This window comes from Gopherus flavomarginatus, chromosome 25 (genome assembly GCF_025201925.1).
Source record: "Gopherus flavomarginatus isolate rGopFla2 chromosome 25, rGopFla2.mat.asm, whole genome shotgun sequence".
NCBI classification, from domain to species: domain Eukaryota; kingdom Metazoa; phylum Chordata; order Testudines; family Testudinidae; genus Gopherus; species Gopherus flavomarginatus.
Window position 1 is genome coordinate 2,091,306 of NC_066641.1, and position 1,034,030 is coordinate 3,125,335.

General features: G+C 52.9%; 19 protein-coding genes and 2 long non-coding RNA genes across 56 annotated transcripts; 10 read left to right on the forward strand and 11 right to left on the reverse strand.

Moving 5' to 3' along the window:
• Nucleotides 1-15,102: 15,102 nt before the first annotated feature.
• Nucleotides 15,103-39,734, reverse strand: LOC127040600 (myosin light chain kinase, smooth muscle-like). The gene is made up of 10 exons (XM_050934961.1): nt 39,655-39,734; nt 37,268-37,364; nt 34,985-35,188; nt 34,052-34,269; nt 32,619-32,742; nt 32,388-32,540; nt 29,159-29,279; nt 28,771-28,867; nt 16,225-16,362; nt 15,103-15,685 (listed from the first exon to the last, which is right to left on the reverse strand). Exons 1-10 carry the CDS (start codon nt 39,668-39,670, stop codon nt 15,435-15,437), a joined length of 1,419 nt encoding a protein of 472 aa, XP_050790918.1. The 5' UTR covers nt 39,671-39,734; the 3' UTR covers nt 15,103-15,434.
• A 65,746-nt stretch (nt 39,735-105,480) lies between these two features.
• LOC127040629 (uncharacterized) lies at nt 105,481-108,399 on the forward strand. Its single transcript, XR_007771475.1, has 2 exons — nt 105,481-107,007; nt 108,191-108,399. It is a non-coding gene; the product is annotated as an uncharacterized LOC127040629 (long non-coding RNA).
• A 5,071-nt stretch (nt 108,400-113,470) lies between these two features.
• HEXIM1 (HEXIM P-TEFb complex subunit 1) lies at nt 113,471-115,141 on the reverse strand. The gene has a single exon (XM_050934979.1). It carries the CDS (start codon nt 114,845-114,847, stop codon nt 113,882-113,884), a length of 966 nt encoding a protein of 321 aa, XP_050790936.1. The 5' UTR covers nt 114,848-115,141; the 3' UTR covers nt 113,471-113,881.
• A 32,363-nt stretch (nt 115,142-147,504) lies between these two features.
• ACBD4 (acyl-CoA binding domain containing 4) lies at nt 147,505-167,147 on the reverse strand. 6 transcript variants are annotated; one of them, XM_050934974.1, is made up of 10 exons: nt 167,095-167,147; nt 165,907-166,001; nt 164,171-164,291; nt 163,991-164,075; nt 163,440-163,560; nt 156,194-156,300; nt 154,609-154,795; nt 149,639-149,817; nt 149,128-149,181; nt 147,505-148,106 (listed from the first exon to the last, which is right to left on the reverse strand). In XM_050934974.1, exons 2-10 carry the CDS (start codon nt 165,986-165,988, stop codon nt 147,981-147,983), a joined length of 1,062 nt encoding a protein of 353 aa, XP_050790931.1. In that variant the 5' UTR covers nt 165,989-166,001; nt 167,095-167,147; the 3' UTR covers nt 147,505-147,980. The 6 variants fall into 6 exon arrangements, with proteins under 6 accessions (XP_050790931.1, XP_050790932.1, XP_050790930.1 ...); XM_050934975.1 differs by having other exon boundaries at nt 167,116-167,134; XM_050934973.1 differs by having other exon boundaries at nt 167,082-167,134.
• Nucleotides 167,148-172,367: 5,220 nt separating this feature from the next.
• On the forward strand, nt 172,368-326,257 carry DCAKD (dephospho-CoA kinase domain containing). 8 transcript variants are annotated; one of them, XM_050934991.1, is made up of 6 exons: nt 307,787-308,347; nt 309,384-309,455; nt 314,846-314,963; nt 318,163-318,366; nt 324,373-324,460; nt 325,335-326,257. In XM_050934991.1, exons 3-6 carry the CDS (start codon nt 314,852-314,854, stop codon nt 325,618-325,620), a joined length of 690 nt encoding a protein of 229 aa, XP_050790948.1. In that variant the 5' UTR covers nt 307,787-308,347; nt 309,384-309,455; nt 314,846-314,851; the 3' UTR covers nt 325,621-326,257. The 8 variants fall into 8 exon arrangements, with proteins under 8 accessions (XP_050790955.1, XP_050790953.1, XP_050790950.1 ...); XM_050934992.1 differs by lacking the exon at nt 307,787-308,347 and adding an exon at nt 308,360-309,288; XM_050934998.1 differs by lacking the exons at nt 307,787-308,347; nt 309,384-309,455 and adding an exon at nt 172,368-172,371 and having other exon boundaries at nt 314,844-314,963.
• Nucleotides 201,939-259,367, forward strand: PLCD3 (phospholipase C delta 3). The gene is made up of 16 exons (XM_050934931.1): nt 201,939-202,056; nt 227,746-227,907; nt 232,363-232,591; nt 233,650-233,779; nt 241,188-241,413; nt 244,802-245,003; nt 247,737-247,881; nt 248,183-248,335; nt 248,596-248,748; nt 250,008-250,043; nt 250,617-250,776; nt 252,457-252,573; nt 254,626-254,798; nt 256,247-256,379; nt 257,675-257,824; nt 258,536-259,367. Exons 1-16 carry the CDS (start codon nt 201,963-201,965, stop codon nt 258,622-258,624), a joined length of 2,352 nt encoding a protein of 783 aa, XP_050790888.1. The 5' UTR covers nt 201,939-201,962; the 3' UTR covers nt 258,625-259,367.
• On the reverse strand, nt 208,410-880,653 carry ADAM11 (ADAM metallopeptidase domain 11). Of its 6 annotated transcripts, none has more exons than XR_007771471.1 (28): nt 880,272-880,653; nt 879,593-879,783; nt 864,101-864,177; nt 862,616-862,682; nt 853,405-853,490; nt 852,971-853,037; nt 849,149-849,215; nt 847,966-848,033; nt 847,294-847,368; nt 846,933-847,004; nt 846,532-846,698; nt 843,649-843,733; nt 841,818-841,908; nt 840,533-840,584; nt 839,526-839,625; nt 838,681-838,752; nt 838,049-838,141; nt 837,468-837,548; nt 837,082-837,132; nt 835,949-836,012; nt 834,314-834,413; nt 833,733-833,852; nt 831,704-831,872; nt 830,972-831,086; nt 830,011-830,101; nt 828,216-828,233; nt 824,386-826,660; nt 208,410-208,453 (listed from the first exon to the last, which is right to left on the reverse strand). XR_007771471.1 is itself a non-coding variant. In XM_050934937.1 (27 exons), the coding sequence occupies exons 2-27, from the start codon at nt 879,723-879,725 to the stop codon at nt 826,645-826,647; spliced, it is 2,109 nt and encodes a 702-aa protein (XP_050790894.1). In that variant the 5' UTR covers nt 879,726-879,783; nt 880,272-880,653; the 3' UTR covers nt 824,240-826,644. The 6 variants fall into 6 exon arrangements, 4 of the variants coding, with proteins under 4 accessions (XP_050790894.1, XP_050790891.1, XP_050790893.1 ...); XR_007771472.1 differs by lacking the exon at nt 208,410-208,453 and adding an exon at nt 417,133-417,212 and having other exon boundaries at nt 824,467-826,660; XM_050934937.1 differs by lacking the exon at nt 208,410-208,453 and having other exon boundaries at nt 824,240-826,660; nt 879,681-879,783.
• On the reverse strand, nt 269,111-304,599 carry NMT1 (N-myristoyltransferase 1). 2 transcript variants are annotated; one of them, XM_050934958.1, is made up of 12 exons: nt 304,447-304,599; nt 289,924-290,035; nt 287,874-288,015; nt 283,661-283,779; nt 282,075-282,166; nt 276,413-276,529; nt 275,375-275,545; nt 274,353-274,461; nt 272,628-272,798; nt 272,020-272,187; nt 271,381-271,518; nt 269,111-269,437 (listed from the first exon to the last, which is right to left on the reverse strand). In XM_050934958.1, exons 1-12 carry the CDS (start codon nt 304,572-304,574, stop codon nt 269,417-269,419), a joined length of 1,488 nt encoding a protein of 495 aa, XP_050790915.1. In that variant the 5' UTR covers nt 304,575-304,599; the 3' UTR covers nt 269,111-269,416. The 2 variants fall into 2 exon arrangements, with proteins under 2 accessions (XP_050790915.1, XP_050790917.1); XM_050934960.1 differs by lacking the exon at nt 304,447-304,599 and adding an exon at nt 303,948-304,222.
• C1QL1 (complement C1q like 1) lies at nt 478,467-555,656 on the forward strand. Its single transcript, XM_050935014.1, has 2 exons — nt 478,467-479,012; nt 555,258-555,656. Exons 1-2 carry the CDS (start codon nt 478,473-478,475, stop codon nt 555,435-555,437), a joined length of 720 nt encoding a protein of 239 aa, XP_050790971.1. The 5' UTR covers nt 478,467-478,472; the 3' UTR covers nt 555,438-555,656.
• On the forward strand, nt 577,923-610,552 carry KIF18B (kinesin family member 18B). Its single transcript, XM_050934916.1, has 16 exons — nt 577,923-577,993; nt 580,717-581,161; nt 582,618-582,775; nt 583,676-583,780; nt 589,734-589,844; nt 597,320-597,517; nt 597,861-598,037; nt 598,571-598,645; nt 601,761-601,873; nt 602,381-602,513; nt 603,125-603,225; nt 604,339-604,556; nt 606,068-606,659; nt 608,293-608,406; nt 608,767-608,864; nt 609,577-610,552. The coding sequence occupies exons 2-16, from the start codon at nt 580,840-580,842 to the stop codon at nt 609,681-609,683; spliced, it is 2,622 nt and encodes an 873-aa protein (XP_050790873.1). The 5' UTR covers nt 577,923-577,993; nt 580,717-580,839; the 3' UTR covers nt 609,684-610,552.
• On the forward strand, nt 643,935-668,684 carry GFAP (glial fibrillary acidic protein). The gene is made up of 9 exons (XM_050934962.1): nt 643,935-644,637; nt 652,785-652,845; nt 653,383-653,478; nt 654,259-654,420; nt 654,822-654,947; nt 657,712-657,932; nt 658,766-658,809; nt 660,267-660,352; nt 665,129-668,684. Exons 1-9 carry the CDS (start codon nt 644,123-644,125, stop codon nt 665,162-665,164), a joined length of 1,347 nt encoding a protein of 448 aa, XP_050790919.1. The 5' UTR covers nt 643,935-644,122; the 3' UTR covers nt 665,165-668,684.
• Nucleotides 676,324-677,583, forward strand: FAM187A (family with sequence similarity 187 member A). The gene has a single exon (XM_050934964.1). It carries the CDS (start codon nt 676,324-676,326, stop codon nt 677,581-677,583), a length of 1,260 nt encoding a protein of 419 aa, XP_050790921.1.
• CCDC103 (coiled-coil domain containing 103) lies at nt 680,449-694,110 on the reverse strand. 2 transcript variants are annotated; one of them, XM_050934985.1, is made up of 4 exons: nt 693,856-694,110; nt 690,975-691,126; nt 683,124-683,256; nt 680,449-681,848 (listed from the first exon to the last, which is right to left on the reverse strand). In XM_050934985.1, the coding sequence occupies exons 2-4, from the start codon at nt 691,115-691,117 to the stop codon at nt 681,348-681,350; spliced, it is 777 nt and encodes a 258-aa protein (XP_050790942.1). In that variant the 5' UTR covers nt 691,118-691,126; nt 693,856-694,110; the 3' UTR covers nt 680,449-681,347. The 2 variants fall into 2 exon arrangements, with proteins under 2 accessions (XP_050790942.1, XP_050790941.1); XM_050934984.1 differs by having other exon boundaries at nt 693,839-694,110.
• EFTUD2 (elongation factor Tu GTP binding domain containing 2) lies at nt 694,413-731,182 on the forward strand. The gene is made up of 28 exons (XM_050934908.1): nt 694,413-694,463; nt 696,879-696,987; nt 698,459-698,624; nt 699,040-699,118; nt 704,266-704,341; nt 709,471-709,536; nt 709,819-709,854; nt 711,132-711,222; nt 712,624-712,706; nt 713,194-713,360; nt 713,729-713,853; nt 715,021-715,084; nt 715,723-715,813; nt 716,344-716,479; nt 717,184-717,311; nt 718,440-718,633; nt 719,679-719,790; nt 720,170-720,310; nt 721,055-721,156; nt 722,792-722,874; nt 723,615-723,701; nt 724,747-724,873; nt 725,357-725,444; nt 726,908-727,026; nt 727,650-727,744; nt 728,145-728,298; nt 730,016-730,123; nt 730,432-731,182. The coding sequence occupies exons 2-28, from the start codon at nt 696,883-696,885 to the stop codon at nt 730,525-730,527; spliced, it is 2,919 nt and encodes a 972-aa protein (XP_050790865.1). The 5' UTR covers nt 694,413-694,463; nt 696,879-696,882; the 3' UTR covers nt 730,528-731,182.
• Nucleotides 733,045-735,338, reverse strand: HIGD1B (HIG1 hypoxia inducible domain family member 1B). The gene is made up of 4 exons (XM_050935013.1): nt 735,324-735,338; nt 734,949-735,052; nt 734,288-734,422; nt 733,045-733,269 (listed from the first exon to the last, which is right to left on the reverse strand). Exons 2-4 carry the CDS (start codon nt 735,043-735,045, stop codon nt 733,205-733,207), a joined length of 297 nt encoding a protein of 98 aa, XP_050790970.1. The 5' UTR covers nt 735,046-735,052; nt 735,324-735,338; the 3' UTR covers nt 733,045-733,204.
• Nucleotides 752,892-778,457, forward strand: GJC1 (gap junction protein gamma 1). Of its 3 annotated transcripts, none has more exons than XM_050934970.1 (3): nt 752,892-752,952; nt 776,663-776,738; nt 776,868-778,457. In XM_050934970.1, exon 3 carries the CDS (start codon nt 776,887-776,889, stop codon nt 778,066-778,068), a length of 1,182 nt encoding a protein of 393 aa, XP_050790927.1. In that variant the 5' UTR covers nt 752,892-752,952; nt 776,663-776,738; nt 776,868-776,886; the 3' UTR covers nt 778,069-778,457. The 3 variants fall into 3 exon arrangements, with proteins under 3 accessions (XP_050790927.1, XP_050790926.1, XP_050790925.1); XM_050934969.1 differs by lacking the exon at nt 752,892-752,952 and adding an exon at nt 755,449-755,529; XM_050934968.1 differs by lacking the exon at nt 752,892-752,952 and adding an exon at nt 775,783-775,935.
• Nucleotides 880,654-891,730: 11,077 nt separating the features above from the next.
• Nucleotides 891,731-919,081, reverse strand: DBF4B (DBF4 zinc finger B). 7 transcript variants are annotated; one of them, XM_050934919.1, is made up of 13 exons: nt 918,931-919,081; nt 918,159-918,422; nt 917,474-917,668; nt 915,611-915,697; nt 914,320-914,389; nt 913,145-913,215; nt 909,515-909,551; nt 907,461-907,506; nt 904,090-904,206; nt 901,482-901,565; nt 894,948-895,074; nt 894,168-894,292; nt 891,731-893,514 (listed from the first exon to the last, which is right to left on the reverse strand). In XM_050934919.1, exons 2-13 carry the CDS (start codon nt 918,327-918,329, stop codon nt 892,083-892,085), a joined length of 2,562 nt encoding a protein of 853 aa, XP_050790876.1. In that variant the 5' UTR covers nt 918,330-918,422; nt 918,931-919,081; the 3' UTR covers nt 891,731-892,082. The 7 variants fall into 7 exon arrangements, with proteins under 7 accessions (XP_050790876.1, XP_050790877.1, XP_050790875.1 ...); XM_050934920.1 differs by lacking the exon at nt 918,931-919,081 and having other exon boundaries at nt 915,647-915,697; nt 918,159-918,599; XM_050934918.1 differs by lacking the exon at nt 918,931-919,081 and having other exon boundaries at nt 918,159-918,599.
• Nucleotides 919,082-919,537: 456 nt separating this feature from the next.
• Nucleotides 919,538-921,358, reverse strand: LOC127040628 (uncharacterized). 2 transcript variants are annotated; one of them, XR_007771474.1, is made up of 3 exons: nt 920,884-921,358; nt 920,401-920,782; nt 919,538-920,231 (listed from the first exon to the last, which is right to left on the reverse strand). It is a non-coding gene; the product is annotated as an uncharacterized LOC127040628 (long non-coding RNA). The 2 variants fall into 2 exon arrangements; XR_007771473.1 differs by having other exon boundaries at nt 919,538-920,314.
• Nucleotides 921,359-921,497: 139 nt separating this feature from the next.
• Nucleotides 921,498-934,251, forward strand: CCDC43 (coiled-coil domain containing 43). Its single transcript, XM_050934990.1, is given in 6 exon segments — nt 921,498-921,537; nt 921,540-921,751; nt 926,793-926,880; nt 929,581-929,716; nt 930,671-930,729; nt 932,529-934,251. Coding segments are annotated over 6 exon segments (723 nt in total). The 3' UTR covers nt 932,717-934,251.
• Nucleotides 934,252-956,457: 22,206 nt separating this feature from the next.
• MEIOC (meiosis specific with coiled-coil domain) lies at nt 956,458-977,081 on the reverse strand. Of its 4 annotated transcripts, XM_050934912.1 has the most exons (7): nt 975,986-976,029; nt 972,415-972,575; nt 969,527-969,631; nt 965,940-967,812; nt 961,585-961,719; nt 958,775-958,955; nt 956,458-958,168 (listed from the first exon to the last, which is right to left on the reverse strand). In XM_050934912.1, exons 1-7 carry the CDS (start codon nt 975,998-976,000, stop codon nt 957,924-957,926), a joined length of 2,715 nt encoding a protein of 904 aa, XP_050790869.1. In that variant the 5' UTR covers nt 976,001-976,029; the 3' UTR covers nt 956,458-957,923. The 4 variants fall into 4 exon arrangements, with proteins under 4 accessions (XP_050790869.1, XP_050790870.1, XP_050790871.1 ...); XM_050934913.1 differs by lacking the exons at nt 961,585-961,719; nt 975,986-976,029 and adding an exon at nt 976,957-977,081; XM_050934914.1 differs by lacking the exons at nt 969,527-969,631; nt 972,415-972,575; nt 975,986-976,029 and adding an exon at nt 968,140-968,182.
• A 6,651-nt stretch (nt 977,082-983,732) lies between these two features.
• On the reverse strand, nt 983,733-1,014,540 carry LOC127040621 (ADP-ribosylation factor 2). Of its 5 annotated transcripts, XM_050935007.1 has the most exons (6): nt 1,009,487-1,009,626; nt 1,008,148-1,008,533; nt 996,279-996,442; nt 989,552-989,662; nt 987,693-987,817; nt 983,733-985,549 (listed from the first exon to the last, which is right to left on the reverse strand). In XM_050935007.1, exons 3-6 carry the CDS (start codon nt 996,424-996,426, stop codon nt 985,388-985,390), a joined length of 546 nt encoding a protein of 181 aa, XP_050790964.1. In that variant the 5' UTR covers nt 996,427-996,442; nt 1,008,148-1,008,533; nt 1,009,487-1,009,626; the 3' UTR covers nt 983,733-985,387. The 5 variants fall into 5 exon arrangements, with proteins under 5 accessions (XP_050790964.1, XP_050790965.1, XP_050790962.1 ...); XM_050935008.1 differs by lacking the exons at nt 1,008,148-1,008,533; nt 1,009,487-1,009,626 and adding an exon at nt 1,014,366-1,014,540; XM_050935005.1 differs by lacking the exons at nt 1,008,148-1,008,533; nt 1,009,487-1,009,626 and adding an exon at nt 1,010,925-1,011,129.
• Nucleotides 1,014,541-1,034,030: the final 19,490 nt, after the last annotated feature.

A 1,034,030-nucleotide genomic window follows, 5' to 3' on the forward strand; every position in this document is an offset into this window, starting at 1 on the left:
CAAGCACACGCTTGGCGCTCTGGGGCCTGGAGCCGGCCCTGCTTACCTGGCCCCAAGCTGCTGTGGCCAGAGAGGGATGGGGGGGAGTCCTTTCTCCCCACTGCAGCCCTGGGGCAGCCTGCACCTCGAACCCCTCTTCCCCAGCACCACTCCAGAGCCCACGCCCCCAACACCCCAAAGCCCTCATCCCCAGCCGCACTCCAGAGCCCAAGCCCCCCAAACCCCAACCCTCTGTCCCAGGCCTGAGCTGCCTCCTGCACCCCAAACCCCTCGTATCCAGCCCCACTCCAGAACCCACACCCCCTGCAACCCAACCCTTTGCCACAGCCCTGAGCCCCTTCCTGCACACCGAACCCCTCATCCTTGGCCCCACCCCAGAGCCCACCCCCCTCACCCCAACCCTCTGTCCCCGGCCTGAGCCCCCTCCTGCACATGGAACCCCTCATCCCTGGCCCCACTCCAGAGCCCATGCCCCACGCACCCCAACCTTCTGTCCTAGGCCTGAGCCCCCTCCTGCACACTGAACCCCTCATCCTTGGCCCCACCTCAGAGCCCAACCCCCCAGCACCCCAACCCTCTGTCCCAGGCCTGAGCCCTCTCCCACAGTCCGGACCCCTCAGTCCCTCCCCCACCACATGAATTTAGTTATGTGCACCGGTATGAAGGTGTCAAGTATCAGAGGGATAGCCATGTTAGTCTGGATCTGTAAAAGCAGCAAAGAGTCCTGTGGCACCTTGTAGACTAACAGATGCATTGGAGCATGAGCTTTTGTGGGTGAATACCCACTTCGTCAGATGCATGTAGTGGAAATTTCCAGAGGTAGGTAGAGGTTGATGGATTTCCACTCCATCTGGCTAAATGCAGTGCCTTGAATGGTGTCAAGTATCAGAGATGTAGCCGTATGAAGGTGATGTGTCACAGAGGGTCGTGTCACACATCACCTCCACACTGGTGCACATAACAAAATTCATTCTGCATGGGGTGGGAAAAATTAGAGGGACACTGGTTGCAACTACACTTCCCTTCCTCCATTGTGGAATGGTTCCACATCCCAGGGTGGGGATGGAAAAGCTCCTCCAGGCTGGCAGGCACAGTGCCCCTAACTCCTCATCCCCACCCTGATGGTCTCTAGCTCTTCAAGAGGAAGCTGTTTCCTCAGTAGCTCCCAAAGTTGGTTGGTGCCATGAGCCCCATGTCTTGGATGGGGAAGCTGAGGCCCAGCAAGGGGTGATGACTTACCCAAAGTCCCCCAGCAGACTAGGGCCAGGACTAGAACCTAGGTCTCTGGGGTCCCACTCCCAGCCTTGTGCACTGGCCACTAGCGCACAGTTCAGGACCTATGGGGCCTTGGAGCCTGGCACTCAAGTAATTTTACTCCTGTCTAATTAATGAAGACACAAGCAATTACTGTCAGTGAGGGGGCTGCAGCACTGGTGCCCCCTGGAGGAGCTGAGGCAGCACGAAAGCAGGGTATGAGTGTAACGAACACAGAAGGACTTTGGGTGTGCGTTTGTGCAGAGTTTGGCCCCAGGGCATCTGGGGCCACAACTGGAGCCAGGCACCAAGAGATAGATACTCATTAATCATCATCATAACTCAAAACCCCCTTTAACAACCAACCAGCCCTCTCTCAACCTCTTTTTATCCATCATCAAAAAGCCCAAAGAGGCACAAGGCCAGTGTGTTTCAACTCCTTTGCAGATCACTAGCTCGGCGTGGTGCATGGCCACCCCCAGCGTTCGCAGGAGCTGTCCTCCTGCCGTTCAGGATTCAGGCCAAGGGTCATTTTGAAAGTCCTTGCTGCATTCCCCTCCCCTCTCTGCCCTACACTGCGTCATTCCGCCCCCAATCACACGTTTTCCTAGGGCACCATTCCCGTGGGCACCCCTGGGGCAGGAGATCTAGAGAGTCAGCTGGTGGCTGATGCAGGAAACTCTTGTGCAAGGGACCTGCGGGAGGCACCTGCTGGGGCTTAGGGCTTCAGCAGGACAAGGGCTGAAGCTAGGGTGACCAGACAGCAAATGTGAAAAATTGGAATGAGGTGGGGGGTAATAGGATCCTATATAAGAAAAAGCGCCAAATATTGGGACTGACCCTATAAAATCGGGACCTCGGTCAACCTAGCTGAAGCCCTGAGCCCCAGCAGCCGTGCCCCAGAGGGCTGAAGCTCCAAGCCCCAGCAAACACCCCCAGCTGTCGAACTTCTGAAGACTGTTGTATGCAGCTCAGAGGGTCAGTAAATTTGGCCACCCTGCAATACAAAGCTTTGGAAGGGACAGAAACCCTCCCGCTCCAGGGCTCAAACTGAGCACTAGGGAGCATGGTGAGGAAGCGACTTTCCTGGGGGCAGGCTCTCCCATAAGTGCTGGATGTGGGGTTCTTGCCCCTTCCTCTGAAGCAGCTGCTGCTGGCAGCTCGCAGAGACAGGACGCTGGACCCTTGCTCAGCCCGGCAATGCCCACGCTGCAACGCTCTGCCCCCCAACTCCTTCCACGCCCCCTTCCTTCCCACCCCGGGCAGAGCCAGGCTGACTCTGGGGCTGGCACAGGGCAGGCCAGAGCCCTGGCGAGAGGACACTGCGGTGAAGTCTTGCTGCCCCCTGCTGGGCCCGTGGATAGTGAACAGCTAAGCAAGCCCCGAAGACTGGCTCCAGGCAGCTCTGGTTGTAATGTAAGGGGCTGGTCTCTGCTCAGTGGGTCTGGGCTGGCTGTACGAGCTGAACAGCGGTGGCAGAGCCTTTCCAGAGGGCTTCACCCCCCTTAGCAGCATGTGGGCAGGGAAACCCTGGGAACAAGGGCACAGCAGCGTGGCTCTGAAGGGCGGCGTCCAGGGAGTCACAACACACCAGCTCCAAGGACACATTCCCTGACCAAATGCATCATTCATGCAGCGTTAAGGGTGTCCGATGCCGGCCCTCCCCAGACCAGCAAGTTCAGCAAAACTCAAACATTCAAACCAGGAACTCGAGTGAAGCTAAACCTTAGTTGTGCCCCCCGGGGCTGGCACTAGCTGATGGGAAGCCTCCGTTCATGGCACTCACTGGGTTGGGTGTAGCTGTGCTGACCAGTGATTGTGAACAGAGGCGATGTGGAAGGGCCATGCCCGGGTGGGGGGTGCCCCTCTCCCTGACCCTATGCGTGTGATCAAAAGAAAGAGGGGTGCATGTGCCTCAGGAAAGCCAGAGTGCCCCTGTTCAGAGCTGTGCTGTGTGGGGCGTGCCAGCAGGGGGGCACAAGGATTTTCCTGCCATGGGGCTTGTCAGCAGTGCGGTGGGAGAGGCATGAGGTCTGGGGGTTTAATGGAGGGCAAGTGGCAGTACAGTGTTAGGGGCCGCTGTGTGAAGGATGCCGAAGGAAGGGGTAGCAGCTGTGGTGGTCCTTCCACGTGTGCATGGGGGGGCTGTAGGTAGCTCCTGTCCAGTACAAAGGCAGTGGGAGTATGAGTGGGTCACAGTGGAGCAGCTCTCAAAGCAGGCGGGGGCCTTGGGATACCAGGGGGGCAGAGACAGGAGCAAACTGGAGATTGGAACCACAAGTCAGATGCCGGGAGGCAGCCAGGTCAGGTGACCCAGAGATCAGAGCAGGAGCAGGGGGGATCCCAGTTGCAAGGACAACTTCCTGATGCTGTGCTGGGTTTACAGAGAGCCAGTCAGGCCCCCCAGCATCCTGCCCATCAGGATCCAGGAGTAGGGTGCTCTGGTGGGGTTCAGCTGCCGCCCTCGTGGCTGTTAGCAGGTTGGAGCTGACTGGTACTTACTTGCCCTGTGGCCGAGGATTCAAGACCTGTGGTTCCTGGCAGGAGCAGCAAAAGCTTCTTAAAGGGGAGGTGCTACCAAACTCAAACTGTGGCCCTGCACCACCCCATCTCCCCTGCCTTTGTACTTCCCTGAGCCCTGCCTGCATCCCTGATGGCCGGTAAAACGTGGTGGGGCCATGGCATCCTGGCATGTGGCTGCCTGGCTTGGCCAGAGACTTCGCTGAATTTTGGCTCATCCTTAACTTAGCATTGCAAAAATTGTCCACTAAACCTCCAAGCCCCCCAAGGAAGCAAGGGAGTTGAAGAGCGGATAAGTATTTTCTTCCCCAGCTTACAGGGAGGGTAGGACGAGAGGGGTCAGTAACCTGGGGCAAGTCTACTAACTTCTTCCTCGTCACTGTCTTGTTCTTCTCCCTTCTAATAAAGACACCAGGATGGAGGTGGTGGAGACTGGCTTTGTTGAGAGAATGGCCCTGACTCATTCCTTTGTTCCTTCCCATCTTTGCCATGGCAGGGATGGGCCCCAGAGCAGAACCTCAGATCCGAACAGCTTGTGCTTTGGCACAGCTGAACCAGTGTTCAAAGTGCCTGGGCCTGCTCTGTTTGAGAGAAGGACAGTTTCTGTCCTGCTGGCAAAGGGAGGGGTTTGCCCTGGACACGTCCATCTGCCTGGTAATTCTTCTGCCTGTGTTTGTATGTGGAAAGTTTGGAAGTAAGAAACAGGCAGGGCCCTTCGGCTTCAGGTTTTGCTGATTTATTTGTTAATTGAAAATTTCCCAGGTTTTACAAAAGCTATTGGGGGGGGATTTTCACACAAATTGCGGCCCCCTCAAGTACATGAAAATAGTGACTGCTGAGGAAATCCAATGCATCCCTTTAGCTGGAGGTGTCTATGTTCATAAGTTAGTCTGTGTAACTGTGAGGTGGAAAGGGGGAGTGGAAGTTGTGCATGTATCTGTACATCAATATTCGAGGCCTCAAATAAGGAGCGTGGAGCTCCCAGGACCCGGCTCCCTGCTCCAGAAGGAGACCTGGTGGCCCAGGAACCCAGGCAGATCTGGTTACCAAGCTGCCATCTCTCCTTCCAGAGGTGGGAGCTGGGTCTGGACACCAGGGGCTGGGGGGGGGTCTCCCTGGAAGGGGAGATGGTGGCTCAGGAACCTGAGCAGACCACAGATGGACCCTCCCCCCAGACCCAGCTCCTTGCTCTGGAAGGAGAGGTGGCAGCCCAGGTAACTGAGCCACCAGGTCTCCTTCCAGAGCGGGGCCAGAAGCAGAAGAGGTGGAGGAGGCATGTGAGGAGATGGCGCCCTCGCTTTCTCCATCTCTTCCGCTTCTGAGCCCGCTCCAGGAGGAGAGATGGCGGCTCAATGAACTGGGCCATCCAGGTTCCTGAGCTGCTTGCTCCTCCCGTGGGAGGAAAGCTGGCCTGGGTGTTAACACCCTAACACCACCAGCCTGTCAGCCACAAAGGCACCCTCCTCTGGGCTAGGCCAGCCTTGTCCTCATCTTGCAGGTTAAGAAGAAACGCACCCTAGTCCCTTTGAATCGTTGCCCTGTGATATTGAGCCCCTGACACTGGCTACGCTCCGAAATCCCAACTCCCACAGGAGCAGTGGGCCCCTGTTTACCAGCTTTACTTTATCCCCTGCCCCCAGCTCCTGGGTCACACACAGCACTTCTAGGAAAACAAAAGGTGGTGTATTTATTTAAGAAAGAATGGAGAGTTAACTAGAAACAAGAGGGTGTGGTGGAAACAAATGGTTACGATATAAAACAAAATGCAAACCTCAGCTACACTCATGAATACTTCCCTTTCCTAGCGAATAAAGTAGTTCCTCCCCCTAAAGTTTAGTTTGGTGCAGACAGGGCCGGCTCTAGGTATTTTGCTGCCGCAAGCACGGTAAGCAGGCTGCCTTCAGTGGCTTGCCTGCGGGAGGTCCCCGGTCCTGCAGATTCAGCGGCAGCCTGCAGGAGGTCCGCCGAAGCCACGGGACCAGCGGACCCTCTGCAGGCATGCTGCCGAAGGCAGCCTGCCTGCCACCCTCAAAGCAACCAGCAGAGTGCCCCCCGTGGCTTGCCGCCCCAGGCACGCGCTTGGCGTGCTGGGGCCTGGAGCCGCCCCTGGGTGCAGAGCAGGCTGGCTTCACAGGCACCAGGATCCAAGTTTTCATAAGAACATCCCTGTCCCTCCAGATGGCTCCTCGGTGAATGTATCCAGAGTGCCTCTCCCCACCCTGTTATACAGAAACAGGTTTTTGTCTCTGTTTGTAGGCAGGGTGATCCCCTGTCTGTTGTACTGCTCCTTTTTTATCTCCAAGTGGTGTCAATTGTTCGCTGTTGTCTCTGATGGATTTCCATTGAAAGCGTTGGGATGAAAGAAGACTAGACAATTGAGCCTTGCATTACATCACCGGCTAACTAAGGAGGGGTGACCAATCCCTCCTGCATGAAAGGGCCATCGCCAGGACTGATCATCCCCTGGGGACTAAATTTTACTCCAAATCCATAAAGCACTTTCCTTATAGGGACATTCCTCAGATATTGCCCGTACACACAGCGCTCATGACTAAGGTTAAGATTTTATCACCGTTATTTTTAGTAAAAGTCACAGACGGGTCACGGGTAATGGACAATAAACAAAAATTAATGGAAGCCCATGACCCTTCTGTGACTTTTACCAAAAATAATGTGGGAGGGGGGAGAGATGACGGGAGATGACTGAAGTCTGAGCCCTGCAGGGGAGCGGAGGGCCGGAATGGGGGCGTATGAGAGTCTGAACCTCACTGCAGGAGGAGAGGGGCTCCAGCACCCACCGCCATGTCAGCTGATGGCTCCAGCTGATGGCACTCACTGCTGCCCCAGCAGCTCAGTGATCTGGGGCCCCTGACACCCACAGAAGCACAGAGCTCCAGGGTGCCTGCAACCCATGGCAGCTCAGAGTTCCGAGGCCCTCGCTGGCTGACAGCTCCGTCCCGCTGCCCCATGTATGGGGCTGAAGCTGAAGGAACAACGTCACAGAGATCTCTGAAAGTCACGGAATTCGTGCCTTCCATGGCCTCTGTGACAAAAACTTATCCTTAATCGTGAATCTTGACATGTTACTAACTTTCTATCTCATAGACTTTAAGGCCAGAAGGGACCATCGTGATCATCTAGTCCAACCTCCTGCACAGCGCAGGCCACAGAACCTCACCCACCCACTTCTGTAATAGACCCCTGGCCTCTGGTTGATTTACCGACGTCCTCAAATCATGGTTTAAATACTTCATGTTTCATGTTACATGTTACACTTTGGGCCAATGGTGCACCAGCACTGGGGCTCCCTGCTACAAGCTGAAATCACTAACAGCTGAAATCACTAGGAGCTGTGTTAACTAGTGGGGGGGCCTGAAGATATATCGCTAAGCAGCTGGCAGAGCGGAGCAGTTCGCAGGACGGCTGGAGCGGCTCACAGGACAGCGAGTGGAGCAGAGCTGAGCAGTTCGCAGGACGGCTGGAGCGGCTCACAGGACAGCGAGTGGAGCAGAGCTGAGCAGTTCGCAGAATGGCTGGTGGAGAGGCTGGCAGGGCAGAGCAAGTGGGATGGAGCTGAGCAGTTTGTGGGATGGCTGGAGTGGCTCACGGGACGACTATTGGAGCAGTTTGCAGGGCAGAGCAGTTTGCAGGACGGCTGGAGCGGCTCAAGGGACGGCTAGTGGAGCAGCTGGCAGGGCAGAGCAGTTCACGGGACGGCTGGAGGAGCGGAGCGGTTTGCGGTGAAGGCTGCAGCAGAATCCCATGGAGAGTCGGGGCAGTCGGCCTTGGACCACGTAATGTGCCCCTTAACACCTCAAGCCCCTGCCCCCATTTCCACCCAGGCTAGGGGGTAAAACTCTGCAGATAAACTTTTGAACTCGGGGGCTGCACTGACCAGGGACAGAGACTTTGGGTTGTTGGACTTTGGGGACTTTGGGTGATTCTTGGGTTGCTGGACTCAAGAGCCAAAGGGAAAGGACATGGCCCAGTTTGCTGGGGTGGGTCTTTGCTCATAGTTTGGTCTATGAACCCTAGTTGTGGTGTTTTCCCAATTTAACGCTGATGTCGTTTACTTCATGTTATTAAAATTTTCTGCTACCACCGAGACTCTGTGCTTGCGAGAGTGGAAGTATTGCCTCTTGGAGGCGCCCAGGGGTGTGTATAAGATTTTCCCAGGTCAATGGGTGGGGGCTCGAGCTGGTTTTGTGTTACGTTGTTGGGAGGGGACACCTATGTACTGAACGCGGCCCAGTCTGCAATTAACTCGGCCTGGCAAAATGGTTAGACATCGAATCCACCATTTACTCTCCTTTAAAGCTACAAGTGCCCCACACTGCAGAGGAAGGTGAACCCCCCCCCAGGGTCTCTGCCAATCTGACCTGCAGGGAAATTCCTTCCCAACCCCAAATATGGTGATCAGTTAGACCTCGAGCATGTGGGCAAGACCCAGCAGCCAGACACCTGGGAAAGAATTCGCTGCAGTAACTCAGAGCCCTCCCCAGCTAGTGTCCCATCACTGGCTGGTGGAGATATTTGCTACTGGCAGCCGCCGATGGGCCACAGGCCATTGTCAGCAGCCTCATCAACCCATCCCCTCCATAAACTTATCCAGCTCAGTCTTGAAGCCAGTTAGTTTTTTTGCCCCCACTGCTCCCCTTGGGAGACTGCTCCCGAACTTCACTCCTCCGATGGTTAGAAACCTTCGCCTAATTTCAAACCTAAGCTTCCTGATGACCAGTTTATAGTCATTTCTTCTTGTGGCCACATTGGCCCTTAACTTAACTCCTCTCCCTTCTTGGTATTTGTCCCTCTGATGTATTTTTAGAGAGTGATCAGATCTCTCCTCAGCCTTTGGTTGGTTAGGCTAACCAAGCCAAGCGCTCTGAGTCTCCTCTCCTAAGGCAGGTTTGCCATTCCTCGGATCATCCTAGTAGCCCATTTCTGAACCTGTTCCAGTTTGAATTCATCCTTCTTAAACATGGGAAACCAGAGCTGCACACAGTATTCTACGTGAGGTCTCATCAGTGCCTTGTATAATGGTACTAACACTTCCTTATCGCTACTGGAAATACCTCACCTGATGCATCCTAGGACTGCATTAGTCTTTTTCACACTGGCATCACACTGACAGCTCATAGTCATCCTGCGATCAGTCAGTGCACCTTTCTCCTCCTCTGTTGCTTCCAACTGAGAAGTCCCCAGTTTATAGCAAAAATTCTTGTTGTTAGTCCCTAAATGCATGACCTTGCACAATTAAATATCATTCTATTTCTATTACTCCAGTTTTCATCCAAATCTTGTATGATATTCTGGTCTGCCTCCATATTAGCCCATACCTCTGAACTGTGTGTCATCTGTAAATTTTATTAGCACACTCCCACTTTTTGTTTCAAGATCATTAATAAAAATATTAAATAAGATTGGTCCCAAAACCGATCCGAGGAACTCCTGTAGTAACCTCCCTCCAGCCTGACAGTTCACCTTTCAGTATGACCCATTGTAGTCTCCCCTTTAATCAGTTCCTTGTCCACCTTTCAGTTCTCATATTAATCCCCATCATGTCCAATCTAATTAATAATTTCCCTTGTGGAATCGTATCAAATGCCTTACTGAAATCAAGGTAAATTAGATCCACTGTGTTTCCTTTGTCTAAAAAATCAGTTATCGTCTCAAAGAAGTAGAGCTGATCGGCCAGGCACGATCTACCTTTTGTAGAACCGTTTCATTTTATCCCACTTACCGTTTACCTCTATGGCCTTAACTTTCTCTTTCAAAATGTGTTCCACGACCTTGCATACTATTCAGGTCAAACTAACAAGCCTGTCATCTCCTGGATCACTTTTTTGTCTTTCCCTTTCTTAAAAATAGGAGCTACGTTAGCAATTCTCCAGTCATAGGGTACGACCCCCAAGTTTACAGATTCATTAAAAATCACTTACTGTTGCGCTTGCAATTTCATGTGCCAGATCTGTTAATATTTCTGGTTGGCGATTATCTGGGGCCCCCAATGTGAGTCTCATGAAGCTGTTTGAGTTTGACTTCCACTTCCCATGTGGTCATTTCTACTGCCATGCCCTCATGTCCATTAGCCACCAGCCTACTAATCCTCAGCTACTTAGACTCATAGACTCATAGGTCAGAAGGGACCAATCTGATCATCTAGTCTGACCTCCTGCACAAGGCAGGCCACAGAACCCCACCCATCCAATTTTATAACAACCCCTATCCCAGGACCGAGTTATTGAAATCCTCAAAAATGGTTTGAAGACCTCAAGCTGCAGAGAAACCACCAGCAAGCGACCCGTGCCCCACGCTGCAGGGGAAGGCGAAAAACCTCCAGGGCACCTGCCAATCCGCCCTGGAGGAAAATTCCTTCCCGACCCCAAATATGGCGATCAGCTAAACCCTGAGCATGTGGGCAAGAGTCACCAGCCAGCACCCAAGAAGGAATTCTCTGCAGCAACTCAGTACCCATCCCATCCAACATCTCCCCGCAGACCATTGAGCAGACCTGCTTGGTGGTAATTCAAGATCAATTGCCCAAATTAACGATCCTATCATAACATCCCCTCCATATACTTATCAAGCTTTGTCTCAAAGCCAGGAAAGTCTTTTGCCCCTACTACTTCCCTCGGAAGGCTATTCCAGAACTTCACTCCCCTAATGGTCAGAAACCTTCGTCTAATTTCAAGTCTAAACTTCCTAATATCCAGTTTATACCCATTCGTCCTCGTGCCTACATTAGTACTAAACTTAAATAATTCCTCTCCCTCCCTAACGTTAGCCCCCTTGATATATTTATATAGAGCGAGCATATCCCCCCGCAGCCTTCTTTTGGCCAGGCTAAACAAGCCAAGCTCTTTGAGTCTCCTTTCATAAGGCAGTTTTTCCATTCCTCGGATCATCCTTGTAGCCCGTCTCTGAACCTGTTCCAGTTTGAATTCATCCTTCTTGAACATGGGACCTTATTAAAAACTGAGGCAAAGTATTTGTGGAGATGTTGGGCCAGGCCTAGATTATCTTTAATCTCCACCCCGTCCTCAGTGCTTAGCCCCGCCCCCTCCATTTTCTTTCCTTCATTTCTTTTTATTTATATGGCTAAAGAGCATTTTACTGTTGGTTTTAATTCCTTTGCAAGGCCCAGCTCTGCTTGGCTTGTGGCAGTTCTCACTTTTCCCTGCACTTTCTGACACCTAAGAGGGAGATTTCCTTGCTGATCCTGCCCATCTTCTGTTGAGACCTTACATGAGGCCCCTCAGGGATAAATACCCTGCAAGCTGTATGTGGTGTAGTGAGTTTGGCAAGTCTGAGATGAGTTAGTTGTTTGCAAAGAACAGGGGAGCATGTGCCAAGGAGCCTGTGTCACAGCCGCCACCTTTCTAGCTGGAGCAGGGAGCCAGGAAAGAAGCACTTGGACTTTTTTTCTATTTGTTACTCTTTTTTTTCCTGTTCTCCCATCCCCCAGTATTAACCCCGAGATTTACCCAGCAAACTGTGACGTTAATTTTTACATCAAATTTCTCTCTTTAAAAAAAATTGTAATAAATACTGAGACATTCCTGAGAAATGTTAAAGAAAAGAAAAACCAAAACCAACGGCCATGTGAACAGCCCATGGTGTAAAGTTAATAGACCCCAAGGCCAGAAGGAACCACTGGGACCACCAAGTCTGACCGGGCTGGAGACCTGCCCCGAAACAGCCCCTAGAGCAGATCTGGTAGGAAAAACATCCAGTCTGGGTTTAAAAACGGTCCGTGATGGCAAATCCACCATGACCCTTGGGAAACTGCTCCAGTGGTCAATGACTGTTAAAAATGTGCATCTTATTTTCAGTCTGAATGTCTCAAGCTGCAGCTTCTAGCCCCTGGATCGGGTTAGACGTTTTCTCCTAGACTGAAGAGCCCATTATTAAATATCTGTTCCCCATGCAGGTACTTACAGACTGGGACCAAATTACCACCAAACCGTCTCTTCCTTAACCTGACCTGGCAATCCCTGAGGGGCTGCGTGCAGGTCAGCGGCAGGGCGTGTGTGGTTAATGACTCCCTGCTTCAGACACCGACAGGCTGCTTGGGTGCAAGGCTGTTTGAAAGGAGCCCTGGCCCAGAACAATTGTTCTCGCTGTTTCCAAGCGTTATCGCTGGTGCAGGCCTCGCTCGCCGGTTATGAGCTCGCGGGCCACGGGCGGGCACTCCCCTTCCCCTGGTATTAATGGTGTGACAGGCGGGGTGCTGGGAACAAGCCAGACTTGATGTGTTGGTCCTCATCACATGATGTGGGCCAGGGTGACGAGGGTTTGTCCTCTGTTGGGGCCCATAACTGCTGATTCCAGTGGCACTGCCGTGTCCTATAAGCATGTGAAGCACTGAGTGGGTCCCGCCTTAGGCGAGCGGTAGCGTTTTCTGCACTGAGCACCGAGCCAGGCTGCTGAATGCGGAGACAAGCATCAGAGAGGGGCAGAGGGCAGGGGACTGATTCAGAGCTGAAGGGGAAATCAGGCAAAAGGCCGTAGAGCCGGCGGGTCTGGATTTCCATGGAGCTGGCTGAGGAGCTGGCCCGCCACTGCGATGAGGGGTGTGGGGGGCACTGTCCTTTAAACAGCAGCTCAGCCTGAGAGATCCAGCCAGGGAGAGAGCTGCCCCTCCCCACCCCGAGACAGAGCTGGGGGAGAAGCGCCCCGAGGCGCACCCCAAAGAGTGTGAGGAGGCTGAAAAAGGGCCAGGAGGGGGAGCTCTACTCTTCAAAGGGAAGGAAACCCTTGTGGGACAGTGAGAGGGGGAAACGGCCCGTCACCCCCAGAGCTGGCAATAAGGGATGGGGGGGGGCGTTCCCTACGGGGTGCCTCCCACTGAGAGCCCCAGCCAGTGCCGTGCGCTGTGAGAGGGGACAGTGATCCCACAGCACCCCGTCTGCTGGGCCCAAGAGCGACGTGCTGCAGGGAGGGCAGGGGACGGAGCAATTCTTCTCTCCTGTCACCCCTTGCTCCTGGCTGAGACACTCGCAGCAGGGAGTCACCCTGGTAGAGGCACGTGACCTGCTGCACCAGCAGCATCCCCGACCCCTGCCTGCAGGAGCTGTGGTGATCCTGGTGCCTGGAGCCCACCCTGGGACCCTGAGACTGCAAAGGGAGACACAACCCTCCATAGGCAGGCAGCATGAGCCCCCCCCAACCACTGCCTCCCCCATTCCTGCTCCCCAGGGCACCGTGTGGGGCTGAGGGCAGCTGTGAGCGAGCCCCCCACCCAAGGAGACAGACTCATACCAGAGCCCTCCAACCAGCCACATGGACATGGCCCCTCTCCCGCCTCCGAACCGGCTCTTACCGGCCCCCCCTCCCTCCCGCCCAGACTCGGCCCTTTCCACTGCCGTCCTGGCCAACTCTCTGATCTCCCTGGCGGGTGAATTTAGCCTAATGGTGCTGGGGGCCCCAGAGCCTGGGAGCCCAGCTAGCGCAGTCAGAGCATCAGTTGTTTCAGCTGGGGGGTTGGGGTCAGGCCTAGCAGCTCCCTAAGGCAGGGACTCGGTATAGCACTGAAGGCACTGCAGTCCTGGGCACTACTGCCACACAAACCACCATCAGTCCTCTCGAACTGGGCTGGAGCCAGCGGTCTGCCCAGCTCCAGTCCCTAGGATGTTGGCTAGGCAAACCCTTCGCTCCTGCACAGGCTTGAGCCAGCTCCGGTCCCCAGGGCGTCGGACAGGGGAACCCCTCGCTCCCGCGCCAGCCAGAGCCAGCTCTGGCCCCTAGGGCGTCAGCTAGGTGAACCCCTCGTTCCTGCGCCAGCTGGAGCCTGGTCCGGCCCCTAGGGCATCGGCCAGGCGAATCCCTTGCTCCTGCGCCAGCTGGAGCCCAGGTCCAGTCCCCAGGGTGTTGGCCAGGCGAACCCCTTGCTCCCGCGCCAGCCAGAGCCAGCTCTGGCCCCTAGGGCGTCGGCTAGGGGAACCCCTCACTCTCGCGCCAGCCAGAGCCAGCTCTGGCCCCTAGGGCGTCGGCTAGGGGAACCCCTCACTCTCGCACCAGCCAGAGCCAGCTCTGGCCCCTAGGGCGTTGGTTAGGTGAACCCTTCGCTCCCACAGCAGCTGGAGCCCGGTCCGGCCCCTAGGGCATTGGCCAGGTGAACCCCTCACTCCTGCGCCAGCTGGAGCCCAGTCCGGTCCCCAGGGCGTTGGCTAGGTGAACCCCTCACTCCTGCACCAGCTGGAGCCTGGTCCGGCCCCTAGGGCATCGGCCAGGCGAATCCCTTGTTCTCGCGCCAGCCGGAGCCCAGTCCAGTCCCCAGGGCATCGGCTAGGCGAATCCATCTCTCCTGCACCAGCTGGAGCCCAGTCCGGCCCCTAGGGTGTCGGCCAGGCGAACCCCTCGCTCCAGCGCCAGCCAGAGCCAGCTCTGGTCCCCATGGCGTCGGCCAGGCTAACCCTTCTCTCTTGCACTGGCTGGAGGACCTGCGGTGTAAATCTGGAGTGCCACGGGCACTCCAGCTCCCATTTCTGAAAAGGGCCATTAACCCTGCAAGAACCCAACTACCTCTGGGCTCTGCTAGACAGTGGGCGCCGTGGCTGGAGTCTCTACTGAGGGGCAGGTGACGGCTGAAAAGCAGGTAAGAGAGAAAACAAAGCAGCAACTTCTGGAGACTTCAGAACCAAGCTGAACTAGGAACATGAAGGCAGGAGAGTGGCTGGAGCCCGCGGGCAGGGAGAGCAGGTCTAAGTGATCGCTGGTACCCTACGGGCCAAAAGGTGTGTTCGTTCCGTCAGCCCCTCAGCCAGCTGCAGGGGTGGGCATGGAGCTTGGATCCGTTCTAACAAAAACACTTGATACTTGAGTGACCCCACATGCTAAATACGCTGGCTGAAGCCAGGATATTGGGATTTAATGAGATTTGCAGCTGAGTTTGTTACCATCATTGGGGGGAGGGAGCAACCTACCCCTTGGCTTGTATTTTGCCCAGTGTTTGGTGGGGCAGCGGGACCAGCCTTGCCCCTGCTCAGAGGGGTTTCAGAGTTAAGGGAGATCCACCTTCCCCTGCCCCAGGGCCGGCTCTAGCCATTTCACCACCCCAAGCACGGTGGCACGCCGCGGGGAGCGCTCTGCCGCTCGCTGGTCCTGCAGCTCCGGTGGACCTTCTGCAGGCTTGCCTGTGGATGCTCCACCAGAGCTGCGGGACTAGCGGACCCTCCGCAGGCACGCCTGCGGGCGGTCCACCGGAGCCGCCTGCCGCCCTCCCGGCGACTGGCAGAGCGCCCCCCGTGGCATGCCGCCCCAAGCACACGCCTGGTGCGCTGGGGCCTGGAGCCGGCCCTGCCCCACCCTGTGCTGTCCTGTGGCTGGGCCGCGAGTGCCCAGACTGGCAGAGGGGAGGTGGAAGCAGAGAGGCTGGTCCAGGCACTTTGGGCTCGATCCTCCCAGGCCAGACTCCCTGCACAGTGAAATGGATTGACTGGGGATTTGCATGTTTGGGGACTGCGGGATTGGGCCCATCTTGTCCACGCTGTGGCTGCCTGCCATGTCCTGGCCCAGTGGAAAGCAGCAAGGTTCTCTCCCGGAGCCCAGCGATGGAGTTAAATGTAACTACGGATGAGGGAAACAGCCGGACTGGACGCAGAGCACCCCCTGTAGGCCATGCCGCCAATGCCGGGCAGAGAGCCTATGACCTGCTGCTCTCACTGCTGGTCAGTTCCAGGGCCCTCTTCTGCGTTTAGCGTCTGCATGTTGCTACATCTCTGTACCATCAGCCCGGCACCGTATTCCACCTCCCCTCCCGCACTGCACACGCAGTGCCCCGTGTCCTCCACCGAGAGCCTCGCGATGGCAAGGGAGCAGCTTCCATTCTCCTCGTAGTCGATGGGAAGCTGAGGACATTCCTGGACAGGGGCATCATTCCAGAGCCACGTCACCTCCGGGTGGGGAAAACCTGCCAGGGAAGAAGGCCACAGTGATGGGTCAAAGGTCCATTGGGCCACCCAGAATTTTGGGATGTTTATCTGACCCTACTGGGTCTTCCAAGTTGGGTGTCACATCACAGCCTCTCAGGTCCCTAACCACCCTGCAACTAGTGCCACACTGCTGTGTCCTCTACCAGAGACAGACACATTCAGCAACATGGTGCCAGGTGTTAATCCAGCACAAGATAACCACCTAGTGCATCAACGCCCCCTTTCCTAGAATACCAAGGTATCCCACGAAAGTCTCATCCAAGCACCGACACTGCTTAGCTTGCGAGAGTTCAAAGCACACAGCTGTTAGGCTACAGACAGCAGGGGGATACTGTATTGACAGATGTGCAGTCCCCATTCGTGCACAAGGCTTCTCCTGTTGCACAAAAGCGATTTAGGCCCTGCAGAGCCTGCCTCTGAGAGCAAGCACCCTGCCAGGAGACATGCTCCAAGGTCATTCCAAGGACTTCAGGCATTGAGTGGGTGGGCAGCCTTGCAGGCTTTCATAGGAAGTTACCTTCAATGTGCCACTGGAGGCAGGTACTGCTGCCTTCCACTGCCACTTGGTCCTTCAGTGGCTCCAAGCTGGGACCCTGGTCGATCTGCTGAGGCAGGAAGGTGAAGCTCTGATCCTCTTCCTGGCTGTGGCCCAGCTCTGGGGACCGGGGACGGTGGTGGTGGGAAGCGACATGTTAGTATATGAAGGATCATAAGCAGAGCAGGTGGCTGCAGCAAAATCTGAGTCTATTGATTATAAAACTAGAACGATACAAAATGAACTTGGTCCACAAGGATCAAAGACTGACAAACCGATGGGTCTCAAGGGCAGAAGGGACTACAGGTGCCAACTTTTTTCTGCGCCGGTAGGTGCTTGCATCCCTGGCCCCGCCCTGACTCCACCCCTGCCCCAATGTCCCTGCCCTAACTCCGCAACTCCCTGCCCCTATTGGACCCCTACCCAAATCCCCGCCCCGGCCCTGCCTCCTCCCCCAAGCAAGCCAGGTTCCCCCTCCTCCCCCCTCTCTCCCAGGCTTGCCGCGTGAAACAGCTGTTTTGCGTCACAAGCCCTGGGAGGGAGTGGGGAGAATCAGGATTCAGTGGTGTGCTCAGGGGAGGAGGCGGAGGCAGAGCGGAGGTGAGCTGGAGTGAGGGGGGCATTTTTCCCCGTGGGTGCTCCAGCCTCAAAGCACTCACGGAGTCGGCACCTATGGAAGGGACCATGGTGATCAGCGCAATCCAATGGTGGCCTGTGTTATATAAGAGATCAGACTAGCTGAATTAATTCCTGTTTGAACTACTAGAGCAAATCAACAAAACATCCAGCCTTGTTTAAAAATCTCCATCGATGGAGAATCCACCACGACCCTGGGCAAGGTGTTCCCGTGGTTAATTACCTTCACTGTTAATAATGTACATCTTCTTCCAGTCTGAATTTGGCCAGTTTCAACTTCCAGCCATTGGCTCTTGTCATAGCTTTGTCTGCCAGACTGAAGAACCCGTTACCAAATATTTGTTCCCTATGTAGGTACTTATAGGCTGTGATCAAGCCACCTCTGAACCTTCTCTTTGTTAAAATAGGTTGAGCTCCTTGAGTCTATCACTACCAGGCATGTTTTCAAATCCCTTAATCATTCTCATGGCTCTTCTCTGAACCCTCTCCAGTTTTATCAACATCCTTCTGGAACTGTTGACACCCAAACTGGACACGGTATCGGCTCGACAAGCCAGTCAATTGATTAGTCAGTTGACTGCCTATTATTAACCATGGCCAAATATTGTCAAATATTACAGCAAGGATGTCCCGATGAAGGTGATGACCTATCTTTTTTCATTGCATCATGGTGCTAGCTGTTGGCAAGCCTACTTAAATGTCTTGACCACCCACTTCAACACATACTAATGCCACCTTTTTGGGAAAAAAGTTGAACTAATTGAAAGTTGAGCATCTTGATTGGTTGGAATCTTCTAGAGCAGACACTCTATGTGTATCTTTATTTGTACACCGGGCCATCAATGTACATGGTGGTTTACAAAGCACATTAAATATGGAAAAATACACAGTCCCTGCCTCAAAGAGTCTACAGTCAACCTGACTAAACAAACCTGTCGAACTTAACTCCCAAGGGAGTGGGGGAGGGCTCACAGTCACTAACCCTCCTCCTCCAACAGAAAGAGAACAGATGCACAGCCATTAAGTAGCTTGAAGAGTCTTTTACAGTTGTTCTGGGTGTTCTATTTCTGTTTAATTTCACTCCTCTTTTGTAACTACAGCTGATAATTATTTTCATTTTTAAAGCTTCATTTCACTGTTTCACATTCTTCTGAGTGAAAATTCTCGGTTTTTGTAATTAGGTGCAAGTATCAAAGGGCAAGTCTATGCGGCCACACTACACTGGCGCACTTGCTCTGATGCAGCTGCACCGCTCTGGTGAAAACATGCTCTCCCATCGGCAAAGTCCATATCCGTGAGAAGCAGAAGCTACGTGGGCAGGAGAGTGGCTCCTGGCAACATGCGGATGCTGCTTTAAGTCGATATAAGTTACATCGCTCAGGGGGGTGTCGTTGTCACACCCCTGAGTGACATAAGTTACATCGACTTAAGCAGTAGTGTAGACCAGCCCTAAGTCTCACTTATTGGAGACCATAAATTCTTACTCTGCTTTGTTACTGTTCTAATAATTAGCTCTTTAAAATATTTGACCATTTTTGACACTATCTGACCAATTAGTCAAACATCCAGTCCTAACAGTCTTCTAGCAATGGTTGCACTAAATGCAGTTGAACAGGGCATAGTCACAGGGATTCGTTCTTGGCCCTACACTATTTAATATTTGCATCAATGTCCTAGAAGATAAAATCCTCACTGATAAAGTTTGCAGGTCACACAAAGATTGGAGGAATGGTAAATAAGGAAGAGGACAGGTCAACAACATGCATTTCAATATAGCTAGATGTAAATCTCTTCGAAAAAAAGAACACAGGCCATACTTACAGGACAGGGGACCGTATCCTGGGAAGCAGGGACTCTGAAAAAGACTCACAGGTCATAATGAATAATCAGTTGAATGTGGGCTCCCAGTGTGATACTGTGGCCAAAAGGTCTAATGAGATTCTGAGAAACATGAACAAGGCTGTATTACCTCTGTACTTGGCACTGGCGTGATGCCACTGGTGTGTCCAGCTCTGGTGTCCCCAGTTCCAGAAGGATGTTGGTAAATTGGAGGGGGTTCAGAGAAGAACCATGAGAATGAATAAAGGATTAGAAAACCTGCTTTACTGTGAAAGCCTGGAGGAGCCCCATCTAGGACATGAGGGATATTCGCACACTTGAGACATTCTTTTTAGGAACTGGCCCAGACTGAGGTGTCATTTTGGAAAAAACAGATAAATTAGACAGTAATATGTCACCAGGCCCAGATGGGGTCACCCAAGGGTTCTGAAGGAACTTAAAGGTGAAACTGCAGAACTAGTAACTGTGGTATGTGTCCTATTGCTTAACTTAGCCTCTGCACCAGATGACTAGAGGGTAGCTAATGTGATGCTGATTTTTAACAAAGGCTCCAGAGGTGATCCTGGCAGTTACAGGCTAGTAAGCCTGACTTTCAGTACCAGGAAAATTGGTTGAAACTATACTAAAGAACAGAATTATCAGACAGGTAATGGACACGATATGTTGGGGAAGAGTCAATGTGGCTTTTGTAAAGGGAAATCATGCCTCATCAGTCTCTTTGAGGGGGTCAACAAGCACGTGGACAAGGGTGATCCAGTGAATATAGTGTACTTGGACTTTCAGAAAGCCTTTGACAAAGTCTCTCACCAAAGACTTAAGCAGTCATGGGATAAGAAGGAAGATCTTCTCATGGCTCAGTAATGGTTAAAAGCTAGAAAATAAATTTCACAGTGGAGACAGATAAATAAGGGAGTCCCCCACAATGTTCCCTCTAATTTTTTATATCCATATGCAGAATTAATTTTGTAAGTGCACCAATATGGAAGTGATGTGTGGCGGGGGTGGGGCTAAGGGGTTCGGAGTGTGAGATGGGGCTCAGGGCTGGGGCAGAGGGTTGGGGTGCAGAGGGTGAGGGCTCTGGCTTGGGGTAAGGGCTCCGTGGTGGCACCAGGGATGAGGGGTTCGGGGCGCAGGCTGCCCCAGGGCTGTAGCAGGGAGAGAGGACTCCCCCCAGCTCTCTCTTGCTGCAGCAGCCCAGGGCCGGGGCTTGGGCCAGGGGAGAGGCACCTCTCCAATCCACGCCCTGTGGCTGCGGGCCTGTGTGGCACTTGATAGCCTGCTGCGTGACCGTGTGGTCACGCAGCTTAGAGGGATCTTAGGTCCCTCAAGGATCCGTACTGGAATCAGTGCTGTTCACCTAGTCATAAATGATCTGGAAAAGGGGGTGAGGTGGCGAAGTTTGCAGATGATATAAAACTACTCAAGAACGTTAAGTCCAAAGCAGATTGTGAAGAGTTACAAAGGGATCTCACAAAACTGGGTGACTGGGCAAGAAAATGAGAGATTAAATTCCACGTTGATAAATGCAAAGTGATGCACATTGGAAAACATAATCCCAACTCTACATATAAAATGATGGGGTCTTAACTGTTGTTACCACTAAAAGAGAGCTTGGAGTCTTTATGGAGAGTTCTCTGAAAACACCCACTCAATGTGCAGCAGCTGTCAAAAAAAGCCAACAGACTGTTAAGAACCATTAGGAAAGGGATCAATAAGAAGATAGAAAATATAATGCCACTATGCACATTCATGGCCCTCCTGTCTCAAAAGGGGTGTTAGAATTGAAATGAAAAAATACAGTGAAGGGCATCAAAATGATCGGGGGGCAGAAATAGCTTCCATATGAGGAGAGATTAAAAAGACAGATTTTTCAGTTTGGAAAAGAGATGACTAAGGGGGGCTATAACAGAGGTCTATAAAATCATGACTGGTGTGGAGAAATGAATAGGGAAGTGTTATTTACCCCTTCACAGAACACAAGAACCAGTGGTCACCAACAAAGTTAACAGGCAGCAGGTTTAAACACAAACATAAGAACAGTCACACTGGGTTAGACCAAAGGTCCATCCAGCCCAGTATTCTGTCATAGAATATCATGGTTACAAGGAACTTCAGGAGGTATCTAGTCCAACCCCCTGCTCAAAGCAGGACAAATCCCCAGATGCTTTTTACCCTAGTTCCCTAAATGGCCCCCTCAAGGATTGAACTCACAACCCTGGGTTTAGCAGGCCAATGCCAGGTGCCCCAGAGAAAGTGAATCTAACAGGTAATGATCAAGTGATCTCTCTCCTGCCATCCATCTCCATCCTCTGACAAACAGAGGCTAAGGACACCATTCCTTACCCATCCCAGTTAATAGCCATTAATGGACTTAACCTCCATGCATTTATCTAGTTCTCTTTTAAACGGTGTTATAGTCCCAGCCTTCACAACCTGCTCAGGCAAGAAGTTCCACAGATTGAATGTGCCCTGTTTGAACAACTTCCTTTTATTTGTTTTAAACCTGCTTCCCATTCATTTCATTTGGTGGCCCCTAGTTCTTATATTATGGGAACAAATAAATAACTTATCCTTATTCACTTTCTCCACACCACTTATGGTTTTATATCCCTCTATCATATTCCCCCTGAGTATCCTTTTTTCCAAGCTGAAAAGTCCTAGCCTCTTTAATCTCTCCTCATATGGGACATGTTCCAAACCCCTAATCATTTTAGCTGCCCTTCTCTGAACCTTTTCTAATGCCAGTATATCTTTTTTGAGATGAGGAGACCACATCTGTATGCAATATTCAAGATGTAGGCATACCATGGATTTATATAAGGGCAATAAGATATTCTCTGTCTTATTCTCTATCCCTTTTTTAATTCATAGATTCTAGGACTGGAAGGGACCTCGAGAGGTGTCACGGAGTGTGGGGGAGACAAGGCCCTGCACCCCCAGCTTCCTGCGACTCATCATGCCTCTCAGCCAGCCAGTAAAACAGAAGGTTTATTTAGACGGCTGGAACACAGTCCAGGACAGGTCTTTAAGGTACAGACAACAGGGCCCCCCAGTTAGGTCTATCATATGGGGGGGCAGGGAGGCCAGAGCCCTGTTGGGCTCCCCTCCCTTTTCCAAGCCAGCTCCCTTCTCATCTGAGCTCCCCTCCCTTTTCCCAGCCAGCTCCCTTCTCATCTGAGCTCCCCTCCCTTTTCCCAGCCAGCTCCAAACTGAAAATCCCTCCAGCCTCCCCTGACTCCTCCCTCAGCCTTTGTTCAGTTTCCTGGGCAAAGATGTCACCTGGCCTTCAACCCCCCTTCTGGGTTCTCATGTTACATGCTGGGGTATCGTCCCTCAAGGAAAGTCTCCCATCCCCAGTGCAGACAGTCCCAGCAAAACTCCCCTGCAACCTTCCCAGGTCAATACTCTCCACTCAGCATTCAAAGAAAACATTAAGAACATTCCCACTTTGTCACAAGAGATCATTGAGTCCAGTCCCCTGCTCTCATGGCAGGACCAAATACTGTCTAGACCATCCCGGATAGACATTTATCTAACCTACTCTTAAATATCTCCAGAGATGGAGATTCCACAACCTCCCTAGGCAATTTATTTCAGTGTTTAACCACCCTGACAGTTAGGAACTTTTCTCTAATGTCCAACCTAAACCTCCCTTGCTGCAGTTTAAGCCCATTGCTTCTTGTTCTATCCTCAGAGGCTAAAGTGAACAAGTTTTCTCCCTCCTCCTGATGACACCTTTTTAGATACCAGAAAACTGCTATCATGTCCCCTCTCAGTCTTCTCTTTTCCAAACTAAACAAACCCAATTCTTTCAGCCTTCCTTCATAGGACATGTTCTCTAGACCTTTAATCATTCTTGTTGCTCTTCTCTGGACCCTCTCCAATTTCTCCATATCTTTCTTGAAATGTGGTGCCCAGAACTGGACACAATCCTCCAGCTGAGACTTAACCAGCGCAGAGTAGAGCTGAAGACTGACTTCTCGTGTCTTGCTCACAACACACCTGTTAATGCATCCCAGAATGATGTTTGCTTTTTTTGCAACGGTGTTGCACTGTTGACTCATATTTAGCTTGTGGTCTACTATAACCCCTAGATCCCTTTCTGCCATACTCCTTCCTAGACAGTATCTTTCCATTCTGTATGTGTGAAACTGATTGTTCCTCCTAAGTGGAGCATTTTGCATTTGTCTTTATTAAACTTCATCCTGTTTACCTCAGACCATTTCTCCAGTTTGTCCAGATCATTTTGAATTATGACGCTATCATCCAAAGCAGTTGCAATCCCTCCCAGTTTGGTATCATCTGCAAACTTAATAAGCGTACTTTCTATGCCAATATCTAAGTCGTTGATGAAGATATTGAACAGAGTCTGTCCCAAAACAGACCCCTGCGGAACCCCACTTGTTATACCTTTCCAGCAGGATTGGGAGCCATTAATAACTACTCTCTGAGTATGGTTATCCAGCCAGTTATGCACCCACCTTATAGTAGCCCCATCTAAGTTGTGTTTGCCTAGTTTATTGATAAGAATATCATGCAAGACCCTCTCAAATGCCTTACTAAAGTCTAGGTATACCACAGCCATCCCTTCTCCCTTATCCACAAGACTCGTTATCCTATCAAAGAAAGCTATCAGATTGGTTTGACGTGATTGGTTCTTTACAAATCCATGCTGGTTATTTCCTATCACCTTACCACCTTCCAAGGGTTTGTAGATGATTCCCTTAATTATTTGCTCCATTATCTTCCCTGGCACAGAAGTTAAACTAACTCAGGGGTCCCCAACCTTTTTGTCTGGCGCCCGCCAGACGAAGGACCGTGGTGGCGGTGGAGCACCCGCCGAAATACCATCAAATTTCTGCAGCATTTCAGCAGCAACGCCTCTCGATGATGTCACTTGTCAGCAGCAAGCGGTGTCACTGAGATGCATCGCTGCCGAAATGCCGCAAAAATTCGGCGGCATTTTGGTAGATGCTCCACTGCCGGCCAGGACGCGGGTGCATTTAGATGCACCCTCGGGCACCGCGTTGGGGACCCCTGAACTAACTCGTCTGTAGTTTCCTGGGTTGTTTTTATTTCCCTTTCTATAGATGGGCACTATATTTGCCCTTTTCCAGTCTTCTGGAATCTCTCCTGTCTCCCATGATTTTCCAAAGTCAATAGCTAGAGGCTCAAATACTTCCTCTATTAGCTCCTTGAGTACTCTAGGATGCATTTCATCACACCTTGGTCACTTGCCGGCATCTAACTTTTCTAAGTGACTTTTAACTTGTTCTTTTTTTTATTTTATTTTCTAAACCTGCCCCCTTTCCATTAGCATTCACTATGTTAGGTATTCCTTCAGACTTCTCGGTGAAGACCGAAACAAAGAAGTCATTAAGCATCTCTGCCATTTCCAAGTTTCCTGTTACTGTTTCTCCCTCCTCACTGAGCAGTGGGCCTACTCCGTCCTTGATCTTCCTCTTGCTTCTAATGTATTGATAAAAAGCCTTCTTGTTTCCCTTTATTTCAGTGGCTAGTTTGAGCTCATTTTGTGCCTTTGGCTTTCTAATCTTGCCCCTGCATTCCTGTGTTGTTTGCCTACATTCATCCTTTGTAATTTGTAATAGTTTTATATGACCCCTTTTTATTTTTTAGAACATGCAAGATCTCGTGGTCAAGCCAAGCTGGTCTTTTGTCACATTTTCTATCTTTCCTACCCAGTGGAATAGCTTGCTTTTGGGCCTTTAATAGTGTCCCTTCGAAAAACTGCCAACTCTCCTCAGTTGCCAGTTTGCCTTCATTATTGTTGCTACACACTGCGTGAACGTCTTCAGAGAACTATCCACGATGACTCCAAGATCTTTTTCCTGATTAGTTGTAGCTAAATTATCCCCTGTCATATTGTATGTATAGTTGGGGTTATTTTTCCCAATGTGCATTACTTTACATTTGTCCACATTAAATTTCATTTGCCAATTTGTTGCCCAATCACTTAGTTTTGTGAGATCTTTTTGAAGTTCTTCACAGTCTGCTATGGTCTAAAGTATCTTGAGCAGTTTAGTATCATCTGCAAACTTTGCAACTTCACTGTTTACCCCTTTCTCCAGATCATTTAAGAATAAGTTGAATAAGATTGGTCCTAGGACTGACCCTTGGGAACACCACTAGTTACCCCTCTCCATTATGAAAATTTGCCATTTACTCCTACCCTTTGTTCCTTGTCTTTTAATCAGTTCTTAATCCATGAAAGGACCTTCCCTTTTATCCCATGACAACTTAGTTTACGTAAGAGCCTTCGGTGAGGGACCTTGTCAAAGGCTTTCTGGAAATCTAAGTACACTATGTCCACTGGATCCCCCTTGTCCACATGTTTGTTGACCCCTTCAAAGAACTCTAATAGATTAGTAAAACATGATTTTCCTTCACAGAAACCACGCTGACTTTTGCCCAACAATTTATGTTCTTCTATGTGTCTGACAATTTTATTCTTTACTATTGTTTCAACTAATTTGCCCAGTGCTGGCGTTAGACTTACTGGTCTGTAATTGCCAGGATCACCTCTAGAGCCCTTTTTAAATATTGGCATTACATTAGCTATCTTCCAGTCACTGGGTACCAAAGGTGATTTAAAGGACAGCTTACAAACCATAGTTAATAGTTTCGCAATTTCACGTTTGAGTTCTTTCAGAACTCTTGGGTGAATGCCATCTGGTCGTGGTGACTTGTTACTGTTAAGTTGATCAATTAATTCCCAAACCTCCTCTAATGACACTTCAGTCTGTGACAATTCCTCAGATTTGTCACCTACATGACGGCTCAGGTTTGGGAATCCCCCTAACATCCTCAGCCATGAAGACTGAAGCAAAGAATTCATTTAGTTTCTCCACAGTGACTTTATCGTCTTTAAGTGTTCCTTTTGTATCTCGATCGTCCAGGGGCCCCACTGGTTGTTTAGCAGGCTTCCTGTTTCTGATGTACTTAAACATTTTGTTATTACCTCTTGAGTTTTTGGCTAGGAAGTATTTCTCCACACAATGGACAGTCACCCTGGGGAACTAATTGGCAGGGGACTTTGTGAAGGCCAAAAGCATAACTGGGTTCAAAAAAGAATGAGATAAGTTCATGGAGGATAGGGCCTTTAATGACTATTAGCCATTATTGACTATTGATAGGATAACGAGCCTTGTGGATAAGAGAGAAGCGGTGGATGTGATATACCTAGACTTTATTAAGGCATTTGATACAGTCTCTCATGATATTCTTATAGATAAGCTAGGAAAGTACAATTTAGATGGGGCTACTATAAGGTGGGTGCATAACTGGCTGGATAACCGTACTCAGAGAGTAGTTGTTAATGGCTCCCAATCCTGCTGGAAAGGTATAACAAGTGGGGTTCCACAGGGTTCTGTTTTGGGACCGGTTCTGTTCAATATCTTCATCAACGATTTAGATGTTGGCATAGAAAGTATGCTTATTAAGTTTGCGGACGATACCAAACTGGGAGGGATTGCAACTGCTTTGGAGGACAGGGTCAAAATTCAAAATGATCTGGACAAGTTGGAGAAATGGTCTGAGGTAAATAGGATGAAGTTCAATAAAGATAAATGCAAAGTGCTCCACTTAGGAAGGAACAATCAGTTTCACACATACAGAATGGGAAGAGACTGTCTAGGAAGGAGTATGGCAGAAAGAGATCTAGGGGTCATAGTGGACCACAAGCTTAATATGAGTCAACAGTGTGATACTGTTGCAAAAAAAAGCAAACATGATTCTGGGATGCATTAACAGGTGTGTTGTAAACAAGACACGAGAAGTCATTCTTCCACTTTACTCTGCGCTGGTTAGGCCTCAACTGGAGTATTGTGTCCAGTTCTGGGCACCGCATTTCGAGAAAGATGTGGAGAAATTGGAGAGGGTCCAGAGAAGAGCAACAAGAATGATTAAAGGTCTTGACAACATGACCTATGAAGGAAGGCTGAAGGAATTGGGTTTGTTTAGTTTGGAAAAGAGGAGACTGAGAGGTGACATGATAGCAGTTTTCAGGTATCTAAAAGGGTGTCATCAGGAGGAGGGAGAAAACTTGTTCACCTTAGCCTCCAATGATAGAACAAGAGGCAATGGGCTTAAACTGCAGCAAGGGAGATTTAGGTTGGACATTAGGAAAAAGTTCCTAACTGTCAGGGTAGTTAAACATTGGAATAGATTGCCTAGGGAAGTTGTGGAATCTCCATCTCTGGAGATATTTAAGAGTAGGTTAGATAAATGTCTATCCGGGATGGTCTAGACAGTATTTGGTCCTGCCATGAGGGCAGGGGACTGGACTCGATGACCTCTCGAGGTCCCTTCCAGTCCTAGAGTCTATGAGTCTATAAGACGGCCAGGGACGCAAAACAGTGCTCTGGGTGTCCCTAGCCTCTGACTGCCAGATGCTGGGACTGGAGGACAGGGGATGGATCACTCAGTGAATTGTCCTGTTCTGTTAATTCCCTTTGAGGCATTTAGCACTGATCACTGTCAGAGACAGGATACTGGGTTAGATGGACCATCAGTCTGACCCAGTCTGGCCATTCTTCTGTTCTTATTTACCTTATCAAAGAGAAGGTTAAGGGGTGACTTGATGACAGCGTGCAGGTAGCTATCTAGGGAGGAGATTTCTAACCGGAGAGGGTTCTTCAATCTAGCAGACAAAGTGCTAACAAGATCCAATGCTGGAAGATGAAGCTAGACAGAGGCACAGTAGAAATAAGGCACGCACTGCTAACAGTGAGAGGAATTAGCCCCTGGAACAACCTTACCGAGGGCTGTTCTGGATTCTTCATCACTGCAGGTTTTTAATTAAGACTGGATACCTTTTCTAAAAGATCTGCAATGGCAGTTAGTGGATTCTAAGTGGGAATCAGTCCAAGAAAGTTCTATGCTGTGTCACGCAGGGGGGCTGACTAGATGATCACAGGGATCCTTCTGGTCTTAAAATAAAACAAAAAATCCTATGAATCCATGAAAACTGAGGCAAGATGGCAGTGAAGTCAATGGGTCAAGGAAAAATCAGTTTGAACAGCTAGCCAGCCCTGCAGCATCCCCTTCCCTTGACGGCATCTGCCTGAGCTTGCCAAGATGGATCTCAGCCCTGGAGTTTTTCCAGACTGCTCATCAAACTAGATACCTGTCGAGCGACAGATAACCCAACAGCTGCTAAAATGCCTTCTCCCGGCTCTAGCTAGTAACAGACTGAAGGATGTGGGGTTGGCCCAACTGGTCCAGGCACTGAGGCTGGATTGCTGTGGTGCTCTGTGCCAGGAGGAAATGCAGCCATGCAAGACCTCCAGCTGGGTCTGCAGACACCAGCTCACCAGTTAAGTGGCACACGTTTAACATAAAGCCCATCACTCCAGGACTCATTGTCAACAGCCTGATCCTCCAAGCCTGCAGTAGATGGGCTTGGACTGCTCCAGGGACGACTTCTCTCAGTGATGAGGCTCCACCAGGACGGTGACAGTCCCCAGGCACAATGGGATTGTTAACACAGTGGGTGTTGGGCAGGACACAAAGCTTTTCAGCTGCCACCATCCTTCTGCGAGAAATCAGTAACCACAAACCTGCCCAGCGCAGGTCTGTATTTCATCCAGAGCTTTCGTACAGTTAAACAAAACCCAGGCCGGCCGGCCTGCCTGTGGCCAGAGAACCATGGGGGAACTAAACTTTTGCCATCTCTCAGCGCCGAGCTGCCATCTCACAAGGGCGAATGTGGGAAGAACGAAGCCAGGAGTGGAGCGGGAGAGTGAGCTGGGTAGGGAAATCGGGGGATCGCAGCAGGTGGGCTCTGAGGCAGAAGCTGGCATGGTGGGCGTGGCGGGACAGCCTGGGGGCTGGAGGAGAGGGAGGGGGGCTGGGTGGACAGGGGAGGCTGCTGGTCACGTGGAGGCAGGAGCCATAGCTGGGTGAGCTAGTAGATGTGACAGGGAAGGCAGGGCTAAGAGTCAAAGGGCCCCAGGGTGCGGACAAGGAGCCTGTGCCGGTTGCGTGTGTGTGTGTGGAGGGGTGTTAATACATTCTGACAGGCTGGGCCATTACCTCCCTTCTCCCGGGCACTGGGGGTGGTCACGGAGTCATCCAGCTTGTGGGCCAGCCGGGACATTCTCCGCAGGGCCACCACGGCGTTGCCTGTTTTCTAGAGAGGAAAGAAGCAGAGAAGGTTCCAATCCCAGCCAGCTGGGAACAAGCCATCGCTCCCCTATCCCCACAGGTCCCGAGCACAGGCTGGCCTGCTCCAGCGCTGAAGGGCAGGAGACCTCTCTGTCCCCAGGCGACAGCGGCCTGGGCAGCCCTGGCTCCGTGGCATGGGGGGAGCTGTCTCCTGAAGTCCCTTTCCCAACCGGCTCATCGCATGGCCCCCGCAAAGCACAGGCCACACCCTGTCCAGTAGGTGCCAGCCGGCACCAAAACCCAGCACCAAGCGCACCTGCCATTTCTGGCGGGCCAGGAATCGCCTCATCCTCTCCTTGGACAAAACCTTCGTGTCGCTCTGCTCAGTCTTCCGCAGCCAGGGGTGCGCCAGGGCTTGGTCGCTGGGCAGCCGGCAGCTGGGGGCGACAGCATGGGGAGGTTAGTGCAGCTCCGTCGCTCAGGAGAGCCACCTTTTGGAGATGGGCAGCGATCTCTGCAGTGGGCACCAGGCTCTGCGGCCGGGGAGGAGGTCAAGGCAGTGACAGCTCCACCCTCACAGGCCCCATTGGCCTGGGCTCCAGGCATGGGAAGCAGAACGCTCTGGTCTTGGTGTGAGCTGGGAGGGGCGAAGGGCAAGGGAGTGGCAACGCCTGTGGCTTTGTCTCTTTGGCTCCTGCTCCCACAGGCGCGCTGCCCTCCCCAGAGGCCCCAAGGGCAAGGGGCCCTATGTGCCTTCTGGGATTTCCATTTATCCCAGTGTTGCCAGCTCTTGATGTTCTGCAGTGACAGATTCCAGGAGGGACCAGAGCCCATCTGGAGAAGCCAGGAGATGCTCCAGCTACTCACAAAGTTCAGCCCTACCAGAAGCCAGCACAGTCTGTCCCCTCCGCTCGCTGCCCCAGAAGGAGGGTGGGGAGGGGAGCAAAGAGCCTAGCAGCTCAGTGCGACCCAACACCCCTTGGAGCAATGGGGACAGGACAGTGCCTCTGCTGCTCACTCTTGCCCCCAGCACCTGCCTGGATAGTGACAGAGCAGGTGATGAGCTCCTGGAGCTGTCCCTCAGGTCCTGGAAAGTGGGCGAAGAACAGCAGGAGGAGTAGAGGGGAGGGGAGGAAAGAATAATTAAAAATTGAAGTGAATTATTTTTAGCTATTGGGACAATTATGAGATTTTATTAAAAACTAAATAATTGACTGCAATCACTGGGTAATGCATAAAGGTACGCACGTGTTATCAAAATTATATAAAGAGAAGAAAGGTTTTAAATGATTTTTGAAATACTTTGATTGTGACTGAATTGATTATTTTAAAAACTAATAACATTTGGGGGTTATAAATATAGTCACTGCACTGATCTACAGAAAACTCAGAGGTGGTTGGGGTTGTAAAGATATTCTTGCATGGAGAGATCTGGGCCACTCACATAAACATTGATTGAAAAATACTAGGAGAATGTGATACAGACAGAGAACGCTTTGTGTTTCTCAGGTGTCTGCAACATCCTTTCTGGGGAGTCCTCCTCTCTCAGTTATGACACCAATGTTCACTCTAAGTCCAGCCTGCTCAAAATTGTGTTGCCACTGTTCAAAGTTGGTTTGCAGGGCCTCCAAATCTTCTGCACATATCACTAAGTCATCAGCAAATAGCAAATTCCAAGGTGCCCTTCATGTAGTCTCACTTATCACTTCCAAGACAATGGCAAACAAAGCAGGGCTCAGTGCTAATCCCGGTGCAGGCCAGCATTTTCTGGAAATCTCAGCTGTAGTCTCATTTGGTTTAGATTACGATAGTCACTCCATTGCATGTAGCCTGGACAAGGCAAACACCTCCTTCCAGCACACTTCTCTGACACTAACTAAATCAAACTCTCTCGTGACATGATCGTACACCTTCTCCAAGCCCACAAAGACCATCTCTTTTCTCTGAACTTCTCCATGAGGCTTCATAGACATATAGAGCATCAATTGTACTCCTTCCCAGCGTAAATCCGCGCTGACCTTTCCAAATTTCAACTGTCCCACAGAGATTCTTTTCAATATTCTTCTCTCATATTTTCATAGCGTATGACATCAGCTTCACTGGGCGATAATTAGCACACAGTATAATACCTCCTGTAGGTTTAAAACTGGGCACAAGGATTTTATGTCATTCATCTGGCATTTTCTCTTTCTTAAGAATATAATTGAATAGACTTGTAAAATACGCTATGGCTGCCCTGTGCCTTCAGCTCATCCACCCGTACTTCATCTGGCCCAGGTGTGCTCTCATTTTCCCAAGTGCCTCTGCAATTTCTTCCTCCTGCTTGCAGGCTATCATGCCCTGGTTTGGCTCACAAGTGCTTAGTTCCTGCAGTTCCTCACCCATCACTCTTCCAAAAGTCACTCCGGACTTCAGCGATTGATTCACCATTCGTTTGCAATGCACCCTGCTCATTTCTAACAGGAGCAAACTCGTTCACGCTCCCCTTTGATTTCTATCTTGCCTTAGCGAGTTAGTAGATGGTCTTTTCTCCCTCATGTCCTCCTAGTCAGTTACCCAACTTGTCATAAGCCACATTTTTAGCCATTAATAGAAGCATTACAAGGCTATTGAAATAAGTCTTTATTTCACTGTCACTTAGGGCTAATCCAAATAAAACAAAGACTTAGCCATCTTGCATCAGCTTTGTTCTAATTCTCCTTGAATATATCTGAGCGCTCCAGAATACAGCACGTCTCCATCTGAGCATGCACAGGCACACACACAAAGGAGTAGAGGGGCGTTAAAGTCAAGATGGACTAAAACCCATGGCTCAACTATGTTTTTTAAATCATGATTGGTGGTGCCAATCTCAGGATTTTTCAGGTTCTGACTCATGGTCTTCAATGTTTGGAGGTTGCCAGTACTGTTATCATTCACACAACCCGTGGAACTCTTTGCCAGGGATGTTGTGAAGGCCAAAACTATAACAGGATTTAAAAAAGTACTAGATAACTTCATGGAGGATAGGTCCATCAATGGCTATTAGCCAGGATGGGCAGGGATAGTGTCCCTAGCCTCTGTTTGCCAGGAGCTGGGCATGGGCGACAGGGGATGGATCTCTTGATGATTCCCTGTTCTGTTCATTCCTCCTGCGGCACCTGATACTGGCCACTGTCGGCAGACAGGATATTGAGCTGGATGGACCATGGGTCTGACCCAGTCTGGCCATTCTGATGTTCTTATGCAGCGTCACCCATTCTCCCAGGCATTGGCAAACGCCCCTACTCGCCATCTGGGCTCCCATCCACACCAAGGCCTTCCCAGCCCCTCCCCGAGGCAGGCCTGTCTCCTCATGGAGGGTGTCCCTCCCAACCACCTACTCAGGGCTGGAGGGGGAGGTAAGTGTGTTGGGAAGGGCTGACCTCTCAGTCCCCAGCTGCAGCTCCACACCTGGTGCCACTCTCCGTCCCCTCTTTGAATGCTCTTCCCCCTCCCCATCCCCCGCAGCCCGAAGACTCTGGGTAGTACCGCTTCTCCCTCCCCCCCAGCATCAGCTGCTCTACCGGCTGTCTTTCTGCAGTAGCTGGCTGATGAAGTCCTTGGCCTCCTGAGAGATCTCTGAAAAGGTCTCCTCGTCAAACTCCCACTGGGCAGCCGTGATGTTGTGCAGCGTCTCCATGTCACTGTTCCCCTGGAAGGGAGAGTCCCCACTCAGCCTGAGGAGCAAGAGAAGAGGCTGTTATTCGCTCAGCTGGGACCTCCACCCCCCAGGCTGCTAAAGGGGAGCAACGTACAGGATGTAGCAGATCACTCCGATGCTCCACATGTCCGTGGTGAATCCCACCGGCTCAAAGGCGATCACTTCCGGGGCCATGAACTCCGCGGTGCCGTGCATCACCTTCACGGGGCTGTTTGGATCTGAAGAAGCAAGAGAGGAGCAGTCCAGCATCCCCATCCCTGCAGACTGTGCTCCCCCCAGCAACGGCAAGGGGGAAGCCCAGCCTCCCTGTGTCTGTGTCTCTGGCATCCCCATTGCAATGTGCTGCAGCAGCAATTACCCACAGGTGCAGGGGAACAGCACCGAGAGGCCATACCTGATATTGGAGTCCTGTGCAGGGTGCTGCACAGCGGGAGACAGGCCCTGTCCCAGGAGCTGACAGCCGGAATCCACAAAGGGCAGAAGGGGAAACAGGCCCAGGGTCACCTGGGATAAAGCGCTGGTCTACTCCAGCCTCTATAGCTCTGAAGGGCCAGCCTGACACCAGAGTCAGGCGCGTTGACTCTGACCGTGCCCAGGGAGCTGAGGACTGCAGTCTACGCCCAAGGGACTGTCTCTCACCTAAGCCCAGCAGGAGCTGGGAGCCAGTTTGGCGCTCTCCAGTGCCAAGGTGCATGGGCAGAGCCCAGTTCTTTGCATCCCCGGTGGCATGTGACTGAAATGGAGCTGGAGCTGAATTTGCAATCGAGGTGGGGAATCTACTTGGCACCTTGCTCCTGTGGGTCTCCAGTGCTCTGCAGACATTCAGGAACAAAGCCCCCAGCTCCCCTGCAAGGGCAACGTCACCACTCTCACGTTACGGAGAGGAAGATGAAGCACAGAGCGGGGCTGTGCCATACCAGCAGCAGAGCTGGGACTAGACCCCGGTTCCCCGAGCATCGGCCCACTGCCCTGCCCTGTGTCTTCGCTCTACAAAAGTGGGCAGGAAACATTGCAGGAAAGTCCTCGGGGCTCCAAACACCGCAACCCCAGCCTCCTTGGGGGTTTCAGCTTCCACCCAGAGCCAAGGAGGTGCCCTGCAAAGCCACAGCCACAGAAGCAAGCCGAGGCTCAACGCGAATTGGGCAAGCCCTCGCCATGGGGGGGGGGCAATTTGCCAGGATGCCAGGCACTGGCAGCTCCCACTGACTTCAGAGGCAAATGCAGAAGCTCAGTGCCCCCAGAGCCAGGCCCAAGGGGTTTCAAGGGGGACGCCCAGCCGAGACTCCTCTATGTGTCAGGTTTGGTTGCAGTTTTGGGCAAAGGGTCAGGCTGGTTATTTCCTGGGACACCTTTGCCCACCCTGTTCCCGACACACAGGGAAGTCTCCACCTGCCAGCCTGAAACACATACTTTGCTGAATAGGGACGGACTCAGGAACATACTTAAGATTAAGCACATGCAGCAGCACCTTGCTGAATCAGGGGAGATCCCAGGACAGGGCTTTGCAGCTGGGCCCCTCTCGCTCACCCAGTCTCCGTGCCAGACCGAAGTCGATGATTTTGATCCAGTGGCTGCTCATGCTGACGCAGACGATGTTCTCGGGTTTGAGGTCCAGGTGGACGATGCTCTGGCGATGGACGTACTGGATCCCCTCCAGGATCTGCCTCATGTACTGAATGCTGGTGGGCTCCGTGTGCTCGAAGTCGTCATCCACAATCCTCTCAAAGAGCTCCCCGCCCGCGACGCTGCCGGGAGCAGAGGGGCAGCCTGTCCTAGGAATTCACTCCGAGGGCCAGCTCTATCCTGCACCCAGACCCCGCTACCCAGGGACTCGGCTCAGGCACTAAACTCAACTAACAGGTACACGGAGAAGCCCCTTGGACACAGTGTCCTGGGGGCAGGGAGCAAAGACACCCAACCAAGTCAAATCCGGAAACCTCTGTGAACAGCCCACCCTGACCCCTCTTTTTCTGGTAGGGGCTGGAGGCTGCAGCCCTGGGCACTGGCCCATCTGGAAATCCCACACCTTGCTATCCCTTCTGGATGGTGAAGGTCTCAGGCAGGAAGAGGCCAGGGGTTCTGCTAGAGCCTGGATTCGCACCACCCACACTGCAGCCGCCTGAACTCCTAATGCCAGAAAGTGGGTTGGGGGCTCAGCAGACATCGCCCACTTCTAGGCTCAGCCTCCCGTTCAACTCCGATCGATCATCTGTGAATCCCCCCCAGGCACACGCGCCCCAGAACACACAGAGCCCAGAGCAGCAGGGCTGGAGTCTGCGGAGGTGGAATATCCGCTATCCCCGTCGAGGTGCAGCCAGGAAAACCTGTGTACAGAGCAGTGCCCTTCGCCTCCTCCACCCCCATGCCGTGCACCTGGCAGCGAGCGAGTCGGCTGAGGCTGCTCTAATCAGACCCCCGCTCCCACCCACCCCCCGTACCTGCCCAGCGCACCCCACTCACTATTCCATCACCATCACCAGCTCCGCCTGGCTCTGGAAGGCTGCAAGGCACTGCACCAGCCTGGGGTGATGCAGCAGGTTCATCAGCTCCACCTCCCTGCAGGCTGCCTCCCGCTCCTGGGGTGTCCGCGTCCGGAAGTATTTCCCCGCCTGGATCTTCCCAGTGGCCTTCTCCTGCAGCTTGTAAACCATCCCGAACTTCCCACTGGGAGAGACCAGAAGGGGGGTTGTCTCCTGCTTCCCGCCCAGCAAGGCAGCTTGCATTTCCGGACCCTGGCCTGCTGGGGCAGCAGGTCGCAGTGGGACTGGGGAGCTCCAGGCCAGCTCCTAGGTGTGTCCCAGCAGCACCAGGATTGAACTGGACTGCTGGGATCCCCAGGGAGAATTGGACAGAACAGCTGGCAGACAGTGACAACGAACTGTGACTGTTAGCTCTGTGGGGCAGGGACTGTCTTTTCATTCAGCACGCCAGGGGCCTGGGCCAGGACTGGGTCTCCTAGGCTCTATGGCAGTGGTCCCCCAACTGTGGGGTGCGCCCCCCTAGGGGGAGTGGGGTAATGTTCAGGGGGTGCAGCGGGGCTGGGCCAGCCCCCAAGGGGAGCAGAGAGGAAGTGACACCCAGCTCTGCCCCCAGCCCAGCTCCAGCCCCAGCCCCAGCCCCAGCCCCAGCCCCAGCTGTGGCCCCGATTCCTGGCCGCAGTTCTGCTTCCAGCCCCACCTCTGTCCCCACCCTGACCTCAGTCCCTGGCTCCTGGCCTCGCTCCGCTCCAGGCCACAGCCCCAGCCCCACCTTGGCCCCCAGCCCCACCCCTGGCTGTGCTTCGGGGCGGGCCTTGGCCCCTGGGTCCCAGCCCGGCTGCAGCTCCAGCCCCAGCAGGGAGGGGGAAGAGAGACAGCTTGGGGGGCAGGGGAGGTAAAAAGTCTGGGGACTCCTGCGCTATGGTAATACAATACTAATGCTGCTCTTGGGAGGACGTGCTGCAGTGGCTCAGACATCGGGTCCACACAGGTCTGGATCCCACCTCTGGCTTGAGGCTTCAGAGGAAGGTGCCACACAAACTGGTTTTGCGCAAAAAGCATCTGTTTTCAGTGGGAAATGCTGATTTGCATCAAAAGCCCAAACTCTTGAAACCCAAACTATTTTGATTTGGAAATGCTGCCACAGTACCTCTCTGGCAGTGGTTCTAAACCAGGGGTCTGGGCAGGGCCCCGCTAAGGATTTATGGGGCCCTACGCAGTATCGTTAAACTGGTGCCCCTACGCCGGCACATTCGGCTCTGTGAATACGGCCCCTGCCTTCTGCCTAGTAAGGGGGCTGCCGCGCATGCTGAGTGTGCAGGGGCCAACCTGCTCTTACCTGTTGGAGCACCCACAGCACCAAGCTCCCCACCTCTGCCCCGCTCCCCCTGTGCCTCTCGTGCCGGCGGCCCCACGCTTACCAACTCCTCCCCCTCCCTCCCAGCACTTCCAGAGCGCCGCAAACAGCTGATTCATGGCATTCAAGCTCCGGGAGGGAGGGGGAGGAATGGGAATGGGGGCACACTCGGGGAAGAGGCGGTGTGGAGGTTTGGGGGAAGGGGGAAGGGATGGCGTAGGGCGGGGCCTGGAGCAGAGGCGGAGGCATCGAGCACCCCCTGGCAAGATGAGAAGTTGTCGCCTCTGGTCCCAGTGGTGCCCCAAATTTTTGGGTGCCCTAAGCAGCAATGTGTGCTGCGTATGCCTAAGGACGGCCTTGGGGCCAATCACGACAAGCCAAGGAAATACAGGAGAACGAGGCCCTAGGCCAGGAGCTTCAGCTCTCCCATGCAGCTAGAAAAAGCCTGGTCATTTACATCGACACCTTCCTGTCCCCCAGCCAGCTCAGCCCATCACCGTGGCCTCTGAGCACCTGCACAGCTTTACAGACTAGCCGATTAGTGCTCAGAGGCCTGGTTGTGCCGGGTGCTGCACAGACAGTGAAGACTGCCTCTGCCCAGAGAGATTGTAACATGAAAGGCCAAGGGGTGGAAGGGAAAACAGTGAGGTAGAGAAGGGAAGTGACTTGCCTGAGGTTACCCTGCGGGTCAAGGACAGGACTGGGAAGAGAACCCAGGTCTCCTGATGCCCAGCACTGCAGCCTCTCCATTACACTCTGCCATAAACACACACACAGCTAGAACAGGGAGAGCACCCTCCTCGAGACATTTCTGCTGCGCAAGCCAGAACCACAGGGCATCTCTGGGGACGAGACTGTCCCGGCACTGCAGAGTCCAGTTGTTGCAAATGAACCCCACCATCGACTTACGCCCCAAGTTTCTCGAGCTGGGTGTACAGGTCCGAAGCCTTCTCCACGGTGTTTATTGTAACGTCATGGTATTCAAAAGCCTCCTTGTTTCTCCCATCTGCAGGGAGAGAGACAGGGCAGTGTGGGGGACGAACAGCTGAGAGACACCTTAGCGAGGATCCCAGACTGATACACAGGAGTCCTGCTCTGCCTGCCCTCCTCTTGTGCATCCCTTTCTGTCCTCCACTGTCCTCTCTCCCCCAGCTTTTCACCGGGTCCTGAGACCAGCTGCACCCGACAGCAGCAGCTGGATGGGAGGAGACGGCCCATTCAGCTTTGTCCTACCTGAGCAGGACTAATGCAGGAAAAGGGACCTGCCCAGCAGATATTGTCTCAGACTGGGTCCAGAGCTACAGCTGTCATGCTAGCCCAGAGCATCCGTCTCACACTGACCTGCTGCTTCAGACCCCGAAAACTTCTGTTTTCCCAACTTCTCTCTTCTCCCCCTTTACTTTGTCTTGTCAAAAGCAGGAAAGCAACCACCAATCACAGCGATCCACTTGCAATTCAACAGCAGAACTAGCCCTTTCCTTCCCTGAAAGCATAACAGGCTCTATCCAATATCTTCTTTCTGGAGCAAGGTGTGACGAAGTGGAAATGTTCTGTAATATTTTTATGATTCCTAGGTGTGCCTCAGTTTCCCTCTGTACTTTCCTACCCAGTGGTGGTGAAAGGGTTAAAAAGTTGCACAGGAAACATGTGGGGGTGCCAGGTGACTGTCTGGGGTGGGAAGAATGGGTCGTTAAAGGACTGGCTTAAACTGATCCATATCAGTGAAGGGTCCACAAAGACCATGGAAGCCCAAACAACTGAGAAACCGACACTTATCCCGGGGATTCTCCGGCAGGTGGAGCATGGGAACTCAGCAAGGGTGTGCAGGGGCTGGACAATGGACCAAAAGGTGTCGGGTGACTGGGTGGGTTCTTGGGAGAGACGTGGCAGAGAGAGACGGAGAGTCAGAGCCAAGGGGTCCCAAGGCAGCTTGGTTGGCTGCAGCACCCGGACTCGTCTGATCCTTTGCTGCTCTGTGCTGACCCTAGGACATCCCAGTGCTACATCCAGCTAACTGACAAACCCGGCTCTGTTCTGAAAGGGCTGCGGGGCCTCACTGCACACACTTGCCGAGGGGCTCTGGTCCCTGAAGACCCTAAATGTCTGTGACCAGGAGGCTGTCTAACTCGCTGGGCAGAGGCTCAGCCTTGGAGGTGTGGCCTTAGGGAAGAGCAGGATCCCTTAGGTGACTAGCACACTGAAGGGGCTCCTCCAAGGACGGTTTAAAGCTGGAGAGCAGCACAGATCCTGGGGATTCGGGACTGAGGGACTTAGAGGAGTTTGGGTTAAGTTGGTTTTGCAGAACCATTCAATTGCAACTTCAAATGCTTTAGGATTTGTTCTTTTCTCTGTCTCTCTCTCTCGTTTAGCTTAACTAACCACGTCCAGACATGGGCAGGAAGTGTCTGGTGTGTTTGCCATGGGATGCTGTACTCTGTACCACCAAGGTCTCTGTACTCAAACCAAAGCCCAACCCATGTTTGACTGTTTGGTGTTATGCAGTGTGGACGTGGTCACGTTAACACCTGTGACTCCCTTGGACCAATTATTCCATCCAACAGAGACTAGGTTGGGTTTGTGTTGGGCATGGGCTAAATCCTGGGTCATGAGCACGTGGAGGCCGGGACCATGTCTGTGGGGTCCGTAACAGCACCTAGCACAACCCGGGTCCCTAGGCACTGCGGCAACACGAGAAACAGGGCGGGATGGAGCTGGAGGGGCGTGAGAGGATGAGGGTGACCATGGAGACAGGGGAGATCCAGGGACAGGAGGAGATGGAGGCAGAGAGGCAAGAAACCTTATCAGTGCCATGGGAGAGGGAGGGCAGGGAGCCAGCACTGCTCACTGGGAGTCTCAGGCCCTACACCCCACGTAGTTGGGGCAATCCTCTGTTAGCTCAGTCGGGCCCGGGATGTTGGTTCCCACTGGCTCAGCATGGCCACGGAGTGCTCCATCGCGACAGCTCCGGCATCCCCATGCACCCACAGATTTGTTACATTCAAACCAGAGTTGATTTAGTTCCTATCCTGTTACACCTTGCAAAATAAACTCTAAATGCTGGGCTCAAGCACCCCTGGCAGGGCAGAGCCCCCAGAGCTGGGTCTGGCTTTGCCTGCCCAATGGGCAAATGGCTAACGACCTCCCCTTGTCAAAGGTGTCATAGCTGCTTGAAGGGTTTGTAAGTTTGTTTCCCTAGTGGCAGCGATGGTGGCTGCCCCAGGCAGTGGCAGAGGACAGGGTGGGAGGGAAGCACCCCACTGGATGAAAGGTGTCAGCCCGGACATTCAGCACCTTACCTTCTCCTTGGGACATCCTAACCACTCCGGGCTGGGGGCGCTGAGCCTGTAGGTGCTGGCGGGTCAGACTTGGCACCAGTTCTCCCCTCGCGACTCCAGACAGCTCTGTCCCTGCTAGGGGGCAAGTCCTGGTCAGTGTTCGCCACTCCCACGTCCTGACCCGCTGGGCTTCCCCCAGGTAGTCTGGACCGTGCTCCCTGTCGTACCACAGGCCAGCCCAGGGCAGGCTGAGAGGCTGGATGGACAGTGGGGATACAGAGAGCTTCCTGGGGACTGCCTGAAACCCACAGGGGAAGGAAGGAGGATGTTACTGGAACAGGACAGGAAGGCTGGGCCCAACAGACAGAACATGGAGGGATATGGGTTTTGCCACCTCCTGCCCATCCCCACCCAGGAGGCCGGGGTCCCCGGTATTTGAGGCTCTCTCGTCCTCCCTCTGCAGCTTGGCAGGTGGCAAGGAGCCATGATGTGAAATACTTACATTGGGGGGCTGGCTGTCATACCACCGTCCCTTCTGAGAGGGGACCCCTGCGAAAGGGACATGCAAATCCTGGCTCCCTGCCACCCAGAGCCATCCCCTGCAAAGTGACTCACTTCGATCCAGCAGTGCCTCACACCCACACTGCACAGGGGAGTGATGGCACCAAGTGCCGGGAAGCAGAGAATCAGCTTTTGTGGGGAGCAGAACTCCCCGAGAACAGCCTGACCCCTTCCCTTGTCCCCTAGGCAGGCACTTCAGGCTCCAGGGCCCCTGCCAGCTGGGACCGGTTGCCCAGAGTGGCCTGTGGGGCTACCTGCTATGACTGGGGTGTCATCTGGAACCCAGCCTTGGCCCTTTCCAGGGTAAGGTGTGTGAGCGGGACCCTTATGGGAAATCTGCAAGGAGTCGTGCAGAACAGGCCAGCCAGACACAGGGAGCACAGTGCCCCTGAGTGGGAGAACAGCATGCCACTGCTTAGCATGTGCTCCGCTCACTGCACGGCACCGGCAGAGCCCCGCGCCCGTCTCTGCTCCTTTACAATGTACAAAGAAGGTCGGAAAGTTCGTTTAAACTCTCTTCCTCTCACCCGCTAGAAATTCAGGTCTTGTCTGCCCTGGAAGACCCTATGGGCAACTGGAGAAGTGGCAGGATCATGACATTTCAGATACCAAAGATGTGACACGTTTTGAGATGAGAAGCAATTTTAACAACACCTATTTCTCCCCAGTCTCTTCGAGCTCATCATCAGAAGCAAACTCCCCACAAACCTCAAAGCGGCACCAGATCGGGCCAGAACAACAGAGGCCAAACCTGCAGCCATATCTCCACAGCTACAGTGGACTCCCTTGTCACAGAGTCCCCGGGCGATGCTCTGGAACTGCTCCCCACCAAGCCAGGCAGGACTCTGGGGAGCCTCCTCTCCCTTGGAGCAGACTATCTCCAGGGCAAGAAGCTCACACGGCTTCACCTCCTAGCTCTCTCCTTGGAACAACACATTATGATCCGGGACACGTGTGCGGCCGGCTCCGGCTGCCACATGCTGTTTGTGCGGGACAGGATGGGGAACGAACACCATCAGCTCGGCCTCGCTGTCGTGGGCAGGTGCCAGGCTTGTGGCTGCTCTTCCTGAGCTCCACCTGTCCTGGGCTGCCTTGAGAAGAGACCTCCTTCTTGATTGTGAGGCTCCTGCATTGGTCTGGGGAGTGGATTAATGGCCTCCAGAAAGAGGATGTGCCCTTGCTGGCTTCTCTCTGGTGCAGGGAGGCCTGGAAGGAGTCTGGCTTTTGCTAGAGATTTTGCTATTCTTCTCCTTCTTCTTCTTTTTGGACTCTTGGGAAGTTCCAAGGTGGGGCCTGGAATTTCCCTTAGTCCTTAATTGGAAGGGCAGGTGATTGTGAACAAGGAGTGTTTTTCACGCAGTGTCTCTGTTCAGTGCAGGGTTTTCAGTGTCTAGCAGTGAAAGTGTTGTGCAGGTTCCCTTTGAAGATGAGTGATCACTTTGTGAGGAGTGTCCACCCACAGGTGACAGGGTGGTTTTGTTTTTTATTGTTTTCCCGTGTGAGTTCATTCCAGAGCGTCCTGCTTGTCTGGTTTCACCCATGTAGTTGTCATCGGGGCATTTAGTGCACTGGATAAGGTAAGTCACATGTGTGATAGGCATGAGTAGGATCATGAAAGGGGTGTGTGTGAGGGGGGGACAGGGGTGTGGCGAACTAGGAATGTTCTTAATGTTTTCTCTGAATACTGTGTTGGTGCCTCAGTGTCCCCTATGCAGTTCTTAAGTATCTAGGTGGTGGAATAAGGATGTGTGATTGCTACAGAGCAAAGAGCCAGTGCACACAAATGCCTGACACTGTCTCCTAGCAACTGATGGCCTGGGCCCCTCCTCTGCAAAGGTGCCAGCTGAAGGTGTTGGAGACAAAGAGGTTAGGTGACCTCCTGGCCTGGGAAAGGAACTGAGCAGAGGAGGAGGGGCTGGAGGGATTGTTAGTCTGGAGCTGGCTGGGGACGAGGTGTGAAGTGCAAATGTGGGGGTCTCGCTCACTGCCCCCCTAAAATGGCCCAGGCTGAAGGGTCCCGTTCGCTGTATCTACAAGCTCTGTTTTAGACCCTGTTCCTGTCATTGAATAAACCTCTGTTTTACTGGCTGGCTGAGAGTCACGTTTGATGGTGAAGTGGGGGTGCAGGACCCGGTGGCTTCCCCAGGACCCTGCTGGGGTGGACTCGCTGTGGGAAGCGCACGGAGGGGCATGTGCTGAATGCTCCAAGGTCAGACCCAGGAGGTGAAGCCGTGTGAGCTTCTGGCCCTGAACAAGTCTGCTCCAAGGGAGAGGAGACTTCACCAGAGTCCTGACTGACTTCGTAGGAAGCAGTTCCAGAGCATCGCCCAGGAACTCCGTGCCAGGCAGCCCTCCCACTGGCTTGCAGGATTGAACCCCAGGATAGAGCACAAACCTCTCAAGTGGTCAAGGGAGCCAGCAGGCCCTTTGTTACCTGGGACATCTGATCCAGAAGCAGACTGGGGGCCCAGCAGTTTGTCTGAGCGCTGAGAAAGAAGGTCTCTCCTTAGGCTTCTGTGTCAGGGGGCAGCCGGCTCTCCTCAGCGGCTGTCAGAACCAGGTGAGGAGTGAGTCTTGGGCTAGCGGATTCAAACCGCCGCTCACCCCTGCCCTGTGCACCAACCGGAGCAGCATGGGGACACTTTGCACTGGTAGGGGAGGGTAGAGGGGACAGTCGTGCGACTGGAGCCTGGGTGGGCACACTGACGCTAGCTTTAAGCTACCTAGTGCGGTAAGGATCATGGTGACGATGGGGGGCACAGACTAGCCTCCCCAGTACAAGCCTGCCAGGTAGCCCGAGTATGTACTTGGGTGGCTCACCTAGGCGGGGGTCTGTGCCACCCCCCTTCACTGCTCGCTCAATACAGCTAGCCCAGGCGTGCCACCTGGACTTGCAGCCTCGCTGTACCCCAAGCAGCAGGCCCCAGGGTGCCTGGTCCTCACAGGTTCTGCAGGCAGCGTTAGCTCCGCCTGACACCCCTCAGGCCCTCACTAACCCTGGCAGTGGGGTGCAAGAAGAGCGGGGCTCTTTGTGCCCACAGCAAAGGGCAGCGCCCAGGAATGGGAGCAGCTCCTGATAAGGCTCCTCGCCAGCCAGCGAGCTCACCGGCTGAAGTGCCCGCTTAGAACTCAGGCCGGGATTCCTTAGCCGCTAGAGCAGGGGCCTCGCCCAGAGCCTGAGCCCCGGCCCGGAGCGGAGAGAAGGCGCCTTGCCTCGCCCAGCCTCTGCGCACTGCGGGAACGTGGCTCACTCCCTAATGGAAAGGCAACAAGGAGACAACAGAGCCTGAAGCAACGGACGGGCACAGGGATGGAGGTGCGTCCCAGCTGCGCTGCTGACTTGCTCGGTGAGCTTGGTGGTGCCAGGAGCTCTCTGTGCCTCACCCCCCTTTAAGGGGGCCAGCAACGCTCCCTCACCCACCACACACACACACAACGAGACCCAGAATGGGGGGCCCAACAGGTTCTCACCCCTCCCTGCTGTAACATATCACTGACCTGCTGCTGAGCCTGCCTGGCTCCAGGCAAGGAAAACAGCTCCTGCCTCTGCTGTGCCACTACCAAGCTACTCACTAACAATGGCTTAATTAGCCCCCAGCGACCCGGCCAAGCAGCCTCCCTCCCCTTTGTGCAGCAGCCACACCCAGGGGAGGGAGCGGGGGCTAGCGGTTAAAGCCCAGGCCTGGAAATCAGGGCAGCTGAGTGCTGCTATTGCCGGCTGTGTCACTGATTAACTGTGTGACCTTGGGAGAGTCACACTCTTTCCCTGGGCCTCAGCTTCCCCCCTACACAACAAAGCCCAGAGCGATTCACCCGCCAGAGCTGGGGCCTGGGTGTCTCTAATTCACATAGACATTCTCTGCTGGGCAGAGCTGGAGAGGTGCCTAGTCCCCTGGCCAGCAGGGTGGCCTGGGACATGAGTAATGGGAGATGAATCTTTCCTCTCTCCAGCCAGGTCCAAGAAGCCACCTCCTAAATCACGGATTGAAATCACAGCAGCATTCCACAGGCCAAGCAAGTGTGACTTCTCTGGTTGCACATTGTGCCTGAGATGATGATGATTGTGTATTATGGCTGGTCCGGGAGGCCGACTGGCTGTGGCACGGGGGCTGGGCGGGGGCTGTGCAGGGGCTGCAGAAGCTCATGTTGTTCTGTGCACTCAGCTGGGACTGGTCACTGACTAGAGCTCCTGAAGCACTGAGGGTGGGATTCATAAGTGGTACTGGGGCACCTGCTGCCTAGTGGGATCCACAATCCCTGTGCAATGCCTAGGGAGAGGCAGGCACCTAGGAATGGGAGTGGCAGAAGTCTGGCCCATGGGATCCCCCCCTAGTCTGGGTCCGAGGGAGGCGCCAGTCTCCACTTGCAATTCCTAGCCAGGAACCTTCAGGGGGGCACTGTCTCCTCTGGCTATTTGGGTGGGGTTTAGACATCCTCTGAACACACCTATGGGCTCCGGTCACAAAGGCAAGACAGCAGGGCAGGGAAGGCCCCGGGGGCCTCAGCGTGAGCTAGGGCTGTGTGGCAGCGTCAGGACGTAGGGGGCTGAGCACATGACCACCCATCAGAACCGAAGTACTTGGGGACTTTAAGAGCAGAAACTTCGGTGCCTCCAGGGTTTGGGGGCAGCTGACTGGGGCTTTGTGAATGCCAGTGGCACCAAAAAGTGGGACTAAGTCCCCCTTGTGAATCCCCCTGAGCAATCACTGAACACCAGAGAGAGCTCACCTGAGACCCTGGGTGTGCCCGGCCACAGCAAGAGACAGGCCCTGCCCCAAGGAGCCCCCAGTCTGATCAGACAGGGCAGGCACAGGGTGGGAGAGGCGATGTTGTTCTCCCCTTGTTATGGATGGGGACCAGAGACAATGGGGCAGGTTCTGCACTGCCCTGCATCTTGCATCGTCATTCCCACTGGTGCAAAACACTCCTGATCCAGAACGGGGATGGTTTTCCCTGGCCCAGGAGACCACACCTGTGCAGGGCAGTGATGACCTGAGTGTCTGGCACTGCAGGGCCTCAGCCACAGGACCAGCCACGCCCCAGTGGCCAGGAAACACTGTGCCGGGAGCAGGGCTGGCCGAAGAGAAGTGGAGCCCACAGCTCCACAGATTCCTTTAGCAAAAGGAACATTTACAAGTTGAGAAAACAAAGATAAAACTAACATATCTTGCCTGGCTATTACTTACAAGTTTGAAATATGAGAGAAAGATTTGGAGAGCCTGGATTGATGTCTGGTCCCTCTTAGTCCCAAGAGCGAACAACCCCCAAAACAAAGGGCACACAAACAAAAGCCTTCTCCCCACCAAGATCTGAAAGTATCTTGTCCCCTTATTGGTCCTTTGGGTCAGGTGTCAGCCAGGTTACCTGAGCTTCTTAACCCTTTACAGGTAGAAGGATTTTGGTATCTCTGGCCAGTAGGGATTTTATAGTATTGTACACAGGAGGGCTGTTACCCTTCCCTTTATAGTTATGACAGCCATGGCTCCCCGGGAGCTGCCATCTGGGGGCTCCAGGAGTCCCATTCGGAGGACGCAGCTGCTCTTGCTAACAAGGGATGGTGCAAGGCAAGGGGGATGGAGAGAAAGGAGGCAGGGGAGAAGAGGCAAAGAGCTGTCTGGGTTAAAGTGGTGTGGGGTAACCTGGGGGTCACTCCGTCCCCTTAGTGCACAGACAGTCTCAGGATCTGTCATGTCCAGCCCGCTGCCCTCATCAGTGGAAGGGACCAAATCTTCAGGGACTCATCTGCAAGGCCCAGCCCAGCCCCCTGAGATGAGGGGTCTGGTGCAGCTCCATCCTGCTGCTGCCCAGCCCGCAGGGAGGGTCTCTCCAGGGACCCTGGGGGGGGAGCTCATTTCAGCCTGGCACCTCAGGGTGTGCCCCAGCCTCCTGCGCCCACTCAGCTTTATCCCAGGGAGCTCTCTGGGGCAGGAAATGTGGGTGTCGAGCTGACATGTGGCCAGAGCAGGCCCTGGCAGGTTAAGCCAGCAGTGGGGGGAACAGGGAGTTGGATCTATCACAGGGGTTAACTACTGGGTGTATCTGTGTTTATGGCCCAGGCTTCCCTCACAGCTCTGCAGTTGGGGAGCAGTTCTGGACCCCCGTTTCCTGCAGCCACTGTTGCCCGGCCTCCTACGTGGGCCCAGCCTCCCGGGGAGGGCAGGGGTGGTGAGAGGAAACCAGCCTGCGGCTTGTTCCAAGTGCCGAGGGACTGGTTCAGGGGTTGGGAGCCCTTCGGGTTTAAAGTGCACTAATGCCAAAGAGCAGTGGTGAGGGGTGTCTGGGATGCCAGGGGGTTGTAGTTATTCCAGCTCAGCACCTTCCAGAGAGGAGGGAGCCTCATTCAGAGGTTAGACGAAGGGCCAGGGCGCCTGGGTTCTATTCTTATCTCCGCCCTATCTCACTCTGGGACCTTGGGCAAGTCCCTGTCCATGGGTGGGGCAGCTGTGATGAACTGTGAATGCTGAGGGAGGACGATCTGCACTGGGGGATGGGAGACTGGCTGTAGAGAGAATACCTGAGCATGGAACGCGAGAACCCAGGAAGGGGGAGAGTCCAGGTGCCACCTCTGCCCCTGGGAAGCTGGACAAAGGCTGGAGAGTGAGAGGAGTTTCCAGGAGGTGGCTGAGGAATGGAGGGGAGCCCAGCTAGGGCTCTGACCCCCTAAGGGGGCTGTGGTGCTCCTGGGACCCCAAGATGGACCTAACTGGGGGGGATCCTATTGTCTGTACCGGCAGGGCCTGTCTTGGACTCTGTTCCTGTCATCTAAATAAACCTTCTGTTTTACTGGCTGGCTGAGAGTCCTGGTGAATCGCAGGAGGCCGGGGGTGCACGGTCTTTACTCCCCCACACTCCGTGACAGCGGTAGAGACAGCGTCATTAGAATCATAGAATATCAGGGTTGGAAGGGACCTCAGGAGGTTCTAGTCCAACCCCCTGCTCAAAGCAGGACCAACCCCAACTAAATCATCCCAGCCAGGGCTTTGTCAAGCCGGGCCTTAAAATCCAGTGAGGACCAGCAGCTCCCACCACACAGGTGATGAAAAGCCTGTTTTTACCTGGGACAGCCTGGGCGTTCTCAGCCCAAGTGCCACTGTTTTTAGAGCTGGTCCCCCTAAGGGCTTCAAACCAAGGGGGAAAACAGCAACCTCAGGCAGTGCCTGGCCAACTCACGGGCAGGCCCGCTGGGGCCTGGGCAGCAGCTCGGCAGAACCGCCCCTCAGCTGCCACGGCTCTGCCTGGTAAAGAGCGAGTGAGCCCTGGGCAGGTTGGCCAGACTCTGTAACATGCCTACCAAGCAAATAAAGAAACTGCCGCACCCCCGCCCCTTGCGTGGGACAGAGAAGCCACATGAATGGAGCAGGGTGGGGTGTCACTGTTGGTAAAATGCACACACAGCCTGATCAAAGGGAGCCAGAGACGCCCACGCCCACAGCCCTAGGGCAGGGGTTTTCAATGGCCCCTTGGACACCCCAGCATGGGCGCTGAGCGGGAGTTCCCAGAACCCACCCTGCTGTCACCAAGAACAGGGCCTTACCGGGGAGCAGCTGTGAGCTGGGCAGGGCCAGATTAACCTTTTGTGGGCCTGCCCGGCCCTGTGCTGCCAGCCTGCCCCTTCCCATTGGGGGGGTGGGCCCATGCGGTGCCACACAGCCTCCCGCCCAACACCCCACCGACTCCTTATGGCCAGAGCCCCCCTAACCCCCTCCACACAAAAGCACAGCACCCTGCACACACACCCCTGCTCAGCACCCCCCTGCCCACAGCCACACCACAACTGCTCAGCACCCCCTACAGAACCCCCACTCCCTAGTGCCCCAACACACACATCTTCCCCTCCCCCTCACAGGCCAGCACCCCCGTAGATCCCCCCGAGACCCACTCCCCCACACCCTGCCTCCTGGCCGCACTCTCCGACCCTCTGGGAGGCAACTGTCTGCTGGGTTGAGCTGGCAGTGCAGCCAGGGCTGGTCCCGGGGCTGGGAATTGCTCCAGTCCCTCAGGAATGGTGCAATTAGCCAGGCCAGGACCTGCTCCGGCCGGGATCCCTCATGACGCACTTCCCTTGGTGGGGCCCAGCCAAGCTCCCCACACTGTCTCCTTCTCCCTCGCCCTGGCTGAGACTGGCCAGGCTTCTGCAACAGTCCCAGGGGGCTCAGCTTCAGGGAGACAGGTGGGGCCCACAGGTGGTGGGAAGCAGACACTGCCCCAAGCTGGAGGTGACTGGGGTCTGGCCAGGGGGCAATGAGGAGCAGGAGGGTGAGCAGGGTGACCCAGCGAGGTCTTGGGGCGCAGTGCAAGCAGAGAAGGCTGGGGGCCCTTCTGAGCATGGGCCCGGCTCCATGGAGCCATTGTAAACCCAAACATACAGGTCACGTGAGTGAGGTGACAGTCATAACCAGAGCGGCGCATGGGGCTGGCGCTGCGGAGACAGGAGCGCAGTCTGAACAGACAACGGGCAGGAGGGGCAACAGTCACGGGAAAAGCTTGGGCCAAGGTCACACAGCAGGATGAGACTCCAACTCTCCTGACTCCCAGCCCCATGCCCTACTCCTGGGGCCGCACTGGCAATGAGTGCGTTGGCTCTCCCAGGACCCCAATACTCCTCTGGCTTCCCCACGCCCAGCAGACCCTACCGCCCGCCATGGCCTCCAGAGCCAATGCCTCCCTGTTCCAGCTCCCCTCCAGTGGCGGGGCTGGAGGAGGGGTGCCGAGGAAGGTGGCTCAGAACTGTTGTTCCACAGAAGATGGAGTGGGAGAATTAAATCAATTCTGTCACGCAACAGCTCTGCTCCCCGTGAGGGATTTTGATTTTTCTGTTGAAAAAACAAGCATCAAAACTCCACAAGGTTTCTGTGTGGGGCTGATTTTGGTTGTGAGCCAGCACTGCAGGGCCCCGTTGGGAGCTGTGACTTGGGAGCCTCCTTCTCCTTTATGGGCCAGGATCCCCAATGGCCTTCGGCTCAGCACTGTCGCCCCCCACCCAGGAGGGACACCATGCGGCATCATGGGTAAAGGCTACGGTTTTCTCCTGGCAGTCACAGAAGCCATGAATTTGCCTGAAGTCCATGAAATCGTTTTTTCTTCCTGCCCCTCTGCTGTGAATTTTACTGAACATTTCATGCCGAAAGCACAGCCTTCCCCCCACAAGATGGAGTTTGACCAGGGAGCTCCATGAGGCACCCGAACTATAATTCCCAGCAGCATCTCACAATGAAATAGTTGGTTTGGAGATTTTTTTTAACCAAAAAGCCAACATTTTCTGTGGAACATTTCAATGAAAATTATTTTCTTTAAAAAAATATTGGAATTTTTCCATGAAAAAACCCCTCATGTTGCGACCAGCTCCAACAGCCATGTGGGTCCTGCAGAGCAGTGAGAATCCCTCCCAGCCTCTTGCCCTCGGGCTGCAGGCCTCAGTGCCTCAGTTTTCTAGCAGGGAGAACTGTGAGAAGGCATCTCTGGGGGGTGGGCAAAGCTGTCCTGCTGCCCTGCACCCCAGGACGCTTCCAGCTGAGGGGCAGGGTCCCCCTGAGGTAGTTTCTTGTAAAACAGGCTTTGCATGATAAAGCCTCCAGAGGCTGGTCTGACGGCAGGGGGTTTACAGAGTAAATAAGGTCACACTTTCTGTTAGGTTTCCATCTCTAAAGATCAATACATGATTCATGGATGTTTCAATCAATGGTTAGAGAATTCAGCTGGTCACTGGGATGGTTAGAACCATGGCTTAGCACCAGCTCTAATGCCCCTTCTAACAACATGCCCATGGGAGAGCAGCTGCCCCAACCCCCCCGGCAGGGCAGCCAGGAAGTGGGACAATGTGAGCTAAAGCACAGTAGCTAAGTCTGTACCAGCCTCCAGTCCCCTGCAGCTCAGCACTGACTGAATGGGACCCTGTGCGACGAAGTGGGGCTGGTGCCTCAGGCCTTGGCTACACTGGCGCTTTACAGCGCTGCAACTTTCTCGCTCAGTGGTGTGAAAAAAACACCCCCCTGAGCGCTGCAAGATACAGCGCTGTAAAGCGCCAGTGTAAACAGTGCCCCAGCGCTGGGAGTGTGGCTCCCGGAGCTGTAAGCTAATCCCCATGGAGAGGTGGAGTACGTGCAGCGCTGGGAGAGCTCTCTCCCAGCGCTGGTGCTGCAACTACACTCACACTTCAAAGTTTCGAGTGTAGCCATACCCTCAGTTTCCCCTATGCATTTCTTAAGTCTCCAGTGTGCACAAATTGCCGACACTTTGTATCCTAGCAACAAATGGCCGGGCCCTTCACCCTGCCAGGGACTAGTTAAGGTGAACAAAGAGACCTCCTGGCCCGTGAAAGAGACAAAGGCCAGAAAGGAGGGGCTGGAAGGGGTTTCAGTTTGGAGCTCACTTGGGACTGGAAATGAGGGCAGACATGGGGGTCTGGCTCGCTGGGCTCCAGAATGGACCTGGCCGAGGGGTCCGGTTCTCTGTGCCTACAAGCTCTGTTTTAGAGCATGTTCCTGTCATCTAATAAACCTGTTTTACTGGCTGGCTGAGAGTCACGTCTGACTGCGAAGTGGGGGTGCAGGACCCTCTGGCTTCCCCAGGACCCCGCCTGGGTGGACTCACTGTGGGAAGCGCATGGAGGGGCATATGCTGAATGCTCCAAGGAGAGACCCAGGAGGTGAAGCCGTGTGAGCTTCTTGCCCTGAATGAAGACAGTCTGCCACAAGGGAGAGGAGGCTCCCTAAAGTCCTGACTGGCTTTGTGGGGAGCTGTTCCAGAGCATCGCCCGGGGACTCCATGACACCCTGTAACACATTAACAAGCAGGTTACACATCTACCCCATGCGACTGGTGTTCTGCAATGGGCTTATGGCAGCTCTGGATCACGTATTACCCCTTCACACAGTTTATAAATGGAACCATACGACAAAGTGTGACCATTGATAAATACGTATTCACCTGGAAACCAGGGGCCAGACTCCGGCGTGCTCAGAACCCCACATGCTCCTGCACCAAGCTCCTTGGTGAATCTGGCACGCCTAGGTTAGCTCTGGATTAAAGGCAGAACAAGGGTTTTATTAAATCTCATTGGGTCACCACTGCTCTTTTCTGTGTGTTCTCTCTAGCTCTCATCTCTTGTAGGCTAAACCTGCAAGCTCGCTGGGGCAGGGACTAGCTCATTTATTACACGTGTGTCCAGCGCCTAGCACAATGGGGCCAGTGCAGTGACTGCAAACCAAATAATTAGACTTATAGACTTTAACGTCAGAAGGGACCATTATGATCATTTAGTCTGACCTCCTGCACAATGCAGGCCACAGAATCTCACCCACTTGCTCCTGTAACAAACCCCTAACCTATGTCTCAGTTATTGAAGTCCTCAAATCGTGGTTTAAAGACCTCAAGCTGCAGAAAATCCTCCAGCAAGTGACCCATGCCCCATGCTGCAGAGGAGGGCGAAAAACCTCCAGGGCCTCTGCCAATCTGCCCTGGAGGAAAATTCCTTCCCGACCCCAAATATGGCGATCAGTGAAACCCTGAGCATGTGGGCAAGACTCACCAGCCAGCACCCAGGAAAGAATTCTCTGTAGTAACTTAGATCCTTCCCCATCTAGCATCCCATCACAGACCACTGGGCATATTTACCAGTAATAGTCAAAGATCAATTAATTGCCAAAATTAGGCTATCCCATTATACCATCCCCTCCATAAACTTATCAAGCTTAGTCTTGAAGCCAGATATGTCTTTTGCCCCCACTGCTCCTCTTTGAAGGCTGTTCCAAAATTTCACTCCTCTAATGGTTAGAAACCTTCGTCTAATTTCAAGTCTAAACTTCCTGATGGCCAGTTTATATCCATTTGTTCTTGTGCCCACATTGGTACTGAGCTTAAATAGTTCCTCTCCCTCCCTAATATTTATCACTCTGATATATTTATAAAGAGCAATCATACCCCCCTCAACGTTCTTTTGGTTAGGCTAAACAAGTCAAGCTCTTTGAGTCTCCTTTCATATGACAGGTTTTCCATTCCTCGGATCATCCTAGTAGCCCTTCTCTGAACCTGTTCCAGTTTGAATTCATCCTTCTTAAACATGGGAGACCAGAACTGCACACAGTATTCCAGATGAGGTCTTACCAGTGCCTTGTATAACGGTACTAACACCTCCTTATCTTTGCTGGAAATACCTTGCCTGATGCATCCCAAGACCACATTAGCTTTTTTCACAGCCATAACACATTGGCGGCTCATAGTCATCCTGTGATCAACCAATACTCCAAGGTCCTTCTCCTCCTCTGTTACTTCCAGCTCATGTGTCCCTAATTTATAACCAAAATTCTTGTTATTAATCCCTAAATGCATGACCTTGCACTTTTCACTATTAAATTTCATCCTATTACTATTACTCCAGTTTACAAGGTCATCCAGATCTTCCTGTAGCATATCCTGGTCCTTCTCTGTGTTAACAATACCTCCCAGCTTTGTGTCATCCGCAAACTTTATTAGCACATTCCCGCTTTTTGTGCCAAGGTCAGTAATAAAAAGTAATAAAAAGGTCCCAAAACCGATCCCTGAGGAACTCCACTAGTAACCTCCTTCCAGCCTGACAGTTCACCTGTCAGTAAGTACCAAGTCTCAAGGTCCCATACACACAGAGCCTGATCCACCTCTCCCTGTGCACCAGTATAAGTCAGGATTAGTGCCCCAGAGTCAGCAGGGGTATAACACTGGTGAGAGAAGCCTCCCCGTGCCTGTGATTGCTGTCTGGCAGCGCTCTGCTCTCTGCTCTCTCCCAAAGAGGTGGCAGGAGAATGGCAGTAGCTTTACTCCTTGGAGCAGCGAAACACGTGGCATGTGCTTAAGTCCCTTGACAGGCTGAACTGGGGCCTGGGATCCCAAGGTGATGGCGATGATAATGCCACAGACAGACAGATCAAGGGACTCACACCGCATGTAAGGGTCCCCCTGCCTGGGAACCCCCATGTGTTTTGACAGGAAATAGAAACCAGCTGCAGCAGCCAAGGGGCAGCCGTTCATCCCGCTGCTGAGCTCAGCTGTAATTCCAGCTCCTGCAGGGGCTCTGACCCACCGGGGCCAATACCTGGGGCTGGCTCCTAAGTGCTGGGTGCCTGCAGTTCCCACTGCAGCCAAGGGGGGTCGCACTCCCCAGGCTGGGAAGAAGAGCTCCCTAACCCCAGGAGCTAGCTAGCCGCAGTGCTTGGATCCCCGTGGCTGCTCTTGGGCAGGGCTCTGCCCGGCTCTCGCGGGAGGACACACACGAAAGGCCAGCAGTCATTCCAGCCAGTGCAGCCGGCACACCCGCCATCCCTGTCTGACTCAGCAGGCGAGCGCCTGGAGGGGACGAGGATCACTCGGACGTAAGGGGTGATGTGCCTCATGGCCTCTTGGAGCTGAGCACTAGCACTCTATCAGCAGACCCAGCTCCCATGGCAAGCACTGTGGAGCCTTTAACAACCCCCAAACACTGGGACCTGGGTCTTGGCTCAATCCACTCCTCACAGGGCACCTGACACAGACAGCGGCAGCACCACCTACTGCCCAGAGTGCCCTGGGGTTTCCTGGCCTCCCAACCAAGCCAAAGGCTCATTAGCTTGGTCACAGCCTGGGGCGGTTTGGCATGAGCCCGAGTAGCTAGTTCAGGGGTGGGCAAACTATGGCCCGCGGGCCAAATCTGGCCCATAAGATGTTTTAAGCCAGCCTGCAATCTCCCATTGGGGAATGGGGTCTGGGGCCTGCCACGCTCCGGTGGTACAGCTGGGGCACAGGGCCAGGGGACCACACCACAGGGCTCCTGGAAGCCACAGCATGGCCCCGGTCCAGCTCCTACATGCTCCAATGGCCCCCTCCAGTGCTCCAATGGGAGCTGCAGGGGCGGTGCCTGCAGATAGGGCAGCGTGCAGAGCCGTTTGGCTGTACCTCCGCATAGGAGCCGGAGAAGGGACATGCCGCTGCTTCCAGGAGCCGCTTGGAGCCTGCGCCCCTGAGCCTCTCCCCAAGCTCCAACCCCTGCCCCAGCCCTGATCCCCCTCCTGCTTTCCAAACCCCTCAATCCCAGCCCAGAGCACCCTCCTGCACCCCAAACCTCTCACCCACCCCAGAGCCTGCACCCCCAGCTAGAGCCTGCAGCCCTTCCCGCACCCCTGCCCCAGCCCTGATCCCCCTCCCGCTCTCAGGCCGGAGCACCCTCCTACACCCCAAACTCCTCATCCCCAGCCCCACTCCAGAGCCTGCACCCCCCACCCCTCACCCCCTCCTGCACCCCAACCCCAATTTGTGAGCATTCAAGGCCTGCCAGACAATTTCTATTCCCAGAGGTGGCCCTTGGGCCAAAAAGTTTGTCCACTCCTGAGCTAGTTCCTGGTTCCCTCTCCAAGCTCCTGAGGGGAGGAGTGAGAGTCCACCCCAGGGGTGGATGGTGCAGACGGGCAGGGAACGGGCATATACTTGTGGAGAGGCTACAGCAAAGCATGTGGTGACAGCTGCAACCCCAAGGCGACCAGCTTCAAGTGAACTTCCCCATGTGACTGCCTCACACTCCTAAAACTCCTCCAGATCTACTGGGTGGGAGCCTGTATCCAGCTGGGGCCCCACCAGACAGGCTGTATCCTCCAAGGAGCTGGTGCCCGTCCCAGCCATGCCAGGTGGCAGGGAAGAGCACTCAATTTCCGGGTTACCCCTTCGGGCAAGGGCTCCATGCAGGCCACACAGTGCACAGGGCTCTCAGCCCAGGTGCTCAGCTCCCCTGGCAACCATACACCCCACAAGGGAGATGCCTCTGCCCCCATCTCCAGGGTGAAAGCTGGGATTGAGGAGGATCCATTCGCCCTGCCACACGCCCTGCACACAAACAGCCCGTGCAGCACCGTCCCAGCAGCACGGAGGTAAATTGATGCAGTACCCGGACTGGCCAAGGGGTAAGTGCTCTACACTGCACCTTGAAATAGGGGCCGGTGCAGCCCCCGCTGGGTGGAAATGCCATGGGGCAAAAATGGACAAAGGGGCAAAGCGCGCTACCAAACTGCACCCTCCTGGGGGCTCTCATTGCACCCTGCCCAGGGCTGGCTCCAGGCATCAGCCCCGCAAGCAGGTGCTTGGGGCAGCCCAGGGAGAGAGGCAGCACATCCGTCTCTTCAGCAACGGGTCCCTCACTCCCTCTCGGAGCAAAGGACCAGCCGCTGAATTGCCACCGAACACTGAAGCGACGATGGTAGAGCTGCAGATCGTGATCGCAGTTTTTGTTTGCTTGTTTCTTTTTCTTTTTGCCGCTTGGGGGGCAAAAATCCTGGAGCTGGCCCTGACCCTGCCACAGGATGAGATGAGGCCCAGGCATATTTGGCAGGAATCTCAGGGGAGCGTCTCGTGGCACTGAGCTCGACCAGGCCCCACGGGGCTGAGAGCCCCATGACTCAGAGTGATTGGAGAACAGGCTGGAGAGGGATGGAAGGAGTCTGACCCTTGTGCCCCTTCCCCAGACCTGGCCCCCTGCACATCACTCAGTGGAGCTAGCCCAGTGCGGAGAGCAGGGTTGAATGACCTCGGGGAGTGTGCAGGGAGCTGCCAGGGCCCTCCCAGGCTCCTAGCCAAGTTTCTGGCAGAGTCAGCCGCAGACATGGCCTCGCCCCACACCCCTCTGCCCACTCACTGCACCCCCCAGCCCCGATCTGTTACTGGAGGCTCTTTCAAAGCGACAATAGACAGGTTCAGATCTTGGTGTCGAGGCGGCTTTGCTTGTGCCCAACCACATTCTTCTGCCATCCCTGACCCTGGGCAGCAGGGAGCCCAGGCTGCAGAGGCAGCACTGAGCACCATCTCTAGCGAGTCTCTCATGGGGCAGAGGTGGAAACGTGCATCTCCCCACCAGTGTGGGGCAATTCCCACGGTGCTGCAGCCTTGTGTTTGCCCAGCCTGGTGATAGGTTCAATGTGCCATGGGCGAGTTAGGGCTGGAGGACACACAGTAGCAAAGTCTTGCGTGGAGAAGTGGTGAGGTGGGATGCACAGCTTAGAAGACCTATTCCAGCATCCGGCCCAAGGACAACTCAGCCCTCCTTTGTGAACCGGGCTGGCCAAGGGGGCTGCTTGTTGCACTAATGGGGTAATCAGCCACCGTCAGCATTAAATCCCCAGCAAGAGCAGAGCTCACCACAGAACTAAGGTTGCTTTTTGGCTGTTTGCCCTACAACTGGCTCTGCCCGGCTGCCGGCTGCCCCGTGAACCCAGAGGTCACTTTGACCTGCCAGGCGCTGGGGAAGCTGGACTATTCCCTGCACTGCGAGATTGGCAGGGGACTAAATACCAAGAAAACTAGGGGCAAAGTCCAGGTATTCGGATATGGAAAAAAAATCCTACTCCAGGGCCCTGCCCAGGGAACCCAGGCGTGTCTGCCACCCCCAGTCACTCAGCACAACTCGGGGCTTCTCTCTTTGGTGTCTTGCTCTGTAACCTGAATTCAAGGAATAAAATGCACTTTTGTGTCACTGCAAAGCATGGAATGGACACGTCAGTGTCACGTTGTGCTCCACTTGCTGCAGTCTAGTTAGCACAGTGTGGAATTTGGGCCAGGCTAGTGTGTGACGCACAGAGCAGGGACTCCAGTGCAAATGTTTCAGCTGCTATCCTGGCAGACGTACTGGGGATTGGACCAGGGACCCCGGAGTTATTCTAGCATAAGCTCATGTCCCCTAGCTAGGACTGCAACACATTCACATCTTCTGTGGGTTGGGCACAGAGGGGACTTGGAGCCCACCAGTGGGTTACACAATGACAGATGAATAAGTAAACCCAAGAGAAGTGTCCATAATGCAGTAGAAACAAGAATAATGAACAATCACAGAAGAAGCTGGTGTCGGGACAGTGTGATGTTGCAGAGGCAGGCTCCAAGAATCACCTGCCAGCTGGAAGCTGGAATCTGCCCCATCTGCTGGAATAACTGTCACTACAGCTGGATTCATTTAACAGCAGATACATTTAACTGTCCATCAGCTCGGAAAGGGCTCTGCTCCACAGGCCTCCAGGCACAGCAGAGCTGCCATCTCAAGCAAACTTGTCAAGGATTCAGCTGTAAGGCAGTTCACCTCTGCCACTTCATTGCCTTGCCGTTCTAACTGTGGATCCCACATGGTCCAGCAGCAAGGACCGACTGCCCCAGGTTGCGTGCGTTAGACACAGGACACTCTGCTCTACTGCTCGAGCTGCAGAGAGAACTGACTGATTTCTGTCCTCTTAGACCAGGTCCTAGTGGAGCCAGCCAGTGTGGGGACAGCTGGGGGTAGGCCTGCAGTTGGATGGGCGACTTCCAAGGAACACTTAGGGGCTCAGCAAGTGTTGTGTAGCAGGCGGGGGGGCTTTCATTTGAACTCTTATTGAACCAGTGCCCCAGCACTGGGACACCAAGCTCCCGCATCAGTCCCAGTCATTGCAGATCCCAGGGCACTTTTCACAGGGCACCCTCATTCCATTCTGCCCCCTAAATTCCCTTTGCAGTTCCAGGTGTGCACAGAACTCTTTTCTGCTTCCTACCTGCCACTCTTTTATGGCAAGGCTGTGTGCTCTTAAACAGCTGCTGTGCTCCACCCCAGAGGGGGTGCATTTCAGTGCTTGGTAAGCCACTCCTGTGCAGCATTGTTGTGTGGCTGCTAAGCATCTAGTGCACCCCCTCACCCTAGCGGTGGCTGCATTTCAGTGGAGGGTGAAGCAGAATGTAAAGGAGACAAGGTGATGTATAAATGCTGGGTATTAAATGTAAGTTCCCTGAAAACAGCCCAACTCCATTCTCCACTTTCCGTTTTCGGGGAAAGACAAATGTCTTGAAGCTGTTACTGTCTAATGCAATCCCCAGGGGGAGAGACAGGGAGTCTGCAGCTACTGAGGTGAGGGCCAAGTTCAAATCCAGTGGCTGAACACTGCCTGGTTCTCGAGCCAGAGGAGGAAGAGGGCTGCACACTTGTGATGGATTGAATTGGCCACCAGATGTCACTGTTGTCCTGATGCTAAAACAGATCTTGTGATCATAGAATATCAGGGTTGGAAGGGACCTCAGGAGATCTCAAAGGGTATTTGGATACGCTGGTTACAGAGGGTCCTGGTGAGGGGGACAGCTCCAGCTCTCTTATGATAACAAAACTCTGCATTTCTGTAGGACTTTCATCAGGGGATCTCAACGTGCTCTACACACTTATTTACACTTCCCAGCCCCACTGTAAAACAGGTGCCATTATCCCCTCGTTTTACAGATGGGGAAACTGAGGCACAAACAGGGGACATGGCCTGCCACAGTTAGCTGGCTGGGAACAGAAGCCAGGCACCCTGGCTGCACAGCAGGAACCAATGTACCGCACACTGCTCACTCAGGAGTCCAGGCTTCCAGTTCCCTGCTCAAATCACTAGACTATACTCACATCGGAGTTTTGGGATGACAACCCAGCAGTCCTGACTCCTAGCCACTGCTCTGACCACTGGACGACTTTGCCTGTAAGTTACAACTGGGGTAGAAATTTTCCCAGCCATAGGACTCTTGCATGGAGAAGTTTGTGAAGTTCCTTTTACAAAGCCATGACGTCCCCATGCCATGAGGGCTCCATCACTCAGTTATGACAATGTGACTCAGCACCCACAGACATTGCAGGTCATTCTCAAGCCCAGAAGTCTAGCTAAGATGTCGGATGATCATAGCAAAAGAAAGATACAGTGGCCAAGAACAGATCCCTGTGGGACCTACTAGAAACTGTATCTATGGGATGACAATTCCTCATTGACAATTACTTTTTGAGATCCATCAATTACTTTTTGAGCTCCATCAGTTAGCCAGTTTTTCATCCAGCTAATATAGGCTGCATTAATGCTGCATAGTGTTCATTTTTAAATCAGAATGTCTTGCAGGACTAATAACTTACAGGCAGGGGTGCCGTGTCAGATTTTCAGAGGGTTGGGGGCAACTTTAACTGGGATTCTAGGGGCTACTTAGGCACTTGAAAATTCTAGGTTCTTTTGGCAGATAACTTAGCAATTAGCAGACAGGAGCACTTTATCTAATTCCTATATAAAAGAAAGAAAAGTCAACAAATATTAGACCCACTCAGTTCTAATACTAAAATGTTCTGACATCTTGTGGCAAGTCACTTAAGGAATACTGGTTAGGTTTAAAATTGTAATGTATATTCTTACTTTGTTACTAACTCTGCGACCCCTTCAGGACGCCTGGGTTCTAGCTCAGCTCTGGGAGAGGAGTGGGATCTTGTGGGTTACGGCAAGGGGCAGATACATCTGAGTTCTATATAAGAATATCAGAACGGCCATACTGGATAAGACCAATGATCCATCTAGCCCAGTATGCTGTCTTCCAACAGTAGCCAATGCCAGGTGCCCCAGAGGGAATGAACCGCACAGGCAAGTGATTCAATCCCTGTCACTCACTCCCAGATTCTAGCAAACAAAGGCTTGGGACATGCAGAACATGGTTTCGAATCCCTGCCCATACAGCTAATAGCCATTGATGGACCTATCCTCCATGAACTTATCTAGTTCCTATTGGAACCCTGTTATAGTTTTGGCCTTCACAACATCCCCTGGCAATGAGTTCCACAGGTTGACTGTGAAGAAAAACTTTTATTTTGTTTGTTTTAAATCTGCTGCCTATTCATTTCATTGGGTGACACTTAGTTTTTGTGTTATGTGAAGGCATAAATAACATTTTCTTAATCAATTTTTCCACACTATTCATGATTTTATAGACTTTTATCATATCCCCCCCTTAGTTGTCTCTTTTCCAAGCTGAAAAGTCCAAGTCTTTTTAATCTCTCCTCATATGGAACCTGTTCCATATCCCTAATCATTTCTGTTGCTCTTTTCTGTATCTTTTCCAAACCCAACATATGTTTTTTGAGACGGGGTGACCAAATCTGCACACAGTATTCAATATGTGGGCGTACCATGGATTTATATAGAGGCAACATGATATTTCTGTGTTCTTATCTATCTCCTTCCTAATGATTCCCAATATTCTGTTTGCTTTTTTGATTTCCACTGCACATTGAGCCGATGTTTTCAGCGAATGATCCAGAATGACTCCAAGGTCTCTTTCTTGATGGGTAACAGCTAGTTTAGACCCCATCATTTTATATTTATAGTTGGTTTTATATTTTCCAATGTGCATTATTTTGCCTTTATCAACATTGAATTTCATGTGTTGCCCAGTCACCCAGTTTTCTGAGATCCTTTTGTAGCTCTTTGCAGTCTGCCTGGGACTTAACTATCTTGAGTAATTCTGTATCAGCTGAAAATTTTGCCACCTCACTGTTTCCCGCTTTTTCCAGATCATTTATAAATATGTTGAATAGGACTGGGCTCAGTTCAGATCCCAGGGGGACACCACTATTTCCCTGTCTCCATTCTCACCATTTATTTCTCTCCTTTATTTCCTATCTTTTAACTGCCTGGCAATGCTTTCAGGATCATCTACAGATCCTAATTTACGTTAATGACAAGACTTTTGTTATCTTAATCATCCTGCCTGTGTTTATAAACAAACTCCCTGCCCCAAATGGGGGAGCTGGGAGCAGCACAGGACACATCACATATCACACACAAGCTGTATTGCAGTGAAGAGCTCCATCTGGGGCTGGGGTGTGGGCTGTGAGCAGACCTCAGGTAAGAAACTCGGGCTGGTCTAGAGCCCCTCATGCCCCTCCATCTAAATGGCATCCCTGCTTACAGGAAGTCTAAGTAAATGATGTCATCGCAGTTAACGTTAACCACCCACCTTGTAATCTCATCAAAAAGACTGTCAAAGTTTGTTTGACACACCTATTTTCCATTATACCATGTTGACTGGAATTAATTATGCCTGATTACATTCAGGATCAGCCTTTCCATGATTTTACCTGGGATCAAGGTCCAGCTAACAGGTCTACAGTTACCACTTGCTCCAAATAGTGGCACACTATTAGCTTTATGCCCCTGCCCTCTTGAACTTTCCCAGTACTTCAATATTTGTTAAACAACATTAACAGCTCAGTGAGCTCCTTGGCCAATTCTTCTGAAACTCTTGGGTGCAAGTTTTATCTGATCTTACAGATTTTAAATGTTTAACTTTAGCAGTTGCTGTTTTAACATCCTGCCTACTTACTGTGGGAATAAGAAGTATTTCATAAACAGTGAAGCATGTGAATACATCATCCATCTTCTTTCCAAACACCCAACAACAATATTCATTCAATACTTTTGCCTTTATTCATCATTATTGACAACTGTAAGATCCCAACCCATGCATAAGAGCGAGAGATCCCCCCCGCCAGGGTGCTACATTGCAGCCCTCACCGAATAGCTCCTGATCTGTTACCCTGGGGACAATCCACAGCATGGCATTGATTCACTGCAGCCGCTCCATTTATTTTGTTCCTAGTATATTAAAATGTTCCTTCTTATTTTCTTAACCCTACTGATTATATAGTTTTCACTGATACCTTTAGCTTCTATTTTCAACTGTCTGTATTTAGTGATTGCTAATTTATAGTCATTGTTGTCAGCTTCCTGCTTTTTCATTTCTTTTAGTGTGTGTGTGTGTATGTGTGTTATTTTACTTTATTTTATGTTCCTGCTTTCAGTTTTATTGTTAACCAGGATGGTGTTTTAATCAATGACACTTTCTTTCATAATTGTGGTTTTTTGACACACAGTAAAGTTTTCTTACACAACTCCCAACTGTCATTCCTATTGTTTTGTTTAATTTTTTCCTTTCAATCAACGTTGCTCATAATGGTTTTCAGCTTTGGGAAACTTGCCCTTTTAAAGAGTCAAGTGGTATATTATTTGCCAGGGCTGTATTTTGTTTGCACATTAAAAATATAATTTGATTATGATCACTTATACCAGACAACCACTAATCTTTAGCTCAGTGGTCAATTCATCTTCATCTGTCAGGAGATGAAATGTAGAATTGTTCCAAGTAGGGTGTACTACTGTTTGGGTTAGAAAAGTATGACCAACTCCACCTGGCAGCAACAAGGCCGGGTTCAATCTTTGGGGGTTCCTCATAACAATCCAAAACCGAACCGGCTTCAGCCCCTACCCAGTAATCTGGGAAAACTCAACAGCACCCTGAGGCAATGCTTCCCTTCTCACAAGCACCAAGTCTGTGTATAACAAAAGAGAACTTTTAATAAAAGGGAGAGGGGACCAAACACCAGAGCCACATTCAAAAGCAGGCAATCGTAAGCAAAAACCCAACCTCCCAGTGCACTGGGCAGTATCCTATGCCTCGTGGGAAAGTCCAAGAAATGAATGTCCCTTTAGCACCTTATTTCCCCTTCCCTCTGATGGACTATGCACAGTTGGCTGGTCTTAGCCAGCGAAGACCCAGGGTTTGCCTACACTTGCAGTTGTACAGAGCTGAGAGTTAAACCTGTCTCCGTACAGCTGAGTAGGGAGGGCGCTGCAGTGTGGCCACACTGACAGCTGCCAGCGCACAGTCATGGCCACATTTGCAGCATCTGCAGTGGCATTGGGAGCGGTGCATTATGGGCAGCTATCCCAGCGTTCAAATGGCTGCAACGTGCTTTTCAAAAGAGGAGAGTGGGGTGGAGTGTGACAGGGAGCGTGGAGGAGAGAGAGTGTGGATTTTTGGAGCCGGCACTCTGTCAGCAGCTGCCTTGCAAGTTCCGACCCCCTCCCTCACCTCTCTCTCGCTCACTGAAAGCAAATAGCCTTCTTTGATTTTTCCTCACAGACCAGATAAGCAGCCTCCCTGAAACAGACCCCTCCCTACACCGTGCCGCTTCTCTCCTCAAGCCCCCTTTCTTCAAGCAAACACTAGCTGTGGGGGTTTCAAAGGGAGCCCATTCACAGCAAACAGGAGCTGTATTTGTTTTTAAGATAAGCAGCTCTGGGAGCCCGGAGTTCACAACAAAACAAAGACATTAATCTTTACATAAAAGCATTATGGGAAGCTTCCCGAGGTCAGTTACAGCGTAGTAAGATTATTCCCTGTTTAGACTGGCACCCCAGCGCTGCAGCACCAGCGCTGTTCTCTTTATTCCTCTCGTCGAGGTGGAGTACAAGCAGCACTGTAGCCAGGGAGATACAGCGCTGTATGTGCCTTGCCAGTGTGGACAGGGAGTGAGTTACAGCACTGTAAAGCCACCACCACCAGTGCTGCAACTCTCCAGTGTAGCCAAGGTGCCAAAGTCAGAGGTGTGTTCGCAGAAAGGGGGGGAGGCAGGACTTGAATAATATCTATGGTCGCTGTGCACCTCTGCAACTGGCTGTTTGCTGCTGCTGACGAACGCTCACTGCCACTTCTGTGATGCCATGTGCTCAGTGCCCACCCCTTAACTCAGGTCTTCAGTGATTTCACTGGGCAGCAGGGACCCTCCCTGCCAGGACAGCCTCTGCATGGTCTTTCCTTCCACTACCATCCTGACACCAAGTCGAAAGCATGGCCCTCAGCCCTGCACTGATTCTGCTCTAGTAATCACCAAATAGAAACAGTGACTCCCAATTAAGTCTTTAGACACCGGGGAGAAGGTCAAATGTACTCTTTGCGCAAAGGCCACATCCCCAGATAAAAACACTTCCTCCTCCCCCTCCCCTCTTCTCTTTCATTGGGCTTTCGCATCCTTACTGCCTGCTTAGTGAGTGAGGTTCGCTGAGGGTGACCCCCTCGCTCAGGGCAGGTGAGGCACAGTTCTGCTGCCCTTTACTCACAGAATCAATATAACACCACTCCATTACCCCTGCACACAATGCTAGAGAGATTTGTGAGCCAACGTGAGCCAATACTGCACCAACGCTGCGTCTACACTACGGGATTACTCTGCCATAGCACTTGGTTCAGACCTGTCCCCTGGGCACCGAGCACTGGGGGCCAGGCTGAGATTTCCAAAAGATCATTTTGGCAAAGCAGCTGCGACCTCAGAAGAGTGGACGTGGCTATGCAAACGCAGTCTGCTCCTGAAGTGTTGCCCCCCAGCTCATCACCGGTTGTCCGGGGAGAGCTCATTCGGACCCTGCTTACATAGAATTTTAGAAACTCCAAGATGGTTTAATCAGAGGCAGCATAAGACCTCTACCATGTGTTCCCCAGATCAAAATCCCGCATGACCAGGGCCGGCTCTAGGCAGCAGCGCTCCAAGCATGTGCTTGGGGCAGCATTTCCACTCCGGCTTCTTTTTTATTTTTTTTGGCGTGGGGTGCAAAAATCTGGGAGCCGGCCCTGAGCGGAGGTGAGCTGCGGTGGTGAGGGGTGTGGGTAGGGCCGCAGGAAGTAACCTTGTGGGGGGCAGAGGAACTTTTCCCCCTCCAGCTCACCTCCGCTCCACTGCTGCCTGCTGCCCCGAGCGCACCGCCGCTCTGCTTCTCCCCCCTCCCTCCCAGGCTTGCCACGCAGATCAGCTGTTTTGCAGCAAGCCTGGGAGGGAGGGTGAGAAGCGGAGAGGCAGCGGCGCGCTCAGGGGAGCAGGCGGAGTGGAGGTGAGCTGTGGCGGTGGGGGGGGGGCAGAGTCACACGGTGATTTGTCCATCAGAAACGTGATGCACGTTTTGCAAGGCGCCACAATCCCTGCGCTGGGCCCCTAAGCTCCCTGCACTATCAATGCGAGGAGAGAGGCACCTCACAGTGGGCTCTACCGAGCCCGTGTGCTAGGCAGGGAGCCGCCTAAGCTACCCAGTGGGAGCTGCTGATAAAATGGGGGAGGCCTAAATCCCACCCAGGGCTAGATTAATCATTTATGTGCCCCGCCCACTACGCCGAGGCCCCGCCCACTACGCCGAGGCCCCGCCCCCACTCAGCCTCTTCCCCCGGAGGCCCTGCTCACCGCTCACATGGGGGAGGAGGTGCGGAGAGGAGCGAACGGGGGGGGGGAGGAGCGAGTGGGGCCTTGCAGGAAGAGGCCGAGTGGCTCAAGACCTCAGGGCAGAGCACGGTCTGGGCACCAGGGCCCCTTCTGAGTGTGGGCCCAGTGCCGCGGCCCCATTGTAAGCCGGTACTGGTCCCACCCCTCTGATAGTTCGGTGCATGAGTCCAGCAGAACACAGGGAGGCACCTGGCGATCTGCAGCCAGGGACCCTCTCCCAGCATCACGGGCTTAGGTACCCAAGTCGTTTCCCAGGAGAACAATTTAGGCACCGACCCAACTCCACACAACACAGCCACGGGGTGGCAGGGAGGAGGAGGTGCCATCTTGAGTGGAGATCCACGTGCTCGGAGCTCTCCTGCCAGATCCCTGCAGGCATGACAGGCACCACCACACCTCCCGTTCCCTGGGTCCCCCTGCGCTGGGATGTAGGCGTGAGAGAGGCCCAAGGCAAACAGGCACCTACGGAAATCTGACAGCAAAAATGTAGGTGCTGAGTGAATTAGGCACCACAGGATTAGGTGGGGTTTGGGGAATCACAGTCGTGCCTAAATCTTGAGCACAGGCACCTGAGTGTCTTTGGGCTCTGGCTCAGAAGCTCTTTTCCTGAGGTCACGTCTACACAGTGGGATGCTAGCAGCACAGCAGTGGCGCCACAGATCTGCCAGCGTAACCTCGGCAGATTACTGCCATGGAAGGGTTCTGCTGCTGCAGGAACGCCACCTTCCCAGGCACCGCTGGCTAGGTCGGGGGAACCGTTCTTCCATCACCCGAGCAGCAGCTACACGGGGGACATCACTACGGACTCAGGATAGTCCTTGGAGCGGGGGAGCTGGAATAGTTTGCTCCTTGCCTCAGTCGCTCCTTGCTTCGGACCTGCCCGCTGGGCACCGAGCACGGGGCTCTGGGCTGAGATTTCGGCAGGAGGAGATTGCCTGTGCACAGCCTGTGACACCTCTGGTATAAACACACAAGTTCTGGTGAGCTGCTTGCTGAAACCTTCACTCAGCACGATGGCATTTCTCTGCCTGCCCGTCGTGCAGTGACTTTGGAATGCCACATCTGAGCAATTCCAAGGCTTTGGGGAATGGTCTGGGTCTCAGTGGGCAAAACCCTGTTGGATCTCAGTAAAAACTGGAAGGCAAAACGGCAGAGAGCTGGAGCCCTTGACATCTGATTAGCAGAACCACACACCACCTCGCTAAGTGCCTGTAGATTAAAGAGCTGGTTGATTGTAGCCATTGACACATGCCAGCACAGCACCTTAAATTGTGACACCCTAAGTTTTTCTCCCACGGGAAACTGCCTGGCACCTGCTCCTGCCCAGCACAGGAGCGACAGTAACTGCTAGGCCCAGCTCAGATCGGGGGGCTGGAACAATGTGTACAGTGGGGTTGGGGGTGGGGGGACTGGTTCTCTGAGGCTGCTCCTCCCGCCCTTGGACTGACTGAGGCCTGGGGAGTTGTCCCAGGCGGGTGGCTAATCACAGCATTGGATCCCTGTTTTTCTCTGGCTTCCAGCCTCATGGTAACTAGCCCACACAGGCTCTTGAGACTCCCTCCAAGCTCCCCCAGTCCTCTTACGGTGCTGCAGCTCTGGGCAGGGCCCCAGGGCATTGACCCATAGAGATGGGGACCTCGAGAGGCCCCTAGTCCAGCCCCCTGCACCAAGGCAGGACCAAGTAACCCTAGACCAGCCCTGGCAAGGGTTTGTCCGACTTAAAAACCTCCAGTCATGGGGACTCCACCACCGCCCTGCAAGGCCAGTTCCAGAGTGAACTGCTCTGAGAGTCACTAAATGTTTCCTATTAGCTGATTTCTCGACCTACTCAGAGCGGCATGGAGGGCTGTCGATGCCTCTTTACGCGAAGGCTATGATCATGTCCCCCTCAGTCCCCTCCTCCCTAGATTAAACACGCCCCAGTCTTTCAACCTTTCCTTGTAGCTCAGAGGCACATGCCCCATTCAGCCCTGCTCACTCCAACCTGCCATGGAGCTGGGACAAACCCAGGTGGAATTAGAGCAGATTCAGAGTTGGCAGCAAGTTATTGACAGAGCCAGGAGTCCTAGTTTCCAGGGCCGGCTCCAGGCACCAGCTTAGCAAGCAGGTGCTTGGGGCAGCCACTCTGGAGAGGGGCGGCATGTCCAGGCATTCGGCGGCAATTCGGCGGAGGGTCCCTCGCTCCGGCTCAGAGCGAAGGATCTCCCGCTGAGTTGCCGCAGATCACGATGGTGGCTTTTCTTTTTTTCTGTCTGCTTGGGGCGGCAAAACCCCTGGAGCCGGCCCTGCTGGCTTCTAAACTTTTGCTTTAACCACTTGACCAGCTTCCTCTCCCAGAATCCAGGAATCCTGATGCCCAAGCACCTACTCTGACCGCTAGGCCACATTCATCAGTGTGGCTATAGCTGAGCTCTTGAGCTGACTAGCATCTTACAAGCCCTATGAAAACATGCTGGCTTCTCTGCCTTCCTCAGCCATCCAGCTGTGAGCTCTTCCCTCCAGGCCCTGCTCTCTCCACCTACACAGAGCAGGGAAGGCCTGGGCCTTGCTAGCCCCCAAGCAGCAGTGCTGATTCCCAGGGTTCATGTCCAAAGCTCAGGCTGAACGGAGATCCCAGGTCCCCCTAGCTGCATGCCGGATCTCCCATGCTCCCCAGCCACAAGGTGCTTTATTTGCATTTTGCAGCAGAGAGCTGACTCAGCAGCAATCTTGTCAACAAATGGGGGCGGGGGGGGTTATAGGGCTGGCATCTCACCAGTATTTCCCTCGGGGGCCTGCAGGTGGCGTACAAAGAACCCCTCGGCTGCAGAATGGGAGGTTCTGTGCATGGCCGGGTGCTGCCAAGGGCACACCTCTGCCAATCCCTGGGCGCGCAGAAGTTTCCCTAACGTTGCTAGCAGCGGTGGGGGGTGGGAACAGCTCCTGGGGCTGCCAGTGCACCTGACAGCTCTAGCCAGGCTCAGAGCTGCCGATGGAGGAACCTGCGCCCTGCGGGCCCTTACACAGCAATGCCCAGAGGCCTTGCGCTGGATCAGGCCCGTGCTGTGCAAACGCACGGAGCTTGCAGCAGGGCAGAGTCCTGCATCTGAGGATGCTGGGTCCAATCCTGCACCAGGTCAGGGGAGGGGATATGGAGCCTTTTGCCTCCAGGGAACCAGTTCCCCTCTAGGCCAGGTCAGGAAGGACTCAGCTCCCCACCCCCTGCTAAGTGCACACAGGCTGGGGTGGGGGGGTGCTCTCCTCTCCGAGGGACGGGGGCGGGGGCATTCTGCTCCTTTCTCTGGCAGCCCTGAGGCTGAGGGGAAAAGATCTGGCCTTGGTGTGCCTTGAGGGGGTGAAGGCAGAGGAGGAAGCTGGGGAGTGGGGGAGTGAGGGAGTGCTGTGTGTTTTGGGGAGCCCTGAACAAAGGCATCAGCTGGATCTGATTCCTGTCCTGCTCCATGGCCCAGGACTGTGTGCTGGGGTGCAAATCTGCAGTGGAGCAGTGCTAGGTTTGTGTCCCTCTTCTACCTGCTCTCCTGGTACCACAAGGACCAGTGCACATTGGTTCGGGGGGAGGTGCCAGCGGCAGTGGCCGGGGTATACCTCAGTGCCCGCACCCCACTGCATTCCTGTAATACATTTACCAGGCCCGCAAAACAAACAGCAAAGAGGCCCCGGTTGATGCCTAACGTCCAAACAATTACAACATGCTGACCTGGTTGGAAAAGATTTTCACTGAAGTTTAGTGGTTCCTTTGGTGGGGAAAGTGTCATTATTGCTAATGAACTGAGACCAGGGTCTTGTCGTGCCAGGAGCTGCACAGACCCAGCGAGAGCCAGCCCCTGCCCAGAAGACGTGCTCACCATCTGGAGAGACAGGACAGACACGGGAGGAGAAAGGAACTGTCATTCCCATTTTACAGTTTGTGCCCTCTGGACCCAACGCTGCAGCACTTAGCATGCTGGCCCCAGTCCAGCAAACGCACGTGGGCTCACGCTTACCTTTCAGCATGGGAGTCGTCCCCTGAAGTCACTGGGATAATGCATGTACTTACCGTTAAGCGTGTGCTTCAGCTCTTTGGCTGGATCGGGGCCAGCACGCTCAGAACCGGGCCCTTTACAATGCCCCAAGTTTGCCTTGGTCACAGTCTGAAACGAATTCAAAGAAAATCCCTCTTCGGGCTGACTCTGTAGTAACTATCCCTGTTGCATGGAGCTCCTGAGGTAGCTCACTGTAAGTGACGTTAAAGGGGAAAACCCAGAAGTCTCCATTTTGGGTTTGTCTGCTCTGTGCGTTTGTCCAGTTCATGGTTTCTGTACCCTCACCCCCCAGTCCCTTTCCCCGGTGTGGGTGGATGCCAGAGAACTGACTGGCAAAGTGCAGAGGGGGCTGCAGGGCAGGGGCAGCACCTGACATTCCCTTTAACTCATGTTGGAAACCACCTCTGTGTCCCACTGCTGGTTCTGCCCAGGGCTTGTTTACCGGAGGATCTGCAGGCACCTAATGGGAGGAAGCGAGTTCACCAGCCTTCCAGGCAGGGGCAGGGAGCCAAGGGGTGAAGCTCTGGGAGGTGAGATTCAGTGGGGTTGCCAAGCGCAGGATTTTAATCCACTGTGTAGGAAATGGAGCAAGTGTGTGCAGCAGCCAACATGGATGTCGGGGCTTGTTCTGCTGTGAGAGGGGAACAAGCTAGGATGCAGGGCTCCACCCTGAGCATTTTCAACATACAGAGGCTAGAGGCCTGGGACAGGCCTGGGATTCCTCAGTGCCAGCTCTGGAATCTGCCGGATCAGGGGTTTCCATGCAACCCCGGGGCAGAGGGTGGCCCAGGGTGGGCTGAGTGTAGCTGGCCCAGGGTGGACTTGCCCCTCAACAATCCTGTGCCCCTGCAAAGCCCCACAAGAGTGAAGCAGGGGTACAGCTCTGGGCAGTGCCAACTAGCCAGCCCAGCCTCCACAGTCACTGAATAAGTGGGAACATGAGCTGCCTCCCCTCTGTCCCTGCACCAACGCAGGGGTGGATCTGCCCTTTCACACGCAGAGACCTGGAGAACTGTGGTGGTTAACAGGCCATCACTCCTCCCAGGCCCGATCTATCCCCAAGCCCCTACAGGATGCAGCAGCTAAGAAACCCCTGGGACTCCCTGATTCCTGGGTGCAGGGTTGGCTTGACAGGCTGGCAAGATGCTCACTCCTTCCCCAGCCTGGTCTGCCCCAGCCCATCCCCCAGCAGGGAGGCTGGCAGGCCGGTGTTTAAAGTCCGTCTGCCTTGGCCATTCCCCTGCCTGGGTGGTGGAGAGTTCTGCCTCCCACTCAGCTTGAGAAGGGGTTTGCTGCCAGGCACAGTCCAGGCAGCCATGGCCTGTGACTGCAGACGGGCACCCAGACGCCGTGGGGATGGGCACTTTCGGCCTGGCGAGCCAGGAGCTACCCACGGGTCTGTGCGTAGTTCAGTGCTTACTGCCTGGGTTCTGGGGAGCCCTTTACAGAGGGGGACAGTGCGACCGGGGAGACCATGGGTAAGAGGCCGAAACATTCCACCTTAAGCCAGCTCTGGGTGCACCTTAACTGTGGCCGTGAGCGCTGGAGGTCGAGGGGAGGGTGCGCGGGGCTCCCACCCACGCTGTCAGGCTGTCAGCTGCTGGCGCCTGCTCAGTGCGAGCTGAACGTGTGGCTGGGAGGCTGCCAAACCCGATGCAACCAGCAGCCTCCTGGCCCTGCACCACCACTTCAAGAGCCAGCTCTGCTCCTCTGGCCCCTTCCTTCCACACCCAGCCTGCCCAGGCACTCACCAGTATGCACCATACTGGCCTGGATGCACCCACCTTCCTGCAGGCCCCGCCCCGCACACATGCGAGCCCGTTTGTGCCACTTTTGTGCACTGAGCTGCACACACAGAGCCAATGATCACTGCCCGCACGCACCCAGAACAGAGGGCTAGTGCCCAGCGCTGCCCACAGAGGCAAGTCCTGTGCTGGGCTTGGATGAGGCGCCCTGCTCTGGCTCATTCACCCACTCTCCCTATGGCCCCATCAGCCATCCTGCCAGCACAGCACACCTGGGGGCACCGTGCCAACCTAGATCAGGGCTGCATTCTGCTGGGCGCTGCACAGACTTCCTGAGGTCTCTTCCAACCCTGATCTTCTAGGAGTCATGACAGCCCCTGCCCCTAAAAGCTCACAGTCGGCGGGGGGAGAGGGGGTGAGTTGTGTGGGCCCGTGGGACGCATGCTGCACCAATATGAGAGAACAGGGGCCCAGGTCCACCAAAGTTCAGGACCGGGTCTCTCCCAGGGCCCAGCCTACCACCCCCACGTGCCTCCCCCAGAGCCTCCTCCCCAGCCCTGCCGCCTGCCCCCGGGCGATTTAAAAGGGCCCACCACCAGCAGGGCTAAGACATTTTCCTGCACACCCACTCTGCTTCCCGAAGTGGCTGGCACGTCCCTGCAGCCCCTGGTGGGGACGGTGTCTCCGTGTGCTGCCCCCCGCCCGAGCGCCGACTTTGCCAACTGCGCCCCATGGGAGCTGCAGTGGTGGTGTCTGTGGGTGATGGCAGTCCCTGTGGGCAGTGGCACGTGGAGACTCCTACGGACCCCCTGCCTAGGAGCTGCTGCCAGAGGGAGGTGGGGGCTGCTTTTGGGAGCCGCCCGAGAAAAGCGCTGCACCCCAACCTCCTGCCCTGGCCCAGAGCCCGTACCTCCTCCCACACCCCAACCCTCTGCCCTGGCCCAGAGCCTGCACCCCGCAGCCAAACTCCTTTCCAGAGCCTGCCCCCCACACCTCCTCCCACACCTCAACCCGCTGCTCTGGCCCAGAGCCTGCACCCCACACCCAAACTCCCTTGCAGAGCCTGCCCCCCACACCTCCTCCCACACCCCAACCCCCTGCTCCAGCCCCAGCCCAGAGGCTCAACCTCCTCCTGCATCCAAACTCCCTCCTAGAGCTTCAGGCAGGTGTGGGGGGGAGGGGGGGGACTTGGACCAGTTCTGGGCACCACCAAAAATTATACAAACCTGCTGCTCCTGGTCACTGTCTAAGTGGGCAAACAAAGGGTTCTAGGCCCCATTTTGCCATGGGGGTCGGGGGGGGGACTGTGGCACAGAGAGGGGCAGTGACTTGCCCACAGTCACCCAGAGAGTCTGTGGCCAAACCAGGAAATGAATCCAGATCTCCCAGGTCCCAGCCCAGCACCTTAACCACAAGAGCATCCCTGAGCTCCTGTCATCTCTTTCCACTGTTCAGCTCCCTGGGCTTTCCATGTGCATCCCACTGCACAGATCCTGATGTACACTGCTTCCCCCCCCCCCCCCACGAAGTGCCCTTGCTGGAGTTAGAGGGAGGAGGAGGAAGAGCAAGTCCCGGCCCTCCCCAGCCTACAGAGCCTTCAACCCCCTCCTAAGAATGAGAGACCCCCTCAGGGTGCTACATCCCCCTCTCCCCCCGGGACAGCTCCTAATCTGTCACCCTGGGGACAATCCACGGCCCGGCACCGATTCACTGCAGCCAGTGCGCTGGGCCCCATCTGGATGGCTGGGAAACAGCCGGTCGCCCGCAGCTACACCCGATGGGCCACACTCGGCTGTGATTTCTACGGGGCTGGGGCAGGGCTGCCTCACCCATCCCATCCAAAGAGGACGGGGGGAGCTCTGCTGCCCCAGCCCAGCTCTGCCATGGGCACAGGCAGGGCCCCCCGGGGGGAGGAGGAGGAGCTGGTCAGTAGCTTTCCAGTTTTGTAATATTGATATTTTCACCCAGCTCCAGCCATGGGGACATTTGGAAAACACAAATATGTATCTTTAATTCAGGATTTTTTTCTACCCAGCTCTGCTGCTCAGCGATACAGCGACCCCTAGTGGTCACAATAGCAAATTGTTCCACCCTGCCACCCCTGCGGCCAGCAGCTCCCACAGGTCAGGCTGCCCTGACTGTGACCCCCAAGACCTTGCTCTTGTGTAAAGGATGCCAGCTGCTTCCTTGGGGCAGTAGCATGGCCCCTGGCCCCTGGCCCTTTCACGGGGAGCTGAGATTTACCAAAGAGCTCAGCATCAAGATGGTCTGGGAGAGCTGCCCCGGGCGGCGGGTGCTGACCTCTTGCAGATTCTGGCCTCACAGCCCGTCAGGTGCCAGCAAGAGCCCAAGCTGGCACTGGGGCCATTGACTAGAATGCCACTGCCAGCCTCTGCTGGGATGGAAACAGCAGCCGTCAGGGGCCAGGCTCCCACCTCTGCTGTTAGTGCTCTGAGCCATCCCGTCCCCCTCGTGCCTTAGCTTGTGGGAGCTTCCTCGTGCTGTTTGTTGATCTTGTGGCAGGGAGCCTGGCAGCGGGCGCATGATCAATAGCACCTGGCCCCGTGGTGCGACACCGCCTGCAGGAGGCCGCTTGCGAGGGATCCCGACGTGTGTGCAGACTAGAAAAGGAAAGAGGCAGCGTGAGGTAGAATGGAACCGAGGCAGCGTAATGAGCCCTCTAGGGATCTCCACAGAGTGTGGCTCTGAAGCCAGCCAGCAAAGGGGAATGGATGGAGGCGAGAGGAGGCTGCTTACAAGGAGTGGCTTTCATCTAGGCACTGGCAGCTGAGTGGAGGAAGAAACAGCAGCTTCTCCTGTGCTGTGCGGTGGGAGAGCGAGTGTGTGTGCCAGGACGAAAGGGGAGGGAGAAAAGAAAGTGAGAGTGGAAGAGAAAGAGGGAGGGTGGGCGGGGGGGAAAGGAGGCGACTGTCAGTCATTGCTCTATAGGGATATTTATAGCTGAGTCCCCATCAGCAAGATTCTGCTTGTGACCCTGCCAGTGACACCTGCTGGCAAGGCTGGAGGTGACCAGGGGTAGGGCTCCTGAGGGTGTTTCCCAGCATGGCCGGAAGTTTTCAAAACTCATCATTTCAACCCTTTTTGTTGTTGAAATCTCAAATTCCGACCGAAAAAAAAAGGGGATGAAATTCTCAGGACCACATTTGCTAAAACGACGTCCCATTTTTCCACCAGCCCAGCACCTGAGTTCTCTTGGCTCTGAAGTGAGTCTGTACAAGGGACACTGTTGCACTCTGCGTTGATCTTCTCCCTTCCAAACCCAGTGGGCTCAGCTGGCAAATCCAAACGTTTCCATCCGTGGAGCAAGGAAGAATGTCTAACTTAACCCCGCTGGGGATCCGCTCCTGCTCTGCAACAAGATCAACAGCCTTTGTCCCTTTAATCCTAGCTAACGTAACTGCCCTTGGTATTCTATAAACAGCTTTGGCGATGACTAAGCTCTGTGCCTCCTTATCCTGCAGAAATGAGTTCCACAGGTTAGTTGTAGTTTGTGTGAAAAGATAATCAGTTGTAAATGTGTTGCCTTTGAATTTCAGCTGTTGTGCACTTGGTTCAGGAAGGAGAGGAGCCGCTTAACAACAAATATCATGGACTCCAGCTGGAGTCTGATTTTCTGCCTCTGACATCATCACTTGTTAATCAGGATTCTCACATCAGAAATCAGCTGATGCTCCTGATGGAGCAGACTCCAGCTCACGCTCCCAGGGCTGGATCAGCTCTGGGCTGACAGGAGGAACAACTTCCTTGGGTCAATAAAGGCAGCTGATGTGACTCAAAGACATGCTGGGAGCAAAGATGGTGACTAAGATGAGGCCATTCATTCTTCCTCATTCTTGCCAGTCCCATCCCAGTAGCCAGTCCTCCAGACAGGGTCAGTCCAATCCAATCTCTCCTCACCGCCAGTCAGGTTGGGGGAGTGGCTGTGATACATGTCTTGACACTCCCCCTCCTCCATGTTCCTCACCTGGCCACGGCTTTGAAACAACCAATGGCTGGTCCTGGGGCTGAGCAGGAGTTGGGGTGTATCTGGTGACTGGGGAGTGACGGATGGAGGTCAATGCCAGGGGGAAGCCCGCATGCAGCACTGGGACTCAGGCAGCAGCTGACGTGGGCACAGGGACTCTGCAGAGCGGGCATGGAGTTACGTAGCCATCAAGGGCTTCCACAGGCTAGGGGCTGATTTAAAGTCACTCCTCCCCAAGGCAGCCCAGAGTGATCACAGATGCTCAGACCCGTGAGCCCCCCATGCTGCTCCAGCATGTGGGCTGCAAGTGAGGGCAAGGCCCTTCTGGGAGGGAACTGAGTCCCCTATCCACAAGGTCTGTGCTCCTATTGTCTGGTCATCCTGGGCCAATGAGGGGGACGCCCGTGAACTGCACCAGGCACCTAGGAACTTGCTGAGGGCTTGGTCAAACGGGACGTGAGACCCCCGACCTCACTGTGCCTCCGGACCCATGCTCAATCCCAGAGGAGAAAGATCCGAGAGCATCCTCATACCAGCGACCCCTAACCTGCCAGCAAGATCCCTGGGCACTGAGGCAGGAAACAAGGGAGTCCCATCTGGTAAGAGCTCAGCAGCACTTGGTGAACAGGGCCCTTCCTTCTCCTGAGCAGCTCCCCTGGGCCTCAGCACTGGCCCTCTCCTCTCTGGCATTGGCATCAGGCAGGCATGGTGCTGCCAGCTGCAGGGCTGCCTCAGCCCCCGAGCTCCTCTGGGACACCAGGGCCCATCGCCCCACTGGTGTGAGACAGCTCAGCCTGGCAGGAGGAGCGGCTCCCTCCTCCCTGGAAAGGAGCTCCGTGGCCAAGCACTGGCTCTGAGTCAGGCGGGCTCTTCGGCTCCACCTTCCTCAGCTCAGCCAGGCCTGAGGGTTGGCCGAGATCTATGTTCCAAGGGCCTGGTTCTCAGCCACACTAAGGCCACTGGTTGCTGCTCTGGCCATGTGAAGGGGCCTGGAAATGCCTGGAGCAGCACCCTGAGAAAACTCGCGCGGGGGCCAGACCTGGTGTAAGTGGGGCAGGATGGGGCAAAGTGTGGAGTACCCTGCCCTGTGGGTCCCTGCTTCCTAGAGCCCAGAGGGGGCCATGGGAGGCACTGTGTAAGTTAGAGTAGCCATGAGGGTGCTCTAGCTTACCTGGGGGTGTGGGCACAGCCGTTCCCAGACCAAGGATACAAAGGTGTGACGAAGTGGGACTGTTCTTAACGTTTCCTCTGAATACTGTAGGGGTGCCTCAGTTTCCCCCATGCATTTCTTAAGTCTCTAGGTGGTGGGATAAAGGCCAGTGTGCATAAATCATCAACACTCTGTCTCCTGGCAACTAATGGCCTGGGCCCTTCCCCCCTGCAAAGGGATGCTGAAGGTGTTCGAGAACAAAGAGATCAGGTGACCTCCTGGCCCAGGAAAGAGACAAAGGCCAGAGAGGAGGGGCTGGAGAGTTTCAGCTGGGAGCTGGCTGGGGACATGGAGTGAGTGCAGATGGGGGTGTCTGGCTCACTGCCCCCCAAAATGGACCTGGCTGAGGGGTTCTGTTCTCTGTACCTACAAGCTCTGTGTTGCTGTCATCGAATAAACCTCTGTTTTACTGGCTGGCTGAGAGTCACATCTGACTGCAAAGTGGGGGTGCAGGACCCTGTGGCTTTCCCAGGACCCCACCTGGGCGGGCTCGCTGTGGGAAGCGCACGGAGGGGCAGAGGATGCTGAATGCTCCAAGGTCAGACCCAGGAAGATGGAAGCTGTGTGAGCTTCTTGCCCTGGATACAGTCAAGAGAGATTGACAATAACCAGGTGTGCTGAAGGCTCAGAGAGGGGCGGTTTCAGGGGGGCGAAAGAGCTACGCATAACCCCTGGGAGTGTGTGACCAGCGAGAAGGACTGTTGGAGTAACAGGGTCCCTCTGAGGACTGCAGCGAGCAGTCTCAGGGGCAGAGGAGCCTGCAGCTTGACCCTGAGAGAGAGAAGGACTTTTGCAGTGACAGGGTTCCCCTGAGGATTGCAGCGAGTGGTCCCAGGGGCGGAGGAGTCTGCAACTCAACCCAGGGAAAGAGGTGGTGACCTGGAGAAGGGCTGGCACACTAAGGGTCTTCCTGGAAACTGTGGGGGAGCTAAGAGCACACAGGCCGGTGAATCCAAAGCAACTTGGGAATGGTGACGTGATGGCCTATCACCATCTCCTTGAGAAGGACATTGTGATCCTGTGCACAAAGAGAGGGTTACGCATGGGAAGTTCACCAAGGCACAGTTAATCGCACAGCTGGAGGACGAGGACCGTTCTAAGGAGCAGATTCCTGACCCAGATGGGGCTATAAGAGGATCTGGGAGCAGCTGGAGCTGTAGCCAGGCATCCCCAAGGGTCTGGTCCCCAACCAGATGGGGGTCTTCACGATCGGGTTCCCCATCAGGGGATCAGAGAGGGATGGGATTGGAGGAGAGTCCAAGAGAGTGAGAGGACCATGAGAGACAGCAAGAGCCTGAGAAAGAGCTGCAGGAGAAGCAGCAGCAACGTGGACTGGCGATGGTGGAGTGGAAATAAATAGGGGAAACTGAGGCACCCCTACAGTATTCAGAGGAAACATTAAGAACAGTCCCACTTCGTCACAAAGGGGCAAAGGTGACTGAAAGCTAGCATTGCCTCACCCCTCTGGCTGCCCCGTGGGCAGGGATGCAGTGACTGAGAATCAATCTTAGCACGAATTCAGACCCACGCTACTAATGCGTCAGGTCCATGCACCCGTGCTTCAAGCCCTGCTGAGATCTTCCTCACCAGGGAGAGAGGATGCCCGGTAGCTCCTTTGACAGCACGTAGTGACTTGCAGCCCCCCCCCCCCCCCCCCCCCCGGATCATCTGAGGGTTCCGCCAGCAAGTCTGGGGGCTTAGCAAAACTCTGAAGACTGGAGAACCCAGCTGGAAATCACTGGAGATGCGACTGGTTCTTCCTGCTCCAGGTTAGATCAGCGCTGGAAGGGCAGCAGCAGCAAAGAGCAAGAACAGGAAAGGAAAATGACCCAAACGCTCCTGAAGCCCAGGTAGCACATGGCCTGAATTTTGGTTGGGTTCATATTTGATTCTAGGTGGTTTGTTCAGCCCTAGTGTCCAGCTCCTACTGGCAGGGACTGGAGGCAGAAATGGTGAGGAATGGATGGAGAATTACCAGCTAGAGAGAGGGCCCCCGATCCTCCATTGCCCTGCACCTCACACATTCGTTCACCCCCGTGCAAAGTGGGCACAGATCAGCGCCATTCTGACTTAGCAGCATTTCACACCCACTTTGCACTGGTGGAAATGACGACACAAGGAGAACATAAGAACATAAGAACGGCCATACCGGGTCAGACCAAAGGTCCATCTAGCCCAGTATCCTGTCTACCGACAGCGGCCAATGCCAGGTGCCCCAGAGGGAGCGAACCTAACAGGCAATGATCAAGTGATCTCTCTCCTGTCATCCATCTCCACCTTCTGACAAACAGAGGCTAGGGACACCGTTCCTTACCCATCCTGGCTAATAGCCATTAATGGACTTAACCACCATGAATTTATCTAATTCTCTTCTAAACCCTGTTATAGTCCTAGCCTTCACAACTTCCTCAGGCAAACCCATAGCAATGGCCAGAGGTGTCCCTTTGGTCTGGGAGCCTCAGGCTCAAGGATGAGCCAGTTACTGAGTGACTGGACTGCTTTGCCAAAGCAAACCTCGCGAGACAGCAAGGCAGCTGCCAGGAGAGCAGCACCTTGATCATCAAGGAACAGGAGCTACAGCAGTGTAGAGAAAACGCTGACCAAGCGCTGCGGCTGAACTGGGCAGAAAGCACCAGCAAAGTAGCTGGCCTGAATGGCTCAGGGACATTTCACTGCCGGGCACCAGGTAGGGTGTGGAGGTTGGGTACCAAACGGGGGCTATGGAGTAGCCGCTCTCCCATTCCAAACAGACAGGTGACCTGCACCAAACCTTTTGCAGGGACTGGCCCCTGGAGGGAGTTTTAGCTGAGAGAAGAGGGTTAAATGAACCCAGGTTACACCACCCTTTGCCTTCCTGGGGGTGGTCCCGCCCACTCAGGGGATGGTGGGGAAGCAAGATAAGGAACTCTGGCTCTCAGGCTGGTATTAAAAGATAATAGAAGAGAAAAGCAGCAACCTCTGGGGCCTCCTGTGCAGCCCAGCGGCCGCGTGGGGAGCCGGCCACCACAGGGCAGGGCCCTTTAGGCAGCCCAGGGCGCCAGTCTCCTCCCCCAGATTGGCACTATCCGGGTACGGTTGTGGGGAAGGGTGATGCAATTGCCATGTGTGTGAGAAATGTTCCGACTAACAATTACTGGCTTCTCTCTATTGCGAGTGAGTGAGTCTTTGCCCCTTGGGCAATAACCAGCCCTGAGGTGACCCCAGTTGTGTGCTTCATCCTCGTCTGCTCTGCATGGCGTCACCTCCCGGTGTGAGCTACGCAGGGTTAATCATGGCCAGTAGTTGGATGGGGGAGCCCCACGGAACAGCCTTATGCAGCGAGAGTTCATCCTTCCGAGTTAGTACTGAACTAATCAACGGGTCAGCTGTGCTACCCGAGGTGCTGCCTTGCAGATGAGATATGAACACCGAGGTCTGGGTACCACTAACATGTAGCTCTGGCCTTTGTGCATGTGCAGTAAAAATCTTTCCTACAACTCTGCCGGCTCCATTCCTTATTGCTAGGGAAAGAGCCTGTCCTGTTTGTAATGCCATGGCTTGTTTCTCCAGCACTGGAGTGTGAACCCTATTGTCCTGGCCAAATTCCACTACATTCTTCCTTCCAATATTCCCCTCGGAGTTTGATCTGGGTACAGTGAGGGTCTGCACCCCCTGCACACCCTGTTAAACATCTGCTTTTCCACCTGAGAGGTGGCTGCATTTCACTGACAGGGAATGAGATTCCCGGGTGTGAAGTCAGCACAAGTGCAAGAACTTGTCCTTGGTTTGCAGAATGCTCTGGCATGAAAGCAGCTATAGCGGAAAGTTATAAATATGGGGCCAGGTCCTCAGCTGGTTTCAGGCAGCGCAGCTCCTTTGCCCACAGTGGATCTGCACAAGTCAAGGACCTGCCTTGTGGTTATTACTCCAGTTTCTCCTGTAGCACCCACTGTTGCCCCCTCTTCCTGAGACCAGGACACGCGAGAGAGTCAAGGCCCGTCATTGCTGCTCATGAAGGAGACTTGATCAGAATCCCATCATGGGGAGAAATGGTTCAAGGCCGGATGTGACTGGTAACCATGACCACCCCATGGAGCTCCAAAGAGCCTAATGCTGCGAGTGTCTCCAGTCAGACACACAGAGAAACCAGGGCAGAGTGAGAACTGGAGAATCAGAGAAGCATAGAGCTGGGAGGGCAGTTAGTCCAGCCTCCCATGCTGAGGCAGGACCAAGTAACTCTAGACCATCCCTGGCCCCTGTTCTTCAAAACCGTCAATGACGGGCATTCTACAGCACCACCACCCCTGACACACACACACCCGTTAACCTATTCAGGTGTCCTGGGAGACAGTCCAGTCAGAACTGGGTATAACTGGCCCTAGCTGTGACCTGTGACTGACACTCACAGACAGGTGACTTTCTTCCCTACGGTGGAGAACAGAAATGGCTCATCCTTGCAGTCAGGTGCCCCCGATGAGCCAACACAATCCATCAGCATCCATGGGAAACAGCTCACGGGGAGCGAGATTGATTCCAAGCCAAAAGATCCCAACAAGCCGTAGCCATTAGAGCTGAATCCCACCGTGTTGCTCTCCAAAAATCACTCTGAACTAGGAGCAGTGAACGTTTGGGAACTGTTGGGCTTTTACGTTACTCTGATTTGCATGTAAGCTCTTTGGTACAGGAAATGGGTCTGGACAGCACCCTGGGCACCATGCATGCTGTCATCATCTCATAAAAATGATCATTGAAAATGAATGTTTCTCCACGCTGCGGTCTCCACTCCAACCCTTCATCCGTCTATTTAAATGGCAAGCTCTTTGTGACATGCACTGTCTCTCGGTGGACACTTGAACAGTGCCCGGCACAAGGGGTCATGATCTCGGTAGGGCCTGTATGTACTACCAAGATAAAATAGAACTATAGCAGTGCTGTGGCAGGAGTTACCATTTGGTGCTGCTACACAGAATTGTACAAGGGTTTTTCTATAGTGTGCGAGCAACTGTTTAGCCATTGAAGAAATGCTGTTTTGTTAGTGTTGCTACGCAGAAGCAGTGTTGCCAACCATGGCAATTTTTCACTGATTGGGTTACCTTTGAAACACCTCAGTGATAAAAAAAATCTTCAAGTGGCAACAGGCAACTTTGGGGCTATGAATGACGACTTGTGGTGAACTATGAGCAACCCCCTGTCTCTTTGCTGTCACCAGTGGCCTTTCAAATGAGTAGCCACTGAGGTGCATGTGCAGCTGGGCAAGGAGGTGGCCAATGGGGCAGTGGAGGCAGGGTATAAACCTGGCAGCAGCCCATATGCGAGAGAGCAGCAGTGACATCTCCCAGCACCTGTTGTATCCAGCCAGCAGTGGTGCTTTATCCACTCTCCCCCTGGACCTACTGCCACCGCTGCTGTGTGCCCACCTTACCCTGTGTAGTGCAACCATGACGAGAGCCTACAGCACCTCCTCCTCTGCGATCGGGACACGGGGGCTGCACACGGTGCTGGGTCTGGTTTTTTTGCGAAGGGATCGGGGCAGCAGCCAGGCCCCAGCTGCGAGCGAGGCCAATGGCTTGCTGTGTGCAGTGACTGTGGGCAGCCTCAGTGAGTGGCCTGCCCACAGCCATCCCCATGCTGCTGGCACGCTGTCAATGGGTGTGAGGAGGAGGTGGAGGCGGTGGAAGCAGGAACCAATGAATCAGGCAGGCAGCAGAGAAAGTGAGGGATGGGGATGCTGCAGCCACAGGTACAGGAGGAGCAGGTGCCCAGAAGCGGCCTCTGTGTGTAACCGCCCCACCTAAGGGGGGCTCTGGCTGTGGCGGTCAGGGAGAGTATTACTGCTGTGGGCAAGGTGTGGAAGTGTTGCCAACTGTGGTGAGTTTGGGCTGTGATTGGTGAAAGCTTGTGCGTCGTGGCTGGGAGCACTGCGAGAGCCGCAGTGGCAAACAGCAGTGTTTGTTCTCTACTTTATTCTCTATATTTGGAGGCAGTTTTTCGACAGACAGCATCCCAGGGAGCTGGCCTAGGTGCGTGGCCTGCGATTTCTGGGGGAGGGGAGTGCCCGCATGCTGTTTGTGACCGCCACTATCCCAGGACTGGTACATATGCGTAACTAAAGCAAGGTACACTTCAAACTCCGTATCATTGATTTGTCCTCCGTTGGGAAACCAACCTGCAAGGCCCCAGGCTCTGCAGAGGGGTGATGCTGCTGTCAGAAGAGATTGTAATAATAAAATGTTTGGTAGCCTCCGTGGGATCTGTCTGTCGTGATGAGGGAAGTGGCAGAGGGAAGGAGCCCTGCCCACATCTCAGTGCGGAGTGAGCATCTGCACTGGCAATTTGCCCCAATGGCAACTGACCCAGTGCAGACGCCCAAAGCGGGCATTGGTGCCCACCTGAACGGCAGTGAGGTGCACGGCCTAGAGCAGCCTTGTCTGCCTGCATGAGGGCTCGCACAGGGCCAGCTGGCAATGGTTGAGTTCAGGCTGATCCCCAGGGCAGATGAGAAGCAGGAGTTAGCTGGAAACCTTTGGGCTTTTCTACACGAGGGAAATGTGATGTGTTAAGCAGGGAGCTGTCCCTCCTCACATTCAGTGCACCTCGGTGTAGGGCTGGCCCTTGGGAGGTGTGAAAAACCAGGACATCCTGTCTCTGGTCCCCTCAGTGCTACTTGAACCCGGGCTGACACCTCATGGCTTTTCACAGCCCCTGCGCGGAGTGCTCACCCCAGCCCGGCTGGCCCCAGGAGAATGGTCTCTGCTCCCCAGGGGATTTATGGCCTCTTCTCCCCCAGCACCCCGAGGTATCTCCCAGAATCCTCTGGTTCTGGGTGCCAGGTCAGGGGGTGTGGGATGAATAGGTAGGGAGCCAGTGTGGACACCGGCCCTGACCCCGCAGCAGCCTGGCTGGGGTGGGTGCCCTGTGCTGCTGGGCTGGGAAGACCTGACCAGCTCATCCCCTAGCGACTCAGTTCTCTAGCACAGACTTGGGCTGCATGGCTCAGGGCACAGGCAATAGCCTAGGGAACCTTCCCTTCTAGGTGACCGCTTTGCATCTCACCCCAGAGCCCCCAGTCAATGGGAGCTGCTTGTATCCCACGACGGTTGTTCCCACGGGCAATGGCTCTGGGAGGAGAGGGTGAGTCTGGTAGGCAGGTGTGGACACCGCTGGTCAGCAGGCCCAGCTGAGGCCAGGAAGTGAACAGGCCACGGCCACTGACCTCCTAGAGGTGCCTCCCTCTCCCAGGCCAGGGCTACAGTGGACCCGCTAGGCCGTGCTGGGGGAAGCTTCAGCCCCCGCTGTGTGTGCTGGGCCAGTGGGGAGAGGGTAAACTGAGGATTTCAGTCCCCAGGTGGGATTCTCAGCTCAGTGTGTTCCCCCACTGCCCTGTCCCTCTGACCCACCCGTCCCTGCACCCTTTTATGTTGTCTCCCCGGCTCAGTGGAGCTCCATGTCTTTGCAGAGCTCCTGTCTCCTGAGGCAGGAGGCCCCTGTGAGTTTTTGTGGTGGGGTCTAGGCTCCTTCACGGGAGTCAAACAGATGGAGCCTTTGCCCCGGCAGAACTTTCACTTCACTGCAATGGGACCTGGGTTTCCGAACCCCTTAGGCAGCCTTGGCTATCTCCATCCTACGCTGTGGGGAGAGCGAGAAGCCTCTGCTGAGCGGGGCTGGCTGAGTGAGAGCCAGCTCCTGGCACATGGCTGCAGCGCTTTGATAGCCACGATAACGAGCAGATCGGACTTCAAATGTGGCTCGATTCTTTCTCCCTCGCTCTCCTCGCAACCCTGCCTCCTCTCTTTGGAGAAGGTCGGGTGAGCGCTGCCCAGAGACACACCCCACCCCGCACCCTTTTTTACAAACCAGATCTGCAGCCCACTGTCTGTGTAAACAGACAGGCCAGGCTTGTTCAACCTTCCCAGCCCCCAACAGGCCTTGCAAACAGCTCGCAGGGTTCCCTCCGTGTAATCTCATCCGCCCCCCCATCGGGCAGTCTCTAAGCTGAGGAATGTGTTCAGGAAAATTAGCTTCCTCCACCCGCCTCCGAATGGCCGAGAGGCCGGTAACGTCTCTGAGCGGTCGCTGTGTCCAGCTTCGTGTTCATTTGGCCTGTGCCTTCATGAGCGATCCTTGCAGCCTCCTCTGATAGATGGCAAATATTTTCCATGCAGACAGCTTGCTTTTTGCTGCAAGCTACAGGGGAATTCCTAACTGAGCCTTGATTTCCAATCTCATTCAAAGGGACTCGCTCTCTTTCCCTAGGGCAGGCCAGCCTGGGGTTGTGGCTATGCCAGTTCGGATTATGAAAAGGAGTAGTTAAAACAAGCAAATACATAAAGCAACACACGAATGTAACAGAGAAATTCAAGGGTCCAGAACCTGTGGGTCTGGGATCCAGCACTAACTCCAAAGAAGTTACTTCAGATTGTAACTGAGAGCAGAGTCGGGCTCTCTTTAGATTTACAATAAAGGCAGACACACCCCGGGCAGCGCTACCCTCACTCCAGTTCCAATCCCATCAATGTTTCCGTTGTAAACTCCCTTTTTCAGGGGTGGATGTCTCTGCCATTAGAGTTAGTTGGCTGCAGGCTGGAACTTGGCATATCAAGTCCTCAGGCTGGGAATGAATCATTTTCATTTGTTTGTTTCAAACCATGGTGAAGTTCTGAAGGAACTCAAATGTGAAACTGTAGAACTACTAACTGTAGTCTGTTACCTATCATTTAAATCAGCTTCTGTACCAGATGACTGGAGGATAGCTAATGTGATGCCAATTTTTAAAAAGGGCTCCAGAGGTAATCCCGGCAATTACAGGCCTGTAAACCTGACTTCAGTACCGGGCAAACTGGTTGAAACTATAATAAAGAACAATATTGTCAGACATATAGGTGAATATAATTTGTTGGGAAAGAGTGAACATGGTTTTAGTAAAGGGAAATCATGCCTCCCCAATCTAGAATTCTTTGAGTGGGTCAACAAGCATGTGGACCAAGGGGATCCAGTGGATATAGTGTACTTAGATTTTCAGGAAGCCTTTGAGAAGGTCCCTCACCAAAGGCTCTTATGCAAAGTAAGCTGCCACAGGATAAGAGGGAAGGTTCTCTCATGGATCGGTAACTGGTTAAAAGATAGGAAACAAAGGGTAGGAATAAATGGTCAGTTTTCAGAATGGGGAGAGGTAAATAGTGGTGTCCCCCAGGGGTCTGTTCTGGGACCAGTCCTATTCAATATATTTATAAATGATCTGGAAAAAGAGGCAAACAGTGAGGTGGCAAAATTTGCGGATGATACAAAATTACTAAGGATAGTTAAGACCCAGGCAGACTGCAAAGAGCTATGAAAGGATCTCTCAAAACTGGGTGACTGGGCCACAAAATGAAATTTAATGTTGATAAATGGAAAGTAATGCACACTGGAAAGCATAATCCCAATTATACATATAAAATGATGGGGTCTAATTTCACTGTTACCACCCAAGAAAGAGATCTTTGAGTCATTGTGGATAGATCTCTGAAAACATCCACCCAATGCACAGCAGCAGTCAAAAAAGTGAACAGAACGCTGGGAATAATTAAGAAAGGGATAAATAATAGGACAGAAAATATCCTGTTGCCTCTATATAAATCCATGGTACGCCCACATCTTGAACACCGTGTGCAGTTGTGGTCGCCCCCTCTCAAAAAAGAGATATTGGAATTGGACAAGGTTCAGAAAAGGGCAACAAAAATGATTAAGGGTAAGGAACGGCTTCTGTATTAGGAGAGATTAATAAGACTGGGAGTTTTCAGCTTGGAAAAGAGACAGATAAGGGGAGATATGATGGGGTCTATAAAATCATGACTGGCGTAGAGAAAGTAGATAAGGAAGTGGTGTTTCCTACTTCTCATAACACAAGAACTAGGGGTCACCAAATGAAATTAATAGGCAGCAGGTTTAAAATTTCTTCACGCAATACACAGTCCACCTGTGGAACTCCTTGCCAGAGGATTTTGTGAAGGCCAAGACTATAACAGGGTACAAAAAAGAACTAGATATGTTCATGGAGGATAGGTCCATCAATGGCTATTAGCCAGGATGGGCAGGGATGGTGTCTCTAGCCTCTGTTTGCCAGAAGCTGGGGATGAGCGACAGGGGATGGATCACTTGATGATTACCTGTTCTGTTCATTCCCTCTGGGGCACCTGGCATTGGCCGCTGTCAGAAGACAAGATACTGGGCTAGATGGACCTTTGATCTGACCCAGTAGGGCCATTCTGATGTTCCTGTGTATGTTATGTTTTGTTTATTATTAAACCCAGATTTTATAATTTCTAACTGGGCTGGCAAGAAGTCGTGCCTATCTCTCTTCACACTGAGAAACAGGGTGAATTTTTATGAGCTTGCACTGGGCAGATTTTTCTAGACAGTGCAAGACAACATACTTCTGGGTCTGCACTCGAAGGGAGGTGGGCACCTGAGTGCTGGGGTAAGTCCCTTAAGCTGAGTCTTCCCAGAACTGGTCTCAGTGTCTGTGTCTTTCTGCAGCTGAGTGTGGCTCTGCCTGTGTGTGTGCTGGCTCAGCAGGACAGGTTAAAGGGGACCCACGCTGGCAGAACTGCCATGCTCAGTGGTATCTCAGTACATCAGGTGGCATCTTAAAGGGGGGCAACCAGTCACACATGGGACTGGCATGATGCTGTACAGTGGGCCATGAAGAGTGTCCCCCAGTTCTAAGGCTGGGATTTCCCCAAGGGCTCAACGCCCCCGAATCAGGGCCAGATTTTCATGTGAACTTGGCTTCCAGCTGGGCACCAGAAGAAGTGGCAGATTGTCCAGAATGCTCAGCATGTCGGGCATTAGCCTTTGTGCCCAGTGCTTGCTGCACAGCTCCCCAAGGCAATGAGCTCCCCAAATTAGGCACATACAGTGATGCAGAACGTCCACTTTCCCAGTGCCAGGGGAGCCCCAGGATTACATGAACTAAAGGGGGGATGTTGCATTGCTTTAGTTAAATGGGACCCCCTCCCTTGTGTGTGCACTCTGGGGGGGTTATGCCTGGCTTAGGGCTGGGTGGCTTGCCCGTTATTTAACATCAGGCCTTTAGTTCAACTGGTGTAACTGTGTGTATATCGGGTCTTACCAGGGCCAGCTTTAGAACTATTACAACAATTCCCCCGAATCGGGCCCTGCGCCTAAGAGGGCCCCACGCCAGTGAGAATCCCTTCCCTGGCTAGAGGCGCCTTTTTAATTTTTACTCACCTGGCAGCGCTCTGGGTCTTCAGCGGCACTTCGGCGGCGGGTCCTTCGCTTGCTCTGGGTCTTTGGCGGCACTTCAGCGGCTGGTCCTTCAGTGCCACCGAAGACCTGGAGTGAGTGAAGGGCCCGCCGCCAAAGACCCAGAGCACCGCCCGGTGAGTACAAGCCCCACGTGCTTTTTTACATTTTTTTTTTAGTCATCCCTGCCAGGGCCCTGTTGAAACTGTTCGAATTGGGCCCCACACTTCCTAAAGCCGGCCCTGGGTCTTACTGCACATTTTAGTATCTGGGCAGGTCAGACACAGCTGTAACATGCTCTCCCACCAGCTCTTGCCTACCTTACCTGGAGCCAAGGTGAGAAATTCTGCCTGTGACAACATCAATGAGCATCAGTCCAGCCGCACGTCCCAGTGAGCAGGGAGCAGTCGCGGTCACTCTGATGCATCTTTCTCCGGATATTTATTTGTGTTTATTTATCGCTCAGTCGGGGTTCTGTTCCCTTGAGACTCCTCCTCCACTGTAATGTGCACTGCAGCCCAGGCAAAGGAGATCACTCCATTTATTTATGCTACTTTTTGTGTGGGTCCCAGTGCGACGACAAACCGGCAGCTGGGCTCCCTCGCAGGAGATGCAACGTCTGGCTACGCAGAATAAATATAACAATTACACACCTGGGGTCAAGAGAAATAGGGGCATGAGTCAGGGACAAGCCAGCACTTGGGAAGCCTGAGCAGACCAGAAATCACCTGCCACTATTGCTGCAGCTCCTGGCTGGAGCGACCAGAGGCCTTAGATCAGTAGGAGGCAGGGAGAAGAGGCTTTTTGCCAAGGCAGGCGGTTTCCAGGCAGAGGGTTGATCTCCCTTTATGCCAAAGAAGGGAAGAGGGAGGAAGAGAAGCAGGTTCTGACCAGGAGACACCCACCAATGTTTTTATTTTGTAAAAAGCTACGTTGGGTTTAGGAACTGATGGTAAACCCATCTCTGCTCCACTGAGAGGAGGGTGACCAGATAGCCAATGTGAAAAATTGGGACAGGGATGGGGGCCAATAGGGCCCATACACGGCAAAGCCCTGAATCTCTGTAAACACTCTGCTCCATTGAGACGAGGGTGACCAGATAGCCAATGTGAAAAATTGGGACAGGGATGGGGGCCAGTTGGGACAGGGATGGGGGCCTATACACGACAAAGCCCTGAATCTCTGTAAACAGTCTGCTCCATTGAGACGAGGGTGATCAGATAGCCAATGTGAAAAATTGGGACAGGGATGGGGGCCAATAGGGCCTGTACACGGCAAAGCCCTGAATCTCGGGACTGCCTCTATAAAATTGGGACATCTGGTGACTCTAGTTGAGATGGAGCGGATAGTCTGGCGTTTAGGTCATGGACTAGAGTCTTGGCAGATCTTGGGTCAACCTCGTTTTGCAACAGATGTCCTGTGTGACCTTGGGCAAGCCACTTAGGCCCAGCTCAGTGGGAGTTAGGTGCCTAAACCTTTGAGGATCTGGGCCTTAATCTCTCAGTGGCTTGGCCCCCACTCTGTAAACTGGGGACGGTGCTGTGACGGAGGGGCAGGCGTGGAAGAGCTGGGTTTTGTTCCTAGCTCTCACTGACTCCCTGAACTGCCTTAGCCAAGTCACTACCTCTTGTGCTGCAGTTTCACTGTTTGAAAACGGGGAATGACGAGTTACCCACCTGCCTGACATGAGGCGCGTGATATGAGGCTAAGCTCATGAATGGTTGCAAGACACGTTGTGCTCCAAGGCAAAGTAGCATTATTAGCCATCAGATGGCCACAACTTTCAATCTCTAGCGACCCCAGCTCACTTTAGCCGGAAGCTCTCCAGCACACAGCCAGCCACTCCAGCATTTCCAAGCAAATACGAGGAGAGTTAAGGAGTGAAAGGGTTGAATCTAATCCCATGGGGTCATATACCTCCCAGCAAAAATAAGGCATTTAAATCCACCTTTTGCTCATTTCTTTCTACTTCCGTAGTCATTTCAAAGTAGGAGAGCGGGAAATGGAAGGTTACATGTCTCAGCAGTAGCCGTCTATCCAAAGAACTTTACTGCAAAGATCAGGCTCTCTTTTTGGGGGGAAGGAGAGCGGCACATTCTGCCTTCCTGAGTTTTCTGTACAAGGCTAAGTCCTGGTGTGTGAAATATCTTGGGCAGTTAACATGAGGCTTTGCTCTTAGGTAAACCTTCTTCATTCGTACGATGCAAAACACATGCCCATCGCTGTGGGTCAGTGGTAGCATGGCTAACAGACACCAACCCACCCAACATGGATCCCTGGCTACTAATCTGTGGCCAGATTCTGCTCCCTAACTCCAGAGTGACCCCAGTGACGGTGACAGGCTGACTAAGTGCAGCTGTTCACCCCAGCGTGAGTACTAGGTGAGGACTGCCATGTGGGAGTTAAGTGCTCCGAGGGAGAATGGCTGCGCTCTGCACTCCCTGAGACTAGCCCCCCGCTGCAGAAGGGCTGGCAGGGAATCAAGCAGATGAGGAAGGGGAGCAGGATGTGGCCTCTATTTTTCTGGCAGAAACATTTCTGCAGCTGAGTCTGTTTTTGGACAGGTACATTTCTCTTAATTCCCAGAAAGGTTAATGATGTGACTAGAACAGACCGTAATGAGGGCTGGATGTGACATTCACGAGGGATCATTTATTGCAAGAATTTAAAGAGCAAACAGCAATGTTCTGAAACACAGTCCTTATTCAAAATTATCCAGCCATCCCACCAGCACTTAAACACTGAGGGCCAGATTCTCTCCCCATTCCCACCCTTTTGAGCTACTCAGGTGGCAGAATCCGGCTCTAGCTGGTCTGCGGAGAACTCTCCTGGTACAGGGGGGCTCTCAGCTGGTGTACAGCAGTGCAGTTGACCTCACACCCACATACTCTCGCAGTGGAGACAGAATGGGGTGTGTTGGGAGGCAGCAGGACAGTGCGCACCTGCGCTCCCCCAATTCTCAGGTGGCATATGATCCCGCAGGGATTGTAGCCAGTTGGTGCAAGTTAGAGTAGCCCTTAGCTGCTCTACGTTATGCCTATGGACTGGGGCCAGTGCAGATGCACCAAAAGAATCAGGGAGGAATAACTTGCTCCCTAATGCTCTCTCCCCGCTCCCCTGTGGTGAGCAGATCTCAGTGCAGGACTGAATCTGGCCCTCAGTCTATAGGTGGCTTGAACAGTTTGTTGTGCAAAGCTCCACTTCAATGCTGAACATGAGTCAGTGAGGTCTGTCATGTGACCTTGTTTCTGTTCCCCAATAGGCGGAGGAGCTGGGTAGCTAACCAGAGTGCAAACTGAGGGGGGAGGTTTGCAATTTGCCCTGCTGGTTAGTTTTGCTGTTTGAAGTTCACCATTTGCAAACATTAGAGCGCAGCATTTCCTTGTTGCCGATATCACATTGGCAAAGCTCACTCCCTTGAACAGCTCCGGGAAGCGCATGCAAAACTCAGCCAGTGCTCTGCAATTTTTCAAGACAAGTACAAAATCAAATACAACAAAATACAATGCGCTGGGCAGGACTGTTAGAACAAGTGTGACGCTCCTGATTTTCTACGTCAGAAGAGAGGAACACAAAGAGAGCTGCATGCTTTTAAACTGTCAGTCGACTCGCTCTAACTGGAACTAGGACTGATAGAACTTGCTATCAGTCAATCTATTCCTCTGGGGTCACTCAAACTTTACCCATCAAGGGTTGCTGTCTTGGCAGCCTGTCAGGAACCCAGGGTCTAGACAGAATGGAGCAAGAGCAGATATTACCCGCCTTTGCCTTTATTACAGAGGTGCTGCCTGCAGAGACTGCAGGTCCCAATGAGAGAGGGACTCAAGCTGTACAATTCGGATCCAGACTTAGAGCAATGCCAAGGCTCTCTAGCTACCGACATGTTTATATTGTGCCAACTGCACTGGGTGCCAATATCCAGGGACCAGAGTGCTTGGCTGGGAGTTTTTTGTCATTGTAAAGAGAGGGGCTAGTTGCAAAATCTGAGTTCAGAAACCCAAGGCCACCCTCCTCCCGCTCGCCACAACCCAGTTTTACAGGGGGTTGTTCGGGCTCAGTTCTAGTCCTAACATGCAGTTCCTCACTGGATGGAGATGGAGCACTGCATGCTGGGGTGGACAGTCTCCACAGGGGGCAACCTCCATGTTACCCCACCCCCAGCTTTGCCGTGTGAACTGCAAGGAGATCAAAGCCCAGGAGATGCTGCTCCTCACTCCTGGGCTGGGGAAGTTGGCTGCTACTCATCCACCACGGATGGAGGAGTAGAGACAGGAAATGGTTTTCCAGGGGGAATGCTCTTGTTCCTCCTGGGATCACTGGAGCCAAGGTAAGTCCCTGGTGTGTGCTGGCACCACCACAGTGCCAGACGTCAGAGCAGGTAGCTGCCGCTGTGATGCTCTCACTAGCCGGGTGAGGGTGGAGCAGTACGAAGAAGCAGTGTGAGGTCTGGGGGGTCTTTCTGCAGCCCCACAGGGCCCTGGGGGAAGTACTGATCAACGTGAAGGCCAATGGGCCTAGCAGCAGCAATGCACCTGTCAGCCTGTAAAACCCCTCTGCCTCCCCACAGTCCTTGTCAGGGCTGGGAGCCAGACAGCAACCCAAGTAGGTGCAGAATAGCAGCCCAGGGGCCCTTCCCACGACTGTTTGCAGGGCGGTGAAATGAAGCTCAGGGTCTCCTTTGCCCACTATAAAATACTCCCCCAGGAAATCCGAACTGCTCGATTCAAAGGGTGACCGACTGACCCATAGGGCACCCGCAGGCACCGTCACCTGTACAGCTGGAAGCTAGTCCCCAGGTTGGATTCCCTTTTTGTCTCTCCAAAGCAGCCTCGCCCTGTGAGCGCCCAGACCAGCTGTAACCTTTGAGGTGCTGTCTGTCCTAGGAGGCAGAGAACTCAGTGAGACAGTGTAGTGCAGTGGTGAGTGCACCGCACTGGGCATCCCCAGTCCGCATTGGGCAATCACTAATGTATTGAACCTCACCCCAGCCCTGGGAAGCAGGGCAGGGCTATCCCCTTCGCTGCACACATGGGGAAGAGAAACAGGGAGAAGCCAGCTGATTTAACCAAGATCACCCAGGAAGTTTATGGCAGAGCAAGGCCTTGAACATGGATATCCTCATGCCTAGACTCCTGGCCACGGGACCAGCCTTCTTTGCCTGTTGCTTTGTCTTCTTGGGGAGGGTATGTGCATGTTTGGGGTCACACAGCACATGGGTCCTGCTGTCTACTGGGACCTCCAGCTGCTACACAACACGCACACAATGCCAGTGAAGTCACTTCTAACCACCTTGTGAGAGCTGAGGGTTTTCTATTAACTGCTACTTTGTTGTTCACAGTCGGTGCCAATCCCATTGCTGTATAATCTCAATGTGTTTAAAAGTCACCCACTCTGTCAAAGAGACCAGACTCCCAAACTGTCCCTTTGTGACTCCTGGGGAGCCGCGCGTGTCATTGCGCAGAGTGAGGCTGATTGCATGGTGACGAGACCCTGCAGTGCGGGCTGGGCAGAATGCCACTAACTTCAGGGGTGGAAGTCTGGCTTGACCCTGGGGTAAGAGAGCAGAACTTAGCCCAACAAGGGTGCCCTGATGGTGGAGTGGTAGTGCCCAGGCCTCATGTTATGGGCCTCATTCTCCAGTGCCCTGAACCGCACGCTGTCGTTTGTACCACGGCAAAGCGAGTATAAAGCAGGGCCATTCTGAGGGATGCTTTACACTCATTTTGCACGAGGGCAGATGAACTGAAGACTCCACGGGCAGAGGATCAGGTCCTATGCCTGGTGCCGATCAGATGCGAAATTTACTTTGCCTCTGTCCAAGTGCCCGAGGCTCTGTGTGCGATGGCTGCACAGCAGACCTTTCTGCTGATTTAAAAGGGGAAAATGCACTTGTTATCTCGGCTTTCTCTGCTGACAGACTTGGGTCTAAACAGCAGGAGCTGGTAGCTGCTCACAGAGAGTGGTCTTTAATGGGCTGGATTCTCACATCACACAGGCAACGTGAAGGGAGCTTTCAGCACGGCCCGGCCCTTTGAAGGCCTGTATACTGCCAGAGCAGTGCAGAGAAGAATCAGGCCCAACGGGTCTTTCTTCAAAGCAACGTTCTTTCCCTTTGGCAGCTGGTTCCCCACACACATTGAACCTGGTCATTTCCTTTACACAATGGAATAGACACCAAGTCTCCATTCAGGATTTGGCATGGATTCGAGATGCTTTCAGACACCTTCTAGGGGCTGGCCTCTCAGGGTCATTGATACTTTGTGGGAAGGCACTTCATGACTATCAACACCTGGGCATTAGCCCAGAACCCAGCTGGGCCAGCTAACCTGGGGGTAAAGCACCACCACACTCATGTCAGAGGTTTTGTGTTTGGCTGGGATCTGGGTTGGGGCAGCACCCAAATAAGAATCCAGGTTAACTACAGAAGACAGATCCAAAGCAACTAGATGTCCTGGGATGCTAAGCCACCACATCACTGGGTTAGCAAGAGAAGCTACTTTGGGAAAAATACATAGGACAATGGATGTGTCAGGAAGGCTAGGAATGGGGGACACATTTTTCATCTCTTGGTCGCCAGTTTAATTCCAGCCTAGTTACTGGAAATTATGTACATTGGCAGGCAGTGTAGGAATTGGGTTTAGTGGGCTCTGCCCATGCCCTGCAAGGACCTTTTATCTGCCCATCACTACTAAAGAGCCTGATTGGTAGCAGCCTCAATCAAAGCATCAAGGACTGAATAAGCACACTTACGCCTACTGCCAAACCGGTTCCAGGTACAGGCTGTTGACAGTGCTTGTCTCCGCCAGCCTTGCCTTGCCTTGCCTTCCCTACCACGGTTTTCCTTGCACCAGACATGCAGCTCCATGGCCCTCTCAGGCCTCTGTTGGGACTCTTTTCAGCATGTGCCCCAAGATCAAATCCAATGGGGATGGAATTCACTGGAAAACGAAGCGACCGTTTGAATCTGCAGCATGATCCTGGGCAGCAGCAGGAAAGGCCTGTGTTGCTTCTGGTACTTTTGAGGAAAGCTCAGTAGGGGCGGGAGAGAAATGGATCCCACCCAGGAGTGAGGGGCGGGAAATGCAGAAACACAGGCAGTTGGATTCAGTTGCAGCAGGGGTCCCATTAAAGGCAGATGTGCTCTTTGGCCCTGGTCCAGTGCAGTAATTGAGCTGCTCTGATGCTTGAAGTCATGGACTTGCTCAAGTGTCTTCCTGAGTCAGTCTTTGCTGGGTCTGCTGACTATACTTGCTCTTCTTGCCGTCCCTGGCGACACTTTACCACTTAATTCCTCTGCTTTTTGCCAGCTCTGAAAACCAGCACTCTCTAGGTATGGCAGGGCAAGCTTCCCACACATCCCATAACACCACCACCCCCCCGTGCTCCAGCCAGGTCTAGGGGCAAAAGAGGGGAGCGCAGCCTCCGCAGATCATTGAATCCTTGGTCTCTGAGGCCACTCCAATAACGTAACCAATTCCTGCCAGATATGGGGATCGCAGATTCTGTGCTAGCCCCATAAACAGCTGGATTAAGCCAATCCTTCAATCATTTCACAGAGGCGACAGAGCGGTGACTTCAGTCACTGCTGATCTGGACTATATTTGAAGTGGTGACTTGGAGACGAAAGGCTCTGTCTCCCATCACCCACCCAGGAGCCAGCCAGCCCTCTATTTACTTCTCACTCCTATGATATGAAGCAGCCCGTTCCATGATGGCTCTACGGACACGTTCTCATTTTTTTTTTATCTCAGACTTCTAAAAAAACAGACACATAGGCTCTTTGAACCATGAAAGTTTAAAAACTAACAAACTTGAGACAACAAACAACTTTAACTTAATCTTGGGGTTAAAAATAGTGCACAGAGACAAATCAAACCATTACTCAGCACTTCAGCCCATGGGCTGGTGCAGCACACACACAAACATACGTAGCCTTTATAGTAACGAACAGCAGGTCCAAAACAGCCTCCGCACTCCAGAGACTTCTCTTATTACTGGCCAGCAACATCACCGAGACTTGGCTGGATAATTAAAGCCAAGTGTGACAGCTGGGAGAGTTTCTCTGTGTTTATTTGGGTGGCTTGTCCTCTCCAAAACAATCGCTATAAACACAAGAGCTAAAAATAATTTTCGAGCCACAATGGCAATCATTTAGGTTTTAAACATGTGCTTTTTTAAATGGAGTTGGTCTAAAGAGATCATAGGGTTTTAATTCTGCCTGTGCTTCTAGACATCCGTGCCCTGAGTCAGCAAGGCATGTGAGCAGCAAAACAGAGTCTCAAATTAGGCACATGCTTAAATACCCTGCTGAACAGGGGTCTTGGCTATCCAGATTTAAGACTGTCATTCCCAATGTTTCAGCCAAGTGTTGCGCACCCTGCACTCCCATTGTGTTTGATAGGAGCAGCAAGGGCACAGCTCCGCTCAGGATCAGGCCCTAAATCAGAACAAAGTCAAGAAGATCCCAGAAGCAACAGAAAACAAGCCCTTGAAAGAAAGGAAGACAGGCTCACACTGCACTCAGGCCTGTGCTGGAGACACACGACGAGGTAATAGCAGGCAGGAGGCTCTGCCCGCTTCCCTAAGTGACATGGAAAGTCCCATTTAAACTATCCACCTACCAGGAGGCAAGATCTGGTTACAGTGCAGCGGACCCCACACATGCTTTGGTCTTGCAGCTATGAAACAAGCCCAGGAAAAGCCTGAACGCTGCTTGGGGATTTGTCTAAGCCATGATTTGGCTCCATTGCATGCTGCAAAGCTGAACCATGCTTGAACTGTGCCTGGGGACTCCAGGCCACACGCCTGAACTCCCCCCAGGGTAGCTGGCACCTACAGAAAGGGTTAGTCCGTGGGGTGTTGGGCTGGCGAGAGTCTCAGCGTGATGAAATTCTGTCCACACTAGTTAAGGAATCCCTGCTGTCTGTGATCCCAGCATGGCCAGGGCCTTTAACGAGTCTCCTCTAGACCTTAACATACTCCGAGGTCTCCTGAGATTTACAGGCAGGGGGGACACGTGAGTAACGTTTGCATCCTCTAATGGGGGGGTGAGTATTTGGTCATTTAAAAAGCTGCAGACTGGGATTTCCAAAGGAGATCTGGCAAGTTAGAGGCCAAGCTTCATGGGCTCTGGGCACCTAACTCCCTTGGCAAGCCCCAGCCTGGATCCCAGATTTCAGGGTGCCACTGAAGGCAGGGGCAGGAGAGGAAAGTGTCAAGGGCCTGCAGCCTCTGAGAAAAGCCGGGGCAGTCTGCACACCAACAACGAGACGTCTAAATGCGCCAGCCCTTTCTCTCTTACCAGCTGCTGGGTCTCAGCTCAGACAGCTCGACGGCAAACCCCAGCTGCTTCACCCTGCTCTGCTCCCTCTGCAGCTTCTTGATTGTTTCCTCCTTCCTGGAGAGGCATTCCTCCATCCCTGGGCATGCCCCGACCAACCTTCTTGCTCAGGCTCTCCACCTAGGGTTGCCAGCTTTCTAATGACCGTTAATGGGCCCCCCGAAGGTCCTGCCTCCTGCCCCGCCTATTTCCCCAAGGCCCCACCCCTGCTCCGCCTCTTCCCTTGAGGCCCCGCCCCACTCCACCTCTCCCCGCAAAGCCCCGCCCCTACACGCCACATGCCGCCATGGGCAGCCTGGCCCTGGAAGTGGCGGCTGCTGCTGCTAGGCTGCCTCCTTCCTTCCACTTAGGGTTGCCTCAGATAAAAAAACATGGATGTCAGGGCTAGTCAAATGGCACCCGGACACACAAGCTGAAACCTGGACTGTCTGGGTGAAAACCAGACGGGTAGCAACTCTATCTCCACGTGGTCTCTCTCGTGTATCTCTGGAGGAACTCGCCTTGGTCTCATCACTTCTGCCCACCCATCTTTCTCCTCCAAGAAATCTTCCTGGCTGGTATCATCTGACTTCACTGCAGTTCTCTTGGGGTAAAGGCCAGTCGGCAGATCCGGCTCCTCCTAGTCATGATTCTCCATCAGGAACTGAGAGATGTTGTAAGGAGCCACTGGCTGCCCCTTGGTGAACATCTCTGCCCTCACCCTAGAAGCCTGTTGGCTTTGCTTCTCAACCACCTGCTGCTTCTCCTTCCAGCTGAGCTCAATATGTGGCTTCCAATGCCTCTCCTTCTTGGAGAGCCTTCTCCTGGTCTTCTTCCTACCCTGGGAATCGCCAGCGCTTTGGTTCTCATTCTGCAGCAAGTCCAGCTCCTTCACGGGCCACAGGCCTCCATGGTGAGCCCCAGCCCTAATGGCACCACGTCAGCCATCGATGCACCTTACAAAAAAGGGGCCTTGGCAGTCTGTGAACTGAGGTTGATAAAAGTGTTACATCACACAGCCGGAGTCACCTCAAGGGGCCAGCGCTGCCTAGAAACAGAGACAGGCCTTCGAACACCGGTACGTTCTCATCTGGTCTTGGAAAAGCATGTGCTTGTGTTGCTTTCTGTTTGAAAACAGCATCTCCTAAAGGCAGGTTCGCCTTGTGGACTAGGCACTGGGCTGGGACTCAGGGGACCTGGCTGCAATTCCTGGCTCTGCCACGGGCTCCATGCGTAACTTGGGCAAGTGACTGAACCTCTCAGTGCCTTTGATCCTCACCTGCATAATAGGGATAGCTGTCCCGTCGATTAGGCTGTGAGCTCTGTAGGCAGGGCCTGTCTCTCACTGCCTGTGCAGCACCCGGCACGGCTCTGATCCTGGTTACTCTAGGGTGCTGCTCCCCTGCAAATACAAAGGTACTGGCGGCTGCAGTGTGTCACACTGGGGATCCCAGACACATGGACACAGGGAGGCTGGGCTGCCCCCTTGCTGTTGCAGGGATGGGGAGGCTGGACTGCTCCTCTCTTGCCCCTTCAGATCCGAACAGCCCCGTGAAGGTGATGCACGGCACCGCGGAGTTCATGGCCCCGGAACTGATCGCCTTTGAGCTGGTGGGATTCACCACGGACACGTGGAGCATCGGCGTGATCTGCCACATCCTGTACATTGCTTCCCATTAAAAGCCTGTAATACAATTTAGAATACTTTCACCTACATACACAGTAAAACTCTACCAGCCAGATACACAGTTGCAAATACAGAAAAACAATTAAAAAGACTAAACTGTCTTTCTACTTTTGTACTTACAAAATTGGAACAGAAGATTAGAGAGCCTGTAGGTATGTGTGGTCACTCTCAGAGCCTAGAGAGAACAAAGCAAAACCCAAAACCCACAAACAAAGGCTTCCCTCCACCTAGATTTGAAAGTATCTTGTTTCCTGATTGGTCCTCTGGTCAGGTGTTTGGGTCCCTGTTTGTTAACCCTTTACAGGTAAAAGAGACATTAACCCTTAACTATCTGTTTATGACAGGCGCGATCTGCCACATCCTGTACGTTGCTTCCCATTAAAAGCCTGTGAGGACGCATCAGACACATGTATCCGACGAAGTGGGTATTCACCCACGAAAGCTCATGCTCCAATACGTCTGTTAGTCTATAAGGTGCCACAGGACTCTTTGCTGCTTTTACAGATCCAGACTAACACGGCTTCACCTCTGAAGCCTGTGAGGGAAATCCCGGCTGAGCGAGTAATAGCCTCTTCTCTTGCTCCCCTCCTGCTGGTGCTAAGATTTGAGTGCTTGACTTTGCAACCATCTTCAATGCTCCTTTAACATATGAGTTTGGGGTAATTTCCATCCTTTCTAAAAAGTAAGCTGAAAACCCAAGTTTCCATCCTGCAGAGCCATGTGACTCTCCCCCCGCCACCCCCCGGCAGGGCTGGATGGGACTTGTATCATTCTCACTTTTAAAATACGCCTATAGACACCATCGAGTGCTATGCGCCGCTGGCCCAGACATTAACAGTTACAACATAAACCTAGGCCCAGGACTGCTCATGAATCTACTATCGCGGCCCCATTCTCGACGGCCTGAACACACGGGGGAAAAGACGGACGTTGCAGCATAATCTGAAAGGGGGGCTCCGATGGACCTAATGGGGGAGCAAGTTCCAAAAGCAAAGAACCCCTGGGAAATGCCCTGCCAGCAGCTCCCCTTCATTCCTCCCAAGGGAGCAGCAGCTTGGGCACCTCGGCTGCTCCCACTGGTGGAGAGAACATCTCCCAGGCCCCAAAACATTTAGGGCTCTATAAGGTAAAACTAACACCTTGATGGTATGAAGAGGGGAGCAGAGAGTAGGACAAGAAAGGTGACTTTACCCCTGTACACAGCACTGGGGAGACTGGTGCTGGAATGTGGTTATAGTTCCCTCCACAATTTTAAAAGGATGCTGAAAAATTGGAGAGGGAGCAGAAAAGAGCCACAAAAATGATTCAAGGGCCCAAGAAAATGCCTTACAGAAGAGATTCCCCAAACTGTGGGGCGCACCTCAGCTTGTGGAGGAACATCTGGGGGCGCAGCAAGGCACCACCCAGACCCTGCCCCGTCCCCAGCGTTGGCACAGCTCACTGCCGGCCCCATCCCCAGCCTCATGCCACAGCTCGGTGCCAGACCCACACCCAGCTGTAGCTCCAGCCTCGGCCCCCTTACCCCGTCTGCATTCCCTCTCCCCTCCCCCAGGCTGCATCTCCACTCCCAGCCCCGGGGAAGCATAGACAGAGGTAAGGGGTGGTGTGACCCTCAAGGCTTTGGGGACTGCTGTCTTACAGTCGGAGACTTAAAGAGCTCAATCTGCTCAGCTTCCCAAAAACACTGAGAGGTGACTTCATCCTTCTATTCCTATCCCCCTTCCCACAGCTCCTGAGCCCTCTGCATTCAAATCAGGCTGTTTCTTCCTACTCCTGCATACTACCTGGGCACTGACAGGGCAGGAGAGAGAATCTCCCTGTCAGGGGGCCTGGCTCCCCAGCAGTCTACAGGTGCAATGGCACGGAAAGTTCTGCTCAGACCCTTCAGCCATAAGACAGACTCCTTGCTCAGGTGCTCTGTGGGAATGGTGCATGCTCAGGCCTGGTCCACACTACGCTGTTAAACCGATTTTAACAGCGTTAAATCGATTTAACGCTGCACTCGTCCACACTACACTGCTCTTTATATCGATTTAAAGGGCTCTTTAAATCGATGTCTGTACTCCTACAAAACAAGAGGAGTAACACTAAAATCAATATTACTATATCGATTTAGGGTTAGTGTGGACGCAAATCGACGTTATTGGCCTCATTCTTTTACAGTAGCTACCCACAATGCACTGCTCCAGAAATCAACGCTAGCCTCGGACCATGGACGCACACCACGGAATTAATGTGCCTAGTGTGGAAGCACACAATTGACTTTATAATATCTGTTTTATAAAATCGGTTTTAGCTAATTCAAATTTATCCTGTAGTGTAGACGTACCCTCAGACTGAGCTGTGAGGGGATGGAGCATGCTCACTGCAGATGGACTATTTGGAAAACAAGTCCCCACTGAGCATGTGCAAACTGCCATTTTTTTTTCCAGAGGCTTATAATTTGACCATATTGGGGTGGATAATCATAGGGACAGTAAAAGGCACCTCCCTGACACAAGGGCAACTTCTCTGAGAAATTTCAAATTCCTGCTCCAGAGCACTGAGGCACTATGGCGTGTTAATGAAATAGCATTAAAGAATTTGCTTCTAACTTAAGTCTCAGAGACTGCTGAACCATTTTAACTAATGCCCCTCCCAAAAAACCCTAAACAAATAAAAAAAATGGCCGAGACTCAACATGGAAAATTTCTGCGGCATTAGTTGAAGTTTGGCAACGTTATCAGCAACTGAAAACAGGGTCTTATAATGGAAAGCATCAGGCAACCTTTACTATAGGTGTTGCTACCAACGCTGCTGCTAATGAAGATCATAGGCACACAATACTCACCCAAATGCAACTATTTCTCCCTGATCTTAAGAGGACACAGTTTGGACAAGTACAGCCCTAAACTGAAATTTTGTAATTACTTACAAAACCTAAAGCGAAAAGCAATATTTCCATGGTGTTTGGGGCTGTTTTTGTAATTCAAAAGGAGATAGTTAAAAACAAAATGACTTCTACCATTCTCCTGCAGTTCTGGTAGCTGAAACATTGCAGAAAATGCTTGTGCATGAGAACCAGAAAGTGAAACTGTTTAGAAACCATAGAATATCAGGGTTGGTTGGAAGGGACCTCAGGTCATCTAGTCTAACTCCCTGCTCAAAGCAGGACCAATCCTCAGACAGATTTTTATCCCAGATGGCCCCCTCAAGGACTGACCTCACAACTTGGAGTTTAGTAGGCCAATGCTCAAACCACTGAGTGATCCCTCCCCCTAAACATTTTTTCTTAGAATAACAGGGTTAGAAGGGACCTCAGAAAGTCATCTAGTCCAATCCCCTGCTCAAAGCAGGCCCAATCCCCAGGCACATTTTTGCCCCAGGTCCCTATAATGGCCCCCTCAACGATTGAACACACAACTCTGAGTTTAGCAGGCTAATAGCTCAAACCACTGAGCTATCCTTCTCCCCCAGCTATTAAAGCTATGCAATATATAGATATAGGTATACGAGGGAAGGGTAGAAGACAATGATTTGCATAAGTAAATAAATAATGCCCATTTCATTCTGGGCCATTTCCACTCCCCAAATTTTACACATTTTTACAAAATGGTTGGGGTGTATTATTTGTTACTGGGTTGTTGTTTTTTTCAGAATACTTGAAATTTCAAAATGTTGCATGTTTCAATGTGAAAACTGACCTTCAGTGGAATGAAGTTTTGAATTTCAAAACTGAGGTTGTTTGCTTTAAAACTGGAATCAGAAAGATTCTTAGCATGATGCACTTTGCGTCTTTAGGCACCCAAGTACCTTTCAAAATCTGGCTCCTGGTCCATTGTGCCAACTAGCGCAGGACTGGTTTTCTCAATGTATTTTCTCTGGCCAAACTACTAATGCTGTGTTGTTTTTTTTTAAAATGCTTTAGCAAACTATAGGACAAAAAAGCTAAGAAATAAAATCAATTTGCACTGTTTACCACAACAGAGCATGTTTAACACAAAATCTGTGACCAACACACAAAGCTGCAGCAGGGTAAAAGCATCCCCGCCCCCAAAGTATATTGACATTACTCTGTCACATTGTTCACCAGAATTAAAACTTCCAGAAAGTCTGACAATAATGGCATCACATCTGAGGCAGTTTATGATACCCTGGATCAGCCACTAAGGCTGCTTAGCAGATGGATTATCAAGGCAGGCAACACTGCATCTGGTAACAACAGGAGAAACACTAGGAACATTTGTGAAATTAAATCACTGCCCCCAAGCCTCCTAGTTTCTCTGTCACAGAGCATTCCTGTGCTGTCTATAAAGGGATCGATCCTGCAGACTGCTCCATAAAGGCAGACCCCTGTGTCCACAAAGGCAGCAGTTTGCAGGATTGGGGCTTAGACTATAAACTCTTTGGAGCAAAAATCATGCTTTCCTTTTTAACGTCTGTACAGCACCAAGCACACTGTCAATATTTAACAAAGGGGCAGAAAAATAGCACCATTAGTACCTGTCCATTTCTGCTAGAAGAGGGAGACATTTTTCTTTCTCTAAGGCGCTCCGTCATTTGGGAACTTTTATGTTTGCTAGTAACATCTTTAAATAAGGGAAAGAGATCAAAGAGTTAAGTGCCTGCATTTTGCAACAAAAGGGAGGGCCTAAGATCCAGCTAAGCTTCCCACTGCAGGTCCTACTATGCGGGCAAGGAAGACAGGGATCATTGAGCCGTGACGTTCCACACAAGTTTGGGAAAAACACAACGTGAAATTTTAAATGTCTCATTAGACACATCCCTTCCTCCCAAGAACAACTGCATCCAAAATGAAATGATTCCCTCCAAAGTGAGCTAGAGAGTCTGCCGTGGGTCTACAAAGTAGCAGCCCCAGTTCTGTGCTGTTTTCCAAAATGTGTAAGATCATGTTTTTGGTTTTTTTTTAAAAGTCACTTCTCAGTCTCTACGACTATTGGCTGGACGGAGAGGCAACATTCTCACCACCTCTTTGCTTTTGGGGAAGAAAAATGGCTACAGGCAATTGCAAGCCATACAGCATTAGAAAAAGTCATGCATTTTGCAGATGTAGCTAATTAAAACCATTATGCTTGGTGCATTTCTGCATATGTATTTCCTTCAAACAATTACATTCCCAGTGGGGGCAGGCTGCAAACTGAATATGAGAACTTGTGCTTTGTGGATCTGTAACTGTTTGATGGAAATACATTTTTTGAAAAAGATTTGGGGATTATTTTCAAGAAACTGCTTTGAAATGGCAACAAGAAAACTCAAGCATTTTTCTGGTATATTTTAATCAATTATATCTGGGCAAAAAGGTTTGAGAAATTTATTTTGCAGGAAGTAGATTGCAAATCGCCAGGGAACACTGCAGCATTTTTTCAGAGATGTTTACATCAAATTGCATTTGGTGAGTGAGAGGCTGCAGATTGCAAATGGAAAACCCATGCATTGTGCAGGATTAAAGGATGACATTGGAGGAATCGTCTGAGGGGGATACTTAGGGGCAATGCCTGCAAATTGCAGGAGGTTATGTCTTGCACTGTGCAGGTATATTTAGATGAACTGATGACACTGGAGGGGATAGCAGGGTGTGTGCAGTTGTTTATGGGGCATGCCTGCAAACTGCGATGGGCAGGTTAGCACAGGGGTGTGGGTGGACTGGGTTAAGGAGCCTGCAAGGGAACGCATATGCCCCGTGCTGAGATTTCCCACAGCTGTCAGCTCAAAACCACTATCCTATCTGCTCCTCACACCAGGTGCAGCCCCAGGGCCACCCTCCCCTTGTCCTCGCCCCCCTGGGTGGGAGAAACCGCAGCCGGCCCGCTAGGAGAAAGAAGCGACAGCTGTTTGGAGCGGTGCCTCACGGGATTTATAGTCCCTTCCTGTCCCTACGTCCTATTCAACTTCGCGGGCTCCTTCGCTCATGATGGACCACAATTCCCACAAGCCCCTGCAGCAGCGCTCTTTGCCTTACGCACGTTCCTCAGTGAAGGCTTTTTCCATTGGTCTGAAGGTCTGCTGCCAATCATCCGACGGCGATGGCTGATTGGGCGAGCGGACCGCTCCGACTTGGACGGCCGTAGCCGCCGGGGGAGCGAGGTGGCGGCCATTTTGTGTGGCGGGCTGGGCCGGCCCTCGGCCGCAGCGGGCGCGCCGCGGGGAGGGGCTGCTCCCCTCACGGGCCCTCGCCCCCTGCTAGCGCGGCCCGCGGACCCCCCGTGGCCCTGCCCCTCCCTCCCCACAGCGGGAGCCTCGGGGCTCGTCCCGCACCTCGCAGCCGAACGGGGAGGCGAGCCCGGGCGGGCCCGTCTGGCCTCGGGAGGGGGCCGGGCTCGGGCACGCGCCTTGCCTCGCGCTTGCAGCCCCGCGTGCCCGGGGTCCCGACCCCCGAGGGGGCAGCTCGTGCGGCGGGCCCGGTTGAGCCCGAGCGAGACCCCTAAGGGTCGCCAGCAAAAGCCCGTCTGGGCTCGCAGCAGCCGTGGGCTGACCCCAGCCCCCTGTGGGCCTTGTCACGTGCACCGCCCCCCGTGTGGGTGGGGAGAGCTCCGGGGGGGGTGCACGAACCGGGAGCAGGGCCGCGGGGCTTCCTATCCCCCCCCCGGCCCTAGCCTAGCCCAGCCCAGCACTGGCGGGAGGGGCACGCAATGCCCTTGCAATCCAGTGAGTAAACGCGGCCACTGGGCATTGCTCAGCTCCAGGGTCAAGGACCCCTGCCCAGTTCAGTAACACGCAAAAGAGACGACGTGTTTGCGGAGGAAATAACTAACCCGGTTCTTTTGCTGCATAATCACTTAGCTGAAAAGTACTTGGCCTCCAAAGTGCAATGCAGCGCTCTTTGTTACACTTGTGTTCAAAAGTAATGGCTGGTTTGCTAATACTCCGCAGTGGCTTTTAAACTCAAGTGAAACTTGTTTCTTTTGGGTGGATACGGGCTTGGGAGTCGGGAGATGTGAAATCTGGGCCTCGCCATTTACTTGTATTTTAATCTCTTGCAATCCTGGGTCTTCTGGGCTTCAGTCTCTTAATGTGTATAGAGGTGATAAAACAATCCAGTGTGATTATTTTAATGTGCGGATTGTATTGTTTTTGTAATTGAAAGCCAAATTCAGATCTTTTACTCCAGTGTAAGTCTGAAGTAACTTCATTGACTGCAAGAGAGTTAGGCCTTGGCTACACTGGCGCTTTGCAGCGCTGCAACTTTCTCGTTCAGGGGTGTGAAAAAACACCCCCCTGAGCGCAGCAAGTTACAGCGCTGCAAAGCACCAGTGTAAACAGTGCCCCAGTGCTGTAAACTAATCCCCTGTGGGAGGTGGAGTACCTGCAGCGCTGGGAGAGCACTCTCTCAGCGCTGGCGCCACGACCACACTCGCAACTTCAAAGCGCTGCCGCGGGAGCGCTCCCACGGCAGCGCTCTGAAGTTGCAAGTGTAGCCATACCCTTACTCCAGATGGACACCAGTGTAAGTGAGCAGAATTTGAACTAGTGTTGGTACACAAATACAAACATCCATAGTTACCCAAATACCTGATGATAGAGTTCTCAAAACAATCCCTGGTGCACGCTTATTTTTAATACTGTATAGAAATTAGAATAAATAGTTTCTAGGAAAAACTAATAATTTTTGAAAATTTACTTAATTTTTCTGTTAATTTCTAAATACTTATCTGACTCTGAGATCAGATAATTAATACAAAGTTAGTCTTGTTTCAGAAACCAAACATGGATATAACTGAGAGGAAGATCTAATTTTATTTTGAGTGAACTTTGATACAATAACTTGCATTTTCCTAGAAAATGTCTCTTTTCCATGCTTCTACTGTACTTTATTATACAGTATAATTTTCTAGGCAGTGTACTGGAAAATGATCCCTGACTATAATCCTTTATTTTATGCATTTAAACCATACCACACCCCAAATTCCCCCAGGGAATTTTCACTTGTTGAACCCAATGGATCACATTTAATGTGGCCTCCTCTCTGCTGCTATTATGAAGTGAGGCAACAACTGTCAGTGTGCCATTTGTAGAGATTTTTTAAAAAGTACCTGCCTGTCTCAAGGCTAGGACTTGACTGGTAACTTTTCAACTAGTTGTTGAAATACCCTGATAAATGAGTGATTAGTTTCATTACTTTAGCTGTTAGAAAGGAGCTGGAGAGAAACAAAATAAGTGAGTAGCACGTTCCTCATGTGCAAACCTCAAGATGATAGAGGTGGCATGAAAGGCAGTTCTTGAGATGGCACAAACAGGTCCAGCATCCTGATGAGCAGTGGGAATTGTGACAGTGTGTATGGTAATTATCTTGATGCATGGGTAATGTCTCAATGCTGTGGTACATGAAGGGTATGGTTCACTTTTTAATGTATTTAACATATATGTATACTGCTTAAAGCATGGCTGGGGACTAGGAAATCTGGGTTGTATTTTTGACTTTTTCATAGACTCACTGTGCAACTTTGGACAAGTTACTTAGGCCCAGCTCCACAAAGATATTTAGGTTCCTAACTTCCACCTTTGTGGATCTGGGCCTTAGCCACAGTTTCTTCTACCTGTGGAATGAGTATAATGCTGACCTGCCCAACAGTATCATGAGGTGTAGGTTGTAGTTTGTAAAACCCTGAGATTGAGTGCTGCCATTTTACTGAAAACTGTTTTACAAAATGTGCAACAGGAGTGATGAAGGATCTTTTACACTGGGAAGATCAAACTGAGCGGAGACAATTTCCTGCAGAAAATTCCTTGCTTGCATTACTCTGGAGTCAAAGAATATTTTGCTTCCATGCTGTTCCACTAGTTTATATAAAGGTTTGGCTTTTATTAATCATGGCTTACCCCCTTTTCTAACTGCCCAGGTGTATAACCATCTTCCCATATGACTTTTTTTTAATACCCAGTTATATTTAATTTAGCTCTGTTTTCATTTAGCTGCAGGTTTATGCTAATAATGGTTTTAAAACCATTTAAAAACCAAACTGAGGCCTGATTTAAATATCAAAAGTTGCTTAACTAAAGGTGTGATTTTTAAATTTATTTAGTTAAACTAGTACAACTTTGAGTGTCAGCACTCACATTGATTAGTTTAAACTAATCCACACCAGGTTTTGCACTGATAACTAAATTGATTAAGATAGGGGACTGTGCTCTCAATCAGGGCCCTAGAACTTGCTCCCCTCAGTCCAAAATAGCCCAAATTTGGTGACCTCGCCACACTGCGGAAGCCATCTGTTTGATGGGGCTTTTTGGAGAGGACTCAGGGTGTGTTCCCAGAGTTACGGGAGCTGGAAGGGAGCTTTTTTGTAGATGACTGACTGACTTAGTTACTTGTCCCTGTCTGTCTGGTTTTTTAAATGCTGCTGGGGTATTACTATGTTGCAACATTTAATTGTCAGGGCACTCAGTCTTTGTTACTATTTGGAGGAGGGATAGCTTAGTGGTTTGAGCATTTGCCTGTTAAATCCAGGGTTGAGTTCAGTCCTTGAGGGGGCCATTTAGGGAGCTGGGGCAAAAATCTGTCTCAGGATTGGTCTTGCTTTGAGCTGGGGGTTGGACTAGATGACCTCCTCCCTTCCAATCCTGATATTTTATTATTCTATTTAAATCTAAAGAAATGAAGTTCAACTGGTGCAAATTCTGTGTGTAGACAAGACCAAACATTCTGCTTTCCATTCTGAGCCTCTCCATTGCACTATATATGAAAAATTGATCCACATTGAGATGAGTGGCTTACAGGGCATACTGCCATGCCATCCTAGTAAAATATATATATTGCCTAAAACTCAAGTGTTCTCAGTGATCTAGTAATGCTTCAGGAACACCTTTTAGTTTTCATTCTTAGCACTATTAGGGGTATATATGGGTTGAGCATTTCAACACATTTGATACACTGTCCATTGATAAGGAAGCAGTTTTCAGATGATAGCATTACAATTTCCTCTCTATTCAGATGTTATTTTTAACTAGTGCTTGCTGGTCTCACTTTTTTCTGAAGGGAATGATTACACTATTCCAAGGGATGTGATCCAGAAAGACCTGCAAAGATTGCCCTCTGCCACCACTCTTATTAAATCCAGGAGGAGAACTCCTGTAGTTCCAGACCACAGGAATGGTTGTTACTCTGACACTTGCTAAATATAAAGGAAAATGTTATGCGAGTAATTATGGATCTGTTCACTATCAGAATTAAACCCTTTTCTTTTCATCAGGTAGTAACATGGAGTGTATAGTTACTCTTTTACAGCATTCATTACAACTAGCAAAATGAATCAGCATCCTGCTGATGCATTGCTCTCCACCCACATTAAAAGGGAGACCAGTTGTAACAGGATTTGATAGTATCTCTTTTTTTATATAATTTTGCATTTCTGGGATCAGCTGTTTCTTCATCTTGTGCCTAAAATAAGGGAAAGTATTCCAACAGTTCTATTTTTAGCAAGTGGAAAAACCTCACAATGAAATAAGTTTAAACATTCTCAGTCCAGAGATCCATTTTTTACAAATCATGTACAAACCTGATTCTCAGGCTCCTGTAATTGGCTGCTATAAAGTTGAAGTATATTTTGATCATCCTGCCTGTTTGTTCTGGCAGGAGCAAACAGAACTGCTGCAAGTGTGTTCCTTTCTGGCAGACCCCAGAGTCATGATGGGTGAGAACTCTGACATGCAGTCTCATAAGGCTGAATCCTGTCAGCACTATTGTTTAACATCTACGTACAACCAGTAGGCAATACTTAGATGACAGTGGCTGCAATGCCAGCAGCATGCCCCTACTATACAGATTTATTTTCTAGTGCAGTCTCCTTGATCTTAGTGAAGTGAAAAAATTGGAGCCTGCATAAAGGATACCTGGTGCAAACAACTAGTTAGAGGGAAATGCTTCAAAGAACTGGCAAGCATACTGCCTTACCCTTTGGGGACATATCTGCCCTCTTCAAGTTAAGCCCATGGTGCCTTCAGGTCAAACCAGACTCATTAGTGCCTTTGATACAGATTCACAGACTATCAGGGTTGGACTGGACCTCAGGAGGTCATCTAGTCCCACCTGCTGCTCAAAGCAGGACCAATCCCTAAACAGATTTTTGCTCCAGATCCCTAAGTGGCCCCCCTCAAGGACTGAGCTCACAGCCCTGAGTTTAGAAGGCCAATGCTCAAACCCTTGAGCTATCCTGCACCCCCCTGTGACAGCTGCAACCCTCAAAGCACTTACTTTCATCTTTGGCTACCAGGATTGCACCTGTTCCCCTCAGATGATCTGGCCTCAGCGGGGCATATGCTTAGGACTGCCAGTCTGGACTACTCTTCACTCTAGCTGGATCTAGACAAAAAGTTCACAGATGCATAATATAGAGGCCTGGCTCCAACAGATGAGCCCAAGAGCGTGTATTGCACTGGTGTTCTGCAACTTAAGACGATCTGCCTGTCAGTTACCAGATCGTCTACTGGTTGCCAAAACCCTTTAATGTGAGAGGCCAAGGGGTGGTGGGGGGGGGAGGAGGTGGAGGGAAACCTACCCCTTTCTAACCTGCCAACCCTCTTGTGGGGACAGCCTGTCTCTCTGCAGCATGTTCCATCACCTAGGATTGCCTGATGTGCTGCAGGTTAACAGGCATAAACACAAGAGAGCTGAAGACGACCCTTCTCACTGGAAATCCCTCTTAAAAAGTGATTAGAAATAACCCTACTCTCACCTTTTCACTAAATCACTCCTGAGGTCCAAAAACTCAATCCCATGTGGAAACCACTGATTAAATCAAAACATTGATTTGGAGACTTGCTAACACCTTTGTAAGTGTCCTGGAACAGACATCTGTTGAGTGTCTGAACTAGCTTGTAGAAATGTGTGCCAGTGAATGTGGGTTGTACTATAGTGTAGACTAGACACGAAGTTGTTTTATATTTGGGATAGCCAGTGCTGTGACATTTGACTAAACATTTCTTCATGTGTAATTAAATTTCTCATGTTAATGTTAGAAACTAAACTTCATGGTGGTATATTACTGTAAGTCAGGGGTAGGCAACCTATGGCACGTGTGCCAAAGGGGGCACGCAAGCTGATTTTCAGCAGCACTCATGCTGCCTGGGTCCTGGCCATCGGTCCAGGGGGCTCCCCATTTTAACTTAATTTTAAATGAAGCTTCTTAAACATTTTAAAAGGCTTATTTACTTTATATACAACAATAGTGTAGTTATATATTAAAGACTTAGAGATCTTCTAAAAACATTAAAAATGTATTACTGGCATGCAAAACCTTAAATCAGAGTGACTAAGTGAAGACTCTGCACACCACTTCTGAAAGGTTGCTGACCCCTGCTATAAGTTGAAGTGCCAATATTAAATGTTGAGGTTACGGTGCAATAATGCACATCTGCTATTTTCCTTCTTATAACCACCACCATACTGGGTCAGATCTAAGGTTGATCTAGCCCAGTACCCTGTCATCTGACAGTGACCAATACCAGGTGCCCCAGAGGGAATGCACAGAACAGCTAATCACAGAGTGATCCATCCCTTGTTGCCCATTCCCACCTTCTAGCTACCAGAGGCTAAGGCAGGGGTGGGCAAACTTTTTGGCCCAACGGCCACATCTGGGTGGGAAAATTCCATGCAGGGCTATGAATGTAGGGCTGGGGCACAGTGTGCAGGAAGGGGCTCAGGGCAAGGGGTTGGGGCAGAGGGATGTGGAGTGTATGAGGTGGCTCAGGGAAGGGGGTGTGGAGTGAACTCAGGGCAGGGGTGCAGGAGGGGGCTCAGGGCAGGGGTTGGGGTGCAGGTATGGGTCTCAGGGCAAGGAGTTGGGGTGCAGGAGAGGTGTGGCAGGGGGTTAGGGTGCAGAAGGGGTGCAGGCTCTGGCCTGGTGCTGCTTACCTGGAGCCACTCTGGGGTGGCAGCAACACGCAGTGGGGCTAAGACAGGCTCCCTGCCTGCCCCACTCCTGGAAGAGGCCGGCACCATGTGTCTGTGGCCACTGGGGGGAGGACAGACACTGGGTACAGCACGCTGCCCTCACCTGCAGGTACCTCCCCCAAAGCTCCCATTGGCTAGTTCCCCATTTCCAGTCAATGCGAGCTGTGGGGGTGGTGCCTGCAGCTGAGAGCAGCACATGGAGCCCTCTGCACCCCCTCCCCTAGGGGTCACAGGGACATGGTGCTGGCTACTTCTGGGAGCAGCACAGGGCCCGCAGCGCCAAGGGGTGGTAATCCCACAGCCTGTAGTTTGCCCACCCTGCGCTAGTGTCACCATCCCTGTTCATCCTGGCTAATAGCCATTGATAGACTTATCCATTTCTTTTTTGAACCCTGTTATAGTCTGGGCCTTCACAACATCCTTTGGCAAGGAGTTCCACAGGTTGACTGTGCATCATGTTAAAAAATACCTTTTGTTTGTTTTAAACCTGGTGCCTATTCATTTCATTTAGTGACTCCTAATTTTTACCACCAGTAAACAATACTTCCTTATTTACTTTCTCCACACCAGTCATGATTTTATAGAAACCATATTCCCTCTGTCATCTCTTTTCCAAGCTGTAAAGACCCCCCTCTTACTAATCTAGCCTCATGGCAGCTTTTCCACACCCCTAATCATTATTGTTGCCCTTTTCTGTACCTTACCCTCCATCCTACAAAATGTTATACAAACACAATCTTGCATGTTTTATAATTCAAAAGAATTAAATGATATGGAAATATTACATATAAAGTACTTGAAATAGTGGAAGTTTACAACCATAGTATTTATATTCCTTGGAGAGAATTTCATTTGTACTTGGAATTAACTCATTCCTTGCTGTTGAATTCTGCCATTCAGTCTTACACTACAGAAAGCTGATATTATGGTCCGTGGTGCCTCCTTCACACCAGACTTCCTTCTGTACAACTGAAGCTATAGTGCACCAGCCCGACTCTGCTGACTAATGTCATAGCAGAAGGAAAGACAATTAAGACAAGCCTATTTACCACAACTAGATCTTTAATATTTTGTTTTTTCTTTCCAAAGTTAAGAATGGATAGCAATACATGCCTTAAAGCAGAATTTCTGCAAGGAACATGTAGTTAAAATCCATTTTGATCCTTAATATTGAAGGCCCTAGGTCACTGCATGGCCAGCTGTTGTAGATTCTCTGGACTAATATGTACATTTCTATTTGAAATGTGGATTACTTGTGCTGCCCATCCCAACTGTAATTGCCTTTAGCTGGTGAATATAACTTGCTCCATTTGCATGTTGTAGTTTAAGCCCAGCTGCTGCTCAGACACTGACTAGATAGGGTTGGGTAAACTCTACATACAGGCTACTATCAAAATTGGTAAAAACAGTCACTCAGTATTAGGTTGAGGAATTGAAAATTGCATATGTTTAAATGGCTACTAGTTATGGCTTTATTATGGGTTAGGATGGCTGTATGTACTATCCACACCAGGTTGTCTTTTAGGGTGGAGGAGATCTCACTAGTCTGTGCACTGACAGAATGTCCTGTGATTACATACAAGTGCAAACATTTCAGCACAAGGGAAAACTGACACCACACTTCACTATACAGAGCGGTTTGGAGAGAAGAGATACCTCCTTTTTTCTCCCCTGTATCTTGCTTTTATTCTCATTCAGAGATTGGAAAGATAGGTTTTGAGATAATACAATTTTAACTGACCTACCTTATCCCCATCACTTGTGGGTCACATTTCTGTATATTAAAATTCCTAACGGTTATTGCACAATTTTACTAAGCATTTATTAAAGAATCAGACTTCTGTTCTGCAGTTTAAAGTATATTAAAAAAATCAAGGTGCCTATAAACACAAATGTAGGCAGTGCTTATTTAGGTTCTTAGCAGCTCTAGACAGATGAGAGAGAATAGACATTCAGAACTATCCTTGAAACTTAAAGCAGGCCAACATTAGTGTCATTTTTTGTTCAAATATGTTTTTGTAGTAGTCATCACTTGATAAAGTAGAAACAAAAGTAAAGAACCCACCACTTGCCCACCAACCCAGTTGCATTTACTTTTGTTACAGCAAACATATTTGCTAAGCCACCACAACACAAAATGTGTTTATATGAACCCACTTACATTAGAGCTTTAGAACTGGAAATAGAAGTTCTGTAGGCTGCAAGGAGCAGAGATGCAAAAGAATTAAGTCTAAGCCTTAGTTCTGTTGATTTTATATTAGGCAATAAGCCATTTAAAAATACAAATCACTAATAAATTATTCAAAACATATTCCCACCTAGGAGAATGCTATTTTGAATATTCTTCTAGAAATCACACTGAAACGGTTCCATTTACAAGTAATTAAATTTATTAGAACTCTATAATAATTTTATTGTTTTCAGAATTTGGCCGATTTACAATTCCCTAGGTTTTTCCCTCCCCCTGGATTTTTTTCCCCTTTTGGTTTAAACATAAAATGCATCATAAGTCGAGTCAAATTTACTTGCACATCAAAAAGACACACCCCTCCCCTTGAGTCACATCTATCTTAAAGGGGGGGAATTCTCAGTTGCACATAGTTAACAGAACACACACTACACTATAGCTATAGCTTCAAAAACAATACAAGGCTGTGGTTTATTCTGATTATGTATCATAAAAAGGATCCACTGTCTTTTATATACACATGTATATAATGTTACATTCCATCAATGTAAAAAGTCCCACCCCCACCCACCCATCCATCCCCAAAAGTTTCACTCTCCAAACTTGGAAAGAGATTTCTCCTGTTGTATGTGAAGTTCATTCTCTTTCAACAGCTTCAGGTTCTCAGCTCTCAACCTGTCCAGTTCCAGCTCTAGTTCTCTTACCCTAGGATCCTCTGCGGAGCCCCCCCCATATTTTTTGCTTTCCAGCCTCAGCCTGTTGTTCTCATCTTCCATCCTGGAAAGGCATTTTTCCAGCTCCAGGTACTCCTTGATCAGCTCCTGCTTGCTCATGTTCTGCAGGCTCTCCACATGGTACCTCTCGTAAGTCTCTGAGAAATCCCTCTGGAGAAACTCACTGCCGTCGCCTCCCATCCCGTCGCTGCCCCCGTCCTCGTCCGCTGCCTCCTCCAGGAAATCTTCCTCGCTGGTATCATCCGACTTGGCTGCCGCCTTCTTGGGGTAAAGGCCAGTCTTAAGATCCGGCTCCTCCTGGTCATGATCCTCCATCAGGAACTGGGTGGTGTTGTAAGGCGCCACCGGCTGCCCCTTGGCGAACATCTCCGCCCTGAGCCTGGAAGCCCGCTGGCTTTGCCTCTCGTCGAACAACTTCTTCTCCTCCCAGGTGAGCTTGTAATAGGGCTTCCAGTGCCGCTTCTTCTTGGAGGGGCGCCGCCTGTGCTTCTTCTTGCCCAGCTGCCGCTGCCGCCATTCCTCCTCGCCGCCCCCGGGGGGCCGCTCCCTGTGGCCCCCCGGCCCGGCGTAGCCCTGGCTCTGCGCGGCCGGCTGGGGCCCGGCTCTTTGTCCGTCGGCGGGAGGCTGCCCCTCCCCGGCGGCCCGTTCTCCGCCCCCCTCCGGGCGGCCCTGGCCCTGGCATGCCCCGGCGGGCGGGGACGCCTGACACGCGCTCTGCTCCGCCTGCTGCTCGGCCGGCTCCCGGCGCGCCGGGGCGGGCTCCGCGGCCGAGGCTTGGCCGGGCGGCGGCTGCGGGCGCTCGGCGAGGAGGGGGTCAGCCATGGCCGGGCCGCTCCTGCTGCTCGCTGGCCGGGGCTCGGCGCCTCGGGCGGGGCTCAGGGCCGAGCGCTCTCCCCGCGGCGCGCCCGAGCCTGGCGCATCTGGAGCGGGCGGCGCGGGGAGCGAGTCCGCGCCAGGCCCCAAGGGGTTAAATCGTCCGCGCGCGGCCACCAAGGGGTTAACGCGCCTGGTCCCGCCCCGGAGCTGGCCGCTGCCTGGCTGCTGCGCCGAGACCTGGCACACTCATCTCAGGTCCAGCCTCCTCCGCCGCCCGACCCGCCTTCCCCCAACGCTCCGCCTACCAGCCCCAGCGCTCCTAACTCCCAACTGCGGCTCGCAGCCCGCTGCCTCGCCTTATATAGAGGCACCAGACCCCGCCCCACTCCGCGCAAGCGCGCTGCCCATCCCGCGCCCCGGCGTATGCTGGGATTTGTGGTTTCCGGTCCCGATCGATTCCCTGGCCCGCGCCTGCTGGAGCGACTACGGTTCCCAGAGGCGCGGCGGGGCCTCCGCTGCGCCCAATCAGCTAGAGCAGTGGGCGTGGCTAGGCCCACAGTACCACCCATTGGCCTCCGAGGCTTCTTCGGGAAAACCATTGGTCCTTCATCTGCGGCTAGACCAATGAGAGAGTAGGGGTAGCACTTGGTCCCTACCATTGTTTTTCCAGGGGTCTTAAACGTGAACGGTTCCAAGCGACCTTCAAGGGGCTCGCTAAGGACAAAAGTCAGTAGCCGTACGGTCCCCTTTCTCTCAATGTGTGTGTCGCGGAATGTCCTATCTTCCCTCCCCATGACGAGGAATGGTACGATCCAAAATAGTCCTGGATGGCTTCGTGGGTTGAGCGGATGAGACTGTGGATTGCACCACTTCTCCGCCTCAGTCGCAGCGTGGGGGTAAGGGTTGGGAGGTGAACTCCGACTGGAAATGAGAGGGGCCTAAAAGCGACACACGCGTGGGAGGCGGAAGGACCCCAGGGATTGGAAACTACGTAAAATGTTAGGTGACTGTGATGAGACCTTGATCGAGCGGAGGAAGATGTAAACAAACCAGAGAGAGAGAAACAAGTCCCATCTTAAAGGGACAGTGTCTCCTCCTCGCAGCCTACCCCTCCCCCACGACTGGCCAAGCAGCTGCAGCAGACACAGAGCTGTGCTAGGAGAGGAGCCCGGACTCCTGGGGTCTCTCTTGGAGGGGCAAGTCCAGTGTTCAGAGCTGGGTTCTGAACCCAGGCTGCTGAGTTCCAGTCCTGGTTCACGTCCCTGCCCTAGCCAATCCCTGCCCTCGCTGGGCCTCAGTTTCCCCATCTGTAAAATGGGGCTAGGGGTTGATGTGTGTAAATCCCACCTCTCACGCACACTGCATGGGGTTAGCCTGTGCCAACTCGTCCCCTAGCACTGTCACGAGCTTCAGCACTGCAGGAGGATAGCTTTTGTTCCCCACTCCCTACCCACACACCGTCCCTGGATGAACAGCAAACCTGCTTTCCCCCATCTCCACTGGAAGCTCTGGCTCTGGGCTCTGAAATGAGTCACGGAGGAAAGATACGAGTGTGTGTCATCTCAGCACACCGCAGGGATAGAAACGGACCTCTGGAGCTAAACACAGAAGCAGCTTTAACAAACACATCTTTTGTGGATCAGGTGGGGAGCACCTAATATACGCTGACTGGTGGACTGCCCATGCACCTGACATGGCTGATCAGACAAATGTGGCCTACACAGACCTGGTCACAAGCATGTGAAATCAAGGTCTCCTAAATCCCATGCAAGCTCAGAACCTCACAACTCTGTGCTGTCTTATTCTGTACTGGGAACTGAGAAAGAGGGAACATCTCAAGATGCAGCAGTACTACGGGGGAGGGAGGGGGGCAGGTCTGCTACTGCTTGGTGTCCTGCAAATCATATGGGGCACAGACCACTGTCTCTTGGAAAGTTTCCAGGGCAGTTGTCAATGCTGCAGAGGCTAAGGTCCAGATCCTCAAAGGTATTTAGGCTCCTAACTTCCATTGCAATCAGAGATCTCGGCCTACATGCCCATTGGATGCTAGCATGTGTAGCGTTAGAATTAAAATGCCAGGCTTAATCTGACCTTCCATTAGAAGTACCAGGACTCTTTCCTTCACTCAATCCCCCCTCCATACCCCCCAGAATTAGAGGAACCAGGGATCTTTCACTGATAATGAAAGGGGATTGGGCCTGGGCTTGTCACTTCATTCTGCAAACTGCATGAAAGCATTGGAAGTGTTTCCCCCTCTCTTTCATATATTACATTTGGGTCTGTTTTGCATCCTGCAAATTTTGGAGGTCAGAGCAGCTGGCTAAATCTCTACATCTTTCTTGGATAGCCAGTGGGTTACTCCTGGTATAGTTCCAGACTGTGAGTACACAAAAATCGCCCTGCCTTTAACAAGCCAGCAATTCTGTTAAAGAAATCCTGAGGAAGAAGTCATGTGCATGGAAGTGCATCTGTGGTGTGTTAAGGAGGCAGCGTTCTCTAGTGGTCAGAGCATGGAATTTGGAGTTCTGGGGTCTAATCTTGACTGCCATTCTCTTACTGTGTAAGCTTACCCTATCTGTACCTCAGTTTCCCCACTGTAAAATGGGGATTGTAATATTTACTTGCCACACAGGGTGAGTTGGGAGGCTCCATAAAGCTCTTTGAGATTCTTGGCTGGAAAGTGCTCGAGAAAGGCAAATATTTTTACTATAACACCTTTCAAAGCACTTTAACAAAGCTTAATTAACAAGAGGACCACTCTCAGATTAACAATAGGTATTTTAAAAAATTCTTACCCATGCTATCAATTACATGTTCAATTAATGAATTTGAAAAAAAATGTAATTTTTTTTTATTTTTAATCTTTATACGGTTTTTGATGTTTGTTTTGTTTTTCATTTCATTCAAGTCCTGCAGACCTTTATGTATGTGGGACAGCTTTAAAGAAATTATTTCCTTTTCATTTCTCTTACTTTGCAGTTTTATAAAGGCTTGTTTCTACAAAAATCAAACTTTGAGACCTAATTTCAGCTGCCTGTGTTATTTTTGAGCCTCAAAACACCCCTATGAAGGAGGTAAATCTTATTATCCCCCATCTTATCTATTGGGGAAACCGAGGAACAGAGAAGCTACACGATTTTCCCAAGGTTATATAGTGAATCAGTGTCAGAGGTCAGAGCAGAATCATGTCTCCCCATTTGTCTGCTATGTGTGTACTTACTGGGCTGGTTTAGCAAGCCTTTTGCAAAACACCTTAAAGAAATTGCTTAAAGAAGGTGTAACAAGGTCACTGCTTGTAAAATATCTCTCTGCCTCAAGCCTAAAGCTGCACCTTGAAGTGATGAGCTGAAGAGGGAATATATTCCTTCTCACTTTACAATTGATCTGAAGGGAAAACTCCAGTGCAGCACAAAAGAGACTCTAGTGATTTCATCTCATGACAATGAAGACTCAGCTACTCAGACATTTTCTTCCAGTGTCTTAAAGACAGTGAGAAAAGACTAGACTAGTTCACAATCAGACAAGAAGCTGCCAACTTGTCGGTCTGAAGATGAAGGTTACAGCACCGGAAATGCAGCTCAGTATCTGGCTGCAGGAGGAAACAGGAGCCGCTCTCCTTCGTTGCAAGGTCCGTCCTAGAGGTTTTAAGAGTGGTTATAACCACAGCAACAGCTCACCAAAGAGGAACCTCCGCTGGGAAGGAAAATGGCAGCTCCCGCGGCGATGGCCCAAGGTCTCGAGTCTGAAAACAGCCAGGCGGCCTCTGACAGTTTCTGCTCACATGACCTCATTTGGTGACTAGTTCGGGTAGGGGGACCGGCTTTGCTGGATGGAAATAAGGGAAAGAGTATGAAAAATAAGTGACAACCCTTATTTTAAAGGTCAGTTAGGGAACCGCCATTCCCCTGAGCCTGTCATGTATTTTTCTGTCAAGTGGACGTTTCTGCTGCCCTCATGGACAATGCAACTATCATAAGCATCAATTTAATGTTTAAAATGGTCAAGGGATGTGCCTTAAAATAAGGGACGGTTGCTTGCCCAAAGTTTGGGCCCAGGCCTCTTGGCTGGATCAGATGCAGCTGAGGATCAGATACTTTAGCCCCAAAGAGCCAGGAGGCCTGTGTAGCCAGGCCGCGCCTGCTCTGTTTAGCTAGCTTAGCCATGTTTCTAGTCTCAATTCCCATAGGCTCTGAGTCCCCCACAGGCTTCATGCATTTATCCTCACAACTCCGTGGGAGGCAGGGCAGGGCTGTTACCCCATTGTACAGGTGAGGTAGACGAGGCACAGAGAAATGAAGATCAGATCTGCCTCTTTAGGCCCCACCGACATTCTCAAAACCGCCTCTCAGCTGCCACGTAACCCCATGGTGCCTATTTTTCCACTGGTTGGTATTAAGCCACTGAACTGACACCACCCCACAGCGAATGGGCAGCTTGGTGCCCTCGCTCGAGCCCTCACTCCAGAAGCCCCAAAGCAGGATTCTTCAGTTAAAACGGGGGAGGCAGGTATTGCCAGCAGGGCCCGATCCTGTTAGCAGCGCTTGAATTGTGGGAAGAAATAGGGGGACCCTGAATGTCAAGTAGCTTTAATTTAAACCCCAGTGAGAAGGAAGGGGGCCATCAGGCAGAAGGGAGCTAGCCCCAAACAGTAGTAACCCGCCCCCCATGTTCCCATCGTTCAAGCACTGCTTGTGGGTGTGCTCTGAGCACCCTAACCGCTGAGACCTGTCAGACCCTATAGCAGGGGGGCTGGATCTAGCCCACCCCTAAGTGTGGGGACGGCCCAGCTCCCCACAAGAGACAGCCAGGGCACAGGGAAACACTGAGTGGGAGCAGGAGCGAGAGAAGGTTTGGGCTGCTAGGGCACTGCTAGGACAGGGTTTGTGGCTCAGGATCCAGGGCAGGGGGAGTCCCATTGGCAAGTGCACCAGGTCAGCCGCCTGAGCTCCTCTCCTTGGCATTGGACGCCAGGCTAACAGGCAGCTCCCTGCTCAGCTTGCCAGCATCTGAAAAACCCTTCCCAAGGTGCCTGGCTCCCTCCCGGCCTCGTTTGGGGAGCCAGGGCCCTAGCATGGGGCTGGGAGGTACATTTGGCATCACAGCACACACATACTTTGCCATGAGTGCGGGGGCCTGGACTAAATGGCCTCTCAAGGTCTCTTTCCATTCTATGATTCTATGATACGAGCCTAAGGCAGAGGTTCTCAGATTGTAGTCCGCGGACCACCCGTGGTCTGTGAGCTCCATTCAGGTGATCTGCAGATAGTTCCCTCTAAGGTACGTGCCTGGGGGGCTTCACATAAGAGAATGAAGGGCCACCGACCTAATTAGTGGAGCTGTGCAGGCGTGGCTCCATGAAGTAGGTGCCTGGACCCTGGAGAAGATGCACATGTAAGGTGAGTTGGTGGCTGTGGGGAGAAGAGGGGGTAGAGGGAATTTGGGACGTGCAGCTCTGCGTTGGCCAGAGAAGGAGGTGACTTTCTCCAGCTCCAGGGCAGCCAGTCTTGTGTTGAAGACATCAAGAGACAGAGAATCCCCCACTTCCCTTAGTGGTTTGGTCCCTCACTAATCAAAGTGTGTGCCGTATTTCTAACTTCCACTTGTCTGGCATCAGCGTCCAGCCTTTCTCTGCCAGATTAAAGCCCTGTAGTACCTGGCACTCTCTCCCCAGGAAGGTTCTTACGCTCTCTAGTCAGATCACGTCTCAATCTTCTTCTTGGGGCGCCCCCAGACAGAGCGCTGTGCATCTCTTCTCCAGCTCTCAGATAATGTTTGTGGCTCTTTTCTGCTCTATCCAATTTTAATATCCTTTAAAAAAACATAGACACCCAAACTGCATGCAGGATTCCAGGGCCCATCTCAGCGATGTCGTATACGGAGGCAAAATCACCTCCCTTATCTCATCCACGACTCCCCTTTCTACAGCCACGGATCCCATTAACCCGGGTGGCCACAGCATTGCACATGGTCAGTTGTTTGTCCACTACGACCCCTCCATCTTTTTCAGAGTCCCTGCACTCCCGGGTAGAGTCCTCCATTCTGCATTCCTTGTACCTAGATGTATAGTTTTACATTTGGCCGCATTAAAATGTGTTTTCTGTGAACGAGCCCGGCTTAGCAGGTAGTCCAGATCGCCATGGATAACTGCCCTGTCCTCAGCATTATTTACCACTTCTAATACCCTGCTGGGCAGGGAGCATAGGCTATGCCACACAGCAACGGGATCCCTAGGCTTGCGTTGTACCATGGTGCAGAGTGACAGCGCATGATCATTCAGGAAAGCAGCCTCGCCACAGGGACAGTGATGGCTCTGGGTATTTTTCCCCTCTCTACATGCCCAGAGGAGACACCAGGAGCTTGGGAAGATCCAGTGGAGCCGAAGCCCCTCTCTGCCACGTGATCCTTCTGGCTACGCTGCGGCACGGCTAAGCTCAGCGCTTTCAAGCACTGGAGCTGGCATTCATGCCCGTCAGAGCCACGGAGCTCCTGAGAAACACACTTTCCAGTGCAACTTGCCGAGCCTAAGCTGCCTCCCCATTCCCAACCCCCTACTGCTAAGCAAGTGGGGCACCAGGGCTGCAGACATCCATGCAGATTGACTTTTCCAGGGCCCCTTTCCCTACAGACCTTTGGGAAAGAATGGATTGGGAATCTGTGTACAGAAGTGGCACTGAAATCCTGGCCTGTCTCCAGCAGGGCCAGATTCTGCAAAGGCGTCCCCAGGCCACTGCAATTCCCTACCCCTCCTGCATTCCCACACGGGTCCATCCTGCCTCACAGGGCACGGGCTGGGACATTCAGCGCCCGGCTCCCTCCTGGGCCTGACCAAGATGGCCTGGCACCACGGCCCTGGGGCACAAGGGAGAGGAGGAGCTACCTAAAATGCACACACAGAGACAGAGCAGGAAGCTCACGTGCAAATACACGCACACCGAGCGGGAGGTTCGCATGCAAACGCACACAGATATATCTCAGACACACGCAGCAGGAGGTTCATGAGCACACACACGCACACTGAGTGACGGGCTCATGTACTGAATGTATTTATGTCAACCCACATGAATCATTACATCCACAAGCCCTAGGTTAAAGGAATGTTGGGGTTGCAAAGTTAAGCACTCACACAGGAGGAAATGCCAGAATTCAGGCTGCCTGTGGAACCTCAATTTGGCCTCCTCCTGCAGGTGCATTATGGGACAGGCTTTATTTACATGATAACATGGGCCAGTGGCAGGGCCACCACAGAGACCTCGGCCACTAGAGTAACGGAGCTGGAGACAGTTTCCATCAAGCGCCATGTGGGGCGGGGAGGGATGGGGGCAGGGGTGGCTGTATGGAAATAGTGTCTTTGTCAGGAACGTGCAATTGTCTGTATTTCAGCAGCGCCTCTGGCCACGACCTGGGCTCATTGCATTGGGCGCTGCACAGTCCCACAGCCAGCGAGGCAGAACCGCCCGAATCGCCACAGTGCGCCACCGTCCAGCTGACTTGCCGGGCGGGATTTGCAGCAGTGCTGTGTGGTGGGAGCCGAGCTCTTTTGAAAGCCAGGCCCACGAGTGCCAAGCCCAGGCCTGCCCTTACACGTGCGCCAGAGAGCCAGCCAGGCCGTGCTGTCAACTCTCCTGGTTTTAGTGCAGGTGTCATGACAGTTGGTCTTTTACTTAAAGCCTCAGAGCCTGGAGCCCTGTGGTGCTGCGAGAGGAAAAGGACGTTTCTAGCTCTCACTGTTGTGGAGACCCCGCTGTGATCACAAAGGCTCCAAGCTGGAAGGCGAAGGAACAGGGCCCACCTGACTATTGGAACCCCATGACGCAGTGTGGTGGGGGCGGGCTGGCACCTGATTGTTGAATGTTTGGGGTTGGCCTGGGGTACAACACACTGAATCAGGGAGTTTTGCCCCTGGGCAGGAGTTCACCCCAAGACCGAGGGAACAAACCCCTGTGGTGAGCAACCAGCAGCAGTCCCTATGGCAGAGCTGCCTCTGTGCCCAACCTCCACACGTGTCACTGGGAAGGGCCCTGTTCTGTCACCCGGGATACAAGCAATGCCCGTGGTGAGGGCAAGCAAGGCACCTTTGGGGAATGCCCAAGGCAAGTCCCCATTTCCTCCTCAGCTCTCCCCACCCCAAGCAGCCAGCGGATTCCCAGCCACAGACATGGGCAGAGCTCTCATCTCGTCCCTGGTGCCAATGCTGGCAGGCCAGGATATGGTCACCGGTGAGGTTCATGGGAGGTCACCTAGGGTGGGGCTGGGAGGAATTGGACACAGACCCAGTGCCCATGGTTACATGGTGCCACGGGGTTCACCTGCCAACTGTCCTCAGGTACCTTCCTCTGCATGACAGGGCAGGGCCCCGCAGGACACATGTCAGACTCTGTCAAGCAACACCCAAGACAAAAACAGCAGGAAAGACCTGAGGTGCCTCAGCAGAGCCGGGGGCCCAGGCCTGGGCAAGTAAGGCCTGCTGTGGGTCAGGCCGAGCTGGGTAGTGACTGGGGGGCTGTGGGTCAGGATTCAGGGGCACCAGCAGAGCTATGTGTGAAGGGAGCCCTGGGCTGGAAGAGCAGGGGGTTGTGGGTCAGGATTGAGGGGCTTGGCACAGCTATTGGGGGAATCCCAGTGGCAGAATAGCAGAGCTGATGGTCGGGGGGGAGCCCAGGGCTTGGATAGCTCAGAGGCTGCGGGTCGGAGGGGGAGATTGTCCACACTGTACCTGTTGCTGGCCAGCACTGTTGCGCCCTCCCTGAATTAAGAGCTGTTCCCTGTTCGTAGCTCCTGTTACCCAGAGCAGCCCCCCAGCTCGGGGGCCCTGGCCGGGGAGCGGAAGAGGTCAGTCCTTGCATCCAGGCTTTGCCTGGGGCTGTACAAAGTGCCTGTGTGTTCAATAGGTCACCTTGTTTGCACTCCAGGAGAGCAGCCCATGGCTGCGGCGGAGCCAAGGCGCTGCTGGCAGGGCCATGTGCATGTGATGTCATGCTGGTGCCTCGAACGAGAGCAGTAATCGTGACTGGGCCGAGGCAGAGCTGTGGGCACAGAGGCCCCGTGTTCTCTCCGGGAACAAAGGAGCAGGCAGCTCGCTACAGTCTGGCAGCCTTGACGGGAGATACAGGGATAAGTCACAGCAGAGTTTTAATGGGAAGGAGAAATCAGGGCAGGCTTCACAGGCGGCCTCCCTGCAGCACAGAGGGAGGCAAATCTGGTGCACAGGCCAAGGTGCTGCTGCGGCAGGGGGCTCTGTACCCACCCCAGTCCCAGCTTTGGAGTACGGGCACTAGAGACATGAGTCCATGGGTGCTGCAAGTGCTCAGTGCTTCTGAAAAGCAGCCACAGAGTCTCAGGCTGGTCTCAAAACACAGTGGCCACTTTTGAAAGTTTGCCTGTAAGTGATTTTACCCAGGGGTGCTCCAGCAGTGCTGGGCAGAGAACCCAGGAGTCCTGACACCCAGGTCCCTGCTCGAATTGCTAGAGCCCCATTCCCCACCTAGATGCTTTCACTAGCTCTTGGGGCTCCCAGTGTTTTGTGTAGCTCCATGTGCAATTTGTGATGCAAATTACTTAATGAGCTAATCTGCATATTTGTAAAGACTATATATAACCATAAGCCTCAGCAGCAGTGATTGTGTTGCTGATAAAAGGTCTTGGTCTACATGGTCCCTGGGGAAGGGCTCCCCTGCCAGGAATGGCTGTGGCTTCCCCCCTCAGAGCCAAGGAACCCCAGGTCACAGTAGTGGGGAGACATGACCATGTGCAGGGCTGGAGAGTGGTGCCAGGGAGCCAGCTGTGGGCACCAAGCAGTAGACCTCAGACCATCCCCCCAAGGTGGTTATTGTCCCAGCCTGTGCTGAGCCCCTCTGAGCTGGCCTCTGTGCCATGACCCCATCTGTGATTACCTGACCATACAGCAGGCATCAAAGAGCACCTGAGGCAGGCAGGGACACCCTGCGCGGGGTCTTGGAGTCAGGAGGATAAAGGTATCTGTGAATCCAGGGCAGGTAGGAAGCAAAGTACAAGTGCAGGGGTGGGAAAAGATCAGAGGAAAGTTCTGTGAAATCAGCAGGGGAAGGAGGCACAAACAAGCCCAGGCCCCTTGGCAGAAAGAAGAACTATAAATGTCTAGATATAACTACAAGATGCATTTCCCAGGGAAACTCCCCTTCTCAAAGTCCCCTCGCCTCGGTTGAGCCTGTGCCCAGGGACCATTTCGCTCCAGGGCTGTTTGCTACAATGCCAAAGTGGGAAGTCCATTTGTCTCTAACTGGTTTCCCTGTCACCCAGCCAAGCAGATCACAGGCAACCCCAGGGGTGCAAGGTGGGTGAGAAATTTTAGCATGAACATTTTTCAGTCTAAAAATGCTGTTTTGCTATAGAAACATTTCTTGGGAACATGTTAAAACCAATGTTTTTCAATGGGAAAAATGGTGTTTTGATTAATTTCAGTTTTCCTTTTCTATTGCATTGGAAGACTAATTAATATTCTATTTAATAGTATGTACATGTTTGATTATAGCAATAGTTCAAGTTCAAAGTCAAAATACAATGAAGCTATTGAAATGAACTGAAGCCATGGGCCCTGTAGAGGAGAAGACTCCCCCCCTGCAGCGCCTCCTGCTGGTGACTCCTGGGAATTAGCTTGTTCCAGCTTTGGAGCACCCTCTGCAGGCTGGTGATCCAGCTGTCCTCTGCCCCCCACCCCCCCATGTCCCTCCCTGGACCTGGTGCCCCTTTTACATGGGGTGCTGCCCCCTGGCCATAACCCCTTTCTCTCAGGGTCTCCCCCTCCCAGGGGAACCCCCACCCACTATGCCCACCTCACCTCAGTAAATGGCTACTGCCAGTCATTGCCTAGCCTCACACCCTGGGGCAGGCTGCAGTATCAGCCACTCAGCACTGGCAAAGTTGGGTTTGGACCTGCTGCCGTGGCCTACCCCTGGGCTGCCCTCTGCACCCCCCAGTACCTGTTGGCCGTGTGCTAGGCCACAGCCTGGGGCTTTCCAGGCTGGAGCTCCCCAGCCTGTCCCCAGCCCTGCTCCACTCAGGTACTTTGTCACTAGCTCCCTACTGCCAGGCCCTCTACATCAGAGAGAGACTGTTTGGGCTTCTGGCTCACAGCCTCTTATAGTGGCCACCTGGGCCTGACTGGGACCTGGCCACCGCTGGGCCTGCTTTCTCCCAATCAGACCAGACTTCTTGCCCCAGCCACAGAGCCCTCCTGGGCTGTTTTAACCCTTCAGGGCAGGAGCAGGGGACCACCCTGCTACAGGCCCCAATAGACACTGGTTGGAATGTTCGTTTCACGGGAAGTTCCATTTTCTGTTCCAGATTGAAACAAAAAAACCAAAATTCCAGCTGTCGCCTTCCCCACACAATGGACATGCTGGTTCTTTGGCAGCTGGACCCATCCAGCAATCCCAGACCGTGGGGTCACCTGCTGAGCTTGTCTCGCGCCCTGACGCGCCAATGGTCACCTCAGAACTGCTCTGCAACCCTCATTCGCCACCAGCCCCCCACATCTGTCACGGTAAGGGAGCAATGAGGCAGCAACCCCCAACAACGTGAAATCGGGCGACTTCAGCAACCCCCGGATAAACCACTCAAAATAGCACAATGGGACAAGGGTCAGAGACGCCGGTTCCTGACACACCATTCAGTTGCTTCTTAGTGCAGCTAGTTTCAGCGAACACAAGAGGGAAACTGCTCCCAACTTCCTCCTACCTAACACTGAGGAGTGAATTCAAGAAGGAAGAGGAGCTGAGCCACTCAGGGTATGTTTACACTGCAATTCAGGCTCAGGCTGGAGCAGGGAGAGTCCCAGAGCTTGGGCTCCAGCCTGAATCCAGATGGCTACACCACAATTCAGTGGACCTGTAGCCTCGAGTCAGCTGGCACAGGCCAGCCGCACCTCTGTAACGGTGACCACGGTATAATTACATTCCACATTCTAGCACAGGGGTGGGCAAACTTTTTGGGCCGAGGGCCACATCAGGGTGGGGAAATTGTAAGCAGGGCCAGGGCAGGGGGTTGGGGTACAGGAGGGCGTGTGGGGTGTGGAAGGGGGTGCGGTGTGCAGGAAGGGGCTGAGGGCAAGGGATTGGGGCAGAGGAGGGATACAGGCTGTTTGAGGGGGCTGAGGGCAGGGGGTTGGGGTGCAGGAGGGGTGCAGAGTCTATGAGGGGGATCAGGGCAGGGAGTTGGGGTGCACGGGGTGAAGAGTGCAGCAGGGGGCTATGGGAAGGGAGTTGGGGTGCAGGAGGGGACTCAGGGCAGGGGGTTGGGGTGCAGAGTGCAGGAGGGGACTCAGGGCAGGGGGTTGGGGTGCAGGAAGGGTGTGGAGTGTATGAGAGGGCTCAGGGCAGGGAGTTGGGGTGCAGGAGGGGTACGGAGTGCAGGAGGGGGCTCAGGGCAGGGGGTTGGGGTGCAGAAGGGGTGTAGGATATATGAGGGGCCTCAGGGAAGGGGATTGGGATGCAGGAGAGTTGTGAGGTGCAGGCAGGGGGCTTAGGGCAGGGAGTTGGGGTGCAGGGTGCAGGAGGGGTTTGGGCTCACTGGGGCCAGGGCAGGCTCCCGGCATGCCTGCCCTGTCCCTGGCCCCACGCCACTCCAGGAAGCGATGTGGCCGTGGTGGGGCAGCGTGGGGCGGAGGCAGGGCTGGTGCAGGGATATTTTGTGCCCTAGGTGAATCTTCCACCTTGTGCCCCTTCCTTCCCCCGTGCCCAGGGGCTTCTCCTCAGACCAGATTCCCCCTCTCCCCATCCCCTGAACTCCCCTGGAGGGTGCACAGCCCCCTCGTGAGCACCTCCCCACCCCACTCTGGCTGCCCTCGACCCGAATCCACTCACTGGCTTTGCCGGGCTTGGGCTGCTGCAGCAGCTTGGCAGGGAGGAGCTGCCTTCTGGGGGCTCCCGCAGCAGATGCATGTGGGCAGAGGCCCCCGTGGGCCCCCCCCCAGCTCTGCAGCTCCCGGGAGTGTGAGCCGGAGCAGGCTCAGGGCCCTGCGCCCCGGCAGTGGCTCATATGCCCAGGAGTTGCAGAGCCTGAGTGTGGCGAGGGGGGAGCTGGGGGGCGCATGGGACCTTCTGGCCGCATGCATCTGCTGCAGCCTCCAGGAGCTCCCTAAGAGGGTGCAAGGCTGCAGCCTGGGCAGGAGGGGTGGGGGGCACAGCTGCTTCCCACTAGTGGCGCTGCCACCTTTGCAGGGCTCCTGCCCCCCTGCGCCGCGCTGGCTCCTCCATGGCTGGGGCTCACTGCCCCCACAAACTGATGCTCTGGGTCTCCAGTGCCTCCGGAAGGCTGCTCCGCCCTGCTGAGCCAGGGCACTGCTTTTTGGTGCCCCCAGGGCCATCCTTAGGATTTATGGGGCCCTAGGCAGTATTATTAAACTGGTGCCTCTATGCCTGACGGCAGCCTAAGCTTGCAGCCTGGCGTGGGCGGGGGTGGAGGGACAAGGCAGAAAGAATAACAAGGCGCCCGGCCCGCCTCACGGTGGCAGAGAGTCTCAGTTCCTCGCAGAGACCCCTGTACCCTCTCCCTCACGCAGAATGGACGTGCAGAAGGTACCTAAGTGAAAGCACTAAACTTGGGAATAAAAAAGGTCAGTCACAGGTTTTTTGATATGCCCTGAATTTTGTCAGACATTGATTTGCAAAAACTTTATAGGAAGCGTGAGTCAGCCGTCCCGCCGAATATAACATTCAATATTATGGAATACATGATGCAGCTCTTCTCTGGTTTACATTTTCTTAATCAGTATTTCTAAGCTGATTTTATATTTTAAATGTACTCTTACGCCTTCATAAAGTAATCGGTCCAGCTTACTACATATTTAACTCATCGAAACAGACATTATTTTAAATTAATCAGTCACAGAAGTTTAGTGTGTTCATAACAATGGTCGTTGCTTTTAGAAAAGGGGATGCTAATTTACTGTGTGCGATCTCCATAACAATGCACGTTTATGAAATGTCACCAACTTTAAAAATATGTTTCCAAAGATTTTAGGCATAACAAAGGATTGTATATCTTACTAAGGTACGGATTTTGCTTAAGACTAGTTCACCAAATAGTCAGAAGTAAAGAAAGGGAAACTCTTTGTCCAGGTATCTGGAAGCAAAGGGCTGTTGCTTCCTTCAATGGGGAGGTAGGGGGTGATGGTGGGGGGGGCGTGTATGTGAAGGGAGAAATGGATGGACAGAAAGGAGAGGAAGACTTTGGAAATAAGTTTTTTACTATAGTAATTAAAATGTGTATTTTAGATAAGGTCTTTTGAAGAATTTATTTAAAAAAAACATCTGTCTGACGATCCAAGCAGTTAAGGCTAAAGATGGTTGTTCATCTAAAAATCTGTGCAAGGATTTTTTAGAGATGTGATTTTATAATCACCAGCTCACTAATGAAACATTTTTAATGCAAATTTTAAACTAAGGTCCTGTAGACGGACATGTCCAGAGTAAATCTTACAGTCAGTCAGGACTGCTTTTGTCAGAACATTCAGAAACTGACAGGAGATACCTGGGGGTTGGCAAATGCCTGTAAAATGGCTTCATTACCCCTTGACCGGCCCTTTAACAGTTTCACTGTTGTGCTAATAGGGCTGGCAGGCTGGGGGCTTTTTCTCTTTTACCTACTAGATCCCCTTCCTTCCTGCAGGCCCTGAGTCTTCCTGGCGTCAGAAGAGGAATAGGAAAACCAGGGGGGTGGACACTAAGACCCAGTGGTGCCCCAAATTTTCAGGTGCCCCACGCAGCTGCCTACACCTGAGGACAGCCCTGGGCGCCCCCACCCATTGCCACCCTAGGCCACTGGCTAGTTTGCCTAGTGGTTGCACCGGCGTGTGCTGCCCTTGCCGCGCCTCCAGGTACCTCCCCCGAAGCTCCCATTGGCCGCGGTTCCCTATTTCCGGCCAATGGGAGCTGCAGGGGCAGTGCCTGGAGGCAAGGGCCTGGGGCCGCAGGGACATTGGGCCGGACGCTGCTGAGAGCTGCGCCACGGGGGGCAATCCCATGGGCTGGATACAAAGTCCCGAGGGGCCGGATCCGGGCCGCAGGGACATTGGGCTGGATGCTGGCACCATGGGGGGGCAATCCCATGGGCTGGATACAAAGCCCTGAGGGGCCGAATCCAGGCTGCAGGGGGCGGGGGGCAATCCCAAGGGCTGGATACAAAGTCCCGAGGGGCCGGATCCGGGCCGCAGGGACATTGGGCTGGATGCTGGCACCATGGGGGGGGCAATCCCATGGGCTGGATACAAAGCCCTGAGGGGCCGGATCCAGCCCAGGGGCCGCAGGGACGTTGAGCTGGACGCTGCTGAGAGCTGCGCCATGGGGGGCAATCCCACGGGCTGGACCCAAAGCCCTGTGGGGCCAAATCTGGGCTGCAGGGGGAGAGGGGCAATCCCATGGGCTGGATCCAAAGCCCTGAGGGGCCGGATCTGAGCTGCAGGGGGAGGGGGGCAATCCCAAGGGCTGGATCCAAAGCCCTGAGGGGCCGGATCCAGCCCAGGGGCCGCAGGGACGTTGGGCCGGACGCTGCTGAGAGCTGCGCCATGGGGGGCAATCCCATGGGCTGGACCCAAAGCCCTGTGGGGCCGAATCCAGGCTGCAGGGGGCGGGGGGCAATCCCAAGGGCTGGATACAAACCCCGAGGGGCCGGATCCGGGCCGCAGGGGGAGGGGGGCAATCCCAAGGGCTGGATACAAAGCCCTGAGGGACTGGATCCAGGCTGCAGGGGGAGGGGGGAAATCCCAAGGGCTGGATACAAAGCCCTGAGGGGCCGGATCCAGCCCAGGGGCCGCAGGGACGTTGGGCCGGATGCTGCTGAGAGCGGTGCCACGGGGAGCAATCCCACGGGCTGGACCCAAAGCCCTGAGGGGCCGGATCTGGGCCGCAGGGGGAGAGGGGCAATCCCACGGGCTGGACCCAAAGCCCTGAGGGGCTGGATCTGGGCCGCAGGGGCAGGGGGGCAATCCCACGGGCTGGGTCCTAAGCCCTGACGGCCGGATCCGGGCCGCAGGGACACTGGGCTGGATGCTGGCACCATGGGGGGGGGCAGTCCCATGGGCTGGATACAAAGCCCTGAGGGGCCAGATCCGGCCCAGGGGCCGCAGGGACGTTGGGCCGGACACTGCTGAGAGTGGCGCAACCAGGGGGGGGGGTGCGCAATCCCACGGGCTGAACTCAAAGCCCTGAGGGGCCGGATGCAGCCCGCAGGCTGTAGTTTGCCCACCCCTGTTCTAGCGGGAGGTAAAGTACCAAAAAGGGCGATTCCAGTACAGGAGGGAGCTAGTCAGAAAGGCCCCAAAGCAAAAGGAAAGGAAATAAATACCTTAGACGTGGCATGGATGGTGCCTAAGAAACCAAAGCAGAGTCACGGGAGGCTGCAAACCTCGGGGCACAAAGGGAACCGGGAAGGCCAAGAGGGAGCCGTCTGGCTCGCTAGCAGGGTGGGGAGGTTCGTCAAGCCTTCACCATGTGGAAATGTAACCGGGGCGGAGACACACGAGCAGAAGTGGTGGCAGGTGACATGCAAGGGGGATATTGGGAGAGCCAAGGTGGATTTCAGCGAGCAGATAGCTCAAGTGTATCCGAAACAGGAAGCCTGCAAAAGAAGCCCTGGGCCTGCTAGATTATCGGGGTAATGGGAGCAACCAAGGAAGATAAGGACATTGCTGAAAAGCTAAAGGATCCTTTACATTTAGTGTTCACCACAGGGGACGTTCCAGCCCTGCTCCTGCTCTTTGCTGGTGTAACACTAATGCCCCAGCTGGGTTTAAACCTGGGACACTGGAGCTTAATACATGAGGATCTGCTGTCTGAGCTACAAGGTCTTAGCATGTGCAGCCACCTCCCTAGGATCCAGCCACTACCAGCTACTGTGTCCCCTGGCCAGGGAAGTGCAGCATGAGCTGCACTAGGTCCCTAGTTCAAGTCCCAGGATTGCCTTTCACTTGTAAGACAGATACCCTGAGCTGGGCTGCCAGCAGCAGGGCTCAAACCCACCTTGCTGGAGCTTAATGCAAATCCGTCACTGCTCGAGCCAAGGCTGCAGTGGCCTCCTGACTCTCTGCATGGCCCAGCCATCTGCTGAGGGGGACGGAGAGCCACATGGTGTGGGTGGGGCTCACACTGGTAATCAAGGGTCGCCGAACGCGCTCCCCGTCAACTCCAGAACTCCACCAGGCGAGAGGTGGAAACGGAGTTGACGGGGGAGCTGCAGCCATCGATTCCGCACCGTGAGGACAGGAGGTAAGTTGATCTAAGATACGTCGACTTCAGCTACACTATTCCTGTAGCTGAAGTTGCATATCCTAGATCGATCTCCTCCCTAGTGTAGACCAGGCCCAAGACAGGGAGCTATCAGGACCAGAAGCATCAGAAGAGGTGCTGGAGGAACTGACAATTTAAAAAGCAGCCAGCGTGCCTAGGCTCAGATGGTCCAGCCAGGCGTTCTGCAAGAGCCTGGGTTTGTCCAGTAAGGTCTACCCAGCACCGCTTCTGCCCAGGGAAAGCGTGCTTTGCTAAACTGCTTTGAACAGGCCAATAAAGCTGTGCAGATAGGAGAACTGGATGACCTTGCAAAAGACCAGTTCTCCTTTACACACTGCTTTATTGACATGTTTGGAGGATTCCCACAAAAGGCTACTGAAAAAAATGTTACTCCTAAGAGCATTCTGTGCCCCAAAATTAAAAATTATGCACCCCAAAATTAAAAGTTCTGCGTACAATATTTTAATATTCTGCAAGATTTATTTGTCAATAAATAAATGCAGAGGGTCTAGCATGGCAGGGGGGAGCACGAGCCACTGGCAGTATGAAGATGGGAGATCACCCTACAGCCTCCCCGCTCCCCACCCCAGGAACATGGACTCAGCGGTGAGGCTGCACCTGACCCTGATACAGCACAAGGTCTGGGCCTGCCTGAGAAACACCCTGAGATCCTGCCCCTCTGCAACAGACACACCAGTTTGGGGCAGGCAGGCTCAACCAGGCAGGATCCAAGTGTGCAGGAGCTCAGTGTGGAGGGATCCAGGTTTGGAGTGAGAGGATTCTGTGTGGGACAATCGGTGCAGGCAGCTCAGTGGGGGTCTAGGTGTGGGGGGATCTGGATGCACAGAGACTCATTGGGGGATGCGTGCACAGCTAGGGAGTGATGCATGACTGATCTTGCAGCTTCCCTGTCAGAAAGTCATTTTTCTGCAGGGAAGCAAATAAATCTGCAGGGGACCTGAATTTTGCGTATGTGTGGTGGTGCAGAATTCCCCCAAGAGTAAACTGTTATGTGGGGTTAGAAGTTTAGGGACACCTGGAGAATAGGGTTGTGTCCCTGACCATGAATTTATCTAATTATTTTTTAAACCCAGTTATACCTTTGGCCTTCACAACATCCCCTGGCAATGAATTCCACACTGACTGTGTGTTGTGTGAAGAAATATTTCCTTATGTTTGTTTTAAACTCGCTGCCTACTAATTTCATTGGGTGACCCCTGGTTCTTGTTTTATGAGAAGGAGTAAATAACACTTACTTTCTCCACACTGGTCATGATTTTATAGACCTCTATCATACCCCCCCTTAGTCGTCTCTTTTCTAAGCTGAACAGTCCCAGTCTTTTAAAATCTCTCCTCATACGGAATTTGTTCCATACCCTTAATCATTTTTGTTGCTCTTCTTTGTACTTTTCCCAATTCTAATGGATCTTTTTTTGTGAGGCGGTGACCAGAACTGCACCCAGTATTCCAGGTGTGGGTGGACCGTGGATTTATTTGCTGTTTTATTATCCAATCCTTTCCTAATGATTCCTAACATTCTGTTCTCTTTTTTTGACCGCCGCTGCCCTGTGAGCAGATGTTTTCAGAGAACTCTCCACAATCTCTTTCTTGAGAGACAGCTGCTAATTTAGATGCCATCATTTTGCATGTACAGTTGGGATTATGTTTTCCAGGGTCCATTACTTTGCAGTTATCAGCACTGAATTTCATCTGCCATTTTGCCCTCCCCCGTCTAGTGAGATCCCTTTGTAACTCTTCAAACTCAGTTTTGGACGTGAACTATCTTGAGTAACTTTGAATCATTTAAAACTTTGCCACCTCACTGTTTACCCCTTTCCCAGATCATTTATAAATATGTTGAAAGGCACTGGTCCCAGTACAGACACCTGGGGAACCCTACTATAAACCTCCACTGTGAAACCTGAACATTTATTCCTACCCTTTGTTTCCTATCCACGAGAGGAGCTGTCCTCTTAGCCCAGGAATTCTTGCTTTGCTTCGGAGCCTTTGGTGTGTCCCCTTGTCAATGACTTTCTGAAACTCCAAGTACACCCTCTGTACCACCCTTGTCCACTTGCTTGTTGACAGCCTCAAAGAATTCTCATAGATTGGTGAGGCATGATTTCCTTTGACAAAAGCCATGTTGGCTTCCCCAACATATCACGTTCATCTACATGTCTGATAATTCTATTTTTCATTATAGTTTCAGCCAGTTAACCTGGTCCTGAAGTCAGGCTCACCGGCCTGTGATTGCCAGGATCACTTCTGGAGCGTTTTTCAAGAACTAGGGTTAACTAGCTCTCTCCAGTCATCTGGTACAGAGGCTGATTTAAGTGAAAAGTTACGTACCACAGTTAGTAGTTGTGCAATTTCATATTTAAGTTCCTTTAGGACTCTTGGGTGAATGGCAGCTGGTCATGGTGACTTATTGCTGTTTAGTTTATCAGTTTGTTCCAAAACCTGCTCTAATGACACCTCGGTCTGGGGCAGTTCCTCAGATTGGTCACCTACAAAGAATGACTCAGGTCTGGGAATCTCCCGCACATCCTCTGCAGTGAAAACCAAAGCAAAGAATTCATTTAACTTCTCCGCAATGGCCTTGTCTTCCTTGTGTGCTCCTTTAGCATCTGGATTGTCCAGTGGCCCCACTGATTGTTTGACCAGCTTCCTGCTTCTGGTGGACTTACAGTTTGTTTGGCTGTTAATTTTTGTGGCTTTTGTTAGTCACGCGCCACGTTCTTTTTTGGCCTGTTTATCCTCTTACACTTGACTTCCCAAACTTTTAGCTCCTTTCTGTTTTCCTCAGGTGGGTTTGACTTCCAGGTTTTAAGGGACCCCATTTCACCGCTAACTGCCTCATTTACTCTGTTGTTTAGCTACGGTGGCATTTTTTGGTCCTCCTCCTTTTTTTTGGGGGGGTGCAGGGGGGAGGGATATACATTTAGTTTGAGCCTCTATTATGGTGCTTTTAAATAGTTTCCATGCAGCTTTCAGGCATTTCATTCTTGTGACTGTTCCTTTACATTTCCATGTAACTGGCTTCCTTTGGCATTTCCCCTCATATAAGGATGTTACATTTAATTTCATTATGATCACTATTACCAAACAGCCCTGCCTCTAGGTGCTCACCCCCAGGGTGTGTCTGAACCCGGCCAGCTCTGTCTGCAGACCATCTCTGAGATCCGGCCTTTCCCATCCACCCCCAGAGCCAGAGCACTCGCCCAGGCTCCCAGCATCCCACGTCCTTCTCTCTGGCCTCTCTTTCTGGCCCATCCCCCCCCAGCGATTGTGTCTCAGTCGCTAACAAGCTGTTGACGCCCACCTGTGACTAGCCCCCCAACGCCTGTCGTCACCACCCACCGGTTACATTTTCTAACAAGCCCCTTTGTGCTTTCTCCCACCCAGCCCCCGTGCTTGGGAGGAGCCCCCTGCAGTCACCTGCAAACAGGGGTGCTGGGACAATGTGTATAGTGGGGAACTGAGAGCCACTGAACCAAACCACAAACCTGCATGTGATGGCACCATGTCATGGCAGGGGGTGCAGCCACACAGTTCCAGCATCTCTGGCTGCAAAGCCACCGCACCGTCCAGCTTCCATTTCCACCTTCCGAGCTCTCCTCTGCCGTCGGATCTGCACGCGGCCGGACTCCGGCTAGGCTGCTGGTGTACTGAGTCCACGGCAGGATGCCTCAGAGTTTCCTAGTGCACCTGTCTGTTATCTTCATCTCGTCTCACAGTGAGATTGAAGCCTCCTTGGGGCAGACACCAGCTTTTTGTTCTGTGTCTGTGCAGGCGGGCCTTGGTCCAGGACTGAGGCTTCTAGGCACGGCTGCAATACCAATGAGCATTCATAGAAAAGATTTTGTACTGAAACACGATGCCCATCTGTCAGTTATGGCAACATTTGACAGGACACCTTCAACTTGTGTAACCCACTGGCCAGCGTGTGCGGTCCCCTTCCGTGCCCAGAGCCCCTGCGAGTCTGGCTCTTTGGCACAAGCCGTAATGACTCGTGCTTTTAGCTCTGGGTCAGCAGTTGGCCGAGCAGGAGTGTCCCAGGCTGGCCCGCATGAAGGTTGAGGGGTTTGCTCCCTGGCAGGGTCGGGGAGCCCAGGGGACGGGGCAGCGCCCACCCTGCTGGTGCACCCAGCGTCCACGTGTGGCTGATGGAGTCTTGGAGGACGTGAGCAATGACACAGCCTCCTGACCAAGGACTCCATCACCGCTGAAGGTAGCAGGGGGCCTTCGGCTGTACGTGGACCAGCTCCCCATCTCGTTTAGTTTGGGCTTTGGGGTGTGAGCAGGCTGAGCCGCGTGGCACTGGGTGAGGTGGCCAGGCTGCACTGGAACCGCTACAGCTGTGGATCTCCCCCTTCTCGGTGTGGGGGCTGGTCTGGAGAAGAGGGAAGCTGGGCATGTGTTCATGAGTCACTGCACCAGCTGTGAGCCCACGTGGCAGTAACGATGCACTTGGGTGGCAAAGTGCCAGGGGAAGGGCAGGTCATGTTCCCCAGGCCACTGATCATTTTCATTGCCCTCCGCTGGACTTGCTCCAATTTGTCCACATCCTTTCTGTAGTGGGGGGCCCAAAACTGGATGCAATACTCCAGATGTGTAGTGCCAACTAGAGGGGAATAATCATATCCCTCAGTCTGCTGGCAATGCTCCTACTAATGCAGCCCAATATGCTGTTAGCCCTCTTGGCAACAAGGCACACTGCTGACTCATACCCAGCTTCTCGCCCACTCTAATCCCCAGGTCCTTTTCTGCAGAACTGCTGCTTAGCCTGTCTGTCCCCAGCCTGTAGCAGTGCATGGGATTCTTCCGTCCTAAGTGCAGGGCTCTGCACTTGTCCTTGTTGAACCTCATCAGGTTTCTTTTGGCCCAATCCTCTAATTTGTCTAGGTCACTCTGGACCCTATCCCAACTCTCCAAAGTATCTACCTCTCCCCCCAGCTTAGTGTCATCCACAAACTTGCTGAGGGTGCAGTCCATCCCATCATCCAGATCATTAATGAAGATATTGATCAAAACTGGCCCCAGGACCAACCCCTGGGACACTCCGCTTGATACTGGCTGCCAACTAGACATCAGGCTGTTGATCACTACCCATTGAGCCCAATGACCTAGCCAGCCTTCTATCCACCTTATAGTCCATTCATCCAGCCCATACTTCTTTAACTTGCTGGCAAGAATACTGTGGGAGACCATATCAAAAGCTTTGCTAAAGTCAAGATATATCACGTCCACTGCTTTCCCCTCATCCACAGAGCCAGTTATCTCATCATAGAAGGCAATCAGGTTGGTCAGGCATGACTTGCCCTTGGTGAATCCATGCTGACTGTTCTGATCACCTTCCTCTCCTCTAAGTGCTTCAGAATGGATTCTTTGAGGACCTGCTCCAGGATTTTTTCGGGGACAGAGGTGAGGCTGACTGGCCTGTAGTTCCCCGGATCCTCCTTCTTCCCTTTTTTAAAGATGGGCACTGTATTTGCCTTTTTCCAGTTGTCCGAGACCTCCCCCAATCACCACGAGTTTTCAAAGATAATGGCCAATGGCTCTGCAATCACATCAGCCAACTCCCTCAGCACCCTCGGACGCAGCGCATCCAGCCTCATGGACTTGTGCATGTCCAGATTTTCTGAATAGTCCTTAACCTGTTCTTTCACCGCTGAGGGCTGTTCACCTCCTCCCCATACTGTGCTCCCCAGTGCAGCAGTCTGGGAGCTGACCTTGTTTGTGAAGACAGGGGCAAAAAAAGCATTGAGTACATTAGCTTTTTCCACATCCTCTGTCACTATGTTGCCTCCTGCATTTAGTAAGGGGCCCACACTTTCCCTGACCACCTTCTTGTTGCTAACATACCTGTAGAAACCCTTCTTGTTACCCATCACATCCTTTACTAGCTGCAACTCCAGTTGTGCCTTGGCCTTCCCGATCACACCCCTGCATGCTCTAGCAATATTTTATACTCCTCCCTAGTCATGTGTCCAAGTTTCCACTTCTTGTAAGCTTCCTTTTTGTGTTTAAGCTCACTGAAGATTTCACTGTTAAGCCAAGCTGGTTGCCTGCCATATTTACTATTCTTTCTACACATCGGGATGGTTTGTTCCCGCAACCTCAATAAGGATTCTTTAAAATACAGCCAGCTCTCCTGGACTCCTTTCCCCCTCATGTTATTCTCCCAGGGGATCCTGCCCATCAGTTCCCTAATGGAGTCAAAGTCTGCTTTTCTGAAGTCCAGGGTCCGTATTCTGCTGCTCTCCTTTCTTCCTTGTGACAGGATCCTGAACTCGACCATCTGATGGTCACTGCTGCCCAGGTTGCCACCCACTTCTGCTTCCCCACATCCCACGCCCACATCCTCCCCACTGCACACACTGACACCACTGCACACCTTCATAGCTCTATCTGCATAAACACCCCACGGCACCCACCTCACACACACACACCCCCCATTGCATCTATCTCACTGCACACACCCATGCTGCATGCCCCCCCCACTGAATCCACCCCACTGCACATCCCCACCCACACACCTGCATACACTTATCCACACTGCCCCGACACATTCCACTGCACATACCTACATACACCTCATGGCACCTACTCCATTTCACCTACCCCACTGCACACAAATGCATACACCTAGCCACCCCCCCGCCCACTGCACACACAACTGCTGTGCGCGTGCACACACACACACACACATTACACACCCAAAAGTTCACCACACACACTGTACATGTAGGTGCACCCTCCACCCTCCACACAAGCCACTCACACCACACTATACGTGTGCATACAGGCCAAGAAGAGACTGCACACAGACACGCACAGACTGCACAGATACACACACGTCACTCCTTGCCATACACACTGAGGTTCCTGTACACACCCAGAGACAAACACTCACACACACTGTTCACCCCACCCCCCCATGCATAATCACACCTGCTGGACAAGATTTTCAGAGGGAACCGTTTGCCATTGAAAAATGCTGATTTGGCAGAACTGAAACTTTCTGTGGGAACCTGTCGATTCCGTCGGAATTTTTGAGGGGAGGCGGACAAGCAGGTGGGCTGAACCTGCCCCCGCAGCCTCATCAGCCCGCCAGGCAGGGCTGTTAGGAGCCAGGACTCACAATGTCTCGGCTCCTTGGCTGTGGTCTGGCGAGCTGCCAAGGAGCCGGGGGAGGGGGGACGGGAAATGTTCCAAAAATTCCGTTTTGGTTCTTCTGAAACAGAATTTATTTTGGCAATTGCCCCCCTGCCTCCAATAGAAGAGGTTTTTTTTCAGAAATGCAACATTTTCTCTGGGCCGGAAATGCTGGTTCCTGTGCATCTCCACCTCTCTCTCTCTCACACCCACATCCACACACACATGCCCCAAATGGACACACACAGCCAGCTCCTGGTCCCATTCCTGCTGGCAAATTCTTTTAATAGCAACATCTAGGTGGCAAATCTCAGCCCTCACTGCAGGCCTACAAAGACTCACCACTAGCAGGTCCAGCGTGGTTTGCAGCCAAACGGGCAAAGAAGTCTGAGGCCCCAGTAAGCCCTGCCCCATAGCCCCTTTGCATGGCTCCATTGTCACCAAGGGGCCGTGATGCTGGTTCAGCTTGGCAGATCCGATTCCCCACATGCCCACTTGCCACCCCCCAGCTTAGGAGACATGGCTGGAGCACCTCTGTACTCAGGTTCTTCCTGTGGAGCTCCCTTTGAGGCCATAAGCAGCCAGGTGTAGGTTAGAGCTTCCCTGAGGTTGCTCTAATTCATGCCAGTGATGGAATTGGCTCCCAGAAACCCCCAGAATCAGAGACCCACAAAGACAGCAGAAAGCCACTTTTATTCCTCCCCCTCCCCTTTGGGTCCTGCACCAATCGTAACCCAGACCTGAGGCGGATGCAATCACGTCTTCGGCTGCCTGCAACCATCTGTCTCCCCAGCAGGACTGCATCCCACAGCCAGGAGTCATCCCACTGCAGCTGCATTGCAGCCAGGGCTGGCCTGCTGGTCCCGCTGCTCTCTCCTGCCACACGCTGCTTCCCCCAAAGTGCCCCTAAGATACGAGGCCTCCACTGGGCCAGCCCTGCCCGGAGCTGCTGCAGTGACCAGCTTTCCTAGTTCCCACTGCCGTTTGCTGGCCAGGGCTTGCACTGAGGGTCCCCCCTCGCTGCGTGGAGGGTTACCACCTGACCGGGATTCGACCAGCTGGGCTGGTGGTTTTATGGCTTTGCCAGCTGTCAGAAAAATAACTTTATCTGCTTTTTTTTTGTACACGGCTTTAAAGACTTGCATTATTATCACACTGCACTGGGCTAGCTAATGGTAAACGTGTCTGTGGCCAGCTAAAGAGGCTTCACTGTTCCTGCTGCCGCTGTTTAAGAAAATGATGGTGTCTGCGTGTAGGCTCTCTAGAGATACTAGAAGTGGCTGTTGAAGGGGGAGGTGCAGCGTTGCCTCGTGCTTGGGGAGTTGGCTTTGCGGCAGGGTTGCTTTCTCGGGGGTGGGAGGTTTGCGTTTCAAAGGTGGTAACCCTAAGTGCTGGGGTTTACAATGCCAGCAATGATCAGGCTGCGGGGGGAGCCTGTGCGCTGGCCGGGGCAGCAGCTCCTCACAGCTGGATTCCTAAGGAGAGCTCCCTGCAGCGCCGCCGCGCCTCTCTTGGCCCAGGGCTTCTCTCAGAGCCTCCCGTGTCTCTCCTGCACAAAGCAAGGGCTTGTGGGGACAGCCATTGCCAAAGGCTAGCGGCCTCCTCGCTGGGCGAATCAGCCAGTGCCAGCTGCCTCGGCAGCCTTTATGATGATACCCTGGTGGGCGGAGCCTCCGTGGAACCAATCAGAACTGCGGCTCTCCCACTTGCCGCCTTTGGTGGGCGGAGCCTCCATGGAACCAATCAAAACTGCGGCTCTCCGACCCCCTCCAGCTTTGCTCCCGCAGTGTTAATTACTCTCAGTGCATCAGATCTGGTGGTGTTGTCTTCTCCCTCCCCACCCCCGTTTCCATGTGGACTCTCAAGGCCCATCCCTGTGCTCGCTCAGGCCACGGCTACACTGACATGTTTGCTGGTCCAGTCAAGTCACTTAGGGCTGTGATAATTTTATATTGGCAAAAGCCTTAGTGTAGACACAATTTTCACTGCAGCAAACGAGTGCTTTTGCTGGCACAATAACTACTCCTATTACCACTCCCAGGATCCAATTTAAGCTCACCTGAGAAATAAGCTACACCAGCAAAAGCACTGTACCCCAGGGGTCGACAACCTTTCAGAAGTGGTGTGCAGAGTCTTCATTTAGTCACTCTGATTTAAGGTTTCGTGGGCCGATAATACATTTTAACATTTTTAGGTCTCTTTCTATAAGTCTATAATATATAACTAAACTATTGTTGTATGTAAAGTAAATAAAGATTTTAAAAAGTTTAAGAAGCTTCATTTAAAATTAAATTAAAATGCAGAGCCCCCCGGCCTGGTGGCCAGGACCCGGGCAGTGTGAGTGCCACTGAAAAAAAGCTCCCGTGCTGCCTTCGGCACGCCTGCCATAGGTTGCTTACCCCTGCTCTGCACTACGAGGGTTTGCGTGTGGCGCTCTGCTGGCAAACTCTGTCCAGTGTAGCCTAGGCTGCAGCACACAGAGCTCCAATGACGCCCATGACAGGCCCAGTGCACCCGGCAGGCTGAGCTCTCCTGAAAATCTGGCCCTCAAGGACTCCTAGACACAAGAGGAGCCCAAGCCCTGGGAACAACCCTCTTTCTGCCACCTGGCTACATTGTGTCTGGGCCCTGTTATGCTCTGGATTCGGGGGATTCAGGAAGTGTTGCTGGGTTTTCCACAACCAACTTTAATAGGTGTCACTCAGCCAAGGGCCTGGCATGCTGCCTGGAAGGATTGGGGGGCGTGGGGTGGGAGTTACTGTTTTTCACTGTACCAGGCAGCCTGTGTCGCCAGCATGTTTGCCGTGTGAACGTGGAAGTCTGCTGCTCCAACCGCACCGACATCTGCTGCCATGGCCTGGACACTGGCACTATGTGGGAGTTGTGTCAGCCAGCCTCCTCGCTCTCTACCACCAGCTGGTGGATAAACCCAGGCCCTGAAATCAGGGCATTTTGTACAGTCTACCTCCACCCCTCTTGTCCTCCAGAATCTCAGCTTTCATCACAAAACCAATATTGTGTTTCCAGCTCTTCCTGGTGTAAATCCAATGCAGCGCTGGCTGGCTGAGCCTGTGGCAAGACAGGCTGAAATAACAGCTCTGAGAAACGTCTTTGCAACAGGATGTTCACTCTGAAACATAAGGATTATGCCAAGTAATGGGCAGCACTATTGTTTCATGGTTAACAAGTTAGCAAAAAGATTCCAAAAATGGCCTTTCTGTACTTGGAGTCTATTTAGTACCTCACTCATCACCCTCGTATCTGCCATCCAGCGGTGCACTAAGAAACGTGAGGAACAATCGGTCACCTGTTTGGTCTCTGCTCTTGCCAAGGAGAGACATCCTGGACAGCATCGTGTTTGGGATTTTTTTTATACTACAGACATCACACCCACATGCTGCTCTGTTAGAGAAGGCAAGTCCGAGACACATGGCTTGCACGAGGAGCAGAAGGTGGAGTGATTTGGTATGGGCCTTGGTTTGAGGGGGCAGGATGCCAATCCACCATCCTAGGTCACTTTACAAACATGAGTGAACCTAGCCGGCACCCTGGAAGATGGGCATTGTCCCACTTTACAGCTGGGGCTGGACAGACCAAGGACTCTGGAGAAAACCTTTTCTTAAGAGGCTGTGGGGCTGAATCCAACTTTCCGTCAGTTTGACTCCTGATGCACCAGCGTCTCTCCACAGCCACCAGCTAGGGCTGCCAACTTTCTGATTGCAGAAAACTGAACACCCTTCCCCTGCCCCTTCCCTGAGGCCCCGACCGGCCAGCGCTCCCCCTCCTTCCCTTGCTCGCTCTCCCCCACTCTCACTCACTTACTCCTTTTTACTGGGCTGGGGCAGGGGGTTGGGGTGTATGAGCTGGTGGGGGGTTAGGGGAGTGGCTCTGGGGTAGGGCCAGGGATGAGAGGTTTGGGGTGCAGAAGGGGGCTCTGGGTGGGGCTGAGGGGTTCAGAGTGTGGGAAGGGTTGCAGGGTCTGGGAGGGAGTTTGCATGTAGGAGGGGGACCGGCTTCAGGAGGCGCTCACCTCATACAGCTCCCAGAAGTGGCTGGTATGTATGTCCCTGTGGCCCCTAGGTGCTGGAATGGCCAGGGAGGCTCCACACGCTTCCCTTGTGCGCAGGTGCTGCCTCCACAGCTCCCCATTGGCCACGGTTTCTGGCCAATGGGATCTGTGGAGCCAGCACTCAGGGCAGGGGCAGCATATGGAGCCTCCCTGGCCACCCCTGTACCTGGGAGCCACAGGGACATACCAGCTGCTTCTGGAAGCCGTGCAGAGCCAGGGCAGGCAGGGAGCCTGCCTTAGCCCCGCTGGGCCGCTGACCGGACTTTCAACGGCTCAGTGAGCGGTGCTGACTGGAGCTGGCAGGGTCCGTTTGATCGGGTGTTCTGGTCCAAAACTGGACACCTGGCAACCCTAGCCACCAGCACCCTGTGCAGTGACTGGCCCTGGAAGAGAGAGGAGAGCAGGGCACAATATGTCTCGTGCTGTGATCCCACCCAAGAGGGCAGAGCAGGCTGTGAGCTGCCGCCCATACTAGCCCCAGCAGCCCTGGCCCAGATTTCACGTGACCAGAAGCCACCGCGGGCTGCAGGGCAGTGTCTGGCCTGGGGAATGGTACCAGTGGGGCCGCAGGCTCACTTCACTGCCCCACTGCCTGCCCCCCAGCCTCGGCTCACGCAGGGAGTTGGCAATGCAAATGCAAGCGGCTCTCCCAGGGAGATCCTGCCCACTGGGCTGGCAGGGGGCAAGTGATTCTGCTGAGGTTTCGGAACAAGATGAGGACTAGCTCCCAATCCTGGGTCTCACCACCTCCTGCAAACTTAGCAGCGGGGGCAGGGAGCAGCCCTGAACCCGTGGCCGGCCGGGGTCACAGAGCCCCTGTCACTCCTGGGCCCATCTCCATCACCCGGAGTGGAGGGCAGGCGCCAGCAGGGACCGGCCCAGAGGAAGCACTTTGCTGCTGGCTGCGCAGAGCTTGCTGCTCCCTGGCCTCGCAGAGTCGTGCAGCGGCTTGTAGGCCGGGAGCAGGGACTCAGCAACAGGGAGGCTTTGCCAGAGAGGGAGGGAGACGGCCCCCTGACTGACAGGGCCCAGGCACCCGCCCCAGCCAGCAGCTGTGGGAGGCTGGCCAAGGCAGAGCCAGGGCCTGTGGCCTGCACAGAGAGCAGCACTAGGCAACCCCCACAGCCGTTTGTCGCCTCCACCCACCCCAGCCCCCCGCCTTGCTCAAGGCGCAGGGGGGGAAGCAGCTGCTGCCAGGTTCCGTTGCTAATGGACACAGGCCAGACCCGAGTGGGGCTGGGAAATCCTCCTCCCCTGCCAGGAGTGGGGTGGAAAGAGGAAGCTGGTTTGCTTTTTGGAGCTGGCCAGCAGACGTGGGGCTGCGTGCCCCACAGATCCAAACCGTGTAGGGTCCAGCACATTTTCCAGCTGGGGAAACTGAGGCGGGGGACAGACTTGCTTGTGGCCTTATAAGGATTCGACGTCAGAGCTGGGATTTGACACCAGGGGCTGCTTGGAGCACTGGAGTCCCCACAGCAGGTGCTTCCCCACCGTCCCACCCAGTGACTGCCTCCCTCCCCCCTAGTCCTCTGCAGCACTTCCACAGTGAGGGGCGGGATGGATGACACCCTGCCAGGGCAAGCAGAGCCAAGGGGGCGGGGGGCTCCCCATTGTCCAGGCAGTGGGGCTGTCATGCTAGAGCAGTCCAGCCTGGTATCGGATGAGGCGAGAAGGCGGGTGGGTGTGGGCAGAGACAGCTCTAACCTGGGGGAGCTGAGGACATAGCTCTTCCCCACAGGCCCCCATGCAGATGCGGGGCTCCCCCGTCTCCATGGGGCACTGGAAGCAGGGGGCTCAAAGGCCCAAGCACCAGGCACAGGTGGCGGCTTGCAGGGAACCTGCCTGCCAGGCTGGCACTGCCCCTGCACTATGGGGCCAAGGAGGGCACAGCAAGGTCATTGCCATTTCAGCCACCCACTCCCCAGACGGTGCCGCTCAGGTGCCAGGTGCCAGGCTGCAGCCCTGCCGGCCATGACAGCCATTTCCCTCCTCTGCCCGCCACCCCGCCTCTGCTGCGGCTGCCAGCCCTGGGCAGCTGTCGAACAGTTCGCCCAGCGACCTGGGACCGAGCCCCCCCGCACACCCAACAGTGCTAGACCTTCCCAAGCTGGGCCAGCAGCCCAGCCCCGACCCTGGCCAGCCCCGGCAGGGCAAGGCACCCAGGCGTGGGCATCAGGCTCCAGGCCGAGCTGCCCTGCTGGCTGGCTCCCAGGAGGATACTGACGGAGGGCAGGGTGCTGGGCAGGGCGCAGGGTAAATGGCTGCCCTGGGGGAACACAGACCGACCTGCACTGTATCTGCTGGGTGGGGGGGCGGGTGTTACCTGTTCTATGGCACAGCTCTTACAATTCCACACTTGCCCCCCACCCCCGCCCATCCATGGCCAGTGTGACAGTGGGCGGGGGCTGTAGGCCAGCATCCAGCACCCCTCGCAGACCCCAGCATCAAGGGCGCATCCTGACAGGACACCCCCGAGTCTACGTCCAGCCACTCCTGTGGGACAGCACCCCCAGCCATCAGCTAGGGCAGCACAGCCATGAGCAAGGAGGGGGGGCCCCCTACCGAGGTACCCCCCCACCCCTGCATGCCACAGCTGATGGGTTCTCCTCAGAGGTCCCTGGGGCATTTCCGAAGGGCTGAGGATCTGGCTCTGCAGCCTCCACGGCCTTTTCACGGGGCCTGTGCACAAAACAAACATTTCATTCTCTGGAACCACAGCGACACCTCCCCCCCCCACAAACCTAGCCATCAGCTGGGCCAGGATCTCACATGCCACAGCACAGCCCTCTGCTACTCACGTGAACACAGTAACTGGCAGCTGTAGAAGGCTGTTATCTTCACATGGGCCAGCCCCCAAAGGGGCTGGAGAGACGCTGCCAGTGAGTTCCACAGCCAGCGGCTGGTTTGCCGGCGTGAGTCCTGTTCCCGGCTCCAGAGGGGAGTGTGTTCTAGGACCTGCAGCCCCCCTGCCCCTGTCCCCTCCCCTGCTGTTATCCCCACCAGCTTCTGCCTATCCCTTCCCCAGCCTACTCCTGGCTTGTCCAACTGCTGTCCTTCCTGCCAGCTCCTGCCCAGGTCTCCCCAGTCCCCTGGCTCCTGCCCCCCACCCTCTTATCCCCATCCCCTCTCCTCACCCCTCTCCCTTTGAGTCAAGCTGCTTAGGCCTTCTCCCCCATGTTGCCTGGACCCAGCAGGGGAGCTCTGAGCACACAGGAGGGACAAGCTCCCTGCTCTCAGTCCGGGCTCAGTGCCACAGTGATCCCCAGCAGCTGGGACCAGCAATTCCCAGGAAAGTCCAGCTCAGCCCCTGCAGCCTCGGACTGGAGCATGCTCAGCGCAGACAGAACCTGCAGAGACTTTAGCTGCCAAACTGACACGTCTCTACTGCGCATGTGCGAAGTGCAACTTTTCAGAGGCTTCTAACTTGGCCAAACTGGGATAAATTTTCGTGGGAGAAGCCAAGGTGCACATCTGGCACCAGACGACTCCTGCCAAGTTCCAAGTCCCTGCCTAAAGCACCAGGGCGCGAGAGCTTCTCAACCACAGCTATAAGAATTTGTTTTTTTAACATGGGCAAAACATATTGTCCCCTAATCTCGTCCTCCCAAATGGCTGAACCACTTCAACAGAAACAGAGGCAGCCACAGCCAGGAAGGGAAACATCAATCACAGCCTGGCAAAGTGAAAAGCAACTGAGAATGGGGGCTCCTGCAAGAACACATGAGGCAGCCAACACTGCAAGGGGTGCTTCCCACACCACGGCCCTTAGCTGGCTTCTACCACCCTTGACATGTCTTTATCCTCACAACACGGCCGGGGGAGGGGGCGGGGGGAGGGCAGTGCCATTACCCCACTGTGCAGGGGAGGGAGGGACAGAGAGACCAAGGCCCAGCTGCTCACAGGTGCTGAGTGACTGTGCTCCCCCTGAACTCAACCGGAGTTAGGCACCTAAACAGCTGTGAGGATCTGGGCCTAGGTGATGTCCCAGGTCACATGGGGGGTCCGTGGAAGTGCAGTGACTGGAACCCAGGTCTCGTAGGCTAGCCCCCGAAGCACTGCCCCACCCGCTCTCTCCATGGTGCACGGCCTCTCAGCTGGGGACCAGTTTCCCTTGCAGGCTGGCTGTTGTGCTTCGCGCTCGCTGCACCAGCCGCCCTATGGCGAACACAGACAGCGGAAAAGCTGTTTTTCTTTAATGGGGCGTTTCATCTGCTGCCACTGGCGTGGTGCAGGTCACCTGAGGTGCGAGTGGGGAGAGAGAGAGGAGCCTGCTGGCAGGTCTCACGAGTGTCCCCATCCTCCCGCAAGTGAAAAGGCATCTCAGAGGAGAACACGTTTGGGCCAGACCCCAGAACAGGCCAGGGTCCCTCTGACCGAGCTGACGGCACCGAGCTTGCTGAGTTAGTGCTGAATCCGATCGCTCCTTGCCACACTTCTGGAGTGGTTTGTCCTTCAGAGGAGCTGTCCCTGGCACGGGGGAGACAGCCCGTGGCTCCCCCAGCGAGCGCCGCGTGGATTGCTCTCCTTTCCCAGCTCCTGGGAGGAGAACCATTCGTTACCCATTGCGGGTCTGCTGGGTGCCGAGTCCCGATGGCTGAGCTGCAAGTACCAGCCAGGCAGTGCGTTCCTGGGGTTTCCGCTCAGTGCGGCACGGTCAGACAGGGAACAATCCCCTTTTCCTGCGTTGGAAACGCCGCAGCAGCCACTGGACGACGAAGGGCCAGGCGAGGAGGAACAGCAGGGTGCGAGCAGAGACCTCCAGCGGCCAGCGGGACGGCTTCTGCAGAGACGAACAAGCACAGGGAGGTGGGGAGGGGTTAGCGACCCTGAGGGCTCCTGGGTGCTGGGCCTAGGGGCTTGGAGAGGGGCCCCTGCTGCTGCTGCACTTTGGTTCTCGGCTCTATTAGTGTCTCTAGCTCAGTAACTCCGGACCCCCTCCCCAAGAGACAGCGTCACCATCTCCCTTTGGGAGAGCCTGAGACACAGCGTTAGGGCCCAATTTTTTGTGCATAGTCACCATAGTTACTAGCGAGCGTCTCACACGACTCCCTCTGGAGGGGGGGCGTATGGGGAGGCATCACCCCATCTCACAGAGGCAAAACACAGCAGACACCAAGGGCAGGTCTGAAGGCCACTTGCTCACCCAGGGCCATCACTCACTAGGAGGAAGGGGCCCAGCCAGGGCTCGGACCCCAACAGAGACTCACCCCAGACCCCACGTGGAGCCTGTGGCCAAGCTGCGAAGAGACGCCTGGTTTCCCGAGTCCCAGGCCACTGCTTCTGCTGCCCAGCTGAGGACCTGCCTTTAGACACCCGGGGCAGGTTTGCTGAAGTGGCCAGTGCCCCGGGCAGCAGCTGCATGCAGAACTCCACTGGCCCGTGTCTGGGATCAGCGCAGAGCATGGCTGAGCTGAACCCACGGTGGCTTTGGGTGGACAAGGGTCTGGCTCCTAGACTCTGCTCTGCCAGCTGCTGGGGCTGGTCGACTCGTCACTCCAGGCTGCACAAGCCCAGTAGGCAGCTGCAGCTGGAGGCTAAGCCTAGGTGTCTCTCCCCACTTCTTCCTTCTGGAGTCCTTGTCCTTCTCCGTGCCCAGGGACAGCACCTCCCAGGCCCTCTGCCCCCGCCAGGCCCTTCCTCCCCTGCTGCACCGCTCCCCAGGATCCGGCTGAATCCAGCCGTGGCGAGGGTGGCCCAGCCGCACTGCACATGTGACTGGGAGATGAAGGAACTGCTGGGAAACCGGGGCAGCAGCTTGCAGCTGGGCCTGCAGAGCAATGCGTCTTGGAGCACAGCCATACCTGCGTACCGAGCGCGGCCAGTGGGGGGCGAGGGCCGGACCCAGACTCGTGCCTCTGAAAGACAGAAAGAGGCTCAGCTCAGCATAATGGGATCCGCCCCCCAGCCTAGGGCAATGTCTCCTTGCTCTGCACCCCGGGGCTCACACACCAGCACAATACCCTTCCGCTGTCCCTTTCCCGATGCCCCGCCCCATGGGAAGGGACTTGCTGGGGTCATCCCGTGAGTCAGCGTCAGAGCGGAGTCTCAGCTAAACCCCCACCAGCAGCGCCACGCACATCCCAGGCTCCAGCTGGTGCAGCAGCCTAGCCCCGAGCCTCCCAGCCACTGGCCAGAGCAGAGCCCGTCTACACCAGGGGCCTGACACCAGGAGCTCACCTTGCTGCTATGAGGCCCTGCGGCCTGATAGCGACCATCACCCCCTCCCCCTCCTCCTGATTTTAACCAAGGGTGTGTGCGTGCATGGGGGTGTCCAGCCTGGAAAGTGCCCTCGGCATGGTGAGGGGCATGTACCTGCGCAGTGCTCAGCATTTCCAGGTGGCTCAGCCTCTTCAAGACGCTCCGCATGTTGTCCTGCAGGGCGCGGACGGTGCCAAGCAGCTGCACATCCAGCTCCGGCCGGAGCCCTGCGCTCGCTGTGTCCCCCTGGTCAGCATCAGGACAGCCCCTGGCTCCCCGGGCAGCCTGCAGCTCTGTGGGGCAGGAAGGACAAGGATGCCAGAGGGACAGATCAGGAGGATGAGATGTCGTCTTAGACGGCTGCCCCAGGCCAGTTACAGCCCAGGAGGGTGCAGCTCGGTGCTGCGAGGCTGGGGCTAACCCTGTCAGGTACAAGCCACTTCCCCCAGGGGATTCTGGGGCGGCAGGGCAGTGACCTTCAGCTGGGAGGACATGCCCTGCTGGAGCCCACTCAGATGGGGGACGGTGGCACAGCTCTGTCCAATCATTTCGCCAAAGCACTCATGGTTCTGCTACTGGGGCCAGAGTGCCCCTGCCCCCGGCAGACTGGTGAGACTCCTGGGCCGGGGAGGCAGACCTTTCCCCGGGCAGGAGAGGCGTCAGGAAGGGCCGGGTAAGCACTACCTCAGCGCTAACTCCAGCAGGGGGCAGCACATAGCAGGGCCCATCCGACGCGTTAGTGAGCGCAGCTGGACGCCAGCTATGAGCAAAGTACGCCAGGGACCCAGGTGCCTTGACTCAGCACCTTGCTAGCTCCCGGCATCCAGGCCATTGGTGCTGCATGGCCTGCTGCCCGCTCGATCGTAGAACTGCCCTGCAGAGCTCACCCTGGCAGCACACGCCGGGCGTCAGCCCATCTACAGAGAGGCATCCTGGTGGCCCGTGTGACTCAAACGGGTGGGTCTCCGGGCTGTGAAGTCAGCTGGGTAGTGGGGGGGGGTCTCAGTCCATGGGGCCAGGTGTCTGTACCACAAGCACTAAACGGCCCCTTGTGGCAGTCTGGCTGGGGAACAAGCTCACCCCAGGGCTGTTCCCTGGGGGTGGCAGGCAGCTGATGGCCCTGCCTCTGTGGAGAACCACAGGAGATCAGGCCCCTGGGCTGTCAGGCCACTGGACAGCTGGAAGGCTGGGCCCGTGGTCAGCCCATGAACTCAGGGCCCGTCTACACGGCAAAGGCTGAGAACAGGCCACCCTTCCCAAGCGGAGACAGCTCAGCAATGCAGCTCAGCACGGGCTGGCAAGCCAAGTGTGGACCCAGAGCCCCATGGCTAATGAGACAATAGAGCATCCCCCACCCGCCACCCCGGAGAGCAACGGGAGTGGGTCGGTGCTTTGCTGTGTGTGAACAGCTTGGCAATGCTCATCCGGAGTCAGCGTCACTTCTCTTGCAGCGCGGACCCCAAGCTAAACTGCCGGCGATGCAGGCCCCTCACCCTGCTGCCAGCCCGGCCCAGGCCCAGCTTGTCAGCGCTAGGGGAGAAGAGCAGATATCTGGCTTGGCAGCCTGGCCAATGCCTGAACCCACGGCCCTGCAATCCGCAAGAGGCAGCTGCACTGAGCCAACCGCCCCGTCTGACCGAGCGTCAGCACGGAGCCCCCAGCGCCATGACCTAGTGTCGCTCTCTGGGCCCCAGCGTGTGCTGTGGGTGCAGGTGGGGAGAAGAGAGTGATGGCAAGTGCGTCCGATGGACACTGCTAGCTCGAGTCAAGCGTGGCTGCAACGAGGCACAGAGAGATCACATGGCTCGCCCGAGGTGCCGGTGAGTCTGAGAACCCAGGAGTCCTGACTCCCAGTCCTGTGGTCTGTCCTGCTTCTCAGGCTGCACTGTATTCCTCCGCGCTGCAGGCCCCCCAGGCCCGGAGCACTGTCCAGGAAACATTTTTGCAGGAGCCTTGCTGCGGGGTACGTGATGCCCTCTTCACACTGGGGCAGGATGAAGAGAAGTCTTTGCAAAGAGCGCAGACCAGCACCCCTGGTTCCGGCTGGCAGCCCCGGACCCTACCAGCTAACAGAGATTGGAGCCGCACCTCACAGCAGTGCCCAGGAGCAGAGAGCAGCTCCTTCCAAGAAGGCACTGGGCTGGGAAAGGAGCAGGCCACGCCCAGGGGTCACTCTGGACCCATTCAGCCCCAGGGTGGCCTTATCCCAAGAGCTGTTACAAATTAACCTGTCAAGGCCAAGCAGCCTGTAAGCTCCATCCCAGAATGTGAACGGAGGAGGAGATAAGCTGGATTCTGCTTCGAGAGGGCAGGATGCCAGTGCCCGCCCTTCCACGCCTGCGGCACGCCGCTGGCGGGGAGAATCACCCCCTCTAGAGGTGAGTGGGGCAGACGCGCAAGAAAGCACAGACGGGATCGTATGTGGCCTTGCCGTGGGGCGTCGCTTTCCTCCTCAGCCCGTTGCTGGGCTGCTTTACCCAGCCTTGCTGGAGGGGGCAGCTCCGAGGTGGCAATGGGGGCACATGAGCCACGAGGGTATGTAGCCATGGGAACAGCGCCCCAAGGGAGGCGGAGGATTCTCCCCGTCAGGACAGGACGGCTCTTCCTACCAGACGTTCTCGCTCCACACGAGTGAGTGGAGAACCCCTGGGGAACCTCAGGCCTGTGCCATGGGGCACCGTGGAGCCTGGGGAGCTTGCTGAGAGAGGACGGATCTGTCCACATGTCCATGGCCAACATCAGCCCATTCCCACTGCTGAGCGCAGGCTGTCCCCTGCCGCCCCGAGGCGGGCCTTGGGGATGCGTGAGGTGCTTCAGGCTGAGCAGCAAGGGGAGGGGAAGATGGGTCCTGTGGGGAGGGCACATGGCTGTGTGCCAGCAGCCTGGGCACAAGTTCGCTTCTCTGTGCCTCAGTTTCCCCAGTGTAAGAGGGATAATGACACTGACCCAGCTCACAGAGGTGCTGCCAGTCTTAACGCATTAATGTCCAAGAATGCGGGGCAGGCGCAGTAATTACAACATGGCATTGCCTGTGTGCAGATGGCTTGTGTCGACTTGTGCTGACCCGAACCAGAAACCTCCTGCGGGGCTGGGCGGCCAGAAGACAAAGGCAGCAGCTTCCCGCCCTCCATGTGCTCAGAAGAGATGTGCCAAGACGCTCCTCAGGAACCGTTCCTCAGCTAGGAGAGGCACAGCCCACGGGCTCAGTCTGAGTCCTGGGCGCAGCTCACACAGCCGGCCACCTGCCCTACAGGCCTCCTGAGAGCCAGGGCTCCCGTTGCATGTGGTGCCACGCGGCCTGGGGGTGCAAACCCCGAACAGCGTGTGCAGAGGCATGAGACCTGCCCAGCTGGCGTTTCCACAGGACCGGGCTGGTCATGTGACAGCGGCCTCCTGAAACGTGACCCAGAGCGCGGTGGGAATCACGCTCGTGGGCTGAGTCTAGTCAGGGCCAGGCTGAGGGGCAGCCACAAGCCAAATGCTTTGGGAAGAGACGGCTGGGCACAGCCCAGGCACAGGCACCAGCCCCAGCTCTCAGAGAAGCGGGGGGGATACTCAGGGCCTCGTGGGCTCAGGCCATTCAAGAGACTGACCTGGGCCAGCACGTGCCTGAGCCCTGCCCTGATAGGACCACTCAAGGAGGTGGGGGGGGGGTCAGTCTCCGCAGCCCATTCAGTCCCTGGCAGCTCTGCCCACACGGCGTTAGTGTGAGCGACTCACCCAGTCCCTCAGACCCACCAACCCCTTCAGCAGAGGACACAGCGCAGCCAGGGCTGGGCTGGATTCGACCTGGCGACCAGGCTCTCTAGCTCCTCACCAACTGCCTGGCGCAGCTGCTCCCAGGGGGCTGGGACAATGTGCATGGGGGTGGGGAGGGGCTGAGAGTCACTGAACCAAACTGCAAACCCTGCATATGGTGGAAACCACATCAGGCCAGGGGCTGCAGCAGCCCCCCAGTTCCAGCACCTCTGGCTGGTTCCCTCCTTGGCCCCAGCATCTGCTTCCCTGACTCAGCGTCTTTCCCTTCCCTGCTGCGTATCAGCACAGCAACAGTTCAGCCTGCAGCTGAACTACCAGCAAAACCAGAGACAGGCCCGCACGCCTGCCCCACCTCCACCCAGCACCCCACTACCAGCAAACCCAGAGAGGGCCTGCACACCTGGCCCCACCTCCACCCAGCTCCTGCCCAGCACCCCACTACCAGCAAACCCAGAGAGGGGCCTGCACACCCAGCCCCACCTCCACCCAGCACCCTACTACCAGCAAACCCAGAGACAGGCCTGCATGCCTGGCCCCATCTCCACCCAGCACCCCACTACCAGCAAACCCAGAGACAGGCCTGCACGCCCACCCCACCTCCACCCAGCTCCACCCAGCACCCCACTACCAGCAAACCCAGAGACAGGCCTGCACGCCCACTCCACCTCCACCCAACTCCCACCCAGCACTCCACTACCAACAAACCCAGAGACAAGCCTGCACGCCCACCCCACCTCCACCCAGCTCCCAGACTCCACCCAGCACCCCACTACCAGCAAACCCAGAGACAGGCCTGCACGCCTGCCCCACCTCCACCCAGCACCCCACTACCAGCAAACCCAGAGAGGGGCCTGCACACCCAGCCCCACCTCCACCCAGCACCCTACTACCAGCAAACCCAGAGACAGGCCTGCACGCCCGGCCCCATCTCCACCCAGCACCCCACTACCAGCAAACCCAGAGACAAGCCTGCACGCCCACCCCACCTCCACCCAGCTCCCAGACTCCACCCAGCACCCCACTACCAGCAAACCCAGAGACAGGCCTGCACGCCTGCCCCACCTCCACCCAGCACTCCACTACCAGCAAACCCAGAGACAGGCCTGCACGCCCACCCCACCTCCACCCAGCTCCACCCAGCACCCCACTACCAGCAAACCCAGAGACAGGCCTGTACGCCCACCCCACCTCCACCCAGCTCCCACCCAGCACCCCACTACCAACAAACCCAGAGACAGGCCTGCACGCCCACCCCACCTCCAACCAGGTCTGAGGCCCCTCGCTCTGGCCCCCCACACACACCAAAAGGCCGGTGCCACACCCACCTCTCTCTGTGCCGAGGGACCTGGGGCCACCGCTGCTCCACCCAACTGGTTCTCCGCCTTCGCCCAGCTCTCCCTCCCCGCAGGTTTCCGGTGCTCGGGCCAGCGACTCACACGCGACATCGGCACGCAGGCTGGCTGTGTGAGGACTGCTTAGGGAACAGCTCTGCCCCGCCACACGCTGACCAGCCTGCGTGAGGGGAAAGAGCAGCAAGAGTTGCAGTGAGACCCCCTATGCTGCTGGGGGAATGCAGCATCCAGCCCGTAGGGTGCAGAGGGGACGAGGATACTGGGTGAAGTGAGAGGCCAGCTGGTCTAGTGCTTAGAGCAGGGGACTGGGAGTCAGGGCTCCCGGGTTCCCCGCTGCATGACCTGGGGTGAGCCGCCGCTCCCCGGCTCTGTGCCCCTTCCCCACCTCACACACAACAGCCACCTACAAATAACAAATTGCCTTTCTGCCCCCTGGCCAACAAGGGTCTCCAAGGGCTTTGATTAAACCTTGTAGCATCACCCCCATTTCACAAACAAGAGATGTGACTTAGCCCCAGCTGCAGCAAAGTCAGGAACAGAACCAGGGGTCCCAGCCCAGGCTTCCACCCACCAAACACAAGACTTTCCCTATCATCTTATAGCCCCAACAAAGAACTGATCCTACACAAAGCATCTCACAGCAGCAGCTGCAAAGCGGGACATGCTGGGCTGTACCTGACAGTTTGTGAGCTCAGTGTGAGCCCCCCATCCCAGCCCTGGGGTAACCCCTGAATTATCCTGCTGCCCGAAGACTGGGCTGGAAGCAACTAGCAAAAGTCTGAGCAAACACGGCATGGAGTGCAGTGGGTCCCTTGGCCAATCCGCAGCACAGAGAACCACCCATGAACACCTGGGGTGAGAGACACTGAGTTTTGATTTGCATGATTCCCACAGCCACACCTCCTCCTAATACAAGTAAATGAAATCAGACCAAGCTCCACCCACAGAGCCATTCCCCTCCCCTCTCCCTGGAGCATCAGTGGCAGCTCTGGGGGGGTCCGAGAGCCATACCAGGAAGGAGTTTCCACTGGTTGCTGGGGGTGGGAGCACATGGGCTGGGGCTCTTCTCCCACTGCCCCCAAGCACAGTGCAGGGCCCCGAGGGGCCCTTCTCTCCCCGATTCCACACACGTGATGGGAGCGGGTGGCTCGTGCTCTGCAGCGAGCGAGGCCCCCGCCTGGAGCACAGGGAGGGGAGTACAGCTGTGATCAGGGCTCTGACTGATTCGGGTTTGGGAGGTTCACATGGCGCAGGGTTCCCGGGGACGGCCAGAGAACAGGGTTCCAGTGTAGGCGCCCAGACGGCAGCAAGGGATACTGGGTTCACCAGGCAGGGGTAGGGTCCCGAAGGAAAGTCAGACCCCTGCTGAGCAGAGGCAGGCTGGGACAGGGCGCTGCAGATCCAGGCCTGGCACAGCAGCCGGTGGGTGTGAAATCGGGGCACCGTGCTGAGTGGAGCAGGGGAATGGCTGTGCGGAAGGGGGACGAGTTCTTGGCACAGGACCATGAAGGTGTCTGGACCTGGGCCCCCCAGCGGCTCGCTCCATGAGCAGCATTACCTGACCAGGCTCTGTCTGCTCCAGGGTGTCACTGTAGACTTCGCTTTCCGAGTCACTGGTCACTTGGCTGCTCTCAGGGGCTTCGTCGGCCTGGCCCGGCCCAGTGCCTGGAACGGGAGATGCACAGCTCAGCAGGGTGGGGGAATGCCTGTGGCTCAGCTGGGGGGACATGGGCGGCTTGGCGGGGGTACACACACGGCTCGGGGGGGACACGGGCGGCTCAGCAGGGGTAGGGGGAACACATGCGGCTTGGGGGGACATGGGCGGCTTGGCGGGGGTACACACACAGCTCGGGGGGGACGCGGGCGGCTCAGCAGGGGTAGGGGGACACATGCGGCTTGAGGAGATGTGGGCGGCTCAGCAGGGGTAGGAGGACACATACAGCTCGTGGGGGACACATGGGCAGCTTGGCAGGGGTACACACATGGCTCTGGGGGCAGGCGGGTGGCTCGGCAGCGGTGGGGGGACACACATTGCTCAGCAGGGGTGGGGGGATGTGGGTGGCTCGGCAAGGGTATACATGGCCCTGGGGCGAGGCGGTGGCTTGGCGGGGGGACACACGCAGCTCAGGGGGACGAGGGCAGCTCAGCAGGGGTGAGGGGACACAAACGGTTCGGGGGGGACGTGGGTGGCTCAGCAGGGGTGGGGGGGGACACACTCTCTGGCCAGGCACCAGGAGAGCAGGGGGCTCATAGCAGCAGTACAGTCCTTTGTGACCCAGCGCCACAGGCTGGGGCAGTCACTGGAAGGCCAAAGATCCGTGCGCAGGAAGCAACGCCCACCAGGTGCACCTGGGAGGTCTGATCCTTCCCCAAGTACGGCTCATCTGGGATCTCACTGCCCCTGGCTCTCACAAAGCCCTAGAGCTCACCTCATTGCACAGCACTCTCACTGTACAGATGGGGAACCGGGAGAAGGGATGTGCCCAAGGCCATGGAGTCAGTAGCAGAGCCAGGAGTCCAGGCTCTCAGTCATGGCCCTGCTGTGCCAACTACATAACACTCTCCCCAGGACACAGTGCAGGGCCCTGGCCACCTCAGACACTGATGAGGACAAATGACAAGTCCCCAACATGGCACTCCAGTGGGGGAGATCCCTCATGTGAAGCTTCCTGGATGGGAGAAAGCGCCACTGAATGTGCCTTGCAGCCAAGAGAAGCCCCATGTCCCAGGAGTTACAAGTGCCGTACACGGTGTTTATCCAGCGCCACACACAGCCCACATGCCCCACCATGGAATAACCACACACCGGAATCCCTGAAGCCAAAAGAATCATCCCAGCCGAGAATGCAGTCAGCCACCACCTGACCCCTGCTTACCCTCACCACACCCTGGGGAACAGGTCCTGCCTCTGTGCCAGCCACCAACCGACCCTCCTGCCAACCCCCACCCCACCCTGGGGTGCAGGCCCTGCCTCTGTGCCAGCCACCATCCGACCCCTGCCCATTTCCACCACACCCTGGGGTGCAGGCCCTGCCCCTGTGCCAACCACCACTCCACCCTGGGGAACAGGTCCTGCCTCTGTGCCAACCCCCACCCCGCCCTGGGGTGCAGGCCCTGCCCCTGTGCCAACCCCCACCCCGCCCTGGGGTGCAGGCCCTGCGCCCTTGCCAGATAGGACACTGGGTTTGTTCTCCTCCCAGTAAGAAAACCCGAGGAGTGATATAACCCATTCCCACCCTCTTCGCCTCGGGGAGGGGACTGCTAAAGGGGCCCCTCCCGCCTGTGGCTGAACATGCGCTAGGCCACCCAGGTCCACACTGACACGGGAAGCCCTCTGAGCAGCCTCCCTCCATTTCCCTATGGGGGCGCTACTGAGAGCGCTTTCCCCATCCTGACAGCTTCACACACTATGCAGGAAGGACCAGACCCCACCCCCCACCATGGCCCTGGGGGGTTGCTCCGCTGCTTCGTTACCCTCGCTGCTAAAAACGCGGTTTCTGTTCAGACTTTACTTAGCTTCAGCATCTGCCCCCTGGATCTCATTAGGCCTTATCTGACCTCAATTACCAAATATTTGTGCCCCTGTAGGTATTTACAAGCCATCGTCAAACTCCCTCTCTGTTACGCTAACTACGGAGCTCCATGAGTCCATCACTGGGAGGGCTGGAGTGTGACAGGACCACGCATGGGTGTGTGGGGAGGAGGTGAGTGTCTTTCCTCTGGGATCTCAGTCACGGGGCAAATCCCAGCCTGGCACAGGTGATTCCAGCTCTATGTGGGTGGCAGACAGGAGGCCTTGGCATGAGGGAGCCTGCGGCACTGGGCAAGGTGACCCCACAGGATGGCTGGCTGCCCTGCTGTGGCCTAGACCCCTCACTTCCAGCAATGCCTTGGGAGCCACGAGGGGCAGCGCCAGCGAGAGCAGCTTGAGCCAGGATGGCAGCTCTCCCACCAGGAGCAGTGTGCAGCAGGCCCGGCACAGCAGACACCCTGTCTAGGCTGCCCGCAGCCCTGGAGGAGCCTGGCTGCTTGGCCAGGAAGGCCTTGGTCCCGGCTTCGACCAGCGTTTCGATCCTTCCTTGGTTAACGGCCTTGGTGGGATGCAGCATGCACGGGGTTAACACTAGGGCCCCGGGGTCTGCAGAAGTAGCTCACAGAGGTTGCTAGTAGCACCAAGCATCCAATGAGCTCACACAAGGAGTGCGGGCCCCATTCCTCCAAGGGGTGCAGAGCCCCCGGGGCCCAGAAAGAAAGTGGCTTACAGGGGCTCCCCTGGGTCTGTCCTGCATCCCCACCAGTTACGGCAAACAGAGCAACAGACCAGGCTGCTGTGTGCAGAGCAGCGAACTCTCCCTGCACGGCTATTCTCCCCCCCATAGGAGCCACGCTCTGCTCAGGAGGTCACATCGTTGTACCAGGTGCTAGGAACCGAACACAGCAAATGCCTCCGAGACATGAGAACACAAGCAGGGTCTTGCTGCCTGGTGACGGGTGATAACCGTCCTGCCCTCACAGTGCCAGAGCAGACTGCGATGCACTCTCCCCTAGCTGTGCCCGCTCCTGCAGGGCTCACCAGAGGGAAGCCTGTCTGTGCCTCCCATCTGCTGGCACAGGGGTGGGGGCACTCATGCAGGGGGAGGGGCTGGTATCACATAGCTGCTTCCCTGACCAGACGCTGTACTCTGCTGTCCATAGGGACGTCCATTCACAAAGTGCCTCTCCCACTCCTTAACGGGCGGATGCTGTCGGCTGAAAAGTCCCATGGTCAGACACCCGTTGCTCCGCAGCTCCAGTGATTGACAGGGAGTGAGTCTACAAAGCCAGCTCACCTCACACTGCATGGCCGAGGGTTTCAAACATGGTTAGTGATGGGGGTGGGGGAGGAAGGCCAGTTTGAGACACCAAGGAGAGGTCTGAGTTCAGCCGGCAGGTTCTCAGCACTGTCTGGAATCAGGCCTGTTTAAGATGCCTTGAGCAGAGCACCCCACACTGAAACATCCTTGAGTCAGCAGCTGCTTGACGACCCTGGAACCAGGCTCTTTGTTCGACTCCTTGCGTGGCTCTGTTTGGCCAAGGGAAATCACAGGAGGCAGTTTCGCCTTGTTTGTCGCCAGAATATGATCCTTCACTCTGACCTCCCACAGAGCACAGGCCAGAGCTCTGCCCCAGAACAAGTCCTGGAGCAGAGCTGTTGGAAAAACAGCCAACCTTGATTTAAAGAGTGCCACTGAGGGCCCGGGATAAGTTGTATCAGTGCCTCATTGCCCTCGCTGGTAACAATTCACACCCTATTACCAGATCTGAATTTGTCTGGCTTCCGCTTCCAGCCAAGGGATCTTGCTACACCTGCCTCTGCTAAACTGCAGAGCCTATTAGTAAATCATTTGCTCCTCATGTAGGTACTAGACTGGGATCAAGTCACCCCGTAACCTTCTCTTTGTTAAGATCAAGGAGCTTAATCTAGCTGATCACTGTTACGCAGGTTTTCTAAACCTTTAATCACTCTTGTGGCTCTTCTCTGAACCCTCCTCAATTTGACTATAACAGGGTTCAAAAACGAACTAGATAAATGCATGGAACATCAGAATGGTGATACTGGGTCAGACCAAAGGTCCATCTAGCCCAGTGTCCTGTCTGCTGACAGTGGCCAATGCCAGATGCCCCAGAGGGAATGAACATAACAGATAATTATCCATTCCCTGTCGCCCCTGCCCAGCTTCTGGCAAACAGAGGTTAGGGACACCATCCCTGCCCATTCTGGCTAATAACCATTGATGGACCTATCCTCCAGGAATGTATCTAGTTCTTTTTTGAACCCCGTTATGGTCTTGGCCTTCACAAAATCCTCTGGCAAGGAGTTCCAAAGGTTGACTATGCATTGTGTGAAGAAACCTGAACCTTTTCCAATTCCAATGTATCTTTTTTGAGATGGGGCAACCAGATCTGCACACTGCATTCAAGATGTGGGCGTACCATGAATTTATATAGAAGCAACATGATATTTTCTGTGTTATTATCTACCAATTTCTTAATGATTCCCAACACTCAACCTGTGGAACTCTTTTCCAGAGGATGTTGTGAAGGCCAAGACTATAACAGGGGTCAAAAAAGAACTAGATACGTTCCTGGAGGATAGGTCCATCGATGGTTATTAGCCAGGATGGGCAGGGATGGTGTCTCTAGCCTCGGTTTGCCAGAAGCTGGGAATGGGCAACAGGGGATGGATCACTTGATGATTCCCCGTTCTGTTCATTCCCTCTGGGGCACCTGGCATTGCCACTGTTGGAAGACAGGATACTGGGCTAGATGGACCTTTGGTCTGACCCAATATGGCCATTCTGATGTTCTTATAGCAGTTCTGTAGAATTCAAACAGGAAACCCTATCTGTGGTGGCAACCCTACCAAACAGCAGCATTTTGTACTGAGCTCATCCATTTTAAACCTAGTGCTGCAACAGGACAAACTTTCAGACTAGTTTTTACAAATCTTCATCCTGATTTAAATCAATGACTAAAAACAAACCAAGTGATTTAAAACAGGAGCTAAGCGGCTGCCTCCTCTCACTCTGTACGAAGCCTGAGTCAACAGCCTCCCCATAGGTCTCTAATTAACAAAGTTGTCCCATTCCTAGTCAGAGGCCACATGTGCAGGTTTCCAGGGGCGCGCCAAGCTGTCACGAATGGAGACCCCCTGAGGTGGGCAATGGCTGGTAGCTTAGGCTCTGCGTTCACGTTCTGGAGACAGCAGAGCACGTTTCTATCACCCACAGGCTCCAAAGAGGATCCAGCACTTCCATGAGGACAAGACCACTGAGTTCTCCTAGATACAGGCCCTCATGCTGCAGGGCCTAAGCCAGTCACTCAGTGCCGACTCCGTGGGTGCTCCAGGGCTGTTCTTCAGAGGGAACCCCCCTGTGACAAAGTGGGACTGTTCTTAATGTTTCCTCCGAATACTGTGTGGGTGCCTCAGTTTCTGGCCGACATTTTGTCTCCTGGCAACTAATGGCCCAGGCCCTTCCCCTCTGCAAGGGGATGTTAAAGGTATGGGAGAACAAAGAGGTCAGATGACCTCCTGGCTCGGGAAAAGAACTCAGCAGAGAAGGAGGGGCTGGAGGGGGTTTCAGTTGGGAGCTGGCTGGGGATGGGAAGTGAGGGCAGACGGGGGTGTCTGGCATGCTGAGCCCCAGAATGGACCCGGCTGAGGGATCCCGTTCTCTATACCTACAAGTTCTGTTTTAGACCGTGTTCCTGTCATCTAATAAACCTCTGTTTTACTGGCTGGCTGAGAGTCACCTCTGACTGCAAAGTGGGGGTGCAGGACCCTGTGGCTTCCCCAGGACCCCGCTGGGGTGGACTCGCTGTGGGAAGCGCACGGAGGGGCAGAGGATGCTGAATGCTCCAAGGTCAGACCCAGGAGGTGAAGCCGTGTGAGCTTCTTGCCCTGAAGACAGTCTGCCACAAGAGAGAGGAGGCTCCCCAAAGTCCTGACTGGCTTTGTGGGGAGCAGTTCCAGAGCATTGCCCAGGGACTCCGTGACACCCCCACTGCCACGCCAAGCCTGGCTCGCAGTTCCAAGGCCAGCCCCATAGCAGGACTCTTGTTTTCAACGCTGCTCTCCTGCTGTTCCATGGGGAACCTACCCCTCACAATTTCACGGCTCAACCAGCAACGTGCTCCAAGTGCAAAAGGGACCCTGCTCCAAGTGCAAAAAGAAGATCTCTGCTCAGATACCTGCTCCGCCAGCAGCCCCGGCCAGAGCCACTGTCTGCGTGGCAGAGCAGGAGTTTGCCCTCAGACCAAAGCAGCTGGTGGCAGCTTGAGTGACCCTGATATGAACACTCCCAGCGAGGAAGCGCAAGCTGATGATTTAAAGGTCAGAGGGGATGTCTCCACTAACACTGGGATCCCAGATTTAACCACCCAACCCCAGCTAGGCTGAAGCTCCCCAGCCTGCAGGCTGTCAGACACGCTGCACAGTCAGTGTCCTGCCCTGCGGGGTGGGGCATAGGAAGGAGGGCGAAGCCTCGTCAGGACACCATTGCATCCCTGCAGCACAGCCTGGCCCTCCTTCCACTCTGTAGAGGAGGGTCTGAGGCGCTCACATACAATCACTCGTCTCAGGAACATGGAGATAAACTGGGCACAAGTTCTAGTCAGGAGCAAGCCCAGGGCCAGCCCCTCCAGGACCCTGTAATCTCATTCTCTACTCTCCCCCCTTCACAGCACTCGGTGGGGTGGCGAGGGGCTCGGCCTCTGCTGCACAAACCCACATTGGGCAATGCCAGCTTGCTGGATGCAGCCGGGCCGTGGCTGCACTGCCCTCGAGGGCATGCCATCCGAGAGTCCAGGTTGACAGGAAGAGGAAGGATGGCTCAGTGGTCAGAGTAGCAGGCTGGGACTCAGGAATCCAAGTTTAATTCCCTTTGTCACAGACTCCCTCTGTGACCCTCAGCAAGTCACTTATCCTTTCTGTGCCTCGGATTCCCACCTGTGCAATGGGGGTTGTGAGGCGCTCAGATACTACAGTGATGAGGGCCGGATCAGTCCCTGCGATGGATGGCCAGGGAGCTGGAAGGGATGGGCCCTTCCTTATGGGCTAGGGCATGTGGGAACCAGCAGAAGGAAGTATCATTTCATGGATGGGGGAAACTGAGGCACAGAGAGGTGAAGCAGCTTGTCCAAGACCTTGCAGCAAGGCAGTGGCAGAGCCGAGACTAGAACCCAGGAGTCCTGACTCCCAGGCTGCTGCTCTGCCCATTTCAGCCCAGCCCAGCCCAGCCGCCCTCCCAACGCCCCAGGCTTACCAGCCTTCTTCTTGAAGAAGGACTCGGGGGGCCGGGGCATGTCATGTATCACCTCATAGAGAGGCTCGAAGAACCCAAACACGTCCTCAGACATCTCGCCCGCCGGAATCGTGTCAATGACCTGCAAAGAACCCCAACAGATTGTATGTAGTCAAGTCGGAAGATGAAGGATCCTGCGCTGAGGCAATGATCATTAAAACCCTGGGTCAGAGCGCAGTGCCTGGGACAGGGAGGGACTGACACTGCTGCCTATGGCAAGTTGGCTGTGGCAAGCAGGCTCTGAAAGCTTCCCCCCACAGCTCTGCCAGGGCACTTCTGCTCTTCCCGGCCTGGGGCCCTTCCCCAGAGCTGCCAGCGCCCTTCCCTCCCCACCTTCTGACGACTCTGAATCCCGGCCCTCCTTAGCCAGAGTCCCTCAGGTGCGCTACGTGGCCTGCACTCCACCAGGGACGATGCCGAGGGCACTGCTTCCAGGGTGTCCCAAGGCACACGGGGAGCGAGTGGGGCAGCCGCAGGAGCTGCACGCAGCAGGGAAACAAGGAATTCTGTACCTTCTGGGCTACCTTCTTCATCTCCGAGATATACGCTGCCATGGCCTCCTCTTTGGACATCTTCCCCAACCTGTTCCATGCGTCCCTGCCAACCAGAAGGTCTCATGACTGATGCCCCACAAACAAGGCTGCACTGCAGGCCACAGCACTCACGCCAAACAGTTACAGTTTCAGCCTTACCACTTATACCGGCCGATAGGATCCCAGAATCCAGGCCGGGGGATCTCACAGCTGCCCACTGTCGCCTGCTTGTAGTAGCTGTAGAACCGTAGCATCACCTCGTAGGGGGGGCGGTAGGACCCTAGAACGTACGCAAAGCCATCAGAGCAAGAGCAGAGGGACTGCGGCCCCTTCCCCACCACGGCCACTCAGGGCCTGTTACACGCATTCTGATGCTGGGGCTCTGCCCACTAGCCCAGCACTCACCCCATCTTGCTGGAGCTCTGCCCTTCAGAGAGGCATGGTGCTGAGGTGATCATTTGGTCATTGAAGGACCCATGAGTCAGGGCGTTAACCACGATCCTGGCCCAATTCCCGCTCAGTTACATTCTGCTTCCCGAAAATACCCCTTGCAGTTTTAGCTGGAAAGTTGAGAGGATGTGTAGTGCTGCTGTGCACTGTTAAAAAGCAGCTGCGTTCCACCCCAGAGGTAGCTGTGTTTCAGTGGCGGGTGAAACTGTGTTTGTGTTTTGGGGTGGGAAGCCCCATATACCGTAAGGTGCTATTAATATAGGGAGAGAAACAAGGAGGGCAGACGTCAGCTACACAAGGCTGCACAAAGTGGTTCGGTCACGATGTCCTTTCTTCTCTTAAGTGCAAGCTGAAATTTCACATGGCCTAAAGCATTAGAGCCAAGATTTTCCAGCATAGGGGTGGGGTGGCCCGAAGACAAATACATAAATAAATGCCTGGTCTTCACAGCTGCTAAGCACATGCAGCTCCTTACTGAAGTCTATGGGAAGTGCAAGGGCTCAGCACCTCTGGAGATCAGGCCCATAGGAACTGCCAGAACAGAACAGATTAAAGGCCCATCCACTCCAGTATCCTGCCTCCAGGAGCAGCCAATGCAGGATGCTCCAGGAAAAGGAGTCCCTCTGCTCCATGCACGCACCTAACTGTACAATACCCTACAACGGAGAGATTCCTTCCTGACAGCCCACCGGTGATGAGTGTGTGGCCTGAAGCATGAGAATTAACAACCTTTTGTTCTTATCCTCCCTGATGTAATTGCCAGTGGAATTCTGATTTGCCAGGACAGGACACCAAAGCACGGCTACAGTCAGAAACCCGACTATGAAGTGGCACCTTGTCAACGTCACAGTTTAACTGATAAAAACCTACTTTTTCCACCCTTTTACTAGAACCAGCGCTGCAGAACCAGGCTATCTGGGAATTAAGCTGTGTTCTGCCAAGCGCCAGCTAGCATCCGCCCTAGCACCGCGGGGCTGAGCACAGAAATGCTACAAGCTGAGCTTGCGTGTGTGCTTACAGCAAGTGGGAAGTGCTGGCTGAGAGTCCTGGGGACTGATATGCCCCGGGCAGCAGCAGCAGCACAGTGCCCTTCACTCAGCCTGCCTCTGCCCTGCTCTGGGGAGCCAGTTCTGGTGGCAGAAGACGGAGAGTTCAGTGGCTTTCCAGTCCTCGGCCTTTCTACTGAGACTGCCGATGAGAGGACCAGTCCATGCCCGTGGTGAGGGTGTTTTGTGACCTGACACATGGTGGAGAATGAGACAGTCCATTAGTTCCCATCTAGTCTGTCTCCTGGGGGCCGGTACAGGCCTGTCCATACTGGACACTTAGTCAGGCTTTTGGCAGTTCCAAGGGACCAAGTTTCAGCCTCGCCTACATGGAGACCCATCCCAACATCCAGCCGGAAAAGCCCGCGCTAGGCCATCTGCAGTGCATGCTGGACTCACCGTTTTTAGGCAGGCCCTGAATGACTCTAATAGCAGCCTGGAATTGCTTCTGGTAGTCTGGCTCCATGGGCTCCATCCCCATCCACTCGCAGGCCCTGAGAGAGAAGCACGACCCCACCATGTTAGCCGGGGGGGCCTGTCAGAGGCACTCTCAGCTGTGGCTGAGCCACTGGGCTGGATTGTGGCCTTCCCCAGGGCTCTGGGGCATGTGGGGCTCGGACACGTGGGCCAGGACTTCGTACTGGTCTGCGAGTTTGCCCTGGGCTCACAGCCCTGCCAGGCAGGAACCTCTCAATTCACCAATCCCCGCCTGTCCTCAGCACCATCCAGCAGGGACCCTCTGGGGTGACAGGGCAGCTGGGTCTCCTCCGCCCGCAGGAGCTGCTCTGTACCAGCACACCGGGCTTGGGAGGCTCTGGCCCGGGGCAGGAGCTGCTGGGTGGATCCACAGCCCTGTCCCTAGCACCCAGCTCCTACCCTAAGCACTCCCGCACCAGACCCGACCTGTAGCCCAACCACCTTGCCCCACAGTGCCCTGCTCTAGGGTGCCCTCCCTAGTGCCCCCGGCATGGACCCTGCTGCCCCCTGCCCAAATTCCCCCATAGCCCATTGCCCCCAGCCGAGATTCCCCTCAGCCTAGCCCAGCCCGGATCCCCTTCACTCACATCCTGGATCCCCCCCCAGACCAGCCCGGACCCCCTTCCCTCGCATCCTGGATCTCCCCCAGCCCAGTTCCCTCCCAGCCCAGCCCTGGACCCCCTTCCCTCGCATCCTGGATCTCCCCCAGCCCAGTTCCCTCCCAGCCCAGCCCAGATCCCCTCTCAGACCCCGGATCCCCCCCCAGCCCAGATCCTCACCAGCCCAGCTCTGGACCCCCTTCACTTGCATCCTGGATCCCCCCCAGCCCAGCCCAGATCCCCTTAGCTCGGACCCCGGATCCCCCCCAGCCCAGATCCTCACCAGCCCAGCTCTGGACCCCCTTCACTTGCATCCTGGATCCCCCCCAGCCCAGCCCAGATCCCCTTAGCTCGGACCCCGGATCCCCCCCAGCCCAGATCCTCACCAGCCCAGCTCTGGACCCCCTTAGCTCACACCCTGGATCTCCCCCAGCCCAGCCCCCCTTAGCTCACACCCTGGATCTCCCCCAGCCCAGCCCGGATCCCCTTAGCTCGGACCCGGCTGCCCCGCCGCTCCGAACAGCTGATCCACCCCGACCCCCCTTTCCGGGCCGGGGATGTGCATGGGGAGCGGAGACTAGGGAACCGTCCCAACCAATAGCGACATGCCTTGCATTCGCTCGTCACACTTCGACCAATTAGCATCAAGCTTTAAAAATTATGCAAATAAGCGCCTCCGCGGCGCAGCGTGCTGTTACGTCCGCTACAGTATTTAAGACAGGCTAAGTCAAGCTGCCAGGCTCGTGTAACAGCGCCCCCTGCAGGGGGCGGGATGACTGGCGGACGCCGAACCTTGGGCAGTAGCGCCCCCTGCAGGCTCGTCTTAGACATCGGGTTTATTGGGTGAAGCTGGGAAGGAGGCTGATTTATTACATGGGGTGGAGAGGAGAGATGCCAATGTGGGCGGCAGGGGCCTGTGCAGAACAGTGCCCCTATGGCTGGGGGTGTGGCGTTTGTTTTCATGGCCCCATGTTAGTACACCAGTGTTTGGTGCCTAGGCAGCAGCGCAGGGCAGAGTTAAGGACGCGCTCGCTATACAGGCAGCGTGGACAAGGCCAAAGGAGAGATTGCAGAGTGTGGGAAATGCTCCTGGCACTTCAAAGACAAAGGGCAGGTCCCTGGTACCGGAAGTTTACAATCTGGATCAGATTGAAGGGCTGCGGCAGTGGGACGGAGCGAGCGGTGGGAGAACGGTTACGGAGTCACCCCAGTGAGTGATCAGGGGATGTGCTGTGCTCTGAGGTGGTTATGTTCTAAGGCTGTAATTTGAGGTCCTGGCTCTTTGACAAAGTCTCAAAGGTGAAGCCCTGACTAGGGAAGGAATCTTGGGCTCATTGGTCCAGAGAAAGTGTGTGTGGGAGGGAGACATCTCCCCACCCGGCTGCTATTTACTAGCACGGACTGAACCAAAAGAGTAGCGTCTCCCTGTGTGGCGTGAGTCCTGCGTTCGCTTCTGTGAGTCATAGGCAGGCTGAGCAGCTGGTCTGAAATGTCCTTAGGGAGATAATCCCTAACCCAAGGAGGCCTCCTGTGGCCAAGGCCTTAGCTGCATCATCAGAGTGACAATCCAAGAATTTACACCTGGGCAGAACTGTCACTTCCTCTGCCTGCCACGCCACAGTTTGCATTTCCACAGCACCTGCTAAAACAGCATCTAGATGCACTGTCACGTCAAATGCCAGCCCATCACAATGCACCATCACCAAACAAGGCCACCTTGTCTCCCCTCCAAAAGTCCTAGAAATATCAGGATGGGTGGTGCACACTGCTCAGATCTCTTGAGGTGCTGCCCAGGGCCTTCTGCTGCAGCAGGGTGCCTGGGGGTGCTGGATGCTAGCAGTGCTGGCTTTGAGATGAGATGTAACATGCAGATCCCAGGGCCTGTTGTGAAGCGGGGGCAGTGACCCAGGCTTTCGAGCCAATTGTCAGAGCATATTAAATGGTCTTGCAGTTAAAGCACAGGGCTGGGCACCAGGCCGGACGCCCCATCACCCTGCGCCTCGCCCAGTCATTCACACCAGTGCACAGTGCAGGCAAACTGTTCCCATTCCTGATGCGGGTGGCGTTTGATACCCACTTGACACTGGCATAAATGACTGCAAAAGTGCAGGGCAGCAACGGATTGGGCCCCCGGACTCCTGGATTCCATTCCCGGCTCTGTCACAGAGTGGCTGGGTGGCTGAGAGCGAGTCCCTTCCACTCGTTGTGCCTCACTTGCCCCTTCCGTGGAATGGGGAGTGATACTGCCGTGCCCCAAGGGCTAATGTGTTGGGGAAGAGTGTGGCAAGTTACCCCCACTCCGGGGTGCCACCTGATGTACTAAGCCCACCTGTTCCAACTGCCTGGGCTCCCTTACACTGTCCTGCTGAGCCCAGCCCTCAAGCCTCCTCCAGCACACACAGGTAGGGACACACCCTGCTGCAGAAAGACACAGACACTGAAGTCAGCTCTACATGGGAAGACTCAGCTACGGAAATCCCAGCACTCAAGTGCACGCCCCCTCTGGGTGCAACCAGGGGCCGCTAACAGGGAGTTTCGAGAGGGAGTTTGGATAGGGGATGGAAGGGGGTGAGGTACACTTGCCATTCTTTAAAACCTTTAACCTAAACTATAATCAGATCTTCCTGATTTAAAAACAAAACCCCCTGTCATTAACCTGGGTAGCTGTAGGAGAGAATGCAGGCAGAAGCCCAGCAGCAGAGAGGGGGCTATCCTGTTTATTGCATGCAGTGCAGCATGTACGATTACCTGCCCTGTGGGCGGGTGGTGTATGTGTGCATTTGGTGCAATGAGCTCCTGGCCCTCAGAGACTGTATGGGCTGTGGAGGCCAGGATGGTGGAACTGGAGGAGCATAAGGGAGGCATGTTGATGAGACTTTCTGGGACACTGTAAATTTGTCCCACCTCCAGTCAGGCAGCCGCTGTGCTGTTGAGGAGGATGAAAGGCCCAGGGAAGGAGAGCAGTCAACAGGAGCAGAGGAAAACCTTCATAGAATATCAGGGTTGGAAGGGACCTCAGGAGATATCTAGTCCAACCCCCTGCTCAAAGCAGGACCAATCCCCAGACAGATTTTTACCCTAGTTCCCTAAATGGCCCCCTCAAGGATTGAGCTTACAACCCTGGGTGTAGTGGGCCAATGCTCAAACCGCTGAGCTATCCATCTGCCCCATAGTTGGGACCCTCCTTCCAGATGGTGCTGGGGTTGCCTCTCTCACTGAGGTTACCTCTCTGGAGGAGGGAACTCCAGTTGCTAGGAAAAGGCAGATGTTAGTAATGAGAGATTCGATCATTAGAAACATAGATAGCTGGGGTTGTGATGACTGGGAGAACCGTATGGTGACTTGCCTGCCTGGTGCGAAGGTTGCGGATCTCTCGAGGCATCTAGACAGACTTATGTGTAGTGCTGGGGAGGAGCCGGTGGTCGTGGTACATGTAGGTACCAATGACATAGGGAAGGGTAGGAGAGATGTCCTGGAAGCCAAATTTAGGCTGCTAGGGAAGAGACTGAAATCCAGGACCTCTATGGTGGCATTCTCAGAAATGCTCCCAGTTCCACGAGCAGGGCCAGGTAGGCAGGCAGAGCTTCAGAGTCTCAATGCATGGATGAGACGATGGTATAGAGAGGAGGGGTTTACATTCATTAGGAACCGGGGAAACTTTTGGGATAGGGGGAGCCTATACAGGAAGGATGGGCTCCACTTAAACCAAAGTGGAACCAGACTGCTGGCACTTCACATTAAAAAGGCTGCAGAGCAGTTTTTAAACTAGGAGATGGGGGAAAGCCAATTGTTCCAGAGGAGCATGTGGATCAGACAGAGACTTCTCTTAGAGGCGAGTCTATTGATAGAGATTCTCTAGGTTTTAGTCAGGAGCAGAGGATGGAAGAGAATAATGTAAGGGCCAGATCAGATGAGAAACATTCACATAAAGAATCTGACGCATCAGAAAAGAGCAGACAAATAAACAGTAACAAGTTTTTAAAGTGCTTGTACACAAATGCTAGAAGTCTAAATAATAAGCTGGGTGAATTAGAGTGCCTCGTGATAAAGGAGGATATTGATATAATAGGCATCACAGAAACCTGGTGGACTGAGGGCAATCAACGGGACACAATCATTCAGGGGTACAAAATATGTTGGAAGGACAGCACAGGTCGTGCAGGGGCGGGAGGAGTGCGCTATATGTGAAAGAAAATGTAGAATCAAGTGAAGTAAAAATCTTAAATGAATCCACATGTTCCACAGAATCTCCATGGATAGAAATTTCATGCTCTAATAAGAATATAACATTAGGGATCTATTATGGACCACCTGACCCGGACAGTGATAGTGACGATGAAATGCTCAGGGAGATTAGAGAGGCTATAAAAATAAAGAACTCAATAATAGTGGGGGATATCAATTATCACCATATTGACTGGGTACATGTCACCTAGGGACTAAATGCAGAGACAACATTTCTCGATTCTCTAAATGACTGCTTCTTGGAGCAGTTGGTACAGGAACCCACAAGGGGAGAGGCAATTCTCAATTTAGTCCTGAGTGGAACACAGGAGCTGGTCCAAGAGGTAACTATAACAGGACCGCTTGGAAATAGTGACCATAATATAATAACATTTAACATTCCTGTGGGGGGAAGAACACCTCAACAGCCCAACGCTGTGGCATTTAATTTCAGAAAGGGGAACTATGCAAAAAATGTTAAACAGAAATTAAAAGGTTCAGTGACTAGAGTGAAATCCCTGCAAGCTGCATGGACACTTTTCAAAGACACCATAATGGAGGCTCAACTTAAATGCATATCCCTGTCATAAACATACAGCTAAGGGTAGCATAAAATCCCTCCTTTACCTATAAAGGGTTAAGAAGCTCAGATAATCTGGCTGGCACTTGACCAAAAGGACTAATAAGTGGAGAAGATATTTTCAAATCTGTAGGGGAAGGTTTTTGTTTTGTGTTCCTTTGTTCTCTCCGGATCAGCGATACCCTCCCAGGTACCTTCAGAGTGAAGGGAAACCATGAGTGTGGGCTAGAAGAAGGTTATCACGTGGAGGGACACTGGAGCATAAGTGTCAACTATCCACCAATCCTTAGCTGACCCAAATTCATCAACCTAGAGGCCCAGGTGACAATTGAACCCTTCATGTTGGGGGGGGTAGGGGGAGATAGATCAATGGTTTGAGCATTGGCCTGCTAAACCTAGGGTTGTGAGTCCAATCCTTGGGGGAGGGGCATTTTAAACCTAGAGTTGTGAGCCCAATACTTGGAGGGGGGGCATTTAGGGATCTGGAGCAAAAATCTGTCTGGAAATTGGTCCTGCTTTGAGCAGGGGGTTGCACTAGATGACCTGAGGTCCCTTCCAACCCTGATATTCTATGTCAAACTCTTTAAAATTGCCTATAGCCAAGTTGCTGGTCAGGAATGTGGACTTTTGCAGTCTCTGATGATTATCCATTTCCCATGCTGCTGGGGGAAGACTTGGCCAACCATGTGAAGCTAGCCCAGATGATGGGAATGGTCACCCGCAGGCAGGCTAAGCAAACTTTCACACCTAGCTCCATTCCTGAGCCTTCTACGAGGGTCCAGACTGAGGTGGTGGAACCAGACCCCATGCCAGTGTCTGTGACAGCAGTAGTGGATCCAATTGCACAGAGCCAGTCCCAGAACCAGAACTGGCAGAGCAACCAGCAGCAGAACCATTCCCGGCACTGAATCCAGCACTTGCAACCTCGTCTACAACTCCAACGCCAGAGGGCACCACGAGCCTGCACTGGCTCAGCCGGAGCTGAAACACAACATAGTGCACCAGCGGAGAGCGGTTCACACTCAACGGAAACAGCCTCATCACCTACATCGCTTCCAGAGGGACCAAGCCCAAGTCCACAATCCAATGAGGAGCTGTTGTCTCCAGCATCAAGGGAACAGTTCCAGGCCGAGCAGGAAGCAGATGACAACCTCCGTGGAGCTTGGACAGCAGCACGGAGCAAACCACCACCTCTCAGCTCTTCTAACTGATCCCAGTTTGTTGTAGAAAGAGGACTTTTATACAAGGAAACTCTTTCTGGTGGACACCAGGAGGACTGGCGTCCTCAAAGACAGTTGGTAGTTCCAACCAAGTATAGGGAAAAGCTCTTGAGTTTAGCCCATGATCATCCTAGTGGCCATGCTGGGGTGAACAGGACCAAAGACCGTTTGGGGAAGTCATTCCACTTGGATGGAATGGGCAAGGATGTTTCTACCTATGTCCAGTCTGGTGAGGTGTGCCAAAGAGTGGGAAAACCCCAAGACCAGGTCAAAGCCCGTCTCTAGCCACTCCCCATAATTGAGGTTCCATTTGAGCAAGTAGCTGTGGATATTCTGGGTCCTTTTCCAAAGAAGACACCCAGGGGAAAGCAGTACATACTGACTTTCATGGATTTTGCCACCTGATGGCCAGAAGCAGTAGCTCTTAGCAACACCAGGGCTAAAAGTGTGTGCCAGGCATTAACACATTTTTGCCAGAGTAGGTTGGTCCTCCGACATCCTTTCCAATTCGGGAACTAATTTCCTGGCAGGGACCATGAAAAGCCTGTGGGAAGCTCATGGGGTGAACCACTTGGTTGCCACCCCTTACCACCATCAAACAAATGGCCTGGTGGAGAAGTTTAATGGAACTTTGGGGGTCATGATACGTAAATTTGTAAATGAGCACTCCAGTGATTGGGACCTGGTGTTGCAGCAGTTGCTCTTTGCCTACAGGGTTGTACCACATCCCAGTTTAGGGTTTTCACCATTTGAACTTGTGTATGGCTGCGAGGTTAAGGGGCCATTACATTTGGTGAAGCAGCAATGGAGGGCTTTACACCTTCTCCAGGAGCTGACATTCTTCACTTTGTAAACAACTGTGGTGGGGCAGCTGCCTCACCCCCATGTGAGAGGGGACTAGAGTAGGCCAGAGTAGCTATGCAGGCCAGCAGCCAATTAGAAAAGGGCTTACTGAGAGCCAATCAGGGCCGACATTAGAGCCAGCCAATCAGGGCTAGACTAGGTCCTATATAAAGGCTGCCTAAGCGAGGAGCAGACAGTCTGTCCCAGATCTTCATGAGAGAAGGTCTGTCTCCAGAGCAGGAGACCAGGACCTGGGACAGCACTGGGCAGGCTTGGGGCAGTAGAAGGGAGCTCCAGCTGCTACCTGCAAGGCTGCAGGCCCTGAGGGACAGGCCTAGCCGGTGCAAAGGGGGACAGAGGGGAAGTGGCCCAGGGAAGGTTGGACAAGGGGAGAGGAGGAGGGCAGGGAGGCTGCCACTAGAGGGTCCCTGGGTTGGGACCTAGAGTAGTGGGTGGGCCTGGGTCCCACCCCTTCCACCTTGTACTGCACTTGGCCATGCAGTGGCTGAGACAAATTGCACCCATCCCTTGAGACAAGGGGCTAGACTTTGGGGGTTATGGTTGGCCACTGAGGCAGGTGCAAGGACTGTTGCTAAACCCCCCTCCCCCTCCTCCTGGAAGGGGATGAGGAGGGACTAGGGGGCACTGCTGGAAGGCAGTGACCTGAAGAGGATGCTGCCAAGCAGGGAGCAACCTGGGTCCACACGTCAACCGAGGGTGAGGTGATGGATGGGACATCACCAACAGAGGGTGCTCCGCCAAGGACTGAGCTAATTCCCGGAGCCCTTCCAACCCTGATATTCTATGAAAGGCAGTTGGCTGTGATGCTGGCCCTGATGCACCACTGGCTATGAACCTGAGGTGTCTCACTGTCAGTGCAATGAGCCAGCGGCTCGGGGAGCTTTGACACTCCACTGGGGGCTGTTCTACATGGTCCTTAATGGCTCAAAAGTGACATTCACCATTGCAGTCCCAGGCAGAGCTCACACTCATCTCTGGCTCCTCGTGCTGCCCTTACGGAGCTCTGCTCTTGCCAGCATCTCTTCTCCCCAGGGGCACCACTCCGAGCCTCCTCGCTGGAGCTCTGCCTTCTGGCTCCAGCTTCCTGGAACCGGGTCATCTGGCCCCCCTACTCCTAAAGGGATACATACCCCCTTACAGTGTCCCTTTAGGGGAAGGATGGTGTAGTGTGTTGGAAGAGGTACTATCACTTTAAATAATCTCCTCTTGCAGAAGCCACCAGATCCTAAGGAGCAGCAGAGGGTCTCTGTAGCCAGGCCTTGCGTGTCTGTATGTACTTAGCAAACCCGGCTGTGTCCCTGGGGTCTCCTCATACTCCTATGCTGGTGGAGAGCAGAGACACCGTGCTCCTACTCGGGCCTTTCAAGCTTTCCCAGCCTGGGACTTCCATCATCTATGTTTCAGGCTAGGGATGCCGTGGCCTGGGCACACATTGCTCTACTGTAGCTAATGATGTAACCCTCCTTCCTACTCTGCAGGCTTGGATTTACAGAGCCGGAATGGAAAGCCCGGTTCAGGCCAGCTTTTCCAAAGTTCAGAAGCAGGATCTCTAGAGATCTGGCCCTTTGCCACATCCGTGTCTCCCTAAAGCCAAAAGATGGCCACTGTGGGAGAATCAGCTCTTTCGAGGTCTGAGGCCCCCTTCTGCTGATTTCCGCACGCCCTCCTGCTGCTCTCTCTCTCTCTCTCTCTCTCTCTCTCTCTCTTCGGGACTCAGCTCTCCGGCCAGGTCACTGTGCATTTCCTCCTTTGGGGTACCAAAGTCTTTCCTTACCAGCAGCCATAGGCAGTCTTCTCATTCACTGTCTCATGGTGCCACTTCGCCAGTGGCCCAAGGGCACCACTTGGGAGGGCAGGGGAGGGCAGGAGCTCCCCCCCAGTTTCATACTGGGGGTGCAAGCTCCCAGATGGAGCTCTTAACTACAGCCCAGCATTAGTGTGACATGTCAGTTCTCCAGAGGAGCGGTGCCCCTGGGGCAGGGGGCAGAGTTTTGTAAACCTAACCTGTGTTCCTTAAGTGACTTGACACAAGCTGTGATAACATGTTAGGATTAGAGCTGATTTATTAAATCCTCTTTTTTTATATAGGAATTAGATACAGCAGCCCGTGGGATCATGGTTAAAGTTGTCCCCCCATCTGAAATGGGGCCCCTGCAGTGGCTAGCAGGGGGACCCAGGCACACCCTCTACTCTGAGTTCCAGCTCAGGGACCATCTAGTCAGCAGCCAAGGTCTGTTCCCTCCTGGACATTTTCCTGAGCGTCTTCTGGACCTTCCGGCTCGCCCCACTTCTCTGGGTTTGCACAGAGCCGACTGCGTGGGTGCTCTGGGGCTTCCTGGTCCCCAGCCTGACGGAGACACTAGCAGGCTCCCAGACCGGGCTCTAAGGGAGGTACCCATCCGCGAGGGGCTGGGAGTGTGTGTGTAACCTGGCTGCACCTCCTGCCCAATTTCCACAGCCCCTCGCTCCAGGGACTGACCCCCCCACCTCTGCTCTGCTGTACCACTATTTCCAAGTGCCTGGGGCAGCCAATAGAAAGGGGGACACGTCCATCTGTTGGGTGGCACGTCCAGGTCTTTGGCAGCAATTTGGCGGAGGATCCTTCAGTCCCTCTAGTGCTCTTTGGCGGAAGCTCAATTTTTTTTTCTTCGCTGCTTGGGGTGGCAAAAATGCTGGAGCTGGCCCTCCCCTCCCCTGCTCCATTGTGCCCCGATTTCCACTGCCCAGCCCCTCGCTCCAGGGAGCTCCCTGCCCCGCTGTGCCCTGATTTCTTCACCCCAGCCTCTCGCTCTGGGGACTGATCCCTGCTGTGCTGCTCTGTGCCCCAACTGGGCAGGCTCCGCATCATCTTCTCCCGGCCCGGCTCTGTGAATCCTGGAAAAGGGGGAGCCAGCAATGGGGGTGGGGGGAGATGGGACAGGGGGCGGGGCCTCAGAGCAAGAGGCGGAGCAGGAGCAGGGCCTCAGAGGAAGGGGTGGGGCAAGGGTGTTCGGTTTTCAGGATTACAAAGTTGGCAACCCACGTCCAATGGCAGGCGTCACTTAGCAATCGGCATTCGTAGGTCGGCCTGTACTTTCAATCTTGTGAACGGTCAGCGCCCAGGGCATCACCCAGCTCTGAGCCATGCTGCAGCCATTGCCAGGCTCAAAGGAGAAAATGCTGGTGATATAATCACAATGTCAGTCATTAACATTAAGACCCATTCCCCCTCCCCCCCGCACAACAACCCTTGGGCATCTCCCGCGCTCTCTGTGATCAAAGTCCATGGACATGGTGCGTCATGCTGTTCCAGATGAGGAGCAGGTTTCCAGACAGTCTGGCTGGCCTAGTGAGGGCAGGGCATGCTTGGGGGAGGGGGCAGGAAGAGGCAGTTGGGGTCTGGGGTGGAGCAGAGGTCAAGCACCCCTGGGCAAATCAGAAAGCCTGTGCTCCCAATTCCCTCCTCCCAGGGAGTGACCGCAGCCTATGGCTCTGCAGCCATCTTCATAGGTGGCCCCTGGTCCTGGCCCTTCGGCTGGGCGGTGCAGCCCCCAGCACTCCCAGCCCTAGAGCACCGGGCCATGGGGGAAGAGCAGAAAAGAAGGGGCCCTGGGGGTGGAGCATGGGCAGGTCCACACTTGGCTGTTTGCGGGGGCTCAGCCTCCCCTACCCGTGATCTCTGCTGTCCGCTCCCTGCCTGAAGCCCAGCCTGTTCCCACACAGGTGAGCTTCCCCTAATTAGGGCTTTCCTCTCAGCCTTCATTCTCCCAGCTCGCAGCCAAATAGGTTAATTGGCCCACCTGGCCTCCTACGGGGAGAGTGTGGGGTGAACACCCTGTCACAGCAGCCTTGATGTCCCCTGAATCCTTCTTTCAGAGCAAGGAAAGCTGGACAGAGCTGTTTGTGTGCAGAAATCCACCCAGGCATTGTCCTCATCCTGTCGCCAGGTGACATTTTTAGTTCCGTGTTGTGCCACAGCGTTGCCAAGGGTTCAATTTGTGCCCTATAGAATGTATCGATTGTCTCTGATTCCCCTTCAGTCTCCACCAGCCGCATCCAATCGCAGGCGTTACTAGCAATCGGCATTCGTAGGTTGGCTGCTACTTTCAATCTTGTAAACGGTCAGCGCCCAGGGCATCACCCAGCTCTGAGCCGTGCTGCAGCCAGTGCCAGGACACCTTTCTTTGGGTTAAAAGGTGAAACTAGTGGTTGAACTCTGAGCAGATTAAATTCTTTCCTAGACAAAGACTAGTGAAAATTGAAATCTGCAGACTAAATTTCTAGCTTCTCGATCCATTTGTGCATAGTTCCATCTGCAGAGCAAGGGATGGTGAAGCAAAGGCAATAGGCCTGTCAGTGTGATCTTCCATCACCTGTGAAATTACTGCCCCTGTTCCACGGGAGGAGGTGCCCTAAGCGAACGCTGCTGGGGAAGATGCACTGTACTGCATAAACACTCTTTCAGTTGTGAAGAGCTTCTTGGTCTCAGCATGAGCTCGGTGCACGATGGGGACTAATCCCATGTTCACTCAGGGGATGACACATTGTTGCCATGGGAGCTGGGTGAATAACAGAGTTTTCAGCTTGTTGGCAATTCTGAAACATCAAAAACAATTAGTTTCAAGTTGAACGAAACGTTTTGTTTTGATTTTGAGCCTTTTTAATTTTTTGCAGTTAAAATAATTCTGATAGTGGGTCACAAGCTAAATATGAGTCAACAGTGCAACGCTGTTGCATAAAAAGCAGACAACATTCTGGGATGTATTAACAAGTGTGTTGTGAGCAAGACACGAGAAGTCGTTCTTCCGCTCTACTCTGCTCTGATTAGGCCTCAGCTGGAGGATTGTGTCAGTTCTGGGCACCACATTTCAGGAAAGATGTGGACAAATTGGAGAAAGTCCATAGAAGAGCAACAAAAATGATTAAAGGTCTAGAAAACATGACCTATGAGGGAAGATTGAAAAAATTGTGTTTGTTTAGTCTGGAAAAGAGAAGACTGAGGGGGGACATAACAGTTTTCAAGTACATAAAAAGTTGTTACAAGGAGGAGGAAGAAAAATTGTTCTTCTTAACCTCTGAGGATAGGACAAGAAGCAATGGACAAAAAGCAACAGGGAGATTTAGGTTGGACATTAGGAAAAACTTCCTAACTGTCAGGGTGGTTAAGCACTGTAATAAATTGCCCAGTGAGGTGGTGGAATTTCCGTCACTGGAGATTTTTAAGAGCAGGTTGGACAAACAGCTGTCAGGGGAGGTCTAGATCAGTGGTTCTCAAACTTTTTTTTTGTGGACCACTTGAAAATTGCTGAGGGTCTCGGAGAACCACTTAATAATCTTGCCAAATGTTGTTTGTACCATTAGCTAACTATTGTAAAGTGCTTTGGATAAAAGCACTCTCTAGCTCTCTCTCTCTCTCTCTCTAAAAATATTAACTTTTTTTGTTCTACAAATAAAAGCACACAACTCAGATTTTAATATCAGTAGTATTACCTTTCTAATGCGAGGACTGGTGCCCTCTCTCCCCGGCTGTGGCATCCCTCGAGCTGCAGCTGGGAAGAAGGGGGCCTTCTCCACCATGCCTGCCACCAAGCTGGGCAGAGAAGGAGGGGGGGGTCTCTCCCTTGCCACAGCAGCCACAGAGCTGAGGCTGGGAAGGAGGGAGGTCTCTCCCTCTCTCCCCCCACTGCGGCAGCCCCCGAGCTGGGCTGGGAAGGAGGGGGGTCTCTCCCCGGCAGCTGCAGCCCTGGAGCTGGAGAAAGTCATTTCTTTCTCTGGCCGCCACAGCCCTGCACATCCCAAATTCCCCCCACTCCCTTTTCTCACCCAATACCCCTCCCACCTACCCCTTATTCCCCCCATGGCCACCACTTCACCTTACATGTTTGTCTTCTCCAGGGTCCAGGCACCTAATTAGTGGAGCCACGTCTGCACAGTTCCGCTAATTAGGTGGGCGGCCCTTCATTCTCTCATGTGTGGCCACCCAGGCATGCACCTTAGAGGGAACTATCCATGGACCACCTGAATGGAGCTCATGGACCACTGGTGGTCCACGGACCACAGTCTGAGAACCTCTGGTCTAGATAATACTCCATCCTGCCACGAGTGAAGGGGACTGGACTAGATCAGTGGTTCTCAAAGCCGGGCCGCCGCCTGTTCAGGGAAAGCCCTGGTGGTTGGGGCCAGTTTGTTTACCTGTCATATCCACAGGTTTGGCTGATTGTGGCTCCCACTGGCCGCGGTTCACTGCTCCAGACCAATGGGGGCTGTGGGAAGCAGCGCGAGCCGAGGGATGTGCTGGCCGCCCTTTCCGCAGCCCCCATTGGCCTGGAGCCGTTAATCGTGGCCAGTGGGAGCCACAATCGGCCGAACCTGCGGACACGGCAGGTAAATAAACCGGCCCGGTCAGCCAGGGTCTTTCCCTGAACAAGTGGCGGACTGGCTTTGAGAAGCCCTAGACTAGATGACCTCTTGAGTCCCTTCCAGTCCTATGATTCTCTGATTCTCTTTGTTAAGCTAAATAGAGTATGTGACGAATTGGGGGGTTTTCTTGGGGTTTTCTGTGTTTTCCAGTGGGTTGCATGCAGAGGGAGTGGGACTCAGTGTCTTCGGGTGTTACTGGTTGAACGAGGTGAGGGGAGAAGGAGTTTGTTGGTACAGAGGACCAGAGAGGGAACTCAGGACCCCGGCGGATGGCCTGGAGAATGGAGACCCCAGGGACTGGTGACCAGGTGACCCGGAGACCCAGCTCAGGAGTCATAGCCGGTTCTGGCCAGTGGGAAGACAATGGGCTGAGAAGAGAGAACCCCGGTAACCTGAGCAGCCGGTTCCAGCTAGAGGGGCCAGAGAAGGGCTGAGAGGAGAGGAGACTCAGGCCTTCCTGTTTACAACCCTGTATACCTGGAGAGAAGACAATGGACAGAGGGGGCTTGAGGCCGGGGATATCAGAGGCCCAGCTGGCAAGCAGGGGGGGCTCTGGGCTGGAGAGGGGGAGCAGGCAGAGCCCACCTGGCTGCAGGGAGATGGAAATATGCTGTGCTGAGGGAGGCCAGGCCTGAGGTCCTGAGAGTTTCCTATGCTGTGTTCAGCCCTCAATAAACTCTCCTGTTTTATGCTGGCTCTGGTCTAGAGAACAGGGTGGGGGAGAGAGCATCAACTCCTTCAGGGGTGGGGGCCTGGGGGATCCAGACTGGGTGGACTCCCTGAGGGGGCCCACGGCAGAGACAGATGTGCTGAGGCTCAGAGAGATGCGGCTCCAGGAGGTGGAGGGGCCTGACCCCGAGAGAGAGTGGACCCCCGAGAAGGGCTGTTGCACTGAAAGGCCCCCCTTCCCCCCACGGACCGCATGGGGCCATGAGTGGGCACGATCTGTGAGTCCGTGACAGAGTGAGCTTGTTAAGTCTACTGCTATAAGGCATGTTTTCTAATTCTTTAATTATTCTCGTAACTCTTCTCTGAACCCTCTCCAATTTATCAACATCCTTCCTGAATTGTGCACGCCAGAACAAGGCACAATATTCCAGCAGTGGCAACACCAGTGTCTGAGCCAATACATATATGTTAGGTGTAGTATACACCATATTAGTAGGTATTATGCACAGGGTATTAATATAATATATATATATATATATATATATATATATATATATGGGTGTTAGGAAGTTATGTTAACTGAGTGTATTGTTGTCCCACAATTGGGGCATCCCACAGTACTTTGCAGAGCTGATGTCAGCTTTGGCACTAGAAAATAGGAAACTTGTCGAAGCAAAGATGTATGAAGAATCTGTTCCAAGCCGCTTACAGGGGTACTGCATGGCTCTTCGGCACTTGGAATGTAATATTCAAAACAAGATGTGGAAAGTACAGGGAGGTACCAAGGACAAAGCTGACACAAACTGTGGGGTAAAACTTTAAGTGACATGTAAAGAGTTTTGCAACTTGTAAAACCATCCTATAAATTCCGCTGGCTGAAATACAGATTTCTGAAGCACAGTGGGACAGGGTTGGGGGAGCTCCTGTCCAGCATGGGGCAAGTGCACCCCATCTCTTAGGATATAGGAGTTGGGGCATACATAACGTACATCTGTGCCTCCTTAGCTCAAGTCAATATACTCACCCTTCTTAGCAGGGCAATGATGCCTAATGGCCAAAGTCAATGTACTCACCTTTAATAGCTGGGCAGTGTGGCCCAATGGCCAGAGTCAATAGATTTTCCCCAGTCAGCAGGGCATTAACATCTAGTGGCCACCATCACTAAATTCGCCCTGGTGAGACAGGGCAGTGCAGCCCAATGGCCAGAGTCAATAGCTATGCCCTGTTGACAGGGCTGTAAGGCCTAGCAACCATGGTCCCTAGATTCACTCTTCTTAGCAGGGCAGTAAGGCCTAGTGGCCAAAGTCAGTAAATTCACTCCTGTTAACAGGGCAGTCAGGCCCAGTGGTGTCACTCGTGAAGGGAGCTGTCACACATAAAAAAGGAGGGTGGTGGCCCGGGTAGAGGGGTCCAGGCCCTCCCTCTCCACCAGACCCCAGCCCAGGGCCCTGGTAGTGGCAGGGGCGTCTGCCACTGAGTCAGCAGGGGGCAGGATCCAACCAAAAGACGCCGACTCAAAATTCTGGTTCACTAACCAGGCCACTCTCTGATTCCCCTAGGCTGCTCCCTAGCATAGTTCCCACTGCTGCAATCTGGACATCTCTGCTCTCTCCAGGTTCCCCAGTCTGCACTGTCCCTAGCAGATCCGGACTCAGCAGGGTCTCTGTGGGTACCTCAGCATCTGCCTGGTTGCAGAGTCTCCGGCTCCCACAGCCTCAGGCTTTGGGCTTAGGCTGATCCTTGGCTGGAGCCAGCAACATACATCCTCCCTCCCCGGCGGTCAGCCACAACTGCGCTGAGTTGCTCCCTTTTATACTGGTGCACTTGCAGCATGCCCAGAGGGGGCGTGGTTTGCTCAGCCCACAATGTAGGGTTAACCCTTCCCCATCCAGTGCGGGGCAAGTGCGTCCCGTCACACACACCTTCTGCGTAAGGGGAACATGCTGCCAGAATTTGTTCCCCAGAAGGATGGTCTGTGTGTCTCTTTTTCCTCGTGCCCTGTTTGTCTTTAGACAATAAATTTAACTAAGTGCCATTATTTGGTCTCTTGAACATTTTTAAGAGCAAACCATGAATGTAGTCAAACAATTAGCAACACGTCTTCCTCAACAAGTGCCAAATACAGAGGTAACATCGTCTCTCTTCTACTCCTCCTCAAGATTCTCTTGTTTATGGAGCCAAAGATTGTACTCACCCTTTTGGCCACAGTGTCACACTGTTCACAATCCTCAAATCTTTTTCAGAGTCACTGCTTCCCAGGACAGAGGCCCCGATCCTGTAAGTATGGTCTGCCTTCTTTGCTGATAGAGATATACATTTACATAGCCATATTACAGCACACACTGTTTGCTTGTGCCCAGCTTACCAAGCAACCCAGGTCACTGTGTACAAGTGACCTGTCATTTTCCTTATTCACCTCTTCCCCAATTCTTGTGTCAGCTGCAAATTTATCAGAGATTATTTTATGTCATTTTCTAGGTCATTAAGTAAAATGCTAAACAGCGTAGGGCCAAGAACGGATCCCCGCCAAACCCCAGTAGAAACACACCCATTTGATGATGATTTCCCATTTACAGTTACGTTTTGAGACCTGTCAGTTAGCTAATTTTTAATCCATTAAATGGGTGCCATGGTAATTTTATATCATTCTAGTTTTTTAATCAAAATGTCATGCAGCACCAAGTCAAATCACTTACAGAAGTCTAAGTATATTGCATCAACGCTATTACTTTTATCAGCCAAACTGATAATCTCGTCAAAAAAAGAGATCAAGTCCGTGTGGAAGGATCTTTTTTCCATAAACCCATGTTGATTGGCACTAATTACTTCACTCTCCTTTAATTCTTTATTAATTGAGTCTCATAGACTCACAGACTCATAGACTTTAAGGTCAGAAGGGACCATTATGATCATCTAGTCTGACCTCCTGCACAGTGCAGGCCACAGAATCTCACCCACCCACTCCTGTAACAACCCCCTCACCTATGTCTGAGTTATTGAAGTCCTCAAATCGTGGTTTGAAGACCTCAAGCTGCAGATAATCCTCCAGCAAGTGACCTGTGCCCCATGCTGCAGAGGAAGGCGAAAAACCTCCAGGGCCTCTGCCAATCTGCCCTGGAGGAAAATTTCTTCCCGAGCCCAAATATGGGGATCAGCTAAACTCTGAGCATGTGGGCAAGACTCACCAGCCAGCACCCAGGAAAGAATTCTGTGTAGTAACTCAGATCCCATCCCATCTAACATCTCATCACAGACCACTGGGCATATTTACCTGCTGATAATCAAAGTCTTGTATCAACTACTCCATTGTCTTTCCAGGGATTGATGTCAGACTAACAGGCCTAGGGCTGTTAATTACCCAGGCATTCTCACTCACCCTTTTGAAATACTGACACAATGTTAGCTTTCTTACCATTTTCTGGAACTTCCCCAGTGTTAAGGATTTACTGAATTGCAACATTAACAATACAGCCAGCTTCTCAGCCAGCTCTTTTAAAACTCTTGGATACAAGTTATCTGCGCCTGCTGATTTAAAAATGTCTAACTTTAGTAGCCACTATTTAACATCCTCCTTAGATACTGGTGGAACAGAAAGAGTGTTATCATGTGATATAACTACATCATCTGTTTTTCCAAAATACAGAATACTATATATATATTCTGCCTTTTCTGCATTATGATTGCTAATTCTACCCTTTCCCTCTAGTAATGGACCAATATCTTTGTCAGGATTAATTTAGTTCCCAATGTACTTAAAAAACTCCTCATATTTTCCTGAACTCTGCTGGCCATAGATTTCTCCTTGTGGCCCTGTCACGGATCAGACCAGCTAGGGCCAGTTGCTGGCCTGTTCCCTGACTAACTATGCTGCAAGGCAACTAAGGAGCCCAGCTGCCCTGCCTTCGCATTCTCAGAGTGGCCACAGCCCCTGACAGGCTGCTGGTTCAGCAGTCCTGCTCATAAGCCTGTCCCCCACAGCAGATCCTTGGCTGCTCAAAGCATGCCATGCATGCAGCTGCATTTGCCCTTGTTCCAGTCTCTGCTCCAGCCCCCTGCTTCCCTCCGGCCTCAGACTCATAGACTCTAGGACTGGAAGGGACCTCGAGAGGTCATCGAGTCCAGTCCCCTGCCCTCATGACAGGACCAAATACTGTCTAGACCATCCCTAATAGACATTTATCTAACCTGCTCTTAAATAAATACCAGAGATGGAGATTCCACAACTTCCCTAGGCAATCCATTCCAGTGTTTAACTACCCTGACAGGGTAGGGGACAGCAAGTCACAAAGTTCCACGAAAGTGGCCCTACACATACAAAAGTTTCGCAGCCACTGGGAATCATCCCAGACCTGCAACACTATGCGGTCCCACCAGTCTGTGCTTGTTTTCCGGGCCCAGAATTGGCGTTCCACGGCATGAACCAGGCCCAATGCCACCATGATCTCCCAGTCGCCACATGCCGTGCTTCTAGGAATGTCTGCGTCTATGTCCTCCTCAGTATAGTAATCGCACTGTCGTCGCTTCCTCGCCTGGTTTTGCAGGTACTGCACATAGTGCTGGATAATGTGTGAGGTATTTACAATGGTCAAAACTGCAGCGGAGATCTGAGTGGGCTCCATGCTTGCCATGCTATGGTGCCTGCATGAGTAATCCTGGAAGAAGGGCGTGAAATGAGCTGTTTGGTTCAAGATGGCCGATAAAAGGTGGTAAATTGTTGTCTTCTGTAGCTTTCACAGAGTCGGGAAGCTCATTAGAGCTGCAAGAGCAGGAGAGCAGAGTTTGCAGCAGAAACATGAGCAGAGTTTGTGGCAGAAGCTGTGCGGCTCTGTTCACAATGGCTGAAAAATGGTGGGGAAGAGTTGCCTTCTGTAGCTTCCACGGGAGCCCAGGACAGACAACATGGAAAAAGCAGCGGAAGCTGTGTGGGTCTGTTCATGGTAGCAGAAAAAAGGCGGGAAACAGTTAGATGAGACTAGATAGAAAGAGGAGAGGACATGCGAGTTGAATTCATAGTACCAGGAGACAGGTGGTGCACCGTGCTGCACCATCTGCTGGCAGTATGGCGTCTGCCATAGCTTTCACGGAGGGAGGAGCAAGTGACGGCACACACCCAGAAACACCTGCGAGAATGTTTTTTGCCTCATCATGCACTGGAAGCTTAATCCACAATTCCAGTGGGCGGCTGAGACTGCGGAAACTGTGGGATAGCTACTACCGTGCACCACTCCAACATTCGATGCGAGCCTCGGTACTGTGGATGCACTCTGCCGAATTCACGTGCTTTACTGGGGACACACAACACTGAAAGTATAAAATCGCTTCAGAAAATTCGAATAAAATAAGTTCGAATTAATTTCATACTGTAGATGTACCCATAGTACCTTCACTTCACCTTCGCTTCCCCTCTAAACCAGGTTGCTTTTTTAACCCCTACAGCCTTCTGTCTCGGTTGTGGGGTTGGGCCTTTTGGGGTATCTAGTAAAGTGTTCTTAGACAGTTCCCAATTGTCATTCACATTTTTCTGACTAAACTCTTCATCCCCAAAATATCAAAATGAAATGTTTCCATTTATTTGGAATTTTTTGTCTGTTTTTTACGAAATGAACAATGTGGTGAAACTGACACGAATTCATGAAATGTCACTGTTACCAAATCTGCATTTTTTGCTGGAAAAGTTGTGTTTGCCATGTTTAAAAAAAGCCTGTGACCAGGAAGGAATGGAATTGGGACACAGCTTGGCCTTGGGGCCTTAAGGACAGCTTCAGCTTTCTCTTGTGATTTACAGAAACTGCTTTGTCACTGGTCTGGTCACAACATGTCTCTGAAAAATTCCCCTTTCTCCTTGTTGCTCTGAGCCCACACTCAGGCAGGCTTCCACAGACCTTTAGCAGGTGTTCACATGCTCTCTCTCTAGTTCCCATAACTAGTCACTGTTCGGTTAACACTGAGAGCCAGGAATAGCCTGTGATACCCAGTCCATGGCTCATTGCCAAATAGCAGGTGCGGCCCCTGCTCCAAACACTGGCCTGTGTGAATTGCGACTGTCTTCGGTCTCCATTTGCAGATAGTCCTGGGCGAGGTCAGCCTGACAGAACAGCTTCCCACCAGCTACAGGCAGCGCTGGACCGTTAATGCTAACCTTGGAATCACCTCAGACACAGCCCCAGCCCTAACCCCAGCGCCATTCCCTTTCCTGGCTGGCAGGCTGCGTGCTGCATTCACTCCAGTTAATCTTGGGTTTAATTCCAGTGTTGTCAAAGCGCTGCCCTTCTGCCTCTGCCTTTGGCTGAATCTCAAACAGCACTGAGCGAGGTTTACAGAATGTAGGACTCACCACCTCTTCGGGCACAATTTTGGCTTTCCTTTTTCCTTTCCTTTTGCTTTCAAGTTCCAGTCTCCCCGTGACAGACGCCAGCTTCATTGTCCAAGAGTGCAGGGAATTTCTTTCCTGGGCTGGAGTTCAGATTGTATTGTATTGAATTTTTGAAATCTGCAGGCATTTTAGGCTCTCCGAGACCAGCTGAATTTCTCTCAGCAATCATCTGTACCAAAGAATGCAAGACCCCCGCCCTTCACATGTGCTATAGTTATTTTAACTTTTCTGTAGCAAAGGGAGCCAGGATTTTCCCCTGGTGTTTTTTAGAAGCACTGAGGTTTTCTGCAACTTCACCCCTCTATGCCGTTGCAGTCTCTGATAATCCTGCTGTGAAATTACAGGCACAGCAGATCCCGTATCAGGCTCATTTTAAGTCTTGCCCCTTCTACGTGTAAAGAAATCAAAATAAAACGTCATTTACTGTCTTCTCGCTTCAACAGATGTGGAGAGATTACTGGCAGGAGAAAGGAAACCAAGCTAATTCTGGCAGGCTTCGTTTACAGGAATGACTGCTCTGTCTGAGCGCAGCTCTGCCTGATGTTCGGCTGGAGTCTGTGACATGATCTGGTGCAGTGCCTGGAAGAGACCGGAGGGACGCTGAAGAAGGTACAGCCTGGCTGTCCTAAGCCATGGATCTCGGATCCAGGCCATGCTCCTCCACCTGGCAGACTGCTGGCAGTAGCCTACCCGGGACTCTCAAAGCCCAGCCGCAGGGTGAGGCTCTGCTGGTGGGTCGGCCCGCTGGCCCTACTGAACCCAGCAGCAGGAACAGGAAGACTCTCCAAGCAGCTGGGCTCCATCGCACTCCCGCTCCTGCTCCCCCGGCTTGATTTCCTGGCATCCTAACTCAGCATCTGACTTGTGGTTCCCGACCTCCAGTTTGTCTCCTGACGCTGAGCTCCAGATATCCTCACCCAGCTGCCTCTTGACGCCTGTCTTGTGACTGTGGACTCTGGCTGTGGCTGCCCATGGTCCAGCCACGTCACGGGGAAAGTGGGTCACCCTGGGCTCTGCTTGGCTAGGGAATTCAGCTGTAACAAGCAGGACTAGTGAGGTCCATGGAGCACGTGAGGTCTCTGTTTGGGACTCCTGCTTTGTTCTGAGTGGCTTTGCCCAGTGGCAGTTGCAGGGCTACCTGTGTGACTTGAATGGCTGCGGGTCAGAGCAGTCACAGAGCTGCCCGGCTGAGGGAGCCTCCGTCCTGGAGCCCATTTCAGTCCCACTGAGCCTGAGTGGGTTTATGGGAGGGGAGTGTGGCCAGTGGATGCAATGACCAGGATCAAGAGGTTGCTACCTTGCTGTCACTTTCTGGTTTGATCATTTTATTTCCCATACAACCCCCGCTCTGTCCCCTGTAGGGGGAGGCAAGGGGGCCCATCTGCCTGGGAGGAGGGAAGGAATTCCCTGGACAGGTGGGCAGGGGCTTTAGATGTGAGGTTCCTAAAGCCTGCGGGTGGACAAGAGTGCAGGCTAGGAAGGGCCCCTGAGAGACTGAATCTGGCCTGTGTTGCTGTTGCCTGGCCGATAGCTACAGCCAGAAACCAGCACAAAGCAGATTGCCTCCATATTCACCTCTGAGACGGTGGGTGTGAAAAACAACTGCCAGCCAAGCCCCCTATACAAAAGGTAAGGAAGGGACTTCAGCAGCTGGAGACGCAGTAGGTCAGACAGTCCCCACGGGATTCATGTTGATTTGATACCAGTTTAATCCGTTCATGCCGTGGGGCCCATCTTTCTTCCAATAGGTCAGTTGTTCATCAGCCACTGGCCCACTCCCCTTCCCTAAAGTCTGTTATTCTGGCTCTTCAGAGGGCAAGTCTTTCTGCAACCCAAGTGATAAGATGCACTTGTTGGGTGCAGCTGTAACTCTGGGGTCTGTCGGCGGGCTGGGTTCAAATCTGGGACCTCTGAAGCTTAGTGTATGAGCCTCTACTGCACGAGCTAAAAGCTGCATGAATCTGAGGGTATGTCTGCACTACGAAATTAGGTCGATTTTGTAGAAGTCGATTTTTAGAAATCGATTTTACACAGTCGATTGCATACGTCCCCACTAAGCGCATTAAGTCGGCGGAGTGCGTCTTCACTACTGTGGCTAGCATCAACTTACAGAGCGGTGCATTGTGGGTAGCTATCCCACAGTTCCCGCAGTATCCACCGCCCATTGGAATTCTGGGTTAAGCTCCTAATGTCCGATGGGGCAAAAACATTGTCACGAGTGGTTTTGGGTACATTTCATCAGTCACCCCTCCCTCCATGAAAGCAACAGCAGACAATCGTTTTGCGCCAGACACCAGGGCGATTAGAAGAGCACAGCAAGGCGCGCTGCACATCAGAGAGGCTTTGAAAACCAGTGTCATGACTGGCCAGGCTTCGGTGTGACAGTTGTGTGTGTTTCTCCTTGATGCAAACCCACTTCCTTTGTTGATTTTAATTCCCTGTAAGCCAACCACCCTACCCCCTTCGAAATAAAGTAAAGTTTTGAAACCACACATTCTTTCTTTATTAATTAAAAAAAATGAGATAACGGACAAGGTAGCCCAGGTGGGGTGGGGGAGGAGGGAAGGACAAGGCCACATTGCTTATTGTAACCACACTAAAAATCAAACTGTTTGAATGGCAGCCTTCTGTTGCCTTGACCATCCTTTGCAGTGGAGTGGCTGGGTGCCCAGAGCCTCCCCTCCCGCATTCTTGGGCATCTGGGTGAGGAGGCTGTGGAACATGGGGATGAGGGTAGGCGGTTATACAGTGCATGCAGCGGGGGTCTGTGCTCTTATTGGCTTTCCTGCAGCTCCAACAGATGCTTCATCATCATGTCCGTTTGCTCCCCCAACAGACGCTTCATCATGTCCTTTCCTGGTCTCTGCCACTGAATGCCTCCATGCATTAAGCAGTGCCCTATCAGTGCGGGAGGACTGCATGAACTCGGAAAACGTGTCATTGTGAGTACGTTTTTTTCACCTTCTAATCTGCGATAACTGCAGGGACAGAGATGATAGGGGGAGTGTAGAAACATTCTATGCTCTATGATTCTGGGGGGGCTGCATGGTCACGTGTGCTGCTGAGTTTGCCACGCTGACCAAACAGGAAATGAAATTCAAAAGTTCCTGGAGCTTTTCCTGGGTATCTGGCTAGTGCATCAGAATTCAAAGTGCTGTCCAGAGTGGTCACAATGGAGCACTCTGGGTTAGCTCCTGGAGGCCAATACCATTGATTTGCGTCCTCACTACCCCAAATTTGACCCAGCAAGGTCGATTTTAGTACTACTCCCCTCACCAGAGTGGAGTACAGAAGTGGATTGTAAGAGCCCTTTAGGTCGACAGAATGGGGTTGGTTGTGTGGACACATTCATTTTTAAATCGACCTAACGTGGCTAAATTCGACCTAACCCCGTAGGGTAGACCAGGCCTTAGCCAGACCCATTAATCTGTGGCTGGGCGAGGTGCCACTAGAGGGGGACGGAGCGCGGCACCAAGCAGGTCAGGGTTACACAACCATAAACATTCTAACCACCTCTGTGTATATTGAACTTCAGACACAGCCGAATGTTCCTAGCCCCGGGCTACGGGGACCTGCGGGAGGTGGGACCGGAGACAACTGCAGCATCAATTGGCTAGCTTCAGAGCAGCATTTATACCTGAGTTTTTTAAAGGGAAAAACAAATAAGCTTGTGTTGTCAGAACACGTATGCTTTTAGTTGGTACTTTTTAGTGCCCCTTATAATAATGAAAAGAGAAAACACTGGTGGTATAATTACATCAGTTATTAACATTAAAACCCATCCCCCTCCCCCCATGACAAGCCTTGGGCATCTCCCATGCTCTCCAGGATCAAAGTCCATGGACGTGGTGTGTCTTGCTGTTCCGGATGGGGAGCAGGTTTTCAGACAGCCTGGCTGGCTTTTGTATTGTCTTGCTGGTTCCCAGTGGAAAGATTTAAAATGCTGGGACCAACATTCCCTGTTAGCTGCGGGGCTGTGCAGCCTTCCGGTAACCCCCGAACGTCTCACGCGGGAGTGTGGCCAGCACCCAGGTCCCACTCTGTGCACCTGAACCCGTGGTAGCTCCTCTGGGTGCCAGGGGCCGAGGTGGATGTGAGGTTTGATGTCAGGGAGGGGTAAGAAGCAGGGTGAGGGTAGCAGGGGCTCCTGGGAGGTGTTAGGGGGCTGAGGTTAGAGGTGGCCGAAGTTTCTGGGTCTCCGAGGTGGTGACTCTGGAGGAGGCCTTCCTGTTTTTATGGCCAGGATATAGCCCAGTGCAGTGGGTTTAACTGGCACCTTTGGTTATCCTGGTGCCAGTCTGCGTGGGGAGCAGCCCTGATGGGAGAACAAAGGAACGCTGTGCTGGCAGGGGAGCCCTGCCCTGCTGAACTGCCCCTGGGAGCTGGGTCTATTTACAGCATTGAGGTGAGGGTATAAAGGGTCTCTCCCACCTGCCTGTCCTAGGACACAGTCCTTCGGTAGGAGCCATGCCTTGGACAACAGTGCATAGGGCCAAGCGGCTGATGCGCCTTTAGCTTCTGTGTCCAGGCCACGGTGCACCCAGCGTGCTACCAGGTAGTATGGGAGGGCTGGGGTCCCACAGCTTTCCAGCCACTCCACGGGGGTAGCTGCACCCTCCTCCTCCTGAGTCTTGTCCTCTGCGTCTCCCATCTGTTCTTGGGGGGCACGCAGTGACACGGGGCTGCGCTCGCATGTGGGCATGCAGGGACACGGGCTGCAGTCGCATGTGGGCACGCAGTGACACGGGCTGCGGTCGCATGTGGGCACGCAGTGACATGGGGCTGCGGTCGCATATGGGCATGCAGTGACACGGGGCTGCGGTCACATGTGGGCATGCAGCGACATGTGACAAAGGCACTGACCACTAGGGAGCCCATCGCCTGCAAGCCGTTCACTCACGCGCGTGCACTCTCCTGCCCTCCCCGACTGATGGCAGAGCAAGCGGTGGTGGCTCCCAGCAGGACCTGCGCCCCTGCCTGCCCCATGGAGAGGCACTCGGGCTCAGTTGCAGTGCCCAGGCCAGGCCCTCACCTCTCGTACTCACAGCAATGCTGCTGTTTCGCAGGTGTCCCCTCTTGTCTCCTCCCAGCAAAGCTGTCACCAGCCCCAAGCGTTCAATAGTCATGAGTCAGACCCTAGAAAATCAGGAGATTTTTTTAGAAGATGCTGTTGTGGTTTTGGTCTGCCTTGATTGTTGGACATGTCCCTCCCGCACACCCACCCGCCCTGCTGGGCGCTGCCAGGGCTGTACAGCGTGGGGTCTGGCCCCACGGCAGGAGCACTCTGGCTGCTTGATGGTACCTTTCTGCCCCCAGGTGCTGCTTCCTGCGACAGCTCTGATTGGCTGCTCTTCCTCGGGAGGGTGGTGCGGAGGAGAAGGCAGCCAATCAGAGGGGGCCCCCCCAATGCAGATGGGGTGAAATTCCAGAGGGCTGGAGGTTCCCCAGTCCAGCTCCAGCCCTGAGCTCACTGGCTGGGGAGGGGATGGTCACGGTTGGCAGCACTGCTTCACGAGTGACCTTCGACCTCTCGGCTGCCTAAGGGGGGATCAAGTCTGGTTCAGTCAGGACCCTCTCCAAATGCCCCTCCAGGTCCTGGCTCTGAGCCCCTGCCTTGATGCAGGGCCAGGAACTCCAGCATTCCTCGTTTTGGCCCCGGGGTCTGCTAGGACTGGAAGCAGAAGATAATAAAGATTCTGGCGAGCTCAGAGCAGCCAGAGTCCTGCGATCACAGGGAAGTCTCACTGTTCGTTACAAAGGAGTTAAGAGCACCCTGGAAAGGAGATCCCCACAGGCGCAGACCCCAGCAGGCAGATCAGCAGAACCCCCCCGTGACTGTGTTTGAATTCTCTGGATTTTTAATCCAATCTTGTGATGGTGCGGCCTGGCTCCTGCTGTTTGAGCGAGGGGGGTTGGTACCGCCGCTGTTGGCTCTGCAGCTGAGCTCCCCTCTGTTTGGGCCGCTAAGCTCCTAGTCACCCCATCTCGAAACAATGAAATTAAAGGGCAGGTGCATTTAACACAGGGAGTACAGTGCCAGCAAAGCGAGTGATTGGGGCTGGACCGCGCCTTGGGAAGGTGGCTCCCTTGTGCTGGTTCCCCACCGGGAGCTGTGTGTCGTGGGATTCCCGTGTACGCCTCAGCCACTGGCTGTATTCCCGGACACAAGCCTCCCACCAGCCACTCGGGATTGCTCAGTCCCATTCCCCATGGGGCAGAGTCAGCCCCCGCTGGCATGGATGGGGAAGCTGTTAGGTCCAGCCACTGTCCTTGCCAAGGCAGATCTATTCCACAGTGACCGTCCAGTGATTTGCTCAAATGTCCCAGGAGCTGGGGGGCCTGCCCACCTCGGCCCTGTGCCCCACGGCAGTGTCTGGCAAAGGCGAGGAATTGCAACAGCCAGCCAGGAGCTGGGGAGCAGGGTGGGAAGGAGCCCATTGGGGCAGAAGGTGCATGTGTGTCCAGGGGGGCATAGCACATGCCACTGTGGCCATTCTGGCTCATGCTGCAGGCCATAGGCAACCCAGGGGAGGCTGCAGTAACTCAGAGCCCCAGGGCTGCTCTCTATTACACATGGGGCAGTTCTGGCCCCGGGAGCAGCCCAGATTATGAGGGTCCCTTCCTCTGAGCTCCAGGAGGCACCACACAGGGGTCCAGCAGCTTCCCCTGGAAGGCTGCACAATCTAACCCACCTCTGTAGCCTGCGTTTCCCATGCCAGGGCACCTTGTTACAGCTCCTCCCCCTAACCAGTTCTTCTCACTGTAGGGTGTCCAGGGCCTGGTGTACAGGCTGCTGCTAACATCACTCAGGCAAACCCCATCTAGCTGTACGCTAGCATCAGGCCCATTGGGGTACAGACACGGAGCTGGCAGCAACCCGCTTTTCAGGTTGCAACACTTTCCATTGCAAAGGATTGCTGCAGCCTTTTATGAAGACGCTCTAACGCCTCTGTGGGTTGCAATGGGCGCTTGGCGTTGGGCTGGGCGGATGCCTGGGGGGCGAAGTGCCTCCTGCTGGTCCCATGGAAATCCACTCAGGCGGGGCTCAATGCTGAGCATCACCCTTTCTCCTGCATTGCTTAGCATCACTCTAGTGCCCCATCCGGGGTCCTATTGCTCTGACCAGATGCAGGGCGGGACAGGCCTGCTTGCCCCAAGGGCTCCCAGTGTACATGGCGGAGGCAGTCACAGTGGGGGGAGGGACACAGAGGTGCACTGACTTGCCCACGGTCACACAGCGGGACAGGAATAGAACCCACGTCTCTGGAGTCTCGTGCCAGTGCCCTGCTGTGACACTTCTCAGCGTTAACGGAGGTGTCTGTGGGGAATCACCCCCACCTGCTCACAGCCAGAGAGAGCCTTGTCTGTGCCCACCTGGGGGTGGGGGCTGGGACGTTCTCCCAAAGGTACTGACTGCAGACCCCGCTTGGCCGCTCCGCTGGCAGGCCAGCAAGGCACACACAGCACACTTTGTTACACTCGCGTGCCCAGGCCTGTCTTTTGGCCCCTCGCCATACACACTGAGCTGCTGGCTCCGTGGAAGCAGGACACTCCAGGTCCTTGGCTTCCCCTCTCCGTAGCACAAGGTACCTGGATGTCTCTGCGGTAAAACTAAAGTGAAGTTTATTTCACAAAGCTTGAATTGACGGTTCAGATAAAAGCAAGTCAAAGGATTTGGAAACAGGTTGTAGGGAAAAGAGGAACATGCAATCTAGAGCCTGTCCTTGTTAGCAAGGGGGGTTGTCTCACCCCCTGGGCTGTCCCTGTGGCCCCTGGACAGGCCAGGCAGCCGGGATTCACCTGGTAGAGTATCTGTCCCTTAATGGATCCCATCTTGTGTCTCTTCTAATTCTCTGATACAGTCCCAGGCTTGTGCCTCTTTTCCTAGTTAGGGCATTTCATTAACTTCAGCTCTGATGGCTCCTGTGCAGCGTCTTTCCTTGGGGGTCTTGGTCAGTGCTCGTACCTGTAGCTGGTCCGGGCTGTACACCCAGGGCTGGGTTGGGGCGGCGGATGCGGATGTCACTTGTTCTCAGTGTGGACTGAGTCAGCTCTGAGACTCACCCCCCTGCAGGTGACATGTTTCACCTCCAAAAGTTTTGGACCCGATCTTGCATAACTCTAAAATGGTTCTCACGTAAACATTACCCAGTACTCCTGCTAACCGCTAGTGCTCAGAGACCCCATGCCATCACACGCAGGTGTGACATACCTGCCTGGGCATGTCTAGGTCACACCTAGCTGCAAGGCCAGGATGCCTTCCTTCTGTCCATGGGCACTCAGCCCTTCCCAGTTACCAGGGCCTCTCCTCGCCTGGCTTTTCACTCCCTGTGCCAACAATTAACAAAGAGATTCAAGACTCTCAGCCCAAGCACTGACTGTACGCTCGCTGGGAACACGGGGATTTCTGGCCCAGACCAGACCAGCATCACACCCAGCTGATCTGGGGCAGAAATCCCTGTGTTCCTAGCCCCACGTGGAAACGAGCAAAGCCAGGGATGTTGTGTCTGAGCCTGGAACAGAGGCTGCTGCCAAGGAGGCTGGGATAAAGACTTCTTGTATTGCAGTGTAGACGTACCCTTTGTGCTCTAAAATCTGCTTGCTTACCTTGATTGGCTTGAATTTTTCTATGCCGGATGGGAGTATATGCCAAAGTTAGTGTCATGATCCAAATGTGGGGTCAGTCGGGCAGGAGGTTCTCAAGTTCAGGAGCGGCGCCAGGGTTTTTGGCGCCCTAGGTGGGGGTCCGTCCGCGCTCCCGGTCAGCGGCAATTCGGTGGCAGGGGGGGGCTTCCGTGCTCCCGGTCTTCGGGGCACTTCAGTGGCGGGTCCCGGAGCGAGTGAAGGACCCGCTGCAGAATTGCCGCCGAAGACCCAGAGCGCGGAAGGACCCCCCGCCGCCGAATTGCCGCCGAGGGCGACAAAATGCCACCCCCCCGAAATCCTGGCTCCCTGCTCAAGTTACAGCCCCTGCACAGTTGTGTGTGGGAGGGAACCACATTTCATTGCAGGCAAAGATCTGAGGGATAAATGAGACTAGGTCAGTGACAGCTTCTGGAGGCCAGAGACTTAGAGAGTCAGAGACTTTGAGGTCAGAAGGGACTATTATGATAATCGTCTGACCTCCTGCACAACGCAGGCCACAGAATCTCACCCACCCACTCCTGTAACACCCCCCTAACCTCTGGCTGAGTTATTGAAGTCCTCAAATCATGGTTTAAAGACTTCAAGGTGCAGAGAATAGTCCAGCAAATGACCCGTGCCCCATGCTGCAGAGGAAGGCGAAAAACCTCCAGGGCCTCTGCCAATCTGCCCTGGGGGAAAATTCCTTCCCGACCCCAAATATGGTGATCAGTTAAACCCTGAGCACGTGGGCAAGACTCACCAGCCAGCATCCAGGAAAGAATTCTCTGTAGTAACTCAGATCCCACTTCATCTAACATCCCATCACAGGCCACTGGACATATTTACCGCTAATAGTCAAAAATCAATTAATTGCCAAAATTAGGCTATCCCATTATACCATCCCCCCCATAAACTTATCAAGCTTAGTCTTGAAGCCAGATATGTCTTTTGACCCCACTACTCCCCTTGGAAGGCTGTTCCAGAACTTCACTCCTCTGATGGTTAGAAACCTTCGTCTCATTTCAAGTCTAAACTTCCTGATGGCCAGTTTATATCCATTTGTTCTTGTGTCCACATTGGTACTGAGCTTAAATAATTCCTCTCTGTCAATAACCTAGTCCCAGATTTGGACCTTAGCGTCCAAAATATGGGGGTTAGCATGAAAACCTCCAAGCTTAGTTACCAGCTTGGACCTGGTACTGCTGCCACCACCCAAAAAATTAGAGTGTTTTGGGGCACTCTGGTCCCCCCCCAAAACCTTCCCTGGGGACCCCAAGACCCAAATCCCTTGAGTCTCACAACAAAGGGAAATAAACCTTTTCCCTTCCCCCCCCTCCAGGTGTTCCTGGAGAGAGACACCGAAGTAAGCTTCGTGAATCTAAACAGAGGGATTCCACCCTCCCCGTTCCCAGCCTTGGAAAACAGAAGTACCGAGAGTTAATCTCTCTTTCCCCCTCACCCAGAGGGTATGCAAAGTCAGGCTAGTAAATCTAACACACACAGATTTTCCTCTGACTTCTTCCTCCCACCAATTCCCTGGTGAGTACAGACTCAATTTCCCTGAAGTCCCTCACTAAAGAAAAACTCCAACAGGTCTTAAAAAAAGCTTTATATAAAAAGAAAGAAAAATACATAAAAATGGTCTCTCTGTATTAAGGTGACAAATACAGGGTCAATTGCTTAAAAGAAATATGAATAAACAGCCTTATTCAAAAAGAATGCAATTCAAAGCCCTCCAGCAACTATAGACATGTAAATACAAAACAACAAACCATTTTGTACTCACAACTTGGAAACAGAAGATTAGAAAGCAGGAAATAGAAAAAATCCTTCTCTAGCTGAGAGAGATTCCGGCAGAAGACAAAGGACTCACACACAAACTTCCCTCCACCCAGAGTTGAAAAAATCCTGTTTCCTGATTGGTCCTCTGGTCAGGTGCTTCAGGAACTTCTTTCCAGGTGTAAGAACATTAACCCTTAGCTATCTGTTTATGACACTCTCCCTCCCTGGTATTTTTTCCTCTGATATATTTATAAAGAGCAATCATATCTCCCCTCAGCCTTCTTTGGTTAGGCTAAACAAGCCAAGTTCTTTGAGTTTCCTTTCATAAGACAGGTTTTCCATTCCTTGGATCATCCTAGTAGCCCTTCTCTGCACCTGCTCCAGGTTGACTTGTGACTGTGTTTGCACTGAGTTAATGTAATTATACCACGACGTTAAATCTTTTTTTGTTCAGTTTTGCAGCACAGTGCTTAGCACAGGGGCCTAGGAATCAGGGCTCCAGGGCTCAGTTCTCACCGCTCTCGGGGTGAGGTTCTAAACAGGGCCCTGTGAACTCTGTGGGCACAGCAGTTGGTTGTGCCCTGGCTTGGCCTTTAAGAACATTCACTTTCTAGCTATCACCGTTCTGACGATCTGAAAATCTGAGCCCAGTGTAAGTGGTGCTTGTGAGTGTGCAGCGAGCCGCAGTCACTGGTTTGGAGAACGGCCCAGTCATCTCCCCCTCGGGGCCTGTGTGATGTGGCATTTTTCCAAGTTACCATAGAATTCTGTGGTTTTGTTGCATCCTAATGGAGAGTGTTTTATTTCCTGCCTCCCAACCGCACCCCCCCAGCCAGGAGCTGCCTCCTGCTCTCCGGCTTTCCCCACAAGGGGGAGTTAACTGATTATGGTGCATGCGCCCTGCGCTGTTCATTCCCGGCAGCCGGGAGGCAGAGTTGGAGGCTGGGCTCAATCCAGCTAAGCTGCCTAGAGACTAGAGCAGCAGCCGATGCCCAGGGAGCTAAGATGAGCCCTTCATAGTTTCAGAGCTTCCAGGGCCAGAAGGTACCATTGCGACCATCTGCTCTGACCCCTGCACAGCACAGGCCAGCGACCTGCCCCAAATAACCCCTAGAGCAGAGCACCCAGAAAAACAGTTGTCTAGATTCAGAAATCCACCGCAACCCTTGGGAAATGCTCCGGTGGTGAATTACCCTCCCTTGGGAAATGCTAGGTTGGTGAATTTCCCTCCCTGTCAAACATTTACTCCTTATTTCTTGTCTGAATTTAGCTAGTTCCCACTTCCGGCCATTGGATCCTGTTATACTTTCTCTGCTAGACTGAAGACCCCATCATTGAATATTCGTTCTCCTGTAGATACTTCTAGACTGCGACCAAGTCTCCCCTTAGCCTCTTCGTTAAGCTCGTAGAGTCTATCACCGTCAGGCATTTTTACTAATCCTTTAATCATTCTCATGGTTCTTCTCTGAGCCCTGTCCAATTTCATCAGCTTCCTTTAGGAGTTGTGGGCACCAGAGCTGGACACAGGATTCCAGCGGCAGTCTCCCCAGTGCCAAATCCAGAGGTAAAATCATTTTTCTCCCCCCACTAGCTCTTTTGGCCACAGCGTTGCACTGGGGGCTCACGTTCAGCTGATTACCCACCCCAAACCCCAAATCTTTTTCAGAGTTCCTGCTTCCCAAGATAGAGAGGCCCATCCTGTCAGTCTAGCCTACAGCAGTGGTTCTCAGCCAGGGATACACGTACCCCTGGGGGTAGCAGAGCTCTTCCAGGGGGTGCATCAACTCATGTGGATATTTGCCTGATATTACAACAGGCTACATAAAAAGCACTAGCAAAGTCAGTGCAGTAAAAGATTTTTTTCTGGCACGTTGGGAGAATGGAGGGTGCCGGTAAGTGAAAAATTCCAAACTCCCTCCCAGAGCCCGTGCCCCGCATGAGGTGTGGGGCTGGGGGTTGGGGCATGGAAGGGGGTGCAGGGTGTGGGCTCTGGGAGGGAGTTTGGGTGCAGGAGAAGGCTCGGGGCAGGAGATTGGGGCATGGGAGGGGGCTTGGGGTGCTGGATCCAGGGGGCGCTCACCTCGGGTGGCTCCCTACAAGCGGCGAACTATCCCTGCCACTCCTAGGCGAAGGTGTGGCAGGTGGCTCTGCATGCTGGCCCTGCCTTGTCCCGCCCCGAGCACTGGCTCTGCAGCTCCCATTGGCTGGGAACGCAAATAAAAAATTTCCCCATGTTGGCTGCAGCACTTTCTGAGTTAGGAAATTGTTATCTATAATGTTTAGAAATGCCCAGGATGTTTTAGTGCTGGCAGCATGAGACCTCCGACATGTGTCACTCAGATTGATGTCCCCCAGGATCATGCAGCTTTTTCCCTGCACGTTATAGATAGCTGCGTAAGGAGCCAGTCATTCAGTTCCCCAGTCTGATTTGGTGATCTGGAGCAGACACCAGCTAATGCACCATCTTGTACTTTACCTGTTAGGACAGTGATCTATAAGCGTTCATGATCACGTTCTTCCAAGTTATCAGTGACTGGGAGACAGGTAATGCCATTTGGTGGGGAGGGATAGCTCAGGGGTTTGAGCACTGACCTGCCAGCCCCAGAGAACTGGGGTAAAAATCTGTCTGGGGATTGGTCCTGCTTTGAGCAGAGGGTTGGACTAGATACCTCCTGAGGTCTCTTCCCTAATATTCTATGATTTAATACATAGAGTGCCACACCCCTCTCCTGTTGCCTTCCTCAGTCCTTGAAACTGGCTAGAACAAGAGGCGGGGAAGGCAAGCGTGAGCCAGGCTGCACAGAGGACACTGGCCAGTTGAGGCCTGGAGAATACAGAGAAAAAAAAAAACCTAGTCATTGCTGGGAACAATTCCTGGTGCATAGTGCGTCACTGAGCACTTTCAGATCCCAGGCCCTGTCGTGGGTGTGTCCAGGGCACATCTCCACTGCAACCCCCCCAGTGCAGGGAATCTCAGAGCGAGGTCAACTGACTCGGGCTCACAGGGCTAAAAATAGCAGCGTAGATATTCCTGCTTGGGCCTGACACCTGATGAGGGGGGTGGGTCTCTGAGCCTGGCTCCAGCCCCAGTGGGAACACTTGGCTAGTTTAGCCTGCCAGCCTGGGCTTGTCCTGGGGCTGGTTTTCATAGATGTCTGGGTGGACCTGGAGCAGACTGGCAGGGAAGGGTGCTGGCGCTGGCTCTGGTAGGACAAGGCCAGCCGGAGGGGCAGGCGATCAGGGTGGTTGCCCTGAATGAATGACATCTTCTGGGTTGTGATTTTGTTTCGTGGTGATGTTTTTGCTCAGCTGTTTGGTGGGCACCTAAAATGGGCAAGAAAACTCCTGGGGCCCAGCCTGGGAGGGGCGGGAGACGCCCCAGGCCCAGCCTGTTGCTTGGGCATTCCCTGGGAGGGGAGAAGCGTGGGCACCACTGCCAGAGGTCCCAGAGGCAGGAGGTGACTGGCCAGTGATCTCTGGGCCCTTCACACTAATGGGACAGGCCTAGAATGTGGTGCTAGGGCCAGGTGCTGACTAGACTGGGCAGGGCCACCTCAGTGCCTCTCATGCTGGACCGTGCCCATCTCCTGCTCTGGGGCAGTGCCCGTCTCCTGCTGCTCTGGGCTCACAGAGCCCGTCTCTTGCCCTCAGGCAGTGCCCATCTCCTGCTGCTCCGGGCTCACAGAGCCCTTCTCCTGCCCTCGGGCAGCGTCCATCTCCTGCCGCTCCGGGCTCACAAAGCCCGTCTCCTGCCCTCAGGCAGTGCCCGTCTCCTGCTGCTACAGACTCACAGAGCCCGTCTCTTGCCCTCAGGCAGTGCCCATCTCCTGCTGCTCCGGGCTCACAGAGCCCGTCTCCTGCCCTCAGGCAGTGCCCATCTCCTGCTGCTCCGGGCTCACAGAGCCCTTCTCCTGCCCTCGGGCAGCGTCCATCTCCTGCCGCTCCGGGCTCACAGAGCCCGTCTCCTGCCCTCGGGCAGTGCCCGTAACCTGCTGCTCCGGGCTCACAGAGCCTGTCTCCTGCCCTCGGGCAGTGCCCGTCTCCTGCAGCTCCGGGAGAGCCCTTCTCCTGCCCTCAGCGAGTGCCCATCTCCTGGCTCACAGAGCCCTTCTGCCCTCAGGCAGTGCCCGTCTCCTGCCCTCGGGCAGTGCCCGTCTCCTGCCGCTCCGGGAGAGCCCTTCTCCTGCCCTCAGCGAGTGCCCATCTCCTGGCTCACAGAGCCCTTCTGCCCTCAGGCAGTGCCCGTCTCCTGCTGCTCTGGGCGAGCTTCTCTCCTGCCCTTGGGCAGTGCCCGTCTCCTGCTCTGGGGCAGTGCCCGGCTCCTGCCCCCGCGGGCTCACAGTCCCTGTCTGGGAGGTGTTGCCCCGGGGTGCTGGGCTGTGCCCCCTGCTCCCCCCCCCCACGCTCAGCACCGCTGGCGGGTGGCCCGGGGCGGCGCGCAGCCCGTGGGAGGAGCTCTCCAGCCCCACGCGGTTCATAATCGCTCTCCGTGCCCTGAAATGTGACTCCTTCCCCGCGCCTCCCGAGCCGGCTGGGACGGGCGCTGGCTCCGGCGGCTCTGACACCCGCGCCCAGGCGGCTCGCTCCTCGCAGGGACCCCGCGGCGGGCGGAGGGGCTCGGGGCTCGGCCTGGCCCGGACACCATGATCTGCGGCTGGAGGAAGAAATCGCGGCCGGAGCAGCCTCCGCAGGAAGGCGACGGCACCGGGCGCCCGGACCGAGCCTTAAACAAACTGGGTAAGTGGCCGGGGCCCGATCCTGCGCAGCCCGGCCGAGGCGCACACTGGGGGAGGTAGCAGAGGGGTAGCCCTGTTAGTCTGGATCTGGATCTTGGGGGAGGGGGTGTCTCGGACCCGGCTCGGGCCAGGCTCGCGCCAAGGGGTCCGGATCGGAACTTCCCCGAAGTGCGGGAGTGTTCGGCCCCGGGGGGCCCGAAGCCGCGAGGATGGGCGCCGGGGCTCGGCTAGGGGATGCTCCCCACGCTGCGCCCCCCAGCCGGGCGGGTCACAGCGCCGGGGCCCCGGGGCAGGAGTTCGCTGCCGGGCCCGGCTGGCTCGACGAGGGCTGCGCGGGGTCTGCCGGCGGGGCTGGGGCGGGGGCGCTCGGACGCTGCTGTGGAGGGTCCGGTTACAGAACCGGCCTCTGGCCCTGTGCTGCTGCCAGGAGCCTTCCCCGGGCCAAGACACTGACTTGGGGGTGGGGTAGAGGCAGCCCCCCAGAGCTCTGGGCCAAGGGGCAGACGGGGGGGCAGCCCCCCAGGGTAAAGGAGTGGGCACCAGGAGGGGTTAGTAACTGCCTGTGGGCCGGGCACTTGGCTTTATTGTAATCCCCCCTCCCATGTCTGTGGAACACCCCCCCCATGCCCCTCAGCAGCACTGGGAGCTGAGCCCCCCCCCAGAACTGGCCAGGGGGGTGGGTTAAGAATGAAACAGACCCTGCTCCCGGCTGGGGGGCCGCAAGCTGCAGAGGGGCAGTGGGTGCTGAGAGCACTTCAGGTGGGCAGCGGCTGCCCCAGGATGGGGGCTCTGGGCTCTGTGCTGTGAATCTTTGCTGGTCCCAGCCTGTGATAGTCGTGCCTGGGACCCCAGCCCCCTCTGGCGGGGGCCTGCACTGCCTGGCAGATGCCGGGTCCACACTCCCAGCTGGGCAGTGTTCCCATCCATAGAGCTGCCCCTCTTCGCTTCCAACCCCACTTTAACTCTCCACTGAGGACCTAACTGTGGGGACCTGCCTGGGCTGTGGCCAGGGGCTCCCTTCCTCCGGGGCAAAAGACCTGCTGGAGTCTCCCATTGCCATCCATGGGTGCTGCTGAGTCCCACTCAATCCACTTGACGAGAGGCCCCATGTCCAGCCCTGCCCCCGGCCTTGGTACGTGGCCACTGTTTGTTGGGGTTGCCCAAGAAACATGGGGGAGCAAAGAGGCTGCAGCAACTAAAGGGTTAATTAATGCCCATTTTGTTGCAGTAAATTTTTTGTGCAATAAAATCCACAGTTGTTTGCGATCCAAAAGCCAGGTGTCTGGGGGTGCAGTTTGAGGCCTCTAGGCTGCTTTCACAACTAACCCAGCGCAGTAGTGACCACTGCTCTGTGCACAATGAGTTTGGTGGGTCTCAGTCCCATTCCACAGCTGGTAGTGAAGGGGCCCTGTGGCTGAGACATCAAGGCCTGCGTGGGTCCTGCAGTCTCTGTGCTGCATTTCCAAGTGCCCAGCAGCCCCATGCGGTGCCTGGTTCTCACAGCTCAGTACCCACAGTACGTAGGGCTCTTTGGAAATCTGGTATCTGCCTGTTACCCCTGAGGTGTTGAGGATTGAACCCAGGACCTCATACACGCAAAGCATGTGCTCTACCACTGAGCTACATCCCCTGATGGGAGGTGGGTTGTTACCCCTGAGGTGCATGTGGCATTCGCCAGGGTGGGGAGGCTGATCCACCTGGCCCTTCTCACCAGTGCTAAATAAATAACTAAACCCCAAAGCCTGAATGTGGAATTTCTGCTGAGGTGACTTCTTTTAAACTCAAGGTTTGACTCTGGGAACAGGAGCTTCGAATGCCAGTGAGATGGCCAGAGACCCCAAGCCGGCATGGATGTGGCCAGGAGCTTATACTGAACCGTACAGTGCAAGCCTTGGAGCAAGGGGGCATGTCATAGATTCAGACAGCTTAAGGCCAGAAGGGATGATTCGATCACCCAGTCTGACCTCCTGTAGAGCATGGGCCAGAGAGTTTCCCCCAGTCACTCTTCCTGCAGTGAGCCCAATGTTTGATTGAAACCTCTCTTCCAGGCAGGCCCCCAGTCTGCGGCTGATTGGTGACGGTGTTATTATTATCTATTATCTGTAGCACTGCAAGGCTCCAGTCAGGGGGCCTTGAGAGGCCATAGGGCCACGTGCCGTGCACACGGAGCTGACTGTCCAATATCATTCCACCCGTCTAAAGTCCCCAGGGATAGCAAGCGCTTTAGTGATGGGAACTGGTCCTAGTAGCCGCAGCTCTTTGTTCTGGGGGGTCACTCTATCGCTTTACCTCTGGCCTTGAGGTTGGGTTTTGACTTTGTGATTGATGTGGCTGAGCTAGAAAGACTGTGTGGGCTAGTGGTTAGAGCAGAAGACCCTCAGTCCTAGGCTCTGTTCCTGCGCTGACACCTTGGGAAAGTTGCTTCCTCTCCCTGGGACTCCATTTCCTCATCTGAAAAGTAGGGATAGTGATTCTTTCCCTGGATTGTTTGCAGTGTGGGGAGATGTCTAAGAGCTAAGTAGTAGCACTTATTACACCCAGCTCAGCCCAGCTCCTGGGTTCTGGTTACAACCAAGTGTGATCCTGGGCAAGTCACTAACCTCTCTGTGCCTCAGTTTACCCAACTGTAAAATAATACTCCACAGTGCTATGGCTGCCTTAATCTGAGGATTTCAAAGCATTTCACAAGTGTGAGTGAGTTAAGCATCACACCCCCCTTGAGAGGCAGGAGAATACTATTATTCCCATTTTTCAGGTGAGGAAAGTGAGGCACAGAGAGGGGAAATGACTTGCCTAAGGAGCCAGTGGCAGAGCCAGAACTAAAACCCACGTCTCCTGACTCCCAGTCCTGTGCATCAGCCACAAGACTCCTGTAGGTGAGAATAATACCGAACTTACGTGCCTTGAGGGCAAGGGCTTGTCTACATGGGGGCATTACGTTTCACTAACTGTAGCTAGTGCGCCCTCAGATAACCTGCGTAAACACAACACAGTTCTTCAGAGCATGCGCGCCGGCTCAATAATATGTACTCCATAATCCGGTTTGCAAGTGTATTAAAGCTCCCTGAGATAGTGAAATGAGCATGTGGCGAGATAGGTTCCCACACGCTAGCATTGCATTCTCCATGGCTGTTGTGGTGGAACGGCAGCTGACTCAAGAGCAGCAGTGAAGGGGTTAAGGTGCTAGTTGCCATGGGGGAAATGTTAGGCCACATTAAGCTTTCCTCCAGGGAAAAGCACAACTGCTGACCACGGCCTGGCACAGCCGGGTGTGTGGAAGCCAGGCAGGCAGGACCAGAGCACACAGGGAGTTAGGCACCTATTTGCCTCTTTAGGCACCTCAATCCACCTTTTAGGCCCCACCGACATTCTCAAAACTTCCCCTCAGCTGCCAGTGAACCCCACAGGCACCCAAGTATCTGCTGGCCCCACAGCTAATGAGCAGCCTGAGTTCTCAAGCCAGGCGTTCGCCACCGGGCCTGAGCCCGTCCATGCTCTCAGGGCGCCTGACAAAGGACAACGGCGGGCGAGCAGGCGGGAATTTGTGTGTGACCTGCTGGCCTTGGGAGACCCAGACTCAAGTCGTGGCTCTGCCTGATCTGCAGCAGGGATGTGAACCCGGGTCTCCCTACCAGCCCAGCGGAGAGCCCCAGCCACCAGGCTGGTCTGGGTGGGGCTGGCTCTCTCTTGTTGGAGCCTTTTCACTTTGTTCCTGGGCCAGGGAGACTGACTCGGTCAGCTGGGGATCAGGGCGCTGCTCCAGGGACTAGCTAGTCAGTTACAGCCGGACCGACCTAACAGGGACCCGCCACCTCTGGGTGAGCGCGTTGGCCCCTGGGTGACAGGCTCCCTTCACAAGCCAGGCCTGGGCTACTTCGGCCACTGACCTGGCCCAGGAGAGGGCTCACACTTCAGGCTCCCAAGTGGAGGGATTCCAGCCTGTCAGCCAAGGCCCCCAGACCTTCAGGGAGCTGGGCGCTGAGCCCTGCCCCCTTGCTCTGCATTTCACTCCTGCTTTGGAAACCCCCTGCTCAGCGGGCTGGCTCCTGCAGGTCCCTGACTCTCCCCATGCATCGAATGGGGAGCCTGGGCACTCAGCTCGGGGCTGGGGACTCCATGAGGTGGCTGTTACAGTGCCCAGCACTGCAGGGCCAGGTACCTCGGTGGGTCTGGCCCTCAGATCGAGAGAGCTCAGGGGCCCTTTTCAATTTGATGAGACTCCTGGAAGCCTTCGGGCCCAGACACCTGTAAGTTACACATCCCTGGGCTAGCTTCTTTTCCCACCTCCTTTCTGATTTGTCCTGCTACAGCGCGCTCAGCACACGTGTGCCGGCCGGGGGGCCTGACCTGGGTTATTGTGGACCCTGAGCTATCAGTGCAGGGCTGGAGCTGTTCCTGGGGGACACGGGGATCCCAGGACGTGTTAGTGAGCAGTTTGTGGAACCATGAGTGAGTGACCCCAGGGGCTCGGTGCTGTAGCCCAGACGTTGTTACGCCTGGGGCAGGGAAAGGGAGATAGGGTGCGGGGGGGAGGCAGCATCTGATGGAGTCAGGTCAGGTGAAAACCTTCCTGTCTCCTGGGGAACCGAAGCTTCCGCCAGCCCCAGCAAGGAGCATTCAGTTCAGTTTCCCGCACACCTCACCTGACAGCATGGATGGAGTGAGGGGGAGGGGGGGGGAGGGGAGGGCCAGAAAGAATCCCCCAGTGGCTCATCTGAATGAGTTGCTGTGTGTCCTCTGGATCTGTATTAGGGTGACCAGACAGCAAATGTGAAAAATCGGGACAGGGGGTGGGGGGTAGTAGGAGCCTATATAAGAAAAAAAACCCAACATCAGGACTGTCCCTATAAAATCGGGACATCTGGTCACCCTAATCTGTATAGCAAAAGAGACTTAACCCCCTGCCCCACACTGGAGCCTGGGCTGGATAAATCTGCCTTTGGATGTGCACGGTTTGCCTGGTTTTTCTCCCATCATCCTCTGCTTTCCCCCAGCTCGGCAGTGGGGCAGGGACTCCGCAAGGGCTGCCCTGCGGGGGGCTTTGAGGGGTGAGAAACAGAAATGCTCTTGCACGTGAGAGAGAGAATTTCGCTCCGGTGACTGATGCTGGATCGACATTTTTAGGGGCAAATCCTGTAGCCACAGAGCAGGCACAGCCAGGGCGAGTGCCCCTGCCCGCTCCTGAGCTGAGGGCCCCCCTCAGGCGTCCGACAGCAAGCGATGGGGTGTGTGTGTGGAGACAGAGATAGATGGACCGTGGCCCATTCCTGCTTAGGCTGCCCCCAGAACTTTCTCCTTGTCGGGGATTTGCAATGCAGCCACCTAACCACTTGGCACAAAGCTAAGACTCGGCAAATTGCTTCTATTTTCTTTCTTCCCTGCCCCTCCCCCTTCCCCCCCTACCCCCCAGCTTCTTGTGTCACAGCCCCAGAGATCTCAGGCAGGAACCAGTTTGCCATTTTCACTGTTGCCCTCCAAGCTGAGGTTTCAGGGAGAAAATTTCCTGTTTCGTGTTCCTTGGATGAGCCCCCCGGTGATGCCCAGGGGGCCTTCCCAGGTTGCTGTTGGGAGGAGGATGCTGGATCGGGCTGGGCTGCACAGGCAGGGGTGTGGAATGCAAAAGGCTGAGGCCCCTGCACGTGGGGAAGGGGAGAGGACAGTGCAGATCTAGTGAGGCTGAAACAAGGACACTTAACTGTGAGTGCAGGGAGTCCAGGTCTTTAGCTTGCAGGGCCTACCTGGCCATCCTCCTGCACCTCCTGCAGTCAGTCACAGCAGTGCAAAGGGTGCAAATCGCTCCTTCCCCGCTTGGCAGCATTTCACGCTTACTTTGCACTGGTGTAAATGGTGACACACGGTGCTGGGCAGTGGAGAACCTGACCCCAAATCTGTGTAATCTCGTGGACCCTCTGGCCTGCACCAGACGGGGCGGAGTGCTCTGCTGTGAAGCAGGAGACTTCCCTGTAGTTCCCCGGCGTTTGTGTGACGAACTGGGAATGTTCTTGATGTTTGCTCTGAATACGGTGTTGGTGCCTCAGTGTCCCCTGTGCAGTTCTTAAGTATCTAGGTGGTGGAATAAGGGTGTGTGATTGCTGCACAGCAAGGGGCCAGTGCCCCTAAATGCCTGGCACTCCGTCTCCTAGCAACTGATGGCCTGGGCTCCTCCTCTGCAAACGTGCCAACTGAAGGTGTTGGAGACAAAGAGATCAGATGACCTCCTGGCCCGGGAAAGGAACTGAGCAGAGAGGAGGGGCTGGAGGAGGTTGTTAGTCTGGAGCTGGCTGATGGCAGACGTGGGGGGTCTGGCTCACTGCCCCCCAGAATGGACCCGGCCGAGGGGTCTGGGTCGCTGTACCTACAAGCTCTGTTTTAGACCCTGTTCCTGTCATCGAATAAACCTCTGTTTTACTGGCTGGCTGAGAGTCACATCTGACTGCAAAGTGGGGGTGCAGGACCCTGTGGCTTCCCCAGGACCCCGCCTGGGTGGGCTCACTGTGGGAAGTGCACGGAGGGGCAGAGGATGCTGAATGCTCCAAGGAGAGACCCAGGAGGTGAAGACTTGTGAGCTTCTTGCCCTGAACAAGTCTGCTCCAAGGGAGAGGAGGCTCCCCAAAGTCCTGACTGGCTTGGTGGGGAGCAGTTCCAGAGCATCGCCTGGTGACTCCGTGACAGTGTGTATGGCTGTGCCAGGGGCAGATGTGACTCAGGCACCCACAGGGAACAGAGATGGAGTAGGAAGGGGCCATTGCAACAGTGTTGGCTTTCTGGCCACTGGCTGGATTCTGATGCGCTTTAACTGGTGTCAATCCAGAGTCACTGCACTGACTCCAGACTTACTCCGGTGTCACTGCGATCTGACTCTGGAGCTGCGGTTAAATGCCGTGAGCTGCTACCCTATGATAGGCCAGGGCTAGTGTAAGCAAGTCAGACTGGTCCCCAAGTGCCCGTGGCGGCCAGGGCTTAGAGGGGCCGTGTGGCAGGCAGTAGGCACAGCTGTGGGTGCTGTGGGGTCTGAGCTCCCCTCTTACCCAGGAGCTGCTGGCTGGGCTGCTCCTGGACTCAGAGTCTCATTGCCTCTGCCTGCGTGCGGACAAGCTCATCAAAACAAGGCTCAGCAGATCGAGCTGCTGCGTGTCAGCACGTGGGGCCTGACCTGCCAACAGGCTGCAGCAGCAGCACCCTGCCCTGCTCAGGGAGCCAGACAGAGCCAAACCTCCTCCCCCTGCCCTGCCCAGGGAGGGCTCCCCGGCCTGCTGCATGGGCCAGGCTCGCTGGGACACATCAGGGCATCATTAGGGAGATCCCAGGGACTCAGCGGAACAGGATTTTGTTTGAGACGTGGATACAGGGTCCTCCTTCTGCCCATCTCCCATTCCCCTTGGAACCTGGGCTATTGGTGCTAGCACAGGAGCAGTGATACAGAATGGCTGGTGTGTCTGCACCCCTGCAAGGTGAGTGCCTGCCTGAAAGGGCTGGGTACCAGCTCTCCTTGGGGAGAGGGGCTGCTTGGGGCTTTGTGTCCCTGCCGAGTCAGCCACAATCTGGACTGAGATCGCTGCTGGATGTGCCAGTCCTCTACCAGCATCACCCGAAGCAGTGCCAGGAGTAGGGCTTGGGGTGGGGTGGGGGTCATCCTCTCAGGGGCTAAGCAGGGTCAGGCCAGTACTTCGATGGGACGGCTGTGGTGCTGTAGGGTGTGGAGGAGTGAGTGCGTGGATGGCATTGCCCTAGCTGGCACCATGCCCCCAATCTGTGCTGCACAGCTGGGAGAGCGCTTGTCAAATGGGACATACCACTGAGCTCGCCCCGGCTTACCCTCTGGCTCTGTGTCTCAGCAGCCCCCGCAGGCCCGGCTGCTGCAGTGCATGTGCCTGTTGTACATGAATCACATCTCCTTCCAGCCAACTGCAAAGCCTGTGCATTTTCACGCCCAATTCCCCCAGACGGGTGTCTCTGGGAACCTAATGTCCTAGCCAAATCCCGACCTGGGTAACTGCCTTCACCCTCTTTAAGTTCCCTCTGCAGCCTCAGATGGGTATTACTTTCTATTTCTCCCACGCTGCTGCAAACTGTTATGCTGTGCCATTCAACATCTGCTGCGTTCCACCCCAGAGGTGGCTGCATTTTAGTGAAGTGAGAGTGCTTTGGGGTAAATTCTCTGGCATGTATTCAGGTGAGATGCTGATTTCAAAGGGGCCATGCTTCCTCCCAATGGTCTCATTCAAAGTCTCCATGGCAGAAGTGCTGCCCTGGAACCAGTGTGTCTGGCTGGCATTCCCGTAGGTACCCAGTTGTATCTAAGGGGTCAAGGGATTTCCTTTCTTTTCAAAATTAAATAATCAGTGATCCTTATGATCAACAACCTCAGATGGAGGCAGGTACGTCAGGCCAGACTGTAGGTTACTGGTTCTCCAATGCCAAGTTGTGCTTCTCGTTCCTACCCCTGCCGGGGCTGAGAACTGGAGCAGGTTGGAAGATTTTCTAGGATACGTTTATTTGTCAGAAAATGAAACCAAACCTTTTTGCAGAAAGGAGAGAGTGAGCGAGAGCCAGAGCATGCCCCGTAGCAGCTGCTCGCCTGGTGGTCGGGCCCTCCCCTGTGCAGCAGGAGACCAAGTGCGAGTCCTTGCCCTGGACCAGGCAGAGGAGAGTGCCGAGGCGTGGCTACGCCGGGGTGGGCTCGCTCTGCTTTCTGCAAGGGCTCGATTTCAGTCCCATGCAGAATGAAAACAAAGTTGGAAGCACAATGGTTTTTGTGAGCTGGAATTCTAGTGCCTCGCCTAGCCCTCGGAGACCCTCTCACTGAAGTCTGGAGGGGAGGGTGCTGGGAGGCTCTGCAGCGTCCCTCTCACAGGATTAGACCCCCCTCCCCCCGCTGCATGTTTGTTCCTCAGAGAAGCCAAAGTCAGCCCTGACCTGCACCCGGAGTGACCTCTGTGAGGTGTGTCTGGGTGTGCGGCAGGCCAGCCTTCAGCTCAGGCCCCGGGAAGTCATTTGACAAGGGAAATATTATTGTTCTGGGCAGGATGCAGTCAGCACCCAGCCACAATTGTTTGGAAGGCTGAATGTTTTCGGCACATTAGCACACAGGCAGCTCGCAGCGGGAAAGCTTCGCCCTGGAGCCTGAACTTGTGCTAATGCGCTCACGTGCGCGTGTGTGTGAGTGTGTGTGTGAGTATGCCTGTGCATATAGACGTGCGTCCGTGAGTCGTGTGTGTCCGTGAGTCTGTGGATGTTAATATGCATGTGCATATATACGTGTGTGTCCGTACATGTGCGTCCATGAGTCTGTGTGTGTCCATGAGTCTGTGTTTATGTGCATATATACGTGTGTGTCCATCTGTTCATGTGTCCATGTGGTCCGTGCAAGTGTGTGTCCATGCATCTGTGTTTGTGTGTGTGCCAGTGCATATATACGTGTGTCCATCAGAGGTGCTGGACCTAGGGGTGCTGGAGTCTGCCACACCCCCCGGCCTGATTTGGTTTCCATCATAGGCAGGGTTTACAGTTTGGTTCAGTGGCTCTCAGCCCCCCACTGTACACATTGTCCCAGCCCCCCTGGTGTCCGGGTGTGCTGCTGTGTGTTGCTGTGCTTGCTGGAGCGCTAACCGTCTGTTGACAGCTGTGAGCATGTGTCAGTGGGAGGGCTGAAGCAGGCCCCGGCCAGGGATGCAGCCTGCTGTGTGCTGGAGGAGCGAGGGGCAGACGTGGAGGGCGCTTTGGGCTGAAGTCTGTGGTGAGTGCCCAGGGGTTGTGCCAGGAAGGGCCCACCCCAGCGTATTACCCCAGGCATGGGTGGACACACCTGCCCCTGCTGAGCGGAGCAGTGCAGTGGTGAGGGAGGAATTCCTCCCCTTGGGAGGGTTACGGATGGCTGGGGAGGAATGTCACAGCTCCGGGTTAATCGCAGTCTTTCCTAACCTGCCTAACCTGCCTGGCATGGAGCACCTGGCAGGATGGGCTCTGCCCTGGCATAGGAGGGAGTTTGCTTCTGTGCCTGCGTCTGCTAACGCAGTGGTTCTCAAAGCCGGTCCGCCACTTGTTCAGGGAAAGCCCCTGGCGGGCCGGGTCAGTTTGTTTACCTGCCGCGTCCGCAGGTTCGGCCAATTGCGGCTCCCACTGGCCGTGGTTCGCTGCTCCAGACCAATGGGGGCTGCGGGAAGTGGCGTGGACCGAGGGATGTGCTGGCCGCCCTTCCCGCAGTCCCCATTGGCCTGGAGTGGTGACCCTCGGCCAGTGGGAGCCGCAATCGGCCGAACCTGTGGACACAGCAGGTAAATAAACCGGCCTGGCCAGCCCCAGGGGCTTTCCCTGAACAAGCGTCGGCCTGGCTTTGAGAACCGCTGTTCTAACGGATCTGGGCACTGGGCTCATTCGGAACAGGGGCAGCTCAAACCAGTCCCCATGGCAGCATGGCACAGTCATTGCCCTGACAGGAAGCCTCTACCAGCTCCAAGCACCCTTCCTCAGCCACTCCACCACACCAGCCCTGTGGGGTGCTTGGCTCAGCCTGGGGGCACCAGCTGGGCTAGGGTGCTGTGCACAGGAGAGGGATGCACTAGCTGGGACACTGCCTCTCTGTAGCGCTTCTCGTTCGAGAGCCTTGTAGCGTTTTACACACGTCCGTGCATTCAGCTCGCAGTGCCCGGGGGGATGCAAGGAACGCGACCCCTGCTTGGGGATGTGGGTGACAGCCAGGATCAGAACCAGCCATATTGGCTCCCACTCCTGTGCTAAGCACCTACCAGGGTGCCAGGTCCGAGGGGGCTAAACACGCCTGCTGCTGAGCTCGGCGTAGCTGGTCTGCAGTGATGGGACACTGGCACATGCTGCCATGAGGTACCCGAGGAGGAATGCACAACACCAGTAGGGAAGGGGTTAATAGACATTCCCTCCAACAGGATACACTGAGAAAGCACAGACCAGCCGGGTGTGAGATCAGCGCCCAAATCCTTCCCAGCCGGCCTGTGGGGAGGAGAACTCGTCACCCGGCTCCATGTCCACCACGGCGTGACGCAGGCCCTGAGTGCCAGGCCAGCTTGGGCACATACCAACAATGCCGATCGTGCCTGAGCCGAGCCGAGCTCCCGCTGCCTTTACCACCCGGGGGCCCAGCCTCTGCACAATGCCCAGGGCCAAAGATGTGCTGTAACACGGGGCTAAATATAGCCTCTTGCGTAACTCGCATGCGCCCAGGCAGGGGCCATGGGCACATGCACATCACATCACACCCAAAGAGCTAATTGAAATAGACACTCTACAGGATGCAGCAGGGTTCATTAAAGCCTAACGAGATGATCCTAATGACTGAGTTATTATAACAGAGGGGAGGAGAATGTGCAGCGTCGGGTTAACCCTGAGTCCAGGGCTGCAAGCTTGGCTGGGGGCAGTTCTCGGGAGGGCATTCGAGGGGTGTTTGTCCAGGGGGGGCGGGACAGACCCGTGTTGGGTTGGAACAAGGGCCAGTGGAGTCTGAGGAGGGCTGTGAAGATTTTTAGGCACTGCAGGAAGTGTTGCCCATAGGGTCTAGATTGACAGGTCCCCTGCAGCCTTCTGATTGGCCCATGCTCGTTATTTAACCCTGGAGGGTGGCCCAGGATGTTGGCTGATTGCTAGTCTTCCACCCAAGCCTGACTTTGAGCCTGATTCCAACTTGGAGTCCAACTCTGATCTCTGCCTGCGACCCCTGCCTGACCCTGGCTCTTGCTGCTTGCTCTGATCCCTGCTTGCTGACTGTCCTGCCTCCTGGCCGTCCCTGCCTTGTGGGTGCCAGCCCGGCTGGGACCACTAGGCCTGACTGCCAAGACACCATCCCGTATGAGGGGTACTGTCACAACCAGGGCGAGGGTGGGCAGGCCAGTGCCTAGGTCAGGGCTTAGAACTGGGGCTGGAGTCTCAGAGCGGTAGGTCAGGATCCCAGGACCAATGCCAGGGGGCAGGAATAGAGCCGGGGTTCAGGGGGCAAAGCCAGCGTCCGTGTCTAGAGTTCATGTGCCGAAGTCAAAGCCAGCTGAGATGCAGGTCCCTCACTGGGGCTTGCTGGGGGTGAGTCCTCACTGCACAGACGCTGCCTGGAACTCCTCCTGGGCTTAACTCGGGCACCGGGAGCAAGCAGGGTGTGGGGAAGCTGGCAGGCCAGCCTTTGGAAGTGCTCCTGCCTGCGTAGTTCCTCTCTGCGAGTCGAGGTAGCAATGCAGACAGCCCGACCGTGGCAGCCGGGTGGTGGCACAGCTGCATCGGCTGGCACAGAGCTGAGGTCGAGTCCAACCCCGCAGAACCTCCTAGGCACTGCCTGCTGAGATGGCTCTGGGGCAGGCTTGTGAGGGGCCCTTGGCCAAGCCACTGAATCCTGCCCTGTCGTAAGCAGCTACTGGGTTTTGGTGCCTCTGGTTTGAGCTGCTCAGCATGAGACCCAGAGGGACTGATTCCCCAAAGCTTTCAGCGTGGACCTCTGGGAGAACCGACTGACTGTGGGGGCTGAGGACTTAGTGGTGGGGCCCTGAGCCCTTTCTGCCTGGTGGTGCTGGTGCTGCACAGACACCGAGTGGGAGCCAGGCCGTGCCCTGAGGTCCGTGCAGTCTGAATAGAGACAAGACAGACAGAAGGCAACAGGCCATAAGACTCGCCCAGGGAATTCCTGTGATTTATAATTGTTTTTACTTTCCATGGTAGGACATTTTAAAGAAAGAAATCCACGTTTGCCTGCAAGTGTGGCACACCATGGCCCTCTGAGCCAGTTCGGTAGCGGAGGCACCTCTCTGGCCCCATCACTGCACTATCCTAGCACTTCACGGTTTTTAATGTCTTCCCCACAGCACTCTTATCCCTGTTGTGCAGGAGGGAAACTGAGGCACTGGGAGGTGAGGAGACTTGCCCAAGGTCACCCAGGAAGCCTGTGGCAGAGTGGGGAATTGAAGTCTGGTTTCCAACATCCCTAGGGCCATAACCTCTTTGCCATGCTTCCGCTCTGCAGCTGAGGCTTGCTATCTGTATACTGATCTGGCACTCACCAGCAGAGTGCCTGAGCCTCACAGCTATTTGTGGGGTTAGCCTCACAACCCCTCTACGAGCTAGGGAAATCTATCCCCATTGTACAGAAGAGGAACTAAGGCACAGGGTAGATTAAGTGACTCAGCCAGGGTGACACAGCATGTCAGTGGCGGAGCCAGAAACTGGGCCAGGTTTCCTGAGTCCCAGGACCATCCCTTTTACATTAAAAGCAGTAATGGACCATAAACAAAATGGAAATTGACTTTGTGGATTTACATTGTCTCAGTTCAGGGGAGTGCAGGGTGGGAAGGGAGGGGCAAACACACTTCTAAACAGCAGAAAGTTAACTAGATCTTTTAATAAAAGCTTCAATCTCTTCTGTTAGGAACAGAGGCAAAGAAAGTGACTGTGGTGTCCTTACACCAAGTGTCCCTTTAAAATGTCGCGGGAACCTGGTTTCACAGAGAACAGAAAATGCAGGAATGAAGGGTCAATAACCAACTGTGTTTTTGGAGAACAGCTGGAAGAGTCTGCTGAGCCCAGGTGTGCTTGCGCTGCGCCTGCCAGCAGGCAGGAGAGTCGTGTGTCTAGAGGGGTCCACCGGGACCAAAGCCCCAGGCTCACGAGCAAAGACCTGAACTGGCTTTGTGCATTTCACAGTTTTAGCCCTGGTGTTACCTTCCAGTGCCCTGTGACCTCACGTAACCTCTGCAGTGGTTTCTCTGCGCCCATCTGCCTGGCTTCGTTCCCCTTCCCCACCTGGAATGTAGAACAATTTATGGCCAGGGACAGACAGGCCAATGCAATTTTTCTGCCTAATCTAAACTGCCATTCTCAGCAAGAGAAACAGTTTGGACAGCAGGCCCGGTGACTCACCTCCATTTCCTGCGTTACTCAGAGGCTCCCAATGGTGCCTCCAACCCACGCGAGGCCCCGCCCAGGGAAGAGAAGGAAACACTGACCCTATGGGCTGGCTGTGGACAATTCCATTTGGGATCTTTTTCCTGGGCAGCTCCTTGTGGCAGTGTGAAAATGAGGAGTGAGTTTATGGCTTGGGTTGTGATGTGAGATCAGTACCACCACCTGCCTCCCTGCCTGAGCCACCCTGGCCTGATCCCGTATTGTTACTGCAAAGATCAGGGCCCCCGTGTGCCAGGCAGCACCCACGCACATCCAGAAAGACGGGCCCTGCTCCACTGACAACACAGACAGAGTGGGGGAGAGGGCGAAGTGACATGGTAGAGGTCACACGGCAGGTCAGTGGCAAGGCTGGGAATGGCGCCCAGGTGTGCTGGCTGCTGGACCGCTTTGTGGCTGTGTGAGGCCTTTGAATAAGGAATCGCTAGCTGAGAATTGTCTGCTTGGCCCTGCCAGGGCAGCACCTCGCCTACAAGGTGCCAGGCCCAGGGGAATGGGCTGCCATCTCTGAGGTGCAAAACCCAGGAGCTCTGGGATGATCTGGAGCCCATAAAACTGGACAGCGGGCAGCACGCACACAGCACCCTTCTGGGTTTCCTGGGACAGTGCCCACAAAAAAGGGGCAAGTTTGGGAGAACCTGGAGTGGAACCTGGCCTGTGGCTGACTTTGAGTCTGCGTGTGGTGTAAAACGGGAGGGAGGGACGATTTTACAAGGAGTCACAGACTTGAGCAATTCCCCTCTGGTGTGATGCTTGTGCAGCTTTCTTACAGCAACTGAAATCCCTTGTTTACAACTCCCCTGCGTATTAATGGTCATTTCACACCCTCCTTGGTTGTCACTGGGGAACTGACAGTGGAGGACTCAGACTAACACTCTCAAACCCATATTGCTGTAACAACCATACGGCACAATCTCATAACTTCATACGCACTAAGGATATACATGTTTGGACAGAACAATGGGTTTCAGCCTTTCCTCGGATATCTTACAGGGCATGCTTTGTGTGAAATATATCACAATTATATGACAGGGGTGACAATGGGGGTTCCAGGGTGCTACTTTGAGGTACAGAGTACTATGGGGAAACTGAGGCACAGAGCAGAGAAATGATTTTCCCAAGGCAAGCTGATGGTAGTCAGAATTAACCCTCAGGAGTGCCAGCTGCCAGGCCCATGGGCTACCCACAGCATCTTCACTGGGCTGGTGTTAGAGATTTGCTTTGCACAGCCCAGGAGTGAAAGGGTTAACAGTCACACACTGGGCTGCTAAGGGGAGGCCTTGTCAGCTGCTTTCTGATTGGCTAGAAGGGCTTGGGCACAGCCTGTGCTCTACATTCAGGGCCAGGGTTACACAGGGGCCGAGGAACTGCCTGGTGGGGTTTGCAAAAGTTAGTTACCGAACTCGCCTTTAACCCCCAAGTAGGCGCCTCCGTGCGACTGGGGCGCTGCAGTGTTTTGCAGCCCTGGCCCTTGCTGTCTGCACCGGCTAGTCTGTGTCTGTCCTACGGTTTGATGTGCCCATGCAGCCCCACCAGCACCATGCCAGGCCTGCTATGCTGGGTGTGTCTGTACCTGGCACGCTGCATCGTTACAGCGCTGCCAAGCTCTCCGGCTGCACAACACCTGTTTCACGGGTACCAGGCAACCCCCTGCTCTGGCCTCTGTGGGGCTCTGTCTCCAGTGCCCCCCTCTGGGGCTCAGGTCCCTGGCCATGGCCTCCTCCGGGACGGAATCCCATGCGCCTCCTACTCTCAGGCCAGGCGCTGGCTGCAGCCCTGGGTGTGATCACCTCAGCAGGTCTGACTTAGGCTTCGTTTCCTCCAGGGAAGCGAGGGTGAAAATCAGCAACCAAATGGCCTGCGCACAGCAAAGTATCCTTTATTTCAGAGAAAACGTCTTAAAAACAGTAAACCAGGCTGTGCGCCTGCCTGCTTCCCCTCACACTTACCCTTGGCTGGTTCTGGGAAGGCCAGCTCCTTTAGACTCCTCCACAGACTCTGTCTCTCCCTCTGTCCTCCTGTCTCAAGTATCCCCAGGTTTGCAGGATGTTTGCAGACCCGGCACTGCAAAACAAGATTGCAGAGACAAGATACAGGGTCTCTGAAGCTAACAGCTGCTCCCTTGTCTTTCAGGCTATACCCAGATGTCCGTATCTGGGGAGCTGTTTATAGCGGGCTGGGACACAGCCGTACTTAGCTTCTCACATAGCAGCTCTGGCAGTGTTCAGAACAGCAGCTCCACTTCTGTCACCACCTGAATCCTGCAGAGCCTGGAGCCAGAGCGGCTGGAGAAATGGGCCAGCTTCCATGTGTGGCCTGCTGGACCCATCACTAAACTCCAAAATTCTCTGTATCTAAACCCTGCCCCGCCCAGGGAGATGCTGTGGTTTTACTGCATAGGAAGGAGAGCAGGGCTTGGGGACAGGGCAGTGACCCCCGCCTGTAGCAAGAGTCCGGGAGCAGCAGCGGCAGCCACAGAGGGGCGTGGAGCCTTTTTCATTGCACGGGCTGTAGGTAGGAATCTGGCCCCCAGAGCTCCTGGGCTGGAATAGGTGCAGGGACTTGCGGTAGATGTTTGCAATCCTTCACCTGGCGTGGGCGCTGGAGGGCCCTTGCCTCCGCAGTGCTGATTTGCGTTGCTATTTCTCCCTCATTGAATTTTTTTGCATCTGTTCCCAAGGGGATAAAACGGCCCCTGAGATCACTGAGCAGGGCTGAGCCAGAGCTGCCAGGAACAATCTGGATTAGGGGGAGCCCTTATGTAAGGCTGCCTCCCCCCAGGCTGGCCTAGTAAAATCCTCTTGAAGGCAAAGAGCGAACGGAATGCATAGGGATGCTGGCGGGGCCGGGGAGGAAGCAGCTGGAAGCTGGGAAGGAAGGAGGGAGCTGTGTCCTCTCCCAGTGGAGCTGGCTGCCGGAGGAATGTGCAGGATCAACACAGGGGCCAGTGTTTAGACAGGAGGTGCTGAGTGCTTGTAGCCAGTGAGAGTGATGGTGTCAGGGGAGGAGAGGACAGTGAAAGCAGGGAGGTCAGAGCCCAGGGTCTAGAGGCACAAGCCTGGCCAGTCCCCTGCAGCAGGTCTAGCCACCTGGACCGGCCTCAGGATGGCCCAGCCTCCCTGCACCCTTCATCTCTCCCCTCTTGGGCTGGGGCCAGCTTGGGCAGTGCTCTGGGAGAGCCAGCGGCTGCTCTCGGTTTGCCAGAACTCCGGCTGCAGTCAGGACAAGCAGGACAGAGCCGGCTCTGTGCATGAGCGGGAGGAGCACGGAGGGGGATGGCCTGGATGTGCCATGGGTGGAGAGTCTGTGCCAGAGGCAGGGACAGGAACAGCCATGGGGGCTCTCACAGCACGGCAGTGTCTGAGTGCTGGCTGGGAGCTGGCCTCCTAAATTAACCCTTCCAAGACTGTAGGCCTCAGAATAATCCTTTGCCTTTGGCTAGCCCCTTTCCAGGGAGGATTTCAGGCACTGCCATCTGCCCCATGTCACTGGGTGCGAGGGGCTGTGGCGCTGCCTGGGCTCTGTGGGGCATGGCTAGGATGGTGTTTGCAGCCTCTGGCAGTTCTAGACTCGGGGTTGCAGGTTCCAGCCGTTGACATTAGTGCTGAATGCAGCAGCCCCTGTGTGTGCTGGCACCACAAGCCACGGCCGCTCGCGGGGGAAGGAGCTGCAGTGAAAGTTCTCTCACAAGTGTCCATGAGGACTGGAGCTTTCCGCCTTTGCAGCGAAGGGGAGGGAGCGACGTAGTGAAGCACAGGCCTGAATATCACTCAGGACGCTGGGTTCTATTCCTGGCTCTGCTCCTGCCTCTCTGTGTGACCTTGTGCAAGTCACTGCACCCCTCTTTGCCTCAGTCTCCCCATCTAGGAACTGGGAATGACCTGCCTCCCAGTTAACTTACGTTTGTCAGGTGCTTTGGAGTCCCTGTGACAGAGCTTATCTGAGTGCTGAGTATGGGGGTCGGTCTAGGCCTGGCTGGGAAGCAAAGCTGGGAATTACGCCTGGCCAGTGAGTTTCCAACCTGATTCTTGCAATGGTTTAAAACCTCGTCAAGCTCCTTAGCGTGCTCTGAAAGCTTAGGGCGGAGCCCCTGGCAGGCTGCTTCATTGCACGGATCTGCAACGTGCAACCGAGAAGAAGGGCCTGAACACAGGAGAGCGACGCTCTGGGGACACACGCAGGAGCTGGCTCAGGAGGCACCGCCTGGGGCCGCGCTGTTGGCCAGATGCGAATCAATGTGGAACACACAATACTGGCCGGGGACAGAAGGCAGGCTCAGCGGTCTAGTCAGCCAGAGGCAAAGAGCTCAAATCTCCAGGGCTGAATCTAGGAAATGTGAGCACGGAGTAAATGCCAAAAGGTGCTTTCCCTGCTCTGGAAATAGCAGAGGGGTTTTCGTGGGCAGGGAGGGGAGCTGGGACTGCTCCCCAAAGCCACTGTAAGAGACCAAGGATAGAAAACGGGTGTGGGGCGTGCTGTGGCACTCATACAGTCTGACCCAGTTTCCACTGAAATCAACAGGAGTCTTTCCCCTGGGTTCCAGGGGAGCTGGATCAGGCCCTTACGCTCCTGACCTCTGTTCTGCCACCACTCGACGGCACCTGGGGTATTCAAGCTGCCTCCAGCGGATGTGTCTGGCTGGCTGCTTGAAGCAGGACTCTGCGGGGTCAGGAACGGAAGGCGTTTGCTCTGCTTCCTCTCTGTTCCTGCCTTCAGTCAGCCCAAGCATTTGCAGAGGCCGGTAATCTGGACTCTGACACCTTTCTCCGCCCGGAGCCTGTGAATGGAAGTGATTCCACTGGAGTGGGAGCAGGTCAGAGTGAGTCAGTCTCACTCTTGCTTTCATTCTAGTGTCCAGCCGTGTGGCCCTTCCCGAATGCACCGGGCGATGCAGGGAGTCCTGGGGGCAGGGGCAGGGGTAGCCGTGTGGGCCTTGCCGAGTGCGCCGGGCGATGCAGGGAGTCCCAGGGGCAGGGGTGGGGGTAGCCGTGTGGGCCTTGCCGAGTGCGCCGGGCGATGCAGGGAGTCCCGGGGGCGGGGGTGGGGATAGCCCTGTGGGCCTTGCCGAGTGCGCCGGGCGATGCAGGGAGTCCCGGGGGCAGGGGTGGGGGTAGCCGTGTGGGCCTTGCCGAGTGCGCTGGGCGATGCAGGGAGTCCCGGGGGTGGGGGCGGGGGTAGCCGTGTGGGCCTTGCCGAGTGCGCCGGGCGATGCAGGGAGTCCTGGGGGCAGGGGTGGGGGTAGCCCTGTGGGCCTTGCCGAGTGCGCCGGGCGATGCAGGGAGTCCTGGGGGCGGGAGTAGGGATAGCCGTGTGGGCCTTGCCGAGTGCGCTGGGCGATGCAGGGAGTCCCAGAGGCAGGGGTGGGGGTAGCCGTGTGGGCCTTGCGGAGTGCACAAAGAACTCATACCCAAAACTTCCCTCCACCCAGATTTGAAAAAGTCTTGTTTCCTGATTGGTCCTCTGGTCAGGTGTTTCAGGTTACTCCTTTCCAGGTGAAAGAGACATTAACCCTTAGCTATCTGTTTATGACAGCCGGGCGATGCAGAGAGTCCCAGGGGCAGGGGTGGGGGTAGCCATGTGGGCCTTGCCGAGTGCGCCAGGCGATGCAGGGAGTCCCGGGGGCAGGGGCATGAGTAGCCGTGTGGGCCTTGCCGAGTGTGCCGGGCGATGCAGGGAGTCCTGGGGGCGGGGGTAGCCGTGTGGGACTTGCCGAGTGCGCTGGGCGATGCAGGGAGACCCGGGGGCGGGGGTGGGGGTAGCCGTGTGAGACTTGCCGAGTGCGCCGGGAAATGCAGGGAGTCGCGGGGGCGGGGGTAGCCGTGTGGGCCTTGCCGAGTGCACCAGGCGATGCAGGGAGTCTCGGGGGCAGAGGTGGGGGTAGCTGTGTGCCTGGGCCTTTCTGATCAGTGCACTCATTCATCAAAAGGCTTTGGAACCTTGGCACAGGAAAAGTGACTCTGTAATCTAGGCAACTTCGGGCCCGAGGGGCGATTTCTTCATGTTTCCATTCCATGAGGGAGAAATCATGTACAAGAGGTGATGGAAAGCGAGTTTACACTCCATTTCTGGCTATTTCCCTGACAAGCCAGTGGATGGATTTTCCATGGCCCTTGAATTTCCACGTCGTTTGATGAGTTTAAGAGACACAGCCTGGTACTCCTCTCCCTTCCCCTAGTTTTACCCGCAGGTAACTCCATTGGCTCAGTGCAGTGGCTCCCCCCATGCCTGCGTCAAAGGAGAATCAAACCCACCGGCCAGAGAAGAATCATCTTTTCCAAACCACTTCCTGGCCCTGTGCTGCTTGCAGCACCAGGTGACTGCAGCTGGGAGGAACTGCAGAACCTGGCTTCTCATCGTGAATGTGGCTTGTTCATGTCGTGCCTTTCACTCAGCATAGACAGGGAAACTAGGCTGGCCAGGCTGGCAGTGTTTCTAGCCAGTTTCACTTCCTTCTTCCCCTGCTGGCAGACAGCTGGGTCATGTTCCATGGGGGAAGGTTTAAGACTGGGAATCTCTTAGGAGTCTGAGGGAGTTTGGTGCGCAAGTCCTAGTGAAATTCTCTGCCCAACTTGGATACTTTGCTGATCCCAGACAAAACTCTCCCTCCCCCCAAATAAATCTCGTAACCCTTTAAAAATGTATACGAGAATTAAATGTGGCGCTTAAAACTAGCATCTCTTTAGCTCCATGCCTGTGTGCCTGGAACATTTACTAGGTCAGAACAAATCCCTCGGTGAGTTTAGGTCCTAAAACAGGCCATTACCTGGTGGTGAGTTTCAGATCAGATTATAGCTGGATGCTTTTGCATCCCCTGCTGCTCTGGGCAGCTTCGACACAGCCTGTAATTTGATTTACTTGTTGTGATTACCTGTCATTTACTGTACAACACCCTCCTTTGGGAAATCCACTCAGAGCCAGCGGTTGTCTCGCCTTCTGTGTGCGTGGTAGACGAGAGCAGCCTGGAGCATCAGATACACTCACCTTGGAGTCTTTGGCCTCAATATCAGTATCACACAGAGGCAAAGACCCTGCCCTTTTCCATTGGGAGGGACCTAGGCCCTGTATTTGGGATGGAGGATGTTCTGCAAGTCCATAGCAATGACTTGGATGGCCATGTGCTCCACAGGGACCTTGGGACTCAGCTGCACCTGGTGTTTCCTAGTTAAAGGTAACAGCTGCGCCAGGTGTTCTCTAGTTAACCGCGCTTTGAACGTCGCTACCATCCTGCAGCGGTGGGTGTCCAAGTGCTTCTCAAACAGCCTTACCGCCCCCTTGGGAAGCCACGGTCACCTGCCCGCAGCACGGATGTCCTGAGGGTAGCCGCAGATGCTCAGCACACCTGAAAAGCGCTGGGTGCCGGTGTCCTCTGAAAATCTGACCCTCAACTGTGAGTGGAGAGTCCTGGGAGATGCGGCCCTGCACCACTTGCCCAAGCGCACTCGGTGACAGACGCAGGAATGGAACCCAGGTGTCCTGGCTCCCACTCCCCCAGCCTGCTAACGTACCATGCTGCTTCCTTAGTTATATTTGGTTAGCTCCCATTCTAACCTTCCCTGAGATAGTGCTGGGAACATGTGACCCTGTAGCAGAGTGGATCTCTGCTCCTGCCCGGAAGGGGTTAAAAACAGCCCGGGAAAGGGGCTGGGGCTGGGGCTGGAGAAAGCAGCCCTTTTAGGCTGGGCTGATTGGGGAAGTGGCTGCAGCTGGGGGCCATGCCCCAAACAGAGCGACAGGGCCTAATAAGAAGGCCAGGGAAGCCAAGGGCAGACAGTCTTCCTCTGCCTGTAGAGGGAGAAAGGCCTGGCTGCATAGAACTGACAAGGTACCTAGAGTAAAGCAGGGCTGGGGAAAGGCAGTGGAGCTGGGGAGCTCCTGCCTGGAAAGCCCCATGCTGTGGCCTAGAATTAGGCTAGGAGGTACTGGGGTTGTAGGGTGCAACCAGGGGTAGGCCAAGGCAGCAGGTCCAATCCCCCTTTGCGGATGATGAGAGGCTAATACTGCAGTCTGCCCCAGGGTGTGGGGCTAATGACTGGGCAGTGGCCAAGACACTGAGGCAAAGTGGGGATAGAGGGTGGGGGGTTCCCAGGTAGGGGAAACCCCTAAGAAAGAGGAAGGGGTTACTGCCAGGGGGCAGAACCCCACATAAATGGGGCACTGGGGTCCAGGGAGGGACATGGGGCCAGTAGCTGAAAGGCAGATCACCAGCCTGCAGAGGGCACTCTGAGCTGGAATTTGAGCTAATTCCCGAAGCAACCAGCAGGAGGTGCCGCAGGGGTGAGTTGTGCCCAGTTACAGACCTGTTTATGGAGACCCCTTCCAGGAAGATTGCAAGGTGGCATTGGACTCTCAGGGAGAGCAGCCCCCGGGGGAAGGTTCAAGGCAAACCCTGCTCAGAAGTGCACATCCCTCACTGTGGTTTGCGGGAGGCTGATGGTTCGTTGCTCTCAGATAATCAGTGGCTGCTCGCCAGGGAGCGGATCGGTCATCAGGCAGGATATTTAGAGCTGGAGCCCAGCCTGTGCTGTATCTACAGCTGTCAGCTCCCTCTGTGCTTTGCTTGCAAAATTGATATTTGCTCAAGACAGGCCTGAGTTGAATGGCACCGTGATTGTAAACTGCATGATGCCAAGGAGACCGAGGGGTGCGGCCTGAGCTCTTACCCCAGGCTCTTTGTGTCCAGCATCTAGGAAGGGGGGTGGGGAACACAAGTGCTTAAGGCTGCAGTGTTCAAAGGTCTCTGCTTTCAAGAGTCTCAGTTTTTGGGAGTCTATCTGGAGGGGCTTTAGGGTGTCCCACTGGACACTCGGCCTCAGTGATCAGACAAGCCATTGCCAGAGCCGAGAGGAACCCGCGTCTCCTGACGCCCAGCTTGGAGCACTGGCCCCTGGGTTATGCTGCCAGCGCCCCACGTGTGTTGCCCAGTGACTGTCATGGGAACTGTCTGAGTCCGGCACGGTTCCAGTGAGCACAGTGCAGCAGGGTGCTTGACTCGGGATGTGGTGGGATCTCAGCCACTTGCAGTCACGACGGGGCGTCTCTTTCTAAACGATGTGCTTGGCTCCCCCAAAAGCTCTGGGCTGGGTGCAGGAATGCCCGGGCGGGCAGGAGCTCAGACGGGAAGATTGTAATGCTCTCTTGTGGCCTTACAGTCAAGGAATCTCTGAACAGTCTGGACCCAGCAGTGCCGGTCATAGCTCCCGCCCTGCACAGGTGTATTTGAATCTGGGAGAATCTGGGCTGAAGACAGAGGAGTCTGGGTGTTTTTCCTCACACAGTGCCATGCACATTGGGATCTTCCCCCTGGAGACCCGGGAAGGTCTAAGAGGGGCATGTGGGCTGTAGGCTGTGCAGGAGACGAACTCCCTCAGGGCGTGGCTGTGGCCTTACATCTGCCCACACACAGGGCCAAAACAAACACCCAGCGTTCCCCTCCACCTCCCCAGCTCTTCCCGCGAGCGCCCGCCTAGACGGGCATTGTTACGATGGCCTCTCAGTCTGCGCTTGGTACACCAGGATCTCAGAGCTGCGTCTGCTCGGATAACCTCCCCTGCAATGCAGTGGGGCATGTGCCAGGCTGAGCGCCAGCTGGGGTCCGAAACCAATCCACCTTCCTCCCATTGGATAGTTGTTTGGATTAGTTGAATTGGCCCCTTTGGTCATTCTTCAGCTGCCTTTACATAACGTCACAACACAGAGCATCCTGGCCAATGTCCCTGCTTGGCTTAACCGCCGCCTCCCTGCAGCTCTGAGAGGAGATGTGCTCCTGGGCTGGCTGGCAGGGCACAAAGCTCTGTCGGGAACGGATTGAGACACAATCCAGTGCTGAACACTGACTGAGGGAAACCCTTCCACCCAACAGTTAATTAGCCAGTGGAACTCACTGCCACAGAAACCACTGATGCCAGGAACGTTGCAAGATTCAAAAAAGGGTTGGACATTTCCGTGGATATCGGAAAATCCTGAGTTATCCGAATTATTGCTAGCAAAAATTCTGGCGGGGATATTAACCCTCCTGCTTCAGAGCTTAAGCCAGTCTCATTAGACCTATTGGGGGGTGCAGATTATCCGACATCTGCTACTATGTGGCTCTTGCACCTTCCTCTGAAGCGTCTGGTGCTGGCCACTGGGCTGAGCCCCTCTGGTAATGCTGCTCTTGACTGGTTCAATACAGGAAGGTTCCCCTCCCTCTGGCTGAAGCAGAGCTGGGCCAGTGTCAAAGCCCTGCACTCAGGCTGTGGGGCTGGAATCCAGCCAGTGCCATGGGTGGCCCGTGAACTGGTTGTGGGGAGGCTAACCCTTGGCCCCTCCCTTTCTTCCCAAGACCCTGCCCCTCCCCCTCCTGTTCTACCCCCCACCCGCCCCACAGAAGCCCAGAGCACCCCCACCACGGCCCCGGTGTGCCAGGTGGCGTGGCCACAGGGCCGGGTAGGCAGTGTGGCCTGAGCATCTCCCACCCTGAATCCCCACAGAAGGCCAGATAGCCCCAGCCCCAGCCTGCCTGGCCCAGGGCAGAATGCCAGGAATGGGGCAGAGCATGGGCTGGGCCATGCCAAGCTACTTGGGGAAGTACAGCCTCCCACAGCCTATGATACCCACCACTGGGGTTGGCGAAACCAGGAGGGTTGGCAAGAGTCTTACGGAATCGGGCTCTATCTCCCAGAGGCTACTGAAGCCAGTCTGGGAGATTTTAGCCTGCTAAAAGTCCAGTGGCGCAGCAGGGCCTCATGTTCACAAGGCCTCAGTCGTCAGTGAATTTGGCCCAAGGTATTTAAGGGAGGGAGTGGGGTCTAAGGTTAGAGCAGGGGTCCTAGGAATCAGGACACCTAGGTTCCATTTCCAGCTCTGGGAGGGGAGTGAGGGTTAGAGCCAAAGGACTGGGATCTGGACTCCCAGGCTCCATTCTTGGTTCTGGGAGGGGAGCAGGGTCTAGGAGCTGCAGCAATGAGGCTGCCTGGGTTCTATTTCTGGCTCTGCCATTGACCTGCTGGCTGTCTTGGGTAAGTCACTGCCCCTCTAGGCCTCAGTTTCCCCATGGATAACATGGGGACCTATCTCACAGGGGTGGTGTGAGACTAAAATCCTTACTGTTTATGAAGTGCAGGGAGGCCCTGGTCTGAAAGGCACTATCGAAGGGTAAAGAGCTGTTAAAGCCGTTTCTCCTTGACTTGCCTGCCACGGCCCAGCCTCTGATTCATGTTTCTCCTGCAAGAATGTTACCAGGACCCTTACACTGAACAACACATGGAGCTTCCTGGGCTGGTGCCCACACACTCAGCGGGTCAGGGTTGCCATCTCAGTAGCAAACCCTAGCAACAGTCCATCTGTGTGATGCCAGAAACCATTGTGAGACCTTCTAGGGGTGTGTGTGAGAGAGAGAGAGCACAGGTGAGTGCAGCTGTGGCCAGTGTGGGTGTACGACCTCTTCTGCAGCGAGACGAGAATTTCCGGGAACTCAAGCTGTAGGCATCTGGGCTGGATGGAACGGGAAGCCCCACGTTCTAGAGTGGATGCTGCCCGTGCCTTTTAGCTGGTGTTTGTGTTCGTTGGTTAGGGGCATGGGTTCCCAGCAAGGCAGGACAGAACGCTGACTGTGCAGCGGACAGATGCCCCTCACACTCCTTTCTCCCAGGGCCCGGGTCAGCTGGCAAAGCTCAGGCACCGGGTGGGTAGGCCAGTTGGCTACTTGCGGAGTGACGCAGCACTGGCAGCCGAGTTACTAGCCCTGCTGCAGAAGTGGTGGCTTTGGGGGGCTTGATGGGTTCTTCCTCTTTGCTCCCTGCAGGCCTGACAGATGATGAGGACATCAAGGTGATGCTGAATGGCTCCTTTCTCTGGAAGATCAAGTCACGCAGACGGAAGAAGGAGCGGTTCTACCGCTTGCAGGAGGACGGCTTGACCATCTTGTCTGAGTGCTGCTTTAAACGGGCTCGCTCCAAGCAGATCTGTAAGTCCCAGTGCCTGAGACTCAGGGCCACAAATGCTCCTCCTAGACTCATAGGTCAGAAGGGACCAATATGATCATCTAGTCTGACCTCCTGCACAAGGCAGGCCACAGAACCCTACCCATCCACTTTTATAACAACCCCTAACCCAGGACCGAGTTATTGAAATCCTCAAAATTGGAAACAAGAAACCCAGATCCCAGTTCAGAACCTAGAACCCAACCCACCTCCAACACAGAACCAAGAATCCCTCCCACCCACTGACCTAGAACCCAACCCCCAACCAATGCAAATTCTACAACCCAACATTCTGCCCAATACATAATGTAGAGCACATAACCTAGAACACGAGGCCAGAAACTAGAACATAAAACCCACTCAACACAGAGCCTAGAACCCCCAGCACAGAACCTGGACTCCAGATTCACCCACCCAAGCACAGAACTCAGCTGGCCCAAGCCTGGAACCAGGGCCGGCGCTACCATTTAGACAGCCTAGGCAATCGCCTAGGGCGCCAGAATAATTGATGGGCAGCATTTTGCTGGAGGGGGCGGCAGGCAGCTCCGGTGAAGCTGCCGTAATGGTGCCTGCGGAGAGTCCAGCGGCTCCGGTGGAGCTGCCGCAGTCGTGCCTGCGGACGGTCGGCTCCTCGCGGGGCTCCGGTGGACCTCCCGCAGGCACGACTGCGGGCAGCTGCACTGGAGCCGTGGAGCACCGGCCCGTCCACAGGCACCACTGCAGCAGCCCCACCGGAGCCGCGGGACCAGTGCGCGGGGCGGCGAAATTGCTGTCCGCCTAGGGCGCTCAAACCCCTAGCGCCGGTCCTGCCTGGAACCTTGTAAAATCCAGCTGCATGAGCCAAGCAGGTTCTCAGCTCCATGCTCCTGTTTCTCTGCCCTGGCAGGACAGCAGGCAGAGTTAACAGGTTTGCCAAGGTGCATTTTCATCCTTATCTCCCAGCCATGAAGTCCCATCACTCTGCTCAGAAACCCCTCTCGCTCCCCCATCGAAAGCACTGGGTTTGATTTCTGGGTGAACAGACACACCCCCTCCTTGATCCTGGACATGGCGACCCTAGGCACTGCTCTGATGCTTCACTACAGCAACTGCTGTCAGTATCTCTGTTGGAGACAGCAAATCCTACGCTCACATGGGCTCTGTCTGGTCTGGGATTAGAACAACAGAAATTAGAGATTAAAACATACCCCTTATGTCATAGATGCATAGAATATCAGGGTTGGAAGAGACCTCAGAAGGTCATCTAGTTCAACCTCCTGCTCAAAGCAGGACCAACCCCAACTAAATCATCCCAGCTAGGGCTTTGTCAAGCCTGACCTTAAAAACTTCTAAGGAAGGAGATTCCACCCCCTCCCTGGGTAATCCATTCCAGTGTTTCACCACCCTCCTAGTGAAAGTGTTTCCTAATATCCAGCCTAGACCTCCCCCACTGCAACTTGAGACCATTACTCCTTGTTCTGTCATCTGCCACCACTGAGAACAGCCCAGCTCCATCCTCTCTGGAACCCCCTTTCAGGTAGTTGAAAGCAGCTATCAAATCCCCCCTCACTCTTCTCTTCTGCAGACTAAACAATCCCAGTTCCCTCAGTCTGTCCTTGTAAGTCATGTGCTCCAGCCCCCTAATCACTTTCGTTGCCCTCTGCTGGACTCTCTCCAATTTGTCCACATCCTTCTTGTAGTGAGGGGACCAAAACTGGACTCAATACTCCAGGTGTAGCTTCACCAGTGCCGAATAGAGGAGAATAATCACTTCTCTCGATCTGCTGACAATGCTCCTACTAATGCAGCCCAATATGCCGTTAGCCTTCTTTGCAACAAGGGCACACTGCTGACTCATATCCAGCTTCTTGTCCACTGTAATCCCCAGGTCCTTTTCTGCAGAACTGCTGCTCACCTAGTTCCCTTCTCCCAGGGCCAGGCCCTTCTCTGTACAACTTCCTACACTGCTTTATTCACCTGGGGCTCCATTTTCCAAAGAACTCAGCATGCGGGGGGCACATTGGGTACTGAGTCCTTGCAAACCTGGCTTTCTAGCTCAGCGTCACAAACAACTGGGCTCCCTCCCTTCCCCAGCCTGGGATCTCACTGCTAGGAGATGCTTTCGCTGGAGGTGGAGTCAATGTCCTCTGCTCACCCGCAGTAGGTGATGGCCACAGGTCTGTTATTCCCAGGGCCACTCTAAATAACCCTTCTCTCCCCCATACCCTTCACATACATGCAGGTGGCTCTGACGCCTCTTTCCATCCCTGCTTGGTCACGCAGGGGTGGGGTTCTGCAGCAGGGCTGTGTGCGCTTCACTCAGCAGTGGCCCCATGGGTCCCAGTGGGACTGCCCCAGGTGCACAAAGTGAAACAGCCAGACACACGTTTGCAGGCTGACTTGGGTCTGTTAAGTGTCTCTAGCTCCTCAGATCTTCGTTTTACTGAATTCCCCCGATGTTACCTACACCCTTCTGGTATTGAGACACCCAGACCAAACACAGCCAATAGGCCAGAGCCATTACTGATTAAATAAAATGCCAACGAGAGCCAGGAAGAGGATACAGACCCTGGCTCAGCTGCTCCTCCCATCTCTGCACATGAGCACTGGGTGAAGTCGGACACTCCTGACCAGCATCCACCTGCTCACCAAGCTCCTGAGGGTCAGACTGTCGTGTGTCAGCCCCCACTAGCTGGGCCAAAACTTCACAAGAGCTCAGCATCCAGTGGGCCAAGGTCTTGTGAAAATCTGTCTGCCTGATCCTGCAAAGCCCTGGGGAGTGGAGGGCACTCAGCACCTCACCGCATCATCTATAGAGAGTCCGCAGAGAGTAGGTGGGAGGAAGACAGTTTGCAAGATCCCCATAAGATGGCATCCCAGCAGATAGGATTACATCCTTCCTCTCAGCTGTCTCTGGAGAAGGGCAGCTTGGCGGATGGGTCTTAAGGCCCCTGCTCCTGGAATGTACTGAGCACGGGCCCTGGCAGGCCCTTACTGAACAGAGCAACGAGGGTTGGGGCCATGTTCTCCAAAGAGCTCAGCTCCCAGCGTGCGCCCAGCTCTCCTGAGAGCCCTGGTCATGGCACCGAGCCCTTGGGAACGTGCTGCCCGTGGCTCTGAAGTTTGCTGCGCAGGTAAAGGTACCTCTGCCCTGGAGCGTGTGGGGAGTCCCCATGCCAAGAGGCAGCAGTGCTAGGTCCAAGGGAGCCAGCACGCTGGGCAGCTGTGGTGATGTAAGCGGCAGAAGGGGCTAGTGCCTGGTCCGATCCCGTACAAGGCCCAAGGTATGTACTCAGGGTGGCTAACCCCTCCTGCCGCTCGTGCCACCTCAGCTCCGCCACTCTGAATAGTGCCAGCTAGCAGGGCTCCAGTTCCCATGGGCCCTGAGAGGGCAGGGAACACGCCACCGAAAGCAGATGCTGCAGATCAGGGGCAAGACTGGCCAAACTCGCTGGTGCTGCTGCAGGTGAGTTTTCCCAGAGCTCTGAGCTGACCTGCTGGGGCGTGCCAGGTTTGGGCTCCAAACAAGGTGGAGCCAGCGTGTGCTGCGGAAGGCACACGTTGGCCCAGGGTTGCCCTTTCCAAGGGCTCGGCACGTTGGGAGTCGCGCTGCTTTGACCGTCGGGACCCTTGGAAACCTGAGCTCTGCTGCAATCCTGGCTCTGGTTTTACCAGCCTTCATGGTCCCCTTTGGGCAGTGCCAGGCTGAGGGTCAGATTTCCCCTGGCTCCAGAGGCAGGCACCTGCGCAGAGGTGCCCTGCAGGACGAGCTGGAGACACACAAGCCAGGGCCATGAGTGTGTTGGCTCTCTGAACTCCGCCATGTTTGGTGCTGGCAGCCCTAAAGGAAGAAGTCCCCCAGGCCAGGTGGGACCCAGTGGCCAGACCCAGTTGGGGGTTGACCTGTAATGAAAACAGGCCAGCAGCAAAGGTGCTTTCCCCAGGGGCCGCAGGGCTGGATCGGGGTTTTTGGTTTGGGCCCAGGAGGCCTAAGCTGGCAATGAGATGGAAAATCTCCATCCACTTAGCTGAGCATTTCAGACCCTCAAGCAAGAGTTGGCTTGAGTTTCCGGTAGGGACTGGGGAATGGGGCAGAGTTCCTGGGGAGGAGAGGAATGGCGGAAGGGAGACCTTGGCTGTGGCTTAGGGAGGGAGCAGAACATATGGGATGCCAGGGCAGGCTAGTCATTGGTGCATATGTTGTGGGATCCCTTCCCCTCCCTTCCAGCCCTCCGAGCATAGTCACGCAGTGGGGCTGGTGGGTTCCCTAGCAGCAGATTTCATTGATCATCTGAAATGTGCTGCTGTCTTGCGCCCCATCAGTGGCTGGACCCGCTGGCCGGTCGCCGGCTCTCAAGGGCTCTCAGCAGGCGAGAGGGAGGCGGGGAAGAGAGGCCAAAGCCCAGGGCACAGCACAGGACTCTGACCGCATCCCTGTTGCTGTGCCTTGTCTCATGCAGTCTCCATCATGCACATCGAAGCCATGCGGGAGGGCTACCAGTCTGAGGGCCTCCGCAAGCACGGCCGCTACTTCCCGGAGACACAGTGCCTCACCATCGTCTTCAAGGGCCGGCGGAAGAACCTGGACCTGGCTGCCCAGAGCGAGGAGGAGGCGAAGAGGTGGGCCCGGGGGCTGAAAAAGCTGATGGCCAAGGTGGAAGCCATGAGCCAGCGAGAGAAGCTTGATCAATATCCTTTCCCTTGACCAGCAGGGTCTCCGCTCCCTTGTTCCCGGGGGCCGTTGCCACGCATGGGGCTGGGCACAGTCGCGATGGATGATGGGGAGGGATTCCAGCCTGCTGTTAGGAGACACAGATCTGCTGCCCAGGGTCTGTCTCCCTGCACGTACCCCAAGCAAACCAGACCTGACCCAGGCCAGCAGGGTTACACCGGGGTCAATAGCCCTGAGTGTCTGGCCAGAAATGTCCCGTCCTGCAGCACTGGGGTCCAGACCATAACAGACCCTAAAATCAGGCCCAGCCCTGTCCTGGCGACCCCTCCTGGAGTGGAAACATGCCTGGGCTAAGCGCACAGGGCAGAGTGCAGGGTGCCCCTCTGGCCCTGCCCCACGCACCTTGCTGGGCCAAGCACACAGCGTGACTCTCATTCATCGGCCAGGTGTGCTGGAGGGGCGGCATGGCAGAGCTGCGACTAGACAGGGCCCCATGTAGCCCTGCCTACCTGGGGCTCTCAAAGCCCTAGTGATGTACCAGGAAGCAGCCAGGTGAGGCAGGGCTGGAATCTGTTCCTGGCTGTGCCATGCCCTGGTGTCGGGCACATCCCCTCTCTGCCCCCATGCCCCAGCGTCAGTGGAGTGAGGAAAGGGGCCCTTGTGCAAACCACGAGCCCTGGCACAGAGGGCTCATGCAGACAGCCAGGAAAACCCTCCACCGCTGAGCGGCTGTCGGTTTTGTTGTACGACCTGCACTAGCTGTGTGTGAAATGACTGGACGATCTAGTGCCACCATCAGGCAGCTGCGCGGGGACTGCCCAGGGCGCTGGGAGCAGAACAGCTGCTGGGGGCACAGCAGGGAAGCCAGGTCTCCTCTGCTCAACGCCCTTGTCATTTTCACCGGCTGCGGGATCTTTGGGTCAGGCCCCTAGAGCCGACCTCAGCCCCATCGCAGGCAAAGGCCGGCGTGAACTCATCACACCTCCCAGTTCATTGCAGCCCCAGGCAGGCCTGGCCTGGGGGGCACGGGCACCGGGAGTCTGTCCCCCGTGTTCTTTCCTTACATCTCCGGCATCTGGATCCATGACATCCTGCACCGAGCCGACAAGAACAAGGACAACAAGATGTCCTTCAAGGAGATCAAGGACATGCTGAAGATGATCAATATTGACATGAACGACATCTACGCCTACCAGCTTTTCCAGGTACCACCCCACCCTCTGCCACTGTGCCCGTGGCGCTGTGCCTGCTGCCGCGCCCCCAGGGAGCCGTGTCTCCGGTGGGAGGGGCAGGGCCGGCCTCAGGGGAAATGGGGCCCTGGGCGAACCTGGCATCCTGGCCCCCCACCCTCCCTCCATCGGCCTGGCCCCCCTGCCTCCCCCGGCCCCACTCATCCCTCCATTGCCCCTGGCCCCCACTGCCTCCCCTGGCCCCACCCATCATAGAATCATAGACTATCAGGGTTGGAAGGGACCTGAGGAGGTTCTAGTCCAACCCCCTGACAAAGCAGGACCAATTCCCAGCTAAATCATCCCAGCCAGGGCTTTGTCAAGCCAGGCCTTAAAAACCTCTAAGGAAGGAGATTCCACCACCTCCCTAGGTAACCCATTCCAGTGCTTCACTACCCTCCTAGTGAAATAGTGTTTCCTAATATCCAATCTAAGCTTCCCTCACTGCAACTTGAGACCATTGCTCCTTGTTCTGTCATCTCCTACCACTGAGAACAGTCTAAATCCATCCTCTTTGGAACCCCCTTTCAGGTAGTTGAAGGCTGCTATCAAATCCCCCCTCATTCTTCTCTTCTGCAGACTAAACAATCCCAGTTCCCTCAGCCTCTCCTCATAAGTCATGTGCTCCAGCCCCCTAATCATTTTTGTTGCCCTCCGCTGGACTCTTTCCAATTTGTCCGCTTCCCTTCTGTAGTGGGGGGCCCAAAACTGGACACAGTACTTCAGGAGTGGCCTCACCAGTGCTGAATAGAGGGGAATGATCACATCCCTCGATCTGCTGGCAATGTTCCTACCAATACAGCCCAAAATGCGATTAGCCTTCTTGGCAACAAGGGCACACTGCTGACTCATATCCAGCTTCTCGTCCACTGTAACCCCTACGTCCTTTTCTGCAGAACTGCTGTCTAGCCACTCGTTGCCTAGTCTGTAGCAGTGCATGGGATTCTTCCATCCTAAGTGCAGGACTCTGCACTTGTCCTTGTTGAACCTCATCAGATTTCTTTGACCCAATCCTCTAATTTGTCTAGGTCCCTCTGTATCCTATCCCTACTCTCCTTGTTGAACCTCATCAGATTTCTTTTGACCCAATCCTCTAATTTGTCTAGGTCCCTCTGTATCCTATCCCTACTCTCCAACGTATCTACCACTCCCCACAGCTTAGTGTCATCTGTGAACTTGCTGAGGGTGCCGTCCATCCAGTGGCGTAGCCAGGTTTTAAGTGTAGCAGGAGCAAACCTAAAAAAGGCGCCCTCCCCTGGCTCCTCCTCTGGCCACGCCCCCGGCTCCTCCTCTGGCCACGCCCTAACCCCTCCCATTCCCCCCCAGATTAACCCCGGGGCCGGCTCAGGACTCCTGCGGACTTCCTGGGGTGCAGATTAACCCCCCCCATCCCCAGGAGAATCTCTCCTGCCCAGTGCACTCTGCAGGTGTCCCCCACCGGGCTGTGCCGCCCAGCCCCACCCGCGGGGTCCCGTGCCCCCTGCTCCAGGCTCCTGTGCCACGCCAGGGCCCCCCGTCCAGACAGCACGGCCTGTGCCCCTGCCCTGCGGGCCCGGCCCTGGGGAGCCCCTTGCCTGGATCCCCCAGTGCAAGGCACCAGATCCCCGCCATTCACCTTCTGTCCTGCGTCGCCGCCTATCCCCGGCAGTTCCTGGCGCTCGGTGTGCTCCACGCAGGGCTCGGCAGCCAGGCGGCTTTAAAGACACAGGGGCCCTTTCGCCTCCCCCCGCCTGCCACATTAGCAAGAGGCGGGGAGCGCTTGGCCGCCGAGCCCCGAGCCGCCGCAGGAGGTGGCTGTGGCGACATTGGGGCCGTGCTGAGCGTGGGGTACGATGGCCAAGGAGCCGGCCCCCTCACTCCTCTGGCCGTGCCCGCCCGCGGCCTCTCCCCATGGCTCCTCCGGCCATGCTGCCATCAGCGCCGGCCTGGCAGGTGCCGCTTTTTGAAAACTTGCTGAGGGGAAGAGGCTGCTTCCCCTGAACCCCGCTAGCTACGCTGCTGAATCCATCCCATCATCCAGATCTTTAATAAAGATGTTGAACAAAACTGGCCCCAGGACCGATCCCTGGGCACTCTCCTTGATACCAGCTGCTAACTAGACATCAAGCTACTGATCACTACCCATTGAGCCCAACAATCTAGCCCGCAATCTAGCCCATTCATCCAGTCCCTCCACTGCCCTGGCCTGGCCCCCCACCCATCCCTCCACTGCCCCTGGTCCCACCTGTTTCCCCCCACCCCCATCCCTCCATCACCCCTGGCCCCCACTGCCTCCCGGGGCTCCGCATCTGTCCTCCCTGGTCCCCACTGCCTCTCCCCCAATCACCCCGGAGTCCTGCTGCCTCCCTGCCATTGCCCTGAGTTCCCTTCCAAGTGTAAGGTTGGCCCTGGGGAGGGGCTCACAAGGGGGTGGTACCAGCCTGTGCCTCTCACCCATAGGACACTATATGACAAGGACTGCATGGGCCCAGGCTGCAGAGTTCTGACCCATGTGCAAACTTCCCCTGGCTGGAGGAGGGGCCGCTGCTGATCTCGTGTCAGTGTCTGGGATCGAGGTCTCTGGGTCGGACACGGGGACGCTTGCCCAGCACCCACAGCAAGGTCCTGAGTCCAGCCAAGCCAAGTGAGGCAGAGCCTCCGCTCCCACCGGCAGAGAACTGTCAGACTCAGTGCACCCACAAGTGCCTTCGTCACAGGCTGCAGGGCCAGGGCCAGGGCCAGGGCCAGGGCCCTGCCCTGCTTCCCCGCACCCCAGCCAGCCTGTGGGCCCTACAGGCCTGGATGGAATAGAGCAGTTTGTTCCAAGCCCCACCTATTGCTGCAGCGCCAGGAACAGCTCACAGCTGGGTCCCATTAGGTGCTCAGGAGCAACCATAAGTCAAGAGCGAGGGATCGGGGCACGGGCAGGGCAGCTTCTAGGAACGGAGCCTGTTCCTTGGAATCACAGACAAAGCCAAGGAGGAGGGAGGGGCCTCAAGGCACAGACCTGCCACCTGGGGCCACCACCCACTCCTGGAATTCATGCCGGGAAGCTCCAACCTGCAGCTGTGTTTGTGTGGCCAGGGCTGGATCTACAGGGGAGGTGGCTTCTCCCGAGTGTCTCACATGCTAGCTGTTTTGTCTGTGTGTGTCTGGAACAGATGGGGAAACTGAGGCACGGAGGGGTGAGCTGTTATCCAAGGCCACACGCTGAGTCACTGTCAGGACTCGTGGTGCCAGTTTGACGCTTGGGCCGCTGGGCTGCGTTGCCTCCCCCGGAGCAGCCCAGCTGTCTTGGAAGCAGGTTGCTGGGAACTGGGGCTGAGCGGCGCAGTCCTTGTACTGACAGATGGGGCCAGCAGCACTCCTTCTACCTGTCACAAGCTGCACCAGGGCCAGGTTTGATCCTGCAATACATGTGGGAAAGAACTGAATCTGACCACCACAGTGAACTGGTGCAGCCACCTCTGGGGTGGAACATGGCAACAGTCTATCAGCATACAGCAACACAGCACGAGTTTAGGACAGTGAGTGAAGGCAAATCCTGTCTCCAACCGAAAGCACTGGGGGAATTTGGAATTCCCCAGTCTAGCATCTGGCCAGGGCATCAGAACTGTGAGGTCAGCAGTGGCCACAGATGACCTACAGTCGCCCCTCGTCGGGTCCCAGAGCTTGGGCTCCCATCCAAGCCCAAATATTTACACTGTAGTTAAACAGCCCCATAGCCTGAGCCTGAGTCAGCTGTCCCGGGCGAACTGCGGTGTTTCATTGCAGTGAAGTCTCGCACGCCGAGGTCACTTAATTTTGTGCCCTGCTGGCTGGGTGCTGGTCACACAGCCACTGAGCTGCTGTTTGTGAAATGAATCACAGCTTGCTCTGTGGAGCTTGTTGGAGCTCAGGAGAAGGTGGGGGTCTGAATCCAGAGTCACTCCCAGCAGTTCTTCTCTGGCCCCCACCCACAGCAGCCACTTGCTGAATCAGCTGCTTTCATCAGCACTAAACTCCGTTAGAAATAACATTCCTAGCAGGGCTGGAGATCAGCATCTCTGGGGGCATAGGCCTAGCGGCACCTCCGCCCTGACCAGGCGGTGCACTGCAGGGGGCAGGTCCCTCTCTGTGGCACAGTCAGTCCCTGGCCTCTTTGCTGAGAGTTTGCCAGGCTGTGATATTCTGGATACTTGTCTACGAGGAACTGGGCTGAGACCCACCAACATCATCTCTCACAGAGGCCATAAGACAGCCTGCACATGGGAACGACTGAGCTGATGCAGATTCGAACCCATGACCTAGATGTGCTGTGCCCTTGTTGTGTCAGGTGCTGCACGGACCCAGAGAGAGACAGACCCTGCCCCAAAGGGGAGTTCACAGTCTGGGGCCTGGTTGGAAAAATCCATCCCCCTCAGTGATGCAGTTGAACTGACCTAGGCCCTGGTGTAGACAGCGCTAGGTTGCTGGGAGGATTCTCCCGTCAGCCTCCTGGGAGGTGGGTACCTCTGCTGACAGGAGAACCCCTCCGGTCGGCACAGGGAGCGTTGTCCCTGAAGCACTGTTCAGCATAGACCAGACGAGGGGGAAGAGTCTCCCTCTCCACTGTATGGCTGGGGAAAGGCCCAGGCTGATGGGCCGGGGGAGGGCAGAGTTACAAGGACTCAGAACCTGCCAACCTCCTGGGAAATTTCAGGCCTGTGTGACTTGGCCAAGGTCGTGCCACTGAGTCAGTGGCAGAGCCAGTCTCCTGAGTCCTCATCCAGCACCGTGGCCACACGTCCACCCTTCCCCTCCAGGCCAGAGCCCCCAGCCCAGCCCCACCAGTGTTCCTGCTGGCAAAGGCAGACCCTGAGCACAGCGGGGCCTGGACACTAGGGGGGTCAGTGGCAAGAAGCTTCTTAAGACCTGGGTCAGAGGACTAGAACGTGGCCCCCCCGCCCATCTCTATGTTCTCGCTCAGCACCACCCTGCTTCTCATGGAGCCACCTGTTCATCAGCTGAGAGGAGCCTGCTGGAAACAAGCAGCAGGAGCTTTAACGAGGGGGGAATTTCCACCACTGGCCACAGCACCCTGGGGTGGTCTGTCCTTGGGCTAATGGCCAGGTCCCCTTGCTTTGCACTTGCAGAGCCCCTTCCATCTGGAGATCTCCGGGTGATTTACCAAGGGAGTGTCAGTATCACGTCTCCACTTTGCAGAGGGTCCCTCCTGGGTCCCCTTGCTGCACCCCCGCACTGTGTTTGGGCCCTGCTGTCCCGCCGGGTGGGCGGGCAAGCTGCTGCCTGCAGGGGTCTGTGCATGACGCCAAAGCCTGTCTGACAGGCCGGCTAAAATTAGAGCTTCACATGCCGCTGGCCCCAAGCGCAGCAGCCCGGGCTGGGGGTACAGCTGGCTCTGGGCCGCTTTGCACGGACTAGCAGGGCAGGTTCCCCAGGGTGACTTGTGCAGCCTCCAGGCTTCGGTGCTGCTCTTAGGAGAGGGGTGGCAGCTCCCCTTCCCCTCAGGGCTTGCCTGGGCACAGCATGGTGGGTTAGGCACTAGAACAGAGAGGAACTTCCATCCATGCACTTTGGTGCCCGGCTCCAAACGCAGCAGCTGGATCCCAGCCCCAGTGGGCGAGGGCCAGGAAAGCTGTGAGGGGCTGAGCACTCTGCCCAAAGGTCACCGAGTGGCCAAGTGCCAGGCTGTAAACCCGCCTGCTCGGTACAAGCACCAGCACAGACGGAGCTGACTTTGCAGGGCTGGTGGACGGGGTATGCGCGAGGCTCTGTGTAGATACAGCCCTGGGCTCTGTTCCCTGCTCTGCCACTGACACACTGCATGACCTTGGGTCAGTCACTTCCTCCAAGTTCCCACAGCTGTAGGGCATCGTAATACCCTGGCTTTGAGCATGGAGCTTCTCTCCTCCTGGGGCAGGAGGAGAACCCAGGCATCCTGGCTCCCCAGCTCTGACCATCGCATCAGACTCCTTCCTACGAAACTCCTGAGGCTGTCCTGGGATGTGGCACCTGGTGTCAGGCCCATTGTGACAGCCAGCAGGCAGGTTAGACTGGGTCGCTGACTCGCCCGCATTTCTGGAGTGGCTGGAGTTTCTGGCGAGTTGCCTCAAACACCACAACCTGTGAGGTTATTGATACACCTCCCAGCCCGGCACTCATGCCAGAACTGAACAGCCAGGCAGCAAAGACCCCGCCTGCCCCCACCCAGCTCTGGCATTCCTGGCTGCTGTGGAAATGCCAGTCCCAGGAGTTACACAGGGTGCAGCTGGCAGGCTGCTCTGTGTTGTGCCCCTCTCCAGATTAGGTGGAACTTGTGTGGTGTTTGTACAGGCAGACGGGTAGCTCTGGTTACACAGGCGTGGGCAGGGCGTGGGCAGCATCCTCACAGCTCTGCTGCTGCACTTCACTGCAGCCCCCCAGCTCTTCCAGTCCCAGGACCTGCTCCCCACCCTGCCCAGCGCTGGCAGTGCCCCTCAGCCCTGCCTGACCACAGCACCCTCTGCTGCTCCAGTCTGGGGCTCTGCCAGTGTTGCTCGGTCCTGACCTGCAGCCCCCTGGTCCCAGCGGGGCCTGTTGTGCTGCTGCTCTGGGCACGTCATTGTCAATAAGATCTTGGGCCCCTTCCCTCTCTAGTACCCAGCAGCCTGACATACCCCCTCCCTGCTGCGGGCGCTGGGCTGCTGCTCTGGGGAGGGTGAACTGGGGCCTGGGCCAGTGTCTGCTGAATCAGTAGAAGAGCATGGGGGGCGTTGGATCAGCCCACAGGGTGGGGGAAGGGGAAGACACCTGAGTGGCCGTCCTGGGGCCCCAAGGTCTGTGGATCTGCACAGCAGAGATGCCCTGGCAGCAGGAGGGCAGATGCACCCCCCCAGCCCTGCTCTGGCCTATGAGGTGCCCCAGGGAGGAGGGCAGTTCAGACTCTGGCCCTGGCTGCTGACAAGGCCCCAGCTGCCTCTCTAGTGATGCAGGCACCTGGCAGCCAGGCGGTGGAAGGATGGGCCGATGATTAGGGCACTAGCCAAGGGCACCTGGGTTCAAGGCCCTGCTCTGCCCCAGACTCCCTGTCTGCCTTGCACAGTCATGTAGCCTCTCGGTGCCTCAGTTCCCCTTAGAGCCATGGGGGGAGGGGGAAGCGCTGTCCTGCCCCCCAGGGCTGCGTGACTGTAAGGATCTCAGACTGCGAGTGCAGATACTGAAGTGCCACAGACAGGGAGTGGAGACCCGCCAGGCTCCTCTCCCAGCACCCAGCAGTGTGGCTGTGCCTGGTCCAGCCCCCAGCCCCCTTCCCTCAGGCACGGCACGTGGGGCTCCAGTGGCCCCGCTTTGATCCCAGGCCATAGCATGGGGCTGCAGGGGCTGTTTGGTGCCCTCCAGACAGGAGGGGCTGGCTGCCTCTGAGCCTGGCCTTCCTCTCCCCCAGGAGTGCGATAAGTCCAGCAACGACCGGCTGGAGGAGCACGAGATCGAGCAGTTCTGCACCCTGCTGATGAAGCGGCCGGAGCTGGAGGAGCTCTTCCACCGCTACTCGGGGCAGGACTGCGTGCTGTCGGCCAAGGAGCTGGGGGCGTTCCTGCAGGACCAGGGCGAGGCGGCCGACCTGGCGCACGCCCACAGGATCATCCAGACCTATGAGCTCAGCGAGAAAGGTAGGTCCCCCCACGAACCCCTGCCCAGCATGGGGGTGTGCACCACTGTCCCCTGCTGTCAGAGAACGGCCAGCTCAGCACTCAGAGCTTGGTGCAAGGCTCCCGTGGGTGCTTGTCTAGTCCGACCCCGCAAAGGAGAGGCGGATACAGTCTCTGTGGCCCTTCAGTCCTTGGGCCTGGTACCACTGCGCCACGGCGGTTGGTTCTGGTGACCTGGCTGCACGTCCCAGTAGGAACTGGGCTGAGAGTTGACAGACTCAGCTCACAGAGGGAAGAGGCTTGGCAGGGCAGGTTTCCATGAGGATTCCCAGCTGTGCGACATGGGGAGTCCTGACAGCGCATGGTGGAGACGCTCCCAGGTCTCAGGGCAGGTCTGAACCCCATTGCTGCTCCTGGTTAATGAACGTCGGTTTTAAACCAGTGCTGCTTCTGTGCACACCCAAGTGTCAGTGTCTGCAGGTTCTTCTGCCTCCTGGGGCAGCTGCTTAGCTCCTTTCTCCAGCCCCGACAGAGGAGACATGGTCTAGTGGTTATAGCAGCGGGCTGGGCATCAGGACACCTGGGTTCTTTCCCATGTTCTGGGGGGAAGCTCTGGTGGTTACAGCAGGGGAACAGGCAGTCGGACTTCTGGGTTCCGTCCCTGGCTCTGCCACTGACTTGCTGCAAGACCTCGGACAAGTCAGAACCTCGCTCTGTGCCTCAGTTTCCCTGTCTGTCACGGGGGTGGTGAGGGTTAATCTCATCAAAGGTGCTATACAACCTGACTGGCCTGCACCGTGGGTGTGATCGGCTGACCCGAGCTGGGGCAAGTGGACGCAGAAATCAGGCCTGGACTGGAGGGCAACGGTGAGGGACGGAGCAGCAGGGTCAGGAGCAGAGGCCGGTGTGATGGGCAGAAAGCCAGTGCGATAGCAGGGAGCTGGGCCTGCCCCAGAAGGCAACTGGCATCCCCAGAGCCTGGCCTGGCAGCTCCACCCTGAGCTGGCTGGAACTGGCCGGAGATGGCTGTGGGGTCTCACTGGTCTAGCAGGCGTGGGGCTGCAGGGGAGCCCCCTCCCAGGTGGAGCGGGTCACAGGCTGCAGCACCGGCACCAGGATCACCCAGCAGCATCAGAACACCCCTGGTCCCTGCTTTGCAGCCTCAGGCATGTGTTCTTCTCTCTCTGGTGCTGAGTGGCCCTAAGCAGCTCTGCTCTGGCACAGGACACCCCGAACCTCAGGGCTGGGTCAGCTCCGCCTGGCCCCTTTGTCTGGAATGGCTAGTTCAGCTAGACAGGGCCAAGCTTTGTGTCCAGGCCCCAGCCCCGTGCGAACACCCCTGAACTCCGCGAGGCCTCATCCTGGAAGCCCATCTGGGTCCAGTCCGGCTCGGGGAGCCTTAAGGGTTGTGCTGTGTGATCACAGTGAGAGAGTTTAAGTGGGGTCCTGGGGGGTTTTGCCTTCCCCTGCAGCGTGGGGAGTGGGTCACTGGCCAGGATTATCCTGGTGTGTCTCACTTCATCATTCCCCTGCCATTGCACCATTGCCTGGTGCCCCTCGGCTCCCGGTCTCTGCCTGTGGCACACACTAGTTCATTGACTTTGGTCTCATTTCGGGGGGCTGGAAAGGCTTGCTGGCCTGTGCCCTCCTGGCTGGACTGTCCAGGCTGGGAGCCGTTCTTGCAGAGGGTACAGGGTATGATGCCAGGCAGGGCTGGCAACCCTTGGGGTGACACTGCCTTCTCGGCCTTGGCTGCGCGGTCTCAGCCATGCGCGTTGCAGCCAGCTTTACTCGATTCCTAGCTAACTTGCCTGAACTCTGCGGCCGTGTAAACAGCAATAAACATCCCTGGACTCCGAGGAGGTTTGGATCCGGATCCATAGTTTGCATCCCAGCCCCTGCAACAGCTCTTGTAGAACCAGAGAGCTGGAGAAAAGATCTTTGTTGTGGGACAAGCTCCAGCATATGGGAGGCCTTAGGATTCCACTCCCTCTGCACCAGCGCACACTGTGCCTATTCTGGCTTTGCCCTCTGCGCTGTTGGTTTGCCGTGGTGCGGCTGTCCCGCGAGGCGCTCAGGGACTGGAGGGGTTTTCTCTGGATTTCCCACGTTATGAGCATGGTTACACTAGACCCAGATCGGAACCTCCTCTGAGCCCAGGGGAGTTTAGCCCCAGGGTTTTGCTGCAGCCCATGGCACAGCTGGGGCCAGCCAGGCATTAGGGCTAGAACTGAGGAGGACTCCAGTGGCCCATCTGTGCTGTAGTTTACCAGGGAGAGGGGGAGGGAAATCAGGAGTAATTCCACTGTGGTCAGTGGAGCCACATCTGCGGGTAGGGGAGATCTGCTGAGGTTTTGCATGTGGTTTGGCAGCGCTTCGTTATGCTAATCGCAGCTGAAGCAATTCCAGAAGCCCCACTCCAGCATTCCCTGAGTGTGTGTCTCGCACCTTTCATGTTCCTCTCGGAGCCGAGTGTGCTCCCAGTTGGCACAGGGTGCTTCACTTCCTGTCCTGACCCCTGAATGCCCCAGGACTCCGCCCTCACCAGCTGGGCTAACTCGGGCTGTGTCTGACCCTGCTCAGGGCGATTGGTGAACAATTGTGGCTAGGACTGTTTATGAGCAATAAGGAAAAGGAAACCAAGTGGCCTGAGGCCGTGGTGGTGAAGGGCCTGGGGGGCTGCCTCGGGGAGCTGGCTGGCTGGTCTCCTTTCGCTGGCACGGCAGCAGCGTTAGACAATCTCAGCCGAGATTTGTAAAACTCTCCAGAGGCTCCATTGCTGCTAACCCGAGATCCAGACGCCTGCCATGGCTGGGGCAGAGGATGCTGGGGCTGAGCCTCTTTGGGGTAGATGCTGATCGGGGCACTAGAAACTCATAGACAGCTGGACAAAGCTCTCGGCCCGGGCTGCCCTGTGCAAATGCTGACAGATCAGCCTGGGCCTGATCTCAACCCCAGCACTTTTCACTGCTTCCTAGTCTCCTCCTTGTAGGAGGGCCATGGCACCAGAGTGTGTGTGAGTGGGGAATGCAATACAGCTGGGGAAACTGAGGCACAGAGTGGGTGAGGGGACATGTACAAGGCCGCACAGTGAGACTGCAGCAGAGTCAGAGAGAACCCAGGTCCTAGTGCCAAGCTCTAGCCGGTACAGACCACACCCTCTCATGGAACTGGGCACAGGGCCCGGGATTCCTGCCACCCCAGCCCCTACTTTAGCTCCCACAATCCCTGTCCCAGCCAGGGTCGAATCAGATCTCCCAGGCTCTAACCCCTAGGCTTGCTAACCCCTGAGGTTCCAAATGGGGTGACAGCCTGAAATTCCCGACATGGACACGTTGCCCTGTGCACAGACACTAGGCCCAAAATCTGGGGAGGAGCCTTTAAAGAGCCCCTGGAAATGTCCCTGCAGCCAAACAGCATGACCGCATGATGCTGGACGGGTTCATGATGTACCTGCTGTCTGCGGCTGGTGACATCCTGAACCAGGAGCACACCAACGTCTACCAGGACATGAGCCAGCCCCTCTGCCATTACTTCATCTCCACCTCCCACAACACCTACCTGACCGACAATCAGATCGGGGGGGCCAGCAGCACGGAAGCCTACATCAGGTAAGGGGGCCAGGCAGAACATGGGGAACTGGCAGAGTCAAGGGGTATCGAGATCCATCTGGAGGAGGGGGGTGCCAGCATGGGGGGCATCTTTGCCATGGCAGAGAGGTGGCCTAGAGCATAGACCTGGTCCTGCTGAAGCAGAGCAGTGCTGGTGACCAGTAGCCATACTGGGCGCTTCCCCAGAAGGGTTAAGTCTCTGACTGTCTGACAATATCCATCTGCATGAATTCCTGCCTGACCCCAGCCAGGGAGCAGCCTGTGCCCTGAAGCATGAGAGCTAAGCGGTCTTGTCACTTTTATCCCAGCAAGTTATCCTGTCCTATAAGAATTTATCCTATCAGAAGCCTGCATCCCAAGGAAGGGGAAAAAATTCATAGGCAGAAGTTGTAGACCAAGCTGGATGAGCAAGCATCTCAGAGAAGTGATTAAGAAAAAGCAGAAAGCCTACAAGGAGTGAAAGATGGGAGGGATTAGCAAGGAAAACTACCTTATTGAGGTCAGAACATGTAGGGATGAAGTGAGAAAGGGCAAAAGCTGTGTAGAGTTGGACCTTGCAAAGGGAATTAAAACCAATAGTAAAAGGTTCTGTAGCCATATAAATAAGAAAACAAAGAAAGAAGAAGTGGGATCACTAAACACTGAGGATGGAAAGGAGGTTAAGGATAATCTAGGCATGGCTCAATATCTAAACAAATATTTTGCCTCAGTCTTTAATGAGGCTAATGAGGCCCTTAGGGACAATGGCAGGATGACAAATGGGAATGAGGATATGGAGGTAGATATCACCACAGCCGAGGTAGAAGCCAAACTCAAACAGCTTAATGGGACTAAATCGGGGGCCATAGGCGCCGACTCCAGGGAGCACCCACAGGGAAAAATTGATGGGTGCTGTGCACCCACAGGCAGCTCCCTGCCCTGCCCCAGCTCATCGCTGCCTCCACTGAGCGTGCCTTCCCCGCCTCCCCCCCTAGCTCCCCGTGCTTCCCGCTGCGAAACAGCGGCAAGCGCTGGGAGGGAGGGTTGAGGAGGGGGAACATGGGAATGTGGCATGCTGGGGGAAGAGGCGGGGCTGGGGCGGGGATTTGGGGAAGGGGTTGGAATGGGGGCAGGGCAGGGGCAGAGTCAGGGCGGAGCCAGGGTGGGGGGGAGTCAAGGACCCACCAGCGCCGGGAAAAGTTGACGCCTATGTGGGGGGGGGGGGCAGATAATCTTCATCCAAGAACATTAAAGGAACTGGCACATGAAATTGCAAGCCCATTAGCAAGAATTTTTAATGAATCAGTAAACTCAGGGTTGTACTGCGTGACTGGAGAATTGCTAACGTAGTTCCTATTTTTAAGAAAGGGAAAAAAAATGATCCAAGTAACTATAGGCCTGTTAGTTTGACATCTGTAGTATGCAAGGTCTTGGAAAACATTTTGAAGGAGAAAGTAGTTAAGGACATTGAGGTCAATGGTAATTGGGACAAAATACAACATGGTTTTACTAAAGGTAGATCGTGCCAAACCAACCTGATCTCCTTCTTTGAGAAGGTGACAGATTTTGTAGACAAAGGAAACGCAGTGGATCTAATTTACCTCGATTTCAGTAAGGCATTTGATACGGTTCCACATGGGGAATTATTAGCTAAATTGGAAAAGATGGGGATCAATATGTAAACTGAAAGGTGGATAAGGAACTGGTTAAAGGGGAGACTACAACGGGTCGTACTGAAAGGTGAACTGTCAGGCTGGAGGGAGGTTACTAGTGGAGTTCCTCAGGGATCAGTTTTAAAAATTGAATCTTTTTATTACTGATCTTGGCACAAAAAGCGGGAATGTGCTAATAAATTTTGCGGATGACACAAAGCTGGGAGGTATTGCTAACACAGAGAAGGACTGGGATATCCCACAGGAAGATCTGGATGACTTGTTGTGACGGGTTGAATCATAGTAACCCCCTTGGGGCTGCCAAGTGATGTGCCAAGACTACTTCTGCCCCTGCTTTCCTGCCCCGGCAGCTTAGGACTTCAGTGCCCTGCCTGGTTTGAGCCAGACCCACTACCCGGCTGCATACTCAGACCCAGGTCTGAACCACGTCCCCTAACAGCTGTAGGTTTAACTGAAAGCAACTTACAGAAGTGTTCCTGCCTTTAACACTCCCAATGGGGTCTAAACCCAAATAAATCCGTTTTACCCTGTATAAAGCTTATACAGGGTAAACTCATCAATTGTTCGCCCTCTACAACACTGATAGAGAGAGATGCACAGCTGTTTGCTCCCCAAGGTATTAACACATACTCTGAGTTAATTAATAAGTAAAAAGTGATGTTATTAGATACAGAAAGTAGGATTTAAGTGGTTCCAAGTCGTAAGAAACAGAACAAAATGAATTGCCAAGTAAAATAAAATAAAACACGCCAGTCTGTATCTAAGAAAACTGAATACAGGGAAAACCTCGCCATACTGAGACTGCTCTGAGCTGTGTCCTGCACCAGGCTCCCCGCAGGGTAAAGCAGGATGTCGATGGAGGGTCAGGGCCCCTCCGTAGCTCCGTGCTAACAGCTGAACTGCACTGCCTCTGCGGAAGCCATTCTCTGGGAGAGCATGATGACCCCAGGGCAGGGCCAGGCCAGGGCTGCCTGGGGAGGCTCAGGGGCCCAGCTGTGCTGGAGTCTCTGGACTCGTACTAAGGACACAAGGTCGCAGTTCGCTGTGCCAGTCCCTGGCTGAACCGTGCCATCCCCGTCAGGGCGTTCATGGAGGGCTGCCGCTGCGTGGAGCTGGACTGCTGGGAGGGCTCCAATGGGGAGCCCATCATCTACCATGGCCACACCCTGACCTCCAAGATCCTCTTCAGGGATGTCATCGAGATCATCCGGGACTACGCCTTCAAGGTGAGCACCACAGTCGGTGGGCTGAGGGCAGCAGGAGGGGACTGGAGTTTGCACCAATGTGCTTCTTGCCCCTCTGTCCCCAGCTGCCTGGTGACCACCAGCCATGGAGTTGAACCTGCTCCCACCCACATGAGCAGGAGTTTTGTCCCTGACATCAGTAGGGCCAGAGCTTGGCCCGTGGGCTCCCCCGCTCAGCCCATAGCAGGGGGCTGATGTCAGTCTGTGGACCCATTGCGGCGTCCTGCCTAGGCTGGCCTGCCTGGGAAGGGGGCTGTCCCTGACCCCCCCTCTATCTCCCCAGCACTCCTCGTACCCCGTGATCCTGTCCCTGGAGAATCACTGCGGGCTGGAACAGCAGGTGACCATGGTTCGGCACATGAAGGCCATCTTGGGGGACATGCTGCTGACCCAGACACTGGATGGGCAGGTCCCCAAGGAGCTCCCGTCACCAGAGGTAACACCCCCTGGTAATTCCCATGGGAGGGGGAGGGGTCCCCGGCAGCATTCCCATGGACTTCTGCAGGGAGGATTCTCAGAGAGGGGACCCAGAGCCCCAAGCTCCATGGTTTCATCACATGGACATCCCTGGGCACTGCCTCCCTCCATCCCCTGCCCCCTGGGCACCTTGGAGCACACGGTGGGGCAGCCAGTCCCTGGGAAGAGAGGGCATTGGGCAGGGTGCAGAGCTTTGACATGGGCTGGCCTCTCCTGCAGCAACTGAAAGGGAAGATCCTGGTGAAAGGGAAGAAGCTGTTGGACCCAGTGTGTGACCCTGAAAACATGAGCTTCCTCTCCGACACCAACGAGGAAGAGGAGGAGGAGGAGGAAGAGGAAGAGGAGAGAGTGCTGCAGAGGGAGCGCAGGAGGGTAAGGGGGTAATGTGGACCAGCCCCTCGTGGGACTGCGGGATCCCAGAATTTGTGGCTGCCCCCAAGTGTTGCGGATTGTGCTGCTGCAGCAGGCAGGCACCCGCCGTCCGTCTCCGGGGCACAGAGAGATCGTGTGCGGCACTGAAGCCAAAGCGTCTGCTGCAGCTTTGGTGCATGACCCCAGCTCAGCTGGAGGGTGGGGGGCGACAGCCCCATGGGACAGGCTGACAGCACCCCTGAGATCTCAAAGCCACCGTGAAAAGGGCACAGAGGGGCTTGCAGCCAGTGCGCTGCCGTCTCCCTGGCCTGTCAGTGTTGAGATAGACAGAGCGTTCGCTGCCTCTTGACGGGGAGCTCCCTCACTCCCCATCACCCACATACTCCCAAGAAAGCTGCCCTGTGTGTAGCTGCCCCCTGCCCCATGGCCAGATTTCCAGAAAAATTCCTTTTCAGGAGACCCGCAGGAACCTGTCAGGTTGCTGCCTGCCTGGCTGGTTCTTGTCAATTGCACCATTTCCCTGGGCAGAAGGTGAAATTGACAGGAGCTGTCACGGGGCTGCCCCGTTCTCAGACCATAGCTACACTCCAGAGCCCGGGCTGGCCTAGCCCCCTTGTGCAGGCAGAGGGAAGGAGGAGTTCTGCCCTGGCAGTAACACCACCTCCACCACCTCCATGGTGCTCGGAGCAGGGGTGAGCTGGGGCGGGGAGGTGGGGTGCCTCAGGGCAGAGGGTGGGAGGTGAGGAGTTGCCGCAAGGGAGGTGCCGCAGGGCAGGGGGAGGAAGCTGCCGCGGGAGTGGGGCCTCAGGGCGCAAGGTGGAAGTTTCGCCTAGGGCACGAAACATCCTTGCACCGACCCTGCACGTGGGGCCATAGAAGGTGCCAGGGGGGTTTCCAGTTCGCGAGGTTAATGGCCTGGCCAGGCCACACCCTCCTGCTGGTTCGTCTGGAGTCTGTTGCTCCCTGTCCCAGTGCTGTGCGGGGTTGCTGAGAGCTGTGCACCGCAGGGGTGGGTGACCTGGCTGCTGTCAGGGGAGGGTTGTAAAGGGTGGGGCTGCGGTGCAGGCTGGCTGGGGAGAAGGGAGCTCATGTTGGCCGGGGGCTGTGGCTGGTGGAGGGAATCCCAGGGCCGGTGACCAGTGGCTGTGAGGGCAGTGGCAAAGCGTGCAGTGTTCCCATCCCACCGCCTCGGGCAGGGCCTGAGACCGCAGGTTTCTGCTCCCCCCACTCCTGAAACGACACTTTCTGTTCTCTTCCAGTCGTCCCATTCGCTGCAGGAGATCAGGCCGTTCCAGGTGAGCGCTCCCGGCAGGTCTGTGGGTGGGACGGTAGGACTGACCCCATCCCCTCTTGCACCGCACTGTATGGCTGTACGGGGCTGCCCCTTGGGGTGGGGTTGGCACATCTTAGGGCCGGTGCTCTGTTGCTGTCCTGGCCGGGTGGCTGGCCCCCTCCTGGCATCTCTCAGGACTGAGGGCTGCTGACTCCTAGCTGAGCCCCTCCTGCCTCGCCCTCCCCCGGGAGACTCACCCCTAGCAGGCCCCAGTCCTCTGCACGCTGGTGCCAGGGGTCCCAAGGCCCCGTGGCCTGGCACGAGGGCCACTCGTGGTGCTCACTGAGGTTTCTCGCAGAGGGGCCTGGCCTGAGAGGTGCTCAGCACCCTGTGCTCACATGGACGCCGATGGGAGCTGGGTGCCCAGCACCTGCAATGGGATGTTGGATGGGGGGTGTAACACCAGCCCTTGCCACCCGGGCGGGTTCAGGACACAGGAGGGTGCTCAGCTAAGCCCCCGAGGTGCTGAAAGGGGGGACGTCCCGGGGAGAGCGGCTGCAGCAGCGACCCCATTGCGGTGCGTGCTCCCCGGCAGGCGAAGGACGCGGCGCAGCTCTGCCAGCAGCTCTCCGACCTGGTGGTGTACTGCCAGGCCGTGCCCTTCCAGAGCCTGGCGCAGGCGCTCGGGAGCCAGCAGGCCGGCCAGATGTGCTCCTTCAGCGAGAGGAAGGCCAGGAAGCTCCTCAAGGAGTCGGGTAAGGTTGGGGGAGAGGCAGGCAGACTGGGTTCTTCAGGTCCTAGTGTGACTCCAACCAGCCGGTGGGTGCGGGGCCTCAGTACAGATGGCAAGCTCGGGCCCCAGGGCAGGGGCATTGCAGGAGGGCTGGGCTGGGCTGGCCTGGATCCTTGGTGTTCTGCCCTGGGCCAGGCTGCGCTCCATGGGGCAGGGCTGACCTGGATCAGGCTGGGCTCCAGGGGGCAGGGCTGGATCAGGCTGCGCTCCATGGGGCAGGGCTGACCTGGATCAGGCTGGGCTCCCTGGGGCAGGGCTGACCTGGATCAGGCTGGGCTCAATGGGGCAGGGCTGGATCAGGCTGGGCTCCAGGGGGCAGGGCTCGTCTGGATCAGGCTGGGCTCCCTGGGGAAGGGCTGACCTGGATCAGGCTGGGCTCCAGGGGGCAGGGCTGGCCTGGATCAGGCTGGGCTCCATGGGGCAGGGCTGGCCTGGATCAGGCTGGGCTCCATGGGGCAGGGCTCGTCTGGATCAGGCTGGGCTCCCTGGGGAAGGGCTGACCTGGATCAGGCTGGGCTCCAGGGGGCAGGGCTGGCCTGGATCAGGCTGGGCTCCATGGGGCAGGGCTGGCCTGGATCAGACTGGGCTCCATGGGGCAGGGCTCGTCTGGATCAGGCTGGGCTCCCTGGGGAAGGGCTGACCTGGATCAGGCTGGGCTCCAGGGGGCAGGGCTGGCCTGGATCAGGCTGGGCTCCATGTGGCAGGGCTGGATCAGGCTGGGCTCCATGGGGCAGGGCTGACCTGGATCAGGTTGGGCTCCAGGGGGACGGCCTGGATCACGCTGGGCTCCATGGGGGCAGGGCTGGATCAGGCTGGGCTCCAGGGGGCAGGGCTAGCCTGGATCATGCTGGGCTCCATGGGGGCAGGGCTGGATCAGGCTGGGCTTCAGGGGGCAGGGCTGGCCTGGATCACACTGGGCTCCCTGGGGCAGGGCTGGCCTGGATCATGCTGGGCTCCCTGGGGCGGGGCTGGATCAGGCTGGGCTCCCTCGGGGCAGGGCTGGATCAGGCTGGGCTCCAGTGCATTAGATGGGGGTGGGTTGCACTGAGCTCACGCTGGAGGGAGCTGGGTTATACCGGCTCTGGTTACGGTGAGCTGGGGTCAGGCAGGCCTGGGACCCACTGAACCCAGCAGGCTTCCTACTGTCTGGGCATGGAGCCGCCCTGCTGCAGTGGCGCTCGGCTCCCTGCTGGGCATGACATGGGGAGCTCTCCTCTTCCTGGGATGCTTTTCATCCCTCTGCTCTGAGCTGTGCTTGGGAAGGCGAGGAGGGGACCTGCAGAGACCTGTCCGGGGCACTGGGCTGGCCCAGCACTGCAGCTGGCAGCTGAGACGTTCCAAAAGGGCTGGAGGGCTCGGGCTCAGCATTTCCCTAAGACTGGCCCCCTGATTGTTAAGTGACATCTGAGTCAGGTGCTGTACAGACACAGGGCCCAGATGATCCCTGCCCCAAGGAGCTCACGCTCGCAGCTGCACAATCTCAGATATCTCCTGTTGGGCTCCCAAGATCACTGGTCACTTGACCTTGCCAGCAGCCCCAGCTGGGCGATACGGGCTCACTATGCCTGGCTCTGGTGGCCTGGGGAGGAGCTGACCCACACTCTCAGCCCCACTAATGGGCAGCTGCTTTCCCCTGCTGCAGGGAACGGCCTGGTCCGGTACAACGCCCAGCACCTGAGCCGCATCTACCCCTTGGGGCTGAAGATGAACTCCTCAAACTACAACCCCCAGGAGATGTGGAACGCCGGCTGCCAGCTAGGTGAGAAGTGGGCTCACCCCCTCTGTGCCTCAGTTTCCCCATCTGTAGCACGGGAATACCGATACTGGGCTCCTTTGCGCTGTGCAGGGCGGGGAGGGGCCCAGGAAGGTCACACTGATGGTTACTGGAGAGGGGGCTGAATGGGGCACCGGGCACAGCCCCTCACGGGCAGGAGTTGGGATGGGTGTTAAGGGAAGGGCGCCACCTGCTGGTTCTCATGGATCCTTCCTGGTCAGTGTCTTGGCCCTGTCACTGGCCTCCCGAGCGGGGCTGGCTCTACTGTTTTCACTGCGCCAAGCAGCGCGCCGAGTTGCTGCCACGGATGGCGGGGGCAGTCCGTGAACCGTTAGGATGGCACGTGCATTTCCGCCGCGGCGGCAATTCAGAGGCAGCCTCTGTCTTTTGCCGGAAGACAGAAGCTGCGCCGTCACGGACAGCTGAACATAGAAGCTGCTGCCAAATTGCCCCCGCCACGGAAACACACGTGCCGCCCTAACGGCGCACAGACTGCCCCCGCCATATGCTGCGGCAATTCAGCGCGCTGCTTGGGTGCAAACACACAGGGACTGCCGCCCCTTGCAGATTGGTGCCCCGAGCACCTGCTTGGAATGCTGGTGCCTGGAGCCGGCCCTGCTCCCGAGGTGCCGAATGTGTCTGCAATCCAGGACAAGGGCCCTGCTCCACGTCACCCTCCTGTTGCCTGTGGGTGCAGAACCAGCCCTCCAGCCCAGGGGGACTCACGGGAGAGCTGCTGGGCATAGGGCCTGGGGCACCGACATGGGGCCCTGCCATGAGCCGCAGCAGCTGCCCCTCACAAAGGCCACATGGCGACAGGCTGTGCTTGTCCCACACAGGGAGACTGGCGCTCTCACTGGGCGGGTCACACAACCCTCCTGAGCAGTGATGGGCGGGGCCCAGAATGGCCTCATGGCTCCAGGCCTGTACGTGGCTGCCCCTCCCACTTCCCTGGCACCGCCAGCCCCCGGCCATGTACGTGGCTTCCCCAGACCCTGCCCTGGCACCACCAGCCCCCACCTGTGTACATGGCTCCCCAGACCCTGCCCCCCTCAGCACCGCCAGCCCCCAGCCGTGTACGTGGCTGCCCCTCCCACTTCCCTGGCACCGCCAGCCCCCAGCCGTGTACGTGGCTCCCCGGACCCTGCCCCCCACCAGTACCGCCAGCCCACAGCCGTGTATGTGGCTCCCCCAGACCCTGCCCTGGCACCACCAGCCCCCACCTGTGTACATGGCTCCCCAGACCCTGCCCCCCTCAGCACCGCCAGCCCCCAGCCGTGTACGTGGCTGCCCCTCCCACTTCCCTGGCACCGCCAGCCCCCAGCCGTGTACGTGGCTCCCCGGACCCTGCCCCCCACCAGTACCGCCAGCCCCCAGCCGTGTATGTGGCTCCCCCAGACCCTGCCCTGGCACCACCAGCCCCCACCTGTGTACATGGCTCCCCCAGACCCTGCCCTGGGACCACCAGCCCCCAGCTGTGTACATGGCTCCCCAGACCCTGCCTCCCTAGGCACCACCAGCCCCCAGCCGTGTACGTGGCTGCCCCTTCCACTTCCCTGGCACTGCCAGCCCCCAGCCGTGTACGTGGCTCCCGGACCCTGCCTTCCTCTGGCACCGCCAGCCCCCAGCCATGTATGTGGCTCCCCTAGACCCTACCCTGGCACCACCAGCCCCCGTGTACATGGCTCCCTAGACCCTGTCCCCCCCAGCACTGCCAGCCACCAGCCGTGTACATGGCTCCCCCTGCCCTGGCACCACCAGCCCCCAGCCGTGTATGTGGCTCTCCCAGACTCTGCCCTGGCACCACCAGCCCCCACCTGTGTACATGACTCCCTGGACCCTGCCCTGCCCTGGCACCGCCAGCCCCCAGCCGTGTACGTGGCTCCCCCAGCCCCTGCCCTGGCACCACCAGCCCCGATCCATGTACGTGGCTCCCCAGACCCTGCCCTGCCCTGGCACCACCAACTCCCACCCGTATACGTGGCTCCCCAGACCCTGCCTGTGTAACCCGCCTGTTCTCTGTGTTTCATTTCCAAGTGGCTCTCAACTTCCAGACGCCCGGCTGGGAGATGGATCTGAACCACGGGCGGTTCCTGGTGAACGGGCGCTGTGGCTATGTGCTCAAGCCCAGCTTCCTGCGGAGCCGCCAGGCCTCCTTCGACCCCGAGAGCGGACGAGGGCCCGGCCACAGAGCCGCCCTGCAGGTCAAGGTGCAGCGGGGTGGGGCCCACATGGGCGCGAGGGGCGGAGTGTGTGGGTGGCTGCGGGGGCAGTGCCGGGTGGGTGTGCCGCAGGGGTGTGCAGGTGCTGCAGCGGCGTGGGGCCCACGTAGGCACGAGGGACGGGGTGTGCGGGTGGCTGCGGGGGCAGTGCCGGGTGGCTGTGCCGCAGGGGTGTGTAGGTACTGCAGCGGGGTGGGGCCCGTGTGGGTGCAAGGGGCGGGGTGTGCAGGTGGCTGTGGGGGCAGTGCCGGGTGGGTGCGTAGGTGCTGCAGCAGGGTGGGGCCCGCGTGGGCGCGAGGGGCGGGGTGTGCGGGTGGCTGCGGGGGCAGTGCCGGGTGGGTGTGCCGCAGGGGTGTGTAGGTGCTGCAGCGGGGTGGGGCCCGCATGGGCTCGAGGGACGGGGTGTGCAAGTGGCTGCGGGGGCAGTGCCGGGTGGGTGTGCCGCAGGGGTGTGCAGGTACTGCAGCGGGGTGGGGCCCGCGTGGGGTGGGGTGTGCGGGTGGCTGCGGGGGCAGTGCCGGGTGGCTGTGCCGCAGGGGTGTGTAGGTACTGCAGCGGGGTGGGGCCCGTGTGGGTGCGAGGGGCGGGGTGTGCAGGTGGCTGTGGGGGCAGTGCCGGGTGGGTGCGTAGGTGCTGCAGCAGGGTGGGGCCCGTGTGGGCGCGAGGGGCGGGGTGTGCGGGTGGCTGCGGGGGCAGTGCCGGGTGGGTGTGCCGCAGGGCTGTGTAGGTACTGCAGCGGGATGGGGCCCGCGTGGGCACGAGGGACGGGGTGTGCGGGTGGCTGTGGGGGCAGTGCCAGGTGGGTGTGCCGCAGGGCTGTGCAGGTACTGCAGCGGGATGGGGCCCGTGAGGGACGGGGTGTGCGGGTGGCTGTGGGGGCAGTGCCAGGTGGGTGTGCCGCAGGGGTGTGTAGGTACTGCAGCGGGATGGGGCCCGCGTGGGCGCGAGGGACGGGGTATGCAGGTGGCTGCGGGGGCAGTGCCGGGTGGGTGTGCCCCAGGGGTGTGTAGGTACTGCAGTGGGATGGGGCCGGCGTGGGCGCGAGGGGCAGGGTGTGCGGGTGGCTGTGGGGGCAGTGCCAGGTGGGTGTGCCACAGGGGTGTGTAGGTGCTGCAGCGGGGTGAGGCCCGCGAGAGGCGGGGTGTGAGGGTGGCTGTGGGGGCAGTGCCAGGTGGGCGTGCCGCAGTGGTGTGTAGGTGCCCATGCCACATGGCTGGCGTGTGCCAGGGGAGGGGCCGTGGTCCCAGCAGGCTCAGAGCTGCCCATGCCGGAGGCCCAGGCACTGCCCAGCCTGTTGCCATCCCCACGCCTAGGCCAGCTTTGCTGCCGCCCCATTCCAGGTTCCCCAGGGAGGGGGATGGTGCATCAAGTGAGGGGACCATCCCCCCCCCACATGGTCAGTCCCCTCCCCCGCTGTAACCCACCTCCCCCCGCAGGTGATCACGGCCCAGCAGCTCCCCAAGCTGAACGACAAGAAGAGCTCCATCGTGGACCCCTTCGTGCGCGTGGAGATCCACGGCGTGCGAGCCGACTGCGCCAGTAAACAGACTGAGTACAAGCTCAACAACGGTGAGTGGCCGCAGCCCCCAGCCCTTGGGCCCATGGGACCCTGGGGCTGGGGTCTGGACAAGCTAAGCAGAGGAGCCCTGCCGGGACAGCCGGAGAGCTGCAGGCTGCGGTGCTGGTGGTTCAGCAGGGGGCGCTGTTCTCTGCTGGCCAGCACCCCAAGGAGCTCTGTGGAACTCCCTGGGCAGGAGGGGATTCGGGGCCCTTGGGCTCTCCGGGGTCAGCCTGGCTGAGGGAACCGCTCCCTGAAGCAGAATGCGTGAGCGCTAGAGCGTGCTAACGCCCCCGTGCACCCCTCCTGTTAGTGCTGGAGTCCACAGTGCCCCCTGCAGGGCGAGAGAGATAGTACCCCTCACCTCCCGTCCTGCCCTGCTAGTCAGCTCCTGTGTTTCTCCCCAGAGGTGGCTGTTTCTTAGTGCTGGGGCCTTCCCCCACTGCCTGGGTCAAGGCAGGGGCAGTGTGTGGGTGAAGTGCTACCTGCCCTGTGGACAGCAAGGACTTCAGTCACCAGGCTGCAGCGCCTCTGCTGTTAAATCAATGATTGAGCAGGGGGGCAGGAGCAGAAATTATTTGGGGCCACAGCTACAGGGCAGGACTCAACGCCAGCCGCACCAGCCTGAGCCCAGCACACACGGGGTTAATGCAGAAGTGTCTCATTGCACAATTTGGTCTGTCATTTAAAGCCTGGGCCAGGGGGCCAGCACCCTCCCATCCCCTGAGGTAGGAACTAGCCCCACTGTCCCATTGAAGGGACCCCACTGGAACAGGCAGGTTAATGAGCTGGAGATCATGCCCCTGAGAAATGAACATCATTCCAGGTTAGCCTGTGGGACTCCCTGCCACAAGACAGGCAGGATTCCAGAGAGGCCTGGACATTTATCTGAGAAGAGCAGCTGGCGAGGAGAGAAGGGCTGGAAATCCTCCCGCTTTGGGTATAAATCACCCATGGGGCTGAGGGTGCCCCCCACTTCACAGGGTTATTCTGTAATTATCAGTGGGGGGGGGGGGTCCTTGCAGCTCTCTCAGAAGCAGCTAGGGGACAGGGAGACTGCAGGAGCCGGAGCCTGGCCTGGCAGCTACCCTGGAAGGCACCTGCAGAGACTGAACGTGAGGCCCCCAGAGCGCGAAGGGGGCCCCGCTGGTGCTGGAGCCCAGGGTGAGCCTGTTAGCACAGGGGCATGTGACCTGGCCACTCGTGGGGGCCAGCGCAGCTGTGTGCCGGCGTGTGCTCCTCCTGAATTGGGGGCACACAGGGCTATTGGCCCATCTGTGACCCCGTCCGGTCTCCACCCCTGCAGGGTTCAATCCACGCTGGGATGAGACTCTCAGCTTCCAGCTGCGGGTGCCAGAGCTGGCCTTGGTGCGCTTCGTGGTGGAAGATTACGACACCACCTCCTGCAACGACTTTGTGGGGCAGTTCACCCTGCCCTTCGTCAGCCTGAGGGAAGGTGGGTGCCTGGCAGGGGCCGGCCAGCCCCCTGGGGCAGAGTGCACAGTGATGCCCGTTCTGCCAATCAAGGGGCAGCACTGGCAAGAGGCCCCTGCATGGGGGGTGTGGGAGCTGCAGCGAGGGGCCATGAAAGCAGGTTTGGGGGATGCGTAGAGAAATGGAGGGGACCCCACAGCTCACCAGGCCTCTCCCTGTGCCATCAGTCCCGCCAGCCCAGAGCCTGAGCGACTCCTGCTGCAGGCCTGGCACCATCAGGCTCTGTGTCCTGCAGCTCCATGGACACACAATCCCCGCTCCAGAAGCTGCCAGGGAGACCGGAGCAGAGGCTGCTGGCAGGCTTCCTTTGGGGCTAGCCACCCTCCTTCAGGCCAGGGAGGGGGACCCGACCTGCCTTTCCCCTGCCCGTGCTGGCTGGCTGGCACTCAACTCTTCTTTGCATCGCTGGGAGGGGAGCCTGCCCACACCCCTACCCTCCAGTGCCAGCCAGGGCGCCAGCGTTCCTTCCTACTCTCAACGGGCAGTGTGGCTGTGCCCTGCTCCACTCCAGAGGTGGCTGCATTTCAGCAGCAGCTAACCCGATTCCTTAGTGGACTGCAAAGAGCGTTTGGGGAAAGATACTGCACAAAGCTTTGCGCCGACTGATGCTGTGGGACCAAAGGGCCAGGGGCTGTTTGCTTCCCTGCCTCACCTGCTCCCTCCCTGTTCCCAGGGTATCGTCACATCCACCTGCTCTCCAGGGACGGGGCATCCCTGGCGCCGGCCACTCTCTTTGTGCACATTAAAACCAAGAAGATGTGAGAGCCCGAGGACGAGGATCAGCACCCGGATGGTGGTGAGCGGGGGAGATCAGCACCTGGGCAGCTGTGGCAGGACTCGAGGAGCCGGCTGAACGTTAACCTCCTTGGCTGGGTGCGGGGAGGCCCAGCCAGACCTACGCCTGGGGGCTGGGCTGCAGGGGGAGATGGGCCGTCTGCTCAATTTCAGCTATTGTGCCCAGGGCCTAGCTGCTGCAACAGCAGAGGAGACTGGTTTGGTTCCCATCCCCCTAGAGTAACCTGGTGAGGTCTAAATCCCTCCAGGACTCCAGCCTCTGCAGCCAGCTCCTCCCCGGGGCCACGGGCTGCACCCGTTACCCAGGGCGCTGCCGGAACCAGGCCCGAGGAAGGGACTTGTACTGGTCAGGATCCTACGGCAGGGGCAGTTGTAAAGCAGGTGGGTAGATGGGGGACATTTTTTCTAGCTAGTTGGCATTGATTTAGCTCCATGCCCGCTCCCCCGTGCATCACCCAGGCACACGCGCCTACCCACACTGATGGGGAGTCGGGACGGACGGACGGATAAACAGACGTTCCAGTTAACCCTTGAGCGGCCTCACTACGTGCTGTGAGCTGAGCCTGATGCTTGGTGACAGCTGCGCGGGCCTGCAGGGCCTGAGGCATGAGCACAGCCACCTGCGTGGTTTGTAAAGTGGGTCCTAGAGCCAAGGGCCTGTTCCAAGCTGTAGAATATATTGTAAAGCGATTAATAAAAAGTTTATTTTACCAGACTCCTCCTATGGCACCTGCTGTCTCTGCCTCCCTGGCCCTGGCCCCCGCCAGCAAAGGGTCAGGCAGGCTACTGAGCCTGTGTTCGGCAAAGCCCCTCTTCCACCTATGGCCATATCTGAGCAATAGCTACCAGGGGCTGGGAGCTGGAGCCCTCAGCCACTGCCCAACCCCGGGGCTGGGGGGAGTTCACAGAGGTTTAGAAAATGGTGGAGCCTGCTCAGTTTAATGGTTAAAACTCTCATTCTACAAACCCAAATCACAGCAGCAATGGTGTAGAAGCAACAGGCTATCGTCCACTTGCCAGGAGCTGAAAGCACAGTAGGAACAGAGCAACCGTTTTGCAGTAGCCAGGGCCGGAGCAGAGCCACTGACCCATCTCCTCATGGGGCTCGTTATCCCTCTGTCCAATGGGTAACAGCTGTCTGTGCAGACGGGGGGTTCGGGGGAGAGGATGTGTGGAAATCTGCAAGCTGCATGCCCAGGATGGGCAGTCTAGGGCTGGGACAGATACTGAAACTGAGGGAAAGGGGGGTTTTGCCTGAACTAAATTTTTCATGAAAAGTACCTGCCTCTGGGAAACCTTCCAGCTTCTGTTTAAAAAAAAAAATAAATAAAAAAAAATAGAAAAAGGTCATTCAACCCCCTGGTTCTGTTGTTAGGTCACTGCAGCGCCTCGGGGATGGGGTAGTTCAGCTGCCTCTTGCCTCCAGTCTCCTCTATGGGCTTCCTTCACCAGCTGCACTACATCTCCCAGAATGCACCACAGCTCCAGGAAAGTGGAGCACTATGGGGGATGTAGTCTGACCAGGGAGCCTGGCTAATGGAGACTGGGAACTATTGAGGCACCAAACTACCAGTCCCAGGGGGTGCTGCAGCTGCAGTTCTGAATCGAAATAGTTCAGATTTTTATTTTTTGCTGAAAAGTCAAATTTTTCTGTGGAAAAAATCCTCCATCCTCCTACCAGCTCTAGGGCCGTGTAACATCTAGGGCTGCCCAGGCCAGGGGTTGCGGGTTTACACTCACCCTTGCCCGCAGGACCCCTCCCCCGTTTGCTATCAGTATTTCTCCTGGGCTGTAGCTAGGATCTAGACCTCCCTGTTATGCTTGGGAAGTGCTGACATTTGGGTGACAATAGCACAGACAGACAGACAGATGGACAATTTGTGCCCAGGAGCTACAGCTGCTGTAGGTGAATGATGAGGTGCAGCAGGTGGATTACCAGGGCAGGGGAGGTATCCAGACCAGAGCATGCTCAGTGCAGACGAGGGTGTACATCAGCTAGTGTGTCAGTGCCTGCAGAAAGCAACAGTTACCTACCTTCTCGTAACTGTTGTCCGAGATGTGTTGCTCACGTCCATTCCAATTAGGTGTGTGCACCATGTGCAGCTGCTGGAAGGTTTTTCCCCTAGCAGCACCCATCGGGTTGGCTATGGGGCCCCTTGGAGTCACGTCTTCATGGTGCTGCATATAGGGCCCTGCCAACCTGCCGCCTCTCCAGTTCCTTCTTGCCGGATTACTCTGAGGGAGGGGAAGGTGGGTGGGTTTGGAAGAACAGTTACGAGAAGGTGAGTAGCCATTTCTTCTTCGAGTGCTTGCCCATGTTGATTCCAATGAGGTGACTCCCAAGTCTTACCTAGCAAGCGGAGTCAGAGTTCATGGAATGGCTGATTGAAGCACAGCTCTGCTGAATGCTGCATGGCCCCTGGGGTGCTGGCGTAATGGGAAGTGAACGTGTGCACTGAGGACCACGTTGCCACTCTACAGCTCTCCTGAATCAGGACCTGGACGAGAAGGGCCACCGAAGAGACCTGAGCTCTGGTAGAGTGCGCTGTCAGAGCAGGGGCAGGAACCTTGGCAAGGTCATAGCATACCCAGATACAGGATGTGATCCAAGAGGATTTCTTCTGGGAGGACACCCATCATCCTGTCCACCACAAACAACGGGTTTGACTTGCGGAACCGTTTTGTCCATTCAATATGAAAAGCCAAGGCCCGGCGAACGTCCAGGGAGTGGAGCCTCTGCTCACAGCTGTTGGCATGAAGCTTCGGGAAAAAGACCGGAAGGATTGTGTCTTGGTTGGCATGGAAGTTGGAGACTACCTTTGGGAGGAACTCTGGGTGTGGTCGGAGCTGCACCTTGTCCTTGTAAAAGGTGGTATAAGGAGGGTTAGATGTGAGGGCCTTTAGCTCAGACACTTTTCTGGTTGAGGTTATTGTGACCAGGAAAGCCACTTTATATGATAGATAGAGTAGGTAGCACGTTGCTAAGGGCTCGAATGGAGGTCCCATCAGCCTTGAGAGCACCAGGTTACGGTTTCAGGCCAGGTGAACCTTTGTCGACGAATGTGAGACCCTGCTGTTTCAGCTTAAGCAGGTATTCCAAGATAAAGAGAATTGAAGACTGAGGCAGAGGGATATGGCTCTGCGAATACCAAACTGAGAATCGCTTCCACTTGGCGAAACAGGTAGCCCTGATTGAAGGCTTTCTACTACCAAGAAGGACTTCTCTAACGGGGTCTGAACATGTGCGTTCTAGAGGATTTAGTCACACAGCTTCCAAGCCACGAGATGGAGAGATTTGAGATTGGGGTGCTGGAGCCAGATCTCATCACTCAACATCACGGACGGAACTAACAGAAGGGTGATTGGCATCTCCATTGAGAGTTCCAGCAACATGATGTACCAATGTTGGCGGGGCCAAGCTGGTGCCACCAGGATAACTGAGGCCCTGTTGCTCCAGATCTTGAGGAGGACTTTGTGGATGAGTGGGGTGAGAGGGTGTGATGAAGTGGGACTGTTCTTAATGTTTCCTCTGAATACTGTGTGAGTGCCTCAGTTTCCCCTATGCATTTCTTAAGTTTCCAGCGTGCATAAATGGCCGACACACTGTCTCCTGGCAACAATGGCTGGGGCCCTTCCCCCCAGCAAGGGGATGGCTAAAGGTGAACAAAGATCAGGTGACCTCCTGGCCTGGGAAAGAGACAAAGGCCTGGGGGTGGGGTTTAGTTGGGAGCTGGCTGGGGATGAGGGCAGACGGGATTGTCTGGCTCGCTGGGCCCCAGAATGGACCCAGCTGAGGGATCCTGTTCTCTGTACCTACAAGCTCTGTTTTAGACTGTGTTGCTGTCATCTAATAAACCTCTGTTTTACTGGCTGGCTGAGAGTCATGTCTGACTGAGAAGTAGGGGTGCAGGACCCTGTGGCTTCCCCAGGACCCTGCCTGGGCGGACTCACTGTGGGAAGTGCACGGAGGGGCATATGCTGAATGCTCCAAGGAGAGACGCAGGAGGTGAAGCCATGTGAGCTGCTTGCCCTGGAGACAGTCTGCTCCCAGGGAGAGGAGGCTCCTCAAAGTCCTGCCTGGCTTTGTGGGGAGCAGTTCCAGAGCATCTCCGGGGATGAGTAGAATAGCTGGTCCCTCCATGGAAGAAGAAACACGTCTTGCCAGAGAGCCCAGGCTGTGGCTCAGGAAGGAGCAGAATTGAAGGCACTTCTGGTTGCTCCTTGTGGCAAACAAGTCGACTTGGGGAAATCCCCACCGTTGGAAGATGTTATTATGTCCGGGCAAATGAACTATTGGTGGTTGTGAAAAGATATGCTGAGATGGTCTGCTAGCTCGTTCCGATATCCGGGCAGGTAGGGAACTTCCACAAGGATCGAGTGTGTTATACAGAACTCCCAGAGCTGCAGGGCTTCCTGACATAGGGGAGAGGAGCGCGCTCCACCTTGTTTGTTGATGTAAAACGTCATTGTGTTGTCGGTTATGCATTTGCCCTCCAGATGAGGCTGAAAAGTCTGACACCAGACAAACCGCCCTTAGCTCCCCAACACTGATGTGCAGCAACAGCTCCCCCAGAGACCAAAGGCCTTGAGTTCCGTGGTGAGCCCCCCACCCCACTTCAATGTGCCGGTAACCAAGGGGCGCGGTTTGGAGAATGTGACCCCTATACACACCATGCGAGGGTCAAGCCACCACGGAAGAGACTCAAGAACCCTCAGTGGAAGAGTGACTACCTTGTCTAAGCTGTTTGCTCGGCTGGTACACAGTTCCCAGCCAAGCCTGGAGAGCTCTGACTCTGAGCCTCGCGTGTTGGGACCACGTACATGCACAATGCCGTGTGTCCAAGGAGTTTCAAGCAATTCCTTGCCATCTGTCTGAGGTCATGTATGATGTCATGTATGGACTGAAAGCGGGACTGAGGTAGAAATGCTCTGGACTGTCTCATGTCTAGCACCGCCCCTGTGAACTCTATTCTCTGATTACGGAGGGGGGAGTGTTGACTTTTGAGTGTTTAGGAAAAGGCCCAAAGATTCAAAGGTTGATCTTATCTGGGTGACCTGCTGATCCATGTGTGTCCTGGACTAGCTCTTCACTAACCCGTTGTCGAGGTACGGGAAGACCTGGACATCTCTTTTCCGTAGGAAATCGGCCACGACTGACATACATTTGGTTAACACCCGAGGTGCTGATGATAGGCCGAACACGAGGACTGCAAACTGTAGTGAGTACCCCCGACTACAAACCTTAAGAAGCAGGACTGGCAAATGCGGGTCCGTCAGGCCTATAAGGGGCGGCTTGAAAGTCTCTGGGGTAGAAGAAAGGTCCAGGTCCTCCTCCTGTCCCTCTTCCACTGGCACCGGACTTGATGGGCCTGCTTGTGGGCCAGTAGTAGACGGTGCTGCTTGTTGCACCGCTGGAGAGGAGTGACCCGGCACAGGTCACACTCCCTTACTGTCACACTCTGGCGCTCGAGGGGGGGAGCACCCGTCAGTCTTTCTGTGCCTCCCTAATTGAAGCTGCCGAGCTGCAGCCTGACAGAGAGGAGCGGTGCCAGATCCCCAGGGCTGGACTCGGATTGCAGTTGCAGAGCTGCCTCCATCAACAGGAGCTTTAATCTATGGCCCCTTTCTTAGTGTGCGGACAGAAACTTCTGCAGTTTTTGCCCGTCTGTTTGGTGGGACTCACCCGGGCACTTAAGACAGGCTGCGTGTGGGTGGCCTTTGGGCATCGGTTTTTGGGCAGACCCCACACGGTTTGAACTCCTGGGACAGAGGCATGGCCTGGCCCCAGGGAAGGGAAAGGAAAAAAAATGGGGAGAACCCCCAGTAACCATTATAACTTATCTGTCTAAACGACAACTATAAACAAACGTCTAAACTATTTACAAGACATTTTAAGCGAAAGCCACTGGGGGGATCACTCGCCAAGTGAGAGAGGGAACGTTCCAAGGACCGTCACTGGCGGTAGGAAGGAACTGGAGAGGCGGCAGGTCGGCAGGGCCCTGTATGCGGTGCCATGAAAGCGCGACTCCAGGGGGCTCCGCAGCTGACCCGACGGGTAGTGCTAGGGAAAAACCTTCCGGTGACTGTGCACACGGCGCGCACTGGATTGGAATCGATATGAGCAAGCGCTCGAAGAACAGGTGCATGCTGACAGCCTGCGGCTTTGAGCACCCTGTGCTGGAGAGTTGGGTTGTTCCGTGGATGCAGCTTCGGTTCCTGCAGCCGTGCTTTTCAGCGGTTACGTGGCAGCTCACCCCCTACATGCAGCTGGCATTGCATTCCAAGATGGCTGTCCTACAGCTTCCCCAGCAGGCTCTGGTAGCGGAGAATCTGGGCCCACGCCCGAGACCCCCTGTTCTCATTGCAGGAGCAGCTGGGAAACTGCAGCACCCACAGCCCCTCCCTGGGAAACAGCAGGGCTGGGGAGTGGGATGGCTCCATACAGCTGTGTGTGTGTGGGGGGGGTCACTTCTGTCCATCAAGATGTACCAGGCAGCTATTCTGTCAGAAGCACAGCTGGGGCAGAGCCCGACGACACCCTGCCAGAGTCAGCCATACATGGTGCTTTGGAAACGTCTTTGGGGGAGAAGTTTAAATCTCCTTATGGCTGAAGCAGCAGCAAACTATCTCAGCAGGCAGCAGAGGAGTGACCAGAATCCACAGGCCCCAGGTGATCGACAGGAGTTGGCCACCACTGGATTTCGAACAAACACTGAGGACGTCCTGCACAGATCCTATCTAAAGAGCATAAATAAAGCCCTGTGCTTTTCAACTGTCAACCATGCTGGGGCCCCACCCTCAATGGAAGTGACAACAGTCAAGCCCTGGAGGGTCTATAAAAAAGAAGAGTCTAAGGAATCATTAAACCCAGGGCCCAGTGAGAGACATGGTGAGTGGTTCCCTCCCTGCTCCCAGGCCACAAGGCCAGGCCCCTCCCAGACACCCCAGTTTCTCTCTTTGGCTAGTGATGGTAAGATCCAACCACTGTGTCTCCTGGCGGTGCCCTAGGACACTCTCACCATGGTGCATGCTGTGGGGCTGGCCATGAGACATCGTTCTAGGAAGTGAGGTTTCCAATGGGACGTAGAAGGCACAAAGCGAGCAGTGGCTGAGCCTGGAGGAGTCCTTGGCACGTGCTGATAATGCTCTAATGCAATCCCCCACTGAAATCCAGCCAGCAAGCCCCACCCGATCGTCCTACCCTCAAGTGGAGGATCATTTCCTGTTCCATCCCATCAGTCATGCACTGGCTCAGTTCTCCTGCCAGCCGACGTTTGATGCGAAGCACCCTTCAGCGTCCCATCGGGCAGCGCTGCGTTGCATTTTCCCCAGTGGCAGAATGGGGCTGGATACTCATATTCCACCCCAATGGGGTTCTAGCGAGCACGAACCGCACTGCCCTCGGCTCTGCACACCAGGAATCCAGCTGTCTCCACACACAAACCTTCCGGATGGTCTGCACTGGGCTACGCAAGATCTTCAGCCCCATCCAGTCTGTCCAGTAGCCGATTCAGTGGGATAGCTCAAACTCAGTGTCCTCCTGCATCGGGTGCTCCGGCTGCTAGCTGTGCCGACGCGGGGTTAAGATACGTGCATGTGACACAGGACGAGCGGCCGTTCTGCTCTGATCAGGTTGGCACAATTCCCACACTCACCTCCCCGGGATCACATGCAGAAGGATCGCAGGCCACAAGGTTCTGGGCGTAGCCATTGGTTGGGTGGAGCTGCTGTTGCACCCCACCACCTGCTGCTGCCGTCCCAAGGCCCAGTGACGTCCAGGCCAACCAAAGCAAACACTCCCCGCCCTGCCTGGAGCAGGATGCAGGGGAAAAGGCTCACTGCAGCAGGGTTTTCCTGCCCTCCCGTATCCTGTCGCACCGAGTCAGCAGTGCAGGCCTTAGGAATATGCCCACCACACAGACCGGGGCAGGACCTTCCCATCAGAGCACATTTCTGGTCTTTCCTCTGGCTTGGTGAGCAGTCCGGGGCTCTCTCCCTGCCTTGCAGACTGGCCAGTGGGCGCCTTGGGCTTGAGGGTTTTCATACACACATTGGCCTGTACATCAGGAACCTGCTGAGGCCTTTGCTCCTGGTCAGTTTGTTTCTGTGGTAGTCCCATTGCACTGGCAGGGCATTGTACTGCCAGAGGGATGTGAAAAACCAATGGGTCACTAAGCCTCAAGACTTGCCCACTATGGGGTCGCTTCCACTAACTGCCGGACTGTGCACCAAGCTGGGCCAGAGATTTCCAAGCAACATTCTAGGAAGCGCCCTCCAAGGTCTGTGTAGATTTCCTTGTGGGAGCTTACACACTTCTCTCAATGTACAGGCAGAAACGCTTCCCCCAGCGAGGCTCGTCACACAGTTAGCAACAGCTTTTGCCAGCAGCAGCGGAGAAGGGGTGGCCTGGTCTTGGATTATGATTTCACGGCCTTACAGGACCACTGTGATCATCTAATCTGACCCCCTGTATGCACGAGCCCCAGGACTTCCCTGAACTCCTGGCTGAACTAAAGCAGAACCTCCACTCTCAAGATTAAATGAGTCCAGTAATGACAAATCCTCTCCCCCGCCCTTCACAGATTGTTCTCATGGTCCAGTCCCCTGCTGGGGCAGCGAGAGGACCATTACAAGAAGACAATGTGAACCTGGTGAAGGAGGGGCTCTGGGGTGGTTTCCCAGGATAAAAATCTAGGAGAAGGGATGCTCTTACACAGACAACGGGGGGAACAGTCATTTGGGATGTTCCGATCATTGCACAGGCCACTTTAGAAACTAGAACATAAGAACGGCCACACTGGGTCAGACCAAAGGTCCATCTAGCCCAGTATCCTGTCTGCCGACAGCGGCCAATGCCAGGTGCCCCAGAGGGAATGAACAAAACAGGGAATCAGCAAGTGATCCATCCCGTCACCCATTCCAGCTTCTGGCAAACAGAGGTTAGGGACACCATCCCTGCCCATCCTGGCTAATAGCCATTGATGGACCCATCCTCCATGAACTTCTCTAGTTCTTTTTTGAACCCTGTTATAGTCTTGGCCTTCACAGCATCCTCTAGCAAGGAGTTCCACAGGTTGACTGCGCGTTGTGTGAAAAAATACTTCCTTTTGTTTGTTTTAAATTTGCTGCCTATTACTTTCATTTGGTGACCCTGGTTCTTGTGTTATGAGAAGGAGTAAATAACATGTCCTTATTTGCTTTCTTCACACCAGTCATGATTTTATAGACCTCTATCATATCCCCCTTAGTTGTCTCTTTTCCAAGCTGAAAAGTCCCAGTCTTATTAATCTCTCCTCATACAGCAGCCGTTCCATACCCCAATCGTTTTTGTTGCCTTTTCTGAACCTTTCCCAATTCCAATATATCTTTTTTTTGAGATGGGGTGACCACGTCTGCACACAGTATTCAAGATGTGGGTGTACCACGGATTTAAAGAGACATGAAACAAAAGGCATGAAGAAAAAAGCTTGGAAGGGACTGTCATGCTTCAGAGCCCCCGAAAGGTGCAACAATAGGTAACCCCAGAACCGCCAAGATAGCCAAGGTGCACTAGACCCCTGCCTTTCCCAGAGCGATGGGGGTTGGAGAACGGATTCTGGCCTGGCCGGCATGGTTCCTGCAGCTACGTGGCATGGGCTGCCGGGGGCAGAGAGGAGTTTGGGTGACTCAGTGCTGTGGTTACGGATTTGCACCATCGAGAGTCCGAACACCAGGTTCCTTGGGGCGCTTCATGAACAGCTGCTTCTCCAGAGCATAGCAAGGGTCGGTTCAGCTCATCGAACCCAGCAGGGAGAGGCCATATCTCAAAGGTGCGGGGGAGGCTGAAGCCCCAGGTCTGCCTTGATCAGACCCAGATAGCCCTTAGTTGTGAATAGTGATTTCCTTCTTGGCAGGCTGGCAGGGCAATCCAGGGACCAAGCAGGGGCTAGGCTGGGAAGAAGCACCATTGGGGCTAGCCGGAAGAGCGGTCTCATGGCAGCTCCTCTCAATGGTTGGGCCTTCCAGCAGGAAGTGACTTCTCCAGCCCTTGGCTTTTGTCACCCGCAGGGTCCAGGACACAGATGGACGCCCATCCTGCCGCATCACATTGTTAATGAATCTAGAGGTCAGGAAAATGAGGGGAGAACCCCAGAGAAAGCCAGGCAACTCCTCCAACAAGCCTCGGTCCTGGGCCCTCCAGTCAAGCCAGAGCATCACCCTCCACCCTGCCCCACTGTTCTTGGCCCAATCTCTAGCATGCACGTGCCGATCAGCCGGTTCCTTGGTGGTGATGAAGCCACCAAACTCATCCACGCTTGTGACCCATGCTGGGATTTGAACCCGGACCTGCAGAGGCCACGGCAGCAAGCAGCTGTCCCATTTTAGATCCAGCTTTTTGCTGAGAAAAGGCTACATGCAGAGCTGGGGAAGTGGTCATCTGGGTCAGTCTGCAAGAGGAAAGATTTAAAATATATATAATATATACTTTTATTATTCACCCGTTAACTCCAGTATTTGCCAATCATGAGCTAGTCTGCAGCAGTTACATTCCCTTGATCACGTCTGTACGAGGATGCAATTAATTGAAACAAAGGAGACCAATGCCGCCGCCCAGGTGTTGCAGCTGGCATCCTGTGACAATCATTAAAATCAGGTGATGGTTCAGTAACAGCTCCTCTGCGGGAGGGTCTTGCTTCCACGGAAATCCCAACAGCCAGTGGCAACTTTCGCTTCCTGGCCCAACTTCTTAGAGACGTCACCGCTCCCCTCTGGGGATTGGTTACTGCAACACCAGTCCAACCTGAGAGAGCCAATGGGAAACAGGTTAGGAAGTGTTAACGTGACAGATCTTCTCTGCTTCAGACCCCAACTCTGGACACCTGGCACCTGTTCTCCAGCGCTCCTCATGGCTGCCGGAACGCAGCAGCAATCTGAGCCGCACGTGGGAGTCCAGCTGTGGCCTCAAACAGGCCAACAATGTGTCACAGCCCCAAGGGAACCCATGGCAAAGGCCTGAAGGTGTTGGAGAAAGAGTGCCCCCTGCTCACAGTGGTGGTCCCGTGCTAAGAGTATAGGGCTAGCAGTCAAGACCCATGGGGCCTAGCTCCTGCTCTGTGTGCCTTGGGGCAGACGGGGGTGATACGGACTGCCCCACTGTGCACTGGAGAGGTCCCTGCCAGTGCAAGATTCGGGCATTTGGGGGTGATTTGTATTTATGGTCAGGTTTTTCCATGGCTAAGTTAGTGCCTTTTAGTTTAGAAGCCAGTTTTCTGCACAGGGATCCTCCCTTTCGAAGGAGCCAGCCATTCTCAGGGGTTCCCTGGTGCCAGCTGTTGTGTGATGGGTCATTTCTGGTTTGAGAAGTGCTCAGATTTGCTGATGGGAGGTGCTGGGGAAGGGCCAGCGCTGCCCAGGAGCAGCCCCAGTGCACAGCTGGCCTCAGGCCCCATAGGTTTGTACTCAGCACCTTCCTGGGTAACAGCAGCAGCACAGTTCCCCCAGTGCCACCTGTTCCAAGCGGTGCACTCAGTGATCGATTAGCGACCGACTGGCTGCTCTGGAACGGCTAATTCTCAGCATGTGAGAAAAGCCTGGTCTGGTTCTAACTACGTGCCGGGGCACTGCCCCCAGGTAACTGCCGTGGAATTCACGGCTGCAAGGGGCACCATGGCCAGATTAGGTTAGAATCCCAACCGCCAGAGCCATTTTCTCTCACTGCCACAAGCAGCAATGCAAAACGTGGCCAGGTGCGTTCTGTGAACCTGCAACAGAGACTGGCCACTGCCAAAGACGGCAGCAGACACTCCAGTGCTTTGGATCAGCGTGGCAGGTCCTGTTACTCCAGCCAGCCCTGTGTCCCTTACACAGGCATTGTCCAGCGGGCACCACGAGATCAGGCAAGTGGCAAAACAGCCGAGTGACTGGTTTTAAAGACCTGAGAAAAGGCTGATGGGCAGCACTCACAGGTCCAGTGTGTCTGTGGATCCTGCCCATTCCCGCACGCAGCCCTGCACAGGACAAACCTTCTGCCAGATGCTGCCTCGTTCCTAAGCACCTGCAGAGGAAGGCTCCTGAAGGCTAGGCAGGGGCTTAGCCCTCGCACTCACGGAGCGCTCTGCATCTGTAAAGCACTTTCCAACACCAACTCTCACCAGCCCTGTGTCCTAGCTCCATTTTACAGATGGGCAGAGCACCGCTGCCCTGCCTCGGTTTCCCTATGGTGACAGAGGAGTCAGTAGCCAAACCATTAAGGCTCAGGGGCTCCTACCTCAGTCTGTGCTCCAAGGGACAGAAAGGTGGCTTTGCTAAGACACAGGTGGTGTAGCCAGCCACTGCCAGGGTCTGGTGGAGGCTGCCAGACGGATGGCTATTAAAGAGCCTTTGGGCGAGGGCTTCTAGTTGCCTGGCCCCTGGTAGCAGGGCAGTGACTCAGCCCAAGGAAACCCTCCCACACAGGCAAAGAGCAAAGCCTGTGGTATGTCCAGGCGCTAATTCCCAGCGGCACACAGGCTACAGGAACCGGCTGGACTGGCCTCAGGAAGACGTCCCTGGTATTCCCTTTGACAAGCACATGACAAGCTGCTCTGCTGAAGCGTCGCACGTCGGCTGTTGCCAGCTCAGTGGCTGGTGCTCTGACTCAGCAGCGCACTGGCGAGAGATCCTTGAAGAAGCCATTCCAGCGACCAAACGAGAAAAGCCACTGCACAGCCCCCCAGCCAGCCCTGTGCTGAGCGAGGCACTTACCTTCTCTGCCCCCATGCTGGGGCATTTCCAATTGTAAAGATAATACTGCAGATTCCCGTCCCCGATCCCAAACTTCAGCTTCTCCAGGAAGGTTTTGTTTTCCATGAGATCCAGTGCATTGAACACATCAAACCCCTTCTGCACGGGACAGGGGAGAGAGAGAGAGGACATCAGCAAATCTTCCCCTGGGCCAGCTTCCCCAGCAGTGCAGTGCTTCTCCGCCCCCAGGCACTGCCCTCCCCGAAAGCCTCCCACAACCTGCCCCGTGACCTTTAGCTGATCGCCCCAATGGAGAGGCCCTGGATTGACCACCCCTCTCTAGTGGATGGGGGCCACTGAGAGGAACTGCTCAGCTGCTGCCCCTGCTATAAACCCAGGGGTTCTGGCTCCGTGGCTGTCAGGCCAGGGTCGCTCTGGGAGACCAGGATGGGCAAAGCACACGCTCCTCACAGCCACAAAACGAGGTTTCATCATTCACGCTTTCTTTTACAGGTGGGTGGGGCCCACGTCTGAGGTCGCCCCAGATCTCAAGGGCCCACCTGCACCATGCAGCTGGTGAGGAGGCGGTTACAGTCACAGGTCTCAGGCCTCTGCCGAGCCCTGGTGCTCTCGGGGCAAAGGGGCTCCACGCCTGCTCACCGACTTGGCGAGGATGAGGGCGTCGCTCATGAGGTCGAGGAGGGGAGTCTTGGTGTGAACGTTGTAGAAGGAGTACGCGGCTTTCAGGCTCTTGTGAGTAGGGTGGTTCATGATGGTGGAGGGCAGCGTGTAGAAGCTCAGGAAGTCTGTCACCTCGCCGGTGGGGCTCTGAAAGCAAATGGCAGCAGCGTAGGTATGGCCTGAGCCAGGCCGAGACAGGACAGAGCAACAAGCAAGAACCATCTGAGGCCGTTCGGGAGCTAACGGGGCCAGGCCACAAGCTGGCTACCTTGCCCGCAGGCTGGGCACAGGGCAAGGCCAGTGCCTCAGGGCAGCGCTGAGGCTGGTGCCAAGGCAGCACGGCGACACTTGCAATAATCCAGCCTCTACTGCACCTTGAGGCCTGTCCTGTGGAGCCCAGCGCAGGCACTGCCGTCCCCACCCCTCTTCCAAAGCACGTGGGAGCCATCCCCTCCCACGGCTCTGGGTCAGCGACCCCCATCTGAGCCGGGGAGGAGGCTACCGACACTCAGCAGGCTGAGAACCAGCTGAGCCTTCCAAAGTGAGTGGGGCCCAGGTGACGTTTTCTCTCAGCCCTGCCGGCTCACCTCCACCACGAAGGTGTCAATGATATTCTCCTGAGGGAAGAACCAGTGCTCCACCTCCTCACGACTCATGACTGGGGTCAGGTGGAACTGCTTCAGGTACTCGGTCAGAAGCTTGTGCACGGCAGCAATGTCTCTGTGCTCCATTGCCCGCAGGCTGGACGTCTTCGGAGTCTGAAGAGAGGGAGAGAAACTGTCCGTGCCGACTCGAGAGCATCTTGGCTCGAGCAGATTTTTTCAGTACCAAAGGGCCAGGATTGCTAATGATGATTAACGAAGAGGGGCCCTCCCACAGCAGCTGGCTACAGGGCATTCCCACACTGCTCTTTTCTGTTTAGGTCCCCCACACCTCGGCCCATCCTCAGATGCCTGCCCACCTGACTTCCTTTAACCGACGCCCTGCAGAAAGCTGCCAAGACCACCTGCACAGGGGTCCCAGAATCCCATGCTTGGGGGTCTGCCACATGCAAAGAGGCTTCCAGCCACCCATGACCTACAATAACGCGTGGTGTAGTCAGAGCTGCAGAGTCATGCCAGGCTTGCAGCCATGGTGCCCCTGCTCTGGTCTCATGTCCCACACACGCTGAGTGGACCAGGCTGGGCAACAGACGGCTAAGAAATACATAGGTGCTGCAGGAAATGGGGCTGGTGACCCAGTAAGTGGCAGCTTCCCTAGCTTGGCACTGAGCCTACACCCTACCATGGTGCCCAAGTGCACCAGAGGTGCCAGCTTTGGGATAAGAGGCAAAATCAAGGCCCTGCCCTCACTTGTCACAGTGGCACAATTGAGCCCAGGGGCCAAGGAGGGAGATGCCAGGGTGCAGCTCATTTATGAGTTTACCAAGTGCTCTGGGATCCCCTCCAAGGAAGCAGCAGCTCCTTGCGCTGCTCTAAGTGACTTCCAGAGCATTGTGCTCCGTTTATACGTCCAAAGGTGGGTTCTCTGAACGGTGGGGGCCGCATGCTCAGCCTGTGAGCTGACAAATCGAGTTGCATCCAGCGCACAATGGAATTCGCTGCGCCTGGCCTGGCCAGCCCAGAGCAGGAGGTCTGGGTTGTGCTGGTGTTTCTTTCCAGTCTGAGCCGATTCCTGCCCCATGGAGCAGCAATGTCTAGCCAGACCCAGGGCTGCTTTTCAGTTTCTGTTGCATATAAGTGATTGGTTGCTATGGCAACAGGCATCCTAAATACTCCTTAAAGAAGGATGAACACTCTTTAGTCAGCAGCTGCTTAGGCATGAGGCAGGCCGGCTGCAAGCTCCCCACGAGCTGGGCTGGCTCTGGAGTAGGAAGCAGCAAAGCCAGGCAGGCACTGCCGTTTTCCTGGCTGTCACTGCACTCGGGCAGTGGCCACCCCAGCACACTGCAGGGGATTACTACACAGGTTGGCTCAGCCTCTTATTGTTAAAGCAAATCCCTCTGCAATCGCTGCCAAGCCCGGGTGCCCGGCTTCCCCAACGGGCAGGGGTCTGCGTTCGCGAGAACTCCTGGCCCACACGTTCCAAGAGAAGCGCAGGGACTAAGGCAGCATGAGTTTCGTGCTAGGCAGCTAGCGGTGGCTGTCCGGGAGCTGTCTGCTACACTGACCGCACCAGGGAGGAACTCGGAACCCGCTTGGATGTGTGAGCCTCAGCAATTCACCTCCCTCCACGGCCAGCTCAGGAGCGAGCCGTTTGCGCTCTGCAGGTAACCGAGAGAGGCAGCAGCTACTACATTCCCACGCACACACCTCCGACAGCCGGTAGAGCTTCATGGTGCGTTGCATAGTCATGTTCCTGCTCAGGTGGGAAAACTTGACTTCAATCAGTTTCCGAGGATTCAGGGACCGATGCCAGTATCTGCAGAAACACAAGTCTCGGTCACACGGGCAGGACGCTTGCCACGGAGGAGAAGGCTGGAAAGAGCAGGTGAATCTTTGAAGTGCCAGAAGGGGGCAAAGCAAGAGCACAAGACACCAGGCTAATTAGCAGGGCAGAAATCTCTCCATCACATCGGTCTCTGTCTTCAAACCCTCCACAGCCCGGCCCCACCCCATCCCATCTATCATCCCATTCGCTGCTGTCAGCACTTGCCTCTCTCTGATTGGCCCAGCACGCCAGCCTCCATTGCCCACTTGCCAAATTTTCAGACAAGTCCCTTTGCAATTCTCCCATGCTTGGGAGAGCTCCCTGTAAACATCCCCAAACTAGCTCAGCACCCACCTTCAACACCCTCCTTCGCTGTGATGGCTACAGAGACCTGATGACAGCTGGTGCGCGGAGACCACTGCCCGTCACGTGGGCCAATCCTGTCGCACTGTTTCCTTGGGCTCCCCTTTGGCTCTATCCACCTGCTGTCTCTTGTTTTAAACTTGGATTATAAAGTCTTTGGGGCAGGGACTGTCTGTTGTTCTGCATCTGTGCAGTGCCTAGACTCTGGAGCTGTGGTCCATGCCTCGGGCCTCTAGGGCTATGGTAACTTACACTCAGCGGCTCCCAGGGAGACAAGCTAGGGTAACGCATGCACGTGGTGGGGAAGTCCTCGATCCGCTGTTGCTTCATGGCCTTCAAAGAGCCAGTAGCTCCCCCTGAGGAGACCCAGAGCTGTCCGGCCGACTCCCTGAAGGACACTGCTAGGAGGAGGAACCGCCAGGATGTACCTGATCCGCTCGGCCCAGCGGGATCGTGGGTAAATCAGTGCTCTGCTAACAAGCCTTGGGAAGAGAGGTCTGTTAAGGGCCAAGTCTGCACTGCGTCTTGCAGCATCACTTACCTACAAGTTCCGACGGGTTTTGGCAACACCACCCCTGCAGTGTAAACAGCCTGAAAAATCCCTTCCAGGTGAACCCGCCGGGTGATCTCCCGGATCAGAACTGGGGCCACCCGTTTAGAGCGCAGCTTCTTGTGGACGCACAGAAAGTTTATCTCCACCATCTTCTTCTCTCTTGAGAGGACAGAGAACAAGCCCAGGGGAGAGTCACAGAGTTGTCTTGGCAGAGTTATGCCAATTCCCCAGGCTCAGAGCATGGCCTCACCTAGGGAGGGAGGGGGCAGCTGGGAGTCACCCCTCCCTGCTCTGCAGAAAGGAGACGGGACATCCCTAGCATAAGAAGCCAGGCCAGGGGAGTGGGAGGTTTCCCGACTTGCCCATTCCGGGTCATCACTTGTCACCAGTTAATTCCCAAAACCACTCCGTGCCCCACTCCTGGGCTGCATTCATCTATCTACACAATGAAGCAATTCGAGAGCAGAGCTGCCTGGCCTCTCGGATGGAAGCCCTCCGCTACCAGTGTTCGGTAAGTCACACTGGTTGGGTTTGTGCGGCTCACGCACTAAGGATCATCGCTGGTGCATCCTCGATGCTGCGTAAATAGCAACACACTGATGTAGGGAAGTCAGAGGGTCTCATTATCCATGGCCCCCACCCACGGATGCGGGATCCCAAGTTGCTTAGGCACTTTTGAGAACTTTCCTCTGAGCACAACAGGGACAACACAACAGTGTCCAAGGACCAACGTGCTCCAGAGAATTTCCACACGATGTCCCTTTCCTACAGCCAGAGCTGTGTGCTGGCCTCATTAAGAAGCACTAATGAAGCCAGGGCCTGAGGTTCTTGTATACGAGACTTCCTCTTACAAGAGCTGCCCACCTTAACTAACCCCCCTTTCCCTGCGAATCACAGGGACTCCTAGAGCCAGAGTGGTGCACGCCAGGCCCGCCCCCACAAGGATCAATGCAGCCGAGATGCCTCGGACCCAGCCCAGGAGCATTCGACCCCACAGTGGGGAAGAACGGAGATCGAGGCACTTACGAATCATAGATGTGGATCGTGGCTGGAATTGCACTGATGAATCCAACCAGCTTCTTGCTAGAGATGACTCGGACCCCACAGTGCCACTGGGGCAGCCAGCCAGGGGGACGCAAAGCCCTGGAGAATGGACGAGCCTTTTTTAGTCCTGGCACATTCCTGCACCAGAGGCCCCAGGGCACCTGTTTTTCTCTGCAACTGGCCCTGCCTCCCCACAGTGTACTGGCAGACTCTAGTGTGGGCACCAGGGACCAGTGTGGAGTGTGCAGCCCTGTCCCAGGACAGCACAGGCCCAAGGGTGGTGCTTCAGCCTTGGCCCAGAGAGCGGAGCCCAGCTAGATGAGGACAGGGAGTTCAGCCTCCATGGGCCAGGCAATCCTGGGACCTCCCACAGAACCTTCAGCCCCGGGGACAAAGCCCAGGTGCGTTTCTGGGACAGGGAGATGTTTCGCCCAGGGCCCTCAGCGAGATGTAGGTTTGCTTCACATGGGCCACCAAAGAGAAGTCTGGAGGTGGAGAGCAGAGAGCACGACTACCTGAGCTCTGTTTGAACCAGAGATTCCCTCCGTGCCATGGGCAACCCACACTCACCCTAGGAGAACAGAGTGAGCGTCTTGCCAGTGCTCAGTGATGGCCTAGCACCGTGTTCCCTGAGGGCCAGTGCTCCAAGCCCCACTGTTCTCAAGGAGAGCAGTGAGGCCAAACAGGAGCCCAGCGGAGAGTTCTCAGCCTGACTCACTTGCGAAGAGAATTAATATTTTACGGCTGTTTGTGTGAAGGGCGAGCCCCTGCTCTGAGCACAGCGACAGTGCCCCCAGACACCCCCACCACAGCACCCAGCGGCACATCAGAGCCCCTGCCATGGCACTGAGCCCCCCGGGCTGGGAGGGACAAACACCCTGGGGGGGACCAACCGCCGTCTCACAGCTGACTAGAAGTGAACTTGAGGAGAGCAGTGTCCCGATCCAGGGCAGGGAGACGACACAGGCATAGCAGCCAGGAGGCAGAGCTATTACTGTATGCAGCTGTCTGGGTTATCGCTGTGGACAGCTGTATGGGTATTGCACCGTACTGTGAACAGCTGTATGGGTTATCACGGTGCACAGCTGTACGGGTATCGCACCATATTGTGAACAGCTGTATGGGTATCACACCATACTGTGAACAGCTGTATGGGTTATCACTGTGCACAGTTGTATGGGTATCGCACCATACTGTGAACAGCTGTATGGGTATTGCACCGTACTGTGACCAGTTGTATGGGTTATCACGGTGCACAGCTGCATGGGTATCGCACCGTACTGTGACCAGCTGTATGGGTTATCACTGTGCACAGCTGTATGGGTATCGCACTGTACTGTGAACAGCTGTATGGGTTATCATGGTGCACAGCTGTATGGGTTATCACACTGTCCTGTGACCAGCTGTCTGGGTTATTGCTGTGCACAGCTGTTCGGGTTATCACACTGTACTGTGCACAGCTGTATGGGATATCACGGTGCACAGCTGTATGGGATATCACACTAGACTGTACACAGCTGTATGGTGCACAGCTGTATGGTTATCATGGTGCACAGCTGTACAGGATATCACACTGGACTATGCACAGCTGTATGGGTTATCACGGTGCACAGTTGTATGGGATATCACACTGGACTGTACACACCTGTACAGGTTATCACACTGTACTGTACTCAGCTGTACAGGTTATTGCTGTGCACAGCTGTATGAGTTATCACACTGTACCATACACAGCTGTAGGATTATCGCTATGCACAGCTGTACGAGTTATCACACTGTACTGTACACAGCTGTAGGATTATCACACTGTACAGTACACAACTGCAGGATTACAGCTGTATGGGTTATCAATCACACTACACTGTACACAGCTGTACAGGTTATCACACTGTACTGTACTCAGCTACAGGGTTACAGCTGTACAGGTTTTCACACTGTACAGTACACAGTTGCAGGGTTACAGCTGTATGGGTTATCAATCACACTGTACTGTACATAGCTATATGGGTTATCGCTGTGCACAGCTACTGTGATACATCACTTGTAAAACACTAGGGGTTCTTCACAACCATGGGAATGGTATATAGGTTAATTAGCATTAATTAACTAATTAATCAATTGCACATATAAAGCACCTTTTACCCCAGGATTTCGAACTACTTCACAACCTGGCAGCCCTCCGCTGTGGAGTTCATTGGTGTTCTTGCTGTTTTCTGGAGTGGAACAAGAGCTTAGCCCAAAGACTCAGGTTTAAAGCCCTACTGGCTATGGCCCAAGAGACCCCACCATGCCACCAGCCTACAGTAACCAGCAGACTGGGGGCTGGCTGCAGGAATCCCCGGGTGAGGTTCTCTGGCCTGTGCTACGCAGGGGTTGGACTGAATGCTCATGATAGTCCCTTATGGCCTTGAACTCTAAGAATCACTGAATGAGTGGCTTCCTCCCCAGGCTACTCAGTGAGCAAGAGCTTATGAATGCTGGGTGGCTTCCATGGGTTATTTCTATCACACTGGCCCAGTCGCAGGTCCTTTAACTGCCCTCTTAGCAAGAGCTAGTCCCTGGCCTGAGGAGCACAGACACCAGGCAATTGTTCAGGTGAAGGAGCTTGTGCTGCCTACAAGGAGCAGGAGGCCAAGGCAGGTACATCTGGGAGAGGAGGGGGGACCATTCCAAGTGTTCCCATGCAGCATGAAAAAGGGATACAGATTCTAGAAAGAGCAGCAGAGATACAGGGCTCCGTGCAAGCCGTCTGCAGGACCGGCAAGGGGACATCAACAGTCTGAAGTAGATGCAATAAGTGACTGGAAGAGGGTGAAGGAACCGGGGTCCTGGAGGAGGCGGGTAACGTGACTGCAGTGCTGAACAAGGAGATAAGCACGCGGCAAACACAACCACAGCAAACGACAGACATGGCCAGCCCCAGCCCACGAGGAAGGGCCCGTGACTTCAGCTGCTGTGGGCAGGGTGGACAATACAGTTCTGTCTAATCACTCTTCGTTAATTCACAGCAAGGCCTTTCCTTTGCCTGGCTGTGCTACACAGCATGCAAGCGTTATCACGGGGGTCGGCAACCTTTCAGAAGTGATGTGCCCCCGTGTTCATTTATTCACTCTAATTTAAGGTTTCACATGCCAGTAATACATTTTAATGTTTTTAGAAGGTCTCTTTCTATAAGTCTATAATATATAACTAAACTATTGTTCTATGTAAAGTAAATAAGGATTTTAAAATGTTTAAGAAGCTTCCTTTAGAATTAAATTAAAATGCAGAGCCCCCAGGACCGTGGCCAGGACCCGAGCAGTGTGAGTGCCACTGACAATCCGCTCGTGTGCCGCCTTCGACACGTGTGCCATAGGTTGCCTACCCCTGCGTTATTGGGTAGGGAATGGGTTAGAGTAACCGTCATTCACAGGTGACCAAGACGTACAATGCTGAAGGCACCACTGGTATCTTGCCAGGCCAGAACGTGACCGTGCATACCATTCCCTATCAGAAGAGACTGCACAGAGCCTGGGGATTTGTTGGAACTTCTGAGAAGAGGAACCTGGTGTGCCATGACACTCCATATTCTTTATAGAAATACTGTTATGGTAGGAATATGGCCTAAGATTATTTTATGCAGATGGGTCTTGTAAGAGATCATTGGAAAGGTTATCATTTACTGAATGTGATTATCCAAGTTGTATCCAGGTATCATTTCTGTATCTGAAGTTAGCAATATTGACTAGGTAACAATTACAACTGTGTGCGTACTTGGGGAACGCCTACCGGACAGTAAGCAATCGTCTTGGACAAGCCATTAAGGAGAACAATAGAACTTTGATGCTAATCTCACTCCTTCCTGAGAAGTTTACTGGAATGCTGCATTGACACTACAAGGTCAGGTGATGATATCACCTGATGCAAGATACCACCTTGGTACTTTTCCACTGGAAACAAAGGCTTCCTGCCTTATGTAAATTCTATTTATGGCTGGGAGGCAAGGCCATCAGCACTCTTGGGTAGGAAGGGAGAGTGCTGATGGTCTTGGCAAGAAGTGAGACTGCTAAAAGTACTGACCAGACAGAAGAACTAAGCAAGGCAAGGCCTGGGCTGAGTCCAGACTGAGATACAGGGATCTACACTGGAAAGAGAAATAACTGGAAATCTAATCTACAGAAACTCTGCATCCTGCCCAAGTCAACATTTAGGGTGAGAAATTACATTTTGTAATTTCGGTCATTACACTAATTGAATCTATTTCATGTTAAAGCATCCTCACACCTTCATGTCAACTGTCTGAAATGGGCCACCTTGATTATCACTTCAAAAGTTTTTCTCCTCTGCTGCTAATAGCTTCTCTTAATTAATTAGCCTCTTACAGTTGGTATGGCTACTTCCACCTTTTCATGTTCTCTGTATGTATAAATATCTTCTTACGGTATGTTCCAATCTATGCATCCAATGAAGTGGGCTGTAGCCCACGAAAGCTTATGCTCAAATAAATGTGTGAGTCTCTAAAGTGCCACAAGTCCTCCTGTGTATTTTGTAACCTGTTTCTTTAGTGAATCACACTTAGTTGGTGTGTTTTGTTTTATTTGCTTAGTAACCTGCTGTGTTCTGTTTGCTGTCTCTTATAATCACTTCAAATTTACCTCTTATAGTTAATAAACTTTTTTCTTGTTTATAACATAACCCAGTTTCTGCAATTTATAACGGGGAGGGGGTTATCTGTCTCTCTCTTTCCACATTGAGGGAGAGGGTGAATTTTTATGAGCTCGCGCTGTGCAGATCTTTCTATACAGGGCAAGACAATATTATCTTGGGTTTACTTTCCAGAGGGAAGCTGCACTTGAGTGCTGGGCCATTTCCGAGCTGAACCTTCCCACAGAGAGCGGTTTGCAGCCTCTGTGTGATTCTGCAGCTGGTGCTCCCTACCTGTGGGTGTGCTGCCAGAGGCCGGAGAGCCTGAACTCAGCAAAACAGGAGAGGGGGCCCAGACTAGTGGAGCAGGTGGCCTCAGTCAATCCCAATACATCAGGTGGCATCCCAGAACGGGGGTCCAACCCGGTGCAGCAGGGGACCAGGCATGCGACAACCTGCCCTCCTCTGTGACCATGGCTAACTTTTACCCATGGCACGGGGCTGAGGCTACGTGCACTGGCATTGTAAAAGCCCTCTGAAGCCCAAGACAGGAGATGCCATCCACAGAAATGCCATCTTGGCCGTATCAGCCAATTAACAGCAAGTTTATATAGTTGGTCACCAGTCTTCATACTGCAGTCCCAGGGCAGCGGGGCTCAGGCCCAGTCGGGGAGCTCCTGAGCTAACGGTGCTCTAGGGAACAGCACAGTCAGGGTCGGACCAAGCTCAGAGCTGGCGTGCTCTGCCCTCCCAAGGCTCAGAGGAGTTCAGGGCAGGAAGAGCACGTGTCCAAATCTCTCCTGCAGGATACCTGGGGTCTCACGCCAGACACCGACCTTTCCCCACCACTGTGCATGTGGAGGGATGGGGATGGCAGTGGGTGAAGAGAGATTTGGTGGGGAAGGAGGCAAGAGAATCGACAGGCAGCTGCAGCACTAGCCCAGAGAGCCAGGTTTGCCGGGCCCCCATCCCCATGCGCCCTGGCCCCTGCTCACGAGGTTGGGAAGCGCCTGCTACTCACCACAGAAGGAACTCGGGTGAGTAATCAAACCGGAACATGTTGTCGTCGTCTTCCACGTAGTTCTCGTTCAGGAGCGTGTAGAGCTCTTTTAGCTAAGAGAGAGATCAGTCGGCTGAGGAGGCAAAGCCGGCTAGTCAGTAACAGCCCCCCTCAGCCGGGCCCCCTGACTGGACAGCAGCAGCGACAAGGAGAAATCCCATTTGCTGTGGGGAAAGGACACCTTTAAAAAGGCCAAGCTAACGCTGGTGCTCCGCTGGACCAGCTGCTGCCTGACTACCACGAAGCATGTCCCTCAAGCTCCCCCTCTCCTCTGCCCAAGCACCCATCACCCATTCCTGCGGACGCGCCAAGAGCAGGTGTTCATAACCTGCCCGTGGAGCCAGGTTAGGCCAGAGTGGGACACACTGGGCTGCTGGGGGTGACAGGCTGGGGTTCAGAATGGCTAGTGGGGGGGACAGACTGGAGCACGGACTCAGGAGCTAGTAGGATGACAGCACTGAGCCTGGGGGCTGCAGGGACACATGGGGATGAGGGTGCAGGGACTGGGGCGGATGTGCCTGACTGAATGGGAGAGGCTCCCCAACTCCCTTACAAGCCCCCCTCCCCACCCCTGGAAAAAACACCTATTCCATACTTCTCCCACCCAGACCCAACAACCCTCCTGGTTCATTCTAGGCTTCTTCCCTCTCCCTCAGCTCCTCCGTTACCCCTGACTCCCCCAAGCCTTCACACTGCTTCGGAGAGGTGCCGGAAATACAGTTCTGTATTGTAATTTAAATGACTTACTCAATGTTCTGTATTAATATGCCTAGTAAGAAATCTATTTACTAAAAAAATTACCAGTATCTTTTTTGGGTCTGTATTATCACAGACATACCTGCTGACAGCTATTTTGAAATAAATTACCAAAATAATTGAAACTGGCCTGATTATATTGTGTTATTTTGACCAATAAAATATGCAGAATTTTGCGGAGTTTTAAAATAGTTTGTGCAGAATTTTAATTTTTTTGACGCAATTTTTTATTTTTTGGCACAGAATTCCCCCAGGAGTAACCCAGCGCAACAGTAACTGGACAAGTCATTGCTGCGCCACCCATGCCCACTACTGCCACGTGTCCCCTTCTCGATATAAGAGAAACCTCTTAGCTCTCAGCTCAGCTGTGGGTGCAACCCTGGCCCTGGAGTGGGGGGGAACAGACACTCCTGCTATGTTCCTCTTTGTCAGGCTCACTTCACCTCCAGGAGGCAGGGTTAGATTCCTAGGAAGAGGCCTGCTGGGTCGCCCAACCCCGAGCTCCAGAGACGTGTGGGAATTTCTATCTCCTGCCGGGAGCTCGGAACACAGCAGGCTTGGTCTGGTAGAGGCACTGATGACACTGAAGCTAAAAACGGGCAGAGGCCCGTCTTGCCTTAAAGAGAGAGCAGCCCAATTGCTAGCCCGAGCCGGGGAGCTGGGGAAGCGGGACAGAGGATGATTGCTACAGCTCCATGAACAACTCCGGCAGCTCAGTGCTCGGGGCCCACAGTAGGGGCTCTACACAGAGACCCCTCCCAACCGGCTTGTCCTGCCTTGGCCCTTCTTACCACGCCTCGGTCCCCCAAGTCCAGGGCATCCCAGGTGAAGCCTGGGGGCAAGGTGTAAGGCTCCTGGCGGATATTGTCTTTGTCTGGTTCCACCGGCCCGTGAGTGTTCACCACTTCCCCTGGGAAAGAGAGAGGAACAATCAAACGGTCCCTCGGCCTCTGGGAGCCACCTGCGTTTTAGTAACATGCTCTGATGTTCTAAGAGCACCTTTCACCCCAAAAGGGTCCCAACACATTTCACAGCTGTATATACAAGGCTCATTCCCCCACTATTGAAAAGCAGCCAGCTCCCAGGTGGAGCACAACAGCTGTCTAACAGTGCACAGCAACACTACGCCATGGATCTGAGGACCTGAACAGCTCATTCCACTGAAACGGCAGGGCAGGTTTAGGGGAGCAGAGATGGACTCTGACTGGGCCCAGGGCTAAGAAGTGGACAGGCACTGGCTTCATGCCTCACTTAGAAGGCGACGCTTCCACACCAGCCGCCTGCTGCTTTCTGGTACTGGTTTATTTCGTACTCCGAGGGAAGGGTGCCTCTATGGAGTCATTAACTGCTCCCTGCAGATGCTGCTTCTTACTCAATTTCCCACTTCATTACTGACAAAACCCAACCTCCTTGGCGGCTCAGATCTCAAAGTCCCAGCCCGAGATGGAATACCACAAACAGCAGATCTCGCTCTTCATGGATTTGCACCATCGTAGTCCTTGGCCTACCAGCCAGCCCTTTCCCGAAACTCCCCCGTTGTCTGCAATACCCTCCTGGAAGCTTCCAAAGGAGCGTTTCTCCCTGCCAGCTCCAGCCTTTGCCATTTGGCAAACACCAGGATTTCCCATCCACTCTGCTTTAAATGCAGCTGAAATTAACAAGGCTACTTTTGTTTAACTGCTATGACTTCTAAAGCACTTTATCAAGCCAAGAGATCTCAATTGGGCACCAGCCGTACGGGGGGTTAGCAAAGCCCAGGAAGTGCTAATGAAGTGCCACTGAAAAGAAAGTAAGCACAATTTTTTTATTTATTTTTTTAATGAGAGGCATGAAGACAAAGATTAAAAAAAAAATTCTAAGCAATGGAGAGGTGAATTTAAGATCCGAACAAGAACACAGAGAATTAATTACCCCAGCACCTCAGGGCCAGAGTGCTCACCTGGAGCAACTCCCATCGCTCTCACTGGATGGGGAGCGCTAGAAAATCTGGCCCCTTAAACCCAGACGACTTTTGTTTACCAGATTCTAAGTGGCACTGGACAGGTCATGCTGCGTGCTTCATACTGCCCTTTAACCAAACACCAGGGGAGACAGCATGGTGTAGTATTGAGAGCCAGGGATGGGGGCGTTTCAGTCAGTCCTGAGCTCTGGTCCCAACACTACCACTGATCTGGTCTCTGGACAAGGCCCCTGATCATTCTGTGCCTCGTTTCCCATCTGTGAAATGGAGACAAACCTGCTTTACAGGGGTTTGTGAGGTTTACAAAGCCCTTTGGGATCCTGACCCGTTATAGGATCCGATTCCTACCCCCTACGACACCTACAGCGCACTGGTATGTTAGCAACCATCCAGACAACAGAACAAGGCCTGAGTCTGGGGCCAGACTACCTGGGAGCTCATTCCCTTCCACAGAACAGCCCTTCCAGGAAGCCAGATAAAGAATCAGATACACTGGTAAGGTGCCAGTGCTGACAAATGGATACAGAGCTAGCCAAACATGACATGGGCACAAAAAGGGATCAGACAGAGGCTTCTTCAAAGGAGTTGTGGAAAAGAGCCAATTTCCCAGTCACCACAAGGAGGAACAAACCCCGGGTCACTGAAGAAAACTAACAGTTTGGCCATTGTGATTTAAAGCTCTTCTCAGCTCAGTTTGGACTAGGGTGGGAGTTGCCAGGGGCAGAAAGCAGCAGCAATGCAATCACACAGACACCAGGGGAGTTTCTGTGGAGATCTGCTCCGATTCCTCTAGGACGCAAAGTCCTTCCAGAGACACGGCTCTCTACATCAAAGAGCTTCTCTTCCTTTCAAAACCATTCATCAGCTGAGCTTTCTGGCCAGGATAGAGGAATGGCTTATTACTGGACAGCATCACTTCAGTGCACACTCACCAAGTCTCAGACAGTTATTAGTGTGCAATCCCCCTCCGAACAGGGTCAGCACAAGTTTTACCAGGGGAAGCTGATGCTTTTCCAAACAACAACTCCAGAGATAACGGCCAGGCCAGCTGAACTATGAGCAGATCAGACTTCTTGGCACGATCCCGCCCCGCTGAAGAGATTTACTACTTTTCCCTTATGTTGAGAGATTGAGAGCAGACTAGTGGGCGTCAGGATTCCTGGATTTGATTACCAGCTCTGCCAGCGTTGCTGTGACACTGGTGCAAAGTCTGTGTCTCAGTGTCCCTGCTGTGGAACAGGGAAGCAGCTTAACGAGTACGTACAAAGTGCTTGGAGATCCCGGCATTTTCAGAGGCCCAAAGTGCTGCTACATTCGTACATTTCTAGCAAGACTCCTTCACCTGGCCAGCAAAATGTGCAGCGCCTGCAAACACTGCAGCTGGACACCTGCCGGCTGACCATTGGGCCAGCTAGGCCAGGAAGCACAACTCTGGGAGGGTGTAGACACTCGCTCATCCATGGCACCAGCAGAGGGATGCAGCGTGTGGTGACCAGTCCCACTACAGCTCATCTTCTAAACGACAGGGGGCCACAGTCCTGTACCCTACCCAGGGGGCAAGGGCAGCACTGCAGGCTTGTGGCTCAGCAGCATGAGCTGGTTTAGGCTCAGCAGGTCCCTTTCCGTGCAAGGGATTGAAAACACACACACACACACAATGTGCCCTGAGTCCCGCTCTCATCACTGACTCCCCCCAGTTGTAATGGCACCATTAGAATGGCCAGACTAGGTTAGACCAATGGTCCTACTAGCCCAGTGTCCTGTCCTCCAACAGGGGCTGGCGCCAGAAACTTCACAGGAGTGAACAGAACAGAGGAGTTTACTAGTGATCCATTCCATCGGCCGCTCCCAGCCTCTGGCAGCCAGACTAGGGACACCCAGAGCGTCGGGTTGTGTCCCTGACCATCTTGGCTAACAGCCATCGATGGAGCTGTCCTCCATGAACTTGTCTAAGTCTTTTTTAAACCCTGTTATACTTTTGGCCTTTACAACTTCCCCCTGGTAATGAGTTCCACAGGTTGACTGTATGTTATATGAAAAGGTTCTTCCTTTTGTTTATTTTAAACCTTCTGACTATTAATTTTGTTGGGTGACCCCTGGTTCATTGTAATATGAAGGGGTAAATAACACTTCCTTATTCAAGTATTTGAATAGGAGAAGAGGGGATTTGAAATAACAAGTTAAATTAAGAGAGACTTGAATATGGCCTGTGGAGATCTCAGCAATCTTCCTTGGAACTTGGCAAAACTGATCAAATTCAGGGTTGGTTTAATTGCTAAAGAAACTTGGAACCAGCAGTTTCCACCGACAAAACAAATATGAGCAAATGTTATGGCTCTGACCTTAAAAAAATTATTTTCAACTGCAAACTTATACCAACTTAAGTGGGGCCTTTGGGATCTTGGTAATTTATGTTTCAAATGTTGGGTCTCCCTGACAGCCTGACTGTGCTTAGGTTGGTCCGAGTGGTGGTGTTATTATAGAAGAACAACAAAATGAAGGAAACCCACCTAGGCCAGCCCAAATACTAAGGCGATGGGTCCAAATGGAGAATCTTGACAGAGGGCCTTGTGAGTTAGTTATGATAATGTACTAGCCCTGGTACAAGTCTGAGTCACCTATCTGTCCCATGACAATAGTGAAACACAATGGAAGGAAACAGGCTAGTGGATCAGGCACTAGAATGGGACTCAGAACACCTGAGTCCACTTCCTGACTCTGACAGAGACTCCCAATGTGACCTTGGGCCAGTCCTTTAGTCTCCTCGTGTCTCAGTTTATCCCATCTGTAAAACACAGATAAGGTTTCCCTATCTCACATGGGTGCTGGGAGGATAGAGTCCAGTTATAGTGATGAGGGACAGATGAGTATGAAGATAAAAAGAGCATGATAAATATTGACCAACCAAGGCAAGGCTGGGCTAGGTAACTCCGGATGCAGAAGTCTGGAGTTTACCGCCACCCAGGACACAGTGACATAGCCATGGTCGGGGTGAAGGGATCCAGGACATGCAAACAGAGGAAGGATGCCCATAAGGTACATACCTAGTTTGGGTACCGGCTGTGTGTCCCAGAACTGGTAGCTGCGCTTGCTGGCCTCCTCCATGGTCTTGGCAGGTCCCTGACCCACAGAGAACAATTCAATGGCTTTCTGAATCTCCTGGATCCTCTCGGCTGGCAGCTTCACCTGAGTAGCAGAGAAAGGGGCACATGAAGACAGAGCAGTGAGCCACGCTACCAGACTCTGTCGGCTCCTGGAGTCTGAGGCTAAAACAGACAAGAAGGCAGGTCCTGCCACCTGTGCCTGGACTGGTTCCGGGCATTTGATGAGGGGATGGGGAATTAGGAGGTGCAGGGAGCACAAAGGATATCACTGCCTGTCCTGCTCGTGTCTCTCCCACAGTGCTGTGTGGAATGACATCAGCATGCACCCCCGTCTCCAGGACGTTAGCTGTGTCCAAGGCACGTCTGTATTAAGCAACCATCAAGTGCAGGCAGGGGAGCCCAGGGGCCAGCAGGACAAGGGAAGCGAGCCATCCTCAAGGCCTCCCTTTGGGCTAGAAGAGCAGCCAGCAGAGACACACCAACACTGGCTGTCATGGTGAGATCTGCTTTGGCCCCATCTTTCACCTCCTATTCAGCCAGGGCTTTGCAAACTGGGAATCGCGGCTGCCAGCTGAGCTGTTCGGTGATGCAAACAGCAGCAAAACACCACGGCCATGGAAATGAGCGCAGCAGCATGGCCCTCTCTCTCCTCCTCTTGCCCTGCCCAGCCCCCGCACCTCCTCTCTAGTGACTCAGCATTTGTACTAGGATAGGGCCCAGAGGCTCCAGCCGAGGTCAGGAGCCCATTGCGCTCAGAGCTGTCCGCACACAGAACAGGAATTTACCATGCAAAGACCAAAGGCCCCCCAGAGGGGCTGTTACTTGCCCAGTCAGTGACAGAGCCAGGAACAGAACCTGGGATTCCCAGAGCCCCAGTCCAGTGCCTTACACACCAGGCCACAGTGTGTCTTATGGCAGTTTCTCCCCCTTCTCCTCCTCAGCCACCTAGCCCCGGCATCCAGTGCTGCTGCTGAGAAGTGCTGCTTAAAGGTGGTGAGGAGTCAGCTGCCTTAAACACAGTCCCTGCTGCTTCTCCAGCTCCTCCCCAGAAGCGCTGCACAGCACAGGCCCAGGGGAGGGAGAGCGCAACCCAGCCAGCAGCAGCCACTCCTACTGCCCCCCAGCCAGCAGCACCCTCCTCACCCTCATCACACTCCACGCACCCACAGTCCCTGGGGGGACCCAAAGGGTTAGAATAATAGAATCACAGAATTGGAAGGGACCCCGAGAGGTCTCCAGTCCAGTCCCCTGCACCCAAGGCCAGACTAAGGAATATTTAGACCATCCCTGACAGGTGTTTGTCTAACCTGCTCGTAAAAATATCCAATGATGGAGATTCTACCACCTCCCTAGGCAATTTATTCCAGTGCTTAACCACCCTGACAGGTAGGAAGATATCCCTAATGTCCAACCTAAACCATCCCTACTGCAATTTAATTTGATTGTGGGACTGGAGTTCACTGCTTTGGGGTTTGGAGTGCAGACAGTTTGAAGCCCCCTGAATTGAGCAAATCAGGTTCAGATGTTGTCCAAAAAGCAGAAAATACTGGCCCTGTCTCCAGTGCGGGCAAGGGAGGGACACTGGCAGGCGGTGGAAGGGTCTGGCTGGCGCTGAGACCAGCGAGCCTCTCCTGGCCACCTCAGAGCAAGGCGGCAGCTGACTGGCCACCAGTGCCAGACTGGGCGTGTTTACTACAGCACTGGCACTAGCTTGGATTTCCTAGCAAAGGGTCGTGTCCAGGCCCAGATCTGCCCACAAACATCTGCCAGCGTTAGTGGGAGTTCTGGGACCTGGATCCAGGCTTGGAGAGGGCCCTAAGTCTTTGAGCTCTGAGTAACAGAATGCCACGGGCAGGTCTCAGCATCAGTAGCCTCTTTCCCCACCCACGAGTCACACTGGAGAGACGCACGCGAAATATATTCTCTCTCCAAAGGGCAGACTCTCATCCAGGGGAGCGAGCACCAGCCCAATGCTCAGGGGTCAGTTTACCTTTACTGGCTGATCCTGAGCCGCATCAAGTTGTTCTCCTCCTTTCTCTTTCTTCCTTTTCTGTTTCTTTTTCTTCTTTTTGGCTCCACTGTCATCCACTGGACTTAAGCCACTAGGGAACAAAGTAAACATCACTGGAGCTTTTCCTGAGGACATTTATACAGTCTGTGCAGCTCCACAGAGAATAAAGGGCTCCCTGTTCTAAGTCAGACCCGAAGATGCATCACACCTGCTCCGGGAGCCTGAATAATCCAAACAAGGAATGCAGCCAAGAGTGCAGTTCATGGGCTAGCTTCAAGCCCCTTTCTTAGCGACGGCACTTCCCAGATAAAACCTCCAATAAAGGAAAGTTAAAAATATTCATCCTTCTTCAGGCTGGTCCCGCTGCCCAGCGCTGCAGGAACTGAGCACCTCCTGCCTGACCCAGACTGGCGAGAGGAAGTTCCTAGGGGGCAGAGGCTGGGGCTCCCTCCCCCCTCCCTGGACAGTGCTCCGTGGGGTACGGGGGTGGGAATGGCTGACGCTGTGAACACTGTTCCAGTTAGGAGGGAAAAGCCTCATTAAAGAGGACGGTATCACAGCGTTTCCTGAGGCTGCTCAGACTCTGGATTCATCTAGACTCCTCTCGTGGGGATGTTCTGCCCCCGGCTCTGCCATGCTCTCTCCTGGGCTGGACAATCTACATGGCCCCCGAGGAGCACCATTGTATTGGCAGGGGTTGGGGTGCAGAGACTGAAACGTACACTAACTTAGCGGAGACAATCTACGAACTGCCCCCCACCACGTAGGGAATGTTCTGTTCTTCTTGCTTTATCTCACCAACTTGGGTAAGTTAATAGATCTGGCTCATACTCTGCACTGGTACATCCAGACCAGCGGCACTTCTTCTGTGGAGGGTTCAGAGACTCCCCACCCAGGCACAGAGCAATCAGTAGGTGCCCAGGAGACATGCGGCACAGGGAATGCTGGTAACTAAGAACCCTGAGACACAAGCCAATCTCCACACTCCTCCTTAAACCTCCGAGCTCCCCACGACAATGGCTCATCGGGCTGATGTAGCTAAAGCACCTCAGTTTCATAGCCAACAGTACCAAAGGGAGTGGCCAGCATCACGTCCGAAGGCCTTTGAGTGCCCCAAGTGCCCATTTTACAGCTGGGTAAACTGGAGCTGGCCTTTCAGTGAGATAGCATGAAACTCGAACCCACGACCTTCAGCCACTGCACCTGAAAATCACATTAACCCTCAGCTGCTCCTCAAAACCACAGGGACTAACCTGCAGGATCTGAACAAAACACAAAGGGCAAAACGTAGAAGAACAGGAAAGATGTCCCGCCCTGTGCAGAGTGTGTAACAGTGACTAGGCACGGTTGAAGGTAGCCAATTCGAGAGTCACACCTTTCTGCAGTAACCCTTGGAGACAGATCACTAGCCCTTCCCCAAAACATCCCGACACCTCGGGAGCTGAGCAATGGGCAGGGCAGTGAGGGAGGCCAGACAGGAGGTTAGCAGTCCTGGGACGAGAGGACGTTCTACCAAAGAGACCTTGAACACGAGGGCTACAAGAGGCACATGACTAGGGCCCTACCAAATTCATGGCCATGAAAAATGTGTCACGGACCATGAAATCTGGTCTTTTGTGTGCTTTTACCCTGTACTATACAGATTTCACAGGGCAGACCGGCGTTTCTCAAAGTGGGGGTCCTGACCCAAAAGGAGGTCACAGGGGGGTTGCAAGGATATTGTAGGGGGGTTGCGCTATTGCCACCCTTACTTCTGCGCTGCCTTGAGAACTGGGTGGCCAGAGAGCGGCGGCTGCTAACTAGGTGCCCAGTTCTGAAGGCCGCCCCCTGCCAGCAGCAGTGCAGAAGTGAGGGTGGCAATACCATACCATGCCACCTATACCTCTGCGCTGCTGCCTTCAGAACTGGGAGGCTGGAGAGCGGCAGCTGCTGGCCGAGGGCCCAGCTGTGAAGGCGGCGGCACAGAAGGGTGGCAATGCCATCCCATGCCATCCTTACTTCCGCACTGCTGGTGGCGGTTCTGCCTTCAGAGCTGGGCTCCTGGCCAGCGGCCGCTGCTCCCAGCACAGAAATAAGGGTGGCAATACCATGACCCTCTTACAATAACCTTGTGATCCTCCCGACCCCCTTTTGGGTCAGGACTCCTACAGTTACAACACCCTGAACATTCAGACTTAAATATCTGAAACCATGAAATTAATGATTTTCAAAATCTTAGGACCGTGACCTTGATCAGAATGACCCGTGAATTTGGTAGGGCCCTTCACATGAGGCGAGGGGAGAGCAAGACGTCTTTTGATTCTTGTAAGTCAGGTGACACATGCCCACCAGCTCCTCTTGAAATGCTTTACTGTCCCCGGGGAACCAGCCGGCCCCTTCGGAAGGTCAGACACCTCATAACCCAATCACACAGCACTGCTAGGCAGGCCAGGTGCCAGAAGTCGTGCAGCACAGGCCCAGCCAGCCACCGCTCAGAGCGAGCGGCAGGGGACCCCAGAGGAAGCCAGCAGGGGGATGTTTTGCAGGAAGTGGGGAGAAGAGGCAACTTGGCTGCACATTCAGCCAGCAGCCCTCTGCCCTCCCGCCTCAGAACCGCACCAAGAGCGGAGAATCCCAGGGAGGCTCCTGCCGAGCTCACGAGCCAGTTGGTTTGCAGACACCAGAACACAGAGCATTTCTCTGGGTGTCAGACTCCCAAATTGGCTATTATATGCACTGGGCAAGACGTGCCCAAGGAGAGATTTTGTTACAGTTCCCAACCCTGTCTAAACATACCAGCACTTTCTAGCTGAGGTACTAAGCTCACCAGCCAGGGTAAAAACTTTTGGTTTGCATCTAAATCGATAGGGTTTTGCCCCCTGGTGCCTAGAACATTCCCGACACTTTGGAATTGATCAGATACGGTGTTCAAGAGACAGACACCACCGAGCTGAGTGTCACACCTGGCTTTGCTCAGCCAGGAAGTGAAACAGCGGCAGGCGGCGCTGGAGCTATTCACTGGGCCAGCAGAACGAAAATCGGGGACAGAGGGAAACAATGATCAGCAGAGGCCCCCACCACGCTCCCAGCAATCAGGGGGCTCTGGTGCCAAGGAGTGGGCTCCTTTTTCCTCTCCTCTTCCCTATCTAAGGCTATGGCTAGACTGGCGAGTTAGAGCACATTAAAGCAGCCCCGGGTGCCTGTCCACACTGGCAAGGCACGCAGAGTGCTCTGACTCCACAGCTAGAGCGCTCCTAGTACTCCACCTCGGTGAGGTTCACACTTGGTGCGCGTTGGCTGAAACGCCGGGCGTCAGTGTGACTGAGGTGTTGCACTACTGCGCTCTGATCAGCCTTGGGAAAGGTCCCATAATCCCCTGAAGTCAAGTGGCCCCTCTTGTCATTGTTTTGGAGTCACTGCAGGCATGCGGATATGCCCTGTGAAAGCTCCGTTTCTGACAGCCAGCATGCTTATCTGCTCCGAGACAATGCAACCATTACTGTGCAATGCTGCTTGCTGTGAGTGGGGGGTGGGGGTGGTCTGAACTTACAAGACAGCACGCTGATACTCAGCACCCCAAAAACCCCCTCTCCCCCCCCCAAATACATACAACACACTCCCGGTCACACTCCACCCCACTCCCCCAGTTGAAAAGCACGTTGCAGCCACTTGCATGCTGGGATAGCTACCACAATGCACTGCTCTCTGTGGCCTTGCAAGAGCTGCTAACGTGGCCACGCCAGTGCGCTGGCAGCTGACAGTGTAAACACTCAGCAGCACTTTCCGTGCTGCGCTCTCCGAAGGCGGGTTTAAATCCCAGCACTCTACATCTGCAAGTGTAGCCAAGCCCTTAGATCGGGGCGGGCAAACTTTCTGGCCTGAGGGCCACATTGGATTTTGGAAAGTGTATGGAGGGCCAGGGGGGTGCGGGGAGCGGAGTCATGGGTGCGCTCCCACCTCCTATCTGCCCTCCGCCCGGGACTCCTCTCCACCCACCCTCCTGTTTCCCTGATGCCCGCCCCGCCCCCCGTGCCCCATCCACACAAAGCCCCACCCCCTGTCCCGACTGCCCCCATAACCCCTGCCTCTAACTCCTCCTCCTCCTTCCTCACTACACCCCCGAACTCTGCCCCCATTCAACCCTATTCCCCCGCCACTGCCCCGACCCCTATTCACACCCCCACCCACTGACCACCACTCCGAACTCCCTTGCCCTCTATCCAGCCCCCCCTGCTCCCTGCCCCTTTACTGCACTGCCTGGAGCACTGGCGGCTGGTGGCGCTACAGCTGCACCGCCCAGCCGAAGCCAGCCACACCGCCACCACCGCGCAGCACAGAGATCAGTTCAGGCCGGGCTCTGCAGCTGTGCTGCCCCAACTCACAGCCCCGCCGCCCAGAGCACTGCGCCGGAGCGAGCGAGCTGAGGCTGCGCGGGAGGGGGGACAGCAGGGGAGGGGCCAGGAGCTCAGGGGCCGGGCAGGATGGTCCCGCAGACCGGGTGTGGCCGTAGACTTGGGAGTCTCTCACACGCCGGGGGGTAGTGCAGTGCTACTGGCCCTACTATAAGGCAGAGAGACTGTCTGCCCAAGGTCACAGAATCACAAAATATCAGGGTTGGAGGAGACCTCAGGAGGTTCTAGTCCAACTCCCTGCTCAAAGCAGGACCAATCCCCACTAAATCATCCCAGCCAGGGCTTCGTCAAGCCTGACCTTAAAAACCTCTAAGGAAGGAGATTCCACCCCCTCCCTAGGGAACCCATTCCAGTGCTTCACCATCCTAGGTCACGCAGGAACCCTGTGGTGACAGCTGATTAATCTTTTGCGTCCCAGGCTAGCGCCGAACTACGCAGCCATCCCTTTCCAGAGCCTGGCTTCTGCCCTGTGCATTGCTCCTGAGAGCACAGCTCCCTTCAGTCCTCCGGCTACTAGGGCTGGTACATTTTACAAGTTCTGTACGTGGGGCAAAGAGCTGAGTGGTGGCTGGGCTGGGAAAGATGGAGAAACTGACTCCATCATTTGAGAGCACCCTTGTGGATGCTCACAGTTCCTGAACTTAGGGTATGGCTACACTTACAGCTGTACAGCGCTGGGAGGTACAGCTGTCTTCGTACAGCTGTGTAGGGAAAGCGCTGCAGTGTGGCCACACTGACAGCTACCAGCGCTGCAGTGTGGCCACATTTGCAGCGCTGTTGGGAGTGGTGCATTGTGGGCAGCTATCCCAGCGTTCAAGTGGCTGCAACGTGCTTTTCAAAAGAGGGGGGTGGGGTGGAGTGTGACAGGGAGCGTGGAGGAGTCAGAGTGGATTTTTGGAGCTGACACTGTTCTCAGCTCCCTGCCTTGCAAGTTCTAAGGACTGGAAGATACACAGCACCAACCTTCAATCATTTTAAAAGTTTCAACCCCTTCCCCCACCCCTCTCTTATTCACTAAATGCAAATAGCCTTCAGACCAGATAAGCAGCTGCTCCAAAACGTTGCTTCTCTCAAGCAAACTGTGAACATTCCAAAGGAATCCCCCTGCCTGCCTCTGCTCGCGCAAACGAGCTGTGTTTGTTTTTTAGATAAGCAGCTCCGGGAGCCCGGAGTTCACAACAAAACAGCAGAGTGGCTGAACAGGCATTCTGGGATACCTCCGAATACCTCGGAGGCCAATTACAGCACTTTTGGTGGCCACACTTGCGGAGCAGCGCTGCATCACCAGCGCTGCAATCCTTATACCCCAGGCAGAGCTGGAGTACAGCCAGCGCTGCAGCCAGGGAGATGCAGCGCTGTATGTGCCTTGCAAGTGTGGACGGTGAGTAAGTTGCAGCGCTGTAAACCCACCACCAGCGCTGCAACTCTCCAGTGTAGCCATGGCCTTACAGCGATGAGCAGTCACTGCTGTCAGGCTAAGACTGTGATTCCGCACCAAGCCGCCTGCCCGCCCACGGGCCCCACTGACAACAACAGGGCTGTGCAGGAGCAGCTCCACCTGTACACAGCTCAGCGCGGGACTGGGGTTAAGCGAGGAGCTGACGCGCTGCAAGAGACAAGTGAACGGAGCAGGGCAGAGCACTGAGACACACTGGAAGCCGTGCAGGAGAAGGTTTAGCAAACACTGGAGAGATGCAGGAAGTTACAGTTTTAAAAGAGTAGAGCGAGTTGAAAGTATATTCAAGTAAATACAGCACCCAGCTGCATTCAGACTCTCTCCTGAGTGAAACTGACCCAACTCTTGTTGGTTTCAGGGCTGCCCACAAGGCAGTGAAACTTGACAAGACTAATCAGCTGTCACTGCTGCAGCTGGGCAAGTCTCCAGCAGCCACACTGGAATCCTGCAGCCTTGGGAAGACACTGCTGCATCAGTGCACATCTGGGCCACGTCTTCACAGCCAAAAAGCAGCTCCCTAAGAAAAGCCTGCAGTCGGCAGACCTTGATGGCATTTGCCTGGGAAAGATTCCTACTCGGTTACACTAACTTGGCCTGGAGGATCTCTGCTGCTGATGGGCTCTCAAAGCCCAAACTGGAGGCTCTTGGTCGTTTCTTTTCTGAGCAGCTCGGCAGGTTTGAAAGCAGGTTGCTAGGTCAAGTGTGGGGGTGGGGGAGGATCTTTTCCTTTGCAAACAGCACATTTTATGCAGAAATCATTCAGACAAAACGTGGGCCTCACTCACCAGACCATTTGTATGGTCACTTCGCAAAGTGGAACCGTACTTAATAGCTTAAAACCGTCCAGGCAACACAGCAGCATTTAGAGGAGACAGAATGGGAGCACTGTGAGTTTGCCAAGACACAGGAGGTACCTGCCCAACTCCTGCAAAACTTATTCATTGGTACCTTTAATGACGACCAGTGAGAGGAGCCCAGGTTCAGGGGTGTTTTGATCTGGAGGTTTAAGAGGGGACTGAAAAGCCAAAGTCCTGAACTCTGCCAGTGCTTGCTGGGTGACCTTGGGCAAGTCACTTCACCGTCATGTGCCTCAGTTTCACCATCGGTACAATGGGAATGTAGTTCACCTGCCTCACTGGTGAGACCTATAAATGCTGTGTAGTACAGGTCTCAGCGGCAAGATGCCACCTCCAGAAACACAGGACCCGCACAGTGTTCTAGGGCAGTGCCATGATGCGGACTAAGAGGAAAATAACCAACGCCACTTCCTAAAGCAGTTCAAATATTCCTTGGAGTTCTCCTACATCTCTGCTTATTGTGCCAGCCCTGAGATCCCAGCCAGAGAGGGGCACAGCTGCAGGTTATGCCCAATTTAAAAAAAAAGTGATTTTAAAATGTGCACAGTGAATTTCCCCCAACCTGCTCACACAGAATTCAAATGACAGATCTGGTCACAGGCCTCGGTGTATTTGCCGCAAAGGATGTTTGAAAGCACCTTCAGACAGAGCAGTAAGGAGTCACCTGTCTACTACACAATGCAGGACCAGTAACATGCACTTGATTCACCCACAGTTACTATAAACCATGGATGTCTTGGGCTGTGCCTGTCCTACAGGGACTCCACGCGCACGGCTGAGCTGCTGTATTATGCAGATGTAACCCTGTCGTGTAGCACAGGGACAAAGGGCCTTTTCTGTCTGTGTAGGAACATCACCTCCTCAAGTGACAGGGACATTCTTCCATTCACTTCGCTGGCTGAGGCCAGCATAGCTACCGTGCTCAGGGGTTTGGATTCTTCACACCACTGAGGGCCGATATTATGTCGATCAAGCCTCAGAGTGATCTTCTAGCCCAGAGCCTCTAAAGCAGCTCCCTGCTCCTGCCCAGACCTACTCTGTGCATCTCTGCTTGTTTCCTATCAGCACCTGCACGGAAGAGCAGGCTGGGCTCCGATTTGTCTCATGGATCAAACTACTGGGTGAGTGCAGACTCTGCAATGCCTGTTGCTGGTGGTGGCTGGCAGACGTATGAAGCAGAAACAAAACAGCTTGATTTTCCGGCTGCCAGGCTGGGTTTTGGAGGGGAAGCAGTTAAAAGAACCCTGTCCTGATCTGCAAATGGAGCAGCTGCGATATGGAAGACACCCAGGGAGAATAACTAGAGACCTGCCATTTCTAGGTGAATACTTACTGTGGCCCAGCGAGGCTACCTGCACTATGGGGCAACGCATGGTCCTGGACGACAGAAATGTCTGCATTGGTGTTCAAAGGGATAATCGCCCTATAAGGCAGATGGGACCTTCACGACCTTCACACTGCAGCCTCGGTAATTAAGGGCAAAACTGATCAAGAGACACAGGGCTTGTAGGCCAAGGGGAAGTAGGACAATCAAACAAGAATCCTGATCGGTCTCAGAATCTACTCTTTCCTTCCCTTGCTATGTAAAACCCCAAGGCTCTTCTTTCTCCACTTGGGTGCTGGAGAACAAACATCGGCCTTGTCTACACGAGCGACATTTAACATCTTCAGACCCATGTGCTCACCATGCACACAGACAAGGCCCTTCATGCCCACACTCGGATGCGCTCCAGGCAGTAGACTGGTGCCAGAGGCCATTTCAGTGCCAATGCAGCTGGAGTTTGCTGATGTAACAGCGCAGAGAGTGCCTGCTTTCCTATGGCACCACAGTACACCTGCAGCTTCTCACGAGCTCCCGGAACCCACTCCAACGGGCTAGAATAGTGCCGGCGTGGCCACGGGGCAAATCTGCCCTCAACAAGTTTCTGTCTGAAGCAATGGGATCTTCCCAACAGTGCTCACAGGGTTCCATTTCCTCAAATCACCTGGAAACCCTGAGACTCTGCCAGATGGGGTGGGTGGGAAGCATGTTGTCATCATGTTTGTGTAGGACATTTCTCATAACTTTCCAGATTGCCCAGAGGATCTAAGCAGAAGCCACCCCTCCTGCCAATGAATTGAATTCACTCCCATCCAGCTTGCTGCCTGGAAATTAATCTGGTTATCGGATGTTCTAGGCAATGAGGAGTGCAGCAAAGGTTGCATGGTGAAAGAGCTGGTGAATCACCCCTCCCTCCTGCCGTTTGCCATGGATAGCATCTCGGGTGCATGGCAGGGACAGGAAAGGGAGCTGAAATCTCCACCTTGGAACTGACATTCGAACAAAGCAGGGTATATTATTTAAGTGAACTATCCAGGCAGGTTCCAGGCTAGATTTTACCTGGATGTGGAGGCATCCACTGCAAAGAGCATAATCAACCTTATCTGAAAACTGACTGAAATGTCAAACGAAGCCAAAATCTAGAAACACACAGTCACTGAAATCCCTAGTTATAAAGTCAGGACAGTACCATCATGAGACTCCTTGTTTATTCCCCATGTGACTTCTGATCCAACACCCTTCGTTTTCAAGCGCATGTGGTGGGGACAGACTCTTTCAAACTGCCAGCACTGACAACTCAACCTGTGTTCGCAGAGTCCTGCTACCTCAGAATGTCAGAGCTTGGCTGACACTTCTGATGAAGCAGAGCAGACTCCAGCATGTTCTCCCTTGATTTTATCAGCTGCTACCAGGAGAAACACTTTGCATCAGTTAAGGGATCAGGTGTGACTCTGACAGATGGAAGAGATACACTGGGTAACAAGGAGCTATTTTTTTAATAGTCACTTTTCTGACCATAACCTGAAATGCAAACCCAAGTCACAGGAGTTTTGATACTCAAAAAGAGAGAGAGAAAAAATTCAGAGAATAAAGGAAAGAAAATGGCACCAAATCCTTTCAGTTCTCCTCCAACTCCCCCAGCCCACAAAAGCTTGAAATGTAGTGGTAGATGCTCACATACCAGACTGAAGGACCTACATAAACTCCCCCTGCAGAGCTGAGCTCCCTGCTCAAAAGGATCTCAAACATCAGTCAGTCAGTGAGATCATTTTCTGTCCCATATTTAGATGCCTGAAAATCTTCCTGGCAAACCCACTGCTAATCAAGTCTGATACTTACACAGGTAATCTCATTAGAATCCAGAGGGCTGGGAGAAGGAAGGCTGAATGAGATTTTTAAGAGGCTGCCCAGATGGCGGATTACATGTTGTGGGACAGAAAGCAAGAGAACTTAAATACAGCATTAAGTGCTATTGTGCTCTATACCAGTGTTTCTCAAGGGCCGGGCCCAGAGATCTCCCTGACACCTTTTCGGAAGGCAGCAAGCCAGTCTCTGGTATCGAAGAGGTTGAGATACGCTGCTCTATACCATTTAGAAACTAAACTCCATGGAGTTCCTCTGATGGGGGATTTACGTAACACGTCCCTTCATGGTGCAGTTGCGGTCCTGCCTGTACAGACAGCACAAGGGAGTAGTGTAATGCTTCCCCTTCCCCACAGCTAGCGCAGCAAAACCCCTGCTTTTCACACCCACAACAGTTGCTCATTGTGCTGCTTTGTGTGATTCTAAACTGTGCACTGATGCCCACTTGAGAGGGCATCATGTGAGCCATGTCAAGTGTGAATCCAAAGTCTCTAGACGGGAACATCACCATTGTGTTTCCTGCTACAATCCCTACTTCTGGACCACTCTACACCCAAACAATGTCAAAATACTTCTTGACCTATACTGATAAGAGACACCACCGAAATGCAGCCATCTCAGGTGTGGAGAGTGGCAGTCAACTGGCACACAGCACAACAGTGGTAGGGGAGGATGCTGTGCCACGGACCAAGGCTACAATGGTTTACAGGTTTCCTACAGATGACACCATAATCAAGCACAGGTCTTGTTTTCTTTCTATGAACACTTTTTTTAAAAAAAACTAACCAGTGATCAGAGGAAAGATTAAATTAGACTCATTCTCCATTCAAGCTTATCACAGACTCTTTGAAACAGGCTCAGACGGTATTTTACAGCACTGATACACCAGCAAATCAGAGATGCCTCAGTTCACCGCCTTCCTACCCTTAAAAACCAAACAGTCAGCACTATTGCTAATAATAAAGTTAGACCTGGATTTTTTCAGTCTTGAAACAAAAACACAAAGGCCCTTTGATGGGGAATAGGGCACTGAGGGGAGAAAGAACTCCCCGAATCATTTTGCAAGTCCATTTAGCAAACAGTTGCTTGACAGGTGGTATATTAAGGCTGAATTTCAAAATGCTTCTCTCCACCCCAATTTGTTGTTTGATCGCATGAACTGTGGGCAGCTCGAGTAACGAGATAAATGAGTTGTGGGCATGTTAGTGTAATACGAGCATGAGAAATCTCCAACAATGAAACCGCTCAGATGGGATTCCAGAATTTTTGTTTTTTTCCTCTTTGGTCTTTTCTCTTTCAGAGTCCTTTGATTGTGGGGGAAGAGTGTTTGGGTGAGTCTTCAAGGCACGTATTCAATATCCGTATATCTATTGTGGAAGCAGAATTAAAGCAGGGTAAATGTCTTGGTCAATTTAAAGCTAGAGTGAAAGGTAGCCCTAACCCTAACAATGCGAGAGTTGGAAGAGATGCTGTTTTTTCGCTTCGATTCTCGCCTCGCTTTTAGTCGATAAGGATGGAATGCTGGTTTAAGCAGATACCTTGAGTTAAGGTACTGTCTGGCGGGAATTTGTATATCGGAAAGGTATAAATTCTTGTCTTATACTGCTTGTAGGGGGAAGATCTGCCTAGGTCAGGGGGAACCCCCTGTCCGACCGCAGTCTTCCCTTGCAGTTGCTCATAATAAACTCTCTCTGACTTGTTGCTAACAAACGCAGAGTGAGGACTTGTTTTCTTCCACACTATGAACTCTGCTTTCTAACGTAATTGCCGCTCAAAATGAGTTTTAAACTTTCCAAACACCTTTGCGAAGTCTAGTCTGGACACCCCTGATATCTGTTCCACACGGCAAACATTTGACATTTGTTAGGCTACGCCCATACTACTGCTGTAATGTAGACACGTTTTACATCAATGGAAGGGTTTTGCCGTCAATGTTGTTAATCCACCTGCTCCAAGAGCCAATAGCTACATCAACCGAAGAATCCTTCTGTCCACCTAGCTACGTCTATCTCAGGGGTCAGGCCGAGCTAATTATGGCAATCAGGATGCAAAATTTTTCACAGACCTGAGCAATGTAGCTAGGTTGACTTGAGTTTCAGGTGTAGACCAGGATTTCATCTGTTAATTGTCAAATTCTAGCGAAGACAAGGTAATTATAGCTTCCCCATGTTAGGGTTTAAACTCTAACTTGCTTTGTCCACACGAGGATGCTAAAATAGTCTATTTTTAACCTTTCTTCCCTACTGAATACAAGGCCTGAGAGTTTAAAACTCAGTCTGACTGGGAAATATCGTTAGAAAGCACAAAGCAGAGTCAGCAGTAGTGATGAAGCCCTGCTTCTCCTTTCTGCTTGGATCTGGTCTTACAAACCAAATCATGTCAGAGAAGGAAATTACAGCTTCCAAGCCCACAGCAGAGCTAACCCTATTAAATTAAGATGCAGGGCCCCACCCTGAGGCAAATGAAATATTACTTTAAGGCTGTGTTGACACAAGAAAGCTTCTTCAATATTTCCAGTCTGGTCTTTTATTAACTTTGGTTTCTTCACAAAAGTGATATTGCCTAATAAAAGCTGCTGACAAAGAGAGATTGCTCTAAATCCCATAGTGCACCAACCACCGAATGGGGTCAAGGATATAAAAGACACTCAACTGAAGCGCAGATTTGCACAGCACAAGCCAGGAACCTCTGGAAAAATGCGGTCATACATGTGACTATCAGCTCCAGTGTGTAAACTAAAATTCACACACAGTGGGTTTAATTGGGGTGTCTCTCCTTTAAGCTGCCCACATCACAGATGTTTTCTGTATCCTACTGTAGGCAGCAATAAGATGATGGCGGAGACCACAGCCCTAACATGGGTGCCACAAGCAGCCTTATACCTGGGACACTACAATTGCATTTCACACCAAAACTGTCAAAACCAGATCCCCGATATGAAACAGCAAAACAGAATGATTCTATCCATGACCCAGCTTCCTCAAACTGTTATTTAGGTACCAAAAGAGCAAAGACAGGTTGGGTAGGATAAAATCTCCAGCATAAATATTCCATAAAAAACCAGGTCATTACAAAACCCCAATAGATTAGACAAGAAACTGGACTCAGAAGCATGCTATCTACAAAAGTGTTTAGACACAGCTGGTGTAGCACAAGTCTGGCCTTGTTTCCCTGATCTATGTGACTAAACAAGGCCCAAGGAGTTAGTCACCATCATACTTCACAGGGGAAAAAAAATCCTGGCTCACACTAATCAGGAAAACCATGCTAAAATCCTGTTTAATCCTTGACCATAGGTACTACAATTCCTCTCACAGTGTGCACAGGGCCTAAAAAAATCAAGTTTCAAATACAGGTCCCAAAGACACTGCCTTTCTTGCACCGAGGTTAGTCATCTGCCCAAGGATGAGAATAAAACCTCAGAATGAAACTTTGAAGAAGTATTCCTAGTCTATCTCCAGAGCCAAGGGGTGTGCTACGTGCTCACTAACATGGAGAGCGGAGGAGCCGGTATGTCAGGAAATGGACACTGAGGAGTCAGGCTCTGTGCAGATAATAAGTACCCTCACCAGTTTGGGGCAGTAGGAAGGAATGCCTCTGACAATTGCTGCCAGGTAAGCAATATGGAGTTACTCAGTTTGGGAACATCCTGCTCTACTGCAAAAACAGGATCCACCTACAACCAGAGTCTTGTCTGGAGCATGGATCCATCACCTCTTTTCTTGCTGTAGGTGCTCTATGTTCTTAGAGCAATGACAGTTTTGCTGCCCCATGACACATACATTTTTGCAAAACCCCTGATCCTTTTGATTTCTCACTGTTTACAAAACTTCTGTTTTACACTGTAACCACTTTACAGTAACACACAATATTGGAATTTGTTCTTTAACACCTTCCAGCATGCAGAATGCAAATCACCTGGCTAGTAAGATTAGATGCAAGTCATATTTATGTGGACCCTTTCACTTGTATTTACATAATATGCATGACATGATATGCTGGCTGGGCACAGGAGTCATTTCACCCACCAGTGAGATGCAGCAGTTGGGGAGTTAAAACCTCAGATGGAAACTGCAGGTGAATTCAGGAGGGGGGGGGGGGGCAAATTAACTTACCTCAGCTGAAACCTGGCCAGAGCCCTAGGTTTAACTCTGGTGCACAGCACCACGGGATCATCAGTGACCAAGACTGCTCAGCCTCCCTTTCCAGCAGGTGCCTCTCCCAGGCACCATAGCTAATGGTGGCAGTACCCAAGCACCAGCAGGGGCAACACCACAGCCCTCATAGTAGGGCACTGGCATCACCAGCAGCTCCCTGCCCACAGACGACCCCCCCTTTGGGTGCACACGGCATTACTCCTTGGAGGCTGGCCCCGGGAAGTCTCCCATCCACGCCCTGCTAAGGCCTGACCCTGCTCAGCTTGCGAGACATGCTGCTGCAGCCCATGGGCCCCTCCCCTTTTGACTGGCAAGGCAGCTGGCCATTCACAGTGTGGAATACCCTCCTGCAGCCAATCAGGAGGCGCGAGTGGCGGAGCGAGGCGCACTTCCCGGCCGCAGCTTCGCTCAATGGGACGGGCCGGCTCCGCTCCGCGGGGCCCGGGGCTCCTCTTACCCCCGGTTGTAGCTGTGCTCGTCCTCGTTCTCGCAATCGCTGCAGTGCTCGTGATCGTTCTGCTCCCCGGACGATCGCTGGGGCCTCGACGGCAGCCGCTTCACTGCTGGCTCACCGTCGTCCGCCATCTTGGAACAGGGCCTCGCCGGCTGCCGCGCCCCCATAGCCAGGCGAGCCACGATTGGGCGGCGCCGCGTAGTGCATGCTGGAATTTGTAGTCTGCAATGAGATGAACGCGGAAGAGACTGCTAGAGGGAAAGGGACTACAATTCCCATAATCCTTTGGGAGGAGGCTGCCGTGGTAGACAAGCCTGTTCATGACCAGGGCATGCTGGGAAGTGTAGTATTCTTTTTAGTAGTCACTTATTGAACAGAGGGGCTAGGAATTGTGACCTTAGATTGGCCTTAGCTGCTATATGCAGAAGCTATCAATTTTTGACCAGTAATGAGCCTTAGAACTATGAAGGCTTAGACACAGGTGACTGGATCTCAAAGTCTCAGAGGGGAACAGAAGTTAATGTTTAAAATCAACTTTACACAAGTTAAGAGGGAAGGTACTGTACATCTGGGGTTGGGCTTGGGTTATGGGGGATTGCAAGTATTGGTTACAAGGTTCAGGAGGTTCGTGCAGCCAACGAAGTGAGTATTCACCCACAAAAACTTATGCTCCAATACATCTGTTAGTCTATAAGGTGCCACAAGACTCTTTGCTGCTTTTACATATCCAGACAAACACGGCTACCCCTCTGATACTCAAGGTTCATGAGGTACATAACTATCACATAACCAGCACAGATCCAGATTGAGGTGTGGGAGTTTTTAAAGCACCGGTGGTCAAGTGGGCTCAGGAACGCCACCCATGGAATGTATTAAGAGTCCAAGTCAGCAGTGGTGTAGAGAATAAGCACATGGGTGGAGTGCATCCCTCGGTTTATCAGGGAAGGAAGTGGGTTATTTCCCAGGTCGGCGTCCTTGGTTACTCAACCTGGCACTGGCGGTGTCCCGTGATGTGTTCCATCCATGTAGATGTCTCTGGATCACCTGATGGTGTCGGACACCGTGAGCTGTCTCATGAGCTGGGCATAGCTCGTGCAGTAGGCCTGGTGGATTATGGGAGGTCTCAATGGTCAAGAAGGAAACCTAGTCCCACCACCATGTACTGCATTGCACAGGGCAAAAACAGGATCCTGTTTTTCATGAGTTCTATAAAGAACCTCAGGATGCTGTGCAATGAATGAGGACAATGAACTGGACTCTAGACTAGTTGGACAAATTATTTAAAGTGGTGTAGTAAAAGATGGACTATCAGACTAAGACTGCTTGCTGCAGTTAGCAGGAGGTGAGGTACTGGACTAGTATCAGAACTATCTCACCCTCAACCCATCTGAGGTTTTCAATCTCCTACTTCAGGTTTTTTATTGTTGAGGGGACCTATTCAGAGGCAGGAGAAATCTGCTTAGGAATTATTTGTGGCATCACTTCTGACATGCCCTTAATATGAAAAACCTTGTATCATGTATGTTATAAAGATATCTACTTTGGTTATATCATTTATGTAAACTACATGCTTTATTTGTCCCCAAACAGATGTACAAAGGCAACACAGACTTGTGCCTGTATGGATCCAATATTGCATTTTTCTTCTTTCAGGACAGCTCTGTCAAATTGCCGCTTGCGTAGATGGCCACAGCACATTTGTGCACTGAGTGGAGAACCAGCAATCATCATGCCTGCCCTATGTTCTTTATGCTGGCTAGGTATAAAGTAATATTGGTTTTAAAAACCTCCCTCTTGCAATCAGATCCATGCAGACAGACCCCTGCAGGTCCGTGCAGCCTCCTGCGCCACGAGGCTCTGCAGAGGTGCAGGTCCCTGTGGATCCAAATACAGAACCAGCGGCCCTGCTTGTTTTTAAAAGCTATAAACTGTAGGTCCTGGCTATACCCACAGCCCCCCGCTTTGAGCCTCGTTCTGACCAACCCCCCCCCCCTCCGTACTGCACAGACCCCGCGGCCCTATTGACACGCACCCCAACCCCACGGCCCCGCCCCGCCCCGCCCCGCCCCTGGCTGAGCGCCGGGGGGCGGGGCGAGCCGAGTAAGAGCAGCAGTGATTGGCTGAGCGGGAGAGCCAATGAAAGGGCGGGGCAGTGGCGTGGCTGGAGCTGGGCCCAGGGAGAGCGAGCGGCCGGTGAGGGGCGCGGGGAGCTGAGGTGGGGACCGAGCCGGGCGGGATCCCGCTCCCCGGCGGGCACGTCCCCCCCTCCTGCCGTGCGGCGGGAGCACCCCGGGCGCTGGCACCCTCGGCGCTGGCGGGCCGCTCCGTACGGGAGCCGGGCTGGGACAGACCCGCTTCGCCCTCCGCCCGCCCGGGTGGGTCGGGGCCTGGCGGGTTTCCACGGGCCGGCGGCAGCGGGGCGCCAGGGCCTGGCCCGGGAGCAGGAAGGGCCGCTAACGGCCTGTGGCCGGCGGGGCCTTGGCGGACCGATCCGGGCCACAGACCCGGGCTGCTGAGGGCCTGTCCGGTCCCTGCCGCTCCCCTCGCCCGGGCTGCGGGGCCGGAGTGACCGCTCGGCCTGCCGGTCACCGCCCACCCCGGGCCGGCCGCCCAGAGCCGCCGGGGGGTCTGCCTGGCCCGGGTTGTCTCTGTATCCGCAGGATTTGTGGAGCCCCGCTTGGTTGTCCTGGCCCCGGGAGAGGCCCCGGGCAGGCTGGTTCCTGCTCGGGGGTTTCGGGGTGGGGCAGTGGCAGTGGGAGGCTCGCAGCCCCACGCCGGCAGTGGCTCGGTTATTGTCCCCGCACTACCTTGTGGAGGTGCGGGCAGGCCCTGGCTGTGCTCCGCTGCTGTGCCAATGGGGGGTGGGGGGGCAGAGGAGAGCAGGACCCCGCGGAGGGGCTGGCATGGCCACCGTGGTGCACACCATTGCGCTGGCTACCAGGGAGAGGCCTTGCCTAGTTCCTCCTTCCAGCCCCCAATGGAAATACCAGCCCTGGGGAGGGGCTGGAGCACGTGCACCCCAGCTGCCAGGGTAGGGGATGGGGAATGCATTGGGTGCAAGCCACCAGGGTGGGGGATAGGACAGGGTGCTGGGCACCAGCTGCCAAGGAACTACCGTCAGTATCAAAGAGTCCTGTGGCACCTTATAGACTAACAGACGTTTTGGAGCATGAGCTTTCATGAGTGAATACCCACTTCATCAGATGCATGTGACAAAGTGGGTATTCACCCAGGAAAGCTCATGCTCCAAAACATCTGTTAGTCTATAAGGTGCCACAGGACTCTTTGCTGCTTTTACAGATCCAAACTAACACAGCTACCCCTCTGATACTTGATGCCATCAGTATAGAAGTAGAAACTACTGGAATGTTCCTTCCCACCCTGGTGCCAGCTGCCCCTGCTCACCTTGAAACTCCCCCTCCTGTTCATCTATCTCTCTATTCACTGGTGCTTCTGCCCCCCTCCCAGTTCAGAGTCCAGGTGGACAATCCCATCAGAGTCAGGATGTTCCCTTTAAAAAATAAAATGGGATGAGCGATGTAGAGATGGGCTGGCCTTTAAAAGTTTGAATGTTGAACTGCTCACTGGTTAAGATCAAACATTTTGATTTGGGCCCATCCCTAGAGTGGACCATGCATTGTGTGATAAGGGACCATGGAATCAATAGTCACCAATTCCTAGATTTGGGAGTTTTTTTCTAATCAGAAGGGATTATGATTATCCCTTTCTATGGTTATGATTCTCTAAACTCTCATGGCCTGTGCTAATTCAGGTCATCTCACCTTGTAAATTCAGCATGAAGCCCATAACTTCTGTTTGAGCTATAGCATATATATATTTTTTAGAAATATATCAAATCAACAGGTAAAGACTTCAAGTGATGGAGAATCCAGTGTATCCCTAGGTAAGTGGCACCAATGACTAACTACCTTCACTGTTAAAACTGCCTTATTTATAGTCTAAATTGCCTAGCTTCAGCTTCCATCCATGGCATCTTGTGATGCTTTTTTTTTCTGGTAGATTAAAGAGTCGTTTATGTTCAGAAATCTCTTTCCCAGTGGTGTACTCCTAGAGACCATGGTCAAGTCATCTCTCGGATATGTTAAATAGATTGAGCTGCTTTAGTCTTTTGCTATCAGCCAGGCTTTCCAGACCTCACATCATTCTAGTAGCTCTCTTCTGAACCTTTTCCTGTTTTCAAGATCTTCTTTAAAGTGTGGGCACAAGAAATGGATACAGCCTTCCAATAAAGATCTTAGCAATGCTGTACAGGGCTGCTAAACTCTGTTCTCCTGCTTAAATATCCAAGTATCATGTGTGCCCTCTAGGCTACAGCATTGGACTGGGAGCTTCTTTTCAGTTGGTTCTATACCGGGGTAGGCAACCTATGGCACTCGTGCCGAAGACAGCACGTGAGCTGATTTTCAGTGGCACTCTCACTGCCTGGCTCCTGGCCACAGGTCCGGGGGGCTCTGCATTTTAATTTAAGTTTAAATAAAGCTTCTTGAACATTTAAAAAACTTATTTACTTACTTACATCAATAGTTTAGTTGTATATTATGGACTTAGAGACCTTCTAAAAAGTTAAAATGTGTTACTGCTACACACAACCTTAAATCAGAGTGAATAAATGAAGACTCGGCATAGCACATCTGAAAGGTTGCCGACCTCTGTTCTATACGATAACCTCTAAGTCCTTTCCAGTGTCACTACATTCCAGGATACAGTCCCCCATCTCATAAGTGTGACCTGTACTTTTTGTTCCTCAGCATACGTCCTTACATTTGACTGTATTAAAACATGCTGTTCATCTGAGCCCACCATCTTATCAAACAATCCAAATTAGTATGTATAACTGACCTGTCCCTATCATTATTTACCTGACTCCCAATTTTGTCATTTGTGCATTTGACTAGCTGTGATTTTATATTTTCTTCCAGATAATTAATATATTCATAGATTCCCAGGGCAGAAGGGACAGTTGTGATCCTCCCACCTCCTGCATAACAAAGGTCAGAGAACTTCCCCAGAATAATTCTTTTTAGAAATATATTGAATAATATTGTGCAGAGAACAGATCCCTGCAGGACCCTACTAGAAGCACCCTGTAAGACTTTGATTCCCCATAATCAATTTCTTCAGTTAACCAGTTTTTAATCCATTTAATATGGCCTACATCAGGGGTTCTCAAATTGGGGGTAGTGACCCCTCAGAGGATCACAAGGTTATTACATGGAGGTTGGGGGGATTGCAAGCTGTCAGCCTCCACCTATAAACCATGCTTTACCTCCAGCATTTATAATAATGTTAAATATGTAACAAGTGTCTTCAATTCATAAGGGGGGTTGCACTCAGAGGCTTGCTGTGTGAAAGGGGTCACCAATACAGAAGTTTGGGAACCATTGGCCTCTGTTGTTGTTTTTTGTATGGTGTTAAATTTTTAATCAGAACACCAAGCAGGATTAAATCAGGCACCTTATGGAAGTCTAAAAGGTTGACACAGTCCAATATCAGCCAAACTTGAAATGAATTTGAAAAAGTGATGCAGCAATTAAGGTGAAAGTCCTGGCACTATAGGAGCAAAGGATATTTTGTTTTAGATAAATGAAAACTTGTAGTAATACCCATGCCTATTAAAACCCATCTGCAATTATCACCCTGTGCTTATTCAACTGAACACCAAAGGTAAGGCCAATAGTTCTGGGCTCTTCATGTCAAGATTTTCCTCTCATCCCCAGCCCTATGATTCTTCTTAGGCCAAGTGGCCAGTCGAACACACGCTGCCTGAACTTTGTCTTAAATGTTTCCTTGGTGTTCCGGGTTACGTATCGAGGTCAGATCTGGCATTCCACTAAAACGGTTATAGCTGTGATAGAAACTGATTGATTGTTACATTTTTCTGTGTGTCAATTGGCTGCATAAGGTAAAAGGTGAGTGAGGTAAATATCTTTTCGTGGACCAGCTTCTGTTGATGAGAGACGCAAGCTGTCACCAGCAGAAGTTGTTCTGCTAAAAGATATTACCTCTCTCCTTGTCTAATATTTTTGGAACTGACATGGCTACAACTGCATTCTATGAATAAGATAGAGAGTGGTGTTTTCTCTAAGATATTTCTTAGATGCTAGTTTGTTTAAATTTATTCTTGGTCGGGGGGGAGGGGGGAAGACTTGTTTGTGTGTCTAGTATGTGGTGGTGGGGATGACCTGGATACCAGTGAGTAATGTGCTCATCCCTAACTCATTTGCATAAAATATTTTATCTCATACCATTGTGAGAGCAACCAAAATGCCACCTGGTTACACTTTCAACACCAATCCTTCAGTCTGATCTCTTTCCACTGCAGTAACCTAAATAGCACAGGCTAGGTCAGGGATGGGCAAACTATGGCCTGGTGGCTGCATCTGGCCCTCCAGACGTTTTAATATGGCCCACGAGCTCCCGCCAGGGAGTGGGGTCTTGGCATTCCAGTTGGGAAGCTGGGTCCAGGGCTTGCTCCACTCTGTGCAGCTCCTGGAAGCAGTGGCATGTACCCCTCCAGCTTCTATGCAAAGGGGCAGCTAGGGGGCTCCGCACCCTGCCTCCGCAGCTCCCATTGGCTGTGCAGGCAGTGCACAGAGCATCCTGGCTGCGCCTCCATGTAGGAGCTGGAGAGGGAATATGCTGCTGCTTCTGGGAGCTGCTTGAGGCAAGTACCACCCTGAGCCAGCACCCCTGACCCTCTCCTGCACCTCAACCCCCTGCCCCAACTCTGATCTTCCTCCTGCCCTCTGAACCCCTTGGTTCCAGCCTGGAGCACCCTCCTGCACTCCCAGCCCCACCCCAGAGCCCATGCCCCCAACTGGAGCCTTCACCCCCTCTACATCCCAACTCTGTGCTCCAGCACCCTGAACTCATTTCTGCCTGCACCCCAGCCCCCAATTTCATGAGCATTCATGGCCTGCCATACAATTTTCATACCCAGATGTGGCCCTTGGGCCAAGAAGTTTGCCCACCCATGGTGTAAGTGATGACCTAGGTTCAAGGGAAGGGAGAATTAGGCCCTAATGGCTGCCTGACCCAGTCTGCTTTCCTAGGCTTTTGGGAAGAACGAGTAGCAACGTGCACTTGCCTCTCGTTCCGAGGAGTACCAGGATACATGGGTACCTTCTTGGGTACGGACAGAGCAGAACTAGTGAGTTTCAATGCAGTAGTTATGCAGGGCATCTGGTACTGGCTTTCTTCATGTCACAGCCTGGCACAGTTCCCCCTTTGAGTTGCCTCCAACTGCTACAGAATCTTCTGACATCACTAGCTCACAGCCTGCCTCTATATGTCCCATTTACAGGACTGAAATTCTCTCTGTATGATAGATGCACATACAGATCAACAGCCAAAAGGAAAAGAGGCTCATCCAGTGTCACCCTTTAATAGATAAGTAGCCAAGATTTGCAGATGAGATGAACCACTTCTGTTTTTTAAGGACTCTGTAGTTCTTTTTGCACAACTACATTAATGCCGATGTGTTGATCAAACTCTCTTGGGATAGTTCTACTCTGCTTCCTTAAATTCCTTCCATAGGTTTCATTTGGATCTGTTAATTTTCACTGTCTGTACTGCCGATCCGTGGTAATTTGTGCTGGTACATGATTGACACATCCCTCTTGAGAAGTTTGTATGCACATACACAATGTTTGGAGCTGGCTAGTACAGTTTGAAAACAGTCTTAGCGAGCCCCCTGGATGAAAGGTGCTATATAATTGTAAGCTTCTGAGGTTTATAGCAGTGGTTCTCAAACTCTTGTACTAGTGACCCCTTTCACATAGCAAACCTCTGAGTGTGACTGCTCCCTCACCCCCAACACCGCCTTATAAATTAAAAACACGATTTTATATATTGTCCATTAGAAATGCTGGAGGCAAAGCAGGGTTTGCAGTGGAGGCTGACAGCTTGCGACCCTGCCCCCTCCCAGAGTTACCTCATGACCCCCTGAGGGGTCCCGACCCCAGTTTGAGAACCCTGCCTGGTTTATAGGCATAGCTTCACTTGCTTTTTAATGGAGGGAAGAGTGACCTCTAGTGGACAACTAACCCCACTTCAAGCAGCATCCTTACACAGTGAGGGTCTCAAACTTCATTGTATCATGACCCTCTTCTGACAACAAAAATTACTGCACAACCCCAGGAGAGGGGCCCGAAGCCTGAGCCTGCCCAAGCCCCACTGCCCTGGTTTGGGAGCCCAAAGCCCAAGCCCCACTGTTCTGGGCAGGGGGGCCAAAGCTGAAGCTCAGGAGCTTCAGCCCCAGGCAGGGGGCCTGCAACCTGAGTCTTATTTTCCAGGGCTGAAGCCCCCGGGCTTTGGCTTTGGCCCCAGCAAGTCTAAGCTAGCCTTGGCAACCATGCTCAAAGAGAGGCGGGACCCACAGTTTGAGAACTGCTGTTATGCAGTAATTGGAAGTTACTGGGCATTAACTATGTGTTTGTTTAAGGGAGAGTTATTTGGGGTAGAGTTGAGAATCCTTCTAGTCTAAGTAGCTGCTTCTCTGTAGTTATTTCAAAGAACAACCACAGTACACAGCACAAAGAATGCTCATCATTTACTAGAAATAATATATTTGTATTCCTTCTGCTGCCTCTATGGGGGGAAGGAAGAGGGGTCCTGTGGTATCCAGTGATTTAGTGATCCAGTGTGGTGGTGAGTTATGACACGCATCCACATTTATAAATAGGGAGGAAACGGCATCAAACTTGGTGTATTTTACTATTTCTGCGCTGGGAGGAATTTAAAGTCCTTTGAACTAACAAGTGCAGAGGAGCTAAAAATGAGCAGATGGCAAAACTCTGTTGGACTGAGATTCGCTTACTCTTTCCCCCCAGTACTCTGCATTCAGCACAAGAGTTTTCTTCACTGGAAAAAGGGAGTTCTAGTGTTGAAGGGTTGGATTGTTTATAAGTCAGAACAAACTCTCCAGAATAGGGGAAACTTGCTGTATTTGATACCTTTAGATCTCTGCTCATCAGAAAAAACCCTGGCCTCTATAGGGCAGTGGGGAGATCATTCCTGGAATATTGGGTCCAGTTCTGGTGTCTGCTCCAGAAAGGATGTTGAAAGATAAACGCATTCAGAAAAGAGCTGTACGAATGACTCTGGAAAGTATGCTTTAGGTTGAGAGACTGGAGAAGAGCAATAAGCCAAATATGTTGAGCAAGCAAAAGTTACAAGGTGGCTTGAATCATAATCCATAGAGACCTAGAGGGAAAAATATTTCTGATAGTAGGTTGTCCTTTAATCTGGAAGACAAGAAGATCCAGTGGAAGATGAAGCTAGACGAATTCAGACTTAAAAATAAGGCACATGTTATTAACAGTGAATGTAATTAGTCATTAGAATTTACTGGTATGGTGGATTCTCCATCCCTAAAAAAAAATCCAGTCTTGATTTTAAAAGAAAAATGCTCTAGTTCAGCTAAAAGAAATGGACTTGATGCATGAATCAGTGGGTGACATTCTCTGGTCTGTGCTAGACAGGCAGTTGAACGAGGTGATCAGAACGGAGTTGTGTATTAAATTAATCTTAACTTGCAACAAACAAACTAAATCTTTGAATGTTTAATGCGTTAGCAAAGTAACATGGGTGTCGGTGAGATTCGTTGTCCTGAGCAAATAGATTGATCACTACAATAAACTCTCCATAGTTACCCTTTGAGACATGTGGAACCTTCAGTTAGTGTAGAATGTGGCAGCCTGCTACCTTCCTATTGCCTTTTGCATAGAGCACGCTGCACATCTGCCACAGATAGCACTGACTTGACGTTAGTTTGCTGGTGCAATTCCATATGTTGATGAGGCTCAGTGTGGGGTGTGTGCCGGTTATGTTAGAGGCAGCCTCTCTGCTGGTGCATCCCACCTGAGATGCTCTCCCTGACCATCCACAAAATTCATCATCTGGGGGTTGGATGTTGAGTGGGGACAGGCTAAATTATCTTCTGTCACTGCTTTTTGTTATAATCCTGAACAAGTCACTTCAGCTGAAATTTTCAGACATGTCTACTAATTTGGTAGTCATCATTTGAGACTTAGGGGCAACTTCTGAAATGGTGGATGCTCAGCACTTCCAGTTAGCCAACTGGCTCTGCAGCTTTTCTGAAAATTAGACGCTGCATGACTCAGATTGTGCATTCAGAACTAGCGGACGTTAAAAGGTCTTGGCCTTAATTTTTGTCTCTGTTCCCCAGTGTGTAAAATAGGGCTATGTAGTTCAAAGAGGGTAAGGCTTAATTAATGTTCCTAAAGTGCTTTGAGATCTCTAATGAAAACATGCCGTAGAAATACAAGTCTGATCCTCTTTAAATTGACAGATATGTGCATGTACAGAATTAATGAAACCCAGTCTTATTTTGTTGTGCTTTGTTCTCTTTCCTTTCCAGAGCAGGATGTTCCTGGTTGGACTGTCAGGTGGAATTGCTTCGGGAAAAAGCACGGTAGTTGCAGTATTCCGGGAACTGGGCTGTGCAGTGATTGATGCCGATGTTATTGCCAGACAGGGTTAGTTTTGCGTAGTTGATCTCTCTTCTTGTATTTCCCTGACAATCTGGAATCAATCGCTGATGCTGCTTCTGCATTTAGACAGCAGAGGGTGCTCTATGTTCACCCAATAACGGTTACTTTTTGCTTCCCCAATTTAAGACTAGATATGTGGGACTGGCTGTCTTGGGGATTGGAAACAGGATACATGTTTCATCAAAAGTCACCTCTTAATGACGCACTCTGCAAAGAGATTTCTAGGAGTATAACACCCAGAGTGAACATGGTGCAGTGAACACTGCTTTATAGAAGTGTAACAACTCCTTTGTAAAGGAGTGTTACAAAGTTCTCTTCTCTCTGCAAATCTGTGACTCTCCCTCCCTCCAGCCACCACCAAATTTACCATGACCCAACTCTATATCTGTCAGGGGCTGCTGGAGCTTTGGTGGCTGGTGAATGTTACCAATACCCTCAGAAGAGAATTTCAGCCTTCATTGATATGTTTGGTGGGTGCTTTTTTGTTAAGATCCCGAATAGTTCAACCCGAAAAATGTAATTCTCACCTTAAAAATGCACCCTAATAACAGACCAGAGTCGGCCTCCAGTGAAGGCTGTAGTTATACTCAAAGCACAGTTTTATTTTGTGCTGCACCAAAATGCACATGCCTGGGAATCTGTAACACATGCAGGGTGTTTCTGCTCTTGATATGGAAACACTCCACAAAACAAAGTCCAGTGCATGAGAGCTGGGGACTAGGATTCAGGGGATCTGATGGCCTGGCTGATACCCTTCTTTTTCCATTCCCTCTGTAAAGTGGGGATAGGACTTACCTCATCAGGGTCATGTGGGGTTTAATTTTTGTACATTCCTTTCTAGGCCTGCCGATGACTAGCGCTGCAGTTGTACAAAGGATTATTAATTAGAAACTAATGTCACTTGGGTGGTTTAATTTAAGTACCTCAGTTTTTTGGTCATTGAAGAAGCCATGTTAAAGCTGCGATATTTTTACGTTTTGTTGCAATGTACTCGGGGCCGGCTCCAGGCACCAGCATTCCAAGCAGGTGCTTGGGGCAGCAATCTGCAAGGGGCAGCAGTCCATGTGTTTTTGCCCCCAAGCAGCACGCCGAATTGCTGCCGCAGACGGCGAGGGCAGTCCGTGTGCTGTTAGGGCGGCTCGCGCATTTCCATGGCGGCGGCAATTGAGTGGCAGCTTCTATGTTCAGCTGTCCGTGGCAGCGCAGCTTCTGTCTGAAGACAGAAGCTGCCTCTGAATTGCCATCGCAGCGGAAACGTGCGTGCCACCCTAATGGCACACGGACTGCCCCCACCATCCGTGGCGGCAAATTGGTGCACTGCTTAGAGCCGATCCTGAATATACTGCCTCTCAAGGGGCAGAAAGCCTGCTAGAGCTGCCAACAGTCCTCTGAAACAGGATGCCACTTAGAGCCACTGTACATGTTCAATGCCAATTTTCCACCAAGCAAATTATTTTTCTTCAATTGCTTTTTTGTTGTTATATTTACTACTTGGATTTCCTTTTAACTGAAACTCCCTGAATTAGAAATTACAATTCCCCAAGTAAGAGATTCATCTTAGTAAAAATGTCTTTCTTTCTGACTTGCTCTGAGCCTCAATCAAATGGAAAGGTCTGCATCATTAGAGGAAAAATAGAATACGCACTGGCTCTTTTTTTCACTTCAGTTTATCCCCAGCCTTCTCCCAATTACTTTTTATTATTCTATCCTCTGGGTGGCAATTTCGATGACTTTTTTTAAAAATGACATACTTTCCTTACATCACACTAGTCTATAATAAGCTGCAAACAGCTCTTGAGAATTGGCCTCCTACAGGCTTTCATGTGCAATTTATCATAAAGAATCTCACGTTGTATTCTATCGAAGCCCATATGGCTCGATTCTGATGACACTGGAAACCTTAAACCTATTAATATTCAGCCCTCTTTTTGATATTTAGTAACCCACTACTCCCTTGTGGGAGCCCGGCTATGCTGTTCATCCAGCACAGGAGTTTTCAGTTAGAACAAGCTGAATCTCCCCACTCAATGCCTAATTGGAATTGAACAAATCTATGGCCATCATATGTCCTCTCTTAAGGCAGCAGTGCGCAAACTTTTCCAATTGGCTGCCCCCCACCCCCCTGCGTTATTGCACCACCAAGTCTTCCTCAGCAGCAGGCAGCTTCTATCTTGCAGCCAGGCTGCACTACTAGGACAGGGCCAATACATGCCCCTCTGCCCCTCCCTCAGGTTTTTGGGCGGGGGGGGGGAGTGGGAACGGCATGTGTAACCGTCTCTGGAGTGGAATCAGCTCTGGGCACAGAGACAGAAATCGGTGTGGTAGCATGCTGACCTACAGGCTGGGTGGCCTGCTGAGCTGAGTCAGGGAGGAGGTGGCGCTCCCTTCCTGCCCCCCATGGGAGCTGGCCTGAGCCACCTGGCATTGCTGCCCTCCTTCCTCCCTCTGAATGTTCTTCTATGCCCTTTTAGGGACGTGTGTAGAAAGCACCACCGTCTTAAGGCATGTATGTAGAAAGGTCCTTCAAAATGTAAACTGGCCCTTGATAACTATACATTATAAAGTTTTTATTACAACTATGCTCACTGCAGTGTTTTCCCTTTTCAAAAAGAAACAAACAGAAATAACATTTATTATTACTGAGCACTCCTAGTGTTTCAGGTAGAAACACGGCCTCTGCCCTTAGAACCTTTCAGTAAAGAATCCTTGGAGACCTAGTTGTTGGAGAAAGGAGTGAGGAATCATGATGATTCTGCAGGTGTTTTTTCCCAGCTCTGCTACTGACTTGCTGTGTAACCTGGGGCAAGTCCTTTCTCCCAGTTTACTGATCTATAAAATTGGGATAATACTTCCTCTTAGGAGAATGATGAAGCTAATTAATGTTTGCAAAGTAATTTGATCTCTTGGGTACCTGGAACTGTAGAAATTTAAGTGTTGTTGGAACAAAAGTTTAGCAAATGTTTCTGCAGCATGAAATTCAAAGTTGGTTCTTATGTAGCTTTTAGACCCCTAGGATGAGATGTTCCACAGCCTTGCTTCAATGCATGCCAATCAGATGTGTTCTCCCTTGAAAGGAATAGACCTCAGTCCTTCAATGAATAAGATTCATTTTAGACCCTTCACTGACATAAGCACTTCCTGTTATGCAGAATTGGCACTAACCTCTGGCTGTTTATTTTATCAGTGGTTCAGCCCCGCTTCTTGGCCTACCAGCAGATAGTGCATAACTTTGGAAGTGAAATCCTCTTGGAGAGTGGGGAGATAAACCGAGAGGCTCTGGGAAACATTATCTTCTCCCACCCAGAAAAACGGCAGCTGCTGAACGCCATCACTCACCCTAAGATCCAGAAAGAGATGCTGAAACAGATCTTTAAATACTTTGTGCTAGGTAAGAAACTAAGCGATTGTTTTGGACTCCTAGGACATCGGGGTTTCTAGTCACACTGGCAACCAGCTGTATGTGTTCGGTTGTTTTTCCCTTTAGCAGGGAAAGGGACTAGAGGAGAAAGGGAGCTAAAATGTTGACTGACTGCTTTGTGCTGTGTCACTAGCGGCCTTTAGCAATGTGGCATCCTTCCATTGTTCCTGCTCAGAGACTCCTGCCTTTCAGTTTTGCCCTTCACATTTTCTCCGGTCTATAGTTTAAAGTATATCCGTAGGGTCTGAAGGAAGCATTATATGGCTTCTTCTGAGATTCCTCCTGAGATAATGTCACCCCTTCTGAAATGTTCTATTATTATTCCCCTCCACCCCCTGCTTCACTAAAAGCCATAAAGCTCTCTTAAACTCGATAAGGTGAAAAATGGGTTGACAGCTGTGGTTTCCGGAGTTCTGCTTTTCCCTCTGATAAATATAACAAATACAGCTGTCAAACTTTGTCTAATCAAATGCCAGATAAGATCACCAGCTGTTTTGGAGGTCTCCGTGTAGACAGAGGGATGTCTTAATAGAGTCAGCCTAGTTTGCAGAGCTTATCAAGGGTGAGCTATGTGACAGTTGAATAGCCTTTTGCTAGGGAGCTGAAGAAGCCAAGCTCTCCTGAGAGAGATGCAGGGGGAGAAAGTAAGCCAGTGAAGGAAGGTGACAAGAAAGAAACCTGGAGAAATAGACAAAGGAAATAAGAGGGGATCTATGAGCTCATGAAGCCATCGGGGGGAGCCTTACCCACAGCTCCAGCTATCATTTTGCTAATGATTTTGTCTTAACTAGTTTGCAGTAACTGACTCGAGGTATTTATTTTTGGTGACTTAGGCCAAATGGCTTTAGCTAAGGTTTTGGGTTTGTGCACATATGGAATCACTTCCCTGCCCCCAGGTTCCACTGGTCTGAAACCCAGTCCTGTAGCAACTGATGAATTTAAAGCTTTATGAGTTGCAGTGTTGCAGAGCTGGAAAAAGGAGCATTTATACTGTTGGAGAGGGTTTTCCAATGAATACACAGTCCTCACTTCTGCCCTCTGAGATCAGAGTTTAAAGCCATGACTTTTTTTTTGCATAGAAAAGCTATTTTAGATCATTTTTTAGATTATTCATTTTCCCCTCTCTCTCTTCTCCTCTTTCCCCTCCTCCTCTCCCCCCCCCCCCCCCCCCCCCCCCCCCCCGCGGGTAACAAAACCACCTTGCTCTGTAGATAGAGTGGATATAAAACAGCATCTAGGTGGAGAAATACATAAAATAGATTCCTCCATTTAGATGCTGTTTTATAACAAAAATGACCAAACATCTGCTTGAGTTTTTCTGTACCATGCAGTAGCATCTACAGATGATGAGAGAGCTTATTATGGCATGAAGGGTTTATAGACCCTCACATGTAATAAGATACACACAATCCATACAAGGCTGATAACCCTTTGGTCCACCCCACACTGGCACGGGGCTTCTCTCTCTTTTTAAGACCACTGGTGTGTGGTGGGTTTTTTAATTTTTTTTTTTAATTTTTATTAAATGTTTCCTCCTGTAAATCCATGTGGCTTAGTACCATGGGTCCCACTATACAGGCCCTAGAAGGAGGAAAAAATTATAACTCACTGTGGTGGGGTTAAGGAAGTGCCTGTGGACCCAGGTGACCCTGCAACCTGCGTCAGTGATTGGAGAGAGGAGTAGAAAGGCCCAGGGGAGGGTGACCAGGAAGGAGAGCAGAGCTCTGCTGCTACTTTGCTCACAGAAGCCTGGTTTCAGCCCAGAGCCTGAGGCAGCTGGCTTCCTGAACGAGCCATTTGATGGATGGGATGACTGGACCCAGGAAGATTGGCAAAAGGGACTAGCCACGTAAGGGCAAAGCCAGAGCAGAAGGGTCCTGCCGATGAATCTGCTCCATCTGTTTTCCGTTTTGTTTTGGACTCTAATACTCCGTGTGGGGAGACTCCTGTGTGCCATAGACAGAGGGCTAAGGCACCATGGTACTGGATCTGTGAGGGGTGAGACCCGATCACAGAGGACCTGCGGCAGGGTGAGTCGTGTTTTAATAAGCCACAAGGGGGTGGACAATGCTGGCTGGACAACCAGGTGGCAACACTCGTTATTTGAGAAGCAACTTTAACTTACAGATAAGCTATTTTAGAACAGCTTTAGATGCAAGACAGCAGACATTAATGCAGCAACCAGGCATGGCTAGAAATCCTGCATCTTGGCAGGGGGTTAGACTAGATCAGTGGTCTTCAACCTGTTTACGCACAAGATCACTTTTTGAATTTATGATGAACCCAGGATCTATCCTGCCCATTCCCTGCAGTCCCACCCTGCTCACTCCATTCCCCCCACCCTCGGTCACTTTCACCAGGCAGGGGATTGGGCTGTGGGAGGGGATGCAGGCTGTGGGCTGGGGGGTTCAGATTGTGGGAGGGGGTTCTGGGCTGAGCCTGGGGCAGGGGGTTTGGGTGCAAGCTCTGGGAGGGAGTTTGAGTGCAGGAGGGGGCTCCAGGCTGGTGCAGAGAATTGGGGTGCAGGAAGGGGAGAGGGGTGCAGGCTCTGGAAGGGAGTTTGGGTGCAGGCTCTGGCCAGGAGGCGCTTACCACTAGTGGCTCTTGGTCGGCAGAGCAGCTGGGCTCAGGCAGACTGCATCCCTGTCCTGGCCCCACATCACTCCCAGAAGCGCCTGGCTGCTGGCACGTCTCTGCAGCCGGGTCTCTGGGTGGTGCGCATGCGCGTGAGCACTGCCCCCGCAGCTCCTATTGAGCTGCCTCGCACACCCCTTCCCCCCGAGGTGTTGCAGAAACGTGCTAGCAGCCAGCCACTTCCGGGAGTGGCATGGGACCAGAACAGGCATGCAGCCTGCCTGAGCCCTGCTGTGCCGTTGGCTGGAGATCACAATCAACTGGTCGATCCTGGAGCTTCTGCCAGTCGATCACGATTGACTGGTTGATGACCACTGGACTAGATGATCCTTGCAGTCCCTTCTAACCTTGTGGTTCTATAAGTCCTGTCTCCCACTGGGCAAAGGGGATTCCCTGCTCTTCAAGAGGTCAAGTCTCAGCTCTAGCCCTGATGATTCAAGAGGACCTTAAACCTGTCACTAGTCTGGGATGAAGCATTGCCCCTGCTGCTCCTCAGGCCAGTGTATATTTCAGGGTTTGGGGGGCAATGGTGGAATGGTCAGGGCCATCTGGAGGGAAGTAAGGAAACACTTTTGTGGCAGGTTGTTTCTTCTAAGAAATAGAAAAGGTGCCTCTTGGTAGCTGCTCTGAGGTTCGGAGTGTTAATAATCGTGGAGGAGACAGGTGAGTGAGCAGACTACAGGAGAAACGTTCAAAGGTATAAAATAAATACAGTTGGACATGTGGAAATTGCCACCATGTGTTTGTCTCTATTTAAGGTGGAACTGGCAGGGATATGTATTATACTGGGATATGTTAACAGAGCATAACAAGTCCCTATGGTTGGTTGCTTATAACTTTGCCAGCTTTAATCATTTAGGATGCAGTTTTTCATGCTGATTTCTGACTTGGGCTGGAATTTAAAGTTTCAGCAGAAATGGTTCAGAACTTCCAACAGCAAGGTTAAGGAAAAATACGCTGTGGTATTCGTGTTAAATTCTTACAGATGCTTTAAGGAGCTCCAGCACCCTCCATGTTTTGAAGCAGAGACTTTAAATTTGGCAGAGATCAGAGAGGTGCCTTTCGTTGTCTCTCTGAAAATCCATCCAAGTTTAGCTGAATTATAAATCTGTGAACATTGCCAGTTGCCGATTCTTAGCAGAGCTTTGTTAGAGAATTTTGCTGCCAACCTCTAAACATTCCCTCCTTACTGAGTGTCTGCCATCTCCACGGAGCTCACTGAGCATGCTCCAGCCTGTGGCTGAACTCGATTTGTCTTGAAGGTGCTCTTTCCAGATGCTGGGGTTCACTGTGGTGCTGGGCACCAGAACTGAGAGCAAGAAGACGCGCTCTCTCCTGTGCTTTCATTCCCTCCCTCCTGGCATCCAGGTCACCCAGAGGAGAAAGACAAAGCCACTGATTTTGAATGAGGGACAGAATGGGTCGAGGGCAAGGCGGGGGCATGGGCAGGCTAGGGAGGGAATAACAGGAGGAGGGGCAGGCTTGGGGAGGGGGCAGAGAGAGAATGGGCTGGCTGTGGTGGGGACCAGCAGAGGCAGGGAGGACGGAGGCACAAGAGGAATAATGCACAGCTAATCTTAAATTCGGCCATTTCTTAACTTTTAAGGACTTGACTCTCTAAGTTTAAAAAAACCAACCTCCTCTGAAATATCCTGTGTATTATCAGCAGGGTTGGAACCTTTAGATCCTTAGTATAGGCCTCTGCCCCTTGAGTTAATGTCACTGGTAGCAGTAGTAAGTTGGTATCCTCCACGTGAACTAGCCATTGTAGAGGGGGATGAGCAAGACAGTCTGCTGGTGGGTTTCACAGCTATTGGCTGACAGCAAAGGAATGTTGGGACTGAGGCATCCTGGGTTCAGTTTCAAGTTGTAAAAGGCCATGTCCCTGTCATTGCACCTATCGGCCCCGCTTTGTAGCAGGCCCCGTTCCATTCCAGCTGGTGCATGTGCTCTTCCTCCCCACTCTTCACCCTGCTGCTTTAAAGCAAGTTAGGCTATTTCTTCCTTCTCCTCCATGCTGCCTTGGTGCCAGTGTAACCCATACCCCACCTGGGGGTGGGGCTGTCCCATCTAGTGGTACTGAGACCATGTAGAGCGAGAGAGAGAAAGTGAGTCTGCTCTACCGCCTTAGCGAAGAGCCAGTTGACTTTTAGCTCATGCTGTAGAGACCTGTGCACTAAGCTCCAGAGGTCCCCGGTTCGATCCTGCCGGCCGATGACCGGGGTCTGTCGGCGTTACACCAGCAGGGGGGTACCGAGAGACTGGGTGTGTCTAAATGGCAGCTGGCAGGGTGCTTCCCAGCAGGGGTGGACTGGTAGTGCACTAATACCAGCAGTGCAACCGTGGCGGCCCAAGTATGTACCGAGGTGGTCGGTGGGATTGCACTCTGGGGGCCAGCCTGGGCTGCCATGGCGGTGCTGCGAACTGGAGTAGAGCTAGCACATCTGTGTGCCCATGCTAGGAAGCTGCTGTGTACCCATGTCCCGTCTTCCTGTTCTGAGTTCTCATCCATAACCCTGCACCTCCCGTAGCCAAGAGGAGTAATTTCACTAGATGTCTCACTCCTGCAGCCCTGGATGGAACATGCTCTGTCTGGTTAGCACCTAGGAACAGAGGGGATAAAGCTACTTCAGTGCAGACCGAATGGTGGGAGAATAGGGGTGTTTACTAAAGCTCTACTGAGCATGTGCAAACTGCCCAAATTGGTCAGGCTATCACTCTGAAAACTGCAGACTTTCATGAGGACAGGAAAGGGCACATCCCTGACCCCAGGGTGATCTCACCCAATCTTCAGTCCCTGTGCCAAAGCATGGAGGCACTGCAGCTTCTCAGCAAAACAGCTATGAATGTCTTTTTAAAAAATATTTCCCCATGGCCTTATTCTCAGAAATGGCTGAACCATTTTTGCTAAAATTTTCCAAAAAACTTGCTGGAGGCAGACACCCAGCATGGGAAATTGCAGCCCATTTGGGAAGTGTTGGGCAACACAGCACAGCCAGCTCCACCTAACAATGTAGCAAAGTGGCGGTGTCTGCTCTAGTCAGAAGGTGTATCAGGTTTTCCATTCTAACCTCCTGTTTCCAGCCACTCAACTTTCTGTAGCTTTCACCTGGTCTGTTTGGAAAGTTTGAATAAAAACACTTCATCTCTTTTTGAGGAAGAGGAAAGTGAAAGTGCTACACTTTCTCCAGGGTGGCAGCTGCAACTGTGCAGCTAGACAATTCTCTGTCCATATTTTTAATGGGCTGTGTGTGTGGTAAGAAAACCTTATAAGTAGTAGTAGTATTTCCATTTTATATACACCTATTTGTTTTTGGTGGGGGGTTTGGTTCGTTCATCCAGGCTACCGCTATGTGATTCTGGACATTCCTCTGCTGTTTGAGACCAACACACTAACCAAGTACATGAAACACACAGTCCTGGTTTACAGGTAAGTGCCACAGAGCACCAAGGAAACTGGAGAACGAGTGTCATTTTGGCAGCCCTTGTTAATGCAGCCTTTTAATTGCATGCAAATAACAGGAATATGTTAAAACTCCACAAATCAATCCCCGTGGATGTTGACTGCCTAGATACAGAGCCAGCATTAAGAATTAAAAGGATACTAACAGGGAGGGTGACCATAGTTTATTGGGAGAAAATTCTTCAGAATCTGTCTCCATTTCCTCTCTTACTCTTTGTTTGTCTTGTCTAATCAGACTGTGAGCTGTTCAGGGCATGGACTGTCTTGCTAGGTGTCTTTGCAGCCCCCAACACAATAGGGCCCTGATCTCCAGTAGGGCCTTGGTGCTAGTAGGCTGTGAGGTGCAGTACATAAATACTAAATAGTGCTAATTAATAATGGACAAAAATCACTTTCTGTGGGACTCTAGAAACCTCTGTCATCTGGGCTAGGGGATCTGATGCACTCCCCCAAGCTAGCTGGGGTCGTGCTGATGCCATGTTTCCTGGTTGCCCCTTGGGTTGGGGGTGGTGCTGTATAATCTCCCCCTCTAGCAGTGGTGACCCCACCATGCAACGAGAGCTGGCTTAACTGGCTTTTAAGGAAAAAAACTGGTCATTTCCTTGGATCCTGCTGGTTTTGCAGTTTTTTCCATTTGAAAGGAGATGTTTACTGAGGGAGGTTCTGGCTCACATGTGCTGAACTGAAGTAGTCTCTGGTTGGCGAGTGGGAAGGGAAGGGGTGAGGGGATCCTGTTCTCTGGAGCACTGGCCATGCTTGGTGTCCTGTAATTGCAATGTGGAGGCATTAGGGGCCTCACTCCTTTCCAGACATGACTCTGATGCTGAGTCTCTCCTGGTAGCGATCCGCAGACACAGCTGTCACGACTGATGAAGAGGAATGGCCTGGCCCAGGCAGAGGCAGAAGCGCGCATCGCCTCCCAGCTGCCGCTTGATGAAAAGTGCAAATTAGCTGACCACGTGATTGACAACTCCGGAGACTGGGAGAGCACGCGGAGGCAGGTCCTGAGACTGCACTCCCAGCTGGAGGACTCTCTGGATTTCCTCTTGGTGCGCTTGGTGGCAGTCACAGCAGTTGCTGGAATTGGTGGGCTAGTGTGCTTTCTCCTCAGGCATTTTCTCTCATAATTCACTTTTTTTAAGGGACCAAAACTCTGCCTGGAATTTCAAGTTTGCAAAGGGCAATGAAAGGTCATGAGCCTTAATGGCTTTTCCGTCTGAATACAGATGATAAGATGAGCAGAGTCTCCTTGTAAACTTCTCAAGGTGAAGCATGGATTCCTTGCCAATGCACTGACTCGGCTTCTTTCTTTTAACTTTTTTTAGTCCTGTTATTAATGATCAGCAACTGCTGCAGGAGAGGGTGAGGGGTAGCTATAATGGATGGAGGCCACCAGACATTCAGGTATGAAATAATTACACTGTTAGGATGGCTGTATTAGGCCAACTCATTGAAGTGCTAGTCTCCAGGGCAAAAGGAATCTTTCCTTTGATTTAACCCTGGGTGGAATACGATTACTTAACATGTCTCGCGGCAATCTGGTCCAGGAGTGGGGATCTGGACTATGGGGTTCTCTTCCCCCACTTCTGAGCATCCTCAGCTCCCAAGAGCTGGCCCTAAATGGTTCTCTTTGACTCTAGACAAGTAATTTCACTTCTGTTTCCTGATTGTGAGATTTAATGAATGTTTGCAAAGTGCCTTAAACCCCACCAATGTGGGACATTGTAAAATTGCAAGAGTTACTATAAAACGTCGATCCCCTGCTGTCATTGTACAAGGTGCTTTGTTTTACCTGTGCTTGCAATTTCTAGGCTTCAGAGTCTAAGAAATATTGTAATGTTACCTGTGAGTCAAGTGAGCAAAGCCACATGTAAGGCTCAGGGTGCTGCAAGGCATGAGTCTGCCTTTGCCTGTCTGAGACCTGTGTGTGCTCGGTATAACTGCACTCTTCACTGGTGTATTCAGCTTGGCCAGTGCACGTGGTGGTGGTGGGAGAGACCACAGCAGCAGGAGCTCCTGCAGCTTCAGGGTTATAGCATCTGCAGAGGGGCTCCTCTGTAGTTCTATGGCCTGAGCAGGAACATTCTCCCTGCCCCAAATCTGTCTGTACAGGTTTAGTGCAGGGTGCACGAGGGGAGGATTTGGTCCCTAATTCCACAAGAATTCATAATCCTCCAGCTTGAGACAGGCCTGGCAAATCAGCAGGGCATGATTTACATGCCCAGAGGATGTGCTGAACCAGGTTGAACCTTTGGACTGTGTCCAGTCTTGTGGAGTGGCCAGTAGCTGACACCTCAGAAAATCTCTGTGCACCCACGTGCTTGTGCAGTTCTCTGATTTATGCCGGGGTCTCCCTACCTCACTCCCACAGTGATTTCCAAGGCAAAAGGTTCCTTACTCCTGTTTTAACATGGCCTCATCAGTATTGCAGTCCCACGCTAGCTTCAGAGCATTTCCGGGAGCTAGATACCCTCTTTAGCAGGATTTTCAGAGGAGAGACAGTGTGCCAGGGCTGACCTAAAGACTGTAGTGACACTGCACAGCTCCAGGGTCAGTTCCTTGTCCTATGACCTCTTCTTCCCAGCCTGCGTCTTTCTCAGGCACAGAGAAGTTGGTGCTGGTGACGCAAGTTGTGGGCAACACTGAGAAATCTTCATGGCGCCAACATGTACGTGGGGATCTAGGAGGTGAGACACATGATGCTATGTTATGAAATGGATTCCTTAATATTTAGCTCCACCTTTACCAAAGTTAACCAAGTGGCCCCAGAGCAGAGAGGTGGAGGCAAGGAGAAGTCAAGTGGCTGGTATTTCTTTCAATAAGTGATAAAAAGCTGAACACCTCCTGTAGTTCTTCGTGCAGGGAGAGCTGTTGCTGCACATGCTGCCATCTGGTCCTTTTTCCCCCAGTGCATGGCTGTGCTATAAACCTGGCTGCTCAGAGGCAGAGTTTATGAACACGGTGTTATGTTCCTGAGCATGGCAATGTCTGTATGTGGAAAGGGGTTCGCTCACAGCAGGAGAGATCCTTGTGGCAAGGCATAGCAGTGATCTCTCACTCTGGGCCCTATGCTGACTGTTGCTACGTTGCTCTCTTTGGAACTTGGCTCTCCAGCCAGGTCACAATATTCATGTCCATCCCTTTTGGGGTAACAGTGTTCAAACAAAAGTCCAATTATTAATTCGAAGACCTTGTGTCAGGTCTCTGGCCCCTGACTCTGGGCCCAGTAGTCATCGTGTCCTTGCAGGCTTTGAATTATCCTTATCCCCTTATGTCAGGGGGCTTTTCAGTGGCTGGTAGGGGAACTCAGGCCCTTTGTCTACACTGGGCTTCAGCCTACAGACTCGCTACCCTGCGGTCATGGTCTGCACCCTCCCACTCCTTGCTGCTGTTTATCTGGGCTTCTTCCTACCCAGCCTTCTCACAGGCTTTTTTCCCCACAACTCCTCTGGGTTGAGCCTTCTTTCAGGACAGACTAGATAATGATGGTTCCTTCTGGCCTTATAGACTAGGAGACCAGGATTCCAGGTTTTATTCTCCCTCCTAGGTTCTCCTCCATCCCCCCCTTTCCTGAAGAGTGACTGCAAATTCCCTCCCTGCAGCCAGCTTTGTCTTTGTTTGTTGGCACAGCAGCCTCATGCCGTGAAGTTATCCCTGCCACTTCCCTCACTCCTTTTTAACCAGTTTTTTAAATATCCTTTCACTCAGTCTAGTCTCCTTAAGGAAACTCGGCAAGGCTTTTATTTGTACTGCTCCATTTTCCTGACTTTCTTTACTAGTCCCTTTAGGAAAAATCTTTTGAGTCCAAGTGTGAACGGGGTCCTGGTGAGGACCCAGCTATGGTCACTCAATTATGGTGAACTGCAAAGAATGGGGCAGGCAATCTCCATAAAGCTGGTGGATATTCCAATACTTAAGAGTCACCCAGCCAGCATAAAACAGCTTCTTTATGACCTTACTGGTTACTCAAAAGTCCAAACACAGTACCCTTGAAGTGATCCAGCCTCGGGCCTCCATCCAGGTACCCATGTCAGGTATGATGGAGAATATCTTGTTGCCCTTATATAAATCCATGGTACACTCACATCTCGAATACTGTGTACAGATGTGGTCTCCTCATCTCAAAAAAGATATACTGGCACTAGAAAAGGTTCAGAGAAGGGCAACTAAAATGATTAGGGGTTTGGAACGGGTCCCCTATGAGGAGAGATTAAAGAGGCTAGGACTTTTCAGCCTGGAAAAAGGGAGACTAAGGCAGGATGTGATAGAGGTCTATAAAATCATGAGTTGTGTGGAGAAAGTGAATAAGGGAAAGTTATTTACTTGTTGCCGTAATATAAGAACTAGGGGTCACCAAATGAAATTAATGGGCAGCAGGTTTAAAACAAATAAATAAAAGGAAGTTCTTCACACAGCGCACAGTCAACCTGTGGAACTCCTTGCCTGATGAAATTTTGAAGGTTAGAACTATAACAGGGTTTAAAAGAGAACTAGATAAATTCATGGAGGTTAAGTCCATTAATGGCTATTAGCCAGGATGGGTAAGGAATGGTGTCCCTAGCCTCTGTTTGGTACAGGGTGGAGATAGCTGGCTGAAGAGAGATCACTTGATCATTACCTGTTAGGTGCCCCAGAGGGAGTGAACCTGGCATTGGCCACTGTTGGTAGACTGGATACTGGGCTGGATGGACCTTTGGTCTGACCCGGTATGGCCGTTCCTATGATGAAAATTGTAAATCTTATTTCATCATATAAAAAGTTGTTCTGCCAATCCCAAAGGATCAGACACATCACCTCCCAGGTTAATGAATGTTTCAGGTCTTACCCAAATACACGCTACAGCCAATTCTTACTGAAGAAACTAAAATTTATTAAAAAACGAAAGAGCATATGGTTAAGACATGAGTTCAATCCATTGAGGTTCAGATTCATAGCCCAGATGGTGAGCTTTGTAGTTCATAGATTCATAGACTCTAGAACTGGAAGGGACCTCGAGAGGTCAAGTCCAGTCCCCTGCCCTCATGGCAGGACCAAATACTGTCTAGACCATCCCTGATAGACATTTATCTAACCTACTCTTAAATATCTCCAGAGATGGAGATTCCACAGCCTCCCTAGGCAATCTATTCCAGTGTTTAACTACCCTGACAGTTAGGACCTTTTCCTAATGTCCAACCTACATCTCCCTTGCTGCAGTTTAAGCCCATTGCTTCTTGTTCTATCATTGGAGGCTAAGGTGAACAAGTTTTCTCCCTCCTCCTGATGACACCCTTTTAGATACCTGAAAACTGCTATCATGTCCCCTCTCAGTCTTCTCTTCTCCAAACTAAACAAACCCAATTCTTTCAGCCTTCCTTCATAGGTCATGTTCTCAAGACCTTTAATCATTCTTGTTGCTCTTCTCTGGACCCTCTCCAATTTTTCCACATCTTTCTTGAAATGCGGTGCCCAGAACTGGACACAATACTCCAGTTGAGTTCTAACCAGCGCAGAGTAGAGTGGAAGAATGACTTCTCGTGTCTTGTTTACAACACACCTGTTAATGCATCCCAGAATCACGTTCACTTTTTTTGCAACAGTATCACACTGTTGACTCATATTTAGCTTGTGGTCCACTATGACCCCTAGATCTTTCTGCCAGACTCCTTCCTAGACAGTATCTTTCCATTCTGTATGTGTGAAACTGATTGTTCCTTCCTAAGTGGAGCACTTTGGATTTGTCTTTATTGAACTTCATCCGGTTTACCTCAGACCATTTCTCCAATTTGTCCAGATCATTTTGAATTTTGACCCTGTCCTCCAAAGCAGTTGCAATCCCTCCGTTTGGTTTCATCCGCAAACTTAATAAGCGTACTTTCTATGCCAACATCTAAGTCGTTGATGAAGATATTGAACAGAGTCGGTCCCAAAACAGACTCCTGCGGAACCCCGCTTGTTATACCTTTCCAGCAGGATTGGGAGCTATTAATAACTACTCTGAGTACAGTTATCCAGCCAGTTATGCACCCACCTTATAGTAGCCCCATCTAAGTTGTATTTTCCTAGTTTATCGATAAGGATTTATCATGCGAGACCGTATCAAATGCCTTACTAAAGTCTAGGTATACCACATCTACCACTTCTCCCTTATCCACAAGGCTCGTTATCCTATCAAAGAAAGCTATCAGATTGGTTTGACACGATTTGTTCTTTACAAATCCATGCTGGCTATTCCCTATCACCATACCACCTTCCAAGTGTTTTGCAGATTTCTTTAATTATTTGCTCCATTATCTTCCCTGGCACAGAAGTTAAACTAACTGGTCTGTAGTTTTCTGGGTTGTTTTTATTTCCCTTTTTATAGATGGGCACTATATTTGCCCTTTTCCAGTCTTCTGGAATCTCTCCCATCTCCCATGACTTTCCAAAGATAATAGCTAGAGGCTCAGATACCTCCTCTATTAACTCCTTGAGTATGCTAGGATGCATTTCATCAGGCCCTGGTGACTTGCAGGCATCTAACTTTTCTAAGTGATTTTTAACTTGCTCTTTTTTTATTTTATCTTCTAAACCTACCCCCTTCCCATAAGCATTCACTATGTTAGACATTCCTTCAGACTTCTCAGTGAAGACCGAAACAAAGAAGTCATTAAGCATCTCTGCCATTTCCAAGTTTCCTGTTACTGTTTCTCCCTCCTCACTGAGCAGTGGGCCTACCCTGTCCTTGGTCTTCCTCTTGCTTCTAATGTATTGATAAAGTCGTCTTGTTTCCCTTTATTCCCATATTTAGTTTGAGCTCATTTTGTGCCTTTTGCCTTTCTAATCTTGCCCCTGCATTCCTGTGTGTGCCTATATTCATCCTCTGTAATCTGATCTAGTTTCCATTTTTTTATGACTCCTTTTTATTTTGTAGGTCATGCAAGATCTCGTGGTTAAGCCAAGGTGGTCTTTTGCCACATTTTCTGTCTTTCCTACCCATCAAAGTAGGTTGCTTTTGGGTCCTTAATAGTGTCCCTTTGCAAAACTGCCAAACTCTCCTCAGTTGTTTTTCCCCTCAGTCTTGATGCCCATGGGACCTTACCTATCAGCTCTCTGAGCTTACCAAAATCCACCTTCCTGAAATCCATTGTCTCTATTTTGCTGTACTCCCTTCTACCCTTCCTTAGAATTGCAGATTCTATGATTTCATGATCACTTTCACCCAAGCTTCCTTCTACTTTCAAATTCTCAACGAGTTCCTCCCTATTTGTTAAAATCAAGTCTAGAACAGCTTCCCCCTAGTAGCTTTTTCAACCTTCTGAAATAAAAAGTTGTCTGCAATGCAGTCCAGAAACTTATTGGATAGTCTGTGCCCCGCAGTGTTATTTTCCCAACATATATCTGGATAGTTGATGTCCCCCATCACCACCAAATCTTGGGCTTTGGATGATTTTGTTAGTTGTTTAAAAAAAGCCTCATCCACCTCTTAGTTGTGAAGAGTTTCTTTAGAATTCAGTTCATAGGTTATAGTTCTATGGCCAAATCTCATATTCAGGGCAGACCTGCATAACTGGGACCTCAGTCTTGTGACTCAAATTCCCTTGAAGCCTAAGCAGATCTGAGATGATAGAATCAGGACCCAAGGATCTTTTATCCAATTTCATGTCCTTTTTGACAAGTTGGAGTTCAAAATGTAGCTAGGATGACTTTGAAGGAGGTCCATCACTGGTACTTAGCTGAAGAATTAACATAAGGCAATTTGCTTGTTCCTCCACAATTCATCTCTTTGAAATGTATAGCAAACAATCTGTGAATATAGAGATCCTGTGTTTACAATTCATTTAAATGATAGGATGTTCTTTTGACCTCTGAATTATCAGAATACAGCATAGGCAGGGACTGCTGGTTACATTGTCCATCTTACTCATAGGTATGTAAATACACAAACATTATCTCCCCACATGTCTTCTGAGGGTTATTTATTTTGCAGGATGTTTAACCCTTTCTAGTATCACCAAGCTGGTTCAATTCTTCAAAAAGAAACTTTCTTTCCATAGAATATTACCCACAATGCCAGAGAACACGAGCACCTGTTTCTTTGGTTTTGCACACATTACACTGCCCATCTGTCTTTTTAATAAGCTTTACATCTCACGTAAGCAGGGCCAGCTCCAGGCCCCAGCGCGCCAAGCGCATACTTGGGGCGGCATGCCGCGGGGGGTGCTCTGCTGGTTGCCGGGAGGGCCGCAGGCGGCTCCAGTGGACCTCCTGCAGGCGTGCCTGCGGAGGGTCCACTGATCCCGTGGCTCCGGTGGAGCATCTGCAGGCACGCCTGCGGGAGGTCCACTGGAACCGCGGGACTGGCGAGCAGCAGAGCGCCCCCCGTGGCATGCCGCTGTGCTTGGGGCGGCAAAATTGCTAGAGCTGGCCCTGCACGTAAGGCACAGTGACTTCTTAACACTCTAAGAATGACTACATCACTTTTTCTGTCATTACTGGAGAGTATATAATCTACTTTGGAGCATATATCATAACTGTCTCATCCTTTTGTTCCCTTGGTGTGTAGTTCTTGCCATTCCTTCACAAGCTCCACTTGGCAAGTAGCCACACTTTTTTTTTAAATTCTTGTCCACATAAGGTTATCATAATATCCACCTCATTTATTAGCACTTGTTTTCCTGCTTTGTCAGCCATCTCATGTCCAGGTGTTCTGATGTGCACCAGAATCCATCTTACTGTTACACAGATACCTGCTTCCATTATTTCTCTAAGTAGACACATTATTTCTACTTTCCAGAGTCCCTATTCTGATTGCAGTAATGCTTCACAAGTATATCCATCAAATTACTGCTTGGCCGGTCACGCATCTCTTACCGAGGTTAGAGCTGACATTAGCCCTGTTAGTTCGGCCATCAGTATGGTCACACAATTCGATAGCCTTTTAGCTTTCTGCATTCCAAGGCTAGGAACACAGGAGGCTGTTCCCGCTCTCCCTGTGCTGCCATCTTTTGATCCATCATTGTAGCCTTGACAAAGCTGGCCCCATCTGTCATAAATAAATTCAGATATTTCTCTAGTCATAATGTGTGGTTTTATCCTTCCCGCGGCTTTTTTATACAATTCCAAATCCACAAAGGGGGGGAATAACTGTCCATCTGTAACTTTTAGTGTTCTCAAGTTTTCTTCTCTACATACCTCCTTTGCCCATTTTTTGACCCTGATAGTATGAGGAAGTCTGTGGCAATTCATATAGTTCGTCTACTAAGCTCCCAGCAATCCTCCTAAGTCTCTTGTTTACTTCTGTTTTCATGATTTCCTTTTACATTTGCTCAGAAGATTAGTTCTCATAGCTTCATCCTTAGATTTATCGGTGCTCCTCCAGTGGCTACTTACAGCACACACACTGGTGGTGGTGTTTATTGCACTATATGCCAATTGCAGAGCTTGGGTCTGGAGCAGTTCCGGGTTTCTAAGAGTTGTTTTTGAGGCTGGATTAAAAAACTTGGCATCCATAGTCTAAAGCTGATCTTCTCAGTGCTCTGTACGTTATCAGTACCTTTGTATCTGCACCTCCATTTGTTTTCAGCTACATTTTAAGTAAGTTTACTCTGCTTTTACACTCTTATATGATACTATGTGTAACCTTTCCAAGCTAATTTATTATCAAACACTACTCCTAGTAACAAACTTTGGAACTATCTGAATTTTTTCATCATGAAGAAATAAGTTCGAGTCTTCCTTAATTTTCCTCCTGGTTAAAAGCATTCCTTTAGTTTTAGCAAGTGAGAATTTAAATACCCAATCATTTTCCCCACTTGGAAATTCTCTGGAGCGCCTCGTGTCTTTTTCTGTAGCTACTTTGTCATTTCTCCTTAGTCCGTATAGCATAGTTGCCTGTAAAAAGGGAAATACCTGTTTCTGTCTGAACACTTTCTGGGAGGTCATTTATCATAATGGAGAACAAAGTAGGGCTGATAATACTGCTTTGCGGAATTCCATGTGTAAGCTTGTAGATTTCTGATCAAGCCATTTACACTTTGAGTGATAGAATCCTGTCACTTAAAGTGCCGCATCTACCCAGTGTAGCTGTAGCCACGTTGGTTCCAGGATATTAGAGTGACAAGGTGGGTGAAGTAACATCTTTTATTGGACCCGCTTCTATTGGTGAGAGAGACGAGCTTGGCTCAAAAGTTGGTCTAATAAAAGAGGTTACCTCACCTTCCTCATCTCCAGTTTCTACCCACAGGTGCCACTGTGGATAAACAACAAAATAAAAGAAGCAGTTAGAGGCAAAAAGGCATTCGGCAAAAAGTGGAACTTAAATCCTAGTGAGGAAAATAGAAGCATAAACTGCCAAGTGAAGTGTAAAAATATAATTAGGGAGACTAAAAAAGAATTTGAAGAGTAGCTGGCCAAGACTCAAAATAACAGCAATTTTTTTTAAGTACATCAGAAGCAGGAAGCCTGTTAAAAAACCACTGGGGCCAGTGGATGATCGAGATGCTAAAGGAGCACTCAAGGGAGATATGGCCATTGCGGAGAAACTAAATTAATTCTTTGTATCATTCTTCACAGCTGACGATGGGAGGGAGATTCCCCAACCTGAGCTTTATTTTTTATTTTATTTTATTTTTTTTTGAAGGTGACAAATCTGAGAAACTGTCCCAGACAGAGATGGTGTTAGAGGAGATTTTGGAACAAATTGATAAATTAAATAGTAATAAGTCCCCAGGACCAGATGGTATTCACCTCAGAGTTCTGAAGGAACTCAAATGTGAAATTGCACAGCTACTAACTGTGGTATGTAACCTATCACTAAATTAGCGTCTGTACCAGATGACTGGAGGCCAGTTTTTAAAAAGGGCTCCAGACACGGCTCCGGCAATGACATTCTGGTAAGCCTGACCCCAGTACTGGGCAGATTGTTAATTCTGCTCTTTACTATAGTTTCAGCCAGACACAGAGGAGCACGATTTGTTGGGGAAGAGTCAGCATGGTTTTTGTAAAGGGAAATCATGCCTCACCAATCTAGAATTCTTTGAGGGGGTCAACAAGCATGTGGACCAAGGGGATCCAGTTGATAATAGTGTACTTAGATTTTCAGAGAGCCTTTGACAAGGTCCCTCAACAAAGGTGCTTAAGCAAAATAAGTTGTTATGGGATAAGAGGGAAGGTTCTCTCATGGATTGGTAAGTAGTTTAAAGATAGGAAACACAGAATAGGAATAAATGGCCACTTCTCAGAACTGAGAGAGGTAAATAGTGGTGTCCCCCAGGGGTCTGTACTGGGCCCAGTCCTATTCAGTATATTCATAAATGATCTGGAAAAAGGGGTAAACAGTGAGGTAGCAAAATTTGTTGATACAAAACTACTCAAGATAGTTAAGTCCAAAGCAGACTGCGAAGAGCTACAAAAGGATCTCACAAAACTGGGTGACTGGGCAACAAAATGGCAGATGGAATTCAATGTTATAAATGCAAAGTAATGCACACTGGAAAACATAATCCTAACTCTACATATAAAATGATGGGGTCTAAATTAGCTGTTATATTCAAGAAAGATCTTGGAGTCACTGTGGATAGTTCTCTGAATACATCGACTCAGTATGCAGCAGCAGTCAAAAAAGCTAACAATGTTGGGAATCATTTGGAAAGGGATAGATAATAAGATAGAAAATCCATGGTACACCCCCATCTTGAATATTGTATGCAGATATCGTCACCTCATCTCAAAAAAGATATTGAAATTGGAAAAGGTACAGAAAAGGGCAACAAAAATGATTAGGGGTATGGAACAGCTTCTGTATGAGAAGAGATTAACAAATTGATACTTTTCAGTTTGGAAAAGAGTTGACTAAGGAGAGAGAGATGATAGAGGTCTATAAAATCATGATTAGTGTGGAGAAAGTGGTGTTTACTCCATCGTATGACACAGGAACTAGTGGTCACCAAATGAAATTAATAGGCAGCAGGTTTAAAACGGGGTTCGAAAAAACTGGATAGTTCCTGGAGGCTGTGTTCATCCATGGCTATTGGCTAGCGTGGGCAGAGATGCAACACCATGCTCTGAAGTGTCCCTAGCCTCTGTTTGCCAGAAGCTGGCAATTGGCGACAGGATGGATCAGTTGATGGTTCCCTATTTGTTCATTCCCTCTGGGGCATCTGGCATTGGTCACTGTCAGAAGACAGGATAACGGGCTGGATGGACCTTTGATCTGACCCAGTGTGGCCGTTCTGATGTTCTCCCTTTTATTCCAATTTTGGCTAATTTATATAGAAGGCCTTCCTGCCATAGTATGTCATGCTTTTTCTGTGTTCAGGATGACTGTTATCCTAAAGTTCTTGGTCTTTTGTGTACCTCTATTTCTAGTCTCCCTATATGGTCAACTGTGCATCGTCCTTTTCTGAATCCACTCTGTACCTGAGTTGTTATACCATTTCCCCCCAAGTATTCTTCTAGTCTCACATTTATCATGTTTTCCATGATCTTCCCCACACATGATGTGCAGGCAATACTTATAAGCAGCAGTTCTTGTATATGCCTTCTCTGGTTTCCTACGTGCCATCACCAATGCTTGTTGCCATTCTGTTGACAGCAGTCCTTTTCCCATATGTCATTGTACAACAGACTCTTTAGACTCCCTTCTGACAAGTGTTAAAGCATTTCATTATCTTTAGTATTTGTACCTGGAGCTATCGTTTTCCTTTTCCTAATGGCTGCGATAAGCTCCTATGTATCTAACATTTTTGTTAGCACATCAGCAGTATATTCTCTCCAGCCATTTAAAAGCTCAGTTTTCAATAAACCCTTTCCGCCCCCTCATGAAACTCATTGCTTTAATTAATGTCACCTCTGACCTTGTGGAATTCTTCTGCTATAACATCTGCCTTTCCTAAGTTGGAGACCTCAATTTAATTGTTTACAATAAGAGCAGGTATACATCTATTTCTACCTTGAATTCCAGTCATTCTTTTAATTTGCTTCTAGATTTCTGAAAGCTTTGGATCTTTTTGTTCAATTTCCCCCAGAAATCTCTCCGTCTTTCATCTTTTTGATAATCCTTTGCGCCACCACTGTACACTGTTGATAATTCATTAAGCCTTTACTGTCCATTGTGTGTTTCACTTGCTTGCCTTACTGCTAATTTGCAATCCTCTCTCCACCAGGGAACTGGATTTCTAAGTAGGGGGCGCTTGGATGTTCTGTAATGGCCAGATCGGCCGCTGCTGTAATTCCTCTTATTACATTGTTGTTCTCTTTATGTTGTCACTTGTGGTAAATATTTATTTAGTAACCACATTTAATTTTGAAAAGGCCCCAATCAACTTTTCGAAAATTCCACCTCGGAAGTCGTTTTGTGGTTTTTCACAGTTCTTGGGTCTTCGTACTCAGTAAGTGTAGGGGAGTGATCACTTTCCATTCCATTGTCTTTATGAACTTCCTAGCTGCATTTACTAGCTACGTAATTTGGTGCAGTTCCCAGATCCAGATCCAAAGGATAAATCTCATAGATGCTTCTCTATTCAATATTACCAGGTTTTGCATATCCATAAATTGTTCTCAATATTTACCATTTAGGTTGACTTGCTTTCTTCCCCATAGCTCATTAGGACTAGTAAAGTCTCTGCAAATTATGAATTAGTTAATAATGCCAAAAACCAGTTTTTTTCTAATTCTAAAATTTTTGCATGGTTTATAAATCCATGTGTATTCTTTTCTGTATTGGTAGCATTATATTCAAAACTTAGTTTCTGCACATCCATTTCAAAGTAACTAAGTTCCTCTTTTATAAATATATAGACAACTCCCCCCTCGAGCCTCTCAATCCCTCTGAAGTATATCATATGCCAGTAGATTGAATGTCAGTTTATTAGCCAGGTTTCTTGTGCACGTTACATCAGGCTTTTTTCCCCACTTCAGTTTTTTCCATTTCAAAGATGTCTGTCTTAAATTCCTGTCCATGCTTTACTAAACTGTGCACATTCCAGCTAGGGATTGTCAGGACTGTGTTTAAGCTGTATTACTGCCTTCATTTAAAATTGTGTGACTGCAGTCTATCAAAGTTGTCTAGCTTCAGATATTTTTCTGCTACTTTTGCTATGATTTTAATACTTCTAGTTTTTTTTTCCCCATCTGCACGGTGCAATTTTAATTCTATAATGAGCACTGTCCATTTCTCTTTACCTATAAGCAATACATCCTCTCTATTTTCCTCTCCATTCTGCTTCCCCTGTACATCTTTTCCTCTTCTAATTCCTGCAGCAGGTACCTTTCGGTAGCCTCTGCATATGCTACAATCTAAATCCTTCAAAAAGTATTTCTCTAGCTTGTTCGGCTACTGCACATCCTTTATATGCTCCACTGTGCGTCCCCTCGCAATTGCTGCATGTAGGTTCTGTTCCTTCTACACAGCTCTCAGATGAGTGATTTCCTCCATAGTTACTGCACCTGTGTTCCCTTACAAATGGCTACTGCATGGCCAAACCTCTGACAATTATAGCAGCTCCCAGGAGAGAGAATAGATACGGTTTAATCCAGTACTAGGATCTAAATGGGGTATTGATATCTGCAAGTGTCCCACCCTTAAGGGTTATGCATACAGCTGTCGAGGGCAGACTTTCTCCCTCTCCCGTAGCTAGCCGTTTAACAGACAATACTTTATCGTCACCTCTGCTCTTTTGATATTATCCTCAGCCAGTCCTAGTGCCACTTCAGCCATTAGCCTCTTGCTCCTGTCAGGAATGTAGGCAGTTGACAAGTAATTTTCATTTTCCTTACGGTTACAGTTTTACAAAGCTTTTCAGCTTGCTCCTTATGTGTACATGCTATCAATAGATCTGCACCCTGCGTTTGCTTAGCTCTTTGTACGTCACTAACACTTCGCTTTCTCTGTTATGCCATTTTCAGGGGTTAACATCTCCTATTTTCACATCTTCTGTCAGGGACTTGACAATTATGAAGTGTTGACTTTTATCCTGTGTTTGTTTTCTCATTGCTGTACATTCCTCCCCTCCCACCCTTCATGTGTTTAGTTCGTGTTCAGCCTTGTTTCAGCTGGGAGCTGGGTCCGGATGCAGTCCTGCACCCAGCCTATTCCTGCAGCCCAGCCAGACAGCCCCCCTTCCTCTCCTTATCCTAACCTCCCTGCTCCTGCCAGGTGCAGCCAGGTAACACTTGGCCTTCCATTAGCTCACTGAGGGTCTGTGGGGTACACACCCCATCATGCCGTGTAACCTGGTTTCCACAATTGCAGGAGACCTGTCCTGGCTGTTCAGCTGGTGCAGCAGAGAGAGACTTGCCTGGATCACTGACAGGGCTTGCAGCCTGAGCCCTTTCCCCCCAGGACCATGAGCCCCCATCTCTGGAGCCGAAGGAATAGGAGCAGGCTCTCCATGGACCAAGCGCTTGTAGATATTTCTACACTGCAATGAAAAACGCAGGGCTGGCTCATGCCAGCTGAGTCAGACTTACAGGGCTCTCGCTAGGGGCTGTTCAGGCTTGGGTTGGAGCCTGGGCCCTAGGACCCTGTGGGGTGGGAGGGTCCTAGAGTTTTGGCTGTCCAACTATCTACACCACAATTAAACACCGGCCTGCTGCAAGTGTCTAATTGCAGAGGAGGGAGCCCTGATTAGGCACTTAACCAGTGGTACCTGGCACCTGTAAGTATGTAAGTTATGCACTAGTAGACCTGTAAATACAGCAAGGGAGGGGTCACGGTTTATGATTTGTGCCTATAGATCCCAACCAAAATCAGAGCCCTCTACCCCGACCAACTCTTGCACCAGCCTTGACAGGTGAAGAGAGGAAGGGGAACCAGGGACTAACCCAAGGGTCTTCAGCAGAGCTGTGGCAGAGCTAGGACCAGAACAAGATCTTCTGTTTCCCTGGCCAAAGCCCTGCCACTGGACCACACTGTCTCCACCTTGCCACTACTTTGCTTTGTGGAGACACCATTAAAGCTGTGTGTTTTCTTTTAGGGGGAGGTCAGGTGGCTAGAGCAGATTAGTGGGAATCGGGACTCCTGGGTTCTTTGCCTGATTTTGCCATTGACTTGCTGCATGACCTCAAGAGAATCACTTAGGCCCTGTGCACCAGTGTAACCCATCCATAAGTGTGGCTTTGAACCTGGCTGCTGCTAATGCAGGCGCTGCCTGTGGAAGGCCAGCACCTGACATTCTTACTGGGACAAAACCTGTGAGAGATGGAGATTGTTCTTAGAACTGTGTGGATGGATGTGCCAGATACCTCATGCAATGCCACCCCTACGGCACAGGGCCAGCCCTGGCCGGGGAGAAAGTGTGCCCAGAACCAGGAACAGCCTCGTGCCACTTGCTGTGTAATGTCCCTTCCTGGCCACGAGAGGGCAATGCTGGCCCAGCTTTCCCTGGGCCAAGTGCTACAGCGAGCAGGAGCTGCTGGCTCGCACAGAGCTGGGGGGCCTTGGGGCTAGGTTAGAAATCTGCCTGGCTGAGTGGTCTCTCCTCCTCAGCTGCGCTAAGCCCAGAGCCCCCTGTACCAACTGCCCCAGGGCAGGGTGTCTGCTCCCGTGCAGCACGGAGCAGGGGCTGTGCACTCAGCTCCAGCGGCTCTGGCTGCTCCCAGCCCGAAGGCAGCACCTGTACCCGGTGTGTGCCACCCAAACACCAAGCCAGGCAGAGCCTCCAGCAGCGGTTCTCAGACTTCTGGACAGTGCCCCCTTTCACACAGCCAGCCTCTGAGTGCCACCTCCCTCCCCCAGTTAAAAACACCTTACTATATTGAACACCATGATAAACGCTGGAGGCAACCTGGGGTTTGGGGTGGAGCTCGTGCCCCCCAATGTAATAACCTTGTGCCCCCCTGACGGGTCCCAACCCTCAGTTTGAGACCCCCTGCCTACAGGTTAAACGGGGCAGTGAGGAGGAGACAGATCCCACAGCTGTAGGATGGCTGCTCCAGCCAGCAGGAGCGACGGAGGAGAAGGCTCTTACACCAGACGGGGAGCGCAGCTCAGCAAGGTATTTAAGCTCCAGACTTCCACTGAAATCAGCAGAGGTTTGGAGAGTTCAATACCTTTTGAGGATCTGGGCCTGCATGCTTGGAGGGGGGAGAGGATGGATGGGCGGGAAGAAGAATCCGGGCTAGGCTCACAGCCTTAGGATGGAAGGTTTTATAGCCAAGGGCTCAGGTGCTGATCTCCGGTCCCTGCTCCAGTTGCACAGGGAGTTACTCTGGAGTCACAGCGGTGCCATAGGTTGGGATCTGCCCCCGACGCGCATTCTCCACCTGAATCCTTTTGGGAATGGGTGAAGTCTCTGTAAATCTAAGCCAGGGGGTGGGTGGAGTGTGGAAGGGGAACACGAGCACTGGGAGCCAGGCTTGCCACCGTGATAGATAACCCAGCCCTAGTAGCGGCAGGGCTTCTGCTCTGCCCATGGCCTCTGGTAATTTCCCCTGCTCCTGGTGCCCAGCGCCTTGCTGCTGAGCTGCGAGAAGAGAGCTCAGCTCTGCCTTGACTGCCCCAGCTGCTGGAATATTTCCAAGCTTAGGAGGTGGAGAGCGGGGCTTGCACATCTGTCTGTCTGACTCCTGCACTCTTGGGATCCTGTGCACCAGTTGATTTCTTCTCATCTCCTCCTCCCCGCTATGATTCAGCGTTTCCTGCTCTGGGCTCCCTCTGCTCCTCCCTCCGCCCTTTCATTGTATCACCCCGAGGTGCGGAACAGGCCCCTGTGCTGCTTCCCACCCTTGTGCCCCTGCTCTGTGCAGCGTTCCAGCTATGCCAGGCTGCGCCCACTGCCCTGGCCATGGTGCACCCACCTGGACTAGTTCTGTGCCGTTCACCCAGCTCCCGGTGCTAAGTAAATGGCTTAGCTTCCGGGGGGGAAGGGAGCTGGAGGAATCCCCTCCTGTGCAGCACCTGGTGCTAAGTAAATGGCTTACAGTCTGCCTCCCTAAGCGTGGGACCCTTGTGCAAATAGCAACGGCTGCTGGCTGCCTGGCTCTGAAAGGACAGAGAGGAGACGGGAGCTCAGTAAGGGAGGGTGCCTAGAGGGAGAGGGGCTAGTACCAGCCAGCATGGGGTACCTGGCTTTGCTTTGGTGGCTCTTTACGCCTGCCTTCCTGGTCGGATCGCCCAGCTTATCCTGCAGCAGCTTCCCCCTGTGCTGCTAGCCCCGGCTGGCTCGCAGGGCCTGGCTGAGACCCTGCTCGGGCCTCTCTCGGTTAGTGCTAGCGCCCTGCAGGCTGCCCCACGGGAGCCAGCCTCACTAACGGCCATGCCAGCTCCACCCAACCCAGACCTCCCTCCTGTGCACATCTCTGGGAGCTGGCCTTGGCCCCGGGGGCTTGTGGCTAGGGTTTCTGATCCCTATCTCCCCTCTTCTTGCCCCCAGGTCCTGCGGTGCTGGCTGGAGCAGCCGGGGCAGTCGCTCCAGCTGAGCTCCAGGAGGCCGGCTCTGTCTGCAGCAGAGCACGGGGGAGTGGGGTCCATGCAGGTTCCCTCTGCTGAAGGTCATGGGCCCAGGGGGTTAGAACCAAGGGCAGGTGCAGCAGTGCCCTGACCCAGCTCAAAATTCATGAGTCAGGCCCCAGATCTGGAGAGTAGTTTGAAAATCACAAGATTTTAAAAATCCAGATCCAGGTGGGTGTCTCTGAGCCTGGAGGGGGAGCCAGCTCCTGCTTCTAGCCCAGCTGGCTGCAGAGAAAAGCTAGAAAGTTACTTTTTGAAAGCTGAGCTTTTCAGTAATCCCAGGACTCCAGGAGCTGAGGCTTTAAGAACACCAATAGCATGAGCCTCATTCTGAAACCAGGTGTGTCAGCAATGCTGCAAGTAGGGAGAACTGGCTGAAAATGAGAGAGTGGTGTGTGTGTATTGGGAGCAGGGGCAGCGGACGCACATACATGGGGGGGCGGGGAACAACCAGGGCAGGGCTCATTTAGTCTGAGGCTGTCCCGAGGGCTATTTTCTGGGGAGGAGGGGTGGGACTGGACACGTCCCCTCTGGGAGCTGAGTGGAGACCCCCCCCCCCCCCCATATTGCACCAAATGAGTGTGATCCCTGCTGTGAAGTCACCTCTCCATCGGGGGCTTGGGGTAGCTGCACTCATGGACTGTGGAAGCCCAGGGTAATGGGGGCAGCATGGTCCCAGCCTGAGGGCCTCTGCCAGGATGAGCAGAGTGAGTGTGAATGATTGGAGAGCAGGATGCCAGCCCCCTCACCCCCCCCCACATAGTCCCTCCCCCCAAGGCCCAAGTGCAGGAGCCAGCGATGAAAGGAGAAGGAGGGGGACATGGATGCCCTGTGGTTTCCTATCTGGCTCTGATGATGGAGCAAAGATATGAGGAGGCTGAAGGGATAAGCTCAGACTTGCGGATGGAAGCAAGACCAAAGAACTCTGAGGGGAGACTGTTGGGTGAGGAAAGTGGACAGTGGAAACATGTGACTAAGAGAACCAGGCAGAGGAAAAGATGGGCTAGTGAAGGAGAAATAGAGCTCAGGAACAGGTTTGCAGAGTTGGAAAATGAAGAAGGGGCACAGCAAGTGGTCGCTGAAGGTGAGAGGCCAAGGAAGAAGAGAAGAGCGGCTAGTCCTATAGGAAGAGGGGAAGAGTCAATGAAGATAACACCAAGTATGAACCCCAGGTGGATACGGGATGGGTTGTGGAGGATTGCAAGGGACAATAGAAATCTAGAGGACTTGCAGCCAGAGGGAACAGGATAGACGAGAATCACTCTGTCACCAGGAAAAGGCAGATCTACATGAGGGGACTCCTTACTGAGAATAGACAGGCCTGTAACTAGAGCTGATCCAGAGAACAGAAGAGTGCACTGTCTGCCAGGTGCTAAGATACGGGATGTGGACCTGAGGCTGAAAAGGATCCTAACAGGAGCAGGGAAGAATCCACTGATCGTCCTTCATGTGGGAACGAACAAGACGGCTAGATTCTCGCTGTAACATATCAGGGGAGACTATGCCAGGCTGGGGAAGGCTCTTAAGGAAATTGAGGCTCAGGTGATCTTTAGTGGGATTCTGCTGGTTCCTAGAGAAGGTCAACAAAGATGTGACAAGATTATGGCGATCAACAGATGGCTCAGGCAGGGATGCTATAAGGGCTTTGGGATGTACGGCCACTGGGAAGCATTCATGGACAGAAGACTCTTCTCTTGGGATGGACTTCACCTGAGTAAGGAGGGAAATAGACTTCTAGGATGGAGGCTGGCACAACTGATTGAGAGCTTTAAACTAGGAATTTGGGAGAGATGGTTGGGAGATGTCCAGGTAATGTCCATGCCGGAATTTAACATTGAGAGGGAAGAAAACAAAGTAAGAGGATACAGCTGTGGGCAGGAGAATGGACATAAGGAGGAAGGGTAGTGTAGATACCAGTCTAATAGGTGATACTGGTGGTAGAATCTGCGCCAAACCACGTAAGGAATGTCAGTGAAGCCAAACGGCAAAAATTAAGATGTCTCTACACTAATGCGAGGAGCCTAGGTAACAAAATGGAGGAACTAGAGCTACTGGTGCAGGAAGTGAAACCGGATGTTATAGGGATAAGAGAAACATGGTGGAATAGTAGTCATGACTGTAGTACAGGTATTGAAGGCTATGTGCTGTTTAGGAAAGACAGAAATAAAGGCAAAGGTGGTAGAGTAGAATTGTATATCAATGATGAGGTTAACTGTAAAGAAATAAGAAGTGATGGAATGGATAAGACAGAGTCTGTCTGGGCAGAAATCACATTGGGAAAGAAAGCTACTAGAGCCTCCCCTGAGAGAGTGCTTGAGGTGTGCTACAGACCGCCAGGATCTGATCTGGAGATGGATAGAGACCTCTTTAATGTTTTTTAAGGAAGTAAACACTAATGGGAATTGTGTGATCATGGGAGACTTTAACTTCCCAGATATAGACTGGAGGACAAGTGCTAGTAGTAATAATAGGGCTCAGATTTTTCTGGATGTGATAGCTGATGGATTTCTTCACCAAGTAGCTGAAGAACCAACAAGAGGGGATGCCATTTTAGATTTGGTTTTGGTGAGTAGTGAGGACCTCATAGAAGAAATGGTTGTAGGGGACAACCTTAGTTCAAGCGATCATGAGCTAATTCAGTTCAAACTAGATGGAAGGATAAACAAAAATAGATCTGGGATTAGGGTTTTTGACTTCTCGAGGGCTAACTTTAAAGAATTAAGGAAACTAGTTAGGGAAGTGGATTGGACTGAAGAACTTGTGGATCTAAATGCGGAGGAGGCCTGGAATTACTTCATGTCAAAGTTGCAGAAACTATCAGAAGCCTGCATTCCAAGAAAGGGGGAAAAAAATCATAGGCAGGAGTTGTAGATCAAGCTGGATGAGCAAGCATCTCACAGAGGTGATTAAGAAAAGGCAGAAAGCCTACAAGGAGTGGAAGATGGGAGGGATTAGCAAGGAAGGCTACCTTTATAGAGGTCAGAACATGTAGGGATAAAGTGAGAAAGGCCAAAAGCCAAGTAGAGTTGGACCTTGCAAAGGGAATTAAAACCAATAGTAAAAGGTTCCGTAGCCCTATAAATAAGAAGGTTATGAAAAAGTGGGACCGCTAAACACTGAGGATGGAATGGAGGTTAAGGATAATCTAGGAATGGCCCAACATCTAAACAAATACTTTGCCTCAGTCTTTAATGAGGCTTATGAGGCACTTAGGAATAATGGAAGGATGACAAATGGGAATGAGGCTATGGATGTAGATATTACCACATCTGAGGTAGAAGCCAAACTCTTAACAGCTTAATGGGACAAAATCAGAGGGCCCAGGTAATCTTCATCCAAGAACATTAAAGGAACTGGTACATGAAATTGCGAGCCCATTAGCAAGAATTTTTAATGAATCAGTAAACTCAGGGGCTGTACCGCATGACTGGAGAATTGCTAACATAGTTCCTATTTTTAAGAAAGGGGGAAAAAAGGTGATCCGAGTAACTATAGGCCTGTTAGTTTGACATCTGTAGCATGTAAGGTCTTGGAAAAAATTTTGAAGGAGGAAGTAGTTAAGGACCCTGAGGTCAATTGTAATTGGGACAAAATACAACATGGTTTTACAAAAGGTAGATTGTGCCAAACCAATCTGATCTCCTTCTTTGAGAAGGTAACAGATTTTTTTAGACAAAGGAAATGCAGTGGATCTAATTTAACTTGATTTCAGTAAGGCATTTGACATGGTTCCACCTGGGGAATTATTAGTTAAATTGGAAAAGATGGGGATCAATATGAAAATTGAAAGGTGGATAAGGAACTGGTTAAAGGGGAAACTACAACGGGTCATACTGAAAGGTGAACTGTCAGGCTGGAAGGAGATTACTAGTGGAGTTCCTCAGGGATCAGTTTTGGGACCAATCTTATTTAATCTCTTTATTACTGATCTTGGCACAAAAAGTGGGAGTGTGCTAATAAAGTTGGCGGATGACACGAAGCTGGGAGGTATTGCTAACACAGAGAAGTACCGGGATATCCCACAGAAAAATCTGGATGATCTTGTAAACTGGAGTAATAGTATGAAATTTAATAGTGAAAAGTGCAAGGTCATGCATTTAGGGATTAACAACAAGAATTTTAGTTATAAATTGAGGACACATCAGTTAGAAGTAACAGAGGAGGAGAAGGACCTTGGAGTATTGGTTGATCATAGGATGACTATGAACCGCCAATGTGATATGGCTTTTAAAAAAGCTAATGCAGTTTTAGGATGCATCAGGCGAGGTATTTCCAGCAAAGATAAGGAGGTGTTAGTACCGTTATACAAGGCTCTGGTGAGACCTCATCTGGAATACTGTGTGCAGTTCTAGTCTCCCATGTTTAAGAAGGATGAATTCAAACTGGAACAGTTACAGAGAGAGGCTACTAGGAAGATCCGAGGAATGGAAAATCTGCCTTATGAAAGGAGACTCAAAGAGCTTGGCTTGTTTAGCCTAACCAAAAGAAGGTTGAGGGGGATTAGGATTGCTCTTTATAAATATATCAGAGGAATAAATATTAGGGAGGGAGAGGAACTATTTAAGCTTAGTACCAATGTGAACACAAGAACAAATGGATATAAACTGGACACTAGGAAATTTAAACTTGAAATTAGACGAAGGTTTCTAACCATTAGAGGAGTGAAGTTCTGGAACAGCCTTCCAAGGGGAGTAGTGGAGGCAAAAGACATATCTGGCTTTAAGACTAAGCTTGATAAGTTTATGGAGGGGATGGTATGATGAGAGGCTAATTTTGGCAATTCATTTGGCAATTGATATTTGATTATCAGCAGGTAAGTATGCCCAGTGGTCTGTGATGGGATGTTAGATGGATTGGGTTGTGAGTTACTACAGAGAATTCTTTCCTGGGTGCTGGCTGGTGAATCTTGCTCACATGTTCACGGTTTAGCTGAACGCCATATTTAGGGTTGGGAAGGAATTTTCCTCCAGGGCAGATTGGCAGAGGCCCTGGAGGTTTTTCGCCTTCCTCTGCAGCGTGGGGCATGGGTCACTTGCTGGAGGATTCTCTGCAGCTTGAGGTCTTCAAACCACAATTTGAGGACTTCAATCACTCAGACATAGGTTAAGAGTTTGCTACAGGAGTGGATGGGTGAGATTGTATGGCCTGCACTGTGCAGGAGGTCAGACTAGATGATCATAATGGTCCCTTCTGACCTTAAAGTCTATGAGACACATGGCCCCACTTTTCCCTTTAGCTCCCAGGTTGGGGGGCTGGGCTTTTTTCCCTTCCCTCCGGACAGCCATCCATAGACAAGTGCTCGGGTCCTGCGACACGCTCCCCCTGGACGAGCTCGCCCAGCTCCTGTTCTTTGAAATCTGCTTTTCATTGAAATTCGAGCGCATGGCACGGAAAATCCCTCCAGCAAATCCTACATCAGCCCTGGGAGCAGGCAAGCCTGATACCAGCTCCCTGTGCCTGGCTCTGCCCATGTAGAAGAGAAACAATTCAGCCCTTCCTGCCAGCAAAGCTGCCTCGGGGGTCCTGGGGAGCAGGGCCATGGCAGTCCCCAGCCTCTGGGCCTTGCTCAAGGATCTCCAGCGTTGCACGAACACCAGTGCGTTTGGCGGTGCACGGAAAGCACAGTGCCTGCCGTCGGAGAGGTGAAACTGAGTCAGAGAGCTTCTAGGGAGGGGAGCCAGGAGTCCCGGCTCCAACCAGCCCACCCCGGGAGCTCGTCAGACCCTGTGATTGGAAAAGGGAGCTGATCTCCCAGGGCGCAACCTCTGCAGTGTGGCCTGATCTCCAATGGGCTCAGCTTCCCAGGGAGGTGCCTACGGAAGGTTTCCCAGGGGCTCAGTGCCCAGCAGCTTCCCTAGGAAGACTGAGGGCTGGACGGCCAAAGGTGCTCTGCACCCCCGGCTGAGTGCGCACCCTCGGTTGTGGGTGCTCAGCCCTTGGCACAGTCTCAGCAGCCATCATGGGCAGTGCAATTCCTCCTGTAACCGTGAGCTTTCCCATCCTATGTATCTAGCCTCACTAACCCGCCTGGCACCCTGGGGCAGGCCCAGCACGATCCTTGGCAGGAGCCATGGGTGTTGCTGCAGCTCAGCGAGTGAACACTCACAAACCAGTGAGCAGCAAACCCTGATCTCTGCTGGACGGGGCCAGCTCTGCCCGCAGAGTGCAGGGGGGTTCCAACTTCCACAGGCCCGCCCACATCTGGGCTATGCAGCCCCCTGGCTGCAGGGGCATCCCCACCACTGCCCAGAATGTGGCCTGAGGTGTTATCCCACCCTTGGCGCAATGGTAGCTGAGCCCCTGGCCGGAGCAAAGCAAAGCAGCGTTCTTTGGCTAAGCCCCTCTGCCTTCTTCCAGCCACGAAGCGTTCCCAGACAGCTGCTGCGTCCCGCCTCCGAGGTGGCTGCATTTCAGTGGTGGATGAAGTGCTTGCTGAACTCAGGCCACCTACCCAAGCAGTGCTGTTGGCTCCCATGTGCAGCTGTTTGCCTGAGGGAGGCAAGTCCAATCTGCCCCCCCAGTTAAAGCATATTGCAGCTGTTGTGATAAAAGGTGGTGCAGAGGGCGAGCTCTCATTGAAGGAGATGAGCAGCTGAGGAGCCGCAGCATTCTGATTTCTTAGGACCCTGTAGCCTCTGGAGGCTCCAACTAAGCCAAGCAGGAGCCCTATTGTGCTCGGAGCTGTATGTACAGAGCCAGGGACAGTCCCTGCACTCTCAGGCCATACCAAGGGCGTGCCATTGCCCCACTTCATGGAAAGACTCAGTGACTGAGTCACCCAGGGAGCCGGGGGGACGGCAGGAGTTGGACACAGGTCTCCAGGGCCTAACCCCCCAGGCCTGCCAGCCCTTTTGCGGAGTTTTTCACTGCCCCAATGAGCATGGTGAGGATCTCTCCTGGCTGTCACGTGGCAGGGGACAAACCCTTCTATGAGCCATTTCCAAATTCCTCATCCATCAAGCCCTGGCCTGGGCCGGCTCCAGTGCCCCGCGGCACCCAGCTCACGCCCGCTGGGTCCGAGGGTCTGCGCTCGTTGCTGGCATTACACACCGGCGCTGCCCCTGAGCACTAGCCTCCCCCAGCACCTCTGCAAGCTGGCAATAGCGTCCAATATCATCGATAGCAGCATCGATGGGCCTGAAGGGGAGCTGAAGGGTGATGCAAATCGCTGCCTGCGGCCTGCTCCGCTGGCTGGGTGGTGTCTATGCAGCACGCCAGAGACAAGGTGTTCGCTGCAGCTGCCCGCTGCCTGGGCGAGGGTATCCCATTGCTGGGCACCTGCCCTCAGAGGCAGCTGGGTGGTGTCCACGCAGCACACCAGAGACAAGGCGTTTGCTGTAGCTGCCTGCTGCCTGGGCGAGGGTATCCCATTGCTGGGCACCTGCCCTCAGAGGCAGCTGGGTGGTGTCCATGCAGCACACTAGAGACAAGGCGTTCACTGCAGCTGCCCGCTGCCTGGGCCAGGGTATCCCATTGCTGGGCACCTGTCCTCGGAGGCAGCGGGCCTGGCCATGCGCAGACACAGGAGACTTGGCTAGACGGACCTTGAGGTGATGCCTGTGATTCTGTGCGCTTCCTGCTCCTTCCTAAGGTGCTGGGGGCTAGCGCGAGACCCTGGGAGCCAGGACTCCTGGGTTCCAGTTTTGTAACCGCCCCCTGATCGCTCCGCTCTCCCTTATCCAGGAGTTGCTAGCAGGGTTCGTGCCTCGGGGAGGGGCGCTCCCTGGGAGGAAGCGCTCTGGGCTGTCAAAGGACCCGGCAGTCTTTTCCCAAGAGCTGGGCTCTTAGACCCCTATGTTCCAAATGCCTTTATTGCCTGTCCTGCACTGCTGCATGACACTGCTGCACCCTCCCCAGAGGTGGCTGCATTGCACTGGGGAAGCCTGATCCCGGTGTGTGCCAAGGCCAACGCCCAGCCTGCCGCCCCAGGGCTGACACCCCGCGCCCCCAGGCCAGACGGCTGGGTTCACATCTGCAGAGGCGGAGCGGGGCCTGCTGAGGCAGCTGGCTCAGGCAAGGAAGGGCAGAGGGTCTCTGCACTCACATCTGCCAACCCGCCCCCGCGGGCACTTGGCACGGTAGGGGGGGAGTGGCTGCTCTGGGCTCAGCAGTGACCCTCGTGGCTGGGGGCTTAGGGAGGCAGAGCACTGGGCAGGCCTGGGTCCAGCTCTGAGAGCATGTTGCTGGGTCAGCCGCGCCCCCCAGCCCCAGCACGTTCTGTCCCAGGGCTAGTCATGCCCCAAGGGGGCTCAGTGGGACCAGGACCCTGAGTGCAGGGCTGGGCATGTGGGTGGCACAAGTCACCCTCTGGGATCGGGATCGCTGGGCTCACCCCACACTTCTCCCAGGCGTTGCAGGAGTTTCCCCACTGGGAGCACCAGGCTGCAGTGAGGTGATGGGATCCCAGACATTGGGGCGCAGGCCGATGGCTGAGGGGAGAGATGCCCCCAACCCACCAGGCAGCCAGGCTCAACCAGCTGGAGGCTCTTCTGTCTCTGAAGCTGCAGGCACCGGCCGAGGCGGGAGACCAGCGGCGAGGGGCTGAAGCGGGCTCAGGCTCGATGGACGACATTGGCAGAGGCAGGACAGCCCACCTGGGGGACCCGCTCCCACCCGGTGGAGTAAAGGGGTCAGAGCAGGGCACCTCATTGGAGGAACCAATAGTCTGATCCCCCGCGGCAGCAGCCAGGAGGAACAAACCGCAGCCGATGCCCTTGGCAACCCAACCGTGGTGAGCCCTGGGCTGCTGCCCCTGCACTGGTCAGGTCTGTGTCATCCCGCCAATAGCCCACCCCAAACTCAGCAAGCCTGGCCCAGCTGCTCCCCCTACTCCCCCAGGGTGGGGGCTGGGGCCATCTCCCGCGGGAGGAAGCAAATTCTCTCTTGTCCGGGCAAGAGCAGTGACACCGCACCGGGTTGCTAAAGCTCCTGCGATCAATCGGCCGTGTCTGCACTCACATTGCTGAGCCGGCCGCGTGGCCTCGCTCCATCCGCCTGGTTTAATTGAAGTCTGTTTGAGCAGGGAGCCGCGCACGCTCAGCACACAAGCCAAATATTTAGTTGCTGCAAATTGGCCTCCAGATCAATTACTCTGCGGGTTGTCGAGTGGCATTTCCACCCCCAGCTTTGCTTGGCTCCCAATTCCAAGGCTCTGCATGGCTCCCTCCATCCCCGGGCCTGGAGCGCTGTTCAGAGGCACGTTTCTCATCAGGCCCTGCAATACATCACCTGGCACTGGCCAGGCCGGGCCAGGATTTTCAATGAAAAAGTTTGTCTTTGCTCATTCTCCCCGTGCAGGCCGGCATCTGACGGGAACTTTTTCTCTCTCCTGAGCTGACAGGCTGCTAGAAAAATAGGCTTCTTGCTTGTGCATTTATCACTAGCGCACTAGGGGAGTGGCGGTGAGTCTACCCGCCAGAGTGGGCTAGTTAGTTATTTCTTATAGGGCACTTTCAGGGCAAACTTCTCCCTTAGCTGCGGGGAGGCAGATGCTGTGTCTGTGTGACTGAAGGTCTCCAAGACTCTTCACTGTCACAGCTTAATGACACCCTGGGCACAATGCTGCTGGGGAAACTGAGGCACAGAGTGGCTAGCCCAAGATCACACAGAAAGAGGTGGGGAAAGAACTCAGGAGTCCTGGCTCCCAGCCCCAAGACCCTCCCATAAGGTGAGTACAGTACTAAGAGAACCCAGGAGTCCTGGCTCCAAGTCCCCAGGTGTGAGGAGCTGATGCGTAGCCAAGAGCAGCCCCAAGAGCTCAGAGCTGGGGATTGTCCCACGAGGGAGATGGATAGTCCAGGGGAGGTGGACTTGAAGTGAGGCAACCCAAGGACCCAGGGAGCTCACCCTGACCAGACTCATTCCTGGCATGGGAGGGGGCAAAACTACGGGGAGCTGATGCTGAGCAGGGAGTTTGACGGTAGGAAGGAGAGCGAAGCCAAAACACTTAGCTTGTTTGTCGTCTTCATCAAACCATTGTTATGACACTGCCCAGCCGGGGGGGGGGAGGCGCTCACACAGTGTGTCAGTGTCATTGCCCTGCCCGGCCAGCGGGGGGCGCTCACGCAGTGTGTCGGTGTCACTGCCCTGCCCGGCCAGCGGGGGGAGCTCACGCAGTGTGTCAGTGTCACTGCCATGCCCAGCCAGCGGGGGGAGCTCACACAGTATGTCGGTGTCACTGCCCTGCTCTGTGAGCAGGGGCAGACAGCTGGGCTGGCACTCAGCGGCCCTCACTGAGCTGGTTGTGTGAGTATGTGTGAGCGAGCGAGTGAGCGTGTACGCCCAGGAATGAGATAGCCGTGGGCTGTGGGTCACGTTTGGAGGACACTGGCAGAGCTGCTGGAGAGTGGAGGGAAAGACCATTGACAGGCTAGCAGGGGGCTGCAGGTCAGGAGTGAGGGGCACTGGCAGAGCTGGGGCAGGGGAGAGCCCAGGGCTGGGTTAGCAGGGGGCTGCGGGTCGGGAGCGAGGGGCACTGGCAGAGCTGGGTGTGACCCCAGGGCTGGGTTAGCAGGGGGCTGCGGGTCAGAACTGAGGGGCTCTGGCAGAGCTGGGGGGGAACCCAGGGCTGGGATAGCAGGGAGCTGTGGGTCGGGAGTGAGGGGCACTGGATGAGCTGGAGGGACCCCAGGACTGGGATAGCAGCTGGCTGCGGGTCGGGAGTGAGGGGCACTGGACGAGCTGGGGGGCCGTTCCTTGGTGGCTGCATCATAGTTGTTTCTTACACTTCCTGGAAGTTGCCAAGGGTGACTGGAGGTTGCATTTCCTGGAGAAGCCGAGTGGCCGTGCCGTGCAGCGGAGCAGGGGCGCTCGCTCTGTGAACTTAGAGACTGTGGTGACCCCCCAGGTGAGTCGATGCTGGGAGCAGCCCCACTGGGTCATCGCTGGGCCTGACCTCACCATGTGATGCCCCAGATCCCGTTAGTTCCCCACTGACTGAGTCACTGTGACGATGTGGTTCGGGCGGGACCCAACTGAGGTGCCAATTCAGGACCAATTGCTTAAACAGGGCAGTCACAGCCCAAGGCTGGGGTTTCTCCACCTCTAAGGCAAACCAAACCAGCCAGACAAAAATGACTTTGGTTTCACCCCACTGGTTAACCACAAGTCACACAAGCAATTTCCTTAGACACTCCAGTCTCCCAGTATCACCATCAGTCCCACTCGTTCTGGGGATGAATGGTTATGAAAACCAACACCCCAATGAAAGAAAAAGGTTCTCTCCATCCCAAAGGACCAAGCCCCAGACCCAGGTCTATATACACATCAGTTCTTACCCACAAATCACGCTGGTGCCAATCCTTTAGAATCTAAAATCTAAAGGTTTATTCATAAAGGGAAAAAGGTAGAGATGAGAGCTAGAATTGGTTAAATGGAATCAATTACATGCAGTAATGGCAAAGTTCTTAGTTCAGGCTTGTAGCAGTGATGGAGTAAACTGCAGGTTCAAATCAAGTCTCTGGAGAACATCTCCCGCTGGGATGGGTCATTCAGTCCTTTGTTCAGAGCTTCAGTTTGTAGCAAAGTCCCTCCAGAGGTAAGAAGCAGGATTGAAGACCAGATGGAGATGAGGCATCAGCCTTATATAGGCTTTTTCAGGTGTAAGAACACTTCTTTGTTCTTACTGTGGAAAATTACAGCAAAATGGAGTCTGCAGTCACATGGGCAAGTCCCTGCACACCCTGCTGAGTTACAAGGCGTATCTGCCTCCTCTCAATGGGTCAGTTGTGTAGCTGATGGTCCTTAATGGGCCATCAAGTAGGCTAGGCAGAGCTAACACCCACTTGTCTGAGGTGTCACCCAGAACTACAGCACCAATTTGAAATACAGACAGTATACAGCCAATACTTATACCTTCAACTACAAAATGATACAGACATACAGACAGCATAATCATAACCGTAACCCATAACCTGGTCTTAGACACCTTGTATGACCCCCTTTATATAAGATTTGGTGCCACTACAGGACATTGTTTGCAAACTATGTTCTATATGGTCCCAGTTTATATCAATAATGTCACACTCACCCCCTGTCCTGGGCTCAGTGCCAACCAATCAGTGCTGGGGCCCCATGGCCCCGGGCTGCACTGGCCTCAGCTGCTGGAGCTCAGTGCCCTGGCGGGGCCGCGGCGAGAGCGGAGCCCAGCGTTGCCCTGGGACCCAGCAGCAGCTGCTAAAGGCCGGGCCCTAATGCAGGCAGCTCTGGCCTCCCAGGGCCGGAAGGCAGGGAGAGCCCCGACCCGAGTCCTGCCTGCCTGGGGGACGTATGTTCTCTGGGAACTAGGCCCCAGTTGGGACAGCTTCGCCGCTGGCTCCTATCGGATGTGCCTCCCGGGGTCAGCTCCCGCAGCAGTCAGCCCCAGCCTGGGGGCGGTGCTCACCCACAGCCATCTCCCTCTGTGCAAAGGGCCTGCCATTGCAAAGCCCCGGGGACACCCCAGTACAGGAGACCTGTGCCTCAGGGATGTCTGTGGCAGTGCCCGGGGCAGGCAGAGCTGGGACTGGACTGTCGGGCTCTAACAGAAAAGCTCCCAGTTTGGAGTCTCTGTAACACGCGAGCACTGGCTGGTGTGTCACCCTCTCGCGGCCAGGCCAGAGCGTTTAGTGATCGGTCACCACTGCCACACTCCCTCAGGGGCCCAGCTTGGGCTTTGCCCTGCAGAGTTTGTGGGGCCAGGCCCTGCGTTCGGCTTGGCTGTCTGCTCCCTAAACCAGCAGCAGAACCCACGCAGCCTGTGCCCAGCGCCCCGCTGCTGTCTCACAAGCACTGGGGTAGCCCATGGGCTAGAGGGGGGCCGGGTCCCTGCGTGGGCTGGTCCATGCACATTTGGTTACAGATGGGACATGAACCCTGGTGTCCTGGGCAAACTCAGGGAATGATGCTGTCACCTTCATGCTGCCCCTGCTGTTTCCATTGGATCTGATATCTTCTTCCCTTCCTGTGCTTAGCTGTGGGGCAGTGTTGCTGTGCGCTATTAAACAGCTGCCTTGCCTTGCCCCAGAAGTGACTGCATTTTAGTAGTGAGGATATCTATCTATCTCGTGCCTACCTCAGAGGAACCTCATGAAACTTATGTTTTCAATTGTAATATCTACTTTCACTTCCTGTCCTATCCAAGATGGTTTTTAACCAAGAAAACAATGAGGAGTCCAGTGGCACCTTAAAGACTAACAGATGTATTTGAGCATAAGCTTTTATGGGTAAAATACCCACTTCTTCAGATGCAGAAGTGGGGTATTTTACCCACAAAAGCTTATGCCCAGATAAATCTGTTAATCTTTAAGGTGCCACCGGACTCCTCGTTGTTTTTGTGGTTACAGACTAACACAGCTACCCCTCTGATACTTTTAACCAAGAAACCTTATTCCATGAGGCAAAATTGTGAGCTTGGAGTATTTTTAAAGTTATTTGCAGTTTTATGTTTTACTCCCATGCAGTTTGCTCTTGATTAATTTTAAAACTAAAACCATATATAATCAATGGAAATAGGAGGAGGCTGAGCGCACTGAATATAACTTGGCAGTTAGGAAATGCAGACAATTGATTAGGGAAGCTAAAGGTATCGATGACAAAGTTACGGTCAGGTTAAGGACTAGAAGAAGGAATTCTTTCAGCACATCAGGAACAAACAAAATCTTACCAATGGTCTATGTCCCATATTGGATAAAGATGGTAAAATTGTCAATCATGAGGAAGAAAAGGTAGAAGAGCTCATTAAATATTGCTGTCCTGTATTTGGAAAAAAGCAGGATGGTGCCTTAACATCTCACGGTGATACTCAAATACTGTCTGTGAGAACAGAAACTGGGAGACTGTTAAACAGCAACTATTAAAGCTTTCTTTTAGACCAGCAGAACTGCATAATTGCAGCTGAGAGTATTAAAAGAATTGGCCGAGCTCTCTGAACCATTATTACTGATTTTTATCAAATCTTGGAATGCTGGGGAAGTTTCAGGGGACTGGGAACAGACAAATGTTGGGCTAATATTTAAAGAGGGTGAATAGGATGACATGGGATGATGTAGGCCTGTCAGCCTGACGTTGGCTCTTGCAAAATAATGGAACTGCTGTCATGGGATGCAATCAGTAAAGAATGAAAGGATGGCAGCATGATTAAGGCCAGGCAGCATGATTTTATGGTTTTATGGAAACTAGGTTTTGGCAAATAAACTGGATATAGGACACTAGTCCCAAATGACATTTTGATTAAAAAATGAGCACTATGCAGCATCAATGCAGCCCACATGAAATAGATTAATAACTGGCTAACTGATAGATCTAAAAAAGTAATTGTAAATGGGGAATCGTCATCCTAGCGGATGTTTCTAATAGAGTCCTTCAGGAGTCAGTTCTTGGCCCAACGCTATTCAGTACCATAATCAATGATCTGGAAAAACCCGAAATCGTTGCTGGTAAAATGCGTAGATGACACGATTGTTGGTGAAGTTGTAAGGGAACGGGTCAGCCCACAGAGCGATCTGGATCACATGGTAAGATGGGATCCCATGAATAACGTGTTTGAAAACAGCCAAATGCAAGGTCAGACAGCCAGAAACACAGAGTGCATGTCACGCTTACCTGAGGGGGGATCCTGGACTGCAGGGCCACTGAAATGCATGTAGGAGTCGGGGGGAACCAGCTGAATGTGGGCTTCCAGTGCAACGCTCTAGCTAAGGGAGCAGATGCGATCCAGGGACGTGAGTACGGGAACATCAGGAAGGAGGTGGGGATGCCGCAGGACACAGCATTGGCGGGGCCTTCACCAATCCTGCGTCCAGTTCGGGTGTCCACACTTCAGAAAGGTGCTGACAATAGAAAGGGGTGAGGAAAGAGACACAGAAGTGATTCGAGGTCTGGAAATCTGCCTTTGCAGGATGAGATCGAAGACCCTTCGTCTATTTAGTATAGCCAAGAGCTAAGAGTGACCTGCTCCCAGTCTTCAAGTGCTGACATAGGGAAGCAATTTCTGATAGCAGAGGGCTCTTCAGTCTAGCAAAGGCAGAATGAGACCCAGTGGCTTGTGTCTGAACTAGACAAAAATCAGAGGGGAGCGAAGATGCCAATTGTTAACCAGGAGAGTAACTGACTGTGACGGGATCCCCGGGGTGCAACCTGGAACTGCTCTGCACCCCAGTGCAACCTGGGACTGCTCTGTCCTCTTAACTCTCCAGCCTGGGCTATCTCTCACAGTGCTTTGCAAGTGACAAGCAGCAAACCCCTCCAGGTACTGTGATCACTCAGCACAACAGCATGTGCCCCCGCCCCCCCCAGCTAGATTGCATGAATGCTCCCAGAGCTGCATACAAATCACACGGAGAAAGGCACCAGCCACATCCCCTCGCTCCCAGCCTTGTACCTCAGGAATACTCCACCTTGCACTGCTCAAGACCTTCGCTCCCAGCCTTGTACCTCAGGAATACTCCACCTTGCACTGCTCAAGACCCTTTCTTGAGCAGTGCAAGTGTATTAATCAGTTCACCACGTCATCAGTGGAAAGTGGATGTACACCGGCCTTTGTAAACCTGAGCAGATTTACCAAACACTTTGGGCAAACTCCCTAGTAAAGATAAACAGTAAAACAAGCTTATTGATTTCAAAAGATAGATTGCAAGTGATTATAAGTAACAGGCAAAAAGTCAGTTAGTTACCAAAATAAAATAAAATATAAGCGCCTTAACCCTTATCACACTAGACAGTATTTAGATCAATGTTCTCACCTCACTGGATCTTGCAGTCCTTAATATACAGATCTGTCTCTTAAATCTGGGCCAGTCCCCTCTGCTGGAATCCTTAGTGTTCTGAGCTTCTTGTTGCTTGCAGCATAGGTGGGGAGGGTGGAGGAGAAAAGGCCCAGCATGGGACCCTGTGTTCTGTTTTATACCCTCAGTCCCTGCGCTTGGAGAACACAAGTCCCGGCATGTCTGGGGGCATTGCTGAGTCCCCAGACAAAGCTGAGCGATTCCCCTGGTGTGGCCTTATGCAGGTGAGTGATCGCATTGTAGCTCCCTTGCTGGACAATGGCTGGTGATGGTTGTTTGACACCTGCCCAGGTGTTGGTTTCCCCCCTGGCTATTGTCTCTGGGGAGCTAGTATCAAACCCACAGCATATTTCAGTGCCAGCCACACAACACAATTCTCATGACTTCATATGCATTGAGGGTACACATCTCTAGATGGAACGATGGGTTTCGGCAGATCCCTGGATACCTCACCTGGTCTGCTTGACATGCAATATCACAGTTCTATCCAAATGATGAATTTGGGGGCTACAGGGGTGTTCCCCTGGGATGTAGAGTGTCACATTGGGACAATTTGCCCATGGATGACGGGGGTTCTCCAGCACTGGGTAACTGTAAATCAGGTCTGGCTCTTTTCACCAGGCATGCTCCTGCTCAGTGAGATGGGCTGGGCTGGCCGCCCTGGGGTGTTCTCTGGCCTGGGTTGGACTGGGTGACCCCAGGGTCCCTTGGGGCTGGGAGTCAGGGTGTCTGTGAGCTGTAGTAAAGTGCTTTGAGATGAATGAAAGGGGTTTGGGGGCCATTTGTAAAACTCCTTTAGGTCCTGTCAGTTGTTCAGCCCTGCGTGGGGGGCTCTAGACTTGCTCCTGACACAGAATCACGGATACCTAGAGCCAGCCCGTGCCGCAGGAGGGACTGATTTCCTCCTTTGCTTTATTTTCCATCAAGAGGAGCCAACTTTTCCCAGCCGTTCTGCAGACCATGTGCAGCCTACATGCAACCCAGGCACGTAGTGATCTCCCCATGCCTGAGCCCCCTTTCCCTGCTCCAGTGTACAAAGGATATTAGAGCTGACATTTAAATGCCATGTGTGTTTAAAAGTAGCGCCCCAGAGGGGCCCAGGAGTAGGAAGCTGTTGGTGAGATGCTCTCGGATAGATACAGACGTATATTGCAGGCGAAGAGAGGCTAGGAGGAGGTGGCTGAGGCACCAGCAAATATAAATCAATGTGTGACTTTAATATATGTGCTGGTGGTGGCGCGGAGAGCCACAGGACTGTGCGTGACCTTGATTCTGGACTCTGTGTCCATGCGCTGCTGTAAGCTCCAGCTCCCCTAGGGAAGGGGAGCGAAATTAGGAAGCCAAATTCTCCGGCTGATTGACACCTGGGTAAACATTATAACAGCAGAAGGCAGGAAAAAATAAAGTGCGATCGATATTATGTATGTTGATCACGTTTCAGGGATGAAACTGCTTCAAAGGAAAAAGGGCAGAGCTGCCGTCCTGGGGCCTGGTTTAACCCCTAGATCTAAAGCAAATGAAATTAGCAACATCTGAAAAGCCTAACGATGATGATGGTGATGTTACAGTGGTGACTGGAGAGTCCAAGCAGGAGCAGGTGATGCTGAGCACTGAACAGATATAGTGAGAGATGGATCCTGCCAAGTGCTCACACTGTAAACAGATACGGGAGGAGGGTGGGAGGGGAAACTGAGGCACAGTGCTGGGCAATGATTTGCCCAAGATCACCCAGAAAGTCAGCAGCAGAGCCAGGAAGGGACCCAAGTGTCCTGAGGTCCAATCAAGGTCTGAGCCACTTCCACTCTGCCTCCAGCCAGCTCAGTCTTTTTAGGGGCTGCACAGGTACAACAAATGAACCTTCAGCACCACATCACAGACCTGGACCTCTGGAGCTAAGAGAGCAACTCTATTAGCTGGCAGCACTAGTAGGTTGTTATCCTGTAGTGACCCAACCACTAGCAGAGTTACGCAGGAAGGGATATTCCTTTCCTCCATCTCTATTCCAAATCAGCCTGCGTCTCCCAAACACAGATGCCACAGCCTGGCCGTCTCCTTGCTGGGCATGGCTCTCTCTGGATTCTGTTGCAGCAGGGGAGGAAGTTTGGCCCATGGTGAAAAGAAGAGGCCAGGCCACGAGGATCCAGGCTACTGGCCCCGTTCTCTGCCTCAGCATTGGGATCCCTGGGGTCAGCTGGAGAAGCCCCACAGTAGAACCTTTACTTTCCTTTGCCTCCCTATCAGCTGCTTTTGCCCAGTGTTTTAATCCCGTAACTGAAGGGTTAATGGCTGGCTTCTGACTGGCAAAGGGGGGTAGACAAAAGGATGGAGACACATTGTTGCAACTAATGTTCCGTTTTGCCCCCACTTCACTAGCCAGCTGGTCGGACTGTGCCAGGTGCCACGCGCGGGGCTGTGCCGAGTGCTGCTGGTGGGGCTGTGCTGGGTGCTGCTAGCAGGGCTGTGTGGGGTACCACTGGCAGGGCTGTGTGGGGTGCTGCCGGTGGGGCTGTGTGAGGTGTCGTCGGCGGGGCTTGTGGGGTGTCATTGGCTGGGCTGTGCCGGGTGCCGCTGGTGGGTTTGTGCTAGGTGCTGCTGGCAGGGATGTGTGAGGTGTCATTGGTGGGGCTGTGTGGGGTGTCGCCAGTGGGGCTGTGCAGGGTGCCACCGTTGGGGTTGTGTGGGGTGTCACTGGCGGGGCTGTGTGGGGTATCGCCGGCAGGGCTGTGTGGGGTGTTGCTGATGGGGTTGTGCAGCGTGCCGTCAGCAAGGCTGTGTGGGGTGTTGCTGGTGGGGCTGTGCGGGTGCCACTGGCAGAGCTGTGTGGGGTGCCGCTGGTGGGGTTGTGCCGGGGGCTGCTGGCAGGACTGTGTGGGGTGCCGCTGGCGGGGCTGTGCGGGTGCCGCTGGCAGGGCTGTGCGGGTGCCGCTGGCAGGGCTGTACTGGCAGGGCTGCGTGGGGTGTCGCTGATGGGGTTGTGCAGGGTGCCGTCAGTGGGTCTGTGTGAGGTGGTGCTGGCGGGGCTGTGCAGGTGTCGCTGGCAGGGCTGTGCTGGCAGGGCTGTGTGGGGCAGGGCTGTGTGGGGTGTCGCTGGTGGGGCTGTGCGGGTGCCACTGGCGGGGCTGTGTGGGTGCTGCTGGTGGGGCTGTGCGGGTGCCGCTGGCAGGGCTGTGTGGGGTGTTGCTAGCAGGGCTGGCCAGTTCCAGTGCAGGATTTCTCTCTAGACGGAGCCTCGTTCTTGCCTCTCAGTGGTCAATGAACGCTCCGGAGCTGGGACAGGAATCCAGGCTGGAGCGTTGTGGTTCTCAGCAGTGAGTACTGGTGTGGGGGGCCTGATGCTGTGCTGCTGGGGGCTCTCCCTCCCGAGCCCTCCTCCTTGGCCCCCTGTGGTGCACCCAGGGAGGTGTACAGAGGGCTGGGCAGAAGGAGTGGGGGAGCCGTGGGCTGTGCTGGGGTGGGGAGCTGCGTTTTTAACGCAGAGCTCAGCCGTAGAGGGGTTTTCAGGCAGCAGCAGAACCAAACCCTTTGCTACGTTCTGAACAAGCAGGATCAGGCTGCTCCTGCCAGACGTCTCTGCCGCCAGCACCCGCATGGCTCTCCTGTGGCCCACAAAAGCCAACCCACCCCTGTCGGGGCCTGCTCCCTCCTCTCCACCCCCCCTCGGCCAGGCCACGACCCTTCACCACGGGGTTCGTGCTGTGCCATGGAGCTGGCGTGTGTTGGATGACACACCAGACCATCCCTGGATTGCCAGGGCTCCCTGTCTGTGGAGAGGCCACAGGCCGGATCCCTTTAGGGAGGGGGATTCCCAGCGCTGGAGATGGCTCCCACGTCCCAGTCACAGCTGGCACAGACACCATCCCTCCCTCCTAGGGGGTTTTCTAAGGGGGTTTTTAATTATCTAAGCCAGGCGCAGTCTGGCATCGGCGCAGGGGTTACCTACATTGCCTGGGCCCTGGTCTGGCACATGGCCCATCCACTCACCCCAGCAATGCAAACCTCCCTGGCTCTATCTGTGTCCTGCTGTGACACTGGAGTGGGCTGGCGGGTCCAGCAGCCTGGCCTGCGCTGTGCTGCCATCTCCAAGCTGTGTGTCTGCAGCGGCCATCACAGCACAGCAGCCAACGCCACCCTGGCACACTGCTGCATCTCTGCCCCCGCTCAGCACTGCTGGTCCTGCTCCCGCTGGTTTTGTTCCCCCTCCAGATATCACCAGCTGGTAGGAAGGCAGCAGTGATTCCCAGCGTCTGGACAGTGGCAAGCGGTGGATCCAGCCCTGCAGCTGTTCCAGTCACCTGGGCAGCACCAGGCAGAGAACAGTGCCAGCTGGGTCCCCTCCCCACTCAGCACCAGGCAGGAGAGCAGCAGCCTGTGAGTAGCTGTGTGCACTAGGGAGGGAACAGAGGAGGTTGCAGTGTCCATCTACGTCAGCGTAGAGAGGAGTGCAGCCTTCCGGCTCCCGGAGGTGATAGGTTCTAGGAAGTGTCAAATTGCAAAGTTTGTTCAACTTCTGTTGTTTACACTCCTGCTGAGTGTGGGTGCAGAACTACCTGGCACAGGCACTCCCAGTGGATACAGGTTCCTGGATCACCAGGTGGCAGCTTGAGTCAAAATTAAGCAGATTGTAGAGAATCCTCTGGCCCTCTTTGCTGCCAAGGCCCTGGGCAGAAGGGGGCATGCTGGGCCTTGTCCGGGATCTCTGGGTTAGTGCTCCTCGCAGCCAGTGATGGAACGGGGAAAATTTACAGATTGGGGGAGGTCTGTGTGAGGACTGGTGCGAGGGGGTGCACATAGACCTCAGGAAATCCCTTTGGATAGTAGGTATCAGCGGCTCACAATGAGCCCAGCCCGCGTGCAGCCATGGCACATCTGGGCTGGTGCAAGGTGCCTGAGTTTATGTTCAGGAGCGAGGATGCAGCCTATGTGGCAGCGCATGACTGGCCAGTAGCTGTGAAGCCCACGCACGTTCCAGAAGATGGCACAGGAAAGCTCATCGCCTGGAAGCCGGATGCCCCAGGCCCTGCTTCAGAGACCGAGTGTCTTAAGAAAATGGCAGCTTTGCTGGAAAAAGAGGGAAGAACCCTGGCTGACCTGCCGGTGTGTTGGGTTCTAATCGGCTGCCCCATTCTCAGGCATGACAGCTTCGCTTGACGTGAGGGCAAAGGCACTGGCAAAAGTGGGGCAGCCCCATCCTGACTCGACCCCTCTAGAAAATGAAACCCTCTGACTTTAGTAGCTGCTGTTTAACATCCTGCTGAGCTACTGGGACTGGAAAGAGTGTTACCGTCTGATATGTTAGCACATCACCTGATCCCGAACAGAAATATGGTTCCTCATTTCTACCTTTTCCGCATTGTTACTGATCATTCTCCCATTTGCAGCTAGGAACGGGCCTCTTGTAATAACAGGGCCGACCAATTTACCCCAATTGTCAGCTGACTTGTAAAAAGCATGTACACATTGGTAAAATGTTACGGTAACTGATCAGAACAAATGTTCATGGAAAGTAAATCAGGTTATAAACAGGTGAGAAAGAACCAGACAGACTAAATTAGTCCCAACGAAAAGGCCAAGTTGAAATCATCCGAGGACTATGCTGGTAAAAACAAAAGCTTTGGAACTGGAAATTAATGAACCGATCGTGGTATGTCAGATATTAGGTGTGGTGCCCCTCTCGACCTGATTACCTCCTTTAATGCCAATCTGCTTACAGGTTTTGATGGACGATTCTGGGTTCTTTTGGATCCTGTCACTCACTCAGCAGGGTATATGCACCCCCCTCGCTCCTTCCTGGCAGGGTCGCCAGGTCAGCTTGGGCGGAAAATTCTAGCTATGGAGTAATCCCCATTACTTGCCAGATAGTTGGAGACTTCCAAGAAATAACACAAACACATACAAATATATTCAACACAATAAGTATATTAAACAGGAGACAAATACAGCATAACAGGGTGAAACACTATTTTTAGGGTCACCGGTGCCCACACTGGAAATCTCCGTGACTTGATGTAGCAAATGTAAGATCAGTGTCCCGTTGGTATGTGTACTTTGCTGGGGCCCTTGATGACCTATAAAATCCTTCTCCGCAGTGGTTTAGCCGTGTGGCTGACTGGGTTCAGTACAGCCCGAAGGACTCACAAGTTGGAGAAGGTGGTAAATCCCTCCACAGGTGTAATAATCAGCAGGTTATAAAATCCCCAAACCCTCACTCTCTGGCTTGAGGGCACAGTTCAGGGAGTAGGGGGTCCCCAACACAAATTTCCTAACTAACTAAAAGCTGGTGCGCTCAGGAACTCCATGAATGAGGCTCTGGTTCGAAGATGATGCTGGACTCCTCGGTCACTGCAGAGGGGCTGCTGTCTGCTGGCAGGGAGCCTCCGGAGGCAGGAATCAGGCTGTGCAGGTCCCAGGATTTTCCCTCCCCACAAAGGGGTGCAGGGCTCAAGGTGCAGGTAATACAACTACCCTCACATCCAAACTGCCGCCTCCTAGCCCAGTCTCCAGTCATGCACTCCGCAGGCAGCAGCCCTGGACTAGCAGCCAGAGCAGAGCTGACCAGGTGGTGACTGGGCTCCCCTAGGGAGCTGGAGGTGAACCCAGCCTGGCTGGGGAAATTTCCCAGCAAACGCTGCAAAGTGGGAATCACCGGTGGGGAAGGAAAAACCCAGCTGAGGGATCTGCTGTCAGGTCCCTTGAGGCCAGTTCTCAGGGGGAACCTGCCTGCAGGCCTGGGACCCCCCAGCTCCCCACACAGCCAGTCCTGCCCGGGCCCTGGCTGGCTCCAGACTGACTCCAAAACGGTTTCTCCCCTTTCCTGAACTCCCTGGGAAGGCATCTCACTCCCTACTGGTTGCCGGGCAGACTCAGAGTTTGCCTTGGCTCCCCCTCCCTGAGCTGCCAGCAGACAGAGCCCCAGGAATCTAAGGGGTTACATAGGCCTAATGGTGGAGAAAATAATGAGGGGAGGGGCAATTCCCCCCTCCCTTTGGGAGTCCTAAAAGAGAGTTTGGGGGGCAAATATGGGAAGAACAGACAGAGGCTACCTGAGTGAGCTTCACCATCATGGCTGCCACCCCACCATCTCCTGGGACCCCTGGACCTACGCTGTCCTGACCCCAAGGGCTGTCCTGACTCGACCAGGCCAGAGAGGGGGACCCAGATGACATCGTCATGTCTACCAGCTCCATCTGAACCCCAGACGCCACCTGGGAGGAAACGGGATCAGACTGTAACAACAGCAGCTCCAGCCCCTCTCAAAGGACGTCTTCTCTGTCCTCAAGGACAGTTCTCTCCACCTCGGAGAGTGCCCGAGAGCCCTTCAGATGGGGGCTTTTCTGTCTCTGATGCTCTCCAGCCAAAGGGAGAGGGAACGAAAGCCTCACTTCCGCCTTTACACCCCAGCCACTTTAACTGCGTTTCCTGTTCTGTGTCGCGAATGGTGGTGGATGGGAGCTGGCCATGGTGCCGAGCAGGCCGAGGTATCTGGACACCAACCCCTGGCCCTTGTTTAACACTGTTCAATGCTGGACAGGACTGGGTTACAGGAACCCCGTTGACCCGAATATTTGATCTGGTGCAACAGCCCAGTATCACGTGTAGGTTTCTTTTTGTCCCTAATGCACTTAAAACCTGCTTCTTATCTCCTTGTCAGGTGGGGGCTCCCAGGGCGGGGGAAGGAATCCCAGGTCCCAGCCACTCGCCTCAGTGCAGACCCCAGCCCTCCCTCCTAGGGGTCAGAGCCAAGCCCTGGAACAAGCCCCACATGTAACGATAGCACCACCGGGTTGTCTAACCCAGCCCAGCCAGGAGCAGACCCAGTTCCACAGACTCCCTCGCTCCAGCACCACACTCAGCAGTGCAGCTCTCCCCACACGCACAGACCTTGCCCCACGTCAATGCGATCCTCTCCCCTTTGGGTCAGTCCAAGCTGTCCGGGCGCTCTGGCCTGGTGCTGGCAGGTGGGGTGAACTCAGGATGGGGGTCAGTTACATGCTCTCAGCTCCAGGCTGTGAGTTCACAAGAATCCCCCTTTGCAAGCAACCAGCTCCTCCCCCACTCAAGGCTCTGCTCTCGTTCTTCGTTTTCCTTCGGAATTTCCTGGGCTGGTCCCTCTCCCCCCCGACTCATTCGCTCAAACCCTCCCACCGGTCAGAATTAATTCTCTGGGTTTGACTGGCACCCCCCAGCCACTCAGGTGTGTGCAGCGTACTGGGGGGAGGGAAGAAAGGTGGAAGATGGGAGCTCTCTCACCCAGGCCCTCTCAGAGGTCCAGAGAGGCCCAGGCCACTTCCAGCTTTTGAGGCCCCTGGCCATAGTAAAAATAGGCTCCTTCTTGACTACTGTCCTCAGGTTCAGGTACTGGCATTGAAATATCAGCTAGCGCCGTTGCAGAGTTTTCATTATCTGTAGCGCGGTTTGTTGGGTAAGGCGTGTTTTCCAGTGGTTTGGGAAATGAAGTTATTGGCTTTGAGCTCTTAGCTGCTGCTTCACTCAGTTGTTTTTGCTGTCTCTTGCTTGCACCACTTTCAAATCTCCTCTTCATAGTGATCTATCTGGTCAATACGAAGGCTGTCCGCACTTGAAATCTTCTACTGTGAACACGTACACAAGTGCTGAAAAGACTTAAAATGAAGGAATACTAATTAAAAACACAAAATGAAACAGTCAGACAGGTTATTATCCCTATCACTGAATCAAAACTCAAGCACGCAAGGTATAACATAACAAGCTGAGCTGAAGACAAAGGAATGACATATATATATAGTAAACACAAACATGGATACGGACCAAGGGATAATGTCCAAAAATTTCAAACTTGTCTTCACAAAACTCACTGTACAAGATTTTCCTCACAAATTTTCACCTTGAATCTGGGCCTATAGCCAACGAAAACTTATGATGACAGCCAAGCTACCGAGGTAGGACTCAACCAACCAACCAACCAGTCACCACTTTTAGCTACCATAGGAAGATAATAATGAAGAATTCTCACACATAAATAATTCCTTAGTCAATTAGATGTAAAACTATAAAGACACTAACGTAACAATTCTCGACCTTTCAACATGCATGTGATCCAGCACCAGCCACTACTAGTGGTTTGTTTATATAAACAGTTGATCTGAGAGGACACATTCATCATGGTCTAATTTTGTGCCATCAGAACCAATATATTTTTATTAATATTTATGTACATTTTTAACTCTTTAATATGACAAAACCTATATCAGTTAACAAAAAAAATTATGTTTTTTACCAAATCACACCTCTTATTAGCTGAAATTTGCAGTTCTAAGCTGAGACAGTGTGTCACATTTTGGTACCATAGGAATGAGCATCAAAACGAGTTGCGAAACTTATCAGATGCCAAAAAATTAACAAGTGTCTAAATTTGAGGCCCTGTTTGAGCTTTAGGCCCAGGCCAAATGGCCCTCCTGGCCCCCACTCTGATTGGCCCTGCTCTCACCAACTCCAGAGTCCTTACCTCTGCTGGCTGTAGATTTCTCCTCATGTCCCTTTGTGTCACTTACCAATTTTCTATAATTCTTGGCTTCCGATTTATGTTTGTTATTATCAACTTCTCCCTTCTTTCATTATTTTTTAAAATATTTATATAGCTGCCTTCACTTCCGTTCCAGACCCAGTCAGTTTTTTAACCACTACTGCCTTCTTCCTCAGTTGTGAGTGTGATGCTGTAGGGAATCCAGGAGACACTTGATGATATTGTCAATACCAATATTATATAATTGCAAGGAATCTTACCAGATATACTGTGTAAGGTATCAGTGGAAAGGTCATAATTTGCTAAATATTGTAATCATGTCTGTATGTAAGTATCATCTTGGTATTGTGAGTTACAGGTATGTATGGTATATCTGTATTTCAAACTCATGCCGTGGTTCTGGGTGACACCCCCAGCACTATATAGCCTATTCGATGGCCCATCAAGGGTCATCAGCTGTATAACAAACCCACTGAAAGAAGCCAGGGGCTACACCTTATGAGTCAGCAAGGCCTGTGGACAGCACTGTCTTTTCCATGCCATATGCTGTGAAGTTTGTGTTCGGGACAAAGAAGCACAAGCTACATGGCAAAAAGAAATATAAAAGGCAGCTGCACCATCTCCATTTTGTCTCCATTCCTGCTTCTTTCCTCTGGAGCAACTTTTCTACAAACGAAGCTCTGAACAAAGGACTGAACGACCCATCCAAGCTGAGGCTCTGTTCCAGAGGGACTTTCAAGCCAGCGAACTCACCAATACTGCTAAGAACCTGATCTATGGACTTTGAAGTCTTATGTATGTATCTGATTGCTTTACTGTTTAACAACTTTCTTCTTGTTCTTTCTTTCCTCTTTATAATAAACCTTTAGTTTTAGACACTAAAGCATTGGCTAGCACCATGGTATTTTGGGTAAGATCTAAACTAAAATTGACCTGGCAATGTGGTTGGCTCTTTGGGGTCAGAAGAACATTGTGTACAGTGAGCAGAGGTTTTAAATGACTTCTCACTGTACTGGACCTAGGTGCTGCCTGGGAGCCAGAGAACTGGAATGCAACGTGTGATTTGTTTGTTTAGCTTCTCGATAACCAGTGTGGGGGGATCAGGAGCATAATTTGCGACTGGTTGGCAAGTCTAACTTCAATGTTAACCACCAGTTTTGCAGCCTGCCCTGCCCTTGGCATTTTCAGTGAAGGTTACCCTAGACGCACGGGGTCACAGCGAGATTATGACTATTTGGGCATCTAGTAAAGTGTTCTTAAACAGTTCCCAATGATCAGTCACATTTTTCTGATTAAATTCTTCCTCCCAGATGATCTGGCTCAGTTTTGTGAAATTGGGCCATTTAAAGCACCAAGTATCTATATCACTGGCCTGGACTTTATTCTGCTTGCCCATTATAAATGTGATCAAGTCATGATCACTTGTACCTAACCTACTGTTCATTTTTAGTTCTGTGATCAGTTCCTCTTTAGCTGTCAAGACAGGGTCTAACAAAGAATTCTCCCATGTTGGCTGCAATGCTTTGTGAATTAGGAAATTCATCTCTAACATTGAGAAATTCTAAGGATGTTTTAGTCCTGGAAGCATGAGACTCCAGCATATGTCACTCAGATTGAAGACACCTGTGATCTCACAGCTAGAGCCAGATCCAGTACAGGTTTTGATTGGATGCTTTTATCATGGAAGAAGTGATCAGACAAAGAGGGAGCCAGAATTTCCTAGGTATCCTGTGGAGACTAGGATATCAGACTGGCCAAGCTGGCATGACAACTGTATGACTTCATGGATGTCATGGCCATATTGGCCAACTCCTCCTTTCTCTTTACATGCAAGAAGACTGGCCTCTCCAGGGCAGGAACAGATTCCAATGCCGTCGATGGAGTGGAGATGTCCAGATCCTTCAGCTATGGATCCAAGATCATCAGATCGTTCCCCCCTGCAGAAGAGGAGATAACCTCAGAATGGAATATCAAGAGGGACCTCCACACGATGAGTTTCCTTTTGATTCAGGGGAGTTCAGAACTGTTCATTCCCTGATGGGAGTAGCAACAGCTTCATCTGCCTCTGAGAATGCAATTCAGTTCTCCAATTAGTGTATAGGAAGAGATCAACCCTGAATTTACCATCCTTAGCACTAGGGGAGATGGCACATCCCATATCTGACATTTTAGGATCAGTGATGAAACCTAAGTCTCTTTACCCATATTCAAAGGGTTGTTATGACAACCAGCAAAGACCTTTGGTCCAAGCTGTCTTCATGCCAGCCAGTTTCTAAAAAGTCAAACCCCACAGAAAGGATTCTCTTGCTTTCACATACAGATGCAACCAAATTCCCTGGTTACAGCAGCTGCACTTCAAGACCGAGATCAGGTTTTCAACCTTCTATGCCAATGGATAAAGAAGGAAGGAAGTTAGATTCTCTGGGTAAGAAATCATTTTCTTCTGCATCCTCAAACATGCGTATAGCCAGCTACCAATTGTGGGAAAAGATGGCCCTTTTCACCAAACACCCTGTTACGGAGTCCCCGGGCGATGCTCTGGAACTGCTCCCCACCAAGCCAGGCAGGACTTTGGGGAGCCTCCTCTCCCTTGGAGCAGACTTGTTTAGGGCAAGAAGCTCACACGTTTTCACCTTCTGGGTCTCTCCTTGGAGCATTCAGCATCCTCTGCCCCTCCGGGCGCTTCCCACAGCGAGCCCGCCTCAGTGGGGTCCTGGGGAAGCCACCAGATCCTGCACCCCCACTTTGCAGTCAGACATGACTCTTAGCCAGCCAGTAAAACAGAGGTTTATTCGATGACAGGAACAGGGTCTAAAACAGAGCTTGTAGGTACAGAGAACCGGACCCCTCGGCCGGGTCCATTCTGGGGGTCAGTGAGCCTGACCCCCACGTCTGCCCTCAGCCAGCTCCAGACTAACCACCCCTCCCAGCCCCTCCTCTCTGCTCAGCCCCTTTCCCGGGCCAGGAGGTCACCTGATCTCTTTGTCTCCAACACCTTCAGCTGGCACCTTTGCAGAGGAGGGGCCCAGGCCATCAGTTGCTAGGAGACAGAGTGCCAGGCATTTAGGTGCACTGGCCCTTTGCTCTGCCAGATACGTAAGAACTGCCATGGGGACACTGAGGCACCAACACAGTATTCAGAGCAAACATTAAGAACATTCCCAGTTCGTCACACACCCACCAGAGGGCCAAAGGACAACAGATGTTATTCACAAAGGCCAAAATGTAGCTAAATATGCCCTCAGGGCACGTTAGATGCATCTGATAATCCGCTAGATCATTGGCAATAGCATTGGCTCAGTGTAGACATGCTTGGCCACATTCATCTTCCCCCCACTGGATACCAGGGCCAAAACTGAAGATTTACCCTTCAGATGAGATGACTTATTTAGTGTTAAGTCTGATGACTTTGGGCAAATGGAAGGCGATTCGGTCTACAGCTAGACCTCCAAAGTTATGCCACCTTAGAGGAGAAGAACTTCTACCCCGGCATTTAGATACCACAGGCAGTACAAACCACCTTCTTCATCCACCTCTTGTCAGAGGAGGTGACATTAGCACCATCAGCAAGAAACAGACTCTCAGACTGAGGACAGGAAGAAAGCTGTGAAACCTCGTATGAGGCAAAGAATCCCTCAGCCACATCCTCTCATGTTAGTCGAGAGCTTTGAGCCAATTTTAGTACATCAGTTGGGGAACCATCTGTCCAAATTTGACAGATGGGTTTGGATATGGTAACGGAGGTTATACCATCCAGTTCAGATCACTCTCCCATACCACCCCCACTCCTCCCTCTTCTGGGCCTCTCCCACAAAGCCCTGCTAGGGATGTCTGAAGGTGGCTGCTGTAGAACACCTTCCCTTGGCTTCTGGAAACAAAAGGTTCTGCTCCCGGTACTTTCTAATCCCCCAAAGAACAGAAACCTCAGACCAATGTTAGAGCTTCGAGATCTCAGAAAACAGATCAGGAGATTTCAGTTCAGGATGCTTTCCTTGGGTCTAACCGGTCCCTCCTCCCTCAGCTATGCCAGATTGGTTCGCTGCTCTTGATCTCAGGGAGGTGTATTTCCACATTCCCATAGAGCATCCCACCAAAAGTACTTACGCTTTGTCCTTGCTTTGCACCGTGGTCAGTACAGAGTCGGTCTCTCCACTGCACCGAGTATTTACCAAATGTTGAGCTCCGGCAGCGGCACGGCTAAGAAAACAAAAGACAGTTTTATGTTCCCCACGTAGCCGATTGGCTGCTGAGGGACAGTCGGAAGAAGAATTAGCGACAGGGATTCAGAGCATTTGCTCTGTGCAGAGCCCTGGGGCTCATCATAAACAAGCCAAAAATCACTTCTCATCCCTCTCCAAAGATTCCCTGCATGGCAATTGCCTGTCTCAGGAAGGGCCTTTCTATTGGACAGAAGCTCTTGAAAATACCAGATTTTCGACATTCACTGACAATACAGCCAGTTCAAACGGCAGGGTTTGGCCTGATGCTGCTGAGACTCTTGGCATCAGAGACGTATCCCCTACGCCAGGCCCCGAACGAGGCCTCTTCAGCGTTGGGTTCTGCAGCAGTTCAGTCCCAGTGTGGACAGCACGCCAAGGAGCATTGCAAAACCCCTAGGAACCATTCACTCTCCAACCTGGCAGCTACAGCCGCAGACTGCACTCAAGGGAGGAACATTTGCCCTCTCAGCCAAAGGGAACAGTAACCCCGGATGCATCCAGGGTAGGCTGGGTGCACACCTTCACACCCAGGTAGCAAAGGGCCTTTGGGTTCTACAGGCAACCCACAGGTAAGAGGCACGGACAGCCCCGCGCTCTGCTGTTAGGATCCAGCTCCGAGCTGCCCCAAAGTTCAGGGAGATCTGATTTCCGGAGTTGGTGCGAGTGCATCTCAGTTAGGAATGTTGGGTTCCTGGGCCTTTGTGGACAGGCAGGGACTGGTGGAGTTCCCAGGGTCTGGCAAAGGCTGGCAGGGGCGAATGGGGTTCCTGGGGCGGATAGGGTTCCCAGGGGCTGGCAGGGGTGAATGGGGCTCCCCGTGACGGGTGGGGGCTCCCCGTGGCTCCCAGCACAGCCCCAGAATGTGAGTGCGCTGGGTTGGTGCTGTCTCTCTTTGTCTCCCAGCAGGAAGAGCTGCCCCAGCAGAGACCTTACTGGAGTGTCTCCAAGGGGCAGATCACCCTACGTTCAGGTGCTTTCCCATGTCCCTTGCTGCTGGGGCCTGGAGTGGAGCCGACCCGGGGGTCCCATGCAGCCTGGGCTCATGCAGTGATCTAGGTGCCATCATGAATTGGTGGTAGAGCTGAGCAACGGCAGGGGTGTGCCTAGGGAGTGGCTCAGTGAGCACTGATGAATGGGGCTCCCGTCCAGGGCTCATTGTGGTTGACAGCCTCAGCCGCAGCCGCAGCCCCACGCCCAGCCCCAGCCCGCGGCCCAGCCCCAGCCCCAGCCCCAGTGTGTGGTCCAACTCCAGCCCCTGCCCCAGCCCCAGCCCCAACGCGGCCCTGCCCCAGCCCCAGCCCCAGCCCCAGTGCAGCCCTGCCCCTGCCCCTGCCCCAGCGCAGCCCTGCCCCAGCCCCAGCCCCAGTGCAGCCCTGCCCCTGCCCCTGCCCCAGCCCCGGCACACAGTCCTGCCCCAGCCCTGGCGTGGCCCTGCCCCAGCCCCAGCCCCAGCCCGGCCCTGCCCCTGCCCCAGCCCCAGCCCCAGCCCCAGTGCAGCCCTGCCCCAGCCCCGGCACACAGCCCTGCCCCTGCCCCAGCCCCAGCGCGGCCCTGCCCTTGCCCCAGCCCCAGCCCCAGCCCCAGCGCAGCCCTGCCCCAGCCCCAGCCCCAGCCCCAGCCCCAGCCCCAGCGCGGCCCTGCCCTTGCCCCAGCCCCAGTGCGGCCCTGCCCTTGCCCCAGCCCCAGCCCCAGCCCCAGCCCCAGCGCAGCCCTGCCCCAGCCCCAGCCCCAGTGCGGCCCTGCCCTTGCCCCAGCCCCAGCCCTGGTGTGGCCCTGACCCAGCCCCAGCCCCAGCGCCGCCCTGCCCCAGCCCCAGCCCCGGCACACAGCCCCAGCCCCAGCCCCAGCCCCAGCCCCAACGCGGCCCTGCCCTTGCCCCAGCCCCAGCCCCAGCCCCAGCACAGCCCTGCCCCAGCCCCAGCCCCAGCCCCAGCCCCAGCCCCAGCGTGGCCCTGCCCTTGCCCCAGCCCCAGTCCCAGCCCCAGCGCAGCCCTGCCCCAGCCGCAGCCCCAGCCCCAGCGTGGCCCTGCCCTTGCCCCAGCCCCAGCCCCAGTCCCGGTGTGGCCCTGACCCAGCCCCAGCCCCGGCACACAGCCCTGCCCCAGGCCCGGCGTGGCCCTGACCCAGCCCCAGCCCCAGCCCCAGCCCCAGCCCCAGCAATGCGCAGCTGCAGGCAGAACGGAGTCAGGCAGTGGTTTGTAAATGTGCCAATAACAGCTGAGCCGAGTGCTCTCCTCCAAGCCCCTTTCATCCCCCCATCGATCTCTCACGGTGGTTCCCAGGCCCGGTATTCAAAGGCAGGCAGGCACCTCCAGGCCCCCTCCCCGCCCGGGACACCCGCCTCCCCGGAGTGCTCCTGGAAATGCACCGAGAGAAGAACAAACGAAACCTCCTGGCCCCCATCTGAGAGTGGCCTTCCCATCCCATACCCGGTCCCAGCTCCCACCCCAGCCCCGCCATGATGGACCCTCCTCCTGCGTGGAGGAGTGTATCCAGGTGTGCACTAGTGCAGTGCCCTTGCACGGCTCACTTTGTGGGCTCTTCCTTCACAGGCAGGCAGCAGTCTGAAGGCCTGAGCCATGCCGCTGTCCGGCTCAAGGACTGGAAACCCAAGGGGAGCGCAGGCCGACTGCAGGGGTACCAGCTCTGCTTTACCAACTGTACATCAGGAGTGACTCCAGAGTCCAGGGAGCTGCTCTGGGCTGAGAGGAGAATCAGGGCTACAAAGGCCAAATCCTTGGGGTTACGCCAGGGAGGAGCTGGGCCTGGAAAGTCATTTCAATCTGCACCTCGAGGCAGTGCCTGGGGTGGTTGTTAAGCCCTGTGCAGAGGGAGTGGAGAGCGGAAGGGTGACTGGGCCCCCCCTGCACACTGAGCTAACGGCTGACCAGGCACTGGGGACAGGGAATCGGGCTCTTCCTTTAGGCTGGAAAGGAAAGGCAGTTGGAGCACAGGGGGCCGGGGGTTTGCAGGTGGGTAACTGGCAGGGGTCAGTGGGTTTGCAGGAGGTGTGTGGGGGGTCAGTGGGTTTGCAGGTGGGTAACAGGCAGGGGTCAGTGGGTTTGCAAGAGGTGTGTGTGGGGGTCAGTGGGTTTGCAGGTGGATAACGGGCAGGGGTCAGTGGGTTTGCAGGAGGTGTGCGTGGGGGCCAGTGAGTTTGCAGTAGGTGTGGAGGGGGGTCAGTGGGTTTGCAGGTGGGTAATGGGCAGGGGTCAGTGGGTTTGCAAGAGGTGTGTGTGGGGGTCAGTGGGTTTGCAGGTGGATAACGGGCAGGGGTCAGTGGGTTTGCAGTAGGTGTGTGGGGGGGTCAGTGGGTTTGCAGGTGGGTAATGGGCAGGGGTCAGTGGGTTTGCAGGAGGTGTGGAGGGGTCAGTGGGTTTGCAGGTGGGTAATGGGCAGGGGTCAGTGGGTTTGCAGGAGGTGTGTGTGGGGGTCAGTGGGTTTGCAGGTGGGTAATGGGCAGAGGTCAGTGGGTTTGCAGGAGGTGTGGTGGGGGTCAGTGGGTTTGCAGGTGGGTAATGGGCAGGGGACAGTGGGTTTGCAGGAGGTGTGTAGGGGGTCAGTGGATTTGCAGGGAGTGTGTGGGGGGTCAGTGGGTTTGCAGAGGTGTGGAGGGGTCAGTGGGTTTGCAGGTAGGTAACAGGCAGGGGTCAGTGGGTTTGCAGGAGGTGGGGGGGGTCAATGGGTTTGCAGGAGGTGTGTGGGGGTCAGTGGGTTTGCAGGTGGGTAATGGGCAGGGGTCAGTGGGTTTGCAGGAGGTGTGGGGGAGTCAGTGGGTTTGCAGGTGGGTAACGGGCAGGGGTCAGTGGGTTTGCAGGAGGTGTGTGTGGGGGTCAGTGGGTTTGCAGGAGGTGTGGAGGGGGTCAGTGGATTTGCAGGTGGGTAACGGGCAGGGGTCAGTGGGTTTGCAGGTGTGTGTGGGGGTCAGTGGGTTTGCAGAGGTGTGTGGGGGGGTCAGTGGGTTTGCAGGTGGGTAATGGGCAGGGGTCAGTGGGTTTGCAGGAGGTGTGTAGGGGGTCAGTGGATTTGCAGGGAGTGTGTGGGGGGTCAGTGGGTTTGCAGAGGTGTGGGGGGGGTCAGTGGGTTTGCAGGTAGGTAACGGGCAGGGGTCAGTGGGTTTGCAGGAGGTGGGGGGGGTCAATGGGTTTGCAGGAGGTGTGGGGGGTCAGTGGGTTTGCAAGTGGGTAACGGGCAGGGGTCAGTGGGTTTGCAGGTGTGTGTGGGGGTCAGTGGGTTTGCAGGTGGGTAATGGGCAGGGGTCAGTGGGTTTGCAGGAGGTGTGTAGGGGGTCAGTGGATTTGCAGGGAGTGTGTGGGGAGTCAGTGGGTTTGCAGAGGTGTGGGGGGGGGGTCAGTGGGTTTGCAGGTGGGTAACAGGCAGGGGTCAGTGGGTTTGCAAGAGGTGTGTGTGGGGGTCAGTGGGTTTGCAGGTGGATAACGGGCAGGGGTCAGTGGGTTTGCAGGAGGTGTGCGTGGGGGCCAGTGGGTTTGCAGTAGGTGTGGAGGGGGGTCAGTGGGTTTGCAGGTGGGTAATGGGCAGGGGTCAGTGGGTTTGCAAGAGGTGTGTGTGGGGGTCAGTGGGTTTGCAGGTGGATAACGGGCAGGGGTCAGTGGGTTTGCAGTAGGTGTGTGGGGGGGTCAGTGGGTTTGCAGGTGGGTAATGGGCAGGGGTCAGTGGGTTTGCAGGAGGTGTGGAGGGGTCAGTGGGTTTGCAGGTGGGTAATGGGCAGAGGTCAGTGGGTTTGCAGGAGGTGTGGTGGGGGTCAGTGTGTTTGCAGGAGATGTGTGTGGGGTCAGTGGGTTTGCAGGTGGGTAATGGGCAGAGGTCAGTGGGTTTGCAGGAGGTGTGGTGGGGGTCAGTGGGTTTGCAGGAGGTGTGTGTGGGGGTCAGTGGGTTTGCAGGTGGGTAATGGGCAGAGGTCAGTGGGTTTGCAGGAGGTGTGGTGGGGGTCAGTGGGTTTGCAGGAGGTGTGGGGGGTCAGTGGGTTTGCAGGTGGGTAACGGGCAGGGGTCAGTAGGTTTGCAGGAGGTGTGTGTGGGGGTCAGTGGGTTTGCAGGAGGTGTGGGGGGGGTCAGTGGATTTGCAGGTGGGAAACGGGCAGGGGTCAGTGGGTTTGCAGGAGGTGTGGGGGGTCAGTGGGTTTGCAGGAGGTGTGTAGCAGGTCAGTGGGTTTGCAGGTGTGTGTGGGGGTCAGTGGGTTTGCAGAGGTGTGTGGGGGGGTCAGTGGGTTTGCAGGTGGGTAATGGGCAGGGGTCAGTGGGTTTGCAGGAGGTGTGTAGGGGGTCAGTGGATTTGCAGGGAGTGTGTGGGGGGTCAGTGGGTTTGCAGAGGTGTGGAGGGGTCAGTGGGTTTGCAGGTAGGTAACGGGCAGGGGTCAGTGGGTTTGCAGGAGGTGGGGGGGGTCAATGGGTTTGCAGGAGGTGTGGGGGGTCAGTGGGTTTGCAAGTGGGTAACGGGCAGGGGTCAGTGGGTTTGCAGGTGTGTGTGGGGGTCAGTGGGTTTGCAGGTGGGTAATGGGCAGGGGTCAGTGGGTTTGCAGGAGGTGTGTAGGGGGTCAGTGGATTTGCAGGGAGTGTGTGGGGAGTCAGTGGGTTTGCAGAGGTGTGGGGGGGGGGTCAGTGGGTTTGCAGGTGGGTAACAGGCAGGGGTCAGTGGGTTTGCAAGAGGTGTGTGTGGGGGTCAGTGGGTTTGCAGGTGGATAACGGGCAGGGGTCAGTGGGTTTGCAGGAGGTGTGCGTGGGGGCCAGTGGGTTTGCAGTAGGTGTGGAGGGGGGTCAGTGGGTTTGCAGGTGGGTAATGGGCAGGGGTCAGTGGGTTTGCAAGAGGTGTGTGTGGGGGTCAGTGGGTTTGCAGGTGGATAACGGGCAGGGGTCAGTGGGTTTGCAGTAGGTGTGTGGGGGGGTCAGTGGGTTTGCAGGTGGGTAATGGGCAGGGGTCAGTGGGTTTGCAGGAGGTGTGGAGGGGTCAGTGGGTTTGCAGGTGGGTAATGGGCAGAGGTCAGTGGGTTTGCAGGAGGTGTGGTGGGGGTCAGTGTGTTTGCAGGAGATGTGTGTGGGGTCAGTGGGTTTGCAGGTGGGTAATGGGCAGAGGTCAGTGGGTTTGCAGGAGGTGTGGTGGGGGTCAGTGGGTTTGCAGGAGGTGTGTGTGGGGGTCAGTGGGTTTGCAGGTGGATAATGGGCAGAGGTCAGTGGGTTTGCAGGAGGTGTGGTGGGGGTCAGTGGGTTTGCAGGAGGTGTGGGGGGTCAGTGGGTTTGCAGGTGGGTAACGGGCAGGGGTCAGTAGGTTTGCAGGAGGTGTGTGTGGGGGTCAGTGGGTTTGCAGGAGGTGTGGGGGGGGGGTCAGTGGATTTGCAGGTGGGTAACGGGCAGGGGTCAGTGGGTTTGCAGGAGGTGTGGGGGGTCAGTGGGTTTGCAGGAGGTGTGTAGCAGGTCAGTGGGTTTGCAGGTGTGTGTGGGGGTCAGTGGGTTTGCAGAGGTGTGTGGGGGGGTCAGTGGGTTTGCAGGTGGGTAATGGGCAGGGGTCAGTGGGTTTGCAGGAGGTGTGTAGGGGGTCAGTGGATTTGCAGGGAGTGTGTGGGGGGTCAGTGGGTTTGCAGAGGTGTGGAGGGGTCAGTGGGTTTGCAGGTAGGTAATGGGCAGGGGTCAGTGGGTTTGCAGGAGGTGTGGGGGGGTCAGTGGGTTTGCAGGTGGGTAATGGGCAGGGGTCAGTGGGTTTGCAGGAGGTGTGGGGGGGTCAGTGGGTTTGCAGGTGGGTAATGGGCAGGGGTCAGTGGGTTTGCAGGAGGTGTGTGTGGGGGTCAGTGGGTTTGCAGGAGGTGTGGGGGGGGTCAGTGGATTTGCAGGTGGGTAACGGGCAGGGGTCAGTGGGTTTGCAGGAGGTGTGGGGGGTCAGTGGGTTTGCAGGAGGTGTGTAGCAGGTCAGTGGGTTTGCAGGTGTGTGTGGGGGTCAGTGGGTTTGCAGAGGTGTGTGGGGGGGTCAGTGGGTTTGCAGGTGGGTAATGGGCAGGGGTCAGTGGGTTTGCAGGAGGTGTGTAGGGGGTCAGTGGATTTGCAGGGAGTGTGTGGGGGGTCAGTGGGTTTGCAGAGGTGTGGAGGGGTCAGTGGGTTTGCAGGTAGGTAACAGGCAGGGGTCAGTGGGTTTGCAGGAGGTGGGGGGGGTCAATGGGTTTGCAGGAGGTGTGTGGGGGTCAGTGGGTTTGCAGGTGGGTAATGGGCAGGGGTCAGTGGGTTTGCAGGAGGTGTGGGGGGGTCAGTGGGTTTGCAGGTGGGTAATGGGCAGGGGTCAGTGGGTTTGCAGGAGGTGTGTGTGGGGGTCAGTGGGTTTGCAGGAGGTGTGGAGGGGGTCAGTGGATTTGCAGGTGGGTAACGGGCAGGGGTCAGTGGGTTTGCAGGTGTGTGTGGGGGTCAGTGGGTTTGCAGAGGTGTGGGGGGGGTCAGTGGGTTTGCAGGTGGGTAATGGGCAGGGGTCAGTGGGTTTGCAGGAGGTGTGGGGGGTCAATGGGTTTGCAGGAGGTGTGGGGGGTCAGTGGGTTTTCAGGTGGGTAACGGGCAGGGGTCAGTGGGTTTGCAGGAGGTGTGGGGGGGTCAATGGGTTTGCAGGAGGTGTGGGGGGTCAGTGGGTTTGCAGGTGGGTAACGGGCAGGGGTCAGTGGGTTTGCAGGTGTGTGTGGGGGTCAGTGGGTTTGCAGGTGGGTAATGGGCAGGGGTTAGTGGGTTTGCAGGAGGTGTGTAGGGGGTCAGTGGGTTTGCAGGGAGTGTGTGGGGGGTCAGTGGGTTTGCAGAGGTGTGGGGGGGGGTCAGTGGGTTTGCAGGTGGGTAATGGGCAGGGGTCAGTGGGTTTGCAGGAGGTGTGTAGGGGGTCAGTGGATTTGCAGGGAGTGTGGGGGGTCAGTGGGTTTGCAGAGGTCTGTGGAGGGGTCAGTGAGTTTGCAGGGGAAGGGGCGCTGGGTTTACCCTACACTGTGTTTAGGAATCATTGTAATGCGTGTGTGCATGTGAACTTTGTGCCCATGTGGGGGGGGGTGAGAGAGTGGAGCCTGTACCCATGGGGGGCTCTGTCCCATCCCGTGGCAGACGCTGGTGCAGGAGCAGCTCCTTTGCTCAGGCAGGAGCAGCCTCTGCTTTCAGGTGCTGTGGTCCCAGACTCAGTCCCTGCTGGTGGCATTACGAGGCGACAGATCCGCCGGGAATGGGCCTGGCGTATCCCAGTTCACCCGAGAGCAGCGCTGGGAACCCACCACCTGCTGCTGAACGTGAAACAGAAGGTGACCAGACAGCCCGTTTTGCAAGGGACAGTCCTGTATTTAAGCCCTCCTGCAGGAGTCCTCACTTTTTCTTAAAAGCAGGCAAATTGCCTCCTCCCCCCCCATTGGTACAGGTGGGTCCTGCTGCTTGCTGGATCCCTGCTTGCCACCCACCAGCGGTGAGCAGGGGAGGGAGTGGGGGTCCAGTGGCTGACGATGGGGGCGAGTGTGCAAGGCTGGTGGCGGGGCGAAGATGCAGCGTGCAAGGCCAGCCCCTCCCCCCGCTGCGTGCCGGCTTTCGGCCAGCAGGACCCCAACCCCTGTCCCGTTTCCGGCCGGCGCTGGCTGTGGTGGCTGGTGAGTGCGGGAAGGCACCTGGTGGCAGCTGGTTACACATCACCTCTGCTGCCCACCCATCAGCCCTTTACATGCTCCCCCTCTCGTTGTTCTCTCCCCGCTTTGCCCCTTCGCCTCCCCCAGCCCCACTACTCCTCCATATCCCCCCAGGGGGGCGCGTCCTGCTGCGCGTGCTGTGCGGAGAACCAGCCCCTGGTCAGAGCCTAGCAGCCTGGCCAGCAGGCTCCTTCCTTCCCCAACTGCCTCTGGCTGGGCTGACGCCCCGGGAAAGCCCAAGACCCTCTGGCCCAGGACGCGCCGAGCCCTACGTGTGCGAACCCCTCCTCCCCTCAGCGCTGGCACAGGGAGACCTCTCTGCCCCTCGGCTAAGCTCTGGAGTGGTGGCGGGAAGTGATTTCCAGCCTGTTCATGCCCAAAACCTGCAGGCTTCAAAGCAGTTCCTGGGGCAGGGGCTTAGCATCCTCTGTACCCGCCCCCCCGGGTCCTGTCCCCAGGGAGCACAGGGCTGCTTCGTCCTCTAGACACCCTCCCCTGCTGAGCACCTCTCTGGCCGGGTTTGCTGAAGCCCCTGCAGTCAGGTTCCCCGGGGCCTGGTGCACAATACATCCCTAGGGCTTAACCCCTTCCTGCCTCTCCTGTAGCCGGAGGTGGCCGGGTTGTGTCGGTGGCCAGCAGCAGCCTGGAGGAGTTAGGTGCCTTTCCACACGGTGCAGGCAGGAAGGGTCAAGCTGCTTTTTGGCAACGGGGGGGGGGGCAGTGGGAGAAAGAAGAGATGAGCTCTGCAAAGACTTGGGCTAGGTCATCCCTGTGGCTGGAAGCAGCTCTCACCCCTTCCCTCCCAGACAATGCCAAAAGGCTGGTGTGAACCCTGGCAGAAATCTGGGGAGGGGCATGAGCCTCCCCCCCCCATTGCCTCAGGGAGAAGCGGTGCCAGGTACCAGCAGAGGCGGGTCCATCCCAGGGGCCCAGCTAGGCATGGAGGGTGGAGAGCAGTAGCAGGGAAGGGCAGGTCAGGCAGTCACCCCCGCCCCGTGTGACAGAGGTGTATGGGAGCCCCCCCTCACTGTGTGTGTGTGTGGGGATAGGGGTGCATGTGTCCCCCCTCCTAACATGAACCCTAAAGCCTTAAAGATAAGAAGGTAAATAAGAAATACTGCGGAGTTGGATTCTTTTTACCAGGGGCTCCATCTCTGAACGTTTGTACTGCCTAATTCCGATTGATTGCCATTGAACTCGCTGGCATAGGAGTCATTTTACCAGGTGTCCCATATTCAGCATAGGGAAAGATGGTCACCCTACTCAGTGCGATGTGTTCACTAGTGCCAGGGTTCACGAGCTCACTATGCAGGGCTTTGCCTTGCCAGGCTCCCAGCAGGGGAGTCCCTGCTGCTGGGGGTGCACAAGGACAGGGGGCTCACACACAGACTGCCCTGCTGGTGCCTGGAGGGGCTGAAGAGCCCTGCAGCCCAGCTCTGCAATCCACCGGCTGCTAGTTTCAGCTCCCCTCTCCCCCAAAACCCCCTGTCCCCATTAAGTCTTGAATCTGCTTTGTAAATGCTCCCAATTGCATGCTCCTGCCAAGCCATTGCTTGTGGGGTCTTATCCCCTCAGGAGACGGATGAGGAAACAACCTGCTGCTTACACCGTGACTGGCTGCAGACTCTGCCCACCACATGGCCCCTTGCCCTCATGGCAGGGGCCTGAGGCTGGCAGGAGATCCCGAGCGCTCTCTGCTGAGCACGTGCCTGGGAAGAACATGCCAGTGGGCCAGGTTAAAATATCACACTGAGCTACTGTGTGTGTTCCTGTGCATCAGTGTCCTCCGCTGTAGGCTGGACTAACCAGTTATGTGTCTGTCACGGTATAATTCCCCACTCTGAACCTTAGCGTCCAAAAGATGGGGTACCAGCATGAATTCCTCTAAGCTTAATTACCAGCTTAGTACTTGTAGCACTGCCACCAACCAGGAATTCCAGTGCCTAGTACACTCTGGTTCCCCCAAAACCTTGCCCGGGGACCCCCAAGACCCAGACCCTCTGGATCTTAATACAAGGAAAGTAAACTCTTTCCCTCATCATTGCCTCTCCCAGGCTTCCCCTACCTGGGTTACCCTGGAAGATCACTGTGATTCAAACTCCTTGAATCTTAAAATAGAGAGGAAAATTCACCTTCCCCCCTCCTTCTCTGTCCCCCTCCCAGACTCTCCCTGAGACAGAAAGTAATCCTAACACAGAGAGAAATTAACCCCTCTCCACCCCTTCTCTCCTTTCTCCCCACCAATTCCCTGGAGTACCCAGACCCAGTCCCCTGGGGTCTCACCAGAATAAAAAAACAATCAGGTTCTTAAACAAGAAAAGCTTTTAGTTAAAGAAAGAAAAAACAGTAAAAATTATCTTTGTAGATTTAAGATGGAATATGTTACAGGGTCTTTCAGCTATAGACACTGGGAATACCCTCCCAGCCTAAGTATACAAGTACAAATTAAAATCCTTTCAGCAAAATATAAATTTGAACTCCTCCCAGCCAAATACACATTTGCAAATAAAGAAAACAAACATAAGCCTAACTCGCTTTATCTATCTAGTACTCACTAGTCTGAACTTATAAGAGCCTGTATTGGAGAGATTGAAGCGAAACCTGGTTGCACATCTGGTCCCTCTGAGCCCCCAGAGTGAACAACAACCAAAACTCACAGCACACACAGCACAAAAACTTCCCTCCCTCAAGATTTGAAAGTATCCTGTCCCCTGATTGGTCCTCTGGTCAGGTGACAGCCAGGCTCACTGAACTTGTTAACCTTTTACAGGCAAAAGAGATATGAACTACTTCTGTTCTATTAACTCTTATTTATCTGTTTATGACGCCCCCGGTCACACCCCTTCCAGCCAGCGCTGCCCGCTGAGGTCCCTGCCCTCAGTCAATCTGCTTGGGGGCAGCTGGGCTCTGCGCTGGCACAGTCAGACCCAGGGCTGACGAGGCATCTAAAGCTGGTGAGGACACGGCGTTGGGCAGCACAGAGCCGGGGAGCAGCGTGTGCCACTGAGAGAAAAGGGGGAGCAGCCAGTCCACACCACCCCATTGGGACAGGAGCAGTGGGCCTCGGCGATCCTCACGACCTCAGAAAAGGCTGCGGGTGCCAGGGTCTCGGGGGGAGCCCTCCTGTGCCAAGTGCCAGTATTGGGGCGAGCGGGTCCCTCCAGCCCATCCGGCAGCGGATGCTCTCTCATGTCCCACCAGCCAGCCGGCAAAGCGACGGGTCGTTAGCTGCTGGGGAAGGAGTGATTTTCCATCAATCACAGAGCATCCTGCCCAGCGGCAATGTAATTAAGTATTGGTTCTGCCAGCCCTCTGATTACAGAGCATCATGCGCGTGCTTCGCCCTGCCGGCCCATGGGAGGAGAAGAGGGGAGGGGGCCGAGAAACAGGCTGGCCTGTGGGAGAAGAGGGGAGGGGGCTGAGGAACGGGCCGGCCCGTGGGCGGAGAAGAAGCGAGGGGGCCGAGGAGCGGGCTGGCCCGCGGGAGGAGAAGAGGGGAGGGGGCCAAGGAGTGGGCCGGCCCATGGGCCGAGAAGAAGGGAGGGCAGATGCTGCAGCAGAGCAAGCTCAGGCCCTGTGGGGAAATTCAGCTGGGCTATATGGGGCTGAAGCGCTTCACCCCCACACCCTGGTTCTGGGCCACCCAGGTGAAGATGCAGCCCAGCATGCTGGTGTCCTGCGGCCCCGTGTGGACAGGCGGCAGCCGCCTGCAGTGCTCTCACCGGCTGGTTTCAGCAGCTCTGACTTCCAGGCGCAGCACAGGCTGGGCAGCCCTGCTTTGCATCTGAGCTGAGCTGGGTCTGATACGCTGAGTGAGTCCAGCAGGTGCCTTTGGGGCCCGAATAACGAGAGTGCAGCAATCTGGCTCTGCTCCATTGCCCCAGCCACGCCCCCGGCCACGCCCTGGCATGCTCCTACGCAAGGCAAGGCCATGAAGCTGGGTGGGGAATGCCCAGGTCGGGGATCTGCCAGGGCACAGCCTCTGTATGTCACCGGAGCACAAAGGGGCCGGCGTCAGTCCCTCATTCAGACCCACGCCTCTGCCCTCGTGGAACCCACACGCCCGTGGCCTGCACAGGTGAGCCTGGAGCTCACCTGCATTGGGCCCAGGGTCTAGCTGTGTAGAAAGGGGTCGGGGGGAAGCCAAGGGACCCTACACTGGTGTGACGCACACACAGGGCCTGCACCTGGTACTGAGCTGCCCCCACCCCCAGCTCCAAATCCTGACTGCCACCAAGCCAGGCCTGACCCCTCCCCGAGCTGGGCTGGGCCCAGCCCCGATGTGCCTTGAAGAGGCTCCTGCCCTGCACTGGCACCCAGTGTTGATCTAGTGCAGTTTGCAGAGAAGGCGAGCACCGAGCAGGGACAGGGATGTGGACGTAGCACTTCCGCTGCCCACAGTAGACTGAGAGGAGGCAAAGAGCCCCAGCTGCAGAGCCTGATACTTGCCAGCCCAGTGCTGAGCTCTCCTGCACTCGCAGCCTGGCAGAGGGAGTCTCTCCACACCCAGAGCAGCCTCTGCTCAGACCCACAGGGAATCTCTGCAGGCAGCATCCACTGGGACAGCCATGGCCTAGCCCAGGGGCTGCAGGGGCACCCAACCACCCGTCTCACACACTGTCCCTAGAGCACCCACCTATTCTGCTCCAGCCCTGGTGAAAGGAGCTGGGGGGCTGAGGGGTGAGCTACAGGATCAGGGCTGAGGGGTGAGCTACAGGATCAGCTATGGGCTCGGCAACGCGACCCCCGCTGAGCTCCAGACTTGGCAACACGACCCCCAGTGAGCTCCGGACTCGGCAACGCGACCCCCGGTGAGCTATGGGCTCTGCAATGCGACCCCCGGTGAGCTCCAGACTCGGCAATGCAACCCTTGGTGAACTCCGGGCTCTGCAACGTGACCCCCGGTGAACTCCGAGCTCTGCAACGTGACCCCCGGTGAGCTATGGGCTTGGCAATGTGACCCCCAGTGAGCTACGGGCTGAGCAACGCAACCCCTAGTGAGCTATGGGCTGAGCAACGCAATCCCCGGTGAGCTACGGTCTGAGCAACGCAACCCCCAGTGAGCTATGGGCTCTGCAACGCAACCCCCGGTGAGCTATAGGCTTGGCAATGTGACCCCCGGTGAGCTCCGGGCTGAGCAACGCGACCCCTAGTGAGCTACGGACTTGGCAACACGACCCCCGGTGAGCTACGGGCTGAGCAATGCGACCCCTAGTGAGCTACGGGCTGAGCAACGCAACCCCTGGTGAGCTACGGGCTGAGCAACGCAACCCCTGGTGAGCTCCGGGCTGAGCAACGCAACCCCTAGTGAGCTCCGGGCTTGGCAACACGACCCCCGGTGAGCTCCGGGCTGAGCAATGCGATCCCTAGTGAGCTACAGGCTCGGCAACGTGACCCCCGGTGAGCTGCGGGCTGAGCAACGCAACCCCTAGTGAGCTCCGGGCTGAGCAATGTGACCCCCGATGAGCTACGGGCTGAGCAACACAACCCCCAGTGAGCTACAGGCTGGGCAACGGGACCCCCGGTGAGCTCCGGGCTGAACAATGTGAGCCCCGGTGAGCTACGGGCTCGGCAGTGTTTGATTTACAGAGGAAAGCTGAAGGCATGTGCAGTGGAAGACGCAGAACTGGCTGAAGCTGCCTGCCCTGCTCTCTCCCAGACGCTTCCAGCCCAACGCCACACTCAGTCACCTCCCTGTTTTCCTGGTGTGACTAGTAGCCCACTGAAATCAAGTTCTGCTTTTCAGTGACGGTCAATGAGCCGCTCCCAGCTTTTCCTGGGGTCGGGTGGGCAGCTCCTATGGTACCAGGTTCTCTTCCTGCTGGTTTCACACCCTTCTCTCCCAGGGCAGAGTTGGGTTTTCCCTTCCGGCCAGTAAACACACCTGCAGCCCAGCTCACAGGGTTGTCAAGCCCAAGTGTGAGGCAGGGGTTGGTTCTGTTGGCTCTGTGCCGATCGGTGCTCGGCTGCTGGCTTCTGGCCGCCCTGCTGGGGCCGCTCTCTTGACGCCTGTAGCTGGACGCCCTTTGCTATAGCCCCTTTGATTTCGATCGGTTTTGCTGTTGAGATAGATGGAAATGGAGCCGGTGTTTGATCCCCTTCCCCTGCTTGCTGATGCTGGGTGTATAGGCCCTGCTCAGGGGCTCAGCTACCACCAGTCACTGTCCTGGGCAGTAGCTGGCCTCTTCCTGTGGCGCTGGAGATACAGCGCCATGCACTGCCATCTCTCTGGAGCACTAAGAAGAGACTTTGCCATGGCTGCTGTCTCTCGGGGTTTGTGGTCAGACTGCGCAATGACGGGGTGGCCAGAGCTGTACTGATGGAATCGCTGCGCCCCAAATATCACCACCAGAAGCGCTTTCTGCTTGGGGCACCTGGTTGGTCTGTGAAGGGCTCTGATGGCTGAGTGACAGGCTGCACCTCCACATGGCCCAGGCCTTCGTGTGCTCCATGACACGGGAGCACCAGTGTCTCCTCTGGCTGCAGTACTTCAGGACGGGGCATCCATGATCACTTGTTTCAGCGTGTCAATGCTCACGGCTGGGGACCTGCCCAGTGCCACTCAACATCCCCCTTGTGAGCTGACCTGTGGGTCCTGCTACTGCAGCGAGGTGTGAACAGAGCTTGGACAGGAAAATTATCATCCCTACGAAGCTCTGAACCTTTCACGTGCACTGAAGCTGGCACATCTCTGCCTTGATCTCGCTGTGAGCAGAAGTCCAATGCATATCAACTCCTGCTGTTCGAGTCACATTTGTACAGGGTTGAGTTGTATGATCCTCTCCCTGCATCGCTGTGGAAAGGCTTGTGGTTTTCTGTTAGGGTCTTGTTCAGCGTCAGTATCATTGCACCTTTCACTTGCAAGGAGGAAAGCAGGTGCATTTATTTTCACCCCAGACGTTCCTTCCCGTGCTTGGCTGCGTCTCCTCTGGAACAGATCCGGTGCTGGGCTCATGCCCATAGACACGCGCAGCCATCTGCAGGAACCAAGTGGTGCTGCAAAAGTCGTCAGCATGCGGACCCTCTACCCAGCCTTATGTACCAAACCCCATTCCTCACCTCACGGGCTGCAAAGATTCTGGCTTTGGAGAGTTCTGACAAGGTCTCGGGCAGTGGAGTGGAGAGTTTAGTGGCTCTGGGTTTATGCAGCTGTGTAATCTGCAGGATGGCTTCTTTACCACCAGCAAGCTGCTTCCCCAGGCTGTACTGGCCTCTGCAGGTGCTAGGATACCCCTGTTCTGCAGACTTTTGAGCTCCTTGCATAGGGGCTACTTATTGCCACTGGAATTCTCCCCTGAGGGGTCTATGTCCAGTCACAGGTTTCCTTCAAGGCACCTGCTGCCTTCAAAAACACCCCCCCCCGTGCTTCTCAAATGGTCTCCAATGGCCAAGGGACTCCCCCCTTTTGCTTCTACTGCACACCCCATATCTGAGCATCCGTCTAGTGTGAGATCACCTCCCCGAGCAGCCGCTTCGGCAGGCAGGGAGCCCCTGTGCTACAGGCGATCCTGTCCCGAATCAGGGACTCTGCGAGCCCCCAGAGTGCACGTAGCAGCCAGTTAGTGAAAGGCAGGAATACGGGGTCTTTCCCGCCCCTTTGGCCTTGAGTGAAAAACCGGGGTCACTCCACAGCTTCATTCTGCTCTGGGGTCCCAGGGCTCCTATCACTGCTGTGCGGCTGAGGTGATGGGGAGGGTTGGGGGTGGGGGGGATTTCCATGGCTTATGCTTCCAGCTGCTGCCCTGCAGAGAATCCCGCGTGTCCTGGGCTCAGCACCGTGACCCCCGGGTGCCCTGGGCTCAACACCGTGTCCCCCAGGTGTCCTGGGCTCAGCACCGTGACCCCCTGGTTGCCCTGGGCTCAGCACCATAACCCACAAGTGCCCTGGACTCAGCACCGTGACCCCCAGGTGTCCTGGGCTCAGCACTGTGACCCCCGGGTGTCCTGGGATCTGCTGGGAGTAAGCTGACCTCTCCGCAAGGGGTCTCCATGGAAGATGCCTTGAGCCCAGCCCCACCCCGAGGACACACAGCCAGAGCCCCCAGCTGAAAGGGTACAGAGGGTGGCTCTCAGGGAGGCTGAGTTTGGGGTGTTCATTGCAGGCACCAATCAACACCCCAGGGTAATACCAACCAGCCCCTTTCTTTGCTCTTTCACCCTGTAACCTCAGCGGGAGCCGCGCCCACCCCGCGAGAGAGGCATCAGTTGGGGGTTTTGTGCATGTTTATTCTGCTGCTGGGTGCCGGGAGCTGAATAATGGATCGTCCTGGCCCCATTATCTACATCCCTGGATCAATCCCCCCCCCTCCGCCCCCATCCCGCCCCGCCTCTCCTCCCAGCTCCAGGGCTGATCTATCACTCCTGTCACACCGCGTCCGGGCACCGGGCTGCATTCTCCGCTGGCATCAATACCCTGGAGCACGAGTCATGAATTCATTAATGGCGTTCATTTATTGCTACTTGCGATGCTCTGTCACTGTCCTCGTCTGAGGGCCGGGGAGGCCTCCCATCCTGGCCAGTTACTGAGCACGGCCCTTGGGCCCGTGGGGCTCACGGGCTGGGCAGAAGCAAAGTCCTGAACAGAGTTAGAGAGCCCAGAACTGCCCCAAAGTCCAGGGGAGTTTGGGATCTGCTCTGCAGCCCAGGGTCACAGCACCAGCTATGCCATTCGGCTGCATGCTGGGACAGGGCCTGCCTCAGAGTTCCAGGGGCTCCGCAGCCAGGTTCGGTCCTGGATCTGTCCAGGACAGCTGCTCCAAGGTCGCTGAGGCTGGGGGAATCGGCCTCAGCTGCAGCTGCCGGGGTAACCTTGGGACTGTCCTGCCTTTTCCAGGCCTCTTTCTCCACTGAGAGGGGGAGTCCTTTACGAGGCTGAAACGCAGTAAGCTCCAGCACATTCTCCAGGAGACGATACACAGCGCAACGAGGCTGGCGGAGGCTGGATTCTTGTGGGCTGTAAATCAGGGGTAACGCCACTGAAATGGGCGCTACACAGCCGTCACCCAGGCAGAAGGGTGGATTGGATGGGGACTCAGGGGACCTGGTGTCTAGTCTCAGTTCTGCCCCTAGGGCAAATTGCTGCCCCTCGCTGTGTCTCTGAGCTCTCTGGGGCCAAGCCTGTGTCTCCCGGCTGGGCAGCCCCCTGCACGATTGCAGCTGAGGCTTAAGCACGAGGGTAATATCAATCAGAAACTAACAGTAACAGCTGGAGTGAGGCTGGTCTGGGCCAGGAAAGCCTGAGCGCCTCGTGCTTGGGTAAGTGCCTCCTGGCCCTCAGGTGTCCCAGCCTGCTGAGTGCTAACAGGCTGCGTGAGGCCAGGGGTTCTGTCGCACCAGGCCGGGAAGAGGAGGAGCTGGAAGGAGGTATTGGCTGGATTGTGGAGAAGCCCATGATCCGTGAGTGTTGGGGAGTTTCAGGGCTGGTGGGCAGGGCTGTGATTGTCTGGAGCGCTGGGATGCTGCAGTTATTGCTACACCCTTTTGACAACAGCAGCCTGGAAAACACAAACTTCACGTACAGCAAAACCCCACCAGGGCGCCGGCCCGGAGCCTGCTGCAGCCAATTGTGTTACAAACATGGGGAGCTCCACTATAGATGATCTGGGCAGGCAGGGACTAGAGAAACAGACACCTAAGCATGAATGTGTGGTGACACGTGGATACACAGCTAGGCACAGGTGTGCCATGACCTAGGGATGGACATGTAGTGCCTCATGGATACACAGCCACTTGCCGATGTGCAGGTACTTGGAGGGCTGTCCCCATGCTGCATAAGGATGAGGTGATGCACAGACAGTTGGTTGCCCAGTGATTGGGGGTTCCCAGTGCTTGTTGCTGCAGAGTGGTGCGTGGGTGCCCCGTGACTGCCTGACGGGCATGCCCAGAGCTCTGTGATTCCCAGCTGTGCATTGCTGGGTGGCCGTGATCCCCAGATACTCAGCGATGCAGTGGCTTAGAGCAACACAGGCCCCGCAGGACTACTGTGATTCAGAGACTCAGGGACTCATGCCATGTGGTGAATCAGGCACCAGGATCTCCAAGTGGCTGATCACTTTGTTAAGGGGCCACTGGTCTGTATATTTTAGGCATCTGCAGCCTGAATATTAAACCGGTCCCTGAAGGTTTTGGATCCAGAGTCCTGAGCCCAGCACTTATATTTTGGTCACATGCAGAGGCTCAAAGACATGTTTAAGCTCCAACCTGCGAAGGAAATCAGTGGGCCCAGCCCAGTGGGGACTGGTTGTATCAGTGTGATTGCGGTACGCGGTGCTTGTGTCAGGGATGCTTTGTGGGGTACAGGAGAGTTACTGGAGGGGTTGTCTTGCTGGGCAGACAAGCTGTGATCAGGGAGACGGTCCTGCTGCAGCAAGGCAGCTGCCTTCATGGCTGGTTGTCACATTTAAACATTCAAATGTATCATCATTAGATCCTCGTTTCATGGCAGCCTCTTTTCCTTGGGCGTCTGTCACCGCGCTGGTTGGAGAGCGCGTTGCTTGTCACTAACACTTTCCATCTGGAGATCTCAAAGCACTTGGTAAACATGAATTAATCGTGGCTCAGAGCATCCCTGTCACGTCGGGATCGGATCTACATGGGTCACAGCACCTGCTGTGCCAGGGAGCTGCAGCCACCTTTGGCATGAAGCGAAGCAGCTGTTAGCACAGGCGCCTGAAGAATACCGGAGCCAGCGGAAAGTTCAGGGGAGCCTAGGGAGGCAGCCTGGTATCTGGGCAGGCAGTTAAGGGTTAATGCTCCACCTCTTATGAAAATTTCCAAGAGCTCACGATGAGCTACAGCTCCCAAGGCCTGTGGCTTTGTGTCCCCCTGCGGGCAGCACTCAGTGCCCACCCCAAGGGAGGAGCTCTGCCCACAGCTGGGTGTTCAGGGGTCACCCATCTGCCAGGCACAGAGCAGAGGTGCAGAAGCCCCTGCCCCTCTCTGACTCTAGACAGACGCCTTCCAACCACTTCTCCCTGCCCGGCTGGCAGCTGGAGTCACTGCAAAGTGATTCAAAGCTCTAAGCCTGTGCTGTGCAGTTCTGTCTGAGCTGGGGAGGCGCTGAGGCCTGGCATAGCAGAGGCTGTGGGTCAGGACTGAGGCGCACCAGCGTTTCTGGGGCGGGAGGGACATGGGAATGGAGATCCCAGGACTGGGATAGCAGGGGCTGAGGGTCGGGAGTGAGGGGCATTGGCAGAATTGCGGGGGGGGGGGGGGCGGCAGCTGCCCAGCACCTGTCCACACTACACAACTCTGGCCAGCCCTCTCCATCTCTCCTTTGCTGTGTTCCCCATGGCGCTCGCTGGGCTCTTGTGCTGTGTTCCCCTGCCTGGCTGCTGGGAAGGGGAGCGGGACAGAGCCACAGGATGTGCAGGGAGAGCCCAGCGCGTGACCAGACCCTCTTGGTTAGTATTTCCTCCTGCTCCCTTGGTAGCTGCTGGAGCAAGGCCCCTTCCCGCTGCGTGGAGCTGAGCTGGGGCTGGGTGAGGAATGTCCCAGCCGATCCAGGGCCCGTCAGTGCCAGACAGTCCTGCTGCCACACACGCTGCCACAGGAATGCTGGAAGTCAGGGCGTGTGACAGCGAGGGGGAGCTGAGCCTCTTGGAGCAGGGGCTCTTCTGCCATTGACAGCGACTCCCTCGGCTGCCCGCCCCCTGCCAGGCGCCTTCCCTGTGCACAAACCCAGAGACCAAGGTGCAGTGATTCTGGGGCTGCAGGGATATCCTGGGGCTCGGCTCCTCCATACCCTGCACTCACACGGACACCTGGGCTCTAAGGGCCAGGCCGTCGGCTACACTGAAACTAGGGCTTGTACGTCTTCCGCAGCTGGTCATCCCAGGAGGGCGAGATTCGCTCTTTCGCAGACGCACAGTGAAGCAGGATTGACACATTCCAACCAGTAGCTACTGCAGGGTCCGTGCCACACACGGCCTGGTCAAGGGCGCAGGGCCCGTGACGTACCCAGTGGCCCAGTCGAGGGCGCGGGGCTCAGCCCGTACCCAGCAGCCCGGTGGAGGGCGCGGGGCTCAGCCCGTACCCAGTGGCCCGGTCGAGGGCGCGGGGCTCACTCCGTACCCAGCGGCCCGGTCGAGGGCGCGGGGCTCACTCCGTACCCAGCGGCTCGGTCGAGGGCGCGGGGCTCACTCCGTACCCAGCGGTCCGGTCGAGGGCACGGGGCCCAGGCCGTACCCAGCGGCCCGGTCGAGGGCGCAGGGCCTGTGACGTACCCAGCAGCCCAGTCGAGGGCGCGGGGCTCAGGCCGTACCCAGCGGCCCGATCGGGGGCGCGGGGCTCAGGCTGTACCCAGCGGCCCGATCGGGGGCGCGGGGCTCAGGTCGTACCCAGCGGCCCGATCGGGGGCGCGGGGCTCAGGTCGTACCCAGCGGCCAGGTCGGGAGCGCGGGGCTCAGGCCGTACCCAGCGGCCAGGTCGAGGGCGCGGGGCTCACTCCGTACCCAGCGACCCGGTCGGGGGCGCGGGGCCCAGGCCATACCCAGCGGCCCGGTTGGGGGCTCGGGGCCCAGGCCATACCCAGCGGCCCGGTCGGGGGCGTGGGGGCCTGTCATTCACCTCTGCCAGGTCTGGGCTGGTCACAGAGGTTGCTGACACCCCCCATTTGCGCTCAGCACAAGATCCTTTAATGCTCGGCCAGGTCTGGCTAAGGTTTGTGTTCATAAGGCATCTTACACACAGCACCACCTAGTGCAGGAACAGTGTCATACAGGTTAGCGTTCCATTCTGTCTCCCGTTACGTTGTACATTGCACTGTTTACGCCATTGACCCTGTCACTCTGTCTGTGAATTGCAGTGTGGATCAGTCTGTTGCATGTCTCTAAGTCGTCCTGGCTTTCCAATTACACGACCCGACCACGTAACAACGCTGGCTGCCCCCTAATCGCAATGGCTGGCTGTAGTCAGTTTGGGATCCTTGCGTCTTCTTGTTCTGCATCTACCATCTATAGAGTTTGTGGTGTTGGTTGTTCTTTCTGAGTCACAAACTGTAGATGTTGATGGTTTCTGTTGACCTCTCTCCTGTTTGTCTCAATCACATGTAATCCGGACGATAAATCTTTTCTCTTTATGAGAGCTGGAGTTGTCCATCTGTTCTCTCCATCCAATTTGACATGAACATGGTCACTAGATTCTGGACCCGGCTGTTCTCTAACTGAATGAACATCTATTATAAGTGTCCATATGCTCTCGTAGCCTATTTATCTGATTTGGCTACTACTGTATCTTCTTGTCTGGCCTTTTTGAAATAGTTTCTTTTCCAAAGTTGGAACAGTAGTTCTGAGTTGCCTTCCCATCAGGAGCTGTGCTGGACTATGTCCAGTAGCTGCTGTTGGTGCTGATCTGTAACTCAGAAGGAATCGATCTTCCTGCTGTAGGATTTTCTTGGTTGTCTGTATAGTTCTCTCAGCCTCTCCATTCACTAGGAGGTAATGTGGGTTACTAGTAATAGATTAAAAGCACCTTTCATTTGGAATGACTTAAATTCTGCTGCAGGGAATTGTGGTCCATTGTCCATCACTAGTGGTTCTGGAATACCAAAGTGAGCAAAAGTGCACTTCAGTTTTTTGATAACACTGTGACATATTATCTCAGTGTACATTGTTTCTATATACCTAGAAAAATTGTCCACAATAACCAGGTAATTTTGTCCTCTGAATTTGCGTAAATCTGCAGTTAGTCTCTTCCCAAGTCTCTCTTGTAAAGCTTTTTGTACACTGTATGATTCAGCATTGTCTCTTCAGTTGATTTGTATTGGATCCCCTTTCAAAAGTCCAGTACTATCAAATCCTCCGTCAAGTTCTTCCATCTTCCTTGCTAGGCCCGGCATGGCTGCCATGCAGTTGGTCTTTGATCCCATGTTGTTTCTGTGGTGAACTGGCCCATGCAGTTGAGAATCCCTCCAGGGCTAATTACAGCTATGTCAGGTGACTTTAGCTCTGGGCAGGGCTGAATGTGATTGTAAATCCCTTCAGAGGTGACTGTGACATCAGCTCCTCAGTCAGTTTTAAAGTCAATTGTCTTGCCAAGAATATTCAATTTCACTCCCCAGGCAAGCTCTATGTCATCACCAGTGGTAGATCCCAGAAACAATGTCTCTTGATTGTGTGTAACATGAGTCAACTCCCTGACTGCACTGGTGCAGCAAACAGTTGCAAAATGTCCATATTTCATGCATTTAATACACTGTGCACCTCTGGCTGGACGTGCATCATCCCTTGGGATATGAATGTTTCCACACATTGTGCAAGTTGGTTGGAATTTGTCCCTCTCAGCAGTGGAGTTCTCTCTCCTTGCTTCAGGGGTTTTACGATAATGACTTTTGATACCCAAGTGTCTGTTTACAGATTCTAAGCTATTTTCAGGTTTTTCAAGTTACTCCTGCCTTTTATTGTTTGACTAATTCTGACTGCTCTGCTATTTGTATAGCTGTGGCTGGGGTTAAATCTCTCTTCAGTTGTGGCTGCCGTGAAAGGTTTTTATCTGTTAATTTAGTAACCAGCCTGTCACTGATATTTTCATGTGTTTCATGTTCCCAGAATCACAGTTTTCAGCCAATGTCTGCAGAGCTCTTATAAAACATTCAACATTTTCCTCTGGTTCTTGAATTCTCTGGTGAAGACATTCTCTTTCACAAACCACATTTCTCTGCAGTATGAAATATGCATCAAACATAGCCAGGACCCTTTCACAGTCATCTTTGTGACTGTCTTCAGTAACATTAAAGAATTTAAAGAAATTCTCCCCTTGCTTTCCCATAGCATAAATTAAAGAAGATACCTGTGTATCTCCAGTTTCTTTGTGGATTCATTTGCAATTCTAAATCTTTCAAAATACTTTTTCCAGTCTGTCCCTTGGGAAATTCTGACAAAGCTGAAGTTCTCTGTGGCACAGACAAGTTGTATATTGATGAGTGCCTGCAACCTTTGTTCCTTCTGTTTGCAATCTTTGTTGCTCTTTGCCGTCTGTTTCTTTTCTTAGCTTGTTCCTGACACCGTGTCCCATTCCTCGCTACCAGATCTGGACTGGCCACAGAGCTCACTTACACCCTCCAGACATGCTCAGCATAGGATTCTTTAATGCTCTGCCAGGTATGGCTGAGGTTGGTTAAATAAGGTACAGGCGAGTCTCATCTTACGCGGGGGTTCCATTCCACAGTTAGCGTGTAAAGCGAAAACCACGTACAGTCGAAATTACATTGAGTTGAATGGAGGGCGGAATTGCCAGCACTACAGGTACAGTATAAAAATTGTTATTTTCTCTCTCTCTTTTTTTTTTGCCAGCCACGTAAAGTTGAAATCGCTCATGTTAAATGCACGTAAGATGTGACAGACCTGTGTTTTACAGACCGCATCACCTAATGGTTGAACAGAATAACACCGATTCGCGTTCCATTACAGGGCCAGTGCCCTGCGTGGCAGCCTGGTAGAGGCAGCTGCGTCTCCTCGGAGGCGTCCTGAGCTTTTGTTAAGAACAGGCCTGGAGCAGGCAGAGGCTGGGCAGCGGATTCAGACATTTGAGCCAGATCCTCGGCCCCTTCCAGTGGCTCCCGCAGTGAAGAGCTGCTCATGGGAAGCTGCGGATTCCTGTTGGACAGGGGTGTCCCTGGGTGACAGTAAGCTGGTGCAGCCAGCCCCCGGCTTGGGTTCCTCGCTGAGCTTAAGCCATTTGTGTTTTGGTCAGTGGGAGCTGTCCCTTTAAGAACAGAGCGGGCACTTGATTGTAGAGTAACACATGGGGGAGGGGCTTGGGAGGCAAGCTGTGTAACTCCCCCGTGTAACCCCCCCTGCCCTGCTGATCTGGGGGCACTTTACACCCCACTGCGCTGCTATGAGTAATGACACAGAATGGCAGGCGGGGGCTGCCCAAGGTGGACAGAACCCCCTTGGCTGTTACCGTTTTTCCTAACACAAATTCCTGGCCCTCACTAGCCCGAGGGGAACGGCTCCCCCGACTGAACCTGGATGGGCAGGGATGGTGTCTGACTGCCAGGAGCTGGGAATGGGTGACAGGGCATGGATCACTGGATGATTCCCTGTTCTGTTCATTCCCTCTGGGACATTGGCCGCTGTCAGAAGACAGGACACTGGGCTAGATGGACCTTTGATCTGACCCAGTAGGGCCATTCTGATGTTCTTAACCCTGGCGAAGGGTAGCACGTGTCTCCGTTAGCAGCTACTCTTGGCATTTCCCCAGCCACTGACAGAAAGCCGTGTCCTGCTTATGTGGAGGCCAACGCAAGGCCAAGTTACACAGCCTGGGGATGGGAATAGTTTCCGCCAGTGGATTTTATAGCCAAATGCTCGTGCTTCCTTCTTTAAAGTTTGACATGTGAATTGCCTCCTTGGCTAGTCTTGGAAGGAGTGGAAGTAGTCAACGGGGAAGTTCCATGCTTGACCCCTCTCGATCATCCTCTCCCCCAGTGTGAGACCTCTCTCGAAAAGACTCTGATCACTGGAGATACCCCGGATCTCCAATGACCTGTGTGCGTCAGAGGGGCTAAGACATGGTCACAGGCCAGTAACAGGAGAGCATCAGTCCCTGTACATGCTGGGCCTCCCTCAAGTAGAGAGCAAATTCCCCGTCTCTTGGCTGTCTAGCAAAATCCATCACTCCCAAGATGGCTGGTCTAAGCATTATCCTGCTCGCCGTCTTGTCTTGTCTGCACATATCCTCATGGCGCAGGGCTTGTTTGGAGTGACGGGAAAGGCAGGTTCACAGCGTTTGTCTCCAAACTTCACTGGTAGAAATACTGCTGGATCTGGTCCTGTTAAGGAGCAGGTTAGCAGCATTGATTACCTGCAGGAAGGTGATGCGTAGAGGCCCAACTGAGACTCACTTGGTGTGGTAGACTAAAGAGCAGACGGGCCCTGCCCCAACGAGCCAACAGTCAAAACAGAGACAGGCTGAGAGCAGCAGGTATTGGCCTCCAGTCAGTCCCAGAACTGGGATTAGAACCAGGTCTCTAGCATCCCAGTTCAGAGTTGATCCACCGCATCACATGAACTGCCACTTGGGCAGGCTAGAAAGTGTGTCCCCACTGCTGCTGTTGGGCCGTTCAGTGCTGCAGGCAGCCCATAGCTGGCTGTGCATCATTACCACTTGGCATAGGGGGCCTGCTGGGGCGTGGCTGGGGACTCTGGGGATCCTGAGTCGGTGGAATGGCCCATATGGTTTAGCTTACAGCAGCCCTGAGGCTACTCTAAGTCACGCTGGGCCTGAACAGGCCCCCAGGATCAGCACTGAGCATGGACTGGCTGGACCCGAAGAACTGGCCCACCAGCTGTAAAAACAGAAGGGGGTAAAACAGGGGAAAGAGAAGGGGGACCAGGAGAGGGCTGGGACTGGGGTGAAGGGGAGGGCCTGGCTGACTGCAGATTGGAGCTGCAGCAAAGTCCTCGTACCATCCACACTCCTCCTACCTGAGCACTCTGAGTGATTCCCTCACTTTATTACCCTGTGTCCCAGTAGCCTGGACGGTGCCACCGTGACCACGCCTCATTCCTGCCTGCTCCTGGCAGCTGGCAATGTCATGAATAGACCCCAGCACAGCCTGTCCCGGCCGGCAGCAGGGGAGGGAATGCCGAGGAGACCCGGGGCCCGGCTGCATGGCAGAGCACGGAGTGGAGCATTGTTAGCTGGCAGCTTGGCCTTGCTTAGCCTAAATACATCTGGTGGTGGGTGTGTGATCAAAGGATTATGCAGGCTCTCCGGCTTCCACTGGCCACCCCATCCAGTGCTTGGTCGCAGCAGCTGCTCCTGTTGCCAGAACTCCAAATTCTTCTCTCCTTGGGCTTGACCATCATGCCTCCGGGGACAGGCCACATTCTCCCAGGTGCATTTACCCCCAGGGCGACTCCAACCCTGTTGCTTTGCACCACCTTCTCCTTGCACATCCCTGGCACATGCCCCCAGTCTGGGGGGGTTAGTAATGCTGCATTCTCAGCATGCTGTCTATGCAAACCTCAGGCAGCCAGCGCAGGGGAAGAGCCCGATCCAATGCCCATTGAAATCATTGGGAGTCTTTTCAGTGGTGTCCATGGGCGTTGGGTTGGGCCTGAATGCCTAGACAGCTAGAACTCCCCATTTTCTCTGGCAGGCAGCTCACTGGAGAGCCACTTACACTGGAGTAGGCAGTTGGGGGGTAACTTTCCCCCAGTAGTCAGGGGCAAGCACAGGCCCTGAGCAGGATGGCATGTGTCCCTCCCAAAACGCTAGTTATTTTTAACAGTGTTGTTTGCTGTGCTGACTCTGGCTGTTCTCAATGTCCATACGAATTCTTCTAAACTGTTAGCCTCAAAAACACCTGGTGGCAAGGAGTTCCACAGGCCAACAGCATGAGAGATAGGCCCTGACCCTAAAGCACATGCAATGTGTGCTTAATTCTACAGCTCCCCACCTTGCAGTACTGGACTTTGCAACCTCAGGGGAAGGCTGAGGGTTCTGTGGGGCTTATTTGAAGTGGTGTCATCGCTTCCCTATTAAGCTAAGGAAACACCTCCAGATCCAGGAGCAAGATGCCAGCTGCCCCTCAGTGAATGCTGTGTTGTTGTGGGAGCAGCGAGTGCCAGAGCTGTGGCCCTGGGAGGCGTTCGCTGTTCCCATTGGTCCTCTCGGGGAGACACCTGCACCACCAAGACCTTGATTGTGCCAGGGAACAAAGTCATTGCCAAGGAATGAAAGCTGGAGTCCTCAGCCCTCTCAGGCTCATTAATTACCCGGGAGCTATTAGCTGTCAGCGGCCAGCGGACCTCAAATTCAAATGACAAACTCTGAATTCTTAATTCCTCATGATCCATCAGCCGCTGACTTCCCTGGTTAACACTGGCAGGGCCAGGGCCCTGGGTGGCGGGGGGCCAGGAAGTCAATTTAGGGGGGCTCAGGCTCGAGTCTGCAGAGGTGGGTTAGCTGAGAAATTCTGCCCTGCTCCTAGCATGAGAGAGGTGGCATTTCGAGCAGCCGGCCTCGGGGTGAGGCAGAACGAATCCCAGCGCTGCGCAGAAAGGTCTGTGATAAATGAGAGCGAAATATCAACCAGATAGAGCGGGAGGGAGTGGAACGGGAGCTCTCCTTGGCCTCAGCAGACACGGGAGCATCGCCACGCCAGCCGCCTGGGTAGAATCCCGGTAGAGCCGGGAACCTGCCCATCTCAAACCCACATGCTCCTGGCCCGAGCTCGGTGCTGCTCTGGGGAGCCTGTGTCGTGGCTACCCTGGGCCATCTCCAGGAGGTGGGAGGAAGAGGGCAAATCAACACAGCTGGGTGCAGAGCAGGAGCCTGGCTGGGAGACCAGCAGGGCTGGGAGAGCGCCGGAGCCAAACGCAGTCAAAGAGCACCCTGGGGGAGAGAGAGGGCCCTGAGGCATGGGCGGGTGGGCTCTGGTTGGCCTGTCTCCATCCCAGAGGCACCAGAGTCTTTCAGAGGCTGGGACTGGAGTAGCTGGGAGCTCCCCCCACAGCCGGTGCTCCTGCCCCGCTCCCTGCAGCAGCGCCTCTGTCTCTGGGTTCGTGCTGCTCCGCTGTCTCCTCCGGAGGTGCTCAGAGCACTGGGAGCTCCCTGTGCCTGGCGGTGGGGTGTCCACTAGACACAGGGGCATTGGCACATGTAGGTTCAACCCAGACCGGTGAGAGGTTGTGTCACCGCTTGTCCTGTAGCCCTGAGATCAGTGGGGTAGCCAGGTTTTCGGTGTAGGGGGAGCAAACATAAAATGCGCCCTCCCTTGGCTCCTCCTCTGGCCATGCCTCCCGACCAGATTTCCCCCCACCCCCGCTCACCTTCCCTCCTGCGCCCCACCTGTCCCCGACCTGCTCCCAGCGCTTGGCGTGCTCCACGAGGGGCTCGCCAGCCAGGCGGCCTTAAAGGCACAGGGGTCCAAGGGGCGGGGGGGGCCGGGGAGTGCTTGGCTGCCGAGCCCTGAGCCAAGGAGCCGGCTCCCTTGCTCCTCCGGCCGCATCTGCCGCCCCTGCATTGCTCCTCCAGCCGTGCTGCTGCCAGAGCTGGCCGGCAGGTGCCACTTCTGCACCTGCCCCCCCACGGCTCCTCCGGCCGTGCTGCTGGCAGCCCCGGCCGGCAGGCACCCCTTCCACGCCTGCCTCCCTGAGGGGAAACGGCTGCTCCCACTGAACCCCGCTAGCTACGCTACTGCCTGAGATGCTCTGCTGCTCTAGCTCCCTGTCTGGGCACTCCCAGGCAGCTGCCAAGCCTGCCCTGCTGTCAGCGTGCAGAGCAGCGCTGGGCCAGCAACTCGGACTCCAGCGGCTGGCTTGTTCCACCCCAGCCTGCGGTACTACCAGCCATCTCCCCCCACTCAGCCCTAACATGTCCGGCCCTCTCCTGGGACACTCAGGAGCAGTGAGGGCCGTTGCTCCTGTCAAGAGAGGAACGCACGGCAGGGCAGCAGGTTGCTTCAGCTGGAGCGAAGCATCACTTCACGTCAGACTCAAGACGTGGCTGGGTTAGACTAGAAGTAAACCAGGGGTATTAATCAAGAGGAAGTCAGTGAGTCCAGGCGAAGGGATCAAGTCAGAAATGGTTACAGACAAATACAAGTGACCCTGCTCTCTAGTGATGCAGGCAGCGTTGCGTAGCTGTGTCAGTCCCAGGTCAGAGAGAGAAGATGGGGGCGGGGAAAGCTTTTGTTGGATCAACTTTGGCTGGTGAGAGAGACGCACTTTCGAGCTCGTCGGGCTGTGAAGGGCACTCCTGAAGCAAAGCTCGGTTCTGTGTAAACTCCAGGGCTGGGCTCTCACCAGCAGAAGTTGGGCCAGTAAAAGAGATCCCCTGCCCCACCTTGGCTTCCCCATAACTAAGATTTAACAGAACTACAGTCTTGGTTCCAGCTACGATTCTGACCACACCTCCCGAGTCCTCCCAGCCAGATGGCGCCTTGGTCGGGATCTCCAACAAAGTCCAAAGTCCTCTTAGGTGACAGAGAACTCGGGGTTCTAGACTTTGCCCCCCTCTGGTGAACTCCTGAAATATTCCCCTTTCAAAGCACAGAGCCGCACGCTTTGAGAGGTGCCAGGGAGTCTGATGGAGAAGGTTCCAGTCTGGTTTCTTTCCCACCGGTGCTTCCTGAGACGCAGTGCGATCTGTCCCTGCAGCCGCTCAAGTGCCAATGAATGGCCACTTGACTGCGATTGCCCCTTGTTGGTGATTGCAGCAGGGCAGAGGAATCTGCCTTCCCTTTGTCTGGAACCCCCTCTTTACGCGTTCCACTTGTCTGGTTCCTACAAACGTAGTCCCACATTTCCTTCCCATTTGCACAGTCCTGTGGCCGTTTACCGCACACATACCATGCACGTGATCAGTGTGTTGTTGGTTTTCCCATGACACCTGACACAACACCTGTCTGATACAGCCTGTGGTAGAAGGGAGCAGGGTACAAAGAACCGCTCAGCTGGCTGAGACTTGCTGCATGATCCCTGTGGGCCCCTCGCCTTCTGCCGCAGCGGGGCTGCTCTTAGGGTCACAGGGACTCTGATGGACAGAAGTTCAGACTGACTCTCCCATTCTGGGAGCTGACTCCAGGCCCTTGGCCTGGTTCTCAGGAGCATGGAGCACCCACGGCTCCCTGTCACCCCACCTGGAGTTGTGGACACTCAGCACCTCCGCCCCAGGAGTCACTTGGGTCACTTTTTAATGTTTTGTCTGAGGGAGCAGCCCAAGATAGCAGACTGCCTTGGGGGTAGGACCCATATCTGGGAATAGGGAGGGCAGTGCCCCAGCCACAGGATGTGCTCCTCCTCCAGGCCTATGGTAAGCCAGGGAGACTCAGCCCAGGGCCTCTGTAAACAAGGGGCAGCTCCCAGCAGAGAGAGGACATGGAAACATGGGAGGCAGAGGGGAATCTCCATAGCTGGTTTCAAGTCACCTTTTCATGATGCTCATTTGTGGTGACACTATTATGGTAACCACTTTTACAAAATGATGATAAATTTTGTGCAAAGTATGCCTGGTGAGGTATCATTTGAAAACTCATAATCTACTGAACATTATTATCCTGTTGAACTAAGTGTAACAACACTACATGTGAAGTGATGAGATTCTACTCTACGATTGTTACTGAAATATGTTGTAAATCTGGCTAACACCCATCAAACACTTTTTTCAGAGACAGAGACCCCCAGACAGGTATCAATAAAGTCAAGTGGGCTATCACTTACTAAAGCAGCCATTCTTCAGCAATGGGAAGGTGCAAACAAGACATTTACGTTGCATCACGGGAATGTTTCAACTCTCATGTCCCCAACGGACTGCGTGTCACCATGACCCAGCAAGGATGTTTCTAGCACAAGAAACTGAGTGATAAAGAGGGAGGAAAACATTTGACTTCACCTTTCCTCCTCCCATCTCTCTGCTCATGACGTCAGTGAACACCTGGAAAACTCAGAAATGGGGGAGGGTACCTGGCTGAAAGGAACTCCAGCCTGTGAACTATTACAACTTGTTGCGAGAGAAAGATACTTGCTTTAAATCCTATTAGCTAGTTAAAGTTTAGGAATTAGCTTGCATTTTTAATCCTTTAATTTTCTTTTGTAACCAGTTCTGATTTTTATGCCTTGTAATTACTCAATATCTAGCTCTCTGTAGTTAATACATTTAGCTTATTGGTTTCTCTAATCCAGTGTGTGTCTGGATTGAAGGGTTTGGGAGACTACATTTGAGATAACAAGGCTGATGCATCCTTATTTTCCTTTGTTCAAATGACGGATTTACTATGAGCCTGCGCTGTCCAGGAGTTCCTGTGCAGCACAAGATGCACATTTCTGGGGTCAAGGCTGGGACTGAGAACATGCAGGTGTTGCTCTGTATGTGATTCACAAGTGACTGGGCAGAGTGCTCATGTGTTTAGCTGGGAGTGAATGTAGATGCTGAAGGCTGTGTGTGAGCAGAACCTGGAGAGGTGGTTGTTCACCAGCAAAACAGTGCAGGAGGTGTCCCAGGATGAAATCCTAAGAGGACCCTGCTGTTCGACAGTCTAGATTGTAACCGTTCAGTACTGACACCGCAAGAGATCAAACATCACAAGCCAGATCCTGAAAATCATGAGATTGGCTCCAAAATCATGTGACATTTTAAAAAGTCCATATTGTGGTTTTGGTCTCCCTCTGACCCCTGTGTCATGAGAACATAAGAACAGTCATACTGGGTCAGAACAAAGGTCCATCTAGCCCAGTATCCTGTCTTCTGACAGTGGCCAATGTCAGGTGCCCCAAAGGGAATGAACAGACCAGGGAATCATCAAGTGATCCATCCCCTGTTGCCCATTCCCAGACTCTGACAAACAAAGGCTAGGGACACTGTCCCTGCCCTTCCTGGCTAATCCTCCATGAACTTATCTAGTTATTTTTTGAACCTTGTTCTAGTCTTGGCCTTCACAACATCCTCTGGCAAGGCGTTCCACAGGTTGACTGTGCGTTGTGTGAAGAAATACTTCCTTGTGTTTGCTTTAAACCTACTGTCTATTCATTTCTTTGGGTGACCCCTAGTTCATTTGTTATGTGAAGGGGTAAATAACACTTCCTTATTCATCTTCTCCACACCAGTCATAATTTACAGACCTCTGTCATACCCGCCTTTAGTCGCCTCTTTTCCAAGCTGAAAAGTCCCCGTTTTATTAATCTCTCCTCATATGGAACCTGAGAGCAGAGGGGACAGACTCCTCCAGCTTCCAGCAGAGCTGAGCCTTGTGAGGGGTTGGAGCCTCTCACAGCCTCACCAGACAGGGTCCAGATCTCTGCTGGACACTGGGTCCAACCCCCCATCCCCCCCAGCTCCCTGGCCCCTGCTGGGACACTGGGTCCAGCCCCCCATCCCCCCAGCTCCCTGACCCCTGCTGGGACACTGGGTCCAGCCCCCCATCCCCCCAGCTCCCTGACCTCTGCTAGACACTGGGTCCAGCCCCCCATCCCCCCAGCTCCCTGACCCCTGCTGGGACACTGGGTCCAACCCCCCATCCCCCCAGCTCCCTGACCCCTGCTGGGACACTGGGTCCAGCCCTCCATCCCCCCCAGCTCCCTGACCTCTGCTAGACACTGGGTCCAGCCCCCCATCCCCCCAGCTCCCTGACCCCTGCTGGGACACTGGGTCCAACCCCCCATCCCCCCCAGCTCCCTGACCCCTGCTGGGACACTGGGTCCAGCCCCCCATCCCCCCCAGCTCCCTGAACCCTGCTGGGACACTGGGTCCAACCCCCCATCCGCCCCCCAGCTCCCTCACCCCTGCTGGACACTGGGTCCAACCCCCCATCCCCCCCCAGCTCCCTCACCCCTGCTGGGACACTGGGTCCAACCCCCCATCCCCCCCAGCTCCCTGACCCCTGCTGGGACACTGGGCCCAACCCCCCTCCCCCCCAGCTCCCTGACCCCTGCTGGACACTGGGTCCAACCCCCCATCCCCCCAGCTCCCTGACCCCTGCTGGGACACTGGGTCCAACCCCCCATCCCCTCCAGCTCCCTGACCCCTGCTGGGACACTGGGTCCAACCCCCCATCCCCCCCAGCTCCCTGACCCCTGCTGGGACACTGGGTCCAACCCCCCATCCCCCCCATCTCCCTGACCCCTGCTGGGACACTGGGTCCAGCCCCCTATCCCCCCCAGCTCCCTGACCCCTGCTGGACACTGGGTCCAACCCCCCTCCCCACATCTCCCTGACCCCTGCTGGGACACTGGGTCCAGCCCCTCATCCCCCCCAGCTCCCTGGCCCCTGCTGGACACTGGATCCAACCCCCCATCCCCCCCAGCTCCCTGGCCCCTGCTGGACACTGGACCCAACCCCCCATCCCCCCCAGCTCCCTGGCCCCTGCTGGGATACTGGGTCCAACCCCCCTCCCCCCCAGCTCCCTGACCCCTGCTGGGACACTGGGTCCAACCCCCCATCCCTCCAGCTCCCTGACCCCTGCTGGGACACTGGGTCTAATCCCCCATCCCCCCAGCTCCCTGGCCCCTGCTGGGACACTTGGTCCAGTGGGCTGACGTATGTGGGGATTGTCTGTGACACTGCCAGGCACTCTGTATGACCCTGTGCCTGTCCTCTCGGCATTACTGCCCCTTGGGGGGAAGAGCTGAGTGTCTCCCTGGGACATGGGCAATCAGGTCAGGCCTCTGAGACAGAGACCTCCAAGCTGTCTGGACTGCAGTCCATGCTTCTGAGCAGCATCTCCCCAGAGATAGGAAACCCAGTGAGTGCAGAGCAACGCCCGGCAGCACAGCAGGGCTGTGTGTGGGGAGCAGAGATGGGGGTCAGGGGTCTGGGCTGAGGAGCAGGGGGCACAGACACTAAGACCGCTTAGAACAGAGAGGCAGAGGAGACAGGTCAGGCGAGGATGGGCTCAGGGGGCAAGACATGCCCGGCCTTCCATCAGCAGGGCCCCGGTGCTGAGCCTGCCTCTCTCAGCTAAGCTGGGGACCTGCAGCTCCTGGACGGTTGGGGACCAGTGACCAGACTGTGCTACCACCTGAGGGCCCTGTGTCTGAGGAGGGCAGAACCAGGATCCTGCAGGACTCTGGTTTGGCTGGACTCGCTGCAGGGACCTGCAGAGGGAGATGGGTGACAGGCCAGGGCATAGACCTGACCCTGGGAATCTGTGCCATGGGGCCCTGGCAGCTCCCTGACCCTGAGGTGCTGGCTCAGATAGAGGGTGTGGGGCAACCATTCCCTTCCCATGCTGAGGCATCTCCATGGTCGTCACAGCCCTGCCTTGGCCCAGATGAGGGGAGGCTCGGTCCCTCCTGAAGATGAGCCCCAGCCTTGCCCAAAGGCCAGCAGAGCTCCCATCTCCATGGCTGCCTTGCCCTCTCCCTGGCTCTGATGAAGCCAGATGAATTCTTCTTGTCCTGTCTAGAGTTGCCAGGTGTCCAGTCTTCGGCCAGAAGGCCCAATCGAAAAGGGACCCTGGTGGGTCCGGTCAGCATCACTGATTGGGCTGTTAAAAGTTCGGTCCACGGTGCAGTGGGGCTAAGGCAGGCGCTCTGCTTGCCCTGGCTCCGTGCAGCTCCTCGGAGGCGGCCAGCGTGTCCGGCCCCTAGGCCAATGAGCAGCCAGGGAGGCTCTGCGTGCTGCCCCCACCACCAGTGCTGGCTCTGCAGCTTCCATTGGCCGGGAACCACAGCTAATGGGAGCTGCGGGGGTGGCATCTGCGGGCACAGGCAGCACACACCATGCAGAGCCATCTGGCTGCACCTCCGCCTAGGGGTCCGACATGCTGGCTGCTTCCAGGAGCAGCACAGAGCCAGGGCAGACAGCTGCCTAATGTAAGTGCCACCCAGACAGAGCCCATGCCCTGAACCCCCTGCCCCACATCGGAACTCCCTCCCACACTCAAAACTCCATCCCAGAGCCTGCACCCCAACCCTCTTCCCCAACCCGGAGCCTCCTCCTGCACCCCAACCTCCTAACCCAGCCCAGAGCCCCCTCCTACACCCTGAACTCCTCATTTCTGGCCCCACCCTGGAGCCTGCACCCCCAGCTGTAGCCCTCACCCCCTCCCGTACCCCAACCCTCTGCCCCAGCCCAGAGAAAGTGAGTGACGGTCGGGGAGAGTGAGCAATGGAGGAAAGGGGGATGGAGTGAGCTGGGGGTGGGGCCTCAGAGAAGGGGTAGAACAGAGGGCAGAGCCTCAGGGCAGGGGCGGGACAAGGGTGTTTGGTTTTGTGCAGTTAGAAAGTTGGCAACCCTAGTCCCATCCCCAGCTGTTCGGGAACGATGGCCGCCCTATGCTGCTGATCAGGTGTCTGAGGACACTGAACATTTAGGGTGCTGTTCCTCGCTGGCCTCTGACCCTCGGGATCCCAGAAGGGGACCCTGACCCTGTGTGGCGTCTTGCTCCCGAGAAGGACTCAGAGCTCATCCATGGCTCGCTGGGCCTGAGAACTGGCATCAGCACAAGTGTCTCCGCCTCTGTGCCGGCTCTGGAGCTGCGAATGCTGCTGAGTTATTGAAGCTTTCCCAGGCCTGGGTTTCGTTTCATTCGCCTGCCGCTCCCTTTGTTGTGGGAGGGGAGAACACGCTCCTCACACTTCTCCCGGATATCAAACCCGCACTGCAAACAAACAGATAAATAAATCACAAAGCTGGCTGCTGCCGTCACTGCCTGCCCCAGAACGAGAAAGACAATCACACTGCGCTGGGGCGGCCCTGGCAGCGGTGTGGTGCCACTGACCCATGCAGGCCTGCCGGGGGCGCCCCACGCACAGTGGTCTGGGCTGAGATTTCCTGGGGCGAGGACAGGTGTTTTCTACAGGAGCCTGCCTCAGTTTCACCCAGAGGTTTGTCCTGTCACCGCTCCAGGGTGCCCTTTGCTCCCTGCCTGATCCCAGGGGCCAGGTGCAGAGCTGGTGAATGGGACTCAGGCAGTGGTGCTGGAACAGGGAGCCAGGGGGCCTGGCCCCTCCACTTTTCACCCCAGCGGACCCTGCCCCGATCCCCTCCTTTTCCCCCGCCCACCCCTGGCCAGGCCAGCAGCTGATGGAGCCGGGGTGGGGAGCCCTGGCGGTTGTGGGAGCCACGTGGACCCTCCACCTGTCCGAGGTGCAGAGGGCCCCAAGCGGCCTCCAGCCGATGTCCCTGCTCCCCCAGGTCTCCCGACCAGGGCAGGTGGCAGCCAGGGCCAGCTCCAGCATTTTTGCTACCCCAAGCGATGGGGAAAAAAAACAAACCCGTGATCGGCAGCAGCTCTTCCGCCACCACTTCATTCTTCTGGGGCAATTCGACGGCAGGTCCTTCCATCCGAGAGGGACTGATGGACCTGCCTCCGAATTGCAGCCAAAGAGCCGGACGTGCCGCCCCTTCCCCTTGGCTGCCTCCAGCACCTGCTTGCTGAGCTGGTGCCTGGAGCCAGCCCTGGTGGCAGGTCCGTGCTGGCTCCCCACAGCGGCCCGTGTGGCTCTTACCACGGCCAGCCTGCGGCTCCAAGGTGCTGCCCCCTGGCTAAAGCTGGGTCGGGGTAAAAGCCACGTGGGCAGCTGTGGGGAGCCTGGATCCCTCCACCTGCCCTGGCGGCAGGCCTGGGGGTCAGGGACACTGGCAGGGGGCTGCTTTCAACTCCACTCAGGGACGGGGCAGACAGGCTCGCTGGCCCCACTCCAGCTTGGCTGGGGGTGGGGCTCCTGGGGGAGGAGGGGGGGCCTTGAGCGGGGAGAGGCGGAGTGGGGACAGAGGAGGGGCAGGCGCGGAGCCTTTGGGGCTACCGGCTCCCCCACATTTGGGAAGACTCTGTTGTTCCTGGCCAGGGTGCATTCTAGGGTTGCCAGTTTTGGTTGGATGTCTCATCACACGATAGGGTTGCCAGGCGTCCGGTTTTCAACCCGAACGCCCAGTCAAAAAGGGAACCTGGTGGCTCCAGTCAGCGCAGCCAACCGGGCTGTAAAAAGTCTGGTCGGCGGCGCAGCAGGGGCCCACAGCTAAGGCAGGCTCCCCACCTACCCTAGCTCCGCACAGCTCCTGGAAGCAGCTGCCAAGTCCCTGCAGCCCCTAGGCACATAGGCAGCCAGAGAGGCTCCGCACGCTGCCCCCGCCCCGAGTGCCAGCTCTGCAGTTCCCATTGGCTGGGAACTGCGACCAATGGGAGCTGTGGGGGTGGCACCTGCAGATGCGAGGGCAGCGTGTGGGGCTCCCTGGCTACCCATGCGCCATGGGGCTGCAGGGACTTGGTGGCTGCTTCCTGGGATCCTGCACCCGCTCTCGTACCCCAACCCTGAGGCCCCTCCCTCACCCAAATTCCCTCATGGAGCCTGCACCCCTCCCCATACCCCAACCCCCTGCCCCAGCCTGCGGCCCCCTCCTGCACCCCAAACCCCTCATCCCCAGCTCCACCCCAGAGCCTGCACCTCCAGATGGAGCCTGCACCCCCCCTGCCCCAGCACCTCAACCTGAAGAAAGTGCCTTAATGATTGCTGCTGGGCTAGTCCGAGGTCCTACAGGCGTTTCAATGGGAACTGAGTAACTCTGAACAGAGCCCATCTGTCAGCGAGTGTCTGTGTGGGACCCAGCCCATGAGCATTGCAAAGGGCACCCAAGAAATGGACAGGGAGGGTGCTGGCCTCTGACACGCAGAGGGCTAATATTAGGCCCCTGCTTTTCCGGGGGGCTGAGTCCTTGTAGTCCTCTGTGGTTGTGGGTGTTCAGGGCCTTTGGGCTCAGGCACTGACTGCACTGGCGTTCGGGGCCTGGTTGGAGGCCCCCAGGTTTGACAAGGTTGGCCTAAGACTTTGCGAGCTCTGGGCCAACAGGGGGTGGGATGTGTGACCTGGGACTGCACGTGCAGCTAGCCCCAAGTGTTGTCAGGTCTCTGCACATGCGCTCAGGGTCATGTCATGTAGTGCCCTGTCATGTCACAAAAATACTCTCCATGTCCTTCACTCGCCTCCTGCTCCGCAGCCCATGTCAGTTTGTTTATTTAATCTGTGCAGGGAGTTTGCTAACTGGGATAATGAGGCCGTGGAGATTAAACTGCTCCTCTTCAAAGTCAGTCCAAGGACGTCACCCGGTCGTGCTCATCGACGTTGCTCGTTGCTGTCACGTGTCCAGGCCTCCAAGAGCTGGCGCTTTGGAGTCAGATTCTCTGATAGCCTGTGAGCATCACGTGTCTCCCACAGGCGTAGCGTGCTCCCATGCCCCGGGGGCCCCATGCTGCGCTCCCATGCCCCGGGAGCCCCATGCTGTGCTCCCACGACCCGGGGGCCCCGTGCCAAGCTCCCATGCCCCAGGGGCCCCATGTCATGTTCCCATGCCGCAGGGGCCCTATGCTGCTTTCCCACTCCCCGGGGGCCCCATGCTCCCATGCCCCAGGGGCCCCATGTCGTTTTCCCATGCTGCAGGGGCACTATGCTGCTTTCCCATGCCCCTGGGGCCCCGTGCCAAGCTCCCATGCCCCAGGCGCCCCATGTCATGTTCCCATGCTGCAGGGGCACTATGCTGCTTTCCCATGTCCCGGGGGCCCCGTGCCACGCTCCCATGCCCCAGGGGCCCCACATCGTGTTCCCATGCTGCAGGGGCACCATGCTGCGCTCCCATGCCCCGGGGGCCTGCACCATGCTCCCATGCCTCGGGGGTCCTGCCCCATGCTCCTACGCCCTATGGGCCCTGCACCATGCTCCCATGCCTCAGGAGTCCTACCCCACTCTCCCATGCCCCATGGGTCCCATGCCATGCTCCCATGCTTTGGGGGCCCCATGCCGTGCTCCCATGCCCCAGGGGCCCACCCCACCCCGCACTCCCACGCCCCGGAGGCCCCAAGCCGCACCACCACGTCCACTGCTTGAAATGACTGCCTGATAACCAGCTAGTCTTTCTGCAGGCGGGATCTCAGCCCACCCCACTGACTCCAGCATCTGAGCAGAGAAGTGTGTGTGTGCGACTGTGTGTGAGGCTCTGTGTGGGTGTGGCTATGGATTTGATTGGGGTTTTTTTTGGTGGGGGGAGGTTCCTGATACGGAGATTCAGAATCAGCTACTCCTGCCTATCGGGAACATGTGCAACCATGTAGGAAATCTCCAGTTCTGAGCCCCTCATCTCTCTTGCTAGCCAATAGCCTGGGCAGGAGATGAGGTGACAACCCAGGCGTCTACCGCTTCTTCCTCCTGGTGCTCTGCGAATAGGGGACTCTCCAGCGCTGTGGGTGAGGGACAGATAGGCAGCGCTCCCTCCGGCACTGAAATGCAGCCATCTCTGGGGAGGGGTAGGAGTTATTTAGCGCAGCACTGCCCTGCCCTTTGGGACAGGGATCATGTTCCCCCTGAGCGTTGCACACTGATTGGAAATCCCAGCGGGAATTCAAGCTGGAGAACAGTGCGACATTTGGCTAGACGCCAGGGCTAACCTGTCATGGGACTTCTAATGGCCTGAAATGGGCCAACCCAAGGGTTAAGATTTTTAAAGGCGATTAGTGATTTGAGGCGACTCCAGCGGGTGGGATTTGCAGAAAGTGCCGAGTACGCGCCTTTGAACACAGGCTCCTGCGAGGCCTCTCCAGACGTGTCCCCGGACTCGCTAGTCACCACTGAAAATCTTGGCCAATGACCAGAAATAGGCAGAAGCTGTTTTTTTGTGCGTCTGCTGAGAGACATTTCCTCTGAGCACCACGCAGGGCCATTGTCAGAGGGAGCAGTGCCCCTTCTGCAGTCACCAGCATCGCTCTGGTATTCCTTGGTGGACTCCCATCCATGTGCTGCCGGGATCTCAGCACAGCCTGGCATGGCCTGGCATGGCGATTTCCCCAATGTTTCCCAAATCCCCCCAAATTCCTGCCCCCTGTTTTTATTTCCTAGGCACAGTTGCACACACACATTGGATCTTGGCCCTGGCTGAACTTACCTGGCCCTGCTGATTATTCCTCAGGCCGTTAGGAAGGGCAGAGAAGCAACCAGAAAGCCTGGTGCCTCTTAGTGATTAGAAACAGGGCAGGGCATTGAAGTTTGGATGCTCTGTTTTCATGCACAGAGCAAGTCATGCATGTTGAGTCTCCAATTGATTTTACTTGGGATCGAAGAAAACAAGACAGAACTGAAGCCCAGTGGGCCAAGCTTACCTCTATTATACTGTGATGTTATTGATATAAACTGGGACCATATAGAATGTGGATTGCAACCAAGGTCTTGTAGTGGCACCAAATCTTATGAAAAAGGGGTCATATAAGGGGTCTAAGACCAGGTTATGGGTTGCTGGTTATGATGATGCTGCCTGTATGTCTGTATCATTTTGTAGTTGAAGTTATGAGTATTGGCCGTATACTGTCTGTATTTCAAATTTGTGCTGTATTTCTGGGAAAAATCCCAGACAAGTGGGTGTTCGCTCTGCCTAGCAGGCTTGATGGCCCATTAAGGACCATCAGCTACACAATTGACCCATGGAGAGAAGGCAGATACACCTTGTAACTCAGCAAAGTATGCAGGAACTTGCCCTGTGACTGCAGACTCCATTTTGCTGTAATTTTCCACAGTAAGAACAAAGAAGTGTTCTTACACCTGGAAAAGCCTATAAAAGGCTGATGCCTCATCTCCATGTTGTCTTCAATCCTGCTTCTTACCTCTGGAGGGACTTTGCTACAAACTGAAGCTCTGAACAAAGGACTGATGACCCATCCCAGCGGGAGATGTTCTCCAGAGACTTAATTTGAACCTGCAGTTTACTCCATCACTGCTACAAGCCTGAACTAAGAACTTTGCCATTACTGCATGTAATTGATTCCATTTAACCACTTCTAGCTCTCATCTCTATCTTTTTCCTTTAATGAATAAACTTTAGATTTTAGATTCTAAAGGATTGGCAACAGCGTGATTTGTGGGTAAGATCTGATGTGTATATTGACCTGGGCCTGGGGCTTGATTCTTTGGGATCGAGAGAACCTTTTTCTTTTACTGGGGTTTTGGTTTTCATAACCATTCATCCCCAGGATGAGTGGGACTGGTGGTGATACTGGGAGACTGGAGTGTCTAAGGAAATTGCTTGTGTGACTTGTAATTAGCCAGTGGGGTGAGACGGAAGTCCTTTTTGTATGGCTGGTTTGGTTTGCCTTAGAGGTGGAAAAACCCCAGCCTTAGGCTGTGACTGCCCTGTTTGAGCAATTGATCCTGAATTGGCACTCTCAGTTGGGTCCCGACAGAACCTCATTGTCACATATACCCACTGCTTTGCATTATATTCTGCTTTATTCTATTCAGCAGTAATGCAGGGCTTGTAGCCTGTAAGACAGTAGTCCCCAACCTTTTTGTCTGGAGGGCAGCAAGCGGCGTCATCGAGAGGCGTCACTGCCAAAATGCCACAGAAATTCGGCGGCATTTCGGTGGATGCTCCACTGCAGGCCAGGACGCCGGGGACCTCTGCTGTAAGACATTGGTTTCAGCAGTCAGCATGAGGCTTGAGGCCTGTAAACTTTGGCATAAATAAACGTAGGTAGCTCATAAGTTTTGGGGAACTGGAAGCAAAGTGTAGGGGGAATTTTGTCTATAATGACACCAGTCAACCACAGCACATGAACAGATCCCAGCGCCTGGAAGGGTTTGGATGGAACACCCGACTGCAAGAGCGCCATGGCAACAAATTGACGTATATGACAATGGGGTGAAATCATAAATACACTGACCTATAGGAGAAGGACACCTTAACATTGGGAAGGGGAGGAAATGCAAATAAGGAAAAAGGAAGAAACCCTCCTGAATATGCATTAGACATGGTAACGGCAGCGCAACATTTAAAAGTGGCCTCTTCGGGCAGTAGGAGAGAGGGGTGGCCCTTGGGAGGGGCCAGGATGCTGGCCACTGGTGAAGATGAGGAAGGTGTCGGTGATGAGGAAGAGACTGGCTAACATTTCAGGTTGTTGTGCAAGGGGTGATGGGAGTATGGATGTGCCTATGTACTTTCTGTATTACCTCTAGCTACCTTACTGATGTAGAGCGTGTGAGACGTCGCTAAATGTATTAATCAATTATTTATTTGTAAATCTTAACGGGTTCCTATACTGTGAGTGTTGCACATGGGCACAGTGGGGTTCCCCACTATCTAATAATTTTAATAATACTGGGCCTGATCTTGGGACAAGAACCTGACAGCCCTGTCACGGAGTGTGGGGGGAAACAAGGCCTTGCACCCCCAGCTTCCTGCGATGCACCGTGACTCTCAGCCAGCCAGTAAACCAGAAGGTTTATTAGCCGACAGGAACCCAGTCTCACAGTCACTGCTTCCCAGGCTAGAGCCACCACCCCGTGCCGGGAGCATGGCCTGCATTCAGGCTTCGGTCCTAGACAGATACATTCACGGGTAGCCAGGCTCGTACTAACACAAGTTACCAAGCACGCCACATAAGCCCCCCACAAGCTTCCACTTCTCGACGTCTTCAGGTCCAGGCTGGACGCCTCTCTGAGTGATGTGCTTCAATCACTCTCACGTTAGTGGGGTACGGGGTGAAATCTCCAGCCTGTGCTGTACCGGAGATCAGACTGGAGCTAACGGCCCATCTGCTATCTTATGAGGCAGAGCTGATGAAGAATGTCAGGGAGGTCGCGAGCGCATGAGCACACACACACATTCACATGCGCACACACGTGCACACACACACATGCATGCACACATGAGCATGCACACACGTGCACCCACCCACATACACGCAAGCGCACATGCACACAAGCACACACACACATACAAATGTGCACGCACGCGCCCACACACCCTCATACACACATGCACGCACACGCACACATGCACACGTGCACACACATACACATGTGCACACCCACTCACACACCCACGTACATGCACTCACACCCATACATACATGCAGGCGTGCACACGTGCACCCACACCCACACAAACACACACACGTGCATCCCCCCACATACACATGTGCGCGCACACTCTCACACACGTGCACACTCACACACATACATGCATGCACACATGTGTGCACACACGTGCACACTCACACACACACGTGTGTGTGCACACTCATACACACACTCACTCACACACAAGAGTGATGGAGAGACTCACTTAAAGACACACAATGGAGGCACTGAGAATAGGCCCCAGGTCCTCTAGCTCCCAGTCATGTACTGTCATAAACAGATAAGAAAAGTTAATAGCACAGAAGTACTTTAGATCTCTTTGACTATAAAGGGTTAACAAGTTCAGTGAGCCTGGCTGTCACCTGACCAGAGGACCAATCAGGGGACAGGATACTTTCAAATCTCGAGGCAGGGAAGTTTGTGCTGTGCTGTGAGTTTTGGTTGTTGTTCACTCTGGGGGCTCAGAGGGACCAGATGTGCAACCAGGTTTCTCTCTAGTCTCTCCAATACAGGCTCTTATAAGTTCAGACTAGTGAGTACTAGGTAGATAAGGCGAGTTAGGCTTATGGTTATTTTCTTTATTTGCAAATGTGTATTTGGCTGGAAGGAGTTTAAATTTGTATTTTGCTGAAAGGATTTTAATTTGTACTTGTATACTTAGGCTGGGAGGGTGTTCCCAGTGTCTATAGCTGAAAGACCCTGTACATATTCCATCTTAAATTTACAAAGATAATTTTTACTGTTTATCTCTCTTTAATTAAAAGCTTTTCTTGTTTAAGAACCTGATTGTTTTTTTTATACTGGTGAGACCCCAGGGGACTGGGTCTGGGTCCACCAGGGAATTGGTGGGGAGAAAGGAGGGAAGGGGGGGAGAGAGGTTAATTTTCTCTCTGTGTTAGGATTACTTTCTCTCTCAGGGAGAGTCTGGGAGGGGGACAGAGAAGGAGGGGGGAAGGTGAATTTTCCTCTCTATTTTAAGATTCAAGGAGTTTGAATCACAGTGATCTTCCAGGGTAACCCAGGGAGGGGAAGCCTGGGAGAGGCAATGATGAGGGAAAGAGTTTACTTTCCTTGTATTAAGATCCAGAGGGTCTGGGTCTTGGGGGTCCCCGGGCCAGGTTTGGGGGGGATCAGAGTGTACCAGGCACTGGAATTCCTGGTTGGTGGCAGTGCTACAGGTTCTAAGCTGGTAACTGAGCTTAGAGGCATTCATGCTGGTACCCCATCTTTTGGATGCTAAGGTTCAGAGTGGGGAATTGTACCATGACATGTACAGACGACACAATCCCTTGGAGAACTTGTATCCTTTCAGGTCATGGGCTGTTCCCAAGAGTCTCTTATTCCCAGCCAGAATTCCACCTCAGACACAGTAATTTCAGTCAGACCCCTCTCCCGCCCACAAAATCAGGTTCCCCCTGTGTGACAAAGTGGGACTGTTCTTAATGTTTCCTCTGAACACTGTAGGGGTGCCTCAGTTTCCCCTATGAATTTCTTAAGTCTCTAGGTGGTGGGATAAAGGCCAGTGTGCATAAATCATCAAAACTCTGTCTCTTGGCAACAAAAGCCTGGGGCCCTTCCCCCCCTGCAAGGGGATGGCTAAAGGTGTTCGAGAACAAAGAGATCAGGGGACCTCCTGGCCTGGGAAAGAGACAAAGGCCAGAAAGGAGGGGCTGGAGGGGGTTTCAGTTTGGAGCTGGCTGGGGCTGAGGAGTGAAGTGCAGACGTGGTTGTCTGGCTCACTGGGCCCCAGAATGCACCCTGCTGAGGGGTCTGGTCCTCTGTACCTACAAGCTCTGTTTTAGATCATGTTCCTGTCATCTAATAAACCTCTGTGTTACTGGCTGGCTGAGAGTCACGTCTGACTGCGAAGTGGGGGGTGCAGGACCCTGTGGCTTCCCCAGGACCCTGCCTGGCTGGACTCGCTGTGGGAAGCGCATGGAGGGGCATATGCTGAATGCTCCAAGGTCAGACCCAGGAGATGAAGCCGTGTGAGCTTCTTGCCCTGAAGACAGTCTGCTCCAAGGGAGAGGAGGCTCCCCAAAGTCCTGACTGGCTTTGTGGGGAGCAGTTCCAGAGCATCGCCCGGGGACTCCGTGACACCCTGCATGTGGGATTCTTCTCCCTCTCCTGACTGAGCTGTTGTGTAGTGTTCCTATGTGCTGTTACACAACTGCCCCACTCCACTCCAGAAGCAGCTGCATTTCAATGGCGGGGGGGGCACCTCTTTGAACAAGACCTGGTTTCTACTGGCATAAACCTAGGCACAGGTGCATGGAGGGTCAGCATGGCCAGGGAAGGGGCCCAGAGCACTGATGCCAGGTTCCCCTCTCCCCTGCTTCCACCGACAGGCTCCAGCGTTCACCCAGCCCTCCACTAGCTGCCCCCAGCTTTCTCTAGACCCCCTCAACCGCAGACACTGCACCCCCCTGACATCCTCATCTTCCCCTTGGACCCCGCCGCAAACCCAGCTTCCCCAGCCACCTCTGCCCCAGCCCCAGGCCTTCTGGCAGCCCCCCAACACCCCCAAAACCCAGCTGCCCCTGGCTCCCCACACCAGGCAGCTTCTACTTCCTGCCAGGCTCCCGTCAGCACCCCCAGCTCCCGCGGCTCCGGGTGGGTGCGCTGACCGGAAGCTGATGTTCGGGAACATGCACCTTTGAGAAACCAATTTGCATCACGGAGCTAATTTGCTGGAAGCATCTCACCTGGCCGGAGCTGCACGAAACGTGGCAGTTGCGAGCTGGGCGCGCCCGGCAGCTCCTCCCTGGGGTGAACATGGGCCTGCCCCGGGGGATCCGTAATTGTGTTACTATGGAACTGGAGGGCCGAGGCAGGGCCACCCGGGGCGGGGGGGACAAGTGGGGCAATTTGCCCCAGGACCCACAGGGGCCCCCACTAGAATATAGTATTCTATAGTATTGCAACTTTTTTAATGGAAGGGGCCCCCAAAATTGCTTTGCCCCAGGGCCCCTGAATCCTCTGGGCGGCCCTGGGCCGAGGGCCTGGCCACCCAGAGGCCTGAACGCGCCACTCCAGAGCCTTTAGTTCATTCACTACAGTGCAAGCACCAGACACTTGGCTAGCAACAGAGCCGGGCCCAAGAGCGCAGCCTCCAATTGCCGAGCTCCGAGACGGACTAGACCTTGCGTCTCTCTCCCACACCAGTGAATTTCCCCGTGTCCTTCCCCCTCCCTGAAATGAAAAACATCGATCAGACAATGAAATAACCCCAGAGGCCCCCCAGCTTCCCACCTGCCCACCCGCCTCCTCGTGTAATTATGCAAAGCAAATAGCCGTGGGCTCTGTTGCTCATTGATTTTGCAGGAGATGCTGTTAGCTTAACCTTTCAAGAGAAACTGCTGTAGCACTGCAAGCAGGAGCTCACAACGGAGCCTCAGCTGGGTTTTTGCCTCCTCTTGGCATGAGTGGCGTGTTGGAGATTCGCTGCTCAGGCAGCCGGGTGCCAGGTGCCCCTCACTGGCAGGGTGGAGGTGGGGTGCTGGTACGCTCTCTAGAGACGAGTGTGAGTGCCAAGATGCTGGATTCACCTCTGCCCCAACCCAGCCCAGCAGGTGACTGCTTCAGGTGCTCCCCAATAGCTGACCAATGGACGCCTCGAGGGGAGAACAGGAGCAGGGAGCAGAGCTGGAGAGAGGGCAGCTGCTGAGCGCTGCCAAGTTCCCAGAGATGAAGAGAGGGGACTGACAGAGGCAGTGTGCCAGCCCCTCCCGGGAGGCACAGCAGAGAGGTCAGGCTCCAACTTCAGGGGCCCCAGGGAGCCAGGAGTGGTTGGCATCATGGTGTCTCGTGTTCCTTTCCCCTCTGACATTTGGGGCGTGCCTCAATTTCCCTCTGTTGTGCTACATTCTGGAGGGCTGATTTGTTTATTCTTGGTCCAGAAGCACCCAGGGGCCCTGGGGTAAAGAGTCTAGATCCTTTGGGAGGCCTCACCCTGCAGGCAGTGCCAAGCGCCCGCCCTGGGGAAAGTGCCTGTGCAAGGTGCCCCATGCTGAGCCTTCTAAAACCAAGGATCCCGACTCCCTTGGCTCTGCTGACAGCCTTGGTCCTGGCAACGAGTGACCCTGAAGCCCAGCGGGAGATCTCCAGGCGCAGATCTGCCAGGCCCGACATCTTCCTAGGGAAGCGTTTTGAGGCCAGTTGAACAAACCCATTCTGACCCATCCCGTGTCCCCAGTGCCCATCGTGCACACTGCAGCCGAAACCCAAACGGCTGGGGAGGCTGGATTTGTTTCTCCACCTGTCTCTGTGCTCCCAGGCCTGGGTCAGGAGTGCTAGGAGAAAAGCCGTCCCAGGGGCCATTCCCGCCCCATCCACGCCTGGTCAGGTGCCATTCCCAGCCCTGGCTCCCTGAGAATTCCAAGCAGCATCTGAATCGTGGGTCCCCCACTGACCAGCCTGGAGTCCCACCTCGCCTGGGGATTCTTGGGGGTGGAGGGTGGGTGTATTTCTAGCCAGCATGAACTGCTAAGCAAAGGGGCTCCCTCCTCCCATGAGCCTTCTCTGAGCTCCATCAGACTGGCTCACAGAGGGTGATCATAGCGCCCTCTTGTGGCAGCCCACAGGGAGGATAACAGCTCTCCTGCTGCTACAGGCTGTGGGGACTCTGCTGGCTGAGGGTGGGTGTGGGAGACACATGCAGACCGTGCTGGACTGACAGGATGGAGCTCTGACCTCCTGCCTTTCAGGGGCAGCCCTCACGGCTGGTTAGACTTTGCTCTTCCTTCAAGGAGACCAGGATGCTTCAGAAGTATTAATTGTGCATAGAGTGACCAGATACCCCGATATTATTGTAACTGTCACAATATTAGGGGCCTTGTCTTATATAGGCAACTATACATCCCGCCCATCCCCCATGAAAAGTGTCCCAATTGCTCTCTGGTACCCCTAATTGTGCCTCCCAGTTGCCCTGTGAGTTAGGACAGCATCGGCATCCCCAGGTGACGGGGGACACTGAGGCACGGGGCGAGGAAGTGACTCGTCCAGCTTCACGCAATGTCAGTGGAATAGTTGTGTGACCAGCTGGGACTGTTCTTGGTGTGGTCTTTGAATCCTGAGTGGGGAGTGTTGGCCTGGGAAGGTTGCAGGGGGGTTTGGCTGGGACTGGCTGCATTGGGGATGGGAGACTTTCCTTGAGGGCGGATACCTGAGCATGTAACATGAGAACCAGGAGGGGGTGGAGGCCAGGGAACTCCTCTGCCCACGAAACTGGACAAAGGCTGGAGGAAGAGCCGGGGGGAGGCTGAGTGAGAGGCTGGAGGGAGTTTCAGTTTGGAGCTGGCTGGGAAAAGGGAGGTGTCATAAACAGATAGCTAAGGGTTAATGTTCTTTTACCTGTAAAGGGTTAACACAGGGAACCAAACACCTGACCAGAGGACCAATCAGGAAACAAGACTTTTTCAAATCTGGGTGGAGGGAAGTTTTGGGTGAGTTTTTGTTCTTTGTCTTGGGTCTGACCCTCTCGTCTCTGAGAGTGATTTTTCTATCTCCAGGCTTTCTAATCTTCTGTTTCCAAGTTGTAAGTACAAGGATAGTAAGACAATAGGTTTATATTGTTTTTTTGTATTTACATGTGTGTAGTTGCTGGAATGTTTTAAATTGTGTTCTTTTTGGATAAGGCTGTTTATTCATTTTTCTTTTAAGCAATTGCCCCTGTATATTGTCACCTTTATACAGAGAATACTTTTATGTCCTTTTTCATTCTTTTTATATAAAGCTTTATTTTTAAGACCTGTTGGAGTTTTTCTTTAGTGGGGACTCCAGGGAACTGAGTCTGCAGCTCACCAGGGAATTGGTGGGAGGAAGAAGTCAGGGGGAAAATCTCTTTGTGTTAGATTTACTAAGCCTGACTTGGCATACCTTCTGGGTGAGGGGGAAGAGAGATTAGCTCTCTCGGTGCTTGTGTTTCAAGGACTTGAAACAGGGAGGGTAGAATCCCTTTGTTTAGATTCACGGAGCTTGCTTCTGTATATCTCTCCAGGAACCCAGGGAGGGAACACCTGGAGGGGAGGAGGGGGAAGGGAAATGGTTTATTCCCCTTTGTTGTGAGACTCAAGGAATCTGAGTCTTGGGGTCCCCCAGGGAAGGTTTTGGGGAGACCACAGTGAGCCAGGCACTGTATAATTCCTGGCTGGTGGCAGCAATTACCAGGTCCAAGCTGGTAACTAAGCTTGGAGGTTTTCATGCTAACCCCCATATTTTGGACGCTAAGGTCCAGATCTGGGAAGAAATGTTATGACAGGAGGGGAGCCCAGATGGGGCTCTGACCTCCCAATGGGGCTCTGGCCTTCCTGCCCCCCCAAGAGGGACCTAACTGAGGGGGTCCTGTTGTCTGTACCTGCAAGACCTGTCTTGGACTGTGTTCCTGTCGTCTAAATAAACCTTCTGCTTTACTGGCTGGCTGAAAGTCCTGGTGAATCACAGGAAACGGGGGGTGCAGGGCCTGGTCTCCCTCACAGTCCGTGACAAGCTGCGACTAGGCCCCAGTCCAGTTGTGCTAACTACTAGAGCACACTTCCTCCGCCATGTGTGGGGCGCGCACTCCTTGCTAAAAGCCTCAGTTCCGATTCCCTGGCCTGGCTCGTCCCCACGGGAGCGTGGCTCAACGCACAGCTCTGGGTGGCAAGTAAGAGCCAGGCAAACAGCACTGCAGGATGTCCCAGACCTCCATCTCCTCTGCCCAGCAGCCACTCGGCGGGTCCCAGTTTGAGCCACAGCCCCTGCCGGCCCTGGCACAGCTGCAGTGCCCACACGCACCAGCCCTTGGGTGAGACACCCAGGCAGCAGCTGCCCAAGAATAGAGTAGCCAGGAGGACTGATGGGGGATGTGGCCTGTAATAAAGGCTGCGGGAGGTTCCTGGGCATTTTAAACACTTTTTTCTGATGTTTTGACATAAAATTTGGTGCTAATTCAAAATTCACAAACCTGCCTCCAGCTCTAGTGCTGGTGGGGGAGAGGAGGGGGCATGAAAACTTTGCCAACTCCCCCCCTCTGCCTGGGTTTTGTCATTGAAATATTGCAATTCAGCCAGCTCTAGAAGTGCAGCAGGGGGTGGAGGGGTCTGAGCCGGAGGGAAGAGCCCTGGGGGAGGGTCTCCGGCCTGTGCCAGGCACAAGATCGGATCATAGGGGCCCTTCTGGCCTTGAAAACTCTGGGAGAAATTGTGACCCCACTGACGTCAGTGGTAAAACTCCCAGCTCCATCTGTGAATCTAGCAATGAACTGACGACTGGGTGCTTGTCACCGATCAGCCCTGCTCCCTAGACCCTGCTCCGGGCACAAAGAACTCATGTGCCTGGTGGCCACGGATTTGTTTCAAGGTGTGTCTGAGCCCTGGCGCTCTCTGCTGAATTAGCCACCTCTGGGGCAGAGTGTGGCGGCTGTGTCACCACCCCCAGCAACACTGTGGAGAGGAATGGCGACTTATAGGTGAGAACACAGAGACGGCTGAATGGGGCTGGCCAGGAGATCCCAGTTAACTGCCCTGCACGTCCATGGAGCACACCGGGGTCGCTCATGGCACCAAGGGGCCACAACGCAGCTTTACAGCTCCTGGCACCTCTGAAGTACCGTGCAGGGGCAGGTCGGCACTGACACAGAAGGAAGCAGCACATCTAGGGCGCCCTCAGCCCCGCAGAGGAGCTGTGTGACTGTCCCCCGGGCAATGACTTGCTCAGCACAGGAAGCTAGTGGCAGAGATCAGGCATTCTGGGGGATGAGTGAACCCCAAAGAACTTGGGGGACTGGCTCAGCCATGACCTCAAACCAGTCTGGAGTCTGGGGCAGTTCCAAACGTTTCTTAATAATTAAAAAAAACAATTAGTTCTTGTCTTTCTGCTGCCTCTGCCCTTCCTGCGCATCACTGCAGCCAAGCGCAGGAAGCTGGTGACTGGGGGAATTCCCACGAGAGAACCAATCCCGGGGACGTTTCTAGCTCTTGGAGCCTCAAGAGTTTCAAATCAGCCTCTGAACTTTTGGATGCTTTGCTGAATCCCCAAGCTCTGAATCACAGAGTCACAGAATCTCAGGGCTGGAAGGGACCTCAGGAAGTATCTAGTCCAACCCTCTGCTCAAAGCAGGACCAACCCCAACTAACTCCATTTGGTGAATCCCTTGTGCTCTCTGGGATCCCTGCCAGGCGGAGGTTCTGCAGGTGCCAGGTGCGCTGGAGCAGGATTAGGCTGTTAACCCTGTTCTGAGCTGATTGCTTGCGTGGTGGTGGGTGTAGCTAGGAAATGGTGATACTTTTTGGTCTCTGAACCCTGGGCATGCTGATGGCAAAACTCCTCTGATATCTGGCGAGGTCGGAGCTGCTGGGAGCAGAGCCCGGGACAATCTGAGCATTGGCTACATGCCTAAAGGGGAGCTGAGTGCTTTTGAAAATTACACCCCAATTGTGGGTACTGGGCCCTGGGGAATTTGGCCCTGAGCTCTTTGGAAAACTTGGTCGCTCTCTGCTCCTGCCTCGAGACTTCACCTTTGTTCTTTCTTGACTCTGCAAAAGAAAAGTCCTGAGAGGCTGGCAGTGGAGAAACAGGACAGCTGTTGTGGACCAAACCCAGCCGCGCACAGCGCAGGGAAAACACGTCGGCCTCGCCGCTGATCAGCAGCATTGCTGTTGCTCCCTAGCACCCCCTGCAGGGGATGCTTGCACACGGCGCTGGGGGCTGGAGCACTAATTGCCACCAGGGAGTGTTGAAGACGGGGAGGAATTGTTCTGTTTTGAACTCCTGCCTTTGTCCAGGCCAAGTTCCATTGCCAATGTACTGCAGAAGGTCTTGGAGGTGATGACGTGGTTCGAGTGAGCCTCTGGCGGCCAGGACTCCTGAGTCCTATTGGCAGCTCTGGGAGCATCGTCTGACAGTTGGAGCAAGGGGACTCGGAGCTAAGCCTTCTGATCTCTGCTGCTGGCTCTTGGATGCTGCCTTGTTTACTGAACTGGGAGCTAGGACTCCTGGGTTCTAATTCCAGCTCTGGGACAGAGCGTTATTTAAGGGTCAGGACTCCTGGGGTCTGGCCCTGGAATGGAGTGTTCTCTGGGGCTTGAGCAGAGGCCCAGGAGTCAGGACTCGTGGGTTCTGTTGGAAGTTCCCTGGCCCTAACCTGCTGTGTTAGTGTGAGAAAGCTGCTGCCTTGCTGCGTGCCTCAGTTTCCCCAGCGGAAAAGCAGAGCGGATAATATTTTCCTTCCTCATGAAGCTTCTGCTACTGAAGGTTTGTAAAGTGCTCTGAGCCCCTGGGGTGGAACGTGGTGGGGAAGGGTCTGCACCAGGCCTGTCACTTTCGATGGGACTTTGAGACCATCAGCCCCAGGCGTGCAGCTGGCTCAGTGAAGCTGGTGTGCCCCAGAGCTGCTGCCAAAGCTCCTCACGTATGGCGTGAGTGAGTGGAGGAGGGCTCTGGACTTGTGGGGGGGGCATTTGCAGGGATGTGTCGGCTCATGTGTGCCTGTGTGCGTTTGTTTGGGTGGGGGCTCCATCACGTGTGAAGATATGTGAGCAAACATGTCCGTTTGCATGCATGGATGTACGCATGGGTTTGCATAGCACCATGGGACGACATAATTGTGTCCAGGCATCAGTGTGCACACACAGCATGGATGAGGGTGCGCACACAGTGGTGTGCGTGTCATTACGGGTGAGTGTGCATATCTTAGTGTGTGTGCATGTGCGTATGCACATAATAAGGCTGTGTGGGTGTGTGTGCACACGCATGTTTCCACATGTGCATTCTAAGCGTGTGTGAGGGTGCAAGGGCAATCCATAGGGCGAGAAGGTGCATGTGCTGCCTGGCTTCCTGGTGAAGCCTGCGCCATATGGCCCCGCGCCAGCCTGCCTCGGGCACTGATGTGATACTGCCGCAGTGGAGTCCGTGCTAATGAAGTCTCCCTTGCCGCTGCTTTTGACGATTTTCAGGTGCTCCCTGACTGCCAGGCAGATAACTGTCACCTCCCAGCGTGACACCCCCTGGCATCACATTAGCAGCTGCGCACTCCCTGATTAACCAGAATCGACAAGGCAGGCCAGTGAGACCCAGGCTGCAGAGCAGCTGTTTCCTCCCCCGCCAGCCAGCTCTCTGTTGGCACTCCTGCCGCACACCTGTAGGGGGCGCCACTTCCCGGGCAATCCATCCCGCGTCAGAGCTGTGCGGCTGGAGGGAGCTGCCTCCGGGGGTGACTGGCGTGACACGCCTGCATCAAATGCTGGCAGGGGAGTGGGGGTGGCAGGAAACCTCTCCTGGTGGCTACCGGGCGTTACCTGCAGCTCTGAAGCCATTTTCCCAGCCTGCCTGAGACACAGCGCTCTGGCCTTCAGCAGCCTCGCTAGGCTCCCCAGAGCTAGGCCAGGCAGTGGGAGCCCACTCCCACGCCAGCCTGGGGCAATGTAATGGGTGCACAGTCCATGTACATCCCCGTGGGCCCGAAGTCCCTGTGTGAAGTAAGATCTGGTCCCCCCACCCCCAGAGCTGCCCCCTTGGCTCTGCATGTCCAGGACCCCCTGCTGTGCCAGAGGGGTCCAGCCTGCTCTCAGACGCCCTGTGTGCTCCTCGGCCACTGGGTTGTCCTTTCAGCCAAACGGGCAATGGGGATTGGCTGGCGTGATTTGTTCCCTAGCCTCTGCGGCTCATTGCTCGCAGCGCCATGACCTCTGGAGCATGGGGGCTCCCCTCTAGCTCCTCGCACATGGCCCAGGTTGGACTAGGATGGTCATTGCTGGGATCCTTTGACTGCCCCGTCTGAAGATTCGCATCACACGTGCCTTCCCCCTGGGGCAGCAGCTCTCCCATCGATCTGTGCTGCGTGTATGGCTCCCGGAAGGCCTGTCTGCCCAGTACATCCTGCTATGGCTATGGGACGGGCGTCTGTGCGGGGGACACGTCTTGTCTGCCCTGCTTCCTGCTATGGTGCTGCTGAACATCTGCGGGACCCGGCGTGGACTGTGGGATGACCTGAGCTCTCTGCCCCACTCCTGCTGCTTCTCAGGGCACTGACTGCGCTCTGCCCTGGCTGGCTCTGGGCTTTGCTCCACGGCAGGAGGCAGGAACCCAGGGAAATGAGCAAAAGCCAGTTCCTCTCTCCTATCTGGAGACGAGAGAGCCCCACTCAGCCCAGCTCCCAGTTCCCTCCGCCCAGCGGGGCCCTGGCAGTGCAGGCTGGCCTGGCTCAGGATATGTGGGAATTGCAGCAGTTGGTCAAACTGAGAGGCAGGGAGGGTGACTCATTGAGCCCTGAGCCTCACTAAGATGGCAAGGAATATTTTCAGGAGCTCATTAAAAGAGAAGGAAGTGGGGAAGGAAAAGGCATGGGAAGGAAGACGAGGATTTTGCAGTACGTTTCATCCCCGTGACAGCTCCGAGCATCTCCAGTGGAGCTGTCATGCAAAAGAAATGGCACGTCTAATCGTCATGTCTGGAGGAGGCTGTGTGTGTGTGTGTGTGTGTGTGTGTGTGTGTGTGTGTGTGTGTGTGTGTGTGTGTGTGTGTGTGGTGGGCACCTGTGAGCAAGCAAATGTGTAAGTGCGGCTGGGCGGGAGGGTTGTGTATGGCTGGGTGTGCAAATAGTTGTGGTTTATTGTGATTAGCAATTATGTGAGTGAGTGTAGCTGGACCTGCTCAGTGTGTGCTTGTGCCTGGTGTGTAAGGGTGTGTGTGTGCACACATGCGTTGGGGAAAGAGAGCCTGAGGCTCCCCTCCCTCCCACCGGGGTGACGCCGGCATGCGTAGGTGTGTGATGGGGTTGCTTAGTGTGTTGGTGTGGTTGCTGTGTATGTGTGAGGGATTGTAATTGCTAGTCTGGGTGTATGTATGGGAGAAAGAGATCGGACGTCTGTGTGTGCATCTGAGTGTGTTGGTGTGTGAATAGATGTGTGGCTAGTGTGCGTGTGTGTGTGTGCGACATCACCACCCAGTCCAATTAATTCCAATTTCTTGTACCACAACCCAGCACTCCGGGGAGCACGGGCTCCAAGGCACGATCTGGCCTGGGGCCCTGTGAAGCGCTGCGATTTCCTTGGCCGAGTTGATAAGTCCTGTAGCTGTGGGGCATGGAGATCGCATGGGCTTTTGAAACATTTCTCTTAAAACACCCCCAACCCTCGTTAAGATAATTGCAATATTTGTCTGCCAGTGCGGGAGTCTCTTATGAAACGTGGGTTTTGGGGTGGCGACTTTTATCTTGCGCTACAGTAAGTAAAACTGCGGGTTGTCAATGGCTAATTGATTTCTGTATGCTGATTACATTTCAAGCACTTTACACAAGCGAAGGAAAAAAAATCAAGAGGTCGCCGAGGCTTTTCTCATTGCCGCGCGCACAAAGAGACAGAGACATTGATTTGAAAATCGATGCTTTGAGAAATGATTAAATGTTCCCCTGGCCAGAACAGATCTAAATGAGTCACAAAGGCTCTTGCGAAGATGGTTTAATTAGTACATGCTGCAGATGCCGGCGGGATGCTGCTCTCCTTCCTCACTTGTTCTTCTAACCTGCTGCATTGACGAGGGAGAGGCTGGGGGCTCGGGAGCCAAAAGGCAGAGGCTTCCCGAGGGAAGCCGGCTAGAGACGCAGCTTGTGGGGTTTGACCAGTAGGAGAGTTGCTGGGCTCCCCTTGGACTGTGCAGGGAGCTGGGATATGGGAGCACGAGCGCCTCTTATGGGGCTGGCAAGGACACGGCGGGAGAAGGGCTGTGCTTGTCCAGGGCGTGGGCGTGTGGGATTGTGGGTTTGCCACCCTGGATCAGCCCATTGCATGAATCTGTCAAGCTCAACACATCAGGCCACACCGATGCACCAAGCCCCTCTTCTTCCTGTCACATGGCTCACTGGACCCTCCAGGCACCATTACACCCTCCAAACTCCCCGTATCACCAGGGGCCCAGGCCCAGGGCTCGGTTCTATTCCTGGCTCTGACAGTGAGCTGGGCACATCTCTGCACCTCAGTTTTCCTTCTCGCTTCATGTCTATTTAGCCTGTGAGCTCCGCGGGGGAGGGCCTGTCTCTCGCAGTGTGTGTGTGTGGGTAGTGCCGGCACAGTGGTCTGGGCTGTCCCAGTGTGTGGGCAGTGCTGGCACAGTGGCCGGTCTCTCACAGTGTGTATGCAATGCCAGCAGAGTGGCCTGTCTCTTGCGGTGTGTGTGCGCATGTGCAGTGCTGGCAGAGTGGCCTGTCTCTTGCAGTGTGTGTGCAGTGCTGGCAGTGGTCTGGGCTCTCGCAGTGTTTGTGCAATGCCGGCATAGTGGCCTGTCTCTTGCAGTGTGTGTGTGTGCAGCGCTGGCACAGTGGCCTGTCTCTCACGGGTTGTGTGCGCAGTGCTGGCATGGTGGCCTGCTCACAGGCTGCTCTTTGCCGTCCACACGTATCTCTCCTCTGCACCCATCCTGCCAATTCCCAGATTGTGCTGATGATGTGGGTCACCCTGGGGAATGGAATACGGCACATACCACCCTGGGCTCTGCCTCCTGACAGTTCACCCAGCTCCGGCCCCTGGAGGGCCCCACTAGCCAGGCCTGCCCCAGGGAGCTCACAGTCTGACCAGGCAAAGGGCAGGAGGGGGAACTGAGGCACCGAGTGGTGCAGTGACTTGCCCGGGAGGACCCAGCAGGCATGCAGCAGAGCCCCCAGCTCTCCTGACCATTGAGACATGCTGTCTGTCTTGCTGTAACCTGCTGGCACAGGCTGGCCGTGTGTGCTGATTACATCCCAGGGAGTTAGGCTGCGATTGTCAATTCATCTCACTCGCTCTCCCTCTCTCTGCCTCACTCGGTGTTACCCGGAGAGCTCCGCTGCTGCCCAGCCTGGTGCCCTGGGGCCAACACCACATTCTCCTCTCAGTGTAAATCCAGAATTGTGCCAGTTTGTCTCATGGCCTCATTCTGGATTAGCAGCAGCCGCACGCCGGCAGGGAGCCAGGCCCCAGCACCTGGAGAGGAACAGAGATTGGCAGATAGTCATCCCGACACCGTCTGCCCCCATGAGCCAGCTGAAAACCAGGGCTGGACTCTCTGGAGGCTTCCTTTGCCCACTGCTCCAGAGGGTGAATAGCGAAGGGTTTTTCTGGGCTATGGCTCTGTGATGCAGTAGGGACTGTCTGTGTGGAGAGTGGGAGAGCAGGGGAGGACTTTAAGGGATGGACGATGCCAGGGCCTGTAACCTAAGCTAGGTAAGGGAGGGAAAAGGTCAAACACCTTGGCCCGGGAAGGGGAACAAAGGAAAGAAGTGGCAGGAGGGAAGCAGTTGGAGTTTGGGCTTGGGGCTGGATGGGCGGAATTCAGGGTATCCTAGCTAGGATCCAAGCACCCTGAAAGCCCAAAAGGACTCGGTGGAGGGGTCCTGACTGTGCCTACAAGCTCTGCTGTAACCGGTGTTCCTGTTGTCCAATAAACCTTCTGTTTTACTGGCTGGCTGAGAGTCACTGTGGGTCCCAGGAAGAGGGGTGCAGGACCGGACTCCCCACACTCCGTGACAACTGGTGGCAGCGGCGGGAGATACTGCACCCCGTGGACGGCGCTTCCTGCAGTAAGTGACCGGGGAGCAGTAAAACGAAGGGGTGGTTAACCCCTGGGAGTGTGTGCCCAGTGAGAAGGACTTTGCAGTAACAGGGTCCCCCGGGGGATTGCAGCGAGCGGTCCCAGGGGCGGAGGAGTCTGCAGCTCGACCCTGGCAGAAAGGTGGTGACCTCAAGAAGGGCTGGTGCACTAGGGGTCCCCCTGGAAACCCGGGGAGCGGCGAGCACCCCGGCCTGTGAGTGGTCAGCAGGAAGATGTATGCCAAGCGGCGCAAGTGTGACCTGCTGGAGCTGTGTAAGCAGAGGGGGCTGCACCCGGGGAGACGCACCAAGGACCAGCTGATTGCCCAGCTGGAGCAGGAAGACCGCATGAATGAACGGAGCCCTGTCTCTGAGGGAAGCAGCCGAGCAGATGCAGCGCAGGCACCAGTGACTGTCCCTGCTGGGAGTGGTCAGCCGGCAGACGAGGGCTTCCCGAGACCCCCCCTTCCTAGGCGTAGAGGAAGGGCGGGGAGGAGCCCAGTGTATACCGAGGGCACCGTGACCCCCCCGGCCAGCAGGGGATCCTCCCGGCAACGCTCGGCATCCGTGGAGCGGATGCGGCTGGAATATGAAAGGGAGCTGAGACGGGAAGAGCTCGAGTTAAAGAGGCGAGAGCTGGAGGAGAAGGCGAACCAGCGTGAACATGAGGAGAACCAGCGTAAACATGAGGAGAACCAGCGTACACATGAGGAGAACCAGCGTAAACATGAGAAGAACCAGCGCCAGCGAGAGTGGGAGGAGAAGGAGAAACAGCGTAAACATGAGCTGGACCTGGCCCGGCTGAGGAGAAGTGAGGCCCCGGCTGCGGTGAGTGAGGGGGGACCCAAGCCTACAAAGAGCTTTGATAAGCACTTGCTGCCCCGGCGTAAGGAGGGGGAGGACATAGATACCTTCCTGACGGCCTTTGAGAATGCCTGCGAGCTGCACAGGGTTGACCCTGCAGACAGGATCGCAGTTCTCACCCCCTTACTGGACTCCACAGCCGTGGAGGTGTACAGCCGACTGAAAGGGGCGGAGGCAGGGGACTACGAACTGTTCAAACAGGCCCTGCTCCGCGAGTTTGGGCTGACTCCTGAGATGTACCGGAAAAAGTTCCGGAGCCAGCGTAAAACCCGTGAGGTCACATACCTACAACTGGTCAACCGGGCGCAGGGGTATGCTCGCAAGTGGACAGCTGGGGCCCAAACTAAAGAGGACCTGCTTGACCTATTCATACTGGAGCACCTGTACGAGCAGTGCCCGTCCGACCTGAGGCTGTGGTTGATGGACCAGAAGCCGGAGAACCCGCAGCACGCAGGCCAGCTGGCCGACCAATTTGTGGACAGTCGGGCAGGGGATGGCAGGAAGGAGTCTCGAAGGAGCAGGCCTGCCTCAACGCAGAGAGAGAGTCATCATGGGACCTCCCAAAGGGGGCCTATGGAGAACCCCCCCAAAAGGGGAACATCCAGCGGCAGGTCCCTCCGACCCACTCAAGGGGACCCACGAGATATGGGCTGCTATCGCTGTGGCCAACGAGGTCACATACGGGCCCAGTGCCCCAAGCTCAGGGACAGACCAAGCAGACCCAACCCGCAGAGGGTGGACTGGGTAAAAACCCAATCGGAGGAGGGGCTACATTCCCAGGAAAGGGGGGCTGGCAACATACCACCTGTGGATGCTCCCGGTTCAGGGTTTTTGGTTTACCGGGTGGGCGCGGGGCTACCCCTCCGGAAGGAGTGCATTGTTTCCCTGGAAGTGGATGGGAGGAAGGTCACTGGGTACTGGGACACGGGCGCAGAGGTGACGCTGGCCCGGCCCGAGGTGGTGGCCTCAAATCGGATGGTGCCCGACACCTACCTGACCCTGATGGGCGTGGGCGGGACCCCATTCAAGGTACCCGTGGCAAGGGTACACCTGAAATGGGGGGCCAAGGAGGGCCCCAAGGATGTGGGGGTACACCAATATTTGCCCACTGACGTGTTAATGGGAGGGGACCTTGAGGACTGGCCTAGTAACACCCAGAGTGCCCTGGTCGTGACTCGTAGTCAGAGTCGGCAAATGGCACTGCTCCCCGACAACGGGGAAGGTACTCGACCTGAGGTGCAGGACCCTAACTCAGGGAGCGGGGAACGCCCAGGGGCACGGTGCAGAGAGGCTGCGGCCTCAGACCCAGCCAGCAAGAGAGAGCCGGTCCCCATTCCTGTCCCAGCTGCTGAGTTCCAGGCCAAGTTGCAGAAAGATCCCTCCTTGCGGAAGCACAGGGACCGGGCTGACCTTAGTGCGGTACAGACCATGAGGAGAGGTTGCAAGGAGAGGTTCCTGTGGGAAAAGGGGTTCCTGTACCGAGAATGGGCTCCCCCAGGGGAAGTAGAGTCATGGGGGATCAGGAGGCAGCTGGTGGTTCCCCAGAAGTTCCGTCACAAGCTGTTGTACCTGGCCCATGACATCCCTCTCGCAGGGCACCAGGGAATCCGGCGCACCAGGCAGAGGCTGCTACAGAACTTTTACTGGCCTGGGGTCTTTACCCATGTCCGACAGTACTGCCAATCCTGTGACCCCTGCCAGAGGGTGGGGAAGGCCCGGGACAAGGGGAAAGCGGCTTTGAGGCCTTTACCCATCATAGAAGAACCTTTCCAGAAGGTGGCCATGGACATAGTGGGACCCCTCAGTAAGACGACCCGGTCAGGGAAGAAATACATCCTGGTGGTGGTGGATTTTGCCACTCGCTACCCCGAGGCGGTGGCCTTGTCCTCTATCGAAGCAGACACAGTGGCAGATGCGCTGCTGACAATTTTCAGCCGGGTGGGGTTCCCCAAGGAGGTCTTAACGGACCAGGGGTCCAACTTCATGTCGGCCCTGCTCCGGTCCTTATGGCAGAAATGTGGGGTCCAGCACAACTGGGCCTCAGCGTATCACCCCCAGTCCAACGGGCTGGTAGAAAGGTTCAACGGGACGCTGAAGATGATGCTAAAAACATTTATGAACCAGCATCCGCAAAATTGGGACAAGTACTTACCTCACCTGCTGTTTGCGTACAGGGAGGTACCCCAGGAATCTACCGGGTTTTCACCTTTCGAACTGTTGTATGGAAGGCGGGTGAGGGGGCCCCTAGACCTGATGAGGGACGAATGGGAGGGGAAGGCCGCTCCCGAGGGAGAGTCAGTGGTGGAGTATGTCCTGACCTTCCGGGAAAGACTGGCCGAGCTCATGGGCCTGGCCAGGGAGAATCTGGCCCGAGCCCAGAGGAGGCAGAAGGTCTGGTATGACCGCACAGCACAAGCCCGTGCCTTCGCCACAGGGGATCAGGTGATGGTTCTCATCCCCGTGAGGAGAAACAAACTCCAGGCCGCCTGGGAAGGGCCCTTCAAGGTTATCAAGCAACTGAATGAGGTAAACTATGTGGTGGAGCTGTCAAACCGGGCACATCACCGTCGGGTGTACCATGTGAACATGATGAAACCATACTATAACAGGGGGAATGTGGTGTTGGCCGTGTGTGGACATTGGGAGGGGCAGGGAGATGACCCCTTAGTGGATCTATTCCCTGGGACAAAAACTGGTTCCCCCCTGGAGGCGATTCCCCTCTCTGAGCAACTGACCCCGGGCCAGCACGCTGAGATCAGAGGGGTGCTGCATCTATACCGACAGATGTTTTCCAACCAGCCTGAACGCACTAATTTGACTGTCCACCGGGTGGAGACCGGGTCACACCCCCCTATAAGATGCTCCCCTTTTCGGGTCACTGGTAAAACTGCCCAGGATCTTGAAAGAGAGGTCAGGGACATGCTGGCTTTGGGGGTGATCCAGCCGTCTTCCAGCCCTTGGGCCTCGCCAGTAGTGCTGGTTCCCAAGAAGGATGGGTCAATCCGGTTCTGTGTGGACTATCAAAAGCTCAATGCCATCACCGTATCTGATGCCTACCCTATGCCCAGGCCTGATGAGCTCCTAAACAAGCTGGGAGGTGCTCGGTACCTCACCACTATGGATCTTACCAAAGGCTACTGGCAAGTGCCGCTGGACGCAGATGCCAGGCTGAAATCGGCCTTTATCACCCCTCTGGGGCTCTATGAGTTTTTGACCCTGCCCTTCGGCCTCAAGGGAGCGCCGGCCACCTTCCAGCGCCTGGTGGATCAGTTACTGAGGGGGATGGAGAGTTTTGCCGTGGCGTATATTGACGACATCTGCGTCTTCAGCCAGACCTGGAAGGACCACGTGTCCCAGGTTAAACAAGTCCTGGACCGACTCCGAAAGGCTGGGTTAACAGTAAAGGCTGAGAAGTGCAAGGTGGGGATGGCTAAAGTATCTTACCTGGGCCATCGGGTGGGGAGCGGCTGCCTAAAGCCGGAACCAGCCAAGGTGGAGGTGATCAGAGACTGGCCTGCTCCCCAAACCAAAAAGCAGGTCCAGGCCTTTATTGGGATGGCGGGGTACTATCAAAGGTTCGTGCCCCACTTTAGTGCCATAGCCGGCCCCATCACTGAGCTGTGCAAAAAGGGGAAGCCAGACAAGGTAATCTGGACTAAGCAGTGCCAGGAGGCTTTCCAGGCGCTGAAGGAGGCTCTGGTTAGTGGCCCAGTTCTAGCAAACCCAAATTTTGACAAACCCTTTATGGTGTTCACTGATGCCTCAAATACGGAACTGGGGGCAGTGTTAATGCAGGAGGATGAAAAGGGGGAGAGACACCCCATCGTGTACCTAAGTAAGAAGCTGCTACCCCGGGAACAAAGCTACGCGGCCATCAAGAAGGAATGCCTGGCCATGGTGTGGGCCCTTAAGAAGCTAGAGCCATATCTCTTTGGGCGACACTTCACCGTGTACACCGACCACTCTCCCCTGACCTGGCTGCACCAGATGAAAGGAGCCAACGCCAAGCTCCTGAGGTGGAGCCTGCTCCTCCAGGACTATAACATGGACGTGGTCCATGTGAAGGGAAGTGCCAACCTGACAGCGGATGCGTTGTCCCGGAGAGGGGACCCTAAACTTCCCCAGGTCACTGGGCGGAGTGACCCCGCTCAGTTCAGTCTCGAAGGGGGGAGAGATGTGATGCAGTAGGGACTGTCTGTGTGGAGAGTGGGAGAGCAGGGGAGGACTTTAAGGGATGAACGATGCCAGGGCCTGTAACCTAAGCTAGGTAAGGGAGGGAAAAGGTCAAACACCTTGGCCCGGAAAGGGGAACAAAGGAAAGAAGTGGCAGGAGGGAAGCAGTTGGAGTTTGGGCTTGGGGCTGGATGGGCGGAATTCAGGGTATCCTAGCTAGGATCCAAGCACCCTGAAAGCCCAAAAGGACTCGGTGGAGGGGTCCTGACTGTGCCTACAAGCTCTGCTGTAACCGGTGTTCCTGTTGTCCAATAAACCTTCTGTTTTACTGGCTGGCTGAGAGTCACTGTGGGTCCCAGGAAGAGGGGTGCAGGACCGGACTCCCCACACTCCGTGACAGGCTCACAGCCAGAATACTACCCCCAGCCCTGGGATATTTCTCTAACCCCTAGCCCAAGAGGAGCACTAGGTATTCACTTCCCTCCAGCCTTGTTTTCCGCAGCCCCCCATGTCACCTCCATGTCCAACGGGCCAGTGACCCCCACCCTGTGCGAGATGCAGTGCGCAGGCCATGTGTCCTGATCCCCTCACTGGCTGCCGGCCCCACTCTGTGCAAGGTGCAGTGTGCAGACCGTGTGTCCTGATCCCCTCACTGCCAGCCGCCTTTGCACTGTGCGAGGTGCAGTGTGCAGGCCGTGTGTCCTGATCCCCTCACTGCCGCCCAGCCCCACCCTGTGCGAGGTGCAGTGTGCAGGCCGTGTGTCCCTGATCCCCTCACTGCCAGCCGCCTTTGCATTGTGTGAGGTGCAGTGTGCAGGCCGTGTGTCCTGATCCCCTCACTGCCAGCCACCTTTGCACTGTGCGAGGTGCAGTGTGCAGGCTGTGTGTCCTGATCCCCTCACTGCCGGCCGGCCCCACCCTGTGCAAGGTGCAGTGCACAGGCCGTGTGTCCTGATCCCCTCACTGCCGACCGCCCCCACCCTGTTGCTATGTGCAATGTGCAGCTCATATCCCTGCTCTCCTTGCAGCCAGCCACGTGTCTCCAGGCTGGCCCTGGAAAGGGCTGTGTCTATAGAGGAGGAAGCAAGTGGTCCCAGTGTTGAGCCTGGGTGGGGGAGTGGGAGCAGTGCTCTGGCCCCCTCAGTGCGAATTCCCACCGCCCCTGCACGGGAGTCAGAGACGGCAGCGCGCTGTCCCCGCTCACATGCTCGTTCGCCTCTTCTCCCCCCGGTGCTGTGGGGGGAGCGATGAATCCCCCGGCGGAGTCTCCCTGGCCCATCTCGCTGGGATGAGGCAGGGGACGATGCCGAGCTAGGCTGGGAATCCGGCTCCCATCCCGCCCAGCTGTCAGCTTGGTTCAGGCAATGGAGGCAGATCTGGGAGGTAAATGAACCTTCTTTAAATGCCACATCTTGGATCCCTTGTCTCTGTGCCCAGGGAACGCTCCTGTGGCGTAACTGAGCCTAAAGACTCCAGGGACTCGCTCCGCTCCTCCTGGGAGAACTCTGCTTAAAAGCCCCCAGCTGCTGGGCTTTTTCTCTTTCTCTTTTTTATTGAAGGAATCAAATATATTTGCCAAGCGCGATGCAGCGGCTGTCGCATCTAATGAGATATTTGGAGTATGAGGTGGAGGCAGCCGGGGTAGCAGCCAGCCAAGCTTTCCGCTAGGCAGCCGGGATCAGCTAGATTTAAGAGATGCTGGGTGGGAAAGAAAGAGCCAGGGCAGGGAAATTGGACTTTGCGCCAGTCCCCATCACCCTGGGGGCTCGCTCGCTGCAGGCCCATGGAGACGGGTTTGGGGCTGGAGCTGGTTTTGCTCCTGACCAGTTTTGGTGGCAGGGCAGGATGTTGGCAGGTTTCCGGTGGGAGGGCTCAGCCTACGGGTGGGGCTGTATTAATTTAGATGGACTGGATGGGCCCAAAGAGTCAAAGGGGATGATATAACCTGGCCCTGTCCAGCACTAGGCAGGTCTCCAAAAACCTCGGCACCGCGGTCCACCAGCAGTGGGACCTTCTATTAGCGACACAGAACAGGAAACGCAGTTAAAGCGTCTGGGGTGTAAAGGCGGAAGTGAGGCTTTCGCTCCCTCTCCCTTTGGCAGGAGAGAGTCAGAGACGGGAAAGCCCCCGTCTGACGGGCTCTCGGGCACTCTCCGAGGTGGAGAGAACTGTCCTTGGGGACAGAGAAGACGTCTGTTGAGAGGGGCCAGAGGTGCTGCTGGTGATCCCGTTTCCTAGCAGACAAACCACAGCAAAGGGGAGAGGAAAGATGGGCCCAGGGAGAAAATGCAGCATCTGGCTCTGGTGTAACTCCTGGAGACGCATCGGCCCAGCCCAGGATCAGCGCAGCCGCACCACGTCGGGGAGTCGGGCTGGTTAGGGCATTGCTGCGTTTTCTGGTCACAAGCTCACTGCAGTGTTACAAAACAGACAGTCTGGGAAAGAAATCAGAGACATGAGGCGGGGGGGACAAAGCCTCACATTCCAGGTGGTCTGGATTTAGCAGGAGGAGGTGGTGGGCCTTTCTCTCTGGCCCCGTCTGCTCAGACCAGCTCTAGGATTAGGACGAAGAAGGTTCAGGATCCCAGGAGATGGTGAGGGTGGCAGCCATCAGGTGAATCTCACGTCAGTCGCTGATTTTTCTCTCCAAATCTCTTCCTGTAAGGACCCCAAAAGTGGGTGATGGGCAGAATAGAGCTCCCTCCCCTCCCCCCGTTATTTTGTCCACCAATCAGGCTGAATTTCTGACCCACTGATTTTGGTTCGTTGATTCCTGGCCCTGCACTTTTCATGCTGATGTAACATAAGCTGAACACAGGCCTCGTGTGGCAGCAGGAGGCCTCTTGGACTCATTCAGGCTTCTTGTCTTGCCTTTGCACCTTTTCCCATGAACCTTTGTTGCTGCCGGTTATTGTGGTTTCTTATGAACCAGGCATTTTTTACAGGAGAGTTCACAACTGGGGTGAATCTATCAGTGTGTGCATATATGTGTGTGTACATTGGTGTGTCTCAGTTTGTGAGTCCTTGTATGTATAATGGCATGTGTATCTGTGCCTGTGTTTAACGTGCATATTTGTGTGTGTGTAACAGCCTGTGTATGTATCAGTGTGTCTGTGTATCAATGTGTGTGCACATCAGTGTGTGTACACACAGGTATGTGTCTGTGTGTTTATATTTGCGTGTGTATGTTGGTGTGTATCACTGTTTTGGAGTGTTTTTCTGTGTTTAATGTGTATGTGTATTTGTGTGTGTAACAGTCTGTGTGTATCAGTGTGTGTGTCTGCGTCAGGGGCGGCTATAGATATTTTGCGGCCCCAAGCACGGCAGACAGGCTGCCTTCGGCGGCTTGCCTGCAGGAGGTCCCCAGTCCCGCGGATTTGGCAGCAGCCTGTGGGAGGTCCACCAAAGCCGCGGGACCAGCGGACCCTCCGTAGGCATGCAGCCGAAGGCAACCTGCCTGCCACCCTCACGGCGACCGGCAGAGCGCCCCCCGTGGCTTGCCGCCCCAGGCACGCGCTTGGTGTGCTGGTGCCTGGAGCCATCCCTGGTCTGTGTATCAATGTTTGTGTGTGTATATTAGTGTGTGCACGTCTGTGCGTATCAGTGTGCGTTTATATCAGTGTGTGTGTGCATATCTGTGTGTTTGTATCAATGTGTGTGTGTACATGTGTATCGGGGTGTATGTGTGTGTCTGTGTAACAATTTGTGCGTGTGGATCTCCTGTGTCACACGCTGCCCTGGCTCTGCCTCACAAGCAGGCAGCTAGCATCTGGAAATGGGCTGGTTTCTTAGCACTCTGAAGCCAGAGCACAGAAACAGGCACCCTACCTTCCCTCAGCTCCACGCCACAGCGAGCAGGGGCTGGGAGGGAGTTACCTCCCTAGCCGAGCTTTGATCTTGCATCAGCACGAATCCTGGAGGGCACAGCAGAGCTCAGGGCCGGCCCTCGGACTGCTGGGATGTACACGCTCCTCAGCTCCGTTTCCTTGGTGCTAGGCCGGTGGGACAAAGCAGTTGGGGATTTCTCTGCTCCCTGAGCAGTGTCGCAGCCTCTACCCCATGCTCTCCTCTCACCCTAGGCATAGGGGGCATCGCTGGGGATGCAGAGTGGTCCCTGGGGACTAATCAAATGGGTGTAACTCAGAGAAGCCCTTAGGCTGCTCTAATTCATGCTGTGGGGGCTGGTCCAGGCCTGGCGCAGAGCAGCAGAACAGTGGCTTAGAGCCCCTCCTCCCTCAAGTCAGAGGTAACACTGAGGCCTCTGGGGGTCAGAGGAACCTGTGTGTGAATGTACAGGCAGGGTCCATGTAGTGCATCCCATGAGCTGCCTCCCTGCAGGTGCTCTTCTCCTGCACTCCCAGCCTGGCCTAGCAGACCTCTTCTCCGCCCCTGCTGCTGCTGCAGCTGGCCCCAGAGCCAGGGAACGCACTGATAGGGTGATACCGTATCTCTGTCTCCTCTCTGCAGAGCTCAGATGCTGCTAATGTCTTTATTTAATTCTAGCACTCCAGCCCCCTCAGGCTGCTGTCACTCCCCTTCCCGTCTCTCAGCCTGATTGCTACGCCTGGCCACGGAGCAGGCTTTGTGCAGACGGACGCTGCAGGGGTGTGGGCCGCTTTCGTAGTTAATTTCTCTGCTGTGCTCTGGACCCATGCACCCATAGCCATGTGGCTAGATCTTCCCATGTCACAAGCTGGAGCAGAGCTAGCAGAGCCCGATCGACACTGGGAGTCAGGTTCTGTCCCTTCGGGGATCTGCCCCTCTACCTGCATGAGCCTGGGCACAGCCCCATCTGGGGGTTGAGCCATGGGGAGCTGGGCTCACCTTGCCAGGAGGAGTTTTCTGAAGTCTTATGCGGGTGGGGGAGGTACCAGGCTTGGGACCTGGTTGTTGAAAGAGTCCCCGTTTCCTCAGCCCTTGTGCAGCATGGCATAAAGGGCGCTTTATCCCCCAGGGCCCAATCAGTGCCACCACCACAGCTGGGATGTTGCCACGAGAGGCTGTGTGCTCTAGTGGGAAGGGTGCTGGGCCAGGTCTCAGAAGACTTGGGGGCTTCTCCCTGCTCTGCCACTGACCTGGTGGTGACCCTGAGCAAGTCACAGTCCCTCTCTGCCTCGGTTTCCCCTCCCATCCTCTGTCTATCTTGTATGTGTGGCTGGTGAGCTCTTTGGGGCAGGACCTCTGTGATAGAGCCTCCATCCACACACGAGCTGAGGAGGCTCAAAAGGGCCAATCAACCGCCCAGGCTGCACCTGGAGGAGAGCCAGGTGATAAGGGAAGCCTAGTTGGGTGGTTGCAGGCCAGGCTTGTACAATGGCAGGATGTTGAGAGGTCACTGGCTAGAGAGAAGAGGAGTTGGCCCGGGGCCAGGGCTAGTTCAAGGGGGAGGCTGAGCCCTGACATGCAGAGTCTGGGAATAGCCACAGGTAGCAGAGGAAGCTCAGGCTGGTAAACCCAGAGCTAGAGAAGTGAGGTAGGAAGGAGGCCAGGGAAGCAGCAACAGGGTCTGAGATTGAATAGAGCAGGGTTGCTAGGCACAGGGTCCCTGGGCAGAAACTCGGAGTGGTGGCCAGACCCAGGCTCCCCCTCCAGCCACTGGGAAAGTGGCTCCAGACCTGGACTTGGGCTGGAAGGACACCCGAGACGGACAGTCTGTCCAGTGGGGCCGTGACACCCCAGAAGGGGAGACCTAATGGTGACTTGGCCGGAGGGCCAAGTCACAGAGTGAGCACCCCGAGCCCCAGGAGAGAGAGGCTGCAGTGCGAGCAACCAGTGAAAAGGGACATCAGATTGAGTGTGAGGTAATCCCCAGATCCAGCCACAAGGAGGCGCCCCAGTGGTGAGTGCACCCCACTACAGTGCGTAGTGCCATGGGCCCTGATCTCAGACGGGGCCTCCGGCGCTGTTGCACTATCCCTAACAATAACGCCTGGCTTGGCATGGCAGGCGAGGGACAAGAAGAGGGGAGTCCTCAGGAGGGCAGAGCCCTCTGTGTCGCTCATGAAAGCTGAGCTGCACCGTTCCCCCAGCTCTGTGTTTCAGCCCCACCACACTCTGAGGCTGCCTGGGGCTGGGTGGGCCCCCGGTAGCCATGGGAGTCAGAGGCCTGAACTAAAGTAGTGGTCAAGCGTGGCTGATATAAAGCAAAGCTCACAGAAGCTGGCAAGAACAGGGCTGGTATTGCAAAAACACCCATTTCTAAGAAGTAGTAGGCACAGGACCCTCACCCAAACACGTTGCAGAAGGGTGGTACCAGACCACCCTGATACCAAGCATGGTACAGCCCTCCTCCCCGCCATAGGTAATGAGAACACACTGACCCCTCCTAAAGATAAGGTCAGGATGACAGAGTGATGCATAGAGATGTTTTGATCAAAGCAACATGTACGAGGGAATGGGTGGTAGCTCACCATGCCAGAGAGGCCATACGTAACTTGTTTGTATTGATGTATAAAATGAAGCCTCAAAGGGAGTGTCTCTGTCTGGCCTAGGGGGAGTAGAAAGTTTCACCATTCACTGAGCTGGTCCATTGTTACAGGCATAATACATGTGTTAGTAGTCCAGCAGAGCCAGCAGGATAGTAGTACTGTGCTTTGTCAACAATAAGCCTGGCTGGATGTCTTCGTCTCTTAACGGATCTTGTGGTCATTGTGTGGTTCGCTCGAGGTCTGCCGTGCCAGCTGTCTGTGCAGGGCTGGGGCAGCACACAGAGAAAATATGCACACACAGCCAAACATCTAACAACAAGCTGAATGCAGACCCGAGATCCCAGCTGGCCCCAAGACTGAGGGGATGTGTGTCTCCAGCCCCTCCCTGCCGGGGGCAGCTAGCACAGTCACAGACCAGGCCTGAGGAGCAGGATGTGACTGATGCACAAGAGATCAGCAGCCCCAGCCTCACCTCATCCCCACTTCTAACTCAGGCTGGGTGACCCTCCAAGACCTGTGGGGTGCAGAGCAGCAGCTGTTGCTGCAGTGAGACCCTTCCCCATATTATTACGCTGGAGATGGAAATTTGTCATGTCAGCTGGCTTAGCCCACATGGTGTGTGGCACCAGACCCAAGTGATGCGGAGCGGAGGTGCCCGCCCGCCAAAGGAAGCGGGTGGAATTGAAGGTGACAAGGTTGGTGAGGTGGCTGTCAGTGTGGGGAGCTGCCATGCCTGGGGCAGCTGTGCCCTGGCTCTCCATGTGCCTGGGTGGCTCGTGGGGATGAGCTGTGCCATGCTATCCACGTTTGTCTAGACAGCCCTTGTAAACTCCCCTCAGTGCACCCCACTGAACCTGGCGTACCCAGGCGCTGTGACATTGGGCGTCCCTGCAGACACAGGAGCTGGAGCTGTGGCTGGGCACACGCCACACACTGCACTCAGGCTGAGCCAGACTTTGGCCTCCTGTAGGCTGGACCATGGCAAGGCAGCTCCCAGGGTGCCCACTGCTGGAGTTCAACATGTGGTCTGGGCAGGACAGGCGGAGCCCAGACAGCACATGGGGTGCCAATGGCTCCCCATCTGGCAGTGGACGCCCGCCAGAGTCGGCCCATGAACACTGTCAGTGGGTCGGGGCGAGGCCGTCCTGGGGACCAGCTCTGCTCTCCTCACCCCTGCGAGGGGTGGGGCTGCCAGGGAGGATCCCCAGAACAGGAATTCCCAACTGCCAGGGTGGAGGGGGGTTCTCGTCAGGGGCTCTGGGAAGGCAACCGCCAGGAGCGATCCCACCTAAGAAACACCAGGCAGGGTGCGAGTCCGGTGCCCACTGGCAGACAGCGACGTTAGTGAGCGGTGCCCAGACAGGCCCGACAGAAATGCATTAGACAGATAGATGGTCCCAGCAGGGCCTCTCCAGAGATCCAGCCCTGCAGCCTGGGCTCTCAAGGAGGAGACCACCTTCCGGCCCAGCCCAGGGGGGAGTGGGGCCCTCAGGTGGGGATTGCAGCCTGCCAAGAGAATGCAGGATAAACAGGAAGAACTGGAAGTATTGGTACATGAGCTAAGTTATGATTTAATCGGTATCACAGACTTGGTGGGATAAGTCTCATGGCTGGAATATTGGTATAAAGAGCCCAGTTTGTTCAGAAAGGACAGGCAAGGGAAAGGGGCATAGGGTTGCATTATACAGAAAGGATATGTACACCTGTTCTGGGGTCCGGAAGAAGAGGGGAGGCAGACCAGTTGAGAGTCTCTGGTTAAAGATAAAAGGATTAAAAATAGGGGTGATGTCTTGGTAGGGGTCTACTACAGACCACCAAATCAGGAAGGGGTGTGGATGAGGCATTTCTAAAACAAATAACAGAAATATCCAAAACACAGGACCTGCTGGGAGTGGGGGACCCCAACATCTGGTGGGAGAGTCATAGGGCAAAACACAAAATCTCCAGTAAGTTCTGGGAATGTACCAGGGACAACTTTTTGTTCCAGAAAGTGAGGAAGTACCCAGGGGAACAGCCATGTTAGATTTGATTCTGACCAACCGGGAGGAACTGGTAGCGAATCTGAAGGTGAAAGGCGATTTGGGGGACAGTGATCATTCAATGAGAGATTCCAGATTCAGTGAGAGAAACAGAATAAGTACGCTGGACTTCAAACAAGCCATCTTTAATAAACCCAGAGAAAGTGATAGGTACGGTCCCATGGGAAGAAAATCTAAGGGGAAAAAGGAGTTCAGGAGAGACAAGGTGGGAAAGATACTGGAACAAATTATTAACCAGTTTGTAAGCACCTGGAGGATAATAGGGGTATAAGGAATAGTCAGAATGGATTTGTCATGAACAAGTCAGGCCAAACCAACTTAATTTCCCTCTTTGACAAGATTGCTGACCTAGTGGATGGGGGAAGCAGTACTCATGTGTAATGGGGTGGGACTCACCCCCTGGCGCCTCCTGCTGGTGACTCCGGGAATTAGCTCTGTCCGGCAGAGCATCCCCTCCTGGTGGTGTCCCATCTGTCTTTCTGTTCTTCGTTGCTGTCTCTAGACCCATGTTGCTCCCTGCTCAGCAGCATCCTCTTTGAGGCCACTGCCCTCCGGCAATGCCCCCTTAGTCCATCTTTACCCCCTTCCGGAGGTCAGTGATCAGCAGTCCTACACCCCAGCCACTATGTCGAACTGCCCTCTGAGTCCAATCCCTCATCAGGGATCTGGCATAGTACAGTGGCTGCTCCCTAATGCCCATGGCTGGGTGTATTGCAAGAGGGGAAGTGGGGGACCCAGGCCCGCCCTCTACTCTCTGTCTCAGCCCGGGGACCCTCTGGCATCAGCCTCGCTGTCCTCCTTCTCTCCCCTCCTCTGTCTGTTTCCCTGGGCCGCTTCCCCTACGGCCCCTTGCACCCGCTAGGCCCTTCCCTTCAGGGCCTGCAGCCTGGCAGCTATGGGCTCAAACTCCCCAGCCTCCTCGAGCCTGCCCAGCACTGCACTGGCCATGGTGCTAGTCTCCACCCTTTGCAACTGACCTTCCCCTCTCAAAAGCCTGGGACAGACTGACTGTGCCTCTGCTGAGCAGCCTTTATATAGGTCTGAGCCTGGCCCTGATTGGCTGTCCCCAAACTGGGCCCTGATTGGCTCCTAATAAGCCCCTTTGATTGCCTGCCGCAGCCCACTCTCACAGGCAGTGGGGCAGTTCGCCCCACTACACCATGCTATACCTTGATTTTCGTAAGGCTTTGGACACAGTTCCACATGACATTCTCATAAGCAAACTAGGGACCTGTGGTCTAGATGAAATTACTATACAGTGGGTGCGCAACTGGTTGAAAGACCACACTCAAAAGAGTAGTTATCAATGGTTTGATGAAAATTAGGACGGTGGATCTACTGGGGTCCCGCAGGGGTCAGTTCTGGGTCTGGTACCATTCAATAGTTTCATTCATGACTTGGGTGATGGAGTGGAGAGTTTACTTATAAAATCTGCAGATGACCCCAAGACCGGAGGAGTTGCTGGCACTTTGTAGGACAGGATTAGAATTCAAAAGTTAAGTACTCGTGGAGTCCTCGTCACTGGAAGAATTTAAAAACAAGTTGTACAAAGCCATCCAGGGTGGTCTAGGTTTACTTGGTCCTGCCACAGCACAGGGGGCTGGACTTGATGACTTTCTGAGGTCCCTTCCAGCCTGATGTTTCTATGATTCCCTTTGCCTGGTGTTCGGGAACGGAGGCTGCACCAGTGTCTTGTGCGGTGAAATTGGGGCACCCTGCTGGGGTGACAGCAATGTGAGTAAGAGGAGTGGAGATGCTGTCCCCAAATGAAAGAACCCTGGGTGGCTGGCACCAGGCTCTGGGTGTTAGCTCACGGCCCTTGCCAGCCAGCAGTGTCTCGCCCCCTTCCCTGCCGCAGCATCTGGCAGAGGTCGCTGCTGGCAGGCAGGCCCTAGCCCGCGGTGGCCGACCGGTGCTGCACCTATCTTGGGGGTCCCTGTGGGTGGCTGAGGGCATGGACAGCAGCACAGGAGGCAGCAGCAAGAGATGCCCTGTGCCGCAGCCCAGCGACCATGAGTGGCTGTGCGGGAGCATGGAGCAGCCAGCCAGCGGAGGGAGCCAGCCAAGCCGCTGGCCCATGTTTGAAGCACCAGCACTCAAACCCAACCCCTGAGGTTGGGACCCATGGCCCTGGGCACTGCCCACCCTCTCCTTGCTACAAGCGACTCCCCAAGTCTCCTGCTGTGCCAACCCCTGGTGCCCCACCAGCAGCTGCTCCTGGCTGGGTGTCCTAGGCCAGCTCAGCTCTGGTGCTGTGAGCAGTTCTCCCCACTCCCCAGCTCCGTGAAGCCTGTGTCAAAGGCAGGGCCAGGCTGAGACGCTGCTTGATGACATCTAAAGAATTACAGGGGGACAAAGGCTCCGTGGCAGGGAAGGGAGGGATGATTTTAGGGTGGTCTTCTCCTAGCCAGTCTGTGTCCCACTGAGGGCAGTCACATTCCCTGGTCCCCCCACTGCAAGCCAAAGCAGTTTGGGGAGGGAGTGCGGGTTCTGCCCAGCTGGCTGGGGCAGGGACAGCAGGGGTCAGCACAAGGCATCGTTGGTGCCATGCCGATCCCTGCTTGTGGGGGTCTGGGTTGATGTGATCGGGAGTGATGGACGGGCTGCGGAGCCGGGCGGCATGGCATTGTTTCTCCCGCCTTCAGCTGCTTTGCTCCTGTGCTGTCACCACTCCTGGGCTCCCCCAGTTGGAGACTATAAACCCAGAGTGACAAGATCCAGAGTGGAAGGGGGGCGAGGAGCATGTCTGAGGCTGATAGGGAGTGAGCATGTGATTTGCGGTGGGGGGGGTGGCTCCAAGTCCTGATCTGACAGCTCAGCATCTGCAGGGCACTGTCTGTTGGCAGAGGAGATAGTACGATAATAAGGACGCAGAGGAATGCTTAACCCGTGGCTGTCCTGCCCAGGCTGGGGTGGCCTTGGAGCATGGCACCCTGGCCTGGAACCCGAGGCTGCAGCAGAGGGGAGGGAGAGTTGGCAGCCTCCCTGGGCCAAGGCAGTGTCGGGGGAGGGGAGCACTTTCCCAAAGGCCCCCCTCAGTGGGGGATGGGGTGGGGAGTCTCCTTTGGACCCATCTCACAGCAGGCAGCAAGGGCTCATGGGTTGGGCCCTGGCATGGGAGCTAGGATCCCGGGTTCTGGTCCTGCCACTGGGTAACTTGGGCAAGGCCCTGTCCTTTTGCTCCCTCTCTGTCTTTTCAGACTGTGGCACTATGGGGCCCTGCCCTGCTCTCATTTGAGGCTGCTGGGTGCAGCAGTCAGCCATGTCAATAACGACACACACAGACTGTCACAGGGACATCATTAAAAACAGCCAGTGATTGTGTCGCTAAAGCCTGTATCATGGTGCACAGGCACCCTTCATGCTGCCATTTCCGAGGGCTATGCTCTGCAACCTTAATACCCAAGAGACAACGGGTGCAGGGGAGGTAACATCTCTTACTGGCGAGAAAGACAAGCTTTCAAGGCCCCAGACCTCTTCTTAGGGCTGGACAAGAAACCACAGCAAAAGGCAGGTGGGATAGATTGCTTAGCACAACACCTGGGACTAACACTGCTACAACTACAAGGCATGCAGCCTTAATAATGTTCTTTTAAGAGAGAGAGAGAGAGAGAGTGTGTGTAATTTGTGTGTTTTTTACAAAAGCAAACTGAAAAAAGAGCAATTCCATCATGTCCTCAGCAGGGCTGAAACCTTTAGCTCCATTGTGGAGGCCACTGCTGCTTGAGCTAATGGAGTAACTGGTAACAGTAGTAGGTTGTCATCCTCTATGTGCACCAGTCCTAGAGGGCTAGGGGACACTTTGCCAGTAGGTTTCCTGGGTATTTGCTGGCAGCAGGATGGTGAGACTCAGGAGTCCTGGGTTCTATTCCAGGCTCTGGAGGGGCGTGTGCTGTAGAGTGAACTGAGGCTTCTGCCCCATTTCCCCAAACTTGACCCTTTTTACTCCAACCTCTCCCTGACTCTTCCCACCCCTGCTCCTTGGCTCGGTCCTGTTCTCCTTGACCCTCCATGTCAGTCTGCACTCCACAAGCTTCTCGTCCCAGTCTCGCTTTCTCTCCAAACTCGTCCCAATTTACTCTTTCCCCTCCCCGAGCCCCCAGTCTGGCTCTTGTCCCTCCACATTCGGATCCTCCCCCGAAGCAGCTGGGTGCCAGCAGGGGACTCACTCAGAGCCCGTCTCTCATGCCCTAAGCTCTTGAATCCAGTGCCCAGCCCCACCCGCCTGAGACAGCTGGCAGCAGCCGTGAGAGGGAGAGTCCTGTGTGGCTCTGTAGCCTGGGCTGGAGGGAGCCCGCTCAGGGCTCTCTGGGATTGGCACATGCAGAGTGCACTCAGTGCTAGCTCCCCACACTGTGGCTGCTCCCCGATTGCTATGGGCCTGCGCGCTGGGGCTCTGGAAACATCTGGGGGCAGGGGCTTCTTCTCAGCTCCAGATCCTGCTGAGACCTCTCACTGGAGCTCGGCACAACCAAACGGGGCCGAAGGAGCCATGCGCAGACAGGCCCTTTCCCAGGGCAGTGCCCATCGCCCCCTCAGCTGGTGCCACCACAGCAGTGAGGGTGCCAAACTTCCTCCCCAGCTGGTATAAATGAGTGTTGCTCCAATGGAGTCAGTGGGAGTCAGTGGGCCAGACTGGTTGTTCCACTGGAGTCAGGATTTGCGCTAGCTGAGGATCTGGCCCATGCTGTTTGCTGACGCTGCATTGGGGTTAAAACGTGCACTTGACGCTAGCATGTGAGCGAGCCTCTCTCAGCAGCCATATCCTGCAGGGGATGTCATGTCACTTTGTTGCCCAGTCAAGCATAGAGAACATGACTCACCCTGTGACCCTGGGGAACTGGGTGGAGAAAGGAGGTTTCCCTCGCGGTGGTGAGAGCACTTTCCCCGGGGACATTTTGTTTGTTTGATCGAAACAAAAAGGGTTTGGAGATGGAGAGGACGTGATCTTGAGGAGACGGCAGAGGCTGTGGGGGCAGGGATTAGATTAGAAACTAAAAATTAAAGTAGCCAAGCATGGGGGGAGCTGGGAACCTCTGCAGCCCGCCGAGCCTGCATCTGTGAGAGCAGGCTGCAGTGCATGGGCTAATTCGCACGCTTCCCATTCCCAGCACAGCTCCCTGCCCCCCTAACCCCGGCGGACTTGGGAATTAGACTGAGTTATGCTCACCTGGGAAAACCCACTGGAGCCAAAGGATGCCATTAAGGCTCCTCTGCCAGTACAAATACTTTGCTCCTGCCAAGGAAAGATCTCAAAGCACTTGGCAAAGACTCACGTATTAAGCATCACAATCCCCCCTTGAAATGCACAGATGGGGAAACTGAGGCACAGAGCAGTGGCGTGACATGCCCAGTGTCACACATCAGGTCAGTGGCAGAGCTGGCAATAGAACCCAGACTCCTTGCAAAATGTGGCCCACCCAGGCAGGGGGAGAGAGTAAAATATGTCAAGTATTTATCATCAGTGTCATGGGAAGTTCTGAGGGAACAGCCTGTGTGTCTGGAGGCGGGGGGTGGATTTCCGAACAGTCTGGCAAGGCTAATAATATAGACAACATACAGATCACTGATCAGCTTTTTCACTGAACCCCGCCCCGAAGGGATCCATATAGGAAATGGACGGAGGGGCACGTCCCCAAGGAATAGTGCACGTGTGTAGGGACAAAATCAGGAAAGCCAAGGCAAAGAATGAGTTACAGCTGGCAAGGAACGTTAGAGATTCTACAAATCCCTCAGACAAACAAGAAAGCTCCAGGACGTGGGGGTCCGCTGCTCAGTGATGCTGAGCTGGTAACGGACGATGATAGGGAGGCAGAACTGCTCAATGGCTAGTTTGCTGTAGTCTTCTCTCAAAAAATAGCAGGTGACTAGATGACTAGTGAAGTTACCGTAGCCAATAAGGGGAGGGGACACCAGTCGGGACAAGTGAAGAACGCGTCAGAGAACTTCTCCCCAATTGGAATGAATTCAGATCAGCAGGGCCTGACGCTATTCACCCGAGGGTGCTGGAGGAATTAGCTGAAGAAATCTGGGAGCCACTGGCAATAATTGCAAACTCATGGATAAGCGCCGACTCTGTGGGTGCTGGAGAACCCACAGGGAAAGAAAGGAGGTGTTCAGCACCCCACCGGTGGGCCCTGCCAATCAGCTCCTACCCCTCCCTGCAGCGCCTTGCACCTGCCTCTGATCAGCTATTCAGCAGAGGGCAGGAGGCACTGGCGGGGAGAGGGAAGAGCGGGGGCAGGAAGAGGTGGCGTGAGGGTGGGGTGCGCTCGTGGGAGGGGTGGAATGGGGCAGGAAGAGGTGGGGTAGGGGAGGGAAGGGACAGGGTGAGGTGTGGCTTTGGGGGAAGGGGTGGAGTGGAGGCAGGGCCTAGAGTGGAACAGGGGTCGACCACCCCAGGGAAATCAGAAAGTCAGGGCCTGTGAACTCACAGATGACAGGAGAAGTGCCGGAAGCCCGGAAAAGGGCTAACCTAGTGCTCATCTTTAACAAGCGAGGAAAGGAGGAGCCGGGGAATTATAGACCAGTCAGCCTGACCTCGATACCAGGGAAGCTACTAAAGCAATGTATAAAACATTCCAATTGCGAATACCGGGAGGATGGAGAGGTAATCACTAGCAGCCAGCATGGATTTACCAAGAACAAATCCTGCCAGACCACTTGATCTCCTTCTCTGACGGGGTAAAGTATTTGGTGGATAGGGGGAATGCAGTGCACATAATATACCTGGACTTCAGCAAGGCTTCTGACAAAGTCCCACATGACCTTCTGACAAGACAGCTGGAGAAATGCAGGCATGGCAGAACTAGCAGGAAGTGGATACCTAATTGGTTAAACAACCGCAGACAGAGTAACTCTTAGTGGAAAGATGTCAGATTGAGCAAGGTCTCAAGTGGGGCTCTGCATGGATCTGTTCTGGGTCTGGTACAGTTTAACATCTTCATTAATGACGTGGGTGTCGGAATAGCGACCTCATTGATCAAGTCTGCAGATGGCCCAACGCTGGGAGGGAGGTGCTAATACTTTGGAGGAGAGAGTTAAATTCAGAGGGATCTTGATAAATTGGCGAACTGGGCTACAGACAACAAAAATGAAATTCAGCAAAGACAAATGTAAAGTGCTACACTCAGGGATGAACAACCAAACACACAAGTACAGGCTGGGGGACAACTGGCTCAGAGGCAGCACTGCGGGGAAGGATCGGGGAGTTGTGGTGGCTCACAGCCGCGGCATAACTCAGCAATGCCAAGCTGTTGCAAAAAAAGCAAATACAATTTTGGGTTACTGTGACAGGGCGCAATCAGCAGCACCCTGATCACTGGCGTTGCTCCAGCCTGGGGAAAGAGGCAGGCCCAGCTGGGGGCAATTGTACACTCTCTGGTAGGGGCTTGTGAGCCCCTGAGTGACAGTCATTGGGTTTAACAAGGTTATTGGGGAGAAGGGGAGGAACCAGGAAACAAGGGGCAGCTCCAGCGGGGCTCAGAAGGCAGCTCCGAGAGGGCGAGGTCTGCATTGCACAAGTGTTATTATGTAAGAGGGAAATAAACGTGCCCCTTGGTGAAAGATAAACAGTCCGGTGGGTTTGTGCCTGGGAGACCATCTGAACCGGCCAGGCAATGAGGGGCATGGGGCAGGAACAGAGGCACGGTGTGCAGCTCACAGGAGGTGATAGTACCACCCTACTGGGCACCGGCTAGGCCTCGGCTGGAGCACTCTGTCCAGTTTTGGTCACCAATGTATAGAAAGGGCATAGAGCAGATGTGGGCAAACTACGGCCCATGGGACCGTCCTGCCCGGCCCCTGAGCTCCCAGCTGGGGAGCCTTGTCCCCGGCCCCTCCCCTGCTGTCCCCCTGCAGTCCCTGCTGTGGCCTGCTGCTCCCACTGGGCAGCGTGGGGAGCACAGCTGGCTCTGGCCAGGTGTCGCGGCTGCCAGCTCCTGCTGCTGGTAAGGGGGCGGGGAGCAGGGGGGTTGGGTAAGGGAGCAGGGGATTCTGGGGGGCAGTCAGGGACGATGGGGCAGTTGGATGGGGTGGAGGCTCTGAGGGGGGGAGGTCAGGGGATGGGGAACAGGGAGGGTTGGGAATTGGAGTCTCGGGAGGCCAGTCAGGGGGCAGGGGTGTGGATAGGGGTTGGGGCAGTCAGGGGACAGGGAACGGGGGGTTGGATAAGGGGGTGGGATCCTGGGGGAGGCAGTTAGGGGCGGGGGATCCCAGGAGGGGGTGGTCAGGGGATGAGGAGCAGAGGGTGGTTGGATAGGGGATAGGAGCCCCAGGGGGGCTGTTGGGGGGAGGGTGTGGATAGGGGTCGGGGCAGTCAGGGGACAGGGAGCAAGGGGGCTGATGGGGGTGGGGGTCCCAGGAGGGGGCAGTCAGGGGACAACGAGCAGGGGGTTGGATGGATTGGGGTTTCTGAGGGGGGAAGTCGAGGATGGGAAGTGGGAAGGGTCGGATAGGGGGTGGGGGTCAGGCTGTTTGGGGAGGCACAGCCTTCCCTACCCGGCCCTCCATACAGTTTCGGAACTCCGATGTGGCGCTCAGGCCAGAAAGTTTGCCCACCCCTGGTCTAGAGAAATGGGAAAGATGATCAAAGGGGTGGAATGCAGCCGTACAAGCAAAGGCCAAAGGAACTGGGTAGGTCTAGTTTGGCAAAGAGGAGATTAACGGGGGGACATGATAGGGGTCTTCAGATACTTGAACGGCTGCCACAAAAAAGATGGAGAAAAGTTGTTCTCTCTTGCCACCGAGGGCAGAATAAGGGGCAGTGGGTTCACACTGCACCAGAGCAGATTTACTCACTGTATGAACAGGTCGTCAATGGGGCAGATACCTTGGGAGGTCGTGGAAGCTCCTTCACTGCAGATTTTCCAATGGAGGCTGGAGCCATCTGTCTTGGATGGATTAGACCCAACAAATCCTGCATCTTGGCAGAGGGTTAGACCAGATGACCCTTGCGGTCCCGTCTAACCCCATGGGTCTATGTCTATGATTCTATGCTTGCCAGAGCAGCTGGGCACCTGGCCACAGGATCCTCCAATAGCCCAGGTGGGAAAAGCGTCATGCAGAGCCTGCGTCACACAGGAAGCACTGTATGTTGCATGTGTGCATGCACATGTGCACCTGTAGCCACATGTGCATAGAGGTGCACAAGAGCCCCCCTACACACACCCCTACACCAGGCTGCCCCCTTGCAGACATATCCTCATTCCACAGCCCAGCTCTACCCAGTCCCAGCAAAGCCGCCCCCCCTCCCCCAGTGCCATTCTCAGCACAGGGCCATGAGGAGCTCTCTTCACTTGGTCCCAAGCATAAGTGCCAACTTCCCCTCTTCCCTGTGGGTGCTCGACGACCCCCCACTCCACCCCTTCCATGAGGCCACACCCCGTCCCCACCCCCATTCCAACCCCTTCCCCAAAGTCTCCGCCCCAACTCTGCCCCCTCCCTGCCAATATTACAACTCCTTCCCAAAATCCCAGCCCCGCCTCCTCCCCTGAGCATGCCACATTCCCACTCCACAGTGTTAACACTGCCAAACAGCTGTTTGGCGGCGGCCAGGCAGGAAACACGGGTTGGTAGGTGGAGAAGTGGGACGTGGCACGCTCAGAGGAGGAGGAGGAGGAGGTGGGGGTGAGGGGAGCTTGGCTGCCAGTGGGGGCAGTGCACCCACTAATTTTCCCCTGCGGGTGCTCCAGTCCCAGAGCACCCACGCAGTCAGCGCCTATGGTCCCAAGCATATGTTGCCCTTTCTGAGGAGCTAACCACGGTTGGGGGCTCTGGACTTTCCAGCTGGGAGCGCAAACCAGTGATAGTCACGTATTGCTCTGATGCAGCTGTATTTACTTGCAAAGACAGGACGAAGTCCTGCTTCTCCAAACGCAGGAGAACCCAACAATAAAGGGAGCAGTTTCTTAGCTGACAGCCTCAAGCCTCTTTAGCCAACAGACCCCAATGCTGTTTCTAGGGTTGCCACTCGTCTGGGTTTTACTGGGGCAGGCTGGTTTTTGGCCTGTGTGCAGGTGCCATAGGATTGCCAGGTGCCCAGTTTTTCACCAGAAAGTCCAGGTGAAAAGGGGACCTGTTAGTGTTTGACAGACCCCAGAAGTCTGGCTACCATGGGGCGGGAGGAGGCGCTGGGCCATTCACCTGTACCACATCCTGCTAAGTCGGGGCCGCCTCCTACATGCAGACAGACTTCTTGTCAGGTTGCAGCTGCTCCCATCCCAGCCCCACAGCACAGGGAGCACAGCTGGGGTAGGGGGGGAGGTGGAGACAATCCAGACAGTGATTGGGGAGGCGGGAGAGGAGCCAGCGACAAGGTTGAGGTCTTGGGGGAAGAGGCGGAGAAGGGGCAGGGCCAGGGGAAGAGGCAGGGCAGGGGGCAGGGCCTTGGGGGGCCAGGTACCAGCAATTAGAAAGGTGGCACTGGCACCCCGACTGGTTCTCCAGCTGCTCCCCAAGTCACACACAAGCTCCTGCCTGGCTTTCTTGCTTTTCGCCTTGGCCTCTCTGTTCTTGCCTGTCCTCCCTTCCTCTGTGTTTCGTCTCCCCCACCCCCCTGCTAGTATTGAGCAGCAGCCCTCTGCCCACTCAGCCCCTGCCCTCCAGCCCAAACGCCTGACCAGGTTCACAGCCCCCTTTAGCTGACTGATCTGCTGACAGTTATGTGCCTTGCAGGCTGCCTTCCCTGAGAGTCGCCTTCCCCAGGTCTGCGTCACACGTGGTTCTTCCAGGTCCGGGCTAGGGTCTGTGGGTGGCGGGCCGGGGGGAAAAGAAGCTGGCTGTGTGTCCACTTATTCCTGCCCTGCTTCAGGGACTAGCCTGCCCTGCCCAGCCTGTCCTCACTGCGTGTGTGCAGCACAGCCCTGGCACCCCGGGGAGGGTGGGGGGCATTGTCCTGCTGCAGACACGCGCCCAGCTCTTCACCCTCCTCCCTCACCGGATAGACTCCTGCCCCTGGCCTCCTCCTGCATGTCCTCTCCCCAGCTCCTCGGCTCCCCTCCTGTCAATGTGCAGGAGTGCTGGGCAGAGCCTTGGCACGTGTTTGAAATGACCCCTGCTGTACACAAGGCAAAGGAGTTAATTAAATTACATCCCCCCATGCCACTTGCGGTGCTGCTGGCACCGATCCCACAGAGCCCCGGGACGCACTAGGCTGGAGCCAGAGGCGAAAGTAACTTACAGGACTTACCGGTACTGCCAGAGTCCTGAGGGGTGTGTGGCCTCAACCGAAAGAGGTGGGGCCTCTCAAGATTTAAAGGCCCTGGGACACGGCTGTGGCTGGGAGCCCCAGGGCCTTTAAATGAACCTGGGGCTCCCAGCTGCTGAGGTGGCTGGGAGCCCCCAGGGCTCAGGGGCAAATTAAAGGGCCCGGAGCTCTGGCCGCCGCGGGAGCTCTGAGCCCTTTAAATCCTAGCCCCAGCCCAGCTGCTGGAGCTGCAGGCGGGATTCAAAGGGCTCTTGGCTGCCCACTGTGGCAGGGAGCCCAGAGTCCTTTAAATCCCCGCCCCGGAAGCCAGTGCTGTCTGGCATGGTGTACTGGCTCTTGCTGGTACACCATACCGGACCATACTGGCTTACTTTCACCTCTGGCCTGAGCCCAGCTAGGGTAAGCCAGGGCAGGTTCACTGAAGTCACAGGCGTGGCATCCATTTACAGAAGCTGAGGACTGGGCCAGCTGTTGTTAACCCTGCTTGTGCCTAGGTCCTGATGGGCTCCCCACAGGGCTGAACTCATCATTTGATCTTAAGACAGACGAGAGGAACTGGAGAGACAGCGAGGATCTCCCCTCTCCTTGTGCAGCGCGTGTCAGGACAGTGATCAGCACGTCACTTCTCCTCCTGCCACAGGAGCTAGTGGGGCGCTGACCCAGAGAGAACAGCGCCTCCTACTGAGCCTTCCTGGCGCACCTGGCTCTCCTTCCAGCCCTGTGTAGCGCACAAGCGCAGACAAGCTCCCTCCCTGTGGCGTGCTAGTTAGTGCAGCACACGTGACGCACCCCTGGTCCCGAGTCAGGGTGGCCAGGCCCCAAGGCAGCATGTAGCTGGACTTCGACTGACTTCTCGCCAGGTGATTGCACGGGGAGGTGGCTGCTGTGTACCCGAGCGTCCGGCTGGGAACAACCTCAGCCTCGGCAGCCACAGCCCGTTGCTGGCAGCTCGCAGTGCAGGCTAGGCTTGGATCGGGCTGGGAGGTGCAGGGCATTGTTTGGCCTCCTTCGCCCCAGCAGGGACCAGGAGTTATTCCCCAGTGCGGGAAGGTGCATCGATGAGGGGAATTGGCCCCCGGTTCTAGCGATCGCTGTTGCTCTCCCAGGCCGGGGGAAGGAGGACGCCTGGTTACCGTGGTGTCTGGCTGGGGAGACGGAGGGCCCAGGGAGTGGGAGACAGATCTGCTCCCCTCAGAGCTGCTGCTGCAGTTGCAATGGCAGGCAGTAGCCGTGGGCAGCTGGTGCTGGGGAGGAGCTGGCGTGCCACACACTTGGGGGGGCCTCAGCCCAGCTCCTAGCATGGAACCAACAAAAAAGGGGCACTCGCCGGCAGTTGAGGCATGGGGGCAGGATTGAATGGGCCCAGGCAGCCCCTCTGAGAGTCCCTGCCAGGGCGCTGTGCTGGCTGGGGCATGTGTTTGCTCAGTGCAGGGGGAGAGGCTCGAGCTCCCCTGACGATGTCTGGCTGACTGGCCATGGTCTTAGCTGCTGCCCGTGTCGGCTTCGCTCTCAGTGGCTCCCTGGCCCCAGACAGACGCTGCAGCTTGGCACAGTTCTAGCAGCCTTCCTGAGGCTAGCACGTGTACCCTTGCCGGGAGGAAAGCAACAGTGCCAGGCCAGGCTCGCGAATGAGAAACCCTCATGCGGCAGGGCGGGGCCGGGGAGCCAGCGCCCGGCTGGGAAGCCAGCACCCAGCTGGGGTCATGGGAAGAGGCAGTAATAGCCCCCCCACCGCACCCTCTATCTGAATCCAGCTGAGCAGCTTCAACCTTCCCACTTCCCTCCTGCCCCCACCCCATGTCAGTCCCCCTGGTCCTGCAAATGGAGGAGAGGGGTGAGCCTGGGTTGGGCAAGGGCTGGGAGGGCTCAGCCCTGCAGAGGGGGAAGGGCTGGGCGGGCTCGGCCCTGCAGAGGGGGAAGGGCTGGCTGCGCTCGGCCCTGCAGAGGGGGAAGAGCTGGCTGGGTTCGGCCCTGCAGAGGGGGAAGGGCTGGGCGGGCTCGGCCCTGCAGAGGGGGAAGGGCTGGCTGCGCTCGGCCCTGCAGAGGGGGAAGAGCTGGCTGGGTTCGGCCCTGCAGAGGGGGAAGGGTTCGGCAGGCTTGGCCCTGCAGAGGGGGAAGGGCTGGCAGGGTTCGGCCCTGCAGAGGGGGAAGGGTTCAACAGGCTTGGCCCTGCAGCGGGGGAAGGGCTGGCTGGGTTCGGCCCTGCAGAGGGGGAAGGGCTGGGTGGGCTCGGCTCTGCAGAGGAGGAAGGGCTGGCTGGGTTCGGCCCTGCAGAGGGGGAAGGGCTGGCTGGGTTCGGCCCTGCTGTGCAGCCCGGGTGGGAGCTGCATGTGCTCTGGAGGCAGGTTAACGCCGAGCCGCGGTACAGATCAGCCCTCACCCTAAGAGCCCTGCCAGGCGGGCTCTGGCACCTCGTGCCCTGTCCCCCCGTGGGGGGAGCGGAGGCCGCCGTCCGATCTCAGCAGAGCAGCAGCCAACTGGGCCAGTGAAGTGCCGGGATCAGAGAAGAGACTGGCACAAGGTCAGGACGCTCGGCTCTGCCCTGCAGTGTGACCCACACCCCCTCTGCCAGGGCCTTGGGGCCTTCCCAGGGGCTGGCGGGGCTCAAGGGATCCCACTTGGCTTGAGTGGATCTGCCCAGGGGCTGATCACAGACATGCCAGGCAGCAGTGCCGAGCACCGCAGCCCCTCGCAGGATGGGGCCCAAACAATCCAGTGATGGGCTGGGTCCTCCGGGCGTGTCACTGTGAATGGGCCAAGCACTCAGCCAGCATGACTCGAAGCTCGTGGGCTGATGCCCCAGGGGGGATCTGGCCCGTGGGTTTTTCAGGGGGGCATATGCTGTGCAGCCCCATGGAAGGACACAAGCCCCCCTGAGCTTTGTTACACCTCCCCCGCCTCAAAGCAGCCCCAGGAGGGGAACAGCAAACACTCAGGAGTCTAGTGCAAACACTCCTTTCCGCTGGATTTCCCATGCACCTAGCAGCAGCACTCACCCCATGCTAGGACACAGCCCTCGCCCACGCACAGCCTGTGCCCTCCTGCCTTGGATGCAAATGGCAACAGCAGGTGAAGAGGGGCAGGGGCAGGCACCTGGGCGCTGGAGGGCAGCAATAAAATGGTGGAGAAAGCCACCAAGGAGCCTCCTTCCACGGCTCGTCAGAGATAACAAGGCAGCTTTGTCAGCCCACAGGCCTCCCTTCCCTGGCCTGCCTTGGGCCTAGCCACTAACTGCCTCCGTGGGCTTTCTCTGGGGCCTTAAATCTATGCTGTGAAACTGGGCTGTGTCTGAGCTGGCTGCATTTCAGAGGCAGTGGAATCTGTGGCCTCGCAGTGTAGCTGTGTGCCACATCCCATGTAACAGCCTCCTGCTGCTTTCCCACTCTGCGCCCCTTCTGGCAGGGGTGTCTGTGCCATCTGCCTCTCTCCACTGGAGCTGGAATTCACCCCTCCTCTGCTCACACTGCACCAGGCCCAGAGTCCTTGCCCTCCTGCCAAGGAACCGTGACTGTGTGGAAGGGAAGCTAGACCCTACATCCCCATAAGATGCTCATGAAAGATCCTATGGCACTTTCTGCAAGAATGAAGACATTAGCAGCAGGTCCTTGCCTAATCCCCATTGGGGCAATTCCATTCTGCCTTCCGAAAACGCTTCTGAAATTTCAACTGGACACTGGCTTCATTTCCTACCCCACAATTGCCGTTGTGCAGCTCCTCTGTATGCTGTTAAACAGCTGCCTTGTTCCACTACAGAGGTGGCTGCATTTCAGTAACGAGGCCAGGCTTGGAAAGTGAATTCCGATCCTTTTGGCTAGAAGGCAGTAGGGAGATGAATTGGTGGTGCTGATTAATAATATGGCAAGAAAGAATTACTGATGAACTGGCAGGCTTGTGAGAAGATACAAACTGGGTGGCAGCCAGAAGCAGCCTGGTTTCTGGGCGCTGGACTCAAGACATCCATGGAAGTGTAAGATGCAATTAGCTGAGCGAGGAAGAAGCTGCTGGAAGAAATTAAGGCAAAATGAAAACCAGAGCTTTGAAGAGTTGTAAACCTCCTTCCAGACCCTAAAAGGCTTCTGTACACAGGGAGATTTACTAGCATAGCTCTGTGGGTTTAATTATAACACTAGGGTTCCAGGCTAGAATTCCCCACGTGCGCATGCTTATTCCGGAAGAAGAGGACCTTGTGGTTTAGCATTTACTACTTTCAGCCCAGTAAAGAGCCACTTCACCTTGGCACTGTGTTGTTCCTCCAGCCACAGAGCAGGGCGACACTCCCAGCCACAATGGGTTTTATTCTAATTTCAGAATGAAACGAGGAGGACTTTCTAAGTGGTTCTACATTTTAAAGACTCCTCCTGGGATGTTCCATGATTTTTATGTTCATGGGTAATGCAGAGAACGTGGGTAAGAACATGAAATCCTCCTGCTGGAAGATTGTAACATAACATGACTTTATTGCTTAGAATTCAGAATGATAACACACGGGAACCCAATGCCAGAGAGAGACAAAGCAGGCTGCTCCATAAAACATATAGGCACATCTCACCTTGCTTTATTCTAGGCTGGGTTTTTTCAGATTGACTCAGATTACATGCTTCCCTACAGAGCCCCTTGGCCTGCAAGCAGGACCAGTAAGGTAGCCCCTTACTCTTAAACTGACAGCTTACTATTTGAACACCGTTTTCAGTAAACCACAATGATGAGCAAAAGGGTTTGGCTGATATATTCAACTGAGCGTTATGGAGCTAGGGGCTCAACTCCCAGAGGATTCCCGTGGGATCTGAGCTCCCCTAGCCTTGTGGAAAAGTCCAGCCTCTGTGCCATAGATTTGATTTGATTTTAATTCACGCCAAGCAAACACTGTCACTGAGTAACTCCGGACAAAGCTGATTTCCTTAGCTCCTGCGCTGAGGCTCTCTGAGGTCCGAGGGAGCATGCTGCTGTGGATGAGGGTTGCATTGCACCACATCCGTTCACAAAGGCCCAGACTTTGCAATACAGACCCGTTGCCCAGAGGGTGGGTCCCACTGGAGATGCCAAACCAGGTGATGGCAGGGCCCAGGCAGCAAACTTGATCCTTACTGTTCACTCCATGATGCACATGTTTCAGACTCCATTACTCAGCCGGAGAGAGTGCTTCAGGCTGCTGGCAGACGCTGAACAGTGATGAGCTCTGAGGAGCACGCTGGAAAGGCATCCAGGAGGATGCACATTGAGCTTGTCGTGAGCACACACCAACCACTGGCCTCCAGCACTCAGAACATCTCAGGCATTTCTGGGACTCTGCTTCAGAAGGCCAGGCAAGGGCATGAGCAGCCCCACGAGGCACTGCCTCGGGTAGGGATGTCCCCCTGTTTACCTGAGATCCCTTGTGGGATGTTCTGTGAGGCGGGCTTGAGGACACTGAGCTTGTGGATAATGCCCTGCTACTGGACTCGCCTCTCTTGGGCTCTGTTCCCAGCTCTGATACAGACTCTGAGCCTCAGACCTGCCTCATCCACTCAGACATCTCACTCTGCATCAGGTGCAGTGCTTGGCATGATGGGGCCCTGCTCTCAGCTGGACCCCGGGACAGAAACCCCAATAAAGCCTGTCTGAGGCGAGTTTCTGGCTCTCCAGGCTGGATGTAGCAGAGCAGTTTTGTTGTTCATTCATGTCTAGGACTCTCCCAGACAGAAGTTTTCCAGGACTCAGCACATGCAGGATGCTGTATCCCACCTCCTGACATGTACAAATCCGGCTGTATCACTCCCTTCTCACCAATTGCCCCCCACCCCCTGTGACACTCCAATGTCATGTAATGAGGATGTGTTCTGTAAAAAGTATGTCCTGTGTGGTGTCATTCTAAAAGTCTTGATCTGCTAGACAGTAATATCTCATAGACTCATAGACTTAAGGTCAGAAGGGACCATAGGTGCTATTGTCGTATGTGAAGTTATGAAATTTGGCTATGCATGTGTTACTGAAACAGGTTGTGAGGTTGAAAACACCCACAAGCAGCCTTTTAGGTACAACAGTAAAAAGGCCAAACAATGTTAATGGGTCATGGAGGAAATGCACGCAAGCACCAGGATTACCCCAGAAACTGTGTGCGACAGAAACCTCTCCGAGCTAGCGCTGCACAATGGGAACGGTCTGACCCAGGGCACAGCAAAAGAGCTTTCCAGCGAGTGGGAAAAAGATATGAAAGGGGGACAATGACATCATGAGGGGACCTCACTCTCCCTACAACAACACACTGGGGAACACCTGAGGGGCAAGGACTGAACTCGGGGAAATGATAGTCCCAGACTAGAAGAATCTTTAGACTGTGTATGAAAACCTGGGCAAGCCAAGGCAGCTTGTGCCTTAAGATTCTGCCAGCCTGTATATCACTCAGGGTGAGAATTTGTTAATTTACGTCTTACCTAGCTGGTGTGTTACGCCTAGTTTGTGTGTTTGTTTTATATGCCCAGTAATCTGCTTTGATCTGTTTGCTATCACTTATAGTCACTTAAAATCTCTCTTTTGTAGTTAATAACTTTGTTTTTGTTTTCTCTAAAACCAGTGTGTGGAATTCATAACTGGGGACCTGGGTGGGGGCAGCTGTGCAGATCTTCCTCCACGGTGCTGGAGGGGGCAGATTTCCTGAGCTTACCTTACAGTTCTCTGTGCAGCACAAGTCGATACGATTTGGGAGTGTACACTTGGGTGCTGGGATTTCCCTAGCTGAGTCTGCCCATGCAGAGCTGACTTCAGTGTCTGTGTCTTTCTGCAGCAGGGCGTGTCCCTACCTGTGTGTGCTGGAGGAGGCTTGAGGGCCGGACTTTGCAATCACTTGATTAGCATTTTGCTCAGACTGTAAATAGGTGCCCATTGTGACCCATACAACACTCCATTGACATGTAGACAGACAGACAAACATCTCTGGCCTGAAAGACACCTGTTTCTCCCCTTTTCCAGTGACCGGCCCCAAGTCACAGACCTTAAGAACACTGTGTTCAGTGCCTGCACATAATGCCCCATGTTAGCCGTACACACGTCTCACCATGACACAGGCTTTCACTGGAGACCTTACAAGGCACTCCCTGGTGAACTAGACCCAAGGGGTGCCTGTAGCCTTTATGCATTCCTGTATCCTCTGCCAGTTGGCACCAAGAAGCCTCTGGGTCATAGACAGGCCTTGCCACAAGGATCTCACAATCTGAACAGACAAAAGGAGTGAGGGGAAACTGAGGCACAGGAACTTGCCCAAGGTCACCCAGCAAGTCAGTGTCAGAGCTGGAAACAGAACCTAGGTCTCCTGAGCCCCACAGAGTACCCATTGCACCGAAGCTTGGGGCCGGCTCCACCACAAACTAGGTGGTCCTGTAAATATCCTGCTTCTGTGTTTGGCTACGGGAGGGACCCTGAAGATGCCTGGCACGCAGGCAGGAAGAGCTCATGCCACCCACCAGGCTCGTCCCTTTCCAGCGCTTCCAGCCCCACCTCCCAACCTGGGTGCAGCACTGCCCTCCCAGCTCGCCAAGTTTGTCAGAGTGCCCCGCATTGGCGCCCGTCCCTGGGCTCAGCACAAGGCCATTTGCTGGGACAAGCTTCCCAAGGGCCCCAGAGCCTCTGCAGAGACACAGTAAAGCTGAGTGATATGGGGCACTACGGGCAAGGAGCCTCTGCCACGGCACCTCCAGGCAGGGCCCCAGGAGGGTGTAAGAGCTGCCAGGTTCCACCTGGGCATTTGATGCTTCTGTTTCCAGTGAGTGAGACAAAACAGCTGCCCCGCACCTTGGGTGACGCCGGAGGAGAGGCAGCAAACGGGCTCCAGCCCAGGGCCCAGGAGAGCGATCTGGCTTCTACTGCTGGCTCTGCCACTGAGCCCCTGGGTCAGTCGCTGCCCCTCTCCTACTGCTCATCCAGCGGGCCCTGTGTCAGTGCAGCGCCTGGCACGATGGGGTCCGGCACCAGACGCAGCAGAGGGGCTGCTTCCATGTATGCTCTGCAAAGCACAGCAGGCTGCACAGCACCGTTTCCATATTGCCTGGTGCGCAAGGTACCTGGAGCAAAGGGGCTTCCCGGACTGCCCTGAGAGTGGGTCACATCCCCATGGAAGTGGTCCCAACACACATGAACTGCCAGCTGCTCACCTGCTGCAGGATCCAGTGGGTGAGGGCTCCTGACTCCAGCAGGCTCCGGGGCTCCTTTTCCCAGCTCTGCCTCTGACTCGCTGGGGATATTCACTTCACTCCACCCCAGCGGGCTGTGGGGCTGGGGTAATGGGGGAAGAGCTCCGAGAGCTCCAAGGAGATGGAGAAACACAGCAGGAAGGCAGGGGAAAGGCTGGGCTACACGGGGAAGGCAGGGCACGGGGATAAGAACATCTGGGCTCTATTCCAGTCCTGGCTCTCCCCTTACACCTCCTCACCCCCCGGGACACTGGCTATCGGCCCTCCCCCACCCCTCCCAGGGACACTGGGTATCAGCCCTCCCCCGCCCCTCCCAGGGACACTGGGTATCGGCCCTCCCCTGCTCCTCCCAGGGACACTGGGTATCGGCCCTCCCCCACCCCTCCCAGGACACTGGGTATCGGCCCTCCCCTGCTCCTCCCAGGGACACTGGGTATCGGCCCTCCCCCGCCCCTCCCAGGGATGCTGGGTATCTGCCCTTCCCTGCCCTTCCCCCCCGGGACACTGGGTATCTGCTCTTCCCTGCCCTTCCCCCCCCGGGACACTGGGTATCGGCCCTACCCTGCCCCTCCCAGGGACACTGGGTATTGGCCCTACACTCTTGTGACAATGCGGTTCTGGCGGGACCCAACTGAGAGTGCCAATTCAGGACCAATTGCTTAAACAGGGCAGTTACAGCCCTAGGCTGGGGTTTTTCCACCTCTAAGGCAAACCAAACCAGCCAGACAAAAATGACTTTGGTCTCACCCCACTGGCTAACCACAAGTCACACAAGCAATTTCCTTAGACACTCCAGTCTCCCAGTATCACCACCAGTCCCACTCGTCCTGGGGATGAATGGTTATGAAAACCAACACCCCAATGAAAGAAAAAGGTTCTCTCGATCCCAAAGAATCGAGCCCCAGACACAGGTCAATATACACATCAGATCTTACCCACAAATCACGCTGTTGCCAATCCTTTAGAATCTAAAGTCTAAAGGTTTATCCATAAAAGGAAAAAGATAGAGATGAGAGCTAGAAGTGGTTAAATGGAATCAATTACATGCAGTAATGGCAAAGTTCTTAGTTCAGGCTTGTAGCAGTGATGGAGTAAACTGCAGGTTCAAATCAAGTCTCTGGAGAACATCCCCCGCTGGGATGGGTCATCAGTTCTTTGTGTAGAGCTTCAGTTTGTAGCAAAGTCCCTCCAGAGGTAAGAAGCAGGATTGAAGACAAGATTGAGATTAGGCATCAGCCTTTTATAGGCTCTTTCAGGTGTAAGAACACTTCTTTGTTCTTACTGTGGAAAATTACAGCAAAATGGAGTTTGCAGTCACATGGGCCAGTCCCTGCACACCCTGCTGAGTTACAAGGCATATCTGCCTCCAGGGCCAGCACTTCCATTTAGGCGACCAGGGTGCCAGGATTTGGGAGGGCGGCAGACTGCTCTGGTGGACCTCTTGCAGGCACGCCTGTGGCAGGTCCACCAGAGCCGCAGGACCGGCAAGCCGGCCCTGTGCCTAGGGCGCCAAAAACACTCGCGCCGCTCCTGTCTGCCTCCTCTCAATGGGTCAATTGTGTAGCTGATGGTCCATAATGGGCCATCAAGCAGGCTAGGCAGAGCTAACACCAACTTATCTGGGGTGTCACCCAGAACTACAGCACCAATTTGAAATATAGACAGTATACAGCCAATACTTATAACTTCAACTACAAAATGATACAGACATACATACAGACAGCATCATCATAACCAGCAACCCATAACCTGATCTTAGACACCTTATATGACCTCCTTTACATAAGATTTGGTGCCACTACAGGACCTTGGTTGCAAACCATGTTCTATATGGTCCCAGTTTATATCAATAACGTCACATCTCTTCCCCCCCGCCCCGCCTCCAGGACACTGGGTATCGGCCCTAAACCCTCTCCCCCGAGGAGCTGGGCCGGGGGCCTGAGCAGCTGAGGGGGCTGGGCCGGGGGCCGGAGGAGCTGGGCTGGAGAGACATTTCTCTGCCTGAGCCTCCCTCTGTCTCTCCCTGCCTTGTCTTCTCCTTCACCCCCACACATCCTGGTCTTGCTCCTGCCATCTCCTCCTCCTCCTTCATTGTCCCCCATTGCCCACCCCTGACTGTCCCTCCCCATGGTTCTCCCTTCACAGGCCTTGCTGTCCCCATCCGTTCCCCTCTGCTGCTCCTGCACCCCAGGCCCTGGCACTCCCCACACAAACAGGTGCACACTCCCCCAACCCAGGCACTGTCTGTCGCCCTGACCTGAGCAGGGGGCAGGCGTTGGCTCAGGCAGCCAGGGCTGGTTTCCGTCTCCTTCCCAGTGTCTCTGCCTCTCCCCCTGCCCTGCACAGGAGCACAGCGCAGCCGTGACACGCTGTGCAGAGCAGGGCTCCAAGCCAGCCCCTGTTGCTCGCTAGAGGGCATCGAGGTATGCAAAGGGTTAAGGCTAACTGACCGGACAGAGGCTGAGGCTGGGCTGCAAAGGCAGCAGCAGGTGTTTTCCAGCTGGCCTGGTCTGACTCAGCAAATGGTCCATGAGGTTAACGCTGGGGGGTCGCAAACGGCCCCCAGCAGAACAGACTGAGCAACTGGGAAAGTCCAGGAGCAAGTTCGCAAGGGGCTAGCCAGCATGCTGGGCTAGTTACTGAGCCAGACGGTCCCTGGGCTTCGCCCAAACGACGGGGCCGTGAGGTTTTGTGTTGCTTGCAGAAAGCTTGACGCTGTCACAGTTCCTGAGGTGCACCCGATGCCCGGAACTGATGACACGCTGCTGGACACTTCAGGCAGAGCAAAATTCCTGAGTCCGGCTCACAGTGAAAGCGTTCAAGACGGAGCAGCTAAAATCTCTTACCTAGGTCCCTGGAGAGGAGAGAGCAACTTTGCCTGGATCCCTTGAAAGTGGAATTTATTGTTAACTGGCCTTTACCCGGAACCAAAAAGCAAGTCCAGGCTTTTCTAGGGGCGGCTAATGATTGCCCCAGATTTGTGGGGGTCCTGTGACATTGTGCCTGCCAGCACAGAGCTGTGCAGAAAGTCACAGCCGGCCCAGGAGGCGTGGAGGGCAGCTTGCCACGCAGGCCACGCCACATTTCGACAAGATGTTTGAACTGTGCACTGATGCAGCTGACACGGGTCTAGGAGCAATGCGAGGGGATGGGAATAAAAAGCTTTTCTGCATAAAACACTAAACCCCGCTGAACAAAAGCACTCAGTCATAGAAAGCGACTGTGATTGTGCAGGGGGGTCATGCAGTGAAGACCTTCCCTGTTTAATAGGACATTCAGGGTCCTAACCCATCACTCTCCATTGGTCTGCTACACAGAGCCAAAGGTACCAACTCCACACTGCTACATTGGAGAATCACCCTTCGAGAACATGCTGTGGAAATTTGTTCACCTGAAGGGTAAAGAAATGGGGCGGAGGATGCTGTGCCCAGGCAAGAGGGCCCTGAAATGACACATGCACATCAGCTAGTAGCTGACCAGACTGTATCAACATACGAGGGGAGGTGTGACTCAGGGATGTCTTGATGCCAACAGATTGCATAAGGGGTAGAGGAACCCCAAGGTCTGGTATCTACATACTAGTTCACCAAAGAGTGCCTTGTATGGTCTCCAATGAAAGCCTGTGTCATACTTGTCCTCTTAAGCATGGTGAGACATGTGTATGGCTAACACAGGGAGTTATGTACAGGCACTGAACACAGTGTTCTTAAGGTCTGTGACTTGGGGCCGGTCACTGGAAAAGGGGAGAAACAGGTGTCTTTCAGGCCAGAGACGTTTGTCTGTCTGTCTACATGTCAATGGAGTGTTGTATGGGTCACAATGGGCCCGGCAGGCAGGGTTGGTGTTGCCAGCGGCTGGTGGTGTTAGGGTGCTAATCTCGGCAGGTACAGCCAAGGCTCCTCCCGCTAAGGGCAGGTGGTAGTGAGATGTCCCACAGCCCTGGGTACTCCCGGGAAGCATCACAAGGGTGTAGTGGGTACTAGCTACACCCAATTCACTGGTCAGCTCAGGGTCATGCTCCAGGCACTTGTGTCCCAGCTAATAGAAATACTGAGAGACTCACAAGTACGAAGGTTGGAAACATGATAAAAAGGCGACGGTTGTTACTTTCTGTTCGTTTATTTCCAGTATGGGAAATAAAACCAAAGGCGGCCAGGATGAGTAAACCAGAGACATATGCTAAACTTAACAGATAGTATTGGAAAGACTGTGCACAGATCGTGGCTTGAATGCTGCAGGGGGAAATGTGGCTGGGAGGAAATCTCTGCTCCTGGAACATGATATGCAGCAAGGAGATGTAAGTGACCCGTCCACAGGGCTGGAGACTCAGGCTGAGAGAACCAGCCTGACACAATTCTCAGCGAGGCAGCCATAAACTAGGACAGGCTAAGCGTGCAGAGCCCACGGCTGGAACTAGAGAGCGGGAAGCCATGTGGCCACAGCTGGAAGAGGAGGAAGAGAATAGAGCTAGAAGTGGCCACCCAGAGAGCTGGAGCTAGAGGGCAAAGTGCGAAGCCCAAGAGAAGGAGCTTGAAGCAGAAAAGCGACAGCAGGAGGCAGAAGACCAGGAAAAGCGAGGGATGGACAGTACACGCTGAGTATTCTGGACATATAAAACCAGATCCCCCCACCCACGGGTCAGCCCCACCAGGGATCACCCAGCTGGGACAAACTGGGCTGTAGTTACAGGGCGGATAGCCAGGTATCTGGTTTTTAACCGAACACCCGGTCAAAAAGGGACCTTCCCCAGCCCTCCCCAACCTGGTGAAAATGAGCAAGCGAGTAAAAGTGAGGCAGAGTGAGAGATGGAGGAAGTGGGGATGGAGGGAGCAGGACGGGGCCTCGAAGAAGGGGCGGGGCAAAGGTGTTCAGTTTTGTTTGGTCAGAAAGTTGGCAACCCCAGCATGCACTGAAGACGATTTAAGCACCTTCGGAAGGTGAGACTGTACAAAAAATCCCTGCCTGCCAGAGAACAACTCGTTACCTCTGCAAACTGGCAGGGAAAGCCTGCAGGTGCTTAACGAGATGGATATAAATGAGGTGAGGCAGTATGAGATTTCAAATCGCACCAGCAGCGTATCACTGGGCATCTAGAAACCCCCCAAACTTGCCAAAACTAAGGACAAGGGTTCAGTTTGCAAAATGGAGGCTTTTTGGAGGAGATGGATAGAAGTAACAAGGGACTAGAATGGCTCAGGAGCTGCTCTGCTGAGCTGAGCGTGGTTGGGGGAAGAAATCGCAGGCTGCTGACTCACAGTTACCGGCAAGACCCTTCACAGAGTTACAGGCCCCAAAGGGAAGGGCAAAAACCTGAGGTAAAAGAGAGGTTTGTTCTTGGGAGGAGTGGAGCCTCGAACCCACCACTCCAGTCCTGGCCACTTCCTGGGAACCTGACGAGTGGACCCCAGCCCGAAGGTTTCTTGCATTGGTCCCTGGCACTCATGAAGAAGCAGTGCCCTGAGCACAGGGCACCCAAAGACACTCCCCAGTCTGCCCAGCTGAGTCAGAGACTTCAGTGAGGGCAGCGGGAGCCCCAGCAAGACAGAGTTCATTGAACAGGCTCGGTTGGTGAGACGTGTGCCACGCTGGAGCACCGCTGTCCCAAGGCAGGAGAGACGGGACTAGGGCGGGTGGGATAACCCCAGGGGAGGAGGGAAAACTCCTGGCCTTGGGGCAGTTACGTTGCGCTGAATTGCTGGGGGTTAAGAGGTGATTTCAGTGTGGGATGCTGGTTGAAAATGATGTAACATCACTGCCCAAAGCCACGAGTGCTGTGATCCGCCCGTGGTGCAGGATACTACGGCTCTGAGTTCCCAGAGGTGAACCGGGGGGCTGGAGGGGGAGGCAGGAGGGAAAGAAGCATCTGTGCCCTTACTGGAGGAAAGCAGCACTGTGTCCCGGGGGCTGAGGAAAAGGTGAGCCCCTTGGTAGCCTCAGGGCAAGCAAAAGCCAATGGAGCTTGCTACAGAGAAAAGTGCCCTCCCCCCGACCCAAAAGCATGACGGGTCCCCATGGCTATACCCGAACAGGAGCAGCTCTTCCTGGAAGAGGGACGGAGGTGCAGCACAGAACCGACAAACAACCCAAAGCATCAGGCGAAGTTCATGTTACCAGCCCAGGCCTGCCCTTTGCTGCCCACTCGGGAACAGAACGGGCATGAGAGAGGTGGAGGGAAAATGTCTTTTGGCCTCAGATTCCAGCAGGACGGGAGCCCTGCCGGACCTGAGACTTGTGCAGAAGCAGGAGAAGACATGGCAAGGCTCCCTTGCACCCACTACAGGGACCAAAGCAGCTTTTTCCAGGGAGGCCAAGGATGTCATAGAGTCCAAACCTCACCAACCCAGAGGGCAAAGATCTGTGTAATAGTCATGGTGGATTTTGCCAGCAGGAACCCAGAAGCAGTAGCTCTGTCTAATGGGGAAGCTGAGAGAGTTGATAACTCACTCATTTCTATATTCAATGGGCTGGGTTTTCCAAAGGAAACCTTATCAGATCGCAGGTCAGATTTCCCGTCCCAGCTCTGGAGTGAGTGATGGAAGATGTGTGGCCAAGAAAATCAGCCCATATCACCCAGACCCAGCACCTCCCCCCCCACCACAATCAGCTGCTCAGCGGCGTGCAGGAGGTGCTGGGGGGAGGGCGGAGTGAAAGTGAGGTGTGCTGGGGGGGGAACAGGGGAGGAAGAGGCCTGGCAGGGGCTATGGGGAAGGGGTGGAGTGGGGGCAGAGCATTTGAAGTGGGTGATCTGGTTCTGGCATCACCCCTGTAACAAAATCCGAAGTGCAGCCTCATGGGCAGGGCTCTTGAGGGAGTGAAAAGGGTTAACGGGGTTATTTACAAGGTACTAAGGACCTGCAGCGGGTGGCACCTCAGACAGGTTATGCACGTCTCACAGCTGCGCATGGCGGATAAACGGACAGGCCATGGGGCCCAAGCCCAGGGGCCCTGGAACCTGTATAGAAGTGGGGTGAGCCGCCAGCGCCAGAACTGGCCCCGTCCCTGCTTCGCCTCCTCTCCCTGTGGCCCCGCCCCCGGCCATGCCAGGAGCTGGAGACGAGCTGTGGCAGGGTGACCATATTTCCTCTCCCCATCTCCTGTGGAGCTGCCCCAAGGCCCCCTCCCATCCTCGCATGAAGTTGGCCCAAGCCACCCTCCCCCCGCCCCTGTGAGAAGCTTCCCCAAGCCACTTGCCCGAGCCCCCCTCCTCCTGTGTGCGGGGCTGGCCTGAGCCCTGCTGCCCATCCCCAGAGCCCCCCTCCTCCCCTGCATGGGGCTGGCCTGAGCCCTGCTGCCCCCAGAGCCCCTGTCCTCCCCTGCACGGGGCTGGCCTGAGCCCCAAGCCACTTGCCTGAGCCCCCCTCCTCCCCTGCATGGGGCTGGCCTGAGCCCTGCTGCCCATCCCCAGAGCCCCCCTCCTCCCCTGCATGGGGCTGGCCTGAGCCCCAAGCCACTTGCCTGAGTCCCCCTCCTCCCCTGCACGGGGCTGGCCTGAGCCCCAAGCCACTTGCCTGAGCCCCCCTCCTCCCCTGCATGGGGCTGGCCTGAGCCCTGCTGCCCATCCCGAGCCCCCCTCCTCCCCTGCACAGGGCTGGCCTGAGCCCTGCTGCCCATCCCGAGCCCCCCTCCTCCCCTGCATGGGGCTGGCCTGAGCCCTGCTGCCCATCCCGAGCCCCCCTCCTCCCCTGCACAGGGCTGGCCTGAGCCCCAAGCCACTTGCCTGAGCCCCTCTCCTCCCCTGCACGAGGCTGGCCCGAGCCCCAAGCCACTAGCCTGAGCCCCCCTCCTCCCCTGCACTGGGCTAGCCTGAGCCCCCCTCCTCCCCTGGCAGTCAGTGCTGACCCCCGGCCGGGCCCCAGGGCAGCGCAAGCATAGAGCACTGTCTGTCAGCTGAGATATGGAACCAAATTCGAACTACTCGTGAGCAGGAAAGTGTCACAAAAGTCTGTGTTAACCCGACTGGCTGTGCCCAGCTCACCCCTGGTAACTGCATTCTGCCTTCCTGCAGACCTCTGAAGTTTCACCTGAGTGCACTATTCTTCCCCGAGTCCCCTCCCCCGGCCCCTCGTGGAAAGCTGTTGTGCACTGTTAAACAGCTGCTGGGTCCCACTCCAGAGGTAGCTGCATTGCAATGGTGGCTGGTACCATTCTGCACCACTGGGTTTCTTTGGGACCAGCGGCAGCGCAGAAATACACGGCAGCAGTGTTACCTTCTGCAGCAGGGGGACTGTCTGATCCCATTACAGAAGTCAGGCTAATCCACTGACCCCCTCCCCAGTGGAACAGTCCCCCATGTGACGTTACCACCCCCGCTGCTCGGAAATGGACTCTTGCATTTAAAAACCTCCTGGTATTTTGTCACCTGTTTCCCCATTTCTTTGTAATGCTCTGGCATTGCTGCCCCATGGGGCCATGTCACATTAAGGCCAAATCTCAAAAGTGAGTTCCTAAGGTCAGCCACCAAACCAGGGCTAGATTATGCAGTGTAGGGCCCTTGCCCCTCAGATCATGAGATCACAGCAGAGTCAACGTTTTCATTTAAAAAAAGAAAATGTCCAGTCCAGCCCTCCTGATCGTGAAGGGAAGTTTAAAAACATGCCCTGAGTGTAACTGCTGCAGCCCAGTCTGCCTGTGTCTGCGAAGAGCCTGAGGCCGTTGCTTTGAGGAGGGACGGCCTGTGCATGTCTGTGGGGTGTTACCTGGGGGGATCTTGCCAACCCCAGCAGAAGACTGTGCCAGGAAAAGAAGAGTAAAGCAGGCCCACTCAACCTATCCAGGCAGACACAGCCTGGCTGCTGGGAGAAGTACCAAGGAGCACCCCCAATGCCACTCCTGTTCCTGAATATAAAAGGCCTCATGCCATGGCCCCCCAGCGGTGGAAGGGAGGGGGCATGGTGCATGGTCACGAGCTCTGTGTTGGGGGGAGCTAAGGATCCTCATCTGCCTTTGCACCCAAGCCTGCAGGCACCTGCAGTGGGGGGTTGATTTCCCATATGGTGCCCCCCACCCCCAGTGCCCATTGATTCAAGCACCCGCTCAGGAAATGTTTGCTCTCTGCTGGTTTCATTCTGACAGTTGGGTGATGCTGCAGCTCTGAGAAACCCGCCAGCCTGGGAGCCCCCAACATGCTGCCTGCCAGGGAGGCGCGTGCAGTCATATGTTTATATCTATATTCAGCTGGCTGCGTTAAGGGCTGGATATTCCTTTCACACGTTTGTCCCTTATATTTCAATGTATAATTGGGTTGCCTGTCACTCGCTCAGAGCTGCTGTCTATCTCTGTGCCTGACCCAGTGGCTTTAAGCATGATATTGGCTGATGCTTTGAATGGCGGCGAAGTCTTATTATTTATACATGCAGCGCTAGGTGCTTGGAGGGGCGGCTGAGGGGTTTTTTTGATTATCGCATTTTCTAATTTAGTGTCTTTCACTTACAGGGTATTAAAAAGCCCTAACATTGTTCTCCAAATTGGCCTTAATAGAACATTATTGGATTAGAAGATGAGGATTGGGGGGTTTTCTTTTCCTCGGCTAGTGCTGATTATTAGAGGGTGTCGAACGAAATTATCCAGCAGAAAGGGCCGTATTCAGGACTGTTCCCATTGCCAGCCGTTCCCATCAGTCCCTGGCTCCAAAGGCTTTAACCAGAGCGGCGCTGCCCAGGCAATTAGGTGGGAGGAAGCAGAGAAAAGGCAAATAGAAAGGAACATTCTGGGGACTAACATAAACGTGGACTCGGCTCTTATTGGCCAAGAAAGACCCATCCTCTCTGCACCCTGGGCCCCTGCAGTGCTGGAAAGAGTCTCTTTGTGCAAATCGTCCAGCTCCCCCTGCGGCCCTCACCCTGGCAGCGCTTTGGGGTCTCTTTGTTCTGCATTAATATAGCAGCGAACCCAATGGGGCCCCATCAGCACAGCCTGCCGGCACCTCGCAGACATTACCGGACGCCCTCCCTCGGGCCAGCGCCATCCCCGTTGCACAGAAAGCAAGCTGAGGCATACACTGGCCAAAGGCCACACAGGGAGTCTGTGGTGGAGCTGGGAAATGAATCCAGATCTCCTGCGTCGCAGCCCGGTGCTGTAACCACCCCTCATCCCCGCCAAGTGCCCAGTGCTGCCGAGACAAAGAAGACGGCTCCTCTTCCCATTCAAAGCCCTGGTCAATGTCAGGCTTCAAACCACAGGGTCAGAAGCAGGGCTAGATCACAGCTGGGAACAAGGGAATCCTTCCCCTCTTGAGGCTAATGGGAGGAGCAGGTATCGGAGCCCTTCGCTGCGACGCCACATGCCTGGCACTGAGCCCGCTTTGCAACCCGGCAGGTCTCACATTGCCAGGGAATCAGCCAGAACTTTGTTCCTCCACTGGCACAGAGAGGCTGGGTAGGACTCACTTTCCCTTTGGCCCAGTGGCTCTGGAGCAAGTGTGGGGACTGGCAATCAAGTTGCAAGTCTGCATGGGTCTGAGCAGCCTCCCTTAAAGCTGGCCCCGGCCGCACGTGGGTCTCGGCTGGTGAATGGGGACGCTGCAGGGCCAGGCAGCCAGTCCCACTGGCACAAAAGGAAGCAAGTCAGCCTCCCTCCTGCTCTGGGAATACCTTGCGGTCCCACAGGAGCCAGCCCACGTGCCTCGGTTACTGCTGCTAGCTGCAATGCTGGGGATTCCCCCTTTCCTGGTGCCCACGGGGCTCTGGGCACGTCCCTCAGGACCCAGGGAAAGTCTGGGCTGGGAACCAACCTGAGCTCATTACAGTTACTGACGAAGAGCCTGGCGTGGCCACACTGCAATCAGTGAGGTTACACCAGGGATGAATTTGGCCCTTGCATTGGGCTCCTGAGAGGTGCTGAGCACCGGAAACCCCTTTGGCTTCAGAGGGAATTGCTGGCACTCGGGACTGTGGCTCAGGCCAGCAGCTGGGGAATCGGGCAGGTCCTTGGTCATTGCTCTGTTTACTAGAGTGGGGAAGGGCAGACACCCAAGGGTGCTTTGCTCCTTTAGTCTCATCTCTGTGGGTCCCATCTCCAGGGCACATGCAGTAGGGTTAGTGAGTCATGCTGCTGGGACTGGGGCAGGACCCCAGGGTCTGTTTCCCCTCTCACACTGGGGTGGGCCAGGATGGACTCTGCTCAGTTAATGGGGTGATACTGGTGTGAAAGCAGCATAAGCAAAAGAAGAATCAGATCCCGAGCCTGCCCCTGTCCAAACCTTCCCCACTGCGATGGCTGAACTCCCTGAGCCAAGGTGGGTGGGTCAAGGTATCACAGGAAAGGCCACCCCAGCTGGGCCAGGAAACTGAAAAGCTGGCACTCTCCGGGAAACCCTGTTCTTTCCAGATCCTCAGGTGAACCTGGTGGCCCAAGCAGCTTGGGGGACCACCCACACGTCTGGATGGCTGCGCGAGCCACATGCTAAGCGCTCAGCCATTCCTCCTGGCTCGTGGCCTCGGTCGAGGCGCTGAAGCAGAGCTCACGAACTCAGGGCTCTAGTGGTGCGCTGGATGCAGGATTTACTTGGTGAAATTCTCTGGCCTGTGCTAAGCAGGTCAGACTAGGCAGTCCCTTCTGGCCTTCAAATCTGTGAATCGAAGGTGTGCCTGGGGATGGGTTGGTCCGGGAGTTCTTGCAGAATCTGGGGCATTTCAGGCACCAACTGGGGGCAGACACCACCACCAGCTACTGTCAGGTCTTCAGAGGTGGTTGTTGATTAGGGGGGACCCTGGTTTTGAAGCCCAGCCTGAGCTGCCTCACAGCCACTACTGCTAGCTCCAGCAGCAGCCAGTGTGCTTAGCCCTGCCGAGAGCCAGCTGCAAGCCGGGATCAGAAATGGAGACAGTCAGACTCAGAGACCATTTCTGAATATGCGGATTCTACAATGGCCCAGGAGACAGAGCATCCCCGAGGAAGCCCAGAGACCCCTGCTGCAGCCAGTGGCAGCCTCTCAGCTCCCTTGGGGTGATTCATGCTGAGAGGCAGAGCGAATGTGCTTTTTTCTTGAAATTACTGGAGAGGGAGAGGACCCCCCCCCGCCTTTCCCTTCCTGTTAAACTCACTGGAAGCAGCAACAGCAACTCATGGGCCAAAATGTCTGTTAATTAAAGTGCTGGCGCCTTCTTCTCGGCAAAGTTTGAAGCTGTTATTACCCACTCCAGTGAAGCGCGGAGAATCCAGCTGGGGCTGACAGCGATGGCACTTGGGTGGTGACGGGAGCAGCCATGGTGGGGGGGCCATTTGAGTAGATCTCCCTGCTAATAGAGGCACCCTGGCACAGGTGGCTCTGGGCTGCAGGGAGAGGTGAGTGAAGGGTTGTGACGAAGTGGGGGGTTTTCTTGAGTTTTCTGTGTTTTCCAGTGGGCTGCATGCAGAGGGAGGGGGACTCAGTGTCCTGGGTGTTACTGGTTTAATGAGGTGAGGGGAGAGGGAGTTTGTTGGTACAGAGGACCAGAGAGGGAACTTGGGACCCCGGCCGATGGCCTGGAGAATGGAGACCCCAGCGACTGGTGACCTGACGACCCGGAGGCCCAGCTCAGGAGTCACAGCTGGTTCTGGCCAGTGGGAGGACAATGGGCTGCGGGGAGAGGACCCCAGTGACCTGACCAGCCGGTTCCAGCCAGAGAGGCTAGAGGAGGGCTGAGAGGAGAGGAGACCCAGGCCTTCCTGTTTACCTGGAGAGAAGACAATGGACAGAGGGGGCTCGAGGCCTGGGATATCAGAGGCCCAGCTGGCAAGCAGGGGGGGCTCTGGGCTGGAGAGGGGGAGCAGGCAGAGCCCACCTGGCTGCAGGGGGACTGGGATATGCTGTGCTGAGGGAGGCCAGGCCTGAGGCCCTGAGAGTTTCATGTGCTGTGTTCAACCCTCAATAAACCCTCCTGTTTCATGCTGGCTGAGAGTCACTCCGGTCTAGAGAGCAGGGTTGCACCAACCCCTTCGGGGGTGAGGAGGCCCGGGGGGTCCAGAGCGGGTGGACTCCCGGAGGGGGCCCACAGGGATAGACAGACGTGCTAAGACTCAGAGCTGTGGCTCCAGGAGGTGGAGGGGCCTGACCCCGAGACAGTGGACCCCCGAGAAGGGCTGTCGCACTGAAAGGGGCACCCCCCATGGACCGCATGGACCCACGAGTGGGCACAACCGGAGAGTCCGTGACAAGGCTTATGGTGGGGAAGTTTGGGACTCCCACCAGGACCCTCCCTGGGTGCCCTGCTGCCTGAAGGGTGGGTGCAGCCCCAGACCCAGTGCCAGGGGATCTCACCTGAAGAGGTGGGTGGAAGAAAGGCCCAGGAAAGCAGCAGCCCCCTCACCGGAACCCCACTTCAGCTCCAGGCCCCATAGGGCCTAGCCGGGGCCCAAGTAGCCACAGACCCATGGAGCTGGGCTGGTGAAAGAGGCCAAGGCCCAGAGAAACCAGGCAGCTTCTTCTCCTTTCCATGCCCCAGAGCCACACTTCACCGCGATTGTTTACTGGGGAGTCGGATCTTCCCTGCCCCTGGCGACCCTGAGCCGCGGCGCTGGAGAGAAACTAGCTCCTGGGGCAGGGCTCAGGCTGTGCCAGGGGGAGACAAAAACTGGCAAATGTCCCCATGGCAGGAGACGCAACTCGCTTTGTGCAGCCTGTGACGAAGTGGGAATGTTCTTGCTGTGTTATGTGGAGGCTGAGGGAGAGGCTGGAGGGAGTGTCAGTTTGGAGCTGGCAGGGAAATGGAGAGGGACGCCCTGACGGGGCTTGGGCTTCCCAACGGGGCTGTAGCCTCCCGGGGGCCTCAGATGGACCTAACTAAAGGGGGTCCCACTGTCTGTACCAGCAAGACCTGTTTTGGACTGTGTTCCTGTTATCCAAATAAACCTCTGTTTTACTGGCTGGCTGAGAGTCATGTCTGACTGCAAAGTGGGGGTGCAGGACCCTGTGGCTTCCCCAGGACCCCGCTGGGGCGGGCTCTCTGTGGGAAGTGCACGGAGGGGCAGAGGATGCTGAATGCTCCAAGGTCAGACCCAGGAGGCAGAGCTGGCTCCAGGGGTTTTGCCACTCCATGCAGCCAAAAAAAAAAAAAAAAAGCTGCGCTCATGATCTGCGGCAATTCAGCAGGAGATCCTTCGCTCGGAGCAGGAGCAAGGGACCCTCCGCCGAATTGCCACCGAATACCTGGACGTGCCAGAGTCTGCCCCGAGAGAGGAGGCTCCCCAGAGTCCTGACTGGCTTGGTGGGGAGCAGTTCCAGAGCATCGCCCGGGGACTCCCCGACACAGCAGAAACACTTCAATGCAGCAGCAGCGGCCAGGAGCCAGGGGCAAAGGGAAACAACGGTGGGCCCAGCGGGCCAAGCAGCGACCCCGGCGGGCTGCCCCCTGCCCCCCAGTGCCCGGCAGGCTCCAGCTGGAGCTACAAACACAATGAAACCGACCCCGGGGAGGGGCTGGAGCTGACAGCCAGGTCTGGGGAGAGAGAAACTGAGGCACTGGTGAGCCGGGCCTGCAGGATCCTGTCTTGCACTAGTAATAATGAGCGGTGGGTGCCCCCGAAAAGTGAGACACCCCAGCCCGTCTCCATCCCTAGGAGCTGTGGGCTGGACGGGCAGCGAGGGGCCATGGGCAGGAACCCCGCTTTGCTCGTCCAGGACGCGCAGCCCCGGGCTAGCGGGGCTGACTCTGGTCCGGAGCGCCGCTGCTCTGTCCGCGTCCTGCCAGCGGGGCTGCCTGGTGACTTCCCCGGGGGTTGGCGGCCTTGTCAGGTCGAGCTCAGCTGAGACCTGGGACCGGGGCGCCGGGAGCTGAACCTGCGGCTCGTTCCTTCGCTACTGGGCTCCCATGAGAGACAAAAAACAGAAACACCCACGGGAGCGGCCCCGTGCCTGCCGGGTCCTTCATGGCTATTTGTAAACAGCAGCAGCGCCCCCCTCGCCCCCCGCCAGAGAGCGTCCCCCAGGAGATCCGGACCCCCTCGCGAGACAGCGGCCTGCAGGAGATCCGCCCCCCCCGCCAGAGAGCGTCCCCCAGGAGATCCGGACCCCCCGCGCCAGAGAGCGGCCCCCAGGAGATCCATACCCGCCCCCGCCAGACAGCGGCCCCCAGGAGATCCGGACCCCCCCCCTCCCCGCCAGCCAGCGGCCCCCAGGAGATCCGGACCCCCCCCCCTCCCCGCCAGCCAGCGGCCCCTAGGAGATCCGGACCCCCCCGCTCCCCGCCAGCCAGCGGCCCCCAGGAGATCCGGACCGCCCCCCCCGCCAGACAGCGGTCCCAGGAGATCCGGACCCCCCCAGTCCCAGGGACACACGGAGATCCCCGGACAGACCCCGAGCAGCTCACAAAGCAGCGAAGATGACTTCTCCCCGGCCAACTTTCCAGCCGCGGGGGGAGGAGGGGGGCAGGGCCAGTCAATCCTGCTCTGCCCCCCCGCCCAGGTATCGGCAGGAGCCGCTAGTGGCGGGAATCCACGCGCGCTGATCACGGCGCGATCGATCCGCAGCCCATCGATTAGCCGCTCGCTGCCCCGCGCCCCCAGCCCGCCCCGCCGCGCTCCGGGGGGGGGGTCCATGGGCAGGGACCAGCCTCCCGCCGCTCCAGCGCGCAGTCAGGCGGCGAGCCGAGACCCGCAGCCGGCGCCTCCGCCTTTGCTCCTTCCCAGTCCCGGGCTGGGGGCACCGCGCCGCGGCCCCCCGCCCCCGGGCGCCCCCGGGCCGCCACCCGGCACCATTCCGGCCCCGGGGCGGCCGCGGCCCCGGCCCCTCCCGCGGCTCAGCGCGGGGCGGAAAACTTTGCTGGCGGCGGCGCTCGGCGTGGTGATGCTGCTGGCGCTGGTGATCCTGATCCCGGCGCTGGTGAGCTCGGCGGGCGCGGACGGGCGCTACGAGATGCTGGGCACCTGCCGCATGGTCTGCGAGCCCTACCCGGGCCGGGCGGCCGCCAGCGCCCCGCCGCCGCCCTCCACGCTGGTGCAGGGCCCGCAGGGCAAGCCGGGCCGGCCGGGCAAGCCGGGGCCGCCGGGGGAGCCGGGCCCGCCGGGGGCCATGGGCCCGCCAGGGCAGAGGGGCGAGCCCGGCAAGCCGGGCCCCCCCGGCCCGCCCGGGGGCAGCGGCGCCTTCAGCACCGCCACGTACAGCACCGCGCCCCGCGTGGCCTTCTACGCCGGGCTCAAGAACCCGCACGAGGGCTACGAGATCCTCAAGTTCGACGACGTGGTGACCAACCTGGGCAACAGCTACGAGGCGGCCACGGGCAAGTTCACCTGCAGCGTCCCGGGCACCTACTTCTTCACCTACCACGTGCTGATGCGCGGCGGGGACGGCACCAGCATGTGGGCGGATCTGTGCAAGAACGGGCAGGTGGGTGCGCGGCGCGGCCCCCGGGACAGCCCGGCCCCCGAGCCGCGGGTCCGGCTCCTGCCCGGGAGCTCGCGGGGGTCCGGGCTCCCAGCGCTGAGCAGGGGCAGGGGCTGGGTCGAGCTCCGGGAGCTGGAAGCTGCGAAGGAGAATTTATTTCTAGACCGATTCTCATCTCTCCCCTCCCCCCGGGGGTATAAAAAAGTTTCTGTTCGGAGAGCTGGAGCCTCAGCTTCCGAGCGGGGTGAAGGGGCGGAGGGGGGGGCCCTGGGGCGGGGGAGGAGGATCCCGCGGCTGGAATGGGGTCTCGGGGCGGGGGAGAAGGGGGATCCCGGGGCTGGAGTGGGGTCTCGAGGTGGGGTATCGGGGCGGCGGAGGGGGTGTCCCTCGCGTCCCCCGGCTACGGGGGAGACAGGCTGGGAGTGGCAGCGCCCTCGCCCCCCGTGGGGATACACTCAGGCTGGGACACGTTTGGGGGGTTCAGAGAGCGGCGAGTCCCTTCGGCCGGCTGGGCTCTGCCCCGGGGCGCGGGTGCATGCGGGACGCTGGGTGGTTGTTCAGGATGGAAGGGAGCCCTGGGCCCGCTCCCTCCCAGCCACCAGCCGGGGGTTCCGCGCCTGCTAACTGCGCCAGAGCCGGAGGAAGCGCCCCGCTGCTGGGTGGGTGCGGGCGGGCGGGACCCGCCTGGCGCCCGGGCCGCGGTGTCTGACTGTCCTGCCCCGCGGTCTGCCCCCCTCGGGGCGGATCCCGCTCCCTCTGCCTGATAGCGCCGGGGGGACAGGCCGGGCAGCGGGAGAGCCGCGGGGGGCTGAGGCCTCGGGTACCAGGAGAGAAAATTGTGCTCCGCGAGCCTCTCCCGGGCTGACCCGGCTCTGGCTCCGTTCCCTGGGCTCCACCCCGTGCCGGGGCCCTCCCGCCTCCCACCCCAGGGACATTGCCCGGGACACATGGGCTCAGGATCTGGGCCTTTTTGTACCCCACTGCGCATGTGCAGCTAACCTGTGCGGTGCGATGAGTTTGGTGGGTCTCCGGGAGCTCCCGGCAGAGGGAAGTTACTTCACCCGAACCACAGCTGCTCTAAGCCAGCGCTGCTCAGGCCAGAGGGGAACGCTGGGATCCTTTGCTCCGGCCTCCCTTGCACCCGTAGGTCCCAGCTGAGATCACACCATGGCACAGGCGCTGCAGACAGACCCTGCCCCACACTAAAGAGACAAAGGACAAGGTGAGAAACTGGCACCAGGATTTGCCCAAGGTCACAGTGCCAGAGCTGGGACCAGAACCAGCCTCACCTGAGTCCAGTGCACTAGCCACTAGGACCCACTGCCTTCTGTAAACCAGCAGGGACAATGGGCAATCACTGTACAGTGGGGGTAACAGAACCCTCCTGTGCCAAGAGCTTGGCGAGCCAAGGAGGAGAAGTGTGACACGAAAGGTTATTTCTTCTTCTTGCTTCTACATTAGAGTGTTGTATTGACTCCAGGATTTGCTGTCAAAGGACTGTCAGGGCCATGGAAAGTGGAACTTAAATCCAGACAGGGGTTGTGGGCTGGGTGCAGGAAGCCCTGAGTGAGGGGTCCGGCTTGTGTTATGCAGGTATCAGCCTGGATGATCAGAATGGTCCCTCCTTATCTCCTGGACAGCATCCCATCAGCAGGGGCAGTGTGCGCCAGCCCATGCAGCACCAGCTCTGCACATACACAGATGGCATCCGTCTCCAGGGCGGCCAATCCAGCACCTTTTACCGGAGCTAAATTCCCCTCACAATGTTAAGGCTTTTTCATGCTCTCCTCCACCCTAACACTGAACTATTCTTCACGGGGGTTTACTCCAGCACCTGGCAAAATGTCCTCTGCCCTCACCCACGCTGCACCCCAGCAGTGGCTCACTGGTGGTGTCCCCAGTTTATAAGGGTTCTTGAGATCCCACTTAGAATGCCCCGCAGACCTCGTAGAAATGTCAAGGGCTGTTTTATGCACTGAAATCTACCTTCCTCTGCAGAGTCCCTAGAATCCCTCCCTCCCTCCCAAAGAAAAACCGCCTGTGATTTAATGCACAGATCATCAGCTTTAATAGTGACTTTCCTGTCACACCTTAAATGTCACCTGAGCTTAATTTTCTTCGCAGTCACCCGCTATTGTAGTGAAGCAGCCGTGCCACCATCATTAAGGATGAGTCTCAGTGATTCATTTGTAGGAGAGGGAGATCTGAGAGTCGCACCCTCCCCTTCGCAGCGTGCTCTGGGGCTTTACATGTCTACCAGCGTCCATCCAGGGAGCAGGCTTTCTCCTCTAGTCTTTTCCCGGTCGTTCCCATTAGCATTTGCTAACTGTGGGCCTGGTCCCGTGTGCTCTGCACCCCCCACTGCAAGGAACTTGCAGTCGGAATGGACCAGACACACACAGGGCAAGAAGGGAAACAGAGGCAGAGAAAGGGCAGTCACTTGACAAGGTCACGCAGCACTTGGAGCCAGGATGAGACCCCAGCACTGCGGCTCCTTGCTGCCCTGTTCACTGGCCCATGGTCCCTCTCTGAACTTGGGTTCCCGTGTCTGGGCTCAGATGTGCAAGGTGCTGAGCATTCTGGCCCCAGCCCACCAAGGGACTTAGCAGGTGCCTAACTGGAAGCATCTGACTTGTCCCATTGAAGGCAATGCCTTGAGTCATGTAATTAATCATCTGCTTGGGTGGTTTGGAGCCAGTGCACTCAGTGTGCTTAGCAGCTCACGGCCCTCTGACAGGTAGGATGTATTCCAGCCCCCATCAGCTCGGGTGAGGTTGGCTGCTGACTGCACTGGGGGCAGGATCCGGCCAGTGTTACCTGAATTTTCACCCAGGTTCTTACCTGAAAATTCCCCCTGTTAAAAGCACCATTAGCCAGCACCGACTTCAGAACTGCGATTGGGCACCCATGGGTCAGACTTAGAGTGGAAACAAGGAAACAGTTACACGAGAACATCTACTTGTGGAGTTGCTGCATTCTGTGAATAGTAATAATGATAACAATAAATTGGGAGTAATAGAAATGGCTTTTTTCCTATTCAGAGTATTATTGTGCGTACACATCCCTGGTGTGCCCATCGTGGCTGTGTCGCCTGTTAGCGGCTGTGTCAGGATGCAGGATCATCCCAAAAGCTACAGGGTGGGGGTTTCAGAGAGGCCATCTAGAGACAGGAGTCAACAGTCCAGGGGCTTCAGGCACAGAGCTCCCTTCAGCTCTGCTGGAAGATCCCAGCCCTTATCGGTAGTTAGATGTTTTCTCCCTAAGGACGAACTTCTGCTCCCTATGGGCCCTGACTCTGGGGGCACGGGATGAAGGCCAGAGTCAGCCCTGAACCTGGCCCCAGGCCTCTCTCTCCCGCTCAGTTAGAGCCTGACGCACAGCCCGCTGGCCACACAGGAGGCTATTGACCGACTACAGGGAGCTTCGGTTCAGGGTCCTGAACGATTGTTAGTTCCTGCACTCACGTAACCAGCTGCAGAGGCCTGGAAATGTCGGGGAGCTGGATCCTGCCGACACTGGTTTACTTGAGGGAAGCCCCTTCTAGCAGCTAGAACTTCCCAGCCCTGCAGACGCTAACTGCCACGCGTGGGGCTGGCTGCTGGGTGTGGGGCGACCTGAGCGCTGTGGCCGGAGGCAGGAAAGCAGCGCAGTCAATGGGTTCAGCACGTGCTTAGAGTGAAAGGTGCGAGTCCATGTGTGTTCCTGACATGGGGCCTCGCTTGGTGGTTGTGCTTGCGAGACCAGGCGCTTTCAGCTGAACCAAGAGCCAAGCAAGAGTAAATGAAACCCGTCGTGTGCCCTCTGCAATACAGCGCGATCCTCTTCGAACTGTTAATAATGGGGGTTGGGCCATGCCAGTCTCCAGCCCTGCTTACTAATTACTAAGCAAATCTCGCTGTTACCGCATGTCTCAAATACAACTCGCACGGATGGCAACTGCTCGGGGGCGACAGGGCTGGTTAAACTGTCATTGGGACAAGCGCTTGGATGGAAAATGTGACTAAGACTCTTTAAAAGGAAAATTCACAGTAATTAGTTTTCCTGTGTAAAAAAAGGCAAAATCTCCCAAATGGGAACAGAAGTTGGGGGTCAGTGTTGGAAACCTCCCCCCCAACCCAGCCCTGTGTATCCAGCATGGGATGCCCCCTCCCACTCCAGCCTCGTTTCTAAGGGTGTGCGAGAGAATGAGTGAGACGAGGAGATAGAATCAGGACATACCTAGGTGGGCCCATGATCTGTCTATTTGGCTGCATTCCTTTGGAGCTATAATCCCCAGGTGTCCGAGCAGAGGGCAGGGCAGGGGAGTGGCCAGGGTGCCAGGACTCCTGGGTTTCAGTGATCACCACCCATGGTTGCAGTGGGGAATAAGGACTCTTGGATCCTATTCCCACTCGTTTTCTGGTCTTAGGCAAGTTCTTTAACCTCTCAGCACCTGCCCATGAAATCGGGTTTATAACTGATCTGCCTCCTCCTGTGTTGTGTGGCCAGACTTGGGACTGTCTGTGACGTGCTCGGCTGCAGGGGCCGTGGGAGGGCAGAAATTCTTACCCATGGTGGATGGGCGAGGACTTCTCTCTGCACAGGAGAGCTTCTGCTGCAATGGGAACCTCACTGTGACACTCCTAATTGCCCAGATCAGTCCCCTGGGTTCCCTGCGATAGCATCTGTTGGACACCAGTCCCCGTTAGAAAGACAGAAAGTGCCTTTGAAGCAAAGTGCTGCTAATTACTGATGACATGATTGGAATCCGTTGTAAATCGCCTGATCCTGGGGAAGGAGGGGGCCAGGGGCCGCGGAGCCATTGATTTCCTGTGGCTCTAGCAGGTCGGATTCTGCCCACCTTGCACTTTGCAGAGTGGGGAAAGGCAACTGGAGATAGTCCTGGCACATGTCTGAGCCAGGCTCTGCCTGTGGCCCTGAGCCACCTGCTGAGCAGCCTGCTTCTCCCTACAGGGATTGGCCCAGCCCCGTGGCTGAGGGCTTGCCTCAGCACCTTGAGACCCAGAGCCCTAGGGCTCCCCCATCTGAGCCCCAGAGCTCAGCCCCCCAAATCCACCTGCCCCTCCGTGACGTTATTGATATAAACTGGAACCATATAGAACATGGTTTGCAACCAAGGTCCTGTAGTGGCATCAAATCTGATGTAAAAGGGGTCATATAAGGTGTCTAAGACCCAGTTATGGGTTGCTGGTCATGATTATGGTTTCTGTATGTCTGTATCATTTTGTAGTTGAAGTTATGAGTATTGGCCGTATACTGTCTGTATTTCAAATTTGTGCTGTATTTCTGGGAAAAATCTCAGACAAGTGGGTGTTAGCTCTGCCTAGCCTGCTTGATGGCCCATTAAGGACCATCAGCTACACAATTGACCCATTGAGAGGAGGCAGATACGCCTTGTAACTCAGCAGGGTATGCAGGAACTTGCCCATGTGACTCCAGACTCCATTTTGCTGTAATTTTCCACAGTAAGAACAAAGAAGTGTTCTTACACCTGGAAGAGCTTATATAAGGCTGATGCCTCATCTCCATGTTGTCTTCAATCCTGCTCCTTACCTCTGGAGGGACTTGGCTACAAGCCTGAACTAAGAACTTTGCCATTACTGAATGTAATTGATTCCATTTAACCAATTCTAGCTCTCACCTCTACCTTTTTCCCTTTATGAATAAACCTTTAGATTTTAGATTCTAAAGGATTGGCAACAGGGTGATTTGTGGGTAAGATCTGATGTGTATATTGACCTGTGTCTGGGGCTCAATTCTTTGGGATCGAGAGAACCTTTTTCTTTTATTGGGGTGTTGGTTTTCGTAACCATTCATCCCCAGGACGAGTTGCACTGGTGGTGATGCTGGGAGACTGGAGTGTCTAAGGAAATTGCTTGTGTGACTTGTGATTAGCCAGTGGGGTGTAACCCAAGTCCTCTTTGTCTGGCTGGTTTGGTTTGCCTTAGAGGTGGAGAAACCCCAGCCTAGGGCTGTGGCTGCCCTGTTTTAAGCAATTGGTCCTGAACTGGCACTCTCAGTTGGGTCCCGCCAGAACCATATCTCACACCCTCGGCCCTCCATTCCCCTGATGTCACATTGTCCCTTTCTGCTATGCCACATCCCCTGCACCCTCAGTCTGCCTCCTGCTCCCACGTTCCCCTGCCCCCCTCAGGCTGCCTCCTGCCCCCTCACGTTCCCCTGCCCCCTCAGCCTGCCTCCTGCTCCCATGTTCCCCTGCTCCTTCAGCCGCTTCCTGCCCCCTCTGCATTCCTCTGCACCCCCTCAGACTGCCTCCTGCCCCCCATGTTCCCCTGCCCCCTCAGCCTGCCTCCTGCCTCCCCGCCATTCCCCTGCACCCCCTCAGCCTACCTCCTGGTCCCATGTTCCCCTGCTCCCTCAGTTGTCTCCTGCCCCCCTGCATTCCCCTGCACCCCCTCAGACTGCCTCCTGCCCCCCCCCCACGTCCCCTGCCCCTTTAGCCTGCCTCCTGCCTCCCCGCCATTCCCCTGCACCCCCTCAGCCTACCTCCTGGTCCCATGTTCCCCTGCTCCCTCAGTTGTCTCCTGCCCCCCTGCATTCCCCTGCACCCCCTCAGACTGCCTCCTGTCCTCCCATGTTCCCCTGCCCCCTCAGCCTGCCTCCTGCCCCCCATGTTCCCCTGCACCCTCAGCCAGCCTCCTGCCCCCTGCGTTCCTCTGCCCCCTCAGCCTGCCTCCTGCCCCCCATGTTCCCCTACCCCCTCAGCCTGCCTCCTGCCCCCCCACATTCCCCTACCCCTTCAGCCTGTCTTCTCCCCCCCCGGTGTTCCCCTGCACCCCCTCAGCCTGCCTCCTGCTCCCATGTTCCCCTGCCCCCTCAGCTGCCTCCTGCCCCGCTGCATTCCCCTGCACCCCCTCAGCCTGCCTCCTGCCCCCCATGTTCCCCTGCCCGCTCAGCCTGCCTTCTGGTCCCATGTTCCCCTGCCCCCTCAGCTGCCTCCTGCTCCCCCCCCCCCCGCATTCCCCTGCACCCCCTCAGCCTGCCTCCTGCCCCCCATGTTCCGCTGTCCCTTCAACCTGCCTCCTGCCCCCCACGTTCCTCTGCCCCCTCAGCCAGCCTCCTGCCCCCCTGCATTCCCCTGCCCCTTCAGCCTGCCTCCTGACCCCGTCACGTTCCCCTGCCCCCTCAGCCTGCCTCCTGCCTCCCGTGTTCCCCTGCCCCCTCAGCCTGCCTCCTGCCCCCCACATTCCCCTGCCCCCTCAGCCTGCCTCCTGACCCCGTCACGTTCCCCTGCCCCCTCAGCCTGCCTCCTGCCCCCGTTACCCTGTCCCCCTCAGCCTGCCTCCTGCCCCCCGTGTTCCCCTGCCCCCTCAGCCTGCCTCCTGCCCCCCACATTCCCCTGCCCCCTCAGCCTGCTTCCTGCCCCCCATGTTACCCTGCCCCCCTCAGCCTGCCTCCTGCCCCCGTTACCCTGTCCCCATCAGCCTGCCTCCTGTCCCCCGTGTTCCTCTGCCCCCTCAGCCTGCCTCCTGTCCCCCGTGTTCCCCTGCCCCCTCAGCCTGCCTCCTGCCCCCCACATTCCCCTGCCCCCTCAGCCTGCCTCCTGCCCCCGTTACCCTGCCCCCCTCAGCCTGCCTCCTGTCCCCCGTGTTCCCCTGTCCCCTCAGCCTGCCTCCTGCCCCCCACATTCCCCTGCCCCCTCAGCCTGCTTCCTGCCCCCCGCATTCCCCTGCCCCCTCAGCCTGCCTCATGCTCCCCACATTCCTCTGCCCCCTCAGCCTGCCTCCTGTCCCCACGTTCTCCTGCCCCCTCAGCCTGCCTCCTGCCCCCACATTCCCCTGCCCTCCTCAGCCCCTCATGTTCTCCTGCCCCCTCAGCCTGCCTCCTGCCCCCCACGTTCCTCTGACCCCTTAGTGTTTCCTGCTTCCTAACACTCTGCCCTCCATGCTGCCCCCACAGCCCCATTCCAGGCACCTCCACATTCCCTGCCCCCTTTCTGGCTCTTCCCTTTGGGCAGCTCATGGCTTCAGCCCTTGTGGCTGTCATGGGAGATGGCGGCCATGTCAGATAAGGGCGACAATGGGTGAAACCCCTTTAAAAAGCCCCCCGGGCAGGCGACAAAGGAGCAGACCCTCAGGACCGTGTCATTCTGTGGGCAGAGGTGCTGGAACTAGGGGTGCTGGGGGCTTGAAGCGGTTTGGTTCAGTGGCTCTCAGCCCCCCACTGTGCACATTGTCCCAGTCCCCAGTTGTGAGGGCAGCTAGGGAGACCAGCGTAAGGATCCCCAGTGGCATTTGATCCGACTCCTGTGCAAAGGGCGCTGGGATCTTTGGTGGCCACGGAGATGAGGGGATGAGGGGGCAGATCCGAATGTAGCTAGACCCCAGCCAAGCAGCTCCTCCCCGTCCGACTGAAAACACTGCGTGGGGATCTCGGGGCCACTGGGACTGGACTGGAACGTTTCTAATTGATCCAGGCATGTGGGGTTGAGGAGGTCAGACAGAGCCTGGGGACACCTCACCGCCCACCTCTCCTGCCTTGTTACAGACCTTTAGCAAGGAGAAGGCCGAGGGGCTGAGACCTTGAGCCAGAAGGAGCCTCCTCCCTCCGCTAATTGGGAGGAAATGGAGCGTGGGCAGCCCAGGTCTAGCGCTCAGCCCCTTGGGGAGAGCCACAGCTGCCCCCAAAGAGTCACCAGAGACCTGATCAGGCCGAGTGCTCAGCACACTCCACTGGGGGTCCAGGAGATACCAGCACCTTGCAGGATCGGACCTCACAGGCCTCTTCCCGCAGCCTCGCTCAGAGCCCTCCCCCATGCTGCCCCATGGAAGTCTGTGACCCCACGTACAGGCAAGGGATGTGGCTGGGAGTAAGAGCTGGAAAGGCAAGGCCTTGGAACCCCGGAATGGTGTCTGGGAGTGATGGGGTGGCCGGTTGCAGGGCAAGCCCCTCCAATCCTCTGGCTCTCTGGGCATGTCTCCACCACACCTCGGTCCCCAAAGTTCCTGCCCCAGGAGGCCGCAGGTGAATTGTTCCAGCTTGTAACATGCAAAAAACCAAACCAAACCTGCTCTTTGATATTTAAGTTTAATTTCCTCTGACGAACCCCAGCTCAGGGGTTGCTGATCTGTCTCTTACTTCAACTGCATTCCCACCGCAGGGGCTTCCTCCCCACCCCTCAAGTGGGAATTTGCCTCTTATCAGGAAAACACCATCCTCTTGTGACAGCTGGTTGATGCGTATTCCCAGGCACTTTCATGCTGCGGGGTGGAAGGCGATGGAAATACCTGAGCAGAGAGATTCAGCTCCCGCTTATTAGTTATCAGGATGATTTTTATGGTGGTGTAGTGGATTTTAATGCACTGCCCTGGGACCGCACTATCCCGAGGGTCTGCACAGTAAAGCTACCAGCACAGCAGGAAATGCAATCCACCCACTGTCCAGGGATTTGGGACCCCAGCGCTCTCGAGATGCTAGAGATCCCAGACTGCTGTGCTGAGATGGCTCTGGATTCCAGACACCCTGTCTCCAGGGTCTCCAGAGTTTTACTTTCAGACTCATCTTTATTGCCAAGTGCTGGGAGAGGCTGGCCGTGTGAATGGCACTACATGGATACAACACATGTTACTGTGTATTTACTGAGCTCCAGTCTGGAGACTGTTGTTTAACCACTAGGAGCACAGTGGGGATTCTGGGCATTAGGGGCTCAGAGGGTTGGGAGCAAGTTGGATCTCTAAACCCAATAGTTTGCAGCACTCATTATGTAATGAATCACAGCCAAGCCCTGTATAGTACGTCTACATTGCAGTGAAACGCCCCCACAGCTGACTCCAGCTCGCAGGGCTATACAATTGCAGTGTAGATGTTTAGGCTGAAGCTGGAGCCCGGGCTCTGGGACCCTCCTCCCTCGTGGGGTCTCAGAGCCTGGGCCCAGCCCGAGTCAGAACGTCTAAGCTGCGGTTTTATAGCCCTGAGCCTGAGACAGCTGACCTGGGCCAGCCATGGGTGTTTTCTTGCAGAGCAGACATGCCTTTAGGCAGGGATCAGACCTGGGACTGTTAGCTCCAGAACCACTGGTGCTAAAGCAGCAGCACTTTTAGCTGTGAGTGACAGGTGCTTGTCCCACTGAGGCTGGCCCCTAAAAGCAGCAATGTCTTATACTGGGGCCAGTCTCTTAACTCAAGATCTCACAGGTGCCTCCTATATTGCACGTGGCCATCTGCACATGCACCACTTTCTCCATGCAAAACAAACCCACGTGCAAATGGCACTGACGCATGCAATCACCATTTTACACAGGCAGCCATGACACACACACAGTGGTGGGAGGATCCTGGGGAAAGCAGGTGGCAGTTTCACGGCAGGAATCTGAAGGCACAATAAGTGTGCAGCTGGCTGGGTGTGTATGGTCCTGTGCACAGATCAGGGTACATGTTGAGATTTGTGGGTGAATCTCGCAGTGCAGACACTGAACACTATAGCGTGTGGTCAGCACAACCCCGTATGGTCTGTGCTGCACTTTTTATTAGCTAGGAAGTAGCACCCTGCTCACTGGACAGCAGGGCTGAAGGAGTCTCGTCTCGCCGAGCGAAGCCGAGCCTTAGAGCCCAGTGATGGATTCTGGATGTTAGAGCATCTGTAATCATCCCAGACTGAATCGGCTACTCGGGTGCTCAGCTCTGAATCCCCTACTGTTCAGCGTCTGATGGGTGGTTCTTGTCTGTCATAGATAATTATGGGTCTTAGGTGTGGTGGAGACCTTTCTTAACAGGGCTTGGTCAATTTCATTTCACTGCAAAGTACCTGGCCCACCACTGCCTTACTCCAGTGTTAGGAAATCAGTGGAGTTACACTGGCGTAAAACTGGAGAAATGCAGCAGGGAACGAGACTTGAAATGTCGGTTTTCTTGAGTGGGGAGGGTTGGGGGTACAGAGTTTAGAGTGTTTGGGGGAATTCCTTTTAATTTAAAAACATGCAAAATATTTTTGGATGTGATTCTTCTGCAGCATCCTGGAGACAAACGTAACCTCAGTCTGACAGGACTAGTGCATCAGAACCAACAAGTGAAACTTACTAGAAAAAATAATTGAAGCTACCTGTGACGAACTGGGAGTGTTCTTAATGTTTACTCTGAATACTGTGTTGGTGCCTCAGTGTCCCCTAGGCAGTTCTTAAGTATCTAGGTGGTCAAATAAGGGTGTGTGATTCCTGCAGAGCAAAGGGCCAGTGCACATAAATGCCTGACACTGTCTCCTAGCAACTGATGGCCTGGGCCCCTCCCTGCAAAGGTGCCAACTTAAGGTGTTGGAAACAAAGAGGTCAGGTAACCTCCTGGCCCGGGAAAGGAAATGAGCAGAGGAGTTGGGGCTGGAGGGGGTTGTTAGTCTGGAGCTGGCTAGGGATGAGGAGTGAAGTGCAGACATGGGGGTCTGGCTCCATGCCTCCCAGAAGGGACCCGGCCGAGGGGTCCAGTTCGTGGTACCTACAAACTCTATTTTAGACCATGATCCTGCCATAGAATAAACCTCTGTTTTACTGGCTGGCTGAGAGTCATGTCTGACTGCAAAGTAGGGGTTCAGGACCCTGTGGCTTCCCCAGGACCCTGCTGGGGCGGGCTCGCTGTGGGAAGCGCACGGAGGGGCAGAGGATGCTGAATGCTCCAAGGAGAGACCCAGGAGGTGAAGCTGTGTGAGCTTCTTGCCCTGAACAAGTCTGCTCCAAGGGAGAGGAGGCTCCCCAAAGTCCTGACTGGCTTGGTGGGGAGCAGTTCCAGAGCATCGCCCGGTGACTCCGTGACACTACCTAAGCTGGTGTCCTGTATTGCCCACCCCAAGTGTTCAGCCATCATGAGCCAGAACCTCCAAAACCATGAAACTGACTTCAAATCAGGAGATTAAAAAAATCAACCCCAAGCTGTAGGGTTTATTGCCAGCTGGTGTCTGAGCCATTAGGGGGCACTTGGGTCACATTTCTGAGTTTTGCCCTGCAACCAGGATATGCTAGAAACTTTGAAACAAACACCAAATATCACAAGACTTGTGATGAAAATGATGGGAATTGGCAAGGCCAGGTTTTCTCATTTCAGGCATCATACGATTGAAATGAACGATGATCATGAGCGCAGAGAAGTCAATCAGCTTCTAACTTGCTTTCAGAGTTTGCCCTCTAAGGCCCAGTCCCGTGAATACGGACGTGTGTGAGTAATGTTACTTGTGTGAGTAATGTTACTTGTGACAGCAATCTAACTGAAGTCACTGAGACTGCCCCAGGGTGTCAAACTCTCCCCATGCCTGAGGGTTTGTAGGGTCAGGCCCGAAGGGGTTACCAGTCAGACTAGGCAGGGGATTTTGTTTTAAAAGGAGGAGTTTTGATTTTGATGGTGTCTTTTTCAGGCTCTTCTTTGTCCTAAAGATCAATATACCCAGAGCAAGGGTTTGTGCAGGATAGAGCTTGCAGGCATTGTGATTTTCCTCCATTGACTTCAGTGGGGCTGAGCCAAGCGTGGGCCAGGGCAGACTGGGCCTTTGAGGCATATTTTCCAGCAAGCTTAGGGCCAGGTTCTCACGTGCGTGGCACCCGCAGCTGGTTCCCAGCCTTCCCACAAGCTCAGCACCCCCTGGTCATGCAGGGTGCTGAGGTCCTCTGAGAATCTGCCTCCAGATGTGGGTGCTGAGCTCAGCCATGCGAGCCACTGACCTCCCTGGGGTGGCTCTGTTGGAGCAGATGCCGTCCCTCGTGTTGTGTGTCCAAGCCATACCATTGCCCCCAGAGGCCAAGGCCCCCTGGCATCCCTCCCAAGGAAACCTAAGGGTTATTGCAAAGAGCTGAGCAGGAGCCAGTCCAGTGGCATTTGGGTGGCAATGTTTGCAGACAATGCAGAATTCTTGGGGAGGATGAAGACAGAGCAGATGGAGGAAGTTCAGGGGGGCCAGACCCAGTTAGCCGGACGGTAGATGAAATTCGATGTGGACAGATGGAAGCGAATGCACTTTGAGCAGGATCATTTGAACTGTTCACACAGTCTGCTCGGACCACTCGGCTCAGGGCCCTGGGCACCAGTGTGAGCAGCTCCTTGAGGGCCTCAGCTCGCCGCCCAGCGCAGCAAACACGATGTACAAAGAATGAGCCAGAGGAAGGATCCTGGGAACAACGCTAATGTCAGTGTGGAGCTCAGGGGGGTGCCCGCACCTGGCATCCTGAGCCTAGTTCTGGGACAACCCCCCCCCACCCCCAGAAAGGGCCGAGCAGAGATGGAGGGGTTCAGAGACAGGCAATGGGGCGGACGAGCTCCATCTGACAAGAAAGTGACAGGCCTGGCACAGCTTAGGGGCTGGGTTGGAAGGATGCAGCTCCCAAGAGGTGGGCAGGTGACTGTTCTCTAGGGCTCTGAACCCTCCAGCACTGGCCAGGACCAGACAAGATCCCCCAGACTAAATGCCCCTGGTCTGACCCACTCTGGCAGTTCCTGCACCCTAGTTACTGCAGCCAAGGGGGTGGCATAGGGCTGTGCTCTGCAGGGAAGTCTGGGTCTCAAATGTGGGGTGTCCCTTGTAAAGGGAAGCGGCTCAGAGACTCAGGTAAGACTGTGAGGACCTGCTGCTGTTGGGTGCAGGGGCGGCTCCAGGCCCCAGCACGCCAAGCGCTTGCTTGGGGAGGCATGCCGCAGGGGGCACTCTGCCGGTGCCGGGAGGGCAGCAGGTGACTCCGGTGGACCTCCCGCAAGCACGCCTGCGGGAGGTCCACCAAAGCCGCGGGACCAGCGGCTCCTCCGCAGGCACACCTGCGGGAAGTCCCCCAAAGTCGCCTGCCGCCCTCCCGGCGACCGGCAGAGCGCCCCCCGCGGCATGCCGCTGTGCTTGGGGCGGCGAAATGTCTAGAGCCGCCCCTGGTTGGGTGAGAAGGACGGGAGAAGATCAGAGTTTCTATTTACAGAAATGGAGGAGGGGATCAGATTCTGGAAGTGCAGCAGAGGCCACCTGGAAGTTTCTTTTTGCCTCAGTTTCCCCATATGTAGTGAGGGGATAATGCCACTGTCCTGCTATGAGCTCAAGGGATGAAGAGGGCTAGATAAGGGCCAGCTGTTTGTGACAATTGGCTCCCCTTAGCTTCAGGAACAAACCCATGGCAGGCGGCACCATCCCCACCCAGAGCAGGCTCCTCCCAGGAGTCCCAGGGCACCTACGCACCCTCAGTCACAGCCACATCTGCTGCAGGCAGGGGTTGCACCTTGGACTTCCGTGGAGCTGGGTCTTCTGGCACCAGGGCTGCACGTGGTGGTTCTTTCCTGCAGGAGATAGGTGCACTTGCTAAGCAGGTTTGGGAGGCGGGGAGGTGCTGTGTTTTGCAGGACTGGGAATGAGGAGGTAAGGGAAATATTAGAGTTGGCTTGGCCTATAAATAAAAGCACATCAGGATCTATCCTGGAATGAAATATTCATGAACAACTTCAGTGGCAGAAAGCTGCCTCCTTGTTCAGTTGTGTGGCAGGGAGGGGACCCTGCGAAGCGGGGCAGGGATGCGTAATACTCGCGGAAGCTGGGCGGGGGAGAGGGAGCGTAGCCAGCCTGGGCAGGGAGGGAAGGGGCACTAGAAATACAGGACAGCACTCTGCGAGGTGCTGAGAGCCCCTGGATCCCACTGGAGTCGTGGGAACTGGGGGCAGTCACGTGCTTGGCAGCATCAGACCCACCTGGACGGGTCGCAGGAGATTTGATGCCTGGCTTTGCCCTTCTCTGGGATTTGGGTGGGGCACTGCCCCTTGCCCCAGTGCTTTGGAGCGGGGCCTGGCTCTCCCCTTTCTGTGCTGCTTCTAGGGAGACCAGAGGTCCTAATTTTATAGGGACGGTCCCGATTTTGGGTCTTTTTCTTATATAGGCTCCTATTACCCCCCACCCCCTTCCCGATTTTTCACATTTGCTGTAGGGTGACCAGATCACCACACTAAAATATCGGGACACACTGGGGTGCCTTCAGCCCCGCCCACAGTCCACTCCTGCTCCTCCCACGCTCCGCCCACACTCTGCCCCAGGTCCTGCTCCCCCCATGCCCTTCCTCGTCCCCCAGCCTGGCACTGGCTTGCTGTGTCCCTCCTCAGTCCCTCACCCACTGCTTGCCTCCCTGCCCACCCACCGCTCCCCTCTACACCCCCCCTGCCCACCACTCACTCCTACAGCGCCGATTTCCCCTCTGCTGGGTGGGTGTTTTCCCACCCCCTGCCTTTTCCTGCCCCTGCACCATCTCCCTTCCCCCAAGTTCCCACCCCTGCCCTGCCTCTTCTCCGCCTCCTCCCCTGAGCGTGCCCTGTCCCTGCTCCTCCCTGCTCCCTCCTGGAAAGCACTAAGCACTGCCAAACAGCTGTCAGGTGGCGGGAAGTGCTGGGGGCGGGGACGCAATGCACTGCGAGGACAGGGGGAGAAGGTGGTGAGGAGGTGGGAGCGTGGCTGCAGTTTTTCCCCGTAGGTGCTCCGGGGTTGGCGCATCCAGGGGCTCAGCACCTCCCTCCCACTTGCCTCCTTACCTGAATATCAGGACAAGTGGCTTCCCGATCGCACGTTGATCAGGACGTGGGACAAAGGGTTAAATATCGGGACAGTCCCAATTTTATTGAGACATCTGGTCACCCTAATGTGCTGTCTGGTCACCCTAGCTACTTCCAGCACCCAGGGCCTGATCTCAGCTGGGGCCTCCAGGAGGTGCCAGTCGATAGGAAGAGTGGCCTGAACTCCAGCAGCTCATTAGCACAGGCTGGCCCTGAACTGAGCACCTGGCCTGGCAGTGCAGGACGGAGGAGTCTTTCTTGCAGGGTCTCAGTGCTAGTCATGGATGGGGGCCAAGGGGCCAGGGCTGTGTCTGGGAGAGCCAGGCAGGTTCCTGGGGCTGGCAGGTCATTCAGAGAAACCCTTTCATACAGGCCAAGGCGCTGCCCAGGCTGCACAGACACTATAGATCCCATGGGACTCTGATGGCCAAAGATTTCCCTCTCCACACGGCCACTCAGATTGTGACTGATGAGGGGCCAGGGCTCCAGGCACTGCACAGATACAGAGTGGAGAGATGGGCCCTGCCCCAGGGAGTTGGCAGCCTGAGTACATGACAAGAGATACCAAGTGGGTGCAGTTAGGGGAGCACAGGGACCCAATGAGCTAGAGCTGGCCAGCGGGGCAGGCTGTGGGCTCAGCACCCAGCTGCCTGACCTCTGCCCTGCACGCCCCGATGGGCAGCAATCCAGTTAGTGGTGCTGTGCGCACACAGCTGGGTGCAAGGGGTGAGATAAACGTCTGATGAAATGGCCTTTAGATCCAACAGCAAATGCCACTTGTCCAGGAGAGCAGGTGATTAGGGGGTTGGAGCACATGACTTATGAGGAGAGGCTGAGGGAACTGGGATTGTTTAGTCTGCAGAAGAGAAGACTGAGGGAGGATTTGACAGCTGCTTTCAACTACCTGAAAGGGGGTTCCAAAGAGGATGGATCTAGACTGTTCTCAGTGGTAGCAGATGACAGAACAAGGAGTAATGGTCTCAAGTTGCAGTGGGGGAGGTTTAGGTTGGATTTTAGGAAAAACTTTTTCACTGAGAGGGTGGTGAAGCACTGGAATGGGTTCCCTAGGGAGGTGGTGGAATCTCCTTCCTTAGAGGTTTTTAAGGTCAGGCTTGACAAAGCCCTGGCTGGGATGATTTAGTTGGGGATTGGTCGTGCTTTGAGCAGGGGGTTGGACTAGATACCTCCTGAGGTCCCTTCCAACCCAGATAGTCTATAATTCTACGATTAAATGCATGTGTGTGTAGGGAGGGAGGAGAAGAGGGGGTGTCGCTAGGGGGTTGTAAAGAAACTTTGACCTGAAGTTTGGAGCCAAATGACTTCTATGACCAGGAGGCAAAGGGCCAGTGAAAACTCAAGGAGTTCTGAATCCAAAGGGTTCGGTGGGGAGCAGATTGCAGCCCGGCCTTATCTCCAGGCTGGGCAGAATTCGATGGGTCTGGTTTATCATTTTGAGGGGTAACATCAACGTTTATTTTTAAGCTTTTTTTATTTTGATCAGTTCACATTTTCACAGCTGTAGGACACAGGGAGGGTCGGACGCTAATTATCTAATGACAGCAGCCTTGGAGAAGCCCAAAGTTAAAGGTTTTTAACCCTTGAAACACAGAGTGCCAAAATAGACAAAAGTAAATATCTGTAAGTCAAACTGCTGGACTTTCTCAGGCAGCATTTCTCTCCCCTTGCCTCTCTAGGGTCAATTTCTGTTGTTATCGATGGAAATAGCTTTTCCTGGGTTTGTGTGCATGCCGTGAAATCCAGTTACCCACATTTTGTGATACAAATCAAGTCCTTTCAAGCCTATTTATTCTTATCCTTAATAGAGGGGTGCGGCTCACTGAGACTAAAAGTCCCAGCATGCAATGGTCTTGCCGTTTTGATTCAGTTAATGGACCCTAGCCTGCAACACAGCCTGGCCCTGTGGATCAAGCTGAAACACTGCATGCTGGAAACTGTCGTCTCCGTGGAGCACACCCTGACTCAAACAGGGACGTTGCATGCTGGGACATGTAGCCTGTATGTCACGGGGAATGGGAACCTTCAGATGAAGATGTGAGCCGTCACAGGCCAACCTGTAGGACTCCCATGGGCACGTCTGAAACCACAGGCACGTCCCTTATGTGACTAGAAAAGATTTCTGTCCCATCATTGCCAGTGGCATCAAGGAGTGATGATTGTATAGCCCCTGTGTGTGCCCAAGCTCCTCTAACTGAGAAAAGAGTGCCCGTGCGAGAGTGAATCCGAGAGAGAGAGAGAGATTCGCCAGCTGTTTACACTTTAGAGGTCTGTTGCATTTGCCCTGTACCTAAGAGAGGTGACTTGTCGAGGTCTGTTACAGGAGTGGGCAGGCGGGGCTCTGTGGCCTGCGACGTGCAGGAGGGCAGAGTGGGTGATCATGGTGGTCCCTTCTGGCCTTTGAGTCTATGACGTATATAAGGCCCTTTGTGGGGAGAAGATACCAGATGCTAGAGGTTCGTTAGTCTAGCAGACCAAGGCTGGAAGCTGAAGTCAGACCAGTTCAATGAGGCATATTGTTTAACAGGTGGGGTGATCGGAACTAACTCCCCAGGGGAGTGGGGGATTCTCCATCACTGGGTGTCTTCAGAGCCAGACAGGAGCCTTGCTAGAAGATGCTTTAGCCAACTCAAGGTCCTGGGCTCAGTGCAGGATAACTGGGGGAAGTGTAATGGCCTCTGCTCCAGAAATGATCAAGGCCAGAAGGGGCCATTAAAATTTCATCAAATCTATGAATCTCCATAGATTTTAGGGCCCCATAGACCTGCTTCTGTCCAAGGTGTTTTGCAGTCTCAATTGTGCATAGGATTTCTCTTCCCTGTCTGTCTCAAACTGATGAGCGCAACAAGCAGCTGCCAGGTCTCACCCCAGAGGTGGCTGCACTGCAGTGGTGGCGGAAACATCAGTCTTCCCCTATGTAGCTTGTACAATCAGTGAAATGCCTCCTGGAGTCAAACTGGCAGAAAGATGTTTCACAGATGCAAGATCATTATAGTGATTCATCACTGTAGCAGCTCAGGAGCTCTGACATCTCGTGTAATTGCCAGATAGGGGAGATCAAAGCTATTCCAGTTGCTGGGGAGAAACACATGCACCTTTCCCTGGCTGATCTTTGGGGCCACTCTGGAGTGACCTATCAACAATCCCCCGGCAGAAGGACTGTATCTTTGGGCATTGGAAGCAACCAGGTTTGCAGGCTACCAGGCATTACAAGCATATAACTGGGAGCTGGTTCCAATTGGTTCTTGAACGTGTTCCACCCACTGTTGAGAGTCCAAATTCAGCCCATGCCTGGGGTTTGACCTTAGCATAGACATTAGTAATAGCACAATGTAAAGATCAGCTCAAATCATCTTTCCAGGCTGCGATATTCCTCTGGGCTGCTCAGCCCACACCCTAGATCCTCTGTCCCAAGAGAACTACTCCCATCTCCCTTGCAGCTGCATGGGAAAATGAGCCACCTGCCTCAGCAATCAGTGGAACCCACTTAACCTTTCCCCAGCAGGATTAATACATGCTGCCAGGGTGGGACTCAGGCATAGCCCAATATGTTTTGTGGCCGATTTGCTGTTCCCCCTCCCAAGGTGCTTACTCTCCCTGGGACTCAGTTTCCTGTGTGTGTAAAATGGGAATCATGGTATTTATTACAGTTCTGCCAGAGCCCCCAGCATGCCGAGCGCTTCCCAGACACAGAGTGAGAGATGGTCACGGCCCCAGAGGACTCTCAGTCTGACTAGGTAAGGCCCTAGGAGCGGAAGTGATGCGGCCAAGGTCCCCAGCAGGTCTGTGGCAGAGCTGGGAGCAGCCCAGATGTTGCAAGTCCCCGCCCAGTGCTCCAGCCAGTGTCCTTTTCTGAGTCCCTCTGCTTGACAAAGGTTAGTGACACTGCAATAGGTCCACGTTACCCCTGTTTCGCGGACAGGGTAGCTGAGATACAGGGAGAGGAAGGGATGTGTCGATGGTCACACAGAAAGTTAGGAGCAGATCCATGGTCAGAACTTAGGAGACCCAGTCCTGTGCTCCAACCATTACTTATGCTGCCTTTGCAGTCAGTTATTGCCAGAAATAAATGTCCATTAGCTGCTAGCAATATGGGGTCTATGACACAGAGCAGATTAGTTCTGACTGAAGGCAGCAGGGCACTAGGCAAACAGCCCCTAGGTCTGGGGCTTTGTCTCTGTGTTTTAAACTAATCATCTTTATTAAACACCCTTCGGGGCGCGAGGGGGGGTTATGTAACTGACAAGATCATGTACAGTTCCCATTGCGCAGCTGCTGCTAAATTCTGGCTTCATTTGCTGAACTGCTCTAGATGAATTTATATCCTTGCTCCTGGAAAGACCATTTGTTCCCCCAGACAAACTACTCACTTGATCAGCACAAGGCTGTTTTTATCTTGTCATCACACTGGATGCTGCCCAGTGGATGCCAGGGGGGCTCAGCACATGGCTTGCTTGCTGGCTGGGCTATTTGGCTGGACAGCAAATTGATTAATGTAGGGTGAAACATCTGGATGGGACTCAGCGAGAGAACCAGTGACTAGGGCATGAGCTTCGGTGCTAGGACCCCTGGGCTGTATTCCCAGCCCTGCTGCTGGGTGAGCTGGGGTTGAGCGGCTGCTTCCCCTCCCACCCCTGTGAGGTCTTAGGGGCAGGTCTGCTCTTGCCTCATGTTTGTGTGGCACCAGCTCAGTCCCGGGCGATAATACGCAGAATAATAAGAGGCAAAAGGAGGAGAGAAACGTCCATTGTTGGGCCGTGAGTCGTGGCGCAGTTTTTCCTGGGATGGCCTGTGGATGAAAGGTGCTAACTACGTGCATACTCACGCGATTCAACTTTGCATATTCCAGGCACTGCCCAAGGAGCTAATTAAGCCTCCCAACACCCCTGTGAAATGGGGAGGGGGAAACTGAGGCAAAGAGGGGGAAGGGGCTCAGCTGAGGCAGCAGAACAGGGCAAGAGCTGGGAGTTCCTGGCTCAGTCCATTCCAGTTTCTGGCTATGTTCTGTGAGCAGGGTGGAGGGCACTGCCCCACCTTGCCCTGTTCTGCTGTGGGAGAGTCCCTCCCCCCACTTGTTTCAATGTACTTTAACCCTGGACCCCGGTCTATTATCGGCAGTAGATTTGCTGCCTGGCTGTAAGACCTGAATGAACTCACTGCCATTCTACCAGGAATTTCAGCTGGCAAGCTCCCCCACTGTAGGGACAGCCCTGCAACGGTAAATCACTCGGCTTTTGCCTGTCAGCGAGCGAGGCCCTTGGATTATTAGTATCCAGAGCGTGTACATCAGGAGGGACAGAGGCTGGCAAAACAAGCATTCAGGCCCTCTGGTTCCTGTCTGTCAATATCATTTTGTGTTTGTTTCGTCCACCTGGAAGTAATTTGGCATCTCTAGTAACAAATCTGTGGCCACCTAGGAACTTTACAGTTGTCACTGCAGCATGGCATGACTGCTTGGAAGATATCAGGGACAGAACCTCCTGACCTTAGAGACCAGGTGCCCCAACAGCCTGAGAATCTCCATTAGCTGCTAGCAATATGGGGTTTATGACACACAGCAGATTAGTTCTGACTCCATCAGCTGAGGGCTGGTGCCAGTTTGTTACACTCCTCTAAGGAGGCGAGAGGCAAACTGAAGCTTTGCTCTAAACACAAATGAGCGCAGAGGTGACATGGGCAAGGCTGGTTAGTGCCTCCGTGTTCCCGTTTTCACAGCAGAGTTTGCTCTACCTCATTCTTCCTGGGCCCGAAGCACCAAGCTCAAGGGAGGAGGTTATTCCAGGGCGCTGGGGCCAGGCCCGGACGGAGGAGGTTGTGTACAAATAATCAATCAAGGGGCTCAGCCTAGAGCCTTAACTTAATCAAACTAGCCGCTCCACCCTCTTGCTGTCTGTGTCTTAGCCTCAGTGCCCTCTTGTGTTCACTAGTATGTATCGCGTGTAACTCCCACTGTTCCTGTGGATAGGGTGGCACCGAGTGGCCCCAGCAGAGACCAAGGGCCTATTGTGCAAGGCACTGTACGTATGCCCAGTGAGGGACAGCCCCTTTACAGGCTAAATAAAGCAGACAAAGGACAGGAGGGGAAACAGAGGTGCAGTGGATCACCCAGCCTGTCGACCGCAGAGCCAGTTGTTCCAGCCACTGGAGCACACTGCCTCTCTCGCCTTGCCACAGAGCCGCGCTCTGGAGCTTTCCAGCCCTCTTGTGCCGGCCCAAGGGACTTGGATTAGCATCAGCCTGTCTGAGGAGATGCAGTATGACAGAGCAGGTGGGGAAACTGGACTGGGATGCCAGGACTCCTGGGTTCTGCATCTGGCTCTGCTGCTACTCCCTTGCTGCGTGACCTTAAGCAAGGCTTGCTGTGTCACTTCCTCGTTCTCTGCTTTGGTTGCCGAATGGGACTAATGGGACCGACTCCCTGGGAGATCTCGGGGGGGTGGAGGGGGTTGAGTGTCACTACTTATTACCCAGACTCTGTCCGAGCCCCCAGGCCCAAGCAGCCTCCCCCTGGCCCGAGCTCATCTCTGCTCCAAGCCTTTTACGGCTGCCCCCTCAGCGACATGCAGCGCAGGAGAGAGCGGCGTTCTCGAGCCTGGCATTGGATCTGCCATTTATCTTCACTAGTTAGGGGATAATGTCAGAGCTAGCGAGTTTGCTGTGACAAGGCATCTCCTTAACGAGTGAAGATGAATGGCCACAGCGCAGACCCGCAGCTGATCACGCCCTGTTAGTGTTTATCGAGCAGGCGACGGGGAAGGAGGGGGAAGAAAGGGCTGCCAGTCACTGCACGGAGGATGCTCAAAGCAGCGGAATAACTGGCTTGTTCAGCACTTGTACCTCATCAGTCCCTTGTCTCAGCCCCCCTGAGGGAGCCATGTGAGAGCCACAGCAGGAAAGGAGGCAGTTCACACCCAGCCACCCAGAGAGAAGAGGCTTTGCCCTTGTCTCACCCCCTCATAGTCCAGGATCTCAAAGGACTGTACAAAGGGGGGGGGGCACTGCTTGGGGATCTGGGCTCGGCTCCCAGCTCTGTCACTTGTGTGACTGGGCCAGTCGAGGGGACCAGTGTTTTCATCTGGCCCTTAGTTCAGCTGAGCTCTCTGGAGACCTGGCCCGACTGTGGCTGCTGGCCACTCTGGTACCTGGCCTTAACTTACCTGGGCCATAATGGTCCCTGAGTCTGTCCTGTCTGCCCAGCCTGTGAGCTCCCTGGGCAGGACCTGTCTTGCGCCATGTGTCTGGGCAGTGCCTGGCATGGCCGGGTTCTGAGCTTGGGGCCACCAAGTGAGAAGGTCAGTGACGTCCACAAAGATCACACGGCAAATTGGCAGTAGAGTTGGGAACAGAACTTGGGAGCGCAGCTTTTCAGCCCCATCCATGCAGTGCCCACAAGACTACGGTGCCTGGTGAACGTGGTAGGGTTGGTGCAGTGGCTGCTGCTGCAGGGTGATATCTTCATGCTTCATGTTCCCCCGCTCCCTCCCCCCTTTCTCTGATCTCTAGAACATGGAGGAGCTTTAAGCACCAGCCTGTGACAAGCATCCTACCCTCTGGAAATATAAATATCTGCCTACTGATTACCTGTGCACTGCCACCGATTGCAGCCGAGAAGAAAGCCTCATTAAGAGAGTCCTGAGATATAAACCCACTCTCTCCAAGTAGCAGGCGCTGCCCTTCCGCCTCGCTGTCAGCCACTCCGGTGCTTGGGAGTGGAAATGGGGAAAGGAGGGTGTCCCAGGGCAGGGTTCCCTCCTCGAGATTGTCTCTGCCATCAGGCCTCAGGCCCACCAGTGGCAAGTCCAGCCCTTTCTCTGCGGCGCGCTACACCAGGCCTGGCTGCCCCACAACAAAGGGCTTTTACCTACGCGCAGAGCAAGCGTGGGAAAGCGCCTACCCCCCTGTGGCCAGGCCTGGACTCTGCACTGCAAAATTACGTCATCCTCACTTACGCCAGCACACAGCCCCTGCCATAGTTACATGGCTTCAGCATGTTGGCGGTGCCTCTCCTCCCCAGGGGGCATGTGTCTCGCTTGTGCTGTCAGTGGGGGATTGTGGGATGGCTCCTGAAATCCAGGAACAGTTGACATGAGCAAGGCAGTGTCTCCATTGACACTGCATCCGCCTAACTCTGCTGACCTTGACCCTTCACCGCTCGGGGAGGGGGGTTATGGAGTCGGTGTAGCCGGGCAGTGAGCTCGGGGTGAGTGAAATGTTCCTGCAGACAGTGAGGGCAGGTCTATGCTGCAACCGTGCATTGGCGCAGATGGTGAAGACGCTCCACGCCAACGGGAGAAGGAGAGGGAGAGGGCTCTCCTGGCGGCTTCGTAATGCCACCTGCGTGAGAGGCAGTGGCCGTGGCGGTGGGAGATGCTCTAACTCCAGTTCTCCTGGTAACATAACGCTGTCTCCACGGGGAGTGAGGTCAGTGTAACCACCTTACTGGGGGGAGGGGGATTTTTCACCCCCCGAGCAACACAGTTATACCGACGTTAAGTGTGTCGCGGAGCCCTGGCATTACCTAGTTAGGGTGACAAGTTGCCTTGCGTCGACCTAACTCTGTAGTGTAGACCAGGCCTGAGGGCCTTCTCCGGCCCTTCCCTTTCCTGCCTCTCTTTCAACTGGCCTCAACTCGTGAGCTGAATCACCCTGTTACCTGGTTAACCAGCCTGTCTTTAGCCCCTCATCCGCTCAGTGTGGCCTACGTAGGGACAGTCGCCAAGGCTCAGAGTGGGGAGTGAGTTGGTGACTTGCCCCATCGCAGAGGGGTTATTAGGGTTTGACTGTGCTGCAGCAGTGCCCAGGGCGTGTCAAGGGGCAGGGCCTTGTCGCGCAAGGTGCTGTACAAATACAGAGCTCCCAGTCGAAGTGTGTGTATAGGGGGGAGGGGTTTGTGTAGCTAGGGCCGTTCTGGCCTGGAGTTAGAAGAGGGGTGGGTAAGGACACAGTGGGCCATGCCAGAACAAGATGGGGGGCTTTGTTCACACGGCCACTGCTCGGGTTAGCTCATTTCCACAAGTAAAGAGAAGGTGACTGCTGTGCAGGCAAACATGGGAGCAGTTCGTCTGCTGAGTCCCCCCCACACAAAGCAAACAGCTGCCGTCCGTCCGTCCGTCCATCCGGGCGCCCTTTGCCCTAGCCAGCCAGTAGGCGCAGAAGTGAGCGTTCAGTGTCCGGCTGCTCTGGGACACGCTGCACAGAGCTCCCCACAAAAATGGCTGCCCCTCACCACTGGCAGCTGCAGCTGTCGCGATTTAACGGGACAGTGCAAGGAGAACAAAAGCATCCCAGTTACGCAGCTGCGTGCGCCGCAGTGCAGGGTCAACAGCGGCCCACTCGCACCCTGGGACGTCGGTGCCTGAGCGAGAGGATTTGCTGTGCCCAGTGCTATGGCTAATGGAACAGAGCCCGAGGGAGGGCGTGCAATGCACACTCGTGAGCACAAGGGAAAGGAGGCGCAGGCAGCAGTGGTGTGCTGGGCTGGGCCAGGCCGGGCGAGCTCCCCACCAGGCTCAGACAGCAGAGGAGGGGGAAAGGCAGGAACTGGGGAATTGAGGCGCTGGGAGATTAAAGGGCAGCCTCTCCAGAGCCCAGCTCCCATCCAGGTCCCTAACTAAGGTTGCGAAGAGCAATCGGTGCCTTTCTGGGGGAGTCAGGACAGCTCCATGTGCTCTGAGACACTGGCCATCTGGGCTTGGGGGGATTCCCAGGGCACTGCCGGAGACACCCTGGACAGCTGGCCTGGGGCCGGGACAGTGAGGCTCCCCAGGGCCCAGCCCGTGAGGGGAGAACCGCTTGGGAGCTGCCAGGTGATGCCGGGAAGGGAGCGTTAGCAAGCCCTACTCAGGGGCTGCCAGAACGCCAGCAGATACCACAGACCCATCCTCAGGCAGGCCCCAGGACCAGGGCGCTGCAGCAGGTACGTTATGGGGCAGTGACACCTTTCATGGGAGGCAGCTGCTGCTGCAGAGCCCGTTCTGAAGTCCCTGTGAAGCAGAAAGGGGCCATGGCGGGGCTGTGACTCTCCATTGATGCTGCTGGCCACAGACTGGCCCTGCAGTTCGCTCTGGCTCCGGCTCCCAGCCTATGCTGCCTTCTGGCCCTCAGATACTCGGGACTGGCTGGAGAATGGATGGCCAATGATGCTACAGAAACCAGACTCTGTTATTCGCCTGTACTGCCCTGGAGACCTCGCCGGAGCTGGGGGAGGCAGCGAAGGAAGGGCAGGGCCTGATGCCTGGTCTACACTACGAAGTTAGGTCAAGGGACGTCGCCTTGCAGTGATCAATTGGTGTGTCTCCAGCTGCCCTGCTGCAGCAATGCAGTGAAACCACCTCCCTGAATGGCACGGGGCCACGACCGACCTACTGAGGTCTGCACAGGGCAAGTGTAGCACTGCGCGACCTGTGTCAACCCCAACAGTCCTCTGGCAGGTGTCACAATGCGCCGTTCTCTGCAGCAGTGACCGCTATGCTCACACCTGTAAACTCCACTGCCCGGGGGCACAGACCCTGGAAGCCACCCCCCTAACAGCCCCCTGCGGGTTTTTGAAATGCCTTCTCCTGATTGCCCAGTTTGGCGAGTACACCGAGCGGCTCTCCCTTACTGTGCGCAACTGCCCAGCCGACCATGCCGGCTCCATGCACGAGCTGCACTCTGGCCTGGAGTATGCAGGAGGTATTGGATCTCCGGGACCTGTGCAGGCCCAGCTACCGACCAGCCGCAGAAACATGGCCATCTCCGAGCAGAGCGCAGGGGGGAATGCAGATGAAGGGCTACAACAGGGAGCAGCCGCAAAGCTGCGGGAAGGCCAAGGAGCTGCGGCAGGTGTACCAGAAGACCAGGGAGGCCAACAGGCAATCCAGTGCCAAGCCGCAGACCTGCCACTTTTACAACATGCAGCCTGCCATCCTCGGCAGACCTCCCCACCTCCCAGCAGCCCGAGACCGAGACCCCTGCTGTGAACAGCGAGGCAGAGGAGGAAGAAAAGGAGTCGGGGAGATGCGGTAGAGAACTCCGTGCTAGGGCCCGTTTGAGACTCCGCCACAGGCCAGCCAGTCCTGCCGGCTGAGCATGGAGCTGGCTGATGAAGGAGATGGAACTCGGGGAAAGCTGTGCTGCATTTTCCTTACAGTGTTTAAATATAAAAATGGCACCTGGCCCATCCCCACGTGAGCAAGACACTGGCATTGACTTTTCCATGTTTTACTTGGAGAAGAAGAGCTGCTAGAAGTACAATAAAAGAGTTGGCATCTGGGTAGAGCTGGCATCTGCTTTACATTCCCCTGGAGGGTTAGTCTGGCAGGGCGTGAGGAGCGCTTTGTGGATGTGCCTCGGGATGTCCCTTTTATCCGGGGGGCTTTGGGAGGCCAGCCGCAGCTGTGCTCTATGCCTTCAGCGCCCTCGGGAGTGAGGTATCAGTTCAAATCACCACTGCCTGGAAAACGGAGCCCGACCTCGGTGCAGGTGCCCTGTGCTTGTACCTATGGATAGAGAACAACCTTTCACGGCTTCTTGCAACAGAAAATCCTTCACCCCTGCAGGCCATGCTCACATGGCCGGGGCTGGAGAGCGGGGCTGAGCCGAGGCGCTCCACTGCGGCAGTGCCGATAAGCATTTCTTCCTCAAAGCGTTTATGGGAATAAGGGAAGGGAGTTTGGAATCTTCTCTTCTCCTTTCCGCTGGGACTGTAAATCCCACAGAAGAGGAGGAGATCCTGCAGCCAGTGCTGCATCAGACTGTTAACAAAGGGCCTGGAGGGTCCACATGACCGACAGCGTGGAGAAAGAGAGGACAGGAGAAGGCCCAGGAGTCCCAGCAGGACAAGGAGAGGGAGATGCACAAGGACATAATGGGGCTTCTCAGGCAGCAAACCCAAATGCTATAGATCCTGGTTGGCCTACAGGTCCAAAAAAACCAGGACTCTCCACCCTTTGCAGTCCTTGTAGAACTCACTGGTCACTGTTCCCTACACCCCCAAACATACCATGGGGCATCATGAGAGACATTAGTACCCCTACCACCCCATGCCAAGGGACAGCAAGGAAAACCACAGCTTCACAGAGACTGACCTTTGGAAACCATGGCTGGTGTATATGTAACCACAACGGACTGCATTTGGGCACTGAAATGGGCATAGCTGTTTGCTTTCTTTCTAATTTTAAATGATCACCCCATGAATTATGTTAACGTTTCTCATGACATTGCCGGTGGGGGGTTTTCCGCATTGATTTTCTGTGCTAGTTTTTCCCATGCAATAAAGTTCTATTTTGGGGGGAATCAAATTATCTGTATTAGTTCACAACAAATATTGCAGAATGGATAGCAGCAGTCAAAGCAAATGGTACTTGCAAATGAACGCCGAGCACCACAGAATTCATAGCTTCAGGTGAACACCCAGCCATATTTATAAATGTACAACAAGCACCACAGAATTCAGAGTTTAAGGAAAACACACGTCGTAGTTATAAATGCACAGCGCACACTACATTGTTCCTAGCAGCTGCAGGCCAGTGAATGCTCCAGTGCAGAACATTGCTGGGGCTGACCCTTAAAAGTGCTCTTTTCAAAGCCTCCCTCAACCACACAGCTCCATGATGGACTCTTGTACTGGCCCTGGTATCTGGCTGGTCAAAGGCAGCAGACAGCCGCTCCCCCTCCGCTCTGGCAGCAGCTTTTCCCCCTTTGCCTCACAGATATTATGCAGGACTCAAGAGGCAGCTATAACATTGGAATCTCTTCCTTACTGAAATCCAATCTAGTGCGTAAACACCGCCAGCGTCCCTTCAGTCTATGAAAGGCACATTCAGCTGTCATTCTGCACCTGCTGAGCTGGCAGTTGAGTCTTTCCTTGCTGCTATCAAGGTGGCCGTTGTAGGGCTTGATGAGCCAGGGGAGCAAAGGGTGGGCTGGGTTCCCTAGGATCACTCTTGGCATTTCAGTATCGCCAGTGGTAATCCACCAGTCAGCAAAGAAGGTCTCTGCTTGCAGCTTCCTAAACACTCCTCTGTCCTTAAAGATGCAAGCGTCATGCACCTTCCCTGACCAGCCAACACTGATGTCAGGGGAGCATCCTGGATGACCCCCCAGTGCTTGCATAACCATAGAAAAGTCGCCCTTTCTGTTGCTGTACTTTTTGGCAAGGTGGGCTAGTGTCAAAATAGGCTGTGCGTGTCATCTATCGCTCCCCCCCCCCAGACACAGTTCAGGAGCCCCATTGCTGCAAATCCATCCACTATGTCCTACACAGTGTGCAGTGTCACAGTGCTGTGTAGCAAGAGGCAGTTAACGGCCCTGCACCCTTGCATGACAACGGCCCCACAGTGGATTTTCTAGCTCCAAAATGATTTCCTACTGACTGGTAGCAATCCAGCATTGCAAGCTTCCAGAATGTGATCACCTCTCACTTCCCCACTGTCAATGCCATGCTCCTCTTGACCTGCTGCTCACAAACAGGGAAGAATTGGTAGGGGAAATAGAAGAGGGTGGCAACCTGGGCAGCAGTGACCATGAGATGGTCGAGTTCAGGATTCTGACACAAGGAAGAAAGGAGAGCAGCAGAATATGGACTCTGGACTTCAGAAAAGCAGACTTTGACTCCCTCAGGGAACTGATGGGCAGGATCCCCTGGGAGGCTAATCTGGGGGGCAAAGGAGTCCAGGAGAGCTGGCTGTATTTTAAAGAAGCCTTATCGAGGGCACAGGAACACACCGTTGCGATGTGCAGAAAGAATAACAAGTATGGCAGGCAACCAGCTTGGCTTAACAGTGAAATCTCCAGTGAGCTTAAACTCAAAAAGGAAGCTTACAAGAAATGGACACTCGGACAGATGACTAGGAAGGAGTATAAAAATATTGCTCAAGCTTGCAGGGGTGTGATCGGGAAGGCCAAGGCACAACTGGAGTTGCAGCTAGCAAGGGATGTGATGGGTAACAAGAAGGGTTTCTACAGGTATGTTAGCAACAAGAAAGTGGTCAGGGAAAGTGTGGGCCCCTTACTGAATGGGAGAGGCAGCCTAGTGACAGAGAATGTGGAAAAAGCTGAAGTACTCAATGATTTTTTTTGTCTTGGTCTTCACAGACAAGGTCAGCTCCCAGACTGCTGCAATGGGCAGCACAGTATGGGGAGGAGGTGAGCAGCCCTCAGTGGTGAAAGAACAGGTTAAGGATTATTTAAAAAATCTGGACATGCACAAGTCCATGAGGCCAGATGCGCTGCGTCCGAGGGTGCTGAGGGGGTTGGTAGATGTGATTGAAAACTCGTGGCGATCGGGGGGAGTAATGTAGTGCCCATCTTTAAAAAAGGGAAGGAGGAGAATCTGGGGAACTACAGACTAGTCAGCCTCACCTCAGTCCCTGGAAAAATCCTGGAGCAGGTCCTCAAGGAATCCATTTTGAAGCACTTGGAGCAGAGGAAGGTGATCAGGAATCCAGGAATGTGGCCTTTCACATCAGAAAGCTCTGCAGCCACTGCTCAGCGTCCCACACCTGCATTACACTGCAATCCTGCCAGTCAGTGCTCGTTTCTCAGGCCCAGAACCAGCGCTCCACCATCTGCAGCTGCTCTGTGAACACCAGCAACAACCTTGAATTGTCCCTCTGCAAACAGTCCTCCATGAAATCCTCCTGTTCCCTGTTGCTGCAGCACTTCCTGCCGGCCTGCAAATCCAGGAGTACTGTGTGTCTTGTACCTGCAACATTCATGAGGACCGTGCAGAGCTTTGCAGCTCCATGCTTCCCTCAGAGACCGCAGAGTCCGAAAAGGGCTGTGCAGGTTTGTGGGATTTTTTAAAAAGGCACCAAAATTATGGGCTATGGGTATCATTAAGGGATGGAGACCGCTGCATGCTGGGAGCTTGACCCCTAGCACCCAGAGATCCTGGGTGAATCATTTCTATCCCACAACACATTGTGAACACTTCCCAAAAGGTATTGTGTTGGATGGTGGCACGGAGCACGTTGAGAAACCTACCCACGATGCACTGCACGTTGCATCAACACCAGCGCTCCTGGTGGGTATGCACAGAGCCAACCCAGGCAGCCACGTATGCAGGTGCACAAGCGAGATACACACTTTGGTGGTTATACGCTGCCGTAACTTGCATCGCACACGATTTGTAGCGTAGACAAGGCCTAAGATGCCCCAGCTCAGAGGAACTGCATCTCCCCGTCTTTCCCCAGGGGACCTCTCATCTTGCATTAGGTTACTCCAGGGTCTCCAGCTTATTCGTAGCACGAGACACACCTTAGTGGAGAGATTGTCTCTGGACACCTCCTTTCCCTGCGCCAGGGGCCAGAATTTTAAAAGAACTCTGCATCCCTGGTACCTGCTCATGAACTGCAGCTGGACCCTTGGGAAGATCTGGTACAGCTGTGGGTGCTGAGCCCAGGACAATGGGGCCCTGAGTGACCAGCAGGCTCTGTAGCCTGGACACCAGCGTGGGAACTACTGCTTCCACCACTGCTTAAGGCTGAGCAAACAGGAACCCCCTGGGAAGGAAGCGAACAACTTGGATGTGCAATCGGCCCCTCGTTGCTGTGAGTTGGGCCAAGAAAACCCTCAGCAATTATTCCAGCTGCTTGGGAGAGTCACGCAGTTCAACGTGGAGACACAGTCCCCCTCCACCACAAAAGCCCTGTAATCCGGGAGCTGCGAGGTGCCCAATCTGGAGCCAAAGCTGAGCCGAGGCTATTTCAAGGGCACCGGAAGGCTCCGAGCTGGGAGGTGCAGGTGTCAGCCTGGTGGGGCTTTAGAGGCAAAGAACAAAGGGCTAGCGGTGGGCAGGGAGGCTGAGCCCTCTAAGTGCCCTGATCTTTGCTGCCGTCGCCTTAGCGTTCCCATGGCTGCAGCTGATCCCGGATGGGCCGGGAGGATCCCTCTCTGGGATCGGGATCACACTTCAGAACCACTGGACAAGGCCCCAAAGAATCCAGCCCAAGCGTCCCCACACTCAGCTCAGGTGCTCCTGGCATGTGACTCAGTTTTGGGCTTTTTCCAGCCATCAGCAGTAGAGGAGGGTCAGACGGGTCAAGACTGGGGGGGGGGGAGGGGGGCAGAGCTCCCAGGCTGAGAACCCCTGGTGTAGGGAGACATTTGTTCTCCCTCCCATCCAAGGGTCCCAGGTGACCCATGTGACTGCAGGTAGCAGTTGGAAAGTGACCGCACGTTCCAGTGCTATCAGGACAGGCACCAGGATTCAGCCACTGTCCCTGGTGCTTTTGTGGCCACTCCTGAAATGTGCTGGGCTTCCAGCATCTCCTGTTCCGGGGGCAGCAGCACCACACCGGCGGGAGCGGGAGCTGGGGAACTGCCCGGCGTTCCCAGGGACCCTGTGCTCGGCGTCCGAGCTGTGCGTGGGGCACTGGCAGCAGCCGATTGAAGCTGTCGGTGCTGGGCCACTGTTACCGACACGCGCCCTGGGTCCTGAGAAGGTAATTCACACCCGCGAGGCTGGGTTTTCTAGAGCCTCAGCATGGGTCTAATTCTGCTCCCAATGGCAGTGCTGGGCAAAGCCTCGTTCCCTTCGGTAGGACGAGGGAGAGGCTGAGCCCTGCTGACAGTCCCTCTGTGTGACAGGAGATGATCCGTCCCGCTCGCAAGCGCACGACTGTCACCGCTGGGCTGGGCACCACGGTGCTGGATCATTGCTCTTCCGGCTCAGGTGCCAGGCTCAGGGAATCCAGGCAGCACTGGGGACAGAAGCCAGGGGCCCTGCACTTTGATCCCAAGCCCTAGGCCTGACCCTCCCTCCCTGGCTGGCTGCACACGCAGTTGCTGCCCACTCCTCCGCAAAACGTGCTGAGTACATGTGAACTGTTTCCAAGCCTATTTCTGCTGATTCCCTTTGGGGTTGTGGGGGGATGTTATTCAGGGCCCTTGTCTCTCAGCTGCACATCTCTACTCCTGAGGGAATCCTGCCTCACTGCGCATGTGCACAATTTATGTCCCCCGCAGATTTCTTTGCTTCCCCGCAGAAAAATGACTTTCTGATGGGGAAGCAAAGGTAAGCCACAGGAGTGGTCATGCAATCCTCTGCAGCAGTATGTTTCAGGTGCCCAGTGCAGGTGGCAGAGAGGTAAATCACTGTGGGGCAGGAGGTGGGACTAGAGCAGACCTGACTGGTGGCCCCTACCCTGTGCCGGGCTCAGCTGTTAATCCTGGTTGGGCTGGGGAGGACGAGACTTCCTCTTCCCCTGCACAGCATCTGGGGCCCTGTCAGACTCACTCCAGATTTCTCTCCTGGCTGAAGGAAGCTCTACAACCTCCCCCCCACCACCGCTTCTCAGCTGCAGGAGGAGAGATCATTGTACAGGGAGCTGCTCCTCCATCCGCCTGACCCCCGTGCATCCAGATCCCCTCATACCCTGACCCTCTCACCAACCACCCTGCACTCAGAATCCCCCTGATGAGCCCCCCTCTATCTGCACCTGGACCACCCCGATGAGCCAGGCGTACTCCCACCCCACCGAGCTCCAGTCAGCTGCACTTGGATCCCCACCCCATGGAGCCCAACTCCCCCAGCATCTGGAACCCGCCAATGAACCCCCCACACTCAGGCCCCCTGCTGAGCTCTACCCACACACACATCCAGACCACCCCCCTGCTGAGCCCCAACCACCTTCACCTGGACCCCCCCTGCTGAGTCCCATTACCATTGCACCCAGAACCGCCCCCCACACAAGCCCCTGTGCATCCAGATCCCCCTCCCCCGCACCCAGATCCCCCACTGAGCCACCCTCACCCAGATTGTCCCACACAGAACCCTCTCACCCTACACATGGATTCCCCCACACTGAGCCCCTCCACAATTGGATCCTGCCTTGCTGAGCCTGCCTGCCCACACCTAGCATGGAGAGGCAGGGCCCCGGGGTGTTTCTGAAGAAGGCCGGTCCCTGTGCTGTGTCAGGGTTAGATGCAGCCTCATTGCTGAGTCTGTGTCCCAGGGGTGGGGCAGCAGGAGCTGCAGAGTAATCTCCCACCTCTGTGCAGCCAGTGGCCCATGCTCCCCACTGCCATGCTGGAGCCTCTGCATTTATTTGACAGATAAAGTTTGCAGAATTTTAAAATATGGTGTGTAGAAGTTTAAGGTTTTGGAGCAGGATGGATGTTGAGGGGTTTGGAGCAGGATGTTGAGGGGTTTGGAGCAGGATGAATGTTGAGGGGTTTGGAGCAGGATGGATGTTGAGGGGTTTGGAGCAGGATGCCCTCAGGAGTCCCGCCCTGGTGACACTGCACTTCAAACGGCGGATGTTCTGAGGCACAGGGTGCTGACCTGGCCTGCTGGCTCCCTCCCTGGCTGCCCTTCCAGGTTCGCTGCAGAGGTTGGAGGGTCAGAACAACAGCAAGGACGGTGCAGCTTGTCTCCTAGGCTCGGGTGCTGCACCTGACCTGCTGGCTCCCAATGTGATCCCCTAAAACAAGAACTGGACTGGAAACAGTAAAGGCCCAATCCTGTCATGAGCACCACACACAGCGCCGCGGGCTTTTGGGAGGGCTTGGCACCATATGGCTGCCTGGGGGACACTCAGTGCCAGGTGGGGGCCTAGGACAGGGCAGGGAGCAGCAGCTGAAGGGTGGATTTCAAACTGGTGACTACTCCTGGAGCTGTGACACATGCAACCCCCTTTCCCTCTCACTGCCCCCCAAAGGGCCAGTCCAGTCCAGTCCGTGTTTGTTCCCATGCAGCCAGGCAGGCTGAAATCTGGCAGCCCGGCCCCTGGATTCTGCTGTGTGGCAGACAAGAAATACCATGGCAGCTTCATTCCCATGGCAAACAGCTGGGTCCCCTGTGATCACTCAAGATGAGTAACCAGGCAAGGCAGCAGCCTCCGTGCTGTTCACTCAGGCGTTCGGTTCAGTGGATTTTACAACAGCCCCCAGTTTCATTCCCTGCTTGAATTGACAGCATGTAACTGCCTTGTGAGACAGCCTGGGCGCGGGAGGGATTGTCTTTTGTTGGCCCAACTCCGTTGGAGAGACAGACACGCTTTGGAGCCCCACAGAAGAAGAACAGATAGCTCTGTAGCAGGAAAGCTTCTCTCTCTCACTGTAACCGGGCGCAGACTTCCCCAGCGGCACCTCCGGCTTGTCATCTCAGGAATTAGCTCTTCCAGCCTCCGGAGCGGCCGGGTGTCCTGCTGCCGCTGGCCCCTGTGTTCCTCCTGGACCCCGGTGCCCTTTTATCTGGGGAACTGTTCCCTGCCAACACCCCCCGACTCTGCCTCTGGGTCACCCCCAACACTCTAATCCCCACCTTGCCTCAGTCTGGGCTACTGCCAGTCATCACCAAGCCCCCACTCCCTGGGGCAGACTGCGGGGTAAAAGCCACTCGTCATAGGCAAGGGGGCTCGGATCTGCTGCCTTCCTCTGCCTCCCAGTACCTCTGTGGGCCTGGGACCAGGCCCTGCAGCCTGGGGAGTCGCCAGCCTGGAGCTCCCCTGGCTTGCCCCAGCCCTGCTGCACTCCAGTATCCTTTAGGGCTCAGGTCCATCTCCTTCCTCAGCTACAGGGAAACTCTGCGAGCACCTGGCTCACTGGCCTTTTATAGGGTCAGCTGTGGCCTGACTGGGGCATGGCCCAGCAGCGGCTGCTTCCCCAATCAGCCTAGTAGCTGCTTTCCCTGCCACAGCCCTCCCCAGGGCTGTTTTAAGCCCTTCAGGGCAGGAGCGGGTGATCACCCCGACCCCACTACACTCACCAACAGCAGCTGGTCCAGTAACAGACATTACCTCTCCCACCTGGTCTCTCTGCCATCCTGGGGCCCACACAGCTACAATTACCATGCAAACATCTGCCTGCTGGCCATTATCGGGGGAAGCTGGGGGCTTTGGCAGAGGGGTGGGCGGCAGGTGGATGTAACAGGAGAAATGCAGTGAGGACTTGGGTCCCATACCTGAACCAGATCCACAGCTGGCGTAAATCAGTGTAATTTCACCGGAGTTTGTGCTGTGCCTTGGGAGGCATTTCAGCACCTCACCCTGCACTTTATAAAGAACAATGAAAACGGAGAACGGTAGCAGAGAGGTGGTCAGTGGACGCAGTGGGTCCAGGAAATTCAGAGTTAAGGCTGAATTGTGCTGACTCTGTGCAGAGGGTCTCTGCCCAGTTGGGGCCTTCCACACCAGATGTGCTGCTGCCATGTGACTGGCAGAGCCAGTCTGGCATGGAAATTCCTCGTCTGTTTGCTTCTCTGGTAAAAAGGGTTTGGATGGAGCCTTGTGGTTCCTGACAGGGCTCCAAGCACGCTAGTCCTCTTGCTGCAGAACCGTGCTCCATGAGCTGAGCTTTTCTCGCAGAGATACAGCCCCAGCCTTATGGTTGCAAAGGAGCGAGTGAGCTGCATGTAAGTGAGACACTGCCAGAGTCTGCAGACAGCCTGAAACAACAGCTCGGGGAGGTGTGAACAACCCTATTTACCCCCATGGGATGTCAGCTCTGAAACCTAGAGATGGTTTAACCACTACAATGTTAACTCTCTCACTGCTGCTGAGCATTAGGACAGAAAGACCCAGGTAATGTGCTTACCCACAATCCCTAGCAACTTCCCACACTGCCTGTGTCCCTCTTTGAAATCAGCGGTGACCCAGGCCCTTTATCTAGAGGAGACCAGGGGGGCGGAGCCTCACATGGCACAAATTGGCATAGCCCCGTTGACTTCAATGGAATGATGCCAGTTACCCAGCGGAGACTCAGTCTCTTCTCAGACACAGTCGTCCAGGTTCACGGGTGCGCTCCGGTAATGCAAAGCAGCCACAAGGCAGTTTCAGTGTTGGCTGGCTTTGATGGAGTTACGCTGATTTACCCCAGCTGAAGAGCTGGCCTGGGCTGCGTCTTGTAACCCAGCTCAGCGCTTCCTGGTTAAGGCAAATGAAGCCCAAGGTGCTTAGTGTCCAGGGTGTTTTCCAGGGAACCGGCCTCGCCTGTGCTCAGTCACGTACACAGCCCCAGACTTAGAACCCAGCACCCAGGACTGGGGCAGATTTTCACAGGGGTCCGTGCTGGGCTCTGAGCTCGGCAATCTGGCCTGTCCAGTCTGATGTTAGCAGGTGTGGTATGAATTCTAACCAGCTCAGCACTTCTGAAATCCATCCGACGGCTGTGGCTGACTATGTAACAACGAACCCCTGTCTGTGCAGCGTTACGTTAGCAAACAGCTGTCGCCCTAAGGGCTCTGCACCATACATGAGATTCCAAGACAGATCTCACCCAGCTCTTGGGTGGCACCCAGCAGCTGTTTAACCTCACACAGCAACACAACAAAAGAGTCGATGCCCTGAGGAGATGGTAGGGGGATGGGCAGGTGATAATTACCCCACCTGAAATTTGGCCCTGGCAATGGTATTATCCCCTAACTCTTGCACACAGTGTACACGGCTCGTTAACGGCAAGCTGCCCCAAGGAACTGATGCCACATGTGCGCGGAGGGGTCCCTATTGTTACCAGTATTACAGTAAGCCAGGCAGTCACAGGGACTTGCTCTCCCAGCTCATTCAGGCACTGCTGGAAATCCATCCTAAACCAGACAAAACCCACAGAGCAGGCCAAGAAACAGAGGGGCAGGTGCCTGCCCAGGGTCACCAGCAGAACCAGGAATAGAACCCAGGAGTCCTGGCTGCTGGTCCATTCAGTCACACTGCCCCCCTCGAACTGTCCAATACCTCCCCTCCCAGCCCAGAGAGGCACCGGGACATCTCCTAGCAGTGTTGCCCTAGGTGTCTATCCAAAGCCTGCTCCGCGGTGCTCCTGGTTCCGGTCGGCGCTCAGCCCAAGGCCGTGCAGCTATTGCCAGCTGGGGCTGCCACTGGTCTGCGCCATGTGGCTGAGGAAGGGGGTATTTACAACCTAAAAGCGCCACGTGCTCCCCATGGCTGGGCTGTCAGCAGAGGAGATTGCGACAGATCTCTGCTCTGTAAAGCCAGGCTCCCTGCTCTGGTCGGTGTATCTGTGACCCAGCCTCCCCCTGAGCTCCAGGGGTCAAATCCCTGGCCAGGCTGCTGCTTGCGACACGACACCCTGGCGTGGGGCACTGGCAGCAGGGATCAAACCTGGGCCCCCGAGCTCTAGTGCCTGCTGCTACAGCTAAAGGCCATGGCTCTGCTCACTGTGCTGACAACCCGACCAGAGACCAGAGGCTGCGGGAGGACAGAGGGAGCCATCACCTCAGCCCTGGCTAGTTTGGTTATTTAGCCTTCCAGTCTTGCCCGTCATCGATCTGCCCTTCTGTAAAACAGGAGCAAACCCTGTGGCCAAGAAGCCTCCTGCCACAACGAATGTGCAAAATGGGGCGATTACTTTACCTCCAGCGCGCCCGGGCAGGGGGAGCAGAGCTTGTAGCCTCCCGGTGCTCAGATGAGGAGTTCAGGGCAGGCAGCCAAGGCCTAGACTTTGCTAATTAAAAGCCAGTTTCCTCCCACTGTGCAGCGCTTAGAGTGTGAACTTCAATCTTGGTAAAACACAACTCATTTGCGGCCCCTGCTTAAAATATTTGCAGAGCCCTGAAATATCCCAAGCCTTAGGGAGCTATCATTGTCATCTTGCCCGTCGGAGGAGGGGGGTTCAGCAGGCTTCTGGTCTGCCACACGCACATTTCCGTCTCCAAGTGCAGGGGAGTCACGCTGGATTTACCCCATGCAGCTGAGAGGGAACTCGGGACCTTGGCGTTTTAGAGAAAGCTTCAGTTTTGAATTACCTGATGCCAAATCAGGATGCGACACAAAACATTTTGTTACAATCCCCAGCTTGTGAGATTTCCCCTTAGTTTCCTTTTCCTTTATCGCTCTCGGTGCCTACAGCTTTCCAAAACCTCCTTCACCCAAATCACATTTGCTTTATGCAAATACAGAGGCCCCTTGAGATTCCTAGTGGCTGTGAACAGTTCTCTTTCACGCTCTCTTCTCAGTTCACCTGACGCATCTTTCACTCTCCAGTTGCAAAGAAAAAAAGCTCTTTCGTTCTGTTATACAAACTTTCAATAGCGATAAATAAGTCTACATAGGTTATTGTAACAATAAAAGTATTATTGTCAGTGGAGCTGGCATTCAGGTTGTCCAACATTTTCCATTCTAAAACCCTGTTTTCAGTGGCTGATAATGTTGCCAAGTTTTGTCCCTTGGGGCTGAAATTTCCTATGCTGGGTGTTTGCCCCGGGCTGATTTTTGTTTTGGAAAGTCACAGCTCAAATGGTTCTGCTGTTCCTGAGATCAAAGGGAGAAGGAAGTGCAGTGTTTTGCCCCCATTAAATATTCTCATAGCTATTTAACAGACACTCTTGTGCCTGCAGGCATTGGAGCTGGCACTTGAAATTTGGCAGGGGATGGCTATGGGGTCAGGGAGGTGCCATCAGCCACCCCTGTGAAAATCTGCCCAAATCTAGTCAAATTAGAAACCCTCTGAAAATCACTGTTCACACATGCACAGCAAAGGTTTCTCAGAGCTGGGCAGGTAGATTAGCTGAAGATGCTGTTGTACTGAGCGTGCTCCAGCCCAGTCTGCAGACACTGATCAGATCTTTTCCTGTAGCAGTGCCTCCTGGCTGCCAGCTTTCATTGCGGCGCTGGGCTCTAGAACTGAGAGCTGGAAGCCTGTCTCGCCCCTGCTCTCCCAGCTCCCCGATGGCTCCCAGGCCCCGAGTACCAGGACGCTGCCTACGTGGAAGGCAGGGGAAGCACAGGAGATGGGGAGAGGCTGAGTGGGCTGGAAGGGATGTGCTGGGGGCAGAAGGGGCTGGGACCAGTAAAGCATATTTCCCGCCAGAACCGGGAACTGAACCCAGGATTTCTGGATCCCAACAGTCCTCTGCTATCAGCAAATAGCTGTGAAACCCACTGGGAAAGTGGGCAGCCCCCTCCAGGGACAGGTCCCTATAGATGATAACAGCCTTCTGCTTTCACTAATAACTCTAGCTTGAGGTGGGTTCCAGGGCCCGAAAAGCACCAGCCTCAGCCACCTTACCCCTGTCTGTATCCCCCCAGAGCAACGGCCCCGCTCCCGGGCCCAGGTCTAGGGGGTGGTGAGGGGCTTGGACAGGGGCAAGGAGGGGGGGCAGCTCAGCACCCCCACTCTGAAAACTGTTTCAGTGCCACTGAATAAGCAAATACCAACTCAGGAAGTTACAGACGTCCATCCTGTGCTGTGCCTGAGGCAGGGTCCTGTGGAGAAAACAGCAGGTATCTTGTAACTAAAGACTAGCATACGGACTAGGGGGCCATGTGAAGTTAGCATGGGAACCTTAATTTGGACATGTCCTAGCTTTGGAGGCCTGGACTTTGCAATCGGAATAACATTCTTAGCGTCATGTTTTGTATGTAATGTATCATCCGTATTGCCCTGCTCCCTTCACCCAGCTGCTCTGTCTGTTGTGACAGCTACGGAGATGTGCAGGTGCTGCTTTAGAACTGAGCTTCCAAAGACTCTGTAGTCACATGGGCCCAAATCTTCCATGGGGCTGGGGGCCAGGTTTTCAGTGCCCAGCAGGCAGGACTGGGGCCCAGCTCGGATCAGCTCCCATTTTGTCACCTGACTCAGGGTCAGATTTTCCAAACTCTCACTCCCGCTGGGTGCAGGTGGCCAAATCTCAGAAATGCTCGGCACCCCCACTCTGAGCTCTGTGGAAAATCTGGTGCTGCGCCCGCTGGATGGGTGCTGCCAGCAGCCTTGCCAGGCCAGGGAAGGAGCTTTGGTAGCAAGGATGCTCCACAACGTCTCCCTTCCCCAGGGCACCATGTAAACAGCCGGGTTTTCACTCCCTGCCCTTTGCCTCGCTCTGGGACGGTGGACATGACAGGAGGGGGCTTGCCCAGCACGTCCTCCTGCATCCCCGAAGGGTTCCTGCGAGGTGGAGGCAGGATTCTGCAGAGGTGCTGGTCTGAATGCAGCGCCGGCCGGGTGGGGTGCAGCTAGGTCAGCAGCTTTGCCTCCCTCACAACAGGCCATGGCTAGGCTGGCTCTATACGGACGTGCAGCACCACCAGTGGGGCTTCCCTGGGGCCCTTCTCGACATATTTTGGGAGCATTAGCAAACCCATGATACGCACTGAGAGGGGCAAGTTCAGTCCTCTTCATTTTACAGAGAGGGCAAAGCTGCCGTGAGTGGAAGCAACTTTCCCAAGGTTACTCGGCGTGGAAGGGACGGAGCTCGGGATGGAACCCAGGCATCCTAGCTCCTGGGGATTTAGCCAGCTAACTGCCCTGCCTAAGTCCAAACTTTAGCTCCTCAACACCCCTGCTCAGCTTCCACCTACCCCTGTAGGTGCCTATGGTCCCCAGGATGCTTAACTTTCTATTGGCAACATCCCCTCGGTGCCTCGCAATCTGCCAGGGAGCATGTCATGCAGACACCTGGGCTATGGTGCACACGTAAGTCCCAGTGGAATCCTTGAATGAGGCACCCGCCGTCTCTCCCTACAGGGCCTGATCTCCTAGGCCTGCTCAGAAACCAGCTAGTTCCGGGCCGGCCCAGAGGAGGAAGTGCCACCATTCCCTCCCCCGATAACTGTGAGGCAAAGGGTGGGGGGCGCTCACCTGGGGTGCAGGAGACCTGCTCTGCTGTGCAGACAGGGCTGCAGGGTGGATTTCCCAGCTCCCTGGAATGTAACCTTCCCAGGGGCCAGACAAGCTCTCCTGTTGGAGCTGCTCCATGGCACATGCCTTGGCCTCGGGGGACCAGCACCCGGGCTTGCCCGTCCCGGCGGAGTGCCCGTCCCCCATGACCCAGCGTTAGCCTCACACACGCCTGGAGTTATTTACAGAGCGCCCCACCCAGGGACACCGGGGGCAGGGCGGGGAGGCCCAACTCCAGGCTGTTCCTCCACATCAGGCAGAGGGGGGAGCTGAGCCCTGCATGCCCACGCCTGGGGGAGCGTCCCAGCACTGGGCTAAAGGTTACGCTGGGGTGGGGATTGTCTCCTTGGGTTTTTGAACAAAAGGACTTAGGCTGCCACGGCGACGAGGGGTCACGGCTGAGAATCACGAGCAGAGGTGCCCAGAGCCCTTTGAGGGCAGGGCTCAGGGCACCCCCCTCTCCTTGCCATTTCCTAGTGCAGGCAGCTTCCCACTCAGCGTCCAGAGCCCATCCTCAGGTGTCTAACTCCCCTAGGCCCACCCAGGGAACCTGGCACCCAACTTGGGCTGTGGATTCTGCTGGGCAGCAGGGCACCTGCATGTAGGTGTTACAACACTGAGTCTAAGGCAGGAGCGACGGACGCTCCCTATAACTGGGGGGGGCCACCGGCATCTGAACTATGACCCCCCCCCACTCACACTGCCTCTTCTTCCCCAAACTCCCAGCCCCCTGCTCGCTCCTCTCCACCCCCACCCCCTCATCGCTCGCCCTTACAGCCGGTAAAAAGAGGGATGGCATCGCTCTCCCACTTTTAAAAGTGGTGGGGCCAAGGCCCACCCTGTTCCAGCCCCCCTGCGTGGGGCTAACTCTTAGTCCCTGTCCTAGCTGGTAGATCATCCTTGCTTTTAGTGCACCTGCAAGACTGAAGTGTTAGGGCTAATAAGACCCCACCAAAGAGAGAGAGAGAGAGAGTGTGTGTGTGACAGAGACAGAGAGAGTCTACAGTGACAGCTACATTAACATACCCCAGCCTCTTTATGTGCTTGCACTTGCCAGGTGCAATGACCTATGTGGGCACTGCCAGCTGTCTAGCACTGGGGATGCCCGAGGACTGGCATTGTCCCTGCTGTGCCCTCCAGTAAGGCCGGGTTCAGTCTGATGGGAGCCGGGGGCTGGCAGAGTTTTGGGCCCACTCTTTGTGTATTCAGCTCCAGGCCTTTACTATTTTGCCATCATCCTGGCCCGACGCCAGCCATTCTCTTGTTAAACTACCGTGGTTATTTCAGTTCCAGTTTTAAGACGTGTTGGACCAACTGTGACGGGGAATGAAAACCGTTTTAATTTTGGCACATGACTGGTAGTAATACACATAGTGATGGGTGGCTTTTATGACCTAATAGATACTCCTGGGGGAGTTCTGCACCACTGCGCATGTGTAGAATTCATGTCTCCCACAGATTTCTTGGCTTCTATGCAGAAAAAATGACTTTCTAACAGGGAAGCTGCAAGAGCAGTCATGCATCACTCCCTAGCTGCGCAGGTACATCGTTTCAGGGACCTGGAGTACGTGGAGGAAAGGTAAATTACTTCAGGGCTAGGGACACCCCAGATAGTAGCTCCTACCCTGAACCGGGATCAGCTGTTAGTCCCAGCTGGGCTGGAGGCAGGAGAGGATGGGACTTTCTCTTCCCTTGCAAGCAATGGCTGGGGCTGTGTCAGACTCACCCCCAGAAACCTTCCCCAGCTGCAGGGAGCTCAACATCCTCCCCTGCTTCCTGCCCCCATTGCTCCTCAGCTGTCTGCCCAACCTCAGTGCATCTGGACCTCCCATACCCAGACACCCACACCAAGCCTCACCTCATACACCCAGAACCTCCCAGCCCTCCATCAGGGCCGCCCAGAGGGGGGAACAAGAGGAGCAATTTGTTCCAGGCCCCCACAAGAGTTTTTTAAGGCCCCTAGAGCGGGGTCCTTCACTCGCTCTGGGGACCCTGGAAAAATCTTGCAGGCCCTGGGCCCCCGGAGCGTCTTCCACTCCTGGTCATTGCAGGCAATTCGGCGGCAGGGGGTGTCACGGAGTCCCCGGGCGATGCTCTGGAACTGCTCCCCACCAAGCCAGTCAGGACTTTGGGGAGCCTCCTCTCCCTTGGAGCAGACTTGTTCAGGGCAAGAAGCTCCCACGGCTTCACCTCCTGGGTCTCTCCTTGGAGCATTCAGCATCCTCTGCCCCTCCGTGCGCTTCCCACAGCGAGTCCACCCCAGCGGGGTCCTGGGGAAGCCACCGGGTCCTGCACCCCCACTTTGCAGTCAGACGTGACTCTCAGCCAGCCAGTAAAACAGAGGTTTATTCGATGACAGGAACAGGGTCTAAAACAGAGCTTGTAGATACAGCGAACCGGACCCCTCGGCTGGGTCCATTCTGGGGGGCAGTGAGCCAGACCCCCAGGTCTGCCCTCCACCCTTGACCCCAGCCAGCTCCAGACTGACAACCCCTCCCAGCCCCTCCTCTCTGCTCAGCCCCTTTCCCGGGCCAGGAGGTCACCTGATCCCTTTGTCTCCAACACCTTCAGCTGGCACCTTTGCAGAGGAGGGGCCCAGGCCATCAGTTGCTAGGAGACAGAGTGTCAGGCATTTAGGTGCACTGGCCCTTTGCTCTGCCAGATACTTAAGAACTGCCATGGGGACACTGAGGCACCAACACAGTATTCAGAGAAAACATTAAGAACATTCCCAGTTCGTCACATCTCTCCCCCCTTCGAGACCGAACTGAGCGAGGTCACTCCAGCCAGTGACCTGGGGAAGTTCGAACCCACCAACGTTCCCATGGATGCCCCAGCATCTCTCCCATTCCTTGGTGTGAGTTACACCAGGACAGTCCAGTCTCACGCCCTCCCTTAGGTCGGGTGTGCTTGATGGCACTTGCAGGCCGCAGGTGGGAAAGTTTATGCGGCTTGAACCCTTTTGCCACCCCAATAACCCTGGGGTTCAAACTGGGACGGGGTCTTCTCCCAGCACTTAAGAGCCCCCATCTTGGCCTTGGCCAGCTCTGGGCTTGGGCAGCCGCTTCCCACTTTGTGGCCCAGACACAACACCTCTGCTGTCCCCCCCCTTACACTTTCCAGCTTTTAACGTCAGTTCCACCTCCTTGAGGCAGCCCAGCCCCCTCTTCACCTGGGACACCTGTTCCTCCCAGGTCTGGCTAAAGATGCACATGTTATCAGTGTCTGCCAGGGCCAAGTTCTCCATCCCCCTCTGCTTGTCTAGAATCTCCCCAGGCCTAGGCATGGGGTTGGCATCAGACACTGTGATGGCTTTAAGCTTCTGATAGCCCCCGTAAAACCAGATCTTCCTGTCTCCCTTGGGGATCAGCCCCATGGGTGAGGCCCATGGGCTGTAAAATGGCTGGATCCCATCTAAAGCCAGCAGGTCCTTGACCTCTCTCTCCAAGTTCTGGGCTGCTTTCCCAGTGACTCTGAATGGGGAACACCTGATGGGGAGATTGGCTCCCACCTCAGGGAAGAGATCCCCCAGGGGGTCTTCCCCCTTCTCCTCCCAATCCTTCCTTTCCGGGTCCAGGGGTCCCCTCACTCTCCTCGCATCCAGCAGCTTGAACAGGAAGAACCCTGTGGATTCCTGGGGCACCACCAGCTGCCTTCTGATTTCCCCCAGTTCTACTTCCCCTTTGGGAGCCCATTCCCGGTACAGGAATCCCTTCTCTTGCAGGACTCTGTCCCTGCAGCCTTCCCCAAGGGGGTTTGCACCGCTGTGGCTAGCAAGTTCCCTCAGCTTCTCCAAGGAGGGATCCCTCTGCAGCTCGGTCTGGGATTCAGCCGCTGGGGCAGGGAGTGGGACCTGCTCCCTCTCGCTGGCTGGGCCTGGGGTCACAGCCCCCCTGAGCCCTGTCCCTGGTAGCTCCCTTCCTGCTGTGTAATCACTTCCCAGCAGCACGTCTGGACCAGGCAAACCTGTTTGGCAGCTGACCTGCCCTGCCTGGGTGTCCCTGCACTCAGCTGGGGTCTCAGCTCCCCCCGTGCTCAGCCCTGCCCTTGCTGTCCCAGTGGGGGCAGGCAGCGAGCTCTCTGCTCTGGTCCCAGCATCAGAGCCAGCGTGAGCCCTGTCTCCGGTGTGCAGGGGCGCGGGGAGCATCTCTCCCTCCCACTCAGCCCCAGGGGGCTGGTTACAGGTAGGCAGGTATCCTGAGCCCTGCAGCCCCTCCCCCCTGCCAGCCAGGTTATTTGCATTTTCACTGACCATTTCCATCCTAGCCAGTTGGTTCCCTGGATTTGAATTCAAACCCTCGGCCGTTACAGGAGCAGGGCCTGGATCCTGTCCCATGGGGAGACAGTCACCCCCCAATAGGGCCTCCCAGCTGATATCCTGGAGAACCCCAATTACCAGCCAGCCCGACCCCTCCTGGGTCTGCACAGGGATCTGGGCCATAGGCAGGGCGAGGGGCTTCACCCCAGGGAACTTCACCCAGGTCCCACAGTCCCTCAGCATCTGGGGCTGCACCACCACAGTTCTCTCTGTCCCAGGGTCTCGCCCCCGCAGGCGTGTTTCCCCACTAACCCCTGGGCAGCTCCCTATGTCTCTCTGCTCCACCATCACCAGTCCACGCTGCTGCTGCTTCTCATGCAGCTTTTCCTTGGGCTCTTGCTTTCTCTCACGGTCCTCTCGCTCTCTTGGGCTCTGCTCCCATCCCATCCGTCTCCAATCTCCTGATGGGGAACCCAATCGTGAAGACCCTCATCTGATTGGGGACCAGACTCCCAGGGATGCCTGGCTGATGCTCCAGCTGCTCTCAGATCCTCTTGTAGCCCCATCTGGGCCAGGAATCTGCTCCTCAGAGTGGTGCTTTTCCTCCAACTGCATGATTAACTGTGCCTTGGTGAATTTCCCCATGCGTAACCCTCTCTTTGTGCACAGGATCACAATGTCCTTCTCAAGGAGATGGTGATAGGCCATCACTTCACCGTTCCCAAGTGGCTCTGGACTCACAGGCCTGTGTGCTCTTGGCTCCCCCATGGTTTCCAGGAAGAACCCCTGGTGTGCCAGCCCTTCTCGTGATCACCACCTCTTTGCCAGGGTCGAGCTGCAGACTCCTCCGCCCCTGGGACTGCTCCTGCAATCCCCCGGGGAACCCTGCTACTGCAAAAATCCTTCTCTCTCCCAGGGTCGAGCGGCAAGCTCCTCCGCCCCTGAGACTGCTCGCTGCAGTCCTCAGGGGGACCCCGTTACTCCAACAGTCCTTCTCGCTGGTCACACACTCCCAGAGGTTAACCGCCCCCTGAAACCGTCCCACTCTGAGCCTTCAGCATGCCTGGTCCTCATTATCCCTCCTTTGTTTTACTGCTCCCCAGTCACTTACTGCAAGCAGTGCCATTCACGGGGTGCAGTATGTCCCGCTGCTGCCACCAGTTGTCACGGAGTCCCCGGGCGATGCTCTGGAACTGCTCCCCACCAAGCCAGTCAGGACTTTGGGGAGCCTCCTCTCCCTTGGAGCAGACTTGTTCAGGGCAAGAAGCTCCCACGGCTTCACCTCCTGGGTCTCTCCTTGGAGCATTCAGCATCCTCTGCCCCTCCGTGCGCTTCCCACAGCGAGTCCACCCCAGCGGGGTCCTGGGGAAGCCACCGGGTCCTGCACCCCCACTTTGCAGTCAGACGTGACTCTCAGCCAGCCAGTAAAACAGAGGTTTATTCGATGACAGGAACAGGGTCTAAAACAGAGCTTGTAGATACAGCGAACCGGACCCCTCGGCTGGGTCCATTCTGGGGGGCAGTGAGCCAGACCCCCAGGTCTGCCCTCCACCCTTGACCCCAGCCAGCTCCAGACTAACAACCCCTCCCAGCCCCTCCTCTCTGCTCAGCCCCTTTCCCGGGCCAGGAGGTCACCTGATCCCTTTGTCTCCAACACCTTCAGCTGGCACCTTTGCAGGGGAGGGGCCCAGGCCATCCGTTGCTAGGAGACAGAGTGTCAGGCATTTAGGTGCACTGGCCCTTTGCTCTGCCAGATACTTAAGAACTGCCATGGGGACACTGAGGCACCAACACAGTATTCAGAGAAAACATTAAGAACATTCCCAGTTCGTCACAGGGGGTCCTTCCGCTCTGGGACCCACCGCCGGAGTGCCCCGAAGACCTGCGGAGAGGTCCTTCCACCCTGGGACTCGCCACTGAAATGCCGAGTCTTCAGCGGCAATTCGGCGGCAACTCCAGGCCCCCGAAATTCTCTGGGCAGCCCTGCCCTCCATACCTGAACCCCACCCCATTGAACCTCAGCCCCGGCACTTGGAGCCCCCTGCACCCACACTCCCTGCCTCCAGATGCACCCCCCTTCACCTAGACCACCTCACACTGAGCTCCCTGCACTCAACTCCCCACTCTGATGATCCCCACACAGCTGCACCACCCTGAGCCCCACATCCAGACCCCCATGCCACTGACCCCCAACTAGCTGCCCCAGACCCCCACTTCACCAAGCCCCACTCTCCCAGCACCCAGGCCCCCCCCCCGAGACCCCCACACCCAGACCCTTCCACTGAGCCCCAACCATCTTTACTTGGAAGCTCCTGCAGAGTTCCATTGCCCCTGTACCTGAAACCCACCCCAACCAATGAGCCTCTGTGCATCCAGATCCCCTCACACCAAGACCTGCACCCAGATTGTCCCACACAGAATCCTCTCACCCCATATCTGGATCCCTCCACATTGAGCCCCTCCACACTTGAATCCTGCCTGGTTGAGTCTGCCTGCCCCACACCTTGTTTTTTGGGCCCAGAGCAGGGCCCCAGGGTGTTTCTGGGGCAGGCCCAGGCCGTGTGCTGTGTCAGGGTTGGGTGCAGTCTCAGCACTGAGTCTGTGTCCCCAGGATGGTGGGTGGGGAGGCTACAGGGTGATCTCCCACCTTTGTGCACTGCCATACCGGAGCCTCTGCATTTATTTATTGACAGATAGAACTTGCGGAATTTTGCAGAATTGTAAAATATTGTGCACAGAGTTTTTAATTTTTTGGTGCAATAAGCCCTCAAAAGTAACCTAATTACCTGTAGCTGTGGTATGCAGTGTTGTGTAGCCATGTCAGTCCCAGGATATTGGTAAGATAAGGTGGGGAAGGAATATCTTTTATTGAACCAACTTATCTTGGCCACACAGAGCTCTTCTTCAGGTCTGGGAAAGGTACTTGGAGTGTCACAGCTAAAGACAAGGTGGAAAAGATTGTATTGCATAGGTAATCAGCAGATATTGTAAGGGACCATTGGTGAAGTGGCCCTCTGCAGTCATATGACAAAAAGAGGGGTTAGTGGGTTTCAGATTGTGGTAATGAGCCATGAACTGGTGCCTCTGTCCAGTCCATGATGTTCAGTGTCTAGCGAAGTTATGAATTTATGCTCCTAGGCTCGTCTTTTGAAAGTGTTGGGCAGGTTTCCTTTGAGGATGAGGACTGACAGGCTACTTATGCCAAACAATCTATTCCACATTGCATTTAACTGTGACACTCCGAGTACCTTTCCCAGACCCGAGGAAGATCTCGGTGTGGCTCGAAAGCCTCTCTCTCTCCCCAACAGAAGTTGGTCCAATAAAAGATATTCCCTTCTCCATATTGTCTCTCTTGTTTGATGAAGGCAGTTCTGCGTGTGTTAAGGTGTGTATCCCGGACTTTCTCCTCAGAGCATATTCTGTGGTATCTAAGTGCCTGGCTGTAGATGGCTGATTTCTTGGTGTGTTAGGGGTGGTTACTGGATCTATGCGGTAAATAGAAAGGAGCATAAACACTGCCAAATTAAGTGTGAAAATGTAAGAAGAAAAGCCAAAAAGGAGTTTGAAGAATGGCTAGCCAAAAACTCCAAAGGTAATAACAAAATGTTTGTTAAGTACATCAGAAGCAGGAAGCCTGCTAAACAACCAGTGGGGCACCTGGACAATCGAAATACAAAAGGAGCGCTTAAAGATGATAAAGTCATTGCTGAGAAACTAAATGAATTCTTTGCTTCGGTCTTCATGGCTGAGGATGTTAGGGAGATTCCCAAACCTGAGGAATTGTCACAGACTGAAGTGTCATTAGAGGAGGTTTTGGAATTAATTGATCAACTTAACAGTAACAAGCCACCGGACCAGATGGCATTCACCCAAGAGTTCTAAAAGAACTCAAATGTGAAATTGCGGAACTATCAACTATGGTTTGTAACCTGTCCTTTAAATCAGCTTCTGCACCCAGTGACTGGAAGATAGCTATGTAATACCAATATTTAAAAAGGGCTCTAGAGGTGATCCCGGTAATTACAGACCGGTAAGTCTAATAGTAAAGAATAAAATTGTCAGACACATAGAAGAACATAAATTGTTGGGCAAAAGTCAACATGGTTTCTGTAAAGGGAAATCGTGTCTTACTAATCTATTAGCAGGGCCGGCTCCAGGCACCAGCATTCCAAGCTGGTGCTTGGGGCGGCAATCTTCAAGGGGCGCAGTCCCTGTTGTTTTGCCCCCAAGCAGCGCACCGAATTGCCGCCGTGGGCGGCAGGGGCAGTCCGTGTGTCCTTAGGGCGGCAGGTGCGTTTCCGCGGTGGTGGCAATTCGGCGGCAGCTTCTATGTTTAGCTGTCTACGGCGGCTTCAGCGAAACATAGAAGCTGCTGCTGAATTGCCGCCGCAGTGAAAACGCGCCTGCCACCCTGAGGGCACACGGACTGCCCCTGCTGTCTACAGCGGCAATTCTGTGCGCTGCTTAGGGTGGCAAAAACTGTAGAGCTAGCCCTGTCTATTAGAGTTCTTTGAAGGGGTCAACAAACGTGGACAAGGGGGATCCAGTGGACATACTGTACTTAGATTTCCAGAAAGCCTTTGACAAGGTCCCTCACCAAAGGCTCTTATGTAAATTAAGTTGTCATGGGGTAAGAGGGAAGATCCTTTCATGGACTGAGAACTGGTTAAAAGACAGGGAAGAGACTGGTTAAAAGGCAGGGTAGGAATAAATGGTAAATTTTCATAATGGAGAGGGGTAACTAGTAGTGTTCCCCAACGGTCAGTCCTAGGACCAATCCTAGTCAACTTATTCATAAATGATCTGGAGAAAGAGGTAAACAGTGAAGTGGCAAAGTTTGCAGATGATACTAAACTGCTCAAGATAGTTAAGTCTAAAGCAGACTGTGAAGAACTTCAAAAAGATCTCACAAAACTAAGTGTTGGGACAACAAAATGGCAAATATCAGAGGGGTAGCTGTGTTAGTCTGGATCTGTAAAAAGTGACAAAGAGTCCTGTGGCACCTTACAGACTAACAGACGTATTGGAGCATGAGCTTTCGTGGGTGAATACCCACTTTCTCAGATGCATGTAGTGGAAATTTCCAGAGGCAGGTATAAATATGCAGGCAAGAATCAGGCTATTGATAACAAGGTTAGTACAATCAGGGAGGATGAGGCCCTCTTCTAGCAGCTGAGGTGTGAAAACCAAGGGAGGAGAAACTGCTTTTGTAGTTGGTTAGCCATTCACAGTCTTTGTTTAATCCTGAGCTGATGGTGTCAAATTTACAAATGAATTGAAGTTCAGCAGTTTCTCTTTGTAGTCTGGTCTGAATTTTTTTTTGCTGCAGAATGGCTACCTTTAAATCTGCTATTGTGTGTCTGGGGAGATTGAAGTGTTCTCCTACAGGTTTTTGTATATTGCCATTCCTAATATCTGACTTGTGTCCATTTATCCTTTTCATAGAATCTCAGGGTTGGAAGGGACCTCAGGCGGTACTTACTTCAACCCCCTGCTCAAAGCAGGACCAATCTCCAGACAGATTTTCATCCCAGTTCCCTAATTGGCTCCCTCAAGGATTGAACTGATAATCCTGGGTTTAGCAGGCCAACGCTCAAACCACTGAGCTATCCTGCCCCATAGGGACTGACCAGTTTGGCTGACATACATAGCAGAGGGGCATTGCTGGCACATGATGGCATACATTACATTGGTGGATGTACAAGTGAATGAACCAGTGATGTTGTGGCTGATTTGGTTTGGCCCTGTGATGGTGTCGCTGATGTAGATATGTGGGCAGAGTTGGCATCAAGGTTTGTCGCATGGATTGGTTCCTGAGTTAGAGTTACTATGGTGTGGTGTGTGGTTGCTGGTGAGAATATGCTTAAGATTGGTGGGTTGTCTGTGGGCGAGGACCTGCCTGCCTCCCAAGGCCTGTGAAAGCAAGGGATCGTTGTCCAGAATGGGTTGTAGATCACTGATGATGCGTTGGAGGGGTTTTAGCTGAGAACTGTAGGTGATGGCCAGTGGAATTCTGTTGGTTTCTTTCTTTGGCTTGTCCCTACATAAAAGGATAAATGGACACAAGTCAGATATTTGGAATGGCAGTATACAAAAACCTGTAGGAGAACACTTCAACCTCCCTGGACACAGGTTGACTGCACCGTTTGAAGACAAATTTCCTTTTATTTGTTTTAAACCTGCTGCCCATTAATTTCATTTGGTGACCCCTAGTTCTTATATTATGGGAACAAGTAAATAACTTTTCCTTATTCACTTTCTCCACACCACTCATGATTTTATAGACCTCTATCACATCCTGCCTTAGTCTCCCTTTTTCCAGGCTGAAAAGTCCTAGCCTCTTTAATCTCTCCTCATAGGGGACCCGTTCCAAACCCTTAATCATTTTAGTTGCCCTTCTCTGAACCTTTTCTAGTGCCAGTATATCTTTTTTGAGATGAGGAGACCACATCTGTACACAGTATTCAAGATGTGGGCGTTTCATGGATTTATGTAAGGGCAATAAGATATTCTCCATCTTATTCTCTATCCCTTTTTAATGATTCCTAACATCCCATTTGCTTTTTTGGCTGCTGCTGCACACTTCAGAGAACTATCCACAATGACTCCAAGATCTCTTTCCTGATTAGTTGTAGCTAAATTAGCCCCCATCCGAATGGTAGGATTGCTCGCCACTTATAGGGCCCTGGGCTGGGAGCCGGTGGAGTGGGGTGGGCCCAGGTCCCTCTGCCCCCTGCTGCCATCCCACACCTGGGGTGGCTGCAGACTCATTCCAGGCCAAGAGGCCTGCACCAGCGATGGTGGGACTACTGTCTGTTCCATCCAGAAAGCTGAGATCTAAAGACTTTGTGCTTTGCCCTGCCCAGAGCTTCCCCATAGACTATTGGTTACTGTAGTGAGGCGGAGTGGCCTCTCTCCCCAATTGAGAGTGAGGGAACACTACAGGTGGACATCTGAGTGTTGTCCATTGTCTCCTAGATATTTGAGGCAGGCAGCGATGCCGCCATTGTCAGGGATGTGGATGATAGGGAGGAAACATCCAAGGTGTGACCAAGTGGGACTGTTTTTAATGTTTCCTCTGAATACTGTGTGGGTGCCTCAGTTATGGCCAACCCTCTGTCGCCTAGCAACTAATGGCCTGGCCCTTCCCACCTGCAAGGGGATGCTAAAGGTGTGGGAGAACGAGATCAGGTGACCTCCTGGCCTGGGAAAGAGACAAAACCCAGAGAGGAGGGGCTGGAGGGGGTTTGGCAATTTTGGAAGCTGCCTGGGAAATGGAAGGGTTTCCCGACAGGACCCCGCTGGGGCGGACTCGCTGTGGGAAGCGCACGGAGGGGCATATGTTGAATGCTCCAAGGAGAGACCTAGGAGGTGAAGCCGTGTGAGTTTCTTGCCCTGCAGACAGTCTGCCACAAGGGAGAGGAGGCTCCCCAAAGTCCGGACTGGCTTGGTGGGGAGCAGTTCCAGAGCATCGCCCGGTGACTCTGTGACACAAGGTGGTGAGGAGTTTTTTCTGAGGGAGGTTGTTAATGTTGCAGAGTTTGTGGAGGAAGTCAGTTGTGTCCTGGAGGAAGCTGGGCTTTTGCTTGGTGAGTGGTTTGAGGATGGTTTCTATGAGTCCTGATATTCCTCCAGTCAGAGTGCTGTGTCCAGATAGGATGGGTCTGCCGGGGCACCCTTGTTTGTGTATCTTGGGGAGCATGTAGAAGGTCTGCGGGGTGAGTTCATGGGGGATGAGTTTGTAGAGTTTCTCCAGGGGTTGTTTGATGAAGGATTTGATGGCACCCTTAAATTCCTGGGTAAACTGTGGTGTGAGGTCTTCTTTGAGTTTCTTATTGCTGCTGGTGTCAGAATGTTGTCGATTGGCCTCGTTAACATAGTCATTACAGTTGAGGCCTATGATGGTGCCCCCTTTGCCTGCTGGTTTGATTTCAGGGACATTATAGCTGTCCTCTCAGTGGTGGAGAGATTGTGATGGATGTGATGTTTGTTAAGGATTCCACTGTCAATTGTTTTCCTGAAGCAATCAATGTAATGATCAACAGTGTGGTTATGTCCACACTGCAGTGTCCAGTCAGATGATTAATTTTTTCTTATGATGGTCAGTGGGGATGTGGTAACTGTGAGTGATGTCACTGTTGTGAAAGAATTCTTTAGCAGAAGAATTCTTCTTGTCCTCGACGTTTGTCAGGCATCAGGTTCTGTGGTGGTGCAGAAGTTCAGTCCCTTAGAGGACATATAATTCAGCTCCATTTGGGAGTAGTCTGGATAAACTGATGATGTCCGTGTGTTATGTAGTGTCCATGAGGAGGGTCTTGGTGCCATAGTTTCTCCAGGAGATGGTGTTCTGGGGGTTGTGGAGTAGTTGTAGTTGGTTCCACCTTTTGTTTTTGTGTCGGGTGGCTGTCGTCAGGTTTTTCTGATAGCTGTTCTTGCATTTCTTGCATGATTTCCAGGTGACTTTCCTGATTTCTTTCTTGTAGCGTGTGAGAGCACGTGATGCTTTCCTGTTTGAGGGGGTCCCTTCTGGAGGCTGTGAGGTGTAGTAAGTGTCTCCTGTTTTTCTGAAGTCCGTCTGCAGAGCTGTTCAGCATAATTGGCGATGTAGGTGTGGTCAGAGGGTTATAGATGGTGACACCTCTGAGGATGTTTTGTTTCCTGGATTTGCTTAGGAAGTCGCTGTCACTATTCAGTTACATTTTCTAGTGGCCCGAGTAAGGCACTGTCAAATCTCAGGGGGCTAAAGGATGCTATCTAGGGCCAAAGGGTTCTTCAGGTGTTTGTTCTCTAGTGAGCCTGCCCCTGGCCAGGGGTCACCACTTTTCCAGAATGATGTGCTGGATCGTGTCAGTAATCTCAGAATAAAAGGTTAAGTGTGTGGAGACAATATTCCAATGAAATCTTGCAAGCCAATCATTATACAAACACACTGTAATGCTGTTAGAACACCGTGCTGTTGATATTAACTCTCTTAAAACGGTGAGATTCAAATGAGAAGGTAAACTCACAAGAAATGAATGGACATCTCATTTCCCTTCCTTATGGCCTGGGATTTTGACACTCGCACCAACCGTCTTTTTCCCCCCAGAAAGGTACCAGGCAGGATCCATCGAGTTAACCGATGAAAGTGTGTCAATCACAGATCAGTTTATGTCACAAACCATCTGATTAAGTGCCTGATTAGAAGTGCACCACTGTAAATTGGCATGTAGTGACATAGTCTAGCTCCGATCTGTTTAAATGTAGATGAAAAGTTTCTAAATTAAATACATGGCATGATGGTAATCAGGGAAAATAAAGTGAAGTGTGTCTGCCCAGCTGTCACGGAGTATGGGGGAGTCCGGCCCTGCACCCCTCTTCCTGGGACTCACAGTGACTCTCAGCCAGCCAGTAAAACAGAAGGTTTATTGGACAACAGGAATGCAGGTTATAGCAGAGCTTGGAGGCACAACCAGGACCCCTCAATCGAGTCCTTCTGGGGGTTCAGGGTGCTTGGATCCCAGCTTAGGATTCCCTGAATTCCAACCACCCAGCCCAAAACTGAAACTGAACTAACTCCCTCCATCCGGCCCCTTCCTTTAGTCCAGCTTCCCGGGCAAAGGTGCTGACCCTCTCCCCTCCACCTGGCTCAGGTTACAGGCTTAGGTCCTGTCCCTCACTTAAAGACATCCCCAGCTCTCTCATCCCTCACACAGACAGTCCCTACTACATCACATCAGCCCCCATCAATTCAGCCCTCCCAGACCCCAGCAGTTCTAGCCCCCCCATCTAGCCAGCCCCCCAACAGTTCTGCCTCTAGCCCCATCTGCCCAGCCCCCAACATCTGTAGCCCACACAGCCTCACATTTGCTCCTACTAGGGGTCTTCACCCCTGTCTCCCAGGCGGTGGGGGGGGAGCTGCTGTGGGGTCGTCCCCCCCAGCTGGTGTTACAGGGAGGGTGGGGTATGTAGCCAGCCTTGTTCGCAGGAGGTGGGGGGAGGAGGGCTCCCTCCACCCCTGCCTACCCAGTGACAATAGGCGAGGCTCCTGAGGGGAAGGGGAGCTCTGCTCCCCAGGAGGCAGAAGGGGATGGCTGACACCCAGCAGCGGGGGCCAAACGGGAGGCCCTTGCAGCCAGACCTGGCCCACAGCCGTCAACCGAAGAACAATGCAGGAGATGAAATATAGTTTGTAGAGGCCTCAAAATATAGTCTTCAGCCCCTAAAGCCCCTGTGCTAATCCAGACCTGCCCTCAAGGCAGCTCTGGGCTGGAATCCTTCCCCGCTGAAGTCTGTGCCTCCTAGGGGTGGCGAGAAGAGTTTCCCTGCTCCTCTTTTTTGCCCCCCAGTGTCACCCCAGGCAGGACTATGCATGAAAGTGGAAGGGGCCCTTGCAGGGGTGCAAACTACGTCTGTTGATTATTGCAGTTATCTCACGTGATTAACTAAAAAAAATTAATAGCAGGTTTAATCGCACTGTTAATAGAATAGCCACTGAAATTTATTATGTATTTTGGATGTTCTTCTACATTTTCATATATATTGTGTTCTGTGTTGTAACTGAAATCAAAGTGTATGTTATTTTTTATTACAAATATTTGCACTGTAAAAGATAAACCAAAAAAATAGTATTTTTCAATTCACCTGATACAGGTACTGTAGTGGAATCTCTTTGTCGTGAAAGTGCAACTTACAAAGGTAGATTTTTTTTTGGTTACATAACTGCACTCAAATCAAAGCAATGTAAAAGTTCAGAGCCTACAGGTCCACTCAGTCCTACTTCTTGTTCAGCCAATCACTCAGACAAACAAGTCTGTTTACATTTACAGGAGATAATGGTGCCTGCTTCTTATTTACAATGTCACCAGAAAGTGAGAACAGGCATTTGCATGGCACTTCTGTAGCCAGCATTGCAAGGTATTTATGTGCCAGATGTGCTAAACTTTCGTATGCCCCATCATGCTTCGGCCACTATTCCAGAGGACATGCTTCCATGCTGATGATGCTCATTAAAAAAAATAATGTGTTAATTAAATTAGTGACTGAACTCTTTGGGGGAGAATTGTATGTCTCCAGCTCTTTTTTACCCGCATTCTGCCATATATTTCAGGTTAGAGCAGTCTCGGATGATGACCCAGCACACGTTGTTCCTTTTAAGAACACTTTTGCTGCAGATTTCACAAAATGCAAAGACGTGAGATTTCTAAAGATAGCTACAGCACTCGACCCAAGTTTTAAGCATCTGAAGTGCCTTCCAAAATCTGAGAGGGACGAGGCATGGAGCATGCTTTCCGAAGTCTTAAAAGAGCAGCACACCAGTGCAGAAACTACAGAACCCAAACCGACCTTCTGCTGGTGGCACTTGACTCAGATAATGAAAATGAACATGTGTTGGTCTCAGGGCCAGTCGTAGGGAAAACGGCACCCTGGGCGAATTTGTATTTTGGTGACTCCCATCACTTCTGGCCCCTATGGGCTCCCTGGGCTCCCCCACCCATCACCTCTAGGCCCTGCTGATTCCCCCAGTGTTTAATTTGTATTACAAGAGATGCCAGAGGCTAACGCTCCGCCCTGGCATAAATTAAGCCCTGGCAGGATAGCCTGATACTGGTGGGTGTTGGCCGGGCACCCAGCTCTGAAGGCCACGCTGCCACCAATAGCAGCACAGAAGTCAAGGTGGCCTGGCACATGGTGTGTTGCCACCCTTCTGCACTGCTGCTGTGGCTTGTGGTGCCTGATGCTCGGTATGTGGCTCATGGCCTCACACTGTCACACGTGGGCTGCATCTTGCCAGAGCCCACGGCCTCCTGGCTCACCCAGGGACCATTTCAGATTGGGGGTGGGGGGGAAGGAAACTTTAACCATGATTCCAGGAACTACTTAGGCACCTGAAAACTCTAAGGTTTTTGCAGATAATAATTTAGGGATTAGCTGACAGCAGCGCTGTATCTAATTGTTATATAAAGAAAGAAAAATTATATACAAATGCCAACTAAACCCATGTTTAAAGTTTATATGCAAATTTAGAACAATCAGGAGATAACACAGCAAAATATTCCCAATCCCAAACCTTGAGGTATCAGTTCTGGAACTTTACGACAGATCTCAGAAACACGGATTTGATACTTCGTACACTATTTTTATTAGAGATACATAACAATACATAAAATCTCCTTAAAATCTGTGTCACTGCCATTATCTACTCTATTTATCTGCTCTATTGAAGTCAATTGTTTTTCACTAAAAACATAATTTTACTATATGTGATTAAGGTTTTTTTCTCTTTTATTAAGAAAGGTAATTGATTTTTCTAATTATTTTGGCATTTACGTTTACCAATCGCAATCATGTATGTGACTCACTAACGATTGACTCCATCATTGCCATTGGTATCAGAGTTGGAACTGCAGTTATTTTCATGCAAATTTTAAGTTATTTTACAGATATAACTAAAAATACAATTTGAAAATAAGTGTCCTTCCTGTGCCCAGTGTCTACAGTTATGGGTTTCACTAATGTTTTTTAAACTGGCGCTGCTAAGGTTAGTACAAGCTAAAGTTACATTCTACAAGAATACTAATATTTGATTGTATCACTTTTAATAACGAATGCCAAAGCACAATATGGTAATAACAGTAATAATGATCATTGCTCCAGCCTGGACAGGTTAGGCATTTTAGCACTCAAAGAATTCAACGTAAGCAGGAGAGAGAAATAAAATAATGAAATGCACAGACCAGTCAAAACACTAACGCAGGGGTCGGCAACCTTTCAGAAGTGCTGTGCCGAGTCTTCATTTATTCACCCTAATTTAAGGTTTCGAGTGCCGGTAATACATTTTAACGTTTTGAGAAGGTCCCTTTCTATAAGTCTATAATATAGAACTAAACTAGTCATGTATGTAAAGTAAATAAGGTTTTTAAAATGTTTAAGAAGCTTCATTTAAAATGAAATTAAAATGCAGAGCCCCCCAGACTGGTGGCCAGGACCCGGGTAGTGTGGGTGCCACTGAAAATCAGTTCCCGAGCTGCCTTCGGCACACGTGCCATAGGTTGCCTACCGCTGGACTAACATAATAGCACTGTGAAAGAATAAATTACAGAGCACATATACGCATTGCAGGAAGTACCAACAAGTAACAACAACAAGATAAGTATGTGCTGGGGGGTGAGTGTGAAAGAGACAGCGTGTGTGAGTGTGAGAGACTCTCACTGCTGCCCCTTTAAGAGAGTGGCACTCACCAGCCTGAAGGAAAGCTCCTTCAGACCCAGCCACAGCTGCGAGCAGCTTGGTCCCTCTCTTGGTGAACAGTGTCCTCATCCCACCCCCGCGCTGCAGAGATAGGGTACATGGGCGGGGGGGGGGGGCAGGGGACACCCTAATATCATCTCCACTCCCCCTTACAGCAAATGGGAAACTCCCAGGAGCACTTGGCCAGGGGCGGCTCCAAGGCAGGGGGCAGAACCGCAGGGCTGCAGATGCCAGCAGAGCAGCAGGGGGAGGGGCACCCCTGCTCTGGAGGTGCCCCATCTATAACGGTGCCCTGGGCTTTCACCCAGTTCGCCCCTATGTAAGGCCGGCCCTGGTTGGTCTGCACTGATTTGATCGTTATCGAGCAGAACCAGTCATCAGCATGGACGCACGTCCTCTGGAATGGTGGTTGAAGCATGAAGGGGCATATGAATCTTTAGTGCATCTGGCACGTAAATATCTTGCAACGCTGGCTACAACAGTGCCATGCGAACACCTGTTCTCACTGTCAGGTGACATTGTAAGGAAGAAGCAGGCAGCGTTATCTCCTGTAAACAAACTTGTTTGTCTGAGTGATTGACTGAACAAGAAGTAGGACTGAGTGGACTTGCAGGCTCTAAAATTTTACATTGTTTTATTTTTAATGCAGTTTTTTTATACATAATTCTACATTTGTACATTCAGCTTTCATGATAAAGATATTGCACTACAGTACTGAATTGAAAATATTATTTCTTTTGTTTTTTAACAGTGCAAATACTTGTAATAAAAAATAAATATAAAGTGAGCACTGTACACTTTGTATTCTGTGTTGTAATTGAAATAGACAGCTGCAGCGGCACAGGAGCCAGCAAACAGAGCTGTAAACTGCGGAGTTTGAGTGGGAGTTTACAGGGGGAGTTTGGGGGAAGACTACGAGAGGCAGGCAGAAGAACACACAGGCAGTGTGCAGTGTTCTAGCAGTGTCTTGGTGCTTGTTGGGGGGTTGTTTTGCTGTGGGTGGTGGTGTTTTGGGTTGGTTTGTGTTTCTGCATTTAGGGATGAAGAACAAGAACTATTGTTATAAGTTGGGGAGGCATCAGTTGGAAGTAACAGAGAAGAAGGACCTCGGAGTATTGGTTGATCACAGGATGACTATGAGCCGCCAATGTGATATCGCCATTAAAAAAGCTAATGAGGTCTTGGGATGCATCAGGAGAGGTATTTCCAGCAAAGATAAGGAGGTGTTAGTACCATTATGCAAGGCACTGGTGAGACCTCATCTGGAATACTGTGTGCAGTTCTGGTCTCCCATGTTTAAGAAGGATGAATTCAAACTGGAACAGGTACAGAGAAAGGCTACTAGGATGATCCAAGGAATGGAAAACCTGTCTTATGAAAGGAGACTCAAAGAGCTTGGCTTGTTTAGCCTAACCAAAAGAAGGTTGAGCGGGGATATGATTGTTCTTTATAAGTATATCAGAGGAATAAATACCAGGGAGGGAGAGGAACTATTTAAGCTCAGTATCAATGTGGATACAAGAACAAATGGATATAAACTGGCCATCAGGAAGTTTGGACTTGAAATGAGATGAAGGTTTCTAACCATCAGAGGAGTGAAGTTCTGGAACAGCCTTCCAAGGGGAGTAGTGGGGGCAAAAGACATATCTGGCTTCAAGACTAAGCTTGATAAGTTTATGGAGGGGATGGTATGATGGGATAGCCTAATTTTGGCAATTAATTGATCTTTGACTATTAGCGGTAAATATGCCCAGTGGCCTGTGATGGGATGTTAGATGCGGTGGGATGTGAGTTACTACAGAGAATTCTTTCCTGGGTGCTGGCTGGTGAGTTTTGCCCACATGCTCAGGATTTAGCTGAGTGCCATATTTGGGGTTGGGAAGGAATTTAACTCCAGGGCAGTTTGACAGAGGCCCTGGGGGTTTTTCACCTTCCTCTGCAGCATGGGGCACTTGCTGGAAGGTTCTCTGCATCTTAAGGTCTTTAAACCATGATTTGAAAACTTCAGTAACTCAGACACAGGTTTGATGCAGGAGTGGATGGGTGAGACTCTGTGGCCTGCATTGTGCAGGAGGTCAGACTAGATGATCATAATGGTCCCTTCTGACCTTAAAGTCTACGATTCTATCATTCTATGAAATCAATATGTTTGAAAATGCAGAAAACATCCACAAATATTTAAATAAATGGTATTCTATGATTGTTTAACAGTGCGATTAATCACAATTAATTTTTTTACTTGCTTGACAGCCCTAGTACAACACGTCACTGCTGGCTCCCACCCTCCCTTAGCTTCATAGATCCCAAGGCCAGAAGGGACCATTAGACCATCTGTTCTGACCTCCTGCACAGCACAGGCCAAAGACCTGCCCCAAATAATTCCCAGTGCCGAGCAGTTAGAAAAACAGCCAGTCTGGATTTAAAAATTGCAAGTGACAGAGACTCCACCCTCAGCCTGGGTAAATTGGGTTCCAATGGTTAATTAACCAGTGTGGTAAGAATTTATATTTTATTTCTAGTCAGAATTTGTCTAACTTCAACTTCCAGCCTTTGGCTGGTGTTATCTCTTTCTGTGCTAGACTGAAAAGCCCATTAGTAAATATTTTTCCCCCACGTCCTAGTGAATTTAAACAGTTACTGCCAGAGGGGATCAACCCCCCTCCCCCCCCAGCCTTATCCCAAGGCAGAATCCTGCATAGCATTTGCAGCGGTCAGGGCCAATGGGTCCTGCCATCATTCGATACAGAAGGACTAACAGTGGTTTTGATCAGGGGTCGGCAACCTTTCAGAAGTGCTGTGCCGAGTCTTCATTTATTCACCCTAATTTAAGGTTTCACGTACCAGTAATACATTTTAATGTTTTTAGAAGGTCTCTTTCTATAAGTCTATAATATGCAACTAAACTATTGTTGTATGTAAAGTAAATAAGGTTTTTAAAACGTTTAAGAAGCTTCATTTAAAATGAAATTAAAATGCACAGCCCCCCGGATCGGTGGCCAGGACCCGGGCAGTGTGAGTGCCACTGAAAACCAGCTCGCATGCGTGCCATAGGTTGCCTACCCCTGGTTTAGATCCAGCAATCTCTGGACAGCAGGAGTGGGAAGAATCTAGTGGGTGATCTAATGCATTCTCCTCCCCCAGTTAGTGCAGGCCTGTGACCTCCACCTGGCCCCTCTGTGCTCATAGCACACGGGCACCAAATTCTGTGACAGCCACTCTGGCCACTGCACCATCAGTGCATTCTTGGCCACAGGAGACCCTTGATTTCTGCAGGAGGTGCACATTGCTAACAGGGAGGTGAGTAGGCCTTGGAACAACCTACCAGGGGTATGGGGGATTATCTCTCCCTGGAAGCAGACACTCTGGGCTGGCTGCAGGAACCCTGGCATTCGGCCCTCTGCTCTTGAGGAGATCAGACATGGGGACTGTTACCGTCCCTTCTGGCTGTAAAACCTCCAGCTCTGTGATTCCCCCCTTCTCGCACGCACACTCCAAACAGGGCACACACGCGGCACACACACTCCACAGGAGCACACACATTCCACATGCAACGGACACACACACCACACACGGCGCACACACACCACACGCGGTGCACACACTCCACACGTGCACACACACTCCACACGGGGCGCACACACACACCACATGGGGTGCACATACTCCACACGCAGCACACACACATGCCACACACGGCGCACACACACTCCACAGGGGTGCACACACTACACATGCAGTGCACACACACACCATATGGGGTGCACACACTCCACAGGGGCACACACACTCCACATGCAGCGCACACACACCACACGCGGTGCACACACTCCACACGTGGTGCACACACACTCCACACGCGGCACACACACACTCCACAGGGGTGCACACACTCCACAGGGGCACACACACTCCACAGGGGCACAGAGCTTCAGTGCTCATCAGCGTAAAAATTCACAGCCGATTCTGGACAATGACTTTCAGGGAGAGGATTTTGGCTATGCTCTCCAAATGGCCCAGCCCCACTCCCCAGGCCCAGGCTCCCTTGGGACTGTCCCGGTGATCCAGGTCACAACCTCCATCCCTCCACGTGTGCCAGAGAAAGGGGGAGCCTCTTGCCGACTTTAGTCGTTCATCTTCCTGCTCCCCCTGCTGCTCTGCTCACCAGGCTACTGTGCTCAACAGCCTGCCCCTGCAGCTCTGCCTGCAAGCTGGGTGCTGGCTCTGGCTGCCCGGCCCCTTGGTTCCTGGCTCCATGGAACAGGGAGATTATTAGTAGGGGGCCAAACTAACCGCAGGTCTCTCGAGGCCAAGAGAGGTTACCTCAGGGCAGGATCCATGACAGCCAATGGGGTCACCTCAGGGTGGGAGCTGGCCTGTTTTCCCTGCCTAACTAATAAGAGAAGGCGAGAGTGGGCTTCTACTGGGGATGTTTCGTGGAAGTCAGCCCTGCTGTGTCCCTCTGGTGAGCACTGTCCGCTCTCCCCTCTCTGCCCACCTTTGGATTGCTGGGTGCAGGGCAAGTGCCAAGCCCAGCTGGGACACTGGTTATTAATCCACTGCTGTGGGTGCTGTTTGGATGAGCAGGAGCCTGTTTACTGGTGGTTGCTCTGTGTCCGGGGGGTTGGAGTTCCTGGCAAACTGGGGAGCTGTGCGCTCTCCCCCTCCCATGAGATCAGTTGCACTCACGCTGCCAAGTTCTGCACTTGTCTCGCCTGCTTCATAAAATCATGTGAATCCTGGGGCAAGGTGACAGCAGCGTTTGCAAAGTGACTGAAAATAAAAGAGCAAAGGAAACAATCGGACCATGTCCATTAGCAGCGCATCTGCACGGTCTGCTGAGGAGTGGAGTGGCTGGGCAATGTCACAGCTCTGGCCAGGCGGTTCTGCTGTGGCACAGGGCTAGTGATGTGCTACCTGGGGGCTGGCCAATGGGGAGTTCCTCTGGCCTGGAGTCAGTGTCAGATCCATGTGGGTCACTCTAGGCTGCCCCTTTGCAAGCCCTGGGGCTGGGCCTGGCTAGGGAGTGGGCCCACAGCACACGCTGGTGTAGGGATTCTGGGCTGTGCCACAGACCATAGGCAGGCAGAACGGGTTGCTGTGAGTTACAGCTCCTGGAGCAGCTCAGAATCAAGTGGGCACAAAGGTGGCAGAAAGCCCCTTGACCTCCTTCCCCTCCCCTGGCACTGCTGCCGGGGCGCTGGGAGCCAAGTGCGATTTGCAGTGTCTAGGTATGGTGCTGGCTGGCCTCTACCTATGCAGCCATGATTTGTTATAGAGTTGTGTCTGCAACACATACAGCCCCCTGCAGCACTGAGGACCCCAGCCCCATCCTAGCGCAGAAGATCTGGCTAGTGAAATAGACGAGAACCTTCCAACAAACCCCACCAGTCCGTGTCCTCTTCCCACGCCCAGGGAGATGCACAAAAGGGCAGAAGAATTCGCCCGCCCCCCTCCGTGCCATATTTTGAAAATGATGTTTGGTTTGTGCCCTTTTCTTGACAAAAATGCATGATAAATCCTCCCCTCTGGATTCAGAGAGAATACGGGGCCATATTAGGTGTCTGGTTCTCCACTTATATTGATTCTACACTGCTGTAGCCCCACTGATCTCAGCAGGTTACTCCCCATTCGCACCCATGAAATGAGAGCGGAGTCAGGTATCTGGGGCCAAATCTTCAAAAGAGCTAAGGGGCAGGTTTCCTCTGAAACTCTGGCCCTGGTTTCTGAGACAGTTTCTTACACACACACACACATACATACATACATATACACACACACACACACACACACGCATGCATACATACACACACACTCCATTATTTATATTACAGTGGTGCCTAGGCCCAGGACCCCTCAGGCTGGAGGCTGCACTGGCCCCTGCTCCAAACAGTTTCGAATCTAAACGTGACAGACAAAGGATGGACGAAAGGAAGACTCATTGTCACGGAGTCCCCAGGCGATGCTCCAGAACTGCTCCCCACCAAGCCAGTCAGGACTCTGGGGAGCCTCCTCTCCCTTGGAGCAGACTTGTTCAGGGCAAGAAGCTCACACGGCTTCACCTCCTGGGTCTCTCCTTGGAGCATTCAGCATCCTCTAAAACAGAGCTTGTAGATACAGCGAACCGGACCCCTCGGCTGGGTCCATTCTGAGGGGCAGTGAGTCAGACCCCCAGGTCTGCCCTCCACCCTTGACCCCAGCCAGCTCCAGACTAACAACCCCTCCCAGCCCCTCCTCTCTGCTCAGCCCCTTTCCCGGGCCAGGAGGTCACCCGATCTCTTTGTCTCCAACACCTTCAGCTGGCACCTTTGCAGAGGAGGGGCCCAGGCCATCAGTTGCTAGGAGACAGAGTGTCAGGCATTTAGGTGCACTGGCCCTTTGCTCTGCCAGATACTTAAGAACTGCCATGGGGACACTGAGGCACCAACACAGTATTCAGAGAAAACATTAAGAACATTCCCAGTTCGTCACATCTCTCCCCCCTTCGAGACCGAACTGAGCGAGGTCACTTCAGCCAGTGACCTGGGGAAGTTCGAACCCACCAAGGTTCCCATGGATGCCCCAGCATCTCTCCCATCCCTTGGTGTGAGTTACTCCAGGACAGTCCAGTCTTATGCCCTCCCTTAGGTCGGGTGTGCTTGATGGCACTTGCAGGCCGCATGTGGGAAGGTTTATGCAGCCCACACCCTTTGCCACCCCAATACCCCTGGGGTTCAAGCTGGGATTGGGCCTTTTCCCAGCCCTCTGGTCTGTGATTCAGGCTCTCTTGGTTAAGAGTTCCCATCTTGGCCTTTGCCAGCTCTGGGCTTGGGCAGCCACTTCCCACTTTGTGGCCCAGACACAACACCTCTGCCGTCCCCACCTTACACTTTCCAGCTTTTACCGTCAGTCCCACCTCCTTGAGGCAGCCCAGCCCCCTCTTCACCTGGGACACCTGTTCCTCCCAGGTCTGGCTAAAGATGCACATGTTATCAGTGTCTGCCAGGGCCAAGTTCTCCATCGCCCTCTGCTTGTCTAGAATCTCCCCAGGCCTAGGCATAGGGTCGGCATCGGACACTGTGATGGCTTTAAGCTTCTGATAGCCCCCATAAAACCAGATCATCCTGTCTCCCTTGGGGATCAGCCCCACGGGTGAGGCCCATGGGCTGTAAAATGGCTGGATCCCATCTAAAGCCAGCAGGTCCTTGACCTCTCTCTCCAAGTTCTGGGCTGCTTTCCCAGTGACTCTGAATGGGGAACACCTGATGGGGAGATTGGCTCCCACCTCAGGGAAGAGATCCCCCAGGGGGTCTTCCCCCTTCTCCTCCCAATCCTTCCTTTCCGGGTCCAGGGGTCCCCTCACTCTCCTCCCATTCAGCAGCTTGAACGGGAAGAACCCTGTGGATTCCTGCGGCACCACCAGCTGCCTTCCGATTTCCCCCAGTTCTACTTCCCCTTCGGGAGCCCGTTCCCGGTACAGGAATCCCTTCTCCTGCAGGACTCTGTCCCTGCAGCCTTCCCCAAGGGGGTTTGCAGCGCTGTGGCCAGCAAGTTCCCTCAGCTTCTCCAAGGAGGGATCCCTCTGCAGCTCGGTCTGGGATTCAGCGGCTGGGGCAGGGAGTGGGACCTGCTCCCTCTCGCTGGCTGGGCCAGGGGTCACAGCCCCCCTGAGCCCTCGCCCTGGTAGCTCCCTCCCTGCTGTGTAATCACTTTCCAGTAGCAGGTCTGGACCAGGCAAACCTGTTTGGCAGCTGACCTGCCCTGCCTGGGTGTCCCTCCACTCAGCTGGGGTCTCAGCTCCCCCTGTGCTCAGCACTGCCCTTGCTGTCCCAGTGGGGCCAGGCAGCGAGCTCTCTGCTCTGGTCACAGCATCAGAGCCAGCGTGAGCTCCCTCTCTGGTGTGCAAGGGGGCAGGGAGCATCTCTCCCTCCCACTCAGCCCCAGGGGGCTGGTTACAGGTAGGCAGGTATCCTGAGCCCAGCAGCCCCTCCCCCCTGCCAGCCAGGTCATTTGCATTTTCAATGACCATTTCCATCCTAGCCAATTGGTTCCCTGGATTTGAATTCAAACCCTCGGCTGTTACAGGAGCGGGGCCTGGATCCTGTCCCATGGGGAGACAGTCACCCCCCAACAGGGCCTCCAAGCCGATATCCTGGAGAACCCCAACTACCAGCCAGCCCGACCCCTCCTGCATCTGCACAGGGATCTGGGCCATAGGCAGGGTGAGGGGCTTCACCCCAGGGAACTTCACCCAGGTTCCACAGTCCCTCAGCATCTGGGGCTGCACCACCACAGTTCTCTCTGTCCCAGGGTCTTGCCCCCGCAGGCGTGTTTCCCCACTGACCCCTGGGCAGCCCCCTATGTCTCTCTGCTCCACCATCACCAGTCCACGCTGCTGCTGCTTCTCATGCAGCTTTTCCTCCGGCTCTTCCTTTCTCTCATGGTCCTCTCGCTCTCTCGGGCTCTGCTCCCATCCCATCCGTCTCCAATCTCCTGATGGGGAACCCAATCGTGAAGACCCTTGTCTGATTGGGGACCAGACTCCCGGGGATGCCTGGCTGATGCTCCAGCTGCTCTCAGATCCTCTTGTAGCCCCATCTGGGCCAGGAATCTGCTCCTCAGAGCGGTGCTTCTCCTCCAACTGCACGATTAACTGTGCCTTGGTGAATTTCCCCATGCGTAACCCTCTCTTTGTGCACAGGATCACAATGTCCTTCTCAAGGAGATGGTGATAGGCCATCACTTCACCGTTCCCAAGTGGCTCTGGACTCACAGGCCTGTGTGCTCTTGGCTCCCCCATGGTTTCCAGGAAGAACCCCGGGTGTGCCAGCCCTTCTCATGATCACCACCTCTTTGCCAGGGTCGAGCTGCAGACTCCTCCGCCCCTGGGACTGCTCCTGCAATCCCCAGGGGAATCCTGCTACTGCAAAATCCTTCTCTCTCCCAGGGTTGAGCGGCAAGCTCCTCTGCCCCTGAGACCGCTCGCTGCAGTCCTCAGGGGGACCCCGTTACTCCAACAGTCCTTCTCGCTGGTCACACACTCCCGGAGGTTAACCGCCCCCTGAAACCGTCCCACTCTGAGCCTTCAGCACGCCTGGTCCTCATTATCCCTCCTTTGTTTTACTGCTCCCCAGTCACTTACTGCAAGCAGCGCCATTCACGGGGTGCAGTACGTCCCGCCGCTGCCACCAGTTGTCACGGAGTTGCCGGGCGATGCTCCGGAACTGCTCCCCACCAAGCCAGTCAGGACTTTGGGGAGCCTCCTCTCCCTTGGAGCAGACTTGTTCAGGGCAAGAAGCTCACACGTCTTCACCTCCTGGGTCTCTCCTTGGAGCATTCAGCATCCTCTGCCCCTCCGTGCTCTTCCCACAGCGAGTCCACCCCAGCGGGGTCCTGGGGAAGCCACCGGGTCCTGCACCCCCACTTTGCAGTCAGACGTGACTCTTAGCCAGCCAGTAAAACAGAGGTTTATTCGATGACAGGAACAGGGTCTAAAACAGAGCTTGTAGATACAGCGAACCGGACCCCTCGGCTGGGTCCATTCTGAGGGGCAGTGAGCCAGACCCCCAGGTCTGCCCTCCACCCTTGACCCCAGCCAGCTCCAGACTAACAACCCCTCCCAGCCCCTCCTCTCTGCTCAGCCCCTTTTCCCGGGCCAGGAGGTCACCCGATCTCTTTGTCTCCAACACCTTCAGCTGGCACCTTTGCAGGGGAGGGGCACAGGCCATCAGTTGCTAGGAGACAGAGTGTCAGGCATTTAGGAGCACTGGCCCTTTGGTCTGCCAGATACTTAAGAACTGCCATGGGGACACTGAGGCACCAACACAGTATTCAGAGAAAACATTAAGAACATTCCCAGTTCGTCACACTCATTATCCCCATTTTACAGGTGGTGACCCAAGGCACAGAGAAATGATTTAGCAAATCCCTTCAGCACATGAATTCAGTGGGACTCTTTAAGCACATGCTTAAGAGCATTGGATCCAGGCCTCAAGACCAGGTTCACAAAGATTTCTACCTACTGAGACTGACCAAAGTACCTAAGCTGTTTAGGCACCTCTGTCCCATTGACGTCTATGGGAGTTAGGTGCCTAACCTGCTTGTGTGCTTTTGTAAACCCCACTAGATGCCTGTCTGCATGTAGGTGCCTGAAGACCCTTAAAAATCTGTCCCTAAGTGACTTGGCCAAGGTCATTGGGGGAATGTGTGGCAGAGTCCCCCCGGAGGGCCTGAAGCACAAAACCATCTGTCCAGCTTCTGCCAAGTTCCTGCATACATACATAAATAAATAAATACAGTTTCCTGTCTGCAGACAATCTCTCACGCCCAACAGAGAATCATTCCGAGGGTGATTGGACGAGCCCTCCTTGAGGCACTAAACTGGGGGAACAGTGCTGGGTTGTTTTTTTAAACAATGTCTTTATATAGGAAGTTTAAACAGGTTTAAAAATCCAGCCATGAAATATCAGACACAAAACATAGTGATTACTACAGTGAGCGTCTGTTCAGCGAAACGATGCACAGCAAGATTCTCACTGGAGCTCTCTGGTTAAAAGGGTGTTACCATGTCAGAGAGTGAGCATTTTTATGTTGCCCATTACATGTTGTTTCTGGTAGTTTAATTAAATTGATTGATATCCCTGATTACACATCTTTTAGGAAACCAGGCGTGTCTATCAAATGTTAATATTTAAAAAATGTGGACAGGTGGGCTGGGTTCTTTGTAAGTGTGAATGCAATCAAATCTCTATCTAAGTATCTGTCTCTTTTGCTGGGAACATAATTGGTGCATTAATTTTTCCATAACACACACCTCCCGTGTTATTTGAATCATTGTGGTTGAGCTATTTTTCTTTTTCCAACAGAGGCTCTCAGTAGCTGAGCAGCTACTAGCAGATGAGAGATTAATTCTTCATTTCCTCTTGTGTGATCATTTCCACTGGGAAGCCCCAGAAGCATTATCAAAGGGTCATTTGGTAATCAATATCCAACAATTACAGATTGCATCCTGGTGCTCTTTAATGACTGGCTACAATAAATGTATAAGCGGCAAAGAGTTCTGTGGCACCTTATAGACTAACAGACGTATCGGAGCATGAGCTTTTGTGGGTGAATACATCCATGCATCCAACGAAGTGGGTATTCACCCACGAAAGCTCATCCTCCAATACGTCTGTTAGTCTATAAGGTGCCACAGGACTCTTTGCCACTTTTACAGACCCAGACTAACACGGCTACTCCTCTGATAATAAATGTATAAAATCTCCTCTTTCAGTACTATCTATCTATCTATCTATCTATCTATCTATCTATCTATCACCTGCCAGGAGTGAAGTGCCACTGAATCATTATCTTAAAGAAATTTTCTTTTTTTGTGCTACAGACTGAGGTTGCTGGTCCTCTTTTCCAAATCAAGTCCCATTCTTTTGGGATAATTTGTCTGTCCAGTTCCTTTTCCCCATGTGTCATATTTGGACATTTTTTGTTCGGAAAATTGTCTGCAAGGATTGATATAAATTCGTTATAATTTGATTTGTTTTCTAATTGACCAGTTGTTTCTGCATAAAACAGCTCTTCTAGAAAGTTGAGAAACATGATGCCAAACTTTAAACTACTGGTGCCATGGGAGAGTGAGCCAATTAAAGGTAGTGTTGACCTCTAAATAAGTTAGAAGAGTTTCTTTACTGACTAGCTGGCCAACCATTTGTATTCCATAGCTTTCCTAGACTTTAAAGCTCTCTGGTTTGTGATTTGGGTTAAGATCTGGCTTGTTTGCAATGGTTGTTATCGGCAAAAGGAAAGAACGTATTTTGTCTCTAGTTCTGTCCTAAACCCATAGAGTAGCCTTTGCTAAAGGAGGTGTAGACATTTCTGGAGGGCATGATTTTTAATTAATCCATGGTAGTCTAGCAATGTTTACACTGCCACAATCCCCTTGTTCAATAAAGGCCAAGTATTTGATTGGACTAGAAGCACCCCCAATCCACTACTGCTTTGACCTGGCTGGCTTGATAGTACCACAAAATATTTGGAACTGCTAGTCCATCCTACTTCATAGGTCGGTACAAAGTATATACAGTCACTCTTGGTCTTTTCTTATTCCACATAAATTCTAACAACATTCTCTGTATTCCTGCTAGGATTGGATCTGGGATGGCTACAAAAGATTTTAAATCAAGAAAGATGGAACAAAATGTTCATTTTGATCATGGCTGTGTATCCTAACCAAGAAACTGCATGCTGCCCCCAGCACTTCCAAGCTCTTTTCATTTGCTGATGCAGTAGTTTGACATTTAGATCATAGGCCTCTTCTGGAGATTTGAATTCCCAGGTATCTTTTAGAATTTGTTGCCTATTTGTACCCAAATGTTTTCAGGAGGAATGACATCGCAGGGTCTGGCAAATTGATAGCTAGTTGTTCAGATTAGGCATAATTTGCATTAAAACCAGATGCTTTCCCAAAGTCCTGGATTTCTTTCTCTACTAATTTTAGGGAAATATTTGATTTAAATAAAAACAGGATTACGTCAGCTGCATATTAAGCTATTTTCTGATGTGCGTCTGCAAGTTTTATTCCTGTGGTGGATTCATTGCTCCTTATCCTCAGTGGAAAACGCTGCACGGCCAGTGCAAAAAGCAAAGGAGACAATAGACAACCCTGCCTCGTCCCATTGTGTGATTCCACCTCGCACCACTGCTTTTGACCTGATGTAAGGGGCAGTTATCCATTGATAGAGCTGGGGCCAATGGCCATAGAGGACAGGACTTGAAACAGAAAGGTTTCAAAAGAAATGCATGTTTTTTTGAGCTGGCATTATGGATGATTCCAAGTACTCTCTGAATATTGTCTGACATTTGTCTGTCCTTAATGAATCTGGTCTGATCTGAGTTTATATAATATGAGAACATGGACTGCAATCAGCTAGCTAGTATTTCTGCTAAAATCTCCATGCTAAGACTCAGAAGTGATATGGGCCTATCAGAGATAAATAAGCTAAACTGTGCTAAACAGGAGGTCAGACTAGATGATCAACAAACGCTCCCTTTGGCCTTGTAATCTATGAATCCAGGGTCGTTTCCACCATTAGGGAGAACAACGACAGTAGTTTCTGTCATAGGTCGTGGAAGTTCCTCCCCTAAAAGAATGGCATTGAAGGTACATCTCAAGGAACTCCCAAATACCTCCTTAAATACTTGGTAATGCTCAGTTGGAATGCCGTCAGATCCTGGAGTTTTACGACTTTTTATACTTGCGATTGCCTTTGAGATTTCTTCTTCTGCTATTTCTTTATCTAAAGTTTCTTTATTAATTTTGTTTATCTTTGGCAAGCCTGCTACTTCCAGATATAGAATTGTAGAATCAGAGGACTAGAAGAGACCTCAAATGGTCATCTAGGCCAGTCCCCTGCACTCATGGCAGGACAAAGTATTATCTAGACCATCCCTGACAGTTGTTTAACCTACTCTTAAAAATCTCCAGTGACAGAGATCCCACAACCTCCTAGGCATAGACAACTCATGCCTCCCGATACCAGGCATGGAGCAGAGGGGACAGGGCAGGCCACTGCCCAAGCCAAGCTCTCTCAGGAAGCCGCCATGCTGCAGAGCAGTGACCCTGAGTGGTCCCTCCCCTTCTACTCCCCACCAGGGGGCAGGCGCAGTGGGAGAAGGACAGAGCACCTCTTCCTCCCCACCCCAGCAGACCAAGCAGAAATCTGGGGCACTTGACCCCACATGCCCCTGCTTCACATCGCCTATGTGACTCCTAGGCAATTTATTCCCGTGCTTAATCACCCTGCCAGTAAGGAAGTTTTTCCTAATATCCAACCTAAACCTCCTGCTGCAATTTAAGCCCATTGCTTCTTGTCCTATCCCCAGAGGTTAGTAAGAACAATTTTTCTCCCTCCTCCTTGTAATAACTTTTTATGTAGCTGAAAACTGTTCTCATGTCCCCTCTCAGTCTTCTCTTCTCCAGACAAAACAAACCCAATTTTTTCAATCTTCCCTCATAGGTCATGTTTTCTAGACCTTTAGTCATTTTTGTTGCTCTTCGCTGGACTTTCTCCAATTTGTCCACATCTTTCCTGAAATGTGGCACAATACTACAGTTGACGCCTAATCAGCGCAGAGTAGAGTGGAAGAATAACTTCTCATGTCCTGCTTACAACACTCCTGGTAATACATCTGTCACAGAGTCCCCGGGCGATGCTCTGGAACTGCTCCTCACAAAGTCTGTCAGGACTTTGGGGAGCCTCCTCTCCCCTGGAGCAGACAGCCTGCAGGGCAAGAAGCTCACACGGCTTCATCTCCTGGGTCTGACCTTGGGGCATTCAGCATATGCCCCTCTGTGCGCTTCCCACAGCGAGTCCACCCCGGCGGGGTCCTGGGGCAGCCAGAGGGTCCTGCACCCCCACTTCACAGTCAGACGTGACTCTTAGCCAGCCAGTAAAATAGAGGTTTATTTAGATGACAGGAACACAGTTCAAAACAGGTCTTGCCGGTACCGACAACAGGAGCCCTTTTAGTTAGGTCCATCTGGGGCCCCCAGGGAGGCCACAGCCCCATTGGGAAGCCCAAGCCCTGTTGGGGTGCCCCTCTCCATTTCCCAGCCAGTTCCCAACCTGAAACTGCCTCCAGCCTCTCACTCAGCCTCCCCCTGGCTCCTGCCCCAGCCTTTGTCCAGTTTCCGGGCAGAGGTGTCACCTGGCCTTCAACCCTCATCCTGTGTTCTGAGGTTACATGCTCAGATATCCTCCCTTTCCCAAGGCAGTCCCAGCCCAACTCCCCTGCAACCTTCCCAGGTCAATACTCCACACTCTGCATTCACATAAGACAGCCAGAACATTCCCACTTCCTCACAACATCCCAGAATGATGTCTGCTTTTTTTGGAACAGCGTTACACGGTTGACTCATATTTAGCTTGTGATCCACTATGACACCCAGATCCCTTTCCCCAGTACTCCTTCCTAGGCAGTCACTTCCCATTTTGTGTATGTGCAGCTGGTTGTTTCTTCCTCCGTGGAGTACTTTGCATTTGTCCTTATTGAATTTCATCCTGTTTACTTCAGACCATTTCTTCAATTTGTCCAGCTCATTTTGAATTTTAATCCTGTTGTCCAAAGCACTTGCAACCCCTCCCAGCTTGGTATTGTCAGCAAACTTTATATGTGTTCTCTATGCCATTATCTAAGTCATTGCTGAAGATATTAAACAGAACTGAACCCCACAGGACCCCACTCAATATGTCCTTCCAGCTTAACTGTGCACCACTGATAACTACTCTCTGGGTACAGTTTTGCAACCAGTCATGCACCCATCTCAGGTTTTTTCCCTTAGTTTGTTTATGAGAAGATAGAGTGAAACAGTATCAAAAGTGTTACTAAAGTCAAGATATACCATGTCTGCTGCTTCCCCCCTATCCAGGAGGTTTGTTACCTTGTCAAAGAAAGATATTAGGTTGGTTTGACACAATTTGTTCTTGACAAATCCATGCTGACTCTTATTTATCACCTTATTATCTTCTAGGTGTTTGCAAATTGATTGCTTTATTATTTGCTCCATTATCTTTCCGGGTAGAGAAGCTAAGCTGACTGGTCTATAATTCCCTGGGTTGTCCTTATTTCTCTTTTTATAGATGCGCACTAGATTTGCCATTTTCCCAGTCTTCTGGATTCTCTCCCGTCTTCCAGGACTTTTCAAAAATAAACACTAATGGCTCAGATATCTCCTCAGTCAGCCCCTTGAGTATTCGTCTAGAATGTATTTCATCAGGCCCTGGTGACTTGAAGACATCTAACTTATCTAAGTAATTTTTAATTTGTTCTTTCCCTATTTTAGCCTCTGATCCTACCTCCTTTTCACTCGCATTTACTATGTTAGACATCCGATCGCTTCTAGCCTTTTTGGTGAAAACTGAAACAAAAAGGGCATTTAGTACTTCTGCCATTTGCACATTTTCTGTATTGTTCCCCTCACTCCCCAGCTTTGAATAGCTGTCCTTGCTCTTCCTCTGACTTCTAAAGGGGGGTTCATCTGCCACCCATAGGGTTGCTGGAGGCAGATTACTTTGCTATCCTCTCAGAGCTCAGACTTCAGGCAGCCATGTTAGTCAGGCCCCTGCTGGTCTCCAGTGCTTCTGGGTTTTTTAATTCCTGAAAATTATCCTCACTTTTATTTTGGTCCACTCCTAGAAATGGCATCCCTTCTTCCCTCCCCCTCCCCCTCCCAAAAAATGGCTATTCGGGCCAAGCTGTAGCACAAAGGTTTTTATTTATCAATGAGCCAAGGTAGCTGCCTGTGCTTCTCACATGGTATTAACCTCGTATTACAGGGATACATTCCCAGCCTTCCTGCTGGACTTAGTCTGGGAATAAATGTTATTTCTACATGGAACTTCTCTGAGACCAAAACTGTTGTGCCCCAGACTGGGACTCAGAAATTTTCTGCTCTGCTACAGACTCGCCCTGGGAGCTTGGGCAGCTCCTGAGGGGCCAGACTTTCAAAACAGTTGGTAGCCAGCATGAAAATGTGGCTCAATCTCCATCCATCACAGTGGGCTGATGGTCCATCCTGGGCCTGGCCAGCCGGTGTTAGCCTGCAGGCTGGGTGGGGCAGGGACTGGCTCTAGGCAAGTCTGTGGGCCGGGCCCTGCTTTGGGCTGAGTCCCCTAGGAGTTCCTGGAACAATCACCCGAGCGGCTGAGCTGTGAGCTGTCCAGCCGGGCCTGTCTCACCAAAAGCCTTCCCGCTGCCTGACTCACACTCACGGCATCGATGCCCCAGAACACCCCAGCCAGTGCCCCTCGAAACAGAAACACAATCGACAAGTGAAAAGGGAAATTAATTGCATCCTCCTGTGCTGGCAGCTCTGCTCCATGGACTCAGAACAGGCTGTCTGTCAGGTGCCAGGGGGGTCCCAGCACTCTCAGCACAGACCTCATGATGCCGCTCCTGTCTGCGCCAGAGTCACGCTGCACTCAGCGCCATGGCACCTCCAGAAACGTCTGCCTTCACCTCGCCTCCCTCAGCACCGTTATATTCTCCTCCCTCCCAAATTTACAACCTGCCCCTTCCCCTGCTGCCTCACCTTGCCCATCACTGCTCCTTCGCCTGCTCTTCTAAGGCGTCTTTTCCTTTCTTCTTCACCTCTTCCCCTTCCCCGTCCTGCCTTTCCTCTCTTCGCCTTTGCTCGCTCTGCTCCAGCTGCTGCTTCCTTCCTTCCTTCCTTCTTTCTTTTTCTTTCTTTCTTTCCCTTCCCTTCCCTTGGCTGTGTCATAGATTCCAAGGCCAGATCAGCCGGGCTGACCCATAGGACCCAGGCTGTAGAGCTGCCCCAAAGTAACCCCTGGAGCAGATCTCTTAGCAAAACATCCAATCTTGAGTTTAACATCGTCAGCAGCAGAGAATCCGCGCTGACCCCCAGGAAGCAGTTCCAGTGGTCGCCAGTTCTCCGGCTCCATTCCTTCCTGAGCCTGGCTCCGGCCGCATGTTTCCAGCTCCCATTAGCGTCCCTGTGATGTGGCCCCCGCCCAGCCTTGCAGGGGAGTGTCAGAGGGCCGGGCTGGGGGACGCTGTGCTGGCTCGTGGGAAGGGAGGCAGCAAGGCCTGGGGTCTGGGCCCCGAACAGCCCTGGTGATTGGTACGACACAGCTCCTCCCCCCGGGACGGGGACTGGCCGTGGGGCGAGGGTTGACCACGCTGTCTCTCCTCCCCCAGGTGCGGGCCAGCGCCATCGCGCAGGACGCTGACCAGAACTACGACTACGCCAGCAACAGCGTCATCCTGCACCTGGATGCCGGCGACGAAGTCTTCATCAAACTGGACGGCGGCAAGGCGCACGGGGGCAACAACAACAAATACAGCACGTTCTCGGGCTTCATCATCTACTCGGACTGAGCTGCCGCCCGCTTGCCCTCGCCAGCAGACTGGGCGGGTTCCCCGGGACGGGGGCCATCCTCTAGCCACGGCCTCCCTGCCACACGGAGCGCTGGGGAGGGCACCCGGCTGCCAACAGTGACACTCTGACATCTGGCCCTTTCGCTTCCCTGCTTTCCTCCCCCCAACAGCTACGTGGCCCCCGTGAGCCCCGTCTCACCCCCTGATGACCCCGTGAGCCCCATCTCCCTCCCGACAGCCCTGTAGCTCCCGTGAGCCCTGTCTCAATCCCCAACAGCTACGCGGCCCCCATGAGCCCCGTCTGCCCCCCCGACGGCCCCCGTGAGCCCCGTCTCCCCCCCGACAGCCCCACGGCCCCTGTGAGCCCCGTCTCCCTCCCGACAGCCCTGTGGCTCCCGTGAGCCCTGTCTCACTCCCCAACAGCTACACGGCCCCCATGAGCCCCGTCTGCCCCCCCGACGGCCCCACGGCCCCCGTGAGCCCCATCTCCCCCCCGACAGCCCCACGGCCCCTGTGAGCCCCGTCTGCCCCCCCCGACGGCCCCACGGCCCCCTTGAGCCCCATCTCCCCCCCGACAGCCCCACGGCCCCTGTGAGCCCCATCTGCCCCCCCGACGGCCCCACGGCCCCCGTGAGCCCCGTCTCCCCCCCCGACAGCCCCACGGCCCCTGTGAGCCCCGTCTCCCTCCTGACGGCCCTGTGGCCCCCGTGACCCCCGTCTCCACCCTGACAGCCCCACAGCCCCCGTGAGCCCCGTCTGCCCCCCAACGACCCCGTGAGCCCCGTTTCATCCCCCAACAGCTACACAGCCCCTGTGAGCCCCATCTCCCCCCCGATGGCCCCACAGTCCCCGTGAGACCCGTCTCCCCCTCAACAGACCCGTGAGACCCGTCTCACCCCCACACACACGGCCACACAGCCCCCCTGCGCCCTGTCTCACCCCCTGATGGCCCTGCAGCCCCCGTGAATCCCGTCTCCCCCCACCCTACAGCCCCGTGAGCCCCGTCTCACCCCCCAATGGCCCCGCGGCCCCTGTGAGCCCCATCTCACCCCCGACAGCTACGCAGCTCCCATGAGCCCTGTCTCACCCCCCAATGGCTCCGCGGCCCCCGTGAGCCCCGTTTCACCCCCCGATGGCCCCGTGGCCCCCTTGAGCTCTGTCTCCCCCTCAACAGCCCCGTGAGCCCCGTCTCACGCCCCCACCCACACGGCCACACAGGCCCCCGTGAGCCCAGTCTCACCCTCGACGGCCCCATGGCTGCCATGAGCCCCGTCTCAACCCCCGATGGCCCCGCGGACCCTGTGATCCCCATCTCCCCCCCTGACAGCCCTGCGGACCCCTGTGAGCACCGTCTCACTCCCTGACAGCCCCGTGAACCCCCATGAGCCTGTCTCACCCCCTGACATCCAGGTGGCCCCCCATTAACCCTCTCTTCCCCCCCAATGGACCCGTGGCCCCCATGAGCCCTGTCTCCCCCTTGATGACCCCACGGCCCCTGTGAGCCCTGTCTCACCCCCCAATGGCCACATGAACCTCCCCACAAGCTCCATTCCATCCCAACTACCAGGTGGCCCCTGCTGACCCTCATTCCCCCAATGACCATGCAGCCCCCCATGAGCCCCAGCCCACCCCATGATGACCACGTGGCCCCTACAAGCCCCGTCTCACCCCCCAATGGCCATACAGTCTCTCATGAGCTCTGGCCCACCCCCCAATAACTACGCAGTCCTCACAAGCTCCGTTCCACCCCCGACTACTACGCAACCCCTGGCGAGCCCTGGCCCACCCCCAATGGCCTCACAGCCCCCATGAGCTTCATACCATCCCCAAGGGCCACATGGCCCAACAGCCCTATCCCACCCCCCGATAGCCCCACCGCCCCCAATAAGCCCCATGCCACCCGATTGCCACACAGCCCCCTGCAAGCCTCATCCACCCCACCATGGCTACATGGCTACAGCAAGCCTTGACCCACCCCCGATGGCCACAAAGCCCCCTGCAAACACCTTTCCACGCCCCCCCCCCGGACAGCCACATGCAAGTCCTGTTTCACTCCCAAACCCTGACGGCCATGCAGCCCCTGCGAGTCTCATTCGTTCAACCCCCCCTCCCCTGATGGCCATGTGCCCCCGCCCCCAGCCCTGTTCTCCTCGATGGTCACATGCCCCCCCATGACCCTCCTGATGGCCCCACGAGCCCCCTACCACCCCCCAACAGCCAGTGAGCCCCCCCACACAACTGCCCCAATGGCCACATGACACATGGTCCCCACAAGCCCCATTCCAACCCCCTGATGGCAATCCGCGCCCCCGTGAGCACCCTTCCACTCCGCCGATGGCCATGTGGCCCCCCGCATGCCCCATTCCACCCCTCTCCATGGCAGCTAGAGCCCCCCTGCAAGGCCTGTTCCACTCCCTGGTGGCCATAGGGCCCCCCATGAGGCACATAGCCCCCGTGAGCCCCAGTGGCTCACAGCCCATCACCACAGCTTCCTCATTGCTGGGGAAAGGCCAGTAGGGGGTGGGAGTGGGGGGAATGTCCTGTCACCAGCCCTCACTGCAAATTCGGTATTAAGCCCACTCGGCGCCCGTGCCCTCCCCCCCCGTCACTCAGTGCCAATGCCCTCCCCTCCCCCATCACTCAGTGCCCGTTTCCTCCCTCCCCATTCGGTGCCCATGCCTGCCCCTCCCCTGTCACTCAACGCCCATTCCTCTCCTCCCCGGTCACTCAGTGCCCGTTTCCTCCCCCCGCATTCGGTGCCCATGCCCGCCCCTCCCCTGTCACTCAACGCCCATTCCTCCCCCCCGTCACTCAGTGCCCGTTTCCTCCCCCCCTTTCGGTGCCCATGCCCTCCCCTCCCCTGTCACTCAACGCCCATGCCGTCTCTCCCCCCACCTCGGTGCCTGTGCCCTCCCCGCCCACTCAGTGCCCATGCCCACCTCTCTGCTATCACTTGGTGCCTGTTCCCTCCTCCCCATTCGGTGCCCATGCCCTCCCCTCCCCCACTGGTCACCCTTGCCCTCCCCTCCCCCTTGCTCAGCGCCATTGGCCTTTCACCCCCAGTCGGCGCCCTTGGCCTTCCCTCCCCCACTTGGAGCCCGTGCCCTCCCCTCCCCTACTCAGTGCCCATGCTCTTCCCTCCCCTCCCCACTCATCGCTCATGCCCTCTCTTCCCCACTTGGTGCCAGTGCCCTCCCCCCCGACTCGATACCCATACTTTGCCTCCTGTTTCCGTGGCTGTTGTCCCTCCTGCGATGGTGAGAACTGGGGGGCTGCGGGTGCTCCCAGATCACTGCTGCTCCCTGGTTCTGTCTTCACCCTGGGAGCTGGCAGATCCCAGCTGGGCCCCAGGAGGGCACAGGGTAAGCGCTGGCTCCAGCGGGGAGGGCGGGCTACTGTTTCTGGGCAATCAGTCGCTCATCCCCTCCCACTGGCTTGGCTGCTGGGTCCCCCCAGGCCTTCCCCAATGTGACAGTCCTCCCCAGCCAGCGTGTACATATGTACAGGATGTGTGTATATTTATATGGGGGCCTCTCCTGGGGAGCAGTGGGGGGCAGCTGGAGCTGCAGCCCCCTCCCCCAAAGAACGGGGTGGGGAAGACCACGCCACCATGGGTGCACCAGCCTCCCTTCTGCACAAGCCCTCTCAGGTGGAGCGAAGGACCTGGCCATGTCAGTCCCCTCCAGGCCGCCTGTCCTGACGCCAGAGCTGGGGGCTGAGGCTGGAGGTCAGGCAGGGGCAAGGATTGATTTTCTTACCAACATCAGAGCAAATCCATGGTAAATAAGAGCTGTCACCTCTCCCGAGTCTGGTCTCTTCTTCCACGCGCTGCTCTTCACGGGCTCGGCTTGGCAGGACAGGGCTGGGAGCGGGTGTGGAGGGCAGGGTTTGCCAGACACGGCCTTTCTGAGACTCCATCACAGCCCGGAGCCAGGGTCAGATCAGCAACCATCTGTCTGTCCATCCATCTGTCCAGCCACTCAGCCAGCCCTCTGGCCTTCCATCCCTCTAGGCTTCTATCCAGCCAGCCAGTCCTCTGTCCATCCGTCCCTCCATCCATCCATCCTTCTGTCCGTCCATCCCCCTTTCTTTCCATCTGTCCAGCCAGCCACCTCTCTGTCCATCTGTCCCTCCATCCATCCATCCTTCTGTCCTTCCATCCCCCTTTCCTTCCATCTGTCCAGCCAGCCATCCCTCTGTCCGTCCGTCCATCCATCCCTCCAGCCATCCTTCTGTTCAGCCAGCCACCCCTCTGTCCATCCATCCATCCATCCCTCTGTACATCCATCCATCCGGCCATCCATCCATCCATCCCTGTGTCCATCCATCTGTCCAGCCAGCCACCTTTCTGTCTATCCGTCCATCCATCCATCCCTGTGTCTAGCCAGCCAGCCCGCCAAGCCAGCAGCCAGCCTTTTGTCCATCCATCCCTCCATCTCTCCAGTATCATTCCATGGGCTTGAATGAAACAAACAAGCAACCTAAAAAATGAACTGCCACCCACCCACCCACACTAAGCTGGCATGTTCACTTGGGGGGAGGGGGGCCCAGGCACCCAGGCAAGGCTGCTGGATGCTTCACATGACAGGAAAGGGCAGATGGGGTGGGCCCTGACTGCCCTCTCCCCAAGCACACTGAGCAACAGAAGGATGCCCTGGTCCCCACCTCGTCACTGTTAGGGTGAGCTGGCATGAAAAGGCAGCAGAGCGAGGGGAAGGGAGAAGGGGGTTGGATCATTCACTTCCCTGCCCGGGCAAGTACTGACAGGAAACGTGCCAGACCCACCGAGCCATGCCCCAGCCATGGGGAGCAACAGGCCTGCCATGGGGAGTGTGCCAAGTCCACCTAGCCATGCCCCAGCCATGGGGAGCACCAGGCCCGCCGAGCCGTGCCACAGCTGCGGGGAGCACCAAGCCCGCCGAGCCATGCCCCAGCCGTGGGGAGCACGCCAGGCCCACCAAGCTGTGCCCCAGACATGGGGAGCGCGCCAGGCCCACCAAGCCGTGCCCCAGCCACGGTGAGCACGCCAGGCCCGCTGAGCTGTGCCCCAGCCGCGGGGAGCACCAGGCCCGCCGAGCCGTGCCCCAGCCGCGGGGAGCACCAAGCCCGCCAAGCCGTGCTCCAGCCGTGGGCAGCACCAAGCCCGCTGAGCCGTGCCCCAGCCACGGGGAGCACGCCAGGCCCACCAAGCTGTGCCCCAGCCATGGGGAGCGCGCCAGGCCCACCAAGCCATGCCCCAGCCGCGGGGAGCACGCCAGGCCCACCAAGCCGTGCCCCAGCCACGGGGAGCACGCCAGGCCCGCTGAGCTGTGCCCCAGCTGCGGGGAGCACGCCAGGCCCACCGAGCTGTGCCCCAACCATGGGGAGTGCGCCAGGCCCACCGAGCCGTGCCCCAGCCGTGGGGAGCACGCCAGGCCCACTGAGCCATACCCCAGCCATGGGGCGCACCCCAGGCCCACCGAGCCGTGCCCCAGCCGCGTGTCAGGGACTCTAACCCCCAGACGGCAAAGTTCGTTGTCTGACCGCGAGAGAGACAGGCAACACCAGCAAGTCCACGCGGGAGGGGATGGTGTGGGGAAAATGCTAACAAAAAGGTGAGTGAGGCCCGGAGCTGAGGGTGTGGGGGAAAGAAGCAGGTGTGAGCTAACGGAGATTGGGGAAAAGGGGGCTTTTGTTTCAGGCTCTCTTCCTCTCAGTGGGGGAACCTCACTGCTTGGGCAGGCTGGGTGAGGTCTTCCACAGAAACACTGTCCTGCAGCAGGGCTAAGCACTGAGACCTGATTGTCAGTGATTCCAGCTCTAGTGGGCACTGGTCACTCAACAAAACAAAAAACTCTCCATGAAGCCTAATCCGCTCTATCTCTAAACAGGAGAGAGGGGCAGGTCAAATAGTGCCTGGGACTCTTAGCAGAGCCCACCCCACCCAGCAAAACATCTGCTCCCACCCTCTCTCTCTTCACTAGGATATAGCTTCCAAACCTCCTGCTTAGCGAGTGCAGTTCAGTTGCGGGTCCCCAGTGCTTAATTTATAATGAAAGCGATACTGGGGGCTCAAGCAATTTTGAACGTTCATAACTGATATGGCAATCCCAGCAATCCCAGAGCTATAAATTACCCAACCCAGAGATCCCAGGGCTATGAATTACCCAGCCTAGATGTGCCAGGGCTCAGACTTGGCACAAATTAAGCACTGAGAGTGACTCCCTCAAGCAAGACAGGCTAAGTCCAGCCCTTCTGCCTTTTACTCATACAAAATAAGGACAACAACATTTCATTAATGCCAGTCAATCCTAAACTGATCCCAGCTCTGTCTGCTGGATACCTCGGCAGAATAGGTGTGTTCATGTAAATACAGTCTGGACCTGAAGCCTTCCCTTCCCCCTGCCCCCTGCCTCATCACTAGCTGTCAGGGGACAGCTCGCTCAGACCTTGCTTACACATCATACTTTGAAATGATTAAATTGGCCCAGCTCACCAAAATGAATGCACTGACATTATCAAAAAAAACAGCAGCCGTGTGAGGAAGCTAGTCTTTGTTCATGCTTTTCAAACCTATTCTGCTTTTTCAGGTACATGTATTTTATCATCTACTCTATGTGCTTTTTCAAATTTCCAACCAATGACTAACTCGGCAACACTGCACAGAACTAGTTGACCCCTGGGGGGTGTTGTGGAAATTCAGGGGGTGTGTACACCCTCCCTGGCGGAGGGGGTGTAGGGAAAGCCCTGCCACCAGGCCTCACCCTGAGCGGGAAGTGACACAGGAGCTGTTCCTTCTCCAGGGCTCGCAGGTGCCCCCTTACTGGCTGGTTTGCAATATTAGCCTCATATCCCCATGGAAATGACCCAGTGTAGCCCAGTGTCCGTGCTCCCAGCACTGCAATCTGGAGCCACTGGTGTTGCTAGGACACTGAGAACATTCCCCTGAACAGAACTCGAGGGGTGGGAAGCTGCCAGGTGCAAGCAGGGTGGTGGAGTGAAGCTGTTGGGGGACAGACTTGCCAGCAGTGCTTCACCCTCCCCAACCCACCTGGCCTAGACTCTTCGGCAAGAGCACCAGAGAGGTGCCCGACAGACCTGCCTTGGGCTGAGGCTGCCGCATCCAGTCCTGTGATCCTGGAGACACCTCATCGGAAACCCTGACAGATCCAAGAACAGCTCCCAGTTCTGAGCCTTCGCGCACCCCCAACTCCAGCTGAACGTGATGGGACACGATGGGACAGTGCTGACAGGCGAGCAGGCCCTCGCGGCCAATGCACAGAACTGTGATCTGGAGCCCTGGGCTCTGTGCTGGGCTCGCTGCAGGTGAGGCCCTTCCCAGCTCTGGGCCTCTGTTCCCCGGGGGGCTAGGGGGTGACCCTGGGCTAGAAGGTGCTATGGAAAGGCAAAATGCACTGATAATACTGATTCCTAAACCCACAGCTCCCAAAGCGCTCCGCAGAGGGCAGGCTCCTTTGCCCCGTTTCCAAGAGCAGGGATGTCAGACAAGGGCCCGTGTTCAAGCACATGCTGATCTCGGTAACAGGCCTGGGATCTGGGGGAAAGTCTGGCTCCAGAGCTCAGTCCATCTCTGCTCAGGGGTTTATTTCCTGGGGTTGTTGGCGTTTTCCTCTGCCCATGGAGCAGGGAAGCTCCTCCCCTGTTCTTCTCACCCGTCCATGCAACCAGAGCACTTTGCTGGGAAGGTCCCATTGGTGCTGTTCCCAAATGGACCCGGAGCCCTTTTCCCAGGGACCCAGGCACTGCCCTTACCAAGCCTGGGCCATTTGCCTGGGCCTGGGCCATTTACCATCTCAGTGGCGTGAGAGGAGGCTGGCTGCGCGAGCAGAGTGTGGCATCTCAGAGTCCTGGCCAAATTCCAGCAAGAACCCATCTGTCCTGCATCCCCGCCCCATGGACCATGGGGTTCTCCCTCCCTTCCCTCATGTTGTAAGCTGTGAAACCACCCCAGAGGTGGCTGCACTTGAAAACCCAGGGACTCAAACTGTCCCAGTCAGTAGGAAGGTCCCAGTCTATCAAAGCCAAGGGGAGCTGAGGGCGTCCACCCCCCTCAGGACCCAGCCTGGGCAGCGCTTTAGCCTTGTACGAGCACATGGCAGCGTGGTGCCTGCTGCACTCTCTGGTCTGCAGCCGGAGGCGTTAACCCCTCGCCCACGCTGGTGCAGTCACCACCTGGCTCTCCGCAACAGGGAGAGAAGAAAGAGCAGTTGGTGGATGCACAGACAGTTCTTGATTTAGCCTGGGCCGCTGCCAGACGCCTCTGCCTCTCCCCCTACGTCACCCCACTTCTGAGGGCAGCCTCAGCTGCAGCGTCACTTGCCGCTGTCGCAGCTGCTCGCCACACGTGAGCACAAAGCGCCTGGCTGGCAGACTCTTCCTTCCAGCCCAGTGGCTCCCTGACACCTAACCCAGCCTGACAACCACTCCCGTGGGCAGCGCGGCTTGTCAGACATTGGCGTCGCTGGCGGGGCAGGGCCAGGGGCAGCGTGCCTGCCCGCAGGAGGGTTTGGAAGCTGAGGAGTGTGACACCCCTGCCTGCCCCTCCCATGCCCAGCCTGAGAGCGGGGACTCTCCAGGACGAGCAAGCAGCTCCTCAGCTGCAGTTGGATGCAGGTGGCCCTAATGCATCAGCCTGGGTGCCACGCAGCTGGTGATGGAGGGAACCACATGAGCAGCCTGGCTGGGTTGGTTCCTGCTCCCTTCGCCTGGCATCGCTGGAGTGCTCAGGCTTGCAGAGCAGCTGGCCGGGAGGCGGGCATCTTGCAACAAGCCTGGGAGTGCCTCAGGGGACGGCCACACCCTCCCGCTGCACAATGGCCCAGGTGCTGCCTACTTTGCATGGCACCTCTCCCCAGCTGTCCTGTGTCCGACCCTGCTCCACCCTCTGCTCTCTGGGCTGGAACAGCTGGGAGGGAAGGGAACAGTAAGTCACCCAGGGAAGCCATGGTAATAGCAGGCAGCTGCAATGGGAGGGTGCAGTGATAGGATGAAGCAGTAGCAGGAGGCTAAGGGGATGGCAGGTGGCAGTTATGGAGGCTGTGGTGGAGGCTGGTGGCAGTTACAGAGGCCGTGGTGGAGGCTGGTGGCAGTTACAGAGACCGTGGTGGAGGCAGGTGGCAGTTACAGAGGCTGTAGGCGTGGCAGTGGATAGTTATGGAGGCTGTAGGGGTGGCAGGCGTTGGTTACGGAGGCCGTGGTGGAGGCAGGCGGCAGTTACGGAGGCCGTGGTGGAGGCAGGCGGCGGTTACAGAGGTTGTGGTAGAGGCTGGCGGCAGTTACGGAGGCCGTGGTGGAGGCAGGTGGCAGTTACGGAGGCTGTAGAGGTGGCAGTGGGTGGTTACGGAGGTTGTGATGGAGGCAGGCAGTGGTTATGGTGGACGTGGGAGGCAGGTGGCGGTTATGGAGGCCGGAGGGGTGGCAGGCGGTGGTTACGGAGGCCGTGGTGGATGCAGGAGGCGCTTACAGTGGAGGCATGCAGAAGTGATGGAGTGGCAGGAGTAGGGGTGGCAGGCAGCAGTTACGGTGGAGGCAGGTGGCAGTTATGGAGGCCATGGTGGACGCAGGTGGCGGTTATGGAGGCCGTAGGGGTGGCAGGCGGTGGTTACAGTGGAGGCAGGCAGCAGTTACAGAGGCTGTGGGGTGGCAGTGGGTGGTTATGGAGGCCGTGGTGGAGGCTGGCAGCGTTTATGGAGCCTGTGGTGGAGGCTGGAAGCAGTTACAGAGGCCGTGGTGGAGGCAGGTGGCAGTTACGGAGGCTGTAGGGTGGCAGTGGGTGGTTACAGAGGTTGTGGTGGAGGCTGGCGGCAGTTACGGAGGCCGTGGGAGAGAGGTGGTGGTTACGAAGGCCGTAGGGGTGGCAGGCAGCAGTTATGGAGGCCATAGGTGGCAGGTGGTGGTTACGGAGGCCATGGTGGAGGCAGGCAGCGGTACAGAGGTTGTAGTGGTAGGGTTGCCAACTTTCTGATTGTAGAAAACCTAACACCCCGCCCCTTGCCCCAAGGCCCTGCCCCTGCTCCGTCCCTTCTCCTAGGCCCCACCCTCGCTCACTCCATCCCCCCTCCCCCTCCGTCACTCGCTCTCCTCCACCCACGCTCACTCACTCATTGTCACCGGGCTGGGGCAGAGCATTGGGGTGCAGGAGGGTGTGAGGACTCGAGTTGGGGGTGCAGGCTCCAGGGTGGGGCCAGAAATTAGGAGTTCAACATATGGGAGGGGTTCGGTGTGGAGCAGGGGGTTGGGGGTGGAAAGGTGTTGAGGGCTCTGGGTGAGGTTGCAGGTGTGGTGGGTTCCCCCCCAGAATGCCCCTGGAACTGGGGTACCACTGAGTCCCCTGACCCACCAGCCTGGTCTCCCTCTTACACTGCACTGCTGTGACAAACTGCAAAGCCCTCCAGGCTCCAGCCTGCGCTTTCACCAGCCTAAGTACAGGTAGGGACACACCCAGCTGCAGTTACATGCAGGCGCTTTGACCAGCCCCTGCATAGGAAGGCAGGCGACAGCCAGGGCAAAAACCAGCTCCTCAGGCACAACCCCCCTCGGGAGTGTAAACTCAGAATTATACCGTCCTGCGCTGCACGGGGAACTGTACAGCGTAAGCTCATAAAGTCCACCCCCTTCTTCAAAGTGCAACAGCCTCCTGACCCTGAGTAATGATTCCCACACACTGGTTTAGATAAAGCATAAATGAGTTTATTAACTACAAAAGTTAGATTTTAAGTGATTATAAGGGACAGCAAACAGATCAAAGCAGATTACCTAGCAAATAAACAAAACTGCAAACTAAGCTTAATATACTAAACAGATTGGATATGAATAGTAGATTCTCACCCTAAGAGATAGCAGGCTGAAGATTCTTAAGGGGCAAACTGCACTTGCTTACTTACAGCTTGGAATTCACAGACTAAAAATCCCTTTAGCCTGGGTCCAGCACTTCCCCCAGTTCGCTCTTTGTTCCTCAGGTGTTTTCAGGAGTCTTGTGTGGGGAGCAAAGAATCCCAGACTCCCTGCCTTATATAGCTTTGGCATAAGGTGGGAACCCTTTTGTTTCAAAGCTTAGTTCCCAGTTCCCAGACCAGTCTGTGGAAAATTACTGACATCCCAAGATGCAGTCTAGAGACATGTGGTCTCATCACATGTCCTTGCAGAGTCGTAGCAGCCATTACTCCAAGGCTGGCTGTAGCATTGTTAGGAACGCTCCCCAGGAGGGAGATAAGCTTCTTCTAAGGCCTCTTGTTTTCCTAATGGCCCATTCCCCACTCACTGTCTAGAATGAAAACATCTTGTCTAGTGGGTGTTACCCAGGCATAACTACATGTGAAATACAGAGCATAGAATTACAGAATCATAGAATATTAGGGTTGGAGGAGACCTCAGGAGGTATCTAGTCCAACCCCCTGTTCAAAGCAGGGCCAACCCCAACTAAATCATCCCAGCCAGGTCTTTGTCAAACCTGACCTTAAAAACCTCCAAGGAAGGAGATTCCACCACCTCCCTAGGTAACCCATTCCAGTGCTTCACCACCCTCCTAGTGAAATAATGTTTCCTAATATCCAACCTAGACCTCCCCCACTGCAACTAGAGACCATTGCTCCTTGTTCTGTCATCTGCCACCACTGAAACAGCCGAGCTCCATCCTCTTTGGAACCTCCGTTCAGGTAGTTGAAGGCTGCTATCAAATCCCCCCTCACTCTTCTCTTCTGCAGACTAAACAAGCCCAGTTCCCTCAGCCTCTCCTCAGAAGTCACGTGCCCCAGGCCCCTAACCGTTTTTCTTGCCCTCCACTGGACTCTTTCCAATTTGTCCACATCTTTTCTGTAGTGGGGAGCCCAAAACTGGACACAGTACTCCAGGAGTGGCCTCACCAATGCCAAACAGAGGGGAATGATCACTTCCCGCGATCTGCTGGCAATGCTCCTACTAATATAGCTCAATATGCCATTAGTCTTCTTGGCAACAAGGGCGCACTGCTGACTCATATCCAGCTTCTCGTCCACTGTAACCCCTAGGTCCTTTTCTGCAGAACTACCACTTAGCCAGTCAGTTCCCAGCTTGTAGCAGTGCATGGGATTCTTCCATCCTAAGTGCAGGACTGCACTTGTCCTTGTTGAACCTCAACAGATTTCTTTTGGTCCAGTCCTCTAATTTGTCTAGGTCACTCTGGACCCTATCCCAACCCTCCAGTGTATCTACCTCTCTCCTCAGCTTAGTGTCATACGTGAGCTTGCTGAGGGTACAATCCATCCCATCATCCAGATCATTAATTAAGATGATGAACAAAACTGGCCCCAGGATTGACCCCTGGGGCACTCTGCTTGATACCGGCTGCCAACTAGACATCAAGCCATTAATCACTACCCATTGAGCCCAACAATATAGCCAGCTTTCTATCCACCTTATTCCATTCATCCAATCCATACTGTTTAACTTGCTGGCAAGAATACTGTGGGAGATTGTATCAAAAAGCTTTGCTAAAGTCAAGGTCTATCAAGTCCACTGCTTTCCCCATATCCACGGAGCCAGTTATCTCATCATAGAAGGCAATCAGGTTGGTCAGGAATGACTATTTAGAAAAACTGGACGAGCATAAGTCCATGGGGCCAGATGAGCTGCATCCAAGGGTGCTAAAGGAGTTGGCGGATGTGATTGCAGAGCCACTGGCCATTATCTTTGAAAACTCATGGTGAACGGGGGAGGTCCCGGATGACTGGAAAAAGGCTAATGTAGTGCCCATCCTTAAAAAAGGAAGGAGGATCTAGGGAACTACAGGCCAGTCAGCCTCACCTCAGTCCCTGGAAAAATCATGGAGCAGGTCCTCAAGGAATCAATTCTGAAGCACTTAGAGGAGAGGAAAGTGATCAGGAACAGTCTGCATGGATTCACCAAGGGCAAGTCACACCTGACTAACCTAATTGCCTTCTATGAGGAGATAACTGGGTCTGTGGATGAGGGGAAGGCAGTGGATGTGTTATTCCTTGACTTTAGCAAAGCTTTTGATACGGTCTCCCACAGTATTCTCGCCAGCAAGTTAAAGAAGTATGGGCTGGATGAATGGACTATAAAGTGGATAGAAAGCTGGCTAGATTGTCAGGCTCAACGGGTAGTGATCAACAGCTCCATGTCTAGTTGGCAGCTGGTATCAAGTGGAGTGCCCCAAGGGTTGGTCCTGGGGCCGGTTTTGTTCAATATCTTCATTAATGATCTAGAGGATGGTGTGGACTGCACTCTCAGCAAGTTTGCAGATGACATTAAACTGGGAGGAGTGGTAGATACATTGGAGGGTAGGGATAGGATACAGAGGGACCTAGACAAATTAGAGGACTGGGCCAAAAGAAACCTGATGAGGTTCAACAAGGACAAGTGCAGAGTCCTGCACTTAGGATGGAAGAATCCCATTCACTTTTACAACTAGGGACCGAATGGCTAGGAAGCAGTTCTGCAGAAAAGGACGTAGGGGTTACAGTGGACAAGAAGCTGGATATGAGTCAGCAGTGTGCCCTTGTTGCCAAGAAGGCTAACAGCATTTTGGGCTGTATAAGTAGGGGCATTGCCAGCAGATCGAGGGATGTGATCATCACCCTCTATTCGCCATTGGTGAGGCCTCATCTGGAGAACTGTGTCCAGTTTTGGGCCCCACACTACAAGAAGGATGTGGAAAAATTGGAAAGAGTCCAGTGGAGGGCAACAAAAATGATTAGGGGGCTGGAACACATGACTTATGAGGAGATGCTGAGGGAACTGGGCTTGTTTAGTCTGCAGAAGAGAATTAGGGGGGATTTGATAGCTGCTTTCAACTACCTGAAAGGGGGTTCCAAAGAGGATGGATCTAGACTGTTCTCAGTGGTACCTGATGACAGAACAAGGAGTAATGGTCTCAAGTTGCAGTGGGGGAGGTTTAGGTTGGATATTAGGAAAAACTTTTTCACTCAGAGAGTGGTGAAGTACTGGAATGGGTTACCTAGGGAGGGGGTGGAATCTCCTTCCTTAGAGGTTTTTAAGATCAGGCTTGACAAAGCCCTGGCTGGGATGATTTAGTTGGGAATTGGTCCTGCTTTGAGCAGGGGGTTGGACTAGATGACCTCCTGAGGTCCCTTCCAACCCTGATATTCTATGATTCTATGACCTGCCCTTGGTGAATCCATGCTGACTGTTCCTGATCACCTTTCTCTCCTCCAAGTGCTTCAAAATGGATTCCTTGAGGACCTGCTCCATGATTTTTCTGGGATCTGAGGTGAGGCTAACCAGTCTGTAGTTTCCCAGGTTCTCCTTCTTCCCTTTTCTAAAGATGGGCACTATATTTGCCTTTTTCCAATCATCTGGGACCTCCCCCAATCACCACGAGTTTTCAAAGATAATGGCCAATGGCTCTTCAGTCACATCAGCTAACTCCCTCAGCACCCTGGGATGCAGTGCATCCCGCCTCACGGACTTGTGCATGTCCAGCTTTTCTAAATAATCCTTAACCTGTTCTTTCACCGCTGAGGGCTGCTCACCTCCTCCCCATATTTTGCTGCCCAGTGCAGTAATTTGGGAGCTGACCTTGTCTGTGAAGACAGAGGCAAAAAAAGCATTGAGTACTTCAGCTTTTTCCACATGATCTGTCACTAGGCTGCCTCCCCCATTCAGTCAGGGGCCCACACTTTCCTTGACCACCTTCTTGTTGCTAACATACCTGTAGAAACCCTTCTTGTTACCCTTCACATCCCTTGCTAGGTGCAACTCCAGTTGTGCCTTGGCCTTCCCAATTACACCCCTGCACGCCTGAGCAATATTTTTATACTCCTCTCTAGTCTTCTATCTGAGTGTCCATTTCTTATTAGCTTCCTTTTTGTGTTTGAGCTCACTGAAGATTTCACTGTTAAGCCAAGCTGGTTGCCTGCCACATTTGTTATTCTTTCTGCCCATCGCAACGGTTTGTTTCTGCAACCTCAAGAAGGCTTCTTTAAAATACAGCCAGCTCTCCTGGACTCCTTTGCCCCTCATGTTATTCTCCCAGGGGATCCTGCCCATCAGTTCCCTGAGGGAGTCAAAGTCTGCTTTTCTGAAGTCCAGGGTCCGTATTCTGTTGCTCTCCTTTCTTCCCTGTGTCAGGATCCTCAACTCGACCATCTCATGGTCACTGCTGCCCAGGTTGCCACCCTCTTCTATTTCCCCTACCAATTCTTCCCTGTTTGTGAGCAGCAGGTCAAGAGGAGCACAGCTCCTAGCTGGTTCCTCCAGCACTTGCACCAGGAAGTTGTCCCCAACACTCTCCAAAAACTTCCTGCATTGTCTGTGCATTGCTGTATTGGTCTCCCAGCAGATATCGGGGTGATTGAAGTCCCCCATGAGAACCAGGGCCTGTGATCTGGAAGCTTCTGGTTGAAGAAAGCATCATCTACCTCCTCCTCCTGGTCTGGTGGTCTATAGCAGATGCCCAGCATGATACCACCTTTGTTGCTCTCACCTCTAAACTTAACTCAAAGACACTCAATGGGCTTTTCTCCAGTTTCATACCGGAGCTCTGAGCTATCATACTGCTCTCTTACATACAGTGCAACTCCTCCACTTTTCTCCCCCACCTGTCCTTCCTGAACAGTTTATATCCATCCGTGGCAGTGCTCCAGTCATGTGAGTTATCCCACCAAGTCTCTGTTATTCCAGTCACATCACAGTTCCTTGACTGTGCCAGGACTTCCAGTTCTCCCTGCTTGTTTCCCAGGCTTCTTGCATTTGTGTACAGGCGCCTAAAATAACTAGCCAATTGCCCTATTTTCTCAGTATGAAGCAGGAGGACGCCCCTGTTGCACCCTCCTCCTTGTGATTCCTCCCGGTGTCCCACTTACCTCAGGGCTTAGGTCTCCATCCCCCGGTGACCTTAGTTTAAAGTCCTCCTCAATAGGTTAGCAAGCCAGCCTGCGAAGATGCTCTTCTCTCAGGACACATTAGGGGCGGGGGAGATCGGCAGAGGGGAAAAAAAAAGCGGAGTGCTGCAAAATATCGGGACAAATTGCATCCTGCTCAAACATTGGTCAGGATGCAGGACAAATGCCTAACTCTCAGGACAGTCCTGATTTTATTGGGATGTCTGGTCACCCTACGTTAGGTGGATCCCATCTCTTCCTAGCAATCCTTCTTCCTGGAACATCTCTTGTTTGAAGAGTCCAAAGCCCTCTCTCTGACACCAGCTGAGTAACCACGCATTTACAACCACAATTCAATGGTCCCTACCTGGGCCTTTTCCTTCAACAAGTAAGGAAAGTCATAGGGCCAGTCTGGGATTTGAACCTGGGATCACCTCTCACACCCTAAGTGAGAATCCTACTCCTAATCCAACAAGCCACCCTTAAATAGATACATAGATAAATAGTCAATGTTCATAACTTCAGATACAAAAGTGATACATGCATACAAATAGGATAATCATGTTCAGCAAATCATAACCTTTCCAATGACATCTCATATGACTTACCTTGCATAAAATACATCGTAACTATGTCATAATCATATCATAATATCACTATGAAGAATATGGGGTGAAGTGTCACAGTGGGTTCTGGTGTGGAGCTGGGGGTGAGGGTTTGTGGTGCAGGAGGGGTTCCAGGCTGGAGTCAAGAGATTTGGAGTGCGGGAGGGGCTCAGGGCTGGGGCAGGGACTTGGGATGCAGGAGGGGGCGAGGGGTGCAGTGTCCAGGTGGTGCTGACCTCAGCAGCTTCCGGAAGCAGATGGCACTTCGCTCCATCTCCTTGGTGCAGGCGCAGCCTGGGGACTCTGCGCACTGCCTGCGTTCACAGGCACCCCACAGCTGCCATTGGCCGTGGTTTCCAGGCAGCAGTTATGGAGGCTGTGGAGGCTGCAGGTAGAGGTTATGGAGGCCCTAAGGGAGGTGGGCAGAGGTTACGGAGGCCGTGGAGGCTGCAGGCAGAGGTTACGGAGGCCGTGGGGGAGGCAGGTGGTTGTTACGGAGGTTACAGAGGTCATGGCGGTGTCAGGCCGATGTTACTCCATCGTACTATGTAGATCTAAGCAAAACTTAAAAAATATGGTTTGATATAAACTGAAATGAAAATGTTCTGTGTTTCTTCCTGAACTGGAAAATCCCCCTGAATGTTTGTTTCAGAATCGTTGCCACAGTGTGTTTCTAAAAGGAAATTAGCTGCCTGCCACTGCTGCCAGCACGTCAGCTTCACAATCTGGAGTCTGGAAGGCCCCTGCCCCAGAAGTGCAAAGCCTTGGACCCACCCCAGAGCCCCCAGGCTACCAGCTCCACAGGCGTAGGTCCCCAGGCTCCCTGCTGCAGACCCAGGAGCCAGCTCAATTTGAGTCAGGGCTCCCACGGTATCCAGGCTCCCTGCCATGGAGCTGGGACTGTGGAGTTCCTGGGAGCCTTGACACCCAGGCATGGCTGGTCTCTCCCTGAGCTGCTGACCTCAGAAGCACCAGGATCTGCTGCTGCCCACCAGGGTCCAGGCAGGTTTCTGTGGGGAAATTTCTGACCAGCTCCAGTGGTAAGACATCTCTGCACCTCCCTTACTCTGGACCCAGACCCCACATGACAGTAACTCAGACCTAGCAGCTCTTCATGAGGTTCCTGAACCATTGAATCCAAATCTTAGTGCTGGAGTTGGCTTCAGAGCCAGTCTCCAACTCTCCGACTCCTCCAGGAACAACCCCTCATCAGCCCTGGTACCATTTGCCTCCTGCCTTTTATCCTAAATGATCCTGAAGCACTTTTCAGATGGTAGATACCCTTTTCCACTGCAATACAGGCACTTCTGGGGTGGAACACACCAGCTGGTTTACAGCACACCACAACAGAGTAGGACATTGAAATGATGAGAAATCCTGTACTCAGCTGAATTTAATTCCCAAAATGGGGCCCAGACACCCTCAGAAATGGGTGCATGTGGCAGTACTAGGGGATGTGGGTTAATTTCCCCCCGAGGGTGGGAGTTGAGTTCATGATCCCCAGGGTACAGAATCGGCCGGGAAGCTGGCACACACAGTGCTGTTTGTCACATGGAGGGTTGGTGACTAGCTCAGAGGGACACAGCACCAGTGAGGCTCTGCTGCCTGAAGCAAGTAGCACTTCCATATGTGTTTTCTGCTTCATTCGATCATTTGCTCCCCTTGTGTCCTGTTCTGTTACACCTCGGCCCCAGACACTCTCACGCAAACACACCATCGAGTGCCAGGCTACCAGCTTCCTCACCAGACATGTTGCGCAGAGAAGCCAATAATACTATGCACACTGAACTTAAGGTGATGGCCAAACTAACCCCAGTTTAGCTTGCTGTATATGACCAAGCAGGGGCCTAGAGGTCAGGACTTCTGGGTTCTAGTCCTGGGTCTGACACTGTGGTCAAGTCATAACCCCTCTCTGTGCCCCATTCGTAAACCAAAGGTGATCATACAGCCCGAGTTCACAAGGAAAATGAGAGGAGTTCTTAGCAGCAATGTGACCTCTCCAGAATAAAAGCACTAGGGAAATGCAAAGGATCAGATCATTACCTGGAGCTGGACTCACACAGCCACTGGGCCCTTCCCCCTCGCAGAGCCCAGGCCCAAACGTCTACACACAATGAAACAGCCCCTTAGCCCAAGCCCCACAACCCTGAAGCAGACGGCCTGGGCCAGTGGCGGGTGTCTAATTGCAGGATAGACATGCCCTGTTACAGCCTGTCCACAAAACCAGTGGATCTGGCTCCCCACATGGCTTAAGCCGACACCATGGCTCTATGTCACTTCCCACCACAGTCCCTGGCACAGGGCCATGGCCCCGGAACTGCACTTCAGCTACTCTCAGCTGCTGAAACGGAAACTTAAAGCCACAGGCCACTGAGGCTGCTCTAACTCATCACGAAAGCTGGCTCCAGAACAGGGGCAGTCCGGAGGTGGCCCTTTGCCCCACCCGTTCCTGTGCCAAGTACCAAGTCTCAAGCTGGGCACCCAAAATCAGAGGCCATTTTCAAACCATGAAGCCTGATTCACACACAGCTCTGCTACGGCACAAGCCATTCCACAAACAGTTCTCTGAGAACTTGGTGCCTCCCCTTCCTTCCATGCTGAATTTATCCTTCGCTCTTCTGGCTGCGGAGCCCTGGCTGCCTTTGCAGGGCTCTTTTCCCTGGCAATGAGAAGGAATATTTTGAAGCTTTGGAATCTGAGGTGTGAGCTGCTCTAATCTCACGGGCAGGTATCAAACCTTGAACTCTCCCCAGGAGGTGATAATGAGAGAGGCACACACAGCAGGAGCATGTTAAAAGCAGCGCTAGGCTACAGATGTTGCCAAAAAGACACTTCTCCATCTGTATCCGCTTCCCCGCCCCCGCTGTGACAGTACTGGCTGGAGGGGGCTAAAGTCTCCAGTATAGAGCCAGTATTTCATGCACTTGATGGTCTCTTCCACCTGGAGCATGGGGACCACGAGCAGAGCTGGGCAAATTTTTTCAGACAAATAATTTATTCACTGACAAATGCAGCTTTGGTCAACCTGAAACAATTTGCAAATGTGACCGGCTTGGGTTTGGCTGGGAAAATATTTGTCAAAGCCAGTTTGAGAACAGTACGAGTGTCTTCCCCCCGACTCCCCTCCATTTATAGCCTCAGACCAACGGCTAGGCTGCTTGCCCAGAGCATAGAAGTCCCCAGTTTCAACCCACACTGGAGCAGGAACTTGACGTCAGAGGCTGCCCCCAGCTAGGTGAGCAGCCTGACCAATGGCTACAGGCTGTGTTAGGGGCGAGGACTCTCACTCTTCTGTTGAAGCTGCTCTACTTTGTACAAATACAAAGTAACCCTTGGGCCAGTGTGTGAATGAGAACAACTCTGGAGCCTGGTGCTTCTGACAGACAGGTGGGCGATAGGAGATGTGAATTCACATTTTCTCTCTCCCTCATTCAGAGGAAAGATTTGAATCCTGTCTCCTATGTGGTAGGTGAGTGCCTTCATCACCAGGCTACAGAAATGCTGCTGCTCTCTTTGGCCCAGTGAATTTGTATGTGGTTATTTAAAGTGGAGCAGGTTCAACAGGAGAGCTTGAGAGTGCCTCGCTCCTGCCTAGCCTGCACCTTGGTGGATTATCTGAGTTCAAATCCCTGCTCCCGAGCAGGGACTCAAACCTGGGTCTCCCACCTCCCACGAGTGTGCTAGTTTCTGGCTAAAGATCACAAAGGAACATGTGGTTGCTGGCCTGGAACAGGATTTTGTTGCTTTCCAAACATTTTCAGATCTGAACCAAGTATTTTCCTGGATGTTCCTATGTGGTGGCCGAACTGCCACATTGGTTATTCACCCAGCTCCACTCAGGAGTCCACCAGAGCAGGAGCTGAGGTACCCTGAGGGGGAAACATTTTGCAGAGTGCCGATTGTACTACCCATTGCCCCCAGGCAGCAGCACGGAACCCTAAGAAATGCTGCTTTTTGTGCATGGCGTGGCAGGCGCTCTCTGGAAGACGTGAGCTCAAGGCCTGGCAGGTTGGTTGGCATCCTCCACAAGTGAAGTGGGAGAATGGACGAAGTGGGCCACATGTCATGGGCTAATTTGCAAGCTATGGTCTCTGGGTAAATGGGGAAGACTGAAGCCCCCTGCACTTGCTGGCAGGTATAATTTCCATATACCCCAGGAGTTGCATAATGTACCAAATATGAACAATCAGGAATGCCACACTCCCAAACCCTGATATATTTGTGGCAGATACCTGGCAGGGGGAGGGAGTGGGATAACATCTGGGAGTTGTCCAATGGGGAAAGTGGAGCACCCTAATCTCGACAGCTGTGGGGCCAGATTGGCAGGTCAAATTCACCAAGGAATTCTGGGGTCTTTTTGATGGTTTTTTTTTAGGTTGGATTTCCTTGGTGAGTCCTGTTCTAGAAAGAGCTGGTGGGATGATCTTGGGTATATTAAAGCTATTCTGAGTGACAAGGGGCCATGTTCCTGGGTATTTCAGGCTCTGGGTGTGGAGGAAGGTGGCTGGGGGCTTTATGTTTTTAATTTGTAAAACATAAACGGGAACAAAGTTTTAGCAGGGGCTGGGATTTTAGACATTTACTTTTGCTATGTTAAGTAGAATATTGTTAGAACCAGGCCATTATTATTGCAGATACCACCCCAGCTGAAGGATTATACAGAGCAGAAGGGGTCCCTGTAAAGCATATCATGTGTTTCTAATCCCCCTGGCTCTGAAGCAGAGCCATTGACTTCACTGTGGTTGCATTTGCTTACTCCAGGGATGAATTTGGTTGTTTGGTTTTGGTGGGCCTGGTGAGCCTTCACAGCAGAACCACCTTATGACCCCAGTGTACAGTGTTTGCTTTATTCTGCTGCATGTTCACCCCAACTTCGTTTCTGTTTCAGCTTCCCATAAGGCCTCACCAGCTCCCCACAAACTGGCTGCCCCCCCCATGGAAGGGCGGTTAGTCCAGTTCAACCCCATAACTATCAAAATAAAACTGACAATCCCAAAGGATATTTCCACAGCTTTCTTAAGGGATGTGAAATCCTTGGCCTTTTCACATGACCTAGAGTTGTATGTTGTGGAGCTGGGATTTTCAAAGCCTACGAAGGGACATTCCCATTGATTTTTAATGGGAAGCAGGTATCCAAATAGGAGGGTTTGACAATCCCAGCCTGGGTGTATATTAGGTCTTCGACCGCTGGCACTGAAGAAAATAAAACCTAGTAATATCTAGCTAAGCACAGGGGCTCAGCGCTACCATGCGGCGGGTGGGGAAACTGAGGCCCCAAGTTGGGCCATGCCCAACATCACCGCATAGCAGCCGTGGCTGAGCTGGCAATGGGACCCGTCCGTCCTGCTGAGGGGACCTGACCAGTGACCTGCAGCCCGGGGCGCCCCCCTGGAGCGGGACCCCGCGCCTCCACCCCCAAGGGGCCAGTCCTCAAAGAACTACAACTCCCGGCGTGCCCTGCGACCCCAACCTCCGCCTGAGGACACGCCTATTGGGTGTGTGACAGGAACGGGCTCCGCCCCCTGGCGGCGCGGAGCCAATCAGAAGAAAGCTGGCCGCCAATGGGGAGAGCGGCCGGGCGTTGCCGGGTGATTTGAAAGGCGGCAGGCGGAAGTGGCTGGTCGCGCGGGAGATCGGGCCCTGTTCCACGGTAAGAGCCGCGGGCCCCCGGGTCCCGCCCCGCTGTCACTCGGCGCCTCCGCGGGTGGAGGGGCTGGGATGCGGGGGGGAGGGGCTGGGATCCGGGCCGGGCGGCGGCGCCCCCACTTCCAGCCCCTTTGTAGGCGCCTCTCCCGCCGCGGGGCGCGCCCGGCCGGTCTGCTCCCCGCGCGCTGCCCCAGGTTCTACCTCACCCGCCTCGTTCCCGTGTGAACGCGGGGAGCAGGTCTGAGATAACCAACCCCGCCCGCGGGCGTTAGGAGGATCTGTGGGGGTGGGAGCGCTCTGACCATCGGGCTCTGCATGCCCCAAATAAAGGGCTGGGCTGATTTGGAACATGTCTGTGGAGAAGCTCACAGGGATCAGAAGGGATTTTCCATGACCCCCTTCTCCCATCTCCTGACACTAATAAGAACAAGAGGAGGAGAGATGACCTTTCACCTCCAGATCAGGGGTGGGCAAACTTTTTGGCCTGAGGGCCATATTTGGGTATGGAAATTGTATGACGGGCCATGAATGCTCACACAATTGAGGGGTGAGGGCTCTGGGAGGGTGTGGAGAATATTTACTAGGGCTGTTGATTAATCACTGTTAACTCACAATTAACTCAAAAAAAATTAATCACAATTAAAAAAATTAATTGCTCTGTTAATAGAATGCCAATTGAAATTTTAAATATTTTTGGAAGTTTTTCTACATATTCAAATGTATCTATTTCAACTACAGCACAAAATACAGTGTACAGTGCTCACTTTTTTTAATTTTTTTATTACAAATATTTGCTCTATAAAAATGATAAACAAAAGATGGTATTTTTCAATTCACCTCATACAAGTACTGTAGTGCAATCTCTTTATCATGTATCAGGGGGGTAGCTGTGTTAGTCTGGATCTGTAAAAGCAGCAAAGAGTCCTGTGGCACCTTATAGACTAACAGACGTTTAGGAGTATGAGCTTTCGTATGTGAATGCATCCGGAGGCGTCCGACGAAGTGGGTATTCACCCATGAAAGCTCATGCTCCTAAATGTCTGTTAGTCTATACGGTGCCACAGGACTCTTTGCTCTCTTTATCATGAAAGTGCAATGTACAAATGTAGTTTTTTTGTTACATAACTGCACTCAAAAACAAAACAATCTACAACTGTAGAGCCTACAAGTCCACTCAGTTCTATTTCTTGTTCAGCCAGTTGCCAAGAGAAACAAGTTTGTTTACGTTTACAGGAGATAATGTTGCCCACTTCTTAATTAAAATGTCACCTGAAAGTGAGAACAGGCATTCACATGTCACTGTTGTAGCTGGCATTGCAAGATATTTACATGCCAGATACACTAAAGATTCATATGCCTTTTCATTCTTTGGCCATCATTCCTGAGGACATGCTTCCATGCTGATGATGCTCGTTTAAAAAAAAAAAGTGTTAATTAAATTTGACTGAACTCCTTGAAGGAGAATTGTATATCTTCTGCTCTTTTACCCAAATTCTGCCACATATTTCATGTTAGAGCAGTCTCAGATGATGACCCAGCACATGTTTTCATTTTAAGAACACTTTCACTGCTGATTTGACAAAATGCAAAGACGGTTCTAATGTGAGATTTCTATAGATAGCTACAGCACTCAACCCAAGATTTAAGCATCTGAAGTGCCTTCCAAAATCTGAGAGGGTTGAGGTGTGAAGCATGCTTTTCAAAGTCTTAAAAGAGCAACATTCTGATGCGGAAACTACAGAACCCAAACCACCAAAAAAGAAATCAACCTTCTGCTGGTGGCATCTGATTCAGATGATGAAAATTAACATGCGTCTGTCCACACTGCTTTGGTTCATTATCGAGCAGAACCTGTCATCAGCATGGACGCGTGTCCTCTGGAATGTAGATTGAAGCATTAAGGCGTATGTGAATCTTTAGTGCATCTGGCATGTAAATATCTTGCAACGCCAGCTACAACAGTGCCATGCAAACACCTGTTCTCATTTTCAGGTGACATTGTAAACAAGAAGCAGGCAGCATTATCTCCTGTAAATGTAAACAAACTTGTTTGTCTGGGCGACTGGCTGAACAAGAAGTGAGACTGATTGGACTTGTAGGCTCTAAAGCTTTACATTATTTTGTTTTTGAATGCAGTTATTTTTTTGTACAGAATTCTGAATTTGTAAGTTCAACTTTCATAATAAAAAGATTGCACTACAGTGCTTAGGTGAATTGAAAAATACTATTGTTTTGTTTTTACAGTGCAATATTTGTAATAATATAAAGTGAGCACTGTACACTTTGTGTTCTGTGTGGTAATTGAAATCATATATTTGAAAATGTAGAAAAAATCCAAATTATTTCAATAAATGGTATTCTCTTATGATTTAATTGTGCTGTTAAACAATGATTAACTTTTTAGCTGCTTAACAGCCGTAATATTTACCCTTTCACATAACACAACAGAAGTTTCCTGATTAAAATTAATAGGCAGCAGGTTTAAAACAAACAAAAGAGAGCATTTTTTTCAACACAATGCACAGTTATCCTGTGGAACTCATTGCTGTGGATATTGTGAAGGCCAAAAGTATAACTGGATTCAAAAAAGGAATAAGTTCATGGAGGATAGGTCAATGGCTATTGACTGCCAGAAGCTGGGACTGGACAACAGGATGGATCACCTTGATAATTGCCCTGTTCTGTTCATTTCCTCTGAAGCATCTGGCACCAGCCACTGCTGGAAGACTGGATAGATGGACCATTGGTCTGACCAAGTATGGCTGTTCTTATATGAAACAGATAGGCAGATGTCAGTCCAGTGTTTGGACAGGTGACCCTGTAAACAAAACATCATTTCAATTGGCAGTTCTAACTGCCTTTTTATCAATAGTCACAGCAGAAAGACCAAGGACTGAAGTCCTTTTCTCCCGGAGGTGGTTGAGCACCGATGGTGGTGATGGGAGGCATGAGGGGGCAGGGGGAGGCAAGGTTCCCATGTTGTACTTCTGCAGATACATAGGCTTTAGTCTCCAGTCTGTAAATCTGGCATTTAGAGCATTAAACCGTGTGTGAGAGGCAAATAGGTTGATAGCCAAGAACATACGGCAAACAGCAGTCCAGTATTCTTAAACAAAGAGGTCTATTGCCCTGAGAAGAGAGAGTTAGTTCCCTAAGTGGTTGCTAATTCGGATTCATTCATCTTGCCAGCCCCTCTGGATTGTTGAAAAGGTGTGAATCCAGTGAACAGTGATGGGTATTCAGTGTCCAGCTTCTGACTGTGGCTTTCGTTCCCTCTTTGGATGCAGCACTGACTGAAGCTGCTCTGCAATCATGGTGTCAGTCCTGCCCACAGAAGAGGGCAATGTGGCAGTGGTGGTGCGGGTACGGCCCCAGACTCAGCAGGAGCAGGAAGGGAGTCAACACGCTGTGGTGCAGGTGATTGATGACAGCATGTTGGTGTTTGACCCTGAGGAACCCTGTCTATCGGGAGTTTTTACAGGCTTCCGGGGACATGATGCCCCCAAGCGCAAGGGCAAGGACCTGAAGTTTATGTTTGACCAAGTGTTTGATGAGAGTGCTACACAGGAGGAAGTATTCCAGCACACAACTAAGGAGCTCCTGGATTGGGTGCTGAATGGGTACAACTGCTCTGGTAAGGAGCCCTGCTGTGGCATTTTGTTTGGCTTCATCATACAGAGTTAACTGAACACATTGCAGGGTTAAGTATGCAAATACCATTGCTCAGGGCCTGAGCCGACTGCCTGCAGTGTGTATGAGGGGAATTTTTATCACATCCAGCGCTGTAATTTGCAGGGAACTGCTGCATGTAGAAAAGGCTCTTCCAGTCTCTTTCGTTCATTCGATTTCCCCCAACAGAGCCACCTTCCCACTGTTTGGTCCACACAATTAAACTTTAATAACTTCGCTTGAGATGGGACTGGCTCAAAGGGGATCAGGCCTGGTCAGTCCTGTATTCCTGTAGACCAGTGGTTCTCAACCAGGGGTCCGTGGCCCCCTGAGGGGCTGCGAGCAGGTTTCAGGGGGTCCACCAAGCAGGGCCAGTGTTAGACTCGCTGGGGCCCACGGCAGAAAGCCTAAGCCCTGCCATGCAGGGCTGAAGCCTAGGGCCCTGAGCCCCACCATGCAGAGGCTGAAGCAGAAGCTGAGCACCTTAGCTTCATGGAGGCCGCATCGGCGTGGGGCCCCTGTGCTGTGGGGCCCCAGGCAGTTGTCCGGTTTGCTACCATCTTCTGTGGGACCCACCAAACGTGGAGCTCCCCTTTGATATAAAGACATTAATGCAGTTCTGCAAGTCAGCCATGCTGGTGCAGTAATAAGGAACTGAAAACAGAAGGGAGTTGTCTAGTGGTTAGAGCTTGAGACTTGGCATCAGAACTCCTAGGTTCTATTCCTGGCTCTCTTTGGGGTGCGTTGTGAGCACAGACCTGCGACTGGCGCTCTTCTGACATGCCCTTCTTGTGCAAAATATTTTTGATGCTGTAGAAGTATGAAGTATTGTGAATGGGGAGAGACTGAAATCACTAGAATACAATGTCCTGTTTGGAGGTCAACACTTTTAAAAGGATGTTGAAAAATTGCAAAGGGCTCGGAGATGAGCTACAGGAATGAGTCAAGGTCTGGAAAATCTGCCTTATAGTAAAAGATTTAGGAAGTTCAGTCTCATGAGTTTATTAAAGAAAAGGTTAGAGATGACTTGATCATGTCTATACGTATCTAAATGGGATGGGGAGCAGATTTCTGATATTACATGGCTCTTTAATCTAGCAGACACAAAGCATAATGAAATCCAGTGGCTGGAAGCTGAAGCTACATAAAACAGAGTAGATAATAGGTGCAAATTTCCAACAATGAGAGTAATTAACCATTGGAATAATTTATCTAGGAGTGAGGCTCATTCTCTGTAACTTGAAATCTAAACCAAGATAAGCATTCTTCTTTTATAAAATATAGACCCTGGCTCAACCCCAGAGGGGGTTGTAGGAATTATTGGGTGAAATTCTCTGGCTTATATATAGGAGGACAGATTAGATTATAGTGGGTTTTTCTGGCCTTTGAATTTTTAGTGTGTTTTGTCTTTCTCTTTCCAGTGTTCGCCTATGGTGCAACAGGTGCAGGAAAAACCTACACCATGCTGGGCTCTGAGAAGAGTCCGGGCATCATGTACCTCACCATGGTGGAGCTTTATAAGAGGATTGAGGCGAGGAAGGAGGAGAAAAGCTGCGAGGTGCTCATCTCCTACCAGGAGGTACCCGGGTGTCTGACGCTACCCCTTTCCATCCGCTACCACCTTAAAGAAGGAGTCTCGGTGCGGTAGTTAGGATTACATGGCTCTATCCCCTCAGGTTCAGTATGGTGCCAGCAAGCTGCTGAGATTCCATAGCACGATGCCACTGACTAGTCCAGGTGTTCCTGGGGCTGGAAAGAAGTTCTGTCTCCATTTTTCCCACTTGCTTTTTGGCATCCTCTCACTGCTCCACAAACAATCGACAGTGACTCTCCTGTGCTTGCCTTAACTATTAGGGAGGGAAATTTTCACTTGTGTAGTCCCTTCTCCTAGGCTGTTACTGAGTCCAACACAGTGTATTGTGTCTACACCTGCTTCCTTGTTGGAGCAGAGTCTATCTAAAATCCCCAGTCTGGACTCTCAGGTGACCGGTAAACAGGGTTGTGTCCCCAGCTCTACAACTGCTTATGTGAACTTGAATACGCTGATTCACTTCTCTGGGCCTCTGTAATATGGCAACACTTCCCTGCTCACAAGGATGATTAAGGGGTGTGCGGTTTGTGAGGCTTTGTATTTGTGAAGCACTATGAGATTCCTGGATGAAAGGGGCCCTTAGAAGGGCAGTTGCAGTGACGTGGGATAAAGTCCTTGTAACGGTCTAAAGCTGTCCTTGGAAATAGGTGCTTGTATCTGTGGTGCTGCAGCACTTTTCCTTGATGGAACTTTTGTAAAGCCTTTCCAGAGAATCAGCCCTTCCTCCCTAGGAAGAACTTGTCTGACCTGTTTGAAGTCCACTCTCTTCACTCCTGTTGTAATCTGATACTGTCTGTCTCCCTCCATGCAAAGACGTTCCTCTGGCCTCCTGCACCCAGCTTCCTAGGGTCGCTGTTTAGGATGTTTACTCTTGATTCCTTGTTCTAGGTGTACAATGAGCAGATTCATGACCTCCTGGAGCCGAAAGGCCCTCTAGCAATCCGGGAGGACCCAGAGAAAGGGGTAGTGGTGCAAGGTCTCTCCTTCCATCAGGTATGTATAAGGACTCCCTACAAGAACAGAGTGCATGGACTAGGCACAGGTACAGGTCTAACTGGGTTTCAATAAAGGAAAAATAGCAGAGGAGATGTTACATTGCTTGAGCCCTTCCCACTGTTCCTGAAGAGCTGGTGACTGTGGCTCTACAGTGCTTCCTGGGGATAGCCAGGGTTGTGAGATACCTCGCTACCGCCCACCAACAATGTGAAGAAGTCTTGTTTGTTCCTGGCATGGGTCAGTTCGCCGACACCAGCAGCCCCTGGCAATGCAAGCTCGGCCTTTCAGGCCTCCACAGGCCCCACTCGCTCTTTAGAAGTTAGTGATAGGCACGCATCAGCCCCCAAATCCTCAGTGTGTTTTCCTGGAGAAGTCCTGGACAAATCCCTGTTCCCAAAAGACCTGCATAGCACAGCTTACTGGTGACACAGCACTCGGCTGGGTGAACTAGAGTGCCTGATGTTAAATGAGGATATGAATGTAAGAGGCAGTGTGGAAAGTTGGTGGAATGAGAATGATCAATGGCCCAAGGTAATACCTGGGTACAAAGAATTCAGGAATGACAGAGTAGGTCATACTGGTGTGGGAGTGGTGCTATATCTGACAGAAGACATAGTCAAAGTAAACATTTTAAATAAATCAACCTGTACCATAGAATCTCTATGGATAGAAATTCCATGCTTGAACAAAAAAAGTATAGCAGTAGGAATATTCTACCAGGCACCTAGTGATTGTGAAATGCTCAGGTAGATTAGAGGCTACAAACGCAGAAAACACAATTTCAGCGATTCTCTCATTGACTGAGTATATCTCCTCAGGACAGGATCTAGAGAGAACATTTCAAGACACCATAAATAACTGCTTCTTGGAGCAGCTAGTTCTGGAACCCACAAGGGGAGGTAATTCTTGATTTAGTCCTAAGTAGATCACAGGATTTGATCCAAAAGGTGACTATAGCTGAACTGCTCAGTAACAATGACCATAATGCAATTACATTTAACATGGGGGGAGTGGGGTAGGGATGGGGAGAATGCCAAAGAACTCAACCACAGTAACATTTAACTTCAAAAAGAGAAACTACACAAAAATTAAGAGGCTAATTATATGGAAATTAGAAGGAATAATTACAAGGGTGAAGTGCCTACAAACTGCATAGAGACTGTTTAAAAACAGAGACTCAAACTAAATGTATACCCTCAAATAATAATAATTTAAAAAAAAACCCACAGTAAGAGAACCAAAAAAAATCACCATGGCTAATCAAAGTAAAGGAGGTTTTACAAGCAAAAAGGCATCGTTTAAAAATTGGAAATTGAATCCTAGTGAGGAAGATAGGAGCATAACATCTGGCAAGTCGAATGTAAAGGTATAATTAGGCAGGCAAAGAACGAATTTGAAGAGCTAAAGGCACAAAAACTAAGATTAAAACAAAATTAAATATACTGGAAGCCTGCCACTGTACGATCCAACTGCTACAGAAAGCCCTCAAGGAAGACAAGGCCATTGTGGAGAAGCTAAATGAATTCTTTGCATCAGTTTTTGCTGTAGAGGATGTGAGGGAGGCCCAAGCCATTCATTTTAGGTGACTAATCTGAAGAACTGTCCCAAAATGAGGTGTCAATAGAAAGAGGTTTTGGAACAAATTGAATTGATAAGTGACCAGGACTCAGAGAGCATCAGATATTCATCTAAGAGTTCTGAAGGAACTTAAATATGAAATTGCAGAATGACTAAGTGATATGTAACTTATCACTTAAATCAGCCTCTGTACCAGATGACTGGAAGGTAGCTAATGTAACGCTGATTTTTAAAAATGTCTCCAATGGTGATCCTGGTAACTACAGGCTGACTTCAGTACCAGGAAATTGGTTGAAACTATAGTAAAGAACAAAATGATATGTAGATGAACACTTGGGCAAAAGTCAACGCAGCTTGTGTAAAGGGAAACAATACCTCACCAATCTACTTGAATTGTTTGAGTGTCATCAAGCATGCGGACCAGGGTGATCCACTGGATAAAGTGTATGTGAGCTTTCAGAAAGCCTTTGACAAGGTCCTGCACCAAAGGCTCTGAGGCAAATTAAGCAGTGCTGGGATAAGAGGGAAGGTCCTCTTGTCACGGAGTTCCCGGGCGATGCTCTGGAACTGCTCCCCAACAAGCCAGTCAGGACTTTGGGGAGCCTCCTCTCCCTTGGAGCAGACTGTCTTCAGGGCAAGAAGCTCACACGGCTTCATCTCCTGGGTCTCTCCTTGGAGCATTCAGCATCCTCTGCCTCTCCGTGCGCTTCCCACAGCAAGTCCGCCCAGGCGGGGTCCTGGGGAAGCCAAAGGGTCCTGCACCCCCACTTCACAGTCAGATGCGACTCTCAGCCAGGCAGTAAAACAGAGGTTTATTGGATGACAGGAACACGGTCTAAAACAGAGCTTGTAGATACAGAGAACTGGACCCATCAGCCGGGTCCATTCTGGGGCCTAGTGAGCCAGACACCCCCGTCTGCCCTCACTCCCCATCCCCAGCCAGCTTCAAACTGAAACCCCCTCCAGCCCCTCCTTCTCTGCTGAGTTCCTTTCTTGGGCCAGGAGGTCACCTGACCTCTTTGTTCTCCCACACCTTGAGCATCCCCTTGCAGGGGGGAAGGGCCAGGCCATTAGTTGCTAGGCGACAGAGAAACTGAGGCACCCACACAGTATTCAGGGGAAACATTAAGAACAGTCCCACTTCATCACACCTCTCATGGATCAATAATTGCTTAAAAGATAGGAGACAGGGTAAGAATAAGAGTAGGTCAGTTTTCACACTGCAGAGAGGGGAACAGTGGGGTCTGTACTGGGACAAGTGCTGTTCAACATATTCAGAAGCGATTGGAAAAGGAAGTGAACAATGACATGGCAAAGTACGCAGACAAAACAAAATTATTCAATAGTTAAGTCCAAAGCAGACTGTGAGGAGTTAAAGGGATCTCGCAAAACTGGGTGACTGGGCAACAAAATGGCAAATGAAATTCAATGTTTAAGTGCAAAGTAATGCACATTGGAAAAAAATAATCCCAACTATACATACAAAACGATGGGGTTTAAATTAGCTGTTACCATTCAAGAAAGAGATCTTAGAATCATTGTGGATAAGTCCTTGCTAAATGTTGATTGGCTGTCAAAAAAGCTAAAACAATATTAGAAACCATGAGGAAAGGGATAGATGATAAAGCAGAAAATATAATGCCACCCTATAAATCCACAGAAGTAGAAAAGCTTCAAAAACAGACTCCAACGAGAAACTGCTGAACTTGAATTAATATGCGAACTAGATGCCATCAATTTAGGCTTAAATAGGGACTGGGAATGGCTGAGCCATTACACACATTGAATCTATTTCCCCATGTTAAGTATCCTCACACCTTCTTGTCAAACTGTCTGAAAGGGGCTATCTTGATTATCACTACAAAAGTTTTTTTTCTCCTGCTGTTAATAGCTCATCTTAATTAATTAGCCTCTTAGAGTTGGCAGGGCAACTCCCACCTTTTCATGTTCACTGTATGTGTATATATATCTCCTCACTGTATGTTCCATTCTGTGCATCCGATGAAGTGGGCTGTAGCCCATGAAAGCTTATGCTCATATAAATTTGTTAGTCTCTAAGGTGCCACAAGTACTCCTGTGCTTTATGCGGATACAGACTAACACAGCTGCTACTCTGAAACCTATAAATCCATCGTACACCTCTACCTTGAATACTGTTTGCAGGTCTGGTTGCCACATCTCAAAAAAATATATTAGAATTGGAAAAGGTACAGAGAAGAGCAACAAAAATGTTTATAAGGGTATGAAACAACTTCCGTAGGAGGAGAGGTGAAAGACTGGGGCCATTAATTTTAGATGATGAATGACTAGGGGGCAGGGGAAGTATAATAGAGGTCAATAAAATCATGAATGGTATGACGAAAGTGAATAGGGAAGTGTTCTTTACCCCTTTACATAACCCAACAAGTAGGTGTCACCCAGTGAAATTAAGGCAGCAGGTTTAAAACAAGCATAAGGAAATAATTCACACAACCCACAACCTGTGGAACTTGTTCCTGTGGATGTTGTGAAGGCCAGAAATATAACAACAGTTCAAAAAAGAATTAGGATAGGGATCATGAGGGATAGGTTGGCTGTTAGCCAAGATGGTCAGGGATGCAGCCCCATGCTCCGGGTGTTCCTAAACCTCCAAATGACAGAAGCTGGAACTGGACAGGGAATGGATCACTTGAAATTGCCCTGTTCTGTTTATTCCCTCAAGCATTTGGCATTGGCCACCGTCAAAAGGCAGGATACTGGGCTTTGATGGTCCGTTGGTCTAATGCAGAATGGCCGTTCTTAGGTAAAGTTTACTTACTAATAAAGAACAGAAATTCAAATGATAGCAAGCACAGATATTGGAGACAAAGGCATACGTACAAAATAAAATCATAGCGCACATACTAGAGCCTAAGCTTAACAAATATGACATTGTTATGTCATACAGAGCAAAAGCTCCCTAAGAACCCTTCCAGTGTCCTTCAGCCAGGTTTGGCAGTTGTCTTCTATTTGCGAAACAAGCACACCGGCAGCTTACTTCCTAGGTGAAAGATGCACATTGGGTCTCTATACCTACAGTTATAGTCCCAGAAATCCATTGCCTGTACTTGGAAATAGGATAACTCATGATGCTTGTGTTTTCCTGTCTAATCTCCCCTAGAGCCTCTGCAATCCCTTCATTAGCGTTTGATTGTGAAGTACGCAATACTCAGTGTGCACATAGACTGAAAGATAAATATCTCTGGCCTGAAAGAAACTTGTTCCCCATCTGGTGACCAGCCCCAAGTCAAACACTTTAAGAACATTATGTTCAGCGTATTTACATAACTCTGTACTGATTAGCCGTACATTAACTTCACAATGGCTGTGAAAAAGGCAGGATTCAGCAGAGACATTGCATGACACCCTTTGGCAAACTAGTATGCAGATACCACCCCTAGGGGTTCCCAAACTTGGTTCGCGGCCTGTTCAGAGTAAGCCCTTGGTGGGCCGCGAGACACTTTGTTTACCTGAGCATCTGCAGGTATGGCCGCTCGCAGCTCCCCATGGCTGGGGTTCATCGTTCCCCGCCAATGGGAGCTGAGGGAAGTGGTGGCGTGGCCTGCACTGCTTCCCACAGCTCCCATTGGCCGGGAACAGCGAACTGTGGCCGTTGGGAGCTGCGAGCGGCCGTACCAGCAGATGCTCAGGTAAACAAAGCGTCTTGCAGCCCGCCAGGGACTTACCCTGGACAAGCCGTGAACCAAGTTTGGGAATTCCTGCTGTAACTCTTGTGTTACCTGTACCTCTGCCAGTTGGCACCAAGAAGTTCTTGGCCCCCAGCGACAAGCTAAGACACTTCGTTCAGGAGACCCATAATGGGATATGGAGCCCCATTCACACAGGACATGTGTTTGGCCCTAGCTCAGCTGAAGAGTAATTGGCCACCATTGCCATCTGATGGCAGTTGTGTGTGAAATGTGATTGGTCTGAGTCTAGTTCCAGTGGACAGTAATCTGTATCACAACTGACCTGCTCGTTGGCACTCTGATGAGAGTGCCAGCGATTGAATGAGCTATGGAGAGTCTGCACCATCACAGAGATGATCCCTCAAGGTGAGAGCTGAGGCACCTTGGCAGGGTAGCGTGGGGAAGCTTGTCCTGCTTTTGCCCATACTGTACCCATTCTTTGGATAAATGGCTTCAGTCTCAAGGGAGATTAATGTGGCATCTTTTCCCAGACCTATGCTCACCTTCCCCACAAAGGTTTGTATGCACCTACTAGTGCATTGATTGATGTGCTTACAAACCTTTGGGAGGGAGAAGGCATAGCTTCCCCATATGGGTGAGAGCTGCAAAGACCTCCCGTTTTGAAGCACTGTATGGTACTAACTCTTCTCTCTGTTTCTTTCCAGCCAAAATCAGCAGAGCAGCTCCTAGAGATGCTGGCAAGTGGGAACAGAAACCGCACACAGCACCCCACAGATGCGAATGCTACTTCCTCACGCTCACACGCGGTCTTCCAGGCAAGTGGCAGCAGCCACATCTATCAGGATTCTTATCTTCAGGCATCCGTGCCTAAGTTGAGCCAAATGAAGAAACAGAAAGAAAGCTCCTGCAGTCTTGGAATGCAGGGTCTCCAGTTACTACTTCTGTTCAGTATGTTAAGTAGGAGGATCATGTCTTCCTCTGAAGGATCTGGCAATAGCTACTATCAGACAGGATCCTGGGCTGGACCATTGGTTTCTTCTTGCAACTAGAGCTGACATACTGGGTCATCCAGTTACTCTCTGTCCTGCCGGGGTAGGGTTCTCCTGCAGTGCGTCCAGTGTCGTTTTAAATGTCCCAAGTTCTGGGACTCCACCTTCCCCCCATTGCCTTGGGAGATTCTTCCATTCTTTACTAGATTTCACTGACAAGATGCTTTTCTTGGCCTAAATGTTCCCTTGTTTTGTTTTATCCCTGTACACCTGTGTATTGCAATGAACAACTAGACCCTTCTTTGGTGGCCTATTTGCAGGTTTTTCTCCCCACCTTCCCTTAGACACACTTTACCTACTGGGCTCTCAATCTTTCCTTGGAAATCAGTCCCTGCAGCCTACAATCACCTGCCACTCGTCTCTGAAAACCTTCCAATTTCTCTTCATAGTGTTGTGCCCAGAATGGAAAAAATGAGTAACTCCAGGACTGTACAAAGAGACTATGATCTCTCTGACTGCAGGCTTATCTCTAACTTGCTGTCATTCGGCCCAGCTCTCACCACTCCTGTTTCCCAAGTTTTCTGTCCACACAAAGCCTGGGAGTTTGGGATGATTTTTCCTCAGACGGATTAGCTGCATTTTCAGGCTTGAATCTGCTGTTGTGCTGCACCTAGGACAAGGACTAGCCAGTTCCAGTCCAGGTTAGGGCACTTTGCCAGGAGGCAGATCTAGTCGTTAGGGCCTGGACTCCCAGCTGGCCACACTGGAAAACCGTCCTGTAACAGAGTCAGCACCCACCTCTTGCGAGCACCCGCTCTGGTTGGGTGTGTCTGCGGTCTTTAAACCAGTCTATCCCTGATATGGGGCTGTATCCCCAGGGCTTCCTCCCTGGAGATACTATCTTCCTGCGGCCCTCCTCAGGCTCAATCCCTACTCAGTGCCCACAGCCAGCCAGGAGCTCCTTCATTGCTTCTCCAGGCCCTGCTAGCAAACTGGCTTTGGCTCAGTCCTAGCAGCCAGCCAGGAGCCTCTTGCTCCCCCGGTCCCTGCCCACACTGAGCTGTCTGTGACCCTGCTGCTCTTCCAGGCAGCCAGGCATGCAGTCCTTTCTTCTCCAGCTCCAAGCAGCAACTGCCCTGTCTCTGGCGCTGTAGCTCCTTTATATAGGATTCGCTCTAGCCTGCTTGGAGGACCTCTCCACTGCTCCTTACCTGGCAGGACACTGAGGCCTCCACCAGCGAGCCTCTGGGCCTAGTCAACCCCATCACACCTCCTCCTACTGATGGCCTTTCACTTAGGCTGGCAACTAATAATGTGGGAGGAAAGGAACTGGCTCAGAGTGGCTCTGTGCAGGGAGACCGGGCTGATTGTTGGTACTGCTCCTTAAGAACATAAGAAGGGTTACACTGGGTCAAACCAACTGTCCATCTAGCCCAGTTTCTTGTCTCTGATAGTGGCCAGTGCCAGATACGTCAGAGGAGATGAATGGAACAGGGAAATTATCTAGTCATCCATCCATCCCCTGTTGTCCGGCCCCAGCTTCTGGCAGTTGGAGGCTGAGGGACACCCAGAGTATGGGGTTGCGCCTCTGACCATCGTGGCTAATAACCATTGATGGACCTGTCCTCCATGAACTTATCTAATTCTTTTTTGAACCCAGTTATGCTTTTGGCCTTCACAACATCCACAGCAATGAGTTTCACAAGTTGACTGTGCATTGTGTGAAGTAGTACTTCCTTTTGTTTGTTTTAAACCCATTGCCTGTTAATTTTATCAGGTGATCCCCTAGTGCTCATGTTATGTGAAGGAGGTAAATAACACTTTCCTTTTCACTTTCTCCACACAATTTATGATGATATAGTGTACAGATTTTGTTACCAATCTCCCTGAGGCGTCAGGTGATTAGGCTGAGGCCACAGGATTTTTAGGGGAGGAGATGATGAAACACACTAAGTGTTTAAGTTTTAAAGCTTTATTAATAAAATAACAGCAGAGAGTGAGGGGTGGAAGGAAGAAAGCATTAGTGCCCCAAGCCCTAACCCACTTTCATACTCATGTGCACTTTACCGAGGCTGGCCAAGCTGGGTGTAATGTAAGAAGAGCGGGAAGGATGGATGGGAATTCTGTTCTGGGCACAGGTTGTCCGGGATCCGCTGAGATCTCTGACTTCCTTTGGCTCTCGGGGGGGGTTTAAGTCCTGGGTTTTTTGGGGGGTGTTTTTGTCCAGGACCATCTATTTCTGGTGCTTTTTGTGCCAGTCCAAACCGGCTCGCTGTGGCTTCCTTGGCTTCCCAAAATATCCCAGCTCCAAAGACTTTGTTTTCCTCCTGTTGGCCTTTGCCATCTCATTTGCTTTCACTGTTTTTGCTGCTATTTTTGCAGTCCTGCTCAGCTTTGTTTTTCTCTTTTTACGGCTAGAGAGCTGCACATTTTTTGTTGCACCCATGACCTTGGACCGGGGCCAGAATTTTATTTTTACACAGAGCTAGCTAAAGTGTCAAGTTAACCCATTCTTTGCTCTTTTCCTTCTTCCCCCTCTGGCCTCTCGGACCTGCAAAGAAATTTTCCATTCCACACTTACTCACATCTTTGATCCTTTCCAAAATGCCCTGCAATGCTTGCAACAGCGTTAGCAACATACAATGCTGATCTGCCTTCCCCAGGGGACCCCTTGAGAGAGGAGGCCATTGGATTGTGACAATAGACCTCTGTAATGCCCCCCTTTATTTATCTATTGGGGGTAGCCATGTTAGTCTGTATCCAAAAAAACAAGAAGTCCGGTGGCACCTTAAAGACTAACAGATTTATTTGGGCATAAGCTTTTGTGGGTAAAACACCACTTCTTCAGATGCATGGAGTGAAAATTACAGATGCAGGCATTATTTATTTATCTATCTTCTAAACTGAACAGTCCTGGTCTTTTAATCTCTCCTAATATGGGAGCTGTTCCGTCCCCCTAACCATTTTTGTTGCCCTTCTCTGCACCTTTTCCAATTCTAATATCTTTTTTGAGATGAGGCAACCAGAACTGCCCACAGTATTGAAGACGTGGGCATACTATGGATTTAAATAACAGCACTATGATATTTTCTGTCGTATTATCTATCCCTCTCACAAGCTTCCTAACATTCTGTTCGCTTTTTTGGACTGCCCCTGCACGTTGAGCAGATGTTTTCAGAGAACTATCCACAATGACTTCAAGATCTGTTGCTTGAGTGGTAACAGTTAATTTAGAACCCATCATTTTGTATCTATAGTTGGGATTATTTTCATCAATGGTGCACTACTTGGTTGTTATCAACACTGAATTTTCATTTGGCATTTTGTCACCCAGTCACACAGTTTAGTGAAATATCTTTGTAACTCTTCACAATCATCTGTGGATTTACCTTGAGTAATTGTGCATCATCTTCAGATTTTGCCACATCACTGTTCACCCCTTTTTCCATATCATTTATTAATATCAAGTATCAGAGGGGTAGCAGTGTTAGTCTGGATCTGTAAAAAGCGACAAAGAGTCCTGTGGCACCTTATAGACTAACAGACGTATTGGAGCATAAGCTTTTATGAATATGTTGAACAGCACAGTTCCTAGCACAGATCCTTGGGAGCCCCCCACTATTTACCTCTCTCTATTGTGAAAACTGGCCATTTATTCCTATCCTTTGTTTCCTATCTTTTAACCAATTATTGATCCATGAGAGGACCTTCCCTCTTATCTCAGGACTGCTTAGTTTGCTTAAGAGCCTTTCGTGTGGGACTTTGTCAAAGGCTTTCTAAAAGTTCAAGTACACTTTATCCACTGGTCACTCTTGTCCACATCCTGAAGTTAGATTTAGTGGCCTTTAATTGTCAGGATTGCTGCTGGAGCCTCTTTTAAAAATCAGCATCATATTAGCTACTCTCCAGTCATCTGGTACAGAGTCTGATTTAAGTGATAGGTTACATACCAAAGTTAGCAGTTTTGCAATTTCATATTTAAGTTCCTTCAGAACTCTTGGGTGACTACCATCTGATCCTGGTGACTTTCTACTCTTTAATTTCATAATTTGTTCCAAAATCACCTCTATCGACTCCTCAATCTGGGACAATTCCTCAGATTTGTCACCTAAAAAGAATGGCTTGGGTGTAGGGAATCTCCCACACTTCCTTTGCAGTGAAGACCAATGAAATTGCTTTAGTTTCTCCACAACAGCCTGGTCTTCCTTAGCACCTTGATCATTCAGTGGCTCTACTGACTGTTTGGCAGGCTTCCTGCTTCTGATATACTTACAGAATAACAGCAATTTTTTTTCTGTGTCATTAGCTAGTTGCTCTTCAAATTCTTTCTTGGCCTGCCCTATTATACTTGACCTGGCAGAGTTTATGCTCCTTTCTGTTTTCCGCACTAGGATTTGACTTCTAATTTTTAAAGGATGCCTTTTTGCCTCTAACCACCTCTTTTACTCTGCTCTTAAGCCATAGTGGCATATTTTTGGTTCTCTTACTGGGTTTTTTTGGTTTGTTTTTTGGTTTGTTTTTGGTTTTAATTTGGGATATACATTTAATATGAACCTCTATTATTGTACTTTCAAATAGTCTCCATCCTCTTTGCAGGCATGCGAGTTGTGACTGTTCCTTTTAATTTCCATTTAACTAGCTTCCTTATTTTTGTGCAGTTCCTGTGGTGGGTTTCTTTGGCATTTTCATCCCATAAGGATGTTACATTGAATTACATTAAATTAAACCACTATTGTTGAGCGGTTCAGCTATATCCACCGCTTGGACCAGATCCTGTGCTCCACTTAGGACTAAATCAAGATTTATCTCTCCCATTGTGTGTTCCAGAACAAACTGCTCCAAGAAGCAGTTGTTTTATGTGTCTAGAAGTTTTATCTCTGCATCCCTTCCTGAAGTGACATACCCAGTTAATATCAAGATAGTTGAAATCCCCTGTTTTTACTGCATTTTTTGTCTTTGTAGCCTCTCTAGTCTCCCTGAGCATTTCACAGTCATGATCACCATCCTTGTCAGGTAGTGGGTAGGATGTTCCTACTACTATATTCTTCCTTAATACATGTAAGGCTGCTGGCCCACTGGGACAGCCACTGCTCAGAGAGAGAGAGAGCTACTGAGGTGAGGAGGGAGAGTAGTTGAGGTATGTGTGGGGATGAGAGGGAGAGAGTAGTTTGTTAGAACAGTCATACTGGGTCAGACCAGTGATCCACCTAGCCCAGTATCCTGTCTTTCAACTGGTGCCAGATGCTTCAGAGGGATTGATCAGAACAGGGCAGTTTATCAAGTGATCCATACCCTGTTGTCCAGTCCCAGCTCCTAGCAGGCAGAGGTTTAAGGACACTCAGCATGGAGTTGTGTCCCTGACCATCTTGGCTAACAAGCATTGATGGACCTGTCCTCCATGACCTTATCTAATTTTTTTTAACCTAGTTTTAGTATATAAATATCTATCAGCTCCCTTAATGGGTCAGAGCCCCACAAATCTCATTTCTTATGAGCCAACAAATGGCAATGACTCAGTCACTCACAGGGCCAGAGGTGAAACTGGCCTAGAAAGGAGAAGCTGTGTGTTTGCAACCCTGGCTGAGCTCCCCCTTGTGGGCACTCACCAGGTTGCTTTTTGGATGCAACTACTAGATCCCACATGCTCTTAGGGTGTTTGGGTCTGGACAGAGTCTAGTCACTGTCTCGAGGTCTGGGCTTCCAGGCACACTTTCGGGATGCAGATCCTCTATCTAGCACCCCTTCCTGAGATACGCGATTCTGCAATCCAACTACTGCTGGCCTCCCCAGTAGCAAATGCATGTTTCCCAAAGTTCCTCCGAAGCTATGGACTCTCTGGATTGTGATTTCACCCTTTGGAGACTACATGACAGTTAAAACAAGGGACACACAGACTCAGCAAAGGAATTTCTTAACCAATCATTCTTCACTGATAGACAAAGCACAAGATAGATACAAATCTACAGAATATAACAAACATCTGCACATCAAACCCTCCTTCCAGGATCCTCACCACTCTGAGAGCCCTTTGGGGGTTGGTCAGTCCTTCCAGCGTCCCAGGACCCTCCTCTCCTCCTGCACAGCCTTGTTATCTTGTTCTGGTCAGTCAGAGAGCCATTGGTAAGAGCAGGACTTGTCCTTTTATACAGTTCCAGTCCCATCTGTCAGCAGTGGCGTAGCCAGGTGGAGGGAACAGGGGGAGCGATAAAAGAAAAGGGCGCCACCCGCTGCAGTGCTTTTACTCACCCAGCAGCACTCCAGGTCCTTGGCGGCAGGCCCTTCACTCGCTCCGGGTGTCTTCGGAGACTCTGAAGGACCTGCCGCCGAAGACCTGCAGAGCGAGTGTAGGTCCGGCCTCCCGAGTGCCGCTGAAGACCTGGAGCCCTGCCGGGTGAGTAAAATAAAAGTGCCGCAGCAGATGACAGCTTTTTTTTTAAATCGCTTCCCTCGGTGAGTACAAAGGCGCCAAGAAATTGACAAGGCACCATTTGTGCTCAGTGAGGGAGCGGCCGCTGCCCCGCTCCTCCCCTAGCTACGCTACTGTCTGTCAGGTGCCCCCACCCCCTCAGTCAACTTCACGTCCCTTGTCCGGTGTGTCATTGCTTGGTTACATCCCATCTGCAGTTCAGACTGGGGGCACTGGTCCCCCTGATAAGCCCACCACCCAAAGGACAGCTTATTGTTCTAGGACACTTCCATTTGAATGGAAGACCATCCAGGTTAGTGACTTTTGATTGCTCTCTTGTTAACCCACCGCTAGTGGGCAAGGTCTCTGCTAATACCTTCTAGATATCCCGTCCCAATATGATGGAGGGTAAAAGGCAAAAGCGAAGGTGCAGTACAAGTTGCAATCCAGATGGAGTTTGCAGACTGATACAGACATACACATGCTAACCTGTCATATCCTGTATCCATTACAAGTTCTCCCACAACCTGAGACCAATCGGAGTTGGCCTTATAGCCTGCGAGATCCTGGAACTGAGTGTGGGGAAGACTAGGCAGCATTTTCTCTCCTCTAGACCCTCAGTAGGGGGAAGATAGTTGACCTGTAGCTTGGCAACATGGCACCTTAGATCAGTGAGTGGAGAGGAAACACATGCTCTTGCTTTCATTGCTTGTGATAATGGCTAGTCCTGCAGTGAATCCTTTGAGTGGTGACCTTATCAGACCCCAGGAGAGTTCATATTCAGTTCTCTGCTGTCCCCTTTGACAAGACATTGCCTGCTGACTGGGCTGAGCAGGTCTTGAGGCCTCGCCTTATCTTTCCTCACTATCTTTATCTTTTCTTCCTGTCCTCGCAGATCTATGTGAAGCAGCAGGACCGTGTCGTTGGCATCACTCAGGATGTGCAGGTGGCCAAGATGAGCCTGATAGACCTGGCAGGCTCAGAGCGAGCATCAACCACCAACACAAAGGGAGAGCGGCTCCGAGAGGGCGCCAACATCAACCGTTCACTGCTGGCCCTGATTAATGTCATCAATGCCCTGGCTGATGCAAAGGTAATGTCCCTGATCCACCCTTCCATGATACACCCTTCTCGGAAAACCACCGAAGAGCAGGGGGCGTTAAAAGGACACTTGACATAAGGTATTTCCTTGTCTGATAAACCTAAGGAGCTCTCTGCTGCAGGATATTGGCACATCTAGCTCAGGAAGACTTCATGGGATTAGGAACAGTCTCTGACATTAACTGTGGTAAAACAGGGCTGGACCAACTGCCTCTTCAGGCACGTGCTTCCTCGCCTGGGTTTATGGAAATGAGTCTGAGCATTAGGATATTAGCATTCTAGGATTCTTAGAGATACCTGACAGCTGAGGTGAGTCCCCTGATCTCTCCAAACAGAGCAGGAAGTCCCACATCCCGTACAGGGACAGTAAGCTCACACGCCTGCTGAAGGACTCTCTTGGGGGCAACTGCCGGACCATCATGATTGCTGCTATCAGCCCATCTGCACTCGCCTATGAGGACACCTACAACACGCTCAAGTATGCCAATCGGGCCAAGGAGATCAAGCTGTCGGTGAGTCCCGCACATCTGTGTACAGACCTCTCTCTGTACAGTGCCACTCTGTTGAGAGGCTGTTGGCAAGTGGGCGGGGGCAAAAGCTGGCTCCGTGAGCTTCATAACCTACCATAGTGCTTCTGGGTAATTAAAGGGGTCTTAGTTCAGTTAACCCACTAGTAGACATGCATTTAGATCTCTGAACTATCCAGTCCTCGTATCTGTGCCTGGTCTGGGGACAAGCACAGCTGGATTTGCTGATGGTAATGCAGCTCAGTCTGGAGGAGATGTGAGCATTGGCTAAAGCCAAGCGTCACTTCATGGACGGGCATTAGTGACCATGAAAGGGAGCTTCTCCCTTCAGAATTGTCCCTTAGTGGTGGTCACTGCATCACAGGGGTATCCCAGCTGCTCTGCTTAAACTCATAGAGGGACTGGGACTCAGCAACATGACTCACTGGCCTCTCAGTTCCCTCCACAGGGCCAGGGCTATTCTGCCTCTGTTTCTTTAACCCTCTCTCCTCCTTCCCCACCGCCTTTCCACCCTGCAGCTGAAGAGTAACGTGCTCAGCCTGGACTGCCACATCACTAAATATGCAGCTATCTGTGAACAGCTGAAAGCAGAGGTGAGATGCTTTGCAGGGGGCTGGAGAGCAGTTCTGTCTGTAGCCCTTGCCAGAGACCAGCACTGCTCTGGGACTGTAAGTACCATGAGTTCTGTGATAGGCTCGTGGTATTTACTGTGCAGCCGGAGAACTGCTTAGCCCAGTCAGTGGGCAGTGTCTTATGTTAAGGAAGAGCAGAGGACTGGAATGGACTCTTCTGGGGCTGCAATGAGAGCTCTGCTGCTGGACATATCCAGGGGCCTAAATATTCTGGGATCCTGCAGCACTTGCTCTAGGACCCAGTAATGAGTCACTCTCTGCCTTGTTTGTGAAGAGAGGTGAATGGGATGTAAGTGCTGTAGCCCTCCCTGCCTGAATCTGCAGCAGGACAGCCAGAACCAATGGCACTGAAGTGTGAACTCCCTGCTGATCCCCAAAGCTCCTAGTGTCCCCAGCCAGCTGCCAGAATCTCCACATTCCCCCTTACCTCTTCTACAAGGCAAATGGTCAATGAACCTGCAACCCACTGAAAAATATTGGGGCAAAGTAAGACTGTATGGCTTACAACTGAGCGTGCCAATCTCAGGTCAGACTGTCCGAAAACTAGTGGTGTGTTCTGTAATTAGATTTCACCAAGCTGGTAACAAATGTGTGCTCCTGGATCACTCTACCAGTCTTACTACAGAATCATAGACTATCAGGGTTGGAAGGGACCTCAGGAGGTCATCTAGTCCAACACCCTGCTCAAAGCAGGACCAATCCCCAACTAAATCATCCCAGCCAGGGCTTTGTCAAGACAGGCCTTAAAAACCTCTAAGGATGGAGATTCTACCACCTCACTAGGTAACCCATTCCAGTGCTTCACCACCCTCCTAGTGAAAAAGTTTTTCCTAATATCCAACCTAAACCTCCCTCACTGCACCCTGAGACCATTACTCCTTGTTCTGTCATCTGGTACCACTGAGAACAGTCTAGATCCATCCTCCTTGGAACCCCCTTTCAGGTAGTTGAAAGCAGCTATCAAATCCCCCCTCATTCTTCTCTTCTGCAGACTAAATAATCCCAGTTCCCTCAGCCTCTCCTCATAAGTCATGTGCTCCAGCCCCCTAATCATTTTCATTGCCCTTCACTGGACTCTTTCCAATTTTTCCACTTCCTTCTTATAGTCTGGTGCCCCAACTGGACACAGTACTCCAGATGAGGCCTCGCTAATGCCAAATAGAGGGGAATGATCACGTCTCTCGATCTGCTGGCAATGCCCCTACTTATACAGTCCAAAATGCCGTTAGCCTTCTTGGCAACAAGGGTACACTGTTGACTCATATCCAGCTTCTCGTCCACTGTAACCCCTAGGTCCTTTCCTGCAGAACTGCTGCCTGGCCACTCAGTCCCCAGCCTGTAGCAGTGCATGGGATTCTTCCGTCCTAAGTGCAGGACTCTGCACTTGCCCTTGTTGAACCTCATCAGGTTTCTTTTGGCCCAGTCCTCTAATTTATCTAGGTCCCTCTGTATCCTGTCCCTACCCTCCAGTGTATCTACCACTCCTCCCAGTTTAGTGTCATCTGCAAACTTGCTGAGGATGCAATTCACGGCATCCTCCAGATCATTAATGAAGATAATGAACAAAACTGGCCCCAGGACCGACCCTTGGGGCACTCCGCTTGGCATTCCGCCATGGACAGTCCCCTTATGCTCTACAGCCCCTCTTCACCATCCGGACAAACTGAACTTTGTGATGAAAGGTTAACAACACCAAAATCTCCTCGTATTAGGTTACTCCCAACCCCAAGGCGTCGGTTACTTACCCCAGGTCAATGGATACTCGATCTCACACCAAAGACTACGCTGACAGCCATTTTCTCTAGTAAACTAACAAAAACTTTATTAGCTAAGAAAAAGCAATGAGCGTTATTGAGAGGTTCAAGCAGGTACAATGCGTTCACAGGGAGTCGAAGTTTGTATATGATAGTAGAGATGTAGTGAGCTGCTAGATTTCAGTAAGTCTCTCGGTGTTACCCAGAATAACTGTGGGGAATTCTGTCCACTTGTTCAATATTCCACACTATTAGAATCCAAAACAGTTGAAAGATGCAGAATCATTCCCTTGAACCAGTATTTATAGATTCTTGCTCACAGAAAATTCACTGACAGCTTCTATATCCATTGCTGAACTCAACGACTCTTGCTTTGAAGTTAGCCTTCTACTTTTTGCATTCACAAGCAATGTAGTTGCAGCAATTGTCTGCTGTTACATTCTAACAGGGATCGAGACGTGAAAACAATACAAGTATCATTCACTAATTTTCATGCAGTTTACACACCACGTAAATTCTCACTGACATACACTTCTGATCTAGGGTTAATTACATACGGGGTTTACATAATGTAATGAGATAGTAAAACAACAGGGTATAACAAGACAATAACATCAGCATTTTGCTAGTTTTCATAAATTTAGAGCAAATGTAATTAGGGGACATATGCCATGTAAGTGCAGTATGATAACATCCCCCTTTGTGAATTGGCTTGAACACACAATGACCTCTTAGCATTTCTTTGCTCTCCACACAGCAGTGAATTGCGCTATTGCTCCAGCCTGAGCTGGCAATCTGCTGGGACAGGTCACCACACTGACAAATGTCGGGGCAGAGTAGGACTGAACTGAATGTCAAACCAACACAGGGGCTAGTGCAGTGGCTGGATCCTTGGGACACTTGGACCTGAAGGTGCTGCACAGTCTGATACAAGTGAGCGCAGAATCCAGGGGGGTTGGCAGACTGCTTGGGGGAAGAAGGGGAATAAAGGGCAGGTACCTGTCTGCTCTCCAAGGACTCCAAGTGTCATGGGTGGGGGCTGGGGAGGGGTCTGCTGGAAATGCACGAACTTCTCCTGACTGCAGTGGAGTATGACTACCGGCTCGTGAGGAAGTGGCATACATGCCTGGGGACTGTTACGTGGTGTCCCTTGCTGCTTAGGGGCTCAAGTGAAGGAGGAACACAGCATGTCCTCAGTGTCAAGGTCTCTCCTGCAGTGCGTAGGCTGCTGCTCTCAGAAGGGAGGTGTTTTGTGGAGTTGCCAGCGAGTGCCGTGAATGGATGGGGAAATTGGATCTAAATGGGTGGAATTTCCCTTGCAGGTGGCAAATCTGCGAGAGAAGCTCCAAGCTTATGAGAGAAACACCCAGGATCCAGACCACCAGGTTCCAGGTCCTCAGGCACAGTCTAGCCCTTGGCAGGTGGAACTGCTCAGGTACGTTTCGTTGATCATCAAAATCTTATCCTGCCGGGATCCTGAACAATGCTGAATGCTACATCCTATCCCCCAGCTTTCCCCATCAAGGACTTTTAGGGTTCATTTTACTCTTGATTGGATCCCAAATCATAGTCTGAAAGCAGAGCTGATTGGAATGTAACCACACCTGTTGACTTGCTAAGCACATGGTCATGTCAGTCAGACAGTCCTGCCTATGATCAAGCCGTAGTCTGCCCACCGGAGCCCGGGTGGACAGAGTGACTCGCTAACAAGTGAGAGGGAAGGTGGTCCTTGAAGGCCTTTTGCCAGACTAAGTAAAGAACAAGACTTGGAAAATCTGACTGTAAAAGAAAGGTCTCCATGAGGGTCTCTGACCTCCCCAGAGAGGCCTGTAAGTGGTGGCAGAAAACACGGCAGCTTTTCACCCAAATCTGCTCAGGCAACTTCTCCTAAATAGCTTGTCTCCATGTTGTTATGGCTGCTTCTTCCTCTGCATTGCTACAGGTCAGCAGAAGCTGCACAGGTGTCTCCAGATCATGAAGTCCCTGATAAGAGTAACCAGGAAATGGTGATACAGCAGCAGGAGCGAAAAGTGAGACCCCCCTTTCAGCAACAGGACCTGGGAGCAGTGGAACAGGTGAGAGAAGGGGCTGGTTGGCAGAGGAGCACTCAGGCAGGTCTGGAGACTTGGCAAGAATGAGACAGCTGCAGGGTGAGGGGAAATGCAGGATAGTGGAGAGACACTGACGAGGAACAGCAGGACTAGGGCAATAACTGTGGGGGGATGAGCAGCAGGGGAGTAGAGAAGCTGCGAATTGTGGCCTTGGAAGATGAGCATTATCATGGGGAAAGGATAAGAGACGGCCCCACAGGATCACGGCTCTGTAGAACACCTCGCTGATGGCCGTCCCCAGGGCACCTTGTTCTGTGCTATAAGACAAGAGTCCAGCTGAGAAGCTCTCCAGTGCATACTGCAGTACAAGGGCACAAGCTCAATGGACGTGTGATGTGCAGTGCAGCCCACTTGTCTGTCATGCTGCTTGGCTCTGAGGTAAGGTACTAGGACAGTCCCACCTACACGACACGTTACTGTCTGGGGGGCCAGTTACAGCGTGTGCTGAAGCTGTGTCCTCTGCTCTGTAGTCAACTCTCCCCTCCATTAAACCTGCACCAGGTGAGAGTGGCAGGAGCTGGCAAAACTGAGCAAAAGCATTTGATACTAATGTTCCCTCCTTGTGATCAATTCAGGCGCCAGAGAAGGATCTTCGTGACCATGCCACAGACCTTCAGCAGAAAACCAACAAACCAAGCTCTCTGCTACAGGGAGTGCCCCGGGATCAGACCCAGAGGTGAGTGTTCCCTCACCGCCTCCCCCACTGCCACCCTCACATACGTGCGCATGGGAGAAAGGGACGTGCTCCTCCCTGTGGTGAGGTGAACTGTGTGGCAGTACCGTGGTGGGGCTGTGCCCAGGCTGAAAGAACCAGCCCAGTCTGCAGGGTGCTTGTGCTCCTCATGGGGATTGTGAAGGGGCAGGAACAGTCACGAGGGATACAGGGCCTCTGCAGTTACCTGTCCTAGAGAGGCAGCACCTACCATAGGTACTAGTGGTCGGAAAGTAACTGCCCTTTCTCCATGAATCCCAGTAATATGGGTTCTGCCAGCAGAGCAGGGTCGGAATTCCCAATGTGAACCTGAACTTCAGACTGGTAGAAGTCACTTCTGGAAGCTCTCCCTATGTCCTGGGCTTCTATAGGTTGTGCCCTGGGCTGGGTCCATGAAACAATCTGCTGGGATCTCTGCCCTAAATCTCTTGCCAGAATGGATCCCTTGGGAAAGTTACCCCCCTCCCCCAGGCCTCCCACTGAAGAGTCTCACTGCCAGCCTGGCCAAGAACCAGAGGTCCCAAAAGCCCAGCTCAGTGTCTCAAAAGCTCAGCCCAGCATCCCAAGTGCCCCCTGATATGAGCTCTGGAGCCAAAGGGTGGCTATAGAGTTGACAACCTGCAGGTTTTGTTGCTGGTGAACTCATCAAGCACTCTGCTATTGCAGTCTTAAAATAATCTGACCAGATCTTACCACCTTGGATTGGGCTCCACTGTCCGATCCATTTACAGCTGAGGTACAGCCTTTGGACTGGCAGCAAGCTGCAACACTGCTGTACTGTAAAGTTTGGCCACCCCTTGTACTAACAGTCTGTGCTCTGGCACAGCCCTAAGAGTACACCTGGAATTGAACAGGTGTGTCTGGGTGCTTCCTGGAACCAATGGAAGTAGGTGGTATGTGGGTGTGGGGTGCCGATGATTGAACCTCGGTGCCCAGAAGACCTTGGTCGAAGTCACTATTTTCAGTTTCCTAACTGGTTCTTGGGGCCAGGTTCTCACATGCTACACTGCACTAGACTATTGGTGACAGTGTTCATCTCTTCTAGCGAAACTCATGTTGTGGCCCTTTCTACCCCAGACTGGTCATTGCTGTCCTGCATGTTGCACAAAGGCAGTACTCTCTGCTGAAGGCTGCCAACCTCCTAACCCCAGACATGGTCTCAGAGTTTGAGGAACTGGAATACCTGGTGCAAAGAGAAACCGGTAGGAGTCAAGAGCCAGCTGGGACTCTGGGCGGATTCGAGGTGACCCGTGAAAGCATCTCAGCCCAAGAGGAGCAGCAGCACTCGAATAACGGTGAGCTTGTGTGGGTGTGGTCTCCAGAACAGCTGGGCCTCAACCCCTATGTTCTGCTGTCTCCCCGGGATTTGAAGTATGTGCATGAGCGACAGGGCGGAGGAGCCTGGAAGGCTCTGTGCTGTGGCTCACACTTTGGGGTGGTCACTACTGCCCTCCCTCCCAGTGGGAGTGGCTGCCTGCCCTGGAGCCGCTCCCTAGCCTCCCCTGCAGCCCAAACGCCCTAGCAGGCTAGAGCACAACTGGGTGCAACATGTGTAACTCAGCGTCTGGGACCCAACTCAAATGCACTTTGAGGACAAAGGCAACTTGAGGGTGGGTGGGCAACTGGGTGGCTGCAGCCCTGGGACTTGGTGCAGTGGCCTCTGCCGCCAGCTAAGTACCTCAGTGAAATCATTACAGCTCTGGCAGGTGAGATGAGCTCTGAGTGCAGGTCGCGGCATTGGCCACGCTTTGTTCGTGTTTGAAGGCTTTCTCTGTAGCTAATGGGGCCAGGGGCACTTTTGATTTCAAACAACCCAGCCTGTAGATTCCGCAGTGCAATTATACACACATTTTGAAAAATTGGATGTGGCCATTTATATGGCAGTATAATTACATTCACAGAAGCCTGGACATAGCCCTGCAAGCCATCTCCCAGCACCGAATAGCTGAGGCTTTATGAGCCTCCTCCCTGTGTACGACGGGTCAGTATTTCCTGGGTTTACAGATCAGGGAAGTGAGGGTTAGAGACTTTACAGGGTTTCTTTTTAATTCTGTGTTTAGACTTCAGTGCTTTTGGTGCCTGCACAAAACTCAACCCAGTGACCCCACAGCTATTCCAGCTGCTGGCTGCCCCTCCCCAAAACCTGGGGAACATACACCGCATGCACAGACGGGCCTAGGGATCCGTCTCTCATAGATACTGCCACCCATCTCCAGAGGCACCTGCCACGTCAAATCAGTAGCAATACCAAAGTGCCTATTGGACTTCAGAGTCTCAGGGACCTCCCCCTTTTCAAGATAAAAATTCTGCTCTGGGCGGGCAAGGCTTTTTGTTCGTTCTTTTAGACTTGTTCTCTGGAGGTTGACTTGTCCAGGCTAATGTTTACAACTTTGTAGTTTGGTTGGCTTGGGTAGAAGGGGTGTCATGCCTGGTCTCTGGATTGCAGGGATGGGAGACAGCAAATGTGAATGTCTAGTTCCCCTCCCCGAGAACAGCCGCTAGCAGCTCCCTTCCATGTAAACCAGGGGGCTGGTTTTCACATCAAGCTTGGGCACATCAGGCAGTGACAGATGCCTTAGAATCATTGAGGAGTTGGGCAGAGGGAGAACCCAAAAGACCTACCTCCTAATGTCTATGACTATGCCAGCATGGCCTTTCTTACCTGCTTTGGGGTGGGGGCACGCAGGAGGCTCCGCTGTAGGGCTGCTTAGTGACTGCCCCAGGTGTCTGCTCTGGGCGCTTGACACTTAAGAGGGTGAGGGGTTGTGGCTGTATCTCTGAACGCTCTACTTATCTACTCTCCTAGTGGTGCTATTGGCCACCAGGCTGCAGGGTGCGCCTGCCACAGAACGTGCTGTCCCGATGACGAGGGCTGTGACGCGGTCCTCGCAGGAGCTTATGTTGGTCCCTAGTCCCTCAGCCAAGACTCCCAGCCTGCCGACGAAGAAGAGGAGGAGGTTGGAAATGAGCAGCCCATCCAAAACAGGAACTCCTGCCACGCCAAACCTGCAGGCGAAGCGCCAGCGGAAATCCTCCCTTCCTGGCCGGCAAAGGCGAAGGGGCTCCGCAAATGAATCAGCTGCTCCTCCAGTGACAATCAGTCACAGCACCCCCATTGTTAAGGGAGCTAAACCTTCTCAGCTAGTGCCTTATTGCATCCCCAAACCCTGCCCAACAACAGTCACCAAAAGCCGGGTGCCCTTGACAACATCTGCTGCCCAAAACTGCTGCACTCCAGCTACGCTGACCGTCCGAGACCTGAATCTAACCTTTGACCTTGCTGAGGACAGCTGTTCGTCTGGTGTGGACAATCCTGTGAAATTCAGTGCCCCTGAGTTCCCTGGCTGGGAGAATGTCCAGTGCGTCTTAAAAAAGCCCGAAGATTCCTTCATGCCCAGGTTAGTGCTGCTGGGACTCTCTGATCTACCAGTTCCACTGTAACCTGCTCACTGTGCCCCACTGGGTTGGGATGGGGAACTGGGCTGGTTCATTTCATTCTGCCTTTTACTCAATTTCATTTTCTGGTTCATCTGTACTCGTAGGATGTTCTTGTAGCTTTGAGTCAAAATGCTACAAGGGGATTCTTTCTCTGAGACTCGTATACCCCAAAACTAGCAGTCAGATATGTGAACAAACACCAGTCTAACCTTGCACATGCATTGTTCATGGAGAATTGGAAAGTGTTTAAAAAATCCATTCCTCCTCGTCTTTTCCTGTCGATATCCAAGAGGAATCTCTTCTTCAGATAGCATGTCCAGTTCTAAAGGCTTGTTAGAATCCAGCAGTACCTCGCCTCCCCTCTGAATGCTGCCTTAAGGCATTTGCAGGTGCAGATAAACGAATGATGAGACTGTTCCATTGTACCACCTTTATTTTGACTCCTGCCTGCAGCTGCACTTCAAAAATGACTCCGGTTTGAGCTGAGTTGTATAAACCGGATGTGTATTGGTCTGTAAATGTAGGCTGGGAATGTGCCTGGTGACAAAGTAGATACTCCAGAATGCCCTTTATATAAGAATCAGTGGGGAAACTGAGGCACGGTGGGGTAGTGACTTGCCCACAGTCACCTTGCAAGCCAGGAATAGCACCCAGGAGGCCTGACTTCAGTCTCCTACTCAAATCTATAGATGCTGCAGCCTTGCTTGGAACTTTAGTTATAAAGGCTTGCATTTCATCCATCTAGCTCAGACGTGGGCAAACTACGGCCCGTGAGGCTGTCCTGCCAAGCCCCTGAGCTCCCGGCTGGGGAGGCTACCCCCGGCCCCTCCCCTGCTGTTCCCTCTCCCTGCAGCCACGCTGCCGCCTGGGAAGCACTCTGACCCACCGCTCCTGTCGGGCTGCGTGGCTTGTGCCCACCCAGCTCCCAGGCTTTCCAATAAGCTAGTCCTGCCGCTCTGAGCAGCATGGTAAGGGAGCGGGAAGCAGGGGGGGTTGGATAAGGGGCAGTCGGTCCTGGAGGCGTTCAGGGAGCAGGGGACAGTTGGATGGGATGGAGGTTGGGGGGGGGCAGCCAAGGGACGGGGAACAGGGGGGTTGGATAGGCGTGGGATTCCCAGGGGGGCCTGTCAGAAGGTAGGGGTGTAGATAGGGGGCAGGGCAGTCAGGGAACAGGGAGTGGGGGGGGGGGGTTGGATGGGTTGGGGATTCTGACGGGGGGCAGATAGGGGGCGGAGGCCAGGCTATTGGGGGAGGCACAGCCTTCTCTACCCAGCCCTCCATACCGTTTCGCACCCTGGCGTGGCCCTTGGGCCAAAAAGTTTGCCCACCCCTGCTCTAGCTGGTGAGCGAGACCCCAATTCTCTGCCTGTTTATGGAGTCAGTTCCTCAGTAGTCTCAGTTAATGTCCCATTTCTCCATGGTGTAGCCCATAGGGCTAACTTGCCTTTATTATGTTCACTGCTCTGCCTTCATTATAGGGACTCTTCTGTATTTACAATGGCAATGACAGTCCAGACGAGATGGGCCTGAGATTCTGTCTAGGAGAGAGTGTCTCAGTGCACATGTGTTAACTTGTTATCTGATTGGATTCAGAGCCTCCGTGCCCGTGTTCACCATGAAGGGCTCCTCCATCCCACCCGGCAGCATCCCGAAGCCATCCTCCTTGATCTGCAAAGCAATGGGACAGAAGAGAAGACGTTCGGTGAGGTAAGAGCTCGCTGGAGGCCTCCAGCCCAAGACCAGGTCACCAGCTGGTGGATTGTGTGTGTCCATATCCTCCCTCACTGGTTCCCCAGCAGCTGTCCAGGGCAGCCCATGGATGAGCCAACAGCTGTCTGAGGGGCCACTGGAGCATGCAGTTCTCGTGCGTCCCTTCTGAGCCTGACTGCTCTCCCTCTCCTGTAACAGGGCTTCTCTCCCCAGTGCTGAGGCAGGTGCGATGACGTTGAGGGGCTGAGGGGGATGAAGGTAACTGCTGCCCCAGAGCCTCGAGGTGCCTGCAACCGTCCAGGAAATGGGCTCCTGCTCTCTGGTGGGTGTTGCTAATTGCCCTGCCTTCCGTTTCAGCACTGCGTCCCGCTCGCTGGGGGGGCTGCGGAGCCAGAGCCGAATTGCCAGGCTCCAGAGCAGCACCGTGAAGTCCTTGCAGACCCCAAGTATCCCAGGTAACCCCTTCTCTTCTCAGTGCTTGGCTAGACAGGCTGGGCTTCCTGCCTGGGGATATACTGTGGGAGCAACCCCTGGGCTCAGGCAGGTGCTAGGCCTGGCCTTGGCTAGTCCAGGTGCCAGATGAATCTCGCCTGCTACAGCTGCGCAGTGGCCCTTCTACTCAAGGGGGGGTAATGGGGAAGAGCTGCCTGAGCTGCCAGTGTGCAGTGACTGGGTAAACTACAACAACTTATGCAAATCCTTGTGTTTCCCCATTGTGTCCAGGCAGCCCACCTGGGGTGCCTGTACCCATCCCCCACTGCCACAGCGATCTGTTCCCAAAAGCATGCTCAGCCCTAGGGTGCAAAGAGTGCCTTGCCTCACTGAATCCCCCCCGTCTGTCATGGGCCCTTGGGGGCTGGACCGTGGAGGGGAGGGGGATAGAAACATGGATCCGAAGATCCTTTCCTCCTCCTGGGCAGAGCGGTGGCTCTGGCACTACCCCTTGAGCTTTCATGCCTGCGTAGCACGAGGGGAGGAGGGCAGCAAGTCTATAAAGGAAGGATGTGGGACCTACTGGCTGGTGCCAGGGGTGGGAACTGGGCTCCAAGGCTCCATTGTGGACGTGTGGGCTTGCTGCAGGTCTAGGAAGCTCTGAGGGGCTGCAGGTGCCAGCGACCCTGTCCAGTGATGCTTTTATTAACCTTGCTTGTGTGTTTTCACCTCCAGAGCGGCCTCCCTGCACTCTGGGCAAGAGGGGCAGAGCAGAGCTAGAAGCAGCTGGTGGGAAAATGCTGGCTGCACCCAGATCCCAGGCCATGAAGCTTTTCTGCTGACGTGTCCTTGGACCCCAGGGTCATCGACGCAGGGGCCGCTTGGCTGTTTTAGCTTAGCGCTGCCTGCCAGACCAGGCCTGGGACACGGCTGGCATGCCTGGAGCATGGACATCTTCCCCCTCTCCTCATGTACAGACTGGACTCGCACCTCCCTTCTGTGGCAGTGTTCCCTGAGCTGCCACTCGCTGGGCCACTCCCATCAGTGCTAGCTGTTCAGTGCAGTCTCCTCCGGCCTTTCCTGCTCCTCTCTTGGCAGCGGAGCAATGAGAGCAGGAAGGCAGCACTGCTCCTCGTGTCTCCGCATCCTTTCCCCCTCTGCAGGGTAGCAGCATCCTGCTCCTCATCTCAGCAGTCTAAGGAGAAGACTGGAATGGGGCCTTCTGCCAGCAGTTCTCTTCCCCAGCCCAGGTCCCACTAGTGTCCAGAAGCGACTTGGTGCAGCACCCCAGCTCCTGAGCTGAGCAGCCGGGGCAGAGCACTGCATCGTCACACACCCCAAAGCAAAGCTTCCTTGACTCCTCCTGCTCCTCGGCTGCACCGGCCAGGAACTCTTCTCCTCGAGAGCCAGAGTCTGATCTCAGTTACACCAGTGAGTTCGCTGGAATTGCTCGGCATTCACCTTGTGCCTGGCTTGGTTTTACTAGTGGAAACAGGCTGGGGGTGGGTTCTTAGCTGGGCTTTGGGGAGTCTCCTGAGCAGCACAAATGGGCTGTGTAACTCTCCTGCAGTCAGAGAGAGCCCTGTATTTTTATACCAGATGGATTATTGCTGTTCTGTCTTTAGATCCTGTGTAAACTCCTCTTGGGTGTCTAGTGCTAACAGATGGCTGCAGCACTCCCCTTTTTAATAAAGCTCCTAGGTGTGATACTTCTCACTTCCCTCCCAGCCAGAGCCTGTCATGGAGCTGCTTGGGGATGGGCCCTCCTCCAGCTCCGTAGATGGCTAATGATTTGGGTATCCAATTAGCCTGTCCCTCAGGCTCTCAGAAAATCTCAGCCAAGGCCTCTGCCACCCCGCTCTTCTGTTCAGTGCTGCACCAGCTGGAACTTTTCCAGTGCCTCTGAGGGCAAACGAGGTGAAACCCCAGGTAACTGGGCTTGATCTAGAGAGAAAATATTGGGTGTGGGCAGCCACGCCTCCTGCTAACATTAACCAGGAGCCTGTTTGTGAACTACAGTGGGAAGTGTCCCAACTTCTCAATTCTGCTGGAGCCTCCTCTGCTACCCCCTCAAGTGACCGTTAGTTTCAGGCCATATCCAGCCACTGATTCGCATCATCCCATCACTAGTGCTTGGCACTGCCTCTGCCCAGGCGAGGGGAAAGAGTCTCACTAGTGACCCCCTGATGTCACCTCTTCTCTGCACCCCAGAACCCAGCTCACATCACCTTCTTCAGTGCAATCAAACTGGGCCTCCCAGACAGCTCTGCATGGACCTCTGTGGGGCACCAAGTGTCTTTTCCTTCTAATCCAGAGGGGGCAAGCCTGCATGAGGGGCTGTCCAACTGCATTGTAGACCTTTGGGCTCAGGCTGGACCCCACAAAGGGGGAGAGGGACCGACCTGAAGAAGAGCCCTGTGGAGCTCATAAGCTTGTTTCTCTTGCTAGCAGAACTTGGTCCAATAAAAAAATATTCCCTCCCCCACCTTGTCTCTCTAGTATCCTGGGACCAGCTCAGCTACAGTAACTCTGCATCTGTTTAGGGGTGAGGACTTTCTTGCACAAAGCCTTGGGCCCAGACAGTCCAGCTGAAGATTCACAGAACTGTTACAATCCAATGAGGGGGCGGAGCAGTAAGCCCAGGCTTTTCAATATGCCGATCTGTTTAATATGCTAGCACTAGACTCATTTCCCAGCGAGCTGTCCCCTTTGCTCCTGATGCAGCCCTTCCTGACAGCCAGCTTAGTGATCTGCTGCTTCCTCGGGGGGTTACAAACTTCCCCTGCCCTCATTATTTCAGCCCCTTTCTGGTGTAACGCTGGAGAGCTGGATTGCAAAGGCAGATGCTCGTGTGCACCCGGCTTTGCATTGTTGGAGGCTGGAAGATTATAATTAAAACTTTCAGCTCCCTTAAAGTTAGGTCCTCTCATTAAGAGGCGGATGGGGGCTGGGGGAGAACCCAGCTTTGCCTCTCTGGAGCTGAGTGACTGACGTTTTTCACAAGAGATGTTAACACTTTGATCTCATCTGCGTAGGAGCTGGGAAAAACTAAATATCTGGGGAGATTAGCTGAGACTTTCTGTTCACCCCAAAGACCTTCCCCCCACCCTCCCTGCAACATCTCTCTCTCAATCCATCCTTCCTGTGCTATGGAAAAACCATTGCCTCAGCTAACAAGCTCGCAGAGCTGAGCTGACAGACGCGCCGCCTGCCAAGGTGAGGCAGACAAGCAATTAAAAAGTGTTGCAGTGGGTCAGAGTTGCCTGCTGTTGTTTTAAAAGGCCTGGGTGTGCTTCTAGAGATCAAATGGGGGTGCAGGTGCAACTGGATGCTGTAGCCAAATCCCCCCACCTGCACCCCGCTCCAGGTGACATCTGCGCTGCCTGCATGCACAGCATCAGCTGCTGCTGGATGTCTCCGCTGTTCAGAACTAGGCAGCATGGTCAAATGGCCAGAGCAGAGAACTGGGTTCTGCTCTTGGCTTGCCCAGCTCACACCATTACTGCTCATTTACGGTTTGCTCTGCGTTCCCGAATGAGGGCTGGGGTCCCCTGGTGCAAACACACAACAGGGGAGACAGCCCCTGCCCCGAGAGCACAGTTTGTGCAGACCGGACGGGGATGAAACAGGGTGAAGGGTAGCAACCAGCATGTGCTGTCGCAGGGCTTTGTCTGCCCGGGGGTCAATGAGCCTGCCTAGCTCCCCAGGCGCTGGGAGGTTTAACTGCGCCCGGGTGAGCTCGCATCCCCAAGGGGGTGGGTGTGGTGATGCTGAGCAGCATAACGCCTAGGAATGCTGGGAGCCACCAGGCCAAGTCAGGTGTCCAGGCTTGTGCTGCATGAATGGGGAAAGTTGGGCCCCTGGGAAGAGGAGCCACCTATGCTAGCCAATGGGTGATGCTGATCACAGGGAGGTGTGCTAAGCCCCGCCTCTCAGTGAGAGGTGCCCCTAAATCCAGGCTATGAGCTGTGACCACACCCCCCACCCACCTGAGGCAGGATCCTAGGCAGAGGGGGAATTAGGCGGGTGCCTCACTGCACAATGAATTGGGGGGACTGAGGTGCTGGTGCCCACCAAGCTGGGCCAGGGGGAGCCCAGGTTCAATTCCCCCCTTTCTGCCATGTGGGGGGATGGACAGATTTGAACTGGGATCTCCTGTCAGTGCCCTAACCCCAGGGCTGCAGGTACATTCTCACACGGGTCCAAAGGACACTGATTATTCATGCCACAGCTTGCTGATTAGGGTGCTCTCTCGAGAGGTGGGAACCCCTGGTCTCCTGCATCCCAGGGGAGTGCTCCAGTCCACTGTCTCTGCTGGCCAGACCCACACTGGGTGGCAGCCTCTGAGCACCCACTGGCTCAGGCCTGCGGGTGACAGTGGCCGAGTGCCGCTGGAGCGTGGCTGGGAGATGGTGTCTAGCTGGTGACAGGAGGCAGCCATGCGTGTGTCCAGAGGCAGAAAGTAGGTGCTTGGTGAGGTTTTCCCTGGGAGTTTCAATACCTGCAGGGTCAGGCTGGAGTTTTGTGGGGCATGAATCAGGACTTAGGCCCCTATGTCTCTGAGCTGCTCGGATGGGAAGGGCTGCGGAGATCCTGTAACAAACCTGCAGCCCCCTAGTGCGTCGCATCCCTATGCTGCACAGCAGGGGAACTTCGGGCTCCCTGGGGGACAGGAAGGCTGGAGCTCAAATCCTCCTGCTCCAGGAATCCAGCCCCCTGCTGCTTGAGCCAAAGGAGAAACTCCCCTGGGAGTTAGTGCTCTGGGGCCTGTGACATGGGTTCAGTTCTGATTCCACCCAGCGGAGGGCAGTGCGGTAATTTATATAAACCACAAGGAGTCCAGTGGCACCTTAAAGACTAACGTTTATTTGGGGATAAGCTTTCATGGGTAAAACCCACTTCGTCAGATGCCCAGAGTGAAAGTTCCAGCTGCAGGCATGATGCACTGCCACACGAAGAGATAGGAGTTACCTTGCAAGTGGAGAACCGGTGCTGACAGGGCCAATTCGCTCAGGGTGGCTGTGGTCCACTCCCAGTAACAGATGAGAAGGTGTCAATTTCAGGAGAGGCAAAGCTGCTTTTGTAATGAGTCAGCCACTCCCAGTGTTTAAGGTGCCACCAGACTCCTTGTTGTTTTGGGGGATTCACAGTAATTTATAGCCTGTCGGTATTTTTAAATCAAAGCAGAGAGCTGCTGCTGCTGGGCCCAGATTTGTGCCAGCAGGGGAAGCACTTAGAGATTTGGGGCTTGGCGAACAGGCAGCATCTGCTACAAGGGGCTGATCTGCTCAGCTCTGGTTTCTTCTCACAGCAGCATGGCCTAGTCCCGGAGTCCTAGCATTTAAGGCCAGAAGGGACCCCAGATCATCTGGGCTGACTGCCTAGACAGCTCCACTGGCATGGGCTGGGTTGTCCATTGGGAAACGTGCATTTCACCATGCCCACAAAAGGACTTCCCTGGCCAGCAATCGCAGTGTACAAGCAGGCAGAGTATGGAAAGTGCTGCCTGCGAATTGATGAATGCGAGCTTTACGGAAAGTGAATGGTGTGAAGTGTGATGTCGCCCCACCACAGTGCTGTGATAACTTACATTGATAAAAATGGGGGGAAATGCCTGTTCTCCAGCAACATTATAAACAAATAAAGAGCAAAGTCTGCCAAGCCTGCGTACAGCACAGACCCGCACACGGACCCCAACAACCGAAATGAGCACAAAGCGTCACAACCCTCAGGACACTGGACTACGCTGTGCCACAGGCCGAGGGGCACCAGGGCCCCTGCAAGAGCAGGGAAAAGATTGTGTGAGATACACCAGGATAATCCTAGCCAGTGACACCCTCACCCCCGGCAGGCTGAGGTGAATGTGAAACCCCTCAAGGCCTCTGCTAATTTGTGACCTGGGAGGATATTCCTGCCCCACCCCACATACAGCGCTCGGTTAGACCCTGAGCTTTGAGCTAGACCCACCAGCCAAGCCCCTGAGAGAGAGAAAATGCCAAGTGCCACCCCAGATCCCTGGTGCTCCCCAGCCATTCTGAGGCTTCAGAGGAGGGAGATAAAACAAACAAAATTAAAAAACTGACTATATTGCAGGGAGTGTAGTGGGTGTCCCATCCCTCCCTTCTTCCTGCTGGTGACTGGCTGAAACCATGGGATTTTTTAAGACCATAAGACATAACCTGGACGGAAGCCAGCTCTCTGAAGAGTGCTGTGGTCTTCCAGATGCAAGTGTCATGCACCTTCTCTGATGCCCCCCCCCCCCCACTGATATCGGTGAAGCGTCCCTGGTGAGCAAGCAACACTGGCATAACTATGCATAAGTTGCCCTTTGTGTTGTTGTACTCTGTAGGGCTATGCGTGCCATTTATCGCCCCATCACAACTTGGGAACCCCACTGCTGCAAATCCATCAACCGTGGCCTGCACATTGTCAAGCGTCACAGTCCTGCATCGCAGGAAACGGTTAATGCCCTCCTCCCATGTTGGATTTTCCAACTCCAAAATGATTTGCCACCCACCAGTAGCACTTTAGCATTGCAAGTTTCCGTGGTGCAATCACCACACGCCTCTCCACTGCCTGTGCAGCTCTCATTTTGGTGTTCCTGTGCTGGAGAGCTGGGGCAAGCTTAGCGCACAGAGCCAGGAATGTGGGATTTCACACCTGAAAGTTCTGCAGCCACCGCTCATCACCCCAAACCTGCACTGTGATGTGATCCCACCAGTCCGTGCTTGTTTCTCAGGCCCAGGAGCACTGCTCCAGTGTCTGCAGCTGCTCCGTGAATGCCACCAAAACCCCTAAATTTTTGCTCTCTCTCAGCAAACTGTCCTCCATGAAATCCTCCTGTCCCCTGCTCTTGCAGTACTTTCTGCAGATCTGCAAAACCCAGACGAATCAGACTTCCTGCATTTCAACATTCATGAAAACAGTGCAGAGGTCTGAGGCGCCAGGCTTCTCTCTGAGAGGGCAGAGACGGAAAAGAGCCAGGTGGGTCTATGGAATTTTTTTAAAAGGCCCAAAAATTATGGGCTATGTGGATAGCATTACGGGAAGGAGCAAGTTGCATGCTGTGAACTTGACCCTTAGTTCCCAGAGATCTCTGGACAAGTCATTTCTGTCCCACGACATGGCAAAAATGTCCCAAAGGGCATTGCACCATTGCAGCGTGTGGCACACTGGGATACCTGTCCGTGGTTGCACCACACATGCAGAGCTGATGCAAGCAGCCAAGTATGTACGTGCACGAGCAATATACCAACCTTGCCAGCTGTGCGCAGATATAGCTTGTGTCGGGTACATACGGCCTAAGGGTTTGGTGAGTGCTGTGACTCCAGACACATTGAGACGACAGATACTGATTTTTTTCCCCCAAACTAAGAAGCAGAAGAGGGACTAGATCCGTTACAGAGCTGAGACCTCTGGAGGTCTCGGCAGACAGTAAAAATTCCCTGATTAAAGACAGTGTTGTTTGTAGAACACGTGATTCCAGCTTCTGGAATTGCTGAGGAACAAATCTGAGCCTAGAGAAAGGTTTCTACGAACAACGGCAGCTGAACGGCCATGGGGAAGGTTCCCAACACTCGCAGCCTCTAGTGCAGAACAAGAACGCCGGCTCCAGCAAACAGAAGCAGGCCAGAGAATGCAGGCGCCATGGTCCAGTGCTGTGGAAAGCAGCGCGAAAGGCAGAAGGAAAATGCCAAGCCCCTGGGCCACAGTGCCCGGAGTTCAGGAAAGAGCACCACTTGCTGTGCCAAGGCTGCAGCTCCGCCAGGCCGGGGAGAAGAAAGCAGCAGCAGGGACAGCGACTGGGGCTGCGGGGACTTCCAGCAAAGAGGAGGGGCTCGCTCGTTGGCGCTAACAGCTCCAAACCTGATGGTCACACACGTGTTGCAGAAGAAGGCTACCAGCCGTTGAACAGCCAGGCCTGTCACTGTGCTGTCCCCGCAGTGCCCGGTTTGAGTCCAGCTGCAGCGTGCAGCCAGCTGCAGCGTCGTGCCAGCAGCACCGCTAAGCAGCATGATCAGCCCAGCGAAATGGGACAAGGTGCTGGTGACGTACGGTCAGTTAAGCCGTTCTGCGGCTGGGGCGAGAGCCGGCTGTCGAGAACCCATCGAACAAGAGCCGCTATGGCTTGGAGCTGGCAGAGAGCAGCACCATCCCCCCACGCACAGGGTCAGCGACTCGAGGGGGAAGAAACAGCTCCTGTCCCAGCAGGTCCCCCTCTCCCCTCCCAGATCCTGCCAGTGGGCTGAGCCCACCCCCGGCCTACCCCTCCTGGCAAGGGGGCCACACAGGCCAGTTATCAGAGGGAGAGCAAAGCATCCACATACACGCCCCTCCCAGTGTTAATCACACATGTGTGTCTGGGTGTCTCCGAGTGAATAAACGTGTGTGTGTGTCTGGGTGTGCACATGTGTGCACATGTGTGGCATGTCTCTGTGTGTCTGTGTACATGTGTGTGCATGTCTGTGTGTGCGCGTGTGTGTGTGCACGTGTGCACGTCTGGGTGTGTGGGTGTGTGTACATGTGTGTGCGTGTCTGGGTGTGTGTGTGTACGTGTGTGTGCATGCATGTCTCTGGGTATATATGTGCATGTGTTCCTATTTGTGTGCATGTGTGTGTGTGTGTCTGTGCACGTGTGTGCGTGCCTATGGGTGCGTGTCTGGGTGCGCACCACTCACCCTATGCTCTCCTCACCCCTCTTCTGCAGCAACTGATAGATTCCAAGGCCAGCAGGGACCGTTCTAGCATCTCATCTGACTCTGGATAAACACAGGCCAGAGACCTGCCCCACAACAATCACAGCAACCGTCCTCCTTCCCCCCACCGACTCCTATTGCTCCATTTCCCCCTCCCTCTTCCCCCTCATCCGCTACGGCTCCCATAGCTCCAGCTGCTCCCCTTCCCGCTCCGAGCCAGACCCCATCCCCACTCCCTCCTCCTCAGGTCCTGGCCCTCCCTCCATCCCACCCCTCCTCCTCCTCCGTCCCCTCCACTCCTCGCTGCCTCCAGCTCCTGGCTCAGCAGCTGACATGGCCTCTGCAGCTGCTCCCCTCAGCAAGGCGCCCCATTCTCTCCCCTGCCCTGCCCTGGCTCAGACTGGGGGGGTGGGGTCTCCGCTTCTCTCTCCTTCCTGCTGCTGCCAGCAGCCCCCTTCCCACTTCTGGAGCAGCGCAGCAGCCAACTCTTCTGGCCTCTCCCAATCCAGGCGGCTGCTACCAACCATCCACCCATCCCCTTCCTCTCAGCTCGTGCCTGGCTCTGGGCTCCCCACTCGTCCTCAGGGCTGTCGGTGGCCACGCTGGTGGCCCATCTGACCTCAGGTTGTCAACTTTCTAATTGCTGGAAACCCAACACACCTGCCCTGCCCCTTACCCCGCCTCTTCTCTTGAGGCCCCGCCCTTCCCCGCCTCTTCCCACAAGGCTCCACCCCTTCCCCGCCTCTTCCCCAAGGCCCCACCCCTTCCCTGCCTCTTCTCCTGAGGCCCCGCCCTTCCCCGCCTCTTCCCACAAGGCTCCACCCCGTCCCCGCCTCTTCCCTAAGGCTCCACCCCTTTACCCACTTCTTCACCATGGCCCCACCCCTTCCCCGCCTCTTCCCCAAGGCCCCACCCCTTCCTCGCCTCTTCTCCTGAGGCCCCGCCCCTTCCCCGCCTCTTCCCCAAGGCCCCACCCCTTCCTCGCCTCTTCTCCTGAGGCCCCACCCCTTCCCCGCCTCTTCCCCAAGGCCCCACCCCTTCCCTGCCTCTTCCCACAAGGCCCCACCCCTTCCCCGCCTCTTCACCAAGGCCACACCCCTTCCCTGCCTCTTCCCACAAGGCCCCACCCCTTCCCCGCCTCTTCCCCAAGGCCCCACCCCTTCCCTGCCTCTTCCCACAAGGCCCCACCCCTTCCCCGCCTCTTCACCAAGGCCACACCCCTTCCCCACCTCTTCACCACAGCTCCACCCTGTCCCCGCCTCTTCCCCAAGGCCCCACCCCTTCCCCACCTCTTCACCACGGCTCCACCCCTTCCCCGCCTCTTCCCCAAGGCCCCACCCCTTCCCAAGGCTCCACCCCTTCCCCTCCTCTTCTCCAGAGGCCCCACCCTTCCCCACCTCTTCCCACAAGGCCCCACCCCTCTCCCCACCTCTTCCCCATGGCTCCACCCCTTCCCCAAGGCTCCACCCCTTCCCTGCCTCTTCCCCAGGGCTCCACCCCCACTTTGTCGCTTCCCCCGAGGCTCCGCCTCCATATTCATCTGGCACAACAGGAGCACCGAAATGCCTGGTTTGTTCAGCAGGCCGCACCCCAGCGCAGCACCTGCAGGAGCATATTCATCATGGCAACACGCCCAGCAATGACATCAGTGTGCGCTACACAATGGCAGGTGGGCTTAGGACTTTTCTAAAACGCTCTTTATAAGATGGGTGAGGACACTCTGAGGATGCTCTCCATGAGGACAGCTGTGTTTAAACTGGGTTAATAAATCGGGTGATGAATAAAATGCCATTGGGCATTGCCTGAAAAGTCAAACTTGTGTTAAATGTTCCTGATCTAACTAGGGAGAGAAATGGACTGTGGGGTTTGGGTATTTTTCAGTTCCTTGGGTTTATTGCTGTAATGCCAGCCTCTAAGCGTGCTCCCCTCACCTGCATCAGCGGGGACCTGGCCATGCTGGAGACGAGTGACAATTGTACCCTGTTCATGCTGGTGGAGTGGTGAGATGCTGTCCATCTCTGGGAGCCTGATGGAGGGGAGTGTGACTGGTTGAATCATAGAAACCCTTTTGGGATGTGCCAAGACTACTTCTGCCCCTGCTTTCCTGCCCCGGCAGCTTAGGACTTCAGTGCCCTGCCTGGTTTGAGCCAGACCCGCTAGCCTGCTGCAAACCCAGACCCAGGTCTGAACCACATCCCCTAACAGCTGTAGGCGTAACTGAAAGCAACTTACAGAAATGTTCCTGCCTTTAACACTCAGATACCCAACTCCCAATGAGATCTAAATACAAATAAATCTGTTTTACCTTGTATAATGCTTATACAGCGTAAACTCATCAATTGTTCACCCTCTATAACACTGATAGAGAGAGATGCACAGCTGTTTGCCCCCCCCCAGGTATTAATACATACTCTGAGTTAATTAATAAGTAAAAAGTGATTTTATTACGTACAGAAAGTAGGAGTTAAGTGGTTTCAAGTAGTAACAGACAGAACAAAGTGAATTACCAAGTAAAATAAAATAGGATGGACAAGTCTGTGTCTAAGAAACTGACTACAGATAAAACCTCACCAGTTCCAGTGAGCTTCCTTTTACAGAGGAGTCTCCTTCTAGTCTGGGTCCAGCAATCACTCCGACCCCCTGTAGTTACTGTTCTTTGTTCCAGTTTCTTTCAGGTATCCTGGAGGGTGGAGAGGCTCTCTCTTTAGCCAGCTGAAGACAAAATGGCGGGGTCTCCCACAGGCTTAAATAAATAGACTTTCTCTTGTGGGAGGAATCCCCCTCCTCTCTCCTATGCAAAGTCCAGCTCCAAGATGGAGTTTTGGAGTCACATGGGCAAGTCACATGTCCATGCATGACTGAGTTTCTTACCAGCCAAGCCACATTCCTGGGAAAGCTCCGATGTGAATTGGCGTCTTTGAGTTCATTGTTGGCTTAAGTGGCTCTTGATTGAGCATTTAATTCGTACATTCCTTTCTCAGTAGAAATCCCAGCAAGTATAGAGCCAATAATCCTAACTTCAAGTACAAAGATGATACATGCATACAAATAGGAGAAGTATATTCAGTAGATCATAAGCTTTACAGAGATATGTTACATGGCATACGTAGCCTAAAACATATTCCAGTTATGTCACATATACAATCATAAGGATATTCCATAAAGCCTTATGGGGGGCACCGTCACACCCTCCCCCTGAACTTACTGCCAGAGACCTGGACGCTGTCCATGGCGGAGGCAGAACATGTAAAATCCCTGTTGGTTTTTGGTCACACTCCCATTCCGTACCTTTATACCATATGATGTCATTCGTAAGTGTTCTAGTAAGTTTTGGAGTTCCTGGTCCCTGGGGGCCTGAACACAGACTGGGGTGCAGTACTGCTAACAGAATGCAGACAGCAATATCTGTTAAAGTGTAGGCATCGTGGCATGTAGCCAGCAGTGCCATGAGGCACTCTCGGGTGCCCAGGGCTGCACATACCCAAATAAAGCCGCCCCATTGGTTTAGATAATGGTGTTACCACATTCTCTGTACTATTCCTCATCCCAGTCCTTCTGCTCAGAATGAGTTACCCTAGCAAGGGACATAAAAGGCAATAAGAAGACGTTCTGTAAATATATTAGGAGCAAGAGAAAGGTGAAGGAAAGTGCAGGTCCTCTACTTAGCAGGGCAGGAGCGCTAATAATGGAGGACATCAAGACAGATGAGGTGTTTAATGTCTATTTTGCTTTAGTCTTCACTGGAAAGGTTAACATGGCCAGATACTCAACACAATTGATACTGACAGCCGGGGGAAGGAAGGCAAGCCATAATAGGGACAGAGCAGTTTAAAGAATATTTAGGTAAGTTGGACATACTCAACTCAGCAAGGCCTGATGGAATTCATCCTAGGGCACTTAAGAAACTTGCTGAATTAATCTTGGAACCATTAGCAATTATCTTCGAGAACTCATGGAGGATGGGCGAGGTCCCACACTGCAGAATGTAGAAGGGCAAACATAGTATTTACTATCTTAAAAAAGGGATACAAAGAGGACCCAGGAATTATAGACCAGTCAGCCTAACTTCAATACCTGGGCTGGAAAGATACTGGAACAAATTGTGAAACAATCAGTTTGTCAGCGCCTGGAGGCTAATAGAGTTACGAGGAAGAGCCAGCATGGATTTGTCAACAACAAATCAGGCCAGACCAACCTAATTGCCTTCTTTGACAGGGCGAGTGGCCTAGTGGATGGGAGGAAGCAGTAGATGTGAGATATCTTGAATGTAGTAAGGCTTTGGACACAGTCCCTCATAAGCAAACTAGGGACCTGTGGTCTAGATGAAATCACTATAAGGTGGGTGCACAACTGGTTGAAAGACCACACTCAAAGAGTAGTTACCAATGGTTTTCTCAGACTGGGAGGGTGGATCTAGTGGGGGTCAGTCTTGGGTCCAGGACTACTCAATATTTTCATTAATGGCTTAGATAAGGGAGTGGAGAGTGTGCATATACAATTTGTGGATGACATCAAGCTGGCAGGAGTTGCGATGACAAGTTTACAATTCAAAACAATCTTGACAAATTAGAGAATTGGTCTGAAATCAACAAGGTGAAATTCAGTAAAGACAAGTGCAAAGAACTTCCCTTAGGAAGGAAAAATCAAATGCACTACTACAAAATGAGCAATAACTGGCTAGGTGGCAGTGCTGCCGCGAAGGCTCCGGGGGTTATAGTGGATCACAAACTGAATGTGAGTCAACCGTATGATGCAGGTGCAAGAGGCTAAGAGCATTTGGGGGTGAATTAACAGGATTGTCGTATGTAGACATGGGAGACCATTGTTCCACTCAACTCAGCACTGGGGAGGCCTCAGCTGGATACCGTGTCCAATTCTGGGTGCCTCACTTTAGGATAGTTGTGGACAAACTGGAGACAGTCAGGAGGAGAAACAAAAATGATCGGAATTTAGCAAACCTGACCTATGAGAAAAGGCAAAAATTGGGCATGTTTAGTCTGGAGACAAAAAGACTGAAGAGATCTGAGAACAATGGCTGGTGATCAATTGTTCTCCATGTCCACTGAAGGTAGGACAAGAAGTAATGGGCTTAATCTGCAGCAAGGGAGTCAGGTGAGATATTAGGAAAAACTCTCAAACTCTCAGGGTAGTTAAGTTCTGGAACCAGCTTCCAAAGGAGGCTGTAGAATCCCCATCACTGGAGGGTTTTAGGAACAGGATGGACACACACTTGTCAGGGATGGTCTGGGTTTACTTGTTCCTGCCCCAGCACAAGAGACTGGATCTGATAACATCTCGAGGTCCGTTCCAGCCCTACATTGCTATGAGTCTGTGAAAATTCTCCTCTGCAGAGAGATTGAAGCTGTTACCTTAGAAAGGAGGGGGCAAGAGGAGACGTGACAAAAACATATAAAATATTGAACGGTCTAGAGGAAGATAGAGCAAGAGCGTCTGTTCTCCCTGTCTCACAAGGAGGCATTCGTGGTGGACAATCAGCAGGACACAAGATCCCAGGGCGACGCTGCGGCCAAAAGAGCTAATGGGATCCTGGGCTGCATAAACAGGAGAATCTCAAGTAGGAGCTGAGAGATTATTTTACCTCTGCATTTTGCACTGGTGCAACCACTGCTGGAATCCTGTGTCCAGTTCTGGTGTTCACAGTGCAGGAAGGATGCTGATAAATCGGAGAGGGTCAGTGAAGAGCCACAAGAATGATGCCAGGATTAGAAAACCTGCCTTCTAGCGATAGGCTCAGGGAGCTCAATCTATGTAGTTTAACAGAGAGAAGGTTAAGGGGGGACGTGGTCACAGTCTGTAAGTAGCTACAATATTTAATAATGGGCTTTTCAATCTAGCAGAGAAAGAAATAACATCATCTAACAGCTGGAAGCTGAAGCTGAACAAATTCAGACCAGAAATAAGGTGTAAAGTTTTGACAGGGAGGGTAATTAACCACTGGAACAATTTACAAGGGCCTTGGTGGATTCTCCATCACTGACAATTTTTGGATCCAGACTGGCTGTTTTCCTAAAAGCTCCTCTCTAGGGATTATCATGGGGCAGGTCTCTGGCCTGGGTTATACAGGAGTTCAGACTCCATGGTCACAGTGGTCCCTTCTGGGCTTGGACTCTACGATGAAATGAAAAGGTGGGAAATTCAAAATTGATAAAGGAAACACTTTTCTCCACACAAGATGTATTTAGCCTGTGGAACTCACTGCCACAGGGATTTCTTGAGGCCAAGAAACTAGCAGGATTCAAAAAACAGCTGGGCATTTCTATGGATACAAGAATATCCAGTTACCCTAATTAATGCTGAAAAAATACTGGTAGGGATACAAACCTTCCTGTACTGGGCTTATGCCAATCTCTGACTACCAGAGGCCAGGATAAAACCTACTGTGGGGGCAGGTTGTTCCTCATCTGCAACTGCTGCAGGGTTCTCTTACCTTTTCCCTGGAGCATCTGCTGGCCAGTGTCAGAGCCAGGACGCAGGGCTCGATGGGCCTCAGGTCTGATTGTAGAGAAATCTCTGTATTAACTATCTCTATAAATCTTTATAACGTTGCATTGTGTTATTTTGTATTAAGTATCTTTCTGTATTAAGTATCTTTATGACAGTGCATCTGGCATGATGTTATCTTGTATTTCATATGACTTGGCATTGTGCCTTTTTATTTTCATACAACTTTGTATTAGATCCCTATATAGAAAATTGGTAGAAAACTTTGTATCAAATGTTATAGCCCCTAAGGATAGTATAGTTAAAGTAAAAGAAAACATGTGCCTTTTTGCTAGAAGTAGAATAAGATCTTCCCCTGCACTCTGTAATCAATTGCTCTATTGACTGAATGAGGTGTGAATGAGTGAGGCTTGGAAGACACCCACCTCCAGACAGCTACAACAGTTGAAGAGGGAATGGGAGCCAGAGCAAAGGACAATCCAACTTGTCAAGTGGGCCCAGTAAAGAAGAGCAGACATATTGACGGCCTCAGGGATTAGAAGCAAGCAACTTCTTTAGAAAACACGATCTTTGAGCAGCATTGGGACAACACCCAAAGAAAAGCAGCACAAAGACCAATGGACACAGACCAACGGACACACACCCAGATTTTGAATCTGGTCTAGATTGCATAAGAGGGAAGCTGCTATAAATACAAGGTGTCTTGCAGAAGGACCCCGGGTCTCGTCTTGTCACCATCGGAGCATCGATCCGGATCGGCAGAAGCCCGGCTCCACCCCTCCCCCATCGAACTCACCTGGCCAGTGCAGTTAAGGGGAGCAACTAGTTGGTAACAACAGCAAGACGGAGTGTGTTTGTGTCTGTGTGTGTGTGTGAATGCATGACTGTAATATATATCTCATATGCATATCATAGAGTATTAATTGATACCTGTATTACTAATAAATGTGGCGTTTTGCCTTTATCCCCCTGAAAAGATCCTGCATATCATAGAGTTTTAATTGATACCTGTATTACTAATAAATGTGGCGTTTTGCCTTAATCCCCCTGAAAAGATCCTGTATAGTACTTTGAGTACAACATGATCCACTCTAGCATTTCTGTTCCTATTAAGCATATTTCAAAGACCTCAAACTAAATTCCTCCCAGGCGTCACTCCACTGAAGTTATTGCTGCTCCAGCTGGGGTGAATATGTTACTGTCATGTGACAATGGTGAAGCATCACAGAGAGAGTCACTTTCTTCTAACACTGAACAAGGAATGTCACGGGAATAAGAGTTTGATGTTCTAGTCTCTCTTTAGCTTCTGTTTCCAACTCTTACCAGCCTGTCTCTGTCCTGGCTCCAGATTGAAAGGATCATCCCACGCCTCCTTCCGCCTCGCCCCCGGGCCTGTGGGCTTGTGAGTCTAGCTAAACAGTTGGGTTTGGGGTGGGTCCATCTCAAATAGCCCCCAATATAACCTGGATGCTGGCACAGACCCCCTGTATTCCAGCGTGTGGCCAAGGATCCCAAGAAGCCGATTCCAGGGTTAATCATCTGGCATGTTTTCCAACCGCCGGGCACCTTGCTGGCATGGAAGTAATTCCTAAGCAATGCACAGCACAGTGATAGAGGCAATTAAGGGCTCTAATGATGTCAAGGCTCAGTGAACAAATCAATGGAGTCTTTTCTTTTCCCCGGAATTGGTGAGCAAGTGAAGCACGTGAAATGTGAGTCCGCGGCGCAGCCATTATGAGGTCCAGGCTGGCCCCTGTTCAAGGCAGCAGTTACGCTGTAAGTTATTCCACGCTGCGCCTCTCTCCGCAACCTCGCCTGCAAATGGAACAGCGGGGGCAGGCGTCACCGCTCTGGCATTGCACAGCCTGGTGGCCGCATTCCCAGCAGCTTTGCACAGACTTCCAGTTTCTGCTCCATTTACTTCTCTTTGTGTGTGTGTGGGGGGGGGGGGCATTGTAGATCTGGAGTGAGGACTCCTGGGTTCTGTGCCAAGCTATGACTCACTGTGTGACCCTGGGCAAGTCCCTTCACCGCTCAGTGACTCAGTTTCCCTATTTGTAGAATGGGGATAATAGTGACCTATTCACAGGGTCATCAGAAGATTTAATCTAGTTGCAGACACATCTCCAGCCTGGCCTGCTCTCCTGGTCTGGCAGGCTGCCTCCTGCTCCTCAGGGCTTGGCCTTGACCGACAAATCCAGACAAGTACTGCCTGGCTCAGGACTCAGCTGGGAGGTCCGACTGCTTAGCGCACTGGGGGCCCGGGACTGGCACAGAGGTGCTGCTGTGATAGTCACAGTCTGTTCAGTCTGGTTCATGGAGACGTGACGGGTGGGCGCGCCAGACGAGCGCTGGCCAGGAGTAAGGAGAGGCTGCCCCTGGACTTCTGTCGGGGGCTCACTGCCCCGGGATGAGGCGCATGCTGCTCGTCGGTGCTGCCCGACCCTTGCTCCGGCGCACTGGGCCATCCCTCGCCCAGTGCCCCCGGGCACTTTTTCCTGAGCTCTTTCCTGAGAGTGGGGGATGCTGCCTCGTGTGGGGGATGCTGGCATGTCTCTCTTCTGACCCGCAGGGCCCAGCTGGGCCCAGCAAAGAGGGCAGCGAGTTGCCTGTGCCACTTTCACGGTCATTTGCTGCCATCTAGCTGCCAGCTGGAGTCTCCGCCTGGCACCGCAGACCTCTTACGGACTCCTCACTCACAGTCCAGGGCACTGGGGCACTGGGCTCTCGTGTTCTATTCCTGTCATCGATTCACTGTCTAACCCTGAGTGAGTCACTGCCCCCCGTGCCTCAGTTTCCCCCTCTGTACAATAAGGCTAAGCTGTTAATTCAGGGGTGTCTGTATGGTGCTTTGAGGTCCTCGGTGGGAAGGCAAGGGCCGCATGGTTACCACATGCAGGACTTTGCGCTTTGGCTTTGGTTGGAGACCCTATGCGGAGTCGGCCCTTGGACGTCAGCGGAAGCCTGTGCCAGGGAATGCTGGGGCTGGCTGTAGCCGAACCTCTTACCCTGCGGGGACCTGGACCCCTGTTCTGCTCAGTCCCCAGGACGCTGGGCCTGGCCTGCGTTGCAAAGCCCGTTCGCTCTCAGCAACTTCTGGGTGATGGAATTGGCGTCTCACCGATCTTGGGAGCAAAGCGAACTCAGAAAGCTCCTGCCGTCCACGAGGAGACCTGGCCATACCCAGCACCCTGACAGGAACCCCAGGGCCCCGGTGGGGTCCCTGCAGCCACCCAGCACTGGCAGGCCCCAGGGCTTCCCGCAGGTAATGCCGGTGCCATCCTGGCTGCTGGATGAGTGCCAGCTGCTCCGCCCAGCCCGTTCAGCGTCGGGAGTGCGGCTGGCTCCGGGGCTCGGGGCTCTTGTCTCTAGGGCGCTGGTGCTAGCTCAGCCTGAGCAGCAGCGTGTGGAAATGGCTGGCAGCTGCTGGGTGGGTTTCGGTGCAGGATCCTTAGCGCTGATGCTAACTGGCCCCTGGCCGATCTCCGCTGCCATGAGCGACCACGGATGAGCCGCAAGCAGCAATTGCTGGCCTGAGCCTGGAGCACGGGTATCTTTGGGAGGGAGCTTGGCTTCCCACGGGCCTGCCCCAGCGATGAATCCTGTCCCCACACCCTGACCCATAACGACTCCAGCCTTGGGGCTGGGCTGGGAAGGTCGTAGACAGTGTGGGCTGGGTTAGGGACCATGGGCCCGGCAGGGCCAGCTCTACTGTTTTTGCCGCCCCAAGCAGCGCGCCACATTGCTGCCGCAGACGGCGGGGGCAGTCCATGCGCCGTTAGGGCGGCCCGCGCGTTTCCGCATGTGACGAACTGGGACTGTTCTTACTGTGGTCTGTGAATGCTGAGTGTTGGTGTTGGCCTGGGAGGATGATCTGCATTGGGGGATGGGAGACTGGCCTTGAGGGAGGAGACCTGAGCATGTTACGTGAGAACCCAGGAGGTGGGTTGGAGTCCAGGTGACACCTCTGCCCGGGACACTGAACAAAAGCTGGGGGAGGAGCCAGGGGGAGGCTGGGGAGAGTTGCTGGGGGGCGAGAGTGTTTCAGGAGCTGGCTGATGTAATGGAGGGGAGCCCAGATGGGGCTCTGACCCCCCAGTGGGGCTGTGGTGCCCCTAGGACCCCAAGATGGACCTAACTGGGGGAGGTCCTGTTGTCTGTACCTGCAAGACCTGTCTTGGACTGTGTTCCTGTCATCTAATAAACCTTCTGGTTTACTGGCTGGCTGAGAGTCCTTGTGAATTGCAGGGAGACGGGGGTGCAGGGCCTGGTCTCCCCCCACAGTATGTGACACTGCAGTAGCAGCAATTCGGAGGCAGCTTTTGTCTTCAGCCGGAAGACAGAAGCTGCACCGCTGTGGACAGTGGAACATAGAAGCTGCCGCCGAATTGCCATCGCCACCACGGAAAAGCACATGCCGCCCTAATGGCACACGGACTGCCCCCGCCGTCTGCGACGGCAATTCGGCTCACTGCTTGGGGGTAAACACACACAGACTGCCGCCCCTTGCAGTTTGCCGCCCCGAGCACCTGCTTGGAAAGCTGGTGCCTGGAGCCAGCCCTGGAGCCTGGTGATAAACCCAAAATGAATATCACACACCACGTTCAGCCAGGCCAAGCCTGAGCTTCACAGGAAACCCCAGGGCTGCAAACGTCCATGCGCAGAGCCCCCAAGGTTGGCACCAGCCCCTGCCACATGTCTCTCCAGGGCCAGGCCCAGTCCCTCGGGCTCCTGTCGTGAACCATCACTGCATCCTGAGGCGGCCTGGGAGCACCTCCCCAAGCTCAGCACAGCCCCCAAACCTGGCCAGCAGGCTGCCCCTGGAAGCACCGGTGACACACTGGTGGAGTGGAGCAGGCAGGCCTCGGGGGGACGGGGCATCACGGGGGCTCAGGGAGAAGGGGTGGGGCAGACCCTGGCAGGGAGGAGTAGCATGGGGGGGCATGGTTTGGGTACCAGTGGCCTCCCCCACTTTTAGGAAGCTTCTGCCACTCCTGCCCTCAGCTGCACCTCGCTCGCTAGGCAGGGGGTAGGGACAAAGCACAGGACAGGGATTGGGGTGGGGGGGGCTGGTATTTCTACCTAGGGGGGTGGTTTCTGTCCACAGTGGCTTAGACCCTCACCAGTGTTTAGAGCCGGAGCCGACTGCACCTCGTTTATATGGGTGAAAAGCAGGTCTGTGCGTCAGGGCTCGTCCACACTCCCAGCGCTGCAGCTGGGCCATAGCAGGGCTTAGAGAAGCTGCTGCCTGTGCCCGTGGGAGAGGGGCCCAGCTCAGTGCCCCCCGGGGTGGGGGGTGACCCCTGCAAACGCCCCTGAACTCTGGGTCTTCCTGGCCAAGGCCAGGCACCTGTGAGTGGGGGAAGCAGACGGGGGTGGTGGGGTGGTTAAGGGACATTCACTCGTGGGATGGTCCCACCACACTGTGGGAACCTGAGGCACCGGGCACCGCCCAATGCACTGGGGGGTCGGGGTTGCTTACGGTTGCCTGATTCTGAATGTGGCTCTGATGTTCTCCCAAATGATGCTGGGTCCCCTTTCTCTCTGCTTGGGAGTGGGGTGCCCCCTGAGAGGCGCCCTGGGCTGGTGTTGGGTTTTCCCAGATTGCTGGGTGGGGGCTCGAGCTGGTTCTGTTCTGTATTGTTACGAGGTACCCGGCCCTTGTGGCTCCCAGTGCCCCCCCACCTCCAGCAGAGGGGGTTACACCCCCATTGTCTGGCAGCCTGCCCCATGAGAGCGCAGCACCACTGACGCAGCGACAGACAGCTCTGCTCCTGTCAGGGCATCCCTCGAGCCATACCCAGGGTCAGTGGGGGCTGAGGAGATGAGGGTTTGAAAATCTTCAGGGATCTTGTGAGAAGCCAACAGTGGAGCCACCAAACGAGGGAGTGAGGGGAAGTGTCCAGGTGTCCAAAAAGTTACTCCTGAGTTGGGCGTGACTCAGTGGGTCTTCAGAACCCAGATTAGCCCCCACCCACTGCTCTGACTGAGCCCAAGCCATGAGCAGCCGCCTGGCATCCTCCCAGGATGGTGAAAGCTGGTGTCTGGCCTTCCTGGAAATTGCCATTCGTGCTGTTCTGTCCACGCTCGTCACCTGCGCCCAGGACAGTCACGGCCCTCACTTGCACCGTGCAGAACATGCCCTTGTGTTGAGTAATGCAGGCAGCTCCTGCAGCTCATGATAGGCCTTGTGTTTCCTGCTTTGCCGCAGCCCCTGCCCTTCAAGCACTGGACAGAAACAGCCAGGGAGGCTGGGAACATGGACCCAGGCTCAGAGGACCCTGGATGCTGCAGGAAGTGTGTAGCAGGAGCAGGAGCCCTTGATCACAGCCAGGACCTGGTAGGCTGCTGGAGGGGAAGAGGCAGGTGCGTGGACGGAAGGAGTTCGTTCTTGCCTAGTCCCATGCAGCCTTCTCCATCCCTGCTGGTAACACACTACCCCATCCCTCCCCTCCCCTGCCTCTGGCACCACCCCTGGGACTCAGGAGAGGCCCCAGCTCAGCATCCCCCACCCCCAAAGCAGCCAGCCTGCCTCCCTCCTGGCTCACATGGCTGAGGTGTGTTCCCCATACTGTGATGAATGTGCAGCCCTGTCCACAACACAGCCAGCCAGCCCCACACAGCACGGCAGCTGCATACAAACCACCCCATGACAATGGCCTATTCTCCACCATCCACCTCCAGCCAAACGTCGCAGGCTTTGCCAAGGACCCGGTGTGTCCCTGCAGCTATTCAGGAGCTGTGAATGGCTGCTCTGTTCTGGGGCTCAGCAAGATGGGGTCTTGCCCAGGGGAACGGGGGGGAGTCTCCAACGTTTCTTCCTTTAATCAGTGTCGTGTCTCAGGGAGAAGGAACATCCCACTATCTCTGGGGGATACCAGCAGGCCCCAGGCTCGGGCCAGCAGTCAGCGAATCAGTACAGAGTTCAAGGGCCCCCACCTGAGAGCTCTGAGCATGTGACATCCCAAAGTCTTCAGTTTGGCCTGCTGGCAAACGAGGAGGGTGCTGAGGGGTGTGGGCTGAGGGGAGGCGTGTGTGGGGAAGGGTGTGTGGGACCACTGAGCAGGGAGCGTGTAAATGTCACAAACGTGTGGGAGGAAGAATGTGTGTGTCCGGGATGTGTGTCTAACAGGAGACAGGATCATGGCTAAAACCCAGAGTGCTGCACCTCCAGGCCCATGTTTTATCAGCAAGATCAGCCCTCCTGGCATGGCACTGTCACTGCCCTACCTAGCCAGCGGGGGGCGCTCACACATTGTGTCAGTGTCACTGACCTGTGCAGCCAGAGGAGGGAGCTCACACAATGTGTTGGTGTCACTGCCCTGCCCCGCCAGCGGGGGGAGCTCACACAGTGTGTCGGTGTCAATGCCCTGCACAGGCAGCGGTGGGAGCTCACATAGTGTGTTGGTGTCACTGCCCTGCCCAGCCAGCGGGGGGAGCTCACATAGTGTGTCGGTGTCACTGCCCTGCCCAGCCAGCGGGGGGAGCTCACACAGTGTGTCGGTGTCACTTCCCTGCAAAGGCAGCAGGGGGAGCTCACACAGTGTGTTGGTGTCACTGCCCTGCCCCGCCAGCGGGGGGAGCTCACACAGTGTGTCGGAGTCAATGCCCTGCACAGGCAGCGGTGGGAGCTCACACAGTGTGTCGGTGTCAATGCCCTGCACAGGCAGCGGTGGGAGCTCACATAATGTGTTGGTGTCCCTGCCCTGCCCAGCCAGCGGGGGGAGCTCACACAGTGTGTCGGTGTCACTTCCCTGCAAAGGCAGCAGGGGGAGCTCACACAGTATGTCGGTGTCACTGCCCTGCAAAGGCAGCAGGGGGAGCTCACACAGTGTGTCGGTGTCACTGCCCTGCACAGCCAGCGGGGGGAGCCCACACAGTGTGTCGGTGTCAATGCCCTGCACAGACAGCGGTGGGAGCTCACATAGTGTGTCGGTGTCACTGCCCTGCCCCACCAGCGGGGGGAGCTCACACAGTGTGTTGGTGTCACTGCCCTGCCCCGCCAGCGGGGGGAGCTCACACAGTGTATCGGAGTCACTGCCCTGCCCAGCCAGCGTGGGGAGCTCATACAGGTTTTGGCTGTTACACCAAAATGGTGGCTATTGGGCTGTGCTGCACAATGCAGAGTCACACCAAACATAGTGTGGGCCTAGCTTGTTTGTGGCTCTCTCATCTCAGTCGCCGGGATGTTTTGTGGGTCTCTGCCCCTCGCCTCTCAATGGGGGGAGTACCTGCTGCAGCCTCCCTTGTTCGCCTCATTGCTACTGGTGTCAGAAAGCAGCAGCAGGGGGCTAGAAATCTCCTGATCTGGCCTGTTTGTGGCTCTCTCAAGTCCTGAGGGTTCCCAGAACCGAGTGGCGCTGAACCAGCGAGCCGGGTTACATGTCCCCGCAGGCCAGCTCCGTGCAAGCCGTGAGACAAAGGCAGCCTCATCACTATGCACAGGGGCCAGTTCCCCACATTCACAGGGACAAATCATTCCCAGCAGCCGCGCCACAACGAACAACGCTCCTTTCATGCCGCTCCAATAGGCGACATGCTTTAAAAGACTCCCAAACTGGCCAGTGTCCACAGGCATGGGAGCTGGGCCAGGGGTGGGGTCTCAAGTCCCTCCCAACGATGCCGAGCTTGTCCAAAGCAATGGAACAAGGAGTGAGCTCCCAAGGGCTGGGTAGGGGGGCAGGGGATATGACTGTGCCTCCATCTCTGCATCGGAGCACATCGGTCTTTGTGAACTTATGTTCATATCAAAGTATGATGTGTGTGTGTGTGTATCTCTGTCCAAGGGTGTGTTTGAGTGATATGTCCAGGTGTGTGTCCCCATAGGACAGTGTGTGAATCAGAATCATAGAATATCAGGGTTGGAAGGGACCTCAGGAGGTCATCTAGTCCAACCCCCTGCTCAAAGCAGGACCAATTCCCAACTAAATCATCCCAGCCAGGGCTTTGTCAAGCCTGACCTTAAAAACCTCTATGTCTACACTACGGGATTACTCCGATTTTACAGAATTTGATTTTTGGAAACAGATTGTATAAAGTCGAGTGCACACGGCCACATAAGCACATTAATTCGGCAGTGTGCGTCCATAGTACCAAGGCTAGCGTCGCCTGCCGGAGTGTTGCACTGGGCTATTACACAACAACAACTATTTCCTCATGCTTATTCCTGCCCCCCCCACACACAGTTCCTAACATCTCCTTATCAATTGCTGCAAATGGGCCATTTTCATTACCACTACAAACAGTTCTTTTTCTCTCCTGCTGATAATAGCTCACCTTAACTGATCACTCTCCTTAGAGTGTGTATGGTAACACCCCTTGTTTCATGTTCCCTATATATCTTCCTACTGTATTTTCCACTCCATGCATCCGATGAAGTGGGCTGTAGCCCATGAAAGCTTATGCTCAAATAATTGTGTTAGTCTCTAAGGTGCCACAAGTCCACCTGTTCTTTTTGCACTGTGGGTAGCTATCCCATAGTTCCCACAGTCTCCCCCACCTATTGGAATTCTGGGTTGAGATCCCAATGCCTGATAGGGCAAAAAACATTGTTGCGGGTAGTTCTGGGTACGTCATCAGTCCCTCCTCTCCCTCCCTCTGTCCCTCCGTGAAAGCAACAGCAGACAATCATTTTGCACCTTTTTTCCTGGGTTACCTGTGCAGACACCGTACGAGAACCTTGCCTTGTGTAGCCTGCTGCAACACAGACCCAGGGTCTGAGCCACAACCCCAAAGCTGCAGACTGTAACCAAAAACTGCTCAGCAGGTCACGTATCTCCAGCACTCAAACACCCAGCTCCCAATGGGATCCAAACCCCAAATAAATCCATTTTACTCTATATAAAGCTCATACAGGGTAAACTTATAAATTGACCGCCTTCTATAACACTGCTAGAGAGAGATGCACAGCTGTTTGCTCCCCCAGATATTAATCACTTACTCTGGGTTAATTAATGAACAAAAGTGATTTTATTAAGTATAAACAGTAGGATTTATGTGGTTTCAAGTAATAACAGACAGAACAAAGTAAGTTACCAAGAAAATAAAACAGAACACCCAAGTCTAAGCCTAATACATTAAGAAATTGAATACAGGTAAATCTCCCCCTCAGAGATGTGCCAATGAGCTTCTTTCACAGACTAGACTCCTTCCTAGCCTGGGCCCGACCCTTTCCCCTGGGACAACTCTTGTTAGTTCCAGCTCAGGTGGTAACTAGGAGATTTCTCATGACTGAAGCTCCCCTTTGTTCTATTCCACCCCCATTAATAGCTTTGGCACAAGGCGGGAATCCTTTGTGTCTCTCTGGGTTCCCACCCTTCCTTCTAGATGGAAAAGCCCCAGCTTTAAGATGAATTCCAGTATCATGTGACCTGGTCACATGTCCAGTGAGACTTCATCACTCACTGGCTGGCAGCCACAGATACAGGAAGGTTTACGAGTAAACAGAGCCAGTTACAACCAATTATCCTAGTTAATGGGAGCCATCAAGATTTAGGGTGACCAGATGTCCCGATTTTATAGGGACAGTTCCAGTATTTGGGCCTTTTTCTTATATAGGATTCTATCACCCCCCCACCCCTCTCCCGATTTTTCACACTTGCTGTCTGGTCGCCCTATCAAGATTCCAAGCCACCATTAATGGCCCACGTTTTGTATAGTTACAATACGACTTCAGGGTAACACTTCATATTTCTAGCTTCAGATACAAGAATGATACATTCATACAGATAGGATGACCACATTGAGTAGGTTATAACCTTTGTAATGATACCTTCTGCATGAAGCATGTTCCAGTTACATTATATTTACACTCATAAGCATATTTCCGTAAGCATGTGGAATGCAACGTCACAGGGTGTGTGGCAAAGCACTGATGCTTGGCCTTGGTACGGTGGAGGCCAGGGCTTTAATCTCAGCGGTGCCTGCAGTGACATCCGCACAGGATCTCACGTCTCTGGCCTGGAAGTGCCAGAGCCTCGGATGGTCAGCGAGCCCTGTGCCCCTTGGCTCCTCAGAAGGGGTCAGCCATCAGCTGGGCTAGAGTTCATGGTCTCTGGGGGGGGTGCCCCTCCCCTAGATTGTAGGGGAGAGGTCTGTCCCTCCATCTTACTGCCCCAAAATGGGAGAGCTGGAAACCCCATTGGGGGGCCCTGCTCAGCTCAGTCCCCAGCCCCCAGCCTGGCCTCCTGTGCTTTGACTGCCATCCCTGGGTCGATTCTGAGCTATACACTGGCTGCAAAAATCCTCACTCCCCGACCTCGGCCTGGGAAGGGATCTGTCCCTAGCCCAGAGCACTGCAGGGACAGCTTCCTGGTGTAGGGCTGGTTTAAGGCATATCCCCCTGCCGGTGTGGGGCTCGGGGGTGAGATAGCACCTCTTGGTGTGGGGCAGGGGGTGTTGGGAGGGGACGGAGCTAAGACAGCCTCGCCCATGTGGGGCAGAGGAGATGTTGGGAGGGAAGGGGGCTGAGACAGTCTCTCTCATGTGGGGTTGATGGGGAGGGGAGAGGACTGAGACAGCAGCTCCCACATGCAGCAGAGGGGGTGTTGGGAGGGGAAGGGGCAGAGATAGCACCTCTCAGTGTGGGGCAGAGGGGATGCTGGGAGTTGAAGGGGCAGAGACAGCCTCTCCCATGTGGGGCAGAGGTGGGTGTTGGGAGAGGAGGAGGCAGAGATAGCACCTCTCGGTGTGGGGCAGAGGGGATGCTGGGAGTTGAAGGGGCAGAGACAGCCTCTCCCACGTGGGGTGGGAGGGTGGCTCTTTAGCTAGGGTGGAGGAGGCAGATGTATCTGCCCTTGGTTCCTGCCCCTGGTTTTCTGAACGCCACTGGCTCTGGCTGTAGCCTGTGCATGGAGGAGGCTTGGGGTGGGAAACAGGCAGGGACCCTCCCTCAGAGCCAGGCCATGTGCTGTGGTTCCCACAGGCCCTCAACCTGTCTCTGGGGATGAGGGCACTGTTCAGTGAGTTCCCAGCCCAGCCATGGGGTCTGTCTGTTCCCGTGGCAGGACAGGGTCCGGGGCTCTGTGGGGCAGCCAGAAGGAGTCAATCCCTGGCGCTGAGCGCTGGCTGGATGACACCTTGGAGCACAAAGCACCTTCTGTGCTGGCCCCATCAGGGAGAGTCATACTGTGGCCCCGGCCCCATTAATAAGGCCTTTGTGGAGCTGTTGGCTCCTGGCCCCAGAGAAGCCCGATGGATGCGCTGTCCCTTGGCAGGGCATAGCTGAGCCTGCCTCTGTCTCTCCATAGTGAGGCCCGGGTGCAGGAGCCTGAGTCAGCAGAGGGGATGGCGGGGGACACAGCACGGGGGGGGGCATGCCTCAGACGAGGCATTTCCAGTAGAGGTGGGGGGATGAGCCTCATGCGGGACACTGGGTGCAATTATTCACATTAAGGGCCAATGTTGGCACTTGAACAAATGGCTATAAACTGGCCATTAACAAGCTTAGGTTTGAAACTTGGCGAAGGTTTCTAACCATCAGAGGAGTGAAGTTCTGGAGCAGCCTCCCAAGGGGAGCAGTGGGGGCAAAACCCTAACTGGCTTCAGGACTGAGCTTGACAAGTTAATGGAGGGGCTGGGATGATGAAACTGCCGACAGTGGCATACAGCCCACGTGCACCTGTTATTAGCAAATATCTCCAATGACTGGAGGTGGGACACTAGCTGGGGAGGGCTCTGAGTTACTCCAGTGAATGCTTTCCCAGGTGTTTGGCTGGTGGGTCTCGCCCACATGCTCGAGGTCTAACCAATCACCCTATCAGGCTGGGAAGGAATTTTCCCCCAGGTCAGACTGGCAGAGACACTAGGGGAGTTTCACCTTCCTCTACAACATGGGGCACGGGTCCCTTGCTGGTTTGAAATAGAGTAAATGGTGGGTTCTCTGTAACCTTGACATCTGTAAACCATGATTTGAGGACTTCAGTAACTCAGCTGGAGGTTAGGGGTCTGTTACTGGAGGGGGTGGGTGAGGTTCTGTGGCCTGCGATGTGCAGGAGGGCAGACTAGATGATCATGATGGTCCCTTCTGGCCTTACAGTCTATGGGCAGCTGCTGTCCTCGCCACTGTGAGGTGAGGACAGCAGCTTTTGGGGGCACACCCCCAGGTTCCCTGCCCGGCTGTGAGCTGTCATCCTATGGATTCTTGCCCAGTGAATTGGGGGAGAATCTGTCTGTCCTTTCTGGGCCCACCGGGGAATTGTGGGAAGGCACTGGAGGACTAGCCGCACTCAGGTGGAGCTAGCCTGTGTCCGCACTGCGGAGTGGCTGCTGTTAGTAGCTGGGGAGCTGGAGTCACTCAGGTGCCAGCCTGCTCCCATCTCAGCCTGCCAGCCCAGAGTGAAGGGGCTCGAGTTGGGGCAATCCTTGAAGGCAGCGAAGCCCATCCCCCTCTCTCTCGAGTCTCAGGGATTTGACTGAATGCGCTCCCCATCGCTGGGGTCCAAAGAGAGCTTACTGGAGGCCAGCTCCCTGAGCAGCATGTCTCTGCTGGGCCAGGAACCAGGCGATGCTGCCTCTGGCAGTGGGTGAGTCCCAGGCCCTGGGCTGCCCAGAGAGCACCAACCCCCCCTGCCCTCAGACCAGGGGAAGGGGAAAAGGATACAGGCCTTGCAAACAAACAGAGCTTTTCCGGTTCCTCTATCCTCCTCTCCTCCCCAATTCATTCATAGTGAACACAGATGCAGATCAGCCCTGAGACCATTCCTGTCTTTGGCCTGGTCTACACTAGTCTGTTATTTCGGAACTAGCCGAGTTAATTCGAAAAAAAAAAGGATTCTGTCCACATGACCAAACCGCCTTTTTCGATTTAAAGGGCTCTTTAAATCGATTTCTGTACTCCACCTCGGCAAGTGGAGCAGTGCTTAAATTGAGTTCGCAATCCCAAGTTAAAGGGATTGTGGACGCAATTCAATGTTATTGGCCTCTGGGAGCTATCCCAGAATGCTCCCTTGTGACCACTCTGGACGACACTCTCAACTCCGATGCACTAGCCACGTGGGAAGGAAAAGCCCCGGGAACTTTTGAATTTCATTTCCTGTTTGGTCACCATCAGCACAGGTGACAGTCAGCACAGTCCATCGTCACAGGTGACCACGCAGAGTCCATCATCGCAAGAGATCATGCAGTCCCGGATTCGCAGGCGAGCTCCAGCATGCTCCAAACGGGAGGTACTGGATCTCATCGCATGTTGGGGAGACGACTCTGTTATGGCAGAACTACATTCCAAAAATAGGAACGCAAATACCTACGCTAAAGTCTCCAGGGCCATGCCGGAAAGAGGCTACTCCAGGGACACAGAGCAGTGTTGTACAAAAATGAAGGAGCTCAGGTAAGCATACCAAAAAGCCAGGGAGGCAAACAGGCTGTGACGAACTGGGAATGTTCTTAATGTTTTCTCTGAATACTGTTGGTGCCTCAGTGTCCCCTATGCAGTTCTTAAGTATCTAGGTGGTGGAATAAGGGTGTGTGATTGCTGCAGAGGAAGGGGCCAGTGCACCTGAATTCCTGGCACTCTGTCTCCTAGCAACTGATGGCCTGGGCCCCTCCTCTGCAAAGGTGCCAGCTGAAGGTGTTGGAGATAAAGAGATCAGTGACCTCCTGGCCCGGGAAAGGGGCTGAGCAGAGAGGAGGGGCTGGTGGGGGTTGTTAGTCTGGAGCTGGCTAGGGACGAGGAGTGAAGTGCAGACCAACATGTTGTGCAACAAATAATAAAGAACAGTTTTTAAACAATTTAGACTTTATTTCCTTTCATATACATCTAGGGGGCAGGTAACTTCAAGAGAAACAAACACAACTGTCACACCGTACCCTGGCCAGTCATGAAACTGGTTTTCAAAGCTTCTCTGATGCGCAGTGCACCCTGCTGCGCTCTTCTAATCGACCTGTTGTCTGGCTGTGCGAAATTGGCCACCCGGCAAGTTGCCTCAACCTCCCATCCCTCCATAAACGTCTCCCCCTTACTCTGAGATTGTGGAGCACACAACAATCAGCAATTACTATTGGAATATTGGTTGTGCTGAGTTCTAACCGAGTCAGTAAACTGCGCAAGTGCGCTTTCAAACATCCAAAAACACATTCTACCACCATTCTGCACTTGCTCAGCCTAAAGCTGACTGCTCCTTACTACTGTCCAGGGTGCCTGTGTACGGCTTCATGAGCCATGGCCTTAAGGGGTAGGCTGGGTCCCTGAGGATAACTATAGGCATTTCAACATCCCCAACAGTAATTTTCTGGTCTGGGAAGTCAGTCCCTTCCTGCAGCTGTTCAAACAGACCAGAGTTCCTGAAGATGCGAGCGTCATTCTCCTTTCCCAGCCATCCCACGTTGATGTCAGTGAAATGTCCCTTGTGATCCACCAGTGCTTGCAGCACCATGGAAAAGTACCCCTTGTGGTTTATGTACTGGCTGCCCTGGTGTGCCGGGGCCACGATGGGGATATGCTTTAGGGAACCCCAGTGCATTAAAGCCATCCACAATGGTCTGCACATTTCCCAGAGTCACTACCCTTGATAACAGCTGGTCAATGATTGCATTGGCTACTTGCAGCCCTGCAGCCCCCACAGTAGATTTGCCCACTCCAAACTGATTCCCGACTGACCGGTAGCTGTTGGGCATTGCAAGCTTCCACAGTGTAATGGCCACTCGCTTCTCAACTGTGAGAGCTGCTCTCATTTTGGTGTCTTTGCGCTTCAGGGCAGGGGACAGCAAGTCACAAAGTGGCCCTACGCATACAAAAGTTTCGCAGCCACTGGGAATCATCCCAGACTTGCAACACTATGAGGTCCCACCACTCTGTGCTTGTTTCCCGGGCCCAGAATCAGCGTTCCACGGCATGAACTAGGCCCAACACCACCATGATCTCGCAATTGCCACATGCCGTGCTTCTAGGAATGTCTGTGTCCACGTCCTCATCAGTATAGTAATCGCACTGTCGTCACTTCCTCGCCCAGTTTTGCAGGTACTGCACATAGTGCTGGATAATGCGTGAGGTATTTACAATGGTCAAAACTGCAGCAGAGATCTGAGGGGGTGCCATGCTTGCCACACTATGGCGCCTGCACAGGTAATCCTGGAAAAAGGGCACGAAACGAGCTGTTTGGTTCAAGAAGGTTGATAAAAGGCAGTAAATGGTTGTTTTCTGTAGCTTTCACAGAGTTGAGAAGCTCGTTAGAGCTGCAAGAGCAGGAGAGCAGAGTTTGCGGCAGAAACGTGAGCGGAGTTTGTGGCGGAAGTTGTGTGGTTCTGTTCACGATGGCCGAAAAATGGCGGGGAATTGGTGCCTTCTGTAGCTTCCATGGGAGCCCAGGACAGACAACATGGAAAAAGCGGCGGAAGCTGTGTGGGTCTGTTCATGATGGCTGAAAAACAGTGGAGACTTGGTGCAGGGGTGGCTCTAGGGATTTTGCCGCCCCAAGCATGGCAGGCAGGCTGCCTCCGGCAGTTTGCCTGCGGAGGGTCCAACCAGCGGGCCCTCCGCAGGCATGCCTGCGGGAGGTCCACCAAAGCTGCGGGACCAGCGGACCCTCCACAGGCAAACAGCCAGAGGCAGGCTGCTTGCCGCCCTCGCGGCGCTGGCAGAGCGTCCCCTGCGGCTTGTCGCCCCAAGCACGCGCTTGACATGCTGGGGCCTGGAGCCGCCCCTGACTTGGTGCCTTCTGTAGCTTCCACGGGAGCCCAGGACAGACAACATGGAAAAAGCAGCGGAAGCTGTGCGGCTCTGTTCATAGTAACAGAAAAAAGGCAGGAAATGGTTAGATGAAAGAGTAGATAGAAAGACGAGAGGACATGCGAGGTGGATTCATAGTACCAGGAGACAGGCGGTGCACCGCGCTGCACTGTCTGCTGGTAGTATGGCCCCTGCCGTAGCTTTCACGGAGGGAGGAGTGAGTGACGGCACACACCCAGAAACACCGGCGAGAATGTTTTTGCCCCGTCATGCACTGGGAGTTTAACCCACAATTCCAGTGGGCATCAGAGACAGCGGGAACTGTGGGATAGCAACCGCAGTGCACCACGCCGACATTCAATGCGAACCTCGGTACTGTGGACTCCCAGGTCCCTGCTCTAACCGTTAGGTCACCCTCTTCCAGACTTGGGAACAGACCCCCGCAGGCCTGAATTCCAGCCCCCTGCTCTCCCTGCTAGACTCAGTAGCATTAGAAGCATCCCTGAGAAAAATCACAATGAAAAATACAGAACAGTCTGTAAGTTTCCGCAGCTTTTAAAGAACCACTGGGCTGGAAACCAAGTCCAGAGCTTTCAAACAGACACTTAATTTAAGTCTTTCTTCATTAGTTTCTCAGCTGTCCGGCTAAGCTTGCCTTTTCAAAGAAATTCTCAGTTCAAGATAAAGCAAAGTTCTGTCGTCAGGCTGATTTTGATGGTAACCAGCCAGGATGGCAGCAAATGCAGCTGACCATCACTGACCGGAGAAGATACCATGTGTGGGGCACTGGAAGTGCGGGTGCCAGCAGGAGGGGCTAGCTGTGCCGAGCACGATCCTGTCTGAAACCCTCAGTCCATACACAGGGCGGCTCGGCCCTGCCACCGCTCGCCCCGCCATGACTGCACAGCTAGTTTGAGTGCGCTGGCTCCACCAAAGCAAGCGCATGCACATCTACCGCGCGGGAAGTTCCGTGCCCAGCCCCCGTGGAGACGGACCCGCAGATAACAAGACCTGCATGGTTAGAGTTAGGCACATGCTTTGCTAACCGGGGTCTTGAGTGTCAAGTGCAAAATCCCCCAGTGCTCAGCCTCCACTCACACAGACACCTGCTGGCAGGATCACTCACACCCGGGTCCTTGGCAGCCAAAGGTTTCAGTGGCGGCCTCCATACTGGCGAGATGAGAACGGGAGGCAGTGACCTGGCGTGGGATCGCTATCCTTTATCAAAGGGGCGTTGTGTCTGCATTTGTAATGCAGGTCAAAGTGCAGACGCTTCGAAGTGCACAGAGACTCCCGAGGACACTGTGCTCAAAATTTCAAAAAAGGCTTATTAATCATAGTTAAAATGATTATTTATTAATTTCTATCACAGGAGTGCTTAGAGAGCTCGACTGAGAGCTGAGCACCGCAGTGCTGGACTCACTACATACACACCACAAGAGACAGGCCCAGCCCTGCCAGCATATAGTCTGAAGATATTAGAAAGATTGGGAGGGGAAACTGAGGTACAGAGCTGGGAAGGGACTTGCCCAAGGCCACCCAGCAGGTCAGGGGCAGAGCTGGGAAGAGAGCCCAGGTCTCCTGACTCATAGCCCACTTTTTAAGTCATATGATAATTCAATAAATGATTCAAACTGCTTAATTCAAACTTTTAAACAACCTATTGGAAGCTAAACATAAACATGTTAATAGCCTAATTTTGGGTGTGGGGGTAAGCGGGGGTGGAGGGGAAGGGCATGTTTAAGCTACGAAAATGTTTTCAGCTGTCTTAGCTAACGCATTTTAATGGACACAAGTTTAACCAGGACTTCGTTGGGGCACATTGTGTAAAACATGTTACACGACCATTTCTCCAGTCACGTCCTGTGAATAAAGAGAACGGCACATATAACCTTGCAGGCAGGTTTTTTCCCATTGTGTGTAAGAGAGAAGAGAAAAGACCAGCATGGTCTCAAGCACGTGTTTTCTCTTCACTAAGGATTAAAGTAAACTCCAGCCAAGAGATGTACGTTGTGCAATGAAACACAAGACATGCCCCAGTTGCCGGGACTCCTTCAAGCATGGCTGGTGCTATTTTTGAAAAGATATTTTCCTTTAACCAAACAGCTCCCTTGCTACACAGACTCTTTCCTTACCCAAAAGACCATGTGTCCCCCAGGAACTCTTGGGTTCTGAGGCCAGCTCTGGAGGAGGGGCAAGTCTCTCTCCTGTGCTGAAATCTGAGTTACGGCTCCCTGATTCTCCAGCCACAGTGGCACACGATACATTAGGGTTAGGGGTTGCTCTGACTTTTGCTGGCTGGCTGTGGTCCCTCAGGCTAGAAGAAAATCAGGGTCTCAAGGGACTGGCTGGAAAGAACAGCCTCTCCCAGGCAGGAAATAATCCCACCCCAACTCCTCCAAGTATTTCAGCAGCTCAGAGCAGAGGCTGGGTCTCCAAGCCAGTGCGTGCGCATGGCTTGGCTCCATCTCCAGCCAAAGCAGAGAGTTCTGACAAGGGTAATGGCACCGCCTGGTCTCAGAGCTTCTCTGGTTTGGAGTTAGCTGCACCACAACGTCTGGGGAATCAGCTCTGTGCAGATTGGTCACTAGAAGTAAAAGCATCCTGAAGACAATCCACACACATCCATGCACAACCTCCCCCTCCAATACACACCCTTTGCACACACAACTTGCACTCCTAAAACACACACATGCACGTCCCACACATACACAACCCCAACACAACATATACACATGCACACCCTTTGCACATACACACACAAACACACATACACACAGCCCTCACATGCACTCACCACAGACATATGTTCACCCTTCTCCCTCCCCATATAAAACCATGCACACCCCGCTCACAAAACACACACAGCCACATGCTCCCCTATTGCACACACACCTCTTGCACACTCCTGCTGAGCAGAACTCCTTTTCCCCTGGAGGGCCCTGCTGTGTCCCTGGGGACGAGGTCTGAGGGGCTGGCTCGCCCTGTGCATCAGAGAAAAAGGCCACGTTGACTCTTACGAGTCTCAAGGATGCTGGGAAAGGAGCACGTGTGGATCAGGCTCTCCCCTGCTGTGGCCACCTCCCAGGTACATTCAGCCATGAAAGGAGTTTACGGGAAGCTGGTGCCCACCCACCAGAGGGGCATGGGGCTCCTGGAGCAGTGCCACACACATCACCACGGAGCATGCCAATTTGCATTTGTTCTCCTCCGCACAAGGCAATAGCTGAGGGTTTCCACTTGTTCTGTCACTCTTTGTTTCTTTGCCAGGGGCCTGGGGGGTTGGCTTGATACATAGCAGACACTAGGACCAGGCACAATCCCCACCTCCTCCTGGCCTCCCCCTCCTTCTGCCTGTGTCACACACACCCCTGGGAAGGCTGGTCCTCTGTATAAACCCCGGCAGCACAGAGCGAATTCCATCCAAGGGCTGCACTCGGGACTCGGCACAACCTGGAGGATGAGCATGACCATGGAGAGTCAGCGACTGTCCTCATATCGGCGGCGCTTCGGCCCCCAAGCCACCGCTGTCCATCAACCCCTGAGATCCTCGCCCCTCTTATGGCTCATGTCGCCCAGCCCCAGCACCAGAGTCTCCATGACCAAGAGAAAGAGCTCCAGCCTGAGCATCCGTGCCGGCCCCAGGTTCTTCCAGGACAAAGCCGATTTCTCTCTGGCTGATGCCCTCAACACCGAGTTCAAGGAGACACGCACCAACGAGAAGATGGAGATGATGGAGCTGAATGACCGCTTCGCTAGCTACATCGAGAAGGTGCGCTTCCTGGAGCAGCAGAACAAGGTGCTGGTAGCAGAGCTCAACCAGATCAGAGACAAGGAGCCCACCAAGCTGTCCGACATCTATCAGGAGGAGCTGAGAGAACTCCGCCGGCTGGTGGACCAGCTGTCTAATGCCAAGACCAGGTTGGAGATCGAGAGGGAAAATCTGCTGGATGACGTCAACGGCCTCCGGCAAAAGTAAGGAGCCTCCTTTGCCGGGCGCAGGGCTGGAGAGCAGCCGCAGTAGCGTCTGGGGGCTATGCAGCCAGAGCAGGTCACTTAGCCAAGACAGGTTACACCCAGAGAGAGCGGTCACTGACCCTGAGAAGCTGCAGCTTCAATGCACTTTAAAGCTGGTGGGGAATCTGTGTGTGGCTGCAAAGGCAGAGAGGGGCAGTGCTAGTGCGTGGGGCTGGGTGTTCGAATTCCTGGTTCCCAGCTCTGCTGCTCCCCGGCTGGCAAGTCACGTCCTCGCTCTGTGCCCCAGAGGCACTGGCCCCAGGAGGGCTCTGCGGGTGGGAAGAGCAAAGTGTTATTCTGCAGCCACAGAGCAGCCTCCCGTTTTCAATGTTCAAAAATCCGCATCCAAATGTCTGCACCTGTAAACCTGCGGGTTCGTAAAACACCCCCCACCCCCAGCTGGGTGAGCAGCGACACACAAAACCCTGGGTCCCTGCCCAAAAAGTGCTTGCCCAAATTGGGCAGGCGTAAACACGGGCATGCATGAACAGCTGGATCTCAGGGGTGGCAGCTGGCCCAGACCTCAGATGGGGACGTCTACGGCAGAGGGAACTGCTCAACCTGACTCAATTGGGGCTGTGGCGCTTCTCTTGCTGAGCCTGTGCTCAGAAATTTGCAGCATTCCTGCCACAACGTGCTCTGGCCGAGACTCCACAGAAAAGACCTTGATCTGGGAGCCAGGCTGCTCACTCTATACATGTCATAAAACCTCTGTCGGACTGAGAATCCGGGGAGGGCAGCAGCAGGAGACGAAGGTTTACCAGCCTCAGAGAGAGGTTTGGTCTTGTATTTTGCTGGTTCTACACCACCAGTCTGTTGCTTTCTAGAGGAAGTGTCATCTAATGGTTAGTGCAATGGAATCGAGCTCTAGCTCCAGCCCTGGAAGAGGAGTGTGGTCTAGTGGTTAGCATATGGAAAACCTAGACTCCTAAATTCCATCTCCTGCTTGGAGAGAAGGTGATCTAATAGTTGGCAGAAGGATCTTGGAGTCGTAACTCCTGGGTCCTCACCATTGACTAGGGCAAGATTGTTACGTCTCTGTGTCGGAGCAGGTAGTAGTAGTGTCTTAGCACCACAGGGAGTTAGAAATGGGGTTAGTTTATGTCTGCGCCGGAAGGGCACAGGATTATCGCTGCTGGCAAGAGTTTGTCAGGAGGTTTCCAATGAAAGTTTGGTTCATCAGAAAATGCTGGTTCATTGAAGCAGAACTTCCCGGGAAGGGGCAGTTTGGACGAATCTCCGGATTTGAAAAGGTTTGAAATTGTTGAAACGTCCCATTTTGACATTTTCCAAAGGAAAAGTTTCATGTTTCTGCTAGAAATGACTTTGAGTTTAAAAGTTTTACAGCGTATATGCTTTAAAAAGGTTAAAAATGTAAAAGGACAAAATTGAAACAAAACTGATCAAAGTGAAGCATTTCAGCAGATGCGGATGATTGGTTCATGAAAAGTTTTCACATTTCTCCTTTTCTATCCCAACTCAGGATAGGAAAAAGTATTGATATGTGTCAAACTCTCTGGTCTGGGACAGCATCCCCCCATCCCCCCCAGCTGTCACTGAGTGAATCATGGGGGTGGGGCAGCAAGAGGCTCTCTGTGTGACTTTGGCAAGCACCCACAACTGGGGCCGGATTTTCAAAGTGTTCAGCTTGTGTTGAGTTCAGCGCTTTAGAAAATCTGGCCCTGAATCTCTCTGGCCATCAGCTCCCCATGTGCAAGGTGAGGATATGGCTCCTTCCTTTCTCCCTGGCCTCCTCTTGTCTCTTCCGAATGTGAGCTGCCTGGGCAGGGACTGTCTCTTCCTCTGTGCCCCTGCAGCATGGGGAATGCTGGGCCTCTAGCGTAGTAACACTCAATAGTTACAATAACACTGGGCTGCGGACAAGGGCAGATGTAGGGGATAAAACCAGCAGTTAAAAAAGCAAGGGGCAACAGTCGTAGCAAGTCTCACACACACACACACACACACACACACACACACACACACACACACACACACACACACACACACACACACACACACACACACACACACACCCCTCTCTATAATTCAAGAGCCAGACAGAGATTGGAAGGCAAGCAATGTTTCTGTCTATAAAAGATCTTGTGTTTGGCAGAATTTGCTCCCCAGATGTCTGGGAGACATCCAGATGATGAGCTTTGGGGATGCCCCTGACACAGAGCCCATGGAGCAGGGATCGAAGGAAAAAAGTCCTGCTTCACTGGGCAATAAGACCTTTGCCTGCCTCCACAATCTGCACAAATACCAGCAAATCCAACCTCACACACTCTCCACTGTGGGCAGTGGATGAACAATATCCCCCTGTCAGAGGCAGGGAAAACGAGCACTGGCAAGAGAAGCGACAGGCTCAAGGTCACACAGTGATTCCATTGCAGAACAAGGAATGGGACCCAGGGTCCAACCCCTTCCCCTGTCTGTTCTGCTTATCACCAGCCCAGCGGTCTCCAGACCTGGATTATTATACATACACTAGGCGTGTGGTTTTCAACCTTATTCTCTGTGCAGAACCTAAGCAATTTCGAATACAGGTACGGACCACTGTGGAAATCTGAGACATTGTCTGTGCACCCTCGGACCACTGGTTAAAAACCATTGACTAAGTGACTGCAGGGAAGACTGCTTTTAATATGAGACATCACAACTAACAAAACCCACTCAATCCATCTCACCTACCTACCCAACACAACCCCCACAATCCATCCCACCTACCTACCTAACCAACCCGCACAATCCATCCCACCTTCCTACCTAACCAACCCGCACAATCCATCCCACCTTTCTCCCTAACCCAACCCATACAATCCATGGATGGATTAATTTAACATGCACAACCCTCACACCTCACAATCCTCACACCGTTCTCTTCTACTTCCCCCTGGACTGACATCTTGGAATAGCCCTTTTCCCCAGATAGGGCACCTGTATCTGTGTCCTCTGCATTGGCCACCCACACCTCAGCGTCCCGGGTCCCTTGGCCTAGTGACACTTTTGGGCAGCAGCTGTCATTGGCCTGGCTGCTGTTCTCGGGGGTGCTGTTCTGGGTACCGTCTTCCCGTTTTCCTGCTGTGGCCCCTCGATAATGTGCATTCAAGCTCTGCCTTCCTCTCCTGCCATTGCAGAGCTCCTTCTGCTGCTCTGTGCCCCTGCTTTGCACTAGGGTCTGAGTGGCTCAAGAGATTGGCAATATGGAGCCCTGCACCTCAAGGCCCGTTTCCACTCTTCGCCATAAAGCAGGGTGACGCCTCCTGGCAGGGAGCTATGACGGAGTTGTTCCCTGCCACTGCCCGCGCTGCACCAATGTGGGAGTGACTGGAGGGAGGGATATGGGTGTGTATTGGTGGGTATTAGCTAGGGCAGGGCGATGATGGGGTGTGCATGTAACAGGAAATGGGTTATCGGTGCTGGTGACAATGAGAGGGGCTGAGAAGGAGTGTGTGTATATTGAGGGGACTGTGGCTGTCTGTGTGAGGGGGACTGTGTGTACATGTGTGTGAGAGAGAAGGATCAGGTGTGTGTGTCTGTGTGAAGAGGGGAGCTGCGTATATGTGTGTGACAGGGGAGGGCAGGGTTTGGGTGTCTGTGCAACAGGGACTATGTGTATGTGTGTGCGACAGAGGAAGTTACAGTGTGAGTGTCTGTGTGAAGAGGGGGGACTATCTGTATGTATATGTGACAACGGAGGATTGGGTGAGGGTGTCTGTGTGAAGAAGGGGACTGTGTGTACATGTGTGCAAGAGATCATGGTCGGGTGAGGATGTCTGTGTAAAGAGGGGCACTGTATGTATGTGTGTGTAAGAGGAAGGTTGTGTTTGTATGTCTGGGTATGTGTGTGCGCGCATGCAAGAGAGGAGAGTCAGGTATGCACGTATGTGTGTGTGACAGAGGAGGATGGGTTGTGGGTGTCTGTGTGAGGGGCACTGTGTGTATGTGTGTCTCACAGAGGAGAGTCAGGTGTGCATGTATGTGTGTGTGACAGAGGAGAGTCAAGTGTGCATGTATGTGTGTGTGACAGAGGAGGATGGGTTGTGGGTGTCTGTGTGAGGGGCACTGTGTGTATGTGTGTGTCACAGAGGAGAGTCAGGTGTGCACGTATGTGTGTGTGACAGAGGAGGATGGGTTGTGGGTGTCTGTGTGAGGGGGACTGTGTGTATGTGTGTGTGACAGAGGAGGGTGGGTTGTGGGTGTCTGTGTGAGGGGCACTGTGTGTATGTGTGTGTGACAGAGGAGGGTGGGTTGTGGGTGTCTGTGTGAGGGGCACTGTGTGTATGTGTGTGTGACAGAGGAGGGTCAGGTGTAAGTTGTTAGGGGGTTTATTCCTTCACCCTCTCACCTCCCTGGTCCTTTCCACATGAACAGAGAGCAGCAATACCCGAAGTCCAAAGGTGCAAACTATTTGATGTTTATTGAGGTGAACTCCCAGCAAGCATGATTCCAGTTTCCTTCCTCAGTGTCCCCCTTCCCAGCTCTGATACAACACATCCTTGCCTGTGTCCCTGTTCCCATTCCCCACCCCTTAGCAAAACATGATTCCAATTCCCACACCCCCGTTCCCAGTTCCCATTCCCCCCCCTTAGTTCCTGATTGACTGCAGAGTATTGTTGTATCAAACAGGCGAGTTCAGTTTGTCTAAATTTGCATTTGGACCTACTGAGCTTGAGGCCTGCTTTGCGGATGCAGTTTAGTACAGACTGCAGGTTATTGTCATGCTCCTCAGTGGTATTTCCAACCACGATAATATCATCCAAATAGCACTGAACTCCATGGTGTTTCTTCAGAATCAATGACATCATTTTTTGGAAGGCACTTGGGGCTGATGCGAGACCGTATGGAACACATTTAAAACGAAATAGCCCCTCGTGTAATAAAGGCTGTGAGGTCTCTGCTGTCCTCATGCAACATAACCTGGTGGTATGCGCTCTGCAAATCAAGAGTAGAAAACATCTTTGCTCCATGGAGTTCTGCAAATACTTCTCCAATGTGAGGCAGAGGGTGGCTGTCAATCACAATAGCTTTATTTGGCTCCCTTAAATCCACACAAAGTTGAATGCCTGCACCCTTCTTCTGCGTCACCACTATAGGTGAAACCCATTCCGAGGAGTTTATCTCTTCAGTAATGTCCTTGTGAACCCGTTTTCTAAGTTTCTCTGAAACAGCTTCCCTGACAGAAAATGGTAAACGCCGTAATTTCTGTCATACAGGCATCACATTATTCCGCCTTTTAACTTTACGCAGAAACCCGTAAGCACAACCGAGTTTCTCCTCAACCCTGTTGGGTCCCAGCTGAAACTGGTGTGTGTACCGCAAGAGTGCTTTGCTGAGGAAGGTCAATTCGTCCATTAACTGCCCTGAGATTTAAAGCAGCCAATAAATCTCTGCCAAGGATAGGAGTGCCTTTGTGGACAATGTAGAACTCTGCAGTTACGCAGCAACCACCAAAAGTAACTATCGCTGGCAGGCAGCCATGTATGGGAATATGGTTTTTCAACTAGCACACCAACTGAAGCTTGGGTTCAGTAAGAGGCACATCTCTAAAGTAATGCAAATAGATGGAATCAGGTAGTATAGATACTGCTGAGCCAGTGTCCAACATTAGCTGAACAGAGTGTGATTTGCCTGAGGGGATGGTGGAAACGTTTACAGTGCACTTTATCTGCTCTGGAATACATGCAGTAGTGGTTTGATCCACACTCAGCACAGTAACATCTGGTATTGTAACTGCATGCCCCTGTTGATTGAACTGGCTACTGCAACATACTTTAGCAAAATGCCCAATCTTTCTGCAGTGATTGCACTGAGCTACTTTTGCTGCACATCCTGCGTAGCTTGCAAGGTGTTGTGGGGATCCGCAGTGAAAGCATGCTTTTATTGTATTTTGCATTTGCTGATTCAGTGGCTTTTTATTAGTTTTCCTCTTGCAATGGTTTGTCTGCAGCGATAGTGAACTTTTTGGAAAAGGAGTCACAGGCTGGACTGTGCCTTCTGTATCTTTGCTCATTACCTTGGCTTCAGCTGTAGCTGACTCAATCTGAGTAGCAATGGTTCTTGCTTTTTCTAGTGTGAATTGTGGTTCTAGAAGTAAGCATTCTCTTATACGAAGCATGGTTGTTTTCTCAATGAGCTGGTCTCTAATCAGCTCATCTGCCATATTTCCAAAGTCACGAGTTACAATCAGATTCCTCAGGGAAGCAATATACTGCATTATAGTCTCCCCTGGTTTCTGCTCACACTGGCGAAATCTGTAGCGATTAGCTACTGTGTTCACTTTTAGCACAAAAAAGTTCTTTAATGCAGTGAGTGCAGTCTCATATTTATCATCTGCAAGGGGAAAAGTGTAAAATATACGCTGCCCTTCTGCTCCAAGGCAGTGGATTAGCGGAGCACACTTTCTTACTTCAGAAATCTCTGTAGCACTGATTGCAAGCAGATAAGTCTCAAACATATGGATCCAGACAGTAAAAGCAATTGGAGGCTCACCTGGGCTTTGCAGAAAGGGTGCAGGTGGATTCAGAGGCAGAAGATCCATCCTCGTCGCCAAAATGTTGTATCAATCAGGCAAGGTACTAACATGCTTCAACAGGACTTTATTTTTACAGTGGATACCCCTTTACCAAGCTGCTGCTGCACCCTCTGTAACGCTCCCTCTGCCTCCTCAACTGCTCCCCCTTCCTTCCTGTTTGCTGTCCTTTCAGACTCCCAATAGCCAGTGCTCCCAGTTCTAATCATTACAAGCACATCTAAACACCACAACTACACCTCTACCTCAATATAAGGCTGTCCTCGGGAGCCAAAACAATCTTACCGCGTTAGAAGTGAAACCATGTTATATCAAACTTGCTTTGATCCACCGGTGTGTGTAGCGCCGCACGCCCCCAGAGCGCCGCTTTACCACAATATATCTGAATTCATGTTATATCGGGCCACGTTATATCAGGATAGCGGTGTATATAGTAAAACTTGAGTTCTGCTTAGCTATACCTTAACCAATCATTTTACTAAAATTTAACTAACCAATCCTAACATACTGTAACATGGTTATTTAGCCAATTATATCCCATCCCCTTAATTGGTTTACACCCAACAAAATTATACAGCAGACAGAAACAATCACAGAACCAGACAGAGATTATACAGACAAACAATAGGGAAGTGGAGACTGCAGTGACAGAACAATACAGAAATGAGGATTTCACACCCCAGCTATTGATAAGTGAGTTCTTGCCAGACAGGCTACTATCAAACTAAGTTCCCTTTTACATCTTCTAGGCTCTTCCCTTTCTCTGGAGGTGATAGGAATATCAGGACAGGATTGTATTCCTAACAGCCCAATAGCACCTTATTTCAAAGTGACTAGTTTGGAATGTGAGGATGTGACTAGACACTTCCCAGCTTATGGCTGCCTCTGCTGCTTAGCCAAAGGCTTTAGCCTAAGAACCAGGCCCAGTGAGAGAAGGCCCATACACAGACAGTGATTTTGATTCTTTCTTTTATACGTCTATAACTAGCTAAGTGATAAGAATACACCTACATTCTAAAGTATAGGCCTTTACAGGCAGGCCTGAATGTCTATATGCTAACATAAGTGTCTCCGTGAAGCCGGGGACTGGATGTATGTGTGTGCGACAGAGTAGGGTCAGGTGTGGGTGTCTGTATATGGGGGACTATGTGTATGTATGCATGAGAGATAAGGATCAGAAGTGGGTATTTGTGTGAAGAGCGGGGCTCTGTGTATGTGTTTGAGACAGAGGAGTATTGGGTGTGGGTGTCTGTGTGCGACCAAGGAGGGTGGGGTGTGGGTGTCAGTGTAAAGAGGGATACTCGTGTGTGTGAGAGAGACAGGAGGTTGGAGGTGGGTGTCTGTGTGAAGAGAGATACTCGGGGTGCGGGGGTGTGTGACAGAGGAGGGTCGGAGGGGGGTGTCTCTGAGGAGGAGTAGGGGAAGTGGCTGTACATCAATGAAAGGGAACGATCAGGGCTCCGCACGCTCCCTGGTTCTTTTGACTCTGAGCACTTGTTTGTGTGGGTTTAGCTCAGAAAAGCTGATAATTATATAACACTGCCAAGCGCCTGTTTGCTTCTTGTTTCAGGTTACAGGACGAGATTAATCTACGGCTGGAAGCTGAAAACAATTTGTCTTCCTACAGACAGGTGAGGCGTGCTCTGCTCGTGGCCAAGCGGGCCCTGTCCTGGAAGCTGGGGGCCCCTCAGCCTGGAAACCAGAGCCTGGCTTGGCAAGCCCAGGCCGCTGTGGCAGTGGAACAGGGAGAGGGTGGGACTCAAGTAGTTGGGCAGCCCAGTGTCGGGGAGACTAAGGGTCACCAGTCCTCGCGGCCCCTGCCAGGGCAGGGAAAGGATTACGTGAGATACACCAGCTAATCCGGGCCAGTGATCGGCCCCCTACACTGCAGGGGAAGGCAAAACGCCCTGGCAATGTGGCCTGGGAGGAAATTCCAGAGCTAACTCTTCCCCATGACTAAGCTGGTGAACAGGCCCCAGGAGCAGGCTGAGCCCTTGGTTGGCCCAGGTACCTGAGCCCACACCAGTCACTCAGCCTCTAACACATTGTGCACAAAAGCATAGCTGGCCCTGGAGTCAGGCCGGGTCCCCAGACCAGCGCGCTCGGAGCTGCACATGCTCCTGGCAGGAGCTGTGACTTCACCTCCCCTACTCTCACCCACATGGCAGGATGTTGACAATGCTGCATTAGTGCGCCTGGACCTGGAGCGGAAAGTCGAGTCTCTGCAGGAGGAGATCAACTTCCTGAGGAAAGTCCATGAGGAGGTATCGTGCGTGACCCATCTCCGGGCCCCTAGGGTGCCTGGGTGGGGATGGGATGGCAGAGAGAGCCCCGACGTCTGTCCTTGCCTTGGGACCAGCTGTCCAGAGGGGCAGGGACCTTACAGTGGGAACGGCTCGTCACTCTCCTTTGGGGGGTTTCTCCTCTCCCCTAGGCCCTCCCTTGGGTTCCATTGTGCACCGGCGTGCTGGGTTCCCATCACCTGGCCTGTTATTCCTGCCAGCCAGGAGGGAGAAGAAGGGAGAAATCTTTGGCCCAAACTCAAAGAGTGACATGTAAATTCTGCATCTGCGAGGGGGTGTCAGGGGATCTTCGCCGGTGTAATATACGCCCCACAGGCACATAAGAAGGACCTGCACCTTCTTCTGCTGTCCTGTCAGCTCCACTCTTTGCTGTGAGCTAGGGGAACTCCTTCCTGTAAACCACAGCACGGACGGGGAACTTCCACCAGCTTGTCCAGAGACCCAGAGAAGGATGGATGGATGGAGGTCTGCAGCAGCCACAGCAATGGCATGTCATAGCACAGAGTGACCAGCAGTGGGCACTGCAGAAGGGATGTGGCTGGCCCAATTTCCCACAGGGTCAGACCATTCCATGCCTTGGGAGCTAGTGCGGTGCCGGTACCGATCCCCTCCACGCCGGGATCCGCAATGGCGACTGTGGCAGATTCAGTCCCGCACCCAGCATGGGCGCCGCTGCCTGTCTCCCAGCATGGCACAGCCCTGTCTCCGTGCCGCCAACCCGCCTCGCTTGTATCTTTGCAGGAACTGAGAGAGCTGCAGGAGCAGCTGGCGCAGCAGCAGGTCCACATTGAGATGGACATGTCAAAACCAGACCTGACGGCTGCGCTGCGGGAGATCCGCATCCAGTACGAGTCCATGGCCTCCAACAACATGCATGAGACCGAGGAGTGGTACAAGTCCAAGGTAACAGGGCCTGAGCCAGGCCCTCAGACCAGGGGCGGCCAGTGAGGCACATCGTGGGTTGCACATGCAGTACCTGCCTCTTACCCCTCCCACTGCTGCTCTGACTGGTCCCGTGCGTGATGCCCCGTGTGCCATATGCCACCCAGGGGAGTTACCAGACAGGTTGGAAGGGCTGGTTCATGAGACATTCCCCTGCAGTGAGTCCCCTGAGCTTCATGAACTCGGGTGTCCCGGCTACCAAGCCCCTGCTGCAGCCACTGGCTTACTTCAATCAGCTGGTATCACCCCCCCGTTCTCTCCCCAGTTCCTGTTCCCGTGGGCACCAAGCCCCTGCTGCGCGCTCTCCCCGCGGAGGACGTCCCTGGCTCGCCGGGCCACGTGCACTAACTCCTCTTCCTCAGTTTGCAGACCTGACGGACGCAGCAGCTCGGAACATTGAAGCCCTGCGCCTGGCCAAGCAGGAAGCCAATGAGTATCGGCGCCAGCTGCAGGCACTCACCTGCGACCTGGAGTCCCTGCGGGGGATGGTAGGTGTGGGTGCTGGGGGCAGGGGCAGGCAGCAATGGGTGCCCTCCATTAGCACAGGCCACCCGATGAACATCACCCCGGTCACTGAGCCCTGCTTTGGGCTCCAACTTCCCTTCATCTCCAATTAGCCTCGTCAGATAAACCTCGGCTCAGAATCAAACATGCCAAGCTTGGACGTAAGGACTCGACGGACACCAAACAATGCTGGGCCTTGTGCTCCTGTAATGTGCGAAGAGGAAAGCGGCCAAACAAGATGGCCTGTGAGGCAGGGGCAGGACACTGGGCTAGGGGATGGGGTCTGCGCCCGTGTGGCAGGGGCAGGACACTGGGCCAGGATTGGGGTCTGCTCCTGTGGGCATAGGCGGCGGGTTATATGGGCTCAAGGTGCCCGGGTGCCAGGAATATTCAGGGCTGGGGGCCCTGCTCCAGCAATATTTGGAGCTGGGTGTCTCCCCCGGCCCTGCCTGGATCGGGGCCCGTCCCCGGCCCCAGCGGGTCTCCCCCCACCGCTCCGCCCCACCGCGTCCCTGCCTGGAGCGGGTCCCAGCCCCCGCGGGTCTCTCCCCTCCGCCCCGCCCCGCCGCGTCCCTGCCTGGAGCGGGTCCCGGCCCCCGCGGGTCTCTCCCCTCCGCCCCGCCCCGCCGCGTCCCTGCCTGGAGCGGGTCCCGGCCCCCGCGGGTCTCTCCCCTCCGCCCCGCCCCGCCATGTCCCTGCCTGGAGCGGGTCCCAGCCCCCACGGGTCTCTCCCCACCGCCCGCCCCCCCGCATCCCTGCCTGGAGCGGGTCCTGGCCCCCGCGGGTCTCTCCCCACCGCCCTGCCCCACCGCGTACCTGCCTGGAGCGGGTCCCGGCCCCCGCGGGTCTCCCCCCACCGCCCCGCCACATCCCTGCCTGGAGCAGGTCCCGGCCCCCACCGCCTCGCCCCACTGCGTCCCTGCCTGGAGCGGGTCCCGGCCCTCGCCTTCCACCCCTCCCCCTGCGTACCCCCTCCGCCACGTCCCTGCCTACTCCTGCTGCCCGAGTAGAGCAGTTCCTGGCAGAACTGCTGTCTGCTGCCCCAGGGCCCTAGCACCTGCCAAACCCTAATGGCAAGGCAGGCTGCCCTTACCCTGCCCTTCTGCCCTAGCCCTGAGCCTCTCCAATGCCCCAAACCCCTCATCCTCAGCCAGAGCCCTCATCCCCTTGCACCCTAATCCTGTGCCCCAGCTCTGAGCCCCCCCCCCACAGCACGAACCCATTCTCAGCCCCAACCTTCATTCCCCTGCACCCTGAGCCTCTGCCCCAGCGTGCACCACCTCCCCCTTCCTACACCCCCACCCCCAGCCAAGCCTGCACCCAAACTCCATCTCAAAGCCTGCAGCCCTCACCCCCTCCTGCACACCCACCCCCTGCCCCAGCCCGGAGCCTGCACCCAGCACCCAAACTCCTTCCCAAAGCCTGCATTCCTCCTGCACCCTAATCTCCAGCCCAGGACCTGCACCCCAGACCTCCTCCCTGAAACCCCGCCCAGAGCCTTAGGCAGGTGGAGGCGGAGTTTGAGGGGGCGGAGTTGGGAGGCGGGTTCTGGGCACCACCAAAATTTCTACAAACTTGCCTCCTATGCCCATGGGGTAGGGGCAGGATGCTGGGCTGGGCCGGGGTCTGCGCCCATGGGGCAGGGGCAGGACACTGAGCTGGGCCTGGGGTCTGCTCCCGTGGGGCAGGGGCAGTACACTGAGCTGGGCCTGGGATCTGCTCCCGTGGGGCAGGGTCAGGACGCTGGGCTGGGCCTGGAATTTGCTCCCATAGGGCAGGGTCAGGACGCTGGGCTGGGCCTGGGGTCTGCTCCCGTGGGGCAGGGGTAGTACACTGAGCTGGGCCTGGGATCTGCTCCCGTGGGGCAGGGTCAGGACGCTGGGCTGGGCCTGGAATTTGCTCCCATAGGACAGGGTCAGGACGCTGGGCTGGGCCTGGGGTCTGCTCCTGTGGGGCAGAGGCAGGACACTGGGCTAGGGGATGGGGTCTGCTCCCATGGGGCAGGGGCAGGACACTGGGCTGGACCTGGGGTCTGCTCCCGTGCGGCAGGGGAAGGACACTCGGCTAGGGGATGGGGTCTGCTCCTGTAGGGCAGGGGCAGGACACTGGGCTGGGCCTGGGGTCTGCTCCCGTGGGGCAGGGGCAGGACACTGGGCTGGGCCTGGGGTCTGCTCCTGTGGGGCAGGGGCAGGACACTGGGCTGGGCCTGGGGTCTGCTCCCGTGGGGCAGGGGCAGGACACTGGGCTGGGCCTGGGGTCTGCTCCCGTGGGGCAGGGGCAGGACACTGGGCTGGGCCTGGGGTCTGCTCCCATAGGGCAGGGGCAGGACACTGGGCTGGGCCTGGGGTCTGCTCCCGTGGGGCAGGGGCAGGACACTGGGCTGGGCCTGGGGTCAGCTCCCGTGGGGCAGGGGCAGGACACTGGGCTGGGCCTGGGGTCCACTCCCATAGGGCAGGGGCAGGACACTGGGCTAGGGTAGGGGTCTGCTCCCGTAGGACAAGGAGGAAGAGTAGCAGCTGAAGCGAATGACAGGTCTGGCCTGGTGCAGGCAGGAGGTGGGGGACTGGGCTATGTGCTCCAGTGGGGCGGCTCCCCCACCTCTCTGTAGGAGCCCTGGAGCTCGATGAACCCTGTTAGGATCACGTGACCCTGGTCTGCTGGCACCAACCATGACATAATCCCTGGGGGCGACCAGCTGAGGGCAGGGAGAATCCGGATTAGTAACAGCCCCTCATCCCGCCCCCTCAGAATGAATCCCTGGAGAGGCAGCTGCGGGAGATGGAGGACCGCTATGCCATTGAGACAGCCAGTTACCAGGACACAGTCATCCGTCTGGAGGAGGACATCCGGAGCCTCAAGGAGGAGATGGCTCGGCACCTCCAGGAATACCAGGACCTGCTCAACGTCAAGCTGGCCTTGGACATTGAGATTGCCACCTACCGCAAGCTCCTGGAGGGAGAGGAAAGCAGGTGAGCCTCCTGCAGACGGATGGAGGGATGCACCCCGGGGGGCCACTGCCTCTCTCCCTGTGCTAATAGCCTGTAATGCACCTGGAAGTGGTTATCCCTAGGCCTCACCTCCCCCATCCAAGGGGCCCCTCCAATGGCAGGATGAGGAAGGGGAATTCACTCTTTCAGGGGGACTCTGAGGAACCTGTTCTGTGGATACCCAGAGGACACCAGTGCCCAGGGCTGCCAACCCAGCACCCCTTGTCTTAGCTAACAGGTGCTCCAGGCCACTGCTGGATTGAGTGCCTGGGGTCTCATGCTCTGTCACTTAGAGAAGAGCCTGAACCAAACCCTGGATCCAAACTCTCCCAACCTTTGGAGGAAAGCTGCCCGGATCCCCGCCTGGCAGCGTGGGCCCATCTCGCCCATGTGCTCTTGGAAGCGAATGACTTTCAATCGTCCCCCTGCAACCCCACTGACCTCAAGAGCATCCATGCAAGCAGAAGCGTCCAGGCAGCCAGACGCTGAGGGTATATGGCTGGGCTGGGTACGTGGTGGAAATGGGCCTCTGGTCACCTAGGGCTGCCGATTTTGGTTGGAGGGATTCCGGGGGTTTCATCACATGGCATAATATATCATTAAAGATTCATCTTTAATTCCTGGACACTCCTAGGGGGTTGGTAACCCCATTGTCAGCTGCCTGTTCTAGAGCTCTCTGACGAGCTGGCCTGTCACGTAGGTCTCCCAGCAAAGGCCTCCTTTCTCTCAATGAGTCAGAGGCAGCCTTGCCTAGGAAGTGCCTCTTGTGGGGCCCATCTCACACTTGTCCCTCTCCGTTTGCCTTGTTCCTGCAGGATCACCATCCCCGTGCAGACCTTCTCCAACCTGCAGATCCGAGGTCAGGATGCTGCGCGCCCCAAGGGAGGAGGGATGGGATGGGTGGTCGTGGCTACGTCGCGCCTTCACGTTCGGGTGTGGACTCACTTTGCCATGGTGCCGCCCCCGCCACGCACAGGCTCTGACTCTGGGCCAGGACTGGAGGAAGGGCTGGGTAATGTGATGGCCACTTGCGGCTAGAGGCGCTAAGATGGGGGCCATCCAATCTCGTGCTCCAGAGCATATGCTGGTCACTGTGCTAACTTCTCCTTAATGCACAGAGTTGTGCAACTTCTCCTGCATTGTGGGGTCTTCTCCCATCTTCCTCTGACGCACCAGGGCTGGTAGCACAGTTCAATGGACAGGGAGCCAGGAGACCTGGCTCTGCTCCTGTCACTAACCTGCTACGTGACCTTGGGTGACCCTTCCCCGCTCTGTGTCAAACAGGGATAACCATACCACCCGCCAGAGCCTGGGGATGTAAAGTCTGAGTATTGGCACTGGCACCAGTGGGAGGCGGGTGCCTGGGCTGGGGCCCCACTGGTCTGATCTGGGCCAGCCCATCCAGTGTGTAGATGATCCCTGTGTCCAGCCAGGCCAGGCTCCAGGAGGTACAGGTGAAGGGAAGCCTGCGCCGTGGCCTCCTTTGGGACCCAGCCTGGTGACATGGGGACCCTGTAACAGGTACAGGAGCAATGAGAGTGTCCCTGAAGCCACTTCTCTGACTGCAGCCTGCTCTGTGGTGCAGGGGGACCCTGCAATGTGGGATGGGGGAGTCCCAGGGAGCCCCGAGCTTCGGGATGTGTTGGGGCAGGAAGAAGTGGAAATTTGGAGCATCTGTGCCTTGCCCTGGGCCATGTAACTTTCCAAGCAGGAATTCAGGCAGGCGAGACCCATGGTGACTCTCCCACTGCGGGGCAGTCCCACAGAGAGGGGACCAGGGTGCAGTGCCATCGCAGTACCCAGCCCACAAACTCTACAGCCCCGTCCGAACAAATGGTATCACGTCGGGTCAGCCCAGCCAGGTGCATGCCAGGGGACAGCCCCAGGGAATCCACAGGGTACTAGAGGTGCTGGGACAATGTGCACAGTGGGGGGCTGAGAGCCATTGAACCAAGCTGTAAAACCTGCCTGTGATGGAAACCACTTCAAGCCCCCAGCACCCCTAGTTCCAGCATCTGTGCTGTGTGGGTTTTTGGGTTCACTTGCTGTGAGCCATTCCCCTCTGGTGTGAGTCAGGGAGGGGAGCACAGATCCCTTTGCTAACAGATCTCAGAGCCCAGTGAGTGCGGAAGGGCTGTTAGCCACCGGCAGGAGAGGGTTCATGGCTCCTGTGCCATGTGCAGGGAATCTCAGCTCAGGCCCAGAGCTAGCCCGACCTGGCAGCCTGTGTGGCCCAAAAAGCTTCGCTCTGCCTTGTTCTGCCTGGCTGGGCTTTCTCAGAGTGGAGACAATGGCCAAATCTGCTCTTCCCCACAGAGACCAGCCTGGATACCAAGTCAGTGTCTGAGGCTCACCTGAAGAGGAACATCGTGGTCAAAACTGTGGAGACCAGAGATGCAGAGGTAGGAGATGGTCTCCCCTGCCCTTGCCCCATCATCCAGCCCCACCCCTGCCCGCTGGACACCACCTGACCTTGCCATGATGCAGTTCCCTGTTGTCTGGGGCTTCCAGGTAATGGGCCTGGGCCTGGTGGGTGATGGGCATGTGCCTCACTTGCTGAGCTGTAATGGCCTGGTGGGGACAGCATTCTCCTGGGGAGAAGCAGGATGGTTGTTCTGTTGGTGGATCTCACCACTAGTCGACTGCCTGCCGAGTCAGTGACTCCCCGTGTGTGTTTGCTGAGGTGTCCAGCGAGGCTGGGGCGTGTGGCAGGCCAGGCACTGGGGAAGGACGTGCTGCTGTGCGGGAGAGCTGGGCAAGACAATTCAGTGGAACAGGTTCTGTTGGACAATGCAGTGTCATCGAAATCAGGCCTTGTCTACACCACAGGGGAGGTGTACACGCGACAAAGCGACTTCTGGCGGCAAAACTCTGCTGTTTTGCCGACAAAATAAAACCACCTATGGTTATGAGAGGCATAATGCGTCGGTGTAGACACTGCGGTTTGTTTTGTCGACAGAACTGGGTTCTGTCAGTATCCTACAATGCCCGCCCGCTGTGACCGCTCTGCTCACTGGTTTGAGCTCTGCTGCCCTGCAGGCATGTGCCCCTCCCCTTTCAAAGCTCCCAGGACGTATCTGACAGCTGAGCCTGTGCTCCCTTTGGGGAACAAAGAGCAAATCACAAGAATGATCCTGCTCTGCCCTGCACTGGGAGCACAGAGGCAGGCAGGCTGCTGCCGCGGGGAACGGGGGGCGGGGGGAAGGAGGAGACTGGAGTGGGCGGGGGCCAGGGGACCGCCTGCTGCTTTGACATTCCCCAGCAGGGAGCGCTCACGGAGCTGCTCAGGATGCTGCTCCCGGCTGTGGGAGAACTCGGAGGGAATCACAGCACCATGGGCAGGCAGGGCTTTTCTTTAGGGCTGAGAAAGGCACTTTGAGCATCCCAGCTAAACACAAATGGGGAGAACTTGTTAAGCAGAAGCGTTAAGGCATGTTGGAGGCAGTGGCTGGAAATGAAGCCAGCAGTTCTAGGTTAGATTATTATGCACAGAGGGGTTGAAGTGGGTAATTAAGGGTAGCAGGCAGTGTGGTGTTACAAACTAATAAGCCTGGGAACTTAAATTCATAACTCTGCTAGGCACCAAAAAACATGGACTGAACAGGGACACTTTATGGCTCATTACAACAATTCACAACACAGCACACTGCCTGCGACCTTTACTTGCCCACTGCCACGCTGTCTGGAGCGACTCATGGCCGTAAGTGCCAGCCTCAGGGCAGACTGTCAAAGAGCAGGGCAGAGACCCCAAACGGGTGGTACGTTCTAGAATTAGATTTCACCAACCCAGTAATGAGAGTGACCTCCTCAAGCACTAGACCAGTCTGACCGTGGACTCACAGACAGTCCCCTTGGGCATTCCAGTCTATCTCGCCACCCAGGCAAGCTGGACAATGTGATAGATGGTCACGGTACACTAAAAATCACAGCAATATTCAGGCTATTCCCAGTCCCAAAGGACCAGTCACTTACCCAGGTCAGTTGTACTCAGATTTCAGACCAGAGACAATGCCTGTCGCCAATCCTGGCTAAAGCTGTAGCAATTAAGAAAAGAAATGAGAATTATTTACAAGGTTAAATCACAAACAAGTTCCACTTTTTGATTTAATATAAGCCTCTACAGTGAGCAGCTCTCTATGTCCTTTGGGCTGACCTGTGTCAAGCAGCATGGGGATCTCTTGCTTATGCTTAGGAATCTTTGCCCTTCTGCATCGTTTCTCCTTTGTATCCCTTTCACCCCAGATGCCAGGCTGGTGGGATGAGTTCTTGCGCAGCCTCCCCTTCCTGGAGGGGGTGAGGGGTGCAGCCAGCAAGGTGTCTGGCCTTTGATGCTGCACAAAGCCTCATTTGCCTTCAGTGGGCCCCCTTGTGTGCAGGACGAGCACTTCACCTTAAGTCATGCTGCTTTTTCCTGTTACACCATCACGGAGGTTTGCAGTGCAAACACTCAATGTCGCTTTATACCAGGGGATACAGGTGTTACAAGCAGGATTCATACACGCAGCATCCTACAAGCATTCCATGAAGTCTAAACAGGACGCACATCCTTATAACACTGACACTCGTTTTAACTCTAGTGACCCACAGCTGAGCCAGTCTGGTTTCCAGCTCTGCATCTGCCAGTGTTCAGGGAGGCCCTGGCATGAGCTGGCACCTGGCTTGCCAGTGTCATACCCACTTCAAACCCTTTATGCACAACAATCTAACCCACAACTGCCCATGAAACCCCAACTGACGCCGGTCGTCAGGATCGAACCGGGGACCTCTGAAGCTCAGTCCATGAGCCTCTATTGCAGGGGTTCTCAAACTGGGAGTTGTAACCCCTCAGGGGGCTGTGAGGTTATTATGTGGGGGGTCGTGAGCTGTCAGCCTCCACCCAAACCCCTTTGCCTCCAGCATTTATAATCATGTTAAATATTTGTAAGTGTTTTTATTTATGGGTGGGGGTTCGTACTTGGAGGCTTGCTGTAAAAGGAGTCACCAGTACAAAAGCTTGAGAACCGCTCCTCACTGCATGAGCTAAAAGCCACCTGGCCCTTAGCTAAGGCTGTAGCAGACTCTTTAATTTCTCTCTAAGACTCAGGGGTAGGCAAACCACGGCCCGTGGGCCACATCTGGCCTGCGGGACTGTCCTGCCTGGCCCCCGAGCTCCTGGCCCAGGAGCCTTGTCCCCGGCCCCTCCCCTGCTGTCCCCCTCGCCCGCAGCCTCAGCTCGTTCGCTCCATCTCTGGCACAATGCTCTGGGCGATGGGGCTGTGAGCTCCTGGGGCCCAGCAGCTGCAGGGCCCAGCCTGACCCGATCTCTGTGCTGTGCGATGGCGGCAGCGGCATGGCCCAGCTTCACCAACAGTCACCGGTGCTGCAGGCAGCGCGGTAGGGGGCAGGGAGGGTTGGATACAGGGCAGGTGAGTTCGGGGTGGTGGTTGGAGGCAGGGATGTGGATGGTGGCCAGGGGGTTGAATGGGGGCAGGGTCCCGGAGGGGCAGTCAGGAAGGAGGAGCGGGTTGGATGGGGCAGCAGGGGGCAGTCAGGGGACGGTGGGGTTGGATAGGGAAGGAGTCCTGGAGGGGAGGCAGATAGGAGGTGGGGGCCAGGCCACGACCCCCTCCCCTAACCGGCCCTCCATACAATTTACAAAACCTGATGCGGCCCTCAGGTCAAGAAGTTTGCCCGCCCCAATCTAAGTGGTCTTGGTGCACTCACTTCATTTCAGGTGACATCCTCCAACTCCAGGTACCCCTTCTGCTTACAATCCAGTCCAATTTGCATTCAGCTTCCTGCCCCACACTGGAGAAGAGCTTCTGTGTCCCTCGAAAGCTTGTCCCTTCCCCTGGCAGAAGCTGGTCCAGTAAAAGATATCCCCTCCCCCCTTGTCTCTCGTTTGGATTGTAAATCTTGGGGCAGGGGATGTCTCTCCTGGAGTATTCACACCCTGGGAACAAAGGGGAGAGGGGCTGAAAAGACAAACTTTTGGTGGGCTTATACTACAGGATCAGGCAAAGCTCAGCCCAGCCTCTGCAGGGCATTTTAGGTCGCCCCAGGGGGAGCCCTGCAAGAGACATTTTGATCAGGTCACACATAAAAACTGCTGTGCCTCCACAGAGCAAAGAATGCACCACTTTGAGCTTCCCCTGACACAGCTCTGGGGATGGATACTGCCCTGGAGGAGATGGGAGGGGACTGGGAGCCAGGCACGTGGCGCTCTGGCCAGGCCAGTCGACCTGCAGGTGCACAGGCAGAGTGGGTGCATCCACCCATCTCTCTCTCACTCCGCCGGCCGCGAGGAGATGGGAGAGGACTGGGAGCCGGGCACGTGGCGCTCTGGCCAGGCCAGTCGACCTGCAGGTGCACAGGCAGAGCGGGTGCAGCCACCCATCCCTCTCTCACTCCGCCGGCCGTGAGGAGGGGGAGGTTCCCCGCATGCGCCATGCACCTGCCAGGAGGTTGGTGACTGCCCTCCCTGGAAGGCTCTTTGGCTGCAGTTACAGGGAAGAGGTGGCTGCAGAGTCCCCTCGGCTGGGCGGAGCTCTGCACTGCTCCAGCTGGCAGCATGTGGCTTTCCCCATTGACTTTGCATGTTGGCTCTCGGAGGGCCATGACTCTTCCTGCCACCAGGCACGGAGGGACAAGCAGCTGAGGGGCACAGCTGGCATGTCAGTGACCCAGCCTCAGGGTGTGAGTGGCCCTCATGTTCCCTCGGTGCCCTAGCACACTGAGGAGCTGCGAGTCCCAGCAGGCTGTGTCAGCTGCAGGAGCGCTGAGGCGGGGAGCAGCTGGGCCGGCTCAATAGGGACGAACTGGGTCAGGGGCGGAAACACCCTTTCTGGATCTCCAGCCAAGCACTTTGCTACCCTGGGCGGCCTGGGCATTAGCCGCACGGCTGGACTGGCCTGCCAGTGTCCAGTGACCAGGCGAGGAAAAGAAGCCAGGGTGCCAGGGCAGTGGGGGCCCGGGTTCAGGGACCCTTGAGGTGCTAACCCGCCACCTAACCCACGGGCCAGCCCTGGCTCCACACAGGGACAAATCCCCCACAGGAGAGTGGGGCTTGCTAGGGACTTGCCTCCGGGCCTCTCAGTGGCTGGGGGCCCCTCGGCTGGCTCTGAGCCAAGGAAATCCTGCCGGTGGAGGGGGGCAGTGACTGGCCATGACAGTAACAGTCGCCTTCTGTCTGCCCACAGGTGATCAAGGAATCCACCCAGGAGCACAAGGACTAAGGGGGCGGCAGAGGAAAGCGTGCAGCCGTAGATCACTAGCAGCGTAGATCCCGCCTGGCACTCGGCCCCTCCGACGTGGAACCAGCAGGGCCCAGCGGCTGCGAGGGACCCACCCGGAGGGAACGTGTTTCGCTTGCCAGAAGCGGAGTTAACGAGACTAACTGAGGAGCTAGAGTAACCAGCGCCCCTTAGAACTGCTGCGCACGGTTCCAGTGCGGGCCACGGGCTAGTGCTTCGCCTGAGCCCCATCTCTCCCTTCCGCCACCCCTGCCCATTCTCCCATCTGCCTTGGTCCGCTGCAGTCTATGGGATAGGCCTGCTGAGCTGCTCCAGAGCCTGGCAGGGTTTGAGGCCCTGCTGAGGCTGCCAGAGCTCCCCTAGAGAGAGGGCTGTGCTAGGCCCACCCAGAAACCCCCTAACACCGGCTCCCTTGGGGGGCTCTGCAGGAGGCTGCGTGGGGAAGGCAAAGCAATCGAAGGCCCAGCTCGTGCCCACAGAAAGGGCCAAATCCATGGCCCGGGAGCTGCAGAGTTTCCACTGCCTCCTGGAGCCAAGGGGCAGGATTTGGCTGCACCCCACCACCTGCCCCAGATCTCAAAGTCCCTAGGATGGTGGAGACCCTGATCCCGGCTCAGGCCTAGGCATCCCCAGGAGAGGTAGGAGAGGCCCTGAGTGCGAGTCTGCCCAGGGAGACCCCTGTGGAGTTGCAAGAGCGGGGGATGCTGTGGAGAGCAGCTCTCCTTCAGCACTGCCCCCCACCACACACCCCCACCGGCCTCCTGGAGATCAGGCTTCCAGGGAGGGAGATGCTGCTGCCCTCCCTGTGACAGGCTTGGGCCCACAGGAGCAGGGTTTCTGTTCCCTGGCCCCTGCAATGGGGCCTGCTCCCCAACGCACCGGCGATGGGCACAGGGAGGCAAAGGCACTAGGCAGCTGCGCTGCACCAAACGCCCTGGCCCGCCCAGGGGTTGTGGCTGGGCTAACGTGGAGAACAGCTGATTGGAACCGGAGGCAGGACTGGGCTGGCTGATGTCTCCCCCATTTGTGCTGAGGACTAGGACTGAGGTTTCCTGCTGACTGAGCACCAGGCAGATGTAGCCAGAGGAGCTGGGGGGACGGGAGGGACAGAGCCTCGCAAGGAAACAGCTTCCTGCTGCTGTCAGGAGGCCATGAAGCCTGCTCAGGCTGCACAGAGGAAATCAGACCAATGATGGGGGAGAGGTGCAGGCCACAGCCTCCTGGCAGCCTCGTGGTTTAATCCTGGCCTGTTCCCAGAGCCCGGGCTGGCCAGCTGTGAGGGGTGGGGCCCTGCCGAGCAGCGATGCGCAGGGTTTGCCCTGCTTGGCGATGGCAGCGTCCAGCCCTCGCTATTCCGGCTCCTCCAAGCGGCACGGCAGAGCCAGGGGCTGGTGAGCTGAGCTCTGTGCCTAAGTGGCTACAGCCTGGGCCAACGCTAGCCAGGTCAGGGGCTCCCTGTCATTGGCTCCCTGGGTGCAGAGCAGGCCGTTAGCTCCCCCATCTGGGGGTATTTTCCTCCCTCCTGGACAGGCTGAGAGCTCGCGGGTGTTTGGGAGGGGCCGGGAGCCATCGCAGAGCAGGCCCTCTGGCAGGAGGGGCTGGTGGCCTGAGTTAAAGCCCAGGACGGACCCTGCGCCCTTCCAGCACGAAGGGCTTGTTACCAGATGCCCTCGTCTCCCAGTTTCCTACAGGGTTGCTCTGACTTGCTCACTCTGTGGGGCAGTGCCAGTGCCAGCGGAGGGTGCCTGGCTCGGGAGGGTGGCAGAATCAGGCTCTACGGATTGTGCTCTGTGTGTCCTGAACAGTTGGACCGTGGTGTGTGCCGGTGGACAGCTGCCACCTTCTGCCCCAGAGGTGGCTGCATGGCAGCCGGGGTGAATACAGTGCAGGGATGTGACTATGGGTGTAGAGCAGCAAGGTGGCTGATCTCAGCCAGCCACTGCTTCTTCCCCCAGGTGGACGTTTCTAACGCAAGTGAAAATGGAGCGGGTGGAGAGAAAGGGACTGAAGGGTTAGAGAGGAGCTGGATGGGGCCAGCCTGTCCGGGAGCCCCGTTGTGTGTTCAAGGGCAGATGTTCCTAGCGACCACAGCTGCGTTGGGGGGGAAGGGGGCTCCATTGTCACTCCAGCCCCAGCTGCGCTGCAGCCCCCCATGGGCCATGCTCTGCCAGTGATCTAAGTGCCAACGCTGCCCCCACTGCCTGCGCCCTGCAGCCTCATGAAGGGATGGGCAGCGGGAGAGGGAGGGCAGCAGCAGGCCCAGAGTTTATATATTCTGTGTCCCATAGGAGCCTGGTCAGCTGGTACTGCCTGGCAAAGACCCTGCCAGCCATCACACCTGGGCAGTGAATCCTGTGAGCGAGAGCGCGCCTGTGCGTGGGGTGGAAAGGCAAACCCGCAGGCCCCCGCTACACACATGCTTTCCAGCCAAGCCAGTGTGAGCCAGCCACCCCGCAGGGCAGGACGGCCGTAACTCAGAATGACCTCCCCAGTGCTCAGCCTGCGGGACTGGGCCTGCCCGCAACTGACCCATATCTAGTCCGAATCTAGCTGCCTGCCGATGCTAGGAGACTCCGCCCCAGTTCCCTCGTGCACAGTTGGTTTAGGAGCAAAGATCTAATGGCTGCTTCCAGGAGCAGTTAATGCTGTTCATCGGCCCCTGCGCTAGGAACTCTGCTCGCAGGCTCCGAGTGCAGGTTATCAACATGAATCCATGCAGCCATGCAGCTCCCCGGAGGCAGGGGCGTATTCTTATCCCTTATGTGCAGCTGGGCCGGCTGAGGCAGAGAGTTGTGACGTGCCCAAGCTCACCCAGCAAGGCAGTGGCAGAGCCAGCACAGCCCCTGGTTCTCCTAGCTCCCATGCCTGTGCCCTAACCACTAGGCAACACTCTCCTTGTAGAGTCTCCACAAGAGCTTCCTGGAGCGTTGAGGGGATGGTGATGCTGACGTGGTCTTGCGAGGCACCTGCAGCAGCCATGCTGGGCCCTGGGGTGACTCTCCCAGCCAGGTGCCAACCCGTTCAGAAGGGATCAGAGATTCTGGGTGGCTCAGATTTGGGGTCTGGGGGATTTTCAGAGGTGAGTGCCCAGCATTTCTTAAAACCAGAACCCTTAAAGGTGTCTCCAGATGGGCCCCCAAAATGAAGCCCTGCCCCCAACTCGCTCGTCACTTATGGACATCTTGCTCCACGACCTTTGGCCTCCGAACCTGTTTCCATCCCCCAGAGCCCAGACCCTCATCCAGCCGCAGGGAGGGGCAGGGTCCCCGGAGCTGCAGGAATTGGCTGGGGTGTGTGTGGGGCCCAGGCAGGAGGTGGCCGGGGGCGTGCCAGGGAGCAGGTGTGTTGTGTGTTGTTTGTGTAGAACCCTCGCTCTGCGCTGATACGTTAGTGAGCCGTCCCCCGCTGGAGTGTCTGCATCGCGCGTCGCTACTCAATCCATACGCTAACGGCAGCAGCAGCCTGAGTCAAGCAATAAAGCAAAAGCAAGCAGTGCCTTCTCGCTGGTCGGCTCAGTCTCCCTGCGCCGTGCCAGGGGCGGGGGAGGCTGCGTTCCGCACTCAGAAACATGAGCACTTGGTTGTATCTGCAATAAACTAGTGTGGGCAGCTCCTGGGCAAGCTTAGCACTCCCAGCGCCTCCTGATCCCAGCTGGCTTCCCCTCAACCCTCTGCTCTGCCAGTGCCCCATGCCCAGCCTGGAGGCCCCCTGCTATACCAGGCCTGGGGACCCACACAGCTTTTGCCAGTGCAGCTCAATCCTGACCTGAAACTTAACCCATGCCAGGTCCAGCTCCCACCCCCAGCGTCTTTGCTGGGGTGTCTCCATCTTGAGCTCCGCACTCCCTGCTATAATCCTGCCATAACAGTTCTGCCAGCGCACTTCAGTCCCAACCCCAGATGTTCTTCTGAGCTGCCAACACCCAGCTGCACCATGGAGCCATGGGGCTTGCGACAGGAACTCAGGCACAGAAGGGGAAATAGGCAGTGGATACCAATTGGCTCCAAGATAATATGGCAACTTTCCCAAACTGGGGAGGACAGGCATGCGAGGGCTGTAGGTGCGAACCTCATGTGGAAGACAGCAGCCAGGCAGCATTAGGAAGGGATCCCCTCATGCCTCAGGAGAGAGGAAGAAGGATTGAACCTGGGTACTTTAGCAGCAAAAGCACAGGCTTGAGCTGCAGGCTGCCTCGGAGGAGCTGGGACCAAGCCAATTTTCAGCATTGTGCCCCAATGTTCCAGGCCGGAAAGGGGAGTGAGCAGGGAGGTGGTAACATCTGCAGCTGACACCACGTTCTCTGGACTTGAGAAGAAGGGCAGGAAGTTCAGAGGCCCCCAGTCAATCAGGGTGAACTGGCAACACGATGGCAAATGAAACAGTGTTGTCGACTGCAAGGAAAAGTTCATTGGAAGGAATAATCCGACCTACTCAAGCCTGTTGTTCAGGTTCTAAATTAACCGCAAGCCCTCAGGAAACAGCCATGTGCTCAAAGTGCAGTGAGCAGGCAGAGAAGGAAACAACCTAGATCACTGACTGGTGTGAACCGTCACACACCATGGGTGGGACTGGTGTGAACTGACACCAGGGGCGGCTCCAGGCCCCAGCACACCAAGCGCGTGCGTGGGGCGGCAAGCCGCAGGGGGCACTCTGCCGGCGTTGCGAGGGCGGCAGGCAGGCTGCCTCCGGCGGTTTGCCTGCGGAGGGTCCACTGGTCCCGCGGCTTCAGAGGACCTCCCACAGGCATGCCTGCGGCAGGTCCGCTGAAGCCGCGGGACCAGTGGACCCTCCACAAGCAAACCACCAGAGGCAGCCTGCCTGCCATGCTTGGGGCGGCAAAATCCCTAGAGCCGCCCCTGACTGACACACACCATGGGTGGGACTGGTGTAAACTGACAAACACTGCCAGTGAGACTGGTGCGAACTGACACACACCATGGGTGGGACTGGTGTGAACTGACACACACCATGGGTGGGACTGGTGTGAACCGTCACACACCATGGGTGGGACTGGTGTGAACTGACACCAGGGGCGGCTCCAGGCCCCAGCACACAAAGCGCGTGCGTGGGGCGGCAAGCCGCAGGGGGCGCTCTGCCGGCGTCGCGAGGGTGGCAGGCAGGCTGCCTCCGGCAGTTTGCCTGCGGAGGGTCCACTGGTCCCGCGGCTTCAGAGGACTTCCCACAGGCGTGCCTGCGGCAGGTCCGCTGAAGCCGCGGGACCAGTGGACCCTCCACAAGCAAACCGCCAGAGGCAGCCTGCCTGCCATGCTTGGGGCGGCAAAATCCCTAGAGCCGCCCCTGACTGACACACACCATGGGTGGGACTGGTGTAAACTGACAAACACTGCCAGTGAGACTGGTGTGAACTGACACACACCATGGGTGGGACTGGTGTGAACCGACACACACCGCCTGTGGGACTGGTGCAAACTGACACACACCATGGGTGGGACTGGTGTGAACTGTCACACACCGCCTGTGGGACTGATGTGAACTGTCACACACCATGGGTGGGACTGGTGTGAATCGACACACACCATGGGTGGGACTGGTGTGAACTGACAAACACTGCCGGTGGGACTGGTGCGAACTGACACACACCATGGGTGGGACTGGTGTGAACCGACATACACGGCCTGTGGGACTTGTGTGAACTGACACACACCATGGGTAGGACTGGTGTGAACTGACAAACACTGCCGGTGGGACTGGTGCGAACTGACACACACCATGGGTGGGACTGGGATGGTAAATAACACTGAAAATCTTCTAATGCTTTTATATAGATCAGTGGTTCACCATCACCAGTGTCAGGAAGCCCGTCTCAGAAAGGACACCGCAGCACAAGTGAGGTTCAGAGACAGGTGACAAAAGAGATCGGAGTCCTGGAGCGATTTCACTATGAGGAGAGTTTGAAAAGACCAGTCTTCTTTAGCTTAGAGAACATGACAGTGAGATCCAGACTAAGGTAAATCAACTGCTTCTCTCTACAATGTCCAGAGACACCCAAAGGCAGCTCCTTGAAAGGTGCCAAAAGGAAATGCTTTTTCACACGGTGTGGTTTAGCCTGTGGAACCCATTGCCACAGCTTGCACTGAGACAGGAGCTTGGTGGGATGTCAATGGCTAACTAGTGAGAGCATCCACAGTTACATGAGAGAGGCAAAAATGTGGATATAAAACCTTCTGCTTCAGAGAATGACCCAACCCCTACAGGCCTACGCAGATACTTCCCTTAAGGACAGGTTATTCCACCATTGTCCAGTAGGGCGTTCTTGCACCTTCCTCTGAAGCAGCTGGTGCTGGCCATGGCTGGAGATGGGCCAGCTGGACACCTGGACCCCTTGCCTGACCTGGCATGGCACCCCCTGCGGCCAGTCTCCTACAGACACAAGCATCTTTCTCCACTAGTCACGGCTTGCAACACCCAGTGCCGCAGTGCTCAAGGGATTTGACCCCAGTGTATTACTCCAGGACACATACGCACTGGTTACCCTGGCCTTGCCACATTCTGGGCAGGCTCTGAAAGAGAAGCAGGTGAAGGGAGTTAGCACCCAGGGGAGAATAACTGGGCACTGACACGGCTGGCAGCTGGAAGAGAAGAACCACAGATGGTAGGGCCTGCAGTGCCCTCGTCACACCCCAATGGCCCCCTCCCTCAGGGCACCTCTGGGGAGGCAGATCAGCATTGTATGTTGCTAACGCTGTTGCAAGCATCGCAAGGCATTTTGGGAAGGATTAAAGGTGTGAGTGTGGAGTGGAAGATTCCTTTGCAGGTTGCGAGAGTCCGAAGGGGGAGGAAGGGAGACGAGAACGGGTTAACGCAACGCCTCAGCTCAGTCCGAAGATAAGACACCGGCTCCAGTCCAAGATCACTGCACTTGAACAGACTCTATGCAGCCAAGAAGCCTGCAGCTGTACCTGGATCTTACCCAACCCCAGCCAACTGTGAGAAAAGAGAAATAAGCTGAACCAGACTGCAGGGAACTGCAAAAACTAAGGAGACAGTGAAGGCCAGCGAGGGGAAAAACAACGTCCCTGAAGCCAGTGAGTTTTCGAAACACTGAGGCCACAGAAAGCCGGTTTGGACTGGTACAAAGAGCACGGGGGACAGAGGTCCCTGAATGAAATGCCCTCAAAAGACCCCAGGACTTAAAACCCTCCTGAGAGCTGAAGCAAACTGGAGATCAACAGCGAACCCCGGACAGCCTGTGCACAGGACAGAACTCTCGTCCAGCCTTCCCCCTCTTCTGACATTACACCCAGCTTGGCCAGCCTCGGGTCGAGTGTGTGTGAGTATGAAAGTGGGTTAGGGCTGGGGCGCTAACACTTTCTTTCTTCCTCTGAGTGACGTGGGAACGTTCCCAGCACTCACTGCTGTTATTTTAATAAAGCTTTAAAACGTAGACCCTTGGTGTGCTCCTTCATCTCCTCCCCTAACGATCCTGCGGCCTCAGCCGGATCACCTGACGCCTCAGGCAGATTGGTAACGGAAGTCTGTCGCACTCTGTGCCCTGGGATCCTCTCCAGACAGTGCTCTCAGCCCTGCCAATCAGGATTATTTTATAATTCATTAGCTCTATGGCAGCAGCACCCCTAGAGGCCCCAGCCAAGGTCAGGGTGCTGTCCTGCAGGTGCTGCACAGACGCAGTGAGAGACAGGCTCTGCCCCAAAGACATGAGGCGTAATGTGACACGCTGATGCACGTGGGTTACAGGGCCTGGTGCGCAGACTGAGCTTGGCACAGTATTTAGGCAGCTTTAGCAGCTCACACATTTAGCTGTGGAAGTCCCTGGCTCAATCCCAGGTGTGCTGACCAGCCCGCATCACCATACTAACATTTGCCTTAACCTTTGCAGGGGAAAAGGGGGGGCGAGATGGACAGCGCCTCCATCTGGCCTAGGGCCTCAGGATTTAAAGGGGTGCTGCTGGAAGGTGGCAGCTGCTGCTCATGTGGACAAGGCACCTTGACCTTACTAGGGGCTAGGCTGATTCGGCTTTAACTCCACCAGCTAACTCGCGTTACAGTCCCACAGCTGGTCTCCGTGTGCTAATCCACCCTTTTAGTCCTTGTCTAGATGCAGCCTGGAGGGCGGCAGCAGGGATCCTTGTGCTGTGCTCTGACAGCTGACAACTCTGAGCTGGGGCAGATGGCCAGAGCACAGGCCCCTCGCTCAGGCACCGGCCATCTCCCAGGACCAGTGTCACCGGCCCTGGCAATTTTTTCACCACCACATGGGTTTGCTGGGTGAGACCCTCCATGCATCTGCCAATGCCAGCCCTGCCTGGGGGAAACCCCCTCTGATTGGCTGCCTTCCCCACTGCCCCACCTACTGGGGAAGAACAGCCAATCATGGGTGCTGCTGGAAGCAGGCAGCACTCTACCCCCTCCCCTCAGGAGCCAAGGACCCAGTTCTCACAGGAAGAGAGGGAAAGGGAGCAGAGAGTCAGCAGCTCAGCCCTGCTCCCTCCTGTGAGCAATGGGGACAGGATGGGGCCTCTGCCCCATTGCCCTTCCCTCAGCAGGATACACCTGGGAAGTGAGCTGAAGAGCCCCTGGAGTCACATGTCCCCAGCCTGGAAGGGGCAGAGGGGACCCCACTGAAACCCCCCAAGCCTGGGAGAGGGAGGTGAAGAGCCCCTGGAGGAACAGAGTTGAGAGGGTGCAGGGCAGAACTGATGTGGGCCAGATTTGTTGCTTGATCGGGGTGGGCAGATATGGGGGTGGTTGCTGCTGCAGCAGGGTCCAAAATCACTGTAATATCAGTGCTGTAAAATCAGTGCTGGTTGCACCGATCCTCACCCACACCCTGGCGCGGGTAGGGCCTCTACAGTCAAAGACAGACCAAAACCACAATATCGTGGTTTTTTAAATCCCATGATTTTGGGCCAATCTCCTGAGTCTGGAGTCTGACCATCCATGACTTTTGAACCTGTGGGGTTGGCCATGCTGCAGGAGGCTCCTGCTCCCAGCTGCACAGACAAGGTGCTCTCCTGGGGACTCCGCAGCTGCCTCCTTTGGATGGCATTGGCATCACCGAGGCATGCCCCAGAATGCATTGCAGGCCCCACAAAAGGGAGCCCACTGAGGTTGAAGAGAGATAAGGAAGCTACCTGCGTCTAGGTCACCAGACAGCAAGTGCGAAAAATTGGGACGGGGGTGGGGAACAATAGGTGTCTATATAAGACAAAGCCCCACATATTGGGACATCTGGTCACCCTATCTGTGCCCCACCCTGAGGCCTGGGGTTTGGGCTGGAGATTTTCCCCACAGGGCACCCTGTGGTCTTAGGTGTGTACGTGAGAGAACCGAGCGTAACTTTTTCCAAGCACAGGCGAGGGGATGAGGACAGGGGATCTGAGCAGCAGGAAGCCTTCATGAGCCTGCAAACAGGTGCTCTGGGGAGGGGCTGAACTGACTTGTTGCTGGAGCCATCAGACAAGAGCTAGAATTGCCAAGGGCTCAACACTTGCAATGGGATTGTTTAGTCTGCAGAGGAGAAGAATGAGGGGGGATTTGATAGCAGCCTTCAACTACCTGAAGGGAGGTTCCATAAAGGATGGAGCTTGGCCATTCTCAGTGGTGGCAGATGACAGAACAAGGAGCAATGGTCTCAAGTTGCTGTGGGGGAGGTCTAGGTTGGATATCAGGGAACACTATTCCACTAGTAGGGTGGTGAAGCACTGGAATGGGTTCCCTAGGGAGGGGAAGGAATCTCCTTCCTTAGAGGTTTTTAAGACCTGGCTTGGGAAAGCCCTGGCTGGGATGATTTAGTTGGGGTTGGTCCTGCTTTGAGCAGGGGGTTGGACTAGAACCTCTTGAGGTTCCTTCCAACCCTAATCTGTGATTATATGAAATGCAGGGCCCCAAACTAGCTTTTGAAAAGGTGAAGGCGGGGAGGGCTTAATGGCCTACGTGTCTGGTTTGAAATCCCAAACCCCCCTGAAACCATGGGTTCAAATGCAGGCAGTGTTGAGCCCTCCCCATTCATCTATCCCAGAGGGATACATGGGATCCCATGCAACTTGTCAACCAAAACCTTAAACAACGGAGGTCTTGTCTGCTCTGCAGCAATATTCACAACCAATGTTTGCCCTGATATTTTGAGCAAGCTAGAGTGGTGGAGAGCAGACCTATCAGCCCTGAAATGATGAAAGCCCTGTTCCCTACGAGCTGAAAAAGGGTGACCTCAAGTTAATCAGAGATACCTGAGCCCAGTTAAGGGCTGCCAGTGACCTTTAAAATCCCCGTTTCTGGTGAGAGAGGGGAGGGGAGAGATGAGAGACAGGCTGCAGCTGGGGCAAGGGCAGGGGGAAGGAGGAAGGAAAGGCTTTCTCTGGCTGGAAGGCAGTCTCCCTTCCCTAGAGGAAAAGAAACTAAGACAATGCTGCCTGGGGAAACTGGCAACTAGGAGCCACTGTAGTAGGGTAACTCCCTAGAAGGAGAGGTGGGGAAAGCATTTCTGTTTGTATTGGGGGGTTCTGTTGTTTTGCTGAAGGGCACTTCTTGGGCCTACCCTGAGGCCCACCATATAAGAAGGAAAAATAAAAGAGGAGTGAAGAGAAAAACCTTCCAGGGTCAGATTGGTTTGCTCCAGGCCTCCTACTGCCCAAGGGAGTAAAGCGGAGGCCTGTGAGGCACAGGAGGTGCCCTGCCACACCACACAGTTGTGCGGTGTACAGGTGACTTACCTGGCTGTTGCCTTGCACTCAGAGGTGGCTGCGTTTGCGTACACATCTGTAACATGCCTTGAGTTGCAAGGGCTTGTTTATTGTCTGAGACTCCCATTCTCAGGGTTGTGTTCACATTCTAGAACCGACATGAGGAAAAAAGAAAAGGTTCTAGAGTTAATGTCTCTGAGCACCCCGTCGATAGCCTTGAACCTTCAGTGCAGGACAAACACAAAGTTCTTTAAAACAGTTTACAATAGCTTCCCCAGCAAGCTTAGGCTGTGATGAGATAATCCCAACTGCTATCCACCCTCTCCCAAAGCAGTTCCAGAGGGGAAGAGTCTACTGCCGAACTTGACTACAAAACCCATGCTTATATAGTGAAATGTATTAAAATCGTCTGCCCCAGCACTGTTCTCTGGCTGTTAACCTTAGTGACCAGAGGATAAGTAAGGATCTTGGGATGGTTTGATGCTAGACTGGCTAATGGAGATGAGGCTGGTTGGAATTGCCATTCTCCTTGGGATGGCAGATGTTCTCCATGCCTTTGCAATCATGGAGAAGGAAGATGTATTCAAGAAAACACCCTGCCCAGCCTTCCTGATGTTCGACAATGCTGCCTACTTGGCTGACATGAGTTTTGAGCTCCCTTGTAAGTGCAAGCCAGAGGAGGTCACCTCAGTCGTGTGGTACTTCCAGAAGAGCATGGGCAGCCGGCAGACTAAGGTCTTAACAGACTTTGATGGAACCATGTTCTTGGACTCTGGCCACATCCGCGTGGGCAGCGACATGCTGAAGCGCTTCAGCATTAGGATGTTCAGTCTCATCGTCTTCCAGGCCCAGGTGAAGGATTCAGGCCACTATCTCTGTGGTACCAAGGAAGGGGACTTCTTCTATGGCTATGATGTGGACGTGCAGCCCTCCCAGGCCATCACCGTGGCCTTTGAGGACAGGAGCCAGCACCCACAGAAGGATCACACAGAAAAGCATTTCAGCGTGTTCACCACCTTCTGGGACTGGACCAAGTGTGACCGGTGTGGGGTGAGAGGTGAGCAACGGAGAATTGGCCTCTGCTACGTGAAGAGCGCCTACCTCTACCCCAGGTACCGCACAGTCCCGACAGACGTGGTGTCCTGTGGCTCAAGATCTGTCCCCGAGCGCTTCCAGGGCACCATCCGGCGCAGGAAGCCCGAGGTTGTCATCCGAAGCTGCCTAACGCCCTGTGTAAAGAAAGAGGGCCCACAGGAAGGAGTGCTGTCCATCTCCAATCTCATTGCAAAGATTGGCCAGAAACCCTGGCTGCCCAAAGTCCCCATTCAGTTCCACAAGCAACAAATTGGCAGCGGTCTGATAATTGCCTGCCCCGGGGCCAGGCCTGAGCATGCAGTGGCATGGGACAAAGATTCGACCCGATTGTACCGCACCAGCTTCCTCATCGGGGTCAACAAAAGCATGCGGGTCTTCATTGACCATGGCAACCACCTGCACATTCGATTTACCCAGCTGGACGACAGGGGCACTTACTACTGCTGGTGTGAGGGGCAAATGGTTGCTGGCTTTCGGCTCTCCGTGGGGTTCCGAGGTCACCGCAAGCGAACCCTCGATGACCCCGAGACGAGATATGCCATCAAGGCCATCCTCACAAGCTATGTCCTCATCACCATAGTGTTCGTCAGCATCCACGTCAGCCGCTGCTGCTGCTATGTGTTCAGATGCACTCCCATGGAGTAGCCTGACTGACGAACACTGGCTGCAGGCCAGGGAAATTATTTCTCATTTGTTTGTGATTATGTCTTGGAACATTTTCGCTTGGGCTATTGGGAATTTTCCTAATGCACATTAGCAATAAATGCAAGCAAAATGCTACCAGTGCATGCTCATTAATTTCCTTTCATTGTGGAGAAAGAGAGAACTGAACCATAACGAGAACTGCATTCAGCTTGTTAGGGACAGAGTCTGGGAACCAGGACTTCTGGGGTCTGTTCCGAGCTGTGCCACTGACCTGCTGTGTGGCTTTGGGCAAGTCACTCAGTAAATAATACTAATATTTTGCACTTCCTTAGGCTAGTGTACACTAGAGGCGCTACATCAGCACAGCTGCACCGCTGTGGCACGTCTGGTGAAGATGCTTTATGCCGATGGGAGAGAGCTCTCCCAGCAGCGTAACTCCGCCGAAAGCGGTAGCTATGTCAGTGGGAGAAGTGCTGTCCACGCTGGTGCTCAGGTTCTTGCAACTTACGTGGCTTGGAGGGTGACTTATTCACACTCCTGAGCGACATAAGTGATACCAAAGTAAGTGGCCAGTACTGGGTTTACAGAGCTGGGCCCATGCTCAGAACGGGCCCCTGGCCTGCTCCACTTGCACTGCACCCCGAGACCCTGAGATCCACCAGCCTGCTGACTCCCCCACACCCACCACTTGCTCCTCTCGGCCAGCTGGCCCCACCCACCAGCTCCTCTCTGCCCCCCGGCCAGACCCCAGCACACCTCCAGCTCCGGGTAATCTTTGCTTCCCACCACCTGTGGGGCCCCACCTGTTTCCTTGAAGCTGAGCCACCTAGGACTGGTGCAGAAGCCTGGCCAGTCTCAGACAGTTGGGGGGAGAGGGAGAAGTGTGGGGCTGAGTAGAGCGGGGCCATTCCTGCCATGCCATGCCATGCCCCATTGCCACCGACCAGGCCCTTTCTCTGGGAACCCACCTCCCTGCGCCATACTCCTTTGCCCCCATGGGGCCCCAAAAATATGTTTAGCGTCGGACCCACAAAAGGTTAAACCAGCCCTGTAAGTGGTAATGTCAGCAAGGCTTTATTTTTTCTAGCCAAGGGTCTCAAAGCCCTGCACGAAGGTGGCTAAACACCATACTATTATCCCCATTGTACAGGTGGGAAACTGAGGCACAAGGGACCAGCTTTTCAAGGGCTCAGCAGCCAATATGCGCCACAGTGTGCTGGGCTCTTCTGAAAGTCCAACCATTTATCTTGGCAACTAAAAGGGAGCTGAGCACTTTGGAACATTGCCCCCATTCATAGAATATCAGGGCTGGAAAGGACCTCAGGAGGTCATCTAGTCCAATCCCCTGCTCAAACCAGGACCAACCCCAACTAAATCATCCCAGCCAGGGCTTTGTCAAGCCTGACCTTAAAAACCTCTAAGGAAGGAGATTCCACCACCTCCCTAGGTAACCCATTCCACTGCTTCACCACCCTCCTAGTGAAAAAGTTTTTTCTAATATCCAACCTAAACCTCCCCCACTGTTCCCTCAGCCTCTCCTCATAAGTCATGTGCCCCAGCCCCCTAATCATTTTTGTTACCCTCCACTGGACTCTCTCCAATTTGTCCACATCCTTTCTGTAGTGGGAGGCCCAAAACTGGACGCAATACTCCAGATGTGCTGAAGAGAGGGGAATAATCACTTCCGTCAATCTGCTGGCAATGCTCCTACTAATGCAGCCCAATATGGCGTTAGCATATAGAGTGTGAGACTCAGAAAGACCCGGTGGTGGCTCCAGTCCTACACAGGGCTCAGCTCCTAGCTCCCGCTGGTCTGGTTAGAACGGGATTGCCTCTTCCCCTGCACAGCATCCAGGGCCAGGTCAGACCCACCCCTAGATGTCTACCCCAGCTTAAGGAAGTTCTGCAAACTCTCCTTCCTGCACCCATCGCTCCTCAGCTTCAGGGGGAGAGATCACTGTACGGGGAGCTGCTCCGCCATCCACCCCACCCCTGTGCATCCAGACCCCCTCATACAGACTCCCTCCACCCCTGTGCCGAGCCTCACACCCTGTGACATCAGAGCTGCGCCCCTCCACTTTGCGCGCCTGAGGCAAGTGCCTCACTCGCCTCGCCCTTCTTACGGTGCTGTTTTAATTTGCTTGGTAATTTAGTTTGTTCTGTCTGTTATTACTTGGAACCACTTAAATCCTACTGTTTATATTTAATAAAATCCCTTTTTGCTTATTAATTAACCCAGAGCAAGTAATTAACACCTGGGGGAGCAAACAGCTGTCTCTCTCCAGCAGTGTTATAGAGGGCGAACAATTGATGAGTTTACCCTGTATAAGCTTTATACAGAGTAAAATGGATTTATTTGGGGTTTGGACCCCATTGGCAACTGAGTATCTGGATGCCAGAGACAGGACCATTTCTTAAGATGTTTTCAGTGGGGGATTTGGTTCAGATGTGGGTCTATGTTTGCAGCAGGCTAGTGTGTCTGGCTTAACAAGACAGGTTATTGAAGTCCCAAGCTAAGCCAGGGAAAACAGTTCATAGGTAGTGCCACACCGTCACCCACCCCCAGAACCCCACCTACTGAGCCCCACTCCCCCTGAACCTGGACCACCCCAATGAGTCACCTACACCCGGATCCTCACCCCACTAAGCCCCACTCCCTCCTGCATCTGGACCCTCCCAACCAGACCCCCCTGCCAAGCTTTATTCCCCCACACACACCCAGACACCACCACCCCTGCTGAGTCCCAACCACTTTCACCTGGACCCCCCTGCAGAGTCCCATTACCATTGCACCCAGAACCCCCAACAAACCCGTGCCTCCAGATCCACCCCGCACCTAGATTCCCCACTAAGCTGCCTGCACCTATACTGCCCCATACAGAACCCTCTCAATGCACATCTGGATCCCCTCACACTGAGCCCTTCCACACTTGGATCCTGCTGGGTTGAGCCTGCTGGCCCACACTTGGTGCACCTGGCACAGAGCAGCAGGGTCCTGGGGTGTTTCTGGGGCAGGCCCAGTTCTTGCACCGTGTCAGGGTTGGGTGCAGAATCACCGCTGAGTCCATATCCCGGGGGGAGCTACAGAGTGACCTCCCACCTCTGTGCAGCCAATTGACTGTGCTCCCCAACGCTACGCTGGATTCTCCACATTTGACAAATAAAATTTGCAGAATTTTTAATTTTTGGTGCAGAATTTTTAATTTTTTGCCCCCAGCATGCCCCCAGGAGTATGACTGTGGAAATTAGCAATGTACATTCCATGTATTTATCCCAGATTCTGTTTAAGGAGAGGGTCAGATCAGTCCCAGACATGGCTGTACACATGAACCCATTCCTCATTGGGCTGTTACCTGTTTCACTATTATAATACAGCTGCTTATGTTTCTAAAATCCCGTGTTGACCAAGAACAGGGAGCCAGAGAAAAGAAAAGAGGTGAATTAATCTTTTCCCACTAATACTAGAGTGATTTTTTCCCCATCCCTAAACAGTATATTCAATACTGTTCTACTGATTCACAGCAAGTGTTGCCTCCTGTGTGACGGCCCCTCCCCCAGTAAAATCCTTTTGGTGACTAATATTTATTTGTACCAGGCACGTGAAGCAGGTACAAAGTAAAACTCAATCAACAACTTTCTGTAGAAAAGGGGCTCTCACTGTCCTTCCATCTTTGATGACAGAGCAGTACAGGAAGGGTCCCTCCTGGCCCTCAGTTCCTAGTAACCCTGGTGGAGCGTGAGCTGCAGGGAGAGCCTGTGCTCCTTCAGCTAACAAGGTAACATTTCACCAGCTCTTTAATTAGTTTGTCATCTGCCCCCTTTCGCTGGCCAGCTCCCCTCAGATGGGTTTCTCTCTCAGCCTCATTCTCCTCTTCCTGTAAAGCAGCTGTACCTGCTTCAGCTGTGCCCGCAGGAAGGCCATCAGCACCACAATTCCTGCCCATACTCTGCAGTTTCCCAAACAAGTCCCTGCAGCTATCCTTCTCCACCTGGCTCAGGAGAGCCACATTTAGTCCAAAGCGGTTGGTCCCACAAAGGCTCTGTAATATCTGAAGGACAGCTTCTCTGTCTTCCCTACAGGCATGCTCGGCCAGCACCACAAGAAATTCACCCAGGAGACCAAAGCCAACATCAGCTTGAAAGATTCTGCCCAGGCCCTTGCCGCCGAGCTGAAACAGTAACTGGTATTTTTCCTGTCCACTTTTCAAGCATCTGCGCCAATATCTGTAAAAGTCTGCGGACGTTTCAGGGAGTCCATCCCATCCCTGGATGAAAAGATGATCAATAACAGTTACATAAAACAGGTGCAGAATCCCACCAGCTGGTGGGTGTTGGGAGCAGAATTCCCCTCTGGACAGGTCATTCCATAACTTGTAACTGAAAGGCTGTGCTATCGCTGAGTTTAATTCGTAAAGTCAAAATGGCTTTGCCATTCAAGTTTATGGTTTTATGGTAAATATATGAGTGAGAGTGGGTGAGGGTGTGTGTTGTGCTAGTAGATTTTTTTGATTTGTGCAGCAGGTGAATGAGAGGTATGGGCTGTGATGGGAGGCTGTGTGTGTTTGGGGTTATTGTGTGTGCTGGTTGTGGTGTGTCTGGAGTAGCTGTGCTGGGAATTTGTGTTGATTTGTATTTGTGGTGCAGGGAGATTTGTGTTGAACTGTGTCTGGGGGAGTGCTGGGAGATGCTGTGTGATGATTTGTGTGGGTAGCAAATGAGGGGCTGTATGCTGTGGCCCAGCCCGCCAGGGTGCTTACCCTGGCCAGCCACGTGCCAGAGGGTGCCGACCCCTGTTCTAAACAAAAAAAAAACTTTCAACCATGCTTGTGGTTGTTTCCATCATTTCACACAGCCTCAGAAGACATTCTCCGTGTTAGAGTGACACCCAGAGTGAATCCTGGAATATTATTATACAGATTATTCCCTAGAGGGAGCTTTGCACTTTCCCCTGATGCAGCTGGTCCTGGCCATTGTCAGAGACAAGACGTAGGACTAGATGGTCTGATCTATTGTGGTGATTCTGGAAATTTCTTCTACTGCTTGTCTACACATTGTGCTAAAGCAGGGGTTTTCAAACTGGGGGTCTGGACCCCTCAGGGGATCGTGAGGTCAATACATGGGAGGTCGCGAGCTGTCAACCTCCACCCTAAACCGCACTTGCCTCCAGCATTTATAATGGTGTTAAATATATTAAAAAGGGTGTTTAATTTACTGGGGGGAGGGGGTCTCACTCAGAGGCTTGTTATGTGGAAGAGGTCGCCAGTAAAAAAGTTTGAGACCCACTGTGCTAAAGCTATTGTGCTTTAAAATTCACCCCCACCCTTAATCCGAATTAATTTTTAAGTGTAGACAAGCCCTCAGCTCAATCCACTTTGGAAGCAGATTAAACTAAAGTGGAACAAGGCACTATTATTCTGAAATACTTGTCCACACATGGAATTATTCTGGAATAGCTACTGCATTTTAGATTCACCCCTACATTAATTTGAATTAACTAGTGTGTGTAGACAAACCCTTACTGATGGAGTTTTCCTCCTCACCTGGGCTAGTTCCATCTCTCTGTCCTGCTTGCCGTTAGCTTGGGTAGCATAGGAATTCCACAGAAGGTTTTTCTTTTTTCCCATTTTGTCCTTTTTCTCTAGAGGTTTCAGGTGTGATGCCAGCACAATATCCCTGCAGGAAATATAAAGGGAGTGGTAAACCCTGCAAGAGCAAATGCTCGCTTGAAATTAGCACCATTTCCAGTTTGATTCCTCTCTGTGAGACTGGCACAGTCACTGAGTTTGTGGTGCAAAGTTCTATCAAGTAAAAGACCTGGGAGATCCACCACCTCCTATGTACTCCAGGCAGGCGTGCATCTGCAGCATAGTCAGCTGGGCAGTTATTAGGTGAGCTCTCCATGCTGAGCAAACAGGAAATGGAATTTCAAAAATGTGCAGGGATTTAGAGGGGAGGGGTTTATACCTGTGTACCTGGCCACCAGGCAGTGGAGTTCAAAATGGCGACCAGAGCAGTCATGGTGGGGCATTGTGGTACATCTCTTGGAGACCATTAAAGTTGACATAAGTAATGCAGTGTCTACACTGACACTGCGTCTACCTAACTACGTTGACCTAAGTGCTGGGCCTCTTGAGGAGGTGGAGTTCTTAAGTCGGTGTAGTAAGCGATCTACATCAGTGGGAGCAACATTTTCGTGTAGCTGCCTTACATTGGCCTAACTCTGTAGCGCAGACCAGGCCTGACTCTCGCATGAAAACAGGGACTTCAACAGTGGTGCTGGAAACAGAGTACAGGGCAACGGCTGACTGCTAGAGGAAGCTTTGGACAGTAGCAAAGCAGAGACTGAGAACTGGATGTGATGTGAACTCGTGGAAGAGATTAAAAAGAGAAAAACTACAATGTAGCTGGATACAGATGGACGAATAAATGGAAAAGAAGGAGGAAGTACAAATGCTTCTTGGGTCTAACATGGCATATATTTAACAGCATGGGAATTGTGGGATAGCATTGGCAGGTTATCTGATCATGAGCACAGCAACATGTACTCTAGCTACAGCCTCACTCTAAAGTGGGTGGGCAGAGACATGCACTACAGTGGGCCCCAAGCTTGTACCTATGCCCCCAGACAAGCTAGCGCACCCATGTTCTGAGGGCATGCAGGCACGTCTGGGGGTTTATATATGGATGACTGGGGAGAAGGGGGTTGGGCATCAACATGCGTCAGGCCTGCTGGGAAGCAAAGGCTAGGAAGCAAAGACCTATCTTATTCAACTGAAGCTTCAGGAACAATTTAGAGAGATTGAATGTAATTATCCAAAGCATCATTTGATCAAGGCATGAGTTAGCATGTTACTGTGAAAGTGTCACAGGATCTTTAATCATCCTAGGTGGTGAGGATCTCAGTTTTATGTCTTCTGCAAAAGTTAGCACTTCTAACAGCACAGTGACCTCTGACGCCATGCCTGAGGAGTAGTCTCACAGTACCAACCAGAGTGCCATCTCTATCTCCTTCTGCACCCAAAGAATCCCCTTGAGGTCTCTCATATAAGTACTGACCCACCAAACCCCTATTTCATTTTCCAAAACCGACAGGATGCCAGTGGAAGATGCAACTGTGTCACTGCAGGACATTCATTTGATCACCCTTCCTCTGTGTGTTAACAAGGGGGCAGAGCTGACCTAGTAAAGAAGGGCTTAAAAGCCAGATGCAAAGTGACCGAAGGGAGCTAGCAAACAGGGGAGTTTGTAGGAGGAAGACAGAATAAATTCAGCATGGTTCGGAAAGGCCACATCGCCAATGCCGACATTGCTCCTGGCTCCTTCACCTGCTCCTGCATCCAGCCATGGATGTCTCTACCCAGGTTGTCAGCGTTCCCTCCCCACTTTGAACTTCAGGGTACAGACATGAGGACCTGCATGAAGACGCCCTAAGCTTATTTCTACCAGCTTAGGTTAAAAAACTCCCCTATTCCTTGGATTAAGTAACGCTGCCACCACCAAGTAATTTAAACAAACATTTAGGGAGGGCCACTTGGAGCCCTACATTCCCCAAATATCCCCCCAAGCCCCTACACCTCTTTTCCAAGGCAGGCTTGAGAATAATCCCCCAAGCCCCAACACCCCCTTTCCTGGGGAGGCTTGAGAATAATATTCTCACAAATTGGTACAGATGAACACAGACCCAAACCCTTGGATCTTAAAACGATGAAAAATCAATCAGGTTCTTAAAAGAAGACTCTTAATTAAAGAAAAGGTAAAAAATTACCTCTGTAAAATCGGGATGGTAAGTACTTTACAGAATAACAAAAGTCTCAAGAACATAGAGGATCTCCCCTCTACGCAAAACCTTAAAGTTACAAATCCAGGGATAAACCTCCCTCAAGACAAAACCTCCTTCTAGACAAGGAAAATCACAAGCCAAAATCAAAGCAAGCTAACGCATTCCCTTATTATTACTTACTAATTCTAATTGAGTTGGATTGCTTACCTCCTTGATCGTCGCCGGCAAGCACACAGAACAGACAGATCAAGAACAGACAAAACAAAGCCTTTTCCCCCTTCCCAAATTTGAAAATATCTTGTCCCCTTATTGGTCCTTTTGGTCAGGTGCCAGCAAGGTTACCTGAGCTTCTTAACCCTTTACAGGTAAAAGAATTTTGTGTCAAGAGGGATTTTATAGTACTGTATACAGAAAGGTGGTTACTCTTCCCTTTATATTTATGACACAGGTCCGGCAGAGAATGTGGCCTGCATTTCCCTGTCACAGAAAGCCAGAATGGGAGGGACCATCCAGTGTGAGAGGGGCCTACTGGTACTATCTCTCAGGAAGCAAGCAGCAATCCAGCTGGTCAGGACTGCAGGAGGGCCACCAGGGGAGGAAGAAATGGCTCTTTCACAAGGTGGAAGCTGGCTGCCAGTTACTTCTGGCAGCAAGCAGTGGTCCCCGCCCCCTGCCCAACCCACTATCTAGAGATAAAAAACTGGTATGCTACCTTGGCAACAAGTGAGGAGGAACTTCCCCTAAAGGTAGAGGAGGAGAAGACATGTATCCCTAAATCTGGGAGGATTGCGGCCACCACTCCGAGGAAGAAACTAAGGGTGGTGGTAGTCAGTAATTCCCTTCTAAGGATGGTGGAGGCATCCATCTGCTGGTCTGACATGGCATCCTGCGAGGTGTGCTGCCTGCCGGGGGCCCATATCTGAGACATTATGGAAGGACTGCCAAGGATCATCAGCCCTCTGACTACAACCCTATGCTGGTCATCCATGAAAGCACTAATGATAATGCAAGGTCTCACTCTGAGCAGATCAGAAGTGACTACAGGGTTCTGGAAGTGAGGGTGAAGGAGCTGGGGGCGCACGTGGTGTTCTCATCATTCCTTCTGGTCAAGGGTAGGGGCCCAGGCAGAGACAGACATCCTGAAAGTGAATCATGGCTGCATGGATGGTGTCGCCAGGAGGGCTTTGGTTTCCTAGACCAAGGGATGCTGCTCTGAGAAGGACTGCTGAGCAGAGATAGGGTCCATCTATCAAGAGGAAGTATATCTTTGGATACAGACTAGCTAACCTAGTGAGATGGGCTTTAAATTAGGTTTGATGGGGGCAGAAGACAAAAGCCCACATGTAAATGCAAAACAGAGATCTAGGTGAAGGGTTGGAATCTTAGGTGAACATAGTAGAAATCATAGAGAAATCTAGATGTCTGTATACTAATGTAAGATGTATGGGGAATAAACAGGAATAACTAAAAATACTAGTGAATAATCACATTTATGATATAACTGGCATCACAGAGATTTGGTGGGATAATTCACATGATTGCAATACTGGCACAGAAGGGAAAGACAGGCAGGGAAAAAAGAAGGTGTTGTTGCCTTGTATGTCAAAGATGTAGACACTTGCATTGAGGTTAAGATAGAAGTGGGAGGCAGACCTATTGACAGTCTCTGGATAATGCCTAAAGGGGTGAAAAAAGAAAAAAAAAGAAAAAAAAGGTGATCACATGGTAGGGTCTACTACAGACCACCTACCCAAAAAGAAAAGGTAGATGAGGATTTTTATTAAACTACAAACAAAATAATCCAAAACACAGGACTTGGTAGGGATGGGACACTTCAACTTCCCATACATCTGTTTGGAAAACAGCACAGCAGGGCAAAGATTATCCAACAAGTTTTTATTGCAGAAGTTGGAGAAAGCAACTAGGGGAGAGGGTGTTCTAGATTTGATTCTGACAAATAGGGAGAAACTGGGTGAGAGTTTGAAGATGGAAGGCAGTTTGGATGAAAGTGATCCTGAAATGATAGGAGTTCATGATTCTAATGAATGGTAGGAGGGAAATATCCCAAATATCCTGTTGGAAACAAGTTTAAAAGAATTCAGGAGAGCTGGCAGCTTTTAAGAGGCATTATTAAAGACAAAAGAGCAAACTATCCCAATGCATAGGAAAGATAGGATGTATGGCAAGAGACCACCCTGGCTTAACCTGGAAATCTCTGTCCTGAAAGTCAAAAAAGAATCACAGAAAAAGTGGAAACTATATCAAATTACGAAGGAGCATGTAGGGATAAACGTGTCGGGACAAAATTAGAAAGGCCAAGGCACAAAACAAGATTAAACTGGCTAGGGACACAGAGGGTATTAAGAAAACATTTTACAAATACATTAGAAACAAGAGGAATACCAATGACTGGGTAGGCCCATTACTCAATGAAGAGGGACAGACGACAACAGAAAAGGCAGCAACAGCCAAAGTTTTAAATGCCTTTTTTGCTTCAGTTTTTGCCAGAAAGGTTAGCAGTGACTGTGCAACTAACATAGTGAACATCAGTGTAAGTCAAGTAGGATCTGAGGCTAAAATAGGAAAAGAACAAGTTAAGAATGACTTAGGCTATGTCTACACTACGCAGCTTTTAGCAACACAGCTGTGCCGCGACAGCCATGGTGCAAAAAGCCGCGCAGTGTAGCCACTGTTTGTCAGCAGGAGAGAGCTCTCCTGCTGACAAAAAGTTTCCACCTCCAAGTAGCGACATTAGCGTTGTCAGCAGAAGAGCGCTCCTGACAACAAAGCGCTGTTCACATTGGCGCTTGTCATTGGCAAAACTTTTGTCTTTTGGGGGGTGTTTTTTTAATACCTCTGAACAACAAAAGTTTTGTCTTTCGTTTGCCAGGGTAGACAAAGTCTTAGATAAACCAGATGTCTTTATGTCAGCAGGGCCTGACAAAATGAATACTCAAGGAGCTAACTGAGGAGATATCTGGGCCATTAGCGATTATCTTTGAAAACTCATGGAAGACAGGAGAGATCCTCGAGGACTGGAAAAAGGCAAATACACTATCTAGCTATAAAAAGGAGAATACGGATAATCCAGGGAATTATACACAAGACTTTACTCCTGGGAGAATTCCGCACCACTGTGCATGCGCAGAATTCATGTCCCTCACAGAAAAATGATTTTCTGATAGGGAAGCAAAGGGAAGCTGCAAGAGCAGTCACACACCACTCCCTAGCTACACAGGTACATCGTTTCAGGCAGCCGGCAGAGAGGTAAATCACTGCAGGGCTGGGGACACTCCAGCCAGTGACTTCTACCCTGAGCTGGGATCAGCTGCTAGACCCAGCTGGGCTGGAGGAAGAAGAGGATGGGACTTTCTCTTCCCCTGCAAGCAATGGCTGGAGCTGTGTCAGGCTCACACCCAGAAATCTCTCTCAGCTGCAGGAAGCTCAACATCCTCCCCTGCTTCCTCCCCCAATAGTTCCTCAGCTGTGGGGGGAGCTGCTCCCCATCCACCCAACCCCTGTGCATCACTGAGCTGCCTGCACCCAGATTGTCCCACACAGAATCCTCTCACCCCACACCTGGATCCCTCCACACTGAGCCTCTCCACACTTGAATCCTGCCTGACTGAGTCTGCCTTCCCCACACCTGGTGCAGTGGGGCAGGATCCCAGGGTGTTTCTGGGGCAGGCCCAGACCTTGTGCTGTGTCAGGGTCGGATGCAGCCTCTCACCGCTGAGTCAGTGTCCCAGGAGTGGGGGGTGAGGAAGCTGCTGGGTGATATCCCACTTTCATGCAGCCAGCAGGCTGTGCTCCCCACTGCCATGCTGGAGCCTCTGCATTTCTTTATTGACAAATGTAACTTGCAGAATTTGCAGGATTTAAAAATATTTTGCATAGAATTTTTAACTTTTTGGCACACAATGTCCTCAGGAATTATAAATCAGCTTAACTTCATTATCTAGAAAGCTAATGGAGCAAAAATAATCAAACCATCCTAATATCCTTCTTTGACAGAGTAACAAGCCTTGTGGATGGGTGGAAGCAGTAGATGTGATATATCTCAACTTTAGTGAGACTTTTGATATACTGTCTCACATGACCTTCTCATAAATAAAGTATGGAAATATAGCCTTGACAAACCTACATAAGATGGATGCATAACTGGTTGGAAAAATATACTCGGAAAGTATTCACAGTCAAGCTGGAAGGGCATATTGAGTGGGGCCTCACAGGGATCTGTCCTGGGTCCGGTTCTGTTCAATATCTTCACAAATTATTTGGATAATGTGTTTGCATATGGTAGCAAGCTGGGAGGGGTTTCAAGTGCTTTGGAGGTTAGGTTTAGAATTTAAAATAATTTTGACAAACTGAAGAAATGGTCTGAAACATACAGGATGAAATTCAATAAGGACAAATGCAAAGTACTACACTTAGTAAGGACTAATCAGTTGTACAACTACAAAATGGGAAATGACTGCCTTGGAAGGAGCACTGCAGAAAAGAATCTGGGGATTATAGTGGATTGCAAACTAAATATTAGTCAATAATGTAATACCGTTGCAAAAAAAAAAGTGAACATAATTCTGGGATATATTAGCAGGAACATTGCAACAAGACACAAAGTAATTCTTCCATTCTAGTCAGCACTGATAAGGCCTCAACTGGGGTATTGTGTCCAGTTCTGGGCACTGCACTTTAGGAAAGATGTTGAGAAATTGGAGAAAGTCCAGAGGAGAGGAACAAAACTGGTTAAAAGTCTAGAAAACATGGCTTACACAGAAAAATAGAAAAAATTGGGTGTATTTAGTCTGGAGAAGAGAAGACTGCTGGGGGACATGATAACAGTCTTCAAATATGTAAAAGTGTGTTTTAAAGAGGAGGGTTTAAAGAGGAGATTGGTTTAAAGAGGATAAATTGTTCTCAAGCACTGTGGACAGGACAAAAAGTAATGGTCTTAAATTGCAGGAAGGGAGAAGAGTAGATATTAGGAAAAACTGCCTGTGTGTACGGGTAGTTAGGCACTGGAACAAATTCCGCAGGGAGGTTATGGAATCTCTGTCACTGGAGGTTTTTAAGAACAGGTTAGACCAGGGGTAGGCAACCTATGGCACGGGTGCCAAAGGCGGCACGCACGCTGATTTTCAGTGGCAGTCACACTGCCCAGGTCCTGGCCACCACTCTGGGGGGCTCTGCATTTTAATTTAATTTTAAATGAAGCTTCTTAAACATTTAAAAAAAACTTTATTTACTTTACATACGACAGTAGTTTAGTTATAGATTACAGACTTATAGAAAGAGACCTTCTAAAAACGTTTAAATGTGTTACCAGCACACGAAACCTTAAATTAGAGTGAATAAATGAAGACTCGGCACAGCACTTCTGAAAGGTTGCCGACCCCTGGGTTAGACAAACACCTGTCAGAGATCATCTAGATAATATTAACTCCTGCCTCAGCACAGGGGACTACTGTACTAGATGACCTATCAAGGTACCGTCCAGTCCTACGTTTCTCTGAATCACTAATATGAAACTTTCATCCTGATGAAAGAAACATTCGATTGTTATATTCCCAATTCTGTGACTCGCCACAGAAAACAAAATCCTGCAAACCTGAATTCTTCGTAGGATGCCACCTTCTGATGAACGGCTCGGAACTTGGCATCATTTTCTCTTTGATACTTTTCATCAGCAGCAACTGCAGCCTGCAGTTCTCTCTCTAAAGCACAAAAATCTATTGCTCCAGTTTCCTCCATTTCAAAAACCTAAGAGCAACACATATAACCATGAGAGTGACTTTAGGTGCATGAGCATCATACAAGAAAATACTCCTCACTCTCCCACCCATCCATTTCATCACTAGAGTTCTTGCTAGACTCACTATAAGTAACTAATAATACAGGGTGTCATGAGTTAATGATCCCACCTTAGCCAGGCAAACTCCTGTCTTAAATAATCACTTCAAACTATGCCATACGTGCTGGAACTAAGGGTGTGTGTGGGAGGTGCTGCAGCACCCCCTGACTTGAAGTGGTTTCCATTATATACAGGGTTTACAGTTTGGATCAATGGGTCTCAGCACCCTCACTATACAAATTGTTCCAGCACCCCTGAAGTATGCCCACATTTTCCAGTTCAATTTCATTACACATATGTTTTTATTCTGGACCCCCAGTTAGCCACTGAAAACAGGTGTCACTGTATATCATTTTATCATCAGACCCCCTAAACATTAACTTAAGGCTGCCAAGATATAAACTTTGCTAAAATTACAGACTATATGTTACAGTTAATGAATCCTAAGGGTCAAAAAAAAGAGTCAAGTGTCATGTTGCCAGAGAGTACAAACAATTTACAGTTCACACATACTCCTAACAATATTCAGGGTCAGATACAGACACTGAAAATAAAAACACTATGTGCCAGTCAGGCATGCTTCCTCGTGCTGAGTAGCATGTTACCCTGCAAATCATCCCATTTATTTCAATGGCAATACTCATGGAGTAAGGTACTTTTCAAAGTGCATAAGGATGTGGCAAAGGATGTGGCACCCTGTGTTTTATTTTTAAAGTGCTGAAGAAAAGCTCCGGGTAGCTAAAAGCTTGTCTCTTTCACCAACAGAAGCTAGAGGGACACAGAGCTCTTCCTCAGGGGGCGGGTGGGGGGAGGTACTCAGTGTCACAGCTCACAGATCAAACAGATTACTTAAACTAAACAGTTAGCACATATTCTAAGGGGCATGTTAACATCCCAGTGCCTTAGGACACCACCTTTGTGTAGGCTTCCCACACAATAACTATAGCTGGGGTAGTCCCAGCAGGGGGGTGGGGGCTCTAGACCAGGGGTGGGCAAACTACAGCCCACAGGTTGGATCCAGCCCACCAGCCCTTTTAAGATGGCCCTCGAGCTCCTGCTGGGGAACAGGATCTGGGGCTTTCCCCACTCCGGTGTTCCAGCCAGGGAGCAGGGTCGGGGGCCACTCCATGCAGCTCCTGGAAGCCACAGCATGACCCCCTCTAGCTCCTATACGCTCTAGTGGCCCCCTCCGGCGCTCCAATGGGAGCCGCAGGGGCAGTGCCTGTGGACAAGGCAGCACACAGAGCCACCTGGCTGTGCTGCCACTTAGGAGTCCAAGAAGGGACATGGCGCTGCTTCCGGGAGCCACCTGAGGTAAGCGCCGGCCAGGGCCTGCACCCCATGAGCCTCTCCCCGTGCCCCAACCCCAGCTCTGATCCCTCTCCTGCTCTCTGAACCTCAGTCCCACCCCAGAGCCCCCTCCTTCACCCCAAACCCCTCATCTTCAGCCCCACCCCAGAGCCCCCACCCCCTGCCTTAGCCCAGAGCTCCCTCCTGCAGCCTGAACTCCTCATTTCTGGCCCCACCCCAGAGCCCGCACCCCCTGCCTCAGCACAGAGCCCCCTCCTGCACCCCAAACTCCTCAGCCCCACCCAAGCCCCCACCCCCTGCCTCAGCCCAGAGCCCTCTCCTGGAGCCTTAACTCCTCATCTCCAGCCCCACCTGAGCCCCCTCGCCTCAGCCCAGAGCCCCCTCCTGCACCCCAAACTCCTCATCCCCAGCCCCCCCCTCAGCCCAGAGCTCCCTCCTGCAGCCTGAACTCCTCATTTCTGGCCCCACCCCAGAGCCCCCACCCCCTGCCTCAGCCCAGAGCCCTCTCCTGCACCCCAAACTCCTCATCCCCAGCCCCCCCTCAGCCCAGAGCCCACACCCCCTGTCTCAGCCCAGAGCCCCCTCCTGCACCCCAAACTCCTCAGCCCCACCTGAGCACCCTCCTGCACCCCAAGTCCCCACCCCCTGCCTCAGCCCAGAGCCCTCTCCTGCACCCCAAACTCCTCATCCCCAGCCCCCCCCCTCAGCCCAGAGCCCACACCCCCTGCCTCAGCCCAGAGCTCCCTCCTGCAGCCTGAACTCCTCATTTCTGGCCCCACCCCAGAGCCCGCACCCCCTGCCTCAGCACAGAGCCCTCTCCTGCACCCCAAACTCCTCAGCCCCACCTGAGCACCCTCCTGCACCCCAAGTCCCCACCCCCTGCCTCAGCACAGAGTCCCCTCCTGCACCCCAAACTCCTCAGCCCCAGCCCCCCCTGCCTCAGCCCAGAGCTCCCTCCTGCAGCCTGAACTCCTCATTTCTGGCCCCACCCCAGAGCCCGCATCCCCTGCCTCAGCCCAGAGCCCCCTCCTGCACCCCAAACTCCTCATCCCCAGCCCCCCACCTCAGCCCAGAGCCCACACCCCCTGTCTCAGCCCGGAGCTCCCTCCTGCACCCCAAACTCCTCAGCCCCAGCCCCCCACCTCAGCCCAGAGCCCACACCCCCTGCCTCAGCCCAGAGCTCCCTCCTGCACCCCAAACTCCTCATCCCCAGCCCCCCCCTCACCCCCTCCCCAATTCCCCGGGCATTCAGGGCCCGCCAGACAGTTTCCATTTCCAGATGTTGCCCCGGGGCCGCAGCGTTCGCCCACCTGCGCTAGCCACTAACCCCGGCACTGCGATCCCCACGGTGCCGCCAGCCACGAGCGCCCCGTGGGCGGCTGCGATGGGACCACGGCGGCGGCTGCTCCGCTAGCGGGCACGCGGCCCGGCGGACGGAGCAGGGGCCCTGGCCGCAGCGGGGCTCGTCCCGGCTTCGCCACGGGCCTGCGGGTGCCCCGGGCTAGTCCTGCACTGGGGGCGCCGAGCCGGGCGGGGGGGGGAGTCAGGGCCCGGGCCGGGCCAGGCCGCCTCGGAGCTGAGCCCAGCGAGCCCCCGGGGACCCTGCTGCGCCCCCGGACCCCAACCGCCAGCCACGCGCCCGGCCTCACCTGCGGTCTCCATAACAACGGCCGCGCCGCGGAGCCGAGGCCCCCGGCTGGGGCTGACTGTGCCAAACGCCTGATCAGAACCGGCTACACAGCCGAGACGGCCCGGCCCCAGGGGCCGCGGACCCAGCCGGGCTCACATCTCCGAACTCCCCGCCCCGGCCGCGGCGCTGGCCGCAATGGGGTTTGAAGCGGCCCATTAGGCAGTCGAACGCCACCCCCGGGTCCTTCCGCGCTGCTGTCGCAGGTAGCGGCTGCCGGGAGGGGAGGCGCGGAGCGCGAGCGTTGGGTGAGGCGCGCGGGCCTGGCCTGAGCTGGGGCCATGGGGCGTCTTGGGCGGGGGGCTGCTTGCCGCTGACGGGACGTTGGTGTGGGGGGGACGCTGGGGGCTGTGGACGAGGTGATGTGAAGGGGGGATGCGGGGCACTGGCTGGGGGGTTGTGGGGGACACTCGGGACTGGGGGGTGCAGGGCACTGGCTGGGGGGATGTGGGGGACACTCGGGACTGGGGGGTGCGGGGCACTGGCTGGAGGGATGTGGGGGACTCGGGACTGGGGGATCCAGGGCACTGGCTGGGGGGTTGTGGGGGACACTCGGGACTGGGGGGTGCAGGGCACTGGCTGGGGGGTTGTGGGGGACACTCGGGACTGGGGGGTCCCGGGCACTGGCTGGGGGGGCACTCGGGACTGGGGGGTGCAGGGCACTGGCTGGGGGGTTGTGGGGGACACTCGGGACTGGGGGGTGCGGGGCACTGGCTGGAGGGATGTGGGGGACTCGGGACTGGGGGGTGCGGGGCACTGGCTGGAGGGATGTGGGGGACTCGGGACTGGGGGATCCAGGGCACTGGCTGGGGGGGCACTCGGGACTGGGGGGTGCAGGGCACTGGCTGGGGGGTTGTGGGGGACACTCGGGACTGGGGGGTCCCGGGCACTGGCTGGGGGGGCACTCGGGACTGGGGGGTGCAGGGCACTGGCTGGGGGGACACTCGGGACTGGGGGGTGCAGGGCACTGGCTGGGGGGGCACTCGGGACTGGGGGGTGCAGGGCACTGGCTGGGGGGGCACTCGGGACTGGGGGGTGCAGGGCACTGGCTGGGGGGACACTCGGGACTGGGGGGTGCAGGGCACTGGCTGGGGGGTTGTGGGGGACACTCGGGACTGGGGGGTGCGGGGCACTGGCTGGGGGGTTGTGGGGGACTCGGGACTGGGGGGTGCGGGGCACTGGCTGGGGGGTTGTGGGGGACTCGGGACTGGGGGATCCGGGGCACTGGCTGGGGGGGCACTCGGGACTGGGGGATCCGGGGCACTGGCTGGGGGGGCACTCGGGACTGGGGGATCCAGGGCACTGGCTGGGGGGGCACTCGGGACTGGGGGATCCAGGGCACTGGCTGGGGGGGCACTCGGGACTGGGGGATCCAGGGCACTGGCTGGGGGGGCACTCGGGACTGGGGGATCCAGGGCACTGGCTGGGGGGGCACTCGGGACTGGGGGGTGCAGGGCACTGGCTGGGGGGACACTCGGGACTGGGGGGTGCAGGGCACTGGCTGGGGGGACACTCGGGACTGGGGGGTGCAGGGCACTGGCTGGGGGGACACTCGGGACTGGGGGATCCAGGGCACTGGCTGGGGGGTTGTGGGGGACTCGGGACTGGGGGATCCAGGGCACTGGCTGGGGGGGCACTCGGGACTGGGGGGTGCAGGGCACTGGCTGGGGGGACACTCGGGGCTGGGGGGTGCAGGGCACTGGCTGGGGGGTTGTGGGGGACACTCAGGACTGGGGGGTGCGGGGCACTGGCTGGGGGGTTGTGGGGGACACTCGGGACTGGGGGGTGCGGGGCACTGGCTGGGGGGTTGTGGGGGACACTCGGGACTGGGGGGTCCCGGGCACTGGCCTGGGGGGTGTGGGGGACACTCGGGACTGGGGGGTGCGGGGCACTGGCTGGGGGGTGTGGGGGACACTCGGGACTGGGGGGTGCAGGGCACTGGCTGGGGGATGTGGGGGACACTCGGGACTGGGGGGTGCAGGGGACTGGCTGGAGGGATGTGGGGGGATGTGGGGGACTCTCAGGACTGGGAGGTGCAGGGCACTGGCTGGGGGGATGTGGGGGATACTTTGGACTGGGGGGATGTGGGAGGATGCAGGGGCCTCTGGACGAGGTGATGTGAGGGACTGGCAGAAGGGGCTCTACCAGCCCCCAGCACATCCCCCTTCTAATGTGGGTGGCTCTGTTGACTGGGGCTCAGAAGGATTTTGGGGCGCTGGGGTCTGATGGAAGGGGTAATGTGGGGGACTTGGCAGAGAGGGGTTATCTGGGGGCACACTAGGTGCTGTGTTGGGGGCTTTGGGGAGGATGATGTGTGCCAGTGATGCTAAGTGCTGGCAGAGGGGACTCTAGGGAGGATGATGTGGAGGGTGTGTGTGCTGGGATTGGCAGGGGTGCAGTGTAGGATGGGCTCTGGTTGCTGGTTAACCAGGGGCTCTAGGGGGAGTGATGTGGGATGGGTGCTGGTGAAGGGGGGCCTGGAAAGGGCCGTGGGGGGGAGCACTGGGTGCTGGCAGAGGGAGTCAGTTATCAAATGTGTTCAATGAATAAACTTAAATGACAGGGTGGAGGGATGGGGGTGAGATGCAGCTTCATCCATGGTGCAGGAAAACAATTTCCCGATTATTCTAGTTACACATGGCTTTGTCTCTCTTGGTACTTAGCATCATGGACACAGACCTGTATGATGAGTTTGGGAATTACATCGGGCCAGAGCTGGACTCTGATGATGATGATGATGAACTGGGCAGAGAGGCCAAGGATCTTGATGAGGTGCAGTGAGACTTGTGCAAAAAAATCTTAATTTGTATTTTCACCAAAATAATGTAATACTGAAATGAAGGTTATTCATGTCTTAAGCTTTCCTCCTCCTACTCTATCCTGTTTCTCCTGAATTTTAATCCTGACTATAGTTATCAACAGACCTCTGGTGCAATCTGAAGAGTAACTATTCCTTCTGTGTCACTGTCTTCTGTCCCCAGAAAATTTTCTCTCTCTCTCTCTCTCTCTCTCTCTCTCTCTCTCAAAAAAAAAAAAAACAGAACAAAAACACCCCATACCATGGCACACTTACTCAATGTTTTCAAGGAAAACTTTGATACTATTAAGTATTCTGATTTAGTAGATTTCTAAAAACATAATAAAAATTTAAAATCTAATAAGAAGCTTCCCTCTTGATAGCTAGAAAGAGACAAGGAAATTCAGCTTCCACTTGAATGTGTGAAAAAAATAAGAAACTTTATCTGTTTTAAGTGAGGTTCCCAGCTGTTGTACGCTTTGAGATAGGAGCTCCATATCCTGTGTTTTAAGCAAGATCCTTACACTGAGTCCCTCATTATTTTACTCATACTTTCTGGTGTCTCCCATTAAGAGATGTTAATTCCAACACATGACGCATGTTAATTGTGTTTAATACATGACTGGAAGATGTTCAGAGATTATGATGGTGATCTTAGTGTAAGAACATTTTTGGAATAGAGGAATATGAGTAGTATTTATATTTATGATAACAGAAATAGCCACTGATATGTTTAGGAATGGTGTTGAAAATTGCTCTTTCACTTACTTTCTTTGGCAGATCTTTAGTGATCTAAGAAATTGGAACTAATCACTTGGTTGTTCCTTTAAATTAGTAGAGCTCCTAATGGTGCAAGTATATGTATATATATGCAAAATAATCATTACTGTACTAGTGAAATCATAACTCTCACACACATGGGGTTTTTAGATTTAATGCACCGGGTTTGGTAGCCACACTTTGATGCAGAAGGAAGTCTAGTGTGTCTCACTACTTGTACTGCCAACCTTGGGTATGTTGTGCACATTGATAAAGGGTATTGGTATCGATTGCTTGCTGTGCAAGCATCACCTGTGTGTGGCATTGGTATCTGTTTTAAAGATGACCTATTGTTCATTGTGGCTATCTGGAATGGATTCAAGGTGGAAAAATGGCCTCCAAACTGAAAAGTAGGGGAGCCCCTCAGAACCTTTTTCTGGGCCTGACTTTGATCGGTGCCTGATACAGCAAGACTGGGACCTGCACTGCATTTGCGTATGATCTAAATTCTAGTGATGGCTGGATTCTTTTCCAGCTGTGTCAACTACTTGAAGTGTGATCATCAGCAAATCACCTACCTGCTCACTGCCTCCAGTTTCCTAACTATAATATAGGGATGATAATACAACGGAGTTTAATGTTTGTATAGTGCTCTAAAGAATAGCAAAGTATTGTTCTTGATTTCAGCTTGATGATGATGATGATGAAGATGATATAGGAGATCATGATGAAGATCATCCTGGAATGGAGGTGGTACTGCATGAGGATAAGAAATACTATCCAACTGCTGAAGAGGTTTACGGACCTGAAGTAGAGACCATAGTGCAGGAGGAAGATACCCAGCCTCTCACTGGTAAGTAATGATAGATTAGCAAATTGTGGGTGTGATCAGGGAGGGTTTCTTAAAACAAACTTGTAAGGGAGAAGGAAAATAAAGTCTTGCTGCTGGCAGTATCATTAGTTTCGTCTCTTCAGAATTCATTCTGGTTAACGTTTTGTTTCTGTCATTTTAACAGAAGTTCTATTGAGATCGTTAAGAGAGAATAATTTTGTTCGTGAGTTACTTTAAAGAAGGCAAATTAAAGCTTATTTCAATTTAATTTCTGAGCCTCTGCATGTACAAAAGTCAAAGGGATGCCATTAGTTGAAAATCCTATTGGCAGCTGAAAGTTTTTTCTACTCTTTATTACAGTGAACCTCTAAAATTAGAGAGAATGTTGGGGCTGAGGGGTACTAAGGAATACCGTTTCATTTTTCTTTGTTTTCAGAGCCTATTATTAAACCTGTGAAAACTAAGAAATTCTCCCTAATGGAGCAGACGTTGCCTATCACTGTGTATGAGATGGAGTGAGTACTGTGTGGCTTTTTCTTTCAAAAGTTCGTATTTGGTTCAAGTAATTCATACTGTGTATCCTTCGCTTTCCCATGTTCACAGCCTGAGGGGAGATAAGAGGGATGGGTATGTACTACTGGGAGGAAAAAGTTGCTCTAGAGTGGAGGTGAAAACGTCTTGTCTTCCAGCTTTCCAAAACTGCAGCAGTTTGGCCTTTCATTGACATAGGGACACCATCATCAGTACTGCAAAAGCACTTGGTTCTGCTTTTTCTAGCTAGAGGGGAGAAGGACAAAGGTACAAAAGGAACTGAAGCTTAAAAATGCATTTCACTCACTGCACTGCACAGCACGTGTAGTGTCCTTACTTCACTAACTTCAGAACCCTAGTTTTCATCATTCCCTCCCGGTAATGTGGAGTTTGTCAGTCAGAAACCCACACCTTGAATTCACTTAAAACGTACCTATTTTCTTGAGTCACTCAGAAGAAATATAGAGAGAGTCTGGAACCGTGGGTGCTAGTTACAGCTGTCCTACTGACTGTATAAGGCACTTTGTAGATTGTAAGGCCAGAAAGGACCATTGTGGTCTTTGACATCCTATATAATGCAGTGTGAGGCATTAAGCAGATCTTGTAGAAAAACATCCAGTCTCAATTAAAAAATGTCCAGTGATGGAGAATCCATCAAAGCCCCCGATAAATAACTGAAGAGAAACAGTCAAAGGAAAGAGTCCCATTCAGTTACATCACATAAGGGCAGACGACTAAATATTGACAAATTTTATAAGAGCTTGTCTACAAATGCAAGAAAATAGGTGAACTTGAGTGCCTGGTATTAAATGAAGATATTGTTTTAGCAGGCATCACAGAAGCTTGGGACATGGTAATGCCAAGGTACAAAATATACTGGAATAACAAAATAAGTCACACTGGTTGGGGACTGACACTATATGTGAAAGAAAGCATCTAGTCAAACATAGTAAAAATCTTCAGTGGATCAAACTGTATCATAGAATCTCAGTGGATAGAAATTCTGTACCTGAATAATAAGAATATAGCTGTAGGAATATACTACTGACCACATGACCAGGATGATCATGGTAACAGTGAAATGCTCAGGCAGATTAGAGAGACTACAAAAACAGAAAATGCAATACAGTGGAGTCGCATCATAGGCGCATTTAACTTACGTGATTTTAACTGTAGGCGCTTGGCAAAACCAAAAAAAATAACAATTTAAATACTGTACCTGTAGTGTGGACCATTCCACCCGCCATTCAGCATATTGAGCGTTTGACTATACGTGATTTTCGCCTTACGCACTGACTTCAGAACCTAACTCCCGCGTAAGATGCGACTCCTGTGTACTTTCAGCTATCCCCATATTGACTGAGTACATGTCATCTCAGAACAGGATGCAGAGATAAAATTTCTAGACCCCATTAATGACTGCTGCTTGGAGGAGTTAGTCCCAGAGCCTTCAAGGGAAGAGGCAATTTTGATTTAGTCCTAAGTGCAGCACAGGATCTGGTCCAAGAGGTGAATATAGCTGAACCACTCAGTAATAGTGACCATAAAGTAATGAAACTTAACATCCTTTTAAGGGGGAAAATACCAAAGAAACCCTCCACAGTCGTGTTTAACTTCAAAAAAGGGAACTCCACAAACATGAGGAGGCTAGTTAAACAGAAATTAAAAGGAATGGGCACAAGAGTGAAATGCCTGCACATTACTTGGAAACTTTTTAAAAACTCCATAATAGAAGCTGCAACTATATTTATGCCCCAAATAAAAAAGAGAGGAAAAAACAGTAAGAAGATCAAAAAAAGCCACCATGGCTAAACAACAGAATAAAAAAGGCAGAGACTAAAAAAGGCAGAGACAAAAGACATCTTTTTAAAAATTGGAAGTCAAATCCTGGTGAGGAAAATGCAAAGGAACGTAAACTCTGGCAAGCCAAGTGCAGAAGTATAACTAGGCAGGCCAAACGAAGAGTTTGAAGAGTTTACGTCTTTTGCTAGTTAAACTTAACAATCTGAAGCAGGAAGCTTACCGAACAATCAGTGGAGCCACTGGACGGTTGAGGAGCACTCAAGGAAGACATAGCAGTTGCAGAAGCTAAATGAATTCTTTGCGTCCATCTTCACTGCAAAGGATCTGAGGGGAGATTCAAACTCCTGAGTTGTTCTTTTTAGGTGATAGATCTGAGGAACTTGAAGCAGTTTGAGGTGCCAATAGAGGAGGTGAATAGGAAGGTTCCCCAAGAATCTGTACTGTTCAACGTGCTCATAAATAAGGCTAAGATTTAGTCATGGGTATTTTTAGTAAAAGTCGGGGCCAGGTCACTAAACAAAAATTCACTGCCTCTGACCGGTCCATAACTTTTTTACAATAAGTGCCGCTGACTAAATCTTAGCTGCTCCTGGGCATCGCTGCTCTGGAAAAATGGGTAAACAGTGAGGTGGCAAAGCGTGCAGATGATACTAAGCTACGTCAGAGAGTTAAGTCGAAAGCAGATTGCAAAGAGTTATAAAGGGATCTCACAAAACTGTGAGATGAATGGCAGGTGAAATTCAGTGTTGATAAATGCAAAGTAATGCCCATTTGAAAACAATCCAAACTATACATACAAAATGATGAAGTCTAAATTAGCTGTTACTACTCAAGAAAGAGATCTTGGAGTCATTGTGGATAGTTCTCTGAAAACATCTGCTCAGTGTGTGGCAGTACTCAGAAAAGCTTGCAGAATGTTACGAACCATTAAGAAGACAGAAATATCATCATGCCACTATATAAATGCATGGCACCCCAGACCTTGAATACTGCGTGCAGTTCTGGTCCTTCCATCTAAAAAAAAAAAAGAGAGAGAGAGAGTTGAAAAAGTACAGAGAGAGGCAACAAAAATGACTAGGTGTGGAACAGCTTCCATATGAGGAGAGATTAAAAGGCTGAGACTGTTGAGCTTGGAAAAGAGACGACTAGGGGGAATATGACAGAGGTCTATAAAATCATAACTGGTGTGGAGAAAGTAAATAGGAAAGTATTATTTATCTCTTCACATAACACTCAAACCAGGGATTGCCCTATGAAATTAGTATGCAGCAGGTTTAAAACAAACATAGGAAGTATTTCTTCACACAACACATAGTCAACCCGGGGAACTTGTTGCCAGGGGATTTTGTGAGGCCGAAAGTATAACTGGGTTCAAAAAAGATTAGGTAAGTTCCTGGAGGATAGGTTCATCAGTGGCTATTAGCCAAAATGAGCAGGAGCACAACCTCTTGCTCTTGGTGTCCCTAAGCCTCTGATTATTAGAATCTGGGAATGGATGACAAGGAATGGATCACTCAATAAATTGCCCTGTTCTGTCACTCCCGGTGAAGCATCTAGTACTGGCCACTGTCAGAAGACCAGCATATTGGGCTAGAAGGGTCATTGTCCATTTTTATGTTCTTATGTTAAAGTTCTTACAGTAGTTAATTACCCTCGCTGTTAAAAAATTGTGCCTTATTTCTGGTCTGAATTTGTTTAGCTTCAACTTCCAACCATTGGATCTTGTTATATCTGTCTGCTCGATAGAAGAGTCCATCATTACTTTTCTGTTCCCCCCATAGGTCCTTATAAACTATGATCAAGTTATCCCTTAACCTTCTGTTGGCTAAACTAAATTGCGTTAGCTCCTCAAGTCTATCACTGTACAGTATTTTGTCCAGTCCTTTAATCATTGTCATGGTTCCTCTCTGAACCCTCTCCAGTTTATCAACATCCTTTTTGAATTGTCCAGAACTGGACACAGTATTCCAGCAGTATTTGCACCAGTGCCAGATACAAAGGTAATATAATCTCTCTGCTCCTTCTCAAGATTCCCCCAGTTTATACATCCCAGGATCACATTAGCTTTTTTGGCCGCAGTGTCACATTAGGAGCTCATGTTCCATAGATTATCCCCCACTGACCCTCATGTTCTTTCCAGAATCGCTGCTTCCCATAATAGAGTCCCCCATCCTAAAAATACAGCGACCATTCTGTGGTCCTAGATGTATAACTTTACATTTAACCATATAAAAATGCATATTTTTTGCTTGTCTCCAGCTTATCAAGTGATCCACATCACTTTGTATCGATGACCTAGTCTCTTTATTTACCACTTCTCCAGTCTTGGTGTCACCTGCAAATTTTGTTAGTGCTTATTTTGTTTTCATACAGGTCATTAAATAGCATCGGGCAAAGAACTGCGGAATGCCTTTAGAAGAACACATGCTCAGTCATGATTCCCCACTTAGTTATATTTGGAAACCTGACTCTTAGGCAGTTTTTAATCATGTAATAATTGCCGTGTTGATCTCGTATCAATCTAGTTACTTAAACAAAACATCATGCAGTACCAAGTCAGATGTGTTACCGAAGGGAACAACATTTGTTACCTTTTATGCTGAACTTGATAGTGGTTTGAAGGGACTATAAATTAATTTGACAAAATTTATTTTCAATAAATCCATGTTACTTGGCATTAATTATATTAATCTCCTTTAATTCTTCTTGAGCCCTATATCAGCCATTCCATTATCTTGTCAAGGCGACGGGTCTCTATAATTAACTGGGTCAGCTCCTTTTTAAATGTTGGCACAACATTAGCTTTCTTTCAGTCTTTTAGAACTTCCCTAGCGTTCCAAGAGTTACAGAAAAACAACATTAACGGTCCAGCAAGCTTCTTGGCCAGCTCTTTTAAAACTCTTGGATCCAAGTTCTCTGGACCTCTTGATTTAAAAATTTCTAGCTTTAGTAGCTGTTGTTTAGCATCCTGTTGGAATGGAAAGTGTATTATCATCATCATATGATATAAATACATCATCTGTTGTACCCAAAGTACAGATCAAAATAGTTATTGAACACACTTCCACCTTTTCAGCACTGTTTTTGACAATTCTACCATTTCATCTAGCACTGGATCAATACCGTTGGTCCGGTACTTAATCTCTGTGGGTCAGGTTCCCAGTCCGTGAATTTATCTACCTGGCAGGGAGCTAGGAGAATGAATGTTCTAAAGCACTTCAAGACTCGGGGATGAAAGGTGCAACTGAAGTGCCAGGTCTTACTGGGGGATCGTACTGTGAGCAGAATAGAAGCAGCTAACTGTCACTTGTTTCTTCTCTTCCTCTAGTTTCCTGGCAGATCTGATGGACAACTCTGAACTGATTCGGAATGTTACCCTGTGTGGGCATCTCCACCATGGCAAGGTACAGCGAATACAGGGCTGTGCCTAACTGAGGACAGAGGGTGTCTTCTGTGTTAATTAATCAGCTGGTGCTGTTGAAGGATAACAGCGCACTTGTGCAGGGACATGCCTTGCTAATAGTGCATATGTGAGAGCTCACTGGCTCACAGGAGTGACTGTTTTTTGATTAGGAGGCCAAGCTGATTGTTGATAGTCTCTCAGTGGATAAGTAGTAAGACAGAAGCCAGTTTATGTATTCAGTTCTGTGTTCTCTAGCTAATGCATATGTAGTTATGTAACTCTGCTTTAAGAAGTGATGTGTACACATCAGCTCGGGAGTGTTTGATAGTATATATCAGTACAATATGTAGGTAAATCTAACCAATTAGGGGAGAGGGGAGCAATACCCTTACCATGGCTTTGTCAAAGCTCCCCTCTGCTGTGATGCCTGCAAAACCAGGCCTGCTCCTCAGGGCTAGGGAGCTGACAGAGTGTAACAATCCCTCTTTCCTTCCCTCCTTTGCTCTTACTAACTCTCCCATTTTCCCCTGTACTCCTAATAAATAAAGAAAAGGAAAAAACCCCACATGTAACTAATCATGCTGTGTCCATTCTTCACAGTGTTCATCTACTTGTATGTTCTTTCCCTGTTAAACATAAGAACAGCCATACTGGGTCAGACCAAAGGTCCATCTCGCCCAGTATTCTGTTTTCCGACAGGGGCCAATGTCAGCTGTCTCAGAGGGAGTGAACAGCACAGGGAATCATCAAGTGATCCATCCCCTGTCGCTCATTCCTACCTTCTGGCAAACAGAGGCTGCGGACACCATCCCTGCCCGTCCTGGCCAATAGCCATTAATGGACCTATCCTCCATGAATTATCTAGTTCTTTTTTGAACCCTAGTATCGTCTTGGCCTTCACAACTTCCTCTGGCAAGGAATTCCACAGGTTGACTGTTCATTGTGTGGAAAAAATACTTCCTTTTGTTTGTTTTAAACCTGCTGCCGATTAATTTCATTTGGTGGCCCCTAGTTCTTGTGTTATGAGAAGGAGTAAATAACACGTCCTTATTTGCTTTCTCCACACCAGTCATGAGTTTATAGACCTCTGTCATATCCCCCCTTAGTCATCTGAAAAGTTCCAGTCTTATTCATCTCTCCTCATACAGCAGCTGTTTCATACCCCTAATAATTTTTGTTGCCCTTTTCCAAGTCCAGTAGATCTTTTTTGAGATGAGGCGACCACATCTACACCCAGTATTCAAGATGTGGGCGTACCATGGATTTATATAGAGGCAAGATGATGTTTTCTGTCTTCATTATCTATCCCTTTCTTAATGATTCCCAACATTCTGTTCACTTTTTTGACCTGCCGCTGCACATTAAGTGGATGTTTTCAGAGAACTATCCATAATGACTCCAAGATCTTTCTTGAGTGGTAACATCCAATTTAGCTCCCATCATTTTCTATGTATAGTTGGAATTATGTTTTCCAGTGTGCATTACTTTGCATTCATCAACATGGAATTTTATCTACTATTTTGTTGCCCAGTCACCCAGTTTTGAGAGAGCCTTTTATAGCTCTTCGCAGTCTGCCTGGGACTTAACTATCTTGAGTAGTTTTGAATCATTTGCAAATTTTGCCACCTCACTGTTTATCCCTTTTTCAGGTCATTTAGGAATATGTTAAATAGGACTGGGCCCAGTACAGATCCCTGAGGGACACCACTATTTACATCTCTCCATTCTGAAAACCGACCATTTATTCCTACCCTTTGTTTCCTATCCTTTAACCAGTCACCAGTCCGTGAGAGGACCTTCCTTCTTATCCCATGACTGCTTATTTTGCTTAAGAGCCTTTCGTATCCACTGGATCCCTCTTGTCCACGTGCTTGTTGACCCCCTCAAAGAATTGTAGTACATTGGTGAGGTATGATTTCCCTATACAAAAACCATGTTGATTATTCCCCAAGAAATTATGTTCATATGTGTGTCTGACAATTTTGTTATTTACTATAGTTTCAGCTAGTTTGCCTGGTACAGAAGTCAGGTTTACTGGCCTGTAATTCCTACGTCTCCTCTGGAGCCCTTTTTAAAAATTGATGTCATATTCGCTATCCTCCAGTCATTTGGTACAGAAGCTGATTTAAATAATAGGTTATAGATGACAGTTAGTTGTCCTGCAATTTCACATTTGAGTTCCCTCAGAATCCTTGGGTGAATACCATCTGGTTCTGGTGACTTATTACTGTTTGGTTTATCAATTTGTTCCAAAACACCCTCTGACACCTCAATCTGGGACAGTTCCTCAGATTTGTTACCTAAAAAGAATGGCTCACGTTTGGGAATCCCCCTCACATCCTCAACCTTGAAGACTGATGCAAATAATTCATTTAGTTTCTCCTCAATGGCCTTGTCATCCCTGAGTGCTCCTTTATCATCTTGATCCTCCAGTGTCCCCAGTGGTTGTGTAGCAGGCTTACTGCTTGTGATGTACTTAAAAAAATGTTTTTGCTGTTACTTTTCAAAGTCTTTGGCTGTTCTTCAATTTTTTTTTGGCCTTCCTAATTATATTTTTACACTTCATTTGCTAGAGTTTATGCTCCTTTCTATTTTCCTCCCTAAGATTTAACTTCCACTTTTTAAAGGATGCCTTTTTGCCTCTCACTGCTTCTGTTACTTTGTTGTTTAGCTACGGTGGCTCTTTTTTGGTTCTCCTACTATGTTTTTTAATTTGGGGGTGTACATTTAAGTTGAGCCTCTATTACAGTGTCTTTTTAAAAGTTTCCATGCAGCTTGCAGGAATTTTACTTTTGGTGCTGTACCTTTTAATTTCTGTTTCACTAACCTCCTCATTTTTGTGTAGTTTCCCTTTCTGAAATTAAATGCTACAGTGTTGGGCTGCTGTGGTGTTTTCCCACCACAGGGATGTTAAATGTAATTATATTATGGTCACTATTACCAAGTGGTCCAGCTATATTCACCTCTTGGACCTGATCCTGTGTTCCGCTTAAGCCTAAATCAAGAATTGGCTCTCTTATGGTGCATTCCATGAATAGCTGCTCCAAGAAGCAGTCATTTAAGGTGTCAAGAAATTTTATCTCAGCATCCCTTCCTGTGGTGATATGTACCCAGTCAAATATGGGGATAGTTGAAATCCCCCAATCCATAGAGATTTTGTGGTACAGTTTAGTTTAAGATTTTTACTTCATTTGATTGTACGCTTTCTTTCACATATAGTGCCACTCCCCCACCAGCATGACCTGTTCTGTCCTTCCAATATATTTTGTACCGTGGTATTACTGTGTCCCATTGGTTATCCTCATTCCACCAAGTTTCTGTGATGTCTATTATATCGATATCCTCATTTAACACGAGGCGCTCTAGTTCACCCAGCTTATTATTTAGACTTCTAGCATTTTCATGTAAGCACTTTAAAAAGTCTCACTTTTTAGCTGCCTGCCATCACATGATGTAATTGAATGGCACTGTTTTTCATTTGACTGTTTCTTTTCAGATCCTACCTGTATTTTATCATCTTCCGTCCTCTCCTCCTTATTAGGACATAGGGAATCTCCATTTATAGATCCTCCTCTAAGGGATGTCCGAACCACATGCTCCTCTGCACTTGTCAGCTTTCCTCCAGCCCTTAGTTTAAAAACTGCTTTACGACTTTTTTAATTTTAAATTCCAGCAATCTGGTTCCATTTTGGTTTAGGTGGAGCCCATCCTTTCTGTATAGACTCCCCCTTTCCAAAAGTTTCCCCAGTTCCCAGTAAACCTAAACCTCTCCTCCCTACACCATCGTCTCATCCATGCATTGAGACCCTGCAGTTCTGCCTGTCTAACTGGTCCTGCATGTGGAACTGGAAGCATTTCAGAGAATGCTACCATGGAGTTCCTGGCCTTCAATCTCTTACCTAGCGGCCTAAATTTGGCCTCCAGAACCTCTCTCTTATCCTTCCCTATGTCATTGATACCTACGTGTACCACGACCACCGGCTCCTCCCCAGCACTACACATAAGTCTATCTAGATGTCTCGAGAGATCTGCAACCTTCGCACCAGGTAGTCAAGTCACCACGCGGTTCTCCTGGTCATCGCAAGCCCAGCTATCTATGTTTCTAATGATCGAGTCGCCCATTACTAGCACCTGTCTCTTCCTAATAACTGGAGTTCCTTCCCCCGGAGAGGTAACGTCAGTGCAAGAGGCAACCCCAGCACCATCTGGAAGGAGGGTCCCAACTATGGGATCATTTCTTTCTGCTCCAGCTGGATGTTCTCCATCCCTGAGGCTTTCATCCTCCTCAACAACACAGAGGCTGTCATCTATGTACCTCTCTGTCTCCCTTAGCTCCTCCAGCTCAGCCATCCTGGCCTCCAAAGTCCGTACACAGTCTCTGAGGGCCAGGAGCTCCTTGCACCAAATACATACGTACGCCACCAGCCCATAGGGCAGGTAGTCACACATGCTGCATTGGGTGCAATAAACTGGGTAGCCACCACTCTGTTGCTGGACTTCTGCCTGCATTCCCTTTTTACTCCTGCAGCTGGGTCCTTTATTGTTGTTTTGTTTTTATTAGGGGATGTTTTGTAGCTTAAGTTCCAAGAAGTTTAAGAAATGTTAAGTGCTATGTAGCCCACCCCTGCTCATCCCTCCTTCACATTCCCCCTGTAAACTCCCTCACAAAACTACCCTGTTAGCTGCTCCTCTTCACTAGCTCCTCTGGTTGCTTAGGAGGGGTCTTTTTAAAGCCCTGGTCTTCCGGAGTAGCCCTATCCCCTAGTTAAGGGTTGTTCGTGACCCTTCATCTCTTGTGTGTTTTAGATTGGAAGCCCTTCAGGGCTCAGTTATATCTATTTATGTTTGTACTGGTGCCCAAACAGTGGGGCCCCCATCCTGAGTGGGCCCATAGTAAAACTGTAGTAGTAGTAATGATCTGTCAGTTACTTTATCGCTACTCGCCATTCTGATAGTTTTAGTCCCTTAAGAGATTGCTATCACAGACTCCACTTCAAATAACATACAATTAGCCACCAGCTCTGCTCCCTCCCACCTCTCTGGCTAAAATAGAAGAGATTTGGTGGCCTTCTCTATCTGTTTATCACCCATAAGATCACCTTGCTTTTTCTTGCCTTTTGATACTTTCAGACTTGTTTTGTGGATTGCCTGATAGAGCAGACGCACCCAGAGATCAGGAAGCGCTACGACCAGGATGTAAGTGTCATCTCCATATGTTCTGATCGTTCAGGATGACAGGAGGGCAGAGGGTGCTCACATTCAAATTAAGAGATTCTGTGCATGAGGGAGAATGTGATATAAAGGTTAGAGCCAAGAACTGGAAGCCAGGCGTCTGGGTTCTGTTCCTAGCTCTGCCATGTATTTACTGTGTTATTTATATATAAACAGCTATCGCTTCCTATTTCAGACTTTTAAATGTTTGATATAAAAACGTCTTATTTCATGATCTGACCCTGAGAACTGTCTCTGTTTCTGCAGCTTTGCTACACCGACATACTGTTCACAGAGCAAGAGGTAAGTGCACCTTGAGATAGGCACTAACTCCAGCAAACAGCGCTCAAGCTGCAGAAAGACACGAAGTAATAAATTCTTCACTCGTAATGCTTCCAAGTGTCACCTCTTGTGCCCTGTATGCTGGAAGGAAAGTTCTTTTTCATTCACTGCACCAGTTGATCTATAAACCAGGGATCTTATCGCTTAAGGCAATGAGAAGCAGACCAAACCTTATCTTCCTTCCATTACTAGTGCCTCCCTGTAAAAAACCTTAATAGTCACATTTAATTAAATAAAAAAATCTACTGAAGCTGACCACCTGTGGCAATCTGGTCAATTGTCCTTGTAGCTGAAACAGGCAAGAGTTTCTCTGATGCTGAGGCTAACATGACCAATGTAGTGTTGTGAAAGGGCCATTTGATATCCTGTATGTTGAAGGTAAATGTCAAATTGGTGATGGACGTATTATTTGGATGGAAGACCAATGAATGCTGAAGTGTGTGTGCCAAGAAAGGCCACTGTGCATTTGGCAATCACATGGGAACCAAAACCTTCAGTGGCACAGTAAGATCAGACAGACACAGACTCCTTAAGAATGCGGGTGGCGTTCGATCTGCAAGGAGGCTGTGTCCCTGGGGGATTTGCCGTGATGATGATGATGATGGTTATAAATGTAAACTCTCTTTAATTTTGGAGGCTGTCCCAGTGGCACGAGTGGGTTCAGTCTGTGAAGGGAAGGCGTGGGCCAGGGGTTATTCACCCATATTGGAATAAATAGATTCCATTTTTCATAAAGCCTGGCTTTCTGGGATTTGATCCTTTAGACTGGTGTCTTTGGTTATGTTTAAGAAAAAAACCAAACTGGGTCACACTGATTACATGTTGGTGTAGGGTCATGTCTGGATCTGTTCTGTGAACTTGGTATTTCCATACCCTCACTGTTTCTTTACACTGCCTATGGGCGGAGTTCATGTGTCAGGGCGCGACCTGGGGGCAGCAGCGAGAAGAGAGGCAGAAGGAATTTATTCTCCCATGTACAGCATTGCACTGTTAGCTGAGTGCAGTATTCAGGAGATTTCTCCTTCCTCGGATGAACTGGGTGTTGGCTCCTGCTAGAGCAAGTTTACTGGGTGTCTGGATCAACGGCCCAATCCAGTGTAATAGGAGATGGGACATTGGGATGGGTGGGCGATTTTCTGTGTCTTGTCTGATGAATTCTCTTTCCATGGCTGACTGCCGCTTTCTCCAGTCATGTGGCACTGTAATTTATCTGCTAATCCTGACTTCGTTTCTTTCAGAGGGGTGTTGGCATCAAGAGCACCCCAGTGACTGTGGTTCTACCAGACACCAAGGGGAAATCCTTTCTCTTCAACATCATGGACACGCCAGGTGTGTTGAGCTGACCCAGACACTGCCAATTTGTGGGCTCAATCCTGCTTGTGAGTTAGGCTCAGTAAAGCCAGTGGTGCTACTGGTGTGAGTAAGAAATGGACGTTTCAGTAAAGGCTTCCACAAATGGGCCCCAATTCATAAAACCTATAGGTCTTCTGAAGGAAGGTGCATAGACATGAATGGAATATGAAAAATATAAACCGGTGTCTACCAAAGGAGGATCTGAGGGGGGGCTTTGGAGCTAGGGCATAATGGGGTTTTGCGCCAAACCAGTTTACATTTTCTCAAATCCAATGTCTGTCTATTTAAATTTCACAGACCAGTTATTCAGTTTAGACTTTATAAAGTGCAATGACACACTGAAAAGTTTCCCTTCAAAGATGACATCCTGGGATTTCATGTTTAATCTTAGTGATTCCATTTCAGCCCTAACACAGCTTCAGATCTGACCTTCCAGCTGGCTGCTCTCTGCTTCTGAAAACACTACCAGCTATAGAGAGATTTTGCAGCTGGAATTTAGCTGGTAGTTTTTTGTTTCTGATGCTTAAGGCAGCATAGGCTTCAGCTCATGCTCTCTTAGCTGGACTAGTTCCTTCAGGGCTAATAAGACTGAGAACGTTGCTCTCTCTCTTGTTCGAGGTCAGACAGGATGATCAGAATGGTCCATTATTGGCCTTAGAACCTATGAAACTTGTTTGTATATGAGCTGAATCAGCAGCAGTGACTTAAATATATGGGAAGTAGCTGTGTGGCCAGATTTTCAAGGTCTCGGCACCCACGTTTGAGCCAGTTTTTTTCCAAAGTGCAATTGTGAGATTTACGCTTAGGTTTCCAGAAGAACTTGTGCCTGCCGTACTGATGTCTGGAGTTACAAAACAGCCAGGGACTGGAGGCTGACACAGCGCCGTGTCCAAAGAGCTTTCAGTCTAAGCCAAGGAGAGACAAGCACGGAAGACACCAGAAGAGGGAGGAGAGAAGGGTTTTGCAGGGATTATTTTGGTTACTGCCCCGCTCTGCTCCTTAACCTAGTTCATTCACCTCTCTGAAATTACTACTTTAATTACCACCTTTCCTCAGGCATTTCCACAAAGCTTTGTGGATAGCGTTACAGTTGCAAACAGACTACTAAAAACAACATTAGTAGCATGCTGTAGTCTCAAAAATCAGCATTGGACAGTGTGAAAGGTCCTCATACACAATGCTGGCAACAGTGCCCTTGCTAGATTAACTGAGGTGCTTTCTGCAAGGCAAAGGAATGCCATTCTTCTCACTCCTGCCCTCTGGAGTGCAAGCTTGTGACCAGTGACAGGTCACCACAGCTGGGGGTCAGCTTTCCCCACTCCAGTGAGTGATCTCTGAACTGGGATCACTGAGCTTTGATTGATTTTTGTTTTGAAGGCCATGTGAACTTTTCTGATGAGGTTACTGCCGGCCTTCGTATTTCGGACGGAGTTGTGCTTTTCATTGATGCAGCCGAAGGGGTAAGTGTTATCCTCTTTTACCTCCTGTGGATGTATTTCAGAATCTCTTGGCCCCCTTGATCCTGACTTCAGACTAGGAAGCAATCTGTGCAGAGTTCACTTGCATTAGTGATGGGGCTCTTTGGAGCCTGATTTAGAAAGGGTAGCATTTTCTAGCTATTGAAGCAGAGAGTCATGGCTCCTTGGTTCTATTGCCAGGTCTGACACTGATGGACTATGACTTTGGACTACTCGCTTAACTACTTTGTGCCTCCACTTCCTCCCCCATCTGAAATAAAGAGGTGGCTTAAAGGAATGCTGCTGGGTTAAACACATCCTTCTAAAATTCAAATTATTAGCAGGTCACTGGTGGCCGAGCTTAGACTTTTCTACAGGCTGCTGGCCTAGTGGATAAGGGTCACTGCTTTGTCTGCTTTGTCTGTCACGCCCCATATAGCATGTTATCAGGGGCTTTAGCTCGTCTGGTAATGCTCCTTGTTTTCCGCAGGTTATGCTGAACACAGAGAGGCTCATCAAGCATGCAGTGCAGGAGAGGCTGGCAGTGACCGTGTGCATTAATAAGATAGATCGGCTGATCCTGGAGCTGAAGCTTCCCCCCACCGATGCCTATTACAAACTCCGACACATAGTAGATGAGGTCAACGGTTTGATCAGGTACAGATTTGTGAGGGGGGGTGGTTTTCTTTTTATTCCATCCCTGCTTTGTTTGTCCTCTGTTGGTCTCTTTCCCTCAATTGTCCAGAAGTTTTTTTCCTTCTCCATTTGTTTGATGTATTTTAAAAAGAGAAAACAATAGTTAAACTGCAAAATGTGTGTGTGTACCAACCCTGAAACACAGCTCCTTAGTGCTGGAGCCTTCTTGTAGGCCCCTGTGGGCAGTGCAGAATTCCTCCAGTAGATTAGATCTCATTTCTGGGCTTGGGTTTACATTCATTGACAGTGTCTTCCTCTGTTTATAGCTCCAGTCTCTGCTCCATCACGCTGTAGAGTTATGCTGTACATAAAAGCTCTCTCTGTTTCAGCATGTATTCCACCGATGAGAACCTGATCCTCTCCCCTCTTCTGGGGAACGTCTGCTTCTCCAGTTCCCAGTACAGCATCTGCTTCACACTTGGCTCCTTTGCAAAGATTTATGCAGACACATTTGGTAAGACTCAGCCAAAAACCATGCACACATCAACATCTCAAGTCCTATTCATTTCTGTGGAGCCCTTTCAAGTACTTACAGCAGCTCAGGTCTCTGCTGGCTCATATATGCACTTGTATCCTAGCACAGGTGCTCAGAAACATTTAGGGAGCTGAGAGTTATTGCAGAGCCCAATTGGGGTATTTCTCACCAGCCACTTTCAGGTTGCTGAGGAAACAGGAATCCCAGTGAGGAACATTGCGGGATAAATATTTTCTCCTGTAATTCTTTATCTTGTAAATATTGGAATGGGTGGAAGCCACTATATGGTACATACATCTATAATGGGGAAAACCACTGTCACTGTTCTAGATAAATGGTTGCATATGTGTTGCACTCTGCATGGGGTAACATGGTTCAGAGCTGAAAGGGTTAAGAATCTTTCAGCATAGCCGGAGGAAAGTCCTGTTCTCTGGAGTTGAGACTCAGCTGTATGGAGGCTGAAGCTTAGCCCTGGGGGGTCTTGCCCTCTAGCTGCCCCCTGGATCTCTTTTATGTAACTGTCCTGGCTGTGGTTTGCATCTCTGCTCCCTCGTTGCCAGCCTGAGGCAGTCTTTCTGGTTTGAAAGAGCAGGCAGTAAAAGAACAGCCATGTGCTTAGCCTGGCCGGCTAGAACTCCCCGAGTCCCTGGGTTGGAATGTTCCATGGGGCTGCAGTTGTGGTGAAGTTGGGATCTAGGAGGTGGTGCCAGGCAGCTGGCCCAACTCAGGGGCAGGGGGGGTGGGGCCATGAAAAGCAGCCTTCGTTCAGAGATCAGGGGGCTGACACTCTCATGTGCCATAAGAAGGAATAAACAAGATCCTCTTTCATTGTGGCATCCTTCGGTGCCCGTCCTGAGGTTTTCCCGACTCGGGCGAATTTAGCGTGCGGGCAGCGGTTGGTAAGGCATGCTAATGGACTGTGCTCTTAGTAGAAGGGGTGTGAGTGGATGCTGATGTCCTATCACTTGTAAACTCAGCATGGCGTGAAATCTAGAGCTACAGTCCCGCCTATTCCCGGAGCATATGAGGAGGGATATTCTGCAGCTCTGAACTCCCTCGATCATTTACAAAGAAAACATGACCCCGTAAGTGGAGAGAGGTGTTTCACCGTGTGATAGCTGAGGTTATTTCTTTATTCCCTTGTAGGAGACATCAATTACCAGGAGTTTGCAAAGCGACTTTGGGGTGATATCTACTTCAACCCCAAGACGTACGTAGTGTTTTTAGTGATCTTTGTTCACCAGCTTTCTTACTGTCCAAGCAACATCTCTTGCTCTCCCCTCCATCCTGTAGAGCAACAGGCCGAGTTGAGCCTCTCCTCTACTAGGTGTGAATCCACATTGCTGTGTGTCCTGCCAGTTGGCGGCGCAGCGCTCATGTTCCTCCGCAGGCATTGCTAACTGTCACTGCTGGGCTTACCCTGGGGCACAGACATGCCTGCTCTAGCTCACCGGGATTATGCAGAGGGACTTTGGAGGAGGATACGGGATGGCATGTGGCTAGACTTCCAGTTTTCTGAGTGGTTGTGGGTACCCTGGAGGCGTTGCCGGTTCAGTTCCTAAGGACTGCGAGTTCCTACTAAATGTCCATGAGAGTTCATTGGGGTCTGTCTTTTTGAATAATGTGTATAGCTCCATAGGCGTGCGCTGAGCTTCCCAGGACAGGTCAGGTCAGGTTCCCTTCCCTGCATATCTTACACTCTGCGTAAGGACCAGAAAAGGAAGTGGGAATGGGGAAATATGAATATCCAGGCATGCAGGGGCTAGTGTACATATCACAGAGGTCATAGTGCTTTTGGGTGGCAGAGCATTTTCCATTCACATCTTTCCTCTTGGCTTTCCTGCACAGACGAAAGTTCACTAAAAAGGCCCCAACCAGCAGTTCCCAGCGGAGCTTTGTGGAGTTTGTCCTCGAACCGCTGTACAAGATCCTGGCTCAGGTACATTCTTGCTTTCCCCTTTGCTGTGACGTGAGTGCAGTACCAAGTAATTGAAGCCTGTAGTTCCTGTCTGTCACTGAGCGTTTAAAGACTGACCACTAGATGATGCTATATATGAAATCTGTCTGCTGTCCTGTTAGGAAAATTCCGCAATCACAAATGTTTGTGTCTGAGGGGGCAGCCCCTACTCTTCCTGTACCCGTTCTGCTCCTCGTTCCAAATACGCCCTCCGTTCATGGTGCTCTCCTCAGCAGGACCTGCACCAAGCGTGCTGGTTTTGGGATGTGTCCCAGTGACCACCAAGTACCAACTTTTAGCTACCCAACCAGTTTCACTGCAGGAACTAAACTGATCTGAGCCTAGCTCTCCCAGGGTAAAAGGCCAGATGTTGGCTGCAGGCCCCCCAGTCCTTTCACACTGATGTCCTATCCCATCGCCATTTGAATGGCTCGAATGTACCATTATCTGCACCCGGGAGTCAGTGGCAGTGAACCTCTCAGTAACTGGCGGTGGTGGGTGCCGTCTCACAGGTGGTTGGTGATGTGGACACCACCCTCCCCCGCACTCTGGATGAGCTGGGCATCCACCTGACCAAAGAGGAGCTGAAGCTAAACATTCGACCCCTGCTAAGGCTCGTCTGCAAGAAGTTCTTTGGGGAGTTCACAGGTGAGTCCTGTCTCTCCCTTGCCCTAGCTGCTGGGCTCCTGGGCGGGTAGGTGAATGCCCCCTAGTGTCAGTTTAACCTGTTGTTGGCAGAGCATTAGGGCTCCGTTTTCAATGGCGAGGTCCCCACGTTGCAGGTTCCCTTTGCTTCTCAGCTGGTGCCAGTGGTGTCCATTGCTCCACCAGTCAGACTGCTTATTTCGGTGCCTACGTTTGGATTTAGAGATGAACTGTAGGTTTCTCGTTTTTAAAGGTCTTGGCGTTTGCACCTAAACCCAGTTGACCGACTTTCCCCTTTGGAGGAAGTGAGACTTAGTTGCCCAGAAGCTCTGGTATAGTTTCCAGGCCATACGTTGTACGTGACATTGATTTGCACTGGGTACAATGTGCCAGGAAGTCCCTGAAAGTAATTCATTTGCGCACACATGGCCTCAACTCTGCCTTTAGTGTGTTCTCCTGAAAGGCTTCCTCTGAATGCCCCAAAGTGCAGTGAAAAACCAGTAGGCTGGCTTCCTGTGGAGGTTCGCTGATCCTTCGCCAGCAGCGCAGTGTGTCCTGATGGCAGTTCCTGTATAAGCTGTCCGCTCCCAAGTGAATTGTGTCACCCAGGACTGTAGACTGACTAGTCCTCCGGGTTAAAGCCCCCTCAGTGCTAAATTCTGGATACCTCCACTTAGCAGCATTCTCATGAAGCTCTGCTCTCCTAGGCTTTGTGGACATGTGTGTGCAGCACATTCCCTCCCCAAAGGTGGGCGCCAAGACCAAAATCGAGCACACCTACACTGGCGGCGTCGACTCAGACCTGGGAGAGGGCATGAGCGAGTGTGACCCTGATGTAAGGACCCCTTTCACTTACCATTACATCTCCAAAAGCAGCATGGGGTAGCAGAGAAGTCCTCCTCACCTGGGGTTGGCAAGGCAGCCGCCTCCTAGAGAGTCATCCAGCAGCATTTCACAATCTCTCATCTGCTACTGAAGCAAATCTCTCCACTCTGAGAAATTCAGCAGCCTGCCAAGGCAGCTGTAAAGAGAGAGGGTTATTGGAGAATGTGCAGGGGAAAGGCAGAGATTTGGACAGAACTTTCCAGCACTTGGGAACTGCACTGTGATGGCTGGATGTTTTGGAGCCTTTTGGGGACAGTTATTTTCCATTTTAGATGAAGGCAGATTCTCTGCATGAAAATCTGACCTGAAGAATTGGTTTGAGTTCGCCTGAGCAGAGCATCTGCCTTTATATTGTCCTTTGTACTAAAGGGATCGCTTCTTCAAATGTAGCTTCCTCTGGGGTGGCACTCGGCAGCTGTTTAACAGCTCCACCAATGCTCAGCAGCAGCGTGGGAAGGGAAGAATTGACCTGTAAATAGTAGATCATTGCCTTTAGACTGCTGGGAGAGACAGAGTGCCTTACTCCAGTTAAGGGCTGTATGACTAGTGAAAGTTAATTACCCAAGCAGAGTTTTACCAGTGCAAACTGTCATGAAACCCGGGCATGACCTGGATTTTGTGTCTCATCTGAAATATGGCACCTCCAGCAGCACAGAATTTCTAGCACTGGGTCTTATGCCAAGGAGTGACTTGGCAGGTCAGCAGTGGGGTTCTTCTCTCCAACCCCCCTTTCTAAAGTGGTCCATCCAGGGAGAGGCCTGGCCCAGACTTCTCAGTTTGAAATGTCAGGGATCGTATTGTGAGGTCACACAGCTACAGGCTTCCATGATGGTGTCTACATGAAGAAAGCACCAATCTGCCTCAGTATGCACCGGAGAAATGCACATAACCGTGCCTTTTCAAGGGGTCTGGCCAATGGGGAGGGAATTCCAGGCGGAGGAAGAAAATTGAGGACCCAAAAACTGTTCCTTGTGGCTTTTCAGACAGAGTTCCTGATAATCTCACATGGGTCTAATCACTGCTTTGTGAGTGCATGTCTTGGGAGTGACTTACTTTGATTTCTTTTTTTGGGGGGAAGGGTCCACTAATGTGTCACACCACGAAAATGTACAGCACAGACGACGGGGTTCAGTTCCACGCCTTTGGCAGGGTGCTGAGTGGGACTATCCATGCAGGTCAGCCCGTGAAGGTACTGGGAGAAAACTACACGTTAGAGGATGAAGAGGATTCCCAGATCTGCACTGTGGGACGGCTCTGGATCTCAGTGGCAAGGTACCAGGGTATCAGTGAAGAGGACAAACCTTGGCAATTTGAGAGAGGAGTCCCCACTCATTGCTGCTGTTCTTGATGGTGCAGCGTGCGGAAGAAAAGCTCGGGGCTTTGGAGGCAGGGAGGGGTGCATTTAGTGCAGTGAAAAGTCCCAGATTGACGAACTGGATTGGGGCTATGTTGAGTTTATGAAATTGATCCAAAATGCCCATTAAGCCCCAAAGATCTTACAATGGGAGAGGATAAGTAACATTCAAAGGGGGCAGAGAGGGATATGATCAGCACAGCTATAGATGCGATTGTATTCTCTTTTACCATTATCCGATAGATCAGTGGGTCCCAAACTTTTTACTAAGTGACCCGCCAACTGCATGCTACTTTTTTTTTTGTGATCCATCATCACAAATATGCACCTTTCACCCCAGCACCACAATGCTAATCCTGACCATGGTGGGGTGCAGGAGGGTTGGAGACCGAGCATGTGGGGGGCTCCTATCCTGTGGGGCTGGGCCCAGCATTGGTCGCAGCATCGCTCCATTTGAAGGGCTGGCTAAACCCGAGTGGTGCTGCGACCCCCATACACCAGGTTGTGACACCTGAAGCAGGGAGCCAGGCCCAGCCCCCTGCAGGACAGGAGCTGCTGCTGCAAGGTGAGTGTAGGGCATGCTCACTCTCCAGTCCTTCCCCTTCCCTCCGGGCCAGGAGAAGTGTATGTTTGCCTAGACTAGGGCCCAGTGATGAGTTAATCTGGCCATAGACATAACTACCAATCTAGAACCTTGTTGGGGCCATTATCAGCATTGTCTGTGTGCCTGGAGTTGCGGCAGGAGAGAGGTTTGCAGGAGAGGAATGCAGCCAGTCTCCCGCTCAGCACAGGAGCGTTGTTCCACAGGGAGCAGGCAGCATGGAAGAAGGTGCAGACATGTTTGTCTGAGAACCAGGGGGCGAGAGGTTGCGATCTGATGAGGGCGGATGAACAGAGGGACAGCATTGTGAGAGGTGTGGACAGCGGTAACTAATGGCTGTGCTCTCCCGTTCTGTATTTCAGATACCACATAGAGGTGAACCGGGTCCCTGCCGGCAACTGGATCCTGATAGAGGGGGTGGACCAGCCCATTGTGAAGACTGCAACCATCACAGAACCTAGAGGCAATGAGGAGGTACCGTGTGGGGCTTGGCATCGTTCGGAGTAGGGGAGTGTCAAGGGGCGACAAACGTGCTGGCTGTCTAGGATGGTCAGGTTGGGGGGGGCAGCGATTTCCTCCAACCAGAATGTTACTTTCTTCCATGAGCAAGGCAGCCCCATTGTGGATTGTCAGTCTTCAGGGTGCCTGGCTGGGTCTGTCAATACAACAAAACCCACTATGAATGCACGGAATGTAGCCGGGCTCCTCCTAGCCTGCCCTTGCTCCATAGTGCTGTCCCAGCAATGACGGGCATGTCCTGTGGCTGACACCAGGCTCCAAGGGGTGGTTGTCCTACCAAGCGGAGATATCCCTTGTCACCAGAATCTTACTGATTGCTCTGATTTGGTTTCAGGCTCAGATCTTCCGTCCATTGAAGTTCAACACCACATCTGTCATCAAAATAGCCGTGGAGCCGGTCAACCCTTCGGAACTCCCTAAAATGCTGGATGGCCTGCGGAAAGTCAACAAGAGCTACCCGTCACTCACCACCAAGGTGTGTGGCCGAGGCGAGGCTGATCCCGGTGCCCCCTGCCCTGCTCTCTGGGCCCCCTTGTGCGATCTTCAGTTAACACTTTACATGTCAAAACCAGCCCTGTTTTGGCTTTGCCATTCTCTCCCCTGAAACCCACTTGCTGTTAGTCTGCATGGACGAGCTGAGCTTGATTCTCCAAGGGGTGAACCCTACGTCGTTCCCTGGGAGGGCTAGGCCTGGCAAAGGTACAGGTTTCCCACAGAGCCTGCATCTCCAGCAAGAAGAGGCTGGGAGCGGAGTAACTGGTGCTTCCTCAAAGCCAAATGGTTCAGCAGCATGTCCTGCAGTGTCCCATGCTGGGAACCTAGGTTACTGGGAATCAGGGGGAGGGATAGCTCTGTGGTTTGAGCATTGGTCTGGTAAACCCAGGGTTGTGAATTCAATCCTTAGGGTCATTTAGAGAACTGGGATAAAAATCGGTCTGGGGATTGGCCCTACTTTTGAGCAGGGGGTTGGACTAGATGACCTCCTGAGGTCCCTTCCAACCCTGATCTTCTATGATTCAATGACTGGGGCTGCTCTTCCTTCTCAGAAAGCCAGGAGCTGGCCCCACTTGCCTGGTTGCTTAGACTCAGGAGCTAGGAACTTCCCCTCTTGGTTCTCTGACTATAATACGTTTCCCTTGGCCTTGTGGACAAGGCTAGAAGGGGCTAGGTCAGAAGGAATGCCGTGCTGTAGCTTGGGGCATCTGTTCTGGTGTTTCAGGTGGAAGAATCTGGGGAGCACGTGATCCTGGGGACCGGGGAGCTGTACTTGGACTGTGTGATGCATGACTTACGGAAGATGTATTCAGAGATTGATATCAAGGTGAGGAAGCGAAACGAGCCTTTCCTGTCATCATTACTGAGGGTACATAAAATGGGACTTCCTCCCCCTTGGGAGTGTGGCAATCAGCTGCTGCCCCCAGACCCATTGCTCCACAGGGTCTCATGACTCTAGCTCCTGAGGTGTAGAGAGACCGCTGAGACTTGCGGTGCTATTCCTGCCTCTGCCATTGACTTGCTGTCTGACCTCAGACTCGCCACTTACCTTCTGTTGTGGGCTGCACTTTATCCATCTGTGACACATACTTGCGTGCCTCGCAGGAGAGTGAGGTTTGGGATGTCTGAGATCCCTAGATGACAGGCACTAGAGAAGGGCGAAGAATTGTTTTTCCCTTTCCAGGAGTTCCAGGGAGATGGAGAGAAGTTGCCCTTTATTTCTTAATAGCAAAGAAAGCAAATGCGTCCCTCCAGGACAGCCAGGGCCCTTGGCACAGAATCGTGCCTCGGAATCTCAGCTCCATGTTTTTAAAATTGAGCTTCTAGCCCCCATGGCTGCAAAGATAACTTTGAAAACCTGAACAGAGTGTAACCAGTGCAGGTCTGAGTCTGCAGAGAGCCTCGGTGACTGGCTCAGAAGGGGCTGCACGGCCTAGATCCTGTCATCTCCACAACTGCTGAGCTTGGCTGTTGGTTTTTTCCCAAGATGCCGTAGAATCCAGCAGTTTTACTGCAGAAGTTACCATTTTGCCGGATGCAGGCACCCGGCGTTTTGTTTCCTGCCGAGACCTACTGCAGGTCTCGAGCTTCTGTTCCATGGGGTGGGAGCTGCCGAGCAGCTTGCAGGCAGAGCCAGAAGCATAGCTGTAGAGCAGCCAGGAGCCAAGACCTGAGAACTGACATGAGCCACCCAAGCTCACTACAAGCTGCCCTTTCTTCTGACATATGTGGGGGAACGGCCATGCGGAGCCAGGCTGCCCAGGTGACACCATGACAACTGAGGCCCACAAAGCTGGGCTGCCTGGGGAACACAGAGAAAAAAATCCATTGTCAGAAATAGCCATTGCTGGAAACAATCCCCGCTGCATAGTAGGTCACTGAGCACTTTCAGCCCTGAGGCCCAGCTGGGGCGGGTGTTTGGGGAAGGGAGGAGTGGGAATGAAGACTATTTTGTGGAGCTGCAATACATTCCCATTAGGGGTGTTTGCTGAAGAATTTGGCCCCATGATGCTGCAGAGTGCATGGGGCTCAGAGTGTAACCTAGGGAGCCGCTCTCCTGGAGCCAAGTGCCTTAAAGAAATTCAGTCAGTTTCAAACCCTGAGAACTGTTTTCCGAGCTGCCCCTGCCCAGAGCCCCTTGTGGCCTCACAGTCACGCTTCCTTGGTTTGTAAATGTGTTTCACTCCCTTGCTGCTGTGAAAGACCCACAGTGACCCACACCTGACCCGTGCAGCCTAACTAGTTGAGAGGAGGGGGGACGCTGACTCGGCACCGAGTGCTACCAGGTGAACAAAACAGGCACCTGCTTTTTCTCTCGTTGCTTTTGATTATAGTGATCTCAGGCATTGCTGGTAACAATGGGAGGTTTAAAAGGTTTCAGACAGTACCTGTGTAAAGTGTGTTTGTGAAGTTGAAAAGTTCAAAGAAAAGACATAAACTACTGCTGTTGTTGTTTTTAAAGGTTGCTGATCCGGTTGTGACGTTCTGTGAGACTGTTGTGGAAACTTCCTCCCTGAAGTGTTTTGCTGAGACACCCAATAAGAAGTATGGCTTAGTGACCTGATAGTCCAACTCTGAAATGGTGTCCCCATGGGAGACAGTGGGGTCCCCTTCCCCTGGACTGAAGCCAGTCTCTGGTGTGCTTAGGAGGAGGGGGGAAGGGACACATTATCTCACATTAGCACTTTCCTCTGCAGCACCTGGCACTGGCAGCTGTTGGAAGTTGGGTACTGGGCTAGATGGACCTTGCATGTGGTCTGGTCTGGCAAGCCCTGTTTCCAGCACTCTGTAGTGTACAAGAGGGCGCAGTCCTACACCGGCCTCAGGAAGGGACCTGCTAGGAGTTTCTGTTTTGACACGTGCTGGTTAAAAGGACTGCTTCCCAGTTTCCGGGGCTCATTCTAATCAGATTCCACTGCACATGGTCATATGCAAACCTTCTGGCTGCGGAGCTTCAGGTTCTGCCATTCCCACAGCAGGACTCTGAGTCTCCTGGCTTTCCAAGAGCTGTGAGCGAGTCAGTCCTGGAAATATAAACAGGCAGTAAACTGACTCATGTGTGTGGCTGGCTCTATCTCCCTAGCCACATTCCAGGTGCAAGCAGCTGTTGTAAGAACACAGTGGTTTCCCACAGAACAAGAGGGGAACATATTTTTCCATTGTAACTTTCTCTGGATTCCTCATCTCCTTTCACTTCAGTCTGTTGCTGCTAACTGTGCAGATTGGCCTCTGGGAGAGCTCCCATCTCTGCTAGTAGCTGATTGGTGTCATTTCTCTCTGCACAGGAACAAGATCACAATGATTGCTGAGCCACTGGAGAAGGGGCTCGCAGAGGACATTGAGAATGAGGTGGTCCAGATCACCTGGAACAGGTCTGGCTAACTGGGGAGAGCAGAGGCTTTGTGTGTGTGAGAGGGCGGTCGCTGGGGAAGAACTGGAGGGAAATGCACAGCTCTGGAAGTCACACAACATCAGTGTAGAGGAAGAGAAACCTAATAGGGAGGTTGTCTCTAAATGTGCTACCCTGCCAGTCCATGGGTCACCCTGAGGCTAAGCCTGTGTCTACACCACACACCTAAGTCGAGCTATATTAGGTCAACTTATAGCCAGCACAGTAATTACTGCGGTGGCACATGCCACGCTTTCCTCCATGGCTCAGTGGTGCGCGGCCTCGCCAGGGGCATTTCCACCAACCTAAAAGGAGCAGTCTGGGGAGCTGAGAGCCCAATCACTTAGCTCCACTAGCAGCTCCCTGCCAGGAGTCTGGCTGCCCTACAGACTCTGGTGGGCTACCCATTCTCCGTTCCCCTCAGGGAGCGGGGGAAGCCACCCACATCTTCTCCTCTACCCGTTCCCTGCTGGGAGCAGGGGGAAATCGTCTGAAGCTTCTGTACCCCCATTCTCCAGGAGCTGGGAGAAGCTGTCTGGAGCTTCTCCCCACTGGACAGCGAGGTCCAGCTACCCCGGCTTCTCGGCCCCACCCCCTGCCAGGATCTGGGCAGTCTTGTCAATGTCAGGGCTCATCCAGCTGTGAAATTGACAAGGCTGCCAGGCTCCATGCAGGGAGCTGGCCGGGGGCTGCCCTGACTTCTCACCCTGTCTTCCAGCCAGGTGCAGTGTCCAGTCTCCCATCTTCCCAGGGGAGTGGGGTCCTTCTTGTCAATTTCACAGCTGGTACCATGTATCCTACACCAACATAAGCCTTTTGCCCCTGGTGGAGGTGGAGTTATGATGTCAGTGTAGCGGAGCACTTACGTCGGTGGGAGCAAGGTTGCAGCTGCTTTATGTCGACCTAACTGTGTAATGTAGAGCCCCCCGAAGAGCAGGAGGAGCTGTGAGGCTGCTTTGTGCCTGCATGTCTCTCTCCGGTGAGCCAGGAACTGGGCTAACATTTTCCATCTGTTCCCTTCTCACCAGGAAGAAGCTGGGCGAGTTCTTCCAGACCAAGTATGACTGGGATTTGCTGGCTGCCCGCTCCATCTGGGCCTTTGGGCCAGACGCTACTGGCCCAAACATTCTGGTAGATGACACGCTGCCCTCGGAGGTGAGGAAGGCAGCCGTGGGGAAGGAAGTTCGATGTGAGGAGCACAGTCACACTGCAATGACTTGGGGCAACTTTGTCCACCCTGGGGTTCAGAGGCAACATGTTTTCCCCAGGCCCTGGCAGGAGGGTCTGGAGCTGTCTTACTGGTTGGAACAGGGGCTAGCAGTCAGGGCATCTGTGGCTAGTCCCAGCTTTGTCACTGACTTGCCTTGACTTCAGGTCCAGCCACGTGTGGCTTAAATGCCCTGTGATCCAGAGTTGCTTCGCACCCACATAAGTGAAGCCACTTTGATTTATGGGTCGAGGTGCCAAATTCTGAAATGCTGGCTCTGAGCTCTCTGCCTTATTGTACCCCTCTGTCAAAGGAAGAGGACACAGAAGTGCAAAGCAGTGCTGCTCCTCTAAGAATTCACTCATGAGAATGGTCCCTTGGTGCAGCTGGATGCAGCATCGCTGATTTATGATGTGTCTGTTTCTGTGTAGGTGGATAAGGCTCTGCTGGGCTCTGTGAAGGACAGCATCGTACAGGGGTTCCAGTGGGGCACAAGGGAAGGGCCCCTCTGCGATGAGTGTAAGTAAGATATCTTGGGGCAGATGCAAATAATAAGACAAGAAGAATGAATTCTCCTCTTTGGTAGCCAAAGTATCTGTCTATGATATGCCCCAGGACACAAGGTCTGCTCTAGTTTAGCCACCAGTCCAAACAGGACTCGCTGAGTAAACTCTCCGGCCTGTTGTACAGGAGGTTGGACTAGATGTCTGACAATGCAGAAAAGGCAGAAGTATTCACTAAATATTCCTGTTTTGTGTTTGGGGAAAAATCAGACGTCATATGCTGCTGAAATACGTTCCATTCCAGCAGTAACTAAGGAGGATGTTAAACAGCAGTACTGGAGCTAGACATTTTTAAATCAGCAGATCCAGAGAACTTGCCTCCAAGAGTTTTAAAAGAGCTGGCCAAGGAGAAGATTAAGGGATGACTTGATCACAGTCTATAAGGAAGGCTACGTTTTAGTCATGGGTATTTTTAGAAAAAGTCGTGGACAAGTCACTGGCAGTAAACAAAAATTCAAGGCCCATGACCTGTCCATGACTTGTACTATATGCTCCGACTAGATCTTGAGGAGAGGGTGGGATGGCATACAGCCCGGGACCAACGCTGGTGCTGGAGGGATGGGGGCGGGGCTGGCAGGCTCCCTACACGGCTACGCGCCTTTTCGGAAGCAGCGACATTCCTAGGCGGAGGCACAACCATGCAGTTCTGCATGTTGCCTCCTCCCCGAGCGCCAGCTCTGCAGCTTCCATTGGCTGGGAACCACGGCCAATGGGAGCTGCGAGGACAGTGCCTACAGGTGTAGACAGCGCGCAGATCCCCCTGTCCTGCCTCCCCTCGGAGGTGAGGGATGACGCTGCTTCCAGGGACTCCCTCCTCCCCCCCAAGGTAAGTGTCGTCCAAAGCCCTCACCCCCTCCTGTGCCCCAGTCCTGAGCCCCCCACCTAAACTCCTGCAGCTGCTGGGGGGGGGGGGGGGGGGGCCTGCAGAGGTCACAGAAAGTCACAGAATCCGTGAGCTCCATGACAAACTCGCAGCCTTATCTATAAGTACCTATATGGGGAACGAAACTTTGAAGAGTCCATTATCAGTCCAACAGATAAAGGTGTAAGAAGATCCAATGGCTAGATGTTGAAGCTAGACAAATTTACACTAGAAATAATGATTCCTCATCACTGGATACTTTTAAATCAAAATTGGGTGTTCTCCTAAAATGTGCACTCTAGTTCAAGCAGGAATTAATTCAGAGATGTTCTATGGCCTGTGTTACACAGGAGGTCAGACTAGATGATCACAGTGGTCCCTTCTGGCCTTTCTCCTGTTCCTGTGCACCCAAGCTGTGTGTCTGCTGTGGGCGTGATGATCCCTGACTATGTGCGGTTTGGGCTGGTCTTTGCGGAAGGGTTAACCTTCCGTTCCTAACGGGACTTCCTCCAGCCACGGTGTCAGTCACTCCCTGCTCTCTTCCTTCCCACACTCAGTGATCCGCAATGTGAAGTTTAAGATCCTGGATGCCGTGATCGCTCAGGAGCCGCTGCACCGGGGGGGAGGGCAGATTATCCCAACAGCCAGGAGAGTTGTGTACTCTGCCTTCCTCATGGTAAGGACTGTGCTGTGCATGGTGAGGCCGGGGCCTAACATGGCTTCTGTCTCCTTCAGGGGCAGTGTGGAACTGTGGGGTTTGGGTGGGTGGGTGGTAAGTACCGCGGAGGTGCGTGGTGAATTCCTGCCCTGAGACATTTACAGCCTAAGTCAACTCAGTCATCAATTAATCTTCCCAGTCCCCAGAGAAGGATGCAGGCACAGTGATAGCGGTGTCATTCCTGTGCTACAGACTAAACCCAGTCTGCTTGGGAACCTGCGAGAATCTGCTCAGTCTCCAGGGCCATTACTGTTGAGACCGGGAGGGAGCAGCCTGGATGCTTTGAGCCAAGATGAGGGATCCTCCCTCTGGAGGTTTGCTCTGGGATGGTCATAGGACAGACCCGACGCCTGCAGCCCCTGCACGAGGTTCTGTTTATCTGCTGCAAGGCGTTCAGCGGGTCAGGAGCCTGGCCAGCTGGGTCAGGATCACTCCGCCAGTAAGTCTTGGTCCTTCCCTTATGTGCCCACAGTGCTAACTGTGTCCTGTTCACACACATGTGCTGCCTCCTGCCCTGTAGGAACACCTGGGGCCTGGGCTCGGGGTGTGCCTATTGTCTGATTGCCCCTTCCTTTTCCCAGGCCACTCCTCGGTTGATGGAACCGTACTACTTTGTGGAGGTCCAGGCCCCTGCTGATTGCGTGTCTGCAGTGTACACTGTGCTGGCCCGGCGGAGGTAAGCTGCAGGGAGACTGTGGCTCTGCAGGATGCCCTCGTGTGTGTGTTTGCGAGGTGCCGACTCTGCCTGGAAGCAGTGTCCCCTTGGGATTGCAGGCCACGTGAGGAAATCAGAGCTGCAGAATGTGCAATCATGGGGTTTGTTTTCCGGTGGCATTGCATGAAACCTTCTCTGGCGGACCTAGACTGCCCCCCAGTGTGGGGGGAGGGTGTCTCGGGGAGCCCCCACTGCAGCCATAGGGGGTGTTCGAGATCAGATTTGGTCCTTTGTGTGTGTGGTTCTCTCCGGCAGTGCTGGCAGTGGAGGGGTGAACAGAGGTGATGTCAAGAGGATGTTTTAATAGACGATGCCTCAAAGGCAGATGTGGGAGGGTTAATTCTTTGTGACTCTTCGCCAGAGGTCATGTGACTCAGGATGCTCCAATCCCAGGCTCCCCGCTTTACACCATCAAAGCCTTTATCCCAGCCATTGACTCGTTTGGGTTTGAGACTGATTTGAGGACTCACACGCAGGGACAGGCTTTCTCTCTATCCGTCTTCCACCATTGGCAGGTGAGTGTCTCCACCGTCTGCAGCCACATGGGAGGCCGGGGGGGGCATTTTTTGTTTAAGGCCTGTGCCCCACCAGCCTTGCTGGATACAATGAGCAAAGGGAATGGATGATTGCAGGCCCTCGGTGGTTGGGAGGAGCCTCTGCTCCCCTCCGTTTGTATGTTAGCTGTAAATGTACTGCTGCTAGCCAGATAACCGGTCCTAGGCCTCAGGCCAGGAGGATCCAAGCTGCAGCTTCCCCCTGGATGGGGTGGTCTGGATGGGATTCCTTTCACCGCTGCTTAATGGGTCCTTCATTAGTGACAGAGGAAGCTGCCTCAATGGCACTCCCAGCCCTTCAACTCAGGGAGCAAGGAACCAGGGCCAGGACCTGGGATCTAGGTTTCTGCAGTGCAGGCCCTAGAGCCCACAGGCTCCCCTCAGCCGTTAACTATTAAAGGACTTGTTTCAATGCCTCTGCTCTGTGAAAGTACCGGCTGAGCTGTGAGCTTCAGACCGTACTGGCACCTAAAACACTGGGGCTGCAAGAGGCTAGTCAAGCAAGTCCTCCCTCGGCAGGAGCAGGCAATAGGCCCCTGCTAACGGGCACCTCAGACATTAAACGACTAGGCTGGACTGTAATTCCTTAGCCTGGAAGTTCCCAGTAGAATGAGCCCTGAGCCAGCACCTCCATTCATGTGGGAGCTGCCAGCTGGCAGCCGTATCGCTGCGGCGAGGAGTGAATTCCTTTGATGGTTGGCATGCACGTTCCAGAAGGTCCTGGGGCCTAGGCTCAGGATCTGGCCTCCACGCTTGTGAGATGGGTTACACACCTTGTGTTTCAGAAAACGAAACCCTTCCTGGTTTTGACTGGCAACAAATCGTCCCGTGTGTACCTTCCTAAAGCTGATGGTGACGCTTTGAACCAGTATGCAGCTTAGGGCTTTTCTACACTGGCAATTAACAGCGCTGCAGCTTTCTCGCTTGGAGGGGGTGAAAAAACACCCCGCTGAGAGCTGCAAGTTTCAGCGCTGTAACATGCCAGTGTAGACAGTGCCCCAGCGCTGGGAGCCGCGCCCCTCGTGGAGGCGGTTTTTTGAGCGCTGGCAGCGCTTTAGTGTTGGGGGGAGCGATAGCTCAGTGATTTGAGCAATGGCCTGCTAAACCCAGGGTTGGGAGTTCAATCCTTGAGGGGGCCACTTAGGGATCTGAGGCAAAAATCAGTACTTGGTCCTGCTAGTGAAGCAGGGAGCTGGACTCGACCTTTCGAGGTCCCTTCCAGTTCTAGGAGATAGGTATAGCTCCAATTATTACTGTTGCCTGTGTAGATGAGCCCTTAGCGCGTTCTGCAAACACCTCTTCTCCACTGCCTGGCACCGTGGTAACATGCTCAAACCGACAGAGGTTGGACATAGCCAGAATTAACCCGTCGGGGGCTGTTGGTGGCAGTAACTGAGCAGGCCTGCAGCTATGTTGCTGCGATACCCAGTTGCCCACGGTGTAAACAGGTCTGTGCCAGGTGCCCTTGTGCCATAGGCACAGGTGGGGATGCTGTGGAAGACTAGGTTGCCTAGCCCCACACGGAGAAGGGGCAGACTGGCTGTGAGCGGCAGTGACCGCAGAGTCGCCAGGACTCAGATTTACTAGGGTTTCGCCCAGTTTGCTCTAGCTGAGGGTTGCTCCCAGAATCCTTCAGTGGCTCTTCTCTCCTATGCTGACTTTCTGGCCCGTGTTCCAGATTGTGCCTGGAGACCCCTTGGACAAGAGTATCGTCATCCGGCCCTTGGAGCCCCAGCCGGCACCTCACCTGGCCAGAGAGTTCATGATCAAGACCAGACGCAGAAAGGTAAGGCCAGCAGCAGCCTCACCCACTCTGTGACTCTTCTCCCCCATCTGCACAGTTCACAGAGCCCAACGTGCCCCTCGCACCACAGGCGTGCCCCTCGCACCACAGCCGTGCTTTGGACTCCGTGTGCTGCCTGATGCATGGAGCCATCCCCTTGCACTGGTGCTGGAATGGGCTCGTGCTCTGGCTTCGCTGTTTCCCTGCTGGTCTTTCAGCAGGGCTTTGAACGCGCCAGGGTGGGCTGCTCGGGTCTCTGGGAGCGCTGCTGGTTCTTACCTCTCCAGCTCACGCTGCTTCTCCGTCCGCAGGGCTTGAGCGAGGACGTGAGCATCAGCAAGTTCTTCGACGACCCTATGTTGCTGGAGCTGGCCAAGCAGGATGTTGTTCTGAACTACCCCATGTGACCGTGCTGCCGCAGAGGCTAACCAGAGACTGCTCCAGTGTCTGCCGGCCCAGCTCCTTCCCTTGTCCTGCAAACATCTCCTCCCTCGCAGTCCAGCCACCCTGGTACCACATGTGCCGTGCACTTCTGCTAAGGCCTCAGAAGGACCCTTACTCGCGAGCTTACAGGCTCTGGGTGTTTGGTCAGGAGTCGGCACTCAAGAGCGACAGAATATGGACATGGCTGATATCACTCTTGGTCCCCTGCAGCCTGTCACTTCCGTTGCTGTGTACAAGTGAATTTTATAGCCGCACGAGGCCGTTCCAGGCCCGAAGGGGTTAATTCCCACCCCTGTTCCCCCAGGATTACTGGGGACAAACTGCAGTTTCATGCAGGGGTTTCATGTTGGGTTCAGCCGCCTGCAGGTGCCTCTGATAAAGCTGAGAGCTGCCGCCAAGCTCCTGCAGCCGGTGACGTGCGCAGGCTTCCCGGGCAGGGCAGAGCCTCTCCTGGGGTGCTGAGGAATGCGGGTGGCCTGTGTCGGGGGGGTTGTTAGTGACCTTGCAGGGAACAGGTGGCGGGAGTCTGGACCTGCTGCCAGTCTGGATTTTTATTTCTATTTTGTAGGAGTTTATTTTTGAGCTTTGTAATGACTAAATAAAACCCCTCTCCCTTGGCGCGTCTCTTCTGGGGGGTCTCAATGCCCGTAGGGGGGAGAGGCTTGGCTCAGAGCCCACATGGTGACCCTGGGACCAGGTAGCCAGCACAGAAACAAAGATCCTCTGACGGTTGCTTCTGTGCTGTGAGCTGCACCCATCCTCTGGCCCATCTGCCTCGGGGGAGGCAGGTGCTGGGTGAAGCAGTTCCCAGTGCAGCTCCTATGTGGATTCTCTCCAACAAGCAGGATGGAGCAGTGTGAATCACCCCAGCTTACTGCGTGGCAGGGTCACCGCTCACATCGCTGCAGCCTGTGGCTCACGAGCTATGGGGCGCTGGCACGCTGGCTTGGTGCCTGCACGCCTCTCGGCAGCCCTGTGGCTCACGGGCTGGGGGGCGCTGGCACGCTGGCTTGGTGCCTGCGCGCCTCTCGGCAGCCCTGTGGCTCACGGGCTGGGGGGCGCTGGCACGCTGGCTTGGTGCCTGCGCGCCTCTCGGCAGCCCTGTGGCTCACGGGCTGGGGGGCGCTGGCACGCTGGCTTGGTTCTGCCTGCGCCTCTCTTGGCAGCCCTGTGGCTCACGGGCTGGGGGGCGCTGGCACGCTGGCTTAGTGCTGCCTGCACCTCTCTCGGCAGCTCTGTGGCTGTTGGCTCCTACGTACCATGCAGTGCCTGTGCTCTCCTCTTCGCTTTCGAGCGCAGCTCTGCAAATTGTAATTTCCCCTTCCCTTCTGTCACAGATCTCGCGCACAACTCCTGCTTCCAGGCAGCCTTCACTGCTCGCAGGAGGGGACCGGCCCAGCTGGTGGTGGCACAGGAATTGTCCCATCTCCTGTCAGTCTCTGAAGAGGCCAGTCACTGAATGGCTCAAGGTGGACACTGACCTTTTGCCCTCCCCGCTAATGCTGCCCCCTCTAGGTCAGTGTTGGAAAGTGGGCACTGCCCCTGCTTGGGCTGTACCTCTTCTCCGCATCCCCCGCGGCCTTTGCTCTAGGGCTGTCTCTGTTCACCCTCCAGCTTGCTGGTTTGGTCTCGTGGAGCGAACACTGCCCTGGTCCCTGGGCCCTTTCCAGCTCCATGTGACTGTGCTTCCCCTGTGTCAGTCCCTGGTGGACCCATGACCTAGCCAAGGCCCTTCCAGGGCCCATCCTCATCCTGCTGAGCATGTGGGTCTTGCTGGCCTGAGCTGAGGCAAGGTGGAAAGTCCTCGGGACGTCAGGCCCCCGGCAGCAGAAACAAGCTCCTGTCCTATGGGCAGGCACCTGTGCGCTGTGCCAGGCGGTGAGCATGGCCCTGTGCCAGTGGCAGGGAGCAGGGCTGTGTAACAGCAGGTCTCTGTCATAGCTCCCTAGGGCTGGATGAGAGGGCTCGGCTCCAGGGAGACCAGCTTGGCCTGGCTTCAGTGCACGTTGGTAACAAGCCTGCGGGGGCCTGAGCCCTGTTCTCTCTCCGTGGAGATCTCTGCCCTTGGCGTGGCTCTGGCCCAGGACCTTGCTGCTCCCCTCTCCCAGCCCTGCAACAGGCCTTCATTGTCACTGTACCACCCCCAGGCTACAAGCCGGGCAAGGGGGAGGAGGAGGGTGATTGCCCCCTTTCAGAGCTGGGGGAACCACGGCTCAGACACTATTGCCAGGCCCCCCGGGGCAGAGCAGGGCGTGGAGCCCAGGCCCAGGCCTTTGCCACATGGACACCCTTCCTCTCTTCGCCTTAGCACCATTCATCCCTCGTGCAGGGCTCTGAGCCCTCCCTCCCTCAGCTGGGACTAGAACCCAGGCGTCCTGCCCCTCAGAGTCCTGCACTGCACTGCTTGCCTTGCTGACCAGAAAGTGCTACTGCAGCTCCCTGCACCGGATCCAAGTACGTTCCAAGAACTGGACCAAGCCTCCCTTTAACTGTAACTTTATAAACCAGAAAAGCAGGATTTGTTACATGCACAACAGCAGCCTCAGGGAGTGCTGGGCTGCAGGGCCAGGTTCTGCAAAGGGAAGTTACTGTGGTCGGGCCTGAAGATGCTCCATCTCCACCGCTGCAGCTTCCTCGTGTCTATTTCTGGGCTCTGTCTGCAGCCGGTTTCAGCAGGTAGTCTTGGTACATCGTGTAGGTTGCCCCTGCAAGACAGACAGTGACATCAGCGCAGGCCCACTAGGGACAGTGGCACCAGGAATGTGCCAGATAAATAACATATTTCAAGAGCGTCGGTTGTCCTGGAGATCTCTGGATCACTTCACCCACTCCTGGCCACTGACACAGGTACCCCCAGGCTGCGGGCGATTCACCTTCCCTCAGGTGCCTTTCTAAAAGCTGCTTGAGTTCTGCTGTTGCCCTCGCTGCTGAAACGCTCCGGCTGGGGCCGTGCAGGAGGGCAGACTGGATGGGCACAACGGTCCCTTCTGGCCCTCAAATCAAATTGCCCAAGTCTCGGGGCCGGCGAACTGCTGCAGGCTTGCCGAGCTGGAGTCGCCGGGGGGCAGGGCCTAAGCCTCAGGAGAGCTTTTTCCAGCAGCCGCGGCCTCAGCACTGTCGGCTGATGCACTGGGCCTGCTGGAAGTTGCTAACTGCACGCTCCAGAGAGTGTAGGTGCTGCTCGCTGGGGCCCATCAGCCTTCCACACGCTTTCCCCAGCCAGCGGCCTGGCCCCCTGCCTGCTGGTAGAGAAGGACTGCGTTGTCACTGGGCGGGGAAGGGGAGGAAGGCAGGTTTCTCCAGCAGGGTGAAGGAAAGGGGAGGCCACTCACAGCCCCATTACAGCCTGGGTGATTCAGGTGCAGTAGATGATACTCAGCAGCAGCCCTGGATGGGGACAGAGCGTCTCCCCTTGTACTTGAGGGCAGGGACCTTGGACTTCATGGCCCAAGACTGTGTGTAACAAGAGTCCCTTCGATCCAGCACCAAATTCAAATAAACCCCTCTACTTGCATGACCTCAGCCCCCGCTTCTTCTGCGTGACTCGGGCCGTGGCCCCGGGAGAAGGTGGCCAAGGCCAATGCACCGTCCAGCAGCTGCAGAATCCACCACCCTGGCAGGGTTTCCGTCGCCTGGCACAGTGCAGCCCCCAGCTGTGCTCCCAGCTTCCCTAGGCTACTGCCCATGAGCAGCCTGGCCCCAGCATTCCCCAGCCCCACTTACCGAGCATGATGGCTCCAACCACGCAGGCTTGGGCAGCCATGCGGGTGTGGATCAGGTGCACAGACATCTTCAGCTTTCCTCTGGCCTTCAGTCTGTACAGGCCATAAGCGGCCACCATGGCAAAGCCCCCGATGCCTGTGAGAGGGAGAGCAGGTGGCAGCTGGGTCACTGGGAGCTCTCCTGGGCACCGCCGGCTGGAGGAGACTGATGCTGTGGCGTGAGCTGCTGGCCAAGTCCCTCCCTGCTAGCTTTGGTTTGTTTTACTCTTCCTGGCTTCTGGGCTACCCCACTCCCGTCAGCAGCCCCCACCCATAGCACCGTTAGTGCTGCACTTCCACCTGCAAGGGCTGGTCGTTACGAGCTCTTCCCCTCCCTGGGGCTCTGAGGATGGGTCCGTTTCACACGCCAGCCAGCGCTCTGCACCCAACGTCTGTGGGAAGCCAGGAGCTGCCCTGGCCCGGCTGGGCAAGGGTTTTTCACGTCTCTCTCATGGCCACGCAGCTCATGGGGCAGGTGCTATGTAAGCTCCTGCGGCTCAGATGTTACCTGCCAGAGCTCTGCGATTCCAGGCCTGCCTCCAGGGAGTGGCTCCTGAGGCCGTCCCCTCGCTGGGTCCCGGGGAACGCTGCCCTCCCAGCCGCACCCCTTCACACCCACTCACCAACAGGCACAAACGGGGCCGCACCCGCCTTCTGCAGGAGCTTGGAGGAGACGGTGCGTTCGCGCTCAGGGACCCACTGGCTTTCGTCCATAACCATCCTGCCCCTGCAGCCAAACAGGCCCCATGAGCCACCTTTCCAATCCCAGCAGTCAGTGACTCCCCTCCTCCAGCACCCCCTTCCTCACAGAGCTGTACCTGGGGTCTGCCTGGTGCCCCAGCCAGGGCTCTGCCTGGTGCTTCCTCCCTACAGAGCTGTACCTGGGGTCTGCCTGGTGCTTCCTCCCCACAGAGCTGTACCTGGGGTCTGCCTGGTGCTTCCTCCCCACAGAGCTGTACCTGGGGTCTACCTGGTGCTTCCTCCCCACAGAGCTGTACCTGGGGTCTGCCTGGTGCCCCAGCCAAGGCTCTGTGTAACTTCCTCGCGCTTCCTCCCCACAGAGCTGCAAGTGTCTTATCACAGGAACAACCCATGCCCCCTTCCCTCTCCCCACTGGGGCCCGCAGAGGGGTGGGGGTCTATCACCCATGGTCACAGAGTGAGTTGGTGGCAGGGCCGAGGCAGAACCCAGGAACCTGCCTCCCTGGGGCCTGTTCAGCAGCTGCCCCGCTAAGGCATGTGTATGGCTGGGCTACCGCTGGCCACTTGTTTCTGTTGCCAGCGGCTGGGGGGGAAGGTTCCCAGAATAGAACCCACTCAGTCTGTGCTGTGTCCACTGTCCTGCTGCCCCCAGCAATGGGCTCGCCCTGCGGCTGCAGCAAGCGTCTGCTCCAGCGCCTCAGCCCTGCAGCGCTGGGCCGTGCGTTCAGGCTGAGCTCCCAGCGTCGCCGACGGGTGAGACTGGGTCTGCAGTGCAGGGGCCGCAGCATTCGCACCAACCAGCCCAAGGCCAGGCTGCACCTGGGGCCTGTTTCGTGCCAGCACCAACCTGAGGCCACTATCTGACCCTGATCCAGCAGAACAATTCCCAGATTACCTGGATGCTGGTCATGAGCCACAGGCCAGGGTTAAGCTGTAGCTAGTCAGTGACGGGACTGTGAGCATGACAGCGTGAATGTCCACGTTTGTCCTCGGGATCCTAAAGCAGAGCAGGCTGAGCTGATGGTAGGGAGCGAGTGTCAGGGTCCCCAGGGGTGCAGTAAAATACTAAGGGCTGGTACGTCCTCGGGGGGGGTCCTTCCTCCCTCTGCTAGAGAACCTGCCTTCCTCTGCGCAGGAGCCGCCAGCCTCTGGTCCGTGACTGGGCGTGCAGGGGATGGGGCTGGAGCAGATTTCATGCTGCTAACCCTTGGCAGCCCCGCAGCCGTTACCTGCCCCAGTAACGGGTATCTCCAAGCCCCTCGAGGATCCCTGGGCTGCTTCCCCAGTGCCAACAGCTCTGCCAAGCTGCCAAGACAGCTTCAGGCCCCACCCAGCAGAGCCGAGCGACGCGCCGTGAAACTGAACCTCCCTCCTTGTGCAGGCAGCCCAGGCTCCCCGAGCGTCTGACACGGCTGCTGGCTTGGGGGGCGCTGTCCAACCCAGAGCCCTGTGCCAGGGGACCTGGGTGTGGCCTGCTGGCATTTACCTGTGCTCGGTGCTGCTGCGCTAGGTGACAGTCCGCAGGCTGCCCCGGCTGGACCTCCTCTCCCTGCCGCACCAGGCACATTTCCCAGCCCTTCGCTTTAGGGTTACAGCAAAGTCACCGGCCGAGGAGGGGGAGAGCGCGGAGAGGGGGCTGGTAACTTGGCACCAGTTCCAGGGACAGTAACCCTTTGTCTCCCAGACTCCAGCTCCCGTCCCGGAGGGAAAGGTCTCCTGTGAAACCAAGACCCCACCCACTGGCTGAGCACCCAGGCCCTCGGTTTTGCCCAGGATTCCCCGAGCCAAGAGCCACAGGCAGGAAAAGTCCCTGCTCCACCAGCACCTCAGGGTGTCCACCGACCTCCCGTCCTTCCCTGTCTCCCAGCCACCTCCACACTCCAAGCTCATAGTAGACTCCCACCCCCAACCCCAGGGCATGCTTGGCCTTCCTCTCACTCCCAAGCCTTTGAGCTCCCACCCCTGCCTTTGCTGCCAGCCCCCTTTAACCATGGGGCTCCCATCCCCTGGGCCCTCCCTTACATGGCCCTCAGCCTCTGCCATCCACCCCCATGGGTAGGCAGTGACGCCCAGCCAGGCCCGGCCCCTCATGCCCAAGTGATGGGGGAGGTGATGGGACTAGAAGATGCTCTGGTGGCAGGTGGTGCTGGGCAGTGGCAGGCTGGTGGCAGGAATTACCCAGCCCCCTTTGCTAACGTTAGTACGGAAGAAAGAGCCCAGCCTCTCCCTCCACCCCTCTCCACAAGGAAGGACGGGTTGTCTGCTCAGGAGAGACAGCAAGGGCTGCGAGTCAGGACTCCTGGGTTCTGCACCCAGGTCTGGCACTGATTCATTGGGCAAGTCATTTCCCCTCCTGGGGCCTCAGTGTGCACATGTGTAAACCGAGGACACCAATATCTGCCGACATAGGGGGCTGTGCAGCCAAGTGAACAGACATTGTTAAGGTGCTTGGAAAGCCTCTCGTGGGCGGTGCCACCGACATGCCCATGGCGTTGTTCGATGTTGCCCACTGGCTGTGTCCCAGTGGGCCTGGAGAAGAGGCCTCAGCACCGGTGCTTTGTGACAGTCAGTGACATCTGGCTGGGAAGCAGGGCCCCTGAATCTTCGGGTTTTCTGCTGGATTTAGACCTCTAGAGAACATCACCATGGAGCATTGCCTGCATACTGCTCCCACACAGCAATTCTGCAGCAAATGGTGTATGGGCTTTGCGTGAAATCCATGGCAGAGGCTTTCCAGGGCTTCTCTTCCAGGTTAGCAGGGGCTTTAGCCACAAGACCATCTTCTCTTTCCAAGGGCTTTATAGATTTGGCATAGACCTTTCATCACTCTAGGGCGCTGATAAATGGAAGGCTGCTGCAGAGAGTGATCCAGGCCTGGTCTGTCCAACTGCATCATTAATGTGGAGAATAGCTGTCTTGGATGATCATGAAGTGTAAGGCAATCTCTGATAAACCAGGTCTCAAGCCGTTAATTCAAAGCTATATATATATATATATATAACAATAGATACCAAATGGAAAAGGGGGGAAGTTGATTGCACTGAATATCAATTAGAAGCTAGGAATTATAGAAAATTGATAAGGGAAGCAAAAGGACACAAGGAGGCATCTATGGCCAGCACAGTTAAGGACAATAAGAAGAGGTTTCTTTATGTATATTAGGAACAAAAGGAATCCTAGCAATGGTATTGCCCATTACTAAATGGAAATGGTAGAACTGCAGACAAAGCAGAAGTGTTCAATAAATATTCCTCTTCTGTATTTGGGAAAAAGCCAGATGTAGGTATATCATAAGATGACGAAGAAATACTTTCCATTCCAACAGTAAGTCAGGAGGATGTTAAACAGCAGCTACTAAAGTTGGAGATTTTTAAATCAGTAGGTTCAGAGAACTTGCAACCAAGAGTTTAGAAAGAGCTGGCTGAGGAGCTATCTGGAATGTTAACATTGATTTTTCCAGTACTTTTGGAAGAAAGCTCATGGTGTGCCAACATTTAAGAAGAGAAATGGGACAATGCGAGTAGTTACCAGCCTGTCAGCCTGAAATCAATCCCAGGCAAAATAACGGAATGGCTGATTCACTCGTCAGTTAATAAAGAATTAAAGGAGGGTAACATAATATCAATCAACATGGGCTTGTGGAAAACAGATCATGACAAACTGACTTGATATCGCTTTTTGACGAGATTCCAAGTTTGGTTGACAAAGGTAAAATATCATTAGACTTCTGCAAGGCATTTGAATCGATACTGCACAGTATTTTGATTTAAATACTAGACTACAAAATGGCCCTGGCCCACATTACATGGATTAAAAGCTGACTAAATGTAACTGTGAACAAGGAATCATCACGGAGCAGGTGTGTTTCCACCGGAGTCCTGCAGGGAGCGGCTCTTGGCCCTTCACTATTTCACAGACCCAAACCAGAAATCATCACCAGGAAACTCTGCAGACGACACCCAGCTTGGGGAAGGGGTGAGTGGGGAGGAAGCCAAGTCCCTGGATTGCCTCAGAAACTGGGCAAAGCAAAGGCTGTAGCCAACTAATCGGGCTTTGTGGGTTAGGAGCAGCCCTTTGAGCCCCATGCTGAAGCCGCAGACAAGCTCTTAGGGGGCGCGGGAGGTGGCCCAAGGCCTGAGCTTGGCCACTCAACGCCCAATCCATCAGGTACAATGTGACAATCGCCGTCTTGGCCAAAACACAAGGGATTGCGCTGGGGCCATCCAGGGCTCAACACCTGAGTCCCTCCAGCTGGCGCTCCCGAGGCCAGGGCAGGGCGTCACTAATCGTACACACACCCTGAGCAGTGGGCTAAGCTACCCAAGACGCTCTGCTGAGCAGCCAGTCCCCGTCCTGCCGGGACACGCCCAACACCTGGCAAGTGTTCAACGTCTCACACAAAGGGGGTTCCAGGGGAGAGGATTCTGTCCCAGTGGATCTTGGAGGCAGGCAGCTTTCCCTGCTCTTTTGCCCCATTTTCCTCTCTCTTAATCTAGTTCTGCCTGCCCCCAGGAAGTGCTAAGTTAATCCCCCCGGTGGAACCCCCACTAGCCCGGATACATTGCCCCACATGCACCTCCAAGAGGCCTCTGCGAGAGGCAGGCAGCAGCTCCTTGCCCACGGTTGAGGGAGAGGGTGTAAGAAATGTGAGAGGGATAAACTGGGATGCGCTGGGGCAAGCCCCTGCATTGGCTTGGCAGCAGAGCGCCCGCCTGGGACACTGGCACTCTGGCTGCTGCTTCCCACTGCAGCGATTTACCCCCCCACCACTGATAAACCAGCTGGCAGGTGTGGGAGGGCAGCCCCAGCTGGGGTGCCGCAGCCCCTGACCCCTCAGTGCAGCACCAAGGACCCAGTTCTGCGTGCAGACAAAGGTGGGGAACTTGTGAGCGCGTTCCCCAGGGAGCTGAGCCCAGAGCCCCATTAGGGTTGCAACGTGCTCCTGGCTTCTGGAGCATGTGGCCATCTTGCCTGAGTGACGGGGAGTGACTGGGTAGAGGCTCTGTTCTGCGCTGCTCTAACTCTTCCGCAGTCCCTTAGGAATTCTCCGGTGTGAGCAAGATCAGGCCGTTCCCCCTAGCGCTGCCCTGAGGATCTCAGAGCACCCTGGTCAGTGCCAGCGTCCTGGCCCCATTCTAACTGGGGGAAACAGAGGCACGGAGCGGGAAAATTACTTGTTCAAGGTTACCCAGCAGGCTACAGCCAGGAATAAACCCCAGGTCTCCTGGGTCCCAGGTCTATGCTCCACCCACTGGACTATACTGCTTCTCGAGACCTATCACCGTGGTATCTGGCCCACTGATTACAGCCAGCAGAGTCAGTTGAGTTACTCTGGCCTCACAGGGAGTGAGAAGTGCGGCTCCATGAGCTGGGGTGGGGCTGGCTGGGAGGGAGGTTCCAGCAGATGTGTCCCACCCGTTCCCACCAGGCTGGGGCCAGGGTTGTTTCTCATGAGGGATGTTTACAGAGGGACCTGGGTCAGAGCCTGGCGACCCGGTTGCAGCCACCAACATCCTGTTCCCTCCCTCGCTGCAGGGAGCTCGAGTGGAAAACACTGACCCCTCCTCAGATCAAAGGGCTGGAGCCAGGCCCCAGCCCCTGTGAATTCCAGGGGCGAAAGGGAGAGAGATAAACAGCCCTTTCCCAAGCCGGCTGTGGGAGCTCCACGGGGTCAGGAGCGAGGGCGGCACGGCCCTGCTGCTTCCTCTCGCTGGAGTCCAGAGCCGCTTCCAGCCACGCCGCCGCTTTGGCTCTGTCAGACTCTCTCTGAGCAGGGCCGGGGGCAGGAACCCCTCAGGACGACCCCGGCAGCCTGCACCTGGCAAAGCCCCTGTGCCTCCCCATGCACACGTGGCTGCTGTCACACTCTTTTCCTGGCATCAACACCCAGCTGCTTCCCTCGCGCGGAGAGCTCCTGGGCGGGGGGCCGGACCCTGCCCACGTGCCCCCTGGCTGTGCGTGGCTGGAAGCCCAGGCGGCGAGCCGGACCACGTGCGCTCCCAGGCTGGCTGATCGGCCATGCTAGCTGTCCGCACTCTGGGACCCGCAGCCAGAGGGGTGAGCTCTGGAGACCACCCCACAGGGAAGGGGCCGTGTAAAATGGGAACTAAGCTCACCCTGCTGCAGTGGCGCCGGTGCCATAGGAGAGCAGGCAGGTCAGGGCCTGGCCCTCTCCAGAGGCAGGAGAGCAGCTGGAGCTGCACCGCTCTGGCAGCGTGACATGGGGGGCTGCGTGACCAGGGCAGTGTGGGGCTCTCTAAGCAGGACCCCGGCCTGGGATGGTTTGGAGCTAATCCCCGCACCCGCCTGGGGAATGCTGGGCTGTCACTCCAAAGCGAGCAGCTCCCCTCCCAGCTGAGCCCCTGCTCCTTCCCGGCAAGGGAGGCTGCACTACCGCGTGGCCTAGGGCTTGCCCAGGCAGCGACTCTGTTGAGGCTTGGGCAGGAGACTATCTGGGCCAGCGTGGGGAGAGGCAGCTCGGGTGCTTGTAATGGTTCACTTCATTAAGCTAATTGGCTTTTCGTGCAGCCAGGACCACACATTGTTTTGCTGGGGGGTCCTGTCGTTTCCTTTGGAGCATGGCAAACCAGTCTGGTGAGTGCCGGTGTGTCCTTTGTCTAACAGCTGGCCCGGCTCTGGGAATGCAGCAGGAACTGAAGCTTTTGTTTGCAGGCTCAGCTGGGGCTCGGGATGGTTCTGACAGATGCTGAGTGGCGTTTGCTTGCGCGCTGCACAGGCCTCGCAAGTGCAATCGGGGGGCAGCTTGCAGCTGGGTTAATGGGTGCATTCCTTCAGGGTGCCGGTGCAGGGCACGGTGGTGCTTCCCAGCCGTCCACTGAGACGCCAGCCACAGTGGGACATTTAATGGGATCGATTGAGAAGTACTGTCCTTGTTTACCTGGAGCAGCGAGAGGCCCTGCCCCAGTTCAGGGCCCGTCTGAGCTGGGCACAGCACGGACACGGAGCGAGAAATAGTCCCAGCCCTGCAGAGCTCCACAGGCTGGGAGAACGGGAGCATCTTTCTCCTCAGATGGGAAACCAAGGCTCTGACTGACTTGTCTGCGGTCACGCAGGCTGTGGCAGAGCAGGGAACTGAGCTCAGCTATCCCAAGTCCCAGGCAAGAGCTACCTGACCACTGGGCCAGCCTCCCTCCAGTTGTAGCCTTTGCTTTGTACAGCCTCTTTCATCCCACTTCCCGAACGGAGCACCTGTCCGGTCTCTGCCCCGCCGGTGTCTCTGGGGGTGCTAGCCAGGTGCATCCCATTAACCCTTATCCTGGGACGCCGTCTCCCTCCCTGCTCCCAGAGCAGCTTCAAACACCATCCCTGCCTGCTCCCCACAAGGTGGAATTTGCTCCCTCCCCACCCCCATACCACTCCCCAGCCCAGCTGGACAAGGTGCCGTCCTCGGCCAGGAAATGCTAGCTGAGCTAAAGTGCAATGTCTGGAAGCAGACTGAAGGGAGCGCCATATACAGATGGGAGGGGAGTTTCCCCCTCCCATTCCCCCCCACTGCAGCACCTGCCTGCAGTGTGGCCACTTACCTGGGCCTCAGAAGCCGACTGGCCCCTTTAGAAGAGTCTCCGTTTGGGCACCCAGAATGATTAGCTGCTTTTGGAGATCTCAGCCTTGGCTCCTGTGTGCACTGAGATGCTACATGAGCCCCGAGACGGAGAAACACCTCTGGCGGTGCAGACGCCTCCCACAGGGGCTGCCAGCTTTGGAAAGTGCTTGGGAGACCTCCCATCAATGGGCTGGAAAAGGGCAAAAGCAGGTCAGGACGAGGCACTCGAGCGTCTCATCTGCTGGGCCTGGATGGCGTCTGTCAAGATGCTCCGTGCAGGGGTGCTGGCACCAGGGGGCCCAGCGGGACCATGGCCTGCTCTCTCAGAACAAGTGACCAGGTGCTGAATCCCGGTGACAGCCGGGTGTATCTGCTGGGGACAGCTGGGGTTGGCTGTATCCCTCAAAGACGAGTCGGGGAGGATGGTGCACTGGGGAGATATAAGAACAGCAGTACAACTTGGCTTGGGCTTGCGGATCTCAAAGCATTTCACATATTAGAATGAAATAAACCTCGCAGTCCCCTGGGGGGACAAGAGCAATATGGCGACTGACATTTTACAGAGGGGGAAACTGAAGCACGGAGCAGGGCAGAGACTTGGGAAGCATCAGGGACAGTCCTGTGCTTTGCCCTCATTCCAGGTAGGAGGGGCTGGGTGAAGAGCTTGGCACCGTTAGCATTGAGACTGCCATTTTCAAAGGGCTGGAGGAAGCTAGCCATTCCGAGCCCATGGGTGTTGGTGTCTGAGCCCGAAGGTATTTAGGTGCCTAACTCCCACTGGGGATCTGCGCCTGACTCCCTGAGATCCCGGGAGTTTTGTCTGGGCTGAGGGAGTGAATGGTTCTGTGACCAGACCCAGGGCCCCTCTGACAATGCAGGTCTCTGCGGTGCCACCCCCTTCCTCGCTGACTGGAGCCAGGCTGGGGTGGCTCTGGGAGGTCACGCCTGGCCCCGGATACTCTGCCCTGTTTCCAGAGAGGCTGTGAGATTTCCCCAGTGCTGATCCCGCAATGCAAAGCAATGCAAAGGGAAGTTAACTGGGTGTCAGGAAGCCTTAAGATTAGCTGCCAAGCCTGGTTAGGATGCGGCATCGCAGGGAGGGGGAAGGAGAGCGGAGGTCAAACCCTAGGACACAGAGCATTGTTAGACTCGAAGAAACCCAAACTGGTGACATGTCACTAACAAGGTCCAACGAGCATTTGTGTCATGCGGCCCACGGGCTGCATTCATTACTGTTAATAAACCAGCCTCGGAGCGGGGAGACGCTCTGAACAAAACGAGGAGGCGCCGAGGAAACTTGAAATCCCTCCAGCTTCCCCAGAGTGAGCCTGACAAGGCGCTAATGAGGGGACTGGGACACTGAAGTTAACAGGAGCGGAGCGTGAATTCACCTGGAACACAGAGCCTGTGTCCTTGGCGCTGCTGGATTTGTGCGAGATTCTTTGCTAACACCTGCTTGGATCCTGACCCACAGCCGTGCCCCTGGGAACCCGGCCTTACAAATGTCTGAAGGGGGAATGGCCGTTCATTGTCTGACACTCCCCTTTGAGTGGAGACAGCAGGATTTGGGGGGTGAAGAAGAATGGTCATTGGTGGCTATTCACCTGCTTTAAGAAGTCCCATCCACCCAGTCAGAAAGCAGACGTGATACCAGGTGACACATGGCACACCGCAAACAGCCAAGGGTTCAACCGAACAGCTCCAGGGATGGGAGTAGCTTGACACCAGCCAAGAAAGGGAGCCAGCTGCGGAGCTCAGGGTGGATTTGTCAGCAGAAAGAAAAAGGCCATTGCGAGCACTAGTGCAGACCTGCCTGCGGCCCTGGCCGGCTCCACAATCACGGGGGCTGATTGGAGTTTGTCCAAGTGGAGGCTGGAAAATCGAGAACCCCTGTCGCCCGACCAGCCTTCCCTCTTGTGCAGGTAAGAACTTGCTGAGGGCACCAGGATTGCTAGGCTGGGCTGTTCACTCACCATGCTGTAGATTCACAGAATTGAAGGCCGGATGGATCCATTAGATCACCTGGTCAGAACTCCGGTAAATCACAATTCAGAGTTTCCCCCCATTACTGAGTCCAATAGCTTGTTTGGCCAAAGCATCTTCCCTAAAGCCTCCAGCCTGGCTCTGAAGACTCCCTTGGTGTTTGGCCCAGCAGTTAGTCATCCTCCCTGTTACTGGTGCCATTCCCAGCGTCTGACTTGGGGCTCTGCCTGTCTATTCACTTTGAATATGACGGGGGGCATTGCTACCTCAAGGTCACCCAAGTGACTCAGTGCAGAGCCCAGCTCCTGACTTGCACTCCTACCGGCTGGTCTCAGCTCTGCCCAGGGCAGGCAGAATTGTTTGGAGCCCAGGATCTGGGCTGCTACAGCCCCACACTTGGCCCATCTGCGTTTTCCCAGGGCAGCAGTAGTGTTGCCTGGTGTCCGGTTTTCAACTGGAACATGCGGTTGAAAAGGGCCCCTGGTGGCTCCAGTCAGCACCGCCGACCGGGCCATTAAAAGTCCAGTCGGCGGTGCTCCAGGGCTAAGGCAGGCTAGTGCTGCGCCCCAGAAATGGCCAGTGGGTCCTGCTCCTAGATAGGGGGCCACAGGGCTCCACGTGCTGCTCCCACCCCGAGCACCGGCTCCGCACTCCCATTGGCCGGGAACCACAGCCAATGGGAGCAGGGGAGGCGGAACCTGTGGGCAACAGCAGTACACAGAGCCTCCTGTCCGTCCCCCCCCAAGAGCCGGATCTGCCAGACTCTTCCAGGGCGCAGCGCGGTGCCAGGACAAGTGGGGACTAGCCTGCCTTAGCCCTGCAGCTGCTGACCAGGAGCCGTCCGAGGTAAGCCTGCGCCCCAACTCTGAGCCCCAATCCCCTGCCCCAGCCCTGTGCCCCCTCCAAATCCAGAGCACCCTCCTGCACCCCAAACCCCTCATCCCTGGCCCCATGCCAGAGCCCACACCCCCAGCCCACAGCCCGTACCCCTCCTGCACCCCAACCCCTTGCCTAAACCTGCAGCCCCCTCTTGCTCTCTGAATCCCTCAGCCCCACCTCCCAGACTGGAGCCCCGTCCTTCACCCCAAACTCCTCATCCCCAGCCTCACCCCGGAGCCCGTTCCCCCAGTTAGAGCCCTCACCCTCTCCCGCACCCCAATCCCCTGCCCCAGCCCAGTGAAAGTGAGTGAGGGTGGGGGAGAGCAAGCCATCGAGGGAGGCGGAATGTAGTGGGCGGGGCCTCAGGGAAGGGGCGGGACCTCGGGAAGGGGTGGGGCTAAATTGTTCAGTTTTGTGTGATTAGAAAGTTCCTAGGCAGCAGTAGGGCAAATGGTGCTGGGCCAAGGCACAGATTCCTGTCCCCAGATGGTCCCAGTGTGAGGGTCGTACCACTCCATACACTAGGGAACAAACCCCGCGGGGCCTGGGATCATCCCGCTGGGGGTGTGAGGCGGGGAGGGGTTTGAAAGAAGGCAGGGCGGGCATTGGCCAGCATTCATCAAGATGCTGTGGGAAGTCCCCAGGGTAATGTGGACGCAGCTGTGAGGTGGATGGAGACAAAGGGAGAGGCCGGGCTGAAACCTGGGGCGGGGGAAGTGTAACATTTTACCCCAGTCCGGTCCCAGGGCAGAGCTGTGGCACAGGGCCACAGGGCCCAGCCACTACGAGGATGGGCTCCTGGCTAAGGCAGAGGGCTCGTCTTGGGGTCTGTTCCCCCTTCCTGTGTGACTGTGGGTCTCTCTGTGACCTACCTGCCCAATGGGGATGATACCTGCTACGCAGGGCAGGGTGTGAGCCTCGATGCATCAGGGCTTCCAAGGGCCGTGGAGATTCCTGGATGGAGAGTGCGGCATTGTGACTGCGTTACTGCTCTGGCCGGGTCAGTGCGTGGCACAGCCATGGCCGGTCCCTTCAGGTGTGGCTCTCCCTGGAGGGGAAGGGAAGGGCCCCCGGCCCAGGCCGTGCCCCGAGAGGAAGCAGGGGGGAAGGTGCTTCCTGCTCAGAGACAGGGACAGAGTTTTTGTGTCAGCCCCATGCGGGGAGCTGGCTCAGTCCCTCTGCCAGTAACAAACACAGGTTCTGCTGTTTCTGTGTTGTCATGCAAGGGACTCTGCCCACATCTGCCAGCCCACCGTGAGGTCGCCCACGCTGTGGGTGTGAGGAAGCAAGGAGGCCGTCCCAGGAACCTCAGAGCCTTGACCTTCCAGCCTGGGCTGCGGGGAGGAGAATTAGGGCTTCCAGAGTCCAGGGAGAGGGAGCCTCGCATCCTGTGCCGCCTTCAGTTCCACAAAGGTGCACCTGCCAGAGCCCAGCCTGATGTCCCTTCCCCTCAGAGCCAGTGCCGGGGGTATGGCCGGAGCCTGGCACTGCTGCGGGGAAGGGGTGCAGGGGGCGCTGCCTTTAGGGGCTGAGGGAGGGTGCCAGCCCTTGAGTGCACATTGCTCTTGATCAGAGCTTCCTTGTGGCCTCCACGGAAACCTTCCTCCAGAAATGAGCAAGGTCTTGGCGTCCCTGTCTTGGCTCTGCCGCTGCCCCATGTTTCCACTCAGCACTTTGCACAAGACCCTGTGGCTGCAACTTCAGAGCCTCTCTCAGTTTCTCACTTTCAGCCAATGACACAGAAAAGCAAGAGACCTGAGATGTGATCAGCAGCTGGGCAGGGGCGGGGCCCGTGGAGAGCAGGTGGCATCCTGGGGATTTTCTCTCTGGCCTGTGGGCAAGGGGCACGTGGATGGCCATCACCTGCAAGAGGAAAGAAGAGTTGGGAGAGGCCAGGGCCCTCACATATCTCTCCCTTGCCTCACTGCGAGTGCAGCAGCTCACAGCTGGAGCGTTGTGATCATGGCAGGGAAGCACCTGGGGGGGGCGAGGGGGGAGCGTGTGTGACAGGGAGCTTTGCCTTGTTTGAGAATCCCCCTCCCAGCAATGCAGAGCAGGGACAAGAGAAGACACAGATGCAAAAACATGCAATGGAGACACCAGCAGTGAGTCCTGACATGACGCCGCTGTAGGAGGAAGCCGAGCTGTGGGCCCTGCATTCCAGGCCGCCTCTCCAACAGCCGCACCCCAGGCACAGCCACATGCAGATGAGGAGCAGTGCCCATGTCCCCTCGCCAAACCTGCCCCCCGGCCAAGGATTTAATTGATTCCTTTTTGCTTTTGTTTTGTTTAACAATTGGCTCTCCAGGCCCTGCTGTCAGCTGGGAGTGTTCATGGCTGACCCTGTGTCTGCAGCCTGGCTGGAGCAATGGAAGCAGAGCTGATGGCAGCCTAGAGCTGGCAGCGCAAGCTGTGGCACTGTGCTATATATAGACAGCTCGGAAATCACAGCCGAGGAAGTAAAGCCAGTGCTGTTTGTGTGTGTCATGGCGGCCGGCACTGCGCTTTTCCGTCACTAGGCCTCCAGAGGGCCCTTCCTCCTCACACACCCTCATCAGCCTCATTCAGCGGACATGGAGATGCAGATAAACCTGGCTGGGCTAGTCACACCCGCCTGTGGCATTCTTCAGGGTGGTCTAGAGCAGAGGTGGGCAAACTGCGGCCCGCGGGCCACATGCGGCCTGCGGGACTGTCCTGCCCGGTCCTTGAGCTAGCCCCCAGCCCCTTCCCCGCTGTCTCCCCTCCCCTGCAGCCTCAGCTCCCAACGCTCTGGGCAGCGGGGCTACGAGCTCCGTCTGGGCGGCACGGCTGACAGACATGCTGCTCTGAGCGGCATGGTAAGGGGGCGAGGAGTGGGGGGGTTGGGTAAGGGGCAAGGATCTGAGGGGGCAGTCAGAGGACAGGGAGTGGTTGGATGGGGCGTAGGTTCTGGGAGGGCGCTCAGGAGATGGGGAACAAGGCGGGTTGGATAGGTGTGGGAGTCCCGGGAGGGCTGCCAGGGGGCAGGGGTGTGGATAGGAGTTGGGGCAGTCTGGAGAAAGGGAGAAGGGGGGGTTGAATGGGGGTGAGGTCCCAGGGGGGCGGTTAGAGGCGAGTGCTCCCTGGAGGGGGTGGTCAGGGGACAAGGAGCAGGGGGGTTGGATGGGTCAAGAGTTCTGAGGGGGGCAGTCGGGTGCGGGAAGTGGCGGATAAGGGGCAGGGGCCAGGCTGTTTGGGGAGGCATTACTAATCTTTTTGGTAAAAACTGAAACAAAAAAAATCATTTAGCACTTCGGCCATTTCCACATTTTCTGTTATTGTCTTTCCCCCCCATCACTGAGTAATGGGCCTACTCTGTCCTTGGTCTTCCTCTTGCTTCTTAGGAAGGAAAAACTGAATGCACAACTACAAACTGGGGCATAACTGGTGAGGTGATCATACTGCTGGAAAGGATCTGGGGGTTATATTGGATCACAAATTAAATATAAGCCAACAATTTGATGCCGTTGCAAAAAGGCAAATATCATTGACAGGAGTGTCATATGTAAGACAGGGGAAATAACTAATGTTCCCTCTAATTTTTTCCATCCATGTGCGGAATGAATTTTGTTATGTGCACCGATATCAAGGTGATGTGTGGATGTGCGCCACCCGTAGAAACAAAAAACCTGGATATAAATCACCCTCCCATATTACAGAGTATAGTTTAGCCCAACTGGTTTTTTCATTCAGGGTAAGGCAGCAATTTAAACTAGGGCCAAAGTCTGTGCTCCTCACTTGAGCAGAAAGCCCCTCGGGGCTTTGCTTAATTAACGATGGCAGAATTTGGCCCTGGAGGTGAACACTTTCAAAAATCTACAATCAGCAGCATATTTAAACCTGGATTGTCACCTTCAAGTTCAACACATTTAAAAATTCAGTCCACCTGCTGTCTGGCAACATCAAATGTTCAATCTGTCAGTTTGAAAACAAAACATCTGGCCTATAATTGTGCAGTGAAGTATTTGGACACGGTATTCTACTAATGTGAAATCTGAAAACAAAATTCAAATCTTTATGTGCAAGCTTCCTAGCTGCGACCTGCTAGCAATGCGTGCAATCTGAAAATTAGAATCCCTATTAGTCTTCTTTAAAGCGAGTGCCACACAGAGCATCTATCTGAAAGGAAATGACTCCAGGACAGTACTAACAGCAGTACGTGCGCCATTAACATGTTCTCTTCATATTAAAAAATACATAGTACCCTTACAATCCAAAGGAGAAAATTACCTGATTCTGACACAGTGGATTGTGAAACTGCATGGAGCTTATAGAAACACAATATTGATTGTTACATTCGCTCAGTGGGTTGCTATTTCTACATATTAAGCTGATGGTCAATATTTGCCAACGTATTCAGCACATCAGAGTTCACGGGAGTCTTTGCAACAGGAGCAGGAGTTAACATACAATGAAGGCCCCAAATAGATTAATACCAAAGCCATTTATTTAGGAAGTGTTTTGAGCAAAGTTTAAGGAGTCAAAAATCAAACAACGTACGTGCCACAAAGTTCCAGCTTTCCCTGCAAAAATTCAGAAGAAGCCACTTTCTTTGGATGTGCAAGTTGTTTATCGAGACCAGGGGTGGCCAAACTATAGCTTGTGAGCTGCAGGCGGCTCTTTTACACTTGAAGTGTGGCTCTCTAAACCCCCCGTGTTCCCCCCGCTTCTCTGCCTACCAGACTGTTTTGGGGAGCTCAGGGGCAAGGGGGGGCTAAGGGCTTCAGCCTGAGACCTCCCAACACAGCAGAAGCCCCTAACCCCACCACAGGGCTGAAGCCCCCAGCCCCGGCAGGCATGGCCCAGCTCTCAAATTTCTGAAGATTGTCGTATGTGGCTCAGAGGGTCAGTAAGTTTGGCCACCCCTGCTCTAGACTCTTGAAGATTATCTACAAATAACCCTTAGTCAGCTTCCCAGGGGAAACTTGCAACTATACAGAAAAGGCATCTTCAGTTTTTTTTTCTTTTAATTCTTCATCTTTCTTTTTTTAAAACTTAGTTCCATGATTTTTAAAAAGCACAGACCATGCTACTAAAATCTACACAGAAAATAACTGCTTGGGTTTTTTTTTTTTTTTGGAAAAGCAACAGTTGAATCCTTTTTTTTTCAGACTATGTTGCAGCCGAATTCCTGATAAAGTGGATTGATTGATTTATAGCAACATTTTTTTTAAGTACTTGATCACAACTCTCTAAGGAATTGCATGAGCTTTAACAGAAAGAAAGAAAGAAAGAAAGAAAGAAAGAAAGAAAGAGGTGGGGGGGCGGTCGAGGGAGCAATGCAATGTCCAGAGTGGAAGAGCAATTAAAATCTTGCTTTAAAAAAAATCGTCCCCAGCTGTTCAGCCCCCTCCCTCCATTTCTGCAGAGTGCAAACAGCATTGGTAGCCCAGAATCAGACCCACAGCTTTGTGCCAGAGAAGTCGCCCACTCTCTCCCCACATCCAATACCCCTTAGCCCAGAATTTCCAGTTTGGGTTCCCTCATGTGGCCCAATCACACGCCTGGCCAGTGTTTTGAAGCAGACCCAGAAGTCGCTGGTGCTACCTGTGACATTCTGTTGCTTGGGGGAGACAGAGTCCTGGAACCTCATATTCCTCATTTTTGTATAATCACGATCTCATATATAAATGATCTCATATACAAAATGTTCATTACCAGGTCAGTATTAGTTTGGATCTTACCCAAAATACCACGCTGGCAGCCTGTCCTTTAGTGTTTAAAACTAAAAGTTTATTATAAAGAAAAAAAAAGAAAGAACAAGAAGAGAGTTGTTAAAAGATAAAGCGCTCAGATACATACAGAGACTTCAAAGTCCACATATCAGGTTTTTAGCAGTATTGGTGAGTTTGCTGCCTTGAAAGTCCCCCTAGAACAGATCCCCAGCTTGGATGGGTCGTTCAACCCTTTGTTCAGAGCTTCGTTTGTAGAAAAGTTACTCCAGAGGCAAGAAGCAGGAATGGAAACAAAATTGAGAAGATGCAGCTGCCCTTTATATTCCTTTTGCCATGTGACTGGTACTTCCTTTGTCCCAGAACACAAGCTGCCCAGCACATGGCATGGAAAAGCCTTAGAGTTCTCTGTCCACAGGCATGCCACATCTCTTGCTGACTCATAAGCTGTATCCCCTAGTTCCTGTCAATGGGTTCACTGTCGGGCTGATGACCTGTGATGGGCCATCGAACAGGCTCAGCAGTGCTGCTGCCAATCTGTCGGGGGGGTGTCACCCAGAAACACAGCACAAGCCTGGAAATACAGATATACCCTACAGACCTATAACGCACAGTACAAAGGTGATACAAACATATAAACAAGATCATCATACTTGACTAATTTTCACAGATACCTTACATGGCACATCTGGTCAGATTCCCTGCAGTTTTATAATATCAGTATCACTAATATTATAAAACGGTCTCCCATCTTCCATACAGCATCACATAGGTTTCCAAGGAAGGTATCTGTATATCCGATCTTTGGGTTACACCAATACCTGTCTGGGATGGTCTTAGTTTACTTGGTCCTGCCTTGGTGCAGGAGGCTGGACTTGATGACCTCTTGAGGCCTCTTCCAGCCCAATGTTTCTATGATTCTGTCTTTCACAGAATTAGAGCTGACAACTGAACCCCAGAGTCCTGCCACCATAAGTCCTAATTTAAACACAAGAGGTGACGTCCTGGCCCTACTGAAGTTTTGTCTCCCGTTGAGAGTTTTGTCATTAGCTTCAATGGAGCCGAGAATTCACCAAGAAAACACTGCACCTTCTTATACATCATCATAAATTGATTAAAATGACTTTATTTATTTGATGGAACAGTTCCAGGATATGACAAATGCTTATTTATAGATGTGAGGACAGATCCTCAGCTGGTGTAAACTGTCCTAACTCCACTGAAGTCAATTGACCTGTGAAAATGTACGCCTGGGGAGGATCTGCTTGCTCCCTGTATTTTAAAGCATTGCAAGGAATGCTATTTAAGAGCAGAACAGGGAATACAAAATGTGAATTCTATTCCCAACTCAGATACTGACTCCCTGTGAGATGTTGTGCCTCATATTCTTCATCTGTGAAATGGGATTAATGATACTCCTTTACCTTTGTAAAAGTGTTTTAAGATCCTTGGATAAGGGTTTTTTTTCTAGATGCATAAAGAAGATTTTTAAAATCAACTATTGCCTTGAAATTAAATTTGAAATGAACAAGACTGACTTTATAAATGAGACTTTTATGTTATACTGATGTAATAAGCATTTTGAATAAAGTAGGTACCAATATTACTCCAGTGTTCTGGCAGAATGCTGACATAGGTCCTACATTCTGCCCTCTCACATTGTGCCTGTAATCTCAATTGGATATAAAATTCTTCTGCATTTCCTGCCCTGAAGTGTGGTATTCTCTGCTCAACAGCTGCCTCCGTCCTCTGCAGAAATGGCTGTATTTCTGTGTGGGCATGCTTCCAGATGAAAGGAACTATACATAAGGTACTAGTCCTGTTTTGTTATTATTATTGCTGTTTCATATTTATTTTTCAAATGACATAGGTAGAAAGATGCAGTGTAGTTGTAGCCATGGGGGTCCCAAGATATTAGAGAGCTAAGATGGGTGTGATAATATCTTTTATTGGACCAACTTCTGTTGGTGAGAGAGACAAGCTGTGTGTGGCTGGAAAACTAGTGTCTCTCACTAACAGAAGTTGGTCCAATAAAAGATATCACCTCCCCCCACCTTGTCTCTCTGATAAGTAGAGAGGAGTAGTATAGAATAATTACTTTTAAAAATGTTTTATATAATTTGGAGTGGGGGAACACATTATTTTAAAATGTTGTTTTAAATAAATTGCTTTCAGGAGAAGATGTGGGATGCCAGGATTGCCAGCATCTAACCAGAAATAAATGTTCAAAGCAAAACAACAGACCCTGTTGCATTCAGTACTGAGCCCTTATTACCAGAAAGATATTGACAAACTGGATGGAGTTGGGAGAAGGGCAATTCAGAAGTGGCCAGGGAGCTGGGGAGAATGATTTAGAACAGTGGTTTTCTGGTCCACACACTATGTCTAAGATTTCCAATGGGGTCCACATCTCCATTTAAAATTTTTTAGCAATCTGAAAATGAAAATAAGGTTGAAAATCATTGATTTAGAAGATCGAAAGAGCTAACTATGTATAGCTTGGTGAAGTGATGACTAAGGGGATGCGATACATGTCTCAGCATTGAGAAAGGATTTTTGGACACCCTGCAAGGCTGGGGAATAGCTGTAATGGGGTGTGCCAGGGGTATAAGAGAAACAGGATGAAATTAACAGAGAGAAACACCTTACAATCTAACTAGCATCAGGCAAACAACTTGCAATGTGCAGCTGGTATCAGTGTGTAACTGGCATCAGCCAGGAGCTTGCAATGTGCAGTTGACACCATATACCGGGGGTAAGCAACCTATGGCACACGTGCCGAAGGCAGCACACAAGCTGATTTTCAGTGGCGCTCTCACTGCCCAGGTCCTAGCCACCGATCGGGGGGGGGGGGGGGGGGGGGGAGAGGGACGCTGCATTTTAATTTAATTTTAAATGAACCTTCTTAAACATTTAAAAACCTTATTTACTTTACATACAATAGTTTAGTTATATATTAAAGACTTATAAAAAGAGATCTTCTAAAAACATTAAAATGTATTACTAGTACACAAAACCTTAGAGCAAATAAATGAAGATTTGGCACAGCACTTCTGAAAGGTTGCTAACCACTGCCATATACAAAAACACATGCGTCAGGCATCCTGTATGCAACCACCCTGTGCTATGCAACTGGCATCATGCGTGCAAACACCTTGCATTGTGTGTGCAAATAACACATATGGCAAATTGCCAGCACTATTATGATGGGTCTCATACTTTCTCTTCGGGGGGTGGGGGGGGGGGAGTTCAGGGCACCATTTCTTGCCCTTAAAATGGAATATTAATTACCCCACTAGTATCCTAAAGAAGGGGAGTGGAGAGGAAGAGACCTGGGCCCATCCTCTACTCCAGGTCCCAGCCCAGGGGCCCTGAGGATAGTGGTGAATCACGTGAACTGACATTTCCTTCCCCTGGGCTACTTCACTCTCCTGCCCTTCAGCTTGTGGGGGGGGGGGCTTCCTACCCTCCCTCTGCACAAGCCAGGTGCCCCTTACCTAGGGTCTTGGACTTCTGAACCCACCACAGCACTTCTCCAAACTGTCCTCTGCTCCAACACCAATGCTTTCTGCTCCTACTCCCACACTGTCTGATTGCAGCAGGAGGGTTTTCTCATGTGACTAACTGCAGGTGCTGTAACTGGCTTCAGGTGCTCTAGTTAATTTATAGTAAACTTTCTTCCCCTTACATGGAATAAGGCTTCGTCCTAACCCTCTCCTGCTGCCCTCTGGCCATGCTGTACCACACACTGCATGTGCAACCACCACCTTGCACAGGGCACCTTGCATCGCACTTACAATCGCCTTGCACTGGGCAACTGGCATCACGTGAGCAAACGCCCTGTGCTGTGTGTTCAAAGGATATCGGGCGTGCAAACACCACCTAGCACAAGGCAACTGGCATCACGTCAGCAAACGCCTTGCACTCTGTGCAAATGACATCGCGCGTGCAAACACCACCTTACATTGTGCAACTGGCACCGCGCGTGCAAACGCCTTGCACTCTGTGCAAATGACATCGCGCGTGCAAACACCACCTTACATTGTGCAACTGGCACCGCGCGTGCAAACCCCTTGCACTATGTGCAAATGACATCGCGCGTGCAACCACCACCTAGGACAGGGCACCTGGCACCGCGTGTGCAAACCACCGCCCCCGGCAACTGCCGTGCGCCCCGCGCCGTGCACCGCCCGAGCGGAGCCCCCCCCGCAGACAGGAGCGGCCGGTGGGGAGCTGCGCATGCGCCCCGCTGCCCTCGCCTGGCGGGGGGCGGCCCCGGGAGGCTCCGAGCGCTGGGTCCGGCCGGCCGAGGGGAGCGATGCGGGGCCGCTCCCGGGCACGGACCGGCCAGAGACCCGCCCGGCCGCGCCCTGGAGCCGCCGGCCGAGTGAGTGAGCGGGGGACACCGCCGGGCCGGCTGGGGGGCGCTGGGGGGGCAGTGGGGCTGGGAGAATTGGGGGGGTTGGCTGGGGCAGTGGGGTTGGTAGGAGTAGTGGGGGTACTGGGGCTGGCAGGGTTGGGGGGCAGTGGGGTTGGGGGGGTTGGCTGGGGCAGTGGGGCTGACAGACCGTTGGGGGTACTGGGGCTGGCAGGGTTGGGGGGAAGTGGGGTTGGTAGGAGTAGTGGGGGTACTGGAGCTGGCAGGGTTGGGGGGCAGTGGGGTGGGGGGTGTTGGCTGGGGCAGTGGGGCTGACAGACAGTTGGGGGTAGTGGGGTTGGTAGGGATAGTGGGGGCAGTGGGGCTGGTGGGGGCTGGCTGGGGCACTGGGGCTGACAGACGGTTAGGGGTACTGGGGCTGGCAGAGTTGGTGGGGGCAGTGGGGCTGGTGGGGGAGCACTGGGGCTGGCAGGGCTGGCTGGGGCAGTGAAACTGGTGGGGGTGGGAAGAGGACATCAAGTGTGTGTCAGGGACTCAGGGTGGTTTACAAGCTGCCTCCATCCTGTGAGTTTTGAAGCATTAAAAATCCCAGTGGTTCCCTGGTCGCCGCGGGTCCTGTGGGGATGCAGCTCAGCAGGGCCAGTGCTAGGCGTGAGCAGACCAGGCAAGTGCTTGTGTCCCCATTAACTATTAGTGTGTTTTATTGGGGGGAGGAAATATTCCTGTTTAGGCCCCTCAGTGGGCTAGTACCATCACTGCAGTTATAGGGTGGACAGAGACACCCAGGTGACCGGCAGGGGTAGGGCCCTGTATGCCATGGAAATACCCTGCTGACCATACGGATGAGCTTCATGCAGGGAATTGGCCCTTGTCAGAGACAGGACTGAAGAGGGGGAGGGAAAAGAGGGGACCCTCTTGTCTCTTATAAATGTGTATAGTTTGGAAACAAGCCCAAATCCAACACAGTTCCAAACCTTTTCAGAGCATTTCATAGGAACCCTATAACAACCGAGGGTTATAAGTAAAGTGTAGGGCTACGAACAGTCTTCAGCTAGTTAATGCAAAAGATGGGGAAGGAATGTAAGGCTATGTCTACACCAGCAACTGAACGACAAAACTTTTGTCTTTCAGGGGTGTTAAAACACACACGCTCCCGAAAGACAAAAGTTTTGCCAACGACACGCTCTGGTGTGAAAAGCTCTTTTGTTGGCAGGACCACTCTAATGCTAACAGCACTCGTTGGCGGTGGAAGTTTCAGGAGAGACGACAAACAGCGACTACACCGTGCTCCTTTTAGTGACGCAGCTGTAGCGACATAAACCTGTCGCTAAAAGCGGCGTTGTGTAGACAAAGCCAAAGTAGCAAATTTGGAAGAACTTTCTGAGAGCAGTAAAGAGCCAAGCTGGAGTTAGTGTATCCAGAGTGAGCGCGGCAGAAGTATAGATGATGTGATGATGGAGCAAGCCATCTCCTTAGGAAAACAGTTTTTCCTTCTGGGTACTCCCCATTATTTTCTGGGGTTCACATTCAATCCTTTCAGCTAGGATCCTATCCCCCATTTGTGTTCACGCTCAAGCTCCAGTGAGACCAAGTGAAGTGAGTGCAAGTTTGTTTTGGTTTCTTTTTTTGTTTTGGTTGCTTTTAGGATAATAAAAATGTTAACAATTTAAATTCTTGTTTGAGTTGGGGAGGAGGGGTTGTGCTTAAAATCTATCAAGCCACCTGCAGTTGCGAAGAGATTGTGCTTTTGGGTGAGGGTTGAATTTGTTAGGGTGTGGTGGCGCTGATGGGTTGGCGTGGTTTGGTGATAGATCACCAGTATTTTTTTCAACAGCATTGTTTCAGTGTCTCCGTCATGGTTGCATTTTGCTTCCCAGTAGCTATGCCTGCACACATGGAGTCTGAGATATCTGCTATAATTAGAGGGGAGGGAAAAGATTAATGAAATATTATTGCCTAAACTACTTTGTTGAAATAATTGGCTGGGAGAGGATAGAGCTAGAAAGAGACTGGAGTTTGCGTTTCTCATCATTACTGATTATTGTCAAAAAGGTTTTCAGGCTCCAGTACGAGAGGAAAACCCATGGTATCCCCCTGGAGTTGTTCTGACTTGCATTGCAATTTGTCTGCACAGTATAGGGGGAGGAGGAAGGGGGCTGTGCTAGGAGGTTCTCAAACAATAACAGTGTTGGAAAATGACTTTCTTATGTTTCAGCTTCTGTCAATTTTTTTTTCAAGAGCACTTTAATTTTCACCCTAGCTGAAATAGATGCTCACAGATTATTTCTTCTCCACATTCAACAATATAATTTTGAGTATCTTGTCTTTGTCCTTTTGGTACAACACTTGACGTCTCCTCGCATTGAGTCTAATATTTTTTCCACTAGGAACCAGTGAACCATGTGAGTAAATTTTAGCAATAATTCTGTGCTGCTTCTGTCTTTCCCCTCTCTTTCTGTTAAAAAATCCAATCCACTTTTCTTACTTTGTGAAATTTTGGTTTCAAGTGTGCTGCAATTTCCGCAACAGCCTATTGTGATCACAGAGGTAAAAGGGAAGCTTTAACGATATGTATCTAGTGAAATCAACCCTGTCAAAGCTATTTTTATAGATCATGCTCTTTTGTAGCAGAGTTCAAAAGGCAGGCTGGAATTTGCTGTTTTGAATTTGTTCTTCATAATTATTATTTAAAAGGAAGTTTTAGAAGTAACCTTAGCTGATGAGTGTGGGCCAGATACAATACTACAATAGTTTTTCTAGTTTGAAAACTTTCCAAAGTGAACCCAAGAGTCCTACTTAGGTGTTGTTGATGTAACTTGATCATTTGAATTGTCAACAATTTAGAGGTTATTTTACTAAATTAATTCTCTGGGCTATTAAAAATTAACTATTAACATTTACAAAAAATTGGAAGTTGCAGGGGGTAACAAGTAACGTATACTAGATTTAGGGGAAGATTTCAGAGGCACCTAACCAGTGAAAATCAATAGGAATTGCAGGGGGTAACAAGTAACGTATACTAGATTTAGGGGAAGATTTCAGAGGCACCTAATCAGTGAAAATCAATAGGAATTAAGTGGCTAACTGCCATTTGAAAATCTTTCCCTTAGGTTTTAAATGTGAGCAGAGAGGAAGGATTGCTTAGTGAGCAGAGAGGAAGGATTGCATGGAAAACCTAAGCAGCTGACACACATTAAGACTAAACATGTGTATATATATTCCTGAGCCAAAAAGTGCAGGAGTCTAGAAAATTTAATTGTGAAATGTCTTTTGTTATCAGAGCTGTTTTTTTAGTAAGAACCAAGACTGTAAATCTTTCCAAGTAGCTATTCCATAGATGTGGGCTGTTTTGCAAAGCTATAGTTTTATAGATGAAAAAGGATTTTAGATATTCTTTTTGAAACTAAATAGGATATTTGGCCGTTATGGGAGGTGAAACTTCTGTGTTAGCATTAAGTATTTGTATTCGATTATGGGGGGGACAGTGGATTGGTGCTCAGGATGTGTCCCCCATAAGTACTCAGCTGCAGTTTGTCTGGGGAAGTAGACAGTCCAACTAGCAGTGCATACGCCAAAAAATATCAGATTATGGGCATATAGACATGAAGCCTTGAATATCTCTGAATTCGTTATAATGCAATCTCTTCCTTTTCTAAGTAGAACAAAATTTACTTACATATATATGTTTTGACATTGGAGGGAATATGTTATATCCTGGTAGTGTAAGGATTGAGTAATGTTAACACAGCCTTCAGCATTAGCACTTGCTTTTTTGCTTGGTAGAGAATATTGGCCCCAAATTACAGGGTTACTTTCTCTTGGTTTCAAGACATACCAAGGAGTCTATAATTTCCATCGGAACAGCAATAAGCAGACGGACCTTTAATACTCTTTCATGCAAGGATGCGCTTCTACAAGCAGATCTATGCTGCTTCTCCCCATCCCCACCTCTGCCCTCCAGAATAGCCTGCAAGCATTTGGTGCAAATACAGATCCCAGTGTGGGAACTTGATCTCATGACCTTTTGGCCCCAGATTTTAAAATTCTACCAACAGCACCAAAATCAGGTTGCAAATAGCTACCTTAAATCACCGTATCTTACTACATTTATGTAAAACTGTTAAAATGGTGATAGGCTAAGACAGTGGTTCTCAAACGTTTGTACTGGTGTCCCCTTTCCCATAGCACGCCTCTGACTGTGACCCCCCCTTATACATTAAAAACACTTTTTATATATTTAACACCATTATAAATGCTAGAGGCAAAGTGGGGTTTGGGGTGGAGGCTGACGGCTCACAACCCCCCACGTAATAACCTTGTAACCCCCTGAAGGGTCCCGACCCGCAGTTTGAGAACCCCTGTTCTAAGAAGAGAAGAGACTGTTCCCAACCTGGGTTTAGCAGCAGAGGCGCCATCTGACTTCTCTGTGTGCCTAGACAGGAAATGTGGAAGTACACAGCTGCATACTCTCTGCTCTGAGATGCAACCTCCTGAAGGACTGGTGTACGTACAGTCTGTCCTGTTCTCCCCAAAAGTCATTGAACTGAGGTAGGTATTTGATCTGACTTGTATAAAGCTTTGTGGAGTAATTTAAAATGCAAGCTGGAAAAAGTTGTGTTTCTGGATGTAGTATAGCACATGTGGGGCTGGCCAGGAGGTGTAGATTTAGGGTGAACAACTTTTTTTTTGGTTTCTTTGTAATGAAACTATATGCTGTACTCATGAGAGCTATGTATTCTGTGGTCCAGTTGAAAGGATGGGTGTGTGTGTCGGGGGAGATGAAAGAAGGATATAAATATGCTAGCAGCTATTTTAAGACTTTGAAACATCACTAGCAGCAAGTTTTGCTTGGGCAGATCAGAATGGGTTTAAGCCAGCTATGGCCTGACAGTCTTTGGAACTGAGTGCTAAAGGCTCTAAAGCAATGGTTCTCAGTCAGGGGTATGCAGGAGACTGAGCAAAGGTGCAGGTGCTGTTCATGAACCAAGTCAGCTGTACATTCAGACTGATCACCATTTTAGAGTCTTTTGGCTGAATTAGATCAGAATTGGGAATGCGTCTTTTACAAATATATCTACAACTCCTGTGAAAGGAATTTTTTTCAGTTTTCAGTATCTCTTTTCTATTTGAGTAGCTGTAATTTGACTGTAACATTTTGCTCTGAATTGAATTGTTGCACGTAAAGTCTTGGTCCAACAATGAACTTCTTTATATAGGTTTGGGAAGTTGTTTTGGATTTGATTATAGAGAAATCTGTTTTAAGAGACCATCCAAGATTCCAGAAATGTTGCGTACAATTTTGATACAACACCTACTTCTGCTAAGCCACCCGTTTCTATCAGTCTTGTGAGTGGTCTCTTAGGATGGTTTTCGCTGTGTTTTTCAAACCAATCCAACTTTTCAAAACTTATGAAGGGGAATTCTTTCGTAGACAGAGACTGTATGTGCCTGATAAGGATTGAATTCTTGCACAGATTTTGCTAAGTTGTGGTGTGTGTTCTGGGTGGGGGCTAGAGAGCATGTGGATCTAGGTGAGAGTTTGTCCTTTTGCCTTTCAGAAGTCTTTTGAGGTTCAGAAAAAAATTAAATGAATCATGAAATCAGCTATTGCAAATACTCTTAATTTAATCACAAAATGAAAAATAAGGGCAAAGGACCACAAAGTCTTTATGAACTGTTTTAAATTACCATGCTGTCAAGTGTGTTTTGGTAATAGAGCACAGTGACATTCTAATGGAGTGATATTTTCAGAAGTAAAACTTTTTGGCGGGAGGATTATGTGTATAATTTAAAGTTCGGAGCTTTTCTGCAGCAAGATACGATACTTACCATTGCACAGTGGCAAAAAGATCAACTGCATTCTACCTGCTGAAAATGTATATTGCTTAGTTAAAGGCTAGCTATAAAACATGTTGAACTATGGACTATTTAAGTAGTGGTGATGTTTAAATTAACATCTCAGAATTTCTGTGATAAAATGAATTAGAAGCTTCTTTTTTTAACCCTATAAACAAAAAGATCTATTTGAAATAATGAATAGTGTATTTATGGTCATAGCTGTATTAAGGGAAATCCAATGGAAAATTTGAGTCAGCTGAGCTGATGTTTGAGGCATTTCCCTATGGAATCGTTGGACTGAAAAATGATGTTTTGTATGCTTAAACTTGAACAGATGCTTCAAAACACAGACACACAATCTATTTCAAGGCAAGTTTAACATTAGCAGTTCCATTTACACGACCAGGATTAACTTGTGAACACTTCCATTTTAAATACCTATTTTCAGTGCCTTTTAGTTCACCTCCAAGGCCCAAAGTCAGAAAGGTCTTTAAGCACGTGTCTAACTAAGTAGTCCAATTGATGTCAGTAGCTTATAGTTAGACATGTGTTTAAGTGACTTGCTGAATTGGAATCTAAATTTCCACTTAGGAAATGAGGATAAATCCTGCATTCCTTTCTTAACAGAAGTTTTGCCTAAATAAGGACATGGGATTGGTCTTCAACTATAACAGAAATTAGTTCCACCTTTTTAGAAACAGGTTTGTCAGACAACAGAATAACAGCAGCTTACGGTACTTGTCTGGGCTCCAGTACTCAAAAGGAAATGTAAACTTTATAACAGGCAATCAGCAAGTCTGACACACCAAACTCTTTTATGCAAACACCACATATTTGGTGCTGCTGAACAGGTGATACATTGCATGTTATCGTTCACCTTTCCCCCAAGTCTCACCTGTACTCTAAACGCTAATCCTTGCCCCCTAGGACTATTTTAAAATTTCTCAACGGCTTCAAACAGTTGCCATTTCTCATTCAAGAAACAGCCTGTTAGAGCACTGAGTCTTCTTTACTCCCCAAGTGTGGAAATTTGTACTGGTAAGAGGAGCAGAACTGGTGACATTAGTGATAGGGTCTAACTTGATCGCCATATTTGGGGTTGGGAAGGAATTTCTCCCTGGGTCAGTTTGGCCAACACCCTGGGAGGGGTTCGCTTTCCTCTGCAGCATAGAATCATAGACTATCAGGGTTGGAAGGGACCTCAGGAGGTCATCTAGTGCAGCCCCCTGCTCAAAGCAGGACCAACTCCCGACTAAATCATCCCAGTCAGGGCTTTGTCAAGCCTGACTTTAAAAATCTCCAAGGAAGGAAATTCCACCATCTCCCTAGGTCATAGGTGTCATGAGTCAAGCATAGGTCATGAGTCATGTTTAAACTAGTATAAATGGTGAATTGTTTGTAACTTGAAGTCTTTAAACCATGATTTGAGGATTTCAGTAACTCAGCCAGAGGTTATGGGCCTATTTCAGGAATGGGTGAGGTTTGGTGACCTGCAATATGCAGGAGATCAGACTAGATGGTCACAATGGTCCCTTCTGACCTTAAAGTCCGTGAGTCTAATATAGTTCAATGGCTGGTGAAGGGCTGAACTTGGGCACTTTGTTATTTGAAAGGTTCCTGGAAACTCCTGAGGCATTAGACTTTAGTAGTTTAATACTATTTTAGGAGGATCAATTTTAGGTCACTTTTTTAGAAGATTCTTAAATTTATTACATGTCTTTTCCCTCCGTCTGGCAGTTGGATTGATGTTATTGAAGGACCTGGGCTTTACAGGTGAAGGAATGTGAAAAATAATCATGCTTTTTTTAAGAGAAATTAAACTATGAAGTATTTCTAAAATATGTGGCATCTACAGAATACATGATAGTACCGTTTGGCGTAATGGCTTTATTGGCACTCATTTGGGGAGCTCTGAATAACTCACCCATGACTTGGCCACTTGTGAATAATGTGGCCATTGCTAACTCGTAGATGAAGCATCTGTGTATCTAATCACCATTTATAAAGTGCTTTACATCACACTATCCTGCATTCTCATTCCCTCTCTTACTGTAACTCATGGTATGTATTTATATAACAGTGTGCTATCCAAAGGACTTGAGTGATGCATTGAATTTCTGGTGTGTGTGTACTTTTTATTTTAAGGGTTAATGGTGAGTAAGGATTGTAGGATCAGGCCATTTAATTGGAAGAGGCACTTTTAAGAGGTCAGGGTTAAACAGTTGTTGTATTAGTTTGAAAGGATGAGTACAAAGTTAACACTGACCAGGATTTACAGACATGGAATACATTTGTCTTCAGGGCTGTGCTCTCTTGTATAAAACCACTTCCTTTTTGATTGTATTAAAGTAAAAATAATCTCCCAGTTCTCACTTCAAACATTTTTCAAGTATTTTAAAAATACGTGTATGCTTTTGGTTAAAAGCAGACATCTATTTAAAACAGATACTCAGGCTAATGCAAAGATACTGAGGTTAAAAAACGTTCAGAAATGGAAATACTCTTAACAACTGAAAACTTCAACAGAACCCAAATAAAAATACTTTGTTAAAAAAATTAATTCAAGTGTACAGAAAAACTGTGTGCAAGTATCTTCATTTTCACTCCATCAGTCTAAAAATTATCTTCCCTAGCCCTGCTCCCAAATCAAGTCTTTTTCTATGTTCCTACTGCCCCCTTCGCTGGAACTTTCCTTCTCTTCAACTCGACATTTCCGTGCCGCAATTCAGGTTGTTTTACAGAATGGCCTGATCCTACTCCCATTGCAGTCCATGGCAGAATTCTTAACTGACCTCAGTGTCAGCAAAATGTGGCTATTTTCACTGGTGTTGAGGGCTGTGTATATTATTACCTTGAATGAATCCCTGTGCTGCATTCTGGAAGAGGAGGGAAGTGAAATTCAGCTGCTAAGCAAACTAATCCAATAAGCGTGGCTCGTCTACCAGTGGCACGATTGTTTTTACTTTATTATTGTGTTACTCCAGCTAATTGGTTTGTGTATGTTGTTTTTATATCTAGCACATGCATATTGAGGAGGTGCTGTCTTTTGTGATCTACTTGTGACTTGTCCCATGTGCACTAGGAAATTAACCCATTGCTGATAATGGTTATCAGCAAGGGGTCCCCCTGAAATGGTGGTCAAAACAGCTGCCCTGGTAGCAGAAGTGAAGTGATGTGAAGGAGCCTGTTTTCAGCACCCTTATACAATTGAGACCTGATTCCACCAAGTCAGACAAGGGGAAATTTCCTAGTGTAGATGGTGCCTTAGAGATGATAAACCAACAGATGATCAGTGCTTCCTTGTTCCCATGTCCTGCTGGCAGCCATTATGGATGAAGAGCTTGCATCTGTCTTCTCTTTCAGAGTGAATGAGGCAGAAAATGTGGCCGGGGCTCAGATTGTCTTTGTATTAAGCAGGGTCGCTGATGTCTCAATCAGAAAACAGTTACATCAGTTTGGACAGACCAATGCTGTTACTCTTCCAAATTATTAGTAAATACACATGTACTGTATTACAACAAATAGCATGGATGGATGTTGAAGCATTTAGAACAAAAACTAGCTTGTCTATAATGTTTTAACATTTTTCTCTATCTTTACAATCTCCTCTTAAATTTTTATTTTTGTAAAGCAAGTGGGAGATTATTGGGATCCATATTTCATAGTGTAAACCTGCCCAGTCTTGGAAAGAAGTGTCTTATCTGACTGAGGACAACCTGGATCTCAAACTTGGTTGTCTGACAAGAGAAAGTATGTTTTTAAATATCTATTTTTTAAAATATCTAAATTGAGTTTTTAAAAGATTTTGTTGTGTTCTGGGTTGTGTGTTTGTGAAGTCCCTCTTATAAGGACAAACTGCTAATCTGATCTGGCCAGCACTTAAAATTCTGTGCCCCTGACTCCACAGTGTGTCTGTGCTGAGGCTGAAGTTGAATAATAATCTTACTAAGCAGTAATTCTGTTCCATGTGGCGTTCAAGTAAAATGTGTATACACAAGCAAAAACTTAATTTAGTGAGTGTTAAGCTTGTATCAGGATACACCCTACTCACCCAAAATCTTGAAAGCATGAAAATAAGAAATTAAAGAAGTCTCTTGGCTTCCGTGACATTTTCACATTACCTACAGTGCTGTTGGTAACACACTCCAGCATAAAGCATTCACTTCCCTCTCCTAAAAGCAGTATGTCCCCCAGCTTGCACTCTGCTGCAAAACCTTAGCAGTGACTTCAGATGCTCTTGCATCAGCAGATCGATGCATCTAACTGTCTCACATTCTGTGCAGTTGGGAAGTTAATATGCATTACGGTTTTGGAGGTTGCTGGTAGGTTTCATGGCCTTACTTAATAATAAGGTTGGTGAAATACATGGCAATATAAACAGCAGTTAATAGAGGCAAGGTTTGAACTCACACAATCTAGGCTCCTAGCTTACTGTAGTTTTCTCCAGGCTACAAGATATGGTCCATGAAGGTCTTTTTCCTCCTTCCCGTTCTAACTACAACTGATTACCCTGTGGCACATTTCTTTTCGGCTATTTTAAAAAGTGAAAAATCATTAGACGAACAAATACAGCCAAAGCAAAACCGATAATGTAGTAATTAACACACGAAGAACAATATATGGTGTAAAGCCTAGGATTTCAGATTTCTTGTAAAAGGAGTCCAGAAAAGATCAGATGCGCAATCAAATCTTTAGAAAGTGGTAATTTTGAAATTTTTGTTCTTAGTCTCCACCCATTTTACATCAGCCTACCATAACAATTCAAATATTACTCAATGTTTGCATTCCATATTTCTGGGTTTTTTGAGTATTTTTAGAAAATGAAGATTTTAAAATTCCTGTTAAATTGAAATGTGTGTCCCAGCATTGACTCTACTCCAGCAACAGCTCCAGCTTACTATATTTGCTTTTCCCAAAACAAAGCAAGTGGAGCTGAAGTGTCAGTTAATTCTAGTATTTAATAGCATTTACAAGGAAACTGAGGCAGCAGGCTAATATTTTTGCAGAAGGAATGGATGATTTGCTTGCCCAACCTGCCGTTTTGCTAATCTCCTCTTGTTCCACTAAATTATTTGCACCTGTACTGAATTTTGGAAAGGGTGCCCATGGCTAAACACACGTTGTCCATATAGTGCTGTATGGCACCCACCGGTTATGTGTGTAGGGTACAGTGTGGTTTAGAAAACTCTGCTGATGGTTTGGTAGGACAGCATAGTTATCTTTTACCCTTGAGCACAGATGACCCCTCCTTTCAAATGCTGCTCAGAAGTCATTTTGGTATACAAACAACCTGCAGGCGATGAAGCAGTTGTGAAGAAGGCCATTCAGCTCATCTCGCTGGTGGCAGCCATCCTGCTCAGAGTTCAGTGCTTGCTGTAGAAGGAGTCTTGCAATCCTGTGCTGTGCTGGAGGCTTAGAACGTTTTCCTTTCCTGCAAAGCCTAGACCAGCAGGGATTTCAAAGTGCTGGGTAGCCTGTTAAATCCAGGCTGTCTGCTCAGATGCAGTCAAACTTCTCCACTAAAATTTACAGGTAAATTGCACCCAATTGGCTGTCTTTGTGGGAGCAGGATCTGTTGTAGGAGCACCAGTGATCTGTATGCTATGTATAACCTGTATGCTCAAAAGGTCTGTTACACTCCCCTCCCTCCCGCCCTCCTTGTCTCCTCTCCCTCTCTGAATACCTGTGAAGTGGCTTCCCCCTCCCCCTCCCTCCTGGAATTTTTGTGGGATGAATGGGCTGGTTGAACAGATGGAAGATCAGAAGAGCTTCCAGGTAGACAAGGTGTCTGGGACTCTAATTAGGCAGCACTCACACACCCAGTGCATGGACACTGGTTGAGGTGGAGTGTAACCAACCAGATGCGGCCAAGTCATCTCTAGTTGCAGGCCATGAGGAGCAGGTCCTTAAAAGGGGAAGGGGCCATGTGCTCAGGAGTGCGCTCACCTCCCGTGGAGGCCCTTCGCCCGGACCTCCTGGCCAGTGGTTCTCTGCATTGCATTCCTTCGTGCCTTGGGAAGACTTACCTTCATCGCACCATCAATTGCTGTGCTGTGGGACACTTACCTTAAAGGATCCTGGCATCTCCAGTGCCATACCTGTCCTGGGAGCGTGAGTATGTGAGTGGTGACCCCCCCCCCACTTCTTTTGAGCTTAGCTATCAGTATAATAAACGTGTTGCTTTCTGCCAAACTCTGGTGGATTATTAGTCCTCCCTAAGTTCACTAGCTGGCCCGATTTTGGGTAACAGGATCAGGCTAAGAAAGCACTTGTATGTCAAAGCAATGAGTGTGGTATAAATGCTGCAACCTGACAGAAGCTTTGTGTGACGAGTTGGATCACAGAAACTCCCTTGGGAACTGCCAACTGATGTGCCAAGACTACTTCCGCCCTTGCTTTCCCTGCCAGCCTGGGATCCCAGCACCCGGTCTTGTTGAGCCGGGGTCTGAGCCGTGTGCCCCAAAGCTGCAAACTTAACTGAAAGCAACTTACAGAAATGTTCCTGTCTTTAACACTCAGATGCCCAACTCCCAATGTGGTCCATACCCCAAATAAATCTGTTTTATCCTGTATAAACTTTATACAGGATAAACTCATAAATTGTTCGCCCTCTATAACACTGATAGATATGCACAGCTGTTTTGCTCCCCCCCCAGGTATTAATACATACTCTGAGTTAATAAGTAAAAAGTGATTTTATTACATACAGGAAGTAGGATTTAAGTGGTTCCAAGTAGTGACAGACAGAACAAAGTGGATTAGCAAGTAAAATAAAATAAAACACGCCAGTCTGTGTCTAAGAAAACTGAATACAGATAAAATCTCACCAGTTCCAGTGAGCTTCCTTTTACAGATGAGTCTCCTGCTAGTCTGGGTCCAGCAATCACTCACACCCCCTGTAGTTACTGTCCTTTGTTCCAGTTTCTTTCAGGTATCCTTGGGGCTGGAGAGGCTCTCTCGTTAGCCAGCTGAATACAAAATGGAGGGGTTTCCTACGGGTTTAAATAGACTTTCTCTTGTTGGGGGGGGACCCCCTCCTCTCTCCTATGCAAAGTCCAGCTCCAAGATGGAGTTTTGGAGTCACATGGGCAAGTCACATGTCCATGCATGAATGACATGAAAGACACAACTCTGCAAGCTGTTTTCTGAGTGTGCAGACTTTTCTGAGTTCATGACAGTTGTGCTTCACTTCTGAATGCAATTGGCGGTGGCTTGTATAAAGCCTGACGACTTAAATGATATCACCATTTGTCCCTGTGTAACTTGCGATGTTTGGGATCTTCTACGGTGCTGACAGCTGTTTTGGAGACTGGAGGCAGGGGGTTGTCCATGTAGGTTCCTTCAGATTGGAACTTGCATGCTTTGTCGGTTAGTGGGAGCTGCTTGCTAACTAGCAGGCATCTTCCTGAGATGGTCTGGATGTGAAGAACTTGTTGCTAAGAGCTTAGTTGGGGACATTCATCCGTGTGAGTCCAGAGACTGGGCTGTGAGCTTATGTTGCCACAATCAAAATACGAATGAATGAATAAAGTAAATTACTGTGCGATAGCAATTACAAGGAAAGTGAGGAGAAAGATCAGCTTCTATTTTCTGCCTCAAGTCGGATTTGCCAGACAGACAGTAGATATACCCAGAAGTTTTAGGTGCTGGCAGGCACTTCATCTTTACCATGGGTTTTCTCCCAAGCTGCTGGAGAATTGGATTCTTCCTAGCTTGATAGCTGGATGTGAACAGGTTTCTGTAGAGCTTGTTCCTGTGCTATTGAAATGTGCTTGTTGTGTGGGCCTGTTTTGGGAAACGTGGATTCTGTGTGTGTGTGTGTGTGTGTGTGTGTGTGTGTGTGTGTGTGTGCATAGCACTGTGATAGGCACCTTAGAGAGCAGGGGGGGGTTCTTCTCATGTGGGGAGCCCACAGCAGTTAGATTGGGTGGAGGAACAAAAAGAACTGATTGATATTCTCTCTCACATACTCTCACACACACACACACACACACACACACACACACACACAAAATCAGAATTAATTGCATCATGATGGACGGGAGTCTTAGATATTCAGTTTCTTTTTGTTACTGGGAGTTGTTATTCTTCCTCGCACGTTGCACTGGAAACCACCTTTTTGGACATAATGAAGTAGGTACAGGGCCGGTGCAACCATTTAGGCGGACTAGGCGGTTGCCTAGGGCGCCGAGATTTGAGAGCGCCAAAAAGCGCCCCCCAATTTTTTTTTAAATGGTTGAGCAGCCGCTGCTGCTGGGACAGAGAGGTAGTCTGAGCTGCTGGCGGTAGCCGGCAGTCCAGGGTGTCCCCTGGGTCAGGGCACCGCCGGAGGGGGCGGCAGGCAGCTCCCGTGGAGCTGCCGCAGTGGTGCCTGCAGGCAGTCCGGTGGTCCGCGGCTCGGATGGAGCTGCCGCAGTTGTGCCCGCGGACGGTCTGCTGCTCGCGCGGCTCCGGTGGACCTCCCGCAGACACCACTGCAGCAGCTCCTCTGGAGCTGCGGGACCAGTGCGCAGGGCGGCGAAATTGCTGTCCACCTAGGGTGCTCAAAACCCTAGTGCCGGTCCTGAGTAGGTACTGCTTTCATGTGAACTATAGGGGAGCATTCCTAAACTGAAGACCATTTTTGCATCCATATTAGTTCACTTATAGGGCACAGCAGGCTATTTGGAGGTTCATTCCGTAGCTGTAAATGTAGGTTTGTGTTCTGATCTGATTTATATAATGTGGATTGTTCAAAAAGAAAAGACGTGTTCTCGACCTTTATTTTTTTGACATTACAAGTATTTCACGGTTCTATCTAGGCTTGGCAGAATTCAATATTTACTTATTTTTTAAAAAGTTTTGACAGATAATATTGATGTTTATTGTAAAGCATTTTTCCCTATTTTTGTCAATTTACATTGTCACAGTTGCAGCAAATTATGGAGAGTCAGACACTGTGAGAGTCAGACAATTATTGAATGACAGGAGAGAGTAGCCAAGTGAAAAACTTTAGAAAAGTTAAAGCACAAATTGTCAGCATCACATGTCAAAATATACAAAGTAAATATGCTTAAATCAAACTGATAAGTTCTCAAACAACATTTTTCTGTCTGTCTTTAAATTTCCATTATTATTCTTGGAAATATTTTTTTATCTCTTGGTGCACGTACAGTGAAATTGATGTTTACAAACATTCATAAAAATCTATTCCTTGCAAAACCCATTTATATCTCATTTTAAAGTCTTATGGGATGGGATCTAAGGTCTCATAATTTCACATACAACTTTAAACTGTGGGGAAATGATGTAGGGAATCAACAGAACCTTGTTCAAATGCCCAAAATATGAGGGCAGAATAAGACTAGTCATCAAATGTCTGTTCAGGAATCTTGTCCAAATAGACATTGACAGTGTGGCTTTTTCTGAACCCTTTTCTGTTTTTAACATGTCACATGAGACTTGCAAGATGGACTGAATAGCCCAGCTATTTGAAAAACAGGGTTTTTTAAAAAAAGTAGCCGAATCCTCTGTCAGACATGTTATATAAGCACACAGAAACAAAGAATTTTTATCCACTGGTTTAGCAACTGGTTTTACATGAATCTATTTCAGCTGTGTAAAATCATAAACTTTAATTAACAATTCTGGGATAGATGGCGCCAGGGATTAGTGGAGAGTTGGGATCAAATCCCATTTCATGTCACAAGTTTCACTAAGAGGGTGATGACACACTGAAATGGTTTACCTAGGGAGGTAGTGGAACCTCCATCCTTAGAGGTTTTTAAGGCCCGGCTTGACAAAGCTTTGGCTGGGATGATTTAGTTGGTGTCGGTCCTGCTTTGAGCAGGGGATTGGACTAGATGACTTCCTGAGGTCTCTTCCAACCCTGATATTCTATGATTTTAAGTGAAGGAAGCTTAATAATATTACATCGTCTCATCCCTGTCTCCGTTTGTCGGCATTGCAAAACTCCTACACAGTTCCGCTTGTCTAATTCAGGAGGGACTCAGCACTGAATTGCAGGTCAAGATAGATGCCTGCTGGCCGCGCTGTGTTGGGGAAGCTTGCACAGTGCCTGCATTGGGTTCAGCACAAGCTAATGACTTTTATTCCCTCTCTTCATGAACATTAAGATCTTGCTAATTTTTAAATGAAAGAAAAGGAAGCTACTTCCCTTCCTCTCAAGCACTTGTACATCTTGTGATCTCTGATGTTTGAATAGAAATGAGATTTGAATGAATAGTCATGATTAGTCATTTTAATTGGCCTTTGGGAGCAATTACATTTCATTCTGCATTTCTTGGAAGCACAATTGGTTACCAGTGAACTTACCAAATGTTAACTCCCACGTTCTTCTCAGCACACAGCTGCTAAATTGTTTGAAAGCAAAATGAAGTGAATATGATTTGAAGAACATGAATGGACCTAATTTAATTGGAGAAGATGTGATAAGATGTGGGTGGTGAAGGAAACCCCTTAGTTTGAGTGCCTTCCTCCTAAATGATTGCTTGTTCACGATGCAAGTGAACACGCACCCATACTTACTATTTAAGGCTGAACTTTTCAAAATAGTACAGAAGAGTTAGGTGCTCATATCCTATTAAAATTCAGTGGGAGTTGGCAGCCTAACTCCCTTAGGCTCCTCTGGAAAGTCCAGCCATAATATACAGGAAGATCCACCAACCCGTGTGGTCAGGTAGGCCTCTTGGTCACATATGGCTTAGAAATCACGAGACGGGAGGCTGGATCTGGTGAGGCCCACACCAGGATCATACCTGTGTCTGCCCAGGTCCATGGACTCTCTGTACTCCATATACAGGGAAGGGTAGGACTCTGTAGATCTGTTGGCTGGACTCCATACATAGGGACATGTGTGGAGCAGCTCTACTTCTACTCCATAGCCTGGGAACTGGGTAGATTCCATTCCCTGCCCAGTTGCTGCAGGACCCCTTTGTTCCAAGCCTATTTAGTCAGGCTTCGGCAGGGCAGTGGATTTGACCCATAGAGTGTTGACTCCTGACCAATTTCTCCAAGATCCTACTTCTTCAGCAAACTCTGTGGATAATGGAGCCAATGTTATACATCACTGCAAACAGCCAATGAGTGTTACAATAATAACCTCATCCCATCACCTGAGTCAGTGTTTATGCCAAGTCCATTTTTCAGTTCCTCTTTAGAGTGCCATCTGAAAGCAGGTAGGCAAAATTTGATTAATAAAGGTGTGATCTGGACCAACTTGCAGCCAGAGAAAAAGATCGTGCTGTTTGTATTGTCTACTCTGCCTGCTCTGAGCAGCTCTAAGTGGTGTTATGAACTTATGACAAATATAAGGAATGAAGGTTTCTCTCAAATGATGTAAATTAGTGGAAATGGCTGACAATTTGCCTTTTTCAGATGGGTGTCACTGTCCATAAACCTTTGTTTCAAACAATAGAGAGTTATTAAGTTAAATGTTCCCAGAACAGCAAATCTGGGAAGTATTAAGTGTACAGTGTGTATGTGAAGGTTACTGTTATAGCTGAGTCCTGCAGTATACATGTTGTAAAGGCAGAGACATGTATTCTGTAGCTGCAGCCAGTTTCATAAGGCTATTAAAGGATACCGTCAACTTAAAAATCACATTTCTATTTGTAATTTTTTTTGTCTCCTGTTTGTCACATCTATGATCACTGTATCTGACATCATAGAGAGAGAGAAATTTTCATTGTGCTTACATTTAAAAGCACTGTGTGCAATTAGTCTGTTTCCCATGTTTATGTTTTGGCACACAGCAAGATGAGAATTTTTTTTTAAAATGTGTTGTAAAATCACAAAAAAATTGGCAATGGGGTAGGAAAAGCAACTGAAGGGACTTTTAACTAACATAAACTTGCTAGATTTCACGACAAATGTCTTCTAAAACTAATGATCCAATTTCCTTTGTTATACTGTTAGCTGGTCTGTTTTAAAAGTTGGCTTCTCTGTTTTCAGCTCTTGGGAACTTGGAATGAACATTAATGCAGCCTGGAAATTAAAGGCCAAATTCTGCTTGTACTCCACATTTACACTGATGTAGCTTCACTGAATTCATTTCAGATGTATATTGTGGCTACTTAAGGTAAATTTAGGGCCAAATTTTGCTCTGAGTTGAGATATCAATTAAAAAAAAAAAAGCAAGTACATTTTGTGGCTCACTGGCCAACTACCAAGATATTAACTAGCATCATACATGGTCCATGTGTACAGTCAGAATTCTCAGGTAACTAGATTTGTATGGTTTAAAACCAGAAAGGACAATTAGATCATCTACTCTGGCCTTCTGCATGTCCCAAGCCATTACATTTCAGTGTTACCCTGTGTTGAGCCCAATAACTTGTTTTGACTAAAGCATATCTTCCAGATAGGCCTCTAGTCTTGATTTGAAGACATTAAGAGATGGATAATTCAGCACTTCCCTTGGTAATTTGTTCCAGTGGTTAATCACTCTCACTGTTATAAAATTGTGCCTTATTTCTGCTTTGAATTTGTGTGGCTTCAGCTTTCAGCCACTGGTTCTTGTTATGCTCTTCTCTGCTAGATTAAAGAGCCCTTTGGTACCCTGTATTTTCTCCCGATTTTCTGCATATTCATTGTAATTAAGTCACCTCTCAGTCTTCTTTTTGAGAGTCTAAATAGATTGAGCTCTTGAAGTTTCTCAGTTGTAAGACATTTTCTCGAGCCCTTAAACCATTTGTTTGGCTTTTTTTCTGCAATCTCTCCAACTTTTCACCAGTGTCATATGCAGAGATAAAATCTCCTCTGTAATCCTCCTCATTGATCCTCTGTATATACATCCCAGGATTGCTTTAGCCCTGTTTGCCACAGCATTGCACTGCGTCCTGATGTTGAGTTGCTTGCCTGCTATAACTTCTAAATCCTTCACAGAGTTCCTGCTTTCCAGGATACAGTCCCCCATTCTGTAGGTGTAGCCTGCATTTCTTGCTCCTACATGTAGAGCTTTGCATTTGGCCGTATTAAAGCTAGAACTGGGTGAACATATTTTGAGAAACAGTAAATTTGCCCCAAAAATGCATTTTTCAGGGCATCAAAACTATTCGCAGATTCAGATCAGATTTGGAAATAAAAAAAGGAAAAAACATTTTGAGAAAGTTGAAATGGTTCGTTTTGACCATTTCAAAACTAAATGTTTTGACTTTTTTCATTTTGAAGTGTTTGTTTTTGACTATTGTGAAATGAAATGGGGTTTCATTTTGAAATATAGCTGATTAAACAAGGGTAAAAAAACACCTGAAAACTACCTGAAACAAAAAAAATATATACTTTTGGGTCAAATGAAGCATTCTGTTTGACCCGAAACAGAATTTTTCCATTTTTTGTTTGTCTGTTTCAGAAAAGGGAGGAGGGGGCAGGGAATCCATTTTGGTCAAAGTCGATTTGAGAGGTTGAAGGAAAGGTTAGGCTTGGCCCCTGAACCAAAAAATCAGTTATTCACTCTAATTAAAATGTATTTTGTTTGAATGGACCCACTGACCATGCGATCCATGCCCTGTCCTCGTCATTATTTACTCTTCTGCGAATCTTTGTGTCATCTGCAAATTTTAATTTGATGAAAATGTTGAAAAGCATAGTACTGATTCCAGTGGAACCCAGTTAATGAAGATTCCCCATTGGTGACTGCATTTTGAGATCTGTTACTTACCCAGTTCTTAATCCATCTAACATGCACTCTCTTGGTATTGTATAGTGCTAATATTTTAACCATAATTCCATGCAGTATAAAGTCAAATGCCTTACAGATGTCTTAAGTATTTTCCATCTGCGCAGTTACCTTTATCAACCAAACTTGAAATCTCAACAAAGAATGAAATTAGGTTTGTCTGACCTGATCTTTTTCCATAATACCATATTGACTAGCATGAATTATATTCATATCCTTTAATTATTTATGAATTGCATCCTGTATCAATTTTTTTCCATTATTTTGCCCAGGATTTATGTCAGACTAGCTGGTCTGCAGTTACCTGGGTCATCAGCTTGTCCTGTTTGAATATTGGCAGAACATTATCATTCTTTCAGTCTCCTGGAATTTCCCCTGTATTTCAAGATTTATTAAAAATTAACATCAGCAGGGCAGAGATCTCCTCAGCCAACACTTGTAGGACTTCTGGGTGCAGATTATGTGGGTCTGCTAATTTAAATGTGTTTATCCTCAATATATATAGTTTAACATCCTTGGTTATCTAAAGAAGAGTTCTGTATAGCTTGATGAAAGCTTGTCTCTTTCACCAACAGAAGTTGGTCCAGTAAAAGATATTACCTCACCCTGTTTATCTCTGGAAATACTTTGTCATCCTTGTGATGTGCGTCTTTTATCCTGCTGCTTTCCAAATGAAGAACAGAAATATTTATTGAACACTTTGGCCTTTTCAGCATCATTTCTCCATGGATCTGAAGAAGTGGGGTTTTTGCGCACGAAAGCTTATGCCCAAATACATCTGTTAGTCTTTAAGGTGACACCGGACTCCCCGTTGTTTTTGTGGATACAGACTGACACCACTACCCCTCTGATGCTACTTCATCATCATTAACGGTTTTATCATCTCTATCTAATAATGGGTCTGTATCATTATTAGGATTTCTTTTGTTCCTAAAATACTTTACAAATTTAGTAATTTCTACTGACTGCTATTGATTTCTCTTTTCCCTGTTTGTTACATTTTCCTTTTGCCCCCCAGCTAGCACTGCCTATTAATCTCATGGTGACTCCTGTCAGAGTAGGCACTTCTTAGGTATCTTTTGTGCAATGAATGGAAAATGTTACACTTACGTTAGCCTCACTAGGATCCTAATTCAAAATCCACTGAAGTCAATAGAAAGACTCCCATTGACTTTATTAGGCTTGGGAATAAGGCCTTGGAATAAAATCCTCCTTGAGGAAAAAAGGTGCAGTTGTGTTTCTGCTACAATTTCTTGTCTGTAAGGATGTTGTTACTAGCGTTATTCGGCTTTCTGTGTACTGTATTTTTCACAATTCAAGGGCAGAATGAGTGGATTTTGTTAAATCTTTTTTTTAATATGCAAGTGTACAGGAGAGCCGATGAAATGTTTTAGTGAGAGTACACGTTGAGTTCTGGATACTCAATGCCCATTACATTTCATCGTAATTGGGCTTTCATATCCCATAGGTTGCTGTGAGAATCTCAGCCTAAATGTGTAAACAGTCATTTTTATTCAAATTTGAGGTACAGAAGCATCAGCATGTTTATCCCACCTTTTTGTAATAACCTGGGAAACGTTTGTGGATTGGTACTTAAGAACTTTTTTTCTTCTTCTCTATTTTTAGTGGCATTCTTGAAAACCTAAAAAGGAAACTTAGATTCTTCAGGCAAATTTTGGCTGGTAGAGATTCTGGATAACAGGTGAGACAGCAAAAGAGTTTAGATGTAGAATTTTTGTATGGATGATTACATTTCCTTGCTCTTTTGATTAAATGTTGGCAGTATTGAGGCTGAGTGTTTTAAACTCTTAACATGTCTCTCTTTTTTAAGATAAAACGATTTGACCACCATGAGTTGGAGTTTCTTGACCCGTCTGTTAGAGGAAATCCACAATCATTCAACATTTGTTGGCAAAATCTGGCTGACGGTTTTGATTGTCTTTCGGATTGTCCTTACGGCTGTGGGAGGGGAATCCATCTATTATGATGAACAAAGCAAGTTTGTATGCAACACGGAACAACCGGGATGTGAGAATGTTTGCTATGATGCTTTTGCTCCTCTTTCGCATGTGAGATTTTGGGTGTTTCAGATCATTCTTGTAGCCACTCCATCGGTGATGTATTTAGGCTATGCCATTCATAAAATTGCCAGAATGGTGGAACATAACGAACCTGATAAAAGAACCAGGAGCAAAACCTTTTCAATGCGCTGGAAACAACACCGTGGCTTGGAGGAGACAGAGGATGACCACGAAGAAGATCCAATGATGTACCCAGAAATAGAGCTAGAAAGTGAGCGGGAGAACAAGGAGCAGCCAGCCCTCACTAAAGCTAAACACGATGGCAGGCGGCGAATTCGAGAGGATGGGCTCATGAAAATCTATGTGCTGCAGCTGCTATCTAGGACTATGTTCGAAGTTGGCTTTCTTGTTGGTCAATATTTTTTGTATGGGTTTGAAGTCAGCCCCACGTTTGTATGTAGCAGAAAACCATGCCCACACAAGATAGATTGTTTCATTTCAAGGCCTACCGAAAAGACCATTTTCCTTTTAATAATGTATGGTGTAAGCTGCCTGTGTTTACTTTTGAATGTCTGGGAGATGCTCCATTTGGGATTTGGTACAATCCGAGACACATTAAACAGTAAAAGAAAAGAGCTGGAAGATTCTGGTACCTATAACTACCCTTTTACTTGGAATACTCCATCTGCTCCTCCTGGCTATAACATTGCAGTCAAGCCAGATCAGATCCAATATACTGAATTGTCCAATGCCAAAATGGCCTACAAGCAAAACAAAGCGAATATAGCTCAGGAGCAGCAGTATGGGAGCAACGAAGAAAACATTCCAGCCGACCTAGAAAATCTGCAGAGGGAGATTAAAGTGGCTCAGGAACGTCTGGACCTTGCAATCCAGGCATATAATAACCAAAACAATCCCACCAGTTCCAGAGAGAAGAAATCCAAAGCAGGCTCAAACAAAAGTAGTGCCAGTAGCAAATCGGGGGATGGAAAGACCTCTGTGTGGATTTAACGTTCGCTGAACTTGTACTTTTTTTCTTAGTTAATGATAACCAGCAATTCACTGAATAATTACTTTCATTAAGTAAACATTTGATTCTGTTTATCTTCAGGGATTCTGTTGGCTAGTGATCCAAGCTCTCAGAAAGTTTATGCACATGCCCTAGAGTTACAGAATTTTATTCTTGTGTCTTCCAGGTCAGGAGACAAACAGGTATATTTAAATCATTCTTGTTGAACGGTTTACACTGTATGTACAGAATTATGGTGCATTTATTCTGCACAATTTTTTGTATTTGTACGTTGGACCTCTGCAGTTATACTTTTTATATTAAAGAAAAGAAACTAATACAGGTAACACTTAGCATTTTGCTAGTTCTGTTACTGTGGTCAGCAGACTTATTTTTCTCTTGTTTTTTGCTTTTGTTTGTCTGTGCTGCATTTCAGAAGTGCCTTGTACATGCGCACAAGACAAGAGGATTCTTCAGTTACCTAGGGAGCCTATATAGTGTTGACTGCTTATCAGCAGAGCAGTCAAGGGTTTGGAGAATATTTAATGGTGCCACTGGTTGCATCTTTATACAGTTATGTGCAGCTCACAGGATGAAAGTGTCATATACTAACCAGAATGTGCCAGAATGTTGCACCTTGTGGTTTAAATTATTTAGACAAACATACGTGGGTTGTAAGGCATCAGTTCAGAGTAAGAATGCCATAGACAATTGGGGAGGGCAGGGTTTTGTAAGCTTTATCCAACAGGAGAAAGAGAAACTTAGAACTACTATAAAATGTTCTAAGAAAAAAATGGGTAGAAATTACTGTGTATTCAATAATTCCATGACATTTATGTGAAATGCACAATAAGGTATTTGTTTCGTTAAGGTCTTACTATAATGCAAAACCCTGTGAGGGCATTAAATTGTTACAGTAACTTCAGGGTAACTGATTTTTTTTTTTTTTTACAAAATGACCTGACTTTGTGTAGTCACTGTAAACTGTATTTGTTATGCATTACATTAGAAGGAAGCTTTTGATAGTCCCCTTCCTCCCCCACCCAGAAAAAAAAACCACAACAAAAACTTTGTTTATAGGAATATATTGAAAATTTGACAAAGATCCCTCACCCCCAAGCCATCTTTCTTCCATTGTGTCCTAGGAACTCAGCTCAAACAGAGCAATATGTAAATATTAGATTTCTGCTTGAGAGACTAGTTGGATGTAGCATTCTGAGGGTTTGGCATTAAAGTTAAATTTATAATTAGAAAAAGGAGAATGCAGTATTACTGCCTTTGGCAGTGTCTTTCTGGCAAGGGGAAGCATTAATGTTTGAGAGATGCTGATGAGTTGTATATGCTTTTAGCTACTATTTATAATATAGTCAAGGCCATGCTCTGTTTTCTCTTCTGTGAAATTTTAGTCCATTTAATAGATTGGGGGGGAAAGTATTAAGGGAAAACTCCTGTTCTGTCGTGAGGCTCCCTCATTCCCACACCGCCGTGGATACAGTTAATCAGGGGCACATTTCCAGAGGTGAGAGAGGGAATCATTAAGAAAGCGATAGATGGTACGACAGAAAATATCATATTGCCTCTATATAAATCCATGGTATACAGCATGCAGATGTGGTCGTCCTATCTCAAAAAAGATACGTTGGAATTGGGAAAAGGGCAGAAAAAATGATTAGGGGTATGGAACAGCTTCCGTATGAGGAGAGATTAATAAGACGCAGACTTTTCAGCTTGGAAAGGAGATGACAAGGGGGGATATGATAGAGGTCTATAAAATCATGACTGGTGTGGAGAAAGTCAATAAGGAAGTGTTATGAGAAGGAGTAAATAACACAAGAACTAGGGGTCACCAAATGAAATTAATAGGCAGCAGGTTTAAAACAAAGAAAAGGACGTTTTTCTTCATACAGCACATGGTCAACCTGTGGAACTCTTTGCCAGAGGATGTTGTGAAGGCCAAGACTATAACGGTTCAAAAAATAACTAGATACATTCATGGAGGATAGGTCCATCAATGGCTATTAGCCAGGATGGGCAGGGATGGTATCCCTAGCCTCTGTTTGCCAGAAGCTGGGAGTGGGCCACAGGGGATGGATCATTTGATGATTCCCTGTTCTGTTCATTCCCACTGGGGCACCTGGCATTGGCCATTGTTGGCAGACAGGATACTGGGCTGGATGGACCTTTGGTCTGACCCAGTCTGGCCGTTCTGATGAGGCAGTAAGGGAGCTCAGCCCCAGTGCAGCAGAATACTTAAGTATAAGTTCATTCCTGTTCCCAAAGCACCTAAGCATACGCTTAACGTTAAAAATAAATTAATGGGACATATGCATATGCTTAAGTGCTTTGCTAAGGGATGATTTGCTGAATTGAGCCCTGAAAGTACTAGTTTCATGGAAAGCCACACTGTTCCCCCTTTAATTCCCTCCTTAGCATTATTAATTTTAGAGTATGTCTGTACGTCAAAAAAAGACCCACAGCAGTGAGTCTCAGAACCAGATCAACTGACTCAGGCACATGCTGCCTCTGCGAGGCTAAAAATAGCAGTATAGACATTCCCACTTAAGCTGGAGCCTGGACTTTGAAACCCAGCGAGGCGGGGGAGGGTCTCAGATCCTGGGCTCCAGCTGGAGTCTGAACATCTTTGCTGCTATTTTTATCTCTGCAGCACGAGCCCCATGAGCCCAGGTCGGTTGACCCAGACTCCAAGGCTTGGTGGGGCTTTTTGTTTGTTTGTTTTTTGCTGCGTAGATGTACCTGGAGGGCCCAGTCCTGCTCTCCTTGAAGTCAGCGGTAAACATAGCGTTCATTTAAATGGGAACAGGATAGAGACCTTCTTCCAAAGAGCAGCCCAAGCCAATGCAGACTCCTTTAGATGCACATTGGCAGGCTGCTCCAGTCCGCTTCAGGCAGCAAGATGTTCCATGCTACAGGTATAAAACTTGCGTTCCCGCTTCTTCTCTTGCAATACATCATCCCTTGTTAGTCTGAGAAGTGAGCTTCTGAAGTCTGTATTTTAGCACTGAATCCCTACATGTTGAGTTCTTGGGGATGGTCTATTTTAAGTGAAGAATAGGCCAGGTCATGTTGTCCTCTTTAAAACAGCAAGTGAAATTCCAGACCATCTGGCCAGCGAGAAATGGTTTGTGTCACTAACTTTGCGTTGGTGAGACAGAAGATCGGTGATTGTCTAGTTAAGAAGCAGACGTCTGAAGGGAAGTATGCTGAGATGGAGGGTGGACAGAAGGGATTAGCCAGAGGGAAGATATGAGAGTGATGGGGAGGCTGGGTGAAAAGCAGTGACGTGTGAAAGAACTGTGGAAAAGACATTTGGAGCCTGGAGATAAACATTATCCACAAATGCTGCAGCTTGGTGGTTCTCTCCAGCTTCCCAAGAGGGTTACATTGTTTTTAACCCCTTGTAGTTTCTTTGAATGCTGTTTAATAAGTAGGACTGCAGTAATTTAAAATCCTTTGCCCCTGGCTGTTGTTTACATCTCCTGTACCAGTGTACCACACCTGTAGTTTAAAATTACCTGACAGTCGGTTACTGCCAGCTGCTCCATATGCTTTCTGTATCTGTCATTACTGCTTGCTTTTTGGGTGCAAGTCATCTTTCCGTTTGACCCTAAACAATTACCTGTTTAAAACCACTGGCTCATGTTAATCCTGTGATATTTCCTTCAAAAACAGGAAACAATTCCATTACTGTACAGCTATATTTTGTTTAGAATTTGCATAATTATTCCACTGTGTGCACTGAACTCATTTCAGAAATGCAAAGTAACTGAGCTCAGATTTTTGTAGCTATTTTGTATTCATTTCAATTGTGTAAAAAGTGCACATTTTACTTTGAAACTGAGTCTTTGCCACTCACTAGGTGGATGTCTTTTAAAGCTGTAAATTTTCATGTTTGTGATGATCAGTTTCAAAGTGCATTTTAATTTTCCCTTTGAAGAATTTTCACATGCATTGTGGTGTCCTCTTCGGAAGAGAGGAGGAGGCTTTGGGTTAAATCTGGGCCATCTGAAATAAATATTCAGAAGAGACTTTAAACAAAAAACTGAATATAACTTGGATTTTTGTTGGCGTTAACAGAGTTTTCTATATTTGGACACTTTTTTGAAAGAAACTACCTAGCATTGTGATGAGTTACAGTCTGTGGGTATATGGATGTGCATGTGTGCCGTGATGCTTTGTCTTATAGCTTGTAGACCCAGATCTTGGAATTTTTCATAAACTTGACCTGGGGTTATTCAAAGTCACATAGATTGCGCATTAGAAACTGACAATGCCTCTTTGCAAATGACTCACTCGTCAATGACCAGTGGAACAATCGCACGTTTAAAAAAAAAAAAAAGGCAAACTGTGTGAGAGCATGTCTACACTAGAAACTTAAGTCGACCCATGTTAGGTAATTACTGCAGTGGTTGATGTCTACCCTATGCTCCTTCTATTGGTATTACACATCATAGAATCATAGATGAGTAGAGTTGCAAGAGACCTCATCTAGTCCAACCCCCTGCTCAAAGCAGGACCAATCTGCACTAAATCATCCCAGCCAGGGGTCTGTCAAGCTGGACCTTAAAAACCTCTAAGGAAGGAGATTCCACCCCCTCCCCAGGGAACCCATTCCAGTGCTTCACCACCCTCCTAGTGAAATAGTGTTTCCTAATATCCAACCTAGACCTCCCCCAATGCAACTTGAGACCATTACTCCTTGTTCTGTCATCTGCCATCCCTGAGAACAACCAAGCACCATCTTCTTTGGAACCCCCCTTCAGGTAGTTGAAGGCTGCTATCAAATCCCCCCTCACTCTTCTGCAGACTAAATAACACCAGTTCCCTCAGCCTCTCCTCGTAAATCATGTGCCCCAGACCCCTGATCATTTTCGTTGCCCTCCGCTGGACTCTCTCCAATTTGTCCACATCATTTCTGTAGTGGGGGGGGGACCAAAACTGGACGCAATACTCCAGATGTGGCCTCACCAGTGCCGAATAGAGGGTAATAATCACTTCCCTCAATCCACCGGCAACGCTCCTAGTAATGCATCCTCACCAGGAGCATTTCCACCACCTTAAGAGGCGTGCAGGGGGGAGAGGATCTCAGCTCTGCACGCAGTCCCTGCCAGGAGCCCAGGTGCCCCCCTCCAGGGCTCTTGGCTCCCCACTGCTGGGAGCCTGGCTGTCCCCTTGGGCTACCCGCAGAGAGCCGTGGGGCAGGTGCAGCCTGGGTGGAAGCAGGGAGCTAGGACTCGGGGGACAGCCAGGTAGGGAGTGGGGTGGGTGCAGCCTGGCTGGGAGCAGGGAGCACAGACACGAGGGGCAGCTGGGCTCTAGTGGGGGCCTTCCGCCACCCCACTGACAGCCCATCTTTCTTGTAAATTTGAATCCTTTCTGGAGACAAGAATGACAGCAAACAGCCAATGTAAGGAACACAGCATCTACACAGACACTGCATCACCCTAACTACACCGACATAAGCCCTATGCCTCTCATGGAGGTGGAGTTGTGATGTTGGTGTAGCAGGGCACTCACATCGGCGGGAGCAAGGCTGTAGTGTGTACACGGACATAAGCTGCCTTAGGTCGGCCTAATTGTGTAGCGTAGACCAGGCCTGAGGTCTGTCTTGGACAAGACCGACAATCATGGAAATGTTTGCCTGCTGAGACCTGCATTTGTGTATATGAACGGGCACACTGAAATCCACTGGTGGAAAGTGCACTGTTAGCTGCGGTAGCCGAGGCTGAGATTTCTAAGGAGCCTATGGAAATTGGGTGCCCAGCAATGTTCCCTCTAATATTTTCCATCCGTGTGTGGAATAAATTTTATGTGCACCAAGGTATGTGCAGATGTGTGCCACCAGGAGAAACAAAACACCTAGATATAATATGCCTCTGCCCTGATGTAACGTGACCCGATATAACATGAATTCGGATATAACGCAGTAAAGCAGTGCTCTGGGCGTGTAGGGGTGCACACTCTGGTGGATCAAAGCAAGTTTGATATAACGCGTTTTCACTTATAACGCAGTAAGATTTTTTGGCTCCTAAGGACAGCGTTATATCGGGGTAGAGGTGTACGTATTTTTAAAAAGTTACCATAGGGATAATTACTCCAGCCAGGACAGGATAGGCATTTTATTCCTCACTACTCAAAGAAAAAGGCATACACCAGTCAAAGCCCTAAAATAACACACTTTGAAAGAACAAAATTACACATCTGAAAGAATTTTTTGTGAATCCTGAACAGAGTTTTTAAAGATTTATCTTGTGGTTTGTGCATCTTTTCACAAAAAATTGAAACCAGCTGAAATCAGCTACAAGAAAATTTACAATACTGGCAATTTATCCTATTCTGTATGGACCACGTTGTTGTTAGTGCACTTATATTAAACGTAGCACTAAATATTTACTGTATTCTAATGCTTCTGGATTGACTTGACCACTCTGAACATTAAAGATTTCCTGTCGTTTTTTAAGAGGTGGGGGATGTAAATCCCTGTGTCCTGGTTGGATCTGAATTTGAGTGATTACATTTTGCCAACCTTAATTCCTCTTGCATTTTAACTGGATAATAGTGGTATTCACTTTCTTTCTGAACTGCTGGCACATGTTGCTAAGCAGTGTTAAAAAACCTGGCATTTCTGTGGTGGATGAAGTGGTTGTTATATATTGCTTACCTGCCTCACAGGGATGTTGAGAGCTAATAAACCAAATTTATCCCTGAGGTAAGTCCATTGACTTCAGTGGAATTACCCCAAGGATGGGTTGTAGACATGCTGAGATCCTCTGGTGCAAAATTCTGTATGAGTGCAAGGTGGAATATTCTGCAGGCTCACGCATGTTTCCTGGAACTCAGTTTAAAATGGTGTTACGGGCTGGAAAAGCATGTCAGCCCTTTCACCCAGCAAGTGCTGCACCGCAACTGGCTATTGTGCTTGTGGAAAAGCAGGGAGGAGAAGTTAAGGTGAAAGCTCCATGACCCCATGCTCAAATCAGCTTGATTCCAGAGTCCCTTGCCTTAGAAAGAAGAGAGGAGCGCAAGGAGAGAAGCTGCAACTGGACGTTTTGGCCTATGGAAATTCTATTTACTTGAGCTGGTTCAGGAAAATACTTCTTTTCGTTAACCAGTTCCCTGGCTAATTTGAAGACCCATAAGACAAGTTAAATGTTGGCAGGGAAGTTTTGTGAGAGAGAATCTGGCCTCTGTACAATGTCCTTTAAATCTCCTCTTGAGAATGAAATAGCTTTCCACTGAGCCGAGAGAGACCATTCAGGCAGAACCGACAGACCCCTTTGTCTAACAAGGAAAGCCTGAATCAGAAAAAGTCAGATTAGTCAACCATATTTGGTAATAAAGTTGTTTAGAGTTCAGACAGCTTTTGAAACATTGAGACATTTGGATTACATCAACTGCATGTAGATTCTTCTGTGGGTTTGCAGTAGAGACAAATCCACAACCTCCAAGATTAACTCCAAATAAATGTACGTATATGTCTGTATCCCATCCTTTAGGTTCCTCTAGTAACTGCAAAGCATAATTTATGCAGAAACTTAAAATAACTAAGGCTGTAAAAGAGTGAAGTGGGTGGGTGAGGTTCTGTGGCTTGCAATGTGCAGGAGGCGCAGACTCGGTGATCACGATGGTCTCTTCTGACCTTAAAGTCTAAATCTGAGACCCCTGCAGAGAAAGAGGATGGTCTTGTGCAGTGGCTCTCAAACTTCTGTACTGATGACCCCTTTCCCATAGCAAGTCTGTGAGTGCAACCCCCCCTTATAAATTAAAAACATTTTTTCTATATTTAACACCATTATAAATGCTGGAGGCAAAGCAGGGTTTGGGGTGGAGGTTGACAGCTCACAACCCCTCATGTAATAACCGTGTGACCCCTGAGGGTTCCCGACCCCCAGTGTGAGAACCCTTGGTCTTGTGACTAAGAGACTGAAGTGGACTCACAAGGTCTGGGGTCAGGTCCCACCATTGCCATAGACATCATGTGTAACCTTGGGCAAATCACTTAATCTCTGGGCCTCAGTTCCCCATTGGATAAATGGGCAGAGTGGTCCTTCTGTTGTCGTGTCTCCTTAGATTGTAATCCCTTAAGGGCAGGGGCTTTCTCTCACCGTCGAACAATACAGCAACAATCTTGGCTCTGGATGCTACTGTTATGTGAATAATAATATGGGGCAAGTGTGAATTAGCTAGTGATTTATCCTAGCGAGACTATTGAAACGGGGCAGATGTTTTCCCTGTGTGCAGTTCGGAGCCGCTTACAACAAAGTTGCTTTTCATTGCAGAGATCTATACAGGCTTTCTCCATTTTAGCCATGTCTGCTGAATCCTACTGCAGGTGTCTGGATACCTGGGTTCAAAAAAGAATTAGCTAAGTTCATGTCAGATAGGTCCATTAATGGCTGTTAGCCAAGATGGGCAGGGATGCAATCCCATGCTCTGGTGTCCCTAAACCTCCGACTGCCAGAAGCTGGGAATGGGCGACAGGATGGATCAGTTGATGATTCCCTGTTCTGTTCATTCCCACTGGGGCACCTGGCAATGGCCACTGTCGGAAGACAGGATACTGGGCTAGATGGACCATTGGTCTGACCCAGTCTGGCTGTTCTTATAGGCTTCTCTGCACTTAAAAGGCTCCAGCAGCCCAGCTGTGCCACTGCAGTGCTTCAGTGTAAACATTACTTGCTTCAGTGGGGCGAGGACCCTTGTTCTCCATCCACATATGTCAACGGAACAATTCTTCTATTGAGCTAGTGCTGTATATGAGGACTTAGGTCGGCTTAACAGCATCGTTGAGGGGTGTGGATTTTTCACACTCCTGAGCGTCACAGTTAAACCGACCTAATTTTCTAGTGTAGATCAGGCCTGTGTTACTATCTCTTGTCTCCCGGCACATTAAGGGAGAGAACAAATGGCAGTTAGCCCAGGACATAGGTTTTCAAACTTTCATAGCATGGTCCACATCTTACCATTTACAATCCTAGGCGGCGAGTTATATGGGCCTGTGGTGCCCGTGCTCCACCAATATTCAGAGCTCCACCAGTGTTTGGGGCCAGGCCTCTCCCCCGGCCCTGCCTACTGCCCCCCTGTGCCTCCCCCAGTGCGTCCTGGGAGGCGGCTAGCTGCCACTCCCTGTCCCCCACCTCGACCAGGGCCACAAGCCCCCCACCCGAAGAAGCCCCGAGCACCCACACAGACCTTCACAGAGGAACCTCAGGGCAGCCACTGCCACGGCACATCAACCCAGCCTGCTCTGGGATAAAAGCCACAGCATCTCTTGATTCAAAGATGCTTTTGATATGCCCCCATGCAGGTTCTGGGGCAACCAAGGCAGCAGTATTTGCTTCTCCACTGACTTAGCCTCCCTGGAACCTACATGGGGCATATCAAAAGTGTCTTTGAATCAAAAATCAGGCACAAGTCAGATATTAGGAATGGCAATATTCAAAAACCTGTAGGAGAACACTTCAACCTCCCTGGACACACAGTAGCAGATTTAAAGGCAGCCATCCTGCAGCAAAAAAACTTGACGGTCACATTAACACCACCCTATACCGAAAACCCACTGACTGCTATGCCTCCAGCTTCCATCCCGGACATACCACACAATCCATCGTCTAGAGCCAAGTGCTGAGGTATTAGCTCCAACCCCTCAGACATAGACCAACACCTACAAGATCTTCTCAGAACTATGATACCTGCATGAGAAAATAAGGAAATAAATCAACAGAGCCAGACGTGTACCCAGAAGCCTCCTGCTTCAAGACAAGCCCAAGAAAGAAACCAACAGAACCTCACTGGCCATCACCTACAGTCTACAGCTAAAACCTCTCCAACACATCATCAGTGATCTACAACCCATCCTGGACAACGATCCCTCACTTTCACGGGCCTTGGGTGGCAGGCCAGTCCTCACCCACAGACAACCTGACAACCTTAAGCATATTTTCGCCAGCAACCACACACCGCACCATAACTACTCTTACTCAGGAACCAATCCATGCAACAAACCTCGATGCCAACTCTGCCCACATATCTACACCAGCAAAACCATCACAAGACCTAACCAGATCAGCCACAACATCACCGGTTCATTCATCAGCACTTCCACCAATGTAATGTATGCCAGCAATGCCCCTCTGCTATGTACATCAGCCAGTCTGGATAGTCCCTGTGTAAAAGGATGAATGGACACAAGTCAGATATTAGGAATGGCAATATACAAAAACTTGTAGGAGAACACTTCAATCTCCCTGGACACACAATAGCAGATTTATAGGTAGCCATCCTGCAGCAAAAAACTTCAGGACCAGACTCTAAAGAGAAACTGCTGAATTTCAGTTCATCTGCAAATTTGACACCAATCAGCTCAGGATTAAACAAAGACTGTGACTGGCTAGCCAACTACAAAAGCAGTTTCTCCTCCCTAGGTGTTCACACCTCATCTGCTAGAAGAGGGCCTCATCCTCCCTGATTGAACTAACCTTGTTATATCTAGACTGATTCTTGCCTGCATATTTATACCTGCCTCTGGAAATTTCCACCACATGCATCTGACAAAGTGGGTATTTACCCACAAAAGCTCATGCTCCAATACTTCTCTTAGTCTATGAGATGCCACAGGACTCTGTCGCTTTTTGAATCAAGAGATGCTGTTCCCCAGAGCAGGCAATGGCTGGGGCTCCTGGGACCTTTTAAATCACCCGAGCCCCTGGGCAATTGCCCCCTTTATCCCCCCATCAGCAGGCCTGGCCGGTGTGGAGGGGGGCCCCTCCCCCGGAGCTCACTGCTGCCAGCAGAGAGAGGGCTGGGGGGAGAGTCCTCTGGCCCCAGCCCCAGGGCAGCCTGCCTGCACCCCAAACTCCTCATCCCCAGCCCCACCCCAGAGCCTGCAGCCCAACCTCTGCCCCAGCCCTCAGCCCCTCCTGCACCGTGAACCCCTCATCCCCAGCCCCACCCCAGAGCCTGCACCCCAACCCTCTGCGCCAGCCCTCAGCCCCTCCTGCACTGTGAACCCCTCATCCCCAGCCCCACCCCAGAGCCTGCACCCCAACCCTCTGCCCCAGCCCTCAGCCCCTCCTGCACTGTGAACCCCTCATCCCCAGCCCTCACCCCTGCACTCCAACCCTCTGCCCCAGCCCTCAGCCCCTCCTGCACCGTGAACCCCTCATCCCCAGCCCTCACCCCTGCACCCCAACCCTCTGCCCCGCCCTCAGCCCCTCCTGCACCGTGAACCCCTCATCCCCAGCCCTCACCCCTGCACCCCAACCCTCTGCCCCAGCCCTCAGCCCCTCCTGCACTGTGAACCCCTCATCCCCAGCCCTCACCCCTGCACCCCAACCCTCTGCCCCACCCTCAGCCCCTCCTGCACCGTGAACCCCTCATCCCCAGCCCTCACCCCTGCACCCCAACCCTCTGCCCCAGCCCTCAGCCCCTCCTGCACTGTGAACCCCTCATCCCCAGCCCTCACCCCTGCACCCCAACCCTCTGCCCCACCCTCAGCCCCTCCTGCACCGTGAACCCCTCATCCCCAGCCCTCACTCCTGCACCCCAACCCTCTGCCCCAGCCCTCAGCCCCTCCTGCACTGTGAACCCCTCATCCCCAGCCCTCACCCCTGCATCCCAACCCTCTGCCCCGCCCTCAGCCCCTCCTGCACTGTGAACCCCTCATCCCCAGCCCTCACCCCTGCATCCCAACCCTCTGCTCTAGTCTTGAGCCCCTCCCACACCCCAAATCCCCCAGCCAGAGCCCTCCTGCCCCACTCACTGTGCACTATAGGGAAGCTGTTAAACGCTTACTGTTTCCAATCCATTTTTACAATCTTTTAAAAAATATATATTGGCTTACAAGGCGGGCGGGGGCGGGGGCTTGGACCCATTCTGGACGTTACCAAAAGTTATAAAAACCTGGTGCCCACGTTCACAATCACATAACGCTGCTCTGGCAGTGGCAATTGCTTGTAAAAGTAACAGTCACACTAGGAGTGTTTAATAGACGTTTACCTTCGGGTGCAGTTTAGCCCCTGGGAATGAGGAGGCAGCCAGCACTCCACAGGCCATCGGTGGTCCTTGGCTACCAGTAGTCAGTGGACTTGAGAACTGCTGACTCAGCATAACTCTCGGATTCTTGCCAAGATAATTTTTTTATCTGTGCACTGAGGTAAACGACATATTTTGTTTTGAGTAGTAGTTAGGGGGGATTGACTTATGTCAAACAAATTACTTGGTTGAGTCCAGCATACTAGGCAGCGTATGAACAGGAAAACATGACTCCTGCTCCAACACGGGTGCAATCTGAATGCAATACAGACAGTGTGGTTAGTGCTAGTATTGTAGCTCCAGATGTTTAATTTTCATTCTTGTGACTATTTGTGGTAGCATCTAGCGGCTCCTGCTGAAGTTGGGGACCTGTTTTAATAGGATGATGTATAAACACATAGATACCATCCCTGCCCCAAAGAGCTTACAAACTGAAATAGACAAGACAGGCAAAACATGGGTAGGGTAACCGAGGCAAAGTGGTGCACTGTCGGTGTGAAATCCAGTCAGAAGAAGAGCTGAGAACAGCTCCCAAGGCTGCTAACCTCAGACTATCCACTAGACCAGTGGTTTTCAAACTGGGGTACGCCAGAAAAATTCTGTAATGGAGGACAACACATTTTATTTAGTAAGACTTGGCAATCTGATCAGCGTTTAATCTCCTTTCAGTTAAAACTACAGCCATATTATTGGTGCATGTTTCCTTTCTGCTGTGTGACTCAGAGTTAGAGGTTTTCAAACTGGGGATATGGAGGAACATGGGGTGGGGGAAAAACAATGCCCAGATGGTTCAGGCAGGCCCCACTGGCGCTCAGAGCACCACCTGCACCCCTTGGCTCACCTCAGTGGGCCACCCAGCCTGTCCGGGTTGTGGGGCGCAACCAAAAACTGTAACTCAGGGGGAGCGGGAGAGCTCAGCTCAAAAAGTTTGATAACTTGTGTTGCAAAGAGACAGTCGAAGTGCCAGGAAGCTGCCAGTGTTCTAGACTGTGAGGCTTAGGTCTCTGGGAGTCACAGTAGCTATCCTCCAGTCATTGGGTGCAGAAGCTGATTTAAAGAATAGGTTACAAACTACAGCTAGTTCTGCACTTTCACATTTGAGTTCCTTCAGAGCTCTTGGGTGACACCATCTGGTCCTGGTGACTTATTGCTGTTCAGTTTATCAATTTGTTCCCAAACCTCCTCTACTGACACCTCAATCTGGGGCAGTTCCTCAGATTTGATGCCTAAAAGGAATGGCTCAGGTTTGGGAATCTCCCTCACATGCTCAGTCGTGAAGACCGATGCAAAGAATTCATTTAGTTTCTCCACAGTGGCCTTATCATCCTTGAGTGCTCCTTTATCGTCTTGATCGTCCAGTGGCCCCACTGGTTGTTTAGCAGGCTTCCTGCTTCTGATGTACATAAAAAAAAATTTGCTGTTACTTTCTGAGTCTTTCGCTAGCTGTTCTTCAATTTTGAGGGAGCCTTCCTAATTATATTTTTACACTTCACTTGTCAGTGTTTATGCTCCTTTCTATTTTCCTCCCTAGGATTTAACTTCCACATTTTAAAGGATGCCTTTTCGCCTCTCACTGCTTCTTTTACTTTGCTGTTTAGCCACGGTGGCACTTTTTTGGTTCTCTTACTATATTTTTTTTTAATTTAGGGGATACATTTAAATCGAGCCTCTGTTATGGTGTCTTTAAAAAGTTTCCATGCAGCTTGCAGGGATTTCACTTTTTGCACTTTTAATTTCTGTTTCAGAGATGTTAAATTTAATAATATTATGGTCGCTATTACCAAACTGTCCAGCTATATTCACCTCTTGGACCTATCCTGTGCTCCACTTAGGACTAAATCAAGGATTGGCTCTCCTCTGGTGGGTTTCAGGACTAGCTGCTCCAAGAGGCAGTCATTTAAGGTGTCAAGTAAGGTGCTGCATCCCTTCCTGAGGTGACACGTACCCAGTCAATATGGGAATAGTCGAAATCTCCTCATTATTACTGATTCTTTCATTTTTATAACCTCTCTAATCTCCCTGAGCATTTCACAGTCACTAGCACCATCCCAGTCAGGTGATCGGTAATGTACCCCTACCGCTGTATTCTTATTATTAGATCATAGAATTTCTATCCATAGAGATTCTAGGGTACAGTTCGTTCATTTAAGATTTTTACTTCATATGATTCTACACTTTGTTTCACATATAGTGCCACTCCCTCACCAGCACGACCTGTTCTGTCCTTCTGGTATATTTTGTACCCTGGTATTACTGTGTCCCATTGATTATCCTCATTCCACCAAGTTTCTGTGATGTCTATTATATCGATATCCTCATTTAACACGAAGCGCTCTAGTTCACCCAGCTTATTATTTAGGCTTCTAGCATTTGTATACAAGCACTTTAAAGACTTGTCACTTTTTAGCTGTCTGCCATTACCTGATGTAATTGAATGAGACTCTCTTCCATTTGACTGTTTCTCATCAGATCCTACCCGTATTTTATCATCTTCCATCCTCTCCTCCTTTATAGGACATAGAGAATCTCCATTCATAGATCCTCCCCTAAGGGATGTCTCTGTCCGAACCACGTGCTCCTCTGCACCTATCGGTTTCCCGCTCAGCTCTTAATTTAAAAACTGCTCTATGACCTTTTTAATGTTAAGTGCCAGCAATCAGGTTCCATTTTGGTTTGGGTGGAGTCCATCCTTCCTGTATAGGCTCCCCCTTTCTCAGAAGTTTACCCAGTTCCTAATCTAAACCCCTCCTCATACACTATCGTCTCATCCACGCATTGAGACCCTGCGGTTCTGCCTGTCTAACTGGCCCTGCGGGTGGAACTGGAAGCATTTCAGAGAATGCCACCATGGAGGTCCTGGACTTTAATCTCTTACCTCTGTGCTCGGCTCTGGTTAGGCCTCAGCTGGAGTACTGTGTCCAACTTTGGTCACAAGTGTATAGAACGGATGTGGTGAAACTGGAAAGGCTCCAGAGGCGAGCAACAAAGATGACCAAAGGGATGGACTGCAGCCGTACGAGCAAAGGCTGAAGGAAATTGGATAAGTTTAGTTTGAGGGCTGTCTGGACTCAGAGTATCAGGGTTGCAAGGGACCTCAGGAGGTCATCTAGTCCAACCCCCTGCTCAAACCAGGACCAATCCCCAGACAGATTTTTGCCCCAGATCCCTAAATGATCCCCTCAAGGATTGAACTCACATCCTTCAGTTTAACAGGCCTCTAATTTTTTTCATCTGTGTGCGGAATGAATTTTGTTATGTGCAGCACCAATACGGAGGTGATGTGCGGATGTGCGCCATCAGTAGAAACGAAAAACCTAGATATAATATATATATTTTTTAAAGTTTCTACAGGTATGGAAGAAGACAGAACATTAAAACAAGGGATAAATAACAAGGTGCACTGCTTGAGATGTTTATTTAGTATGAACCCTAATACCTGTCCCCATAAATGCAAAAATGTCTCTCTTTAGGTAATGCTGCTCTGAGGCGTCTGGATTCTCAAAATACACTCTAATGATGGTGCATCCTCAAATTCTAGGGCTAAAAGTGAAGGGAAATGGCACTTTATGCCAACAAGTGAAGAAATCGTTCATTGTAACACAAGGGATTTACATCTTCTAATTTTACTGATAACAGCAATATAAAAATAAAGACATTTTCATATTTCGATTACTGAGTTTTCAGTTGTTTTACTGCAAGTTCTTCATATTTTCAACATTCAGACCAGCAGCTAATGCCAGCCATTTCTTATCACTAAAATCTTTTAGCCACCTTCCTTCTCTGTTTCCACCCTCCCACAGGCTAATACCGGCAGACTCTAAAACAGCAAGATTTTTATGAATACTTTAGAAGTTTTACATCACTTGACTTTTAAACTTTTAGGCAAAATTGTATACACGTAAAACAAATGCCATGCAAAATATAGAAGCTAGTTAGAGAATGTTACTTAGAAAGCTTAACTTTTTAAAGCAAAGAGGGGGAGAGGCATCTCTCCCTTCCCCACCGCAGCCCTGGAGCTGTGGGGGAAGCAGCTCTCCCTGCTGCAGCCCCAGAGCTGTGGGAGAGGTGCCTCTCCATGCTGCAGCCCTGGGCCCAGGGAAGAGGTGTCTCTTCTGACCCCACCGCAGCCCCGGAGCTGGGGCCGGGAGAGAGGCATCCTAGACTGGGTCCTCTCCTTAAAAGTTCTAGGCATTCTAGACAGCCCCGGAGCTGGGACCAGGGAATAGGCATCTCTCCCGTCCCCACTGCAGCCCCAGGCTTGAACAGGACCTTTCCACCAGTCATTAAATCTACAGCTCAGTGGGACCTTAACCTTGTCATATCAGCACTCAAAGGTCTGCTCTTCAAGCCTATGGCAACATGCCATGACCTGCCTGTCTGGGAAGGTGGTGTTCTTAGTGGCCATAACTTCAGCCACAAGGTCCGTGAGCTGGGAGCCATGACGGTAAGCCCTCCGTATAGAATATTCCACAAGGAGAACGTCTCCCACAGGTTGTACCCCAAATTCCTCCCCAAGATTGTTTCTGAGTTCCGTATCAATCAATCCATTGACTTACCTGTATTTTTCCCGAAACCCCCTGCCTCTTCCACAGCCAAGAGACTTCACTCCCTCGACATCACGTGTGCCCTTGTGTTCTGTCTGCCAAGAACCAAACCCATTAGAAAATCGCTGGGACTTTGTTGCCGTAGCAGAATGGTCACGTGATAGGACGTATCCTCACCGAGGATTTCTAAGTGGGTTTTAGGATGCACATCAGAATGGTACAAAATAGCAAAGCTTCCCCCTCGTGGTGGTACTACAGCTCACGCCAGGTGAGCACAGGTGGCCTCTACGACATCCTTACTGGACGTGCCGCTCGAGGACATGTGCGGAGCAACAGCTTGGAGCTCTGGCCACATGTTCGCGTCACACGCCGCTCTCACTCGAGCTGCAGCTGCGGATAGGAACGGCAGTACTGCAAGCATCCCTGCTACCAGCTTCCTCACACCCTCCTCCACTCTAAGCACCACAGTCCAACAGGATCCAGAGCAGAGGGGGAGGAGTGCGGGTCGTGGAGTACACAGAGCGACAAACACTTGTAACTGGAGGAAATGGGTGCCAGCAGGCCCAGGACTCCTTTTATGCCCTTGCTTGGAGGCAGGAGGCACTGCTCTGTGCAGGCCTGGCCCCACACACTGTGCTTTGCCTTCTCCGGTTGAGAGTGCACAGGTACGCATGCATCACACGGTGGAGCACACACAGGGACAAAACATCTTGAAGGGCTCAAATTACTGTGCGGTAAGTAACCTCCCCTTACTGATGCAGCAGCATTTTGACAGAGAAGCTGATCTTGCCCGTAGCACAAGTATCTCCCATTTTGGAGTCGTACTCATGAGGGATCAGACAGGCATTGACCCTCACTTCAGTCCATCAGGTTGCTGCTGCTTGACTGTGTGATGCAAGCAGTAACATCGGATTGTGAGAGCTTGGATTCTGCTCCCATTTGGACTTTGACTGCTGCTTTCAGTGGGCTCAGCTGAGCTCTGGAGAACATGCTCCCAATTTTGCAGAAAATGTGGTTTGCTCCTCAACCTTTTTTCACACTGTGACCCAGGGCCGGCTCCAGGGGCTTTGCTGCCCCAAGCAGCAAAAAAAAACCCCAAAAAACAGCTGCGATCAGCTCTGCCGCTGCTGCTTCAGTCTTCGGCGGCTGGTCCTTCGCTCCGAGAGGGAGCGAGGGACCCACCACAGAATTGCCACCGAAGAGCCCAACGTGCCACTTCTCACCGTTGGCCACCCCAAGCACCTGCTTGCTGGGCTGGTGCCTGGAGCCAGCCCTGCTGTGACCCCATGTTACAACAGTAAAATGTGTCAGGACCCTCCTCCTCATGGAACCATACAGAGAGAGAGGGTAAAACCTATTTGTAAGCCCTAGATCCCATACTCAGACCAGCTGAAGTGTGCCATGTTACTTCAGTGTCTTGGAGGCAGCATGAGACAGGGAGGCAGGGAAACCCTGGATTTTATTCATGGCTCTGCCCCGAATCACTGTGTGATCTTGGGAAAGTCATTTCGACCCAAATGTTCAAAAGTGGCCTCTTAATTAGGGAGCCTGGGAGCCTGACTTTTCAAGGGCACTGAGTCTCCAGAGCCTCCATTGACATCAGTGGGAGCTAAAGCCAAGGATGCTTGTTATTCTAAATGTGTGTGACTAAGGGACGCTCAGGAGAGAATTCAGAGGATGGGTTACAGTCACTTTCTAACTATGACCCATTGTAACTGAGAAGCTGCTGTGAAAATTCATCGAGATTCTACAAGCGCTTCGCACTCCCCAGCTGCGACCCAGCATACAGCTGGAGTGAGAGGCCATCCCAGCATACCCCAGATTCTTAGCAGTCACCAGAAACTTGATACATAAACCCCTGTTTCAGATGTTTCATGCTTAGTAAATTAACCCCGATCTCAGACTGCAGCTGTACCCAACATTCAGGGCAAGGCTTCTGTTTAGAATGACCAGATGAGAGGAAGAAAATATTGGGACATGTGGGGCAGGGGGTCCCCTGGAAGAGGAAAGGGGGCAAAAAAAAAACCCAGTGCTGCCGGCGGGGCGAAATATTGGGACAAACACCTAAATATCAGGGCAGTCCCGATTTTATCGTGACGTCTGGTCATCCTACTCCTGTTGAGCGCACGTGCTGCGGGCAGCAGCAGCAGCAGGACTGAAGTGTGGTTCAGACTGACAGTGCTATGTATGCTGCTTGACAGAAACGAACCAGCTTTTCCCCATGCTGCCTCCTGCCTCTGCCTTGATTTCTCACGCTTGCAGCTGGAGCCTAATTAGCAAATGTCCCACAGCAGGGGAGAAAGAAATGGAACCTGTTTTTATTGTTTTTGTTCCGTTTGCAGCTGTTTGACTGCAAACTCTCCCTGGCCCCAGGGAATTTTCCCATACTTCCCCAGCTGGACAGGAGAAACGAAGGTCCTGTTCAGGCCGTCTATACTCAGACAAGCAGCCCAAACTCAGCTATGTAGAGAGGAAGAAGAATCTTGCAGTTAAAGCCCTGGACTGCAAGCCAGGAAATCTGGGCTCTGGATGTGGTTCTGCCACAGACTAGCGATGTGATTATGGCCCAAGTCACTCAGTCCCGCTAGGCCCCAACTGCCCATGTGTAACATGAGGAGAACAAGGCTTCCTTTGCCTGTCTTGCTTGTTCAGATTGTGAGCACTGGGCCATGGGAATCACCTCTCACTGTGGGAGGTAGGCACCTAGTGGAACGCAGTCCCAATCTCAGCGTGGGCATGAGGTGCTACTCGAATGCACAGAGTAGTGATGGACGTTGCAGACGCTTAGCTTCTGGGCAAACTGAGGGATAAGCCGTTCTTTACAGCGTGTCTCACACTTACTGCACCTTACAGGGTGGGTTTGGGATTAGGTCCTGATTGTGCACTTCAGTGCACATGTGCAGACTGCTGCAGCCCAGTGTCCGGGACCCCCGCTGCCTGTGTGCAGCAAAAGGCATGACCGTGGCTGTGAAGGTACGAGACTGCAGGTGGTAAGAGACCAGGCTCATCAGCTGACCTGTTACCTGCACTCCCCACGCACTGGGTAGAAATGCTTCCTGCTAGGGCATCCCTCATCCCAAATGTGCTGGACCTGCGTAGGAGATTGGCAGCTGCTCCCTGAAGCTCCCGGCAGGCAAAGAGCATCTGTGCAACTGCTTCTACTGAGTCGTAAAGCTACTGAGCTGTGTGTGCCCCTTCCTAGCTGGCAAGAAGGGCCCAGTCTGCGAGTGCATGAGGGCTGTGTGGGATGCATGAATTGTAGCCAATGATTTTAGCTTATTATCCATGTATTGTGTGGTATTATGATTAATCAGTGTGTTATATTACAAATATTCATTGTATGTTAATTACAGTTAATTTGTAGGATTATAAAAGTATAAGATTGATCAGTATTTAGAGGAACCAAGTATTAGACATGAGTAAGACAAGCTGAAACACAAGACCGGTAGGTTGAGGCCTGCAAAACTTCTGCTTAACTATTTTAGGCCTTGGAGACAAAAAATGATGACTTAAGCCAATGACTGAGAAATAACCCAATGTCCTAAGATTATGGGAAAAGAGGTACCAAGTGGTAATATTGCGCAAAATTACCCAGAGGATTAATATTCAATCATAAAAATACTCTAAAGGCACATCTGCCTCCGACATGTGTCTTAAACCACGGGATACAGGTTGTGCACCAGTGGTAATGAGAACAAAAGGAACTTACACAGCTTATAGAAAATTAGGGTCCCTCTAAGTATCCAGGGGACACAGACCAATAAGAGAAAAGAGGGTTGACACTTTTATGAAGATGTGCAGAATGTAGATATAGACGGAATCACATTATAGAAAGGGGATGGCCAGAATTGGAAAATTGAGCTCCTTTCGGGAGACTCCAGCAGGAACCATCCATCTACTGAGAGACCCCTCAGACCCTAACACTACTGATGTAATCCTACATTATAAAATTAACTTTAAATAAAACAAAAGTCCTCAGAATCCAGCATTCATACTTTTAATGGTCTTTGCCTGGGACTGATGCCTTAAAGTAACACGAACCCCTGCAATTCCTGGGCAGCCCTCATCTTGAGGATGACGTCTAGCCGTTTCATTTCCCACTGCAGCATTGTCTTCTGACCATTGGCCATCTCCTTCAGGCCCTGCCTGAACGTGCATTGTAACAGCTGACTGACCTTTCTTATTTCTGAGACAAGGGGGGTGAGGTAATATCTTTAGTGGAACAACTTCAGTGGTGAAAGAAAGAAGCTTTCGAGTTCCACAGAGCTCTTCAGGTCTGGGAAAGGTGCTCAGGCTTGGTCTATGCTAGAACAGTAGGTCAGCAGAGCTACATTGCTCAGGGGTATGAAAAATTAACACTCCACGAACTGTAGTTAAGTCGACCTAAGTCCCTGTGTAGACAGCGCTAGGTTGACAGAAGAATTCTTCCATCAATCCAGCTACTACCTTTCGGGTAGGTGGGTTACCTACACCGATGGGAGAACCCCTGGTCAGCATGGAAGTGCTGCAGCGATCCAGCTGTGCCACTGTAGCATTTTATGTGTAGACAAGCCCTCAGAGTGTCACAGCTAAATACAAGATAGAACAGATTGTTTAGCATAAGTAGTTAACACACATTGTAAGAGACCATTCAGAGTGAAGTGTTAACACCTTTGCAGTTATACCACAATACAGGGTGGGGTTACTGGGTTACAGATTGTTGTAATAAGCCATAAACCCAGTGTCTTTATTAAGACTGTGATTTTGAGTGTCTAGCAGGGTGATGAATTTAAGCTCCATTATGGGGTATCATCAAACAATTATAACCCATATTTGATGGGGACCCCCTCCTGAACAAAATCCTTTTGAACCGCCTTTTCAGGCCTTCAAACAACCCCCCAGTCTGCCAAGCTCTTCATCAGGAATGAGTCCCCCCAGATGAACACACCACCTCAAAGTGGCATCAGACCCTGCCACCCCTATGTATTTAGCTGTGACACTCTGAGTACCATTCCCAGTCCTGAAGAACTCGAAAGCTTGACTCTTTCACCAACAGAAGATGGTCCCGTCCCCGTCCCCCCGCACACACACACACACCCCTTGTAACTCTAATAGATTGGAACCAACATGGCTACAACAACACTTTTTTGTGTGAGAGATGAAAGATGTTAGAGTATGTCTACACTACAAAACCACAGCAGCAGCGCCGCAGCTAGGCAGTGGGAAGGGTTTTTCCATTGCTGTAGTGAATCCGTCTCCTTCAGAGATGGGGCTGGGGAGACAGAAGAATTCTTCCATTGGCTTTGGCTCCAGTGGGGAATAGGTTGACCTAGCTATGTTGCACTAGACCTCTGATGTCACAGTCCTAACGGATTCCCTGGGATTTATGAGACTGTTTGGGAGTCCCAAACAATTTTTCTTTTTCCATGTTCAAGGCCAGAAAGGGAAATGGATTTTGCTTTGCTTGCTCCGTTCAGTCATGATTGAAAAATTGCATCCAGATGGTCTACAGCAGGGGTAGGCAACCAATGGCACACGTACCAAAGGCGGCACACAAGCTGATTGTCAGTGGTGCTCTCACTCCCTGGGTCCTGACCACCAGTCTGGGGGGCTCTGCATTTTAATTTAATTTTAAATAAAGCTTCTTAAACATTTTAGAAACCTTATTTACTTTACCTACAACAATAGTTTAGTTCTATATTATCGACATATAGAAAGAGACCTTCTAAAAACGTTAAAATGTGTTACCGGCACACGAAATCTTAAATCAGAGTGAATAAGTGAAGACTCGGCACAGCGCTTCTGAAAGGTTGCTGACCCCTGGTCTATAGTAACTTCTGGAATCAGGAACAAAGGAGTTGTTCAGAAATTTCTCATTACGTAATAGCAGGGATCTGCATGGTGCTAGCTAAGAATATGCTTTTTTTTTTAATAAATAAGTTTTTTTTTTCCTTCTAGAAGGTTTTAAATCTGCTCTGGATGCTGCCGTAACTGTTAGCAGCTCCTTTGCCTGCTGTTCTCAATGATAAGATGGACGGGTGGGTGTGTGACCTTATACAGGGTAAAACAGTCGCTGCTTTGATGAATGTGCCAATGGAGAATGTGGGATATTTGTGTTATTTTTATGAAAAGTCTGTGTGACTCATGCAGTGACCCACACTTGTCTGGATGTGAAGGAGTTAACCTCTTTCCAGAGACAGGGGCTGAGCACAGACTGACGGAGTGCAGGTCCCCTGGATATGTCTGGGTTGATTGAACTACTCTTCCTAGCAGATGCGGAGCTTGCCAGGCCAATTTGCAGCAGCCTCATCCGCCCAGTGCAGGGCCCTCAGCCCCCCCTCGAATCTGGTCAGAGGCAGGTGTCAGTGACGTGTACATTGCCTGTGGGAGCCTCTTATTGTCCCACGTGTGACGGCTGGCTGCACATTGACCCTGGCCCAATCGAACTCGGTTCAGGAGGGAGGCAAATCCAAGCCAGGTGCATGCTATCAAGCCTGTTTTGCAGTGGCTCAAGACTGTGAGTGCCAACCTCAAGGGCCGGGCAGACTGTCAAGTAGCAACGCACTTAGATTTCACCATCAAATGTAAATAGGGTGACCAGACAGCAAATGTGAAAAATCAGGACAGGAGGTGGGGGAGCCTATGTAAGAAAAAAGACCCAAAAATCGGGATTGTCCCTATAAAATTGGGACATCTGGTCACCCTAAGTATAAACTCAGCAGGCACTGTAACAGCCTTAGCAAGGAGTCACAGACTGTCCCTTGGGTGCTTGCCGCCAGTGAGCCTACACAGCAATGTTCAAGTTACCTCTGGACGCAAAGGAGCGGTCGCTTGCACCTTAGATCTCCCAGTCCTATAGCAAGCTATCTAAAGATTTAATAATAGGAAAGGGAAACGAGTTATTGACGAGGTTAAAGCAGGTAAACATGAATACACACTAGTTACAATCTTCAGTTGCAAAAGGTTAGAAAAGCTTCTATAATAACATCCTGTAGCACTACCCAGCTGGGATCCCTTGCTCTGCCTAGAAACTTTGCCTCCAAAATCCAGGCAGCCTAGAGAGCCAGTTCATTTCTTTCTTGTTAGGGGGTTTTATTCTCTTCCCTTCCCTCTCCCGCCACGCCCGCCATGTGCAAACTCAGCTGATGGGAGGAATCCACTTGCATGACTCATCTCCATGGGAGGAACAGCTGAACAACAAAGTCCTTTGTCCTTCCCACACTAGTCTGGTGGTTTGGTGTTGATGGCTTTTTCCTGCTGGGAAATCAGCATTTCACACTAGTTAATATCTCCCTCCTGGCTGGTGATTTACACAGTTACATATTACCTTACGATATGGGATAGAGATGTTCTTCTTCATGTCGAATCCATGCTAGGTGTGCGCGCGCCCGTGTACACGGCTGTCGGATAGTTTTCTCTTAGTGGTATCCGTAGGGCTGGCTCTGGCGCCCCTTGGAGCCCCATGCTCATGCCTTAGCTGTATGTGAGGCACCACCAGCCCTGCACCCTCTCAGTCCCTTACCACCCATGATGGTTATTGAAATGCGTCTTTCTCTGGCAAGCTCCTGTAGTGGTTCTTGTTCTGGACCCTCCGAGTTATTCTTATTGTACATAGTTAGCTAGCTGGAGTGTATTTTGTTAGTTGGCAGGCCCCAGGATTTAAGATTTGAGATAACTGGCTCCGTGGATATTGGGAAAACAGTGGATGTGATATATCTTGACTTTAGCAAAGCTTTTGATATGGTCTCCCTGTAGAAGAGCGGACTCACCCCTGCAGCGCCTCCTGCTGGTAACTTCTGGGAATTAGCTCATTCCAGCTCCACAGCGCCCTCTGCAGGCTGGTGATCCTCCTGTCCTCTGGCCCGCGTGTCCCTCCCGGACCCGGTGCCCTGTTGTCTGGGGTGCTACCCCTGGTAGTAAGCCCCCCAGTCTTAGGGTCTCTCCTCCCCAGGGAACCCCCACCCACTATCCCCACCTCACCTCAGTATATGGCTACTGCCCGTCATCATCTAGCCCCAGCCCCATGGGACAGACTGCAGTGTCAGGCTACTCATCACTGGCAAGGTTGGGTTTGGACCTGCTGCCTTTGCCTAACCCTGGGCTACCCTCTGCAACCCCCAGGACCTATTAGCCTTGTGCTAGGCCGCAGCCTGAGGCTTTCCAGGCTGGAGCTCCCCGGCTCCTCTGCCTTTCCCCAGCCCTGCTCCACTCAGGTACCCTGTCTCTAGCCCCCTGCAGCCAGGCCCCTTTCCCTCTACAAACAGAGAGAGACTGTTGAGCTCCTGGCTCCCAGCCTCTTCATACAGGCCTGCTGGGGCCTGATTGGGGCATGGCCCAGCTGCAGCCACTTCCCAATCAGCCCAGCTTAGCAGCTCCCAGTCACAACCTTCCCCCACGGCTGTTTTAAGCCCTTCAGGGCATTAGCCGGGTATCCACCCTGCTACACTCTCACAGTATTCTTGCAAGCAAGTTAAAGACGTATGGGCTGGATGAATGGACTATAAGGTGGATGGAAAGCTGGCTAGATTGTCGGGCTCAATGGGTAGTGATCAATGGCTCCATGTCTAGTTGGCAGCCGGTTTCAAGCGGAGTGCCCCAAGGTTCGGTCCTGGGGCCGGTTTTGTTCAACATCTTTATTAATGATCTGGATGAGATTAATTGCACCCTCAGCAAGCGTGCAGATGACACTAAGGTGGGGGGAGAGATAAATATGCTGTAGGGTAGGGATAGGATACAGAGGGACCTAGACAAATTGGAGGATTGGGCCAAAAGATACCTCATGCTGTTCAACATGGACAAGTGCAGAGTCCTGCACTTAGGACGGAAGAATCCCATGCACTGCTACAGAGTAGGGACCAAATGACTAGGTAGCAGTTCTGCAGAAAAGGACCTAGGGGTTACAGTGGACGAGAAGCTGGATATGAGTCAGCGGTGTGCCCTTGTTGCCAAGGAGGCCAACCGCATATTGGGCTGTATTAGTAGGAACATTGCCAGCAGATCGAGGGAGATCTCCTCTTCCCCCAAAAAGGCGGTGGCTGGTCCAGCCACATTATTGCCACCTGACAACTTCCGTGCCCACCAGGGGCTCCTCAAGGGATGGCCTCCAACGTAGGGCTAAAGATTGAGGAGCTTAAGGAGCCGGCCAACAGCCTTTCTGATATCTTGGCTGTGGTGGCCCCATCCAGAGTGGCCCTGTAGTGTGACGGGTGCTTAAACTCATGAAGGCACGATGGCAGACGCCATCAACTTCAAAAAGGTCAGAGAAAAAGTACTGTGTCCAGGCCCAGGGATGTGAATATGTGTATTCTGGGTCTCTGTTGGTCTCCACCACCCATGAGCAGGACAGAGGAGGCAAACTAGTGCAACCCCCCAAAAGTAAAGATGCAAAGAAATTGGACCAGTTTGGCAGAAAGATTTATTTGACTGCTAGTTTGCAGCTGCATCTTGCTAGCCAGCAAGCATTGTTGGGGCGGAACAGGTATAACATTTGGGACTCAGTGTCCAAGGACTCCTTGTCCCAAGACACCAGGCAGGAGTTTTCGGCCATAGTGGACGAGGGTGAGGCAGTGCCAGAGCCTCTCACCAAGTGACATTGGATTGAGTGGATTCAGCAGCACGCTCCATGGCCTCGCTTGTCACCATGCGGCGCAGTTCATGGCTGCAGTCCTCAGGGCTCTCGAATGAGGTCCAGCTCCCCATCCAGGATCTCCCCTTTGAGGGTGATGCTTTGTTCTCCCAGCAGACGGACACCAGGCTTCATGGACTGAAAGACTCGAGGGCTACCCTGCATTTTCTTGGCCTCTATACCCTGCAGGTCGCAAGGTGGCACTTCCAGCCACCTCCACCGCCACCTAGGTACTCAGGTCCTCCCTGGCAAAGCTCCTACAGGAGGAAAGACAGATGAGTTACACAGCGCCACTTGGCCCAGTCTTCCTCAGCCAGGCCCTGCTTGCCAACAAAGTGGCCCATGACAAGCTTTTTGAGGGTGTGCCCGAGGGTGATGCACCAGACTCTTTTCAGGATCCAGCCCCTGCTCTCTTTCTGGACCGGTTATCCCTGGTTCCTTACTTCATGAGCCCAAATGACCTCGACCGTTGGGTGCTCAGCACCATAACATTTGGCTACACCCTGCAGTTTTCCTCCTTTCCTCCCTCCCATCCGCCTTCCCCATCCCTCTTCAGGGACCCTTCTCATAGACTCATAGACTCTAGGACTGGAAGGGACCTCGAGAGGTCATCGAGTCCAGTCCCCTGCCCTCATGGCAGGACCAAATACTGTCTAGACCATCCCTAATAGATATTTATCTAACCTACTCTTAAATATCTCCAGAGATGGAGATTCCACAGCTTCCCTAGGCAATCTATTCCAATGTTTAACTACCCTGACAGTTAGGAACTTTTTCCTAATGTCCAACCTAAATCTCCCTTGCTGCAGTTTAAGTCCATTGCTTCTTGTTCTATCATTGGAGGCTAAGGTGAACAAGTTTTCTCCCTCCTCCTGATGACACCCTTTTAGATACCTGAAAACTGCTATCATGTCCCCTCTCAGTCTTCTCTTTTCCAAACTAAACAAACCCAATTCCTTCAGCCTTCCTTCATAGGTCATGTTCTCAAGACCTTTAATCATTCTTGTTGCTCTTCTCTGGACCCTCTCCAATTTCTCCACATCTTTCTTGAAATACAGTGCCCAGAACTGGACACAATACTCCAGTTGAGGCCTAACCAGTGCAGAGTAAAGTGGAAGAATGACTTCTCATGTCTTGTTTACAACACAGCTGTTAATGCATCCCCGAATCACGTTTGCTTTTTTTGCAACAGTATCACACTGTTGACTCATATTAAGCTTGTGGTCTACTATGACCCCTAGATCTCTTTCTGCCATACTCCTTCCTAGACAGTCTCTTCCCATTCTGTATGTGGGAAACTGATTGTTCCTTCCTAAGTGGAGCACTTTGCATTTATCTTTATTGAACTTCATCCTGTTTACCTCAGACCATTTCTCCAATTTGTCCAGATCATTTTGAATTTTGACCCTGTCTCACGAGCAGCTTCTCACCCAGCAGGAAACCCTCCTACGGGTAGGGGCTATGGAGGAAATTCCTCCAGACAAGAGAGGAAAGGGATTATATTCCTGATAGTTCCTAATCCCCAAGGCCAAGGGGGGCCTCAGGCCCATCCTAGACCTGCATCGCCTAGGATTAATAACAAGAATTTTGGTTATAAATTGGGGACACATCAGTTGGAAGTAACAAGAGGAGGAGAAAGACCTTGGAGTATTGGTTGATCACAGGATGACTATGAGCCACCAATGTGATACGGCCGTTAAAAAAGTTAATGCAGTTTTAGGATGCATCAGGTGAGGTATTTCCAGTAAAGATAAGGAGGTGTTAGTACCATTATACAAGGCACTGGTGAGACTTCATATGGAATACTGTGTGCAGTTCTGGTCTCCCATGTTTAAGAAGGATGAATTCAAACTGGAACAGGTACAGAGAAGGGCTACTAGGATGATCCGAGGAATGGAAAAACCTATCTTTTGAGAGCAGACTCAAAGAACTTGGCCTGTTTAGCCTAACAAAAAGAAGGTTGAGGGGGGATATGTTTGCTCTCTATAAATATATCAGAGAGATAAATACCAGGGAGGGAGAGAACTTATTTAAGCTTAGTACCAATGTGGACACAAGAACAAATGGATATAAACTGGACACTAGGAAGTTTAGACTTGAAATTAGACAAAGGTTTCTAACCATTAGAGGAGTGAAGTTCTGGAACAGCCTTCCAAGGGGAGTAGTGGGGGCAAAAGACATATCTGGCTTCAAGACTAAGCTTGATAAGTTTATGGAGGGGATGGTATGATGGGATAGCCTAATTTTGGCAATTAATTGATCTGTGATTATTAGCAGGTAAATAGGCCCAATGGTCTGTGATGGGATGCTAGATGGGGAGGGATCTGACTTACTACAGAGAATTCTTTCCTGGGTGCTGGCTAGTGAGTCTTGCCCACATACTCAGGGTTTAACTGATCGCCATATTTGGGGTCGGGAAGGAATTTTCCTCCAGGGAAGATTGGCAGAGGCCCTGGAGGTTTTTTGTCTTCCTCTGCAGCATGGGGCCCGGGTCACTTGCTGGAAGATTCTCTGCACCTTGAGGTCTTTAAACCACGATTTGAGGACTTCAATAACTCAGACATCGGTTAGGGGGTTGTTACAGGAGTGGGTGGGTGAGATTCTGTGACCTGCGTTGTGCAGGAGGTCAGACTAGATGACCATAATGGTACCGTCTGACCTTGAGTCTATGAGTCTATAAAAAGTATCTCAAGAAGCTGAGGTTCCACATGGTGTCCCTGTCCTCCATCATCCCCTCTCTGGATCCGGGAGACTGGTTCACTGCCCTCGACTTAAAGAACCCGTACTTCCATATCTCCATTTTCCATGGACCCAGGAGGTTCTTACGCTTCATAGCAGGTCATGTCAATGCCAGTTCATGGTGCTGCCCTTCAGCGTTTCTTCTGCCCCAAGGGTGTTCACAAAATGTATGGCAGTAGTGGCAGCTTATCTAAGGTGCCGGGATGTTCAGATCTACCCGTGCCTCGACGACTGGCTGGTCAGAGGCTGGTTTCAAGGACAGGTTCAGTGCAGCCTCAGTCTGGTGTGGGACATCTGTCAGAATCTGGACCTACTCATAAACGAGCAGAAACATTGATCTCCGACGCTTCGAAGCTAGGGTGGGGAACCCACCTTAACAACATCAGCACGCAAAGGCTCTGGGTGCAGGAAGATTGTTCCCTCCATATAAACGTCAAGGAGTTCAGGGCGATACATTTGGCCTGCCTAGAGTTCCTGTCCTACTTAAAGGACAGTGGTCCAAATCCTGACAGACAATACCGCCATGATGTTCTGCATCAACAAGCAATGCGGAGCCTGCTCATCGGTTCTTTGCCAGGAGGCTCTCCGGTTATGGGACTTCTGTGTTCAGCATGCCATTCATCTCATAGCTTTGCACCTCCTGGGTCTCAGAAGATCCTTCTTGTCTCGCCATGAGTGGTCACTCCACCCAGAGGTGGTGAGTGTGATCTTCCAGAGGCGGGGGGGGGACTCCCCAGGTGGACCTGTTCATGTCCAGATGGGACAGGAAATGCCACCAGTTCTGCTCAATCCACGGGCACAACAGAGGTTGCCTGTCTGACACCTTCTTGTTTCCAGGGTTGGGGGCGCTACTCTAAACCTTCCTGCCAATACCACTGGTGCACAGAGTACTCTTGAAGATCAAGAGGGTCAGGGCAAAGGTTGTCCTGATAGCTCCGGTGAGGCCATCCCAACACTGGTTCAGCATGCTCTTGCAGCTCTCCATAGCAGCACCACTAGAGCTCCCACTCCAGCCGGACTTATTGTCTGAGAACCACGACCGTCTGCTGCACCAGAACCTAGCATCCGTACCCTGACAGCATGGCTGCTGCATGGCTGAAGGTGGAGGAGGAAGCATGCTTAGGCCAGCAGGTCCTGACGGGTGGCAGAGAGCCCTGCACCAGGAAACATTTTTCATGTTGGGCCTTGGACCAGAATCCGTCTCCTGACCAGACCTCACTACAATCCATTCTAGACTACCTGTAACATCGCAAGCACTGAGGTCTAGTGCTCTCATCTATCAGAGGTCATTTGCCAGCCATCTGAGCCTTCCATCCTTTGGTTCAGGGCAGATCCGTTTTTTCCCATGATATGATAATAAGATTTCTGAAAGGCCTGGAATGATTTTATCCTCAAATTTGTGACCCTGTCCTGCCTTGGAACCAAAACCTGGCAGAGACAAGGCCCACAGGTCCCCTTCAAGCTGTTAGCTTTGTGTTCACTGTTACTTCTCTTGCGGAAGGTCCCCTTCCTGGGTGCAAGTACTTCGGCCTGACGAATCTCCAAAGAACCACCCTATATGGTGTTCTACAAGAATAAGTTGCAGCTGTGACCTCACCCTGCCTTCTTTCCGAAGGTGGTGTCACAGTTTCACATGTTTCTTCCAGTGTTCTTTCCCAAACCTTGTAAATCTGGTGAGGAACGCAGACTACACACCCTGGATATTAGGTGGGCCTCAGCCTTCTGCATCGAGAGGACCAGACCCTTCCGCAAGTCGACGCAGCTCTTTGTCGCTGTAGTGGATATGTTGAAAGGTTTACCGATCTCTTCTCAGAGAATCTCTTTGTGGATAATTGCCTACATCAAGTTTTGTTATGAACAGGCAAAGGTGTCACCACTGGCGATTGTAACCACCCATTCCAACAGAGCGCAAGCCTCAGCACAGCAACCTTCCCGGCCCAGGTGCCATTTCAAGACATCTGTAGAGCTGCTACGTGGCTGTCTGTCCCTACCTTTGCGTCCCACTACGCCATCACCCAGAGGCTTCGGCAAAGCAGTGTTGCAAGCTGCACATCTGTGAACTCCGACCCCACCTCCTGGGATACTGCTTGTGAGTCACCTAACATGGAATCGACATGAGCAAGCACTCAAAGAAGAAAAGACTGTTACCTACCTTTCATAATTGTTGTTCTTCGAGATGTGTTGCTGTGTCTGTTCCATGATCCACTCTCCTTCCCCACTGTTTGAGTTGCCAGTAAAAAGGAACTGAGACAGTGCAGGGCTAGTGGCGCCTCGTATATTGGCACATATGCAGCTCCAGGGGTTGCCACAGCCCCTTATGGATACCACTAAGGGAAAAATTTCCAACCGCTGTGCACGTGGGCGAACACACATCTAATATGGAATGGACATGAGCAATGCATCTAGAAGAACAACAGTTATGAAAGGTAGGTAACCTTTATTTATAAGTGAGGTTAATGCAGGCAGCAGCTTACAAACATTCAGTAAAGTCTAAATGCTATAACCCCGATACCTGGTTTAACAATATTGACACATGGTAGCCAGCCTGATTCCAGCTGTATGTTTGTCAGTGTTCAGCTGAGACATGGGGACCTTGGCATGAGCTGGCACCTGCTTTGCCAGCATCACACCCGCAGCGCAAAACCAGTGAAGGAAGGGGTGTCCCTGACTCTCCTGAATATGCCTCGGGCTTTCCCTATCCTAGATAAGGCACCTGTCTCCAGAGTGCCTGTCATACCAAGCGTTCGGACACCTGATCCTTCCAAGGTTCTGATCCGCTAAGTCCACCATAGCTTTTACATTCTTTGTAAAACAAGGGAGATACTCCCCTCCACGCTGTCCTGACTCTTCTGCACCCGCTCAAGAGCCTCAAAATAAAGCTAGGGGTCTCCTCTCCTGTAAAGTAGATGAAAGGAGGGCAAACCCCTAGACTTTTGGGGTATGCTCAGGAGTGTTGAAACCTTCCTAAAAGTGGGGAGCCACCAGCTCCTGAACTGTGGTCTCGCCTCCCTATATCGCCCCTTCTCCCTGCACCCCCACCCTTGCACCACCCCTTCCTCTGAGGGCCCGCTAGCTCCTCCCCACCCCCAGTTGCTCACCCATACATCTGGTAAAAAGTGGTAGGGCCCTAGTCTCCCCCTCCATTGTTCCAGTGCCCCCGAGTACACTCCTGTATGCAGATAACTAATAAGGAACCCCCACATCCTAGTCATTCTCTCTCTGGGTAACGTACATCCTCAGCATAGACTTCAAAGCCCGATGTATCTTTCTACCAGACCGTTAGTAGGGGATGGCCTTCATGTGTCTCACTTCCCATAACTTTTTGAAAACTACAGACATGAAATTTGCACCATGGTCTGACAAGATTTCCCTTGGAAAACCTGCTCTGGTGTAACACTGGAAGAAACCTGGAATGCCACGGGGTGCAGCAAAGGGGAGGGACAATGGTGACTCCAGAGCTGCGGTACGACAGATCATTCTGCATAGCCCGAGAGCAGGGCGGCCCCGTCTCCCCGTTCTTGCAGCAGCTGGAATTTCACTAGGGTCCTCCTGGCTTTCCTGTCGTCCCTAATCTTCCATGCTGTCTAGCAGCATCTTCCCAACCCCTGTGCTGCCATCTGAAAGGAAGCAGCTGAAGGGGACAGAGCACGCGGATGAGGATTATTGCTTTAATAAGCCAGGGCTGACTTTTCCAAAGCCAGGAGAAATGGGGGCTGATAATCCAATGAGATTTTCCCACCTGAAGTGTGACATGGGGCCCTGGACATCCCACTGAGAGCAGAAGTAACAAGGATGGCTGGGCCTGTGGGTTCAAAACTTGCTTGAGCTACGTGACTGCACCACGAAGGTGAGTGTGCATGTGCGTGCACAGAGGGGACTCGACTCTGCTGTGTGTGGTGAGCCGACTGCACATGGAACGACCCTGGCCTGAACACATTGCAGTGTCTTTTAAAGAAAACAAGAGGATGGGGGGAAGGGGAAGACACCAATTTCTCCCGCCTTCCCACAGCATTCACCACCAGGAGGGTTTGGTTACATGGGCCGGGATTTCCAGGCACTGAGCACCCAACAGCTCCCACTGGGACCCTGACTGGTGGATTTCCAAGACGCTCAGCCCCGATGTGCTGCGGACACTGGGCCCTTTTGGGAATCCTGGTCTTTGTGCCGCTCTGCCCGAGTCCAGCACTTTGGTTCCCAAGCCGCAGTCCAGCCCTGAGCAGGGGGCACTAAAACTACCAATGAGCCTAGTAACAAATCCCTTAGTGCTAACCAAAACTCGACGCAAATGCCCTGATCTGCTGGGTGAGATCCTTCCCCAGGCCAAAGGCTGTCGTCGTTCAGAACAGGCCTCCTCCCCCCCACTGTGCTGTATGGAAATGGGCCTTGATCTTCTGCTTCTCTCCTAAGGGTGAAACAGGTGCCTTTGGGAACTCCTCAGTGCCTTACCAAGCTGCCTGCCCTGCCAGCAAAATTGGACACGAGTCCGTGTTCCAGGCTGCGCAGAGCAGCAGGGAATCTACTGGGAATCTGGGCTTCTAGGACCAGCCTGAACTTGAGAAGCCCAAGTCTTTGCAGTGTCCAGTCATCCTTAGGCTGAGCCGTGCTCCAAGTCTCTGCAGGATGTAAGTTGGGGACATGTTTCAGCTACTTGAAGAGTGATATTGGGAGGTCCCTGCTCACTTCCCGGACCCATTTTCTGGCTATGTCGGCACAGCCCCTTGTTCTGCCAGTGGCACTAGCCTCAGGGACCTGTTTGCCTGCCTCTCTCACAGCATCTCGGCCTTTTCCCATGCTGCTCCCTACGCAACTCTGCCAAGGCTCATCTCACTCACCCCCGCCAGTGGCTCACTCCTTCCCCCGTGCCCAAAGAATGCAGGGCAGCAGCGGAAATTGTGATAGATTGAACCTGTGAAAGTAGAATGAATTATATTGTGAAAATAGAAAGGATTAAAGAAATGCTGTCTGTACCTTTAAGCAAAATTGTTGGAATGCTGCAATCCAGGTGTCAGGAATACAGACATTAACACAGAACAATTGCACCGTTTAAGGGCAATTGGTGAAGTATTAGCCTTAGATCGATAACAGTTAGTAAGGAAGTAGGATATGCATGCTGTGCCCCAGGTGAATTTTACTGTTTTGCTTTCTTTGTCCCTTTGTCTAATTCCCGCTCTTTTATCTGTATAAATAAGATAGTTTGTGTCTTGCATGATGCTCACATTATCTGGATGTTATTAGCAGAGCGCTGTGCTAATAAAACAGAGTGGTCTGACAAACTGTGAGTCCTGAGTCTAACTTTGACAACCCCCCTGTCCGGGATGTCACTTGGTGTGCTGGGGTCTCACTGAGCCCCCCCTTTCCACCAGCCTGGGTTTTCTCACCTTGTTCAGCTGAGCCAGGCCCTCAAGCCTCCTCTGGCAAACACAGGTAGGGACTCGCCCAGCTGCAAATGGACACTGAGATCAGCTGTGTGTGAGAGGAATCAGCTCGGGGATTCACTCAGCACCCATGTGCACACCTCCTTTGGGGGATAAAATAATATTGTCTTGCTCTGTAGAGAAAGATCTGCACAACACGAGCTCATAAAAATTCACCCTCTCCCTCAATGTGGAGAGAGAGATGCACAGCTATCCCCCCCCGATATGAATTACACAAACTGGGTTCTGAAATAAACAAGAAATACGTTTATTAACTACAAAAGGTAAATTGTACGTGATTATAAGCGACAGCAAACAGACCCCAGCAGATTACTGAGCAAATAAAACAAAACACACAAACTAGGCTTAATACACTAAAGAACCAGGTTACACATAGTCATTTCTCACCCTCAGTGTTGTTTGGGCAGGTTGTAGCGTTTCTGCAGCTCAGAGTTTCAGTTATTTCTCTTTACAGGATAGACCCCTGGACTCAGCCCTTGCCTTCCCCTAGCTTAGTTCCTTCATTTCTTCAGGAGTTTTCAGCAGTCTCTCTTCTCGGGCGGGGAGACAAATGGGGGGCTCTGAATGCCTTGCTTCCCAGCCTTACACAGAATTTGCATAAGGCAGGAAGCCTTTGTTTCCAGTGGAAAAGTACTAGCAGTGTCCAAAGTGGTATTTTGTTTTTTCCTAATGGCCCAGTAAGGCTGATTGCTCACTGTCGGGGGAGCGTTTCCCAAGCACATACCCACAGTTCTGATTGTTACAGAGACAATATCCCTCACTTTAGAAACAGAGATGATACACGCATACAAATTGGATAAACACATTCCTAGATCAGAACCTCTTCAGTGATACCTTACGGGACCCATCTTGCATAAAACATGTCTTACTTATACAATATTGCTATGCAGAATAGGGGGTGTAACGTCACAGAGATTATTGGGAAAACCCAACAGACCTTGACCCACTGAGGAGCATACGCTATGCGGAGTCTGCCTGGTGCTGTACCGCAGCCACCCTCCTACTCTGCTCTTCTCATGCAACATCCGCACCAAGAGTCCAGACCTGTGCTCAGGGCCCTTCGCGCTGGGCGCTGCTCAGACACAGGGCGAGACAGGCCCTGCCCCAACGGGCTCACAGTCTGAACAGACAATAGATGGAAGGGGTGACAGGCCCAGAGCGGGGCAGGGACTTGCTCCCAGGCCCAGAGCAGGTCAGTGGTTTCTTAGGTTCTTTTTCCTTCCTCATCAGTGTGTATCTAAGTGCCTGGAGGAAACTTTGCCTTTCTTCATCCCGTCCCCTCCTCACTTCCCCCCAACTTCTTGCATCAGTTGTTAGCTGGTGAGTTCTTGGAGGCCATGGGTCTGCTACCTCCTTCTGGTACGTACTGGGCTGACTCCACTGAACTCGGGGATGGGGGTTGAGAGTAGAGCTGGGCACGGGGGCTGTCTGTTTGTTCTGCAGAGCCCCTCCCACGCTCGTGGATGCTGTAGACTCAGTTCCTGTAGGCCTCAGCCCCCTTCCCCAGCCATGTCCCCCCTTCTGGAGCCGTGGCCCGGTTCGCGGCTCTGGGGGGACCTGGACAGGGTTGGGGGCGGGGCCGTGAGGTAAAAAGTTTGGGGACCACTGTTGTAGGCAGGGGGTGATGTGTCTTCGTTTAATGCGGAGTCTTGGGGTCAGTTGGTGTTAGGGGCCGGATTCTGCTCCAGTGCCAGCCTGCCCCTCACTGAGACATTCCACGTTCACGCTGGCGGGAGCACAAGGAAAACCTATCCCTGGACGTTCCTTGTTTTCAGGGAGAAAAGGGTGATGGGGCAAAGCTGCATGGCTGCCTCATCAGCGCGTGGGCTGTGGGAGTTGGATGCTGCAGTGATGGGAGAGTGTTTCCCGGAGGAAGGAGATTGAGGCCCTGGGTGATCTAGCCGTCTGTTAATAACGTAAATGCTCCATAATCCATCAGCTTCCTTGGGCGCCTCCTACCTCCCCAGGCACAGCACTGGTCAGTGCTGTTTCTAACAGCCCGGGGAGTCTGCTGGGAGCCAGGGACGCTCAAACTCCTACTAGCGGCGTTTCTCCCTCCCTGCCTCTTCTGCAAGGGCCAAGGATGGAGAAACGCCAGCCTGATAGAAAGTGACCCACAGAACAACCCAGTGACCCCCCACCTGCAGAGCATGTGCCAAAGATGGCTTCCAGGAGTCCGGGGATGAATCGACCTTGGGTTTCCGTACTCCGGGGCCGTGAAGGAGCGAGGCTGTGTGCACTCCACGGGATTCCTGAGGATCGAAAGCTGCCCACTGTGGTTGCGAAGTTGTCTGGGAGAGCTCTGGATATATTCAATACAAAGCCAATTAGAGATGCTTCAGATTATGCTAAATTCAAAGAAATGGTTTTAAAACAGTTTCAGATTATACCTCAAAAAACATATAGTGTAAAATGTAGAAGCCTTAAGAGGGGTCTTGTGGCACATGTAAAGCAGATGAAAGATCTGGTGGATAAGCAGGTAAGGGGGAAAGGTGTTACAAGCTTTGAAGAACTGTGCGATCTTGTTGCTCAGGAACATTTCCTGAGTATTCGTAGTGATGATGTAAAACAGTGTTTATGGGATAAAAAGGTGAAAACTCTTGATGAACTTGCTGCTCTAGCTGATCAGTTTGAGCAAAGTCAAGCATCTGTTGCAAACAAACTGCAGGCAGAAGAGTTTAAACCTGGTGGGAAGCAGGGTTCACCTTTTACCCCTGGGAAGGACGGTGGATGGGAGGCTGGGCGCCACCTCCCCAAGCCCGTGTCCCAAATCTCCTGTAAAAACAGAAGATCCCAGAAGTGCTCTCACTGTAATTTCACTGAGCACCTGAGGAATAAATGCCCAGTGCTGGCTGGGAACAGGGGAATGCTGCTACCCAGAGCACAGAGGCGCCTCAGGCAACGGCCACTTATCAGACAGGGTTTATGAAACTAGCCTCTGCCCAGCCAGGCAGGAAGCAGATGAAGGCTCTCAGGATGAATGGCAGAGAACACCTGGGGTGGGAAGACACAGGGGCAGACGTTTCTGTGGTTAGGAGGAGTGTCGTGCAGGAGAGTGACTTACTGCCAGGACAGAGGCAGAGCTCTTATTAGTGGGAGGTTACAAAATCCTTGCGCCTTTGGCTAAAGTGCACATAGAAAGTGAGGATTTGGAAGCTGAATTGACGGTGGCTGCAGTAAATAATAACCCGATTGCAGGGGAATGATTTCTTTCATGTAGCTTGGGTTGTCAAGGAGAATTTTAATGCTAGAAAACCAGAAGGAAAGGGTGAAGTCCCAGGAACTGCTGGAGGAATGGGAGAGTGTCTCTTTAATTCCTCTGCAGCAGTGGAAAACAGTCCGCTACCAAGGGCAGGTGTGGCTGAGACCAGCTCCTGCTTCCTGGTGGTTGCCTGTCAGTGAGAAAACGGTCCAGGTTGCTGGCTGCCAGCAGGTTGCAGCTGAGCAGGGGGCAGAGCTCACTCTAGGGTGCATAGGAAGATGTGTCCTAGAGGGAAGCCCAGTGAGGGGGATGGAATCCTAGAGATCACTGAGGTGGGTGAGGGTCCAACGGACTCTGTAGCTGGAGGCAAACTCAACTCCGAGAGAGGGCAGGGTGTGGTGCCCACCAGTGAAAGGACTGTTGGCTGCTAGCTGGGAGCCCTTCACAGCTGAACAGAGGACAGATCCACTCTACAGAGCACAGAGCACTGTTGTTAGGAAAGACCTGCCCTGAGCTGGACCCCTCAGCTGTGTGGACACAGCTCTCTGGAGACCGTGGCCTGGGTATTTCCTGTGAGTGTCCAGGGACCCCACAGGGAGCCGAGGCTGAGGTGCGCAGGGCCAGGGCACATCCCGTGCTCCCTGCAAGGCGAAGCGAAGGCTGGCACAGCCCCGAGGAGATGGGGAGTGGCTAACAATAGTGCCTCTCTCTCCCGAGGCCGGGGTAACACGGTGACGCAGGCTGGGTGCCTCAGGAAGCTGTGTCAGGGCTGCTCTCATTCTTCACGCAGGGCTGCTTTGTTTCTTCTTCCAGCCTCAATGCAGCTCGCTGTCCAGGCAGGTGGGTGCACAGCCCTGGGCCATCCTACCACTGCGGGAGGCCGCATGGGAGGTGGGGGGCGGGAAGAGAGACCCTGGCCCTGGGAACCGTTAGTTCTTTCCAGTAGCTCCAAGCGCTGGAACCGTCTTTGCATGGCAGCACCCGCTGCCCCGGGTTTGTCTTTTCAAATCCGTCCTTGTGGCCGAGGGAGCTTGGCTTGTCCTTGGCAAGGTTAGACTGGCCGGCAAATGGGGGGAGCCCCCAGCTGGTGCTGTGCTTGGCAAGGCAAAGCTGGGAGAGTCAAGCTCACTCGGATGCTGGCCCTCGCCCTGATCCAAGCAAGGACACGTCCCTCTGCCTCTGCCTGCAGGGACACAGCTGGGGCTAGGAAGCCTTTGATTTCATTCTCCCCAAATACCTCCTTGACCTCAGAGGCTATTCTGTGCCCAGTGATTGTGCAGCAGAAAGGCCCTAGTGGCTGTGCCTGTGCCTGTGTGGTTACTGGCTCTCCTGGTTGCTTTACAGAACGGATCGAGGTAGGGCAGAGGGCACATAATGCCCTGGCTGGGTCCAGCCCTCACCCCCCACACCTATCTTCCTTCACATGTCCAGTGTTCTGCACATTAAATCCCTGAGCAAGGTGAAGGGGGCAGCTCAGCCAGGGGCCTGCCCAGGCCCGAGCCGTCCATCACCCTCGAGTTGCAGCAGGGGACGAGCTGCCACGATGTGGTTCACGGCTCCTAGCAGGAGGCAGCTTCATTCTGCAGGGGCTGCAGCTCCCCCATGTCGCCCTGGGCCGAGAGGATGGGGACAGCCAGGCTGGCAGGCCAAGGCACGTGAGCTGCTGAGGCTGAGGCTGGCCTTGATGGCCAGTCACAGCACTAATCACAGTGGGGAGGGGTTGGCCAGCATGCGAGAAGGCTCGGCCTTGGCACGCCAGCCTGGGGCCTGGCTCTCTGCTCACTCCCTGGGACCCCACAGGTGCCCGTCGTGGAGGGCAAGGCCCTGGAGCAGACAGAGGCAGCGAACCTCTGCGAGTTTCATGAGCTGACACTGCCAGCTTGCATCAGGGGCCCCTGTCCAACCTAGGGGCCATGCAGATCCCAGGGCCTGGCAGAGGAGGAGCAGAGGGCTGCAGAGCCTGCTCCTGGAGGAGTGTAGCTGGATCCAGAGCCTGAGCAGCCTCAGGGAACGCAGCCCTACCATCCTGCCCCATCCCAACACAGTTGTTTCCCCCGCCGCCCCACAGAGCCCCTCAGACTCAGCCTTCCAGGGACCCCTCTTGCCAGTGTGCGAGAGGCCAAGATGGGCAGTCGCTGCGCACCCTGAGCTCAGAGCCCCCCTCTGGCTGAGCGGCCTGGGGTGCCCTAGGGCAGGGGGCTGCAGGCTCCCCAGGAAACTCCCCTTTTCCGGAGAGGAGGTGCTTGGCTGAGAGCCGGCTCAGGGCTCTGCGAGGGTGGGACGTGACTGGGCAGCTCCCTGCTCACCCCCCAGATGTCTGGGCTGCCTGCTGACCCGAGGGGAAAGGGTAACAGAGGGCAAGAAGCTGTATGGAAGCGGAGCCCTCCCTTGTGGTGGCTGACACACCCAGGCAGCTGCCATCTCCTGCCTTGGTTCAGCTCAGAGGGGAGGGCTGCTCAGACCCAGTGCAAACCTCCTGGGGTGAGCAGAGGGCCAGGAACGAAGTGGGAACACGGTGACCCCGCAGCCTGTGCTGAGCCACTGGCGGGAAACTCACCAAACATGTTTTTCTTCTTCAGCAGCAAGGATTTGTGCTGACAGCGTCCGGCCTGGGCCCCAGCGCTCCCTGGAAAGCCCAGCCATGCCCACCTCATCCTTGGGTTAAAGCAAACGAGCCCTCTGGAGCAGCCCCGGCTGCTTGTCACAAGAGGTGGAGCTCCTAGGAGAGGGGTTCCCTGCCGCAGTGACTCCCCTCTGGCGCCTGTGTCAGTGCCCAGCTGCCAGCCCTAGAGGTGGCTGAAATGAGCCCCAGCTGGGCAGAGAAACCTGCTCAGGAGACAGTCAGGAGTGAAGGGGCCCAGCCCAGCGTGGGCATGTGGCACCCAGCAGTGGCTGCGCAGCCAAGCTCCATAAGGGAGACGTGCTACAGCAACAGGAGCTGCTGCACGGTCCATCGAATCTCAGGGCTGGGCTAAATGAGGGTTCAGCGGCTTCAGAGCAAAGGGACATTGTTTTTCAAATACTTTTTATTGTGAATGACGTTTGAAGAGTCCAGGGAAGCTTCCCATCAGCCTGGGGCTGGGATCACTCCAGGGAAGCTCACACTGAGCTCCAGAGAGACTCCACTGCCTGGAGCCCAGCTGCAGCACGAGCTGTTTACAGCTGCTGGTGTCTGCAGTCCCTGTCTGCAGGCTCTCAGCATGTTGCACTGGTGTGCAAATCTTCACACACTCGCCTCCCTCAGCAGCTTGGTCCTAGGGCACTCAATGACTAGTCCTAGTTTCACTGGTGCAAAGCATGCGTGTGACCTGTGGTGCTCGGGAGCGGGGTCCTCATGTGACACTGATGGGCAGAGTTTATGCTGCAGGGTTGGGCCGTGGAGCGCAGGTACTGAAGCTGGTGCCTGCGTGACACAGCTGACGGAAGGGGACTTGCAGCCACCTGGGAGCATCTGAACCCCCCGAGCCTGGGCCTTTTTCCGCTCCATGGCCTGGCCGAAGGGGCCTCAGCGCTCGGGTTGGTCGTTTTTTTCCTTGTTTGTCTCAATCTTCAGACAAATTCGCCACAGCATGGCCTGGGCTTGAGGGAGGGCGTGTTGTACCCAGAGGCTGGGCATTGGGAGCCCCACACATTCATTGGGGGGAGGGGGGACTTGAGCTAAGGTGTCATCTCTCCCTAATGGCAGGCACTGGGGCTAGAGGCCAACACCCAGCAGCAGCTTCCACACAGCCTGGCTGAAAACCTGGCCTGGCTCCATGGCTTGGCGCTCGCTCCGGCCCTTCACTGGTTCTCCAGCTGCCACAGCATCATGGCACTGGAAGGACTTGCCTGACCTCCCTAAAGCCTCCCCACCCCGATCCCGACCCTCCCAGACCCCCCACTCCCTCCCCATTATCCCAACCCTCCCAGAACCCTGCCCCCCCAATCCCGACCCTCCCAGACCCCCCACCCCCTCCCCATTATCCTGATTCTCTCAGAACCCTGCCCCTCCACAATCCCGACCCTCCCAGATCCCCCACCTGCTCCCCATTATCCCGACCCTCCCAGACCCCTGCCCCCCCAATCCCGACCCTCCCAGACCCCCACCCCCTCCCCATTATCCCGACCCTCCCAGAACCCTGCCCCTCCACAATCCCGACCCTCCCAGATCCCTCACCCGCTCCCCATTATCCTGACCCTCCCAGAACCCTGCCCCCCCAATCCCAACCCTCTCAGACCCTTCACCCCCTCCCAGAACCCCCCCCCAATCCTGGCCTTCAGCCATCCGCATATGCAATGCCAGGACAATGGGTACATCCAGCATCCATGTGGGGTACACACTGAGCCCCTTAAAAATCTCCACACCAACCCTGGTGTGCCAGCCCCATGCTGGGCCCCTCTGCCAGGGTCTGGGAGCCCCAAGGAGTGCTGGGAAGCGGGGTGGCCGGTGGGGGTCATCTGTGGAAATGACCTTCAGGGGCAGGGCTTCTAACCTGGCAGGTGCAGGGGGTGAGGGAGAAGGGGCTCCTTCTACCTCATGCTCCAGCCGGATGCCTGGCAGTTAGCGAGGCTGCTCCTGGGTAATGTTAAAAAAGGATTCAGCTTGCTCCCAGTGAGCATGGTGTCCATTTGACACTCCCCCCATGGTGAAGCCCCACCCCCATGGCCGTACACCACCCAGCCCCGTGCAAGGCATCATTGCAGCAGTGCACGGGGGCGTCGTGCCCTGGAAAAGTGACCTGGCTCTGGGCTGGCAATGCTGCCACAATGCGGTGCCATTTTGCTGCCAGCGTACGAACCTCTGGCACGGAACAGGGCACGCAGGTTTTGTCCAGGAACTGGCAGCTGTGGAAATGGCAGTGCAGGCCAAGGGCGGGGGTGCATGGCCACAGCCGGCACCAGCCACTTTGGGGCATATTGGTCCATACGTTCCACCTGGCCTCTGAAACTCCCAGGTCTCCATTGCCAAAGGCTGGGCTAGCTGCTCCCTCCCAGCCTGTGCCAGGGTTCTGTCCCTCCAGCTGCCTTAGCCCTAGTCACTAATCTAGGCCGTGCCACCCAAACCCTCTGCACCGGCTCAGGGCAGGGAACAAGGAGACCCCAGGTTACAGTGCTAAGGGTCACTTAGGCCCCCAGAGGAGCCTACAGCTGAGCGCAGGGCAAGGAAGTGCAGCCACCTCTGTCTGCAGAGCTGCCAGGCCTTCCTGCTGCTGGGCCATGGAGAGGTCACTGCTTTCAGGGGGTAAGGTCCCACGGCTGAGCCCACATGCAGCCACGGAGAAGCTCTGGCTTCTGGTGGAAATTGAGGCCAGAAGGGCAGCACAGGAGGTGGCAGTAGGAGGCTTTATACCAGTTTTGTACCTCCCGGATCCTGGGTTGACTGCTCAGCAGGCGGGTGATGGCAGGACCTGCCCTGTTGCCAGGCGACGGCAGGATCCGCCCTGTTGCCAGATAACCACAGGACCTGACCCATTGCTGGGTGACGGCAGGATCTGTCCCGTTACTGGGTGACGGCAGGATCTGCCCCATTGCTGGATGACCACAGGACCTGCCCCATTGCCGGGCAACGGCAGGATCTGTCCCGTTACTGGGTGACAGCAGGATCTGCCCCATTGCCAGGTGACGGCAGGACCTGTCCTGTTACTAGGAGATGGCAGGATCTGCCCCATTGCTGTGTGTATGCAATAAGGCCATCTGGCAACAAGGTGGCTACTCTGAGCACAGATCTCTGGCCTACATTCTCCCTTCAGCCCTAGGTGATCAGCTGAGTGGTAGCCCATAGCTGTCGTCAGGATTTGGGGCTGTGTAGCTTAACTCCCGACTCAAAGGCACTGAAGCAGGGACACCATCATGTCCATGTTGGGATCTTGTTATTTGCCTTGTGGTACTAACAACCCAGCTGGATTTTAACACCCCACACCCGCCCCCCTAGTTTACTGCTTTCAATCATTGCACTGACAGTACATGGAGACTAGGCAGTTTTACCTTGGGTCAGGTCAGTTTCACTGTCTAGTTCTGCACCATCATCCTGCCCTTGGGTTTGCAAGCACTGCAAGGCTTTGCCCGCCCCAGCAAACGAGGCCTCAAGTTTCAGTTTTTCAAATGTTTCTGTAAGCAGAGTCGGGATGAGCTCTACCCTGACATCTGGTAGTGAATTGTGGCGAGTTGTGGAAAAGAACTTCAGGGGCTGATCTTGTTTGCATTGGCACACCCACCCCGCCTAGCATGAGCCCACAGCCGCCCAACTGTCACTTTGACAGCTGTGGGATCCCCAGTTTCTCTGTTGTTGGGGCAGGAAGAATAAAGTGTTACCCTGATTATGTGAATCAAGGACAATGAAACTGTTTTATGACAGAGGGACTCGCCATCAACTAAGTAGCACTCGCTAGACAAGGGACATGGGTTCCAAAACCCAGTGAATTGAGAGAGGGTGGGATTCAGATTCAGATTCAGATTCAGATTCAGATTCAGATTCAGATTCATTCATTCATTCATGATCCTATGGGCCCCCTTTGGGTGTCTGAAATACCAATTGCGCCTTCTTCTTGCTTTACTGTGGAATATGAGAGGTAATTTAAATTCTATTAGGAGTCTAGTTATAGGCTGCTGAGCTGAATTCACTTTGGGCTGATAGTGCACCAGCACTGAGGCTCCCCTACTACAAGCTGAAACGACTGAGTGCTGGGGGAGGGGGGTCTGAAGGTATGTTGCTGAGCAGCTGGCAGAGCAGAGCAGTTTGTGGGACACCTGGTGGAGTGGAGCTGCTGGTGGAGTGGCTCGTGGTGAAGGCTGCAGCAGAACCCCATGGAGAGGCAGGACAGTCAGCCTCGGACCACGTAAGATGCCCCTTAACACAGCTGCACCCTCCCCCCTCAGGCTGAGAGGTAAAACTCTGCTGATAAATTTTTGAACTCTGGGGCATGACCAGGGACAGAGACTTTTGGGTTGTTGGATTTTGGGTGATTTTTGCTTTGCTGAACTTAAGACCCCGAGGGGAAAAGGACATTGCCAAACTTACTTGGAGGGGGTGGGTGGGTCTTTTGCTCACGGGTTGCATTATGGATCCTGTTTGTGGTGTTTCCCCAATATGATGCCGCATTGTTTCCCTCTTTTATTAAAAGCATTTTGCTACCCTCAGACTCCGTGCTTGCCCCTTAGAGGTGCCCGGGAGGTGGTATGTAATTGTCCCAGGTCACTGGATGGGGATCAAGCTGGTTTTGCATTGCATTATTGAAATGGACCCCCTAGATACTGAACCCAGCCCTTGTTGCGGCCAACTCAGATGGGCAGAAAGGCTACATTTCCAAGAACTCTTTTTCCCCAAAAGAACCCTCCCCCCCCGCCCCCCGAGTTAGCAACTGGCTGTGTGCTGTGTCTGCAGCCCAGCTGGAGGTGCCGCATGTCACTATCCAAATAGCCTGAGATGAAGTGCCTGGAAGCAGGCTGACCTTAGCCTCTGAGGTTTGCATTGAGCTGAGGTAGCTGGTTACTGAGGACACTCTTCCAATGGGCCCTCATGTGAAAAGTTGAGAGCTTAAAGTTAAGCAGCAAAATAAATGGCATCTCCTTCCAGTGGTGCTGAGTCCCTGCTGGCTGCAGTGGGAGCTGGGGGTGCTTTGCACACTTGATAATCAGGACATTGTAGGCACCTCACTATGGCTTTAGGAACCGACCTCAAGGCTCCTACCACTGAACATTGGGGCCAGCCGTCCTGACTGGGCTGCGTCTGGAATGAACCGTTCTGGCCTCAGAGCAGGGGCTTGCTGCTGTGATGGGCCCCACTAAACCAGCCAGGCCATGGAAAGCCACGTGGAGGGGTGGGATTTCTACACCAAACACACTATTTCCGGGCCAGATCCTGCCAGGTGGTGTAACTCTGGCATTACCCCACTGACGTCTACAGTGCTTAAGCCCCTTCATGCCAGCACGACTGAGGGCAGAACAAAGTGATTTTTTTTTATGCTGTAAGTAAAACCTCCCAGTCCAAGGTCATGGGAAATGCAATGCCCACTGCAGAGAGCAGGGTGCCCCACCAGCTAGAGCCAACTCACAAGCAACCCCCTCCCCCAATCTTGTCCAGCTGGGAGGAGACCTGGATTTTCCTAGGGCCAGGCTGCACCAGGCCAAAGCGCCATCAGTAGTTGGCAGCATCTGGCCCCATGCTGCAGCCCCGGCTGTCACTGTGTGAGCCCCTTACTCGTCCACTCGGGCAAAGGCCCCTCCTGCAGCAGAGCTCGGCCTCTGGGGGCCAGCAGAGGCTGCTCAAACCCTTACACAGAAGGTGAGGCCACTGGCCAGGACTCTGGGGAATGGAGAACTCTGCTCAGCCCTGCTGCATGGGGTCTGTGACAAACTGGGAATGTTCTTAATGTTTTCTCTGAATACTATGTTGGTGCCTGAGTCCCCTAGGCAGTTCTTAATATCTAGGTGGTGGAATAAGGGTGTGTGATTGCTGCACAGCAAGGGGCCAGTGCCCCTAAATGCCTGGCACTGTTTCCTAGCAACTGATGGCCTGGGCCCCTCCTCTGCAAAGGTGCCAGCTGAAGGTGTCGAGACAGATCAAGTGACCTCCTGGCCCGGGAAAGGAACTGAACAGAGAGGAGGGGCTGGAGAGGGGTGGTTAGTCTGGAGCTGGCTGGGGACAAGGAGTGAAGTGCAGACGTGGGGGTCTGGCTCACTGCCCCCCAGAATGGACCCGGCCAAGGGGCCCGGTTCACGGTACCTACAAGCTCTGTTTTAGACCCTGTTCTTGTCATCGAATAAACCTCTGTGTTACTGGCTGGCTGAGAGTCACGTCTGACTGCAAAGTGGGGGTGCAGAACCCTGTGGCTTCCCCAGGCCCCCACCTGCACGGACTCGCTGTGGGAAGTGCACGGAGGGGCAGAGGATGCTGAATGCTCCAAGGAGAGACCCAGGAGGTGAAGCCGTGTGAGCTTCTTGCCCTGCAGACAGTCTGCTCCAAGCGAGAGGAGGCTCCCCAAAGTCCTGCCTGGCTTGGTGGGGAGCAGTTCCAGAGCATTGCCCGGTGACTCCGTGACAGGGTCACAGCCCTCCTCGGGTGTTATCTGGTTACTCTACCCAAAGCCACCAGCCGCACCCTGGGGCCAGGGCTGGAAACCCCACCATAGCCACTTGCCAAGCCAAATAAGCCACGTTCCGGGGCCAGTGAGGGCGAGGAACTTTGCAGGGCTGCTCAGTGGCCCTACTGGGCCAGTTCTCCTGCTGCCGGAGCAGTGGTGCAGCAGCTGGGAAGGGTAACCGTCTCCAAGGGGTCTGAGGCCCTAGGGGCCCTGTGAAGGTGTTGGCTGGCCATGGACCTGCTCAGGAGGCAATTTGCTGTCTGGTATTTTCTCCCAAAGGGAGCAGGCAGATTCCCTGCCCGAGCAGCAGAAGCGCATCCCTGGCTGATGTCCCTCCCCAGGCCTGCTTCTCTGCTAGCCCCACAGCCTGCAGTGCCAGGGACCAGCCCGCATAGGCCATCCCTGGCATGGAAAGAGCTGTGCCTGCAGGGCGTGGGGTGGGGAGCCTGGCTGGGCCTCCAGCCTCACAGCTCCCTGCCCAGAAGCCGGGGGCGCTTGGGCTCAGAGGAATGACTGTAATGAAACAGCCTCTTCTCGGCGAGGAGAGGCGGCTCTGGGCAGTGATAGGCAGAGCCAGCACAGTCCCTCCTGGCAGCTCAGCAGCATCACACCTATGCGTCAGATGGGGAAACTGAGGCACACGAAGGGGAAGTGATTTGCCTGAGGCTGCACAGTGAGTCAGTGCCTGAGAACCCAGGAGTCCTGACTCACAGTTGGGCATAAGAGCCTGAGAGAGGGTGGGATGTAGTGGTGGACGTGCCAGCTGCTGGTCAGAGGAACCCAGCGGTGCAGGGCTGGCTGTGGCGGGTGGCGTGAGCGTCCCGTGGCAGTTTGTCGGCAGTGGTGTAGCTGCGTCGGGCCCAGGAGTTAGAGAGACAAGGTGGGGGAGGGGCTCGCTGGTATTGGCCCAATGTGTGTTGGTGCGAGAGCAGCTTTGGCGCTTACCGGCACAGACACTGGGCCATTCACGCCGTGACCGCCCCACCTGGACGCTCCATGGCAGTTTGGGTTTGGTTTGCCTGTGGGCTTGGTCCCCGTTCCTGGGAGCGAGAGGGCGGTGCTGGGCTCCCATGGGAGCAGACTCCTGAGTTGGGGCTGGGCAGGTTTGAACTGGAGGCCAGGCACAGGCGTACCTTCGCCTCCCCACTGGTTTGCAGCCGTTGGGTGGGGTGAGCGGGCGATGCGAGACCAATGTCTAAACCCTCTCCCTGCCACCCCCCAGCAATCACCCAGCTCCATGCTGCCCCCCAGCTACATTCATTGTGTTGCTTTACATTAAAAAATATCCCTGGCAGAATCCCAGCCCCATCGGCATGGCAGGGCACCAAGCTCCCCAGCAACTGGTGCTGGCAATGGGTCACGCTGGAGACGTGCTGAGGGCTGAGGCCAGGCCACGCGAATGATGGGAGCCCAGGCAGCCCCTAGGTCACGGGGTGGCTCTGCTTCCATTCCAGCCGGCTCCTCACCTGTCCCCTGCGCTCCGTTGCCCGCTGTTAGCTGTGCCGCCCAGACCCCGTGCAACAGGAACGTGAGCGTGTCCGCCCGCGGGCAGCAGGTGGGTGGCGTGCCGTGGTCTGCGGGCTGTGAGCGGGTACATTCCTTGGTGGTAGTACAGTGCAGTGGGGGTGGAAGCTACATTCAGGCAGGGACGGGTGGCAGCTGGCCCGTCGAGGAGACAGTGCCCTTGGCCAGCTGCAAACAAGGCTGTGGGGTCCACGCAGAGTCTGTGCCATCGGGGTCCCTCCAGTGCAAGGCTGCGGGGCCCCCTCCCGGCCCCGCCAGGTGCAGCCAGGGCCATGCCAGGCGCCGGGCAGCAGCGGAAGACGTCACTGAATGTTCACCCCCTCGTCGCATCATTATTTGGTGGCTGGTTTGGTTTTTAGGTGACTTCTCCCCTCCCCTTTGGAAGGGCAGGCAGAGAGCCGCCAGGAGGGGGTGGTGGGGCTAGACCCCTCCCGACCTGCAACACAGAAGCGAGGGGCACGTTAGCGCTGGCACTGGCGTGTGGGAGATGAGGGTGACCCTGGCACAGTCCAAAAGGCAGTGCAGGCAAAGCCTCAGGGGCTGATTAGTCCCAAATCAACGGAGTCACACAGGGCCCGGCTGCCTTAATGCTGCTCTGCACCCCAGGACACCTACCGAGGCCTGGGGTGCTTGGGCCTCACCTGGGAACCCCAAGACTTGTCTGAACACTACAGCGGGGGGGATGTCTGGGGCCCACCTGCCGGAGCAATGCACCAGCTGCGGGGAGGGGGCGGAACTGGGGGGCTGGGCAGGCGCTGTGCTCTCGCCCCCGCACTGGCTGGAATACGCCTGGCCCCACCACTGCAGGCCTAGGCTCTGCCACTCTGGGGGCAAACAGCCGTCTGGTGGGGGGGTGCAGCCAGCACCCCCCCAACCTGCACACTGTCTCCACTGCCTAGCCCCTGGAGCGCCTGACGGGCCCCAGGCTCTGCCTCTGGCATGGGTCCAGAACAGGAACCTGCTGCCAACTGGCCAGGGTGGGGTTTGAACTGGCCACCTCGAGTCAGCGGCTCCGTGGGCCATGGCCAGGCCCAAGCCCAGCTAGAGCACACATGCGTTGAGGCAGTGGCCTGGCCCTGCCCTGGGCCATCCACACATGTCCGAGGTGCTCTGATGCCGCTAGCCTGGGGAACAACAGCCATCGGGGACACCTAGCACAGGATAGCTCAGGCCTCTAGGCTAGTGACCCTGCTTCGCCCACCTCCTCCCCACGGATGGGGCAGTGCTCTGGGGTGGGCAGGCTGCCCCTCAGCAGCAAGCTTCCCAGGGATGGTGAGTGACGCAGGCACAAAGACGGGCATGGCCCAGGGGGCGACGAGATGGACATACAGACAGTGACATGTGGCGGGAGGTTCACAGCGGGGGCACGATCCCGCATCCACCCCACCCAGTCCTGGCCCTGGGGTGCCCAGGGAGCAGGCTGCTCTGCTCCCTGCAAATGCGGGCACCTTGCCGTGTGAATGGGGTGCAGCGTCAGGGGAGCTGACGGAGGGAGAGCATCGGCTTGGGGCAGGGAGCTGGCTGACCGCTGGAGCCACTGCTAGTGCGGGGTCCAGCCAGGCCTGGCCCCCTGGGCAGGGTGCCCCCAACAGGATCCCTCCCTGCACAGGGGTCTGGTGCTGCTGGCAGCAAGGGGCCGGGCAGGATGGCCCAACCTCTGCTGCCTGCCCCTGCACTCTCTGCCTCTCTAGCCTGGCCCAGCCCGAGCGCTCAGGACACACTGGCAATGGAGAGGCTCTCCTGCCATCACCCTCCCGCTGGCCCCATAGAGCCCCAGGCCTGCGCCCAGGGAGGGGGACACAGCCCCATGGAGGAGTAGGAGTGATGGTCATGGCCCGTGCAACAGGTTCCAGGCAGGCAGGCACAGCAACCAGCAGGAGGCGACGGTAGTGTCCCAGCAGCCGGGGGAGAGCGAAGGGAGGGGATGGGATGGTGATGGGTGACAGATGAGTGGTGGGGGCTATCCCAGCCCCGGCTGAGCCGGGTCGTACCTTCCTCTCCGGATGTTCCTGGCGGGGTGAGGAGAGAGGACACAGAGAGGGGGGCGGTTAGCGAGGCCTCTGGGGGCAGCCTTGCTGTGTGTGTCTGATCCTGCCCGGCTCTGCCCTGACCCTGCCAGGGCCCTGCTCTGGGTGACATGTGGCTGAGTGCCAGGGCCCCTGCCAGGAGCCAGCCCCAGGGCTTTGCAGGCCTGGCATGGTGCGCTGGGCTTGGGCTAGCCACTTTGAGGGGTGCTGATGGCTGCAAAGTCTGGCCCTGGCGCTAGGGAAAATCTCACCCCTACAAGCAGTGCGACCCACCAGGGCGGAGGGGCTGCCCCCTGCCAGTGGGTGCCCATCAGACCCTGCTTGGAGCCCTGTACAGGGCTCTCAGCTCCCCACCCCCTTCTGCCAAGTATTTTGGGTGCAGCTCTGGCCCACACCAGTGCGGGACGGGGCATGAACATGCCCTTGGGGAGCAGGGCCAGTGCAGGGGCTTGGCGTGGAGAGGGAAATGCGGGGCAGGTTTTCCCAGGGAGGGGGCATTGCAGCCTCGGCTCCTGGGCCATGGCGCGTTCTCCAGCCCTAGGAGCCTTTCTCCTGAGCGCACCCGCCCTCCGGAAAGCCATGCGCTCGCTCAGCCCAGCGCTGGCGCCGCCAGAGTGCCGAGCCTGGACACCGGCTGCTCCCACCCTGCAGCGCCCACGGGCACAGACCTCCCCCCCCAAGCACAGGACAGGGGCCGAATACTGCAGAAGCAGGGTTGGGACTGTCAGCTGTGCTCAGCAGAACACACACCAGGAGTGCGGCAGCCAAATAGCAATAGCCGGGGTGGCGGCAGCCTGGCCTGCAGGGCCCCAGGGGCTGGGCCCAAGGCTGCCCAGCGCGAGAGCAACCCCATGCCAAGATCTGGTCCCTGCAGCGTCATCAGTCAGGGCTGGCTCGCCCAGGGAGCAGCTCCCTGTCACAGCCCCTGGGCAGGGGCCTCCTGGCCCCGTGCCTCTCGCTGCTGCCAGGCCTGGGGCCTGTTGCCGATAGCTGGTGTGTGGGTTCAGGGCCCGGGGTCTCACCACCTCTCCACGCGGGGCAAGGCGGAGCACACCAGTCCAGCCACGTGGGCACCACCCAGTGGGGCTCCCCCTACACGTGCAACTGCCACAGCCCAGAGGCTGGATGCTACCCTGCTTGGGCTGCAGGGGCACGGCCGCGGGCGCGCCCCCCACCCCAGAGCTCCCTGCCCCACACCGGGGATGTTGTGTATGTGTGCAGGGGGCAAGCTCTTCCATGGGTTATTTCTGCCTGTCTCCCTCCTGCCCCCCTCCCAGCTCCATGCTGCTCCTTCTTCCCCCAAGTCTGCTGCCCCTTGGCCAGAGCCTTCACCCGCTGCCTCCTTGCTGGCAGGCCCCGGGCAAACCCCCATCGTGACATGCATTGTGGTGTGAGAGCAGAGTGCCCCCAGAGCCTGCAGTCAGGCTGGGGAAAGCCCTGCGGTACCTCACTCCCCTTCCTGAGCCCAGCTAGGGGGCAACTCCCAGGGGACAGGGCTGGGGAGTAGCAGTGTGGGGTGCCCCCCTCATGCCCAGTCCCCTCCCTCCAGCACAGGACCAGGGCCAGGGCCAGTGCCAGGGCCAGGACAGGAAGGAGATCTAGCAGCAGGACTGGGTCAGACTGGCCAAGTCCATGGAGTGCTGGCCTAGCAAATGCCTCCCTCCCGTAGCCTCTGAGCAGGGCAGGGTCTGTGGCCAGGTGCCCAGCCCCGGCATGGCAGAAGGATGCAATCAGGAAGAGGAACGCGGCGTTCGCTTACTTAAATCCCCAGCCAGTTCCTCCCAGGACAATGGCCGCCACCAGCACAGCACCAGCAATGGAGCCGATAATGATGTTGGTGCCGCTGGGACCTGCGACAGGGAGAGGGGAGGAGAGCACAGGTCAGGTGCAGGGCATGGGCACTGGCTTGGGGAGGGGCAAGGGGCAGGCAGGGCACGGCTCAGACTCTGCCGTAGCTTCGCCCGCTGTGGACGCTGAGCCAGGAGCGAGGGGTGCCATGATGGACCATGCACCCCCCAGCTCTGCTCTCCTGACGGCGAGCCTGGCACGAGATCAGCTTCTCTGCAATGCCAGGGGCCACCCTCAGAGGGACCATGGGGAACGGGCACCACAGGGTCCCACCCCCACCCTGAGGGCTCAGCAAACAGACCCCCTCAATCCCATCCAGAGACCTGACGCCCGGCCACTCACGGGGACACCCTGAGCAGAGCCCGGCTCTGCTGTTCCTCGGCCTGTCCACGCCACCCTGGCTCCCTGCAGCCGGCAGGGCAGAGGGATTCCACCAGGTAGCTTCTGTCAGCACAGGGAGCTCTCCCGGCTGCTTGGTCCACACCCTTTGTACGCCCACGCCAGGGCACTGCGGGCTCTGCAGCGGGGCCTTCGCACTCCTCCGGGACCCCAGCAATAGCTCGTGGGCAAACCTCAACCCCAGGCTCTCCTGTGGAGGTGCCCCTCTAGCTGGGACCCCGCAGCCCACCCGACAAACCGGGTGGGTGGAGCGGAGTGAGAGAGACAGGAATTTGAATCTGCAGGGAGAGCTGGGTGGGCTGCAGCTAGGGAGCTCCGGAGACAGAGCAGCCCCAGCCTCGACCCAGAGGAGGGGGCCCAAGGTTCTGGGCAGGGCTCCGCGTCTGGGATCACACCGCCTGGCCCATGCAGGGAGGCGGGGGCTGGCAGCGGCTGGGAACCACTGAGCGGCCTGGCAGATGGGGGACACGGACCCTTGTATCTCTCGGTTTCGCCGGTGGGCTTGGGCTCCGGGATGCGGTCGTAGACACTGCAGTCCTTCCCCGTCCAGTCAGCGTGGCAGATGCACTTGCCCTCGTTGCTGCAGACCTGAGGCAAAGGAACGGGAGGCGGGTGAGCGCCGCAGGGAGTCGATTCCATCCCTGGCCAGGCCCTGTGCTCGCCTGGGCCATGGAGCCTCCCTGGGGCTGCGATGGGGACGCTCTGGCCTTCGGCCGCTCTGCTCCTCAAAGCTGGGACTCCCCAGGGAACACCCCACAGCCTGAGAGCCCTGAGCATTAGAGCAGTGGGGCTGCAGTCTCTTCCACAGCCCAGGCTCCTGGCACCCTGGGACAGGGACACCTCCCACCAGGGGTCCCACCCTGCCCCATGCTAGCCATCCAATCAGTCTAATCCACTGCCATGGGGCGGTGCCAGGAGCCAGCGATTCATGGTGTCCCCAGGCAGCGCCCCCGTCAGGCAGTGACATGCATGCACCTCTGAGCGCAGGAGAGGGGGAGGCCAGAGGCCAGGGCTCAGCACAGGAAGACCAGCTGCTCGCGGCGGGGTGGAAATCAGGTACTGGGGGCAGTGAAGGTGGGAGACGCTGGGTACACCTGGGCAAGGTGCCACCTCTGTGCTCCCATGCTGAGGCCTTCTGCCCCGCAGAGCTTCTCCCTGTGCGCAGAGGGCGGCCTGGCACGTCCCAGCCCGCAGCAAGGACTCACCCCATGATCAAAGCAGATCATCCCGTCCCAGCTGCTAGGGCAGGCGCTGAAATTGAAGGCTGCTGCGGGAAGGCATTTGTGGTCAAGACACAGCATGCCGGGGCCGCAGGGCGTGCCGTCCTCCACGTAGCTCAGATCCGAGCCATCCACCAGCTCGACATGCCCACCTCTGGGGAGGGGAAAAGCAGCTGAGGGAGGGGGCAGGTGACATGCTCCGTGCCCCAGGGTGTGACTAACACACCCCAAGGCCCCAGCTCCTTGCCTGTGGCCCAATGGGGGTGCAGGCTGGGAACGCATCTGTGTCAATTATGAACTCCATCATGCACCTGGGAGGATCGGAGCCTCTGCGATGTAGCTATTGCAGAGCTTGGCAGGGCCATCAGCACTGCCTGATGCCACCAGGGCACTGCCTCTGCACAGCTCTCCACACCGCAGCAGAAACAGGGGCTGACACCCGGACCCCCCAGCCTAACACGTCAGTAAAAGGCCCAACTGCCATGCGAGAAGAGCTGCCTGCCCACAGACGCTGGCCAAACCCTGCTTCACGGGTGGGCCCAGGCCCATGCGCTGCGCTGAGGCCATTGCCAGTTCCCAGCGAGCTGTGAGGGGAAGTTGTGACGAAGTTGGACTGTTGTTAATGTTTCCTCTGAATACTGTGTGGGTGCCTATTTCCCCTATGCATTTCTTAAGTCTCCAGCGTGCATAAATGGCCGACACTCTGTCTCCTGGCAACTAAAGGCCAGGGCCCTCCCCCTCGTGCAAGGGGATGGCCAAAGGTGAACAAAGAGATCAGGTGACCTCCTGGCCTGGGAAAGAGACAAAGGCCAGAAAGGAGGAGTTGGAGGGAGTTTCATTTTGAAGCTGGCTGGGGATGGGGAGTGAGGGCAGACAGGGGTGTCTGGCTCGCTGGGCCCCAGAATGGACCCGGCTGAGGGGTCCCGTTCTCTGTACCTACAAGCTCTGTTTTAGATCATGTTCCTGTCATCTAATAAACCTCTGTTTTACTGGCTGGCTGAGAGTCATGTCTGACTGAAAAGTGGGGGTGCAGGACCCTGTGGCTTCCGCAGGCCCCCACCTGCACGGACTCGCTGTGGGAAGCGCACGGAGGGGCAGAGGATGCTGAATGCTCCAAGGTCAGACTCAGGAGGTGAAGCCGTGTGAGCTTCTTGCCCTGAAAACAGTCAGCTCCAGGGGAGAGGAGGCTCCCCAAAGTCCTGCCTGGCTTTGTGGGGAGCAGTTCCAGAGCATTGCCCGGTGACTCCATGACAGAAGTGTCTGTGGTTAGGAGCCTGTTATACGTGTCCAATGAGCAGAAGTCGCCAACAGGATGTTTCCGTTTCTGGGGAGGTGGATTAACAACAGTGATGGAAGAACCCCCACCAGTGCCGTAGGAAGCTTCTGCAATCGAGCGGGGTGGCTGTAGCGTGCACATACCCTAGGCTGTCTCCTCACTCTCTGCACACTCTCTCTGAAGGGCGTAATTGAGACCCCAGGGCTCCCAGAACCAGAGCCCTCGGGGACGTATCGAAGGGACTGGGGCTCTGGACGACTGAGGCCCTGCTTCCAGAGTCTGCACCTGCGACCGGGAGCTGGTAGTGCCCAGAGCCAGGAGGCCAAGCAGCACAGGGAGCCCAGGATGTGGGTCAGAGAACTGCGGGGGAATGCTAGGCTCTGGGGCCAGCCTACAATGGGGTTCTCCCAAAGCCCGCTCAGCTGCTTCCCTTCCCCCATCCCACAGTGCGCTGAGATAATGCCATGTGAGATAATGCCAGCATGAAGGGTCACTTGGAATCAGGGTCATGTGGGATGTGCTGAGCCAGGAGAGGGCAATTGAGGCGATCTCACCGTGTCCAGCCCTGCGTCAGTGGCTCCCTGTTGGGACACCTGCCCCGGAGCAGTGATGAGATGCTCCCCAATAATGCCCCACTCCCTCGTCTCACTGGGCCCCCGGTGCTGGGGAGCTGGCCTGGCCCAGAGTGCCCTAAGCCAAGTCAGGCAGCTGGCACTGGCCCGGGGCAGCCCCACCCACCTGCAGTCGACGTATCTGTTCTGGTGGTAGAAGGTCATAGTGGTGATCTCCCCGCTGAGCTCGCCCAGCCGCGGCACGCCCGTGATGTTGGTGCACAGCAGGTAGCCGCACAGGACGTCTCTGCAAGGCGGACACAGAGGGCAGAGGGGTGGGCCCAGGGGACCCACTCCTGCCACAACCCAGCCCCAGCCCCAGCCCGCCCGGCCCAGCCCAGCTCAGCCCAGTTGTGGGAGGGGAGAGTGTGTCAGGACAAGGAGTGCCAGCACTACAACTGGTTTGACAGCTGCCAATTACCGCGTGGCCACACCCCGCTGCCCTCGCAGGCCTTGCAGTCTGCTTACAGGGGCTGGGCCTGGTGGCAGGACAGGGGGTGGTGTACCCTGGGGGTGGGGGTAAGACCCTCCCCTCCTGGCCCAGAGCAGGTGCCAAGCAGATGGTGGCAGAGCATGGAGAGGGATGGGAGGAGGTGGAGGAAGGCCAGTGCAGGGGCGTGTGCACTGGGGCTGCGGGCAGCAGCTGGCATGGACAGAGGATGCTGCGATGCCCACATCTCGCCCAGCAGAGTGGGCTCCAGCACTTACTGCTTGCTGCACTGCACCCAGGCTGGGCCCTTGCGCCCGCAGCTCCCTCTCTCGGTCCCTTCCACATTCAGCTTCTCGTAGCAGAACCTGTCAGCAGCAGCTGTGGTGGGAGGGGAGCAAGGGGGTCGGGGGTTACCTGCAGACGTGGCCCTGCCCTCCCCCTGTGCCACAGGCTGGGCGGTGTGGAAGCAGAGGCGTGTGCTCTGGCACACAGGCCAGGCCTGGCAGAGCCCAGCCGGGAACACATGGGCCAGGCGTGTCCGTGTGGGGTCACGTGGGGGGACCCGGGCGTCACGCTCCTGCTTTACAAACACGTCCCTTAGTGGTGAGGCAGGGAGCGTTAGCTGAGTCAGTGCCAGAGCCACGAACAGAACCCAGGAGTCCCAGACCCCAGAACTACCCGAGGCGCCTTCCTTCAGCCCTGGGCTGGAGCCCAGTTACTGCCCACAGCATCACAGCTGGTGCCACAACGGCTGCATTCACAGAGCCCCGTGGCTGAGAAGGAACAAGAGGACAGCCCTCGAGGGCCCCGGGGGGGGACTGGGGGGGGAGGGCTCAGCTCCAGTGTTAGGGGTGCGGCCGGCAGGGCCATTTCCTTCCCACACACTCCAGTGGCACCGGGGTTTCTGCGGAGTGGGGCAGGGCTGGGAGGCACTGGGAGAGGGACTAGCCATGAGTACGACGGGTGATACGCAGAGCACTGGACCACTGATCAGCCAGGCAGTGTCCCCCTGGGCCTTACACTGGTGCATCGCTGCATGGGCAGCAATGGACCGACTGGTGGGAATGGGAGGACAGCCAGTCCTGTTGGGGTCCATGGGGGGATTCGGGGGCAAGAAGAGAACTAACCCACAGGGATGTCCGGCCTCACTCATCTCAATGGGCCTAGACCCTTAACATCCATTGTGGTTTATTGCAAATATCTGGGCCATGTTCTCCACTGCCCTCCACCCTGTGCCACCCGTCCTGCTGGTGCCAGGTCCTGTTTGAAGCCAGGTGCCCCACGCCTCTCAGCACTGATGCGCTGACAGTGAGAGGAGGAAAGCCAGAGGAGGATGGGGGCCATGATGTTTCCTTTGGCAGGTTCCCATTAACTGAGGGCTCCCAAGCTGCATCTCTGCTGGCCGAGGAGAAACGCAGCCACAGGGGGATCTGCAGTGTGAAAGGCTGGGAGCGAATCGGGGTTTGATGTGGTTTTGCCTGAGAGTAAGCAAAGGGCCCGAATCTGCTCTCACTGACCGCGCGATGACCTAGAAGTGACTTTACTGAAATCTGGGTAGCGAGGCCAGCAGGCAAGGAGTGACACAGGCACACAGGGCCAGCCCGTAGTCTGTCGGTGGCTGTCGGCAGGATTAGAGGGCTACTCTGGGAGAGACGCGGCAGTGATGTTGCCAGGGCAGTGCACCCTGAGCGCCCATGGCAGAGATTGGCTCACAGGATCTCAGACCCCAGAGCTGCCACTTCGCACTGCGCAGCGCTGCACTTATCGCTCTGTGGGTCTCGCCAATGGGGCCCCGGAGCCCTTGGTCGCTGGTGTTCAGCCTCCAGCCTGCTCTGCACCCCTGCCCTGTGCACGCGCTCCCTCATCTCACTGTGCACCCCCAGGCCAGCTGGAGAGCTCAGCCAGGCACTTACCACGCCCCCAGAGTGCATTGCACTGTCTGTCCCTGGTTTTGCACCTGCCCCCATAGCACCGGCCCTGTGGAGCAGAGAGAGCCGATTTCACACAGCGACACTTGCAGGTGGGCACACATGTGTTGACATGCTCCCAAGCCTTGGCATGGGGACTGCAGCCAGACAGCATGAGGCAGGCATGAAAGAGCTCACTGGAGCAGCAGTGTCCCTGTCCCTGGCCGGCCAGCCGGCTGCCTCAGGGCGTGCGTCAGGGTATGGGAGTCACTGGGAGCCTGTTTAATGGAGCAGGTGTGCTAGTGTGTGTGCACAAGCAGCAGTGTCAGGCAGTCTGTCTGTGGGAGCAGACACGTCTGCCAGTCCGGGGGAGTGGGCATGGGGGTGTGGGGCCGTGCCAACCAGCCTGTCAGGGGAATGGGCATGGGGGTGTGAGGCCATGCCAACCAGCTTGTCAGGGGAATGGGCAAGGGGGTGTGGGGCCGTGCCAACCAGCCTGTAAGGGAAATGGGCAAGGGGGCGTGGGGCCATGCCAACCAGCCTGTCAGGGGAATGGGCAAGGGGGTGTGGGGCCGTGCCAACCAACCTGTCAGGGGAATGGGCAAGGGGGTGTGGGGCCGTGCCAACCAGCCTGTCTGGGGAGTGGGCATGGAGGCTGGGGCTGTTCCAACTAGCCTGTCTGGGGAGTGGGCATGGGGGTGTGGGGCCATGCCAACCAGCCTGTCTGGGGAGTGGGCATGGGGGTGCGGGACCATGCCAACCAGTCTGTCTGGGGAGTGGGCAGGGGGGTCTGGTCTGTGCCAACCAGCATCTCCAGGGAGTGGGCATGGGGCCTGCCAACCAGTCTGGGAAGTGGGCATGGAGATGTGAGGCCATTCCAACCAGCCTCTCCAGGGAGTGGGCGTGGGGCCGTGCCAACCAGCCTGTCCGGGGAGTGGGCATGGGGGTGTGGGACTGTGCTAACTAGCCTGTCAGGGGAGTAGACACAAGGGTGTGGGGCTGTGCCAACCAGCCTGTCGGGGAAGTTGGTGCAGGGCTGTGCCAATCAGCATGTCCAGGGGAGCGGGCACAGGTGAGCCAGTCAGCTCGTGTGGGGGCGTGGGCGAGCAGGGCATGCCTACGCTCTGCAGGGCTGTTACCTGCTCGTGGTCACAGAAGTAGCCATCCAGCTTGTGCAGGTTGGGCGGGCACTGCAGAGAAAGACAGGGCGTCTCCATGGGCCCTCCTCGCACACAGCTCTGCCAGTGCCCTGCCACCATCCCAGCTCTGCCCCCCACACCACAGCACACCCCACCACTCCCCCACAGGCCAGCTCCCTGCCCCTGCTCTGCCCAGCAGGCACCCCCTGGGCTGCGTCAGGGCCAGGACTGGGGCTCTGGCACTGGCCAGCTGGGAGCAGTGCCGCCTGGGGCAGGGCCGGGCGCAGCACAGCCTACGTGCTGGTGGCAGTTTGCTCCAACGCCACTGCAGAGCTGCCAGGCGGGCGCCCTGACTGAGCTTCCACCCCTGCCCCCAGCCCCCTCACCTGGCTGGAGTCCCCTGTGCAGCTCTCCGGGATGTCACACTCATTGACGGCTTCCCGACACGGTGTGCCCCGCCGCTCGTACTGAAAGAGATGGGAGCGAAGGCCATGACTGACGGGGGCAGCAGACGAGCCAGCATCGGCATTGCTGAGTCCTCAAGGCAGAACTCCCCGCTCCAGGCTGGCGGCAGCACCCTCGCCATGTCCTGGCCAGGGCATGTGCTCAGCCCCTCGGGGTGCTGTGACCTGGGTCCGGGCTCCTGGGTGCTCTGCCTCCAGGGGGGCTTTGGCAACTCACTCCCTGTGCAGGGAGGGGCCCGTTGGCTGGCTCTGTCCCCCCCTGCCCTGCAGCAGAGCCAGGATCCCAGGCTCTGTGCTCTGCATGGGAGGGCTGGGGCAGGGACTGGCTTTGGGTTGGTACCTCTGGCACATGAATGGTTCATTAATAACCTGTCCTGCCCCTGGAGGGTGCTGCCCTCTGCTGGAAGGGCCCTGCCCAGGTGCTTGTGACTACATCGCCCCCTAGTGCCCGCAGTCTGCACTAGCCACTGGCAGGCCCAGTGCAGGGCCTCTCGCAGCCTCACCTTGCAGCCTTTGCAGCAGAGCCCGTCGCTGCACATGGCATCATGCGTCAGGGTGCATTTCTTGCAGCAGTTGCCGCCGCCCTTTGCACACTCCTGCCAAGGAGAGACACAAGCAGATGCCCATGATGCCTGCGCCTAGGAGCGAATGCCTCGGCAGCGGGGGTCAGTGTGAGACACCACGTCCTCTTGCTTGTGGGCTGCGGGGTTAAGGCTGCAATGCTCCAAGCAGCCAGCAATGCCTGCTCCTGAATGCCCCCCCCCCGTGCCCTCCCCGAGGCCCAGCACCCACACTCTGACCCGCCCCGGCCCTGCCTCCCCAGTGCCTGAGCAGGGCCAGACTCAGGGAATCCTCCTTTTCCTGTGACGTGTGTCTTCGCTCCTGCTGAACTGTGGGGGGTGGGGGCAGGCCCCAGGGTGTAAGTAAGAGCCCCAGCAGCCCAGGCCTCTCCCCACCTCTCCCTCAGCCCCACATTACAACACCTGGTCTCTGATCAGGGTGGTGGGCAGATGCCCAGCCCCCAGTGTGCCCATCCCACAACTGTGCTCCTCCCCTGATGTCCTCCACCCCAGTGGCTCACAGGCAGACTGGGGGAACTGCAAACAGGCACCACCCCTCCTGTGCAGCCCCTCACCACAAGCGAGCCGCAGTCGCATTCCTCTCCGGCCTGCACAAAGCCATTGCCGCACTCAGGGGGGTCCAGCAGCTGCAGGGAAGGAGAGAGAGGGGGAGAGATGGGTCCTGCAGCTTTCACTCCCTCTCTGCCCTGGTGTGGGCATGGGCCAAGCTATGGAGCACCCTGGCGCTGGAGCCGAACACTGCACAGACACGGGGGAGATGGGCGTGCCCAGGGCTCCCCATCTGGATGGGCAGGAGGGAGCCAAGCAGCTGGGGTGTTTCCAAGGCCTTCCTGGAGCTGCCTCTCCTGTAATGGGAAGCTGGGCTGGGCTTGTCCCCGGGAGCTCAGAGCCCTTTAGCGGTAAGGGTCTGCGGCCACAGGAAAGGCCGTCTGGGAGACAAGCTTCTGGCTCCTTCGCTGCCTGAGGAAACGGCAGCAGGGTCTGGATCCCACCCTGGCCCACATGACAGGAAGGGGGAACTCTCCACTCCAGCTCCCCATCTGCTGGGGGCTTGGCAGTCTTCCAGCTCAGGAGCAATCGGGTGCCCCTACCCTGCAAGCCGGAGCTTTGGAGCCTCAGTAGCACCTGCCCAGACACCCACCCTGCCCTACAGCGACCCCGCTCCTGGGGCCCTTCCAGACCTGGGTCTGTCTGCTCAGCCAGCTGGCCAGGGGCTTGTGTTCTGCTGTGGTGTGGACACTCGTGGCCCAGGAGCTGGGAGGGAGCCCACATCCCCTCCACCCCACGAAGGGGAACAGCTCTCGGGACCGTGCTGCCCGGGCCATGGCGGAGCAGCGCTGCCCGGGCAGGCAGGAGTCCAGCCCACAGGCCTGGCTGAGGTGTGGGGGGGCTGCGTTACCTTTAAGGGTTTGTTAAAGAGGCAGCTGCCCCCACCCTCCTGCAGGAACTGACTGTACTCCTCGATGCTGCAGCGGGAGAACTTGCGCGGGAGGTAATACCTGGGGGGAGAAGCCAGCAGTTACCACTGCCATGGTCAGTGCAATGCGCTACGCTTCCCCGCCCCCCAGCCGGCCAGGGCCATGTGCCCTCCCCACAGTCTATTTCCTACACACTGCGTCCTGCCCAGCTCAACATGAGACACGCACCAGCTGAGCATTCAACTCTCTAGCGATGTCTAGAGTCATTCCCAGTCCTGTAGTGCTGGGGGCTGCAGGCCAGTCCCTCTGCTGAGGCTCCCATGGGGTCAGGCTGGACTGCCCACATCCTGGCTGCTGTGGTCTTAGCTCAGTCCCTCAGCAGCGGGTAACGAGGGTCACACACCAGCCCAGGGCTGACTGTAGGCTGGGAGGAGGCTCTCTGAGCACAGAACAGGCGAATTTAACATGTGGCTGCTGTTCACCTCGCCAGCAGGCCAGCCTAGGAGCCGTGCTGGCCAGGAGCCACTCTGCACAGCAACACAGGCGTCACCAGCGAGATTAGCTAGCAAAGCAGGCGGCCCCTGCCGTACCAGCCAAGCCAAGTGTCTCTCTGTGCTCCAAGAGTGACCTACTCCTGGACGGCAGGAGGAGGTGCAATGCGCAGTGTACTCTGGGGCACTGCCCTTTGCCTGCCCCCTGCCAGCAGAGGTGCCCTTCATGTACCACATATCGGAGGGCCCTTCATGGCAGCAGCTGGTGATCAGCAAATGCCCTGTCCAGGGCTCAGAAATAGCTTGTGCCACCCATATGTTTTACCAGCACATCCATCGGCTCCAGGGGCCAATCAGAACTGCTGTGCATGCTGATGGACAGGTGGTCCCTTGGCACATGACCGGCTAGTGCTCTCACCCACTGCCTCCTTGGCTCAGATTCCCGGGACGCCAAGCCCCCCCTCGCCCCCGCTCACTGAATCCAGAAGGGAGCGCACCCCGTGTCTTCCATGATGCATCCCAGCCAGGAATCTGGACACCGGCAGTCCCCTGCGGAGAGACAGGACAGCGCATGAAGGCCCAGCCCTCGCCGTCATGGGGCCAAAGGCACAGACCCTGAGCCCGCCCAGTAACTCCACCAGAGGCATGTGGAAAGAGCCTCCCCCTGGCGCTCCCCAGGCCGTACCTCAGTGGGTTGCAAAGCAGCGGGCTCAGCTGCCCCAGCAATGGGGACATGTCACCCCCTTCTGTCATTTCAGGATGCAGCCCCAAATCGGCTTCCTAAGTCCCCAAAGCCAGGATTTGCTAGTCTGCTGCTCGGACTGGGATGCTGACCCATCCTGAGCACAATCTCCCCCCCACCAGGCCCCACTGGCCTGGTGCCCCGGCCTCAGAGCCCCCCAGACTGTGCAGGCTGGCAATGGGGCAATCCCACCCCCAACTCCACAGCCTGTTCCTGAGGTGCTGTGCACCTTGGAAAGAGTAGTGGGCACTTCTCCCTGCCCCTGCCGCCTGACTCTGCAAACACCTGCTTGGCCCCATCACCCCAGCCACCGGCCCCAGCACAGCCTGCTTTCCCCCAGTCAGTCACCCACCCCTTCCCAGCCCGCTGCACACACGCAGCCAAACTGCGCCCACACACTCCACCTGTCCTGACACTCCAGCCTCTGTCTCCGCAGGGCTCTCTGCCCCATGGCACTTACCAGGCACCCAGGGCTGCCATGAACTTTGAAACGGGTTAACACCCCAACGCCCAGCCCAGGGGATCTTCAGCTGACCACACATAGAATCATAGACTATCAGAGCTGGAAGGGACCTCAGGAGGTATCTAGTCCAATCCCCTGCTCAAAGCAGGACCAATCCCCAACTAAACCATCCCAGCCAGGGCTTTGTCAAGCCAGGCCTTAAAAACCTCTAAGGAAGGAGATTTCTTCCCCTCCCTAGGGAACCCATTCCAGTGCTTTGCCACCTGACACAGCCAGGAGCTGAGCTGAGGTCACACCTGAGGGAGGTACCAGCACCCCCAGCCCCAAGCTAGGAAAGTGGGGTCAGCAGTGGCTCAGAAGGGCACCCCCCAGTGCACCACTCTCCCTGCAGCACCTAGGGTTCCCATCCATGGACTGGCCTAGCTGTGCCCTGCTTCGCACAGGCCAGGCCCTGGTGGGCCAGCGGCGGCCCGTGCCCTTGCACACACCCCAACTGCATGGCAGGGCCGGCTGTTCTTGGCACCCCGTGCCGGTGTCAGGGCCAAAAATCCAGCCCTCTGCACGCTCGGCGCCTTACCTGCGGCGCGCCGCTGCTTGTTCCACATCATGCCGACGTTCTGCCCGAGGGTCTGAGCCAGAGTCACAGCCATGGCGCCGACGTTCCCGTACTGCTGGGGCGGCGAGGGAACGGCAAAGCCATCAGAGCGGCTGGGAGGGGAGAGATGCCAGCAGCCCCCGTCTGTGCGCTCTTCCTCCTGGGCTCCCTGAGCTCCCACCAGCCCCTCACACAGGGCCGGCTTTAGGCCGTTTCCCCCGATTGCCCACAATCCCATACCCCACCCCACCCCAGATCCTGCTGCTCCACAACCTCCCAGAACCCTGCCCCACAATCCATATCCCCTGCCCCAGATTCTGCCACCCTACAACCTCCCAGAACCCTGCCCCACAATCCATACCCCACCTCAGCCGGATCCAGCCCCCCCACTACAACCTCCCAGAGCCCTGCTCCACAATCCCATACCCCACCCCACCCCAGATCCTGCTGCCCCACAACCTCCCAGAACCCTGCCCAACAATCCCATACCCCACCACCCTGGATTCTGCCACCCCACCACCTCCCAGATCCCTGCCCCACAATCCCATGCCCCCCCAGATCCCATAACTTTCCAGAATCCTGCACAATCCCATATTCCCCCCAGATCCTGCAGCCCCACAACCTCACAGAGCCCTGCTCCACAATCCCATTCCCCTCCACCCCGCACCTGGCTCCTGCCACCCCACAGCCTCCCAGAACCCTGCCCCACAATCCCATACTCCACCCCCTGGATCCTGCGGCCCCACAACCTCCCAGAACCCTGCCCCACAATCCCATACTCCCCCCAGATCCTGCAGCCCCACAACCTCCCAGAGCCCTGCCCCACAATACCATACTCCCCCTCCCCCAGATCCTGCCTCCCCACAACCTCCCAGAACCCTGCCCCACAATACCATACCTTACCCCCCCAGATACTGCCACCTCAAAACCTCCCAGACCCATGCTCCCCCAGATCCCATAACTTTCCAGAACCCTGCACCACAATCCCATACTCCTCCCAGATCCTGCCACCCCACAACTTCCCAGAACCCTGCCCCACAATACCATACTCCCCCTCCCCCAGATCCTGCCTCCCCACAACCTCCCAGAACCCTGCCCCATAATCCCATGACCCCTCCCAGATCCCACAACTTTCCAGAACCCTGCAGGACCACCCAGAGGATTCAGGGGGCCTGGGGTCTTTGGCGGCGGGGGTTCCCACTGCTGAATTGCCACCAAATACCCAGCACTTTGGCGGCAGGTCCCGGAGTGGAAGGACCCGCCCCCCCACTGAATTGCCGCCAAAGATCTGGAGTGGAAAAAGCCCAAAAAACTCTCATGAGGGCTCCTGTGAGGTCCGGGGCCTGGGGCAAATTGCCCCACTTGCCCCCCACTCTGGGTGGCCCTGGACCCCTGCACCACAATCCCATACCCCCCCAGATCCTGCAGCCCCACAACCTCCCAGAACCCTGCCCCACAATCCCATACTCCCCCCAAATCCTGCAGCTCCACAACCTCCCAGAATCCTGCCTCACAATCCCATACCCAAACCCCTGGATCCTGCAGCCCCACAACCTCCCAGAATCCTGCCCCTGCAGATCCCACAGCCTTCCAGAATCCTGTCCCACAGTCCCATGACCTCCCAGTGCAGTCCCACAGCCCCTCAGTATCCTGCTCTGTATCCCAACACCCCCCGACTGCTCCCCACACCTCCTATCTCCAAGGGGGAGGCTGTGTTTGGCTGAGGGTCAAAGCTGCATGGAGAGGACCATGTTTCCTCCAAGACCCTGGGGCTCCTCTGCGCAGAACAGGCATGACTCTCTTCCTCACCCACCTCATTGACACCCCCGCCCCGGGTGAGTGAGCAGATCCCTCCCACGTAGGCACTCCCGCTGCGGCTGCTCTGGAACGTCCTTCCGCTGCAAGGGAAGAAGGAGAGAGGAGGTGAGTGGTGGCAGCCCAGCTGCAGGGCTCTTAGTGTCACTAGCACCCAAGGGCTCAGCCCTGGCTGGTCTTGTGAAAGGAACCTTCCACAGAAGAGGGAATGGAAAGACCACACGACTCTCCTGTTGAAAGACTGGCCTGGGAGCCAGAAGTCCTGGGTTCTCTTCCTGGTTCTGCTGCTGACTAACAGCTTCAGGCTTCCCCCTCCATGTCTCATAGACCCATACACTTAAGGCCAGAAGGGACCATCATGATCATCTAGTCTGCCCTCCTGCACATCACAGGCCACAGAACCTCACCCACCCCCTCCAGTAACAGACCCCTAACCTCCGGCTGAGTTACTGAAGTCCTCAAATCATGGTTTACAGATGTCAAGGTTACAGAGAACCCACCATTTACTCTATTTCAAACCAGCAAGTGACCTGTGCCCCATACTGCAGAGGAAGGTGAAAACCCCCCAGTGTCTCTGCCAATCTCACCTGGGGTAAAATTCCTTCCCAGCCCGATATGGTGATCAGTTAGACCCTGAGCATGTGGGCGAGACCCACCAGCCAGACACCTGGGAAAGAACTCGCTGTAGTACCTCAGAGCCCTCCCCAGCTAGTTAGTGTCCCCTCACCAGTCATTGGAGATATTTGCTAATAACAGGTGCACGTGGGCTGTATGCCACTGTCAGCAGTTTCATCATCCATATACTTGTCAAGCTCAGTCTTGAAGCCAGTTAGGATTTTGCCCCCACTGGGGGAGGGAGAGCTCAGTGGTTTGAGCATTGACCTGCTAAACCCAGGGTTGTGAGCTCAATCCTCAAGGGGGCCATTTGGGGATTGGTCCTGCTTTGAGCAGGGGGTTGGACTAGAACCTCCTGAGGTCCCTTCCAACCCTGATAATCTATGATTCTATACTCCCCTTGGGAGGCTGCCCCAGAACTTCACTCCTCTGATGGTTAGAAACCTTCACCTAGTTTCAAACCTAAGCTTGTTAATGGGCAGTTTATAGCCACTTGTTCTTGTGTCCACATTGGCTCTTAACTTAAATAACTCCTCTCCCTCCCTGGTATTTATCCCTCTGATGTATTTTTAGAGAGCAATCAGATCTCCCCTCAGTCTTTGTCTGGTTAGGCTAACCAAGCCAAGCACTCTGAGTCTCCTCTCCTAAGGTAGGTTTTCCATTCCTCGGATCATCTTAGCAGCCCTTCTCTGCACCTGTCCCAGTCTGAATTCATCTTTTTTAAACATGGGAGACCAGACTTGCATGCGGTGTTCCAGATGTGGTCTCATCAGTTCCTTGTATAATGGCAATAAAACTTCCTTGTCTCTACTGGAAATACCTCGCCTGATGCATCCTAGGATCACATTGGCCTTGTTCACAGCCACATCAAACTGGCAGCTCATAGTCTGCCGGTGATCAACCAATACACTAGGTCTTTCTCCTCCTTCATCACTTCCAACTGAGAAGTCCCTCACTTATGGCAGAAGTTTTTGTTGTTTAGTCCCTGAATGCATGACTCTGTACTCTGCACTATTCAATTTTATCCCATTTCTATTACTCCAGTTTTCAAAAGTGTGACGAACTGGGAATGTTCTTGGTGTTTTCTCTGAATGCTGTGTTGGTGCCTCAGTGTCCCCTAGGCAGTTCTTAAGTATCTGGCAGAGCAAGGGCCAGTGCACCTAAATGCCTGGCACTCTGTCTCCTAGCAACTGATGGCCTGGGCCCCTCCTCTGCAAAGGTGCCAGCTGAAGGTGTTGGAGACAAAGAGATCAGATGACCTCCTGGCCCGGGAAAGGAGCTGAGCAGAGAGGAGGGGCTGGAAGAGGTGGTTAGTCTGGAGCTGGTGAAGGGCAGACGTGGAGGGTCTGGCTCACTGCCCCCCAGAATGGACCCGGCCAAGGGGTCCGGTTCGTGGTACCTACAAGCTCTGTTTTAGACCCTGTTCCTGTCATCGAATAAACCTCTGTTTTACTGGCTGGCTGAGAGTCACGTCTGACTGCAAAGTGGGGGTGCAGGACCCTGTGGCTTCCCCAGGACCCCGCTGGGGCGGGCTCACTGTGGGAAGTGCACGGAGGGGCAGAGGATGCTGAATGCTCCAAGGAGAGACCCAGGAGGTGAAGACGTGTGAGCTTCTTGCCCTAAACAAGTCTGCTCCAAGGGAGAGGAGGGTCCCCAAAGTCCTGACTGGCTTTGTGGGGATCTGTTCCAAAGCATTGCCCGGTGACTCCATGACAAAAAGTCATTCAAATCTTCTTGTAGGATACTCCAGTCCTCCTCCCAACTTCCTGGCATCTGCAAATTTCATTAGCACACTCCACTTTTTGTGCCAAGGTCATTGAAAATGTTAAGTAAGTTTGGTCCCAGGACCAATCCTGGAGAAACTCCATTTGTAACCTCCCTCCAGCCTGACAGTTCACCTTTCAGTATGACCTGCTCTAATCGCCCCTTTAACGAGTTCCTTATTCACCTTTCAATACTCATATTAACCTCCATCTTCTCCAAATTAACCAATAATTTCCCATGTGGAACTACATCAAATGCTTTACTGGAATCCAGATAGATAAGAGCTACTGCATTTCCTCAGTTTCCCCATCTATAAAATGGGGATGATGACCCTGCCCTACCTCATGGAGGACTGTGAGGTTTAGTTAATCAGAGTTAAAATCGCAAAGTACTATGAGTATTCTCAACATGAGCCTCTCCCAGCAGGGGGTGCTGTGGGAGCGGGGCAGGAGTGCTGGCTGTGGGGGTGGTGAGGAGGCCGCATGGCCGTCCCGACTCTCACGAGAAGAGGTGGACAGCATCGCTCTGCTCCGGCAGCGCCTCCGTCCGGTATCTCATGAACTCGCTCAGTGTCTGCAGCGAATCCTCCCCCACGTGGATCTTGTCCTTGGAGGCCCATGTTTCCATGGCCACCAGCACGATGCGCGTGTTCAGCTGCTCCTTGTATAGCTGCAGTGGCAGAGGAAGGGGGCAGGCTGTTACCATCCCAGCAGCCCTTGCAACCTCCCCAGGCTCCTGTGACATGAGACCAGTGCATGGCCCTCCCCAGGCACCCCTGCTATCTCAGCAGGGAAGGGCCCCACGTCCCCCCCATCCCTCTCCCCCCACACGCACCCATCCAAGCAGGTCAGCCGGCAGCGGGAGAGGCAGCGAGCCGGACGTGCCCGCACAGCCAGCACTCACCATGTCTGCCAGGTTCACCACGGACTTGGCGAAGTTGCTGGTGAGGATCCCAGATTGGCGCATCTGTTCGAACTGGAAAAGAACACACACAGGAGAGCAATGGAGGGTGGCTCTCACCCCACCTGCCACAGTGCCCCTTGCTGGGAGAGGCCAGGGCTGAAGTATGTGGGAGCTCCCCCCACAGCCAGCGCTCCTGCCCCGTTCCCCACAGCGCCGGGGCTGGGATAGGCGGGTGCTGTGCCCTGCGTAATCTGTTGTGTTCAGCCTGCCTCTGGCCCTGAGCACAGCCGAGACCCTGGCTGGCCCCAGGGCCGGGCTGGCCCTTCTCTGCAGGGGCGTGGGCCCCGGGCCCCGCACTCACCAGCTGATGGTCGTTGACCACCACCAGCTCGATGTACTTGGTCTCGCTGTGCACGGTGTGCTGGGCTCGCCGCACCTGGGGAGCGCAGAGAGAGACGTGAGAGAGAGCGCGGGACCAAGGGAACCTGCTGGGCTGCTGGACACAGACAGGGCCCCTGGTCCCCTCTGGAGACACTTGCCCCAGGCCACTGGCCCAGCCAGCCTCTCGCTGGGACTGAACAGCTTTTGGTTCCTGGCCAGCCTGGGCCCTGCACAGCTGGCCCTGGAAAGCTCAGCACCCGTCCCTCCATCCCATAGCCCTCAGCTCCCCTCCCCCAGCCCCCCAGCCCTCTTCTCCCCCTCCCACATGGCCCCTGAGCCCTCTGCTCCCCCTCCCCCGGCCCCTGAGCCCTCTGCTCCCCTCTCCCAGCACCCCAGCACTCTGCTCCCCTCTCCCAGCACCCCAGCCCTCTGCTCCTCCTCCCCAGGTCCCTGATCCCTCAGTTCCCCTTCACCCCACCTCTGAGGGCTCAGCTCCCCTTCTCCCGACTGCTGGATGCTCAGCTCCCCTCCCCCAACCAGCCTGAGTGCTCTGCTCCCCCCACCCTGGCCCACCCCAAGTGGTCAGCTCGCCAGCCCACCCCTGAGCACTCGGTTTCTCCCCCCCAGCTGGCTGGCTGAGCAGTGCCCCTACCTGCCGCCTCCTCCGCAGTCTGGGCAGGGTGTCTGGGCCCTGGTGTCTCAGGGCTGCAAACAGGCAGCCTAGGGGCAGAACACAGCAGGGTCAGGGGGTGATGATGGGGCTGGCAGGCAGGGCCAAGGCAGACGGTCCCAGGGCTGGATCCTCCAGCCGGGCACAAAGGGTCCAGTGGGAGGCAGAGCCAGGGCTGCTGCTGGGCAGGGGTGGCTAGAGGAAGCGCCATGGTGGAAGTGACCAGGTGTGATGATGTGAGAACTTTTTGCAATACTTTGTATGACCCCTATGTGTGCCTGGCCTGAGGGGGCGGGGGTTTGCTTTGAGCGGACTGACCGGTCCTTAAAAAGGACTGGCCAAGGCAGACCTATATCAATGGAAAATCCAAGACGACCACGGAAAATCCACTCAGCACGACACTGACATTCAGCAACCTACAGCCCAGAGGGAGGAGGCTTTTCCTGCCTCTCAGCCGGGAAGCGGAGCAGAGACCCCTGCTCCAGAACAAAGGGTTCGGAGGTGGGGGCTCTGCAAGGCATTTGGGGGCCCTCTCCCCTGGGAAGTGACTAAGGAAGAAGTCAGAGAGACAAAGCCTGCAAATGGAGGTCGCTGCACCTTGGCAGGGCTCTGGGCTGGACAATGCTTTAATCTGCAGTTCTCTGGGCTTCCCTAAGGGCTCCCCGTGCTGGGTTCCTGCTGACTAACCACCCCGCCTGTTCTGGTGAGCATCACTGGGAATACCTGGGGAGGTGCATCAATCCCTGCTGAGGGGCAAGTCCCTAACCAGAGCCCATGGCAGTGGGATTGGCTGAGCAGTGCCCGCGGTGACCCCCAGAGGACCAGGCTCAGGAGGTGGTGAGGTCACGTGCCCCACCTAAGGAAGGATGAGACCCGTGGGGTCTGGCACACTGCAGGGTTCCTCCCAGAGCTGGTTCCAAAGCTGGGGCGTAGCATGGATCCTGTGGATCCGACACCAGGTGAGAAGGGAGCTAGCTCTCAGCACAGGCAGAGGGCTGGGCATGCCGGGCAGGCAAACCTACCTTGAGGGAAGCCCATAGAATGGACATGGGGGGGAGAAGCAGCTTCTGTAGATCTGCTTCCCACCGGCTCCTCGGCTCAATGACCCCAACGCAACTTAAGGGCCACTGTGTCATGGGGAGCGGGGCTTGCATGTGCCACTCACCTGGCTCTGTGCACCCCAGAGCAGGGCGGGGAGCAGGCATGCGCTGGATCAGGTGAGGCAGAGGCTCCTGCACAGGGAACAAGAGAGCAAGAAGGTCGCCGGTGGCTTTTCCAGCTCCAGCCTGGGCCACAGCCCCCTCCTTGGTTTCCTGTGTGTGTGGCGGGAGAGGGAGAGCTCCCCATGGACGGGTGGGTAGTGCCAGTGCACTGGCCACCTACTGCTCAGGGTCTCAGCACCAATCTGATGGGAGATGCCCCGCCCAGGGACTGGAGTCCCAGCACCAAAGGCTGTTATCCACACCCAGAAGTGCGAGTCCCAGGGACAGAGTCCATCTCCCGAGCCAGAGGAGGCATCTCCAGGCCGGGCCGCTGTGTTTCAGCCCCTTGGCTCCACACTGACACCAGGGATCATTAACTGATGACTTCTGAGGCTGGAGGGGCCGGTGTGCTCCGGCTGGGCCAGCGGCAGGGTGGCAGGGATAGGATTTCAGCCCTTCCGTGCTGCCCGGCGGCTGGGTTATCGGCCTTGGCATGCAAGGGGGGTGAGAGCAGGGGATGGAGTGGGGGAGGGACCATTGCTGGCCGGGATCCGGCACAGACCTGGCAGCTCGAGGGGAGGCCCCTCACAGCCCCACACCGTTACCTCACTCACTGGCGCTTGAGGGCCTCATAGACCCCACAGGGGCTGTCACCCCAGCAGCCCTGGTAGGCACAGCCTGCCCATCCTGCAGGGACGGCATGGGGCTGGGGAAACTGAGGCAAGGCTAGGGGAGGGGAGACACTCCATGGACTGAGGGAGCGTGGGGGAGGGGGAAGCTAATGCCTGAATGGGGAGCAGACGTCAATGGAATCTCCTTCCATTTGCTGCCATGGCAACAAGGGGAAAGCAGGCACTCTGGGAAATCCCTCTGGCTGCAGCCTCAGCTGCAGAGCTTTGGATTTAAATGGGCCAGTGCAGGCGATACCAGAACCTGGCTGTGATCCAGTAGGGACTGTCTGTGTGGGGAGTGGGAGAGCAGGGGAGGACTTTAGGGGATGGACGATACCGGAGCCTGTAACCTGAGCTAGGTAAGGGAGGGGAAAGGTCAACACCTTTGCCCGGGAAGGGGACAAAGGAAGGGAGTGGCAGGAGGGAAGCAGTTGGAGTTTGGGCTTGGGGCTGTGTGGGTGGAATTCAGGGGATCCTAGCTAGGATCCAAGCACCCTGAAAGCCCAGAAGGACTCGGTGGAGGGGTCCTGACTGTGCCTGCAAGCTCTGCTGTAACCTGTGTTCCTGTTGTCCAATAAACCTTCTGTTTTACTGGCTGGCTGAGAGTCACTGTGGGTCCCAGGAAGAGGGGTGCAGGGCCGGACTCTCCCACACTCCGTGACAACTGGTGGCAGCGGTGGGATACTGCACCCCGTGGACGGCGCTTCCTGCAGTAAGTGACTGGGGAGCAGTAAAACGAAGGGGTGGTTAACCCCTGGGAGTGTGTGCCCAGTGAGAAGGACTTTGCAGTAACAGGGTCCCCCGGGGGATTGCAGCGAGCGGTCCCAGGGGCGGAGGAGTCTGCAGCTCGACCCTGGCAGAGAGGGGGTGACCTCAAGAAGGGCTGGTGCACTAGGGGTCCCCCTGGAAACCGTGGGGAGCGGCGAGCACCCCGGCCTGTGAGTGGTCAGCAGGAAGATGTATGCCAAGCGGCGCAAGTGCGACCTGGTGGAGCTGTGCAAGCAGAGGGGGCTGCACCCAGGGAGACGCACCAAGGACCAGCTGATTGCCCAGCTGGAGCAGGGAGACCGCATGAATGAACGGAGCCCTGTCTCTGAGGGAAGCAGCCGAGCAGATGCAGCGCAGGCACCAGTGTCTGTCCCCGCTGGGAGTGGTCAGCCGGCGGACGAGGGCTTCCCGAGACCCCCCCTTCCTAGGCGTAGAGGAAGGGCGGGGAGGAGCCCAGTGTATACCGAGGGCACCGTGACACCCCCGGCCAGCAGGGGAGCCTCACGGCAAAGCTCACCCCCCAGCAGGGGATCCTCCCGGCGACGCTCGGCATCCGTGGAGCGGATGCGGCTGGAATATGAAAGGGAGCGCCAGCCACCTTCCAGCGCCTGGTGGATCAGCTACTGAGGGGGATGGAGAGTTTTGCCGTGGCGTATATTGACGACATCTGCATCTTCAGCCAGACCTGGGAGGACCACATGTCCCAGGTTAAACAAGTCCTAGACCGACTCCGAAAGGCTGGGTTAACAGTAAAGGCTGAGAAGTGCAAGGTGGGGATGGCTGAAGTATCTTACCTGGGCCATCGGGTGGGGAGCGGCTGCCTGAAGCCGGAACCAGCCAAGGTGGAGGTGATCAGAGACTGGCCTGCTCCCCAAACCAAAAAGCAGGTACAGGCCTTTATTGGGATGGCGGGGTACTATCGAAGGTTCGTGCCCCACTTTAGTGCCATAGCCGGCCCCATCACTGAACTATGCAAAAAGGGGAAGCCAGACAAGGTGATCTGGACTGAGCAGTGCCAGGAGGCTTTCCGGGCGCTGAAGGAGGCTCTGGTTAGTGGCCCAGTTCTGGCAAACCCAGATTTTGACAAACCCTTTATGGTGTTCACTGATGCCTCAGACACGGGACTGGGGGCAGTGTTAATGCAGGAGGATGAAAAGGGGGAGAGACACCCCATCGTGTACCTGAGTAAGAAGCTGCTACCCCGGGAACAAAGCTACGCAGCCATCGAGAAGGAATGCCTGGCCATGGTGTGGGCCCTTAAGAAACTAGAGCCATATCTCTTTGGGCGACACTTCACCGTGTACACCGACCACTCTCCCCTGACCTGGCTGCACCAGATGAAAGGAGCCAACGCCAAGCTCCTGAGGTGGAGCCTGCTCCTGCAGGACTATGACATGGACGTGGTCCATGTGAAAGGAAGTGTCAACCTGACAGCGGATGCGTTGTCCCGGAGAGGGGGCCCTGAACTTCCCCAGGTCACTGGGCAGAGTGACCCCGCTCAGTTCAGTCTCAAAGGGGGGAGAGATGTGATGCAGTAGGGACTGTCTGTGTGGGGAGTGGGAGAGCAGGGGAGGACTTTAGGGGATGGACGATGCCAGGGCCTGTAACCTGAGCTAGGTAAGGGAGGGGAAAGGTCAAACACCTTTGCCCGGGAAGGAGGACAAAGGAGGGAGTGGCAGGAGGGAAGCAGTTTGAGTTTGGGTTTGGGGCTGTGTGGGCGGAATTCAGGGTATCCTAGCTAGGATCCAAGCACCCTGAAAGCCCAGAAGGACTCGGTGGAGGGGTCCTGACTGTGCCTGCAAGCCCTGCTGTAACCTGTGTTCCTGTTGTCCAATAAACCTTCTGTTTTACTGGCTGGCTGAGAGTCACTGTGGGTCCCAGGAAGAGGGGTGCAGGGCCGGACTCCCCCACACTCCGTGACACTGGCGTCTGAGCGCCCAGAACCTGGTGTCAGTGTCTGAGTGCCCAGGACCCAGCAGCACCGGTGTCTGAGTGCCCAGGACCCAGCAGCACCGGTGTCTGAGCGCCCAGAACCTGGCGCCAGTTTCCGAGTGCCCAGGACCCAGCAGCACCGGTGTCTGAGCGCCCAGAACCTGGCGCCAGTTTCCGAGTGCCCAGGACCCAGCAGCACCCGTGTCTGAGTGCCCAGGTCCCAGCAGCACCGGTGTCCGAGCGCCCAGAACCAGCACCAGAGTCTGAGCCGCAGGAAGGCTGGGCTTGTGCCCTGATGGTTGGCCGTGCTGTGACCCTGGGCCTCCCCTTCACCTCCCCAGGGAACAGGAGCCGGGTGAGTGGGAACCCAAGTAGGCAGCATGGGGGGTGATGGAATTCCAGCCCAGCCCTTACCTGCCAACGCTCGGCTGCTCTGCGGGGCTCAATCAGGTACATATCCCTCCCGTCTGAGAAGACTCCGCTGCAGGGAAAGCAGACACCCCTTTGTCACAGATGGATGCAGACCCACTCCCCTGCCCCCACCCCCCGAACCTTCCAGCACCACTGGGCAGCGAGGGACCTTCAACCCAGTTCCCCAGCCAGTTTGCTGCCCCGCAGAACAGAACCACCTCTCCCACTCCCTGCACCCAAAGCCAATGCAGCACTCTGGATTACCCAGCAGGGCAGGGCCATGACGCCCACCCTCATCCAAATCCCCCTAGGGTGAGCAGCCCTGCAAGAATGCTCCCTCCCTCCTCACTGCCACTCCAGCATCAGAGCCTCCTGGGGGCTCTGTCCCTGTGCCGGCTCAATCCGCTCCCGCCCCCCATGCCCACGGTGGTACTCACTGCAGACCACGGCAGCTGGACAGAGCTGCCAAGGACCTCGCCTCCCCTCGGAGTTTGCCCTGATAGTAACAGTGCTCCCCCGCTTCCTGCAACAGAGCAATGGGGCACGGAGAGCCATCAGCCACCACAGCAGAGAGGGAGCACAGGCTAGTGATTGGAAGCGATTAGAAACCAGGACTCCTGGGCTCTAGTCCCAGCTCTGGGAGGGAACACGGTCTAGTGAAGAGAGCCAGGGAATGGGAGTCAGAACTTATGGGTGCTATTCCTGGCTCTGACCTGGGGCAAGTCCCAGCCCCTCTCTGTGCCTCAGTTCCCCCCAACTGGAACATGGGATGACAACTTGTAGCCCCTTCCTGGTTTAGGATGCCAAACCAAAGTTTGCTGCACTGGAATTGGGGTTCCCCTGTGTGATGCAGTAGGGACTGTCTGTGTGGGGAGTGGGAGAGCAGGGGAGGACTTTAGGAGATGGACGATGCCAGAGCCTGTAACCTGAGCTAGGTAAGGGAGGGGAAAGGTCAACACCTTTGCCCGGGAAGGGGACAAAGGAAGGGAGTGGCAGGAGGGAAGCAGTTTGAGTTTGGGCTTGGGGCTGTGTGGGCAGAATTCAGGGTATCCTAGCTAGGATCCAAGCACCCTGAAAGCCCAGAAGGACTCGGTGGAGGGGTCCTGACTGTGCCTGCAAGCTCTGCTGTAACCTGTGTTCCTGTTGTCCAATAAACCTTCTGTTTTACTGGCTGGCTAAGAGTCACTGTGGGTCCCAGGAAGAGGGGTGCAGGGCCGGACTCCCCCACACTCCGTGACAACTGGTGGCAGCGGCGGGAGATACTGCACCCCGTGGACGGCGCTTCCTGCAGTAAGTGACTGGGGAGCAGTAAAACGAAGGGGTGGTTAACCCCTGGGAGTGTGTGCCCAGTGAGAAGGACTTTGCAGTAACAGAGTCCCCCGGGGGATTGCAGCGAGCGGTCCCAGGGGCGGAGGAGTCTGCAGCTCGACCCTGGCAGAGAGGTGGTGACCTCACGAAGGGCTGGTGCACTAGGGGTCCCCCTGGAAACCGTGGGGAGTGGCGAGCACCCCAGCCTGTGAGTGGCCAGCAGGAAGATGTATGCCAAGCGGCGCAAGTGTGACCTGGTGGAGCTGTGTAAGCAGAGGGGGCTGCACCCAGGGAGGCTCAGCAAGGACCAGCTGATTGCCCAGCTGGAGCAGGGAGACCGCATGAATGAACGGAGCCCTGTCTCTGAGGGAAGCAGCCGAGCAGATGCAGCGCAGGCACCAGTGACTGTCCCTGCTGGGAGTGGTCAGCCGGCAGACGAGGGCTTCCCGAGACCCCCCCTTCCTAGGCGTAGAGGAAGGGCGGGGAGGAGCCCAGTGTATACCGAGGGCACCGTGACACCCCCGGCCAGCAGGGGAGCCTCACGGCGAAGCTCACCCCCCAGCAGGGGATCCTCCCGGCAACGCTCGGCATCCGTGGAGCGGATGCGGCTGGAATATGAAAGGGAGCTGAGACGGGAGGAGCTCGAGTTAAAGAGGCGAGAGCTGGAGGAGAAGGCGAAACAACGTGAACATGAGCTGGAGGAGAAGGCGAAACAGCGTGAACATGAGCGGGAGGAGAAGGAGAAACAGCGTAAACATGAGCTGGACCTGGCCCGGCTGAGGAGCAGTGAGGCTCCGGCTGCGGTGAGTGAGGGGGGACCCAAGCCTACAAAGAGCTTTGATAAGCACTTGCTGCCCCGGCGTAAGGAGGGGGAGGACATAGATACCTTCCTGACGGCCTTTGAGAATGCCTGCGAGCTGCACAGGGTTGACCCTGCAGACAGGATCGCAGTTCTCACCCCCTTACTGGACTCCACAGCCGTGGAGGTGTACAGCCGACTGAAAGGGGCGGAGGCAGGGGACTACGAACTGTTCAAACAGGCCCTGCTCCGCGAGTTTGGGCTGACTCCTGAGATGTACCGGAAAAAGTTCCGGAGCCAGCGTAAAACCCGTGAGGTCACATACCTACAACTGGTCAACCGGGCACAGGGGTATGCTCGCAAGTGGACAGCTGGGGCCCAAACTAAAGAGGACCTGCTTGACCTATTCATACTGGAGCACCTGTACGAGCAGTGCCCGTCCGACCTGAGGCTGTGGTTGATGGACCAGAAGCCGGAGAACCCGCAGCACGCAGGCCAGCTGGCCGACCAATTTGTGGACAGTCGGGCAGGGGATGGCAGGGAGGAGTCTCGAAGGAGCAAGCCTGCCTCAACGCAGAGAGAGAGTCATCATGGGACCTCCCAAAGGGGGCCTATGGAGAACCCCCCCAAAAGGGGAACATCCAGCGGCAGGTACCTTCGACCCACTCAAGGGGACCCACGAGATATGGGCTGCTATCGCTGTGGCCAACAAGGTCACATACGAGCCCAGTGCCCCAAGCTCAGGGACAGACCAAGCAGACCCAACCCGCAGAGGGTGGACTGGGTAAAAACCCAATCGGAGGAGGGGCTACATTCCCAGGAAAGGGGGGTTGGCAACATACCACCTGTGGATGCTCCCGGTTCCGGGTTTTTGGTTTACCGGGTGGGCGCGGGGCTGCCCCTCCGGAAAGAGTGCATTGTTTCCCTGGAAGTGGATGGGAGGAAGGTCACTGGATACTGGGACACGGGCGCAGAGGTGATGCTGGCCCGGCCCGAGGTGGTGGCCTCAGATCGGATGGTGCCCGACACCTACCTGACCCTGATGGGCGTGGGCGGGACCCCATTCAAGGTACCCGTGGCAAGGGTACACCTGAAATGGGGGGCCAAGGAGGGCCCCAAGGATGTGGGGGTACACCAATATTTGCCCACTGACGTGTTAATGGGAGGGGACCTTGAGGACTGGCCTAGTAACACCCAGAGTGCCCTGGTCGTGACTCGTAGTCAGAGTCGGCAAATGGCACTGCACCCCGAAAACGGGGAAGGTACTCGACCTGAGGTGCAGGACCCTAACTCAGGGAGCGGGGAACGCCCAGGGGCACGGTGCAGAGAGGCTGCGGCCTCAGACCCAGCCAGCAAGAGAGAGCCGGTCCCCATTCCTGTCCCAGCTGCTGAGTTCCAGGCTGAGTTGCAGAAAGATCCCTCCTTGCGGAAGCACAGGGACCGGGCTGACCTTAGTGCGGTACAGACCATGAGGAGAGGTTGCAAGGAGAGGTTCCTGTGGGAGAAGGGGTTCCTGTACCGAGAATGGGCTCCCCCAGGGGAAGTAGAGTCATGGGGGATCAGGAGGCAGCTGGTGGTTCCCCAGAAGTTCCGTCACAAGCTGTTGTACCTGGCCCATGACATCCCTCTCGCAGGGCACCAGGGAATCCGGTGCACCAGGCAGAAGCTGCTACCCCGGGAACAAAGCTACGCAGCCATCGAGAAGGAATGCCTGGCCATGGTGTGGGCCCTTAAGAAGCTAGAGCCATATCTCTTTGGGCGACACTTCACCGTGTACACCGACCACTCTCCCCTGACCTGGCTGCACCAGATGAAAGGAGCCAACGCCAAGCTCCTGAGGTGGAGCCTGCTCCTGCAGGACTATGACATGGACGTGGTCCATGTGAAGGGAAGTGCCAACCTGACAGCGGATGCGTTGTCCCGGAGAGGGGACCCTGAACTTCCCCAGGTCACTGGGCAGAGTGACCCCGCTCAGTTCAGTCTCGAAGGGGGGAGAGATGTGATGCAGTAGGGACTGTCTGTGTGGGGAGTGGGAGAGCAGGGGAGGACTTTAGGAGATGGACGATGCCAGAGCCTGTAACCTGAGCTAGGTAAGGGAGGGGAAAGGTCAACACCTTTGCCCGGGAAGGGGACAAAGGAAGGGAGTGGCAGGAGGGAAGCAGTTTGAGTTTGGGCTTGGGGCTGTGTGGGCGGAATTCAGGGTATCCTAGCTAGGATCCAAGCACCCTGAAAGCCCAGAAGGACTCGGTGGAGGGGTCCTGACTGTGCCTGCAAGCTCTGCTGTAACCTGTGTTCCTGTTGTCCAATAAACCTTCTGTTTTACTGGCTGGCTGAGAGTCACTGTGGGTCCCAGGAAGAGGGGTGCAGGGCCGGACTCCCCCACACTCCGTGACACCCTGCTCATCTCTCAGACTGTAACAACAGCTTCTGTCAGATGGACAAGCCCGTCTGCACACGCGTGTGCCCACATGTGCTTGTATTCCAGGTGTGTGCCCATGCATGTGCAAGTGTGTGTTTCTATGTCTGTGTACATACCTATCCACATGTATGCCATGCTGTGTCTGTGGAGGTGGGGTCTTTTATCCTCTGTGTGGCTGTTTGTCTGATCTTTGCATGTAGCTGCTTGTATGCATGTCCTAGAGAGCGTGGGGCCTTTGCTCCCATTTTCATGCCCATGTCAATGTCCCTGTGCATCCATATATAGGCGTTACCCTACCTGCACACCTGTCTGCAGGTGCATGCATGTCCTTGCATGTAGGCATGCATGTGTGTCTTCCCAGATGTGTGCGTGCACCTGTCTGCATGTGCGTCATGTTCCCACTTAGTGCAAGTCCATGTTTGCCAATAGCAGTGCACGGGTGCCCTTCCCCTCCAGACGTCTGGGCATGTGTGTGCAGCCCCATCTCCACAGGCTCACATGACGCACTAGCAGCAGCCCTGCTCCACTGTGTCTATTTATAGGAACCATCTCTGCACAGGTTACAGAGCCCTGGCCTTGGGCATCCAGAGGGGCAAATGAGGGGTCCCAGTCACCACAGCCCCAGGCTGGCACAGAGTGGTGGGAGGACTCGAGGAGAGGCGGGGCATGAGCAGGGCGGCCCAGAAGGGAAGAGAGCTGGTGAGGGCTGGCGGGGCAGGGCGGAGCAGGCCGCCCAGTCCCTCCCGGCCTGTCCATGTTTCGCACTCCCTCAGCATTACTGCTGGTCCAATTCCAGGGCTGGCTTTGTGCTGAGAGGCACCATGAAATCTGCATGACAGGCGGGGTTACTGGGCGAGAGACACGCCAGGCTATTTATGGACAGACCCATTCATCTTTTTACCATGGCTGCGCCTGCTGCGGCCACTCCCTCACCCCTCCGCCAGCTGCAGGGAGAGTCCCAGCAACCTCGTGTCATTCTGCTTCACTCCCACGTGCGCTAAGGGGGCTGCCCCGTGCCCCAGGCTGCGGGCCAGAGCAATAGGAGCAGCCTCGATGACCCCTCTCACCCCCATACACACACCCACCCTCCCGAAAGGGAAATATCTTTACAGCCCTGCTGATCTATTCTGGGGGCAAAGTCCAGATGCACCAGGACCCCTCCCCTCCTGTTATACCAGGCCTGGCCTCTCCCACACACAGCTCAGCCAGTGCCCCTAAATCCTGACCGACAGCCCCCTGCTATCCCAGCCCTGGCCTCCCACACACACAGCTCAGCCAACGGCCCTCAATCCTGACCCATAGCCCCCTGCTAGCCCAGCCCTGGCCTCCCTCACACAGCTCAGGCAGTGCCCCTCAATCCTGACCCACAGCCCCCTGCTAGCCCAGCCCTGGCCTCCCCCACACACAGCTCGGCCAGCGCCCCTCAATCCTGACCCACAGCCCCCTGCTAGCCCAGCCTTGGGCTCCCCCACACACAGCTTGGCCAGCGCCCCTCAATCCTGACCCACAGCCCCCTGCTAGCCCAGCCCCTAGGGCTTTCCTAAGTAGAGACAGACACTCGTACTCAGTCCTCACCAATTGCTTGGTGGGTCTCGATCACAGACAGCTGGAACTCGACTGAACCCCTACGCTGAGTGCCTAGGGGTTGGCTGGCATTGTGCGGTCATGGGGACAAGCTCACTGCCCCTGAGCTCTCCAGGGAGGGGTCTCTGTGTCATGTGTCTGTGCAGCACCCAGCATAGTGCCCCGATCCCCGATGGGGGTCTGCAGGCACCCCCACAAGAGGACACTAAAGAGCCCCGAGTGAGCTGATCTGCAGAGGCGGTGCCCAGGCAGGCCAGAGCCACCCCAGCCGCCTGGTCAGGATCCGTAGATTCACAGGGTTCTAAGTCAGAGGGGGCCATTAGCTTATCTAGTGACCTCCTGTGTAGCACAGGCCCTTACTTCAGCCACTTGTCCCTGTGCTGAGCCCAAGGGTTTGTGCTTCATTACCACATCTTCCAGAAAGGCCTGGAGCCACAGACACCCCTCCCCCTGCTCGGCCCTGCCAGTCGTTTCACTTCAGTAGAGTACATGTCTGCACACATCTCTGTTTCACAAAGCTACCCAACGTTCCCAGCTGCTTCAGATTGATCATGGCAGGTCTCATCTAGCCAGAGGTGAAAGTAAGCTGGTACAGTCTGGTTTGGCATACCAGCAAGAGCCAGTACACCGTGCCAGACTTCACCGGCTTCTGCAGCAGGGATTTAAAGGGCTCTGGGCTCCTAAATCCCACCTGCAGCTCCAGCAGCTGGACTGGGGCCGGGATTTAAAGGGCTCAGAACTAAATTCCCCCCTGCAGCTCCAGCAGCCAGGCTGGGGCTGGGATTTAAAGGGCTCGGGTTTCCCCACAGTGGCAGGAGCTCCACGCCCTTTAAATCCCGGCCCCAGGCCAGCAAGGCTTGGGGCTCCCCGAAGCCATGGGGGCTGCGGGCCCTTTAAATCCACACCCGAGCCCAGCTGCCGGAGCTGAGGGGGCATTTAGAGGGCTTGGGGCTCCATGGTGGCCAGAGCCCCGGGCCCTTTAATTTGTCCCTGAGCCCCGGGGGCTCCCAGCCACCTCTGCAGCTGGGAGCCCCGAGTTGATTTAAAGGCCCTGGGGCTCCCAGCCACAGCCAATGCCCCAGGGCCTTTAAATCTTGAGAGGCCCCACCTCTTCCATTTGAGGCCACACAGCCCTCAGGACTCCGGCAGTACTGGTAAGTCCTGTAAGTTACTTTCACCCCTGCATCTAGCTCCCTGGCCAGCTGCGACCAAGCTTCTGTCCCCCCCTCAACCCCCCCCCGGAAACCCCTGATGTGCCCAACCACCGTCTGCCTGGCTGCAAGCCCCTCAGATCACTGCCCTCCTTTGCTGAGCTTCAGTTCATCTGCGAATTTGACACCATCAGCTCAGGATTAAACAAAGACTGTGAATGGCTAGCCAACTACAAAAGCAGTTTCTCCTCCCTTGGTGATCACACCTCAGCTGCTAGAAGAGGGCCTCATCCTCCCTGACTGAACTAACCTCGTTATCTCTAGACTGATTCTTGCCTGCATATTTATACCTGCCTCTTGAAATTTCCACCACATGCGTCTGACGAAGTGGGTATTCACCCACGAAAGCTCATGCTCCAATACATCTGTTAGTCTATAAGGTGTCACAGGACTCTGTCACTTTTTACAGAGCCAGACTAACACGGCTACCCCTCTGATGCCTGCCCTCCTTCAGTGACCTTCTGGGGCACCCCTGCATCCTCCATAAGAGGAGAAGCCAGGGAGCTTCTCAAGAAGGAGCTGGAGGGAGCAGCTTGTGAGTAAGCCTGTGTCATAGCCTGCCGGCGTGCATGCCCGTGGCTGTCTGGCTGTCTGGCTGTGCCTCTGACTAGTGCTCTGGGCTAGAGCAGCAAGGGACGCGTCAGATGGGGAGGAGGGATACGTAGCCCAGACGCGCCCTGTCTGCAGCAGTGACTCACTGGGCTCCATGCAGCTGATTCTTTCTGCCCCTCTCGAAGCAGTGATGCCTCCTGGGGCTAGAGCCAGCGGAGCCGGACTCGCCATGGTGGATTGCTCTGGGGGAAGGCAGCTCAGGGGGTGGCTGGGCTAGAGCCAGGGGGTAGGGGGAGTGCTGGTCCTTGGGCCAGCTGGGCTGTGGCATTAACCCTTCATGTTGCGTGCGCGCTGAAGAGGCTGCCATGGGCCATACCCCCGAGTGGCACAAGGCCCGGGCGGGGAGTGGGCACTCGCAGCCACTGACCCTTTGGGGAACAAGGACCCAGGCTGTACCACGGTGGCTGGGGCCAGGGTAGCTCGTGGGGGAGGGTGGGGGGTTGCAGTTAAAGGGACAGGGTCTGATTTGTTCTGCTGACTGGTGCTCACAGCTGGTGCTCAGTATTGGTGTGATCACACCACACCCAGTTCACCATTCACCATCACCAGCCGCAAAGCCTGGAGTGGCCACAGCCGCAGCGCAGGGGAGGGGAGGAAGACCTGGCCTGGATTTCCATCCCCCTTGAGCTGGGCTCTGGCTGGAGCCCTGCCTACGGCAGGTCCCCTCCCCTGCTCTGGGGCTGCACTGAGTCAGGCTCCTCTCTGCAGTGGTACCTCTGGTGCTGGCCAGTCTCAGGCCTGAATACAGGGGGCTCTGGGGATCCTTCCAGCCAAGGGGACCCAAAATGACCCCGCATTGTCCCATTGGGCCTGTGCTCCCTCCCTGTCCCCTCGGCTCCGAGAGGCGGCTGGCGGCATTTCTCCAGCTCCATGCTCGCTGAGCCAGGCAGAAGCGCGGCGCTGCCATGACCTGCTAGTCTCTGGCCTTGTGCATCACCGCGCACAAAACTCGCTTTGAATTCCCCCGATGGGAGCTCCACTCCACCCCTGCACCAGCCACCAGCTCCCTGGCCTGGCAGCGACTCATCCAGCAGCACCGGCAGTGCCGAGCAGGGTCAGCCCCGGGCCCAGCTAGCCCAGTGCCCTGTCTCCAGCAGGGGCCAGCTGCAGATGCTGCAGAGGACATTGGAGGAACCCCACACAGCAGGAGAGGGATAATCTGCCCCTGCAATAGGTCTCATCCTAGTCGGGGATGGGCTCAAGCCCTGATGCACCAGGGTTACTACCCTGCCACCATTCATTCATTAAGATACTCTTGTACAGCAGACATGCCTGATCTCTGTTTGAATCTTGCAATGTTCTTGGTCTCAAGGTCACCCTGTGGCAGTGAGTTCCACAGGCTAATGAGCACTGGGTGTAAAAGTATTTTCTTTGCTGAGTTTCAAATGTGCCACCTATTCATTTCATGAGCCGTTGCACCATTCATTTAACTTCGCTAATTTCATTCCCATTCTAGTCACCGCGCAGCCAGGACCCGCAGGCTCTCCTGACTCCTGGCCAGCGGCCTGGGCTCTCACAAAGGCTGCTCCAGGCCGGCCCGCACTGCAGCATGGGATTGGGCCACTGCTGCATGACATCGACGCAGGCTCCTGGCCCAGGCTCGTCCTGCGGCTCTACACCTGCCGCTGGAAAGACTCTGCCTGGCGCCTCAGCCCTACTGGCAGGGCCCTCCTCGCCATCAGCGCCCAGTGAAACCCTGTGCTGCCCCCACTCACCGGGCTGTGGCTGCTGTTCCCATCCTGGCCATAGTGCCGCTCCACATAGCGCGAGGAGAGCAGGTGGCTGCCAGGGAAACGAGAGGGGGGACAGGTGAGGAACTGCTGCTGGCTGGGGCAGGTAGGGGATGAGGGGCTCAGATTAACCAGGGCCCCTGATGTGCAGGGCCGGTGCCATCCTTGTGGCAGCACATCCACTGGCCTTTCCCCCTGTAACTGCAGGCTCAGCCGCCTGGACCATGCACCCAACAGCCCTGTTCCCCTTCCTCTCCTGCGCCCCTCGGGAAACACACACAAAAATACACACTGCACACTGTCCACAGCTGAGCTCTCACTACACACACACACACACTGTGCAGTGTCCACAGCTGAGCTCTCGTTACACACACACACTGCACTGCCCACAGCTGCGCTCTCACTACACACACACACACACAGTGCAGTGTCCACAGCTGAGCTCTCGTTACACAAACACACACACTGCGCACTGTCCACAGCCGCACTCTTGTTACATACACTGCGCACTGTCCAGAGCTGTGCTCTCGCTACACAAACATACATACTGCGCACTGTCCACAGCTGTGCTCTCGCTACACAAACACACACACTGCACACTGTCCACAGCTGCGCTCTCGCTACACTAACGCACACACTGTGCACTGTCCACAGCCGCACTCTCATTACACACACTGCACACTGTCCACAGCTGCGCTCTCGCTACACACACACACACTGTGCACTGCCCACAGCTGCGCTCTCGTTACACAAACACACACACTGCACACTGTGCACAGCTGCACTCTCTTTACACACACTGCACAATGTCCACAGCTGCGCTCTCTTTATATATACACACACACACACACACTGTCCACGCTGCATTCGCTTTTCACTGGGGGCTCTTGCAATGGGCTGGGGACTCGCCTGGGTTCCTGGGAGGCGCACTGGAGGGAAGTCAGGGTGGGGCTGGGCTGTCAGGACCCAGAGCCTGCCCCCCCCCGCCCCCAGGGGAGCTCTGCAGGTTCACTCCCTGGCACAGAAACCCAATCGCCAGCCACTCGGGCTGATCACGCCGGCTCCCATTACACCAGGCTCTGGAGCTCACCTCATCCTGCTGATACCTGGGCCTGGGGCTTCAGTGTCAGAGCTGGGTGGTTCCAGAGGGCTCCATGAAATATTAAGGGGGCAGCTTTCACCCGATGCCAGAGCTTGGAGCCAGCCCAGCACGGTGCCAGGGCACCCACCTGCCCCCCTCGAAGCGTCTCTTGCACACGTGCTCAGAGCCTCCCACGCACACCTGGCCTGGAACAGACGTGGGGCCGATCGCTGGCACCTGGCCTGAGCCCCACCAAACTCACGCCCCACAGCTGCTGAGCCCCCCCAAGTTCCAGCGCTGTGGGACAGGCCACGCTTTGGCTGCTTCCACCCCAGCCTGCCCTGGGCCTCAGCCCTGGCTCGCACCCACAGCCCCAGGGAAGCACTTACTGGTTCAGCTCCAGATCCAAGGTGAAGGCCGAGCCAAAGGCATGAATGAGGAAGCTCACCTGGGCCAGGTGCACAAACTGCAAGAACCAGAGAGAAGCGAAGTTAAAACACCCTGTCCAGCAATGCACGCCCCTGACATCGTGTCCCCCAGCAATGCACGCCCCTGGCACTGCATCCCATAGCAATGCACGCCTCTGGCACTGCGTCTCCCAGCAATGCATGCCCCTGGCACTGTATCCTCCAACCCCCAGCAATGCACGCCACTGACACTGTGTCACCCAACAATGCACGCCCTTGACACTGCGTCCCCCTGCAAAGCACGCCCCTGGCAATGTATTCCCTGACCCCCAGCAATGCATGCCCCTGACACTGTTTCCCCCATCAATGCACGCCCCTGGCATTGTGTCCGCCAGCAAAGCACGACCCTGACACTGCGTCACCCAGCAGAGCACGCCCCTGACACTGCATCCCCCAGCAATGCACGCCCCTGGCACTGTATCCCCTGACCCCCAGCAATGCACGCCCCTGGCACTGCATCCCCCAGCAATGCATGCCCCTGACATGCGTCCCCCAGCAATGTATGACCTTGACACTGCATCCCTCAGCAATGCATGGCCATGCATTTAACCCCTGTCATTGCAACCCCCAACAAAGCACCCTCCTGGCACTGCACACCCTTCAGTGTACCCCCTGGCACTGCATGCCTTGCAATGCAAAGCCCTAGCACTGTACCCCCTAGCACTGCAACCCCCAACAAAGCACGTTCCTGGCACTGCAAGCCCTGCAATGCACCCCCTCGCAATGCATGCCCCTGGTACTGCACCCCCACAATGCATGTCCCTGGCACTCTACCCCTGGCACTGCAACCCCAACAAAGCACCCACCTGTCAATGCACCCCCTTGCGCCGTACCCCTCGGAATGCATGCACCTGGCATTATACCCCCTGGCACTGAAATCCCAAACAAAGCACCCTCCTGACATTGCACACACCACAATGCAGGCTCCTGACACTGCACCCCCTGCAATGTACCCCCTGGCACTGCATGCCCTGAAATTCATCCCCCTGGCACTGTACCCCCTGGCACTGCACCCCCCACAATTCATGCCCCAGGCACTGCACACACCCCCTCCCACAATATACCCCCAGCACTGCATTCCCCTGGCACTGCACGCCCCGGTCACTGCACACCCCACAATTCTTTCCCCTAGCATAGCAACCCTCCAATCACTGAAAGCTCCTGTCACTGCGCTGCCCCACCATTGTCGCCCCAACACTATAACCTCCCTATCCCCAGTACTGCAGCCCCCCATTGCAGGCAGAGGCTGGAGGGGGCATCGCTATGCCACTGCCCTCTCAGGGGGAGATGAGTGGGGTCCGTACTGACACAAGGGGCTGTCTGGGTCAACACATTTGGACGCTAACAGCTTCTGTCTGCACAGCGAGCCGTGGCAGCAAGAGCCACGCCCTGGTGCGCTCACACATGCAGGCTGTGGTCACTGCAGAGCCAGCAGCAGTTCTTGCTGTGGTGGCAGCGTTGCAGCTGGAGACGGAGTACAAAACCCTGCGCCCTTCCCTATGGGCCCTGCTTAGGGTTGCCAGGCATCGGGTTTTTAACCGGAACACCTGGTCAAAAAGGGACCCTGGTGGCTCCGGTCAGCACTACTGATCAGCCCGTTAAAAGTCCAGTTGGCAGCACAGTGGGGGCCCGGGGCTAAGGCAGGCTCCCTGCCTGCTCTAGCCCTGCACGGCTCCCGGAAGCAGCCGCCAGGTCCTAGCAGTCCCTAGACGCATGGGCGGCCAGGGAGGCGCCATGCGCTGCCCTTGCTCTGAGTGCCGGCTCTGCAGCTCCCATTGGCTGGGAACCGCGACCAATGGGAGCTGTGAGGGCGGCACCTGCGGGCACAAGAGCAGTGCACAGAACCTCCTTGGCCACCCATGCACCATTGGGACCCCACACTCCACCCTCCCTGCCGCATCCCAACCCCCTGCCCCAGTCCAGAGTTTCCTCCTGCAACCAAACTCCCTCCCAGAGCCCGAACCCCCCCACAAAACCTCAACTCCCTGCCCCAACCCCCTCATGCATCCCAAACTCCTCATCCCCAGCAGGAGCCCTCCCCTCCCCGCATCCCAATCCCCTGCCCCAGCTCGTACCCTGAGCCCCTCATTTTTGCCCCCACACCAGAGCCTGCATCTCCAGCCAGAGCCCTCAACCTTCCCCCTCCCCCCTAGACAGGGAAGGGGCGGGGCCTTGGGAAGGGGTGGGACAGGCCTGTTCGGTTTTATGCGATTAGAAAGTTGCCAACCCTAGTCCCACAAAAATGGTGACTCCTGCTTGGGAAGCCGCCTGAGACCCCCACAAGGCTAGCCCAGCATGGCTACCCGTGACACGGCCACCAGAACCAGGCTGCTGCACACCCAGACTGAGCCAAACCCATCCCAGGGCCAATCTCAGCCCTTCCACCTGGCAACCCAGCAGTTTTCTCCCATCCACCATAAAAAGATGGCAAATGCCCAGGCCCCCACAATGCAAGCCATGCTCTGCCCCATGCATGGCCCCACAGATTCCCCGCTAGCTCCAGGGCCTCAGCACCCATTTACCACCCCCGGAAACACTGTACTGTCATCCTCAGTGGGTCCCACCCCCAGCACACTGCTCAGTGGTGGCCCCCACATCTGCAGAATGGGCAAATCAGAATGATGGGGTTGAGAGTCGGAGATCTAGAGAGAGAACCAGTCGAGACTGTTTGGTTTCGAACGCAGACAAAGAAGTGGGGCCATGATAGAAGGACAGAAAACAATGGGTGAGACAGAGCAGGGGGATCAGGTGCCACATTTCACCCTGTCTGCTTATAAAGAACATAGGGATGCGGCGCATTCAAGGGAGGAGGCAGAGAAGAGGCAGGGCAGGGGCAGGGACTTGGGGGAAGGGGGTAGAATGGGAGTGGGGGGAGGGTGGGGCCAGGGGTGGGTGGGGGTTGAGCCCCCACTGGGCAGAGGGGAAGTTGGCATCTATGTACTTAGTCCTGCCCTGAGTGCAGGGGGACTGGACTAGGTGACCTCTCGAGCTCCCTTCCAGTTCTATGATTCTGGGGTTCCCAGGGTCTATGGTCCCTCAAGAACCAAGCAGGGTATGATCTCTGGGCAAGACCCCTTAAAACGTGTCTTCCTCATAGGTGTGTAAATGCCCTGGGAGTCCTTCAACATTTGCAGAGAGTTGTTCGAGGTCTCCTAGAAAATCCATGGCTATCAACGAGGAGGTGCTCTACCGGGTTCTGAACTTCTTTCGGAAACCTGAAAGTTGGAGCCAGGACACCCCGTGGTTCCAGAACTGCTGTGGTGGAGCTGGAGCTGACAGCAGTGTCTGCAGCACCTCAGGATGCTTGGAGAGCCGTGCTGGCCAAGAGTTGGCCTTCTGCCACTAGGGACTGGAATTGCTCCCTGCGGTCGTGTGGCAGCTGCTGAGGAGCTTCGGTGTATTTGGCCAGGACTGCCTGGCAGTGTGTGATCTGGAACTGCAGGGTTGCAGACGAGTAAGACTTTTGTCCAAAGAGATCCAGCCATTTTTGGTCCTTGTCACAGGGTGTAGATCTCAAAAAGTGCTGCCTGACCCCGTTCATTCATTGCACCCGCCGCTAGGAGTTAGGTGGGGGATGGGAAGATAAAAAGTCGGAATCTTTAAGGGGCATCTAGAACGTGTTCTCTGCCCTCTTGCACGTGGTGGAACAGTGGCAGGCGTTTGCCACACTCCTAGCCGGGTCTGGGAGAGCCTCGTTAATAGGAAGCGCCACTCTGGAGGGTGTTGAAGAAATCCAGACGGATCGCAGTGTCTGCTACCCTTCTAACGAGGATGTGGAAGGTGGTAGAGGCATAACCACCTCATCCAGTGACAATGAGGCAACAGGAGCAACGTCTTCATCTGCCTTAGCCTTCTCCTGTCGTGGGGGTAGGGTCCGGGGAGGATGTGAAACCCTGGGCTCACTGAGGGACGGTGCCGGTGGGCTGTAAATTACTGCCAATGGGCAGCCCCAGGATCCCAGCGTGGCTGTTGCAGGAGCACCGGGCCCCTTAAATCCCCACCGGAGCCTGGCTGCTGGAGCTCCAGCAATGATTTTAAGGGCCTGGGGCTCCCCACAGTGGCTGGAGCCCTGGGCCCTTTAAATCCCCGCCGGAGAAGCCGGTCCAGTCTGGCATGGTGTCCTGGCTCTTGCTGGTACACCGTACCGTATCGTACCGGCTTACTTTCACCTCTGCTTGTTTCCCAGTGGGTGGAAAAGGGGCAGGCTGAGAGACATGGGGGTGGGTGTCACGGAGGGGCAGCAGTGCCTTCACAAAAGTTGGGGGGGCCTGGGGCCACCCAACCCCTCCCCTTGCCCCAAGGCCCCACCCCACCACTTCCCTCTGAGGCCGAAAGCAGGCCCCTGCTCTTGTCCCTGACCCCCGGACCTGCCGCCCAGGGCAGGTGCAGGGACCTAGGCTCCCCACAGCTGCCCACGTGGCTCTTACCCCAACCCAGCTGCAGCCAGGGGGCATCACCTTGGACCCGCAGTCTGGCCACAGTAAGAGCCGTATGGGCAACTGTGGGGAGCCAGTGCGGACCCTCCACCTCCATCTCCCTGAGTGGGGAAACGGGGGGGGGGAAGAGGAGGGGGAGGAGGTGAGATCCGCCATGGTGAAAAGTGGACGGGCCAGGCCCCCTGTCCCCCTATTCTGACATCACTGGGTGAAGCGCAGGCAGGGCCACCACGGCCCAGGCCTCCAGCGTCAGGTCGGCAGCAGCTGTGTTAGTGGAGACTGACCCTGGAGGAAGAGTGAGTGCAGGCATCTGGTTCCACCTTCCTTGGGGACTTGTAAGGTTCTCCCTGCGCGAGGGCAGATTCCCAAAGGGGTACGTACGAGAACTCTTCACTGAGATCCAGGAGACTGACTGGGAGTCCTCTCCCTCCGCATCCTCCCATGGGGGAGCAGCCACTGAGGGAAGTCCTAGGCCACAGGATGGCTGCTCAGAGACAGAGGACTTGGTACCAACAGATGCTTGGTGCCCATCAACAATGGGGACTCTGATTCATCCAACACCAAGAGGCCCCTCAAGAATCGGAATTCCTGTGTTACCGGAAACGACCTCAGTCCTTGGATATCCAGGGCTTCACAGGCCCACTGGTACTGGAGGAAGAGTCCTTGGCCTCAGCAGTCCCCTTGGAGACCAAGGCCTGGTGGTGACCTAGTCTCTTTGGGGTGAGAGTCCGTGCGCCTCTTTCCAGGACTCTTCCAAAGACCTGTCTGTCATAGGTGAAGCTTGCCCCAAGGTTGCTGGGCACTGGGGCTGCCTGGGGACAGTTGAACGGGAAGAGGGGTCTCCTGACTTGGCTCAGAGGGGAGCTGCATGGCCAACAGTCTGAGACAGAGCACTTCTGGGAGACATGGCACTCCCACAGGCCGTGGCCATGCTTGGAGCGCCTGTTGCTTTCCGATAGAGCCTCCCAGCAAGAGAGCCAACAGGCAAGCCCTGCCAGGAGAGGACAAGTCTCCCAGAGGGAAGTGAGCAGGAAAACAATCCTCTCACCTACATCTAACTAACTATACTAACACTACCAACGATAAACTCCCTCACTGAGAATAAACAGGGGCCAAGGATGCGCGAGGAGGCCATGCGAGGCAGTAGAGAAGCAGCTCTCGCCCATTCTCGGTGTCTGCCAGGGAGCGTGCGCAGGCTAAACCGATGCTGCTAGCTGGAGCTCTCCGAGCAAGGGCTTGAGAGGTGCATGGAGCACCCAGCGGCACACCACTCGGAGAAGAAAGGAGACCTCAGGAAACACCGTTTAGCCACGCTTCTGCTGATACCTGGAGAACGTCAAAGATTTTCTGAAAATAAATCTGTTCTTGTTGGTGTCAGTTGCCTTAGCCCAAAGCCTGAGAATTAAAGCCACTTGCAAAACACTAGGGAGGCGATAGAGACAGTGTGGAGACCGAGGTAAAACACTTGACAAAACGAAGGGGAGGTTAGGAGGAAGACCGTTTGCTGCAGCTGCTAACTTTTCCGAATAAATACAAAACTTGCCTCACGACCTGCATAAACTCTGTGTGATGGGTGTGCGTATTCCTCCGCCAAGTGCTGCAGAGGAGAGACCACTCGCGCACTTTGATGGATGACAGATTACCTGAGGAACTGCATGACATGGGACCGGTTAAGGGTCCTGGCTCTCGTGGCTATTGGAAAAAAGTATCAAAGTCTCTTGATGGGAAGAGAGTTGTCAGCAGAATTGCTGCTGCTCACAGCACCTGACACATCCAGCTTCCAGAGGGTAACTAAATTGTTCCCAACACTATTTATCCCCATTCTATAATGTCTGAGCAGCAAAACCCTTGTTCCTCCACACTAGCATATACCTCCCCTTCTAGTTATTCTAGCACTGCCTTGGGCCCACACATGACTGTTAATACACCCAATTCCTGACCTGCAACACACACGCAGAGCACGACAATTGTGCCAACTCCTCTGTAGCTATGGGGGGGGGGGGAGCATAAAGACGTGGCAACAACACCAACTTCAAACCAGTTATTTCTCCTAGAAGGAAATAGTTGGTCTGTGGAACTCCCAGCTCCAAGATCTCAGTGAGGCCAACAGCTCACCAGGTTCCAGGAAAGGACCAGCCACAGACCTGAGTGATAAGGATGGAGCCTTCCCAGGCGTTGGCTGGCTGTGCTGGCGTATCTCATGGTCCTGGCAGAAACCAATCAGCGACAGCCTGGTCTCATTTCCCTCAGAGGCACGGTAGGACTTGAGCCAGCACCCCGGGGGTGGGGGTGCTGAGGAGAGCCAAGCAAAATGCTTTCAGGAAATTTTCACCCCAAAACATTCCGGCAGGGCTGGGCACCGAATACCGGTGGAATGTAGGTCAAAGTCAGCGAATCGTAAACTGGGGGGGGGGAGCCCCAAAGCTGAACCAGTTCATTTGGGGGTTCACGGAGTCCCCGGGCGATGCTCTGGAACTGCTCCCCACAAAGCCAGGCAGGACTTTGGGGAGCCTCCTCTCCCTTGGAGCAGACTTGTTCAGGGCAAGAAGCTCACACATCTTCACCTCCTGGGTCTCTCCTTGGAGCATTCAGCATCCTCTGCCCCTCCGTGCGCTTCCCACAGCGAGTCCACCCCAGCGGGGTCCTGGGGAAGCCACCGGGTCCTGCACCCCCACTTTGCAGTCAGACGTGACTCTCAGCCAGCCAGTAACACAGAGGTTTATTAGATGACAGGAACAGGGTCTAAAACAGAGCTGGTAGATACAGCGAACCAGACCCCTCAGCTGGGTCCATTCTGGGAGGCAGTGAGCCAGACCCCCAGGTCTGCCCTCCACTCCTCGACCCCAGCCAGCTCCAGACTAACCCCCCTCCAGCCCCTCCTCGCTCCTCAGCCCCTTTCCCGGGCCAGGAGGTCACCTGATTTTTTTGTCTCCAACACCTTCAGCTGGCACCTTTGCAGAGGAGGGGCCCAGGCCATCAGTTGCTAGGAGACAGAGTGCCAGGCATTTAGGTGCACTGGCCCTTTGCTCTGCCAGATACTTAAGAACTGCCATGGGGACACTGAGGCACCAAGATAGTAATCAGAGAAAACATTAAGAACATTCCTAGTTCATCACAGGGGGTTTGCTTTGAAATGACCCCAAATGAAAAACAAAAACAAAAAAACCCACAAATTATTTTCAGGTTGAACAAAATGTTTCAATTGAATGGAAATGAATTTTTTTTAATGTTTTGTTTGTGTCAGTGAGAAAAGCCGAAAACCCAGAGTTTCAGTTCACACAAAACATTTTATAGAATTTATTTGATTTTTATTTTGCAGTTCGGCCCGAGTCACCTCACGGAGCCCTTGGAGGGCTGCCCTGATACAGGACTCTGGGAGAGGGTCAAACCTTCCTCGGCTTCGCCTGGTGCTGGCCAGTGGGAGACGCTGCTCTGGCTGGGTCTGCAATTCCTCGCCCACCGGCAAAGAGTAGCAAAGAGCTGCGCAAGCCGCACCAAGCAAGCAGGAGGCAGGAGGCAGGGCTGTGCACTGGCTTTAGGGACGCAGGGCCGGGGGGTTTCTCCGTCAGAGGCAGAGATTCCAGGTCAGCAGCCAATTAATGAGGAACCGGAGAGTCCGATTCCATCTCTGGATGATTCAGTAACCGAAACCCTCCGTGTACTGAGTGACAGCAATGGAGCTATCTTTGGGCGGGGGCAGGAGGGGGAGCCCAACATAGGATCTGCCTGCAGCTTGGGGGAGCAGCTGGGAGAGGCAGGAGGTCAAGGATCCCGGGGTTAGTATGCAGCCGGCTGCGGAGGCTCGCCCAGTGAGAGAAGGGCCGGCTGCTGCTGAATGAATGAATGAGGCGCTGTTCTGTTTCTCTGCTCCTTCTCCTCCCTAGCAGCCAACTGGTGTGATTCCTGGTACAGATCGCACCTCTCCCACCCAAAGAAATCCCCCAGGAACTCTGGTCGACCTCTTCCAGCTCTTGGGACCTGATTCCTCCTAGTACTTGTTTGAATCATAGACTCATAGACTTTAAGGTCAGAAGGGACCATTATGATAATCTAGTCTGACCTCCTGCACAACGCAGGCCACAGAATCTCACCCACCCACTCCTGTATCAAACCCCTAACCTATGTCTGAGCTATTGAAGTCCTCAAATCGTGGTTTAAAGACCTCAAGGTGCAGAAAATCCTCTAGCAAGTGACCCGTGCCCCATGCTGCAGAGGAAGGTGAAAAACCTCCAGGGCCTCTGCCAATCTGCCCTGGGGGAAAATTCCTTTCCGACTCCAAATATGGTGATCAGTTAAACCCTGAGCATGTGGGCAAAACTCACCAGCCAGCACCCAGGAAAGAATTCTCTGTAGTAACTTAGATCCAACCTCATCTAACATCCCATCACAGGCCATTGGGCATATTTACCGCTAGTAGTCAAAGACAATTAATTGCCAAAATTAGGCTATCCCATCATACCATCCCCTCCATAAACTTATCAAGCTTAGTCTTGAAGCCAGATATGTCTTTTGCCCCCACTAGTCCCCTTGGAAGGCTGTTCCAGAACTTCTCTCCTCTGATGGTTAGAAACCTTCGTCTCATTTCAAGTCCTGATGGCCAGTTTATATCCATTTGTTCTTGTGTCCACATTGGTACTGAGCTTAAATAGTTCCTCTCCCTCCCTGGTATTTATTCCTCTGATATATTTACAGAGAGCGATCAGATCTCCCCTCAGCCTTCTTTTGGTTAAGGTAAACAAGCCAAGCTCTTTCAGTCTCCTTTCATAAGGCAGGTTTTCCGTTCCTCAGATCATCCTAGTAGCCCTTCTCTGAACCTGTTCCAGTTTGAATTCATCCTTCTTAAACATGGGAGACTAGAACTGCACACAGTATTCCAGATGAGGTCTCACCAGTGCCTTGTACAATGGTACTAACACCTCCTTATCGCTACTGGAAATACCTCGCCTGATGCATCCCAAGACCACATTAGCTTTTTTAACAGCCATATCACATTGGCAGCTCATAGTCATCCTGTGATCAACCAATACTCTGAGGTCCTTCTCCTCCTCTGTTACTTCAAACTGATGCTGTCCCAGCTTATAACAGTAGTTCTTGTTATTAATCCCTAAATGCATGACCTTGCACTTTTCACTATTAAATTTCATCCTATTACTATTACTCCAGTTTACAAGGTCATCCAGATCTTCCTGTGGGATATCCCGGTCCTTCTCTGTGTTAGCAATACCTCCCAGCTTTGTGTCATCCACAAACTATATTAGCACATTCCCGCTTTTTGTGCCAAGGTCAGTAATAAAAAGATTAAATAAGATTGGTCCCAAAACCAATCCCTGAGGAACTCCACTAGTAACCTCCTTCCAGCCTGACAGTTCACCCTTCAGTACGACCCGTTGTAGTCTCCCCTTTAACCAGTTCCTTATCCACCTTTCAGTTTTCATATTGATCCCCATCTTTTCCAATTTAGCTAATAATTCCCCACGTGGAACCATATCAAATGCCTTACTGAAATCAAGGTAAATTAGATCCACTGCGTTTCCTTTGTCTACAAAATCTGTTACCTTCTCAAAGAAGGAGATCAGGTTGGTTTGGCACGATCTACCTTTTGTAAAACCATGTTGTATTTTGTCCCAATTACCATTGATCTCAATGTCCTTGACTACTTTTTCCTTCAAATTTTTTCCAAGACCTTACATACTACAGATGTCAAACTGACAGGCCTGTAGTTGCCTGGATCACTTTTTTTTCCCTTTCTTAAAGATAGGAACTACGTTAGCAACTCTCCAGTCGTACAGTACAGCCCCTGAGTTTGGGGCACAAGGTGGAAGCAGCTCTCCCCCAGGAGCTGGGTGAGCTGCACCGGAGTGCCCTCCTCCCAGGTGAACGGCACCTGTGCACGGCACTCTGGGACCTGGGACACAGGCCAAGGACCATCACCCCTTCAGTTTCCCCCTCCACAAGCACACGGCTCTCAACTTCTAATGGACACTGACAAGACATGAGACCCAAAGAACCCAGCCAGCCCCTTCCATCCCCAGCCTCCTCCCCCTGAATAAACATTCTCCCCAAGCCCACAGGACCCTGCTGCCAGGACTGGAGCCACAGGGTGGCTCTTGCTCTGTGGCATTTCTATGGCCTTCATGCCCACCACACCTCATGCCCAGGCTCAAGGACAGAGGTGAGGGGAGTGCAACAGTGACTCCTCCTGTGGAGTAGCGCAGTATTTTTCCCACTTTGCAAATGGGGAAACTGAGGCACAGAGCCAAAGTACTTGCCCAGAGTCACACAGTGACTCAGTAGTGGAGCTGGGAATTGAACCCCAGAGTCCTGACTCAGAGTCTTCTCCTCTTTCCAACCCATCACACATCCTCTCCCAGGAGCAGATTACCTGGGGCCTTTCACTGTAAAAGCAACCTTGCTGCTGTGAGAGAAGCACCTGTGCTGTGCTGGGAACAGCTCCCTTCAGGGCTTTGGAAGGAGCAAGGAAGAGAGAGCCCCATCTCCCCCGAGAATCCAGGGCAGCTTTTACACTCAGCCTGGGCAGGACTTGGGGGGTGGTTTGGGCAGTGCTGGATGGATGCAGAGCAGGGCAGCCTGGGTCAATAGAGCTCCTGGCTCTGCCTCTCGCTATCAAGTCTAAGGATTCTGACGTAAGCAGCTCCCAGGAATGTTGGATATTTCCAGGTCCCAGGCAGGGCCGGCTCCAGGCACCAGCGCAGGAAGCAGGTGCTTGAGGCGGTCAATGGAGAGGGGCGGCGCATCCGGCTCTTCGGCGTCGGGTCCCTCAGTCCCTCTTGGAGGCAAGGACCAGCCGCCGAACTGCCACCGAAGAACGTGGAGCTGCTGCCAAAGTGCCGCTGATCGCGGCTTTTTTTTTTCTTCGCCACTTGGAGCAGCAAAAAAGCTGGAACAGGCCCTGGTCCCAAGGCAGAGGGAGCATGTGATCACCTAGTCTGACCCCCTGCCTAGCACAGGCCGCAGACCTGCCCCACAGTAAGTCTAAGTATGCAGCATGTGCCTGGTCTTGTTACATTGGGATGATACCAAATTTGACCTGTTCAGGTCACTGCTTTGACTAAACAAAGTGCCAACAAAATAGAAATTTATGAGCAACTCAACAGCACCAAACCAGCCAGCTCAGCCTCGAGCGCCCAAGCAACCCCATGATCTCAAACCCGCCAGGTCAGCCCTGAGTGTCCGAGCGACCCCACGATCCCAAACCCACCAGTTCAGCCCCGAGCGCCCGAGCGACCCCACTATCCTAAGCCCACCAGCTCAACCCCGAGCGCCCGAGGGAGCCCACTATCCCGAACCCGCCAGCTCAGCCCCGAGCGCCCGAGCGACCCCACGATCCCGAACCCGCCAGCTCAGCCCCGAGCGCCCGAGCGACCCCACGATCCCGAGCCCGCCAGCTCAGCCCCGAGCGCCCGAGCGACCCCACGATCCCGAGCCCGCCAGCTCAGCCCCGAGCGCCCGAGCGACCCCACGATCCCGAGCCCGCCAGCTCAGCCCCGAGCGCCCGAGCGACCCCACGATCCCGAGCCCGCCAGCTCAGCCCCGAGCGCCCGAGCGACCCCACTATCCCAAGCCCACCAGCTCAACCCCGAGCGCCCAAAGGAGCCCACTATCCTGAACCCGCCAGCTCAGCCCCGAGCGCCCGAGCGACCCCACGATCCCGAACCCGCCAGCTCAGCCCCGAGCGCCCGAGAGACCCCACGATCCCGAGCCCGCCAGCTCAGCCCCGAGCGCCCGAGCGACCCCACGATCCCGAGCCCGCCAGCTCAGCCCCGAGCGCCCGAGCGACCCCACGATCCCGAGCCCGCCAGCTCAGCCCCGAGCGCCCGAGCGACCCCACGATCCCGAGCCCGCCAGCTCAGCCCCGAGCGCCCGAGCGACCCCACGATCCCGAGCCCGCCAGCTCAGCCCCGAGCGCCCGAGCGACCCCACGATCCCGAGCCCGCCAGCTCAGCCCCGAGTGCCCGAGCGACCCCACGATCCTGAGCCCGCCAGCTCAGCCCCGAGCGCCCGAGCGACCCCACGATCCCGAACCCGCCAGCTCAGCCCCGAGCGCCCCCGCGACCCCACTATTCCGAGCCCGCCAGCTCAGCCCCGAGCGCCCCCGCGACCCATTAGGGCAGCCCAGCAGCCATGAGTTACTTTCCAGTGGCTAATCAGTGTGGGAAGCTGCGAAGTGCTGGGCAGCCCGAGGCTAACAACCCCCTGGCTGGCCCTGTGCTCCTCCGCAGCCCGGTAATCACAGAGCCGCGTGTCTCACGGCAAGAGCGGCTGGGCGGGTGACGTGGTTGGGGTGGGGAGTCAGGCTATTGTGGTGCTAGGCCTGGCTTGACGCTCCTGAGCTGTGCGGCCGCTGTCTGCCCAGCCGGCTAAGGGGGAGCGTGACCTGCCACGCCGCCCGAGGCCGTTTCAAGGATCGACTCACTAACGCCAGCAGACTTCAGGGAGCAGGCGGGGGGGCTCGGGGAGTGCAGGATATTGCCAGTAACACTGAGCCTCGGTCCCGTTCCCAGCTGGCTCCCCCGCAGTGGGCCAAACAGCACTGGCTGGCATATAAGGCAGCGGGTCAGGCGCCCGCGTGGCGTAACTGCGCCTGTGCTGGGGCTGGCACCAGCAGGGCTGAGGGTGGGCAGGAAAGGGGTCAGGGTAAGAGCCGGAAACGGGGGGCCGCTAAGCTATGTAAAAACATGCATGGGAAGTGAAAGGCTCCCTGGAGCCAGCTGAGTGAGTCAGGGCAGGGTGGGCATTGTCTGGGCTCCTGGAAACCAGCGTGGGGCAGGTCTGTGGCTGTGCAGCGTGCAGTCCCTCGGACATGTCTGCGCCATCGCCCGGCAGGGTCCCGCATCGGGCCCTGCTCCATGCTCTGCAGAGGAGACGGGCTCCTCCAGAGCTGCAGCTTCCCAACAGAGATCTGGGGTCTCTGGGAGTCTTTCCATGGACATTGCTGGTGCCGGATCCAGCCCCTGCACCACGGGAGAGCAGCAGCCAAGGAGCAGATTTAGGCAGCGAGCAGCTGCGGGGGTCTAGGCCCAGGCCCAGGGCTCGGGCCTGCCTGGTGACCTAGTGGCACCTGGAATCTGGGAACCTTCCCCAGGGGCCTGCAGCCAGTGGGAAGTGCTGGCTGGGTGACACCCTCATGCTCCAAGGCCCGCTGCCATCAGAGCCCCGGGGCGGCAGCACGGATCCTCGCTGAGGCAGAGAGAAGCAGCCCCAGCTGGCATGGCCAGACCTTGCCGTCTTCAGCCTGTGCCTGATTCCAGAGCACTTTGCCTGGCGCCTCAGCGATGGGGTTCTGCAGCGAGAAAGAACCTGCTTTGCTTCCTAAATGCCAGGGAAGCTGCTCTAACGAAACCCCTACAGGGGTCACCAGCAGAGTTTGAACCTGGGACCGCCAACCCTGCACCGACTCTACCCCTCACACTAAGGAACAGCTCCATTAGCTGCTCGTAAAAATAGGTTGTTATACTTCAGTGAATCAGCTGGTAGCGGACAACAAGACTGCCCTGCTGGGAGATTGAAAAGCCGTTTTTGAGCCTATTCCCATAAGCTCTCTGCCCTGAGAGCCCTACAGATTCCTGGGCGAGATCCAGAGCCGGGGGCTGGCTGGATCTGTTTTGAGCAGGCTGGTGCAGCGGGCAGGGGGAACCTCTGGGTACGCCATGGGTGGTGTGGGATGAACACGTGGGGCTGGGGGAAGGTCTGGTTGGGTTCTGGAATTTGGGTGCCTGGATTCAGAGCTGGGCTCACGGGATCGCTCCGTCACATGCGCCAGACAGGCTGCAGCCTCCTGGGCCCAGAGTAACCGCCCACGACTGGCCAGGGCCCAGCAGCGGGACCTCAGTGTATTGCAACAGTCCCAGGTGCTCTCCCAGAGCTCATCCCTGCCTGACGGGTCTGTTCCCCCTTCAGCGGATCAGTCAGCCCCTGGGAGCAGGCAAAGTCTGGGCATGTAAGTGCTGCAGGCCAAGGCACATCCTACCTAGCAGCCTGTGTGCTCCCAGGGCAGGGCCCAGAGTGTGGCTGGAGCCCCTAGACAGGGGCGGCAGGTTTGTGTAATTTTTGGTGGGGCCCAGAATGGGTACAAGCCCTCCCCCTCCCACACACACACACATCCCGGGCTGTGAATTTGCTGGAGCTCGGGCACCACGGGCCCATAGAACTCGCCAGCCCTGCATAGGCCTCATGTGCTCCAGCTGGGGCAAGCCATGGGGGGTCTGTCTTGGTGCAGGGGTGGGATCCAGCTGCAGGAAAGCGTTCAAGGCTACCTGGCCGTTTGCTGGAACAGAGTGAATGGAGCAGAGTGCACAGGGCTGGAGCCCATCTCCCATGCAATGCAGGCTGGAGGGGTTTCAGCACGGCCCCACCGCAGCATCCGCCCACACGGCAAGGACAAGGAGTTAACCGGGGAGCATTGATAACTCGCTCCTGGTTACAGCAAATGTGCATCCTCCTCCTGAGCCTGAGTGATTCTCCCATTCATTATGCATGAGCCCTGCCCACGGGCTCCCATGTAATCTCTCCAACCCGCCCCAGATTGCAATGGCTACGTTAGGGGTTCAGCTGCTGGTGAGAGGTGCCAGGTAGCCCCAGGGGCCTGCGAGCTCAGGGGCAGCTCAGGATGGGTACAGCGTGGGCAGTGGCAGAGGGCCTCCCCCCTCCCCGCCCCCAGGACATGCTCGAGGCCCAGGCCCGGTGCGGTGATGGTGCAGGGCACTGCTACACCAAACCTGGCTACCCCAACAGTCTCTTCCCTGGGCCATTGTTTGCAGCTGAGCCAAAAACAGCTTTTGGCCCCGCTCTGAAGAGCAGCAGCTTTGTGAACTTGGATGAGCCTTTGCCGTCCACCCGTCCCAGCACAGCCCCCAGCTAGGACTCCTCCCTCCCCGCCTGGGGGCCCGGGGAGCACTTGCAGCCCGGGGTGCAAGGCGCTGACAGCGTGGAAGGGGGATGCTTGTACGGGTTCACTTACGGGGCTGCCTCCTCCTCGAGGCGCATTCCTGACCCTGGTGTCCAGCTGATGCTTCTGGACTTCTCCTCCCGCGCTCTGCCCCACTAACCTGCTGGGGTGGGTGATTTCTGAAGCGACTGGCCTTGTGTCCCATCTAGGGCTGGGAAACCTCCCCTGCAAAGCACCAGGCTGCGTCTCCGCCTTAGCGCGACCTGCCGAGTGCAAAGGAGAGCAGACGCTGCAGCGGAATAGAAGTTCACCACGGGCAGGATGGGTGTTAGGCACCGGAGTGGGGTGAGTGGACTGGCCAGGCTCTGCCAGCAAGAGAGTCAGAGCCTCCCATGCCTGGGGCAATCCCCCCAGACCCCTGAACAGGTCTTCCAAGACCTCCCTGCTCCCACCACCTTGGTGCCGGGGGAGGCACTGCAGAAAAGCGTGTGGCTGCAGCAGAAGAGATTGCGATCACAGCCGGGGAGAAACAAGCAGGGGAAAGAAAAGGGGTGGGGGCTGAAAGCTGGGATCCTGCTCACTGCCAGCAGAGCTCAGGGCCTGCAGGGGAAGGCAGGGGCAACTGGACCTGCGGGTTTGCTGGAGGTCATGTTCCTGCCCCGCAGCCCCAGCCTGCAGCCGCCAGGACCAGAACAAATCCCTGGAGGGAAGGGGGAGCCCAAAGTTGAGGGCTGCCTTGGGCAGCGCTTACCTGACTGAGGCACGAGGGAGATGAAAGCTGCTAACACCCACTGCTGCAGGAGGCTCATGTTTGCCTCATAATCCCCCCAGGCTCAGCGTGTGCTGGGATCTGCCCCGGCTGGGCTCACGCTGCTCAGGAGAGAGACCTTCGTGCCCTTTCTTCCTCTCGTGGCTTCACATTGAGAGGTGGGCGCGCTTTTCCTTTGCTTTCTTTTGCCAGACGAGGAGGGAGGGAGAAATGGACCTTTGAAAGCCAGCACAAATGGAGGGTATGAGACAGGAGAAGCAATTGGGGCAGGGGGTTCTAGGCTGCAGTGCCCAGCGGCTGCCAGTTCTCCATCCTGAGCCTGCAGTGACAGAGAGAAAAGCCCAACATTAGCAGGGAGAGAGGAGACACGTGAGCTGCTCAGATCCCTCCCTCCCTGCCTGCCAGCATCCTCTGAGCTCTCCCAAGCACCTGCTCCAACCTACATGCACAATGCACCAGTGCAGGCAACCGCAGCTGCTACCAGGCAGCCTCCGCCTTCCTTGCTGCTCCACGGGGCGCGAAGAACAGTCTCACGCACCCAGACCACCTCTGCCAGGGGCTTTCCCCCTCCCCAAACAGCAACAGGTCTCCCCCCTGCGCTGGGTTCTGTGCCAGCCGTTTGAGATGGGCCTCTGCTGCCAGCACCCTGGTTTGTGTGGGGAGCTGTACTTATGCCTCTAACGTGCCATCTCCAGGCACATCTCTAACAATACTGCTCTGCGCCCAGCCCAAAGCCCTGTGCCCACTTGAAACATTCAACCCTGCTGAAAGCAGCCACCTCTGGGGTGGAGAGCAGCAGCCCCCTTGACATGCTGGCCAAGGGAAGGAACAGAGCAAAGCCCTGCTCTCAGGAAAAGTGCCAGGGAATCATTAGCAGCTGCACAGGGCCAGGTCTCACCCAAGGATGCCCCCGACCCTACACACCTGCCACCCACAGCTCAGCCTGCAGGATGTAGGCTGGGGATTTCGAAGTGCCCCTGCATGTCCTGGCCAGGCTGCACAACAGACTGTCGAGGGGCTGACGAGGTGCAATCTCTGACCAACAGAGCTGTTCTGGCAGAAGCCCCTGGGCCATGGCTTGTCTGAGTGCTCCTAGGGCTCCTAGCCCCATGCTGCTGGGCTCTGAGCCTAGGGCTCCAGGGAGAGGGGGCGTAACAGTCCTGCAGCTCCCCCTCCAACGAACCAGTGTCCCGCCCAAGTGCCCAGGGGAGCACAAAGCTCAGCCATGACTCAGGCTGCTCCAGGGAGGGCTCCTGGCCATGCCGCAGCTGCTCAGTGCTGGTATTGTGGTGCACCTCAGGCCTGCCGGGGAGGGACAGGGATGGCTGCATGCTGGAGAGCTGGCCCCAGCCCTGCACGGGGGGAGCTGGCTCTGCCCGTGTGGCAGAGGGGAGGGCCAGCAGGGGATGCGGCAGCAGGCAGCCTCCAGGAGGAACCCAGCAGCCATGCACATGGCCATAGATTGTCACTGGCTTGCTAATAAGCCGGCAGTGGCCCAGGGCTGCCTGGCTGCAGTCCGAGTCAGTGGGCTGGCAGCAGGCCCAGGCTGGGTTGGGGACACCAGCGCCAAGGGCCTGGTCCAGAATGGGGCTCTCACCATTGACTGCAGTGACTCCATTGGGCTCAGCGCAGTGACCCGAGCGCAAGGACAGGAGACGCTCCACCTCTGCCAGGGACCCCCCTCTGGCTGGCTGCTTCCCCACCGGCCTGCCTCTGGGGGGGAGCGGCCAATCAGGGTGATGCTTGGGGCAGGCAGATCCCCTTCCCCCAGGAGGGGAGCTTTGGGGTCAGGGAGGGGGAAGCAGAAAGACCCCAGCTGCTCTGCCCCTTCCTCCCCAACCTCCTGTGAGCAGTGGGGACGGGATGGTGTGATGAACTAGGAATGTTCTTAATGTTTTCTCTGCATACTGTGTTGGTGCCTCAGTGTCCCCATGGCAGTTCTTAAGTATCTGGCAGAGCAAAGGGCCAGTGCACCTAAATGCCTGACACTCTGTCTCCTAGCAACTGATGGCCTGGGCCCCTCCTCTGCAAAGGTGCCAGCTGAAGGTGTTGGAGACAAAGAAATCAGGTGACCTCCTGGCCCAGGAAAGGAGCTGAGCAGAGGAGTCTGGAGCTGGCTAGGGATGAGGAGTGAAGTACAGACATGGGAGTCTGGTTCACTGCCCCCCAGAATGGACCCGGCCGAGGGGTCCGGTTCGCTGTACCTACAAGCTCTGTTTTAGACCCTGTTCCTGCCATAGAATAAACCTCTGTTTTACTGCCTGGCTGAGAGTCACATCTGACTGCAAAGTGGGGGTGCAGGACCCAGTGGCTTCCCCAGGACCCCGCTGGGGCGGGCTCGCTGTGGGAAGCGCACAGAGGGGCAAAGGATGCTGAATGCTCCAACGAGAGACCCAGGAGGTGAAGCCGTGTGAGCTTTTTGCCCTGCAGACAGTCTGCTCCAGGGGAGAGGAGGCTCCCCAAAGTCCTGCCTGGCTTTGTGGGGAGCAGTTCCAGAGCATCGCCCGGTGACTCCGTGACAGACGGTGCCTCTGCCCTGCCCCTGCTGCACCTGGGAGGGGGCGGGAGGCATGAAGACAAGGCCGGAGCAACCCATTAGACGACCTAGGCCATCGCCTAGGGCACTAACATCTAGGGAGGGCGACCACGGTCCTGCCCTGGTCATCGGTGGTATTTTGGGGGCAGGACCTTCCACCGCCTCTGTCGGGGGCGCCATTTTGGGGGTCGGACCTTCCACTACCTAGGGCGCCAAAAAACCTGGTGGCGCTCCTAGGTGAAGAGCACCTAGAGCTGGGCGGGGGAGACGTGGGGCTGGGCGGGGCAGGCAGGGGCAGACGTGGGGCAGTGAGTGGGACAGATGTGGGGCTGTGTCGGACAGACTTAGGGCCATAGAGACTAGGGTGACCAGAGATCCCGATTTTATAGGAACAGTCTTGATATTTGGGGCTTTTTCTTATATAGGCTCCTATTACCCCCCACCCCTCCTCACACACACCCCCTTTCCGTCTGGTCAGCCTAACGGGGACAGATGTGAGGCTGTGAGGGGCAGGCAAGGGGACAGAAGTGGGGCTGGGGCAGAACTGATTAATGAGGTTGTTGGGTTGGGAAGAACGTGGAAGCTCTGACTGCGTGGGCCAGAGCCCCCTGGCTGGATAGCTCTGGGACCACTGGCAGGACACCCACTGGGGCAGGGGCATGTGTGTGGAGTTCACAAGTATCACCGACTCACAGATCGTGCCCACTCGTGGGTCCATGCGGTCCGTGGGGGGGTGCCCCTTTCAGTGCGACAGCCCTTCTCGGGGGTCCACTCTCTCAGGGTCAGGCCCCTCCACCTCCTGGAGCCGCACCTCTCTGAGCCTCAGCACGTCTGTCTCTGCCGTGGGTCCCCTCCGGGAGTCCACCCGCTCTGGACCCCCTGGGCCTCCTCACCCCCGAAGGGGTTGGTGCAACCCTGCTCTCTAGACCGGAGTGACTCTCAGCCAGCATGAAACAGGAGGGTTTATTGAGAGTTGAACACAGCACAGGAAACTCTCAGGGCCTCAGGCCTGGCCTCCCTCAGCCAGGGCCGGCTTTAGGAAGTGCGGAGCCCAATTCGAACAGTTTCGATGAGGCCCCGGCAGCGATGATAGAAAAAAAACACGTGGGGCTTGTACTCACCGGGTGGTGCTCCAAGTCTTCGGCGGCACTTCAGCGGCGTCCTTCGCTCACTCCAGGTCTTCGGTGGCACTGAAGGACCCGTCGCCAAAGTGCCGCCGAAGACCCGGAGCTAGCGAAGTACTCGCAGTCGAAGTGCCGCCGAAGACCCAGAGTGCTGCTGGGTGAGTAAAAATTAAACAGGCGCCTCTAGCCAGGGAAGGGATTCTCGCTGGGCGCAGGGCCCAATTCGGGGGAATTGGTAGAATAGGCCTAAAGCCGGCCCTGCCCTCAGCACAGCATATCCCAGTTTCCCTGCATCCAGGTGGGCTCTGCCTGCTCCCCCTCTCCAGCCCAGAGCCCCCCTGCTTCCCAGCTGTGCCTCTGATATCCCCGGCCCCAAGCCCCCACTCCGTCCATTGTCTCCTATCCAGGGAAACAGGGTCGTAAACCAGGTCGCCTGGGTCTCCTCTCCTCTCTTCTGTCCCCTGGGCCCTCTGGCTGGAACCGGCTGGTCAGGTCACTGGGGTCCTCTCCCCGCAGCCCATTGTCCTCCCACTGGCCAGAACCAGCTGTGACTCCTGAGCTGGGTCCTTGGGTCGTCAGGTCACCAGTCGCTGGGGTCTCCATTCTCCAGGCCATCGGCCGGGGTCCCAAGTTCCCTCTCTGGTCCTCTGTACCAACAAACTCCCTTTCTTCTCACCTCGTTAAATTAATAACACTCGGGGAAACTGAGTCCCATCCCCCCTGTATGCAAACCATTGGAAAAACATGATAAAAACAAGACACCTTCCTCCCCCCTCGTCATAACAAGTCAAGACAGATCAAAACCACAAGAGTCTCTTCCAAAACAATCTCATGATTTGGGGCCGATCTCACTATTTTGGGGTCTGCCTCAGGATTGTTGAGCTGTTGGGTCTGGTGCCACCATTAGTGGGTGCAGGAGGGCCAGGCTGGGGGAGTCTGAAGGAGCCATGGGGAGTTAGGAATTCTGCTGGGATGCAACAGGTGTTGGGTGCCTAAATCCCCTGGGGTCGTTTGAGCATCCCAGCCCCAAGCCCTGTCAGTCCTTCTGCCCCCTTCCAAGTGTGTACGTCCCGCTTCAACACCATGTGCTGGCACCTTGCAGAGGCCTCCACAGGGGCTTCTTTACGATGAGTTTTTTGGGGGTTGTGAGCTTGTAATCCTAGAAATGTTATGTCCTCCTTATTTTTGCTGGAGGGCCGGGAGACAGCTCGGCCGTGATGGAAGGGCTGGGGCGGTGGACTGGCAGGATGGTGGTGTATCGCTGGTAGCTTATTGATATAGTCCTGTGTGACCTTGGGCAGTAACCTAGTTGCTCTGTGCCTCAGTTTCCCCTCTGTACAATGTGGTTAATAGCACCGCCCTGCCCCCCAGGGCTGAGTGAGGACAAATACCTGAATGATTCTGAGGTACTCCGGTGCTGGAGGCAGAGAAGTACCACAGAGAGGTAAATCACATGGGACATTTTAAAATATGAACAGCGGGGATTCAAGGCTTTTCCTTATTCTTTATACATTTATTGCTATTTTACTGACAAACATTTTGTAACAAAACTAAGGGGTGAGCAAGGAACAGAACAGAAAAGGGCAGGCCTGGGAAGCAAGGGGAAAGGCGAGCAACGCCCTGCTTTCCAGCCGCTCAGGCTTCAGCAAAGGTTTCTTACGAAGTCCGACCCAATCTTTTCCAGTGCCTGGGCTCGCTCCTCTCTGCAGCAGGACCTGCAGTGGTCCCAGCGGCTGAGCCAGGCTCCCGCCCCCGCAGGCAGGCTGCTCTCCCATGTAAGCACTAGGAGCCGTTTAATTACGAACACCACGACTCGTTTTCAGCGTCAAAAATAAACCCAGCAAATTCTACCCCGATACCAACTGGAGGCCAGGAGCCCTTGAGGGGTGAACGGGACACGACCCTCGGGAGCTGTGATGCTGCCCTGGGTGAACAGCCTCCCCGGCTAGCTGGCTGGGCGTGCTGGAAAGGCCCCTGGCATGTTGGTGTTGGAGGGGCAACGAGGGTGCGTTCCAGGGCACTTGTGGCCACAAAGCTTCCTGGCGTTTGCCTTGGCCATTGAGCAGCTGATGCTGCAGGTGGCGATGGTCAGTCACCGGATTCCCAGGGCACTCCCAGCTCCTGGACAGGTGGGTTTTACAACAGGAAATCGAACCAGATGAAAGAAGAGAAGGGTTGTGCCAGGTCCCTGTTGGTTGGGAGATGCCCAGGGAACACCCAGAAAGTAGGTGGGGGCCATGACTCGGTAGAGGGTGCTGGTCCCGCTGGATCAGTGTGGAGCCAAAGCCTCAATATGGCGCTAGGGGGCGCTGTGCTGCTGGCAGTGCCAGCTTTCCAAGGACAGGAAAACTAGAGGTGCTGAGCTGAGCCCAGGTGGTCATTCAGGACCCTGAGAGTTTTGCCACACTCCAGCTCAGGTAACTACATCCCCACTTTGTATAGCAGCATCAGCTGGATACAGCATCCGGCTTCACTTCCTGACTGGTGAGCAGCATTCCTGTGCACTGTTAACCAGCTGCTGCGTTCCACCCCAGACACGGCTGCATTGCAGGGGTGCATGTAGTGATCCTTAGCTATTCCTTACATATCTCCTAAGGCGCGTCTTGTCAGCATCTGCATAGTGCTTTGCGAGGACGTGATGGGTACCTTTACCCAACGGGCCACACAGGAGGAGGGCCGGCTGTTGCCATAACTCTGTGGGGAGCAGCGCTCAAGCCAGAGTCCTGTGGGGGCGAGTAGGGAACGGGGATGGTGGCAAAGGGCCTTTATGGGGTTGGAGGGTAGCAGAGCAGGGGTGTGGAGGGATGTGAGCGAGTGCCCCAGCCAGCATGCTGAGAAAAGCCCTGTTCTGTGCCAGTCTCTCCCGGCGCTCCCCTCCCCCAGCATCACCCGAGTGTGCAGCACATGTGGGGCAGTTCGAAGCCTCCAAAGAGCAGCAGCAGCTGCACTTTGGACACGGAACATCCTAGCTGTAGGCTGGAGCGTAGGCTCGTTGAACATGGATCCGGTCACCGCCCCCATCTCAGCTGGATGCAGCACCCACAGCCCTGCCTGGGAGGACACTGTCCCCATGGCGCAGGGTGGGGGCAGCCGGAGAAGGGGATTCTCAGGGGCCAGCTGCTGTCCAAGACCCCCAGCACCAGGCCCAGCAGCCCCATACCCTGGGTCAGCCCCACTGAGCCTGGCACTGGCCCCAGCTCACAGGTACCATGACGGCTGCACTAGCCCCTCTGGGAGATGATTCTTTGCTGCAGCCACACCCTGCTTGGCTCGCTCTGGCTGCAGGGGAAGGCGGCTCCATGGCTCTCTCTTGCCCAGCCCTCGCCGATGGAGCCCCCCCGCAGGGGACGGAAGCCTGGGCAGATGCAAGGCCCAGCTACCCCGGCGTCTCATTTTGGGTGGGACAGGGCCAGGTGCACCAGAACCAGGGGTACAAAGCCCACAGCAGCCGTGCTGGGCCAGAGGCTGGCTACTGCCCCGGAGGGGTGCACAGCAGGGGCCCGCTCCATTAGCACTACAACCATTTGAATCCTAGTGGGGGGCTCCTCAGGGCCTGCTGGCAGCAGCAGGTCGTGCACCCCGGCTCCCCCCTCACTGCTAGAACAGCACCTCACACTCCTGCTGCTGCAACAGCCTGTGACTCCGGCAGACAAGGGTGAGCAGGGCCGGGCTCAGCTAAGCTGATGGGGACTGAGGGCTCAGGCAGGAATCCTCACCAGCCTCCAGCCAGCCTGACACATTGGGGGGTGCTGGCTCCCACCCTGGGACACAGCAGTGTCTGTCACTGAAATGGGGGGCAGCGACCTCCTGCAGCATGGCAGGGCACAGGACACCGCACTTGATGTGACACGGCCTAGCAACTCCTGTGTTCCTCTTCTGCGCACCCTGTGCCCAGAGAGCCCCCCCCCCCCCCCACTGGCTGGGCTCCCTGGCCGCTGCTCCCCCCAACCCCACTGGGGTCTTTTACCCCTGTGCTAAGGGGGGCTGCGAGCTGAGGGGAGGTATTCTATGAGCCCCCTGGGCACCCGCAGCAGTTGTGTGTAGCACCAGTGCAATGGAGCAGGCACTGGCCTAGGATCCACCCAGAGAACATACTGGTCCTGCACGCGGGTCAGTCCCCTGTGGCACCACCCAGCATCATAGGCTGTAAGGAACAACACTGCACATCCACACATATTCTCTTCTCTCCCCGCCCCCTCCGGCAGCTTGTAGGATGGAATAGTTTATTGCATTGATCCTGGCATCCATTAACCAAGTGTATTTCTCCCAGCCCCCAACACCACATGGTTAGACTCTTCCTGCTTTCGCAGGCTCCAGCACAGCTGCTGGACCAGCTCGGAATGAGGCAGCAGCTTGGAGGCACAAATCCAGCAGGAAAGCTGCCTAGCTTCCCTGGGGTGTTTTAACCAGTGAATTGAGTGGTTCAAACCAGAGGCCTCCCCCCACCCTCTGATCTCTACCAGATCGGTCAGTGTCACTCACCCCATTTTACAGCTAGGAAACCTGAGGCACAGAGCAGGGCCAGAACTTACCCAGCAGGGCAGGGGCAGAGCTGGGGATAGAGCCCAGTGCTGCTGGCTTCCACTGCAGGGCTCTGGCCAGAGCTAAACCAGGCAGATTCCTTTTATCATCATCAGCAGCCGCATCACTGCACAACAGTCACTGCTCAAGCCTCAGCGCAGCTCCCAGGGCAGGGCACACCAGCTCGACTTTGCTGAGGGCGAACCCAATACTGAAGTTTAAAGGGCCACATTTAGTGTGTGTGCATGCCTGCTAAATTACATGCAACCAGCCTCCACTGCACGCAGTGAGTGCACACAGGTGTGGGTGTGCAGAGAGGTCGCTGCAGGCACAGATGCATGCAGAGAGGGCGCTGCATGTTCAAGTCAGGGTTTGGACATATGCACTTTGGAAAATTTGTCCCCAGCTGCCTGTCAGCAAGAACTGGATACGGAAGCCAGGATTCTTGAATCCTTGCCTCTGCACCACCTCACAGCTCCCTAGAGCACCCTCCCTGCCAGGGATGTGGAATTCTATGCACCAGTCCCCTCCTGTCTACCCTAAGGCCCCTGCCCCAGCATCCTCAGCAGCTCCCCCTGCTGCATGGGGGGGATCACTTAGGGCCCTTTAAGTGGGCAGTGCAGTCTAACCTGACCCCCGCTCACAGAGGCCCATCCTCTCCTCAGACTCAGTAACAAGGCTCCATCTCATGGGCAAAGCCAGCAGCCCTACAGGCAACAATTAACGGGACGCAAAGCAGGAGGGATCCCTTTGAGATACTAATGAGTAGCCAGGCCTGCACCAAGCAGTGGGCTGGCATGGGCTCAGCTACTGGCACTGCCCTCAGAGCATCTGATGCTCCAGCTGCCTTGCCTGCGGGGGCCCAGGTGAGCCAGCTGGCACAGGGGCTGCAGCATCGAGGCTCTGGGAACAAGCATGTTCCCAGAGGTGAGTGGGATGGCAGGGGCAGGGCCCCTAGACTCTGAGCAAGGAGGTGGGGAACACAGCTGGTCTCACCCTGTGCAAGGGGTGTCAGCATGGGGGTGGGAGTGGAGATGCCGCTTCAGGGGGCCACATGCACACAGCATTGCAGCAACGAGCAGCGGAGGGAGTGGCCTAGCAGGACTGTTTCTCTCAGCTAGGTGAAGGGTGCAAAAGGGTAAGAGCTACCAGGGCCTCAGGCTTTGAAGCCCTCCAGGTTCTCGGCACCTTTCCTGGGCCTGTGAGCAGCAGGGGTGGAGCTCTGCCACCCCCAACTTTTGCCATCAGGAGCACCTGAGCCACAGCTCCTGGCTGAGCAGCAGACCCAGAGAGCAGGACACTGGGCTTCATGCTGGGGTCTGGGCTGCATTTCAGATACCTGTGCTCAGTAAGGGGGGGCGGTCCCCAGAGCCCCAAATACCCTCCTTCCCGAGTCCTGAGCTGTGCTCCTGCAAGCAAGGGCCCTGCCTTACCCCCATTTCTCCAGGACTAGGCACATGAGCTGGAGGCACCAGCCACGCCACTCGCTCCCAGCCGAGCAGGACAGTCACCGAGAATATCCTAGCTGGAGAGATGGGAAGCAGCCAAGCACACCCACATAGGAGGGAGATACCCTGTTCCCTCAGTACCTCCCGCACAAGAGGGGGCTGGCTTGGCCAGGCCTCTCAGAGCGAGGCAGCCCCTGGAGCTGCAGGGACCCCCCCCATTCCTGACAGGCATAGGCAAGGCTGCGTGCACAGGCTCCCTCAGCCCTTCCATCCCCCCCAGCTGCAGGAGATCACAGCATCCAAGCAGCCGCTGCCATGCCAAGGCCTCCTTGGCAGAGCTGTGGCCAGTGGTAGCAGAGGAACTGGCTCCTGCTCTGGTAGGCAGAGCTGGGGGGATTGCTCCTTTCACAACAGGCCAGGCCTCATTAGTCAGGCCAGTCTTCTCGGTGCAGCTGACTGCAGCCAACCTTAACCCTCTGCAAAGGCAGGGGAAGGGCCTGGCTCTGATAGGGAAGTCCTGCCAGTGCACGTGTCTAGAAGCAGCTGTGCTGAGAAGGGCTCCTGAAAGCCCAGCCCCTTCCTGCAGGCAGGGCAGGCGCTTCCATTTAGGCGACTGCCTAGGATTTGGGAGGGCGGCATTTTGCCACCCTCGGCAGCGGGGGATCCTTCCGCGCTCTGGGTCATCAGCAATTCTGTGGCAGGTCCTTCACTCACTCCAGGGCCTGCTGCCGCAGCGCCCTGAAGACCGGGAGCATGGAAGGACCCCCCCACCCCCGAATTGCTGCCAACGACCGGGAGCATGGAGGACCCCCATCTATGGCACCAAAAACCCTGGTGCCACTCCTGCCCACAGGTGAAGATTGGAGGGCAGGGGGTAGAAGCCTGCAGGGGCTGGATGTACCTGAGCCTGCCTCCTTGAAGACCAAGCACCTGCACCACAGCATGTTTGGACCCACCCACCCAGACAGCCTCCCCAGAGCGGTGCTCCAGCCCAGCGAGGCCACAGGCTCCCAGCTATCAGTCTTTGTGGGCAGGGTCTGGACTCCCCTCCTGCAGAGCCCCAGGCTGGCTCTCCTGGGCCTCGCACAGGGGAAGGATCAAACAGCCAGGTTAAGAGCACCTGGAGCATAACGTGCAGGCAGCTGCACGAAGAAGCAGAGTCTCACACTGGATCGTTACACAAGTTTATTTTGGTTTTAATTTGTTTCTAAAACAAGCAGGAAGTTTTAAACACCAATTATCTGCAATAGCCTATGGAGACAGACGGGAGACAGTGTGGAGAGCAGAAGCTAAAGCAGGAAGAGAAATCGATCCAGAGCAGCTCACTTCCCCCCCATTAACTGCACCACAAGTAGGAAGGGGCCAGGGAGATGCAGAAAGAGCAGAGAATGCTGTTGGGAGCTCGGAGCAGAGAGTCACTTCCAGAGGACAGCAGCTCTTTCTGGGCGAGAGAACAGCAGCATTGACTGCCTGCCTTTCTGCTGCATGGGAAGAGGGGAGAAAACTCCTGCTCCATCTGCAGATCAGACTAGGGGCGCTTTCCACCTCCACTGCCTCTGGCATCAGCTCACTGCACACTTGCCAGTGAGGTGAGGTCAGGCCAGGCCACTGGTTAAGGGAATGTTGTTTTCCTGGTACTAAGTGCTCACATCTCCCTCCGCTAGGGTCAGGCTGCAGAGGGCGATTGAGACCACAGGAGGTGCATGCATGAGCAGTGCTAATGAAATGCAGCAGGCTCTTAAAAAGGCACTGTCCCACAACTGGACACATGGTGCAGTCTAGTCTGGGCAAGGGAGTCTGCTTCCTGGTTGCCCCACTGAAGGGAGAGGCAAGCCAGGCCCCTGCTGGTCAAGGCCTGGCCAGGCCCAGTGGTCTGTCCCCACAGGAAACCAGGGCTAGCATTGCCCTGCTGGAGAGCCCTTCCTGTGGCCGAGCCCCACGAGCAAGTGAACCAAGATAAGTCTTGCCCGAAGCCTCCAGGCTCAGCCCCACTCTCCATTTGCAGCCAGTAACGATCACTGTACTTGTTCCAGCCCACAGACTGTCTCCAGCCAGACTTGTGCCTTCTGATGCCCGCGGGGAAGGTGGTTTGCCAGAGCCATCTCTGCAGCCGAACTGGGGGAGAGAAGAGCCCTAGTATTGAAGGGGTCTGTGCAGCGAGTGGCTAGCTGGTCCAGCTGCCCAGGCAGGCCTCAAACACAGCGAAAGGGGCTCCTTCCGTTTCCGCGCGACAGTTCCGACAGCTCTGGTCATCTCTGCCTGCCCAGTCCAGCTCAGACTTCTGCTTCAGGACCGAGTAGAGATGGGACTCGTAGCCGCTGTCTCGGACGTTGACACAGGTCCTCTGGAGCAGCTCCAGGTCTACCGGCCGGTTCCTGGTGCCCTGCACTGTGTCCAGTGAGCAGAGCAGCTGGATGTCCCAGTCGGACTCGGAAGAAGAGGGTGATGGCCCCAGATCTGGGCCAGTGTGCGTGCTGCAAGGGGCAGGTTGGAGGATGCTTTCGCCCAGCTCTGTGCTGTTAGGTGGCTTGGGCAGTGCACGGTCAGCTACCTCAGTACAGCTCAAGCGCCTGGCCTGGGGGACTGGCAGCTGTGGGAGGGCCGGCTGGGCTGCAGAACAGCTGGCCTTGTCCCAGGCAGGTGATTGCAACTCAAGGCCAGAGCCAGCCCCACAGCAGGGACGCTCCGGGGCCTTCTCTGTAGGCTGCCCCTCTTGCAGGCCTGGAGTCCCTCTCCCCCAGTCCTGCTGAGTGGCTGTGCTTGCCAGGGTAGCCTCGGTGTTGTCTATAGCCATGGGAACAGGTTTGGGAGGCTCTGGCAGCACACGGGCACTGTCCTGAAGCGTCACTGAGGCAGGGAAGGTGCAGAGCCTGCTGGAAGGCAGCAAGAGCTCTGCTCCTGGAGCACCAGATGGAGTAGTGCCAGCAGTCCCCTCCACAGCCAGCCCCACACCCTGATGAACTGAGCTGCAGCTCTCCGAGCCTGTCTGCTTCTCCAGAGGCAGAGGGTCGCTGCTCAGCCGTATCCTCGGCTTCTTTTCCAGCCGCAGGTGAGGGCTGTCAGAGAGTTTGCGTTTCCTGGAGCAGGGAGATGTTCCCAGGGGGTGACTCGAGGGCTCGAGCGTATCCTGGGGAACAAGTTCAAGGGAGCAAGCAGTTGCCTCTCCAGTCAATCCACCGCTGGCTTGGGTCCACGGGCTGAGATCAGGAGCAGTAGCCAAGACAACAGTGCAGTGGGGGCTGCTGCCAATGGCAGACTGGTCTGTGTTCCGACACCAAGCATGGGCCCCCCCAGCTGGCCCTGTGCTAGCAGATGGCCTGGTTCGCAGCATCTCAGCCCATAGCCCCAGCAGGGGGTGCCCAGCTGGCAATTCTGGAGCAGGAGGGAGTTTGCTGAGCTTCTCGTTTGGCATCTCCTCTGGACCCATAGAGCATTCCCCACCCAGCACAGCCACTGCACTGAGACGCAGCTCTGCTTTGTCTTTCCTGGCCAGCTGGTGCTTCCGTCCCAGCTCTGCAGCTGGTGCGCCCAGGCCTTCCACAGCCTTTGCTTGAGAGCCACAAAATTGGTCATCGGCCACAGGAGAGCAGGGCACCCTGGGAGAGAAAGCTTCTCATTTAAAACGGGAGCCTCTTGCATGGACCAGAGGCCAGGGCTATGCAACGCCCCAGCAGGCAGTCAGCACAATTTGTGCAGGGATGGGGTAGTGAAGCCCCTCTGCTAGGGAGGTGAGGCAGAGTAGACTGGGAGAGAGTCTGGGAGGGGCATGGGCTTGAAATATGGCTGTGCAGAACTCCAGCCCAGGAGGGAAGCTCACTGGGGTCACTTGCTGGCTGAGCAGGGCAGCCCGACTCGGGCAGCCCGACCCAGGCCCAGAGAGAGGCGAGGGGGACGGAGGAGCAGATGTATATTTTGGGCAGTGAGAGGATCTGCATCACAGGATATGAGTCACTCTTGAGTAAAGGCATGAGAGGGGTCTGGGAAATTCCCCAGAGAACAGCCCCAGGGCAACAGGAGCCCAGAGCGGCTGGTGTCTTTGAGGGGAAGGAGCCAGCCTGTCTGCCCTGGACACCGAAGGGAACTGCTCACCCTGACCCTGCACTGCCAATGGAAGCAAGACCCCTCCACCAGAACTGCCTGCCTGACAGGTCACTGAGCAGCTGACTGGCTGTGGATTTTAACCCCCTGTGATCTGGGCTGCCCAAGCCAGACCCTCAAGCCCCAGGGCAGCAAGCTCTGTGTGTGTTACCTGGGGGGCGAGGACCAGGCTGGGATCTCAGCAAAGTCGTTGGTGAGCTGGGCGATGACGTGATCCACAGCTGCATACTGAGAGGCGTCCAGCGCAAACCGCCTGTGCCGGGGGCTCTGGAGGTGCTGGAACAGAGAGCAAGGGGAGCGTGAGGCTAGCATCTTCCTCCAGCAGCAGCAGGCATGAGAGTAGGGTGCAGCGGAGCTACAGCCCCATGCTGGGGGGAGGGCCAGGGAGCAGGAGCAGCAGCAGCTGCTGCTCGCTCTGGCGGTAGCTGGATGGCAGCTGTTGGGGAAGGCGAGGGGCCCTCGAGGACAGCTGGGGGGCCAAGGAGAACAGATCTGGGAGCTGCTCTACCCCTTCATGCAACAGATACCAGCTGCTGCCCACCAGGCTGCACAGGGCTATGGTGCTGGGAACAGCCCAGGGCCAGGATAGACAAGTATGGGGCAAGAGCAGTGCTGTCTACAGCTTGGCTCCCAGGAGCTGGGATGGGCACCAGTGCCAGCACTCCAGGCTCCCCCTGGGCCAGGGGCATGACTGCCCCCTAGCATGGCACACTCCCAGCTCCCAATGGACTTGGGCTGCTCCACTGAGACAGGTCAGAGGAGCGGCAGAGTCCAGCTGAGCACCATGGTGCCAAGGCCACACCTGTGAGATCAGCGGCTTCCCCATTGGACAAGCCTGCGTTGGGCAGGTCTGCAGAAGCCCTGCCTTGAGGCACGGGCAGGGGAGACCGAGGCAGCCCAAGGCCTGCTTAGATGCCAGCGGAGCCCTTACCATCTGCAGCTCCCCGAAGGTCTCCTGGCAGCATTCACAAAACCCCTTCCTCCTCTTGGGCACGGTGGCTGGGCCGGACTGGGGGCTCCCCTCTCTCTCGCTGTGCGTCAGACAGCCCTCGGGGGCTCTGCAAGGATACAGTACAGGGCTAGATAAATGCATTACCCCATGCCTACCAATCGGTTGTGCTAGGTGTGGTACAAACAAGATGATGGCCTCTGCCGTGAAGGGCAGAGGGTATTAAGTATGAGATGAGACAGGGAAGTACAAGGACGCTGCGAAAACGCTGCGCAGCGTGACAGGCTGTGGTCTCTGCACACCAGCAGCCTGACTATTGTCGGATCTGCACAGGCACTACAGCAAAGGGGAGTTAAGGTGGGATCTGAAGGCGGATAGTAAGGCAGCTATCGGAGATCAACAGGGAGCTCCTCCCAAGCAAAAGAGGCAGCAGAGAAGCAAGCACAAAGGGGCAAAGGAGGCTAGCACTACTGGGCTGATCAGAGGCTGGAGGTGACCTCTTCATAGCCAAGGACAGGTGAGAGATAGGGTGGGGATGGGCCACAAAGGGCCTGGAGAGTGAAGACAAGCAGCTTATGTTTGAGGTAACAGAAGGAGGAGTCAGTGGAAGGACACAACAAGACAGGGGATACGGTCAAGACACTAGGCGAGGAGAACAAGCTCTGCAGCAGCGTTTTGGATATGAGAGACGCACGTGTCCAGGCCAGACAGAAGGAGGCTGCAGTAATCGAGAGGCAAGATGGGAATCATAGAACAACAGGGTTGGAAGGGACCTCAGGAGGTTCTTGTCCAATCTGCTGCTCAAAGCAGGACCAACCCCAACTAAAACATCCCAGCCAGGGCTTTGTCAAGACAGGCCTTAAAAACCTCTAAGGAAGGAGATTCCACCACCTCCCTAGGTAACCCATTCCAGTGCTTCACAACCCTCCTAGTGAAAAAGTTTTTCCTAACATCAAACCTAAACCTCCCCCACTGCAACTTGAGACCATCCCTCCTTGGTCTGTCTACCACTGAGAACAGTCTAGATCCATCCTCTTTGGAACCTCCTTTCAGGTAGTTGAAAGCAGCTATCAAATCCCCCCTCATTCTTCTCTTCTGCAGACTAAACAATCTCAGTTCCCTCAGCCTCTCCTCATAAATCATTTTCGTTGCCCTCTGCTGGACTCTTTCCAATTTTTCCACATTCTTCTTACAGTACTCCAGATGAGGCCTCACCAATGTCGAATAGAGGGGAATGATCACGTCCCTTGATCTGTTGGCAATGCCCCTACTTATACAGCCCAAAATGCCATTGGGCTTCTTGGCTACAAGGGCACACTGTTGACTCACATCCAGCTTCTCGTCCACTGTAACCCCTAGGTCCTTTGCCGCAGAACTGCTGCCTAGCCATTTGGTTCCTAGCCTGTAACAGTGAATGGGATTCTTCCGTCTTAAGTGCAGGACTCTGCACTTGTCCTTGTTGAACCTATCCCTACCCTCCAGAGTATCTACCTCTCCTCTCAGTTTAGTGTCATCTGCAAACTTTATGAGGATGCAGTCCACGCCATCCTCCAGATCATTAAAGAAGATATTGAACAAAACCAGCCCCAGGACTGACCCTTGGGGCACTCCACTTAATACTGGCTGCCAACTAGACACGGAGCCGTTGATCACTACCCATTGAGCCCAACGATCTAGCCTGCTTTCTATCCACCTTATAGTCTATTCATCCAGCCCATACTGCTTTAACTTGCCAGCAAGAATACCGTGGGAGACTGTATCAAAGGCTTTGCTGAAGTCAAGGAACAACATATCCACTGCTTTCCTCTCATCCACAGACTCAGTTATCTTCTCATAGAAAGCAATTAGGTTAGTCAGGCATGACTTGCCCTTGGTGAATTGGTGCTCTTGGGAGCTCTAGGTGTGTGGATGGATAGGAGAGGCCGGACCTTAGGGATGTTCTGCACAAAGAACTGGTACCATTGACACAGCCTGAGTGCAAGGACCTAGAGGGAGGTCTGAGTTGAAGCTGAAGTCTGGGTTACAGGCCTCATTGACATGATCAGTATGGACAGTCCCACTGTCCTGTCCCTCAGAGTTGAAGGCAGCAGGGACCCCCAGCTCAGTGAGTCTGACCTCATATGTAGGCAGGACACCAGCCCCATCCAGCCCCTACACACTGAACCCAATGGGTCACAGCTCTCAGGACACTGGACTATGTCACATCACAGGCCAAGGGGCGCCAGGGCCCTTGCAGTGGCAGGGGAATGATGAAGTGAGAGATCCCAGATAATCCTGGCCAGTGACTCACCCCTCCATGCTGCAAGTGAAGGCGAAATCCTCAAGCTCACCACCAACCTGATCTGGGGACAATTCCTGTCCCACCTCACATACAGCACTCGGTTAGACCCTGAGCTTCTGAGCTAGACCCAACAGCCAAGCCCCTGAGAGAGAGAGAGAAAATGCCAAGTGCCACCCCAGAGCCCTGGTGCTCCCCAGCCAGTGTCCCAGCCCAGGTACAGCCATCCTGAGACTTCAGAGGAGGGAGGTAAACCCACAATTCCTGATTGTAACCGAAAGCACCTACACGCCACTGTAATAATCTTTGCACAAAATAGGCCTTGCAAGATACCAATAACTCGGTGGTCATTAACATTCTTAGAACATAAGAACGGCCGTACCAGGTCAGACCAAAGGTCCATCTAGCCCGGTATCTGTCTACCAACAGTGGCCAATGCCAGGTGCCCCAGAAGGAGTGAAGCTAACAGGCAACGATCACATGATCTCTCTCCTGCCATCCATCTCCATCCTCTGATGAACAGAGGCTAGGGACACCATTCTTTACTCTTCCTGGCTAATAGCCATCTATGGACTTAACCACCAAGAATTTATCCAGTTCCCTTTTAAACATTGTTATAGTCCCAGCCTTCACAACCTCCTCAGGTAAGGAGTTCCACACGTTGACTGTGTGCTGTGTGAAGAACTTATTTGTTTTAAACCTACTACCTATTGATTTCATTTAGTGACCCCTAGTTCTTGTATTATGGGAATAAGTAAATAACTTTTCCTTATCCACTTTCTCCACATCACTCATGATTTTATATACCTCTATATATCCCCCCTTAGTCTCCTCTTTTCCAAGCTGAAGAGGCCTAGCCTCTTTAATCTTTCCTTGTATGGGACCCTCTTCAAACCCCTAACCATTTTAGTTGCCCTTTTCTGAACCTTTTCTAGTGCTAGAATATCTTTTTTGAGGTGAGGAGACCACATCTGTACACAGTATTCAAGATGTGGGCATACTATGGATTTATATAAGGGCAATAATATATTCTGTCTTATTCTCTATCCCCTTTTTAATGATTTCTAACATCCTGTTTGCTTTTTTGACTACTGCTCAGTTTTTGTTTTTCTGTGCCTGACAATTTTATTCTTAACTATTGTTTCGACTAATTTGCCCGGTACTGACGTTAGACTTACTGGTCTGTAATTGCCGGAATCACCTCTACAGCACATTTTAAATATTGGCGTTACATCAGCTAACTTCCAGTCATTGGGTACCGAAGCCAATTTAAAGGACAGGTTACAAACCTTAGTTAATAGTTCTACAACTTCACATTTGAGTTCTTTCAGAACTCTTGGGTGAATGCCATCTGGTCCCGGTAACTTATTAATGTTGAGTTTATCAATTAATTCCAAAACCTCCTCTAGTGACACTTCAATCTGTGACAGTTCCTCAGATTTGTCACCTACAAAAGCCAGCTCAGGTTTGGGAATCTCCCTAACATCCTTAGCCGTGAAGACTGAAGCAAAGAATCCATTTAGTTTCTCCCCAATGACTTCACCGTCTTTAAGCGCCCCTTTTGTATTTCGATCGTCAAGGGGCCCCACTGGTTGTTTAGCAGGCTTCCTGGTTCTGATGTACTTAAACATTTTATTACCACCTTTGGAGTTTTTGGCTAGCCGGTCTTCAAATTCCTCTTTGGCTTTTCTTATTAAACTCTTGCACTAAAGCTGGCAGTGTATGTGCTCCTTTCTATTTGCCTCACTAGGATTTGACTTCCACTTTTTAAAGGAAGTTTTTTTTTTTTATCTCTCACTGCTTCTTTTACATGGTTAAGCCAAGCCACACTGGCTCTTTTTTAGTTTTTACTGTGTTTCTTAATTTGGTGTATACATTGAAGTTGGGCCTCTATTATGGTGTCTTTAAAAAGGGCCCATGCAACTTGCAGGGATTTCACTTTAGTCACTGTACCTTTTAACTTTTGTTTAACTAATCCCCTTATTTTTGTATTGTTCCCCCTTTTGAAATTAAATGCCACAGTGCTGGGCTGTTGAGGTGCTCTTCCCACCACAGGGATGTTGAATCCTTTTGTATTATGGTCACTATTTCCAAGCAGTCTTGCTATAGTTTCTTCTTGGATCAGCTCCTGCGCTCCACTCCGATTAAATCTAGAGTTGCCTCTCCCCTTGTGGGTTCCCGTACCAGCTGCTCCATGAAGCAGTCATTTAAAGTATCGAGAAATTTTATCTCTGCATTTCGTCCTGAAGTGAAATGTTCCCAGTCAACATGGGGATAATTGAAATCCCCCACTATTATTGGGTTCTTAATTTTGATAGCATCTCTAATTTCCCTTAGCATTTCATCATCACTAGCACTGTCCTGGTCAGGTGGTCGATAATAGATTCCCTAATGTTATACTTTTATTAGAGCATGAAATTTCTATCCATAGCGATTCTATGGAACATGTGGATTCGCTTAAGATTTTTACTTCATTTGAATCTACGTTTTCTTTCACATAGTGCCCCCACCTGGCACAACCTGTTCTGTCCTTCCAATATATTTTGTACCCTGGAATGATTGTGTCCCATCGATTGCTCTCAGTCCACCAGGTTTCTGTGATGCTTATTATATCAATATCGTCCTTTATCACAAGGCACTCTAGTTCACCCAGCTTATTATTTAGACCTCTAGCATTTGTGTACAAGCACATTAAAAACTTGTCCCTGTTTATTTGTCTGCCCTTTTCTGATGGGCCAGATTCTTTATGTGACTGTTTATCATCTGATCCGGCCCTTACATTATCCTCTTCTGTCCTCTGTTCCTGACTATAACCTGGAGATTCCCTATCATCAGACTCTCCCCTAAGAGAAGTCTTGTGTCCGAGCCACATGCTCCTCTGCAGCAATTGGCTTTCCCCCATCTCCTAGTTTAAAAACTGCTCTACAACCTTTTTAATGTTTAGTACCAGCAGTCTGGTTCCACTTTGATTTAAGTGGAGCCCATCTCTCCTGTATAGGCTCCCCCCATCCCAAAAGTTTCCCTAGTTCCTAATGAATGTAAACCCCTCCTCTCTACACCATTGTCTCATCCATGCATTGAGACGCTGAAGCTCTGCCTGCCTACCTGGCCCTGCACGTGGAACTGGGAGCATTTCTGAGAATGCCACCATAGAGGTCCTGGATTTCAGTCTCTTCCCTAGCAGCCTAAAATTTGGCTTCCAGGACATCTCTCCTACCCTTCCCTATGTCATTGGTACCTACATGTACCACGACCACTGGCTCCTCCCCAGCACTACACATAAGTCTGTCTAGATGCCTCGAGACATCAGCAACCTTCGCACCAGGCAGGCAAGTCACCATATGGTTCTCCCAGTCATCACAAACCCAGCTATCTATGTTTCTAATGATCGAATCTCCCATTACTAACACCTGCCTTTTCCTAGCAACTGGAGTTCCCTCTCCCGGAGAGGTAACCTCAGTGCGAGAGGCAACCCCAGCACCATCTGGGAGGAGGGTCCCAACTATGGGAAGGTTTCCCTCTGCTCCCATTGACTTCTCTGCTTCCCTGGGCCTTTCTTCCTCCTCAACAGCACAGAGGCTGTCTGAGTGGAGGTGGGACAATTCTACAGTGTCCTGGAAAGCCTCATCAACACACCTCTCTTAGTTCCTCCAGTTCCGCCACCCTGGTCTTCAAAGTCTGTATGTGGTCTCTGAGGGCAAGGAGCTCCTTGCACTGACTGCACACATACAACACCCGCCCACAAGGCAGGTAATCATACATGCTACACTCAGCCCAATCAACTGGATAGCCCCCCACTCTGCTGCTGGGCTTCTGCCTGCATTGTCTCCTAGTTAATGAAAGAGTGGGTTAAAGAAATGTGTTTTGGACTATGGTTTGGATTATAGGTTTTAAGTGGACTACAGGGGAACAGGTAGGACCAACAAGGGACCTCCCCCTCCCTTCTCACTCCCCTTCCAAACTCCCTTGCAAAACTCCGTTAGGAAGCTTCCTGGTAGCTTATGCGTGGCTTTATAAAGCCCTGGCCTCAGTTAATGCCCCACCCACTGATTAAGGCTCAGCCAATTACCAGAGGCTTCGAGCTTTCAAACCTTCCTTTGAAGCTCACAGCCTCCAACTGCCAACCACAGCACACGGTCCTTCAAACAACTAAACAAACAGACAGATAAACACAAGCTCAGCACACAGCAAGTAACCCCCAAACACAAAACACACACACACTCTAGACAGTCACTTACCCCACAGATGGTGTATGTGCTCCTCCTTCACCTGGAGAACTCCCTTGCAAAACTCTGTTAGCAGCCCCTGTTCTTGTGTTATGTCTGCATGTGACAGTTATGGAGAGTTGTGGAATCATCAGAATGTGTGTGAACCAGGGGTGTGTTGGGGAGGTGTGCCAGGGTCTGTCCCAAACACAGGGATGAGAGTCCCCTTTACATACCCCCACCAAGCTGACAAGGGGCAGAGGCAAACCACAAACTGATGAGAGAGAGCGCGCACAGGAAAGAGAAGAGGGCAGCATGGCATCTATTCCCAGCAGGAGACAGATGCTTGGCCTGGGTTTCATCTTTTCCAGAGGAATCTACTGCAAAGGCTCCCTGGGCTATAAAGACAGGGGCTGAAACTCCAGTGATAAGCAGCTGAATCAGCTGCTAGTGTACAACATTACTCTACTACAAGAGTATTGAATGAGGCCTTTCCTGACAGCTAATGGCTGGTGATCAATATCACTGAATGGGCTGTATTAACACTGGATGAGGAATTATGGATACTCACTGGTACTAGGATGTACAGTCTGCCCAGACAGGAGGTGATGTCACAGCCTTCTACCTGTCTCCTATGTACATTAAGCATAGAGGAATCAAACAATGGAAGCCGATTTTATAGAACTCAACGGGGGATGGGAAGCCCACAGGAAGGGAAGAACAGCAGATCATCCTGCTTCTTGAAACAAGGTCACTGACCTAAGCAAGGACTGAAGCCACGATTGGCATCCATCACTAGACAAACAAGAGGCTAGAGTCCTTGCAAGCTGGGAGGAGGAGGGCGGGTGGGCACATGAAGTCACTGGAACTGAATAGGAGGTGAGAGGTTGTCTTAGGTGAAAGATCTTTGCTTAAGCAGACAAGGGACACCAGCACCTTGTACCTTTGTGAACTTCAGCCACGGCGGGGAAGGATGACTGGTGAGAGAAACCATCTTGAAAGCCTGTATCTTGCCAGATTAAGTTTTAGGCCTTTAGAAGCATATTTCATTGTGTTTTACTTGCCACTCTTTCTACCTTCATTATTTAATCTTATTAACAAAATATACGTAGGATTAAGTGAAATCAAGTACATTTCATTTTTATGACAAACTCAGTGCCATATATAAAGGGAAAGGTGAACTTACACCCGGTTAATAAGCTGTGGTGTGCTTATATTGTGAAAGGAACAAACGAACCACATTCTGTCTCTGAATGGTCCAGATGAGGGGAGGCTGTAGCAGAGCACATGGTTTGGGAACATTTGGGACTGGGAGTGTGTTAGGGGGGTCACAGGTAGTAACCCTGCAGGTAGTAACCCAGGCTGATGCTGTGGACAGGCTGCTGACCCAGCACTGTCCAGCACACAGACATTCAAGGCATGCACTGTCTATGAGCTACACCAGCAAAACAACAGGTTCCAGGGCAGACAGTGAGAACACTGCATCCTGCAATGTGACACTGACCCCTGCAGGTGACCAGCTGGGTCCTTGAAGCATGGATTTATAGGAACATACACTGGAAGTGGCCCAAGGGCTGCTGCCTCAGTCAGTCAAATGGGTCCAGCTCTGTTAGAACTAAATACATTGTTTGTCCCAACAGCTTCTGCGAGAGAGGCTGTTCCAGAATCTCACTGTTCTGCTGGTTAGAAACCTCGTTTCCAGCCTGAATGTGTTCACAGCTAGTTTGTTCTCATTTCTTCTTGTGCCAACATTGTCCTTCAGCTTCAACAGCTCTTCATCTCCAATGTAATCAGACCAATCATGACCCACCTGAGCCCTCTTGTTAGGCTAAACAAGCCAATCCCCTCTCATAAGGTCAGCTCTCCTTTTCCCCTAGTCATCCTAGTGGCTCCTCTCTGCACCTGTTCTGGTCTGAATTCACCCTTCATGAACATAGGTGACCAGTGTTCTAGATGAGGTCTCACCAGTGCCTTGTACCATGGCACTGCTCAGCCCAATGAGAAAGGAGGTAGTAGGAAAGATGGGGGAGGGATTAAGAGCTCAGTTTTAGCCATGTTGAGCTGGAGCAGATGGCTTGACACCCATGAGGAAAAGAGAGAGAGGGAGGCTGACAGGAGACAGGGCTGGTGCAGAGAGGAAAGTCCACGTGTTGTCAGCAAAGCTGAGCTGGTTTGTGGCTCAGATTAGCTAGAGGTAAGTGCAGGAGGAGATGAGAAGGGGACCCTGGACAGTCCTGTGGACCCCCTCTCCCCCCCAGAAAGCTGGCAGAGGAGCAGCAGCAGCAAGCCCCAGAATGCTCAGGAGTCTCACAGACTCACTTAACACTCCACCCCAGAGGAGTCTGTGAAACACAGGCTCTGGCACAAGCCATCGGCACAGCAAGGTCTGGGGATGGTGAGGCCACCTGCCAGCCAGAGGCCCTCTTCAGCCAGTTGTCAGTTTTCTGACCTGGAACAAAGTCACGGCTCAGATTAGCTCTGATCAGCTGAGCCGTGGAACAAAGCTGCTCAGGAGTTTCTCTTGCCCCAAGCAAAGGGGCTGGGAGTCTCTGGTGACCACAGGGAGTCTGGGATGCCAATGGCTCCAAGGAAGCAGTGAAGCTGTAACAGCCACGCGCCCTTGGCTGCCTGCACCACCTACCTGACTCTGCAGGAGCTTGATGGGGTTTTCAGAGGCTCAAATGGGCTGGATCTGTTTGGTGCCAGGAAGTTCAGGTCAGGAAAGCTCTTGAATTGGCGATGGAAGGGCCGGAATTTCCTGCAAGAACCATCAGTGTCAGACATTAGGCATGGCCATGACCCATTCTGGCCCAGTTCGCACTTACCTGGACTACTACAGGATTCCCCACACCTCCTTCCTGAGTCTTCATCCAAGCACAGGGGCTTGGTCCCCTATCCTCTCCAGCTTGGGGCTTCCCACTTCCCAGTGCAAATGAAATTAATAGGCCGGTGTGAAAAATGAACAAAAGGAAGTATTTCTTCACACAACACAGTCACCCTGTAGATCTCCTTGCCAGAGGATGTTGTGAAGACTATAAACAGGGTTCAAAAAAGAACTAGATAAATTCATGGAGACTAGGTCCATCAATGGCTGTTAGCCAGGATGGGCAGGGATGGTGTCCCTAGCCTCCGTTTGCCAGAAGTTGGGAATGGGCAACAGGGGATGGATCACTTGGCGATTCTTGTTCTGTTCATTCCCTCTGGGACACCTGGCATTGGCCACTGTTGGAAGACAGGACACTGGGCTAGATGGACCTTTGGTCTGACCCAGTGTGGCCACTCTTATGTTCCTGTTTCCCTTGCTGGATTGAGATGAGAGTGGAGCCCTGGGGTAGTTTCAGGATTCAGCATGTTTACATCAGGCCTTGATTTGGCCGAGACTCTTCCTTGGGAGACTGCTGGGGCAGGCAGCTTCCTACAGAGCCCTCAAGTCCCCATGCTTGCTCAGAGAAGGTGGGCTGAGCTGCAGGCCGAGGGCTCAGCTCCAGAGACCTGTGCTTACTCCCAGGGCAGCTTCAGCCTCTGCCCCCCATTTCACCAGCTCCCTCACTTCCATACTCATGGACAAATCCAGCCTTTGCTTCCATGAAGGGCCCCCCTGACTGCAACTTGAGCAGCACTGGACAATTCATTTCTCCCTCGGGGCAGACAGCAGCTGCATAGGAGGGGCACCACCACTGGTGGAGGCCACAGGGCAGATGTTTGCTGCCTAGTCCCGAAGGACACTGGTAATTCTGTGACCATCCTGCATCCCATGGCTTCAGCTGGTGCTACCACGGGTGGAGATGTGCCAGCAGGCAGCTATGTACTTGATTTTTCCAAGTGTAGGACAATGCCTTTGGGACAGTGAATCCTAAGATAGCCTTCTCCCTGCACCCTCCCAGCCCATGTGGGAAACTGGACTGGGCCCAGAGTACAGGACAATCAGCAGTTTGTGAAGATCTTTCAGGGACACTGTCAGCTAGAAATGCCTGTTACCAGCACCTGAGATTAAGCAGATAGCACTGAGAGCCCTAGTGTTCCTCTCACGCCTGAGCTCAGATTGCTTTACACCCCAAGCTGTGTACATTAGAAACTGGTGCTGGCTATTATGTGTTGGAGGCATCCATGGGCTGTCATGGACCTGGGCCCCACTGTGCTAGGGCCTGCATAAACACAGAACCAGGATGGCTCCTGGTCCAAGAAGCTCCACTTGCTGTCAACCCATTTCACTCTTATGCTCTCACCCAGTGTTAGGGTGGAGCTTCTGCACGGCATGGAAGGTTCTACCCAAAACCTGCCGATAGTCGAGAATCCACCCTTATGCTCTTTGTGCTGTGTTACATATCACTCCTGGACCCAACAGCTGGTCCTGCAGCTGCTTGGTAGTGCCCCTTCAGACCTTTACTTCAAAGGGTACTTGGCACTCGAGTTCTGGATGCTGTGGTTTTCCAGGCCTCTCTAATGCAGTGGTTTTAAATCCAGTATGGGGTCGCGGAATGGAAGGCACTGGGTCGCGGCGGCTCTGTCAGCACCCCTGACTGGGCCGTTAAGAGTCCCATTGACGGTGCTGCCTGGCTAAGGCAGGCTAGTCCCCTACCTGTTCTGACACCGCGCTGTGCCCAGAAGCAGCCAGCAGCAGGTCCAGTTCCTAGGCTGGGGGTGGGGTGAGGCACCCCATGGGGCTCTGCGCCCTGCCCCGAGCATTGTCTCCGCACTCCTGGCCAATGGGAGTCAGGGATGCAGTGCCTAAGGGTGAGAGCTACATGGAGCTTCTTGCATGCCTCTGCCTAGGAGCCAGACCTGCAGCATGGTCCAGTGTCAGGACAGGTGGGAAGCCTGCCTCTGCACCCCAGCTGTGCTGCAGACTGGGAGCTGCTGGAGATAAGCCTGAGCCCCAATCCCCTGCCCCAGCCGTAAGCACCCCTCAAATCCAGAGCCCCCTCCTGCACCCCAAATCCCCAAGCCCAGGGCCCTGACCCCCTCCTGCACCCCAACCCCCCATTCTGGGCCCCACCACAATCCTCTCCCCCAGCCTTGAGCCCTTCCCACACCCCAAACCCCTCATCCCCAGCTCCACTGGGTTGTGAGCATCAATTTTCTTCAACCAGGTTGCCAGAAAACCAAAGTTTGAAAGCCATTGCTCTAAAGGATTGTATTACTTAGCTGCACAATGAGCCACACCCCAGAAACAACTGCTGTCTAGTAAGAAAAGTACATCAAACATCACAGGCCTGTAACATTTGCTACTTCCCAGGGCTCGTCACATCTGTTACTACAGGGACAAAGGCAGCGCAGCAAGTGGCAGGAAACTCTGTTCCCTGTGGCTTGGAAGGCTGCAATTCTGCAAGTTACTTTGGTAGCACAAGTAAGAACGGCCGTACCGGGTCAGACCAAAGGTCCATCTAGCCCAGTATCTGTCTACTTACAGTGGCCAATGTCAGGTGCCCCAGAGGGAGTGAACCTAACAGGTAACAATCAAGTGATCTCTCTCCTGCTATCCAGCTCCATCCTCTGACAAACAGAGGCTAGGGACACCATTCCTTACCCATCCTGGCTAACGGCCATTAATGGACTTGACTTCACCATGAATGTATCCAGTTCTCTTTTAAACGCGCACACAGAGGCCCAGAGGTCGGAGCCCATTGTGGTGTCTGCATTCAGCAGCCAGGCCCTCCCCATGGAGTTTACAATCCACCTACACTTGGTGAAGGACACACAAGAACTGCAGCCCAGAGCGATGAAGGGGCTTGTCTAAGGTCACACAGGAATCTGGTTGAGCTGGAAATGGAGCCTAGGCCTCTGCCCAGTACTGTCACCCCATGGTGCACACAGGGTATCCTAGGCTACCACCGCACTTACCCTTCTTCCCCAGGGCTAGAAGTGCAGCCGCAACTCACTTGTCAACGAGGGGCTCGGAGGATTAGAGGGGAGGGAACATCTGCCACAGGGACTCCTCCCAGCCCTTCAGCCAGGAGTGCAAAGTTTGGCCACAAAGTTAAAAGAAGGGTTAGACTGAAATGGTTCATTCACCTGCTCTGGTCCTCAATCTTCAGAAACGGGGGCTTCAGTCTTCCCACTAGAAGGAGAATTTTGTAGTTAGTGGCGGCCTGGGCAGGCATTCCTTGCCCCCCTGCAATGCACAACCCATCCCATCCCCCAAACTCTGGCTACACAGAACTGGACTCCAAAATCTAAAGTTTGTCTGCCACCCCCCAATATTTATAACACTTGTGGATGCTAAGAAATCCTGAAACAAGCCTCAAGATCCGTTTGCCAGAGTCGCTAAGGATGCAGATATTTCCATGGACAACTTGCATGGCAGATAGCCATTTAGAAGGCAAAACATACAATCCATGTTCAGAACCTTGGTGGGGATAGTTAAGTCTAGCGAAGATTTAATAGACAGCGAAGAGTTAAAAGCTGCTGCAGATGAGCAAGCAAAGGTAGCTGGTTCCATTTAAGGGCCCAAGCTGTGGTCAGGCCCAGAGCCAAAGCGCAGCGGTTGTCAGAATGCACTCCACACCAGGTGTGTGCTGGTGGGGAGCAGTAGCTGAACTCAGCCTCAGCAGGGTGTGAGAATACAGACATCCTCTCACGGGGCATCAGGTTGATTATTCTCACAAGTAGGATTTAGGGCTGTGCCTTCCTGATATGTGGGCAGCACAAGGCAAGTAACCTGGTGTCCCAAGCTGTGCCAAGGTGCTCTGTGTTGCACTTCAGGAGGAGGAGGAGGATTTGGTCGACTGAGAAAGCACAGGAGCAGCTTCAAGTACTTTTGGAGCGTCAAAAGCACCAAGGCCACAAAGGAGACTAGAGTGATTCTTTATGATGGGCCCAGGCCTGAGAGGTGGGTACCCCCCCAGCACTGGAAGATTGAGAACATCAAGTCTGACCACCCCTGCTGGGGCTGGGGTGCCCAAGAGGCCTCGGAGCAGGTTTGAGCCAAGATTGTGATCCAGGACGTTGAGTCACTGAAGCGAAATAGCTGCTCAAACACAAGGCTGAGACTGTTCCCATGTAGCTGCTGGGTGTTCAGCACGTTCAGAAGTCAGACCACTTATTTAGGGACCTGAAACGAGACTAGAAGCACATTTGGTGCCCACATGAGTGGCCTGGTTTTAACAGTGACAAACCTTGCCCTCAACCGTTCAGCTTTCAATCTTCACACTAGCTCCCAGTCACTGGAGGTTCTTCCAGGCCAGACAAGACTGAAGTCCTGTCAGCAGGAAACAAGGTTTCTTAGAGCTCTCCAGCCATCTGTCCCATTATATAGGAGCAAGAGGCACAGGGCTATTGTCTCCCCCAGCTCTGGAGGTCACCTTTTAAAAAAACTTGCCTTAGAGGTTTAAGAGTCAGACTTGACTCCAGCCTGAACGCTTTGAAGGCAGCAAAGGCTTCTCTGAACGCTCCCTTTCCAATAGGGTGAAGACCACAGGCTTCTAGGCCAACTCACGAGTAAAGCAGCATCGCTGAAGTACAGCCATACCTTGGTGCTCTGGTCTACACAACAGATCCCAACGGTGCAGTAGTGAGCCAAGTACATAAAATATCCCCCTCAACTGCATGTTAAGGCAAGGTCAGTCCTATATCAGCGTCACAGTGGCATATGGCAGCCTTCTGCTACCAGAAGTGAGTAGGATGTGGGGAACATGTTCTCTTCTCCGGAGGAGGTGTTATTCAAGACTTCATGTCACAGCCAACAGAGGATTCAGAGAACGAAGCCCCAGTAGCTCAGTTCTTACCATGACTCACAACTCTAGAAGCCCTGCTGTAAAGTCTCACAGCACAAAGGAGACAAGGTAAGTGGACAAATGATTTTAGATAAGATCCCGCCTGGATGCACGAGCACAAAGCCAGCCACACAGGAAGCATCCTGGTTATACTTTCAAAATGCTGCACAAGCTTTAAAGCATGACAAGGACAGCCCGGCAAGTCTTCTGTCTGAGCTTGGACAGCAAATGGCTTTGATGGAGCAGAAGTTTTTTGCAAGAACAAGTCGTTTTGCTGAAACGTCACAGTGACGCGTTTTCACAAAGTCTCCCAGCCAGCTCCATGCCAGCTGAGAGCAAAGCTTCTGTACTGACCTTTAAGGACTCCTGGCCCCACTGAGAGAAACTTCACCTAGACAGAAAGACAGACAGCATTTAGGATGGGGGCCAGCCATAGACAAGACTAGCAGCGCACTGATTCCAGAGCAGTGCGGGGGAGACGGCAGCACAGGGCATGCTCATCCTTAGGGCAGTCCAGGGCTGCTGTGACACAGGAGTTATTGTCTCCTAGTGTTCGGCAGATCAGACTTGGTCTGCGTAGCTCAGCACTGCCTAGATCATACGATTGGCCCTTCCTAAAGGAAGGTAGCCTCACCCGGCCCCCACCCTAGCACAAGCCTGCTGGCAGACTGACCATCTACAGCATTGTGATTTGATCTCCCTTGCAAGTCAGGTGGAGAAAGCTGGAGTTTTCCCCTGTAAGTTGGCTGGAATCCAGGCCTGTTGTAGGTTGAGAGCACAGCTGGTCATTCAGCCTAGCACTAGGCCTGGGCCGCACCTGAAGTTGGCTTGCTACAAGTATTTGGCTTTAAAAAGCACACCCAAGCTGAATCTAGTTATACCAGTCAAAGCACCAGCATGGATTCAGTTATACTGAGCTAGAGGTGCCTCCTCTTCCTGCATAGAAAAAGGACTTTTCTACCAGTATACCTACATCCCCACTAGACTACGTTATACTGGTTTAACTATACCAAGAGCATCAGAGTTTCAGGCCAGAACCATCAGATCATCTAGTCTGATCACCCATGCATCACAGACCACCCCCACCCCTAGACACCTGTATTGAGGCCAATTACTCCTCAGGCTAAAGATTTCAGTCCTCAGGAGACTAAACAGTTGCATGCTGCAGGCAGAGAATTAATCAGGTGACCTGCTCAGATATGTGACCCACAGTGCACAGGAAGGTGGAACCCCCTCCCCCCCGCCCCCACCAAGATCTCTGCCAGTCTGACCTTGGGGCACATTCCTTCCCAACCCCGAAGCTAGTGATCAGTGAGATCCATAACATGAACAGGAGACACCAGTCAGGCAATGAAGGAGAAATTCTTTGCACCATCTCAGAGCACTGATCCACCCTGTCCAATGTCTCATGACCAGCTGTGGCCAATCACTACTGCTTCAGAGGCAGATGAAAAAATCCAGAATACCTCTGGCCAATTGCACCGTGGGAAACTGATTCCTTAATGACCTCAGCAGGCAACCTGCTTAAGCCCCGAAGTGTGAGATTTGATAATAATCAATGTTGTCCTACTGATCTGCGAGTGTTAGGAACACACAGAGGCCAATGTCAAGGCAGTGCAGAGCTTCCTTTTCCCACCATAGTCCATGAAGGAAGAGGGGGGACAGGGGTTCAGAGATTCACAGATTCCAAGGCCAGAAAGGGCCACCATGACCACAAAACAGCCTCACACACTGGCTGCAGCATTGCTCCCAGAGCAGGATTAAAGCATGTCGCAGAAAGATTCTGATCTCACTTTAGAGACTCCAAGTGAGAGTGAGTCTACCACCTCCCTGGTGGAGTTGTTCCAATGTTCACTCACCCCCCAGTGCTGGCAAACTGCCTCTTACATCAAGGAGGAATTTGTCCAACTTGACCTTCCAGCCACTGGGTCTTGTTCTGCATTTGGCAGTGGAGTTGAAAAGCCCCTCTCATGATCAGAGATCTTGTCCATGTGTCAGTGCCTAGGGGCAGTGAGGAACTCACCCTTCAGCTTTCACTTCAGTAAAATGAATAGAGTGAGTTAAGCCTCAAACCACAAGGCTTCTTTTCCAGCACCTGGATCACATGGGGCCCCTTTGAACTCTCTCCAGTATATCTTCATCTTTGAGGTGCAGACACCAGAACTAAACAGTGTTCTAGTAGCTGTCTTACCAATGCCATACAATCATAGTAATTCAAGTCTGGAAGGGATCTAGAGGGGATCATCCAGTCCCATGCTAAGGTAGGATTAAGTCAGTCCAGACCATCCTTGACAGGTGTGTATCTAACCAGTTCTAGAAGAGAAAAATAAAACCATCACTTCCCTACTTCTACCTGATATTCCTTTTTGCCACACTTTACACAGATCTCATGTTGAGGGACATCTACAAACACTAAGTCCTTTTGAGTCACTACTTCCCCCCCCCCAAAACAGTCTTCCATCTTGTATGTACAACCTGGATTCTTGGCTCCTAGATGTATTACCTTACATTTGGCTGTATTAAAATGCATTTTGTTGGATTCTGATCATTTAACTATTTAGATCTTTAACAGTATCCTCTCTCATTACTTACTGCCCCAATCTTTGGGTCATCTGTAACTTTACCAAAGATTTTGTATCATCGCCTAGAACGTTTATGGAAACTAAACTTGGTTTTGTTGCGCTTACAAGATTGGTTGAAGGAGGTAATAGTGTTGATGTAACAGACTTCTGTAAGGCCTTTGGCTTGGTACTGCATGATACTTTGATTAAAAACTAGATATAAAATAACATGGCATACACTAAATGGATTAAGACTGGCTAAACAGAATCATTCTCCAGGAAGTGCACTTCTAGTGGGGTCCTGCAGGGATCAGTCCTTGGCCCTACACTATTTAACAATTTTTATATGTTTTCTACCAGATCATTGATAAGTCATCACTGATAAAGTTTGCAGATGAGAAAAACTGGGAGTGGTAAATGACGATGAGGGCAGGTTACTGATTCAGCATGATCTGGATCATTTGGTAAGCTGCATACAAAACAATGTGTGTTTTTAATATGGCTAAACAAAGTATACATCTAGGAACAAAGAACGTAGGTCATACTTACCCAGTGGGAGCCTGTCCTGGGAAGATGCGATTAAATATTTGGGGGTCATGGTGGATAGTCAGCTGAACATGAGCTCCAGGGGGATGCTGTGGCCAAAAGGGCTAATCCTTAGATGCATAAACAGGGGAACCTCAATTAGGAGAGAGGTTATTTTACCTCTATTTGACATTGGTGCAACCGTGGCTGGAATACTGCATGCAGTTCTAGTGTCTGCAATTCAAGAAGGATGTTGATAAGTTGGGGAGTATTCAGAGAAGAGCCACAAGACTAATTAAAGGATTAAAAAACCTGCCTTGCACTGAAAAACTCGAGAAGCTCAATCGATTCATCTTAAAGAGGTCAATGGGTGACTTGAGCAGACTGTGTAATTACCTGCCCAGGAACAAATATTTAACAACGGGCTCTTCCATCTAGCAGAGAAAGGTGCAACACTACCCAGTGGCTGGAAGTTGAATCTAAACAAATTCAGATTAGAAATAAGGCACACATTTTTAACTGTGAAAGTAACCAATCATTCGAACAGTTTACCTAGAGTTGTGGTGGATGCTCCATTCCTGACAATCGTTAAATCCAGACTGGATGTTTTCTAGAAGATCTGCTCTAGGGATTATTTGGGGAAACTTCTGTGGCCTGTTTACACAAGTGGTCAGACAAGACCACCACAAAGATCCCTTCTGGCCTTGGAATCTAGGAATTGTTGATAAAAATACTAATCGGTCCTGGACAAAAACCAAAGCAGACATTGACCTTGTATGTTCAGACAAGGCCTGAAGCGACTTTGCTGTAAGAGGGCTGCATCCTGGGCTAGTCAGGGAAGACAAAACACTTGTTACCGAAAGCCCTGCACTGGGGGAAAAAGGTTTAGGTCAGTTACCATCATCTTCTCACTCTGCTTCCTTGCTCCCGACATGCGGAACAGCAGCTGCTGCACATAGGCCATCATTTCTGTGTGGGGTGGGAAGTCAAGGAGCTAACGTCCAGAGAAACAGAGGGAGTTGCTGCTACTCAGCACTCAGCCAATGGAGGATGAAATACAACTCCTTAGATCTACCAACTGTACCAGGGAAAAGTGCTTCAGTGCCCTCTGCCACCTTGGAGAAAGAGGGGACTGCTCATCCTCCTTCCATGAAGGAAGGACGGACAAGCGCTAGTGGCCAGATAGGAGAGGGAGCTCTGCGCGTTGGGTGCTACAATCTGGCTTTAAGTGTCACAGTGGGAGCTAAGAGCTTTCAGCCCTAGATGGCTGACTGCTGGGTTGGTCCTGAAAGACCAGGTGGGTGAGGGAATCTCTGTTCTTGGACCAGATCCCATTAGCTCTAGCCAAGGCAGATGTAGCAGCATTTCCCCTACAGAGAGGATGCAGAGGAGGGTGCAGCATGCCTTAGACAAACAGGCAGAAGCTGAGCTGCAGCCCACTTTAGCCTAGAAACTCCAAACTCGCATTGGACGGGGCTGGGTGTGCATGAGCCCAGGGTACAGAGCCTCAGCTGTTGGCTTGAGTCCAGCATGGGTCAGCAGAGACCTGGCACACCAGCCCCGTTGCTAGTGAGAGGCATCCCCAGTGCTCCCCTCTCTCCCCGAGGATCTCAGCAAGCTGCTCTCGTGGGAGTCACTACATGCCAGGATCAGGGCTCACTGACACTGTCGATGCTCAACGTGGTCTGTGCTCACAGAGAGGCCTTCAGGACCATCAATCCAGCAGGGACGTGCATTTGACATACAGACCAGATGTGATCCTAAGCAGTAGTGGTGGTTCTGCACCTGTGTTGAGAACCCTTGGATCAGGAGAGGAAGGTTAGAGTCAGATTGCTAGGAAAAGAACAGAGGTGGGTCTGACCAAGCCCACACTCCATTCCCCACGCAGACTTTTGAAGACTCCTTTGAAAGACTGTTTCCCCCAAGCTAGCAAAGTCTCAGTCACTGTTGAATTTTTGCTCCCCCCATAAGCCAGCCATTCAACCCCCCAGGTCATTGATTTAACAGATTCAGAAGCTAGATATTAAAGGTCAGAGTCCCACCCTACAGCACAAAGTTTCTGTAGAAGGATACCATCCACATGCAAGATCCGAACCCCCCAGGAGCGAGCATTGGCAAGGATACTACTGCCACTGCTGGAGTCCTGCATAAACAAGAGGAGAGACTCAGTGATCCACAGCCCAGGGCTGAGTGGACATCTCAGTCTGACTGCTGGCCTCGACAGGCTACAAGGTTATATTGGGTGTCACATCACGGTCCCTCATTAATGTTAGTTTTTCCTGCCCTACATCCAAAGTCAGCAGCAGGATTTTAGCAGATGCCATTTTGAGAACTTCTAGAGTTAGAAACCCTGGCTTCCCAAGCGGAAAGGCTGCAATCCCCACTGCTTAGGAGCAGTTTTCTAGCCCATCTTGACCGACCAGAAATCAGTGGTAGCTAAGATCATTTTGGTGTAAGAGTTGCCAGCTTGCTCTTTTCAAGACTAGACCCAAGAGCTATCTTGCTGTAAAAGATGGGATTTTTGAGTAGCCACTTCTACCTTTGCCATTTCAGAAAGCTCAATCCTGGGCCAGCTCCCTGCCCCAGAGGGCATCTGCAAATTGACAGATCAAGTTGGCATTTCTAAGTCCTAGGACACATAGTGCAGGGAAGAGGAGAAATGTTCTTACCCAGACTCAGAGCTGGAAGCATAAGCTAGACTAAGTCAGCTGTAGTGTGAGCCTTTTAGTTAAGCATCAATGCCATGTTTGTTACTGAGGGATCAGAAGCTTTCAGCATAAGGCTAACAGCAAAGCCTCTCCCCACTCCGCAGCCAGGCTATTTGGCTAACCAAGTCCATGTCATCCGTGGACTCAGTGCTCCCTAGGTTATTGCTAGGTCTCCTGATGCCGCTGTGATGCTCTTATAGATCTGGTCTGCACCTAAAAGCCTCAGGTCAACCTAGCTACATCACTCAGGGGTGTGAAAGATTTCACACCCTGTGTGGCATATGAACCCCACTGTGGTCTTCCATTGACTGAGTTTGGAGAGGTGGGTTATCTATATTGACCAAACCCCACCCCCCTTCTGTTGACGTAGGAAGCGTCTACACTGCAGCACTGCCACTGCAATGCAGTCATACGCATTGGGTCTTTAGGGCAACAGTAATATAGCTACCTGTAGGAGTGTCCCGTCCAAGGGCCAGCACATGGGAAAGGAACAGACCCCATAAGGGGCTGAATGGCTCGGAACACCAGGCAGCGTTACAGTCTTGCAAGTACAGGTCCTCCATTCAAAAATGGAACAGTCCAGGTGGTATCCAGCAATGGACCAAGTCTCTGCACCGCTCCCCAAGCAGCCCTGCTCAGGAATGTCTTGCACCTACCTGTCTAGAGGGAAAGCCCATCACTGTGCTGCTCACCTGGTTCCTCATGGCCTTCTGCAGCAGCTCCTTCCCCCTGCTCATCAGAGCCTGCAGAAGACACAAGTCAAACAGCATTTAGACCAAAAGCTCCTGAGCAGCCAGCCAGGTGGACCAGTCCAGATGCTTTTAAAGGGAGAGGGAACAGATTCCCTGTGTTATCATGCACAGTGTCCCCAGCACCCTGAAACACCGACACCACAGACCTCCAGGGAGAGGCAATAGGTTTAACCTTCCCAGGAGAGGATTCCTCTCAGAGCCCCAAGGCTTCCCTTCACCACAGCCTCTGCACTGCAGATGTCCTTTGGAAGAGTACATGTTCTCTTGAGCAGCAGCAAGTGGCTTTTGTACCCTGAGGCTCTGCCCTATGGGACTCAGTTCGCTCGGCCTTCAGCATGTTGGACCAGAGACTATAGCACAGCTCAGGTTACCAGCGCAGCAGGAAAGCCATGGATGGGACTCTTGCTAGATCTGCTATGGAAGCCATTTGGCCCCTACACAGACATGCCCAGCAGAGGCCATGCTGCAGTAGGATGCCCTGTCACGCTGCATGGAGAAAGCAAGGTTGCTTCTAGTTTAGGGGTGGCGCTCAAGCCATCTGACCTTGTATTATTTCCTTTATTCCCCTGGGCAGCCCTCAGTGCAGTTACGGCCAGCACCCTGCCCGACGCTGCATAGTCTACTATTAACAGTTCAGCGGAGTCTGTTTTACAGGTTGGGAAGACCTGTAAGTGCAACACTGAGCCCCTATTTCTTGACCTGTCAGCTCCCTCCTCTGGCAGCATAGCTTCTTCCCAGCCCACCAATCTCTGACCCCTGCTGCCTCCACCTTCTCCAGTGTCTCCTCCCACCTCTCAGGGTGCAGAGAGTTCGAGTTAGATCTGGAAAGCCTCAGCCCTGTCACAAGTTAGATCTGTTGAGTCAGCCCCCTGCCCAGACAGGGACTTGCTGACTGTGAGCAGAGGTGGCAGAATGCTTTCCTTGCAACTTCTAGGTAGGGGACCCTGGATGTCATCCTACCAGCTCCTTGATGATTGTTCCTCTGCTCTAGTGACATTTCTGAGCCTAGGACAAAACCCAGTGACATGCAGGGACTAGCTCTGCACGCAAACAGTTAGGGTGGGGCACCATTCACATCCATCCCACCACCCAATACCAGAACAAGTCCCACAAGAGGAAATTAGAAGCAAATCCATACAAGAAACAAGCCCCTATTATCTCTGCTGAGCAGTGGGATTAATCAGCCAAATAAACAATTTCTCCCAGCTTTTAGGCTGGTGCAGAACATCTCTACCCTCTAGATGAGGCAGTGAGGCCTGTCACGCTTCTAGTCTGTAATGACCCTGAAGGGAAGTATCAACTTTTATGCCAACATATCCTGCTACAAACCTGTGTAGATTCCTGTGGTATTTATCCCTTTACCACTGGGTGCGCTGGCCATTTGCTGCACTGTGGGAAGTTTGTCTGCCACCCTAACGTTTCCCATTAGGATTGTGAGTGGAGGCGAGTAAATGAAGGGCACACCATAGTGCCACTGTATGCTGCTGGACAGTGCTGCACCCCAGAGGCAGATGCACCAGTCTCTATGGACACTTTGCAGAAAGTTTGGAGATTAAAAATGCTATAGAAGATTTGGCATCTCAAGCCACTGCCCAGAGGGCAGGACTTATTTATTGGAGTGTAAACAGCACCAGGACTGGGACAGATGAATAGACAGGTGCTCTCAGCGAGGCAGACAAGCTCTTCTGCAGTTGCTGCTCTCAGGCTCTGTTCCCCACCTGCCACCGCCCCAAGGCTTCAGGCTGCCTAGGCCTTCACAGTCCTTACACTGTCCGCTGGCTTGTAGTGAGGCCCTGCATGGCTCCCTTTGGGCACAGCAGAGGGCAGAGTCTTTGCCTTGGCATCCCCTGAAGCTGCACTGTTCCGTTTCTCAGTCGGTCTCCGAGGCCCACCGTCCAGTTTGGCCTCTTTGCTGCTGGAAACCACATAGCTGATTTCTTTACTCAAAAAGCTTTCAATCACCTGGACCAGAGACAAAAACAGAGTCAGCTGCAGAGCCCCCAAGTCCACAGCAAGATCTGGAACATCTTAGTAACCAGCAAAGCTAAGAAACCACCATCGGCAGCTGCCTCGATGCAGGGACAGTGCTGCATGATAGACATTGTTCCCCTTCCAGCTCCATCCCTTACTGCCTTCCAGTCCCTCCCTAGTCATGCTAGACTATTTATTATATGCAACTGAAAGATACCTTGTAAGGACTGTACTGGTCAGCCTAGTGAGCTGGGACACCTGCGAATCAGTTTACACTTGTACTCAGAACCCTTCCCCAGCACTAACCACAGTGCCCCCAGCCCCCAAATGCACCGTTCTGGGAAAATTGGCTCTTTGGTGACTTCAAGAGCTCAGCTCCCGTTTAACAGGCAAGTTTTCACAAGAGAGAGTCTTTGGCTCTTCTGGCACCAGAATGCAGCTGCTTCATGCTCTCCACCAGGCAAGGTGCCTCCATACTCACCCCACCCAGCTGCTTTATTGTCGCCACCAGAAACTCCACGTTCCTGTTGTTCGGCAGGTCCAGGTAGAAGGATTTTCCCAAGAAGGGCAGGTTCTTGGATGACCCAGTCACCCCCTGCTGCTGCTGTTTCTCTGGGGGCCTCCTTTGCCTTTTCTCCGATTGACACCCCATCCTACCTGCTAAAAAGGCCACAGCCAGCACGAGAGCCAGCCTCTGGGTGAGCAGTGGGGAGAGCACACGGGACTCGGCTGTCAGCTGTTCCTTCTGCCCAGCACACAAGAGACACAAGCTGCAACACGCACCGACCACAACGCCGGGGGAGAAAGGGTTAAGTGTCTCCCCCCCCTTGCCGTGCTGCCCCCAGGATGTCGGGATAACGGGGGTGGGGGCTGTTTTAAACCCGGTGTGATCCCGGGGCCGGCACCCGGCACGGGCCGTTAGCCCCCCGCCGAGCTCTCCCGGGGCCGGCACCCGGCACGGGCCGTTAGCCCCCCGCCGAGCTCTCCCGGGGCCGGCGGGGGGCCTGAGCGGGGCTAGAGAGTCGCGGCCCCGCACCCGGCAGCGGCTCCCGCCCGCCCGGCTCCGGCTCCGGCTCGGGGAGCGCCCGGCAGCGGGGCCCGGCCGGGCCTAGCGGGGCCTGCGGAGAAGCTGCTCCCGCCCCCCACGTCCCGAGCTCCGCCCCGGCCACGGGGGACAGAGAGCCGCGATCAGCCCGAGCCGGGGGCGAGGGGGTCCCAGGCTCGGTACCGCCGGGCCGGCCGCGCGCTCTCACCTCCGCCTTCTCCTCACGGCGGCCGCGCCTGCCGATTTAAATTCCCGCTCCGCCCCCGGAACAGCGCGCGGGCTACGGCGGCCGGGGAGGGACCAACCGCCTTCCTCCAAAGCCCGCGCCCCCCTGACTCTGGCGCCGCGTGGGCAGCCCGCGGGAGGGGGCGGGGCCCCGGCCCCACACCGCCCCTCCCCCCCAGTATCCTAGGGCTGTCAATCAGGCACTTATCACCAGGTCTAAATTCACATTTTCTTGTCTGCTGCTTTTCACTTGAGCATCAGAGCACTTTGTACAGGGAAGCAGCATTATCCCCATTTAACAGATGGGGAAATCAGGTGCTGAGAGACTGCATGACTTGCCCAACGTCGGGGGACTGAGTCCCATCACCTCCTTCCATTAACAGCTACAGTAGCTAACATGCCGCCAGCAGATCAGACAGCAGTACATTCAGGATGCTGTTGGGAAATCCGTATCGGGCAGTACACCAGCAGCTTTGGGTCAAGGTGGAACACTGCAAGCGAGGACGGTCGTTTCTACAGGCCCAATCTACCCACTCAGAACAAGGTGCGGCATTGCACAGTTTGAGCTGTTGTTGCCACAGAACGCAGTACCAATGAGTGCGGCTTTGTATAGCCTAGGGGCAGCTTTGGATACAGACTTACGTTCTATTTCTGGCTCTGCTACTAACTTCTGAGCAACCACTGGCAAGTCACTTCCCCTCTCTGTGCCTCAATTTCCCTATTTCTAAAAGTGGGGAATAAAGACAGTCTCATCTTTGCAAAGTAATACAATTTAAGGACTAAGTATTGTTGTCTATTTAAAGCTATCCTGACATTACCTAATCTGTTTTTCCTACTTTTAACTATATCTAAATCTATCCATCTACCTTTCTATTCCTCCGAGCTTTGTCCAATCTATCTGTCCATCCAAACTTTATTCCATTTACCAGTTCATCCCAAATGTACTTTAGTTAATCTGCAATCTATCTGATCTATTCCCTCTTTATCTGATCCATCCGTCCATTTATCTGTCTGCCTATTATTCATTTATTCCTCTGTCCATCCATCTATTCATGTGAGAGACAAGCTGGGTGAGGTAATATATTTTGTTGTGAGAGACACATGCCTCTGAGACACCCAGAGCTCTTCTGGAGGTCTGGGAAACTTACTCAGAGTGTCACAGATTGGAATTCCTGTCCCAGATCTGAGGAAGAGTTCTGAAGCTCATCTCTCACCAAACTAATGTCTGTAACATCCTGGGAGCGACAGGGCTCCACAACAATACACATCTACCCAGCCATCCAGCTACCCAGCCGTGTGTCTGTCCGTCCAGCCATCCATTTAGCTACCCAGCCATGTGTCCGTCCGTCCAGCACCGAGCAGTCCAGCTCCCCAGCCGTGTGTCTGTCCGTCCAGCACCAAGCCGTTCAGTTCCCCAGCTGTGTGTCTGTGCGTCCAGCACCAAGCTATCCACCTACCCAGCCGTGTGTCTGTCCGTCCAGCACGGAGCCGTCCAGCACCCCAGCTGTGTGTCTGTCTGTCCAGCATTGAGCCGTCCAGCTTCCCAGCCGTGTGTCTGTCCATCCAGCCAGACATCTAGCTTCCCAGCCATGTGTCTGTCTGTCCAGCACGGAGCCATCCAGCTCCCAAGCCGTGTGTCTGTCCGTCCAGCATGGAGCCGTCCAGCACCCCAGCTGTGTGTCTGTCTGTCCAGCTCCCCAGCCGTGTGTCTGTCCATCCAGCCAGACATCTAGCTCCCCAGCTGTGTGTCTGTCTGTCCAGCACCAAGCCATCCAGCTCCCCAGCCGTGTGTCTGTCCGTCCAGCATGGAGCCGTCCAGCTCCCCAGCCCTGTGTCTGTCCGTCCAGCACAACGCCGTCCAGCTCCCCAGCCGTGTGTCTGTCCGTCCAGCACAACGCCGTCCAGCTCCCCAGCCTTGTGTCTGTCCGTCCAGCACAACGCCGTCCAGCTCCCCAGCCGTGTGTCTGTCCGTCCAGCATGGAGCCGTCCAGCTCCCCAGCCCTGTGTCTGTCCGTCCAGCACGGAGCCGTCCAGCTCCCCAGCCGTGTGTCTGTCCGTCCAGCACAACGCCGTCCAGCTCCCCAGCCGTGTGTCTGTCCGTCCAGCACGGAGCCGTCCAGCTACCCAGCTCTGTGTCTGTCCGTCCAGCACGGAGCCGTCCAGCTATCCAGCCGTGTGTCTGTCCGTCCAGCACAACGCCGTCCAGCTCCCCGGCCATGTGTCTGTCCGTCCAGCATGGAGCCGTCCAGCTCCCCGGCCATGTGTCTGTCCGTCCAGCTCCCCAGCTGTGTGTCCGTCACCTCCGCGGCCCCCGGCGGCCCGGGCAGGCCTGTTTCCCGCACAGGGGGGCGGGGCGGTGACAGGTCGGGGCTGATCCGCGCGGTGTCCCCGAGGCGGGCTCTGCCCGGTGAGCCGGGCGTGGGGGAGGGGACAGGACGGCCTCCAACCCCTGGGACGCAAGGAGTTTGGCCCAAGCGGCTGCCGTAGTCTGGACGAGGGCGGGGGGGAAGCGCTCAAGCTCCCGTGAGCCTCCTGTGCTCAGGACTGCGCATGCCCGAGCCCCTGCGCATGGGCAGAGAGGGCCCCTCAGCGGCCGCATTAGCTACCCCCGCTCCAAGATGGCGGCGCCCAGTGGCGGGGAGGCGGCCGGGCCGGGCGGCTTCGAGCCGTGGCTGGCGGGGCGGCTGGACGTGCTGGGGCTGGACCGGGCTGTCTACGCCGCCTACATCCAGGGGCTGCTCCGGGAGGAGGAGAGCGACGAGGAGCGGCTGGAGGCGCTGCACGGGGTCCTGGCCGCCTGCCTGGTGAGGGCGCGGGGCTGGGAGCCGGGGCGGGGTGCTGACCCCCCCACACACACATACCGGGGGGCTGGGAGGAGTTATTTCCCCCCGACCGCTGGGAGCGGCTGGAACCATGGGGGGGGGGCGGGAGAACAGCTCACGCCACGCCCCCCCCGCCCCCCGGTCTCTTCTGCGTGTTAATTTCCCCCTGGCTCGGACTCCCTCAGCGCTTGGGACCCTGCGGGATTCTCACCCCAGCCCCGACGCCCGCGGACGCTGAAGGCATCCCCGCGTGACCCCCCAATCGCCTCACCTGTCTTGATGCCCCACCTCAGTCCTAGGGTCCAGCCTGTTGATTAGTCATCCCCATCCCCAGTACCTCTGTCTCTAGGCTCGGGTCCTGGCTGTAAAGGGGGTTAAACCCTGACTTGTGTCATTTCAGGGCTGTCCCCTGATAGGGTTACATCTTGGGACCCATGTGGTCACCCTGTGTTTTGCAATAATCGCCCTGACCTTGCGCTCTCTGGGTATACAGTATCCTGGGACTTCCCTTCTCACTCCCCTGATACTCTCTTCCTGTGACTGGTTGGCTTTGTCCCATGGGAAGAGCTTAGTCCCGATTGACCTCTCTGCCTTTTCCGAGCCTCTATGCAGTTGTCTGCTTATGGGGCTGGGTGCTTAAGGTTTTGCAATTCTGCTCATTTGCTGGCATCTATAGGGTTTGTCATAAACAGATAGCTGAGGGTTAATGTTCTTTTACCTGTAAAGGGGTAACACCAGTAACCTGAAACACCTGACCAGAGGACCAATCAGGAAACAAGACTTTTTCAAATCTGGGTGGAGGGAAGTTTGTGTGTGAGTTCTTTGTTCTTTGTCTTGTGTCTGTGCCCTCTCGGCTATGAGAGTGATTTTTCTATCTCCAGCTTTCTAATCTTCTGTTTCCAAGTTGTAAGTACAAAGATAGGAAGACCATAGGTTTATATTGTTTTCTTTTGTATTTACATGTGTGTAGTTGCTGGAATGTGTTAAATTGTATTCTTTTTGGATAAGGCTGTTTATTCATTTTTCTTTTAAGCAATTGACCCTGTATTTGTCACCTTAATACAGAGAGACCATTTTTATGTCCTTTTCTTTCTTTTTATATAAAGCTTTCTTTTTAAGACCTGTTGGAGTTTTTCTTTAGTGGGGACTCCAGGGAATTGAGTCTGCAGCTCACCAGGGAATTGGTGGGAGGAAGAAGTCAGGGGGAAAATCTCTTTGTGTTAGAGTTACAAGCCTGACTTTGCATACCCTGTGGGTGAGGGGGGAAGTACTTGTGTTTTCCAGGACTGGAAACAGGGAGGGTGGAGTCCCTCTGTTTAGATTCACGGAGCTTGCTTCTGTATATCTCTCCAGGAACCCAGGGAGGGAACACCTGGAGGGGGGAAGGGAAATGGTTTATTCCCCTTTATTGTGAGACTCAAGGAATCTGACAGGGTTAAATCATCTTTGATTCTGATTCAAATAACATGGTACTGACCTGTAATAGGCCCTCCAAACTATATAGGACAAACATATTGTCTGTCATGATCATCTGTCTGCTGAGAAACACTCAAAACCGCTAAGTGTTTGACTTATGAATCTATCTGTTTCTGAACTTCAGGGCTTTTAGCTAGTGAGTCTGGTGAACTGTCAGGTGAGATTTCTATAGACCAGAGGTTTTCAAATGAGGGTGGGGGAGGGAATGAGAAGCTTTCTTTCGTGGGGAGGCTGCTCATATTTTAACCACAGCAATGAATAATTAGCAAAGTTGATTCCGCCACACATATCAGTCCCTCAGATTAGGGTGACCAGACGGGGTGGGGGATAATAGGAGCCTATATAAGAAAAAGACCCAAAAATCGGGACTGTCTCTATAAAATCAGGACATCTAGTCACTACACCTCCGATGGCGCTGTGCATTTTGACAGATTTCTGTTAAACTTCAATAGCATTATCCAGAGTCGCTGCCATTGGTATGTTAATCCCTCTGCTGTGATGCAGTGTGCAGCTTTCATTGTAAGCAGCGATCACAGTCACAGTTTTGCTTTTGCTCTTATTACAATGGATCATTGGCTCTGTATGAATCAGTGCCTTGCTGTTTTTAATATTTAGTGAGATTTGCATGTTGGTTTTTTTGATTGGTGTATGTACTTGTGTGGCGGGGTGCCATAAACTACTACAGACACAAAGAAGGGGGCATGATCAAATATGCTTGAGAACCACTGCTGTAGCCTTTTCGAAATGAAGAAATCCAGTGTGAATTCTGCTGGTATTTCCCTATTTTGTGAATTATTGCCTGGTCTCTAAACTCCCATTTTATGGGGAGACGAGAGGAAAAACAGCTGGTGAAACAACTACATTCCTTGGTTGAGCTGTGATGGACAGCATTCCAGAATCTATGCCACTTCCATCTAGTAATGGACTAATGCCCTTGTCGGTATTCTTTTTGTTCCTAATATATTTTTTAAAACCTCCCTGTTGCCTTTAATTCTGCTGGCCATAGATTTCTCTTTGTGCCCTTGGCTCCCCATACCAATTTTTTACAATCCCTAACTTCTGATTTATATTCATTGTTATCAACTTCTCCTTTCTTCCATTTGTTAAATATTAGTTTCTTTTTTATAGCTGCCTTCATTTCCCCTCTAAACCAGGATGACTTTTTTTTAACCAGCACAGCCTTCTTCCTCAGTTGTGGGAAGTTAGCTTTTTGAGTATCTCCTAAGGTGTTCTTAAATTATTCCCAATATTCATTCACACTTTTCTGATTAAATTCTTACTCCCAGCTGATTTGGCTCTTATCTGTTTTCAGCTTTGTGAAATTGGTCTTGTTAAAGTGCCAAGTATATGTATATGTCTGGGCTTTATTCTGCTTGTACATTATAAATGCGAGAAAGTCATGATCACTTGTATCTAAGTGACCATTCATTTTTAGTTCTATGACCAGTTCCTCTTTATCTGCTAGGAGGAGGTCTGACATAGCATTCCTCCATGTTGGCTGCAGCACTTTTTGGTTAGGAGATTGTCATCTATTATGTTTAGAAATTTCAGGGATGTTTTAGTCTTGGCAGCATGAGTCATTCAGATTGAAGTCCCATGTGATCATGCAGCTTTTTTTCCTACACATTGCAGATAGGTGTGTAAGCAGGTGGTCATCCTGTTCCTTAGTGTGATTTGGAGGGCTGTTGCAGACACTAGCTGGTACCTCATTTTATGCTTTATCTGTTAGGATCTTGATCCATTAGCACTGAGGATCATTTTCTTCTGAGTTACCAGTGACTTGGAAGCAGGTAATGCCATTTTTGACATAGTGTCACTTTCCCTTCTCTTTTGCCCCCTTCATCCTTCCTAACCATTTATTTTAACATTCCTGTCATGCAACTCATCCCACCAGGGTTCAGTAATGCCAACTCAATCGAATTTATGCTCCTAAATGAGCAATTCCAATTCCTCTAGTTTGCTACCCAGCGCCTAGCACTGGTATGTCAACAATTCAAGAATTTCTTCTCTTCATGCCCTTTGGTTTCTTGATTAATTTTGTTCTTAACCTCTTGATTTTGTCATCATATCTTCTCTCTTTTACCTTCCCCTTTGCTATTAGCTTAAACCCCTCCTGATGACTCTAGACAGCCTGTTCCTGAGAAGACTGGTCCACCTTTACTGAGGTGGAGGCCATCCAACACAGCCCCTTTACCCCATAGAAGGTGGGTCCATGTTCCACAAAACCAAAGCCCTTCAGTCTCCACCACTTACCTAGCCAGCAGTTCACTTCCAGAATCTTTTACCTTCTCTTCTGTCTTCCTTTGCTTGAGGGACAAGAAGGATCTCCGAGAAGATGGCTTTGCCATGAGGCCTATAAAAACAACAGTTGGGCTGTTGGTTTGCTGAGAGCACTGCCTATCGTGCTGACCAGTATTGTCCTCTGTTTTCTTGTACTCCCCGGCAGACAGTTTGTATCCACCTGTTGGCTTTTGTCTTATCCCTTGTCTGTACACTCTTTGGACAGGAACTGTCTTCCGGTTCTGTTTGTCCAGTGCCTAGCATGCCGGGCTCCTAGGACAGTGTAGGGGAGCTCCAGACTGGCATGGGTGTGTGAAGCACCGTGTGAAACATTTCTCAGCTGGGTTATGCCACACAGCACACCTGGTGCCCGGGCTAGTGCTGCCACCAGGGGAGCTGAACTGGCGGAAGGAGTAGTGGAATGTTTTAGGCAAAAAGTCACTAACAGTCTTTGATGTGGTCCCATTCAGAACAGCGCTCAGACCGACTGTTGATGGTGGCAAGCTTCTGTCTTGCTGCTGCCCATGTTGTGCCTGCTCCACGCTGCGGGCAGAGGGCACCACTTGCTAGGGCTATGAACCCAGCACACCTTGCCAGCTCTGAATCTCACTGAAGCAGGGATCGGCAAGCTTTCAGAAGTGCTTTGCCGAATCTTAATTTATTCACTCTAAGTTAAGGTTTTGCATGCCAGTAATACATTTTAACGTTTTTAGGAAGTCTCTTTCTATCAGTTTATAATATATAACTAAACTATTGTTGTATGTAAAGTAAATATGGCTTTTAAAATGTTTAAGAAGCTTCATTTAAAATTAAATTAAAATGCAGAGCCTCCCGGACCAGTGGACGGGACCAAGGCAGTGTGAGTGCCACTGAAAATCAGCTTGCCTGCTGCCTTTGGCACGTGTGCCATAGGTTGCCTGCTCCTGCACTAAAGTAAGAAAAGTACCAGCACAGCATCTCCTGAAATGTTGCAAAGTGATCAAAACCTTTGCGCTGATATTTTTGTGGGAATCACATGAACACACACCCGAAGGCTATGACAGATATTTAAACTATGTAAGGGCCATGTAAAATTTCTCTGTGTTCGCCCCAGTTCAACAAAGAATTTAAGAACTGCTTATATCCCATTAACTCTTCATACTACACTTAAATCTCTACTTCAGGCTTGGCTCTTGCTGTTCTGATTCTTAGGAGCCTTTATTCGTGCTGATTTTAAAGCAGACTGATTTTCAGTTCAGAAACTGAACCTCTCGGTTTTTCTTACTAGGAAGAAGATCTGTTACCAGATGTTTGCAGGGAAATAGTCGTGAAGTGGTCTGAAGCTCAGAATGTTGGCGTAAGAGAAAAAAAAGAAGGTAATGTTGACGCTTCACATGTCTTAGTCAAATAGCACATGTAATACAAGGACACTGTCAAGATGAGACTCTTACACGTAAAAACCCTTAGCTTTGTTAGCAGGAAACCCTGAGATTACTAAGCTGGTTGCAGATCTCATTTACTGTTCATTGGCATTGCTGCGTTTTTGCCTTTCATTCTGCTTAGAATGGTTGGTTGGTTGTACTGCTGCTGTTTGGGTTCATAGCCCTGCAGGGGGACGAGAGTACTTCTTCCATTAGACTGTGTGAAACCTTCCTTCACAAAAACTGACAGCTTGGGCTACGCCTAGGTTTCCATAGGTGCGCAGGCCTGGACAATGCAACCTGCCTTGGAGGGGTTTGCTTCTCCTTGTTTAAAGAAATATGTAAGTATGTTTTCCTGGCATAGCTATGTGGTTAGGGGGATGATTGGTGTCAAAATGCTTAGACCAGTATAGTGTATGTCGATTCCCCAAACCCCTGGCATAAAGCACTTCTGTACAGATAGAGGTGTTTAACAAGCACCTTCATGCTTTTGCCCATGCTACCCCTCGAGTCTGGGAGGAGCGCCACGTAAACATCCACAAAGCTACCTCGTTATCCTCTTTCAAATCCCTCCTTAAAACTCCTTTGCTGTGATGGTTACAGAAAATTTGAGAATAGGTAAGCAGCTGGTGTGGTGAGACCACAGCCCATCATGAGGACCAGGATTGTATCAGTGTTTCCTTGTGCTCCCCCTTTCTGTATCCATCTGTTGTCTTCTTGTTTTATACTTAGATCATAAGCACTTTGGGGCAGAGTCTTTGTTCTGTGTCTGTACAGTACCAAGCATGGTGGGGTCCTGCTCTGTGACTGGGACTCCTAGGAACTACCACAACACAAATAACAACCAGTAACTATTCCTGGGGGAATTCTGTGCCAAAAACATTTAAAAATTCTGTGTACAATATTTTCAAATTCTGCAAAATTCTGCATATTTTATCTGTCAAAATAAAAATATAATCACACCAGTTTCAATTATTTGTGGTCATTTATTTCAGAATACCTGTCAGCAAGTATATCTGTAACAATACAGATAACACAAAGGATTCAGGAAATGCTTTTTGACAAATAGATTCCTTACTAGACATATTAATCAGCATTCTGTATTAATAATTCATTCAAACTACAATACAAACTGTATTTCCAGCACCTCTCAGAAGCAGTGCAAAGGTTTGGGGGAGTCAGGGGTAATGGAGGGGCTGAGGGAAAGGGGAGTAATTGCTGGGACAGAGCCTGGGTGTGAACTTGGAAGGTTGTTGAGTGTGGGTGAGAAAAGTATGGAACAGGTTTTTTGAAGGGCCAGGTAGGGACTGTTAGGGAGCTTCCTCCATGCAGACCCTGGCTTACCCCAACCTCACCCATTCAGTCAGGCATATCTGCCCCTATCCCCATGCTTCCCTTCATTTTTCAGACCATGTCGCTGTTGTGGACATGCAGAATGTAGGTAGCAATATATACTTGTACTTGAAAGAAACATAAGGCTTCATTGCACTTAGATCCTTATTTTCTTCCTGGCTTTCTAAATCACCTAACTCTGAGATGATCTTTGAAAAAATGCACCTCTTCTGCTGGCGTCTGCGTGGTATTAAGAAACTGACAGTAAAATTGATTATAAACAAAGGACAGATTTAACTTTTACTGTCCAACTTAAGACAAATTGAGTGGGGGAGAAAAGCATAAATAGCTTTGGGTGGTTTGGATTTTTAGAAGTCTTTCAGTTAATAACCTACGATAGCTATGCAGGTACAGAAACTTGTTTACAAGCATGATTGTTAGCTTCAGTGTGCCTTTAAACTGCAAGGGAGAGACCAAGAGTAGAGTGGATTTTATTAACTAAAATCTTATTAATTTACTAGGATAAATGCCACTAGAAATAGTTCTTCTTTAAAGTGGGATTGATTTACGCTGAATGAAGCCATTTGTGTGATCGGGCCACAACTGGTATTACTAGTACACGAAGCTCTGTGTTTCAGTTGCCTTTAAGTTCCTTACGCTGAGGCTGAAATCAAGATCTTGTCGGGAAATAAGGAAATTAACTGGCAGTGAACTTTCCCTCCTCCCCCAGGAGAATTGTCTGCCCAGGTATTTGCGCAGAAAGGAGAATGCTTTCTTTTGAACCAAAGGTGGTCGGTCTAACCAGATTGCGAGGGTCTGAGCCATTTCCTCCAGCAGCCAGTGGCTTGGACTCCTCAGCCACAGCTCTGAAATAACCCAACTCCTTCAAGCCACAGGTTCAAATTTCAGCAGGGTCCAGATCCACCCTTCCTTCATTTTCTGAAGCACACAGCTAGAGTTCCACACCTAACTTGCTGGGTTACAGCTTTAATAATGTCCAACCTGTCTGCTCTGTGAACTCTGAAGATCCCATGGCAGTTTTTGTAAGAGGAGGGATTTCACTGGCCAAAACTTTCTTTATTCTCCTCCCTCCTTCCCCAGCAGTGTGCTGGTTGACTACCATGCTCCTCCCCAGAGGTGGCTGCATTTCAGTTGTGCTATACATGTAAAGTGTGTGAAGCACGTTGCCTGAAAGGCTTTGCAGACAAACACGCCAGCCATTGCCTATTGAGAAAAGGCACATGGCTTCTATCTGGAGATGTCAGACACCAGCTGCTGGTCGTAGTGGAGGCACTCATTAATGCCTATTTCTCTCCTTCCCAGATGAGATCCAGGCCATTGCCAGCATGATCGAAAAGCAGGCCCAGATCGTCGTGAAGCCAAAGGAGGTTTCCCAGGATGAGAAGCTGAGGAAAGCTGCCCTCCTGGCCCAGTATGCCAATGTAACAGACGAGGAGGAATATCCTTTCCCTACCACAAGCCCCATGTTGAGAATGTGCTGGCTACCATCCCAGGCTGCTTTTGAGGGTGAACGTTAAATCTGCTTCCCGTGGCTTTCTTGCCCTTTGGATTTTAGTTAGTGACGTAGGCCCACTCAAGCCCCCTTCTATTCTGTTGTAGCTGGTTTGGCTGGAGTGGTGTCGCTCAGTGTTGTGTGCGGCATAGTCTGAAAGAGCCATGGAAGCAAAGCAAAGGCAGGGAGCTATTGCTCTGGGAAACTGTTTCATTTTCTACCACTAGTTTTCCTGATGGCAGCACCCTGCGTCCTGCTAGATCAGAGCAGATCATTGGTCCATTGAACTTGCCTCTTGCAGCAGCTGCTATCTGGTGTTTTGGAGGAAGGCATAAAAACGGCTCTAATGCACTAGCCAGTTGTGCAGTGCAGGTCTGGGTAGCAGTGGGGAGCGACCTCCTGCCCCCTCCTGTGCACTGACCTTGGCATCCCAGACCCCAGCAGCAATATGGGCTGGGCCACAGCCTGCTATGGCTTGTGAGATCTGTTCATGGAAGCAGTTTCCAGGAATAGAATGGGCTGGTCACAGCAGCCCGCTCAGCTAATGTATTGTGTGCAGCCTTTGCTTTCTGCAGAAGGCTTTCAGGCTGCTCCTCTGACAGGAGTGACTAGGTAGGCAGAGGGCAGTGGGCTTTCCTGTGGAGAGCTGGGTGTATTCAAATAGAGGGCCTTTTACCTGGTGTTAGAGCTGAGGAAGAGGAGTGCGGACTCCTGGGTGCCATTCCTCACTCTGCGGGACACTGAGCAAGTCCCTTGTTCAGTCTGTGCCCCAGCTTCTGGCACCTCACCAGTTGTGTTGCGAGAATGAACAGTTCATGTGTTTTGAGATCCCAGGACAAAGGAGACTCTCGAGGTGGCAAAGTTTCATTAATAGTCTCCAAGTTTCCTTAGTTCTCCTACTGGAGCAGATGAACAGGATGGAGCCACTGCAGCAGCACTAACGATTGGATCAGAAAAATGTATCCTTTGAAAATCCCAGCTCGCTAGCCACAGGCTTTTCTGGAAGGACTGTAAGTTCTGCACTGGATTTCCCTTTGTTCTCTCTCCCTCACCTGCTTCAAGCTGTATAAACATCTGAAAGTTACCATTCCCCACTGTTGGGTTTTGTTGCTCTTCCCTGTAGACCCAGGGAGGAAAGGAGGAGTGACTTCTTCAGATCATTACCCTCTAACTAACCACCTTTCATTTAAGCAGCTGACACTCACTGTGGGGGAGGGGATGGGGGGAGCACTCCTTGAACGATTCAGGCTCCGCCCCTCCCCCCTTCAGTTTCAGAAGGAGAGAGCCCAAGCCAGGTCTGGGACAGGCTTAGAACTGGTGCAAGTCACCCAAGCCCCTTTGAGTCAGTGGAGCTGATTTACCCAGCTGAGGATCTGCCCCTGTTGTTGGGCGGTTCTTGTGCAACTCTGCCCAGTGTTTTGTACTGCTAGTTACTGGTATGCCCTGCTGGGGTGGGTGAAGGTCTAGGGTTAGTCACACTTGTACACATGGCCAGGATGAGCCCTCCTGTACAGCTCCCACTGTGCCCACAGAAGGGGGTCGTACCACTTTACCTATTCATGTAGATTTAAAGTAATTACAATGCTGCCTCTCCAAGGCTTTACCCTAACATCATTAACAGACAATACATAAAAATCCCATCAGCTTTCACAGGCACTGGCCATCTGTCACCATGTCAGTTTTTAAGATGTACTGTTAAGGGTACAAAACATGTGCAGTCCAGCCCTTAGTATCTCAGAGCAACACCTACTCTTCCAGCAAAAGAGGGGTGTAACCGGATTGCCATTCCTGATTGTTCTAACGGAAAAGCTAAGCAGCACCTCCCTTCCTATGCCCTCCACCCCAGACCTTCAGGCTTCATAAAGCAGCAGAAGATGAGGGCACAAATCCATTTCCCTCCCTTTGCACAGCGCGTGTGGCAGAAGCCATGGCTACTAGTACGCAAGCTCTGTTACTCTGCGGGGTGGAGTTCTGACCAGGTGAATGGGCCATGTCTGAGAAGTGTGGGCAGCCAGATACCATGTGCGTCTAGATGGGTGCTGCCAAGTATTAAGAAAGCAAATCCTCTTCACCCTGGCCACAGCAAAGCAGCAGTGCCAATGATGTGGCTCAGCAAGGCAGAGAAGATTCTGGGGCCCTGAGCAGGGGGCATAGTTGCTGTCCATAGCATCGCTCCAGCCTAGCACCCGGGAGTTTGGGAGGGCCCGGGAGTGCGGCTAGTGGAACTGCTGGCTAGTCCCCTCACCCCATTGAGATGTAGTGCAGGAGCCAGGAAGGCTGTTCATGGTCTGAGCTGTGAAAAAAAACCTGCTCAGCAATCTTGGGGGGAATCTCTTCCCTGGCCCTTATGGCCAGGGGCTCTGACGGTACACTGGGGCTAGCGTTTGACAGACTGAAGTGAGAGAATAGTCTCTGAAGGGCGGTGTCCATGCATGCGGCTTTCCTGGGCACACAGCAGTGGAGCACAGCTTGGCTGCATGGCACCTGGACCCAGAAGCCACCTTTTTTAAGTTTCTGCTTTCTATGGTGGTCCACTGCAAAGCAGCCATGGAGAGAGCGCAGCGTGGACTGCTGACCCTGGTAAAGGAAAGCTGAAATATTAGGTGCTACTGAAAAGTGTGGGGGGTGCGTCTGGAATAAGGCAGCCCCCACTACAGCCTGTGTGCACTAACTCCTACACACCAGTTCAAATAGATGCCCAGGGACCTACGTGAGCCCAGCCAAGGCGTGTCCTTTAGCCTCCTTACCTTGCACCCAGCGTTGTTCCGTAACACAAACGTGGAAGCTGTCGTAAACGCGAGGAAGCTGGAGAGAGATTCTCTGCGGGACGAAGCCCAGAAGAAAAAAGAGCAAGACAGACACCAGCGGGAGAAGGACAAACTAGCCAAGCAGGAGCGGAAGGAGAAGGAGAAGAAGAGGACACAGAAGGGCGAGCGGAAGCGATAGCTGGGATTTTCCCTGTTGGACTCCTTCAGAGGATAGAATAAATTATGCAGAGGGGGTGTTTTAAACAAAACAAAAACTCGGCGCAGGGGGCTGGCACGTGGGTCTTGGAAGCATTTTCCCTTTTGTTTACACAGCAAAAAAAAAAAAATTTGCAACCACTTATATGCAAACTGTGCTTGTGGTGTCAAGTGTGCTGGTCAGTTGTTGTGGCCAATGTCTGTACCAAAGAACTGTGAAGTGGCTGAATTGGTTTTTAAAATGTCGTCTTTTACTCTTTACCACTTAAACAAAATGGGGAAGCTGTTGGAGGAGCGTAAACGCCTGCCTCCTCTTACTGCCCCAGGAAAGTCATGCTGCTGGGGAGGAGCATAAGCAAAGCCCCATTTCCAAGCATGTCCTGGGGCCTGTGATGGATTAGCTGCTCTCGGGTGGGCGGGGGTGTATTTATAGCCAAGTTTGACTTGCTTGGGCAAAGAGCATTTTCTTGGACAGTGAATGAAATCTGTGATTTCCTCCTTGGCTGAGGTGAAGGTTTGTGCCTGAGCTGGGAGCATGTCACATTGATGCTGCAAGACTGAGAAGTAAAGCCCCAGGAATGTAGGGCTAAGAAACAGGCTGGAAAAGATGATAACTGGAGCAGTTGCCTACAAGCTCATACTGACCGTTTCACACGAGGGCCCCTGTACTGGGGAAGTGCCTTTGTACCCTCTAGGTTATACTAAGCAGCAGTATAAACGTTCTGAATTTTAACAGCAGCGTAAGCCTCGATGCTACTAGGCTGAAGATCAGTTGTTTCCGGACTGGGGGGAGGCTAGCGAGGGGTTTTAAAAACAAGTCTCATGGGCTTTGTCTGTCCAAGACTTTTTTCTTAAAATTTCCTCTAGTTGCTTTGAGTGCTAGCACCAAGGGGTGTTCCAGAATACAGTGGGTACTGAGCTTCTACCCCCACGTTGCTAACTCTGCTTGGAGCCGCTCTAGAAAGAATGGCAGTTAGTGCTGCTGGCCTGTCAGCACCTTGTCTCTTCTGACACTCCCACTGGTGGAGTTGGGTCTGCTGACGAGTTAAGGGCTGGTGATCAGTGGCTTTCAGCCTTTCCCCTGAAAAGCTTATCAGGCTTCTGCAAAGGGACACAACTTGGGTGTCCTAAGCTCTGTTTGGGGGTGGTCAGAAACTTCCATTATTTTTCAGTGTGGCATGGGAGGACAACAATGTGCATCCGCCCTGGTCACCTGCAGTCTAGACTCCTTGCAACCCTCTTTCCTTTGTGACACTAGGCAGCTACTGTTCCTCACTGGATGCTTTCCGCACAAATCTGATTAAAGGGCAGTGTGTTCTGTTCAGCTAACTGCTGGGAGTGTGACTATCCACCTGCGTTACCTTTTCACTCAGACAATAAAATGGTGCTTGGCTGAGATTAAGGAATGTTTTACTTTTCCCTGGCTCCATTCCCCTAGAACCAGAGCACTACAGCAAGTACGTGTTAACATCTCCCACATTACACCCACTCTCCCTCAAATAAAATACTGATGTGGTTGATGCTGCTTCTGATTTCTTCTAAAATATCCAAAGCATTTTAAAACCTGTTGTATGCTGCAGAGTGTGGGTAGGTACAATGAATAATTTGCATATTTTAGCTACTCACACTACTGCATGTGGCCTAGCTTCACCCCTGGTCATAGATGAACTGAATAGCTTTACGTCATGGAAGAGTTTGGCATGTTTTATAAATCCTCCACTCATCTCAGTGTAAAGTGGAGTAAGTGAACTGCAGTCAGTGGCCTCTCATTGGTGTTGGGGGAGCTAATTGCTCCCCCCCGCACCAAGTGTATCATGAACATGATGAAACCCTATTATGATTGACTCTGGCCTGGGCAAGTTGTCTTGGAGGGAGAGAAACCCCTAATACAGTTGTGGGCAAAGATGAGGAAGCCTGGCCTCCACAGCTCTCTCTGCACCTTCATGCAGTGAGCAGAGGGGCTACAGGCATTTTTAAATAAGTGGGGCCAGACCACACTTGCTGTCTATGAGGTGGAATCCAGGCCCCAATAAAAAGTTCACCTTTCGGGGCTTCTGGAAAGCAGCCCAGAGAAAGGAGTCACTGACGTGCAGGAGTCAGGGGTGATTCTAAAGGTTAAATAGTCCAGAGGCCTCCCCTCTTGCTCTAATGCCTAAGGAGGAAGGGTGGATTATAAAAAGCTCAATGTTATCACAGTGTCTGACATGTACCTTATGCCTAGAATGGACAAGCTGGGAGGGACCCAATTCCTGACTACAGTTGACCTCATTAAAGGTTAGTAGCAGAGGCCTTTGGACTTGGAGGCCAGACTCAAATTGGCATATGCCACCCATTTGTACCATGGGCATGTACCTGTTTCCTGGTCCTTTTGGCTTCAAGGGGGCCCTAGCTGCCTGCCAGAAGCTAGTAGATCTGTTAGTCGATGGCCTGGGGGGATATGCCCTGTCGTATATGCATATTTGTACTATCAGTCAGCTCTGTGACGAGCCCATGACCTACGTCCCGATAGCAGGCCTGACTCTAAAAGTAGAGAAAATGCAAGGTGGGGATGTCAGAAGTAGGCTCTCAGTCATAGATTGGGGAGGGGTTGCATAAAACCAGCCCCTGCCAAAGTAGAGGCTAAGAATTGGCCCACACCCCAGACAAGAAAATAGGCACAATCCTTCATTGGATGGCAGGATATTATTGATGGTTCAGCCTGCATTTTAGTATTCTGACTGCTCCTGTCACTGATCTGTGTAAGCAGAGGAAGCCACACAAGGTTATCTGGTCCAAACAGCATCAACAGGGCTTTTACAAACTGAAAGAAGCTCTGAGTACAGACTCAATTCTAGCATGCCCAGGTGCTGACAAGTCTTTTATGGTATTCACAGACAAAATGGTTACTAACCTTTCGGTAACTGTTGTTGTCCGAGATGTGTTGCCCACATCCATTCCAATCCAGGTATTTGTGCACTCAGCACAAAGAAAAAGGAGGAGTCCTTGTGGCACCTCAGAGACTAACGTTTATTTAGGCATAAGCATAAGCTTTCTGAGCATGGTTGACAGAAATTTTTTCCTTAGTGGTGTCCATCGTGTTGACTATTGCTCTCTGGCACTGCTCACTCATGATGCCAGTATAAGAACCCGCTGACCCTGTTCTCCTTCGGTTTCTCCGAAGAGAGTGGGTTTTGGAATGGATGTGTGCAACACATCTCGAAGTTACAGAAAGGTAGTAACTGTTTTTTCTTCGAGTGCTTGTATGTGTCCATTCCAATGCAGGTGACTCACAAGCAGTTGACCTGGAAGTTTGTTTGGAGGTTAAGGTTAGAATGACTGTAACACAGCTCAGCCAAAGCCAAGATTGTCTCTGGCCTGCTGTGTGATGGCACAGTGCATGATGAACGTATGGACCGATGACCAGGTTGCTGCCCTGCATATGTCCTGAATTGGTACCTGCACCAGAAAGCAGAGGAGGCTTGGGATCTTGTAGAATGAGCCATCAGATTAGATGGGGGCAGAATGTTCATCAGGATGTAGCACGTCTTGATACATGACGTGATCCATGATGAGAGTCTCTGCGCTGAAATGGGAAGGCTTCTCATTCTCTCTGCGATTGCTAGAATAGCTGGGTGGATCTGCAGAATGGTTTGTTCCTTTGTACGCAGAACACCAGGGCGTGCCGTACGTCCAGTGAGTGGAGTCATCGTTCCTCTCCGGTATGCGGTTCAGGGTAGAATACCAGCAGAAAAACTGCTTGACTGCAGTGGAACTGAGACACCACTTTTGGTAAGAATGACAGGTGCAGGGGCAGCTAGAGCTTGTCTTTGAAAAAGAGCATATACAGAGGCTTTGAGGTGAGAGCTTGGATCTCTGAAACCCATCTGGCTGCAGGGATGGCCACGAAGAAGGCAACTTTCCAGGAGAAGTGTAGTAGCAAGCATATTGCCAATGGGTCAAACGGGATCTCTAAGCGTTGATAGGACAAGATTCCACAAAGGGGTGGGGTCTCTGATCTGGGGGTACACCTCCATTGAGGAACCTGACCACCATATTGTGAGAAAAGATCAAAGTTGCCAACCTTGGGATGAAAGGCCAAAATGTCTGCCAGATGCACCTAGACTCGGGAGTGGCCAGTCCGTCCTACCTCAATGAAAGGAGAAAGTCTAGGATGAGTCACAGGAAGAACTGCAGGGTAGAGCTCATTGTGAGCACCAGATGGGGAACATCTTCCATTTTGCTAGGTAAGCAGTTCTGGTCGATGGCTTTCTACTACACATCAGGACTTCTTGGACTTGCTCCGAACAGGTCTACTCCTCTGGATTTAGCCATGGAGCTTCCAGACCATGAGATGTAGTGATGTAAGGTTTGGATGAAGCATTCAGCCATGATCCCTGGATATTAAGTCTGTGTGTGACAGGAGATGTAGAAGCACCTCCACCAAAATGGCCAAGAGAGAGAATCCATGTTTAATGGGCCATGCCGGAGCTATGAGGATGATCTGAACTCGATCCTATTTGATCATCAGAAACTTGTGAATAATAATCAATAAAAATAATAATAATTGGAGATTAGTATATCTCCTAGAACTGGAAGGGACCTTGAAAGGTAATTGAGTCCAGCCCCCTGCCTTCACTAGCAGGACCAAGTACTGGATTTTTGCCCCAGATCCTTAAGTGGCCCCCTCAAGGATTGAACTCACAACCCTGGGTTTAGCAGGCCAATGCTCAAACCACTGAGCTATCCCTCCCCCACAATGAGTGGGATGGGCAGAAAAGCATAGTACAAGTGCTGCATCCATGGGTCCAAGAGACCCCCAGCCGTGACCTGTGCGGGAGCAAAACTGATGGCATTTCCAGTTGGATTGAGTGGCAAACAGGGAGTCTCCCATCGTCATAATATGTCCCTCACAACATCTGGATGGAGAGACCACTTGTGAGAAGAGGAAAGACCTGCTGAGGTGATCTGCTAGCTGGTTCTGAGCTCCAGGAAGGTAGGAAGCTTCTAGTGAGATGTCATGCTTGATGCAGAGCAGCCACAGGCAGACCATTTCCAGGCATAGTGGGGAAGAATGCACATCTTCTTGCTTATGCAGAACATGGCCTTCCTGACACTGATATGCAGGGAGAGTTCTTCCTGGATCCATAGGCCTTGTGTTCTGATAGGATCTAAGTGCACCTCCCAGCCAAGGGCTGATACGTTGCATACAAGTGACAGAGATAGGTGAGGTCTTGAGAAGCGTACCCCATCGCATACCACACTCTTGTCCAGTCACCACTGAAGTGAGGTTAGGACTTGGGCCAGAACTGTAAAAACTGAGGTCCAGGGTATCGGGCAGGGGAATAAACTGGTCAGCTAGGCTTGCAGAGGTCTGAATCAGAGCCTTGCATGTCATAGTACCTATGTGCCCTATGCCATATGGCCCAGAAGGCGCAGACACTGTTGTGATCGAGTGGCTTTGGAGGGACGAGATCATGAGGAAGCGGTCATGCAGAAGTATAGCTCTCACTTTCACGGATTTGAGCACTGCCCCTATAAACTTTGTCCTTTGAACCAGAGTCAGGGTGGACTTCTGGGAGTTCAACAGGAGGCCCAATGCATTGAAGTTCAATTGAATGAGTCATATGTTGGCCTTCACTTGAGCTCTGGACCAGTCATCGAGGTATGGGAACACATGTATTCCCTTTTTGCTTAAACATGCGGCTGCTACCACCGTACATTTTGTGAAAACCTGTGAGGCAGACAAACAGGAGCACTGTGAATTGGTAGTGATCTTGGTTCCTTATGAACCTTAGGAAACACATATGACCAGGGAAGATCACAATATGAAAGTAAGCATCCTTTAGATTGAGGGCAGTATACCAACCCCCAGGATCCAGCGAAGGAATGATGGAAGCCAAAGAGACTATGCAGAACTTTAGGTTCTTGAGATATCTGTTGAGACCCTGCAGGTCTAAGATGGGTCTGAGACACACACATCCCTTGGTTTTCAGGATTAGGAAGTAGCGAGAGTAGAACCCCTTGCCCCTCAAGTGGGGAAGCACCCACTCTATGACTCCCACCTGAAGGAAGGATTGGACTTCTTGTTCCAACAAAAGTTCATGAGAAGGGTCCCTGAAGAGGGATGGGGACAGGGTGGGTGGGAAGGAGAGAAAGATAGGAATTGGATGGTGTAACCCACTTCTATGGCATTGAGTACCCATCCGTCTGAAGTAATCAAGGTCCATGCATCCAGGAAATGGGAAAGGCAGTTGGAAAACAGGGATGCGTATAGCTGGATCCAATGTGATGGGGTTGGAATGCCGAACTTGAATGTCTCATCAAAACTAATGCTTTGACAACTGGGATGTTGGGAGGCTTGTTGTGTAGGACCCTCCGAGGATGACTGAGGAGGAGGAGGCCTTCCCCTGTAGCCTCTATTCCTTCTCCTGTGCTGATCCTGCCTAGTGACTTAGGCTGTTGAGCTCTAAACCGTTTCCTCACGCTTGTCAGTACATAGAGGCCCAGGGATTGCAATGTCACCTTAGAGTACTTAAGGCCATATAGCCTAGCATCCATCTACTCTGAGAAGAGCGACATGCACTCAAAAGGGAGGTCCTGAATGGTGTGCTGCATCTCCTGGGGCAGCCCTGATGACTGTAACCAGGAAATCCTGCATATAATTACCACCGTCACCATTGATTTGGCCTCAGCATCCAACGCAGCTTGTAAGGAGGCTCATTTTCCCTTCCTCTGCTAGGTAGGAAAACTCCAGCCTGGAGTCCTAAGTAAGTTTAAGGACTTACTTCCTTAACGACTCCCACATGTTGAAGTAATAGCACCCCAGTAGGGCCTGCTGATTTGCTATATGCAGTTGCAGGCTCCTGAGGAGTAAGCCTTGCGCCCAAAGAGGTCCATCTTTTTAGGGTCCTTCACTTTGCATGTAGAGCCCGATTGTCCCTGATGGTCTCGCTTATTAGCTGCTGCAACCACCAATGGGAGGAGCGGAAGGTATAAAGAGGAATTTGTACCCCTTTATTGGAACAGAGTACTTCCGCTTGCAGCGTTTTGCTGTTGGTGGGAAGGAGACGGGCCTTTGCCAAAGGGCTTTAATGGGTTGACAGGATATCCGGGAGGCCATGTGTCACTTCCTTAACCACCTCAGCCTGGACCCCGAGGTTCGAGGCTACCTGTTTCCGAAGGTCTTGGTAAGTCTTATGGGTTGTCCATCAGTGGAGAGAACAATGAGGATGCTAAAATTGGTTGGGATACCTCCATCTGTGCCTCAGTGCCAGCAGGAGCCTGGAGTCCGGTTCTGGGATGTCCCTGCATGGTGCCTGTGGTGTCCTGGCCAACCAATAGGACCTTCTGGAAGGGGTCCCTTGCAGTGATGGGAATCCCCACAGGTTCCAAAAGTGCCACTACATTGTGGTTATGCCTCAAGGGCACTGTGGCCAAGAACCAGGAGGTCCTGATGAACTCATCACCGTGAAGGAGTGGAAGCGGCCTGGAGAGTACAGTGATTGGCTGCTTTGATGCTGAAAGTACGCTTTCTCCTCCAAGTCAGACGTTGAGAGGAACGAGGTATACCACGGAGAGCAAGCCGCGTCTCTCAGGGAAAGTTGCCTAGGGGACCTCGGTGCTGTAAACACCAGCTTGCCTTTGGATAGGTGGTGTGGTGTTGGTCTGGTTGGTGCCAACTCTCTACCACTTGGGGACCCTTGTGGTGCCAAGTCTTGACCCTCCGGAGAGCCTGGTACTGGCAATGTCATCAGATCTCTAGCAACCGCAAATGCTTCAGGGGTCAATGATACTGCAAATTGTGTGCGGTGGTCTGGACGGGGGGAGGCCTCGAAGGACACTGCTGCCCCATCACTGTGGGCTCCTGACAATGCAGTGAAGGGGTGAAAAGTGGCCTGATGCAGGTCTTGCTCTGTCCCACTCCTGTCTGTCTGTTGGCACTGGGGACCAGCTTTTTTCCACATCTTTGCGGTGCTTTTTCTTTGGCACTAGAGATGATCGGTGCCAGGAAGCTCTTGAGGACGGAGGCGTGCTCTTCACTGAGGCTGAGGTGCTTGATGCCAAGTCTGAATGTGGCTCCGAGGCTGCTCTTAGGGCCTACTCCATGAGCATGACCTTCAAGTGAGCAGCACGGTCCTTCTAGTTATGAGATTTAAAGTCCTTACAGATTTGGCAATGGTCCTTCCTGTGAACATCCCCCTAGGCACTTGAGGCAGCTCGAGTGCAGGCTGCGCAAGGGCATGTTGTGTGTATATATACACACACATATACACATACCTGTTGTATACAGCACAAGTCTTAAGTCCTGGTAACCGGGGCACGCCTCGGCACCGGGACTATGGACAGCTCCACTGTATAAAGCAGGGTTGTCCGAGATATCTAAACTACCTCAAACTATTAAAAACTAATATCTAACCAACAAACTATTTGCAGCACATTCTAGAGAGAGAACCACTAAGGAAAGAGATTGCCTAAGCAACCAGGGATTCCGGCAACCATCGCAGGCGGTAAGAAGGAACTGAAGGAGGTTAGGGTCAGCAGGCCCTTTTACTGGTGCTATGAGTGTGACACCAGAGGGCACTAGAGCAGATGGCTACCACTAGGGGAAATCTCCAGCAACTGTGCTCAGGGCGCACAAACACCTGCCTTGGAATTGACATGCAAGTACTCGAAGAAGCCGCCTCTGACACAGGGCTTGGGCAGATGCAAACTGCTGAAAAGGGGGAGATATGCCCCATAGCATATCTGAGCAAGAAAATGCTTTTCTGAGAGAAAAAGTATGTAACAGTGGAAAACAAATGTTTGGCTATGATGGGGGCCTTCAAGGAAGCTACAGCCTGACTTTGCTGGGTGACATTTCATGTACACTGATCGCTCAACTGGCTATATCAAATGAAAGGGACAAACACTAAGCTGCTAAAATGGAGTTTGGTGCTCCACAACTCTGATGTGGATGTGATTCATATTAAAGGGGATGAAAATTTGGTTGCTGATGCTCTGTCCAAGAAACAAGTCAATGGGTGTCCCTAGGGTGCCAGTCAATGACCCTACTCGCACCCACTTCTTTAGTGGGAGATGTTACAGGAAATTGCCATATCTGTTACATCTTTGGAAAAAAACTCCATTGAATTAAGTATCTCTGATGTCTATTGTATTAAATGTAAAGTGTATGTATTATTGTGGGATGGGATTGTACATAACCTCTCTCAGGGGAAGTGAGTGCAAATTCTCCCCCTCCAGTTATACAAAAAACACCATCTTTTGAAGCTATGATCTGAGGATGGGACCATTGTCTGATTACCGGTTCCCAGGGTCCCAAGATCAAAGGCCCAAACTGTATAAAGGAAAGACTGACTTACTGAGGGGTGAGCTAGTTCTGAGCTAAGATGGCTATTAACTTGTAACCACAGCAAACCCCATTTGTGGGGTTTGAAGAATTGACTCTGACCAAGCCCTTCTTAGAGTTTGGGCATGTTCTCTGGTAAGCCTATCAGCATACATGTAGGTTCTTTTATTGTTTTTAATATGTTTTCTCTGTAATGCTTTCACCTTAAGAATAAATATGCTTGCTTGTAAAGTGTGGTGTGGTAACTCATAACTGCTGGAAATTACATTGTCCTTAGCCTTTGGAGAGCAAGCACAGCACAGCTACTGGCCTGTGTTAGGTAGTCTGGCTTGCTGGGGATAATACAAGGTAGGCAGGGAACTGTGCTGCCTGGAAAAAACTCTGCTCAGGAGGGAAGGAGATGCGTCTCTGTCAAAGAAAGGTGATGGCCAAGGAGCCAAAGGCCTGGAGTGCGTATCCTTGATGGACTACGGAGGGGGATGGGGGAGAAATACAGGTGCAGTTGCTCTGAACTGTGACAGGCATCTGTCACAATTCCCAGGCTAACTGCACCTCTGCCCCACCTCATGTGAGTGCACTTACCCCAGGCCTTCAGCCATCACCTCTCTTGGGATGCAGTTCCCATTGCCTCAGGCAACTTAGGTTCAGTAGCTGCCATTCCATTCCTTTGGAGTTATAACCAGTGGCATCCAGTGACCAGACAGCCTTTCTGATGCACATTCTTGTTTTAGAACCAAAGCATTTAAGAGAAAAAGATCTTAAAACAATCAAGAGAAAATATGCATATCTAGCTCACCAGGTGTTGGTCCATCTTGCATATGGACATCCAGGGAGGGCTAAGCTCCCTACACACACTCCAAGGCATCTAGAGCTAGGTGTGCAGTCTGTTCCCTTAACTCACAAACCAGTTCACTCCCTCTGCTTGAGAGAGTGTCTTTAAATTCTGCTCAATCTTTAACTTAAATCCCTGCCCCCAAACTTTCCCCCACCCCATAAGACCAAGTCATTCGTCAACTGTTTATAGCCCTTTGATCTGTTAGCTCCCAGCACTGGCAACTGCATTGGAGATAAGATGCAGGATCCTTGACACAAATAGCTTTCCCACGGGTTTTTAAGTGTTTGCTGGGGATGTTATCTGGGAGTATGGTCTTTCTCCTGACAACAGCCCTCATTGAATTAAAGCAATATAGGGTTATAAACTAGGTTCGACGGGGACAGGTGAGCAAACCCCACAGGTAAGTGGGGAACAAGACCTGGGAGATGGGTCGGAAACAGGAGGGAGCATGGGCTATAATGGCAGAGAGAAAGGAGGGTCAGGGCAAAGCTGGGAGGCAAGATCAAACCAGTATCTTAGATGCCTATATACAAATGCAAGAAGTATGGGTAATAAGCAAGAAGAACTGGAAATGCTAATAAATAAATACAACTATGACATTGTTGGCATCACTGAAACTTGGTGGGATAATACACACGACTGGAATGTTGGTGTGGATGGGTATAGTTTGCTCAGGAAGGATAGACAGGGGAAAAAGGGAGGAGGTGTTGCCTTATATATTAAAAATGTACACACTTGGATTGAGGTGGAGATGGACATAGGAGATGGAAGTGTTGAGAGTCTCTGGGTTAGGCTAAAAGGGGTAAAAAACACGGGTGATGTCATGCTGGGAGTCTACTACAGGCCACCTAATCAGGTGGAAGAGGTGGATGAGGCTTTTTTTCAAACAACTAACAAAATCATCCAAAGACCAAGATTTGGTGGTGATGGGGGACTTCAACTATCCAGATATATGTTGGGAAAATAACACCACGGGGCACAGACTATCCAATAAGTTCCTGGACTGCATTGCAGACAATTTTTTATTTCAGAAGGCTGAAAAAGCTACTAGGGTGGAAGCTGTTCTAGACTTGATTTTAACAAATAGGGAGGAACTTGTTGAGAATTTGAAAGTAGAAGGAAGCTTGGGTGAAAGTGATCATGAAATCATAGAGTTTGCAATTCTAAGGAAGGGTAGAAAGGAGTACAGCAAAATAGAGACAATGGATTTCAGGAAGGCAGATTTTGGTAAGCTCAGAGAGCTGATAGGTAAGGTCCCATTGGAATCAAGACTGAGGGGAAAAACAACTGAGGAGAGTTGGCAGTTTTTCAAAGGGACGCTATTAAGGGCCCAAAAGCAAGCTATTCCGATGGTTAGGAAAGATAGAATATGTGGCAAAAGACCACCTTGGCTTAACCACGAGATCTTGCGTGACCTACAAAATAAAAAGGCGTCATATAAAAAATGGAAACTAGGTCAGATTACAAAGGACGAATATAGGCAAATAACACAGGAATGCAGAGGCAAGATTAGAAAGGCAAAGGCACAAAATGAGCTCAAACTAGCTATGCGAATAAAGGGAAACAAGACGACATTTTATCAATACATTAGAAACAAGAGGAAGACCAAGGACAGGGTAGGCCCACTGCTCAGTGAGGAGGGGGAAACAGTAACGGGAGACTTGGAAATGGCAGAGATGCTTAATGACTTCTTTGTTTCGGTCTTCACTGAGAAGTCTGAAGGAATGTCCAACATAGTGAATGCTTACGGGAAGAGGGTAGGTTTAGAAGATAAAATAAAAAAGAGCAAGTAAAAAATCACTTAGAAAAGTTAGATGCCTGCAAGTCACCAGGGCCTGATGAAATGCATCCTAGAATACTCAAGGAGTTAATAGAGGAGGTATCTGAGCCTCTAGCTATTATCTTTGGGAAATCATGGGAGACGGGGGAGATTCCAGAAGGCTGGAAAAGGGCAAATATAGTGCCCATCTATAAATAGGGAAATAAAAACAACCCAGGAAACTACAGACCAGTTAGTTTAACTTCTGTGCCAGGGAAGATAATGGAGCAAGTAATTAAAGAAATCATCTGCAAATACTTGGAAGGTGGTAAGGTGATAGGGAATAGCCAGCATGGATTTGTAAAGAACAAATCGTGTCAAACTAATCTGATAGCATTCTTTGATAGGATAATGAGCCTTGTGGATAAGGGAGAAGCGGTGGATGTGATATACCTAGACTTTAGTAACACATTTGATACGGTCTCGCATGATATTCTTATAGATAAACTAGGAAAGTACAATTTAGATGGGGCTACTATAAGGTGGGTGCATAACTGGCTGGATAACCATACTCAGAGAGTAGTTATTAATGGCTCCCAATCCTGCTGGAAAGATATAACAAGTGGGGTTCCGCAGGGGTCTGTTTTGGGACCGGCTCTGTTCAATATCTTCATCAACGATTTAGATGTTGGCATAGAAAGTACACTTATTAAGTTTGCGGACGATACCAAACTGGGAGGGATTGCAACTGCTTTGGAGGACAGGGTCAAAATTCAAAATGATCTGAACAAATTGGAGAAATGGTCTGAGGTAAACAGGATGAAGTTCAATAAAGATAAATGCAAAGTGCTCCACTTAGGAAGGAACAATCAGTTTCACACATACAGAATGGGAAGAGACTGTATAGGAAGCAGTAGCAGTATGGCAGAAAGAGATCTAGGGGTCATAGTGGACCACAAGCTTAATATGAGTCAACAGTGTGATACTGTTGCAAAAAAAGCAAACGTGATTCTGGGATGCATTAACAGGTGTGTTGTAAACAAGACACGAGAAGTCATTCTTCTGCTTTACTCAGCGCTGGTTAGGCCTCAACTGGAGTATTGTGTCCAGTTCTGGGCACCGCATTTCAAGAAAGATGTGGAGAAATTGGAGAGGGTCCAGAGAAGAGCAACGAGAATGATTAAAGGTCTTGAGAACATGACCTATGAAGGAAGGCTGAAAGAATTGGGTTTGTTTAGTTTGGAAAAGAGAAGACTGAGAGGGGACATGATAGCAGTTTTCAGGTATCTAAAAGGGTGTCGTCAGGAGGAGGGAGAAAACTTGTTCACCTTAGCCTCCAATGATAGAACAAGAAGCAATGGGCTTAAACTGCAGCAAGGGAGATTTAGGCTGGACATTAGAAAAAGTTCCTAACTGTCAGGGTAGTTAAACACTGGAATAGATTGCCTAGGGAAGTTGTGGAATCTCCATCTCTGGAGATATTTAAGAGTAGGTTAGATAAATGTGTATTAGGGATGGTCTAGACAGTATTTGGTCCTGCCATGAGGGCAGGGGACTGGACTCGATGACCTCTCAAGGTCCTTTCCAGTCCTAGAGTCTATGAGTCTATAATAAACAAACATTCCACTAACCCACTATAGTTATATTTTCTCAATAACTAAGTCACATACAGCATTCATGAAATTAATCCACACTTAAGGTTTACACTGCCACAGCACCATATTAGAACATGATTGTTAAACAGCGGAAACATCAGGCACTGCTCTGTTTACTGTCAAGGCAACTGGCTGAGGTTGACCTTGGAGTGAGCACAACTGTAGATGTTAAACAGGGCTGTGCCTGTCTACACTGAGTGCTAACGCTGGGATTCAATACTCAGAAGATTCGAAAGGACATTCTGCAACGGACAGGTAGACAACAGGACAGCGTGCTGCTTTCCTGGAGACAAAGAACCAAACCTCACTCGAAGACTGGGTAGGCTGCCGTAGTTGACAGGCAAGTATCCATTAGTGATGGTTCATATGACACTGCATCACAGGATCTCTCACAGACAGTAGAGGATTTCAGGGAACAGAGAAGCTTGCTGAAGAAGTATGTCCAAGCAAACTTCTCTGAGTTCTTTCTTGTCCAAAGGAAGACAGAAAAGAAGGAAGAAGATTCTGGAAGTGAAATACTAGCTAGATAAGTAGTGTAGAGAGGAGGGTTTGGGTTTTGTGGAACTTTAGCCCACCTTATATGACAAGAAGGGGCTGAATAGTTTAGATGACCTCCACCTCAGTAGAAGGGGGACCAATCTCCTCCTAGACAGGCTGGCTAGAGTGGTCAGGAGGGCAGTAAACTAATAGCAAAAGGGAAGGATAAAAAGAGGGAAGACATGAGCACACTGCAAAAAACTGAGAACAAAATCAAGGAACCAAAGGACAAAGAGAAGAAATTCTTGAATTGCCTATACACCAGTGCTAGGAGCATGGGTAGGGTTACCATACATCTGGGTTTTCCCAGACATGACCTTTTTTTTGGTAGTCTGCTCTCTGTCTGGGTGGATTTTTAAAACAGGAGTCAAAGTCTGGGTTTTTTGCAGAGCGGACATTGCAGCTCAGAAACGGCCCTCATTGGTCTACTTACCAATTGGTCCCTCCCCTGCATCCACAGCAGATTGGTCCATTCCCTCACAGCCCCAGTTCCCAGCCCTGGGAGGAGGTCCCACAGGGAGGTGCTAACTGATGGCTGGCGCTGGGTCCTGGGTTTGCACTAGCTGCCCAGCCACCATGATAGGGAGCAACACTGCCCTCCTACTACCTCCAGTGAGTACCCCTGCTGCAGGTACCCCTCCCAGTACACACACACACACACACACACCCAAATACCCCCCCTCCAGCAACCCCAACTGAACCTCCCTCAAGCTTCTCTCTCATGTCCTCATTTTGGGAACCTGAAATAAGGTAACCCTAAGCATGGGTAACAAACAAGAGAAATTGGAATTTTTCACTGGTGAGCATAAATTTGCTCAAGTTGGTATTACTGAAACCTGCTGGGATGATTTGCATGATTGGAATGTTAAAATCAATGGTTGTAACCTATTTAGGAATGACTGAGTGGGCAAAAGGGAAGGGGGAGTGTCTAAAATGGCATTACCTTCTTCTGAGTCACTGATAACGAAGGAAAATTACCTTCAACACTTATGGATCAAAGTCCTAAACAAACAGATAAATCTCAAAATAGGGTATTAGTTGGTATCTCCACAACCCACAAAATCTCACTGGGGAACAGGATGACCACCTCCTTACATCCCTATCTACAACCTGTAGGAAAAAAACCATCATGGGAGATTTTAATTTGAGTGACACATGCCAGAGTTCTCATTCTGCCAGGACTAAAACATCCTTGGAATTTCTAAATATAATAGATGACAAATTCCTAACCTAAAAGGTGCTGCAGCTGACATGGAGGAATGTTATGTTACATCTTGTCCTACCGATACAGGAACTGATCACAGAATGGAAAATTAACAGTACAAGTGATCATGAACAGGGGACCACCAACAGGGGAATGTGAGAGGGGTTGAAGGAAATCCCCCGGCTGAATGAACAAGGTGCAAGTACTAAACTTGGGGTGAGTGAGTTTGTTTGGATGTTTGTGGTTTTTCTCTCCCTTTCAGATTATTTCAGTTACTGGGTCAGTTGGGATTGTGTGTCTGGGAACTGTATGAGCCTTTGTTCCCTGGCATGGGTGGCAAGTTTGTAGAAATTTTGGTGGTGCCCAGAACCTGCCCCCCAAGTCCGCCCCCACCTGCCTAAGGCTCTGGGAGGAGGAGGTCTGGAGTGCAGATCCTGGGCTGGGCATTAGGGTGCAGGAGCGGTGCAGGCTTTGGGATGGAGTTTGGGTGCTGGGTGCAGGCTCTGGGCTGGGACAGGGGGTAGGTGTGCAGGAGGGGGTGAGGGGTGCAGGCTTTGGGACAGAGTTTGGGTGCAGGCTCTGGGCTGGGGGTGGGGGCATAGGAAGGGGTGAGGGGTGCAGGCTCTCAGAGGGAGTTTGGGGGTGGGAAGAGGTGTGTGGGAAGGGGGAGGGGTTGCACCCTCTGGGAGGGAGTTTGGGGATAAGAGGGAGTGCAGGAGTGATGGCTGTGGGGCTGAGGATGAGGCATTCATGATGCAGGAGGGGGCTCAGGGTGAGGCTGAGGATTAAGGTGCAGGGGGGTGAGGGCTCTGACTGGTGCTGAGGGGTTCATGATGCAGGAGAGGGCTCAAGGCAGAGGGTTGGGGTGTGGGGTGAGGGCTGTGGGGCTGAGGATGAGGGGTTCATGATGTGGGGGGCTCAGGGCTGGGGCAGAGGATTACGGTGCGAGGGGATGAGTGTTCTGGCTGGGGCTGGGGGATTCATGATGTGGGGGGCTCAGGGCTGGGGCAGAGGATTACGGTGCGAGGGGATGAGTGCTCTGGCTGGGGATGAGGGTTTGGGGCGTTGGAGAGGCTCAAGGCTAGGACAGGGTAAGGGCAGCCTGCCTTGCCATTATTGGAGGGCAGGCACTAGGACCCTGGGGCAGCAGACAGCAGTTCTGCTGGGAGCCGCTCTACTCCAGCAGCACGAGCAGGCAGGGGAGAGGCGCGCGTTGCTTTTTGTCAGGCAGGGACCCAGCGCGGCGGGGGGGGGGGACAGGGGGAGGGGTGGCAGGCGGGGGCTGAGACCTGCTCCAGGCAGGGACGCGGCGGGGGGGGGGGGGGGGGCCCGCAGGGGCCACGGCCCGATCCAGGCAGGGCCGGGGGAGAGACCCAGCTCCAAATATTGCTGGAGCAGGGCCCCCAGCCCTGAATATTCCTGGAGCCCGAGCACCGCAAACATATATAACCTGCTGCCTATGTTCCCTGGATCATCCGTTATCATCTGATCAGCCTTGTGATCACTCTCCTCGTGTGATTAACAAGGGGGTAGGGCTGACCTAGGAGAGAAGGCCTTAAAAGCCAGAGGCTAAGCGACCAAGGGGAGCTAGCAAACGGGAGTTTGTGGGAGGGAGATGTAATATAATTGTTATGGTTAGGAAGGGCTGCATTGCCTGTGCTGCTCCTGTCTCCTCCACCTGTGCCTGTATCTAGAGAGGTTTCAGAGTGGTAGCCATGTTAATCTGTATCAGCAAAAAGAACAGGAGTACTTGTGGCACCTTAGAGACTAACGAATTTATTTGGGCATAAGCTTTCGTGGGCTAACATCCACCTCATCAGATGCATGAAGTGAAAAATACAGGAGCAGGTATAAATACGTGAAAGGATTGGGGTTGCTTTGCTTTACCAAGTGTGAGGTCAGTCTAACGAAATAAAATCAAGAGCAGGATACCTCAAGAAGTCAGGTAAAAAATCCATTACAATGGACATACCACACAGACTATGCTATGGCACATTAAAGACTAACAGATGTATTGGAGCATAAGCTTTCGTGGATGACATGCGTCTGATGAAGTGGGCATTAACCCACAAAATCTTATGCTCCAAGACATTTGTTAGTCTTTAAGGTGCCACAGGACTCTGTTGCTTTACGCTGAGAAATTGTGCCACACACTCAAAGAAACTGCAGAGCCACCTGATCAACATCCTATATAGCAAACAGGGAAAGATTAAAAATGAGTTCTCAGACCTGGATACTTTCATAAAAAGCCAATCTTCCACACAAACTTCTTTGTGGCTGGACTTTACAAAAACTAGACAAGCCATTTACAACACACACTTTGCTTCTCTACGAAGGAAAAAGGACAGTAAACTATCTAAAACTACTGCATGCCACATGGGCCCACAACAGTCGTTCCCTTAACTCACCCAACAATATTGTTAATCTATCCAGCTATACCCTTAGCCCGGCAGAAGAGTCTGTCATCCTCTTCTTCTGACCCTCCACCCCCACGAACATGATACAGTTCTGCGGTGACCTGGAATCGTACTTTCGACGTCTCCAACTCAAACGAATATTTCCAACACACCTCTGAACAGCATACTAATCCACAGAAACCTTCCTAAAAACACTACAAAAAGAAGGATTCCGCGTGGTCTCCTCCAGAAGGTCGAAGCAGCAGACTTAACTTCTACATAGAGTGCTTCCACCGACGTGCACGGGCTGAAATTGTGGAAAAGCAGCATCACTTGCCCCATAACCTCAGCCGTGCAGAACACACCACCATCCACAGCCTCAGGAACAACTCTGACATTACAATCAAAAAGGCTGTCGTTGTCAATAATAGGTCGGAATATGAACGAGAGGCTGCTACAGGCCATTACCCTCAGATTCCACTGAGAGTTACCAAAAGAAACTACACCATCTGCTCAAGAAACTCCCTAAAGAAGCATAGGAACAAATCTACACAGACACACCCCTAGAATCCTGACCAGAGGTATTCTATCTGCTACCCAAAGATCCATAAACCTGGAAATCCTAGATGCCCCATCGTCTCAGGCATTGGCACCCTGACAGCAGGATTGTCTGGCTATGTAGACTCTCTCCTCAGGACCTACACTACCAGCACTCCTAGCTGTCTTCAAGACACCATTGACTTCCTGAGGAAACTACAATCCATCGGCGATCTTCCAGAAGACATAATCCTGGCCACTATGGATGTAGAAGTCCTCTACACCAACATTCCACACAAAGATGGACTACAAGCCCTCAGGAACGGTATCCCCGATAATGTCATGGCAAACCTGGTGGCTGAACTTTGTCCTCTCCCACAACTATTTCACATTTGGGGATAATGTATGCCTTCAAGTCGACAGCACTGCTATGGGTACCTGCATGGCCCCACAGCATGCCAACACTTTTATAGCTGACTTAGGGGACGAGAGCTGAGGAAGTGTTCTAACACCCCTACTCTAATTGCACTACACTGATGACACGTTCATCATCTGGACCCATGGAAAAGAAGCCCTTGAGGAATTCGACCATGATTTCAACAATTTCCATCCCACTATCAACCTCAGCCTGGACCAGTCCACACAAGAGATTCACTTCCTGGACATTACAGTGCTAATAAGCGATGGTCACATAAACACCACCCTATACCAGAAACCTACTGACCACTATATTTACCTACAGCCTCCAGCTTTCATCCAGACCACATCACACGATCCATTGTCTACAGTCAAGCTCTAAGATACACCCGCATTCCTGCTCCAGTTCCTCAGACAAACACCTACAAGATCTCTATCAAGCATTCTTAAAACTACAATACCCACCTGCTGAAGTGAAGAAACAGACTGACAGAGCCACAAGAGTATCCAGAAGTCACCTACTCCAGGACAGGTCCAACAAAGAAAGTAACAGAAAGCCACTAGCCATCACCTTCAGCCCCCAACTAAAACCTCTCCAGCACATCATCAAGGATCTACAACCTATCCTGAAGGATGATCCCTCACTCTCACAGATCTTGGGAGACAGGCCAGTCCTTGCTTACAGACAGCCCCTCAACCTGAAGCAAATACTCACCAGCAACCACACACCATACAACACACACACTAACCCAGGAACCTATCCTTGCAACACAGCCCGTTGCCAACTCTGTCCACATATCTATTCAAGGGCCACCATCATAGGACCTAATCACATCAGCCGCACCATCAGAGTCTTGTTCACGTGCACATCTACCAAAGTGATATATGTATATGTCATGTGCCAGCAATGCCCCTCTGCCATGTACACTGGCTAAACCAGACAGTCTCTACGCAAAAGAATAAATGGACACAAATCAGACATTAAGAAATATAACATTCAAAAAGCAGTCGGAGAACACTTCAACCTCTCTGGTCACTCAATTACAGACCTGAAAGTCACAATTCTTCAACAAGAAACTGCAGAATTGGAATTAATTTGCAAACTGGACACCTTTAAATTAGGCTTGAATAAAGACTGGGAATGGATGGGTCATTACACACACTAAAAACTATTTCTCCATGCTAATTTTTCCCATATTGTTACTCACACCTTCTTGACTACTGTTTGAAATGGGCCATCCTTATTATCACTACAAGTTTTTTTTTCCTCCTGCTGATAACAGCCCACCTTAATTGATTAGTCTCGTTAGCAACACCATTTTTCATGTTCTCTGTGTGTGTGTGTATATATATATATCTTCCTACAGTATTTTCCACTGCATGCTTCCAATGAAGTGGGTGTTGGCCCACGAAAGCTTATGCCCAGATAAATTAGCAAGTCTCTAAGGTGCCACAAGTACTCCTCATTCTTCCTCTATCTAGACAGACAACCTAACCATGGATCCTTCTACCCAGATCTGGTCTGCATTTTCCACTCACTGAAAGCCAGGCTGGGGGGACTATCCAGTGTGAAATGTGCCTGCTGGTGGAATCTCTCAGGAAGCAGCTGGGAGAGCTACAGGAGGTGGCTAGGCTGAGGAGCATCCATACCCACGAGGAATTCCTTGAGAGTATCCATATGAAGACAGCCATGACCAAGTAAGCTATCCAGCTAGAGGACTACTGTCACACCACCAGGTGAGGAGGATATGGCTCTGTCGCTGGGAGGACACTGGCTGCTGGTTACTTCAGGCAGCGCTCCACTTCTACTTCCAACGCACCCACCATGGTGATGAAAAACTGTTATGCTGCCCTGCCAACGAGCGATGAGGATTCACCTCCAAACGTGGAAGAGGAAAAGCCATGTACCTCCAAGGCTGGGAGGATCGTGGCCACCACTCCCAGGAGGAAATGTAGGGTAGTGGTAGTTGGTGACTCTCTTCTGAAGGGGACGGAGGCACCCAGCTGTCACCCAGACATGGCATCCTGGGAAGTATGCTGCCTGCTAGGGGCCCATATGCAAGACGTTACAAAGGGATTGTTGAGGATCATCTGCTCTCTATTACCCCATGCTACTTATCCATGTGGGCACTAATGATACTGCGAGGTATGACCCTCAGCAGATCAAAAGGAACTACAGAGCTCTGTGAGTAAGAGTGAATCAATGATGCCTCAAAAGGTATTCAGGGGCCTACCTGCCTCCTTTACACACCTAAATTCACCAGTTAGGCACCAGTGACATTTTCGAAACTGACACTCAGCTGCTACCCCTAACCACACAGATTTTAGGATGCCTTCACTGCAGCTGGGCAAGTGTCTTCCAGCCCGGGTAAAGACTCATAGTAGCTCAACTCAGCCAAAGTGTGCTAAAAATATCAGTGTGGATACTGAGGCTCAGGCCAGCCACCTGATCTCAGATCCACCTAAAGCCATAGGTCTGAGCTTGGGTGGCTAGCCTGACCCTTCACCAGTGCAACAACATCCACCCTGCTATTTTTAGTGTGCTAGCACCAGCTGAGCTACCACAAGTCTGTCCATCCAGGTTGGGTACCATGCTCTCAGCTGCAGTGTACACATATTCCTAGGTTTCTACCAGATGGCAGTCACAAAGCCACCTAAACCCCGACACCTCCTCCCCTCACAGCTAACGAGCAGCTTGGAGCCATAGCTCAAGCCTAAGCCCCAGACAGTGGTCCCTGATCCTGTAGGTGTGCACTCCTGATACCTGAGGGGAAAGCAGTGGACATGTTATTCCTTGACTTTAGCAAAGCTTTTGACGGGCTCCCACAGCATTCTTGCCAGCAAGTTAAAACAGTATGGGCTGGATGAAAGGTGGATACAAAGCTGGCTAGATCATCCGGCTCAACGGGTAGTGATCAATGGTTCCATATCTAGTTGACAGCTGGTATCAAGCAGACTGCCCCAAGGGTTGTCCTGGGGCCAGTTTTGTTCAATATCTTCATTAATTATCTGGAGGATGGTGTGGATTGCACCCTCAGCAAGTTTGCACATGACACTAAACTGGGAGGCATGGTAGATACGCTGGAGGGTAGGGATAGGATACAGAGGAACCTAGACAAATCAGAGGATTGGGCCAAAAGAAATCTGATGAGGTTCAACAAGGACAAGTGCAGACTAGGGACCGAGCGCCTAGGCAACAGTTCTGCAAAAAAGGACCTACGGATTACCGTGGATGAGAAGCTGGATATGAGTCAACAGTGTGCCCTTGTTGCCAAGAAGGCTAATGGCATTTTGGGCTTTATAAGTAGGAGCACTGCCAGCAGATCAAGGAACATGATCATTCCCCTCTATTCAGCTTTGGTGAGACCTCATCTGGAGTACTGTATCAAGAGTTGTGCCCCACACTAAAAGATGGATGTGGAGAAATTGGAAAGGCAATTGGAGGGCAACAAAAATGATTAGAGGGTTGGAGCACATGACTTATGAGGAGAGGCTGAGGGCATGTGGGATTATTCAATCTGCAGAAGAGAATGAGGGGGGATTTGACAGCTGCTTTCAACTACCTGAAAGGGGGTTCCAAAGAGGGTGGATTGAGACTGTTCTCAGTGGTAGCAGATGACAGAACAAGGAGTAATGGTCTCAAGTTGCAATGGGGGAGGTTTAGGTTGGATACTAGGAAAAACTTTTTCACTCAGAGAGTGGTGAAGCACTGGAATGGGTTGTACTATTTGACCTCCTGAGGTCACTTCCAACCCTGATATTCTATGATGTGTCAGACCCTGCAGCAGGAAGGCAGGATGCAGACTACTCACATGTGGATGGTGTTGTGTAGAGGCCTGAACTCTTAATTTGTCTAAGATAATCAAAGTCCTGCTCAGAATGTTACATGAAAAGATAGAAAAACTGAATTATTCCAACAAAAAAGTTTACATATAGCATCAATGAATTGTATTAAGATCAAGGCAAAAATGGAATTAGAAATTAATAGACCAACATTAGACATTCAGAAATGAGGCCTGATTGGCGGACAAAATAATGAGGGGATGGACTATTCCTTAAGAGAGACTTAGAAGGTACACAAGGTCAGCCACTTAGGCATCTAAGCCCCTCTCCTTGCCATTTCACTCCTGGCTACCTTATGTCACCTCCCTGCTCTGCTTGCTGGTTTCTAAGGATCCCTTCCTTAGGCACCTAATTCTCCTCATAAAATGCATGGAGAGCCTGGGCACCTAGCTCAGGGAAGAGGATTCCACTATGTGGCAGGCCACCTAGGATTAGGTATTGCAACATTGAGCAGAACAATGATTAAGTATCTTTGAGGAACCAGGCCTTAGTCTCCCCCTCAGCTGTCTGAGCCCATTCCACCAGGACTCATCACATACTGGAATGAAAATATGCCTTCCCTCAAACTGCAGGACAGCTACAAGAGTGTGCTTCACACTCAACACTTTTTCTTGTTACAGACTCAATAGTCAGGAAGACATCGCCTTTGTATAGCAGATCTCATGCAGCAGCAATGTCCAGGGCTTGTTTAGCATCCACCCTCTTTTGTATACTACTTGTGGAATTCCCAGCATCTAAACTGAGTTAAGGTAAGCAGGAGAAAAGGAATCTTAATTCCTGATTCATTTTACCTTACTCCAAAGAGCCTGACTGTGTCTATGCTAGGGAATTCCTCCCCTACACCACCAAAAAAACAAAACCAAAAAAACCTCCCACCAGTAGTAATACCAGAATTTAGCTGGATCTATTGGATTCCTTAAGTAGGCAGCTTTGCCAGCTTCTGGCTTTTATTAACCACAGTTAATGTGCAAACCAATTAAAATACCCTTATGATCCATTGCAAAAATGTTTAGTTCTCTATGGTATATTTAAACTGATTACAATGCTGACATTCTTTTAGTACTGTAATTTTACTGTCATCGCCCCTTTCAACATAGTTCAGTTATCTCATTTCCTGATGAGAATATAAAATTAGCCTTCATTATATCAACATGCACATAAAGAGTCTAATTCACTAAAACATGTTCAAATACGCACATGCAGAGTAAAACAACACTTTTCAACGAAAGCTACTTTATTTCTTAGCAGACTAAATTCAGTACAATATTTGTTTCATAACATTCAACATGTCTTACGTCAAACTTAACCAGTCTTTGTGCAGTGACTACTGTGGTATGATGTTGTATTATATTTTGCTGCCCCATGCAATTAATTTTGGCAGTACTGTAAGTCATATCAATGATCAGAATAGTTCTACTACAGTTTATCCTGCGTTCTCAATCAGTTTCTCTCTCACGTCATCCAAAGACAATTTATGTGGTGTGATTACACTTTTTGCGTACCAGGATTTCTAAAACTACGAAGAACACTGTTACTATCAGTGTATCTAGCCAAGGATAGCTCAATAAATTTAATCCACACATTATAGTTTAACTCCATGCTAGACTTGTTAAAACCCAAGATCTCCTGAGCCACATAATATCAACCTTTCATATTAATGAATAAATTATTCACGTTCAGTACAAAGATACTGAGATAAGGAACACAGAAAAAGCCAACCATGCAATAGCTTTCAAAAATACAGAAGCAAACCAATAAATTTAACAAAATATACACTAACCAATCTCAAACCAAACTAGCTAAAGAGTAACTTTAAAAAAAAATACATTTCAGAACCTCGTGATACCCTCTTTAAAAGTATTAAGCCAAGGGTATAAAAACAATACTCATTATTTCCGTTGCTTTGCAGCTTTTTAAGATTCTGATTGTGTAAATGTAATGTTTTGATTACACTTAAATATTTTAAAACAGAGATAATTTTTTTTAAAGAATATGCACAAATGATTTGAACAAGTTTTACCTTCACTACATTGCATGGTTTCACAATGGCAGTTTTATAATATCACTAATTTAGGAGAATCTGGTGCATTTCCTTTCATAAATTTAGATTCTAAAATTTCAGATTCATAAATATGTCAATATTTTAAATATTTCATTTTTACATTAATACTGGGTATGTTTAGCATTGCTTTCCTCCTGTTTCCAGGTATTAGTTTGATAAGGAAAACGTTTTTACATCACAATCAAAACTTGTCTGTTACTAGACTGCAGCCTATGGTGGGTTACAGTCACTGAGATTCATTATTTGAAAACATGTTTACTAAGGCAAACCTAAAAGAAACTTATCACTTAGAAGAATTTCACACTGGTGCTTACCTGCACTGCAGAATGGCAGTTAAAAATAATCACATTACTTAAACTAACAAATCTGACAAGTTAATGTATTGCTGAAGCTGATAATACACCCTGTTAGTTCAGTGAGTTGGTCTGGTTAGTCTCCAGTTAGTTAGAAATTGGACTTTTATTTTTGTTTTATTTTAGTTTTTTTTGGAGAAACTGAACTTGCTTCATTCAGGTATTAACTTTAAATTTGGAAGAAAAATCAATCAATTTCTCAAGCTTAAGAGTTCATTTACACTGTGTCTTGCCAAACCCACACCGCAAATTTTACTCTTGCATGGGTTAACACTTCATTAGTGTTTGTTTGTTTGTTTCACCTCTCTGATTCAAGAGGTTGCTGCTGTTCACATTTTCACACGCTTTATCTTCAGACTGTACCATCTCCTGAAAAGCTTTCTCCACATCTACTTGTGCAGCTATAGTGGTAGTTTTTGGTAAGGTCATCTGAAGTGCACACCAAAGGGTAGTACGTGCTTTGCGTGTTGCTACACTCATCTCTTTAATTGCCAAAGCGAGGGCAAAAACATCTGTGGAGAAGAAAATAGTATTACACGTCCACTAAATAGTGTTAATATTAAAACACCATTTGAGAAATGTTTTTCACTGTGATTAGATGAACTCCTGAAGAACACTCAGAACCCTGTATTGCTGCCCTATGAGGATGGGTTGGGACTTCCTTTTGCGTCTATCAATACAGCACCTTAAAATCAGCAAGTGGGAGTGGCACAAATGATTTTTGGCCCTTAGACCCAGATGCTCAAAGGTACTTTGGCACCTAACTCCTGATGCCTAAATACCTTGGAAACTGGGCCTCTGGTACTAGAGTGATGAGTTCAATATAGAAACCTCTTGCTTAGCTGCATGAACTCGCTACTTAAATCTACCTCCTGCTGACCTCTTATAAATTGGTTAATTACATTTACCGACTGTTCAAAAATTTTACTCTACATTCCTAGCTAAAAGAGATCAGTTTAAACCATAGAAAAATTCTACCATTTTTCCTGAGTCAGAAGCTCAAATCAAAGTCTCACAATAAAAATTAAAAAATAAAGCATTATTTCCTATTATTATGGAATTACGATAGATTTAGACTTATTCTGCTACAACAGGAGACTGCAGAAGGACATTTATACCTCTGTCATCTTGGCATCTCGGAGCTCCTTGCCTTTGCCGATTTGAAACATTTACAATTTCATCCTTTCTACGTGACTGCACTATATGAATTACCTCCAGATGTTTATCAAGAGCAGTGGAGATATTAGCATGAAGGGGAGAACTGCGAAGACGTTCCATTTTTCCAAGTAAAGTCACGACCTAATGAACATTTTATATCTGTTATTGATCATGTTGTCTTCATCTAGACTTAAGTGAAAATTAAACTGAAGTAGAAAATGTTGTGCTTTGAAAATAGGTAAAATCCTTACCTCTAATTTTATCTTCTCCAAACAAGAAGCCAAACAGTGCTTGGTTTGGGGATAGAAACAAAAATACAGTACTGATGGGCTTTTCAGCCAAGATTTCCAAAATTAACCAGTGATTTTGGGTGCCTTAATGTTTGTGTATACAAACTGGGATACCTTTAAAAAGGGACTGATTTTCAGAAAGTGGGTGCTCACCATTTTCCAAAAGTCAGTCTCTTATACAGAGTCTCAAATCAGGCACCCAAAATTACCAGTCACTTTTGAAAATCTTAGCCTTTGCCTTCATTCCACACTTTGGAGTAGATACAAGCTTGGATTCCCCCCCCTCCATCTCCCAAGCTGAATGCGAGCGCCTGTTAAGCACAGTTGTTAAGCTTCCCTGAGAACTTACTGCTATAGCTGAGAAGACATACTTTAGGACTAAGAACCATGTTAGTAAAGCATCAAGGCTGAAATTTGTTTTAAAACAATTGATTTTTAGGACAGTGTGGACTACTTAGCAATATTTCTTCCGTTAGTAATTGAAGAGATAAGTATGCTAAAACCCCTGTACAATTTTTTGAAAATCTCAAACATGTCTCCCGCATCCACCTTTGAAATGTGGAACAAAGCTGGAAAAATCCCTCTGTTGTGGAAGAAGCTCCTTACCACACTTCGATTATAGAGTTTTACAAAACTGTCAATTACGCTTTGTGCTTTCCATCACCGATCAGCAAGTCTGAGGGTAAAGAGCATTCTCCTTAAAAAACAAAAACAAAAAAACCCCAGTACCCTTCCTTTATTATTTCAATTTTGGTAGCACCTATTATATGTTAAATGTTTTCCAAACACAGGAGTCCTGGTCCCCACCCCCAAAAAGCTCAATCTAAAAAGACAAGAACACATAACGGTAAGAGAGTAGGGGAAGCATACATCTTGTCAGTTAATTTAAAAAAAACCAAAACAAAACGAAGGCAGAAACCATCGCCTGCAGTCCTTCCAACCAGTCACTATCAATTACACACTGCTTGCTCTCAATTCTTAGCTATGTTCAATCCAGAAGTGCCACAACAGCAAGGGCCAAGGGGCCAGGGTACTCCCACTTTTTACTTGCCATAAGGACGAGCGATGGAGGAGGAGACAGGATCTCAGGGGAAGAGGCAGTGCAAGAGGGGTTCACGGAGAAGGTGCAAGGCCTCGAGGCAGTGCAAGGGCAGTGCTGGGGGGTGGGGCCACAGTTCGGGCACTGGTGACCCCCTATTGTTGGGATACTTCTGATGCCCTTGGTTCAGTCCCTGTCCACTCACCAGCTGCAGAACACCTGCCTATCCATTCAGCATCTATTATTCTTATTCAATGATTTTTCAGCCCCCTAACCCTCTACAAATGTTCTTATCCCTTATTCCAGCACAACCACTGTATTTTTAATTGTCATGCATACATATATGAAACCTTTAAGCATCACACAGTTTGTTATTTTAAGTATTTGAGCTTATTTTCTAATGACTTCTGGCAGTTTAAAACAAGAAGCAAACCTACTATCGAAACATGAGCAACCCAACCAGACTGTAGGATGGCTGACTTCTATTTATTGATCCTGGTGTCCTAGTAAAGTCCCAAGATGGGCATTTACATGCGGTCCACCTATACTTTTCCTCTATTTAATTCCCTTCATATCCTAAATTGTTGGGCAGTTGGGCTGTAAATCTGTCTATAAATAGATGCACCATGTTCCACCCCACTGGACACTACAGTGTTATGTCAGGGGAATTGAGTGATACTACTCCAGAACATTCTGGGGTATGAAACTGTAAAACGGTAATAGTATACTTTAAAGTCAGTTTTATTTCTTGAAATGAAGAAAAGGAGAACATTTGGCTATGGCCGTTATCTAGTAACATTTTCTAATAATCCCATTACACAACAGAAGTAAAAATAGTAAACACAGTACTAAGTTTCATTAGCAGAATAAAGTATGAAAAAGGGTGATACCACTCCAGTAGGATTCAGACTTAAATTGGAATGCTGTGTGCTAACCTGGCAGTCTTTGGGAAAGGATGTAGTGCAGGACAATGATACCAAACCTGAAGAATCTAAATTATGCTAGATATTAAAGGATTTAGGCTTTTTTGTAATGATGAATCTAAAGTGACCTAAAATTATGAAAGGGATTCATATAGGTGACAGAACTTACAGTGGTAAGCTGGGGATGGGAGAGTCAAAGATTAGGACATAACATAAATGTGAGGAAGGTAGAGGTAATTTAAGGAACTGGGGGAGAACACCTTCACACAAAGGGTAAATAAAATCAGTTGCTAGGGACAGTGGGAAACATTCCACAGTAATAATTCAAAGGGATAGGAGAACAGAAGTGTTGCCGCTTCTTAAGTTTATGTTTGAGTTTTGTAGTTTGAGTTCATTTCAAGATATCCTTTCTAACTTTACTTAATTGTAAAGAATACACGTTTCATGAGGACTTCCACTTATGACAAGTATATAAATAATCTAAATGGCATAAAATTATGTATTACTAGTCAACTCACTCTGGCTTGTTCACGTAGCTGATCCACAATTAAGCGATCAACTCTTGATGGGTTTGAGGTCAACCTTGGAATTGGAGTGTTGTTAGTACTGGAAACCTTTTTCCCTGGGTAGTTCTTGGCAAGAGCAGATTCAGTCTGAGAAAAAATAGGACTTCGTTTTCTTGTGATGTTAATGAAGTGTGTTGTCTAATTATTCTTACAGGGAACAATAATAAGCTATCGGATTGTAAGAGTGGTATCTTTCCCCCAGGAAGCTTTTCTCCTAAAAATTCTTTAAAAAAAAGTAGGTGCTGAAATGCATATAGTTGTAGAAATCATGTGGCTTGAAAACTGCTAGTTTGGGCTAGCATTCAGTCTGCTCATTGAGCAGACACTTAACACCAGATCACTAGCTCCCAAAGTGGATTTGGCAATCCTCTGTCATTTAAAGGGAATAAGCTGCACATCCACTTCAAAGGAACTTCTAGAATGACTGTTTTTAAACTAAGTATTGAGGGTTAGTTCCACAAACAGGACTCAAGATTGCAATTTCTAATATTTAGGTGCCCTGTTACTAGTGGAATCCACAGCTCTGAGATAGACACCTGGGCTCCCTGTACAATGCATGGGGAATTAAATTCCTAAGAATGAATCACAGAATATCAGGGTTGGGAAGACCTCAGGAGGTCATCTAGTCCAACCCCTTGCTCACAGCAGGACCAATCCCCAACTAAATCATTCCAGCCAGGGCTCTGTCAAGCCTGACCTTAAAAACCTCTAAGGAAGGAGATTCCACCACCTTCCTAAGCAACCCATTCCAGTGCTTCACCACCCTCCTAGTGAAAAAGTTTTTTTTAATATCCAACCTAAACCTCCCCCACTATAACTTGAGACCATTACTCCTTGTTCTGTCATCTACTACCACTGAGAACAGTCTCAATCCATCCTCTTTGGAACCTCCTTTCAGGCAGTTGAAAGCAGCTATCAAGTCCCATCTCAGTCTTCTCTTCTGCAGATTGAATAACCCCAGTTCCCTCAGCCTCTCCTCATAAGTCATGTGCACCAACCCTCCAATCATTTTTCTTGCCCTCCACTGGACTCTCTCCAATTTCTCCGCATCTTTCTTGTAGTGTGAGGCCCAAAACTGGACACAGTACTCCAGATGAGGCCTCACCAATGCTGAATAGAGGGGAATGATCACGTCCCTTGATCTGCTGGCAATGCTCCTACTTATACAGCTCAAAATGCCATTAGCCTTCCTGGCAACAAGGGCACACTGTTGACTCACATCCAGCTTCTCATCCACGGTAATCCCTAGGTCCTTTTCTGTAGAACTGCTGCCTAGCCACTCAGTCCCTAGTCTGCACTTGTCCTTGTTGATCCTCATCAGATTTCTTTTGGCCCAATCCTCTAATTTGTCTAGGTCGGTCTGTATCCTACCCCTACCCTCCACCGTATCTACCACTCCTCCCAGTATAGTTTAATTTGGAATTCACAGAAGCCAGCAAGCTGATCGGAGAGCTGCCTAAACTAGCTAGCAGGATATGCCAAGAAGAGGGGTGGGGTCTAATCCCTTCCCCTTAAAGGGAGTTAGGTACCTAACTCTAGGGTGGTACCTAATACTCTCCTGTGTTAGACACCTAAGCTAGGTCAGCCCTTTCTCCCAAAAAGAATGAGGAGAAGGTGTTTGTTGTCATACCCAGTCTTATAATCTAGTAGTTAGGGCACTCCTCCAGAATGCTGGAAATCCAGGCTAAAGTCCCCACTCTGCCTAATTCCAAAATTTGAACTTGAACCCAGGTCTCCCACCTCCTAGGTGAAAGTGCCTTGACCACCACACTATAGGATATTCTGAGGTGGGCCCTCTCAGTCTCTCCTTTTAAAGCTGTTCCACACTGTATAAAATACTTAAATATTCATAGGAGCAGGGGCTAGAATCTGGGTCTCCCAAGTGACCACTCTGAACACTGGCTGTAGAGAGAGTCATTCTCTGTCCCAATATTTAAGTGCCAGGGGGACTTTACTGGCAGAAACATAGGCACCTACAGGGTTAGGCAGCAACTGAGCTGGGTTTTGAGGATCTAAACTTTGAACTTAGATGTCAAAATCCCTTTGTGGATCTAGCTCTCACGGTAAAATTTGTATCTTCAAACTATGAGCACTGGACACTAGTTTTGCCAACAGTATGCATCACAGTATCAAGAACCATTTTCATAACTGCATTTTCTTTTGATCGAATGGATATGGCGGATTCATGTATATTTTAATATTGATTAAATTAATTTCCAGACAAAATAAATACTTCAAGATAGAGCTAAGGTTAGAGTATATATCAATAATTTTAGATAAAATACATTAGAGGGATGTTGCAATTATCCCCTAGGCAGGTGTTTTCAACAAAGAAATTCAAGAAGTAAGGTTAAACTTAAGGTACAAAAGTGCAGAATTAGTCACTTTCTTAACTCTTCCTTGCACAGGCACCGTGCAATAACTGTAGGATTAAGGTGTTTTAATGTTTGTGGTCCCAGATTAAATTAATGGTGTCACGATAGGACAGAGTAAAGATTACTGGGTGCCATAACTGCATTTCCTGTTTGGATTTTTTAAAGTTTAAACCTTGCCTCAAATGGTTGGTTTCTGGATAACAACATCCCTGCAATGTACTTTATCTTGAATTAATTGTATGTATTCTCAACCTTAATTCCATTTTAACAATTTTTGTCTGGAATTTCCTTATTTTTTACTTCAAAATTTCATATATGAATATTAAAACACTCAGAGAGAACATTACCATGATATTTTAATGATTTTAAAATATGAAATTTTTCAAACCAAGTTGTTGTTGTTATTTTTAACTTTTATGACCAGATTCACTAATACATTGTGGCTATTTTATGCCGCTCTGGAGCAGCACAATGCAGACAGAGTGTACTGGCCAGATAAACTAGGTTTACAGTTGCTTTGTTTCACCAAATTTCCCCTACCTCTTGAGCCTCTCTATACTGTTCTGCAGACACACAAGCTTAGTTTCCCTCTTCCTCTTGGACTTACAGCATTCCCCCTCTGCACATGCACAGATACATTGCTCCCTCTGTCTGTCTCTCAAACACACACACAAGTTCGTCCTCCCTCCTGCCCTTTAGCAAATCTGTGCAACAATGAGATTTTGAAAATAAATATTTGGGATTAATGATAGTTTTTAATCAATATTTTTCATAACGGAGTTTTTCTTTCAGAAGAGACTGGAGTTTCTTCACAAAAACTCAGGAAGAACTGCTCTTTCAACAGGGCCAGAGGCCCATTGTTTCCCACTAGCTAAACTTCCCTAACAGAAGACGGAGGCTCCCTATGGTGTCAGACGGTGAAGAGGAACAAGTTAACTGAGAAAGTTTCATATTTTCTAGGGACAGCCTGTGGCTTCAATCCCACTGAGAACAAGAGGAAATGGCAGAGTATAGGTATGTCTACACAGCATTTTGGAGCATGCAAGAGTGAGCCTCCCAGCCCAGGTCGACAGGTTCAGGCTACAGGGGCTTGCATTAGCACTAAATATAGCTGTGTAGACAGCACTTAAGTTATGGCTCAGGCTGGAGCTCTGGCTCTGAAGCCCAGCCCACTGCTGAGACTGGGCTTCAGAGCCTGAGCTCCAGCCTGTGCCATAAGTTCAAAGCTCTGTCTGCCCAGCTAAATGGTGTGTAGACATACCCTTAGAAAGAAGGCAGATCTTTATGGACTTCTCTATAGAAGATTGTTATTCTTCAGCCTTTGCTAAAGGGCAAAATTTTATTTATGAAAAATGACAAAAAGTTACTTGTAATCCTAAATAAGTCCTCAAATACAGCCTGTGCCCAAGATTCCCATGAGTTTAACTGTAAGAGAAGTTTGAAGAGTCTTCTATTCCATTATAAAGATCGTTAGGGATTAAAAAAAAGTTTGACACTGGTTGTTAAATTTCTTAAAGGATCAATTTTAAAATTAACTCCTAACCGAATTAATGGAAATACCTGTAAATTCTCTGGAAATTCACTGTACACAAACAGTAAGTGCCACAGTTTTGGTGAAGATATATTTGAAAAATATAATGTAAGAGAAGTGAACCCCTGCTTTAAGTGCAAAACTCAATTCAAGCTTAACTGTGAAGCTGCAGGCAACACACATAATCACAGATATCAAGATTTAACTTCGTATTTCCTGTTTTCAGTCCACTTTACAGAAAAAGCTAATTTCCTCCCTAAACTCCCATTTTAGGACTTCATCACTTTCAAACCTTAATACAGTAAGAATGGTCTAGATTTAAATTTGCTATCTACAGAACATAGAGATTGTCATGTCATAGTACAAAGGAATTCTTTTGTATAAATAAGTCTGGTTATTACCTTTTTTCTTTCCTTTTCCAATGCTCTCCATTGTTCATAACATTCTTCCAGTCTAATATGAAGTTCACTGGCAGGCCCACTACGAGTTTTAATTGGTCTTTGAAAGCCAAATGTTGGTACAAAACCGGAGAAAGAACCATCACCATACATCATATCATTAAAATAAGGATATAAATTACTTAAATCATCATAAGAAAACAAATCATAGGAATCCATCGGGGGAACAACAGAATGGCCAAATGGATGGAGGGATCGCAAGGGAAACCCATTAGAACCAAGTTGCTGAAAGTTATGATTGTGTCTTAAATCGCCCATCATATAATTGTTTGAAAAGCAGGAAGCCTGTGGGCGATTTACACGGCTATTGACAATATTGCTGTCTCCACCTCCCTGTCTGTGGCTATTAAAGTGACTGTGAGACTCCAACAGATCCTGGTATGTGTTCTGTGGCAATACATCTAGATGTTTTTGTCCTTCCTCAGGATCATAATGTCCACTTTGTGACTTAGCTTGGAAGTTGTGTTTGTTCAAATTTTCAGTGATCCCATATTGAGCTGAATAGTTCTCACAAAAACCATTTGACTGCTTAATTTTTTTATCAGTAACTGGTTCAAAGAGACTCTCTTCTCCAATCTTAGTTAGTCCTTCCATACGATTAGCAGGCAGAATTCGTTCTGCAGTATTATAACCGAAATCAAAACTAGAAAATGCTGAAGGATTTTCTTGGCAGAATTTCTGAAACAAGTTATTATTTAAAGTTAAATTTGAAGATGACAATTGAGAAAAATCATTAGAATTATTGGAACCTTTTGGAGTAGCAGACAGATGGTTACTCAACTTCATCAAGGTGCTTGGATTCTGGTACAGGACAGAAGTATTGTTTTTAGTTTGAATATTCATCCAAGTTGGCCTCACACTAGTGCCTGCTGAAGTGGTTGCTGAGTTTGATAATAAGGTCAGTGATTTAAAATATTCAGAATTCTGGGGATCAGATTTTGAAAATAGTTGTTTTTCTGTGGCATTTGCAAAATCACTACTTCCTGGACAAGCTGCATGAGATTTTAGTCCATACTCAGATTTTAACCCAAAGTCAGTGGTAAATGAAGGTTCATTTGCAAACTGGTTTTCTGACAAGAGTCCTGTAGTTTTAGAAAATGTAAAGTTCTGCTGATCTGGAATTGTATCTTCAATTTTTTTCTGAATTGCTGGTTTAACTTGAAATAATTTAGTGTAGGTATCTGTTTCCACAGCTGGTACTTCAGGTATTCCATTTGTTAATTTTTTACTATCTTGGACACTGAAGTTTGTACTCTTATTATGCTTTGCTTTACTGGGATGAGAATATTCTGGGTATCTACAATAATCTGCATTTTCACTGTATCTGTTAAATTGTGGAAGAAACATTTCTGCCCGCTTTTGGTGTAGCTGCACTTCAGGCCCTTTGGCACACACTTTATCTCTTCCATATGAATAAGTATCTGCTCCTGATTCTTTTATTACTTCTGAAAAACCAGTTTGTGGTATAAAAGAGTTTTTGATATATGAATAGCTTTGTAATGGAGGTGTTTTAGCATTCTCATTGGTCTGCAGGTTGTAACAGCTTGCATGATCATTCCTAGAAGGGTACAACCATTGCTCTTCAAGATCCATGCTAGTAAATCCATGATAAAGTTCATCTATTTTCTGTTGTGATGCTAGATTGCCACTGTGCAAGCATGGTTTTTCAGCAGCAGATATGGATTCGCCAGTATAAAAAACCTGTTGAGAGGTAGCTGCAACTACAGGCCTTTTTGATTCCGACAACAGGTCATGGTGGTCTGCAAATCTGATTGTGTTCACAGGCCATACTGACTTTAAATTTGAGGAGCTGGTCCTAGAAGAGATAAACAAGCATGTATTTATAGTTCTGTCCTTGGTATTCCTCCCAGGGAGCAGAGGAAAGAGAGATCACCTCTCTTCTTCCCTTAGATGCCCCACCATTTCCCCTGTATTTTATACATTCCATATCCTAATATACTATCATGACCATCATCTCTCTTTTATTATCTACTGAACATTCCCTTTAAACTGAAGGACTGCTTCCAACTGATGCACAATTCCATCAAAGGGCTAGGTTGTGTCTATGCAACAATATATACATATATCACACTGGAGAAAGATTTACCATCTGATACTGCTCAAATGGAAATATAGTACTCACAGATCCTGATACTCCATGACCATTGTATTTATTTTAACTTGCAAAATAACTCCCAAACCACCACAATACCCCAAATCCATCTTTTGGTACTCAGAACATAAGGTTTCTCTGTACTATCTTGATTACATCTTCAGGAGTGCTTGCGCTTTACAGTATCTGTCTCCTGCAGGCAAATTAAACCATTGAGCATAAATGAAGGAATGTGAATGTGCCAGCACACTAACTTTGGCTGCTTATGTGAAGTAACACAGAAAAAAATGAAGACTTTTATCAATAAAGTAATAAGCAGACTGTAAAGACTAGAATTACACCTAAAACTCATTAAACCATGTAGAAAGACTACAAAATTGATACTGAAAAGAGAGCTCCATTTCTAATTGTATTTTATGTAAATTCTTCACTTGGAGGTCTTTCAGTCAAGGTTGAATCTCATTCTAAGATATGCTTAGGTTTAACCAAACATCATTGAGCTAGATGCAGGAATCACTGGGTAAAATTCTTTGGCCTCTGTTATGCAGATCAGAAAGGAAGGATGGTGCAGTGGTTCAGATGCTAGTCTAGGACTCTGGAGATCTGTGTTCAATTTCCTGCTCCACCACAGATGTCCTGTGTGCCCTTTGGCAAGTCATTTATTCTCACTGAGCCTCAGTTTCCCCATCTGTAACATGGGAATAATATGTCGTTCACAGCAGTGTGGCAAGGATAAATACTCTAAAGATTGTGAGGCGCTCAGACGGGGGCCTTAGACAGACTAGATCATCATACTGGTCTCTTCTTCTAACCTTATTCTATCTATGAAGCATTAATTGGAAAGCTAGGTAATTACCAAATTCTGCATAGGTAGTACATAAAATATTCCTTTTAGCTCTACAGTTTTCAGGTAGGATTTTTCTCCAACTTTTCAAATATTAATGAAAAATAATTTATTGAAAAAGCAAAATAAAAAATTATACTTGCTTGTTTTGAGCATTTCATTTAACTGAAATAAAAAAAAAACAGATAAAATTCTAACCTGGAATTTAAATCAATTCTGGTGCAGAAAATTAGCATAAGGCTGCAGGATTCAATGGGACATGGTTATACTATTTGCATAAGCCATTTCCAGGATGCCATGAAGAGGAATTGGTATTTACAGCACTTGCTACAAAGCAAGTGAAAAATCTAAAAGGAGTATTTGAATAACTGGTCAAAAATGAGTATCGCTTTTACTAAGTTCATCCATCTTTTAGTAGGGTTTGAAATGGGTTATAGAAGTTGCAAGCTTCCTCCCAGGAGTAGTAAATGCAGAAATGGCTATTGAAACAAGCAAACTGAAAAAGGAAGGGAATGCTTCTGCGGGGGGGGTGGGGGGGGGGAATAAGTAGTCCATGTACAGCAATATACTAACCCCTCAGCAAAATATGGCTGTGATTTATCTTGTTCTTCCAAGATGTTAGATACAAGTCCATATAAGTCTGTTTCACTGCCATAGTCATTTCTTTCAGTCTGAATCCTGAAAAAAAATATATATACATCTGGATAATTACCCCCTTTGAATTCTCTCTTTAAAAGGCTCAGTGAAAATCTCAAACATGGCCACCAGAGACTACTCATTTTACAGTCTTTATGTTCCTTTATTCTAAAATTGGTTTGTAAATCAAATGTATCTACGTTGTGTAGAGCAAAAATAGGGTGTACTAACACAGGGCCTGATCCTGAAACTTGCTGAACACCTTCAACTCATAATGACTTCAATGGAACTGAGGTTACTCAACACTTTACAATATTGGGCTCAGTGTGCAAAAACAAACTGTCTTACATTCAAAAAAATAAAACACCTAAGAGGTCTATCGATGTCAGTCTATTTTTTACAATTACGAACAGTTGCGTGTGTAAAAGTACTTTTTGCCAATACAGTCTCTCAGCCCGGATCTAGGTGTTCAGGCACCCCATGCATTGTATTGTATTAATTTAGGTACCTAAAGGAAAGGCTCCTCAGAAGCCAGCAAGCTACGCAGGGAGACACCTAAGATAGCCAGGAGTGAAATGCCAAGAAGAGGGACAGGGAGAGAAGAGGGGCTTAGGCACTGATCTGGTGCGCATGGCTGATAAGCCAGAGGTTGATGCCTCCATCCACTTGAGATCCTCAACTATGAACAGACTTCTAGATTTAGGCAGCTAAGCAAGGTCAGCTGCTTAGGTAGCCCATGCCCTAGCAGTCATCGGTAGCTCCCGGCTCTGCCCCGTCACCCTCAACCCTGCTGCAGCTGGAGTCCTGAGACACCCCCCTTCAGCCAGAGGAGCCCTGGGCCAGCTGGAGCCCTGAGCCCCCAGCTGCACCATGCCTCCACAGACCCCAAACTGCCCTGTGGGAAAAGCTCTTGTTTCTTCTCTCTTCTGGAAGAGTGTTTGATATCTGCCATGCAGGTTCCAGGGGAGCTGAGGAGGTGGTATGTGTTACTCAGCTTCCCAGGTTCATCAACAATCTCCCTAGAGTCCAGGAAGATTACTGATGAACCCAGGATGCTGAATAGCAGATACTGCCTCCTCAACTGCCCTAGAACCTGCATGGAGCATAATAATAAGCAAAAACTCCTCTCACCCAACCTGCAACTGGTGTCCTGCCCTGGCCTATTATACCCACCACCTATGCTAGCAATTGAAACAACATCTCTTTCTCTCCCTCCACCTCCTGCTCACACCTGATACCTCATACACTTGCCCTACATACCGTGCTGCTCACCCCTCTAATGGTGGCCTGCATCTGGCCCTCTTGCTATGATATCTGATAGTATCAGAACTTAGAACTATTCAAAGTAGAGCCCTGCAACCTGATGGGACCTGATTACAAGTTGGGTAGGAAAACAACTGGACCCTCTCAGACTTGGGTCAGCTCTCTTCCTTAAGCCCGTGGGGTTGTCATGGAGGTATCTGTGTACGCCAGTCCTGCTGGCTGCCACCAACTCGCTGAGGTGTGTGTTTGCTGTGAAGTGTGCTGCGCTGAGGAGTCACAGTGCTTCTCACTCCACTACATGCAGGTATGGCAAGGTGGAAGTGGCTGGCAGGGCACACAGCCAGCTCTCACTCAGCAGCACGCACATGCAACAATGCACCAGGGCACACAGCCAATGCTGACCCATGGGCAGGAGGCAGCGGAACTGACTAGGGTCTGGATCAGGTCCGAAAATGACTCGACACTCTTGGGCTGGGTTCTCAAATTAGGCCTGAGCAGACCTACAGAATCTGGCTCCACTGGTGGACAGGTAATCCCCTGCCTAGTCTGATAACCCTGCCTCAGGGCTTTGACTTGAGCTAGGGTTCCAAGTTGCTTATTAACTGAGGGGTGGTGTCAGGGCTTAGACAGCTTTGACAATGCCCCTTTGCAAAAATTTAGATACCTACAAGATTAGATGGCATCTGAATGGTGGACTTAGTGCCTAAAGAGGCCAATATGCACCTTGTCCTGGGCCTAAGTTCCTAAGAGCCACATTTTCACAGACATTTAGGTGCCCAAAGATGCAGATGGGCACCTGGTGGGACTTTCAAAAGCATCTAAGCAGGTCAGGTACCTAATTCCCTTTAAAAACAAGGGAGTCAGACCCTTACCTAACCCGCTTACTTGCTTTTAAATGTCTCACTAGTGTCTATCTTTGGGCACCTAAGACCTTTGAAAAGCAATACAGGCCAATTCACTTGTGGGTGAATATCAAAGTGTTAAATATATTAGTATGAAATCAAACTAATTCACTTGAGTGCTAATCAAAAGAGATGCTAATGTTATTGTATTCACTTATCTGTAACCGGTTGTCTGCCATTACATTACATACACCCTGTAATTACATTTACATTTTGTATACCCCTATAATTATATGATCCTAGAGACCTGGAGTATCAATTGATCTGGGTGTAAGCGACCAGTGCTTTGGGACTGGGAGAAACCTGATGTGGTATGATTTTTGGTTTATGTAACCATTATCACTAAATTCAGTTTGTCTGGATGACAAGAAAGGCTGGAGAGTTTAAGGGGACTGTCGGTGACTCCATGGTAAGACTAGTATAGTGATCCAGTTCACATTTGTTACTATCTTGGTGAAATATAATAGAATATACCACCAGTCTGGGGTGTCTGCTCTTGTTTTCTGACGGTCTGCCTTGAGATAGGCACTCAGAGTGGTGAGCCACTCCAGACAGCGTGACAAACTCCCTTCGAAAGTTTTACCCTAAATCAAACAAAAAAATATTCCCTTTAAGAAATAGATGCTCATTCTGCCAGGATGACTTATTTTAATAACATACCTGTTCTTTACACTAATCTGAGAAATAGCAGATTGTTTAATATCATCTCCATATGTAGACCATGGTGCATATAAGAGAGAAGAGTCAACAGAAGTTGAATATTCTGATGATGTAGAAAGTGAAGAACTGTATGTTTGATTTAGGTCTACATTGTCTTCATTCTGTATTTTAAATGCAATAAAGTAACAGATTAATATAAAAACATATAAACTTGTCATTTATTTCACTGTACAATGCTGTAACTGGGTTCATGCTTGGGAGGGAAAGGATGAGGTTATGAACAGTGCAACTAGTTTTTAAACTGACCACTAAGGACAACAACAGGAAATTATTCTATAACAATTAAATGACATTGAGCATAGCTCAGCACATTTTCACACTGCGGAGTGAAATTCACTCTTTGCCAGCCCAAACACTCAGCGCCTTATTATTGGGATTCAACAGATAAGTTATTTACCTGTTCTGCTAATAAATTATTGAAACTGAGACTTTTACAGGTATAACTAATTCCATATAGTGCTGGACAATGAAAACAGACTGTTACACTCTCGTTCTTAGTCAGTTTCAGTTTATGGGTCTCCTACAACAGGGAGATGCTTCAATGTTCTGGTTGCAAACACTACAGACAAGTATTTACATTAAAAAAACCAAACATGTTTTCACAGAATTTCTTAATACATGAAAACAAAAAGGTTTTGTAAAATTGATTTTGATAAACAGGCTACATTTGGAGCCCCAAATACCTGCACATTCCTTTACACTACATCTGTTTATAGGCACTATACTAGCTGACCTCACACCTTATCCAATGGCTGAAGTTGAAGCTAGACAAATTCAGACTAGAAATAAGGCATAACTTTTTAACAGAGAGTACTGAGATTCTGGACCAATTTACCAAGGGGTGTGATAGATTCTTCATCACTGAATGTTAAAATCAAGATTGGATGTTTTTCTAAAAAATATACTCAAGGAATGATTTTGGGGAAGTTCTATGGCCTGTAGTAAAGCAGACTACAATCGTCCCTTCTGGCCTTGGAATCTATGACTTAAATCTTGAATCTAAGACTCTTTTAGACTACATTATTAAGGGGGACATGGAACTAACTGAAAGACAAAAGACAGATGGTGTAAATATTTCCAAGGAATGCAGAGAACTATCTGGAAAAGAAATATAACTTCTATTTGAAAAGATTAATGTACAATAGATCCCCCAACTTTGAAATCACCTGTTTTTCCAACTACACTATCTTGCGTCACGGCTAAATAAAGAACAATTTATAATGTCTTCCTCAAGTTCCTCTCTTCCACCACCGTTGGAACAACATTCTGGTTCCCCTTGGTCTGGATTTTATCCTCTCCCCTTCACCAAAATTACCCTCATCAATGTTTCTATCTTTTTCTGGTCAAATATCAAGGGCTATACTCTAACCTCACCCTTCCTGACTTGCTTACTGCTTTTGATCACACCTTCCTCCTTGAGCTCTGTTACCTTTCTTGACTGTCCTCTCTTGTTCTCCTACTTCTCAAACTGATTCTTTGCTATCTCATTTGGTAGGTCCTCCAACACCTAAATCACTCTGTGATGCTCCCAGTCTTCGGCACGCCAGCCTCTTTTCCCTTTACATTCACTATCTAGGTGAACTCAGTACTCAAAGTTTCAACTATTGTCTTTAAGATGATGATTCAAAGATCTACCTTTACACTCCTGGCCTGTTTTCCTTCAACCAATCCTGCATCTTAACATATCTGACATCTCCTTTTGCATGTCTTGCTGTCAGCTTAAACTTTATATGGCCAAGCTGAAATCCTGATTCTTCCTCCAAAATCTTTTTCACTCATAATATTCTCTGCTACTATTAACACCACCCACCTTACCCATCTGTCAGCTTTCCACACAAACATATCTGGGCCTTCTTCCACACTGTCCAGTACATATGGAATGCTCAGTCTGAGCTACTTGTATGTCTATTGCACCCTCCTCTTGATTTTTTCTCAAGACCCACTTTGGCTATGATATATATGAGGAAGCAGCCAACTAATGACAGATTAAGAGGCAGGATAGGGATAATTTATCATTCTCTATTAAGCATATTTTTTAAAAATACAAATATATATCAACTGTATATATGACTATATTTCTTCCACCACCCTTGTATATCACTTGTTTTCTTAGAGGTAGAGACTATCGGCTAAATCCACAAATCTATTTAGGCATTGCAATCCCTATCCCCTAGGCACTTTAGCTCCCCATACAACACATAGAGTTAGGAGCCTAAGGAAGAAATCCTAGAAGACAGTAAGCTTAGCAGAAAGCCACCTAAACTAGCCCAGAGTGAAATGCAAAAGAAAGGCTGGGTCTCAGGCCCCAGCTCTCAGATATCAGGGACTTAACTGCCATTGATCGGGACCTCTAGGCATCTGACTGATAGGCTAGAGTGAGACATCTATTTCCACTCAGGATACTCAACTGTGAACCCTCTTCTGGCATTAGGCACCTAAGCTAGCTCGGTCCACATCCTAGTAGACAAAACCCGGACATCTATCATGAAAAACTAGAGCACCACTCTATCATTGCTGATAGCACAGAAATTAGGACAGTTATGTTGGAGATCTGGGTTCAAGTCCCTACTCTGCCTGATTTGGAGCAGAGACTTGTACCCAGATCATCCACATCTCAGATGAGTGCCCTAACCAGTATCCAAATCAGTCTCACTTGGGTGCAATCAGTGAATTATTTATCCAAAGTGGAACAGCTCAAAAGAAATTGAGACAGACCCACTCCAAAAAAACCCATGAGACTTGGCACTAGGGCATTCACTTATGATGTGGGAGGCCTGGGTTCAACTCCCTCCTCCAAATCTGGCAAAGCAGAGTCTTACAGCTATGTCTCCCACAGTGCTCTAAATATAAGGCCAGGGGATATACCAAAAATTCCTAAGCTGACTGTCTTTAGTAACAAGTACCAGGTATTATGCATGCCCTGAGAACACCTATGGGATCAGGTCCCATTGACAGGACAGGTGGGGGAAAACCTAGTTTGAGAATCCCACCTTAGCACTGCTGGGGACTCAGCAAAGGCTCTGTGCACTTGTTAGCTACACAACTGCATCAAAATTTAAGTTGCTGTGAGCTTGCCTATAGGTAGTCACTTACACTGCAATGTAAGCCCAGGGCTAGTGGGACTCGAGCCATATGACCCATGTTAAGGAACCCTAACCTTGAGTGTCTAAATTGTATTTTAACCCTGTGTTAAGACTTTTGTAATACATGTTTGAACCTAGGGTTCTGGTGACCACATTGCAGCACACAGGCCAGAGTAAACATATCCCGGAGTCCCTAGTGCCCACTCCCCCTGAAATGTGATGACAACTCTATCCCTAGGACCATAGTGCACTGTGGGAAAACTTTATTATCCCTCTTCCCTCTCCTCAACCCCCCCCCCCCCCCCCGCCAGCATGCTATCAGGAAGCAGCTTGCTTTGCAAAAGGCTTGATCAGTTCACTCTCCATTTCAAACTCAGGAGGCTGACTGTGCTTAGTTTAATGACCAGAAAAGAATGGGTTGCACTGACCTGAGCTGCTGCCATTTGCAAAGGAGGGGCTCAGGAGGTGGTTTGCATTTTCAACAGTGTGGATTGTAGATTGTTGAGATACAGAGGACTAAGGAAGTTGTCCCATGGAAATATGGGATACTTCAAACTGACTCCCAGGACCTGAGTCAAGCAGGGCTGCATCTACCCTGCAAAGCAATAGGGCTCAGACCCTGGGTCCTGGCTTAACCTGAGCTTGGACCCTCCAGCTCTAGGCTAGTATAACTGCAGAGTAGACACAGGACAGTTAGGCTACAGCTCGGGCTTATGTTGCAGTTCAGGCATACCCTCAGGTGCCATGGGACTTTAGGTAAATATGGGGTTAGGCAGCAGCTTAGCAGTTCTGAGAACATCAGACTTGAGTGCTTGAAGAGGCAGTAGGGTACCCAAGCACCTCTGTGGATCTAGCCCCATGTTTTCATGTTTGTATAATGCAATGGGGAGCTGCTCTTGACTAGGGTCATTGGGTACTACTACTATATAAATGAGTAATAATAAATCAAGTTTCTTTTAATCATCACAAATTATAGGCCTAATATATCAGACAACAGAAAAACAGTTAACAGGAAGCTCATTTGTGTTATTCTAAAGCAGTTTTCGAACTGAAGTATCTTTTTGGGGGGAATTCTCTTTGTTTTATATATTTTTGACAATTAAGGGAAGGGTAGCAGACTACCTTCCTTTCTTTTTGGCAAGGAAAGAAGGGGAATAGAAGAATGAATATAAACTGAAAATAGCTGTCATCTTCCATTATCACCACCATAAAGAAAAAACTCCTTCACTTGAGTACCATCCTTCCAAATAAAGGGTTGGTATGAAGCAGACACTCAAACAAAACTAAACCGTTGATACTCTGCTGTCCATGCAGCTGTATTTAACAACGGCTGGGTGTATTTCTTAATGAAAACAAATGCCTGTAAAATATACATTTATTTAGAAATAAGTAGCTGAACCTGTAATTTGTAGCAATCATAGAATGAGCTGGAACCTGCCATGATAACACTATTGAATACATCAGTTAGCCTTCCATTGGTTTCTGCGCTACTCCAACAGCGATTGGTGCCTCTGAATGCAACTTTAGGCTATATATAAAAAGAATGGGGTAGAAAGGCACAATTACACATTAATCTAAGTAAAGATTTTAATTCTACTCTGATGTTAAACTGTTTAACTCTTCCAAATTTGCCTGCAGATTCTGCCCAGGTGGTTTTCAGCAAATTGTTCACCTGGAAAGAATAAAACCCTTTTATATGCTAATGGTCCAAATTAATCCTTCCCTTAATTTAATGGGTCAAATCCTTGACTAAGTATGAAGACTACATAGAGGGGCTGAGGGAGGGGGCCCATTACAAAACTGGCTTCTGCACTCCCCCATTCATGGGCCACTTGCATGGCAGGCTGTTCACCCACTATAATTTTGAACTCCTTGAAAGCTCTAAATTATGCCACCTGCCAAAAGCCCCAACTTTTGGGGTTGACTTGGCTGAAGTGGTACCTGGAAACTGCCAGGTGCAAGGAAGCCAGGCACTACCCTTTCAACAGCAACAAGGGGATGGCACAGGCACCACTACACCATCTCTATGCTGCCAGAAGATCCCCTAGTCTGGGTGATCCTCCCGCTGCCAGTTATGTATCTGGCGAGGTTTTCAAGCCCTGAGCACCCCCAGTCTGCCCACGTCATCGTGAGAGTGGCGCATGGGAAGCTCTTTGGTAAATCAGGCCCAGGCTGGCCATGAGTCACTTTGGGTCAGCAGCAGCTCTCCGGCAGCTCATTGCCAGGGCTGGGACAGGCTTGCAGGCAAGGGCCTGTGGCATTTGCTGACAGTCAGATGGGCCCCGGGGGCTGGAGAACGGCTGGGGCAGGCGAGGGGCTTAGCTACCCCAGCCCACCACAGGCACCTGGTTACTGCTGGCCACCCTGGCTGCGAGAGAGGGACACCTCGCCACCCTGCCACGGGCATGGAGACCCACTCGCGGCTCTGTCCTCCAGCCCCACATACCTACACCTAGGACCGCCCCCCCACCTCATCCATCCCCTGACTCCTTCCTCCATCCCCCCGCTCGTTCCCTCCCCCTCACCTCCATGGGCGGCCCCCGCGGCGGAGGGCCGGAGCCCGGACTATAACACCACTTAGGGAAGGCGGGGGCGGCTGAGCAGCGGGATCCCCCCCATGCCACCAGCCGCCGCCGCTCCCCTCCGCCGGACTGAGGATGGCGCTAAGCGGCCGTTAGCCCTCACACCACAGCGCGGGAGGGGCCAGCTCTCGAGCGCAGCCTGCACCACAGGATTGGCTAGCCCCACCTAGCCAATGACAAACCGCCTGACGCCCTCGAGGCGCTAACGCCTCGTGATGCCCTATCCCACGAGGGGCATTGACTTCCCGAAAGCCAATAGGCGATTCTCTTGGAGCCCCGCGACGGCCGCCACTTAACCAATGAGGAATCGCCTCGCACGCCACTCCCACCAACACGCGCATCACGAACCGACTCATGCCCCCTACTCTATCCCAGTTGGTCTCGTGACCTCCACTCTCTGATTGGCTACCTTCCAGCCAATGGGAAATCGTCAAATGATTTGTTTACCCAGAGACTAGCCGGGAACGGTTACAGCCGCTGCAGCCCTTTCCCGCTCAAAAACAGGGCGGATGCTCATTGGTCACGGGAACAGAGGGGTTTAGAAACCCAACAAGGTGATTGGCTAACGGGTCGGGAGGGGAAAGCGGAGGTTACCTGGCTAGGGCGTTTCCACATTGCAATTTGTGCACAAGTGTCATGGCACTGCCCCACCCCCATCCCTGACCCCGCACACCAGGCACTTCCCCGCCCCCACCCCACCACTGCCCCCACACACCAGGCACTTTGCCCTGCCCCCACCCCACCACTGCCCCCACACACCAGGCACTTTGCCCTGCCCCCACCCCTGCCCCCACACACTAGGCACTGCCCCGCCCCTGACCTGGCACATCGGGCACTGCCCTGCCCCGCCCCCACCCCCATCCCTGAGCCCACACACCAGGCACTTTGCCCTGCCCCCACCCCTGCCCCCACACACTAGGCACTGCCCCGCCCCCACCCCTTCCCTGACCCCACACACCAGGCACTGCCCCGCCCCCACCCCTTCCCTGACCCCACACACCAGGCACTTTGCCCTGCCCCCACCACTGCCCCCACACACTAGGCACTGCCCCGCCCCTGACCTGGCACATCGGGCACTGCTCTGCCCCACCCCCACCCCCATCCCTGAGCCCGCACACCAGACACTGCCCTGACCCCACCCCTGACCCTGACCCGGCACACCGGGCACTCGCCCCATCCCCACCACTGCCCCCACACACCAGGCACTGCCCCATCCCCACCACTGACCCTACACACTGGGCTCTGCCCTGCTCTCACCCCCACCACTGCCCCCACACACCAGGCACTGCCCCATCCCCACCACTGACCCTACACACTGGGCTCTGCCCTGCTCTCACCCCCACCACTGCCCCCACACACCAGGCACTGCCCCGCCCCCACCACTGACCCTACACACTGGGCTCTGCCCTGCTCTCACCCCCACCACTGCCCCCACACACCAGGCACTGCCCCGCCCCCACCACTGACCCTACACACTGGGCTCTGCCCTGCTCTCACCCCCACCACTGCCGCCGCCCACCAATGCCCCCACACACCAGGCACTACCCAGCCCCCACCCCCATCAGTGACCACACACACCAGGGCACTGCCCTACCCACTGCCCCATCAGCAGAGGTGAAAGTAAGCCAGTATGGTACGGTACAGCATGCCGGCAATAGCCGGTACGCCATGACAGACTGGACCCGCTTCTCCAGCGGTGATTTAAAGGGCCAGGGCTCCAGCAGCTGCAGGAAGCCCCAGGCCCTTTCAATCACAGCCGGAGCTCCAGCAGCCAGGCTCGGGTGGAGATTTAAAGGTCCTGGAGCATCAGCCCCTGTGGGGAGCCCTGGGCCCTTTAAATTGTTGCCGGAGCCCTTCCGCTGCTACCCCTTGAAAGGCCCCACCCCTTCCGGTTGAGGCCCAGCTCTGTTCAGGACTCCAGTGTACGGGTAAGTCCTTTAAGTTACTTTCACCCCAGCCTATCAGTGATGCAACACGAGGGTAGTGCCCTAATCACCACCCCAACAGTGATCCCCACACAGCAAGGCAGTTCTCTGTCCACCTCCTGTACCAAATTGACCCCCCCACACCAGGGCACTGGACTGCACTTACAAAGGGAATAGGAGCTTCTGCAAAGGATTCAGAGAAAGGGCTGGGCTCCCCCCACCTTACCCCCCAGTTGCCTACTGCACCGTTCCAAAGGAAAGCAGGATACCCATTCTCTTTCCACTGACCAGAGAGTGGCCCCAGTGGTCCTGGTGTTGTTCCATCGATGCCTTCCTCAGTTGTGAGCACCTGCTGAGACTAAACCTACAGCTGCCCCATCTGCCATATATTCAGTTGCCATTTTTTCTGAGGGGTTTGAAAGTAGGCTAACTTCAAAAGAACTGGGGCAGTGGGAACACCTGTGAAGAGGATACCCCTGGGACCCAGTTTTCCCAAACATCATCATTGTCTTTATTGGACCTGGTGTTGCCAACTCTTGCTATTATATTGAAAGTCTTGCCATTTAGGGCATTTTTAAAAAAAAAAAACCCAACGGCTTTTGGAGTTGGGTGATTATATGAGGCTCCCAGTTTTCATTAAGTCCCCCTAAATACCAGAAGGCAAATAAAAAGCATCTAACATTTATTATTATTTTTAATCTTATATTTTTTAAGATAGTCTATTGATTCTTTGGGATTTGAGTCATGATTTTTGAACACTTTATGGCCTATCTGACCAGTTGAGCATGCAAATATGAGACTTGGGTGGTATGTCAAAATGTCCATGTTTGAAAGGAAACTCCTTGAACTAAAGTGAAAGATTTAGAAATGTTTTTTATGTATTGCGCTTGTGGGGGATTTTTCATGTTATTTTACTTTGAGTTCCTAGCATAGCAATCAATTTTCTTGTACTCCTTGACATTTTCCATCGTATGTTATACTGGGCCACCAGTTTTCTGACTGCATTTAAGATAGTATTTGATAACGCTGTAGGGAGAATTAATATATTCATGGTTTTTAAGGCCAGAAAGGACCACTATGATAATCTAGTCTGACCACCTGCATAACATAGGTCAGAGAATTGCACCAAGTGAGTCCTGCATCAAGCCAATAACTGTTGATTGAGCAAAAGCATATCTGTTAGAGAGAGATCTCCACTCTGTAAGGCAGGTTTTCCAGATCTCAGATCATTCTTGTAACTCTGAATGCCTTTTCAGTTTTTCCAACATCCTTTTTGAAGTTTGGATGTCAGAATTGGACACAATATCCAGAAATGATCTAATTCCTGATAGAGAGGTAATACCACCTACCTCCCCATTCCTTCCTGATAGTCCTATGCTTATACATCCAAGAGAGGCTGCAGCTTCACCCTGGGAGCTCCTGTTCAGTTAGTTATCTACAATGCCCCTTAAGTACATTTCAATGTCACTGCATTCCAAGACACAGCTCTCCATTTTATAAGTATAACGTATATTCTTTGGTCCTAGGATAGTAATATAATTAATGCTAGACAAGATAGTTTTATGAAAATAAGGTCTGATTTCATTCTTTAATGGAATTACAAATTTGGTTGATAAAGATAACTGAGCAGAGAGGATTATATATGTATACAGTGCCTAGCAGCATGAGGCCCAGATTTCTTAAAGGGGCTTCTATGTGCCACTTCAGTATAATGATAATTGTGATAGCTCTGATGACACTACTGATCAGAAGCAGATGTTATTAGTATGAGGTTGCATCTTCTGGTCTTGATCTTTTGAATAAACCTAGGAAGTATTTGTTGGTCCTGGGGGAAAGGTGCATACTGGTGTCATCTTCAACTTTGAAGGCATCTACTGTGCCACCAGAGTTTGCCTGAAATGACTGAAGAAGGCTGCTTTTGTTTGAGAGCTGAACAAAGGACAAGTTGGGAACTCTGCAAATGCACTGCTCTACTGATGCTGCTAGACCTTAACTAGCAACTAATGCCACTTGAGGTAAAGGAGCAACTCCTTTAACCACCGCGAGCAGCAGATTGTTATCCTCTAGTAGTCCAGCTGCTAGAGGGGAGCATGACACATCCTAGTGCTCTTGTGGATTACAATAACTCATTTCCATTAGAGACCTCCCTGCAGCAGAGCAGGGTCTTGGAGATGTAGCAAGTCAGTAACCCCCTTCCTGCCATAGGGATGGAGAGGGAAACATGTCAGGTATATATCTGAGCAGCCACATACCTGAGAGCAAGGCACACACTGGTGAGACCTCATCTGGAACAGTGTGCAGTTCTGGTGTCCCGTGTGTGACAAAGCTCCTCCTCTACGTTGGTGGGTCCTGCGCTTATTGGCAGATTTGCTCACCTCAGTGATCTTCCCCACAGTCTGGATCAACTCCTCCTGTGTCTGACCAGGAGTTGGGAGGAACCCAGGCCCACCCTCTACTCTGGGTTCCAGCCCAGGGCCCTGTGGATTGCAGCTGTCCATAGTGCCTCCTGTAACAGCTGCATGACAGCTACAACTCCCTGGGCTACTTCCCCATGGCCTCCTCCAAACACCTTCTTTATCCTCACCACAGGACCTTCCTCCTGCTGTCTGATAACGCTTGTACTCCTTAGTCCTCCAGCAGCACACCCTCTCACTCCCAGCTCCTCACATGCACTTCCTCTCCTCTGGCTCCTCCTCCCCTGACTGGAGTGAGCTCCTTTTTAAACCCAGGTGCCCTGATTAGATCACCTGCAGCCAATCAAGGCAGGCTAATCAGCCTGTCTGCCTTACTTGGTTCTAGCAGGTTCCTGATCACTCTAGTGCAGCCCTACTCTTGTCACTCAGGGAACAGAAAACTACTCATCCAGTGACTAGTATATTTGCCCTCTACCAGACTCCTGTACCCCACTGGTCTGGGTCTGTCACACGTTTGAAAAAAAAAAAAAATGAATTCAGACTGGAACAGGTGATCCGAGGAATGGGTTTGTGTGTTTTTCCTTCTTTTGCAGCATGGAGTGTGGTTCACCTGGGAATCTCTCACCTAATCCATTCCCTGTCACTGGCCTTGGGCAGTGGTGGTCTCTTCTGTTCTTGACACAGCTTAGTCTCCTGAGGACTGAAAAGCTTTAGTTTAATGGAAGTTTGTGCTCAATACAGCAGTTTCAGGGTAAAATGTAATGGCCTATCAGACCCAGGAGGTCAGACTAAATGGTATATTAGTGGTCCCTTCTGGCCTTAAGCTCTGAGAAATAAGATTCAGCAGTGGTCAGCACAGCATGCAAGCAGGCAGAGTTCTTCAGAGCCCTTCTTGCTGTCTGGCTAGGTCACCAGGTGAACCATCACTACAAACACCAGCTGTAGTGTATAGCTGGAGAAATGGAAAAGGGAGGCAAGAAGGAGCAGAAAGCAGCCATGGCGGAAATGACAGCGTTATGTGCTGTACCCTGGCCCCACAAGGCAGTTGTCTCCTCTTTGTCCTACAATACTGAAATTGAAGCTCTCCAAGATGAATCCTTGAGCACGGCGTGGGGAGAACAGGACAAGCGGGTGGGGATTCCTTGATCAGTAGGTAAGAAGGAACTGCAGGAATGAGATCGGTGTTCTTAGTTTGGACTGTTGACAGGGATCCATGTGTGCAAAAGCACACGGCTACCATCAATCACAAGCCCATTCCTTATTCCAAGACAGATTCTCTTTATTACAGTGCACTTCTGAGAAGTTACAACACGGTTCAAAAACCAAATCCACATTTGGCTTGTATCCGATTTACACTTCACTTCCCTCTCCACATTGTATTTTTATAGACATACACTTTTGAACATGAATATATGAAACTTTTCTATTAAAAAGATATTTCTGCTTCATTTTCTCAATAGTCTCAGTAGATTTCAAATGGTTAAAAGACTGACATTCTCCCCTTCCAAGAGCTAGAGGGTTTTAAAAAAATTTTTTTTTTTTTTACAGAGGCAAAAGAGTAACTGGACAATCTGTTCACTGAGCCTGTGCAAAGCATTACTGTCAATGGCAGAAGAGGGGCACCAGCCTTTTCTTCCACACTGTGACCAAAAGGGATGAGGGGATAGTGGAGACTTCAGGTGGGAAATACAAACACAAGTGTGGTAAGAGCATGTTTGACCCACCAAATGACAACAGACAGAAGGACTATCCCATACAGAGCAGTGTTTGCCAAATCACACATTTTGCTGAAACTGGAATGGATTTTTCGGACATGATCTAGCATAGCACTAGCCCAGGCTGCTCCAGTCTAGTCTCCCAAATCCCCTTTATCATTAGATTCTTTTCTCCCCCCTGACACCAAATTATTGACGTTCATAGACTGATCAGGTTGATCTTCATTGCAGGAACCCTACTGGTTAGTTAGAATAGGTAACTGTACAAGACATCGCTATCCCTTCCCAGTGAGCATAGGATGTTTTGTACAAAGCAGGAGTGGGAGCAGTGATCTCGGAAGCCTCATTTCCAGCCTGCCGATGGAGATGCTAATGTGATACCAGTAACTAAGGTCTTTTGAGAAATAAATCACTCGGCCTGTCCAGACATCTGATCCCCTCTCTGAAGTCTCACTCCCCAGCTGAGTTTTTGCCATCCCATGAGCGAGGAATTAGCTGGAGGGGCTAATCTGTGACTGGAGCTGGGGAAACCTTGATCCAAAGAAGCAACACAACCCCCTAAACAAATTACTTTACAATGAGGTATGTTATACACAGCAGAGTAGATTACACAGTTCCTACCACAGAACACACTGTCTATGCTACTGTTCAACTGAACCAGAAGAGACATCTCGCTCTACGCAAGGATGCCTGGGTCAGGGGTTTGAAATACTGAGTAACATGCTGGTATATAGTCCCATGGCAACATTCAGAGAGTAAAATTATGTTTCTACTGAAAAACGATGAAGGAAGGAGATCAAACTGTACACGACAACAGGCTGCACTGATAATGGGAAACACAAAACTCGCACAAGACAACTGCAACAACAACTCATTTTACATGCTAGGTTCTCTTGTCCTTCAAGTGCCGAGGCGTCTTTTTCCACTCATGTCCCATAGAATCCCCTAAGTTCTGCTTGCTGGTGTAAAAATGCTATGTTCAGAGCTATGGAAGGTAGTGTTTAAAATATAATACTATTGGTTTTATTTTACAGCATATTTAAGGCACAGTGTGAGAAAGCTGCTCCCACTCCGAGACGCGCACCCCTGTGTGATCTCTCCCTCTCTCTCTCTCCCCCTCTGACAGACACACACACACGCACACGCACACACAGCAGAGGCTGGCTGGTTCTGATGAGATGCTCGGGGAATTAATCACTTCTGATTTTTGAGCTGGTTGGAGAGCCAGTCCAATCCCTCGTAAAGCCCGTCTCCACTGGTGGCACATGTCGCTTGGATGTACCAGCTCCTCTGACGAAGAGAATGCAAGCCAAGTTTGTCCGTGATCTCTGCAGCATTCATAGCATTGGGAAGGTCCTAAAGAGAAGTTTAATCACATAATGTTATAACTAAAAATGCTTTGCTGCCACTGAAAAACACATTAAGATTAAACATTTTAACTGAAACAAGGCAGGACATTCCAACGCAGTTCTTTAACTAGAGAGCTCTCTGTACACAGTGGAACCCTGTCAAAGCTACTGAATCCTTGCTGGCTAACTGAGGAGTGTGCACACACACCATAGTGGTGCACCATAAAGACAAGACAGGCTGATCAGGACCAGTGTTCCCTCTAAGCTGTGCATCCGTGCAGCTGCTCAGCAGTCAAATCAAGTGCTGTGTACTTCAGGTGCCCCTCCCCACTGCCCCTGCCCTCTGCCTTGGAGTTCCTGGCCAGCTGCTCCTGGGAGCCTCCTGTGCAGAGCGGGGGTGGCGGAGGTTTAAGTCAGGGTGTCCTCCCCGCCCATGTACCCGATCTCCGCAGAGCGGGGGGGAGGGGATGGGACATGACAGGGCTCAGGAGCAGAATGTGGGATGGAGTTGCTGCTGTGTTTGTACAAGCAGGCTTCAGACTGGTGAGTGCCGATCTACTTAAAGGGGCAGCATTCGCCTATCTCTCTGTGTGTGCGCGCGCAACACACACAGTCTCAGTCTCTCTTCACACACACACACACTCTCTGTCTCTCTTCACACAGTCACTGTCTTAGACAATCTGTCATACACCCCATGTCTGTCTGTCACACCCATCCACCATCTCTCATACAGAGACACCCCCATGCCCAGCCCCGCTATCTCATCTCTTTCCACATACACCGTCTCTCTACATATACACACACACACACACACCCCACATCTGTCTCTCCAACTGTCCCCCCCCCCCCCGCTATCTGTCTCTCTCACACACACTCACCTCCCAACACATACTTGTTGTGTTGTTGTTACTTCTTGGTACTTCCTGCAATGCACATATTCTCTGTAATTTTATTCTTTCACAGTGCTGTTTTAGTTTTTTGACTGGTCTGTGCATTTCATAATTTTATTTGTCTTATGCTTAAATTTAATTCTTTGAGAGTGAGTTCTAAAATGCCTAACCTGTCCTGGCTGGAGTAATTATCCCTATGGTAATCTTTAAAAGTATATATTGTATTTGGATTTTTGTTTCTACTGGTGGCACACATCTGCACATATCTCGATATTGGTGCACATAAAATTCATTCTGCACATGGATGGAAAAAATTAGAGGGAACACTGATTCAGGAACCCACCTGTCTGCTACCCAATTTACTTGAAGTGTAACATCTGAAAGCTTTCAGATGAAAGTGAAGCAAATAACTGAAGTCTGCTATGATGGGGAGAGGAGCATATGTTCAGCTATGAATTTCAGTATGAACGGGTCTGACTTGTCATTTGAATTTGCTGTGCCTGCCATGCTAATGAACTGTTCACTGATTCCTACATTCCTAAGCAGGTAGGCAAAATGGCTGGAAGAACCAGCGGGAATGTCAGGCAAGTATTGCAAGGCTGGCATGGTTTACAAGCAAATTTTAACTGGAGAGTTGAGTGTAGTTGGAAGAATCTAATCCAGACACTGACAGCAGGAGAGGGACAGAGTGACAACAGATCAGCCTCGCAAGAACTGAAACTTAGCCAGCTCAGGTACAAATACCATTTGCCCACCCTTCCCATGAGGATAATGAGGATGCTAAGAATATTTGCTCCACTAAATTAAGATTTACTCTCCCAGAACAGCAAAATTTCACAAGGCTGAATTACTAGAAGTCCCAGAACATCAGAGTTCTTCCCCCACCCCATCTAATCTCTCCCAGGCAAAGACTGCACCAGCGCTGTGCACTAGCAAGAACTCATTGGGTAGTTCCGGTTTCAGAAGGTAAATATTTTTATTTTATTTAGTAAGAACTAGAACATTTCCCACAGCCAGTTCATTGTCTAGCCTGGAACCTTTTCCTGGTTAGGATCATAGACTTACAGATTCCAAAGCCAGAAGCAACCATTGTGATCATCTAGTCTGACCTCCTGTGTAGTACAGGCCCTGGAACTGCTCCTCAATAATTCCTTTTGAACTAGAGCAGATCTTGCAGAAGATTTAAAGACTGCCAATGCTAGCAATCACAAGGGCCACCCATGAAGACCTAGAAGAGGCAGGGATCAGGAAACACCTCACCTGTTTGTTTACAAACACTAGTAAAACGGCGTCCCGGAGCTCATCTTCTGCCAACATTCTGGTGAGCTCTTCTCTTGCTTCATTCACTCGCTCCCTATCATTGCTGTCCACTACAAAGATTAAGCCTACGCAGGAGTCAGAGGAGAGATGCAATCAGTGTTCAGTAATAACTACGTCATGCAGGAAGGGCCAGACTGAGTCAGACCAATGGCCCATGTAGCCCAGTATCCTCTCTGACACTGGCCAGATGCTTCAGAGGGAATGAACAGCCAGGGCAATTTCAGGTGATCCACCCCTGCTGACCACTTTCAACTTCTGGCAGTTGGAGGGTTAGGGACATCTGGACATGGCGTTGTGTCCCCGACCATCTTGGCTAATAGTCACTGATGGACCTGTCCTCCATGACACTTTGACCTAGTTCTTAGATAAAGAAAAGTTAGCGAACCTGTCCTTTCAATTACATGCCAAAGATTATGAATTTTCACCTTATGCAAAGCTAATTCCTCAAGCTTCCACTCCTGATAAAACACAAGTAAAGTTGGAGTATGGATGATAAGTCATCCCAGCCACTCTTATTTAACCAAAGACCCCAACGTCTGAAAGTGTCACATTGAAACTGGGACACAATTTCTACTGCACGCTGCAAGAAAAAGTTAACCCTGCTGCCTCTTTGTAGGCCTTTTAAAGTAATGCTTCTTAACCCAGGCCATCGCTATCACAAGCAAAGCTGCAGCATCATATGCTTCTGGGACAGAGTTAGGTTTTGTCTGGACAACCAGCTATTTGGATCTCCCAATGTTTTTATGGCCTAGTAATCAGAGAGGCAGTCTAAAACCATCACTGAACTGCCTGTTTTGTCAGCCGTGCATCTTCAGGTCAGCTAAGGAGTCAAGTCTCTGTGCACAGGAGTGCAGAATCACAGAATCTCAGGGTTGGAAGAGATCTCAGGAGGTATCTAGTCCAACCCCCTGCTCAAAACAGGACCAATCCCCAACTAAATCATCCCAGCTAGGGCTTTTGTCAAGCCGGGCCTTAAACCTTTAAGGAGGGAGGTTCCACCACCTCCCTAGGGAACCCATTCCAGTGCTTCACCACCCTCCTAGTGAAAAAGTTTTTCCTAATATCCAACCTAAACCTCCCCCACTGCAACTTGAGACCATTACTCCTTGTTCGGTCATCTGCTACCACAGAGAATAGTCTAGATTCATCTTCTTTGGAAGCCCCTTTCAGGTAGTTGAAAGCAGCTATCAAATCCCCCCTCATTCTTCTCTTCTGCAGACTACATAATCCCAGTTCCCTCAGCCACTGTAAAACATGCACGGCTCATATCCAGCAACTTGCTCTGCAAAGCCAAAAACTAAACTCCAACATTAAGCCTTAGTTTGAGCTTGTTTACAGAGTGAGGTGCTAAAATTCAGAGGGCTTCCAGCAATATAAACTGCACGTGGATCCTCTCCCAGGCTTCCACCCTCCCAATTTCTTAAATAGGTCATTTTGGAGGTGTGGGCTGTATCTCAGGAAACCCTTCACTAAATTACCTGGGACTTGCACAAAAGGCTCTACTCAGGCTCTGAACTGCCACGTCAGTCACATTGATTTAACTGTGTGTGTGGCAGGTAAGAGTGGTTTCAAGAAGTGTTTAAACAGTAACCTTAACTATGGAAACCATAGCAGCCACTCCACAATTAAGTAAAGAGTTAAGGAGTGGCACAGAGGGGGAAGTGAAAGACAGAACATAAGACTGATGTTTGTTGGCTTAGAGAAGCCACGGCTCAGGCCTGAACAGTCACAAGCACAAGGTGGACAGCATTTAGATGCGACATTTACAGTATTTATGAGGTTTAAATATGTGCACTTACCTTGTGTGTTCTGGAAATAGTGCCGCCAGAGGGGTCTGATTTTGTCCTGGCCACCCACATCCCAGACCGTGAAGCTTATGTTTTTGTATTCGACAGTCTCCACATTGAAACCTGCATGGGGGAGAGAGAACTGGAATTTAAATATAGGCCAAGCTGATAAGGGTGAAGTAGACTTTGCATTGCTATATTGCCTTTCATCCACGGAACTCAGAGCTTTTTAAGTCTTAAGCCTTAACATCTGAGAGCTAGGCAAGGGTCACCATTTAAATGCAGACTCCTCTGAGGTGGAATGTGACAGTTGTTTGAAAGCACACAGCAACACTACATTTTCTAATCTAAACTGTGAATATCATAGTCAACTGAAACTGCAAGGAAAGTAGGAAAACGAATTCTCCCATGTTAGAATTTTGCCCGCAGTCTGGAGTTAGTGCCTCATGTCTTCTCAGAAATGCAATATTCTGAGGTGGCAAAATTTGCAGACAATACAAAACTACAAGATATTTAAGTCCCAAGCAGACAGTGAAGAGCTACAGAAGGATCTCTCAAAACTGAGTGACTGGGCAATGAAATGGCAGATGAAATTCAATGTTGATAAATGCAAAGTAATACATACTGGAAACAATCCCAACTATACATATAAAATGATGGGGTCTAAATTAGCTGTTACCACTCAAGATAGATCTTGGCATCATTGTGGATAGCTCTCTGAAAACGTCCATGCAATGTGCAACAGCAGTCAAAGCAAACTGAATTCTCAGGCCTGTGCTATGCAGGAGGTCAGACTAGATGACCACAATGGTCCCTTCTGGCCTTGGAATCTATGCACAGACTCCTCTACCCAAAGCGACTGTTTAACCAAGGAATTTATGAACAAAGATGGGGCAGGTTGTTCCCATGTGTTAAGTTCACGAAAAGGGGAACTTAGCTGGGATCTTAGCTAGATTCCCCAGCTTGCGTAACCTTTCTACCTACTGTAGCTCCCTCTGTAGTTTCAACAGAAGATGGCACTCTGCACTTCCTAGAACCAGATTGTTCCTTTTTGTCTTTATCAGCCTCAAGCTTGACCTGCATGACATAGGCAAGAGAATTGCACCTGGTGATTCCTGCATCCAGTTCAATAGCTTCTGTTCTAAACTCATATACAGAGTTGCTTTGTGCTGTTGAGTGGCGGCTGTATTCTGCTCCAGAGGTAGCTGCACTTCAGCAGTGGACAGAGCAACTGATGGCTAGAGTTTAAAGCTTTTCAGGCTAAGTGGAAATGCAAAAGCTGTGTTAGCATACACAGTTTTGAAGTGAATAAATCGGAGAGAAATAGGGGTTTATGATGAGCAGGTCATTTAGAGACAACACTACTTAGCGCTAACAGCATTCAGAGTATCTGGAATATCGTTAAACTCAGCTGTGCCAGGCTGGCCTAGAGCTTCACAGTTGACAGAGTTCAAGTTAAGGTTTTTAGGAACTCTCCAAAGGACCCTCATCAGGCGCCTCTACTACACACACCATACAGGAGGGCCTCATACTTCAGCATGCCCCTTCAGTAATCTACACCTGAGTGCATAGGAGACTCCACCACCCAGAAGAGGACCTTATGATGTGACGGGGACAGCCATGGCCTTGCATTCAAACACTTGGCAGAATTATCCTCCTGAGTACATCCAATCAAGAGAAAGCCTTCCTGGTCAGGATGAAGAGGCTTGATGGCAGATGGGGTATGTATTAACCCTCCTCCATGGGACAGACCAACTGCTCAATTTGATCTAAATTCCAGCTACCTGCAGCTTAACTCAGAAGGTCACATGATCAGATGCATTACTGCACAGCTCAATGGTTCCAATGCCACCAGTGAAAGTTTTTTGTATCATGTGGCTAAGCAGGTGCATTCCCACCCTTCCCCAAGCCCAATACTCACATGTCATTTCCTGGTGGTAAATAATCCCCGTCCCCCGTCTGTAACTTAAGAACTGACCAACGACTTTGTACTGGGACAGCACCTGTCCCCTGCACAGCACCAAGCATTTCACAAGGTTTGTTTTTTATACTTCTCCTGCCATGTGTAAAGGGATTTGCCCAAGACAGAGCAGCAGGTCTAACACAAACAAAAGGAAGTACATCCTCTCAACACACAGCCAACCTGTGGAATTCGTTACCAGGGGATGTTGTGGAGGCCAAAAATGTAACTAGGTTCAAAAAAGAACTAGCTAAGTTTAGAGGACACGTCCATCAATGGATGGTTAAGAATCCCATGCTCCAGGTGTCTCTGAATCTCTGACTGCCAGAAGCTGGGACGACAGGGGATGGAACACTCAAAATTGTCCTGTTCTGTTCACTCCCTCTGAAGCACCTGGCATTTTTGGAAAACAGGATGCTGGGTTAGATGGACCATTGCCCATAATAGGTCAGACTGTTCTTATGAATAAAAAAGTGTTTATTATTTAAAGTTTTTCTTATTAAAAATCCTGCTTAAAATGAAATCCAAATAAGATACAACATACTGTATATACTCGTTCATTAGCCCGTTTGTTTATACGCCGACTCCCCAAGATGGTAGGGTCATACAGTTTTTGCTATTTTTACCTTTTCATAAGCTGACTCTATATTTCAGGGGTTGGCAAACTTTGGCTCCTGGCCCGTCAGGGTAAGCCACTAGCGGACCTGGATGTTTTGTTTACGGCGTTCACAGGCATGGAGCCCCTCAGCTCCCAGTGTCCACAGTCTGCATTAGCTGGGTTCTCATTGGCTAGGAACGGCGAACCCTGGACGCAGGGAGCCGAGGGGCTCCCTGCCTGCAGACGCTCCAGGTAAAAGACAGTGTATTAGACTGGAATCGTTGAACAGACTTAGAGTTTAAAATCATTAAATTTTGGTGTAGACCCGTTTATAAGCCGACCCCCGCTCTCTGAGGTGTCACTTTTTTACCAAAAATATTCAGCTTATGAACGAGTACATACGGTATGTTAAGACCTAAATTACTTATCTCTCAAAACATTTAAATAAAACAAATATGCTGAATCCATGACTGAGCTCCTATGAAAAGCTGAGTTAAAGGCTGCTTTTCTATCCAAAGAAAGAATCAGAGGAGCAAAAAATCTAACTTCTGAGATCACGAGTTATAAATATGGCACAATAGGTCACGTGCTGTATTAAGGGCTTGATCCTGTGGGAGACCCAAGAGCTGTGCTGGGGGTACAAGAGACTTGCAAAGTTGTCACAGGCATTGGGACCCAGTCTCTGACTTCAGAAGATACCATCACGTATCTCATCAGCATCATCTGCTGAGCCACCTGGGTGGTTATAAAATAGGAGTATGAGACATCTCCCTACCTGAGCTCTAATTGGCTCAGTTCTCAAGTTATGAATATGTATGACTTCACCCATCAAGGAAGCTTACTCTCCAGGTAATGGAAAAAAACACTGATCTGCCCAGTCACTAGCAGCCTTTGCTTCTGGATGGTGCTGGGCACTTTCAGTATATGGCTTTGCTGTGTGAATATGTGCATGCGCACACACAAGAAATCCAGTCACTTCTCAACTGCCTCCTTCTCTAAACAAATAAAATACCGCAGTGCAACAGGCATGTGGATTACCTTAGCACTCTTGAATGGTTAGTTCTTTGGTTTTTCTGGGGTAGGCAAGTTATGTGAGAAGGAGCAGAGTGTGCAACTAGAAAGGAACAACTCGGGTGTCAAAGCAGGACACTGGAGAAGAAGGGACAAATGTTCTTCAGAGTGCAGCTTCTAGTGTTGATTTCAATACCTGGGAACTGGAGAAAAAGATGCCACGGCTGCAGGTTGTAAGAGGCCCTATTTGAGAATATTTTCAATATTTCCTTCAAAAAAGGAACATGGGCTAAATGTAAACAGTGCAACAAAAAATCCAAGGCCTTGTTGTCAGAACAAAATGACAATAAAAACGCTCCTCAGAAGGCAATGACTTTGAAGATGAAGTGGATGTGTCTGAACAATCTGGATAAATTGGTTAGTTAACTTATCTCTGCACCATTCTTATGAAAAGTCAACCTTGTCTTACAGTGCTAGTAAATGATTATTTAGATTGTCATAAGTGTGTTTTTGGTGGCTTACTTATTTATGAATTTCAAAATGTTTGTTGTAGGAGTATTTATCGGTTACATTTACACTGTCACTGCTGGACTTCTATTGCTCAACATAGTCAACCATCCCAGGGGAAGATTTCCTCTTCAAAAGTACAGTTTTATTAGGACTTTGGGAAAAAAAATTAAATTTTTTAAAATTCATAATCTGTTTCATACGTTGCTCGAGATAGGGAAAATAACAAATCATAAGGATTATTTAAATCTAATCCCCTCGAGATGGATTTAAATAATCCATCTCGAGGGGATTAGATTTAAATAATCCTTATGATTTGTTATTTTCCCTAACCCCCTATCAAACTGGGTTTAGAATAAGTTACATCGTTTGAACAGTCATACAAATGGCTGTAGTAGGAGGAATCTTGATTTTTTTTAAACAATTTGTTTCAATGCTCCAGGTCAGATGTAAGGGGACTGAACACTCACCACTTGCAATATCTACAGCTTCACCATCTGCTGGTCCAACCAGCAGAGCTGTAACTAAACACAGACAGTAGATTTCCCGAGTGTCCCAAAAGAAGAAGAGGAAGAAGAAAAAAAGACCACCACCCAGAAAAACCATGGATGAGTCCTTGTGGCATCTTCGAGACTAACACATTTGTTTGGGCATAAGGTTTTGTGGGCCAGAGCCCACTTCATCAGCTATTTATTAAGAACTGGCTTACTCGGATGATAATTTGTGAAGGAAATGGAGATAAAAAGAGGAAACTATAGCAGTCTAAATAGTCAACAGTAGGCTACAGAGAAATGCAGAAGATATGCTGAATATCTTGAAATCTATTTCCATAGCCCGGAACAAACTGCAGAACAATTGCTACTCTGCTGCTGATGCTGTTGAAATTTGGAAAGACCTTGAAGAACCAGTGAAGAAAGACAAGCACCAACACAGTTATGCAGCAGGCAGTAAAGAAGCGGGTGGATCATGCTTTTGCTCCGCCTCATTTTCTTGCTAATAGTCTCAACCCAGAGTACCAGGGTAGATGCCTCTCTGCTGCAGAAGAACCTGCAGCTATGACACGGGCATCGAATGATCACCTCTGTCATACCGACCATAACAGAGATCAGGGCTGGAGGGGACCATTCAAGCAGTAGGTATTGGCTGATGATGTTTTAAAAGGTCACTCTATGGAACTGGTGGAAGTCACTAGCTAAGCACCTGGAATCAGAGTTTGTTGAAGGGCTAAACCAGCTTCTGACAGCAGTTGCCTCTTTTGCAGGCACAGAAAGATTTTTTTTTTTTATTTTGGACTAATTAATTCAAAGTTGAGAGATCAATTGGGAGTTGAAAAAACGAGAATGCTGTGTGTCTCTTCCAGACTACGAATGAAAATAAGGAGGGAAGGGATGAGATCTGGTTGTTTTAAAGTTTGAAGAACAGCCTAAATAACTTAGGAGACTGTAGTCTCATTTCCAAGAGACTTAGGCAAGTAGGAACTTAAGCGCCAGTTGCTTTCACTTACGCATATTTAGAATTTTTCCCAGGTTGACCTGAAATAATCAGTTTAATTCACTGACTACAGTTAATCCTCCTGTTCCTTTAATAAATCATGTAGTTGTAAGTGTGAAACATATTTTAGTATGAGAAATTTATGTATCCAAACATTTAATGTTGTTTGTTTAATAACCTGTTCATGCTGTTCTAGGTTTAATAAAATTTTAGTTGCCATCCTAATGCAGCTTGACAAAAATCATGAGAAAAGCTAATTATCTAATAAGCAGTATATCATTCACCATTTTCTAACATACTAAAATTGTATAATTAAGAAGCTGAAAATATTAAGCTATATAATTGCTTAAATAAATGCTCCTATGTAGCAAAAAGATTGACCAAATCTAGTGTAAAGGCTCTATTTAGTTGTAAATCAACATGTTTTAATGATTATATAAACCAATGAGAATGCACCTTTCTTTGAAAAATAAAAGTACAACTGGAAAAGGTGATTTAAAAAAAAAAAGGAATGCTTTCCACTCGGTGATTTAAATTGCCTTGTTTTAAATCAATTCACCCTGGTCCAAGGTAGGGATGTAAATATTGGTTAAAAAAGTTAACTGGTTAAACGATTAAAATTGTATCATGTAACTGGGTATGGTTAACTGATGTCACTCCCACGGCAGGCCAGTGCAGGGTGGCAGGGGCTATGGGTCTGCTGAGGCCCCACATCATGGCCTGGGTCACTCTGGCCCGGCCATGCCCTGTGGCCCCCACATGGCCCGCTGCAGGGGATAACGGTTAAGGGCCGGTTAACAGTAAGCCTAATGCTTACTGGTTAACCGCTTACATCTCCAGCCCAAGATTAGAGTCTGACAGAATTGGGAACAGAACCCGTATCTCCCATTTCCTAATCCCCAGTCTGAACCATTAGACCACATTACCTCTTTGTAAATTTCAGTCCATGCATCCCATTAATCAAACAAGCATTTAACAAGGGCATTAGGATGAGGTTTTCTGCTCTTTTTAGAATCAGGGCTCCTCTGGCCACTCTCAACCCACACTACATGACTTGGGATAAGGCATAACAGTGCTCACAAACTGCTGTGTCAGAAAGTCCTTGTGAATCTCTGCTTACGTTCCCTTACTGCACACATCTCTAATGGAGTCAGCATATTAGTAAAACCTACCTATTGTTGGGATGGTGGTCACAATTTCCCCCAGCTTAAGTTTGTAAAGGATGGTGGTTTTTCCTGCTGCATCCAGACCTACCATGAGAATTCGCATCTCTTTCTTTCCAAAGAGGTTTTTAAACAGTTTTTCAAAGACGTTCCCCATTGTAGTTGGTTATATTCTGTTAAGAAAAAAAGATCAGTTTAGCACCTCCCCATGCCTCAGTGTTGTGCAAGAGAATCTCTGCATAGGTGTCCCATCTAAGGAGAATTCCTGCTTACAAGCTATCTCAGAATGATTCTTAACCACCACATACAGATTCACAGGATTAATCATTGCATCTCTCCTCCAGTCCTGCTGTATTAGGAAGACAGCCTGAGACATAAGCCCTTGTATGAGGCAGGACCTGCTCACAGAATTTGGCAAGAACAGGGCTGATATTGCAGAAATACACATTCCTAAGGAGTGCTAGTCACAGAGTACTTACGCAAACACAGCCTGATATCAAGGATGGTACAAAATATTCCCCAAGGATAACAGGAACACTCAGACCTCATAGACTAAGGTCAGAAGGGACCATTATGATCATCTAGTCCAGCGGCCAGCAACCTTTCAGAAGTGGTGTGCCGAGTCTTCATTTATTCACTCTCATTTAGGGTTTTGCATGCCAGTAATACGTTTTAACATTTTTAAAAGGTCTCTCTATAAGTCTATAATATGTAACTAAACTATTGTTGTAGGTAAAGTAAATAAGGTTTTTAAAATGTTTAAGCAGCTTCATTTAAAATTAAACTAAAATGCAGAGCCCCCCAGACCGGTGGTCAGGACCCGGGCAGTGAGAGTGCCACTGAAAATCAGCTTGTGTACCACCTTTGGCACACGTGCCATAGGTTGCCTACCCGATCTAGTCTGTCAAGTGTCACTGACTACAGTCTAAGAGAAACTGAAAAGTAGCACAAGCAGATGCTGTAGGTGGGACTAAGTCTGAGATCTAGATCTCATGCAAGGGGAAGATAGCAATCCAGTTATGATGAATCACAGAATATCAGGGTTGGAAGGGACCTCAGGAGGTCATCTAGTCCAACCCCTGCTCAAAGCATGACCAATCCCCAACTAAATCATCTCAGCCAGGGCTTTGTCAAGCCTGACCTTAAAAACCTCTAAGGAAGGAGATTCCACCACCTCCCTAAGGAACCCATTCCAGTGCTTCACCACTCTCTGAGTGAAAAAGTTTTTCCTAATATCCAACCTAAAACTCCCCCACTGCAACTTGAGACCATTACTCCTTGTTCTGTCATCTACTACCACTGAGAACAGTCTAGATCCATCCTCTTTGGAACCCCCTTTCAGGTAGTTGAAAGCAGCTATCAAATCCCCCCCCACTTGTCTCTTCTGCAGAAGAGACAATCCCAGTTCCCTCAGCCTCTCCTCATAAGTCATGTGCTCCAGCCCCCTAATCATTTTTGTTGCCCTCTGCTGGAGTCTTTCCAAGTTTTCCACATCCTTCTTGTACCACGGGGCCCAAAACTGGACACAGTACTCCAGACGAGGCCTCACCAATATCGAATAGAGGGAATGATCACATCCCTCGATCTGCTGGCAATGCCCCTACTATACTGCCCAAAATGCCGTTAGCCTTCCTGGCAACAAGGGCACACTGTTGACTCATATCCAGCTTCTCATCCACTATAACCCCTAGGTCCTTTCCTGCAGAACTGCTTCCTAGCCATTGGGTCCCTACTCTGTAACAGTGAATTTGATTCTTCCGTCCTAAGTGCAGGACTCTGCACTTGTCCTTGTTGAACCTCATCAGGTTTCTTTTGGCCCAGTCCTCTAATCAGAATGCAGACCAAGATGGCATGAAAACAAGAAGCTATTCATACAAGTTAGAATGCTGTCAAAAGGGGAAGCCATGTTAAGGATGAAAATATAAAATAAACCCATAAAACTAAAGACATTGTTAGACGATGACACGGCACCTTGACTTTGCAATGTCTAATCATTGCATGCTAGCAGCAGCTCTTGACAAAGTGTTTCCCCAGAGATTTGAAACCTTTCATTATCAAGGTATATTTTGTATGTGTTAGACAGTGGCACCCAAAGGTGCATAATGAACTGAATGAGCCCTCAGGATGATGCAGCGGTTGGGAGCAAATGTGCTCTATGAACAGTAAGGCAGGGGGAATCAAGTCCAGTAGGGGGTGCTATTATCAGTACATACAGCAGTAGAGAGACCATTACTGGATGCGTGTCCAGTTTGGGTGTCCATGCTTTACAAAGGAGGTTGTTAAACTTTGCACAAATTCTACTCCTTAGCTGACCTGGAGATGAACTCCTGACAAAACAGGCTGTTTGTTCCCCATGATGGTTTTGGACTGCCCCTCTGTGTACAAAACCATAACCAGATTAGGACCCAAATAGTTGGTTGGTTCTCCAGTTGGTTGGCCTCAACGACACATGGCAATGAGTTCTATGTCTTAACGTATGGTGTGGAAAATTGTCCTTTGATAGATTAATGATTTCTAAGGCCAGCAGGGGCCCATTATGATTATCTAGTCCAGGGGTTCTCAAACTGGGGGTTGGGAGGTTATTACATGGTGAGTCACGAGCTGTCAGCCTCCATCCCAAACTCTGCTTTGCCTCCAGCATATATAATTATGTTAAACATATATAAAAAAGTGTTTTTAACTTATAAAAGGGGGGGGGGTGCACTCTGAGGCTTGCTACGTCAAAGGGGTCACCGGTACAAAAAAGTTTGAGAACCACTGATCTAGTCCAACCTCCTGCTTGACAGAGGCTGTAAAACTTCCTACAGTAATTCCTGTGTCAAGCCAATTTGAAAATTAAGAGTGCCCCAAAATGAACCCACAGCTATTCCCCTTGACCAGACCTTGCAGGGAGGCTGCAGCAGCAGCCAGTGAGACAGAAAGTGCTAATCAATGAACAGCAGCTGTTGCTGAGAAGAGCAAGCAAGTGAAGGAGAGTTTCTCTGGAGGAAAAATACTTTCCTCTACTTCTCCAGCAACTTTGTAGGAGCAGCAGAGCTTGAGTGCGAGTTACTGGCAGCTTCCACTTTGGTTTGTAGTTCACAGCTTTCGAGTACATCCCAACCCCGGGACTCTGCATTCCTCCTCCACAGCTCATGCTGGGCCCTTATGGGGGAAAAATTCCTCTTCACACAAGCAGAAGCTAGGACTATATCTATCAGGCCAAGGACCAATACACATTTATCCCCAGCAGCTGACTCAACAAGGAAGAGTAGCAGAGACTATCCCTTAGTTTAGAGACTATTTAATACTTTTAAGAAAGTTAGGATAAGCCAAAAAGCATTAAAGTTTTTGATTTTCTACAAAGACACTTTTTGGTGGAACCCATTCTTTAAAAAGAGCATGGAGTTCCTGTCCCAAATTAGTAAGACCTCAGAGTCTGGAGTGCTATGTTCTGTACCACCAAAATCCCACTGTGATCTATGCACAACGTAAGGTCTTTTGTAACTGTTCTTCGAGATGTGTTGCTCATGTCCATTCCAAGTAGGTGTGTGCGGGCCGCATGCACAGTGGCCAGAAGGTTTTTCCCCTAGTGGTATCTGTCTTATCGGTCCAGCTACCCCTTGGAGTTGCACCTTCATGGCACTGCATATAGGGCCCTGGCGACTTGCCGCTTCCTCAGTTCCCTCTTGCTGGCACTGCTCCGACAAAGTTTGGCGGGTGGGTCTTGGAATGGACATAAACACATCTTGAACAACAGTTACCAAAGGTAGGTAACCATCTTTTCTTCGAGTGCTTGCTCATGTTGATTCCAAGTAGGTGACTCCCAAGCAGACTGTAGGAGGGGAGATCGGAGCACAGTGAATCGCTTGACTGAAGCACTGCTTTGCCAAATGCTGTATCATGCCAGGTCTGTTAAGTGATGGCATAATGCGAGATGAACATATGGATCGACAACCGTGTCATGGCCCTGCAAATCTCCTGTACAGGGACATGTGCCAGGAATGCAGCTGAGGAGGCCTGCACCCTCGTGGACTGCACTTACAGCATAGGGCTGGCACATAGATAATTCAAATGCAACACGTGATCCATGATGAAATTCTCCGCGATGAAACCAGGAGGCCCTTCATCCTGTCCACTATTGCAATAAAGAGTTGATTTGATTTAATTTATGAAATGGTTTTGTCCTTTTGATATAGAAAGCCAATGCCCATCTGATGTCTAGGGAATGGAGCCTTTGCTCCCAGCAGTTGGCACATGGCTTAGGGTAGAACACAGAGAGGAAAACGTCCTGGCTTGTATGAAACTGTGATACGACCTTAGGCAGAAAGGCTGGATGAGGCCACAACTGGGCCTTGTCCTTACAGAAAACTGTATATGGAGGTTCAGGTGTCAAGGCCTTGAGCTCAGACACCCTCCTGGCTGAGGTTATCGTGACTAGGAATGCCACATACATGAGAGGTAGGAGCGAGTATGTTGCTATTGGGCTCAAAGGGGGCCCTATTAGCCTGGAAATCACCAGGTTAAGGTCCCACACTCGTATTGGATGGTGAACGTGAGGGTATAACATGTCTAGCCCCTTGGGAAAGTGGAGCACTATTGGACCTGCAAAGACTGATCGACTGTCAACCCCTGGGTGGAATGCAGAGATTGCTGCCAGGTGAACCTTTAAGGACAACATTGCCAGATCTAGCTTCCTTTAAGTGCAATAGATAGTCCAAGATGAAGGGCATTGATGCTTGCATCACAGATGTACCCTTTGCATTGCCCAAATTGAAGACCTCTTCCAATGGCCAAGTATGCAGCTCTAGTGGATGGTTTTCTGCTGCCGAGGAAGACCTCTTGAATGGGTTCAGAGCATGCCCACTCCATGGGGTTTAGCCAAAAAGCTTCCATGCCATAAAGGGGAGAGACTCAAGGCTGAGATGCTGGAGGTGGCTGTGGTCCTGAGTGACTAGGTCCAGCACCAGTGGCAGGGTGATCAGAGTGACTACTGACAGTTCTAGGAGCACTGTATACCAGTGCTGGTAGGGCCAGGCTGGAGTTATCAGTATGATGGACACTCTTTCCCTTGTGACCTTGAGCAGGAAGGGCAGGAACACATAATAGGTGGTCCTTCTAGGGAAGGAGAAATGCATCTGCGATTGAGCCCGGGCTGTGATTCAGGAAGGAATAAAACCGCTGACACTTCCTGTTGAATCTCATTGTGAATGGGGAACTCCCCACTGCTGGAAAATGCTGTTCACGATATCCAGACGAATGGACCACTTGTGGCTGAGATGGATTTGCTGAGATGGTCTGCCAGCTCGTTCTGGGATCCCGGAAGGTAAGATGCCTCTAGGTGTATTGAGGGGGCTATGCAGAAGTCCCACAGCTTGAGGGCTTCCTGATATAGGAGAAGAGTGTGCTCCACCCTGTCTGTTTATATAAAACCTCACTGTTGTATTGTCCATCAACACTGATGCACATCTGCCATCCAGATAGGGTTGGAAAGTTTAGCAGGCTAGGTGAACCACTCTCGGCTCCCTGACACTGATGTGAAGAGAGAGCTCTACTTGGGACCAGAGACCTTGAGTCCTGAGGGCCCTTAGATGCGATCCCCACCCCAACACTGATGTGTCCGTGACTTGAGACACTGAGGGCTGAGGTCTCGAGAAGGACACTCCTGTGGTGGCTCAACCCTCAAAGAGTATACGGAGAAGAGACTCAAATACCAGAGGAGGAAGTGAAACTAAACTTGTCCAGGCTGTCTCTGTTTGGCCAGTATATGGATGCCAGTCAAGCCTGCAGAGGTCTGAGCCGCAGCCTTGCATGCTGAACCACGTATGTGCATGTGGCCATATCTGTGCCAACACAGTGGGAAACCGCCCAAGGTCCTTTATGATGAAGCAAATGGCGTGGAAGTGACTCTGGCAGGAATGACCTGGTGTGAGTGAAGTCTAGGATTGCTCCTATAAATTCTATCCTCTGGTTGTGGATAGGGTTGACTTTGGTACATTTAGCTATAGACCCACCCTGTCAAAGGCTGACAGTTTTACATGCGCCTCTACCTGCATCCTGGAGTGCCCTTGACAAGCCAATTGTTGAGATACGGAAACGCTTGCATCTGTCATCTTCTCAGGAAGGCAGCGACGACTGCCAAGCACTTGGTAAACACACAAGGGGCTGCTGACAGGCTGAAGGGGAAGACTGTAAACTGATGAGTGCAGTTCAACATGAAGCTGAGGAACCTCCTGTGAGATGGGATAATCAATATGTGGAAGTAAGCATCCAAGCTGAGGGCGGCATACCAGTCCCCCGGATCCAGGTGGCCAAAGACATCATGAAGAAGCTGAAGTTTTGCATGAATCTGTTGAGGTTTTGCAGGTCGAGAATGGGTCTGAGACCCCCTTTGGCTTTCGGGATTAGGAAATATTGGGAGTAGAATCCCTTTCCCCTTAGTTCCTGAGGAACCTCCTCTACTGCTCCTAGGAGCATTTCCATCTCCTGTATAAGAAGTTCATAGAATATTAGGGTTGGATGGGACCTCAGGAGGTATCTAGTCCAACCCCCTGCTCAAAGCAAGACCAATCCCCAAATAGATTTTTGCCCCAGATCCCTAAATGGCCCCCTCAAGGACTGAACTCACAACCCTGGGTTTAGCAGGACAATGCTCAAACTACTGAGCTATCCCTCCCCTCCGCCCCTTGCAAGTTGCTCATGAGAGTGGTCCCTGAGAAGACATGGGAGTAACGGAATTGGAGAGAATATCCCAATTCTACTGTGCACAGGACCCAGCAGTCTGAGGTTATGACAGTTCAGGAAGCAAGGAGAAGAATCCAGGATCTGGTCTGGTGCACTGCTCCTGGTGCTCACCCTCAAAAGGCGGGCTCGGCACCAGAAGACTGCCTAGTGGAGCCCTGGCCTTGGTTGGATGAGGGGCTGGGGTGGCCTACATCTGTTGTTCCTGCTATGTTTCCCAGAGTAGCCTTGCCTAGGCTGTGCCAGGCAAAAATGCAGGGGAGGTTGGGGCTTAAAGTGCTTTCTCTGTGGGACTGGTGTACGCAGCCTCAATAACTTCAGTGTTGCCCTTGAATTTTTCAGACTATGGAGTTTGGAGTCTGTCTGCTTCAAAAACAACCCTGAGCCTTCAAAGGGCAAGTCCTGTATTGTTTGTTGGATTTCTGCAGGGAGGGCCAACATGCAGCCACAAACAACTCCTCATGGCAACAGCCGATGACATGGTTTGCGTGGCCGAGTCTGCCGCATCCAGGGCGGCCTGCAATGAGGTCCTCACCAGGGCCTTGCCCTCCTCCACAATCGCTGCAAACTCAATTTAGAGTCAGTGGGAAGCAACTCCTTGACCTGTGCCATGGTATCCCATGAGCTGAAGTTCTAACAGCTCAAGACTCCTTGCTGGTTTGCAATACGGAGCTGGAGCCTCCCGATGGAGTGCACCTTTCTGCAGAAGAGCTCCAGCTTCTTCAAGTCCTTCGATTTGGGTGTTGGGCTCTGCTTGACCTTGCCTTTCCCTCTCATTCGCAGCTGCTACCACCACTGACCCCAGCTGCAGATAGGTGAAGAGGTACTCATACCCCTTTGAGGGTACAAAGTACTTTCTTTCTATCCCCTTAGCTGTAGGGAGGATAGAGGCAGGCATCTGCCACAGAGTTTTGGTGGCAGCCTAGATAATCTTTATGAGAGGCAATGCCTCATTTGACGGGCCCTCTGGCGCTAAAATGTCCACCATGGAGTCCACTGACTCCATCACCTCCTCCACTTGGAGGCCAAGCTTCTGGACCACCCTTCGCAACAGCTCCTGGTGAGCCCTGCTGTCCACGGGGGGCAGAGTGGTTGACATCCCTGCTACTGCCTCATCAGGGGAGGAAAATGAGGATGCTCTTGGAGATACAGGGCCCTCCTGACCCTCTGGCTTGAGAGTTTCACCCTATGCGGTGTCCTCATGCTTGGTGCTGAGCTCTGTAGTGGCCTCAGTGTCGATCTCAGTATCCACCTTGGCGTGGGGCGGTGCTAAACGGTCCCCAGATAGTGCAGGAGCCCGCCCTTCTGATGTGACGGGCTAGGAGCTTCTGGAATAGGACCCCTGGGCCTGATAGTATGCCCACGGGGTCCAAAAGGGCCATGCGCTGGCCAAGGCACCATGGGAGGAGCTCGCGCTGTCTCCTGCCTGTAGCGGTGCCACTCTGACCAGTGCTGGCTATACTTGGAGATTATGACTCCACCTCTGAGTCTGATGACTGCAATTCTGAGTGCGGAGACCATGGCAGTGAGGATACAGATGGCGCTGGAGTGCAGTGCTGCAGGGAAGGCGACCGGTGCCACATCATGTCCAGCTTGCCTCTGGAAGGTGCTGCACTACATTGCAGTGCCAGAGGTCTGCGTCCAGCACTCTCTCTTGCCTTGTGGGGAACTGTGGTGGCATCATGGCTATCAGGTCCCTGGCCGCCTCAAACGTGTCCGGGGGGTGGAAGGGAGAGCCTATTCCTCTACCTGGCATTCCCTTACGGGGAAGTCCACTGGCACTGGCCCATAGTCGATGGTGCTGCCTCCGGTGTGGTAGGCGCTGGATGTCCCAGCTTGGGACACACTCTGCTAGAGCTCTCTCTCCCAGTTGGTCTCACCATGGGCAAGCGCCCTCTATCAGTTTTCTTATGTCTCTTGTGAGGCACCGGTGAATGGGAGCAGTGCCAGGCTGCCACAGAAGACGTGACTTCGTTACCAGGGAATGACGGTGCTGGGGGTCTCTAGGCACAGAGTTCTTCCTCAGCACTGTAGCCTCTATAACTGAGACTAGTGCACTCCACACTGAGGTGCTGGGTGCCAGATCCAATTGGCCTGGGGCCAAAGGGCTACCTCCATGAAGAGTTGTTTAAGTCTAAAGTCCCTCTCCTTTTTGTTCCTAGGACAGAATCCCTTGCAAATCCTACAATGATCTGTCTGATGGGATTCACTGGGGCATTTCAAACAGGATTTGTGGGGCTCACCCTTTGGCATGGGTTTGTGGCAGGGCCTGCACGGCTTGAATCCTTGGGAGTGAGGCATACCCCAATCCCTGGGGAGGGGAAAACTTAATTGGGGGGGAAATACCCCTCAAACAGAAACTTAACTATCTTAATTACTACTAAAACTCTAAATCTAAACTAACTATTTACAGGTTTCACCAACAGAAACCTAGAGGAAGGCTTGCTGAAACAAGGGAAGAGACACGCAGCTCCAATAACTGTCATGGGTGGAAAGAAGGAACTGAAGAGTAGTGGGTTGGCAGGGCCCTTTATACAGCGCAACTCCAGGGGGTGCCTGGACCTACACAAGTATCGCTAGGGGAAAAACCTTCTGGCAACTGTGCACACAGCGCACACACACCTGCTTAGAATCGACATGAGCAAGCACTCTAAGAAACTCACGATTCCTACAATGCATGGCATTTATTCTCCCCTGCTCTCGGGCATTTCTCTGGAGACCAACCCCCACTAGAGGCAAATAAATCCAGGAAAGTTTTAGTAAGTGAATGATACATAGCTATTTATTCTGTCTACATCATTTTTACCATTACATCTAAAGAATGGGAATAATATTTAACACGTGTAGCACTTACATTTTCAGAGTTCTGCACAAACATAAGCCAGTTAGTCCTCATAATAATCTGAGGTACATACCCCCATTTTACAGCTCTGGGAAGTGAGGCAAAGAGAGACTAAGCAGTTTACCTAAAGCCACAGTGAGTCATTACCCAAGCTGGTCTTAGAAGCTAGGGAGATTTTGGCTCCTGCAGTGTGGTCTCTGCCAACACATTCCAGCAGCACAGTGTTAATAAAAACAAACCAACCAGTTTGTGACAGTTAAGGCTGAAGCATAACTTCTTATTTCTGTGGTTTTGGGGGCGGAGGTAACAGGACAACACAGCGAATCCCTGGTGAGATGCAGGGGTCCCAGGACATACAAAGGAGTCCTGAAATGGATAAGACAGTCTGTAAACTCAAAAGAAGACACTGCCTGAGGACCTGGCTGAGGCTGAGTGAAACAGCCTGCACGCTGGAGGGATGCCTGAGCCAACTGGGACCTACCTAAACTTGCAAGCTCTAGGTACGAGAATATACATATAGGCTTTGTTCTTTCACCCTCTTCTCAGTTCTACTATGGATAAAAACCACTTTGTTTTGAAGAGGCTGTTCTGTCACTGCATTTTCATACTGATTACAGGCTCACAAGAGAAGTGTACAGCCAGGGCCAAAATCTAGTTGGATCTGCTCAGGGCATATGGATGGTGAACGGGGAGACTCAGTCTGAGGGGGGTGAAATGCAGAATTTCAGGCTGAGAGGAAAAAACAAAAGCAAAAACAAAACAGGCAAAGGGCTGTGCAGGGGTGCCATGAGGAGACACAGTGTGGGGTCAAAGATACTGAACCATGCACTCCAACTTCATCAGACTCCCACTCTACTGCATAACCTTACTTGTGACCTCATGCTATTCAATCCGATTAGCACATCTGACTGTCACATGGTCCTCGCACTGCTGAGCTCATTGGTAGGCTTCCCTCCCCCGCCCCCCCCAACTTATTTTCAAGCTTTAACAGTTTTGGGTGGATGGGCAGTCCTGCTGCAGCCTTACCTGGCACTGAACATTGGTGTACCTCAGTGCACAGCACCCCAAATCAGGGAAGAGAGGAGCATGGGCATCAGAGGGAGAAACCACACAGCTGAGGCTGGTCCTGAAGGGCGATGAGGCTGGGGTGCATCTCAGTATACTCTTGGTGTCTAACATTTCAATGCCCATTTAAAGTTCTTGCTGTATTTAGTTTCAATAGCAGCACCCCCTGGCTAACAGTCATTACATAGCCATGCAGTTTGAGGGAGCCTCCATGAAGGAGTCCGTCTGATCACTCCCTTCCCAGAGCATTCAAGTAATCTCTGACGGACTTCCAGAGAGCTGCCTTTTTGGCCAACACCAAGGAACAAACCAAATTTACCAGCTAAGGCCTGGTCTGCACTAAAGAGTTAGGTTGACATAAGCCGCATTGCATAAAACTAGTTGTGCATGTGTCTACACTGAAAAGTGTCTTCCACTGATGTAAGCGCCCCATGGAAATACAATAAACACCTCCCCCCAAGCAGCACTGAGCCATGGTCCATGGACTAAGTTAACACAGTGCAAGCATAGACGCTGCATTACCTATGTCAACCCTAACAGTCCTCCAGCAGATGTCCCACAATGCCTGCTACTGACCTCTCTGGTCACAGTTGTGAACTGCATGCTTGGGGTCAAGGAGACCAGAAGCCCTCCCCCCAACCCTTTGAAACCCTACAAATTTTTGAAATCCCTTGTCCTGATTGTCCAGCTCAGCAAGCACACCTAGCTGCTCTCCACTGTTGTGTGCAACTGCCAGACCGACCATGCCAGCTACACACTCCAGCCTGGAGCAGACAGAAGATATTGGATCTTCTGGGACCATGGGAGAAGAGGCTCTGCAACCACAACTATGGATCAGCTGTAGAAATGTGGACATCTACGAGATAATTGCAGGAGAAGGGGTATGACAGGGAGCAGCAGCAATGCTGCATGAAAGCAAAGGAGCTGCAGCAGGCAGACCAGAACACCACAGAGGCCAACAGTCAATCCAGCGCCAAGATGCAGAACTGCCACTTTCACAGAGTTGCCTGCCATACTTGGTGGACTCACCATCATCCTGCACACCAGCGTCGATACCTCCAAGGAGCCTGAGACACAGACATGCCATAAGGCAGGACCTGTTTGCAGCTCTACCTCAGTCCAGTCATTTGAGTATGGGTGAGCACAATGCAGGGGAAGGAACGTGTGAGTGCATTTCCCATTACAATGATGTATTGATGGTGCCCCAAACTTAGCAGGACAGAGTTATTACCTTTTCACTAATTTACTCACACTGGAAGAGATAGTGGTACAAAGAGACAATTGCTATCTGCTTTTCATTCCTCTAGAGTTGGAGGGCTGGGTGGGGAGAGGAAGTCATGAAGAACAGTTTATGTACACAGGACTATATATCCCTTGAATCCTCCTGAGACATCTCAATGAAACTTTCATGTAGGTACTGTGCAATCCTCTGCTGAAGGTTTCTAGGAACGGCAGCCTTATTTCTTCCTCTACGGGGTGTCACTTTCCCACATCAATTGGTGATAATGTCAGCAACACCATTGCAGTAAACAGGTTAGCAGTGTACAGGGCCCAGATGGCTTCAGGACACCAGCAGCAGCTGTGCTCTGTCCCTCTGTTACCCTCAGGAGTGAGATATCAGCTAAAACCATCACTGCCTGTGGAACAGAGTGCTCATATTCAGTGCATTGCCCTATACTCAATTTCATGCAACTGAGCAATTCTCTCATTTCCCTCACCCCTAGTGGGCCATAAGAACCATGGCTGGCGTGGTGCAGAAGCAGTCCGAAGTACAAACAGGTCTTGTTAAAAACTTCAGAGGAACAATGGGAGGGAGTTCTGAACCTTAACTTTTGCCTTCCGTTGTGACTATACTGACAATAGCACCTCTGTGTATTTTATCTGCCACTACTGCTGTTGTGACCTTGAGGGGGTCTCAATCTACACCCACAGAACACTTGAGCCAGATAAGGAGAAGAAAGAAGAGGACTTGGGATGATATACTGAGTGAGATACCACAAGCCAGTGCTACATCAGACCATGAGCAGAGAGCCTGGAGAGTGAATATTGGACTCTGTATGGAGAAGGAAAGTGGTTTGAGCATTGGCCTGCTAACCCCAGGGTTGTGAGTTCAATCCCTGAGGGGACCATTTATGGCTCTGGGGCAAAAATCTGTCAGGGATTGGTCCTGGTTTGAGCAGGGGGTTGGACTAGATGAGCGCCTGAGGTCCCTTCCAACCCTGATATTCTATGATTCTATAATGGGTCTTCTCTGGCAGCAAGCATAGATGTTGCATACTCTTGTGGACCTACAGGTTCAACAATCCTGAGCTCACCTCCCTTCGCAGTCCATGGAGAACTTCATGTTAGCACCTCACAACATCCACATCCTCCTGCAACATTCTACATGGAATACAGGGCTGCATCTCTACCACTCCATGCAGGGGGACATACAGCAACCATAGCTCTCCCAGGTCAGTGTATGTGTAGTCAAAATGGACACAAATATTTGTTCCTCTTGTTAAGTTATATGTCTTTGTATCCTCATAGAGTCTGACAGGTGCTATTACCGTGCTTCATCAACAATAAACCTGGCGAGGTGCCTTCATACCTTAACAGATCTTGTGGTGATTGGGCAGTTCACTCAAGGTCTGCTGTGCCAACTGTCTGCGCAGAGCTGGGACAGCACACAGGGGGAAACATACACCCAACCAAACATCTGACCACAGTCTCTTCAGGCTGTACCCATAACTACCAGCAGTAACAAGGTAAGTTAAAACAGACTACTGCGGTACAGAGATTCACATGTGAAGCCAGCTTCTACCACAGCAAGAGCTTTGATAGGGCCACTTTCGCAATACTTCAGTTATACGTGCCTCTCCCTAGTTTCAATGGGCTACTCTTTGAACCTCTCTGCCTTCAAATTAAAGTAGCTAGCGAAAGGAAAGATTGGGCTATTAAGTCCAGCCCCTGGACGCTAATGTAGGGTTGTTGTTCCTAACACCACAACTTATCAAATTTATGAAACTTGGGTACCCCAGGAAGTCTCAAGGTCTATGCAAACCTGAAGAGAGACAGCATTAGAAGAGAAATCAGAGAAGGTCCAGGGAAGATTAGGCTTGCTACATAGTTTCCTTGTGTTTTCTAAAAAAGTAAAAACAGATTATGTGCAGCTGTAACGTTAGATATAAAAGTTTATTAGAGAATATTTAAATAAAGATGATACAAAGAGTTTGAAGCATCAGCATTGGTCATTGGGGGCAACATACAGAGTATAGGGGGACGCTGGTATTTGGAAATTGGGTAGCACATAACATATACAGACTGTAAGGTCCCCAATGCGGGGTGTACGGTGGGTGGGATCAGGAAGCAGTAAGGGTACATCGCTCATACAGTGGGTTATAGGCAGTCATGGGTATAAGTAAGCGGGCTGGGTAATGGGGACAGGATGACCCTCACATGGTGGAATCCAGTTCAGTGGGTTTAGGGCTCAGGGGATATGGTTCAGTGGGGTGTGTGGGGGGGTGTTATAGGCCTCCCCCCACCCCCCGTGGGTGCACGAAACCACGCCGGCTCACTCCTGGTATTGGCGCTGGCCGGTGATGTGCTCTGTGTAAATGTCCCTAGACCACACTGGGCCAAATTCAAACCCCTAAGTTGCTGGGTTGCAAGAAGTTAGGAACTGCCCGTTCTCCCGTCAGCCGTGTCATCCTGCCCGCCAGCCCCAGTGTCTGCACAATGCCAGTCTCGTTCCGCGGTCCCACGCGGACACTGGGCTCCCGCCGGGCACAGGAGTAACACGCGCCTGAGCGGAACGAAGGTTGCGCACACAAGCGTGAGCCGGGCCGTGAACGTGCAACCGCGGTCCCCTGACAGAGCGAGCAGAGACCGGGACCCCGGGACCCCGCCTCGGAACGGGCGGCGCCCTCAGGGCAGGGGAGAGGCGGGAACTGGCCCGGGGAGCTAACGGCAGGTGTCCGCGAGGCGCGCACGGGGAGACCCCGCGCCCAACCGGCGGGACCGGCCCCGCCCCCCTCCACTGCACTTACCCCACGAGCCCAGGCTCCGGCCGCTCCAGCAACGAAATGGCGACTGAAGGGGGCGGGGCAAGGGGCGGCTAGTCCCCGCCTACTTCCTCCCTTCGACCAATGGAAAGCGAGAGACGGGCAAGGTCGGCCAATCAGAGGAACGCCAGCAGCCAGGGGCGGGGCAGAAACAGCCGGGAAGGGAAAAGCCGCTATTTCCCCGTGACTCTCTTCCTGCTTCACGTTTTTAACTCGTCACCGCGGCGAGCGCGCCGCGATTTAACCAATGGGCACACAGAGGCGGAGGAGGTTCCAACCAATGGCGGCTGCGTTCCGAGCGCATTGGCCAATCCCCGGGGCCGCGGGCGGGGCCAAGCGCGGGCTGTATTTCAGGCACTCGCCAGGCGCTGCTCTGCTATAATTAGACCCTCGGGTGGGAGCGGGGAGGGGTGGGAGCCCTGGCTGGGCTCGGCCCCGCAGCCGCGCCGGGTGGGGCCATGGCAGTGCAGGGGTGGGGCTGAGGCCAGGCCCCGGGGCACCGTGCTGGGCTCAGGGGGTGGCAGTGCCAGGGTATGGGGCTGCCCCTCCCTCGGACCCATGGCTTCTGGGGAGGCTGGACCCTGCAGTGCCAAGCTGAACTGTGGTCTGTGCAGTGGCCTTTGGCCACTCTAGAGCCCAGCAGGCTTAGCCAGGATGCACCACAGCACTTGACGTGGTTGTATAGGCTGCCTAATGCCAAGCCAGACCAAGCAATGGCCTACAGAGACTTCAAACTGCACTGCACGGGGCTGCATCTTGCGTGAAGGGCCCCATCTCCTGAAGACAACAGGTCCCAGCTTGCAGTACTGTGCCTTGAGAGGAGCAGCAGCTTCCACCCAGAGGTGGAGCCCAGCTGTATTAATAGCCAAGATGCTCAAGCTGCAGTATCCTGTACAATTAACTGTGTGTGTGTGTGTCTGGGTTACACTTTAAGCACCCAGTCTCTCTCATTACTCTCATGGAGCCAGAGTTATTCCTGTTGTGCTAAGGGGTGTTGGGCTCTAAACTGAATTATGGATGTGTCGTGCTAATGTGCATGGCCAAGATATGTTGGGAAGGTTAGACTGGCTAGCAGCTATTGATGGGAAAAGTAAAACGTATTAAGGCTTAACATTTTAGGATTGTGTAAAGATTGTTTAAAAACACAGTCAGAAGGCCTCTCTCTGAAAGGACTACCCTGTACTGGTTAAAGCAGAAGAGCCTAATCTGTTGTGTGCTTTTTTGGGCAAACCACTTAAAGATTGTTGCTGACACAGAGGGTGCCAGAGGCAAGCAACAGTGGTTCGTTGCCCAGAGTGCGAAGCGCCAATGAACACACGCCAGGGTGGAGAAGCAAGCAAAGTTTATTTGAGATCTCAAAGCAGTGCAAGGAGACAAACGCCTCAAATCATGCACCCCTACACAAGTGGCTTTTCCCTTTTTATAAGTTTTTTTTTCTCTTTCTTCCCCCTCCTTCCTCCCCCTGTAGCAGTTACGTAAGCGCAGGTGTATTAAGTAATCTTGGCTGTGGCAGCTTGTTAGTAAGTTTTCCTTCTGCAAGTTATCTTGTCCTTCTGCTAAAGGTGCACAGGCCTTATCACTACTGCTTTAGACGGGTTTTAGCTGTGCTGCAACTGATAACTTACTGTTACACATTTAATTTCACAGCTGCTAGCTTTCTAGATCAAGTAGAGTTCAACATGGAGGAGCTTTGGTTCACTTAGGCCTAGATTTATGCCTAGTGACACCAACAAGATGATTTGCAAAAGAGAAAATGAGGTTCTTTAAACTTTGTATTACAGTAGTGCACAGGAGTCTGGGTATAGTGCTGTGTGGGTGGGTGGTGGTTAGGAGCAGCCAGGTTGGGAGCCTGCGCACCCTGTGCCTAACCAGACTATAAACCAAACTTTCTATGAAGATAAGAAATGCTGGTTTGTAGAGCTTTCTGGTTGGTACAGGACTGGATAACACTGCTTTTACTCTACTGTTATTTCCTGTAATATCTTACAACTTTGATCTTAATGTTAACTGAACCATCCACATGCATATTATAATACAATTAACAGAATTAGCATCCGCAAGCTAATCTGGTTACATTTTAAATTTCTAACAAGATGTAAACACAGACAAATACAATTAATATCTATTCTTAATCCTTTAACAATACAGGCCTATATTTTAAGAACTCTAGTCTATTTTACATGGCTCTGATAACTATCTACAAGGAATGGCCCTGTTTACCCTTTCAATACTTTCCTAACATGTCCTTGTGGGTTACTTTCAGTTCAATAAGCCTGCTAGTTGCCAAATTGCCCCAAATTTCATGTTGCCCTAGGCAGCTGCATGCCGTGTATGTGGGAGCACCAGCCCTGGTGACCAGCCCTGTCATAGCATTCTCTCAGATCTGAACCTTAGAGTTCAGAAAATGAGATACTAGCATGAAATTCCCTAAGCTTAATTACCAGCTTAGATATGATAGGCTGCCACCACCCAAAAATATAGTGTTTTGGGGCACTCTGACCTCCCTAACCTTCCCTGGGGACCCCAAGAACCCAGACCCCTTGGGTTCTTAAAACAAGGAGAAATAAACCATTCCCCCACCTTCCCCCTATCAGAACTTCCCTCCCAGGGCTATCCTGAGATACTGATCTAACCTCTTAAATCACCATACAGAGAAGCATCTCCCTTCTCTTCCACAAAGAGGCAAACAGATTCAAGGAAAACTGAGAGACACTTTATCTCTCCCCCTCCCGTCTCCCCACCCATTCTGGTGAGTTATCCCAATCCCTGGGATAAAACAAGGGAAACAGAGAAAAAACACTCAATCAGGTTCTCTAAAAAGAAATCTTTTAATTAAAGAAAGGAAAAAGTAAAGAATTATCTCTGTAACTTCAAGATGTCAATATACAGGGTCCTATAGCTTACAGATACCAGAAAGAGACTTTCCCCCCAGTACCAATACAAATCAAAATATTCCCAGCAACTACACATATAAAAGTTAACCAGCCAGATCCACAATTGCAAATAGAGTAAACAATTAAAAAAAACACCTAAACCGCCTGTTTTTTACTCACTACTTGAAAAGAGACTTAGAGAGCCTGTAGTAATGTCTGGTCTCTCTCAGACCCTCCGAGAGAAGAACAAAGAACTCACACCCAAACTTCCCTCCACCCAAATTTTAAAGTATCTTGTCTTCTGATTGGTCTTCTGGTCAGGTGTCCAGTTTCCTGCTTGTAACCCTTTACAGGTATAAGAGACATTAACCCTTAACACTCTATTTATGACAAGCCCTATCCCCTGGCCTGCCCACCCCCCCGCGGACTGTGCCCACTGCAAGGGGCAGGGCCATCCCTTGGTGGGGGGCCTAGATAACTCCCTCTCCCTGCCTCTTACTCTTACTCCCTGCTCTGTCCAAGCCCCCTCTTCCCCCAGTGACCCTGCACTCACCAGCAGTGGCAGGAAGTGGAGCAACCCAACCCCAGCCTGCTCCACTCCGCCAGGTGCAGTGCTCTGCTTCCTGCTGGCAGGGAGTTTGGGGAAAAGTTTGCCCCCCACACTCAGTGGTAGTGGGAAGCAGAGTGACAGGCCCCAGCCTGCGCTGCTTTCCTTGCCCCAACCATGTTGCTTGGGGAGGGGACGGGAAGGGGAAGGTCCCCCGGTGGCAGGAAGTGGAGCACTGTGGCTAGGATCTGGCGGAGTAGAGTGGGTTAAGGCCAGGCTGCTCTGCTTCCTGCTGCTGCCGGTGAGTGCAGGGGGTGGGGGGGAATCCCTTTCCCCCAAATCTCCTCCCCTGAGTGACATGGCCATGGCCGGGGCGAGGGAAGCAGAGTGGGCTGCTCCTGGACCCCTGCTAATCCCCTGTGCCACTCTGGGCCTCTGGGGCCCCCAAAAGTGGCCCCCCACAGCTCCTGCCTCCCAGACCATGGCAGAAGGGCTGTGTAGGGCACCCAAATGGCTAGAGATAGCCCTGGTGAAATTCTCAGGGAGATTAGAGAGGCTAAAAAAACAGAAAACCCAATAATAATGGGGGATTTCAGCAATTCCCATGTTGACTGGGTACATGTCACCTTAGAAAGGAATGCAGAGATAAAATGTCTAGGCACCATTAATGACTGTAGGATAAATATGAAATTAAAGAAGTAGAGTTACCATAAGAATGGTTAAGAAAAAATATCTCTTGTAAAGAAAGAATGACTAGGAAGTAAAAGGAAGGCCTTGAAAATAATAGAATCATATTTTTCCTCTGGAGTGATTTTTTTTTAATACTCATCTCATCATTTTACAAGGGAACCAAAGCTGGTCTCGATGGCTGCTAGATGCCAGGATTTCTTCCCACCTACCCCAATTTTTTTTAAGATCAGTATTTGCTTTTCAACTCTTGTAAGATAAGGGACAGCTGGATAGAATCAGAAGGGCTAGGGACAAGACAGAAAAGAGTACCTCTTATAAGTTTAATCAGAAGGAACAAATATGTATCACTTTAGGTTATGTGATACAACCAGGCCAGAGGGCAGCAGGAGAGGGTTAGAAGGGAGCCTTATTCCCTGTAAGGGGAAGAAAGTTCGCTATAGATTAACTAGAGCACCTGAAGCCAGTCACATGATAAAACCCCCTTGCTGCAATCAGACAGTTTGAAGGAGTTGGAGCAGAGAGGAATTGGTGCTGGAGCAGAGAACAGTTTGAAGGGAAGCAGAGGACAGTTTGGAGAAGTGCTGCGGTGAGCTAAGAAGTCCTAGACCCTAGGTAAGGAGCACCTAGCTTGTACAGAGGGAGGGCAGGAAGCCCCTGAGAAGCTGAAGAGCAGAAGAGGGAAGTAGCCCAGGGGAAGGAAGTGTCAGTTCAAGTAGTTTACCACTATCCTCAGGGCCCGTGGGCTGGGACCTGGAGTAGAGGGTGGGCCCAGGTCTCTCCCTCTCCATTCCCTTCCTCTAGGACACTAGTGGGGCAGTTAACATTCCACTGCAGGGGCAAGAAATGGTGCCCTGAACCCCCTCCAAAGAAGAGAAAGCACGAGATCCATCAAAATAGGGCTGGCAATTTGCCACAGTTAGTTGTGATTTATCTTAGAATCATAGAAGATTAGGGTTGAAAAAAACCTCAGGGGGTCATCTAGTCCAACCCCCTGCTCAAGGCAGGGCCAATCCTCAACTAAATCATCCCAGCCAGGGCTTTGTCAAGCCTGACCTTAAAAACCTCTTAAGGAAGGAGATTCCACCACTTCCCTAGATAACTCATTCCAGTGCTTCACCACCCTCCTGGTGAGCTAGTTTTTCCTAATATCCAACCTAGACCTCCCCCCTGCTACAATTTGAGACCATAACTCCTTGTTCTGTAATCTGCCACCATGGAGAACAGCTGAGGTCCATCATCTTTGGAACCCCCCTTCAGGTAGTTGAAGGCTATCAAATCCCCCCTCACTCTCTTCTGCAGACTAAATAATCCCAGTTCCCTCAGACTCTCCTCATAAATCATGTGCCCCAGCCTCTTAATCCAACCAGGACTAGCCCTTTGGAAAATGCCCTGAAATATTTCATTAGTACAAGCAGTCAAGACTTTGCTTCTATGACTCATCTGAAAAATGGCACATCTAGTGGCACATCTAGCAGCACAGCAGGCCCTATAGCATCAGTCTGGACTCTAACGTCACTTCTTGAAACATTCGCTTTTCCTTAGCGGTCTCCCATCTGTATGTTGAGCAGGCCCAACCCTGCTTAAGTTTGGAGGGGAAAAAAATTGACTCTTTGGAATAAATTATCACTCTCCCTGCTATGTGATTCCATCTTCTCTTGGAAAAAAATGGCTATTTTACAAGCACAAAGCTGGTTTATCACCTTAGAGCCTTCCTAATGCAGAAGAAGTGATGAAATTCACAGAAGACTATGTGAGAAGTCATTGTTAGCACTGAAACACATGGCTGATATGAACACCAGCTCAGTGTGTTCTGTTAACTGCAGTATCCTGTTGACTGCATAGGGAGTATGTGACTGGTTAGACCCCCCCACCCGGGATGCCACCTAATGTGCTGGGGTTTCACTGAGCCTGCCTCCTCCAGCAGCCTGGGCTCCCTCACCCTGTTTGGCTGAATCAGGCTTTCCAGCCTCTGGTAGCACGCGCACACACACACGCGCGCACACACACACACCTACCTACCTCTCCCTCCCTCCCTCCCTCTGCAGGCAGCTCTCTATGGGAAGGTTCAGCTAGGAAAGTGCCCAGCACTCAAGTGCTCACCCCTTTTGGGGCGTAAACCCAAAATAATATTGTCTTGTGCTGTATAGAAAAGTCTGCACAGTGTGAGCTCATAAAACTTCGCCCTCTCCCTCAATGTGCAGAGAGAGATGCAAAGCTTCTTGCTCCCCTCCAGATATGAATTACACAAACTGGGTTATGTTATAAACAAGAAATCCATTTATGGACTATAAAAGGTAAATTCTAAGTGATTATAAGGGACAGCAAACAGAACACAGCAGATTACTAAGCAAATAAAACAAAACACACCAACTAAGCTTAAGATCTTAGAGACTGGTTTCAAGAAGTAATTTCTCACCCTAAATGCCGCGCTTGGGGCAGGCTGCAGAAATTCTTGAAGGTTAGCTCCCCTGCTTGCAGATTAAATCTCCAGGTATCTTATTCACAGACTAGATCCCGCTTCCAGCCTGAGTTCAATACTCCTCCCCCTTTCCCTTGTTCCTTGGGTGTTTCCAGCTGCCATTTTGGGTGGGGATTCAGTGAAGAGTGAACCGAGATCACGTTACTCCCCAGCTTTAAATAAGATTTACATAAAGTGGGAATTTTTTGTTTCCCAGTCTTGTCCTCCCTCTACTTTTAATGGAAAATTACTAGAAGTCCAAGATGATGTTTAGTACTAGGTGACAGGCCCACCTGACATCTAGTAGTGTCACAGCTACATCCCAGGATGCCTCTCAGGAAGGAGAGAGATTAGTATCTTCAAAGTTTTATTGTTTCTTTCTAATGGCCCATCAAATCTGATGGCCTGTTGTCTGGTGGGTGTTTCCCAAGTATGCACCCAGTTGTAATTGTTACATAGCCAATATTCCTAACTTTAGATACAGAAATGATACATGCATACAAATTGGATAATCATATTTAGTAAATTATAACCTTTCCAATGATACCTTACAAGACCCATCTTGCATAAAATATCTCAGTTATGCAATATCTATATCATAAGCATATTTCCATGCAGAATATGGGGTGTAACGTCACAAAGTGATTTTGTATTCTGATTTTAACTGTGACTTGCACAGGTTAATTATGCACAAGGTGCTAATGGCAAATTTCATAGTAATTTAATTCCTCTTTGATGACTGAAAAAATTGTGGTGGTTGGGACATTTAGTGGAAACTGGTTTGCAAGGACCTGCAGCATTAACCAGAATGACTTTCCCTTGAGAGTGACACTGCTCTGCTTAGAATGTCAGCATGTGAGCTGAATATCAAAATCCAGAAATAACTGCATGGAACTTGCTGCAGGAACAGCAGAGCAAGGTCAAATAAGGACAGATTTTTGTGACTGGTTGTATCTGGAGAGTTACTCATGCAAAAATTCACTCACTTAAGATAACAAGTGATTACAGCATTTGTCTGCATTGTTTGCAACACCTTCTGTCATGCTGTGTGGAGTGGCTCGCAACTGTGAGAGCCTACCTCAGGGCAGACTGCCAGAAAACAAGAGCAGTGTGACCGTGGTCCCAGGGGGGCCTCACTGAGACTGCTCAATCAGGGCCACCTGGAAAGAATGGGGCACACAATCCCCAAAACTGGTTGCTATTTCTAATAATTAGATTCACCAAACCAGCAGCAAAACAACTTTGATGATACTTGACTGGTTACCTAGAAGCCAGTAACACAGTTCCCTTAAAACAATCCAGCCTTGGGCTCTCACCCAGATAGCCAAGTCAAATATGATGAGATTTACTAAAAATCTTGTTCATCATATAAAGAGTTCTACCAGTCCCAAAGGATCAGACACATTACTCACCAGGTCAAATAATATTTCAGATCATACCCAAATATACCCTTACAGCTAATTCTTATTAACTAAACTAACATTTATTAAAAAAGAAATTGGTTAAAAGATCATTATACATACAGGTATGAATAAAGTTCCTATGTCAGTTTCATAGTAGAGAAAGTGAGCTTCAGAATTGCAAAAAGTTCTTTTGGAATTAGTTCCATAGATTATAGTCCAATGCCCAATATCAGGGTGATCCAGAGTGGAGCTGGAGATCTCAGTCCTGTGACTCAAAACTTCCCCTCATGAAGCTTAAGCAGATCTGAGATAACAGGATCAGGGCCCAAGAGTTCCTTTTATAGGTCTCTGGCTGCCTCTTGACAGTAAGAGAAGCATTATGGTTTTGAAGTAGACCTCCTGTCTCCTAAGCATCACTTGTAATTAGCTACCATGGATTAGCATAAGGCAACTGCCCATCTCCCACCATTTACAGGTAGTTTACCACATACTTCAAAGAGAAATAAAAACAATGATACTACCACATTCACAGTTCATCTAAATGTTAACATCTCCTTTTTATCTCTGAATGAACAGTATACAGTGACAGACAGGAACCATTTGGTTACATAGTTAACCTCTAACAACATATATGTAAACACACAAAAATACAACTATTATCTCCTAATATGTCTCTAAAGGTTGAATCTGGGTCAATTAGCCTGCAAGTAAGGAACCATTTTTGGCCCTGTGTCACAGGCAGACACCCCAAACTGGTAGTATGTTCTGTAATTTGATTTCACCAAGCCAGTAACAAATACGAACTCCTGGATCATTATACCAGTCTTACCATGGAGTCACAAACAGTGATAAAGGTTATTTCATCAACAACAACAATCTATCTATCTATAGAGATAGACAGATAGATAGATATCACACCACATCAGGTTGCTCCCAGTTCCAAGAGACCAGTCACTTACCCCAGATCAATTGGTACTCCAGATATTACACCAGAGACAATGCTGGCAGCCAATTCTATAGTAATCTGACTATAGGTTTACCATCTAAGAAAAAAGAATGAGCGTTATTGAGACATTAAAGCAGGTAAAATATGGTGGCAGTGATTTAATAAAATGCCGGTTTCCCAAAAGTCCTTCAGGGTACCCAGGTTGTCTCTAGGGATCTCCACTTTGCATCCAGTACACTTCCCTGTAAGAGTCATAGAATATCAGGGTTGGAAGGGACCTCAGGAGGTCATCTAATCCAACCCCCTGCTCAGAGCAGGACCAATCCTTAGACAGATTTTTGCCCCAGATCCCTAAATGGCCCCCTCAAGGATTGAACTCACAACCCTGGGTTTAGCAGGCCAATGCTCAAACCACTACAGTTCAGAGATGAACGATCTTTCTTTGAATCAATTTTTATATCTTCTTTTGACAGAAGACAAGCTGACAGTTTTTCTACCCACGTGAGCTTTTCCTCTGATGATGCTGAGTGTAGACACTGTGGTGATTATAGTGCTGCGATTGGCCTCCAGCAGGTGTCCCACAATGCCTGTTCTCACCTCTCTGGCCATCGGTTTGAACTCTACTGCCCTGCCCTCAGGTGACCAACCATCAGCCCCACCCCATACATTCCTTTGCAAATTTGAAAGTCCCCTTCCTGTTTGCTTGGTAATCCGTGCAGTGGTCTCAGCACATCTTTCCAGGTGACCATGCCTGCTCCACGCACCAGGCAATCCCCTGCTTGGCGCAATGCTGAGCTGCTGGACCTCATCAGCATTTGGGGAGAGGAGGCAGTGCAGTCACAGCTGCGCTGCAGCCATCAGAATTATGTTACCGACAGATTTCTAGATGCATGACAGAAAGGGGCCATGACTGGGACACACTGCAGTGCAGAGTCAAAGTGAAGGCGCTGCAGAACGCCTATCACAAGGCGCAGGAGGCAAACCACCGCTCCGGTGCTGCGCCCACGAGCTGCTATTTCTACGAAGAGCTGGATGTGATACTCGGTGGTGACCCCACCTCTACTGCGAAAGACCCTGTGGATACTTCGTTGGCTTGCGTGCCAGTCGAGAGTGGACCGAGCCAGGAGGAGGCAATCTTGGATGAAGAGGGGGAGGGGGACCCAGAGGCAGAGGATGACTCAGAGGTCAGAGATACATGCAGCCGGGAGCTCTTCTGTACCCTGAAGGAGCCTAGCCAGTCACAGCAGTTGGAGTTTGGCGAAGCGCAAACAGGAGAGGAGCCCCCTGGTAAGCGGATCTGATTTTGGGAATTGCTAAAGCGAGTCGTTGGGGGCAGGAGGGTTGCAGAAAGCAGGCTTGTCTCCCACCTCATGCCTAGCCTGAGCAGCAGAACAGGCTGTTGATACACTTCCTCCCTTCACGGGAATCTCCCTCAGAGATCTCCAGGAAACTCTCGTGGAGATACTGAGCAATCCGCTGCCTCGGGTTCCTTGGCAGAGCTGCTTTGTTTCTTGCCCCATTAACAATAACTTTCCCTCCCCTGCAGCCGCTATCACAAAACTCTTTCCCATGCCCCTCACACACACACACACACACTGCCAACACACTGTTATCAACCTCCTGGCTCCACTCTCTAGTCGCAGCATTCCACTCCTCCCTCCTCACAGTCCAGCAGTGTGGACTCCCACTACCCACTGCACTCAACACCCATCCCTCTGCAGTTTGGCCCTCCTGAAATACAGCACCGCTGCATCGTCCTCCAAAGGAGAGGGCTGAGTATGATCCCTGGACATACACAAATCTGTATCAGTCCCGGAATCCCTCCTCCTCTTGAGACACTCCCTTTGCCCATCCCCCTCTCTGCTGATGATTTTTTTCGTTTGACTCTCTCCTCTGGTTGTTGTCTTTCAATAAAAGAATTGTGTTTGTTTGACAGCAATCTTTATTCTATTAAGTGAAAGCAAAAAGCACTGCAAAGCAACATACAATTATGTTAAATCCCCTTCTTGCATCATGTGCACCAATCACCTCCTGGCATTACTAGCACTGCAATCCCATGCATAGCAACAAATATTAGCGGCTTTCAGCTTCAAATTGCTGCCTCAAAGCATCCCTGATCCTTATGGCCCCATGCTGTGTCCCTTTAATAGCCCTGGTCTCTGGCTGTTCAAACTCAGCCTCCAGGTGCTGAGCCTCTGCAGTCCAGCCCTGAGTGAAGCTTTCACCCTTCACAAATATTATGGGGCGTACAGCTTGTGGCTATATGCATAAAAATATTGTCATCAGCCAGGTCCAGCTTCCCGTACAGGCATCGCCAACAGGCTTTTAAACGACCAAATACACACTCCACAATCATTCTACACTTGCTCAGCCTGTTGAACTGTTCCTTGCTGCTGTCAAGGTGCCCCATGTATGGCTTCATGAGCCATGGCATTAAGGGGTATGCAGGGTCTCCCAGGATCACAATGGGCATTTCGACTTACCCTACGGTGATCTTCTGGTCAGGGAGGAAAGTCCCTGCTTGCAGCTTCTTGAACAGGCCAGTGTTCTGAAAGATGCGTGTGTCATGCACCTTTCCAGACCAGCCTGCGTTAATGTCTGTGAAACGCCCACGGTGATCCACAAGCACCTGGAGAACCATTGAGAAATACCCCTTGCGATTAATGTACTCGGAGGCTAGGTGGTCTGGTGCCAGAATTGGAATGTGTGTGCCATCGATCGCCCCTCCACAGTTAGGGAAGCCCATTTGTGCAAAGCCATCCACAATGTCACGCATGTTGCCAAGAGTAATGGTCTTTCGGAGCAGGATGCGATTAATGGCCATGCACACTTCCATCAACATGACTCCAATGGTCGAATCTCCCATTCCGAACTAGTTAGCAATCGATTGGTAGCAGTCTGGAGTAGCCAGCTTCCACACTGCAAGCGGCATGCGCTTCTCCAGCGACAGGGCAGCTCTCATTCTTGTGTCCTTGTGCCACAGGGTCAGGGCAAGCTCATCACACAGTCCCATGAATGTGGCTTTCCTCATCCGACAGTTCTGCAGCCACTGCTCGTCATCCCAGACATGCATCACGATGTGATCCCACCACTCAGTGCTTGTTTCCTGAGCCCGAAAGCGGCGTTCTACTGTGGTCAGCACCGCCATGAATGCCACAAGCATTCTCGTGTCATAGCTACTTCGCGTGGCAAGATCAATGTCGAACTCCTCTTGCCTTTGTAGTTTAAGAAATAACTCCACTGCGTCTCATGACGTATTGGTCCGTGCGAGCAGCATACTGGGCAGCAGTGCGGGATCCATTCCTGCAGCCCAAAGAGGCAGGGCACACAGAACACAAACCATTGAAAGATGGCGTCAAATACAGACGGAAGCACAGGGATTGCTGAGATGCGAAGCAATGCATCATGGGGCATTGGGACAGGACCCAGGAAGCCCTGCAACCCCTTCCGCCTTCCCACAAGTCTTAGTGGCAAAAGAGAAAGAGGTGCTCTGCGGGATAGCTGCCCAGAGCGCACCGCTCTGAATAGCGCCGCAAGTGCCGCAAGTGTGAACACGCTATTGCACAGACATCTGACAGTGTGAACACACAACAGCGGTTTTGATAGCTCTGTGATACGTTACTGCAATTTAATGTTGAAGTGATCATATCCATACTGCAGATTTGTCCAATCTCTCTCAATATCTGTGTTGTTTATACTAACTGAAATCTTAGCTTGCGTACTTTCCTTGGTATTCTGATTGTAATTTACATTCTTTTAGTGAAAATATGATCATGCCATTGTATAATTTTAATCTGGCTTTGCTTGATTGCAATTTCATTTTTTTTCTCTCGCATAACGCTGAGAAAGTCCTTGTATTCCAGCAGAGTCACTGATGCTCCACGGTCTATTTGGCATTCAGCTTCCTATTTGTTTGTGTGCTGCCGTCTTGTCTTTGCACCTGGTGTAGGTCTGAGCTTTATAAACCATTTTCATTGTTTTGCATATCGTTAATGTCATAGATATGCCAGATCTCATTCCCCCAAGTCATTGCTTGCTTCTTCGATATGGTACATTTTTTCCCCACAGTTATTGCATATGACCCTATATGTGTAACCCACCCACCTCCTGAGTGTGGTGTTCTGTCCCATCTAGTGGCACTGAGACCACTTAGAGTGAGAGAGATATAAAATGAGTCTGCTCTACAGCCACGTGCTAACAGCTATGTGGCTTTTAGTTCATGCCGTAGACGCTCATGCACTAAGCTCTAGAGGCCTTAGGTTCAATCCCGCCCGCCGATGACCGGGGTCTGTTGGGATTACATATGCAAGGCGCTTTCCATTATGTTTTTCTTCACTGTACCCACAGCTCTCCCTCTGCATTTTGTTTATCTCCTCTGCATTGCATTTGTGCATTTGCTTTTGCACAATTGATGATGTATTTTTACTTGTGTTTTCATGCTTTCCCTATGTTATGTGGTGAGTTATCTATGTCAGCTCCACTTATGCTCCGCACTTGGATGTGAGTTTATTCAACATTTTTGAAGATACTTATAAAACCCTTGGAAAAGTTAGTGTGTGGGCTTCCTAAGCAGTCTCCTTTGAGGTCCTGCATCTTTTGTCCCTATTATTAGTCTATCATGAATTAGTCTGAAGAGTTGATAACTGAATGAGTTAGCCCTTTTGTGCACTGAGCTGTTATTTCTCCAGGTTTTTGATTGCAACTGTTGCATACAATATTTTTTTGTGCATTGAAAATGCTTTTGGAGCATGACTAGGATTTTACATGCATCCTCCCAATCTGCTGCTGACATATCCAGATGCTGTTGGAGTATGTGGCAGCCTTTGTCGCAGCTAGTAGTGTGCTGCTCCCTGTTGTCATTGCAATTGTGTAGTTTCCTGGTGTGGTCTAAAGAATATCCAGTTGCTAAATACATCCCATTCAAGTCCCTCTGCTCAGGGACAGGAATCTGCTGCTGTCTTGATTGTTTGTTTTCTTTTTGGGGTCCCCCCCTTCTTAGTTTTCAGTTTCACGCACCGAACTCACGTCTGACACGTTCGATGTTCAAACATCAAAAAGAGCAAGCCAAGACAGTGCAGCAATTAGGCTTTGTTCCTTCCTGCACACGTGCTGACCCCTCTCAAGCACATCCTGACAGTAGACTTGCTAGACATTACCCTACACAAAAGCATAATATCATCCTCCCTATGGGGAAGCTATCTATTATAACAGAGATGCTGGACACCACAGACTACAGCAGAAATCAATGAGCTATATGTGCCTGGCACCCCTGGAAAATCATATGCACGATATCTCAGGCTGGGCACCCAAGAGCAGTGGCCATTTGTGAAAGGATGGGCCTAAAACCATATCCTTGGCAGCGGGAATACAGGTGTGAATCCAAATTTTCCTACAGTTCCCTGCAAAGCCCTATTGTCTAACATCAGCCCGCTGCCCTGAATAGCTCTGTACTTCTAACTGCCTTCCAGTGAGAGTGAGCACTTTAGAACCCCTTGTGAAGCAGCAGTAACATCCCCACTCCACAAATGGGCACCGCGAGGGGTAGTGACAGGCCCAGTGTCATCCCCAGAGCCTGCAGCCCAGCAAGAGCTGGAGTGCAGCTCTCCTGCCTCCAGGCTTGTGGTTTCCCCGCTGCGGTTTGCATTTTGTTTCATCTGGCGAGGCCATGGTGGGGAACAACTATAAAAAGCCAGTTGAAGACGTCTGACCCCTGAGGAACTGTGACTCATACTATATGTAGCCTGGTTGTAGCTTTGTTTCATTTCACCTCCACGGGGCTTTTGTACTGTCAGGGACACAAAGGAGGTCACTTTCTTGCATAGGAGCCACTACTAACAGGAGGCCAAGTTCAAATGTTGATTTTGAAATTCATTTCAGTGCATATGGGGTAGAGACCTTTGCTTCAAACTCTCCCCTCTCAACTTGCAAATCCATCCCCAACACCAATTGTGCTGCTTCCCATTCTCACCTCATTGCACCTGAAATCGGTGAGGGCAAGGCAGGATTTAGGGCGATTCCCCTGATTCCTGGGAACTGGGCCCCGCACCCTCCGCCGAAGTGCCACTGGAAACAGCGGCTACCAGTCGAGCTGCCGCTGAGTTGCCTCCACTATCTTCGGCGGCAGCTCAATTGCTGCCACTGCCTTCAGCCGCATTTCGGTGGCAGCTCTTTCGAAGCCGGTCCTAGGTGGGGGAATCAGTGCAGGATGAATGAAGTTGCCAAGTCCTGAGTCCTAGCGGACAGTGCAGTCAGCAAGAGCCATGCAGGCTCTGAGCTTGGGGGCGTTACACAAGGAACTGCAAGGCAGCAGTGCTGAGTGAAAACAAAGATGAAAGTGGGGCCAGAGCTGCTCAGGGTTTGGAGAGTTTCTGCGGTGGAGGAGTCAGCCTGCACCTACAGACACATAGCAAAGCCAGTCCCCTGAGAACCTGGCGCAGACGCCAAGGCTCCTGGATTAACCCAATTCCCTGCCAACCACCATTATTTTCCCTTCTGCTTTAAGTGAAATATTTTCCTAGATTACACTAAGGAGCCCTGTCTCCTGCAGTAGCTGCCTAGCGAACACACTGGGCAAGATCCTATGCTGGGTCTGAGTTGTGCCCACTGGAGCTGGAGATAGGGAGGCTGGAGCAGTCTGGCTCCTGGGGAAGTCTGGTGCCAGGAAGCTCTGAAGGGACATTCTGGCAGCTGGGGATCACTGGGTGTCAGGTACATCTTTCAGGTGCTGGGAGGCTGGTACGAGGAGAGCAAAGGGGCTGCTGTAGCCAACGGAGGATCCCCACTAGGCAGGAGTAATCCTCGCCTGCCCAGACCCACCAAGTTCGTGCAGACTTTGCAGTGGTGGACTGGCATAAAGCAGCCTCTACCTGGCCACTGTCCAGTTCCCCATCTATTTGGCAGGAGTCTCTGGGGAGGAGAGTCGTAACTGTCGTTTAGGGGCTGGAGGAGGAGAGCGCCACCTCTCTGTGCAGCTGAGCAGTTCTGAGCTCAGGAAGGCTGAGAGGGGGCAGAGAAGGAGGAGTATATATGCTACTGCATACACTGCTCCGTTTTCAATGCTCTCTCCATTGCACTTGGAAAAGGCAGGGCTAGAAGAGAATTCAGTTTAACTGGAGCACTTCCCATCTTTGGCAGCTTCCCAGGACTCCAAGGGCCATACTTTAATTTGCACATAAATGTACATCCCTTAACGTACCATCCTTCTATAGAACCCTCCATCAGAGGGAGCCAACCTGGCTATGAGTTTAGCCCACTCAGCTGGAGGAAGGTCATCACCCCCATTGTACTGGTGGGGGACACGGGCATAGAGCGGCACAGTGACTTATGCTCTAGGAATTATTTTGGGGCCGTTCTCTGGTCCGTGTGACACAAAGGGTCAGACAAGACGGCCACAGGGGTCCCTGCTGACCTTGGAGTCTTGGAATTATTCCAAGTCAGACAGCAAGTCAGTGTCAGGCTGGAGAGTGGGACTCATGACTACTGTCCGCCAGTCCTGTGCCTTCACCACAAAGACAATCTTTCCTCAGGTGCGATGGCAGCATTTTCTGTGACCAAGAACATACATTCCTTGTGCTCGTTTCAGTGTTTGATCATTTTTCTGTCTTTTGTAGTTCAGAGGGGTGGCCACAGGCCATGTTTTAGAACGCCAGCGCTGTCTGTGAGTCTGGGTGACATTTTGAAAGACCCTAATTCAACAGAATGTATAAGCCAGCAGCTGTCCAATAAGATCAGTTTACAGTGTGGTACCCATTCACACTGGCGCACAGTTTCAGGCACTAGGGGATTTTTTGAGAAAAAGGGGGTGAAAGTAGGAAAGATTCCTCTGTCTCAGTGTGGAGTCACAGACACGATTGAAGGATATGTACCAGGAGCCTAGGGTTCAGCTTGTGGCTACATCACAGTGTGGCTTCTTCCTTAGGGAAACGGCTTCAGCGTGGCTTTCCACAGTAAGTCTCTCTCACCCCCCCAGCGCCAAGCCTTAAATTCTAATCAAACATTGACTCCTGTCTTCTGCAAAGGGAGAGAGAGACTGTTGTCATTTTTAAATACTTGGGAGATAGTCAGATACTCCCACGAGGAGTGCCAGTTTGAGAACCTATGCAGAAGTTGCTTTTAATACATTTCTTTGCACCAAATGACAAATAATGTTTTTCAGAAGCATTTTTTATAAGCTAGGGATAAAAGCCACAGTGGCTGGGATGATTATCCAATATTAGGAAAATCATAGAATATCAGGGTTGGAAAGGACCTCAGAAGGTCATCTAGTCCAACCCCCTGCTCAAAGCAGGATCAATTCCCAACTAAATCATTCCAGACAGGGCTTTGTCAAGCCTGACCTTAAAAATCTCTAAGGAAGAGATTCCACCATCTCCCTAGGTAACCCATTCCAGTGCTTCACCACCCTCCTAGTGAAATAGTGTCTCCTAATATTCAACCTAAACCTTCCCCACTGCAACTTGAGACCATTGCTCCTTGTTCTGTCATCTGCCACCACTGAGAACAGTCTATATCCATCGTCTTTGGAACCCCCTTTCAGGTAGTTGAAAACAGCTATCAAATCTCCCCTCATTCTTCTCTTCTGGAGACTAAACAATCCCAGTTCTCTCAGCCTCTCCTCATGAGACATGTGCTCCAGCCTCTTAATCATTTTTGTTGCCCTCCGCTGGACTCTTTCCAATTTTTCCACATCCTTCTTGTAGTGTGGCACCCAAAATTGGACACAGTACTCCAGATGAGGCCTCACCAATGCCGAATAGAGGGGAATGATCATGTCCCTCGATCTGCTAGCAATGCTCCTACTTATACAGCCCAAAATGCCGTTAGCCTTCTTGGCAACAAGGGTACACTGTTGACCCATATCCAGCTTCTTGTCCACTGTAACCCCTAGGTCCTTTTCTGCAGAACTGCTGCCTAGCCGCTTGGTCTCTAGTCTGTAGAAGTGAACGAGATTCTTCCATCCTAAGTGCAGGACTCTGCATTTGTCCTTGTTGAACCTTATCAGGTTTCTTTTGGTCCAATCCTCTAATTTGAATAGGTCCCTCTGTATCCTATTCCTACCTTCCAGTGTATCTACCACTCGTCCCAGTTTAGTGTCATCTGCAAACTAGCTGAGGATGCAATCCATGCCATCCTCCAGATCGTTAATGAAGATATTGAACAAAACCAGCCCCAGGACCAATCCTTGGGGCACTCCGCTTGCTACTGGCTGCCAACTAGACATGGAGCCATTGATCACCACCCATTGAGCCCAATGATCTAGCCAGCTTTCTGTCCACCTTACAGTCCATTCATCCAGCCCATACTTCTTTAACTTGCTGGCAAGAATACTGTGGGAGACAGTATCAAAAGCACGTCCACTGCTTTCCCCTCATCCACAGAGCCAGTTATCTCATCATAGAAGGCAATTAGGTTAGTCAGACATGACTTGCCCTTCGTGAATCCATGCTGACTGTTCCTGATCACTTTCCTCTCCTCTAAGTGCTTCAGAATCGATTCCTTGAGGACCTGCTCCATGATTGTTTCAGGGACTGAGGTGAGGCTGACTGGCCTGTAGTTCCCTGGATCCTCCTCCTTCCATTTTTTTAAAGATGGGCACTACAGTAGCCTTTTTCCAGTCATCCGGGACTTCCCCCGTTCATCATGAGTTTTCAGAGATAATGGCCAATGGCTCTGAAATCACATCCACCAACTCCTTTAGCCCCTCGGATGCAGGGCATCCGGCCCCATGGACATGTGCTTGTCCAGTTTTTCTAAATAGTCCTGAACCACTTCTTTCTCCACAGAGGGCTGGTCACCTCCTCCCCATACTGTGCCGCCCAGTGCAGAAGTCTGGGAGCTGACCTTGTTCGTGAAGACAGAGGCAAAAAAAGCATTGAGTACATTAGCTTTTTCCACATCCTCTGTCATTCCTCCCTCATTCAGTCAGGGGCCCACACTTTCCTTGACCTTTTTCTTGCTGCTAACATACCTGAAGAAACCCTTCTTGTTACTCTTAACATCTCTTGCTAGCTGCAACTCCAAGTGTGATTTGGCCTTCCTGATTTCACTCCTGCATGCCTGAGCAATATTTTTATACTCCTCTCTGGTCGTCAGTCCAATCTTCCACTTCTTGTAAGCTTCTTTTTTATGTTTAAGATCAGCAAGGATTTCACTGTTAAGCCAAGCTGGTCACCTGCCATATTTACTATTATTTCTACACTTTGGGATGGTTTGTTCCTGAAACCTTAATAAGGATTCTTTAAAATACAGCCAGCTCTCCTGGACTCCTTTCCCCTTCGTGTTATTCTCCCAGGGGATCCTGCCCATCAGTTCCCTGAGGGAGTCAAAGTCTGCTTTTCTGAAGTCCAGGATCCGTATTCTGCTGCTCTCCTTTCTTCCTTGTGTCAGGCTCCTGAACTCGACCATCTCATGTTCACTGCCTCCCAGGTTCCCAACCACTTTTGCTTCCCCTACTAATTCTTCCCTGTTTGTGAGCAGCAAGTCAAGAAAAGCTCTGCCCCTAGTTGGTTCCTCCAGCACTTGCACCAGGAAATTGTCCCCTACACTTTCCAAAAAACTTTCAAATAAACAACACCAGAGGCAAAGAAATCCTCCACGTTCTCTCCTTATAGTGCAAAGCCTAACCGTGTTGGAATGTATCAGAAACAAGGGGCAACCATCTCATCAATCTACATTAGCTGCAATAACTTTTAATAGAGACCTTTCTATAGGCCAGTGTCCCTGTTACTCTCTCCAACTTTACCTTCGTTCCAGGAGCTTTTTGCTGTCCCATTTTCCCCCAAGGATTCTGTGTCTGTGCATGTTTGTTTGGATACATTTCTATCAACGGAAAACTGGCTTTGAGAATTTACATGAAAGATATGGATGTCTTCTAAAACTGGGCCCAAGAACAAGCAATGACTGTTAGAGACTCATAAAATCCTGGAAGAAAAATCTTTAATCAAAGGATTTCTAGAGGGGAATTAAAATGCAGCATTAATGTTCATCAGAAAACCGGCAATAATGCACAGTACAAGGTATTTTTAATCGCTGGATATACAGTCAGGATTTCACCGTGAAACCTACTTTATGTGACCCTACAAACAAATAACAAAAACGGTCATCTAGGTAGGTCTTTAACTAGAAAGATATTTGTTGTATGTGTAAATTGGGTGCTGATGAGGGGTGTTGGATTCACAGCCCTGGAGGATGAAGCCCTCTGTCCTCAGAATGTGTACAGAACATTTACTGCTATGTATTTAGCTGGAGGAAGCATCCAGAATGTACTGGGCCCAGTCCCCATCTCAAAGAGCACACATGGCATCCCTAGCATGGGCCCTGGCGTGGCAAGGTTCCCTTCACTGTCCTGCCCACGTGGCTCAACTATGATCTGGAAGAGTCACTTCCATAGGCAAGTTATTTCCTCGTGGTTGTCACAGAGTTGCTTGAACACCCTCTGCTGGGCACTCAGACTGACGTGAGGGATCCATTGCTGAATCCCACATGCTCTCAGCTGGCTGGGGCAGGCAGGCCTAGGCCCTGTCCCTGGCTTTGGGGCTCTAGGCGCACACTGCAGGTGCTGACTTAGTCTGACACCCCTCTTGGCAGTGGGGACTCCTCCTTTGATCCAGTTGCCTTGCCCTTGAAACGAGTGCTGTGTCCCCCTAGCCTCCCAGTACCTCTTGCACATTCCTCAGAATCCGAGAGAAGGTGCAGCCTTCTGGCTTACGGTTTGCCTCGTCCAGGGCGCACAACACTGGAAACCAACTGATACAGAGACAAACTTTGCACAGGATTCTAAAACACTTAAGAGAGAAGCCACAAGAGAGCACAGGTAATTTAGCAAATGACAGCATGAAGCAACACCACTCATTCTAGCTCACCCTTCCCTGGGGGGTCCTTGGAGGACCATCAGAGTTCAGGTAGGCAGGGTTCCCCTGACCTCAGGCTCCTGCAGCACCTGGTCTCTGCTTGAGCTGGTGAAAGTGGCCAGAGACCCAGAGAAGGCAGCTCCTGCCCTTTTATAACCTTCCAGTCTCCTCTGCCAGGTCACTCCCTGATCAGCCTTGCCAGGTGATCACAGATCCCTACTAGATGCCAGGCAACCTCTCCTCTCACAAACCAGTTCTCCTAGCTAGGATCCAGCCTTTGGTCTAAGGCAGTGTTTCTCAACCTATTTACATTGTGGGCCACATATGCAGCCTGATATGTGTTGCGTGGGCCGCAGCCACTCTCTCTCTCTCTGTATATATACTACCTGTACATCTAAAAAAAAAAAAAAAGGTTTAGTATTAGTTTTAGTATTAGTTCTCTCACAGTAATACAATTCAAATTGATATGGTACCTTTAATTTCAACACTGGCAAACATCTATCAAGAACATTTTAAATTAGCAAAATAAGTCAAAACCTTAATGGCTACAATTTATTTGGTCTCACGTACATTATATTAGTGGGAGATCTGGTGACTTCCTTTGTTCGAAGCAGTAATTGCGTCACGGTCAGGTTGAAGATGGGTGACAACACACCGCAGCTGGGCATGAAGAGTTGCATCAGTCAAGCGTGCAGGCTATTGGGACTTAACCCGGCCCATGGCTGAGAATGTACGTTCACAAATGTGAGCCGATCCAAACACAAGCCGTATTTTGACAGTCAAAAGATGCAAATTTTGTCCAGCACACATTTCCATAATTCCTGAACAGACATTGCATGCTGTGCTGCATAAGTTGCTCCCTGTCCCTACAAATCTGACAGCTCCTCTTCCAGTTCCTGCCTGGGAACATTCAATGTTGTTGCAAGATCTTTTATGTTTTAAAATAGGGAAGGTGTAAGGATCCCATGGAAAAGCACTAGCAGACTCTACTTTCACAAAATTGCCAAAACGTGATAAACTTTTCTTGCAGCTGCTGTATCAAAGCAACTATTTCTCTTTTGTCACTTTCCAGAGCACCTTCACATGCTGTGTTTAACACCGGGAAATGTGTGAGGTCTCCTTTAATTTGAATGATGTACATTACAAGTTTGATATTAAAACTAGCAATAGTGCACATTAACTCATTCATTACTTTTCCTTCACTCTGTAGTTGTACATTCAGCCTGTTTAGATGCCCAGTGAGACCGGCAAGGAATACCAAGTCTCTTTTCCTGCTGTCATATTTTAATTTGGGAGATTTATCTTCCTCTCTGATTTCAGAGGAAACCACACAATTTCTGGAAGTAATGCAACAAATCTCTGAAGAACCTCGATTTAGCCATCTTACTTAGGGTTTAACACTATATCGCCATATGAAGACTCCATTTCCTGAAGCAAAGAAACAAAGCGGTGGTGTAGTAAATGTCTGGCATGAATGAAGTTCATTACTTTAACAACTGTGCATATTATTCCCTTCATACAGCCATCTCCTGAGTTGTTGCATAGAGTCAGTTGATGCACAATAGAGTGAAATGCCAACAAATTGGCCTGGTTCTTTGTCATTTTGGTAACTAGTCCCTGATGTTAACCAGTCATACTTAGAGCTCCATCTGTTGTAACAGAAACAATGGAATTTAGTGGAACATTCATTTAACTGCAGGCTTGGCAAACAGCAATGTACATATCCTCCCCACAAGTATGATCGTGTAGTGACTGGAGCAAAACCAAGTCTCCGATAATTTTATAGTTGACTGTATCAATGCATCGAATCCAAATGCAAAGTTGTGCTATGTTTCCTATGTCTGTTGATTCATAAACTGCTAAATTTAAACTGCAGCAAAGACAATCTTTGATTTAAATTGGATAGCCAGAATTCCTGAAAGATCTGAGATCTGCCAACATGCTGTGTTGTTACCTAACTGCAGATTTTTTATCCTTATGACTTCATTTTTGTTTTTCAAATAATTAAAGAGACAGACCACGGTTTGATTAAAGAGGAATATACTGTCAGTAAAAATATTAAGTGATTGAAATCATTAGAGCTATTAATAATACTAAAGGCTTTTGTCAGCAAACACACTAGATAACGTGACCACACACGCTTCATACTCCTAACCTGAAGTGTCTCCCCCCTCAATTCTGTCTGTCATCCCCATCTCATGTACTCAGGTAGTGCACATGGAGACATGTTGGAGGTCCGTAACGAGATGCTGTTAGAAACATACTTCATTATATGGGAAAGTGGTCTCGACGATCCAGGTAGATGAAAGTCCTTTCACAGATGCA

Bases quoted from the DNA above. Each gene is read 5' to 3' on its own strand.
- LOC127040600 (XM_050934961.1), bottom strand. The intron at 32,743-34,051 runs GTGAGCGAGAGG...TTGCTTCTTCAG, and splicing joins CGGTCTGGCACGGAGACTGG to ATCCAAACAGCCCCGTGAAG. The intron at 15,686-16,224 runs GTAACTTCCTAT...CTTCCCTGGCAG, and splicing joins CCTCCAGTGGCACATTGAAG to GTTTTCCCCACCCGGAGGTG.
- HEXIM1 (XM_050934979.1), bottom strand. From the start codon at position 114,847: ATGGCTGACCCCCTCCTCGCCGAGCGCCCGCAGCCGCCGCCCGGCCAA.
- ACBD4 (XM_050934971.1), bottom strand. From the start codon at position 166,027: ATGGTGGGGTCGTGCTTCTCTCTCAGGGCCTGCGAGTGGATGGGGATG. The intron at 149,818-154,608 runs GTGGGTGTGGCA...CCTGCCCCACAG, and splicing joins GTCCCTCGGCACAGAGAGAG to AGCTGCAGGCTGCCCGGGGA. The intron at 148,107-149,127 runs GTATGGCTGTGC...TCGTCTCTGCAG, and splicing joins TGGCCGCGCTCGGTACGCAG to AAGCCGTCCCGCTGGCCGCT.
- PLCD3 (XM_050934931.1), top strand. From the start codon at position 201,963: ATGATCTGCGGCTGGAGGAAGAAATCGCGGCCGGAGCAGCCTCCGCAG. The intron at 232,592-233,649 runs ATATCCTTTCCC...CATCTCCGGCAT, and splicing joins CAGCGAGAGAAGCTTGATCA to CTGGATCCATGACATCCTGC. The intron at 256,380-257,674 runs GTGAGTGGCCGC...CCACCCCTGCAG, and splicing joins TGAGTACAAGCTCAACAACG to GGTTCAATCCACGCTGGGAT.
- NMT1 (XM_050934958.1), bottom strand. From the start codon at position 304,574: ATGGCGGACGACGGTGAGCCAGCAGTGAAGCGGCTGCCGTCGAGGCCC. The intron at 288,016-289,923 runs GTAAACTGACCC...TCTGCTACTCAG, and splicing joins CTCAGGATCAGCCAGTAAAG to GTGAAGCTGCCAGCCGAGAG. The intron at 276,530-282,074 runs GTGAGTAGCAGG...TCCATTCTCCAG, and splicing joins TCACCCGAGTTCCTTCTGTG to GGCTTTGCGTCCCCCTGGCT.
- DCAKD (XM_050934998.1), top strand. From the start codon at position 314,852: ATGTTCCTGGTTGGACTGTCAGGTGGAATTGCTTCGGGAAAAAGCACG. The intron at 314,964-318,162 runs GTTAGTTTTGCG...TTATTTTATCAG, and splicing joins CGATGTTATTGCCAGACAGG to TGGTTCAGCCCCGCTTCTTG. The intron at 318,367-324,372 runs GTAAGAAACTAA...TCGTTCATCCAG, and splicing joins CTTTAAATACTTTGTGCTAG to GCTACCGCTATGTGATTCTG.
- C1QL1 (XM_050935014.1), top strand. From the start codon at position 478,473: ATGCTGCTGGCGCTGGTGATCCTGATCCCGGCGCTGGTGAGCTCGGCG. The intron at 479,013-555,257 runs GTGGGTGCGCGG...CTCCTCCCCCAG, and splicing joins ATCTGTGCAAGAACGGGCAG to GTGCGGGCCAGCGCCATCGC.
- KIF18B (XM_050934916.1), top strand. From the start codon at position 580,840: ATGGTGTCAGTCCTGCCCACAGAAGAGGGCAATGTGGCAGTGGTGGTG. The intron at 581,162-582,617 runs GTAAGGAGCCCT...TTCTCTTTCCAG, and splicing joins GAATGGGTACAACTGCTCTG to TGTTCGCCTATGGTGCAACA. The intron at 597,518-597,860 runs GTAATGTCCCTG...CTCTCCAAACAG, and splicing joins ATGCCCTGGCTGATGCAAAG to AGCAGGAAGTCCCACATCCC.
- GFAP (XM_050934962.1), top strand. From the start codon at position 644,123: ATGAGCATGACCATGGAGAGTCAGCGACTGTCCTCATATCGGCGGCGC. The intron at 644,638-652,784 runs GTAAGGAGCCTC...TTCTTGTTTCAG, and splicing joins GTCAACGGCCTCCGGCAAAA to GTTACAGGACGAGATTAATC. The intron at 654,948-657,711 runs GTAGGTGTGGGT...CCGCCCCCTCAG, and splicing joins TGGAGTCCCTGCGGGGGATG to AATGAATCCCTGGAGAGGCA.
- FAM187A (XM_050934964.1), top strand. From the start codon at position 676,324: ATGCTAGACTGGCTAATGGAGATGAGGCTGGTTGGAATTGCCATTCTC.
- CCDC103 (XM_050934985.1), bottom strand. From the start codon at position 691,117: ATGGAGGAAACTGGAGCAATAGATTTTTGTGCTTTAGAGAGAGAACTG. The intron at 683,257-690,974 runs GTTTGCAGGATT...TATTTCCTGCAG, and splicing joins GCATCCTACGAAGAATTCAG to GGATATTGTGCTGGCATCAC. The intron at 681,849-683,123 runs GTGAGGAGGAAA...CTTTTCATCCAG, and splicing joins GAGAGATGGAACTAGCCCAG to GGATGGGATGGACTCCCTGA.
- EFTUD2 (XM_050934908.1), top strand. From the start codon at position 696,883: ATGGACACAGACCTGTATGATGAGTTTGGGAATTACATCGGGCCAGAG. The intron at 699,119-704,265 runs GTGAGTACTGTG...CTCTTCCTCTAG, and splicing joins ATCACTGTGTATGAGATGGA to TTTCCTGGCAGATCTGATGG. The intron at 717,312-718,439 runs GTAAGGACCCCT...TTTGGGGGGAAG, and splicing joins TGAGCGAGTGTGACCCTGAT to GGTCCACTAATGTGTCACAC.
- HIGD1B (XM_050935013.1), bottom strand. From the start codon at position 735,045: ATGGTTATGGACGAAAGCCAGTGGGTCCCTGAGCGCGAACGCACCGTC. The intron at 734,423-734,948 runs GTGAGTGGGTGT...TCCCTCTCACAG, and splicing joins GGCCCCGTTTGTGCCTGTTG to GCATCGGGGGCTTTGCCATG. The intron at 733,270-734,287 runs GTAAGTGGGGCT...TCTGTCTTGCAG, and splicing joins GGTTGGAGCCATCATGCTCG to GGGCAACCTACACGATGTAC.
- GJC1 (XM_050934970.1), top strand. From the start codon at position 776,887: ATGAGTTGGAGTTTCTTGACCCGTCTGTTAGAGGAAATCCACAATCAT.
- ADAM11 (XM_050934933.1), bottom strand. From the start codon at position 880,329: ATGAGCCTCCTGCAGCAGTGGGTGTTAGCAGCTTTCATCTCCCTCGTG. The intron at 843,734-846,531 runs GTGAGAGTCGGG...CTTCCCTTGCAG, and splicing joins GATGCTGTCCACCTCTTCTC to CGGAAGGACGTTCCAGAGCA. The intron at 831,873-833,732 runs GTGGGTGGGGCT...TCCCCTCCCCAG, and splicing joins AACAGATACGTCGACTGCAG to AGGTGGGCATGTCGAGCTGG.
- DBF4B (XM_050934919.1), bottom strand. From the start codon at position 918,329: ATGGGGTGTCAATCGGAGAAAAGGCAAAGGAGGCCCCCAGAGAAACAG. The intron at 913,216-914,319 runs GTATCCTTCTAC...CACCCCACACAG, and splicing joins TCGGATCTTGCATGTGGATG to AAATGATGGCCTATGTGCAG. The intron at 895,075-901,481 runs GTAAGTGACTGT...GTATCCTTGCAG, and splicing joins GCACATACACCATCTGTGGG to AGCCCCCGAGGGCTGTCTGA.
- MEIOC (XM_050934912.1), bottom strand. The intron at 967,813-969,526 runs GTTAGTATATTG...TATCTCTTCTAG, and splicing joins CAGCCATATTTTGCTGAGGG to GACCAGCTCCTCAAATTTAA. The intron at 961,720-965,939 runs GTAATAACCAGA...ATTTTTTCTCAG, and splicing joins TGGAAAAGGAAAGAAAAAAG to ACTGAATCTGCTCTTGCCAA.
- LOC127040621 (XM_050935008.1), bottom strand. From the start codon at position 996,426: ATGGGGAACGTCTTTGAAAAACTGTTTAAAAACCTCTTTGGAAAGAAA. The intron at 989,663-996,278 runs GTAGGTTTTACT...TCCCCCATGCAG, and splicing joins GACCACCATCCCAACAATAG to GTTTCAATGTGGAGACTGTC. The intron at 985,550-987,692 runs GTGAGGTGTTTC...ACTTCTCTTTAG, and splicing joins TAGTGTTTGTAAACAAACAG to GACCTTCCCAATGCTATGAA.